Consider the following 1153433-nt stretch of genomic DNA (forward strand, 5'->3'; position numbering starts at 1 on the left):
ATAATTGACTTGGTGATTATGGGGCAAACCATCTTGGAAGATGGCATAGTGAGGTATAGCAAGTTCACAGAAGAGTTCTAGGCAGAATTTTGCCACAGAGCCTAGCCACAGTCTGTGGAAGCTCCCCCTTCTGGCCTTAATATTCTCGTCTTGTAGAACAGAGAGAAAGGACAAAATAGTCTTACACGAATTTCAGGTCATTCAAGCTCTGGAGCCCTATTATCCATCATAACAATTGCCATTAGGGGTCGTCTGTCACTGCCAAGGAGGCCTGGCTCTAGCCCTATATAAGGGTACCTACCCATTTTTTGTACCTTATGCAGATTTGGGGTCCTCTAGGTTCTTTTTCTTAGTTTCCTCTAGTCATGCTCTTCTTCCCCCTTCCTTTAGACTTGTGAGTTTTGCCCTGGAGCTGCTGAATAGTTGAACATCATATTACATGGCCCTCCCATCCTCCTGTAGGGTGACCTCATTGCCTCCCCACTGCCTGCCTCTGCCTCATTGCACCAGACAGGCTTTAGCACCTCTCCAGCTAGTTCTTACACTGCAACTGGCCCAGGTGGGATTTTAGGGCCTCATGGCAAAACGCCCTGTCTTCAATTTTGTGCTAAAGCTGTATTGCCATTGGGACGCCTGAGTAGCTCAGCCGTTGAGCATCTGCCTCCGACTCACAGTGTGACCCAGAATCCCAGGATCAAGTCCCAAATCAAGCTCTCTATGTGGAGCCTGCTTCTCCCTCTGCCTTTGTTCTCTGCTTCTCTCTCTCTCTCTCTCTCTCTCTCTCTCTCTCTGTCTCTCATGAACAAATAAATAAAATCTTTAAAAAAAAAACTGTTTTGCCATAAACGTCTCCAGTTGCTTCACCATCAGCACACCTCCTTTTCTTCTCTCTTCCAGAATCCACCTCCCTTAATATGACAGTTAGTAAACAGTTCTGATCACAGAAAGTTTACTGCAGGTGATAGATATTTACTTACACTGCTGATCCTTGCAGTGTCCCCGAGGGTAGATATTTTATATTAATTTTAGAGATGAGGAAACTGAGTCTCAGATTGTTTAAATAACTTGCCCACATTGCCCAACTCCAAAGCTGGTGCTGTTTCTGCTGCACTATGTTACATTTCAGCATATGGAGGCCCAGGTCAATTTTTGTTGTTTTGTTCATGTCAGCTCTTTATGTGTTTCAGAAACAGTGTTGTCTCACCAAAGAGAAAGACATTCCACTGCATTTTATAATACATCAACTTGCTATTTTATTTTTTCTTTCACAGTCTTCTGCTCTGTGTATCTTTACCCATATTTTAAAGAGTTAAGATCATAATATGGATATAGTCCTTATTCTAAAAATAATTCCATAAGCACTTTCTTTGTTGCTCTTTTCTCTATTGTCATCTTAATGGCTCATAATTTTTGTCAGATTGGTTTATCATACTTTTAAAGATCTTTTTCCTGCTGCAGAACTTTAAGGTTATTTCCATTTTGTGCTGTGATAAATTATGTTATAATAATGATATTTATGTACTTTTTAAGATTAATGGTAATACATTGGCTTTTAAAACCTTTTTTATCATGGAAATTGTGAAATATTCACAAGAGATTAGAAGGGACCTGCATCTACCTGTCACTCTGCTTCAACAAAAATTAACATTTTGCTCATGTTATCTCAGCTACAATACCATTTTTTTTTTTTTTTTGGAGAACATTAAAGAAAATTTCCAAGTATCTTGTCATTGCACTTCAGGATAGACTTGTAACTGATAAGGACTTTCCCCAGTGTCATCTAATAGTCTGTGTTTAAATTTCCTTGATTATCTCCAGAATGACTTTTCACATTAGTTTTGTGCAAGGTAGGATCCAAATACAGTCTACATGTTGCAATTGGTTGTTAACATCATTAAAGTTTCATTTATTCTAAATGGTACACACACACACACACACACTCTCACTCACTCATTTTTTAATGCCATCAATTTGTTGGAGAAGCTATGTCAGAATTTCTGTAGAATGTCCAACATTCTAAGATTAGTGGTTTCTTCAAGGTAGCCTCAACTGCTATCCTTATCTATTCTATTTGTTTTAACTGATAGATGTGAGTGCTTTCAATAAGATGGTGGTTCAATTTCTTAAGAAAAATATTTTGTAAGTGCTGTCCATTTCACTTTGAGGTCAAACTTCTTAGAACATTTTACCAGGTCACAAGCTTCTTTTCTTTCTTGTTCTGCCCCAAAGCCTCTTGTATAGGCAATTTATTAATATACAAGCCCATTCACGTCAGGCAAATGTAACTAGATCCCTGCTAATCCCAGCCTCTTCTGTCCCACCTACTGGACCCAGTGTTAACATTAACCAATTTCCTTGTAGCCCAGTCAACCTTATTAGAAAACTAGGAATTGCCTGAAATACTTTTGAAAGCAGTTAGTGGCCCAAGAAACCCTGGATTTGAAAAAGAAATAATTGAGAATTGAGGAAGGATGCCTCAATTGTAGACATTGAATGTTCTGGTTCATAGGTTAAGTTCAAGTATATGGGGCATGACTGTTATATTGATGACTTCACATGTCAGAGAAGGCCTGAGACCCACATCTGTTTTTATGCTTCTACAGTCTTTAAGCTTAGGGTAGTTTGAGGTTTCTCTTTCTTAGAGTATTAAGGCCATTATCATGAACCACTAAGTTCTAATGGGTCTGCTTCCATCATACTGAATCTCTGGGCACCACGAGGGAGCCCTGGCTAGAGCAGGAGAGTAAGACACTTTCTTTTCTTCCTAGGACACATCCCACCTTGAATTTTAGATACAGCATTTCAGGGCCTCTTCAGGGCCACACATGATACCCAAAGTCCCACCAGACAGAACAAAGAGATGTCCAAGACTTGAGATTCCCAGAATTGTCCAGAAATTGGGAGAGGCAGAGTGAGTCTCTCCTATCTTTCTGGTCCCAGAAAACTATAAGGCATGTGTGGCTTACCCTTTAGGTCATTAGGCACAGTGAGATCGTCCACCTGGTTTGCCTGACTATTCCAACCTCCTATATTTTACACTCTGGATAAATCCTTAGCATTAGTGGACAAGTACCAAAAATGCACAATCAATTTCTGCCTTGAGATCTGGTATGGACTTAACTCTTTGCTAGAAAAGAAAAGCAACCCTTCCATTCTTCTTCTGTGAGCTTATCCAAATTTTGTCTTTTTCTTTCAGTATCTTCTATTTATTTAATTCTTCTGTTTGCTTGTGTTGGTAAAAACCACTTTACTGAGGTATAATTGACATACGAAAACTGTAGATACCTACTGTACACAACTTGAGTTTGGAGAGGAGTATACACTGTAAAACCATCACCACAATCTATGCCAAAAATCTGTTCATTACCCAAAAGATTTTTGCTGCCCTCTTATTTTTTCTCATTTATTTAATTCTTACCTTGAAAAGAACCTTTCTATAATCCATGGATACCTTTTGCTCTTTGTTTATAATGTTAACTTGCTGTATCCTCATCATTCCCTGTGAATATATACAATTGGTAATCTGGGGAATTGGGTACTCCCCAGAAGTGTTCAGTCTATACTCATTTCCTTCTATTGCATAAGCAGTTCTGGCTTTTAAGCAAACAAAGGAGTAAATTTTGGAGTCAACTAAAATAAAAAAGCTTGACTATCAGACATGAATCAAATGTGCTCTACAGACTAATCCATTATTCGAGTATATCTGGGACTACATGAATTAATCTTAATCATGTTTATTCTTTTAAAAACATCAACAGTTAAAAATTGCATATCTCATTATTAAAAATGGTTTTGGAGCTGAGATGTAATCTCCTAAATTAAGGAATAAAAATAAGAGCAGGATGATCCAGCTAACCATTTTTCTTCTTAAAACTTGAAATAAATGGAGATCAAGAATGTTAGACATCTTTAAATAAATCAGAGGTCTTATGACATTTCTAATATTTTATTAACAAAGTTTTGATTTGATTTATCTATGTAAAATAACTAGCAAGGTATTCTCTAAGTGCTGAGACATAAATTACAAACACGAAACCTTGATTTATGTTAATGGTGGATAATATGTGGGACATGGCAAGTTATCACGGATTTTACAATATTCCCCAAGTTGGGGATGGAATCATAGAAAAGTACTGGAGAAACTGCTGCCTTAGGCTCCATTTGTTGATATATAGATGATGGCTGTCTTCTAAGAAATGATATAATCCTGATGATGTGAACTTGCACTTCTATTCCAGGCACCTCCAGATTTTAGCGAAATCTGCTCGACATTTCCGAGTCCCTATGATGGATCAGAGGCATTCAGATCTCTGCAGGGATGGCAGAAAAGGAAAAACAAAAAACTGTCGGCATTGGTAAATATTGGGTCTCTCCAATCTCTTGCAGAATGTTAACATTTTCATATTTCTAAAATACCTTCATCTCTCCCATCTCCTAGACGCTCAGTGACACCCAATGCCCAGAATTTCCAATTCTGTGTCAATCCAACGTAGGCCTCCTGTATTGTTTACCTGAGCTGCTGAGTATTACTGGGGAGAAATTGTATGGCCTGCAGATCAGCAGCAGGGCACATTTTCACTTGTCAACCTCAAGAGCTGTTGGCCTCATGCACCATCTCCCTGTTCTTTGCCTGGCCGACCTCTCCCCAGCCTTTAGGGCTTAGCCTAAACTTAAAGCTTCAGAGAAACCTTCCCTGATTGCCCTCCCTGATTAGACTCCCTCCTTGCCTAGTATCCCATTCATTTTTTTTCAAGACACTTGGCACTCTATAATTCTTTATTTAAGTCTCTGCCTGACTTATTGTTTGTCTCCACAACTAATTTCTTGTGAATGGGGATAGCATCTGTTTTATTAATTACTGTAATATAGTTCTTCTTGGCACACAGTAGGCACTCAGGGAGAATTTTTGTATAAATGAATAAATTGTAAGATCGTGTTTGGAAAAAAATTATCTAATTTAAAAAAAGTTTTAAAAGCATCACTTTCAGTGAATATGGCCATAGCACAAGAGATATCCTTACAGATGTCAGGTTACATATACCTGTCAAATAAACATCTTGTATGTGGTGAAATAGTTTAAGACTCTTGGGTTCTGAATTCGGAACATACAGCAGTTGCTAAGCCTTTATAACAGCAGTTCTCAACCTCCTTTTGTCTGCAGCTGCACACAGGGTGATGCTCTGTTGACCTGTGCCATGTGAACAAGCCAGCATTGTGCATGGCTCCCAGAGCCCTGGCTCTTCCTGCACTTCTTTCTCCCTGACTCAAGAAACCATTTGAGGATGCAAGTGAGTGAGTGAGTGTGAATGTAAGGCTACTAGAAGGATTAGCTCAAATCTGTCCTGATATACATTAAAAAGCAAAGGATAAACCAGTTATAAATTTGGGGGTTTGAAAAAAATAGTAGTGAGTTACTTGCTGCTACCTATTTCACAACTGATCAAGATATATCAGTGTGTCGTGATGTGATTTTTGAATTGGTGAGGTTTTTTAAAGATTTTATTTATTTATTTATTTATTTATTTATTTATTTATTTAATTACTTTTAGAGAGAGCAAGAGCAGGAGAGAGGGCAGGGCGAGAGGGAGAAGCAGACTCCCTGCTGACCAGTGAGCCCACTATAGGGCTTGATCCCAGGACCCTGGAATCATGAGCTGAGACAAAGGCAGAAGCTTAACTGACTGAGCCTCCCAGGTGCCCCTGGAATGGTATTTTAAAAATTAATCCCAAACCACTGGGGAGAATTTTATTGCTCATGTAACCTCTGGGGAAGAAGAAAGTGCATGAGTTGAGAGTGCAAAATAGCAAGCCCTGTAGGAGAGGAACTCATGGAAATGATAATTGCATTAAAGTGTACACTGTGGCTTGTAAGATATTACCTATGATGGCCTCCCTCAGTGACTAATGTAAAATACTTATTATTTAAGTTGAACTATATGAATACAGATATGAGACATTTTTATTTAAAAATGCAATTTCATAGGAGTCAAACTAACTAGTTCATTAATATTTTCTGTTGTTCATCAAAAATGCGCTTGGAACTGAGCTCTCAGCACTTGCAAAAATGAGAAAAAGCAGCGTAACAGTGAATTTTAGGGTGTCCCTTTTAGTGCCTTTTTTTTCTCAGAACAAGTTAACTAATCGATGAACCTGTTGATCTTGGTTGCACATCCTTAGCCCAGCGCTGGTCTAAGTGCTATCTGGGGGATAGATACAGAGGAGCCCAGGGTACAACTGGCTGTAAAAAGTTACAATCTAGGTGGCAAAACAAGATACATCTGGAAAATAAAACATTTTATACATACTAAATTATGCAGTCCTAACAAATAAAGACAAATGGCTTATCTGTCACTGTTGTTCCTCTTGTCTTGCCATATATGTATTTTTAAAAGCTTTTTACTTTGAAAAATAGTTTTATATTTATAAAAGAGTTGCAATGATAGCACAGAGATATATTTAGCTCTCCATAGTGTTAACATCTTACTTAACAATGGTACAGTTATCGAAGTAAGATATTGCCACTGGTATGTAACTATTCACTAAGGTACAGACTACTCAGATTTCACACGTTTTTCCATTAATATACTTTTTCTGTTCCAGGATCCAATCTGCTGACAATACCACATTACATTTAGCATATATGTATTTTAATAATGATACTATATAAAAGTAGGAAGGAAAGCATTTTACCCATACTCAGATATGACTGCTGTTAATATTTTGGTGTATTTCTTCCTGAGACACTCACGTAAACACACACCATGCATGTCAGGATCAAACTGCATACCTGTTTTTGTACTCTGATTTTTATAATTTAACAAATCATAAATATTACCCTATGTTATTAGTGTTTGAAAATATGCTTAATGTGTATATAATTTTTACCATATGGATATGATAACAAAAGCTATGTTAACATTACCAGATTCTTGAATACTCGTATCCATTTTCCCTCTTATGAATGTCACTGTGATGATATTCAGTACACATGAGCCCTGGGCAGCTTTCATATTTCTGCAGGTTGATGACAAGGAAGACTATATAAGGTGAAGATCTATGGATTTTCCCCTTTTATTATTTTTTTATTGAGACATCTTTTATTATATTTTTAAATTCAAGAGCTACACATTTAAACTATACTGAAATCTCTAAAATGGAAAATGAAAATCTTCTACTCTGGTAGATTTACTTCCCTGAGGAAAAGAACAGTGTCATGAGGTCTCTGGCTCTCACTTGAACCTGTGCTCCTGAAATTATTAGGGGTGTTTCCAGCAATGGTATAAAAATGTAACTTCAAACCTGAGCTTTTTATAAGTGTGCAAAGTTCCCAAGGGTTCTCAGGGAGAATATCCTAGCCCCGTTATCTTTTGATTTGTGGCCAAAGAGGCCATTCCTTGTACATTTCCTATAGTTGCGGATGACCATTTTTATTTTCAGGATTTAGCTGCTCATTTGTTACTGAGAGATTCATTATTAGGTAACAGAGCAACACAGGGGGAAAAGGGATCCTCTGATTGTTCCTACCTTTTAGCATAGATAATTCATCTGTTCCCAAGACACTAAGGCCCACAGGTGCAAGGCCCGGAGCTGCCATCCACTGACACTGTTGTTGGCCATGAAAGTATGAGGGGAGCATCTCAGGCCCTTGGCTCCTACATTCCGTAGCCACAGTGGCTGGACGCTTAGCACACTGTTGATGTTGGGGTTTACTACAACCAGGCAACAGAGCATGGGTAGCGAAGATGGCAGAGTGTAGCCTCTGAAGTTAGGCCTGGGCTCAAATTGATAGGATCCAATGCCTACTAAGAATTCTTTGACTTTAAGCAAGTAACTGAGCCCCTCTAAACCCTTCTCAACTGTAAAGATGAGATTGTTATACCGGCTGTGATATAATTTGAAGAAGATGTGAAAATGTTTGGTACTGGGCACCTGGCACATAGTGTGCCATCAAATAAAAGTGTGTTAAATGAAGGGATGGATGAATGACTCATGGAGCCTGTTGAACACCCTATTTTTAAAAGAGGAGTGTGGCCATTTGTGATTCAACGTGTCAGAAATCTCAATGCCATGAGTAAATTGTCCATTTCATTTCTTCCCCAGGATTGCAGAAAACAGAAACCCAACTCCAGCTAGCTAGCATGAGAGGAATATATTGATGGGACACTCAGATCCTGAAATCTAAAAGTTAAAATAACCAGTCTTTGGATCAACTAGATCCAGGCAACTCCGGGGACATCAGAAAAAGAAAATCATGGACCTCTTCTCCAGGACACTGACATTCGAATTTCTCATTTTTAGTGACCAGCAGCATCAGATGGACCAGCTCTGGCTAGGAAGATGGGTTGTGTGGTATATACATGGTTGGTGGAGGCTTCTCCTCTGTATCAGGGGCAACAAGGCAAGGGGAATATTGGGAGCTAAGAAATTTTTAAGGCTTTAATGAGATGTAATTGTCATATAATAAACTACACATATTTAGAATGTACAAATTGATGCATTTTGATATATACATAAAATTATATACAATTATATTTATGTTATATATATATTAATCTGGAAAACAATGACTGATGAAAATAATGACTATATTCATCATTGCTGAAAGTTTCTTTGTGCTCTCTTGTATTCCCTCCCTCCTACCTCTCCATGACCCTCTACTTGTTCCCAGGCAATCACTGATCTGCCTCTTACTATAGATTAATTTGCATTTTCTAGAATTGGGTATAAATGGGATTGTGTAATATGTACTCTTTTTTTGTCTGGCTTTTTGCACTTGGCGTTATTATTTTGAGATTCATTCATGTTATAGCATGTATCAGTACTTCACTCCTTTTTATGAATGTGTAATATTCCATGGTATGGATACACACCACAGTTTGTCCTTTCAATTCTTCATGGACTTTTAGGTTGCTTCTGGTTTGGAGCTATTACCAATAAACCTGCTATGAAAATTCATGCACAAGGCTTTGTTTAGACATATGCTTGCATTTTTCTTGGTTAAAAACCTAGGACTAGAATGGCTGGGTCATATTGTAGGTGTATATTTAATTTTTTTTCAGAACCAGCCAAGCAGTTTTCCAAAGAGACTGTAGCATTTTACATTCCCACCAGCAATATATGAGAGTTCTAATTGTTCCATATCCTCACTTCTACTTGGTATTTATCCAGAATTTATTTTTAGAAAATTCTCAAAACTTAATTCTAAGAAGACCAACAACCTAATTTTTAAAAATGAGTAAAAGATTTCAATAGATAATTTCCAAAGAAGATACACGGTGGCAAATATGCACATGAAAAGATACTTAACATCATTAGTCAGTAGAAAAATGAGAATTAAAAGTGCAATGGCATGCTTATTCAAAAAATAACATCAAAAGGAGGCTAATAATTTGACATTATGATGCCCATTTTATAGATAAGAAAACTGAGGCTTTAGGAATTATGTGCCTTGACCAAGGTTGACCAGCTATGAAGTGGTAGAAGTTGAATTTGAACCTGGGTCTGCTAATCCCTGCTTAATATTTTAAAAAATATTTTTTATTTTTATTTTTTGAGACAGAGAGAGCACAAGCAGGGGGAGTGGTGGAGGGAGAGGGTGAAGTAGACGCCCTGCTGAGCACAGAGCCAAATGGGGGGCTCGATCCATCCCAGGGCCCTGCCAAGATCAAGACCTGAGCAGAAGTTGGATGGGTAACTGACTGAGCCACCCAGGTGCCCTCCGCCCCCCCGCCCCCAACCTGGCTGCATAATCTTGATGCTAGGCCAGCAACAGTCCTTTGAAGTAGGCTTTACAAGCAAGATTGAAAACAGAGAAACTCACTTATTATTCAGGAATACATCCATTTCCTCTCCTGATGAGACAGGCTATCACCATTCACAGGGGACATTATGCAACTTTAAGTTTTGGTGTCTATTTTGCCTAAAGGATAAATTCTGTTTTTCCAACATCCAGCTTGTCTAGATGCCTCTGAGAGAGGTTTTCAAAGTGTAGAATGCCCACCAAAGCTTCATTGGTCCAACAAAGACTGTTTAACCACAATAATTACAAATATGAGGGGTTTTTTTTTTTACTCGTCTTCATTTGAATCACAGATCTACTGTTTCTTAAATATGTGATCTTGGACAAGTTACAAGTTTGATATCTTTGCCCGTAGATTGAATGATACTGACCTTATGGTGTTTTAAGGGTTAGAGCTGATGTACATATAGATTTTACCACAATGTCCTATACTTAATGTATTCCCAAAACACTGTTTACCACATCACAAATAATAATATATAATCACCCTAATAATAGGTGTGTTAAGCTTCTTACTCACTATGAAACCTGAATAAAACACAAATTCATCACTAGCTGATGTCTTACTCCCTCCTTTAGGAAATACTAATCCACCGACAGCCAGTGTTTTGTTCTGTTTTTGTTTTTTTTAGATTCTATTTATTTATTTATGAGACACACACACACACAGAGGCAGAGACACAGGCAGAGGGAGAAGCAGGCTCCATGCAGGGAGCCTGACGTGGGACTCGATCCCTGGTCTCCAGGATTAGGCCTTGGGCTGAAGGTGGTGCTAAACCGCTGAGCCACCCGGTCTGCCCAGTGGTCTTTAATTCTATAGAAACTACTAAGCCAGTGAAACATTTACCCTTTAGTTGTAAATTTATCCTTTAGTTAGAAATATTCTTTGAAGGGAGTGTCTGTGGTTGCTGTTGGACCACATCAGCTGAGCACCCGCATGGAGTTTCTAAGAGTTCTGTGATCGGATATGCAGGAATCACATGGTGTAAAGAAATCAAAGTAAGTGTGAGAAAGAGCTCTGCAGGGGCGCCTGGGGGTCTCAGAGGTTGAGCATCTGCTTCACTCCGGGTCTGGTAGGTGGTGATCTTCGGGTCCTGGGATCGAGTCCTAAGTCTGGCTCCCTTCTCAGCAGGGAGTCTGCTTCTCCCTCTCCTTCTGCCCTCCCCGTGCTTGGGCTCTCTTCTATCTCTCTCTCAAATAAATAAAAAAATCTTAAAAAAAAAAAAAAAAAGAAAAGAAAAGAAAAGAGCTCTGCAGAATACCATTGCTCATGTTAAGGCGACTGCAGCCCCGCTGCAGTTTTGTGTGGCTTTTAAACCTTAGCAGGCACTCTCACTCCTTTTACTTCCTTCCCCTTCTTCCTGCTCTCCTGCCACCAGCTCTCTTTCCAGGCCCCTGGGGGTGCTGCTTTAGCCACCAATGATCTGTTTTCCTCTGCCCTATTGTTTCTGAAATACAATCAGGGTTTTCAGTAGATACCTGGGGAGTAGAGTGAACTTCTCTAAGCACTGGGATGTAAGATTACGAGGAGAGAAACTGGTTTTTCTCTCCTTGAAACAAGCCAGTTTCTCTCCTGGCTGCCTCCAGCAGCTTTCTCTCAGGTGGCCCAGTAATGGGCTGGTCCTGCAGGGAGAGCCAGCAGTTCTATGGGTCGGCACCAATGTTCATAACCGAAACTTCGCAGAAGATAGCCACTGAGAGTAGAATGATTTTCACACTGGCAAGGTTGGGCTTTGTTTTCAGAGTACCTGGGTCAGGTGATCTCCATCACCTTCTGGCTATTACTGTGTGAGGTGACTGGAGCTCTGCAGGGTGGGGTGGAGGGGTCCTTCTCCTAGAACATGACTGAAATTGTCTCCAGGCGAACCAGTCGAAGCTGGACACACTTAGCTTAGCTCTTGGGATGGCCGGAGACTAGGAGACTGCTTCCATCCTGTTTCTTGAGCCCAAATGTTGACATTTTCATCATTAGGTGTCATTGTGGTGTTTGACCCCATCTCTTTTGCAACAGGAAAATACTACTTGTTTTTTTTTCATAGTTTGATTTAAAAACAAGCACATAACACTTTAGAGTGGTGATACCTAAATTCAACCCCAAGATCTGCAAGATATGCTTGAAACTCATCTGATGGATCCATTTATTCCTTTAAAAAAAAATGTGGTAAAATACACATAACATAAAATTTACATCTTTCCCATTTTTAAATGTATGGTTCAATGGTGTTAAGGACATTCATACTGTTGTGCAACCATCACCACCATCCATCTCCAGAATTATTTTTTTGTCTTGGAAAACCAAGAGTCTATATACCCACTAAAGAATAACTCCCCATTCCCTCTCCTCAGACACTGGCAACCACCATTCTACTTTCTGTGGCTATAAATTTGACTACTCTAGGTACCTCATGTCTGTGGAATCACATACTATTTGTCTCTGTATTCCATTCATTCTTTGATAGAATCATAAGTTAGTCAGAAGATGTTCTAGACCCCTTAGTAAGGAAATCCATGTGAAGGGGCACCTGGCTGGCTCAGTCAGTGGAGCATGTGACTCTTAATCTCAGGGTCATGAGTTTGAGCCCCACATTGATTACAAAAAAACAAAAAACAAAAAACAAATTAAAAACCAACAAACTTTAATTAAAAAAAAAATGGAACTCCATGTAGAAAGTTGGGTGAATCTTACTACTTACCTTGATACCATTAAGCACTTGTGTATCTGTTTTTCTTCATTCTGATTCCATGTCACAAAGCAACCCTTTGATTATGGTATGGCTTCTTACAGTAGACAAATACAATAAGTTGCCCCCCAAGCAACCATCGCATTCCATATATCCTGTACAGCATTGTTTCACAGTTTGGGTGGTATTGCTATCCTTTAACTCCAGAGATCAACCATAAACCAATTCTTCTAAGCCCATATTCTCTGTCATAGTGATTGGCTCAGGGGTAGACACTGACTTAGGCCTAAACCAATGCTCTGGCTACAGTGATTAATTCAGGGTTAAGTTGACCCAATCAAAGTAAAGTCTAGGACCTTTGTTTGTTAGCTGGACAGAGAGAAGCCATCTTTCTTTTACTGAAGTTGAATTGTTAAAAATGTGCATACATCTTATTGCTGCAAGCAATCATTTTGTAGCCATGAAAAGAAGTAATCCTAAGAGTGTGCCAATATGATGAAAAATAGAGTGAATAGATGGAAAGAAATTTAATCCTTGGTGATAGTCTAAAACTGCTGGATCAGGCCTTACCTGCAATACTCCCTACCACAGACTTTTTGAGCTCTTGAGTCAATAAACTCTATTTATTGCTTAACCAAACTTGAGCTGGGTTTTCTATTACTTGTTTCTTTTGGGGGGGAGGAAGAGAGAGCTTGAGTGGAGGAGGTTGACAAGGAAGGCAGAGAGAGAGGGAAAGAGAGAATTCTAAGCAGACTCCACACCCAGCACAGAGCCCAATGCAAGGCTCAATCTTATGACCCTGAGATCATGACCTGAGCTGAAACCAAAAGTCAGATTCTTAACCAACTGAGCCACTCAGGTGCCCCACTATTACTTGTTTTTAGGTACATTTTAATAGATTATTCATAAATATCTCCATACAGAGTCAGAAAACAATGATTGCATGGGCCTTATACACTCTCTTTGATTTCTCACTGAGAAAAAATAAATTGATATTTCGTTTGACATAATATTTTCTTTAGCTTGTTTAACATGAGATGTGGATTCATTCTTAGGATCCTGACAAATTTTAATTTCCGACTTTGTCCTGCAAGGGACCACAGCAATACAGTCAAGGTAAGGAATAATATGGTAAGGAGGTGTCTTGGGAGAAGACCTTAGTGACCATGCATGTCTGCCTTGAAAGCTCTCCTTGAACTTGAGCTTTCATTTCATCTCTTTGAATTTCTGTAGCCTTTGGAAATTCTTCTGAATATCAGTGCTCTATCAATTGCTCTAAATTAGCAGCCAATGCTAGCTGTACTGTTGGCTTCCCTGGTCTCTGACACTTTGGCCTCTCAATCCTGATAGTCTCTTACTTTAGGTCCTGTTGCATTCTCTGGTTAGCAAAGGGCAGCCAAATCTTTCTACAAAGGTGTAGGCCCTTTGCCTGTGGCTATGATGGAAGTGATCACATCTAGCACAGTGCCTAGTAGATAGTGCATCGACTTTGAATCTGAGAGCCCCCTCTGCTTCTGTCATTGGCAACCCTGAGAAGTTTAGAAGAGTTCAGTGAATGAAGGTTCCAACTTCTTCCCCATCTTGTTATAGAAACTCTTCCCAGCTATCTACAGGTACTAGTTGAGAATTTTTTTTTTTTTTACAGTAAAATTGTGTGTTCTCAGTGTCTCCCTCTTTCCTACTCCCCTTAAGGAGACCTGTGCATCATTTCTTCTTTTGTTCACCATGGGTAAAAATATATTACACACGGAATAGAAACAATACATTAACAGTAGGTTCATTTCCACATCGTGTGCTCATGAAACATTTCTTTCTTTTTTTTTTTGTTTTTTTTTGTTTTTTTTTTTTGTTTTGTTTTGTTTGAAACATTTCTTTCTAAAGGGACTCAAGATGCAAACGGAAAAAAAGGTATTTCGTTATTGCTAACAAAATACTGTAATTATAAAGAAAATCTGAGTGTTTATTGCTTTTAATTTTACTCTAGAAGTTAAGGGCTCCTTGAATGAAGGGAAAATTGTGGATGAAATTCTGTTCATCCTTTCTTTAAGAAATGTTTGTGGACACATACTCCATCAGTTGTGGCTAAATGCAGAGTATTTGCCCTGTCAGCATCTAAACAAGATGCACTTGGAATTCCAGTCCACAAACCTTTAAATGTGGTCACTCTAAACCTAGTGTGGCCCTGACTTGTATTTTCTCATTCCCAGTGATGGGACCATTTTTTAAGAGAACGTGTTGTATGAACTGGTTGAATGGAGTGCTATGAAGGTTTTTAAATAAATTATAGGTAGATTTATTGGTTCTTTTCAGGGCCAAGGTAGGTTGGCTGAGTTGAAATGGGAAATATTCATCCAGAAGGTCCAGTGGGTCCTAGGAATTAGGGAAAAGAGATTCATGAATGGATGCTGTGTTTTTCACTTCACGGCCTTCCTATTCTACACGGGCAATTGTCTCTAGGACTGAATAATTCCATACATTAATGTGACACATTGTCTAGTTGGTTACTTAGGACAATTTCTTCAGAATAACCCAACTTACCTTCTGTAAAATCATAGAAGTGAGCAAAGTCTCAAAACCAGCCTCATGGTTAAAACAGGAAAGCATCAAAGCAATCCAAGATGGATGGGCCTCTTTATATTCTCACCATCTCTAAGGACAGATGTGTCACAACCTCTCTTGTGACTAGTGTTTCACAGCATGTATTACATTTTCTACCTCCTGTGCTCTCATTAGGAGGAAGAGGTGACTAGAGATGACAGGTCAGAGCTTCTGCTGAGCTTGGCCACTTGTAGGGATGTTGCTGGCTTTGTCAGTCCATTGTGACTTTCCATACTCATTTATAAGTAAGCCTCTGTGAATTATGCTCATGAGAAAAACGTGAAGATGAGAAGGACCAAGATTCTAAATTAGATAGCAGTGTTTTCCTAAACTGGGATCAAAGTGTTGACAGAAGCTGTTTGGAAATTACTGCTGAAGTAATTGGGATTTTTTTTTAAGATTTTATTTTATTTATTCATGAGAGAGAGAAGGAGAAGCAGGGAGCCCGATATGGGACCTGATCCCAGGACCCGAGGATCATGCCCTAAGCCGAAGGCAGATGCTCAATGGCTGAGCCACCCAGGCGCCCAAATAACTGGGATTCTTGAAGGAAAGGTCAGGAATCCTGAAGATCATGTATGTTGACTATGCATATTGAAAGAGAGAAAGCTGTTCTATCTCCCACTGAAAGCAGTTACATGGATCTAATTCGTTCCTGGGTGATAATGATATGCATTGTGCCTCTCCTTTCCTTGACTCGAGTTTCTCTTCAGCTCTCTCTTTGGGATGGTTGAGAGTTAACATTGGTGTTTGCTGTCTGCCTTCATTCAACTTGCGTGGTCAGTTTATGCTGCTCAGGCCAGTGATCTAGCCAGGGACACCATTCTGCTCATGACGAGTGTTTCTGAAGCAAAACAAGGACAATTTTATCTAAAAGAAAATTTTCTTCTCTTATTTTCCTCTTTCAGAAGATGGCTAGAATGTATATGTTGTGTGTGCTCTAGAAGAGCTCCTGGTAGGTAATGCAAAGGGCAAGGAAAAAATGAAGGGATGATAATGAGCTAAATCTCTTTGTTGGCAAAAATATTTGCTGTTTTTCTGCCTCCAAAGTTTTCCATAATGTTTCTGTTGACCTAGAAGCTTGAGTGCGTTCTGGTGGGTATCTGTGAAGATCCTACTCCATGGAGAAAGGCCAACCAAAAAGCAGTTCCTGATGCATGGGATTGGAATTGTCTCTCTTTGCTATAAAATCAAGTTGTAAAACAAATCTGGACATTTGCCAGTGTCTCAACACTGGAAGCAGTTTCATGCAAGTAAGAAAGAAATGAAATTAGTGATCAAAGTGCATCGATATTTTTAGACTCTTGATACATATTGCCAGTTTATGTCCAAGAGACTTATACCAATTTATACACATGCTAGCTGTATCGGAGCACGCTCACCAGCAGTATTATTACCTTTCACACCTTTACAAATGTGATAGACTAAAGAAGACATTGAGCCAGACTCAAAAGGCCGCTTACTGTATGGTTCTATTTATGTGACATCCCAGAGAAGGAAAAACTATTGGGGGGAAAAATGTTGGACAGGGTTTGGGTGTGAGAAGGATTGACAGGAGAGAGATCTGAGGGAATTTCTTGGGGGTGATGGAAATGTTCTATATCTCGATTTTGCTGGTGCTTTCATGACTGTATATATTTGTCAAAACTCACTGAACTATACACTTGAAAAGGGTGAATTTTACTGTACATAAATTATACTTCAATAAACCTGACTTTTAAAAAATGACATTGCCTTGTGGTTTTAAGTCACAGTTCTTTTGCTTTGGAGTGCAATTGAAGAGTTTTATATTTATTTGCCATTTATATTCCTTCTTTGGAAAATTGTCTTTTTATTCCTTTGCAGAATTGTCTAGGGAGTTTTGCGCTTTTTTCCCATTAATCGGGGTGATTTTTTAATACTGTCTATCAAACTTGCTAAAAATATTTCTCTAGATTTCCTTTCACTTTGTGAATACTTTACATCTTTATCTGACCTAGCCACATTTATTGAGTTCTACTCTAATGGTTGCTTTATATTTCTAGCAGAACTTCCTGATAAAAACCTTTGGAACACTGAAATGTTTCAGTAGATGCTACTCTGGGAATTCATCAGGTACAGTGTGGGTAGACATCTCACACTGAAATAAGAAAAAAACCCCTCTGTGCATCAGTGTAGCTGTCGACCTCCCTAAAAGATGCTCACTGGGCTCATCCTCTCTTCCTGCTCATTGGGGGTCCACTGGGCTGAGAACTGAGCCACACATGGTGGCTTCACTGACTCAATTTCTCTGGACAGTGGCAGCAACAATAGTTTAGGCCCAGGGTCCCCACGAAGTGATATATAACAGATGTCAATGAAAGCCTCAATCAGTCGAAAATCTCATTTAACATTTCCCTCTGCTCTCCAGTTTCTGGAAGTCCTGTCTTGTCTTGATTTACTCTGCAATAAGATTTGGGGAAAAAGTATTACCTTACTAGTACATTTCAGTAATTAATTATTTAGCTAGTTATTTTAACTATTTTATTTGTTTATTTAGAGAAAAAGAGAGAGGGAGCATGAGCAGGGGGAGGAGCAGAGGGAGAGGGAGAGAGGATCTCCAGCAGACTACACACCCAACTCAGAGCCTGATGCAGGGCTTGATCCCAAGACCCTGAGATCATGACCTGAGATGAAACCAAGAGTCAGATGTTTAACTGACTGCATTACCTAGGCGCCCCTCAGTAGTTATTTACTGAATGCTTGCCATGTGCCTGGAGCGTGGCCGGGTGCTACAATGGCAGGTACGATAGACTTAGTTTTTGTCCTCACAGCCCTTACAGGCTTGTTATGCCAATAGTCAGTGAATAAGTATCACATTGTGACATAAAATAATTGGAAATTATGATAAGTGCTGTGACAGGAACAAGGAGGATGTTGGTCCTCTGTTGCAAGTGGGGGTGCAGAGAGTGGCAGGGCTCCCCCTTCTCTTGCTCCAAACGGAAAAGTTTTATTTGGCCCCAAGCTTCCTATAAATTTTCACCTCTAGGAAGACTTCAGCAGAAGAAAAATGTCTGCAAACCAGTGCCCTGTGGAATTAGAAACAAATATGAGAAGCTGAGTGAGCTTGGGCAAGGTCAGTTGTCTTCACTCTGTATAATCTAGATGGTGTTACCAGCCCTGGGGGTTGCTGTGAGAATTAGCAAAAATAGATGGGTAAGAGGCAGAAGGGATGTTGGCTAAAGACTCTGGAGGCAGATAACTGGGGTTCAAATCCTGGCTCCTCCTTGTAAGAGCTACTCTTGTCTCAAAGAAGATATGTATCCTCTCTATGCCTCAGTTTTCTCATGTAGGGAATGGAGGTAACAATAGTTTCTAACTCTTAGGGTTGATTTGAGAATTAAATGAGAGAGAAAATATATGGCTTTTGCAGTAGTGCTTGGTGTGTGGGAAGTGTTCATCCCAAGCCTGCTTCTACCATTTCCACCATATCATCACTGGGTTCAGATCCTAACATAAGAATGAACAAATCCAAAAAAAAAAAAAAAAAAGAATGAACAAATCCTCTCATGGACTAGAACCATGTAATTAGATTGCTCTGGAACAGCCAAGCCCTGGGACTGTGAGCTACAGATACATGGAATAAAGAGAGTGAGCAGCACATTTCTGTGGCTATAGACTCTGTGTGAAAGGGGTCAGGGATCTCATCTCAGTTCCAATCCTATTTCCCTTACTCTGCTTTACTGGGGAAATGACCTTGAAAGAGGAACAACTGCACTCTGAGTCGATAGAACAGCATTGGCTACAGCCCAGCTCCACCACCCAGGCACAGAGGAGGGCTCTCTGATGTCTCTGGAATGATTTAGCTTTATTGGCTATTGTCTCTCTCTCCAAATTGCCTTCAGGATGAATGTCATGGTCAGAACCCATAGAGGACATCAGCTTCCCAAGGAGCTCACGGGAGGCAGATATTCTCTCCGTTTATGAAACAGGCTTCAAATTGACCATTAGTGGAGGCTGTATTTTGCACCTTACAAAGAGGAAATTACAGTGCATTAGAAGTTCTGCACTGTGGCTTAGGCAGTGCATTAGAGGCGGGATACAGACTGGGGTGCTTTCTTGCTGGGCATAATATCCAATTTATTTTCATTTACATTACTTTCTCTACATCACTGACTGCACGAGGCATGAAACTGTTAACTGCAAGCAATTCCCAATTGCTTGGCACAAATAGAAATGTTTAATGAATAATAATAAAAAAGGAGCCTATGGATGAAGCCGATATGCAAAAATTGTGAGAGCGTGTTAATCAATTTTTCTCATTGCATACAGCTCAACAAGTCTTCTTTCTCTCTTTATCCCTCCCTTTCTCCCTTTCTCCCCCGACCCCCCTTCTTCATTTCTAAGTTCTTTTTGAAAAGACAAAGCAAGTAATTTAGGTGGAACAAAACAGAGTAGTACAGTATTGTTTATACAGTAGATAAAATGCATGAATGTGAAAGGCTTTATCTGGAGGATTTCAAGAGAAAGGAAGGAAGGAAGAAAGGAAGGAAGGAAGGAAGGAAGAAAGAGAAAGGAAGGAAGGAAGAAAGAAGAAAGAAAGAAAGAAAGAAAGAAAGAAAGAAAGAAAGAAGAAAGAAAGAGAGAGAAAGAAAGAAGAAAGAAAAAGAAAGAAAGAAAGAAAGAAAGAAAGAAAGAAAGAAAGAAAGAAAGAAAGAAAGAAAGAAAGAAAGAAAAGAAAGAAAGAAAGACAGCTGGGCAACTCAGTCAACCGTCTGATTCTTGCTTTTGGCTCAGGCCACGGGTCATGATTGCAGGGCTGTGACATTAAGCCCTGCCTCTGGCTTTGTGCTCAGCAGGGAGTCTGCTTAAGATTCTTTCTCTCTCCCCCTCTACTGCTCTCCCTCATCTCTAAAAGAGAAAAATACTCTATTTCCCTTCTGCTCTATGGATGAGAGCAGTTTGCCTGCTGTTATGAAAGGGGGTTTTAACTTAATTTGTGCATCTCATCTCAGTATCAGTGACATCTAACTAATGTTTTCCCAGCCTCGTTGGCTTGTTAGGAAAGTCAACTTAGGAAAAAGGAAGACTGGCTCTCCAGGGGAGGTTCCTCAGCACCACATTCCAAGCTTCTGGTTCTCTTGTGGGTTACCTTGAGCAGTAGTGGATTTTTTTTAAAAGATTTTATTTGTTTATTCATGAGAGACACAGAGAGAGGCAGAGACACAGGGAGAGGGAGAAGCAGGCTCCATGGAGGGAGGCTGATGTGGGACTCGATCCCAGGACCCCTCCCCCCGCAATCATGCCCTGAGCCACCCAGGGATCCCAGCAGTAGAGGATTTTAAAAGTCTCCATCAAAATTGATGGATTCCCCCCCTGCCCACCTGTAGTTTTACTCCCACTTTGGAACTTCACAGCGTGCTGGGGTAGAGGTGTGTTGATAACCAAGATCTCTGTTGGAATCCAGACTGTCTTTCATGAGCAGTGTGACTGGGCCACCAGTCTGAATAACTTCTCTCATCCTCAAATTTCTCATTTACAAAGTGAGCAACAGAAACCTGTCTCTCTGTCACATTCTGATAATAGAAGCTCAAGTATATAAAAATATACATAATAGTTTATGTATATAAATATACATGAAAAAGGATGGAATGTCACCAATGGCTGTTTATTTTTCCTCTTTGTATTTTTCAACTTTCTGTATAGGCAAGCATTATCTTTCAATAGGAACATTATAGTTTACAGAACACATATTTCCTAGTTTGAGCAAATATAGATGATAATAATATTGATTATAGAGTTTCCTTTTCCTTTTCCTTTGTTCCATACAATCTGCCCTTCTTGCTTTCTTTTTGGAGAGGAAAGCAGTTAAGGGCTGTATTGGTTTCCAGCTGCTGCTGTAACAAGTGACAAATTTAGTTGCTTAAAACAACACAAATATATTCTCTTACTGTTCTAGAGATGAGCAATCTTGAAATGAGTCTTAGAGAGCTAGACTCAAGGTGTGGGAAGGGCTGTTTCTTTGGAGGATATGAAGGAAGATTCCATTTCTTTGCTTCTTTCAGCTTTTTGTGGCTGCCTATATTCCTTGGCTTGTGGCTCCTTCTCTGTCTTCAAAGCCCATGGTTTCAGTCTGCGCTTGGCATTGCCTTCACCTTCTCTCCATAGAAGGAGACGTGCCTGGATAATCTGCCATTATCTCCCCATCTCAAGATCCTTATTCATACCTGCAAAGTCCTTTTTGCCATCTAAGGAAACGTACGGACATCTCTAAGTGCGATGTTGTCATTCAGCTGAACAGCCAGGGTTTATTAAAAGGTGAAGGATTAAGCAAAGACCGAGCAAGAAAAAAAAAGCAACAAAGTTTCTGGTAATGTGAAATAACAAACTAAGTACTTTATAAGAATATCTGGGGGATCCCTGGGTGGCGCAGCGGTTTAGCGCCTGCCTTTGGCCCAGGGCGCGATCCTGGAGACCCGGGATCGAATCCCACGTCGGGCTCCCGGTGCATGGAGCCTGCTTCTCCCTCTGCCTGATTCTCCCTCTGCCTGTGTCTCTGCCTCTCTGTCTCTCTTTGTGTGACTATCATAAATTTAAAAAAAAAAAAAAAAAAAAAAAAGAATATCTGTTCAGTTCTTACAGAGTTTAACTGTACCGGATCAAGTGCCCTGGAAATACAAGGCACTTGGGTCTGGTGAGAACACAGGAGCTGATGTATTTTATTTTAAAAAAACAAAATCATAGGGTGTCTGCATGGCTTAGTCAGTTGACCGTCTGACTCTTGATTTTGGCTCAGGTCATAATTTGGGGTTGTGGGATTGAGCCCCACATCCAGCTCCACACTCAGTGAGGAGTCTGCTCTAGATTCTTTCTCCATCTCCATCCCCCGCCATCCCAACCCCGCTCATGCTCTCAATCCCTCCCTCTCTAAAATAAAAAACAAATCTCAAAAAAAGAAATCATGACAGACAACAGTGAAAAATGATCAAGTCCCTTCTCCCCAAATCTCTAGGGGTCAGAAATTCAGTCTAAAATTATTATTATTGTTATTATTTCTTTGAAATGTCAATTTTTATTGTTGAAAGGCCCCACAAAGTCCCATCTCAGGGATTATTCCTTGAATCAAAAGCAGCCTATTTTCTCCAGCTTGGTACTAAGATGTGCCAAGAATGATTTTTTTTTAAGAAAGCAAAAAAGTTCAAATTATTATTTGTTGTTGCAAAAATGCCACAGGTTATTAAACTAACATCAGGAATGGATATAATCAGATCTCATCTATTATTAATGAGGTTCTGCCTAATGTGATCATTATAGGTATGTGCCTCGTACCTAGAAGCTACCATCTAACATAATAACAACCTGGAATAATGAGTTGCCAGCATGATATTTTTCTTTTGTGAAGGGTTATACCTATAGGGTTGCCTTTTTCTTTTCTTAGAACAACAACAATAATAATAAACTGTAACATTTTAGACAGAGACAGGTGTAAGTTTTATTTGTAATATAATGGTTACTGCTTAACATCTTTACAGTTAAGATTTGTTACACAGCCAACACAAAAATGTTTTGGAAACCATATTATTACTGCTTAAAATGATGATCCAAGAGCCAGAAAAACTCGTGTAACTTTTATAACATCTGCTATGTGTTTTCCTGGGTGTGAAAGAGACAGAGAGAGACAGAGACAGAGAGACACACGTACAACCCACACACAGACCTTCCCCCCACACATACACACATCAGAGTTTTAAGATATGACTATACTTATAGATCAATTTACTAAGAAATTTTAAAATATTTTTTTCTCATGGCACAAGCCTTTTAACTGCAATCCCTTCCTTCCTCTAAGGCATAGGCTCAGAAAAGACATAAATTAAGCCTTTGTGAAATAAGCAGAGCCAGACCACGTCCTGAATAGTTTAGCTTCCTTTGGAGCAGGTTATTACAAATAGTTGTGCTGAGGCTTGCTCACAAAATCCTATTTAATCCTTAATGCAGTTGAATTCTATGGGGTACAGTTACCTAGAGACCAGATTAGGCAAATTTAAGTGTCAGTAATGAGAGTGAATGCAGAAATAAGGGGATGAGACCCAAGAATCTGAGCACCTGAAAACAGTAGAATCCATTGAGGAAAACTCAAGGTTGGCCAGCTATAGCCTTCATCTCTCCAATGGGTATTCCACCACTACCCGCCCCCCCCCCCCCCCTTCACTGCTGGGCTCTGCTTCCTCACAACCTACTTGCTTCAAGCTCGGGGTATGACTTTTGCTCTTCTGGCCTGGGTTTGGAGCTGCCTCCAACTTCTCTCCAAATTATTCCTCAGACTTGAGGTCTCTGTAGCATCAGCACTATTGCCCAATTATGGCAATCTAGAAGCTCTCTTCTCTTCTGGCTTCTTCAGCATGAGGCAGGAAATCGGTTCTTTCCTTGTCTTTCTCCCCTCTGTGCTCTGCTGGCTCCCGTGCCTCCATCTGCCCTGTGAACATTGTCGTTCCCCAGGCTCCCTTCCCTGTCCAGCTTCCGTGGTCACATCTGTATTCATAACTTCGAAGCCTGTTATCTCTAGCCCTGTCTCTGCTAATGAGATCTGACATGAATTTTCACGCACTCACCACATGGCTCCACACCAACGTTCCCATAGCCTCACAAACCACGAAGTCCAGTTTTGCTCATTAGCTACTGTTCTCTCTCATTTTCTGTCCTCATCTACTCAGTTCTTACTGATCCTCTTGATTAAAGGCCTCACCTTCCTCTGACTCCTTCAATCTGGCAACACCTTTTTCTTCCTTTGCTAGATTCCCTAATTTCTGAATTCTGCACGTTCTTGTTTGATAAGGAGATATGTCTCCCCTCACTCCCGGTTCCTGCTATCATTGCCTGGATGATTATTGTAACCACTTAACTGATCTCTCTACTCCCAAACCAGCCTTCATTCAGGTTCTAGAACTAACTTCTACTGGTGGACTCATGATACTGCTAGTAACACTACTTTATATAGTAGTTGCTCAATACATGCTACTTCATTACTTCCTTGGCTTCAGTGACTTTATCTGGTAAACTGAAAGGTTTAGACTAAATAGCTTTAAAATCAAGCTTTCATCTGATACTGCATACAACTTCAGAAATAAAGGAGGGGATTGCATCTGTTTCTGCTTGAACACCTTATCTTGATGAATCTGGGCCCATGCCTAAAGAGTGGTCCCAACATTTGAGGGCCACTTTTCACTCTGAACCTCCTTGTCTCTGTTCATGGATTTAGCCATATGAGAATATCCCAAGCTCTAAAATCAGTGATACATAGAATAGAAGATATAATCTACTGAGAAGTAGGACATTGGGCCATTTTCTATAGGGTGAACTATTTGAAATACCTTCTTCATACCTATAAAATAAGGAGGAGGTTGAATTAGTGAGCTCTCATTCTGTTTCCAAAAAGAAAGTGTCTCTTTGGAACCTCATTTATATGCCGAACTGGGTTGTTTTTTGTTTTTTTTGTTTTTTGTTTTTTAAATGATCTATCTTGGGGCACCTAGGCATGGAGCCTACTTAAAGAAAAATAATAAAAAAAGTAAAAAGACTTATAGCATCACCACTTTTGTGCATGTGTTCTTTACAGTTTTCTTTAGGGTTACCATGATGACACATCTATCTCTGAGTGTAAGGTGTGCAATGATTCAAGGCCCCCTCTTCTGGCCTTGGAAATCCATCCCTACATTTTCTCGTGGCCACGCTATCTCCTGCTCAGCCACCCCGCCTCCTGTTCCCAGTCAGTGACTGTAAATGGCTAGGAAACAAAGCATGCTCATCACTGGGAAATGTGATGGCTCTGCTCATGAGTAACTGGCTCAAGAAGTTCCTCCTCCACCTTGCTGAACTTTTAGAACTGCACTGCATTCCCAAATGCTTCCATCCATTTCTCCTTTCTTCCTTTTCCTCTTCTACTTAGGGTCAGACCTGTAGAACAAATCTCACCCAGCCTTTCTTTATTTTCTCTCCTAAGCATGACCCACATCTTGGATACTGCTTCTTGATGACCTGCACTGATACACAACCTATATTTGGTATAAAAAATTCACCTCTCTCCATGGAAGAAAATAGAAAATTGGGTCTGGTTTTAATATCACGTATGTAACTACAACCGGTCTCTCAGATTGTTTTCTCCATAGCAAGAGCATCCATTCATTTTTCTCTTAAAAAAAGTTTCTCTCCTTGTTTTGTGTTTACAGAAAACACATAGCGTTTGCAGAAAATACACATATCTAAAAGAAAGGAAAAATAATTATTCATAATTCTTCCATCCCCCAAATAACCACTGCTTTCCGGTCTTTTCTGCAAGATGCAAGTAATTCTTACATAACAATAACATAACAGTTGATACAAACAATGGTTTAGTGGAGGAGTTGGCAAACCTTTCCTGTAAAGGGCCAGATTAGTGAACGTTTTCAGTTTAATTGGACACAGAGACTCTGTTGCAACCTTTTGGCTCTGTCAGATTGTGTGAAAGTAGCCATAGACAATATGTGAATGAGAATGTGGCTGTATTCCAATAAAACTTTATTTAAAAGTCAGATGGGGGGAAAAAAAAAGTCAGATGGGGCGGGGCTGAATTTGGCCTGGGAACCATAGTTGGCTGAACCATGATTTTGTAAAAAAAAAAAAAAAAAATCTTGTAGAGAGACAGTATCTGTGGCTCAATGAGGATTTTCGGGCTTTACTTAAAATGACTCATGGGAGCCTGTAGAAATCAGCCCGTGACTTTCATAAAGGGGCAGCTGCAGCAGAGGCCCTAGTGGTGCCTTGATAGGAGGGTACGGCCACAGGCATGGCTAGCTTACCTCTGTCAGGGGATCCCAGGCTGCAGGTGGCAGGCCAGAGGACGTGTGAGAGGCTCCTATCTGTGTGGAACTTTCCCAGAAGGACTAGTCGTGACTTCAAGTGGGGAGAAGTACTAAGCTGGCAGCTGCCTTGTGGTCTTCTGCTGTTGTCAGGCATGAGTTAAGTAGGTTTCCAACCTTTCCTAACGCGCTTTTCCCGTTTAATTTTGTGACTGCATAAACTTTCATAGCAAATAATGAGTCGGGGCTGCAGCCCAAATGTTATGGACTCTTTATGTATCTGGAGAGCCTGCAAAGTGTGGCTCTGCATTCTAATGACACGCTTAACCCACCGGCTGGGCCTGCAAGCTGGTTTTGGCTGGAAGAAAGATTCTGTAGTATGTGAGGGGAGCCCACCAGAGAGCTCCTCGGCCTCACTCTCCACAGGAGCGCTTTCCCCAGGACTTGACAGCTGTTCCTCTTGGGTCCCAGTGAATCTGTCCCTCAGCTAGAATTCTGACTCTGTCTGTCTTGATTTGAGTGTTGAAGGATAAATTCCTACCTAGGAGTCCTGTTTTCAACATCCACACTTGATACTCCTATTTGTCCACGGAAATCCACATTGACTACCTATTCTGCAGTCCATCTGCTGGGATGGCACGGTGCCTAATTCTTGGCAGGGCGGGCATGCTCCAAAGGCCTGGGGTTTCAGTGCTCTGTGTTTGGAGGGATGACTGGGAGGGTAGAGGAGGTTGGGGGTGTGGGAGGAGACATGCTGCAGGAAGCTGCTTTTGCTTGCTTTGCCTGGCCCCTTGCATCAGCAGACCTTGGTTTACCCTTTAGGGGTCAAGCCCTTTGGAGAAGCTCAGCAGGAACTGCAGGTCTGCATGGGGGATGGTGAATGTTGGAATCTGGCTTCAATGCTCTCCCCAACCACAAACATCTAGAGGAGTCATCACCTAAGATAAAACATAGTGAAGGGGAAAAGACAGATGACAATGCAATAGCAGAGTGCCACCCTAAGAAGTGTGTGCGTGTGCGTGTGTGGGTGAGTATGTGCACCCATACATGCACACGTAGTGTTTCTGCAGGTAAGTGGTAGGATTATAGGTCATTTTTATTTTTCATTTCTTTTTTATTTACTTTTACATTTTTCTATGATAGATATATATCGATGACAACAAAAAAAGCAAAGCAAAACAAAATAGCTTCAGAATATTAGGTATAAAGAAAAGAGTTCACTACAAGGCCGAACTGCTCACTGATGAACTTTTTTGTTGTTTTACTGCTTTAATTTATTTTTATTTTACTTTGTGGTAAGATATCTATAACATAAAATTTACCATCTTTCTTTTTTTTAAAAAAGTTTATTTATTTAGGCAATATCTACACCCAACATGGGGCTTGAACTCACAATCCAGAGATCAAGAGCCACATGCTCTACCACAGCAAATTCGTACCCCTAAAATTTACCATCTTAATCATTTTTTAAATGTATGGTTTAGTGTATTAAGTACATTAACTTTGTTGTGCGACCATCACAATCATCAATATCCAGAACTTGTTCATCTTTCTCAACTGAAACTTCATACTCATTAAGGAATAATTTTCCATTCCTCTTCCTAAGTCCCTGGCATTCTATTTTCTGTTTCTATGACTCTGAATATTCTAGATGACTCATATAATTGAAACTTCACAATATTTGTCTTTTCGTGACTAGTTTACTTCACTTATTTTAACATCCTCAAGGCTCATCCATGTTTTTAGTATGTGTCAGAATTTCCATCCATTTTAAGGCTGAATCATATTCCATTGTAGTATATACTCCATTTGGTTTATCCCTTCGTCTGTCGATGGACACTCGAGTTGCTTCCACCCTTTGGCTATTGCAAATGATTGCTGCTATGAACATGAATGCACAAATATCTGTTCAGGTGACTGCTTTCACTTTTGGGGGGTATATACTTAGAAGTGTAAATGCTCAGAAAGCTACTTTTTAAAGTATAGCTGTAGCCTATCATGAGATAGAAACAAGATGTAAGAGGGTTAGAGCCCAAATTTAGTTGGAGAACTGCCTATCAAATAAGAATCTTTCAAGAACTGGGCTAGCAAATTGTATTTTTATAAGTACCCTGAGTAATTCTGGTGACCAGCTAGGCTTGGGGATCATAGAACTCCATGATTTTCAAGATCTTTTCCCACTTTACAATTGTATAAAACTCTGTTACCCCTGCTACTTATGGGCATCTGTGAAATCCTTAGATATTTCCCTGGAAGATGGAAAACAGAATCCTAAGAGTGGCTCACTATCTAATTCTCACAAAAGGAGTCAGAATGGTAAACCAAACTGTGCCTACTTATGGGTTATTTTTGTCCATGAGGGGAAACAGAAGTCCCCAAATTACACCTTAGGTACTTTGCTACATCACTATCTTTGTTGTTGATTTGTTCAATATACCATGCAGACCTATATAGTAAGACCAGCTGCCACTAATTATAGAAAGAATATTCTTGGCATTTTTAGAAATACTGCATCCAATTTCCACCAAGTCTTGGAAGGCAGTATTCTATTTTACAAATGAGGTCACTAAGGCATCAAGAGCTGATGCAACTTGCCTTTGGTCACATGATAATATTCATTTGTTTGTATGTATATAATGACATATCAGAAATTTAGTTTGAAGGAAATCTAATCCAGTGCCCTCATCTTCCACAGTGGTTGAGGGATGAAGTGTCTAACGGAGAACCCGTGGTGGACAGCGCAGGGATCATAATTCATATATCCTTATTGACTTTCTATGTGTCTGTAGAGACTCACTCCCTTGAAATTTTTTTTAAAGATTTTATTTGAGAGAGAATGTGCATGCGTGAGCATGCAGAAGTGGGGATGGGGGCAGAGGAAGAGGGAGAGGGAATCTTAAGTAGACTTTGTGTTTGAGTAGGTCGCTTGACGTGGGGCTTCAGCATAGGAACCTGAGATCACGACCTGAGCCCATATCAAGACTTGGATGCTTAACTGACTTAGCCGCCTAGGGAACCTCCCCTTGAAATTTTTTTGTTTCTTCCCAGGTAGGCTGTAAGTTTCTTATAGGAATGACCTCATCTTGTACCTCAGCATCCCACTGTGCCAACAAAGGGGCTAGGCATGTAATGGGGTGATTCAGTGAGAGGGAGTGGCAGTGCAGTGACACATCTGGCATGCAGAATGACACCCCCGCCCCCACAAATGATATAATTTGTATCTACAAGTGCTGTTCCTATTTACTATTTATGTAGTGGGAAGGTGCATGGGATTTAGAGCCCAAAAGATTTGGATTTTAATCTCATTTCACTGTTTACTACTGAAGAGACTTACAACATGTCACCCCCAAATATGTCATTTTTGCATGAAGGTTATTTTGAGTTGTCGAGAATCGGCAGATGCAGGAAGGGTTCTCTGCCCTCTCCTTAAGTTGTCTAAAAGCAGGATATAGATTTCCCTTTGTGAGAGTGTCCGCCTTCTACCAGGAAGAGGAGGGCACTCTTATGACCAGAGGTGGAGAGTCAACGCCGAGAGAAGCTTGTGTAAACAGACCTTACTAAAATAACCTTTATCTTCCTTTATTTCCTCCATATATTTCCTCATCACTTCCCCACAATTTAGTCTCTTGAAGCCCCCTTCCTTCCCTAGAGGCTGACCACTTCTTTGAGTTTCACTTCTGTAGTGTCCTGTGCACGTACATATCAATGAAAGTTGTGTGCTTGTTCTTGTCAGTGTATCTTATGTTTAATTTGTAGTCCCTCACACATTGAACCTCAGAGGATAGAGGAAAAGTTTTTCTTCCCTCCTACTTTGAGATCTTGAGCAAATTATTAAACTCTAAGCCTCAGTTTCTGCATCTGTAAAATGGAGAGGTCAATATCTATTTGAAAGATTTTTTAGAAATAGAAGCAAAAGGCCACCTCCAGAGCCTGATACGGACTGGACATAGTAAACATTCGATCTTTCCCCATCTGTCTCCTAGGAGAAAGCTCGTCAATCTCAAGGAGAAGGCTGGTTTGTAATCACAGGGGTGTGCATTGCCAGTGCAATGGAAGCAATCAGAAGTTGAAATAAGGATCAAGTTTTTGACCCAGAAAATGTGTCTGTTTACAACAAATCAACAGAGAAGTACATGTTTGTAGAGTAGTATTCACATAACCGAAAGGTGGAAACAACTCAAGTGTCCATTGACAGATGAATAGATAAAGAAAATGGGGAACATGCCTACAATGGAATATTTTTTTCAGACATAAAAAGGAAGGAAATTCTGATACACCCTACAACATGGATGAACCTTGGGAACATTATGCTAAGTGAAATAAACTAGGAACACAACACAAATACTATGCAGTTCTACTCATATAGGGTAAGTAGACAAGTGGAAACCACAGAGACAGGAAGTAGAATGATTGGCCAGTGGCTGGGGGCAGGAGGAATAAATAATTGTTGTTTAATGAAGACAGACTTTCTTCTTTGCAAGGTGAAGAAATTCTGGAGATTGGTTGCACAATGAGTATGCTTGACACCACTGCACTGTATACTGAAAAATGGTTCACATGGTAAATTTCAAATGTATGTTATCACAACTAAAAATAAAAAGAGAAGAGTCCAGGAACAATAAATATTATTTTATTCCAGCAGCACGTGAAACCACATCTTATCTTTCTGAATCCAACCTGAGAATCTGAAGCCATTTCTGTGGTGGCAGAGCTCCATCCATGATGCAACAGGTGAGAAATAGCTTCATAATTTTCAGATTAGCAGACTTTCTCTGCTAATGTCTCACTAATTACCGTGTAGACTTAGCATTGAACCATAATTATTATCAGTTAATTAGACCTTAAAATGTATCTTTGATAACACCTCTGGCATTTAATTATGTAACTGGTAACTTATGAATGTTATTAAGTGGATATATGACTACAGTAAAGTGTAATTAGATCTCGTTTTTGTTTCTTGATATCATATTGATTATGATAATAGTGTTGTAGTTTTTACAGCTTATATGGAAATGGTCATATTAAATTGATAGTCTATAAAGCAAATGCATTTTGGCAAATATTTTAAAACCATATTAAAAAAAGAGTCTGTGGGAAAGGAAAAAAGTGAATATTATTCATGATACTGTTTAAAAAAGTTCACAGTAAATATATAGCCTGCTTTCAAGACCACTTTTTATCTAAAAACAAAAAATACTCAAGAATTTATGTAATAAGAAATTATTTCCTACTGTTTTATACTCAAGAATTTATGTAATAAAAATTACTTCCTACTGTTGGAAAACAGAAAATAACTACTAAACTGTTTCCAATATTGTGAGAGTAACAAATATGGTTTCCCAATAGTTGTATGCACATCAACTCATTTTTTAAATGTCTATTGTCATTTAGGAAATGTATAGCAATTTTTTTATAAGATTAAGAATCCCTTTTTAAAACAATGTGGTTAATTTCCTCTCTTTGTAGGAGAATTAAAGTCAGCTAGAAATCAGATTGTCTAGTTAGATTGCCTGATAGATTCTAAGCCGTTTGAGGGCAATGTTCTGTCCCTTTTGCATATTATCATCATTTACAATGGTGGTTCACTAGTAGGCATTTTTTTTCAGCTTTATTGAAGTATAATTGACAAAATTGTTAGATATGTAAAGTGTACCTCATCATGATTTGAGATACATATACATCAAGAAAAGATTCCTCTCATCTACCTAATCAACACATCCATTTCCTCACATATTTAGTTTGTATGTGAGAACATTTAAGTTTTAGTTTCATAGAAAATTTCAATTATATGATACAATGTTATGAACTATTGTCATCATGCTATCCATTAGATCTTCAAAGATTTTATTCATCTTATAACTGAAAGCTTTTACCCTTTCACCAACCTCTTCCTATATCCCCATTCCCAGCCCCTGGCAACCACTTTTTTACTCTATGTTTCATCTCTTTTTCTTTTCTTTTTTTTTTTTTTTAAGATTTTATTTATTTATTTATTAGAGAGAGAGAGAGAGAGAGAGAGAGAATGAGTGGTGGGGAGGGGCCAAGGGAAAGAGAAAGGGAGAGAGAAATAGACTTTCCTTCTGAGCAGGAAGCCTGATGTGGGGCTCAAACCCAGGACCCAGAGATCATGACCTGAGCCGAAGGCAAATACTTAACCAACTGAGCCACCCAGGTCCCCCTCTACTCTGTTTCTATGGGCTTGACTCTATGTATGAGTTTGATTCTACATGTAAATGATACTATACAGTATTTGTCTTTGTCTTGTGTCACTTAGCATAATGTTCTCAAGGTCCATTCAGGTTGTCATAAATGGCAGGATATCCTTTCTCATGGCTGAATAATATCCCATTATATATCTATATCTATATCTGTATCTATATCCATATCCATATCTATATCTATATCTATATCTATCTATATATATCACACCTACTTTTTCCATTCATCTATTGACAGACACTTAGGTTGCTTCCATATCTTGGCTATTGTGAATAGTGTTGCAGTGAACATGAGAGTGCAGATATCTCAATATTCTGTTTTCGTTTCCTTTGAATATATACCCAGAAGTGGGATTGATGGATCGTATGATATGAATATTCATTGCCTATTGAGTGAGAGAGCTTTGAGGAATTAAAGAAATTCTGCTTTATGTGCTTTCTTTTTTTTTCTTTTATTTTTTATTATTTTTTATTTTTTTAATAAATTAATTTTTTATTGGTGTTCAACTTACCAACATTCACAATAACACCCAGTGCTCATCCCGTCAAGTGTCCCCCTCAGTGCCCGTCACCCACTCACCCCCACCCCCCGCCCTCCTCCCCTTCCACCACCCCTAGTTCGTTTCCCAGAGTTAGGAGTCTCTCATGTTCTGTCTCCCTTTCTGATATTTCCTACACATTTCTTCTCCTTTCCCTTATATTCCCTTTCACTATTATTTATATTCCCCAAATGAATGAGAACATACACTGTTTGTCTTTCTCCGATTGACTTACTTCACTCAGCATAATACCCTCCAATTCCATCCACGTTGAAGCAAATGGTGGGTATTTGTCGTTTCTAATGGCTGAGTAATATTCCATTGTATACATAAACCACATCTTCTTTATCCATTCATCTTTCGATGGACACCGAGGCTCCTTCCACAGTTTGGCTATTGTGGACATTGCTGCTAGAAACATCGGGGTGCAGGTGTCCTGGCATTTCATTGCATCTGAATCTTTGGGGTAAATCCCCAACAGTGCAATTGCTGGGTCGTAGGGCAGGTCTATTTTTAACTCTTTGAGGAACCTCCACACAGTTTTCCAGAGTGGCTGCACCAGTTCACATTCCCACCAACAGTGTAAGAGGGTTCCCTTTTCTCCGCATCCTCTCCAACATTTGTTGTTTCCTGCCTTGTTAATTTTCCCCATTCTCACTGGTGTGAGGTGGTATCTCATTGTGGTTTTGATTTGTATTTCCCTGATGGCAAGTGATGCAGAGCATTTTCTCATGTGCATGTTGGCCATGTCTATGTCTTCCTCTGTGAGATTTCTCTTCATGTCTTTTACCCATTTCATGATTGGATTGTTTGTTTCTTTGGTGTTGAGTTTAAGAAGTTCTTTATAGATCTTGGAAACTAGCCCTTTATCTGATACATCATTTGCAAATATCTTCTCCCATTCTGTAGGTTGTCTTTTAGTTTTGTTGACTGTATCCTTTGCTGTGCAAAAGCTTCTTCTGAAAGAAATTGAGGAAGACACAAAGAGATGGAAAAATATTCCATGTTCATGGATTGGCAGAATTAATGTTGTGAAAATGTCAATGTTACCCAGGGCAATTTACACGTTTAATGCAATCCCTATCAAAATACCATGGACTTTCTTCAGAGAGTTAGAACAAATTATTTTAAGATTTGTGTGGAATCAGAAAGGACCCCGAATAGCCAGGGGAATTTTAAAAAAGAAAACCGTAGCTGGGGGCATCACAATGCCAGATTTCAGGTTGTACTACAAAGCTGTGGTCATCAAGACAGTGTGGTACTGGCACAAAAACAGACACATAGATCAATGGAACAGAATAGAGAACCCAGAAGTGGACCCTGAACTTTATGGTCAACTAATATTCGATAAAGGAGGAAAGACTATCCACTGGAAGAAAGACAGTCTCTTCAATAAATGGTGCTGGGAAAATTGGACATCCACATGCAGAAGAATGAAACTAGACCACTCTCTTTCACCATACACAAAGATAAACTCAAAATGGATGAAAGATCTAAATGTGAGACAAGATTCCATCAAAATCCCAGAGGAGAACACAGGCAACACCCTTTTTGAACTTGGCCACAGTAACTTCTTATGTGCTTTCTCTCCAAAATGAGGATGATGAAACATGCCTTGGAAAACAAGTAAAGATTCTTATGTGGAGAGGAGGTTCAGAGCCTTGTAAACTGAAAGATATGTAGTCACAGAGGAGATTATGGGATATATAATAAATCTAAGACAAATAGATGGATTGGTTTATATAGTTTTAACTTCATATCCTGATTTGTAATAAAAATGTAATAAATTAGCTGTAATTTTGGGTACTACTTGAAAAGTAACATAGAGTAAAAGTTATTATTGGAGATAAATTTTATCTGAGTGATCTGCATGGACAGACAGACATGTAATTATCAAATATTTGTTCCTCTGATCATTCTGTGAATTGCCTTCCTTTTTTTTTGAGGTCCTGGGTCTCTATCTCATTCCTTAGCTCAGGATTGCATATATACCTCCTTTGATCTTCCTGTCTTTGAATCTCTCATTTATGTGGGGTTCCCATACATACAAAATTAAATTTGTTTTTCTCCTGTTAATCTGTCTTATGTTAATCTGATTATTAAACCAAACAATCATGAAGGGTAAGGAAAAATTTTTCCTTCCCAATATCTCCAAACCAAACATCCGTGTGCACCATGGAGAGGAAATGTATAGTTACAACGTAGAAACCCTCTGAACATACTAATGTGTAGCAGAATGACTTTACCTTTTAATAGCAAGTAATCCGTTTCTGAGAAACTATCTCAGGCAATTGGTACAATTGAACTTCGTCTTTAACCTTCTATTATGATTTATGTGATTAGGCCACTGGAGGAAGTGGTTTTCAACAGCATGATTAAAGCACTTTAAGGAAATAATTTCTATCTTCAAGCACCTTGCGTACATTTTTGTTTTCAAGTGTTTGTCCTTTATCATTAAGAAAGAGAAGCAGGAAATGGAGAAATATTGGCTTTTAAACGTTGTCTTGGATGGAAAAGAAAGATCTCAAAATAGTAGAGTCAAAGTCAGGATATCGGTCTTTAGCAGCCCTGTGCAACATGGTTTTTCACCTGGTGAATCTTGGAAATTGGGGTACAGCTAATTCAGCATTCTGCAGGTTTGAGAATTTCATCCATCCCCCAGGGATTTTTCTTCTTCTTCTTTCTCCTCCCCCTTCCCCTCCCCCTTCCCCTCCCCTCCTCCTCCTCCTCCTCCTCCTCCCCCTCTCCCTCCTCCTCCTCCTCCTCCTCTTCTTCCTCCTCCTCCTCCTCCTTCTTCTTCTTCTTCTTCTTCTTCTTCTTCTTCTTCTTCTTCTTCTTCTTCTTCTTCTTCTTCTCCTCTTCCTCCTCCTTCTTTTTTAATTCAAGAGACCTACCAACTTTTAAATTTACTAAGCAAGGACATATTAAAATACAAATAAACATGACTATCACCTACTAAAAACAAATCTTATAAAAGAGACATTTTAATACCAGAAAAATAGGAAGGAGATAATTTTATAATAATGTACTGTTTTATCCAAGAAAATACAATTGTTGCATTAGTATCATTTTGCCAGGAGATGAAATTGGCAAATTGAGCTAGGTTTAGGGTTCCCAGTTCAGATGACTTGCTCACATACAGTTCATACTAATTTTCGGCCAAATATTTGACCCTGTTTCCATATGTGCCACTGTGCCCGAAATTATGTCCAGAGGTCCCCAAATAGTGTTCAAAATCAACAAAACTTATAGGCAATATGGATTGTTCCACATTTTGGGGAGGAAGGAGGAAGTTATAAGACTGTAGCTGAAAGTGGTGAGATTTGCTAACCTCAGTCATCATTCTGAACTCTTCCTGTCCTTTGCCATTTTCTTTTGAGAAACAGAATCTTGTGCCACTGCCCCACAGTACTTTACATCTCAACAAAAAGAAAAAGAGAATATGTTCTTTATAGAGAGAGTAGGTTGTGGGTGACCTATCTGAGTTCACCGGCTCACTGAACAGTGATTAACATTTAAAATGTATGCAAACTAGACTCCTAATTAAAGTCCAATAATGTAAGACTTTGAACCTATTCACTGCCTTTGGAAATAATCACAGATGCCGGCTGCTTATCATGAAAAAGTCATTATGGTAAATGACCAACTCCCCCACCTTCTCCTTTCCATCAAGTGCAAAAGTGATTCTCCATTGCAGGGATTTGCAAATGGTGCATGTTGCAGAGTCAAATGTCTCCTGGTAGCTGTAATTGTTATGCAAATTATCTTGGTTATAGGAAGAATGAAATTTATAGAGCTCCTGTCATATGTGAATTTGCAAGTATGTACCAAATTCGAGGAGGGTGGACACTCATGTTGATGTGAGGGGTCGTCAAGAACTCTTGATAGCAATTTGGACATGGCAGTGATGAAGGATGAGTGACCTTCCTCCCATTCTTCATTCTTCCTCCCTTGCTTTGCGACTCTTGTGGGAGGGTGGATATGAGACACAGAGAGGGGATTGAAATAAAGTAATGAGATCCAAAATAGGTCAGAGGACCGAGATATTCAGGAGCCAAATATTACTTGCAGATTGAAGAACTAAATTCAATTTGTTTGTCAAAGATAGCAAATCCAGATAAGAATCAAACTCAGCTTCAGAAGAGAAAAAAGGGAAAAGTGAGAACCAACATTTATTGTGCACTTGCTACGTGCCAAAGATTTCAGTGGGTGTGTTACCCATTTTTTCATTTGACCTGTAAGATAGCCTGATGAACTAGGTCATATTATTTTACAGGTGAGGAATCTGAGGTTCAGAAAGTTGGTGTACATGACAAATAAGGTTCTAATGACTCAGAGCTAAATCTCAACTCTCTATCCAATTTGAAAATTCATGGCCTTCCGTATGTCTAAATTGCTTCTCAAAAATAATAAAAAATGTACCTTGAGAAATGAACTTCCAGGAAATGTGGTTTCAGGGCTGTGATTTCACTCTCTTATTCACCTGGACTTCAATACCACAGAGATAATGTGGCTCACATAGCTGTTCATAGCAGAAACAGTCGTTGGTGTGACCAGTGCACCATGGTCCTGGAATGGAATGTGATGGAATGTATAACTACCTAAGGGGCTCTGGGGAGATCTTCGGTATGGTTCATCAAGCCCTCTTACCATACTCTGTGGGTAGATGTGGAATGGGTAATTTAATGTTTACTTGCTCTAAGCAAATTTTGAAATGTAGTCAGCAAATGAAATAATTTTCACCTTTAGGAAATCATTTATTTGATGGAGACATTTAGAGAATGCAAGTTGTTTATTTGAAGATTTACTAGCAGAAAAAGTGATGATGAACTGTGAGAGAATAAATTTTTCCTTCTATTCTTGTCTTTTTCTTTTGTCTGGCAGGCTTTCCCAGATTTTTGTGAGGCTCAGGACCAAGTATAAATAGAGGCCTAGATATCATATGTCTAAATATTTAAAGTTGTAAGTCTAGTTAGCAAATGCCTTCATAATGACATGGAAGACAGGTTTGCATTCAGACTTCTTGGACTCCATGGAGCTCCACTGTAGAATGGGTGAGTACAAGGAGGGCAGGCCCAATTCTTGGAAGGCAGTCCACCTCCTTCCCTCCTTCACATATTCCTATATTGTAAGAGGCCTCAGAGGCACTCACGAGTACATCCCAAGCTATCTGTGCAAGCTCTTCTCCAAGCTCCACAAATAAGTACCTTCTCTGCATTCACCCCTTAGGCCTAGACCTGTGCATCCTGGTGGTGTAGTAAGAGGGAAGGTATTGGTTTTTGGTAGGCATGTCTTCTTGGCCATGTAGATTTCTTAGCTCATGGGAAGGGGAGTGGCTGAAGAAGCATTCTGGAGTGGTGCCTTTTTTTCTTTTCTTTTCAGAGCTTATTCAGTAGAGAGAGAGAGAGAGAGAGAAAGCATGCATGCAAGGAGGAAGAGTAGAAGAGGGAGAAGGAGAAGTGGTCTCTTCGCTGAGCAGGGAGCTTGATGTGGGGCTCGATCCTAAGACCTGGGATCATGACCTGAGCTGAATGCAGACACTTAATAGACTGAACACCCAGGGACCCCTAGAGTGGTATCTTTTTAAAAAATTTTATTTATTTATTCATCAGACACACACACACACACACACACACACACACACACACACACACACAGATGCAGAGACACAGGCAGGGAGAAAAGCAGGCTCCATGCAGGGAGCCTGATGTGGGACTCGATCCCGGGATTCCAGGATCACACTAGGCCAAAGGCAGGTGCCCAAACGCTGAGCCACCCAGGTGTCCCTAGAGTGGTGTCTTTTAAGCCCGGGATCCAGAGCATGCACCTCTTCCTGGGTCCAAGAGTGGCACTCCTGTCCATGATATGTGGTAGAGAGGGGCAGCCTACAAATGGGAGACAGGAGTTGCAATTTGTTACAGGGAAAATATTCTTCAAAGTTAAAATAGATTTTCATGTATTATTATTGTACCAATTCCTCAATATTAAAATCATTTCCATTCAGCAGGGTCTTTTTTTTTTTTTTTAAATGAAACTAACCAGCTAGTATTACGCTAATACAACTGTAGAGTTCTTTGCAGTCGCAAGAAGTGGAAAGGTCACCAACTAGCTTTTTCCAGACCTTATAACTTGCTTGTAGAAGAATCTGTCAGGGAAAAAATTGTTGATGTGTGTACCCAACAACTTTAATCTTGAAGTTATTGGAAGAAAATGAGCACAGAATCCATAAAGGCCATTTTCAGAGAGTCACTTTTCTGAATCCAGTTGCATTCTAATTAATATCACGGAGCATCAGCAAACTAAGTAAGGAGCAATTATTAGCTATCAGATTCTGGGTTTGGGAGAGAAATGATGGTATATTGTGCATAATTTTTGCATCATTAAAAATTAAATCCCATAAGCATAATGACTCAAACATCAGGCTCTGACAGTATCTGCAGATGATAAACTGTGGTATGCAAAAAAAACAATTTACTAGGTAATGGTGCAATATTTTCTGTATTTAGACAGACTATCCCCCCATCAAAAAAGAGGCAAATGATATTTTATATCAAATTATTTCTAAACAGAAGTTAGCAAAAGAGTAAGGATGGTTACCTAACAGTATTTTCTTTTACATACAAGTCCATGGATGTTAAGGATAGGCTGTTGTATAGATTACATTCACAGTTTTTCTCTTTTATAGAAGGTAATTTAATGAAAAGAGCATGGATTTCTTTTTTTTTTTTTAAAGATTATTTATTTACCTATTCATGAGAGACACACAGAGAGAGGCAGAGGCACAGGCAGAGGGAGAAGCAGGCTCCATGCAGGAAGTCCGACGTGGGACTCAATCCCGGATCTCCAGGATCACACCCTGGGTTGAAGGCAATGCTAAACCCCTGAGCCACCCAGGCTGCCCGAACATGGATTTCATTGTCAAATAGACCCATGTCTGAATCTCAGGTTCACAACCTTACCATTAACTTGAGTAGGTTTCTTAGCCTCACATGTCTTCAGTTTCACCACCTGCCAAAAATGAGACACTCAACCTTACCTTATGGGGGTTTTGAACCAATTAAATGAGATAAAATAATGAAAGCACTTCATATTGCACAGTCCAGTCCTTAGTAGACATTTAATAAATGTTAGTTCATTTCTTCCCTCTTTTTTTCCATGTTGTTGAACTCTTTCTCTGAGAAGAGTATTTTAAAATAAGAATCTGTTGCTACAGCAGAAAGTCAAACTAATGGGATGAATCACAACAGGGAAAAATGTTTATTGAAGTCTGTCAGGAGTTCCTGAGGATCCACCTGTGAGATCTCTGAGCTCGAAGTCAGAGACTGAGGCACACATGATCAACCTCTGTGAAGGCTGCTGAGATTTCCAGGAGGTGGGAGAATGACTGGCATTGGTGCCTCTTGGTTTGCTTTTCTTGTGGGACTTGTCAGAGTTACCTCAGTGATGATTTTAAGTCTTCAAGGAAATAAAATGTAGTTTATGTCTGAGAGCACCCATAGTGTTAGGGCATGTGCTAATGAGAGCAAGACCATGGACTTGGACTTGATCTTGATTCAGTCCCAGAGCCATAGCTCACCATTCTAATCTCTGATTGGTCATCTGATAAATGTGCACTCTAGGTCCAAGCTGGGACTAGAAGAGAGACTGTGGGTAGTGACTATAGTAAGTGGTGATGAGATGACTTCCATTCTTGAATGGCTCTTGTGACCTCTGTGACCCAAGGAATTGATATGTCCCCTACATTCTTCAGGGTTTCTTACTATAAACCAGATTAGCCATCTTTGTCTTACTCAAATTCTTCCTGGAAATTCCTGACTCAAACCAAACCACCTGCATAGTGCAGTGTCATTAATAATTTTGCACCTGGTCCCATGCCTGCTGTATGGTAGTGTGTAAAAAGTGCTTGTCTTCCCATTATGTGGGAGGATGACTTGGTGTAATGGAAATTACTCAGGCTTTAGAGCCAGAAACACCTGTATTCCCATTCCCATTCTGTAACTTATTAGCTCTGAGGACTCTAACTTCTCTGGAACACAATTTCTTCATCTGCAAAGTAGGAACAATAACACCAAATTTATAGTTATTTTGAGGATTAAATGAAAAAAATGTATAAATATTATTTCCTTTCTCATTCCTTTTAGCTCCAAGCTAAAGGTCAAATAATATAATGGAGAGTGGTGTGGTTTAGTCATGAGGTAATTAATGAAGTATTGTAGTGGGCATACAGAATTGCTCTGTAGCTTGAAGAAACTTTATATATTTGAAGGATTTCCTAAATTGTTTGTGGTCTGTTGAAAGTTCCTCTTTTCATTTCTAGGCATCTATATATATCCATTCTATGTTTATTTTCTTTCTTTAAAAGATTTTATTTATTTATTTGAGAGAGAGAGCACAGAGGGAGAGTGAAAGGGAGAAACAGACTCCCTGCTGAGCACAGAGCCTGACTCAGGGCTCTGACGCAGGGCTTGATCCCAGGACCTTGAGATCATGACCAGAGTCAAAGGTACAGGCTTAACTGCTTGAGTCACCCAGGCACCCTGCTGTGTTTATTTTAAAAACATTTATTCTTTTGATACATAAGGGGAAATGTGCCCAGTCCATATCATCTTGAAACTGGAAGTCCCAGGCTTACATGTTTTAAACATCTTAGTTTTTTTGCTTTGCCTCAGGTTCCCTCTCAATTAAGAAGGCTGTGCATAGTGACAGTGGCGGGCAGTGTGGTGCTGAGAGTCATGGGTATATTTAAATTATGAGGTAGAAAGAAATATAGAAAAATTATACAACAAAGTGGAATGAAGAGAGATCAGAAATAATAAAATAGTTCCCTCCAGATATTCAAGATTTGAAAGAAGCCTTGGAGATTTCCAAAGAAGTTACAGGAGAAAGGTGAAGAGAAAGAACATTGGCTTGTCTTTCAGGGGAACTAAACTTCTCAGTTTTGCCATTCCTGCTTTGTAAATTGGCCAACTTGTATCAGCCCTCTCAGCCTTGGTTCCATTTTCTTTCTTTTTTTTAGATTTATTTATCTGAGAGAGAGAGAGAGAGAGAGCAAGCAAGAACAACAGGGTCAGAGAAAGAATCTTAAGCGGATTCCATGCTGAGCAGAAGTCCATTTGAGGCTCGATCTCACAACCCTGAGATCATGACCTGAGCCAAAACCAAGAGTTGAATGCCCAACTGACTGCACCATCCAGGCCCTCCCCCCTGCCCCCCCACTTTCATTTTCTTAGAATGGTGGTGTAGGAAGGCCATTACACAAATGGTTTCCATTGTCTCAGTTGGGTCTTGAAACAATTAAAATCAACACCCAATTCATTAAGTCTCTGGGGAATTCATTGCTAAAGATTTAAAAATAGAGTTCTGTGGAAAAACTGGATAATAAATCCGTGATATGAGGATTCTATTTTAAGATGAGACAGTGAGGGTGAAAACTAGGAACCAAAGGTGCCATAACATTTTAGTAGGAATATTAATATGGAGATATTAAACTGTGAATCTTTAGGTTCAGTGTGACCTAACTAACCATAGGAAAAGAGATCTGTCACATTGAACAATTAAAAAAATATATATATATTTGAAGATTTAATTTATTTGAAAGAAAAAATATATATATATTTGAAGATTTATTTTATTGAAAGAAAGATTTTAATTTATTTGCACAGACCTACGTGCTTTCGTAGGGGAGGGTGTTGGGAAGGGCAGAGGGAGAGAGAGAGAGATTCTCAAGCAGATTCCATACTGACCATGGAGCCTGACATGGGGCTTGACTCTAGGACCCTGAGATCATGACCTGATCTGAAATCAAGCATTGGACACTCAACTGACTAAGCCACTCACATGTCCCTAAAAAATAGTCTTAAAGAAAGTGTGTCCATTTCATCAGTGTCTGCTTGTGTTACAACCTACAACAAGGTAGATATAAGTAAACAAATAGATTTTTGAAAAATGAACTCACCAAATATTTTATATATATAAACACAAGCACATGGCTACAGAAGCTATCATTAGATATCAATAACCAAATATGGCTTGTCCATGCAGAGACTGTGCCTAAATGCCTTACCAAACAATAGATTATACAAAAAATAAATAGTGTTTTTGAGTGAAAGAAGATCAGACATAAGGACACACTGCCTCAGATCTTGAAATATCTCATATCCTTTTGCATCTTTGAAGTTTTGCTTTTGTGTTATAATATTAATGGAGAATAGAACAGAATGGGGAATGTGACCCATGTTTATTCTTCCTTGCTCTGAGTGAGAAAACAGCAGCTTTCAAAAGGTAAAAGCCAAGGCATTTGGAGAGGGTTTAGAACATAAAACATTGATGACTGGGATACATGGAGATTTCATTAATTTTTTCACACAGTGGATATTTATCGAGAGCCTGTTATGAACCATAGTCTAAAAGCTTCACAAAGGAAAAGTGATGGGCAAAGAGGAATTTCATATCGATAAAAGATAGGTATGACCTGAGGTGCAGTTATTTTACCAACATGTCAAGTTTCTAGGGAGCAAGGGGATAAGTGTGGGGTCTGAGGGGCGAAGGGAGGTTGCATGGCAGGCTAAGACAAGGAAAAGGACAGCTCCAGAAACCATTTAGGGAGAGAACAAGAGATGCAGGAGTGTCTGAAAGAAAAATGTCAGGAGCATTGGCAAAATAACTCGAAGACAGGCTGACAGAAGACAATGGAAAAGAATATGGTTAACATAAAAAAGTATTGACAGGATCGGGGGAGTTATTGTGATGATTGCACCTGGAATTAAGGCATTGTGGAGGAGCTAACAGGGGTGATTTGAGAAATACAATTGCACAATATAAGTTGTCAAGAGGGATAAAGAATGAATTTATTCTCAGGGAGGAAAGAGCATAATTTTTATCTGTTGGAAATGGGAGAACCTGAAACTATAGAAGGGGAGGGGGAGGAGGTAGGGAATTGCCTTTTTTGCCCCTTCTTATGTATGTCACTTGGCATGAATTATCTCCTGAATCCTAACAATTCCAGGATATTACACCCATTTTGAATAATGAGGAAGACTTAGGGAGAGTTTAAGTAACGTGCCAATGTCCTACAGGTCATTTAAGTGGTCTCTCTGATTTGAAAAGAAACAAGGCATTAGACACGACAAATACCCACCATTTGCATCGACGTGGATGGAACTGGAGGGTATTATGCTGAGTGAAGTAAGTCAATCGGAGAAGGACAAACAGTGTATGTTCTCATTCATTTGGGGAATATGAATAATAGTGAAAGGGAATATAAAGGAAGGGAGAAGAAATGTTGGGAAATATCAGGAAGGGAGACAGAACATGAAGACTCCTAACTCTGGAAAACGAACTAGGGGTGGTGGAAGGGGAGGAGGGTGGGAGGTGGGGGTGACTGGGTGATGGGCACTGAGGGGGCGCTTGATGGGATGAGCACTGGGTGTTATTCTGTATGTTGGCAAATTGAACACCAATAAAAAGTAAAAAAATTAAAAAAAAAATGAAAAGAAACAAAGCACATCCAGTATGGTGCCGCCAGGAGCCTGAAAGCACACCGATTAATTTTCAGAAGTCAATATTAAAAATTCTAGAAAAGGGGCACCTGGGTTCGCTCAATGGTTGAGCGTCTGCCTTCGGCTCAGGGCGGGGTCCCGGGGTCCCGGGATCGAGTCCCACTTGGGGCTCCCCGCAGGCCGCCTGCTTCTCCCTCTGCCTGTGTCTCTGCCTCTGTGTGCGTCTCTCATGAATAAATACATTTTTAAAAAATATTGTATGAAAGGTATTAAAGAACTGAAAATGCAAAACGTGGACAGGAAGGTATCAGAGAACTAGCAGCTGCAGGGGGCGGCGGTCCGGAGCCCCGGGGCTGGGAGAACAAAGGAAAGAGGACGGACCCGTGAGAGCTGGAGGCTTGGAGGAAGGGCGGCAGGTGCGGGCCTGGCCTGCGGGGGCGCGCGGCCGCCAGGGGCTGCAGCGCGTGACCGAGGGAGGCGAAGGCGGGGTCGGGCTGCCCCCAGCAGGGTGCGCTGCGGGGAAGCGCGGGGCTGGGGTGGCGGCGGGGGCGGGGGCAGCCGCCTTCCTCCCCGGGCGGCCCCTAGCGCCCCCTGTTGGCGGAGTCGCCCTGGCGGCCAAGCGGAGAGGGGCTGCGACCCAGGTCCCGACGCCCAGGCACCGGGATGGGTCTGGGGCAGGAGCCGGGGCTTGATGCCTGGAACAAAGGTGAGGGGTGCAGAGACGCAGCCTCAACATTTCACCCCCAGGAACAGTTCGGAGGTGTTTCAGGACCGATTTTTAATACTGGTTTTGTTGAAAGGGGGCGTGAATAGCCACGTCTCACTAATTTCTGCAAATTAATGCAAAATCTAAACTGGAGAGTAGGTTTGGAAGAAAACATAGCTTTAGAATTTTCACATATATACAGAGCTGCTTTAATTGGGTCTTAAACAATAAAAATGCATATTAATTGCCCTGAGCAGTGAGGTAGGAAAAGACGATTAATTGTTTAGCTATTAAAGATTCTCTGTTATTAGGACAGAAGGACAATTGGCTTTAAAAGCATTGCTCAGAACTTGTGCTTTCTCCTACCCGCCTCCCCCCGCCCATGTTTCTATTTTCCAAAAGAGAAAAGAACAAATCCAAAGCCTTTTCCACGAGAACTATGCTTGTGAAGAAGCAAATGCTAAACAGGAATTAGGAAAGAGAAAACATCTCCCAAAGCCCCATGGGGATGACAATTCTTGGTTAACTGTAAAAAATGGAGAACATAATTGAGACAGATGACCAGATTTAGGAAAAATAAACCTCACCATTAAAATCTAATTAAATATTTGCATTTCAGCATTAAGTTTCTTCTCAAAAGTTTTGTGAGCAGCAGGGTGACAGTGAAGATTATTGACTATAATTTGCTGAAGTTTTTTAAACTAAATTACTTTCGTGCAATGTATGGAAGGTTTACTCAGCTGCGCTTATCCAGTGGCTGCTTTATTATTCTTTTAAAGTGAATCATTTATAACTGTTCTCAGAGATCTTTTATCAGCCACTTATCTCCTTCAACTGGACTTGTGATGCCAAGGGATAAAATGAATTGCTGGCTAATATTGTGAGAATTAATCAGACCACAACAGCGGGAGAGTAATGACTTACTTACACTTAGATATTTGCATTTGGCAGTAAAATCACAACAAACATATAAGGATGTTTAATCTTTGGCTTCGACTTGAACACTGGAACATGTTGGCAATACAAAAAAACTAAATATGAGAACCGTGTGTTTTAATTTTAGGTGATTAACGAATCTGAGGCATTTATTCTGGGAAGAAAGCTCTTATTTGATGCAAAGTGTTTTGTTTTTCATTTTGCAGTACCTTTGAATCAAACTGGCCTAGTTTTCTTAGATTTTTTTTTTTCTCTTAGAGGCCTTTGGATTGACGAAGTGGGGTCCTGTCCCTCACCTTGCATCCTCCAAAGTCTGCTGGTTCCATTCAGTTCTCTTTGTTTCTTCTCTGCCTTTCCCATTTCCACTTGCAGTCCCTAGGCTTCACAATAACTTAGACAAAGCCATGACCAAGGTGGCAGAAATATGCTTGCTGCTGTGCTGGTGAAAGGGTTTCTTTCATACACTGCTTGCTCTCAGAGATCTTCAAATAATAGGATTAGGTTCTTGGTTGCTGTATAAGCAGTGGAGAAGGTGTACAATGAGAAATTTCCTGATTTGAGTCCATTGAATCAAACGCTTTGGAGAGCATTTCCTATGATCAGAAGCTGCTTTCTTTAATTTCTATGTCTGCAATCAGTGTGTTGACAGCATCTATTCCTGTTCAGTGGTAATTTGTTGAAATGCAGATTCCTCCTCAGTAATTGTGTGGTGTTTGGCCTTTACTGGGTACATGCCCATGTATGTACCATATATATGTGTGTGTACTTGTGAGCATACCTGTTCACACAAACTCATATGCATATTTTTTCCCTTTTCAGAGATGGGCTGCCCTGCTGTAATTAGCACCTGGACCCAGAAAGACCTAAGTTTAAATTCCATTTCTACCTCATAAAGACAATTTCCTGGTCTTCATACTTCAGGCTCTTGGAACTTTATTTTCTCATGACTAAAATGAGGATGATAATATCTACCTTGCAGAGCTGTTGTGAGGATTAGAGTTTGTAAATGAAAATATTGGATACTTGCAAAGCAAATGACATTGCTGACTATTTCTATAGTTAGGAGAGAGTCAGCATCTTTGGATTCCCTGCATTCCTCACATTTTTGGGGTATAGCAAAGAACAAAGCATGTACGTTAACTGCAACAGCCCCTGGGTTGTAGTTCTTGGAAATCTAAGCTCTGAGTTTACCTTTTGAAGAGTGTAGCTCTAGCCAAGGAAAAGGAGCCCTCCATAGAATCTTGTGCATCTTGTTTTTTGGTCTTTCTCAAATCTAACTTCCTAATTTCTAAACTAATTTGCTCTTTTTATGAACTCTTTAAGGCCAGAGACTGTGTCTTAGTTTTCTGTGTATTGCCAGGGATGGCACACAGTAGGTGCTTAGTAGGTGCTAAATAAAATATATGACTATTATCATTCTTTTTCTTAGATTTCCCTCACTTCTCCTTTGGTGTTTTGCCAGCAAACTGCTCCTTTCGCCTTTGGTCAGAATTTGTTCCAGAATAGGACCTAAAGATGGCAAATACCTTTCAGGTCATGAATCAACTCTGTAGGGGGCAGACCCCTGCCAAATTGTCATCTAGTCTCCAGTCTGAACGACTGCCATGGTCAATTATGATGACTTTCACAGACCTGGGAGTAGGGAGCAAGTACACCATGCATTTGCTCTCTATCCTAGAGTTACTTCTTTTACCCACTGGAATTTAACCCCCTTTGCATGTTTCCCTTGTGTTCCCAAGGCTTGGCTGACTTGAGCAGAGGGAGGTTAGAAGGATGAGAATCTCTTCCTGAATCTCATTACTTCTCTAGCATAACTTGAACGTCAGTGTAGCAAAGGATTACCTCTTGATACATGGGGAGGGAACACTGGTCTTGAGATCCTGTTACAGCCAGGGGCTGGTAAATGTTCTACCTATCAGGTAGGATAGTATCTGGTGATGTCTGAATGGAGTCAAACTTCCTAGAGCCTCTTGCTGATAGAAGGAAATGTCTAAGGTAATGGCTGAAAATGATACTTCGCTTTTTGCAAACTCTGGGCTTAATTTGGAATTTTGATCCAAAATTCTTAGTGACATTAGGAATGGTTATTTCCCTGACCCTCCATTTTCTTTAAAATAAAAATAGAAATCTCAGATTCATCACAGGCACTGTAATAATGGTGAACAGGGGAGAGCGTGAAGAAGGAAATATTTGTTATGGGGTAAAGAAGGAAATTTTTGTTATGGTGTAATTTTAAGGGGACACTGTTACTATTATTACTATTACTATTTTTGTTGAAAATAGCTTATGTTTAAAAATAAAAATCAATCATCCTTAATGTTAAAAAATCTCAACAATAGATTTCTTCAAAACATGAAGAAATCAACTCAAATAATACTACCTAGAAATAACTAACATCTTAATAAACATTCTTCTGGGAATCTCTCTTTAGGATAAATCAAAAGATACCAGCATGTTTGGTGACCTATTTTATTCTACTCAGCCATATGTTTATATATCTTTCCACATTGATAAATATGTAAATCTACATAGTATTTCTTTTTACCTTTCATTATGGGAAATTCAAATATATACAACGCATTCAGAATATTGTATAAGTCCCATGTATTATTATCAATTTGTCTCATCTTTACCTCTCTCCAACTCCAACCACCCATCACTGGATCATTTTTAAACCAATCCCAACATTGTATCTGGGTTTGTTTCCTAGAGTTGCCTTAACAAATGACCACAAACCGAGTGGCTTAAAATAACAGAAATTGATTTTCTCATATTCAGGAGACCAGAAGTCTGAAATCAAGGTGTTGACAGGGCGAGTTCCTTCTGGAGACTTTGAGGGAAGATCTGTTCTGTGCCTCTCTCTTATTTTTTATTTTTATTTTTTAAAGATTTTATTTATTTATTCATGAGAGACACACAGAGAGAGGCAGAGACACAGGCAGAGGGAGAAGCAGGCTCTTCACAAGGAGCTGGACACGGGACTCGATCCACGCCCTGAGCCAAAGGCAGAGGCTCAACCACTGAGCCACCCAGGCATCTCTCTCTTTTTTTTTTCTCTCTCTCTTAGCTTCCTGTGGTAGCTGGTAATGCTTGGCATTCTTTAGTATAGACCTACAACGCTCCCATCTCTGTCTCTGTCACCACATGGCCTTCTTCCCTGTGTGTGTCTGTATATCTCTCAATATCTTCTTCTTTTCTTATAAGGATACCAGTCACTGGATTTAGAGCCCACCCAAAAACTCAGGATAATTTCATATTGAGACCTTTAACTACATCTGCAGATATTCTATTTCCAAATAACATTACATTCTGAAGTTTGAGGTAGATATATATTTTTGGAGGATGCTATTCCATCCACTATAGTATCCTTTTGTTAACTAACTCAGAACACATATTCTATTGTCTGATTATTCCAGTTTTTAAACCTGTTCTGTACTAATAACAGAACAAGTTATATATAGTTTTTCATGAAGCATACATCTTTTCACTCTTGTGGGAGATAGCTGGGTCAAAAGGATTCACATTTTCCATCTTTTTAAATAATAAATTTATTTTTTATTGGTGTTCAATTTGCCAACATACAGAATAACACCCAGTGCTCATCCCGTCAAGTGCCCCCCTCAGTGCCCATCACCCATTCACCCCCACTCCCCACCCTCCTCCCCTTCTATAACCCCTAGTTCGTTTCCTAGAGTTAGGAGTCTTCATGTTCTGTCTCCCTTTCTGATATTTCCTACCCATTTCTTCTCCCTTCCCTTCTATTCCCTTTCACTATTATTTATATTCCCCAAATGAATGAGACCATATAATGTTTGTCCTTCTACGATTGACTTATTTCACTCAGCATAATACATTTTCCATTTTGATACACATTACCAAACTATCTCCTGGGAAAAGTATATTGATTTACATTCCCAAGATGGTGCCTGAGTATGCACTCACCAACCCTGAATTTTGCCCATTCTTCAATCTTTGTCAATACGGTAGGTGGAAAATATTTTTTATTTGCATTTTTAAGTGAGTTGGATGATTTTTTTTTAAAGAATATGCAATAGTGGTGGAAATAAGAGGGCAAAACTGCTAGGAATGCTTGAATGCTGTGGCTCAAAAGTGATTCAGATCAAATCATTTTCACGAGCACCACTTGTATTGAGAAGTTCAGGGGAAAAGCACTAAAGAAATGCTATTAATCTTCTATATGTAGGGTATATACATTACACTGTGGGATGCTTATAGTAGAAAATGAATGCCCTGCAGATCAAGGAAATAACCTCTTTAAGTTTCTGTGGACAATTGTAACAAAATGTTCAATCTAGAGGAATTATTGCCCATTGGAGGTCACTTTTTTAACCAAGGGGCAATACTTTTTCCAATTACATATTTCACAGCCAGGTTGTATATTAGGCTTTTGTTCATTTTGAAAAAAAAAAAAAGAAAGAAAAAAAGACCATTCTAGGGAGTCTCCTGTCCCATTTACCATCAGCCAGACCTATCAGGTTAGCTAACAGAGTTATAGGGCATGGCCAGTTTTCTGGCTCAAGGTTAGAGGGCTTTGGGGACAAGAATCATCAAAAAGGATAGTTGAAAATTTTTAACAAAGTCATTCTTTGTTCCGTATTTTACCGTCCTTCCGATTAATAACTGGGATTTTAAAAATAACATTTTTTGTTTTTTAATCACCAAAATAATTAATGCATGTTCATTTATAATATCTAATGATAAGGTACAGCATAGAGTAGAAAGTGAAAGCACCTGATAGCACCCTAAAATAGAATAATTTTGAATACATTTTCCAGGTTTTTTCTATGTAAATACAAAGGTTATTATTACCTTTTTTTTTTTTTCAAAATTGGGCTCCTATTGCCCCGCAATTTGCTTTTGTCACTTATTCATACATCTGGCACATTTTTATCATGGAAATATACAGAGATCAATTTCATTCTAACAGCTGCAGTATATACCACTGGAGGGATGTATCATAATTTATTTAGCCATTTCCCTATTGATTTGGGTTGTTGCTAGTTTTTCACTCCTACAAACAGTGTTTCACACTATTCATCTATAACTGCAAATTTGTGTGGGTATTTTTATAGGATAAACTCTTAGATGAACAATTACTGAATCAAAGTATAATGCATATACTACATGTTGATAAACACTGTCAGTTTGCCCCTCTCCCTCCCCCAAGAAAAGTTTTTCAAGGTTCTTCTTCCATTAGTACTGTATCTGAGTCCCTAATATTTTCACTTTTGTTTGCTTGTTTGTTTTGTAAATCAGAAAATTTCTTTGATTACATGAAACTAAGAGGTCACCAAAGACATCAACTTTCAGTTTTTGGGACACACACTACATCTGTGTCATTTTTCTTGACCAAGAGCCAAAATAGTCTAGTAGACGCCTTTCAAGGCAGATTACCCAGGAGATCCATCTGACCACTTGGAGGATATGGGTTCATTACTGTTATAGGCACTGACTGGTGTTAGATCTGAAGTGAATTATCAGCAGCTTACGAACAATCCTTAATTTTGCACTTTCATGCTCCTGTAAGCCACTTATAGCATACTAACTCTTCACTTAATAGGCTGTGTGATAATGGTGACAGCGAATATTTATTGAATGTCTGCTATGTGCCAGGCATATTGCATATTTTATCTAATTTTGTCCTCAAACGTCAGTATTATCCTATCAGTTTTACAGATGGTGAATCTAAAACTCAGATGAAGAGACTTTCTCACAAAACCTCTAGGTAGAAAATCCAGGTTTTACATCCATTGCCTTTCCCCAGATTCATGACCCAGGACTCTCTCTTTACAGCAGCACCTTTAGCTTGGGCTTTGATTAATTGATTTACAATACTATAGTTATGTGATGGTGACTTTGAATGTCACCAGCGTTTTGAAGTTAAACATCATCCATGAACCATTGGTTATTTAGTTCCTTCCTTTCCTCCTTCTTTCCCTTCTTCCCTCACTCATTCATCAGAGGATCTCAGAGTCAAGTGAGGGTGACAGACATGTAACCTAAATGTTTACAACAGTAAGATAACTAACTTATTAGGAGGATTGTACTCAGGATATCCCAGAAGCCCAAAGAAGAAGCATCTATTTCTGCCTCCAGTGGTCAGGGAAGACTTTGCAAATTAGATTTGCACATCTGAATAAAGACAAATCCTTCATCTCTAACAAATATCTCTTGATGTCACTGTCAAAAGCTGGGCAGGATTGTAGCAGGACTTTGACTTTTGAGAGAAAAAGAGCAGGGAACTTAGTGTTTCAAACAGAGAAATTTTATCTTTTTTTTTTCTGATACTATAGTTGTTTAACAATTTAAAGAGAATGAAACCACTGGTGAGTTTGCTCTGTGTCTTTCTCCCCTAACACACACACATATAACATATACATGTACGTATGCATATTTCTATTATAATTTTCTTCTATAATTTGCTTCTTTCATCTCAAAATAAATAGGAGTTATATATCAATATATACCTTACTTGAAACTTTTCTTTTTCTTTCTTTCTTTCTTTCTTTCTTTCTTTCTTTCTTTCTTTCTTTCTTTCTTTCTTTCTTTCTTTTTCTTTCTTTCTTTCTTTCTTTTCTTTCTCTCTCTCTCTTTCTTTTTTTCTTTCTTTCTTTTTTCTTAAGACAGAGAGTGAGAGAGAGAGTACACACACATATATGAGTGAGCACACACATACATGAGTGAGCACACACATATATGAGTGAGCGAAGCGCCAGAGGGAAAGAGCATCTCAAGCAGACTCCTTGCTGAGCAAGGAGTCCCCTATAGGGCTGAATCTCAGAATCCTGAAATCATGACCTGAGCCGAATTTGAGAGTTGCATGCTTAACCTACTGAGCCACATGGGCACCCCACCTTAAACCTTTTAAACAGATATACATCATCTCGGTATGCGGATTTATAAAAATCAGTTTTTTCAGTCTCAGGGGACACTTTGGTGGTTGCCAATTCTTTATATCATAAACAACGTTGCAATAGATTTCTTTGTGTATATTGCTTTGGAATCTTGTTCAACTGTCCTAAAAAGGATTATTGCAACTCCTGTCATTTATGAGAACTCCAGAAAAGACTTTTGAATCAGAAAGAACCAAGGGCAAATGCTCAATCAGCCACTTTTCTATCTCAAGTTATTTATACCTGAATTTCAGCTTCCTGGTCTCTGAAATCTATTAGCAACACTTATCTCAAAGGGTTATATAAATTAAGTGAGATAATCTTTGTATCCTTTGAAGGATCTAGTAGAGTGCTTGGTACAAAACAATCACTTAATATATGATAGCTACTGGATCTATAGAAAGCTACAGCTCCAGGAAAGCAACAAGAACAATTTTTCACCCTCATAATAATGAAGCTATTTCAGGCTTCTGGTATGATGAACTATCTAATGCTCTTTTCTACAAGGAGATCTTAGAAATTGCCTTCCCACAAAGGGCTAAGACCTGTCCACACATGCCTTTCTATTATGTATCCTTGCATGGTGGTTCCCTCAAACATTGCCCTCCTTCCATCTTATTTATCAGATTTAATGTGTCCAGGACACCACCCTGTGTGCCTTAATGACCAGGCTTAAGAATGCTTTTTCTTTTTACAACATAAGGCTTTAACGGGTATTGGTGATCTGTAAGCTGGAGCTGTTTCATGAAGTCCTAGATCACTTGCAGTGAGATAAATTGGCCCCACATAGTAGCAAGTTAAAAACAGGGACATCTGCACAGCTTCCCCCTAGTGCTTTATAACTGGTCTCTTCCTTTTAAATCCACATCTGTTATATAGCTCCCAAGTAAATGGAACGCATTTTGCTTAAAGACAGGACAGACTGCAAGGACTAAATTTTATTTTTTCTGACCATTAGTGCCTGCCATCAAACAGATTGTGAAAACGCACACATTTTTTGAGCTGTAAGCAGGCATTTTGTATGCATCCCCACAAGGGAAACAATTCATTCTCCTTAAAAATATGTGTGTATGTATAAGTTTATTTGTTAATATATATATTTGCTTCCTTATTTAAAAAATATTTTGAGTTTTGCCGTGGGGAACTCTGAATTTATACATTGTTACATGAGTCAAGACTTTTTAAAACTACTTTTCCCCCAAGAATGGCAAAGATCTCCATAATTGTTGAAGCTGGGTGATTGGTACGTGTGGGATCATTATACTCTCTGCCTTATGCATGCTTAAAATTTTGCTTAATAAAAATTAGATTAAAAGATGATATTTTTCTGAGCCAAAATATGGCCTGTTTCACTGTGCTCTGTCCATTGCAGAATATATAAAATTCCACTTTAGACTAGAAAAGATCCTTAGAGCTTTGTGTAAAATCAAATGACTGAGAACAACCAGTGTTCTGCTGGCCTTTGATTAGAGTCAAGTGTTTTTGTGGTATTACAGTCTGACCGTGCTATGGAGAGTCAGGGCAATTTACTTTGAATTGTAAATGTCCAACATAAGAATTTTTTAATCCCATTCTGTGCTCTCCTCTTTTGATTATTTGAGATTTCAATCTCAGTCCCATTTACCCTCTTTTTTTTTTTTTTTTCCCCTTTCTTTCTTTTAAGGGCTATTTAACTTTTCAAGTGATACAAGCCAGACTGAAAACATGAGAATTAGCATTAGAAAATCTGGTGTTGAATCTCAGCTCTGTGTAACCTTGAGAAAGAGACTTAATTTCTCTGAAAATCCATTTTTTTCATATAAGAAATTGGTATAAAAGTAATCCTTACGGGACTGCTGTGAAGATTAAAAAAGAGAGTCCATAAAAACACGCTTTACAAACTGTAAAGCCTCTGCAGCTGGAGGATATTGTGATTGTATCCTCCTAGGGCTCTAGCATCTCAGAGAATAAAGAACACTTGCGCACCCAGAGTACAAAATATGCACAGGATAGGATAACATCCTTCTGGAACAGTGCTGAGGCAAAGGGTTTGATAACCTTATCCACACCAAATAGTAGTTTTTAAATGTTAACTTGCCCCTGGGAGCTTGTTAAGATTCAGACTCCCAGACCAATCTCTGGATACTGATTCGGAAGGTCTAGGGTGGGGGTGAGAAGGTACATTTCTTATAAGCATCCGTGGTGATTCTGATGTAGATGGCCCAAAGATTACAACTCGGAGAGCATGGCCTCAAAGGTATAACAAGTGATCCTTTTGAAGGATATTTCAGCTTAAAAGAAGACTGGGAGAAGTAAGTAAGTAAGCCAAGGGAGGAAGTCACCAGGATGGAATGCCAGGCTGCCCTGTAGGAAAGTTTTGAGAGGCACCTCTCCGGGGTCCTGCAAACTAAGCCCCGCCCGGAGGGCGAGGGCGCGTGGGGCGGGGCAGTAGGTGCCAACCTCCTAATCACCGGGTTGGTTCCCGTGGCAACTAGCCCCGCCCCTTGGGGGGTTTCCAAAAGTCACCTCATTAACCTAAACTCAGTGGTGGTTGAAAGGGGCTTGTTACGAATAACAAAAAGCGCCCCCTTTCACCTATATTCCACTTACCGATTAGGAAATTGCTGTTTGCAAACTGGCCTGGTGCTGGAGGTCCCGGCCTGGGGTAGGGGGTGCAAGGAGATACGAGAAAAAAAGGCCACCGCCCCAGGTAGGTGGAGGGTGCTAGAGGTTTTAAGGCGCGAGGGGATTACGGCGCCAGCCTTGGGGCTGCACAGGAGCGGGACGACCCCCACCCACTGGCCAGTCTCCCAAGTTTAAAGGGGTGAGGCCGCAGGGACTGTCCAGAGGCTCTGCGTCCTTGAGGTGGCCCCACTGTGGGAAGGTGGGGGCCAGGACCCCTGGGAGGCCGGGCCCACGGTGGGTCGCCGGCGGTCAGGGCCCCCCCGCCCCCTCCTCCAGCAGAAAACCTGAGGGTTTCAGTGACTGTGCCAGGGAGGGGGAGGAAGACCGCGGCCTTACTGTGCGTCACATCGCAGGCTGCCCTATAGTAAAGCCTGGGTAGGTGATTTTTGCCTCTCGGTGGGTCTGTCCTTGAGAGAATGTTGTTCCAGAGACTTTATTCGTATTTTTTGAATTATTTTGAATGCGATTATCGTTCCGTCAGAAAACTATAGCTTTTACTTTAGTTAATTGACTATAGAAGGGTTTATTGCATTGTTAAATGTGATTTTTATTTAGACTTAGGGTTAAAATGTTTCCTGTGGGGAGCAAATCTTTGGTTTTATAATGTAAGTCAATGAAAAAATAGGTTTTGATTAAAAGAAAATTGCTTTATGGTCAAAAAAAATTTTTTTTTTTTACCAGAATTGAGACAATTGCGTTAGATGAGATTGCTCTACGCCTGAATACCTACTCTCCAAATGTTATTTACTCTTTACAATACAGCTATTTTTCACTGTTCTCTTTATCTTCATGGGTTTACATTCTCCACTCAGACCGTTAAGAGTTTGATTCTCTAATTATGCAATATTCAAGTCAAATAATATGAAGGATGTAAAAGCATTTTGGAAACTATAGTACTGTAAAAATGTAAGAGATTATTAAGGAGACTCCCTCTTCTGTAGCGTCATGCCTAGGTACTCAACAGGTTAGGGAGTATCTTTTTTTTTTTTAAAGATTTAGCAGACTTCCCAATGAGCATGGACCCCAATGACGGGCTTGATCCCTAGATTCTGAGATCATGACCTGAGTTAAAATCGAGTCACATGCTTCACGGATTGAGCCACCCAGGCGCTTTGAAGTTTGGGAATATTTTAAGGATAATTCTAATTACATAGTATTCTCTGCCTAGAAAGAACCCTACCCAGAATTTCTGCCTCCTGTCCTAGTAGTTTGAGATGAGCAAATTAGAATGTATGTTTCCATTTCTCTGTCTTCTATAAATTCAGGGCCAGGGGTGGAGCTGAAAGTGGAGAGAGAGATATCTGGGAAAAAGTGTCTTGCCTGGCTATTTTCCTTAATGCTAATTTTAAGCTGTTTAAGAAAACAGCTCAGTTTGATCTATATGCTAGATTTTGGTGATGACCTCTTCTCAAGGTGATTATAAGAGGAGCATAAGGATATCTCCTTCTCTTCAATGCTGTTTTAATCAAGTTACTATCAGGAGATAGAATTCAGCCTAGATGGCTCAAATGAAGAAACTGTAATGGAGTGGTTATTTTCAGGTTTAGAAGAGTTGAGACACCTAGACGCTAGCAACAGTGGAAAGCTGTTGCCAGTCAAATCCCCTAAAGAACAAGGGAAATGGTGTTGTGGTTAGTCAAGTAACCATGAGAGCCACGAGGAGAGGCCGTCTGGCTTTAGCTGCTATAGTTGGAAGGACACAGAAACAGAGACTGGAGCTGTTAAGGAGTAGGAGAGAGAGCTCAGCTTCCCTTTCCACTGTCTCCTATTGGCTATACCCAACTAGAACCCAGTTGGTCAGAAAGCCCAGCTGATGCAGTCAGCAAATTTCAACTTCCTGAGACACAGAACACAAACAGGCAGGGAACAGACTGGGAATAGGGAAGCTGATTAAGGATAGCAGTATAATTCTCCTCTAGCATTGACCAAAAATCCACCCCTCCCATTTTCTTAAATCAGGTAATATCTTTTTATAATGCAACACATTGAGTTATTATTGGTTCTTTAAGTTAGAGTATTTTTGGCTATAATGCATGAGTGTAGTGATTGACCTGAGAAATATTAGTCAAATCAAACCTTTCCATATGGGCAAGCTGGAGTTGGGGAATTCCAAATGACATGAAAACATTTTATACGTGAGTTTGTGTTCTTTGTCATAAGAGAAAATTATTTGGATAACATATTTTGCAGGAAAATAGACTATTGGTAATTGTTGTGATATATTGTCAATTGTCTGCATGTGAATAAAGCTTTTTCAAAGTGGGCATTTCAGTGTAAGCCTTTTCATTCCAGGGATTTTTGACATTGTGATTTTGATGTGGCTCTTTTGATTGAAGAATTAAACTTTCTGCTTTTATTAAAAATATTGCCAAATGCATAAACTAGCTTTGTTGTAGTCTTGAGCCGTATACTCTTTCTGAACTTCACTCTCAGTAATATATTGTGGAGTGACAGTGAGGGATGGATGAGTTTCAAAAAATGGTAGCCACATTTAAAAAAAAACACATTAAAAAAATCAAAATAGTAGTAAAGTGGCTAGATAAATAAAATAAACATAAAAATGTCCTGCTCTTTTGCATGTTATTCTCTACCCTAAATTGTGAGTACTTCTCAGAAACTGAGTTTCTGCTCACCATAGGAATGTAAGTTGATTAACTGCTTTCTGACTAGATTGCAATATTCCCATTTGTCCCACAAAGGTCTGTAGCGTATCATACAACTGGAGGTCTGCAAAGAACTATGGTGGTGATAGTGATGGTCGTGGCTATGGTGGAAGTATGGAGAGATAGAGTGCTAGCTACAGCAGGTAACATTGAGGGTATGGTGGACATGGTGTGCTGGTTGGTGTGTGAGGTTGGTGATAATGATGGTGAGGGAAATGTGGATGGAGATGGATATAGGGATGATGGTGATAGTGGTGGAGGTGGCAACATTAGTGGTTGAACTTTTCTTACTGGTGGTAGAGCTGATGATGTTTGCAGTGGTTGAAGTAGTAGTGAGGTTGTAGGGGTTGAGAGGGTGAGGTGGGAGTAGAATTGGTGTTGGAAGTAAGAATGTTAGGGGATATGGGGAAAGTGATAGTGATGATATTGATAACTCCAAAAGTGGTGGTGGGGCTTTATGAAGTGACGTGATGCCACATGACCTTTACATTTTTTAATGTATCTTTGGTTGGAAACAAATAATGAAGTGCAATAAATTTACTTGCAGAGCGATTTGTCAAACTAAGCGCTCACTTTGCAGATGCTCTTTAAGCTTTTCCTTAATTACAGATATTAGCATCATGCTGTGCCAAAAAGCACCACTCCTGTCAATTTCAACACAGTACACAAGTTCTTCTAATAAATATTATTCAACCCCAATTATTGGAAACTTTTAGAATAAACCTGGCTTCCCCTATTCAATACAGTGCACTTGAAAGTTGATTTTTATCTTGAAAGTGATGCTATTTAGTCAGGGATTATCTTTTATCTCTGTTTGCGAAACAGCTGGAAGTGTAGCTACTGAGATTTGATATTTGTCTTCCTGCACTTGACTGCCAAGCAAAATCATTTCATTTGTAATCAACAGAATGTACCTTCGTAAATTAGCATAAACATATACCATTGAAAAACTGAATCTACAAGCTTGACCTTCTAGTACATGATCTTTTTTTTTTTCTTTTGGATAGACAGAATTTTCTTTCCCTCTCTGACTATATATTTGAAATTAGACAAAAATGCTCAGAGTAACATTTTCCTTTTTCATTGTTTAAGCCTCTTCCCTCTCCCTCACAGCAGGTGACTTATTCTTCCAGTTATGAGACACATTTAGTTCTAGAGATTAGCAGGAACTCTGCTCAACAAATATGTACTACTTAAACAATTAAAATATGTTTTCCTATTTGATATGTAGTTAAGAAAATCAGATACAGAGAACAACACATTTAATTACTATGGCTTGTATTTACTGGATATTTGCTATGCAATCAGCACTCTTCATGGTATATTCTAAAACTCTAAAAAAATAAAAATAAAAAAAATAAAACTCTCCCATCTTCTAGATAAGAAGAACGAAGCTTATGGAATCACTGTAGCTCAAGGCTTAGCCCACTGGAAACCACCCTCTTAACCATCATGGGACACTTCCTCTCTGGTTTCTGACAATGTAGAGTTTATCTCCATCTTCCATTTTTCCTGAAAAACCAAGCAGATTTATTCTTTTACAAGCTTAGGGTTTATTGGAGGAGAGCAAAGATTGCCCTCCTAGGAGACATGGAAACCATATGTAAATTACCCATTTTACCCTTAACTTGGAAAATATTTATATGAAGAGATTAGACTGGGAGTTAGGCATCTTTGTTCTGCAGTCTGATCCATGTGATCATGACTTGTCTCTTAATGTGGAGACTGAGCCTTTTGGAGGCAGGGGCTCATTTTCCTCACCTGCCAAGGAGAGAAGAATCTGCCTTTTCCGTCTTAGACACAACTTTCTGTAAAGACCAATCATGCCAAGTAATTCTTTACTGGACCACTGTAGTGATGTTTAATCAGTTTTCCTTTCCTTGATCTCCGCCTTACAAAGTTCTCTAAACTTTTGCCATGATACCTTTTCTACATTAACCTTGGCTCATCTGCTCAAAAACCTGTATCTGTTATCTGTAGGGTAAAGTAAAAGGGCTTATCATGATACTCAAGGTCCTTCTCCATCTGGTCTCAACCTAACCTTCCAGTCCTACCTTTCACTCTTACCCTCAAGTAGCCTGTATTTCTGTTAAATGGGATTATTTGTTGTTTCATTATTCTATGCTTCTATGCCTTTGCTCATACCTTGAATTGCTTGTAAATTACTTACTTAAATATTTATTGAGTATTGCTATGGGCTGAATTGTGTCTTCCCTCTCTCCCCAAACTCAGGTTGGAGCCTCAGCCTCAAATTTGACTGTATTTGGAGACAGTCTTTAAAGAGGTAATTAAATTTAAATCAGGTAAAAAGTGGATCCCTAATCTGATACGGTTGGTACCCTAGAAGACCCAGCAAGAAGTGAGGGCACAGCAAGATTGCCATCTGTAAGCCTCACCAGAACCCGACCCTGCTGGCACCCTGATCTTGGACTTCCATCTTGCAGAACTGTGAGAAAATAATTTTCTTGTTAAGTCACCCAGTTGTGGCATTTTGCTATGGCAGCCTCAGCAGGCTAAGCCAAGGACCTACTTAGGGATGTGGGTCTATAGGGAGCAAAATCTCTTCATTTTTGATTCTGTGGTCTGCTGAGTTTTGCTGGCTGGTGAGTTTTTCCTCATTCTGTGTCACCTGGTCTTGGTTAATCTCTTGCTCAGGGGAATTTCCAGTATGTCTCAGTGCAGAGCTCATTTATGATCAATATTTTGAGAATTATGGGAAGTTTCCCTTGAAAGGAAGGTATATACAGAGATGTATGCCCTCTCCTTGTTTGAGTGGATAAATGCAAACTGAAAAGGACCAAATTTTCTGTTAGCCATTGGTAAGATGGATAGCTGAAGTGATCATCCAAATGATTGGCATGGTCTGCTATTTCAGCAAGAATATAAGTGAGAGCAAGAATATAAGTGAGAGCTCCTATTGAAGGAGGATAAAGAAGGGATGATACAATATCTAATTAATTATTTTAGAAAAAAATGAGATAAAGTAATACTTGAAATGTTATTTTAGACAAGTCTTTTTTATTTTAAAGAGAATTAGGTATTTCTCTATCTCATCCTCGCTTTATATTGTTCTTTTATTTGACAGAGCATTGGTCTTCCTTCTCTGGAATCATGGTGGGAAATTAATCTAAATTCTTAATTGCAATGTGTTAGTGTTAAGATGGGCAAATTGCCTCCAATGTGGTTGTTATTAAGAGTGCAGTTATAGCTTTAAACAATAAAACCTCATTAGTGACATCTTCATCCTTGGGAGATTAACTGAATTGTTTCTTACACCTGGGTGAATACATTTTATCCAGGTCATGGAAAATTATGAGACCGATTTGCACTTCTAGTACTTTTCTGCCTCTGCTTCCAAGTCTTTCACAAACAAATATGTAGTAGTAGGAGAATAGAAACATAGGAGATTCCCAGGAAGGTTTATTGCACACTCCTGTATCCTAGGACCTTTTCTAATTTTTATAGCAGCTCTTCCAGGTATAAGTATACTTATTTTACAGATAAGGAAGCTGAGGGTTGAGAAAGAGAAATTTTCTCTAAAGAGAGGTTGCCAAAGGTCCTAGAGCTTGTCATTGGCATGGAAGCAGTTTAAACCTAGTCCATCATCTTTTCATTCCACCCTACGGCTTCCTTCACTGGAATCCTATTGTTAGTCATTTTTTTAATACAAGTTGGATCATCATGTTGCTTTACAGCAGCAACTCAAGCAGCCAAACCCTCTAATGGACTCTTTATCTTTGCAAATTAGGGCAATCTTCTTTACACAAGAGCCATTCATGGGTCTGATTAGTATGGTCCAGGCTCTAGGGTACTAATCATCTCTTGGCATACTGACAATTGAGTTTGGAGGCATAAAAGGCAGATGACCTGACTAAGGAGCATAGGGGCTGCTCTTACTTAGACTGCCAACATGGGTGGAGCTGTCTGTATAGCTAACTCCCTGCCCTTCCCTTGGTAATAGCATTATCTTGTGGTTTTGCCCTTTTAGAGTGCACCGACCATATTCAGCAGCAATGGCAGGGCAGCTTTGTAATGATTTGGTTGGCTGCTTCTTGATATATTTATCTATCTTAGGCCCTGGATCCCATCCTACTATTACCATAGGGTAGAAACCCATAGGGTAGAAACTTTCTAAGTTTAAGTCCTTGCCCAGAATTCCAGGAACTCTGAGTGCAACTTGACAACTGGTCCCTCCATTGTTTTGTGTGTAAGATTTTTTAATGGCCATAATTCCTCCCATGCTGGTATGTATTCCATTTTGCAATTTGACTTTGCTGCTCCTCTCCCCCAGAGTTGGAGTCTATTTCTCCATACCCTTGAATCTTGGCTGGCTTTGTTACTTGCATTGGCCAGTAGAATGTAGTGAGAGTGAAAGCAGTCTAGGTCACAAGAATCCTGGTAGCTTCCACCTTTCGTCTTCATGGACCACTGCCCTGAGACCATCATATAAGGAAGCTTGCAGAGAGATGAGCCATTAGAGGAGACCAAGACACCTCTGACCACAATACCAACTTCCACATGTATGTAAGGTCCTCTTCGACCTTCTAGTCTAGCTGACTTTGCAGCTGAATAATGGACCTAGGCAATAATCATCAGATAACTGCCCACAAACCCACATAATCATAAAAAAACTCTAAGTCATTATTCACAAAGTTTTGGGTGATTTGTTAAAAAGCAAAGGCTAACCTGATACACTATGTTCTTTGGTTCCAGTAATTCTGGAACTAAGTTTTCTCAGATGAAAATGAATAATTTGGAGTGAGTCATCTGCAAAGATGTTTCCGTTGCTAGTATGCAAGGCATTACAAAGAATAGAGTGAGGAAAAGCGTGGAAGTGAGAACACAGAAGCTGTTTGTGGGATACAGGAGAATATGTTAAGAAAAATAACTTTGTTGGAACAGAGTCTTCAGAAATATGATCTAACTCTAGAAAGGTAAGTTAGAACAAAATTGAGGAAGGACTTGCATGCCAAGATGGTGAATATTCATTTTAGCTCTTCACCTTTGCAAAAACTATAATGAAAAGAAAAGTGGGAATGAGAAAATGAGCTTTTGTGGACATTGGTAAAAGTGCCTTGCATGGCTGGTAAGATCTGAGGGAGGAGATTGGATGTCAGAGCACAGAGTTTTCTTGGCCTCTTTTGTGGATTAGGATAGAGCTCAAACTGCACACTGGTGAACTCTAGGGTGGCTGAATTTGTGGAGGCCAAAAAGTTCCCACCAAATCCCCTAAAGTGAGTTTTTGCCAAAAAATCAGTAAGACCAGCTGTTTCATCCCATGACTATGCTAACCACCACATAGACACCATCTGTGTATAATGAGGTAGAGCTCTGGTAAGGATTTTAAACTGCGTTATTATTCCACATGTTGTCTGGATTTGGTTGTAATTATGATTTTTCACTTTTTTAGCAGAGCCATGGGAAATGAATGCTTATAAACATAATAATTCGGAGCACCTGGGTGGCTCAGTCAGTTAAGCATCCAACTCTTGATTTTGGCTCAGATCATGATCTCAGGGTGGTGAGATTGAGCCCTGTGTTGGGCTCCCTGCTGGGCATGGAGCCTGCTTGGGAGTCTCTCTTCCTCTGCCCCTCCCAACCCCACTCACACGCCTGAGTGTTCTCTCTCTCACTCTCTCTTAAGAAAAATTAAAAATAAATAAATAAATATAATAATTCATAAGAGGAGACTCAAGCCACAGGGGAAAGTAAAAGTCAGTTATGAAGGAAGCTGGCATTAAGTGTTAAGAGTAGTGCAATATTGACCTTTTTTTTTTTTTTAAGATTCTATTTATTTATTCATGAGAGACACAGAAAGAGAAAGGCAGAGACGTAGGCAAAGGGAGAAGCAGGCTCTGTGCAGGGAGCTTGATGTGGGACTCGATCCCTGGACTCCAGGATCACGCCTTGGGCCGAAGGCAGGCGCTCAACCGCTAAGCCACCCAGGTGTCCCTAATATTGACTCTCTTATGAAAGGAAAGACTTAGATGGTCAAAGATTAAATACTGAGGCTATCTGAGAAGGAACTTCACTTATATTCTCACAGATCCCACTTCACAGTGAGATCCCAGTCCCTTCCTTTGGAAAAGGGGTTGCTGATCTTATTGTTCAGATTTCATGTATGGATTAGGCCAGTGGGCCTCTTTACATTAGAGGATCAAGCACATAGGTGTGACTCTTTTCTGCTTTTGTCTCCTATGTGGCACCTTGGCAAGGTGGCTAAGCTCCCCGCTGCTAGCAGAACTTCAGGACATCCAGTGTTCACCTCTTGTTTCCTACTTGTGTGTACCCAGGGGCACTGCACTTTTTTTTTTTTTCTCCAAATGGAAGGCTGGAGGTGAGATTCTACTTTGAAGATTTCCTCTAGGCCCTTACACTCAAACCAAGGGGTTCCCACTGAATTTATCAAAGAGTTGTATTTTGGGGGTTGGGGCCCAAGCCTAATGAATAAAGGAGTATTGCATTTTCTTTTTCATTGGTGCTTGAATACACATAACCTCAACACCTAATTAGAAAGGTGGGTAAGAGTTGGAAATTCTTGGTTCCTTTATTACATGTTATCTAATGGCACCCAGACCTCCTTCTTACTTCTAATAGACATCGGCGGCAATGAAGTTGTGCTTCCATAATTACTGAATGAATCTAAACTCTTAAGGGTAAGAAATCTTAGGGAGGAAGCTTTAACCCAGGAATTGAGTAATCCTACCACCACTGATCTTTTAAGAAGGCCAGCTGTAGTGCTCCCATCCACTGGGACTAACATGGAGTCACTGTTGGCCAGGACAGGAAAGGACCAAACCACACATAGTAATTTACCCAAAAACTGGTGACTAATTTACTTTTCATTATGTCATTTGTGTTGTTTTCTATTGTAAGTAATAGAGAATCCCAACTCAAATGACTTAAACAATAAGCCATTTATTACCTGATAAAAAAGTTTAGAATTAGATATGTCCTAATTCAGAGTTGGCTAATTCAGCAACTCAATGACATCATCGAGGGCCCAGAACTTTTTTGTTATTCAGTTGCTCCCAGTGTGTTAACTATGTTGTCAATCTTGTCTGCTAGTATGACCAGCTTTCTACAGCAAATTCAAACACAGAACAGTATCCAAAGGTCATAAGAGAAAGAGTCCCTCCTCATGGACCTGTTGAAGAATAAGGAAAACTTTTCCAGAAGCTCCCTTTCAGACTTTCCATCCTGACCCATGCCCAGGATTGTGTTAAATTCCCTCTTCTAAACCATTAACTGGTAAGAGAAAGGGAACTAACACAATTAGCTAAGATTAATTGAGGCATCCTCGGAGTCTTGGGAGTGTCTGCCTGAGGGCCAACCTCAGTTGAGGTTCTGTAAAGCAAAGGAGAAGTGGGGAGAATGACCAAAGGTGTCTGCTACAAATGAAGACCAGTTACACAGGTAAATTTGACACAACCCTGCATAATGGTAAAGTAAGTCTGCATTCTTTCTCTAATCTGGAGGGATTCTGCATTGGTTTCCTATGGCTATTTTAACAAATTACTGCAAACCTAGCAGCTTAAAACAACACATATTTAATATCTTATGGTTTTGGAAGTCAGAAATCTGAAATGAGTCTCACTGTGCTAACATCGAAGTGTCCCCAGAGTTGGATTCCTTCTGTGGGCTCTAGAGAAGAACCAATTTCCTTGTCTTCTCCAGCTTCTAGAGGCTGCATTCCTTGGCTTGTGGCCATCTTCAAAGCCAATAACATTAGACAGCATTCTTCTCATGCTGCCCTCTCTCTGGTTCTCTTTTTTTCTGCTTCCCAATTCCACTAATGACCCTTGTGGTTACATTAGGCCCATTGGATGATTGAGGATCATCTCCTATCTCAAGATCAACTGATTGTCAACCTCAATTCACCTGTAACTTTAGTTGACCTTTGTCACAAAATCTAACATATTCTCAGGTCTGAAGAGTAGGTATGTAGACATCTTGCAGGGCAGGGGGTATTATTCTGACTACCACAGATACCATTTTTACTTCTCAGATGCTAGGGGCTCCTGGGGACCCCTAGCACTGTCTGTGGGAAGGAACACAATCTTGGGATTCAAAATTCAGCTGCACCACTTATACATAGTGTATACACTGTATGACTAAGCATATTTGACTAGTTACAGAAAGAAATTATTTAAGATGGTTTCCTCATATATAAAATGAAATTAATATTGTTTATTTCAAAGGGTAGTTATAAGATCTTAGTAAGGCCATATATGGAAAATGCCTAACACAGTGTCTAGCTAAGAATGTATCTTCAGTAAGATGACATCATCACCATTCTTTTCATCTCTGAAAGTCTATGAATATTATAACCATTGCTTCTATTACTAAAGATATGGATTCTAATATTAGCCTTCCTAGCCATCTAATAATTGGTTGGCTATTAAGTTTTTTTGAGATTAAGTTTCTCATCTGTAAAATGGGAATAATAAAACCCTCTTCGCAGAAGAGGAAAAGATGAAATGACACAGCATGTTATTTATTGCCTAGAGCGGTTCCTGATGTATGGCAAGTCATCAGTTGAATTCAGTTCACTTCCTTTTCTCAAATCCTGTTCACCTGAAAGTTCCACAACTCATTCGTAACAAGGAAGTGCTTCTCAAACTTTGTGTACTGCAGAATCATTTAGAAAGTTTGTATAAAATAACATTTCTTGGGTCTTCCTCCGGGCCTATGGAGTCAGGCTTTTGGAATGATAGGGTGAATGGACCGTGTGGATGAAGACGTAAATAACTGACCAAACTTTAATGTAGTGTTTCACAGAAATACTTGAAATTTCACGTTGAACAAAGCATCCAGTTAAAGGCTTAACTAGGAAATTTCAGACATCATCCAGAAGGTAGAGGAGGTATTTTGAGGGAGATACTAGATCTTGCCAGTGGTTTTTTTTTTTTTTTTTAAGATTTTATTTATTTATTCATGAAAGACAGAGAGAGAGAGAGAGAGAGAGAGAGAGAGGCAGAGACACAGGCAGAGGGAGAAGCAGGCTCCACGCAGGGAGCCCAACGCGGGACTCTATCCCGGGACCTCAGGATCACACCCTGGGCCAAAGGCAGACACTCAACCGCTGAGCCACCCGGTGTCCCTGAGTACAGAGATTTCATGTAGATGACTCTTGTTGATGTTTCTTTGTTATGTGATAAAAGTATTTAATATTATCTCATCATGTTCCTCACTCTGGGCAAACTACAAATACTTTGATGGTGCTTTATGTGTCTTCCCATTAGGAATGTTCTCATACAAATGAAAAGAATGAAAGAATGTAGAAGGAAGCTGAATGTTACCTTCTGTTCCGCCTCCTAATCCCTTGCTGGCAGGTAGGCTCATTTTCACTCCGCACTGATCTCCACCGAAATAATAACTTCACTTTCAGTATGTAAATATACAGTGCTAGATTTCAATTTTTTTCTTTTTTTCTTTTTTGGTTATCAGGAATATTAAGTGCAAAGGTGCAAACTGCAACATTCTAGATAATATCCAATAGACATTTCCTCAGGGAATTTTTTTTAACTACAATGGCTGCTAAAGAGGAGAAATGTAAACTCCCACGCTATTGGTTATGTGTTTTGTTTTCCAGGATGAAATGGGACGCAAAAGTGTGATCAGGGAAAGGGACAGACACTAAAGCCGGACTAACTGAATTCCCAAGTTTGTAGACTCAGAAGGGATTCTTGCAATTCAGTTATGCCTGGCTGAAGACAGTGCATTTTCTTCTATGATGTATATGTCACTTTTCATTAATTCTGAGAGGCCTGTTCCTTTAGAAACCAGGGTAAACAGAGTAGTGTATTGGATTAGATCTCTACCGTGAATAAATTTATTTTCTAGCAAGTGTAAAAAATGAGCAAGGCCAAAACCCCCCAGAGCAGAAAATGTCACAGTGATTGCTAATACATTACTGCACAGAGAAAGGCCTAATAAAACCCCTATTAGGATGTCATACCTGCTTACGACTGAATTCTCCAGAAAGTTTATTTGATATGTCTAAGCCAATTATCAAAGTCTTAGTGATAAGAAGCAGCTCGCTGGGCCTGAATGTGTCAGAATAGAATGACTAAATTGTGGGAATTCATGGGCCTCTGCTTTGAATAATTAACTTGGCTCTTTGTAGAATGCATACACTTTGGAAACTAATTTTCTCTTTGCACAAAGCATTTTGCCCTTGTGCTGCCTTTGAAAAGTAAACTGTTTAGCTGTAAGGTTATTCCCTTTTTCATTATATTTGGCTTGAGCCTCCTTCCCTGTCTTTCGGCCCGCCCTTCTCCTTGCTCTTTGTCTTGGTGGCATAATTCTGACTAGACCCATGTAGCCCTCAACCGGAAATAGGACACACAGTGATGACATTTCCTCTGAATGGAAATTAAGCATTTGCTTCGCAATAGTATTATAATGCCTTGTCTGTTTTTGTGTTATGCTATGACTAAAATGCCAACTTTATTTTTAAAGGATTTGAAGTTTTGGGTGTTTTTTTCCCCCCTTAGGAGAGAAGCGGAAGAGTTGGGTACATAAATAGTTCTGTAGATAAAAAACCAGAATTGATCTAAATTTATTTGGAATGACAAAGCCAGTGATTTGGACCAGACTGGGTAGCCAATTTGTGCCAACAGCGAGGCAAATCAAAGGGCCTTTTCTCCCTCATAGGTTCCTCCTGCAAAATGGACCAAACAGATAACGTTGTTTTGGCAATGGGTAGACACCTGTTTCTCAATCTTTAGGTCGTGATGTGCCAATGTGTGGGTTGCTGTGTGGACAGATGGGCTTCTTGTGCTCCCACTCCAGCTCCAGGGTATATCCCATAGCTGGTTTCATCAGTTGTGCACTGACGCCATCCCCTTACCTGGCTCATTTGGAACCTATCAGTCTGCTACTGAGAGAAAAAAATGGCTAAAAAGCATGGATAGAGACCATCAGGGCAATGGGTGCTTTGCTTGTTTCATGATCTAGGACTTGAAATTTCTTCTCTTGGCACCTTTGTGAGGTAACTGCAGTTAATATCTGGTGGCTATACACCTGGCAAAATGGTCATGAAAATTAATGAGAATTTAAAATTCATTGGAAGAAATAACAGTGTCATATGTTATATTTATGGATGACTTATTCCCATGTAATAGAACAAGTCCCTTCCAATTCTGATTCAAAGAAACCTGTTTAAGGGGTGCCTGGGTGGCTCAGTCAGCTAAGCATCTGCCTTTGGCTCAGATCAGGATCTGGGCATCCTGGGATGGAGTCCCGTGTCAGACTCCCTGCTAAGCGGAGACTCTGCTTCTCCCTCTGCCCCTCCCCCCCACTTGTGTGCTCTCTTGCTTTCTCTCTGTCTGAAATAAATGAATAAAATCTTAAGAAGAAAAAAAAAGGAAAAAAAACCCACAAAAAAATCCCAAAGGAACCTGTTTAAGATTACGGGCTTTCTCCCGGAAGAATTGAATTCCTTGGCATCATGTCCTGCATTCTGGCTTGTACAGGGAGCTTATAACACAATCTTATAGGAAGAATTAAACCTTACCTTAAAATCAATTGCAGAACCAAAGGTTCTGTATCTGGATGCTTTTCTTTCACATTCGCACAAATAATCAATAAGGACTATGGAAATGGCTTAGCATAATGGAGTTTGCAATGAGGTAAATCACTGAAGTAACCTCTGTGGAGACTGATTTTCAATATTCATAACATTTGTCTAAATGGAATGGTATGCAAGTGTATGTGGAAAAAATATGCCAGTGTCTGTCCTCTTCTCTTCTAGGTTTATTTTAAAATGTCCGGTCCAGACTTTGAAGGTTTCTTGGAGTAACAATTCCTACTCCAGCTTTCTTCCTTTTGTCTACACTCTCTGCTGAGACAGTGGATATTTTATTTTATTTATTTTTTAAAAGATTATTTATTTTTATTTGGGAGAGAGAGAGAGAAAGAGAGAGTGAGCAAGTGCACAGCAGGGGAAGCCACAGCAGAGGTAGAGGGAGAAGGAGCAGCAGACTTCCCGCTGAGCAGGGAGCCCTATGTGGGGCTCAATCCCAGGACCTGGGATCATGACCTGAGCTGAAGGCAGATGCTTAATCAACTGAGCCACCCAGGTGCCCCAAGACAGTGGATATTTTTAAATCTCTCTCTTAAGGAGAGAAGACAAAGAACAGAAGCCTCTGGATTCTTGACCACTGATAACTGGTATGATCCTCTAGGGTGATTCTCAAAGAGAGTAAAAATAAAAGCAAATGCTTGAAAATAAAATTAGTCCTTCTTATTTAAAAATAAACTTTCAGGAGGAGGTTGGTGATGGTCATAAAAGGCAAATAAATGATGATAAGATGTCAGACCTCCAAAAACGAGTAAGGATCACTGCTCTGAGAACTTACTTCTAAAGAAAGCATCCTGCATCTGCACAAGTGTCGCTTATACATATGCTAATCAGCTCCACCGATAATTTTAGCTTTTGATTTGTTTTCTTCCTGTCATTGTTTTATGTTCTTATTTGCTAGACTTCATATGCACATCCGGAGAGGAACACACTTGCTTATCATCAAGTCTGTTGGGGGTGGAGTATGTTGGGAATATGTAATAGTCCTTTGTGCTAGATGTTCCCTTTCATGAAGTAGAATTTGGTGAATGCTTTTGAATAATAACGGTTTTGGGTGAATGGAAGAAATCAGGGAATACAGTATGGATTTATATCTCCATTCATCTTAAAACATTTAAATATTTCTGGACATAATGACCTACCAATTCTCTCATCTTTTCTCTAGATAGATCATATTAAAATGAAATATTTGAAGTGTCGCATTGCAGTGGATTCATGAAGCATTTATTCTTGTGCTCTCTTTGCACCTGGAAATACAGAAACACTTCTCTTCAACTATAGCCTATAACAAGGCTTCTAAAGTCATGACTAAAGCAGCTCTCAGGGATGCCTGGGTGGCTCAGTGGTCGAGCATCTGCCTTTGGCTCGGATTGTAATCCTGGAGTTCCAGGATCGAGTCCCACATTGGGCTCCCTACATGGAGCCTGTTTCTGCCTCTGCCTCTCTCTCTCTCTCTCTTTCATAAATGAATAAAAAAAAAAAAATCTTAAAAAAAAATAAAGCAGCTCTCAGAGGCTAATAAAGACCTTGCATTGAAAATGGACATACCTCACCCCAATGCTTTGAGAATATAACTATCAGATGGCATTCAGGCACATGAATCCACACACAGAGCCCTGCCCCTTGTGCAGCATGGATTGAGCAGTTCTTCTGTCTATCTTGGCTCCTTTGGAGATCTAAGTCTACCTCCTGGGTTTCTTATCCTTAGCTTTGTTGCCCCCTTGAGACTCTCAGCATCATATTTAGTTCCTCTTTCTGACTTGTTATCTTTATCTTTCTCAGCTCTTTCCATCTTTCTGACTTGGTTCCTACTTATTATTTTGTATCCTGCCCCAAGCCTTCTCCCACCCAGCTCCAGATCTTAAATTCCATTGGTCAAATCCAGCTAGAGGGTATAGCTCCCACTGATGCAATGCATATGGGCTAGTCTCCTAGGTCACTAAGCAGGCTGGTGAATAACACCTGGAGAGGCCAACAGAAGATATCTAGCATATTGGACAAAATGCCTGACATGCAGAAGCTGTTATTCTTCAGCTGTATCTACTCTTGCTTTCATGTACAAAGTCCTAAGCACATTTATTTTCTCTTTCTTATTTTTTTTTAAGGTACTGTTTCTCAGAAGACCAAAGTTGCTTGGAGTATATATGTTGATTATTATCTTAAGACACTCCGATATCTAGACCTTGACTCTACTCAAAAAAGGAAAGTTTTCTGCTTCCTCATCTATACTTGGTGACTTCTCTAGCTGAGAGGGTCAGTGTTATAGGATCTTTCTAAAGTAGCTGTCTCAGTGAAAAATCACTTTATAGCAGGTTGCTATTGCCGTATAAGACCCTCCTAGGATTTGGTAAAGTGGAATTTACTTGGAGGAAGGCAGTATTCTCAGTGATCCCAAGAGATGAGGGTTATCGCTTCTGTGATGTGTACCTCTTCTGCCTGAGAAATGCTGACTGGAATTCTTTTGATTCTTTTAGTTTTAAGATTTTTCACATATATCTTTGCATAAATAGGCTTGACATATTTGACTCCAAACTTCTGTAGAAATCCCACTCTGTCTTTATTTTAAAATTTAATTAAGACAACCTCTGTCTTAATGTACATTACTTTGCTTTAGTTTTAGTCTGAAAATTATTTATGGAAGTATCATTGAGTCAGAATTTTCCAGTGTAGTGGTTTGCTTAATTAAGTTCACTAAAAGTTTATTTATTTTTGTTTGCTTTCCTGCAAGGCAAATATTAAGACAACTGGGAAATAGGAAAAGCTAAAGTCATGTTTGTTTTCATGGCATTGCGTCCTAAACTAACCCAATCTCATTTTGATGACTTGGTTTTTCAACAGTTCTGTGTGCTTGGGCTGACTGGTAAGCTCCTTCTTGTCCTTTGAATAAAGTGGTCTTAAGGAAGGTTGGTCCTGTATTCTGAATGAAATCGTGATATGTAAAAAAGCTAAAGGAGAACTTTAGATTTAAGGTTAGGTGATCTGCCACACACAAGTCAAATTATGAAACCTGTATCCTCTGAAAAAAAGAGAGGAAAAGCTGAGAAAAATTTTATGTATAATATTTGCAGTTTAACTTCTGTGGATTTAGTGTAATAGCTCTAGTTTGTCCTATTAAATTGGTTTGCTTTCTTACAGTTTCTTGCAGCTTTGAAGATACCTTTTTTTGTGAAATCCTAACTAGGCCCGATGTTTTAAAATAACTCCATATTTATTGTTCAGATATTGCTCTACAAAACATGGCCTGATGAACAAAGCCTTTTTTATGACAATCCTAAAATCATTAGATTAGCACTCTGTTAGAAGTAAGGTTTGGGAGATTTGCTTGGAATTTGTGATAAATGTTATCCATACCACATATAATTCATAAAACTCTATTTTGGATGATATAATCTGGCTCAGGGTCTAGCTGAGTACATGTTATGGTGGATGGCATTGGGTTGGCAGGGACATTTTAAGAGATGTGGCAGGAGAAGTCTCTGAGCTCTTTAGCAGAACAGATAGGGCTTTCTTAGCCTGAGAAAACTCTGCCAAGTATCACCTTATGGCCTTGGCTAATTCTTAGGAAGCTCTGCATCAAAGGTTCTACCTTTACTATAGAATCTTACAGCATGAGCTTTGGGTATTTAACCTTACAGATTTATCTTATTGTCCTCCCCCCATTTCTACATTTATTTATTAAATTTTCTATTAAGAGAGGATTTGTGTGAGTGGAGAGTCTTGCCTAGCAGTATGATCATGCAAAGCTTCTGGGTTCTATTTTGTGCCAGTTCTTCATAGGAAAATCGGACTTAGAGTCTAATCCTTCACAGGACAGACAAATGATGTGGCATCAGAATAAAGCCAGTAAGTTCACAGTGTGGATTTTGTGCTCTGTTTAAATTAAATACAAATCTTCTGTACTTATTAAAAATGAAGCTCTCTTCCCCTTTGGAATCAAATACTGTTGTAGCTACTCTCTTCTTGGGATCTAAAGAAGTATGGCAAATTCTCAGCCCATTTGCTTCTTAAAGCATTTTTTAAGTGCATGTTTAAAGAAACCAAGTAGGATATCGTTGTTGCCTAATTAAAAATGGATGGCAAAGGATTTTTAAAAATCATTTCCCATTAAAGGTATGTATATATCCATATATCATTGATCCTTAATATTGAACATTACTGCTTTGTGCCAATTAGATGATCACTGTAGTGACCTGTAGGAAGTCAAGTTTTCCGCTTAAAGACAGACAAAGGATCAAGCAACAGAGAGGAATATAATGAACAAATAAGAGCTTTCTTAGGTATAATTCTATCTGATACAGTGATAAAAAAAATCACAAAATGAAACAAGAAAAAATTGCACCCTCTTGAGGGACAGTGTTTCAAACAAGTAGGAGCAGGAGGGCATTCAAATCTGGAAGGCCTGTCTGGGTGGCAGTTGTGGGGCTGAATCACCACTTCTCTTATCTTTAAATAAGCTCTCTATCTAGAAGCTTTTGTAAAGCTAGAATGCTGTTTGTTTATTTAAAGAAACTCATTATGTATGGACTCTACACATATCCTTTGGCAAATCTGAGACAATCTTGCTTAGAGCCTTATGGAATTTATTTTCCTTTTTAAATCTGCAAACAGACCTAGTGGACGTGGTTTCCTATTTCCTCCTCCCAGACATCTCTTGTCAGTCCAGATTATTTTACCACTTTCCTCTGCTCCAGATGGTTGCCAAAGCACTGAATTTCAAGTGAGTGGCATTGCTTAGCTCTTCTGCCAGTCTTTAGGAGGGTCATGCTCTTGGTTTTCCTTGTGCCCTGTGGTCAAGATGCTTGCCTGGTGTGAGTCACTTGGGTTCACTCACTGAAGCTGGTGGAAATGACAAGAAATCCCCTTGTACTCATGTATGACCCATTACCGTAAACGATGACTGGGATGGCCAGTGTTTCTTTAGGTTATGGTCCATAGTTCTGTGACCCTTGTAGCTTCTTGACAAACAGCGGGTGCTCAGCAAATCTTGGTTACACGTATAAATGAATGACAGACATTGAAGCCCTTGTAAAGTGTGACTAATTCTTTACAGTATTTAATAATATTATAATTGTGCATCTATTTGTATGATTATTTGACTGTTGTCAACTTTGGCTACACTTTGGGATCACTTGGAGACCTTTACAACATATTCATGTATGGGCCTCACCTTGGCAAATTTTGACTTAATTGGTCTGGGGTTGCCTAGGCACAGGGAATTGTCAAAACTCCTTGGGTGGTTCCAACCTGCAACCAATGTGAAGAACTACTGTTATAGGCTGTAAACTACATTAGGTGGAGGACCACATCTTTTTCTGCTCACCATAATATTCCAGCACCTCGTTTGGTGCCTAGCATCTATAGGTGCTCAATAAATGGTTATTGACAGAATTAATACAATTTTGAAAACATGGCTTCTTCTAAATCTTGAGGACAGAACAATAAAAAGGGATGAAATCAATTGGACTTTTTCGGAAGATGGTTCTAGTGTGTTACCTGTGATCAAGCTCAGATGGCCATGGCATGGCCTTAAAGGACCCCACCCCTGAAACATCCAATGATCATCCCAGGGACCATAGGTCTCCCAGGCTCTGGGAGGTTTAAAGCCTGCTACTCAACACTGGCCTAATTCAGGATGGATGGTCTGATGGTTGAGCAGATAAAACTCTTGGGAAAAGAATTTTTGAAACTTAACAGCTCTTTCTTTAAACTTCTAATCAAAAGGAAAATGTTAAAGCTTAGAGATTTTGTATGAAAAGCTGCTTGACTGTTAATTAGGTGAACATTAGGAGAAAAAAAAGAAGAAAAAAGAAAGTGGTATCCTTAGTAAATGAGGAGAAAAACGCTTGCACAGTAGTGGATCAGCAGGTAATTGAAAGATGAGAAAAAATGAGCAGGGGGAAATTCAAGACTAGGGTAATGTGATTGACCAGGAAATGCAAATTTTTTTTTTAAAAAAGAAAAACCTGAGTTCTTATTTTTTTACAATATTTTTTGGAAATGATTGAGATTAGGTGAAATGTAGTGCATTTGGAAAGATATAACTTAAGTGGTGAGATTCAGAGCTGAAATGTGGACTCTGATCCTCCAGCACTCACCTGTTTTGCTGGGTGACCTTGAAATTCTTTCCTCCCTGTTGGTGGTTCCTGCCCGTTGGCTTGCATGACTCCTGAAATGTTAAGTCAGCACCAAGCTTCAGTCTTGCAGCTGTCTCTGATGAAGAAAGAGCAACAGCATGGAGAGCCTTGGGAGGAGAGGCTGCTACCAGGGGTTACCTGCTGCCAGGGGTTACCAGGCACACCAGCAGGAAAAGAATGTCAACGTGCAACAACGCTTATGCCTCTATGGCTTATGCGTTGGAGGTTGTCACTCAGAGGCCAGTCCCCAGCCACCTTCTTCCACCTTCCTCATCTCTCTTAAAGATGTGAGAGGAAGACTTACCCAGGCAGTGTTTCCGCAGTGTTTGACAATGCAATAGTCTCACAAATGAAATGAAAATGAAAACCCTTCATGCAGTCATCCATGGGATCAGCAGCATTGAAATTGTCCAGCCTACAAGCTAGAGAACATTATGTGTCTTCTTAAATGTCTCCATGGAGAGAAGCTTCGTTTTTTGTCCAGGGCTGGCGGGGGGTGAGGCGGGGGGGGGGGGGGCGCGGATACTTTGGATCTTTTTTTAAAAGATGTCATTCTGATCATGTGACATTTTTGCTTGGAACTCTTCAGTGGCTCCCCTTTGCCTATGGAAAAAGTCCCAGTGTTAGTAGGGGTGATATTGAACATTTTAAACAATGATATGGTGTCAAAATGCACCCAAGTGCAGAACTGGAAAGGAGAGTGTGGGGTCCCAGTCCCAGACACTATGCTTCAGTTGCTGGCTTGTGAGGATGCTCTGAAGTTCCCAGTGTAGGGACAGTGTGTCCGAAGTGGAGAATGGCATCCAGGGGGCCCATTCCAATTGATTTGGAAGCCTTTTAATTTTGCAGCGAGACACTGGAAGAAGCTGGTTATAAACTCAGCTTATTAGCTGCCGTGAAAGCATCTCCACTGTCTGGCCCTAGCCTGCTCAGGCTTGTCTGCTGCTTTTTTTCTCTGATACCCCATTCTCCTGTATTGGTATAATAATTCTAGTTCCCCGAATGTGCTCCTTGGTTTCTCATTTTTGTGCTTTTGCACATACTATTCCCTCTGCCTGCGATGTTCTTCATCTTCTTGAATTTCTGAAAAATCTCTTAATCTTCGAGGCTCTGCTCATTTATCCCCTCTCCTTGTGTCCTCCACCCCAAACCAGTGTTTTCACTATACTTCCCTTTTCTGTGTGTCCTGCCTCTATTATGATGGTAGCCCTCACACTGAAATGTCAGTAATTTATTTTACATGTCTAACTCTCCGTTAGTCTATGAATTAGATGTGTTTTCCACATTCGTGTCCCAGGACACAGGAGGTGCTTGATAAATAACTGTTCAGTGAACCAATGAGTGAATTATTTTGTATAAATGGAAGGCAAGAGTTCAGCATTCTCTTGCAAGGGTATTTGTACAGTTGGGATCTCTCCCTCCCTCTGCCTTTTTTCCCTCCTATAATCTCATATAGGTAAAATTACACTGCATCTTTTAATCTTCCTTCAAAGGACTTTTCTCCTCTTTCTGGTCTGCTTTGCTCTGCCTTTTTGGTCTTTATGTACTTTCTCTCCATTATTTAAAAAGTGTAAAGGCCAGTACCCAATACAGAAGACATCTAAGGTGTGTGTTGATGAATGGAACATTGGAAGGCTTGCCTTGGAGTCCTTGTGAGTCACATACACTCCTCCCAAGGCTTTCCACGAACATTTCCCACCCCCCCTTTTTTCCCCCAAATGATGACACTTCATTTCTGACTCAACTTGTCTATCTACTCTGATGCCTGCCTGGATTATTTGTGACTTGGGCCTTGGTTGTCTCTTCCCATCTTGTACTTATCCATGTCCAGTTTTGTCCCCAAATTCTTCAGCTTGATCTGGCCTCATTCTTGTCTTTCATAGTATCTGCAGTCCTGTCTCATTTGGTCACATATTTGGATTTGAGGAGCTTATTCTAATAGAAGTTGTCTGTCTTATGGCTGGGTTGACTAGAATAGAGATTGCAGCTTTGGCAGTCTCTGCATACGTATTGTGTAGGATGTTAGTTTCAGTAGATATTCATAGTTTTGTCCCCAGAGTGTGGTAAAGCCAATGAAGTGCTGCCTTCCTACGATTTTATCAGTGAAGTAATGTGGAAAAAAATCGTGGCAAGGAGCGTGGACAGAAGTTGGAAGAGCATAAGCATAGGCACTGCAGCCAGGTTGCCTGGGTTTGAATGATCTCTGCCACTTCTTAGCTGTGTGACTCTAGGTTAAGCAGGAAACTTTGTTGAGCCTAAGCTTGTTCATCTGTTTCATGGTGATAATAACAGTATCTGCCTCATGGGAATTTTGTAAAAATCAAATGTGTTAATGCTTACTCATAAAGCACTCAGCACTATTTCTGGCATGTAACAAATGGTCAATGAAAGTTAACTATTATCAGTTAGTGCCTTTAAAAGATGAATTTCCTATTGATTTCCCAACAGGCATCTTTTCTTGGATGTGGTTTCTCTTTCTTCCCCCCGTCCCTAACTCTATCTTTAGCTAGAAATCTTAAGACTTAACATGTGTATCTTTTAAATGAAGGTGATAGCCTGGATCGGTCCTTTTCCAAATGATGTTCCATAGTAAAGATGTAGGAATTCTGCAAAGGATCCTCCAGGGGGGCTGGGAAGACAAAAGTCCTGTGAGGTAGCCCTGGTGGGCTGTGCCCACCACACAGCCCTTCCTCACGTGTCTAAGAGAGTAAGCTCCCATCTATCTGTTTCACACAGTGGACTTTCACCCAAGTGTTTATTTAAACAAAGAGTGCTTGAAGCTGGAGGAAGTTGGAACACTCCCTTGCAGCTTGAAAATCAGTGATTTTTGAATGTAGAACATAATGATAATTTGATTTTTACCATTATTTTGTGAACGCCGAATTAATGGTTTGGGGGAATCACATTACACGTTGCCTTATCCAATGATATAATAATTTAATAAAATAGATCCTAATCCTATTTAGTCAGCTTCCCTCTGTTGTTCTTAGTCTGCTTTGAGAGGACTGTCAAATTGAATTTGCTGTCCTCCGTGTTTGCCAAAGTTTATTATTTCAATTTACGACAGCAGAGATGTTATAACCTGGTCTTTTATGTACTCCGTTGTGTTAGCTCTGATATTGTGCCAATCTGCACAAGAGAGTAATTATGGAATGATGGGCCTTTCTTTGCTTTCAGAAAAAGCAATGGGCAGGCCTTTCTAAAGTCTAGAGGGGTTATACGCTGGAAGCAGAATTGGGACTGGGGTATTTAATCTGCTTTTCTTATCCATAAATACATTTAAAACCCCCAACAAAACACTATTTAAATATTTCCTCAAAGCCACAAATAAGCTAATACCAAGTAAAGCATGGATTGTATTTGAGAAAAGATGCTTTGAAAAGAGAGGGATAAGATCAAGCTCTAAGCGCATTTAATTTCATAGCCGTAAAATGTGCAGAGCTGGGTTTGTAATGCTAGGAGAACATTCAGGGAAAGATTCAGACGAGATCTCAAAAATCTCATGTGGAGGATCCTGTTAATGTCTACAGTCCGTTCTACAGCCACTCTGGTGGATGGTTGCTGTCCTTATGCAGGGTCAGCTCTGCCTCTCCTGTGTATAATGCACCACTGAACCCTAGTGCTTAGTTAGGGTCACCAGTATGATCACAAAGTAAATAAATGGGAGAATCATGTCTTAATAACGCTTAAAAATGATAATGGCAACATAGGTTTGTTGTCAGAAGTTCTAGTCGTGCAAAAATTCATAGAAAAACCTGGTTTTCTCTTTTTTATTCCCTGAGTCCGATTCCTCAAGGTAACCCCTCATAATAGCTGAAAGCGGACCCATCCAGAGTTTTTGTTTGTGTAGACAAACACACTCATATGGACATACAAATATAGAAATAAATATGCACACATATAGGTGTACATAACACACATAGTTTAAAAGTAGAAAAGGGATTTTCTTTTTTACCTAATATCATTTTTCAGTATCTTTTCATGTTATTATATATAGATTTATTCCCCTTTAAGAATGAGAATCACACTTCACGGGGACTTTTAAACTCCTTCTGGCTTATAATAACAGCCTAGACAACCGGCAGAGATGGGGTGGGGGAAGCTTCAGCCACCACCTGCAGTCAGAGCCCTCTGCCTCTGACCCTCCTGACCTTAGAAATGGTTCTGTTTTAAGGACAGCCTCAGACCCCCGTTGTGAAAGAAAATGACCCCTTCATCGGGTTGGTTTGCCCTCCAGCCAATTGCATCAACTTCTCTTTGGGAGACAGGGAAAGCTGTGTGCTGGGGCTTCACATCTGTCAGGGCCTGGTGGGGCGGAGGGGACCCTCGCTGCACGAGGGCAGCCTCGCCCCACTCTCCTCCCGTTAGCTCCCTGAGCTGGGCTAAGTGAGCCGTCAGTGCAGCGGACCTGACTGATTTGTTGATACACTGGACTAGCGGGGAAAGTTTTTAAACTAATTCACTTAAGATAAGGGAATGGCTTCTCCTCAAAGGCAGAGCAGGGAAAGATCCTCCACTTCTCAGTAAGCCTGTCCAGATTGTCTGCCAACCACTCGAGGATGAAATTGAGTCTAACACTACAGCATGTATTACTAAGAGTAGACTAGCCAGTAAATATTTAAGGGTCTAAGCTCAGCTTCTCCATCATTTACCTGCATTTTGTTTGGATGACAAGAAGTGGCAGAGTGCACTGCAAAGTGAGATTAGGTGCTTGAAATGCACTGCAGAGATTAAATGAGTATTTCTTGAGGCACCCTTTATTATGGTGAAATGGTAGAGGACAGATTTCCTGAAGGGTTTTCCACTCGGCTGCATGATTAAGTGTTCAGGGAACTATATAATTGGTAATATACTTTTTTATATTCCCGTGTAAATAATTTCTTTATTTAAACTTCACAATGTGTAATATTTAAACACTTGTCAAGCAATAACTCACCGGTGGCAGAAAATTATAAAAGTCGAACAGCGGGATTAAGGGTGTTATGGCTGGAGCTGATTGATCTCTATAGTTTTCTTGAAGAGGAATCTTACCGCAGAGGTATAATTTGTGAAATAGAACCACACAGTCTCAGTAATTTGAGCAGTTATGTGGGAAACTCAGAATCTATCTCAAATTGGACTGCTTTTATTTTTTTTTAAAGCAGGGTATAAAGTATGTTTTTAATTCTCTGTGCATGCATGTATATAGTACAATCAGATTTTTTTTTTTTAAGTGGAAGTCAAACTCAAAAGGGAAATATACGGCTCTACCCTAATCTGTGAGATCTGTCATGGATTTAAGTATATTGCCCACGTATCAAGACAATGCCAAAGTCATTTGTGTAAATAATAACAGAAAGGAGCACTACCAATTCATCATGCATGGGGATATAGTGTGTTGAAGGAATTTACTAGGAAATCAGTATTTGTCATCACGTTTGTCATGGTTTATAAATCCCAGCCTAATTTACAAGGGTTTAAGGCCTTTCACCCAAATATAAAAAGTGACCCATTAAAGTTAACGAGCCTTCTTTAGCTGGACTCATCTTTTAAATTTACCATGTGATTAAATGTAATGAAAGGGAGACGGGGGCATTTAAAATGCCAGGAGACTGCTTGGGTAAGGAATGGGGACTCAGAGGTCTGAGACCAGGGAGAACTGGATTTGCAAGTGACAGAAATAAAAACGCCACAGGAAGCTGACACTTCAACAGTATGCTACTCATAAATTTGATGGAATATTGATGGGCAAATATTTCAAAAGGATGGGGATCAGTAATAGATGGTGAGGGATTTGAGTAGAATGGAGAAAACCCTGAAGTTAGGATATATCACTGGGTAACAGTTACATGATTTATACCTATACTTGAGGAAGAAAAGAAAATATCATTATTGATTAAAAATTTGGTTGAATTCAACCCTGAGATCCTCTCTCCAGCCTTACCATCACACTCTGTTGCTTTGAGACAGTTGTGAAAAAAAAGACCACATTGCCAGAGAGATGAATGACCCAGAGGTAGACCATTGGCCAACTGGAGCAGAGAGCCATTTGGCTTACTAGATAGACACTTTTCAGAATTTGGATCATGCAGATGAGTGATGATGTAGTTTACTTACTTGTAGATAAATGATAAGGTAGTTTACTTCTCTGTGTGGAAGAGCAGATATTCAGGTCTCTATACTGAATATTTTTGCGATGAGACATAAGGAAAACTCCCCCCAGAAGACCATGTGTCTTAGAAAGTATCTTATCTAACCCTGGGAATGCTTGACAAAGTCAGGCTTCACATTTTTTCAGCCTAACTAAAATTTAGATAAATTTCTTTCTGATTATAGTCCCCTGACTTCCCTTTCCTTAGAGCATTTACTTTAGAAAGGTTGCAAGTGTAAATTCTTTCATTGTCCTCTTGAGATAATCTTCTGCAATCCAGGAATGTCTTTCTCAAGGACCTGGGAGCTATCCCTTTGAAATGTAATTATCAGGAAAGATAAAGCCCCTATCACCCCAGGTCTGTGGGAGGATAGGAACTGAACACTGATGATCAACAATTAGGAAACACAGGTGGCCTAATCAGTGGACCACACCAAAATCTCTAGCATTTTTCTGTTAGGCCATCCCAGTTTCAAAAATCCTCCCACCTTTCAGAGGAATTAAGTTCAATTTCTATCTTATTGAAATAGTTTGAAATAAAACCTCCCTTGCCTATTTAACTGATGTGGAGTAATTTTTCTTTCCTAGCGCTCAGTCAAGATTTGTTGAATCAAATTTGAAGAACTTCAACTTTCTATTGTCATGGATAGCATCAGTTTAGAAAAAATAAAAGTCTTTGTAAGGAATACCAATGTCGGAGGAAATGTTACAAAACAAAGCAAAATGATTTGCTAGATGGCTCACAGTATCCATTCCAGAAAGACAGTCAAATGTAGTTTGAAGAATGGGATAATATTCTCTTTTAATAACATTTTTCTATAGCTAAATGGTCTTATTTGGAATAATTTAAAGTGAGTTACATTATGTAGAAGTGTCTAACAAATTGAAAATGCTCAGGAATGTTTATTAAGTGGCAAGGAATAAAATCTTTGCTGAGTGGTGCTTATTTCCTATATAATTGTTCCAATGAAACCATTCCTATGGGCTAGATCTTTGGGACTGATCTATGTCCTTAGTTTTATTGATCAAAAACTGAGAACCAAAGAGGTTGTTATGGCTATTTGGTGTAGGTCTGCAGGAACTGGAAACTGGGTTGCTTTATATCCAATCTTGAATTTTTTTAAAAAAAAATTGAAGCATAGTTGACATATTAGTTTCAGGTGTACAATGTAGTGATTCAACAATTCTATACATTACAAAATGCTCATCATGATAAGTATATTTGCCATCTGTCACCATACAAATTATCACAATATTATTGATTGTATTCCCTGTGCAATATTTTTCATCCCGAGGACTTATCTGAGGCTTGTACCTTTCAAACCCCTTTATCTATTTTGCCTAACCACCCCCACCACAGCAACCACCATTTTGTCCTCCTTATTTATTAGTCGGTTTCTGTTTTGCTTGCCTGTTTGTTTTTTTAGATTCCACATATAATTGACATCATATTTGTCTTTGGCTTATTTCACTTATTTCGCCTTTAGGCCCATCCATGTTATTGCAAATGGCAAAATTACACTCCTTTTTATGACAAAGTGGTATTCCATTGTGTGTATATATATATGTGTGTGTATAGTATACATTGTGTGTATATATGCATATATATGTGTGTGCATATATACGTGTATATATATATCACATCTTTATTCATCTACAGATGGACATTTCAGGTTGCTTCATATCTTGGCTTTTTAAAATAATGCTGTAATGAGCATATAACATTTATATTTTCAAATAAGTGTTTTTATTTTTGAGGGGTAAATACTCAGAAATGGAATTATTGGATCATATGGAATTTTTATTTTTGATATTTTGAGGAACCTCTGTATTTCTTTCCATAGTAGCTGCACCAATTTACATTCCCATCAATAGTCATGACAGTTCCTTTTTCTCTACATCCTCACCAACACTTGTCTTTATTATTTTTTAAAAGATTTTATTTATTTATTTATTTGAGAAAGAGAACACAAGCAGGAGCAGAGGCAGAAGCAGACTCCTCTGCTGAGCAGGGAGCCCAATTAGGGGTTGATCCCAGGGATCATGACCTGAGCTGAAGGCAGATGCTTAACTGGCTGAACCACCCAGGCACCCCAATACTTGTCTTTTTGATACTAGCCATTCTGACTGGTGTGAGGTGATGTCTCATTGTGATTAGTCTTGTGTTCTTTTTACCCTCTTCTAGAAATTTGAGGTCTAAATTGGTGTGATATTTTAACCAGAGGGAGAAATTCAACTGACAAGACTTATGCAAAAGACAAGTAACAGAAGTGTTTAGGTGGAGAAGTATAACCTGAAGAGAAGATTCTTACTCCTTTTGGTAAATTGTAGCTACACAGAGTATTGCAGTTAACATAGCTCTTTGCCATGAAAATCTGATTTGATCCCCAAACCGGTTTACCAAGGCAAGAAATGGCTTGAATAAGTCATTTACTAAAGGTCACCTGTCTGGTTAATGACAGTATAGAAACTAGAATGAGATTTTTAGTTCATCTGTTTTTTAAAATGTCTACTTTGTGCTTATTATGGGTAAGCATTATGTTGGTTCTTGGAGAGAGAGTGAATTAAGAGAGGAATAGACAACAAACAAAAATATGTTTATGACAGTTGTGATAGGTGCAAATGCATGAAAAGTGCAGTTTGCAATGAGAATTTATAAGAGGGTCATAACCTTGTCTGGAGATGGGGTCCGGATGAGGAAAGGCTGGCTCAAATGAATGGCATTTACATTTCCAGTCCAGTATCCTGAGAATCCTCATTTAATTAGGGTTCAACAACAGTGGGCTCTATACTGTGGTCTGAAGGCTGGTTCTAGCACTAGATGGACATATGAGAAATTTAATGAGTGGTGAGATTTTTTTTTTATCAAGTTAAATATATTTAAAATAAAGGTCTGTCTTATTCCTGAGACTGCCTTTCCTTATTTGTGATTTTAAAGTACCCTTTCTTTTATACAGTGATTATTATGGTAAATAAATATTTGTTTTAGTGAGTTACTTGGGGCTATAAAATTTTCAAATCCTACATCATCTCTCCCATTTTATTTAAAATATTTTTAGTTGGTGACATCCTAAGTCTGGGAACAAGTGATCTATATCCTGCTGCAACTCCCACCTCATACTTCCCTTTTATTTTATGAGTGGAGGGAAGATCTTTGCTTTGACTAACCTAATAAGTCAAAGGAATAAGATAGTGCCTTTGTACTTATGTGGGAGATGGGATTAAAAATAACGAGACACACAAACTCAGAAGCATAATGTTATTTCAGGAAATGAGAATAAACAGAGAATTTAAGCATGTTATTTTGTATACTTGCTGGGAAGTTTCCTAGCAAGCTATCACGTCAACCTTTATATAGATGAGGGTGAGAGACAGGGCAGAAGGAGAGCGAGTTGAAATTGAAGGCTGCACTGACAAAGAGAAGGCAAAGGCTGGCTGGGTCGAGGAGAGGGAGAGCTTTCTTGATCCCTGTTGCTCTTTCTGCAGAGAATTTCTCTCTCAGTCTCTCCTCTTGGCCTTGCTTGTATCTATCAACAGATTCTGTTTATGCCTTAGCTTCAGTGAAGGCTGTTGGGCTGGCAGGGTGCCCTCCCTCATTGGAATGTGTCACAGTGCAGAGGATAAAAGCAATCGATGGTCCTTCCTGGCCCCCACCCCTCCTCCTGCCCCTATAAATACTTTTATTTGCATTCTGTCACTGTGGTTGTGGCTTATCCCTTTGCATTCGCCCTTTCTAGTTGAAAGTCATTAATCTGCAAATGCAACTAATTAGCCCTTCACTGTTCCAGGAGCAGAAAACACTGCTCGCTCATCGTCCTAGTTTATTGGATGCCAGAAAACGTACACTTAAGGATCAATGGGTCTTGCCAATAGAAAGGGTGCTCTGTATAATTACACAATCGGCCCTGGTGAGCTATAAAATGAGAATTGCACAGAGCACCTAAAACTTGCCTCAGAATGGTGCACTTACTTAAACCAGTCTTATATTTCTTATTTTCCCAAGTAAGTTGTGCCCATTTTGTGAGGTGAGCCATCTCAATCCATCTTCTTGAAGAGTGAAGCACAGAAAATTAGGTGAAATTGGGTGCATTTCAGCCTTGACATTTTTCTTTTTGGAGAAAGGTTGAACTCAGGACCTCAGGGTTGGTATGAGATTGGAAAGGCCAAACCACTTTATCTTATTTTTTCAATGAGAGAAAAAGATCTTTTGATCCCGAATAAAATAAGAACTAAAATGCTTATGCCTAACCTTCTTCTTCTTCTTCTTCTTTTTTTTTTTTTAGTTAAAAAAAAGGACACAACTGACTACATGCCTCCAGAGAAAACTCCTGATTCTCCTAAAAGAAAATAATTTTTCTATAGAGGTAAATGTGGAAAGTATTCCATCGCCATGATAAAAAGTCCAGAGAGGAAGAAAATGTCTAGGACACTAGAGTAGTTGAATCCCATGGATGCAAGAGGAGGTGTTGAAGGAGATTGTTACCATCACTGGCCACAGCCCTCCATTGCTCACAATCAATGCCATTAGCAGAAACCTGCATAGATCTCTGTGATGAGTCTGCAATGCAGTCTACCAGGTACTGTGAGCTGAGTCCTTTTTGGCTCTGTGCTGAGAGATGGGATTCAAGCTATTGGTGCAGTGCTTATCTAGAACATTCCTCATCTTTATTAACTGTGTCTAGTGGTTAAACAGTTCTTAGCATAAATGGGAATGGACTTGGAAATGAGCAAGTGGAACTGTTTCTTTCTTTTCCTTAGAATATTCACAATAATTTAAGAATAGCAAACAAAGTTGGCTTTCCTTGAATAGCACCTCTTTTTCTTTGAAAAAAAACAACAACAACCTTTTTAACCTTTGTTTTCTTTCTTTCTCTTTCTCATTATTTCCTGAACTTTTAAGTTCAGGAATATAAAGACTGTGGTAACAGATTTAAATTTATTTTGATCTGTTGTCTATACCTCCTTAGTGTTTATCTAACCTTACTTATTTCCAAAGAGTTACTATCTTAACAGAATGATAGGGAATAAACCTCCTTTGTTCTTGAATGGGTTGTCTATTGCAGTGGTTCTTAGGATATTTTTGCACCCCAAACCCTTTAAGAATTGCTGTCACCATATGATTTCACTCATATGTGGAATTTAAGAAACAAAGCAAATGAGCAAACAAAGGGAAAAACAGAGACAAACAAAAACCCAGACTTTTAAATACAGAGAACAAATTGGTGGTTGCCAGAGGGGAACTGGGGCGGGGGGGATTTGTGAAATAGATAATAAGAGTACACTTACTGTGATGAGCACTGAGTAAAGTATAGAAATGTTGAATCACTACACTATATACCTGAAACTACTATGACACATATATTAATTACATTTGGATAAAAAAATTTGAAGAAACACAAAAATATATTAAAAAGCAGTTCTCTAAAATTATTGGTCATAAATAACCTTCTCTCCAGAAAATGTATACTTATGCCATTTTACTTTTGATTTTAGGGAATTCATGGACACCTTAAAGCAACTGCTTTCTGGAGTCCATGGTCCCATATTAAAAACTTGTGGTCAAATGCAATGTCTATGAAACAGTGGGGAAATTAAAGCATATATTAGGATTTATGAATACACCATGTTGCAGAATAATAACAGATTGCTGCTTTATGGTAATGGCTAAGATTTAGTCTCAAGTTAGGCAGACTTGAGTCTACTTTCCAGCTGTGTGAGAAGTTATTTAGGTAGTATAAGCTTTAGTTATCTCATTTAAAAGAGGGTAATAACATCTACCTCAATGGAATGCTGAGATATGCTTGGGACAGTCATCTCTAAAAAAATATTAGTGATTGTCATTGTCCTTTTTTAAGATTTTATTTTTATTTATTCATGAGAGACACACAGAAAGAGAGGAAGAGACATGGGCAGAAAGAGAAGCAGGCTCCATGCAGGGAGCCCGATGGGGGACTCGAACCCGGGACCCCAGGATCACACCCTGGGCTGAAGGCAGGTGCTAAACCACTTAGCCACCCAGATGTCCCTTGATTATCACTGTTGTTAAAGATGGGGAGTGTTATTCTGGGTTTGATTAAGGCAGGGCATCCTTTCTTTCCTTGCTTGTTAGTTGTCACTGCCATTCTCTTTTGAACATTCTTGAATGCCCAGCCTCTGCACCCTGTACCCCCTGCCCCAAACTTCTACTTAGCTACTAAGACTCATCCTGCTTGAAGAAATTTTGTTTCACACTTTGAAAAGGAAAGAGATTCAGGTTTTTAACAATGCTTTATGTCATGTTTTAAGGTCACTGCCGACTGTGAAACTCAAAGGAGGGGAAGGATGCTTAGTTATCTGGTGGGCAGTGTTTATCTAGAACATTCCTCAACAGGGGCCTGATATTTTCCTCTTCTGCTTTCTTTTTACATACCTTGATTTTAACCATGAACTCTTTCACTTTTTTTTTTTTTCTGGCCTTTCTCCTTTCTTAATTCCTTGTCAGTGGCAATTCTCTGTTCAGTTCAGTTCAGCTCAACAGATAATGATTAAGTATCTTCTATCTCCCAGCCACTGAGCTAGATACTAGGAACAGAGAAATATGTAAAATGAATCCTTATATTTGGAAGTCCTTGGAGCCTTATAGTGTTAGGCACAGTATCATCATCATCATCATCATCATCATCATCACCATCATCATCACCACTGTTGTTTACTGAGGACTCACTCTGAGTCAAGTATGTGCTAACCATGTTGCATACATTATTTCATTTCACTTCACTGTAGGATCTTCTTTCTAGAATCACCCATTCTTTTATTACAATAGTATAAGCATTTATTTGCTCGCTCTAGCCCAGTCCAGCAATTCTCACTTCTCTCTATGATAACTATTTTCAGAATCTATTAAGCCTTCTCTTGGTCAACCACTAAATGCTGATTGTCCTCCAAAGCCTGGATATGGCTGTGTTTCCCACTCCTCCTATGCTTTGAAACTTACAAATAATATGACTTGTGCCTCAGTAAGTCAATGACTGGCCAGTTTTCAGTTTTGGATGACTCAAAATTATTCTAGGTCAGACCTAGGAGATACAATATGATTCCATATAATTAGGACCCATGTAGGTCTTCTGATTTTACCAAAGAGTTGGGGATTGTTCCAGAAGCTGTAATTCGAGTCAGAATGGTGGTTAAAGCCCCACAGTTGATGAATTCACTAACTTTAAAACATCTAACATAATCTAAGGTGACATTAGAATCAGTGACCAAGTATTTTGTAACACAAAAAGAACTATTAAAAGAATCTCAATATCTTTAATAGAATGTTTACAATAAACTGTGTCTACATTTTTATGGGATTTCTGCATATAATGTGAAGAAGTTGGTCATTTAATGATTTGGCTACATGATTCACAACATTTTTTTTATGATAGTCACACACACACACACAGAGAGAGAGAGAGAGGCAGAGACACAGGCAGAGGGAGAAGCAGGCTCCATGCACCGGGAGCCTGACGTGGGATTCGATCCTGGGTCTCCAGGATCGCGCCCTGGGCCAAAGGCAGGCGCTAAACCACTGCGCCACCCAGGGATCCCCACAACATTTTGATATTTGGAACAAACAACCTGTTTGGCATAGCATGGGTCAGCTGTTCCTGAAGTTTTTGTGGGGAGGAGTTACTTTTTGTTTACTAGAAGACTTACAGCTGTCAATCAGATTGGAGCAGGTGCCAGGTATTGGCATTCAGTCTCAGATTCCATTGTGAAAAGACCAGGGCACTTTAGTGAAGGGAGCAGGGGCTATTACATAGGTATCCTTCCAGAGAGAAAGGGGCTTCTGATGTTCTACAGCTGTCCTTGTATATGTTGTCTGTTGTGGAATCAGAAACCTTTGTAAGCATATCAAAGGCACAAGGTGTATTTAAGATAAAGCTTTTTGAAGCAACAATAATTTGGGATTATATTTTGAGTACTTTGTATGTGCTGTGCACATTACTAGGGACTTTGCATACATAACCAGTAACACTAGCATACTATGGGGTTGATCTGGTTATTTATGTTTAGTGGATAAGTAGATTGAGGGCTAGAGAAATTAAGTAACTTGGTAAAGATCATATTGTTTATAGATGGCTGGCCTTGGGTTTTGTCATAGAGTGTTTTTGTTTTTAGGATTGAATCTTTTTGTAAAGGGACATGATTCCTATCATTTTCTTACCCATTTTTTCAAAAAATATTTTTTTAAAAGGCAGGAATGGTTCTCCCTTTCTGGTACTGCTTTCATTTTGTACAGGGTGTGGTTTGAAAGTGTTTCTAGATTAACATACAGTCATTTCTCTTTCCAGAAATGGCCCAGATTAAAAATACTTGAATGTCGCTCTGTTGCAACAGACACGATTGAAAAAACGTCATCCCTTTTGCCCTGTCTTTAAGTGTAATGATTAATGCACCATTGCAAGATGATCTATGTGCCCATAGATTACTGCCTGAATCACTGTGTCTACTTTATGACTTATTGTTTGCCTGAGATCACTGAACATTTTATTTAAAGATTAAGTGGAGGATTAAAGCACTTCTCTTGTTCTTGGCCAGAATTTTTTAAAAAAGGAAAGAAGGAAAGAAAGGAAGAAAGGAAGAAAGAAAGGGATAAAGAAAGAAAGATTAGGTAGAAAAACGACTGCATTGATGGTCAGTTAAAATTAGGCAGCTGGAATCAAATCAATCATTTGTCAGTGAGGCATATGAAAAGTTTGAGATGCTTTATGGCAACCAAAACCAAGAAATTGTGCTGTTATACATGGTTGATATGATCAGATATCAATATTGTTGTGTACATTATAGGGCCATAAATATGGGTGTCTTAGCCACTTGTATAATTTTGTAACACTCTTGAAAAACCACTGGAGAAGAGAAAAAATAAAATTCAGTTATCCAAATTAGTAGAATTTGAGAAATACATATATTACCGATTGAGCTCCATTTTGCAATATTCTCAGTTCATGTGATATTGCAGTTGTTTTTTTCCACTGTGGCAGAAGAAGGAAAAAGCAAGCTGGTCTTTTAAATTTATTACATTACATTAGTTGCACTATAAGATTCTTTGAAGATGATTGTCTTGTGGATTCTAGTTCCAGATCAGTGGACATTTGGCTGGAAGGATTTATATTGTATGCTCAGAGAATTGGGCCTTAAATCAGTGTTACTGTAGGTTGCAGAGGGTTTGGTTTTTACAACTACAATAACTAACTCACTGGGGAGGTGTATGTGTGACCCTTTCCCGATATTCCAAGGGAAGTGTGTGTTTGGTCATCATTGCTTTAAATTCTAAAAAGCAATACAACAGAAACATTAGCTTTCCTATCACCATGCGTTTGTTTCACTTGGTAAAAGAGATTCTATATAGAGGGGGAAATAGTTGCATTAGTTTGTAATTTGTGAGAGAATTGAACTTTTGATTCCATAGAGGAGAACACTTAGATTGAATTATACCAGGTTCAGGGGACATTTTAAGCAGAAGTCTGCCTAAGTCCACTCTACATTTTTCTTTCCTTTTCTGAAAAAGCCTTTTTTTTCCTAACAGCAATGGTAGAAATATCCTCTAGGAAAGACAGGAGAGTATATATTTATGTTCATCCGTTCATTTATTTGTTTCTTTATCCAACCATTTATTCTTCAAACAAATAAGTACCCACAAGAGCCAGGCTCTGCCTTTTGGGGAGTTCTCAGCTTGGTGGTAGATGGCCAGAAAGGGAATACATCTTTACCATTCTGTGTGGTAAGCACTAAGAGGTAGAGAAAATACAAAATGCTTTGGGGACAAAGAGGAGGGAATGATATCCACCAGAAGGAGGGTACATCCTTAAAGTGAGAAGAAAAGATGCTAGTACTCGGTCTTTGTGAACTCCTAAAATTTAGCCACTGTTAGTAGGTCTGCGTGTTTGGCATGCATGGCAGGAGGGATGGAGTGTGAAACAAGATGCAGACATTAGTTAGAGCTTTGTATTGGAAGGGACCCTAGGGATCATGTGGGCTAGTCTCCTCAGTGCAAGAATCTCATAAGCCACCTTCACAGGGTCTTGATTTGCTTTGCTGATTTTTTATTTTTTAGTCTATTGGTTCTATTATAGCTCCCTGGTACAAAACAGGGCAAATAAACCGTCTCACTCAACAGGCTTTTAAATGTTCTTATTAAGCTTGTGGTTGCTCAAAACCCCTAGGCATTTAAAAAATATTATTCATATAAGAGGTTGCAAGCCTTTTCTGCATCCTGTTTGTGCAATTGATTGTTTTGAATCTAAAAGTAGGACTCTGCATTTATTCCTTTAAAATTCTATTGATTTGGTTTTGCTTTCATGTTCCAGTTTAAAGATCATTTTAAACCTGCATTCTGACGTCTCTCATATTAGCTATTCTGTCCCAGTCTATGCTATCTGTAAACTTGATTAATATGCTGTCTATATCTTTACCCAGGTCATTGATAAAAATGCTAAAGAGATAGGTAGGAGGACAGAGCACCAGAGGATTACACATCGTCTCCTTTGGGGTATGATTGTTTAACTAGACAGGAGTCAATTTAGACACCCAAGCTCATTGCCTTGGTATAGGCAGGATGACCATCTGGACTGGTTTGTGCAGGAGTGTCCCCAGTTTACGTGGTTATGTTCTGGTGTACACGCAAAAGTATTCTGCTTTGGCTGAAGAGTATTATGGTTAATGATATTCATGAGCTCTTTCATACAATGAAATGAGAGTTACTTGCCAAATTTGTTCTTAATCTCATTGTTTCCAGTATTCATGCATTTTTCTAAATGTTTTCAAATAATCCAAGATCTTTTTCCTTCTCCTGTTGGGAAGGAAATTTAAATTTATGAACCTGTGATGACAGTTTTGGTTTATTGTATACAGTATGCTAGGTATCCAAGTGTTTTACAAGTTTTATCTCATTTAATCTTCATCATAACTTTGTGAGGTAGGGATTGGCACTGCTGTTTATAGGTAAAGAAAGTGAGTTATCGTGGGTTAAGCAACTTTTCCAGAGCCTCAGAGCTAGTAAGAGATAGAGATAGAATTCAAACCCAGGCAGTTGGGACTCTAGAACCCTTACTCTGTCCTCCTAACTTTCTAAACTTAGTTATATCCTCATTTGAAGCCTGCGACACCAAAAAAAAAAAAAAAATAGACATGAAAGAAGCGGAGTTCAAAAATACTCCTCCTCCTTGAAAATCATTTAAAGTTAGGCAATAAAGTAAAGGTAATATAAATTTTCTAGGGTGCTAGCAGGAATTGATGGAATTACACAATTTAAAGGACAAAGCTAAGGGACACTTCTCAATGCTTCTGACAAATGGGCCGTAAAAGTGCTCAAAGACCACTATGGCTCAGAGACATTCTTCTAGCCCTTGAACTTCTCTGGCTCCTACATTAGCTTACAACATTTGCTATCACTTTTCTGTGGCCCAGGGAGGAAGGGAGAAAAAGACCACAATGGACCTAAAATGACCCTTCTGGGTCACTTCTCTTAGAAAAGTGATCAGTTTCATATCATGAGAATGTATGAGTACCTACAATAGCAAAATGTTTCAAAGTAAAGCAACAACATAAAAGTGTTCCTGAGTCATTTCATTCTTTTTATATTCTTATTTTCCCAATGGCTGGGGCAGGATAGTGCTCAGTAAATGTTTGCTGAGTGAATGAACAAATCCCCTCCACAATTCTACGTATTTTGGAGTGGGGAAGGAGGAAAGAGTGGGGTATATCTTCACAAAGGCTCTTTGTCTCTTTCGCATTTTAGTTCAAAATGCTCAGCTCTGCAGTTTCTTATAAATGAAGCTTTTGGAGGATGTCACTTACCAAGGGAGGGACACCCCTTCCTCACCCTCTCCAAGCACGTTCTTCATTTCAAGACATATAACTTACTTATTACGTTATGTTAATGAAGGTACAGCCCGTGGTTTAGAATTTGCCGTGCTCTGTGAAAGGCAGAAAGAAAAGAAGCCTATAAATACAAGGAATCTGGACCAGAGAACATTTTATTACAAGACTCGCTCCTTTCTTAAAGACAGTAAACATGATGAATTTCTCTTTGCAACTGAATTTATGAAGATAGATGATTCTCTTTGTGGTTGTTTTAACTGGGTTTGCCTCGCGGTCTGGAGCAGAGTTGCAAGCCCACACAAATACATTTATTGCCATCCCTAATGACAGGATACAATGTCTTCTGTATGACTGAGTGGGACTTATGAAAATGACATTGCGTTTTTACCCTAGGGATGGAGGAGGACTTGTCTGATTTCCATGTTTTAGCAGAGAGGCCTCAGTATTTTTTGTCAGGGAACCCTCCGACCGCCTGGAATCCTGCTTCTGCTACAACTTTTCTATAGTCCCCCTTTCAGAGTCAGACTGAAGAAAAAAAAAATCTTTTGTTGAGACTTTTTCAAATACCAACCCAGGGATTGGTGGCAGAGCTTTGTGTTTGATGCTCACACGTTCAGCTCGCACTGGCTTTCTGCTGAGCTGACACAGAAGGGAGAAGTGAAAGGAAGGGGGGGGGGGGGAGGCGGCAGGAAAGGGAAATGGAAGGTTTCTGAGCTCAGTGTTTAAGTGTCTTTTTCACTCAACGTGCAGTTCAAGCTCGAGCGCACATGCACAGCCGCACAAGGGAGCTAGCTCCACTTTGCTAATGATGGCAGAGCGCATCATTGGCTATGCACATCACAGAAGAAAGCCATTCTGCTTAGCTCTAATTCCATCAGGATCATTTACCTTTTGAAGGATAGAAAAGAATGAATTGAAGATCAGAATCATCAGCCTTATTTGGCTTCATCTAAGATTTATGGCAGCTGCTTTCAAGGGCAACTGGAAAAAGCCAACTGCGGAATTCACATCTGTACCATTTCTTGTCTTTCAATATTTTATAAATGTTACGAGCAAAGTCAACCTCTGGGGACATTAAAATTAAACAACCTCTATCCCTCCCCTATATTGGAATGAGAGCATATATCAATAATCGCTATATTTAACTACTCTCATCTGTAACATACCTTTTAGGATTAGCTGTCTTGGAAGCCTACCGTTAGTTTACTATTCATTTACCAAAGGTTATTATAATGTGGGATCCGTGTCTTTGTGATGACAAAGGCATTAAACTTTGATTTAAATTGTTAATAATACAGTGCCCATTTTTGCCAGCTTTAGACTTGAATTTATTTTTTTTAAGCAAACATTTAAGGGATATCAACCAACATTTGAAATGAAGATATATTGTTCTTAATTTAAGTGCCTTGATGTGCAGCCAAAGAAAAAATTAACATATATATATATGTGTGTGTGTGTATATATATATATATTTATTTATTTCCCAGGAAGACATTTGCTGTGATCTCTGAGGAAGTAAATAAGGTTGCTTTGGTTTCTTTAGATGCTTTGATTAGTTTTGACAGCAAGAAATATATCTTGCATCCATATGATAAAAGACTACAATATAACTGAGGCTGATATAGTGGCTCACAAATTATTCCAAGGATCAAGTACAGTGGACAAAATTGATAAGGCAAATTAGTTTTCTATTTGCAAGGTGTTCAAGAGCTCTAAACTTCCCTTTTCATCATAAAATGCTTATTCTTAAAGAAGTCCCAAATGGAGTAGCTCCTATGGATCTTCTTAGTGACATCGTTTATTATTTACAACAAATGAACGTAGCATCAGCCTTTTCCAGCTGACTCTGCTGATGTCTTAGCTCTCAGCTGCGATGCTCCTGGTCACAAGAAAGGTAAAATGTCAAATGTCAAAGGGAAACGGATGTGACCTGAGTAAACGAAACCTGTCATGAGAAGTGCTTATTATTGAATGAGTAGCTGTTGCTGGAATGAATGGTGGAGCCAGAGAGATACAGGTTCAAATCCAAGTTCTGCCATTAGCTGGGTCATCTTGGGCAAGGTACTTAACATCTCTGATGTTAAGCTCATATCTTCTCTTGCAAAATGGAGACAGTTTCCTCTTATAGCTGCTGTGAGAATGAGATGCTTTAATGTATCTATTACCAGTGTTTGATGCATAGAAAGTGCTAGATAAATGTTTTTTTCCTAACCCCTTCTCATTAGAATGAAATATGATATTCACAAAATGGTTGTAAATATCTGTTTACCTTTAGGAGTATATTATTTAAGATACTTAAATAGAAGGTTAATAGTATAATAATTACTCCTGAGTGCGGTCCTGTATTATGGATATTGCTGTCACATTCACAGATACGTAAAATGGAGAGATGGGAGACAGAGATTGGGAGCCCCATTTGTCATCCCCTCAGTTCCTAGGGGCATGTGACTTAATTGGGGTACATCAGTATTGGGATGGAGTCTTTAGCTTTAGCCCAGTGTTCTCATTCTCCCTTTGGCTTCCTTAGCCCCAGACACATGTTCTTAAAACATGCCCCGTTCCTTTCTCTCTGCTCCTGAAGTCTTCCACTTACTGTTTCTTAGCCCTGAAATAAGTTTCCTCCTAGTGTTAGAACAATTGGCTTCTCATCTAAAATATTAATTCCTTGAGAGAATTTTCCCCAGCATTCTAGCTAAGACGACCCTCTCACCACCATTTCCTGTACCATAGCAACTTGTTTATTTTCTTTTCTCCCTTATCTACAGCTGCAATTATTGTTTTTGTTTGTCATCTTCTTCCCGGCTCCAGCTACTGTGCATGGGTTGGTGCACTGCACAGAACAGGTGCTCAGTAACAACAATGGTGATCCTTGTGACAGTAGATTGCACTTAAGTATCTCTTCTGATTGCCAGCCACCATTCTTTGCATAGATGAACTATTGAATCCTCCTCAGAACCCTAAGAGATGAACACTGCCATTTGCCCATATAAATAGACCCAGAAACTGAGCGTAGAGGAGTTACGTGAGTTGCTGAAGGTTAGACGACTGGTAAACTGAATACGTGAGTGGATGTGTGAATTCTGACCATGAGAGCTAACTTCTCTTCTACTTCAGCTTTTATGTAGACTTTCTTTTTAAAAAAATTTTTGAGAGAAAGCAGGCATAAGCAGGGGGGAGTGGCAGAGGGAGAGGGAGAAGCAGGCTCCCCCACTGAGCAGGGAGCCCAATGGGGGCTCAATCCCAGGACCCTGGGATCATGACCCGAGCTGAAGGCAGACACTTAACCAACGGAGCCACCCAGGCACCCCTTATGGAGATTTTCTTGCCTTGTGCCAATTAGGACTTTGTCTCTATGTAAATCTGCAAATAATCATAGTTTCATCTTTATCTCTGAGCCCCTCTCCTGTGTCCTCTGCCTTTGCTTCTCCCCACCCCTTGCTGCCTTGTAAGTTGGCACTTGGTTTCTGCAGCTGGTAAGAAGAGATGGGGACTGAATTATATCTTACTTAGGTCATTCATACAAGAAAATATTGTGATGCTCTGAGGTGTGTTTTGGGGAATCACTTAGAAGACCTCAGTTGGTGGTGTCAAGGCTCTTGAGAGAGGGGGTGTAAACACAAATTATTAGTCCTAACCTATGCCTTGTGAAAGGCACATACTCACTAATACCTCAGTTGTGCAAAGCAGTCATGGGATGACACAGATATTTTCCATTTTAGGGAAGTTTATTTACAGCTGAAATAGTTTTCATTTGCACCACAGGAGACACAGACATTGCTGGGATCTCTATATCCCTTTGTTTATACCCTGAGTGTCACAGACATTATTTCCCTTTACTGAAACTCCGTGGCCTTCCTTGAACATCAGCCATGGCACTCTGTGGTGGCAGGGTGTCTCTGGGGGGCTGCCGGCGGTGTGTGGGCAGGCGGCCTTCACATTAAGTACCTTAGACTGCTGTGCTGGAAAGCCAGCCTGCACTTTCACACTCTGCCTCCTCCTGTCGCTGTTGACTGTCACTTCGCCAGCTGTCAGGTGTCCCAGCTGCTGTCATCCCCTGCCTTACTTTACACCCAATTGTCAGAATGATGGCTTGAGGGTGGATCCACTTCTTTTCAGGAGTTAAAATGTGTGGACTTTATGACAGTCATTTTCCACATGGTAAAAATTTTTTTCTTTTTCTTACCTTTAAGTTCTAGATGGTTAGGATGACTAGAAGTGTGGATTCTAGGTAGTAAATAGGATGATGCTAGTTTCTCTTTGTGCAATTCTAAGTTTTAAAAATTGTAATTGGATACTTTATGATTATATTAATACATACTTTTAATACTTATATATTGATGCATTTAATCCTTAAATATTTATTTCATGTCTGCCAAGTGCTGGGCAGGGTGCTTAGCCCTGGAGTTCTAATAATGTTGAGCAAAACCAGGTGGCTTTTATTTTTACCTTTGCAGAGCTACTGAATGGAGGGGCAGGGAGACCATCCAATGAGTGCACAAATGTAAAGTTGTGACTCCCATAAGGCATACAAAGGAGAAGGTATACTATGGGAATCCAGCCTTTTCAAGAAGGTTTGTGGGGGAGGGCTTCCCTAAAGTAATGATTTTGAGCTAAACTGTGAAAAATGAATAAGGAACAGTGAGGCTAAAATATATGAAGTGCCTTATCCCTTTTCAAAGAGGTTTCCTACCCGTTATTTCATTTTACTCTCCCACCAACCCAGTGAGTCCTTTTGCCACATGATGGATGACGGATGACTCAGGTGTCATGAGAGCTTTTGTGACTTGCCCCAGGTCACACAACTAGCAAGGAGTGGAACTGGGACCGAAGGCCCATCTTTTCACTCTTGAAGTGGGGGCAACAGATCTCGGGTCCATTTGTACTCCTCTAGTTATTACTTGTCTTTGGCTGTGTCCACCGTTAAATGGTGACTGGTAGTGCTTGTTGCACAGAGCTGGTGAGTGGGTAAGAATCAGCAAATGTCCATCCTTTTCCCTTGGTGTCCTTCTGCTGTGACCACTTTCTGGCTCCTTTCTAGCACCCTTGGCCTGCACTGCAGGAGGGAGGCATCCTGTGATGAAGGCCAATTTTTGCAAATCATCCCTATATTCTATGTGTATGTTAGTTCTGGCAACTTTACACAGATACATGTGCTTAAGGCAAATACATCCTTCTTGCTATATCAGGACACAGGGCATTGTACATTTATTCTTAGGTATCTAAAAACTGAATTTGCCTAATGCAGAGAGCTGGCTTCCCGGGTAACTGTTGGGAGCTGGCTCAGGCCAAGCCAGGGCTGATGATTTTTGTTCTCAGTGGCTTGCAGAAAGTCACAGTTAAATTAATACTCAATTCTAGCAACTAACTCATCCCAGCCATCTGTGTACATCTACTTCTTCATTAAAACGTATCTTTGATCATTACAATGTATGGTTTTGCATGTTGTAGGACAGGCTACTTTGGGGAAGCAGGCAGCTTATTTTGAAAGAGAAAGCATGGGTGGCAGAGCGAGAGTCCTGGTTTTGAATCTATCCTGCAACACTTACACCAGATGAGTGGCCTTGCTTATTTAGCTGTTCAATTTCTTTGCTTCTCAGCCTCCTTGTTCAAACAATGTGGTCAATAACAGCTTCTTTTGTATAGTTTGCTAGGTAAACAAGAGAAATAAGTGAGAGAGAGAAACACGGGAAAGCATCCTCTTCTGTAAAGCAGGGAGAATAATTGTTGTACTCATAGTGTGGTCGGAAGGGTTAAGTGGGGTCCTGTTTATAAAATGCTCAGTGCAGGGTCTCATAGATGATAAATGTCAGCTGTTCTTATGATGGCCCAGATATTATGCTAAGGGTTAGAGGGCTAGAAAGGGAGCAAGATACATGCATTTGTTTGTATACCTGTGTGTGTGTGTGTGTGCACTTATGGATGTGTGTGTGTACCCGTGTGTGTGTACATGTGTGTGTGTGCATACTTATGGGTATATGTATGTGTACCTGTGGGTGAGTGTGTATGGAGGGGGGTATGCATATATATTGTGGTTATGTGTTTACTTATGGGTGTGTGTGTGTGTGTACTCATGGGTACGTGTGTATACCTGTGTGTGGGTGTGTACTCATGGGTACATGTGTGTGCACCTATGGGTGAGTGTGTGTACCTGTGGGGTGTACATTACAGGGATAAGTTTGGATGTGCTGAGAGAACAGTGCAGGAAGCATGGTTCAAGGACAGCTCTGAGTTCTGAGCTACTATTTACTATCTCACTTGGGTAAAGAATGTCAACCTTGAGCAGTGTCTTCCATCTAGAATGTCACTGGGCAATGTCAAACTTCTCTGGCAGGAGTTCCTTTCCTTTTCTGATTAGACTTTAGGACTGAATCTGCAACCATTTTTCTTCTTTCAACTCACCTCGAATACTCTATATGGTTAGTTTTCTTGTAAAACCAAAACGAGTGCAAATCATTCCACAGAGCAGGGATGTGCCAATGAGCTTTTGATGGATGGCATTGGGCCAAGGGTTCTGATCACTTGCAACATTGCTGATGCAGCCTCTGAGGTGGGTGCAACCTGGGGGAGGAGATGAGGACTCGTCACTTCTGATGCAGTGTGACAAAAAATGACAGGTGAGGCAGAGACAGGGCCCAAGGGTGGAGTTGTGTGGGACACATGGGAGAGTGCTAGTGAGGGGAGGGTAGAAGCTCGTATATGGTGAGAACAAGGGGGTTGATGTGAGGACAGTGCCTGGATACTATGCAGAAGGTGTGGGATGAATTAGAACGCTCATTTGGTTAAAGAAAAATAGACTACAGTCTTGTGGGGGAAGAGTATCATGGTAACAGTTTTCTAAACCTGGAAAATACTCAGGTATGTTTTCCTGAAGCCTGGCATTCATGGGAGGCCTCAAGCCATTCAGTGATTACCTGAAGCTTATGTCTTTTTATTAAAAAATAGTGACATAAGCAATGACAGATGAGGAGTAAAAGTATGGAAAGAATTATAGTTGTTTTTGGGTACTTATTTACTTAAACAAAGCAGACTAAGTGGTGTAAAGACTCTGATATATTGTAGATTTAGATCAAAACCTATCCATTCATCCATCCATCCATCCATCCATCCATCCATCCATCCATGCATTTATTTAACAAATAGTTATCCTGTTAAATGAGGGTGTGTATGTTACATTTTGCTGCAAAACTAGGGGCAGCAGGATCCAATGCATGAAAAATGAGGCAGGCAGTTTTCGGTTGAGGGATGGAATGAACATTCTGTCTTGGGAGGAAGTGAATCCCTCGTCAATTCTTCCTTCCTTCACTCAGTAAAGGTTTCTGTGTTCCCTTCTATGTGCCAGGTATTTTTCTGGACACTGGAGATTTAGCAGTGGATAAGACACACCCAGTTCTACTCCACAAGAGTTTATATTTCAGTGGGGCAAAAATAAAATAAATTGCATTCTTGGTAAATGCTATAAAGTCAGATGAGGGAGTACAGTGATGGGGGAAATAGGGGAACTGTTTTAGAAAGAGTGATCCTGGAGGTCTCCGAAGGAGGTGGCATTTTAGTAGAGTCCTAAATGCAGTGCAGGGGTAGGCTGCAGAGAAAAGTGTTCAGGTAAACAGAATGGCAGGTTTAATAGTCAGAGGAGGGAAAGACCTGGACAGGTTTGAGACATAAAGTCAGCATGGTTGGGAGGCAGAAGGGGAAGGTGAGAATTCCGGAGAGGGGTCTGGGGCAAAATATGGTAAAGTCTTGCAGGTCATACTGTGTGATGGGAAGAAGCCCCTTGAGAGCTTTCACGCAGGGTGATGATAAAATCTAACTTCTGTTGTAGAAGATTGTTCTGGTTGTTGTATGGAGAATGGTGAAGTAGGGAAAAGTGGTGCTTTTGATTCAGTTCTGTTCACTTTCTTAAACTTTAAATAGACTTTTTTTTTTTATAAGACACCAGATAATACAAATACTGCATTATTTTCTATCCTGTAGAATCTGAAATATTTCAAAAACTCTTTCGAACTTGAACTAAAGTTCTTACTAATTTAGCTGGTGATAGGTCAGGTCAAACTATGTATTTAATAGTATATAGGAAAATGATAGTTCAGTCTGTGTAAGAAATGATAGTTCATCATTAACTAAACCTATCCTAGATATTATCATATTTTTTTGGTTATGACATTAACTACTCTGGGTAACAGATAATAATAATGATAATAGTTGGTACCACTCCAACTATTTTGGGCTGGGCATGGTTCCAAACATTTTGAACTACTTAATTCTCACAAAAATCCTTTGAGTTAGATACTAATAGAGTCTTCTTTTTATGATGAGGAACTTGAGGCTCAGAGAGGTAAGGCATCTTGCCCACGAACACACAGCCCGCCAGGATGAAACCCTGGCAGGCTGGGCCAGGGACCTATCTTCTATACTGCCCCTGTACGTGAAGAGTGCCACTAGCCAAAAAAGATGCCAAAGTGCAGGTCGCTCCATGAGGATTGCTTCTGAAATTTCTTTGCTGTGCCCAGGCTCAAGTCAAAGCCTGGCACCTCCACTTGGGCTTCAGTCCAGGCCTGCTGCTATGAGTTGGAAGAGAAATGGCTGCAGGCACCACACCCATTTCCATCACTCTGACTCTTCTGGCTCTTGTGCCACAGCTTCTGGCCCTGTTCATGGATGTCAGTTTCAAGCAAGTTTCCTCCTGCTCCCAGTACAGGCCAGCACTGTGGTCTGGCTGCTTGGAAAGGAGTGGGAGGGCCTAGCTTGGCCCTGTGGTGCTGCCTCTTCTCCTGGGGACAGGAAAGAGGGAGAGAGAGCTAGAAATCCCTTCAAGTGACTACTGACAGACCAGTGAAAGGGATCCTGGTGCTGCGGGACCTTGGCTCAGGTGGTTCCATCAAGTTCCTTTTCATGCTGGTGGCCTCTGCTGTCATCTTTGTGATTTTTGTGGGGTTTTAAGGGTTTCTTTGAGGAGGTTTTCAGCTGCACCCTAGACTCTGCTGTCACCAGAGACCTCTCTGAGGGCACTCGATGTCTTTTGGGGATGCACTACTCATGAGATTTGCTTGCCTTTCCTTGCAGCCCTGTACTGAGGTTGGGATGGTGGTTGTGGGTGGCGGTTGATCTGTCTGTCTCAGTGCTTCACAGGAAGCTCTGGAAGGACAGGTGATCCCAAGAGCTGAACACCTACTTCAGAATGCAAGGAGCTAAAAAAAAAAAAAAAAAGAAGAAAAGGTTTGGGCCTTATTTATAATACAAGGACGACAGAAAATAAATTCTCCCCTTTGACATCCTGATAAAGAATTTTGCTCACAGAGGTTTCTTTTTTTTCCTTTTCTTATCTTTTCAAAAAAAGATTTTATTTATTTGACACAAAGAGAGAGAGCACAAGCACTGGGAGTGGGAGAGGGAGAAGCAGGCTCCTTGCTGAGCAGGTAGCCTGATTCGGGGCTCCATCCCAGGACCCCAGGACCATGACCTGAGCTAAAGGTTAGCCAACTGAGCCACCCAGGTGCCCCTTCTTATCTTTTTTTTTTTTTCTTAAACTAAAAAGCCTAAATTACTGAAGGTATTCAGTAAGATGAGAGCAGATCTAGGGCTGGAGGAAAATTTATTCTGGGGTCTTTTTATCATTGTTATTGTGTTACTCAATGTTTTCTTCATAAAATGTGAAAGCTTCCTGTTTTTCATCTCTGCTATCTGTGAGGTAAATCACGGAGTGTGTGATTAAAACAGTCAGCGACTCTGCTTTCCTTTGGATTATAGCCTGTGCCACCAGCTCCAAGAGGCACCAGATTGTGATACTTTGGCTCTTTGAATCTCTGTTTTTCCTGAAGAATTCATACAAGATCTTTTTGACTTCTGTTTACCGTTTTGCTGCCTGGATTGGAGATCCATGGGTCACCCTGGGTGCCAATATAACCTTGCTCTGACATGACCATCAAAAACCAACTGTGGTCCCTCGATGTAGAGACTGGGGCCAAGCATACAGGGACAGGAGATGATTCTCTCACACTCAGATTCATCCAGGCACAGAGGAGAGAGTGCTCAGTGTTTTATCCCAAAATACAGGTGTCTTCCTTCCTGAACCACCTCTCCTCCACCCTGTGTGGTTCTGTTGTGACAATCTTTGGTGGTGCTGGGGGCTGATGTATCCAACAAACGGGGTCAGAGTCGTTTTCCCTGAGACTGCTCTGTTTGAGCGACGGTGGAAGACTATTTTGTGCTTTTTGAGGTCGAGATGTGAGGGGTGAGATGTGAGTTCTCCACTGCTGATTGTCATTACCCCTGCCATGTGGAGATAGTGTATCTTGAGAAGCCACACGTAAAAGGAAGGATAGCTGAGAGGCAGAGAGAAAGACATACTCAATGACATTGTTTTAAGCCCCTGGATCCAGCAATGCCTGAAACCTCCTAGAATTCAAGTTGTATAAGTCAACCTATTCCTTTTCTCTATTCTTGGGGTACTGAAGTTATATTTCTGTCATTTACAACCCCAATGTCTTAGAAGAGTACTCTGTAAATCATGACTAAAAAATTTAGAAAAATCAGAAAATAAGGAAAAGCAAATGAAGTGATCATTCACATCTGAAAAGGAGATTGTGTTTATGTATTTTTCTTCATGTCCACTGAATGCAAAAAGCGGAAGTTGAGATATATATGTTCAACATAAGAATGTATTTCTGGAAATGAATGGTTATTATATGTTAAGTCTCCGGGAATGGTTGGAAATGGGTTTCCCATTCTTAAGTCCGGCCTGCTTTGTGCAGTGTTGCTTGAAAACAAATGACAGATTACTTCCTAAATCCCTTACAACCATCATTTCCTCAAAATAGTACTGTTTGTGGTGGCACTTGACTTAAAAGCCCTCCCCACACACCATCTATTTGTTGCACACAGTGAAGCTAATCCTGGGCTAGCCCTCAGGTTTCTGTCTGCTTCATCAGCTTTCTGTGACAGGTAGAAGATGGAGAAAAACAGCTGGGTGTGTGTGGGGGGGGACAAAGGGGCTTTGCTCCGCGGAGGGGCTCCCTCCAGCCATGAACAGGTGGAATCTTTATGTCCCGTGATTAAAGAGGCCGACTTAAAGCCCATCTCACCACATGCAGCTCAGCTGGGAAGGAAAATGGTGTAGGCAGGGATGTTTTTCTTACTCTGGAGCCCTGGTTTTGAAAGAAAAGAGTATTGGAGTTCTGAAAAATACTTGGAGGCACTGAGGGGCCGGGGAGAGGGGGAGAGAGAAAAGCAAGGCTTGCTTTTGGGGGTGGGGAGAATGAGGGCACCACTGGACCTGGTGTTGGTTGATCTTTCCACAAGATGGCACCCCTACGTCTTCAGTTTTGCTCTAGTTTCAGTCTTGAGGAAGAACTTGTTCAAATCATCACAGAACAAATGCAATCTTGACTTAGGTTTCATAATTTATGAAGCTGACTTCATGTCCTACCTTGAATCCTGTGTTACTGTGTTTCAGACAGAGCTCTTTTTACTATGGTATCATTATTATCAGTGTGGGCGTGCCTCTTCCTCCCCCTTTCCTCCAGGCACTGCTTCTGCCTCTGAGGCTTGACTCACTCCCCCAGGCGTCAGGGAAGCAGCCTGGGGTACAGCAGTGATTCTCAAACTAGTGGTGGTGCTGGACCAAGTTTGTTAAAATTTCCAATCTGTTGTGGGCCGACATTATCATTCAATGAAATAGAAATGAATACAAAATTAAACTTAGAAAAATTAAATTAAAAAGAAAAGCTAAATTAACAAGGCATACAAAATACAAGCCCTATTTGATTACTTATAGTTACAATAGGCACAAAATTAACATTTTAATAAATATTATCAAAGCAAAATAACATTGGAGAAAAGGTTTGCTAAAAACTGTATGGTTGTTCTTAAAAGTTCACAGATAGGAGATTAATATAAGGAATCATTATTATATTTGTAAACTTTTGTGTCTCATAATCACAACTAAGTAATAGCAATTCCCTCATGTTAAGCTACCAATGTGCACACTTTGAATTAACCATGTGCAAAATATGAAGTTTCTTTGTATGAACACACTAGCTTGCTTCTTGCTTACTTTATCTAATCTAGGTTGGGTTGAGGCAACACTACTTATATGAGATAATGTATCTCTCAACTGTTTCTATGTTTTGTATTCATAACATTCATAATAGGAAAACTAGGGTATAATGAAAGAAAAAAATTGCTTTGGAATAATTGGGAGGAAAACGAACTGTTTCTGACTTTATTTTTTCTCTCATCCTTTCCCTGCTCCATGAAAAGTTGCCTTTTCTTACTGTGATGTACCTTTCCTCCAGTGTCCTTGTGCTTTTACCTCCAGTAGCCAGTACTTGGGACTCTTCTTGGCAGTTGCTCCATAGGGCAGGAAGTGTTGAGGAGGTTATGTCTCATCTCCCAGATGGCCCTGACCATGACCAGCAGGTGCAGCTGTAGGAAGGCTCCAGCTTTCTCTAAGCTGGGACCACTCTGAGTATAATCAACCCTCCAGAGTTCTCCTGAAGGACTAGGTCCAGGCTGTCTTTCACCAAAAAAGCCTTGCTTGCTTTCTTTCCCTTTTTCTGTCCTGCTTTCCTTCTTCCTTTTCTTTTTCTGGGAGTCCTTCCTTAATAAAACACATGCCCATGAATTGTTGTCTTAGTGTCTACTTCCAGGGAAGCCAGCCTAAGGCAGTATCAGATTCAGAGTATTTTAGAAATAAGCATGGCAGACCATAAAAATGTCTTTATATGTTTTAAGTCTTTTGCTTTCAGAGTTACTGATGTCCCATTATTGGTAGCATAATCCAAATGACCACTTTGGGATATAAATGAACCTAATTTAACTTCCTTGGCTTTTTAGGAAATCGTATAAGCCAGAGATATTTAATGTACCAATTTTCTTTACAACATATTTGGAAACACTTGTCATAGACATACTCCGTCTTACATAGAACTGTGCATTTTTTCCCTTCCTTGTTTTCAATTAATCTAAACCCAATCATTTACCCTTAGAGAAGATAAATGTAAAAGCATCCTCCCTTTACAGGCCTGAGGTGTGACTAAAAGAGATTTTAGATTTTCTCCCCCTCTGGATATTTCTCAGAGAGCATCATCTACATTACTCTGTTTTAGAGGATACCCTCCCCAGAACCATTCTGACATGGTCACTTGTCACTTAGCTTCACTTAGAATTACACAGTATGACAAAACATAACAAATTTAAACTAATTTGGAGGAATGCTGTCATGAATTAGTGAAAACAATTAAAGAGTATTAAAAATGGAGAGCAATTTTATTGTCGTTGGGTAAATATGTGCTGTCTTGTCAATGATCCTGTATTGTAGACACCTATTATGCACCATGTGTTTGCATTATCTCATTTAGTTGTCAAAACCATTCTGCAAAGGAGGTATTTTTCTTCTCACTTTTTAAAGACCAGACGAGGCATGGAGAGATTAAACACCTTTTTTTAAGGCTCGCAATTAGTAAACAATAGAGCTAGCATTTGAATCTAGATCTTTCCACCAAACCATTCTGCCTCCACAGTTCAACAAAATTAGCTAAATATTAGTGTACCTCATCAGCTTTAAGGAAGGGTCAATAACTGTGTGTAATTGACATACTCATTTAGTATGCAAACAGTATTGTTAAAGTGCTTGTAACGCTTTAAAGAAAAATAACAGAAATCTCCCGGCCATCTTGTTTAATGGCGGTAGCTACCATTTATTGTTTCAGGCACCTTACGTTCATGTCTACTTTAGTCAGCACAAGAATTCCAAGATGGGTAATAATATTATTTTATCTATGGGGTGATGGTGAAGCACAGAGACTTTAGATAATTTGTGCAGTGCCGCACAGATAGCAAAATGTGGGCCTTGGGCCCAGGAACCCATAAGTTCAACTGCTCTGCTCTTTGCTGCTAATGCTTAACTGGAACTTCCTTAGGGGGAATGTAAAGGTGACTGTGAGGTTAGCTGAACTGGTGGGTGGGAATAAGTAAGAAGGAAGTTAAGACTTCTTTAAAGCATTTTGTTCCTTGTTGATGTCAAGTAGGTCTAGAAAAAGAGGAAGCAAAGCCAGAGATATGACAGCCTCTTGGCTTGATGTTAAAGGGATGCTTTTGTTCTTCCTCCACCATTGCAGTTTTCTCACCAGCTTCGATTTCCTTCCTACTGTTCACCTGTAAACAAAACCACTGTTCCCCTTTTTTGGAGTGGGTTACCCAGAAACTCACAGGGTTCATCAGAGCCAGGTGTTTCTCTGCACCTGGTGTGTCTGATCTGCAGAGCAAAGGGATTTATAGACAAACACAACAGGACTCATTGTAGACTACACAATTAATCATTCTAGGTTTCTGATTTGCTCTTGAAACTTGCTATGTTCCTGTAATGGGAAAAAGACAGCTCCATTTATCACACTGCACCTCATGCTGCTCCTTGGCACCTTCCCCTGGGTCCCTCACCATCCCCAAACTTCTGAAACATCTGCTGTGGGTACCATGGCGGGGATTTCTTCACATTCCCTCTTACACTTGCCTTCTCAGCATCCTAGTTTAAGCTCTCCTTTTGTGACCAAAGGCTAAAAGGTCAGTCTTCTCTGCAGAGATGAACAATTAGCAAGTTCATCACTTATGGTGGCATTCATTGTTCTTTGCCAAAGATTACATTTTTGTGTATGATACATTGCCTGATGTTATCAAAAGAGCACTGGACTGGGAATTAGCTTTGCTGGATTTTTGTTTTGCTTCTTCCATTAATGATTTGTCTGGGCTTGAGTGAACTGCTACACTTCTCTGGACTTTTGTTACCTCATTAATGATGAATCTAGGTTGGATCAGTGCTTCTCTACCTTGGATGCACATTAGAATCACATCAGATGCACAAAATACTAATGCCCAGGTCATACCTCAGACCAATTAAATCAGAATCTCTGGAGAAGCAGGAGCCTTGGCATTGATATTCTTATTCAAGCTCCCCAGGGGATTTGAGAACTACTAGTCTTGGGGTAAGAATCCTTGGGGATTCCTTTAGTCTCTAATATATATACATAATATATATTAAATATATAAAGATTATATATATATATATATATATATATATATATATATATATAATCTTTTCCTTAACATGGGAAAATTAAGATCACATTTGTATGAAAAGGGAAAAGACCCAGTAGAAAGGGGAGTTTGATGATACAGAAGAGGGTGAGTCAATTGTTGGTTCCATGTCTTTGAGGAGGCAAAAGACTAAGTGCTCAAATAGAGGGGTTAGTTTTATGCAAGTACATGGAGAGTATGTTCACAGGTAGAAAACCACACTATTTGGGTGCAGAAGTTGGTAGGTAGGTAGATGCAGTAGTAGAAATCCACAGAGGTTGTCTTCTGGTTACCTTAAGTTTTTTCAAATGAAGAAGCCATGTCATCAGAATGGATGGGAAAGAAGGTGTTAGAGAGGTTTTAAAAGAGCTGAGGTGGGAAAAGTCATCTATAAGAATGGAGAGTAAATGTATTAGAGAAATGTAGTATGACTGCCAGGAATAGTAAGAGTGTGTTTGAGGTTGGTCAGTGTGGTTGTATGCATTTTGCCAAGTAGGGTCCTGTCAAGTTTGGTCAGTCTTTCTATCACTGCCATAATCCCAACTATTAGTTTTTTCTTGCATTCTAGCTGCTTACATTTTGTCTAATCTTGGGTCAGTTTTGCCTTTGAACTATCTGGGATGGCCACTTGTTTAGGTTAACTCTATTGAAGTATAACTGACATATAGCACTGGGTAAGTTTAAGATGTACAGCATGTTGGGGATCCCTGGGTGGCTCAGCGGTTTAGCGCCTGCCTTTGGCCCAGGGCGGGATCCTGGAGTCCCGGGATCGAGTCCCGCGTCGGGCTCCCGACATGGAGCCTGCTTCTCCCTCTGTGTCTCTGCCTCTCTCTCTGTCTATCATGAATAAATAAATAAATAAATAAATCTTAAAAAAAGATGTACAGCATGTTGATTTTGTATATTTATATATTGCAATATGATTACCCCTACAGCATTAGCTAACCTCCCCAGTGTATCACAGTATTCCTTTGTGTGTGTGTGTGTATGCGTATGTGTGTGGTGTTAAGATCTACTCTCTTAACAGCTTTCAAGCATATGGTGCAGTATTGTTAACTATATTCACAATGCTATGTATTAGGCCCTCACATCTTCTAACTGAAAGTTTGTATCCTTTAATCAGCATCTTCCCATTACTCCCAACCCCTGTCCTATCCCTGGTAACTACAATTCTATACCGTTTCTACAAATTCAGCTTTTTTTTTTTTTTTTTTTTTTTTAGATTTCCACATATATGGAATATCATACAGCATTTTTCTCTGACTTATTTCACATAGCATAATGACTTCAAGTTCCATCCGTGTGTAGCAAATGACAGGATTTCCTTCTTTCTAATGGCTGAGTAATACTCCATTGTATATATGTAGCACATTGTCTTTATCTGTTGACAATAGTTTAGGTTGTTTCTATATCTTGGCTTTGTGAATAATGCTACAAATAAACATAGGCATGCTGAAATCTTTTCAGGGTCCTGTTTTTCTTTTCTTCTTCTTTTTAAAAATTTATTATTTGACACAGAGAAAGAACACAAGCAGAGGGAGCTGTAGGCAGAGGGAGAGGGAGAAGCAGGCTCCCTGCTGAGCAGGGGTCCCGTTGCAATGTGGGGCTCAATCCCAGGATCCTGGGATCCTGACCTGATTTAAAGGCAGAGGCCTAACTACCTGAGCCACCCCAGGTGCTCCCTTTAATTTTCTTTGGGTATATACCTCAAAGAGGAATTAATGGAACGCATAATAATTTTATTTTTAATTTTCTGAGAAACCTCCATATTGTTTTTCACAGTGGCTAGACCAATTTATGTTCCTATCAACAGTGCACATGGGTTCCCTTTTTTCCACATCCTTGCTAACACTTGTTATCTCTTGTCTTTTTGATGATAACCTTTCTAATAGGTGTGAAGGATGTCTCATTGTGGTTTGGATTTGCATTTCTCTGATGATGAGTGATGTTGAGCGTTTTTTCATGTAACTGTTGATTTCTCATGGTTTCCCTCCACTTTCCTTAGATATGCAAGTGACATGATACATACAAATTGTAAAATCATGCAGCTAAGATTAGAAAATGTTTTAGTTAGATTAGGGCTTTTGATCATCTTAACACCTAAAGTGGTCAAGTAGGTCATCTAAAGTAATAAACTTTTAGACCGGGCTGAAGCAAGTGGCAAACTTCAGAAAAACTCAAGGTCCATGACAATATTTTTCTGAGATACTGGAGAGTGAATAAATAAATTTTTTTTTACCATATTCGTTTTAGCCTCAATTCAAAGATACTGGGAAACTAAGAGCCAGCAGGTGATTAAGTGGGAGTATTCAGAGAGTAAAATGGACTCTGTGCTCTTCTTTTTTGAGTAGGTTCTAGATAATATCTTTAGATTGTGGCATTGAAAAGTAGAAGGAAAGGAGCCCCACCATTAGTTTGGCAGATCTATCAAGCTGCGCTATGTCAATTGTATTATGCTGTTTCCAAGAAGACAGTAGAGCTTGTGAAATATAACAGTGTCTGTCACCACTTGACATATTGGCTAAAACAAAAGCAGATTGAGGAAATGACTCACAATAGTTAATTGTTTCAATAGTCAGTCTTTCCCATCTGCACAGTGTGTTGAATTTGATGACATCTGATGGGAACTTTGTGGAAAATTAATGTGCCAAATTGTTTTCAAGAAGCAAGTCTTCTCTTTGCTTTTTTTAGTAGCTACATGTCAGTATCTTTAATCTCCATTTTATATCCTTTTTGGTGCAGGTAAGACTACAGACTATCTTGACTTATGGAATAAGAAAAGAAAAACCTAAGCATTTGTAAAAAAAAAATCAGTCAATAATAATTCAAAATCTGTTTCTTTGCTGAAAGAATGGATTAGGTATTTTGGCTTTGATAAATTCGAAAACAAAGGGAACAATTGTTCACAAAGAACCAAATATTCATGATGATATATGCAGAAAACATTCATCTTCCATTATCACATGAATACATAGTACATCTGGCTTCAGAATCTATGATGCCATTCTATAAAATTGATCATATTTTAAGGGAAACCATTAATTTACAACAGTTGCATTAATGTATAGCTGTGGTTTAAGTTCACCCTTGATAGATCTAAGTCTTTCACTGCACTGAATTCCCTTGTAGACCCCACAACTCATGATTACTAACCTACTGACTTATCTGGCCTGTAGAACAGCTTTATATTCGGATAGTGTGAATGTCAAGTAAGAACAGGAAGTTTCCTTTTTGGATATCTGCTAAGGAGAAAAAAGCTTAACTTGATGAAAGTTGATTCTTTTGAAGAGTATTTCTAGTATTTGTATTCTTGTTGGACATCTACAAATGGATCTACATTTCAGATGCACTGGAAAACAATATTTATACAGAAGAAACGGTTAGGGCCATCTATTCCCTGCAGATAGATTTCCTTGGTGCTACTCAAGATATCAATGCCATATTTTGGTAGTTGCACAGAACTGTGATTTTTTTTTGAATGGATTGAATATAAGGAATAAAAGTATACTGTTTAATAAAGAACAAAATAAACCTAGGAGGAGACTTGAAGACTTTCAAGAGCTGTGATAGGGAGGAAAGACACTTCTTTTCTACAACTCAATAGGTCAAAACTGAAACTGGTAACCAAAATCAACAGTTGGCTGTGGCTCACCATAACCAAGGACATTTCAATAGGACATTTTAGGGAAATAGCTGCTCCAGGAGGAAATCTCCCCATTCTTTCTACTGGGAATTCCTGTTGGGTGTTGACATCTGGGAAAATCTGTTCCTAGACGGAGGCAGCCTTTCCCAATCTAAGAATGTGTATTCCAGCTCAGGGAAGATTACCATAGAATTAGAAGTGTATTAATTTTTAAATAGTTTGAACTGTCAAAGAAGGTAGATAGAGGAGTGGAAGGCAGGGTATAGGGAGGAGAATGTCCAGCATCCTTTTTGAATGCCTAGCCTCACTGTATCATATTTGTGTTCCCTGCACTGAGAACTCAAAAGATCTAAAGCACAGTGATACACAGCACTTATTAGAAAGAATTTGCACACTCCTGCACACTCCTGCTTTCTTTATAGAGATCTCTAAATATCTTGGTTCCACCCCACCTAAAAGGGCCAGCATTTGGGGGCAAACTTGGAAAGTTTGTAGCATTCATCTTTGGAGACACCAGTGACTCAGGCATCATCCTTCAGCCTAATCTGAAGAGCACGTTGCTTGATCTCTTCTGGTGCAAAAGAGACCCTTTAGTTTTTGTGATCTCTATCTAAAACTGTCAGAAAGTAGAAACCATGAATCAGAAGAAACATTAGTGAAATAATTTTGCTCATGTAGACAGATGAGAGCTGAACTTTTTTCTTGCTGTATCTATGAATTCCAGTTCATATTTCTTCATGTGAAAGTGGCTTTTTCCCTCCTGGATTTATGTTAAGCTGAGCAAGCAGTTCTGGTGAAATTAACCCCACATATAAACAATAGATTTGGACAGCTCAGTTTTGGTCCTGAATGCCATTAGAATTTCTCCCCCTCCTGACTTTATTACAATTTCTGATTCGTTGCTTCTTATAACCCACTTTTTATATTGAATATCACATTGTGCACCGGTATGCCAAATTGGTATTGGTATATACTGATTGCCTTGCTTGGGAAAAGTGCTGAATTCAAGTTTGAAATGTTTGCACTTGACCCAACTTTGGGAAAAGAAGTAGTAGAAGAGAGTATTTAAAACCCAGAAACCATGATGTGTTTCTTTGCTGAGGTGAGCAAGATGTTGGGTCTTAACCATCAGTGAGAATAGCCTTATAATCTGCCTGAAATGTATATGAGATAAAGTTAGGGAAGGCTAATGTACATTCTGAGGATTTTCCAAATAGTGATAGGGAGCATGAGTGACTTAACTCCTGAAGTGTGTGATCCTTGATAAAATATTTAATTAAAAAGTTATGAGAGCAAAAGAAAGGTTATGTTGGCACCCAGGAGATGCCAGGAAGTGTATTGATGTCTTTATAGGTGAAATCTCATTGAATCCTCACAATAGCACTATGAAGTACACACTGGGACCCCCATTCTAAGGATGAGGACAGTGAGGCTCAGAAGGGCTCATCAGTTTGCTGGTACTTTAGAACCATGATCTGAATCCAAGTCTTTAAGATTCTCAAACCATTTGTACTACTTCATCATCTGTAAAGAAAGGGGCTTATCTGAGTTCTGTGTATATTCTCTTCACAAGGAGATTTCAAGGAACATCAAGCAAAAGGCAATATTACCAACAAATGAAAACCCGAACTGGCCAGTGCATGCTAAGGAAGGAGGCAGGTGCCTTTGGAGGGTTGAAAAGTTCTTGAAGCCAAGGAGAAGTTGTAATTCCACAAAGAATGAGGAAATTTGGACATTCTGATAAAAAAAAGTCAAGGCCCCAGAATGGTATACAAATTTAAAGGAATATGTAACATGGCTCTTTGCCTCTGGGACAAAACAAAACAAAACAAAACAAAAAACAAAAAACAAAAAAAGCACATCAATCATGGCCAGGAGGAAAACTAGACAGAGATGTTTAGAAGATGTGAAGACCGAGTTGTAAAGATGCTGAAGGGCACCAGGGCATAGGAGGGCCTGCAACCAGTGATCTGGGGGAGGGGTAGAACGTATTAATAGTTTCTTAAGCACTGTTAAGAATACCTTTACTTCAGAGAACTCAGTGTTTATTCTATGTACACAATACTTCAATTTGAGAGTATAAGTGAAACACAGGGGAAAAGGTGGATTTTCCCGCGTGAAAATCAGAATATAATTAGAGTTCATAGCTTTCAGGCTAGGATCTTTGAAATCTCATGCTGCAGATAACCCTTTTTTCATTGCCAACACATTTATCCTTACTTCATTTTATTTTTAGAAACCACAAACTTAATTGTCTCAATGTGACATGATTTCCTCCCAAAATCCCTAATGAATTTAGCTATTTTAAAATAAAGGTTGTGGCAAAGCAGGCCTAGATATGTGAAGGCCTGTTGGTGAAAGCCAGAGAACATATATAGGCGAGTGGGCTGGGCTTATTCTCTGTTCAGGGAAAGGTCTGGCCCACAAGGAACGAGGAGGCACATTTAAAATAATGCCTTTAATAGGGAACTTTTCCTTAGTGTATCTCTTATTGTTCCATTTCTTTTTCTTGCTCAATAAATACAAGGCAAAGAAAGCATTGCTTTTATGTTTTAATTTCCCAGCAGCACTCTCTATTGGAGACAGTAATTAATGAAAATTATAGGCTAAACATTTTACAGTTTGCATTAAATGTTTTATCCATGTTTTGTAACAGAATTGCATCCTACCTAGAGATATGTGAGTGCGTGAGTGAGTGTGTATTGTGGGGGAGCACACATGCCAGCATCACTCTTGAAGTTGTCCCTCACCAGCCCTATATAGTGATGTCTAAAATATGGGGCCCTATATCAAAGAGATTATTTCCCTAGTCTTATAACATGACTTTAAATGTAATATTTACCTTCTAAGACACTTTAGCTACCAGATCCATCTACATTTCAAAAAAGAAATAATCTAGATTGTATATTTTACTAACAAAATTAAATATTGCCAGGCTATTCTTAAAAAAATATTGAAAACATGATTAGAAGGACATGGTAAACAATATTTTATAACCTGGCTCATGTTATTATGTTATACAATAAAACTGTGTTTTCTTCCATTTTTTCCATTTTATAATTGAGCATAACAACAAAGAATATTGAATTGGGCTAGTTTGACCTAGGAAAATGAAATTTGTGTCCTCATTTAGAAGTGAATACACTTTTTAAAGACTAGAGGATATTTTGCCTAGAGAAATTACATGGGAAGCAGAGAATAAATAAATAGTGATTTCCCAAACTTTTCCCAGACTAATTCAAATCTTGGAGTCTTAGGTTGAAACAAGTTAGAGACCTTATGATCACTGTCCCATGAAATAAAATATGAAGTTATTTGCTAAAAGCTATTAAAATAAATGAAAGGATTTGTGGTGCAAGAAAAAGGAAAGTAGAGGCAGGTAGGGGAAAGCGTGGGTCATAAAATATTCAACTATAACTACATAGCTGTACTTTCTAGTAGGCACTCAAATTAATTTAAAAATATAGTGATCAACGTAGTACAGCAAAAAATTTTAGGCATCTGTTGGCAATGGGGTGATGATACAGCGAGAATACTAAGACCTCTATCTCCTCTCAGGGCAACTATAGTCTAGGGCGTCTTTGTGTGTATGTGTGCAGGTAGTAGGATGTGGGCAGACTACAGTGTAAGTGAGTGGAGAGTAGGGGAGATTAATACAAATCCACAAATAGCCTATTATAAGACAGCAAAGTAACTGCTGCTAGAGGTCAGACCAACTATCTCAGTAAGGGGCATACCAGTGTCAGAACTGAAAAAAAGGAGCCAAGTCCTGGGAGAACAAGGCCTTGCATGGAGACAAGATCAGGCACATGAAGCTCTCTAGGATATCAGACAGTTACGGAGAATGAAGTATGTCCTGCCCAGAGGGCTTTAATGGTTGAATGTCTACATGCTGGCTTGTTCTAGGCAGTGTCCTCTGTGCTGTACTCCAAGAATGGTTTTCATTAGAATGAATTTGAAATTATGGTACACAACAGCACATGCATCATTATTGAGAGGCAGTGTGTGAAAGTGGGTAAGTGCATATGGATGCGAGAAATATCTTAAAACTCAACAGGACAAACATATGGTATTATCGGGGTTATTGATAGATGAAACACTGAATCGCAGGTTAGAAAACTGAAGTGTTCATCTGATAATCACTCCTTACTAGCAGGAATCTGGACAAGTAAATTAATCTCTCTGAATTTAGTTTCTTCATTGGTAAAATTCTATCAAGAGTTTTTTATAAAGATCTCATAACATCTTTTATGTGAAAGGCTTTGGCAAACCCTGACTTTCTACACAAATGTCAGAGGTGGAGGAGAGATGAGTGGGCCAAAAGGGTGTTTTAGAGAGAGAAATCCCATCACTGTGTACATGCTGTATTGCTGGGGACAGAGGCACACGGGGGGGGGGGGGGGGGGAGTAGGTCTGTCATACAGGAACGATACTTGGCCAAAAAATGATCTTGCTACAAAAATAGATTCCTACACAAAAATACTTTCTGGGAAGAGAATTCCTTCCACCACTTTTCCTTACTTCTATCTCTTACAGACAGAAATGGCTTACATTACTCAAAGGCTTAGGGGGATTTATTACAAATGGTGTTAATGAGACATGTTTAAATGGTTGGATCGGTATAGTTTTCTGCATGTGATGGGTTATTATATATATACATATATTTCCTTTCAGATAATTGTTGAGGCTATGCCATATTTCAAAAGCAAAGTTAATTTAGGTCAATGAAAAGAGAATTTATTTCCAGTCTATTACCATCTAATCCCTAATTAAATCAAAGAATAAGGAACTGAGTGATCCAGTCAGATCATTTGTCTTTTGGCAAAAGTTAATTCAGTTAGTATAAAGGAAAGAGAAATGATGGTTTCCAAATACCAACTAGATTTTTGTGGTCCTTTATTGCCTAGGCATGGAGGAATATAGATTTTATTGAGAGAAGCTCTGAGCTTTAAAGAAAAGCTTTGAAATCCAAGCTGTCAGGCATTTTACGGTAAGAGAAAGACTGGCCATCTTAGTGTTCGAGCAAGAAAAAATATCCCCTGAAGTATGGAAGGAATAAATGCTCCATGGCATACATATCATCCCTACAGGTTTCTTCCCTTCAAGTCATGGCCTATTTCATGGCCCATTTCCCTTTATTTTGAGATTTTTTTTCCCTGAATACAAAAAATTTCAAAGAAAATTGGAAAATACAGGAAAGCACAAAGAACAAAATAAATATCATTTAAAATTACTTAGTCATCTCCTCCTAGAGATAATAGTAATAACTTCCCAAGTTATTTTTCTTTGGATATATGTGTGTATGTATGTGTCTGTTTATATTCATAAGGCATATATGTGCGTGTGTATGTTACAAAAATGAGAAGTTATATGTAGTTCTTTTATCATTTTCCCCACTAATTAGAATTTATTTCAAATACTTTCCTATGCCATCAAAATATCTTTACAGTATTTTAAAGGCCTATATAATGTTCCCTTTTGTGAATATGTGGCAATTTGTTGAAATACTGCCGTAAGTTGTTTTGCATTCAGAATGTCCCTGCATTTTCTGTTTTACCCCAAACAAAAGAGATGCCTCAAAAGATATCTTTGCAGTCATTTATTTATGTGCATTTCTGCTTATTTCCTTAGTATCCATTTCTATGATTGTTGGATCAAAGGAAATGCATACATTAAATTTTTTTGGTCTCTATAAACTAGGGACTATTTGAGGAATCACTGTCCTAATTTGTAGTGAGCATGCTCAGAGTGTGAGGTGGCAAGGAAGAGGTTGGGGGTTCCACAGAGCAGATTCTGGCTGGGCCTGGGTGACAGTTACTGGTTCAGAATGTGGAAGTACCAGCCTCCAATTGTAACGGACCAGGCTGCCTTGCTCTGCCTGGGCAGCTTCAGAGGACAGTTGCGCATTTGTAATCTTGGAGGAATGGTCAAGAGAAACATGGGCTATCTTAGGCTAAACTAGTTTTAACTTTAAAAGTTAAGCATGACCAAGAAAAAAGATGCATAAGGAGTGTCCTTATGAATGGTGTGCACTGTTTGCCTAGGTCTAGCAAACCTAGCTTATTGTACAACTTCCCACTGAACTTTCTTAGAAGTCAAGAGGGCCAGGGGTGGGGTGAGGAAGTAGACTCAGTAGGCTTGTAAAAGAGGAAGCTGCAGGACTTTGAGGTTGGCATCAGGTGTCTGTGAGATGTACCTGTGGTCTGCGGAGGCCCCCATTCCCCAAACCAGTCACCCATTTCTATCTGTACCTTTATCTGTCTCCTTAGCTAGAAATTTGGGTCAAGATTTTCCAGCCTGCAGTACAGGTCTGCAATTCTGGAATCACTTCAGACTCTACTTTCTCCCCTACTGTTTGCAGTTTGCCCTTCCCCAAACCACTTAACCATTTCCCTCAAAGAACCTGAAACTATTGCAGATAACCATTTCCCTCAAAGAACCTGAAACTATTGCAAATAACTTATCTGTGAATGATGAGCTTTACTGAAGATGGGGGCTTGATCTTACTCATCTTTGTAGCTCCAGTGTTTAGAAAAGTGACCATCGCCTCTACCAATGTTAACGTGGCAACATGCAATTTTTCCAAGGGGTACTATAGCACAGGAAAGGAAAGTAATCTGCCTGAGATTACATAGCTAGTAAGTGTCAGAGCAAAGATTCGGTCGTGTGCAGGTCCATTTTTTCCCAAAAACTACATGAATCTAAGCTGCACTGTGCTACTTCCCATTGTCAGGAATCTGAGACCTTCATCAGGCTCTCTTTATTTCTAGCAATTTTCTGCACTGAATGCTGTTTTGTGGGATATCACCTGCCATGAGAAATGTATTTGAGCAGGTTTAGGGATAGACACAGAGGGGGAGAACGGGTTGATGAAGACCAAGAGAATTTTTTTGGAGAAGGTACATCTTAAGCTAGGCCTTGAGAGTTGAAATTGGGTTTGGTCTCAGCAGGATACCAAGGCAGAGGGCATTCCATATTATGAGAGCAAACAGCAAAGGCCCTGAGACAGAAATGAATCAGTAGTGCTCTGAACAATGAAGAAATTGGCCTATTTGTGGAAAGATTTCACGTAGGCTTTCCTGTTGGAAACAACCTTTCCTTAACGTAATGGTTTCATTAGTGCCCTGGAAATAAACCCCATGATTTCATAGATTGAGGTGTTAAGTATTGCAGAGAAATTGACCTTTCGCTGTATGGGGAAACAGAAGAAAGCTCCTTTGGACGTAGGTATTCCTTCACTTCAGATTTCAACCTGAACCTGGATCTTGAGACAATTTTTGTAGCAAGTCATAGAGCACAGGAACCAGATTTGTATTTTAACATGGCTTCAGTTTTTATGATAACTTTAATCTTCAGAAACATTTTCACTCCTAAGTTTAGGAAACCTGAAACATAAAATGGACTGGGAGTGGTTTGAACGTATTTATAGAGAGGATATTTTTTATTGGCTCATAAACTCCTCTGTGGCCAAAAGCATGTTGTTGAAAGGGACTTGGCTGATGGCAAACAGTAGCACAAAGGAAACTTTCTTAAGACGATTACCCAAAAATGGTTATCAACTATAAATTAATGTCAGTACTATTTCAAAAGTATTAGTCAAATGAAAAAAAAAAGCTGCCAAGAAGGTACAATTACATTTTAGTAAAAAAATATATTGGAAATCTCGTTTTTGTTTGATATTTGCCTTATTAAACTTAGAATATAAGAAATAAGGAAAGCAAATCTGTTGGCTTCTAAATTACACTACATGTATCTGTGCACACAGAGCAAGTGGCTGTAGTGGATTGAGACAGTATTTTGAATTTCTGCTTCTGTGAACATCTGTAGGAGATTGGTACATGTTTCTTCCTCTCCCCAAACTGGCCCCAAATGCCCTCTTTTGTGGCGTCGTTGCTCTGGGATTCCAGCCATACGTTTATTTCAGGTGTTTAGTTCTGTCCTCTGAATTTTCAACAGGCAAAGTGAGAGCAGAATATACAGGAAGTGTGTTTCTCAGCCCTGTCAGTCTCCTCCTGAAGGAGGCCCAGCTGATTAGCTACCATGTCACACAAGTCACTAGTATGCCCAGAGACCATAGTTTCCCAATGCAGATAGTGACAGTGGAGGCAGGTCTTTGCTGAGAAGGGCTCTTTCCTAAGGGAAAGAGTGCAGTTGGTTTAGAATCTTTGGGGCTGAAGAGGTTCCACATGGAAAGAGAGGCCCAACTGCCAAGACCCTGACTGAATACTCACATGGCTTTGCCTTTCTAAAGAAGCTGATCTTTCTGAGCTCTTCTTTCCTCTTAGCCATCCTCCTGGAAGCCATCCTACCAGGATGGTGAGCACATGACTTACTCTGCATTCTTGACCCAGTCCTGGTCAATCTTTTGTGCCTACTCTGTCCTGTTGTAGCAACCAGTATATCCCTAACTGGCCCTTACCAGCCCTTGCCCACCCTCCACCTGGGAGACCAATTAGGACACACCTCATCCTGACAGGGTTCGAGGCTGCCCCAAACAGTGATGACTGAGATGAGGTGATGGCAGCCTTGGCTTCAGGGTTAGTGGCCACTCCATTACACACTCACAGCTTTTACTCAAGAGAAGGAGCCAAGATTCAGGTCTGGCAGATTCCTTCCCTCCTTAAGCACCATCACACCTAAAAAGTCCTACCTTTTAAGCCACAGGGACAGTAATGGGGGCCTGTGTTATGATGAAGGTCAGATCAGAGACACAACAGAGATGGAGTCCCTAGCCATGAGAGACCTCCTTCATTAGACCATCAATGGTAGGGTTTGTGTCCTGATTGAGATTGAATATATGGCACCACCATAGCATCGGACACATAGCAGGACTTCAATAAATATTTGTTGCATATAAACATTACAAAGGTGCATGGGGGTAAATGGCAGGGGAAGAGGGACTATTCTAGTTATTCTTATGATCTGGGTACTTCTTATGATCAGTGCTATTAATTATGGAGTCATTATTTTAGTACCTCCATTGCCCTTCAGCCTTGGGGATTAAGCCTGGAACTACTCAGTGTTTTTTGAGTTCAAGGTTAATAGCTCAGCCTTAAGTCAACTACTGCTCAGAGCCAGTGGCTCATTGTGTTCCTCCCATTACTTATGCCTTGTGTCTACATTCCAGTAACAGGTGGCTGCCCTAATCCCTAATTCTTGGGTACCCTTCATGTTCCCCATTATCATATGATCTGCCAGGATCTTCTTACACCCTTGGGACATGGGAGTCTTGACCCTGGGCCTCAGTCACCATAGCTAAGTGCCCCCCTTTGCTACCAGGCTGCCAGTCTCCCATGATGCAGTGCTCTGCCCCCATGCTGGCTCATTCACCTGTAGCTGGCCAGTGGGCCTCCTATGGTTATGTGTCTTCCTGTTCCCTACAGCTGGGAAATTCCCATCTTGTGTTTTCTTCCCATGGCGGGTCTGGCTCCCACATCCTGGCTTCCTTACCTGGTCCACCATGCTGCTGACCAAATCTTAATCCTGAGAATTATTTCCTGTGTCCCTCTGCTCCCCTTTTGGTATCTCTACAATATTCTAATTCAGAAGCCTCTTTGTCCCTTTTTTCCAAGTTGATTTTACACTTGGTTCTGGATTACTAACAAATACTATTTTCTCAAAGACTGATCCTAACTTGGGCAGAAATTTCAGTTTTTGGATGAAGTTTAAGGTGTATGGGGGCTTTGTGTCTTTTTGTGGAAGTCACATGTCTTTGGATATGGGCTTTTATTGTGTGCACTTTGCATGTGTTGTGTGTGTGTGTGTGTGTGTGTGATTGGGGGGGTGGGGAACAGACTCCTTTTGTAGTGCTTTCTGAAATGCATTTCTCTAAGTAGAACAAGGAGAAAGAACCAGAATGGGTAGGAATAAGATCAGCCTTTATTTATATCCTCCAGTTATGAGGATATAAACATCATGTATCCTGTTGTTTAGATGGTCCACGTTTCTCATGTGATACTTTCCTGGCCTTCATTCTTGGCCTCCTAGTGAACTCAAGGTCAGAATAAAAATCACTTTTATTAATAATATAATAATTCTCTATTATAAAGCATGACTTTATAAAACTTCATAGTAGTGGAAAAACAAGAATTTAAAAATTTAGTGTGGTATCTGGTAAAGAAAACTTAGAGTATTCCATTTGGGTATCACATGCTGTGTGTCTGCAAAAAAATGACATAGGACTTTAAAAACTTGCTATCCTGTATTAGCAACAAAAATTTTTATTTGCTATACTGCATTTTCAGGTGAAGAGAAAGGAATTTAGTTCCAAACGACATTTGGATATTCCTCTTAGCCTTAAATTTGTGTTACATAATAGCTATATGAATATTACCTTGCGGCCGACCTTTTGGGATTGCTTCTCCCTAGTGAATTTTTTTTCTAATTTCTTTACATGCATTTTAAACAGAGCTATAGGGGGGATGGAATTGAGTTCTTCTGTTTGTATTTTATCCATTTACTTTTATGTTTAGGGCAAAGAGGGTGCATTTTGAATAAGTAATAAGTCTAGGAGGTAATTTATAACTACTGTTGATATCACATCTGTAGCATGTGCACCCTTGTGTGGAGTATGCCCACTAGAAGTAGAAGGATCAATGCATCCATGTGGGAGGGTTGATAAGAACGTGTCTCCTCTCTTCTTTAGCTTTCTTTGCTATATTCAAAATCTTGAATTGAGATTTCCTGCCCTTTTCTCCATTTTAAGAATAGTTGATGAGGGTGTTGGAAGCTGTAGATTCCTAGTATTTGCTTCATTTCTTGTCATTTACATCACGGTATAACTGCAAATGTGGAGTGCATTTTTGTTTAAAGGAGGAAAGCTTTGATGGATGGAAGAATTGCTTTTTAGGTCCTCTGAATGTAGACACGCTTTCAGGGTGATCACTGAGATGCAAAATCACTGCTGCTATCTTAGGAGTAATGGCGACCATGCTGGTGAGGAAGGTTAATTGGTCTACTGTTGCTGACTTACCTGCCAGGGGACCTGTGCAGCTTTACTACGGTGAAGACGATTGCAAGCAGAAATCACCCTGTTGAATGTTTGGTCATTTCTTTGATGCATGAGCTTGAGAGCACTTTAATAATTTATTTTTAAAAATTCACACAAGACATTACTGAGTTGAGCTCAGATGAAAACAAAAATAAGCTACATCTGTTGCCAGTGGGGTGGGGGTGGGGTGGCAGAAAAATGAACAGAGCTCAGAACTCCACAATCGTGGAGTCGACGGACTCTTGCCCTATGGGATATAGGGCAAAGGGCAAAATAGTGGCAAAATTGTTGGCAATATAGCAAAGGTAGAGTGTGGATCTGTTTGGGCATGGGTTTAAAGGTTGGAGAGAGGCATAGAGGCATTGTTTTTGAAGTCTTTTCACTGTTAAAAATAACCTCACAGAAGGCTAGACAGCAATGTCCTTTGGTTGACATTCTGGGTTAGAAACTTTAACAGACTTTCTCTGTGAGACCGGAGTGGTTTTATTTTGGTTGTTGGTGGGAGACCAATAATGCAATACAGTTAAATGTGGACTAACTTGTTCCAGGTCTTCCCAGCACAGTTTTGGAAACCCAGTCATCTAAGAATGAATGCTGGGTGATAAAGCATGTGTCAAACTCTTCCCGTCCCCAGCAACCACTGAATAGCTTATTAAATAAAAAGTTATAGTCATAAGCTTGTGTTAAGGAAGAGCAGTTCCTAGAATGTGTGGTACCCAAAGCCAACCTTTGTCTTGAGTGTGCTTATTTCCACACTCTAGTTGGAATATACTCAGTGACTTTATTCACTAGCTTGGGATGTTCCTCTCTGGTGCCCATTGTGATTTAGCCATGTGTAAAAATGGATATGCCACTGCAAGTATTTGGCATTTCTTCTATGGATGAGTGGGTCCATGGATACCACCTTGTCTCAGCGCATCCAGGGGAGGATTATCTTTTCTGTATCCCACACTGAAGTATAACAATGGGTTCAGTATCTGCCAGAACATTCTAACAGATTCAGAGCACAACTTAAGTGGGCTGAGTAAAGACAGAACACATCCATTCTCATCTTAAGTCCAGCTCTCTGCTGTAGGTGGACCTCCCCAAACTGAGGAAAGAGCAGGAGACAGGCTCTTCAAACTGGAGTGCCAAATTTGGTGGTATCAATGAAGTGCTTGGAGAAATCAGAAGAAGCAAGATTGAATTTGGATTTGAGATATAACCCACATTGGTCTAGGGAGAGGAAAAACCCCTGGTTGGACTTTAATACAGTAAAGATTTTGGCTAGCAAGGAAAACGAAAGGAGGAAATTTATTTTGCTTCAGTAGCAAGATAAAGATGTGCAAGTAAAGAGACAAGGAAGTCCAAGAGGAGGGAGGGGGCAGTGGGAGGAAATGAGATTTGGAATCAAAGGAGGTTAGACCTGATGCCTTGGGTATTATGAAGCCCTACAGTTGTCTCAGTAGGGTCCTCGTGTGCTGAACATGGTTTTTATAAACAAAATATTAACTTACTGCAAAAAAAGCTTTATTAGATATCTATTTTTTAGGGTTAGAATGATTTTTGCTATTTGGTGACTTTTGTTTTAATATATATGTTAAAAACATAGAAAGCAAGAAAATTTATTGTATGACATTTTGATTATTGTCCAAGTGAAATTAAGGAGAAAACATTTTCTAAGCCTCCATATTTCCTTTTCCTCGGTCTCTCTTCTCTGTACTCTCTTCCTTTTCAGGCAGGTCATGTTCTTCTGCCCTCACTCTTCTCTTCCTTGTCACATGCTGCTCCCTGGGAAGGGACTCCTATCTGCCACCGAAACATGAATGTACTTAACAAAGGGCCAGTTGCCCCAGAAACTTGATCTCTCATGGAAGAATAATGAACCTTGTCATGTGTCAAGGAATGTCACTCACTGGGAATGCGGGAAGATATATTGGTGGGTCGGGGCCCTTTTCCAGAAACTAGGAATCATCCCAAGTGAATGGCCTTGTCATCTGTACTCCCTGCTCCTACTCTTCCCAGTGTCAGTGTGCTATCATAAATGGATTTGTCATCCTTTTTTCTTCCAATGCTGAGATTTTAGGTCTGAAGGTAAAATCCATTTCCTACCAAGGCTGTAAGAATCAGAAACTTCTTTGGAGCTCTTTCACTGAAAACTGCTTCTGTTCACAGTCTAGGCTTAGGCATGAAATAGCTGGGCCCTGTTAGGTAAAACAATCCTTCAATGAGCAACTTTCAACTGGCCTGTCCACTGGACATACAATCATGAACAGATTAATGAAAACTTAAAGAACTACAATAGCAGCTGATGAATAAGATATGGTCCATGTCCAAAGGGTGTAGCAATGCAGATCACGGGCACAGAAACTAACAACCTAATGCAGAAATCCTTTCTTGACATCCCTCATGCTGCTTACCAATCTAGCTTGAGTCTCTCTTCCCATGACCCTTTCTTCTTTGGCTGTTCAGTCTTTTGTAGAACAGCTCCAGACTTGACAGGTGCCCTCCTGAGATAATGAACTCAAAGCTGATTCTTTGTAAATTCCTCCTACGGTAGAAATAAATCCCATTCCACCACAGAGTTTCTCAGGATCAAAGGAGAACCTGGAGGCCCCATTATATACTGGCACCCAAAAGATCCTCAGTCATGGGCTTGGCTGCTACAGAAGCCTAGCTCTCTGGGTTAGGCTGGGAAAATTCCAAGACAGGCTCTTCAGGAATTCCACGTATCAATTGGTTCCTCTGCACCTGTCCCAGCTTTGGTGTAATTCATGGTTCTTAGAGGTAGTGGGTCACCTAAGAAGAGAGAAGATTAGAAGGGCTTGGCTATGGTATTTCTTAGTTTGTCTATGATTGTAACCTGGCCTGGGATGGGGAGATGAAGCAGCTCCTCAGGAAGATGTCACTTTAGTAAGTCTTGAGTGCCAAGAATGGAAAAAAAAAAATGTCTAAAGTGGGCGAGAGCTCAATCTTATTGGCCAATTCTGGACATACATCAGGCTCTAAATTTGACCTTCTATTCAACATTGAATCTCTGGACCTCCCCTGCTCTCTGTGTCAAGTCACAGATTCTTAGAAGAAATGGGGTTCAATAAAAGAAGGATGACATGATTTCTTTTTACCACCCCCACTCTTTTGACCTCTCAAATATCAAAGGTTATTGCACAGGGACAACTAGCCTAAGTCAGATATTGTCTTCAAGAGCAGGACTGATGTCCTAGTTTGATGCCAATGCCAAGGGACTGGCTTCCCTCTTTGGTTATTTCATTTGTCAACAGAAGCCAAAGTCTCATATGAGTCAAAGTTAGACAGGGCTTTCCAGTTTCTGCCCAAAGGTGATGCAATTGGCATTTCCTAGTTTTGATACCAAGAGGACAAAAGGGTTTTGAGAAATTTGTATGTTTTCTAGACCAACCCTGCCGAGTGAAAGTCTCCAGTGATGGTCTATCTCACTTCGAACATAGTTGGCACTTCTGGGAAGCTAGTCTCAACTGTTGATTTTTTTTAAAAGATTTTATTTATTCATAACAGAGAGAGAGAGAGAAAGAGAGAGAGAGACAGGCAGATGGAGAAGCAGGTTCTGTGCAGGGAGTCTGATGCGGGACTCGATTCTGGGTCCCCAGGATTACACCCTGGGCCGAAGGCGGCACCAAACCGCTGGGCCACTGGGGCTGCCCTCTACTGTTGATTTTAAGTCTATATCCTAGTAAGTGTCCACAGAAATAGTGGTCTCCACTAAATAAATGAGTTTTTTTGAGACCACATGCCCAGAGCTGAATCAAGATCACCCCTTTCCCCAGGCATTCCTTAATGCTGGGAGGACTTGGTCTGATCCAACATAAGCCTCCTAGGATAACCTTATCCTGAGAGCTAGCTGAGAATGGATCTTCTATGAGGGACTATGACTTCTTCGGGAATGGTGTTCTTTCCCCTCTATTCTGCTTAACTCCTGTGCAGAAGTCTATTTCTCCCTCTTCAGTCATACCAGCTCTTGAGTTTGGGAAAAAAGAATTGTCATTCATTCATTCACTACCATTTGGTTTCCTATCCCAGAGGAAATTCCCCATTATATAAAGAGAAGCCCAGAATCTCACTTCATCCTGCAGAGGTCCTTTGATCCTCTCTTTTCATTCTGGGCTTGGAAACATTAACTGGGGGGGCTCTGTCATGTGACCTTGGAGAGGTCAGGAGGTTCTTGAGCTTGGGTTGGTATGTCTTGCTCCTGTGAGGAGCCCATGTAACTGCTGGGGAATTGCTTTCCCCCTCTGTTTATTTTCCGCCTTCTCTTCATTGCTCCTCTCTTCTCTCTCTCCAGATGCAAGCCTATGATTCATAAAAATCTGGGTATTTCATGTTTCGGCAAACTGTGTAATACATTTACCACAATTTGTACTTACGCAGGATATCATCAAAGTCATGTTGAATACTTGTGGTTCTAGAATCTACCCCTTGATGGGTACTCCATAGAGATATTTGCTTAGGTCTTAACTCTGGTTGGACTATAGCCCCAAGAGCAAGCGGAAGTTAAGCAGAGGAGGAGGTAGCTCTGGCACCTTCCTCTCAGGAGGCTGCCTCTATCCCACTACCATATAGTGCTGTATAAATGTTCATTTCCTGTCGTCCTCCCTGTAGCCCCTGACTTCAACATTTCTCCTTGGGGCTGTCCAGCTTAGACTTCTCCCTAGAAATTCTGAAGTTGACTTCTTGACTGCTTCTTTCCCCTTGATAAAATCCATGTGTTTCTGCTTCTCTCTTCTTACTTCCTCTGCTTAGTTCCTTATCTTTCTGCTGCTCTTAATGCAGTTATACCCTCTATTCTTAGGGGTTGGAAATGGGTATCTTCTCTTCTGTTTCCTGCTGCTACTAATAGACTTAGAAGGAATCCCTTAGAACCTGAATGAGGGACATACCTTTATTGTACCTTATGACTCATTCTGTAGTCACCGTCTCTGAGACAAACTGACCTATTTCCTTTTTTGTCTCTGTCAATTGGACCACTGTTCTAGGTCTCTAATCCTAGATTCTTTTGCAATTGAAAGCTGCCAGTCACTAGGTGGAAGGTCAAGGAGGCAGCCAACTGGGGAGAAATAGCTAGTTCTTTCTAGCTGGTGATAATGATAAAGCAGTGAGGTAGTCCATAAGGTTCAGCATCCTCTAAAGAAAGTGTGTAGAGCAGTTGCTCATCAAGTCTCAGAGCTCCTTGAGCTGTTGTTTTTAATTCCTCCCTCCCCCTTCTAAGGTTGGCTTTAATAACACTACCAAGTTACTTTACCTTTACCAACAAAAAGATTTGGCATTGGTCTTGTAAGAGGGGAAGCAGGTAGATATGAGGGAGCCCTTACTGCTTTTGTGGTTCTGCTAACAATTCAGAAATTGAAGAATTTCAGCCTTGATTCTAAGATATAAGGACCTATTCTTGTCATCTGTTAGGACTGCCCAGTTTTATTGTACATTACTTCTTTGTCAGAGGCCAACCTTGTGATCTAGTCCTGATCCCTTTATATAAAATAGATTATATCTGAGTTGCTGGCCTCAGGTCTGAGACCAAAGGGCATCACTCCAAATACCAAACTTCAGGACTTCTTCTGTTGATAACCTCATCCTATTTGCTCTCTTCATAGAGGCAAGAGGAATGATCCAAACCCATTTATGAAATGTTTCTTGTTCAGACTGACGTGCATGTTTTCATATGAGTCATAAAGGGTTGGATTCCCAGTTTTCCAGAATTAATAATCTCGAGGAGATAATCCCCTGGAACCAGAACCAAAACGAGTAGCTCTCACCAATGGATGGGTTCCTAGGCACTTAGGACATAAGGAACATCTCCAGTACAGTTCCCTGCCACTGGAATAAACTCTCTCAACAATGGCAGTCTTCTCTCTGCACTAGGGATGGAGGTGGTGCCTACGGTCTTGGAAAAGGAGGGTACACTGCAGGATCTGGACTCCATATTTTTTTCATTTTCTTTTGACTTAGAAATACTGTGTCTTGGACATGGGAGCATTTCAGTTTTGGTATGTTTGGTCTGACCATTTGATGTAGGGGAGATTATTGTTCTGTGGCAACTAGGGTGGGAGACTAGAAAGTCAGGTCTCCATTGTTTGACAGAGTCATCTCTACTTTATGAGCTACCCTGGGGAGTCTCATACAAAGAGAACGAACACTCAAAGTGGTCATTGCATGGCACTGGCCTTCTAACCTCCTGTTAAAGGTCTTGATCTTGATAGGTCCTTCTTTTTCTGGTCCATCTGATCTGTCACTTAATGGAGTGCATTACAGAGTGGGCAAAGCCCTTGCTGATCAGGAATGAGAGGGCTCAAGAAACGCCTTCAGCATGGAAGCCCCACTGGTGGAAGCCAGAGACATGCATGACAGGGTCACTGTTCAGGGAGACCAGTCAGGGTCAGAACAGTGTTTTCACAGATGCTCTTACCTCGATGTCTTCCTCTTCCTTGTGGGGCTCACTGGCTTTAAGGAAGTTTGCGGTGGAATCTCCCTCCTTCTATGGAGTAGAATCTGTGGTGGTCTCTTCATAAAGTGACTTGCTTGATATATTGTAGGCCACAGCACTCATCACATCTGTCCTCATCTGACCTATGATGTATCACTGGGTCTTTTTCCTTTTGGAATATAAATAGAAAGGATTTGCAGAGGCCATAACCTGAGAAGCAGTAACAGAAAATCAAACTCTCCTTCCTTTCTGGCCTTGAGTTCTGTTTACATTCTGTACTCCTAGAGGGTCAAGATTGGTACCATACTCTAGTGTCTGGGTTCCTAAGTAAAAGAAGGACCAATATGAGTTTTATAATGTAACAACTCAAATTCAGTGAGTGTTTCCAGTTTACAAGTCATGATATTAAAGAGTTATGACATGGAAATGTAAACATTGGCCTTCCTCCTCCTCCTCCTGGTGTGTGAGGCATTTGGACTATCACTCCTTTCCCCCCTGGCCTCTGTCCTCCAACCAAGGGCATATCTTAACCTAAGTAAACTCAGAAGACTCACCTAACTACTATATTCCTCACCTTGATCTCTACCAGCTTTGGGTTTCTCATAATTGCGTTTTATGTGCTCCAAATGTGGGAATCCCCAAATTGGGGACATAAGAATGTCAGTCAGTAAGGGGAGAAGAAGTTGGCTTTATGCTTTCATTTGACATATTTTATGAGCATTTTCAAAGAGTCAGAATAATTTACTAAAGAAAGGTGTCAAGACCTCTGAGGAGGCTCTGTCCCACTTAGCTATTGCTCATCTTCTTTCTACTGATAACCTTACCCCATTTCTCTTGTATTGATAGAAGTGAAGAAACAGCAAAAGTCCTTGCAGAAAGAGACATTTCTGATCTATTTGTGAAATGTTTCATTGTAAGAATGGTATGAGTATATTGTCTAGTCATAAATGAATCCTAGGTACCCAGGATATTTGACATGGGAAAAGACTCAGCTGGGTCTGAGGACAGATGGACCATCTCTACTGGTATCTGACATGAACGTGAAGGAGACTCCACTGGAAGTTCTGACTGCTAGGTCTTTAATGCCTGTGAAGCCAGTGGCTCATGCATCATTGTGAAGGGTTCCCTGCTACTCCTATAATACTCCTACAACAATGACAGCCTTCTCATTTCTTGGAACTATGAGGTGGAGATGGTGCCTGTAGTCTTAGAGAAAAGTTGAGCTTCTCCACATAATGATATGAAATCCATATCTTTCACTGTCTTTTATGACAGATAAACTGTAGACTGGATCTGGAGGCATTTCGATCTTAGTATAGTTAATCTGTTTGATGTGGAGGAGGTTATTGTTCTGTGGCAACTAGGGTGGGAGACTAGAAAGTGAGGTCTCCATTGTCTGACAGAGTCATCTCTACTTTATGAGCTACCCTGGGGAGTCTCATACAAAGAGAACGAACACTCAAAGTGGTCATTACATGGCACTGGCCTTCTAACCTCCTGTTAAAGGTCTTGATCTTGATAGGTCCTTCTTTTTCTGGTCCATCTGATCTGTCACTTAATGGAGTGCATTACAGAGCAGGCAAAGCCCTTGCTGACCAGGAATGAGAGGGCTCAAGAAACGCCTTCAGCATGGAAGACCCACTGGTGGAAGCCAGAGACATGCATGACAGGGTCACTGTTCAGGGAGACCAGTCAGGGTCAGAACAGTGTTTTCACAGATGCTCTTACCTCGATGTCTTCCTCTTCCTTGTGGGGCTCACTGGCTTTAAGGAAGTTTGCGGTGGAATCTCCCTCCTTCTATGGAGTAGAATCTGTGGTGGTCTCTTCATAAAGTGACTTGCTTGATATATTGTAGGCCACAGCACTCATCACATCTGTCCTCATCTGTCCTATGATATCACTGGGTCTTTTTCCTTTTGGAATATAAATAGAAAGGATTTGCAGAGGCTATAACCTGAGAAGCAATAACAGAAAGATGAATTCCTCTTCTCTTCTGGATTTGGATTTTGGATATATATTTACTCTCTAAAGAGCCTAGGGATCTCCTCCCTTTCTCCAAGTTTCTGAGGAAGGGAATAGCTAGTCTTTGATTTCTATATGTACCCATAAACTATTCATATTTTTTGAATGACTATTATGCATTAGGTACTATTTTTGGTTATTCCACTTCTGGTGATACCCCTCATGCCTTGGAATTTCAGAGATTATTGGGGAGATGAAACCTTCTCTTCTGTTCCCTATCTTTGGCTTTCCACTATTGTAGTCTCTGCCCTGGAGGTTTGGAACACTCTCCTTGGCAAACCTGGTATCACCATTTCTCTATTTCAACTAATAAAAAAGCAGAATTCAGCAGGAACGCTTCAATATGTCTCATTCTTGCCTAAGACCACTTCCCCCTTCTCTACCTGTCCTTTCTTCAGCCATCAATGGTAAGATCATTTGTTATAATTCAGACATTTTCATTGTCCCGTGGGAATACTCTGGCCCTTCTAGCCATTTCTTTTAGCTACTGCCCCTGTGTCCTTGGGTTCCTCATTATCTATCATAGTCTCATTCTTTCTCTTGCTCATCCTCACTTATTACATTTACCCTGGGATCCTTCTGGGTATCTACTCACAAACTAGAGTAATCAGTGAGGTCCTTTCTCCCAAGAGAATTTTGATCCTTTGAACACCTAAGGCCCAGTGCCTCATATCCATCTGTCCTCAGTAATTATCCCCTATGAAGACCTATGTTTTGATCAGGAAACATGGAGCTGCCAGAGCCTGACAGTGAGATTCATAATGGCACCTATCACGCAGGCTGATAGAATGCCCCACTGAGTTCTCACTGTCAAAAAGAAACCACTTTTTGGGTGCTCCATTCCCTTGTTTAAATCTTCAGGGCTTCCTTTAATGGGTTTTATCCTTTGGAAAATGCAGGACTGGACTTAGATTATTTATCTCCCTGTTTGCTTTCTGGGTGGTCCCTGTCCATGACTGACTTTAAGGAAGCAGCAGCAGCAGCAGCACCTTAGTGTCTGCTTAGGCAATAGCCCCATGCTGGCCATGAACGTCAGGCAAAAGCCCCTGGGGTGCTCTGTATTGGAAGAGAAGCCCTCAAGGAGCAAGTACTGGAGGCTTTGTAAGCTCTATAAATCCTCAGGCACAGCTAGAAGCTTTCTGAAGGACAATAATAGTCACCCACATGGCTGCATTCATCCCACTATGAATGCTAAGATCTCCCCACTTCACTCTTTTCTTGGAAAGCTTGATCCAGCCCTCTGGCCCAGAGATGTCTTGATTACCCCTTTATGGCTTGTGGCTCAGCTTATTTCACAGCATCATTTTCCTGAGGCTCTTCTCTTGGCAGAGCTGGGGGGGGGGGCAGTGACATGAATGGCTTCTGGGAAGTCTCCTCATATGAGGGTCCACTTGTCCCTCTAGCTGGTGTGTTCTTGACTTTCGGACGATTAGTTTGTAATGATCTACCTCCAACTGAGATGATTTTCACTTGCCACACAAGTGTAGCAATCACCAAGGGGATAAAATTGTGTTCTGGGCAGGAGGAGTTCCCTTTTATCAATGGGAAATCTTCCATGGAGAATACTTCTGTGTTCTGAGCCATTGCTGAATGCGTACATAAATCACTTTCTGGCCTTAGGAAAGAAAGATCTTTGACTTCCCCTCTCTGCCTTCCTTCTAGTCCTTTGAACCATGTTCTACACGGGTCACAGTTTAGATGCCCTTCCAATCCACTCTTGCCTCCCAGGAGCTCAGATTCACCAGGGTGCGGTTACTCCCCTTCCTCTGCCGCAACTCCTTCAACTATTGTGTTTTTTTTTTTTTTTAAATCTTTGTTGTGTCAACATTATAGCAGTAAAATACTTTATAAATAAGAAGATTTAAAGCATTATTAAATGGTCTCTCTCAGGGAGAATGAGTCTCCTGAAAGATGAGGTGTTTTCCTTCTTTTATGGGCTCTCCAAACCCTTTCTAATTATATTCTAAGAGAAAATGTCCCAGAGAGCATATTCCACAAGAGTCCAGATGATAGAGGGTGAGAGGGAAATAGGATCATATTTACTTATAAACATTTATTCAGCCATGGCTCTGTAGATTATGGTGAGAAGATGGGAGAGTGCCAGGGGGTGGAGTTCAATTAAGAACAAGAAATTGCCCCACAATCAAGAACTTAGAAGCTACAATAATAACATTTTCAGGAATGTTGACTTCTGGGACGCTACTTTCTTCCAGGTTTTCTCCTGGGTCCTCTCTCCTTGCTCAATCCCCGCAGTTGCTCACGGATCTATTCACAGCTCTCATTTCACCCTGTACACTCTTTCCATGTTGCCATTGGCAAAACCATGGTGGCTTGTACCTATTTTGTGCTCAGTCTCCTTAGGTCTGTGCCTATTGGGGTATGAAATTTCTTTTTATTCTCAAAATTCAAAGCCGTGATTTTTATTAGAGGAGTGAGACAATTGTCATGGAGAGACCAGAAAATGCAGATGAGCAAAAAGAATACTGACAGAGAGTCAGTCACCATTAACATCTAAACCCATGTCCTCTCTTTGTAGTATTTCTCCAGATTTTTCATGTGAATAAAATATACTGGTTTTGCAGCAATGTGATCACAACCATTTATCTGACCATTATCATTCTCCACAGAAGGCATCTTGAGCAATTCACCCTATCTCCATTCAGTATCTTGCTCTATTCACTGTCTGTTCAACATTACCCACCTCCTCTATTATGAGTGATATCACCACCTAATAAGTTCTTTAAGTCTGAGCAGCCTGAGTCTACTGCTAGAATCAGATTGGTACCCTCTGTTTCACTGTGGCTATCCAGTTTTGCCAATTCTATGTAACAAACCTGTTAAGTTTGCTCAGCATCCCATGGTCATTGCCTTAATTTAGGCCTTCACTAAATCTTGCCTGGATGACTTTGATTCTAAACACTTACTCCAAATTATCAATCTTTCAAACCCAGTTAAAGTCATCTTTCTGAAGTTAAACTATAATCCAGATATTCCTCTGCCTAAAATCCTTTACTGGATCCCCATTGCTTATAGGATAAGAATCCAGACTCCTTAGCAAAGCCTTTAATAATGTGACTTCTGCATAGCACTTATTTCTTATCTCTTGTCTCGTCATTGCTTTTTCCATGGACTTCAGATCCACACTTACCACCATACAGTGTCTCCAAATTTTTGTACATTCTTTTCCCTTTCACTAGGATGCTCATTATCTTTTTCCATCCTACACTAACTTCCACATGTCCTTCTGCAGTCACTGTCCCTCAGCTACTCAGAACTCTTCTAGGTCCATCACATATATGGCCATCTTCTTGGGCACCCAGCTTGGGGCCCCTTCTGCTGAAGGTTGGAAAGACCCTTAGAAAATTAGTGATGCATCCAGTAAGGGAAACAGGACAGGTTATCTCAGCCCCTGCTAGCAAAAGCAGCCACTGCTAGCAAAAGCCACTGCCCTCATACAGAGCAAACACATGGGCCCTGTGTTACTGGAACAAAGTAGGTCAATAGCCATCACTTTTTCCCAAGTGCCTTCAGACTGCATGGTGGGCTTTATGACTTTTTTTTTTTTAAAGATTTATTCACAAGAGACAGAGGCAGAGACATAGGCAGAGAGAGAAGCAGGCTCCATGCAGGGAGCCTGATGTGGGACTCGATCCCAAGACTCCAGGAGCACGCCCTGGGCCAAAGACAGGCACTAAACCGTTGAGCCATCCAGGGATCCCTGGCTTTATGACTTCTTAAAGAAAAGCCATTGCCTTGTTCTAAAAAGGATCAAAAGTGTCACACATAGATGAAATACTATAAGAGAATAAAATATGTGAAATTAAAACAGGTAAAGGACCTGTGCCAAAGGGCAAACAAAGGTCATAGTAACCTGAAGCTAAGAAATAGCACTGTATACAATGATATTGCTAACTCATAATCTATTTTGTAGAGAGGAGCCACATATTTAGCTCTAAGCATTAAGTTATCCCACTTAAAAGAGGGAAATGTGAATATTATCATAGACCTGTGATTCAGGAGCAGCATAGTCATTCCTGGGACTGAGACCTAAGTGGCATTCCTATTAGACCGGTCTTCACAGGACTTTTGGGTTCTTTCCCTCTGAAACTGTCTGAGATATTAATATTAACCAAATTTCATGTATGCCAGTTATGTGGAGCTAGGAGAAATGTAGGAAGAGAAATTGGATGGGTTTGTTCTGGATTTTCACAACTTTTTGGGTGCATGGTTCCTATTGATTGGATGATTTGCTTAGGTGCTGCAGTCTTTTATGTTTAGATTTTAGTTATTCTCGGACCTATATTCTGTCCTGCTCTGAAGTGCTTCCGATTATATCCTCTCACCCCCTTCTCTTTCCTAGGGCCTGGTTTCTATTACCTTGCAGGGGACATAGAAATCAGAGCCAAACTTGGTATGGATTTCATTTATTCAACAATCTGCTCTGTTCCAGTGACCATGATATATACCAAAGATGGCATAAAAGGGTGCAGGAGAGATGAAAATGCCTCTGAGCAGGCATCTTGCTTGAGTAGCCCTGTGTACATACCTCTTTGTGTTGTGAACTTTATCCCAGTCTTCTCATGGTACAGAGATAGAAACAAAATCCCCAGAGGCGGTTCTGATCCATTTGTGGAATGTTTCCTCTTGGACTTGTGCATATCCTTTTGGATTATAAAGGAAATTCTAGGTCTCTTTAGGTCAAGCAGACTGATTCTTTCTGCTGGGTGACCCAGACACATGCACGGACCTCACTGGAGCCTCCTGCTGATGGACCTCCCCTGCGTGCTCTATTCTGGGCCTGTATGGAGTGTTTCTTCTTGCTCCTGGTGCTTTTTTGTTTCTTGTCCACAGAGGAGGCAATGGGATGGGCCCCTCAGCAATGGAGATGGAGATGGTGATGGTGACTATGGTTCTTGTAAGAAATGACCTTCTTCTTCTCTCTAGAACAATCTGGAGAAAATGCTTCTCTCCAGAACAATCTGGTCTTTTCACCTTTTGTGAGGGCAGTGGGTGATCTGAATGGAGATATTTCAGTCCTGGCATGACTGGTGTGGCTGTTGAATATTGGTGGGGGTGTTGTGGAGACTGGAGTGGCTGGGCTGTAAAAGCCACTCTCCATTTCAGAGCTCTCCCTGTTTAGGCTGTTCTATATGGGCTCAAGCACATAGCAGTGACACTTCCTGAAGACTTTCCCAGGAATTGGTCTCTTGGGTGGAGCTGTTCTACTCATCTTCACCATACTCTTTGCCTTGATGGTACCCAAGCTTTTACCCTGCACAGTTAAGTTTCACCTACCTTGTGTTATGGGCTATGGGAAGGGCTGGACTGTGCTTTTAGTTGAGGAACACAGGCCTATAGGTCCTGCTAAGAGAGCCACTCTCCCTAGGAATTAGACAGTTGGAGGTCCTGGTCCTGGATCTCTTTGGCACATTATTGGATCATTAAGTGGGCTCCGCTGGTTGTCTCTTATTCAATAGCTTTCAGTCTTCATTATTGGCCAGAAGTCTGTGGTGGGCCCTGGGAAATCAGATGGTAATTACCAGTCTCTTTGATGTGATTACCACAGTCTCTTGTAAACCTGTTCAAGTTGTCCCTCCTCTTCCTTTACAAATGCATGTAGCACATGTGCAGGCCCCATTCTTGGGAGACTGGTTAGAAGTGAACCACAAGATGTCTCTGAAGTAAAGGAAGGGTTTGTGAAGCCTAAGAATTCCCCTTTCCATCCTGGCTCTGAATTTTAGTCACCTCTGGGACTCTTGGCTGGTGGGCTATTTTTTTTTTTTTTTACCCTCAGGATTCCTGAGAACTGAATTAAACACACACACGCACACACACACACACACACACACATTTTTTAAGTGCTTTCATAGAGTGGGCTTTATGATTTGGGATTTCCCATGCTGATCTCAGCTCTGGTGATTTCACTTCTTCTATGACACATCCAGGGTTGCTGAATGGGAGGGGCATTAGCCACCCACTATTCTGATTCTGTCTCCCGATTGCCCAAAGGGATCCTCTGGATAGATCCCTCCTTTTCCTGCTCCACTTTTTTCATTTCCTGAGGGAAGGATTTAGGCTTGCCAATGGAATTTGAGTCTACCTGGAATTTGGAGCTTGCCTGATTCTTATCTCCACTCATGGTCACTGGGTGGCAATGACTTTCTTGGTCTCCATCGTCACTGCCTAGCCCTTCTTAGCTCTCTTTTGTCCCCTGCCTCCTTGGTCTCCTTAGCTTCTACCCACTGCATCCTCATCTTTTCTCCCAGTTTCTCCCAGCATCACGAATCTAGGATTGGTACTGTGGAGCTACAATGAACAATTTCCTTCAAGAAGACAGAGATCTCCATAATCTCATTATATCTGGAGTTCTGGAGAAGGACATTTACCCATTTTATCTTTCCTCTCTAAATTAAAAAAAAAGGAAAAAAAAGAAAAGGAAAGATTAGGAACCCTGATTTAGTATTTGAAATTAGCATTCTCAGAGACTGCTGGCATCCATCAGACTGCTCTCAGTTCTGGCCAGAGGCAGACCACTGTTGGGCCACACTGCTCTAACCTGGCTAGGCAGCTTATATGGAAAGTGGTGTCCGTTTTCATAGAGCATTTTCCCTTTCTGTCCCTCAGTTTCTTCTGTAAACACAAGGAAGTGATATTGATCGGTATCTAGTTAGGCATCTTTGCTTCCCTGGTTGCCACTTAACTAAGCCACAGCTCTTGTTTCTGTTAAAAAGAATCACTCTTGTGGTACACATACAGGTGTAGATTGCAGATCTAGGCAACATTAGGGAGATGAGCCTGGAGGCTAGAATGGAGGAGTCCTTTGTGAGATCTGTGCTTCCTCAATTTGATCCCCTACTGAGGGTCAATAAACAGCATAGCTCCCTGTGGCTCCGTTATATGCTCTTTGAAGTTTGCAATTGTGGATTTTCATTCCTGTTTTCTTTGGAGGGTTAAACTCATCCATCCAAAGAAACCCTTTGGAGGGTTAAACTTCATCCCTGGCTTTCTATGCCTTCCCCCACCTTATTGGACAGCTTCTTTGATCTCATGATCCAGACGCTTCTTTAAGTGTCTCTATGTGTTGGGGACCAAGTGCATCCTGGATGATCTCATAAGGCTGAGTGCTCTTGTCTCTTTGCTTGGTGTGTTCTTGGTGCTCAAACACTTAGTTGACATTGAGGTGAATTCAGCAAATAACCAGAGAGAGGACTTCCTTCTCACTGAACCAGGCAGCATTAGCCTTCAGGAGGATCACTCTGGCTGGTTCTTTCTCAAGAGTGTTTATCCTTCTCTGGAGCTGCAGAGTAAACTCACAATTATAAGGTCCTTACTTCATACTTTCCCCCAGATAATGCCCCTTTCCTTTCAAGGAAAAGCTCTCCTAATGGCCCATTTTTGATGTCTTCCATTATATAATTGCATTTATATTGGTCTTTTGGGAAGACCAATCTGTCATTTTTCTACTTTCAATGTTGTCCCAACTTTTTTTTTTCAGAGTACTTATCAGGGCAGAGGTTATCCGCATTCAGTACACTTCATAGGTAGCTAGATTTACAAATGAGCATTTATTTCATATCCTTCCAACACTAAATTTTTTTATTCTAACATAATAAAAAGAACAAAATTGTCGAATAATTCATGAAAAAGCTTCCCACTTTCATTTTCTATAGTCTTTTATGACATTTGGTGATATGTAGATATGACCCTATGTAGTTACAATAAAAATTTGGATATAATTTTGCTGTTTTAGTAGATTTCATTAGATGTTTTCTGTATTAAATAAAATCTTTAAAAAAACATTTTCTGTATTATAAGCTTTGAGTGAATGTTTCCAACAACTGTATGGGATTTTATTGATTTCATAAACCATAACATGTTTTGGTTTCTTCCATTGTTTATTGCCCCCTTTTCTTTTGTTATTACAAATATTACAAAAATAAACATTTTTACATATAATGTTTCTTTCATTTGATTACATTCAATAAGCTGAGTGATTACATACATAAGCTGAGTGATTGGGTAATTAATTTCTGACTTTTATCTCCCATATGCCACTTCTCCTGTCACCTCTTTGGTCTCGGGCAACACATATCTTTTCCTGTATGCATCCAGGAAATCCTTGGAAATGTCCCTATTGTCTTTCTCCTGCCAATGGCTTAGTAGAGATAATAGTTTTAACAGTTGAACAGTTGAGTTTACAGAAACAAGCATTCCTGCCCTTATTTCCTTGCCAACTTCTCTTTTAAATAACAAGTCCAATATTCAAATAATATTTATTTTACTAAGATCTTGAAAATTCTTCAAAAACCATAAATACACAAGTCACTGAGCCCCATGTGGCATGTGATAATTTGGCTGAGTGGGAGAGAATAGAAGTCTGGTTCAACTTAAAATTCTAGATTGAACTGTGAGGTAGTAAGAGTGCAAAGACAGGGGGCAGTTTGCATGGACCCAGGCTGGCACCCAAAGCAGGATATGGTGGAGTCCTGCATAGAGATAAAGGAGTGGCAGACAGCAACCTGGGGTGTTGCAGAGAGCCCTTGGCAATTGGGAGGTCTTTGGCAGAGTCAGAATAAAGGCTCTTACTGCACCTCTCACTCTGGGCTATTAAGTTTCCCTTTACCCACACATCTATTTCCATAAGAGGAGAGACAGTAATGGGGGTAATAGGAAAGGAGAAAGCTAATCTGTACAAGAAAGTCCACCTGTAATCCCACTCCCCCAAAGCTATGTCAGTGCATGGGGATCAGCCATGACATTTCATCCTTTGGGGCTCTAGAATTTCTATTAAACTAAGACGAAAGATGCCCATCAATTATTCTGGAAGAGAATAATGGATTTAAAAGATAAGTACAATGATTAAAAAAATACTAAACAGGGCTAAAGAATACCAGCGGCGGTTCCTCATCATCCTTCAACAAAAATTTTAAAATACCAAAGAAGTTCTGAATTTTCTGGGATGCCTCTGTGGATGGGACCTTAGCATAAGGCCCACAAATGTGTGCTGGAATTTTTCTAAGTCTGTTTGGATTGTTATGGCGTCAAACCAATCTACTTTTCCTCAAACCTGGATGCTGGGAAGATTTTTTCAGTGATCGCTATACTTGTACAAAAGAAGACTGGCCCTAGGATTGCCCTCAGTTGAACTTTTAGGTTTACAGCCACCATTCCAGGACAGACTCTGTTCATCCAATTGAGGTGTTATAATTTTCCCATCCCTGCCATGTAGGTATTTACATACATACATAAATATGTATATCTGTATATTTAAATATATCTACTTAAACCTGATAGAAGGTGTCATTAGGTAAAAGGAGATTGCCTTCATAATGGGACAAAGAGGACCAGGATGTTTTAAGTGGTAAGCTGTAGCAAGAACAACTCATTGTAAACCACTTTCTCTTAGTTAATGAGCATATATTTCTACCACCTTAGGGGAGGGGATTTGCCTGTTATCAGCAGATAATATACCACCTGGAGATGATCCTGTCTGTGGCTGTAGCATAAGAGTTTTCATTATTTATTTATCTCTTAATGGAAGATAGTATTTAATGAGTGCTTCCTGAGCATCATCTTTGTGCTAAGTCCTTACTACTTGCAAATCTTAGTATTCACAGTAACTCAACATGGTACTTTTGTTGTCCCCACTTTATAGATGGGGAAAAGGGTTGGAAAGGTTAAGTAGCTAACTTATTTGAGTCCCACAGTTGCTAAGTGGTAGATGTATATTAAACTTAGTTGGATTCCAGAATTTGGTTTCTTAAGTCAATGTGAGAATGTTCAGGAAATTAAAGCAAGACAAGTAGGATGTAGAAGAAACCACACAACAATATGCAAAGTTTGGGACCAGGAAAATTTTGCTTGATGGAAGATTGTCATTCTGAGTAGCCTATCAGTGTATGTGGGACTTGAGGGTGAGCTGCTAGAGATACCTGGGAATCAGCAATATTGCCTTCTTGGACACAGTTGCTGGGGAGCAATTCTAAAAGGAGGACCCATAGAGGTTAGAGGTGCCAAACAAGTTTATTAATGATAATAATCATAGCTAGCTCTATGTGCTAGGTATGGTACCAAAAGCCTTTTTTTTTTTTTTTTTTTTTTTGCAAAATTTTAATCTTCCTGTTAGTATATAACGCTACAGCTATTACAGATTGGAAAACAAACACAGGATCAATCACTTTCCTGACATCCCTTAGCTAAGTTGTGGCAGAAGCAACCTAATTCCATTGTCTCAAATTAAGCATGACTTGGGAAAAAAGGGCTATAGCTCATCCACACTGGCTGCCAGTTGGAAGAGTTGACAGTAAGATGAGTAGTTGATCTCTGTAGAAGACCAATGCCTTTGAAAATACTGAAGGGTCCTCACTGGCAAGAAAAGCTAAGATCTAATATGTTTACAGAATACATTAAATCAAGTAAAGTTCTCTCAGAACACTTTGTTTGATGTGAAAGTAGTTTGTCCCCAAACTGATGAAAGTATGTTATCTGATATTGGAATAATTAATGTTCAGGCACTTAAATTAAGAAAGAAAGAAAAACTCAAAAGCATTGAGTGAAATTGAATTTATATTTGCAGAATAGATTCCTGCAGTGTATTTATCTTTACCGAGCTCAGTGTCATTATAACCATATTATCAGAACACACTCATCTTTTATATAAATGGAATTTCTTACCTCATTAGTACAACGAAAGTTTTATCCAGAAAGGAAAATGCATAAACTCTACTTTCGTTACCCTTTAAAACCCAATTATGTCACCAAAAACCAACCTATTGGTGCCTACTCAATATACCTCTGAGTTTAAAAGGTATTCATAATCCCTCACTGACATCCTAAGGCAAATTAAGTATCTCTTAATTGTGTGATAACTGAGTAATAATATCTGTGATCATTGTCTTAGAGAATGGGATCCCTGGGTGGCGCAGCGGTTTGGCGCCTGCCTTTGGCCCAGGGCGCGATCCTGGAGACCCGGGATCGAATCCCACGTCGGGCTCCCGGTGCATGGAGCCTGCTTCTCCCTCTGCCTGTGTCTCTGCCTCTCTCTCTCTCTCTGTGTGACTATCATAAATAAATAAAAATTAAAAAAAAATAGGTAACTAAAGGCTTGTTTTAAAAAAAAAACTGTATATATATATATACAGAAAGTACTTACTTTCCACTTGTCACTCAGTGAAGCCTTTTATGAGAATTGCAGTTATTTGGACTGACTAGATACCAGATTCTTGTTTTGTTGTAGGCAATAACAAACCAGGAAACATTGATAATTAAAACATTTTCATACATTAAAATTGCTTTATTTTTCTAGTGTACTTTATAGCTTATAAAGCACTTGAATCAAATCATTAATTTTGAGCCAGCAACTACAAGGAGGCTAAGTGACATATTCAAGGGCTTGTAACTAAAAAAAAAAAAAAAAAAAAAGTCAAACTGATATTTCAAATCCATGATTCCTGAAGTTGACTAACATCATTCTTATAAGAGGCTTTGGTGGTGATTATTGATTTCAATTCCAATTTTAAAATATTATTGGTAGAAATACTAACAGGATAAAACAAGCAAAAACCAAACTGCTGCATTCAACAACATGGGTGGATCAGACACAATGTTCAGTCAATAAAATAAGATACAGAAGAAGACCTACAATATGATTACATGTAAATGAAGTTTGATAATAGGAAAAACAAGAACTTCCACTTCTGGCCAAGATGAAGTAACAGAGATTAGATTACTCTCCTGCCTGAAACAACTAAAATCAAAATATGTGAAACAATGTTTTTAAAGATGTTAAACATCAGGCAACAAAGGACAGTGATACTTGAGATATAGAAAATAGGTGAACCCCAACCTCCTCTAGGAGAGTTTCCAGTCTGTAGCCCTGGGAGGGAGAATGCCCGTGAACCACATAGAGCAGATGGAGCTAAGAATCTGGATGTCACAGTGGGTTGATTTCTCAGGCCAAGAACAAGAGGGAGACAGCTGGACAGACAAAGAATTCCATAGATTTTGGAGAGGGTACCATTTAGTCATTAGCTGAGTACGAATGAGTTCTTCACATGTAAGAAAAGAACCACCCAAAAGGATTAGTGAGAACAATCCTTGGAGCTTACTCAGGACCAGAATAGTTCCTGTTCCCACTACCCAGAATATAAAACCTCATAATTCACAGGGCACTGGATAGAGTGCTAACTCAGAGTTGGGAAAAAAATAAACATAGACTAAATCCTGCTCTGGTCCCACCTAATAAAGCGTAACAGCAAGACCCAAATTAACTGTTCCTAATCATGTCACAGAACAAAGCTTAAGAATATATATAGGAAAACAAAAATACCCAACATGCAAAGGTAAAATTCACAATATCTGGCATCTGATGAAAAATTATTAGGCATGCAAAGAAACAGGAAAGTGTAACTCATAATGAGAAAAATTAATCAAAACTGATTCAAAAATTACACAGATAGGATTTGTAGACAAAGAAATGAGAACAGTTATTATAACCATATTCCATATGCTCAAAAAGATTGGATACGTTAAGTAGAGACAGGGATAATATACAAAAGACCCTGTAGTAATCAAGAGTAATCTAAAATGACAGTGGCCAGAATAGTATTTACTCTTAGGGAATATTAATAGGGGAGGGGCATGAGGATGCCTTCTGATATTCTGGAAATTTTTTATATCTTGATCTAGGTGATTCTGTATGTATGTGCATATATGTAAAAATCACTTGAGCTCTATGCTTGAGATATGTGTGCTTTGTATAAGCTAAACCTGAAAAAAATCCCATATTATCAATGCTGTTTGCAAAGCAAGTCAACCATTGTAAATAAGCAGATCTTTTATTCTATTGGATGGATCAAAGTGGATGTATGTCCTCGAGAGTCTGTAAAAACAGAAATTAGCTATCTTGGAGAAGGTAGAAATTAACTACATCATAGAGATTACTCTACTGTTTTAGTTAAATTAGTCCCAACTGGGACTAATGCAGATACAGCAGGAAGAGCATGTGCATGGTCAATGAGGGTAGGACTCTTATTAGTTGCCCATAAATATCGTTGGTTGCTACTAACTCCTGCTAGTTTTTGTCCACTAAGGAATAAGGCGGAGATGAAAGAAAATCAGTTGTTTTATGTTATGCATTTAAGAGAGGATATAGGCAGAGAGGGTCTAGCTTACAAAATAAAGGTTGATCACATCTATTTTGCTTGGAAATCCATACATGTGATACAGAATAAAGATGGTACAGAATAAATCAGCCACTTCCAAGAGGTAGATGGACAAAGGGGCAAGAATGGGGTCAAGACTAATAAACTCTATACAGGGGTTCACGATATCAATAAAAACACATTTCTATTGTTTCTTTTTCTCTGCACCATTCCCACCAAGTACCAAAAGCAGGCTACTGAGTAAAGAGTTCTCAATAGGTAATCTTACTTCTATAGCCAGTCAGATAAAATGCAGCTTCTCAATTAGAATGTATCTCTCACTCGATAGTCTGGTAGGTCAAATTATGGATCTGAGAGCAAGAGGCAGGCTACATTTCTTTTTCTATAAGGGAGGTACATGTGGGATGGAGAAATTTCTCACAGGGATTTCTTGGAGACAGAGTGAGTTATTTCTGAATATTGTCATTAATTAAAATTATAATTGTCACTCATACCCCCTTATGGGAGTGGATGCAAGGCTTGTTGGTACTCTGAGTTTGATATTATTTTCTCATTTAAAAAATTAATTGCCAGCTAGAATTTTCATTAATATTCTACAAATTTTCTCTGTGGACTGTGTTTTTTTGACACCTGGCAGAAGAGTCATAGTAGTGACCAAAAGGGAAGAAATGAAGAACATCAGAAGATTGTATTTAATTGTTTTCTCTGTGCATCAGCCATAGCTCTGAAACACTGATGGTGGTTATTGCTACAGATGCTTAGTTTTTCTGAGTAACCTAGGGAAATACTATGCTCTAACACTGGGAAGATCTCTGGACCTCTGGTTTTGTAGGACTCAATAGTGGAAGTGTCACTGATATTTCTAGAGTTATCTGGATAGGATAGGATGCAACAATGGAGATGAGAATTTCTCTGATTCTGCTTATCCCTCTCTTACTGCCCACATTCTGTAGAAATCTTGTTTCTGCATTTCCCCTGATGCATTTAGGAGGTTCCTCAGTGTATTTTTGGGTGATCATTTCAACTTTCCACATGTGCTCACTTTTCTCCTTTCTTGTTCTAGTTGTCTGATATTTAATATAATGGAAGTTGTAGTGCATGACTGCATTTAATGCCTGCCTCCCCTCTTTTGTTCTGTAACTTTGTAGGCTCCTCCCACTCTGCTTCTGGGGTTAGCCATGTCTCTTGCTTTGACCAATGGGACTTGCAAAACTCCGTAATGTTTTTGCCTTTCCCCTTGATCCTCTATCTGCGTCATGAGAACATGTTCAGGCTAGTCTCCTGGAGAATTAGAGACCATAGAGAAGAAAGCCAGTTACAGCTGAGGCCATTCTGGGGCTTGCTCAAGATCCTAGAATGCAGATGCCCAGCTAAAATCAGCCAAATCTGGCCCAGACCAGCAAAACTACTCAGACAACCCACCAGACTCTTGAGCTCAATAAATGTTAACTGTTTTAAACCACTGCGTTTTGTGGTTGGTAGTTTTGCAATGTTATCATAGCAATACATAACCAATATACATGCCTGTGCCTTGAAACCCTTTCAATGAGGCCCTCAGCTGCTTCTCTCATTCCATACATTGTGGGTCTGGCTCATGGCTGAAGTTACTTTTTTTTTTTTTTTTTTTTTTTTTTTTTGAGTTTCTATAGTCATCCTGAGTTGGAAAAGTATCCTTTACTCTATCCCTATCCCTCCGAACACTGCTGAACATTATGCAACAATTCAAAAATGAAAGTGTAGACAGTCTATGTTCTATATTCTATAACATGCATCAGTTCTGTATTTCTATAACCCAGATTTATCAAATTCTTTTCCTACTTGGCAATTTATATTTGTTCCTGGGGCTCCTGTAATAAACAAACAAGCCAGGTAGCTTAAAACAGCAGAAATTTATCATCTAGTTTTGGAGGCTAGAAGTCTGAAATCCAGGTGTTGACATTCCTTGGCCTGCAGCCATTCAACTTAACAAACTCTGTCTCCATCATCACAGGGCATACTTCTCTCCTGTCTTTGAATGTCTCTTAGAAGGAGACCCACCCTACTCTGGTATGACTTCTTAACTAATTACATTTACAAACAACTCTATTCCCAAAGGGCCTTTTCTGAGACACTGGGGTTAGGACTTTGACCCACCTTCTCTGGAGACACAGTTCAACCCATAACACCATTGTTTGTTGATATTTAAGATCTTTGCATTTGTTTTCCTAAATAAATTTTTTCTCTACTTGTACTGTTCTTATCTGGTTTTGGTCTCAAGGTCATTTAGCCTAATGGAAATAATTTGAGAGAGTTCTCTCTCTTGTTTCTGAAATAGCTTGTATGGGATAGGTATAATCTATAACATAAAAGTTTGGTCTTATTCATCTGCAAAACTATATGAACCTGTTATTTTGGGGGGATGGATGATTTTGACTCTTGACTCAATCATTATAATGGCTATTGTTTTCTTCAACTTTTCAGTTTTTTTCTGGAGTCAATTTTTATAATTTATGCTCTTTTTAGAGACTGTACTGCTGTGAAGTTGTTTGTAGTATTTATTGAAAGTTTTAAAAAAAATCTATACGGTCTTTAGTTATGTTCCCTTTTTGGTCCTAATATTTTTGGTTTATGCTGCGTATACCATTTTCCTGTTTGTTTTCTGCTTTATTCAGGTGATTAGTCTTACTATTTGTCTATTTTATTAGTATTTTCACGGAATACTTTCTTTAGTTTTATACTCTTTAGTTTTAGTTGTTTCTTCTCTAGCTTGTTAAATTGAACATTTAATTAATTGAGTTTTAATCTTTTCCTTTGTAAGCAGTTAATTTAGGACTATAAATTTAATTCTAACTACTGCTTTTGCCTGATTATGCAAGTCTTGCTATGTCGTTCCTTCATTATCACTTAATTTTAAATGTTTGGGAATTGCAGTCTTTTTCTCTAAAGTTGTTTAGAAGTGTGTTTTTAAATTCTCAAACCTAGATTAGTTATTTATTTTTTAATTTTTTAAAAGATTTTATTTTTTGAGGAGAGAGAGAGAGAGAGTGAGCATGAGCAGGGAAGAAGGGCAGAGGGAGAGGGAGAAGCAGACTTCCTGCTGAGCAGGGAAGTGACCCTGGGATCATAACCTGATCTGAAGGCAATTGCTCAACCAACTGAGCCACCCAGGTGCCCCCTGGATTAGTTATTTGAAAAAATAACTTCAAAAATCATGTTGTGGTCCTGGTACTACAGGTCCTAGGTAGTAAGATACTGATTCTTTAACATTTATTGAGAATTTCCTTGTGAATAGTATATAGCGAATTTTCCTTGTACATAGCACATAGTGAACTTTCATGTGTCCTGGAAATGAATATGTTATCTTTAATTATTGAGTGTAGAGTTATGTGTATCATTCTTAGAACAAGTTTGTTAATTATATTTTTAAAAATCTTCTACATGATATGCTAGTTCTGCATATTTATTCTGTGAGCCTCCTCAGTTAGGTACAGTAAGATCTCTTGCTATTATGATTGATTTGCCTTTCTCTTATTGTACTTTTGTCATTTATTGTACTATATATTTAGGGATATACTCATGGTTTTACTTTATACTTATCTCATGGTTTTACAGCTTCTTGACAAAGCTTTATTATTTAATGTCTTGCTTGACGCATATTAATGATTTTCATCTTTAAATTCTATTTTATCTAATATCATTTTTCATCCCATTTGTCCTTAAAAAACAAAATCCAAAGATCTGTTTTTAACTGATGAGTTTGTTTTCATTTATAGTTTATTTTACTGATATATTTAGAGCTGTTTCTATTGTCTTCTTATAGTCTTTTAAGTCAATTTTTTTAATCAGTTTTCTTATTCTACTTTTCTGCCTGGATTAATAATATGTTCTCTATTTCCTCTTTGGTTTCCTTTGCTGGATTGGAAGCTATGGGTTTTATTATATATGTACTGAATACATATGTACATTTTATGCATTTAGTATAGAATATAAAAAATATACATTAAAATATATACTTATATATTTAACCACAATATGTTAATTTGTATTAAATATATATTTGTAGTATATGGGACATATACTCTGTGGCATATTTTTTCTGAAATATTTGAACACAACTATAAATTTTTCTAACAAGATATAAAGGTATTTAGTGTTGCTCTTCTGCTCCTTAATAGTACAAGAACTTCAGTGTGCTTTACACAGTGACTGAAAAATCTTCACTTACTCTTCTTTGTTGTCTGGAGTTTTAGTGTCACTTGATTTTAATATAAAAATATGTATCATTTTTAATAGTAAAAACTAGCTAATTTTAACAATTTTACTAATTTCTGTGTACCCTGTATCTCATGAATCTTCCTTTTCCCCTCTGGACTCTATTTTCTGTTTGCTCAAGTACTTCCTTTAGTAGTTTTTAAATGAGAGACTATAGATGCTCCCTTAGTTTTATGTATATAAAAAGGTACGAATTTTTAAATACTAGCTTAACTACATATACAATTATTGGTAAACAGTTATTTTCTCTTAGTCCATTGGAGATTTGCCCTATTGTCTTTTGCCACCTACTGTTAACTGATTAGAAGTCATGTCCAGTCCATTGGTCATTAGTTTGTAGGCCATTTTTTCCCAGTGGTCCTTAAAGTTTTCCTACCCTTAATGTTTTGTATTGTACCAGATGTGCTAATGTGAATTTATCTGCTTACCTCTCAGACTTTTAATCTTTCATTATAGTTTCTCTGCCATTCCCTTTTTTTTTTTTTTTTTTTTGGTCCTATTCTCTCATTGGATATATGCAGATTCATGTTGGATCCTTTTAATTTCTATTTCTTTTAGCATTTCTGGTTGGTTCTTTTTAAAAATATGCATGCATTTCATTTTTCCTGTTTTTATGTCAATATGTCTTATTTTTAATGGATTTATCCTGTCTTTTGTATCTTTAAGAACGTAAAACTTTATTTTAAAATCATTTTGTAATTGCTCCATTACTTTCACTTGGTAGGGTAGAGTTGGGGAATTAACAGTCTATTGCTGATTTTCTAGGCACTCTCTCAGCATTAGTTTTCTCATGTGTTTTGGGCCATTATTTGCAGGCTTTCGTTGAGTTAGTGTTTTTTTCCTTTTCTCACTACTGCTCTCACCCTGAATAGGATTGTTTGTGTTTCCTCCACAGGGTAGGTTCGGTTCTCCAGTTCACTGTTTGATCTCACATTAATGACTTAAGGCTCATGTTCTATTGGATATTGAGGATGTTAATATCAAGTCTATTTTGGGGGTCCTCAAGACCCACTCATACATTCAGTGATTCTCTGGAAGGCTTCATGGGATTCTGTATAGTTGTACTCAAGACTATGGTTTATTAGCACCAAAGGATACGTGGCAGGATCGGTAAGGGAGAAAGACATGGGAGGAGTCTAGAGAAATACATGTACTTTGTTAAACCCTCTCTTCTGTGAAAAGATACACCTGGCCTATTTCTTTCCCTAGTGGTAATAAAAAACACAGAAATATGTATGTAATATTCTGTGTTCATTGCAGATTCAATGCCTATATTTGTTTCTTAAGGCTGCCGTACCAAGTTACCACAACTTGATGGCTTAAAATAACACAAATGTATTCTCTCATATTCTGAATGCCAGAAATCTGAAATCAAGGTTTTGGGAGCATTAGTTCCTTATGGCAACTATGAAGGGGAAGCCATTCCATACCTTTCTCCTAGCTTCTGCTGGCTGTTGGTAACCTTAGTGTTCCTTGGATGTAGACACGTCAATCTCTGCCTCCATCTTCCACATGGCCTTCGTGTCTCTGTCTTTTTGTTTCAAATTTCCTTCTGCTTTTCTCTGATAATAACACCTACTTTGGATTTAGGGACCACCTTAACTCTAGGATGATCTCATCTCAAGATGCTTAACTTAATTACATCTACAAAGACCCCCCCCCCTTTCAAATAAATCACATTTACAGGTTCTGGGTATTTGAACTTGGGCATGAATTTTGGAGGGCCACTGTTCAATCCACTATAGTGCCTGAGATTTTCATTGGGGGCTGATTATATAAGCACCCTCTGCTGGGATGTATCTAAATTCTAGACTCCCAGAAGAAAAGCAAGTATTCACAATAAGTTGCATTATTTGTATGAACAGTCCAGATACAGTGACACTCCCTTGTCAGGGAACTGAATGCCAAGTTCCCAGATACCACCTTAGGGCCAATCTTGGAAAAAGGCCCTTCAAAAGATAGCAACCTAAGTTCTGCTAGGTTAGCTCTTTTCTGTAATGTCTACCCATTCACCCTCATTCAAAGTATCTTTATAGCAAAATCATCATTAGGAACCCATGATGCAGGGACCAGTCTGCAGTATTGACTTCAGCCATGTCTTCCAGAGTCCTAGATTTAGCCAGTGAAAACAAATACCATTTACCATAAAGATCTATCTTAGGAAGCTTGATTGCTTCCTCAAGTGATATGCCTCCCTCAACTTGTAGCTTTGGGCAGGAATCACAAGTTAGGAATGCAGTTGGTCTCTGTGTCAACAGTATAGAGCAAGTCAGCTCAATCTCAGATGGTCCCATCAGAAAACAAATCCCTTTCCACGGGCATCTGTATGTAATGCAGGCCAACCAGCATGTACAATGATTTTACAGTTTATACCCCACTGAGGGATGATAGTCTAAACTTGCAACAGCCCCATAGTCTGAGTCTTGATCATTGAGTGGAGTGATCTCATTTGATTGCAATTCAGCACAGCTAAACTAAGGTCATAATAGCCCCATAGCAAATAGAGTAAGATTTCAGCTTCGACTCAAGTCCAGGTAATTATGATTTTGAATTCAGGATTTCAGAAATGCCAGCAATCCATTTTCTTCTGTAGTAGCAAATCCAGGACAGTGCAGGGCCAGGCAGCTATGTTCAAAGCCCAGATTATAAGGCTTTCCCAAGGCCTTTTTACCTTGTCTGAGAACCCAAATTGACCCACTCTATAAAATATGCACATTAGGTAGGAAAAATCATCAGCTTTTAAGGATCAGGCATTTGATTTCAACAAGTACTCATTAGCAAACTAAAATCTGCTTCTTAAAACTAATAAAAAGCATAAAAGAGGCTCTAATAAGCAAACATTATAGCAAAAATCATCAGTTATGGAGATTTGTTCTGTTTTCAGTACCCAGTTTAAATTTCAATTTGCCCACTCATGGCAAAAATCAAAGGAGTTATGTACCACTAACAGTTTTTTTTTTTCTTAGTGGCTTTATCTGATTGTGATGATCTCTCTCCAGCATTTATGAAATTATAAGCATATGATAATTTTAAAATAAATATCAGACATAGATGAAATAGGTGTAAAACACATTTATACGAATTCTTTTTTTTTCTTTCCATTGCACATTTTGCTCCATGCCCTAGCAATAAATTCAGCATTTGCTGAGTTAAAATGACAGTTATGGAGAGATCCTAGCTGGAATACAAAGAGTTGAGATGCTATAGATAGGCTATGGAAAAGGCTTGAGTGCCCCCTCCCCTTTTTTTCTTCTGCCTGAAAGAAAGCCAGGGCAACTAACCAGCTAATTTTTACTGTCTTTGGCCCATTGAAAGCCCCATCTTTGGGAGTATTTGATCCCTTTTTCCTCCCATCAGATGGAGAGAACAAAAAACGAAGGCCTCACCTGGGCTTCTCTTTCCTCATTTTAGCTAGCAAGGCCAAAAGAAGCCAGAGGCTCCAATGAGCCAAGTCTCCCGGGCTTGAATCTATTTTCAGACTCCATAGGTAAGTTTTACTTCTCACAACAGAAGTTCAGCTGCTCTTTTGTAGTCTGGGTAATTCTGTGATCACCAGGACCAGGATTTTGTCATCCCCTGTCCTTCTCCATTCCCCCTGCCTCCCCCTCAACCAATAATACTGTAGCCACATTTCAACAAAATGGAGCCAGTCTAGTGAATCCCATGGCCAGTACTGCTTTGGGGATCCTCAAGGCCATAGATATTTGGAAAAGTTTTAGAAGTATCCAAGCCCATAGTTGGACTCATGACTGAGGTATACTATAGTGAAAGCATATATGGCAGGGTCATTAAGGGGAAAAAGACACAAGAGGGCCCTGGAGAAATCTATAGCAGGCTTCCTTAAGTATTTTCCTCCCATAGGAAGAAATACCAAATGTGGCTGTTTTGTTTTTCAATGGCAAACAAAGGTGGAAGTATGTGTGTGGTACTTCTGTTCAGGAGAGCCTATTAGAGAATCAGAGTTTAAGACTTTTATTGGGGGCTGATCACAAAGGCATCTTCTGCTTAGCATGTACCGGAAGTTCCAGATTCCCAGAAGGAAAGCAGATGTTAAACATTGTTTGGTCAGTCTAGGTACAGTTAGCCTCCCTAATCAGTTAGGGAGTGATTTGGGTGGCAAATTCCCAGATGCCAGTCAGGAGCCAACCTTGCAAGTAGGCCCTTCTAATGTTGGCAGCCTCAGATCTGTTAACTCTTCTGTTCACTGTCATTGAACCAGGAGGGTGGCCCAGATCAGGACAGGGAGGCTGTATTTGTCTCAACTTTCCCTACCTTCCTTGGTTATGCAGTTGTCGTTATATAGAACATAGCCCGACGCAGCACAGTGAAACTTGGTAAACTATTTTAGCCTCTTTTATGACAAAGTCCCACTGTAGCTCTTGATTTCAAGCAGAGAGACCAGCATAGGTCCCTTATGGTGTGTGCAGGAGGTGGTGGTGGTAGTGGTGGTGTGTGTGTGGGAGGGTTATCCGAATGCATCTCAGCCTTTTATAGACTTTAGACCCAAAATCCAGAGGCTCTGCAGCTTCAGCCTCACTGACTGCTTTGTGTTCTAGTTCATTGTTTCCTCTCTAAAAATAACTATGTGTTTTAGATTTTCTTTTAAGGAATGTAGTTTATCATTGCTATTTGTTTGGGGCAAAGCATGGTGGGGATGGAGAAGCTTAAGACTAAACCTACACTGTCTTAGCCAGAGGTGCTCTTTTACTTTTGTCTACACTGCAGACTTTGCTACTTTGATTCAGGATTGAGCCATGGGGGCTGAGCTGGCCTGCAGGACAACTTTAGTGATAGATACTGTGCTTTACTCACAATTGTCTTTCACTGAGGTTTCTGGCCTGTTGTCCTTGTGTCCCTTGACTATCTCTTCCTTTGGGATGAATGATTTCCCATGAGGCTCATTGGTGGGCTTGCCCCACAGTGTCTATTTTTGCAGAGGGAACCTAGCTTTGGGGCTCAAGCCAAGATTCCCCTACTGCTCCTGGATTTTGGGCAAACATAGGACTTAAAATGAAAAAAAAAATCAGTGTTTGGATAGTCTATCATGTCCAAAAGCCATTCTGTTCACTGTAGGGAAGGATAAATTACTAGCCTCTAAGTCAACGACTAATTCACTTCCCCTATATTCACCTAAATGGTTCTTGTTACATTTATTAACAGCATATGTTCTGATTATTCAGCATCTGCTACCTCCATTTCTTTTTGAGAAGTTATCTTTTCTCTATTGGGTGAGCTGGCTTGATAGCACAATAAATCCCAGATGTGTGCACTTTTACTACAGAAGGCAAGGAGATTTTGGAGATACCCCCCTACCCCCAAATCCTTTTTGTTAACCACTCTGGCCCACAAAAGGGTGGTGAGGGAATCTCAGCTCAGTGAGTTGCTTTTTCCTAGGCTGTTCACTTTTGGATGGGTTGAGGCAACAACTAGAGAAAAGAATTACTCTGCAGTCATGCAGGGTCAGCAGCTAAGCAATTCTTCCCACAGTGATCTTCTATCCTAGTCTATGTTATTTTAAAATCTGGCATTGGGAACTGAACATGGCACTTTGGATAAGATGTGACTGGTGTATACTTATTGATTTCCACTGTTGGTGAGTCCGTGAGACCCATACACTACCCCACCCCCCCTTTTTAAAAGGTAAGGTCATATTTACCTTTTACTCATAGCAAACTATGTTGCTTTATATTGTTGTTATGAATTCACATCTCTTTCTCTGTTGTTGTTGTTGTTGTTGTTGTTGTTGTTGTTGTTGTTAAGAAAGGCTGCTAAGCATGGTGTATTGGAATGCTTGATATTTGGAACCCTAACTCAGGTTTAGAGTATTTGGAAATTATTATTATTACCTATTTTTTTTACTTTTCGAACTTGCTTCATGCTTGACAAGATGGTTTTGAACTTTGATTCCATGACCAATCCTCTTGGCCAGCTTTGTGTCATCTGAAACCTTGCCAGAGTTTGCCAATATTAGGTGGCAAACTGATCTGAAGTTGTTACATGTGGCAGGTGGCACAAGTGAGTGAGTTTCTCAATCTGGCATCCTTTGAGGATTTTCTTTTGAAATACAGAAACATTGTTGGTGATCTCTGGTCTTATATGCTACCCGTCTTTTAAAAATATTTTAAAAGTTTATTTTTTAAAAAAACTTTTGTTGTTTCTTCCAGTTTCCTTTTTTGTGCTTTCAGCATAGCTATATTCACCTGCATGAGCTCACCTCTTGACTTTTTGGATGCAGAAATAGTATAAAGTTCAAAATGGTATAAAGCTCCAAACTGTCAATACACATTTTCTGTGGCATTGTTCTGTGAAGGATAGTATTATAAAATGCTATTTATTTCAACCTCCAAAAGTGAGTATAATCTATTCTATTCCAGACTTTTGCTAGGACTTGCCTCAAGAATTAGGTTTACGAAAATATAAGATGATAATAGAAATTATTCCTCTCTCCCTTCTTTAGGTGGTTTGATGTGCTTTTATCCTCTATGCCCCTTAGTTAAATTGTAGAGCAATATATTTTGCACTCTCCCAAAATTTTTCAAATCAGACGAAATATGATATGAATTTGAGTATTTTCTTAGAGTAGGTCCTCCCTGGGATGACAGCACCTGAGGAGTCCTCAGGGTTATGACTGCTGAGCAGGGTTGCGGGGAGGTGACTAGGCTGGTAGAACTGTGGGCACCAGGGAGTCCAGCCTCCACCCAGATTCTAGGGAACTCTGCATGGTGCAGAAGCAGATGCATCTGAACCTCAAGGGATGTCTTATTCAATGTGAACATCAACTATGACTAGAGATTAAATGTTACTTTTTCCTGATTTTTTGGGTGCCACAAATGTCCTGGATTTCTCTAGGAAATTTCAGTATTAACCAAGAATTTGCCTTCAATCTGTTGGGGTGTGTGCCTAGAATCTGAATTAAGTTGCTGTAAAGGAAATAAAGTGTTCATTAAACACATGAGTTTATGGACTATGATACCAGTGAACCTGGCATAAACATCTCTTGGCATATTGATTTATAGAAGAGGAGAACCTGCAAGCAAACATTACTGTAGGAAATGTGGGTTTAGGGAGAGTAGAATGCCAGTATTTATTGTGTGTCTACTTTGTACCAGGCCCAATATATTGCATTTCATTTATTTCAGGTCTTAGCAGATAGGCATTACCTCCATATTATAGCTGAGAAAGCAGGTTGTATTACGTTTCTCTAGAGAAACAGAATCTGTATCTACCTATCTATCTGTATGTATACATTAAAGAATTGGCTCAAAGATTATGGAGCCTGAGAAGTTCCGAGGCCTACAGTTGGCAAGGCATTCTGGAAACCCAAGAATTCTGATGGTATAGGTTCAGTCAAAGGGTATGGGGCTGCTAACCAGAAGAGCTGTTGGTGTAAGTTTGTGTTTGAAGGTAAAGAAAAACCAAAAATCCTAGCTCATCAGTTGGGCAGGAAGAGTTCTTCTTAGTAGTCTTTTGTTCTTTTCAGGCTTCAGTTGACTGGATGAGTACCACCCACATTAGGGAGGACAATCGGCTTTATTCAGCCAGTGGATTCACATATTAATCTCATTCAGAAACACCTTCATGTATATACCCAGAATATGGTTCACCCAAAATTTTGGGCACCCAGTAGCTCAGTCAGGTTGACACATGAAATCAACCATCACACAAGGTTAGAATGAAGAATACTTACATATCGGTAAGTGGTAGAGTAAGAATGAAACCCCAAGATTGGAGCGTTCAAAAGCTTCCTTATAAAATTTGTGCTGGTACTTGGTAATCACTTAGGCTACTTTGAAGTCAGCAAGTGGTTCACAAGTGCTGTTCTCTAATCTTCTCACCTATTTTGTGTCTCCAAATTAGAGACCCTGGACTCCTACTTGTGGTTGGGAAAACCTGGGTTAACATCTTGGGGCTGTTTGCACTTTACCCTTCTACTGTGATAGTCACCCAGGCAGGTAACTGACTCTATCTAGGTAATACATTTTATCTGTCAGCCCTTCCCTTTTATCCTTGCTGACCCCTAACAGGTACTTAGGACCAACTTTATTTGCAGATCAGATGGTTTCGGCTAAACTGCAGTCCATATGGGAATAAGAATGAAACTTTGCTGTGTTCCACAGTGAATAACTAAAGTGAAAAGTCCCTTTTGCAGGAGGCAAAGGGGAAGGAATATAGGAAAATATAGCAGCAACTTTTCCCTCTTATTTTGACATGAGTAAGCTTGCCACTTCCCTAATAGCTGTTTAAATTATGCAGCTGAAATCCTTTGAGAGAGAGGGAGAGGTCTGCCTGTTTGTGGGGAGGAACAAAGGGAGAGAGAGAGGGAGAATCTTAAGCAGGCTCCATACCCAGGGTGAAGCACAACTCAGAGCTCAATCCTAGGACCCTGAGATCATGATCTGAGTTGAAAACAAGGGTCGGATACCTAACTGACTGAGCCACTCAGGCACCCCCCAGAAATCCTTTACTGGAAGAACATGAATTTCAACTTCAGGTAACAGGATTGGTAAAAGAATGCCCTCTATCCCACCTTCACCCCGACATAGACACCTGTTGAAAGCCCAGAGGTGTGGTGTGCTGATACATTAATAATATGAGCCTTAGCATAACCAGGGGTGGCCAGGGCATACAGTTTTCAATATACCATTTGAAGACAGAAGAAAAAGAAACAAGGGCTTTCTAACAAGGCAGAAGGTACATACTCAAATGAGGAAACCTCCTGAGAGCTGGTTTAAAATGTTCTAGATGGGGTTGGCAAAGTTGCCTTGTTTTGGAGACTGGAGACTGATTTTTTCCCTTCTCTTTGACCATCATTGGGGGCTTTGTGCACACTTACCCTTTCAGACACAAGGCATTAACTTTTCCTTCCACGTGAAACCGTTGCTTGAATCACTCTCCCCATTGTGACAGAGGATTTGGAATCACACTAAGTGCTGGCGTTACTCCTGATACTATTGCTGCCAGCCACTAACCCTTCAGTCACAGAGGGGTTCCTTTGCTAAGAGTTTGTGCCCCTAGCCTCCAGGTTGTTCTGGAAGAAAGAGAAATTTGTATTCTCCTGACCTGGGGACTCTGGAAAATCAAAAAGAGGGAAAGAGGAATCAGGAATTGGAGAGAAATTGGGTTATGATACAACTTACAGTGGTGTTCATTTGAATATGTCACAGGTCAATCCACTTTCTAGCAACAACCACAAATAGAGATGGCCTGAGGTGATCCTTTCTTTTATGGTAAAATCATAAAGAAAATTCTTTGATTTTTCTAAAGGGTTTAAAAATTATTTTGGCATTACATGTTCAGTAAGAAAAATTAAAATATTCAGATAGTTAGGAAAGCATATAAATCACTCTTTAGCCCCCTATGCAGAGGTAAACTTGATATGTATTTTGAAGCAGATATTTTAGGATTTTCCCCATGTGTAAATATGCACATCCACATGCACACATCACAAAAAATGGAATCATATGCATACTGTTTTAAAAATTACTATCTTAATATACTTTAAATGTTGCCTTTCAAACAATGGCCCAGCATCACACTATTGTATAAATGTGCCATACATTATTTAAACAAGATCAAAATTTTTTTTATTATTTTTAATTAATTTTTATTGGTGTTCAATTTACCAACATACAGAAAAACACCCAGTGCTCATCTCGTCAAGTGTCCACCTCAGTGCCCGTCACCCATTCCCCTCCAACACCCGCCCTCCTCCCCCCTTCCACCACCCCTAGTTCGTTTCCCCGAGTTAGGAGTCTTTATGTTCTGTCTCCCTTCCTGATATTTCCCAACATTTCTTCTCCCTTCCTTTATATTCCCTTTCACTATTATTTATATTCCCCAAATGAATGAGAACATACACTGTTTGTCCTTCTCCGATTGACTTATTTCACTCAGCATAATACCCTCCAGTTCCATCCACGTTGAAGCAAATGGTGGGTATTTGTCGTTTCTAATTGCTGAGTAGTATTCCATTAAACAAGATCAAATTATTGGGCACTTGGATTTTTAAATTTTTTTAAAAAGATTTTAGAGCATGTGTGAGCAAAGGGAGTGGCAGAGAGGGAGAGAGAGAATCTCAAGCAGACTCCAGGTGAGCATGGAATTGGACATGGAGCTCCATCTCATGACTCTGAGATCATGACCTGAGCTGGAATCAAGACGCTTAACCAACTGAGCCACCCAGGCACCTCTTTAACTTTTTTTTTATGTAAACAGTCTTATAATAAACACCATTTAAAAATATTTGCCTGGGCCCTTGTCTCCGAGTTTTATTTGGAGAAATTCCTGGAATTCATTATGTTTAAGATCTATACTTGCCAGTTACTGAGATCAGGTATATCAGTTATCTATTACTGCATATTGAAATATCCCATGATTGCATGACTTTAAGCAGGCAGTTATTATTTTGCTGGCATATCTGCAATTTGGGAAGAACTCAAGTTGCCTTTTCTCAGGTTTGTCTCTCATGGTGTCAGTTGAGTAGTTTCACTCAGGAAATAAAGGGTTTACTTTCACCCATCTTGCTAGTTGATGTTGGCAGCCAGCTGGGAGTTCAGCGTGAGCTATGGACCAGAGTCCTTAATCTCTCTTCACATGGGACTCTCTACAGACAGACTTCTTCATAGCATGGTGTCTGGGTTCCCAAGAGAGTGTTCTAAGAGAAGGCAAAAAATACATGGCATTTTTATGACCTACCCTTGAAGGCCACAAAGTATCTCTTTTGTTACACTCTGTTGGTTGAAGAAGTCAAAAAGTCCTGCCCATGTTCAAGAGGGGAAGACACTGACTTGACCTCTTGAAAGGGGAAATTGCAATATTTTAAAAGAATATGTAGGATGGGAGAATTGCTACAACTTTGGAAAATATAATCTACCAGAAAGTATAGTAGAAATAGGCTGATTTAAGATTTAGAATTTTGAATCAATCGACCACATACCTCTGTGTATTTTATTATTGACCACAGGTTTCTCAGTTTTTTATTGTTCATAAAGAAAAGGTAAAGATTTGTGGTTTCACTCAGTGGTCAGTAAAAAGGTTGGAGTCTGCAACTGGAATATGGTCAAAGTTTTCCCTGAGGGTCCTTTTAAAGCAAGGAGAGTAAGTGGGGCAAGACAGGTCAAAGGTATTTGGGAAAGAAGGCAGTCAAATGCCAAGGAGACGAGTTACAAATGCCATTTCCAAAGACTCAGGTGTAGCATCAACCTCAGACTGTAGATCAAAGAAATCAAGATTTATTAGTTGGTCAAATGTGTGATGTGTGGATTATTATCAGAGGTCAGCTGGGTATGGACATTGAAATCAAAGGAGGACCCAGAAGGTTCTAGGCTTCAACATTATAAAACAATGTTACTTGCTTATGTCATCCAAAACACACATGGTGGTCTACATAAGTCTCAGGATAGGGATGCTGAAATAATCCTGGAAATTATTTAGACTCAGATGTCCTTCAAAAACTTCTGGAAAAGAGGTAGTGTCAGAGAAACCTGGAGAAGTATGAATGGCTATTTCCTCCCCAGACTTGGCCATTGAGGAGGAATCACTATAATCACATTCCATTTTTTTCTGAATGTCAAAATGTAACTACTGATATTCTGTCTTCTTGCAGGAACCCCTCTCTACAAGTCATTTTTCATCAAAACCATGTGACTGGTAGTTGATCACTATACATGACTCTGCCATTAAAATGGTACCCCTGGCATTTTTTTTTCTCCATATTGAGACAGCTTTGGAAAGCAATGTGGAGAACTTGTATGACTCAATGAGTGATTACACCCAACTTTACATAGAGTCAAAATGCTTGTAAGAGTGCAGAAACATCTCTTGTTAGTCAGAATTACTTCCAACAATGAAGGAAATACTTGTCAGAATGACAAGTGTAGATTGTAATGTGTCCTAAAAATGAACAGAAGTATTTTATTTCCACATGCATGCACATTTTTTTTTTTAAAGGAAGAAACAAAAGTTCAGACACTTCTTTCTCTGTCCTGTGTTCACACATACTTTCATTTTATGGCAGGGAAATTTGGGGGTTTTATTTCAACATTGATAGTTTAAATTTGACTTTAATTAACTGCCTGCAAGCAAATATGTAGTGATATTTGCAAAAATCAAAGACCCCTTTGGAAATTTGATCTGAAGAGATTAATAAGGCCAAGAATTTAAATTTGAAATGCTGTATGACCATTATGTGGAGTAGCAATTATCACCATGATGTACTAGGCAATGTTCAAATTAGCTTTAGATCTGGTCTAAGTGTTTCTCAACCAGGAACAATTTTGCTACCTGTTTCCCTCCCCCCATCCTATCAAGATACATTTTGTTGTCACAACTCCGTGCGTGTGTACGAGTGCACACACACTGTTTTTAGAGCTGCTGCTGAATATCCTACAGTGCACAGGACAGTCCTCCAAGGCAAAAATTATCCAGTCCAAAATAACAAGAGTTGAAGAACCTTGGTTCCAGTTCAGATACAAGAACTTTACTAGTATGTTATGCAGGACATTGTCTCATTTATTGCTGCCGAGGCACCAAAGTCAGATTCATATATATCTGCTTGAATTATTAAAGTTTTTTAAATGTTTCTACTCTCACAGCTGAATAAGAACACCCTTTACCTTTAACTCAAGACCATAGACACAAAGGAATTAACTGAACAAAACTTGACTGATACAAAAATATGAACTATAAACAGATTTTCTAAATAATTTATTTAGGACTACCTTACAGGCATGACTCTTTTTTAACTCCTGCTTTCCTTTATTAAAATCTGATAACATTTTTGGTTCATCGGCTCACAGATTCCCAATATATTTACACTTAATTTTTAAAAGTGAAGTTTCTCTGCTTTATCTTGTGCTGTTTTATTGATGTTGCTTTCGTTCTTTTTTTTTTTTTTTTTTTGTCTCTTTGTGATTTCACATTCCTATGTTGCCTTACATATCAGCATGAACAGACTTTCTCAGAAGGTCAAATACCCGAGCCCTCCAGTTCCCTAGAAGGGCTTTCTGATCTTTGTGTTTTGTTCCTGTGTAGCTTTGTATGTTTGTTTCAGTAAGGCTGGTACCAGTTCGTTGACCTTTTGCTCAGAAATCTCAGCTGTCTTTTGAAGCCTGTGTTGTTTGGCTACATGAATATTGATTGGGTCAATGACCTTATGGATCAAAATTACTGGTGTTTAATTAATTAATTAAATTATTATCATCTATTCTGTTCCAGAAAGGAGTTGAAGCCATTTACCAAAATACTTCTTAGGACGTTCTGACTATTTCGGTTACTCTGCCTGGTAGCCACACTGACCACACTCCAGATAGATCCATGGGCAAACTGCTTTGGATCATTGGCTATTGATAACCACTCAGTCTCAGGGCCCAGGGAGGGATTATTTGTCTAGCCCTTGAGTGCTGAGGCAGAAAGAAACTGTGCCTGGCAATGTGTCACTAGTGAAGCCTGCTTCTCTAAAGATACCTTTTTTCTATCATCTTTTCTCATTGCATAGTTGGAAAACTTCCCCTTATTCCAGAAAGTAGAAGAGCTGTACTTAATATGTCAAATGTGTGGCTCACCCTCAAGCTACTATTATCCCAGAAGTAAAAGTATTTTAATCTTCTGTAAATCTTTTAACTCTTCCCTGATCCATTACAAGTGAGTTGAATATAAAAGGATAGAAATACTGATAAAATTTCTGGGTCATAGCGAACCAAAAAGATCAGTTCTTACTGTGTAATAACAATTTGAATGGTTAAAATGGTAGAAAATAACTACTCTTTTTTTATTTATCCTGGATTTTAGAGATGGGGCATTTGGCAAGACTCCCAGAATACTCACCCCACTACCTGGAGAAGAAGAATAAGAGTCTGGGCTGTACAGCCTTCATTGAATTTAAAGGTCAGTGACATACTGTCGTCCTTTTGCAGTTGAGGACTCAGCTCTGAAATCACTCCTGCAAGAATTTTCTCATTTTTAAAACCTCCTTTATGTAAAACTGCCCATTGGCTTTAATCAGAAATTTAATTTATTCAGAGATAAGGCAAAGGAAGATTTTAACTTCTCTGATGTGAGGGATCTGAAGAAATTAGGAGTGAGCAAGATAAATATCAGAGCGTCAGCACTACACACATTTCCTAATGGATAAGATCTTGGCTTTTGTTATTTTAATTTTCTCTGCATGGAATCAGATAGCCTACGTGCCTTCAATAATTATGATGCAAAGTTGTTAGATTTCTAGGTCTCATCAGAAAGTGCTCAAGTAATTTCTAAGTCTCATGGGTCCAAAAGGAAGAGAGACTATCCAGAGAAAACCCAGGGGTTCTTATTCTGGCTTCAGGGATATTCACAGAGTCATGATCGTTCTGAGGAAATTAAATCACAGACGTATGGGCTGGCATTGGTTGACTTTGAAAACAGTTGTCAAGAAGGGCAGGAAGGAAGGAGAGGCTTGGTGAAGGGGGTAGTGAAATGGGATCATGAGGCCGATGCATTGGTAACTGCTGCCTTCTACCTTTGGCATGTGACCTCAAGTAAGTGAATTGAGCCTTCATGCCTGCTTTTCCCTATTTGGAATGGGAGTAGAAATGGTTCTCAGAAAAGTTAGAAGGATTCCTGTATCTCAAGAGTTTTAAATTGTATTGAACTACCGATGTTAAAGGTGACATACTAAGACAGTCCTTTGACTATTACTCTTTTATCCCCAAAATACTCTGTCTTCACTTTCATTGATCAGAGAAGGCCAGGATGCTCATATGTAGCCCATCTCTCTGTTTTGTAGTTTGCCCAGTCTTGTTACCCCTAAACCTTTCCAACTTCCAAATCCTAGCTCTTTCTGAGGCTCAGCTCCACAGGATCTTACTCCTGAATCCTGAAGGCATCTTTACTTGCACTGCGGTGATTACAGTTCTGATGGGTATGGTGGTGTCACTGGCCGGTGTCATTGGCTGGTGGCACTGGTTGCATGGCTTACCCTCTATACCACCTATTCCTTTCCTGTTCCTCTAAATTTCTCTTTTTTCAATTAAAAAAAATTCCCGAGTTTATTTTTGACCTCTTCCATTTCTCAAATCTTTTTATTCATCATCCTGATTAGCAAATTATGAGGCCCTGAGGCCCAGCAGCAGACATGGCATATTCCTCCAAAAGAAGATCTGTTGGAAATGGTCTATGAGGGAGTCGGACTACAGAATGCTTGTAAATAATGCCTTACTAGGGATGAGGTAGCCAGTTCTGCCTTAGAGCAACAAGGAGGGGATGCATTGTTTCTATAAAATTGAAGAACGGTAATAAAACTGACTAAAAGTTGGTCTTTTTTGCATTATCCCCATGTATTGGTGATTCTAGACAATGTTAATGGTAAAATACTGTCATCCTTGGATTTAAATCCAAGAAATGCATTGTTCTTGTTCCTATCCTGCATTGATATTTTTTGTCCTTGTTAAATTAAGTGACCTTCTTCTCTTGCATCATGGGTTTTTCTTCTGCCATTTGATTCTGAACCAATTTTGTCTGCCTGGTTCCCTCTCTGAAAGAGAAAAGCTGTGCAATGGCGGGAACACTTTTCAAATAGAGTAGTTTCCACCTATAAAAGCAATAACAACTTTAAAACCATGGTTTTGCAATGGGAGAGGAAAAAGAAGTAAAAAGTCATCAGCCTTGTTATCATTCACACTGTCTAAGATCAATGACACTTTGTAATAGTATTAACTAGTCAATTCACATATACAAATGGGTTCTCTCCACCAGCTGCTGCTGAGTTCAATGACAATTGTTTGCCTTCACTACAATTCTCAGAAAGGAAATAATGACTTTTTACAAGCTTCTTAGGCCATTTTGCCTTTAGAATGTTCTTTGCAAAAAGAACATCCCTATAGTCAATTTTTATGTAGCCAGACACCAATCTAACTTGCATTGCTTAAGTGATTATGTATATGGGAGAGATAGCCAAAGCACTTAATTCTTGTTTTTGTTCAATGACCAGACTGATTAACCTGCAAGATAAATATTGACTAAATCAAGGACTTACTACCTTGATGTTTTGATTTGTAGAATTGGTATCTCCTTGAAATCCACCTCACTAGCTTCCGTGAAGGCTCATTCTGCCCTTCCCTTATTCCCATTTGCAATTCACTCTTCAGTTAATGCTGGAACTACAGTCAGTTCATATCCACAACTGCTCTGAGATAGCTCAGTCTTAGAAGGTAACTTAAAGACCATCTTTTCCAACCCTTAGCTAGGTGCTTGGACCCTTTTTTAACACATTTTTTTAATTTTTAAAATTTGAGTATAGTTGACACACAGTGTTACTTTAGTTTCAGATGCCCTTTTAAATCTTGATCCACTGTTTTTATTGCCCGTGTTTGAATACTTCCAGTGGTGGAGATAGCATCAGTTTAAGTAAGGTACATCCCATTTTGTATTTCATGGTATAATAGTATAGGTGTTCTTCTTTATTTTGAGTTGGAATCTATCCCTTATCTTCCTGGGTGGCAAAACAAAACAAAACAAAACAAAACAAAGACAAAAAAAAAAAAGAATCGGAAAATGAATACTTATCCTTCCTCTTTTCCAGAAGTAGAAAGCTATTTATTGGAATCTTAGCTATCTTATGTATATTCCTTATACGTTAGGATATAAAGTAAGAATGATGATTCTGGATATAGAAACAAAACAAAACAAAACAAAACAAAGACAAAAAAAAAGAATCGGAAAATGAATACTTATCCTTCCTCTTTTCCAGAAGTAGAAAGCTATTTATTGGAATCTTAGCTATCTTATGTATATTCCTTATACGTTAGGATATAAAGTAAGAATGATGATTCTGGATATAGTGGAAAAATTCAAATCTGGGCTTCAGGAAGTTATGAAATATGGGTTATACTCTAGGAGTAAGATACTTGGAGGAAAGTAGACTATTTCTTTGTTTCCCCACCCCACCCTCAGATTGATAGGTGTAAATATATAGCAAATCACAAAATGGTACCTACCTGGGACAGGTAGGAGATATTGTTGATATTGTAATGGTAGCTGGGTACCTACCTGGGACAGGTGGGGGATATTGTTGTTATTGAGTGTGTGTATGTGTGTGTGTGTGTGTGTGTGTGTGTGTGCAGGGGGACTGCAGAAGGAAGGGGGAAATCCCAACCATTTTATCTTTGTGATTGGGGAAGAGAAGGTTCTGTGACCACTACCCTCCTCCTCTTTTCCTCCTTTCCGGTTCTATTAGGCAGCCAGAGTTCTCTCTAGTCTTTCATTTTGAATACTCAGAGAGGCAGTGGCTTTGGCAACATCTATATACCTCAGGACTGTTCTTTCTGAGAAGGAGCATAAGCTGCCAGAAGCAGTGGCTCATCACTCGGCCTTAGCAGAAATTCTCCACTTCTATCCCCAGTGGCTCCTTCCTCTGAGAGAGGCTTGAAGAGGAGGGCTGAAAGAGAGGCCAAAGTCGACCTTTATTGGGAGATCATTAGTGGCACCTGAATTACAGCCAGTAGCCAGGGAACCAGGCGAGACAGGTGCCTCAATTCGAGGGCTACTGAAATCCCTGCTGTTGAAATCCTGAGACTATTAGGGAAATAAATCTTAAACATGTCAAACATATCAAGACCTCGAACAAATGCTTTTCTCTTTCCAGGTGTCTATCTCCTTGACTGTAAAATGAGTAGGTGGGATTGAGATGGAAACAAAAGTTCTTTAAAGCTTGTACAGTCTAAGATTCTAAGCTTGGTGTTGAATTTAAAGAGTTCAAAATCAGGCTTGAGCTGAGGGTGGGGGAAGAGAGACTGTGTTGTCATTAAAACCCTTTGTAAAATCCTTTTGAAAATATTCCCCCTGAACTTGAAAGTGATTTACTTTCTCAAATACTGGCAAAGCTTTCAAACCAAAGGACTTCCTTCCAGTATATAAGGTAGAGGAAGCAGTGTGTGACAGACTAAAGTGAATACTTTATGTTTAGGTGGGTTTGAACACATCTAAGGTAACTGTTACTTTGATAGAAAAGTGTTTCAGGGGGAGTTACAGAGATGAAAGCACAAATTTGTATAGCATAAGCTTATGGAATGGGTTTCACTAACTTGGATATTGTTACAGATGCAATACTACACAAAGGAACTATGTTCACTTAAAACAAAAAGCATAGAAGCTACACAGTTGAGCCCTGAGGATATTAAAATATTACTAGTGACCAGGAAGGAGAAACCAAAGAATCATTGATCTCCTGGTTTGATGAATTTAACTTTTATCATGAAAGCCTTTGTTGTCTTCTAATTCCATGGCCTTGAACATATTCTTGTAATTTATCTGTTCTCTACCATTATGAATCAATAGACAATTTTGGTTAATCAAATATTGCAGTCAGTGGGGACTGCCATATATATCACACAAAGATCATCAATTGAAAATTCTTTCTAAAAAATACTGTGCTCACAGTATGTTCATTCAACAAAATTGGGATGCTGTTAACAAAAGAAGATACAGTTAATGTTAGAGTGGAAGAAAAAGAAAAAAAGAGGAAAAATAAAATAAAACAACCCAAAACAAATGATATTCCTTATAAATGATATTCCTTATATCCCCAGTTGAGACTGGGTATAGTAGTTGAGGAAATATTATAGTTGATTATATTTGAATGGATACTGAAAGTTCAATCCAAGGCAAGGGCAGAAGAAATGGAAACAAAGAAACTGATTTGAAAGATATTTAGGAAATGAAGTTCATTGAACCTCATAATGTTGGTATAGAGGACAGAAGGGGAGAGGAAAGGGAGGAATCACAATGTTTCTTAGTATTTTTGGCTTAGAAGACCAGGTGAATATTAGTGCCACTCACAAAGGCAGAGACGATAGAAGATACAGTTTGCTTTGGGGAACAGATGACAAATATATTTTGATATTTTACATTCAAGATGTATATGGGCATCTATGAGGTGAGATGCCTAAGAGCCAGATAAATATCTAGTTAGATGGATCTACAGCTCAGGACTGACAATGAAAGTTACAAGAATGGATCGGATTTCCAAAGGATATCAGAGATTGGGAAAATGATCAGGGTATTGTCCCCACAAATACCCTTTTGAGATAAAATAGGGCAGGTGAGGGTATTAAAGAAGAAAACCTAGAAAGGGGGTATCTTGGAAATTAAAGGAAAAAAAAAGCTTCCCCAGTTGAAGGGAAGTAAAAAATATCCAAGAAGGAAAGTAGTGTAAATATCCCAAAGAGCTCAAGAAATATAAAGACTTGTAAAGTAACTTAGAGAGGGAGAACCCCTTTCTAGTCTTTTGGTCTTCATGAGGGACATTTCATGAGGTGTACATTTTACACCTACATTCTCATCTCTTTCTTAGGTCTTTGGTAAATGCTATTGGTCCATTTTTCTTTATTGAAGCTCATCTATTAACAAAACTGACCATTGGAGTAGGATGGGATTTGAACTCTTTATCTTTTTTTTCTACCTAGGACAGTGAGACAGAAACCTGGGTTAAGTGTGTCTGCCCTACAGACTCAAACTTATGCTCATATTGACTGGTCCAGAGGAGTGTAGCAAGCCGATAGGTGAATTTGGTTCTCACATCTAGACTACCTTTCTTCCATATTAGCTTCATCCTTTTTTCTTCTTTCCCATTTGATGTGGAACTTGGGCAGGGAAGAGAAGTGCTGTTCATTGTACCTCACCAAACTCAGCAACAATAAACAGTAAACTTGGCAAATATGACCTCTTTGTTGTTTTTTGTGTGAGCACTTGTGGCCAAATTTCAGAGTAATACAAAGTGCTAGAAGAGATGTAATGCTATGGGAGAGATTTTATTTTTAATGTCATAGGTCAAATATTTGATTGTATGTTGGGAAAGGATACAAGGTGAAGATTTAGGAGAGAAAAAGGGTGAATAGGGATGAATTAGTCTCTGAGACTTTGGGGTTGAAATTTAGAATAGAGCTTGGGAATGGGGCTTGGTTGGGGAGAGGGATAGCTCTTCCTCTGAGATAGAAAGGGCTATGAAAAGGATGTTTGGTTGAGATTAGTTATATGTGGTCCTTTGGGGAGTTTTGGAGGCAAGAAAGTGAGTAACTAGAGAGCTGAGGGAGTTCATACATCTTCATGAATAACTATGGTAGAATTACAGAATGGAAAACTGTAGTTCAAAAAAAGACTAGAAGTTGTCATGGATTGGGTTATTGGTCCCAATTCTTCACTTCCTTGTTATAGTACATCCATGCTCTTTGCTGTATAATATTGCAATGCCTTTCCATTATGTATGGAGTGTATATTACATTGATATAGACTTGGCCATGTGACTTGCTTTTGACAGTGAGATGTTGATAGATGTGATGTGAACAGAGAGAGGTCTCATGTACTTGTATAGTTTGGCTGAATCGCCATGAGGTGATTATGTTGTAAACATGCACTTCTTCTTCAGCCTGGGCCCCAGAATAAGCATATACAAAGCAGAAGTGACCTTAACCCAAAGGAGGAGATCCCAGTAAACGTCACTTTAGGAAGATGAACTAAGATAGATGAAGTATTCTAGCCTGGTCTCAGGCACTACTCAGAATAAGGCAAATTATTTTTTTTATAAAAAAGTCCTTTATAAACTTGAAGACTCATTCCATTAAGACATATCTTTTTAGATTAAATGTAGTCAATTAGCACTTGACTTCTATTCCTATACACTTCTATATGTCTTCTTATTTTTCATGGGCTGAAAAGCTAATGACTACATCTCCAAACCTCCTTGAGGCTAGGATTCTGGTTGCAAGGTAGATTGTTTCAATGAGATGCACTAGGATGATATTTGGAAGGCAGAAGAGAGGTGGAGGCCATTTTCAGTTGGGAAGCAAGCTCATGCAGGTTTAGAGACAATCATATTGACCAGATAAGCATTTCTCTCTGTAGACACATGTTAAAAAGCAGTAATGGCAGTGGCTGTAATCAGAACTTCCTGATCTCTGGATTGTTATAGTGGCACCTCTTCAGGTTGATAATGTGGTGTCTCCTTGACTTGATGCCTATGCTTCTAGCCTTCTGAAATTTCTGTAATTATGGACTGAATTCCCTGAATTAAGCCCTTTCTGCTTGAAATTTCTAGATTGATTTCTGTTTCCTATCTTGAACCTTGACTGACTCACAGTTTAAACCTTTCTCCTTCCATTTCTTCTTTGGACCCAAGTGTGGTCTCTGGTCAAATTGTGACCAATTTGCATTGGAATGCAAATCAATTTAGTCATTAGGCACCCTTTTCAGTTCATCTGATTTATTTATTTTTGGTAGTAAGTTATTCCTTATAGAAGGAAGCAGTGTGTTAATTTATATTCTGACACAGACACCTGATCTTATTGTGGATAGGTATTTTGAATATCACTGGTTTGCTCAGAAACCACAGGTCATGTACTTTGTATTTTCTTCCTCTAGGTACTAAAACTGCTTCTCATTTTGTTTTTATTGATAATTGCTATTTTACCCCAGGGAGCATATGTCTCCCCGGGGTTGCATTATCTATTTGTAATGGAAAATTTCTTAAAAAATTCAGTGACTTTCCTAACTCATTTTTTGTTTCTTTTTCTGAAATAATCCTTCTTAAAAGTAATTACTTCTTTCATTAACAAAGCAATGCATACCCATGATAAAATAAAAGTTTTTGCACTTTCATTAAAGCACAAATAATGTAATATGAAAAAATAAAAATTCCTTTCTCTCTCCAACTCTTTAGCCAACTTCCCTAAAGTAACTATTGACAATATTTTCATTAAAAAGTTATTTATTTTTCAGTGGAAATAGCCTTAGCTGAACCTCACAACTATAGTTGTACCATTGCTTTCTTCACCCAGGCTGGTTATGTGAACTTTTATATTTATACATTGAGACTCTGTCACAGTGACCTTTTCAAGAACCAAAGCACCAAGTAGATTTGGTGTTTATGCTAATGCCAGAGGACGAGGTTTTAATTTTAATGTCAGTTTTTGATCAAATTATGGGATATCTATATTGACAAAATAAGTAGTGGACCCATTAATTATAGAACCAAGAAGTAAAACTATTTTTTTTTCTAGCTGTTCTTTCCAAAATCTTCAAATAAAAAGCTTTTATCAAAAATGAAAATCCATGAGGGAAAAAAAGAGAAAGAATGACTATGTATTAGAAAACATCAAATTTAGAAAGCTATTAAAGAGATTCTGCTTTTTCTGAAAGTAATTAAACAAGCAACTATATCTGCTCATTGTGATTGGTGTCATCAGTGAGCTTGTCTTTTTTGTCAAGTGTTTTTTTCCCCTCTTAATAATTTCATGATCTTATTCACACAGATTCACAAGTGAGAATGAAAGTGACATGATTTAACTGTTCAGGTCCAGCACACAGAACATATTCCAATCTCATTTACCTGTCCAGAGGAGACCGAGGTATAATTGGAAAAGAACATAATTTAAAGTAAGAGTAAACATTTTGGTTTTCTGAGTTTCCTTTCACATATTACTATATATTTCTGTTTAGTCCTGAGTGACTATGGGGACACTTAAGACTAACTGGAAACTTCTGTTCCTTACCTCATGTTTCCAGTGTGACTGGGCTTAATGATCTACCGAGAGGTAAGGTTTGTATCTTCCTAAATGGTCTCTCCAGACTGGGTGGCCATTTGCAAAGTGGCAAGAGCTAAGTGACCCTCTGAAACTGGATGGTAGTGGAGAGTAAAGGTCAGGGTAAAAGTGTTGTGGGCCTGTGTTCACTGATGCCTGAAGAGTAGAACTAGGGCTGATGTTCACATGGTATGTCCCAGGACAAGCATACATACTGCGACAAATTTGGTTGGCAAATATCCATGATCTGCTCTTCCCTGTTCTGTGATCCTCTTCACAGTCCAGAAACTAAAGAGTGGATGTGTAGTGCTCTAGGGAGACTAGAGATCCCCAAGCTAGTATCTTGGCCAGTGCAATTTCCTTTGACTGCTGCCTGTACAATATCATTTGCTGAGTATGTTGAATATCATCCCTGGATGGGATCTGTCAGAACTGAATCCTTAAGACCTTGGTCTTCCATTAGAGCCCTCTGAATTTATGTCCATTGATCTTGTCATTTCATCCAACCACCCCAGTATTTTTAGGGTCTTAGGTTTTGACTTTTAATCTGGGCAGGGAGTTTTGTAGGACTCCTATGTGGTTTTTTTAAAAAATTTTATTTATTTATTCATGAGAGACACACACAGAGAGAGGCAGAGACACAGGCAGAGGGAGAAGCAGGCTCCATGCAGGAGCCTGATGTGAGACTTGATCCCTGGACTCCAGGATCACGCCCTGGGCCAAAGGCAGGTGCTCAACTGCTGAGCCACCCAGGTGTCCTGACTCCTATGGTTTGTAAAGTCTTTATAGCAGGGGAGAGATTCACAGAAAAAGAAAAGAAATAAATATGTATACTTTAAAAATGTATAATTTTTTAAAAAAGAATTTGTTTATTTGAGAGAGAAAGAGAGAGTGCATGGGTGAGTGGAAGGAGGGGCAGAGGGAAAGAATCTTCAAGCAGATGCCCTGCTGTGGGCAGAGACCCACACAGGGCTCCATGTTAGGAGCCATGAGATCACGACTTCAGCCAAAACCAAGAGTAGACACTTAACTAACTGAGCCACCCAGCTACCCCAAGAAATTTGATTGGTTTACTCTAAGCTATCTAAGATTTCTGTTTGTCCCTTATTACTAGGCTGAGGATGAGAAGGAATAGTTTGAAAAAACTTCATTTTAAAATCTTTACCCTCTTGGGGCACCTGAGTGACTCAATCAGTTACGCATCTCCCTTCAGCTCAAGTCATGATCCTGGGGTCCTGTGATCGAGCCCCATATCGATTTCCCTGCTCAGTGGGGAGTCTGGTTCTCCCTCTCCCTTGGCCCTTCCCCTCCCCCTGCTTGTGCTCTCTGGCTCTCTCTTTCTGTCAAATAAGTAAATAAAATCTTAAAAGTGAAAATCTTTACCCTCTGATCCCTGCCACCAGGCATCACCAGGCAGACTTAAAGGTAGCATCTTTCATCAGCATTAAAAAAAAATCCTTTTGGTTCTTTTTGATTTGGGACTTCACATTTCAAATAGCCCTCAGATAGTAATTAAAACTTTCAGATTCAAGGTATCACCTCAATGGTTTTTCTTTGCAATGGTTGTGGTTTCTAAGAAATATTTAGTTTGATACCATCAGCTAGGATCCTGTATGGAAAATCATTGAAGAGGGATCCCTGGGTGGCGTAGCGGTTTGGCGCCTGCCTTTGGCCCAGGGCGCGATCCTGGAGACCTGGGATCGAATCCCACATCAGGCTCCCGGTGCATGGAGCCTGCTTCTTCCTCCGCCTGTGTCTCTGCCTCTCTCTCTCTCTCTCTGTGACTATCATAAATAAATAAAAAAATTAAAAAAAAAAGAAAATCATTGAAGAAATAAATAGTAGTTGGAACCTGTTGCCATGATTTCTTTTCTAGTTCATTTTTTTTTTTAACCATAATATTAGTTTGTTTTCTTACTAGTCGGTAGTAGATGTGGCCTTCAAGGACACCCATCTTATTGTGGGCTGGAATGATCTCCTCCTGCCCTCCTCCCAGCAGTGAAAAAATGTCCTGGGCTGCAGGCAGTAGTTATAGGCAAGTTAAGTCATTTAGAGAGGATGGGGGTAGGTGAGGACTGGTAGAGGCATAGACTAGTTTAGTTCCAGCCTCCACCAATCTGACAGATCCCCACATTGTAGGGAACAAAAATATGGAGATGGTCAGCTTCCTGAGCTCAAGCAGTCCTTGCTAGGGATTTTCTTGAAAAAGTGGAATAGAGGAAAACAAAGAAACAAAAAAGGAAACCAGACTCAAATATATGTGAACAAACTGGCAGTTGTCAGAGGGTAGGTGAGTGTGGGAAACAGATGAAATAGGTGATGGGGATTAAGAGGTATGAACTTTCAAAAGAAAAATAAAAAAGAAAAGAAAGAAAAGGAAAATGGAATAAAGGAAACAAATCTATTCCTTTTCTTTAATCTTTTGTTAGTTGAGAGGTATGTCAATAGTTTACAGTTCTTAAGTAATTCAAGAAAGTCTGCTTATTCGTCTCAAAAATATTGAGCAAAAGGACAGTATTCTTAATGCCAAATAATTTCTATTCTCTCTCCTTACATTCCAGAGATTTTTAACTGATAGCCAAATTATGGCAGAAACTGCCCAATATGTATTATCTCTCTTTTTCTTAATAAAAGATTATGGATTTTAAACTTGGAAAATTGTTTTCCAGCTAAAAGACTAAATTTCCCAGTCTCCTTGTAGTTAAGTGGGGCTGTTTTGACTAATCAGTGTCATTATAACTATTGTGTGGGGGTATCAAATAAAGGAATCTGTCCATCTTGTCCCTTCACTTCCATCTTTCTGCCTCCGCCTGAAATGAAGATATGGTGACAGGAGCTCTGACAGCCACTTTGGACCTCGAGGAGAAGGGACACCATAAGGAATAGCAAAGAAGAGTGTGGGAGTGGCCCCTGACCACTTTGTGGAGACATGATTCTACCCCTAGCATTACCAGTCCCCAGGCTTCTTAAAAATTGTGAATTAAAAATAAAATTCTGTTTTGTTTAAGCCAGCCATATTTTGGATTTCTCTGTTACTTAGAGCCAAACTAATTCTAACTAATTGAACCTCCAATATTACTTCCACCTTGAGGATCTGGGCCTTTATTATGTCCTTGTGTTGCTCTGTAGCATTACATCCTTATTTACTTACTTATTTAATGAATACTCATGGAATATCTACCACATACCAGGCATAGTACTAGGCGCTATATATTCAGCGGTTAGCAAAACAAACATAGTGTCTCTCATTTAGAGCTTATATAAGTCTAGTGAAGGAGAGAGACAATAAAATGTGAAAAATAATCTTTTATTTCCTGCTTTCGCTTTTTCCCCCTCTCTTGAATTATTCTTAAATTTGTGTCTTAAACTCAGAGGAATGGGCCATATAACTTCATCATTTCCTGAGATAAAGCTGCTTTGGCACACGATTTTCAAACTAAAAACTCTACTGCCTCCAGATACTTTTTAGAAATCCTGTATCACATAAGATTTTAGAAATCCTGTATCACATGCCAGTTTTTAGTAGTCTGTAGGTCTTCAATTTGAGGACTATGTTCCCTCCATAGTGAAGATGTATGTGTGTGTGTGTGTGTGTGTGTGTGTGTGTGTGTGTACATGCACATGCATGAGTTCTGGTTTCTTTGCTTCCATTGTGATTTAACAGATGCTAGGATTTTTTTCTGTCTTTACACTGCCTCTGCTAAAATCCATATTTGTTCTTTAATTGCTTTTTTAATGGCTCTCAACCACTTTATGGCTTTCCTAATTAGGTATTATCTAACCCACAAGTTGTCAGAATGATGGCCAAGACTACTCTTTTACTCAGGGTATCTGTTAGGACCATAGCAGAAGCTATAGACCCTGTCTCCTTTATTGACTCTATTGGCTGCATGGGTCTTCAGAGTCACAGAAGATAGCTGTGCCTAACACATAGATTTGTTTCCTTGTTTTCTTTCACTGATCCTATAATTTTCAATTTGTATGAGTACCTTTCCCATAACTCTTTGTGCTTTTGGTATACATGTTCTGTCACTGATCTGTCTTTTGGATTTTAGTCTTTTTTCATTTATTCCCCTCCACTGTGCTGCATCCCGTCTTTGCTCTGCCACCTGTGATTGTTAGGATTTTTCAGCTGCACTGGGTAGAGCCAAGGTGTGAAATGCATGATTTCCTTTGACCAAATTCTTTATCAAAAGAGCAGTACTTTAATAGGCACTGCATCTTTGTGTGGTATTTTTCATTTAGCCAACAAGTCTGTTTTGTTACTGTATCCTTACTTTTTGACCCATGGCATTAGTGATTCTTTTACCACACTTACAACTGTTTTTCAGTCTCCATTATGGCTCAATGAGTAAAATCTGAAGCATATTCCTTTTCCAAAAAGCAAGTTGCTAGAGGTGAGAAGCAATATTTTGGCCATGGAAGCAACTAAGAGAAAACAGTTGGACTTTATGTTAAAGAGAGGAAATGGTTTATTGACTTCAAAAAGTTTAGTTTGTTCCAAAACAATCTGAAAGAAGCAGTAGCACTAGGTCTATTAAATTCAAGAAACGATAAATTTCTGTTATTGGCACAAACATTAAGTATCTTGATATGTAGAGCCACAGTTTGATAATATTGCTAAATTTGGGTTCATATGACAAGATATTGAGAAATCCAGGAAATTTATGACATGTTAGGGCAATGTGATATGTCATTTAATTGATGAAAAATCCATCCTCTTTGAATCATGTTATGAAAACTGCTGGCAAAGAAAAAAAGAGTCCAAAATTCAGGACAGATGGATGGAATTTTTTGGAAACAAATACTGATGAGGTCAGGCTGTAGCAATTCTTTTAAAACTCTAATCTCTTTCCTTAGAGTGATAGGAGTTGTGTTCTTGAGTTTGTGAAAGGGTCTTAAAAATGTAGATAGTTTGACCATCCAAAATAGAAAATCTAGGGCTGTGTTTATTGAAACAATCCTCTATGTATACACATTTCATTTTTGTTTTTTTTTACCAATAAAAATTTTGTTCATTTTTACCAATAAAAGTGGTAAAAATTTTGTTCATTTTTACCAATAAAAGTGGTACCAGTTATGAAAATGGGTTTGTGAGTCAGATTTATCTGGTAAATGGTGGAGATAGTTTGCAAATATGGATGTTTGTTTTAGTGTATATACTATATATTATCTCTAATGATATTGTTAGGTGCTCTGCTAGGTTTTTGCTTTGTTTCCTCTCTCAGATACTATCTCTTCCATTGCTATTTTTCCCTCATTATGGGTCAGATATTCCTGCTTTTTTATATACCTAATTGTTGTTATTGGATGTGAGATACTGTGAATTTTACCTTGTTGGGTGCTGAGTATTTTTGTATTTCTATAAAAACTATTGGGCTTTGTTATAGTACACAGTTAAGTTACTTGGAAATGATTTGATCCTTTTGGGTATGGTGGGACAGAGTTATTTTCTGCCACTACTGAGGCACTACCTTCCTTGTGAATTTTTTTTCCAAGATTTTATTTATTTGTTCATGAGAGACAGAGAGGCAGAGACCTAGGCAGAGGGAGAAGCAGGCTTCCTCTGGGAAGCCTAATGCAGGACTCAATGCCAGGACCCCAGGATCATGACCTGACCCAAAGATGCTCAACCACTGAGCCACCAAGATGCCCCTTCCTCATGAAATTTGAAGACTTTCTGTTTCGACCCATGAGGACAGCAACAATTAATAGTTCTGGATGAGCACTCTGGATTGTTTCCTCTGATCTGATTAGGTGATTCTTTCCATGGCCTGTGATAGTCTCTTCACTTACATGGACTTGGCTGAAGACTTGAGGAAGAGTTCTCTCAAAGGAGTTCTCTTTCCATGTAGCTCTCTCTTCTTTAGTACTCTGCCCTGTGGACACTGGTTGTCATGACCTTCCCACACAAGAAGCTCCTCTCCCTTACTGTGTTGGAGGAGGTCAGTATGAGGATGTGACTGTTAGTTGACCCTTGAGTAGGATACGGGCAATTGGACACTCCTTACCCTCTCCACTGTGCTTGGAATGTACATTCCAGGCACTGTTCCCATAGTAGGAGCCACTTCATGGATGCAGCCTTGAGAGAGTAATGTCATTGAGACCATCTGGATGGCATACATGACTGAACGCTGTTAAGGCCTTCATATAAACTCTTCAGATTCTGGTGGGTGGATGTGGAGATCAGCTTGTCTTGCATCCGCCCAAGACAAGCCTCCTGCATATGTTCCCTTGGCACCTATGAATCTGGGAGTGGTCTGCCTCTTTCTTCAGTTTCTCTTTGCCTTCTGTATGTGGGGGCTGGTTTTAAAATTTATCAGAGATTGTGAACTAACAAACTCAGGGAGAATATCAATACTACTGGGTACTTCCTTCCTGTCCTGCAGCCTGAAAACTCTCTCAAGGCAAGAAGACAGGGCACTGATAGGGCCTTATCTTATTTGTTTCCCCATCTTAGGCATCACTATCCTATGCTTCCTAATAGTCAATGTCTGAAAATCATATTTCATGGGGATTTTTTTTTCAGTTGTTTCAAGTGGAAAGGGAAATCCAGTCCCCTGTACTCCATCTTGTCCAGAAGCTTTGTGTATCACGCCAGATAAGTTCCCTGAGCAGGGTCTCTACACACAGTGGGAATCTTGCCCAGGGTCCTGGTGTCTGAGAAGGAGAATCAAAGGGCTATAAACTCATCCCAGTTTATTTATTTATTTTATTTTATTTTATTTTTTTTATTTTTATTTTTTTCATCCCAGTTTAAACTCAACTCTTATTCATGTAATTGGACTGCTACTCTAGTTCCATCTCTTTAGTCAGTCATGGTTCCAGACTGAGAAGGTTTGTTCTTTGGTCATTTGCCCATCCATCCACCCATTAACTATTGTCTAAATATCCTTAATGTAGTAACACTCTCTGTTGGAGAACAGAATGTCAGACTGACTTGGTGATTTCCTTCTGGGAGCCTCCTTTGTAGTTGGGGAAAATAGCTGATAATGATCCATATGGTTAATTGTAGTGGATGCTAAGAAGTAAAAGCAAATGATGCCACGAGAGCACATAAGTGGGGGACTAACCTGATCTAGAGAAATAGGAAGGTTTTCCTGTGGAGATAACGTAGAAACCGGGACTTGCAAAGAGGTGATTATAAGACAAGGCTGTTTTTCTCAAAAGGGTCTGAACTATTCAAAAAAATATTTTTTTGAGCACTTAACATAAACTTTAGTGTCCGATAATGAAAATGCTCTTATTATCCGACAAGATTAATCTCAACTGCAGAGAAAGACAGTAAAATGGAAGATGCATATTAAAACTTTACTAAATCATTAGACTTGGATTAGAAATTAGTGGTTAAAGTGTTGATAGTGATTTAGCTTGGATTATGGAACTCTAGATGATTTTTCTTTTTTCTACATTTCTGTTTTCTCCAAGTCTTCTGATGTTTTCTGTGCTGTGTTTATAATTAGAAAAAAAGGGGAAGCAATAGAGGAAAAGAAAAGAAAAAGGAAAAATAGGCAGTACTATACAGGTGCTATTCTTTAACAGGTCTATGATGAATTGATCCTTGAAGTACCACCCTGTAATCACATGTCCTGTGGCAAAACATTGCTCTTAAAGATACATTGTCAAGCTGACCAAATGAGCCATTTTACTGAGCATTTAGAAAACAAGTGCAGGGCAGCCAGGGTGGCTCAAGTAGTTTAGCTCTGCCTTCAGCCCAGGGCCTGATCCTGGAGACCCGGGATCGAGTCCCGTGTTGGGCTCCCTGTATGGAGCCTGCTTCTCCCTCTGCCTGTGTGTGTGTGTGTCTCATGAATAAATAAATAAAATTTTTTTTTTTAAAAAAAGAAAACAAGTGCAAAAGAGGATTTTGTCTTCGATTTCTACAAAGTGTGAAGCTTGCCTTTGAGACTGGTCATGAAGGGGCTGGGCAGATGTGCTGGGTGAAATGGTGGTGAGCCTGTGTGTGGATGCCTGTCCTTTCATATCTGGGTCACTTCTTGGCATGTGCGATTCATGGCCACTCTGGTCCTAGAATCATGTGGCAATAGCAAAGGGAAGGGGAAGTGGGTGAAGCTCTGTGTCTGCCCCTATTTTTAGGCAAAACTATTTTTGCAATCAGAAGCGTGACTTTTTTTAAGTTTGGAGCTTTCAATCAACATGTACTTTTTTTTTTTTTTAAACTCTGCATGCAGACCACTTGTGGGTTCAATTAGAGGGATAAGGGACCAATCTGGAGTTCTGAACTATTTACTTACTGTGTTTGTGAAGAAAGTGATGGGTTTCTTGGATCATTTTAACTTAGTTTTTAACCGTATATCAACAGGACTGAAATTCATAGAACATAGCATTTATAATCCCTGGATGCGGAGTGGATCAGGAATGGTTTTTCCAATTCATGCATATGAGTACATGATAGGAATTATTGGTAGCAGGCTTGGATATTTTGCGATTTTGGTGGCTGCTGTGATATCAAGGGGCCACATCTTAAAGCTTAGAAGGTCACAGACATGGATGGAAGATCTCTCACCCCTGTCTAAAGTTCTTACTGTCAATTTTCATAGATTTAGAAAAGCCTTTATTTGGGATCAAGTAACTATTTTTGGTAAAGATTATTATCTATTTTAAAAAATAGAACCCACAAGATTTAAAGGATTGAGGTGAAATTCACATAATATAAAATCAAACATTTTAAAGTGTATGATTCAGTGACACTTAAGTACATTGCCATGCTGTGCAGCCATCACCTCTACCCAGTTTTAAGATATTGTCATCATCTTAGAAAGAAACTGTGCATCCACTAAAGCAGTCACTCTTCATTTTGTCTTTCTCCCTAATCTGCTTTCTATCTCTGTGGATTTAGCTATTCTGGGTATTTTGTATAAATGGAATCATACCATATATGGCCTGTGTGTCTGGTGATTCTGATAGAGCATAATGCTTGTGAGATTCATCCATGTGGTAGCATGTATTAGTCCTTTATTCCTTTTTATGACTGAATAAAATTCTGTTGTATAGATATAACCACATTTTGTACATCCACTCGTCCATTGGCTTGTTTCCACCTTTGGCAGTTGTGAATAATGCTACTGTAAACATTCATGTGCAAGTTTTTGCTTGAACGTGGTTTGGGGTTCTTTTGAGTATACACCTAGGAGTACAATTGCTGAGTCATCTGGTCATTAATTCTATGTTTAACTTTTTGAGGAAGTCCCAAGCATTTTCCACAGCAGCTGCTCCATTTATGTTTTCACTGTCATTTTAACGTGTAGGATTTCTTTAAATGTTTTTTGCTTGGCCAGATGTTTGACATCTTCTCTGCTGATAGTGGCATGGTTTGACCGAAGCATTAGTCCCAAATAATAGTCATTGAGCACATGCTTACATGGGAAGTGGCAAAGAAAGGCACAGCCTTAAGGAAACTCTTCTTGAACTATGTGAACTTGATGGCATAGCACCTAGAATGGAGACAGGTGCTAGAGAATATCTACTCATTCTGTACCTGGGACAATGGGACCACTAGAGGTGGCATGATTTGGGGGATTAAAGAAGAGACCAATCCATTGGTTATAGGCAGAGTTAAGACTCAGATTGTGATTTTGCAACTCTGAGCCCCATTGTTCTTTTCCTGACACTGTGCACTTAACTTATGCATTTTGTAGGTGGGCCCTATTTTCAGATTAGGGTTTTTGCTCTTTTTCTCAGAATTCCTCTTAGGAAACCACATATAATCAGGGCCAGCTTTACTTATCCATTTGTTTCTTCATACATTTATCAGTTAAATACTTAAGGAATGCCAATATATACCAGAGAGTGTGCGGAGAGCTAAGGATATGGTAATGAGCAAGTGGTCACTGGGCCATCTTCAGAGCTAACAGCGTAGTAGTAAAGATGACCACTTGACAACCAGTTACACAAAGAATGAGTTTTCATTGGGCTAAGTGCTGTTAAAGAGAGGTACACAGTGCTCTGAGACTTTATAGGAAGGAGACCTACACTATTTCAGTGGTTGAGTGTGTCAGAAAAAGCACTTACATTTATAAAATCTAATGTGGTTTGATTTCAAGGTCACCTGGAAGACTCTCTTAAGCCTCAAAATTCTTCCTCCATCTGCTCATTTATGTCAGGATTTAAAGATTTGATGTGCCAGTTCTATTTTTCTAATGTACATTTAAATAAAAACATCTATTAAAATTTAAAAATTCATTGGTGGACTCCCTAAAATGACCTCATCTGCCACCACTGGCCCACCTAGCCCACTCTGAACACTGCTGCTCCAGGTGTTGATGGCTCTTCTGTCATTTTGAATTCATGAAACAGAGTATTCCCACTCAGAACAGAGGTGTGTCATCCATGTGGCATCAGGGAAAGAAAAGGGAATGATTAGAGCTGGAGGAAAGAAATAGGAAAGAGGTGGGTGATTGAGTAAATGGAACTGATTCAAATTAGATAAGGAAAAAGACACAAAGAATAAGGATGGGCTCAGGTGGAGAGAAATAAGCTGGTCCTCAGGAAAGCTAGACTCTGATGATGTGCAGCTCTACACTCCTGGCAGAGAAGGAAATAAATACCCTCTTCTTTTATTTTTGTCCATTTATTGCATTCATCAATAATTTGGACACAAATGATATACTGTGGAATGAGAAGGGGTCAATTGAATAAAATTCAGTTCTTTCCGGCTGGGTCAAATGTGGGCATGGTTGTGATTTTGAAGTTTAAACTGTTTTTCTCTTTGTTAAGAGATAGAGATTTGAATTCCTCCTTGGGACATATTATACCTTTGTTATGTTTTACATATTTGTAAGGGTTCTTGTTGAAAATCATAAGATACATTTTTTTTTTTTTTTACTGAAAGTTTAGTGTTTTGTCTAGGAATAAATGACTATTTGTGGTTGAGATAGAAATCTATATTGGAGAATTTGCTGGCTTTAATTTTCTTGGAGGTGGGGAAGTGGGTTAGGGAAATGATTTTTTTCTATATATAAATTTTAGATTCAGGATGCTTTGTGTCTCTGAAAGAGGCACAAAATTCTCGTGGAAAATTTTGTTTTCCTGCTAGTAGTCATTGGCAAAAAAAAAAAAAAAAAAAAAAAAGTGATGTTATTGAGATTCAAAGCTTTATCTTCTACCTACCAGTGGAAAAAAGACTAAAAGGAAACTGGACTTAATTATATGACTCAACTTAAGTGTTTATATTAATTTGCTAGGGCTGTTGTATCAAAATACCATAGATTGGTAGCTTAAATAACAAAAATCTATTTTTTTCCCCCACATTTCTGGAAGGCACCAGTCTGTAATCAAGGTGTTGGCAGGTTGGTTCTTTCTGACGGCCATGAGAAAAGAATCTGTCACAGGTCTCTTTCCTTGGCATGTAGATGGCTGTTTCTTCTCTCTGTCTTTTCATCATCTTCCCTATGTATGTGTCTATATAAAATTTCCTCTTCCTTTAAGGACACCAGTCATATTGAATTAAGATGTACCATAATGACTTCATTTAACTTAATTATCTCTGTACCTATTCAATATTCAAAAAAAAAAAAGTCATATTATGAAGTACTAGGGTATTGAGGACTTCAACATACAGATTTGGGAGTGGAGACACAATTCAGCCCATAACAATATCCTACACATTACTTCAGATATAATAACCTGGAGTTTTCTGAGATTTCGGGGCATATTATTTTGCAATTATTCTCTTGGGGCCTATAAATTAAGACTATAGTCACAGTTTCTCATGTGGCATATCTCACTTTTCTGGAAGAGACAGACAGAAAAGGAAATTGAGAAATCATGCCAAAGATTGGAGAAATGGAGAATCTTCAAGGCAGATGGGCCTGGACTTTGGGTTGTAGGGACTATGGATCACATAGTGGTGGGGATGAGGTGGAGTTGGTCCTTTGGAGTCAGTCTGGGAGCTAGATAGGATAACAGTCTAGGAGACATCACTGAGGATAAGCCTGGGGTCCAAGGGCTGTCAGAGTTTCACATAGGAATACATTACTAGGTGTAATATTATTTCCTTATTTTATGCTTAAACTTTCAATATTTTGTCAAAAAATTCAAGCTGGGGGATACTAGGGTGGCTCAGCAGTTCAGTGTCTGCCTTTGGCTCAGGTCATGATCCCAATTCTGAGATCAAGTCCCACATCAGGCTCCCTGGGGAGAGCCTGCTTCTCCCTTTGCCTGTGTCTCTGCCTCTCTCTGTGTGTGTCTCATAAATAAATAAATAAATAAATAAATAAATAAATAAAATCTTTAAAAAACAATTCAGGCTGGGTCTCAGTGATGCTGTAGAGAATCAAAGGAAGATTCTCTTCCAGATTTGGAATTAAGTGACATGGAAAGACCAACACAACTTTCCAGACCTCCTGTGTGGTCTCAGAGTTGCAGCAGATCATGTCCAGAGGCCATGGCATAAGGGGCTGATGAAGAACCAGAACAGGAAGAACATAGACTCAGATGCAATGATGAGTATGGGTATTTTGAACTGCACTATAGCAGGTGGAGGCACTAAGCCATTGTATTTTTGTTGTGAACATAAATGTGATCATGTTTTATTGTCAATTACAGTGAGGCTTTGGGATAATGTTCACAGAAACAATAATTTTGAAATCATATGTGTCAGTTAAAAATATTTTGTTGGTTGTTCATCTATGTGAAGGCAACAAATGTTTGGGGAAAAAAAAAGCTTTGTAACTGGACTTCTGCAAGAGCTAAAAACAGTTGAGTGAAATGTCTTATAGTTTTAAATCTTTAAATAGCAACTCACAGGCACTTATTGAGGTCAAACTTTAGTCTGCATCAACTGTCCCAGTGATGTTTCTTGTTCCCTTCTGGTCCAGGATACTATCCAAGAGCATGTTTGCATTTAGTTGTCATGTCTCATCAGTTTCCTTCAGTTTGGAACATTTCCTCAGGTCTTTTCCTGTCTCCCATGTCCTCAGTAGTCTTAGAGGATATAGGTCTATCATTTTACAGTATGACTCTTCATTTTGGCCTGCCTCATGTCTCCCTCTGATCAGACTCTAATGGAGGATGGAATTTGGAAACTATCATCTGGGTATTCAATGTGATCCTTGGCACCAGGGTGTCACTGCATCTAGACCCTCTCGGAGGACCGAGTTAGGAATTGTGTAAATGTGAATATGTGTATATGTGCACACGGATACACACATCTACATCAAACTGTTCCTATATTTATCTGAATCTGAATATGGAAAAGTCTCTAAGTTCATACTGAGGCTTAAAATCCCTGTCTACAACTTCAAAGTTCTTTCTAGCCTTTCCTTTTCCAAGCTTGTAAAATACCTTCTCAGAGAGTAAGAAACCTGGCTTCCATTATCCTCAATGTATTTCCTTATTTGCTCTATCAATTAACTTCTTTGGTCAGTTTTCAAGTACTACACCTATCTTTTCCCTCTGCCCCTTCCATGCTGCCCCTGCTGATCACCTTGCTTCTTCACATTCTAGCATCTATGCCCCAGAGTGGGAAGTGAAGGGAATATGAGAATGGAAGGGAAAATGGGGAAAGGAAATAAAGATGAAAGGGACAAGGAAATGTCTTTATTCCGTAAGTTTATTTCTAAACGCTTGTGTTCCTTATAGCCTACAGTGTGCTAAATGATACAGCTGATCACACATGATTGCATTTATTTGTTTACAGATATGTCTGCCACCTAATGATGAGCTGGGGAACATAATCATCTCTGTTATCTCTCTATCTCCAGTGGTTTCCACAGTGCTTGTCACATGGTAGGTGCTTGGTAATTGCATTTGGTGACAATGATACAAAAACAATTAAGACATAACTGTTGTCCTCAAAGAGTGAGTAGAAATAATTAATGCAATCAGATAGTGTCTGTAACAGATACATGTGGAAAGTTCTATGGACATATAGGAAGAGTGATTAAATCTCAATGGGACTTTGCCCATGTAAAGAGAAATCAGAGGTATCTCCAGATAAATATATATCTTTTAAACAAATTTTTGCAGTTTGTGTAGAAATTAGAATGTTTATAGAGTAAGAATTAGAAGCTGGTTGCATGTTCTAAGTGAGAGGGTTAGGATTAGGATTTGAAGCTGGAAGAATGGTTGAAAAAAGTCCCTAAAAACTGAGAGATTGGCCACATGGCACTTTCCCAAAGGCAAGATCTCTTTTAGTAGCACTTCTTTAAAAACCTCAAAAGAATTAAGTATTTCCTAGCAGGAAGAGTTAGGACCGATCTCATCTCAATACCACCAATAATAGTGGTAATAACTTGTGTCTCCAGTCTTTAAATTACAAGGTTTTTGACTCTGAGAGCCAAGATGGTGGAGAGTGTGTCTGCCCCATTTATCAAAGATCCTCAGCACCCAGCTAAGTACTTAATTAAAATCCCTTTCCATTTAACTTTTATCTAGTTCTCTGAATGCACTGAAAATGGCAGACATGACACCCAGGATCAACAGATGCCTGTTTTCTTTAGGTAGAGCTTGGGTACCTATGAGTCTAAATTAAGCTACTTATTTGCTTGTTCCCACTCCAGTTTCTTGAATTGTCTTTCCCTGGAATTTTAAGACTCCCTATTGGCTCCACATCTCTCCCTTCTTGCTACTCACTTGATCCCTCTCTTTGTGGGTTGACCAGGTCTTCTTGATTCACTTTTCCAAAAAAGACAATGAAACTTCTCCTTGGGAGGCATTCTCACAGAGTTCCAAGATCATGCGCTAGATAAAAAGCAGTGTTAGAGAAAAGAGCCTAAGGCACAGAATGTGAGAGTAGCAGATCCCTGACTAGATCTCTCCAACTCCAGGCTATTTCCAGGAGACTACTCTGAAAAGAAGCCTGGAAGGGCAATTTTTACCTTCCTTAGGATTTTTGAAGAGTGTGGGACCAGAGTCAGTTCAGTTAACTCACATTTATGGGCCTCTAACAACGGCCTCACATCCCACGGTTAACCTGTAGTCAGCAAGTAAATCAGTTCATTTGAGTCACTCTTTCTGTCTTTATAAAGTGAACAATATGGTGGGTGACAGTGATCAGGGCTAACAGCAAACATGGAAAGGATCGCTCCAAATAAAATATTAACTAATGCAGATCTGCTGTGTAAGTGGCTTGATGCATGGTAAATTGCATTTGCAGTTGGCCAAATGGAAAGTGATGTATGTCGGGCACAAGAATAATAAATACCAGCAACGATCAATTGAACTGAACTAAAGTGGGGTGGTTTTGAGAGACGACTTAGAGTTATATCTTCCAAACGGGGCTAAAAAAAAAGGACTCAATTAAAAAGTAAATTGGAAAACTATAAAGTAGCTGACACAAATACAAGGTTAAGTTTATGGAAGTTATAAATGCTAAACAGTTTCCCTCTACAATTCCAATTTCTGCCCACTCTCTGATTCTTCTTGTGCCTTCTATTTCTTTTTATGAGTATTATTACTCAACAAGAGAACAATCAGTTATATCAGAGCCATTCATTGTAAAGTTTGTGTCAATAATTTTTATTGAAATAGGACAAAAACAGAGGAGTTTGTGTCCATAAGCATGCATAAATAGGGAAGAAAAGCAAATTATTATGCTATCAGGGTACCAGGAGGAGTCTTTGAACTGAAGGAGAAAAAAGGAAAAAACTCTCCTTGTGGAGAGAATAGAATGTGCTTCATTTCAATATCTATTACAATTATGAAAGAGCCAGAGCGTTCTATGGCTTTGAACAGTCTTTGTTGAACAGAGCTTTGTGATCAGGGCCATGGTTCTGATTTTCAGGCCCTGAGGCTGGTAGTTCAATAACTAGCAGAAACAGTCAGGGCTTTGGGGATGGAAAGTGAAGTGAGGGGTTAAGAACCAGGCTGCTCTAGTCAGGTGAAACTCTTCAGGGGATTATTTTATCTTAAATATAGGTTTATTTGGTGTGTCTTTATGGAATCCAAACCTCCTGGAGCATGGTGGAGAGGCAGATAGTAAATTAGCTATCTTTCCAGTTTCAGGGTTTGAAAATTACAAACATATAAATAATACCAGGTTTGGTGCCATGGAATGTTCTGATTAGAGGGGCATAGAAACCAGGGAAGAACGAGGTGGGAGATGAAAATCTCTGTTTTGGCATGCTTACATGGATACTGTAATGGACACTTGGAATGTAAGCTCTTCTAGATGGGAGAGTGTCTTTGCTATTTTTTGGATCTCCAGATATCCAGTGTCTGGTACACTTTGGCATCTGGTGAGTGGGTCCTTTAAAAAATATATTTATTTATTATTTATTTGAGGCAGAGGAGTAAAGGGACAGTATGAGAGAGAATCCATAATAGGCTCCATGCCTAGTGCAGAGCCCAACTCAGGGCTTGATCTTAGAACCCTGAGATCATGACCTGAGCCGAAATCAGGAGTTGGGCACTTAATTGACTGAACCACCCAGGCACCCCCACTGGGTCCCTTAATATTGGTTTGGTCACCTCCAAGTTCACAACCAGATAAATTAATGGTAATCACAGATTTGTTAAACTGAATTAGAATCTATTTTAAATATCTAGCAAAAGGTTTGGGATTAATAGCCAGGAAGAGTATACAGAATAATGAATAGTAGTTGTGGCCAGGAGTATCATCATTGTCCACAGCCCCTAAGCAAAGCACAAGGGAAAAGCAAGGCAGATGGTTTGGACTTTGTTCATGTTGCTGATGAGTCCTCAGGATGCTTCACTGTCACCTCTTGTCCTGCCATCTCTCTGTATAGCTATCCAAGAGGAGGCTCAGTCTTGGTGTGCAAGGCTGGAGCCACTCCCTGCTGTCTCTCCCAGAAGTTCAATTAAAAGATCCCTTTTGGTGAACTGTCAAGGTGGCAAGTTATTCTCTTTTTTAAGACTTGGACTTGTTTGTATCATATGCAAATTAGCTAGCCCGTTGTGTGTATCTCTGTATTATGCTGAGTGAAATAAGTCAATCAGAGAAGGACAAACATATATGGTCTCATTCATTTGGGGAATATAAAAAATAGTGAAAGGGAATAAAGGGGAAAGGAGAGAAAATGAGTGGGAAATATCAGAGAGGGTGACAGAACATGAGAGACACCTAACTGTGGGAAACAAACAAGGGGTAGTGGAAGAGGAGGTGGGTGGGGGGATGGGGTGACTGGGTGACGGGCCTGAGGGGGGCACTTGACGGGCTGAGCACTGGGTGTTATGCTATATGTTGGCAAACTGAACTCCAATAAAAAAATTTAAAAAATAAATAAAAAAAGAGATTACCATTTACATACAAATAAATGCCAGTCCAACTAATCTAACTGACTTGGAGTAAAGCATGCTTACAAGGGAATTTCTTCATCTATCCGGAGCACTCTGTGTTTATTACTAGGCATTTTTCTGTTATTGTCTTTGTTCCTGTGCTTTCCACCCTCTATGCTTGCAGTCCTCTTGCTTTGACTATCAGCTTTGACTTGGGAATTCTAATATTAAAAGTCAAAGTGCTGCTAACTTATTTTTTATGGTTAGTTCAACAAACATTAACACATAAACACAAAAAGAGCCATTGATTTAAAGATCAGCAGTTAGAGATCACTGATCTAAACTGAGCCACGGGGATCCCTGGGTGGCTCAGCGGTTGAGCGCCTGCCTTCGGCCCAGGTTGTAACCCTGGAGTCCCGGGATCGAGTCCCACGTCGGGCTCCCTGCATGAAGCCTGCTTCTCCCTCTGCCTGTGTTTCTGCCTCTCTCTCTCTGTGTCTCTCATGAATAAATAAATAAAATCTTTAAAAAAAATAAAAAATAAACTGAGCCACACAGCCTGGCTCACCCCAGGTATGCAGAGAATTATTCCCACATAAGCCCCTAGCCCTTTAAGTAATGGTCATAACTGATAGCGATGGTCCCTTGAAAGCAGTACAGGTTCAGATTTAACAGCAATTATCAAACATGAGCTATAGATCAGTTACTGGGTTTTCATATACGTTGACTTTTCCAAGTTCAAGCTTATTGTACAATTACCTGATCATCTAGGAGAAACTAATTACTTGGTATTCTTTAAAAAAATTTTTTTTTGCAGGAGAAAAATCAAATTTAATAGATGTACCTATGAGGAATCTACACAGTTGTGAAATTCCAAAGACAATGGAGCAACATGAAGATTATATGAGCTAAGGAAAGGGGTAGGTGCCTGAATACTTACTTGATATTCTTAAGACTTGAGGTTAATATAGACCTTCCATGACCACTGTCATCAAGTGTCAAACCCCACCCCCCCAATCTCCAACAGTTTATGCTTATGATAAAAAGCTGTGGCCATTGCTTGTAAAGGTTAGGTTAGTTAAGTCACCCTTGAACTCCCTGAAGTTAACTGCTGGAAATACTCTAATCTAATGAAGGAAGAGGGGTCTTTCCTATAAATCTCTTACCTCAGGACATTTCTATTAGCGGGAATGGGCAGCAGAGGCTCCTGGGAACCATAGGCACTGCTGATGAGGAAAGAGCAGATTCAGTATTGAGCAGTCTTTAGGGGATGATTGCCCTTGGGGGGTAGGGAGGATACTGCTCAACACAGGGAAATGATCATTCAGTGGTAGTTTTCTGGATAGGGAGCACTCAGCAATATCACTGAGGTGATATTACAGGATATATTGTATATCTGTCTTCCATGCTTCCCCATCTTGCCCTTCTTTCTTGAAGGGATAAAGTTTTACTTTCTACAATTAAAGACAAAACAAGACAAAAAATTCAAATACCTGAAATCCTATGCAAATAGCCTGCCTGTATATTAGGATAAAACTTTTGCTAAGAGCATAATGAAAAAGAAGGGAAGATGTTGCATGGGGATGGTCAGAAGATATGGAAGAGTAAGTGTAGGTCAAGAACTCAGCATGCACATAAATGAGAGGACACTGGATGAATCTCACTGAAGCCAGAGAGGTCTTTTAAAAATGCAGAGTTGGGGCACCTGTGTGGCTCAGTCAGTTAAGCATCTGCCTTCAGCTCAGGTCATGAGCCCGGGATCCTGTGATTGAAACTGGCATTGGCTCCCTGCTCAGCCGGAAGCCTGCTTTTCCCTTTGCCTCTGCCTGCTGCTCCCCCTGCTTATGCTCTCTCTGTGTCAAATAAATAAATAAAATCTTTAAAAAAATAAACAAAAATGCTAAGTTAATCATTTCACTTTCTGGCTTGAAGTCTCCATGTCCTCGTCAATAGAAATATAATATGATCCATAAATGTGAGCTATATATAGTAATTTAAAATTTCAAGTAGTTACACTCAAAAGAGAGGTGAACTTAGTTTTAAGGCTAAAAAAAGAGAAGAAATTAATTTTAAGAATATGTTGTATTTAATACAATATAACCAAGATATTGTGATTTTAACACATAATCAACATAAAATTATTAATGTGTTATAAATATACTTTTAAATATGAACAATTTAAAAAATTGGTAGATATTTTATTTTTGCAGCATTTCTCAATTCAGACTAATTCTGTTTGAAGTACATGATGGACACGTGGGTTTGTTGACTGCCATGTTGGACAGCACAGCCTTAGATAGTTTCCTGTTGCCAGTAGGATAAAATCCAAACTTTTGCCTATGGTTCAGTACCTACAGAGTTAAGTAGGCTCTTGCAATTACTACTTCTTTTGTCTTCTTTTATGCCACACCATGCTTCTTTGTTTTAGCTCTAGATAAAATAAATTTCAGTTTGTTAAATTGTTTTTTCTCAAACATTGGGGCCCTTGAACATATGAATTCTTTTGCCAGAAAACACTTACCTCTCACATTTGCATGGGTAATTCTTGCTTATACTTATGTATTTGTGTACATTTGATTTAGGTCCATTTTGAGCTTTCATTTATCTTAATCTGTTTAATTTTGTTAACAACCCTATATTGTATGACTTATAGTAGCTCCTCTGTTTTAATATCTAGATTCTAGAGAAATGGAAAGTTTTTCAATATTTTTCTTTTTCAGAGACTTTTAAAAATGTTTTTTCACTTGTTTATTTTCCAGCTAGATCAATTGTTTTTTCCTCTTCCAAATAATACCCACATTAATTTGATGAAAATTTACATTTTTGTAATTACTGAGACTTTCCATCAATAATTATGTTATGACTTCTTTTTTAAAAAAAATATTTATTTTGGGAAAGAGAGCACATGCAAGCAGTAGAGAGGGGCAGAGGAAGAGGGAGAGCTCATACATTTTGGACAATCATTGGATGTGGATGTCATGGGATATGGTTGCCTCTTGAGGAAGGAGTGTGGCCCTGGGTAAGGACCTCTCTCCAGATGAGGCCAATTTCCTGAATGGAAGGATAGATCCTTCAGTCATGAAGGGGTATTTGGGTGGCATATTATAATACCTGCTCCACTCTGGTCTTCTGGTTTACCTTCCTCCTTTCTAGCTGCTCAATCTTTGCAAACTTTTTACAAAGTTTTCTTCTTCTATCCCAACTCTAAATATTCAAGTTCTTCTACTCAGTCCTAGATTTTCTTACATTCTTTCTCAGTGTTTCCTGTTCTTCATGTCATTATTCCCTTGATTGCGATATGCATTCTCCTGGTGGAATCAAAATTAATCTTATATGCATGTTAAACTAGAATATAACTGTCATATTAAACAGGAAATTTCACAGATATTACTACTTTGAAAGAGATTACAGTGGGTATTTCAGTGAGAATTTTAGTTGAGTTTTGGAAAAAGTATTCAGTAAATAGTACATAGATGTGCTACTACACAACTATATAGGCAGATATTGTAACTCAGTTTGGAGCCACTGCCTAAACTGTTCATTCTTTTCCTGGAGTAAAGCATTGATGTGCTGACAGTGCCATTTATATTTTTATCTTAAACCTCTCCTTGGAGTTCAGGCTCTTATAGGTGACTGCCTACTGACAGCTCCTCTAAGATGTCTCACAACTTCTTTAAATTTATTACATTCAAACTGAACTCTTGACCTCCCTTCCCCTAAACACCTCCTTAGCGACTTCACCACCTCCTATGTTGCTCAAGCCAGAAACCTAGAAGTCTTACTTGATTTCTCTTCCTCTTTCACCATGCACATATAATCCCAAAGAATTCTTTTTGATTGTATTTCTAGTATATTACTTGAATCCATCCTCTCCCATCTCTATTGCTAGTGCTTTATCATTTCTTTCCTGCATGTTATTGGTACTTTTCTTACTAGTCTCCAATTCATCATGCTTGTGGCATCAAAAGATATTTTTCAGGCAATGAATGAATAGATGGAATAAATATATTTATTGAAATATTCTCTAATACCTCACAGAAAAATTATTCTTTTCCTTAATGGTCTTGCAATTTACTTGGGAGGAGGGACAAAAGCTTTGTCCTTTGGCCTTAAGGCAGTCTCATGCCCCTTTCTGTTGGCTTTGCTATGAGCTATCAGCAGGTCTATGCTGGCTCAACAATAGGGCAGCAATATCTCTGGTTGATAGAGTGTTGAATTTTAAGGTCTCCTGGCTGACATCAGGATGCCTCACTTTTCTGCCTTTTTTAATAAGGCTCTTTCCCAGAACACATAGAGCTCACATCATTGCACAGTCAGTTGGGTTCCTCTTAAGCCGCCTCCCCACCCACTCCACCCCCACCCCATCCTCTATATAAATAAGTGAAGTGATGGAACCAGGGGCTCTCTCCTGGAGCACAGCTCCACCTAAGCATGGCTCCCATTGGAAAATGAGAGCCTGGGGGGATCAGATGGATTCCGCTTATTCTGTTTATGTGCCCTTATACTTAGACAGCAAATTGTCAGGTACCTTACAAGAAATTGACATTTGTCATTTCATTATTAATAGGATCATTTTCCATTTTATATTCTAATTCATTGCTACTGATATATAGGCAAGTTATTGATTTTCTACATTTTTTATACTTGGCTATCTTCCTAAACTCTTATTAGTTTAAATAGCATTTCATTTGATTTGCTTGGGATTCTGGGTAAAAATATAAATCATATCATCTGCAAATAATAGCTTGTCACCTCCTTCCCATGATTATACATCTTCTTCTTTTTTTTTGTTTTCGTATTTCAATCACACTAGAATTTATAGAATAATGCCAGATGATGGTGCCAACAATAAGCCCTGTTGTTTTATTTCTGATTTGAATGGAAATGCCTCTAGTGTTTTAAATGGGATATTGGTTGATGCTATGTAGTCTTTACTACATCAAGCATGGTTTCCAATTTTCCTACTTTGCTGAAAACAATTTTTTTTCAACAGGTTATTTTCAAGTGCTAGAAAATATGCCTAATTTCAGGCTCAATCTGCTTCCTTGCAACTTCTTCCCTTTGGTCTCATTTTATATGTATATTTCTGATATTTGAATTTTATAATCCTGCTAAACTTCTCTCTTCTCAAGATTCCTCAAACTTGAGATTTTGATTCAAGTCTTTATTGAGATTCCTTAGTCGAGTCCCATATTCACTTGATTTTAGACCTTTCACCATATGAATTACTTTCTGGACTTTCTCATGTTGCCAATGCTTCTTTTAACTTGTGACTAGTCAACTCTGGAAGTGTGTTATTCTCCTTCCTGAAAAAAAATGTACAGTTTTGTCTCTGGAGTCCTAAATTCTTAACTCATAGAAATACAATGAGGAGTCCTTTAGGAATATAAGGTCAGCTTGAGGACAGTACTGACCTTTATTCTGTGGGTGTAACACTCTGGGGCAGAGTAGGTGTACCCATGTTTTCCAGGTACCATGAAGTCTACAAAGGATTTTGTCTCTCTAAAGAAATTCTGCAATTTCAGAGTCATGAAAATTAATGTGTTTCCTGACAGAGCATAAACACTTGGAGATGAAGTTTATTTTAAAGATGTTGCTGTAAGGGATTTTGAATGTTCATAGCCTCAATATCATGCAGCAAAATGTCAGCTCCAAAATCCAACATGGGGAAAATAGACCAGCCCATGGGCATCAGTAACAGAGCTACTGAGAAATTCTGGGAGAAGGTTCTTACCTGTAAACCTTGTGAATTACTCTATATTTTTGACAATCATAATGTAATAATTTCTGTTGTGGGTTTATTGTCATGCCAACAAATTTCTCTATGGATGGAATAAATAGGCTACTTTCAAAGCCTCAAAGTTTTATTTCATGACAACTGAAAGCAGAAGGGATGGAATGCACACTTCTTACCCATGTCTTCACATCTCTCTCCTAATCTCTGGAGACATGTCTCCAACTGCCTGCTGAATATTTCTCACTGAATGTCTTTATAGCTACCTTAGGCTCAATTCTTTCTTTTCCCTCAGTTAAACTTCCTTCCCCTATTCTATTCCCTGTTTGATTGTGGCAGAGATTGCTCCTCATTCCCCAAGATCTACTGTATCTTTCTGACATCTATTAACTGGGCAAAAGGCCATCCAAAATAATATCTACATACCTTTCAACCTCCTTTGCTCATTCTTTCTAATATGAGATAAGTGAAAGGGTCATGTGAAAGCTTCTTGGAACTAGATTCCTTCCTTCCTTCCTTCCTTCCTTCCTTCCTTCCTTCCTTCCTTCCTTCCTTCCTTCCTTCTCTCTCTTTTTTTCTTTTTAAAGATTTATTTATTTATTTTAGAGAGCGGGAAAGAGAGAGCATGAGCAGGAGGCTCCTTCCTTCCTTCTCTCTTTTTTTTCTTTGTAAAGATTTATTTATTTATTTTAGAGAGAGGGAAAGAGAGAGCATGAGCAGGAGACTCAGAGAGAGAGAGAGAGAGAGAGAGAGAATTTCGAGCAGACTCCATGCTTAACGCAGAGCTCCATGTGAGGCTTGATCTCATTAAACTGAGATCAGGACCTGAGCTGAAACCAAGAGTTGGATGCTCAACTGACTGAGCCACCCAGGTGCCCCTGGGAGCCTTCTTTAAATGACTGCCATTGAAAACACTCTACCTTCTTCATCCATTTCTTCCTTGCTTGTGGCTGGAACAAGAAGATGATGGCTGGAGCCAGGGCTACTGCAGCAACTTAAATCATGAGGTGACCTTGAGAAGAGAATCCTTGCATGAGATCAACAAGATAAAAGGGAGGCTTGGTCCTTGACAACCTGGGTCATCATTTCAGTTCTCAGTTGCCTAGCTCAGGACTACTTGAGAGAAGTAGTTACTAACTCCTGCTATTTTTGGTTTTCTGTTATCTGTAGCTGTCCTCTAAGACTAACTAGGACACGTGGTGAGATGCTTCACTGTCATCATTCTTGTCATCCTAGACAGGAAACTCATTGTCATCCTGTAACTGAAGTCTAGGATTTCTAACTCAGAGATGCTTCTTGAATCTGGCATGCCTCTCTTTATTACTAACATTATTATTTTGACCATCATCTTTTTGCCAGGATTGTGGCAACACACTCTTAATAGTTCACTCTGCTTCTGGGCTCTTTTCACTCTATTCTACCTTTGAAGGTTCCTAATAAACTCACATCATCCCAGTACTCCTTTGTATCTGCATCCCTGTTGTCCTCAAAATAAAACAGAGCCTTCTGAGAGTGTCATTCCAGGCCTTTTGCCATATTCCCCAAATTTCCTTCTGCAGTGTCTTTCATCGGCCACCCTCTCTTCACTGTGACTATTGTGAATGCCGAATCCATTCCCTAGTCTCAGTGCCTGCTTTTTCATGTTTCCTGGCCTGTGCAGACACTTACCACTGCCAGGAATTATTTTCAGCTTTTCTCTCTTTGGAAACACCCTCTTATCATTCAAAATTTAGCTCATATATTGTAGTAATAATTGGTAGCAGTTTTTGAGTGCTTCCTAGGTTTTGAGCGCTGTGCTGTAAACTTAACCTGTCTCATTTGGTTCTCACCACAATTCTATGAGATGGGCCTTTTATTATCATCCCCACCCTAAAGATGAAGCAAGGAAAGATTAAGTACTTTGCATAAAGTCGTATAGGGCAGGTATGTACATACATATGGTGGATCTGGTTTATTCAAGCCTGAGCAGTCTGACTCCAGAATGTATGCCCTGAACCATAACATTATACTGCCTCCATCTTATTGTGTTTTATTCAGTTGCTCAGATGTAACCACCTCTCTGGAGCTCTCTCTTATTGGCTCAGTCAAGATTTAGTAATTCTTGCCCGCCTCTGTGATTTTACAGTACTTGTTCATGCCGAATAGATGGTCTGCTAATGATCTCTTTGTCTACCCTCTCCTCTAAGAGTCCGTAAACTTTCTAGGGCTAGAGTTATAGCTTCTTTATTTTTTTTTTGTAACCCAGAATTGAGTACAGTTACTCATCATAGTAACAATCACAATAAAGGCTGTAATATTAAAATGTTCAAGCCTGAAGAGCAATCTAACATAAATATAAAAACTCTTTTAATATATTTAAAGCAGTTCTTTTTTCTCTCAGCTCCCCACAACTGCAATTGCGAATCTGTTTTTAAAACAGCCTCCTAATGAATCTTTGCCGATAGACTGCCACCTTCAAACCTCTCTCCCCTCAGGCATCCCTGTGATCTTTCCACAATATATGTGATCATGCTACTGTCCTGTGCATAATCCTCCATGAATCCCCACAGCTTTCATGACAAAATGCAAGCTCCCAGGGTAACAGATGGTGCCCCACCTCAAAGTCCAAACCTGTTCAGACTCACCTTTCCCCACTCTTGAATTTGCACTTTTCCCTCTAGCTGTATGGAACTTATGGTGCCCACAGAAGCCATCTGTAAGCATTCTTGCCTTTTCACACACTATCTTACTGTCTTCAGGAGTGTTTGTCACACTCTAATGAACTTATGGGGACCTGGTTAAATGGCAGAGTCTGATTTAGTAGATCTGTGGCATAGTCTGACATGCTGCATTTCCAACAAGCTCCCTGATGATGATGAGGTTGCTGGTCTGAGAATCATAGATCTAGAGGAAGCATCACAGATCTAGAGTAGCTTTTCCTTCTTCTGTATCTGTAAGTCCTTCTAAACCTGCACACTGAATACAGGTATCCCCTCTTCCAGGAATCATTAGATGAATCTCTGTCTAGTGAGAAGAGATGGGAATGTTTATCCTTGGATTCTCAGGTTCTGGCTCCCTACCTGGAACTGAGTAAATACTCAATAAATTGTCACCAAGTGAATGCAGTCTGTTCATTTAGTGGGCAGAATGTTTATGGAATGGCAGCCTAGACTAAAGAAACATGCAGTTGTCATGAGGCACAGTCCAATCCATAAACTAACACCTTTGAAGCCTTTTCTGTGCAGAACTGTGATTGATATTTGGAGTCCGGAAGAGAGAAAATTGTAGTTTCTGCCTAGAGGGTCCTGCAGAGACACTGGGGAGACAGAACAGCATCTCAGTCACTATACAACATAGCATGGTATGATGCATGGCAAACATGATATACCAATGATGAACATTCTGAAGAGGAATTGTTCTTCACAGGTGTTTGGGGATCTGTTCATGGCCATATGAATTGAGACTAGAGGAAATAGTAGACATTCAACAGGAGGCTGGTGAAGGGAGATGTTTCAGAAGAAGAGAACAGGATGAGGAAACTTCTCAACCTTTTTCCCCCACTGAAACATACACATTCAATGGTGTTTCCATATACCAGGTATTATGTCTACTGTCACTGCAGCCTTTCTTTCCTTCTTTCTCTTATGACTAAGAACTCAAATGAGTGAGTGCTGTGTTATTGTAGGGATAATCTTGAATCTGCTCTAATTTATTTAGAAAGTAATTTGATGTAACCCTCATTATTAGTAGTAATAAACACCATATGGGATTTCTCATAATTGATTAGAATATAGCAATGACTTAAGACTGCAGCTGAGAACCATTAGTAGATGCAAAGAAGGATGAGATGAGAGTGGCTACTTTTTGGGACGTTGTCGAGAAATGAAGTGGTGGTGGAGCAGAGTGGTTATGAGTATAGGTCTAAATTCTGACTGCCTGAGAACCAACATCAACTGTAGTGCTCACTGTCTATGTGTTCTTGGGTACACTGGAGATAAAAACTAGTGTTTTTATCGATAGATCTTTGTGAGAATTAAAGGAATAGATATAAGTTAAATGCCTAGAATAATTCCTAACTTGTGGTACACTTGCAAAGATTGTTTGCAATTATTCTAGCATGCTTGGTGTGTGGATAGGTCAACCATATTGTTTATTGTCCAACTCAGGCTCCTTTCAGAGTGAAAGGGGAAGATATCTATAATTACAGGGGAGCAACAGGCATATACCAGGACATGCTGGGAAAACTGGATGTGTAGTTATCCTAAGTATAAGCTATGTTGTATGAGATAAAGCTAGAAAGGTGAATTGGGTTATTTGTTGATTGTTCATCTCTTGGAAGCATGAAAAAAATTAGGCCTATTCTGTTAACATTTAGAACTTTGACACTTGAATGTGTACTAAGTAGTGAGGAAATAGTAATATTACTACCACTAGTACTATGACTAACCATCACTATTTACTGAGTGACTACTTTATTCCAGGTTCTGCACCTACTTTCTTATTGATCCTCATGTTGACCCAGCAAGTGGCTATTACCTCGGTACTCATTTCCTGTGGCTGCTGTCACAAAATACCACACACTTGGTGGCTGAAAATAACAGAAATTTATTGTCTCATAGTTCTGGCCACTTCAAATCAAGGCATCATTGGGGCCACACTCCCTCTAATGGTTCCATGAGATATTCCATTCCTTGCCTTTTCCAGCTTCTGGTGGATTCAGGAGTTCCATAGCTATGGCCAGCCACATCCCTCCAATCTTTGCCTCTGTGGTACATTGACTCCTCCTCTTCTGTACCAAACTCCCCCTGCTTCTCTCTTTTACTCTCTCTCTCTCTCTCTTTTTTTTTTTTTTTTGGCCATTTAAGTCAATAGACACTCTTTTTTCAGAGAAGGTAGTATTCATAGGTTCTAGAGGTTAGGATGAAGCCATTTCTTGGAGGGCCACATTAAACTTATTACAATTTCACATTTTATAGAAGAGGAAACTCAATCTCAGAGAATTTTATTCACTGGTCCAAGTTTGCCCAGGTCGCTAGGGGATGCACGGTAACTATAAACCATTAAATTTGCAGATACATGTTACCTAGTATGGCTTTGAGCACCCTGGACTATATACGGATGTTGAATAGGAATAGGAAACCTTGAGCTCCATCCTGACAGGTCAGTCTTTAGGAGAAAAGGAAACCATATGATATTCACAGCAGACAGATTGACACTTGTACTGTCTTCTACTCCAGCAGGTGTAATAGACCAGAATCATGTAGCATTAAAGATCAAAGAAAGGGAACAAATTTTCCATGTGGCATTTCTCATAGGATAAGTTATGAATCCTAACTACAGGGACAAATGCAATGAGATTTGGCTGTTTTTCATATTTTATTTTAATTAATTTTATGAAAACAATCCAAGTAATTTTATTTTATTTTATTTATTATTTATTTTTTTTTTTCTGAGAGTTCTGTCCAACCTTGTCAGCCTGGAAGGTGGCATAGGAGAGGAAATCAGAAGAATAAACTTGGCACGGGTATTCATATTGCTGGAGATGAATGGAATGCTTGGTGTGAGGTGGAAGAGAATACCATGGTATGTTTGAGTTTGTCAGATTTCTTTAGAAAAAGGGCATCCCAGTATAAAATGTTCCATTCTACTCTAAACAGGTACTTGGAAAACAGCCATACCATGAATTTGGCTGAGCCACAGTGAAAGAAATACACCTCTTCTCCATGGCTATCTCTGGGTCCACTCAGATCTAGTACCCATTCTGTGTCCACCAAAACACACTGTGCTTAGTGTAGCATCACTTCCTTTCTCTATTATAAGTATCTTCTGGTTGGCCTGTCTTCTCTATCTGACTCTGAGTTCTCTAGGATATCAAAACTGTGCCTGGCACACACATGTTGGTTGAATTAAACAATTTATTGTTTATTTTCAATGCCCAGTGTGGGTCTTATGCAGAGAAACTAAAAAATAAATGTTTGCAGAAGGAGAGATTCAATCAACCAGAAAGACAGTGAAGAGAGTAACAGTATCTAGAGGAAGTCATTTAGGGGAAATTGATAATGGTTGCTGATAGCAGAGGCTGTGAACAGACTGAAATGGCTGGAGGAACAGAGAATACTAGGTTCTGATCATATTCCTTTGGCTGCCAATTCAGACATACACACAGGACAGGCAAATAGGCACATTTCTCCAAAGTGGGACATCTAAGTGAAGACAAAAATGACCCAGGTAGCAAGGGGCAAAGTCTTTATTTTATTGTAAATGTATGCAAGCAACCTTGCTTAAAGAGTAGGTTGATCTGCTCTCTTTCTCAAAGCTGCTGCCAAAATAAGCTCAAAAGGCTTGTACATGAGGGGAATATTTGATGAAGGGAACATCTTCTGAACTTTGAGTCTGTGAAAAAGTATGAGTGCCAGAATTTTGTTTTCTCATTTCCTTCATCTTTCCATCCCAGCCTCAACCCAGAGCAGTTCAGAACACAGAGACTGAACCTGCTAAAAATAACTTCAGCGTGACCTAGTCCTGAGTTTCTGACACCAATTCCATGACTACATGTGGCTTAGTTAGCAGGACAGGTAGGTGAGCACAGGAACTCCTGAAGAATCTTCACCTCCTGTTCCTAGGATTCAGGCTATTAGCCGAACAGCTGCTTCCTTGTCAAGATGATTTTCTTGGAAAACTGCATCAAATGAATGACTAGTGATGAATGAGCTAGAGAAGATGCTTCAAATCCTCTGATAGCCTACCTATCTCTGTCAGCTTATAATATGGACAGCATTGAGCAAATAACACTGTGTCTGCATCTGCAATTGTTAAAGGAAATCTTACCTCCGAATGAGTACTAGTAGGAGTGCTGGAGATCTCTTGGGAATCTTTTCCCAAGATTTGTTCTTAAGAATTCCATTGTTCAAAAACATTTGTGTAAATTCTTTTTTTTTTTTTTCATTTGTGTAAGTTCTTTGAACCAAACTTCAGAGTCTCTGAAAATCACATTCATACTCTGGGCCCCAAGCTGATTTTTAGTGGGCTTATGTTGATTACTGTTCATTGCTTACCTTCCGTCCCCTGTCATCTGGCAACAGTAACCTACTTTTCATTTGAGAAAGTTCTCCTTCCCCATTTCATGTTGTCTCTCAAAAAGCTCCTCCACCTAGGCTGGCTAGTCAGAGAATTCCCTTTCCCTGGCCCCAGTGATTCAGTGATGCAAAGGCTGCATCAACAACCAAGATCACTCAAAGATAAATACCAAAATTTGTGTGGTAGTGATGTGCTCTGTAACCAGAAATGAACATTAGAGCTGGGATGAGGACAGCAGAGTCAGTCAATTCAGAGAATTGTCTAGAGAGAACTCATCAATTTAAGACCTAGAATCCTATCTGGCCTACTTTGCCTATGGGAGGATTTGATCCAAACTAAATAGAGCAAATCCCCAAGATGCTGGCAGACACCTTTTACCACTTATTCGTAATCCTTTAAGTCAATGTTTGATAAGAACATTCTGGTAAAATAGGTACTTTTGCTCCATCCCTTGGGAAACAGTTAATTGTCTTGTAGATTACAAGGAAAGCTAAAAGCAATAGGATCCAGTTTATGAAACAGGATAGGAAAAAAAATGCGCAGTTTTTTTTGTTTTTTTGTTTTTTTTGCTACAGTTGCTACTATGTTAACAGTTGCTTCTTGGCAAAGAGTAAGGAGTAGAAAGAAAGCCCAAGGTTTGTTTCTCAAGAAAGCGTACAAGAAACAAAAGAAAGCTGTTCTCATAGTCTAGAGTGGTTTTGCCAGCAATTATGTTTTCTAAAAAATAAATAATGCATTCTGTTTCCGAAAGGCCCTGACAAACTATGATAGAAAAAAAAAAATCAAATCTTTTCCTTTGGTTTTAGGGTGGCGAGTTTCATGACGGAAATAAAGTGAGTCTGTGTTCTCTAAGTAATTTATTAGCGCATCTTGGCACAGCAGCACTAATGGGCTTGCTGCCAGGTATTCCGAGCAGCAGTTTGTCATGTCTGACTCTTTAGTTCTTTCAAGCAATTGAAGAAATGGCCTTCTGCAGGCTGTCAGTGACAGATTCTAGCTCACTCACATAGATAAAGCTCAATTAGCTCCTGGAAAAAACATCTTTTAAAAATGCAATGAGCTACACCATGAAAGATAGGTAGACAACCGGACCTGAAACAAAATAAAATGTTACCGTTGAGGGAAGGACGTGTCTACAATGTGCAAGTGTATAGCTGTTTGATTGGACAGTTCCCTCCCCTGAAAACAATGGAAAGGTCATTTTTAATTACTGTGGAGTAGTAGGGTAGATCTTTGCCCTAGAAGCATGATAAAGTCAGCAATCCTGAAGAGTTAGCATGTCATTCGTTCATTCATTCATTCATTCATTCATTCATAACTAAGGCCCATACTCTATAACCTGCAAGGAATTCTGGCCTGGAATAGAGGTATCGAAGTAGCCTCTCACTGGTTAAAGTGTAGCCTGCAAATGTGTGGTTAATCTGCATACAATTTTAAATGTTAGGTTAACATTTTTAAAATCAGAGTATTTTGCACACACAAAAATTCAGGCTTTTGGCATCTCTTAAAATATTGAAATACCTGGAAACTGGATATATATTTCTTCAGGGCAAAAACTGACTTATGCTAAGTACCCATCGCACCCTGAAGGAGAAGCATGGCTTTCTCTATTCACCATGGTCCCCATCAAGCTTGATTCACTCATTTCTGATACTTGCCTTGCCCTGGTCTAGACATAAGCCTAGTTTGAATTCGCAAACCTACGATCTCCAAGTGATTCTGAGGTCTTCCTGCATCAAAAATACTTGAGATTCTTATTAAAAATGGAGACTTCTAGGTCCCTGCCTTGGACTAAAAAATAGAAATGTATGGATATGAGGCATGGTGGTTTGTTTTTCTTTTTGTTTTGTTTTGTTTTGTTTTGTTTTGTTTTGTTTTGCAAACCACAGTTGTTGGAATCACTGGTATCAATGACCAGATAGAATTATAGTCTTTAAAAACTGGATACAAATCTTAATATTATAAATGGACTCATTTTGACACTATATAGGGATTTATTTTCTCCTAATTATGTTACCTTACCTCTTAATGGCTACTGGTCCTCTGAAAATACCTGCTAACCAAAATTCCCTTGCCAAGAAAAAAAAAAAAATCAAATGACTTAGTGTCTGTTACTGACTTAGGCCAAATTTTCAATTTGGAGATAAAATCTACTATGTTTTATGAACTAATTTGTTCTCCGTATAACTGGTTGAACTTGTTAGCTACATTTGTTTCTGGCACTCTTAAATCATAATTACAGGAAATAGTTCTAGAGTTAGAATTCAATTGGCACAAAGCCTAAATGAATTAATAAAAACTCTGTATTCCCAGCACCCCCATCCCCCACCCCCAGGCACTCTTCTCTGACTTCTAAAGGTTGTAGCTAGGGAATGTCAATATAATCTATTATAACAACCACAATGATAATCCCTTATGCTTGTATGGTGTTTTAGAGTTTACAGGGCACTTTCAGATATATTATCCCCCTTGATTCTCCCTGTGAGATGGGGACAGATGAAGAACTGAAACTTGCCTTCTTACCACAGATGGTTGTGGAGTGACAAGATTCTTAGGTTTCACAGTCAGGGCTGCTTTTGTTCTATTACATCAGATCCAAATCTGTAATACAAAATCTGCCACCAATTGTAATATCCCTGTAGGTTTATTCCCAAGTAGGTGTCAGACCTCGTACAAATAAACCGCTCGGGATCATAACTGAATCCTTTCAGTTGCCTCAAGAGCCCTGACACTTGTTCTTCACTGGTGTAATCCTGCAAACACCACCATTATTGTGTTGGTTTGGGGAGCTGCATTATTCGTGCCGTTGATTTAAGGTTCTAACGCTTTTCTGCATGGTGGTTTTTCTTAATTGCTCGATTTCCTTATTTACTCTAGGTAGGCAAAGAATCCAGTAAAAATAAATAAATAAATAAAAAATAAATCTGACAAATTCTGTGAGATCTCATCATTTAACCATCCCTCCAACATCCTCCCACCATTCCAAGGACATGTGGCCCTCTTTAAATCAGGACCAGTGGAATTGTCAGAAGTTCTTGGTGGCATTGACTTTTCTTTCAGCTATGAAGAGTGCCATTATCTTCAAAAAATGTTTATTTGGGGAGCATACTGCTTGTGCTAACATTTGAGAATGTGGAGGAAATTATCAAACACCTGAATGGTAGTCATGATAAAACCTGAACCTGAAAAGTGCCCAGACTGGGGAGTGTGTGGGGTATAAACATGAGTCAAGAAATCTTCCCTGCCATCCCTGCCTCCCAAACAACACTGGGTCCTGTTCAAGTTCTGAGTGGCCCCCGAAAAAGAAAAGTGAAATGCTCTTTTAGTTTGGTGTTGGGAGGCAGGCAGTTCTGGACAACATCTGGACAGCCAGGCAGTAACTTTGTGACTTTTAGGAAGTTAAGTAGCCTTAGCTTCATCATCTGTAAAATGGTTTTGTGAGAACTGAGATTGCACACATCAAGCATTGAGAATATGCCTAGCACATTTCAAATATGAGGTATGTTAGCTATAATTCTTAATTTCCCAGGAGGGTTAAAATCAGGTTATTTATGTCTCCTCATACCCTAGTGAAAATGACTTTATTCTTTGTTCAAGAAAGAGCAAAGGATGTAGAAAGAAGAATAGAACACTGGGAAGAAGAGTCTAGACGGTTCGTAAGGGATACAAATCAAGTCTGGGTCCCTGCCAAAGGACACCATCCCAGGTTAGCCATGAGATTGCATGAAAGAAAGGGCTCTGAGATTGGTGAGGGCATCCAAAGCAGGACAGGAGCACAGGAGAGGGATGGAGTGGTACTGAATACATACAGTGTGATGATGGAGTAAAAATAACACGGATTGTGTAGTGAGACTGGTCTGAGTTGGCACTTGGCTGCTAACACCTAGCATCAATATGACTTTCTGTAGATTCAGTTTCTGCAGTTGTGAAATTTAAATTATTTTGAATTGCAGGATTGTTGAGAAAATTTACAGTAATCTATGCAAAGTACCTGTTACAATGTGAAGTGAGTACACTCAAAATAGTAGCTTTACAAACAAACGTGGTTTTTTTTTCAACTTTGCTATAGAACTGCTTTTGTTCAGAGAAAATATATATTGGGATTGCTAGGGTCTTCTGAATTTCTTTCTCTGATTCTAAGGCTAAGCACTATAGAGGGCATTGCTTTAAATAGAGCCTCAACTGAGAGTGGCCTTGTAGAATAAAAGGACTGGTGAAGAATTAGGTCCAGGCTTTGGGGGACATGAAGATATACTAATACATAACACATGTATGTAATATGTGATGATGACGCTAACATTTAATAGATACTTGCTATGTGCCTAGAAATAAGCTAATGGATTTATATTCATTTGAGCCTCAAAATAATCCTAGCCTGCTTTATAGAGGAAGAAACAGATACAGAGAGGCTTCCTAAATTGTCCAAGTTCACACAGATTGTAAGTGGCAGATGTGGAATTCAAAACCAGACAGTTTGACTCCGGAGCACAGTTTCTAAACAGTTTTTGGTAAGAGAGGCATTTTAGCCAAAGAGGACTAAAGATTCTAGCTGAATTGCTTGAGTCAGCAAATTTTTTTGCCAGGGAAAGCTGCTCTGCGGATGTCAAGAGGAAAATGAGGTTATAGATCTCTTCCTGTCTGGGATGTATATTTATTGTACAGTAGGATGTAATCTAAATTATTCACATTTTATATTTTATGGAAATTTTAGCTTCTGTAAATCTGAGATTTCAGGACTAGAGTTATGTGTAATAAAGTTCTTATAAAATCCATTTAAAAGATTAATGATAGATATATTCATAGAAAATTAAATCTTGGTATTTTATTTTCACAAGCTTCCAGATCTTCCAATTTCACTTGCAGAGATTGTCTTTGTGACAAAATCTTTTCTTTATGTCTCCTGGTCAAAGCCAAGAGCAAAGTGGCTTTCTCTGCTCATACTGTGGATGTAGAAACTTCCCTTGGGAAGAAGAGAACAGCTAGTTCTCAGAATAGGTTGCTTCTAAGATTTCTTTATAAATTCTCCTTTGCAGACTTGGAATCAAACACTTTGGTTTAAAATCTAGTCCCCACCACTTGATAGCTGAATGGATTGAAATCCCAAAACTCTCTGAGCCTCGTTTTCCTCAGCTGCAAAATGAGGGTAATGGATCTTATCTCACACTTGGTCATTAGAATTAAGTAAATACCAATTGAATGGGAATGTCGAAGGTGAGTCTTTTTTTTTTTTAAGATTTTATTTATTTATTCATGAGAGACAGAGAAAGGCAGAGACATAGGCAGACAGAGGAGAAGCAGGCTCCATGCAAGGAGCTCAATGTGGGACTCAATCCTGGAACTCCAGGATCAGGCCCTGAGCTGAAGGCAGATGTTCAACCACTGAGCCACTCAGGCATCCCAAAGATGAGTCTTAAAGTACAAACAGGTCAGGGATCCCCTGGTGGCACAGCGGTTTAGCGCCTGCCTTCAGTCCAGGGCGTGGTCCTGGAGACCCCGGGAATCGAGTCCCACATTGGGCTCCCTCATGGAGCCTGCTTCTCTCTCTGCCTATGTCTCTGCCTCTCTCTGTGTGTGTCTTTCATGAGTAAATAAATAAAATATTAAAAAAAACCCAAACAGGTCAATAGATAGAGAAACAAATTAATACCACCAGTTATTAGGCTTGTAAAATCACATTATTGGTTGATGGGCACCACATGTGAAGAGTTTGCCAGATAGGACACCTTCTACCACTTAATATCATCAAACCATTCATTCAAAGCAGAGGGAATATTCAGCTATTTATTCATTTCATCTCAATAGGCATTTGTTAGATTCTTCCTCAGTAAGATTCTTCCTCAGTTAGATTCTTCCTGCATTGGGTTAAATGCTGAAGATTCACCAATGACGAAAGCATGGTTGCCCTGAAGGTGTGTACAACCACATCTGGACATCGTGAGCCCCTTAGAACCACATCATGGCCCTAGTGGGAATTTGGCTCTGCAGTGACCTGGTTGTCTCTGGTTAATATAAATGGAAATCTGTTGAGGTTTAAAAGAGAATACATTTTCTTTCAGTACAATCTGCTGTAATGATAAAGGTCTCTTTGCAGTATGTAATTATTCTGAAAAAGATGTCTTGATTGCTGATCATGTGCAGGTGAGTTGAGAGAATCAGGGAATCAGGGAAGGAAAAGCATGGTGAAAGGAATCAATGCATAGACTGTCTGGTACTAAGGCTAGAACATGGACTTTGGACTCAGACAGACCTAGATTCAAATCCTGACTCTGCCCTTTGTCAGGGATGTGCCATTGGGCAAGTTCTTTTCCTTCCTTGTGATTGTTTTTCCCTCTGTTAACAGAGGGTCTACCTTGCAAGATTGTTGTGAAGATTAGATGAGATAACATTTGAAAGTAAGCTATACCCTTTTTAAGCAGCACAGGCTATGATGGTATATGTTGTACAAAGATTATCACCAAGTTATGAAACAGAACTCTTCTGTGTCGGTCATCTCCCACCACTTCCACCTGCTGAAAACCTAATCATCCTCAAAAGCTTAGTTCAGATCTCATCTTTGTCTTGATTTAGTCTGCCAGCTAGGTCAAAAGTTATTTCTTGTGTATCCACAGAGTATCTTTTTTCTATCTCATTTATTGTGAGTTTTCTCATATTCTATCTTAATTTTAGCCATGTATCTACTCATCTCACTGCTTCAGCTAGATTGTGAGCTCCAGAGGCACAGGCCTGGGTCTGTGCATCACTCTAGCCCTCACTTAACATGATGTCCAGTACATAGGTCATTGATGAATATGGGATGAATGCAGCAGAACTACTCATGAGGGGAATAGTGGCCACCAGGCAGGACTTGCCCCTCTCTGTTCAACCTTCCTCCCCACAAAACAATTTGTGTCTTTTCGTTCATGGTGGTGGACAAGGCTTTGCTCCTCTAGCTGAGGCTAGTCCTTCTCTGTGCTCAGGATCACGCTCATCCTCCTCAAGAACCACACTCCATCAGTTAGTCTCCATTTCTCCTCCCCCTTTTTCCCCTTTGTTTTTAATTTCTTCATGCCCATCACAGTACAAAGAACAGAGTCTCATCTATAGAAGATACTCAATATATGTTTGCACAAGAGATGAAAACAATTCATTGGTTTGGGGAAGATTTGCAAAAGGTATCCTTTAAAATGTTCCTTCAGTGCAGTGATTTTCAAATTTTTCAGCTGTAAAATCCTTTGTTCAAATGCAATCTTACAGGAGGACTCTATTTGCAAAATGTAAAAGCCAACTGTTCTGGTTAGGTAGTGGCAGGCAGGAAGAATGGAGGCCTGAAGCTCTCTTTGCAAGCTCGCTCCCTGTCTTTTCCTAGAAAGAGGATTTCCATGCAGTGTGTTTGGCATAACACGTGCACATTAAAGAATGAGACTTTACTTACAAAATTTATTTAACCACAGCTTTTGAGGCTCATATGACTTACATTTAGAGAGCTTGAATATCATGGCACATCTCTCATTTTAAGAGTTGTTCACATTGTTGACATTTACCGCTGTTAGTGGGTAGTTTTTCTCTGTTGGCCAACTTCAACAGGAGGAATATAATAATCAAACATGAAGTGATGCCTGAACTCTTCTCTCACTTGAAAGCATTGGCAGAGCAACAGGATGGAGCTATTCTCATTGGGTCTCAGGATGCAAGCAAAGTGAGAAGTAGTACCTTGTCATGAGAAAGAAGAGTTGCTTTCATTAATTCCACCCTTTTGATGATGAAAAACCAAATGCTCTGTACACATTGTTTCCTGAACCCTTGAAGACACTTTATCAAACCACCAGTCTCATCAAACTTAGTTTTCTTTGCAGCCCTATTAAGCCACTAGTAGCAGCATGGGATGAATTTGGATAATGTGATTTGCTGGTTACTAGGATCCAACCACCCCCCTCTCCCCCACCATTGCTATCCCTCATTTGTTCTCTTGCTTTGGTGCGTTTCCCTTGTTGGAATGCCTGATGAATATTCGTAGTCCTTGTGTCAGATTTCCCACAGCCTGAGTTATCCTCACAACTCCTCAACAATAGAAACCAATAGAAATTCACCTAGATCCCCTCCCAGAAATCTAAGAAAACACATCTGTTGGAATTCTAGTAGTTGCCTGCCACTCCCTTCACTGAAGGCAGGTTGGCCACAGTAAATTGAAAAGATGATTTATTAAAACTGAAACAACCTCTTCTGATGTCCACGGTGACTTATTCCAAAGCTTACGAGTTTTGTCAATCCTTTTGCTTCACATTTCCCTGTCTCAGAAGTAAACCTTTCTGCTCCTGCTTCAATAGGGAGGGACAGCAACAGGCATGAACAAATGCCTGAAACTTCTACCCCTTTACCTCCAGACTTGTTTCTATCTTTATTTGCCTTTATTTTTTTCTACTTCTTCTCAGAGGGGAAGTGTCCTTATTTTTACAGCACGTTAAACCCTATCTCTTCCTTTTCTTCATGGACCTGGGTCTACCAGTTATTTATTTATTTTTTTGATGATTTGTAATTCCATTTGCAATCTTTTTTTTTGTAATTTTTATAAAAGACTTTATTTATTCATGAGAGGCATAGAGAGAGAGAGAGAGAGGCGGAGACACAGGCAGAGGGAGAAGCAGGCTCCATACAGGGAGCTCGGCATGGGACTTGATCCTGGGTCTCCAGGATCACACCCCGGGCTGAAGGCAGTGCTAAACCGGGGCTGCCCCATTTACAATCTTTATTGTGCCTTGATCTCTTTCTTTCTCTATCAGACCTTAAACTGAGACACAGGTGTGTATGTGTGTGTGTATGTGTGTGTGGTGTGTTGTTGGGGTGTGTATACATACTGGCTCTATGACCTCAAAATACTAGTCAATCTTGTGTACCTTCCTTTCACTACTAAACTTCTTGGGAAAAAAAAGTCTATACCATTATTAACTCCACTTTCTCACCTCCTCTAGACATACCTTCCAACCCCTCAGTTAAGCAAAAGCCTCCCTTAATCAAGGTCTCCAGTTACCTGTTTGTTACCATGTTCATTGTCTCCTTTCAGCTCCAAACTTCCACAATCTCTGTAATATTTGGCACTTTTGTCCACTCATCTTGGTCTTTCTAAAACTAATTGTCTCCATTAAATATTTCAGTTATCAGGGGCCTGCAAGGAAATAGATAATGCTGGCAAGTAGAGTCACTATGGGGAGTTAATGGTAGACTATTTACAAAGGTATGAGCAGGGTTCAGAGAAATAAACAAAGGGTGGCTTAGGTCGCCGGGTCTGCAACCTCCTTGAAACATTGCCCATCCTTCTGCCACACCAAGGCCTCAAAGGGCAGGGAAGAGCATTTATTGGAAGATGCTAGCCATAGGGGAGGGTCTTCTGCCCTGGGTTGTGGTCTTTGGCAGAGAAACTCAGTCCACCGATGGCTACCTGGTGGTGAAAGACCTGGGGGAGCACATAATACTCCAACCTTATTCCCTTTCCCTGACCCCCTGGCTGCTACCATGCCCAAACTCAGAAGCTGTAGCAAGGACAGCAGTTTGATGAGGTCCCCAAAGACCAATTTGAGTAGGGCACAGAGCACAATAGAGAAAGAGTAACTAAAGTGACGCATTGAAAACTCTCAGCAGAGGAAACATGAATACATATTTATCAATTAAGTGTAGAACAAAAGGAATAATAACCCAATAAATTACTTTCTACCATTTACCTCACCCTCCAGGTAAAAGCCGGCCTGAGTGCTCTGTTTACCTGGATTTCCTCTTTCACTTAACCTTTGGCCCCTGAGAATTTCTTAAGTTTTTCCAGATCATTGATAGATGTTACTTTTGTTCATCATTCTTTACTATTTTAAGTGGAAGAGTCAAGGTGGATAGGGTGAGAATCTGCTGGAAATAGAAGTTCCTTGTTTCTTCTCAGAATGCATTCACCTTGCTCTCCATTGCCCTTTATACTCCCCTAGGTAGAAGTCTTTGGCTTTTTATTTTTTAAAAAGATTTTATTTATTTGACACACAGAGAGAGTGTACAAGCAGGGGAAGTGACAGGCAGAGGGTAAGGGAGAAGCAGGTTCTTCACGGAGCAGGGAGCCCGATGCTGGGCTTGATCCCAAGACTCTGGGATCATGACCTGAGCCCAAGGCAGCCAATTAAGTGACTGAGCCACTCAGGCACCCTGTCTTTGGCTTTTTAAAAGATAGAGGAAAGAGACAAAAAAAAAAAAAAAAAAAAGGAAAGAGACAGAGATTTCCTAAACCTATCATCTATCAAAATTATGCTTTGTGAGGCTCTCAAAACAAGAAAGATGTTTCTTTGTCCTCAGACCTCTTCACCCTCTTGAGCTCTGCTCCTAGCCTTACCCTCACCTAATGCACATCACTATGTCATTAGAGATGTTCCAGACTAAACTCTTCTCCCCATCCAGTTCTGCTTCTCTGCCTGCCTTCTCTTTGTTTAGGAGTACCACTGTCCAGTCAGCCACTAAACTAGACACATTATGTTAGTAATGGAACTCCTTTTCCATGCACTGGTCAATTCCCTGGGGCTTCTTGACAGTAGATTGCCATTTCAAAGGTGCAGTGCACTGTGGTTCTTTTTTCCCACATGGCTTGGCATGGTCGTATGGACTAGAGCTCATCGAAGAGCCTGTTGGGCTTCTCAGAAGTCAGGTTAGGCTTTCTGAACTCTAAACGTCCTCCCACTCTTTTTCTCACCCTTGTACTTGTGCTTCCTACTACTACATCTTTGATAAATACTGGCACAGCCTATGTATTTGATCCATATTCACTTTCCTAGCAAATACAGAGAAAAGTCTGGGGAGGTGTATCAGCAGGACTGTTATGACCCTGTGTTCATTTTGGTGTCATACTTTCTCTGTGAACTCTGTATAACTTAATCGAACATTTCTCTTTCAATCTTGTCTTCACCATGCTCTGGGATGAGCTGTACTTCACCTGTGCAGTCTTATTTTACCTACTTGTACTCATTGATAAGCCTGATACTTTAACATCTTAGGTTTAGAGTTTAGAGTTTTCCTTAATTCTCTCTTTTCTCTTTCTCCTGTCCCACATCCAGTCAAGCATGAGCTCCTGTAAGTTCTTTCCCCTAAATATTTCAGAAGTTATACCTCTTTTTCACTTCAACTGCCACTCTCTTATATAGACCCTCATTGAATTCCCTTAAATTTCTACAGGAGACTGCTAACCGATCTTTCTGTTTCCAGTAGATCTCCACTCAACCTCCAATGGTGCAGATAGCTTCCAGAAGGATCTTTTCAAAGTGTAAACTGTACCACATCAGAGATCTGTTTAGATTGCTGGGGTAGAGCTATATTCCTGAAAGGTGGTGTCTCCTCCTCCCACACCTAGTATCTGAGGTTGGCATCTATACTTGATGCTGGAGACAGTTACTGGGAACATTGCAATCTACCCAAGTGGTGTCCATGTCTGCTGGAATTCCTGGGTTGCCTTGTGGTTTTCACACATACATGACTTGGTATTTGCAGGTCTTAGATACTCCTCAAATCTTTGCCCTAGCATGAAGTTGCAAAAATTTCAGCCAATTTAATTACAGCTACATTTCTTACATATATGAACCAAGACACAAAGATGAATCCTGAGGAACAATATTTTTCCTCCTTTGTACAGAGACACCTCCCTTTATGCACAATATATTTCTCAACTATAGAAAAATATTTAGGTTTATTACTACTAATCCATTTATCTTCAAAGCGAGTAAATCTGTACTCTCTTTTATTTCTGGTTTTCATGAAAGTGGAGTTGGAGGCTAACTAGAAAGCCCTTTAAGAGAGCCCTTCCTTTAGCTAGCCCTGAGCCTAACTGACTCCCATTCTTCAATTTGGAAACAGCCTGTAGGATTATCTTTCAAGCCCAATAAACATTTGGTTAATTTCTTTTTTGTTATTCTGAGTATCTTTCAAATTCTGCTTCTCAGAAATGCTTCATTGCTTCATATTTCTAACTCAGCTTCATCCTCACATCAAAGACTTTCTGGCAATACTCTAACTTCTCTCCTTTTTCAAGTCTTAGCTTATTGATGTCTTGTTTCATGTCTAGAACAACTCTAGGTGGTAGGTAAAAGACAGAGACACTGGTGTTAGCTTTGTTTAAGAAGACAACAAAAATGAAAGCATTGAGTGTATGTATGCCCAAGGTTAAATAGATACCTGAATGAGTTTCAAGTGTTTTGACTGAAAGGGTATAGAAAAACTGTCCAAACAATTAAAAAGAAAGCAGAAACAATCAGCTGTAAAGTTAATAGAAATTTTTAAAATGTCTTGAATATGTGTTTCTAAAACAACCAATAAATATACGAATTTAGCTATTCATGGCCAGGTCTCCTAATGCCCACATTAGTTTTGTGTGCTTTAGGCCAATTGCTTCCATTTGTAAACCCAAATTGTCGATCTTACCATGTCTTAAAATATCAGATATACTTTAGGTTAAAACAACAACAACAACCCACAAAAATATTACTTTTGAATTCCAAGCCAGAGTGAAATTTAATCGCTGAGTTATAAACCCTTCAAGCAAGGGTTTATCTGGAATTGCCAACATAACCGCAAGTTCAGCAATGCAAATGACACTGCTATAATAAAGGAAATAAGAAAGCTTTCAATATGTTGTCTAAGAACTTGAGCACATTGAAAATGATTTATGAGCGAGCAGACTAAACATTTAAATGCCTTTCCTACCAATGGTGTATTTTTCAATACAACAAGAGCTCTCATATATGATTCTGCATTCCACAACAGCACTGCGCCTGACAATATAAGCCCTTTCTGATAGGGTAACATTTCCAATCCAAGATTAAAATCTTGGAAACTTGTCAACAGAAAAGGATGATAATATGAGTGAAACTGCAGCTATCAAAGAAAAATGCCTTGCAAGTAATTTTGTGTAATGGTCAACTTCTAGTAAATTTCTCTTCCCCCTTTACTTGTAAGTAAAGGGGTTGGCCTGAAGGTCATTTTAATATTTTGGATAAGTACAGTTACAAACCAGAAGTTCACGAGCACAGGAAATAGTGAGTCGTTTAATACCATGAAAATCAACTTCTTACATTGCCTTTCTTATTTCCATTTCTAATGCAGATTGTGGGGAATATTTTTCTTTTGATGAATAAGAGTTTAAGCAATGAGTTGACAATAAACCCTTGAACTTCATGAGGCACTAAAAATTAAAGGATCAGAGAGTCTTAAGTTTTCCTGAGTATATTTCCATAATTTTTCTATGCAACTTTATTTAATCTTCCACTCCTCTAGATACTAGTACTGAATGACCTACTAGGTCTTCTCCATTTTTTTCTTCTTATGATTCTCTTTTTCTGTTTAGGATGTGGGTGATCTCTCTAATCTCTGGTGTGCCCTTGGCTACGCTGCAGGAAAATTGGGGTGATTCTCAGTTTTACCAGCTACACAGGATAGCGTAATAAAAAGCATTTGTGGGCCAGAGAGTGTATCTGACAGAGTTGAAACCATTTGTACATTTGTATTACTATGATCTTTCTAAAATATTTTATTCCCGTCATACTATAGTCTCTAAAGTGAATTTTAAATTCTAACTTCTTATTTTTTCTTTGGTTAGACATATCTTGCCTCTTTAAAGTTCTCTTTTTCTCTGAATACATAGCATTTTCCTTGTCACTGCTCTGAGTACTTCAAATCACAAAAATATCTATGTACACATATATACATATTCTTTTTCCTCAAAACTTACATTTTCAGTTATCAGTGATCAATCAAGTGTCATTCAACACATAATTAATTATTAACCATCTATTACTTTCTGCTGTCCAGACCCTGTGCTGTGTCCTGGGGGATGCGGTCCTAAATTGGATATGCACTTGCTTCGGGTAGCTCATGGTCTGATAAAGGAGCTAGATGTGTTGGTCAGCCATCATACTTCAGAGTGATAACCTAGGAGAGAGAAAAACAGAGGAGAATGAGGCTCATAGAGAACCAATATGTCCAGTCTCAGGGGTCAAACCCTCTGGATGATTCCTAATACATGCTCAAGTTTAATAATCACTGTCTCAGAGGAAGTGACAACTTTGCAAGGAAGAGATGCTTTATTTGCCTTCAGGCTCCTTTACATAATTGATACCTCTTGATATTGAAGTCATCTAAGATCTTCCATTGCTCTACTTGACTCTAAACTGTAAAACACACACACACACACACACACACACACACACACACACACAAAGCAAAAAACAAAAAACCAAAAAAATGGAAAAGGAACAACTTCCATATTTATACTTTAGTTATCCAGCACATTCAAATGGTTTAAAGGTAAAAAGCAAATAACTAATTACTTCAGAGTTATGTAATTCAAAATAACATTGTTAACAATAATCTGGATTCGTTTGAAAACGAAATAGACTGAACTGACCAAATAAATTAAATGAGTGCTCCTGAAAACCCATTTTGGTTTGTGAATCTGAGAACATCTGTGTTATAGTACCCAAATATTTTGGGGCACTCTTCTGAGCTATTTCTAGGAGATGATAGAGAAAATTTCTACTCTTATCCCTACAAAATAAGAGTAGAATTGATTACTTTTTTTTACCCCATATCTGCTTCTCTGTGGTAGTGAAGGCAAATGAAAGAAAAGGAAATAAGACAAACAATAAGAGGAGGACTAATGAGGTGATGTTTTTAATTACAGTTCTACATTATAAATAAAACTTGATAGACCTTATTTTTTGATAAGAATATATACTTAGGTATAAGAGACAACTCTATAAAACTGCTGATGAGCTGTGTTATAAACAATTCTTTGAAAATTAAATGGGCAACTTAAAAAACAAAACTCAAAAAAAGTCCATTGTACAATGGTCATCTGAGAGTTTTTCACAATTCTTATAAAGAATATGCTATATTATTTTATATCTTATTTAATAATGTTATTAATAATCCAATTCAACTATGCCATGCTATGAAGAATACCCTGAAATATAATTACAAATATACTGGAACACTAAGTTCTTTAGCTACCTTTCATTATTATTAAAAATACATCCTTGTATACACAACATTAAAAATATCTTTTTAGGGACGTTTGGGTGGCTCAACGGTTGAGCATCTGCCTTTGGCTGAGGGCATGATCCTAGGGTCTGAGACTGAGTCCCACATTGGGCTTCTTGTGGAGAGCCTGCTTCTCCTTCTGCCTATGTCTCTGCCTCTCTCTTTGTTTCTCTCATGAATAAATAAATAAAATCTTTGAAAAGGTATTTTTATTTTTTTAAGATTTTATTTATTTATTTATTTATTTATTTATTTATTTATTTATTTATTTGAGAGAGAGGGATGGGGAGGGACAGAGTGAGAGAATCTACCCTATGTGGGGCTCAATCTCATGACCCTAAGGTCATGACCTGAACTGAAAACAAGAGTTGGGTGCTCAATCAACTGAACCCCTGGGCACCCCACAACATTAAAAATATTCTTAATTTTACTTCCTCATCTTGATTTCTTTTAAGCTTTATCATCTCTGTCTTGGACTTTTTCAATTACTGTTAACTTGACTCTCAGCGTTCTGCTTTCTGCCCCCATCCCTCATATTCTAACCACATCACCACCAGATTTCTCTCTAACATTCATATAAATCATATCATTCTCATACTGAAAATTCTTAACTGGCTCTCTCTGGGATAAAGCCTTTCATAATCAGGTGCTTATCGATTTCTCAATTTCCATCTCACACTCCCAACCTACCTTTTCTTTTAAGCAATATAAACATACTTACAGTTTTTTGAAATTACCAGCTCTTGTCTTGCTGTGTGAATTTGAGACAGCTGTTTCCACTGCCTGGAAAGCTCTCCTTTTCCTAGAAAGCCTGGAAAATTCATACTCATTTAACACTGGGCATCATTTCTTTTGTGAGAGTTTCTTATATCCTCCAGTAAGCTGGACTCCTTCATATTTGTCTTCTTACAGTAATACAGATTATTTACAAATGTACACACACAGCATGCAAATAAGATGTGGCCAGAATGTGTACACCCACACAGCATCTTTAAGATAATGTTCCCATTGTGTAGAGAAGAAGAAAATAGAACGATATTTATAATGATTTATTTCTTAAAAAATAATTTGAAGCCCAAATGGCAAAAGCTTAACATTAAATCAACATGGGTAGTGAATATATGAATGTTGGTTTTAGTTTTCTCTGTATTTCAGAAAGTGTTTAAAAATATTTCATGATTCAAAATAAATTGAAAAAGTATAGCAGCTTACAGTTAAATCATGGAATAGACAACCAAAGGGAGGTTGTAGAATTTCTGCTTTGGGAGGTTACAGAATCTATGATTAAGAAGGAAAAACTTAAGGTTACAAGTTATGGGTTCGACCACTCTCTATATTTGTGTTCCAGTCTACACTTGAGTATCTCCATTTTTGGAGACCCATGCCTTTCTAGGAAGCCCAGCTGGAATTACTGCTCTGTCCCACTCCTACTTCTTGGAGGACATTGAGGTAGCTGTGGGTTCTCTCTGTTCAACATTTCATTCTGCCTTCTTCATATGACTTTACTGATGGTTTTTCATCATCCTAATGACTCTTTTTAGGCTAAGATCCAGCCTCTCAGTGCACAGAACACAAAATTAACACAATCTGCATAGAGAAGAGTAGAAGCATTGCCTCTCTCCCTTTGGACACTTTACTTGTCTGACATAATTTCAGGTTTATATTGACACATTTTGAAAGTTGAATCATACAAATGGATCATTTGAAAGTTGCTGCTGCCAAGTCTGGTTTCCTCCATTCTCTATCTGTACAGTTGAATCACTAGCCCTTCACACAGGGCTAGCAGAAGAAGCTAGAAACAAATGGTTAGTTGAATTTAAATATTTTGTTGAATTTACAATGACTCATGAATTTGTTTTGGATACTAATGTTCCATTTACTATGAGTCTGTACAATTTAATATTATTCAGGCTGTTTTCTCCCCATCTAACCTCCGGGGTATCATGAGAGAAATTGCCCAAAAGCTTTTCTGAAATCTAGAACACAGTTTCTACTCTGTTTCTCTGATCTCCCAGTAGCTGCTTTGCCAGTAGGAAATAAAAGTATATGTGTATATATAATATATTTATTATATATTCTTAGTTCATGCTGAATTTGCTACTTCCTTTTCTAAGTGCTCAGAAGCCATAGTTCAAAAAATTATTGTTTTGGAGTCTTGTTCCAGATCAATGTCAAACTCAGTACTCTACAGTTCACAAATACATGTTCTTTTTCTTTTTATAAATCCAAATGACACTTGCCTGTATCTAATTTTCCAGAAGTTCCTTTCCACTGTAGTATTCCTCAAGTTCACTGACAATAACAGTCATATTCCCAAAGTCTCTGATCACTTTGAGACATATTCCTGGATCAAGAAACTAGTTTTCATTTGAGGCAGCACCTTTTAATCTTATCTGTTTAAGAATATATCTATCATCTATTTGAGAAGGGATTAGAAGATTAATTAGCCCAAATTATAGTCAAGGTCCTTTTTGGTTTGAGGGTCAGTATCAAAATGAATCAAGTCAAGAGAACAAAGTATTATTAAAGGCTTTGAAGCATGTGCTATACTGTGTTGGGTGCTTAGAGAATAAAGATACAATAAAGATAAGATAAGATGTAAAGATACAATAAAATAAAGATAAAGCCCTGCATTTATAAATCTAATAGTTAACTTTGGGGGAATAAGACTTATTATGCCACAAACCATATAGTTCAATTTGGGAGCAAAGCTGAGCTTCAAAGAACACAATCTTTGCCATCAAAAGGAATTTAAAAAAAATGACTCAAGTTGTATACTTATACTCTTGAATACTATCAAGAGCACCTGGACACTCTAGAAAAACTCTTTAAAGTTCCTTTCATTCCATTCCCCATATTACAATTGACCCTACTCCCTTGTCTTTGGGGATCTCTGAAAATCTCCTCCAACACTCCCAAGTGTCTCCCTATGCTGCTCTTGCATGTCTCCTCACTTCTCCTTTCTTTCTGCTTGTCTATCTCAAAAGCCTGAGAACTCATCTGCAAATATATGTCCTCTTGGAGGAAGAGAACAGAGAAGAGATTGGAAGAGGCCATGCCAAAAGTCCTCAGTGGCATAGAGGGAATGCTGAGAACATTCAGAGGTTAATGTTCTTATTCTGCCCTAATTATATGTTAGATATGATAAAAATATGGCATCAGATAATACAGGCTGGATTGTGTGACAGGCAGTAATTTGCAGAGAAACAGAAAATCAACCCAGGCTCAAGAAGTCAAGGCATTCTGCATGGAGGTGAAATTTAATCAGGACTCTGAACTGGTAAAGATAAGAGAGAAGGTGTATTAAATTATTCTTTTAAGGATTGTGATATAGTATGGTGTCTATTGGTTGCTTAGTGGCCAGAGACTATTAACAGATTCTAAGTCTAGGTATATGTTAAGGTGAGCTTTCATTTGTGGTAAAATCTGTATTTGAGTTGATATATTGATATATATAGTTATAGATAGATATAGATATAAATATATCTATTGAGTTGGGCATATTTTGATATGCTAGTTGGAGAAGGGTAGGGTCATGGTTCTACTGCTGAGCCAGCCACCCATGCTACCAGGACTGCTGGCAAGGCTGGGAGTGGAAAGCAGGATGTCAGGAAGAACAGCTGGTAAAGAGGGAACAGTGCCTTGGTCCTTGTGACCTTTCCTATGTGTTATTTCCTTTGTTTTTTTTTTTTTAATTTTTATTTATGATAGTCACAGAGAGAGAGAAAGAGAGGCAGAGACACAGGCAGAGGGAGAAGCAGGCTCCATGCACCGGGAGCCCGATGTGGGATTCGATCCCGGGTCTCCAGGATCGCGCCCTGGGCCAAAGGCAGGCGCCAAACCGCTGCGCCACCCAGGGATCCCGTGTTATTTCCTTTGTAAAGCAGTTCTCACTTATTAACTACCTTCCTTGTGCCAGGGATGCTACTAGGTACTTGTGTACCTTATCTTCATTCCTCCACAGTCCTGTAAGAGAGTCAGTAGTATCCTCATTTTACAGGTGAGGAAACTGAGCTCAGAGAAGTGAAGTCCTGTGCTTCAGAGTCACAGCACTGCTAAAAGGCAGAAACAGGATTTCAACTCAGATGCATCTGATTGCAAAGCTATTCCATTTTTATTGCATGACATTATCTAAATGAAAACAAATCAAGACTTGAAGAGACTTTTCTTCTTGCCCTAGTAAAATATCTTGTCACTAAAACACAAGACAAAATTCCATGTCATCTTTCAAATAGATTTTCATATTCTGTGGGTTCTATTAAATACACCTTTTCCTTTTTATGTTCTAGAATCAGTGTAGTATAGTTGTTTTGGTGAAGTAGTGTCATTCTGTTACCCATACAGACGAATGTATTTTCACAGACATTTTGTCTATTCAGGAGTTAATAAAATCAGGAAAATGAAATCTGCAGAGGTAACTTTTGCTACTTGATTATTTACTGCATGAGAACAATGCCGGGTGAATGCCTGGCCCTTGGCTGAACTGAATTTTCTAGTTATTAATGCAACAGGTGCTGCAAAATGAGGTCTGTGAACTGAAGGCCAATTTTAGTGTAGAGGATAAAATGTGAAGCGATAGATAGCTCAGGAAAGGACATGGTATATGGGGATACAGTGTCCCTGTAAGCGACAGACGCATATTGCTGAGCAAGGGCTTCTCCAAAGTGCCCTGGCAGTTAATCCAATCAGAACCCTGAGCTCTAAATTAAAGCAAGAAAAGAACAGCAGAAAGACAGGACACCCATAACCTAGAGCAGGAGCGTCCTGGGAGAGAACACTCACTGCAGGAGCAAAAAGCTTCTTTTTCTCTCTTTCTCCTTGTTTCCATTTTGTTACAAGGATTTGGAATGCCTGGGTGGAAAGATTTGGGTTAAAAATGCAGATGTGTGAGTGGCGATTATATTTTGGAGGGCAGTGGAGCGGAGAGCAGTAGTGAGGGTAGGATATTCCTGTGAACATGAAAGGGGTTCCCCGCCCCAGTGTATGTGTGTGTGTGTGGGTGGGTGGGCCGTAAGGCAGGATATTAGGAAAGGGGCAGCTTCTTTTCAAACAGTCCTGGCCGACTGTTTTTTTCCCAGCTGGGGGGATGTTAGGTAGGAATAAACAAAGGATGTCAGAACCACATCTCAACAAAGAGTGGTGCTGTAGGCTTTGTTCTGGGGCTTGTCCACTCTTTTGCCCAATTCTTACCTTAGCCACCTATTGACACATATTCCTTGTTGCCTGAGTATGACATGAACCCTCATAGTTTAGTCCCAGACAACATACCTGAGAGTGACTTATATGGAGTTTCACAAAGTGGATCCTCTGCAAATGTTTTTTCGTTCATCTATCCATTCATTCATTTACTAATGTTTACTGATTTTCTACTGAGTGTCTATAGCACTGCTATAGCTGTGGGCACTGGGGATATTGAGTTAAAGCCCTGCTCTCAAGACCTCACACTGTTGTGGAGGAGTGAGACATGCAAAATAATGATTAATAACCATAAGTTCATGCCATAACACAGCTGCATAAAGATAGAGTGGCATAAAGAAAGATGTGGTAAAGTGTGCTTGCATGAACTTGAAAATACTGCAGAAAAGATTCATAGTTAAGATGCTAGGTTACGTTTTAAGAATCAGACTTACTTAGTTCAAAACCACAAAGTTGTGCCACTTCGGGGCTGAATAAACTTAGACAAATGACTCAACTAAGCTTAAATGGCCTCCAGAAAAATGCAGGACTAGTATTTATTTTATTAGGTTCTTGTGATAACTTAATTGAGATGATGTAGCTAGAGTGGCTGGCACAATGCATGGCATGTGGAAATTACTCAGTGAATATTTATTTTTGTTATTGCTTTGCTGTCATTATTTTTGAAAAGAATAAGACTTCCCAGAGGACATATTACAGCTGAGACTGGAAGGGTAAGTTGTGGTCCTGAGGTCGGCAACTTGAGAGAGGTGATTGGGGTTCAGGTTCAGGTTTGAGAGGACTTTTCAGAAGAGGAAAAGAGGGGCACCTGGGTGGATCAGTCAGTCAAGTGTCTGCCTTTGACTCAGGTCATGATCCCAGGGTCCTGAGCTCCCTGCTCAGTCTGCTTCTTCCTCTCTCTCTATCCCTACCCCCCCCCCCCCCAACTCATGTTCTCTCTCTATCTCAAATAAATAAATAAAATCTTTAAAAAAAAAAGAGGAAAAGAATATCAGTGGCCCAGGCGCTTACCAGAGTATGCTGTAAGGAGTCAGCCCTCACTGAGGTCTCAGGGAGAATTAGTTGAGCTCCGTGCCCTGTGTTTAGTTCTCTGTTCTATTACTTACCACACTACCTTGTAGTTGTTTAATGTTCCTGGTTTCCTCACCTGGAGAACCAATCTTTCTTCTGATTTATCTGTTCTGGTTCTGCCAGCTTGCCTGTAATGTCTTGGGTTCCTGTGGCTGACTTACTTTCTCCCACCTGCCCCCGCTCGCTCACATCACGCTGCATTAGGATGACTCAGCGAACATACCTTTCTTCCCCACCGGGATTCCAGAATGCCTTGTTCCGCTTTGTCTTCCCAATCCTAATGCAGGCACCTAGCATTTGTGGACCTGGGAAAACTGCTTTTGTTCATCTACAAAAGGCATAAAAATGAGAACTCACCCTTAAGGAATGGACCACCACATTCTTGCCTGGAAGAGCTGAGGCATGGGGACAGAGAAGCAGTCTGACTTCTAACCCAGGCGCAGAACTTCAAATAGGGTTTTCAGATACAACTCTCTACGTTTATCACAACTTATAGTATCCAAGGAAATAGAAGCCTGAGTCTGTTATTGAAGCCAGGTCTCATGTCAATCATTAGTACGTAGTCCTGCTTGGCTCTGAGGCTATCAAAAGCCTATTGGTTGCTTCCTTTTTACCTGCCTGTGTCATTTCCCCAAAACTAATAATAGTCCTGTCTTCTCCTGTGACTGGTGAGATGCCCCATGGTCCCTCTGCATGTGTGACCTTGCTACAGCACGTTAATAAGCAGTGTCCTTGGTGGTCTTCATATGATGAGGTTTGCTGTATAGTTTTTGCGGATATAGGAATCAGGAAACATGGATTCTGGACCCACCTCTAGGCTGAGAGACCTCCAACAATAGAGCAGATGGTTGCAAATGTGGGCTCTGTCCTGCATGGATGCTTCTTAATGGTGTAACCTTAGAGAAGTCCCCTAAAATCTGTAAGCCCTTAGTTTTCTTCTTTGTTTTTTTTTTTTTTTTAAGATTTTATTTATTTATTCATGAGAGAATGAGAGAGAGAGAGAGAAAGAGAGAGAGAGGCAGAGACACAGGCAGAGGGAGAAGCAGGCTCCATGCAGGGAGCCCGACGTGGGACTCGATCCCAGGACTCCAGGATCAGGCCCTGGGCCAAAGGCAGGCGCTAAACTGCTGAACCACCCAGGGATCCCAGTTTTCTTCTTTGTAGAAAGGCGGGTAAATAATAATGCCACTTTCATAAGGAAGTAAACAGGACTAAATATGATAAAAGGGCTACAATGATTAATTTTATGTATCAATTTGACTGGGCCATGGTGCCCAGTGGTTTGGTCAAACCCTGTTCTAGATGTTGCCAGGAAGGTATTTTTTGGATGTACAGACTTTGCACAATATGTAGATTACTCTCCATAATGCGAGTGAGCCTCATCCAATCAGGTGAAGACCTTAAGAGCAAACACCAATATTTCCCAAAGAAAAAGCAATTCTGCCTCAAAACAGCAACAGAGGGACTCCTGGGTGGCTCAGTGGTTGAGCATCTGCCTTCATCTCAGGGTGTGATCCTGGGATCCCGGGATCAAGTCCCGCATCGGGCTCCTCACAGGGAGTCTGCTTCTCTCTCTGCCTAAGTCCCTGTCTCTCTGTGTCTCTCATGAATGACTAAATAAAATCTTAAAAAAAAAACAAAACTGCAACAGAAAACTTACCTGAGTTTTAAGTATGCAGATTTCAGACTGACTATAACGTCATCTCTTACTTAAATTTTCAGCTTGCCAGCCTGCTTTCTAGATTTCAGTTGTGCCAGTTCTTTAAAACTTCTCTTCCTCTCTCTCTCTCTCTCTCTCTCTCTCTCTCTCTCTCTCACACACACACACACACACACACACACCCTATTGCAGGAAATAAAGCACTTGGCACACTTCCAGACACACAGGCCTCCATTAAGACAAACAACTATTATTATTAAACTTTCTGGACCTCAAGTCCTCACACAATGAGGGTATCGAGTCAGTAATCTCTAGGGTATTATTCAACTCTACACTCAAAAAATGCAATATAGAGTCCTGTGTGATAAAAGCTATCCCTATGGAGGGGGAGAACAAATTAAAATGCCTAAATCTTTTTCTATTGATTTTTGTGACTTGATTGCAATAATATTTATCCACTGTTACTGTTTTTAATTTTTAAGATGTGTTTGAAAAGTATGTCCAACGCGTTCTAGATAAGTAGAATATAAGAAATTTTGTAACATCCCCAAAGACTTTCACATTCAAGGAGAGCCGCACTCTGACGCTTGTTCTATCATAGGCTAGGAATTGTGGATCCAGTGGGAAAATTCAGATAAGAAGAGCTTGGGAAGGCAGTGTCATTCTCTAGGAACCTCAGTGCTGTGTGTTAGCAGATTTCGCAGGGGGAAGGGATAATGGGAGATGGGGATCATGAAAGTAAAGGCAGAGTCTTCTGAGCTTCCTTTTCATTTTTGAGCTTGTTTATTTTTGTTGTTTTTTCTTTAAAAAAAATAAAGCAGCACTTTTGTTTTTGGAACTAAGGTGAATGTTCTTTTACCAGAGATCTCCTTATCTGTATCAGCACACTCTCCTTCCCCACCGAGGATCTATTCTGTTACATTCCCTTTTTTCTACTTTATTTTTTCCAATAGAAGTTATGACTTTCTGATATATAGTTATTTATCACTTGGTTTATTGTTGGTTATTCTCCTGAGCATCTAGAACTGTATTGAGGATATAGCTGATGATCAGTAAGTAGTTTTTGAATATATAAAATTACCTGGAAACAAATTTCTTATTCTCTGCCCCTCTAACAATAATTATTGCCATGCACTGAGGGTAATCTCCATGGCTGCGTGGCTTTTTCTTTTTCTTTATAAGGTAGAGGTCTTTGTGGAGAACACAGCATATATCTGGCTGCATCCTCTCTCAGCTGAGACTTCAAAAACTTCTGAAATGAAGATCTCGGGAGTGACGAGCAGCTTTATGTCTAGATTGATGCTATGATTATAGTTGTTCCTGTTATATCTTCCTGCAATAAGTATAACAATCTTAGTAATCCTGACCTGAAATTAATTGAACAGTCATGAGATTTGTAATTAGGTGACTCAGACTTTGGTCACATCCTAGGTATGTCTCTCTTTGTCTCTACTTTTCTATACCTTTATACGAGATAGGTATATAAAAATTCTGCAAAAGGTAAACTCACTATACTATACTATGTACTTGCATGTGATTTAACTTAGCCCTCATGTCAATCCTGTAACTATTACATGATTTCCCCCATTTTATTTTTATTTTTTAATAATAAATTTATTTTTATTGGTGTTCAATTTGCCAACATACAGAATAACACCCAGTGCTCATCCTATTAAGTGCCCCCCTCAGTGTCCGTCATCCATTCACCCCCACTCCCCGCCCTCCTCCCCTTCCACCACCCCTAGTTTGTTTCCCAGAGTTAGGAGTCTTTATGTTCTGTCTCCCCATTTTAAAGACGAGGAGCCTAAAGCTCAGAGAGCATTCTCAAGGTCAGATGACTATAAGTTGGCTCAGTGGGATTTAGTTGAAGGTTCTGAGGACTCCTTAGCTGGGGTGTTTTATATGACGTCATGCTAAATAACAGGAGGAATGCCACGCCTGGTCTGAAGCCACCTCTGTCTGAATTAGACATGGGGCCTCCTCTGGGTGGTCACAGTTCTGAAAGTGTAAAGCTTGGTCAGCACACAAGGCCTTTCTTGGAAGAAAAAGCTGTGCCTCCCTCTGGGTGGGGGTGACCATGCACCAAGGCAGAGGTTTGGCACACATGAGCTGTTTTCTGCCTCGAATTCCTCGGCTCCAGAACCATAAGTGTAGTCCTGAACACAGAAATGATCCCTGTAACGATTCCAAAATACTTGGCAACAGCTTGCACATTAAAGTTAAATGCCATATTCACAAGTACCACTTTGTGGGAAGTGATTATATAGGAGATCACAACGTTGTATCCACCACACTTCGGAGGAGAGTAGCTGGAATTATTCAGCATCTCTGGAAAGTCCATTACTTCCCTGATAATCTACATTTCTTCCTATCAAAAATCAAGTTAGTCAATATGTAGGAATCTGTTTCTGGACTCTTCTTTTCCATTGCTCACTTTGTCTCAGCATGTGCCAATCCCACACTGTGTTAATTCTTTTGCTTTATATAAGTATTGTTATCTGTTCCTCTTTTGGAGTTTTCTTTGATTTTTTCATACAAATTTTAGTACTAACTGTTAAGTTCCACCAAAAAGTGGCAATTTATTAGAACTGCTTTGGATTTATTGATAAATTCCAGGCAAATTGACATCTTTTATGGTATTGAGTGTTTAAATCAATGAAAATTATATGCCTCTCTTTTTTAGGCTTGCTTTAGTGTTTTTCAATAAAATTTTTATAATGTGCTCCAGGAAGATCTTACATATCCTTTGTTAGTTATTCAAAATTTATTCCAGATATATATTTTTATTGTCTAAGTGGAAACTTTTTTAAAACTACATTTTGAAACTTCCTATAGGTGAAATAATGCAACTGATTTTTGCATATTGATTCTGAATTTAGTAAACTTGCTATAGTCATTTATTTTGTCTTTTCAGCATGAAAAATAACAGTTTACTTCCTTCTTTCCAACTCTTATATTTTTACCTGCTGTAACACACTGCTAGGAAATTGGGTGCAATGATAAATAGAAGTGGTCATAGCAGACAATATTCCTGATCTTCAAAGCAAAACTTTCAACATTTTACCATTTAGAATGATGTTTATTATATGTATTTTGTAGGTAATTTAGCTATGAATGGATGTTGAATTATATTGAATACATTTTCTTTATCTATTGAGATAATGATTTATCACCTTTATACTTCTAATAGGGTGAATTATATTAATTTCTAATGTTAAAATAACTAACATTTCTAAGATAAACCCCTCTTGGTTAAAATGTTTTATCTTGTTTATACACTGATGGACTTGCTTTGTTGATATTTTATTAGGATTTTCTATCCAGGTGCATGAATGACATTTATTTGTAATTTTATTGTCTTTTATGGTTCTTGTCAGGTTTTAGTATCAAAGTTATGTTAGCATCACAAAATGAGTTAGAGGTTGTTTGTTCTTTTACCTCCTTGAAGGTTTTTTTTTTAATGATTGGAATTCCTTGATTGTTTTGTATAACCCATGGGCAAATTGTCTGATGCTGGCATTTGCTTTGTGGTAAGACTTTAAAGTACTGTTTCAATTACTTTTAATGGCTATAGGGTTACTCAGGTTTTTAAAATTTCTTTTCAATCAGTTTTGGTATGCTATATTTTCTCAGGATTTTTCTATCTCATCAAGGTTTTCATATTTATTGGTATTGAGTTGGTCATATTATCCTTTTATTATATTTTTAACCTTTGTAACATGTATAGTTTTGTATTTATTTGTTCATGATGTGTTTTATTTGATCAGTCTTTTTTTTCTTGATCAGTCTTACCAGAAGTTAGTCCATTTTTTTTTCCTTCAGTTAACAGCTCTTTAGTTCGTTGTGTTCTATTTCATTGATCTCTGCTGCTATCTTTATGATTTCCTGCTTTCTACTTTCTTTGCTTTGTTTGTGTTTCCCCCTACTAATATCTTTGGTTTGATGCTTCAGGCATTCATTATTAGGCTATTTTCTTATCCAGTGTAAGTATTTAAATGCTTATCTTTCTTTCTTACCCCTTTATCTGTATCCCACAAGTTTTGAAGCAATATTTTTGTTACTATTAAGTTATGAATATTATTTTATTTCAGTAAGAAATGCTTGTTTGACCCATGAGTTATTAAGAGATGTACTCGTTAACTCCAAATTTTTAGATTTTTCTAGTAACATTTTGGTTATCAATTTCTAACTTAAATGGTGACAGGAAGATGTGATCTATTTAATTTTAACATTTGGAATTTGTTAAAATACACTGGCCATGTGTGGGGTCATTTTTTGGTAAGTTTTCTGTATATACTTGAAAGGAATGCATGTTTTGCAGTTTTTAAGTACAGTGTTTTATATATGTATATATCCAGTGACCCAACATAATTCTATTTTTCAAAAGTTCTATACCCTTGGTGATTCTTGTTTGTTTGACAGAATTACTCAGGTATGTATATTAAATAAAATTTGTCACTATGATGCAGGATTGGTATATCTCTTTTTATAATACTGTCAACTTTTGTTTAATATATGTGAAGGTGGCTTTGGTCAATCTTTACAAATTTAGAATTGTTATATCTTGCCGGTCAGTTGAAACTTTTATCACTAGAGGCTACATTTTTTTTTAATCTGTAAGAATACTTTTTGTTAAATATCTACTTTGTCTGAGATTAATATGGCTATCTCAACTATCTTTTGGCTTAGTTTCATATCTTTTTACTTTCATTCTTTGTGGGACCTATACTTTGGTTAAATGTCTCATCAACAGCATACAGATGGATCAAGCAACCTAACAATTTTGCTAACTAAACTTACATTTCTGTTTATTATAATTACTGATATGTTGGATATTTTTTCTAACAATTTATTTTGTGACTACCATTTGTCTCACCTTGTTTATGTTTCTCTTTCTCCCCTTTCTTGACTTTTCCAGGACTGATTTTTTTTTTCTTCTCATTTCTTCTTCTTTTTTTTTTCCTCCACACTATTGGTATAAAGGTGACCCACTGTATTTCTTTTCATTTAGTTGCTGTTTTGTAAATATTACCACGTAGACTTTTCAAAGGCTAAAAGTAGCTCAGTATCTTTACCCTTCTTCAAAAATAATATAATGGCCATTCCAAATTAAACTCCCATACCTGCTTCCCTAATCACCTCTTTGTGAATTATATGCTATTGCTGTTTATGTATGTTAGCGCCAGAGACACAGTAGTCTATAGGTACTGGAAGATCTACTTCCAGGCACACTCAAGTGACTGTTGGCAGGAGGTTCATCATATGGCAGGTTGGCTTCCACCAGTGTGATGAGATGATGATGATGATAGAGAGACAGAGAAGGAGAGAGGGAGAGAGAAACCCTGAAACAGAAGGTATAGTATTTTTTAAAACCTAATCTCCGAAGTATATACCATCTTTTGTGCCATATTCTATTGATCAGAGACCAACTTGGGTATGTTGTAGGATTGTACCATACAAAGGTGTATCAGGAGGTAGGGGTTATTTGGGACCGTTTTAGAGGTTGCTACCATGGTAGAGAAACCTGTCCATTCTTAATGGGAATTACTTTATTTTTCCTTTCTGAATATTTGTTTTTGTTTGTTTTATGAATATGCTTGCTTCTTCTCTCCCTATGATTTTAATTTCCTATTTTTAAGATACATTAACTACATGTATTTTGTATTTTATGTCTGATAGATCCAATATCTGACAGTTTCACTGCTTCTTGTTTCTTCTGGATGTCAGTCAAGGTACTTTGATCCCCAATCTGTTTTTTTTTTCTTTTCAGTGCAACTATATTTTTCTTAGATTTCACCTATAGAAATTCTTTTAGAACAGATTTGGGGTGTATTCTTTCAAAGAGGAATTGCACTTGATTCTGTCACGTGTCAGTGGCACGTTTAGCCTAGAACCACTTTAAAGGAAATCCTTGGCTTGCAGTTTTTTGGAATTAGCATCATGCAGAGAGTCCTTCTATTAGACTGCTCACCTTGGATGGGGCCATGACCTCATCTGTCCTCTGTACCCTTCAGTGGAGTAAGAATTGAAGCTCAAGTTCACTCACAGCATATGGGCTCAGTGTTCTATTTCTCGGCCTGGGTTCCTGATTTTGCTGAGTTTTTGGTCTCTGAGTATAACTCAGTAAACTCATCAATGCATTTTTAAAAACATAACCTTAAAAGCTTATGTAACCCATTTTTTCTGATGATTCTCTGTTATAACTATTTATAATTATTTTAATTATTTCTAGTGACTTTTAACTTGAGTCGGTCAAGAAACCTCTTCCCCTAGGCTGTCAGAAATGAGCATTCTCCTCTTCATAACTTTCCAAGTTCTGTTGGACATTATTATGGGTAGCCCAGAATTGGAATACAGTGATTACCTGATTTTTGACTAATTTTGGAAGATTAAGTTGCATAAGAATATGCAAAAATATTGTAGCTTCTTGCTTTCTGGCTTTCTCAGCAGATATTCAAAAAAGATGTCCAAATTTTGTGGGATTTAGTGAGATTTCTGCAGTAGTATCTGATGGCCTTGGAGAAAATTAACTTCTTTATTTTAGCAAGTATTTATTCTAAAGGTTTGAAAATTTTAGAACAGCCAATGGTCTGAATAGGAATCTAAACTATTATTCTTTCCAAACACAGAAGAATGGGCTAATGATGACAGAGAACCCTTTAAACCTATGATTTCTCATTTATTCTTGATACTGTACTTTCTCTTTCTTGGTTCCATCTTTCACATTAAATATCCAATTTTAAATTCTATTGTCTAATTGATTTAATGATTAAGAAAATGTTCCTGATATTCAGCCTGAATTTTTCTTCCTAATTTATTCCCATTACTCCTGGTTAAATCCTGAATAACTAGGATTGATGAGGCACTGAGAACTAATTAATTGATTGCCAAAGCATTGTGGTATTTTCCAATTCCACAGTGAATTCTCTTAGTTGTAGAAACACTTTTAGTAAATTTCATTGTGAGGCTGTTTGTTTGTTGTATTTCTGGGTGTTTTTCACAGACAAGTTAAGTTTAATATTTTCCCCAAAGATGTCACATGTAGGCATAAACTAATATAAGGCTAAGTTTTTACTTAGACATTTTCACTTGCTCTTCTATGGTAGAGTTTATCATATTTGCAGAAAAGGCTTTTAACCCTATGTGACCCCCAGGGAACTCCATTCTGGATGGTACTTTATGGATACCCTTTGAACATCACTTAAGTCTCACTGAGCATGCTGCCCACTCCTGAAGCATAGCTCTCATTTGCTTCTCTATCTGTGAACTCGTCACACCCTCTGCATTGGAGCACCTGGTACAGCCCTTTGTATGGTTTCCTTTGGTGAGTTTTGTGGTCCCAATATGATTAAAGCTCCCTAAATGAGAATCTCCTGGCATCCTCCACTTCCTAAGGACTGTGCTGGAAAATGCAATACTAAGTTTTTAGTTCAGGGCAAAATGTTCCCTGGGTATTTAGATTGGTGATAACTTACATTCTAAAATCTAGAAAGACTCCTTAAAGATAGTGAGATTTGACCTGAATCGAAATGGTTGAGTAGGATTTAGGCAAGTGGAGAAGTGAGGACAGATTTTTGTTTGTTTGCTTTTTTGAGTAGGCTCCATGCCCACTGTGGAGCCCAGTGCAGGGCTGGAACTCATGATCCTGAGACTGAGATCAAGAGTCAGACACTTAACCAACCCTGCCACCCAGGCATTCCAGAAGTGAAGACAGGCTTTTTAAACAGAGGGCACTGACTATGGAAATTCACCAAGGCAAGGGCTCTTTGGGAAATTGCTTGTTCTTGAATAAAGGGTATGTGGGTGAGGCAGGCAGGGCCAAGTCACAGAGCACCTTGTGTGCCATAATTAGAACATTGATTTTATCTTGAGTGAAATGAGGATTCTCTAACCAGAGGGGAGCTCCATAAGTATTCGTTGATGATGATAGTGACATTTTATGTTCTTGTTTAGAAGGAGTGGTTTGAGTCAAGAAAAATCATTGGATCTTTTATTTACCACACATATTTGGTTTGCAAGTTACTGCAAGATTTCACATCAAAAACATTGTTTTACTACTCCCCATTCAGATATTTTTAATGTCAAATTTATAAGAAAAGCTCTTGTGGGAACAGCCCCCCGCAATACCACTTCCCCCAGATAAGAATGCAGCATGACTTGGGAAAAATAAAAACCAGACAAAATAGTGTTGATTTCACAGTTCTGATATGTACAATTCTTAGATACTTAGCTGACCTGGAGGGACTGTTAGGCCTTGCTTTTCATGCCTGTCTGACAGACAGGTGAGGCATATCACTTGCTCTAAGGAAGGGGATAGCGTGAAAAGGATAGATCTTAGTTCTGGAATTTAAATGATATTAGTGATAGGATGAAAATGGGATATATTTTTTGTTGATTGATCAATTTCTATTTTCATTTTCTTCATTAATCTTTAGAAAACATCTTTCTTTTCTTTTTCTTTTTTAAAATATTGTGTGGCACTGAAGTCTGTCTTTTTAGTAGCCTTCTAGAATTTTAAACATTCTATCTTCATTCTGATGAGATCTGGGAATTGTTGCCTTGTAAGTGCCTTATCTTGGTACAGTATTGTATTCAAACATGATTGTGGCATTTATAAAATTACCTCAGAGCAGTGCCGAAAGGATTCTTATGGTATTCGCCTTTCCCTGCTAATGAGCACTGTGTGGGAAGTGAGCAGGGTCAAGGTCATTCAGTAATGTTTTGTGTATAGCTTTCGTTGCTCAGTGTGGGATTTAGCTTGATACCCTCACAATTTATTGGTTGGTAACTACAGTGATAAAGGAAAATAATTTTCTCCCCTCTGGGAGCTCTGTTAGAATCACTGTGAGCTCTTTTATGTGCTATTAATTCACTTTTGGATTGGAGGATCCCAGATGTTCCACACCATCTTTCCCTCCAGCTCTTCCTGACTGCTTACTCAGGTGTGCCGAGGAGGAAAGAAAGAAGGCATCCAAGGAGATTGAAGATGAAAGGTGGGGGAGATAGAAGAGAGGAAGGTGGGAGGAATGCATTGGTAGGAAGAAGGCTTTGGGAGAAAAGAGGGTGCAAATGAAAAATTGGAAGAGAGGGGAACAGACTCATTGAACAGTGCCTTGGGAAATTGAGGAATAAAGATTGACTTATCACTAAGCAAGGAAATTCAAAATAACTCATGGCCTCTGAAACCATTTGAGACAGCAGCTGTAAAGAAAAGTAATAGGACAAAAATACATTGGACACGTGGTGGTAACATTCATTTGTACAAAGGTAAAATGTATTTGTGATTTATGTCCTTTTTGATTAACACCTTGCGATGTATATGCAGACATGCATAGCACAGTGTATTTACAACTTTGTTTTGGCGGCCCTCTGGCATCTAAACCATCTTTTGAAATATTGCAGAAGGTCAAAGAAACAATTCTAAAGTTGGTAATGATAGAAATTAAAAGGTAAAGAAAATGGAGGAAGACAGTTCACCACAGAGACATCAAATTTTATTTTAATTTTTCAACCTGGAGTTTAACACAAAAGATAAATCTTTCCCGACAGGATAGGCCAAGGAATATATCACATCAACTTGCAAGTTATTAACTGGGCTTTTTTTTTTTTGAGATATCACCTCAGTAACTGCTCCAAATGCATTTACTTTATTTTAAAGGTTGTTCTTTCCATTATTAATGCCATCCTGAATCACAGAGCCATTTATGATGAAATGTGCTACTCTAAAAATCCTGTAAATGCATCTGCAATGGTTGCTGATATTTCAACTCATCCTAAAATATACTGTAAATTTTTGGAAGATGTTTTTATCTTACTGTATATTCTCTGCAGACTGTTAGAATCCAATTTATTAACTCTCTGGAAGTTGAAAGCTATGCTTGAATAAAGTGATACCAATATTTGTCAGGATTGGCTCAGATTATGTGTTTCATGAGATAACAGCAAAATCCAGACTTTGAATGTTTTATATCAGTAATGATCCTGGTGGGGGTAGTGTGGACAGATTTTAATGAGCTTCAGAAGGGGGTTTTTTTTTTTTTTCCTTATTAAAGTCAGAAGGTATTTCTCCTATAGTGCTTACAGTGTCTCCATTAAAAATCAGGAAATTTTGCTCAAAGTAAAAAAAAAAAAAAAAGGATTTAATCAATCTCATAAATGGTTTCAAAACTTACTCAGTTGTAAAGATGTAGGGAAAAGTGGTGTGAGAAATCTCAGCTGAGATCCCAGAGACCTAAGTTTAAATACTTTTATTTTTTTTCTCTCTTCCTGCCTGGATAGTTCACTAGTCAGTTAACCTCTCTGAGGCTCAGTTGCCTCAAGTATAAAATAAGGAAGCTGAATATGCTGGGCTTTGCTCCAGGATTTTTAGTCTAGCCTGATCATCTTTCTAGACCCAGTGGGGTTCCTCAAGGCTCTCAGAACAATGAGAGAGTGAATAGATGTCATATCTTGAGGATGTTTGCCTGTGTGATGCCAAGACCACTCGAGCAAAACAAAGATGTAGGTATTCATCTAGATTGCTGATTTAGATTCTAGGGCCATGAAATGCAAGGCCCAATTTGGGGGCTCTTCCCAAGATCATCTAGATTAGATTTTAATTCATGCTTCTGACTTTACAGATGAGGAAGTTAACTTGTAGAAAGAACAAGGGGCTTGGAAGTCTCACATATCAAGTCACTGTTGGTAAGACCTGGAGCCTGGACTTCTAACCCCCTTAACTGGATCTTATTTGGCAACCATCTTCCCTTTTCTTCTCCCTTTTCAAAACTTGCTGTCAGGGAAAGACATCATCACCGCATTTGAGGTACAGGTATAAAAGACTGATGAGACTTCAATTTGTATGTGTGTGTAGCATAATAATGAAATCTGATTACTGACAGCAATAAACTGAGAGGGGGCTGGCTTTTGGAAGGCACATGAACCTGTTTTCAGCATCTCTCCAATTAGCCCCTCATGCTTTCTTACTTCATCCATTATTATTTTCTCCTCCTCTTGCTGTTTAAGTAAAAACAAATTTCGACTCAAGCATTAGCTGAAAACATCACAGGCCATGGTCTTCATGTTTTCAGAGTAAGAAGACCAATCATTTGTATATTCCACAAGGATTTACTGAAGATCTTTTAACTCCAGGTACTGCCTGAGTCCTGAAGTCAACTCCAATGAGCAAGACTGGGCTCTTGACCTGTTAAGTTTTTAATCCAATGATAGATGTCCTCTTTGTCCCTTGGCCTACCAGAAGAGAAATCAGCTATGAAATACGTGATTGGGGAGTTCCTGGACAAGTCTTTGTCATCTTGTTTTTCTCACCTGCTGTTTTCAGAAACAGGAATTCTTTGGGGAGGTATGAAATAAAAGTAATGATAGAATTCTTTCTCATTGACTTTTTTCTTGATGTACATTCTAAATATCAAGGATTGTTCTAAAAGAAATGACTAAATGCACTCTTCCTGATTCTATGCAGTGTATGTTGCAATAAGGAGCACAAAAGTGAGCGTCTTAGAAATCTTGAGACTCAAAGGGATATGTAAATATTCCATATGCAAAGGAAAGCACAAAACAGACTGCATCTGGGATATTTTCAAAACCCACAGCCTACAATCTTTGTTACTGCAATATTTTGGTACTGTTTCAAACAATTTCTTCCACCTTGTATAATCATGGCACTGAATAAATGTTCAACATTAAAACAGTTACTGCTTTTCAGCTCCAGGATGGCTGTGTTTCAGAACTGAGAGAAGCATGTGCCTCCTGGATGAAAGGTGTAGTATAAATGCAACTTATTACCATTTTAGGCAGAATTCCCAGGCTGGCATTTAGCAATTAAAAAAGCAAAGCTAAACAAGCCCAGGAGATCAACATTTCCTTTTCTTCCACACCAAGATGCTCAGTTATTGTGGACAAAGAATCAGAAGGCTCTACTGTCCTTTGTTGACTCTCTTTGGAGCTTCTTTTTTTTTTTTTAATTTTTATTTATTTATTTATGATAGTCACAGAGAGAGAGAGAGAGGCAGAGACATAGGCAGAGGGAGAAGCAGGCTCCATGCACCGGGAGCCCGATGTGGGATTTGATCCTGGGTCTCCAGGATCGCGCCCTGGGCCAAAGGCAGGCGCCAAACCGCTGCGCCACCCAGGGATCCCTCTTTGGAGCTTCTAAAGCAGCACAGGAAAGGAAGTGAGAGAATTATTTTTTTGTTTCCATTAATCAACAGAGAGTCTAAATGAAGAGGTACAAATGGCTCTTTCAACAATTTGTCAAAGCAGAATTCACCTTAGAAAAGATTTACTGATTTTCTCCTCCCCATTGAATAATCTCTCTTGATAGTTCCAGGTCTTTTTTATTTTTATTTATTTATGATAGTCACACAGAGAGAGAGAGAGAGAGAGAGAGAGAGAGAGGCAGAGACACAGGCAGAGAGAGAAGCAGGCTCCATGCACCGGGAGCCTGACGTGGGATTCGATTCCGGGTCTCCAGGATCGCGCCCTGGGCCAAAGGCAGGCGCTGAACCACTGCACCACCCAGGGATCCCAATAGTTCCAGGTCTTTATCTTCTCTTCAAAGAGTACCCTGTCCTGAGCTAAGCTTTGCAAGGTGCATAGTTGAGTAGGAGACTACCTTCATAAGAAAATGTAGATTTAGAAAAATATGCTTCTGGAAGAGCATGGTTTCATGAAATAGACATTTCCCTAACTCAAAGAAAAGAAACTCAACATTTTCAAAACATCACATACTGGTGATTTCTGAGTAATGGATGAGAAATAATTTACTCAGAGATACACATTCTTCTCTGTATTCAGGACTTTGCTGTGAGAATAAATTTTTCTCCCAAACGTTGTTACCTTTAAATATTCAGTATTGATTTCTGCCTATTTGCTCTCTCAAGTTCAAAGTTATGCACCCTTCGACCAGTTTGTAAGGTATCTGTACTTACAAGGAAATGTGAGGTCTCCTTTCCAGGGACTGCTCTAATCTTCTCTCTAGTTCTGTCGATATAATGAATCTAAGAACTCTAACCTTAAGGCCAAGTAATTTACCATTAGTGGTCTGTGTTTGGGGAAAACACACCCACAGAGTGACAACGATAATTGTGTCAGCAAAACAAGTGCTTTGATTATAAGTGTATGAACTTAAATTTCTCTTGAACACATTTTAATCTATATATCTTTCATCTATTTTCTCAGCAATAAACAAGCACAGAATAGAAATAGAAATAAGTATTAAGCCCAAGGAAAAAAAACTTTCAGATGGAGACCTTGTTGTTATCATTTTAACATTTTTGTTCTTTCGGTGATTTACTGGGTACCATGAATGTGAACTTGGTTTCAATTCCTCCTCCAGTCTCAAGCCCAGGTGCTTTATTTGATGTTTTTCCTGGAGGGCAGAAACCCAACACACCACATGCTAAAGGACACTTGGAGTGTTACATACCCAGAGAAAGGCACATACAAATATTTGGTTACAATTGTTACTTCAAAGTTAATACTTGTTATTTGTCTGTTGCTCTAAGGCTTAATGACAATTAGATTGAACAAAGCAGGCATTGGAGGACTTTGTGTACACTAAAGCAACTGCATGATGCAAAAGCACAAAATCCTAACTCTAGCTAGAACCATTCTGAGTGACACTGTGATGATGAACACGTGACACTACACATTCGTCAGAAGCCCACAGAACTTTAATGCGCAAAGAATGAGAATGTATGCAAATCTAAAAAAATCATTTAGGAGGCCAGAGGATCCCAGAATGGAATACAATATGTGACACAAGAATCTAACAGTCTTACATCTGTATGTAACAACATCACCAAAGTGGCTGAGGGGAAAGGGTGCTGCCAATACCCAGGGAAAGCACTTCCCCTAAGAGAAGACGATGGACGCCACTGACACACATAGTGTCTTCGAGCAACACCTGAATCAAAATTACCTGTGTCGCTTTTTAGTTCTATTTTGAAACAAGGGTGAAACTATCTTCATTTGCAGAGCTTCTGAGTCAGTAGGTGTTGTGTTGGTAACTTTGGAAGAGGTAAGTGAATGTGAATATAACAAGAACCATATAATAATCATACAGAGGCTTAATATTCATACAGGGCTGGAATGAATTATGCAGGAAGATTTTATATCTGTTTCTTCTCCTTTTTCAGTTGGGTATTAACCAGAAATCTATGTGAGTTACACATTCCCTAAGGCTGAATTGACTTGTTTATGTAATTGCCCTTTTTCTTCTCCAAGTTAAAATTTTTATGATGGAAAATACCTTTCTCCTTATTCTGTATTTTTCCTTCTATCAAAGCAAATTTCTGCATTAGACTGCAATAGTTGTGGAGCAGGCAAAGAATATGTTTTTGATTTTTGTTATAAAGGCGATGTTAAAAAAGCTTTTTGATATATGGGTGCTGGTCCTTATAAATACTATATGAGAAATTAAAATATTCAGACACACTGGGAATTTGGAATAGTTAGAATTGTGAAATATGTACAGCTCCATTTAATGATTTTGCAGTGCCAGAAGGTCATAAAGAAGATCAGACCCCTGACAATGTGAACTTCATAAACCTCCCCCTCCTAGTTCTGGTGCTAATGATTCTAGTTGTTTTCAGTGGAATTTATGTTATTTTAGTGATGAGGTCAAGGAGGGATTGGGAGGTGAAGGTCAAAAATACTGTAACATTGGGCATTGCCTCTTTGTAAAATCTTACCAAAATTTTTCCTGTCCTTACTAGTTTTGAGATGGGGTTTTAATTGGGGCCACAGGTAAGGCATCATGAGATCAATTAAACCTCTAAAACTCTGTGCATCTAACTGGCCTCTGATCAACCATGTGTTCTGTAGTAGCCTCAAGGGGCGAAAGGGAAAGAGCTCTGGTATTACCCTCAAAACCATCTCTGAACTGTTCTAGGAGATACTGAAACAGCAGTTTGAGTCTTCTGAGAACTTTTCATTTATTGACACTTTGATGTATTATGTGAAATTGTATTTATGTGATGGTATCTATCTCCTTGAAATTGTTGTAGAGTTACGTTCTTGGAAATGAATATATTTTTCACAAATACACATACACACACATGTACACACACTACGTTAGCGAAGAGTCCTAAGTGTTTTATACTACGTTTTAACTTCTACATATGGGAGTGACTTTAGGAAATCTATTCAGGAAGTCTGATTTTACAGTGAGGAGATTGAGATTCCAGCAAGAAACACAATGACAATTCTTATTCCCATTAGAATATGGGAAGGCAGGGATTGAAATCCCAGCATAGTGCTCTTTCTGATAGAAAAATGTGTATGCAGACAAAGATACAAAGATACAGCTATATACCTGTAACACAAAACTGATTAGAAATATAGTATCCAATAAATCTCCTATGAAACAAAACTCACTAATTCTAGCTTGAGTCTAAGTTGTTCCTTTTTAAGTTATTTTTCTATACTGAACACATATGTCCCATAAAAAAAAAAAAAAAACACTTAAAAGGCCAGGTACTCTTGATTGTTTAAAGTCATAACTGACAAAAAGGGGCTTGAACGAAATGCCTTCATTTCATACATTTTGTATAAGAACATTCTGTGACCTTTATCATATCTACCACAGAGCTTTGCTTATGAATAGTGCTCAGTAAAGCTGTGTTTGTTAATTGAAGGGATGAGATGCAGGTATCTCTCTCAATTTACTGTCAATGAGTGAAAAACTGTTCTCATTTCATCACAGAATTGTATGGAGCTGCTATATGGATGATTATATCTCCATGAGATTAAGGAAAATGTAAAAAAATGTATATTGAAATGAATGCCTACTAAGTGCTAATCACCTTATATCCACTGTCTCATTTAATACTAAACACGTCTTTACATCATAAGAATATAATCTCTGGTTATAGGTCAGAAAATTAAGCCTTAGATCTAATAACAAGAAGGAGCATGGTCAGAGTTGGAACCAAATTCTGTATGACCACAAAAGCCATCATTTCTCATACTATAATCAAATATGATACAGAAAAGAGACCTCATGATATGCTTTTCCTATAGCTATTTTCAAATGTCTAAGTGCCTGGGTGGGTCATGAAGAGAAGGTAAAAGGAAAAAAGAGCAGAGTCAGATCCCCCACAGATGTTCTTCATTCCAAACGGTGCATGCTAGTCTTTCTTTGCTTGATTTCACAGTGCATCCTGATCCTGTGCAATTCTATTCGTCTAAAGACATATGGAAAGAGTTTTATGTTTTAAACAATTAGACTTGACAGCACTATTGTTTCTTTCTTATTTAATATCCCCCAGCCCTGGAGCCCAGCCAGAATCTGTATTCTCTCTCCAAATTTAATTCCTATTCCTCGTACATATCACTTAGTTGTCGGGAGACAGTAACTTAATGGCATTTGTTCCTGTGGCTTAAGAACATCTGGGTTATGTCACTTGTTAGCTGACCTGCTTAGCTCAGAGGGAATCAAGTTCTTTGTCTAATGATCTTTCAGGGCCCTTATTATTGGTGATTTTGCTCTCCAGATCCTATGTTGTTCTGTAAATATCATGAGATGCCAAGATTTCTGGATACTAATCTGTTTTTGCTCAGAGAAGGATAGTAGTTATAAATATGGAAGTAACAGGGAACAAGGATATTATAGTAGAGACGCTAGCAAAGTCATAGCTGTTGGCATATAGCTTGTTGGTTTGGCAAGTTTAAAACTCCAGGGGAAATGAAAACAAGGGTTAGGCAGTGGGCAAAAAGGCCTCTCTACATTTTGTGTGATTTCAGGTCAACTCCATTCAATCCAATCAGTTCACCCTCTTCAGTTCAAGAAATATTTTCCTGAGCCTTCAGGAGCAGGTACTATCCTAGATGCTGAAACAACTCCGATTTCTTTATGATTCTGTGTGGCCAAGCAAAATAATAACGTGGGTAGCTTTGAGTAAACCACTTTACCTCCCTGGCCTCAGTTTCCTCATCTGTTAAATGTTGATCTCTTGCAATTGTTCACATTTGGTAACGCTCCTTATGGCAAGGCTATGCTATAACTAAATGAGCACTCGAAGGTTCTCTTTTTTTACTGTACAACCCTGTGAGACTGGGCATTACCTCATCTATCTGTATTAATAGCTTGCATAGAGTAAGCAAACAAATTATGGGGATGGTGTTGGTGTCGTTGAACCTAATTATTATTCTTTACTCCCAAGTGGTGTACTGGTATGGTTGCTAAACTGTGACCACATAGAGTAGGCAATTGTGCCTGTGGCAGAAAACATGGCCTTGTTACTGAAAGAAGAATGGTTTTTAAAGTAAAAAATTTGGGACACCTGGGTGGCTCAGCAGTTGAGCATCTGCCTTCGGCTCAGGGTGTGATCCTGGGTCGGGGATTGAGTCCCACGTCAGGTTCCCTGTGAGGAGCCTGCTTCTCCTTCTATGTCTTTGCCTCTCTCTGTGTCTCTCATGAATAAACAAAGTCTTAAAAATTTCAAGAAATGAGTATCTCTTTGAATAACAGAGAAGTTTCTGGCAAGATCTTAATTGGTGTGGGGTTTATGTTTGTCAGCTTGCAGCGAAGAAATATTTTATTGAACTAACATTTGCTGAGCTGTTTCAGCATCTATTACAGTTCACCAGATATTTTAGTCTCCCTCTATGTAATGCCTTTTCTGCACAAGGATTCCTTACCTGATGGACAGCAATCAGGCTTTGCCATGTGACTTGCCTTAGCCAATAAAATGTGAGGAGGAATTAGATATGCCATTTCTGCTGGGAAGTTTTAAGAGGGGCAGTAAACAATTATTGCATTCCCTTTCTACCATGACATCAGCAACATTCCAAGGTGTGAGGTATCCATCAGCTTGGCACCCAGCCTGGAAACACTGTGGAGCTATCTCGTGATTATTTTAGTGTGATCAAGGACTAATCTTTTTCATTGTAATCCACTAAGATTTCTTTTTCCATGGCATTATAAGCTACTCCACCCTTGCTACTGAAAAATAAAGTGGGGAGCAAGGTGAATCTAACCTTGGGTCCTTTATGGGTATTTTATCAAGCAGAATGCTATGGTAATGTATGATGCATATTACTGTAGAGGAAGTATACATTGCATGCATATATTGGGGTAAGCAAACCTGACCTTGGGGTCAGGGAAGGCCATTTTGATAATTTAAGCTGACAATTTGTAAATCACTAGTAATAAAACTGGCCAAAGGCCAGGAGGAGGAAGAGGGTGTTGCGAACAGAGAGAAAAATCGCAGGTCAAGGCAGAAAGGCAAGAAAGCTCATGGGAGTGGAGGAACTCATTGAGCAAGGTTGTCAGACTGAGTGAAGGGGAACTGAGAAGGAACTGTGGCCAATGAGATAACATCAATAATAATAATAGTGAGCATTTATTAACTTTGTGCTAAGTGCCTTACATACATTTTCTTCACGATTATTATCACTATTTTATACAAGAGGAAATTGAGCCAGAAAGAGGTTTAATAACTTGCCTGTAGCCACACAGCAGGAATGTGATTTTATCTGAAAGGCAATAGGAAATCACTGAATGGTGTTACACAGGGGAGCCTCATGATCAGATGCACATTTTAGAAAGATCATCTAGCTACAGTTGGTTCCCAACTCAAAATCCCACTCTGGTCAGTGGAAGCGTGGACTTCCATCTTGGCCGCTCTCGTCAGTGTGACCCTATTGACTAAGGCAATCTGCAGGGTAGGTTAGATGATTGCCAAAGCACTGCCAGAATGTCATTTTTAAAAAGCTTTTTAAAAAAATATGGGTGCCTGGGTGGCTCAGTTGACCAAGTATTCAATTCTTGGTCTCAGCTCAGGTCTTGATCTTATAGCTGTGAGTTTGAGCCCCTGCACTGGGCATCATGCAGGGCATAGAGCCTCCTTTAAAAAATTAAAATGCTTTAAAAATTTAGTAAAATTTATTAATGTTTTAATAGAAAAAATGGAATGCTTCATAAATTTGCCCAGGGGCCCTACTTCTCTCTCTCAAATTATTCCAATTTTTGTATCTATGCTGTTGAAGAGAGCACAGAAAAGCTCAGGAAAGTATTTGGATGGAGTAAGGATGGTATATACAAGAAAAAATATATTGTGGGTCTCCAGAGCCTTAAGATTTGGATAATAGTTTTAATAACAATGTAAATATAATAAATTGATCCCCCAATGAGCTTTTTTATATGTAATTCAAATAATGGATATGCTATTCTATCAATATTTTGAGCATTTCAATTTACTTTTGACCATATAACAGACAATTTAGTGGGTAAAGACAGAGCCAAAAATCTTTAAAAAAATTTTTTTAAGTAGGCTCCATGCCTGCCCAATGTGGGGCTTGAACTCATGACCCTGAGATCAAGAGTCACATGCTTTACTGACTGAGCCAGCCAGGAACCCCAAAGCCAAAATCTTTAAAGCAGATTGCATTAGGGGTCTGTGTATTTTTCCCTCCTTGTTTACCAAGAAAAGTGATCACAATTTGCGTTTCTCTTTGTCATAAATAGAGAGACACATAACCAAGAGGGGAAAAAGTCCTTCCTAAGTGACAGTGACATCTCTGACAGTTGTGTTCTGTGAGTTGTTTGGTATCCATCAGAAGCCTCTAGAGACCTGGGCCTGACTGTAGAGGTCCCCAAGTCAAGATGCTAGGGCCTGTGATTAATATGAATGCTCTTCAGTCTTTGTAGGGTCCCTTCTGTTTCAAAAGAATTCAAAGGAAGAATTATAGCTAATTTTGACGTTTATGGTTTGCTTCCTTTAACCTTCTCTATACACTAACTCCAGAACCCCGACTTGTTCTTTTGCCTTCCCTTTCTTTTCTTTCTTCTTCCCCTTCCCTGCTGACTCCCCTGACTAGTCTTTTTCCTCTTTTAAAACAGCCTCTGCAGAAAATAACATACTAGAAATGAGCTGACTGCCAATATGCATAGGAAGATTTATTGCAACATAGAAAGGATGTTATGAGACATCGCATATATTAATCTTTCCGTTTTGGTCTATAAAGACCTGAGTTTGGCTACTTTCACTTATATGCTTTTAAGGAGATAAAGTTGGGTCAGAACAGGAGATTTTGGGGGGTGATAGAGATTTACAGCTCAAGTGCCCAGGAATACAGGTCGGCTCTGCAATTGTGGCTTCTCTGTTAACAGCCACAGGCATTCCAGGCACTGGCTGGGCAGAGGTTTTTAATGCCACTCCTTGCAAACTGCCTGGCCAGGGACGTTGTCAGAAAAGATCAGTGCAGGTTTAGGTATGGTTTTTTGAAGTTTTCCTGGAATAACCAATAATGAGTTGCAGGCTTTGATAGCTCTTTTTATAGATCTTGCAGCAGCTGGATCAAAATCTAATGAAGATGTTTGCATCTGACAATGGCAGGCCTGTACATTTCTATCCTATTTCTTGAGTGCGGAAATGCATTTCATTTGGGAACATGAAAGGCATATTTAGTGACAACTGATGGTTCTTTGTTTTTTAATTCCCAATAATGTCTTCAGTAAGTGCTTTTGTTAACATTTTTGCATTATACAATAGGTGACACAGGAAGATAATCGGTGTGCTGAAAGCAATTAAAGAGTTTATATCCAACTTGTTCTGCCTATTAAATGGATCCATTCGGCATAGAAGCACATTAGCATCTTTACAGTGGAATGCTTGTGGAAATAGGTTATTCACGGGGCCTGGGCATCCTCCTCCTGCTGCAATAAGACATATCTTTGAGATTGGAGAAAAGGAATGAGCCATTCTTCTCCCCTTGGAACTGTAAACAGAAGTAAAACTATTAATAGATGCTGTAGCTAATCCCAAGAAGCTGCAACTGAGAGATTAAATAATGTCGTGAAGAGAGAAGCCGGAATGAAGGGCGGGAGGGAGGGAGGAGAAGGAGGGAGGTGGGTTCCCTGATTACTGTGCTGCTTTAGACAAGGACAGACTGAAGGACTCCAGCTGATCCTAGGGTGGACAGTTGGTTCAACAGGGGATTCCTGTTTTCAAACAAAGTAAATATCACTTCGCCTATTGCTTGAAGAGCTCTTCTAATAGGAAGCTTTATGTTTTGTTTTTTAAGTAGGAGTCAAGATGATTTTAAATGGGGTTTGGCTGCCATGGAGATGCAGCTCAGCCTAAAGGGGCGAATGGACTTTGGGAGCCAAAAAAAAATGTATTTTGTGTCTAAAAAAAAGAACAAAAAAAATCCCAAGCCTGAGAGAAGTGGGAGGCCTTTGGGTTGAGTTCACAGTTTGAGACTGGGACCTCACTTGTATTGCCACATAGAATATGTCATCACAACCAGGCTTGGGATATAATTAAAATCTTGTACCTGGCATATTCGAAATGGGTAAGTGTCCCCAAGTTTTTATTCCTACTAATACTCTTAGACTTTTGTTCATCTTCTCTTCAATGTGTGCATGCTGACTGAGAGACATTATGAGTCAGCAGCTCTGCTGGGGATCAGCACGTCTCTTCTTATCTTCATACAAACTGTGAGTTTGGCATTCTTGATACAACTTAGTACTACTCGAAGTGTGGCCTGTGGACATTATCATCATCACCATGACTTAGAAATTTATTAGACATTGCAAATTCTCTGGCTCTACACCAGCCCTAATAAATTAGAATCTCCAAGGGAGGGCCCCTGGAATATGTTTTAACAAATAGGGACTGATTTAGATCTCCTTAAGCTTAACAAGCCCTACAGGTAATTGTTCCTCCCACTAACATTTGAGAAGCAATGTTTTATTGTTGGGAAATCTGAAGCTCAGAGTGTTTGGGTGTTGTGTTAAGGTCACATACCTTCAGAAAAATGGAATTGAATTCTAACTTAGGATTCTTATTGTGTCCCCAGTGGAGATCTTTTATAGGATCACTGGCCACCCCCTCCTGAGATCAGGGGCATGCCTGGTCTCTGAAGATGGTTTTTCATTAGGGATTGTGACTGAGGATGCTTGGCATCCATGATGGATTTGAGCTGTTGTTTCTCTGCTAAAATGTAAACTCTCTTGTCTCTGCCAATGCAGTTAGCTTCTGAACCAGGCCTGAATGGCCACCCTTCTAGTGTTTAAAGAGACAAGGAAAGCTCAGACAGTGACTGGCAGGTGGGCTGAACGACAAGCATGTGGCACCCATCCAGTTCACCTACAGAAACACTATGGAGAGACCTGACTGTTGATCATCCCTCTACATTTTTATATCTATTAAGCTCTGGGGGGGGGGGGGGGCAGGGAAGAAGAGCTCCTGGCATATTACAGAAATAAATCAAATTTATTTGTGATTGCAGGTCACTAAATATCAACAGTGAATTGATCTAGATCAAGGAACTCATTGGGTGTGTGAAAATATAGACCAGCATGTGGGGAAAGAGGCTTATTGATGTCTGGCTCTGTTGACTGTCATTCTCCATGCTTGCATAAGCGTTAGCTCAGGCCATTGGTATTCAGGTTGTGCTGTGCCTCAGAAAGATCTGGATACTCATTAGGATATGACTGCTTTTACTGGCATCATTTTGCTTTCTCTTCACCCATTTTGCCCTCTTTTTTTTGGTAGCATTTGGAAGGCATGACCCAGAACTTGAAATATGTTATTCACTCAATAAGGGCAAGGTTTCAAAACAAAATTAATGCTGTTATTTGGCAGCTGATATCATGACGAAAGGGTTTCAAGGAGGGAGTATGTTAAAAGGAAGATGCTCTAGTGTCTTACAGGCTGAGGTTCCAACCATGGGTCTGCCACTTGGTAGTGTGTATGTCCTCGGGCCTGTTGCTTTTAACCACTCCGAAGTATAGTTAACTTCTGTAAAATAGGGAATATTTTATATCTCATTGAGTGATTACATGGACTAAATGTGGGGCATCCATACAGTCAGCTTGCCCAGGACCACCCTGGTTTATGCTTATTGTCTTGATGTAAATAATTATATTTACAGTGTTCCCCTCAACTCTGAAAGGATCCTGATTTGGATGACAAACTATATAGTCACACTAATTAAATAAGACAATGTATGTAATGTTTCATGTCCCTTTGGTATTCAGTAAATGAGAGCTATTATTTAAAATACTGCATCTAGAAGCCAGTTGTATCTTTCCAATAAACTAGACTTAGTTTTTCTCCCTGGAATATGAACAATTCAACACTCAGGGCTGTGACTGTCTGCACCAGGGGGTCTGATGAGCCTGTCCTTCCCTGTGCCACCTCTTAGGTCAGGAACAGCAAAAGCCTGGGGCAAAACTCACTGGTCAAGTGCTGCTGTCACCTAGGGATAATTGGGTCATTGGTATAGTGTTTTGGAGCTTTTAGAAGAAATCTTATGATACAAAAGCAGTATATTACATTTATGAGTATTACTTAATGCCAGGTGCTCTAGATCTTTGAACTTGAGGTGTGCAATATTAACCTCATCCTACAAATGAAGAGTTCCAGACCCAGAGAAGTTAAGAAGTCATACATTTGATAACTGGGGAAGCTAAGAGTTAAACAACAACAACTCCTCCTCCTCCTCCTCCTCCTCTTCTTCTTCTTCTTCTTTTTCTTCCTCTCCTTCTCCTTCTTCTTCGTCTCCTAAGCTCTTCCCACAATAATACTCAAATGCCATTAATGAGAAGCAATTCTAACACCACATGAAAGGATGAGTAATACCAATCAGTTTAATATCGTTCTTGGCTTCCTATCATTGGCAGGTGGAATAGAAACACTCTGTCACAAGGAGGGAGGATATTTCTAAAACCAACCTGCCACTTCTTTGATCTTAATGTTTCCCCCCTCATATGCCCATCATAGAAACAGCTTTTCATAGGTCATTGAACATCCCAGATATTAATTGCTGCTATCCTGCTGCCTCTGCCAAACACTCCAGAATTAGGATTATTAGAAAGCAGAAGGTCTGATTTGAGCTTGATGTGGGAGACACTAATGGATGAAATGAGAAGAAGAGGAGAAAGAGGAAAAAAGGCAGGGATGATTGTCAGATCAGATCCATCTCTATATAAACATATGGAGACTTTTTGGAGAAACCCATTCCTTCCCACTTCCCTAACCATTTTAGGTTAATTCTGACCTGCTTTAGGTAGATAAAGATAAATGTGAATTTTAAATTATATTTAATCTTCATTAAAGTAATTATCTCTCTTAATGAAGAATTTGCTGGGTTGTGGTTGTGCAATGGAGTATAAAATCCTAAGTGAATAAAATCAATTTCATTTTCAGGCTAGCTTTTCTGTCCATTAATAAACAAGGCGCAGAAAATATATTTGCTTGGAACCATGCAGCTGGCTCCTAGCTTACGCAAAGCCAATACCACTTAGAAAAGCAGGAAAGTTGGCTCTCCATTTCTTACCCTTCATTTTTCAACCTAAAAGAGAGTGTCCACCCTAGGAAAGTTCCATGAGTTTCCATACTGGGGCTGTTTACTGGGTCCAGCAGTGAGACCACTGCAGGTAATATCTCGCACTCAAACGACAGCTCTAATGGAAGAGTGTTTGTGTGGTGCTGTGTATTTCATCTAAGTGCTCTGGTTTATTAATCACATAAGTATGAATTAGACTCAGGCATGCTTATGTTTCCTAATGTATGAAAATTGCTTATTTATTTCCATGCTGTTACAATGGAAAGAAACAGACTGGTTCTAAATAGCAGTGTACTGTAGTGTGAAGCAATTAAGTGAGTTATGCATGCCCTTCAGGAAGAGGGTAATGGGGACTTGCTGCCAGCTAGTCCTCACTGCTGCTGGTAAACGGAAAAGGACATGCCATGGAGGAACAGAGATTTGGTCCATATTTCAGTGCAAACATGTGAGCTTATTATTGTAGTTAAATCTTAAGATTTAGCTCCTATGAACTTGCTGATTGGCATGGTTGAAACTTCTGAAACACACACACACACACACACACATACACAAGAGCTGAAAAGAGCATAACCCATGGGAAGGTAAGAATTTAAAATGTTGATGACACTTTACCTTATTCCTCTTTCTTTATGCACCATTCTCCTCCTAACAATAATAACAGATGCAAACTACCCCCAAAACTGGAGTGTCCACAGTCGACCATCCCTGCAGTCTGAGGCAGTTAGGGGGCAGTGAAAGGAGTGACTCCACACTTCCTTTCATGGAGTATGAATTGCCATATGTTGAGTTAGTGACTTATTTGTTAGTGGCTATTAATGAAATTACATGGTGCTTATGTCAGGTTGTGTTCCAAGTACTTATTTATACAATCTTCATGACATTCCTATGACATAATTACCCTTTCAGTTCTCATTTTACATATGGGGAAACTAAGACACAGAGAAATGAAACAACCTGCTTACAGTTACACGGCTGATAAGTGGCAGAGCTGGGACTTGACTCCAGGTAGCCTGGCTCTAAAGTCCATGTTCTCCACTGCCTTGATTCTATTATTTTTGTGTGGCCTACGTCACATCTCTGAACTCCTCAGAACTTTGGTCCCTTCCTCTGTAAAATGGGGAGGTAAATGTTACTGAGGTCTCACTCAAGTACCCTGCCAGGCTCCTCATAGATGTCATTTTATTTGACCCTTACCACTACTTGTAAGAGAGACAAATTCTCTTTGTTTCATATATGAGAAAACTGGCTCAGAGAGATTTTGTAGCTCCAAGGTCACAAGGAGTATAAGGGATGGAGCAAAGTTTCAGACTCTGATTCACCTGTTCTAAAGCTTGCATTTCTTTTATTATGTTATGCTATAGGGGCTCTGAGGAGGTCATATGAGACAATGGATGTGAAAGCCACCTAACACTTCCTGGTACATTAAACACCCAGTAAAAGTTAGCTCTGCAAGTGCTTGGCAAATTGTATAGAAATGTTTGTTATTATTGTCAGTACCTTGTTCTGATGCTGGCAGAGGAGCGTGTTCTTAATGGGAGGATGTGCCCTGTAGGAGGCTGAGCTATTAATAGCCAATAGTGATGTTTACTGCACTTCCTTATGAGACTTTAGTTCAGAAAGTTCTGAACTAGAAAAAACTTCTCTAAATTGCTTAATCACAAAATGATGAGACCACATTCCTCCTGAATTATCTCCTAAAGACATGACTTCTGTGGCGATCAAGGAGCTGGACAGGCAAATTGCTTTTTGAAATATTTGTTTTTGATTGAGAAAATAAACAACTATATAAAGGACACTGCGACAAACATCATGTACTCACCACCTAAGGTGAGTACATTATAGGTAATATTCATTTCAAATAATTTTTTAAATAAGTAACTACATATAAGGTTCTCCATATTCCCCTTATCAGAAAATATTACCTTTCTCTTTTTGTCCTTATTTTCTTCTCTCCACCTGCCATTGTAAAGTTTGTGAATATCCAGTCCATATTTTTTACTTGTTAATTAAGATGTCTGTAACCACAAACAGTGGATGATATTGTTTCAAGTATTTCCATCAAAAGTAATGTACTTCAGCTTGCTATTTTTATAATCAATCTCATGTTAGCGAGATTTAGCCATTTCAATTCACATATGTTTAGTTTATTCACGCATTGCTCTATAACATTTCATTCTCCGATTATGCCAAAAATTTTCAGTATTCATGTTTTTGGACATTTGAATTATTTATGATTTTGGTCATACAAAATTGAATGCTGATGTTTAGCTTACATTATTGGGATTATTGTTCACAGGTGAGCCATTAGGTTCTCACTTCTTTTTCTCTCAATAATTTCATTCCTAGATTTTTTTGGCCATCCTTTGCTTTGATCTTTACTGGATCTGCTATTTTGCTCTCCTCTCAGATTTCTCTTCATGAAAGTCTGGGAATCCCCTTCCCTTCTCTTCAGTTGGCCCATTCTGTGTCCCACATCTTCCTCTTCCTGTGAAAGATTGTTGAATGGGAAACATCACTGTCATCCTTTTAAAGATTTTCCCCTGCATTGCATGGCAGGAGCTTGAAACTCCATTTTCCACAATTCTTTTTCTCATAATTTTGGGTTAGAGTCTACTGAAGAGAAGTATTCATAGGAACTCTTGAGGGGCAAAATAGAAGACATTCGTGTCTAGTGGCAGTTACATCCAGTCTACATAGAAGTGGGAAGTTCTTGAGAATCACCCTTGGGGGCTGCAAGCAACTGAGATGGGATTCAACACTTTCTCTGAAACCTACTTTCCCAGCATTTCCATCAGTTATATAATTTTCTTTTTAAAGTTTTATTTATTTATTTTAGAAAGAGCACTAATGAGGGAGAGGGGCAGAGGGAGAGAGAGAATCTCAAGCAGACTTCCCACTAAGCATGGATTTCTGCCCCCGCCCCCATCTCAGGCAGGGCTCCCCCTCACCACTCTGAGATCACAACCTGAGCTGAAATCAAAAGTTGAAAGGAAGCTTAGTTGACCAAGCCACCTAGGCGCCCCATCCATCGGTTGTGTGATTTTCTCATTCCCTTTCTTAAAGCCTTTCTACTACAGTGTAGTAGTACACTGATTTTTGATTGACTACCGTATGTTGTCTGTACACATCCTCCAGTGGTGAACCTCACAACTGACTTAGAGTTTGCCTGAATATAAAAGTCAAATCAGAAATATTTTTTACCTTGGAATATATAAGGTATCCATTTCCTGTCTTTAAGATTTCATTTTGTCATTGTTAAAAAGCCTGAGCCTGATGTTCTGATTCCTGATTCTTTATTTGTGAAATTCAGCCTCTGTACTCTCCCTCCACCCATAAGTTTAGAAAGTTTCTCATAATCTCTGGTTTCTATAATCCTGAGGTGGCGTGTTTTCATTCTGAATCTCTCAAGCATTGTTTGAGACAATCCATGGTCCTATTCTGTTTGGATACTTCCTTCAGTGTTGAGAATCTTTCCACTTTCCTTTTCTTTTTGATAACTTCCTCCCTTCCCTTATCTTAGCTCTGTCTTCTTATCACCTCTATTAGCCACATGTCTGTGATGCTGGCTTGACCCTTGTACTTACTCACTTTTCTCCCATTAAAAAAAAATAATCTTTTGCTTTTTGTTTTAATTTTTGAGAGTTATATGTGATTTTATCTTAAAACCTTTATGCTGATTTAAAAAAATTGACAAGTGGGAATATGCAACACTTGGTATTTTTGTATTGATGATATATTTAGCAATTTTATATAACTATTTCTAATAGTTTTCTATGAAGTTTCTTGTAGTTTTATGTATATGATTTTTTGACTACAAATAATGACAATGTTTTTTTTTCTTCCCTCAATTTTTATCTTTTCTTTCTTTTCTTTTTATTGTTTAGGAACTTAAATACATATTGACTACTGGTTGTGAAAACAAACATCCTTGCCTACTCTTACTATTCATGGGATAAGTTGCATATATTCATCATTTAATATGTGGTTACCCTTTGCTCTCTTAGATTGAGACCCTTTGGAAATTTAAGGATACTTCATTTCAAGCCTAACTTACTATTTATGTCAGCAATTTCCTGTTTTGCATTTACTGAAATGACTCGTTTTCCTTCTTTGTGCTAGAGTTCATGTTGTGATTCTTATTTTTCCATTTTTTTGAATTGATTTTTATGAACCAAAGATGACCTATTTCTGAAAAACTATTTTAGGCCTACTGGCTTCTTGTTAAGAGATATTTTTTACTTTCACTCCATTCTTTGTGATTTTTAAAATCAGGTTTAAAAATATTTTAATTTATATAATCTATATTTTTATTAAAAATTATCAATTTTTAAATTTTTTGACTTAAGTTTTTTGTAGTAATACTATTATTAAATATCTTTTAACTATAATTTATGGCTCTTTTTAAAAAATATTTTTATTTTTAAATAATCTCTACACCCGATGTGGGGCTTGAATTTACAAACTTGAGAGCTGCATGCTCTGAAGACTGAGCCAGCCAAGCTCCATTACCTTATGGCTCTTTTTAATCCCCTGGTATATTTTTATCTTTTTCTTTTACCTCTGATCAACCTTCCCAGAAATTTGCACATATTATTGGTCTTGATAGAAAAAAATCACTCTTAAAAAATTGTTATTTTCTTAAATTTTTGCTTTTATTTTCCTAATTTCTTTTCTTCTATATTTACCAGATTAACTTTTAATATCTTTTCTTGGTAGTTGATTTAAATGTTAAATTGATTTACTGTCACTATTTTTTTTTAAAGGAATACATTTAGAACTGTATATTTTCTCCAAAAAGTTCTTTGGCTTCATTGTAGAATTTTGAAATAGGGGCTTTCTTTTTTTAAACTAATTTCAGAATATTTAAAAATTTTTTCTTGTAATTTCGTCTTTAACTCATGAATTCAACTATGTTTTTTAAATATCTAAAAGTTAATTTATCTTTTCTAAGAGTGTGTTTTTGTTGTTTTTTATGAGTAGCATCTAGAATTAGAAAAGATCACTAACGTATTTATTTTGGTTGAGTTTTTCTATGTGTGATTTATTATCTGATCTATTTTTCAAAACGTGTTCTAAATTAAATTTGTTGGATTAGTTAATAATTGATCTATTAGTTTCTGGTATATATTTTAAGTTATCCCACTATATTTGTGAATTTAATAATTTCTTCTAATATTCAGTTTATGCTTATTATATTTAGAAATATGTTCTTAGATGCGTATCTGTCTATAGTTGTATATTTAGTTTGTGAATTTCTGCCTTATTTTTATGTAATATTACTCTAAATCTCTGTTAATGCATTTTGCCTTTGTTTTACCTGATAATAATATTGCACTGCCAGTGTATTATCTATTATCTATCTATCTATCTATCTATCTATCTATCTATGTATCTATCTATCTACCAACTACCTATTATTCATTCATTCATTTATTAACAGTTTTAATGAGGTAAAGTACAAGTAAAATAAATTGCACATATTTAAAATGTACAAATTGACATATTAATAGATCTCTGAAACCATTACCTAAGTCAAGAAAATGAACACAGCTATCATTGCCCTGAATTTTCTTGTGCCCCTTGGTAATTCTTCCCTTCATGACACCACTGCCTTCTTCCTGGGCAACCACTGATCTGCTGTCACCATAGATTATCTTGTATTTTTTTAGAATTTTATGTAAATGTTATCATATATTATGCATTCTACTTTGAATGGATTCTTCTATAAAGTATAATTATTTTGAGATTCTTAGCATTGGCAGTTATCTTAGTCTTGCGTTTTTATGCAATCTGATGCTCTTTGTCTGACTTGGGTTGTTTAGACCATTTACATTTAATGTAGATATTTAAATGGCTGAGTTTAAATCTACCAATTGGCTGTTTATTTTCTTTTTTGTTTTACCTATTCTATGTTTTTCTTTTTCTTACTGCTTTACTTTGGATTAATTGAATATTATTTATGATTTTATTTTATCTTCTTGGCTTATTATTTAGAATTTTTTGTTATTTTAGAAGTTGCTTTAGAACTTACAGTATACATCTTAAACTTCACAGAGTACCTTTAACTGATACTACTCTACTTGATATGTAGGATAAATAGCTAGAATTTATTTCCCTTATTAAGTTTTTAAAATAGCCATACTAATAGTGAGTTTTCTAATGGTCTAATTTTTATATATGTCTATTCTTGATTACCATCTCCCTGTTTTCAGTTTATAGTTTTGATAATTTTTATATATTCTCTCTTTCATTTATTTTAAGACCTTTTCTGAGGTTTCTCTGTTATTTCCATTTTATTGGGGGTGAATTTATCTCTTATTGTTAAGTTTGGGGCTTTTACATACTTTTTTTTTTCTTTTTAAAAATTTTTTCTGCTCCAACCACATACCCTTCCCTTATCTAGCAGGTGGGTATTTACGTTTACCTAATTTTCCAGTTCCTCACTCTCATAGTGGTGGTTCAGGCTCCTATTCTGTTTTGTTGTTGGTCTTAAGGAAGATGCACCCCCTAGACCAGAAAGCAGTTTGTCTGTTACTCTCTGTATGTGAGTTTTAACACAGTAGTTTCCAACCATCTTTAATCTTAGAACCACTGGGAATGTCGATTCAGCCTTCTTTATGAGGTGAGCCTGCTCTAGCCCTCAAAGCCAGTGATTCTCCCTGTTTTCCCATTATTTTGCAGCAATGCAGGAATCAAATATAGTATCAAATCAAGTATAGTTACTTCTGTCAGCTTACAGACCTGGAGCCCAGCAGGCTCTTGGCTTCAGCCCTGCTTAGCATTTCTATTCTATTTCTGGTGCAACGTACTGTATATCTTATTTGAGGGACCTATGTATGTCTTTAATTTTAAGTATTTTATTTTTCATTTTTATTGTGGAGCAGTACAAGAAGCTCAAAACATAAACTCAGAGTCATATTTACTTGGAGTCTCCTTTCCTTTCCCAAGACATTGGCGACAAATGACTTCATTCTTATTACATTGAAATAAAAAAGGAAAAGCCACCAAAAGTGAGTGGAGCCCTCTTTTTCATTCCTAAAGATTCTTTTTTGTTATTTGGAAATGCTTAATCCTTTCCTCAACTCCATATAAATTTTCCTTTTAGTATAAGAATTTGAGAAGCAAAAAATCAGTTATAGATCTGGGATAACCTACACTGTAGGGTATTTAAGGACAATTGGTAGGTTTTTAAAAATAGTAATACTTTAATTTAAAATTAATTGAACTGGGAAAATAAATTCAGCGACACGCCATTCTTTTTGTGAGGTGAACCTGTTTAATACGGTAAGAAACAAATCCAAGTCTTCTTGGGATATTCTGATCCTCTCTCTAGAATTAACATTTATGATTTTACATCTTATGATTCCCATTGCCAGTCTCTTCTTTCCTCTACCAATAAAGGTTCTTATAATTATGCAAAGTTTTCTTTTTAACTTAAAGGAACAGTTTATTGTCTATTTCCGTCATGTGTATTACTATAATGTGGCTAGTCTTTTTCCCCTCGGCTGAGCTAGAGATGGAGGGAAAGAAACACCTCATTTTTGTTATTCTCTTCCCCAGTAAACTCTCACATCCTCATTAAAGCTCCACAAACATGACAACACCTGCACCAGGCCACCTGCTTCTGTTTGTATGACACAAATAAATTCCTCTCAGAGGTGACATTGGAATTACTTGAAGCATCTGAAGTTATGAGGGATTCTTGATCTGCTTTCTTTTGGAAAGGAGTTTGCTTACCTTGGTAGAATTTAGATTTTGATACTTGAATTTCTAATAACTTAAGAAAATAAAACACTTAACTATTTAGTGAAGATTAATAAGTGATTTTTAAAGATGATCTGGATATTTAGCTTCTCTTTTTGGAAATTTCTAAGAGCCTGAATTCTGGAGCCAGACTGTCTGAGTTTAAATGACTCTGCTATTTATTAGCTGTGTGACCTTGAACAATTTACTTAAACCTTCTTTGCCTTGCTTTCCTCATCTATAAAATGAGGTTTGAGGTGGTAGCTACTTTATATGGGTGTGACATATACTTAGTGGTGTGTGTGTGTGTGTGTGTGTGTGTGTGTAAAATACAAAACACAATAACAATGTCTAGAGCATAATGAACACTTAATAAATGAAGTGGTTTTTTTTATTTTTCTTTTTTTGTCATCTACAATGTGTTAAACTTTATTCTTGGCACTAGGGGTACTTTGGTGAGTATGATATTAAAGTTCTCTTTGTCAAAGAGCTTCCAACTTAGTGGGAAAACACATAACAAGTAAAACCTGTAATTAAGATAATTTTAAGTAGTAATAAGTGCCATGAAGAAAATAAAATAAGGTTCATGGGATGCCTGTGTGTTTCAGTTGATTAAGTGTCCAGTTCTTGATTTCAGCTCTGGTCATGGTCTCAGGGTCATTGAGCCCCACATCAGGCTTTGAGCTCAGCACTGAGCCTGCTTGAGATTCTCTGCCTCTCCCTCTGCCCCTCCTCCCACTCTCTCTCTCTCTCTCTCTCTCTCTCTGGTGTGTGTGTGTGTGTGTGCGCGCGCTCTCTCTCTTTCTAGAATAAATAAATAAGTAAATAAATAAACACCTTTAAAAGAAAAGAAGTTTCATAATTCCTAGTATTGAAATTGAAATTCCTAACTGAACATTTCCTTGGAGGTTGAACAAAATATGTCACCCTAGATAGTATCACAAATTCTCGGAAATGTACATAATTGCTCCTGGGGCTGTGTAAAAAGTATGGATAATGGCTCTAGAACTTGAACTTAATTCTGTATATGCTATCCTCTTGTGTTGGAGAATTGTGTCTTCATCTTTTGTTGATCCTCTTCTCTCTCCATGAGCCACTCTCCCTGTATCATTCTTTTCTTTTTTTTTTTTTTTGTATCATTCTTTTCTTTCTTTCTTTCTTTCTTTCTTTCTTTCTTTCTTTCTTTCTTTCTTTCCTTCCTTCCTTCCTTCCTTCCTTCCTTCCTTCCTTCTTTCTTTCTTTCTTTCTTTCTTTCTTTCTTTTTTTTCTTTTTCTTTCTTTCTTTCTTCTTTCCCCTCCTCTCTCTCCCTCCCTCCCTCTCTCTCTGTCTCTCATATTCTTTTTTTTAGGTAGGTTCTACATCCAACATAGGGCTCAAACCCATGACTCCAAGATCAAGAGTCACATTCTCTGCTGACTGAGTCAGCCAGGTGTCCTGACCCTGACCATTCTTACTTAACAATCTACATGTAAGTGAGATCACTTGCTTCCAAATTCACTATTGTGATGGGGTACAGTCTAGGTGAGGGCTGATTACTATTTTATCTTTTGTTAAACTTTGTCTGTGCTTGATTTAAATAGGTATATGTCATAACTGATTAGCCCATGTATAGAAATAACAGAAATGGAATTACTTTAGGAATCTATTAATTATATAAAAATCTGTTACTGACAAATAATGGAGCAGTTTATTTTTGTCTGTTGTGCAAATGGTGAATTCCTAAGACCCCAAATGATAATACTTCTGAATTTACAGTTTGTTGCCAGAAAAGGACACAAAATAGCAATAACATATTGTATCAGAATAGCAGTATGTTCATTGCAACCGGAGACTGCTTCATAGTAACAGGTTTAGAGAAGTCAGGGTCATATCAAATGTGCTTTTCTCTCAGATCAGGAACTTGTTACCATGAGCACGGAACACCCCATAATCAGAAAGCCCAAGATGGAGTCTCAAGTGGGGTTCTTATGCCCATGCTGGATATGTAGGCACATTATTGCTCTATGAGGAGACCCAGTGTCAGAGTCCTCTGGGAGTCCTACCAAAACTGGGTGCAAACCTTCAATCTTCTGCCAATTAATAAGCAATACTAATGCTTCAGACTGTCCCCAAAAACTTGCTCCAAAACAACATTCTTAAAAGCTACATTTCATGTCTTGACCAAGCTCAGGCCATTTTTAGGCCTGCTAGAATTAACCCTCTTAACACAACTATTTTAATGATGAGTTAGATCTAATCCCTTCAGTGTTCCCACAGTTGCCTCTCTATTTAGTACAGAAATAATTACTACAGATGTCTGAGTAACAGCATGATATAGAATATGAATGTAATTCTGCTTTGAGGAATATGGACAGTAGCAGTATAGGTGGATTTTAACTGACTTTGTTAAAATTCTTGGAGTATTCAGAGTTTGGGAAGACTTAAAAAGAAAAAGCACTGGTCTCCAGACATCATTAAAAGGTCATTAGAACAAATCACACCACAAAAAATGATTTCATTTTCTGATGTCTAAATAAAAAAAAATCTTTCTATTTTTAATTTGCAAAGCCATTGACAAAGAATTTTGTGGTGTTTTTTTTTGTGGGTAAGGTGGATCAATATTGTACAGAAAAATGGAACTTATATCTGGTGGGAAAATTGTGCCCAAATTGTTAACCAGTTGGTGCTAACTTGGGGTGAGGAGCTCTCTAGAGGCACATCACGCAAGACACAGGAAGACAGAAATACAGAAGAGGTGGTTAATATGCTCCAAAGACGTGAAGATGGGGAAAAGCCATGAAGCTGGGCCATAATGATTAGAACTGAACTTACATGGCATCCATCTCGCATTTAACAATAGCTACTATTTATCAAATAGCAGATGCCAGACATTCTGTCGGGACTTTACCTGTGTTCACTCACTGTGTCCTCCAACCTGGTGAGGTAGTAGGTATATTGGTGCCTGTGGCACCTAAATGTGCTCACCAAGGCTCAGGGAGCTTGAATAACTTGCTTGAGGATACACAGTGTGGAAGTTCTGGAAGACAGATTTCAAACTCGGGCAGTTGGAGTCTAAAGCTTGCAGGTCTCAGTTGGACTCAAGGCAAAGATTGGGGAAACCTGACTGATAATCCTAACACTATTTTGAATATACAGTGTGCTCTATGCAAGCTCTATGAAATAGCTTTCATAGACTGAAAAGGAGGCTGCGTGAATTTCCCTTATTTCTCCCCCTCCATTCACATTGTTTTCAGAGCAGGTAGTAAATTCTGGTTCTGACTATGCTCTTTCTTTGCTGAAGAACTTTTGCTAGCTCTCCACTGCTTACCTTCTTTTTTTGCTCAGCTTTTGTTCACATCTCATCTCCCACTACCCTCCTCACACCAGACACAAGTCCCTTCAGGCTATTTCTATCTGAGTCACCTTGTCCTGAAAGCCCCTGTTCTCTTGCACATGAGACCATTGAAACCTTGTCCTTCTGTAATGTTTCAGGTCAAATGCTCTCTCCTCTAGAGGTAGATGAGAGGCCAAGAGAACTGTATAACAAGAATAGAAATTATTATCATGATTATTATGTATTAATTATTCATTCGCCAAAGGAAAGCACACACTGGTTTTTTACTTCAGCCACCCACTGAGTCTCAGCCCTGCTTTCTCGTGAGAGAAATTGGACTCTTGTATGCTGGCCTTTTACACAAAACTGCATAAAGCATGAGGACAGTCTGTCTGAGGCTGTTTCGAGAAAGCCACCAGGAGTAGCTCTTTGTGTTGCACAGAGCTTCCCCAGAGTGCTATTGCTCTGTGATGAGCCCCTGCTCGGAGTCCTGTGTGATGCCCTCAGGGATTCAGGTGGGGGATAGACACAGAATGTGTCAGAAGCCTGTGAAGTTTTCAATAACCGGTTTCTGGAGATTCTCTATAAGCATTTCCCCCAAGAAGTTTCTTAATTTTGTCCCTGCTGTCCCATCTCTGTAAATTATTTTTGCCTTCTGCTTCGTATATGCTTCAAAACATGTAGTTATCTATAAAGTAACACTTGACATTTTTTTTAGCTTACAGCAAACATTCTATCTCACTTCAAAGATAAATGTGATTCTTCTTTTTCTTGCTGCAACACCCACCAGGGATTGACTTAGATTTAACGAAGCATTCAGAGTCAGCAGACCCTCACAGGCTATCCCTGACATCAGCCTAATCAGAGGATGTAGGACGAAGCCACAGCTAGAGTCCTTGAAGCAGTCCGTACAACAGTCTTCACAGCTGCCATGATCCACTCACTTACAAGGCAATGAAGTCCACATTGGGCAGCTGTCTTGGTTTAAAAGACAGGCACCAGAATCTCTTGTGACATCTCCATAGGTTTAGCTTCCAGAGTCCCCACAGGGGACAGACCAGAGCCACCACATTCAGAGAAGCCCAAAGTCTGGTGTCACACCAGGGATTTATAGTTCTCCCAGATTAGATTAGATTCAGTCTCTCTCTCTCTCTGGGGTTGTTATTCGTCCTAACCACTGTTGTCTAATAAGTAGGTGACACATACCATCTTTTTTCATTTCCAAGGGAACAAATAGGCAGTGAATCAAAGATCAGACCCTCACACAGGTGGGGAAGGTTTTAATCCTTTGCTCAGACATGCCAGCATTGGAATTTTTAGAACTGCTTTTATTGGGTTGATTGCTGGGAAATTTGAAGCACTGTGAGTAGAATGCATGGTAGAGAGTAAGGGATTTATGATCACCCAGCATTAATTTGCTTCGATGATATTTGGATAGTTGTGGTTATCACTTAGAATTTTTTGAGGTAGTGTATAAGTCGTAGTTTTACAATTTTAAGGACATTTTTGAAAGATAAATACTTGATCTTCCCTAATTATAACATTTGTTGATCAATGGCTACGAGCCAAATCACTTAATTATGTTATCTCATGGAATCTTCACAATGACAGGAAATAACCCCATTTTATTAATGAGACATTAGGAATCAGAAAGATTAAACCATTTGTCTAATTTCTAGGACAAACCGAAAGACCTTATTACTCTGATGATTTAAGGTATTGTCTCTTGAATTTACCAATAATATACATGGTCTTCAAAAGCTGTACAATTTTGTCTTATTTCATTTAACATTATATCATAAACATTCTCAATTTCATCTACCCTTAATGATCATCATTTACAAATACTTGCATGCAGTTCTAACACATTGAAATAAAATAATTTACTTAACTATACCCTGTTCTCACACACATTTTATTTTCAATAATTTATTTCCATAGTTAATGTTGCCAGGGCATCTTCTTGCATGTAACTATTTTTTCCTCTCCAGTTATTTCTTTTGCAATTTCTTCTGTCATAATGTGAAGAAAATTATCATCTCTCCTGAGATCTGATAAATAATAGCACATTATGGTATGCTAATTTTATGATGGTTTGATTTTATTATATTTAAATTTTTATTCCATCTGGAAATGATTTTACGTTTCATAGAAAGATATGGATCTAATTTGTTCATTTTCCTATTGCTAAACAATAGTTTCAGTTCCACATTTAAAATAATTATTTTCTATTGTTTTTAAAGTATAATTGTAAAAAATTCTTATATATGTGTGGGCCAATTTCTGATCTTTCTTTTCTGATCCACTGAATGATATATCTATTTGGGCTGTAGTGACAGGGAGTTTTAATTATTATTTCTGTGTAACATGTTCTATTGTCTGCTATGGTCTGCCTTCCCAGTCCTTTACACACTATCAATATTATTTTAGTATATTACTTGATATTTTCAGTTGCTTATTTTTCAAAATAAATTCCAGAACCATTTGGCTAAGTTTCTCACACACACACACAAAAATTCTGATGAGATTTTAATTGGATTCCATTAACTCTATAAATTTGCTAGACTAGACATATTTCCAACATTTAGTCTTCCTTTTCTGGAATACACTAATCGACATGTGTCTCCCCCCACTCCCCCCCTTCTGCCATATGTCTATCTTAATCTTTATGTTGCCTTTTTCTTCAGCTGGGTTGGTTATACATATCTCTTTAATTCTTTCTTTCTTTCTTTCTTTCTTTCTTTCTTTCTTTCTTTCTCTTTCTTTCTTTCTTTCTTTCTTTCTTTCTTTCTTTCTTTCCTTCTTTCTTCTTTCTTTCTTTGCAGTTCTGCGTGAAACATTTTCATTTTGCTTGATTTCTGTCTATACCAATGTACCAGGTATCATTTTTTTTGGTGTAATCATCTTATATTGATGTGCTTCTTAATGTTTTGTTATTCTAAAAATGTTAGCAGTTTAAAAGTAATTTCTAGGTATATCATAATTATTTAATTATTTTATTTTTAAAAAATATTTTATTTATTTAGTCATGAGAGACACAGAGAGAGAGAGAGGCAGAGACACAGAGGGAGAAGCAGGCTCCACGCAGGGAGCCGAAGGTGGGACTCAATCCCGGTCTCCAGGATCACACCCTGGGCGGAAGGCGGTGCTAAACTGCTGAGCCACCCAGGCTGCCCAATTATCTTATCTTTTAAAATATTTTATTTATTTATTTTAGAAAGTGTGTGTGTGCATGAGCAAGGGGAGGGGCAGAGGGAGAGGGAGAAACCAACTTCCTATTGAGCAAGGAGCCTTGCTCCGGACTCCAGGCTCTGTCTCAAGACCCTGAGATCATGACCTGAGCCCAAACAAACAGCTGGATGCTCAACCAACTGAGCTGCCCAGGTGCCCCAGTATAATGGTTTTTTAAAAAATAAGTATCTTTTAACTTTCTAATACTTACTTGATAATACTAGTTTTAATCCTTACTGGATGTCCCAGAACTCTCCAAAGAGCACTATACAATAGTAACATACTTATTTTGTCCTTAATTAAAAATTATTCACTTTGTTATTAATTAATTATTTTAGAGAGAAAGAGTGGGTGCATGCATGCATTTGAACAGGGGGAGAGAGAATCTTAAACAAGGGCTTGATATCAGGACCCTGAGATCACGACTTGAACCAACATCAAGTGTTGGATGCCTAACCCAAATGAGTCATCCAGGCACCCCTAAAATTATTCACTTTAAAAGTGAATTGTGGGGTATGTATTCTCTGTTCAATAAAAAATAATTTTTTAATTGTTTTTATTTTAGAAAAAGATGTTCCTCAACAGATAAAAATGAATTATTTTATTCTATTTTCTCTGTATTTATTAAAAGGGAGAATTATCAGATATATTTTTATATCTGTTCAAAAATATTCATGTGATTTATTTAGCCTTTTATATTGTATATTAATTACAGTTATAGATTTCCTAATGTTGAGTTACTCTGCTTTATACTCTGCATTGATATTCATGATATACTATTATTTGGTCAAGGTGTGAGGATCATGTTTTAAGAGGTTTTTAACAACTAGGGGTAAATATACAGGTGGGTGACCAAGATGGTAAAATATGTGGAAATGACACCATATGAGAGCTAGAATATTTATCCTGGAGAACAGAATACTTAAATTGTCCCTCTTAAGAGAAAGATTGGTGGTTAATTTTTAAGTTTAAAGGACTTTTGTCTGAAAGGATTATTTTCAGTTCAAAATTTTTCCGGGGAGAAGAACTAAATGAGGAGTTAAGGAGATAGAGATTTAAGAGAATTTTCTATATTCATGACAGAGTTTTAAAATTTAAATGTCCTGAGTTTGGCTATTGTGGCCATTGCTGATAGAAACATCGGGGTGCAAGTGTCCCGACGTTTTATTGCATCTGAATCTTTGGGGTAAATCCCCAACAGTGCAATTGCTGGGTCGTAGGGCAGGTCTATTTTTAACTCTTTGAGGAACCTCCACACAGTTTTCCAGAGTGGCTGCACCAGTTCACATTCCCACCAACAGTGTAAGAGGGTTCCCTTTTCTCCGCATCCTCTCCAACATTTGTGGTTTCCTGCCTTGTTAATTTTCCCCATTCTCACTGGTGTGAGGTGGTATCTCATTGTGGTTTTGATTTGTATTTCCCTGATGGCAAGTGATGCAGAGCATTTTCTCATGTGCATGTTGGCCATGTCCATGTCTTCCTCTGTGAGATTTCTCTTCATGTCTTTTGCCCATTTCATGATTGGATTGTTTGTTTCTTTGGTGTTGAGTTTAAGAAGTTCTTTATATATCTTGGAAACTAGCCCTTTATCTGATACGTCATTTGCAAATATCTTCTCCCATTCTGTAGGTTGTCTTTTAGTTTTGTTGACTGTATCCTTTGCTGTGCAAAAGCTTCTTATCTTGATGAAGTCCCAATAGTTCGTTTTTGCTTTTGTTTCTTTTGCCTTCGTGCATGTATCTTGCAAGAAGTTACTGTGGCCGAGTTCAAAGAGGGTGTTGCCTGTGTTCTCTTCTATGATTTTGATGGACTCTTGTCTCACATTTAGATCTCTCATCCATTTTGAGTTTATCTTTGTGTATGGTGAAAGAGAGTGGTCCAGTTTCATTCTTCGGTGTCCATCGAAAGATGAATGGATAAAGAAGATGTGGTTTATGTATACAATGGAATATTACTCAGCAATTAGAAACGACAAATACCCACCATTTGCTTCAACGTGGATGGAACTGGAGGGTATTATGCTGAGTGAAATAAGTCAATCGGAGAAGGACAAACAGTGTATGTTCTCATTCATTTGGGGAATATGAATAATAGTGAAAGGGAATATAAAGGAAGGGAAAAGAAATGTTGGGAAATATCAGGAAGGGAGACAGAACATAAAGACTCCTAACTCGGGGAAACAAACTAGGGGTGGTGGAAGGGGAGGAGGGCGGGTGTTGGAGGGGAATGGGTGATGGGCACTGAGGTGGACACTTGACGGGATGAGCACTGGGTGTTTTTCTGTATGTTGGTAAATTGAACACCAATAAAAATTAATTTAAAAAAAATAAAAATAAATAAAAAATCTTTTCTTAAAAAAAAAATAAAAAAATAAAATTTAAATGTCCTGGTTCAGAAAAAAATGAGCAGTGTCATCAGTATAAATGTTGAAGCCAAGACTGGCTGACCTTTCATCTATAGAAAAGCTCCTGCATTGGTTGGGAGGTTGTTCTGGTGCACATGTAAGGTATTTTCCAGTTGTGAGACTAGAAATCTATGATTCTGTGTTTAAAGAATACATTATGCTACATTATCCCTATTCTAGAAATGATCTTTTTAACTGATATGGTAGGTGGAATTCGAGTATGATTTCCCAAGTTTCTTGTTCTTAGGATATTTAGGTAGGAGGGTAGACCTCTCCCTGGCGAGGCTGTTTAAAGCCCCTCAAAAGACAGAGGGAGAGAAGGGTCTCAGAAACTTAGATATCTGGACAGAGCCAATAATTTAAATTGGGGAAAAAATTAGGATTAAAGCAGCTTTAAAGAGACCACTAGCATTGGTGGAAAGGTACTTTTCAGAAGGGTGTGATAATCATATTTTAACTAGAAGTAAAAGTCTGAATAGGAGGGGGTAGAAGTTAAGTTCAACTCAGAGCATGGGATCAGAAACTGTAATAAAGTGTGGGGTAGCTCCTCAGTGGGGAAGAGGGAATGGCAGAAGGGTAAACAAAGAATTTGAACTCCTAAATTCATAATGAAGACTTTAATTGTATTTTAGGAAGCATTATTTTGTCTGCTCTAACATGGTTGTTGTGGCTTATAAATAGCAGCTGAAGCCAAGTAATATATGTCTCATTTTCATAAATATGTATTTAGGTACATTTTATTATAGGTACAATATAAAAATGAAATAGGTATACTTTTTTTTAAAGTACTTGTGAGAGGTGCCTGGGTGGCTCAGTTGGTTAAGTGTCTGCCTTTAGCCCAGGTCATGATCACGGAGTCCTGGGATTGAGCCCCACTTCAGGTTCCAGGCTCAGTAGGGAATCTGCTTCTCCCTCTCCCACTGCTGCTCCCCCTGCTTATGCTCTCTGTCTCTGACTCTCCCTCTCTCTCACTCATGCTCTCTTTTTGTCTCTCAAATAAATAAACAAGATCTTTAAAAAAAAGAGTACTTGTGAAAGTAGTGAGTGGTATAACACTGCTTCCTTCAGTTACTCGTGCCTGTTGAGTGAATAACCACGGTAACTTAAGATAGGGCATTCAGGTCATCTAATAAAAGCTTCATCAGAAGAAGGCTCAATCTCTTGGAAGTAACTGGAAAATATTTCTGTAATTTGCTATGAGACCTTGTTGGTTCATAACCCTTGGGGATTTCCTGGGTAACATCTAAAACTGGCACCCATTTTTGGAGGGCTGGAAGAAACCCAAGAAAGGTCGTGGGAAGCACTCCGGGTTGGTAGGTGGCAGGTTTCAACAAGCAAGGGAACTTACTTCCAAGGCTTGTCTTGGATGCCTGGAAGACTAGTAGATCTCTGAACCTGCCTACCAGAATCTTAAAGAGTTTGTATAGAGGCCTTAACTGGGTTCAGACACATCTACCATTCATGTGATCCCAAGCAACACATTGCTCTCTCAAGGTTGCATCCTTGAAATAGCTCTGACTATGGGAAAGGAGGATGGAGACTACATACATTCCAAGGACAGAGAGGGAGTGGGGAACCTAAATTGCCTGGTTCCAAGGTGCAAGTCAACCTGCCATCATCTCCTCTCAATTATTTCCTCCAATAGATCTCAGGATATTTTTAGAGATAGAAGCATCATAATGGCATACAAGAGCTAATTACAATTACTACCATTAATTGAATTGTGTTGTGGTGAATATTCATTCATAATTTTCTTTCTTTTCTGTCCTGGGCACAGGTTCCTTTGTGAGAGGAATACACTGACTTTGGAGTTGCCCAAGTGGCTTGCTATCACATACAAAGAGGAGAGAAGCCATGGTATGTGAGGTCCAAGAAAATGCCTTCAGCCATCTTGCACTTCTGCTCTCCACAATGAGAAGATTGTGCCTGTGGTAGGCATTGTTTTTCCTGAATCCTGGATACAGAGACTCATGGAGTAGATTGGAACCCAAACTGTAAACTGGCGTGAAGAGCAACTCAATTGGCCAGGTGAGCCATTCAGCAGAGCCACAGATAGCATGAAGATTCTTGAGCAAGAAACAAATGTTTACTATTGTAAACCATTGAGATTTTGAGATAGCTGTAGCTTCCTTACTTAAGAAAATCTGACTAATACAAAGATATTATGCTAGGGCCTTTATTTTGTTACTTCAATCCTGCTGAGATGTTATAATAAGCTACTATAACAACATTATAATTATTAAAATAAAATATAATTATTAAATTAAAACATTATAATGGTTATAATATTAATATCTCAATGTTATAAATGAAGAAATAAGCTCAGAAAGATTTAAAAATTTAACCTATATCATGCAGGCAACTCATGGTTTTACTGACATTGGAATCCTAACTGTGTCTGAATCCAATAGTAGTATTCTTTCCACTTCTTCCAATATATTAAGGAAGTATGTGTGTGGGGAGGGAGGGTCTTAATTACTTTTTCTTATGTCCCTTAAAAAGCTGTGATCAAATACATTTCGTGTCTTAAGGGCCAGAAGTTTCTCTATATTTGGAAAAAGGGATTTCAGCTTTTTGAATCAAATAGCGCTTTCTGAGTATGGCTATACATATGAAGGTGTGTGCAAATGCATAAATTTTGGCTCTTGATGAATTATAAAATAAAAATGTACATTGAAGTTACTTTGAAAATGCAATCCATGTTAGAGAATAATATGTGGTAACCATATGCAGTAAGTGGAGATGGAATGAGAACATCATTCTGTTACACTTACATTAACTCTAATCACACTCGGTAGTTGATGCTCTTATGAGGGCTGCCAACTAACGTTTTAGGTAAATGAATAGCTAGGATGTATAGCCTTCAGAAAGCGGGCATCTCTCCTGTCAAATAGGTAATTACAGAGGCTATGACTCCATTAGGAAAATGGTGGCCAATCAATGTAAACCCTAAGAGCTCAGATCTTTTGTAATTGATTGAGAGATTCAGTGACTTCAGTGCAATTGCATTTCAAATGTAAGAAGCCAGTATTTGGCCAGATGGCTGCCATGAATTCCAGAGGGAATTTATGAATTTTAATGAGAACAGTGGCTACACAATTTCAGTCACATGTGTTAATACTGAATGAAATATGCAGATCAATACTGAAACTGCACCCTGGGGGTATCCAAGCTATCATTTGTTATATCCTAATATTCATATTTATTTCTGCAGGTATGCAATTGCTTATCATACCAAGGCTTAGGGAAACTTGTTAATGCAAATCACAATTGATATTTGGAATTATAGTCTACTTCTTACTTCTTCTGAGATGACCATTACATAGTTTAGCGTAATTCAGAGGTTCTCTCTCAGAAGTATTCAGTTTGTGCAAATGAGAGTCATTTAAGTTCATTCATTCACTCAATAGTTCCTGTAAAGTTAATGTGAATTATCCCCAGGAATTGGGGATAATTCATAGATGAATTAGACATGGTTATGGATTATGTCCTAGAACAGCTTAAAAATATAATAAAGGCAGAGAGAGAAATATATTTTTTTAATGATTATAATCCTAGGATGGAAGTGATAAGTATCCTAAGAGAGGTACAAATAAAGTAGTAGTTCTACTTGGTAACTAGGCTAACTTATTTTGGGTAAATAAACACATACTAATAAAGGCAAAGACTTTCACTTCTGGTAATGTCACTCTAGGTATTCTAACCAACATTCTGAACAAAAATAACAAGAACAGTTGGACACTATTTTTTTTTTTTAAGATTTATTGATTTAAGAGAGTGAGAGAGTGAACATGGGGGGAGGAGCAGAGGGAGAAGAAGAGAGAGAATCCGAAGCAGCCTGAGCACAGAGCCCAACACAGGGCTCCATCTCACCAACCTGAGATCATGATCTGCGCTGAAATTGTGAGTGGGATGCTTAACCGACTTAGCACTAGGCACCCCTCAGTTGGACGCTGTGAAAGAAACGTTCCTGAAGGTATAAAAGAGCCAGAAATATACTGGTTGTGGGACCAAGAGTTAGGTGAGGGCCAATATCCAGAGAAATGAGCACACCCTTCAGGTTGTTCACAAACATTTGCAGGTTATTGAAGAGATGATCAAAATGCTAAGTATTTTTGACAGCCTTGTGGGCTAAGGGGATAATAGTGGGGGTCCAGGGTCTGTCAAAAGTAAGGCGGTAGTAAAACCCTCCCCCTTCAGGCTTTAGGTTTGGACCCTGATGGACAACATATTCTGGGAGTAAGGATGACTGGGAAACCTATCAGTCCAGCCTTGAGTCTAGTGAGAGGCCCAGAAAAGCTTGATTCCTGTAAGTAGAGGCAGGCTATTTCTGGTGCCTCAAAGTCTATGGTACAAGCAACAAAAAGTCCTTTCTGAAGGATCCTGGATCTTCCAATATCACTGGAGGCTTAAAATTATTTCTTAAAAAAATAATGTCTATCACATGATAACACTTGACCTGGCATTCTGATAAGCTGATATGAATGAGACTATGCAGAATTAACAAATATTTAAAAATAACTAGAAAAAACTAAAAATAACTAGACATGGTGTTCAAAATATAAAAGGCAAGCTTAAAAATTTTAAGAGTTGGAAATGATAGAAAGAAATGGAGAAATTTTAAAAAGAAAAGAAAAATTCAAAAATTAGTAATTAGGGGATCCCTGGGTGGCTCAGCGGTTTAGCGCCTGCCTTTGGCCCAGGGCATGATCCTGGAGTCCCGGGATCGAGTCCCGGCATGGGGCCTGCTTCTCTCTCCTCCTGTGTCTTTGCCTCTCTCTCTCTCTCTCTCTATGTCTATCATGAATAAATAAATAAATCTTTAAAAAAAATTAGTAATTAAAAATCTGAGTGGTATTTGCTTTAAAAGAATTTATTTAGAAAAATAATTTAACTAGCTATGTTTTTATATTTAATGTACTTTTCTCTGTATATATACTCTATTTCACAATAAAAAAGTATAAAAAAATATATGAACTACCAACATATGTTTTTGTCAGTTTCCAAAGAATATGTTAAATCTATGAACCTATTATTTTGTTCAAACTTTTGCAGCAATCTTAAAAGATAGATGATATTATTTCATCACCCAGATGGGAAAACAAGACAGCTAAAAGAGTTTAAGGTCACACAGCTGGGAAATAGCAGAGCCAGGTTGCAAACCAAGATTTGCCTGACTTCACCCTGAGCTCTTTTTTTTTTTAAGATTGTATTTATTTATTCATGAGAGACACAGAGATAGAGATGAAGACATAGGTGGAGGGAGAAGAAGGCTTCTCTCAGGGAGCCTGATATGGAACTCGATCCCAGGACTCCGGGTTCACACTCCGAGCCAAAGGCAAATGCTCAACCTCTGAGCCACCCAGGCATCCCATCACCCTGAGCTCTTAACTCTATGAACTCTATGCTGGTAAAGGCTTAGGAGTCCCTTGGAGGAAGAATTGTTTCCGATAGTTATACTCAAAAGGATGTTGCTATGGCTAAATCTTCTGCTCCAGTTACTGATGCTAGTAATTCTTGAAGAAATGATAATCCTGTTGGTATTGTTCTCAGCCAAGAGATTTCCATGACAAATTGGGGCTTCTAAAGAGTTTCTTAGGTGTATCCACAGAGTCCCCACTTTAGAGCCTAAGCATGTCCCTGGGGTGGGGGAGGGGGAGCACTAGGTCCCAACTAATGAAAACTTCCCATTTCTCTTTTACTCCTTTGATTGCAAGGAAGAACTAGTCCTCTTGCCATATTGCTCTATAGCTCCATGGTTATTTTCTTTTTCAGGTGCTTGGTTGCTTTTTTTCCACTATTAGGTACTTTCTCTCTCAGAAGGCATTCCTCCCCACTCCCAACTCTCTATTCAAAGTACTCTTTCCCAACTCCCCATTAGCTTGGAATGCCAGGGATTATTAGCAGAAACAGATTTGGTCAAACTATAGAAAAAAAGGTTATTTTATAGTTTTCTCCATGGTAATGGGCACCTTATAATTTTGTAACTAATGTCATCTACATGCTTGTTTCAGAAAATAAAGCTGTGTTAAGAAATATTTTGCTGATTCTATTTCTAGATCTATAAGTGGCTGGTATTTTTAGTTCTCACCTCTCTGGTTTAAAAAAAAAAAGTTTTCCATGCTAGGCACTCTGCCACACATCATGAACAATGAGGCTTTGCTCTAACCCAAATAGGTTCCATCGACAGCTGTTTGTGTCTTTCAATGACTTAGTATTCAGTAAAACAAAATAAAACCACACTGTCCAGGCCATGGTAATCAGTGTCCTACTGTGCTAACCACACACATCTGATTCTCTCCAGCTGTGCATATCACATTACACAAATGACATTAAAAATTAAATGGGGCATATTCAGGGGCATGGGGTCTGGAATCCACATTAGGAAAATAGATTCAAGGAACTGGGCACATGTACAGTAGAGAAATAAAAACAAAAGGAGCAGGATGGCCCTCTGGGCTAGGATAGGGGGATCTGCCAAGTGGTAGGTAGAGGCAGATTGGAGCTAAATGTGAGTAGATTGTAGCAAATGTGCAGAGGGAGAAGGCTGACAAAGGAACTGGGCTGCCTTCAGAGCCATGGGCTTTGTCAGGAAAGGTGTTTAAGCACTGGACAGTTAAGGAGGTTAGACATAGAGTTCTTGCAATATGGGTGTAATCATTTGTGGACTCATCCCAGAAATCAACAGCAACTATTTCCAAGGGAAATGTCTTTTGAACTTTGATCAGTTAATAGGCAACTTTTAGATCATGGCCCACTAGTAAGTGGGAGTTTCTTACATGAACTTTTGTGTTTCCCATGATTAGGAAATAATGGGAAGAATTTTTTGGGTTAACCATATATAATGCTACATCCCTGACATAACGAAGAAATCTAAGGCTGAACTGGTATTCTAAGTTTCCAAACATCATAAAGCTTGAAGCTTTGGGAAGAGCATGGAGTTGTTTGTTTGTTTAAGATTTTATTTATTTATCCATGAGAGACATAGAGAGAGGGGCAGAGACACAGGCAGAGAGGGAAGCAGGCTCCATGCAGGGAGCCTGAAGTGGGGCTTGATCCCAGGACCCTGGGATCATGCCCTGGGCTGAAGGCAGACACTCAACCGCTGAGCCACCCAGGAGCCCCAAGAGCATGGATTTTTAATTAATTTATTTTCTTGTCCTTGTCAGACAAGTGTCTTTATTTTTTGTTAATTCTCTTTCTAAGCTGTGTGGTTGTCATGATATGCTGTATGGGGTGTATAAGAAGTCACTTTGCAGTCAAGTCAATAAAATGATGTGGCACAGACCACTTTAACACAGAATTTGATCAAGAATTTGTGCTTTGAGTGTTGTGTGGGAAAAGACAAGATGCTTTGAGGCATTGTTTTCTGAAATCTGGTATTGAGTAAAGAAGGCGTTCACTTACCAGGGTAAGTCTTTTAATAATACAAAAGAAGAAAGAGCTCCAAGCTCTCTGATTTCTGCTTTTCTGACCTCTTTGGTGTAGGGAGTTAGAGAGGTTTGGTTTTCCCAATCAGTTTTGTCTCAATAATCTGTCTTCAGAGACAGCAGTAACAGAACTAACTAGGCAGAAATAAATTCCCCTGAGAACCATTTCAATTTGTAAACCTTTGGTAAGCAGTTTAGTAGGAGGATCTTCAACCCTAGAGGAATCATATCAGGGTTTAATAAACCTAGGCCACCAAAGGGAGTCTTAGATCGCAAGGTTTTATTTGAAAGCAAAAGAGAAAATGGTGGGAGAAAGTACACCTCTGATTTCTACTGTAGAACGAAAACCATAGAAGGTTTTATTTTTATACTTAATGACAGCATAAAAGACTAATCATTCACGTTAAGTTTTAGGATTTTAAAAAAAATTTCTCTGTATCTGAGGAGTTGAACTCCTTGCGATCTTAATCATATGCCTCTGAGTAGGTAGATTTACACAATGGAAGAGTGATTCTTTTTCCAGGACGGAAAAAAAAGAGTTAGATATGGAAATGTGAATTCCTTTGACTATATTACACAATTCCTGTGCTTTCCTGATTGAAAGATCCACATTTTACATTTGTAATGTGCAAAACACAAAGGTTTCAGATCAAAGTTTCTGGTAGTTGAAAATATTTCTTGTGTCTGATCTCTAGGCTTTTTTTCCTCCCTTTGAAATCTCCACCATTTACAGTGTAGCTCCAACTATTACAAGCTCTGGAATGACTGCTTTTATACTCAGGTTTTGGATATATCCTTTCCTACTTGTATATGCATTGAGCAATACTAGCAATTCAGAATCTTGGCAAAGGCTCATCCTTAAAATTATTCCTCAGAAGTATAAATGAGAGAGGAGAGGAGGATGGGAGACAGAGGGAGCAGGGGTGATGGATAAATCCAAGGGAGAAAATTGAGGTTTTCAAAAATAAATTGCAATAAGCTGCAAATTTGGGGCCTTAGTTTAGTATTGTTAAACTTCTTGATGACCACAGCCTTTTTACCCAAACCTATAACCATATCATTGTCTTCATTTTCAGCAAGTCTGTCAGCTGGGATCCTACATTTTATAAACATGTAGAATGGTAACCAGTTCCTTTGAGATGGTTTTGTAGACTCCAGGAGTGATTAGATTCAGAGGTATTTTTTTAAGCCTCATTTATATAGATGAGGCAAGTCAAAGTGACAGGAATATATGAAGAACAATATGAAAAATGATCCTCTCTTTTGAGCACTGGATGGTCCTTTATAAAAGAAATTTCCGATGGTGAATTTATAGCTGGCCTACTCAGCCCTATCTAATCACTTTAATGCTTTAAAAAATGTCTCCTTCTCTCTATATTTTGGAATAATTTCTGGCATAAGTTTAATAGCTTTGAGACTACTACTGAATTCTTGTGACGTGCCAGCCAGTATGCTAAGCACTTTTACATGAATTACATCACTTAATCCTCATAAGAGGATCACTATTTAATCACATGTCATAGATTCTATTATTATTTTGATTTTATAGATGAAGTCACTGAGAGTTAGAGGGGGAAGTTGCTTACAAGCCCAGAGAAGTGCTCATAGAGCTGGTGTGTTCAGTAAGGAGGACTGGAGGCCAGGCAGTGTAACTTCAGAGCTTGTGCACTTACTTAATCACTCTGTTATGCCACCTCATGGTTCATTGTTTCATTGACCCCTTAATGGAAACTGGGAAGGTTATGAGTATACATAGATAATGTATGCATACATAAACCACATCTTCTTTATCCATTCATCTTTCGATGGACACCGAGGCTCCTTCCACAATTTGGCTATTGTGGACTTTGCTGCTAGGTTTATGTATACAATGGAATATTACTCAGCCATTAGAAACGACAAATACCCACCATTTGCTTCAACGTGGATGGAACTGGAGGGTATTATGCTGAGTGAAGTAAGTCAATCGGAGAAGGACAAACAGTGTATGTTCTCATTCATTTGGGGAATATAAATAATAGTGAAAGGGAATATAAGGGAAGAGAGAAGAAATGTGTGGGAAATATCAGAAAGGGAGACAGAACATAAAGACTCCTAACTCTTGGAAATGAACTGGGGTGGTGGAAGGGGAGGAGGGCGGTGGGTGGGGGTGAATGGGTGACAGGCACTGAGGGAGGCACTTGACGGGATGAGCACTGGGTGTTATTCTGTATGTTGGTAAATTGAAGACCAAAAAAAAATTAATTTATTAAAAAAAGATAATGTATGCATACCTTTATGTATGTATGCAGTATATACACAGGCATAAATAACATGTTCTTTTCATTCTATTTCTTGTCAAATCTTGTGAATTCTTCTTTTGGAAAATGTTTCTCCTCTTTAGTTATCAGCTATGTGCCCTTTTTAATGAAACTAGACAAATAAATGTTGTCTAGAATTCCCTTCTCGCAAGTGGACTTTATAAACTTAGTTCAGGGCCAAAAGAAGAGTTGTTTTAGCTTTTCTTTATGCTCTTCATATTTCCCCAAGAGTTACTTCAGCTTGCTCCTATCACTGGCAGAGACTAGCAGGAAGACTTCACTGAAAGCAAACAAAAACAACATTTAATTTTGAAATCACTGTGACTATGATCTAGGATTCGATTGTACTCTGGCATATGTTTTTGTGTTAGTGTATTCATGCCTGTGTGTGTATGTACATACCAGTTTTTCACAGAGTAAACATTTTGAGTATTTCCTTGGTTCCAGACACATTCAAGTGTATGTACACAGTCGAGCATGCCTTGTTCCTTTCTTCGAGAGGCTCATTGGTAATATGCAATATCTTCATTATCTCAATTCTATTGAACATTATAAACTCAAAAAAATGATCGTTTTATTTTCCAGTCTTATATATCAATCCTTTCTAGAGGATTTTTGTTTGTTTCTCTAATATAACCCTGTTTTCCCACCTTACAGCTCCTAAAATTTTTATTTTTTCTGCTTCAATTTCCTAGTCTTTACTTCTTTTTATTTAATGTTTACTTTTTCTCTTTCCCTCTTGGTAACTACTATTTGTTCTTTAAGACTTAGCTCAGGTAATCTCTTTTCTAGAGAGCCTTCTCCATCTTGCTCCTACAGCTTTGCCCAGACCAGGCTGAGTGGCTGTCACTCTGGGCCCCACAGTATCGCAGACATAAAATAGCTACCTCCGTCATAGCTATTCTAATGCCATTTGAGCTATCTACCCACACGTCTGATTTCCCCTCCAGACTCTTGGCTTCTTGAGTGCACCACCCTGTTTTTCTAATGTCCACAGTCCCAGTGTGTAGCAAAGGGACACATGGTAGGTGTTGGTGAATGTTTGTTGCATTAATGAATGTTTAAAGACACAGCCCTCGTGCCCCCTCATCCTCTTCTCTTTCAGAATTCCTTCCTTCTCTGACCTCCTGTGGCACAAAAAAACTATACCATTTACTTAGGAATTAATCATATGATGCTCTGGAATTCTCCCTTTTATTACTGCTGTTTAAAGGCTACAGTGTTATTTAATGTTTTCTGTCTGTTGTCAATTAGGTTTTACACTTCTTGGATGTGAGGGGAAGATTTTATAATTCTGGGTGTCCTCTGTACCCCCATACTGCTTTTTATATATTATCTTCTTTTTTAAAAAAGATTTATTTATTCATTTATCTATATATCTATTTATTTTTGGAGAGAGTGCACAGGGGGAGGGGCAGATGGGTAGGGAGAGGCAGAGAATCTCAAGCAGGTTCTGAACTAATCCCAGAGCCTGATGCAGTGCTTGATCCTACAACCCTGAGATCATGACCTGAGCTGAAATCAAGAGTTGGACACTCAACTGACTGAGCCGCCCAGGCACCCCTGTATATATTATCTTCTTGATAATACTGGTTTATAAATTGTTAAACACTTCAAAAAGCAGCAAACAAGAGCTCCCTCCAAGACACACATGTCACGGTCATTGCTTTTCCACCTTTTGTTTCTTCAAGCAATGGGTACGTTGGGTAATAACAGGGACTTTAGAGAGGACCTTTTATTTCTCAAAGGAATCAGGAAAGTCACAGTGAGAGATTTTGGTCACTTTCCCATAGAAAGATAAAATACAATGACTGTGGAAATTCTCCATTTTTAAGCCTCAATTTCTTTCATGGTAAAGCTGGTGTAATAGATGACATATTTCCCTGATAGGCTTGTGGTGAAGGGCAGTGAGATAATGTGTGCAAAGCAAGGAACAGTGCCTAGAACATGGAGATTCATCAGTAAATATTGGCTTGTTATTATTGAGAGCATTCACTGTGAGTGTGAAAATTTGGAGAAAATAATCATGTGGAGCTTATTCAATGGGTTTATCTGTTGTTATTATTATTATTATTATTACAAATAATAATAAACACATAACAGTGCTTCCTATGTCCAGGTATTGCTCTAAGTGTTTTACATATATTGACTCTTTTAAACCTTTAAACAACCCTATTAATTACATCTCACTATCTCTATTTCTGAAATGAAGCCATTAAAGCACTGGAAATATCTGGTCACACAGCTAATACATGACAGAGCTGGAATTTGAACCTATGCTCTTTGGTTATGGAGTCTATGCATTTAACTATTATGAAGTAGAGGGCCTTTTATAGACACAACTCTTCAACATCTAATCTAATCCAAGTGGAGAGATGACTAAGTACAGTCTCTGCCTTGATGGCTTTCATCCTTAGGATGGGAGATGGACAAACAAGGATGTCATTACTGATTAATAAACAGAGGCTATAATTAGGGCTGATTTTCCAGTTTGCCTGGGAAAGTCCTGGCTGACACCTGTCACTCAGAATAACTATAAATAGTGTTTTCTTTTACATTCAACAGTACCTTTGTTGGGATGATACATTATATGGTCTCTGTTAGCTCTACTAAGGGGATGCATGAGGTGTTCTGGGACCTCAAAATGGGGAGACCTGACTGGGGACAGGGCTTCATCTATCTGACTCTTACAGGATGAGGAGAACTTTCCAGGGTAGGAGAGGGACTTTTGAAGCAAAAAGCATAGTAGTTTAAGAATGCTGGATGTGTTTAGGAAAGAGCAAGTAGATTGGGGCTGTTGTGGGATGTGGGGAGGGGCAGTGTGTGTTGGTGCTGATTCTGAAACCTGCTGCCCCTCTTGAAATTCTGCATGCCCAATTACACTAGAATCTCGAGCTGATTTTTAAAGCACTCTAGGTGATCACAATGTGATTTGAAAACCCTGGAGGTGAAGGACCCTCAGGGGTAGAAGAGAGGTGATGGGTGTGTGGGAGAGGGGAACTGGGCAAGGACCAGTGCATGGAAGGATTTGGTCATAACCAAACATGCTGCTACTTTTCCCCGAATGTCCCCGAATTTTGGGTTTTTCTGCAGCACCTCAATCTGGTTGGGGCAGGTACATGAAGCTCTTACACTACTGTCTTTGTTCTGTTTGGGCAGCAATGTGAGGAAATAACAAGCTGTGGGTAGTAGCTCATACCGTCTATTTACCACCCTCTAAAAATGAGCATTATAGCCTTGGGACAGCTTGCAGAAATTCTCTTCATGGCTCAGAAAACCTTTCGGTGGTGCGAAGGGTGCCAATGATTATTAGACATGTGAGGCAGACCATACTTTTATATAATATGGATGGGCATGAAAACACCTTAAAACAATTCCTTCTGTGAAAAAAAAAGAAAGAGATCCCTAAAGTGCATTATAGATATTAAAAAAAAAAAAACCTGAGTATTTTTCTGTGAAGAAAATCAAAGGTTAATTAGCTTTTCCTGTCTCTTGATTATTTACCAGTCTAGCTAATTGTTTAGAAGGTGGAACCTGCTAATTATCAAGACTTATTTAATGCATAAAGTGAAATTAGAAGGGTTAATATTAATGTTCACACTTTCCATTGCAGAAGGACCGCCTACTCTGGAGCCACTTTATGAGTAGTATCCAGCTCCCCTGCAGTGAATATATTAACACTCTGCCCTTCATGATAGCAACTGAGACGATGAAGAGATAAATTAACTCGACTGAATAAGCAGGATTTGCTGAGCTAGGTAAAAGGGACCCCTGTACTGGGCTCCATGAGTTAGGTGGCTCTTCTCTGGCTCTGCCCTGGCTCTGCAGTCTGCAGATGCATGTGGACACTGCAAAGCTACTTCTCATTCTTCATGGCTACCTGGAGCCTGCCTCCCTCAGTTCTAGATAATTCTGAGTATTCAGGACTCTGGAATTTCCAGACTAAAATCCTGAGCCTGCTTCCAGTGCCTAAATAAACTTCTTGCTTTGGATTTTCCTCATGGAGGATGATCAACCATGCTGTTGGTGGGCATACCAGTGAGTTGATAGGTGGTCTTGGGTGGCTGTTTGTGAAGATGGGGCAGTGTATGTGAAAATTGGAGTGTCCATATACATACCTATGCAAGTGCCATCACAGAGTAGGACAGAGCCTGGTGGGAAGTGAAGGAGGAAGAGCTGGCTCTTTCTATGCTGCCAAGTTCTAGCTTAGAACTCTAAGGAGTCTCAGAATTATATATTTGAATCTAACCTTCCAAGTTATTATTAAGGTACTTTTGTCTAATTAGGGGGATAGAAACTATTGTATTTAAATTTTGTTAACTGTTTTATAAGCTTTAAATATTGATGTATATAGATTTACATTTGGTCTCTTGCCCTGGGTCCTTAAAAGGTTAGTCATAAGCCTGGAGCCAAGTCACATAAATGGTACACAGGGAAACTTGAGTCACCTAAGGTATGAATAACAGGATAAACACTTGCTTGTTTCCAATGAGTTGAACCTCACTCACTTGCCCAATATTCTATATAACACCGAAGTAAACAACTCATCCAACTATTGAGCCAGCACTGGATATAGATGAAGAAAGTACCATGTCAAAATTTGTGACTAGATCAGACCCTGGCATCTCAGAATCAGGGAAAGGGGACCATACGTGCATCTTAGCACTTTCTGGGGAATCCACTAAAGGGTAGAATCCATAGAAATTTAATAATTCCCAAGTGTCAAGTACTGTATTAACCTCTTTGCTTATCTTTTTATTCCTTGCAAAGCAGTTAATATCATTCTCATTTTAAAGATGTAGAAACTTGTGTTTGGAAGGTCAAACAACTTACCTAGCATTCTGTATCAAATAACAGTACTTATTTGTTTGGTTCCACTAAGACTCAGCTTCTGGGAGGCATGCTTTTTTCTAACCCTTATTTCCTACCATCAGATGGGAGATGTCTTATAGTAAGACTTAGAGTTTGGCGTTTTCAAAAATGACTCTTATTTTCTTTCTCCTGGTTCAACATCCACCCAGCTGTCTCCCTTTCTCCTTCTGCCTCCCTTGCCTTTTGAGTAAATCACTCTAATTATTAACTTTGTAAATGAAGCTCTAAATAAGCTATTTAAGTTTATTCCTATTAGATGGGACAACAGATTAGAAATCCAGTGCCACCTGGGGTGGGAACGTGTTAGATTTCCATGCTAATGCCTCATGCATGTTTTATGCCTTAGATTAGTAGCTAATGTGGTCATTGATCATCTTGTGTCATATGAGCTACAAACCTGCTGCTCTGAGCTAATTCTTTTAAAAACTTGGTTCCAAATCAGTATTCAAAGTCCAGACTAAGTTTTCTGGTTTGGAAATGAGGTCATATTTGCTTTTGGTAGGGGGTCAAAAACATTTTTCTAACTATTTGTGCTCTTTGTAGATAATAAACAGGATATAATCTATCATTGGAGGAAGTTAGGCTTGAGAAATTGCCAAAGGAAAAATATTTCCTAAAATATAGGCTGGAAATCCTTTTTGTATCTTATGTAGTTTCTTTCTGTGCTATTTATAAGTCAAGCATATGTTAAAAGTTATCATCTGAAAGCCTATTCAATTTGTGTTTGAATTACCTAAGCATTTATTCCATTAAGTAGGAAATTGAGGGCATTTTTACTTCAAGTTATATAGCTCAGCCATTAGTAAGGTCTAGTTCAAATTCTGGTCTGTTCACTTAGTAACTGTGTGACCTTAAACAAAATCCTTATCATCCCTGAATTTCAGGTTTTTTATTTATTTATTTATGTATTTGAAACTCAAGGCTCCTGGTAGTACTTACCTTATAGTGTGGTTATAAGGCTTGGCCAAAGCAATGGATAGATGGTAACATGTCCGGCACTTAGTAAATACTCATGCAAACATTTGTGATTATTTAATTCCTCTTTCATATAGAAAGTCATCTTGGCTAAAATATGATGAATGAAAATTTCACTGATGAAGTAAGTTGGTAGCTCACCTCTTTGTATTTCTGGACAGGTATAGAAATGGATCACCACTCAGCCCTGTGCATTGGAAAAACTGGTGGTGCATTGACAAAGAATTATGTTACAGTTTAAGAAGAACTCCAATAAAAAGAAAATTAAAAAAAAAAAAAAAGAAGGACCCTTTTGGTTTCTTTAGAATCAGATCTGGACCTCCAGCTAAGTCAGGGATAGAAGGAATTTTAGAGGATACCAAACAAATCCAAACTCTGATGGAACCATCTCAACACCGAGGAAAGGCATTGCCCCTTCAGCCTAGAAAGAGGGCAAGTTCAAATTGTGATTTATGCAGTTGGTCACGGAGAACGATGGCTCATCACTTTGCTATCACCATTAATGGTGGCTGATGCTGACTTCCTCCCTTACCTTTTGATCTACTCCTCTCTCTATGTATGTATCTTTGCAAACCCTGAAATAAATGAATTCCTAAGGAAAACGGGCAGGGATAGTAGTAATTGTTGTGGATTTCTGGGGAATTTGTCCAGGAGCACACACAGGGAGGCAGGGCTGCTCTGGTGCTGGCAGAGTACAGATAAAGTATGCTGGGCTCTGGCAGGCTGGGCTCTGGGTTTGGCTTGCGGCTCTTTCTCTTGCAGCTGCATCAGAAGAGCCTTGGGAGCATTAGGCAGCCATGTGAAGCTCTGGATGATTCTCTGGCTGCCAATAACCACACACGTTTGAGACTGAAAAACAGAAGTTTTGGTGATTAGGGAATATTTGATTCCATAGTAAAGTCCCTGAAGTGTCATGGAAGTAGTCATGAGTAGTGACGGAGGTGGGTGGTCTGGGTGAGGCAGTTCTTTTTGAAAGTGTTTGCTGGGCAAGGTTTCCTGTACAACCTGGGATTTTTGTTGTTGTTTTGTGGTTTTTTTTTTTTTTTGTATATTTGTTTGATGATTGAAGGGATTTGGATGAAGTTGTGCCACGAAATCTGCAAATTTATTGTAGAATTCACTTAGATTTGTCCCATCCCTTTGTGAAACTTTGTAGTGCATTTTAAATTATAATAGAATGTTTCAAAGACAATTACAGGATGGTTTCCTCCCAGGAGATGGAAGGTTTTCCTATCCATTTTATCTCTGTATACAATAAGAGTGACTTTAAACATACAAAAGACATATGTTTGTAGGCTCTTCTCTTTTAAGAAGAGGCGAGGTATGCAATTTCATAATTCATTGAGGACAGTTCTGTTTAGATAATTTATCCTCCCTGTTGAATGTATAATTAAGATCTTTTTTTAACAAATCAAACAGCTTCCCCATTTAGAAATGCTGCCCAAGCTCTTACCATAATTCTGAGAACATGATGCATACTTAGCTCATTGACAAATGAGCAAGGTTGGAGTTCACTGAAGAAAAATGAAAGGTATTCAACCTGAGAAAAAGGAAATACTCAGAAACTGAAGATAGTAATGGACTTACTAGGTCATAGAGTTGAAGAAGTGCTCTAGAAATGTTAAACTGCAAAAATAGATCAGAATAAAGCTATGCTTGCAATTGTTATTGGGAAAAAATATGGAGGCTGGAAATCACCTCCTCTTTTAAAAGATGGAATAACAGTCTATGGAATGTCATAGAGTATAGGCTCTGGTGATAGACTGCTCATTCAATCTTTGGGATCAAATAGCTTAGTTTCCTCTTCTGTAAAATAATCATAATAATAATAACTGTCTTAGAGGGTTGTTGGGAGGATTGAAAGAAGTAGCTCACATGAAGCTGCCTGGACCACAGTAAACATTTAATATCTGGGGCCATTATTACCATTATTTGGGAGCATAATGAATCATTCACCAAAGGCACCTTGATGAGACTCGTATGTTCTTTTTGGGTTACTGATTTTTAAAATTGGATTTTTACAGCTACCTAAGGCAGAGAATATTTAGGCTGGGGCGTGGACTCTAGTGGCCTAGTAGAGTGTTAGATCACCTATTGATCTCTCAGTTCTATACTAGTGCTCTTTCTCATTTCCCTTACTGTGTTGTTCCTAGCTCGAGCGAATTCTCTGGACCCACCTGATGTATTAGTGGCATAGCCAGGACTGTGAGACCCTGCTGGACCAAGTTCCCCCCTTTTCTATCAAGCCTTGAAAATGAGAAAGGTAGCATACTTATGAAATCTGAGGATAACACTGTTGTAAAGGGGAGAGCTAATGTTCTGGATAACCAAGCCAGGATTCACAGTTCACAACTCAGCTAAAAGTTAAACTCTGCTAAAGATAAATACATAGTCCATCATGTACATTAAAGTTAAAATTAAACCTATTCAGTTATGAGCTTTGGAAGAGTGACTCAATAATCTAGAGAATTTTCTTCATTTCAAAATCAGGATGAGATAGTAATATGACTTGGTGCCTTCTACATTCCATAGTACAGTTGACTGTTGCCATGCATGCAGCAGTCGGCCTGAACTTCTTTGGTCCCTAGATCTAAGATAACAGTCACCAACATAAGAAGACTAAACAGCTAGCTAGGTTCACTGATTAGGGAGTTAGCTGACTGCTAAGCACTGGTCTTGTGTATGAGCTATAATTTGAACCATACATTTTAACTTCATTATCTCATCTAATCAAAGCAGCTAGTAAAATACGTAACCATATCCTCATTGTAATAGACATGTCATGGACATGCTCTTTTGCTTTTAAAAAGTCAGAAGAAGTAACATCCAATCAAAATGCTCAGGTTCTCTGGTGTACCATTCAGCATAAAGGAGGGTAGAGTCCCAGGACAATCTGTAATGGTCAGCACATATCTGAAATATTGTTCTTCAGTTTTGATGCTACAAGTTAAAATGTTGTTGACAAACAATTGCAGTTCAGGGGACAGCAATCAGAATGTGGTGAGGCTAAGAATTCATCATAAGAAAAGAAGTTGAGAGAACTAAAAAGTAATATGTAATTTTTATTTTTTATTTTTTAAAAGATTTTATTTATTTACTCATGTAAGACACACAGAGATAGACATAGGCAGGGGGGAGAAGCAGGCTCCCTGCAGGTAGTCAGATGTCCCTGATGTGGGACTTGATCCCAGGACCCTGGGATCATGACTTGAGCCAAAGGCAGACACTCAACCACTGAGCCACCCAGGCGCCCTGTAATACATAATTTTTAAAAAGGAGGTTTGGAGGAAATTTGATCACCTTTTTCATTATTTGAATGTGTGTCATGGTCAAGGCATTTGACTTATTCTGTGCTACTCCATTGAGGCATGACAAAGAGATATAAGTATCATTTATAAAGATTCAGTATAAAGAAGGGCTTCTTAAGCTGAAGATGTCCGAAATACTGTAGGTGGGCTTGAGAGAAAATGGGCATTCTTTCTTCAGAATTGCTTAAGTAGGAACTGCCTAACCACAGATACTGAAAGACTGTCAAGTATAATAGATAAGCACAGCAAATCTGCCACTGGAAAGTCTGTATGCTATTCCTGGCTCTGTCTGCCACTTACTAGCTAAGAGATCACGAAGAAGTCCCTTTAGGACTCTGTGTCTCAGCACCTCCCTCATATATCCTTATGGATGTTCATGGATATAAAGGAAGGCATAATAACAACTCAGAATGTTAGCATTTCTTATGCTTATTATCTAGGAATGCTGTAGAGAAATTTCTGTAAAGTATAAAAAGGTTTGCTACAGCTCTTTACCACTAAGACCATGACTACAATTACTTGTGATAATGCAATCAGACTCCGTTAATTTTATGGATGGGCCATAGGGCCTGTAAAATACCATAAATCCTCAAATAGGGTCAATATGACATATTTCAATTTAACACTGTAAACGCATCCCAAATGGAGACATACAGATAAAAGAGATGGGCATCCATTTTACATAAGGCTGATACACGGATAGCAGTTCTGAAAAGCCTGGCTGAAATGTTAATTTTGGCAATTTCTTTTTTTTTTTTTTAAGATTTTATTTATTTACTCATGAGAGGGAGAGAAAGAGAGAGAGAGAGAGAGAGAGAGAGAAAGGCAGAGACAGAGGGAGAAGAAGGCTCTATGCAGGGAGCTGGGACTCGATCCTGGAACTCCAGGATCACACCCTAGGCTGAAGGCAGGCACTAAACTGCTAAGCCACCCAGGGATCCCCATTTTTGGCAATTTCTAATGCCCATTCCATCTATGAGTTATAGCGTCTGTAAACAACATAAGGTGTTTTATGTTAATTCTTGAGAGTGGTTTTTTAAATTTCATGTGAGTAAACCAGGCATATTGTTAACAATATAATTTGGGCTAAATTAAGCTCCTAGCAAATTGTGAATGGTTTATTATTATTCACTGGAATACATTTACCCTGCTAATGCAGTACTGCTGCTTTATTATATGTTAATAGTTTAACAGCCAAAGTTAAATGCTATTAATAAAATGGTATAACTAAAAGATCTCATTTGTAGTATTCTTCAATTTTCTTCAACATTTTATTAGTAAAGTTGAAAAATGAGATGTGACAAAGGAATACAAACAAAAGCAATTATTTGACTCAATATAAATGATGGAAAACTTAAGTTGTGTGCTCTGAGCTAAAGCAAAGCAAGATGTAATATAGTGCCTGGTCCCGTCCATTGTTCTACAACAGCTGAATGAGTACTGGTTGATCAAGAAATAATTCTACTGACAGCTTCATTCCCTTAAATTAGAATTCTTGTTCAAGCTATGTCTATACGGGTAAAACATATTGATATTTGTTTGGTGAATTAAGCAAAAGAAAAAGAGTATGAATGACACATCCTCTTCATTTTGTCCTATACTGGAAGATTTGTTTCCAATAGTTACATGATTTCTACTATTTTTAAATTTTGTTTTATCTGTGAAGGAGATGATGTAATCACAGTATATAAGAGAGTAGGAATATGGGAGTTTTCAAATTTCCCCTCTCATGAGTTGGGTGTTCTTGCGTAATGAGTATATCCTTATTAAAAAATAGTTGAGATAAATCTAGAATCCTGTACTTATGTCTAAAAACAGCAATATAATTACAGAGGGGAGATATGACTTCACAAGAATAAATAAAATATGTTAGGGGATTTTTCTCAACTCAGTTCAATGTCACACAATTATGTGATTCAACCTTCAGTAACATGAACATTCTCCTACTGCTCTTATACCCAGAGGAAAGGCCATGAATCCTGTTTTACTCAGCACTAGTCAGAGAATAGCTGAGAGAATTGGTTCATATTGTGGAAAATGCACTGTATGAAATATGTAGACCAATGTCCAGAATGGAGAGGAAACTCAAACAATGTCAAATGAGCAATGATGGAGAAAACCTGACAATGGGGAGACAACCAGGGAGTTAATGATAGCTATGTTCAAACATTTTAAGAGCTATATTTAAGAAGATAGAATGAATTCATTTTGTATGACTTCTCTATGGATAGTCAAAAGAAAGGTGTACATGTGAAAACCATCAAAAAGGTTATAAAAAGGGAAACATGTTTATAATATAATATTATATGCTCCTTTTCTAGTGACAAGTTCCACTCTCTAGGGCTCTTTTGTAAAGATCTGGTCAACAATTGAAAGACATTCTATCGAAGGTTTTAAAGCCTAAATTGAGTAGTTCAACAAGTTTATCTTGTGATTCTGTGAGTCTACAAGTTAAATTACCAAATTTTCTAATAATATGCCATAATCTCAGAGAACTAAGGAACTGTTGGTATAATATTATTAAATATTTTGAATTTCTTAAGTGAAAAATTCTATAAATATAGAAAATATTATTTTCATAAGGAGTTCAATGAGAAAATGATAAACTTAGCTATAACTAGCATACTTTATTTTCAACATGGTGAACTATAGAAATAATGAGCTATTTTTAAGAACTAATATGTTTTTACTACATTATATGAAGATTATATTATAAGAATAGAAATACCTTTACTAATTAAAATTCTAGGGCACTGTTTTTAGTTTCTTCATACTACACATCCCTTAGACAGTTACTCTATTATTGAAATAAGCACCATCTAAAATAATGAATTTTGTGGTCATAAAAGTCAACTCTAATTTGTGTAACTTTGGGGAGTAAAAGGAAGGTAAGTAGAGGCTCATGGAATGCATTCAAAATGTTTTATGGAAACACACACAATTATATACATATAGAAAATGATGTGAATGTCATTACTGGATATCAAATATAGAATATCAACCAGATACCAGAGGGTGGTGAGAATTTATAACAAATAAACCAGCAATATAACTTAATGGTTTGCTTGTGGTTGTTACTATGTTTTTCTCTTGGATTGCTTTCCTTCATGGATCTGTGCTTATATAAAATGGGTGTTAGCCTACCGAGGGCATTTTAATATCGTATAAGCCCTGTATGTAAAATATTTTCTCATTGAAAATTGGACCCTGATTCTCTTTTCTTTCACCGGAGAGATTAGTGATTCACTTAAAATTGTTACAGTAAGCAGAGCTTCAATCTTCCTTGGCTACTATTGGAGTTTTGCTGGCCTATGCTGTGTGAACTTGGATTTGTTTTTTTTGTTTTGTTTTGTTTTGTTTTTAGCTATTATGAGCTATAAGAGAGTTTGCATATCTAATTGCAAATTTCTATTAAAAAAGGTGGAAACAGCCTTAACTGTGGACAAATCCAAGGCAAATATAGGTTTTAAGAATTTTCTGATGTGAGGTATATTTAGGCAAGACCTCGAAAGTGACTGTCTAGCCTTATGGTAATATGGCCATTAAAACCATGAAAATCAGGAGATTTTAAGTAACATTTTTTTAAAATTATTATTTATTTGAGAGAGAGAGAAGACTAGCAGGGAGTGGGGGAAGGGGCATAGATAGAAGGAGATGCAGACTCCCCTCTGAATAGGGAGCCCAAAGTGGGGCTTGATCTGAGGACCCTGGGATCATGACCTGAGCTGAAGGCAGATGCTTAACTGATTGAGCCACTGAGGCTTAGCTACCCTAAGTAGCTTTTTAAAATTTTCTTCAAAATTTCAGTGCAATATTTATTACCTTGATTAAGGCTTCCATGTAACATTAATCATAGCCCTTGCCTTTCTGTTGTTCTATAATAATGTTATAAAAGTTTTTACAAAAGAGTATTGGATAATGCTAGTATTAAATTAACATAATTTAAATAACTATAAATTTTATGATAATGAGAGTTCTTATCTACTTATTACAAGCATCATATCCCTCTGTTTAGAAATGGCTTAATTTTTAGACATTTATGTATATTTAAAAATATCTCACATGAGAAAAAAATCTAATGACCTAAAGAGGCATTTGAAAAAAGAATGGCTACCATACTTTATAAGAAAACTCTAATGTAAATGTAAAGCTAACTCTACTAGAGATAGATTTAATTTAAAGAATGAAACTTACTTGCATATATTCATGCAATACTGAGGCTTGACAGATTGACATTTATGAGGTTTTATTTTTTGTGATTCTGTGTATTTTTCTCTCATTTGCAATTAAAAAAAGTTTGATTTCTTTTTTTCTGTTTTCAGTCAGTTTTGTTAAGGGTTTTTCAATTTTTACAAAGCCTTTAAAATATTATCTTTTGATTTTCTTGCTTATTTTTATTGCACTGACATTTCTTATTCATTGACTTCTACCCTTCTTTATTGTTCTTTCTCGAGGTATGATACATTCTTAGGTTATGTTTCAGTCTCTCTTTTTGTACTATGTACATTTATTTATTTATTTATTTATTTTAGAGAGAGAAAGAGCACAAATTGGTGTGTGTGTGTGGGGGGGGGGGGGGTGTGGTGAGGGGCAAAGGCAGAGGGAGAGAGAAAATCCCAAACAGGTTTCATGCTCAACATGGGCCTTGACTCAGGGCTTGATCCAATGACCCCAAAATCATGACCTGAGCCAAAATCAAAAGTTGGATGCTTAACTAAGCCAACGGGCACCCCTGTGCTATATACATTTAAAGCTCTACATTTCCCTCCAAACACTGCTTTAGCTACATCATCCAAATATTCATATGTTACATCCCTATTATTATTCAACTCTCATTTCCATTGTTACTAATTGATATAGAGAAAAATGTAAAGGGTACATATTCAAAGTGTACAATTTCATAAGTTTTGATAAATCTATACATTCATGAAACTATCACCACAGCTCTCCTTCCATCTTAACCCCTCCCTTCCCCTGTCCCTAGGCAACTCTTGACCTACAGAATTTTCTAGAATTTTATATAAATGGAATTATATAATAAATATTAATTTTTGCCTAACTTCTTTCAATAAGTATAATAACTTTGTTGTTCATTTATATTGTTTCATGTATCAGTAGTCTTATGCATTTTTTGTTTACATCTCTTATTATCTGTTGAGAGACGTGTTTTAAAGGACTAATATGATTTGGGTTTGTTTATTATTTAGGCTCTGATGGTTTAAAAAATATATTTTGAAACTCTTAGTACAAACAAATTTAGTTATATACTATTTTTCTTGTGACTATTAACCTATCCTTTAAAAAATATGCTAAAATATTTCTACTAATGCCTCTTGCTTTCAGATACAGTTTGTCTAATATTGGTGTTGCTATATTAGCTTTAGTTTAGTTAACATTTTCATGGCATATCTTTTTCCATACTTTTACTTTCAAACTTTCTGTGTCCTATTACTTGCATCATATATCTCTTTTAAGGAGAATAGTTTAAAAATCCAATATGACAATCTTAGTTTTATTTTGAGTATATAATTTTTTTCGTTTAATGAAATTACAAATATAGTTAGTTTTAAAAGTTGTTACCTTAGAGATTACTGAAAGAATTCATAACTTGTTACAGTCTGATGCATCTTACTACTTTTTCAGTGTCCTGATGGTATTGGAAACTGTGTACACTCTAACTCCATTTACCCTTCTACCGTTTTAATGCATTTTAATTACATCTACCTTTTAAATTTAAAATTGATACTATTATTTTATATGTTGAATATTAATTTATATTTTTATACACACTTATACACATTTTATACACATTTTCTATTCTCTTAATTCCTTTTCATTTCCATGTTTCCATTTGGGATCATTTTCCTTCTACCCAAAAACTCCTTTTAGTACCTTTTATATTTCAGGTCTACTAGTAATGATTTCTCTCAGTTTTTTTTCCTTTGATAATACATTTGTTTCAATATGAATTTTGAATATGATAATACATTTGTTTCAATATAATTTTGCTGGGCATAGAATTCTAGGTTGGCAGTAATTTCCTTTCTGCATTGTAAAGGTGTTGATTTCACTGTCTTTTTGCTTTAACTATTTCCTTTGAGAAGTTAGTTGCCAGACTTATTACTGCTCCTTTGTAGGTAACAAAAGTCTTTTTTTTCTGGCTATCTTGAAGATTTGTTTGTTTCTGGGTTTTAGTAGTTTGACTATGATGTGGGTAGATGGCATTAAGAAATCTACTTAAGCTCTATTGAGTTTCTTGAACATAGAAACTAAGTGGATTAGAATCTTTTTATCAATATTGGAAAATTGTCAGCTGTTATTTGTTCATATATCACTTTATTCCTGTATTCGATCTCTCCTTTCCTTCTAAGACTCCAGTGATAGACTTAATTTTTATTTTTTATTTATTTATTTTTTTTAATTTTTATTTTTTTAAAGATTTTTTTATTTGTTCATTTGAGAGAGATAGAGAGAGTAGAAGCAGAGGGAAAAGCAGAGGGAATGGAAAAGGGAGAAGCAGACTTCCCACTGAGCAGGGATCTGACTGTGAGGCTACATCCCAGGATCTGGAGATCATGATCTGAGCTGAAGGCAGATGCTTAACTGCCTTGCCTTGCCTTGCCTTGCCTTTTTTTTTCTTTCTTTCTTTTTTTCTCTTTTCTCTTCTCTTCTCTTCTTTCTCTTCTCTCTCTTCTCTTCTCTTCTCTTCTCTTCTCTTCTCTTCTCTTCTCTTCTCTTCTCTTTTTTCCTCTTCTTTTTTTCTCTTCTCTTTTTTCTTTTCTTTCCAAGAGGAGGGGAGAGAGAGGGAGAAGGGGTAGGGGAAGGGGCAGAAGGAGAGAGAGAATTCTAAGCAGGCTCCATGCCCAGTGCAGAGCAGGATGCGGGGCTTGATGTCACAACCCTGAAATCATGCCCTGCAATGAAATCAAGAATCGGATGCTTCACTGATGGCACCATCGAGGCGCCCCTCTGATTTTTGTCCCATTCTTTTCTATCCAAAGTTCAGTCACATTTTCAATTAACGTTTCAGTTCATTCTTCTTGTCTTCTGTTTCAATATGTTATTAAACACATCCCTTGACTTCTTAATTTCAGGTACTATATTTTTCAGTTCTAGAATGTCCATTCAAATATTTTTTTAAAATTTAATTCTCTTTTGAAATTCTTTATCCTTTCATTTATTCCGCTCATCTTTTCAACTATTTCTTGAACAAATGGATCATAACTGTTTTAAAGTTCTTTTCTGTTAACTTCTTTAAAGGATTATCTATGGGTCAGTTTCTGCTGATTTGTTTTTTTTTTTTTTTCCTCTTTGTTATGGGTCATATGATCCTCTCTCTCCATATGCCCAGCAATTTTTGTTCCAGGTTGGACACTATAAAATCTGTAGAGGCTCCAGAGGATATATTTCCCATCAGTGATGATTTGTCTTTTTCTTTTTGCTAGGCAGGGAAGAAGGAAGGGAGGCATTTATCGCTTTAATCCAATCAGGTGCCGGACTGTATTGAAACTGGGTTGCAGTTTTGGTAAAACTCACTCTACCTCTGCTATACCTAAATTCTAGGGTCATATTACTGGTTAAAAACTGGGCAGGTTTTTGTCTTCTTTGCACCAGCTACCACGGAAATTTTTGTTCTGGTTTTCGGTTTCAGCTTAGCTCTTTAGTCTCAAGTTATGTACGGTTTCATGATTTGATTATGCCTAAAGGGGGAAACTGGAAGTGTGTTTGAGGCACCTGAAGTCTCTTATTTTACCACTCTAAACCTATTCAACCACCAAATCTTTACTGGCTTCTTTGTGCTTCTGCAGTGGCCCTTAGCCAGGGCAAAATCTGGATTTCACATCTGTACACCATGCCCAGAACTAACAAATGCTCCCAGGAAAAAGGCAGCTCCAATCTTTAGCTCACCTCTGAAGGCTTAACTCCTTAGCATTTACCTCTTTGATTTTAGAAACTTTGGCTTTAGAAATTTTATTTTTCCTATTCGTTGTTTTTATAGTTTGTGGTTTAATACCATAATTCTTATACTTACCTGACTTTTCTAATTGTCCTCATTGGACAATTGGCAGATTACCTTATCATACATAAAAGCAGAAATTTGTGTCCCTATTCCAAAGTAACAATATAGGGACATATTTCCCCCTCTGTACCAAATGTGCAAGATAATAAAATCAAGCTGAGCTTTTTACTTATAACAAGCTGAACCTCAGCAGAATTTTAATTTTGGCTGTGCTACTTTAGTATTATTCTTTTCACCTTTTTCATTTCATACTTATTTTCTGGCTACCCCATAAATTTCTAGATCCAGGACTCTAAAGTCTTTTATCCCCCCAGAGAGTCCCATTATTTGTCTCTATAAGTGTACTAGGCTTCTTCTGCCTTGCATGCCTTTCTATCAAAACCTGCTTGAATTATGTTTATTCTTTCAGGATGCTCCTTGGGGAATTGGCTAATTACTTGGAGGAATTCATTACAACTAAAGAGTTGATGACTTATAACCTGCAGTATCAAAATGACATTTCTATTTCAATAGGATTTACCCTTAGCAAGGGGTACATAATGTGGGGTTTTGTCACATTAGAGTAGGGACAATGGATGAGATATGTGGGAAAATATTCTTCTAATCACTCATGTAGTATACATATTGGAAAGTTTACATTCTTTTATTCATTGATCATTTTATTCAATCCACAAACATTTATCAATGTCACTTCAAGTCATTTGAAAGGCCCTACAGAAAGTATGATCCTTTCCTGAGCAAGACAGATTCCTTCTCTTAAGAATATTACAGTGTAGTAAAAGAGATAAAACAAATGCACACCTAATATGTGTGTATTTGTTCCAGGCATAATGGGCTAAGGACCATAGAAGAAGAAAGAAAATGAGGTAGTGTCGGCATAAACAGAGAAGAATCTTGTATTACTCTAACATATGAGATATTCCTTCATTTTTAAGGCAGCTTTTCAGTTGAGTTTTGAAAGGTGGGTGGGATTTCTAATGCAGATGTATATGGATATTTGGAAGCATTTCAGATGGAGAGAACATCATGAACAAATGTAGGGAATGTGAGAAACAGGGAGAACTTCTGTCACAGGATATTGCTTGCTTTACGGAGAGAGAGGGAGATCAGTGACCTTCCAGTGGCTTCTCCTGGAGTATGCAGGACTGAATCTTTGGTTACTTGTAGTGACTAGCTTAACCTGGACTGCTGTTGAATATCCGTAGGCACTGTGGTATGAACTGGGGATGCATTAGTACATGACATTTTGGAGGCTACTGTGTAGCGATGTTATGCTAAGGTGTTTCATTTTATTTACTACAAAGTAAGGAGAAAAAAGCACTAACAGAAGTTGAACAGATGTTATTCTACTATGCCCATGGAGTTTTCCACCTATTTCCAGACCACAGAAATCATAATAAAAGATTTTTCAGAATTATACAAGTATTTATAGCATTTTTCTGATTTTATCAATGCTCCCAGCCAAAATTAATAATTTAGAAGGAGACATTCATTTAGTGTGTCTCAACTTTTATTGATCTGTCCATTATTTATTTACTCCTTTTTTCTCCTTCAGCCCCTCCCCTCCTTCCTTCCTACCTTCTTTACGCTCCTTCCATTAATATTTACTGAGGGCACCTATGTGCTATGTGCTAGATACTGCAATGGAGCCTGAGGGTCCAGTCACATATGTGAGACAGTCCCTGGTTTCTGGTAACATCAGCCTAGACAAAGCTGATCAGTGCCTTATACTCAAGAGCACAGCATATACATAGGGATCAAAGCATTCATTCTTCTCAAGAAAGTGATGCTTGATTCCAGGGCCCAGGTAGCATCTATATAGTTTCTCTGAATGTGGACCCTCTGGGAAGGCTTCCTAAAATATCTATTAAATCCTTTTTCTGCCTGTAGATTGGCCTAGCCCTGTATCTGTCAGTAACAGGAAAAATATTTAAAAGCAGGATCCTCAGTCCTCTTCTCTTTGCTTATTCCAAAGTGCAGCCATGTGATATTCCCTCTAGTTTGAACTGTGTTTCTTCTCATGTCTACTTATAACCCAGGCACAATTAAAAGCCAGGTTTCTTTACTGAAGCTTTATTTGTAATAGCCCAAACGGGAAACAACCCAAATATCTGTCACATGTGAAGAGAAACGCGAATTGAGGTATATTCATGCAATGGAGTACCACTCAGCGATAAGCAGAACAGTGTCTACATGTAACAGCGTGGGTAAATAAAATAATTTTGCTGAGTGAAAGGAACCATATAAATAAGAATATATACTTTATGATTTCATTTATATAGAAATCTAGAAAATACAAACTTACTTGTGTGACAGAGAGCAGATCAGTGGTTGCCAGAAGAGGGGGCTGGTGGGGAGGATCAAGAGGGAAGGATTATAAAAAAACTTTTCAGGGTGATGGGTATGTTCACCATCTTAAGTGTGGTGATGTATTCATTAGTATATATTTATGTCAAAACTTGTCAAATTGTGTACTGTAAATATGTGTGGTTTATTGAATGTCAGTTATAGCTCAATAAAGCTGCTATTGTTAAATTTGTTAAAAACACAAATTCCTATTTGTAATTGTTTGTTTAATCTCTGATTCCTCTAAAAGACTCAGTGATATGAGAGATTAGGAGAACTTTCTCATTCAGTGATATCTTCCCCAGTGGCCGGTCCAAGGTGGGCTTTCAGTAAACACACGGCAAATGAAAAAAAGAAGTGGTTAAAATATACTGCCATTGAACTATGTTATATTTTGGCTTGCTTTGATAGACATATTAAATAGTTGTAGTTTGTAGTGTTAGCCATTGACCATATTATTTCCCTTGTGGTAAAGCCAACTATATATAAATGTTCTTGAAGTATGTTTTTATTCTTAAAGGCAACTTCATTCCCAACTTAAAATAAGCCCAAACTCAACTACCAATTTTAATGGGAATTTATGTTAGAAATGAAAGCCTTGAAAGGTTAGTAAACATCAAGAGACAGCTAAACATCTTGCATGTAATATTCAGAGATATGTTAGCTTCTAAAGGAATCCCACAGTGTGTAATCCTATCTGGATAGGTGAATTAACGTCACAATGAAATGACTAACTTCTGCTTTGCCAAATGTTTATGACTACAAATGATGTCCATCACAACACTGGAGAGACTTACTGAGCCTTCCTAGGTCTGTGATTATAGTCTCTGAATAGTGATGTAAAGCAAAACTCAGTGAAGAGTCTCTGCACGTCCCTTACAATTGCTTCCAGCATCATCATTTTTAAATTCCGATTTTTTTTTTAAGGCTTAGAGGTTGTTAGTTATTCAGACGTCCCCTCTACAAAAATTTCAACTCTGAGCCATTTGAAAAATGATGAGGGAGTTAAACCTGGAGTCCGCCTTGGAAACTGGTCTATCATTTTCTTCCCAGTCCCCTTGATGGTAACACCAGCATGCATTAAAATGGTAAAAACACACATTACTACAATCCCATAAACAGCCTTCTATAGAGATGTAAACACAGACACCGAATTGCCTCAAAAGTCACAGCTCTTACTCTTTATCAGTGTTTTATATTCTCCATACTTATTCATTTCACTGACTCCCTACTGCAGTACTCCCTCTGCCTGCCAGCTTCCCTCACCTTAAAATAGTTGTTCGAGCAGCTGCAGATGATCTCGATGACAATTGCTTTTGTGATTTACTCAAAATCCTGACAATTTTTAGGTCTGGGAGAATAAAAAGCCTAAGATCTCCTGGGATATCACTGTTCAAGATCACATTTAATCTTCCTGTACTATCTTCCCTTGGTACTTTTCTGTTTCAGTACACTGCCACCGAAGTTGTGAAAGACATCCTCTGCTCTTCTCCCCCCTTCTGACAGGTATTATCTTAAAGCTCCATTCTTTTATTTCCTTTGGAGCCCATAACGTCTCAAAACTTTCTTTGGCTGCATTCTACTAAGAATAGTAGTTACCCTCAGCTTGCAGTATATAATTTGTCCTCTTGCATTTGTGTTGTAAGTTAACATTAACCTATCTGGTGGATATTTGAGGACTTTCAGAAAATAAGTGGTCACGAATACTGGCTCATCTTTGGTTGGCAGGAAGAAACAGAAAATTAAGGAATAGTCAGTGCTGGATCTTGAAAGTCCACATTCCTTATCAATATAGAGGGACTCCTAATTCATAGAGTTTGTCAGGAAGGTCTTAGGACCTCTTGACAAGAAATAATTTCATCATCTAACTTAAAAAAGTCACTACTTTTCACAGGCAAATTTAATGAAGAAAAATCTCATCATGTTTTGGTGATAAGTCCTCAAAGATACATAGATGTCAGCTATTTAACATTAGCCTAAAGGTATAAAAATCTGAGTCCAAACTGGTCAAGTGTGTGTTTCCTCACGTGCATGATAATAAACATTTCTTATATTTTTCAAAGTGTTTATATAGGTTCCTTTTCTTTATGAGTTATGGGAGTTTTGGAAATCTTTTAGAATGATTCTCAGTTAACTCCTATAAAAACATAATTGACGGTGAGTAGAGTTACCCCAAAAAAGCTGGAGGATATAATATCTACAATTTGTTCTAAGTGCTTACAGGTTTCATTGTATTGCCAAAAAAAAAAAAAAAGCATATTGAGTTTGTAGTTTGATGATTCTCATTCTACAGATGAAAAGGTAAGAAAATTGAAGCTCGGAAAATTTGTAAAACTTCCCCAAGGATGCGTGCCCCAAAACTGAAAAATTAGGCTGAACTTGGGTCTGTGAGCACCAAAGCCTGTATCCATGTAGCTGCCTTGCTGGTGCAAGAAAGATGCTGCAGAAAGAGGAAATGATGGGATCCCTCTCCATTGTGGATGCTTGCTAGGAAACAAGCTGTGAAATGGTATAACTGGTTTAATAGTGAATTTAAGGATGAAATTGGAGTGGGAGAAATGTGGTGAATTATTGTTGCATTCTCAAGTTTAACCATAAACGAGAGTAACTAGGACATCTTTGGAAAACTCTTACTCTGCCTCATGTTCAAGGATGATGATTCACTAGCCTTAGGTCTCAGACAGTGAGAAGCATTTAGAATCTTCCCCAGGTGGTTCTCATACATTCCCTTAGACTGGAAGACATCTGGTTTTATATCTGCCAAGGGACCATTTAAACTTGTGATTTTATTCATGTGCCTCAAAAGATTCTAGGAATTGGTCTCATTTCCCTAATCTGGACCTCCACCACTGTTTTCCAACCTCAGAAAAGCATTCCTTTGGTATATGGCCCTTTCTCTTACTGAGATACAGAAATTTGGGGGATGATCATGTGTGGAGCCTGATCACCTATGCATAATTTGGAGAGGTAGTGTGGTGTCTGAAATGCAACATTATGTTAAAAGTTGAAAGCTTTTCTTTCACCACCTCAAAATGACCTCATTCGTTCTTTTATATCCAGTACTTCTCACAAACCTAAAGATTTTCAATATTGCTTTTCTGTGAAACTGACATATTAAAACCTACTGTCATCAACATTCATTCCTCAAACATTTTTGGGGGGAGGGGGCTGCTATCATGACAGAACACCAGACACTGTGCTAGATGCTCAGGATAACTGGGTAAGCAACTAGATCAGCCCTTATTCTGACAGCATGTATGACCCAATGAAGCAAACACACTAATCAAATAATCCATAAATGTAGACTTATGAGCAGTGAATTTCACTATCGAGTGTTGTGTTTGTGTAAGAGACTGCTAGTTGTCCCCTAGTGTTTGTTTTTCTTATCTTCCACAGTAATAGAATTTGTAGCTGTCCAGATAGTATTATTGATGAAGCAAATATTTACCAACACTTATTGTTTTTATTTTTATTATTTTTAAAGGTTTATTTATTTATTGGGAGAGAGAGAGCACAAGAGGGGTGGACCTAATGGGTACCTTTTGCCACTTGTGTTTGTCCTTTGCCTCTGTCTTGTTGATTGGAATGTGGATGTTGGTCAGAGTTGCATCTTGGATCATTAGAAGGAGGAAGACTCCCTTGGAATAGTAGAGTGAAAGTACACAGGGGCCTGAGTCCCTTAAGAAGTTTGGGGAACAGAGCCATCAGACAATCTCTAGATTGCCTTCCTTAGTTTTATAGGGCATTCTGAGAAGAAATGGTGGGCATATGGAGATTCAATCTCATCTGAGAGTCAAGAAAGACTTCCCCAGAGGAAGTAATATTTCAGCATATGTTTGAAGGTTAGATGGGTGATGTGTAGAGGATGAAGTGAAGCAGACGAGATGAAGGGGTAATGGAGATTTTAATCTAGAGAGACAAGGTTACTCTGAGGAGATAATGCATGTGAAAACGATTTGTAAAGTGACATTGCTCTAACCATAAGACATTCTTATTATGAAGCCCATGCCTCCCAGTGCATGGTTCAAGGCCTGCCCATGTCTCACTATTTTCATCTCTTATTACTCCTGGCCATGGATTTCAGACTAGGCTCATCAATTCGTAGTTGCCTCTTGCATTTTTCTCTGCCAATCCATGCCATTTTCAGAGGATCCTTTAAACTCTGCCTCCTTCACAGAGCAGTTTCTGAATAACTCTTACCCTGCTCCAGAGCTATGTTAACCAAGGTTCTTCCACTCATTTTCATTTGTACTTTCGCTTAGGCCTCATGACTTTCCCTATACTTATTTCTCTTCTTTGCTTATTCCACTTCCCATCTGGTTACCCCAAACCAAGGACTATGTCTATATTTTCTCTTATATCTGGGAATACCTAGCTCAAAGCTCTGCCCCAGTGAATTTTGGAAACTGAATAGCTTGAGTCCAGGTTGAAAGTTCCTTCTAGTTCTATCTTACCTCTAAATGTGACCTGTTTAATGATGAGATTCTTTGAGGACCAGTCATATATAACCGTTTCTCATTTTGAAAACTCCAATATTAAGAGTGGCCCTGAAAAATTCATCACGGGAATAAAGTTTTGCTCATCAGTTCTGCTGCCCTACAGGCCTTTGGGTAAATGATGGTGGATAGATTGGAGCTATGATGGCCAAATGCAATATTAAATCTACTTTCTGTCTCTCTCTGGTCTGCCTGGTAAAGTTTGATGTATTGAATTTTACTTTCAGGAGCCAATTTCCTTTTGATAAATTCGTGCTTCAGGCTATATGGCACTGACCACTACATTAGGGACATCCTGACAAATGAACAGGTATGCAGGCAGAGTGCGTCAACCATGATGTGGGTGGCTTCTCCTAGGGGTCTTGATCCTGGAGAGATTTTTATTCTTCTTACTCTGGCTGTCAAGATAGATACAGAAAGTGTGCCATCTTTGGGGACTTTCCTCCTCACCACTGAACAATGCACTTAAGTCCTTCTGGTGTTCACTTTGAGAAGCAAGATCTCAGCTATGTAGAGCTGTATAAGGAGAAGGTCCTACTGCAGAGAGTTGACCTTTCACATTATTAAGAGCTGAGAAGGCCAATATAATCATTTATTATTTAAACATTTTTGAGAAACTTTTTCTAAATTTTTTTGTTTGCCTCTTTGTCTTTTTACCTAGAAAATATGCAACATTTATATTTTTAATTCATGTATTCAACTAGCATTTGCTGAGTATCTATTAAATGCTAAATACTATGAACAAAAGTATAGAATATAAATTGTCATTGCCCTTATAGTCTAGAAAGAAATTGGCAAGCATTTTCTGTAAAGGGGCAGATAGTAAATTTTTTTAGTTTTGCAGGCTTTAGGGTCTCTGTCACAACTATTTTGCCACTGTAGTGCAAAAGCAGCTATAAACCTAAATCCAATTTTATCTGTCTGTCAAACACATCCTCATCATTAAGCTCTGTGCAAAGGAAACACTTTATGTGAAACCTTTCCTGACCAAGACAAATGGAAAAACTTACTCTTTCTTTTGCATCCTACTGTATTCTCTCTAGCTCTTCCTCAGGGCACCTCTAACAGGTGACTGCACCATTTGTTTTCTATTTGTGAGAGGCAGTCCAGGCAGAGGGACTAATGTCAGCGAGGGCATATAGGCAGGGACTGTCCTGGAATGTTTGCTAAGTTGTCTGTCTGGATCAGAAGCTGTGAGGAATGGGGTGAAGGTAGGAGGTACACGTGCTGTGAAGCAAAGTGCCAGGAGGGGATGTGATCATGACAGCCAGGAGTTGGCCAGACCATTTGTACTTGATTCTGTGTAGAATAAGATCTACTCAAGAGCTTGTCAAAAGGGAATGCATGATCAGATTAATGTTCAAAAGGTAATTCTAGCAGTCTTGTGAAGTGGGCTAAGGACAGAGGCAGGGAGACCAGGTGGATGGACACCAGCTTCCCAGGACAATAGTCTTGGTTGCCAATTTTTTGTGAACTTAAATCACATAAGAGAGCCATGGCTGCAGTAGGTTCTGAATTAGAAATCAGAAAAAGTCCCTATAGAGCTAGCCTTAGTATTCCTAAATATATAACTCTGGAAATGCCATTTACTCTCACTTGAGTTTATATCCTTAATAGCAACACAAGGAATGTAATTAAAGTGGTTTCTAGGCCATTTTCTAGCTCTATATGTCTGTGAATTAATTGCATGATCCCTGAGTATCATTTTCTATAGAATTAGTCTCTACCCTCTGCCTCCCTGTTGTTAAATTTGGGCAACCCTAATCTAATGCTAATATTTTTAAAGAGCACAGTTTAGGGCTTAATTTTATGAATACTATGTTGAGGAAATTTTGAAGATACCTTAGAATATGTTGGATTTCGTTTCCTCCTTCCTCACCTCCCATGGATTCTCCCTGTGAAATAGTTTATGGATGTACCCCACCTTTCATCACAATTCCACATCCAGATCCCAAGTCATTAGTTTATTACCCTGGCTTTCATGGTTCTTTACTCTGGCATCAACCCACCTTTCCATGCTTATTTTCTCTTCTTCCCATGCTCTAGTAAAAAGTGCTCCCTGACTTGACCCTACTTCTTTTGGCATAGATCACACAGTCATATAGTAATTAGTAATGCTTGTCTGTCTCCCGCATGAGTCTGTGACTTTGACTAATTTATCCTTGTATCTTCAGAGACTAGCACAGTGCCTGGTGCATACAATGAACCCAATCAGTACATGAACTTAGTGACGGTTTCAGTTTATATCAGTTTTCCCCTCTTCCTAGGGTTTTTTTCTCATCTCTGCTTCTCAACCCAGGCCCACATTGTTTCTATGCTGGCTGCAAAAACAATTCTCTCCTGCATGTTGCTTTTTCTAGTGTCAATTCTCCCTTCTCAGAGTTTCTTGTAGCATAGTGTTTTACTTCTCCTTTGCATTTATCTCATTCTTGCTTATATTCTAGTTATTTTTATTATATACTATGTTCCCTCTGTAAGACAGGCTTATCTATGATATACAGGACCTAAGTCTTCCTTCGTTTCTTCTGAAGCATCTTTGGTAATGCTTGTAATTAATAGGTGCTCAAGTAAGGTGTTCATGGTATGAATAAGGGATCAAACTTCTTGCAACAAAGACACTGTAAGCATCTTACTGTCTGTTTTGTGCCAGACCAACATGATTTTTGTAGAAATGAACAGCATCATTTCTGCCCTCTTCCATTGTGGTCTGGTTTTGATAACCTGGGAACAATTGAAAATAGACTTACTGAAGGAAAAAGGAGAGAGCCCACAACCTCTGCATTCTAAATGCTAGAAGGGATTTACCTGTGGGGTCTATAAGCAACAATTTGCATCTTGGTTTATGTGAAGGATGGAAAGCTGGAGCATCTGAGTGGGGCTGCTGACACAGCGGGGATGCAAGAAGCAGCAATGGGAAAAGGAGCAGGGGCTCAGGGCCCGGATGTAGAAATTAATAATCCCCTTATTATTCAGAACAGTGAATGGCTGCAGGCTATTGGCAAGAGGTTCAGCAATTATCTGATTAACTGCTAATGTTACACCAAGAAACCTCTTCGAGAGTGCACTTTTTTGTTAAGTGACACAGAATGGCAAGAAGCTGCTATTTTGTGCAAAAAGCTATGAGCCGCAGGTAGGTGGGCCAAACTGAGACCCAGGTGGGCCGTCACTCTTTCAAAGTTGGAAGCAAATGGCCCTTTTTTGCTGCTGTTATAACTCTTCCTGGAAATATCAACTTCTCTATAGCACCATAACTCAAATTTAATATGAGAGCTGAAGTTGTTTTCCTTTTCATTTTGAGCTCTTGCTTAGAACAGGAGGGCCAGGTATCTATCTTTTCATTGGGAACAGAGAAAACAGCATTGCATATCTCTTCTGGCTACAGCAAAGCTAGGCTAGGGCAGGAAGATCTCAATCCTTGTTTTGTCATGTAGATTCAAAACTCACCAGCCTCCCGCTGTCTGCTCTGGTTAGTTACTCTCAAGAAAATGCCCTCGTTTTAAAGCCAAATGCCGCCACTGTGGCATGCCAGTCTCTTCTTTGCCCCCCACTCCTATCTTTCTTTAGAATAGTGATCTCTTGAAATAGTCACGGAAAGACTTGGAAAGCTCACTCTGGCTTGAGAGAACTTAAAACTCAGGAGGACTAGACTGCGTGGGTTGATAGCAAGCCACCTTTCCCAACATTTAAAAATAAACTCGGTTCTCAGTGGCATAAAAATAAATGTAAGAGAACTTATTTCTCACTGGCGGAGATAACCAGAATCACAATCACAATTGACTCTCCCCTCCCCTTAATTTGTGGTCCCGATGGTTCAGGAATCCTTAGGATGTCTCTGTAATAATGCTGAAAAGCAATTTCCTATTTCTACTGATAATATCCTGAGTTTTTTCAGCAAATCCTACTCCACCTTTCAATTCCCAGCTGTAAATTCCTCCCACTCTTCCCTAGAACATGCTAGTGGGGGGAATGACTTCTCAAATGCAAGCATTTGATGTAACTTTTTAGCAGGATAAAAATTGAAGCCAGTATCAGGCAAAAGTTAACCACGAGAATGTTCACATAAAAATCTTTCACTTTGTCACAGTTCATGAAACAGAGGTGCTTTGAAAGCAAAGGCATTTTTGCAGCTGAAAAGTCCTTTAAGTAAGAAAATCAAATCCTGTATAGAAGTGTTACAATGGTGTTATTTCCAAAATTGGTCAATGGGAAGTCTTTTATGTGGCTATCAATTACAGCATGGCTAAAAAAGTCAATTATGTAGTAATTGGAGGATAAAATAATGGCTTTACCTTAGGTAAATTCAAAGTCGTGTTTGAAATATAGCTCTTCATTGTTGTATTCTTGATGTATGAAATTAATTTTATCTATATAATAGTATTCATTAAATGTAAAGGTTTAGTAATAAATGTCTTACTCAAATTTGAAAATCGCAGTTTAAAAACAAAGAAGGGATTGAATTTTTAACTGATTCTGCTTTTTTTTTCAGTTACTAACCCTCACTTGCTAACCTACTCCTCATCAATTGCCTAAAATGAATATGATGATCAAGTTTTGAATTTGCATTTTCTTAACAAAATGCCTTGAGTAAAAAAATGATTCCTACTTGTCATTACACAATTTTCAGTAAGAGCAGCAACAAAAAGCAAGCTTTAGCTGAGAACTCATAATGTTCTCCATGTATCATTTCTGCAGTCTTGCTCTGACACTCCATTCCCTTTTCTAAGCAAGCACACTATCTTGTTACAGAGGCGCAATGATATTGTCAGAACAGTAGGCTCAGTTAAGAGCTGTGTCCTATAGTACTTCAGACTAGAGTCCCTGCTAGTATCCCAAATAGCAGATATTTCCAAGAAATCAGGAAGTGATCTCAAGGATTCCCCAGTGTTCTGCACAGATTGGACAGACTGCCTGACAGCCCAGTGCATCTTCTTCTGAGATCCACTCAATCTGTGTTCCATCCCCATTTCTACCTTTCTGTTAGTCCCTGAAATCCAGAACCTAGAACTTATTCAGATTGTCATTGATTATCCTTAGAATTAAAATAAACTTCCAGCTTTGGACTTGTAATTCCAAATGCTATATCATATTCAATTATTTATTCCATTAAACAAATAATTATCCCATGTCTACCTTATGTGTTTCAAACACTATTACCTTTGGGAAAACATTGAAATCAATTTCCCTATGTAGAGGATTAAAATGTAAATATTTGAAATATTCTCTCCTGTGGATATCTGATATCATTTACTGATCTTAAAAAGAGATAAAAAATAGAAAAGAAAACCACATGAAACATTTTAGGTGGTAACTGAATAATCAGTTTCTAACGTCTGATCTGCAGTTTCAATTATAAAAGGTTTTGCAGCCAGTGACATATTAGAACTCTTTTTGTCTGTTGCCCCTTCTAGGTTGTAAGTGTCTTCATTCATGTCAGAGAGATTGTTAATTGTTACCATCATAAGCTCTGCAGTACCTAAGGAAGTACTTTGCACACTGTAGGAAGAATATAGTGCTTACTGATTTGAGTGGGAAAGATTTTACAGATGTGCCACTGGGCTTTAGTTCTTTTCAAGATGTCCTTGTGCTAAGCCCTTTTCCAGTGTAACTGTTAAAGAAAAAGAGAGGCGATAGAAAGTCTCTATGCATGGAGAATGTGAGCTGGAGTCATTAGGACAGGACTCGTTGTATGGAATGATTAAAGACATGTACTGATCAACTTGTGAATGAAAGGAGAAGACAGAGTGATGTCCCATAGTGTTGCCCAAACTTGAAATTTCATGGATCCTGAGAAGTGCTCTTCAGTTGCTTCACATCTGACATGTCCTCTGATGTTGACTTATTGTACTGGTTTAAATACAAAACAGTGTAAAATTACAGTTTCTCAAGGCAGAAATTTTCATAATGGAAAACTTGTAGTCTTAGAGGATATGATTGAGAAATATTGGTGTGTAGAAAGCATTTACTGGGCTGTGCACCAATTCTGCTATTGATTGGCTTCCAGATCTCTTGGGCAGACCCCTAACACCTCTGTCATCTCTCCACCTGTAAAGTGAATGGCCCGTAACTGGGGCTAGTCAGTCTGTTTGAAATGGACTGGTTCTCCTCATTTGTGTATATGGGTTGGGGATTTATTGAGGTGAGCTGAGGCCAATATGGGAAATCATTTATCTATTCTCTAGAATACTCCTCCAAATAATCAATAAAGGCTGATATTCCATGCAGGGATAGTTGGGTACTGAATATTTCAGGACAATCAAATGCCAAAAGTGTTTTATATGTCTATAGTAATAAGTCAAACCTCTCTTTCCCTCTGCTATCCTGCCAAACAGAATCAATACCAGGTTGGGTGTGTCTCTTTGTGTAATCTATGTGTGTGTGTGTGTAAGATCACATGCTTAAAGAGGGTTGGGAAACTCTTTAGTGTTGATTGCTAAAGAGCCAAAATGTAGCAATTTGACTATATGAGGTGCTTGTAGGTGTGTTATGTAAGCCTGAAAAAATAGTGCTTTGTAATTATAGAAGCCAAATAGTTGCTTTGTAATTATCCAGCTAAACAGGATATACTTATTTTCCTGGTCAGGAAATCTCTCCAGCTTTTCAAAGTGATATGCATCTGGCTAAAAAGTTGTTGATAGAAAGTCTGGAGTTCTTATTAATTTTGTGAGCCAATAATTCAGTAATTGATGGTTCATTATATAATTATTTCATTTGATAAAAATTGGACATATGCTCGAAATTTAAATGTCCAATGCAATTTATCTGGAATACTAAGTTAAAAATAAAATACTCAAACTCAGAATAATTGCAGTAATACACATAAAGCACTTGAATGGTGAGAACACCCAACTCCTATAGAAAAAATAGTTGCTCAGACCTGGTATTTTGACTGGAGACTTAAATATCTCAAAGTATCAGCATATACTTGGCCAATAGACACATGAAAAGATGCTCAACTTTACTCATCATCAGGGAAATGCATATCAAAACCACAATGAGATATCGCCTCACACCTATCAAAATGGCTTAAATAAAAAACACAAACAGCAGGTGTTGGCAAGGATTTGGGAAAAAGGAACCCTCGTGCACTGTTGCTGGCAATGTGTACTGTGGAAACAGCATGAAGGTTCCTCAAAAAGTTAAAAATAGGAGCATTGGTTAAGTGTCCAACCCTTGATTTTAGCTCATGTCATGATTTCAGGGTTGTGGGATTGGCCCCACATCTGGCTCTGAGCTCAGTGGGGGGTCTATTTGGGATTTTTGCTCCCTCCCTTTCCTTCTACCCCTCCTTTGCCTTCCCCCCCATAAATAAATAAATAAATAAATCTTTAAAAAAAATTTAAAAATAGAACTATTCTACAATCCAGCAGTTGCACTACTGGGAATTTAACCAAAGAATACAAGAACTCTAATTCAAAGGGATACATGCCCACCTATGTTTATAAGGAGCATTATTTATAATAGGAAGATATGGAAGCCGCCCAAGTGTCCATTAACTGATGAATGGATACAGAAGAAGTGATATATATATATAGATAGATAGATAGATAGATAGATAGATAGCATTTATATATTATATATAAACTGGCATTTATATATTTTATACACACACACACACACACACACACACACTGGAATATTATCCAGACATAGAAAGAATGAGATCTTGCCATTTGCAATGTCATGGATACAGCTAGAGGTATGATGCTAAGCAAAATAAGTCAGTCAGAGAAAGACAAATATCATATGGTTTCACTCATATGTGAAATTTATAAATCAAAACAAGCAAAGAGAAAGAGAGAGAGAGAGAGAGGCAAAATAAGAAACAAACTCTTAATGATGGAGAACAAACTGATGGTTACTACAGGGGAGGTAGGTGGAGGAATGGGTGGAATAGGTGATGGAGATTAAGAATGGCACTTGTATGAGCACAGGGTGAAGGATGGAAGTATACTGTACACTTGAAACTAATATAACACTGTATGTTAACTAACTGGAATTAAAAGAAAAGAAACGGAAAAAACTTAAATCCTCTTAGGAGAATAAAAAAAATATTCCATAAGTACAATCCACAAGTATAGAATAATTACAGTATCTAATCAATTAAATGGACTAATTGGGTTAGAATAAGAAAAAAAGTTAGATTCATAGAGCACATAGAAAGGGGAGAAGGAAAATAAGAAATATAAAAAGAAATATATAATATACCAAACAGTGATAAAAACTATGGTTCAAAATAAATCAACATAACAGGATAGTTACTATATAAGAGCCACAGGAAAGGTCTCATGGATGTGGTGACGTTGGAGACATGAAGGAAATAAGGGATTGCCATATGCAGATTCCTGGGTGACATATTTCAGGCAAAAGAATAGCAAATGCAAAGTCCCTGAGACAGGGCCATTAGAAAGTACTTGTCTATTTGTGCTTTCTGAATGAGATTGGAAGCAAAGTCATTGGAATGTGGGTGAGGTAGGAAGTATCAGAGATTTGAAAAGAGAGGAGAAGATGTGAGGGTCTTCTAAGGTCTTCTAAGATCTTGGGATAAATACTGGAACATCTGAAAGCATATCCCAACACATGGATTTCTTGCAAATAGTTGATTGAGGAAAGGCTCACAGGGGAAACTGGCAAGGAAGTTGGGGAAAACAGGAGAGATAGGAGAAGCATCCAGTAAGAAGGAGATGTCAGGCAAAATTCCTATGGACTCTCTCTCAAGGAAATTTAGGACTGTAGTCTAAGTCTCAGGATTGTCTTGACCCTGGAAACTGAGCCAGAGCTTTCACACTCTTATATTCCTCAATCACTGATTAAAGATTTTCCCAGGAGCAAGTGCATTCCCAGGCTCTGAGCTGTTTATGTCTGCAAGCCAGGTGGCTTGCAATATAGCTGGAGAGCAACATTCCCCCATTACCAAAAGCAAACCCAAAACAACACCCCCACCCCCCTGAAAAGCTCCACAGATGCTGGCTCTTGGAAACAGAAGTACACCAAAAAGGAGACAGGAATTGCATGCAAAATTGTTTGAAAGGATCCATGGGGATCTGAGTGGAGCAACTATTCCATTCTTCCCTAGCTTTTATGCACAGAATCCAATTTATCAGTAAAAACTGTCAATTCTAACTCTAAATACATATTCATTCTCAATTCAGCAGAAAGATGTTCTCAGAGCATAAATCATATTGTGCCATTTCTCGACTTAGAGTACAATCCAAATTCCTCATAAAGTTCTTCAAGTTCTGTCCTGTTCTCTTCAACCTACCTGTCTCACTCATCCCTTATTTTCTGAGGTAGAGTTTAAGTTCTTTGAATATGCCAGCTGCTTTCTGCCTCAGGCCTTCCCTGAGAGTTCTTTCCATCCCCTCCTGCACAGACACTGCCTGCTGCCACTGTTCCAGTCATTATGGGATGGTTTTTATTGGTTTGTGCATTCGATGCCTCATGAAGAGAGTGACTACCGTGTCACCAATGCTGGACACACACTTAACATTCAATAAATAGGGGCTCCTGAGTGTTTCAGTGGGCTGAACCTCTGACTCCTGATTTCAGCTCATGATCTCAGGGTCATGGGATCAAGCCTTGCCTCAGGCTTCCTGCTCCGTGGGGAGTCAGCTTGGGATTCTTTCCCTCTCCCTCTCCATCTGTCCCTCCTCCCCTGCCCTCTCTCTCTCTCTCTCTAATAAATAAATACATCTTTTAAGAAACCCCACAACACTCAATAAATAATTTTTGGACTAGTGATTTGATGTCTCTTGACTGGTTGTTGGCTGTTATTTTCTTGTCCTTAGCATAGTTAAATAGGAATACTTACTTTCTGTTAGATATTCCTGATATACATTTCTATTTTCTGGTATTGGCTGAGCCTGAGTTTAAATCCTGATGCCTTCTGGAGATGCTAAACACTAAAGCTACCAGTCACTGTGATCTTTGCATAACTGGCTGTGAAGTGGAAGGGCAGTAGATGTTTCAGGATTTTGATACATTTTATTATTGTGTTAAGTATATAATTGTTATTACTCAGTGGGCAGTGTTGTTACCATAAACAGATCACTTACTTGCTTGCATATGTGCATTTGAGCATTAATAATTTTTATTGTATGTTTATTTGTGGTTGCTATACAAGTAATTTAAGCACTGGGAATTAGGAAATATAAATCACTACCCTTGTAATCTGAGCTCATAAAGAGATCCTTAGAGAGAATTCTTCGGAGACCAAATCATAATTCACTCAAATTCATTTAGATGGATTCTTACTGATGATTTCCTAACAATGCAAATAGCCAAAGCATTTTAAAATATAAGTTAAAATAATTAGAAATGTTGTTTATTTTTTAAAAATATACTTTTAAGCCTTATATGGGACTTTCAGGCCTTTTCTCTGGTGATGAATGAGTTGTATCTATTCTCTTACATGAAATATATATTTACCAATGGCAGAAGTATAGATCATCCTTAAAGCACAATTTTATTTTAAATATCTAGAGGGAAATATTGATTGTGCATTTTTCATTTTATACTCATGAAGCTGATTGATTTTGAAATTACTTTGCTACAATGATCCAGTTTAGGATTTAAAATTCCACAAAGACAAGATTTTCAGGTTATAAGGAAATTTTAATGCTCAGTGCCCAAGTCACTTTTTATTATTAAGCTAGACACTTGGGGAGACCATCAGCTCTTTTCACTGCCAAGAAACCATTGGTGCATTGCAGCTGCACTCAATCTAACTGTGGTCTGACCTCGCCTGAAATTTCAAGAATTCTGGTTTTTGATACGGAAGCAATATGTTTGTTTATGACTCTGAGAGTGAGGCATAGGCCCAGAGGGCCTGTTCTCTCCTATTGGACTGTTGAAGGCTTTAGTAGCATTAACACCTCTGAGAAGCTGACATCAGAAAAAAGAAACCCAAATTTCACTGAGCAAGCAGGTTTTTAAAACTTTATTGAGGTATAATTTACATATCATAAAATTCACTTGCTTTCAGGGTCCAATTCAATGATTTTTAGTAAATTTACTGAGTTGTGTAACATTTTTATCACTCCTATAAGATCCCTCATGCTCATTCACAGAAATACCCATCCCCCCCCCCCCCCCCCCAGGCAACCACTAGTGTACTTTATATCTCTATACATTTGGCTTTTTTGAACATTTATTATGAATGGAATCATACATACACTATGTCATCTTTTGTGTCTCATTTCTTTCATGCAGCATAATGTTTGTGAGGTTCATCCGTCTTTTAGCATATATCACTGCTTTGTTCCTTTTTATTGTTGAGTTCCATTCCTTGTATGGATATATGACATTTTGGTTATCCATTCACAACTTGACGAACATTTGAGTTGTTTCCAATTTTTGACTATTAAGAATAATATTGCTGTGAACATTCACGTGCCGCTCTTTGTGTGGACATAATATCTTCATTTCTTGAGTAGTAGGACTGCTGGATCTCATGGTAGGTTTTGTGGTAAGTTGTACTTTTTAGAAGCTAAAAAAAGTTTTGAGTGCATGGCTTGGTGAGCAGCAGGGTTTTCAAAGATAAACGTGAAGAAACAATTCTTTCTCCAAGAAGCTTATGATTCATAAAAAGATAAAACAATTTTATAAATCATTAGACTCCTAGAAATCACTAGACTATGAGGGAGAATGTGAATACCATAAAAAGGGTATAAGAGTTTCTAAAAAAAGAGTCTTTTCAACTGTAAGTAGAGAGAGAATGTGTTCTGCAAGGTCCTCTGAAAGATGTCTTTGGGAATAGTTTAAAGATTTTAGGTTGATAACAAAATAATCAAAGTAAGAAGAAAGGGCAATACATAGAGTGCTGAGCAAATTGCAAGCGGCAGTATGGCAGGAAATTCAAGTAGGACTTCTTGGTCTCTTTCAGTTGAGTTTTAAGGCTTGCATCATTGTGATAGCAGCTAGTCTCCAAAATTCCAAATCAAGTTGCCACAGACCTAGAGAGGACGTGCTAAGAAATTATGAAAGCTATTAGGCCTGCAACCATCTATCAAAGAGTAGGATCTGAAACTTGGAAGAGGAATGAAATACTTGGATGAGGAAGAATTTTTCTTCATTGTAATTGTCTTTGGGGTTTCCATCTCTCACATTTGCTCCATCAGAGAGAAAAGGGAGGGTGAGGTTTTTTTTTCTTTCTTTCTTTCTTTTTTTTTTTTCCCAGATCCAGGTCAGTTACAGGTACTTCAAGGAGGCAGTATGATTGCCTTGATGTATGTCTTCTGGGGTTTCAGCTTGAGAGAGCAGAGGAAAAATAAAGGAGGCTATTCTGGGTGCCAGCTGGACTTGTGCTGCCTGTGAGTGAGTGATACACAAAATTTCCATGGGCTTTTGTGGGTGGATGAGTTGGCCAGGGGTTATTTTAAAAGGGATCCTTCCCAATAGGACTGACTGGTGGAGCAAAGGACTGTGATCGGGTGCCTGGATAGAATAAAATGTCTGAATCCCAGAGGCTAAGGGATGGGGTCTTAAGAAGCAAGCAGAAAAGGGGCATTACTTATGTTATGGGTTCTCTCAAAAAGCCCATAGAGCCCCTACAAGAGAAAGAACCAGTCCTTGCCTCTATCACTTTCAAATGGAACCTGCTCCACATCATCTCAATGTGAGACTGAGTTGGGTTCTCCTCCATGAACCCTGCATGACATTGGCCCAGCCCTTGGGGTTGGGGTGAGAAGCCATGGCTAGTTTGTGGGAGAAGATAGAGCTAACAGAAATAAAGTGGTCCACATTTTCCTTCTCTCACTGTAGGCTTTGGAGCCTCAAGCCCACATGGCCTGAGAAGCAAGAGAAGCTTTTGGTTGAAGGAAGGGGATGGATAGAAGTTTTTATTATTACTGTGAATGGCACTTTTAATTATTAACATAAAACTGTTGTTGAGATTGAAGAAAACTGGAGGAGTATTTATTATCCTCAAATGACTGAGCTCTGAGACCTGTTTGAGATTTCACACAAAAGTAGAGAAAGAACTGTTGGCAGCATATTTGATGGCAGAGTGATGGGAAAGAAGAGTTCTCCGCTTTGTCACTACCACTTCCATCTCATTCAATATAATGATTGATGAGGGGATGGGGAGTTGGATGAAAAGGGTGAAGGGGATTAGGTGGGTACATTAAGAAGTACAATCTTACAGTTGTAAAATAAATAAGACAAAGGGATGTAATGTTACAATATCGGGAATATAGTCAACAATATTGTTAACAATTTTGTATGGTTACAGATGGTAACTAGACTTATTGTGGTGACCATTTTGCAATGTACATAAATATCAAATCACTGTATTATACTCCCAAAATGAATACAATATCATATGCTATTTTTTTTAAAATAAAGATTTATTTATTTATTTGAGAGAGAAAGAGAACACAGAGGATGAGGGAAAGGGAGAAGCGGACTTCCCACTGAGCAGGGAGCCCGATGTAGAGCTCAATCCTAGGACTCTGGGATCATGACCTGAGCCAAAGGCAGATGCTTAACCGACTAAGCCACCCAGGCATTCCCCAATTATTCTTTAATTTAAAAATATAAAATGTCAAATTAAAAACAATATAATGATTCTATGACTTGTGTAGAATGTTAGTGAGGCACAAAGATAAATTGGAACCAAAACAGAAAGATCTTATAGGCCACTTGGAAGTTACATGGGTAGAAAGCAGATATATAACAAAACTTATATGTTCACAAGATCAGTCTGGAAGCTGGGTGCAGGGCACTTTGATAAGACAGAGTTCAAAATCCACAGATTTCTGGATTGTGTACTAGTCGGAAACACATGATGAGATTATGGTGGTGGTAATAAAAAAAATGAAGTTGGGTCTCTTTAAAGGAGTTACTTATAAGACAACTTTGTCTTGAGGCACTTGAGTGGCTCAGTTAGCTTTGTGTCCTATTCTTGATCTCAGCCCAGATCTTGATCTCAGGGTTGTGAGTTCAGACCCTGTGTTGGGTTCCACGCTGGCCATGGAGACTGCTAAAAAAAAAAAAAAAGAAGACAACTTGCCTTTTTTAAGTAAGCAGAAAGATGCATAAACAGTTTTTTTCTTGTTTAACATCTTAGTCCCCTGGAGAATCACCTGGCAGCTTGAAAAAGTTAATGTTCCATCCTAAGCAGCTTAACACAAGAGACTTCTTAAAATGGGTGGCAAGGAAGAGTGTAGTCCATTTGTTTACTGAGCTCCCACAGGGCTGTGAGTAAACAAAGCAGGAAAAAAACTCAAGGAGGGGAAAGAGATGGGTATATATTATCTCACTGCCAAAATTTGAAACTAAGCAGCATGTTTCTACACATCTTGACTCCCCCAAAGACCAAGAGGAAATGAAAAAGTTCAGACTGTAAATGTCAGTGAACTGCTAGATTATAGAGTTAGTAGCAAAATATATTTGCAACTCTTAATGCAGTTAAGCAAAGCTTCAGGGAGAAGCTGGAAATTTCTAAGGGAAGTTTTGATTTGTAATCAGTATGCTCAGGTTATTATTAGAAAAATAGGCTTGATGTAGGCGGGTTGGGGGAGGGATAGCCCAGGTCCCATCTGAACAGTTTTCACTTTTACTTTTTAAGAACTAGTCAGGCCTAATCACTACCTATTCCACTTTTTGGGATGGACATTTGGATGTTCTGAATGACTAGGCCTACATGATTTGTATGTCTCTATCTTCAAGGCTCCTTCAATCTCACAAATCAACAAACCTCAAACCCTGCTCTCTCTCGTATTAATTTCTTCATTTGAAAAGTTAGGTTCTTATAGTTCTGTCATGAGGTTGTTCATAGGATAACTACCATTTACTGAATGCAGGATAAAACTTGACCTACGCTGTCTCATCTGATTCTGGTAGAACTCAGCAGAAGGGTGCTTCACACCTGAGGAAGCAGATTCTGAGACTTGCCTTAAAGCACACAAGTTGGACAAATGATGGATCAGGATTAAAACCAGGGCTGTCTCAGGGCACCTGGGTGGCTCACTGGTTGAGCATCTGCCTTCGGCTCAGGTCATGATCTTGGGGTCCTGGGATGGAGTCCTGCATCAGGCTCCCTGCCGGGAGCCTGCTTCTCCTTCTTCCTATGTCTCTGCCTCTCTCTCTATGTCTCATGAATAAATAAATACAATTTAACAACAACAGAAAACACCAGGGCTGTGTCACAATGAATGTGGCCCTGTCTACAATGAGTCAGTGTGAGAAATAAAACCATGAGGACCTCAGGGATGTAGAAGTGATACTGTTCCAAGTGCTGGAACCAGTCATTGCCATACTAGCCTAACACCAAAGGCTTTTTTGGGTGGAGAATGAACCCTTCTGTTCGTACAAGCACATTTTATGGGCATTTTCTTGTAGCAGTGTACTTGTCACCTATTTACATTCTACTTGTGTTTCCAAGAATACACGGTAATATGTCAGTTTTCTTCCCCTTTCCTTCTAAAGTGCTTATCTTTGATTCCCAAGGAATTAGTCTTCCATGTCCTGAAGTTACTGTGGTATGTGCTTTTATTTCAGGGGTATTTAACTTGTGCATATAGAAGTGAAAGTTCCCCTTTCTGTCCTCATTTACAAATCTTTTTCTACCTCTTCTACTTCTAGTCCCTTGTTTCTGTTTCTTGCAGTTTTCCTTGATTTCTCCTCTGCTGTGTTTGTCAGTCCTTTTCTTTGCCTTTCATCTACTTTAATGTCACAAGGTATTCTCTCCTACCTTCATTTTTCCTACTGAATGTCAGATGGTTTTCCTTTCTTGGAAGGGAACTCATTCTTTTTTCTTTCCTTTCTCAGTTTCTTTGGCTTTTAGAATCAATCAAGCCTGGAGTGAAATCACCATCACTAGAATTGGAATCCTATTAACTGTGAGACATTGGATAGGTTACCTGACATCTTTAACCAAAGTTGTCCCATGAATAAGATAATATTTTCTTCATAGTGTTCTTGAGAATAATAAAATGGATAATGTATGTAAAGTTTCTGGTTTATAGTAAGTTTTCCTCTTTTTGCCATTATTTGCACTTTCTTTTTTTTTAATTTAAATTTCACTTAGTTAATATACAGTGCAATATTAATTTCTGGAGTAGAATTCAATGATTCATCACTTACATACAACACCCAGTGCTCATCACAAAAGTACCCTCCTTAATACCCTTCACCCATATATCCCATCCACCTCCACCTCCCTCCATTGACCTTCAGTTTATTCTCTATCATTAAGAGTCTCTTATGGTTTATTTCCCTCTCTCCTTTTCCTTCCCATCCTCTTCCCACATGTTCATCTGTTTTTTTTCTTAAATTCCACCTATGAAGTGAGATCAAATGATATTTTTCTTTCTCTGACTTATTTCACTTAGCATAATACACTCTAGCTCCATTCATGTCATCGCAAATGGCAAGATTTCATTCTTTTTGATGGCTAAGTAATATTTCATTATATATGTATATCACATCTTCTTTATCCATTCATCAGTCAATGGTCATTTGGGCTCTCTCCATAGTTTGGCTATTGTGGACATTGCTGTTATTTATATTGGAGTGCACATAACCCTTTGTATCTGTATTTTTGTATCCTTTAGGTAAATATCTAGTAGTGTAATTGCTGGTTTATAGGGTAGTTCTATTTTTAACTTTCTGAGGACCCTCTACACTGTTATCCAGAGTGGCTGCAACAGGTTGCATTCCCACTAACAGTGCAAGAGGGTTCCTCTTTCTCCACATCCTTGCCAACACCTGTTATTTCTTGTGTTGTTAAATCTAGTCATTCTGACAGGTGTGAGGTGGTATCTCATAGTTATTTTGATTTGATTTCCCTGATAATGAGTGATGTGGAACATCTTCTCATGTGTCTGTTAGCCATCTGGATGTCTTCTTTGGAAAAGTGTCTATTCATGTCTTTTGCCCATTTCTTAACTGGTTATTTGTTTTTTTGGATGTTAAGTTTGATAAGCTCTTTATAGATTTTTGGATACTAACCCTTTATTGGTATGCCATTTGCAAATATCTTCTTCTATTACATAGGCTGCCTTTTAGTTCTTGTTTTGAAGATTTTATTTATTTGTTCATGAGAGACACAGAAAGAGAGGCAGAGACACAAGCAGAGGGAGGAGAAGCAGGGTCCATACAAGGAGCCTGATGTAGGACTTGATCCCAGGAATCTGGGATCAGGCCCTGAGCCAAAGGCAGACACTCAACCACTGAGCCACCCAGGCATCTCTGCCTTTTAGTTTTGTTGATTGTTTCCTTCGCTGTGCAGAAGCTTTTTATGTGGGTGAATTCCCAATAGTTCATTTTTGCTTTTGTTTTCCTTGCCTCCTGTGATGTGTCTAATAAGAAGTTGCTATGGCTGAGGTCAAAGAAGTTGCTTCCTGTGTTCTCCTCTAGAATTTTGATGGTTTCTTGTCTCACATTTAGGTCTTTGATTCATTGTGAATGTATTTTTGTGTACGGTATAGGAAGGTGATCTAATTTAATTCTTCTGCATGTTGCCTTCCAGTTTTCCCAACACCATTTGTTGAAGAGACTTTTTTCCATTGGATATTCTTTCCTGCTTTGTTGAAGATTAGTTGGCCACATAGTTGTGCGTCCAATTCTGGATTCTCTGTTCTGTTCCATTAATCTATGTATCTGTGTAATCTATGTATCAGTGTGTCATTCAATGCCAGTATCATAGTGTCTTGATGACTACAGCTTTGTAATATAACTTGAAATCTGGAATCATGATGCCTCCAGTTTTGTTTTTCTTTTTCAGAATTGCTTTGGCTATTCCAGCTCTTTTGTATTTCCATACATATTTTAAGATTGCTTATCCTAGCTCTGTGCAGAATGCTGGTGTTATATTGATAGAGATTTCATTAGATGTGTAGATTGCTTTGGGTAGTATAAACATTTTAACCATGTTTTTTCTTCCAGTCCATGAGTGTGGAATACTTTTTCATTTCTTTGTGTCCTCTTCAATTTCTTTCATAAGTGTTCTATAGTTTTTAGAGTACTGATCTTTTACCTCTTTAGTTAGGTTTATTCCTAGGTATCTTATGGTTTTTAGTACAATTGCAAATGGAAATGACTCATTGAATTTTTTCTGCTGCTTCATTATTGGTGTATAGAAATACAACAGGTCTCTGCACATTGATTTTTTATCTTGCCACTTTGCTGAGTTCATGAATTAGTTCTAGCAATTTTTTGGTGGAGTCTTCCAAGTTTTCTACATAGAGTAGCATGTCATCTGCAAAGAGTGAAAGTTTGACTTTTTCCTTGCTGATTTGGATGCCTATTATTTCTTTTTGTTGTCTTATTGCTAAGGCTAAAACTTCCAGTACTATGTTAAATAGTAATGATAAGAATGGACATCCCTGTCTTGTTCCTGACCATATGTGAAATGCTCTCAGTTTTTCCCCATTGAGGATGATATTAGCTGTGGGCCTTTTGTATATGGCATTTTATGATGTAGAGGTATGTTCCATCTATCCCTACTTTGTTGAGGGTTTTTATCAAGAAAAGATGCTATATTTTGTCAAATGATTTTTCTGCATCTATTGAGAGGATCATATGGTTCTTATTCTTTCTTTTATTAATGTGGCATATCATGTTGATTGATTTGCAGATGTTGAACCACCCCTGTAGCCCAGGAATAAATCACACTTGGTCCTGGTGAATAATCCTTTTAATGTACTGATGGGTCTGATTAGCCAGTATCTTGTTGAGAATTTTTGCATCCATGTTCATCAAGGATATTGATGTGTAATCTTTGTCTTTGTCTGGCTTGGGATCAAAATAACGCTGGTCTTATAGAATTTGGAAGTTTTCTTTCCATTTCTATTTTTGGAATAGTTTGAGAAGAATAGGTATCAACACTTCTTTAAACATCTGATAGAATTCCACTGGGAAGCCACTTGGCCCTGGACTTTTATTTGTTAGGAGATTCTTTCTTTCTTCTTCTTCTTCTTTTTTTTTTTTTTGAAGGCTCTTTTAAAAAAATATTTTATTTAAATTCAATTTGTTTGTTAGGAGATTTTTGATTATGGACTTAATTTCTTTTCTGGTTATGGGTCTATTCAAATTTTTTTCTTCCTGTTTCAATTTTGGTAGTTTATATATTTCTAGGAATTTGTCCATTTCTTCCAGAATGCCTAATATTTTGGCATGTAATTGCTCATAATATTCTCTTATGTTTGTATTTCTTCAGTGTTGGTTGTGATTTCTCCTCTTTCATTCATGATTTTCTTTATTTGGGCCCTTTTTCTTTCTTTTTGATAAGTTTGGCTAGGGGTTTGTCAATTTTGTTAATTCTTCAAAGAACCAGCTCCTTTTTTCCTTGATCTGTTCTATTGTTTTGTTTTTTGTTTTTGTTTTTTTTTTTAATTTCTATATCATTTATTTCCAGTCTAATCTTTATTATTTCCCTTATCCTGCTGGATTTAGGCTATATTTGCTGTTATTTTCCAGCTCCTTTAGGTGTAAGGTTAGGTTATGTATTTGAGACTTTTCTTGCTTCTTGTGGTAGGCCCGTATTGCAATATATTTCCCTCTTAGGACAACCTTTGCTGCATCCAAAAACTTCTGGACTATTGTGTTTTCATTTTCATTTGCTTCCATGTATTCTTTAATTTCTTCTTTAATTTCCTAGCAAACCCATTCATTCTTTAGTAGAATGTTCTTTAACCTCCATATATTTGAGGTCTTTCCAATTATTTTTCTTTGGTTGACTTCAAGTTTCATAGTGTTGTGCTCTGAAAATATGCATGTATGATTGTAATCTGCTTGTTCCAGTCGAGTACTGATTTGTGACCCACTATGTGATCTATTCTCGAGAATGTCTCATGTGCACTCAAAAAGAATGTGTATTCTGCTGCTTTCGGATGAAATTTTCTGAATATATATAATATATATCCATCTGGTCCAGTGTGTCATTCAATGCCATTGTTTCCTTATTGATTTTCTGCTTATATTATCTGTCTATTGCTGTGAGTTGGGTGTTAAAGTCCCCTACTATTATTTTATTACTATCAATGTGTTTCTTTATGCTTATTATTAATTGATTTATATATTTGGGTGCTCCCAAGTTGGGGGCATATATATTTACAATTGTTAGATCTTCTTGATGGATAGACCCCTTACTTATGATATAGTGCCCTTCTTCATCTCTTGTTACAGTCTTTGTATTAAAATCTAGTTTATTGAGTATAAGTATGGCTACTCTGGCTTTCCTTTGACATCCATTTGCATGATAGATGGTCCTCTATCCCCTCACTTTCAATCTGTAGGTGTTTTTAGATCTAAAATGAATCTCTTGTAGGCTGCATATAGATGGATCTTATTTTTGTGTTCATTCTGACACCCTATATCTTTTGATTGGAGCATTTAGTCCCTATACAGAGTGATTATTGAAAGTTATGAAGTTAGTGTCATTGTATTATCTATAGACTTGGTGTTTTTGGTGATGTTCTTTGGTCCTTTTTAGTCTTTGTAGCTTTAGGTCTTTTTTCCCCAGTCATAGAATCCTCCTAAATATTTCTTGCAGGGCTGATTTAGTGGTCACAAACTCCTTTAGTTTTTGTGTGTCTGGGAAACTCTGTCTCTCCTTCTATTTGGAATGAAAGCTTTGCTGGATAGAATTTTTGGTTGCCTATTTTTCCCATTCAGCATGTTGAATATATCTTGACACTTTTTTCTGTTCTGCCACTTTTCTCTAAACAGGTCTGCTGCAGGGCAGCCCCAGTGGCTCAGCAGTTTAGTGCCGCCTGCAGCCCAGGGCATGATCCTGGAGTCTTGAGATCGAATCCCATGTCAGGCTCTCTGCATGGAGCCTGCTTCTCCTTCTGCCCGTGTCTCTGCCTCTCTCTCTCTGCATCTCTATGAATAAATAAAATCTTAAAAAAAATAGGTCTGCTGCAAATCTGATCTTTCATCATAGGTTAAGGACTTTTTTTCCCCTTGCTGCTTTCAGGACTCTTTCTTTGTCTATGCATTTTGTGAATTTGTCTATGATATGCCTTGGCATTGGTTGGTTTTTGTTGAATTTAATGGGAGTTCTTGCTTGTTGGAATTTTAATACCTCTATCCTTCCCCAGATAAGGGAAGTTTTCAGTTGTAATTTGCTCAAGTAAACCTTGTGCCATCTTTTCTTTCTTTTCATCTTATGGGACTTCTATGATATGAATTTTATTCCATTTTACTAAGACACCGAGTTCCTGAAGTCTACCTCTGTAATCCATTATCTTTGTTTCCCTCTTCTCAGCTTTATTATTTTCCATAATTTTATCTTCTGTATCACTGATTTATTCCTCTGATTCTTCATCCTCATTTTTATGGATTCCATTTGTGTTTGTGTCTCTGTTACAGCATTTTTAATTTTGGCCTAGCTAGATTTTAGTTCTTTTATGTCTACACTAAGGGATTTTTGAGTGTCTTTCATGCTTTTTTCAAGCCTAGCTAGTGTCCTCATAATTGTCGTTTTAAATTCTAGTTCAGACATTGTACTTATATCTGCATTGATCAAATCTCTGACTATCATTTCTTCCTGTTCTTTCCTTTGGGGTGAGTTCTTCCATCTTACACAGGTAATTTTTTTTTTTTTTTTTTTTGGTTTGTAGATATGCACCTTTGTTCTCTAAGACTTGATAGGCTTTGTGGGTGTTCAGAATGATTTGATATTTATCTAACTGTGTTAGAGTGAGGGTGCAGGCTTAGGGTCACCCTACTCCTCTGGCATCTTACCTCTCACCCCCTTCCTTTTGTTCTTTCTATGCCTTCTTTTCCTTATCCTTATTTTACAGTCATATGCTAACATTTTACCTTTTTATTTCTCTACAGATCCTATTCTGTTCTCCAGTGGTAGTTGACCCTAACTATGGTCCAAGAATTAGATTTATGTTTTGTATTGCTGCTCTGTTATTGCCTACTGACGCTTTTATAGCTTTAAAAATTATTTGTTGACCTCTTAAAATATGTAATAGATACCAGGGATATAACTGAACAAAACAGGCAACAATTCTTGCCCTCATGAAGCTTTCAATCTCTTGAGATTGAAGGTGGGAAAATGGATAATTTAAAGAGTTAAAAATGTAGGAGTTTGCTTCTGGGTTGTTTAATACTTCAAGGTGCATTTGAAAAGGGCATGGAAGTACCATGCCACATACCACACTTGTTCTTTGCCCTATGCGTCTCTTCTATTTGGCAAAAAAAAAAAAAAAAAAAGAATTTACACACAGAGGTCACACCTTACACAAAAACTAATTCAAAAAGGATAATAGACCTAAATGGAAAATGGAAAATTATAAACCTCCAAAGAGACAATATTGGAGAAAATCGTTATGACTTTGTATCTCTTCTTTCATTTTAGATAGAGCACCAAATATATGATCTATGAAAGGAATAATAAGTTGGACTTCATTATAACTAAGAACTCCTGCTCTGTAAAAGATGCTGCAAGAGATGAGATAAGACATAGACTGGGAGAAGATATTTGCAAAAGTCATATCTGATAAAGGATTGTTATCTAAAATAGACAAAGAACTCTTAAAACTCAATAATAAGAAAACATACAAGCTGATCTAAAAATGGGCAAAGGATCTGAGGAGAACATATATAGCTGATAAATAAGCATATGAAATCATGCTCAACATCATATACCTCAGGGAACTGCAAATTAAAACAATGAGATATCGCTACATACCTATTAGAATGGCAAAAATCCAAAACACTGACAACACCAAATGCTAGTGAACCTGTGGAACAGTAAGAACTCTCATTCATTGCTGATGGGAATGCCAAATGGAACAGCCACTTCGGAAGACAGTTTGGCAGTTTCTTACAAAACTAAACACGTTATTACCATATAATTCAACAATCACTCCCCATGGTATTTAGTTAAATGAGTTGAAAACGTATGTCCACACAAAAACCTGTACACAGTTGTTTATAGCAACTCTATCGTAATTGCCAAAACTTAGAATCAACCAAGATGTCCTTCAGTGGATAACTGAAATGGATAAATGAATTGTGTTACATCTATTTAATGGAATATTATTCAGTGCTAAAAAGAAATAAGTTATCAAGTCACAAAGAGATAGGAAATTTAAATGCATGTTACTTAGTGAAAAAAGGCAATATGAAAAGGCAACATATTGTATAATTCCAACTGTAAGATTTCTTGAAAAGGCAAAACTATGGAGACAGTCTTTTACTGTAAGTGCTTGCTAGAGGTTTTTAGGGGGTGAGAGATGAATGGATGAGCATAGAGGATTTTTAGAGCAGTGAAACTATTCTGTATGATACAATAAAGATAGGTACGTGTCACTATGCATTTGTCCAAATGTATAGGATGCACAATAAGAATAAACCCTAATGTAAACTATTGGCTGTGGGTGATAATGATGTGTCAGTGGAGGTTCATCAGTTGTAAGAAATGTACCACTCTGGTATAGGATGTTGATAGTGGGGCAGGTTATTTGTCTCAGATGGAGAGACAGGTGGTGTAAAGTAACTCTCAGTTCTTTCCACTCAATTTTCCTATGAACCTAAAACTGCTCTGACTTATAAAGTCTATTTTAAAAATACAGAATTCATATTTTCTGCATATCTGCTGACTGTATTCTAATCTTACCTATTTTTTGACTTGTTGACACCATTTTTGTTTCCAATAACAGTAATGGACAAATATTTTCCTTCTTGGCAATAATTATTCTCTCAGTTTACTCAGTGAGTGATTTTGTAAAATATACTTGGGTTTCATAATAACTCAACAAAGCAGGTAGAACATCTGATCTTTTCTCTGAAAAAAGAGGGAACTGGTTTGCAGAGAAGTTAAGTGACTTGTAGATCATAGAGACTCTTAGAGGCAGAGTCAAATTGGATCTCTGATCCTCTTATTCTAGTGCTGGCCACTTTCTTTAAGATTATACAGTAAAAAAGAACATAGTAAATTAACCTATTTCCTATATTTCCATAGCATTTGGTATAATTTATAAGTGCTTTTATTGTACACCTCAGAGTTGGAATGTTTAACAACTGCATTCAGAGGAACTGGATTACCAGCAGGTATTAGGACCCACGTGACTTTTGTGCAAGAGATGAGCCTCTTAGTTTCAATGTGATATTTATATTGCACTTTTTTGAAAAGCTAACATTTCCTTCTCTTGAAGGACAACAGAAATTCTCAGAATACTGAAAACAGAGGAAGCACAGCAGGGGTATGTGAGTCGAGATGGGACACTCCCACTAAACTCTCCATAATAACATGATTTAAAGACTGAAGTTTGAGCAATTTCTGACAGAGGAAGAGTATTTTATGCAATGAAGAAATGAAGAGATATTAGAAAGTGATGCCCAACTCTTAAGACAATGACACAACAGAATGCCAATTGGATCAAGCTAGAAACAATTCCCTTAGTGATACCAGCTAAGGATTTTCACCATTTTTTTTTTCCAGTGCGGCAGAATTGACACTTGCAGCAGAGCATCCAGTTTTCCTTAATAATAGAATATTAGCTGGGCACAGTCAACTGATTAGATTATACTTCCCAGCCTTCTTAGAAGTTTTATGTGACCATCTGACTAAAGTCTGGTTAGTGGAAGGCAAGGAACACCTGGGTGGCTCAGTCAGTTGAGGAAATGACTCTTGGTTTCAGTTCAGGTTATGATGTTAGGGCTGTGAGATTGAGTCCCACGTGGGGCTCCCCACTCAGCAGGGAGTCTGCTTAAGATTCTTTCTCTCCCTTTCCCTTTGCCCTAGCCCACCCCCTCCCTCTGCTTTCTCTCTATATATAAAATTAAAAAAAAATCTTAAAAAAAAAAGAAAGTCTGGCCAGTGTTTTGTTGTTGTTGTTGTTTTTTAAAGATTTAATTTATTTATTCATCAGAGACAGAGAGAGACAGAAAGAGAGAGAGAGGCAGAGACACAGGCAGAGAGAGAAGCAGGCTCCCTGCAGGGAGCATGATGTGGGACTCGATCCTAGGACCCTGGGATCACAACCTGAGTCAAAGGCAGACACTCAACCACTGAGCCACCCAGGCGTCCCTGGTCAGTGGATTTTTATTGGAAATGATATGTGCAAGTTTCCCGTTGTGCTTGAAAAGGAAGGGGATCGACTTTGCTTCCCAGACTAGAATGAATGTGTGATAATGGGAGCTGGTGTAGCCGTGTTGGACCTCAAGGTGAAGCTAGATGTTAAGAATGGCAGAGCAACAGGATAGAAGTCCACCCATCTATCTTTTGTGTGAGGGAGAACTAAACTTCTGTCTTCTTTCAGCCAGTATCATTTTTGCGCTAATAAGTTAATTAAAGCAGTTCCTAACTAAAATAGAAGTTAACGTAAAAACTATATTGTATTCAATTTGTAGTTTGTTACATATTACTTTTCTAAAACTAACAATGGTAATTATGCATATTGTTCTCTCTCCAGAGTATTATTTCATTCTTTCTCTTTCTTTTTGATGTTTTTATAAATGTTAGAGTAATAGGACCTTCTATGTATTGTTATAGATCATTATTTAGATTGAGTGAACCTCCAAATGGAAAAGAAATTAGAGTAAGCATGCTCAAATGGCAATAGTAGTGAAAATCTGGTGCCTATGCGAGCACATCAGCTTCCCGTGCTCCATAGAGCATGGGGTATTACCAAGGCCTGTTTTATTTAAGTGATCTAAATTCAGTATTTTCAAGAATTTCTTCATTTAATTAAATCCTTGCAGTGTTATGCCCACAGTTTAAATTTTAGTGACATTTTTTGAATTTTATTTCCTTATATTTAAAATAAAGATAATATCTTCAAAGTTCCCTTAAGCTCTGCATGGTCCATACTTAGTACTCCAGCAATGTTAGCCTCTTGTTTTATTGTTTTTGTTTTAAAGATTTTATCTATTTATTCATGAGAGACACAGACAGAGAGAGGCAGAGACATAGGCAGAGGGAGAGGAAGGCTTCCTGTAGGGAACCCAATGCAGGATGCAGGACTTGATCCCAGGACTCCTGGGATCATGCTGTGAGCCAAAGGTAGATGCTCAACCACTGAGCCACCCAAGCACCACTGTTAGCATCTTGTTATGTGCATACAAATATTCAGCACCCAATGGTAATACCAAAAACCCCCAAAACCCAAAAACCAAAACAAGACCTAAAACAAAAAACCCCAAAAGGTTAGCAATTTTTTTTCTATTACAGAATAGAGTCAGTTTACAGGAAAAGAATGCCAGGGAGGAAGAAATGTTGGCTGCCAAGGCACAAATACAAGAGCTTCTACACTTTGGTACTAGAACCTTGAACCAGGCATCCTTACCACAATAGGCGTTAATTTAGACTGCCAGTACCATGAAAGGAAAGTAGGCACATTGTGGAAAAACTTTCCCATTTAACCTGCATCTATTTTGGATGTGTTAGTTAGAGCTGAAAAGAGTAAGTACTTAAGATGAGAATCTATTGATTTAAGCAGTACCATTCTCATATGTTCTTTTTCTTCCTACTGCTTTCTCATTATTCTTGCCTTTTTATTTGCTCTTCAGACCTCTGTTACTTAATGAGCTCACATCTTCATTGAATTCTCCACCAGGATGCCTATTTCCTGATCCAGGAAAGTTCATTAACATGTACAAATAATAGAGACTCGAGGTAGAAATGTCCATAGCAATGGATTGGCTCCTTGTCACATTTCACAGTCTTTTCTGTTCCTGACCTTTGTACTTCTTTTTGTGTTTAGAGAATGTTCGAGAAGTAGTCTGGAAAGCAAAAAAAGGAAGAAAGAGCTAGAAGGTATTGTGTGAAGGTGTAGTGTCCATCTGAATTTAAGAATGGAATTAAAATTGCAATTAATTAAAGTTGCGATTAATTGAAGTTGAAAATCTTAGTATGTCTAACATTTTTTAAAAGTATGCTTCCCATATTTTGATATTTCAAGTATTAGCACAATTTAAAAAAAATTTCAGAGCTGGCATGTAGTCGTCAACCTTTTTTTTCTTTCCAGGAATGACTATAAGAACTGTGATGAGGATCACAATAAAACTTGCTCATCTGGAGGCACAGAAATTTCAGATTAGTTATAGCAGAGAGGAGAGAATATTAGCATATTACCAACCCAAAGTAATATGCCTAACCAAAAAAATGAGAAAAAGATATAATCATAACATAATAAAGAACAGTCTTTAGAATTGAGTAAATTCTTTTTAAAGATTTTCATTTATTTATTTATTTGAGAGAGAGAGAGAGGAGAGGGAGAGGGAGCACAAGCAAGGGGAGGGGCAGAAGGAGAAGTAGGCTCCCCGTTGAGCAGGGAGCCCCATGTGGGACTTGATCCCAGGATCCCGGGATCATGACCTGAGCCGAAGGCAGACACTTAACTGACTGAGCCACCCAGGCGCCCCAAGTTAAATATATTTATCTCTCTAAAAAACTCCATATGTGAGTCTCATTTATTTTAAAATTTTAACCGAAGGTTAAATTAACCATTTCCATTAACCTATAACCAGATTATGAACAAGCATCATGGATTGAAGGTGTAAATCACTCCTATTGAGACTTATTTGAGCCTGCTTTTTTTTGGAACTGTTTGCCCAATTACCCAGATTTGCATTCTTTCTGAGGCCCCTCACTTCTTCTTGGCCTGATCTTCAATTGTTGGCACATTTTGCCTTCTTACTTTCCAGGCTCCTTCTCTGTCCTTGGGATGCTAATAGCGATGTTGAGCACCATCACGCTGTAGTTCAAGTGATCCATCAGTTTAACCTTGCATCTCCCAAGAACCTTTCCTGAGATACAGCCCCACTGAGCGAGGGTTTAAAGTTAGTTTTTACAAATCACTGTGATCGGTTACTTGCTAAGGTAGGGGAACCTTGACAGCCGTGACGGAATGCTTCTGTGGATAAAATGCAGTGGGGGAAATGGCTGAAGCCATCCTTTTAAATGGAATCAATGTTTGTCAGCAGCTTCACCATCTTGTACCAACATTACAAGGTAGCTAGAACTCAGATAGTTTATGATAAATACCTCTCCCGGGACCTTCTCCTTCTGCAAATATTTTAAAGTAACATTAAGAAGAATAATCTCAATGAACATTATTACTCAATAATAGAAATGCCATTTTGAAACTCTTTTTAGGTTTATCCCAAATAGTTAGCTGAAATTCCTTTTAGAGAGCTATAACAAACAAAATGTATGAAAATAGTTTTTGTAATTTTCTTGCTAAAGAAATGTAAGTGTATAACTATGACATGATGTCTATGCATTTTATTTGCCATGCATCGTTTTTTTTTAACCAAGTGGCATTGCACTATACTCTCTTTTCTTATTCCTTTTTTGATATTAATCATTTGAGTACTGTAAAACCAGACTATCAAGGGCTTTGCTATTTTCCATTATAAGAATTCTAATAATTAAAACAGAAAAACAATTATGGTCATGGCAGGCAAACACATCAAGACAAATCTCGGGATGAATTCCAGAAACATTAGGGGACACTTGCATTGTTGCACTTGGAAACTTTATTTAGAGGAAAATTAATTCAGAAATTAGCCCTCCTTCAGTCTTCCCCTTAAAAGTTAAAAAAGTAACAAAAATGATGGCTTGGGTAATCCCAGACAGAATTTCCTTCTTGTGACTGACTTAGAAATTTCTCATACCCTTGCTTGCTGTTTCACATCTAATAGCTAGGAAGTAATTAATTATAGTCATTTCAAAGAAAATGCTTCAAACATTATTCTTTCCTAACTTTTTGCTTACAAAATTGAAGTAGCAATAGCAACAAAGGTATTATTTAAAAAGAAGGAGATACAATTTAAAAGGTTTTATTAATTTAGTTACTAATTATTTATTGAGTGACTCATATGCTATTCTCATGGTTACTGGAGAGATAGATACATCTAACATACTATCACTCCCCTCAATGAGCATGGACTATTTTAGAGTTAATGATATTTTCCTTTATTACTCAATTGATTCATATTTATGGATTACCCACATTCTTCTAGATTTTATTTATTTACTATTATCATTTTTAAAAGATTTTATTTATTTATTTGAGAGAGGGAATGAATGAGAGAGAGAGCATGAGCTGGGGGAGGAGCAGAGGGAGAGGAAGAGGCAGACTCCCCTGTAAGCAGGGAGCCCTATGCGGGGACTCTATCTCAGGACCCCGAGGTCATGACCTGAGCTGAATGCAGATACTTAACCAACTGAGCTACCTTGGTGCCCCAACATTCTTCTAGATTTCATAGGAGTGACTTAGCTTGGGTCACTTGAAAGCAGAGCTTGAAACAAAGGCTAATACAGGTAGTTTATTTGGGGATTACTCTTACAGATCAAGAGAGGATGGAATAGAGAAGAGAAGAATATAAGGAGGGTTACTGCTGTAGGCAATCACTAAGATATCCAATGGAAGGGAGGAAAGAGATGGGGCATTTCTAATCCAGTACTGAAGACATAAAACTTCAGTACGCTAAAACTGCAGTGAAGAATATGGGCAGCCATATGACTGAGGAAACAACTGTTCCATGTAAGCCAGTAGGTCTCAACTGGGTTGATTTGCACCCCCTACAGGTGATATTTGACAATATCTAGAGATAGTTTTAATCAAGATGGGAGGGGGAGGGGGTCGAGGAGGGAGGGGAGAGGAATGGGGTGAGAGGGTACATTACTGGCATCTAGTGGGTAGAGGCCAGTGATACTGCTAAACATCCAACAATGCACAAGACCACTGCCCTAATATAAAGAAACATCTAGCACAAAATGCCAATTATGTTGTTGTTGAGATATGCCCATGTCACTTGGGAATCTAGTTAAAATGTAGATTGTCTTCAGTAGGTCCAGGGTGGATCCTGACCTGCTTTTTCTAACCAGCTCCTAGATGGTGCTGATGTTACTGGTCTATGGACCATAGATTAACAGTACTACAGACAGTAAGTATGGTGAAAGATTAGAAAAGTGAGAGACAAATGATAAGTAGAGCACCTTTCTAAGGGAAAAGTCCTAGACAAGGTGACATTCAGGGTGGCTGAGATTTGGTGGATAGGGTAGTAAGGAAAAAAAAAAGCAAGAGCAACATGAGTGAAGAAGTCAAGTTGACAATTTTTAGCATAAAATAAGTATGCCTTAGGAATATAGAGAAAGGAAAGAGAAGAGGGTAAAAAAGTACCTGGGTGGGAAGGCTTGTTTCATCCTTAATATTGCTCTGTGGCTGCGCAAATTACACATCCTTGCGGGCTTCCTGTTTCCTCACTTTAAAAAGAATACTTCAGAGTATTGTGTTAGATATTGAAACTGAAAGTGAAATCATGTATGTCAGTTTTGTACTTTCCAGATGTAAATTTCTATTACCAGCCTGCCCAGATTTGATTCTTACCTGCACTTCTTATTCTGTGACCTAGAACAATGCTTTTCTGGTTTTTACAATTTTGTCAAACAGGAGTTCAGTAAAAAATCAGTTTCTATATGGGATGGTATTTTACAAACTACTGCTCATAGATAGTTAGCATTTATTCATTTCTTATTATGTGTCACTGTTACAAGTACTTTACATGTATGACATTTTAAAGTTTCCATTAGCTACTGGATGCAGGTAATTACTGTGATCCCCATTTTACAGACAAGAAACTAAGGTTATATAACTTACCCAATGGCAAATAGTCAGTAAATGGCACAGCAATGGTTTGGACTCAAGCCTTCTATCACAGTGTGTTTTTAGCAACTATGTTACTGGGGTTTTCTTAAACATCGGTATTCTAGCTTTTGTTTCCTACAAAAATTTTGCTGTGTGAACTGGCTTGCTCGAGAAGCTTCTGCATTTTCATAGTTTCAGACTAGAGAGGATTCAGCAAAGGGACTTCTTGTTGGATCTTTGAAGTTTTTCCACCTATGGGGGAGAGACATCTCCCTTGACTCTTCTAGATTGATTGCTCTTTATTTGTATTTTTCACAATATTAAGAGTCCACGGAAGTAATAGTAGGTATGTACAACCTCACCTCAATCTTTCCGAATGTCTAATGGACACCATATATTTACCCTGTAATAATATAGCACCAGACTGCAAAAATATCAAGATTGCATGTTTTTGAATGGAATTATAGAATAGGCTCTGAATATATATCCCATTACTATTAATATAATAATATTAATAAATATATATTATAGTAATAATTAATATAATAATAATAATTCTTGTAGAAAGTTTGGGAATCATTGGCCTATAATATTGTCCATGTCTGTCATGATTAGGTCAAACCCAAACACATATATAATGTTTCGCTTTATGAAAATCTGTATTTTCATTAAACAGAATCTCTAGTTTCCCTGCCTCTTAAGGACATTTTTGGTTCATCTGAGAAAAACCATCTAAGCTAACAACCTCTTTTAACTCAGGTCGTTTTGAACTCTGTCACACACTCCTTGTGCCTCCATCTTTACTCCCCAGGAAATGAGGAGTGTGTAGTTTTTTTTTGTTGTTGTTGTTTTTTATTTGTTTATTTTTTTGCAAGCAAGTTTATTTATTTATTTATTTTTGTGCTTGGGCAGAAGGTGACATTGCTTATTTCCCATTTTTAATATTCTCTGAGGGGGATGTGGGTGGGAGAAGAACATACCCAGGATTTTTTTGTTGTTGTTTAAATGAATGTGTCATAAAATTCTGTTGTGACAGATTTTAAACAAGTCCCTGTAACTGGGTGAAATGAAGTGACAACAAGGGAAGACTGGACAGGAACACATCAGCCCCGTGAATTTCTTTGTATCTGTTGCCTTTGTCTTTCCCACTGAGTTGAAATATTTCTCCCATGGAGCCTGTGATGCTTGCCGAGTGGAAGGTCTCTGGCACTCCAAAGCAATATCCCCCAACAGCCTCCAGTCCCTAAAGAAGCGGCAATTACAACCCCTCTTTCCTGGGAGGTGTCAGTCGTGAAGGCAAAGGAGCCTTTGGAGATGGGTTGGAGTGTGTCAGTCATTCAAAGAGTAAACTCTGGCATTGAACAAATGGTGCGTTCCTGCATGCAGTGCCAGCAGGCAGCTTCCGGCTACAAACTCTTTTGCAGGGATAAAAGTCTTCCTAGTGGAGCTCTAGCAATTCTAAATATTTCATGCCTGTGCTCGAACAAAAAGTTGCCATGGGAAGGCTGGCTTGAAGATGTATTACTGGCTTGGTATTTTCCAAATTAAAGTCTCTCATTAGCTTGTCCTTCACTGCCCCCTTCTCACCTGAGTCAGAAACTCCAACTGCAAGCATTCTTCAGAAATTACGGTTCCTGTCTTAGGTATCTCCTCTATTGAAATTTGTCAGCTCTGCCTTCTGAGTCCTGCTAAAGATCTATCACACCTAATAGGGGAGGAAGCAGAAGCTACTATATCTTATGAAGTGTTCAGAAGTATTTGTGGAAATCAAGTTGTATTAGTGATCTATTGTGTAACTACCCCCAAACTAAATGGCCTAGAAATTGTGAATATTTATTATCTCTCACACTTTCCGTGGGTCAGGTTTTCAGATAGCGCTCACAAGGGATACCTTTGTTCTGAATGTCTAGCCTCAGGAGGAATACTGGAAGACTAAAGCCTGGAATCAACTAAAGGCTCATTTACTCATGTGTCTAGAGTTGATGCTGGCTTTTGGCCAAGAAGTTGGCTAGGCTGAACACATGGCTTCAGCTTCCTCCCAGCAAGTGACTGGATTTCAAGGGCAAGTGTCTCAAGAGAGACACTGATTTTTATGACCTATGGAAGCCATACAGGGTCACTTCTGACACATCTTAGTGGTTAATGCAGTTACAAAGTCTGCCCACGTTCAAAGGAACCTTGACATGAAGAGAGGTCAATAGCCCATTGTGAGAAGAACCTCACATTATTGGTGAGCTCTTCATTACAAAATACAATCTGTTTCTCAAGTGCATTTGAGAAAAGTTAAACTAATTGGTACTTTGGGAGTATTGTCTGTGCTTCCTAGTTTGTTTGGTCACATAAATCATAAACTGATGGAAACTGCTCACTTGTTATAATTTATCATATCTACATAATGATTTGTAATATGTCAGTTACTTTTATACTTAGTATTTTAAGTTTCATTTGAACTTGGTAAGTCAAGAATATTTACCTACACATTACAAATAAGGAAGTATAAATATCTTAAAATCACCCAGGTTTTTAATAGCAGATTTGGGAGCAGAATCCAGCTTCTCTAACTCCCTGGACCATTGTTCTTTTCATCAGAATTTGTAACATCTACAATTTGTAACATCCTCAACAAGTGAACATTTGTTGAGTACTTTCCTTGATGGAGGCACAGTGGTAGATACTGAGTGAATCAAGATGGATATGACATAGTCTCTCACTTCAGAGAACATGTAGTCACAGGGAGAAGGTAAACACACAAACACATGCATTCAAAAGAGCAGGACAAGTATAGAGGTGCAAGTAGGCAAAGGTGTTGTTTGAGTACCACTTAATTTCATTTTGGGATTCAGGGGTGACTTTCAGGGGGATAAAATATTTAAGCTTAAATTTCATTTCTCTCAGTTCACTAAACTAGACAGCTATGGGGCAAGGCACATTGGGTACTTAAATTTCAATAAATATACTTTAAGATAATATGTGTCTAACATGATCTATATGGTAAGGCAATTGCCTTTTCCTTTTGTCCTTCAAAAATTTATATATTTGTAATGTCTTGATTGTGGGTATGTCTTACTTGTCTTGCTACTTTGAGTAGTATCTTAAAATATTGCGGTTTCTAAGTGGTTTTTGCTAGTATATAAGACTCTCAGTGTTTTTCTTGCACAAATCTTTTATACAATATTCCTGCTGAGCTTTTTCTACCTTCTTGGGTAGGATGCTTAGCTTATTGATTTTCAGCTTTCCTCTTTTCTTAATGTATGCATTTAAATGCTATGTATTTACCTTTCATTATTGCTTTAGTTACATCCCACAAGTCAGATATTTAGTGATTTTATTTTTACATAGTTCTGTATATTATAATTTCCATTCTGAACTCTTCCTGAAAACAATGTATTTTGAAGAAGAATTTCTTTAATGCCACACACACAAATTATAATATTGGTTCTGTTTCTTTGGAGAACTTTGAGAGAATATTTGGTAATAATTTTTATTATTTTTCTATAATACTGGATTCAATTTCCTAATATTTTAGTGACAATTTTTATGTTTATGTTAGGTTTTGGTATCAGGGTTATACTGGTCTCATAAAATGAGTTGAGGAGTGTTCCCTCCTTCTGTATTACCTGGAAAGATTAGTATAAGGGTTGTAGTTCTTGAAATATTTGACAGGACTCACAACTAAATCCACCTGAACATGGAGGTTCTTTTGCAGAAAATTTTTAATTACATAGTCTTTTTTTTAAAACAGTATAATGGCTCTTCAGATTGTTTATTGTTTTTGACTCTGTCTTGGTAAATTTAATTTTTTTAAGGAAATGTTTCCATTTTATCTCATTTCTTCTATAGACTGTCATAAAGTTATATTATTCCCTTATTTTTCATTTAATTTCTGTAGGGTCTGCATTTCTAATCTGCAATTCATTCTTCATATTGATAATTCATGTGTTTTCTTTTTTTCTCTTGATCAGTGTTTCTTGAGGTTTATCAATTTAATTAATCTTTTTTTTGAGAGCCAACTTGTATGATTCTGTTATTATCTTTATTATTTCCTTTTTTATACTTTCTTTTTGTCAAAATTTCCTTTTTTCCTTCTTGAGCTAGACATTTTAATACTTAACCTTTTCTCTTTTCTAATAAGCATTTAAAGGCAAAAATTAAGTGAAATAGGTGAAGGGGATTAAAAGTACACTTACATGATGAGAACTGAGTAATGTATAGAATTGTTGCATCACTGTGTTGTATAGCAGAAACTAATATAATACTAAATATTCGCTACGCTGGAATTAAAATAGAAAAAAAGCAAAAGTTTTCCTGTAAGGGCTTTCTCTGCATTCCCCAAATTTTGATATATTATGTTTCCATTATGATTCATGTTTAAATATTTTCTAATTTCCTTTGTAATTTCTTCTTTGACCTGTGAGTATTTAGAAGGGTATTGCTTGATTTCTAAGTATTTGGGGATTGTCTAGATATTTTATGTTTTTATTTTTATTTATAATGTAACTAATGTGATTAGAGAATATAATCTAGATGATTTTAATTCTTTGGAAGTTTTTTGAGATTTGTTCTATGACTCCAAATATGGTCTTGGTGAACATTTTTGTTTGCCTTAAAGTAATATGCGGTTGACCTTTGAACAAACAGCGTTAGGGGTACTAACAGCCTCAACCCTGAAAACTTAGGTATAACTTTTGACTCCCCAAAAACTTAACTACTAATAGCCTGTTGTTGACTGGAAGCCTTACCAATAAGATAAACAGACGATTAAGCCATGTTTTGTATATGTATTATATACCACGTTCTTACAATAAGGTAAGCTAGAGAAAAGAAAATTTTATTAAGAAAATCATAAGGATAGGGATGCCTGGGAGATTCAGCAGTTAAGTGTCTGCCTTTGGCTCAGGATGTGATCCCGGGGTGTGGAATCGAGTCCCACATCAGGCTCCGTGTGGGGAGCCTGCTTCTCCCTCTTCCTGTGTCTCTGCCTCTCTCTCTGTGTTTCTCATGTATAAATAAATCAAATCTTAAAAAAAAAGAAAATCATAAGTTATAGTATGATACTGTATTGAACAAAATTCCAAATATAGGTTGATCCACACAATCCAAACCTGTGTTGTTCAAGGGTCAGAAGTATATTCTTCAGTGTTTTGGGTGTAATGTTTTATAAATCTCAATTATATCTAGTTGGCTGAAAGTATTTAGATATTTCATATTGTTTTGATTTTTGTCCATTTGTTTTTTAAATTACTAAAAGCAGGATGTTAAAATCTCTAACTATAATTGTGGGTTTCTCTGTTTTTTCTTTCCCTTTAATTCTGTTGTTTTTCCTAGTCTAATTCCCTGTTACCATTTTGCTATTGTATAATATAGGCTGCTGGGTGAATTTTATTGCTACCACCACCCCTACACCACTTAATCTGTTTTGTTATGAAATTATTACATATCAAGGTACCGATTTCTCTATGAACCCAAGTAGGCTAAGTGCTTTTTCAATCCCAAACTTGCAGTGATATAAGGTTTATTTTATGCTCATGTCACAATCCAGTGTATGTTGCTAAGAAAAGGGTTCTTACCTACACAGTCATTCAGGACATTAGCTTTTTCTTTGAGTACCTTCTCACTACTTCATTACATGAGAGTCACCAGGGATTTCTTGAATCTGGCTAATAAAAGAGGGGGAAAAAAAAAGAGGGAAAAGAATGAGTAATATTGTAGACACGCTGTTTTTAGTCTGGCCCTAAAAGGGTGTATTTCCCTTTTTGCCTATATTCTTTTGGAACTCAGTTACCGAGCCATTCTAATTGGAGGAAAAAGCTGAGGAATGTGGACTGGTTGTGTGACCAGGAAGGAGGAAATGCATACCTCTACAACATACTCTAGTTCCACCAAGATCAGCCCAATATTGTGTTTAAGTTATGCAATATAATGTTTTATTTCATTCTAAGTGCTGAAACAAAAATAAAGTTTAATATAGTGGGTTGCATAATATATTGAATTTCTGCTCACATAAAATGTCGTATCTTCCATTACCTTGGTAAAATGATTATCCTCATCTCTGTCATTTTATGGCTTTTGCTTTGAAACTTGATAAAAATATTTGCTATGGTCCTTCTAATAGTAAGAAGTTGTGGATTCATCTTTCTCTTTCCCTCTAGGTATGGAACTCCTTGAAGTAAGAGAATTATGTATTATTAATCTTTGTATCCCCACAAGTGCCTAATGCAGGGCTTCTTCACATTTGGTTCACAGGCAAGAATACACGTCTGTTGAACTGAATTGAGAGAAAATTATAATTCAAGGAGCTATCAAGAAGTTTGCAGACTTTCCATTTTTATAATTTGATCTCCTTATTTTACTGTTCTAGAAACTGAGGATCAGAGAAATTATATGCTATACCCACGCTTATAGATCTAGTGAAATATTTTAACTGGAACTAAAACCCAGCTGTTCAGCTTGTAGTTGGTGGTGTTATTTTAATTAACCAATTTGACCATGATTATTGCTTCTCAGTTGAGGTACAACAATTAAAATTACATATTTAAATAATTAAAGCTTTTGTTGAAAATACCTCTGTTAAAAACTATCATTGCATTTTCATTAATGTCATTTATGTGTCTCAAAGTATGTTTCTGTACAGCTTTTTGAAGGTTATTTTCATTTTGGCACACTGGTAGATAGGAAAAATATATGCCAAAAAGGGGCAGCATGATATCATCTTGGAAACAAAGAAGCATAAATTGTGTGCATCAGGCATAAGCTGAAGCTTAATTTTCACACTTGAGAAAAACATATTACATGAATTATTAAAATAATTTCCTTATCTGGTTATGAGAGTTAAGACTGAATCTCATGTTTTTTTTCAAGACAATATATAATGGGCAGAAATTGCTGAAATAAGTTAGCCATTTCACTTTGACTTAATGTGATGGTTAAGTTTATGTTGACCTGACTGGGGCTACAAGGTGCCCATACATTTGATCAAACATTTTTCTGAGTATGTCTGTGAAGGTGTTTCCATGTGAGATTGAAATTTGAAGCAGTGGACTGAGTAAAGCAGATTGACCATCCTAATGTAGATGGTCACCATCTAATCAGTTGAAGGCCTGGGTGGAACAAAAAGGCTGATCCTCCTGTAAGTAGGAGGGAATTCCTCCTGCTTGACTATTTTCAGGCTGGGACATAATTTTTTTTCTTGTTTTTGGACTTGAATTGAAACACTGGCTCCTCCTGGGTCTTAAGCCTACTTGGTCTCTGGACCAAATCTATACCATCAGACTTTTATGTTTTCAGGCCTTTGGACTTGGACAGGACTACACCACCAACTCTTCTGGGTCTCCACCTTACCAAATGAAGATCTTGGAACATGTCATCCTCCATAATCACATGGGCCAATTCTATCTTTCTATCTATCTATCTATTTATCTATCTATCAATCATCTGTCTATCTCAGAGTTTCAGGGTTCTCCAGAGAAACAGAATCAATAGGATATGTGTGTATCAATTATAATTAATAATTACAGCTTTGAACACTTTGTTGTAAAACATGTTTACCCATCAAACAGTGCTACAAGAGGGGCAAAATGTCTAGGTTTGCTCAGGTAATAAAGAGTTAATTGAAACTTTTTAGATAAATACATATGGAGAAATTATAATTGGGGTGCTTCCAAAAATAGCAATGCTCATGTTTAGAATTCTAAATAAAAATATAATTACTAAGTAATTCCTCTTGATTAGCACCTCTGTTCTCATGATGAGCTAGGATTCTGTGATAATGTTAGAAGAATGATACTTAGTCAAAAGTTCAAGTGATATGCCACAAGTATAAGCAGTACAATCCGGATCTCTTCAATTAAGTATATTTAACAGCAAGTGGAAGCTTATTTTTTTCCCACAGAAATAGAATAAAGGCTTTCCTGATGATAAAACTGATTGTTTTCTTAGCAGTGTATCCAAAACAAAAACCTTACCCTGACCCTGATGTCTAGTGTTTTATTCTTCCATATAACATGTTGAGAAACTTACTGATAAATAACCCCTTTCCTTAAGAATACTAGATTGTTCTTGTGTATTATAGCAAGGAGTTACACTATTACTCATGAGCAACAAATATTTTCAATATATTAAGAGAAAATTACCATATTCAAGCCATGTTGTTGAGTTTGCATGTGTGTTTTTCCCAACTCCAGGTAACTGTGAGTTGGATTAACACTGACATTATCATTTTAGCATAGATAGACCTGACCATAATGGACAATCTATTGATTAGCCTGAGAGTATGATTGAATTTTTTTTTAAAGACGTGGTCAGCCCTAGGTTTATTGTGTCCTGTTAGAATGAGAAGACTCAGCAAGCTATTTCGAAGGTCAAGTCTTATTTGATTTCAATACATCTTTACTTCTGACAGATAATGAAATCTTAATAGAAGAAAGGTTTTTTCTTTTCTTCTCTTTTTTCTTTTTCTTCCCTTCCCTTGCCCTCTGTTTCCTTCCCTTCTCTTCTTCACTTAAGTAGGTGCACCATGGGAAATTTACTCCTGTGAAATATGTGCCTTCCAAATTACCAGGTACCTTTAGAGACCCAAATCCTGTTGACTTCTGAGCTTTCCTGAGAATCAAAGACAATGCTATTTCCCTTGTTATTTCTTTCATGTCAAATGTCATTCATGTCAAACAGTTCATGTGTAATTATTTGTAAATAACTTATCACAAATTTGAACAAATAACTATAAGCCTAGAAGTCAAAATAAAATATTCAACCCACATACATTTATTGATCAGCTAATATATGGCCGGAAACAATTTTGGCCCTGGGAATGCTAAGTTGAATAAGACTTATTTCTTGATTTTTAAAAACATGGCACTATGTTTTGTGATTACTGCTTTAAATAATGGTGAAGTAATTTGCTTAGAATAATCCTCCCAGAGATAAGATTTATAAAATCCAGAAATAAGGTATTTGTATGTATATGTGTATATATATTTACATATCTATATTTATATATGCTTATTTATATGTACTGAACAACTTGAAGGCAACAGACAATGACTAACACCAGGCAAAAATAGCAGAGGATATTAGGTTTGAAAGATGAAATGTAACAGGTGAGGCTTGCTATTTTGAAGTTCTTTGCTTGTGTGTATGCTCAAACCTACAGAAGCTTCTAAAGGCAAAAAGCTATTGTCTTGCTGCCTTGAATCAGTGAACAGAGTCTGAGGGAGGAAAATAGCCTTAAAGTTTAGGAGAAATCCTAGAAGGAAAAGATACAAAGTGATTTGGGCCTCAAAACTGCATTGAAAATCTGCTGAAATACTGCTAAACTGTCTAAACTGTGTGGCATCACTGGGGAAAATTCTACAGAGCCCAACAAAAGAATAACAATAAGCAAACAAATACAGGGTGTGTAAGTTGAAAGACATATGAAGAAATGTCATATTATGGTCTCTAGTAGGGGACAGAATTTGGAGTTTGAATATAGGCAAGTTATCTGGTTCTAGAAGAAAAAAATGGTCACTCATCACAGTAACATAGCAGTATCTACTTTCTACAACTTATTATCCATAAAACCTAGCATATGAAAAAAATGTGAAGAGACAAAAATGTGACCCCCACTCAGGAAAAAAGCTATAATATAACTTGATTTTTCAATAACCTGAATGATACGATTAGCAGAAAAGGACTTTAAAGCAGCTAGTATAGATATTTTTAAGGACATAAAGGAAGATATATGTGCGATGAATAAAACGATGAAGAATCTCAGCAAAGGAATAAAACCTAAATAAAAAAGATATTCTAGAGCTTACATATACAATTGCAATATACAGTAACTACATATTGAAGATAAAGAAAAATTACATATATTTGAAGATGGATTAATAGAAAGTATCCATGTGAAGAATAGAAAAAGGATTGAGGTAAAATGAACAGAGCCTTAGAGATATGTAAGCAATACTAAGTGGTTTGACATATAGACACTACAGTTCCAGATGGAGAGGGGAAAGAGAATGGGATTAAAAACAAAATAGAATCTAAGTCCTACATTGTAGGTCTGAGTCTACCTTGCCCTTAGTTATATCCCCAGGACCTAGGATACTATAAATATTGTGCAAGTTTAATGATTATTAACACTTTCATGAATAAATACATAGCTTCAGGGACTGAGCAAATGCATTATCTAACTACTTGCTTTAAAAAATCATGGTGAATAGTTAGGTGAACATATAAGGATCTTGGGATGGTGGGTGGGGTCTGGTAATGTCTGATTCTTCAGAATATAAAAGTGGAAATACCGGGTGCTGTGGAGAATGCCTTTGGTTAGTTTCATGGTTCTGAATAATTGACTCCTCTGTTTTTATCCTGATTTTCCAGTGACCAGCTTTATTTTTTCTATCATGTTCTATTTCTGAGGCCTATGCTGGGTGCCAAAATAGAAGTGTACCATTAATTATTGAGTAGCATTAGCTATCTGGTCAATAGAGTGACATTCAAATTGCACCAGGTTGACACACTTGACACTTGGGTCAAGGACTTACAAAACAAAATGAGTTAAATATGGAGCAGGAACACTGTGTAAGAACAGACCCTGATAGGAAAAAGAGCCAAATATGATGACTCACTTCCTTCACAGTAAAGACCTGAGATCCTTAGATAAATTTCAGGAGTTATTATTTAAGCTCTGGACATTTCAAGGTGCGTGTATGTGAGCCCTAGAAAGATATGGTTAATCTGAGAGTCTTCTTTCCTCCAGCTCTGAGCAAAATCAAAAACTGAGGGTAATGGCAGACTTTATAAATGTATGTTGTTGTTGTTTTTAAAGATTTTATTTATTTAGGGGATCCGTGGGTAGGTAGCTCAGCGGTTTAGTGCCAGCCTTTGGCCCAGTGCCTGATTCTGGAGTTCCCGGATCGAGTCCCACGTTGGGCTCCCTGCGTGGGGCCTGCTTCTCCCTCTGCCTGTGTCTCTGCCTCTCTCTCTCTCTCTCTCTCTCTGTCTCTCATGAATAAATAAACAAAATCTTTAAAAATAAAAAAATATTTTATTTATTTATTTGAGAGAGAGACAGAGAGAGCGCACAAGTAAGGGGAGCAACAGAGAGAGAGGAGGCAGGCTCCTCACTGAGCAGGACTCGATCAAAGGACTCTGAGATCATGACCTGAGCCCAAGGTAGATGCTTAACCGGCTGAGCCACTCAGGCACCCCATGTAGGGTCTTTTAATGGTACTTGGATGAATATAGGATAACTGAAAGTTCTGGAGAAAGAGCACACATTTGCAAGAAAGAAGAGGAAAAATAATGTTGTGAAGGGGAGTGCTTCTGTTTTTGTTTTTGATGACTTCATACATCTGTGGCGTAGGTCTTTTCAGATACATTCTAATGATAAATTTAAATAAAGTCCAGGGCAGCCTGGGTGGCTCAGCGGTTTAACGCCGCCATCAGCCCAGGGCGTGATCTTGGAGACCCAGGATCGAGTCCCGCGGCGGGCTCCCCGCGTGGAGCCTGCTTCTCCCTCTGCCTGTGTCTCTGCCTCTCTCTCCCTCTCTCCTCTCTGTGTATTCTAATGAATGAATAAATAAAATATTAAAAATAAATAAAGCCCAATATTTTGTGGCGCATTTTGTGTGCAGAAAAGAAAGTGAAGAAAAGAAAAATTTCATGCATGGTAGAGTGAAAGTAACACTTAAAGCCAAGTAGCCCTAGTCACATACCTGTCTTTTCCCTAATCAAAAACTATGAGTAAGACTTTGGGTAATCATATCCTTTCTCTAAACTTACATTCTTTGTATATAACATAAGAGTTTCTTTAGTCTCTTTCAGTTTTGTGAAAGATACAGAAGAGAAACACATCATGTTATTTTCCATAGAGAGAATCATGTAAGTATTCCAAGGACTGCTTCTTCTTTTATGTGGCCACCAATACTACTATTCCATATTTAAGCAAAAACATATAGCTAAGGTCTAGTACTTTATATAGTACTTATATAGTACATATAGTAAGGTATGTTTGGATAATACTGTAATTATCTGGTAAACTGAATATTTGAGGAAGAAGCAAAAGTACTTTTAATAACAGAGAGCCCAAGGAATTTGAAGAGATACTGGGGAATTTCTTTTCCTCTTCACTCTACTGCTCTGTTATTTCTTTAAAGGCATGAGTCCTTATTTATTCATTCTACAAATATTTATTGATCACTGACTACATACTAGGCACTGTTTTAGTAGCTGTAAATAGAACAGAAATCCCTATAGCTTGAGACTTATTCCCTTTTGTGACTTGTCCCTGTTTAAGTTACTAGTTGATTCACTCTTTTTAAAGGAAAATAAATTCTAGTATTAATACATACAAATGGGAGAAAATTATTCAATGTTGAATAAAGAAATGGTCTGCCTGGGAAATAAAATGGTGGCAGACAAATCTGCCTCAAGGAATCTAATAGGACATAATTCTACAAGTCCTGCATCACATTTTGTCCCTGTAGGTAGAAAGAGCCAACATATTCAAAGCCCAATCCATCCAAAGTCACCCATTTTTATATAAAGCCATCTAGCCCAGACACAACCGTCATATGTTACAATTTTCCCTGCCAAAAAACTAATTGGCTCAGGCTGACTTTGAATTCATCCCAGAGTTACACAAAACTTGCTGAAAGGTTTGTCTACCTCAAGAAAACTTTTGATAAACCCAGTTCCAAGTTTCAGATTTTTACAAAAACCTGAAACCAAGCAAGATTTTCTTGGTTTCCTGTTTAGTGTGGAGATACTGCAAGGTCTAATTATGAGGCCTAAAGGGAACACAAGGAAAGAGAGACACAAAAGGAGAAATCTCTGAGACAGGTAATTAAAGAGAAAAAAAAAACCACATCAGGAAAACAAACAAGAATCAGTAGCTTGGCTGAAATTGTAAAGTTATTAATAATATATTTATTAAACTGTTTATATGGTTTAATGCCACTTAACAGGTCTGCATTTCTGGGTGCATTTTATTGTTAAATGTTAGGAATTTGTAGAATGAATGCCAAACCTATACAGAGAATGATCCATAAATAGAAAATACAGACCAAAGCACTCTCTCTTCTTCCCTCAACCCTGTAAAGTTTCATATTTCCCCCCTTTTAGTGACATTCAAAGATGCATTAGCATAAAACGGAAAAATAATTCATTTGAAAAATGGTGTTTGAATCATATATATAGCATACCACACAGTTGAGATTTAAATGATCAAATTACTTTGTCTTTGGATGACTTAATCAACAAAATCAGTCCCAATATTTGATTAATTTTTTTTAATTCAAAATGTGCCAAGTAATCAGATTGTGTTGTTAGGTATTCCCTCACCCATCTTTAGTTTTAGGTCAAGGTACGTCAAGAGAGTCAACTCTGACAGCTTTTGTTCTTGACTTTGACTTTGTAAGATCTTTTAAATTTGAAGACAATTGAACTGTTTTTATTTTTAAGTCAGGGAGTTTATTTCCTGTAAGTGTTATTTTGATGCTGAAGATCCTTTCTGTTGAAATGGAAACATCTGTGAATATGTTTTTAATTCATTAATTAAGTAGATCTGCCCCCTCCTAGGAGGTATATAAACTCAAGGATATATTCACTTAACACAAGATGAGAATAGTCTAGAGGATAAAACCAGATGACAAATTATGTTGAACATTACATGGTTTAAGCAAAGTTTAAAGAAGCTAAGAAGGGGTAGTATAACAGGATAGTTGCAGTTTAGCTGGGTGGTTAAGGTTACATAGGGCTTGGAAGGGAGTGATTAAGATGCTAGGTCAAGAAAATGGTAGGATCAAAGGAAAATACTAAGGAGGAAGACAAATTGATAAGAACATATTTACTGGAGTTATTTTCTCTTGCTTAGGATGTTAATGAATTGCCCAGTAGACTACATTTGATACACTTGGTAGGATAGGGGGATCCATTGTTGGTTTGACAGCAAAGCATGAAAAATTTGTAGTCAATTTATCTTTGTTTTGTTTATCTTTTAGAAAATAAAAATGTGACTTTGAGGTGCCTGGATGGCTCAGTTGGTTGATCATCTGATTCTTGGTTTTGGCTGGGGTCATGATATCAGGATCATGACATGTCAGCTTCTGCACTCATGGAGGATTCTGCTTGACATCCTTTCCCCTTCTCTCTCCCCACCATCTGCACACTCACTTTCTCTCTCAAATAAATAAACAAATAAATAAATCTTAAAATTGTGTGTGATTTTTGATGATACATGCCAAAAGAGACAGGTGGAAGCAGAAGAGAAATGTAACAGGCAGTAAAGAGCCCTCACTCTGATGTATCACTGTCCACATTTAAGCTGCTTCTAATAATTAGTGGCTGTGTGGCCACAGAGAATTTATTTTATCATTCACATGAAAACATGGACATAATCGCAGCACAAATCTCATGGGATTTTTTTATGAGGAATTAAGTTGTTAATAGATGTACAATCCTTTATTTTGTTTATGGAATGTACCTATATCTTTGTTATTATAATTAAATCCTTATCTTGAATTAAATAACTTGGTTTTAGTTGTTATAGCTATCTACTCTAAAGCAAGTCACTTAACCTCTTTATCTCTCTTCTCTCAAAAGTAAAGTAGAGATGGTAGTAGTAGTACTTACTGCAAGGAGGATCAAAGAATTAATGTATGTGGCAGCACCCTGTAAATTAGAAAGCACTATACCAATATATATTTTCCACTGCTATTGACTTATTGACCTTGGTATCTATAACTTCCTCTTGGGCAGTGAGAAAGAGGAGGGTAAATGGATTAAATATGGATAAAATGACACAAGTAATATCTATATCATCTATATCTATATCTATATCTATATCTATATCTATATATAGAGAGAGTAGTATTATTCAACTATGAGAAAGAAGGACATCCTGCCATTTGCAACACCATGGATGAAACTTGGGGGCATTATGTAAGTGAAATGAGCCAGACCAAGAAAGGCAAATACTGCATATCAATCTCTTACATGTGGAATCTAAAAAAAAAAAAAAAAAAAAGACAACTCAGAAACAGTGCAGCAGAGTTAGAAAAGTGGTTGCCAGGGGTTGAGGAAAATAGGGTGAGGCTGGTAAAAGGATACAAACTTTCAGCTATAAAATGAATAAGGTCTGAGGGTCTAATGTATAATATAGTGACTATAGCTGGTACATGCTTTTATTTTTTAAAAAAACTTTATTTATTCATGAGACATACACAGAGAGAGAGAGAGAGAGAGAGAGAGAGGGAGGGAGAGGCAGAGGGAGAAGCAGGCTCCAGCCCAATGTGGGTGGGACTCAATCCCGGGACTCCAGATTCATGCCCTGGGTTGAAGGCAGGCGCTAAACTGCTGAGCCACCCAGGCGTCCCAATACCTTACTTTATATTTGAAATTTGCTGGAAGAGTAGAACTGAAATGTTTTCGTATATATATGTGTATATCACATATACATCATGTGTATGTACATATATATATATATATATATATATATGGTAATGGATGTGTTAACTATATGAGAGGATGGGAGGAATCCTTTCACGGTATATACAAATAACAAATAAATCATCGCAGTGTACACTGCAAATGTTTCACCATTTTATATGTTAACCATTCACCAATAAACCTGAAAAATAAATTATTTTAAGGATATGTGCAACAAGAACAAATCCTCAAATACACCAGAGTTTAATACAGTTGGAATAAAATTATAATGCAGTGATTCCAAAGTGATGAGCCAGTGTCAATATTATCAATTTACAAATGTATCTCTCCCATTTGATCATAAAATTCTTGAAAGCAGAGAATGTCTTTTTTTCCCTCAATTGTTTGCTAAAGTTCAATCCAAAACCTGGCATATAGTAAAGACTCTATAGTTATCGAATGGCTAAAAAATAAACCATGAAGGAATGAGGATGATTTATATTTGCAGTACATAATAATAGATGTCATGACAGTATGACTAAATAATTTTTCTTTCCTTTTTAATGAAAATCATAATATAATCAATTTTATAGATTAATTTCTAAAGAATCTCCCACAAATGACTTTTAAGAAAAGAAGTATACTTGGGGCACCTAGGTGGCTCAGCAGTTGAGCGTCTGCCTTTGGCTCAGGTAATGATCCTGGGGTCCTGGGATAAAGTCCCACATCAAGTCCTGTAGGGAGTCTGCTTCTCCCTCTGCCTATGTCTCTGCCTCTCTCTCTCTCTTTCATGAATAAATAAATAATCTTAAAAAAAAAGAAGTGCACCCATTCTTAGGCAATAAAGGATGGTGTTCTGTTCTGTAGTTTTGTTTTGTTTTTTCCTTTTTCACCTTTTGCATATTGCCTAGCCTTAGTCCTCAAAGTTGGGCCTCAGTTCATATTTTTTGTCAGGATATTCATAGTTTTTTATTATATAGTTAATCCTCTTTTTCCTAAATAAAATATGGAGACCCACGCATAATAAAAATAAGCCAGCAGGGTTTAAGTAATTCTAGACTCTTCCTTTTCTACTTAAAAATTTTTAAGTCATTTTTACCACTCTAATATTAATATATTTTTTAAAAAGCACAGACTTTCCATCAAAGGGACAAACCTGGAGTTCTTCTTACTAGAATTTTTTGGCTTCTAAATAACTCTCTGTCTTCTTGAATAATGGGATTATTTGATGCATCCTCCCCTCAAATCTCATTTTGAAGGTGAGCCTCACTTGTTTACTCTAGCCAATGCTGCAGATAGCTATTTCTGGCTTTGTTACTGCTATTGTTGTTTTTACTTGGCTTTTATTTTCCATGTGTAATAACAGTGTTAATATAAAATGTCTGTATCATGCTTACTATGTGTCTGTCTCTGTTTTAATCAATTATATTTACTCATTCACACTCCAGAACATTCTTATCATACAGATACTCTTAACATCCCTATTTTTAGCTAAGGGAGTTAGGCACAGAGAGGATAATAATTTGCCTAAGATCACACAGTAAGTGGTGGATCTGAGATCAAGACCCAGGTAGCATTCCTCTAGAATCTGTTCTTCTTCTCATTATGGTAATTTGAAGTTTCAAAATCCTCAATTAAGACATGAATCAGCATGTAGTAATTTACTCACAGGTGCAAAAGGGAAGCATAGTTGCAATCAGAACTGTCTCCCCGAATTAGGAGTACAGGGTCACTGTGACTAGAACGTATCTTCTTCCTCAAAACCGAGTTTTAATTCCAGGGTCTACCATGCTGTGGCTTTCCTAATTTAGCAAACCGAAGTGACAAAAGATGGATGAAGAGAGTCATTGTTTGGATTTAGCAAAAACTGCTTCAATTTTTTTTATCATATTAGGTACCTAGTGATTTTGAAAAGTAGAGTGTTTATTTCAAATAAAAGAAACTATCAAGAGATTTTAAAAAGACAGCCAAGAGCACAGATACTGTTACTATATAAAAATGATGCATTTTAGATCTGAGGTACTCTCAGTTGGGGACTAAATAATTCAAGGACTTCTCTTTTTAGTGTTTAATGCATGTTTCTGCCAATTTACTAAGCAGAGATAAGCAACTCTTTATTTGCATATGATTATTTGGGGTTAACATTTCAACTAAAATTGAGGTATTAAAATTTAGCTCATCCAAAATGACAGTCTGAAGTCAGGTTTTTGTTATCAAAATGCTTGTGGAAAGCCTCAGGGATGGAAAAGAATGTCTAATATTTATATTTTATAATGTCTAGTATTTTGCTTTGTTTTTTTTTTCCTTTTACCTGCAAATAATTTTTTGTCTTCAAAATAATTAATGAAAAATATTGAGTGGTGACCTTCTTCAGACTGGGGATTGAATAATAGCATAGAAAGAGAGTAGGTTCAACTTAAGTCGGATGTAAATCAAAGAACAAGCCTATTTGAACTCACACTTACTCTTTAAACTAAATTGGCTTTGTAAGGGGTAGTAGTTTGTTCTCCCTCTTCATGGATGTACTAGCTTGGTGTTACAAGATGAACGTAAAAGTTTCCAAAATTTCGTCCCTTTCTACAATGCTATGTTGTCTCTTCTTTGCTAGTTCAGTTTTACTTGTCCTTTAAATTTTTGTTTCATGTAACATCCCTAACATCCCTACCAAGACTTTCTTGATCTGTTTTGTCACTTTTCTCCAAGCTTACAAAACACCCTGACAGCCCTATCATTGTATTTATCTCATTGACTTGGAATCGTCCGCTGACCAATATACTCTCATATACTTGCATCTTAGGTCTTCAAGAATGAAGGTTAAGTCTCATTTATCTTTGTAACACAATGTTTAGTATGGCATGGACATTCTATAAATGTTGAAATAAGTTTGAAAGCTACATTGGTACTGTTAGTCATGTAGCAGTGGTCAAAATCAAGTTGTACTTCTTTTTAGACTTTATTTTATTCAACAAATTGTTTATTACTTACCAGACTTTTTAGAACATGATGGAACTTGTTTAGCCTGGTTCCCTGGTGTGAAATTCAGAGCTTGTGCAATTTAAGCATATCTTTGCAAATATAAGCTATTTGCATAAGTTTATGTAACAAATGACAAATGGCCTTGGATGATAAAAATGAAAAACTCAATTCAATCATTTCTTTTAATATAGGCATTAAATAAAGCTTCTAAAAGATTGAGATGTACACATGTATGGTAAGACTTGTATTATATGGGTGTATGTGCATAATGCATGTAAATATTTATAAAATACATCGATACACAACTTTAATAGAGTGGAGTAAAGAAGTCATTAATCTTATAAAATATTGTATGATATACTCACTTGTTTTCTTTTTAATGCATAGGAGTTACATCCAAACAGACATGGACTTGAATTCTGAGTCTGTAACTCATGAGCTATGTAACTTTGGACAAGGTATTGAAATTGTCTTATCCTCAATATTCCTTATGTGGTACTAGTAAATACGTATCTTGCAAATTCTGATGAAGATCACTTGAGATATTGTATTTAAAATGTTTACCATAATTTCTGCCATCTAGCAGGTGGCAAATAAATGATGGTCTTGTTTTTGTGGTGGTTGTCCTAGCATAAAAACAAGTGCTTTCAGTAATTCTTATTTTCTTCCTTGACTTCAGTTTCCTCATCTGTCCAATGGCAGTTCCACTCTTTACCTTGTTTGTGGTTATGGAAGTCAAATGTCTCTGAAGGTACTTTCTAAATGAATAGTGTTGCACAAAATAAACTCACAGCTAAACAAATTTTGTTTTTATTTTGAAGAGTGGGATACTGGCCTGACACAAAGTAAAATGTTACTGAACTGCAGTCCTATATATTACAGAACAACCCCTCTCAATTTCCTGCTTGACTTATTTTTCATTTTCTACTATCTGGTCACCAGGACTCCTTTAGTTTCTTTGCTTCTTACTGTGCGGGAGACCTAATCAGTATGGAAACAGTCACTACCGCTTAATTGAAGGAAGACATTGTCTATTTTTCTGATTGTGTACAAAACCCTAGGCTCTGTTTTATCAGTTTAAACAAGTTTGCTACATGAGTGCATCCTCAAAAATGCCAATAGGTGCTTTTGGGCTTTAAAAAAAATTAGGTCTAAGTGAATTTTCATTTATTCCCATTAAACATTCTTTCCAAGTCTGCCTGTATCCCTTTTTGTCATATTTCTAATGTTTCAGTCAAACTTGGTTTGATCCTTAAAACCTTTCTCAAATTCATTCTTCTTTCTAGTATTGGTATTTACGTAGTCACACTAAGCCTGAGCATTTCAGCTTGACAAAATTCTGCCCTGAAAAACTACAACCCTAGTTATTTTTGAGAGCTTTTCTTGGAATTTAATAGCACAATTTAGTATCCTTTAAAGGTTTGTTGAAAACATTATATAGCAAAAAGCCAATCGATGTTATATTTGTACTGGTTTCTGAGCAAGAAAATTCTCAGAAACTTAAAAATAGCTGTAAAATTATTTGTTAGTATTGCCCCTCCAGAAGATTCAAGATACCATAGCAGTTTTTATGTTTTCAAATGTCTCCCTTTTCTACATATTTCTACATGGGGTATAAAATCTACAAGATCTTGACTTTACTTCTTTGACTATTATTAGATAGTCCCCTTTCGAATTGCCAGATGATGCTCTTATGCCCTACTGTTCAATAGTAGGCCTTCACTGTCAAAATTTTACACCTTCCCGAGGTACTAAGTCCAAAGTGGACCATAGAGATTACTAAGAATGAATTCCAAGCAGTTTAGCAAAAATTAACAAAAGACCTCTTAGTGTTGGATCGGCCATGGTTAAAAGCATGACGTTTCTTGTTATTTTAAAAATTAGTTCAAAATCTTGTGTTAGGTTTTAAAAGCTGGATGACCTTGTGCAAATTACTTCTCAGAGTTTCTGTAAAACAAGAATAGTAGTGTCCATTGTATGATGAAGTTTTGAAATTAAATAAGAAAATGTAGCACTACTATAATTTTTATGATTATCGTTTGCCATTAAAACAAAAACAGAGATAAAACACAGTGAAGAAGTGAGATTCTTCTATGTTCCTGAGTAGTTTTAAAATATAGCATTTTCCACATGGCATTTGAATTAAGGGTACTTTTAACTTCAAGTAACAGGAATCCCATTATGGCTTATACGAACAGGGTTTACTTAAGTATTTATTTTCACAAAACAGTCCAGAGATGGACAATTATTGTTCTGGGTTTAGAAACTTTATGATATCTGAATTAACATCTCTGAAAAATCTCTTATATTTTACCTCATGGTTGCAAGAATGTTGCTGTAATGCCAGCAATTACATAGATGCAAAAATCCTTAACAGAATATTAACAAGATGAATCAAGTAATATATAAGAAGGATAAAACATCATAACTAAGTGATTTGTTTCCAGCAAGGTTTTCATATGATGTACATGTATAATGATAACCAATGTAAGCAACCGTATTAAAAATGTTTTTGAAATGTTAAAAAAATTGAAAGAATCATGTTAACAGATGTAGGAAAAGCATTTGATGAACTTAAATATCCAGCAAACCAGGAGATAAAAGAGAACTTCCTCAATTAAATAAATGACATCTCTGATAATCTACAGCTGACATCATACTTAATAATAAAACATTGAATGCTATCCCCCTAACACTGTGAATAAGGCAAGGATGTTCATTCTTACAATTCCTGATAAACATTGTAATGGAGGTCCTAGCTCTACAATAATGGAAAAAAAAAGATATAAAGGTGTATAGATTGGAAAGGAAAAAATAAACAGTCACTTTTTACAGATTATAAAATTTTTTGTGTAGAAAGTCCTAAGAAGTCAACAAAAAAACTGCTAAAATAAATGAATTTACAAAGATCACAGAATCAAAACCATACAAAAAATCAGTTGGATTTCTGTGTACTAGTAATGAACAGTTGGAAAAATAACACCATTTATAATAGCATCAAAACAAAATACTCAGAGACAAACTTTACAAAATGTGTTTTTATGCAAGAAAGTGAAAATATGAAAAAATATATCACACAAAGACTATCATATTCATAATAGTTTCAAACTAGAAACATTCCAAATGTTCATCAACAGATGAATAGGTATACAAATTATGACATATCCAAACAATGTAATGTTATCTAGCAAGGAAAAGCAATGGGCTACTGGTACACTCAGCACTATGAGTAAATCTCATAGACAGTATGCTAAATAAAAGAAGTCATACACAATAGAGCACACACTGTATGGCTGGATCATTATTTATAGGAAGTAGATCAGTCATTGTTTGGGATGAGGCACATGGAGAGTATTGATTGTAAAGTAGTACAAGAAAACTTATGAGGATGACAGAAATGTTCTATATTTTGATTGTGGTCATATTTGTCAAAATTCATGGAAAAGTTGACATAATGTGGGTACATTTTTTTCCATGTGTAGATTATACCTTAAAAAAACTGATTTATAAAAAAAGAAATGTTAACTTCCAAGTCACAATTATTCATGGAAAATGTTCTAAGCAGAAAGAGTGGGGTGGGGATGCACCCTTGGCTAGAAATGATACAACTGTCCTCAGAAGGTAGGGAGTTAATATTGGTGCCTACATGGTAATCAGAACCTGTTGAGTCGCTTCAGGGAAGAAAACACTGAGCAGCAAAATTCTAAAGTGAATGAAAATATGTCCAATTTACAATCAAATAAAAATGCTGTGGGCATAAAGCCAAAGAATATTCTTAGATTAGACTTTGTTTAGCACTCTAAATTTAACCAGCTAGAATTCTTTAAGTACATTTCTATTCAACATTTTGAAGTGAAGTATTTACATTTTATTTGAGAAACTATACTTCCTCTGAAAGACAGAAGAAGGTCCAATTTTCTTTGTAATAAAGAATGGGGTGGTTTATTATAGGTTTAATATATAATGAGCACAAACTGCAACCATCTCCCCTCCCATACACACACACACACACACACACACACACACACATACACACACAGAGGGCAAATTTGAGTCAAGACTGGTGAAGAGCTAGAGGATATAAGTTGAGCTGTACTTATGGAAGTGATATTGCTGACTTCTACCTTGTGAATAGAGATATGTGTAAATAAAATCAACAGAAGAAAGAGCTTTATGATACGCGATAGAATATTAAAATTGTTGATCATGAACAAATATATATGATGTGGGAAATTTCCCAATAGTACATTATTTTGCAATACATCTTTGATTTTAATAAGCATGAAAGGTTCTTTTATTATTTTTTTCTATTTTCCAAAAACAAATCTTTCTTCCAAATAAGTGAAATGTATATTTAAAAAACATAAACTTCCCCATTTACTATCTCAATGCTCATTCTGTTGTGTGGATTGGTTCATAAATTATCCAGACAATGAAATTTTTTTTCACTGTACCATTTGACATAACAATTAAAGCAGAATATTGAACTGGTTTTAAAAAATTTGAGGAAGCAGTTTATTTTCTTTATCAAGAGATGTTGTTCCCTTTAGGGAATTGAAAATATATCCAAGATACTAATTTCCTCATAAAGAGATTTGGAGGGATTATTTTTCCCATAGAGCCAATATTCCAATTAATTCATCCAAAGAAGGATATTTCTCAAATTGAGCCAAACTCAAAGCACCAGAGTATGATGTCATGAATTTTAAAGAGGAAACCTCTCTGCCAGATACTTGACGTTCCAGTGCACACATTCCGTGATTCACAATTAGGTTGATTGACTGCATGATTTGTCGAATAGTCTTTCTGCTAGGTAAACATCTCTCAACACTGAAACCTTGCTGATTCTTTTCTCAAAAATCTATTTAGGACAACATTTAATAAAATTCTTCTTTAGAACATCCCGTCTTTTAAAAAATGTTCCTAAATAGTCCTTGCCTCAAAGAGTGTTGAGAAATGAGACATCTGAAAAGACAAAATGAAAGCTAGATAATGCAGAAAACCTTACTTGCTTCTTATGCTTATAAACACTTGCATTAACATGGATCTGATATTTGGTTGTGTAGTTTCCAGTAATTCAGCCAGACTGATTATTGTTCTGAGTTTGTCTCTTCAGTGTAGAAGCCTCTGTATGGACAACCATGAAGCACTACACCATCACATTTCACTGACTGAAGAGGAGCAAGAAACTATACAACTAAATGAGAAGGATAGCAATAATTTAAAAAAATGAGAAGAAAGGTATCTTGCTTCATCTATTAAGTATTTCCCCACTTTATTTTCCAGACAGAAGTTGAAATATGAAGCTATGTGGCTCAAATTTTGGCACCTGGGGACACTAAGTGACATTGTACCTAGGGGAAAAAACTCAAGTAATATTAATACAGAGAGAACTAAAATAATTTATTTCTAAAACAAGAATGAACAGTATAAATAAGGAGTTTATGAGACATGTTTTCAAGAGTCTTTCTTTTTTCACAAGACAAAAGCATAATCCACGTTTATTCACGAATACTCAGAAATGGAAGATGTCCTGTACTAGAATGTACTGAAGTGAGAAATACATATTGCTGCTGGTTCTCAAAACATATTTCATGGAAAGCAACCAACTAACAGAGCTTCCAGCCTGAAGGGAGGTTTATACGGCTATATAGCCTGCCTAAATATTGCTATGCTTATAGATGGTGTGTATGACTTGTTTTGAAGTTGCCAGTTTAGAAACACTCGGGGTGACAGAAGGCATCTCTTCAGTGATCTATTTGTACTTTAAGATAATGTGCTGAATTTTAAAGAAATTGTAAGAGAGAAGGGAACTGCTATTAGGAATTGACCGTGGGCAATTATTGGTCTGGGTATATTACGTAGTTTAACAGACTAAAAAGGCAATGTGTAGATATTAATGAGACTTGTATTTGGGGTATAAAAAGTGACTCACCCTCCTTCATGAGGACAGGTTATAACTGGAAGAAGTCATTATTGAACAAACTGCATGTTTTAAAGAATGATTGCATGTAAATATGGTGATAATTATACATGGAGATGTTTGGTTTGGAGAACATGTTTAAGATTACAATCCTAATAACAACTTCACAAGTTTTGCAGTTATTTTGACCTTTATATCATCAATGTAAGGGACAAATGGTAGCCCAGATGCCAAGAACATTGAAAGAACTCTAAGAATTTATCAACCAGAACTATATGCATGAGTACACAACTGAATGAGTCAAATAATTAACCAATATCTCCCTGGTTTTCTCTATCTGGGTAGTACAGAGGACTATTTAATAGTGTTAAACAGAGAATGTCTTGGGTTAAGATGATTTCCACAAAGGTTGGTAAGAGGCACTTTTTATACCAGACTTAACCAAAAAAATAAATCTCTCCCAACAAGAGCCAGAGTGGTATAAAACATCTCCCATAAGAGTGAAATACCTCATAGAACATTCAAACAGAAAAAGAATGGAAAATTAGGGCAATACACAAACAGAGAGATACCTTGAGCAAGAGAGTCTGGAATTTTACAAAGTTTTTAGAAGCATAGAGGACTTCCTAAGTTATTTATAATTAAGAATTGACTTCAGTTACAGAAAGTGCTATATGGAGGATTTGCTTCTTTATAGTTAAATGTGAATTAATTTCATATGGGGAGAATGAAAATTGTCTCATGTTAAGGAGCTTTACATGAGAAAGTGTTCATGTGCATACACACAGAGAGACAATATTAGACAGCTTTTTTGTGGTCATGTATAACCTCTAAATGTCAGTGGCTTCAGATAGTATTTACTTTTCATTGGCAAGTGTGTAAATTGGCTGCAACTCTATTTGGTCACAATTACCTCTATTCTATATGCCCTCCAGTTCTTGAACACAGGATGGCAGAGTAGTTTCTATTCAGAGTACGTTGTTCTCATAGCATAGGGCAGGAATGCAAGAAACACAAACAAAAAATTAAAATAAAATGTTAAAGAATGCAATCTCATTTAAAGCTTATGTTTGAATACGGTATGTATAATGTCTGCCCATTTTCCATCCCACGGAAAGTTGCATGGCCAGTCCTGAAAATGAAGTAGGGAAGTATCCTCCACCTGCTTTGAAGCATAGCCAACTAGCAACTCATGTGGTAAAGAACATGGATATTCCTTCCTTCTTTCTTTCCTTTTTTCTTTTCTTTTCTTTTCTTTTCTTTTCTTTTTTTCTTTCTTTTCTTTCTTTCTTCTTTTTCTTTTTATAGAGGATTAAGCAAAGGGTTGGAGAATTTTAACAATCTGCCACAGATACATATCCTGTATGTATGTTAACTCTCAAAGTATATACTTCTCATTACAACTTGTGGTTTTATTCAAAATAATGTATTTGTTTTTCTTATAATCCCAAATTAAAGAACTTGTCAAATATTTAGCTATCCATACTAGGACTTTGTTGAATATAATAAATTGTCATGTTTAAACTAGGTAGATTGGAGCTATTTGATAAGATTGCCTTAAGAAATTCTGAGTATAACAGACTATGTTTAAGAGTTTTTAAAAAGGGAATTAAAAGTATGTTTAACAAACTCTTATAGCAACAAACTATGAATACTGCTCAAAATTTTTTTATTATTTTACTTTATTTTTTTAAAATATTTTAATTATTCAGGAGAGATACAGAGACATTGGCAGAGACAGAGGCAGAAGGAGAAGCAGGCTCCCTGCAGGGGGCCTGATGTGGGACTTAATCCCAGGATCCCAGGATCACGCCCTGAGGCAAAGGCAGGCAATCAACCAACCACTTAGTCACTAGGTGCCCCTCAAAATTTGTTTTAATACAAACAATAGCATACTGTTATAGAATTCATCCATCTCAATTCTAGGAATTTTACACAAATGCCTTTCCATAGGCCTGATTTTATTTTATTAACTTTTACTAACTCTTTAAACTTAGAGAATAAGCAGGATGTGAGAGCCAAACTGGAAAACTTGGAGGTCAAAGACATTATTAAGATAACAGATATGTGCTGAAAGGGCAAAATTAAAACAAAAACAAATAATAAGACACAAATTCAATTTTTTTACTACCTCACTGTTGAAACCCACACACAGCAACTTCAAGGGCAAAGCTAAGTTTCTATATTAAGAAAGACAATTTTATTTCTCTGAAATTTCTATTTTTCCTGGATCAGGGATAGGCCCTTTGGTGGCAATATCAGTCCTTTCATGACTTGTGAGCATGAATATCCTTTGTACTGTCTGGCCTCTCTTGACACTTTGAGAGCAATGTGGAGTCTTAGAGCCACAGTCATGGAGCCAACAACGAAGCAGTTTGAAGGAGGAGGCGGGGGCAGAAAATTAACAGCTTTGTAGAGAGTCAAGTTGATATGTGAAATACACTGTGACTTCTGATAGAGACCATAAAATGCTGAGATTCACAAATTATATATTGACTGTAAAGTGTGAAGATAAATATAGAATATTTGCCTAATAAGCTGTTTTTATGTCTTCCATCTGGTTGCATTTGAAAAATATTACATCAAAAATATATTTAAGAATGTAAACCAATCAAAGCAAAGGCATATGAGGTGGCTTTTTTTTTCCCCCTGCAGATCTGGGCTTTCATCTGGTATCTTTTTCCTTCAAGCTTGAATAAATTATTTTATCATGTTTTGTACTACAGGCCCACTAGAAATGTATTATCTCAGTTTTTGTCTCTCTGAAAAAAATTCTTTATTTTGCTTTCACTTTGAAAAATCGTTTTTGCCAGGGTGGAATTATATCCAGTCATTTTTTTTTCTTTCTGCTCCTTAAAAAATTATTGTTTCATAGTCTTTTGGCTTTAATTTTGTTGCCACTGTGCACAAGCATGTCTCTTCCCATTCTAACTTTAGAAACTTTTCCTCTTTATCTTTGATTTTTCAGCATTTTGATAAGTGGCTATCTGTGATTTCATTGTTTAGTCCTATTTATCTTGTCTGAGGTTCATGGCATTTTGGTCCGTGGTTTTATTTATTTATTTGTTGACAACATTGGGAAATTCCCAGGCATTATCTCTTCAAATATTTCTTTTTTTTTTTCCTTCAAATATTTCTTTTGCTTTATTACCTTTCTCCTCCTCTTCAGGAACTATCTATCTATATACATACGTTTAGAACTAAGAGACTTGTTTTTCTGCTCTCAGATATGGTGTTTTTTGGCCTAAGTTTTCCTTCTTGAAAATTAGGTTGAATTAGATGACTGTTTTTAAAATTCTTGATTTTTAGTACATTATGTTTAAACTTAAATTTTAATTCAGGCATTTTGTGTGGGGACACAGTCAGCGCAGGTCTATCTGATTAGCTCCTTCCCTGAAAGGGTAAGTTTTTCCTGGTTGCTAATCAAAGGTTGGAAAATAGAGGAGACAGACTCAAGGTATAAACCACTTATCTTGTCACTTACTTTTGAATGCAAATTGTAGATAAAATTAGTTAGCCAAGGAAATGGGGAAATGAAGAAGAATTTAAAGCATAGCATAAGATTGACAAGCTTACTCATGGATACTCTGTGAAATGGATAATTGACCCTTAGACTTTGCATAGTAGCTTATAAGTAGACAGCTGTCTGCATTCCAAAGAGTGGAGAAAGAAAATTATACATGAACTTTCAGAATTTTCATTGCTTAACACACAGTGAGTATGTATAGATAAAACAGCTGAATGAATTAGTTATGTGTCCTAAATAAAGTAAAAATCATGGAAAGAACCTAAATAGCTAGGTTTGTTTTTGCTTTCATCTACTCCTTGACTAAATTAATTTCTAGGCTTAGCCGAATCTCTACAGGTGCTGCTAATTTTTGGAGTAAGCTCTAAGATGGCCCAGTGGTCTACCTCCTGGCATTCACAGCCCTGTATAATCTATCATGAGTGTGGGCTGAACTCAGTAACTTGCTTTAAATATCCTATTAAATGCAGCCAAAGTGATGGCATATAATTGCTGATTTAGATTACAAAATGATTGTGGTTTCCTCTTGGCTAGTCTTTCTTGCTTTCTCTTGCATACTTCACTCTGGGAAAAGCTGATTGCCATGTGGTAAGATAGCCCTGTAAGGAGGCCCATGTGAATACACATGCAAACAAGTCTTCTGAGGTCTCTGAATAGTCACACAAGTGAGTGTTAAAGTGGTACTTCTGCCAACTTCCTTATGAGTGAGCTTGGAAGCAGATCCTGCCCTAGTTGACCCTTGAAATTGCCTCAGCCAACATTTTGATCACAGCTTTCATGAAGGTCCTGAGCCAGAACCATATAGCCAGGCCCACCACCAGATTCTTGACCCCTAAAATATGTGAGATAATAAATGTTTGTTGTTTTCAGATGGAAAATTTGAGAATATTTTTTAATATGGCAATAGATACTATAATCTTCAATAATGATGATTCTTTGTATTATTTGTCTTTTTATAGTTAGTGCATGTCTGGCATCAAGGGATTTGCATAGTGGCTCTATGTTATTGTCACACTTCATAGTAAAAGAATTGAGATTTGGAATATTGTTCAAGGTTTCAAAGGTAGAATAAGTTGAATCAACATGTGGCTTTATACCTTCTGACTCTAAATGTAATGCTTTTGCAGCAATGACCCTGTTCTTCACTGTTCTCTTCACTAAATGCTGACAGAAAGGGGACAGCATTGAATCTAATTAATGACTTTGCTGAATGTAATATTAACCGGTTAGATCCTGGGTTAAGAGGTTATGTCATATATGAAAGTGAAATCTAGAGTTGAATCCCTAAATTCCTTGGGAAATATGGGAGCCCTTTGATTTTGTTAAATTAGCTCTTTCTTCTCTATTTCAACAAGTTATGTGACCCCATTTCAAAGAACTGCAGTTTTCCTTATCAGTATTAAAATAGCTGTCTGCATGAAGGTGACATTTTGTGCTGTCTCTGTGGGTTCCTCTGGCCATTGACTTCCATCGTAATGTCCCCAGTGCTTTTCATCTCTTCATTCTAATTGCTATACTTTTGGATGCTGGCCCTGATTGGGACAGGCAGTTGAAATGGCATGTACTGGGTGATTGACACAGCCTGTATAAATACCTATTCTCTTAAGCCCACACCATGTCACAGGCTGTCAGAGCCAGTCTACTGCCAGGGCCTTTTCAAAATCATAATTAAAGCATGATGCCCATAGTCAATTATAAGTTCATAAATTAGCCTCTATGAAAAAAAAATCTATTCTCAGGACTCTACATATGAGTTGAACACTCTTTTCCCCTCCCTTTGCTTTTGAATAGAGTTGGTATTTAAGTCCGTGGTTTCTGGATAAAATTGTTATTTGAATTCATATTTGAGTAGCTATAAATCCTTCTAGGGTGTCAAGTATTCTGCTTTGTCCTTAGTAAAGAATGTTGATGGATGGACAGCTACTTTATATAAAGATTAGGAGGCTTATATAGCTTATACAAGTTTTACTTGGTATGGAGGATGAATAGAAATCAGATATGGCAGATAAATTTGTGAACAATTCTGAAATTCTCAGGATGTATCATGATTACTGGATCATAAGTCAATGAAAATAAGGGCATATTTCTAAATGCAAAGTCATCATACACAAGTCAAATTGATTGCAAGATGGCTTAATTTTAAGGATTTCTAATTAAAGAGAAATTTCTAGAAGGTCTTGTGGTTCGTATTTATTTTCCTCCTCCCTGTTATTTCTCGTACTCTTTCTTCCTTTGTGATGTAGCATTAACTAACTTGATTTGTAACATTGGTAATCTCACTACTTGTTTATAACGTTGGTAGTCTCAATACTCCAAGATTGTGAAAGCTAAAAGTTATATAAGTAATAGACTTGCTGCAGAACTCTAGAAAGGGCTCAGTAAGTAGGAGTTGTTATTATTATTATTATTATTATTATTAAAGATTTTATTTATTTATTCATGAATGACACAAAAAAGAGGCAGAGACAGGCCAAGAGAGAAACAGGCTCCCTGTGGAGAGCCTGATAGGACTTGTCTCAGGACCCTGGAATCAACCTGAGCCAAAGGCAGACACTCAACCACTGAACCACCCAGTAGAAGTTATTGCTCACTTTTTAAGAACACCAAACCTCTCTCAGAACCTCTATTGTATCTCAGAACCTCTATTATGCATCAAAAACTGTGGTTGAATTCAGTGGGTTACAGAAAATTTTAAATTAAAGACAGAACTACTATGTTGGAGCCATATATCCAATATTCTGGGTATTTATCAAAAAAATTGAAATCAAGATTCAGAAGAGATATTAGCACTACTGTGTTCATTGTAGCATTATTCAGAAGAGCCAAGATATGGAAACAACCAAAATGTCCACTGACCATGAATGGATAAAGGAAATGCAGTGTATACATACAATGGAATACTATTGAGTCTTAAAGAAAAGTAAATCCTGCCATATGTAACAACATAGTTGAATCTTGAGGGCATGATGCTAAGTAAAATAGGCTAGTCACAGAAGGACAAATGTTGCATGATTCCACTTATATGAAGCATTTAAAATAGTCAAACTCATAGAAACAGTAGAAAAGCATTTGCGAGAGGAGAAAAGGAGTGATATAAAATTCCAGTTGTACAAGAATAAATTCTAAAGATGTGCTGTACAACTTTGTGCCTATATTAACAATACTGTACTGTGCACTTAAAAATTTGTTAGAAGAGTACATATGAAATAACTATACAATAAAATAACTGTTACAGCTACATAATTATTATTTTAATATTTACCTCCAAAATTGAACTTCCTGATATCCCACCAAAATATGATTATTCTAAAAAATACAATTTTTTTCCACTTAAAAATATATTCTATTCAAAATGTATAAACATTTTATTCATTTTACTTTCATTTTTTAAAAAATCTACTTACATTCTTTACTCTTTTCAATGGACTTGTAACATTCACATATTTACCTTTCAATAGTTGGTGACCAAAGACTATTAGGGGAAATAATTCCATTGTCACTAAGAAGTTTCAAAGATGCTTTGTCCACATATTTTTGAATAGACGCTTACTTTAGGAGTTTCAATGTCTAAACATTTATCCATAGGCAAAATTATTTCTGAATTAGATGCCAAATGCTTATCTTGATCAAGAGAGATGACATCCAGCTTCAAAAGGTCCACTAAGTCAAATTCACCTTTATTGGCATTTGTGTTATGAAAATAAACAGGGTTAAGTGTTGCATTAGCAGCCTGGAGGGTCTTCACAGGAACTTCTCTTGAGAAGAAAGGCCTGGAAAGCCGGGTGGACAGCATCAGGAGTGATCGAGCCATCCCAATTAATCAGGGCATGCTGTTGAAGTGAAGTGGCAAATTGCTGAACAAGGAGTGGAAAAAAATACGTGACCCTGTGCAACAACGGCATGCTGACCCTCCACCCAAGTTTACATGATTACCTGCAGAATGTTCATGGTAAAGAGATTGATCTGAGAACCACTGTGAAAGTCCCAGGGAAGAGGCCAACCTGAGCCACGTCAGTTTGCGCGCCCATCTCCAGCCCTAAAACCAATGGCCTGTCCAAGGACATGAGCAGTTTACACATTTCACCAAATTCAGAACAAGAAGAAAACATTGAGTTTATCATTGTGTCCCTCACTGGCCAGACATGGCACTTTGAAGCCACCATATATGAAGAGCAGGATGCGTGGGTCCAAGCCATGGAGAGCCTGATCCTAGCCAGCTTACAGTCCTGTGAGAGCAGCAAGAATAAGGCCCAGCTGACCAGCCAGAGCAAGGCCATGGCTCTGCAGTCGATACGAGACATTCACAGGAATTCCCACTGTGTGGACTGCGAGACCCAGAATCCTAACTGGGCCAGTTTGAACTTGGGAGCCCTCATGTGCATCAAGTGCTCAGGGATCCAAGAACCTTGGCACCCACCTTTCTTGAGTCCTGTCGCTGGACCTTGACGACTGGCCATCGAGCTTATCAAGGTGATGTCATCCATTGGGACTGAGCTGGCCAACAGCGTCTGGGAAGAGAGCAGCCAGGGGCAGACAAAGCCCTCCCTGGACTCCACAAGAGACATTTCAAAGTCTTCCTTTCTCACAAGTGAAGTGACCGCAGCTCTTCTTGGGTCACATTCACTGTCCTCAAGAGCTGTGCTGAGCTGCAGCACTCTCCAAGGCTATGGTGAGGACGATGCTGTGTCATGGCGTTTCCACTGAAGATGAACACCTTTGAGGATTGAATGCTTCTTTGTGCCTTTTGTCATTCTCTCGGGGAGTTTCATTTTTAATTAATATTCAACAAATATTCACTAAGCACTTTATCATAGAAAAGAAGTGATAAATGGTGATTATTGCCCTACAGTGATTGGTGAATGTTCTCAGGGCCATAGGTGAGGGTGCCAGGACTCTGGAGAACTCACTGCATGGTGGGCATTCTTACAACCACTGTGCTCCAGGAAAGTGTCACTGGAAAAACAGCATCTGAGCTGTACTTTAAAATGTGGGGTGGGGGCATCCGAGTGGGCTTCATCTCAGGTCTTGATCCCAGGGTCCTGGGAAGAAGCCCCGAGTCAGGCTTCCTGCTCAGCAGGCTTCCTGCTTCTCCCTCTGCCTCTCCTTCAGCCTTTGACCCAGCTTATGCACATGCACATGCTCTCTCTCTTGCTCTTGGTCACTCACAATCTCAAATAAAATCTTTGTAAAAAATTTTTTTAAATGTGTTATTTATTTTTAATAAAACATCTAGGAATAACCCTTGAAGACAAATTTAAGAGTTAAAAGAATTTTGATCAGAATTGTCTGGTAGTTTGGTGAAATTTTTTATTCACCTCCATATATGAAATTAGACTTATAATGTTTTTTTTTTTTTTCCAGTAAACACCTTTTAGATTGATTATAACAGTAGAATGTCTTTCTAGGGTGGTTGATTTATGCAGTTAACATTTATGAAGAACTCACTCAGTGGAGCACCCAATTTAGATAGATACTGAGGATTTTTAGAAAAGGTACCATTTCCTGTACACTGACTATGCCTAAAGTGTTACCCATTATTAAGTAATCCTGCAAGACAGATGTTACTATTACCATTTAACAGGTGATAAAATAGAGGAAGAGGGAGTTGTAGTAACTTGCCTAAGGTCATGTATCTGGCAAGCAAAATAAGTAGAATATCAATGTGGGTGACTTTTACTTCAAAACCCACTTCCTCCTATGTTTTGCTGTCCTCCTGGAGCTCCTTTCCCTACAACTGAAAGGCTTTCTGTCTTTGTATAGGGTTGGGTTCCTGAGCCTGAGACAAGGATTTGGGTACACATGATTTATGGAAGGAATACCCCAAGGAAAAAGAGCATAATAAGGGAGGGAGGGAGGAGCAAGGGAGGGAGCTAAGCAATTAAAGCAATTATGCCCTCCAAGTTGGTCTGGAACTCAAGAGCAGGAACTGCACCACAGCGCTGACTGTAGTGGAATCTTGAACTAACCCTTAGGGGTGCTCTCTGTATCATTTAGTCACAAGGGGAGGGAGGTGGGAAAGAAACCATTTCTGCTTGCTGGTGACTGAGAGGTTTTCTGGGATGCAGAACCCTCAGTGCTGAAACTGGGACTGTCACAGCAAATCAGGATGGTTATTCCTGTATGTGGTGGCCCAGTTAAAGCCAAGAGAAATTCTCCAGAGAAGAGGAAAGCTGTGAGCTGCTAGCGGCCAACATTCAACAGCCTGTGGAAGATGAATTTGTGACCTGGTAAAGGGGATCTGGCTTTTGCAACACCACCACCGACTGAGCTGCCTTCCTTAACTCACTGCGGTGGAGAAACCGATTCGGCAGAGCCTGAAGAAGCCCGTGTTATGTGAGCACATGCACTCTGCAGATTCCACCAGTGAGCTTTGGGGAAACTGGGCCTTTATGGTGAGAGTATAAGAATTGATTTAGACAGATTTAAGACAGTGAGGTACCCAACAACTAACAATTTAGTTATGGAATGGGTTCTGTCAGGGAGAGATTTCTTGTTCCGGAGCAAAGCCACAGTGCTATGGTATGAAAGGGCCATGGTCAGGCTGACAGCACACTTTCTGCTTCTTTAGCAACGTTCCCACTCATTTCTTGATGATGTTATGTAATGGCATGCAAAGGAGGATGCTGGTTGGGTGCTGGAAGATGAAGTTAGGAGAAACATCTCTGGCTAACAAATGTTACATAAACAAAAATTTTGGTTTTTGGGTGCCTGGGTGGCTCAGCTGGTTAAATTTCTGCCTTCAGCTCAGGTCATGATCCAAGGTCCTGGGATCCAGCCCTGAGTTGGGCTTCCTGCTCAGCGGGAAGTCTGCTTCTCTCTTTCCCTCTCCCCCATGCCTCCGCTCATTTCGTTCCCTCTCTCTCTCTCTCTCTCAAGTAAATAAATACAATCTTTAAAAAATTAGGTGTTTTTTCTGATATTAATCACTAAAACCCCTGTTTGGGATTGTATTTATAAAATAACTCCACTGGGAAGAGACACTCTAATGTCGAGTTAAAAGTGGTAAGTATTGAATAATATCATCATCATCATCATCATCATGAACTTGCCCTTATTAGAGTGTTTCAGTACAAAATAAGAAGTCCAAAAAATGTATATTGGAATGATGCAGGTAATGATTTCTAATTGTTTTTGCATTCGGAACAGAAATATTGTCTCTGCAAACCGTAGTCTAAAAGGTATAAAGCTTCAGTTTGAGAAACTAAGTGATTTTTTTCTTCAAGTTTCAAAGAAAATTATATTTGATTGAAAATTATTCTCTAGGCTCCTATTACTGTAGTTACTGTACTGGATAATAAAAAGCTTAAATTCAGAATAAAATACTCGAGTGGGGAAAAATAGCAGAGCATTTGTGCTGGAGGCTGTCAAAGCTGCATCTCCTGTATGTCCTGCCCTATGAGTTTGCTTCCATAGAATCATCCTCAAGGCAGAATTTCAGGGTAAGTTCTGACACCCACATCCTGTCCTTCCCAGAGTTGCTTCTTGGAGGCTGGCTACCATCAGTTTCTTGAGGGCACATATGTAGAGTTTATCTAGTAGATGGAGAGGCCCATCGTCATGAGGTCTCTAATTTTCCCCGCATGAGCTCCGTCCTATTTTGTTTTGAGTCACTATCTCTTCAAGTGTATTCTCCAGATATGGAGTAGGGCAAGAGGTCACTTTTCTGACTCACTCAGGAATCTTTTCTATTCTGTTCACATTTGGAACAGTAGGAACCTGTTAGAAAGCAGCATTGCCCAAAGTGTGTTCTGTAGGTGACCCACCCCCCAAGGACCTTGGTCCTTCAAAGATATCACAATGCACAGAAGGATATTAAAGTCTTTGCCTAACCCAGTGTCATCTTAACATATTGACAACCAAGTCCTTTTTACCTTGAAACTCGCATTGACCCTTGATGGCACACATGCATTCTCTAGAAAAATGTTTTTAGAAATGCTGGGCAATGACAAGGAAAAAGGGCAAATAGTTAGGATCACATTTTTAATATCCTGTGATTTCCTTTTCACTTGTCTGTCCTCTCTTATTGCCACTGTCCCTTACCCTTGTATCAACTTCATCCTTCTGAATAAAGAAAATAATGTGGGAATATTATGGCTTTTTCCAGAAATACATTGAGGTACTGTTTTGAGATACAATAAGAGGATATGTACTTTCCCTGTATCTGAGACTCTATCTGCATATCTTCCTTTGCTTTTCACAAGTGAAAATCTTAGGGACCAACAGGGATAGAGGAAGAGAAAGAAAAATAATATTTAGCATATTTTCTTTTCTGTGGTACCTAAGCATTTAACAGTATATATGCATATATATATATGTATATGTGTGTGTGTGTATATATATATGTGTGTATATATATATATATATATATATATATATATATATATATAGCCAAACAATCCTAGGAGAGATGAAGTAGTATATTTAAACATTTGAACATCAAAATCTATTAAATGAAGGCTGCGATGGAGAAATACCCAAAACATTCAATAAAGCTTTTCAACCTGAATATAGGGTTACCATGACAACAAAACTCAAAAATCCCTCTTCTTCATATAAAGTTGCTGAAAAAAATGCCCATGGTGGAAGCAGCATGGAGTCCTCAAATTTATAACTACTGAACAGAGGTACAAAGAATCTCCAAAACATTTGATAAAGCTTCAGGGTGAACATTTTAATATCCTCCTTTAAACAAAATAATAAAAAGACCCAAGCTATTTCCACACTACTTCCTTTTTCTTTCATCTAAACCATTTTGAGGATTTCACGCTTTTTCAAAATCATTCTCTATGAAAGAAAACAGTTTCGATTACAGTGGCCTAATGAGGAATATTAATAACATTGATCTTAAAATAGGTTTGGGGAACACCAGGAGTGTCAGGGAAGGGGTTGGCTTGGTGCTCAACCTTGCCAGTGTGGCCTCCTATTCCCCACCTGCTCTTGGAGAAAGCTTGAAGGACATTCTCTGCTAGAGCAAACAGAAGCAAAACACTTGATTCTTCTTTTCAACTCTCAACCAGTTCCTTAGAAGGACAATGTGTATGTGATTATTAGCTCTATATGTGTATTTTCATCTCCTGCATGGATCTACATGCAAGTATAAATTATATTACATACGTGTGTGTGGTTTATATATAAACCACGTATGTAATATATATATATATTCTATTCTATATATATACATATATATTCTATTCTACAGGTTGATACAAAGGAATGATTTCACACAAGAATGGTGGGCTTATTGGTACTTACAATTTCCTCCTGGTGACATGGGATAATGGATTTGCCAATATCTAATAAAAACAAGATTTACCCTATCTTTTCTATCTACATGGAAAAAGGTGAAATTTAAAAAGAAAACATTTCATCATCATGTTCTCATTAGGAAAGGTTCAGAGTCAGGGAACTGGTATCTAAATGGTCTGAATCACATATATCCAGGAGGAATGTGTCAGATCTTGGATATCATTCCTCATTTTCTGGAGGTATATGACTGGAGTTGTCAAAAGGCATTTTTTAAAAGTTCACTTACAGTGCTCTTGGATTGATTTTGTTTGTATGTTTGGTTTTGTTTGTATGCTACTTATACTTTCTCTAGGCCAACCCTATTTTGCAGCGAGTTCATCAGATTTAAGAAAATATTGCTTTATTTCAGCCTGTTTGTTTTGGAATAGGGGAGAAATCCTATAGTCTCTTCTTAGAGTTGTTATCAAATTGCATTCATATAGTGGCAAGCAAAGATAGATTGATCTGCAAGGTACATCAAGCAGAGTTTTCTAAAAACACACATGTAAAACTCCTTATTCTTCCCTAGGAATGTGGTTTTTGTAGTGAAGTGCCCATTCCTTTCCCATAGCATGCTTGCTAATTACTTCCCACTGCACTGTTCTCATTTTGTACATGTGAACGCTCCATGTAATAGTATTCAAAGTGTAAACTAGACCACCACCATCACCATCACTTGGGAATATGTTAGAAATATACATTGTCCAGGCCTTACACCAGACCCATGGTGCTAGACATGCAGGGGGTGGGGCTCAGAATCTGTTGTCAGTAAGCCTTACTGACTGTTTTTACATAGGCTGAAGTTTCAGAACCACTGAAATCCTGTCGAGGAAAGGATTTGAGGATGACAGGGGTTGATGATATGGACAGGGACAAGGGGGATTAGGAAGAAGGAGAGGAGGAAAAGGAAGTTTAGAACTTGCAGACTGAGAATTGAAAAGGAATAGGGACTCTTGGATAGTGTCCTTTCATTTCCTCTATAAACCACCAAGGAGTGGAATGGCTTGCCCAAGGTGAGAAGCACAGCAAGAAAAAAAAATTTTTTTCTCATGAGTAAATGTTGACTATGAAACAAGAGACACAGAATGAACTTTTCATATTTGTGATGTGTAATATGTCTTTGACAATGTGGCTCTTTCACGGGTAATGTGAGTTCGGCTTCCAGGGAACACTCTGTTAACTCACTGAGATTCTACTCTATGAATGATGATGTTGCTTTACTATTTCTGAAGAGCTCAAAAGCCATAACTTGTGTGAAACAAATCTTAAGGTGTATACTACAAAGACTCATGTCCTACCACCACAGAGAACTTAAAAATTATGGAGGAACCACCAGTATTAAAAATGCTATATGTAATAAAATAGGATCAGACCTTTTAGAATACAAACCTTTGTAATAGTGGTCCTCAAAATTGGATGCATATTAGTATAACCTGAGAAGTTTTTCAAATCCTGATACCTAGAGCAATTAAATTAGAACTTCTCATTGTGGGACCCACACGTTGGTATTTCTAAAAACTCCCCAAATGATTTTAAGGTGCAGCTACCTTGGAGAGTTATTGTTCTGTGGCCTTGACCCCAAAGTGTGGTCCTTGGATTGGCAACATTAGCATCACCCGGCAGGTTTTTCAAAATAGGAGAATCGCAGTTTCTACCCTTACTAGTAAATCAGAGTCTGCATTTTAACAAGATCACAGCTGATTTATATGTACAGTAAACTTTGAGGACCAGCTTTCTGATTTAAGACGTAAAAGAAATAACTCTGCTGATACAGTTAATTTTTAATATATTGAAAATAAAAGCAGGAGATCAAAATTATCCAGAATTTCACCATTGTTATTTTCTGCCTATCTCTATAAATACACTATTATAGGCTTTGTGTTTTATGTACATTATTTAGGTCATACTTTTTTATACAGTTTCATGCCCTGTCTTTTAGTTATTTGAGTTATTGTTGCATCGCAGAACGTGATTTTGTGAGAAGTTTTTCATGATTTTTTTTTAAAACACATTTATTTGAAATAAGTGAGCTCTGTTCACAGCTCTTCTCTGTTCCATTTTTCCTCAAGGCTGCCACTGCTGCTTCCTTTACATACTGTCCCTAGCTTTTTCCATGATAGTTTCTTTAGAGGGATGGCAGTTTGTTCCCCGTGCCCCCATCCCCACAGCTATTTCATACAAACATGGATGACCAAATTCTAATGGAAAGTGACTTTGTAATGGATTTTCAAGTAAGTAGCAGAGACGGCTCAGTCGTTGAAAAACTCTTGGTAGAAAGTCCTACTATGTGTTTATTATTCACATATAATAAAAATAAGAATTTGAAATTTATTTTTAATAATCAATTTGAAGTCACCAATATTCAATAACATATCCCACTCATGTCTGATCCCAGTGGGACATTCTACTGGTCTAAGCTTCTTGCTTAAGAGAACAAAAATACAGTAAGGACAAGTCTTTTATGATCAATCTAAGACAAAATAACCTCAACCTGCAAATAACAATCATGGAGAGATAATTTCCATTTGTCATGTTTTGTTATTCCCCAGTGTCTTCATGTTTCTAAAAGTTCTTAAATGCATGCACTAAATTTGTTCTGAAAATCACCGTTACACTTCTGGAATGAAGGTGAAGAGGGTTAATATTGAGCAGTTGTGGTAAAAAGAGAGTTTTACAAAATCAGGCTTTCTATTTTTATGGGCTGTTGAATTTTATGGGTTATAATATGCATCTGAGGAATTATGAAATGAAAGAAAATTGTTTGAATAACACTTTAGCCTGGCTGTCACTGCTTCTTTGTGCTAAGGAAAATGGACTCAGGGTGGTGTGCTATAGTGACTTTATCAACAGATAAAGGGCCAGAGGATCACAGGATTTGAGGAAAGACAGTCCAGGTTGTTACCTGTTGTTGGGGACCAATTTTAAGTGTTCCCTTTCACCCTTAAAAATGTGCTGATTTGGAAATAAATTATTTGGTTCTACACACAATGCACCAAAATCCAACTCTACCATTTTATAGAGGAGAAAATTCTGAAGAGATCCACTGTATTATTACTTGCTTAAAAAAAAACCCTAGCAACAACAAATGAAACTATGAACAAATGAAACTTTCAAGTTTCTTTATTGTCCTCCGAGCCAAAGCTCAAACAGTTTGGCGAGAAACACAGAGCCCCTGTGATCTGGGCCTGTTTATTATTGGTCTTCTCTGTATTCTCTCTCACTTTTGCTCCTTGCGCCTCTCATTCTTACTGTATGCCATATATTTACACATACAAAATGAGGTAGCTCCTAATGCTGTTTTCCACCTATTCCCAGCAATTCTGCTTCTTAGGTACTTGACAGAATTTGTACCAACAAGCTTTAGGGTGATGTCAGTTGATTACACTGAATAGCAAGGGTGTAGGTGTTTTCTTTTTGAACCAGGTGTGAAAAACTCAAAACAATTTTATTTTGAAGGTCATGTCTTTCTGCATACTGCATTTTCTGTAGGTTTATTTCCTTATTCTCATTTCACTTTTAATTCCAGTGTCTATATGGGTCATTTTTCAAACTTTAAAGTTTTCTTAAATCTTTTTTGAAGATGAGGCATAATGAAAGGTGAATGCCAAGCACAATGCTGAGCTCTGAAGATCCAATAATTAATAGGACAGGGACTGTGCTCAAGAAATACCACAGTTTGGAGGGCAGTCCCACCAGGAAACCAGCAGTTTCCCCACATTGTAGTCAGCTTAATGAGGGTGTTTCCTTCTCCCACTTCTCTAATTTTCATGAGGATGGCTTTTCTCCAAACATATTCTATCCTTTCTCTTATCCTTTACTCACTCTGCCTGTGGAGAGATAAAATAACTTGTAGGCTTGGTAAATTTGGGAAGAAAAAAATGGTTTATGCTTGGAGGCAGGAAAGCCAGTCCTACTTTACAGAGATGCAGGAACCTCTCTAATTCAGGGATTCAGGAGTAGGAAAACCATAAGGCACTCATGCTAAGCTACATTTTCCAACTTGGCCTTTATCAATGATAAAAGTCAGCTGTTTGGAACCCCCTTTTGTCATGTGTTAGCTTGTCAGAACCCGAGCAGGGAAGAGGTGTGCTATTTATTGGGGATCTCATAGAGACTCCAGTGTTTGGTACACTGTGACAGTGAGAACTAAAAATAAAAGACTTGAAATCAGGGAAGCAAAATCTACTGTAGAAAGTCTTTTGGTAAGGGAGGCCATTGTGACCTTGACAGTTTGTGGAGGCTTATATTAGGCCAGGGGGAGTTTTATGGTTGTGCTGTTTGCTCTTAACTGCCATGGCCTGGGCAAGAGGCTTTCCAGTAGTCACATGGTCTTCTGACATTGGTAAGTGACCTTAAGTGAGTGGCTTTCACAAAAGCACTTGGCCATGGTAAAGTTGTGAGGAGGCCCACATGAGTGTTATGTGAATGGATTGAGGCTGGACAAAGCCTGGCTGGGCCCAGTGAGTCATAGAGGTCTTAGTGAACAGGCACAGCAGAGGCAAGGATCCAATCCGTGTGCATTCCTGATCTCCACGTCCAGGGAAACAAGCAAAGGCATGTGGGCCTCAGAGCTTCCATGGGTGAGGATTTCAGGGTGGAGCTACAGCTGGCACTTTTGCCTCAGGCCGAAGAAGAGCCTTCCAGACCTTCAACTATGGACGAACAGAACAGGGTTTGCAGCCCTGAAAGCTGGCATCTGCAGGGGTTTGGGGCTCTGAGTTTTCAGTGAAAGGCCAAGCAAGTCAGGGCCTTCATGGGCTGCCTTAAATTCCATTTTGTATTCAGGGCCAAAGATACATACGGAGGGAGCACTGGTTTCGATTTTACTGGTTTCAGGTGCACGAACAGTACCTCCTCTATGTGTCTCAAGGAGGCTCTGGAATGGTTAATTATTTAGAACAAGAGGAACCTTTCTCAGGTAGCCCATTTCTGAGGTAGAGAAAGCCATGATGGAAACAGACCCAGAAAATCCCCGCTCATGCGGGAGCATGGGTGCAGTGTCACTGGAGGGAACCCACCTCCAGTCTGGCCCTCTGGACCGTGGAGCTTGAGAGGTTTTCAAAAACTCCAGAAGAAGGAAAAATAAGGCATGACCTGGTGAGTAAGACTGTTACAACTGCAGATTTCTGAGTTTTATTAAAGTCTTTCCTATTGGTGATTGCATGCATGGATGGACTCCCTTCCTCAATATTTTAAATGGAATAACACCAAAATTAAGCTCTAAAAGACCCATCTCTGGAGTTCATCGGCTAAGAATCCTAAAACACTAGCATTGATTGTGCCCACATGAGGCCAAAGTCAAGCTTTCCTCGGTCTCTCCTCTTTGCTTTGGATCACCAGTGAGTTTCTGCTTGTGGTTTTGGTAGTAGTGCCAAGTTCCGGGAAGATCAGTTTGGTGTGGGTCAAATTGTTCAAAAGATGTATTATCGGATTATATATATATGTTTGTTTATGTAAATAGATTCGAAATTCTAGTTGTTAACTGAGACTTTTGAGTGGATTTATTTTGTTTGGAATTACTAAAGAGTACTAGAACTCAGTGGCTACAGATGCATCGCATTGTCGAAGGCTGTTGTCTGATTTGGAAGTCTGGCTTGTTCTTCCTGGAGTCAGAGCAATTGAACAAAGTGAGAAAACATCCACATTTCCATTACATATACGGTATAATAAAAAGCATGCTGTGAGTTTATTTTAAAATTGAGTGTATGGCTGCGGTCAGATTGCTCACTAAGGATTTTAACATAGCTGAAAATCCATTCTCTGGAGAGATTCTTTTGTATTTCCCTTGAACATTCACAGCCCGCTTCTTTGAGTATCTGAATAATAAATATCTGTGTGCGTTCTGTTTTATTTTATCTTTGTTTACTGAATGCCTTCCCTCATTAATCCACATATTAAGATTGTCCCTTTACTACTTGGTTAAAGGCTTCTCAGTTCATTTCTTTGTGTTTGAAAACGTGTTTCCACTTGCTTCTTGGAGTTGACAGAGGCTAGAGTTGGGACTGAATCTCTGAGTCTATTTAGGTTGGCTTGAAAGTGCTAAGAGGAATTAAATGCTACTATCATTTTGAAATTGTAATACTTAAGGCACGAGAGTGGCAGCACTAGACGACATTATGGCAAATATAAGCCTCCTTGCGGTTCCTTGCTTTTCCACTTTAATCAGAGGCATTTTTGTCCTTAAAAGCAAACAGCCCAGCAGAGTCTTTTCCTCAACTTTGCAAGCTGGAAGTGGCCCTTGACAGTCCTAGAGGAAGTGGAGTCAGGGAGCTGCCTCAGCTACTTTTGGCAATCACAGGAAGAGTTAAAAACTACAAACAGAAAAGGTTTAAACTACAGACTTTTTGTTGTAACAAAACGTGCTTCTTTTGTTTCCTTGAAAAATCTCCCACAAGGGTTGTATCTGGGAGAGACTTTGTAGCATTAAACTGGAGTGGGGCTCTTGTTCATTTCTTTTGTTCTGAGTAGGAGGGCTGGGCCTCTGTAAGTTTCAGACAGGAAACTTACAATTTTCCACCAATTTTACTTAATAAAGTGCTGCAGTTAATCCTTATGCGGGTCTTGTCGGCAGAGTGCACGTGTGCTGCTTTTCCAACAGAGGGCAGTGTGGATTTGCTGAACAGCAGGAACTCTGGCTGAGTCCCAACGTTTGGAAAACTGTCCTCTGCAAAGAGCAGAAAGGACACTAGGAAACAATTTCTTTCTTTCAATTCTACTTCTGTAGCTTTGACTACAGATGCCTTTTTTTTTCTTGCTGAAAATTATTTTTTTCAAAAAAAATCTTTCTCCTTTCACGTGTCTCTGACACCCATGGAAGAAACGGAGAAAATAAAGACAGAATGCATGGAGAGAGTCATAGGTGTTCTGGCCAAGGTATTATACAGATTTGTTCATTGCTGTACTAGCCCCTCTTGATCCCTTCATGTACACTTTCAGCCTTAGGAGAAGGCAAGAGTCCGTGGTTGGACAGGCTCTGTCTATGCTGGGACTCCTTTTGTATATTTTTCTGAGCATTTTGGGTTATTTCCTGGCCAGAAACACATCTTTGTGTAAATTATGATCTAATGTTTGGTGTTGGTAGGATTGCGTGTAAGTCACTTAAAAGATGCTCAGTTTGTACACCTAAGATGAGTTCTGAGACTATCTTCTTGGCCAGGAATCCTCATGCAGGGAGAGTTGGTTGATATAACTAATAAGTATTGAATATTTATTTTGGAATTACGGACTGTATATAATTCTGTTTAATTTTTACAGTATCTTCAAAAGATGGACATTATGAATATTGTTGTATAGGGGAAGAAATGGAGTCTGAGAGGTCAAGGAACCTCCTTAAATCTCCCAGCCAGCAAGTGGCAGAGTTAGGAATTGAACTCGGGGCTCTTTGATGTGAAAGGGTGGCTTTGTTCCAAATCTTCCAGTTTCTCAAGTTTTTGAACCTCTGCTAAGGGACTGGCTCTGAAAATTCTGGAGTTTCCAGATTATTGCAAGTTAGAATCCTAGAAAACTTTGATTCCACATATTGATAGCATAGACATACATCCTTTGGGTGGTCAGTGACTCTTTTTGCAACTGTATTTGTTTGGTTTGGTTTTTCCTTAGAAAATGAGCTTTTTCATGACTTCTTTTCAGCTGTGCTTGGATGAAAAGGCCTTATAGGCAAAGAAGGTTTTGACATAGGAAATTGAGGCTCAGCAAATGGACATAGACATCCCATGCTCTTGTAGTTTGTGGCAAGAGATATGATTTGAACCCATGTAGGTCTGGCTGAAGTCTGAAGCTTTTCCTATCATTTAAGTTCCTGTATGGTTAGAGAAATACTAGAGGAGGAGATTTCCTGAAGGACTGCTGGTGAAGGAAATATTATCTAGGCCACCTAGAGAAAGAGCCAAAAAAGAGGCCAGAAGGAGAATCATTGAGAATTCTTGAGAAGGAGAGCAAATGAGACACAGATGGGGGGTGGGGGGAGTGTGGGGGACTCAAGCATCAGAAGAAAATTGACATGATCTCAGACGTCATCATCAGACTCCAGACCATCAGCCTAAATGGTGTAGATTGCATTAGCCTCTCCATTAGTTGAATTTCTTTCCCCTAAATATGACAGCCTGCCTTTTGAAGAGTGTTCCTATTGTCTCAGAGAGCCTCTTGTCTTTTCCTTTCCATTTTTTTCCCCATAATGAGTAAACACAGAGGTCCAGGCAGTCAGAGGTGGAAGCCAAACAGAAGTGTTTTCAAAAAGCATCTGAAATAAACACTGAAGTACTGTATCTCATAACCCTACACAAAACTGACAGTAGCCAGCTGTTGTCTGAGCTAAACACCATCCTAAAGAGCCAAGAGGCATGAGGCGAAAAGGAAGAAAGTGAAAATAACTCCTCTCCTACTGAACCATAGATGACAGATCAGCCAAAAAAGGACCCTGGAGGAAGCAAAAGTCAATGAGGCGAAAGTCCTTGCAAATGACCCCTGCTTGCTCCCCTTTGCCACTCTAGAAATCATCCACCTAAATGGCCTTGTATTGGTGCAGCATCTGAATGTAGTTTTTCCCATCACAATTCTATGTACTTAGAATCTTGTGGTATATCGCCTATCACCAAATTTGTTAAGATTTTGGGCTTTTTCTTATGGTTTTTCTCTTACTCTATTTTCTGTTTCCATATCTCCACTGCTTTCACGCCCCCCAAATATGGAAAGCAAGCAGAACTTAAGACCTCTTCTTATCCTCATTCTAATGTACTATGTGGTCAAGAAAAAATTTCTTGGCCACTCACAGGCTTTCTAAATTAACCCTGGATTCCTCTTCTCAGAAAATAGAAATTTACTATTATTTAAAATATGAATCCTGGTTGGTGATTGAGGGAACTCAAAGGCTTTTATTTGGCTCAAGGTTAAGAAAAGCTAAGTTCAAGATGCTGTTTGATCTTAGTGGTATACTAAGAGTAGAGATTTGTCCTAGGTAGCCATTTTATTTAGTAAAACACCATAAAGTTAATTTTTTGTGGGAGAGGTGTATATAAAGGTACATCTGGGAGCTAATGTGAGAAAAGATTTGAAAGCTAAATTGTCATAGGTAATAAAGTCACATCATTTTGAATCATTGCTGTGAAGAGGAGACAGAGGCTTGTTAGTCCTTGAAATGTGGAAAAGAGAGGATAAGTCTTCAAAGAATGGGTCCACAGCATGGTAATAGACTGGAATTTAGTAAAAATGTAGGACTCTGAAGCCATAATCCTGTGGTGACTCTGGCCAAAGAATATTCAGGCCATGTGATCTAATGTTGACTTTCAAGTAGGTTGCTATCCTGTGCTTTAGGACAGTCACTTTATGATGTCTAAACCTTCAGTACAAGTTCACTAGGTGCATGATGATGCAGTAGTGGTGATGCTTTGGGTGAAAAGGAGGGACAATAGCCAAGTGTATATAACGATGGCTCAGAGAGAGGAAAACAGACTCAGGAACAGGAACAATGGGAAAGTATTAAGAAATTGGTGAATATAGAATTCATAAAGAGAAACGATGATAACAATGAGCTCCATTCTCACCTCAACTTCACAGATGCTCCGAGAGAATGTAGACTGTACCACAGTATGTGGAATAGAGGAATCAATTCATTTAAATTAGTTACTAAGGATGGAAAGGACCACTGAGGACTGTGGTTATCTAATTATATTGTTTTCCCTATTATGTTGAACTCCATTGAGTTTTGTATGATTTTAAAAATTTTTATGTTTTTAGCTTGACATGAAGTTGTTGATGAGCTCTGTGTATTTGCTCTACTGAATGCTGATTTAAACTAAGTTGGGCTTCGACTTAGGTGATAGTTTTTTGGGTGGTTTTTTTTTTTTTTTTTTTGAGTTTGATTATCATTTAATTTCCAGGTGGACATTTAGCTCTTGTTTCGCATCTTTACTGAGAAATGTTGAGTAGGTTTGGTCAGGGTTACACACTTAAATTTGCTTTTATATACTTCCTGAATAAAACAGACTCAGTTGTCTATGTCTATCTGCCATTGAAGATTTCAAACTTCCATCCTTGTCCTCTCATCCATTTCTTTTCTAGTATGTGGATGCTTCCCATAATACCAGGGGTAAAAGATCAACTGAAGCATTATTACAATTCTTAAGAGTTTTTCAACAAAAAAATTTGTTTGAGTGGAGCAGTAACCAGTCTAACAGATAGAAAGGAGCCCTGAGGAACCATACAAAGTGAAAAACTTTTATAGGCAGAAGGGAGTGCAAACGAGGAGGCTACCCTAGGTACACAGGGGGTTGGTTACTGCAAGGTCACTTTCCTTTAGGGGCTGGCAGTGGGTTCTCAGGAAAATGACTGAACTCCTGCTGATCAGGCCGTTCCTGACTGACTGGTTTAAGATTCATTTTCTGGAATCTGCATAAGCCTTTGGGGCCAGTTGTCTTGTTTTTTAATACAAGTATGTGTCATTTGCTATTGCTATGAAAAACAATAGAAACACTTATCCTTTCTCACTGCTGATTCATGCAAAAACACAGTGGTATGAGTACAGAGAAAGGCAACTGCTTTTGCTGTGCTCCACAGATCCTGCCATGATGCTCCACAAATAATTTTTTTTTTTAGGAAGAAACCATTCCATGTGCTTTTTTGTTGTTTATTCTATGGGTCCAAACTCTCTTCTCATCTTCATACCCTGACACCGACTCCCTTTCCTTCCTAGTTATGAGTCTGGAATCAGCAGTTGACACCAGGCCTGTGATTGTTCCCCAAATTTGTTAGTTTTGTTTATTTTGCACCGAAATTTCTTTGTAAAGAAATACAAGTAAGTATTTCTTACTTGCTCTAATCTTACTTAATCTTTCTTTAGAATCCCTATTTTAGGTTTGATTTTCCTGGTATTTCCTTTTTTGCCATTCGTCTGACCCCAGCTTTAAACATTGCTCTTCTCTCACTTCCCTCCAAGTTGGCAGAGCATTCTGACTGTGGTGACTGCTTACCCCTACTCTGCAGAGCTAGCTGGGTATCCTACTCCTGCGTGTCCACTTGAACAGTTTCAATATTTTAATCCATACGTTCTTTCTTCAAGTGGATGAAACAGGGTGAAGACTCCTCTTTGGTTGGAGAGGTCGATCTTGTTTCCTGCATGGTGGCATTCTGACTGGTGTGTCACTCAGCTCTCTGGCCCTGGGCACCCTGCCTATCTGACACTCAGCTGTGTTGTTACTGGGCACTTCTCACTGCTGCACTTGCTGCTGGTCTCTTGTCCAGGACATCAGGCTCCCTTGTGCAGTGCTGGTAGTGACCTCCTGTCTCAGTGTGGGCAGAGTTGCCTAGCATAGAAAGGTCAAGTTTGGCTCTTGGTTCTCTCTCTACAGTGAATGAGAGTAACTGTTCTTTCCGAGCAAGCAGAGAGGCATAATCCCCTTAAATTGCTTATATTACCGGCTCAAGGGACGATACTTCTGGTTGGATAGTGCTGGGTTGGGGTCATGCATTAGAAGCAGGAGTGAATAAAGTAGATTCAGAGATGAATCCTTTTTAACTCTCCACTCCTGGGGCTGATGTCACTAATAGGTAGAATATGATTTCCAGAGCCTCAGTTGGTAGAAATCTTCCACTTGCTCTGTAGTTAGGCTAATTACATGTTCTGGTTTGCTCAGGTTTTAATCTGTTGTCTTGGCATTTTGGCCATTTAGTACAGATTTTCTACTTTTAAATGAATTTCTACCATTAATACCTACATTAAAATAAGCCGTGACACAACCCAAAATCACTAGATATATTAAAGAACTAGGAAAATGTGACCATTCTAAAAGGGATCAGTTACAGACCAGCAGCTCTTTCCAAAGAAGATAGATAGGCCATGCATAGCCATTATGTGAAAATCAAAATTAGGTGTCTGAGAAGATTTTTACTAAGCTATTTTTAAAAATATGCTTATATTTTGAAAAGTAAGTTCTCCTGTAAGGTATTAGAAAACTCGGCTCTTCCTTGACATACCAGTTCAACACTCAAACCCTTTTCCCAAGAGACCATCTGTTTCTTCTTTTAGACATTTTTTTAGTTATTTAGACATTTTGTCTGATATTTGCCTTCCATTTTTCTGTATCGATACTTTGTTAAATTTTGAAATGTAGGTATTATCCTGAGCTAAGCCATTTTATGTCAGCTATTGTAGAACATAGATAATTATTAATAGTTATTATTGTGAAATATAGTTGATAATTATCACTAACTGTAGAGTGAACGAATAAGTAAATATATTTAATTCCCTGCCAACTTCAAAATGCTATAATTAGACAAAGAGGTAAGATATGGAAAATAATTACCAGCCATCATTACGATATTTGTGGAGTTGAATCTCTTGCTAGGGGCCAAAATTTACAAATTTCTCTCACAATACCCACGTTTCACTCCAGTTGCTTGATATTACAATTAACTAAGGCAACCACAATCTGATTATTATATATTTTTATCAGGTCAGGTTCTTGATAATAGGAATTATCAGTGGATCTGGATTTTAACTTCAGGGGGCTTTGATGACTTAATGGCTTTTAATCCCTCTTTCTTCCATCGGAAATCACTTCAGCTTATTGTTGGCTTATATAGTATAGAATTCTGAGCCCAGAAACTAGATTCAAATTTCAGTTCTATTTATTGACTCAATGATTTTCATCAAAATAACTAGAATAAATTGTATTTTTTTTTTCAGTGGATGAAACAATACAAGGCTACTGTAAAGATTAGATGGGAAAGCACATCTAAATTAAAGTGTGATAAATTTTGACTGATGTAATTATGTACACACACATACACAAGAATTGCAAAATGGCAATAAGAGATAATCCTGTTTTCTTTTTAAAACCATAGTTTTAAATGTGAAATTTCTCATTTTTGAGTTCCAATTGTGATTAAGACCTGGAAGATTTCCCTTTGATGGAATGCCTGTTTCTAGAGGCTACTGTGGCAGGAGACTATTCTTTGATATAATTCCTGCATATACTGTCAGAACTCTCATTACAGAAATATTCATAGGTGGCCTAGTAAGCCCCAGAGCACCTAGTAAGTAAACCCCTTCTAGAAGTAGGTTGAGCATATAGAAGGGGCAGGGTTGTTGATACTTAATATTTCTGAATGAAAGTAGTGGATTCCATCCATCTGTAATCCACATTCACCAGTAACACTTTAGGGCAGGATTTAGCTAAGCAGATTAGTAATAAAGTTGAATGTGAAAATAGGAGGCTTGTAACCCTATTGTTGAGGGAATTTGTTTTAAAAGTGATTTGATAAGCCTCTGGTCAGACTGATGGAAGAGTGTGTTCTTATAAAGAGAACAATTTTCTCTGCAATTTTCTCTTTATTCCTTAAATTATAAGGGTAGCATATTAATGTATTAATGAAACAAAATATCCAAATAACATACAAACATAAAGAATGAAATGTATGCTATAGGCTGAATATTCGTATGTCCCCAAAATTCATATATTGAAATATAACCCCTAATGTAATAGCATTTGGTGGTGGAGCCCTTGGGAGGTAGACTAGGTCATGAGAGTGGAGCCCCCATGAGTGGGATTAGTGTTCCCTCTTCCTTTCTACCATGTAAGTTTAGAGAGAGCCAGGTAATGAGCCCTCCATAGATGCTGGATCTGCCGCCAACTTGATGTTGGACTTCCTGGCCTCCAAACTGTGAGAAATAAGTTACTTACAAGCCACTCAGCCTATGGTGTTTTGTTATTCAGCCTAAACAGACTCAGACAATGTAGACATCCTCTTGTATAGCCTCCTCAGTTCCTTTCCCCGGAAGTAACTACTGTTAGCAATATTCCAAACGCTTTTCTATGAATTCATATAAACATGTATGTCCTATCCTTTGTAAACATTGGTACTGCCAAGTAAAAGAAGGCTGCCCTCAGCGTTCTTCTTTTTCTTCTTCTTCTTCTTCTTCTTCTTCTTCTTCTTCTTCTTCTTCTTCCTTCTTCCTTCTTCCTTCTTCCTTCTTCCTTCATCTTCAGAAATAACTCAGGTTGTCAAGTGAAAGCATGCTTCAACTTAAATTGCTCTTTTATTACTTACTATCTATGTGATTTTTAGCAAATTTCTTGTAATTTCTAGTCTCACAATTTACTCACTTGTGAAACCAAAGTAAAAACACTGTACAAAGTTATAAAGAGTAAATTAAGGGTGATTTTCAGGTTGCTGAAAAGAATAAATATGTCATCTAAAGACTAGATAATGGCAGAAACAATGTGTTAGTTCCCATCTCTTCTTCTTTGCCCTCATCAGTTTGACTTTTTTCCACTGCCAGTTACAATTATGTTAAGAATATATTGCTGTCTCTTTGAGGATTATGTTGGATCTGTAGTATTAAATATTTCCAGGCCAGAATGGAAGAGAGGCTTTACTGTTTTAAGTCACAGAAAACTGGAATTGGACAGATGGAAATAGTGAATCATCTAGTGTCTAATATAATTCCTTCCTTCCTTCCTTCCTTCCTTCCTTCCTTCCTTCCTTCCTTCCTTCCCACCTTTCTTCCTACTTTCCTCCCTCCTTTTTAAGGAAGAGTCTAAATGAGACATAATTGAAGCTGCTGGTAGAGTAGGGGTGTGTGTGGACAAAGTAGAGTCTCATTGCTCAGCCTCCATTTTATTTTTTCTAAGAATCTGAAGTGTCTCCCCCAAATCCTATATTAATTTGAAAAATGCAATGACCCATCTCATCTAAACCCTTTTATTTGTCAGAGGAGGAACACACATTACATAATTCATTTCAAAGTCAGATGGTCATCAAAACTTAGGGCATTCAGCCTGATTGGAAATTGCCCCCTTTGACCTTTCAACTGGAATATACCACACCTTGAAAAATGTATAAGTAATTGTGAGATCTGCAGGTGTTCATGGTTTCTGGGACTGCAGTCCAAATTCCAGGACTCAGAGAGTAGCCAGTGACCTCTCTAGTGGTTTATCAAAGACACCTCAATTTTATTCTGACATTTAATCTGCCACAGAAACCATTTATTGCTTCATCTTTCTGAGTAACGTGGACACTGTCACTTAATTAACTCACCATTTGACTGCATGTTTAAAACTGTCAGGTGGGAAGTAAATTTAGTGCTGTCTTATGATTAATAAAATGCTAAAGTCTCATTTTGTGAGAGCCATGTAGCTGGCACCTGAACAAAAGCTTCCAGGTTTGTTGTTATTTGGCTTGAAATTATATGGACTGGCAGGGAAAGAAATTCTATTTATCTGTTTTTATATATTTGTTTTTAAAAGTGAGTCAGTATGTGTGTGTTGAGTTAGTGTGTTTGGTTAAACTTACAGAGGTATGTCATAATTATGTCCTTTCATAGGTACGCTTTGTTGAATAGAAATGTTTCAAGGTTCTAAAATTGATAATTGCATATTTATTGAGTGATTATTCATGCTAGGTACAGACCTAGGCTCATTTACATGTGCTGTTCCAAAGAAACTTCACAATAACCTGAGAAATAAGCATTGTTCTTCCCATATTACAGATAAGGAGACAAAGCTCTGAGATGTGTTTACACACTATTATGTACCTTAATATTGACAGAGAGAAGATTGAAATACAGAGGTTTTATATCTAAATTCTGTATTTCTGTTTATTCTGGTGGGGGAATTGCTTTAAGACCAGTAAAATTATTATACTTTGTAGCAAATATGCTTGGGGACCTTGGCCATTGTTTATTTTTTCTCCTGCTTCATGCCTCCTCCTCACAAAGAAATTTGTGTCGGTTAGCCCCAAGACCACATCTCTGTTCAGAGATTTGCTAAAAGGACTTACAGGACTCAACACGCTGAAGATTTATTACAGTGAAAGGATGCGAAGCAAGACCATCAAGATAAGCAAAGATAATGGCACATGAGCAAAGTCTGGAGAATGCCTGGTTGTAAGCTTCCAAGAATCTTCTCTAGTGGAGTCACAATAGATGCACTTACTTTTTCCAGCAATGAGTTGTGATGATGTGTCAAGTATTGTCCACTGGGGAAGCTCATTTAGGACTCAGCATCAAATGTTTTGGGGACTAGTTACAAATGCATCCTGACTAGCATGTACCAAAATTCCAGACTCCCAGAAAGGCAGTAGACGTTCAGCATGAACCACATTGTTGACACAAACAATTTAGGCACAGTGAGCTCTTGCTCTCATTTAAGAGATTTTATATCAGAATAGGGAATTACATACCAGTCATGATCTCAGATGCCAGCCAAGGGTCAAGTTTATTAGCAGCCCTTTCTAAGGATAGCAGTCTCAGGGCTAATATGCTACTCCCCTCTCCGCTGCCCCCCACTGGGGTTGAAATGATCTCATTGAATGACCCCAAGGTAAAATATTTTCTCATTTGCAATTCTTGAAATTGAGTCAGAAAAAGAGTAAGACTCATGCCTCAGAGTGCTGGAAAGGACAATGACACGTGTCAGAAATATGCCAAAACATCCTTTACTTAGCAATGTTCTCTTTTCCATCCTTTACTTATTTACTCTCAAAGTGTGTTCTGACCACCTATTATGTTAGGAAACCACAGAGCATAGTCATTAAGATCATAGGCTGTGAATCCACATTCCTGGGTTTAAATTCTCATTTTGTCATTCATGAGTTACATGATTCTCAAGTTTTCTGTGGCCAGGTTTTCACATCTGTAAAATGGAGATTATAATAGTGCCTGCCCTATAGGACTAGAGAAGATACAATGAGTTAATAGACTGTTTTCTACATGGTATGTGCATAGTAAAGGTGAGCTCCTACTATTCTATTCCAAGATCATGCTGGCTCTGGTTATAGAATGATGAATAAGACAGATATGGCTCCTACTATAATAAAACTTTTAGTCTAGTGGATGTTAGAGGGAAACAAGCATGAAATTATCTTAGAGACTGATAATTTCTTCAGTGGATAAAATTTTGGGTACTAGAACATATCAAAGAAACTGAATCCAACTCGAAGGAAGATAAGTGGAGGTTGAGAGAAGGGAGAGGGAGTTGTGGGAAGTGGAGGGAGATTACACCAGGCCAAAGGAATGTCAAAGTCAAAAGGCATTCAAGGGGAGTTACAGGGGGAATGAAAATTGTGTATTTGAATGAATGAAATAATACATGGTAAGGCTGGAGGAGAGATGAACCCACAGAGTGAAGCAGGGACCATATAATGAAGGGCCTTGTATGTCCTCTTGGTGAGTTTTTACTTGCCCTAAGGATAATGGGGAGTCCTGCGGTATTGAATTTAGGAACAGAAACACAAGTCTGCATGATCCAGATGCCACTTTCTTCCATATGTGTGACTCCCTTTTTGAAGATTGCATTGCCAGCCTCCCTGGCAAAGGGTAGCAGTGACTCCTCTGCCTTTGCACTGTCTGCCTGGGTTGGGATCAGGAACATTCTGGGCCAGGGCTGAGACAATTTGAGGGGCTGCCAACAATAGATCAGACCTGTTTCAGTTTGTCTCATGCTATGAGAATTCTAGACATGAGCATGATAAAAGGACAGAATGGGGACACTTGGTTTTATTCATGTCTAGTAAAACTGGTGAAGGAAATAGCCTAGCTGCAACATAGTCCGGCCTCCTAGACTGGAGCCTGGTGAACAGTTTCTGGGCTATAGGAGGATATATTTTTCTGTGATTTCTTGACCTCCTGAATTTTTCATTGATGGTTTATTCTATTTTTTTCCCATATCTTCTCTTTGTAGTGGTCTGCCTTTACACTTTGTTATTTGTTTTTAAAATCATGCTCCTACACATACAGGAAAGTGTATCAGAGCACCAGCCATAATAATGGATCTGTCATTATTTGTAGGGTAAAGGGAAGTGAAAATTAGTATTTACTTGCTGTTTTTGCTGCTTTTTACTTTGGTTATATTGCCACTTGTCTGTAAGATATATTTTTCCATTTGGTTCTAAATAAAGATGTCATCTTAGGCTAATTTTATACAGCATATAACCATTACACTAAAATTTCTAAGTGCTTTTTACATGAGGCCATTGCAGTATTTTTTTAGGTGAAAGGGTCCCCACTCAAGTCCCCACATTTTAGAAAGGCCTTTTATGCCTGTGTGTACCTCTCTCTGTGTCTCTGTCTCTGTCTCTGTTTCTGTCTCTCTCTCTCTCTCTCTCTCTCACACACACACACACACACACACACACACACACTCACAAATACATTTATTGAGGGATTCACAGGCAACTCTGTCACTATGGATCCAGCCCCCCATTGGCGTAGAGAAGCCTATAGCCTCAAGGCTTCAATCTCCCATTTAGCACAGGTTAAACAGAGCAGAGCTTCTCCCCATCTTTCTCCCTGTGTCTTTGAAATAAAAGGTGACTGAGTGTAAATGTAGTGGATGTTTGTGGCCTGGGCTGCTGCTGATGGTACAGTTGGATGCTGCTTCACAGAGTGAGAAGAATTTGAGCAAGGAGGCGCTTTTATAGATAAAAGACAAATCAATTTAAGTGTCAAATCTTCTGTTAGCATGAACATGAAAGATCTTGCATAATGAAGTAATTTTATTCCCAGAAATATAAATGTCCATTTTCTTGCTTATCTTATTCTAATGCACATTTCCAGAGGTTCTCACGAATTAGCACAATATGGGCAGCCGTTGCGTATGAGGAACAGCTGAGGAACCTTATCGTAGGTCTCGATCTCTCTGTTTGGTGTGGTAGCCAATAGCCATAGGTGGCTATTAAGAATAAAGAACATTAAAACTTCATTTCTCTGTTGCACTGGCCACATTTCAAGTGTCACTACATATGGTTAGTGTACCAGGTAACGTAGATAGGGAATATTTCCATCAATGCAGTAAGTTCCGTCGGACCACACCTGTCTAGATAGAACATGTAATGTTTCATTTCTTTATCATGGCTGTATGCTGGCAACTACATGGACATTGAATACTAGAATCATGAATAGGTTATAATTAAATATTTAATTTTAACTTAATATTATGGGTTCTGTCGGCCTCCATTTGTACTTTTTCCCTGTGCCCTGCAAATGGCAGCTGAGATTTATAAGACTCTTGTCCTTTCTTAAGGTGACTTATGTGTTAGGAATGCTGGTTTTTGCAGGCCCTGTCTTAATTGCACTATTCTGAAATCCTTGGCTTTGTATGAACCAATGGACAGACATTTGATAACCACTTGAAACTATGTAGTATGATATTTTCTTGTACAGCTCACTTAATATATACTGTTAATGATACAGATAAACTTTTATGAAATGTATCTTAGTAATCAGAATGCTAAGACATCATGGCTGGCTTAATAAGGCAGATGTTATGGTTGTTCCTTGTGGCCCAGCAAATCTAAGTCCATATTGTGGCCATTAGAGATAGCAAAATAGCTTTCTGCTTGACTTTGATTTTAGGGGCAGTCAATGTTCCATGAAATTTAGAAGTGAACGGAAGGATATCATTTTATTTCATGATTTTATTCTCTTTCTCTATAGCACTATACACACACATACAAGCACATGTGCATATTTGCATGCACACACAATGAATTACTTCTTTTTTTTTTTTTATAAAGGAAAGATACATGGCTTTTGGAATGACTGATGATGTTGTGGTCAACACTTCTATGTGTTTGTCACATGGTCTTTTGTTTACTTTAAATGTTGCTATTGTTTTTTGCCCTAACAAAACATCTTAGTCTGTGAACTTCATGACGTGTTTGTGTAGGGGAAATATTAATAACATCAAGTCTGAAATCTTTACATTGTTAATGAAATTTTTTCCTTCCAGTAGGACCTTGAGGATCTATAAAAGAAAACCTTTTTTGTTGTTATTGTTTAGAGTCCTAACACCTTCCATGTGTTCAAGGAAATAGGTAGAATGTGATCCTCTTAAACGATTTTTGAAATCTTCCCCTACAAGTCTACTTTTAAACTGAATTTTTTTTTCTTTCCTTTATCCTGAGAAAATAATTAAAAACAATTTTTTTTATTGGAGTTCGATTTGCCAACATATAGTATAACACCCAGTGCTCATCCCGTCAAGTGCCCCCCTCAGTGCCAGCAATTAAACTGAATTTTTCCAAGTGAAAAGAATAAATAAAGCTCTTGTGTTTTGGCAAAAAGGTGTCCAGCTCTTTGAAGAGAATCATGGAAAGACTGGAAGCTGGCAAAGATGGTCAGTATCTTAGGAAAATTGCATTATATTGTTTACATTTATAACTCAGAGTTTTGGTCTTGTTTTTGAACATTTCCACACAAGGCTCATTGATTCTCAGATTGCTGAATCACAAAGCAGCTGCTTCTATTAGGAGCACAGTTATTTAACTTACTACTGATTACCTCATAAGCACATAATTTCTCAGTCATGGTCTCTGATAGATTGTTCTTGCTCTTGAGGTCATTTTTAACGGGGCAGAAAAGCTGTTCCCATAACCTGCCCATCCATGTGGTAATATTTTGATGTCATTTGTCCCTGCTTATCATCTCTATTAGAATAACAGCTTTTTTTAAGAGGGAAAAAATGTATTTGGTATATCTGTTCAAATCAGCACCGGACCAGCATTCTCTTAATGTTTAAGATGGAGGTTAACAGAATCAGAACTGCCATTATATTTGTTTTGGCGGTGGGGGGAGGGTGGAATAGGAAACTACAAGCAAATAAAGTGCTTCTTAAGTCCTTAATGATAACCATAATAAAAATTATAACAATATTGCAGACCTTCATTAGCTAGACAGGGCAATACTTTTGTAAAGCTATGACTCATCTCCTTGTTCTGAAGTGGTTACACAATGACAATGATTTTGAGTTAATTGTCCATTGTGATACAAATTTTGGGTCTGTGGCTTCATTAATTATAAGCTTCTGTCTATGTCAGATTGTCTGGTGTTGTACTTATTTGCATAAACTGAAGAGCACCTACAAAAGGTTTGCTTGCATCTTCTAAAATATGGCATGGAGGTCAATCAAAATCCCTATGGAAAGGATGAATCCAGATGGCACTGCACTGGCAGATAACCTGGGAGTGGCTCAAGCACTTCTGAGGGAATGCTGGGAGATATTTGGATAAAAAAGATGGGCTCAGAAAGGGAGACAGAACATGAAGACTCCTAACTCTGGGAAACAAACTAGGGGTGGTGGAAGGGGAGGAGGGCGGGGGGTGGGGGTGAATGGGTGACGGGCACTGAGGGGGGCACTTGACGGGATGAGCACTGGGTGTTATTCTGTATGTTGGTAAATTGAACACCAATAAAAAATAAATTTATTATTAAAAAAAAAAGATGGGCTCTGAATGTGAGGGACTCAACATGTCCAAACTCCTACTTTGAGAGGAAATTAAGTGTTAAAGCTTTGAAATCAGAGTAGTCTATGTTCAGACTCTGCCATCCAAGAGCCTATGGATTTGTAGAGTACATATCCTATATAAAGACATCAACTGATGGCAGTAGATGTTTTTATTGTTAACGATAGTGTTAGCATTTGGCATCACCTTCTCTTCAATAATAAGTTCTGTCACCTTGTGACTTAATCCAATACTTCCTTATTGGAGGCTAATATTCCCCACCTAATAGGGTCAAGTTAATAAGAATTGGAATACGGAACCAGAAGGTGATAGTAACTAGATGACACTAGATTCAACTGTGTGGTTGCTCATTATCAATTCTTTACTGTAGCCTGTATAGGTCTGCATTTTATCCCCTAAACTCCTTGATGTGCATATGTAAATAGATACATGTTGTTCACCCACAACCTGTGGAAACATTGTGAAAAGAACAGTCTTGATGAAATCAGAATCCAAAGAATCCATTAAATGATGCTAGAAAAAGTCTTTACTGTGTTTTAGAATTCCTTTGGGGTTTGGTAAATATAAGCTAGAATAAGAAATACAAAAGAGCTAAAACCTTAACCCTTCAAAATCCAAAGATAAAAAATATTATACAAAGGCAAAGTGTTTCATTGTTATCAATTATTCATTGATTCTTTAAAATAATAATAATAAACATCCTTGAGGCTGCTGTGCAGTATGAGCTCAGGGCCAGGGCAATGGCAAAATAAAGAGGTAATAAATATAATTGATATTCACTGATTCTATGATACTAACGAAACAACCTATATAACTGAGCAGAAAAATATCTTATAAAAGGGACTGAAATTATCTCTTTGGGTTTGAAAAAGTACATTTCTCCCCATGGAAATTTGCTGTGAACCAAAATAGCACATACTAATAGTTATCATTTACGGAGGGCCCACTATGTAATGATGCTTTTTATTTCTAATCCCTCTGGCAATCTTGCAAGGCAGTTTTCATTATCCCTATGTTTCTGATGAAGAAATTGAGCTGGGGAAGGGTCAAATAATTGTCCAAGGGAAATTTTACAAAGCTACTAGGAATAAAAGTTGTGTTTGGAATGCCTAGCTATCCCTCTTACTAGGTCCCTTGTCATTCCATCAGTAATGATCCATTAATATCTCCTCTCATTAACCAATTCAGAGAAGTTGTACTCAAGTACTATGTATTTGCCCTTAAAGGACCAGAAAAGAAGGAGTATGGATCCATGTGTGGAGTTATAGATGAGGATGGGTGGTTGTTGATGTTTGTATTTCCAATAAACTTTTGTGTCAGGCACTATGCCATGCATTCAGGATGAATAAATAAAGCACATTTCATTATTTTCCAGAACTCACAGGCTAGGGCAAGGATGACGAATAGCTGGTCCAAATACCATTCTTCTCTCTCTTGCTTCCAATAGTAGAGGTAGCTTGGATTGGATGCAGGTCAGGTAAGCTTCTCAACAATTCTTTCTCGAAAGTGATTCCAAACAATCTCTAACCATTGATTAAAATTAGCACACAACAGAAATAAAACTCATTTGCCACTCCTGTTTTAGAGAACACATGTAATCAGTCATTTGCAATACACTGTGACAGGCTTGATAAGGGCTGTGAGTAACTGTGTCTGTAGTACTATGGATTACTATGGAATCTTAAAGGAGAGAATGATTGTCTCTAATTCCGGAAAATAGAAAAGAGCAGGCAGAGAAAGCTTCACACAGATTCTTAATCTTAAGGGATGGGTGGGAATATGACCACAGATGAGACTAGTGATTGAGGTAGTAGCCAAAGAATGGAGGAATTTGTAGGTTATTCTAAAGACTTTAAAATTTACCCTAGGTAGAAGGATTTTGAGGTTATGGTAGGTTTTATGAAAGGTGTAAATAAATCAGGAAAGCATTTTAGGATAGGAAAGAGTTCATGGCTTTATGTTTGAGAGAAAGCTCTTGAAATACTACAATCCATGTTGGACAGAGGCATTGAGAACCTTAATTAGACCAGTAATGATAGTTATAGAGCCCACAAGTCTGCTTGGAAAACAGTCTCTAGAGTTGATACAAAACTGGTAAACGTTAGTGGTTGGACATCGGGAAGGGTGGTATGAATGAGAAAGTACTATCTAGGATGACTTTTCAATTTCAGGCTTGGGTTAATATATGATGATAGGAGAAAGAGTGAGTAGTAGGATTGAGTTAATGATTTCAATGAGAACAAACTACAAAGGCACTAATATGTGTTGTTACACAGGAATATTTGGAAAACATTTCATTTTTGAGGCCAAGTAGTTGTTTCAAATCAAACTTGAGAATATTCTCATGAGATATGATTACCATCAAAATTAACTCCTTAATAAATAAGTTTTGCATACCACTCATCTTTTTATATGTTTTCTGTATTGGAGAAAGTTAGAATAAGTAGGGGCTTGAAGTTTATTAATCAAATCCTGAGTGTAGAGCCCCACTAGAGGCAATGATTATCGGAGAATCAATTTTGTTCTTCCACATGGATGTCAGTGATGATTTTTTTCATTTCTATTCTGGGTTATATCTGCTTTAACTTTCTGGAATGACCATGATTCCAGCTGGTCAACTTCAATAAACTTTTCTCCCCGGGGCATTCATCCATGCTGAATCCACTAAGCGCTGTCTGTAGCAATTTAAAAAAAAATTAAATTCCAGTTAACATACAGTGTAATATTAGTTCCTGGTGTACCATGTAGTGATTCAACACTTCCATGCAACACTGGGCGCTCATCACAAGTGCACTTCTCTTTCCCTCTCTTTTTTCCCCCTTTGCTTCTTTGTTTATTAAATTCTATATCTTATTTCACTTAGTATAATACACTCTATCTCCATGTATGCCATTGCAAATGGCAAGATTTCATTCTTTTTAATGGTTGAGTAATAATCCATCATAATATATAACACGTCTTAGTTATCCATCAGTTGATGGACACTTGGGCTCAGAAATCTTTTATTCTTAACTTTTAGTTGAAAAACATGGAACACCCAACTAGAAATCAACAGACTCTAGTCAAAAGTGAAAATATCACGTAATTGATGGTTTATCATGATCTGATCACTAATGGATATTCCAGGTACCTCTTAGAAAGCTCCAGTGTATGGAATACTCTGTGTGTAGAGGGAGCCAGACTAGAAGACAGTCTTTATTTCAGTTATGTGGTAATAATATTAGATAATTTTCTTTATAGTTAATAACTACTTGATTTCCTCAAACTATATCTGAATATTTTTACTTTTTACAATGGTAAAACTGTGTGTGTTAGAATTTTATGTTTTTTTAAAGAACCACTTCTATGTATTTATGAAGAGAATGACCACCAAAAATTGCTAATGTGTGGGGAAAACATTTCCTCTACTATCATTCTGAATGAGGACCAAACTGACATTGGATAGTTTTAGAGATCCTTTTCTTCTGTGCAACCTTGTGTTAAAATTTAGAATAGCTTGGGCAGCCTGGGTGGCTCAGCAGTTTAGCGCTGCCTTCAGTCCAGGGAGTGATCCTGGAGACCTGGGATCGAGTCCCACATTGGGCTTCCTGCATGGAGCCTGCTTCTCCCTCTGCCTGTGTCTCTGCCTCTTTCTCTCTCTCTCTCTCTCTCTCTCTCTCTGTGTGTCTCTCATGAGTAAATAAATAAAATCTTTAAAAAAAATTCAGAATAGCTTTGCTTTATTTGTATTTTATTCTTTTCCATTCTATTCTAGAATATACTATACAATATAAAGACAAGGCATTAACTATCAGAGAAAGGCATTAGTTCTTTTACTCATCCTGTGCTAGAATTGTTTATTGAACATCTATTTTATGAGTAATAGTCTCCTTTCCAAAATGAAAGGAGTTTTTTTACAGCCTAACCTCAAAGAACTTTGGATCCAATGGTAGATTAAGATACGATTGTAATACAGTATTAGAAATCTTATATTTGATTTTTCTACCACTTGCTGACTCTGTAGATGGAGTCAGGTTTCCTTTATTCTCTTATTTTTAAAATGGTGGAGTTGGGCTAAGTAATTATGGACTAAGTGATCTAAAAGATTTCCTCAATTCTAATGACTGCAATTCTTTGGTCTTATCGTCAAGGGAATAAAAGAGACACGTGTGAGTTCAGAAATAGAAGGCATCACTATGGTTGGATCTGCCAAAACATTGATCAGACCTAGTTGTTGTCACTAAAAGAAAATGTTAGGCATTGGTAGAATTCTGTGTCAGAGAAGGTCTTCTGCGTTCAGGGCTTTGATTTCACTTTTTACTGTACTACTCTTGTGCAGAACTCCTGAGCATATTTGTTCTTTTAGAGCAAGTATGCTTCAGGGCAACCTCAGCTGTAATGAATGACATGGCCCTCATCCAACTTACTTTGTCATGGGAAGGGGAAGTATCTGGGCCATATTGCATGAAGCTGTAAAAGTTCTGGAAGAGATAAAAGGGTAGAATTTTTGCCTTTTGTTTAGAGTACCGCACTAGAATTTCACGCAAATTCTGTCCTATCAACTGCTGACACACACAGTGAACAGAGATTAAATAGATGGTAGGTATGACAATAAGAATGAATGGATGTGAATTCATCAGTGTTTTTTTTTGCAGCCTGTGGCATGTTGACATTTATTAGCTGAATGTGTTGTTGTTTTATTATTTTCTAAGTACTTGTTTCCTTAGAATGATTGTATGCTAAATGATAAATAGCAGTAGACTCGTGGTCCAAAATTTGGAGCTATTATAAAAAAAAAAAAAAGCTCCCAAATTAGTTATTTCCGTACTTATCTATGACCCACTTCTCTGAAGGATGCTCTCAGCTATTGTTTTCTTCTTTGCCTTATTGTGACAGTGGGCGAGAGTGAATTTAGACTCTTAATGTGGGACTGTTTATGGCAAGATTATATGGACCTGTTCTGACTAAAACATGCTTTGTTTCCATTAAGCGCATTTTCTCTTTGTTTGTAGAGTTCTATATTTGTGTTTAAACTGCACTTATAAATCTAGTGTGCATTTTTCCATAGGTAAAAAATAAGCTGTTGAATATGTACTAAGTCTGGCTAGGATTTTGGGATGAGTTTTTTTTCTTTATTTTATGCCATTGTTCTCTGTCTCAGAAATAACAAGAGCATTTTGCTTTCTTCTATCAAATTCTATCATGCTGTTGCACTTAGTAGACAAGATAGTGTTCCTGTGTCTTAAATAGAATTGAAACTACATGGCTAAGTAATTTTACAGAACCAATCCACTTTATGATGTCAAAACACTTTTATTTCTGCATGGGAAGTTTTTTACCTTGGTCTCATTAATATTGCACCTGTTTTGTTAACTGTAGAATCACTGATAGGGTGCCAAATACAATTCAGAGGTTCTTTATAAATATAATTAACTTGGGTTGAACTAATTGAGAAACTATGAATTATTTTGAAGATTTGACCTGGACTTAAGGTAATTTTTGCACATTAAAACACCCTATGAAACAATTAAAAGGGCACCTTGGTGGCTCAGATGGTTAAGCATCACCTTCAACTCAGGTCATGATCCCCAGGGATCAAGCCCTACATTGGGCTCCCTGATCAGCAGAGGAGTCTGCTTCTCCCTCTCTCTTTGCCCCTGCTCATGTTCTCTCTCTCTCTCTCTTTCTCAAATAAAAATTTTAAAAAGAGAACCATTAAAAAGGATCACAAGATTGTAGATAAGCAAATTTGTTTTTTGGTTTATTTCATCTGTAATTTTAAACTTTTCCTGATTATAAAAGAAAATCACATTATTTATAAGACTTTTAGATATGAAGAAAGCAAGAATAAACAATCATATATAATTTTACGAAAGACAAAAGGCCACTCCTAAATGCTTAAACTCAAACTGTTTCACCTAAAAACAAAGACGATCATATACTTTATATTTTTTTGGAAATGTTATATTGTTATATTAAATTTTTTCAACATTCAAAAAGGCTATGTCATTATATGCACCACAATTCATTGAATCAGTTCTTTTGTTGTAAGATATTTAAACTAGTTTCTAATTATTCATGATTATGAATAATTTTGAAATGGTTATATTTAATAAAAACAATACTCATTAAGTAGTTATTAAAGTCTATACACTATTCTTTATTCTAATAATTTTGTCATCCCAGTAGTCCCATTAAGTATGTAATATAATTGTCTCCATTTTAAAAAGGGGAGTGACTGAAGCACAGAGATTTTTCTATAACTGGACAACTGCAGCACAGTCAGTAAATGTGGATTTAACCCTTTGCTGTTGGACTCCAGTGTCTAGGTCTCAAATCACTGTATCCTATTGACTATAGTATGGGAATGATTTTCCTAGAGATAAATATCTGTAAATGCAAATGCCAGTTCAAAAAATTCAAAGAGTTCTATACATTTGGACAAACTACCTTTCAAAGGGACATAGTCCTTAAGAAAAAAAGGACTATCCCTCCATAGTCCTTTAAGCAGTCTTAAGCAAAAAAATATTTTTAATGTAGGTTGGTTTTTGTTTTGTTTGTGTTTTTGTTTTTTTACAAAATATTCTCCTTCTGCTTATTGAAGTAGTCATACGAGTAATTGAAAGAACTTGGTAACCTGGATAGTGTTACTACTAATAATGATGATGATATCGTCATAATAATATGCAGCAGCCATAGTTAATATATTGGTTTTTATGTACGGGGTGTTCTGAAATGACCTTTACCTGGGTTAGCTTACTTAATTTTTTGTAACCGTTCTAGAAGGAAGGGATTGGTATCTTTGTTTCATAGCTAAAATTTATGGAAGTTATATGACTGTTTAGGTCATTTAGAAGGCAACAGAGTAGACATTGGAATGTCTGTGAACTCCAGATCACCTATCAAAAAGAAGAGGCTTTTGAACTCATGGGAATTTTGCTTATTGCTATATTACTGTTGACTACAGCAGTTGTCGGAGTCCATGTATAATACTTATACATGCCCTTCTCTTCCTGTGTTCTATGTTTCTTGTAATCAGGGAACAGATGTTTTTATCAGTGGTCTTTTCCTGATGATGTCCCTGGTGAGGACCCTTATTACTCCTCCTCTGTAGATATAACCATGTTTCTACCCCGATTCTCAAGATAGATTTGTTGGAAGGGAGGATTACATATCTAGAATTCAATCATAGCACTTATGAGACCAAAAAGGAGCTACTGTAATAATTATGCTTTGCTAACAGGCATAACTTGGATTGTCCTGAGAAATTTTAACATCTAACCTGTCTCAAAATTGCCCTGTCCAAAGCTCTCCTGTGTCCCAGAAAAGCCTATCTGTCCACAGCTCTTGCTGTGTTCTCTCCAAACCCCTCTCTCCAAAGTCCCCAACCCACAGGCAAAATGTGTCCTGTCCATAAGAATGAATGACCACAGAAAAATGAAAAGTTGTTCTTAGGAAACTTAAACAAGGTAGCTGTTGGATGAAGAGAACTTTATCTCTAAAAAGAGGTACTTCTAGTAAAGGTTCCCCTGAATTACTTACTTGAGCCACTGAGTCAGTTTTGCAAAGAATTTATGACTTCAAGTTACTGTTGTGGCACCATTCTGAAGCCGGATGGGCTTTCCTCCCCACTGTAAAATGTGGTCTCAGTGTCAAATCTGCTGACACTGCACATAAAACACAGTCATAAAAGATTTATTACATAATGAGGCTTTTCTGGGCAGGACAGGTTTTCCAAATAGGGAAGAGGGTAAGAAATGGAGACTGGCCTAGGGGTTTTATGGTGGTTAGATAATGGGGATAAGGTGAGTGCTGTTTGAACTTCCTGATGGTGCGAAGAGGAAAAAGGAAGGAATGAGGTTTGAAATTTATCAATAGTCAAGCATCGAAAGGGGAGTCAGCCTCATGTTTGCAGTTACCAAAACCACTGGAAGTCAGTATCTCTGCTGTGCTCTTGGAGCTGTTAGGTATGGCTTTGTTGACTGTCTTCTCCCCGCCTTTTTAGGGCACCATTTCCACTGACTACCACACTAGTGGAGCTCTTAAAGTTGCAGCATAGAGGCCCATTTCTTCTTCTACCTCTTATGTGGGAATGCTCTTTTTTCTCAATCCAAGTTAATAGTGCTTTATTATAATTGCGGTTTTTTTTCCAGATCACTAATATTTATCATTTACCTGCAAAATAGCATTTAGTTCAAAATATAAATATGGGATATATGTAATAATAGTGATACTTGGCATTTATCAAATATATCTGTTTTTTTTCCTTTTGAGAACATTTGCCCTTTAATTTGCATTTAAAATCAGTTTCTTTAAATATTTTAGTTACAAGTTCTGAATAGAGAAGACAGAATAGATGCTGCAGCCACTCAGTATCAACTCCCAACCCCCCCACCCCCTTCCCCAGGCCTTGCTTCTCTGCTCAAGATCCAAAGGGGCACTAAGTGGCTCCTGGTGTCAAGTGGCCACCACCTCAGGCCTGGATGCTGCTGGATACAAAGTGATGAAGCCCAGCAGCTTTTCTGACAAGTACTTAAACTTGCTCCAGGCAATTCCAATGATTGTACCCAGACCCAAGGGGCAATATCACCTCAGAGAGGTGTGTTAGCATTTTGGGGCTGGTTTCCACCACGGTCCACCCTCCCCAAGACCCGCGTTCTGTAGATGAAGCACTTAGGCCCCACTCCATGGGCCATGAAGGGCCATGGAGCAGAGAAATTGAGCTGCTGCTTTAGTCCGAGTGCTTCCACCCAGGGCCTTTAAAAGCTCAAATTAATCCAAGCCAGTCCACAGGAAGCCTCCTCACCCCAACCTCACCAGGCTCTGGCTCTTGGCCAGAGCACAGTTTGGGGGTACTCCATGAATATTATCACATTTAATCTTCACAGCATCTCTGTGAAATCCATCTTTGAATCACTACCATTTTACAGATGAGAGAAGTGAGATACTTAGAGTTTATATAAATCCTTGAAGTTTACCAGATAGTAGTGGGATTTGAACACAGGCCACCGACTTCAGAATCTGTACTCTTAGCCAGTAGTGATAATGGGGATAGAAGCTCTTCCTTTATATTTCAGTGCAACATACTATTTGGACAAGCATTATACAAAGGAAAGAATCCTTAGTTCAGAATTGGAGTTTGTTTTTATCATTTACCATGTGATGGTAGACATTTTTTAATCATTTTGAAGTTCAGTGTCTTCACTTATCAGGATAGACTCCTAATGCTTCTTGATGATTTTGTAAGAATCTTTGTCTTATTCTCTACTTTAGCCTTTAGGAGCGAGGAACAGAGCTAGGTGCTCATTACAGAATCATGAATGAAGATGTACTTGGTGCCCGGATCTATACGTGCTAATTATTTGCTGTCCATCCATTTTCAAATTTGTCCTTTAAAATTCAGAAATCTTTATGTATCATCTTGTCCTCCCAAACTATTTCAAGAAAATCTTTTGATTGTTTTGGTATCAGAATCTAGTGATCTTTCCTATGGAGAAAATAGTCTTGATTGCCCAGGGTTTGGTCCTTTGTCAATGTTAGTCAGTGATTTCTTTTGAATTATCTTCTATCTATAGTAGCTCAACAAACTCATTGGACTCCATCTGTTTTCTGCTTTAAAAGATTTGAAAAAGTCTATCATTGAACCGGTTTGATCTTGCTTAATCTTCTCATTTCTAAGATAGAAATGTTGAATCAAGACTAATCTTCTTCATAATTCATACTCTTAAAACTCTTAAAACTTGCTATCCTTTGGGGGCATCCATTCATCTTCTTCTGCGCTTTAGCAATATCCCTCCAATTTGTATGTTCAGACTTAGCATCAAGTGATCCGATCTTAGGAGTATTAGGAAAGGGATGTTAGCTATAGGTGTGCTTTTTTGAACATTTATCTTGAGTGGGAAATCTAAAATAAGAATTTGGACAGTAAAGATTTACAGAGATTTTTAAAAGACACATTTAGTCTTGATAAGAGCACATCAAGCCGACTAGAGAAAGATGAATTTGCTTTAAGAGAAAAAGCTTTATTATTAAGCAGGTTGTCAGCTTTTATGTGTCTTTTAATCCCAGGAAATAATGACTATGAGACTTGATCTCCTAGCAACTTTGTGAAGTGAACTGTGTTCCACTGTGACAACACTCTCCAAAAGTTGATATCAAGTTGTGTTAGATGTCGTATGAGGCAAATTTCCAGATCCAATGTCTTGGATATTTACCTATATAAGAGAAGTAATGCTGATGCAGGATGAGGAAAAGGCATATGGGTAGAGAGACAGATAGATGGCTATAGACCTCCAAGAGGTGGGAAGTTCTATTGAAGTTTGTGCACATGCATGTGTGTGTGTGTGATGGAATTAATAATGAACATTTTAGGACAGTCATTATGCCAAACATAAACGTCATTTTATTTTTCAAAACCTATAAAGTGGATTCAATTATCCACATTATATGAGCAAAGGGAAATATGTTCAGAGAGGTTAAATACCTTGCCTAAATGGCAAAGTCTGCATACAGATAATTTTTGCTAAAGCATGTATTAAATGTTTATCTGACTCAGAACGTATGCTCTTGCCACTCTTCTTTGTTACTTTCTAAAGGAGAGTGTTTCTCAGAGTAGGATCCAGGGTTCTTGGGGGGAGGGAGGGAGCTTCCAGGATTCTCTAACAGTCTAGAATAGGATTCTACAAGTCAAGTCTTTGACTTCTTATAGCCTCAAAACAGTGATGTTTCATAGACATTATTATTCACCTATGTCTTTGTAAACATAATATACAAAGTTTTGTAATTTGGTCTTTATAAAATAAGTGTTTTTCTATAGATTTCTGGAGATTTCAGTAAAAAGAGAGGCTACTCAGATATATACAGCTGTGGTGGGATTAAAATTGGAACCAAGGTGCTTGGCTTCTGAGCTTCTTCTGTTCATCATCTTGCTACACATCCATGTCCACTGCACCCTTTCCATGTACCCTTACTTCACCTCATTTGGTGACTCTTTGTTCCTTGGAACAAAGACATTCTTGTATAGAGCTGACATGCTGCCTTAACTACCTCAGGCAGACGGAGGTATGATTGAGGATTTCCTGAACCAGATTCTAGAAGGAAGGAAAGGCAGCGGAAGGTTTTGAAAAAACCTCTTCACCTATTTGGACCCTTGTTAAAGCCTGAAATTTCTAAAAGCAAATAGAAAAAAGGTTTGCCACTTTGACAATTTTATTATTCAGAATATAAGGGAAGCAAGCTTAGAGATGGAGAATCTGGAATTAATTCTGACCATTAGAGGGAAATAGTAAGGCAGAAGTGAGTAAAATCTTTGGACAGAGTGACCAAGTCATCTTAATTGGTTTCATGATAGTGAAGGAAAAATAAATACCAGGTGTATAATTCCAGAGTTTATTTTTATCATTGGTAAATGAAATTGCAAAATCGCAGTTGAAGCAAATCAAAGCAAGAGCAATGGAGAAAAAGTGGGTATGTGTGTGTATGTATTCACTTTAATTTCATAAATTGATTTTATTCAAGAGAACTGTAGCTATTTAAAAAATAATTTGATCATACAGACCCACAGAGGAAAGAAAGAGTAGATAATTTAAAAGAATCAGAATCACATATTTTCTTTATAAAACAATGCTGAGGTCAAAGTTGATACAGATATTACGGGTTTATAGTTCAAAAGCTGGTAGGCTAAATAGATTCATACCACTTTTTTTTAAATAATAAATTTATTTTTTATTGGTGTTCAATTTCCAACATACAGAATAACACCCAGTGGTCATCCCGTCAAATGGCCCCCTCAGTGCCCGTCACCCATTCACCCCCACCCCCTGCCCTCCTCCCCTTCCACCACCCCTAGATTCGTACCACTTAACCTGGGAATCTAAATTCTGTTTTATAAATTTAAACTCAGGATGCATTTCCTTTTAACCAAAAAAGGCAAATTGAAAAAATAAACTCCAATGGTAAAACAGTCTTAAAATGGAGTTTGCATTTGGGTAAGTTATAAACCTGTAACTCCTGAGCACATACGATAATAAATGATTACATATATTTCATTTATAAGGAATTCCATAAATATTGAGCATACCTTCTGTGTCTGACATATGCTAGACTGAATAGATGTAAGGATAATTTAACTATGATTCCTGTTGATGTTACTTTGGCCTTCTCCTTAGAATCTCAAAATAAAGATATTTCTAAGTGAAGTCGTAAAATATATACAAAAGTAATTGGCAGGAGTGTGCAGGCAAAAACCAGCTTAATTCATTTATTCATTCAGTAATTGTGTATTGAGTACCTAGTATATGCCAGGCAGTTTTAGGCACTAAGAGTATTATGGGAGATTATAAGATGAGGTCCATAATCTCATGGAATTTACTTAGTTCGAGAAAACAGACCATAAACTCATAAATTCAAATAGATCAGAAAATTGTAAGAGCTGTGAAATAATATAAAATGCGTGATGTGTTAAAAGAGTATCTTGGGCAGCTACTCTGGATCTCACACTAATAGAAGATGTTTAGAGAAAATGCTGGTAAAGCGAAGCTAGCCAAGTGAGGATTTGGAGGCAGAGTTTCAAACTGAGAGGATGGCCAGTTAAGTGGTCTAATTTGAAAATGAGCTACATGTTCCAGGACCACTGAGGCTGAGGTATAGTGAGCAAAAGGGGAGGAGGGACTCAGTGAGGTTGGAGACATGTGCAGGAACAGTCTTTTTAATAGAAATTATATCTCCAATGCCAGGAAAGGGAGTTTGAATTTAATTCTATGTGCTTGTGCAAAAACCACTGGAGTAATTGAATTGGGGGAAGGCCATGTTTTAATTTATGCTCTGAGAAGATCTGTCTGGCTGCTATATGGAGAATGGATAGGAGAAGATGGTGCAGAGCAGAAGCAATTATTATAGGCATTCAGTCATCAGGGAGCAATAAAAAGAAATCTGTGCCTAAACAGGATAGATACAGGTTTCACTCTCTTTATTCTAAGTAATCAGGGAGGGCTCTGTATAAGAGAAGGAAATTTAGATCTTTATTTGTTAATAAAGTTTTATGTGCCAGTGGTATATTGACCGTACTGGGCAATGCATTATAGAAATACGGAGAAAAAAAGTGACATGCATTTGGCCTCAAGGAATATACAGGACAGCAGGAGACAGATATCATTTGACAAATCATTCTATTACAGAGAAATGTGAAGCAGAAGAGCATTGCCCCTCAGATGGACAACCTAGGGAATGGCTTTGCTGTTGCTTAAGTAATGGAAGAAAGAGAGTTTGTGGGCAAGACAGAACCTGCCTCAGAGCAGAGCAGAGGTCCTTGGAGGACTTGGATGACAAGATCTGGTGGCTGGAGGAGATGGGGAAGGGAGTCAGGAGGCACAGCTTCTAACTGTGGGATTTTGACCTGGAGTTGAGTTCCGACATAGGTTAGTGCATGAGCAGCATGATCAGGCATTACCATCTTAGAAGGTACATTCTGCATCAAGGGCTGAATAGTGAGGTTTTTTCAAGGAGAAGTTAACCAAGTTTAGTAAATCAGTCCATTCAGCTGCCGTAACTGGTTGTTTATTGGCTAATGCTGTATGTTTTCGAATTCTTGAAAATCTTATTAAAATTTATTTATGAAAATATACTTGGCAGTTTTATCATCTATAGTATGTACTTGGTAGAGGAAAAATGGATGAATTGTCAGAAACAGTCATAATTTTTAGGTATTGGAAGGTGACTGAGGTGGCCTAAAACTGTATTAACCTTTTATACATTTTCAACCACTCAGATGTAATTGTAATCTGCAGAATGACCCATGAGGAAAGTAGGAAATCACTCTATTCTAGAGCTGTGAATGAGCTCCAGAAAAGTGTTTCTTCCAACAAATTAGTGATGGACAGAATAGATTTTCAACTCTTGCTGTATTTCCAAAATGTTACATTTGCTTAGAAAAGCTGTTACAAGTTGTGGGCAATATATCACATGGCTTCCTGAAATGTGGTAAATTACATTTATGCTTTTCACTGTTATATGACATTTGGGCAATCCACAAAGCTTTTAAGGGTATTTAATAGATATTTGTCTCTGCTATTTTCTACTAGACTATCATTTACAAGTTTTTGCATTTGTCAGTAATTTTTGCTCTATTCTGTCATTAAAATCGACAAATTTCTTTGTTTCCTTTTACCTCTTTTTATAAAAGACAGGATTAAATTAAGCCCATGGGAGAGTGCTCAATATGATTCTGGTTTCTGTGCTCAGCCTCTATAGTAGCATAATAGACCATGGTTCTAGATGATAGTTGTGAAAATCTTGTCTGTTCCCTCTGCGTGTATATTTGAAATGTATCATCACCAATTCAGTATGTCATAGAGAATGAGGAAGGTACCTCAGAAATCTTACCATGGCATTCCAAAAGCTAGAATTAGCAGTACAGAAGCTCAGAGGAATAAAAAGGCCAGGAGTGTTCCATGAAATTCTATGTGACAACCAGAATGTTTGTTACTGTGGGCTCTTCTACACAGGTTCCGTGACTTATCATTGGTGCTCCAGAATCTTAGACAACACTTGGTAAATTATAGGTATTTAGTTCAATTTATAAGAGAAGGAATTAATGGGGTTTGCATATTAAAAGATGATAAAAATGCAAATGTTACCTGATACTACTGTTGAAGCTCAGAGTTACTACCACCAGAAATATGACCTATGGAGAAGAGCCATGTGGTACATTTTCTTACCTAAAATTATTTAATCTTTCAACAAATATTTATGACACACCATCTGTGTGATAGGGTCTGTGACAAATATGATTCTTGTTCTCATTGGAGTTCTGTTTAAATGGGGTAAATAGACCACTCAGAGACCTATTTACAAAGAAAATAAAGGGGCTTTAGAGAGTGTAGCCCAAGATTGATGCTCTAAATCAATGGTCTTAACATTTGAATCCTAACGGATGATAAGGAGTGAATTAAGTGAAGGTACAGAAGAGCATTCCAGTCTGGGAATGTGTTGTGTTGGTTTTATAGATTTTATAGTTAATAAGGAGTATGAAAGAGCTTATTGATATTTTGCCTTCTCCTTCCTTATTTGATTTGCAACTTCTAATATTTTAAAATTCAAAATATAGGACTAAACCCACTAAATCTCTTTTAAAATGTTCTTTAAGAACAAATAAATAATGCACAGATGCTCTCTAGGATTAGAGAGAACTGTGAATGAAAGATTATACTTCCAAGTATAAGTCAAATACCTACCTGGGGAAACAGGTAGTCTTCGGACTAAACTGCATTTGGTCTAACTTGGAGGATTGCATTTGCTTCTGGGTCCTTTATGATACAGAACAGAATCTGTGTTTATTTGATTGCATAATAGATTGGCAAATGAGGCACAGTTCTGCCTCCTAAACAGTAGTATGAGAGACTTGCCCCAAACTGATTTCCCATATGATCAGATTCAGTTTACATTTCCCAATATGCTCCTTATTGAAGTTTTTCTCCTCTCTTTACAGTGTGGCACCTCCTGAGACATTAAAATTCCCTCCTCTCTTCCTTTCTGGCCCTACTGCTATGCAGCCATCTTCCCCTGCCTTCACTCCCTTGGTTTTCACAGTCCTTGTGTCTCCAGAGAGCAGTTCTCCTGTGGGCTTTAACAGCCCAAGATGCTGTTATGGAAGGAATAGGCTTCCACAGCCCACAGAAACCCAGGGGAGAATGTGTTCACCCTAGGCATCTATGTGGGAGGATATAGCCATGCTGCTCAATTTTGCTTTCATAATAAAGTGGCTTAAAACAATCACAACCATATAGAACCCAAATCTCAAGAGGCTCAACTTGACTTTATAAATGTGGAAATGCAAAAGTAGAAAAATAAAGTGCTACTGGGATCTCTTTAAAACCCCACAGTCGCAGTGCTGAAATATATAGCAGGAGTAATGGGAACATACTAAAATCACTTAAGATTTGTCCCCTTATTTATTGCTTTTTTTTCATAAACTATTTTCTTACTTAATTGTGTAGTTTTAAGAAGACACAACATGGGGCAGTTATTTATTTTTTCCCCATTATCAGCTATAGGGGGAAAGGCAACTCAGGTTTTAGGACCAGACCAGGAGAAGTCTGCTAGACCCACTGAAGTGTGTGGTATTCTTGAGGTGACAAGGCATTTGCTACCCAAATGCATTTCTGTTTCTTTCCTCCTCATCAGTTATGGCCTTAAGGGCTGAGAGAGGCAAACCTCTAGGGCCAGTATATATAGGCATCCCTCCATACCCAATTTTTATGTCCATCCTCTAGAGAAGATCACAGCAGGAGTTGCAAGCAGTACACACAGCCTCGGTGAACAGGTGATTGAAATAATAGCCAGTGGGTTCAATACAGAACAATGAGTGTTTCTGGTATTTAAAGTACTACAGACCACTGCCCAGATGCTAGGATTAGACTGCTTGAGAGTATAGGGTGCCTGAGTCATTCTCTGAGACATTTTCTTTGTTACAGGACTCACTGAGGCTCTATCGCAGCAGGTTCAATCCTGGATAACTCACAGCAGTGCTTTTGTTCCATTCCTTTGCAATGAGTGAGTGTCTATAGACTACTTTCTTTCTTTTTTTTTTTTTTACTACTTTATTTCTTATGTGTAGATGATGCTTTCTTGTTTTTGTAATTTGTGTTTGAAAAGTGGATACTTTAGATGATATATTACCACCTATGGATTTTGATCTCTGACCAGGGTGGTACTTGCTGCTGTTTTTTTTCTTTTTTTTGTTTATTTATTTAATGAAGTGATTGGACAAATTCTGCAGAGGAGATCTCCTGTAGAGTGTATAGCCACTGACGTTTCTGTTCATTCTTTTTATTTAGGCCTGGCTTCTTAGGTGTTGCTTCTTTTCTGGGTTCTCATAGCTTAAAGGTCAGCCAATGATTAATTAGAGGTTGTGCTTCAGAATTTTGAGCCTGTGGGCTCCCAACTATTGTGTTCAGGGGATCTTTGTTTGCTTTGGGGCATGCATTCAAAGTTCAGGCAGTTTACAGGTTCTCCCCAGCTTTTACGTTCTGCTTGTGTGGGGCCTCAGATTGAACTAGGGATGGATATATAACCGGAGCTCTTTCCAGCCTCTCCTGAACTCATGTGCAACTTTTCCAACCCCCATGTCCCAAAGTATCTGGGAGCTTATCTAAGTCCATTATGGCCATCTCATTCCCTAAATCTATTATTTTTTTTGCTGAGTATTAACATCTTGGGCAGTGGTAATATTGGCCTTTCTTGATTGTCTCTGAGACTGAGACTGCTATTATTTTCAACAAAGCTCCTAGCCATGAGGCTTTTATGGAGAGCTCCAAATCCAATCATCCCAATAAATAGCTGGGGAAGAACTTCTAAGATAGTAGAGTAAGGACCTCTAAAAAGTCTTTGCATTCATAAAATAAGAACATTGACAAAAAATTGTCAAAGTCTTCTACTTTAGAACTCTGAAAAAGAACTTAAGGCTTAAGATGGTCTGAGGAACCCAATGTAAAAAAAAAAAAAGTAAAAAAAAAAAAGAAAAAAAAAGATGGTCTGAGGAACATTTATTCAAGAGAAATGCCTGGGAGGCCAGTTTTCCAGTGATTCTGAAAATATAGGAGATCCTTAGGAAGAAAGTTGTTAATTTTGCCATTATATTGTCCATCTCAATCTAAGCCAAGAATTTAGCAAGTTATAGGACAGTTGGTTCATATTAAAATTCAATAGAAGTTACATTATTCTATATTTTACTCAGATTGTTACTATAAATCTATGGTTCCTAAAATTCTATTGGTCATAAACAACTTTGAAAATTAATAGTAACTATTCCTTAGGAAAATGCAAAATGTCCACCATTTTGTATATAATTTCCTGAACTTAATGGAATTGTAAGGTCTATCAGTGGCCCCTTAGAGCTTAAGAAAGTGTTTTAGATGTAAAGTTCATAATGTATACAGCTTTCTATCCTAAGCAGAATAAATGCTTAATAATTATTTAAGTATCTAAGTATTTTATTTAATTATCATTAATGTAGGCATTTGAATATTGGCAGTTGAATTTTACTCAACTGCATGAGATAAAATGATCTTAATTCTAGTTAATCTTCTGATATTTGTTGTGTGACCATGAGAGAATCTAACCCTTTTCCTTAGCTGATCTCCATTTCTGTTTACCTCCCATAGTCATTGATGATAAGATGAAATGATTATTTGAAGCGATTTTAAAAACTATACATTTATTATACATTGTAATCATTGTCTCTTAATTATATTTCCTATAAACTGTGAAAGATGGATTGAAAGCTCTCCTTGCCTTAAATCTGAAAGAATCCTATCTATCTTTGGCATTACAAGTTAAGAAAATCATGGGATTTTTGAGCATCTATTTGCCTCTGAATTCTTTCAACCAATTCCTCAACTTTAAGTAGTAAGATAAAGTGAAAAGGAGTTGGTATACTAATTTACATGGTTTGGAAAGATTTCTACAATTAGCTGGCCAGCAAGTACTTGAGTGCCTGTGATAATTTCAAGGAGACATTAGAGAAGATGAGCATGTAATGAGGAAAGCTGGACATAAGACCAAAAGGTGGAAAAGAAACACAATGTGGAAGGAGGCTAAGGATGAATACATGTTTTCAGTAAAACATGAGGAGAGTGACAGCTCACCCAGACCAGAATCAAATTCCTTCTGGAAATCTACATTAGATTTTCTCTGCGTGGAAGGACAAATTATACTTTATCTTTGTGAAAGGACAAATTAAACTAAGAGCTAGAGTGTTGAGCAAGGTGAATACAGTTTTTTGAGCCAGGCAGAAACCAGTTTGAATACAGGTTCAGCAACTTAACTGCCTACATGAACTTGTAGGTTATTCAACAGTCTGTACTGCAATTTCCTCATATATAAAATCCCCATCATGTCAGATTTCTATAAGAAAGAATAATGCACTGGGATGGCTCTGAACCCATGGTTAGTGTTCCATAAATAGAAGCTATTTTGTACCAAAGTTTGGTTCAGGATGGAATTAGTAGGTAAGGAGATATTTATGGGAGAGGAACAAGCAGGGTCTTGGGTGGATATGTGTTGTATATGTAATTGAAAGTGTACTTATTCCTAAGGAAGAGAATAATTTCTGCTAACAGTTGGGTATATCAGAAGCTAATATGATGAACAATCATGATAGTTCTTTTTCCATCCACTCTGAAAGTATGTGTTCTTTGCATCACTGTAATGACTTTGAAGCTCGAGAGAAATTTGTGAATCACTCAGTACATGGTACTCCTTTAGCCATAGTCTGTTGTTCAAGAATAAATTTAAGCCATGGCATGCTACCATCTGTTTGATATCTCAGAGGATCTTAGTGTGGTCTTTAAATAAGACATGGTACTGGACTAAAACTGGTGTCTTGGCGAAAATTTTCATATGAGGATAAAGACATGTGTTTTGGATGAATTGGTACTTAGGTAATCACATAGCTCCCCTTTAAATAAATATTGTAGAACAGGGTTTATTTGAATCATGAAGTCTCCAAGAATGGGGAGCGTATTCAGGAAAATGACCATTGGAGAAGTTAAGATAATATAGGGAACATAAGCTGATTTTTAAGTAGATGTTAGAAAAGATATATACATACATACTTGTCCCTTAGGCCTTACTGACTTTCTGTATGCTCAGAGAAACAACTTTGTCTGTGACATGCTCAGGGATATTTCTGCAGCTTTGCTTCCCTGCTGGATGCAGACTAGCCTGGATCTCTGTCAAGTCCCTTCTCATTCTCCTGTTGGGTTCTAGCATTGATGTTCTTGCCATCAATCATGTTTTGGGTTATGTTCTTTAAATGAGAATCATCTTTTCCCCACTTGTGCCCTTTCTGCTACAGAAACCACAAAGCAGTACCTTTTTTTACTTTTAGTGACTTAAGATCCAGCTCTTTGTTTCCCCTGTTTTGTTTCTTTGGCTTTTGACACAAATTTCCAGTAAAAAAATTCAGACATGTGTTGCATAGTATTATCAGGAAAAACAACCCTACCCTTGGATGTGGACTTATTCTCAGACCAGGTTTGGACTTCTTCCCACTGGTGTTTTGTTTTCTCTTGTAAAACCAAACAAAATCCTTGTTGATGGTTCTCTCCTCTAGAAAACCTGGTAGATCTAGACATTTAAATTCTAAGATAATCAAATATTGGATAATTTCCATTATGTGGCATCTAACAGTTTTGTGTTAAAATAGGTCTTTGCCTAATGACACATTCTAACAATAATTTTACGTTAAATAAAAATTTGATAAACCCCTTTACCAAAAATGAATTATTTTTTGTTTTAGCAAATATTTTCGACATTGAGAAAGATGTCCCAAGTGTATCTAATGGAACCTGAGTGGAAGAGAAAGAAGGGGATATTTCTGAAGGTGCCGAAAGTAAACTTAAATCTGCAAATTACAAGCACGGTGAAAAAAATGGCATATTTATAAAAGTTCTACATGTAATAAACCAAATGTTTAGCTGTGAGATGAAGTTTGAATTTCAAATTGCTTACCTTCAAACAGCAATTTCTGCATTGTGTTTTGGAAAGCTCTGGTTTGCTGTTAGCCACTTCATTAATAAATGCAATTCAATTTTCCTTTCAATGAGAAAGCAAGGCATTAGACGTCTGTGGCATGCAGAGCAATGAACAACATGTCTCCAAATTTTAATGGGAACAATGCCATTTTTACTAGAATCATTAATTCCTTATCTTGCGGATGCATGCCTGCTAAGTAGCCCTTTGTATTTACTTCAAATTCATCAGTTTGAGATGCTGCTGTATTCCATTCTTAGAGATGAAAAAAAGACTCTTTACTGAGAGAAAAACACATCCTTTTAGTTTCAGACCATGCCACGTCATTCTTGAGGAGATTTTACGTTTGGTGCTTCAACTTTTGGAAGGTGGATGAACAATGTGAAGCTTACTCAGAAATCATTGAGATGATTATAAACCCAGAACAAACAGTAGGGTTATTTGTTTTTTAAACACTGAACTTTTACATTGAAGCTGGGCTGTTGTGGGTGGCATATTTTTCACAGCATCTCCAACTTGTCTCCCCGATGGGTTGGGCCAGAGGGCCCTACTTTACCAGACTGCCTTACCCCTTTAGAGATATGCTAGTTAGTAAAATTAATGAGATGAGCATTCGGTTTTGTTTGCCTTTCCTTGAGATATTTGTCTAGGAGAGTGAGTGGTGATTTCTTACACTGATTTCTTATGTACATATAAAGCTGAAAAAAGATCTGTTCCTCCTCTCTATTTAGCTATCACCTACCCCTAGCATCTTACTTATAAAGCAGGGAAAGAAGGCTCAGAGAATTGCCCAAGATCACATGATGGCATCATGTCAGAGTGAGGCCTAGGACCAGAATTTTGGCTCCTAATCAAGGGCCATTTTATCAAGAATGTGGAAATAACTGGTTTGATATGGCCCCATGGTTAATTGCATAATAGTTAAAGCACTTCATGTAGAATTACACAAGCTCACTAGTAATCTGAACTAGGGTAAATCAGAGAATGGTAATGAGGAGCCTAACCTTTAGATAGGTAGGTATATGGAATAAATGAACCAATATTTCTAATTAGGAATATTTAGACCAATACCATGTATTTACAAAAGCAGCAGTTCCTGAAAGTATCCATGTATGCAATATAATGCTTTAAGACAACTATAGTAATTGATTTTGATTAATCTAAGTCTAGATCTACATATCAAGATTCTTTTACTTAGTGGGTACTTGTCATGGCTTTGCACTAATGATGCCAGGGAAGAGTCAAAAATTCCCAGTGATGCACCATAATCCCTTCCTTCCTTCCTTCCTTCCTTCCTTCCTTCCTTCCTTCCTTCCTTCCCTCCTTCCCTCCTTCCCTCCTTCTTGTAATCCTTAAGCCCACCACTTAACTCAAAGCTCCTTCTTTTGTAGATATTTTGCTTATTTGGAGAGATAATATAAGGCTCCTTCCATCTCTGACTCTGCCAGCCCCATGTGTCTTCTGGAGAGTCAACATAAAGGAACATTTTTAAAAATGAAGCATCACCTACTCTACAAACTTAATATATCATTTGAGCTGTATCTCAAGTGATGCTGCTTTCTTAGTTATATCTTCATGATCTGACACAGCTGCAAGATTTCTTCCCCTCCTCAGCCACCTGTAATCTCCTCCTTCAGCACTTGGCCTAAAACAATGGGACAACCTGAAGAATGGCCACACTTTGGTTCTGTTGCTTTCTAACCAAGGACAACATATCCTTTGAAAGAGGGTAGGTTGAAGAGTCCACTGTAATAGTCAAAACTAAACTATTTCTCTGGTAATGTTTCTTATGCTTATGTCACATTTTCATTTAATTTTTCTTTGTAAGTATAGCTTTTAATATTCAATATTCAGGCTTTTTGATCAAATAACTTGTATGTTTTTATTGACATATAGATGACATACAGCATATTAGTTTCAGGTGAACAACAGTGATTTGGTAATTACATACATTATAAAATGCTCCTCATAAGTATAAATTGTTTATATTGTAATTAAGATTGAGGGAGGGATCAAGTCTGTCTTAGGCAGTAGTAGTTATTCATTCCAGAGTATGTTTATTATCTATGAGGCTGAGGCTAAAATTATTAGCTTTTTCTAGTTTTCAGGCTTGCTAAGTAAGTATGCAACTGATATTATGTCAATAAAATAAGGTAAATAATATAACCTACTTATATGACTTGTAAAAATAAAGTGGAATGATATATATAAAATGCCTAGTACAGGTCCTAGACCACAGAAAGCCTTCAATGACTATTGATTACACTAATGTTAATAGTATAATAATGTCTTTTGCAATTTGAAGAAGATTGAGATAGTTAAGTTTGTCACTAAGCAAACTGTGTGTGACTAGGAAGTAAGATTAATCCATAGAGAATATTTTTAATACTACTATTTTTTCTTTAAAATTTTATTTTATTTTTTTTAAAGATTTTATTTATTCATGAGAGATACCCAGAGAGAGAGAGAGAGAGAGAGAGAGAGAGAGAGAGAGAGGCAGAGACACAGGCAGAAGGAGAAACATGCTCCATGCAGGGAGCTTGAGGTGGGACTCGATCCCAGGTCTCCAGGATCACACCCTGGGCAGAAGGCGGCGCTAAACCACTTGCCCACCAGGGCTGCCCTTCTTTAAAATTTTAAATGCCATTTCTAACTTATGTGTGAAAAAAAAGCATGACGCTCTTGATAAAGGATTTAAGGAGGATTGTAACAAAAACAAAATATTTTATATACAATAGGATATGAAGACCAAGAAATAGAAAAGGGCAGTATACCCAGCATGGAGTACTTTGTTTCTCTGCTGAGCTTCAGATTGGCTTAAAACTTGATGCAGCTAGGACTTCCAGTACTATGTTGAATAGCAGTGGTGAGAGTGGACATCCCTGTCTTGTTCCTGATCTTAGGGGAAAGGCTCCCAGTGCTTCCCCATTGTGAATGATATTTGCTGTGGGCTTTTCGTATGTGGAAGGAGCCTCAGTATCCATTGAAAGATGAATGGATAAAGAAGATGTGGTTTATGTATACAATGGAATATTACTCAGCCATTAGAAACAACAAATACCCATCATTTGCTTTGATGTGGATGGAACTGGAGGGTATTATGCTGAGTGAAGTAAGTCAATTGGAGAAGGACAAACATTATATGTTCTCATTCATTTGGGGAATATAAATAATAGTGAAAGGGAATATAAGGGAAGGGAGAAGAAATATGTGGGAAATATCAGAAAGGGAGACAGAACATAAAGACTCCTAACTCTGGGAAACGAACTAGGGGTGGTGGAAGGGGAGGAGGGCGGGGGGTGGGGGTGAATGGGTGATGGGCACTGAGGGGGGCAGTTGACGCGATGAGCACTGGGTGTTATTCTGTATGTTGGTAAACTGAACACCAATAAAAAATAAATTTATTATAAAAAAAAAAAAGAAAAAAAAACTTGATGCAGCTAACATAAAAGGGATGTTTAGTTCAGGCCTTATCTTCATGAAAGGCCTTGAATGGAGGCTTTTAATGTAATGAAATAATAGAGTATTTCTCGGGCTTTACCTGTACCTTACTAGGCTAACATCTCCTTTCTAGAATTTCAGCTCCGTATCTTTTTGCAGAACCCCACTTTCTTTAATGTTCTGATTAATTGCAGGATTTATAAAAATTAATTATTTTGAAATAGCATTATTAAATTTTATTGTATTTGGGTGTGTGTGTCAAAGACAAGTCATTAATTTAGAAGACATAAACATTTGGATATAACACCCTTTCTGTAGCTCTGTTTTATTTCATCTTTAAAAAATATATATATGCATGAGGCCTCCAAAAGTGGAAATGGACCAGGCTTCCAGTGCCTTTTGGGATTGCTTAGCAAGGGAATCAATCAAGTGCTATCCTCTTAACAAGAGGAGAGGGTGAGAAACCAGGGTAAAATTGTGGGCAGCCAGGGAGGCCTGTTAACCATTGCTGCAGAAATTAGGGTGGTTAGTTCTACTTTAGTTGAAGATGGAGTTAGAAAGTCTTCTATAGAATGTAGCAGTAAATATTGAATCCCTTACCTAAAATTATTGAAGGCCCTTTCCCTGTAGTTTGGTGATTAAACATTTAACCTTCTGTCTCAGTGTGCCTAGTTGAGATATACTGCTAAGGCACAAGTACAGAAAAGAAAAAATATAAAAATATCAAAGTGATAGATTTGCAGTTGAGATGTAGGAATAACTTGAGTTATTTCTATTTGTAACATAGACAAACAGCACATTACCTGCTTTGAATATGACCAGATAGGATGCATAAATAGCAGCAAAATTTATGTTAATTTTAGAATATGTAAATTCTCTTTATGAATACATTGCACTGAATGTGAAATGTGTGCTCAACCACTGCAGACCTTTAATAAAATAAGAGCAACCAAATACCCATCTTTAATATGATGGACACAAAAATACAAATTAAAAATCAAACAGTAGTGGAAACAGAAAATTGTTAGATGTTGAAAAGGAATATATTTATTCAAATATATTTGTCCTTTAGCACTGGTAAATTTTGTATATGCATCACAGAACAGAAAATATTTTTATTATTTTACTTTGGGTTAATATAGTCATATGCAGGGCTTGAACAAATACATTTATTCCTAGAAATTATCTTCAAATTTGAATCAGTAGATTGATAATAAAGTTACAAAATAGATATTACTTAAAACTTGGATATTTTTTGTATTGCATTGTTGTCCTAATGTAATGTAAGTTCATTTTAATAATCCATAATAAAAACTCTGTAAAGACTTAATTTTAATAGGGGCTCATCGTAAGCACCTTTTCTAGTTTAAAATTGAAGACCGTTTTAAGATATGATTGGCTGGTATGTTTTTATTTAAACAGAGATGATATATTCCAGTCAAATATCTTATAATATGTGGAGGCAGAAACCTATCTTCTTACAGCAAATGCTCAATAAATATTCCTTAAATGCATGGATCAAGGGAAGGATTAGGAAAAAGAAGAGGAATAAAACAATAGTCAGCATATGTATTGATAAAGAATTATATATAAAAGTACTATTTGAGTAAGAAAAAAAGGAGAAGTAGTTAATGATGTAATAAGGAACCTGTGAATTCTGCTTCACTACTAGGAAAATAGCAAAAAGGCAAAAACAGTGCAATAAGCTTGATTTCAATATTTTAAATGATGGCTAGAATTTAATTTTTTCTAAAATCAGTACAGTGGATAATGTTTTGATTTGTTTCTAGAACAGTTTCATCTCTTGAAAAGTAAAGTAAAATCTTAGAAAGCTCATGGACTGGATTTGAATTCCAACTCTTGTTTAGAATTTTGTGAATTCTGATTTTAGATCCTTCATCTTTAAAAGGAAAAGAAACATCCATTCTGGATGGATTTTATATCAATAAAACAAAACCATGCTTCCCCCCTCCTCCACCACTCTAGCACGTCTTGACCTGTAATATTGAAATAAATGTCAACCATTATTCCCCCTAAATCAGAACAAGAAAACCAAAGAGTGATTATGAATAATAGAAACCTTGGGAGAAATAAAAATGTGATGATATCATTTGAGATTCTGTTATGAATATATTTGCCCATGTACCACAGATATTTAGGAGAGTCAATAACAATATGCAAAAGTCAGTATAGTTTCATGGCAAGTGTCACTACAGTAATTGCTTCCTTTGTTTGTCATCTTTGCTCTCTTTTACTTTGACAGATGGACTCACTCACTGCACACCTGTTTGCTTAGCTTAGAGCCAATTCTAGCTCTGTGTATTTGCATCACTGGATTCCTTGGTGGCATTGCAGTTTTCTACTTCATTCTCTAAGTGGCTATACTTTACTTTTATGAATCCCAATGACAGAGTTTTCCAAAATCTATTTTCAGACTTCAAGTTAACAAAAATCAGTCCACTTGGTCTCTATCAATTTTCAATTTTTGAGACAAACTTTCCCTCACTCCTGATAAGGAATTCTGATCCTTGACTGGTTGACTTGATTCCCTTGTTGTAGATCTATTTTTTACTTTTTAAAAATTTATTATTTAAAATTTTTTGTCCCCAGAATAAAGGAGTCTTGAGCCCTTTGCCAAACCTTTTCAGCATGATTGGGGTTTGCCTGGACTTTGTCTTGGGTTCTTTAATCCAGTGTTAACATTGTTGCCTGAATCCAGTTATTTCAGAAAGCTGAGACACCTAAACCCTCAGACTTAGAACAAACAGCTTGAATGGAAATGAACCACTATATCAGATTTTTAGAAAGAGATATATAGTGAATTTTAGCTTGTGCCTATCTTAACTTTCTTCAATGACTTTGCTGGAGAATATTTTTTTTTTTTGAGACTCTCCTATATTATATGAAATGGTATATCCTTCCTGTTACTTCCAATAATTTGTTTGCCCTTGAGAAAGTGTTTCCTTCCTACTTTCCTTTTGTCCAAAGATTTGAAAATAAATAACAATTTTATTTTCTGAGTGTTATTTATTTTGATTTCAAAGAAACAATTTTAAGATTAAAATACTGATGGGTCATGGATTACAGAAGATATCTGTAATGTTATACAATATATAATCTGTAATATTATACGAGATATAATATTACCTAGTAACACTTAGGACTCTATTTAATAATGAAAGAAAACGTAAGCCTAAATTCAAAGTCATAAAACAATAAAGAGGAATTTTTGGCTCTTTAGATTGGACCATTGGGCATTGGAGTGCATCTTCTTTTCTAATGTTGTTTAACCAATTATCCCAAAATTTAGCAGATTGACACCATGAACATTTATTTTCTCAATTTCTGTGGGCCAGTGATTGGGTGGTTCTAGCTCAGACTTTCTCATGAGGATGTAGGCAAGATGTTAGTCAGTGCTGCCGTTAACATGTGCTTGGGTTGGAGACTCTTTCCAATATTGCTCACTCACATTATGGTTGGTAGCAGTTCTTACCTCAGTTCCTTCCTTACTTTTAGCAAGTAGCCCTACTTCCATGCCATATGAAATTTTCTATAGGCTAGCTAGAGTGTCTTTATACTCATGGACGTGTTCTTCAAGACTATGTATAGAGAGAAATCTGAGATGCTGGGTTTGGTAAAAGGGAGAATTAAGCTCGATTAAAGGAAGATATATCAAAAATTTTGCACACATATTTTAAATCCTCTACTGTTTGTCTTTAGGGTTGCTTTTGATTAAGCTTATCAATGATGTTCTTTTAGATCAATTTCTCCCTTTGGGTTCTGGGCTTTTGTAGGATGAGAATCATCCTAAGGTTGGTTCTTTATGTAGTATTAAAATTGCTACTACAGTTAAACCCTTGATACCTGCACATTGTCCCTGCCAGAAAGAATGTGCTGGGATGTTTGTTAGTAGAGCAAGACACCATCTTTTGCAAAGGAAAGTAGCATACCTACTTCATTTCTCATTAGATTCAACTTGTTAACATGTTCTTTTATTAATCAGCTCTATGAGAATAAGTCATCTTGATTGTTGTCTTTGGTCTGGGTTATCTTCAGTTAATATGGCAGAGGAGATGGGATTAACCTGATTGTAATAGAAAATCTGAGGTGATGGGGTACTGGAACTGTAGTGGAGAAGTAGAGTAGGGTAATGCTTATTCCCATCCAAACTGTGGGGAAAGAATTAAATAGAAACTTGTTGGATAGAAAATTAAAAACCTACCCCATGCCATAAAAATATCAGACTCTGGGTTGGTAAGGATATACAATCCTTATTAAATACATTAACATAACTAACAAATAGAATACCTTAATAAATTGCCTGGTTTATTTTATTGGTTAAGTGTAAGCATAAGCATATCGTAGAGATCTAGCCAATGGCAATTAGACTATTATCAAGGTCACATTAGCAAGACCATCAACTGTGAAGAGATGGTTAGAGAGCCCCATCCAAAAAATCTTTAATATTCTAATGGAAAAACTTCTATGAAGGATTAGCCTGAGGCCAATGAAACTCTATTCATAATAACTCTTGTTCTGAGGCCATACCTACCAAGAATATACCAGATAATTATTTGGCTCGGAGAATGGAGGCTAAGATTTACTAGTCCGTAATGCATTTATATTTTTCATCATATGTTAACAAATTGGAATTCTGGTTTGCATGTCAGGTTTATGAGCCGAATCTGTTAACATGAGTCTGTAGGATTTTACATTCTCTCTGTGTACTGTCAAAATCTGAGCCTAAAAGGCAAACTCTAGCCTGAGCTAAATTTGGCTATAGAATATCATGCCCATTGATAATTTTTCTGTGATGGTTAAACATGAACCTTTTAAAGAGATCTTAGGGACACCTGGGTGGCTCAGTGGTTGAGTGTCTGCCTTTGGCTCAGGACATGATCCCGGGGTCCTGGGATGGAGTCCCACATTGGGCTAATTGCAGGGAGCCTGCTTCTCCTTCTGCCTATGTCTCTACCTCTCTCTGTGTCTCTCATGGATAAATAAAAAAAAAATAAAGATATCTTAATATTTGCATCTACCATATAACTTTAATTATACTAATAAGGATCTAGACTCTCTAGCTATTATGTAGTCCCCAAACACTATACACCTAGTATATGGTAAAGAAAAATAAATGAAAACATTTCCTATGGTTTCAATTTTCAACTATTTAGCATTTTTGAAGGTTATTATTTTTGCTTTTTGTCAAGAGATCTGTTAACTTATTTTTTTTCTCTTTTTCAAAGTAACTTTATCCATGATTTCTCATAACTCATAGGGATTATATCTTACTCTTTTCCATTGGTTTCTTGACATTTAATCATGGAAATAAGCAGTTTGACACAGCGAAAAAAATGTTTCCATCATATCATACCTGAAATATTAAATGGTTTTACTTTCTAATGAAGAATGCAAAATCTCTCATATTCAATAGTGTCAGATGTGAAATTCTGTCCTTTTCAGATTAGTGATTAATGCAACAGAGTAAGTTACTATCTTGGTGAAATAAATGAAAGCTACTTTTGGTTGTTATGACATATACCATATGATTTCACAAAGAGGACTTGGATTATGAATTTCATTACATGAATGACTAACTTGTTTCTAATATGATCTACTCCATATGTTCAGATTTTAATTCTAACAAAATGCTGTTTATGTTACTTACTAAGGAAGTAACATTACTATTATTGCTATATTACTCTTATAAAACTCGTGTTTAAAGTTCTAAATGAAGTTCAAATATATGTTAAAAGATTGCTCACAACTGTGATTCTTCCAGATATAGTGGATATCAGATTTGTACCTTTATGTATGTGTAGATGTGTGTATTTATTATACCTATTTATAGTTAGCTTTCTTTAGATAAATGCCACTAAATCCTGGATCTTTCCAACCAATAAACACATTTTAAGATTTCTGATTTGATATAAGTGCTTTACTTTAAATTTTTTCTTTTGATAATTCCATGCCTATGGAGACAAGAGAGTTACAGATATTATTTATTGAATGAAGTAAAAATCATCTTTTAAGTAAGAGATTATTGTTCTTAGCTAAATGCTCTGCCTAAATTCACCTTTTATCTACTTTACCTTTGGTCTATATAGAGAATAAAGAGAATAAGGGAGTCAAGATAAATATCATGGGTACAAAAATGGATTAATCGTCTTCCTCCCACCCAATATTGTTAAGTGTATTAGATGAAACATTAAACTTTGTTCTCAACAATAGGAGGGGACTAACTGGAAATAATTTGGAAAAGATAACAATTAAAACATCTACAATATTTTCTTAAAAAGCAAGTATACAAGAATTAAATACAGCTCTACAAATGAATGGGTAATACTTAGAGGAAAAAATCAAGATTCAAAAACTGCTTGTCTTGTGTTGAACATAGGTATCAATTTTTCTCTTCTGCCCTGCCCCCCAACTACCATACACATTAACAGTGTTGGGAAAAAAGAACCAAACTTAAATTGAACCTGCTATTATTTATTACATACCTATTCCATGCTAGACACTGGACTAAGTGTTGTATATGCCTTTTAGTATTAAATTTTTATGACCACTCATTTGATCTCCACTTTCTTAAATAGCAAACTCATGTATAGAGAGGGTAGTAAGTTTGTGTAAGATTAAAAAAATAGTGATTGTTAGATCTGAGGCCTGGACTCAGGATGATGTGGTTTCAGTGCTGGAGATCTTAACTCTGACCCTATATGTGTTACATTTGGGTTGAAATTTTTTTAATTTAATTTTTTAAGACTTAAGTTTTAGAGCAGCTTTAGATTTACAGCAAAATTGAGAAGGTATAGAGACTTCCCATATACCTCCTGTCCCAACACATGTGTCACCTTCCCCATTATCAACCTTCTCCAGCAGAGTGGTACATTTCCTACAATTGATGAACTCATCATGATCACTCAAAGTCCACAGTCTCCATTATGGTTCACTCTTTTTTTTAAGGTTTTATTTATTTATTCATGAGAGACACACAGAGAGAGAGAGGCAGAGACACAGGCAGAGGGAGAAGCAGGCTCCATGCAGGGAGCCTGACATGGGACTTGATCCGTCTCCAGGATCATGCCCTGGGCTGAAGGTGGTGCTAAACCACTGAGCCACCTGGGCTGCTCCATTATGGTTCACTCTTGGGTTTGTAGATCCTGAGAGCTTGGATAAATGTATAATGACATGTATTCATCATTATTGCATTTGGAGTATTTCATTGCCCCAAAAATCCTCTGTGCTCTGTCTGTTCAGCCCCTGCCCCTTCTTAAATCTGGCAACCACTGATTTTCTTTTTATTGTCTTCATAATTTCACCCTTTCTACAATGTCATGTAGTTGGAACCCTGTACTATGTAGCCTTTTCAGTTGGATTTTTAAATGTTTTTTAAAAGCATTATTTTTTAAAAATATCTTTGACTATATTTTTAAAAGCATTAAACTTGATTCTAGAGTTCAAAGGCCACAAGAAACCTGTTATAGATGGTTAGCTGCATCTGGCAGAGTCACTGAGCATGGGCCGGACAAGAACAAGATAATTCTGCTTCCTCTCTAATTTCTATCACAACATATAATTTTCTTTAACCATTGCAAAGAAGTTTTGTATTAGAAATGCCTTTGAACCTGAATGCTTGGCTGCAAAAGAGAAGAAACAATTGTTTGGTTCTTAATATTGTGACTGAATTGGAATACAGGTGTCTTTCTTGTTTTTATCTTTTTCTTTTTTTCCCCAAACACTAAGATTTTTAGGGCTGGGGGTCTATCGCCTGGCATAGCTCCAGTTAGAGGGACGAAGCTGCACTAGAACTGAGGTAAGTCCTGTTCAGAGCAGGCTCCCAATTTTTCTACAGTCTACCATACTTCATGGTGCTCTGTGGCATCTCCCATTTCTTGGGCATGGGCAGGACTGTATCAGTCCTCCAGGGCTGCTGCCTTTCCCCCCACACACTCCTCATACCTAACTCAGTTGCTTGGGTAAGCTCTTTCCATACCTACTGGGCTTTGCTATTGGTAGCTTGCACCTTGAAGATGAGTGAGCAGAGAGGGTTTGGGGAAGGGCAAGGGATTACCCAGGGGTGATTTCGTAAAGTGGTCTCGGTTGAGTCTCTGCAGTTCCCATGTCAAGAGGCCAGGTACACAGCCAACTCTTTAATGTCCTCTGTTCACTTTGCAAAGAAGCCATTGATGAGCTGAGGGTTGGTGATGGCCTGCAGCAGCATGCTCCTGGGAAGGCTGAGGTGGTGAACTTGGCCCTACCACCAGGTCCACTCGGTGCCCCAGGCCAGGGGCTTCAGCTGGAACTTCTGCTCTCGGAAGTGTCTATAAGTGCTGCTGCTGATGCAGGCATCATTGGACCACTTGCACTCAGTGAAGTGGTCCAGGATGCAGCTCTCCAGCTCTTGGTCCTGGGTCTCTGGGCCTGGTCTCCTGTGTCACCTCTGCCAAGTCCTGGGATGCAGCTGCTGCAGTGGGCACAGCCGTTCACACTCAATTGTATCTTGTGCTCTTCAGGCCCTAACTCCAGCTAGTGAGGTTTTTAAATACTAAATACAGATGGCTCTGATCTTGCGTTATTTCATAACCTAGTTATACCATATAGAAATGAATTATCCTCTTTAAAAGGTTTTTCACAAGTGAGGGCTTTTCTTTCTTTCTTTCTTTCTTGCTTGCTTGCTTGCTTGCTTTCTTGCTTTCTTGCTTCCTTCCTTCCTTCCTTTTTTATAGGGTCATACATTCTGAAAAAAATGCCAAGTAAAAGAGCATATTGTTTAAAGGTCATTGTCATTGGTGGTTTTATAATTTGTTCTGTAGAACAAGGACAAAGAACTTAGGAATTAGTATTTCTCACCAGAGCATATGATTGCTGATCCCAGTAAATATTGAGGTAAACTTGATTTTCTTTCTAGATAACATTAAGTGGAAGGTGTGGTTTTGTTCTCCCTCAAGCATGACTTTTATTTAAAGTTTTTATCCATTTAAATCTATGACAAATATTGAATACATCTGATTGTCTACTACATGACTTATTGTTCAATCAAGAAAATCTATATTTTCAGTCCCACTTTGTCTGTATAAATGCTTTTTGTAATGAGTTCTCATGGTCAGAAGTGGATTAAATGAACTCTGGGAAATTTACTTCTAAATATTTTGGGCTTTTTGCATCATTTAGATGTCACTGATCTACTCTCTATAGAGGAAAAAAATGATAGCATTTTGGGATGATTTCTTATTACTTAGTTTTTTTATGATTCTTTAGTATAATCTAAATTTATTTAGCATAATAAAGTATAGGAAAATATGATTAGCCAAGAGAAAATTGAAACAAAAATTATGGTTTTTGGATCTGATGATCAAAAATAAGAGCAAAAAGGGTGCAGAAGTCCTCGGGATTATTTCTGATAAAAGTATTCCTATTCATTCCAATAGAATAAATAACAAAGATGATCTCTTCATTAGGCACTTGTGCTCTCGATGATTATTTCCATACAACAAAAAATCTCTAGAACATGCAAAGATATTTTCCCTAGCTTTTAGCAACTTTTTAAAACAAAAACTCCAAAAATTTAGATATTTTCTAGCTTAAACTGAGCTAGATTCCAAGAATGCACAAAACAATAAAATATAAACCAGCAGAAAATCATGATTCCTTTGTTCTTGTACATTTAAAATGGAATTTGTGAAGCAATTATATAGTTTGATCATAGTATAACTCAAACATTAGGAATTTTTGTTTAGATTTATAGGTTCTATGGTTATTCTTTTTTGCACATTTCTGTAATTATTCTTAGCAAAATCTGAAGAAATTTGAAGTCAATACAGCATAGTGGAATTAGCTCTAGAGTTGCATGGATTTAACTTTAAAGTTTAATTTCAGACTTGACTGCTGGGTAGCTGAGGGTTCTTTGACTACTTAATGTCTCTGAGCATCAAATTTCCAGTTGTAAAATAGGAACGGTAAACTCTACCTTGTTGAATTGTTCGAAGATCAAATGAAATTATGTAGGTGAACTACTTATGAAAGCACTTCATAGTGTGTAAATGTTAGCTACTCTCCTTGCTTTCCTTTAATTTTATAAAGTCATTACAGTTCATGTGGACAACTTCTAGTATTAGTATATCATGTACTTGTTCATGTTAAGCCAAGAAAAAAAACCCCACAAACCCAATGCATTCTAATACTTATATTTTAAACAGAAGCATTTTTACACAAATTTTACTCTAATAAGTTATTTGAAGAAATCTTGATACTAGTAATAGCAAGTGTATTTTCTCAAAATGGACTTCCCAGTACATAGGATAAGCACCAGATTTTTGCAAATAATCTTCCAAGCCTCTGTCAGATAAGTTTTATTCCTTGTCATCTTGGAAAATGCCGAAGGGTTACAACTTGTTCATAAATATGTTCAAGGAAAGTGTTCTTTGTTGCTTTCAAACTTCTACACTTTTTTTCTCAGATATATCTCGTAGGTATTTCATTTCTATCATTTTCTTCATGTTCTTACGATTTAGTTCATGTCTGGCAAAAGTCTAGTTTCTATTTTCTTTTTGGTAAGTTTCTGTTTAACTAACTGAAGCTCGTGTTAGCTCATTAGATCTGAACCAGATGATTTTTTTATGCTTGCCAATGATCCTTAAGGATCTATTTGAAGGTCTTCCCTTGTAAAGTAAAATGAACAATGCTTATGCAGATCTTGCTACAGATTTTTTCACTCCTGGTGAAAAAATGATAAGGTAAGATGGTAGTTTTTCTATATTTGGAAAGACTTTCAGAGTTCAAAAGTAATTAACTAAAATTTTAAAAAATAATTTAGGGAGTCAGTTTAAGCATAAGGTATATTTTTCCACTGAGATTATTTTTCCTGATGTGATACATTTTTGAATATTTTTGAAAAAATACATCTCAATCTCCAGGTTGGTGAGAGTTCTGACATTCATTATCTCCAAGGTATATCAATGTGTGGTAAACACTTTTTTAATGAAGATCATATTTTAAATATTAGGAATAAGACACTTTTAGAAATTTATATAATATTTTCTGCCAGTGTTCTTACATGGTAGAGGATGAAGAAAAATATATAATCTTTAGTATAATCTAAAACTCTCACATTGAGAGTGAGAGAGGAAAATGGGCATAAAATGGCAACCAGGTCTACTGAATACCTAAAAGCCTGGCAAAATAAAGAGCTATATCCCTAATATAATTGAACAACATATCTCCAAGGTGAAGATAGAGTTTAATCTAAATAAACAATCTGAGATGTGTACACTCCTTTGATTTGAAAGAACTTAAGGAATAGAGAGATTTTATAGCTCTCACTCATGCACAGAAACAGAAGGATATAACGATATTAAACAAATGGCATATCCTAAAACTGTGGATTCGGTGTTATTTCATATGTCCTCTATAAAAGTGAGAAAGAGAGGACTTAGCTTTCTTTGTAAACTTTTCTTCCTTTCAATTATGAGGCCTGTGAGTTCCTCCATGGCCATGTCCTGCAGATCTCAAAGGGATCTTTTTTTTTTAAATTTATTTATTCGAGAGAGAGAGGGGGGTGGGCGGGGCAGAGACACAGGCAGAAGGAGAAGCAGGCTGCATGCAGGGAGCCTGATGTGGGACTCGATCCCTAGTCCCCAGGATCATGCCCTGGGCTGAAGGCGGCGCTAAACCGCTGAGCCACTCGGGCTGCCCTCAAAGGGATCTTTTAATTAGTCTAGAATCCTCCACATTAGGAAAGAGAGGGGAGCTTGAGTCATATTCTCCATTGAAAAGTTCTGGTATTTTACTGTTCTAATGATGACTTGAGTTAGACTAAAGAAAATGTCAGGTCACTTAGCTAGAAGGATGTCAATTTAATATTGAAATTAATTGTGATGCTCAGAGGGCCCATTTGGTAGGATACTTTTAAAAAAGAGACCATCTTTAATAAAATATGAAAATGAATTGATTTAATATGTATAATTACTGAATGTTTGTGAAGGATGACCTGGACCTGCACCTGAACATGATGGATATAAAAGCATTTTGTGGAACATGGCAGGGAATAAGTTGGGCTACTGAGGTACAGAAAGATTCTATAGTCATGGGATTTTTGGAGGAACTGAGATGTTTCTTGAAGAGTCTTGAGCTTCATAAGAGTGTTGAAATGTTTATTGATTCAGAAATTAGATTGAAGAAGGAATGTCTAGAAGCTCTGGGCAGGTCAAGCATTTGATGGGGATGGGGAGGGAGGTAGGGTCTGGGGGCTGCTGTGATACATGTTGGAGGAATGAACAGGAATATAGAAGAGAAATTTGTGGAGAAATCTGGGAAGCACTCCTGTATCATTGCATTACTCAAATTCATTCATATTATATCCTAAGGTGGCAAAGCTGTTAAGTGCCTTGGGAGCCTAGGAAGAATGAACTCCAAAAAGACTTGCTGTTGAGAAAAATTTAGCTCCTATAATTACATCATTGAGAACAGAGGTAGCACTAGTGGTTAAAAGCTTGTATGGAGTCCAGAGGTGTGGAGTCAGGGACCCTGTTGCAAGAAAAGGTCTTGAGTATTTGGGAAACAGTGGCCAGGGCAGGAAAGCAGCATGTCCAGATTTTCAGTACACAAGATCACAGTGGGATGTCTGAAAGAATATACGTATTAGAACAAATACTGTGTGCTTTATATGTATTTGCTAATGGGATGACCATTTTAAAAAATAAGCCTTTAGTAGACAACCTCTTTCTCACAGTTATTCACTGTCTTTCCTCAAACTCTATACTGTAGCCATATTTAAATACTCACCCAGTCCCTTCAGTTTTTCTTGTTCTCTCACCACACTAGTAATTCGAGGTTGCTATACGTCTTCCAAAAATTCTTTTCCTTTATTCTTTGCTTTTTAAACCACCAGAAAGACTCCTCTGAGGCAAGCCTTTGAATCATTCTGTCCAATCCCCTTCTTTATGCTCTCTGGGTTCTTTGTGCTTCCATCTATTATAGTATCAGACATACTGTCTTGTTTTGGAAAATGGTCAGTGCTTTCAGATCAAGGCTGTATCTTACTCATCCTCTTATTTACATGATGTTGCTTGGTTCTGAGTAGATGCGCTCACTAAATATTTGTTGAGTAAAGGAATGAATAAATGAATGAAAGAAAGACTCAATCACTTGCTGGCACTGTGTGTGCTCATAATAGAATTCTATAGCCTTTTTATGATTAAACCAAAAAATTTTCAGGTAGGAATCTTTTTTGAACTCGGTTGTGCAAGGGTACTTACTCTTACTGAGCATGGAAAAGGTTTCTCCTGTCCTCATGTAAATTATATAGAGAGATAGAACAATTTATTTGACAGGTAAAATGGTGCATCACGTGTCCCAAATATCTCTATTTGGAGTGCCTTTCTCTGAATTTAGACAAATAAGTCTCAAACCTAGAGACTGAGGTGTTAATATCAGGTATAGCACCAACACTAATACTGAATTTAGACACATTATTTTAATGTTCTATTACCATGTTCATATTAAAGAGTTACATTTCTTTTTTAATAAGTTGCCTCAAAATTATTTTAGAAAGAAGGATATAGGGGCACCTGGGTGGCTCAGTGGTTGAGCATCTGCCTTTGGCTCCGGTCATGATCCAGGGGTCCTGGGATCTTGTCCTGCATCAGGATCCCCACAGAAAGCCTCTTTCTCCCTCTGCTTCTATGTCTCTCATGAACAAATAAAATCTTAAAAAAAGAAAGAAGGATGTAAATAAATTCAACACAACTCCAAATCAGTGTTGTTCTCTAAGATAGTTTTGGGAAATGTATTCCAACAGAATCAACTGAATAATAAAATCCTTCTTTTGGAATCTTCTGAAAAAAAACCTGATAGATCCACAAATTATCCAAATTTTAATGAATAGTTTTACCCTCCACAGTGAGCCCCAAATGGGTTTGGTTTCCATCTCTCAATGTTTTTCTCTTCTCTGGTAACTCCCTTCTCCTCTCCTCTCATTCACATGATGGTCAGAATAGCAGTTTGGCACCCTGATGTGATCTTGCCCCATGGCTTCATGTGAATCAGAAGGGGCTAATAGTATGGAATTGAGTCCAAGAAATTCCATTGTCCAAATACACTCTAGCACATGGCTGAATTTGGAATGGAGGAGATGTATGCTAGAGAACTAATGACAGTATTGATGTTCCCTACATAAATTAGGAAATGGAAAAAGCCAGGATGTACGGAGGAAGAAGGATGAAACAAATGAACAGAGCAAAGAAGGACAGAGACAGAGGACTTGCTGAGTTATCTGTAGCTCAGGAAAACTTGGTTTATGCTACTCCTGAGGATTTCCTCAGACACTGTATTCCTATAATAATGAAACCACATTTTGTATGTTCTAGCTCAGGGAACTTTATGTTGCTTGCAGCCAAAGAATCTAATTCCCAGACTATCCTTGAGCCTACTAGTCACAGAAACACAACTTGTCCTTTTTGTCACTGCAGTAGACCTAATCCGGAATGGTGATACATATTGAGACTGGTGTGTTACAGTTGGGGTATTGTGAACCAGGTTTTCTCTCTCTGTCTCTGTCTCTGTCTCTGTCTCTCTCTCCCTCTCTCTCTTTTTTTTTCCCCCAAAATTTGCTCTTAGGAAAGAATTGGAAATTTATTCATAGTACACTCACATGACTAATAATTTCTCAGAGCCCAGTCTGTCCCTTACCAAACATTTTCATTTTTAAGGAATTCAAAATCAGATCTGTAGGAATGACAATGAAAAAAATTAGGAATTGAGTTATTTCATTCCCATTCTACTAACCTTCCTATCATTTTTCTTTGAAAGAATCAGTGGAGAGAAAATGTTGGGCCTCTGAACTCAGGGTACTAATTGGCCTCCAATTTTGTCTGAGGACAAAAGAACCACCACAAAACCTTGCAAATCCTGACTCTAACTGACAAAGCAGCATCAATCCCCGTTTCTCCTCATCTGTGGATTGTAATCATGCCATGTGGCGTAGTAGCTAAGAGAGAAACTTGGGGGCGGGGGTCAAGCCACTGATCCATTGTATGACGTTCTGCAAGTTGCATTTCTGATTCTCAGTATCCTCAGCACAATGAAAATAATTTTTATCTACACTTAAGGCTATTGTAGCAGATTGAGTTGGAAAGACAAGATCACAGATTGGAGTTGAAAGGGAGCTGAGAAATCTAGCATGTTTCTCTGTTGAGCAATATGAGAATAATGATGAAAACCTGGTCTAGATGCCAAAAAGCTGCTAGTGGAAGATCACTTTCAAGAAACATTTTCCTATTGGTATACCCAAGGAACAGAAAGTTCCAAAGTTAATATTGCTGCCTGTCTTGCTGGGTTTCTTAAGAATCCTTCAGGCCAGTGCTTGTCCACTTTTTGTCCCAGGACATCTGTGAAGGGGAGAGAGAAAGCATATTTTAAGGAACCCAGAGGATAAAATGATTTCAAAGCTACTTCTTTGAATTCATGCTTTGTTTTTAAGAATCATTAAATTTTACATTTTTTTTGTCCAAAATACACCATGTCTGTCTTAATATGAAAGAGATGTTTGAAGTGCTTCATCACTGAATAGAATTGTTGTTGCATGTAGCACTAAGATTTTTCTGTGGCTTCTATTTTCTCCAGACACTCCTATTTCTCCAAATTGAAAAATAAGGCATTTGGATGTCCTGTTCTAATATGATGGTTATTTCTGCTACTACCATGCAAGTATTCAGGGAAGACTGGAAAGACTGATTCTGATAGGAGCTTACCTTACAGGAATAACAGCAGTAAAACAACAGTTAGAAATACATTGCAAAATATAAGTACCACATAAACAGCAATGCTAGTGCTATAATCTCCCATCTCTTGAGTCTGGTGCTTTGGAAATATCACTGGACTAAATAAGCTATTTCTTGGTCCTAATTTATATATCTGTTTCAAGACCTTTAATATTCATCTATATTATAAAAATAATACAGCAAAAGTTTAAAAGTGGAAACTAAATTCATTATTTTTGAATCTCGGAGTGAATATGTTGGGTGTTGAAAAGAATGGGGGATATTGGTCCTTGAACTGAACAGAAAAGGAATAAATTTACTTACAAACTCAGCAAATTGGAGTGGGTACTGCCACTTAGCTGTTATGAGCTCCTATACATGGATTCTTCATTATAGAGAGAGCTAATGTAGGTAGCAGAACATTTTTTAAAAGTGCACATCAACCCAAGGGATGAAATACAGCTATGAAATAAGCTTCTAAAGTTCCGGAAACCATAAATCCCCAATGCTATAACTTAATCTTCTGGATATTCTCCAAATAGCAACCCTGACTTCCCCTGAGTGAAATGCTCTTATTTTCTCCCCATGTGCATTTAACTCTATTCTTTATTGAATAAAAAAAGGATTTTAAAAAAAGGACTTGGTTTATTGCTTCTAATAAAAGAAATGTAATCTGAATACTCAAGGATATAATCAGATCATAGCATTTCAATTGTATTACTAATACGGCCATAAAATAAATAAGTTGTGCACTAAAAAAGCCCACCCTGCAAGCTCATCTTGTCACTGCGTCCCATCCATCTTTTCTTGCCATTTCTAGTCTGTCAGCATTTTTTTCACCGCTCTTTGGGTTGCACCTAGTGATTTTTCACACATCCTTCACTGCTGTCTTGTTACCTTCTAGTTTAATATATAGAGATACAAAGAATCTGTTGTACCCCATTTATGCTTCTTTAGTTTTTGGACTCTCAATCTGTCACCTGATCAGTCTGCCTGCGCCTTTCAAGCCTTGCTCGTTAAATCAGGTGCTAATGCATGAAAGTGGATGTTTCTCATATTGATGTTTCTGAACAATTGGTCTTTAAACTCTTTGAACCTTTCAAGGTGAAGTTCATCCCTGATGATAATCTCAAATAGAAAAATGAAGCAAATATATTTTTTTAGCTTCTTAATAAGGGTAAAGTTTGAAATCCTAGGAAAGAAATAAGAATTTTCTTTTAAAGATTTTAAATGAGTCAAGAAATTTAATTGATGCTTTAATTTTTTTGAGGGTGAGTAATCTTTTTTTCTTAGCTGTGGAATGTTTGTGTTCAGAAGAACTTACTTAAAAATTCATATTCTTACATGTTAGATTATTAAAATTTTGACCATTATTAAACCCAATACCCAAATTTACCACAGCACAATTACTTTGGATCTATAGATCTTTACTCAATAAATATGTGAGCAAAGTTATATAAATTCTATTAAAAGGAAGGTTAAGTTCAAAAGTGTTCACATCATTCACTAACAGACATTACTAGCAAGTGAGATATTTAATAACCTAATTTTATATTATTAATCAGTATTTTAGAAAAAATGTTTTATTTATATACTGATTTCTAGAGTAATTTTTCCTCTTCCACTTTTCCTGCCTTGTGGGCCCTAGGAAAGAGCCATTTGACAACAAAGTTGAGTTATAACTCTAGTTACTAACCCCTGGTAGTGAATGAGGTGCACTCTGGAATTTACTGAATCATCATGAGTGTTTTCCCAGCCAGAAAGATTTAGGACAAATATCTTGTTTCTTCTATTTTAGTTTAAAAATCATCAACTTAAAAAAGTTGATGTTCCTAGTACACCACATCCTTGAGGTCTTGTTCTTTGAAGCAGTCTCTTTATAATGTTCTTTTATTCAAAAAAATTTGTGTTTCTTTTGGAATTGAGTGTACTATGTAGTAAAAACAACCCATGCCCGCAAAGGGTTATGGATTTAACTTTTGTTACCAAAAGTATTCAATTCAGTCCAATAAACCTTTGAATGCACTTCCCCTCCCCACATTAGGATGGATTTGTAGTTTGCCTTTTTTGAAGGGGTAGTTGTTATGGTATAACCTGCTTAGAGTCACTGCTACCATAGTGAGTCCCCCAGGAGGTATGGCTGTGGAGTTTAAAGACAGATGAGCATTATGTATGCACAATCCTGCCTTAAATCTCAGATTGTTAACTCATTCGAACAATTTGTGAATATTACCACTTAAAGTGGCGGAAGGTCTGAGATGGCTCCCAAAGCCACTGTTTCAGGTTTTCCAAAGAGTTTGCACTGGTGTTTGTTTCTGGTGTTCAAGTTGCATGCACATAATAGATGCTTATTTGGAGAGAGAAATGTTAACTATCCCACAGATGCTTACTCTTGTGGATTCCCTGTCCCTTTGGATTTCCAAGCTCCCCATTCTTGTTCTAGCTTCACTGATGAACAGCCATAATCCTCTTTGCTCAGGATTACAAGGACCTTTAGTGATTATATTATTAGGGTGGTTATGTTGTTTAGAGAATCTTTATAAAAGGCAGGTACTTTGAATGTGGGTGCAATTGATCTTTGACAAAAAAAAATCAAAACCAAACAAAACAATAAGCAGAAGGAGATTTCCTAGGTAGGAGGAAAAAAGGATCTGTCAAATAGCATTGTGAAATCAAAGTAAATGAATAATGACATTGCAGCATAGATGGAAAAGGTGTATGCAGCATGCATGAAAAGAAAAGAACTAAGAGAGGCTGTTTATATTCTGGCCTCTGTATCTGGTGCGTTAACTTGGGCATAGCCTTGATCCAGATGACTTGGTGAATTAATTGGTAGGAAGAGAACCAATAAGAAAATACACTGAACACTGCTGAGCTTGATGGTGGATTTTGAAATCTTTTGTTTGTTTGTTTGTTTTTTTGTTAGAGAATAGCCCAGTTGGGAGCACATCTTAGTTTTAATTACAGCTCCATTTGTCATTTCCTGGGTTACTTTCTGTACATGTTACATGAAAAAGCTGTACAGGTATAGATATTCTTGATTTTAGTGTTATTGATATTACTCATTTTAGATAAACTTGAAATACAATTTTTTTCTTATTTTTTCTTATTGATAAATACAAAATTGTTTCAAATGTTTGGTTTTGGAATGTTGTACATTTTATTTAAAAAATCATATTACTGACACCCTAATTTATAAACTTAAAATTATAAGGCTTAATCTCTCTGAAAAAATCTCAAACTTTGAAGGGATAACCTGTTTGATAGTCATTATTCTTTATTAAGTACTTCATGCTTACTTACCTGAGCTACACAGGAGCTTTAAGTTTTGTTTTATTTTGTTGGTAGCCTATAAGTTATAGAATACTTAACACGTGCCAGGCACTTTACTAATTTCTTTATACATGTTATCTTATGTAATGTTTGTAACAATCCTGTAAGTTAGATAAGGTATTTTTGCTATTTGAACCAGTGATAAAATGAGCTAAAGAGATGAAATAACGTGACCAAATTTACATACTAAGTGGCAGAGACAAAATTTGAAACCAAGTTTGTCAAACTCTAGAAAACTTATACTTGTAACTTCGTTTTATTGCTCAAATTATCCAGAGTGGAATGCCTAATCTCAAAGCTGTATATTAAGAACAATTTTGAAAAAGAATTTGTTTAAACAACTGCAATAATGGATAACTAGGAGAGACTAGATTAGCAGGAACTTTGAATATGGATATAAACACAAAAAATTCATTCATCTTCCAACAAATTGAGTAGTTACTAGGTAGTCAGTTTTCACTGTGCTGTGGCCATTGCAACTATTTTAAACCGTTCTCTTTGGTACAGAGGAAACAAATAATACAAAGGTAGCACATATTTTAATGAACAAAAAGTCTACTTAATTGAATATATTTTTACCCTATGCATTGATTGGTAGGTACAGAGCTGCTTACAGTAGCTTCACTCTATGTCCAAAGCACTGGTCACTAACAATCCTAGCTTTTTAACAAATCCATATTCTCTTGGATAGTTTAAGTTAAATTAATGTTTGATTTTTACTTGTGCCAGTTTTGATTATTTTACTAAATTGAAGGGTCAGTATGGGATAAGTAAAGGACTAATTTATTCAAGTAACTCATTATTGAGTTGTTACTGACAGAATAATTTAGATAAAAAGGTTGTACCTGTCTTAAATGTAGATTCAGCCCAGGTAATGCCACAGAACAAGCAATTAATAGTATTGTCTTAAGTTTTTGTACTAAGCAGTTGGAAGGCTTGGAAAAGACTTCAAATTATTGAGAGATGTAAACAATATGTTCTCAAATGAAATTTGCTCTAATTTCCTCTTGTAAAACCTCAAGGAAGCTTAAGTTAGAAGTGTCTGAAATTTCAGATGAATAATAGAATTTTTTAAAAGATTTTTTTTATTTATTCATGAGGGACACAGAGAGAGGCAAAGGTATAGGCAGAGAGAGAAGCAGGCTCCTCACCAGGAGCCTGATGTGGGACTCAATCCCAGGACTCCAGGATCACGACCTGAGCCAAAGGAAGACACACAACCAGAACCACCCAGGCACTCAAATAATAGAATTTTTTAACTAAAATATTCAGTTCATTTTTTTGAGCACCTAGTCTACAAATGGTCCTTAATTTATATAGCCAACAAGGCCTTATAGGTTTCCATATAATTTGAGTAAGTAACAGCATAAAATTCTTATTTGAGTTCCAATCCTTGGCCATTATTTATATTTCCTGGTCCATTTGCTTTCAAAAGCACTGAAATAAATAGTCCAGTTAGCTTTTTTTTTTCTTTTTTTGAATGATAGAATAGATAAGATTTAATTAATACTGGCTTTCAGGAAGTGACTGTATAAATAAAGGATTTGGAAGTGGAAAACCAAGAAACACTTTGTTGAAATTGCCTTTTTAAAAGACCGTTTAATGGAGTAATTAATTTCATACCTGTCAGCCACCGGATCCATATCATAGTATGGTACTGATTCTTATTAAGGAAGGCATACATTTGTAGCATGCACACCGTGATTGTAAGATTTGATTTCTTCAGACAAAAGGGTTTCTGTTAGATCCTCTCAGAATTGACCCCAAGTTCCAGGGCTGTTGTGAACAAAGTGTGTCCAACTTCTTTAATACTGAATGGTTTCCAGTTTGGAAATTGTGATTGAGTATGGCCAAGTTTCCTGGCCAAATTTGTCTAAACTTTGAATGTCCTAATCCTTGAATATTTCTATAGGGATGCAAGGGGAGTAGTCTTGAGGACAAGATGTCCACAAACCAGAATACAGCATGCCAGCACATCTGCTCAGTGTTTGACCTCTAAGTGTGCATGTGCCAGTACAGAGTTAGAATTAAAAAGAGAGGGGCAGCCACTCTTGAAATATTTTGAGACAAAAAGTACTGGTATATTGGCATTCATCTCAGGTAACAGCTGTTCTCCAAAACAGGTGCTGTTCCAAGTCACAGACTTTGGAGGAGAACAGCACACTTTTTGTTTCCTGGGGTAAAACTGTATCTTATTTTTCTAGATCACAGTCCCTCTGTGAAAACTAAAACTTTTTCATTGCTATCGTAGATGAGTAATTGAAATGCATTAGTTGATTTTTCATACTGCTTTTGTAAAGAGTAACTTTCTAATGGTAATATAATATTCATGGTCTTAGTGCTTAATTTTTTGCTTAAACCTGATTCAATTATATTTTCCATACATTGGGGCGGTATGTCTTGGGCTTCAGGTGCCCACAAGCAGTTAGGAGCATCCTGTGTATCAGAGACCATCTGGTTTCTTCACAGATCAGTTATGGTTTTATGCTTTTTTTATCTAAATGTCAGAATTTTAGCCGTGCTTAGCAATTGAGGACTTGTCAACTTTTCTGCACATTTTCAATCCTATAATAACTCCACAATTACACAGCATGTAGGTTGATATTTTTCTTTCAAATGGTAGTCTCCTCCAAAGGAATGGTGTCATTTTCAGAAGAGCTAAACACAGGAACCTCAGGACAAGACAATAAATATACAAATATTTTCTTAAAGTACTTTTGTTTTTTCCTCCCTTGAATGGACAATGACCTGAAGAGAAATGGCCAGACGTGATTCAGAGACACAATAAAGCCACATACACAAACACATTTGAGGAACATTGGTAACATTTCAGGGTTTTAGTTTTTGTTTGTTTGTTTGTTTGTTTTAGAGAGAATGTGTGCATGAGAGACCAAGCACAAATGTGGAGGGGGGTAGGCAGAGAGAATCTCAAGTAGACTCCCCATTGAGCACATAAAAACTGGGTGGCTAAGCCCCATGTGGGGCTCAATCTCAGGACCCAGAGATTATGACTTGAAATCAAGAGGCAGATGCTTAATCTACTGAACAACCCAGGTGCCCCCACTTCAGTTGTTTTTAAATCAAAATAGTATTGTAAAAGAGAAAGTTTTTTATTTGTAGCTTGGGAGGGAATGAAGAAAGCAAAAGAAAGAACAGAAATTAGAGAATGAGAGTAAGTGTAGGGTTAAGAAACTAAATGCATGACCCTCACACCTGTTTCTCTAATGTATTTATTATCCTGGGACCTCTAGAATATGTTAAGAAGCTTTTGTAAGTCAAAAATATTAAATATTTAAAAAATATTAAAGCTGGAAATGGCTTTAGATCTCATTTAGTACAACCAGCTCATCTTAGAGAACAGACAATGAAGAAAGAGTAAAACAGAAAATGGAGGAAGTGGGGGAAAAAAAACAATTAGACCAAGGAAGAAAACAGTCTGATAGACTATCTTCCAGTAAGCTTTTCTGGAACTTTTTGCTTTTTTATTCTAAAACCCAGTATATAAAATTACAAGAGGTGGTAGAGAAAGGAAGTTTATATTCATTTTGTATAATTGTTAATCTGGTTTTTTTCCTGCCAGCATATAATATTTTGGTTTCCAGCTGTTTATTATCCAAATCATTTCCTGCACTAGATAAAGCACTACCAGCAGGACTCTGAGATGTTTTATGCTAATGAGGGGGAAAAATCTTGGACAAGTTGCAAAGCGTAGATTTTTGAGTGACATGACAAAATAATCAGAATCTAAATGAAAAGAAAACTTGGGTAACAGCCATTATACTTAATATGCCAAAATAAATGATTGACGTTTTAATTAGATGAGAAAATATAATTATATTTTTAACTCTGAAAGGCCCTCTTAAAAGAAAGATGGACATTAAATAAAAAAACTTGCAAGAACACAAAGGAGTACAAAGAATAAAAAGATGCACTCAATTTTCAGTGTTCATGACATGAGTTATTAATTCCATGGATCATGAAGCAAAACTTTTAAGAAAGTTAACTTGCATTTACCCTTTGACAACAGTTTGCATTATAGTGATTGAATTTTATTAAGAGAATTGTTTGCTAGAGCTATTTGTCTTCGTTTTGGCAGCTCTGGCATAAATATTTAATTTAATTTATGTACCAAATTAAAAAAGTCTCATAAAAACTGAGTGGCTGAGCTATACCTGCTCACTATAAAAAAAATGAGACTTACATATTGCTGCACATAATATAAAGTACATGCACTTGAAAAGAGACCTCATATGGCTTGAAGACATTAACCATTTCCAGGACAAAAAGAGCTAGTAAAAAAACAAATATGAGCTAGCAATTTCAGCTACAAGTCATGACTTCTCTGAGCTAATTTTGCTTTAAAATTTTTTCCTCTTGTGAGATGCTTCTGATTAATACTTAAACACAGTTGCTATCCTGAAAATAGTTAAGTAGAAAATTTAAGTGTGGGAAAGTAATGAATATATTTCTTTTTGAAACCCTAACTTGCTTGCATGTTTAAACTTAACATAAATTAGTTACATGTTTTATTTCTATTTCTCCTTAGTCTACATGCCATTTATAATTTGGATCCTCAAAGTGAAAATATGTAGTAAATACTTATATACAGGTTTTTAAGATTTTAGATGACAGTGCTGTATATTCAATTCTGGAGTGGAATTTTTGTTAAAAATCAGTTGTGGTTTCTACTACATGAAGGAGATTCCATGCAAAACTTTTGTTCTTTGTGGAACATGGTAAGAAAGGATCCAGTGAGTTACAGAAATACACAAGGGATCTGATTGTAAGATAGTGGAAAGCCTTCCTTTCAAGTACTGTCATGTGTGTATCTCTGTATGCCTGTACCCTTTGTAAATCAGAGAAGGGTTTCAGCAGTTTGTATTTTCCAAAAATGGCTACAACAGTCTTCCATATTCTTGTACAATGTGATCTAGTTGATATTCCACCAAGAAGGTAGAATCTAATAATCCTTCCCTTGAATCTAGGTTGGTTTTTGTGATTCTTTGTCATGATTAAGATATAGATAAAGAAATATTACATGAATTTTTGAGCTAGGTGAGATTTCTCCTTGTTCTTTTGGAATGCTTGCTCTTGGTATAGGAATACTCTCCCAGAAGTTGGCTCCCAGGCTGTGAAAAGGCCAACCCACATGCAGAAGCTATATGTGGGTACTCTGGTCAACCCATTTAGTTGAATTTGGTCTTTAAGTCATCCCAGTCTATGGACTAGACCTGATAGTGAAAACATTTCCAGGATAGGGCTTGGCACACTATGGTCTGTGAGCCAAATCTAGCTTGCAACTAGTTTTTGTGAGACCTGTAAGCTTAAGCTCATGTTTACATTTTCAAGGATTATAAACAGACAAAAGACAGGGAATAGACACTCAGTGTGATCCCTAAAGCCTAAAATATTTACTCTCTGCCCTTTTGAAGAAAAATCTTACTGGCATCTGTTCCAGATGATTCCAGCCCTAAACATCACAGAGCCAGCAATGTCATCTTTGTTGCGCCCTTGTCCAAATGTCTAAATCACAGCGTATCTACAAATAATTAAATAGTGCTATTTTACTTTAGAATGTTTGGAGTGATTTGTTATGAATTAGTAGGTAACCAGAGAAAAAAGTGAGCAGCTTTTTACTAAAAAGTGAAGAACTCCATGCTGGCTTCTATAATAACAAATTGTTCTTGATAGATGATGCCCGAGTTACTTGGATAACATGATCTTGCTATCATGGATCTGATCTATCCTTAAGTAGTTGGACTTTGATTTTTAGAGCTGTTTGGCATCAACTATTTAATGAAAACTTAATTTGGTACTGTGTCGAGGGTCTTATTAATTTTTTAAAAGATTTTATTTATGTATTTGAGAGAGAACACAAATGAACACAAGTAGAGGAGCAGGGGGAAGAGTAGAAGAGGAGGGAGAAACAAACTCCCACTGAGCTTTGAGCCCATAGGGCTCAATCCCGGGATGCTGAGATAATGACCTGAGCTGAATACAGATGCTTAACCAACTGAGCCACCCAGGCACCCTGACAGTCTTACATATTTAAGTAGTAATGAAGAAGCTCTCCTAACAGGTTATTTAATTACCATAATGGAGAGTTACATGATGCAGCAAAATCCACCCTGTTGGATATGTTATTTGTGATGCTATTCAAACCCAATATTGTGCATGTGCCATGAGGTCATCCTTCTCTGGGGATCTTCATGTCCAATATTGAACCTTCAGTATATGGGTTTCTCAGTAAGTATTAGTCAAAACAGTATAGATTCCAAAACTTCTTTTAAGTAACATATTATCTTTACTCAAGCCTTTCCTAATTATCCAGCACTTTGGGTGGTTTAGGTAGATCTCTCTCAGAATAATAATATATTTTAGGCTTCTACATTTTCATAAGAAAATATCAATTCATAAATCTAAAATCTAAGCTACATGGATATTGTTTATCACCTCTGACTGCACTCGAGGCACTTATCAATAAGTCCGTGACTGACCATCCACTGTTAGTTGATGAAGTGATGGTATTTCAGTCATTTTTAATTTTTTGAGATAGATGTTATACATATATAAGCTTATATCTGCATGTTAATGTATAATCTTTTATCTTACACAGTAGAACAAACATATGCATGTGCTTCTCAAATTTACAACCTTTCTAGAATATCTTTCCATAGCAATACATTTCATTATTTTTTATAGTTATATAATTTCATGATGTATGATTGTGCCAAAAGGTATTTTACTAGTCCTGTATTGTTGAACAAATCAGGTAGTTTTTATGAACAATTTTTACAGTAAACTTGCCTAGACCCTAATTAAATGTTTGATTAAGTGTCAAAGACTTTTATTCTGGGGTCTGAGTGTCTTATATATTCATTCACATGAATTAGACAGTTATGGAAATCTTCACATGGAATGGGCAAAGTGGATCAAGTTGAAGGCAGTATTTATAACAGGTAAAATACTGAATGGTTTGACTCTTATGGCCATGGAAAGGACCCTCAGGTAGACTGGTAATGTGATTTGACATTAACAGTGGCCTAAATATTGATCTTTTGTTTGACAAAAACTGGGTAGCTATTAGGAAAATGTTTTATGCAGGTATAGATAAGAGCAGCATAAAGGTCAATTTGCTTCCAAATCAAGGTGAATGAGTCTAGACACATGATTCTGTGTTTCTCAAAAGTGTCCACAGGCCATGCCAGTCTGTTCTGAAGTTTTAACCACTGTGCAGTAATTGAGAAAAAATCAGGATAGCATAGTGAGTTTTCCATGAGATTTAATATAACTGTTCGATTGTAGATTGTAGGGTTTATTTGTTTGTTTGTTTTTCAAATGTGCTTATGAAATCTAAAGGCTGGAAACCAATGTTGTGATCCTCTCCTATTTACCCTGTTAGTGAAGGAGAATTCTTTTATCAGAGTATGAAATAGCTGAACACAGGACACCTGATACTTAGATGAGATTGATAGTGGTCTAGTCACACAGTGTGGGAATGGAGGACATTGTACCCCATGCAAAGACATACAGAGGAACTAGAAAGCGTTGTTGAAGAATGATCTTTCAGTAACAGGAGAGAAAGGTGCCCTCCGATTCCTGGAGAGGATGTGATTTGATTAAATAATTCTGTGGGTTGGTAGAGAAATGAAACTCATTGGTTGAGAACCCAGTAGAATGAATCTGGTCTGGCTGATAGGTTAACTAGCCAGGTGGGAAGTTATTTCCCACAGGATGAAGGCTGGGAGTATGTCTGTTGAGAGTAGAGGAATTCACAGTCAGGTTTTGGGGACCCTGTGGGGTTTCAGAGATGGCAAGGCCATCTCTTAAAGTTTTAGGCCTTAAAATAAAACTGACTTTCATTATGACCCAATTCAATTATGGTAGTGAGAAAATTTGGATTTTTTCACCAAATGTATACATTTTGAGTTGTAAAGTTGCCTCAGGCATTGCCTCCAGAGTTTGAGCTAAGGGTCTTAACAAGAATCAAGTGGTGAGGATCAGAGCATCTCTTCAACAGAAACAGACAATCTGAAGCGGATTAGTGAGAATAAGCTCCTGGCTGGTAATGAGCAAAAGGCTAGGACAGCATCTCCAAAGCTATGGGCAATAGTGAAGTTTGTTCTGAGTTAATAGCCAAAACTTCATAGAGCCGTAGAAGATGCCTTCTTGCTGCATACACATAGTAAACAGACACATTATCCATTGTCATGCCTAAAGGAGGTGAGGGGGTAAGGAAGAGAAATTGATAAGAACACAGATATATATGTGTGTACATGGATGTGCAGACACATACACAACTGATGACATAGTAGAAAGAAGGGACAGTTTTACATTTGCAGCAGAAATAGACCATAGCCAATCTTTTGTCTATATGCTCATTATTAACAAATCTCATTTGGATAAGAAAGATCATGGGCTTTAAAGTTAAGAACAGTGACTGAACTTCTAAGTTTTAGCTTTTTCATATATAACATAGTGATCACTGCTCCTATCTACTTCATAGAGTTGTCATGGGGAGTGAATAAAATATCATATGCAAAGTGTTTTACAACATTAGTTCATGGTAGGCATTTAGTAAAAGGGAGACGTAGACAATGAGACCTATTGGCAAAGTGACACCAATTCTTGGATTTTAAAGTTGCAGCCATATTTTTAGGAATGTTTCTGTTCTAAATGTAGAGGCCACCACTGTAAAGCTTTTGAAAATTACAGTTTAAAAAAGAGTTGAAATAATGTCAAGAAGCCAACAAATATATATGTATATATAAAACTCCTCAGATGCTCATTTCAAAGTGCGAAATGCACACAGGGTAATTCAAAACAAATTTGAGGGTGTTTCAGACCATAAATTCCTTCAGCCTAGATCAATGGCTCCACTCCACTACTGCTCATTTTTAGTTTAAATTGGATTTTGCTAAAGAGGAATTTTTAAAAAATAGATCCATGCATCCTGACTTTCTTTGGAACTACTTCACACATATTTTAATAAGAATTAAATTGACAAAGGCATTTTGCTATCCCACTCATTTTTTTATAGGTACAGGTGGACAGTGGCTATCTGACTGTCACGTGTGTACTTTGTTGGGATTATACAAAATCTTTGGTAGTCATAGATTTGTTCTAATGTACCCAGAAAGAATTTCAAGTTAGGGCTTAAAATTTACTGCATAAATTCAAATGACATTAGAATCACATTAGTTCTCCAAACTATTTCAAATTGTATGTGTCAAAAAGTGCTGGATGAAAAGAAATGGTGATTTCAGTAATAAAAAATGCCCTCTAAGAAACAACTGCAGAGGGATGCCTGGATGGCTCAGCAGTTGAGCATCTGCCTTTGGCCCAGGGCGTGATCCTGGAGTCCTGGGATCGAGTCCCACATCAGGCTTCCTGCATGGAGCCTGCTTCTCCCTCTGCCTTTGTCTCTCCCTCTCTCTCTATCTGTGTCACTCATGAATAAATAAATAAAATCTTAAAAAAAGAAACAACTGCACATTATTACTATAAAGTCAGTTACTATCCCTAGAAAGTATTTATTCTTTTACACGTGATTGCCAAAGGGTCACGAATGTAAAGGCTGAAGTGTCAAGACTGGACATGTTTGGAGATCCCTGCTGACCACAGAGGAGGGAAAGCCAACCTGATAAGTGCCAAACACTATATTAAACTGCATAAGGTTTTTATAGTCATTAACCTATTTCATGCCTCCATAGCTCTTTAAAGTAAGCATTTATATTAGGGTAGGCTGACTGTCATAAATAATCACAATATATTACTGGCTTAACACAGTAAAATTTTCTCACTCATATCACAGTTCAGTATGGGTAAGTGGGAGTTAGGGAGGGAAGGCCTGAACAAGCAAGTTCTGTTCATTAGAATCATTTAGAAACTAGGCTTCTTAATTTTATGGTTCTATCATCCTCTGTGCTTGAAGTCATCCCCTGGAAGACTGATAAGCAGGTGAAGGAAGCATGAGAAATAATAAAAGATTATGTAGGAGATTTTAAGGAACAGAACTAGCTGATGAATGGTTTATTTAATTTCTACAAAAATTTCATTGGTAAATTCAGTCACATCCCTAAACTAACTACAAAGGAGGCTGGGAAATGTAGTTAGGCAGTCTTCTCAAGATAAACATGTTTCTGGCTTTTGTAAGTAGATTACCTTGTTTCTTCTATAGTATAATTAAGCTAGTTTTATGAACTAAAAAAAACTGAGTCTTGGAGAAATTAAATAACCTAGTCAAGATAACATAGCTAGTCCATCATAGGACTTGTTTGCTTATCTTGAAAGCCAATGCAATCTTATTACATCAGAAATTCTCTTTAGAAGAATTTGAGGAAGGTAGATTTTTAAACTTAGTACTTTAATACAACTGTGTAGGGATGTCATGACAAACAGAAACACATCAGAACATTTTAGCTTTTAGTAGACCATTTTAGACAGATCTAACCTACCACCTGAGTTTAAAGAGTGAAATATGTATGATACATACATATCCTAAATTATATATATCTTTATCTGGCATTTATTATTTTCCCTAAATCATTGTATGGCTTTTTAGAGACATTATGAATTAGGTTATCAAGGTGTTCAGCCAACTTTCTTACAGTGTTTCCGTTTATGTAGCAATTGGATGGATATATTATCCCCATACTTTCTTCCTAATGTCTCATGATAACTCAGGCTAGGTTGTGGTTTTTATGCTGGCATGAAATTCAGCTATTATAAATCTGAACTATTCACTCAGTAACCTTAATGCGTAGGCAAAGATGCTGACTGATTGCTTGTGTAATGATCTACTGCATTCATTCTCCATGATCCATTTGCTTCAGTCCTAAAACCAAAATCTTAAAAAAAAATACAGGGATCATTTGACACTAGCTGATGTAGAATTTCAGCTATACATTTTTTTCTGTGACCTAAGATTATATAAAATATGAAATGAGGACATAATAAGAGTAATTCAAACATCTTAATCTGGAAAACCATTTTTCTTTTTACATCTCAAAATGAACAGTATATTCAAACATCTACAGTGTATTTGATCTTTATTTGTCAGAGTAGAAAATACTTTGCAGTTGGTCTGAGAATTCCTGAGTTTGGGTTTTGGCTACAAAAGTGTTGGCTGTAGATTTTGATTGATTCATTCATGCAGTGCACTTAATGCATTAATTCACTTGGCACATGTTTACTGAGGGCCTATATGAGTCAGGCACTGTGATACTCTACCAGTATAAAAAGAATTTAGAAACAAAAGGAAAAATAATATTCTGTAATAGCAAATGCCTTAGGATGTACAAATACATACAGGATCAGAGTAGAGCTACATATAGATGTAGAGACAAATGAATCCCCAAGTACATTGACTATTAGTAAGAATGAGGTATATAAATAAGAAAAAGGTATAATACAAGACTTTATAGATTTATTTTTAGAATGTTGCTTCTGGGCACAGTGAAAGAATTATAGGAGCATCCTAAGCTGTTGTACTGAAAATAAAGGCTATGAAAGTATTTCCTTAAGATGGAGAGAATTAGAAGAGAGGAGGGCAGCATGATTATATCACCTATATTCACCTCTGTTTATCTTGATGTCTAGATGTATTTGGACTGTCCAAAGTTGGAGTGAAGAAGGCCTAAAGGAGCAATGAAGGTGTAAGGGAATGATACACACTAACTTATAAAGAGTGTGTCCTGGTAAATTAGGCTAGTTTAGAGGGATAATGAGTTGGGCCTTAACTGTATTTGTAATCCTTTACTAAAAAAAAAGATACTTCAATAAAATATAGAAAATTTTGATCATGTTTAATGTCAATGGAGAAGAGCTATGTGGGTTACTATTTATGGGAATTATTTACATGTATACTTGAAATTTTCCATAAACTAGAAAAAATTTAGTAAATATTTATCATAAAATGGACTAATGTATTCTTTTTACTAGATTTCATAATGGGTCAAAAGCATGTCTTTACTTTTATCCAGCTGGAAACTTTCTGAAAATGAGGGCGCAGCTTCAAATGTGTGCCACATAAATGAATGATGTATATTGAAACAACGTAAGGATTGACATTTAATGAAGATGCTTGCTATTAGGTTATTCAAAGTTGCCGAGTATATTTTTGTTAATATATAGTGTTCTTTTTCTTTGTTTTATTCTCTTTCTCTACTTCCCTTTGTTCCTCCCACTTGTCTTTCTATTCTATTTTGCTTTCTCTCCTTTCTTTCTTGACTTACCCTTTCACTAACTTAAGGGAACTATTCTTGCCCGGTGAGTGTCCTGCCCTCATCATCACTCTCCAAGGTCCTGAAACCTCTGTTGCCCGTACTTTTTTAGTACTGGACTTTAATCTTTACCTGATAATCAGTAGTAATTGCAAAATACTATAGAATGTGCTATGAGGGTAGGAGAGGTCAAGATTTTCACCAAGATAGATAAAAATATGATACAGTCTGGTCTCTTTACCCATGAAACATGCAGACGCTTTTCCTGCCAGCTCATTTCTCTAAAATTCCCAATCAGAGAAACTCTGTTACTTCTCTTCCCCACTCAGCCTTTCTTAGGAGAATGCCACCAGAAATGAGGGTGGCAAAGAAATGTTATCTAAATAACTTCCCATGTTGGATTTATTGAATGCTAAGCTCAGTTCAAAGTCAAGGTAGTGAAAGCATTTCTTAAGGTTTCTGTGTCACAAATGCATTACCATGCATTACCATGTGCAAATATTGGTTTAGTTTTGTTAATTTTTTTAAGATTGGAAAATGTTCATTGTGACCTTCTAAAGAAACACTATAAATGCTTTTCAGAATTTTAAATTTCCCTATCCCCCCCATTTATAACCAAGTTAATAGATTATTCACTTGCCTAATATCATATCTTTTGCAATTTTGTCTTTCCTTACCTTGGGAAGAGGTAAGGGGCAGAAATAAAAGTGTGCAGAAAAGAAGAAAGATCAAAGGAAACGTAAGGGGACCTTTCCACATAGAAAGTTATTTGATAAAGTGGAAGAAGCATGGTGAATAGAATCAGAAAATTTGGATTCAAATCTCTTTTCCAGCCATATGATGTACAAGTTGCTTATTTTTCCTTATCCTAGTTTCCTTTATCCTCATAGAGAAGTATTTAATTATTCCCATCTCTTGAGTTGCATTGAGAATTAAATAAGGAAGTATATAAGGCACCTACCATATGTATTTGCTCATTGAAGTGGTGAAACTGTTAGTAATTTTTTTCTCCTTCTTACTCCCTCCCCCAAAGTTCCCAATTTAGCCCAGGTATTATTGCCGGTGGAAGTTTGCAAAAATACATATTCTAGAGACTCACTTTTGGATTGTGTGTTGCATTGTCCTCAGTAGCATTTTTTTTTCTGGTGGTCACAATTTTTATTTCTTTCTTTATTTTTTTAATAAATTAATTTTTTTTTGGTGTTCATTACCAACATACAGAATAACACCAAGTGCTCATCCCGTCAAGTGCCCCCCTCAGTGCCCATCACCCATTCACCCCCACCCCCCACCCCCCGCCCTCCTCCCCTTCCACCACCCCTAGTTCGTTTCCCAGAGTTAGGAGTCTCTCATGTTCTGTCTCCCTTTCTGATATTTCCCACACATTTCTACTCCCTTCCCTTATATTCCCTTTCACTATTATTTATATTCCCCAAATGAATGAGAACATACAATGTTTGTCCTTCTACGATTGACTTACTGCACTCAGCATAATACCCTCCAGTTCCATCCACGTTGAAGCAAATGGGGGGTATTTGTTCGTTTCTAATGGCTGAGTAATATTCTCTTGTATGCATAAACCACATCTTCTTTATCCATTCATCTTTCGATGGACACCGAGGCTCCTTCCACAGTTTGGCTATTGTGGACATTGCTGCTAGAAACATCGGCGTTTCATTGCATCTGAATCTTTGGGGTAAATCCCCAACAGTGCAATTGCTGGGTCGTAGGACAGGTCTATTTTTAACTCTTTGAGGAACCTCCACACAGTTTTCCAGAGTGGCTGCACCAGTTCACATTCCCACCAACAGTGTAAGAGGGTTCCCTTTTCTCCGCATCCTCTCCAACATTTGTGGTTTCCTGCCTTGTTAATGTTCCCCATTCTCACTGGTGTGAGGTGGTATCTCATTGTGGTTTTGATTTGTATTTCCCTGATGGCAAGTGATGCAGAGCATTTTCTCATGTGCATGTTGGCCATGTCCATGTCTTCCTCTGTGAGATTTCTCTTCATGTCTTTTGCCCATTTCATGATTGGATTGTTTGTTTCTTTGGTGTTGAGTTTAAGAAGTTCTTTATATATCTTGGAAACTAGCCCTTTATCTGATACGTCATTTGCAAATATCTTCTCCCATTCTGTAGGTTGTCTTTTAGTTTTATTGACTGTATCCTTTGCTGTGCAAAAGCTTCTTATCTTGATGAAGTCCCAATAGTTCATTTTTGCTTTTGTTTCTTTTGCCTTCATGGATGTATCTTGCAAGAAGTTACTGTGGCCAAGTTCAAAAGGGGTGTTGCCTGTGTTCTCCTCTAGGATTTTGATGGAATCTTGTCTCACATTTAGATCTTTCATCCATTTTGAGTTTATCTTTGTGTATGGTGAAAGAGAGTGGTCTAGTTTCATTCTTCTGCATGTGGATGTCCAATTTTTCCAGCACCATTTATTGAAGAGACTGTCTTTTTTCCAATGGGTAGTCTTTCCTCCTTTATCGAATATCAGTAGCATTTTAAAAATATACCTGATGATTGTTTTGATGCTTACACATTCATCTGGCCACTTATTGTAGTAGTAATGAAACATTAAGAATTTTACATGGATTTTTAATTTACAAAGCCCCAAGAAATAAACTATACATCAGGTATATTACAGTTGTAGGAAACATTAGACATTATCCATTCAACCATCTCATCTTGAAATTGAAGAAGTTGAGGCTTAAAACGTAAGACATGCATAAGGTAACATAGCTAGTTAGGGAAGAGTTGGGATATAAATTCAGTTCTCCTGATTTCAATTATTTTCACTTTCTAATATGCCGTTCTCCCTACCTGAAACAGAGACTTGAGCATCAAATGATTTTAATGCTTCTCCATGACAGTATGGATCATAGTTGTATTACCAGTGCCTAATCTGGTAAATGATATGCTGTAGATACTCAATGAATTTAGGATAAATGAATAATTTAATGGTATAAAGTTATTCCTGTATATACCTTGACTGAATAGAATATTTCAAGTCCTTTTTACTATGCCAGATATAAGATATGGATATAAATTCCAATAGATAATATCTCCATTTCCAACCCCATAGTCAATCTCCTCTCTGGCTCTCATTGCCAAATGAACTGCGTTTTCACTTTTTTTCAAGATGAAGATTAAGTTGGGGGTGTCTGGGTGCCTTGGTTGGTTGAGCATCCAACTTTTGATTTTGGCTCAGGTCATGAATCCAGGATTGTGAGATAGAGCCCCCACATTGAGTTCCATACTCAGCACAGAATCTGCTTGGGATTTTCTCTCTCCCTTTCCCTCTGTCCCTCTCCTCACTCATCTGCTCGAGCCAACTTTCTCTCTCTCTTTCTCTCAAATAACATCTCTAAAAATAATCTAGTTTAAGTTGTATTAAATAACTCCCATCAGTTCCATGATTTAGAAAGACACAAAGCCTTGGTCTCTTGGTTCTTGTTTCTTTCATGCATACTTATTCTTCATTTTATCATCCATGTTTGCTTTGATTTATACATGAAACACAGTATTGAACATGCAGACACACAGAGAAACATTTATAAGTAGCCTTATTTAAAATTTGGTAGAGAAGAAGCATCTCTACATTGCAAATAACTTTCAAAAGTTTTGGCATCATTGTTAAAAGTCTTTCGGTCATTTTATGCCCTGGAATTTCACTGGTCCTCTTTAATCTGCTTAGTCACTATCCATCTTGGTGAGCTTGCCTGTCACTTCCGGCTTTTAGATTCTCTCTCTACTTTATTTCTAGGGTTAAAATTACGATATTCTTCTTGTCTTGTGCAAAGCAGACTTGTACTTTTTCAATTGTCATCAATCCCAATGCTGGTAGTGCAGAAAGGACCAAGGAGGTGGGTGAGTGTAGATGGTACATCTTATTTTCCATCCCAGATCTTAGACTTTTCCCTTCTCATGTCTCAGTGGAGGAACTTTCCTGGAGTAACATCTCTGGCCTTTCTATCACCCCTGTTTATTCCAACTCTTGGAGGAATAGACAAATGATAAATGTCTGAAAAATTAAACCAAATGTGATTGGCTCAACTTTTTTTCTCTCTTGCCTTTGTTAGACTTGTCTACAGAAACATACATCAAAACATAATTATGAGCATATCAGACACTACTTAGTATCCTACTTTGTCATTTAATATTAAATGAGGACATTTTAAAAAGAGTTCTTTTAAACTTCGGCTTTTTAAAAGCAACAAAATATGAATTGTGAGGAACCAGTAGTATAGCAAACACCGTACCTGCAGAACCTGATACAGATGATCTATTAGCTTCTCTATAGGATTTAGCATGTTTTATTTCCTATTATATGTAAACTGGAGCCACACAGAAATTAATATATACTCATTTCCTTCCTTTGAAAAGGAAATGAATATATTTACTATTATACCTTTTTATATTTTTTGTTTATGATCTTATATTTTTACTCTATTTTTTTTGCCTTCCTCTAACATCTGTTTATGTGAAGTCAATCAAAGAATGCATGAAGATACATAGGTGTTTGCCTTGGGTTAAGGGATATCTATCCAACTTTGAGATAACTGACATACCAAGGGTCTGGAACCAACCAACCAAGAGATAGAGGATCAAATAATCTAGTGTATCATGACCTAGGCAGGCTATACCCGAAGATGCATCTAGGGGCTGAACAAGGAATAATCAATAAAAGCAGGAGGCAAGAGTCTGTGAATAGCCAGCTCTATAAGACCAAGGCCAGAGAACTCATTGGATTATAGAGCTGGCCATATGTGGGAAGAAAGTGGTGAACTCAGACTTGATATAGCACTGTTCCTTGAATCCAGAGGAGTCCACTGGGATGAGTCATAATTAGAAGTTTGCACGTGGTAATAATTGAAGGCAGGGCATTAGGGGTCTGTATGTGTATTAAGTTTGAGATTACTTGCTGACTAGTAGTGAGGGATATGAGATCAAGGTTTAGTTTTTAAGAATTCTAGGTTGGAATGGGCCAGGGGAGATGTTGGTTGTTGGGATTCATTCTGAGCAGGCTAAGTTCCATTCAACCAGAGCACAAATTAGGAACAGAAAAGGCAAGGCCTAGTGACTTTGACATGCACCTAGAATTCACTCCAGGCACATGACATTCTGCAATCAAAGAAACATTGTTCTTATACTTAGAAATTTAACTTTATTTCCAAACCTATTATTTCTTCATTTCCTTCTTCTTTACTTTAACCTGGACATTGTAATTATTTTTCTTCTACCTTAAGTTTAAAAAATAAAGCTGGGTATGGAATTGTAAGTGAGTACTTTTGGTATGTTAAATGTAAAGAAAATAAAATGTACCTAAATAGCAGTAAGCCATCTTCAAAGGAAAGCACATAGGGTCCAAACAACCAGGTTATAAGGAAGTGGAATAGAATCTTGTTTTAATCATATGAGTAGAAAGGAGCCTATAGTAAAACAGTCTTTTGTGTTAATCTTAGCCACAAATGTCATGTTTAAAGTCATGTAAGTTGTCTTAACACTATTAGAAATATACATTTGTTTATGTTTTAACATTTGATGTGTGTCAGAATATAGATTCAGTAGCTTTCCTATACCTTTGAGGAGTATGCTATTTGACCATTACAACCATCCATAGATCTTTTGGTCATTGCCATGGCCTCTTTGAGGATTTTAGTGACTGACTCACTGGTTCTCATCAATATTTCTCACGTTCTGAGTTTTGAACATTTCAATATCCACAGAGAAGATGCTTACAATGAGCTGTCCTCTGAGCTTCTGGAGCACCTCTTTTCCAACTACTTTCTCTTGTACTTTATCCTAACCATCCACACTGATGGCCATACTAGCCTCTTTTTATTACTAGTAACTCTAGCTCTTCCATAATCCAAATTTTCAACACTTGCCAGGCACAACCCCTATCTTTCCATCTAACTTGTTTTTAATGTCCTCAAGTCAACAATTCTTCAAACTCATTGCTTCCTTCAAACTTTCTGACCATTTCCGTTTTCACTCTCTTTGGCCACTCCCTAACCTCATTTCCTTCCTTTCTTGGTATACATGACAAGCTCTATCATTACAATCACTTTCCTGCATATATTCCAAATCTTCTGCCATCCTCACCTGGTTACCTTGAAATTCTAGTCCATTCTCAGCTGTACTGATACAGAAGTATGAATGGAGAAAAAAAATCAAACAACTGTATTGTCTAGTCTCACTTTAAATTCATGGCAGATATGTGTTACCCAGTTTTCCCATTATATTTCCCTGGTTTCATCTGGCAGGCAAATATTTTGCACTTTTCCCTATGCCTTCAAACTGTGAATATCTCCTTCCCTTTTCTCATTCTTTTCTTTTTCTTGATTACTTATTGTCTTATTAAATAGAAACAAATGCAAGAAAACTTGTACATGTTTCTACTACCAACCTACCTCTCTTCTGAATTGCACCCTGTATTTTGCCTTTCTTGTTATGACATTATTTATATTTTTTTATGCCTGATGCTTCTGGTGCCCTGGAATTCATTCTCCCTTCTACAGTTATTATGTCTACCTTTCCCATATTATCAAATTTTCTCTTTTTCCTGGATCCTTTGATATGCATATGCAATAATATCTTCCATTAGAATATTCTGTTGGTCTCCCTATTTTCTCAGCTCTTTTGTTCTCTTGTTTAGCAAAACATTCTCTCTTCACTTTCCATCACTCAGAAATGCATTCACATTTATTACTCCCAGAATATGATTTTAATAAGGTATCAGTGGCATTATCTGGGCCACATTTGGTCAAGTCTCAGTCTTCATCTTACTCTTCCCATCAGCAGCACTGGGCATAGCTGAAGACTCTTCGTTGAAACACTTCTTTACTTGTCTCTTTTTTTTTTTTTTTTACTTATCTCTTAATGCTTCTCTCCTGTAGCCCTCTTATTTCACTGCTGACTTTTTAATATCTCCTCTACTGATTCCTCTTTATCTTGGGAACTGCTAAGCATGGATGTGCTTTAGGATCCAACTATTTGCTTCTGTATTCTCACTTTCTAGTTGATCTTATCCAGCCTCATGGCTATATATACTTTATATACCCATTATATCTTTTGACACAACCTTTCTTCTGAATTTTAGATTCATGTGTTTAATTGTCAGTTTATATCTCCACCTGGATCTCTAATGGGCAACCTAAAATGTGTGGAAACGGACTCTTGATTCACAGCCATCTTTTTAAAAAACCTGTTCTTCCTATAATCTATCTCTGCAAGTAGCATCTCTAATTTCCTAAGCCAGTGTCTTAGGACAAAAAAAGTGAAGTCATCTCTTTCATGCCCTATATCTGATCTTCAACCACGTAACACATGTTGTTGGCTCTAAGGAAATGTGGAACCTGACTTTTCCATTGCTTTTACTACTATTGCTCTGTCATAAGTAAAATTTCCAAATACATATGCATGGACACACACAAACACATATCTATCAAACTTTGGTTTACACACACAATTTCAGTGGTTTCAATATATACAACTAATTTTCAGAAATTAAATTTATTGGGGTGGTTAGACTCTATACTGGTATAAATTAATAATCACATATTGGCCTCTTAGTCATACTTGAGGAATAGGTATGCTTTTTTCTCCTGGGATTAAATGTTTCACTCTTAGGACACAAACAGAAGAGCTCTAGACTGAGAGAAGAATCGTTTGTAGCAGTGCCATTATTAACAAGTTGTGTAACCCAGGTGCATTCTACAACTTTGCCTCTGTTTTCTCAGCCACCAAATAGGGCCTTAAATACATTCCTCTTTCTCCTTTACAAAATTTGACTCCGTGTAATTACAAGAAAATATTTTGAGAAACTAAAGAAGAGAAGAAATCAAGATACAGGCTAAAATATTATGCATCCACTGGGGATCCTGGAGGAAAGCAATTCTATTTCCCCACCCTTACCCCAGCTCTGCTTCCCTGGATTGCACAATTTAGCACCACAATCTGATGCCCAAGAAGTAAACTTGTGCTGTATTTATTTATCCTGCCACTCAAAAGCAAAGTAAAATTCATTCCCACCCAGTGAAGGAAACCAAGAAGGAAAAAAAAAAGAAAGAAAGGAAAAAGAAAAAAAAAAAAGACTTGGTTGTGAGAATTGGGGAGGAAGAGAACTGATTGAAGATTATTAATATCAAAGACTTAATTTTGTCATTTTACAGAGTTGAATTAATGGATTAAACTTGTGGCTGTTTTATGTAGTTTTGTCAAAAGTGATGTGTCAGAATTTTTACATCTGAGATACTTGCTCTTTTAAGTTGACTGGAAGCATCAATCATAGGTAAAATTTTCCTGCTGATAGTTCTCTTTTCTCTCGTTATCAAAAAAGAGGAATTTATATGTGATTTTTCAATGGAAATAGGAGTAGAAGAAAGCCAGTTCATTTCAAAGACACTTTAAAGGCACCTGAATTTCTATTTAACTTTGAAAACAAACTTAAACTGATATTCTGAATTCTATTAGCAATCACAACTGCACAAGTCCCCATTATCATTCCTTACACCTTGGCTTAGGTGTTCTCACATGAAACCTTCCAAAGTATGAGGTTGTGCTTATTTTGGGGTTTGATTCTGCAGACTCTGACAGAGAGGAACTTAACTTTTTTTATGGACTTGCTAGCACTATTCTAATTTGGCTTTTTGCATTCAGAGTTAATCTCATATATAATCATCACGATAATTATTTGAGATAGGTGTTACATTTCTCATTTAACGAATGAGGTATGGAGGCTTGGAGAGATTAAAATGACTTGCCCAAGGTTATTCAACTAATAAATAGCAGATTCAGGAATCAAGCTCAAATCTTTTTCTTTCAAAGCCTTATCTCTTTGGCATAATCTATATGTAGTTAGGATTCCTTTCTGAAAATTAGGAAGTGAATTTAAGCCCAAATTTAGATCTACATTTGCAGTCATTAGTTTTAAATTGAAATATGCAAACATAAAAAAAAAGATGGAAAAGAAATCTACCTGAATTAGTGTGATATAATACAAAGTGGCTTAAAGTGAGATTCTGAAGACATTCTTTTTGGTCTCAACTGTCTCACTAACTAGCTCTGTGACCTGGGGCACCACTTGGGACCTTGGATTTCTCATCTGTAAAATGAGGATGTTGAACTCAATGATCTTTATATCCTTTCTAGCATAAAAATATTCTGTGTTTCTGAGTGGGAACTAGTTGAAGTGCATTCTTCTTCTTTCAAAGCCATATTAGTAAAGTACCTGACGGAAAAAAAATGGGAGGGGAACATACATGCTCTGCCATGTATTTATGTACATAATCTCATTAAATTTCCACAAGGAACATATATCAGGTGTTAACCCCATTTTACTGAAGGGAAAAGACTTAGAAGTGAAGCAGTCCACCCAAGTTAGCTGACATTTTGGTCTAGCAAGTTTTCTAATATTTAGGAAGGGCCAAATCCTGGTTCTCAGTCTGGTGAATCAAATTTATTATTTTCAAGATTTTTTTCAAAATATGTAACTTCATTAACTCATTGCAAGATAATTGGAGGGGAGGAGCTATGTAGCTTACCATTGAAGACTACATTCTTGTTGAAATTAGTACAGAAGGCTTGGAGAAGAATAAAGCCAGACAGATTTTGAAGAGGTAGGGAGCTAGGCCCTGCAAAACCTGCACCAACAAGCTAAGGGTTTTTAAGGTCAAGCTAAGGGTTTTTATCTTTTCCTTAAGGAAAATAGGGCTTTGCTTAAGGGCCATGTGATCTAGACTGCCATCCAAAAAAATAATTTGAGCTGCATTAAGGAGAATGGATTGTTGCAGAACCAGAGATGAACTAGTTTTGATGGTATTGCAGTAAACCAGGTAAGAGAGAAAGTGACTTAGGTTACGATGGTAGGTATGGACGTGGAGTGAGATGTATGGACTTGACAAATGTCTAGGAGATGAAACTGACAGAACTTGGCTATAGTTGGTGAGGCAAGAAAGATATAAGGAATAATAACTAAGTTTCTCTCATGTACAGCTGGACGATAGGTCTGGAAATAGACTAGGTTGGGGGTTGATAGTATTGGGAAATGGATATTGCAATAAATATATAATAGAGTGTAGTACTTTGCAGCTGAAATTTCTTCTAAAAAATGCTTTCTGATATATCCTCTTGTTAATGCCACTATCTTCCTTAGAAGACAAAATTCTCAAAAGGAGAATGAGCATAATAAACATAATGATGTATATTTGAGAGAAAAAGTCTTTTGATAACTTATTATTATTCTCTATTTCAGACTAGCATTTGTACTTTCCTCTTAATAGGCTTGTCACAAAACGTGAAATCCCATTTATTGTGGATAACTAACAGCTGGCGTTTCTGAGAAATGAGAGAAATACAGGTGCCTTTGGCTTGATTAGAAACATTAAACATACATGATTATCAGCTAGGTTTTTTGATCAAAAGTAGTTACTCAGAAGGAGAAAGTTAGGTATTTGAGGGTTGTATGTATTTTAAATTCAGGGTTATTTACTCTTTAGTTTCAAAATAGCCAAAAAGATGTGTCCTTTTCAGTATGTCTGTCTTGTTTAGCTGGTGGTGTCTTTTGTATGGAATACTAAAGTAACCTTTTTTTTTTGTAGTGTGTTTTAAATGGTATGAGCACTGTAGTGACTCCAATATAAGAAACCCTGGTACATGTAATACTGTTTATTATTAAATTACTGATGACATGGTATTCATTTAATCCGGGCATGGTACTGCATTATCTCTCAGCAATTTCCATTTGAAATTGGAGCTCTAAGAGGTTGATGTAAACTTCTTTTTGGAAGCCCTTTTTGGAAAACACTCAGACTCCTCATACATGCTGTAGGTGCATTATTAGTAGAGTGAACATTTACTAAGCTCTCCTGTGGGCCAGATCTTATGCTACATGCCTTTTGAGTATCATCCCATTTACTTCCTATAAGAATTATCTAAGGCAGACACGAGTTTTCTAGCTATTTGATACAAAAAGCAAAACACAGTTGATTATGAATGACTCTGGATCATTATATTTGTACCTTATGATAGTCAAAATATCTACATAAGAAATAAAGAAAGATGGAGGAAAAGGACACAGGGAAAAGAAGCAAGGGAGTTTCCTCAATTATTTGAGAATGTGAAAATGCCTTCTCTTGTAAACACCTGCCAAGAATCATAGCTCCTCATATTTTGTTCATCCTTATTCTCTTTATGGCAGCTAATTTGAGATATTTCTTTGATGATTCTGTAGATATTGGAAGGGCATATTCCATAAGTGACCACAGAAAGCCAAAGAACAGAGAATGCAGGCATCTGTTTTAAAAGGTGATCCAGTTGAGTAAATCGACAGACAAATCCACTTAACTATGAAAATCTACTCCATATAATCATGGAAGTAAATCATTCTTCTGGGGACACAAAAATGTGTTTGAAGTATCCCGTACTGTAACACTTCTTCCTATTCTGAAGTTCTCCCCAAAGCCCTGAGCAGTTTTGACCATATTTCAGTTAGTTTTCAAAGCTCCACTCCTCTGGCCTCTTAACTATAGTCAGATACTTGTTAACACTTGTGGGCTGCCTACTTCATTCAGAATCCTGTACTGCATACAGGAACTAAATGAAAGGCATTTTCAAGCTGAAATTAAATGTAAGCCTTGGACAAACAGATAAGGAGCAAAAGAAACACTAGGTAGAAAGGGGCAGGGATAGGGTAGTGGGGATGGGGGGAAAGACTTTGGTCAGGCTTAGATTTGTCTAATTCTGTAAGTCTGTAGTGTTTTAGATCATGAAACTAAAATATTTTGTATTTCTTGTTCACTCCTTGTTGCTTTTTGAGGACTAGATTTCATGTGTTTCTCAGGATATCATAGACATTCTGATTTGGAAATATGGGACAGTGCCCATGAATCTGCATTTTAAACAAAATCATCTGAGTAATTCAGGGATCCACTAAAGTCTGAGAACCAGTTGTCTAAAGAAGTTGCTTTGTGTCTGCTATGAACCTTTCTCAAGGAACAATAGTCAATCAAGCCTCAAAAACACAAGGGGTTTAAGTAGAAGAAAATATACTTGTCTGGATTGAGTAGTCTCTGGGGTATAAATCCCCAGTGAGTTGCACTTGAGAGCTGACCTCCTGCACAGTTTTTGTTAGGATGAAACAATGAAAAAAAAAAAAAAAAAAAAAAGAACAAGACAGTCTTTTTACTGTTCTAGCTGTTAGCAATCTGAAGCACATTCTGCTTCCTGGAAATTAAAATTTACAAGTAGATCAGAAACTAGGGTAGGGAGTAAGGTGGGAAATGAAAGCACTCATAAAGCAGCTCAAGATTTTAAATGTTAGAAGGTCATTCACTCAGATACAGCATTTTATTTTTATCTCCTCCTCGGAATATTTAGATCTGACCAGTGAGCCTGACTGTTTCTCTCCCAGTGCCTCTGTGGGCTGCCTTAAAAGGAAAATGCTTATGTAAAGAAGACAAGTGTGGGAAGGCAGGCATCAGCTTAACAGACCAAGGAGCTCAGCAATTCCACCCACCGCTCTTTTCCCAGAGCAAACTCCCGAGAGATGCTCTTCTAGGGAGATGTCTGGTGCTTTACAATGCTTCCCCAGCCCTTTCTGATGTGATGATTTCCTCCTGATAGCTTAATTTTATTAGATCATAGGAGCACAGTCTGGAAATGTGAAAACACTTAAAGGGAAAGAGGAACTTTCAAAGCAGCTGTTTAATGTAGGGCTTAAAAAAATCTGGGAAGGGAAAAAAAAGAAAACTCAATCTAAAACCTTACAAAATAAAAACTATTTAGGCAGGCTAGTTTTGCCTTTCCCCATGTAAGTAAAATATTCATGAATTCTCCCGCTATGGTATTGTATGCTAGATGCAATCAAAAACTCTTTTACAGAGTAAAAACCATTGAAAAGTGTACTGTTACCTTACAGTGCTTCATGGAAGAACCATGAAATCTGTATTGCAAGGCACTGTCTTTTACTGTAGCAACATTGCCTCACAAATTTCCAGAAGAAGGAGCAATGATCTTCCACTTTCTGTAATGCCATTTATAACAACATGCCTGGAGGAGGTAGCTGGCTGCTGTAAGGTCTAAGGATTCTGTATAGCCCTGATGGAAGGAGAAGCCCAGAAACGGGGCAAATAATCACATTTGGGGCCTACTCAATATTCAAACAGAAAAAACACTTGGTGAGCAGAAAAGCAGATGTACCTCTTCTGGGGCATAAAGACCTGGGACCTAAAGACATGCTGCTTCAAAAAAGACAACTCTCCCTTTATAGGTGATGGATCACACAATCTCTTTAGTTACCAAAAAAGTGTGATCTTTCATGTGTCCATCCATCTACTCATGCCTCCTATTGATTTAACTATTCATGGATTTATCTATTCATTTAGTGAATATTTTGGAGTGCCTACGTCATACCATATGTGAGAAAAACCTGGGTGCATGTGATTCCTCAAACCCACACACACATAAAAGTCACATCTAAATAGATAGATTGACGTATTTCTGGTTACAAATGATAGGTTGAACACACATTCGCTTTAGGCTGACCTCATAAAAAGGATGAACAGAATAGGAGGGTATGAGTGGTAATTAATTTAGAAGTCCCCAGAAAGTGACAGTAGGAAGATCTGAAAAACCACCTGTTTTGTATAAAGGGACCCTCAAGGCACTCGGGTGAGGTTTAAATCATAAGTAATGGATGAAAGGCTGTTTCAGAAGGAATTAAAACACCAAAACTTCCTCCTTAATATTTCCCAGCAAATGGATGATTGATCCTCTGGTGAGGGATACCAGGGGGTCTTTGCAGTTTAAGACAAAAGGAATAGAACAGAGTTCCCAACTGAAAATATGGGAAGTTAGTATTAAATTATACCCTGAAGGTTGAGACCACCCCTTTCTGGCTATTTTCCCTTATCATGTGTCTGGATACATTTAGCAAGGTTTATACATTCCAGTCAGATCTTGGGAAAATGTTTTCTACTTCATCTAATAACTTGAGTGAACTGACATGGGGATTTTCCAACTTAAAAAATAAATAGGCAAACGCTATTTCAGTCACTTCAATGTGTAATAAAGACCATCATCCATAAGCCCTAACCACAAGCACAGACTTCCATTCAGTTATAAAGTCCTACAGTCTTATATATGTGGTGGGGAAAAAAGTCAACAATCAGATGAGAGGGAAATCTCTAATATGAAAAAGACCACAACAAAAATAGAAAAACCATCTTGAAGAAAACAAAGTCTATGTGGGATAAAAAGAGTTCTAAAATGAATAAAACTATTCTTTAATAAAACTGAAATAAGGGAAAATCCTGTAACCATTGGGGAAAAAAATGTACAGGATTTCTCAGGCACTACTGAAAGCAGCCAGAGGTGTTACTCTAAGTCTGCAGAGTGCAATACAGTAGCCTCAAGCCAAATGTAACCATTTAAATGTACATCAATTAAAATTGAATAAAATTAAAAATTCAGGTTCTTAGTTCACCTTTGGAGGGCTCAACAGCCACATGTGGCTAGTGGCTAACATTGGGCACTGCAGATAGGACATTTCATCTTTACAGAAGTTCTATTGGGCAGTGCTGCTCTAAAGAGAAGCTTCTTGAACTAGAAACAGAAGAGTGAGAATACAGCATTTCTTCTAAGTGATAAATTAATAACAGCATTAACAAAATGATGGAGGAATACTGAAGGAGGGACTCAGTAATTTTTGCTTAGGGAGTGGGTAAGGCAACCTTTTACCTGAGTCTTCACCTGACGTGTCACCTGTTTTGACAGAATGGAAATGGGCTAGGAGAAATTGCCAAGTTTGAGACCAGGTAGGTCTTCCGTCCTGTCAGGCTTGGTGGTCCCACCTGTACTCTTTCCTGTGACTCCAGAATTTGAAGAGCCCACAAAAGGAGATTCAGGCATAGGAAATCTGAGAAGACAAGGGAACATGTAATGATGAAAATCTGAGTAGTTGGTTCAGTGAAAGCACAAATGAAATATCAGAGGGATAGTGAGGAAGAATATAAAGACAACAGGAGAATGAATAGAATGACCAGTGTTGAAAAGGTGGACTAAAATGTGTTTGGTTTAGCTACTCTTCACAGAATCCTGTTCCTCCTAACTCTGTCCATTAAATATTTAGCATTCCATTAAAACACAAGTTTCACACCTGCATGTTAGAAAATAGTTTTAAAATCCAGAGAAAAAAATAGGAAGACATTACTCTCTCTCATCACTTTTAAAGCCATCAATAAAATCTCGCGGGTGGTTTGTCAAGTCAGTTGTCTGGCCAGTGATCCACAAAAAAGAGCATGGGAAAGTCTAGAGGGGCAGGTGTCAGATGGAATTGGAATAATTACCTTTAAGGTAGGGAAGATGAGACAAATCAGCATCAAGTCAAAAATAAAACACGAAAATTGTGGTCTTTTCTGAATCTTGCTTATCATATGTAGGCGTCCTATCTTATAAGTTGAGAGTTTTTACCTTGATGAACAAGGTAAAAAAGTGAAAGCAGAGTGGCATTTGTGATCTTTCTCACAAAACAGAAATGTTATGAATAGCAATAGTTTAATTCTAACACTGGCTATTTACGATATTAATAAATTTAGCCCATTTGCAATTCATATTAGCACCATTCAGGATTTAGGCATTGTAGTCCTTAACTATAAAAGGTGTCTTTGGCCCTCTTAGAGAATTTTGATTGCAGGAGTCATTACTAATTAGCATGCCTTTTTTGAGTACTTCTCAAGAGCTGTGTTCCTAGGCTGTAAAGACATGTGCACCTAAGACAAGGTAGTTGTCCATCATTGAAGGCAAATAGGTATTTTACCATTAAGAAAGTTAGATGTGAGAGGAGAGAATTCAACTGTTTCTGGTAGTAAAAAGAAGGTATCCTAAACTACATTTCAATTGCAGATACAGTACTATGTTAATTATCCTGACTACCTTAAGAAAGAAAGAACTATGGTTTTTTTTCTTAGAGACTCAAGTTCATTCAATACTCAATCTATTCAGTGGGGGTGGAGAATTCTACAAAGTGAAATGTAAAGGTATTGAAATATCTTGAACTCTTTTTAATCCTATTATCTAAAAAAAACATATTTATTCAACAAGCATTCATGGTCATTTACTAAGTGCCCAGCTCCATTCTAGAAGATGCAAAACAAAGCAGACTAAATAGCTGTTCTCATATTCTAATGGAAGAAATAAGGTAATTAACAAACAAATGGATACTGTGGCAGGCGGTGATAAGTATACTGATGAAAAACAAAGCAGGCCAAGAGGCTTTCTAAGGGAGTTAGAAAAATCAAGCAGAGTGAGCCTCTCCATTCACTTTTTTTGCATTTCCAAGGTGACTGGAGTACCCAGTAGGAAAGTGCTACTGGCTTTGCTCCAGCGTTGGTCTGCTGCTGCACAACTGAGCATTACTCTCCACCTACCTCTAGAGCGTAATTCATAGCAGTGTGACAGATTCTTCTCTTAAAATGAAGCTTATGTATAAAGTTATGGTTATACATGATGAGTAAGCTCCAGAAATTTGTGCAACATTGTGCCAATAGTTGATAGTAAGGTATTGTACACTTAAAAATTTGTTCAAATAGATCTCATGTTAGATGTTCTTAACACACACACACACATCAAAAAAAAAAAAAACAAATCTCATCAATAGCAACAAAGGGCCATAAGGAAACTTTTGGAGGTGATGGCTATATTTATTGCTTTGATTGTGGTGAAGATAACCCAAGTGTATACATATGTTCAGATTGCATACATTAATTGTATACAAGTTGTATACATAATTTATGTGCCGGGTTTTTGTATACCAATTCTATGCCAGTGAAGCTAAAAAAACTAAAAAACTAAAAAAATAAAAAATAAAAAAAAAAATCTTCTGGAGCTGGATTCCCAGGGTCCTGGATAATAGCCAACAGCCTCACACTTGTGGTTTCCCTTTCAGATACTTGCAGCCATGTTTTGTGTAAGGGTTTCTCCTAAAGCTCTGTGACCCTTATTCGTCATAGTAAAGTGTGGTATAGCTGCCCCAGCCCTCGACCATTTCCCTTGGTTATATTGATTGCATCAGTCCCTGGAACTTCATGTTTCCCACCTGGAGACACAGAGACACTCATGCCCATTGGGTGAAAGGAATAGACCAAGGTAGCTCATATTTCTCTGAGGTAAAAATATGAATGCATGTTTTCTTGTCATTTTCACATGGGTGTTAGTATCTCCACAGCTAAGTATGAGGCTCTCAGGGTAGGACCATATTTTTTTTACTTTTATTTTTTAGTTATCTCCATTCTCTTTCTCTCTTGTGCTTTGAGTACAACCTGCTTCCACTGAAAGAGGTCTACTTAATGAACCAGCAAAAGATGGTTGAATATGTATTGCAATATTCCCCATAGTTTAAAGGCCTTTGGAGTCACAGAGACGTGGACATATTGGTTGTTGCTCTTAAAATGCTCACCATCTATCTGCGGAGGTAAAAGCAATACATGTGTGAATAATTATAGGACATCGACTGGCAGCATAGGGACAGGAAAATAATTGCAATGAGACTTTTAAAGATCAATATGAGCTTAAAGAAAACAATTTGAATTGAGGCTCTGCCCAGTGTGTGGACTTGTCATAAAAGTGTGACTTCTGGAAGGAGTTAAAAACATGTGGAATACAGGATGTCTGTCCTCCTGGCTAAATCAGAGTTCTATGAGTGGGGAGAGACAAGTTCAGGTAGGTTAATTGGGACCAGTAAATGGAAGGCGTGGAGCCCACAAAGAAGACTATAGTTTTATTCTAATAGGTAACCTGGGCTGCTATCCACTTTTAAACTGGAGACTTACTCAGGAAAATGAGAACATGAAAACATTTGAGAACGCATTCACAATGACTAGTTGGTCAATTTTATGTTATTCTAAAATAATAATTACATAGTGTTTTGCATAAGTAACCAAAATGCTACTATGGCAACCCACAACTTAAGCTCCTAGTAAAGGTGATTTGGTTTCCTCTTCCATGCCTGGAACAAGCAAATTTAACACCCCTTACCCCCATGCACATGTGCATGTACACACACACACACACACACACACAGATTTTTGCTCAAATAAGACCTTTATGTGAAGCAGATCTCTGTTAAGTTTGAGGAGATGGAGAGCTTCAATTCACAGCACGCGAGCCACTTAACATTGAACTTAGGCATTCTGCTTTGGAAGTTCTTGGTTAGTGACTCTCTTATTCCCTCTCCTCCCACTACACTTCTCTGTTCTCTCCTTGGGAACAAAAATGGACTAGAGATTTAAAAGAAGCACAGCGCTATCACAATCTTCCCATTTTATTAACAGAGACATTCAGCTTCTCCTAGTTTATCTCCTGGTCCTATTCCCTTTTGGGTCACCCTGCAATGGTGTGACCACTTTGTAGGGGAGAAAGGAGGTAGACCCTTCTGTCTGTGCACTGTACTTTCCGTGGTTCTTGTACCCTCTCCAGATTTTCCTACATAGTCTGCAGTATCTGGTAAATACAATGGAGGGAGGGCATGTCTGTCCCAGAAATTATTCCCTGGAAAACTGTCTGAAGTCCAATTTGCAGGAATTAAGAGCTTGTCAGACAATCAGTTCCAGAGCCACCAGGTAAAAGCAGTTTCTCTGTGTCATTCATTTTGCTGGCAAAACCATCTCTTCATGCCTTTCCCCCTACAGATTTTTATTATATTGTGAGGGCAGGATTTGCCCGTGTTTTTATTTTGAATGTCATATTAATGCTGAGCACCCTTTTGGTATCTTAATGAAGTAGATGATTTAACAAATTATCTGGGTTTCAGAATCATTCCACCTCATTGTTCAGGAAATTTCTAACCTATTATCACCGGACAATCTATAGTCCTCAATTTCAATAGCAGAGTATCTTTGCAGAAGGGCTTTTGTGTGCTTCCAAAGGGATTCTTACTGGCTCTTCGATTTCAGTTACAGTTTGTCTGCTGTTATTCTCGCTCTCTGATTTGTAGAACTCAGCATTCTCCGAAAGACAGATGTTGGCAGAGGGTTTGAGGCTACTCTGTGATATCTGGACTGTGTCTGGGCTGCCTCCCTCTGAAAGAGGGTGGGAGAGAGAGAGGGGAGAGTCCTTTTCCCCCTCTGACTAAGGGGTGGGTCTTGGAGTTTGCTGCTGCTGATGCAGAACTCAGCTTAAATGATATAGGACGTGAGGGGGTGGCAGCAAGTACAAAACAGTGAAATAAATTACCATATATATCATGTTCTGGTGGCTAAGATAGAAGTGATGTGTGTAATGAATCAAAGCTGGAAGGAGTTCTGGTGTGTGGTGATAGTGAGGGAGACAGAGTTCTCTGTGCCTCAGCCTCGGCTTCAGAGGGCTCAGGGTGAGGAATATGTGAGTAAGCAGAAACCACTCACCATAATGTGACAAGGGAGGACATTTGTGAGGGCACAAGAGACCTTCCGTTATTGGAGTGGGGATCTGTTATTTCGCCAGCCCAGCACTCCGATTTTCCTGTGGGGGTCATCTCTTCCCCTGCTGCAGGCAGACTGGCCTGCGCTCCGGCTTTCCTCTAGCCTGCCAGGACATGGGCACGTGACCCAGGCTGGACCACAGGCTCCCTCTCTTCCTGAACTTGAATTTGAGTGGCCTGATATAATGATGAAAATAGTCTGCAGCTGATCCACCTGCAAAGTGGAGCCTTGATGACATGGCCCTTTTGTTTCTGTTCCCCAGAGTCAATCTGGTTGCCGTCTTTCCTTGAGCCCTGGCCGTTCCTGTTCCTTTTGATTATATAAACTATCACATATGCCTAGGAGATGTTCTGTGTCATGCTCAGGTTAGCCAGGATCCATTTCTTGTGTTTGCAGTGAACTAGCTCAGTTGTTGAGACTTTTAGACTATTTGGACCATCAGCTTCCTGGTGGCGTGTCATGCCATCATGAGGCTGTTTGTCTAAACATTATTTGCGTGGATCTCCTATAATCAGACTGGGAAAGAGACATGCAAAAATAGAGTAATGATAGGGTTATGTTTATACTTAGGATATTGCTTGGAGGGCTTCTGTAAACTAAAGGAAGAAAACAGGGTCTCCTGTGGACAATGCCATAGGGGCCTTTCCAAGGCTAATTATAGGACAAGTTTATAAGCTCCGATTCCTACTTCCTCCTCTGTTGAACTAGTGGTAACTCTCACTTCTCTGGGCAAGAAAGAATGATTAAGTCAGTTGATATTGTGACATCCCCAGAACAAGGCTTGATACATTGAAGGTGCTTAATTAATCTTTGATTCTGTTGATTTCCTCTCCATGATCAAGTTTGTGTGCACTCTCATTCTCTCTCTCTCTCTCTCTCTCTCTCTCTCTCTCCTTTCAGAGATTCAGATGTGGCTGGCAGATTAAACAGTGCATTGAGATCTGTTTTGTTTCAGGCTTTTTAATGGGACTGCTTTCCACAGTGGATAATAATGTGGAACTTCTAGGGGCAGATATGTTTGTCTTCCTTTGGAAACTTTTCATCAGTTTGAAACATTTTATTGGAAATGGTCAAAAGGAATGTCTTAAGAACCTCGATAGCTCAAAGATGGTGGAAGTACAACATGTTGTATAAATTTCATGGCTCTGGCCTGACTGAAGAGTGGGTATGAGTTATATCCCATCAACATGATTATCTCCCTTTTATTAACTCTCAAATCCACTTGCTAGTGAACAATTAATCCCTTACTGACGTCTCTCCAGAGCTCCTGAGAGATCTGCCTTGGGCCTGCCGCTCTGTTCTATCCAGTAGGCACTGCTGTTGTCCTGTTGCTGCTTGGCAGTCAGGATTTCATTTTACTGCTCTATTTGGTTGTGACACGAAAAGGCTCTCTGTACTGTCTACCTGCTCAACACCCATCCCATCCTGAACTCATGCTTTACTTGCTCCTTGGGTTCCAAAGCTATGCTGATTGTCATCTGAGTCAGCCTCTTCGTTTTTGGATTCTTCCTTCTGTTTGAAGCTTAATGTTAGTCCACGAGGCTAAACTGAGGATGGACATATGGATGGACAAAGGCTGTGCCACGAATGGTGTTATTCCCATCCATGAGTCTGTCACTTAACTCCTTCATTATATTTATATATAAATATACGTAATTTTGAATGTCACATTCATAGATTGATATGCTGTGGTATCTTAATGAAGTAAATGACTTCAACAGATTATCTCAATTTCAGGATCACAAATTCTGCCTTGTTGTTTAGGAAATTTCTAAACTAATATCTCCAGTCAGTCTACAGTGCTTAATTTCAATAATAGAGTATCTTTGTGGAAGGGCTTTTGTGTGTTTTCAGAGAAATTCTTATGGGCTCTTTGATTTCAGTTACACAATTTGTTGATTTTTCTCTCTCTGATTTGTAGAACTCAGCATTCTATATTCTAGGCACAACCAATTTCAAACCTGGACTGATTAGGATACTATGCTACTACATCTCTCAGAGAGCACTAACTCAGGGGATATTGTTTCAGTAACTCAACTTTTTTTGTTTTCGATTATGATTGGATCGAAATTCTGTACTTCGTTCAAAAAGGACTATTTTAACAATTAAACATAATCCTTTAAAGAGTAAAATAAGTATGGATAGCACATTTCTCCATCTTTTGTAGAGACTTATGTTAATGATAAACTCATAATCTTCAGGTACTGAGAATCTCACATCAGCAAAGGTAGTGGTATTCTTCAAAGTAAGAAATTATAGTTGCTGTGACTACCTTGTGTCCAATATAATGTATGTAATTTGATAATGAGACAGGTTCTTAAAATTAATCAATTTTTTGTTCCTGATCTATTGAGATGAATTATTCATTATAAACTGTAGTATTTTACTTTTTTCCATTTATTAATTTAAGGCAAACATCTGATTGTCATTGCTAAACTTAAGGGAACAAATTGAATTTATGTAGGTGCAATTTTTGGGTGATCTATGAAATTATTGTCATTTCATTAAAATTTTTCCAGGGAGAATATCATCTAGACTGGTACGGTTTTTCGTTTTTGTTTTTGAGAGTTAGTTTTGGCAAATAAAGCTGATCATTTTGCATTTCAGTATGACTGTCTTGTTTTCTTTCTCTATTTGTTGAGTCTAGATTCTGAAATTTTCTATGAATTTTTTTTAAATCTGCCATCTGCTTGTTCAGTTACAAGTTCTTGCATTTCCTAGTTCTTGCATGCCCTCCTTTTCTTTTAGTAGTTATGAAATCACAATTAATTTGATGAAAAGATACTTTTCAAAGCAAGGAACAGAAAATAGCTTCTGGGTTCTGCATCCTACTATAATGAAGAGAACAGGGATTTTGAAATCCCACAGTGATGAGTGAAAATTCTGGATCTGCCACGTGCTTGCCATACAATTCCCTAGCACCTCATTTCCTTTGCACATACGCACAATGTCTATCTAGTTGGAAAGGCAAACTTTTGATTTTGGAAAAATTAAAAAGAAGTCTTGCTCCATCATCCCCTCTAACAGAGGAAAATAAAATATTTTACTCTGTTTTCATCTTGGAGGCACACTCACTTTTCCAAGCCACCACCCAGCTGCTATATGAAAAATGATTTCTTCTCCTCATCCTTTTATAGAAGGAACAGCTCTAATCGTCAGGAGATAGGGGATTAATGCTCCAAATTTCTGTGAACTGAACAGTTGGCCAGTTTATGGATGTTCTTAAGGAGCTGAGTTCTGATCTCAGGATTTAATAGAACTGAACATTATTTTTTTCCAGGCATTTGGTCTCCTGTTGAATGCATGCTGCTGGTCACTAGGTATATTTGCTATGTGCATTTGAAGTTGTGAGAAGTGGACTAACTGAATAGGTTTGTGTGTCCAATGCGTGCATATGTTTTTGAAGGCAGTATTTAATATTTTTTTCCTTTAACCTACAGAGAACACTGTCATTATTTATGTGGTTAAAAATAAAAGTGCTTAAAAACTCCATTGATAAGAATGTGCATTGCAAAATTGTTTAAAGTAGGAATGATTTTTAAAAATTAATGTCCAATGGTGGAGGATAGTTAGGCAAATTACTCTCTATTTTTATGACAAGATGTTATAAGGCTTTTTAAGCTATGCATACATTGTAAGAACAAATACAAATTAAAAATAAGAGGTTTAATTATCCCTTTTGTAAATGAGTGATTTTCCTCCCCTTCTGTTTTTAGAGCATTTACTTTAGAAAACTAATAATTGCTAGTACTTACCTTTTTCTTTGAAATATATTTAAATCCTTTTGAAAACTAGTAGAACTTTTGTCAGCTTTATGACCTAGAAATGTCTTTCGCAAGGACCTGAGAGCCATCTCTTTGAGATGTAAACATTAAGGGAAAGAGCATTCTATCTCCCTGTTTCTGTGGGAGGTTGGGAGTCTGACAGTGGTAGGCACCTTGCTCCAAGTTGCCAAAGTACCTCCTGTTGTCAAGATATAGAGTCAGTTTTCCCTTTGGGTAAAGCCTATCAGTGAGCACAGATCGCCACCTCAACTACTAGGTAAAGTTAGGATGAACTGTGTGTGACAAATGGTGCTGTTAAATCCTCTTACTTGAGGACGAGTGGTTATTTATCTTGAAAACATGTATGTAATGGGTTGTATCTGCTTGGCTGTGTAAAAGGGTGAGGTTTCTTTCTGTCTTTGCAATCTCTTAGCAGATTGCTTATGACGTGTATCACATTTTAGGTAATGTTTAGTTAAATGTTTATTCAATAATAAAAGTGTCTTCCTTTTCCTATCTTTGTGGAGAGGATTTCCGTGGGAAGAAATTTTGTTTTTAATTATATTTCCCCAACATATGATAAGGTTTCACAATGTAGAGGGTAGATATGAAATGGTAAGTTAAAGATACATAGAAAATCATGTACATGTTTTTCAATATAAGCATATATATTCTGTACATACATAAAAGGACTAGAAAGACATACACATATTTTTAACAGCTGGTATTATGCATGACTTTCATTTTTATCTTTTGTTTTCAGTAGCTTTCTAGAATTGTATGTAGTATCTCTAAGGCTAGGAAATTACTTTTTAAAAAAATCTGAGATCTTTAAATAGTGTGCTAGAACTAAAATGTAATGATCAAATTAGTAGAGAATAAGTTGTAACTATGTATTTTTTTTCCTTCCACACGCCATGCATGTTTCATAGAGTTGTTAATTTTATAAGTTGTGGAGGAGGACTTGTCTTTAGAACTGAGGAACCAAATTCAAAGTTGTGGATGAGAAGCATGAGTAAGCCACAAACTAATGGTCTCATCTATTGTTCTAGCATGGAGAAGAGATGTCTTCCATATGCTTTGCTTCAGAATAGAATGGAAGACAAAAGGTGTCAGGGAGGCGGCAGAAAGAAAGTATCGTTCAGCTCTTCACTGTCATGTTCCCTTAACCTCCTGTGGCTTCTCTGTAGTAATGACCACGTTCTAATTTAAAATGTTAGATGCTTAAAACAGGGGAGCGAGATGACTGTGCCAATGACAGCAATGAGTTAAAAGCAGAAAAGAGAACGTGGATCTGGCACAAGAGAAAATCCAGTAGCAATTCTCCACAGGCAGCAAATAATTTGTTTGAGTGCATAATTAATAGATTTGTCAGAAAGTACTTAGATTGTGAAATATTGCGCGTAGCCCTCTTTCCAGATGGATTAAGATGAATGGGTCCTCCAGCAGCGTCTGAAACCTCATTGCTCAGCGGCTAGAGAATTGCTGCATCTAGAGTTGTTTGAGTCTCTGCCTCTGCACTCCTCTTTCTCTTTCCCTGGCTGCAGGGGGAAAATGAATAGAATGCTTCTAATTCCGATATTGAATGGTGTCCTTTACCTAAAGGGCATCCAAGCAGACAAAATTAAATCAGATGCTCAATGGGGAAACTTTCCACTAAGCAGGAATTTAAAATAGGGAAATGTATTAACATGTTGAAAAATGGTTAAATTAAGCCGATCTGTGGATCAGAGGTGTGACTTTTCAGCAACAAGCCACAGAGGTATTTCATGTGCAATTGCCTGCACATTGAGAGGTGACACATGCCTTCTTTACCCTTGGAAATATCCATGTAATACATACCTGGGAGATGCTGATATAAATTGGCTGGTTTAAAACAGTATGTTGAGAATCCAGGTTCTGTTTCTTTCTCAAGTATGATTAATTTGAAGGAATTACCTATCAACAATTTCCATCTGAAAACTCTCCCTTCAGATGCACATGATAGGCCTTAATGAGAGGATGAAGAGGTATGTGAGCCCTGGGAAGTCCACTCCATTATCTTGGGTGCCCATAATAGTTAACAGGAAAGTAAATGAGATTATTCTATTTTGAAATTTTCTTTTATGGTAAAAATTATGCTGTGTTTTAAGGATGATGAGTGATGTTTGGCTCAGCATCACTACAGGGGCCTGATGCCATGCCCTCACATTACTTTTCAGTCCTTTCTCCTGAGCAGGTATTTAGCAGAGCCGAGAAGGTCAAAGCTGCTTGTGTTCTCAAGGGGAAGGGATTACAAAACCCGTGGTCATTAGTGGTTTGTACAGATTATTTTTCAGGGGAAGCAACTATGAATGACACTAGTAAGCACTTAATAAATGTTGGTGTTATTTTGTCTCCTAGTTGAAAGCATTGGCCTATCCCTAATAAAACCAAAGCAGTGGAGCCTAACCAGGGCCAACATTCATTTAATTTTATTCATTCACTCAACATTTATTGAGGGTTCGTTTTACTGTTTTTTTAAAGATTTATTTATTTGAGAGAGTGCATGAGAGAGAGAGAAGGATGGGGAGGGGCAGAGGCAAAGGGAGAGTCTTAAGCAAACTCCATGCTCAATGCAGAATCTGACGTGGAGTTCAATCCCAAGACCCTGAGGTCACGAGCTGAGCCAAAACCAAGTATCTGCACCACGCAGGCACCTCATTTTGTTTTTTAAAATGAGATTCAAAGATTATATGAACCTGAATCACAAAATCACTTGAGGTATTTTGTTAAAAATGTAGATTTCTATTTTCTATCCTTAAATAAATGCAAAAGATTCTTTGATTGATTAGGACGGAGAATCAGCATTTACCAAGTTTGTCTGTGAGTACTTTCATGGACTGAAAGTTTAGAACTGTTGGGTATAGGCTGGGTGGACTGTTTTACCCCTTTAGCATTCCTGAGCCATTGCATCAGAACTTGAACCAGGCAATCTCTGGAAAGGGATTGTGGGATGGTTTTAGGATTTATAGAGACCTTTTAAATTACATATAGTTTGTTGCTTTTTAAAAATTTGTTTATTTCCTCATGCTGTAGTATTTCACGAAATATTGATTGAGAGCCTGTCCTGTACCAGATACATGCTAAGTTCTGGGGATATGAAGGAAATAGAGCATAATGTTCCTTCCATCCTCTGCTCTGGAATCTATCTAGTTACAATATTATAAGGCTCAGAAAATGTACCTGGCTCTCAAATCTGACCAGATTCCTGTTTCAGGACTCATGCTTCCTATTCTGTTTGTTTTAAAAAATTCTCTAGACTCTAATTCTGGATTTCTGACTGTCCACTTTCCTGGAAATGGTTATTTCAGGTTCTTCTTCTTCTCTCTCTCTCTCTTTTTTTACTATCTTGGTTGCCCCAGTGTCTCAGAGGTTGGGGAGCTGAGAACTGACAGGAAGAGAGGAAATTATACCATGTGATCAGAAACCTCCATGAAACAAATGCTCACATGAGAAAAAAATATTTTTGATCAGAGATATAAAAATACCTTAAGTTATATGAGTAAGTTTGTATTAAAATTAAAAATAGACACCTGTAATATTTTGAGATTTGTTCAGTGTAAGGAAAGGCATGGAAACTTACTTCCTGTATGATAAATTTGAAATGTTAAATATCACCATTTTCTGTTTTCCCATACTTGGCTGGTTAGAATCTGAAAGAACTCTGGATTTATTCACATGAATATAGCTATGATGCTGAATTCCTGAAAGTCGAGTCAAATAAATTATCTTGACACAAGGGTTTCTGATAGATGAAATGAAAATATTCTGGAAATAGAAGAAGTGTGGGCATTAGATGACCTTTTTAAGTCACTTTGGGAGAAAAATTAAATAGCAAATGAATTCTAATTCTTATCTCTCTCAATATATCACAGCAAACTATATGGAAATATATTCCCATGGTAAGCTAGAGGGAATGGCTTAATGATTTAAAACATCAGGTTTGCAATGATTAGAAACTATGGAACAGTCGGTTTGAATCTCAAAACACTTAGTTTAATATTCCCTTCTTCCAAAACATGTCAATAGAATATCTAATTCAGGCCGTGTGTGTGTGTGTGTGTGTGTGTGTGTGTGTGAGAGAGAGAGAGAGAGAGAGTGAGAGAGTATGTGTGTGTGAGAGACATGAAGTGATACTGTGCAAGATCAAAACCTAAGGATTTTTAGGAAAGTCAAAGTTTCATCACACTGTTTACTTCTAGAAATAATTGGTCTCACAGTCTTCTTTTATGATTTCTGTAAGGCACTTGACAAAATTGGAAAAATTCATTGTTTATTCTCTTCCATTCTGGGAAAGGGAACTTAGACTTTTCTGCATAATGTTGCAGTGTCCATTTTTAATTAACCCCAGGGAATCCTGAGACCATGTAATCAGTCTCAAGGGTTTGCCTGCTGCCTAAGCTCACTGCATGTGATGAAATCATATTTTCTAAGTCTAGGGAAAGAGATGCTAAGAGTGACAGTTCCTCTTAAAAACATCAAGGTTTTGAGAGACCTTGAAAAAAATCAATAGTCATCCAGTGGTATATTAAATGCCTATGGAGCAAATGTAATTTTTGGATAAAACTATTATAAAAAAAGTTCTAAAAATATAACTAACATAAGTATAAATTGTATCAAATAAGCATGACTGGGTGCTAGAGAAGATATGGATGCACAGTTATGCTTTCTACCCATCAGAAATCCATTTTCTCCTTTGACATGTTGAGTTTGGTGTTTTATTCAGCACAAAAAATTCCTAAAATTGAAAAAAAAATCAGACTATATCATTTTAAGAGCCTAATGTCATGAGGAATACTTATAAAAGTCCTTCCTAGAACTTTAGGCAAACAAGTATCAGTGAAAAGCAGGCAAGAGACACTGATCTGATGTTAGCAAAGCAAACTGCCTAAATTATATAGCTGAAGTGATCTTTAGAAATATAGAGGAAAAAAATGTACTCAGTTTGACCATTTGCAATTTTTGGAGTTTTATTCCCCTCAGAATCTAAATTTTAGTTGCAAAAAGAACCCCTTCTGCCCCATTGATTCCAGTGATAATGAATCTCAGCATCTATGCCAGCAGTTAGCAAAGTAGAGGCAGCCTGCAAATGGGATTGAAAGGACTCCAAAATATACTTCTGTTTACTTTTCAAAGAAATGATACCCTTTCTAGCCATATACCCTTTCTAGCCATATCACGATGGCAGCTTCATTTCAGAAGAAATCTCAAGAGGAGAGCCCTAGATACGCTTTCCTTTTAAATAAAATAAATTTTGCTCTCATAAAGTAAAACATTCTCATTATATAAAAATTAGAAAAAGTTAGTTGTAGAGAAGTATAAAACAAAAGTTTGTAGTTCCTTTACCTAGGAACAACCACAAATAGATTGTGGTGTGCTACTTTTCACCAAAAAGCATATTTATTTATTTATTTATTTATTTTATTTTTAAAGATTTTATTTATTTATTCATGAGAGACAAAGAGAGGCAGAGACATAGGCAGAGGGAGAAGCAGGTTCCCTGTGAGGAGCTTGATGCAGGACTCAACCCCAGGACCCTGGGATCACAACCTGAGCCAAAGGCAGACATTCAACCACTGAGCCACCCAGGTGCCCCAAAGAATCTTCATTTTTAATATAAACCTTAAAAAATCTGGATTATTTCTAATGTACAAAAGGCCATGTATAACGACACAACCGTATGTGTTCACAACTCAGATACCCCACATATGAACAGCCTACTGTAATTGCTTCAGGTACTTCTTTTCAATTTCAAAATTGCCAATCTGTGACCAAAAGCCTGACTGCATGTCACCTCTTTGGCATCTCCCACCTCTGAGATGTAGCCACTACCCTAAGGTTTGTGTGTATAGTTCTACCAGAAACACATGTATCCATGACTGAACGATATACAGTTCTGATAAGCATGTATTTACACTTGACATAAACATATCCTACACGTGTTTCTGCATTTTTTTTAAGTCAGCATTGTTTTCCATATTCATATGTTTAATTAGGTGAATGCAGTGCATTCATTTGAAGTATTTTAAAATATTTTGCTATGTAAATATTACTTGCATTCCTCTATTGATGGAATTCATTTAGGTTGTTTCCTTTATCTTGGTTTTAATATGATGAATGTTTTAATGGACATCATTGTGCAAACTTGCACAGCGCTGGCGGTTTTCAATTTTACTTAATAATGCCAAATTGTTCTTAATAGTAATTATACAAAGTATAGTTCCTCCTTCTATAGGAGTCATGGTGCATTTCTATACATTCTAGTTAGCAAATGGTTTTTTTAGATTTTTATTTACTCAGTTTTGGTTATATCAGTGATGTTACCTCAGTATTGTTTTACTTTACATGTCTCAGACTACTGTTGAGGTTAAGTATCTCTTCATGCATATAACAGCCATTATTATTTCCTCTTTTCTTGCCTGTTTTTCCATATTATTGCATTTTTTCCTATAGTATTCATACTTTTATATTGATTTCACTGTAAATGTAAGTTAGTTGATTTTATAATTTTATGCCTTGCAAATATCATCTCTCAGTCTACTCTTGATGTTTTAAGCTTGACATGGTGTCTTTCTTGGTACATTAAAATAATATAATAAAACCTATATATTTTTTGTACATTAAAATCATATTAATAAAGTTTATAATATTTTGAATTTATGGTTTGTACCTTTAATACCTTTTTAAAGAAATCCATCTTTTGTCCCATTGACAAAAATTTTCTCCAATGTTTGCTTCCAAGGGATCAAAAGGTATACTTTTTTTTCATACCAGTATATTTTGAACTTACTGTTTTATTTGGTGAGAGATAGAGATTTATATTTGAACATATATATATATATACCTTAGCCTACCACCATTTGGTGATTGGACTGTCATTGTATGTATGTTTTTAAGATAATAAATTTCTCTGTAATACAATTCAATAGTCCACTAATGATATCTAATACTTTGTTAACCCTTTCATATGTTCTAGAATTATACCTCTCCCAATCTGCACATTATATTTTTCTCAGAGCATCATTTGGTTTTGTTACAGCTTTCAGATTTCTCTTAATCCTTTTAATAGCTTCAAATAAACTACTTTTATTGTCCCATGGTGTTATATTATTTCTTTCACTTTGCTACTTCTACTTCTTGTATTTGCAGACTCTATAGATTTGTTTGTGTTTTGTGTGTAACCTTTAATGGTAGGCTCAACCTCAGCTGGGGTTGTTTTCTCTCTACCAGTCCTACCATAAGCAATAGATGAATATCTACATGGCTTTTTGTTATTCTCTTCTGCTGGCACTCCAGGTATATCTTTGCTCTTAGACCAGGATTTCCACAGTTGCCAGGTTAAATACATTTGACTCCACATACAAGCATGACAAAGGTTTGAGGATAATACCCTTTTCCTACCTCTACCCACACAGATCCCTGAGCAGTTAGCAAATTTCTCTTTCTTTGGGATTATTCGTAGTTTTTAAATCATTCTCATGGTGGGAATTTTTAGAGTTTTAGCTTCATGAAGGATCCATAGTTTCACTCTTTGATTTGAAGAGACCTACAGCAATGTGTGGGTGTCATATATATATGAGAATCAAAGCCGTAGCTCCCTATCCCCAGGGCCTAGTGAGGGGCACTATACCTCTGCATCTATCAGCATCAACTAGATAACATTAGTTTTGGGTTCTTTCTTTATTTTGGCATCTGAGGATTTTCCTTTTACTTTTTCATTAAATTTTAATTTTGACTAAATTTCTTATTTTTGTTTTTCATATATTTTTAACCAATCTTCCTAAATATTTATAGCAGAGGAAGTGGTCTGCATTAAAATATTCCTTCATTTTCCTGGAAATGCTACTTTTTCCATTCAGTTTTTCCCCAAAGTTGGAATTATATTTTGTATGCAACTTAAGGCCTTGGTTTTCCACTTAATATATATTTTTAAATATTTAGTTGTTTGAGAGAGAGAGGGTCAGTGAATGAGTGGGTGGGAAGATCAGAGGGAGAGAATCTTCAAGCTGAGCATGAATCAGAAGCAGGGCTCCATTTCATGACCCATGAGATCATGACCTGAGCCAAAACAAAGAGTCAGATGCTCAACTGACTGAGCCACCCGGGTGCTCCTCCACTTAATATTACAAGTGGAGGTTTTCCATGCTCCTACAAACTATGAATACAACTTAATTTGTTACCCAGTATTTCTTTGCATGCATATACCATAAGTTATTAACCATTTTACAATGTGTTGACATGTAAGATTCTAAGATTCTAAGTTATGTACTCCCATAAATAAAGCTACAGTGAAAATTTTTGTGCCTTGATAGATTTTTTCAAATTATATCCTAAAGATTGAGTTGAGGATGGAAAATTCTAAGCATTTTATAAAAATTTTTAAAAAGTAGTAATGATGGCATGTGTTTCTATGAATATGCTTAAATTGAACCTTTTAAAATCACTAAAATCTCAAGTAACCTGAAGAGGGTAGTCTGGATGAATATACATGATGATGATAACCAGAAGATATAATTAGCTCTACACCATCATTTCACAACAGGTGGTTATTTCCACCTTGAATACCTCTAGTGACAGTCATTATGCCACCTTTCTTGGCAGCTTGTTCCATTACTTAATTTTCTAATATTACTGTTATAAAGATTTTCATAATATTTAATACAAATTATCTCAAGCCTTCATTTGAGCTATAAATATGTAACTGTGCCCTCTCACCCACACATTTAATAATTAACAGTTAATTGGTATCTATGTAAAAAAGTGTAGTTCACAGACAAAAAAAAGATCATGTATTCAAATTTCTTCACATAAAGAAATGAAAGATTGAAGAAGTAAAACAGAAAATGTAGTCCAGAAATAGTATCAGAGAACCTCAAAGAGAAATAAATTATCTAGCTGCCCAGCTACAGGCCAAAGCTAGCCAAAGATCAATAGTAGTTACAAAACATTAAGTCTTCTGCCTTCAGGGAGGCAACTAAAATCTCTACCAGCAATTAAATGGCCCAAAGCAAGAATGTGAACCAATTGATCAAAGTTATAGGGAGGCAGATTTTGGCTTAGTCTAAGACCAACTTTCTAAAAGTTCGAGCTATCCAAGCATCTAATGAGGTGGTGAATTCCCTAGCATTGAAGAGGCTTCTGCAGAAGTTGGCTTGTTTCTTTTACAGCATGTAATAGAGGAGATTCTCACATAAGTGGACTTCAAACATTTTTTAGAATCATCTTTTTTTTTTTCCAGACAAAAACTTACAGTGGAAACTCATTATATATGGCAGAGCTGCTCTAGTTGAAGGATGATCTGACTTGTCAATATGGCTACCTTCTTACATACCCTAAGTGGACTCTGAGGCAACGTAGAACACACTTTAAAAATCCTCTGATACAGAGAATTAACCCACATGTTCTCCAGAGTTTCTCTATGAGCTGAGATACCATGAAAGTCTTTCTCGTGTGTGTGTACATGTGTAACTGTTCTGGAGCGGAGTGAGGGAACTGTTTGGTGGAAACCCTGTAATATTTTAGAAGTTATAATCTGTACTCTGAGTCATAATCTGTATCATCTAGGATTTGTGATTCTAGGTGTTGACTCAAAATAATGAGACCAATGGTATGAGCTTTATTTCTGTTCATATTCTCAGCACCCTAGCCCTGATAGGAGGGATTTAAAGATAATTATTATAGTGACTTGATTTTTAGCAGAAAATTCATGTACATAATATAAAAATCAATATATAGACGGTTATAAATAAAAGATAATTCTGTATCAAACCTTGTTCTGAGCCATGTAGTTTTCTCCCAAAGTCAACCGTTGTTATCGGGTTTTTTTTTTTTAAATGGATACTTATATGGATATTCTGTGTTTTGGAAAACATATTTTCTTATTTTCACATCATTAGTATAAATATATATTATTTTGTCCTAGAGTTATGAAAATAATATTCCTTACTGAATTATCACTGAGGACAACATGATCTCAACAACATCTCTGTAGTTGGTACATTATATAGAAACATGAAATCCTGAATGTTCGAAATAGTAATTGTTAAATCAGCTTCAGAGCAAAGCCCCCAGATGATCCAGGGTGGACATGTAGAATGAACAATAAAGCATTGTTTTTGGAATCAATTGAGATTTGGGAGTTATTAATTATAGCATAACCTAGCATGTCCTGACCATGTCTCTAAAATCACCCTACACCAGAAGGAATTTAAAATTAAAATCACAAATTGTTAAAACTTTTTAATGAATTTATTTCAATAAAGCTTCCCAATGAGTGTAAAGAAAAAAAAAAGATAAAACGTCCTTCTTCATTCCATCAACTGAAAATACAATATACTGGCTCATAGAATTTTAATGTGATCTCCGATTAATAATAAATAGTGGGCAAAGTAAATATTATTTTCCCTGAATGGATTGTATCAAAAATTGTACCAAGAATGATAATTTTCTTGACTTGGTTTTGGGTTTAACCATCTCAAGTCTCAAATTTTAAAGAAACAGGCTGCTAACATTCTCTAATAAGAACTAAATAAGCATTCCTACATTTCTTTTGCATTTTGGGGGTTTTATAAAGGCTTTTGCTATGACTATATTGAGACTATTTTGAAGAGGATATTGAAGTTTGCTCATATCGTGAAGTTTCTTTCTGCTCATTTCAGTTGAAGCCTTCGGTTATCTATTCTTCAGGACTCAGTCTAGTTACACTTAGGGTTTATGGCTCCTTCAGAGAAAATGGATAAATACCAGGATAGGCTAATTCCTTAGTCTTAGTTCCTAAAGTCTCTTCTCTTTACAAGTGTCTCTCTTCTGTTCTTCCAAATGTTTCTGTTTCTTTCTTTATTATCTAATCTATTCTGATGTTCTCATTTATTTATACCACAAATTTCTGAAATATATACCTTCAAGTAGTTAAAGCTTGTATACTGCAATTTCTCCCTCACTTCCCACAACCAGACTTTGATTGAAGGTGCCACTTCCATAAAATCTCAGAAGATACTCTATTTGGTCTCCCTTTGTTGGTCATTTCTTGAAACATAGCATATGTCAGAGGATGATATGCAAAAACATGTTGGGCTAAAAACAAAAAGCAAGAATTTGGGATAGTAAAGACATTCAATAAAAGCTAGCTTAAAAAGATAATAATGAAGCAGATTCCCAAAGAAAGATGAAGGGAGAGAGAGAGAGAGCAGAAGGAGAAAATGAAGGAGGGATTAGGGAAAACATGAAACAAGAAAAATGAGAGAGAAGACAGATGTTTGTTTCCATTGGACGGAGAGAAAGGGGAAAGATTGAGGAGAAAGCCAGGAAATGGACCTTTGTTTAATCAGACATTTGGTACCTGTGGTGGGGGTTAAAGGATTCTCTAAGAAGGGCCTAAAGGATACGTTTGACTAATTTTGCATGCCACGTATTTCTGTCTGCAGTTAGCTATATGGCTGAGATACCTGAAATATATCTTTTTTTAGAAAAGATTTTTTTTACTTCACAGAGAGAGAGCATAACAAGCAGGGCAGGTGGGAAAGGGAGAAGCAGACTCCCCATGGAGCAGGGAGTCCCATGCAGGGCTCGATTCCAGGACCCCAGGATCATGACCTGAGCCAAAGGTAGACACTTAACTGACTGAGCCACCTCAGATACCTGAAATATTTCTGTAACTCAGTGATTCCTTCCCTTATAACGGGTTGAAATTTTTAGTACCTTTAATCACTTAGGCAAAAAAAGTACAAAAAAGGAGTATACTGTCAAATAAGGCCTCTTGATGAAGAAATAAGAGCCATGACTGGAGAAGACACCCACAGGGTAGTGAGCGATAATCAGCAGGTGCTTTGGCACCACATGAACTTTGCAGTGCCAGAAACTCGCAGGATGTTGTGAGGATTAAACAGAACTTCAAATGTGACTGCTGCTTGCACTGTGCCTGGCTCATGTAAGGGAAATTGTCTTTCCCAAAGAGGCCAGTCATCATGGTAAGCCAGGAAAGCAGTATAGGACAACAGTGACTCCTTAGTATCCATCACATAATAAGACACTCAGGGCTATAAGACATTCCTGCATCTGGAGCGTTTGGGGAAAGAGCTACAGTTATAGTGCAGCAAAGGGCTGAAACTGATATTTTTGTGAAGTCTACCACATGCTACTTGGCATTTGAGTCCTCAAACTTTCTATCTTTTTTAAAAATTGAGGTGTAATTGACATATGATATATACAACATAGTAAGTCGACAATTACATACAGTACAGAATGCTCTCAAGCATAGTTACCATCTGCCACCATACAAAGTTATTAAAATATTATGGACTATATTCCCCATGCTGCACTTTTAATCATTTTATGTGAAATTATGATAACAGTGACAAAATTGTCAAAAGAGGCAACATTTTATCCCATCTATTTCCTAAGTTACTATTAGGAAGTTACATTTCCATCCAGAAGTTTACAACTTAAAATACTTTATAAGCTCCCAAGAAATTCTGAAAATTTCCAACAAATATGCAATGGGAATGGCCACTGGGTTTATATAAACCTACGTCTTTCAGATCAATGTTTTTTATGGAGATAGCTTTTTTTTTAATACCAAGCTTTATTTCTAATCATCAAAAATTTGCAAGAATTGTTGTTTGAATAGAAATTGTCTACCTTGAACATTTCCACACAATTTTCAGAAAAACATACACAAAAACATTGGCCTACCGCACCAAGATGCCTCGTAACAGCAGCCTGCATCCAAGTGCTCCATGCTCACCTGAGTATCCAATGCAGGGCTTTGCTGGAGTTTATATCTATGCAGTTTCTTATGTGCTGTAAGTCCATAGTTTTGGAGATTATTAGATCTGAAAGAGACTTTAGAGAGGATTTATTCTAACCAAAACACCCAGGAAATAGACTCAGAGAGAACTTCCTTGCCCAAGGTTAGGCAGCTAGTTAATGGTGGAACAAAATGAAAACTACACTGTATTAGCATATAAATTTGTAACATTTTCATACCTTAAGAAGTGAAAATACAAAGAAGGAGAGGGAGGATTTTTCAAACTGCAATTCTCATGAAGTCATTTGTTTACTGACATAGTCAATTACTGCCACTGTATTTCCATTTTGAGGTTTTGAGGGAGAGGTGAGGATTCAGTGACTTGGGAAGCAAAAGCATACAATCAGAATGCAACATGTGTCCACAGGGCACTGATGATTCAGGGGGGCCTTCTTCTGAGGGTATCTGAACAGTCTTGGGCTGACAGGAATCCATTAAAATGGAATCAAACATTCAAGTCAGGATGTGTGAATATCTGAATACCCAAACACAGTGAAGGGATCCCACTACATGTTTCCTTTAGATTATATGTTTCTCTAGTAAATTTAAAATTGAATGTGTTGTTGTTGTTTTTTTTAATACTTATCCCCATTTTTAGAAATAGCACTGTGTTTAAAGTGCCACTCATTTTGTGAGTATACATTGCCTTGAGCATATAATTGTAGTGGAAGGAGCACAAGGCTTAGAGTCAAGCAAGATCCTTAGGTCCCAACCAGGGGTATCCATTTACTAGCTTTGTAACACAGGGCAAATCACCTTAGTTCATGGGGACCTCAGCTCTCCCTTTAAAGTCAGCAAGGGGTATGAGGCATGGTTCTGAGATTATAAAGGAAAGAAAACAAACCTATATACAAAAAAAAAAAAAAAGGAAATTTGTTCATTTGTCATGCAACTAAACTCCAGGGATAGTACAGACTTTCGACAAAGTAGAACACAGGAGCACTTTCTCAGGAAGGTATTTTTAGCAACTTCGGGTTCAATTTCATCTTCTTAGTAATCCTAATAAATGAAGCTAACTCTAATCTGAAAACGCTGAACTGAGTTTTTGGAGTTTTGTTTGATCTGCCTTGAGTCATACACTTTTCCTGACCAGTTACTGTAGCCAGAGAGACTGAATGAAATAGACTAATTGTTCAGTTATTTTCAGCCAGTAATAGGGCTGATTCCTCCAAATTACAGACGGTAAGAGGAATCATGGTACCTGAAGTCTGATCAGGGATCCAACAAGGAGAAGAGAGATGCTGGGAAAGCAAAGGAACAGATTTCTATCACAAACGACTAATGGTTTTCTTAAAGGGCCTTCAAATTTTATTTTCAGTGGACTAGCATTAAAAGATATGTTTTTAAAAATCTGATACATAAAGCCTATCGAAGCAGAGCTATTCTTTTTAAAGTTGGAGAATCTGCCAAACAGGTCTTCCTTCCTTTCCCCTGGTAGCCTTTGAGTGACTCGTGTAGAACTTAGAGGAAGACTATTTGAAAGCCACCAGACTAGATAGTCGCTTAGGGCACATCTAAACAGAGCATTCTATAATGTCTCTTCTGGACTAGGTCATAAGCTCCCTGTGGCACAGAGCACTAAGTCTTTGCCCTGTAGCTCTCAGCTCTTGTCCTCTGGTCTGAACCTGTACTCATAAGAGTACTAGTTGTTCTGAGAAGTTTACACTCCTTTTTATACAATATCCTGCCCTAAGTACCTTTCCCAGTCTACTCTGCTCATCTTTGCCACCCAAATTGCTCATAGGCTGTGAGATAGATCGGATTGGCTCCCCTCCAATCCCCTACCAGCCCCTCACTCCCCCCCCACCCCCCCACCCCCCGCCCACTCAACAGGCACAAATTGCTCCTTGCTAAAAATGTTAAGTGCTACTTCCCAGGCTGCTCTACAGAGTTGAGTTTTTTGTTTTGTTTTGTATTTTTGTAAGTGGTAAAAACATTAAATCTCTTCCTAGTTGCTCCATTCCATTTTAGGACAATGTGGACTGAAGACTAGGGAGAGGTTTAGTCCTATCTGGCCCTTGAGACAGCAAGGAAAGTCACCTACCTAAGCATTAAACCACCTTGTGAAGGGCTCTCTGCAAATCCCCACCAAACTTGGGTAGTAGTTTCCTCTTCCCATCCCATAATTTAGACTTAGTACTACAGTTACTTCTAATAATGCCCATTTTTAATAGCGTTGCTGGTCTTGATTTTTTTCTAAAACTTTTGAGATATTTTAATGTTTAACCAATATGAACTATTTGTTCTCGATATTCTAGTAAGTAAGGCTCTGCTTTAGTTCTGTATGAGCTATAAGCTGTAAACATTTCACACTGCAATGCATTGGGAAAAACAAAAGAGGAGTGGGGTGCCTCAGTGGCTCAGTCGATTAAGTGTCCACCTTCGGCTTAGGTCATGATCCTGGGGTGCTGGGATTAAGTACCATGTGAGGCTCTGTACTCAGCCAGGAGCCTACCTTTCCCTCTCCTGCTGCCCCTCCCCACTCATTCCCTTTCTCTCCTTCTCTTTCTCTCTCTCTTTCTCTTTTTCTCTCTCAAATAAATAAATAAATAAATAAAAATCTTAAAAAAAAAAAAAAGAAGTGCATCTAGGTAACTCTCACTGTAATATTTGTTTTCTGTTTCCAGAATTCCACATACAAGCACCCACATTTATGTATTATTATGCATTCCAATACAGCATTAAAAAAATCACATTGTTATTCTTTTGAGTCTGAAGATGAGGCAGTCTAACAATTGTGAGAGGAAACGGATTTTGTTTATATAACAAAATGGCCCTTCCTTCAGATGTGCTCTCAGAAACACAACTATGGCCTCTTTGTGTGATGCTATGTGCCATGTATGCTAGATGCATACGTACTGCATATTGAGAAGAAAAACATGTTTCGTTTGTCTGTCTTAACCTTAAAAAGCTCATAGTCTAGTAGCAGAGCAAAAAAGAGCTATTTCTGGATATGTTTTTCTGGTTTTGTATGTCTCTGCAATGGAGCTGAGCTTCAGAATTCTGTTTTCATTCATTGAGAAAAGCTTGAAGAAGCATATTAATAGGAACGTGTTTCTGGACAAGGTACTAACTGTAGAGATGGTTTGGAAATCATGGTGTCCTTAGTGGCAATTCCCTAAGGAATGTTTTCAGAATTCTGTGACACAAATGAACTTTGTTTCTCCTTTGCAAGGGAAATATTTTCTTCTTACTTTGAGTGAGAAACATGCAACAGATACTTTCTTTTTCCAGTTAGCTGTCTGGATGCTCAGACCCAAATTCTGCTTAATAGCTACTTAGCATTAGTTTCACTATTTCTTCATAATTTGTTACTTTTTGTCTACCTGGATTTCTCTGCTCCTGGATTTTTACATACTTTTATTTTTTATAGTATTGAGTGTATCCCTTGTGAGCCAATTTAAATACTTTGCAAAATCAGGAGGTTTACCTACAAGGAAATGCAAATGTATTAGATTGTGTCTTCATTATTTAACACTTACTCAAACACTTATATCAGGAGTATTCTGCTTTGTGTGAATCCTTTCTGTTTGAAAGGATATAATGAAGTCACATTTTAGGTCAGATTAAGGTTCAAATCAATGCCTAAGGCAAAAGGGTTATCCTTGAAAATCCCTCAGGGAGATAGCACTTTAGAAACAAAACTGGCAGTTCTCCACAATACAACAGTTAGACTTGTCTCCAGAATTAAACACGTAGCTAGTAGCTACTTCTTTGATCAAACATCATGTAAAATAGTTGGTTTGTGTTACCAACCATGTTGTGACTGTGCATATAATCTTTAAACCTTTGAATAACATTTACCAGGTGAAGTGGTCAGTCAGTTAAGAGGCAGATGTGCATCTCACATTTTATTCTCACTCCAGAATATTCACAATTTACGATTTGTCCTCCTCACTTGTTCTTTGCTTATATTTTCCCCCGTTTCAGTTATTCACTGCTGTGGAATAAATGCTGTGTAATTGTCCAAATTAAAGGGTAGGGAAACTCAATTTCAGCTCTCAGCTCGAAGAGTGTCAAGAATTTGTCATCACCCTCAATCTATCACACTCCTCTTTGCTATTCTCCTACCTCCTTCCTTCTGTCTATTCCCAGGGAGGTTTAAAATATTTATTTTGCTAATAATTTTCTTGAAGTTTGAGAAGGATTTTGCTAGGCCAGTTGGCAATTTCTATATTATATCTAGAATTCTTTATAAGCAAATCCAAACATTCAATAGGCAAACTGTTCTCCAGGCCAGTGCTGGCAAGCAGGTTGCCAACTTTTTGCCACTACATGACAACAATCCTCTTTTCTTCTGGAATCTGATAATATTTTTCTCCTTTCCTTCAAGCCTCCACCAGTCAACTCCTCAAAGTCCTGTTAGTTTTTTCCTGCTGCCTATTCCAAAGCCAAGGCTATATGTTTTAGGTTTTTATTACGTAGTTTACTTTCAGTACTTGGGAGTGTGCCACTTAATTTTGACTGTGTAATGAGTTACTCCCAAACTTAGTGGCTTGAAGCAACTTTATTTTGTTCACAAGTCTGTGGATCAGTAATTCTAGAATGGGTTAGGTAGGTCATCTCACATCCACAGGGTGTGAGGCTTGAGATGATCTCTTCGCTCATGACCTTTTGCTTCATTTGAGGTGTCTAGCTTTGAATTCTGGCCATGCACTGGAAAGTCACCTAGGAATGTTGGTGAGTATCCACGTGTAGTGTCTCCACATGGCTTGTGATTCTCACAGTATGGATGGAGTGTTTGTTCTCTGACAAAGCATCCTAAGACCAAGTGTATTTGTTTCCTAGGGCTGATAGAACAAATTCCCACAAACTGAACAACTTAAAACAATAGAAATTTATTCTCTCATAGCTCTGGAGGCTAGATGTCCAAAATCAAAGTGTCAGTAGGGCCATTTCTCCCTTCTTCCAGGGAAGAATTCTTCCTTGTCTCTTCCTAACTTCTGGTGGCTGCCAGCAATCCTTCGCATTCCTTGGCTTGCAGTTCTGATGTAGGAAAGATGTTAGGGTTCAATGCCAACAGCCAAGAAAGAATTCTTGAGATGTCTTTGGCACAAAAAGATGATTTTATTAAAGGACAGGGATAGGACCCCGGATCAGAAGGAGCTGTATTGGTGTCATGAGGAGTGGCTCATTATATATTTTCAAGTTGGGAGGGGGTTAGGAATAGCTTAAGTCTCTAAGGAATTTTGGAAACAATGTTCCAGGACCTTGAGGGGGCTAGCTATTGTTAGGAAGAGGTCATTTATGACTGTCTAATAAAATCTTAGTCACAAGACCCTTCAGGTGTGTATCAGTGGATCATATGCTTGGAGGATGATTGCCAACACTTATCTTGTGATCTCCTTTATCCTTTAGAGATAAAGGAATTTTGTATGTTAAAGTAGACTTACAGAGTCCTGAGGCTAAAGATTGCCATTTGCCCTTAGCAAATGATTAACATCAAGACAGCCAAGTTCTTAAAGGAATGTCACTATGTGCGTTTTAAGAACTTGCCAATGGACTGGACGTATTAAGGAAATTTAATAACTTTCTACTGCTTTTGTTTCCCACATCAGCTCCATCAATCCAATTCCCACCTTTGTCTTCACTTGGCCATCTTTCCTCTGTATGTGTCTCAGTGTCTTCTAATATCTTTTTCTCTATAAGATACCAGTCATCTGAATTTAGGGTCCACACTAATCCAGTATAACATCAATTTAATCCCCGCTGCAGACCCTATTTTCAAATAATGACACATTCACAGGTACTAGGAGTTAAGACTTCAATAAATTTTGGGGGGAATACAATTCAATTCATAACATCAAATGTTCCCAAAGGTCTGGGATGAAGTTCTAAGACTTAAAAGTATAGTTCCCTACCCTCAGAAGTCCTAGAAAGTCACTTCTGTTGCATTGTGTTGATCAAGAAAGTTACTACTGTCAGGTCAGATTTAAGGGTAGGAAAATTAGACTTCACATCTGAGTGGGAGGAGGGTGTCAAGGATTTGCCAGCATCTTTAATCCTTCATACTCCCCTTTACCTACACTCCTTCCTTCCCTTTCTTATCCTGTTCTCCCTCTTGTGTATACTTTAAATTTATATATATATATATATATATATATATATATATATATATAGTTTTTTTTTCAGGGAAGAGAGGAAAAAAATAAGATGAAATCAGAGAGGAAGACAAACCATAAGAGACTCCTAATCATAGGAAACAAACTGAGGGTTGGTGGAGGGGAGGGGGTGGGGGGACGGGGTAACTGGGTGATGGGCATTAGGGAGGGCTCATGATGTAATGAACACTGGGTGTTAAATAAGACTGATGAATCACTGACCTCTACCTTTGAAACCAATAATTATACGTATAGCATATAATTAACATTATATGTCAATTGAATTTAAGTAAAATTTAAAAATAAATAAACTTACTATGTAACTCCATTAAATGACTGACATTTAAGAATATTTGGAGAAAAAGAACTTTTTGTTTTATAGTAGCTTCTATGATTTTTGGTCACAAGTTTTCCTCAGAGATTGTGGGGTATATTCTTGTGGGGAGTAGAGGGTAGGAAGGGGAGGGGTAAGTGAGATAGGGAGGGGGAGGTTTGTGTAGTGAAAGCATTAAAATGAATTACTTGTGCTGCATTCTTCTGCAGACCCCCATGATCAATGCAACATTTTCTCACAAGATACCAAGAACAAATGCTCTTTGTATTCTTAGAAGATTATCTGCTCCTTACTCAGAATAGGCCAGAAGTCAGGTAAAAGCTGAATTGTTTTTAGAGCTCCCATTTAGGAACTCATGGAACAGATACACAGAGAGGGAAAGGAATTTGTTCAGCCTCTCAAAGGGAGGCTATCATGAAAGAACTGAGAGGCTGCATCCATCTGTCTTGTGATATCTCTGCTTTGTTAGTGTTTTTGGGGTTCTAAAATGTTAATGGGTAATGATTCCATTTCTGGCACTTGGCTGCCACATCAGGATTACTTTCTCCAGGAAACACAGATATAGGCATTTTGAGTAAAAAAACAAAAACAAAAAAAACAAACAAAAAAACAAAAACTGTTTTTCTCTATGACAGTACCTCTTATCACTGTTCCGAGTAGTTGTATGAAAGTTGTATTATTTTTCAAAAATATTTATTGTCTTCCCTACTAGGATGCTCTTTACCTGGCCCACCCCCATTCAGCACCTCCCTCCTGGAGGAGTATACTTCTCTAACCACTCACTTCATACTTGGTCACCTGTCTTGCTTTGACCATGGAAACTGAATGGAAGGGATCTATATCCCTTTTGAGCAGAAACTTTAAATACCATTTTTTGGTTCTGTTATCATCCTGCAGAGACTAGTATGTCCCTCACAGGTCCTTATCCTTAACCTGCATTCTGGGATGATAGGGCAAAGCCCATGCCACAACACGTCATGAACCAGAAACAAACTTCTGACTAAGCCACTAAAAATTGCATATTCCTTGTGCCTGCAGCATAACTCAAAATGACTCATGACTTGGATATGAGAGTAAAAAAACTTTCCAGGGGAAATGGTGTGTACCTTTTAAAAATGAGTCTTGAGGCAGCTGGGTGGCTCAGTCAGTTGAGGATTTGACTTTTGATTTCAGCTGGGGTCATGGGATTGAGCCTTGTGTAGGGCTCTGCCTTAAGTGAGAAGTCTGCTTGTCCCTCTCCCTCTACTCCTCCCTCTGTGTGTGTACTCTCCCTCTCTCATAGATGATAGATAGATAGATAGATAGATAGATAGATAGATAGATAGGATCTTTTTAAAAAAGATAGAAGGAGTCTTTCCACCTCAGTATGGCTGGAAATATATGTGGATCTGTAGATTTTTATGTTTTATGTTCTGGGTCTTTGAGTGAAGTAGTATCATTCAGTGATTAAATTATTGGGGTCTTTAATTGATGTCCACCTTCTATCTGTGTGACCTTGGGGAAATTGCTAAACTCCTTAAGCTTCTGGTCATCTCATCTAGAAAATGGAGACAATGACACATATCTCATGGGATTATTGAGAGAATTCAATTAGTTAAAGCAGTAGTTCTTCACAGGGGTGATTTTGCCTTCCAGGAGACATATGGCAATGCTTGGAGGCATTTTGATTGCCATGCTGGGCAGGGAGGGCTGTAGAGGCAGGGATGCTGCAAGATGTCCTACAATGCAGAGGACAGCCCCCTACAGCAAACAATTTTCTAGTCTTAAATGTCAAGAGTGCTGCAATTGAGAAACCCTGAACTAAAATAAAGTTCTTCTTTGACACAGTTCTTGGCACACAGTAGGGAGAAATGAATGTCTGTCATGTACGATGTCATTGAATAGGCTTAAACAAAAATCTGGAAATACTGTGCTATTATTTGTTTATAAATCAATACCAGTTTTGTAAGTTTACTACAAAGATTTTTGTTCAACTATAAATATATAGCTAGAGAAAAATCATTGCTCTTTCAGATGATTTGGCAGTGACATTCTGTAAATCCCACTGTGGTTATATCAGTAGTAAAATAGAAGAGGCTAGAAATTCTCTGAAGTTTCATACAATTTTTTATGACATGCTTCAATTTCTGGTAATTATTGTCAGTATACAATGTACATTAAACAGGGTTTATAAAACCATATGCATTTAAAATGTTGTATAAATATGTAATGCATAAAAGTAAACTGCCTGAATAATAAATATATTTACCCAAAGAGTAAATAAAACAGCTCATAAGAAGCTGTTCCAATTATTCAGGTAAACACTACCTTCTATGCTTGACTTTCTTTCATTGCTTTGAGTCATGAGAATAAAATCCAGAAATACTGTCTCGCAGTGAAATAGGGAAATGATAGCATCTAAAGCATCCCGAAAATCTAATATAAAGTGTCACTGTCCCAAATCTTTGCTTTTGTCAGTGTTCAAGGGCACTTCAGAATTGCTTTAGGAGTCTACTCTTCCTAACAAGAACTTTTACTGTAGCTCATAATTAAAGCCAGGAATGAATTGTAAGGAAAGTTATTGGTCTTGGAGGAAAGACTGGCAGGTATCTGGCTTGTCATGTTGGGGACTAAGGATCTGGTAACCTTAGAACACACATTTTCTAGGTATGAATTCACTCATCTCTAAGATGAGTGTATTGAGTTACAGATTCCCTACATTTCTTTCCAGCTTATAAATTGGATGAAATCATATCTCCATATGGTTCATTTTACATATATTATAACCTTTCAGGTTGATAGGAACATTGCTTTTGTTTTGAATGTCATTTATGTGGTCGCAAACCTGACTAAAGAGTCTTAAATCATCGCTGATTTACTGCTTTGTCCTATTGTTTTGCTTCTAGGCTAGAGCAGAGTTTTTCTTTTTCTTCTTTTTTATTTTTTAATTTAAAAATCTAGCAAGAGGCTAGTTTCTAGTATGGGAGAATAAGAAAACATCCCAGAATCTCCTCCTAGAAATATTTTAAGTAGCTACTACTACTACTACTACTACTACTACTACTACTACTACTATCATCTGTCATATTCTGGTATGGTACTATATGCTACACTCTGCAATATTTCACATACATTAACTCAGTTACTTGTGACAGTAACTCTGATATGAAGACATTATTAACCATTTTTCATGTGAGCAAATTGAGACTTAACATTCAAAGCCACATAGCATGTGTGGTTCTAGCCAAGGCTGTCAAGCCAATGCATGATATTAACAACCACACCTTATAGCTAAAATGTCATTACTTGACCAAACCCTTCACTGAAGATACTAACACCATGGACCTCTTGGAAACTGAGGACACACTGATCTTTGCTGGTTATATAGTTTACATTTGCTGCTCTGTGGGGGTATAGTTTACATTTGCTGCTGTGTGGGATCTTGTTCTGTCCATGGATCTTCTCATGGGTATCACTCATTACCAGCTCAATCTTAGTCTCCCTTTCTCTCAAGCCAGCTGAGTGGCAATGAAGGAGAAGCCATACTCTGGGCCTGAAGATAATGGCAGGACAGGAAGTTGATGAAACACTACAGGCAGATAAAATAAGCAGTGGTGCCCTTCATCTTTTTCTTCTGTGTACCAAATGGGTTCCACATGGATTTGAGTAATTCAAGTTGGATTAGGAAAATGTAGCTGTTCACTAGTTGTGTTGCTCATGTCTTTGGAAATCCTCTTCCTCTGGATGGGAAATAGTTTTTTGAGTGTTTTGTATTCTTTGTTTTTGTTTTCTGTTTTGTTTTTACTATCTTTATGAAAATTAAGATTCCAGAAAGCGTCATTGTTGACTTTAAGTGCCAAGGCCTTAATCCCATTCAGGAAGGTGGCCCCAAATATAAGAATGCATATCTTTTCAAGTTTATAAAAATCTATACCAAGATCAACTTGTTCTTAGGGAAAAATGTTTTTCACTTCTGTTAGTTATTTAACATTAAAAATCTCTAAGTAAAATCTCCTCGAGCACAAATAGTATATTATGGGGTTTTTCTACTTCTGTCTTTTTAGACTTTGTACTCTGTACATCTTTTCATGTATTATGTTTAATCAGCATAACAACTTTCTGGGTTAAGTGCTCTTATTATCATTTTTTTTTACAGTTGAGAAGACTGAAGCTCAGAGAAGTTAATAACTTGTTCCAGGATCCACAGCTAAGAGATAGAAAGGACTCAAGTCCAAGCTTTATGGCCATAATGTCCATGCCCTTAATCATGATACTACTTTACTGGGGAGAAAGAAATCAGATTCAACCCTCACTCAAATTCTTCTAGTTTTAAAGTCTTGCTGAGAAGATATTGGCTACTTACACTTCGGTAAATTTTTTCAGACTTCAAATCTGAGAAGCTTATAGAAAATTACTTCAAGAATTTGACCATTGTAAATCTATATATGCTTGTAACAATTGGATTCATAAAAGCGATTTATACTTTTTCATACAGGGTTCTCCATGACTTCCATGAACACTTTTCTGCAATTAGAACAGGTAGACTGTGCTTATTACACTAATAAAAGATGAATCAAGTTTTTATCAGCTAGTTTGGAGCTAGAACAGACTATAATCCTGGCACAGTCAATTTAGATATCATCAGAACTCCTATTTGTGTGCACTTTGCTCTTACCTATTTTCTTAAATTGCATTGAGAAAGAATTAGTTACACAATGCTTAAAAAATACCAAAAGTGAAAAAAGAAATCAACTAGCAATAGTGCTGAAATCTCATGGAGGCAAAATGGAATCTATTTACTTGGCAGTAGTTTGGCTGATTAAATTTTATAATTTGTATCCCTTTCTGTTACTGAATTTAAAGCTGAGTTCTTGATTTTTTTTTCTATTATAATGTCTGCATTTACCTCTTTATATAATTAATATAAAATGTTTTCTTTTGGTTTCCTTTATTTAATGTAGCAAAATCCTTTGGGATACTGTTTTATCTTTCAAAAGCAGAAAATTTTCTGTTGAATCTTAGTAAATCCTTATTTACTTCCATTCTTATGAAAAAAGGAGAATCTATCAAAGCAGCAATTCAGTTTGTAAACCTGGAGAACATTTTATTTTATTTTTTCCTATCCATTCCTTTAAACTCAATTTTGCTATTTCCTTTCTTTCCAATCATCCTTGGAATCAGCATGTCCCTGAAATTTTCACAGAGAAAGAAGATAAGGAGGGTAGGGAGAGGGGGAGGAGAGAATTTCCTTAGGATTTTTTTCCCTAAAATTTAACTTTGAGACATGATCTGAACAGAGATAGAGGCGGGGGAGCCTTAAAGTATAAAGTCTGTCTTATTATGAAATATTCTATTAAGGCCTACTCTGAGCAAAATTTGTTAGGAGTGAAAATATGTCTTTGAGATTCCCAGCATCTTCTTTGCTCCACACTGACTTCTATCTGCCATCTTCTTTTCTCCAGCACCCTTACATACCTTGACAGCTTCTCAGGATCCATCCAAAATCTTAGTCATGCTTCATAGGGGACCCACTTTTAGGAAATGATGTCACCTTCCATATTTAATCTTTTAAGCCACTAGTGAACAGATTCTGGATCCAGGTATTGTGATGTGACTTGTGGAATAGAATGGAATGAAATTCAGTTCCAAGGCTCCAGGATATGAACAAGGACAGTTGAGTGGGAGAAAGAGAAATCAGTGTGCTACTTTGTGTGTGCGAGTTCTGGGATATGCTCATAGCAAGTAGTTAACATTTCTACATTTCCACAATATACATACATTATGTGTGTAGGGTTTTTTGTATGTGTGTAAAATGTTTTCTCTTTCCCAGGAATATTTAGTATCTATTAATATTCAGGACATCAGTGCTATTTAAGTTCATCTTTAACAATTTGATCAGTCCCTGAGAGCTTAACAAAAATCAATGAGTAGCTAAAATAGACTAAAACCACCTTTAAAGTTTTATGGGATAACTCCCAGTAGTGATCCAGATTTACAAAGAAATGAGAGGGAAATGATAAAATAGTGGCTTGAACAAGTTCACAAACCGATCTCTTGTAGCAAATTTGGACACATGAGTTAGTTATCTTGTCCTGGAGGCATTAAATATGTAAATCATCCAGGCAACTCTCTTGTCTCTGAGTCCCTATTCTCCAAGCAACTAAATGATTATGATTTAGCATCCAGTACAGATCTGTTCAAGAGAGATAAATATTCTGGTCATGTGACTCTGCAGGTTTGTTACCGTTTTCGTTGTTAATTAATGAATTGATAGTGTGTTTTACATGTCATTCTCTATAAGCTTGGTTAACTGAACTGCCCTCTTCTCTCCAGATCTGATAAATTAGGTTTGGGCCTATATAACTGAAGGGCAGACCTTATACTGGGATGAATTCAGTAAAGGAGATCTCCTCTTATAGCTTTTTGGCAGCCAGCCTATCTGCTTCTTGATGGTCGTCACTTTTCTGTGTTCCTTTATTTTGAAATTCCACACTTATAATTAGAAAAAAGAACTTAAGCTGTAAAATGTGTTTTGTTTCAGGGCATTTGTCTCCTTCCAGCTAAATGTGTAGAGAGAATTTTTTTCATCCTTGCATTTTTCTTCTAAATTTTACATGGATTTTGCCTCTAGAATTAACTGAGGTTAAGAAATGTTGATACCAATATATCGAAAACTGTAAGAAGAATCTGCAGGGCTCAATTGCTGGGGGTGGGGAGGAGAGTGGCAGAAGAAAAACCAGAGTTTCAGCATCATATTTTCATATTTTATAAAATAGTTCTTTTCTGTGTAGTTAAAAGGTGTGTATTGTTGCTGTTCTTGCTGATGTCAAAGAGGGCAAAGACAGCTTAAGTACTTGGTTAATTTATAAGTATGTTTGATGCAAAGGACAAATAAACATAACTTCATGAATATATAATGTTGCTGATGGCAGCTGAAATTATTTCTGGCCATCATTATGGCTTTTCTCCAAGGTTAATGCTGCCTGTTTGCTGGTAAAATTGTTGAATGGCTTTGTTATCCTGCTTGAACTGTGTCAAGGCAGCCACTTGATTTCTGAATCACTTATTCTGGATTCTGTGCTTTGAGTCCTTTCATTTGCCAACATCTCAAAGAATTCTAGGACTTGGAAAGACTGACTTGTCCTCTTCCTGTCTCTGGATAGGATCATCTGTCAAATTCTAAGATGAGGTGGCTTGATTTCTACATTAAAAAGAAGCCTGCATTGTGGTACCTTAGGGACATTTCTCAGGGCACCAAGAGATTTTATGAAAAAATAAGGGGAGGTGGGATAACTCAGACAGTAGAATAATAATAGACAGTGAAGTCATGGTCACAATAATCTTAATAACATGATCTTTTATTTCTCCCTTTTTAAAAAAGTTAATGTTTTTTTTTTTCTCTTCCATATAAATGCAAACCCATATACCTTAGAGAAAATTTGGGAATGTTTTAGTCTAGTATTTCTTCTAGGTACAGAAGTATTCTTCCTCTAGAGATTTATTGGATACATTTTGAATTAGTACTTGAAACATAAGTGCATATTTCCAAAGTAAACATTTCCAATTGCAAGATTACCATTAATAACCCTCTAGCATTTACTGAAGTTTATGGTTTATCAAACATTTTCACATATTACTTGCAGAGAAAGGTAATGTTATTCATTTTCAATTCAAATGAAGAAACGGAGATTGATTAGGTATCTAAGGGCCAAGACCAAAATCATGGCTTGTCAACACTAGTGGTCAATGTACATCTTTGATTGCATAGAATAAGATGTGGGCATAAAGCCCCCAGAGTCTTTGCATTTGACTCATAATATTTTCATCATACTAAACTCCTTTATATTAATGTAAGAATACAGAAAAATAAGCTAAAGTGAGAAAAGCATAGCCATTATGCTTTACTGAAGTGTTAAAGAGAACTAGCTATAAAAGCAAGTAGGACATGGTAGAGGCATGAAAATAGAAATATCCAAGCATCCTATTACATTCATTAATTCCTTCATTTAATCATTCAATACTTATGCTCTCTTTGCCAGTTTTTAGTCTACTAGGTTCCAAGATATCCTCAGAAACAAAATAGACATGATTCCAGATCTCACTGAGTGTTTAGTCATTAATTATATGGGTATGTGGTTATAAACTAACACAAAAGCAAGGGAGGTAAATCAGTGGAGACCTTTGAAAGTGGGGAACAGAGGCACATGATATAGTCAGAACTATTAGGGAGGCTTCCCTGAGGAAGTGACCTTGGATATGGTGTGAAACATAAACTGGAAATTGTAAGCTGAGGGCTGGAGGTGTTTGTGTATTCCTGGCAGAGGGGCACACATGAAGATGCTCAGAGTTAGCAGGAAGCAGGCTGCTTTGAAGAATTGAAAGAAAACCAGTGCATGGGGATCCCTGGGTGGTGCAGTGGTTTGGCGTCTGCCTTTGGCCCATGGCCCGATCCTGGAGACCCGGGATCGAATCCCACGTCGGGCTCCCGGTGCATGGAGCCTGCTTCTCCCTCTGCCTATGTCTCTGCCTCTCTCTCTCTCTCTGTGTGTGACTATCATAAATAAATAAAAATTAAAAAAAATTTAAAAAAAGAAAACCAGTGCATGAAGGACAGAGATTGAGTAACAGAGAAAGTTTGCTGAGGGAGGGAGAGCAGAAGACATAGAGAATCTTGCTGACTATACTGTATCTTTTGAGTCTTAGCCTAAAACAATAGAAAACTACCAAATGAGTTAAACAGGTGGAACTGGCTTTTGGATTTTTCTACCCAGCTACCCCTTGTGGTCTGGAGCTTACATGGCAGTGGAAGGAAAGTGGAATTCTATAGACCCGGCTCCAGCTGCTTGTCCTGCCACCTCTGGGACTTTGGGGAAGCCATTTCCTTCTCTGAGACTCTGTTTTGTCCCAATTTGGCAGGGTGGAGAAACTAGGGGGAAGGTTGAGGGCTTTTAAGGCCCAAGGAGACAATAAAGAATAACCTATCTGTAATGTACTATGTATATAATATACTATGTAATATATACTATTTTATATATTTTATGAGCACTGAATAATTTGTAAATATATAAGAAAGTCTCAACTACAAAAAAAAAAAAAAAGCAAAGATTGATCAAGTGTGTTCTTCAAAAGATCATTCTGAAGGTCTAGTTCTGGTAAGACAGAGTGCCTGCTATCAGACTAATGCTTTTGCACATGGCGATAAGAAATCGGGTTAGCCCTTATATCTTTTAAAAGAAATGTATTAAATAATAAGAACCCTCAAGACAACTCTAGATCCAAATGGCCTCATTGGTGAATTCTAAAATTTAAATAGATAAAAATTATCACTTTTAGACGGACCATTCCAGAAAAAAGGAGGAAACATTCTTTGTTTTATGAAGTCCCAAGAATTTATTTTTGTTTTTGTTTCCCTTGCCTCAGGAGACCTATCTAGAAAAATGTTGTCACAGCTGATGTCAAAGGGATAACTGCCTGTGTTCTCTTCCAGGAGTTTTATGGTTTCAGGTCTGACATTTAGATCTTTAATCATTTTGAATGTATTTTTGTGTATGACGTTAGAAAGTGGTCCAGTTTCATTCTTTTGTCTGTAGCTGTCCTGTTTTCCCAGTACTATCTACTGAAGAGACTGTCTTTTCCCCAATTGTATATTCTTATCGTCTTTGTCATAGATTAATTGACTACATAAGCATGGGTTTATTTCTGGCTCTCTGTTCTATTCTTTTGGTCTGTGTGTCAGTTTTTGTGCAGTATCATACTGTTTTGATTACTACAGCTTTGTAGTAAATCTTGGAATCTGGAATTGTGATGCCTCCAGGTTTGTTCCTTTTTATCAAGATGGCTTTGCAGAGAACAAACTGATGGCTACCAGAAGTGGGGGAGGTGAGGTTTGGGCAAAATGAGTTTAGGGGCATGGGAGATCCCAGCAGTATTCTTTCTTAAAGTTGAATTGCATCTATTAAAGCATAGTAAAGGAGATCTGAATTATAACTCAGCACCAGTCTTCCAGTTATGGAATGAATAAATCATGGGAATAAAAGGTGTAGCATAGGGGATAGGGTCAGTGGTATTGTAATAGTGTTGTGTGGTGACTGATGGTAACTACACTTATGATGAGCACAGCATAATGTACGGAGAAACTAATATATAACATTGTCAATTATAGGCAAACAAAAAATTAGAAAATATATTTTGTTTAGGAGGCCACTATAATCCCTGTATCAATATGCTCATTACAAGAAAAGTACAGACCAATACCTCTCAAGAACACAAGTTTAAAAAACATCAACAAAATGTAAGCAAATCAGAGGCGTATATAAAAAGGACAATGCATCATGCCAAGTAAGGATTATCCCAGGAAGGCAAGGTTATTTTAATATTTTAAACACAATCAATCTAATAAATCATACTTACAGGGTAAAGGAGAAAAAGTATTATGATTCAGTCACTCCGGAAAAAGCATTTGACAAAATTCAATACCCATTTGTATAATAAGACCTATCAAAATCTAAGAATAAAAGAGATCTTCCTCAACCTGGTAAAGGGTATTCTAAAAATCTATAAGTTGCATCGTTTGTATTCTTAAATTTAATAATACCATCATAGCAAAGAGCCAGAAAACCTGAATGCTCTTCCCAGGGTCTGCCACTCAGTATTATGACACTGTTATGGATCACTCATCAAACCCCTTGGAAACTCTTTTGTTCATTAATGTGAGGACACTAATAATACTTAGCTTAAACTGTTCTTGACAGGCTCAGATAATTTCAGTATGCTGAAGTGCTTTAAATGTTATAGAGTGCTAAATAAGCTTGATGTGATGGTGACAATGACGGTGGACCCAGAGAATCAAAATTCTTTAACTTTCTCTAATCTTTAACTCTCTCTAATCTTTTGAAACCCTAGGATAGGGTTTCCCCCTAACTTTGTATTATCTCAAAGTAGTTCTATTACTTGTGGTCTAGAAAGCAGTTTAGATATTTAAAATCATTTACCTGTCCAGTATCTCCTTTTGAGTTACCTGACCTCTTGGTAGATAGCTCTTTTATCATCATCAAATGGAAGTTTCTGAACATGAAGGTCAATTTGATAACTGAGGTCACTTTAAACCTCTTGTGGAGGAGCTAATAAAAAGGAAATAAAATACTAGATTAAATCATTATTTGTTAATTTGTTGGTACATGTTAATCTTTTAGACTTTCTCTAACACCTCCCAGCAAGAGCAATTTATGGTCACTATCTCTTCTACAAAAGAAGTCACATTCTTCTTATTCTGAATAGGGAATGAGGGAAAGGGGGAAGGAGAGAGACATATCCTAAAGAGGTCTGCAAGATAAAGAAAGAGATCTTAGTGTTTTCTAATATTTCTCATTTCTTGTACCATCCTAATGGCGAAGCTCAAATAGTGTCCTTGGTGCTTGATAAAAGTTTAGAGGAAACTGGAAAGAACATGATATTTATGCAGAAATTAGCAAGGTCATTATTTTTAAAACTATTTCTATTATTGATAACATATAAATCTTAATGAGATTCCCCCCCCTAAGGGTTCAGGTACTTCTAAGTCAGATGTCAAAATGTAAGGAATTGCAATTCCATAACAATAATGAAACAGTAAGACTTTTTTTTCACATTGCTCAAAGAGATTCACAAATCTTATGTTAATTCATTGATTGTCACAAGTCCTGCATTAGAATTGAAACATATTTCTCTGTTATAGTTTGGTTTCAGTCAAAGGAGGGTCTAGATTTGGGACTGCAATGATAAAACAGGTTTTTTAATAGGCACCTAAAATTGTAGGAAAAGTTCATGGTTCTTTGGACAAACTGTTGGTATCTGGAATAGGTAAAAAGCTTTGGGATTTGCAAGGATTTTTAGAAATCACTTCTTTACAATCTCTGATTGTAGACCTGAGAAATATTCACCTGCAAGTAGGACCCCAGTGGCTTGGTTACAAGTCTTAGAAGAATATGGGAGTTAGGTTGGGGCATAATATTCAGATATAGTGTCATCTGGGGTGAAATAGTTAGGCCTGGGCTAACTTTAACTCAGGGACTGGGCATGAGTTTGAAGGCAAGATGTTAGCCTTATCTAAGGAGATGAGAAGACAGATGATTGAATTAGGTATGTGATCTCAGAGAACCCAAGGCAAGATTGGCTTCATGTAAGTCAGAATGAGATCAATGGAGAGCTCCTTTTACTTCTCCTTTCTGATGAAGTCCCAGGGTCCACACTGGGAGTTTAGTATTCTAAAGGAAATATTTGAAGCCTGGATGGAGGTCAGTGTCTAAGGAGTGGAAGTTAGAGTGAGACTGGAGAAGACTCTGGATGTTCTTTCCTTACCTGTAACCCCATCTCAACCACCTGTACTTCTACTTAGCCTTTTTCCGCTAATTCCATTAATACCTCAAGTGTATTCCTTTGGAATAATACCTCTTTGATAACAGTATGATCCCTTGAAATGCTCATATGTGGACTGATTTGTTGGATCAGAAGAATTGAACAAACCACTAATATGACCATGACTGTCACGTATAAATATATATAAATATAGTCCAGCAACTAGTAGCAGTATTCTTTCTTTTTTATTATTATTTATTTATGATAGTCACAGAGAGAGAGAGAGAGAGAGGCAGAGACACAGGCAGAGGGAGAAACAGGCTCCATGCACCGGGAGCCCGATGTGGGATTTGATCCCGGGTCTCCAGGATCGCGCCCTGGGCCAAAGGCAGGCGCCGAACCGCTGCGCCACCCAGGGATCCCAGCAGTATTCTTTCTTAAAGTTGAATTGCATCTATTAAAGCATAGTAAAGGAGATCTGAATTATAACTCAGCACCAATTCTTAGTCTATGGTTTTTCCATCCCAAATCTCTCACTCTAAAACTTCCCTAGAGGCTCTTTTCCTTAAATACTGAAAATTTCCCTGGCAACCTTATGGAAACTTCTCTCCAGCTCAACTTACCCTTTTTCTACATCACAACCCCTTGCTTCTCCCTGGAAGAAAGGCTGGGATTTTAGCTACTTACTACTGGCAATATTGAATCACTCTAGGATGACCAAAGGACACAAAAGTGTCACTTGCCCCCTAAATAATACACCGAACTGTTAGGTATGGTTTTCTGAGTCCTTTTTTTTTCTCACAAAAAAATTTTGCAAGAACTTCTAGATAATTAATATTCTCTGCCTTATTAACAATAAAATGAAAGTTAGGGACACTGAGAAAGGTTCTAAATTTGAAATTGAGTGCAAGGATATAGGATGGGAAATTAAATGTAGGTCTCAATTTGAATTATTGGAAGGTTACAACATGAATGATCCCATGAATCATGTCTAAACTCATCAAAACTAGAAGATGATATCGGTGGGTGATTCTATTCTCTGAATTTTCTAGTCTAATTCTTGTTAAACTACTAAAAAAATCCATGACCTTTAACAACTCTTCAGTCCTCATTTTTATCATAAGTAAATGTAAGGAATTAAACTAGGTTTATCTCTGATTTTCTTGTAAACTATAAAAATTTATATAACCTAACAAGGGATGGGATAAATTCTTAGGATAGCTACTTTTTATGCATAGCATCTTTTTTTTTTTTTTTTTTTGCATAGCATCTTCTGTATGAGTTTCCTATAACCTCATTCACCATTCATTGCTGTTTCCTTGACATCATCTTTCACTGAGATGAGAGTCTTTTAAACATTTTTGGGAATTATCATTAAATTACTTTAAGGTAATTAATTAAAATGAATGAATTGTATATACCTTTTTCCTATAAATGACAAAGAAATATGTATCCCTCTTTTCATGAATCTTGGTGGTATTCCTTTTAGTTGTATTATTTTTAGACATGTAGCCCTATTTTCATATTTATTTTCCATGAAAATCAGCCTCATATGACATGTAGGCTTTTAGTAACCTAATGCAATTCAAGTGCTTTGCATAAAACAAGGTTCTTTTTGATTTATTGTTTTCAATTTAAGGCTTAAAGTATTAATACAAAAGTAACATCTTCCAAGTAATTCTAGTTATTAGGGTCAGATGAAAAAGGAAAGGAAGTAGGTTGTTTTTTTGAATGAGAATTTGATGCTGCCTCTAGAGTAGGAAGCTTTAATTCCTAGGGGCTATTAACAGTAGATCTTTGGAGTTTCATGTTTACAACTAAGAAAGTGTATAGATACAAAATGATTTTGAGTTTTATCATTTACTAAGTATGTGATCTTAGAAAAATCATTGAGGCTCTCTAGGTGCAGTGTCTTCAGCTAGTAAAAGGTAAAAAATATGAGTTAACTTCAGTGGATAATTTAAGGCTAGAGCTAATACACATAAGGTATTAGAACCTAGGAAGTGTTGAATGCCTAATAATTCTGTTTCTTTAAAGGATTTTCTTATGAGTTGTTAAGAATAAGTAAAGATTGAGTGATTCTCAGAAATAGAGGTGACAAAGCCCCTGTAAGGTGATGTGGGCGTCATTTCTATTGGATCATCAGTGTTTTAATTACATCTATGTTTTCTTCTGAAGCTGCAGATAAAGAAAACTGAATTAATGTAGGCATAATTTATTCTTCTATAAACTAAGTGGCTTAAACGGTGTTCAGTTAGCATGAATTGCCTTACTCTATAAAAATTGATGCATGAAGTAGGTCCAATTATCCAAACTGATGTACATTTACTATTTTATGGCCTAGTTAAAAAAGCTAATTTGCTACCTATAGAGGAAAGGGTGTTTGAATTTGCTGAGGTAAAGGAGGGAGCACATGCTTAGAAGTTAGTGAACTTGAGTTACTCTCCCATCTTCTTTATTCATTCTTTGATTTATTTAAGGGCCTCCCATGTTTAAAGTATATGATAAAGTGCTGTTAGAGACTTTACTGTATAATGTGAAGCCTGGCACAGAATACGTGGTCATTCAATGTTTGGTTAATAAGGTCATAAGGAAGAGGTATAGAAGATTATAAACGAAAAGGAAATATGATTCTTAGAAAGTGCTCAGGTAGTTCAAAGGAACGAGAGAGCAGATCTTGCTGTTGTGATCAAGAAGGCTTATTAAGGAGGTGATATCGAGGAACACATTAAGGTATGAGTAGGATTCAAATGGGAGGGAAGAGACACTGGATTCTAGAGGAGAAGATCTGAAAAGGCTTGCCTGCAAGGTCATTGTGTAGTCAATGAGCAGAGTTATGTAGGCCTGTACTAGTTACAAGTGGATGGGCCTGACCCATTACTCAGTTCCTCTGTTGCTGTATCTGGAGCCATATGGCTATAGGGGGAGGATCACTGTCACTGGAAGTTGCCATAGGACCTTTTACCCCAGATCCTTATTCTCTGCCACAAAGTTCTTTTTGTTTCAGATTTCAAACACTTGGCCCTTGCTGCAACCACCCTCTATCTAGAACATTGTAATGGCCTCACTATTTAACTGGTATTCCTACTCTTATCTTACTTTTTCCAACTTACTATCAACCTAGCAGCCAGAGTAATCCTTTTGAAATTAAAATTATAGCATGTCCATCTATTATTCAACCCTCCACTAGAGAAGATAATTTATCAGAATCTTACAAGACCCTTCAGGGTCTGGCTCCCTATTACCCGTCAGACTGTTTAGATAATTTCACTTGAATGACCTCATATTCATTAAGACTAGTCATATCCATCAAGGCAGGTCATAGATTATTGGTAAATTTCCTTGGTCTCTCCCTTTAGATTTTTATTAGTGTCCATGTGCTTCTCAGTTGAACTTCTCAGGGAAGATGGAGCTTACCATTGGCATGCAGTTGTACTTTGTCAGTCTCCAGTAGGGATTAGCTGAGTGGAAATGATGCTTTAGAGTAGGTGATGGTGGGGGTGGGGGAGCCTAAGTGTGTAGTTTGCTTTCAAAGACTCCATCATGCTTATGTCAAATTTTGTCATGCATTTAACTAGTCTGAATGTGCTCACCTATATGTATATATCACCTATCTCTATGTGTATAGATATGTGTTATCTTATAAAGCGAGAGTGCTCATGTGCACAAGCAGAGGGCAGGGGAGGGACAGAAGAAGGAGAGAGAGAGATTGAGCTCTGCTCAATCCTGATATAATGACTTGAGCTGAAATTAAGACTCCTTTGCTTAACCTACTGAACCACCCAGGTGCCCCATGCTCAGCTATATTTGACCAGGTAAGAAAAAGAGGCATTATTAAAGAACTAATGAAAATACAAATACTGAGGCCAAGAAGAATGATCTTTATATGAGAACTTTTTCTTTTCTTTCTATAAAAGCAAAGCAGATCATTGCTTTTGACTCAAGACATACCCAGGGATCATTCTCACCCACTGAAATCATAACATAATATATTCAAGTATGAAGAAATATCAGAAATCAGATACCTCATAATTGAATGTATTAGGAATTCATGCCTCATTCATTGTCTCTGACTCACATGTCTTGACCAAAGGTAACATCTGGATTTTACATCTTTGACTTCCAGAAAAGTTTGTTCTGTTTTCACTATGACTGCTGGAAATCTTTGCCTCCTTCCTGGCATTCAAATGCAGCTCTTAATATTCATGTTGAAATCACTCTTAGTAATTTCTCCCTCATGCTCATGGCATATCTACTATAGAAATATGAGCTGATAGCCAAAGCAGAATCAGAAACAAATATGGGAGGGTTTTGTCTCTTTCCCTGAACCCCACCCCATCAGTATTGACCATAATGAAAATATTTTATCACAAACATCCCATCTGTGTTACTGCCTTTCTTCTTTTCCTTTGTAGAGTAGCCAGGGTTGTATAGTAAGTAGAAGAGAGTCATACATACCTTGACTGGTGTTTTGTCTATGACATTTAGTATCTGGTAGTCTTGGAGCAGTTACTTCATGAACTTTCTTCACTGATAATATAGATAAAACTGTGTGTATCTTCAGGGCACATTGGGAGCATTTGGTAATATATTTTGAAAAGCCTAGGAATCCACAGGTTCTTAGAAAGTGTTGGTTTCCCTATTTACAACTTCTTTTCTCACTGAATGACAGTGTGATTGTTTGTTGTTGTTTTTAATTATTTTATTTATTTATTCATGAGAGACACAAAGAGAGGCAGAGACATAGAGGGAGAAGCAGGCTCCTCACAGGGAGCTTGATGTGGGACTTAGTCCGAAGACCCCGGCATCATGACCTGAGACAAAGGCAGAAGCTCAACCACTGAACCACCGAGGTGCCCCATGACAGTGTGATTCTTTACTATCACAATTCATAGTTCAATGTGATTTTTTTGAGAAGGGAAAGGTTAGGGTCTTAATTTCCCCTTATAAAGCATATTGGCTTATTTACTGAAGATTTTTTTCTGGCTGACTTATATATTGTTTGATTTCTCTTTTAAACAATAAGCTTCTCTTTCTCTGGTTTGGACTATTGCTGGGAAAAGCATTGATCTTGCTCTAAAAGTGGGATACAGTATCATGGGAATAGCAGGCTTTTTCACTCTCTCCACTAAAACCATGAACACAAATTAGAAAACTGATACATTTTTTAATGAATTTTGGACAATTATTTTCCTAGGAAATTTTACATTTATGTATTTTGTTTCACTTGGGCCCATTCTCCAACCTGATAATTCTTTTTTTTTTCCTCCCAGAAAACTATTCTTAAAGCTTAACATAGAGTTTTCTCTTTAACCATTCCTGCAGCGTTGTCTTCCAAATTAGAAAGTTTTCAATCTGGTTCAGTGATTCTTGCTGAAAAATTGTGAAAATTTCAGCAATATCCTCTGACATTTTACCCAGAATATGTAAGATTATTATTATTAATTATTTATAGAGAACTTAGGGCTAGAAAGACTATGTTAGAACATTACTTTATAAAGAACACACAGCATAAAAATCCTAACCCCAAAGAATTTAACTCATAAAACACAATTCTAAATCGGTGTGAAGTGATGTTATTGAATGACATTATAAGTTAAAAATTACAGTACTAACACTTGTACCAGTACTGTTATGTATGTGGTTAATTTATTTAATAAGAGAGGAGTAGGTAAGTTCTTAAATCTAAAAGTGGCTAAGGACTTGCAAATGTATGCTAAGTAACAATTGTTTCTTATGGCTGAATAATCTGATTTTTTAAATATTAAACGTAAAATTCAGTCAAAGGTATTTTCCTTGAAAATGAATCCAGAACTGGGATGCCTGGGTGGCTCAGCAGTTGAGCATCTGCCTTCAGCTCAGGGCATGATCCTGAGATTTGGGACCAAGTTCCACATTAGGCTCCCTGCAAGGAGCCTGCTTCTCCCTCTGCCTGTGTCTCTACCTCTCTCTCTGTGCCTCTCATGAATAAATAAATAAATCTAAAAAAGAAAAGAAAAGAAATCTGGAACTTAGCAGAAATGCTTGACTGTGAGAATGGAGGATGTTGATAAAGTGTGCTATATGCTGTACTATCAGCACATTTATTCACTTAGTAAATACTTATCACTACTATCTATAAAGTACACATTGTACACACACACGTACACATTTTAACCACATTGTGGTTAAAAATAGTGACCAATATGTCCCTGTTTTCAGGAAACTTATAAATAAGTGGAGATTGTGTGTGTGTGTGTGTGTGTGTGTGTATACACAAACAGAGTGTAGTAATTTGGAGTAGATACTAAAGTAGAAGTCTTTTTAGGCTAGATACAAACGCACAAAGAAAACAGGGAAATCCATTTTGGTTGACCCTCAGTAGGCCAGACTTGCATGAAAGATAATAATTAAGATAAACTAATGCCAATTATTAAATGGATAAAAAATCAGGAACATAGATAAAGATATTGTATAGCTTGAGATAACCCTTAACCCATAAGATTATATTATAATAATTCAGAAAATTTTTAGGATAACTCCATCTAGGTGAAATTTCAGGTCCCCAGTATTTCTCAGCTTCAATTCAATGAGAGGTAAAAGTTCTCAATTAGGGTATCTATAAATTCCTTAGGATAGTGGGTCATACTATATATGTATGAGCTCAAGTACATTTTTGTGGATCATAGGCCATAGCTTGCAGTAGAGTCCAAAAAGGTTTGTGATAAAAGTTAAAAAAATTTTTGGATTTTTTTAGAGAATTTGGTTACCCCTTAAGAACACATGTTTTGGAGTACAGAGTACACGGAATTTTAGTAATTGATAAATGTTCTACTAAGCAAAGGTATCTACTATTCCTAAACTGTTTTCTTTAAATCCCTAAAGGTAACACAATTAAGACATTTTTATTTTAATATTTTGACTTTTATACCTTTGGTTAAAATTAACAATACAAACTCATAGCCTTATTTACTTCTCAGCAAATGTAGGATTACCAACTATTTTTTCTTTTGATGGTTCAAGACTTAGGAAAACAGTCTTTTTGTACTTCAACCTTGAGAATAGTCTCATTGTATTATACTAATAAATTAATTCCTATAATACATTGACTTATGGTTGGATGTTACAAGTTTACTATTTTTTCCCTCTGCTTTGTATAATTGAAATTAAATTAATTTTTTTACTAAATCTTTTTATAAAGTTATGGAAGATGTTTTATAGTTGTGTTAATGTGCATTTTTATAATTAAACCTTAAGCACATGACATGAAGCAATCAGAGGATAGTTACTACTCTTTTGAGAAACGTTATTTAAACTACAATACATCTGGATTTATTAAAACAAACATTGGGTTTCATTAATATCCTATTAACTTGGTTTACTACTTTAAAATGACAATGGTATTTTATATTGCAGCAGTGTGTCGAAACAAATGATAATTTTCTTCAGCTTCTATGATTCAATGTAGCAAAACATGCGATGAAAAACTTGCAAATATAGCTTTTTTTTTCCTTTTTAAATTTTGTCTGAATCAGGTGATCTGACCAATCTAAGTGGGACTCAGCATGGCACAGCAAAACAATATAGGCTTAGAAGATCTTATCCTGCCATTTACTGGCTATGTGGCATTGGGGAGTTCACTTACCTCTCTGAGAATCAGATTCTTAATGTATAAAAATAACACTGAGACTGTTAGGATGATTATTAACAATGCACATAAAGTATCCTAGTGTTTTGCACACATTGGTGATTAGTAATATTAATTGTCATGTCAAAAGAAATTCAGATGATGAAAAACAGTATAATGCCATCTACTGAAAAGTTCATGGCAAGTCATTTTTTTTTTTCAAAACTTTGGTTTTGTCATTTACAGAATGAAATTGTTAGAGTATCATCCCATCCAACTCTAATTTCCTTGCTTTCATGAAAACCAATTGAGTATGTGTCTGTATCAGAAGTAACTATTCACTTACTTTAGCTCAGTGATTTGGGCCAATGGAGTAAATCCAGTAAAAGACTACGAAGTTACATGGTTCCCATGGTTAAAATAGATGGAACGAACAAAGTTAGGTATCATTATTACCTAACTAAATCTGCTTTAAAAAATAGTTTAGAGACGTCTTAATCCAGTTTCCTAATATAGCTCTTAGAGAAAAAATACCTTTTCATTACTGTGCCACTTTCTAAAAACATGTTTTTAGCATTTAAGCTGTTGAATGTCTCACAATATAACTTGAGAATGTTCTCTTGATAAAATATGATTGTTATTTTATCTCAGAAGCCGCATTAGAGAAATAAGTCTTACTTTTAAGCAACTGTACAGTATTAGATATGTTTGATTTTTGCCATTATTCTTTATTCTGTCCTAGACAACATATTACCCGAGGTTGCTTTATTTAGCATGAGTCCCTGAAGGAAATGAATCATGCCTCATTTAATGTTTCAATGTATAGGTAGGTGAGTAGCAATCTTATCAAGTCAACTTGACAGTGTGGTGTTTCTTGTCTCAAGAGACTCCAGGGTGAAGAGAAATCTATAAATAAAGTAGAGAAATGGAGATCAAAATTGTGCAGTCATTTTAATCAATGTGATTGACAGAAACAAAAATTTGTTAATGACCGGTAACTAATTTGGTTACTGAATTTGTATTACAAGGTGAAATTACATTTCATGAGCAAAAGTTTTTTTCTGTGTTATAATTTTGATTTAATTCTTTTTGTTTTTATAATTTCATTTCAAACTTTCGTTGCAAGTAATTTTATCAAATTAATGATGTAAGTGAGAATAACTATGAAAAAGTAAAGAATGACTAACTATAAAGTGAATCTGTATTGAGGGGAATCTTGGGGAAAAAACTAAAGATCAGTAAGTGAGAATTTATTATGAGAATTTATTATTTTAGTCTCTAGTGATTTATTTTTTGATTTAAAGAAGTGAGCTAAATATTTCAAGAGGAGAAGGATTTTCATTTGAGGAAAGTGTTAATTTAGGTGTTTGATACATTATTAAGAGAAACTGAACTGAACTTATTTTACATTATTAATGTAATACATACTTAGGGTTTTGACATAAATAAACCTACAGGTCTGATAAAAGAAAAAAATCAGAATCTTGGCCAAATTCATAGGGTAATGCTCTCTGTCCTTTTCTCTTCTCTTTTTGTATTGTAGTCATTTCTCTTGGACTTCCCTGCCTCCTTACTCCAATCTCAATTTACTATTATGTAGGCTCTCTGCAGGCTGTCTTCCAGGAACACTCATTTACTCCTCCTGGGAATTCTTTTGTCCTTTCACTGTGTTAATCCTTTTTTATTTTTATTTTTTTTGGATCTGATGTCTTTTCTTTTTTGGTTTGCTCTCTTGATTTAGTGACTCATTACCCTCATAGTTTTCTAAGACATAGTGCTTTGATGTTAAATGCATGATTGCTCTTTTGGCTGGGTATACAATTCTGGATTAAAAAAATTACCTATAATTTTAATGGCATTGCTCCACTGATTTCTACTTCAAATGTTGCAATGGAAAAAGACTGATAGTGTTCTAATAGCAAATCTTTTGTGTGTGATAGAATTTTTTTCTTTCTGGAAATTTTGAATGCCTCTTTATTCTTAGTGTTATGAAATAGCAATATGATATTACCTAGTTTGAGTATATTTTTGGTTTTATCTACTTTATTGTCTTCAATGGGCTGTTTTCATCTGGGAACTAATGTGTTTTAGTTTTCAGAAAGTCTCAAGTTATTTCTTTATCTCCATTTTCTATCTTCTTCCTTTCAAATCTGTTAATTAGTCTGATGTCTATAGCTCTTTTGGATATACATTCTTTTATTTATCCACAATCTGTTCTCTTTTATCTCTTATTTTTTTTATCTTTTCACCTTTTTGTTGTCTGTCTGTGGGAGATTTTCCCAACTGTATGGTAACTTCTAACCCTTCTGTGGATTCAAGTAACAATGACAACAGGAGATTTCACCATCATATATTTTTTAAAGATTTATTTATTTGACAGAGAGCAGAAGTAGGCAGAGTGGCAGACAGAGGGAAAGGGAGAAGCAGACTTGATGCTGAGCAGAGAGCACAATGCAGGGCTCAATTCCAGGCCACTGGAATCATGTCCTGAGCCAAAGGCAGACGCTTAATCCACTGAGCCATGCAGGTGCCTCTCACCATCATATTTTTAATTTCCTAGAATTTTTTTTTAAGAAGCTAACATAATATTCTGCTCTTGCTTTATAAACATAAAACATACTTTCATGTCTTACCTCTCTGGGAACATATATGAAAGTTTTTAATATTTTCTGCCCTTAATTGATTTTTCTTTTCCCACCTCTTGTTTATCAGTCATTATTTTCCATATAAAAGCTAACACTCAAAGGGTTGGGTATTCTCAGTTATATATTCCCATTTGAGATAGAAGCACAAAAGACCTAATTGGATGTTCTCTACGTGAGGAAATCAATGGATTGGTGATCCTCACAATTGTATGAAAGTATGGAGATTTTCTACTATATTGGGAAGATGCCAAAAGTCTGCACCTGAAATTTTCTTTCTTTCAAGTGGATTAATTTTATTGGAAAGAAACTGTGCAAAATCTTAACCGTGTATCATAAGCTCAATTCTCAGCTTTTTGAAAGCCAACAAAGGGGGGTACCTGGCTAGCTAACTCAGTAGAGTGTGAGACTCTTGAGTTCAGGTGGTGAGTTCAAGCCCCATTTCGGGCGAGGAGCCTACTTAAAAAATAATAATAATAAAAAATAAAATGAAAGCCAAGTATAGAAAAGAAATTTCAAAATCCAGTATACAGAGTATCACTTTCTTCTCCACTGTTCTCATCTGTGCCAGGTACACCCAAATCCAGACAGTTTCTGGTTCAGTGCCTCCAGAGAATAGACAAGCTCCTAACTTCATAGGCTTAGGAAGGATTCTGAAGGATTAATATCTGCCCCTTTAAATACCCCCACTTTTAGAGTCACTCAGTGCTTCCAATTCTTGAAATTCTATGGGTTTTATGGTCTGCATCAGTTTTTGTAGTTGTCTTTTGATCTTTGTCATTTAGGTTTCAGATTTTTTTTTTTGTCAGCTAAGTCTATACTACTTCTTTCCATCTTCTAAAATTTTAAGACTCATTATTCTTCTTCCTCTAGCCTGTGGTTTAAGTTTTGTTATTGATCTATTTTTTTTTTACTATTACTTTAGTGCAATTTCAAAAAGAGCAGAGATAAGCAAGAATATTGAATCTGCCATGTTTGACTCAACTCTTCATTCTTTAAAAATTTAATTTCTATTTTTTGTTAGTATTCATTTTTTAAGTTTTTATTTAAATTTCAGTTAGTTAACATCCAATGTAATACTAATTTCAGCTATATAACTTTGTGATTCAGCACTTCCATACAATGCTTGGTACTCATCACAAATGCATCCTTAATCTCCATTACCTATTTAACCCATCCCCCCACCCACCTCCCCTCTAGTAATCATCAGTTTGTTCTCTATAGTTAGGAGGCTGTTTCTTGTCTTGCCTCTCTCTCTTTATCTCTCTTTTCCCTCTTAGCTCATTTGTTAAATTCCACAAATGAGTGCAATCATAGGGGATTTGTCTTTGACTGACTTACTTTGCTTAGCATAATACACTCTAGCTCCATCCATGTCATTGCAAATGGCAAGATTTCATTCTTTTTTATGGCCGAGTAATAGTCCATTGTATGTATCTGCCACATCTTCTTTATCTGTTCATTAGTCAGTGGACATTTGGGTGGTTTCCATAATTTGGCTATTGTAGATAATTCTTCTATAAACATTGGGGCTTCTCAATTTTTAATCCATATATGAATGGCATGGGGATCTTGTTAAAAATATATATCCTTACTTAGTAGGACATTGGTGGGAACTGGGATATTGCATTTCTAACAAGCTCCTAGGCCATGACATGCTGTTTCTCCATGGAGCACAGTTTTATTAGCAAGACTGTAAAACATTTTTCACAATCTTATCTCATTCTGGAAGCATATCAGAAACACTGCCAGGGTTTCCATATAGCTTTCCTTTTAGCAAAGGTGGAATTTTCATATGTCAAATGATAGCCCCCGCATTTAAGATATCTAGGAAGAATTGTTTCAAACTTGGGCAAGACCTAGTGGTGGCAGTAAGTTTAATTGTGCGTGTGTTACCCATGTAGGTTTTTTTTTTTTTTAATTCAAATACATTCTGACATCTGGGAAAACACACTCTGTGGTGTTTGACCTCAAAACTATACACTCTAATAGCTACTATAGGTTAAAAAATAAAGTTTCATCTCTTGCTTTGTACTCCTTTGACTATAGTGTGATATTTCAAACTTAACTGTTTTAGTTGTTACAAAATATGCCATTTATACAAAGGGAAAAAAGACAATATAAAAATAGTGCTAGGTTGCTAAAGTTATAAATACACAGTGATTAAAATGATTTTATAGATTCTTCATGAGAATTCATTATTAAAGATATATTGAATTACTTCTATGATTGAGGCCCCCTAAGACTGAGGGGGTTCAAAGATGAGAAAGACACATCCCTCAAAGTGCCAACAATTGCAGAATGAGATGTGTACCAGGAAATAATTTTTTTAGAAGGTTATGGGAGGGTTGTCAACAATGCCTAAAAAAGTCCAGGGAAGTTATGCAAAGGGAGTGGCATTTGGGCTGGACTTTGACATTTGAGTATGATTTGGGCCAATGGCAATATATGAATAAAGATACAGACAAGGAAAAATACAATAATGCATAAGAAGTACTAGTGTAATTACACATAAGTGGGCTGAAATGGAGAAGGAATACTAAGGGCTGTTGGCTGTTTGGGGCCAGGTTATTGAAAAACTTCATGTGGCAGCATTCAAAGAGTTTGAACTTTATTTGCCAGGCTGTTGGGAACAAAAGAAGACTTTAAAGCAGAGAGAGTATATGATCTGAATTTTACTTTTAAAAGATCACTCTCACACTGCACCTTGGTTAAAAAAAAATTCTGACAGTGATAGAAAGGATGGGTTGGAGCGGTCCCACAGGGCTGACTTCACTGATCCAACATAGAACTTCTTCCTACTGAGCGCAAATATGCTTAGAACCTTTCTCAAGGTAGCACTCTGGACTTCCATTACCAATCAACTGAAGCTGGCACAGGGGACAGAAACAATTTGCCATTCTAGAATAGGAGACAGCAGAGACACACTGGGAGATTATAATGAGAGTAGGGATGTAACTAGGGCATGAAATAGCTATTAATAGTGAAATGATATTATATAAGAAGAAATGGATTTTAGAGGCCTCTGGGTAATAGGTTTGGCAGTGTTTGGTGACTACTTTAAGTGGTGCTGGCGGACAAGAATCCTGGACTGTTGATTTCTTGAGAGAGGAAGACTAGAATTACATATTTTGTTACCTAGTAAATAGGATGATATTTGAAGAAACAAGCTTATAATGGTAAGTACAGTGAGGAAAGAGAAGACTAGAGATAAAACCTGGAAAAATATAGAATTTGGAAGTAGAAGCAGGAATAGAAGTTAAAAAAGAAGGAACAGAGAGATAGTAAGTGTACTTGCATTGATAGATCCAAGCTGAGAAAACTATTTAAGAAGGAACGAATGGTCAAACAATGTCAAACGACCAGATGATTGAGGAGGATTCTGGCTCAACAAATGCTATTGACAAAAATTGAAGACCTTCATAGTATCAAAATCAAATACTGGGATGGTTCTAAAAGAATGTTCTTCAACATGAAGGTCTATAATTCAAGTAGTCCTACCTATGTGGAAGATTTTGAGTAGGATTCAGTTTTGTTTATTATTTGAACTAAAATAAAAGCAGTGATAAAAATGGAAAGATGGTCTCAAATCTAGTAAGAAATTAAAGGACTGACTGAATTGTATGAAGTTATCATATTCATTTCTAAATTTGAATTTTACATAAAATTTTGCAAGGGATAATGCACCCCTACGTTTATTGCATAATTATTTACAATAGCCAAACTATGGAAGCAGCCCAAGTGTCTTTTGATAGATGCATGAATAAAGAAGATATGGTGTGTATGTGTATATACTCATACACACATACACAATGGAATATTATTCAGTGATAAAAATGAAATCTTGCTATGTGCAACAATATGAATAGAGTTAGAGAATATAATGCTAAGTGAAATAAGTCAGAGAAAGACACATATGATCTTGCTCATATATGGAATATAAGAAATTAAATAAACAAGCAAAGGTTAAAAAAAAAAAAGACCAAGAAACAGCCACTTAATTATAGAAAAGAAACTGATGTTTACCAGGGGTGGGGGGGGGTAGGTGGGAGGATGGAGGAAATAGGGGATGGGGACTAAAGTGGTAAGTGTACCACAATGAAAAAAAAAATTAAAAATGAGAAAAAAAAGACTGGAAAGACATCTTTTATATAGTTCCATATTATTAACAGAGGCCAAGCAAGTTGAGGTAAAGTTATTGAAATTATTGTAATTTAGAGTAATTTAGGTTTTGCTAGAAATATTTACCCCAAAGTGTTGTTGTTACTAAGTATTGTAGTAATACACAACATTTTAGAGCTGAATATATTAACTATGTCCAAAATACATGTGTGAAATAGCCAAGCATTTTCAGATTTTGCTTCATCAGACTTTACACCATTTTATCTTATTGCTGATTAAAGATTAAATTAGTGATTAATTGTCTCTGAAACTTCATCTCTGTTAAATTTTGATTTGAGTCTGATGGCTGCTTTTTTCACTTTCTCAATTTGTTATTGGATTTTTAAAAAATCTATGAACAGCTTTTTCGCATATAAACTAAGAGAGACTTTTCCTGAAAAAAGTGTTTAATCCCAGAAATAATTTTGTCTGCTTTCCCTGAGTAGTCAGGAGAGATTACTTGCTGTGTGTTTGTGCTATATAAATCCAATTTAGACATATAATTGAAACAAAAGATGTTACTGCTTCTAGGTTTTAAATGACAGACACAAAGAGATTCATTGTTTCATAACATAATATAAATTGATCTTTGAATTTCATGGTGAGTTTGATTCCTTTAATGTGATGTGGCAATGCACAAAAGAAGTTGATGAGACGTCTTTAGTTTGCTATTGGAAATAAACTATTTTGCTCTGTGCTTTAGATTGAAGTTTTTTAGACTATATTTTATTTTTAGTTTTTCTCAGGCATACTTCACTCAACTAGGAACTCCTGTTACATAGAAGAGAAGTAATAGTATCATCTGTCTTTAACTCTGAAGCCACTGTAGAACAGTTAAAACATTTAATGGAATATGCTTTTAAAACTCATGTTCTACTTTGAAACTTTTCTTTCAGCCACAAAGAAATTTAAAAAATATTTGCACTAAAAATAATTGTGATCTAGACTAGGCCTAAGCTTTCATTTAGATATTAGTTGTTAATTATAAAGAAAGTAGAAATTTGTTGAAGTTTGTTGAATTCAATGGAGATGCAGTTAGAATTCTATTCAAAGTGTTTTTGATATGGAAATGATTAGGGCCAAAGCAAAACACTTGTAGTTTTAATATCAGCTACTTTAAATTATAATAATAATGATAATAAAAAGAATAACAGGGCAGCCCTGGGTAGCTCAGCAGTTTAGCACGCCTTCAGCCCAGGGCCTGGTCCTGGAAACCCGGGATGGGATCGAGCTCCACATCGGGCTCCCTGCATGGAGCCTGCTTCTCCCTCTGCCTGGAGTCTGCTTCTCTGACTCTCTCTCTCTCTCTCTGTCTCTCATGAATAAATAAATAAAATCTTTAAAAAAAAAATAACAACTAATATATCAATTGTAGTAGCACATTTCTTGAAGCCAGAGCCTCAGTAATATAAAATGTCTCAAAAATTAGGAAATATCCATAATCAAACAGTGAATTTAGTATAATTAATAAGTTTCATACGATTTATTGTACCACTGACTCAGGAGTTACTTATGGTGTAGAATTATTAAGACCAGAATATCTTTAAGTATCACAATCCTTATTCTTGATTTTCCATTCCATACCAACTTTAAATGCTGCCCATGATAACTATGTGGAGTACAAGATATTACACAAAAAAATGCAAAAATGATATATTTCTGTTTTTAATTTGTTGTAGTCTACATGGATACATCGACATTTTCCCTTTTCATGCATATTGGTAATATCCAATTATATTACAATAGCATGTGAAAGAGATATAGGATTCCCTGATCATGATAACTAAATATACTTGTAAGAAAGTGTTATTTATATATTTGGGGTACAAGCTCTTCTAGATATTAAAACTGAGCATATGATATTACATATCTACATAAATTATATTTTATACCTCCAGAGTCTAAAAAATGCTACCAGTAAATATTTCTGAAATTTGTTGAGGATTTTTTGAAAATTATTTACAGATTTATTTCATATTATAGTTTTTGTCTTTTGTACTACTAAGTTGGTTCACAGCAATTTTGCCATTAATGCAGGCAAAAAGAAAAGATGATGAAAAAGTTTTAAGAAAAATTAAAAATCTTGAGTTCTTTTTTAGTCTTTTGATGTTTAAATTGTTTCTTTGAAATACAGAAAAGTTGTATGATATAATGAGAATAAAATAGGTCTGATTATTTTGAGTCCTAAAATTTCAGTCCCTGTGTTATTGGAGGAAAAGCTTACTTTGGTTTCAGTGTGAAATGGTAAAAGAAAAAATATAAAAACACTTAAAATGAATCTTCTCCCATTTCCAAACATATAATAGAGTTTTCTTGTAATATCAAGTAAGAAAGGTAGAAAAGAAATTTCAACACTTTTATAAACTCTTGAAAAATGTGGTTAATATCAAAAGTGCTAACCTACTCTTAAGCTATGCAGTAAAAAGTTTACATGGAAGGAAATATAGCTGAAGTAGGAAGAGATGGAAATTTTTTGTTGTATTTTGTAGGACCCCACATATTTCTAATGTGTTACTCATATAAGAAATAAACTCTTTTCTATAAGTATAAACTATAAGAAATAAGTTTTCTGTAGTGTTAGCTATTTAGCTTTATTTTAGACCTGGATTTTCAGTGCTGGTTTGCTTAGTAGGCATTCCAAGGGGATCCTTTTCTAAGAATTAAAGATATCAAGAAATGACTGAGGCAATGTATGTGGTATGAAATCATGTTTACTAGGGGGATGAAATAATACAGTCTCTATGTATCTTCATTCCTGAAAGGAAAACAAAAGTGAATGGTGGGTCATAAGTAAAAATTCAGAGTTGTGTTTGATATTTGTAATCAAACTTTTGGCTTCCAGGAACTTGCCACTTACAGCAAAAGATGTGCTTTTTTGGGGGGAAGAAAAGAAATGTTAATTTTTTTTCAGTTTCTGTTTTGATTCTGTGTTTACCCACAGAAACTGGCTGAATTGATTTCAAGTTAAATACAATTTTTAAAAAAATCATTTTTTTTATTTCTATATGATTGAGGGAGTTTGGCAGTATTTTTTGTAAGATCAGTTTGATTTTTAAGTTAAAAATGTGGGTTACTATTTAATTTCAGGAGACTATACTACTGAATCAGGCCATCAAAAAATGTGGAATTAGATAAATATTTTGGTTTAAAAAATAAGTCATTGAATCTTAATACAAGCTTACAATAGGAGTTTTAAAAAGAACTCTTGCCAATAAAATGCTAGGAGAGTTACTTTCTATTCAGAATCTTCAGATATAAGTTCTATCACCAACTTACTATTTAGCTTCAAACTATACAGCTTATGGTATATATATAGTGTCTATTTTGAAATGAAACAAAATTCAGCAAAATTATTTGAAGTCATTTATTACTTTTAAAACACACAGTATTCCATGATTAGGTGTGAGATTATCAGTTTTCTTGGCAACCTACTGCATATCTATCAAAGGGATGTTTTGACTCCTTTTCTGAAACATTCAGCCCTTCCCTCAGTCTTCTGTTCTCTTGCTTATCTCTCTTCTTGAGCATTCTCCTGCCCTCCAGCCCTGCTCTGGAGGAAGAGTAACCAGTTTGATTGGTAAGATGATCGGCATTAATTGGCCCTGTTTTACTAGTGGATAGGACTAGTATGTCTAAAAAGTTGAGACTGAAGTTCAGACCCATAAGGAGATGATTCTTTTCACTTCTGACCTTTTAGATTAAGCAACCTGGCCATCTTTTTTTTTTGAAAGGAGTATACAGGAATCCTTGGGCCTAATCCATGTTCTCCAATCCAGTGTTATTTTTTACCTTGGACTGGGTACCGAAGCAGCATGCTAGGGATGTCTTAACATATGTTATCGATAAAGCAATACTTCCTACTAGGTAAATTTTCCTTATATTTTTGATGCCTTAGATGGTAAATGGTAGGACTTAGGGACCAACAGCCCCCCAGCAACACTTAAGACTAATAAATGTAAGTGTTCGTCTTTCTAGGCTCTGAGACCCAAGGCACATTTTTGAGACATTGTGTACGGTGTTAGAAATGAAGAAAGAACCCTCTATATTTTTTCTATTCTTGATTCGTTCAAATACCGTTTACATGATATAAGGCAAAGAGATTAGGAATTAGCCTCTTTTTTTATAGGTTAACACAGCTGAGAATATATAACACAGCTGCTTAAAACATCTTTAATATCAAATAATAGCAAGTAATAAATCAGGTCAAAAATTTGAGAAAAATTAGTAAGGCACAGCTAGAATGTCAACATATTCAAAGATTATTCCATTACGATTTAAAAGGTAAATGAAATTCTTTATATGGAAATAAATAATACCATGAAATTAAGTTATTAGGGCATAGTTATTACCATGTAATACATTACATAGCTAATTAACACATTAGTAATATATAGTTATTACAATTATATATACATCTATATGTACATATACACACATAAAATTTTGTTGCACATATATTGTAAAATAAGTTTTTCTTGGCACTATATTGTTGAGGGAATTGATTCATCACTTGGGTGCAAAAATTACTATAATTCTCCAACTGTGGACTCACTTAGAAACCTAAGTTGAGCTTATTTATTTTATAATGGAGTGAAAAATACTAAGGGGCCTTCTTTCTGTAGTTTAAGTGCATCACTCAATAACTCTTCATATTCATTTTGTAAGTGACCTGTGCTAGAGATACAGTAGAGAAGAAATTGATCTAATTCATGTCATTATGATATATTAGTGAATGAAAATAAAGGCTAGAAAAGTACTGTAGGATATGTTGAATTATCCTATCCAATTCTAGTGTTAACTTGCAGCAGGAATTACTGAGGGGAATAATTCAATGATGAAATCTGAAACAAAAAAATTCCTAGTGGAGTGATATCTTCAAGATGGCAATATAGATCATTCTTGACTTCAATCCCCCTTACAAGAAGTCCAGCTAGCAACTATCCATAGGCAAGATACTGTTGTGAAAATCCCAGAACCCAGGGGTGAGGCTGAAGCACCCCCCTGCATCACAGAGGTGGGGAGGGCAAGAGGCATGTCTCCACTGAGACTGAATTGCCCTTCCCCCAGGCTAACCCAGTGCCACACCAAGACCCCTCTGAGCCTACATTTTCTCCAGCAGGAGACAGAGAACTCAGGTGGACATCTAGCTTCATCAGTGATGCAGAACACTGTCTTGGAAGCCCCCTCAGGTTTCACTGCACAAGGTCTTGAACACTGGTTGGCAGATGGAGACAGAGAAGGGGGCAGGACTTATACCAGTGCTCAGATCTTGGCTGATGACATTCCTGCTTGCAGCAACACCCAAGCAGAAATCCTAACCAGTGGCTCTGTCTACAGAGCTGAAGTGATGGCACATCTGGCCAAGGAGCTTGATCAGGAGTTCTGCCTAATTTGAGTCCCAGCCAATGAACTGTACTCACTATGGAGCCTATTCTCTACTCTTGTTTAGGCAGAGAAACAAATTCACAGCTCTGCCCTACCACTGTGTATATCCTCCACTCCAGCCTGACCAGAGACACTGGCCAGCAAATCTGGGCATTTGTGCACCTTGTCCTATGGCCCTGATTGGCCAAGGAACCAAGCCAGTAGCTCAGGCCAACTCTTAAGTATAACTTCTAGCCATGTGAAAACAGGGAGCCCTAACAATGACACTAGGCACCCTCAAGCCAGCCTACAATATCACATAGCCACTGGGTCCAGCCCTAGTTTGCAACAGAGCCCAAACTATGGCCCTGCCGGACTGCTAAACACAACCTGTAGCCTTGCCTGAGGAAGGAGCCCAGCCGGTGATCTCACCCAATCATAGAGCATAACCTGAGGCTCTACCTGACAAGGAAGCCCAGAGAGGGACCCTTCTTGACCATGGACCATAGTCTCCAGCTCCATCCAAATGCAGGATACAGCTTGAGGCCCTTTGCAATCAGAGAGCCCAGGCAGCAACCTTGCACTTGATGACAAAGTACAGCCTATAGCCCTAGCTATTCAGTTAACTAACAGTCTGTAGCCCAACCTGATCACACAAGACATCCTGAGGTTCCAACCAAATGTAAAACCCAAAACATGGATTTCAGTGCTGCCATCCAGTCAGGGAGAATAGTCTGAGACCCTACCCATCAGGAGCAATTGCAGAACCTAGCCCATAGCTCTTCCCAGTCATAGAGTCAGACCAGTGGCACAACCCTCTCAGAGAACATGGCCTCACCCAAGCAGAGGTGATTATAGAACTGAGTGAGTGACCACACTTGACCATGGAGCATAGTTGGCAGCCTGCCTGATACAGGAGCTCGCTTGGTGGTTCCCCTTGGAAACAATCCAGCTGGCAGACCTGTTCAACTGTGGAGGCTAGCCAGTGGCATTTCTCTGACCTCAGAACAGTGACCTTGTCCAACTAAAGACCCTCATAGCAAGACTTGTATGCCCATAGATGCTACCAACTAACCTGTCTCTTACCCCAAACTGATCTGACTGGTGATGGTCTGTTCCTGTTGAAGTGAACCTGTAAAGTCTGCAAGAGGGAAATACTTACTCAAATGTGCAAATGCCAATTAAGGAATCAAGGATCCTGGAGAGTCAGTTAGTCATGATGCCACCAAAGAAAACTCAGAAAGCCCTAATAACTGATCCTAAATAAAAAAGGCTTATATGAATTGTGTCTTAAAGAAGTTCAGTAAACTCCAAAAAGACAGACAACTAAATGACATTAGGAAAACTGTGCATGAACAAAATGAGAACTTCAACAAAGAAATAGATACCATCAACAGACACACAGAAATCCTAAAAATTCTTCAGGATCCTGAAGAGTTCAGTAAAGAGCTTCAACAGCAGACTTAACAAAGCAGAAGAATCAGTGAACTGAAAGAGAGGTCATTTGAAATTATCTGGTCAGTGGAGCAAAAATAGAAAAAGAATAAAAAAAGGAGTGAAGAGAGCCTATGGGATTTATGAGAGAGCAGCAAGACACAGAAACTGTTTCTATAGGCTAACAACAAAATACCTGGAAAAGAAATAAAGCAATCTCTTCAGAATGTGATCAGAAGAAAATTTAAACAAGGAAGTGAAAGAGCTGTACAAAGGATCTACAGGATTTTGATGAAAGAAATTGAAGACACAAACAAATGGAAAGGTACACTATGTTTATGGATCAGAAGGATTAATATTGTTGAATTGTCCACACTACCCAAGACATCTGTCATGTTAGTGTAGTCTTTATCTAGATTTTAATGGCATTATTCTCACCAACAGAAAAAGCAATCTTAAGATTCATATGGGACCACAAACCATCCCCACTTCCCATACATCCAAAGAAATTCTAAGAACAGTTAGAAGCATCACGTGTCCTGATATCAAACTATATTACAAAGCTATAGTAATCAAAACCAGTATGGTACTGGCATAAAAACACATGCATAGACCAATGAAATAGAACTGAGAACCAAGAAATAAACCCTTGCATATGTGGTCAACTAAAATTTGAAAAGAGAGTGAAGGATACTCAATGGGGAAAAGATAGTCTTCAATAAATGGTTTTTGGGACACACAATATTCACATGCAAAACAATGAAACTGGACTCCTATCTTATAACACTCATGAAAATTAACTTGGAGTGGATTAGAGACTTAAATTTAAGGCCTGAGACCATAAAACTCCTTGGAGAAAACATACAGAAAAAGTTCCTTGGCATTGATGTTGGCAATGATTTCCTGGATATGGCATCCAAACCACAAGTGACAAAAGCAAAAATAAACAAGTAGGATTACACCAACAAAAAGCTCTGCAAAGAGAAGAAACCATCAAGAAAACATAAAGGCAAACTATGGAACATGAGAATATATTTGCAAGCTGCATATTTGATAAGGATTAATATCTGAATATATAAGGAAATCCTAAAATTCAATAGTGAAAAAAAAATGCAATTAAAAATGGGCAAAAGACCTAAATAGGCATTTTTTCAAAGATACTCAAATAGCCAACATAAAAAGGTATGCGATATCTCTAATCATCAGGAAAATGCAGATCAGAACCATAGTGAGATATTACCTTCCAACTTTTAGAATGGCTGTTATAAAAAAAGACAAAAGATTACAGGATGTGGATCCTGTAATGATGAGGATATATGTGGAGATGGGAATGGGAATGTGGAGAAATGGGAATACTTATATAGTGTTGATGGGACTATAAAAATTAGTACAGCTACTATGGAAACAGTACGGAGGTTCCTCAAAAAACTAAAAATAGAACCACCATATGTGATCCAGCAGTTCTAATTCTGGGTATATATCTGAAAGAAATTATTATCTCATAGAGGTACCTGTGCCCCATGTTTGTTGCAGCATTATTTACAGTAACCAAGACATGGAAACAACCTAAGTCTTCATCAACAAATGAATGGATAAAGAAAATTTTTTACATATATATAATATTATTTAGATAATAAAGATAATATTCTATTAGCTATATATTATATAGCAACATTATATATAACATATATAATATTCCAAATTTCCCAGTCATAAAAAAGATGTAAATCCTGTCATTTGCAACAACATGGATGAATCTTGAGAGCATTTCTTAAGTGAAATGAATCAGACAGAGAAAGGCAAATATTGTATGTATACTGTAAAAAAAGGGAATTTGTAGAAACAGAGCAGATTTGTGGTTGTCAGAGGTGGAGGGTGGGCAGGGTGGTGTGAGGGATATGGGTAAAGGTGGTCAAAGCATACAAACTTTTACTTATGAGATGTGTAAGTTCTGGCTATGTAATTTATAGAATGGGGACTACAGTTAACACTACTGTATTGTATATTCGAAAGTTGTTATAGAGTGGAATTTAACATTTCTTACCATACCCATACACACACACACACACACACACACACACAGAAATTGTAACTATATGAGATGATGAAAGTGTTAACTTTGTTATGATAATAATTCTGCAATATATATATCAAATCATTATATTGTACTCCTTAAAGTTATACAATGTTACATGTCAATTATACCTCTATAAAGATGGAAAAAATAAAATTTGTGTTTTACCGCAAAAAATATAGACTGCCTACAAGTTAGTGAAAAGTAAAACATGAACTTATTTGAGAGACTTTATAAAAATTGAATAGCTAATTCCATTTTTCTTAAAATAGTAAGTCACACCCTTTGTGATTTCAAGAGGTACATTGTAAATACAGGTGACTTCTTTAAAAAGAGTGATTTCTCAAATAGTATCCTCAAGAGGTACTTGTATCTGCTTATCTCTTGGGAAGAGACACTAATCTATGAGTATAAATCATCCCTTTCTCAAAGGATGTTACAGGAACCAGCAGCATTCTGACTTGTCATTTTCTTCAGGGTAAATTGATGTTTCAGGTGATAGAACTCTAAAGTGGTAGGTTCCATGATGTTCTTGCTACAAAAATCACAGGCTCCTCGAAGTTGAAAATGTTTACTTCTTGAGAGGTAGTCACTTGTACTTCCCATAAGTCTCTGGTGCCTGAAAAACATGCAAGGAGAAATTTGTATTGTCTATTTTTGGAAGTAGCTTTCAGGAAAATGGAAGTCTAGATAGATACCATTTTAGCACTGCTGTGTGAACTTAGTGCATTTTTCTTCACCTAAAATGAAAAACTTGGCTATATCACTTCTTAGGTCACTTTATATTTAGGTTATTGTTATTATTCTGTGATTCTGAAAGTATTAATAAAATTATTCTTTTATTTCTTCTTGTGAAAGTCATATTGATCCAAAACATGTTGCTCAATAACAAAAAACCCTTTTGAGCTTGATGGGGCATTATTTAAGTGTAAGAATGTTCCTCTACTAAAAAAATAAAAAAATCTGTATATGCCTTATCAAAGGGAAGAAAGGAATAGTTGAAGAAATTCAGATAAAGGGAAATAAAAATAGGAAAATAATAAAGCCAGCGATAAAGTTAGTAGAAATTAATTAATTAATTAAATTAATATGGTCGGATATTATTGTCACTGGAAGGAACAAATTTGGCTCTAATCTTTCTAGCAGCCAAAGATATAGAAGAGAAACAGTAATCAAAAGATTTATTGAATAAAAAAGTATGACTTTTCCTGAGAAAAAAAATTTTCTCCTTCTCAAAGGAATAGTGCTCGTTGTGGTAGTTAACATCTTCAATATCTTAGAATTTTATAGGAGCTGAATCTTAAAATTTCTTTAGTGGCATCAAAGCACACATTGTGCCATTGAGCTAGACACGGTTTTTAAACACTGACTGTAATGACATTGGGGTAGACAATTTTTGTTGTTTTGAGGGGCTGTTCTATGCATTATAGGATGTTTGGCAGCATCCCTGGCCTCTACCACTAGATGCCAGTAGTGAGCCTTTACCACCCCAGTTATGACACCCAAACATGTCTCCAGACATTGCCAAAATCCCCTGGGGAAGCAAATCACCCACAATTGGAAACCACTAAATAGCAGTAATTAACTGATTACCAGTTATTCAATTACAATTGTCAAATAATAAAGAAATGAGTTTGAGGCTTAAGAAATGCTTTTTTTTTTTTTTTTTTTTTGGAGGCAGTAAGACCTAAAGGATAAGGAGTATTTAACTCCTCAGGATGAGGGATGTAGAGTATTCCAAATTGAGGGATAGTGTGTACACCAGCTGTGAATTAAGAAGGCAGGTGTGACGTGCCATTGCATTGATACCAGTGACCAAGATGACAAAATCAGATTCTTTTCATTATTGAACCGAGAAATGTTGAAAGTAGTGGTCTCCTAGCACTCTGCAAAATGGGGTCTAGATTTTTCATCTAGAAGCTTGCAATCTGGTAAAGAAGGCAGAAATAACACAAAATAAAAGTGGGCACTCATCAAAGCTAGTTTGGGAAGCACTTACTCTCGGTGTACGAGGATAACAACAAGAAGCTGATAGAGGCTGGAAGAGACTAGGAAGAGATGTGGTGGGAATTGTCACCAAAGGAGTGGTCTAATTGTAAGAACTAGATAGTAGAATAGGGGAGAAAGGAATAATCAGAAGGAAGAAAAATGGGTGGAGATACAAAGGAATTTGCGGAGTGGTCAAGGACATAACTAGTTTCATAGTCTTCTATTAGGGATTCGGAAAGTCTGGGCTCCCAAAGCCAGCCTAATCTGTTTCAGGGCCAGGAAAATTTTAGGAATGTCAACCATTCATTCATTCATTCATTTATTGAAATTCTTTTTAGAGAGGAAGCAAGGAGGAGGAGAGGGAGAGAGAGAGAGAATCTTAAGCAGGCTCCATGCCCAGCATGGAGAAGATGTGGGATTGAATCTCACAGCCCTGAAATCCTGACCTGAGCCAAAACCAACAATTGAATACTTAACCGACTCACCCACCCAGGACCCATGGAGCATCATCATTTTAGGAGCAAATAATTTGTTTCATCAATTTCAGAGCAGAGGAAAACTGGCATGAAGATAGTTATAGTGAGTGGGGGGGGGGGAGCTTCAGATTGGGGTAAGAACTATCCTGGTGATTTTGATAGGTTAGTGAACTAAATTAATCCATAAAAGACTTTTACTACCAGGGGATAAGATCCTAACACTGAGATATCTTCAAATGTTGAGTCCAGAGCCCTTGCTCTAATTACTTTTCTTCAACTGTTGGCTTGGATTTAAAGTGAGGTTGTATATTAACTTAGAATCAGGGTGACTCTCTTCACTTGATGAGGCCTAATTTTGTTTTCATTTTTGTTTTTTCTTTAAAAAAAATCTATAAGCAATGAAGCAAACTCTTAAAAACAAAAAGACGTAGAGACTAGCTAGTGACTCAAAGGGGTAAAAGGGTTATTTTTCTTCCCCTACACAGAAATAGGTGATAGAAGTACTGGCAGGGAGGTGAGTTTGAGTGATTTGATGGGCAAGAGGAAGACACTGATGTTTTTTGGCTGTAAAAGATGAACAGATTATCTTGAGGAGGTAACCTGGTAATAGAGAGAGAGAGAGAGAAGAGAGAATGTGGATGGAACAACCTGCTAGTAGGTGCTTGAAAGAATAAGTTGTTTATTTATGGGTGCCAGGATTACTAGAAGCCTTGAAAATAGAAATTGGAAGAGGTGTGAATTGCTGCATCAATACAAATGCCTTTCTAATCTACATTTCCTGGTCTGATTTTTAAGTTGCATTTTATTTAACCAGTGATTGTTAGATACAATATGTTAGGTTGTACTTTTCTTCAAACTTACCATACCTTAAGCAAAGCTAATTGCATTCTCTTGGTTGTAATAATAGACACCAGTTCTGGCTGGCTTAGGCAGAAAATGGAAATCCAAAGAATTTATTGGATAGTCAAGCCTTGAGAAGTAGGAAACCAGGGCAGCTTTGTGATGCTCAAGAATATGATTTGGTGGATTAGTTGTCTAGCATGCTTCTATTCCAAACACTCAGCTGTCAAGAATCTCCTCTTTCTGTATAATAGATTCCCAAATTCAGGGAGAGAGAATCTTATTAACTCAGTGGAGTCCATGCAGTTACATTACAACATTGGTTATGTGACTTTTGAAAGTCTACACCCTGTTCGGTAGGGAGGGGGCGGTAAGTGGTAAGGAAATGCCATGATTGCCTGCTCTGGGTATATATTCCATCAAGACTTAAGGTAGCAGTGTGGAAGAAAGAATGCAAAAGTGCTGAAGAGCACTTGCAGCTACCTTTTAGGATTCCCCCAATGCTTTATCACATGGGAAATATGTAATATGCACAATCCATGTGATACATACAAAGATAGGTGGCTGCTGGTAGATAGATTTTATTCCATGTTGCAGTGTGCCCAACTAAAACTGGAATCCATTACCAGGGAAGAAATACAGAATGGATGTTGAGATAAATAGCTAGCAGCTTTTTGGCCACATTTGGGAAAGTAATCACACACACACACACACACACACACACACAAATATATACACATGCATTTTGCACAATATTTGTGTGTATATGTGCATGTGTATACAATTATGAATTTTTCATCCTGTATTTACAGGAACCCTAAAGGCTAAAAAAAGTCACCTCATCCTTTGTAATTATATCAGTATTTACTGATATGTTTTCTATTAATTCTAATCTGGGGTCAGATTTATGAGTCAATCATGCTTTATTAAAACAATGGTGATTAATGATTAACTTAGAAATGCTTTATGCAATACTGGGAGTATAGATTCATGATACACAATAGTATGTTAAAAATCATAGGAAGAGGGTGCCTGGGTGGCTCAGTCTGTTAAGCATCTGCCTTCAGCTCAGGTCACGATTCCTGGGATTGAGACCATGCTGGGGTCCCTGCTCAGGGGGCAGTCTGCTTCCCCCTCTGTGCCTGACCTCCCTCTTGTGTGTACCTGCTCTCTCTCAAATAAATAAATGAAAATCAAATCTTAAAAGTCATAGGACGTTCCTATAGTAAATGGGCTTACTTAACATCCAGAATGTCTGATGTTAATGGAAGCAAGATTTTCTTATTGTGAATTCCTATCAATACTATATATTTATATTTTGAGAAATATTGGGCTAGCAAAACCAAACTAGAAACTAGATTCAAGAACACATTATTAAATTCATAAATTAAGAATACCATAGTTGAAAGAACAGATGACAGCTATATTTTTATTTAATTTTGTAAATAATATGTACTTAATATTCCATTGTTAAAAATACAGGGAATTATGAAACAAAACTACTTTAGTTTTTTTAAATCAGATTTGAAATATTATTTTAAAAATTGGGGAATTACACGAATAATTAGGGAATTGATTAGAAATTTATGTTCAAATTATTTAACAATCAAGCCTTTGAATATGAAGTCTGTTATTTTACACCAGTTGGAATGTTTAGATATAGTGTTTTTTTTAAGATTTTATTTATTTATTTATTTATTCATGAGACAGAGAGAGAGAGAGAAAGAGATACAGAGAGAGGCAGAAACACGGGCAGAGGGAAAAGCAGGTTCCATGCAGGGAGCCTGGTATGGGTCTTGAGCCCAGGACCCCGGGATCATGCCCTGAGCCAAAGGCAGATGCTCAACCACTGAGCCACCTGGGTGTCCCATGTTCATATTTAGTTTGATATGACCTACATAAATTGAAACATAGCTCTAATGGTGTTTATAGAAACTACTCTGAGAATTGAAACATTTTCATTTTCATGCACCATCCTTTCTGCAAATCATATGTCTTTAGTGGTCCTTCATCATTTACATGTAAAAGTCTAATTGAGAAAGTTGTTCTTTAATTTTCTTTAACAAGATGGAAGTGTCATTTCAGTTTAATAGGTCTTAAATGTTCCTGTACCCCACACCTTTGCAGATGACAAGGAGAACTAGTTTAACTGTCAGAAAATTCCAAAGGCGGTATTATATTAAATGTATGCCCTGTAATTGCTTGTGACAAATTATCCTATTGATGGAGAAATATGTACCCAGGTTCCATGTGAATATTATTTCTTTGAACTTAGAAATGATTCTAAATAAATGTCTTCAAAGTAATCTTTTTAAATGAGTTAGCTATGTCTTTAGTTTGTAAATTACACAGTATATACTATTTTCAATCAGTGAGTGCTAGAAATCAAAGAATTTATATATTAGAAGGATGACTTTCAAAGCCCACTGCTTGAAAAATCACCTAGAAATTAGTTTTATTTTCTTTTCCCAGACACAGAGGTTTTAAGAGACGTGATGCTATTGAAATTATGTTTCCATTTCTAAAACCCACTTTTCATTGTCTTTAACTCCATGCAGTGCTGTAGGTAGACACTGGAAAGAGACTTCACTAAAGCTTGAAATCCCCAAAAGGAATACCATGTAAATAAGATCCATGATTAAAATTCTGAGGGGAAGGTATGGTTTTGGTTAAGTAAAGATGTTTTTAAAAGTATTTTTGTATTAATTCCTATTTTTAAATGTGTTCATTGACAGGACTATAAAGATAGGAATGAGATTTGTGTGGATTTTGTCTCCTCACAGAAGGTTTTTCTTGCCTTAGTACATATAATTTCATAAATACAATCAATTCTTTCCTTGAAAACATGGAACTTTGTTACGTTTCAGAGACATTATTCAGGAATCCACTGATTGTGGATGGGAAAGTGTGATTGAATAATTTGAGTAATGGTTCTATGGTAACTTGTTTAGTATATTTTCTATTAGAACTAGCTTGGTAATAGTACAAATTCAGGTCGAAGTGTTTAGACTTTTGCATGGTTGTAAAATATATCTTTGGTATTTCTTTTACTGACCTTTCATGTTTGTAACTTCCTAGTACACTTAAAGACTCTTAGTTCTCTTATCAAAATCAGCTCTCAGCAAAATGTCAGCTGTAAAAGACTGGCAGCAGTTTAAAGCATTTCCTTTCTTGAAATTAAAGAGATGAATTTGCGTATTTTCAGATAATAGCCAATGTATGGGAATGATATTTTGGTAGCATATCTTCCTTCCTTCTATTGAATAAACAACTTATGTATTAACAATATGCTTATCATTGTAGAATGTAGGAGACAAGCACTAAATAAGATAAACCTCCTGCCGGCCCACATAGGGCCTCACAAATCTTGTACTTTAGTGAGGAAGAAAGTCATGAAAGACCTGAAGAAAGTCATTATCACAAAACATAATGGATTCTGTGATGACCTCTTACCTAAATACACATAGTACTTAGTTTTCTCATTTAGTATTTTTTTTAAAAGATTATATTTTTTTTATTCATGAGAGACATAGAGAGGCAGAGACATAAGCAGAGAGAGAAGCAGGCTCCATGAGGAGATCCTGATGTGGGACTTGATCCCAGGACCACGGGATCACAACCTGAGCCAAAGGCAGATGCTCAACCACTGAGCCACCCAGGTGCTCCTCTCATTTAGTATTTTATATAACAAGAGAAATCATCAGATTTTTCTCTCACTTCTTATTAATTGTTAAAATTATAGTAAAGAAGATTTTTGTCAAGGAAAATACCCATGATGTGGCCATCCTAGATCAGCTCTTCATGTATGTGCATTCCTTTTGTAGTAGTTATACATGGGCACATGTGTTTTATGTGGTTATAACATAGCATAATTGATTTTTTGTATGCCATGCTTTATCAAATGTTATTTTATAAAATGTCGCAAAAATATCTTTTTTAAAAATTTTTTTTATTTTTTTTATTTATGATAGTCACAGAGAGAGAGAGAGAGGCAGAGACATAGGCAGAGGGAGAAGCAGGCTCCATGCACGGGAGCCCGATGTGGGATTTGATCCCGGGTCTCCAGGATCGTGCCCTGGGCCAAAGGCAGGCGCCGAACCGCTGTGCCACCCAGGATCCCCCAAAAATATCTTTATAATTATTTCTTTTAGGGTAGATACAATATCACTTTATGATGGGATGCCATAATCCACCCAAGCAATTCTGCTTTGTTAAAGATTTATACTTTTGAAATACTAAAATTGCTCAGCACAGAATATCATCAGGAATAAAGCCTTATTTTTCTATCGAATTATTTCATAGGAGTAAGTTACAGGATTATAGAGTATGAACATTTTAGTCTCTTGTTACATATCCTCCATCGTTTTCCAGAGATGGTATAACATTTTCCTGTGCTATCACAATTGTATACTTATTTTAGTTTGAATGAATTATTTCTCTCATTTGACAGACATTTACAAGATCCTTAGTATGTCCAAGGTTTTTGATGTTGAAGAAATGAGTGAGATTTAAAGCTAATCATATCTTTGGGATTATCTGAAGGGGTGGGACAAGATAAAGACCTTTTGGAGCCATGAAGGAATCCCATGGGGGGTACAGGGAGAAGAATTTGTGTTTTAGAAAAGACATTTCATAAACTCTGTCATAGTGAATCAATGAAACGTGATCTCTTTAAAGTCTGGTTCCAGCCAACATTGACCTCTCTGCTGCATCCTGGTAATCCATCCAGCCCACTCTATTTCTCCCTGGGGACTGCTCACAGTACAATCAGCTTTTCAAAGTGCTCTGCCTGTTTATTGATGTCCTGTCTAAAAAATTCAACAGGTAAACACATTCCTGACCCAAATAGTGATAACAAGGTAGCACAGCTGTAGCTTAACCAGAAGATTATTTTAAAATAGTCTGGTGGTATTAAGGTTTCCTATTTTCATCTGTATTTGAGGGAGAATCACTAAGTAAACAGAGCGTCTTTCATATCAATAGCTATTGCAGGACACACTACATACAAATGCTGTACATATTTAACCCTTTTACATTTTCTTCTCCCTTTTATTAAATTTCAGAGCTTTATATATATACTATTTCCCTTAAGATTTACAGCCTCTGAGGGCATTTGTTATTACCTCTTTTTTTGTGGGTAAGGATGTGGAGGCACAGAGACATTAAGCAGACTGTTTAATGTCATGCAGCTTATAAATTGTAAATCTGGGTTTCATACACAGAACTGAGTCTCTGAAAAATCTGGCCGTTGGGTGCCACGACTGAATTTTGACTTCGTTTTATGTGATAAATCAGATGGGGACATATCTATAAATTGGCCTTCTCTTCTTCCTACTTCTCATTTAATCTTTACTTGGTGACATATCAATTTCTAATGTTAGTTAGACATAGATTATCATCTAGATCCTAAACAGTTATTTTACTTAATTCTCACATCTACTGTAAGAAGTAAATATTGTTATCATTACGGTTTATAGTTGAAGATTTTGAACTTCAGAAAAGCATAGCAACCTACCAAGATTACTCAGTAATTAGGCAAACTAGGGAAAAGTAGAAATGAATGCTCTCAATAGGTATTCAGACCCACTGTTATAGAATCAAATAATCTTAGTGATCTCACCTTAAATCAATAGATTGAGGGTTTTAAGCTTGAATGTATCTTTGGCTCCTGACTAGAGCTGAATTGGAGGGTCTGAACAACCAGATAGAGGCCTTGGATATCAATCTATAAGCAGCAATAAAACATCTATGTGATACATCAGAAAAATAACTATTGCCAGTTACCTGAGGTTTCCACCTTTGACCGCTAGAGACTGCGCCCTCAGATTTACACAGATACATGTGAGTCACCTGATAATTGGGTGAGATAAAATGTTGTAACTGAATAATGTGTGGTATAATGCTATTTGCCTACAACGTGTTCTACCTACTGCAATATTTAATGGTTATAAAGTGTAAGCCACTAAGCCAGATATCACAATGAATACAGTCAACAGATTATAGTTCCTTCCCTTCTAGAGATCTTATGTTCTAGAGAGCTTGACAGCAACAAGTAAGTGATAGATAAAAAGAGCATATAACTGCCATTTGAAACTACAATGTGCTGCATGAGGATAGAGTGTCTATCATTTAAATTAGTCTGATTAGGACAGACAGTCAAACAGCTTTTCGACTTCGATGTGGTAGAGCATAGGATTTGCCAAGGCTTAGATTGGGGGTGGAAGTGGAAGAGTAAGAGTAGGAAGAGAAGGAATACTTCAGTGGGAACATTTGCATGAGCAATGGAATAGAAGCAGAACATGGATGCGATTTGCTAGGCAAAGACTTATAGATTTGTAGAGTTAGGAGTGGAGAGGTAGTGCTTAGTAGAATTAAAGATGGTGGGGATAGGGTCTTCTCAGATTGTTTTTCATGTAAGACTACCTAGTGATACCATGCTAGGACTATTTCATTTTCTGTGTTCCTCCATCAATGAATAGTGCAACCCCTTATGGACTGTTGGTCAGATGGCTGGCCAAAGCCAGATGAGCAATTATATAAAATGGAACACAAAAATAGATGTTATGCCTTCCTTTCTATACCTTATTGATATACTGTTATTTATTTAATCATTGAATTTTTTCTATTTGTACTCCAAAGATTTCAAGGACAGATTCATAAGCACCATCCTCCCACCATCCAGCAAATCTTGAGCACCTGTTGCATTCTATATTCTGCTAGACTTTGGGGTTTAGAATTAGAAGAACCCTGGCTTCAGGAAGTTCACAGTAGTCTAGCAAGGGCACAGATATGTCACCAAAAATTATCAAGTGTGTATGAGGGAAAAGTGCCTAGCTGCAGCTTCATAAAAAAAAAAAAAAACTGACTTTCAATTTGAGTTATGAAGGACAACCAGACGTTCTCCACATGGAGAAGGGGGAGAAGGAATAACAGCTATTGATTGAACTCTGCTGCGTGGCCAGCACTGGATTAGGTTTTATTTTACATACAGTAACATTTAGTTAACCTTGGGAATAGTTATCTTGTCTCCATTTTATAGATTAAAATAAAGGAACACAAATCAGAGAGATGACCTGATTCTGTGAGGATCACATGGGCAGTGCTATAAGAGCTGAAACATAAGCCCAAATTTGCAAAATCAAGGGGCTTATATATTTCCACTGTGGTAGCCTGAAAAAAGAGAATATGATTTTTCAGAGCATTGCTTAACAGAGAGAGGAAAATGAGGACAAGAATGACTGGTACTAGTGTGGCATGCAGAACTTAATCTGTGTCACTAGCAATGGTGGCTCAATAGGGCAGCCCTGTTTCAAACTAAAAAAATATTCCATGATCTGGACTTCATTAGTCTTCTCTTCAATAGCCACATTGATCGGTCATATTTTCCATATTCTTAATGCCCTGTTCTGCCATTATGGCAGTGAAACTAACGGTTTTAAATAGGCTCGTATGTAAACAAATCAGTATAAGTTTCCCATTCTAATGTCTATACACACATCAAAGTCATTTTCCTAGCATGGAAATTTCCAAAAAAAAAAAATAAAGTGAGTCAATATAAATTTCTATTAGCTATAATGAAGTAAAACTAAGTGAGATGAATTCTAATATATTTTATTCCATGTTCAAATGTAATTTCAATAAGTGATCAGCATTACAATTATTGTTTTTTAGATTTTATTTATTCATGAGAGACACACAGAGAGAGGCAGAGATATAGGCAGAGGGAGAAGCAGGCTCCCTATGGGGAGCCCGATGTGGGACTCAATCCCAGGACCCCAGGATCATGATCTGACCTGAAGGAAGATGCTCAACCACTGAGCTACCGAGGCACCTCAGCATTACAATTATTGTGGTATTTTTGCATTCTTTATTTCCTGCTAAGTCTTTGAAATTTGGTGTATATTTTACTGTTAGAGCACATCTCATTTTGATCAGCCATATTGCAAGCACTCAATAGCCCATGTGGCTACAGCCCTACTGTATTTCTTAGACAATACAAAATGTAGGAGACATATAAGAGTTGTTTTAATGGTGGAATATCAGGTCTACATCCAGATAGTGGAAAGGATACTTTTGGTCTGCAGTTGTTTTTTTGCTTCTAATATCACAACAAATAAATAGGTTCAGATTGTCAACTTTTGCTGAACTTTACAATTATTTGAGGAATTTAAGAAGCTTGCATCCCTCTGAAACTCTGATTTGGTTGGTTCAGCATGGTGTTCAAAACCAATGTTTTTTGTTTGTTGTTATTTTTAAAAAAGCATTCTAGATAATTCTAGTATGTAGTCAAGGCTGGGAATCACCAAGGTAGATAGAACCAATTCTTATCTTGTTTTGATTAGTGCCAGAAGAGGGTCCAGATAAATGGAGAAATAGCAGGAATGTCTTTGTTCTCTGCCTTAATGTGAAATAGTCCATTAGAGCTTCCCTTGGAAGTTTTTACTGACCTGCTTTGGTTTGAAGGGCTTGAATCTCCAGTAGGGATTATAAATTTTTTAAAATGGGCATATTTTTTGCAAAGTTAGGATTATATGGACTACAGTAGGAACTGATTTCTTTAACATTGTGGGGAAAAATAATGCTTTAGATCTTTGCACTTGATGTGAAATAATACAGAGCTCTGAATTTGTATGTCTGAGTGATCTCGATAGTCTGGGGATTGTGAGGTGAGGAGGATCAGAAAGAAGGCAAGGTGTAAATATCTGCCATCTGTGCCATAGTCCTGATTCTTTGTCAGCCATAATAGAGCATAAAAATGCATGAATGTCCTCCATTCCATCCCTAGCTAATGTTCCATTTGTATCTAATGTTATAGACGTCATTGTAAATTACCCTTAAATTAAGGATTGCAATCTCTCAATAACAGGGTCAAGTTAATAACTGGAGTTTAAAAGGAAGACATCAAGCCTTCCTAATGCTGGAGCAAATACCATCCAAATGAGTAGACCAATATGACTTTAAGTCTTCATTAATATAGTAAAATTATTAGCACCTGGTTACCCAGAGAATATCTAATACTGGCATGCAATTGCTTTTTTATGATTATTACAATGGTGATTTATTCTCTCTTAACTCCTAACTATTCTCTTTGGAAAGTGCTTCCTTCTAATGTGTATAGAGAGCCTTAGGCTCATGACGATATTTACTACTCTCAATATTAGGATATTTCTCCATTTTGTACCCATTTACAACATTCATAAAACATCTGCCAAAGTGCTGAAATCAGCTTTGAGAAAGTAAACTAATGGTGCCCTGTGAAATGAGGAGGTTTGAGAGTGTAGGATTTGGAAGGCTATAATTACTCCAGCTCTCACACTGTAATCTGTATCTTTAGCATTGGGACACATGGTGAGTGCTGAAATGAAACACTGATGCCCATATAATGTCTCCTGTAAATGAAGCTACTGTGCTGTTAGTAAGGCCCAAACCTGTGCACAGATGAGCACATGAGCACATGCACACACACATACACACATACAGCGGTACACACTCACGTACTCCAGAAGCAGAAATGGAAAAAGCTTCAAAGAGGACTTAAGAACTTAAAAATTTCACAGCCTGCAATCATTGTTTTAATGGTGAAATAATGTGTCACTAGTGATAGTCTTTATTTCCATTTTTTGTACCCTACAGACATTTGCTAGTATCCTCAAATTTTGATATTAGAAATCAAAGCTTTAAGAAAATAGCTAACTTGCCTGAACTCAAAGAACCAAATGTAGAATCATGCTGTGACAAATAGTCTATAGTCTATAATATTATTATGTAGCCAATCAGATTAGGGACAATTTAATATAGCAAGAAACCAGTCAGCTGCATTGAGTCAATCCCCAAGGGTTCCATTAAAATCAGATGAATCAGAGCAGTATGGCTGCTAATCTTGTGCTCATCCAAATTATCTGTGAATAGCCTGAGCCTGCAGATTTGGGCTGAGAAAAACCAAAATGCAGTCTCTCCTTAGCTATTTAACACACAAGCTGATCGGCACATTTCTAAATGGACTTCCGTTTGATTCACTGAACATATTTTACCAAGAACTTCCTGATTTCCTCATCACATATAGAGAAGTCATCTGTCATTTTTTTGGGGGGAGGGTTGTTATTGATCACTCAGGAAGGTTGATAGAAAGAATTTACAAAGATTCAGTTTGTTTTTTTCAATCTGTTTTATCTGTAAGGGTATGCCTGAATTTGTCAAAGGTGAAATGCAACTCCAAAACATTTTGCTTTAGTTAAATACTTTCACCCTTATTTTTTGGCATAGACTTCATCAAGTCTCTTTGAATTAATCTCTTAGCTAACAACTGTAAATCATGGGAGTGCGATCATTAAAAATACTTTTTTTCCTGGTGGAGATGGATATCTGCTTGAAGATGCTGCAATGTGCAGTGGGAAGCATTCTTATCAGCAAGTGTTACGGAAGATTTCTTTATAAATCATTTCATGGGAGACAAGCAGAGTTTAGCTTTATTAAGAGTTGGAGGATTGGAAGCAACACTTAACAAAGAGTACCAAAGGCACGTGGGATACTTGAAAACATACATATACCATTGAATCATTAAGTACCCAATCTTGTTAAGATTACTCATGCAAAATTCCTATTAATTCCAAACTGTCAGAAGTAGCATGTAGAATTAAATTCGACCTAGGCCTACAGTTGACATTTTTGACTACACAGAAGCTGACAATATTAATAAAAGAGAAGATAAATTTAGAGATTTTGGGGCAAGATAGAAGTCAGTCTCACACTGGAAAAATCTAAATGTATTTTTGAAGTCACACTTGCAACAAAGTATTTTGTGTTACCAGTATAACATCACTTGTAATTTATCTTAAGGGGAAAGACAACTGATGTACGTTAATTTTATGAAAAATTATCATGATTTCAATTTTGCAAAGTTTTGTGCTCCAGTGTTGTAGAAGCAAATTAATGTCTTGTTTTTCATAAATAGTTTACAGCTTATCAGTATTGGAATGTGAATGAGGCAGAGAACAGTGTCTTTAGGAGAAAAATAGTATTTTGTTGATTACCTATTTTGAACAAAGATCCTGATAAATATTTTCATATAATTAGTATTCTAATTTAGTTGATAAAGAATAGAATACCCATTGAAATAAAGAAGCACATTTAAATTTTTCCGTGTGTGGTATATAGTGTAGCAGGGCCAGGATTTGTCTAGAATCAGTATTCTGAGTAGTAGGCACTGCAGAAGAGCAATGAAATTGAATTTCTAGAGCTACAGTTTTACTTCTGACCCTCCAACTTAAACCAGAATTATTGGGCAAATATTTTGTACAAAGTGCTTTGTCCTCATAGTTTATAATTGAGTAGATGACAAATAGTTATGGAAATAACTTCTGCATGGATATATAATATATAGGAAATATTTCCTGCTCCTCAAGTTGGAATTAGGTGTACCCCCCCCCTGTATGCCCCACACAAATCTGGATAGTTTGGGTTATGTTATACTAACAAACCCCAAATCTCAGAGGTTTAACACATTAAGGGCTTATTTCTTGCTTGTGCTACATATTTTTTCACGAGTCTGCTGAGAGCCCTGTTCTGCTTTCATTGTCTTCACTTCATGACCCAGGATTCCAGATCAGACACCTTAGGGAATGTTATCAGTTACTGTGGAAATGAAAAAAAAAAAGCAAAAACATGGAAATCATATCCTGATTGCTAAAGATTTTATCCAGAAGTGATTCATATTACCTATACTCCTATTGAATAGGGTAGGAGATATAATTTATCATATGATTGGGAAGAGAGACAAGTATTTTCTGACAATACCACCATAGCACTATTTTTCCTCTGGTACAGGAATCACAAAACTTTACTCTAATTGTTCTTTAGCAGAAATTCTATGATAGTCGTGTTTTTATTCTATCTCCACCACCTGTCACAGTGTTTGTCATATTTACTATTTGTTGCATGAATGGCAGTAACTTTTCTGCTTGCACATTCATAATAATTAGAGTTTTAGAGTCTATGATAAGCTAGGAAATTTAGAAAATCCACCAGTTACTGGATTAAAATTTCAAAAGGCAAGAAAGAAAAAAGAAAAAAAAAAAGACCTTAGGCAGTTCTCACGTATATTGTCACAAGGGATATTTCAGGGAAAAAAAAAATCAACTAAAGATTCTTATATGATAGATCCCGAGTTTAACCTCGGAAAATGATTAGAAAATGTCCACCCATTTTTTATGAAATGATGGCTTATTTTTCCTGCTTGTCTACTTGAAGTGCACCAATCACATATAAACAGACTTATCCAAGAGACATTTTCATCAATTACAGAGTGCTCTAACAATGTTCTATCTTAGGAAGCTTCAGAGCTTTCTCAAGTGTGTTTCTTTCTCCTTTTCATCTTGAGATGAAACACAGATCAGTCCAGCCTGTATCAACAACACTTTTACTTGGCATTAAACCATTTACTCTCTTACCATCTCCTGCAAAAGAATCCTATCATTGAGTGAATGTTGGAATTCTGTTTATCATTTTTCAAACCTCAGTCTTGGAAGATAGTACTTGGGATAGACTTTAGTATTATGCAACCTCTCCAATATATTTTTTAAGAGTTTATTTATTTATTAGAGAGAGGGAGAGACAGAGAGAGAATGTAAGGAGAGGAGCAGAAGGAGAGGGATTAGCAGAATGTGCACTGAGCTCAGCCCTACACAGGGCGAGATCTCATTACCTTGAGATCATGAACTGAGTCAAAAGCAAGAGTTGTATGCTTAACTGACTGAGCCACTCAGGTGCCCCCCGCCAATATTTTTTAAAGACATAAAAAAGATTGGCACTTTGACCTGAAATAAAGTTAAAAATGATAATAAAAATGTCAAGTTCCATTGCTTGGAGCCAGAATCATGTTAATCACCTCACAAACCTAGTTATTTGATCAGAAACCATTATTAGAAGTTACAAATGTGATGAATCAAATTTTAAAAAAATTATTATAGATTTCAGATTGTTTAGAAGATCTGTTTTAAAAATTGGGCTTAGTGACAGTTGTATGTATGATAGATGACGACGACGACGACGACTACTACTTCTACTACAACACAGAGGCTACTTTGGATGTATTTATGAGGACAAGAGCATCTTCCAGGCAAGGGATAGAATGCTTTTGGATGCTCGTCCCATTTGAAGTCCTCTTTTTTTTTTTTTAATTGGAGTTCAATTTGCCAACATATAGCATATCACCCAGTGCTCAACCCGTCAAGTGCTTCTTACTCTCCTGCTAGCCATCTTTGTTGAGTGGGACATGGTCTGTGTAATCCCGTGCTCTTGATCATGAATCAAGGAGAAGTGAGTGGGAGAAAGAGAAAGGTGAGAATGAGAGCAGAGAGGAGAGAGGAGGAGAAAAGAAAGTGAGGAGAGTTTGGGTTCTAGAACTCACCAGGTCCTGATATTCTGGAAGTAGGATTCTTTAGCTTTTCACAAGTGTTCTTTCCATAAACCTTTATTTTTTTCTGAGGTAATGTGAGCAGGACTCTTAGCAGGATAACTTTCTATAAACAGTAAGCTCTCTTAGAGCAGCTAAACTCAAATTGATGTGCACTAAACTTTTAAGGAACCACAACTTGTAGGCAGAAGTGGTACTTTGCCACTTCTGGACTGGTACTTTGTTTTCTTTCCTTTTGGCATGACTCTATGGTGATGATCATGTCACTTACACAACAGTAAGAATTATTATAAATGGCCCTGTCTTTAGACCTATTCAAGGGCTCTGAAAAGAAAGATGGGAACTAAAACTAACACACACACACATAAATGCATTAACCTGCTGCCCCCACCCCAAACAATTACCTTTGCTTCACTTAAAATGAATATGCCATAACATTTTGAGTTCTGATAGCAATATTTACAGATCTTCACTTTTCTTTTGTATTTTCGCTTTATTAGTAATGTTTTAGAAACTTGTAATCACTTAAAAATAGGCAAAAACAGCAATACTTGCTAATGTTGGGGGTACTTCTTATGTGCCTGAAACAGTACTCACTGAACTCTCATTTAGGAAACCGACACTAAGTCATAATAAGGACACAGAGTAAGAGAATGCTGAGTTTGAATTTGAAGCCAGACAGACTGACTTCGGAGCACATGGTCATCCCTCAAGCAGTTATGGTTACCAGGATATTTGACCATGTCTGGTTTTAAGGGACATAGAGAATGCGAGGGTTCAAACTTTGACTGAATTTTTTTTTAACTGTTTATACACCTCTTTGAGGAGATAGAGGTATGTATTTTATACTCTCAAGAATGGCTTTTTCAGGGTGCCTGGGTGGCTCAGTTGGCTAAGCATCTAACTCTTGATCTCACAGTTGTGAGTTTAAGCCTCATGTCGGACTCCATGTTGGGTGTGGAGCCTGCTTGAAAAAAAATAGCCATCTTGCTTTTGTTTTCTTTCTACATGGAGCATACGTTTGCTACATATTTACAAATATGAATCCCAATTTTCAAGGTAAGAGAAGTTCAGCTTATGTTAGCAGAAACATAAAATTTTGTCTTTTTCCCTCTTTAATTCATAATTTGAGGAACTGCAGTATTGCCAGATTAAATTCCCATTTAAAACCCCTGGATGAAAAATAGTGTAGAGTACACTCTACTTGGAGAGGGGCTTGGATGAACATACTCACTGGACTTCTTCACAACTGACCCTCTACTCAAGGATTACATTTGTATGTTTGTTTGTTTGTTTGTTTTTAATCTGGATCAAATATTTATTCGATACTACTAGTAAGCAATAGCATCTGTTCATAATATGGATGAAATGTAATGTAGTAATTATTAAGAAAGGTTCAAACCATTGTTTTTACCTCTTTTGGAGTGGAACAGAGTGAAGGTGAATTTTTTAAGCTTTACCCAGGCATATTGATAAATGAAATTTTATGTATTTAAGAGGTATAACATGATGATTTAATATGCATATACATTGTGAGGTGACCACCACTATCAAGATAACTAGTTAACACACATGACCCTGCATAGTCATCACCCCTTTTGTGTGTTGTATGTGTTCAGAACTTTTAAGATCCACTTTTACTGCAGACTTCAAGTATATAATACAGTATTATTCACAGAAAGTGAAGATTAATTGCTTGAGTAACTGGTCTGACTACCCAAAGGGAATGCCAAAGATTCCTCCTTCATTTTGAAATTTTAAATGCAAGGCCAAGGCCTTCATAACTCATTAAGTCTAAGTAACTGGCAGCTTACAAGTCACCAGGAATAAATTTGAATGCTCTCTGTAGTACCCAAGATGTATTATGTATGCATCATTGAGTTATTCAAGGGATAAAGAAATATTTAAGTATTACATTTTGTCTATTCTTTTTATGTAAAGAACTTCTCTGTCTTTTAAAATGTGAGATCACTTGCCTATGTCTCATCTTAGAATTGGAAAATAGCAAAACAGAAACAGTCCCTGAATTGTTACTTATAGAATGGGTGTTTGTTGAGTGCCTGCCCTGGCAGTGTTTAGCATTGTGGTCAACATCATGAGAAAGAAAGACTAAATAAAGCATCACCACTCGGGACCTTAGGTTTATGGCTCACATTCTCTTAACTTCAGCCTCTAACTTATACAACAGGTGTCATATTAAGACCTGCTGAAGGTAGCTTTGAAAATTGAATGAGATAATGTATCTAAAGTGTTGATAAAGAGATTTGAGCCTTGAGATTTGTGGCAAAAAGAAAGCACTCAATTCAGTGTAACCAATAATTATGTTAGTGTCTGGAACACATTGAATGATTAATATGAATGTGGGGAAAGAATTTATGCATGTCCGGGAGTTTGTGTTAAAATCTATGTAGAAATAGGATGTGTAAAAAGATAATCCCAGCCCCTTAGAAACCTCTATAGTGAGAATGGCAGAAGTAGAGGCACAGATAGAGATAAAGCTAAGAGAGACAGATGGAGTGAAATACTATATAAATTTAGAAAAACAGAGCCAGTGTACATGTGAGTGAGGTATCAGGGAAAGATTGACAAAGGAGGTGACTTTGAATGGAAACATGAAAAATTGGACATACTTGTCTTTATGAAGGCATTATGATATTGGAGATAAAGTTCTGAGAGAAGAAAGGCCTTTTTTCCCCAAGATTCTGTCTTCAGCAAAAGGTGTATATAGTAATGATATGATATTTGGAAAGAGAAAAATACCATTTCTTTCGAAGAATTGGCATGAATTCCTCTCCTAAATGAATAGTTATGGTAATTGCATAGCATCTAGGGACTTGGCTAGGACTCCTTTGGACTTGTTAGGAAAGCTACAACTAAGTGGGGTTTAAAATTGTAAAACTCCTTTCTTTCACATTCTCTAGCTTGTCAAATAATTGTGTATATTATATTGTATAGATTTGTAATATACATGTAGTCTTGAAAGAATAAATTGACTGTTCATCTATACTATATTTAATTAAACATCTTTGTTTCTCTCCTTCATTGTGCTCATAGAACAAGCCTTTCCTTGCTGCAGAGATAGGAATTGTAACAGGTACCTGGCACCTGAGATGCAATTAAATAAGAGGTGCAATTTAATCATGTAGCTAGACTGTGATTTATCTGCATCAGGCTTAATCATTAGAACCCTTTTAAAAACCAGCACTCTATTTGAGGTCAATCTTCATCCTTGTCACAAGTTCAAAAGTGACCATTAGTGCCTTACTTTGTATTTCCAAGTGGCATTTGGGACAAAAACAATTTATTGAGCACATTTTCTATTTTAGTTGCTGTGCTAACTAGAGTATTTCAGTGTTCTTTTCAGTAATTCTTTGAGGTAGGTAATAATATCATTCCTTCCTCACTGATGAAGACCATGAGGTGTAGGCTGAGTCCCTTGCACAAGTCTCAAACCCAGCCACTGATAAGGGCAGGATGGAAACTCCATTCTGATTTTAAAGACTCTGTTCTGAATTACTGCATCCTCCAGGTTGCTTGTGAGGAAATTATTTCTTTAAAAATTAGATGTACAGGGACGTCTGGGTGGCTCAGTGGTTGAGTATCTGCCTCTGGTTCAAGGCATGATCCCAGGGTCCCTGGGATCAAGTCCCATATTAGGCTCCGTGCATGGAGCCTGCTTCTCCCTCTGCCTGTGTCTCTGCCTCAATCTCTTTCTGTGTCTCTCATGAATAAATAAATAAAATCTTTTTAAAAAATTTTTTATGATAGTCATACAGAGAGAGAGAGAGGAAGAGACACAGGCAGAGGGAGAAGCAGGCTCCATGCACCGGGAGCCCGACGTGGGACTCGATCCCGGGTTTCCAGGATCGCGCCCTGGGCCAAAGGCAGGCGCCAAACCGCTACACCACCCAGGGATCCCTAAATAAAATCTTTTTAAAAATTAGATGTACAGACAATATATATATACACTTACATATGGTGTATAAGGTTTTCTTAATGTATATCCATATAATATCTACCTAGCTACTGGTTAAGGGATCAATGAAACAAAACCAAACCAAGATCTTTCCCATCCTGTTTTGAATTTTAAGAATCTAGACCATGCTGGCATATTTTTTGCTAATGTTTAGGTCAGGATGCTTTGAAACAGATTCAGAAATAAGAGGAAAACCTCCTCTTCATTTTTGGAGGAAAGCAGCTAGGTATAATCAGTTGTGACTTTGCTGCTAAGTATAATCCATGCAACTGTTGGACCGTTGATGCTGTTTATCAAAATTTTTTCAAGGATCTTGTTTTGCTTTATCTTCATGTATTGCTTAGTTTCCGGGCAGCTCTGCTTTCCTTAAGGAACCACATAGTGTGACAGGAAGGATATGTCTTCAATGACCACTATCATTGGAATTGAGCCCCTGTAGTTGGGTTCGCTTCAGCTAATTATTAAACTTTTTACTGCTCTGGTTTTCTCAGTTTCTAGGATGGAGCAAAAATACACATCTTCCAGAGTTTTTCCAAAAATTGAAGTAGATGACATACACTTAGCAATATATCTGGTACAAAATGTAATTAAAAGGTGGAAAATAAAACCCCAAACTTCTATTTCATTCTTTGTAATAGGTGGATAATATCTCCTTTCCAGGTGGATAATGTTTCCTTTCCATAGGGGTGTGTGTGTGTGTGTGTGTGTGTGTGTGTGTGTGATGACTACATATATGTACAGAGCCTAGCACCTGGTAAAATTTCAGTGGATATTGGATCCTCTCTCCTTCTCTTAGTTCACATTAAAAACACATTCCACTCATCTTTATTTCTTTTCCTTATTAATGTGTTTATCTGTTGTCCACCAGGACATGCTTGGCTTGTATGCAACTTAGTGGTTTTCAAGTTTTAACTTTAATAGTAAAGGAAGAGGAAAGCCCACGGAAAATGCAATCTCAACAGGAAAAGAATAAGCCACTTTTCAGGCAAAGAGATGATGAACTTAAAATGTGGGTTCCTTTTCAATATTTCAGGAAAACACTTTACATACAGTTCTGGGAATGTAGCCAAAATGAGAAAGCCAAGAGTTATATCCAACAGATATTATGAAAGGGTAAGAGGAGTCACAGATACCAATTACTTCTATAATAAAAGTACAACATCCCCTACCTTTCTATCCACATCTTTGTTTTAGGAGGAAAGGAAAAAGGGTGGAGGTTATGGAGTAAATCTTTAAAGCTTATTTGAAAAGCTTCTCTCATTTCCTCTCACTATCTTCCATTTTATTGTGCTGGTTTAAGCTAAAATGCAAGGACAGCTACTACACAGAGCATTATTCCTAGAAAATTCTCTGGAAGCAGACTTAATAATGAATATCCATGCATTCAATAAATTTTTTGAATACCTACTACATGCAAGCGCTGTGACTGATGCTGGGAATGCCCTCAGAGCAATTCTTTCGGTGTACAAGCACCTGTACTCTATTCTCTCCTTTTCTCCTGTCATGGTGGGAGAGTTCACCTATTTGTGGCCTTTTCCTTCTTTTGGATGGTCCTATCCTCACTCTCTTGCCCCAAAATTTATTTGACTTTTGCATTTGTCCTCCATCAATTTTCTTTGTTTTCACCTATTTGTGGCCTTTTCCTTCTTTTGGATGGTCCTATCCTCACTCTCTTGCCCCAAAATTTGACTTTTGCATTTGTCCTCCATCAATTTTCTTTGTTTTCTATGAACATGCTTGTCCTTCTTATTAAGGTGGAATCCCACTTACACAAAACATCCCCATGACCTCACATCACCCTCCAATGACAAACCATTTCTCATCCTGTTTATGGAAAAATTCCTTGAAAGAGTTGTTGTCTGTATTCCATTTCCCCATTTTACCTATGCTCATTAACCGTTGACTATTTTCCACTAACCATAGATTTCGGTGCTCTTTATCTACTATTTGGAGCATGAGCTGGTATAGTAGGCACTGACCTTAGTCTTCTAATCCAAGCTGAACTAGGTCAACCTGGTGCTCTACTAGGAGACGACCAAATCTACAATGTAATTATAACTGCCCATGCATTCATAGTAATTTTCTCTACAGTTACACCTATTATAATTAGAGGCTTTGGATTCCTTTCAAGCTTTCTTGAAACTGCTCCATCCAAATATCCATCCCCATTATTCTCTAAAACAGCTCCAATCAGAGTTATTAGGCACTGCCATCCTACCACACCAGTGCTCCATTCTGCATTCTCTTTTCATCCCAGCAGCAGCGGTAGAGACCCTTAATTTCCAGGACACCCAATTCTCCTGGTTTTCCTCCTACCACAGCCGTGAACCCTTCAAGTCTCCCCTAATAATTCTTCTTCACCTTGCCGAGCACTAAATTCTTAAGTGCCCTGGCAGTCAGTCTTCAGGCCTTTACTCTTTTTTCCTCCTAAGTGAATCCATCCATTCAAATGATTTTATGCATCATCTATATTCTCATAGCTTCCAAATATCAAATATATATCTCCAGGCTCAAAACTCTTTCCTCAACTCCACAATTGTATAACCAATTGTGCACTGGATATTTACACAGCTGAAACTTCACCCATCTCAAAATGAACTCTGTTTATTACAAACTTTTCTCTTGTCTTTTAAATTGAGGCATAATTTACAGTCAGTAAAATGCCAGCTTTCAAGTGTACAGTTTAGTTCATTTTGATGGATGTGTACACATACATAACCACCACCCAATGAAGGTATAAAATATTTCTATCATACAGAAAGCTCCCTCCCTGTCTTTTCCCACCCTAATTCTCTCCATACCACCTCAGAGGCAACCATCATTTTGGTTTCTGTAATGTCATATAATGACAATCATATAGTACATTCAATTTTGTATACATACCTTCTTTCACTCAATATAGTTTTGAAATGCAACCATGTTGTCTATGTACCAGTAGCTTATTCTTTTTCACTGAGCCTTATTCCATTGTACAATCATACCACAGCTTGCTTACTCACTGTTTGGTGAATATTTGGATTTTTATCTGTTTAGGGTTATTATAAATAAAACATCAAAATATTATTTTTTATTAAAGTATATTTGACATAGAACATATCCTAATATGGATATGGACAGGTGGACATATGATTTGATACTTCTACACATGTGAAATGATCACCACAGTAAGTCGAGTTTCCATCCATCACCATACAGTTAAAATATTTTTTTTTCTTATAATAAGACCTTTCAGGATCTACTCTCTTAGTAACTTTTAAATATGCAATTGCATGTTATTGAGTATAGTCACCATGCTGTACATTAAATCCCAATGACTTATTTATTTTATACTGGCAATTTGTACCTCTTCATCCCTTTCACCTGTTTTGCCCACTCTCCTATTCCCTTTTGTACTGACAACCAGCAAGTGGTTCTCTGTATCTATGAGTTTAGTTTTTTGTGTTCATTTCTTTTGTGTTTTAGATTTTACATCTAAGTGAAATAATATGTTTGTTTGTTTTATCTGATTTGTTTCACCTAGCATAATACCCTCAAGGTCCATCCATATTGTAAATGGCAACCGTTCATTTTGTTTGGCTGAGTAGTGTTTGACTGTGTGTGCATGTGCGTGTGTATATGTATATAAACACCACATATTTATCTATCTATTCATCTACTGGTAGACATTTAGGTTGTTTCCATATCTTGGCTATTGTAAATAATACTGCAGTGAACATAGGGGTGCGTATACCTTTTCAAATTAGTGTTTTCACTTTCTTTGGATAAATACCAGGACTAGAATTGCTGGATCATATGGTAGTTCTATTTTTAATTTTTTGAGAAGCGTTCATACTGTTTCCCATAGTATCTATATCAGTTGACATTCCCACCAACAGTGCACAGGAGTTCTCTTTTTTCTGCATCCTCGCCAATGCTTGCTATGTCTTGTCCTTATGTTAATAGACATTCCAACAGGCGTGAGGTGCTATGTCATTGTGGTTTTGATTTGTATTCCCTTGATGATGAGTGATGTGCTTCTTTTCATGCCTGTTCGACATTTGTATGTCTTCTTTAGAAAAATGTCTATTTGACTCCTCCATCCATTTTTTAAGCAGATTGTTTCAAGCTGAAATTTTAATTTCTACCTTCCTAACTCTCTTCTCTCCAAGTATTTTCTATTTTGATCATTTAAACTCTAATCTCTAGAAAAGCCATGCCAAAACAATTGGAGTGTTTCTTTGTTTCTTTCATTCTGTCATCTCCCCCCCACACACACACATACAATCTCTCAGCAAATCTAATCATCTCTGCTTTCAAAATGTATGTAAAATCTGACCTATGTCAATCACCTTTATAGCAATCTGTATATTTTATCATGATTTGTTCTATTATTGTCACTGTATATCATCAAATTTTTTCACTTAAACTGCTGTAGTAATCCTTTATCTGTTCTCCCTTGGTTAACCCCTTCTGGATTATTCTTTATACAAAGACAGAGCAGTCCTTTCAAAACATAATTCAGTTTGACCCTCCCTGCTCAAAACTCTCCAATTTTGTCCCCACCTCACCCAGGATAAAATTAAGGGTCTTACCATACCAACACAGCCTTCATAATGCTCCATCATTTTTCCAGTCTCATCTCTTCCTTCTTTCCTCTTTGTTCCACTCTGGCTACAATGCCTGATTTCTGTGAGTTCAGCAAGCAAATTCTAGACTCATGGTCTTTGCACTTGCTGTTCCCTCTACTTGGAATGCTTTTCCTCTACTTACCACCAAGGGTTTACTTTTCTGGAAGACTTCCCTGATTACCTTTGGTAAAATAGTACATTCATCCCCAAAACTTCTCATATTTGCAGCATGGGAACATTCTCTATTTTCTCCTATTGCTATATTCTTTCTAATACCACTACCTACCTTTTTTTCCCTGTCTGTTTTGCTCTTCTAGAATATCAGTTCACTGCTCTATTCCATCGCCTAGAAACAATGCCTGACACCTTGTATGTCCTTAGTAAATATTTCTGAGCACTGAAGGATGAGTATGATTCCTTCCTTCACAGAATGTACATTGTAGTGAATGCTGAAGACAAATACAAGTGATCAGACTGATAAAGAAAATAGCATACAGATTTTTGAGAATTAATTTTGGTAAGTATTTTAAAAGCAATACCCAAGGCATTGAAGTGGAGATTAATAGGGAAAACTTAATTTAGATTAATGGCTGGGGGGGGGGGGGCTGCTGTCCCGAGGAAGCGGAAACTGATGAAAAAGAGTTAACCATTCCTGAGTTAAAAAGAGAGCATTCTATTTCTAATACACACTAGAAAGTGTAGTGATTAACAACTTTCTCACTGTACATGCACCCACATTTTCAGTAAAAATGTTTGTAGGAATGGGAAAGTAAAGGACACATTTTTTTGTTCAGCTGGTGGATATAGTAGGAAGAAGAAAATTCTGTCTGGGTGTCAGTGAAAAGATTACATGTAAATGTAAATAGGAAATTCTAGCTTGAGATGCATAATAGAAAACTTGGCTAATCTCAAGGTGTCTCTGTCTTTTCTACATGTTTTGTGTCTCTTTGAGAAGGAGAATTTGTTAGAAATTTAAGTTAGAAGTAGAATTGAAACCCTTCATTCCAACCTCATCTGGCATTATGGTGGTAATAGGTACTCATTAAGAATTTCCTTTTCTCTAAAAGAGAATCTTTTTTTTTTTTTTTTGAAAGAGAAAGAATCTTAAGCAGGCTTCATGCTCAGCAAGGATCCCAATGTGGGGCTCAATCTTAGACTTGGATGCTTAACCAACTGAGCCACCCAGGTTCCCCAAGAATATCTTTGAGATTAGGAATTAAATAGCTAAAAAGAGTAACATCAATGGCAATATTAATAGTGGCCACAATTTACTGAGTGCCTAGTATGAATCTGGCAACTTAAAAAGTTTCAGCTGTGGAGCTTTTTTCAGTTACTAGAACAATAATGTAAGATAATTTATTTAATGTGGTTAGTGCGGTGCCTAGTGTATACTGAGTACTTATTTGATTGTAGCTTCTAATAGTAATAATAATAATATCAGCTGTCTTTTCTGTGTTATCAGTCCCATATTACAATTGAGAAAACTATTGTTTCAAAATGATTACAGAAGAGCTCCCAAGGTTATATGTTATCAAGTGTCAGATCTTGGATTAAAATCAGATTGGTCTGTTTTTTAATATGCATTTGTATAATATCGTTCCTTTCCTTACATCATGATTTTCCCTATTATCTTTCCTTTCCTGATGGTTTAACATGATTGATACAAAATGAACAAAACCAGGCTCCTTTTCAGGAATTTGCTAACTGACCAGCTTTAAGTCAATCAAGGCTGACATCTTTTTTTTTTTTTCCAGTCTCTTTCTCTTTCCTTCATTCTCTCCTGCCTTCCATTTTGCTTGATTGCATTACTGTCCTGCATCTGTTTCCAGTCCCCTGTGTCCACACTTCAGCCTTCCTTGCACATTTCAGAAATTATTATTCAGTCCCCTCTACAAGAGCTCATATTCATCCTTTCACAGGGCACTATTTTCCAGCTGGCACACTGGCTTGCAACTTGTTTCCCACTTTGGTCTTAGTGCACAAGTGCCAATCTCTGCTGGCAGCTCTTTCAGTGGCCATTTGGTGCCAGCCTCCTTCTGATGTATGTGGGGCCATGGGGAGTGGCCATGAACTATTCCCAGCTGCCTCCTCTGCTCCTGGGGCTTGCCAAAGTTTTCTTCAGACCAGCCAAGTCTCTAATCTTCAGAAAATTACTTGATGACTACAGATGGATCTTTAGCCCTCATGAGCTTTGTCCTCTCTGAACCACCACCAAGCACAGCCATGTGGAGAAATTAAGCTGTAAAATGCCGATGAAGAATCTAGTTAGTGTTTCAAACTTGTAATCACAACTCTAAAAGGCAAGCACAAATGTTTATGAAATACATTGTTTAGTAGGTTTTAATCTTGAGCCCCCAAACCCAAAAATATTTTTTTCACGTTCTCTGTGCTCATGTGAATGGACAAGGTTGCCTTTTAGGTTCTTATTGCCTTTAATGGGAGAGTCATTGTACCACGCTGAACTGCACTTAGTCCATTCAACTTTTGGATGCGGGTAAGATTGGATAGCAGATGAGATGGCTTTGCAGTCTGAAAGATTGGGCTGAAGGCCAGCACCTTCATGAACTATCTGGGCTATCTTGAAAAGCTACTTACATTTCCCTATCCAGATTTTCTCTTTTCTAACAAGGATGAAAGTAATTTCTACTTCATAATGCTGTTGTAGAGATTAATTGAGGCATTAAACAGATAGTGTCAATGTGTAGATTTATAAATCCCAGGGTGGAAGAAAACATATTTTCTCTAACTTGTAATTACTGACTCTGAATGCTTCTTCCATTGGGTTAGTAGAGATACAAAAATAAAAAAACTCACATTTTACCTGACATTCTAACACTTCCTTTGGGGAGCTATATCCACTGCTTGAGAATGTCCCACAGTGGTAAGACTTAGGCTGTGAGGTATTGGTGAGAGAATTTCCACCAGTCTTGTCTGAGGTTATCAGTTAATGCAGATGGCCTCTGCATTGGTGTGCATGGCCCCATTCAGGACCAAGTCTCTTTCATTCTTTCCTTTTTTCCCCAGGCTGAGTGTAGAGTATTTGGTGATGTTCTTTGGAGGCCCATACCCCAGGTGCCCATTTCTCCAGTCCTATTGCCTTTGCTGCTGAAAAACAGAGAATATTTTTTTTTCCTATGCTCAGAACCTATAGAATTTTCTTTCTTCTTTTCTTTCTTACTCAAGCTAAAGGACATTTTTTTTTTAACCAGTAAATGTATGGGAAGCACCCTGCTTCAAATAGGTATTTAGTCTATGCTTACAAATATCTTATTCATGCTTCTCTCAGGAGCATCCAGTTTTATTTCCTCAGTAGGTATGGAAATTCTGAATACAAATCACTCCTCTCCAAACTACTTTGAAGAAAGCAAATACAAATTCTCTCAGCCTTGAAGGAAGTTTGGGAAGAGCGGCCATTAAAAGGGGCAAAATCCAGGAAAGAAAACACTTGAATTAATACATTAAATTATCATCCTGCATTATGTGTAAAAACATTGTCACTATGATTGGCCCGCAGTAGTTGGAGAGGAAGTTGGAGTTATTACTGACGCTTAAAATGGATTTTCTAATAGGGAAACTGGATTTTCTGGTATCTATTTTCTACCTTTTGATTCTGGGCCTTCATTTTGAGATAGCTGGTTTGGGTGAGAAGTCTGTGACTGTGGAGCTGAGCAAGCTTAATCAGTACGAGGTGATAGAGGGGTAGAGAGAGATTCAACTCAACGTTAAGTCTTGTCTGTACCATGAAATCTGGTCACCAAAAAGACACTCAAAATATCTAAGAAGCCACTGGAGATAAGATCCCTCTTCAAGAGAAACATAAGCCATCCATATAATCATCTGCTAATATATTTTTGCTTATTAAGTCCAATTAGTTTGTGAAGGAGTGCTCATGAGGATGACATTTGCTTATGGGGTAGGATAAGGAAGAAGTGGTCAGAGGGATAAGGTGATGTCTAGAAGAATAAAGATGTCATAGGAACCAGACTGTTAGATATGATTATGGAAAGCAACAGCCAGAGTTCTGCAGAACACAGAAAGCATCACTGTCTCCTTGAGTAAGTAGTAACAGTTCATATTTTTGTGGTACTTTTTAGTTTTTAAAAAAATATATTTTATTTATTCATGAGAGACATACAGAGAGAGGCAGAGACAGAGACACTGGCAGAGGGAGAAGCAGGCTCCCTGTGGGGAGCCTGATGTGGGACTCCATCCCAGGACTCAGAATCACGACCTGAGCCAAAGGCAGATACTCAACCACTGAGCCACCTGGGTGCCCCTACTTTATAGTTTTATAACACTTTCATATGGGTTAGTTTTCTCTTATACCTTCTCAGCATTGGTCTTAAAGTATGTGGAGTTCTCATAATTTCTACCTTATGAGATGAACAAAAAGTGAAGCTCAGAGGAACTTACTTAAATAGTTAAGAAACAGGGATCCCTGGGTGGCGCAGCGGTTTAGCGCCTGCCTTTGGCCCAGGTCGCGATCCTGGAGACCCGGGATCGAATCCCACATCGGGCTCCTGGTGCATGGAGCCTGCTTCTCCCTCTGTCTATGTCTCTGCCTCTCTATCTCTCTCTGTGACTATCATAAGTAAATAAATAAAAATAAAAAATAAAAAAAAATAGTTAAACAGTCCAAAACTCAAACTTTTTTTTTTTTTTTTTTCCTGTGATATTCTGTAGTGTGCTGAAATGCATGGAAAGATTCTTCTGCTTCTGGTTTTTTATCTGAAGCCATAAGGTTGACAGGAACTTTATATGCAATGTTGCCTATTTAAAATTACTCCTTGATGACACTATCCATTTTGCTATTGGATGGTTATTATTGCTTTGTGGAATTCTAAAAACTCAGGTGAAAGGCCTTGTTTAATTCTTCTTATCTATTTGGATGCTCAACCATAGTTGTCTATTTTTTTACAATTTGATTTTTTCCCCAAGCACAGACCATCTTAACCTTGTTATATTTTATTATTTATCTTCTGTTTTACATAATACTTTTAAATGAAAATCTGAAAGCAATGGGGATAAAATAGTGTGGTTCTTAAAATGAGCCTTACTGCAAACAGGAATGACTGATCAATTCTGCCTTTTCTATCCATCTTCCTCCCATTAAGCTCCTCAAAGCCCCTTAAGGAATTTCAGAGCAGACTTCCATTAAATACCTTGACCCTAAACTAAGTGAGCTAGGACAGCCTCCTAGTCCAATGAAATAAAAAAAGAAAAGAAAAGAAAAAAAAAAAAAGCGAAAATAGTCACTGAGGATGGTATGCCAGATTAACCACAGACTATCTTTTTTAATTCTAAAAGATATTCTGGAGAAACAATGAAGCAATATAGATTCTCCTTTGTATAGTGTAGTGACTTATTACTGACCTTCTGATCAGCCCTCTTCTCAACCCTAGGAGAGTACTGTATCTAACACACTGTCTTTAAACTGGACTCAGAAAATTTAGCTTGCTCTTTTATCTTCAGTTGATGCCCCATAATTCCTAAAGGATGATAGAGTAAAATGATAAAGTCACTGTATTAATGAAAGATAACTAACACCTTCACTTTCTTACAACCCCAATTCTGTCTTTGATCTTTGCACCAGTGATTGAAACTTTAACCTCTCCCAAGTTGACTTGGACCTGTCCTTCTCCCTCTTCCTGCTGCAGACTTGCCTTGGTAGAATAATTTATGTTAGCACGAATGCCTTGGATTCTTGCTTCTGATTTTGGCTATTGGCCTGGCACTCAGCCTACTTGTTCTGAGGATAAGCAGTGAGAAAAGATTTCATTCACAGATCAATCTTAAAGTGAGATAAACTGGCAGGTTTAAAATGCTTCACCTTCAACTAGTGGCATCTTTGAACAAAAAAACCTAATGGAAATCCTCATGTGGGATCATTTCTAAAAGTTAAAATATAGAATAGCACTAGCTAAGATAGTTTTGGAATTAAAGCATTCCCTAAAACAGAAATAAAACTGAAGTGAGGTTACTTTAAATGGATATACTGTTTGTTTATTTTTCAATTAAGTCACATGCCTTGAGCTGTGAATCCTTGGAATCTTATATCAAAAGAGATGGGTCTTGTTCTATTTTTTTTGATACTTTGGCATATTTCCTTTGCTGAATTGTAACTGTAATTTAATCACATGTGCTCCAGAATTATTGATATTATATATACATTGTTATACTCTTCTACAGCATAGTTAATAACTTGTTCATTTACCCCTGAGACCCAAGGTTAGAGCAGATTATATCTGATATTGAAAATCAAGACAAGGAATGAGAAGGGCAATGCTAGTTCATCCATATTGTTTAACAACAGAAACAGTACCTCTAGAGGAGTCACAAAACATAGAGGCATTCATCTAAATATCTACTTGATACATTTTTTTAAATATAGTCAATACAATGAAAACTGTATGTTGATTTGTTTATGCACTGTGACATCATAATAATGAGATGTCAGGCTGTTTGGTTTTGTAATTGATGAAATCCTCCCAGTCAAATTTATAGAACCATAATTATTAATTTGTTCTTCAGCTAAAGAAGGATGATTTCTTTTATAACACTGTGAAGCATTTTTGCTTTTCAGTTAAAAAAGCTAGAACCCTCCCACCCCCCCCCCCCCCAAAAAAAAACCAAAGTTGACTTTCTTTTAAGGGTAGTCTCTACCGTTGTGAAAATCCTGACATAGAAGGATTTTTGAGAAACCATCAGTCTGTCCCTTTTTTGTGTTATATTTACACCAAAACCTCCAGGAATGCCTTGATTATACAACATGTTATTTTTGTTTTCAGCTCACATGTAATTTGATTGTCAACCTATTGTCCCAGGAGGTGATGTATCATTTTATTTGCCATCTTGCATCAAGATACAGTGTATTCTCTTAGAATTACACACTTAATATTAACATCTTGTATAGGCTGAAGGCTATTTATATCCAAATAATCTTGGGTGCTTATTAAAATATAGATTCCCTGGACCTACAAATTTACATTTTAAAAAGCACTCTAGAAAATTTTGATGTAAATTCAAAGACCCACAAGTTAAAACTATTTGTGTATAACCCCAAAGGTGCATGACATACTGTAATGTATAACTTGTCACTTTACTGAGTCACTAATTAGAATCATGGGCCCCAGGTTTAAGGAGTATGTCCTTAGTGAGGGAGAAAGGGAATGTAACTACTCTCTGCATTGCAAAGTGACATTTTCTTTACACATGAACTCTGGAGAAACCTTGCTCTTCTGTACTTTATGGGTAAATTCTATGCTTTTCTCATGTTTGAGAGGTTCTCAAGACCCTCATGAATACAGATTCTGCCATTTTGTACCCGAAACTTAAAATGCCTTTAAAAATTTTATTGCTGATTTTTTTTTTTTTTTACTGGTTTCTGCTTACCAATACACACGCTCCCTACAGAGATTGAAGCATATGTGTGGCATGGTTACTTACGCATAGAGAAATGACTGATGCCTGTGATTCTGTAATGAGCTATTATTCTGTATGTAAGCCAATGACTCCTTTCCATTATTTTCTAATGTTACCTTATTGCTCTCCCTTAATTTACTGTCAGTTCTGATGCCTAATATTTTTGTCATTCCTTGCAATTCCCAGTTATCCCTCTCCAACTGAATAGGTTTATATTCTGAATTATTGTTTATATACAACTTTATGCTTTTCAAGTTCATCTCATTTTGTTACTCCTTGCCCCATAAGTCTAATCTTCCTTAGCTGTCACCTCCTTTCACCCTCCATACTTTGTCCACCAACAAATATAAGCAAGTAAACCTGCTTCATAATTCTTAAATCCACATATTTCTTTTTATTCTCATTATCTTCTTTTAGGCTATCTCATCTCTCTCCTCTTTAAAGATTTATTTATTTATTTATTTGACAGAGAGGGAGGGAGGGAGACAGAGAGAGAGTGATTGATGGAGAAAGAACACAAGCAGAGGGAGTAGCAGAGGGAGAGGGAGAAGCAGGCTCTCCACTGAGCAGGGAGCCCAACCTGGGGTTCAATCCCAGAACCCTGGGATCATGACCTGAGCTGAAGGCAGACACTTAGCTGAGTGAGCCACCCAGTACCCCACTCTCTCTTTCAAATGGAAATATGGTTGATGTACAATATTATATCAGTTTCAGGTGTACAGCAGAGTGATTTGACATCCATATACATTAAAACATGCTCACCATGATAAGCCTAGCTACTGTCAACATACGAAGTTATTACAGTATTATTGACTATATTCCCTATGCTGTATTTTACATCCTCATGACTTACTTATTTTATAACTGGAAGCTTATATCTTTTAATCCCCTTCACCTAAGCTACCACATCTCTTTACTAAAGAACAGCAAGAGCTTCATCATTTTTCTTCCGGCAACAGCTTTTATCTCCCTGTAGTATATTTTACAGGGATGATTAAATAAAGTTAGCACTTAAAAATATAATTTCAGGGGCACCTGGGTGGCTCAGGCAGTTAAGTGTCTGACTCTTGATTTTAGCTCAGGTCATGATCTCAGGGTTGTGAGATCAAGCCGTGGATCTGGCTCCATGCTTAGTGGAGAGTCTGCTTGAGAGTCTCTTTCTTCCTCTGCCCCTCCTATCCCCATGTGTGCTCTCTCTCTCTCCCTCTCTCAAATAAGTAAGTAAATAAGTAAATAAAAAATCTTTAGAAAATCTCAAATAAGTAAGTAAATAAGTAAATAAAAAATCTTTAGAAAAATGCCTTTTCAGTAATGTTCTTCCTTTATAAAGCCCTTCAATAATTAATACAGATCTTCCTCAACTTAGAGTGGAGTTATGCCCCAATAGACTCTGTAAGTTGAAAATATCAGAAGTTGAAGATGCATTTGATAGTTAACCTACCATAGTTTACCCTAGCTTGTCATAAATGTGCTCAGAATACTTACATTAGCCTACAGTATCACAAAATCATCTAACACAAAGCCAATTTTATAATAAAGTGTTGAACATCTCATGTAGTTTGTTGAACACTGTACTGAAAGTGAAAAACAGAGTGGTTGTCTGGGTACAAAATGGCTGTAAGTGTATCGATTGATCACCCTTGTGATCATGTGGCTGACTAGGCGCTGCAATTTGGTGCTCTGCCCAGCATCATGAGAGGATCGTACCATGTATTGCTAGCCCAGGAAAAGATCAAAATTCAAAATCTGAAATACAGTTTTATTGAATGCATATTGTTTTTTGCACCATCCTAAAGTTGAAAAAGTTGAGTTCTCTTACATTGGAATAGTCTGTATAAGGAAAAAGAAATCTCTGCTAGGACCCACATGCTTGAAATTGTCTGGCTTCTTTCATCACTTCCAAGATCATATCTTGCCTCTGCACCCTTCTCTTTCTGTGTTCCAACAGTTTTTTTTTTTATTTTTTCATGTGGTTCCTCAAATATTCCCCATGTTCTTTTCTACCTTGAGGCTCCCATATGTGAATTCTCTCTCCACACTTGCACCTGGTAAACCCCTCTCCTTCTCTCAGATATCAGCCAGGTTACTTCTCTTCCTCACAGACATCTTTCTGATCTTTCGACTTACTTAGGCTCTTCAGATAGATTGGCTCAAACTTTACTTTTTTTTTCATAAGACTCACTGCAATTTATAATTACATTATTTGCATTATTTCATTTAATTACACTAGACTATAAGCTTTATGAAATCAGGTACATATGTATTTTTTGTCTTTTGTTGAATTTCCAGAATACCTAGTAGTTGTTTCAAAATGTTGAAAAAAATGAACAAATGAATAAAACTGGATTTATTTTCCTTTCTTGGAAGGAAAGTAAACCTATCGCCAAGGAACTGTGTGGTTTTTTTTTTAATTTATAAATTCTCATAATTGTGAAGTAATAAAAATACCCTTTCATTTGCTTGGCTTCATATGTCAGATAAGAACTTTACCCTTAGGGAAACAATAAGGAGTGAGTCAAATGTAATTGATGTGTAAATTATTATCATGGTGATCTCTACCATAATTTTCATTCTAGATTCTTTTTTTGGTTATACCTTTTCATCTATTCATTTCAAAAAGAGAGATATTTATGATTTTCTCCCTTTTCCTCTAAGGAAGTATAGAGATGATACTTAAAAGGATTGAATTAGTGTTGAGTATTAGGAGGCAAACTGCCTGCACATTTACCATTTTTGAGTCAGATTGAAAAGTTCTTTTCAGCAATGCTGGTGTGCCAAATTTCTCTTCTATTCCAGCCACTATTATAGGAATTTCGTTTTAGACATCTCAAAAAATGTTGTAGGACATGCCATTAAATGTGGTAGGTTATTTATTTATCAAATATTTCTATCATAAAGATAAAAAAAATTAAGACTCAAGGAAATGAAGTAACTTCTGTAAGGTCACTCTAGTTTAATGTTACATCCAGGATTGCAACCTGGCTCTCTCTGACTTAAATACAGGAGCCAGGAAAGATAGTCTTTAAATATAGCTTGATTCAGAACCTCTGTAGAACAGATGGGCTCCCCTTGTGGGGATCATCACTCTAGCTCAGAATGTTAGAGGACTCGCAATGGGCCTCTTCTTCCATCTCTGGTCTGTTTTTAGCCTTAGAATTTATTTTTTGACATAAGTTTAGTGTTTGTTTGCTTATACCAAGTATTAGCATCTCAGTAACTGATGAATTATACTCTGTGTCCACTCCGTGACTACCTGGGAAATAAAAAGAGGAAGTATCAAGCAACTTAATTTTACTGATCAGTATAGCATTGAACAGTCAATATAATTTCTATTGCTGATACAGAGCTGAAATTTTTTTTTTTGCTCTTTTCATGAAGATTTGACATTAGGAGATACAGAGCCTATCAAAATGTACTACCCTGACCGCAACATTCTCAGCCTCTTGTGAACTAACAAATGCCAGAGTTCCATGCCAAAATACTGGTGTGAATTTCCTTTGTTTCCATGGCTTTACTCAAAGCTTCACTGCCAAAATGTTCTTATCCTGAAATTCGACCCATTTGAGTTTTCCATTATAAATGATGAACCTTGAATTTCTCCTTTCAACCCACATTCTTTGTTTCAGATTATTCCCTTCAAATGGTGAGATCTCTGAGTGTTACTTCCTAGACCCCATGGGATTTATAAACCATATCTTCATTACTGAAGTCTTTATGTGGTGTTAAACCTTTTGCACCAGTTCATTCAACTATTCTGTTTTTTTTTCTCCTTGTGAAGAACTGACTATACTTATATGACATCATGGAAATGCCTTGTACTCATATTCATGATCCCAAGACTTAATAAATTTTCTCCCCTAACAAGTTTATAATGGGAGACTAAGAGAAGCCACTTGACTTCTCCAGTGTCACAGTTTTTTTATGACTAAAAATCAAATAGTCTGAATCACTAAAGATTTCTTTTGGTCCTAATGAACTCTGCTTTCTCTCTCTTCCCAGTGACTTAGTTCATATATTACACAGCTCCTAGGCTGCCACTAGAAATAGCTGAGTTTTTAAAATTACAACAAAACAAAACCCTTCAATTTTATGGTAGTGGCACAAAAGAGAATTTTCATAGCCTCTAGAAATGCTTCTTGTAGTTGAAATTCTGGCATCTGGTTTTTCAGGGAATCATACTGAAGGGTGAAACAAAAGCCTAAGTTAGCCCCAAGTGTAAGAAGAGGTATCTAATATGGCTGTGTACATGTAGAGTATAAGAACTTTGATATCACTAATAAAACTTAATTTTTCCTTGGCATGAATATCCATGTAAGATCCTCATTTGCCATTTTTGAGGAAACTAAAAAATGAGGAAACTAAAAAAATGAAGTCAAATTAAAGACTTAATTTTTACATTTTCCTCATGTGAGCCAGCAGAACTCAGCAGTGGCAATGGATCAAGCTGCTATTCTCTGCCTCTCTCATCTAGCAAGAAGATTAGTGCCCTGAGAAAAGGCATGAATCTTAGAGTCCCTGCTTTCCTAGATTCAGATCCTATCTGTGCCACTTGGTGTATATGAGCTAGAAAAATCAAATCACCTCTTATTAGTTTTCTTATCTGACTCTCTTTCATGGTTGCTATGTGACTTAGGTAGGTACACGTGTTACCATAATCACATATTTATTTGCCCATTTTTCTTTCAGGTCTGTAAATTCCCTAAAAGAATGGAAAAAGTCTATCTCTTCACCATTGCACTTGAAGCATCTTTTGGAGTGACTGAAAAAAAGTATATGTCAAATATTTGTTGGATATGTAGTATTTTAAAGAGCTTAACACAGTATCTGATGCTTAGTAGATATCTGAAAAATGAAAGTTCTTTTTCCTTTTTGTATCCTTTCCTTGTACCTAAACTCCATTAAAAAATCCAAATTATATCCATATTGGATAGAAGAAATGGACAATTTCCTAGAAAACTTTAAATCCAAATCCATGTTTCTAGATTCTGCTTTGTGATGCTGTGGCTGGGGCCCTGCAAACTACATTTTTTAGACTTCCTTGGCAAATGGCTTCTGATAGGTTCAGTCAATAAGAGGCACTAGAGGGAGATTGAGAAACTGGAGGAGGACAGAGGGGACCTCCTGTTCCTCTGTTCGTGTCAGCAGTGTTTCAGCAGAAGCAGCTACCTTCAAGCTCTTTGAAAACTCCCAGAGACAATTCCACCATGTTCTTTCAAAAGTAGTGAGAACAGCCAGGTGGTACCTCTCCTCCTCAGAGATCTGAATATGAGTTAGGTCTTTGACCTCCTAAATTTCAGCAATTTTACTTCTTCCCTTTTTATTACCCAAACAATATAGATGATAACTACTTCCTGCATTTATTATCTCTGGTTTTATTTAGTGTTTCTCTTAGGCCCTTTTAGATTTTCAACATCCATGTAACCAATTCCCATATTAAATTTCTTTCTGTTGAAATGCTTGGTAAGGTTTCAGTTTTCCTTGATGTGGACACTGATATTTGCTTTTCCTAAGCAGGGAAGTTCTATGTCAAATTATTCTTTCATCTGCTTAAAATATTCAGTCTTAAATAACTTTGACAAGATTATACAGCCACATATCAACTATGTTATTTGGGTCAATTTCTTAAACTCTTTAAGCCTCACATTCTTCCACTTGAAGCAGATTAAATGATAGTACCTACTTTGTAAATTTGTTTTATATATGTAAACAATTTATATTTGTTTTATATATATAGCATATATATGTTATATATATATAACTGATATATATATATATATATCAGTTGAAGTTCTGAAGATGTGTGTGTGTGTGTGTAAAACATAAGAGCATATATGTGTGTGTATGTATAAAATAAGCATCTATATATATATCAACAAAACAGATGCTCAGTAAATTGTCACTAAATTGAGTAGTCAAAAGTATGTATTGAATTTTGCCTGTACTATACTTAGGCTATACCTATGCAACTTTATATCTCTATGTCTACAAGAAAGTGAAAGCTTGGTGGGAGAGAGAAAAAATTTGATCATATCACTTTACCCCATTAAACTAAGAGCTTATAGATGTATGTTCAAAATGCTAAGGATATATGGAACATGAAAGATTAACAGAATCTTGGTGGATAAAAAAAACATTTATTAAAAATTTTGAAGAACTAAATAGAAATGGGTTACAGGATCTTCAAGTTCAGTGGAATGGAATTTACACATAGTATGGAAGGATATACATGATAGTAAAGGTGAATTTCTTAAATAATACTTTTTTTCATTGGGAAAAGGAGAAATAAGCATCAGTAAAGTTAAAATGTTGATACTGGAATGTTCACTTCAAATAAGTAATAAAGATAAACTCTTTCTCTTTAGTAAATCCTTATTTTGTTTCAGAGCTTATAAACTGTGCTTCACTAAGTAAGATTTAGGTGTTTATCTCAATAATAAACTAGTCATGGGAGGGCATAAACTAATTCTAAGTTTTAACTGCTGTACCATTTTTGGATAAGAAGGACCAATGGCAAAATAGAGTCTTTATAAACATGGAAATACAACAAAAGTTCTGCAAACTAGTTAATCAATAATCATAGGCTTTGCCTGAAGGATGTAAGTCCTACATTTAAATTTATGCCTTGAAGTCAACTCAGGATTTTGGACTCATCCCCTGAACAAATTGTGAGAGGCAGAAGCTAAGCAATACTCAAGATGTACAAAAGAAGTCACTAAATATCCTTTTGCAAATGTAATCTTCTACAGTTTAGAAGTATCTTGATTTTGTATAGTATAAATGATGGATACTATTATTTTCTACTTACCCACTGCATCTCCTAATAAATAAGCCTCTGCTTTCAAACACCTGAATATAAGGAGTAACAAATATAGCTTACCCATGCCAATTAATTAAGGATATAAGAAATAAGCTTCTTCTCCTGCTGAAGATCTTTTTAAATGTGAGAAAGACAGACAGAGAGAGAGAGAGAGAGAGAGAGAGAGAGCACAAGTGGAGGGATGGGGCAGAGGGAGGAACCAGATGCTCCACTGAGCAGGGAGCCTGATGTGGGGCTTGATCTCAGGACCCTGGATCATAACTTGAGCTAAAGGTAGGAGCTTAACTAACTGAGTCACTCAGGTGCTCAGCTTTTGGTCTAAGAAATATACGCTTTTCCCATTTGCAGAGGCTGAGGTCTGGTGTCAACCCCTACCAAAAGCTACTGACGTATAATTAATACTGTAACACCTTTTGCCCTTCACCAATACTTAAGTTTCATTTCTAAGATTAGCACTAAAACTGGGAAAAAGTGACAGGAAGCCTTCCTAAGCATCTGATGACTTGTCCAAGATCTCTCAGTAATAGGTATACATACCAAAATATTTCTTTTTTTCTTCTACTTACTTTGGTGCAATTTAGAAAAAATAAACTTTTATTTGTGGAACTATGTGTAGGTCATTATGACTAATGAGTAGAGTATGTGTAAGTCAATGAGTGAAGGCAATATAATGGAGTAAATAGGGACCAAGTCTTTAAAGACATTGAGTGCCAAGCTAATAATTATTGTTTATCTTTAGGCTATAGGTTGAATGTCCACACATTTCAGTTTAACTAAAGCAGCTATTAGTCTATGGCGTAGTTACAGAATAACTTCAATACCACCCCCTTACTTTCAAAAATGTGTTTATTTGGACGATTCTAGAGTTATGGTGGCACTTGAATCTCTCCAAATCCTCATATAAAAAATAAGAATAACAATGTGTGACAAAATCTGCAATGAAGCTGGTGACAAACTATCCCTCTGAAGTACAGATTACAAACAGTTGTTCACAACCACTAATAATTACATAATCATGATATTAGAATCTCTGCAGGACCATATTCTTGATTATAGAATATCTGAATAAAGAGTCTACGAGTATTCAGTGAAAATCCTAGTGGATTTCCTAGAGTCAGAAGTTAAAACTGAAATGAGATATACTCATCCATAATGGGTGGCTATGCGGAAGATTTGAAAGACCAAAAACATACTCATCACTGGTTAAGTCCTAAATACTGACTTCTGGTTTCTGGTTCCCATGTAAGGAGCTTGGAAATTGCCACTCCTTCCTAACATGTAAAAAGCTGGACAGAATGAAAAATCAACTCTCTTTGGATCTATAAGAGAGGAGAAGTTACAGGGCAAGCTGTTGCCCCCAGGATTGGATAGGCTGGTGAATAGAAGAGTCACAGCTTACTGGACAGAGACTCACAAGCAGAAACTGCCCAGGGAGCCAATGCTAGTGTAGAAGAACCTGAACTATAATTGATGAATTGCTGTAGGTTCATTGTAGGCAAGTCTGATAGTTGAGATATGCAGATGAGTCCAGTTATGGGGAACCCCACAATATTGTGAGTTTGATTTCTAGGAGCTGGACCAAATTCCCACGGTAAATATCAGAGAAGAATCCCTTGCCTCTGGCAGGGTGAGGGAGGTTGGGGGAGGGAAGGGAAAAGGAACCATTTGAAAATATGCCAGAGCAATTTGTTCTTAATAAGGCCTGTCCACAGGACAAATGAGTTTTCCAGAGCCTAACTGCTGTGTTATTATCAGAGTCTAACTGATATAGGAGAAGGGAAATCTGCACCTCCAGCCATTCTAACCTTCCTGTCCACCCAGGAGTGGAGAGGAAAATGGAGAAATGGTTGTGAACACACAGACCAGAAGAAATGGGCTCAGTAGAAGACTGATACATAATTTTATGGAACTAAAGAATGTTTCCTCACCATGCAGCACATAGAGCTTACCAATACATTGCTAAAGGCCTGAGGTCATGTTCAAATTAGACAATCAAAAATTAAAAATTCTTAAAAAAGACAGAAATAAACACCTTATCTATAGAGTAACAAAGATAAAAATCACATCCAACTTTTCCTTAGAAACAATGCAAGCAAGAAGAACAAGGAGTGAAATAAAAGTGTTGGAGAAGAAAACTAAGCACCTGGATCACTGTATCCTGTGTGATGATGCTACAGAACTGAGTGATATGTACACACCCACAATACTGGTCCCAGGCATCATGTAAGAGAAGGATGGTGGATTAGACTTTGAAATGGGAAGTATTCACATAAAAGAATCCTCAGAGAACCCATGAGGCATCATAGTTTAGGGAAAATATCCTGGATTTTAGGTCTAGGTGTTCAAGGATCAAGTTCTGACCAGTTTGGACAAATGACTCCTCCATTAGTCTGAGTATCTTCATTTGTAAAATGAGGATAATACTTATAATACTATAAAATGAAATGTTGGATAAATCTTTGAGATAAAATGTAGAACAACAACAAAAAGTGGACATTAAAGGGTCCATTTTATGTGATTCTTGGTAAAACTTACTATGATAATAGGTATCATGGTAATGGTTACCTTTGAGAAAGAATGGTGGGTTTTGATTGGGAAGGGGCACTACATAAACTTGCAAGTTGGCTGGAAATATCCCATATTTATATCTGGCTAGTGATTACAAGGCTGAAAAAAATCATCAAGCTGAACCATTAAGACTATGCATTTTACTATGCAATGTAACCTATTGCTTAATAAACCACTCTGCTTCCCATATAAAAAAAAGAGTGAAATGGTGAAATGGAATATATAAAGCACTTGAACACAGCACTCGGTACATCATTGGAACTCAGTAAATATTGACTTTCTTTCTCTTATAGAAAGGAGAGATCAAACACCACAATTAATAATAATAGTAACAGACAAAAAGAGCTTCTGAATAGAAAAAAAATGATACCATAAATATAAGTCAGTGTATACATGTTGCCAAGTAAAAGTGGTAAGAGAACTGTAGACATTTGTGTTGGATAAAATACTTAAGATAATTTTTTGATAAAAATAATAAAAAAATTTAAACTCTTGAGTCTCTATTCCAAAGAAGGAATGGATTTATTTTATTTTTAAAGTGCCTAGAACTGGTGAAGGAAAAAAATTCTTAACAAATTCTCTCTTTAAGAGAGGTGTCAGGGCACCTGGGTAGCTCAGTGGTTGAACGTCTGCCTTTGGCTCAGGTGGTGATCCCAGAGTCCTGGGATCGAGTTCCACATCACGCTCCCCACAGGGAGCCTGTTTCTCCCTCTGCCTCTGTCTCTGCCTCTGTCTCTGTGTGTCTCTCATGAATAAATAAAATATATTTAAAGTATTTTTTAAAAAAGAAAGAGCTTTCCCAGTACTAGAGGTACCCAAGCCAAAGCTGGAGGACCATATTAGGGATATGATAAGAGGGTCCTGGCTCAAGTTGTTTAACCTTAAGTTTCTATGATTCTAAGAAATGAATGTAAAAGTCTCAGAAAGTTGCAGAATGTTCAATGTCATTGACATATCCAAGGAAGCATAACTGTACACTGACCCCCAAATTATATGGCCCAGATTTATGAATACTTAGAATTTTCTGGTCATGACTTTGGAAGTAGGAGAAATAAGTATGAAGGGAGCATCATATTATTGAATTTAGCTTAGTCAGATGGCAAAAGGATGAGAGGATAGTGAGAGAGGGGAGAAGAAGGCTTGTATTATCTCAGATGACAGTGGTTTATTATAAAGATTCCTGTAAAATGAGAAAGCACAAGAAAATGTTTGAAGGTGGAATAGTCAGTGCTCAGAGAAAAGAAACTTTATAACCTTTCATAATATGAGCTTCATAAGCTACTCAAAAATCCAATGAAAACTTTCTATGATTTTGCCTTAATTTTTTAAATTAAGTAAACCTACAATGTTTCCCTCAATAAAACTATTGTTTTAAAGATGTTAAGTAATCTCTAAACCCAATGTGGGGCTCGGACTCACAACGTTGAAATGAAGAGCTGCATGCTCTACTATCTGAGCCAACCAGGCATTACTCAATAAAGCTATTTATCCTAAAGAAAAAACAAACAAACAAACAAACAAAAAACACAAAAAACCCTCAGGTGCATTGAAGCAGAGATAACCATTATGTGAGTCAGGTAGGAATAGTAAATGTGAAAAATCCAAGGCCTCAGAACAATCCTTCAAATAATAATGAAGTAAACAAAATATGTATTTGCTATAAAAGCTGGGTAAAGATTTTTTTGTGGCTCTGACCACACTGTCCTATGAAGTAGACTAATAAAGCTATGTCTTTTCTATGACAGCCAGGTTCCTAATTAATAATATGTAAATCACCAGAGTTGGACCAAATATTCCTTTTGTGAAGCAAAATTCCTCCACTGCCTAAGTATCAGTATTATAACTACTACAGTTTAAGTAAACAAATGTTTGTCTTGAAAACTCTTTGATGGAATATGGTTAGGAGATGAGAATGTGTCAGCCCTTCTCTTTACATTTGGTGAAAGAAGAAAAGGTCTTTCATACTTACCTTACAGATTGAAGAAATAACTTGGACTTTACAAATAAATGCACAAGTCAAGAGACTCAACTTTGGTCTGATTTTATGGGCAACAGGAAACAAATCCTGGAGTACTTTGATCAATGATTTATGTTTCTTTTTATAAAGGGAGAAATTCTTCATTCAGCAGGCATAATGCAGTATTAAAATGCAAATATTCCTTAGAAGGAAACATAAGGACTTACTTTTCTTTCTTTTTCTTTCTTTTTTTTTTTTTTTAGGACTTACTTTTCTACTGAAGTTTAATGCAGAAACATATAGAGAGGTTTTTTTAGGTTATTTGGATAGATTCCAGCAGTATACCTAAATCTTTCTGCAATGTTCCCAGCGTGTCCTCACACAGACATTGCTTTAAATCACTAATATCAGATTCATTTTGGAAGGCAGGTTTTAGTATGGATTTGGGGGAAGGAAAAACCAAAAGGACACAAGACATCTGAAAGTGTTCACAGGGTGATGGGTGAGTTGAAGAACAAGAATAATATACAAAAGGGACAGTAGGATTTTCCCCTATCTCCCGATTTTACTCTCACTGTTGGCCCCAATTTAAGAAGTTTTAGGCCCAAATTTCAGTAGTAAGAAGCAATATTAACTCCTTTAATCTGCTAGGGTGTCATTTTGTAAAGTAAGACCAAATGGGATGTCCATTTCATTACTTCATTGAGGCAAATGTATCTGTTAAAATATGAGTTAAAGTGGTATAAGCTATTTGAACATCATGTTACATTTTAAAAACATGTCCATAAAAATCCTCCAAACACTAATAAAGTTATCATATGAAAGAAAATTTTATACACATAAAATCAAATTTGATTTAATCACATATAAGTTTATGCTGCTCTCAAACCAGTGCTTTAAATTTTTCTTAATTCCTGAAATACTTGTCATCACTCCTAGCTTTTACACGTGCCCTTCATATTTGAAGAACATTTATTCTAAATCTTTTCTTCAGATATTTCCAGGTGCTAGTGGGGCAATTGCTGCTTAATGCCAGGAATTTCAATTCCTACAACACAGTATTTAATGAAGAAAAAATAATGTATTAATGTTATTCAATGATTCTTGTTAGAATGGTTAGTTTGGGGATTCTTTAATAATTTCCATCATATTATATCTATAGAAAAATTTGACTAAGTTTTAAGGCTTAATCACAAGCCTCATAAAACAAATTTATTTTATTGTTCTTCATTGGATGGCTTGTAAGCTCAGACATGCCAAACAGTTTGGAATATGAGCAATAAATATGTATATGTGTTTGACTACTCAGAAAAAGAAACAATAATTCTCCAAATTACTTTAAAGTACCTTGGGGTATTATATTTCTATTTGAAAATACTTGAAAATATTGGAAACCATCATGTTTTAATGACTTTCTTAATTACATTATCAATCAATCTAGATATTATCAGATATTTTGAGTTAAACTATTATTTTGTCTATTAGATGAACACTAAAAGGTACTCTTTATTCAATCTGTTGTTAGGATGATAATGTTATATTTATTGCATATTAGTATAGAGTATATATAGGATATTTATGATGAATCAATTGTCAATATTTTCAATTCCTCTCAAAGTATTTTGACATCATATGACTATGACTCATATTTGGAACTTATGCAGAATTCTTTCCTTACTTTTTCTCTGCTCAAGCAATGGCTTTCTAATTTTCCAGTGTCCCTAATAATGGTCAGAAATTTATTTGACACCAATAATTGGTAACTGCATCAAACATATTAACACTAATTAGCCCTAAAAACCAGAAGTAAGTTATTTTAAATGATAAAGCCATCATTAATATCGATCACCATGCTAATTAGTCCTAGTAGTAGAAGTAGACAATTTGATCAACAGCAATTAGTTTTGGCCTTTTACCCACTATAATCATCTAGACTCATTTTAGCATAATGCTAAAATCAATGAGTTTCCTATAATTTAGATTATCATTTCTTTCATCACCAACAAGAATCCTGGCCTATGCATTTGTAGCAATCCAACCACGAATGACAGATCTTATAATAATCTACTGTTAATTTGGGAATGGAGCAACAGAAGGGTGAAGGTCTTATAATAATGTGATTGAATTAATTTGATGCCTTCAAGAGTTCTGCTAGGTCTAAGCCCCTTCTAGGTAATCAGCTGTCACAGTATACAATGACTATAATCATTAAAATCTTAATGTAATTGTGGCTCTATCCCAAATCAACTGTTGTCTAAATGCAACATACTATGTTCATAAACTGAAGGAGGTTATAATTTTCCTCTTTCCTTAGTAGACAATGAACATAAATTCATATAAAATTATTTTGATACTATTCTGTATCAAAGATTTCATGCATAATAGACATGTATATATTAAGCATTTACATCAGTGGAATAAGGCAATTTTGTTTTCACCTGCTTAGACTCTGATTATTTCTGTCTGGAAAGTCTTTTCCACTCTGTCAACCTGGAAAATATCTACTTATCTGTCAAGAATCAGCTCACCTAGCATATTTTATGGGTCATGATCTTGAAGGAAGAGTTTTGGGACCAGGAAGTGTTCCAAATAATATAAGGTATTAAATGATTGTTGAAAATCTAGTTCTGCTTTTAAAAGGATCACATCACATGGCCTGAGTTTGTGTGAGCTTCAGCAAATTATATTTTTGATCCTCAGTATTGTCAACCTAAAGCGTCAATAAAATAGCACCCATTTCAGAGACTTGTTTTGGAGACTATTTAAGAATATATGTAAATCATTTAAAAGAAGGACTATTATATAATGAGTGTTCAATAACTGTTAGATATTAATATAATCATAAAATTAATGCATAAGTATATTTAAGGGGAAATATTAAGTATACAAAAGGAAAAGTACAAAAGAATTGCAATGAAGATTCAGACATAAGAAAAGACTATAATAATCAGTAATCAGTAATTAAAGTTTCTATCTCGTAAAACATAATCGGAGCTACCAAATTAGCATTAGTTAAGATTAAAATATTGTATTACCACCTTGAATAAATTTCTCAAAGTGTTTTCTTCAGGTCCTTTATTGAAGCATGGTTTGGTGGGCCAACTCAGTGTTTGGTGAGCAACATTTGCTATTATTATATCTTTAACATGTAAAAATAACTTTTCACATTCATCATTGCAATAAAGCACTATATTCTAGCACCATTTTCATATCTCATGGCAGCTGATTAAAATGTTTTGCTATTTTGTTATTCATGAATTTTTGTACATATTACTGGTCAATTGTGGCATAGACTATCATAACAAACAATTTAATCATCAAACTGTGTATAGATGCACCCAAGGTCAGACATTTTCTTCAGGCTACTTATATTGACTCACCAGGGCTCAAAGTTTATACCCATTTATTCTAAAGGGTTACTCTGTAAAGAAAAAGAAAATTTGCAATATTTTGCAAATCTAATTTACATTCACCTTTTGAAAGTTAAATTGTTATTACTTTTCCCATATTTTCTGTTATTTCAAATATCAGGTGGGGAGAAAACTTTTAAATAAGGTAGATCCAAACTTGAGAGTGCTCTACCATAGCTCAGTGCAATGTATGCTTCAATCCCTGAATGTTTTCTCTTCTGTCCCTCATATTGAGCTATGCATTCATTTAAATCTCTCTTCAGACTTTACTGAATTAAAGTATTTAAATAGGCCTGATGTAAGTGCTAAATGAGAAAAGTACTATAAAGCTAAGGAGCCCGATCAAATGAGTTTGAAAAATAAAGACAGATGGCAACTATTAGAGAGTCTTCTGCACTCATTTGAACCACAATGCTTACTCTTAAATTTTGTTTTATAACTGGCTCATTTGCAGATGTACATATGCTTTAGGCAGTAAATGTTACATGCTAAATATGCTGTGTAAACTTGGAGCCTGGATTCCTGCTTTTCTAGGTCTTTTCAGTGAAAAAAAAAGAGTGCATGTGTGTGCATGCATGCACACAGAGTTGAGATTAAGCAGATAAATATTTGGGACAATAAATTTTATTTAATGTCTATATTTGATCTGTCTACTTTTTACCATACTGAGAATGATCATTTTCTAGGTTAAAAGTATAATAGCATTAAAGTTTCCCATGATTATTCCCATGATCATTTGCTTTATCTTGTGTAATGGGTTAAATCGTATCTCCCAAAAGATTTTAAAGTAGATTTCCAATAATTGTGAATGTGACTTTATTTGGAAATAGATCTTTGCAGATGATGAAGTTAAGATGAGGTCATTGGTTAGGCTTTCATCTAATATGACTGTGTACTTTAAAAAAATTTAGACACATAGACTCATAAAGAAAGAAGATGATGTGAAGGTATAGACAAAAAAATCTCATCTGCAAGTTAGTGAATGCCTGAGGGTAGCAGAAACAAAGACAGAGAGGCACGGAATAGAATGAATCTCTTTCACAGCAATCAAAAGAAACCTACCCTGCTAATACTTTGGTTTTAGACTTTAGTCTCCAGAAATGTGACATTTTTTTTTGTTTGTTTTGTTTTGTTTAAGCCACCCAGTTGGTGGTGCTCTGGTATAGCAGCCCTTATTTTCATTCAGTTTTAGTTTTTTATAAGTAAGTATATATTTGATATTTATAATCTATTATTAGATCTATGCCTCTCTGTCACTTTGTTGTCTCAAGGTTACTTGTAGATTCCTTTGGAAGAGATCACTGAGAAAATAGTCGTTATCTCATGTTGATAATTCTTTGATCCTTTTTTTTTTTAAATTTTTATTTATTTTATTACAGTCACAGAGAGAGAGAGAGAGAGGCAGAGACATAGGCAGAGGGAGAGAAGCAGGCTCCATGCACCGGGAGCCTGACGTGGGATTCGATCCCGGGTCTCCAGGATCGCGCCCTGGGCCAAAGGCAGGCACCAAACCGCTGCGCCACCCAGGGATCCCTCTTTGATCCTTTTTTACTTAAAATAGGTTTTGCTGGTTATAACAATCCTTGGTTCATCCCCCCCTCCCCTTGACCATCTTAAATGCATTAATTCCATCTATTTTTGGCATAAAATGTTGCTGCTGAGAAGTCTGAATGTTATTTACTTTTTCTTTCTTATGAATAACTTCCTCTTTTTGCCTAGATGTCCAAAGGATTTTTTTCCCTCCAACTTTGAACTCCCCTTGTTTCTTGCTCTAGGGAATCTTCTCATCCTTCTATTATGCATATGTTGGATCTTCTTAACCTGTCTTCAGTTATTTTCTATTTTTTTCTTATCCTTGCCTATTTGTCAAAAATAATGTAAAAACCCTACACAGTTGACCCTATATGCATGAGTCTATTTCATATTTATCTGCTCTCATATCTTTGAGCCAATATAAGCTGTCTTGATTATTGTTCCTTAATAGCTAGTTTAGAAATAGGCATGGTAAATTGGTTGTCCTGTTCTCCTTTGTCAGAAGTGTATTAGCTATCCTAGTTGTCTTATTTTTCCATAAGAATTTCAGAATAAGGTCATCAATAATTTGATCTGTTGGGATATTTACTGGAATTGTGTTGAATTGATAGGACAATATGGAGTTGAATGACATTTTAACAATTTTAAATATTTCATTCCTTGAACACAATCACTCTATTTACTTATGACTTTAATTTATCTCAGCACAATTATGTAACTTTAAGTTTGTAAATAATTTGCTAGCTTTATTCTTAATTCTTTTTTTTTAAATTAATTTTTATTGGTGTTCAATTTACCAACATACAGAAAAACACCCAGTGCTCATCCCGTCAAGTGTCCGCCTCAGTGCCCGTCACCCATTCCCCTCCAACACCCGCCCTCCTCCCCTTCCACCACCCCTAGTTCGTTTCCCCGAGTTAGGAGTCTTTATGTTCTGTCTCCCTTCCTGATATTTCCCAACATTTCTTTTCCCTTCCTTTATATTCCCTTTCACTATTATTTATATTCCCCAAATGAATGAGAACATACACTGTTTGTCCTTCTCCGATTGACTTACTTCACTCAGCATAATACCCTCCAGTTCCATCCACGTTGAAGCAAATGGTGGGTATTTGTCGTTTCTAATGGCTGAGTAATATTCCATTGTATACATAAACCACATCTTCTTTATCCATTCATCTTTCGATGGACACCGAGGCTCCTTCCACAGTTTGGCTATTGTGGCCATTGCTGCTAGAAACATCGGGGTGCAGGTGTCCCGACGTTTCATTGCATCTGTTTATTCTTAATTCTTGGGGATTATTCCCTTTCTATTTTCTGAAAGAATTCATATAGAATTGATATTATTTCTTATGAGTTTGTTAGAAATAATTAGTAAAGTCAGAAGACTATTAATATTATAGAAAGGCTTTTAGCTACATATGCAATATCTCCACTTGTAGTGTTATTCAATTTTTCTGTTATCTGGGCTAAATGTTGGGAGTTTATGTCTTTTAAGGAATTTGTTTGCTTTGTCTAAATTGTGGAGTTTGTGACATATGTTATTTTCAATAATTTCTCATTAACTTTTTGAAATCTACAGTATGGTAACAGTGTACCTACTTTTATTCCTGACACTCTCATATGTTTGTCTTTTATTTTTCTTCAGTATGCCTAGAGGTCTATCAATTTTATCAATCTATTCTAAAAACCATATTTATCTTTAGTGAGTCTTTATTCTTTTTCTGATTATACTTCACTGACTTATTCTTTTATGCTTATTATTTCTTTCATTTTGATTAATTTGATTTTAATTTTTTTTCATTTTCTATTTCTTAAAATAAGTGCTTAGGTCATTTATTTGAAACTTTGTTCCTTTCTAAAGTAAATGCTAGAAAGTTTCTTGAAAGAGGGTACCTGGGTGGCTCAGTCCATTACACATCTGCCTCTGGCTCAGTCATAATCCCAGGGTCCTGGGTTGAGGTCCCATGTCAGGCCCTCTGCTCAGCAAGGAGCCTGCTTCTCCCTCTCTCTCTCTCTCTGCCTGCTACTTCCCCTGCATGTGCTCTGTCTCTCTGTCAAATATATAAATAAGAATCTTTAAAAAAGGAGAAAGTTTCTTGAAAGATATACTTTAGCAATATTCTACGTATTTTGATGTTTTTTCATTTAACTAAAAGTAATTTTACTCTCCTTGTCATTTTTCTATCCACGTTATTTATAAGTATGTAGTTTAAGTTCCAAGATATGTTAATATTCTTGGTTTTTTGCCAGTTTTTATTCCTAATTTAATTTTTTAGTATCCAAAGAACATAATCTATATAATTTCAAATCTTTAAAATTTATTCAGAATTATATTATGGCCTCTCTTATAGGCTGTCTTGATGAATGCTCCATGTATTTTTGAGAACAGTGCTATTATGCCACTGTTTTTGAATGGAATATTCTGTGAAGGTCATTAAGATCGATTTAAGTTGGTGTTTTTTTTTTTTCAGATTTTTAGAATGCTTATTTTATTTCTGCTTTTTCCATAAATTACCAAGTAAGAAGTTTCAAATTTTCCAGCAATCTGATTGCAATTCTATTTTCCCATTTGGTTTTACCAGTAATGCATTATGTATTTTAAAGCTCTAATTATCTATTAGATGCATGCACATTTAGTTTATTATGTCTTCTTGATGAATTTACTGCTTTATTCTTATATCTTTAGCCCTGGTAATACTATTTGTCCTGAAATCTACTTTGTCTTATTTAATAGAGACACTGTAGAATTCTTTTGATTCTTGTTTTCATGGTATATAGTTTATTTTTTCTATGTCATAACTTATAACCAATATTTATTCTGTTATATAAAGTTGGTTTCTTATAGAAAGCATATAATTGAACCTTAAGGTTCACTATTGGTGTTGTAATTCTATGCGTGTGGACAAATCATAATGATATCTGTTTACTCGTATGTATCGCACAGAGTATTTTCACTGTCCTGAACATTTGTCCTGAATACACTTTGCTGTATTCATCCTTCTACCCAGACCCTGGCCATGCCAACCACTGGTCTTTTTACTGCCTTTATAGTTTTGTCTTTTCCAAAATGTCATATAACTGGAGTCATGCAGTATGGAGGTTTGTTTTGTTTTGTTTTTCACATTGGCTTCTTTCACATAGTAATACACATTTCAGGTTTTTCCATGTTCTTGGCTCATTCTTTTTAGCACTGAATAATATTCCATTTTCTGAATATACCACAGTTTATTTATCCACTCACCTACTGAAGGACATCTTAGTTGTTTCCAAATTTTGACAATTATCAACAAAGCTGCTATAAACATCTCTTTGCAAGTTTTTGTGTGAACATATTTTCAAATCCTTTGGGTAAATACTGAGTGTGATTGCTACATCGTGTGGTAAGAATATGTTTAGTTTTATAAGAAACTGCCAAATGATCTTCCAAAGTGGCTGTACCATTTTGCATTCCCACAAGCATGAATGACAGATCTTGTTGCTCCACATTCTCATCAGCATTTGTTGTTGTCAGTTTTCTGTACTTTGACCATTCTCATTGGTGTGTAGTGGTATTTCACTCTTGTATTAATTTGCATTTCCTTGATGATGAATGATGTGGACCATCTTTTCAGATACTCATTTACCATCTGTATATATTTTTTGATGAGATGTCCATTAAGGTCTTTGGCTTACTTTTTTAATTGAATTATTTATTTTCCTCTTGATTTTGGATTACAACCCTTTATCAGTTTTGTCTTTTGCAAATATTTTCTCACAGTCAATGGTTTGTCTTCTCAGTCTCTTGACATTGATTTAAAGAACAGAAGATCTTAATTTTGATGATGTTCAGTGTATCAGTTATTTTTTTCATGAATCAAATCTTTGGTGTTATATATAAAGGTCATCACCATAGCCAAGGACATTTAGGTTTTCTCACATGTTATCTTCTAGGAGTTTTATAGTTCTGCATTTTACATTTTAGTAAAAATTGGAAATAATTGGAAATAATTGACACCTTGAAAATATTAACTTTAACTATCTTTGAACATATTATATATCTCCATTTTTCTTTTTTAATTTCATTTTTTCTTCTCTTTCTCATATGCTCATTATGTTTGTTAAGTTTGTCCCATTGTCCTTGGATATTCTTTTCCTTTTTAGATTTTTGTTCCCTTCATTTTCTGTTTTCTGAGGATTCTATTGATGCATCCTCTAGCTCAGAGACTCTTTCCTCATCCATGTCCAATATGATAATAAGCCATAAAAGGCACTGTTATTTCTATTACAGTATTGTTGATCAGCATATTTTTATTCTTTCTCAGAATTTCTCTCTCTTACCCTTCTGTTCTTGCATGTGGTCTATTTTTATCTATTAGAGACATTAGGATATTAATTCTAGTTTTTTTTCCCCTTACATTCTGATACCAGCATCCCTGCCATGTCTGGTTCTGATGCTTGCTCTTTCTCCTCAGATTGTATTTTTTGACCATTGGAATGCCTTGTAATTTTTTTTTTCATAGCCAGACATAATTTACCGGGTGAAAGGAGTTGTTATCAATAGGCCTTTAGTAATGTGGTATTGAAGTATGGTGGGTAGAGGAAGTATTCTGTAGACCTATGATTAGGTTTCCATCTTTCAGTGAGCTTATTCTTCTGGAGTGTGTTTCTCTGTTTTTCCTTACTCTTTAGGTGAGACAGAATGGCTTTAGTGGTCTGAAGATGGGGATTTCTATCCCCCCTGGGTTAATTAGGCTCAAATCAGACTCAAGGACATTAGGTTCCAGTTACTTAGTTTCTACTGAGAGCAGGCCTTGTTAAGAACAGAGTGCTCTGAAATATTTAAAAATGGTTGCTTTTCTCTTCTTGCTGGAATCATGGTGGCGGCATGGGGGGCGAGGGGTTCTCCTGTATATACTGTAGGAACCTGGTCAAGCTCCTGGAGGTCAATCTCACAATATTGTGGAGACTTCCCCCAGGTGGTTTTAACTCTCAGAATTGTATACTCTGAGACTCCAGCAATTCATTAGTTATATTTATGGTTTTTCTACCCCAAGATTGCTTCCCACAGTGGATTCCAGTAGTGAGTCTCAGCTCACTACAACTTTCTTTACTTTCCTGTCTCTCCAAGCTTAGAGCACTGGTTTGCTCTGTGTCCTCTCTCTATAAATCTAAAAAGAGTTGCTAATTTTTCAGTATGTTTGCTTTCTTACTCATTGTTAAAACAGACTGGCAACTTCCAAGCTCATTGCATGTAGAACTAGAAACTAGAAATCAGCCATTATTTTTTAGAATATATTTTCTTCGTTCAACAATATGTGTCTTTTTCAGATTACAGTGCTACATAAGTTATTTCATTTAATGTTGCCCTAAAGGTCACTGAGGTTCTGTTCTCTTTGTTTCTATTTTTTTCTTCTCTTTAGATTGAATAATTTTATTTATTTGTCTTCAAGTTTATTGAACATTTCTTCTGTTGTCGCTAATCTTCTATGAATCTCATCCAGTGAGTTTTCCATTTTAGATATTATCCTATTAATACCAGAAACAGACTTGTAATTTAAAAAAAAAATCTTCAGGTTTTTGGTGAAATTCTCAATGTGTTTACTGGTCTTGAGACCTTTTTCTTTACATTTTAAACTTTAAAAAATAATAGCTTCTTTAAATCCTTGTCTACCTGAATTATCTTAATTTGTGTATGTGTGTTGATTGCTTTTTCTCTTATTGTGGTATTTGGTTTTCTCTATCTTTTCTGATATTTTATTGTATGGTGGATGCAGATGATACATTGTAGAGAATTTTATCTTTCCCTGAAAATAGTGACTTTTGTTTTGACAGGTACTTAAGTTATTGGCTCATTACCATGAACTTGTAGAGACTTTTTAAAAAACAATTTGCAAGATAAATTAAGTTTTACCCATAATCTTTAAGTAAATCCTTAGTCCTTTAATAGAGTATCTACTCTTAAGAGAGGACACTTTTAAAAAAAAGATTTATTTATTTGAGAGAGACAGAGATAGAACACAAACAGGTTGGGGGAAAGGAGAGAAGAGCAGAGGAGGAGACAGAGAAGCAGACTATCTGCTGAGCAGGGAGCCTAATGTGGGGCTTGATTCCAGGATCCTGGGATCCTGACTTAAGCAAAAGGCAGATGCTTAACCAACTGAGCCATCTAGGTGCCCCGAGTTGACACTTTTTGAATATCAGTTGAAGCCCTAGGATTTTTTTTTTCCAAGCCACTCCAAGTTGGCAATATTCAAGTTCCAAACAAACTCCTCCCTGATGATCAACTGAAATCTTGTCTAGCTTCTGCTGTGGTCCTTGGATTTTTCTCTCTAGACACAATTCAGGAATCTTCCAATATTTGAGGGAAGTCCTGTAGCTCTATCCTTCCTGGTATTTCATCCCTCAACTTCCAGCTCCTCTTGTGGCCCTGAACTCTATACTTTGACCACTTACATCACTAAAACTATAAACTCCTGTTTGAGTTCGAAGAACTCTTTGCTATGTGATCTGAAGAGAACTATCAGGAGAAAAACCAAATTAACATAGCTCTCACCCTATGCATTTACTCTTCAGCAAGCTTGAATTGCCTATAGAATTGACCTTTAAACAACACAAGCTTGAAATGCACAGATATATTTACTTGTGAATTTTCTTTGATAAATACAGTATTGTATTATAAATGTATTTTTCATTCCTTGTGATTTTGTTAATAACATTTTATTTTCTATAGCTTACTTTATTATAAGAATATAGTATGAATATATATTATAAGAATATAGTATGAATATATATATATAACATATGAATGTATATAACATAGGAAATATGTGTTAATAGACTATTATCTATAAGGCTTCCAATCAACAGTAGGCTATTAGTAGTTAGATTTTGGAGTAGTCAAAAGTTATATGTGGATTTTTAGCTGTGTGGGGAGTTGGTATCCCAACTTGCATATTGTTCGAGGGTCAACTGTACTATCTCCACACTTTTGTTCAATTCCTAGGGCCTTTAAAGAGTTGTTTACGTTTTATTATTTTTTTCCAGACTTTCTAATTGCTTTTTGTTAGTATATTAGTCCAATATTAGTTACACTAAATTTAGAGCCAGAGCCTCAAAACATGGAATTTTAATATTCATGGCTAAGCAATAGCCAAAGTCTGAGCTTACTGATGTTTGCATTCCCTGCAGTGTCTGATGTTGCTCTATTGTGCCAAAGGCATCAATGAATGTTGGCTGAGTGATAGTTAATTAAGTCTGAGTGACTGAATAATATTGGAGACAGTGACATCACTAAAAACATTGATATTATTATAAATTCATGATCACTAGCTTCACCAGTTCCAGAATATTACCAGAAAATTCCACTATATTTCTGTTTTCCACTTGATCTCTCATTTTCATACTAGTTCACTCTTTTCGTGCTCCTTAGATTTCTGGCAACCTCTTTTAATTAAGCTCACTGTCTGCATTAGACACTAGTAGCATATGACTTTACTTCTTACTGTAGAGTGAATAATAAAACCATCTGAAAAAATTCTTTCAACATTTTTCTGTAAAACCTCAACTTACCTATATCTGAATCTAGTGAACTCAGTGATTGAAATAGTGACAGACATAAATAAGCACTCAACAAGAGCAATAATAATCATCACCGTCATTATCTAATTATCATTTTATACTTACCAGTGTTTTTATTATTGTATTATTGTTTCATATCTTGTTAATAAGAATTTGTTTCCAATTCCTTCACTTGTCCTTCCATCCATATTCTCTCTTGAGTTGTCAGAAATTTTATGTTATTGTTCAACCCTTCTTTCCCCTTTTCATCTGGATCATTAAATAAAATCTTATGCTTAAGATTAGTCATTCAATCAATTGGTCTATGAATTAGTCATATCTTTAAACATGATTCATTCTTTCAAAAAACTCTTTTTTCCTTTCTGTACATCTCTTGAAATTTCACCTTATCTTTTCTCTCTTCTCTGCTTTCAATGAAATTTCCTCGTGAGTTATCTGCACTTGAAGTCCCTATTTTCTCATAACCGATTACCTCCATAACCCAACCTACTAAACTGTTTAAATCAAGAAAGCTCTCTCTGTGCAGGCACATGACTTAAGCCACATTCAATAGCTCTTAAATAGTTCTCACTTGATCTCATAGCAAAATTTGACATAGTTGATCACTCTACCTTCTGAAAACTTAGTTTTCCCTTGGCTACTAAGGCATCAGTCACCTCTGTTCCTTCATATATATCTATGAATTATTTTTTACTTATTTTTCTTTCATATTCCTCCTCCTCTGACCTATCACCACGTATTAAATTCCTAAAGGTCCTCTCTTCTTACTTTTCAACCTGTTGCTTGGACAATCTTATCCACATATCATTCTTTCATAATGACTCGCCAACAACATCCATGCACTGCTTTTACAGACAAATATAAATCGATAAATTTGTGTATCTCCAACTCAGGCTTCAATGCTAAGTTCCTGATAAGGTTACCCAACAGGATATTCAACTTTCCAATTAGGTATCTCAAGGGAAACTCAAATTTGGCATGTCCAAAACTGATCTTTAACTTCCCAGAAACAATTTTCTAGTCACTTCTGATTGCTTTTTCATTCTTAATATCCAAAATAATCCATCATTATCTTCTCTTAAGTGTACATGCTAAATACTTCTCAACTCAATCACCATCACTACCATCATTGTGATGAATGCTACATCATCTTTCATAGTAACTATTGATATAGACCATTTTACTGAATTCTTAAATTTCTTACCCCCATATATCATATATACTGCAGCCAGGTGATATGATGAAAATGCACATATGAGTAAAACATCTACTTGCTAAAAAACATTTAGTACCTTCCCATCACTTTTAAGATTAAGACTATCTAGGACTTGCAAGACTCCAGATAGGCTGGTCCCTGAATACATTTCTTGTCTTATCAAAGATCTTGCAAGTACACTGACTTTTTCTGTTTCTCACATGCACTATTTTCTTTCTCATTACTTTATATATATGCTCACTGTCAAAACTTACCTTATTCCCATCTTGATCTATTATAAAACATTTAAATATGTAAAGGCTAGATAGATTGTGTCAGACTAAGCTTGGAATGCCAGTATGTAGCCTCAATTTTTGTAAACAAAAGTGTTGTTGCATTATGTATTATATGTAATTCACTCAATTTATCTTCCAGTTTTCAACTTGATTCACTTTTTCAGGGAACTCATATAATTGACCCTGTCTATTGTAGATTGATGGTTCTCTTCTTTGTTCTTTTTTCTGCTTCTTTAAAGATTTTATTTGAGAGAGAGGGCACACATGCACACACACGTGTGCGTACGAATGAGTAGGCAAAGAAACAGAGAAGAAGGAGGAGGGGAAAGAATCTCAAGCAGGATCCACTCCCAGTACAGAGCCATCCCATGACCCCCTGAGATCATGACCTGACCTGAAACCAAGAGTCGGAGTCCCAACTGCTTGAGCCACACAGGTACCCGGATTGGTTCTTCTTTATGCATTTTTCTAAAGAAACCTTACTTTTCATTTTACAATTTTATATATAATCATGATTATTTGATTAATGATTCCTAGTAGGTCAAAGACTGTTAGAACACAAACCACATTGGTTTCCTGAAAAGTTTTATCTTAAGAGCCTAGCACAGTCCCTGTTAAAATAATGCTCAATAAATATTTTTCAAGTGAATAATTCAGTAAACAAAAGGATAAAACTTAATGAGACGTAGTCCTAGTATAGGATTAAGGAGAAATATGAGAGGGATTAAGTGAAAGAGAAAAAAAGAAGCTGATAATTGAATATCATAACTTTAACCAATATTGAAATCTGCCTCAGTTCAATGAGTTAAAAATTAGATCTATAGTTGGCATTTGTTCTGTAGGTTGAATTTTTTTCTTCATCTATTTTTTAACTACAAAAAAATCAATTTAATAAAGTTCAATTTAATTAAACATTAGATGAATTGAGATTCAACCTGATAAAATTCAGTTGCTCATTCATTTATTAAGTGATCCTATAAATATTTATTAATTACTATTCTCCAGCCATTATACTAAGAATGTGTGATAAGTGTAAATAAATCATGGGCCCTGGCTTGATGTTGTTGAGTATCAGAAAAAGATGGATATGGACAGACAGCTGAAGTATGTAAATGGCCATATTGATTCAAAAGGAACAGAAAAGAATGTATATCTCAGAAGACAATAATGACTTCAGAATTCAGTCTGATTGGGATTCTTGATGTCTAAAAGGGAAATGAGGGAACAATACTGGCAACAATTAATTGCTTGATTTGACCTGGCAGGAAAAACTGTGACATCCTGGTAGAACTAGAGTAGTGAAATGAGTTTGAAGCTCCAATTTAGCATTTAATACAAGAAGGTTAATGCTGTATGTTTAAAAATAGATGTCAAAGCCAGTGAATTTGGTATTGTGGAAAATGTGAATGAGCAGTAGGCAATGCTTGGTAGCTCACTTGGCTGATCAGGGCCTTATTTCCATACCTATTCCTGGGTTTCATAAATGATGACTGTTAAAGTCTTGCAGAACTAGAATATGATATGATTCTAAGGCAACTGTATCATATCAACTGTCTATCCCTATAAACTATATAATTTCAGATCTGTACATGGTTTTGTATAGTAGCCAATCTACTTATGTTACATATGAAGAACAGGAAGCTTATCTGGCAAATCCAAGAATTCATAATTAGGTAATTCTAAAACTGAGACAAGAATCCAATTCTATTTCTTATTTCACTTGTTATTTTAAAGACAACACTTGATTTATGTGAGCAAAACAATGAATAGAAATAATAACACATGTTTATTGGATGTCTACTATGTGTTCATTGCTGTGCTGAGTGCTAGACATGTTATTTCATTTAAAACTCATGACTGTGTAAGATGAGAAGAAGTATTATGACAATCTGGCACCTTACAACACCAGGTTTATGAATCCTAAGTAGCCCAAGATCAATCAGCTAGTAAGAGTAAGCCTCAAACATAAGGTTATCATGTGTAAAGCCATCACTCTAATCTCCATATCAGTGAATGTATTGTGGTTTTACTATGTAATGTTTCAGGCAAATCCACTTAGAGATATGGTGTCTTTTATTACTTACATAGTGTTCATAGCATCATGGAGTGCAAGCTGTGTGTGCACAATCTGCCTTTGGAAACTGTATCCTGATCAGTGTAGTGCAAACTATCTTCCCTTGTCAAAGTACAAATGATAGGTACTGCTGGAGTAAAAGCAACCAGGTTTGATTATAGTCTTTACCTCTGTGATACACACTTTAGAGTCTACAGGATTCCTGTGAAATTATAGCTCTCCATGTTTCAGTGTTTCAGTTTAATATGTTCTTTATTTTTACATTGGCAGCATATTCCAAGAAAGACAGTGTTTGTATTGATAGAGTTTTGCCCAATGTGTCCCAGAGAGTTTTTCCACCTTCATTATATAGGTAACACATACACATCTCAGATCACAAAGTAGGGTTGGCAAGAATTGTTATTTCCTTTATTTCCTCAAAGTAAAAACAGTTTTTTTCTTGAGCTTCTCATCGAATGGGAAGATATTTCATCTGAGTCCATCTGAGGTAAATTCATTCATTCTGTTCAGTGCTTTCCAGTCCAATTCAGTTTTCTTCCTTTCAATTTATCTCCAGATACATCTAATATCTACTTTCCACAGGACCTCAAATATCATCATGGCATCAATGGAAGTAAAGATGGCCTTGTAATTTTCAGTCATATCTCCACCTTGATATCCTCTTAAATTTATATCATCTTCATTGTGGACCTCAATACATCTATGTTGCCATCTGCTAAGTGAGAAATCCATGTTCTTGAGCAGTTGCTGAGCATATGAAAGGCATTCTAGTGCAGTTTATCCTGTTGATGAGTCTTCTCTAGTTCCAGCCTTCTCACTCACCACCTCCATATCACTCTTTGGATGTATGATAATAATTGCTTGGTCTCAAGTTTCCCTGTGGACCATTAAAAGCTCTCTACAGTTGTCTTTAAGAACTGTTGGATAGAATATCAGGCAATAATTTTTATTCTATAGCCCTCTATGGGTTGAATTGTGTTCTCCCAAAAGTTTAACTGAAGTTCCACTTCATTAGAGTGGGCTCTAATCCAACATAATGGATGTCTTTATAAGAAGACAATATGAAGACAGAGACATACAGAGAGATAACGGCTATATGACTGTGAGGCAGATCTTGGAGTGACATCTACAGAACCAGGGAACACCAAGGATTGCTGGCCACTAGCCACTAGGAAAAAGGAAAGGAAGGTTTACTCAAAGTCTCAGAGAGAGGCCCTACTAAGACTTTGATTTTGGATTTCCAGCCTCCAGAACTATGAGGAAACAAATCTCTTACTGTTTTAAGTCACTTAGTTGGTGGTACTTTGTTTTAGCAGCTCTAGGAAACTTAAAAAGGTCCCTGTGACTTTTTGGTAGGTCATTAATCAAGTCTCTTCAAGTCCCAGGAATTCATCAGGTTGAGGTGCAGAAGTTCTTTGTGTTCTTAGATCCTAAAATTCATTTAGGAGTCTCATTATATAGCCCACCCTGGGAAATAGTCTGAGGGGGAAGTGGTTAGAAAGACATGGTACAGGTCCCTTTCTTGGGACATACAAAAGTTCTAGTCCTCTTCCCTTTGGCTTCATTTCCCTTCAGTTCTAGGTCTTCATTTAGCTTAGGTTCATGGAAATAACATTATTAAACTGATAATTTCTTATTCAATGTCTATTGTTTCCATGTAGACCATTCCTTGAACTGTTAGGATTCTGGTCTTACCATTAAAAATGAAGTTTCTTACAACTTAAAAGTAACAGAAATTATAAGAAAAAGAATTGCTTTGATTAATTTTGCAAAACATATTGTCACTTAGAAAATCTTTTGAGGGATCCCTGGGTGGTGCAGTGGTTTGGCACCTGCCTTTGGCCCAGGGCGCAATCCTGGAGACCTGGGATCGAATCCCACATCGGGCTTCCGGTGCATGGAGCCTGCTTCTCCCTCTGCCTGTATCTCTGCCTCTCTCTCTCTCTCTCTCTGTGACTATCATAAATAAATAAAAAAATTTTTTTTTAAATTAAAAAAAAAGAAAATCTTTTGAGGTTAAATCACCAGATTTGGTAGTTTGGTTTATTAACAGTATGTGATTTCATAAGCCTTCTGTCTTTGGTGATGTTATCCCTGAGAATATCCATCTAGTCAGCAGTACTCTCTGAATAGTGGGCTTGCACTTGGGTCAGTAAAATGTTAAAAGAAATTAAAATTTATAATTTTTTTCCTTATAAAGAAACTGAGAAAGCTTAAAGGAAAGTGTGGATTTAGGACTCAAGTTGTAGATTGTGCTTTACATTTCACAGAACTTTTTGTGTATGTTGGTTCTATTTAGGACTTTAATTTGGTTATAGCTCTAGGATCAAGGATTATCTGATTCTTGATGTTGACCCATTTCTACTTGGGCCCTGAAGGAAAGGTCTGCACATAAGAGAAATGAACACAAATGCACATAACTTTTCAAAGCTTTTGACCTCAAACCACAAGTGAAATTCTGATGAGTTAGGATGAACCATGTGGAGGAGTCTGTGTGTATTATTTAAATTCTTTGGCATCTGTGCTAGATTTTCTGTTAGCATCTTGGCACAAATCTACCTCTCTTCTATGATATTTTCTGTGTTGTGGAGAATGGAGCTCTAGACAGTATAAGACTTCTTGAGAGTTTAGCTTTTATCAAAGAGGAGTATAGCTGATTTAGGCAGCCTATCTTTAGCTTTTAGTTTTTGGGTGGCTAAGAGAGCTTCAAATCTATCCTCCATGCCTCTACCTGGAAGAAGATTACCTTTAAAAATTCCAAGTGATGTGTGACAGAGCTTCAATCTTAAACTAAAGAAATAATTCATTCTTAACCTTTTCATTAATTTATTGTTAGGTTTGATATGCCATGTAACATCTTTGGGCTTCCTTGTCTTTTTCTGTAAAATGAAAGAGTATGTCTATTGACTTAGAATTTACCCAAATTAGTCCTTAAACTCTCCTAAAGTTTCTTATATAGCAAGGAAAATATATACTTTGACAAGACAGGGAGGAACCAGGATTTCTCCATCATCCCTCCATCATCATATCAAGACATATGCATTCTGATTTAATCATCTCCACAGTGCTATAAAGTGATCAGTTTTATTTCTAATTTATAGACCATATAGATAATGCAAGTAATTTGCTTAAATTTGAATCTTTCTGAGTTGGAGAACTGCACTTAAATCTAAAAAAAGCTTTCTGGTTACAAATCCAATAGCCAATTTTTCTATTTATTGTCCTTCTACATCCAAAGAAAAAGGCACTCTACTCATCACCTTCTGGGGATGTTCTTAAGTGTTACTGATTTGATTATACACTTAAACTGGCTCACCTCTCAGATGCTGTGTTCTTTTATTCACAAAATGGGGATAATTATTACTGGCTCTTAGACACTTCACAAGAATAGTTTCAGGTTTAATTAGAAAATGAGCAATAGTTTTAGAAGCCTCAGTGCATCCTTGGTTATTAATGGACTGAACTATTTTCAGCCAATTAATAAGACAGTATTTTTCTATTCCAAATTCAAATCCTCAATCATATCTCTAATTGTATACCTCACACCACTCCCTTTTCAGGAACCCTATATAGACTCTTTTCTTTCCCCTGTATAAACTTATGCTTTGGAAGAGAACTGACTCAATTATTTCTACCTTTTTTAAAATTTCTCAGTGGGCTAGCTCCTCCAGGATAGTCTATTTCTTGTAAAACTATATGACTACTGAATTCACCCATTAAAAGGAATTTAGATGTTGGAAAAAGTATGGAGAAGTAAAATTGCCTTCATGCCCTTGAAATTAGGCATTTTTCTAGAAATAGCCATCTATACTTTTTCTCCATTTACCGTATAAAAAAAAGTATTTGATAAAAGCATAAATATTTTATCATGCTGCACTCCCATTATAATTTTCAAATTATAATAAGATAAAACATGATTATTATAAGTAAATTTATTATTTGATTCAAGTTAAACTTACTTTCCCTTAGGTCCACAGCTAGGATTGCAGTTAGTCACTTTTATCATACACAAGTATGCCTGAGAGGTGCGTAGGTGGCTTACTTGGTTAAGTGTCCAATTCCTGGTTTCCTGATCTCATAGGTGGTGAGATTGAGGATTCAGCCCTATTTTGGGCTCCCCTGATCAGCAGAGTCTGCTTGAAGAATCTCTCCTTCTGCCCTTCTCCTTGCTCATGTGCATGCTCTCTCTCTCTCTCTCTCTCTCTCTCTTTCTTACTCTCAAAAACACTAAATCTTAGACAAAAAACAAGAACACCTGATGATTTTGTCTTCAACATTTTACCCTGCGGTTATGTGGATAGACTCTCCCTTTCACTTGCTATATGGAGATATACATCCACTTGAGCCATTTATAAGATCACGTCCGTCTGATTTCTGTGATTGATCCAGAAAGCAAATGTGATTAAAGTACTCCAACCAGAATACTTCCTTGCAGTTTTTCAAAATACTGAAGCTGGTAAAGAGAAACTCTGTTTCTTCCATGTGAGTAGTCATAAGATATGACTAGATTTGTTAACAACCACGTTCTCTACAATGCAGTGAGAGCTGCAGGTAGAAAACCACCACCAGAGGGAGAAGTAAAGGAATGAGAGCCCAGTGTGTAGAAAACACTGGGAAAAACACTGGGTCCTGAGTTAGTGAGTTCCTATTGATTTTCCTTTGTCACGTTATTGCAATATCATTACAGTATATGTCCCCCCCTTTTATTTTTAGGTAATTCAAGTTGATTATCTGTCATTTGCAACAGTGAATGATGAGCCTAACACTGGAATAACATTATAAGGTAAAGTAATGATGTAAATTATAAGTGTAGGATAATAAAGAAGTGAGAAGATTCAATTTATGACAGCAAAAACCCTCTATTCAATGGTGAAAAAAAGAACTAAATATGTATTAAAAATCTATTTTTTATAATTTTGTTTTTATCTAAATTTTATATGCTTGAAAACATAAGGTCATAAGAGAATTGTAGAAAAAAGAATCAAATCTCTAGAAAAATTAGTTCTCTCCATGTATTTTTTAAATATTATCTACTTTAACCTTGTGTAAAAGTTATTGTTGTCTCCATTTTACAGTAAAAAATTCTGAAACTTAAGGAGAATATGTATCTTGCCAAAGATCGAACAGCTATGAAGTGTTTTGGGAGAACCAGAAGTAGGTTTCAGGTATACATGACAAACCCAAGGTTTGTACAATACATCATACAATTTACATGGAATTAACAGCTAAGGAAAGATGATCAATAATGTTTCTAAATGAAATTATTCTGAATGTAATCTTGGCCATAGTTGTATAATCAGGAAAGTTTAAATGTGGAAAGGAGATTTATAACAATTTAGCCTCATCCTCTCCTGTCATGGGTTAAGAAATAGAGTCAGACTAGAGACTAGTGGACTTAACTCAGGTTCAGTAACCCTTTATTTGGAGTAGGTTCAAGCATAGATGGCCTCTCAAGATCCCTTCCCATCTGTGATTATGTGTGTTCTTCTGATTTCACAGCATGAGAATGCCTTATGCCTTCCCTCATACAACAGTGACAGTAAAGCAGCAAGAAGGGATACTTTAAAATGAACCTTTTAAATTTCATTCTTTAGCATTTGTATGAGCAGAATGCAAATGGTGTCAATTCCATTATCTTCTGCACAAAATGTTCCCTTCTTAGAGCCAAATCAGGGGTAGGAAATATGGAACTGTGCCCCAAGTACCTCAAGGGCAGCTGGCCACTTCTATTTCTAGATCCCAAACACCTGCATTTCTCAAAAGCTGGGGCCATTTCAGAAGAGACGTTTGGAAGTCATCAATATACTGCTTACTTACTGTGGATTTGAGAACCTTGAAATGTCAAGTTTTAGCTTGAGGCCAAGTTGGATTTGTGAGCCCTCATACTGATGGGTGATGAGATCATTTACATTGGATTATACTTCTGGTGTGTGAGCAATTCAGTAAATGATGAATACAGTGGGAATTACTGCAGTACATCTGCTGGACACTTTTTATAAAATAGCTCTCTCATCTCACCTCCTAGGTGTGCAATCTTCAATCAGGAAACATATTTGAAGCAGGAAATCAGTTCTCAAGCCTAGGGCTGTATCATCTGCTCCTGTCTCTTTTGCAGAGTGTAATTTTGTCCAGTGCCACGTTGCAAAGTAGACACCCTAGGACAGTGATTCATGGCCAGAAAATAATGCATTCTGAAAAGTGTTTCCAAAGTTACAGCAGACCATTTGCTACTATTGTTAGGAAATTATGATTAACAAAGGGTTGGAGAGACTTTTTTTTTTTTTTTTTTTAAATACATGAAGAAGTCAAGCCCAAGGTAGATTCTGGGAATTTAATCACTTACAATATGAACCTGCCCCTGATCCTCACTGCACTTTCAAACTAGCTGTGATACAGGCACTTTTAAAAGGTGGTTTTAATGTGCTAAGTTCTGCAACAACTTAAATAAAGAGTGTTAATGAATAGTAACAATAATTTAAGTTGAGATACGTTTGTACCTTGCTCCTGAAGAAGCTGTGTTTAAGTGGACTCTTGAATCAGTAAGGTGAATCCTGGGGGAGGGGTGTGGTAAAATTGAATGTTTCAGAAGAAAAATGCTTATATGTAGGATTAGGATTGAAATAAAACTAGAACAGCAAGGAACACCCAAACAGAGTAGTAAAAACAGGAACATTCATTCAGGTAGCAGTCATACTGAGCCCTATGTTTGTTCTTACCTTTTTTTGCTGTGTAATGTAGGTTATTTAGGATAGATTCCACTGGTTGTTTATTAATTCATTTATTTCTTCATGTATTCAACTATCCTATATGCAGTGCTTCATATGTTTCAGCACTATCCTGGTCACTGGTGCTACTGCTGAAAGCTGGATTTTATCTAAATTCTTAAGATTTTAAAAAGTCAACCATCATGTTAAGTAAGAGTTGGCTTTTGGTGCTAGTAACAGAAATGTGATTACAGTGGCTTAAACACATAAGGGTTTATTTTCTCTTACAGAAGTTTAGATGTATCCTCTTATGGAGAAATAAAAGTTTTCTGTAGTTTCTAGTAGTCCTATAAAAATCTCTAGCCTCCCCAGGCTCAGGATACTTTCTTCTTGACTTATCATGAGATTTAGATTTGTAGTCATTTTTTTTTTTACTTAATTGCTGTGATTTGAGAGAACCAAATGGTGACAGCCTGGACTATATCCCCAAGTTAAGACCCAAGTGTCAGGAGGACAAGAGCAGTATCTCTTTAGGCATTTCCATTTTAAAAGAGATGAAGCTAAGACCTTGGCGACATCTTTGTGCCTCAGAAGTCATAGATACCCAGTGATTTACTTAGCATCTGGAAAGATATATTTACATTCCAACAGGTTAGATCCAGAACTCAGCATTCTTGCCATCTCATCGCAAAGGGATTATCATCCTATCAGCAAATTTTTTTCCTTCTCTTTTCTGGAAAAGTGGTGACTGTCTCTTACTTAAATATAAATGCAGAAAATCTATTGTCTGTTTCTCATCTGTAAGTTTCTCACCACTAGAATAGGATGTTTGACTTGGCTTTCACCACATCATGTCACGAGTAAGGCCTGGGACAATAAGGATAGAGTGATAGACTTAATTATTGTAAGGTAATTAATATGAAATCAGTCTCTGATTCACAGGCCCTCTTTTTCACATTCTAGATAAAATTAATAAACATGAATATTAAAAACTCAACATTAGTTCAGGACTGGTATTGGGAAGCCATTAAAAGCCAGGGTTCTTTGGAGCACCTGGGGTGGCTCAGTCAATTAAGCATCTGTCTCAAGAATTTCTGCTCAGGTTATGGTCTCAGGGTTTTGAGATCAAACCCCACTTGGGCTCCATGCTCAGCTGGAGATTCTCTCTTTTCCCTCTGCCCCCTGCCTCTCTCCCTGTCTAAGATAAATAAATACATCTTAAAAAAAAAAAAGATCCAATGTTCTTCTGTCATCTCTTATCTTGTGATTCCTACCCTCAGGATCATGATAAAACTTTTGGGTTCCAGTTCTTACAATCATATTTCCAGGCAAGAAATTTAAGAGAGAGTAAGAATGGTAAAATGAGATTTTCTGTAAATCCTTCCCCAACTACTTAGTTTTAACTCATCATCCCTAACTGCAAAGGAGGGTAAGGGATATAGTAGTATTTTCATTGAATACAATATAGAGTTCTATTAATAAGGAAGAAGGTAAAAATTGGTAATATTGGTCTCTGCTTCAACCATATACTTAAAGAAGAAAACTGATGGAAGATTGGACTTCTTTCAGTGCCAACACTATTTCCCTGGGGATTCTAAGGCCCAGGTAGGTATAGTGACTTGATTAAGGACATAGATAATTTAACAATGAATGACTGCCATCCTGAATGGCTGCTTTTTCAGTGAAGCTCTGTCCTCCTGCTTCATCTGCAGACCTTTATATTTTCAAGTATTTGATAGTTCAGCATAAAAAGAAGTGTTTCCACCACTATCCTATGAGCACACTGTGCACATGCAATTCAATATGCCAATTCATATCACAGTAAATTAAAAACAATGGGGGAGTTGGTAGGTATTTCTGTTTTTCACTGTTACCAGAAAAGCTATTCTTCCTAATATAGTTTCTCTGTATCTCTCATTTTTACACTGTTTTACACTGTTGGCAAATGTATTTAAAAGGACATTTTGACATATTTGAAGCAAGTGTTTGGCTAGGTTGTAGATGAGTTGGAAAGTCTCATTTTAATAGGCCTTTATAAACTGTATTCATGAATTCATTCAGTAAGCATTTTGTGTGTTTGGGACCTGCACCATGCCTGGCATTGTAGTGGACATCTACTTTATTCTAGGTAACCTGTAACAGTTGTCAATGAAGACAATGACAAATGCTTATGAATCTTTTGTTCTTCAGAGGAGTACGGTTATTTATGGACTTAAGTATCAACCATCTCCTAAAGAACTATTTTATTAAGTTATGAATGAAATCTCAGATATAGTCTTCTTATCCATAGTATGCATCCATGATCCCTGTGTCCCTAATATTGTATTGGTGTTTTTATCCCACCATTCAGATTAGGTCTGAGTGAAGTATTCATGTAATGTCCACACTAGATATTTAAAAGTGAATATATGACAACCTGGCTTAGTCATGGGTAACAGATTATTAACAGCCCATTCTTAATTTCTTTTACTGGTGTCTTGACTTTTGGCCTAAACACAAGTTGAGTTTAAGTGGTATAGAAAGAAAAGCATTAATGAAGCAAACTTGATTTCAAGTTCCAACTCTACCATGTTCAAGCTGTGTAATAATTGGATCTTATTTCCTTTTTCTGATCTTTTGTTCCTCAACAAAGAGAAAGAGGGATAATAAATATCATGGAGTATTATGGAAAATTAATAAGGGGCTTTTTGAGAAATAGAAATCATATGTAGAAAATGCCTATTATATTGTGTAGCAAATAGTAGACTCTCTAAGCCACAGCAATTATTCTAATACATTTGAACTCTCTCTTTCCTTCTTTCTTCCTTCCTCTCCCATTTCTTTATTTTTGTCTTTCTTCCCACACTTCTTCCTTTAAAGGAATACTACAAATGTAGTTTTATCACCTTTCAAAAAATCTTTTAATGACATTATAGATGTGTAATGTCAAAATCTAAACTAAAAGGGCCTATGTAAAGACAGAGAAGATTTGTAAATTCCAGTCAGACTCAGTAAAACAATACTGAAACATAGAATGACACTTCACTCTCTTCAGTTTTAGTGCATACATAAGGACAACCTCCTGAATCTCTTCTCAGTTCTCATTTCTCTTTCCCTACTCAACCTCATTTTTTCCCTCTCTCTCCCTCTTCATTTTTCTTTGTTGTACCTACTATTTCTTTCAAAGGCATGTCATTCATCATTGCCCTATTGGTGGTAAAGATATTAACAAAAGAAGCAGTAAAAGTTGGGTAGTTTGTGTGTATTACATTGAAAATCTTTGTACTGTCTGCCAAGGCTGAACAGTCCTAACTGATCTTAATCTGGAAATCAAATTGCCTCCCATTCCTACTGATTGTGCAGAAGTGTTGTCTTTGGCATGGTTTGTAGTCTCACTGAAGTCTTTAGAACCAAATAAAAGTCACTTCAGGCAGACAATTATCTATTATCTTTGTCCCTTTCAGACCCTGTCTTGTGTCTTTGCTTAAGACTACACAGTCTGAAGATTAGTTGGCTATCTTTATGGCAAAGAATAATATGATTTTGAGCTCACTTGAAAGGATGGCCAAAAAAACAAATTAGAAATTTGGCTGTATCCTTAGCTTGCCCTACCTTGCTCTGTTTTGCCCTGTGACCTCAGCAAAGTCATTTAATTGTTCTGTCTTCACATTTCCTCATCAGTAGAGGGTGAATAACAAAGATTCACAGGGTTGTTAAAAGGAATATATCACTTTATTTTTGGACAAGTGTTTCAAAAGCTTAATAAGAGTAAGGCGAGAGAATTGAGTTGACTGACTTTTATAGTTGCTCTGGGATAAAAGTTCATTACTCCCAGTGATACATTTGAGCTACTAGAATGCATATATTTCAAATGTTTCTCCGTCTGAGGAGCCTGATTCTTTCAAATTTGCTTACTTTCCTATATATACTTTGTTCAAGAGCATTTTTAAGTGATTATTAATTCTACCTTCTTTTTCTGCAAAAATTCAAACTTGATAATGAACATAAGACTTATAATTTTCCATATTACAGGCAGAGACATTCTTAGACTGAAAGAAACCCCTTCACATCCAAATTCTGCTTTCCTTGGCATCAGGAGTCTATGTTCAGATAGAAATATCTTAGGAGAGATTGGTAAAATATCTTCCTTTTCTTCTCTGTATTGGCAAAGGGAAGCTAGCAAATCAAATAAAAATGTAGCCTGTATTGCCAAAGAATGTTTTTATTCAAAGAAAAAGAAAGAGGTAGTTTACCTTTTTGTGTTAAATAGTTTTTTTGTATCGACTGAGTTAAGTTAGTAAACTTCTCAAACCTTTATCTTTGTAGAGTTCACAATGACCCTTTTCACTTAAACACAATGACTCTTTTCATTTACAGACCTTAAATTTAAAGGTCTTTACGTTGCTGGTAGAAAAGGAGTTAGGAAGGAAATGGTCAAATTTGAGTTGAGTTTTCATATATATGGTGCATTTAACCTTCAAACCTGTTCCTTCCACTCATAGGTACTACTTTGCTCTTTAAACTGAACCAAATGCATTGAAATGTTTTGCAAGATAATAGTGATATAATTTGACAAGCCAAGGACTTGTATTTGATGCCTCAGGCTTACAAAAAATTAATGGGAAATTATCCCCTAAAGCCATTAACTTTGTCTCAATTCCTGGGGCCTTTTGTAGATCTTTCTCAGCAATCCTGGAAAGGAAATTTAGTCACCTTTTTTAAGGCTCTCAGGGCCAACAGTCTATTATTTAAGGAGGTACCCCTAAGTAACAACTCTCTCATCATAATACTACAATCATGCATCAGAGAGTGATTTCTCTAATGATGTATTACTCAAAATGCAGTGCCAGCCAGGATGTCAGCAAGGGAGATCATAAAATTTTATTTAACCTTTTGTTAATTTAAAGTCTCCAATACTTTCTAATTTATTTATTATGTATGGGAAAGGGGGAAATGACAGTAACTTCAAAGGCTATGAGACCTACAGACTATTTTATTCACTGTGTTCAGAAAATATACGTCACCGGTGGGGCAAGGAAAAGATTTAAAGCCCCCAATTAAAAATGCTTTTAAGACTCACAAGAGCAAAAGTACTAAAGGAAGACCATGCAGAATGTATCTGAGATGCAAACGAAGCCTGCTAGTCTGCAGATAAGGGGAGAAAATCTCAATAATACTATTTTTAATTTTCTGAATGAGAAAATTTTAAAATAATATTACGGTTTTTCATCTGTATTCATTAATTCCAGAATGATTCCAAGGCACCATTGTACCCTGGGCCCACGATGAAATGATGAGCACCAAGCTCAAGGCTGCATTCCATGCAGTCATTTCTGAGGCATGAAGGGATCACACTGTAACTCTTCTAGGATGGTGTTTTATGTGTACCCAGTAACTACTGAAAGCTTTTAGCATAATGCCCAGCACATGGTAGTAATTCCTCAATAAATGTTAGCTCTTAGTTTTTCTTAATTGCTATTTAGTGTTCAGTTAAATCAAGAATGGCGTTTTAGAATAATAAACACATTTATTAGACTAAACACTACTTTTAAACTTCGATTCAGTATTAATTCAAAGAGAGTAAGTCACTTCGTATTAGTAAGGGTTCTTTTATAGTACTGTCTGTAAAATTTAAATGGACATTTATGACACTCAGTTATTCCAAAAATTCAATACTAAAATGTTATTCATGCCTAAATTATCTGGCTTCATCTGACAGGAATGTATTTTATCTGAATTATCAGATCAATTATCTTGATTTCTGCACTCAACTTTGCAAGCACATATGTACTCTGTGTCCTCTGTAAGGTGCAATTGGATTTCTTCAGGTTGAAGTATGACCCAGTTAGCTTCCTACAAAGCACAAAAAACCTGTTCAGAGACGGCGTCTTTGAAGCCTGGTGTGCATTTCTGAAATGGTTGTAGCCTTTTCAGGGATGTGACAATTAGTGATTGCAGAGACAGAACTCAATTATTTAAATCTCCTTAGAAAAATTTCCTCTAAATCCAGAAATGTATACTCATAGCATTAACATTTGTGCATTAGTCTGCAAATTCTGTTTTATAACTTTCATAGTTTGAAATTAAAAAAAAAATTTCCCTCAAGCCACAGTATTTACATGTTTTCTAGTTGATAGTTCAAGTAGAAGTGAATTGGTCATTCAATCCAATGTAAGCAGTGAGCCCCAGAGTTTGAAAATATGGCATATTTTAGGGTAGACTCAAGGAAGAAGGAACATAATAAGCAGATCTTCTCAGTATGAGTTTAAATATTCATGATTTGCTTATTAAAACATTTTAAAAATTGTGTCTCTGAGCATCAGGTTCTTAATATGCAGAACAGAAAGAGCAAACTCCTGAAAAACAACAAGCATATTGTCATGGAATTTGCTTAAAAGATGCCAAAGCTAAAGCTTAGCTTTTCAGTAAGTATATATGATACATTAAAGCTTTCCTTAGAAACTAGGTATGAAAAAATCAGTTATCTTTGAGAGTTAATTTTTAAAAATCAACACATAATGGAACAGAAAAATGGCATGAACATTGCAATAACAATGGATAAAGAGATTAAGGTGATAACTTGATTGAGATGGTTAATTTTATGTGTCAGTTTGACTGGCCACTGGGTGCCCACATTAAACAATATTTCTAGATGTGCATGTAAGGATAGTTCTGGAAGAGATTAGCATTTGAATTGCTGGACTCTGGAAAGTAGATTCCCCTCCCTGAACTGGTGTGTCATCTATTCCATTAAGGGCCTGAATAGAACAAAAGACAGAGGAAGGAGGAATTTGCCCCTATTTTTCTGTTTGAGTTGAGACATCCCATTTCCACCTCTCTGGCCCTCCAACTGAGATTACACCAAGGGCTTCCCTGGTTCACAGACCTTTGGACTCAGACTGAAGTATTGGCTTTCCTGGGCCCACAGCTTTCTGATGGCAGGTCATGGGACTTCTCAGCCTTCATTATGAGGAAAACCAATTCCTCTATATATCTTTACTGGTTCTGTTTCTCTGGAGAGACCTAACTAATACAGAGATTTACTATATTAGCACATATGATTATACAGTTAATTAGAAGAGGTTAGTCAACCATGGGAAAAGAAGGAACTTAAGAAGAGTAAAGACAAACCTGGGTGATACCCATCCAGTCTTCAGTCTACGGTTTTTCAATAGTCTAGTTCCATCAATAAATCCATTTACAAAATAGGATAGAAATTTTTGGCTAATATCTAGTTAATAGCAGTGATCATGGTGTGTTGAACAGACAGCAGAAAGAAACTAGAAATAAATAATAGGATGTCAAAGGGCTGCCTGAGGACTAGAATACAACCAGCTGTATTTATCCGTGCCAAGGGAACCCTTCAGCCAAGGGAAGATGACCCTGAACTCTGGTGGGGCAGGTGGGTATCTGAAGAATCGAGAGAACAAGTCAATTATAAGTACTTGGCAGTCTCAAAGATGCCAGTGTTTCATGAACATCCAGTAAAACTTTCCTGCCCTTCTTCCCATCTCTCTCTCTCTACTTTACTTCTACTCTAGAGATAAAAAGTAAAATAAACCTGTGATTGGAAAGATGAGGAATAAGGGAATGAAATAGTTGGGGTTGGTAGACAGTAAAACCCATTTTCTTGACTGCAGGCTTTCTACGTATAGCAGGAAGAAGAAATTTGGAGTTTAGATGATTACCTGAGAATGAACATTTTGATTAGAGAAGTGTAGGTAACTTTTACAACCTAAAAGGACTGCAGAACTTTCTATTATTTTAGAATAGCTAAGGAAGTCAGGGAGCTATTTGGATTTCTTTCTTTCCTTTTTTAATTTTTCTTTTCAGGGCCAGAGAAAAAATACTCTATAAATAAATTTAAAGGGAAAGTAGAAGGCAAAATGAAGTTGGCTTCAGTTTGACATAATGTACACAGGTGATGGAAGTTTATTGAAAGGAAATGCAGTGATGAAGGCAGATAGGAAGCATTTATAAGCTACATTGCCAGGTCTCACAGAAAACTGAAATGATATTTTAGACTATATTGCAGCTTTACTGGCCAATTGACATTTTGAGTCTTGTGCTGGTTATCTATGTTGGTGCTATTGGAGTTACTACTGCTTGCTTCTCTTTGCGCATCTACACAATAGCTTCTGCATATTCATAATTTTGACTCCATACCTTCTGCCCATTTGTCTCTTGACCTTTATTAACCTATGTCCTTCTCTTTTCTTGTGCAACCTCTGTAAGAGATACCCAAGTGGCCTTATTTTTAGGCACAGAACATTCTTTTTGAGCAGAGTTCTCTTGACAGAATACTTGATGGATGACTATTGTCAATATTATAGAGCTGTACTGCTTAGTATGGCAGCCACTAACTACATGTAGCCACTGCGCGGTTGAAATGTGGCTGGTCTGAATTGAGATATGCTGGGAGTGTAAAATATGCACATGATTTTGAAGACTTAGAAAAAACTGTAAAATATCTCATTAATCTTATATTGACTACATAAAAATATATATTGATTTTATAAAACATTTTGAAATTATATTAATTTGAAACAGTATATTATTAAAATTAATTTTACTTATTTATTTTTAGTTTTTTAAATATGGCTACTGGAAATTCTAAAATGACATTTATGGCTGGCATTTGTGGCTCACATTACGTTTCTTTGGTAGTGATGCCTGCCCTCTTAATCCTAGCACAGTCACTAGATTGTGATCTTGCATGGTAAAAAGCATGCACGCTTTGATTAAGGAATTGCTTATGGACACATTTTTCGAAAAGGCCATAGGAGGGAAGGCTTTTATTTATTTTATTTATTTATTTATTTATTTATTTATTTATTTTTTTAAGGCTTTTAATATTTCATGGATTACTACCTAAAGATGGAATGAAGTTTATTTATTTATTTTTTTACTGTTACTAAATATATGCAATGTATTTTTATATTAGTTGTTATTTTATAGCACTTCCTAAAGACGTTTCACAGATACTATTATTTTAACTTCTTTAGTGATCTGTAGAAAACGAACTGTGATTTTACAGATGAGAAAATTGGAATTCAAAGAGGAAGAGGATGTTACCTTGTATACAGATGCTATATGTAGTGGAACCAAAGATATATCCCTAATTTTCTGCATTATGGAGTTTGTCTTTGGAGTCAAGCCGACCTGGAAGTGTTGTACTATTTTTGCTATTTACTGGCCTTTGACCTTGAGAAGTTATTTTATTATTTTATTTTTAATTTAATTTAATTTAATTTAATTTAATTTAATTTTTATATCAGAGTGGAATAGTGAAAGGAATGATAAATACTGGCACAGAATTGGTGCCCAACATGTTAATCCATATCTGAGGCCAGTCTGTGCTTCTCAATAGAGACAGCTAAACAAAACTTGTCAGGTAACAGGTAGATAAAAGTTAGATTTTTTTGCATATATATTTCTATATGATGGTATAGCACTATATGATGGTTCATCTACTTCTTAAAAGATACTCTCTGAAACTCATCAACTTTCAAAAACCTAGTTTGTATTATGAAAACATAAACAAGTAAATCAGCAGTTTTGAAAGTGTATAGTAATTTGGAAGTAGAAATTCAGTCCTTTGTACTTTTTTGTCATAATTAGTGGTAATGACATTATTGCTGGGGGAAAAGGTAATATTTTTATGAAAATTTAAATCACCCTGAAAAGATACATAAAATTTGCTATTTTTTAATCTGAACAAGCTTGTCCAACCTGTTTGAGAGTCTGCCTATCACCACCATTTCTTCCTACCATGAAAATTTCTTAGGGCTTGCCTTGTTTCCACTCATCATACCACAGTTGTGCTAATTACTCATGTTCAAAGTGTCAGGCATCCGATTTTTCTCTCCTTTTTTCAGATTTAATTAACTGTCAGTTTCTATGGTCTCTATCTTAGCAATGTCCACCAAATTTGCCCTACTGGATTAACTCTTTATTTTTTCTTACTGCATTTACTTTCAGACAATATTTGAGCTACTTCATTCAAGCTCCTATCATTCCTCATCTAGATTATGACAACTGTTTCCTAAATCTATCTTTAGCTTTCCATTCCTACCCATCTCCAAATCTCCCTTGCACCAAGCCTCAGTAATTTTACCAAAACTCAGTGCTAGTTTTATAAAATACAATTTTCTCCTTCATAATATACTTTCTCAAAGGTTTGTCATTGCCTGTACAGTTAAGCCCACTTTCCTTAGTATGTCAGAGATCCAGCATGATATGATCCTTCCCTGCATTTTCCAATCTCATCTTCCACCATATTTTGACATCCACTCTCTGTTTTTGCTCTCTTTGTTTGATTTGTTTGGAATTATTTCCGGACTGCCCCGATTTCTTACTCCTTCTTTGTGCAACTCTGTTTAACATTTGTTCTCCAGTCACTGATTTTCTTGTCTTTGGAGTTCCTTGACTTCTTAATCCACCAACCCAAATTTTATACTCATTGAATTATGGTTATTCAAGTATATCTACACCCAGTACAAGGCATGCTATAGAATGTAAGCTCAATAATTTTTTAAATGAATAAATGAAAGATGAATAAATGAACGAATACCTGAATGCTGATCCATAAAATCAATTTCCCTAGAAAGTGAGTCCAAACACCATGTTTTATTTAAATGTCTGTAAGAAATCAAAGCAATTACCCTGGCCCTTAATTAATTTACTCAAGATTTGTAAAACATATTTGAATCATAGGATTTTGGAATACCTTAACTCTTAGACAATATATATAAGGGTTTTTTTAAATCAAAAATTATTACAGGGAGTAGTTTTAGAGATTTATACTGTGATACTAATGGGGAGGTTATACTTGCTATTCTTCTTTCACCAGTGTGATAGGGAAATGCTGGAAAAGAAAAATGGGTGTGCTTGGCATCTTCTAGATAAGAAAAAAATTCTTTTTAATCTTTGCATAATGAATTTATCACTGTCTAGATGGCTCCCAAATGATTAGAGGAACAATATAAGGAACGCTTGTATAATAGGAAATAAGATTTAGCAAAGTTTTCCGTGATCTAGAAGGTGTTTCTAGATTGTGATAAGCCACCTGAGGATTTGGGGAGTCTGCCTACTTTTGCCATGTGATCTGGTTCAAGTCAGGGAACTCTTATTTACTAATCCTAGCATCCTAGGAGGCTGCAAGAATTCACAATGATTGATTCTTCTCTGTTGAGAGTAAGACAATGTGCCTTAACCACTTTGAGATGCTACACTCCACAGCTCAAATGATTGACTCTTATTGACTCCTAAACTTTAAGGTACCTTATCTCACCTTTCTTCCTATCTCACCAAACCAATTTAGTGTTTATTAATCCAGGGTTCTTAGAGCAGAGACTATTTAAATATATATTAATTAATACAAATATTTATAAATACAAACATAAAAATAATATTCATTTATAAATATAAATGAAATATTTAAAATAGATCTATCCATCTGAAAGGGTCTGTGGACAAAAAGATGTGAGACTTGTTCTATATCTCTTGTTACTTTTTTTTTTAAGATTTTATTTACTTATTTATTTGAGAGAGACAGTACAAGCAGAAGGGGGCAGAGAGAGGGAGAAGCAGGTTCCCAGCTGAGCAGGGAGCCTGATGCAGGGCTCAATCCAGGACCTAGGGATCATGACCTGAGCCAAAGGTAGACATTTAACCAACTAAGCCACCCACACACCCCTCTTTTTATTCTTCTTAACTGGAAGGCAGAATGTGACCATGGAGTGTGCCTTTTCCATTGGGATGGACATGGCTAGGAATGGAAATATGCTAGCCAAGCCTTGGACCACAACATTATTTGTATCATAGTGTTTCTGCTGTTGAGCACCTTTAGGCAATTCATGATTAATTAAGGAAAAAAAAATCTAGTAAGGTTGGTCAATTCTGAAAATATTATCTGAAAGAGCAGCAAGAATTTTTCACTGCTTCCAGTCCAGAAGCAGTCTTAGCCTGCTTCATTTACAGTGGCTCTTCTGGGCAGAAGTGGAATTAAATACACTCAGTCCTAAAACTGACTTGTTAGAAGTGGGCCTCTTTCCTGTTAGCTCAATTTGCTTTATCTATTTTAGGGGATCACAGATTAGCAATTTAAAAATAAGTAGATATAAAACAGTACCTACTGATGAGTATGTGAGCTTAAGTAGCTCCTTTATTCAGAAGAGTATATTCCAAACATAAATATTCTTTATTTTCTTCACTTTCTCTCTGCCTCATGTAAGATCATCTAAGCAATTTTGTTAAGAAACCTCATTTTCAATCAAAGTCAAATATCATCCTTGATTCTAATTTTGGTTATGCCCTTTAATGTACTAGATGAGCCGAGGGGAAGTCATTTGATCTGTCTGTCTCTGCTTAAACATTCATAAAATAAAGGAATCCCCCAACATTGAGATCTCTGATGTTGAGAGCAAGTTCCTATATCACGACCAGTTAACTATAACAGCAGTATGATGGGAGTGTGGTCTGGAGTTTTCCTGAGAGGACCAGAGAGGCAGCAGGTTTTAGGAAAGTTAGTTACCCTCCAGCACTAAGTAAATCCCAGTGATAGCATCAGAATCATTGTCTTCAAAGTGCCCACAGCCTTGAGCAAGGGTTTTTCAGTTTACAAAGAGCCTAATCTAAGACCTACCAGTCTCCTAGATAGATCTGAAGCTCTCCTAGGCAACTGACCTTTGGACTCATTGCAGTCCCAGCTTCCCCAATGCAGAGAACTAATTTTATTAATACTGAGACTCTTTGGCTTAAACAACATGTCATGGTCTGCCCAGCAGTGCCTTAGACACTGATGCTTCTTTTACAGCCATATGAGCAGAAGATTTTCCTGAAAAATATTGTAACATAATATTTAATATTATTATTAAAAGTATAGAAGCTACTCTGTAGGTTGGTGTAACCAGCTGGTCCTTTGAATTCCACAACTCAGATTCTCATTCGTATTCAATTTTTATTTCCTCCTTTCCTATGGACACTGAAGTAAGACTTAATTTGAGATCAATCTAATATTGTATAACCAACAGTTTTGATTAATCATGGCTATTATTTGAAACTTAGAGTTTATTATAGTGTAGGAACAAAGCACATTTTAAAGGGATAATAAAAGTAAAGCTTTCACATGGCTGGGATTTAAATGAAAAACTCTTGATTTGTAGTTGTGGGAAATATCTCAGCCTAACTTAAGATAATTTAACAGAAGCAGCACCTCTCATGGGGGGAAATTCAAGAGTTAACTCCTAAAAGTTTTGAGTAATTAGGCTCTGAATTTTCTGAAACATCTCCCCATTCTTTTTGGCTTCTTTTAAAACTTTGCCACCCAGCAAAAGCCTAATCTTTGCCCACTGCCCCCACATTCTTTTTTGCTTTCCACTAAAAATAAGATCTTTATCTCTATATTAGAAATCGTGAGATACCCATCTCTCTTGGCTTGGCTGTTTCATCTTTCTGGAGGAAAAGCAACCACCCAATTATACACAGCCATAAATTAACTTGACAAGCCACATGCTGGAACCACCACCCTAGCCCATGCTGTTTAAATTGTGCCTGAGTTTCGAGTCTCTTGGTTGTGAAGGCGCATTACATGCCTCAGTGGAAATTGTTTTGCTTTTGTTTTCAGACTTACCAACAATACACTCTATGCAGCACGTTCAGCAGTTTGTACTTTTCTTTCTCGGTGGACTCATTATGCAAAAGACATCTCCTCTGCTCCTGCCCATAAATGTATCCCCAGCAAGGAGTCTGAGTTCACCAGTGGCCCATTCATCATCCACTACAAGAAGGCTTGGGTACTCAAGTCTGAAGGCTGACCAACTTCACAGGCTTCTCTTTTGGAAAGGTCCCCCACCACTTCTCCTAAGTCTTGACCCTGCCCTTTCAGTGTGAATATGGTTCTGAACTCTGTTATGATATCCAGAGAGGTCATTCGGAGAACGTAATGTATAAATGAAACGATATACCAGGTTCATCTGGGGATGAGTGGAAATGTATTTTCCTCTGTGTGTGCCTCTAGCTGTGTTATGCTTGTTTACTTGCTCTTCTAATTAAAGAGAAATGTAGCATCTAGTGTATTTATACTTATTTTACAGTAGGAATTTGAATTCACAATGTTATATACATAGTGATGTAGATTTTAAAATAAACCCAAGTGGCTTTTCATGCTTATCCTCTGGTCAGTAATGCCAGTTCTTAAACCCACTATCAACTTCTCTCACTTTAACATCTTCCCGGATGCTTATGCTAGTGGCTACATGCCCTAAACTGGGCGAGGTCAAAAGACAAACCATTGTGGGATGCCTTGAAGGACTAATTTCTCTTTGTCTCATTCTCTGTCCAGACTTTATAATTATAGAGAGCAGTGCAGTTCTTCTTCCATTTAGATAGGCTTTAAAGAGGATAGAAAGAGGGGTGCCTGGGTAGCTCAGTCTGTTGGGCATCTGCCTTCTGCTCAGGTCATAATCCCAGGGTCGTGGGATTAAGCCCCACATAGGGCTCCCTGCTCAGTGGGGAGTCTGCTTTTTCTTCTTCCTCTGCCCATCCCTTCTGCTCATGGCCTCTCAAATAAATAAACATTAAAAAAAAAGGATAGAAAAATAATTTTCCTTCTCAGCATCCATGAGGCTGTGCTAGGGGTAAGAATCACCCATAGAAATCATTTGTTCTGCAATAAAAGCCCGGTAACCATGTCCAGTATGCCTCCCTGTTTTCTTCCTTTTCCTGCCCATACTCAATTACAAATACTTCCGCTTCTCCTGACACACCAATTCATCAGTGATGCCTCTTTTCATTCTTCTCCTTGTTATCTGATTCTCAATTCTGCAACCTTTTCTGGAGACTTCTTATACTCCTCTGTCATCATGGTGCAAATAAAAATGTCAAGGTGTTAGCAAATGTTCTGAGTGGTAAGGCCCCATAAAATAGAGGCATGAGGTCTATGGCAAACATCCCACACAGCAGGTGAATATGAAATAGCTTACAAATGACTATTACACTACTTTGAAACACAGTATGAATGTGTTTCACTTAAAGGGAATTTTGATAAATTATCTGGGAACGCTTGGTTCTTGCCTTCCTGATACTGAAAAAACTGAGTAACTCTTAGCTTTCTTTCCTTCTAAATTCAGATCTGTTGTGTCCCAGTGTCCCAAATAATCTCCTATGACTCCTTTCCATTCTCAGTTCTAGCTTTATTATTCTCAAATGTTTGTGATATGGAGGAACAAGTTTATTTCTGGGTAGGTTTATAAGTTCCTGGATTACCAAAGTGTAGTTGATAAAAACTCTTGGTTCTTCTCCAACTCTGAGTCCAAAAATAAACAGATATTTCCCTGTACAAATTCAGAGTACAGCTGTTAATTAATTAATATTTCAGCAGAGAAGGTAATTCTGCCTTAAAATAGCAAAAGAGCTACCAGATAGCTCTCTTAGGACTGCTCTGCTTGCTTTTCCAGACATGGGTCAGGACTGCCCAGTATGTGGTTTCTGTAGTTTGGAAGCACACAGGTTCAACTTAAGTGAATCAGTCAGTCCTTGAAAGGGCTTCTCCTCCCTTTCGTGGTCATAGGCCACCTGCTACTCCAAGATCTTCCTGCTCTCCTCACTCCTCTGTCAAAACAGGAAAATGACTACTATCATCCATTTACTTGATTATGGTTTTTTTTTTACTTGATTGTATTTTATCTGAAACTTATTCTCACTGAAATTTGTCCCCTCCAGACGTATGTATTTTCTTTTCTACCCTCTTCTTTCTAAGTCTGGACCACAGGCTGCCTCTTTCCAAGTGTCAAAAAAACAGACTCTTCCTCATGCAGGGACAAGATGGAGGAGTCCCCAAAAATCATTCAATGGTTGGCTCTGCAGAAGCATCTGATTGTATCTTTGGAGAGTTTTCTAGCTGGTGCCAAGTGAGCTGGAGGAGCTGGTCTATGGTCTCTCAGATCTAATATCCTCAGAAATCTGGGGGAGGGGACAATGACCCAATAGCCATGATTGTGCTGGGGCAGATGGAAAAACTGACCCTGAACATCACCCAAAAACTTTCCATCCCTGATCTCTGGCTAAATATCTGTTGTTAAAATAAGTAGTTTTGTGAGTCATAGATTTTCCTCCTCTCAGTAGATTTGGCACTGTGTCCCCCACCTCCCCCCCTTTCATAATCCTATCCCCTATCCTCTTGGTCTTTGCCTGTGAGTGATAACAATATCTATTAACTGCAGTTCTAAAATACATCTGTATTCCTTCTCTATCATTTCTACCTGTGGTAAAAATGCTTCCAACAAAGATAAGCTTTATTATAACATTGACTAACCACAACAGCAACATTTCAAGTAATAATTATTATTTTAGCTACTCTTTGCTGAAATCTTATTATAGGTCAAGTATTCTGAGAGGTTGTTAATATGTACTTTTCCTACCTCAGATAATTATACAAATTAAATGAAAGTATGTAAAGTACTTTAGCTTGGCATTGGGCATGTAGTAATGCTTAAATAGTTAATAAATTATCATTATAATTATCATTATAAAGTTATTAATTACAGTTATTAATGTTGGTTCCCCATTTGGCCTTTATATCATCCCTATGCAGTAAGAATTACTATGACACCATTTTAGAAAGGAGGATACAATGCCTATCAGTGATGTAAGCTAAAAATATCCCCACACTCTCAGACCTGAGAGCCTGTGTTTTCATAAATGTAGTGGTTGCCATAATGTGTGTTTAACTTTCTGATATCCTGGTTTTTACATAATATTTGTTTTGGAATGTCATTAACTTAATTTTTTCTGCTTTGTTGATGTATAATTGATTCTGTTTCTATACATTTACCTGTTTTAGATACCTTATGGAAGTGGAATCATACAGTCCTTGCTCTTCTGTAACAGACTTATTTCACTTAGCATAATGACTCCCAGGTCCATCTATGATGTTAAATATCATCCTTTTCCATGCTCTTTTATGTCTGTCTACAAGAAATAAAGCTTCTGGAAAGGATAAAATGCTATTATTATTATTACTATTCAAAAATAATTTAAAACATTTTACTATAGTCATGCTCATATCAAGTTACAGGCCCCTCCATACTCTCCCTACTAGGCATTTTCCTACTGAATGTCCTACAGCATAAAGTTTACTGTCATGTGTACCCCTTCCTTCTGCCCAGTTTCCCTTACCTTATTTTCTCTATAGCAAAGGACAACCATAAAAGCAATGAAGGCAAATACTCTCCAGGAAGCAATCAGAGCAGAAAAAGAACTTCAAGCCCAGGGGTGTTTTCAGAATGGCAAAGAGAGTTGGTATGTGGGGAGCTGGTTCTAAACACTAAGCAAGCTGGCCCAGAAAAGAGAGGAAGCTATGGGACCATGATTGGGGAAAAGAGAGGTCCTTTAGAGGAGAGAAGGAGAAAGCTCTTAAGAGTTTTGGGGGGCAAGAAATTTTAAGGACTAAGTTCCTTTTTGTATTAGTTTAAATGATTGAGGATATTTTAGGGAGAGCTATAATCCTGTAGGGACCATATTCCTTTAGCTGTGGCATAGTCTGAAACAGAAATGGGTTTTTAATGAGTATATAAGTGGGTGAGTTTTAGGAAGTATCATGAATGTAAGAGCATTATAGATAGAAAAACAAAATACATATAAAGGTAATGTGGATGCAAAATAATTTAGGAGTACAATTAACCCTTAACAGAATTGTGAACTGCAGGGATCCACTGACATGCAGATTTTTTTTTTAATGCAGTATAATACTACAGATGTTTTTTTTCTCTTCCTTGTTCCTTTCTTGTTAACATTATATTTTCTGTAGCTTATTTTATTATGAATACAATATATTATAAAGATAACATGCAAAATATGTGTTCATCTACTTTTATGTTATCAATAAAGCTTCTGGCCAACAGTAGGCTATTAGCAGTTAAATTTTTGGGGAATGAAAAGTTGTACATGGATTTTCCACTGTGAATGCATGGGGTCAGTGCCCCTAATCCTCATGCTCTTCAAGGATCAACTGTATTCTAAATATGCTGTTTTGTTTTGAGAAACCATGGGTAGATCAGTTATATCATCTTGATACTTATAATGTTAAAGGAGGGGATGATTGATTTGGTGTGGGACTTAAAGATTTAATATCTATAAAATACCTGAAACAGTGCCTGGCATATAAAATGTGCTAAATAGATATTAACATCTATTATTCATTCTTACATAAGGCATAATAGACATACAGCATATATTTGTGGAAATAAAAACTTAAAGATGTTTACAACTTTGTATTTATTAGTGATATTTAATTAATACTTTATTTCATTCCAGTCCTGCAAGGTCCCATGAATTTCTGTCTTCTCTATGCCCAACTTTTGTAGTCCAGGATCATAGCACTATTTACATGTATTTTGTATTTTAGAGTTTACAGAAGACTTCCCATGGAAATATATATATTTTTTAAACTAGGGTGCCAGAGTGCCTGGGTGGTTCAGTCAGGTGAGTAGCCAACTCTTGAGTTTGGCTCAGCTCATGATCTTGGAGTCCTGAGATCGAGCCCTGAGTGGGGCTCCTCAGTCGGTGGGGAGTATGCTTGAGGATTCTCTCACTTCCTCTCCCTTTGCCCCTCCCCCTATAGTCTCTTTGTCTCTCACATAAATCTCTCTCTCTTTTCTTTTTTTAAAGTAGAGTGCCAAAATTTTAACCTTAGGAATTTTTTTGAACTTGAGATTGGTTCTTTGGAAAGAGTTTAAGACAGAGATAGGTTCAGCATATCTTGTGTCATTGATCACTTCAAGAAACACTTATAGGAAATCACTATCTGAGAAACTGAGGCAAACATGTAGCTCTTCTTCAGCTCCCTGGCTTCCCCTAGAGGTAAAGGAATTTTGGGTAGGAGCATTGAGTTCTGCTGAAGGTTCATCTTGTGGGAAAATAACATTAGACACATGTCTAAGCCCCAAGATAATTTTCAACATAATCCACATAAAATGATTTCCATAATGCCTTGCCAAGAACAGAATTCTAACCAATTAAGTTTTTTTAGACTAACTTCACCATTTGAGTACCCAACACTCTTTGGAGGCTCTAGTTATTTTTTTCCCAAGATATCATGGAAGGAGATCTTCATGACTCTTTGATATGCTCCTGTGGATCTATGGAGAATCAGCCTTTCTTGTAGTTTACTTGTGCATGCCTCTTTTTAGGAATCTACCTAGTGGAAATTATCATTTCTCTCATCTTAAGTCAAATGGCCTCCACATACTTCTTTTCCAGAAATATAATGGAAAGGAGATTCTGAAGTGTGGTTTGCATATTATAAATTAGCCAGTCAAAGATTTAAACAGTTTTTGAAGTACTTATAATACTTCAAAAAGGTGGTGTTACCTGCAGCAGAACTATCTAGAACATACTTACATTTAAATAATTGCTGTTAGATAATTGATCATGTAATACTATCATTTTGATCATTGTTAAATGATTATTAAATTTATTAACCTCTTTGAAAAATCAATATTTACCTTTTGTGGATAAATTCATATATATATATATGAATTAATATGAATTATAGAGAGATGTATCTCTGGAGAGAGAGAGAGAGAGAGAGAGAGAGGGCATTCATAATGAATTTAACCTAACATAATAAGGAAAATATCTTAATTAGTAGTATATAAAATCAACAATGTCTCAGCCAAATTTATTTAAATTGCAAGTGACAAAACCATTTCAAAACTGTATAAGAAAGAGTCCTGGAAAAAATACAGGAAAACATCTAGATATTACAAGAAGTAGCAGCCATCAGATCTCCCCCTGCCCTCATCTTTCTCTATCCTTTTTTAAAAATCTTTCTGTTGATTAGCTTAATTTATATATACACTCAGTAGCTTTCCAATTTACATGTCTCAGTTTATGAGAAGAGCCTAGAGTGACCCTATTGTATCCTTTTTTCTAAATTTTCAAGAAAGAGTACTAATTCCTCACCATCATGGTCAAGTGTCCAGTCTAATGTGGTCAGCTATGCAGGGCCCCTTCTCCTGAACATCAAAATGCACACAGTGGAGTCTCTGTAACTGTAATCTATGTAAAGAGCAGCCTTTAGAGCACAGCAAAGACTGCTGTGGAAATGCCCCACTAGAGTTGTACAAAGCCAAAGTCCTGCAGCTGTGGCAAGGACTCAGGGTCATATGGAAGAAATGTGGAACCAGTGGATCCATTTCTGACATAGAAAAAAAGGGAAAGCAAGAGACTCCAACCTTTGTATCCTACCACAGAGGACAAAAACAAAAAGAATCCTAATATTATGTTATAACTTTAGAAAGTACAGATAGATATGAATAGATTTGAACAATTTTAAAAGACAGTCTTGCTCATGCCGTAATATAGCTAAGTTGGATATTCTGTGTTTATAAAAAAAAATGTATCATAAATCACAGGTGGAAGGGGACTTAAAAATACTCATCTATTTTCCTCTTTTGGCTAGAGAAGAAAGTGAGGCTGAATTAGATAGAGGATATGCCCAGGTTTACACAGCTCATTAGCTGCAAAGCTAGAATTAGAAGCTTGTTCTGAATCCTGAAGAGTATGAGTGGACTGCTGCCTTTGGAACATTGGCCCAGAAGTGTGATATCACATTTACTTGCTTGGTTTGCTTTTTGGAAATGATCCAGACCTGGTTAAAACAAGAATTGCACTTTAATTGGAGTGTTCTGGTTTAAGCCTGTTGCCATTAAAAATTGTCTGCCTTTCATTGTTGCCTGACAATCTCTTGGTAAGAAACACTGTTCCCTTCACATACTCTGTCTTTGATATCTTTGGTATCTCCTTGTGTTCTGGGTTGAATAGTGTCCCCCCAAAAGTTCATGTCTACTCAGAAGCTGTGAATAAGACCTTACTTTGAATAGAGTCTTTGCAGGTATAATCAAGTTGAAGCACAGTCATACTGGATAAAGATGGGCCCTAAATCCAACATGACTGGTGTCTTTGTAACAAGAAAGATATTTGGACAAAGACCCAGATACACAGGGAAAACACCATATGATAATGAACCTAGAAATTGAAGTGATGTGTCTATAGCCAAAGAATGAATGCCAAGGATTACAGGCAATAATCAGAAGCTGGAAGAGAGGCATGGAACATATTCTCCCTCAGACTCCCCAGAAGGAATCAACCCTGCCAACACCTTGATTTCAGATTTTCTGATCTCTAGAACTGTGAGATGATAGATTTTTTTGTTGTTGTTGTTCTAAGCCACTTTGGCAATTTTTTTTGTGGCCATGCTAGGAAATTAATGCACCATGTCATGTGTGTATATGGCATGTGTAACTTTCTTATAGATTGATACTTGGAATTTGTACAGAATAAACAACAGGATAATTTAATATTAAAATTAGATGTGGCAAGGCAGCCTTCTAGATTTTCTTAAATAGCAGTTCTAAGCAACAACTTCTTTGCTTCTTCTCAACTTTTTGTTTAGAATGGCAGGAAAGAGTGTGACAAATGATAGGACCAAAAGGTTGCTGAGTGTCTTTGGTAGCAAACCAAGCATTGTCTAGGGCACCTTTCCAAGTTATCTCTGACTTTCATTTTACAACTCTGTAAATTGTATAAAATTAATAACAATGCATCTGATTCTGGTGCAAAGCAATGCAAATGAATTGTATTCAGGGGAGTGTAATTGCCTAGTTTTTCACATATTTGCAAATTCATTTGGCATTCCTGATTGCCTATGTGTGGTTCTTTGAATCCTCTTTAGAACTAGTTATAACATTACTGGTTCTCTCATTGATTGAGTTAAATAAAATCTTTGACATATGCTCATTTTATATTTTCATAGGGGTCATGACTTTACTCTTTGTAAAAATCTGTCCTTTAATAAGAATCTAATGTTAATTCTTATAATTCTTAATTTTGATAACCTCCTTCAGAATTTAAAGCAAAGGATTACAAGGACAAAGTTTCCATTTCTCTCTACCCTATGTTGAAAGCCTTTCTAAACTTCCAAAAGCATTTTTACAAGATTTTAATCTCTTGACTGTTTTGACAAGCAGTATCCATTATAGATGACAAAAATAAAAAAAATCTTGAGATATATCCTGGAAAATTAGTCAAAGCAATGCCCTTGGTCTCTTTGGCTGTGCCAATCCAGAAAATAAAGTTTGAAGTTATTCTTCCAATCATACTTTGTCTAGACCTAACATAACCTGAACATAAGTTGACAACAGGAACTTAAATCTAATTTTTTTAAAGCAGCTTCGTTGATGTGAAATGGTTTTGAGAGGATAATTGATATTACCCTTTAAATTCTCAGACACTGGCATAAGGACCATACTAACATGAAAGGTGATATAGTGGTGAAGCTGTATCCCTATGACAATCTCCTGTCCAACTGGGGCTAAAGAAACAAGAGTATTCAGAGGGCTTAAGGAAGGAGAGGCAGCATGCCAGATGTTTCCTGGGCAGAATGGAGTCAATTTTGCAGAACATAAGGAGAAGTAATGACCCATAAAAACTCCTGGTTACTGCTCTAACACAAGAGGAGACTAGGAAAAAGACATAGCACATTTCCTTACAGCCTGGGACACCCCAGAGTTTTTTGTTTGTTTGTTTGTTTTGTTTTGTTTTTTTAATAGGTTCTTCACATGCTGAGCTGCAGAATCAAATCTGGCCTGGAAACGGTCTCAATTGTTAGGCCCTGATATGTCTGATGCTAAATTTCTTTTTGTTCTCTGTATATAATCTGTGTTCTTTTGATACAACAGACCCACAGCATAATGGCTTAGGATGGCTGATATCCTCCCCTTCTGTGGGCATTTTCTAACATGATTGAGTTTATTTTCACTTCTGTTTTTCAATCCCTGCTGACTTTGTTACTCAGTTCAGAGTGCATGGTTTCTTGGCTGACATGAGAGTCTAGGATATTTGCAGCTCCTCTGGAGACTCCTGCCGGCTCTTGTCTCTTCAGCTAGCACCATCTTTGTCTTTCACAGCTCCTCAGGTGGCTGAAATTTTCACAGCTTGTTAGGTGGCTCTGGCTTTCACAGTTTGTGGCCCTGGATGGCTGCTAGGGGAACAGCATTTTCACTCCTTCCCAAAGCCAAGCTTCGCAGTGGAAATGTGTGAGTTGTGCCAGTAGCCTCCCAGAAATCCCGTGGTTGTGGCAGATGCAAGCTAACGCAGCATGGAGATGAGATTTCTTCCAGATTGGAAATTGATGTCCCAAACAGAAAGTGAATTGTACTGACTTCGTTCTCAAGTAAGTTGTGACAATTGGAAATAAGAGCAACACCACATAAAATTGCTGGCAAAATAAACAGCAAATCACATTATAGGTGGAATATGGGTCCCTGTCTATCTTTTTTCTTTTAATAGTTGTTAATACGGCCAGGATGCTAAAATGTATTTAATAGAGGTTTCCCTTGATATAGCACTATTTTCAGGAGCCAGGAAAAAATAGTGTTTTATCAGGAAGAAGGTAATAAGCAGGAATTGAAATGTTTTCATTTGGATCCTAAGTGGTGCCTGAGGTAAAATTGCACAATGTTAAAGCAACAATAATTGGTTCCTCCTGGCTTTCTCCATTGAAGGAAATTGAAATTCAATTGACTTTCAATGGAATAGTCATGGAGTTCCAATTGTCATTGCTCTGACTTTGTGCTTGTCTATCCCAAGAATGGTATGGGAGCCAAAAAAGAAAAGGTTCTGAAACAGCTGGGGAAATCAGTACAATTATTTTAGGACAGATTGGAGGGGAATGAGGTCTTCCAAATATATGAATACATTTCAGTTTACCTCAGAGGCCATAATTGTTATGATACCATTGTTGATATTAACTTGAATATGGTTGGAAGTAGGGTACGGTTCTTTTGTAATTATTGATGGTAAAGCAAAGTTTATTAAAAAGAGGTTAAGCTATGACAACAGTCTAGGCTTGGGAGGCAAAATGAGAGATCAACACTGAGTCCATTTGTTTTGTGGGCTTAGATAATTTTAAGTAGTGTTGTAAGGTGCCATCATAAAACAATTATAGTACCTAGTGTTTATTTAGATATTATGCCGGCTTATCTCATTTATTACTTGCCAAAAAAAAAAAAAAAGTTAGCCCTGGCCCTTTTTATAGATGAGGAATCTCAGACTCAGAAGTGTCAGGTGTCCTTCTCAAGGTCCATATAGATAAACAATTGTTGAACCAGAATTCAGTCTAAGATATGAATGAGTCTTAACCTGTGTAACACCCTTACTCTAAGCAAGATTATTTAGAAGGGGGAAAAAAACCAAAAAACTATTGGACTACATATTTACTATAAATAAGAATACAATAAGGCACTAGAATTGTTAATGTGATGGTCGAACAAACTAGTTGGAGAAATACAGTGAAAAAGAGCCATTAAATATTTGATTAAAAATTGTACTAAAATGCTTCAGTTTGCTCAATATACCAGATTTAACATGCATTAAAAACAAATTTTTATTTTTTTATTTAAATTCAATTTGCTAACATAGTGTAACACTCAGTGCTCATCACTTCCTATGCCCTCCTTAATGCTCATCACCCAGTTATCCCATCCCTCCACTCACCTCCCCTTCAGCAACCCTCTGTTTCCCAGAGTTAAGAGTCTCATGGTTTGTCTTCCTCTTTAATTTTTCCCCATTCAATTTCCACTGCTTCCCTTGTAGTCTCCTTCACTATTTCTTATATTCCGCATCTGAGTAACACCATATAATTGTCTTTCTTCCATTCACTTACTTCACTTAGCTTAATATCCTCTCCTGTTCCATCCACATTCATGTAAATGGTAGGTATTCATCCTTTCTGATGGCTGAGTAATATTCCATTGTGTGTGTGTGTGTGTGTGTGTGTGTGTGTACCACATCTTTATCCATTCATCTGTCAAAGGACATCTCAGCTCCTTTCACAGTTTGGCTGTTGAAGAATTTGCTGCTATGGACATTGGAGTGCAGTTGTCCTATCATTGCACTGCATCTGTACCTTTGGGGTAAATACCCAATAGTGCAATTGCTGAGTCATAGGATAGCTCTATTTTTAACTTTTTGAGGAACCTCCACACTATTTTCCAGAGTGGCTGCACCAGCTTGCATTCCCACCAACACTGCAAGAAGTTTCCCCTCTCTCCACATCCTTGCCAACATTTGTTGTTCCCTATCTTAATTTTAGCCATTCTCAGCAGGGTAAAGTGGTATCTCATTGTGGTTTTGACTTGCATTTCCCTGATAATGTGAGATATGGAGCTTTTTTTTATGTGCCTGTTGGCCATGTGTAGATCTTCTTTGGAGAAATGTCTGTTCATGAAAAAGATGTATTTTAAAACATTTCACTGTGGAACATTTGAAACAAATTCAGGAGTACAAAGAAATATTAGAAAATTTTATATACTCATAACTTATCTTAAACAGTTATCTGTTATCTGCCATGTTATCTACTCATGGCAAATTATATTTCATCCCTACCTCTAAATACTTCCCTACTACTAACAATTTTATGAAAGAAACCTCAGTAGTTCTCTTATTTCATACACAAATATGTCAGTATGTATTTCTAATAGATAAGGACTCCTCATTTTAAAAATAATCACAATTTTCTTTTACATATCATAACTCTTTAATATTCAAATATTCAGTCATTGTTCCATTTCCTAAAACATTTAAGAATTTTTAAAATACAGCTTTACTGGGATCCCTGGGTGGCGCAGCGGTTTGGCGCCTGCCTTTGGCCCAGGGCGCGATCCTGGAGACCCGGGATCGAATCCCACGTCGGGCTCCCGGTGCATGGAGCCTGCTTCTCCCTCTGCCTGTGTCTCTGCCTCTCTGTCTCTCTCTGTGTGACTATCATGAATAAATAAATAAAATCTTAAAAAAAAAAATTTAAAATACAGCTTTACTAAGAGGGGTTCTTGGTTGGCTCAGTCGGATAAGTGGCCGACTCTTGATTTGGGCTAAGGTTGTGGTCTCAGGGCTGTGTGATTGAGCCCTGGCCTGGTCTTTGTGTTCAGCAGGGAGTCTGCTTGAGATTCTTTCACTCCCTCTTCCTCTGCCATTCCCCTGACTCATGCTTGCTGTCTCTAAAATAAAGAAATAAAATCTTTATTTTTTAAAGAGTTAAAATCTGCTTTATTGAGATTTAGCTTACACAATATAAAAACATCCTATTTTATGTGAAATGATTTTTTTTCTTTAAGTAGGCTCCACATGTGGGGCCCAACACAGGGCTTGAACTCACAACCCTGAGATCAGGACCTGAGCTGAGGTTGAGTCAGGCTTAACTTACTAAGCCATCCATTGAAATGATTTTTAACAAATATATTCACTTGTATAACTACTACCAGGATCAAGATACAGAATAATTTCTTCATACTCCAAGTTCCTGCTGGCTTTTTCTCAATTCCTCTTCTGCTCAACCCCAGCCTCAGGAGACTACCATTCTGTTTTCCATCATGACAAATTATTGTTTTTGTTTTTATCTTTAATAGTTCTTCTTTTAGTTATTTTAGCTTAATTTTCTCTTCTGTTTCTAGTTTCTTACAATAAAACTTTTATAAGTGATTTGAATCTTTTTTCCAAATACTTAAACTATCATTTTTTCTTTAAGCACTACATTAGTTTATATCCCATACATTTTAATACACTGCTTTTTCATTTTTATTTTATTCAAAATATTTTCTAATTTCCCTTTTATTTTTTCTTTAATCCATAGGTTATTTAGAAGTTTGTTGTTTAATTTTCAAATATTTGGGGATTTTTCTATCAAGCAAATTTAATTCTATTTTGGTCAGAGAATATGCTTTCTGTGATTTCAATCAATTTAACTTAATTGTGACTTTTTTTGTTGCCCAGTATATAGCATATCTTGGTGAATGTTCCATGAGCACTTGGAAAGATTATTGATTATGCTGTGTTGAGTGTTATGCTCTAATAAGTGTTAGTGGGTTAAGTAGGTTGCTGTATCATTCTACAAAAATGCTATGTCATCTTGAGGGATTGCTTTATTTTTATTCTCTTTCTAATATGTATTTGCCCCATATTTATGTAGTTATTCCAGATTTTTTATCTTTATTGTTGGCATAATATATCTTTTCTCATTCTTTCTTTACTTTTTCATCAAACTGCCTTCAGATGATAGTGGCTGCCTTATAGAGAATTTGTAATTGGGTCTTGTCTATATTCACTTGACACTTCCAACTTCTTAGAAGTGTTTGAACATTTACATCTAATGTAATTATTAATATGGCTGAATTTAAATCTATTACTGTCTTTTGTGTGTTCTACTTTTCCATCTATTCTTTGTGTCTGTTGTTTTCTTTTTCAGCTTTTTGTGCATATTTTTAAAATAATTCCAGTATCTCTTTGTCTTAATCTAATTATTGCTCTGGGATCTAGTATGTGCACCTTTAATTTATTATAATCTGCTTTGAAATAGTAGTATACCACTTTATATAAGACCTTTACAACTCTATACTTCAATTTCTCCATTTTCCTATCTTTAGCCTTTGTATCATATATTTTGCTGCTACATAAATTATAATCCACAAAATGATACATAGGTAATATTTCTAATTTAAACTGGCATTACCTTAAGAAAGTTTAAAATAGGGAAAATAGTTATAGTCTTACATATATAAGTTTGCCTTTATCAGAATCATAATCAGTTTGTTTGTTTGTTTGTTTATTGTGCTGTGAAAAGTTTTTTTTTCCCCATTTGGTCCATGACTTGGGAGAGGGCGCCAGGTGGTCAAAAACCTGCCTAGTGGCTGTAGGGAGAGGCTCAGGCACAAGCCCTGGCACCAGGGGGATGTCAGAGGGGCTCCTAAAAGACTGGTAGGGTCTAGAGTTTCCTAGTCCTGCTTGATAATGAGCCTTTGGAAGAGATCCTCTCCCAGCCCAGCTGAGGGCAGCCAGCCTGTGGAAATTAGTCAGGTAGTTGCCCATCTTCTTGATGAGTTTCACGTCCTCATCTAGGAATTGGTTCTCTAGGAAGTCACAGAGATGGCAGTCTGCAAGAGCAGATCCCAGGGCACGCCTATCCAAAAAGACCTAGTTCTTCAGAGCTGGGCAGCTTCCTTGGCATCCAGAGTTTTATTCCACTCATCTTGGGATAGCTTCTGTAGTCCTGGAGGAGGATGCAACCACTGTGGTTTTGCATCTTCAAGAGATACTCAGTACCTTGAGTATTGATATTATATCCCATGTAACTAAGGCCCTGAGTGCTTCTCCTCAGCCAGCTCATGGAAGAAGTGGCCCATGCCTTCCAGAGCCACATTATCATGGTCAAAATAAAAGCCCAGAAAGAGGTAGGTGTAGGAGGCTGACAGATGCATGTTGACCAGGTGGTTGATGGTAGCCTCCACCTCAGTGGAATAATTCTGACATGTCTGGGAGCTCATGGTTGATCAGTAATGAAGAGCTAAGCTCAAAATAAAGTATTGTCTGGTTTCAGAGGCAGAGGGTGGCTAAGAAGATGGCTCTGAAGGTTGCAATGGTATAAAAGGTTGGAGAATATTTGGAGGCCGGTAGAAGGGGTGTCCTTGAGTCTGTTCCATCCAAACACTGTTGAAGCAAGAGACTGACCTGCAGGACCACATTCTGCTAATCAGTAATGTTTTAAAGGAACTTCTTATTCTAGTAAGAAATTAAGAGTCTGCAGTCTGGGTGCTAGGATGCCCACTGCAAATACGTTAGTCACTGTAAGATTTTTTCAAATAGTAAAATTTACTAATTTTCTGTTCTTTTAATGATTAGCCCAACCTTAGCAGCTTAAAACAGTATACATTTCATATCGTTTCTATTGCTTTAAATTTCTTTGAATAGGAGTATCTGGGTCATACAGTTGGTTAAGCCTCTGACTCTTACTTTCAGCTAATGCTCTGATCTTAGGGTTGTGAGATCGAGACCGCCTGGACTCTGTGCTCATCATGGAGTCTGCTTGAGATTCTCTCTCCTTCTCCCTTTGCCCTTTCTGCTTGCACTTTCTCTCTCTGTCTCTCAATAAATAAATAAATAAATAAATATTAATAAAAATAAGTTTCTTTGCATAGATACAGTTGCTGATTTTATATTTTTTTCTTTTCTTTGAAGAACTCCATTAAAATTTATTGTAAGGTAGCTTTTATGGTGATGAATTCTGCAAACTTATGTTTGTCCCCTAAATCCTGTTTTGTCTCCATTTTTGAAGGCTATATCCCCTGGATAAATAATTTGATGTTGCATTTTTTTTGCTTTAAGCACATAATTTTTTTAAAATTTAATTAAAATTTTTTTTTAGTTTGCAAGATTTCAGAAAAGAAACCTTCACTAGTCTTATTTTTATTCCTCTATGTGTGGTGTGACTTATTTCTCTAGCTAATTTTAAGAGCTCCTTTTTTGCACACAGGTTTGCAGCAGTTTGATAGTATTCTGTAACTAGGAATCTTGATGTTATTTGCTTTGTGTTTATCACTTCTAATGTTTGATGCACTTCTCACATAGGTAGGTATATTATTTTCATCAAATTTGGAAAAAATCTTGTTAGTCAATTCTTAAAAACTTATTTCTGTCTCTATTTTGGGGATACTGTTTGATATTCTATCCCATGTAACTAAGACCCTGTTCATTTTCTTTTTGTCTTTTATTTTCCTCTGCTTCCTATGGATGGATTCTGTTCTATGACTTAAAATTTATTGATCCTTTTTTCTGCAGTGTCTAATCTATTTAGCTTATACATTGGATTTTCCATTTTAGATAGGATTTTTTCATCTTTCTAAATTTTGCTTGGTATTTTTCTTATGTTTCTTTACTCATCATATTTACTTTTTATTTTCTATAGACCTAAGAATATGGTGTGAATCTTCTCAGGTTTCTACTGAATGTCTGGCTATAGTCATGCATTGCCTGTTACAATTGTATAATTAGTCATTTCTTTAAAAGCATTAGCTTTTTTTAGGGAAAAATTTAGAGTCTGAAGCTGGATATTAGAGTGCCCATACTACTTATTCATTGTAAGTTCTTAAAAATTAGATGTATTAGTTTTATGTTTCTGCTTAAAAAATCATCACAAATTTAGCAGCTTAAAACAATGTTTCTTATATCATGGGTTCTGTAGGTTAGGTCTCTGGCATGGCTTGGCATGGTACTTTGCTCAGGACCTCATACAGATGCAATGAAAGTGATAGCCAGACTGTATTGTTAATTATCTGGAGGCTCAACTGGGAAGGAATATACTTTCAATCCCAGAACCTATTCATGTTATTGAGGTTCATTTTTCCCAGTGGTATGACTCAAGACACCAACTTTTGCTGGCTGTTGGCTGGGAGCTGCTTTCATGTTCTGTAGAGGGTCTCAGTCCCTTGCCACAAGAACTCCTGCATCATGGCCACCCACTTCATCAAGCCAGATAATCTGTCTGATGGAGTCTCCTACAATATAATGTAATCTTGAGAGTAACTTCATCATGTTTGCCCTATAACATAATCTAATCAAGGCAGTAACATCCAATAACCTTTGAGATATTCTATTTTTGAGAAACAATACATATCTCACTTATACTTAAGAGAAGGTGATTATATAGATGTGTAGACACGAGAAATGGGAAGTCATTGGGGGTCGGCCCACTATATGAAAACTAGAAATATTTTATTCTTTTATTTTTTTATTTTATTTTTTTTTAAGATTTTAATTATTTATTCATGAGACACACACACACAGAGAGAGAGAGAGAGAGAGAGAGAGAGAGAGAGAGAGACAGGCAGAGGGAGAAGCAGGCTCCATGCAAGGAGCCTGACATGGGACTTAATCGCAGGCCTCCAAGATCACACCCTGGACAAAAGGCAGCGCTAAACAGCTGAGCCACCCGGGCTGCCTGCTAGAAGTTTTTTAAAAGCAAAATATATCATGAGTTCATGCTAATATTTCTTATTAAAATTCAAGAATACAAGATTTTTGCTTTACTCCTGTACCTTACATTGGTACCTCCTCTCTCCCATTTAAAATGCCAGTTCCCAAAAACAATGTAATTTTCGATCCTATTTATATAAAAATGCATACACAACAATCTGAGAATTACAGTACCATTACTATGATGTTTGAAGATAGCTTAAGAACTTTTTCTTTACTGCTTTATTTGTAAAATATGCCACTGGATATACTTGTCAAATCATTGTCTTTTTTATTGGGATGCAATTGACATATAACATTATATTAGTTTCCAATCGTACCACATAATGATTATATATATATATATATATATATATAATGATATATATGTATATATATCATATATACACACACACACATATATATAATGAGAAATGATCATCACAGTATGTCTAGTTAACATACATCACTACACATAATTAGTTTTTTTTTTTTGGTGGGGAAAATCTTTAAGATCTTAGCAATTTTAAAAAAATACAGTATGTTATTACTAACAATGGCCACAAATCATTGTTTAAATGTTGGAGTAGTTCCTGCAAATGAGAATAAAATAGTCTTTTTGTTCCATTTTAACTTTCAGGGTCTACTTTAAAGTGTTTATTTTGTTTTATAAATATATAAAATTTGCATGATTCCAGTGTCACATATCTCAAACATGGTGCACTGAAAGAATCAGTCTGGTTTCTACCCCTTGTGCCTGCAACTATTAGCAGTCAGCCCCCTTTCCCTCCACTCCTTCAGCCCTAGTTAATCACTAGGGTCCTTTATAGCTCTGTAGATTTTCCTGTTTTCGACATTTCGTATAAATGGAATCATATAATGTGGCCTTATGTGTCTGGCTTTTTTAAAAGAATTTATTTATTTATTCAAGAGAGACACACAGAGAGAGGCAGAGACACAAAGGCAGAGGGAGAAGCAGGATCCCTGTGAGAAGCCTGATGTGGGACTGGATCTCAGGACCCTGGGGTCAAGATCTAAGCCAAAGGCAGACACGAAACCACTGAACCACCCAGGCATCCCAGCATAATGTTTTCAAGGAGCAACCATGTTGTAACAGAGTTTAGTACTTCATTCACTTTTATGGTTGAATATTCAATGTATGGTACCACACATTTTATTTTTTCCATTTTGCAGTTGATGAACATTGGTGGTTTCCAGTTCATTCATTATTTTGAATAATGCTCTGGACATCTGTATATAATTTTTTTTCACATAAGACACAAGTTTTCTTTCTTTTGTGTATATTTAGCTCATTGTGGAATTGCTGGGTCAGTTGGTTACTTCAGGTTTAACCTTTTGAGGACTTGGCAGACTGTTTTCCAAAGTGATTGCAACATTTTACATTTCCACCAGCAATGTGAGTGTTCTGATTGTCACATCCTTTCCAACATTTGATGGTATATGTATTTTGATTATAGCCATCCTAGATGTTTTAAAGTAGTATCTCATTGTAGTTTGGGGTTGCATTTCCCTGATGACAAATATTTTGTGTCTTCTTTTAAAAAAAAAAAGTTCAGGTTCTTTGCCTACTCTTTACCCTATTTCTTTTACTTACTGTGTATAACCTTTAAAAAATCTCATTCTTCTATTATTTTTAAGATAAGCAAATGCTTATGCATAAATATTTTCTCTCCTTCATAGATAAATGGTAGTTCATGATGTAAGGTGCACTCCATTTTACCTTGTTTACTTAACACTTATTGTGTTGATTGTTTCATAATAATATATAGAGAAATTCTTCATTCCTTTTTATTTTCTTTTTATTTTCATGAAAGATGGGGTGGGGGTAGGTCAGAGAGATAGGCAGAGGGAGAAGCAGGCTTTCTGTAGGAGCCCAATGTGAGACTCGATCCCAGACCTGAGCCCAAGGCAGACGCCCAACCGCTGAGCCACCCAGGCATCCCTCCTCATTCCTTTTTAAAACTGTATTCTACTGCATTGTAATGGTATGTCATATTTTATAGTGTGCTCATACTGTAATTTACCTAGTTAGTCCCCTAACTTTTGAACATTTGAGTTTCCTATTTGTGTGCCATTTCAAATAAAGCTGTATGGAATAACCTTCTATATATATCTTAACATTTTTCAGTATGTCTAACAGATTCTTAAAGGTGGTAGTTATAATCAGAATGCAAATAAATATACACTTTTTATAGATATTTTTAAATGTCTTTCCATAAATGATGTGTGATTATTAATGACCACTGATAAGGTATGAGAATTCCAGTGTTTCAACAACTTCATTCAAAATTATGTTGTCAAACTTCGTATTTTCACACTGTGACAGGAGAGAAATGACATGTCAGTGCAGTTTTAATTTGCATTTTGTCGTGGTTAAAAGCCATAAGCAATTAATTTTCCATAGAAAGGATTATTCATATTTCTATCCCTTTTTTTTCTTATGATCTGAGACATAGAGACACAGCTTTTTGTTTGTTTGTTTGTTTACAAAATAATCAAACAGAATACATCACACACAAAGGGATCTATGCTTATTGTTACATGTGTAAACCTTTCCATATAGGGCTCTTCCATGTCCAGTTAACTATTGTAAGGGGGCAGCTTCATAAGAAAACTATTTATGTTTTTTCACCTTATAAAATGGTGGCATCAGTGCCTATAAAAAATAATGTCTGCTTCTCTTTTAGGTCCCTGGGAGTAATTGAGGACATTTATTGATTAAAATCAGTTTGCCTTTTGAGTCCTACTTTTAAGTTCTTTTACATTTATATTCCATTATCCTAGTCTGTCTTCATGGGTGTTTTTTGAGTAAAAGATTTTTAGCAAGGAACAAACTGGTATCACCTGGGAAATGGGTGTTTCTTGAAAATTAATAAGCTACTCCTAGATATAGGGACATTTTTAAAAGCACAATCTAGAGTTTTTTTACTGTCAATATCACAAAAGTATTGATTGCTCATTCTTTCTCTTGAATTGTTCTAGGTAACCATGTTCAGAAGGGTAGAAAAGAACTACAGATTTTTTTAAAGATTTTATTTATTTATTCATGAGAGACACACAGAGAGAGGCAGAGATTTAGGCAGAGAGAAAAGCAGGCTACTCACAGGAAACCTGTCGTGGAACTCAATCCCCAGACTGGGAGCAGGGCCTGAGCTGAAGGCAGATGCTCAGCCACTGAGCCACCCAGGCATCCTGAAATTTTGTTTTTAATATTTTATTTATTTATTCATGAAAGACAGAGAGAGGGACAGAGACACAGGCAGAGGGAGAAGCTGGGTCCCTACAGGGGTCCTGATGTGGGACTCAATCCCAGGACCCTGGGATCACGGCCCGAACCAAAGGCAGACAGTCAACCACTCCGCTCAGCCACCCAGGCATCTCAGGACTGCAATTTTTTTTAATGCCCAATGTAGTTTCTTTCTGAAACTTAATGAGATGATGAAAATTATGTTTATTAACATATTTTTTAAAAAGATTTATTTACTTACGTGAGAGAGAGAGTGGGCGGGGCAGAGGGAGAGGATCTCAAGCAGACTCCCTGCTGAGTGTGGAGCCCAATGCAAGAGGTTTGATCCCAAAACCCTGAGATCATGACCTGAGCTGAAATCAAGAGTCTAATGCTCTACTGACTGAGCTGCCCAAGTGCCCCACTAACAGTTGTTTATAATAAATATAAAGATATTTTAAAAGATAGTTGCAGTTGCAGCAGTATGAAGTCAATACTGTAGGATAATTTCTTTTAGAGAACCTTGGTTTTTCATGAGATCAAGTCAATAGACATTCTAGTCTGTGAATATTAGGTCTTTTCCAGAGGGCTAATCTCAGGAGAGAATTAGTGATAAGGAGGTCAAATAAAAACTTCAAATCTCAGTGGTTTAAAACAATGTTTATTTCTTGATGCACAAGGTCTAACACATGATCAGTTGCCATTCTGTATTTTATAATCTACATCTGGAACTCATCCTCAAGGACAGCTTGGTAGGGAAAATAAAGAGAGGAGATACATTGGCTTTTAAGTCTTTTGGCCCTAAAGTGAAACTTGTCATTTATGCTCACAACCAATTGGCCAGAAGCAGTTACATGACTTCAATGTAACTACATAGGAGGCTGTTAAATATAAGGAATACATGGATATTTAATGTCCATAAGGATGAATTTCAGAAGAAAAGCCTTTTTTTGCACTGAATTATAGGAATCTGAAAATTGTCCCATGGTAGTTTGGGAAGAAATAGATTTGGAAGCCCTGGAGAAAGAGGAAGGATATGTCTGGCGAAAGAGAAAGCCACACCAACATGCCATCAGACCTGTTTATATTGGTCACAAAACAAATAAGAAATTCCTATTATGGTGATCAAGTGATATGTTTCTAGGAACAGTTTTGTCTGCCATTTAATTTAATTTAGTTTTTTTTGTTTTTTAATAGATTGTATTTATTTACTCACGAGAGACACAAAGAGAGGCAGTGACGTAGGCAGAGGGGGAAGCAGGCTCTCCAGAGGGAGCCTGACACAGGACTTGATTCCTGGACCCTGGGATCATGACCTGAGCCAAAGGCAGAAGCTTATCCACTGAGACACCCAGGTGCCCCATATAACATTTATTTTAAAGTTGGATTTTCTTTTATGCTATAATTACTTTTAATTACCCACAAATATTCAGTGAAGATACTGCAGAGAACAGTCTTATATTGTTGGCAGATGTAGATGATCATTTAGGGAAAACACATGAAGAAAGATTCTTTTGATGATAGTATAAAATGGAGTGGGGAGAAATAATTCTCAGAAATTGAGAAAAGCTATAGAAGATATTTAAAATCAAGCTTTTGTGAATACAGAGTGGGATTTTAAAAGATTCTAAATTATCCTTCTCTTCCATCTCTAATCCCAGTAGATAAACATGGCACTGGGACTTCTAACCCCACAATAAACACAATGTGGTTCTAACCATTTAAAGAGCAGAGTGAGCCTGTAAGGCCGAAGGATTCAGGATCCTTGTGGTTAAACCAATAAATCTCCATTTATTCACTTGTGAGTATCTAGTAGATATTATATAATTTATGTGTTATCTCATTTAAGTCTAACAAAATAGATATTAGCTTCTGTATTTTATAGATTAGATAACTGCAGCACTGAGAGTTTAAATGGCTTGCCTAGAATATGTACGTAGTAAGTGAAAGAGGCAAAATTCTAATCAGGATAAATGCTTTAAACTTTGTTTTTTTCTTATTTCAAAGTATACACTGATTTGCAGAATTTTTGCCACCAATAAAGTCTGCATCTACTGGAACTTAGTATTTGCCTATAGCAGGTACCAAAGATATTCATTCTGGTTCAAAAATGCAAAGTGGTACTACTGTACTGTCCAAAGTGTTCATAAATCATTTCTAGATTTGTGGAGAACCTGGGTAGAGGTTTGAGACAGTATTTTCTTTGCTAAGTAAGTTGTAACTGCAGCTAACCACATCCTAGGTTCATAATGCATCTGAAGTAGCCACGGTATATCTAGCTGTTGAAGGGGAGGAATGAAATGTTATGTTAAAAATATTCAATGGCTGAAGTTAAGGTAACATTGAATGCTTGTTCCAGGGCTCCAGGAGATATATTGCCCTAATTCTTCACCCAAAGAACTCATGCTTGAAAAAAAAGCTAATCTATGGAGAAATCCTTTTACAAATTGCTTGATTCCTACTAGCTACCGGTGGAATAAGCAATCTGTTCCTGTATTAATAGGCTGCTACCTGGAGGAAACACTTAGGCAAGATAGCAAGCTGTCTTTTAAAATTCTAGAAAGCAAAAATGTCAGAGGCCTGATTTTACCACGTGGGCCTTTGAATCCTACACCGCTTATTAAGACTCCTGTGTTTGGAACATATGTGAAACAAGCAACTGATTTTTTTTTTTTTTATGTTTTACAATTAGCCAAAACTTAAACCAATAAATATTCGGTCCTTTGATTAGGAAAAGAAAGTTCTTATGTTGTCTTAATATTTAGTAGACTGTGATTACCATCTATTATACTTGAATGAGCAATATTCTGTTTTTTTTTTAATAGACTGTCTTATGTTGAAAGCTAGTATCCTCTTTGAGAGAGAGAGAGAGAGAGAGAGAGAATGAGAGAATTTACATATCAAGGCACACTCACTGAAATCATGGTTGGCTCCATTCTGTTTTATAGCTCATCTCCTGGTGGTGACCAAAACTTGTACTTCTAAACTACATTATGTGTTTTAGTACCTATATATTCCTTTAAAAATGTGCTGGAATAATTCAATTCCAAAAATATATATAGTTATCTTACATTTTCAGTGAGCCATGCTCTCTAACACATAAGGAGAAATGATTACATTACAGAAACCACACAATGCTCTCTTAAATCATGTAATCTTCTTGAGGCAAAACTATCTCCCCCTCCACCCCGAGCAGAAATAAAAGCTATATGTAAGCAATATTAAGTGTGTTGCTAAATGTTAGTAAAAAAAAAAAAAATTCAATTGAAAAAAAAAAGGTAGGGCTGAGCAATCAATTTATATCTGGTTCAGAGCATGTTACAAATACCAAGAGATTTCAAAGTGTTGAAAATGAATCACAGCAGCATTCACGACTGAGCAGCAACAGGGAATGATATAAAATAAGTTCCCAGCTTGGGGTTTTCTGTAGGTTTCTCCTTTTGCCATGCAATCAATCATGTGCAGTATTGCATTCTTTCCATTTGTGCATTCATCACTGTACTAGCAATTGCACTGGAGAAATTGGACAGAGCAGAGGAGGAAAGGAGTCTGGCTGGACTGTTTAGTGACATAGGGGGCAGGTCTTTTCCTTTGAACTTGAGTTTGGGGGTTCCATTTGGTATAGAGATGGCATTTATAGGCACAGAAACTTTTTGGGGGGGGCTTGGGAAAATTCAAACACTGTTGGTGAAAAGCAGAGTACACACATTTAATATGGGTATTCCGGTATGATAAAGCAAATTTGATCAAAAATATATTTTTAAGAATATTTGTGTTGAGGATCTGCACAAATCCTGGGATCACCAATGTACAGACATAGTAGATCAAATTTATTTAGTGTCTACCACATTCAAAGCTCTATGTTTGTAGTTTGGAAGGACACAAAATATCTCCAAAATATCACAAAATCTTTAAGCGGTACAGGAAAGTGTTATTTTTGTAATTTGGCTGAGTGCAGTTTTCTCCAGCGTCTGAAAGAGTGGTTCTCTGAAACCTTGTGTAAGTTGACACGACATAAAGCAAAGAAACAATTACCATTAATTTATATGGACAATTGTTTTGAGCATTCCTAGAACTAACAGATAATCTCTCTTAGGCTTTTCTGATACTTTTAGTACACATCTTGCTAAAGGGTGCACAAAATAAATGGACATAAGACACAGCACACATGTTCAAAGACACAGTTCAAAGTTGTGGTGGCTTGATGCTGAGATGCTGAGTGTAGTTCCCGGGGAAGAAGCTGGGTGATGTTACGGTTGCTGTTTGGGGTGTGCACTGCCTTTTTAATGGCTCATTGCAAAACAAGTACTGAATGCTATTTTCATTTTTTGCCTTTTTTTTTCTTTGTAAAACTGAAAATCCTTTTTGGATTTCTTTCAGTTAGTGAAAACAGATACTCATAAATCTTTTGTAAAAGCAAAGTGGTGTTTCATACATATATGGAATTTAAGAAACAAAACAGATGAACATAGGGAAAGAGAAGGGAAAATAAGATGAAAACAGAGAGGGAGGCAAACCATAAAAGATGCTGAACTATAAGAAATTGAGGGTTGTTGGAGGGGAGTGGTTAGAGGGAAGGGATAACTGAGTAACGGGCATTAAGGCACTTGATGTAATGAGCACTGGGTATTGTATGCAACTAATGAATCACTAAATTCTACCTCTGAAACTAATAAAAGAAAAAGTGAAGCAGTATAAGGCAAACTTGCTCAAAGCAGGGGATGTCTGTGTAGAAGGCTAGGTGAAAGCTCCAGGAAAATCAGTGTCGCCCATCTTTGAAAGAAGAATTTGGAATGAGGAGGACTGGGCATGTTTAATGGAAGCATGAAAAAAGTGACTAGAAAATGTTCCATGTTTATAGAACAACAGAGTAAAATCAGAGTGGAGAGTGCTCATGCATGGGACAGGGCATAAGCCAACCTATCCGGAACAGGAATCTTATTATCACTATGTTTCCTGAGTATGTTGTAGCTCACAGGGACCTTGGAAGACAATTATATCTAATGCAGAAGGTTTTAATTTTCTGAAAAAGTGTCGTGAAAAATGATAAGATTTTTCCTTCCAGAAAACTTTGAAAATATATGGCTTCCACCTAAGACATGGTTAATACACCTGACATATTCAGACTAGCAATGCTGAGATAGAAGTCATAGAGAGCCTAGACTTGGTCAATTATTTACTCCTACATGGAGTGTTTGCTTGTTTAGTTTGCATGTTAGAAATTGATCCATCAATTAGATTTGATGTATTCTGGCCATTCAGCTTTTCAGCAATTTAATGTTCACTCTTGGACGACAGGTTGTATTTTATGAAAGGTACAAGGGACTATTTTTCGTTTAAAAGAGTTTTCAAGAATCAGTGGCTCAAGGACATTTCTCTGAATCTGCTAGTTTGGAGTGGGATTATAAACTTCCTTTAGGGGTTCAGTATCTCTGAATCTGCTAGTTTGGAGTGGGATTATAAACTTCCTTTAGGGATTCAGTAGATATTCTTATTAATAACTCTGGTTCAAGTAAGGTATAGATTCTGCACTATGAATTCTGTTCCCAGATTTTAAACTAGTCAGTTGGAAGGATCTGGTTATGGTGGCTTTTGATACAACCCAAATGAGTCCATTTAGAGTCTTGTTTCTAAAAGAAAAAAAAAAAGTATACACCTCCATACAACTCATAACCACAAAGTCCCAGGAAAATTCTGTTACCTTCTTGGTTTTAGGATTGGGACAGCTTGAACAAAAGGAGGCAACAAAGACATCATGCCTGGGTTTCTAAGTTCCTCCTAGATCAACCTGGTATTAAGGAATTTTCATTCACCTTCCATTCATCAAGAAAAGAAAGTATAGCCTATCGGTCAGAGAAGGAGTCAATTTGGCTTATGTATACTATGGCCTGGTAGATGATAATGTCCCTTAATTTTTATACAGTTTTGCTAATCAATGTTATATAAGCAAGTTATTCTTTATGTTAAAAAACCCATCTAATTTATTTAGTTTCTCTATGACTAAAAGACCCATTGTAGTATTTTAAAAATAAACTAATATTTAATATTAAATATATTACTTTCATAATCTTTTTAGGAAAATGCTGAGGAAGAACAGCTATGTTCGATTTTAGGTTAATTTTGATTGTCTTCAAAATGATATTAAAGTTTCATTGATATGACATGCCTAATACCTGTATTTTAGAGAAAAGTGAGCGAGGAAAATGCCATTCAAGTTGAGATTTTTGGCAGCCTAGGGAAGTTGAAATTCTATATGAAATTGGCAATTTGTGGTATTCCTACATTCTTCTTGCTAAATTTCAGTTCAAATAATTTCTACAGCAAGACAGCTTATTCTGACTTTCAGAGAGACTCGGGAATAATGAAAGAAAACAACAGTATTGTGAAATAGTACTACTTCACAAAATAAATTTAATTTGGAATTTGTATATGTGTTAGATATGTGAACAATATCAGGGTAGTTTATTAATTTTCTATAGATTTTTTTGTCTGTGGCTTAAGATTGAGTATTTAATAGGCCACAACAGGTATGTAAGTAATCTTTAAAGTCTTTGGTGTTTTGATTTCCTCAAGATCTAATTAATCTTGGGGAAAATTACTGGGATACATATGTACAAATGTCAGAAGTGAAATGCGATATCAAGGAATTCAACTATTTGAGTAGTATTTCAGTTGAGTGAAATTCTTGTTTCCAATATCATTGGTTTAAGGAAAATCTATGTGAGTAGAGTGAGGCTGAGAACTGGCCAGTTTTACAGGCAGTCTGGGTCAAGTTGATACCTTTTTTCTTAGATTATGTAGACAGTGGTTTATATCTCAACATCATTTTGGAGCAGAATTTCCCAAATAATGTCTTCATGAGATAATGTATAACAATATAGAAATATCTAAAAAAAATCCATGTTTCAATAATTTTCAGGACACAGCTAGGTGATTGAGTGACAGAACTTAATTTTATTTATAAATTCTCAGGTATTAAATATATGCAAGTACTCTGAGATTATCTGAACAGAAGACTATATATATTACAAGTAATAGTAGGTTTTGATAGCATTAGGAAGGTTTTGGCCAGGAGACCCAAGAGTGTTCTTGTGCCAATCGCATTTTCTTTCTGTGAGGTCCCCCAAAGGAAGGTGTATATTGAATAAGCAATAATAATAATAAATAGAAACTCAGAATGACATCTTAATATTAACATGTGCGTGTCTGGTACTCCAGTGGAGTCTCTTAAGAATGCTGGTAAGATACACAGGAATAAATTCTTTCTGTTCATTTATCCACACTTACAATGATATTCTATTCATTCGAAGATGAATATGGCCAACTGAGCCAGGCTGGAAGTCATTTACCATCCATTTCAATGAAAATGGGAAGTAGACAGCAGAATATGGTGGACTTGCTCTAAGGGAATACTAACATATTTCCTAACACATTCCATGAAGGGAATAAGTAAAAGAAAAAAAAAAGGGGGAAAGCAGGAAAGTAGGCTGTAGGTCTGAGACAACTTATTCACTAGGCTGCATGGCAGGAAGTGCTGGAAGAAAAAGACAGAAAGAGAAAGAAAAACAACAGAGCTAGATCCGAAGAAGAGTCCCAGTTCTGTGAACCTGCATCATTGCACTAAAAAAGGTACTAAAAAGGACAGTGCCACAATGTGCAGGCTTTAAAGCATCACTTGACCGAACCCAGTAATAAAGTATGTTCGAGTAAGTATTCTGAAACTTGTCCCGTCAGGATACTAAATGCTCATCTTTGAAGGAAAGGGAGGAATGGGAGAGATTAAGAAAAAAGCAGCAACCCTCAGCCCAACAAGATGCACAGTTGGCCAAATTTACTTACCACAGTCTTTTTTTTTCCCTCAAGGAGACTCTCTTTAGGATCAGCTTTTAGAGAAAATACTTTAGAAAATGATCCATATCCTTAAAGCCATTGCCTAAAATGAGTAAGTCTAGGGTGAGCAGTAAGATGCAGAAAAAGTTACCCTCGTGAATTTTAGTAGTGTAACAGCGATACATTTCAATGAACTGTGGCAATTCGACTTAAAACTTGAAATGTTTTAGATCAGAAGTTCCCATTGATCCCAGAAAGGGAAATGGTAGAACCTTTCTGGAATCCGTTCCTTTGATTCTGGGTATATGGAGGATACAGGGAGCTGGCTGTATGGAGGAACGCTTAAATCCAGAAAAACATCTAATCACTTCTTCTACCGTAAAGTCTGTTGAAGTTCCTTGAATATGAGAGATGCCCGTATTGCACAGCTCAGTCCATGTGATTTTGTACATTACTTTCAGTCTGTTTCATCAGAGTTGCTTATGATATTATGGCCTAAGCTCATAAGCTCATTGATTTAGGGTCCTGTTTTTGTTGTTGTCGTTGTTTGTTTGTTTGGTTGGTTTTGTTTTCATTTAGGGTCTTGTTTTGAATGTTCTTACTAGTAAAGAAAAATGGACCCTTAAAGTTACATTGCTTCCCTTGTTATTTACTTGCTGTTTTTATGATTCATTGTAAATATATTAGAACAATTTTCCAGTTAATTATTTTGAAGAATTAAAAAATAGCTACAGTAGACACACTAGTTGTTTTTTAAGCACCAAAAAGCAAGTTCACCTTGTGGGTATTTTGTTTGCCTGGTTTTCCATTTCCTTGCTGTTCTGGATAACCTTCCATCAGCATATTCCTTGAAATGAGCTTGAAGTATTTGTTCTATATTTTATATTGAACTTGGGCTCGTGTCTTTTGCAGAGAAATGACTTGTTAACATATTGTTTTTGAAGCACAATTTGCATTTCTGTGAACCAGGGATTAGGTATTGTGTGTAGATTAGGAATAATTTATGCCTAATTAATAATTGATGTTTTTCCCTATTCTGACTGAGATTTCGTTCTGCATAATATGAGAAGAGCAGATACTCCCTTGTGATGACAAGAGAAAGCATTTTTCAAGTGCAAATAATGCTCAAACCTCAAAATCAGCTGCAGTGGGCTTCACTGCTAAATAATTGAACCTATTGGATCTCAGATTTTATTTTTCACAATTCTTGTCTTCTGGAATTAGAAGATGTACGCATGTAATAATGCCCTGTGTATCCAGAACTGAAAAACTTGGTAACCTCACATATCTAAAGGGCATTGAAAACTGAAAAGTGTACCAAGAAGGACCTCTGGCCAATCAGAAAGGAAAGCCACAAAGCTTATATGTTAACACTGTTTTGTCAGGGGACAGTCCCTCAAGTACTCACTTACAGCAGTTAATCTACATATCATTTTTAAAAATAGGCTTTTTAAATTTCAAACAGATATTATAATAATTCCAAATATACAGAAGTATTTATAGTAAAGGTAACTGCTGCCTCCCCCACTCTCATTCAACTTCCTAGCAGTGATAAGTACTAATTATTTCCAGTCTCTTTAAAATTCAACAAGCCTATTATATTTCTTAGATTAAAACAGCCAATTAGGGATCCCTGGGTGGCGCAGTGGTTTGGCGCCTACCTTTGGCCCAGGGCGCGATCCTGGAGACCCGGGATCGAATCCCACGTCGGGCTCCCGGTGCATGGAGCCTGCTTCTCCCTCTGCCTGTGTCTCTGCCTCTCTCTCTCTCTCTCTCTCTCTCACTGTGTGCCTATCATAAATAAATAAAATAAAAAGTTAAAAAAAAATAAAACAGCCAATTAGAAGAGCTGAGAAAGGCACCTGGAAGGAACTAGAAGCCCTAACTGCCTGTAAGAATAGAAATAAACATAAAAAGCAAAAAAAAAACCAAAAACAACAATACATCAAAGAAAGGTATTAAGACAATCACCACACTCCACGAACACTACAAAATCATGACAATCCAGAACATTTAGTTCATACCATCATACCAGATTCCAAGCAGTACTATTAAATGAGGCATTGCAAGAGTGTGTTCAAATGAGAGAAAAGTTATCTGGCAGTGTTTTCCAAAATGTGTGGATTAGAGCTAGTTTCATGTAATATGTTTATCACAAAAATAAACCAAAAATATCCTATTACTGTTATAAGAGATCAACTTGGCCTCAGTTTTTCTTCTTTGGTTTTAAGATTTTCACTAAAACATCATATTGATGGGTGATGCTGAAATGGTCTTATCCGAAAATGGTCAAATTGCAGTATACAGATAGATCAGTATTTATTGCCATCTCCTGTACGTTCACCTTTCACTAGCTATACTTTGTTTTTAGACCTCAAAAAACACCCAATTTCTTGATATTTTCATTCCCTTCCAATCCAACACCTATCTGATAGTTTCTGGTTTCCACCACTGAAGCTTGACTCTGCATGTCACATTTTAGTCACTCTCCTCCCATTGACCAGGAAGATCTTTATGTTCCTCCCAGCTTGACTGAAGATAGCCAGCTTCCTGACTTGTAGGCCTCTGACCTTCCTTTTCTTAGAACATGTGCATAAGAAAACTTATAATTGTAAATTGTTCTGGTGCCTCCTTGAGAGGTCAATCTTTTTAAATACCTCTTGCCTATTTTTTACCCAGTAATGTCTTTTTTTCCAGAACTTGGGAGCCATCCCTTTGATATATAATTAAAGAAGATAGTTCCCATATTATCCAGTAGGAGGGCTTTGCTTGAAGGTGTAAATCTATCTGCTGTTATGGAAATATGAAAAAGCAAACTTTTTTTGGCAGAGGGAAGAGGGGGTACATCCAATTAGCCAACACAGATAGTTTAGGATCCCCCTTGCCTCAGAGGAAAGGAGTTCAGACTGAGCTCTGGTATCCCTCTTCTTTATTGCAATAGGCTGAATTGAATAAAGTCTTCCTTGCCTGTTTAATTTTGTCTAGTGCGATTTTTGCTTTGACACCATCCGCTTACTGATCTACCTTAACCTTCTGCTGTTCCACTTTCAACCCTTATATCGAGTCAGTATTTGACCTTCTTTACTGTTATGTCATGGTTACTTTGCATGATACTGTAGAGAATTAGACAATCTTTTCCAAGTTGCATGGTAGTTTCCCGAAAATGTCACCACTCTCCTCCATCCAAATAGTTGTCAGCTGTGCCAATACTAGATACTTGCAATTATAAAAAGAACTTTATCAGTTTGAGAATTTAAGTGGTATTTCAAATCAATCTTCCTTATAAATTGCTGCCATTGTGATGTCAAAAAAAAAAAAAATGACCATGCTAGAGGTGTTCTATCATTCAGCCCTGCCTATATCACAATCTTTACCTTTCCCCATGTCCTGCTGCATAATCTGGGCTCCATCATACCAGATTGATGGACAATTTAATGTTTCAGAATGTTTTCTGTGTCCTTGACTTTACTGACACAGTTCCCTGCCCTCATGCATACACTTGTTCACTCACTCATTCTTTCAAAGGTTTCCTTGAAATTCTTAGAAAACACATGAAAGTCCTAAATTAAATTTTCCCTCTTCTGTGTCTGATGAGCCTGTTTCCTTTTTCAAGATTCAGCTTAGTCTCTATCCCATAAAGCATTTTTAACTTTCCCTGTCATCATGTAGAATTAACCTCTCTTTCCCTTCCCAACTCAATTGTTACATTTTTCTATCACAGGACATAAAACATTTTTGACACATTTTTAAAAAAACCATATCTAATCATTTAAAGGACCAGAAACCATTTTAATTCCAGCAAACAACACAGTCCATTGTGACTGATATGACTGTTGTTTTCTTTGTTTTGTTTTTGTTTTTAATTTAGATCCATTAGTTTGAATGTCTCTGTTGGTTTAGTGCTGGATACAGAACATCTCTGACACATATGTTTTCCTATGCTTGGCATTGATCCTTGGTTAGTGACCTTATTCAATGATTTGTTTCAAATACAAAGACACAATATATATACTTTATAAGATAGTCTGTTGAGAAAAATGTCCTTGAACCTGTAACAATTATAATTTACAGAAATGATTACAGAAACATAGTTTCTAATAAGAGTGCTTAGTGCATGAATCATTCTGAATAAATAAAATTTCCCAATGGCTTAGCACTTGAAATATCCAAACGTTAGGGGCACCTGGGTGGCTCAGTGATTGAGTGGCTGCCTTTGGCTCCAGTCATGAGCCTGGGGTGCTGGGATCAAGTCCCACCTCGGGCTCCTCGCAGGGACCCTGCTTCTTCCTCTGCCTATGTCTCTGCCTCTCTCTTTGTCTCAAATAAATAAATAGATACATACATACATACATAACTAAACTTTAAAATGTTCCAATGAGAGAAAATATTATAGATATTTATTCCATATGCTTTTGATTTTAGTTAGAATATATGGGGTAGAATTTAAAATCTTTTAATATTTTCTTTACCATATATCGTCATCATTTTGAACAGCCTGGGATATAAAGTTCTGGTGCTTTCAGGAGCAGCTTAGTCTTTTGGAGCTGTGAGGCATCTGGCTGCTGTGCATATCCTGCCTTTCATAGACCTCTATTTATATAATAAACTGCTTTTTGGAAGCTTACAAAACATATTCTAATTTACAAATGTTTTATATTAAACAGTAGCAAGGGCACACTAGGGATTTGTTTTTAAAAGACATAATTAACATTTTGACCAATAGAATTTATGATAATGAAAAAAAAAAGAATTTCTGATAATGAATTACCTGCTCAAAAGCCAAAAATTAAAAAAAAAAACACACACACCTTTTAAATTTTCATTATTCAGGACTACAGATAGCTGAATTTTCTTGACTTGAACCCTAGGTAGGTAAATTTAATTTTGATGGGTTCTAAACTGGTGATATTAACAACAGCAAAACAACAATGCCTTACAACAAAGCAATGTTTGTTTTAAGATTAGAAACCCCTTTTAGGGTGTTTCAAATCAAAACAGATTAGGAATTATTATGTATGCAATTCAGATGATCAGCAAAAGATATTTTTAAAGGACCCTTGTATTTAACCTCCCCTAAACTTGTTAATCATACAAAATTGAAGCCTGGACCTCAGTTTACGTATTCCACATGGGTCTTGTAAACCTTGGCAATATCCCTAATTTGGTATTTTAAAAAGTATTTGCAATTCTGTCTCCATAAAACTGTGTAGGTTTGGAAAGTTCAAAATTTTACACTATCCCAATTTCTTAATGATCGTCATATATTCAATATTTCTGGGTTAGTGAGAAAATGCTGTATTGTGTGGTATGGTCAACTTTATCCATCCCAAAATCTAAAATGAGCATAAGAAGGAATTATGCTAAGGACATTCAACAAAAGTGTGTTTCCTTAGGTGTACATTTACATAATGAGATAGTTTCATGAGAGGATATCTCTAAAAAAGAGGAGAGTGGTATGGTGGTGGGGGCTTGGGGACATTCTATAGAAGCTAATAGATTCTGTATGTGTCTTGAATGCCTTCTGAAATTGGAGGAGTGTACTTGAAGGGAGCCATTCTGCCATGTGAAGTATTTTCACTGACAGGAGTCCCTACGGACAAACAATCTTTTGACTTGCTGTTATTGCTGAGAATAGAATATTTGAATTTAAAATTCATGGGTGGATAGTGAAGGGATGGGATCTAAATGGCAAATAAAACTATTCATCTCCAGCCCCCTTCCAAAGTAAACACTAGTAGAAATGACATATGACATTAACATAATTATGGACACACAAATATACAAACATAAGCCTAAGGATATAGATACAAATGTCAGTATTGGAACACAAGTGAACTGTCAATGGAGATACCCTAAAATAAATACTCATCTGTTATTCTGTATTTCTCTCCATATCCTGTTCCACCTCTGAACCTAAGGAACATCTAATCTATTTTCTCTTTGATTTGCCTTTTTTGGACATTTCATATATCTTTGAGCTATTTTTGCAACTCTTTTTGTGGCTTAAGATTACCTCAGAATAAAAAAGCAGTATTCACTTTTCTATCGTATTTTTAGTATGTATTTTTGTGACTAATTTGTTCTGGTGTTTAACATAAAACATTAGATATGTCACATAACTATTATGAAAATAGAAGATGTAGAAATGTATATCAATTTCTAGTTTCCTCTGGATATATGAAACCCCAATTTTCTGTTTCAAGAGCCAGCATTTTAAGCACTCTTCTGCTTTGCTGCATAATGCACAAGCATTGTCTTATTTATCTCTACATTTGCTCCTGTGGGTAGCAGAGTTTCTGGCAATTAATAGATCTTTGTTGAGTAAATACTACTATGGATGCATAAGTAAATAAATGAATAGGTGAATTAATCATTTCAGTTATATTAGTATAAAATATTGGTTTAATTGGCTTTCAAAATCAGTTTGTCTTATTTTTTAAAAAAAATCATTTCAACGTCTTCTCAATAGTTTTGGTAATCAAGACATTTTAAATTTTAATGCTGATTCTCTCCTTTACTGTTTTAATAAAATTATCTCATCTTATAGATAAGCCTCAGTGAGTTTACCTAAAAATGACGAAGAGACTATATTCCTATACTACTTCACATCGTTGTTGTGCAGATCTTGTGTAATGATGTACTTTTCAAAAAATCGTCTAAGGAATTAATACATAAAGACCTGTAAATTGGGAGATAATGTTTTCATATGATGGTATGAAATGTTTTTAAACATTGTTAATGCATTCCTGTATGAATCAGCTCAGAGTACATAGCAGTAATAAACAGTTGAATTTTCTTGAGTAATATAAAACTATCCTCAGACTTATCTGGCTAACCCAGATGGGTCCTAAAAGAAGATTCTTGCCATAGAAGAGTCTTCATTTGCACATGTGAGTTCCTATTGATGTCAAAGCAAATATCAACCAAGAAAAGAAGCTCTTAAACTATCTAACTGCTCAGATGTTTGACACAGGATTCACAGGGAAGAAGGATAAAATAAAATATAAAAATAGGTCTCACGGTGTTTTAGAAACGAGTAGACATATGTTTAAAAAAAAAAAAAAAAAACCTCCAGGAAAAAATGGCCTTCCAACATGAAACAGAATTAAAGGTACAGGAAGAAAAGGAAAGGAACCACGATAAAGATAAGTCAGTTTAACTATAATTGGTATAAAAAATATATATGATGAACAGAAAAGGAAGTTTTTGCATAATTTCAATCAAACAACAAAGCAACTCAGTCAGTGTCAGGGTTTCTAAGGGTTCCCAGAAAGGAAGGATGAGGGAAGCATTAAAGAAAATGGCCTAGGTACCAAATGATTCTCCATATTAAAATGACTCAAGGGCACCTGGGTGATTCAGTCAGTTAAGCATCTGCCTTCAGCTCAGGTCAAGATCCCAGAGTCCTGGAATCAAGCCCCGAGTTGGACTCTTTCTCTCCCTCTTGCTCCTCGTGCTGTGTTCTCTCACTTTCTCTCTCTTGCTCTATCTCTTTTTCAAATAAATAAATAAAATATTTTTAAAATAGTAGAAAGACCTAAAATTATTACTGGCCTAACATAATCTCATTGTATCCTGAATGAGAATATGGATGAGACAACAACAAGAGGGGAGGAAACAAAAGGAAGTGGTCTATTTTTAATATCTTGTAAGGTTATTATATTACATTGTCAAGCTATATACTGAAGCTTGAAAACCTCTTGGATACTTCACAACCGTTGCTGTCCTCATTGAGAAAGTCAGTGTTTTTCCTCAATAACATATTTACTGATATACATTGCTTTGCCTGAAAAGGGGAAGAGGTAGTTAAAGGTTTTCACTTAATGGAATATTTCAGGTAATTCTCAATTCCTATGAAGAGAGAACTCCTAGGTATTGAACATCAAGAAATGCGGAGAAAGGGAGCTCAGTGTCTACTTGTAGTGGCTTCAGAATATCTAAAGAGAAGTGGATTGGAAAAGGCAGCCTTCCAATTTGAAGGATTTTATCAAGGGATAAGGTTAGAGTCTGTCTTGAAACCATGTTGGCATAATAATCACATTTTTATTTATATAGGATGCTTATTTTTAATAAGTTTGGATGCCTGAGATAGACACAGAGGCCACAAACTCTTACCACCATCAAGACAGTCATTGTGCTGCTAATAATACAAAAAGTTGAGAAGAAATAGTAATGGAAAGTAAGAAGATAACTGTAGAAGACCATATATGGATAATTGAATAGAAGCATTCTGTGCTAAAAGAAGATTGAAAAATAAGAGATTCTTAGGTGGATGAGGGACATCTAGAGACCCTAATATAGGAGGTAAGAAGGACTTTAATTAGGGGTTAAAGATTAGGTTAGATAAGAAGAAGTAGAAGAGGGAGGCTTTCTTAGGCATCAGCTTTTGAGAAAAAATTATCTTGATAGAAATCTCCCAATCCTTCCAACTACCACATAGTAGGAAGTGTACCACTTATCTAGATATGGGGCTTTGTTCAAGTCTTTGAATTCAAGCGATCTGTATCCATGGTGCTTGAATCTTGCTACAGTTCTTTGCAGGTTGAAAGAACTTGTGGACCACTTAAAGTTCAAAAAGTGTGCATGTGTGTATGTGTATATGCCTCTATTATCTAGCATGTAATAGTTTAGCAAAGAAGTGACACTTTTATCTCATTTATCAGATCTGGTCCAATAGACTGTTAGTGACTTTTCTGGAATATTCTCTGGGCTATGGCCTAATTTGGCAAGAGAAACATGCCTAGATGTTATGAATTCATGCCCCAAGGACAGATGGAGACAATGGACAATAATAATATATATCACACAACCCAGATATAATACAACATGGTGCTTTAAAGTGAGATATTTGATTGAAAATTCTAACTGCACCACTTTTACTTGAGTGACCCTTGATATAATCATCAACCATTTTTGACCAAAGATTCAGCATTAGTGAAATTAGGCTACTAATTACATTATAGAATTTTTATAAAAATTAAATGAGATCACAAGTACTGAGCCTTGAATAGCACCTGAAATACAGCAACATCAATGTGTTTTAGTTTTCTTTCTAATTTTTAGTAGATATATTGCAGAGTCTGTTAAAGAGAACATGAAATTCTGTATTTCAAGATGTGACATATATAAATAGTATAAATAGGGTAAATTGTAATCTTTTCATATAAGCATCATGGGAACTAGCTACCATTGTCTTCTATGAGATGTTCTTTTGTATTTATAAGAGGTAAATCAGTAGGCAAGTATATCATTCATCTGACTGTGATTTTTTTTATGACATATACAAGACATATGAATCAATTTCAGGGCTGGTCAGTTTACTGTGAGTCAAATGTGATATTGCCGTAATGTCATGGCATGTTTTATTTGAACTGCCTTTATATTGTCTACCTTTCCTTCACCTAATTGAACTTCTACAATTCATCAAATATCATCAATTTTCTTAACCTCCTGAAGAACTGTTTAGTTTCTATTTAAGGTATCAGTCTTAAATTGTACTCTGCTCATCTCATGATTTAATGATTTCCTTGGGTAACACACTGAATACTCATGGACTTCATTTCCCCATCTGTAATATAGTGTTCATATTTGCCCACCATAGCATTAGACTTGTAAAAGATAAACAGCCTAAAACATCTTCAGAATATCTTGGACTGTTCCTTTGTCATTGACATTAATCCTATTTAGGGGCTTCATGTTTTAATTTTGTAGCTGGATTTTAGCATCTATTACCAGCAAGTTCCAGAAAATTTAAAATTAAAAAATAAATAAACATCTAAAATAAACCTCTGAAATGTCTGGAATACTGTTGTATTTATATATTGATTAAAAGTGAGCAAACCAGTTTGTTTTGGTTTCTGGTTTTGTTTTCTTTTTTCTAAGTGAACTATAAATCTATCATTGCTTTTGTTTCTTTGAAATTTGGGATTGTAACAATCCTACTGCAAACTTTCTAATCTTGGATAGGGATTATTTTGAATGGCCTTTAGTTTTTCCTATATTCTCTGGTGTCAATGAATGCTCAGCACTTATGATTTTAAATAGTTAAGAGCTTAAGTCAGTTGAAGAGCCAGGATATTGTAAAGAGAGCCAGAAGATGGGGGAGAGAAAGAGAGAGCTATGGATTAATTTAACTATAAAAACATAGCAATTCTGGTGTAAAATAGGAGGTAGAAAACACTCCCCTAGCTTCTATTCCTTCATATAGAAGAAAAGAGAGATTTCCTCTGGTGGCTAAAGTGACCATTTCTTTTTTAGTTGTTGTTTTTAAAGATTTTATTTATTCATGAGAGACACAGAGAGAGTGAAAGGCAGAGACACAGGCAGAGGGAGAAGCAGGTTCCATGCAGGCAGCCCGATTGTGGGACTCGATCCCGGGACTCCAGAATCACACCCCAGCCAAAGGCAGGTGCCAAACCACTGAGCCACCCACGGATCCCATAAAGTGACCAGTTCTGAAAGAAAAATAATAGTAGGTTTTTGATAGAAGAGAAGAGTTGCCATGTGGTAGACATTGAAAAGAAGTTTCTCTTTGGGGGATCCCTGGGTGGCGCAGCGGTTTGGCGCCCGCCTTTGGCCCAGGGTGCGATCCTGGAGACCGGGGATCGAATCCCACGTTGGGCTCCCGGTGCATGGAGCCTGGGTCTCTGCCTCTCTCTCTCTCTCTCTCTCTCTCTCTGTGACTATCATAAATAAATAAAAATTAAAAAAAAAAAAAAGAAGTTTCTCTTTGGTCAATTGAAAGTGCTATTGTTTACCATCCGGGAATCAGAGTAAGGTAAGAGGATTTTTGAGGAACCCGTCTTTTCTGAGGAACCTACAGTTATCTGAAGAGCTGATAGAGTATGCAAACCTTCCCAGGTTGAAGTCTAAGCTTCTAAAAGTCTTACAATTTGTGGATAAACTCAAATGGAAAGCACCTGGACATCAGCTGTTTTGAGGAAAAGGTGCAGGATATTCGATGAGGATATTATCAGTTAATATATGAACCATTGAATATATATCCTGTTGATTATACTTCCTTGGTATATTATACTTCCAAGGTATATTCCTTGGCACCAGAAACTGCTGGCAAAATGTAGTTATAGTGCATGGGGAGAACTACCTTATTTAGCTTAATAACTATCTCTCAGGTGTAACGCAAACCAAAGTGGTGTGGTAGTAAAAATACATATATAACTTCAAGAGTCATCAAAGATACTATATTCAAGTAGGATTTTGTGGTGTTTTTAGAGGTAATTTTTTTTCCTGGGTGCTAGAGTGATTTCCAGAATGTAGGAACTGGCTTACATGCTTCTACATTCTGTGTGATGCCTTACTATTGGGTATGTCATGGTTGATGATCAATAAATACTTAGTAATTGATATTTAGTAATTGATAGATTAGCTCTTCATTCTCTGTAACCTAAGTCTATGTTTCCCTCACTTAGATTCAAATACTGAACTCCTGGCATCTCATCAGGACATTCCATTTGACTTTACCTGGAAATGGAGGAACGCTTGCAAAGAGGTAAATCTCTGCATTTGTGTTTTGCTGTGCTGACTTGAGGAGCCAGATGGGTTTGCAATAACATGGACACATATTAACTGAATATTTAATTAGAGGTATCCACCAGATAATAAGGTATTGCTCGCTGGTTTTAAAGATAGGGAAACTGAGACTAGAGAGAGTAGAGAATTTGTGTTAGCTGGCATAAATGCTGCAAAGTCTTCAGTGTTCTATAATTTTAGCACTGATTTTCTTTTTGGTAGTTCTGTCTTCAACTCTGGAGCAATTTTAGACTCTCAAGATCATGATTAGTCATAATTTAAATTGCATGGTGATAGCTACATATGTTATTTAAGATATTTAAGCTTTGTCAGTGGTCCTGTGTCCTATCTGTAAAATGGGAGAGATCATCTTAATCTTTTTCTTTTTTTTTTTTTTTGAGATCATCTTAATCTTATCACCAGCTGGAATCACTAGTTAGAAGATGTGAAACATCCTTATTATTCCAGAAGGAAAGCACAGAGTGTTTTCTGCTAAGTGTTAAAAGCAGACTTTGGAGGGGGTGGTCATCCTTCAAACCAATAGCATGTCTTTGTAAACGGGCCTCCTACTGAATCAAAGATTGCGCGGGTGCGGTATGATGAGAGCCTCTTTCAATTTCCTCCTGTGCTGCCAACTATTTAGTCTGAGGCTGTTTACACTTCCTTGGATATAAATGATTTTATCTCCATTGCTGACAATGTTGAATTCAATGTCCTTCTTTTTGATACAGTATTTGCTGAAGAAATTGTATTGATTTACAGAGTCTCTCTTCTATAATTCCCCTAACATCTCAAGGCCTTTTAGGTTAACCAGTTTCTTTCAAACACCCTTCAAGACAAAAACATATTGGTTTTCAGAATCGCAGCAGGATCTGGCAATGCAGGAATTGATGTTGGCCTTAGTAATTAATAATTTAAGTTTATATAGCTATCTTTACAAATTCACTTCTAGCATCATTTAACTTTTTATACCCCAATTTTTTTAACCACCAATAGTTCTACTTTTTTATTATGTATTTTGTGTAGACATAAAGGTGAAAGCAATGATTTATTTGTCTGAAGTAAGGAAGAAGCAAGGGAAATTAACTCCCTCCACCCACTCTCCCTTTAGACAATCAATAATTCCTGTTCTCATCGGGGGTTTAATCATTGCCTGTCTGGATTATTGCAGACTTCTTCTTGGTCTTCCTATCTATGACCTCCCTTTTCACTAGAGAGTTCAAAAACTTTGGCTAAATTCATCTTGCTCTCCCCAAAACCATATTACTAGTCTTCAAGTGTCTCTCTCACTTTTGGAGTTAAGTTTGAATTTCTTGATTGTGGTCAACCTAGTGGAAACCAATTTAATTTTCTTCTACCCTGAAGTCAGAGTGCTTTTTAGTTCATCCATTTTCTGTAAGTCGTCAAAAGTTCTTTAAGAGAGTTTTCCAGATGGTTTGTTGAATGTGAGGAGTGACTTTTCAATCATATTCTGTTGGTAAAATGTGACTCTTAAGTGTGAGTTTAGCCCAGAAACTATATAATATCATTTCACTGTGGACATACTGCTGCCAATAATGCAAGCCACTCTGAGTAAGCATCTTAGCAGGATTGTAGGATGCTTTTTCACATTTATCATTCAAATTGGCATAACTCACATGGTCATGATGACAGCTTGCTGTCTATAATATATTCACCAGAGCTGCATTGTTTTGAATTTAAACATCTTTTCCCCTGCTTTGTGCTCCTTTGAGAATACTTTTGCATAATATCACTTTGCTCAAAAACAAGGGGCAGGGTTATAGGTCACTAGAAAGATGAATTAGAAAAGGGAAGAATGGAAGAAAGGACAGAAATGATGAGTCATATACCAGATACTCAGGAGTCACCCTTGCAGTTGATGGGTGACCATCTAGAATCTTACCGACTCTACCAGGCTTGTTCTGGGCTATCTGACCTACACCTACTGATATTTCCCCTAGGTTTATTGATGAAACTACCTTTTGTATGCTCTTTATTGAATGTATTTAATCAACAAATATATAATGAGGTAATACCACATTCCTTGTATTATTCTGAGAACTATACATGGAGTGATGAACAAGGTAGGCAGACTTTTCTAATAGTGCTTGCCATCTAGAGAAAATTGGGAGTGGGATTAGAACAGAACATAAATATGTAAAACAACAAATATACATGGTGACTCAGATTGTGCTGGATGCAAGGAAGGAAATAAAAATAAATGAAGGTGTGTGTCACAAAGTGGCAGCAGAGATGTCCCTTAGATCCTGCAGACAGAAGAGGCCTCTGTGAATGGGAGAACTGTCAGCCAAAACCTTGGTGATGAAGGATCTTCTCTGTGAAGAGTTGAAGGCAAAGCATTTCAGGCAGAAAGAAAACAGCAAAAAGGCCCAATCAAGCAAAGGCAGGTGAGAAAATTCAGGCATCTGGGCTTTTAGGTGCAGTCGGAAGAATTTCAACAGAAGACTGTGGTTATCAGATTTACATTTTAAACAGATGACTCTGGACTATCTGTGGAGAATGAATTATAGGAGAGCAAGAATAAAAATCAGTGTGGGCTTTTCCCAGTCCCTTGCTAAACTTGACATCATCATTCCTAGACTATTAAACTGACTTTCCCCATATTCAGCAAGAGTTAAATTAATTCCTTTTGATTCCAAATATTGCAGGATATTGTAGTTTCTCATGTGAGCAGAGATGATTTTTAAAACTATTCCACGAGTGTTTGTTAATTAAGAGTCATGAGGTCACTGGGGTGGCTTTGGAGGCTTCTTCCTTTAATCTGATTTATTTATTTATGTTTTGCTCTGCCTATGGTTTGGGTACACAGAAGTTTGTGACTAAATTTCACTTGGGAACCACTGGTGTTAAGACACTGTGTATGGCACCACGCCTGGGTATCTTTTTAAGCTCATTTCTTGGCACTCACCCCTGCCCCCTCCTCCCCCCGGTACTTCATTCTAAACTCCCTCCTCTACACAATTAAGAAGAGTTCTCAGAATGTAGCTTCCAGTTTGGCACTTCTCTGCTTTGTACTTTCTGTTCTAGGTGATTGGAATGTCTTCTCATTGGCAAATGCCTTTTTAGCCATTAAAATCCAGGGAAAGCCTTTCTTTTATTCTCACTCTTAGTTTGTTTTCATGTAGCATTTTTGCAAGGACCATTGTACCAGAATTTATGTCTTTATAATCCAATATTTTATTATTTATATTTGTTTCCAAGTTTTATTCAGTTTCTTGATGATGGGAGCTATGTCTTACTCTTCCATTTCCATTCCCTATAATAGTGTCTAACACTTAGAAGCTGAGAAATATCATTGAATAAAATAATCATTTAGTATGTAAATGAATAAAAGATTTAATCATTTAAGCATGTTTAAGCCACCTCGTGACTATATACTATCAAACTGATAATACCTGTTACCATTGGGATTTTTATTTTTTAAAGCCTAGGACCATACATAGAAGAAATGCAATGATAGAAGTAGTAGATGTTACTGGTAGAAATGCAAGCACTTCAGATTTAAAGGCTAAGTTTGTTATTGTCATTCCTGAGTCAAGGCCTCCATCTTAGCTTAAATAGACCTATAAAAACAAATAAATAACAAGGAGTTAGTATTTGGCTTTTAAATATATTCTTATCACTGTATCTGCTACATCTTTATGTTAAACTTGATAAATATTAGCTAAGTAATAGATTTCAGCAGAGAAGCGTAAGACTTGTACATTGAAAACTACAAAACATTGCTGAAAGAAATTGATGACCTAAATATGCGGAAGACATCCACTGATCATGGATTAGAAAAATTAATAGTGCTAACATGAAAATATTTCCCAAATTGATATACAGATTTAACACAATCCCAATCACAATTCCAAGAACCTTTTCTTTTTTTGAAATGGAAATGCTATCTCAAAATACATATAGAACTGCAAAAGATCCAGAATAGCTGAAACAATCTTGCAAAACAAGAGCAAAGTTGGAAGACTTACACTTCTCAATTTCAAAACTTATTGCAAAGCTACAGTGATCAAAACTGTATTGGCATAGTTAGACATATAATCAACAGAATAGATTTGAGAGTCCAAAAATAACCCCACATATCTCTGATCAGTTGGTTTTCCTCAAGGGTGTGAAAGCCATTCAGTGGAGAAAGAATTATGTTTTCAACAAATGGTACTTAGCCAACCACATACAAAAAAATTGAGTTGGATCCAAACCTTGTATTGTACATGAAAAATAACTCAAAATGGATCAAAGACCTAAATCCTCAAGCTAAAACTATAATATCTTAGAAGAAAACAGGATTAAATCTTCATGAGCTTGGATTTGGCACTACATTTTTAGATAGGACATCAAATTTGCAAGCAATAAAAGAAAAACATAGATTTTACTTCATCAAAATTAAGAACATTTGTACATCTAGGAACACTATCAAGAAAGTGAAAAGACTGCTTGCAGAATGGGGGAAAATATTTCCAAAACATACATCTGATAAAGGTTTATTCCTTACAATATAGAAATATATCCTAAAACTCAAAAAAAAAGTCAACCCAATTTTTGAAATGGACTTAAATATACATTTCCCCAAAAAAACATGTACAGATAGCCAATAAACAGTGAAAGGTGCTCAATGTCAGTACTCATTTGGGAAATGCAAACCAACACTACAATGAGATACCCTGTAACATGGCTATAATCTTAAGAGAAGAAAGGAAAGGGAAATGTGAGTCATGACCTGGAGAAATTAGAATCCTCACACATTGCTAATGGGTTATTAAAATGGTCTAGTTGCTCTAGAAAACAATGTGTCTCTTCAAAAGTTAAACAGAATTATCATAAAAATCAGAAATTCCACTCATAGGTACACATCCAAGAGAATTGAAAACACGTGTTCAAACAAAAAGCTTGTACATGAATGTTCATAGTAGTATTATTCACAGTAGCAAACAATAGAAACACAAATGTCCATCAACTAAATAATGGATAAACAAAATGTGGTATATCCATATGATGTGATTCTACTTAGCCTTAAGAAAGGATGAAAAGTTAATTCCATACAACATGTATAGAAATTGAAAACATTATGCTAAGTGAAAAAAGCCAGAATTAAAAGACTACATGTTATATGATTCACAGTTTATCACTATTTATGTAAAATTTCTAGAATAAGCAAATTCTAGAGACAAAGTAGATTAATAGTGGTTTTCAGAGACCTGGTGGGGGGGGAGGAGGAGAGGGGGTTAATGCTTAATGATTACAAGGTATCTTTTGGCAATGATGAAATCTTTAATTTCTGGAATTAAAATTTTATTTATTTATTTGAGTGAAAAAGAGACAGAGATAGCAAAGGAGATAGCAAGAGAGAGCATGAGCGGGGAGGAGAAGGAGAAGCAGGCTACCAGCTGAGAAGGGAGCCTAATGTGGAGCTGGATCCCAGGACTCCAGGTTCATGACCTGAGTCAAAGGCAGACACTTAGCCAAATGAGCCACCCAAGACCCCATAACATTTTTGAAGTTAGATAATGGTGGTAGTTGTACAACATTGTGAATATACTAAAAGCCACAGTGTTGTATACTTTATGATGATTAAAGTCATTTTTATAAGGCATTTTCTAGAGACACCATTTTATTCCGGTCTACATCTTAGTATTCCACAGTTCACCATTCACTTGATCACTTTTTTTCTTTCTTCCCAGCTGAACTGGTGGATTTTAATGGCAGAGACTATTTTTTAAATTCTCTGTTATCCTATCATTACTATAGAAGATATATGTTTATTATTTTCAGATGTGGGAAGACATTTCAACATTTAAGAAAATGCTTAAATGTTCAGTCATTAAGGTTACTAGTATCTCACTATATTTGGATTTTGGTGTGCTAGATGTTCTTAACTGGAAGTATGTCTAAAATAAGTGAATTTGTGGATAGAGCAGAGAAAAAAATATTGGAACTGCTTAAATATTGTTTTATATTGTAAAATTATTTATATTGGATTTAGCTGAGCCAGTATTTTCATTTTAGGAGAGAAAAAAGGAGAAGGAACCAAAACTTTCAAATAAAACATAATGGAGCTGATCCTAACAATCAGATGGGAGTGAGTTGTTCACATTTTGGAGGACCATTAACTCTTTCAAGTCACTAGAGGGTCATTTAGTGCATTGAAGCTGACAGGTAATAAACACAGTTTGAGCACAGGAGTGGTGGCATCCCTAGTGATCCGCCAATCCTGGCTGGTTTCCAGGACTGTGGAAGCTCAAAGAAGAGGGGCAAAACAAGCCTGATTACAGCTGTCAGAGAATTCTCTCTCTTTGACTGTGGGTAGGCAGATTTCCTCTACCCATGTAAAAGCCTGCTTGCATATGTATAACATTTGCTTAAGATGACTTGAGGATGATCCATATTCCAATGGAAAAATAATAATATGGAAGTTCTCCATTATTATTAGTTAATTTCTATTTAAAACAAAGATTTTGTCATCACTGTCATTCAGTTTCCATTGTGTTTTATAATATAGAATACATTTAATTTTTTTTCATTTGACAAATATACTTCAAGTACTTATGATTTGAAGGCACTGTGCTAAAATGCTTTGGGGAATGTGAAGATGAAAATTTCAAGATCCCTTCACTCAAGGAGTTTTAAATTTAGTTGGAGCAATAAGCCATTATGCTAATAACTAAAATACACAGAAATATATATTGATAGCTGTTAACTGGCAAGAGTCCAGGGATGTTTTTCAAGTAGAGATGGGACTCAGAGAGCCGGTAGAAAGAGAAGCATTAATAAGAAGTAGAAGTGTCTCTCTAATCAAGACAAAAAGATAGGACTTGCTGAGAAAAATCAAGTTGGCATTATAGAGAAAAGGAAAAGACATTTTTTCCCTTTTCCCTTTCTAAAGAAAGCTATAACATCTCAAGGGCTGATATCAAAATAACTCCAAAGACCAAACATTTTGGTAATGGTTGTGGTACTGTTTTTTGGAGAACAAGAGAAGATGGCCTCAGCTTAGACCCTAGAAAAAAGTGACAGAGAAGGAATGAAGCTCCCCCCCACCCCAGCTAAGTGACAGGAGTGGAAACAAGTCTATGGATTAAAAATTTAATAGCATGAGGTATTTTCAAACCTGTGTGAAAATTCTGGATCATAATTTTTTGCATCCTATTTTGAAACTGTAATTCATTTTTTATTCTAAAAGCATCCCATATTTATAAAATCCTCAAGAGGGAGTGGAGGAGATAATGAAGTCCACATGGCAAAATTCCATTAAATAATTATTTGAGGGATTAATAGAATAGCATATTGAGATGGCTGCTACATTTATAAGGGACACACAAAAACAATATGGTAAGGACCAGAGGTCTTGCATTGTAAGAGAATGGATCCAGGATGCAGAAAATCTCAGTTAGAAGCCTGTCTGTTTTACTGTCTCCAGCCCTAACACTATTTATTCTCTTCTCTATTTTTATTTTTATTTTTTTAATTTTTAAAGATTTATTTATTTTATTTATTTATGATAGAGATATATAGATGAGAGAGAGAGAGAGAGAGGCAGAGACACAGGAGGAGGGAGAAGCAGGCTCCATGCAGGGAGCCCGATGTGGGACTCGATCCGGGGACTCCAGGATCGCACCCTCGGCCAAAGGCAAGCGCTAAACCGCTGAGCCAACCAGGGATCCCCTCTTCTCTATTTTTAGAAAATGTTAGGAAAAGTGGTTGCAATATCTGCCAGCATTGGAAAATAATACTTGTTGGAGTTATGATAGTTAGGCTGAACACCAGTTATATACAAATATTTTTCCCCCATTATGGGGGCATTGAAGCATCTGGGATTATTTTGTTTGTTTGTTTGTTTCCTTTCCCTGGTAGTGGAGTCCCTGTATAGCATTAGATAAATTGCTAGCACTCAATTTTTTCCCCAAATCTAGTTACATAGTAATGTCAGTACTTTAGTTTCATGCAGAAAAAATTAATTAATATATTTAGAGAACTTTGATGTTCTTAGATTAAATGCCTATATATAGAAAGAAAAAAGGAATATCAGCAATTATTTATCTAACCTTAACTAGGTGATTGAAAAAAATAAGCCACTGAAAAATTAAAATACCATTTTAATGGTTGCATTTGTGTTGGTTTCTAAAGTGTTGTTTATGCTATTTATTTTTCCCTCTTGGTAAATGTGTCATTATAAAAATCATTCAGAGTTGTGAGCCATTCCTAGGGGAGAATTAATTCACTGTATCATCAGAGGGGTTTACTTTGTTGTTACAGCTAGGAATGTCAATAAAGACTTGACAGAGGAATAGATATTGAGCTGGATCTAGAAGGATAAATGATAGATAGGAAAATGCAGGCATAGTCCAAGGCATGTGTGAAGGCTAGTGTTATGAGAGTCTGGAAAGTTTGAAGAATGGCCAGAAAGGAGTTCAACATTGCTGAAATATGTGGGTAAATAGCAAGCAATTAGAGTTTGAAATGCAAATTAGATTGATAACCAATATTAAAAATCTTACATGTCTCACTAATACATTGGGAGTTTATTTTATAGGTAAGTGGCATAATTGAAAAATTAGCTAGGGGCCGCTGCCCGACCCTGACATCGGCTGTGGGAGCAGCGGCCAGACTCTTGGGAGCTTAGAATATTTCACAGTTCTGAATGTTAGCAACTGAAAATGCCTGTAGACGATGAAGCATCTGAAGATGACTCGGATTCAGTTTCTTCAAACATTGAAAGAACCTACATTTTCAAATAAGAGAGTATAACAATTTCTGTACACTATGGAAGATTTTGATTTGGTGAAATCCTTACAAAAAACTTCATGTTCTGTAGAATCTGATATAAAAAATTCTCCCCCTTTTGGACTGAACTTAAATACTAATAGAAGTAGTCCCCACCTTAGTACAAATGGGGTATCCTCTTTCTCAGGGAAGACCAGACCATCTGTAATTCAAGGTCCACTTGAAGTCCTCACCTCTTTAATGCAAGAGCTACAAAACAGTGGAAAGACTGATTTGGAACTTTGGAAAAACTGTGAGATCAGGTGATTACAGCTATTCAATTTGGTGGAAAAACAATGCCAAGAACAGATAGTTGCCCAGCAGGAACAATTCCACAACCAAATTCAAAGTATACAAGAGGAGATAAAAAATTTAGTCAAGCTACAGACCAGTAATGCTTCCTGGGCTTCCTATGATACTTCTTTAAGCAAACAATTTTCTTCAGAAAGTCAAATGGGTTTTTTTTTTCTGAAAACAGTGAGAGAAATGAACCTATTATCAGTTATCCTAAGTCTAACGAATCGAAATGCAGCAAGAAACATCCACGTCACAACCAGACTGCAATGTGGATAGTGGCTCAGTGAGCAGTGGATATGGTACCTTTTGTGTCTCTGAATTAAATACCTACAAATCTAAGGATTCTAAGGAGTTCATGGAGCACACAGAGGTTTCTGAAGGACAGTTTGGTGCACCTTTGGGGCAGACACAGTCACTTGTAGATGGTGTAAAAAACAAGAGTTTTCATATACACACCGCTGAAGAGTTCTGTCCATCTTTAAAGGAAGATATTTCCATTTTTCCTGGTGAATTTGAACACAGTTTTCTTGGCGAAAATAAGATTTCGGAAGTATACAGTGGAAAAACAAATAGCAAATCTATAACATCATGGGCACAAAAGCTGAAGCAGAACCAGCCAAAGAGAGCGCTTACAGAAGAAGGGTGTTCAAAATCTATGCAAGGAAATGAGCAAGCCAGGAAATCACCAGTTGAGAAATCTAATTTCACTGCTGCTAAGCATCCTCATGCTTTTTACCTCAATAGACCGGATGAGAGTCCAGATTCTTGGATGTCTGATTCAGGAACAGGACTGACTTACTGGAAGTTGGAAGAGAAGGACATGTATCACTCCCTGCCTGAAACTTTAGAGAAGACGTTTGTACCGGCCTCCTCCACAGATATGTCACCAGGCCAGTCAAATACTAGTAATGAGATGAAGCTGCCATCACTGAAGGATATTTATCATAAAAAACAAAGGGAAAACAAGCAGTTACCTGAGCGGAATCTCACTTCTGCTTCCAACCCAAATCATCCACCAGAGGTACTAACTCTAGATCCAACGTTACACATGAAGCCAAATCAGATTTCAGGGATTCAGCCACAAGGCTTTTTGAATGCCCTTGATGACAGAATATCCTTTTCACCAGACTCTGTTCTTGAACCTAGTATGTCTAGTCACTCTGATGTAGACTCATTTTCACAAGCAAGTAATATCGCTTCTCAGTTATCTGGATTCCCAAAATATCCTTCAAATACAAAAGCTTTACCAGTGGACTCTTGGAAGAATCATGGATTCCAAAATGAAAGTAGGACCAGTTCCACATTTCCTTCAATTTATACCATTACTAGTAATGATATCTCAGTCAACACTGTGGATGAAGAAAACACTGTCATGGCAACCTCAGCTTCAGTCAGCCAGTCCCAGCTTCCAGGGACAGTCAGCAGTGTCCCAGAGTGCATCTCATTGACTTCCCTGGAAGATCCTGTGATACTGTCGAAAATTAGGCAGAACCTAAAGGAAAAGCATGCTCGACATATAGCAGATCTTCGAGCTTACTATGAATCAGAAATAAATAGTTTGAAACAGAAACTGGAGGCAAAGGAAATTTCAGCAGCTGAAGATTGGAAGAAAACCAATCAAATTCTTGTAGACAGATGTGGCCAATTAGATAGTGCTCTGAGTGAAGCTACTAGTCGTGTGAGAACACTTGAAAATAAGAATAACTTACTGGAAATAGAAGTTGTTGTCTCATTGTTAAGTAAGTTTTTATTTTGAATATAAACTGGCGGGGATCCCTGGATGGCTCAGTGGTTTGGCGCCTGCCTTCAGCCCAGGGCGTGACCCTGGAGACCTGGGATCAGGTCCCACATCAGGCTCCCTGTGGGGAGCCTGCTTCTCCCTCTGCCTGTGTCTCTGCCTCTCTGTGTCTCTCATGAATAAATAAATAAAATCTTAAAAAAAAACTGGCTTCATATGATCTGATAAACTTTTACACTTTAAAATTCTATTTTTTTATTGTGATATAGTTTACATATTATAAAACTCACTCTTTGGAAGTATATGATTCTGTGGTTTTTAATATATTTGCATATTTGTACAACCATCACTACAGTTAGTTTTAGATATTTTCTCACTCAAAAAGAAGCCCTAAACCCTTTAACCATCAGCCTTTCCCTCCTAATGCTTAAAACTCCCTCTCCCCAACTCCTAGCAACTACTACCCCACTTTCTGTTCTTTGGATTTGCCTATTCTGGACATTGGTGTAAATGGAATCATATAAATGAAAAAAAAAAAGAAATAAAAAGAAAAATTAGCTAGGGATATGATCAGGTTTTAATTTGAAAATCTTAAGTATAGTGCCAGTAGAATGGGTGGATCTGCCCACCTAAGAAAGAAGTCAGGAGGTGAGTGCTATAATCATTGAAGACTTTGATAATCCTTTGAACAAGAGAGAGAGTCTAGAGATATTTACAAATGCCCAGAACTGACTAGATTGGGTGACCTTTTGAATATGGAAGTGAAAACATGCCAACTTTGAGAATGCAATGCAAAGATCACTCAGTTTGTTGCTACAATTTTCTACCAAATTCTCTTGTCTAGATATAAAAATGTTAATAAAAGCAAGAGACATACTGCTCGTGTCTGTTGCCAACAGAATATCAACAAACAACACAGTTGGACCAGATGTAAAATCAACTGGAAATAAATCTAGGAAGCCAGTTGTGACTGTTATCATATTTTTCCTAGTTCTCTTTCTCCTTTTCACACATCTGTCATTCTGCACTGTTGTTAAACAAAACAAAACAACAACAACAAAAGAAAATAGAAGAGGAGCATTTTTAGTGGGGTAAAAACCAGTGGAATTTGTCTTTTCAAATAATTTCAGTAACTGAAAAGTCTTTTACCCTAACAAAGTGAAACATTTCACACTTATTCCCATAATTTAAAAAGAACAAGTGATTAACTTAATTTCTTCCATTACTAGAAAGAAGAAATGGCAGGAGTAGAGGGCAGGAGTATAGAGCATATTATGCTCACCTGTCTTTTAGTCTCACCTTTGTTTGACTTCATATTTCTAATTTTTTTCCTCTGGCCTAAATATTTGTTAATCATTGCTCTCTGCTTTTCAGTTTGCTTTCATATGATTTCAAAATTTTTTCAGAGGTGAAGTTAGAAGTGCTTTTCCCAAGGCTACAAGGACAACAACAAAGACAAGTAACCCATGTCCTATAACAACTTGGATGGGGACTTTCACTCTGCAGACTTCTAGACACTGTGGCTTTTAAACAGAAGCAGAACAGTAGATTGAATGGATTACTGTAGGGAGCTGATAAACACTGTGTAGCCACTGTTACATTAACTTGCCCAGATTAACCTGCTTATATAATTATATATTTCTTGGATTCAGGGTATGATTTTACCTACTTTAAGCCAATTTACAAAGAGATAACTTCATTATATTACTGTTTATTGAACAGCATAAAGCAAAATAAAGAACAAAAGAAAGAACCCCTCTACAAAAAACAGAAGATATAAACAAAATTAAAAAAAAAAAAAACAACAACCCTTTGTGGTTGCCTTATATCTAAAGAAAATTATATAGACTCACCAACTTGGTTCTACAACTCATCCTCCTAGTCATCATCCCTTAAATGAACTTGAATGGGTCAGGTCCTGTTTAGTGAGCACTGTTGAACAGTATATACGCTATCTTAGAACATAATGTTATATGGTATATATTCATAAGTGTCTTCTAAATTAAAGCACTCAAGACCCAACTCCCTTGACTGAGTAGCAATGGCAGTCTTAAGAATGAAATTCAGGGAAAAAAAAAAAAAAAAGAAAAGAATGAAATTCAGCATGGTGCCAGATTGTGTCAGACATAACTGGCTGATACCACTGCGGCTTAACATTCAGTGACTAAAATTTCAAAAATGTACTAAATTTTACACTTTTCAGTAGCACAAAAATAGAGATTCCTAAAAATGTGGAAATTATAAGTACCTTGATTGTTGGAGACTACCTTATGTTTTTAACTTATGATGTCTAGACCAGTAAGAACATGATTGAATTTTGCTTCGAGAGGGATAGGAGGTCACTTTTATTTTGGAATCTGATGATTCTTTTTCTGGCCTTTGAAAAATATATACAGTGGTGGCTCTTATTTAGCTGGCAAAGACAATGGACAGGTCTTAGGCTCAAAAATCTCAGTATTTGGAGATGATAGTCTGCTTCACAAAGTACATCTATTTCTTATTTTAACATGAGGTAAACAGAAAAACCATATTTGTATAGACCATGGCTCGGCAAACTACACCCTATGTGCTAAACCTCTGTTGGCCTTTTCTATACATGGTCTGTGAGTTAAAGAGTGTTGTTTACATTTTTATACAATTGGAAAAAAGAATGTTTTGTGACATGTGAAACCTAAATAAAATTTAAAATCTTATGTCATTTACAATGTTGTATTGGAACAGAGCCATGACTCTTCATTCACATATTGTCTAATAAAATGTCTGTTTTTGCTACAATTGTGTCAGAGGATGGCCCACAAAGCCTAAAATATTAACTCCTTAGCACTTTACAGAAAAATTTGTTGGCCCCTGATGTATATTGATCAGGGTGGAATGGAAAAGGGAGTGTGATGCCTCCAAAATGTGATGGCTTCAGAGTGAAATTCACAATATTCTTTTATTTGCAGAAACAACTTTTAAATGGAAAGTAACCAGTGGTCTCCCAAAGAGACCCAGTCCTGTCCTGGGTTTCTGAAGGGCCTTGTCAGTAAGAGCAGAGTACTTTCTCTTCTAATGTAGCTGAGAGTTCTAGATTTGACAGGTGTTTTCTCTTTTCCTTTCTCCACACCATGGCGTTAGTGCAGTATTTGTCTTCTCAGCACCCAAATACAGATGTGAAACACAGAAATATAAAGCCTATCGATAGGCAGCTTTCTTGAAAGAGGTGGGAGTACAGAGTACATAGGAATCCTCAATTTAGCATCCACAGCTGTCTTTATCAAAAACGATGCCCCAGGCATCAAATTTGACAGTTGTTGTGTCTGACATAGCTATTTTTATCTGTGCACATGCAGCAAGAATATGCTGCTGATACCACACACAAGGAGTTGTGCCATTATAGATTGTGCTGGAAAATATGTTTGGTTTAATGAACCTTGGAAACATTGTCAGAATTGGATAAACCAAAGGCAAGTTATTATTATAACCATAGGATATTCCATTTGCCAGTTGTTTTAGTTCATTTAGTAGAAATATCACCAAACTAAGTGAAGCAATCAGTCAAAATGCTATTTGGTTGCATGTAGACCAAAATGTTTAAATAGATTTTCTGTTTTTAACTAATCATCATGTTATCCATTCAACTTTAGCTTCTAAATAGTCTAGTGATCCTAGAAATGGAAAAATGGTCTGGAGACGAGGGATGCATTCTCAGGAGTTAGTGGAATTCTTGCTGTACATTGAAGAATGTTCATTTTTTTTTAAATCTAGAGTAGAGGGTTCTGGCATTAGCAAAAAGCATGAATGCTGTCAGGGTTAGAAGAAGTGAATTGTAGTAAGAGAGTAATGTGGCAGCTTAACTGGTACAGAGCTAGTTTGTCAAAAGAATAAGGAAAAAAAAAACTGTTGGATAAAAATTATGAAGTCAGGTAATAGAAGGCCTGGAAAGTCAGCAAAGGAAGTCAGACATATGTGAAATTAAGATGGGAAATTGTTCTATACATCTGAGCAAAAGTGATATCTGATAAAAGCATAGTTTTAAGTCAGAAGGATGTGAAGGAACAGAACACAGAACACTAATATTGAGAAAGGGAACCCAACATTTGGGAATCACACATAATCATGTTTTTTTTAGCTTACATTTGTTATTTAAGCCTAGAAATCACCAGCAACAGATTCAAAACCATGAGTGGTTTCAGAATCTCCTGTTTTCCCCATCACACCACTTTTGTCAAGTTTGACCTGAATGTCAGCAATTCCCCAATGCTAGTCTGTATGCTTACCCTGTTCTCTCTCCAATTTCTCCTACCCTCACGTCAGAAAACACAGTTGTGTCTAAATACCTCTTTGCCTATCTCCTTCTATTTACTCACTTTATGATCTGCAGTAGAGCTTGAAATAATGTATTACTCTGTCCTCTGTTTTGAATGATGATCTCTTGGCTTTTGAGATAACTCAGGACTCTTTGGAATCTTGGGTTAGATTGGTCGTGATCATAGTCAAGTAAAGGCTCAAGCTGTAGGTCTTTCAGAGGCACATCCAGAAACACTTGTAGAGAGGTGAGACTTATGACACGAAGAAATGAAAGCATGAGATGAAGTAAAAGATATTTGGAAAGGCTTGCTGGAAATTTAAGGTTCCATTGGCAGAAGAACTAGGATATGGAAAGAGATATTATTTGTCAGGAAGAGAAAGAGTAGTTTATTTGAGGCATTCCGTTGTGAAGTGGCAGGACAGTCTATTTGAGACACTCCTTTTTGAGGTGGCAGGAGGAGACTGTCTAAACAGCGAGATCCTGTAACTAGGTCTGGAGTCAGAGGGCAGGATGGGAGATGCCATTTTGTGGTTTATCCATTTAGTGACAACAGTGTGTCCTTTAAGATGATGATGCTTTTAGATGCTGATGATGAAGGGGAAAACACTGATGAGCATCTAAAGAAGGAATATGAGAAAAGAAAAGCAATCAGAGAAAGAATGAGAAAAGGAAAAGTCAAAGATGTAGGGAGCATGTTCAAATATAGTACTTATTGATTTACTTGGTAGAGCTTAATAGACACACGGCTAGAAATAGGTATAGAAATTTTTTTTCAAAATACAGAAGTAGACATATTGTGGCTCAGGGACACCTTTGTGGCTTGCCTAGTAACTTTTGTACTTTTTTCCAACACTTGGAAGATTACTCTGGTAATGAAGGATCCAAATTTTAAATGCTTACCAAGGAGAAAGTAGTAACAACTCACAATAATATGTTCTTACCTGATGTAAATAATCTTTATTTCATAGCTTTTAGTGTGCATAATAAACCCATCAGAGACGTGTTATAGTCAACATTTTACAAATGAGGGAAATGAGATTAAGAGATGAAAATATAGGGATAAACACTTTCCAATGCTTAGATTTAATCTTAAAATCAAAAGGAAAGAACACTATATATGTAGATATGATTCTGACCAGGGGTATTTTCAAGATGTGCTAATGAATCTCCTAGATGTTATTTACTTTAGTTCTGATATTTCTGTTTGCAGACTAACTCATCTACAGCATCTGATGTTTTCCTCTGAAACAGACTGAGTCCAGCTTCCATTTTAAAACTAGTTCAACTTAAAGATATGCTTGTGTCCTTTCATGGTTGTTGTGACTCAGTCACTTTTTGACCAATTTCATGATTTTATTGCCCACTCTATTTATTTTTTATTTATTTTTTATTTATTTTTGTTTAGTGTTTTAATGGCCCCAAAATATCTGTATGCAGTATACATCTGGAAGTTAAATTGCCATCCTTCTTATCTTTTATTTTTTGCCCTTCTTTGAACAAAAGGCTTATTTTATGGTCAAATCAATTAGAAATCTTTGAGTATGAAACTGTTATCTCACTGACATGAACATAAAAGATATTATGGAAATATTCGCTGATTCTATTATAGCTGCTTAGAGAACAGAAATTAGATTTGAACTGTAATGAATATTTTTTGTAAGTATGTGCTAACAATAGTTTTCATTACTTTAAGAGTGTGGATCGAATTTGACCTATTTTAGGAGTGAGTTTTTAATCTTATGGAGTTATGTTGTTTCTGCCTTTGTTCACTTTGCAAGAGATATTTTTTTGTAAATGAAAACCATTAATTTCTTCCTTTATCCATGCATTTATGTGTGCATATGCTTGTAATTTTCACTCAAGGAGTTATCAAAAACTTGAAAGTGTAACTTTGAAATATATCATTATAAAATCTTAAAGTTGAAATGAGTTTTGTAGACTATGTTGTCTAAATTGCTTATTTTACAAATAAGGCTATTAAGGCATGCAGTAAGAGGTAGAATGTGCTCAATAAGCCAACAACCAAGCTGGGACACAATGATCACTTCTCAATTACAGCCAAGTACTATTTTTGTAAAAAAAAACAGAAACAAAACACTGTAATTTTTAAAATATTTTTTGTGGCCATTCATACCCCTATAGAGATAGTGGAAAAGTATGTTTTTCCAGCCTTTATTATTTTTCTTTTCCTATTCTAATATAAGAGGCATTATCTCTTTCTGGGTGGAATTCCTAATCAACTCTTCAGTTTCTCTCCTCTTTCAGTTTGATTGATGTAATTTTGGATATTTTATATAGATTAAATAGGAACACTGAACTTGTTTTAAAAAGGGAGTTGTTGAATCCTTCCATTAGGGTCTGTTCCCTTCATTAGGGGCTGTTAGGTTAATTAGAATATATACTTTTATTTCCTTTTCAAAGATCCTACCGGCTCTTTTATTTTCTACTACAGTATTGAAGGTTAAAAAAAAAAAACTCTCCTAATTTTATTCATTTATAGAACATGGCCAATGAGAGCTAGACATATTTTGATTGGAAGAGAGCATCCTGTTCCAAAACAATAAAATAGATTTTGTCATCTGTAGATAAATTACATTTTAAAAATTGGCTTTCAATCATCAAGGACTTGATACTGTCTCTGATAATAGCAAATTAAATAATTCGGGCAAAACTTCCAGATGAAATAGATTTTAAGGAGCTAGGAAATACTAGTGAAAAATATAAGAGAATACAAGCAATACTAAATAAATAATAATAGTAAAAATATAATGCTAATTGCCTGATTAAGACTCAGAAGATGATATCAATCCAGACATTTAGCTTCTTTTAGGGATTTTATGTTAGTTGATTAGTAGACTTCTTGAGGTCAAGGTATCCCAAGACAGAGTGGAGGGCTTTAAGTATGATGTCATGGTGTATAACCTCTTAGTTTTGGTTGGACTGGAGTAAGAAGAATGAACCAGAAGTAAACTAGACCTTGAAAAAAAACTTTAGACCATCTTCAGAGCTTTTGAATGGTAAGAAAATTTTCAGTGCTAAATTTGGATTAAGATGATCTGGGATTGTGACCTAGGTACTTTGCAAAACTATAACACATCATTTCCAGAGAATTATAGTTCATATTTGTGATATATACACACATATACACATTATATATATATATATATATATAGTATATGAGACATACTAAAAATTATTTCTTGTTTATCTAAAATTTAGTCTTAACTGGGAAACCTGTATTTTATCTGATAACCCTATTTTTCAGTCATATGAAATCCATGGAACTGATTTGTTAAAATCTACCCTTACTGATCAGCAACCTCTAGACAAATGCACCAAATTTGACTGAAGGAAAATTACATTTGCCTGAAACTTTTTGTATTTCAGCAGAGGCATCAGAACACTTCAGAATGGATCTACTGACCCTGATTTCATTTGTCTAAGTAGATAAATTCATGGTATTGAACTTGTCTCCATCAGCATGACAGTACTTTTTCCTGATTTAATTTATAGACCCCCTCCCATTCCTAAGGAAAACTACTGTTCAAACAGAATAAGTATGAAGGTAATCCAGGTCATCTTATTTTAATAAGGGCTTCAAGGTCAATTTTTGACAAAAAATATTACCCTAAACTGACCATTTCCTCTTTTCCCTAATTCATTAATTTGACTTGACTTCTAGAGACATTGGTGAAGGAATTGATCTTTTATATGAGAACACAGTGGTAACATTATTTTACTTGATGCATCTCTCTCTTACTAACACTACAGTTTTTTTTGTTATTATTTTTGTTTTTCTTTCCCATAGAATACTTGATAGAGCCTTACACAGAGACATCACTAAAAAGGATTAAGAAGTAAAGGCCATATCTATATTGATTAGAATGACACAATCCAATTAATTGGCCATTGCCTGTTGCCTCAAATTAGTACTATTAAGAACCTCTGGAAAAAATCTGTACTAATTGAAATTTTTTGGTTTAATTAAACTCAACACTGAAATAGGATCCAAAGCTTGCAGCTTTAAGTTGAGGCTTCTCCAGTACGGGGCTGGGACTGGTGTCAAAATAGTTGTTTGCATTTAGGCAGATTTTCTTAGGGATCCTTTATAAAGGCTGAAGAAAATGCAAAGGAGTACTCGTGATGATGATGTTGTTTATTTTGATGGTAACACCACCATTTTGGATACTACGACCACTAGGGGCTTAGACCATACTGTCTCAGCACTTTACATATATTTTCCTCATCTTCATAAAAGCAGTATAAAGTTAGGGATTGTCACCTTCCATTTTACAAATAACGAAATTATTTCGAGACTCTGCAAGACTAAGCATCTCGGCCATATTCGTAACTGTGTCATTATCTGCCCTAAGTCACCTTCTGACTGAAAATACTAAGGAATTATTCATGTTAATATAAATGAACTAGATAAAGTCAGTATTTGTACTGGTGCTCTTGGCTTTTATTTATGTCTTTGTTGTACATTTTTCAATGTTAGATTTATAATCTTCTACATGGTTATGCAGCATTTAGGAAAATATGCATTCAAGTAAATAAAGTAACACAACTAATGGCTAATAAATGTTCCCAAACAAAGGCCCTGAATAAAGATTATTCCTAATTTGCATGTGAATTGGTTGCATGCAGATGAGTGTTCCTAAGGCACTTGAAGATTGTCCTTTAAAGTAGGTTAACCATTCCATCCTGTTTCTCTTACGTTGCCTAATTCACACTTTTCTTTGAGGATCCAAAGGTTGCATCTAGAGAACACTGGAGCAACATCCCAGGGCTCTAGAGCTACTATTCACCATGGATCTTGAGTTTTTTGGTGAATCTCTTCCCCTCTTAAGACTTCTGTTATCTCACCTGAGAAATGAAATAATTGTCCTAAAGTAAGTGTTTCTAAGTGTTTATAAAATCATTGTAACATTTGTTTAAATGCAATTTTACGAAAAATTTCAACATACAAGACAGATTAAAGATAATACTACTTTTAAGGAAGTGTGACTAGGGAAGGTTTGATCTTAAGGCCCCCTGGGAGGCACATGCTTTTGCTCTCTCTCTCTCTCTCTCTCTCTCTACACACACACACACACACACACACACATACACACTGAATTAAACAAGCAAGAAAGACCTTATTATTGACTTTCAATAGAGATCAAGACTACTGCAATAGGGGAGAGAGACTGACATCAGCTCTCCTGAAAAAAAGAAGAAAAAAAAAAGCACAAGGGTTTTTAAGCACTGGGGTAAGCTAGTGGCAAAGTACTGGAGAACATGAGCCATTTCCTGTGGGGGGTAGTCAATGTGATTAGGCCACCTGTTAGTTGGCACTTCATGGGTTAGGATGCTAGGCTCCTACCCTCCCGTAGAGACTATGAGAGAGGGAGGGCCCCTGTCTTTATGATTATATTTCAAAGGTATATTTTCCAGGTTCCTTGAGTAAATGATTACCAGGGTATAGAAGATTTACATATCTAAGGGGCAAAGAAAGTATTTACAGTTGCAAGTTTTCTTTTAAGATTTATTTATTCATGAGAGACAAAGAGAGAGGCAGAGACATAGATGGGAGAAGCAGGCTTCTCACAGGGAGCCCGATGTGGGACTTGATGCCCAGACCCAAGATCACTACCTGAGCCAACAACAGATGCTCAATCACTGAGCCATCCAAGCATCCCTACAGTTGCAAGTTTTCTAAAGAAAAAGCTCTATAAAGTGGGAGATCTGGGGCTATAATCAGGAAGAAAGCCTCCTCAAGTTTAGTGGAAGGGAACCATAAGGCTCTAAAGTGTACATACACACACAACAGTATAGTCAGCAAATCTCCAGCCTTGATGTTTTCTAAGACTTCTTCCCCTGCCAACAGCTATAAGCCTGTGAGTCCTCATCTGTATTTTCATAAATTCCAAGTGAATAAGTCAAAATTAATGAGTTTATATGCCATCCGTACTTAGATTCCCTATAATTCCATGTTTGTCATTGATTTTTTTATGCATTATATAAAAGTTAGCACTCTTATTTTAATAAGTTTGTAACCGATTATTTCTTAAATTGTCTAAATGTTATAAATAAAATTATCATGAACTATTTGTTGCTGATATGATATCCTCATATTTCTATCATACCCACCCTATAGTATCTGGATAGCTTCATATTACTTCAGTGTTTCAGAAAAATTTAAATTCTAAACAGTATTAAATCCCAAATCTATGGTTCCCACGTCAATTATAATTTAGTCTCTAGGCACATCTGGTTGTAGTGTTTTCTATTACTGTATAGACTTATATTTATGCCTTAATATACATTTGCCTTACAGCCCAGTTATGATTCCTATGAGGGCCATAACTTTACATTCCATGATGCTTGTTTTAAAATTCTCAGCCGTAAAGTTGCATTAATATATTTTCTGTTGCTGTTTCCTTCCTTTGTTTTAAAGAATATGTAATGGTTATGTGTTTGTCTTTTCCTGCTTCATACCAAAATGTATTCCAGAATGTGATTCAGGGTTATATTTGAAATTCTCACCTTCATAAGTAAATACATGTGATTAATCCTGAATGACATGAGGGCCAACCTGCAAGAATAATTTTACATAGGTCACACATAGGGCAATGCTTTCATTCACTCAGAAAATCTGTTGTCAAAGCAAATATTTAGAGAGTTAGAAAAAAAAAAGTCCCTCCCCTTGAAGTGCTTCTGTGTAGGTGAGGTATTATAAATAATCAAAACCAATACAAGTAAATGGTAAGAAAAACATTGTTATTTGGAGAGGTATGATTTACAACCATGCCTCTCAAACTGTAATGTGTCCATGTATCCTTTTGAGATCTTGTTCAAATGCAGCTTGTGATTTAATAGCACTGGGTAGGACCTGAGACTCTGCATTTGTAACCAGTCTAGCAAACACTCAGATTTACCACAGACTCCAATACTCCCAAGTATATTACAATTGGCTAGTTACACTCATTTATCTGTCTGTCTGGACCTGGTCATTGGCGTTTGTCATAACTGCTACGTTAATTAATGTAATTATTCTACATTCTACCTCCAAGTAGGTCTCCAGCTCAATCTATCTTCATCTTCTTGTAACCAATATGACTCTCTCTCTCTCTCTCTCTCTCTCTCTTTCCCTCACTCTCTCTATCTTTCACATAGCTCTACCCTTTTTTTTTTCATTGTGAGCAGACACTCCTGGCTCCAAAGTTAAATCTGACTCCCAACTTCCTACCCCATCTTCAAGGGACCACATCTGTCTTACAAAGTGTTTTTACTACCTACCCCTGTGATCACTGACCAGGATGGCCTTAATATCCCCCTCAGCTTGGCAAACTTTAGACAGGCTTCTTCCTGATTATAGCATCTGATCTCACTTTTCTTAGAACTTTTTCCCTGTGACTTATAATTGTAAAGACCTGAGTCAAAGTAGCATTATGCAGAGGAGGTGAAGCTAGGGGAGAAATCATGTTGACATGCTATTTCTCATCTCCTAGTCAAGTAAAATCAAAGGAGCAAAGTTGAGTGAGGAAGGGTAGCAAACAGGAACTGCCATCAGTTCACAATTCAGGGATCCTGTGACCTGAACCACAGTACCACCTCAAATCTTGAAAATGGAGATGAGATTAACATCTGGGGCAATACATATACATGTATCCCCCACTCACACACATACTTATCATCACCACCACCAACATATGAAGAATATGTGTGAGTATTTAAAGGACATATTATAGGACTTTAGAAAAAAAAACTACAGCAAATGTAAAACAATGTATAAATGAAAGCTACGTTAGAACAGAAAAAAAAAACAATCATGACTGGAAGCACAGTCAGAGAGATATGATAGGAAGTTAGAGGAGGTTATAGAAAATAAAATGAGAAAGACCAAAGATACCCTCAAAACCTCTTTAGAGAGAAGATACAAAATAAAGGCATAAAATAGATGCATATAATATGTGATGCTCCTAAAGAAGATAACAGACTAAAAATGAATATTGATCAATTAAAAAATAGATAGTATTGATATTTGCAATGATATAGTAAAGATTGACTTACTGAAATAAATATTTGATGCCACAAATTAAATTGATTTCCTATCTCAAAGGAAAAAACTCTGGTGAAATTACTGAACTTAAAATATAAAATAGAATCTATAAAAACTATACTTGAAAATTATATATATTCATGAGTGTTGCAAGTAAGGATTTTTAAACATGTGAAGGTAGGAAATAGAGTGTCCAGGATCTCATTTCTGGATACTCCATGTCTAGAACAGTAGGGAACAATATGATGAAATCCAGCAAACTGAAGGAAAAATTAAGAAATTTAAGGATGGAATAATCATACTGGTAGGACTAGATATAGGCATGGATTCATTTATATATGGAACAAAGGAAAAAATAACTGAAAATTACAGCTGTAGAAGAGGGTTTAATTGTACTAAATCTTGATAATGTGTAAATAATATACAGGATGATAGGGTTTGGGAGGGATTTTCTCATCTTACAAAACAGAGAATCAATAATTATAATCTAAAGTTGAACCTAGAATTAAAGTAATGATTCTCAGGGCACCTGGGTGGCTCAGTCAGTTAAGCATCTGCTATTGGCTCAGGTCATGATCCCAGAGTCCTGTGATGGAGTCCCTGCTTCTCCCTCTCCCTCTGCTTGCCACTCTGCCTTCTTGTGCTTGCTCTCTCTTTCTGCCAAACAAATAAATAAAATCTTTTAAAAAATAAATGAAATGATGATTCTTATGTCTTAGTGTTTAACATGGTCTTTCTTAATGTTAGAATTATATTTTAGATGAATATCTGATGTAGTAAAACTATATTCCTCTGATTCTCAGCTTCCTTTAATTTCATGTGAATTTATATTTTTATATATTAATTTCATTATAAAATTCCATTTTATGAATATCTTTTCCTATATCTATTCATCCCATTAGTGTACTAAGGTGAAGTGGCAATGAGAGGGGTCTACTTTGCTGAAAGAGGGATTTTATCACTGATAATGTTTGGAGTTGCTTGCACAGGATGCTAATAAAAAGCACACTATTTTTATTTGATTTTATTGACTTTATCAAATTTTCTACAATCAATGTACTCCCTTATTGTCTATATTCAGTGTCGGGCAATCTCATAGCCTTCCTCTTCCTGCCACAGATGATCTATGGCATCATTGATCTTTCTGTTTCCATTAATACTTAGAAACACGTTATCAGACATTAATAATGTTATCATTTTTTTTCTGGGTGGTACAATTTAGAGATTAATTTTTAATTTCTTTGTTGTACTTCCATGTATGGCTTAGTCTTTTATATTGATCTACATCATATTTCAAATAAAATAAAATCATAATTCTTTGATAAAGGAAATTAAATACCATATTTTCAAGTGCCACAAATGGGAATTGATGGCATACGTTCCTCAGTGGGTATTTAGTGAAAATAAGCAGCTTTCTTTGGTCTATGACAGTATGGTTTTATGTGACCTCAACTTATTAGGACAAAAAGGACACGTGTTGGAAACAGAACAAATTTATTCTTCCTCATACAGTTTGATTGTACACACTTCCACTCAGTATTTTAATAGTGTATCTATAAAAGTTACATTTGTTTTTATCTGACCTGCATCTCGGAATGTATGTATCATAAGGCATGTAAAACGTTACCTACTAAGATATGAGCAGAAAATATTAGCAAATATGTTTCTGTTTATATTCTGTCATTTCTGAATTTCCACTTTGGAGTATATTTTGAAATATGAACTCCATATTAATACATAAATATATGTCTCTGTGTGTATGTGTATACACATATAATTGTGTACAAATATGTGGGGGCATGAATATATTCATGACTCTATGTACCTAAACACAGACGTTAAAGTGCTAGTAAATTTTTAGTACTGGAGTACATCATCAAAAACATTTTGAAAACTAGCATTTGTGTTATACATTATATCATCATTATATTAGGAAAAAAATCTAATCTTTGTCTTCCATAAAGTTCTATATTTTAAACTGTGCTGTGATATTTTCTCTTTAGGTCCTAAATTTATGATATTTCAAAGCCATGTCTGCTCTTAGCTCATTAAATTGCTTATTCAGAAAAGAATCATTCACATTCAAGTTGGAAACTAGTATATCGGAAGTTGCTACTTTCAAGCTTGGGTATCTTATCTTTCTGGACAATTACTGACATATACCAAATTATCTGAAAATTTTATTCCTATATTGAACACGTAAATGCAGGTTATATTTCTAACATATGTCTTCATACTTTCCAGAATATAGAGAAAATGGGATGTATCCCATCCTGATCTAGAGGATCACATGAAGTTTAATTTGTTTTGCTTCAGATTTAATCTCTGTCTTCTCAGTTTGGGTATTTTCTGGTTTCCTCCTTGAATTTTATTACTGTCTCTCTGGAGTCTTGATTTGGATACCCATAAATTCTTTTGTCACCCTTCTAGTCACATATTGTTACCTTTCCCCTTTTAAGTCATTCTAGAGTAGGTCCTGCTAGATTGTTATGCCTTAGAATTGGAGATCATTATCTTCTCCCAAATTTAAATCTCAAGGACTTGAAAGCATAGTATTACTAGGATGTGATCATAATTATTGTAATAATCGTTATTAGAATAAATGTAGTAATACTTGTAACCCTAAGTAATAGTCTTCTCATAAAGACTCTAAAATATTACTTTATAGTTATCTGGTATAATAATTCTATGGAATATTTGCACTTGAACAGAAACTTATCAAATAGAACTACCTTTTAAAAAAAGAAGTAAAAACTCAATAAGAACCTCTTTCCTTTGAAAAAAGTTCAAAGTCCTGATAAAGGTGATTATGTGATGATTCTAATTGCTGGATGTGAATTTATTGCTACACATGCTGGCTACTAAAGGCTTTGAAGTCTTCTTCAATCTAAGAAACAAAAATATCTGCAACATTTTCATTAATTGAATTAGGAAACAGACATTTACATTTATTTTTATTAAAAAAAAATTCATCTTAGAGAAGAAAGCAAGACAGCTTTATCTCCTACAGGGAATAATTCAACCTATATGTGAATGAATGTATCCTTTTGTAACTTTCTTCTAACCTTTTGTAACTTCTTCTAAGTCTTGTCAAATTAAATGCCACAAACCACCATGGTTCATGGAGACACAGAAAGTCCAGTTTAATTGAAATGAATGATTTTAGAGAGCTATAGCAATAAACCAGGTATTTGAGAGGCTTCTGTTTTTTTTTTTTTTTTTTTTTTTTTGCATATCTGATCAGTCAAATAAACCAGTTCTTAGGCTAATTATGATATAGGTATCGTAAGTGATAGGGCATGACAATATTTTGTGGTCAATAGCATGGAGTTAAATATGAACTGGTACACATCCTTGACTCAAGAACACTATCAATTTGACAATATGGTAGTTTAAAGCTTGGCTTGGAATTAGACAAACCTGAGTTTGAAATATGACTCTGGTACTTCCTAATTGTGTGAGCTTACAGAAGTTACTCATTTTATTTCCAAGAATGTTCCTAAAAGGGTTGTATTAGGATTATTTTGTCTAGTAAACTTAATTCTTTTTTTTTTTTTTTTTTTTTTTTTTGCAATTTTACAGTGCCTTTCTTATGCCATTGCTTTCTGACTTTATGTTGCTACTCAGTGATGGTGGGTTTGAGCAGTGGGATGTGGGCAGTAGTGACAGCGTGTCCATTCTAGACAAAGGCCTTAAGAGACATCATGTTTTACCAGTTACTCTCTTGCATTCTTGCTATTCACCTTGAGAAAAAACAAGATTCAGGTTGCTTTTGGTCTAAGTAGGATGAGAATCATACAGAACAGACCTAAACCTAGTCTTCAGTCTTGTGTCTAGAACATAAAATACAGCTTATCCCTGCCAACTGCCAACTCACAAGTTTGTAAGTCAGAGTTAAATACCTGTTGTAGGTCAGTGAGCTTTGGTGCTGTTTACAACATTATTGCAGTAATAGCTGACCAATATCCACCCCCCTTTTTTTACCAATATACTTTCAAAATGAGTATTTATTATTAACATAGTCCTTGGTACATTCAAAGACCTCAGTAAATAGCAGCTATTTTAATTATCACTCTTTTGCCTGGTTTATAATAACAAATGAAATTTATTATCAGGAAATGACCAGCTCTTTTATGAGCTTACTGATGAATATGACTTCCAGAATATTTTCCCAACTTCATTTCTATTCTATGTAGTTGATAAATTAAAATGTAAATAATTGTTGCTTTGAGATAGGCTTGAGCCCACCTATTATCTGTGGGACTTTGTATAATCGGTCATTCAGTTAATATGTATAGACATTTATCATCTTTCTTTAGGTTTTGGACATGTTCCAGAGTTGTGAGGAGATTGGTCATAATGTAAATAGACAACTTAGCCTGGATTTTGGTGCATAAAAAGTGCTGAGCTTATGATAGTTGCTATTATTTTAGCCAACCTATTATCATTTATTCGTGTTTGTGTGTGTATGTGTGAGCCATGTGATATGGTTGCTAAAAGTTCATTTTTCATCTGCCATCAAGGTAAAATCATCCCTTATTTCTCCTATGTCAGGTTTAAATTGCAACAAGTTGTCACAAAGATGCTTTGATAACCTTTCATTTTGTCTGTATTTTCTTAAAAATAGAATGACAAAAATTTAAGAAAATACTTGTTTGAGGAGCATGAATTTTGGCATCAGAAGACCAGGACTGTAGTTTCTGATCTTTGTAGAGTGTTGGTTTGGGTCCATTACTGAATGGCTACAGGCAGGGTTTCTCAATTAAATCTCCATATGGCAAGTCTTGTACTCATCACTGCATAGTCTGAAGTTCAACTTTAGTGGTTCATTCACAGAAAATGAATTTCTATGGGCAAAATCACTGTGGTTTAATTCACATGAGATAGGTTGTGGCAGAGACTAGATACATGCTTAGGAATCTTGTCTCCTCTCTTGGCACACAGGAAGACTGTATACCTAGACTCCCTTATAATTGGGTTGGTCTCATGTGGTTGGTTTCTGATCCCCTATTTGGGGGTAAGTGATCTATGTTATTTTTAGGACTGGCTCATAAAACTTTACTTGCAACTATACTGTAGTTTAATACTGGCTAGGCACTGGAGGGGGTCTAGAAAATGACTCTAGAGAGGACCTTGTGAATGGCTTTGGAGATAGACACAAGTTCAAATACTAGTTCCTCACCAATTAGGTTGAATGACCTGGAGCATTACCTAATCTCTCCAAACTGTAAAATGCAAACAAGAATGCTGTATTATTTCATTGTTATGAACACTCAAAAAAAATTTAAAGCAGGTAATTCAGTTGTGAACATATTAGAGATTTTAAAAATAGCTGTGATAGGAGTACTGGTTGGGGCAGAATGTAAAAATTGTAAACCATCATGATTAGAGCTTTCTTTATAATTTCCACTTAAGGATTTCTCTATGATTCTAGGTCTAACTTGCTTCTTTGTACAGTATTCCAGGTCATAGGACAATCACTCATGATTCATTGTATTCTCAGTCTCTAGCATTTACCTCACCTCCCTTTCCATGACAAAAGTTTAGGAAAAAACTGAGAGCCACTTGTCTCCAAGTTTTGAGCATGTAGTCTACACAGAAATATGTCAAGGTCTATTTTTAAATGTTTACCTGTCTTTGTATAAATTGTGCTTCATGTATTTTTAAAACTTTATCTTCTTCTTTTTAGTATCAATATTTTTCGGGTGTCCATAATAATATTTTATAAAATGGATTATTAAAAATCTCTGTGAAACTTGCCTGGAGGCAAGCTTGCAATTCAAGAATAATTAAAGTGACAGTTTAAGAGCAAATTATGCAAGCCAGAGATGTGCAGTGGGTTTATTGTCACTCTCATCTCTCTACTCTGAAAAAGGAAAGTGATTCAGCTTAATTTTTCATCAAGTAGCATCTTCCCAGGAGGCATTATAGAAGAGTGGAGTATGAAAGCATATATCAGCTTTCACTAAGTGATGGCATAAGTAACATATGGTATTCGTATTTGTATGTGCTTGTGTGAAAAGAATGGACAAAGCTCAATTTTTCTTCTTCTTTGACATGATTTGAAAAAATCACATTGCTTGTGTTAACTGCAAAACAGTATGGTTAAATAAACTAAAGTTTCTTCCCCTTTTATTAAAAGCTTTTTGAAATCTCTTGAGGATTATAGACTGTAATGCCATATTCAATTTGATGAGTGAACTGTTAAAACTTTCTCTAAAAACTAACCCCATTGTCACACCCCCAGGTATTTCATTTTTTCTGAAACTTTGTTCTATTTGAGTTACTTATTTTGGAAAATGACCTGCTTTTTAAAAATTTCATGTTGGAAATAAAAAGAAAACAATTTCTCTTTTCCTGAAAACCTTGTAAAAATGTCTTACTTCAATCAAAAGGTCATGTCCATATTTATTGTTAATCTACACATTCCAGTATGATCACCAGCATGATGGTCAGTCCTGATTATGGGCAGATCTGTATTTTAATGATTTTTTTTTCATTTAATACTTTTCATTTATCTAGAGACTGGGTGGTAATTGTACTATCACTCAAAGGCTGGGACTGTCTTCTGGGTCAGGTGAGCCTGTAGTCACATTCTCCATGTATTATTAAATCAGCAGGGTGAGCCACCTGGGTGGCTCAGTTGATCAAGTGTCTGCCGTCAGGCAGGTCAGGTCAGGTCATGCTCCCAGGGCCCTGGGATAGAGCTCCACCCAGGGCCCTGCTTAGTGGGATCTGCTTCTCCCTTTACCTCCCCTGTTCTGCTCTCTCTCTCTCTCTCTCTCTCTCAAATAAATAAAATCTTAAAAAAAAAAAACAGCTGGGTGAGTTTGATAATTATAATAAATGCTAACCTCCATGAATACCTACTTTATGGCAGACATGGTATTTTATTCACAATTGTTCATTGAATCCCAATTATGCAAAGTTGATAAAAATTATATTCCTTTCATAAAGATGGGGAAACTGAGGCAAAGAGATAGTAAATTTTCCTGTAGTTATATAGCTGATGACTCTGAAATTCAAACATGTTTTTGTTTTTTTTTCTAACACTAGAATCTTAGTCATTAAAATGCATATATAAAATGTGTAAAATTTTCTGGGGAAGCAAGACCTAATTCTTTTCTCAGTCTTTACTGAAATAGTAAATTCAGATTTCTTTAAGCATTGCCTCACAAGAAATTTGGAGAGAAAATATTCTCTGCATTAATGTCATTGCTTTATTCCAGTATCCTTTTGAATCTGGGTCTGAGTACACCAACAAGTTGGACAGTTTGAAATGGCTTGACCTATAAGACATAAACATAGTGTGAACATCTAGGTAATTGACACTAGGGACATGAATAAATTCTCCACCTCCAGCTGCCTGTCTGCATATTAGTCATCAATACCTAGATGAATACATTTGGAGGGAGAGAACAGACCTAGACAATTACTTAAGAACAAGAAAATTGCTATTAAAATAGGAATAAGCTAGAAGAATATGTGGAAGCTACATATAATTAGTCAGTTTTAATAGTAAATTCAGCTGTATGTGCTTTAAACCTACAATTTTCTTGTCCTCAAAATATCTTCATGATTGCTTTTTTTTGACAGCTCAAAGAATAGAATGAACAAAATTAAAAATATAGACTTTTGTGAATTCCTTGAAAATTGAGTGTGCTCTCAGTAGGAGAGATTGAAGTTGCTCCCTATTTTAGAAAATAATTTTTTTCTAGTCATCATTGAGCAAGGGGCTAGATTAATGGGAGAGTATGCCAAAGGATAGGTTAGAATTGGAAGAATCTTTTAAAAAAAATAGGATGCAAAAAATAAAAAAATAAAAAAAATAAAAAATAGGATGCAGTAAAAACTTTGTCTCTAGATAAAGCCTATATGGAAAATACTCAAGTCCAATGAATATTTTTCTCAGAAGACTCTAACCAGAAAATGTTGATTATTTTAGAGGTGGCCATGGCCCAGAAGTGCTATATTCTAACTTTTTTTTTTTTTTGTACATCCTGAAACAATGTGAAAACTTGGGTTTTGGTGAATTTACTTCTCTCCCCTCTCTGAGGGAGAAGGACTTATCTTTATAACAAATGGAGAATTAGCTCTTTTTCTCCTCCCTAACGGGAGACAAAAGCTTGGCCAGTGTGTTGGGTAGTGCTGTAGATTGATCCTTCTCTGTGACATAGATCTTGTTTTTCCTACATTATACATGAACTACAATAGACGGAGACTGAGTAACTTGCCAAATTTCTCACAAACATAAGTGGAGGGTTTTTATTCAGGTTAGATACCAAATTCCAAGCTTTTTTCCCCTACTGAATCAGACTGGCTTTCATTATCCTACTTCAACCAATATTTGGCACAAAACTACAGCTGAATAAAACAATAGCAGATTTTCCATTTTAACATCTAATGTTTTATCAAGAAGTAACTTAGGCAAGCCTGAAAAATGGATTCTGTTGCTCACTTACAGTTGAGACTTCGAACAAGAAATGGTAATTTCTCAAAACAACGTAACACCTGGAAGCATCACTGGTGTCACCATAATACAAATGCACGACAGCTCACCAATTTGATCATAACCAAATACTTTTGTAGTCAAGCTGAATAAATATGTGATTTACATTAACTTTGTCACATATTCCAGCTCCTATGGGTTCACACACAGCACCACTGTACAAAGACAACTTTGTTTATTCAGAGTCAATATCAGTGTGCCAAGCCAAGTAGCTCTTCTGTTGCCAATTTATGTGTTTTTTTTTAAAGTGGTGGTTTCTGGATTAATATTATGATTTCTTAACTTATTTCATTCTACTTTGAATTAGCATGATGCTGCTTAAGTATAATATAAAAGCCATACAGTGGTGTACTTTCTTTTATCTATCCCATTATCTCTGCTTTGGCATCCTATATTTTACTTCTACATATGTATTAAACCTACAATTTTTATTTTGCCTTTAAATAGTCATTTTTGGTCAATTAGGCTTTTTATTTTATATTTATTAAAATAGATATTTCAGACAGATTTTTGATATATATCACCTCTTCTGAAAACATGAGAGGAGAACATAAGCAAAAGAAATTGTGTGAAGTATTTCTAAGGTAATGACAACTACATCCTACCTGCCACCTAGGTGGCAACAATCTTTGGACCACCCTGGTTTCAGAGATATTAAAATGTAAAATAATACAAATGTCAACTCCTGTATGCCTATCACCTTGCTTACAAAAATAGAACAATTCTCAGTACTGTTGGGACCCTGTATATACCAGTCTCATCACAGCTCCTTATTTTCATTTAAGAAACAACCACTAACTGGTTTTTGTGTTTATCATTCTCTCATAATATTATACAGTTTTAATAAATACACAATCATAAATATTCATCTTGTTCTGGAACTGTTCTATAAATGTGACAATATTATATGTATTCCGTGATTTACTTTTTTAAACTCCACATTGTTAGTCTCATCCATGCTTATACCTGTATCTGCTACTCATTTTTATTGTTGTATAGTGTCCCACTATATACATGTACCTAAATTTATCCATGCTCCTCTTGATAGAATTTGGGGTTGTTTATAAGTTGTTATTATATTTTTGCTGTAAACATTTTTTTTGAACATATGAATTTTTTATTTTTTAGAACATATGAATTTCTCTTCAATCTAGGGATGGATTTGTTATGTCTAAACATTTTTTTGGTCTCCTAGAACATATGAATTTCTCTTCAATCTAGGGATGGGTTTGTTATGTCTAAATGATGTATTTGAGTGCCCTGATTGCCAAAAAATGCTGCTGAATAACACCACCCCTTTTTCTCCCCTGAATATCTTCCTTAGGGACATGATTGCTTTCCTAGCTTGGTCTATGGGTAGAGCTAAACATCTGTTTCAGGGATCTTCAGGAAGAAGAAGAGGAAAATGAAAACAAAGAGATGATACTTTTTCCTAGCCTGAAATATGTGTCTTTTAAAAGTCATATATTTGGAGAACCAAAGCCAGAATGAAATTAAGAAAAGTTAAATCCTTAATATTGTCTCATTTGGGCATGGATGAGGTGGAGCTGCCCTTGGAGAATGGTGTCTCAAGCTGCAGTTAGTGAAATCACAAAATATGCTGTGAAGTCACTACTAGGCTTTGGGACGTAAAAATTCAAACAGAAAAGAACATTTCATTTTTCTGAAATTTAAAATGTGCTAAGAAAGCTGGAATTGGCTCTCCTGGGATACGTCTGAAAGTTAATCTTCATTACAGCTTTCTGCATTATTTCCTATTTAACAGGCTTCAGAGGTTACCATCTCCTTGGTCTAAGGTATTATGTTACCAGGGACTTCAGCCTTTTACCTCTCTTATCTTCCTGATGGCCTCCATGGTGTTCCCCTCACAGTCTTAAAAACAATGTATACTTCTCCCCTATGTGTTGGAATCAATGATTTTCTCATAGGGTTGGCTTAAGACTCGCTTAAGAAAGATCCTAACCCACTAGTCACTTACTTGAACATGACCTAGTTGTAGACTGGCTTTTCCCCAGTTTGTGAGATGTCCTAAACTTCTTTGTGGTGGGTCTGTGGCTGGTGCTTTTGCAAGGAGAGGAGCTGTGTCTGCTGGCCTTGGGTGGCACTGCCTTTTTCCTTTTAGTCTTCTCTGGTAGTTCCATGGCTAGCTAAAGAGCAGCTGGAAGATGATTTTCAGATTGACTTGTCCTCACCTGTTGTGCAGTGACTTTCACCCCTCCTGTGGTAAAGAGAATTCCTTGTGTTTGGAGTTCTTTCTTTTTTCTTTTCTCCTTCCTTCCTTAGAAGCTTAATCCCTGGACAGGCAGTTTTTGTGGTCCCCCACTCCATTACATCGTGTAAATCTGCTCTGTAAGGTGGAAATAAGCAGTCCTGCTATAGAACCTTTAACTGTTTTTGTCGTACATTTTATAGTTTTGCAATCACACTTATGCTACCCTTTGGAGAAAGACTGGCAGCTCCACCAACATGCTGGAAGTTCCTGCCAAGAATATGCTTTTGCAGTACCCACCATGGCCACATTGACTTGGGGACATGTTGACAGCACACACCAGGGCCATGGTGGATCTGTTTCCTCCTGAACTTTCAGTAGCTGCTGGTGCCCTTGCTCCTGAATTTATCTGTCCTGGGTCTGCAGACTTGGTTGCTGTCATGCTCACAGTACCAGGTTTGGGAACTGTAGAGTTCACCGCTGCTGTTCCCTATTCTTCCTATAGCTGAACAAATTAGGAGTTTATGACTGGAAGAAACTTTAGATTAGCAAGTATAATCTCCCATTTGTTTTAGGAATTTCTGTAAGTACACTTGTCAAATGATAATTTCTGTTTTGTGTGAACAGTTTCAAAGTCAGAGAGAGTATTATTACAATAATTACTCAAATACACTTATATTCTGCATACCTGCATTAATATGAAAGAGAGAGAGCCAGAGAGTACAAGTTAGGGGAAGAGCAGAGGGAGAAGGAGAAGCAGACTCCCTGCTGAGCAGGGAGCCCAATGCAAGACTGGATCCCAGGAACCTGAGATCATGACCTGGGCTGATGACAGATGCTTAACCCACTGAGCCACCCTGGTGCCTCTATGCTATTAAAAGATTCCTAGAAGTTAGACAAGGTTCAGGGGATATGCACACTTTGCATTTTGATGCTACTAACAAATTATATGTTTGCCCAAACATATTAGTACCAATTTGCTATCATAATTCATATATCGTATTCCCAAGTCAATACAGAGGCTAACCGCTGCCACACACTTGGGTATGTCCATGGGGTGCCGAGCTGGCATGGCACTGGATGTACTTGTCACCCTCTATTTGTGGTCTAACAAATAAGTGAGTTTTTCTAAAATGGGCGATTGATCTTTCCTGTACTTTTGAAATGGAATAGAGCTATAAGTAAAATGTATGAGTGGTGGAAAGCTACAAGCATATTGCTGATTCTCATGATCAACGATGAAGATCTTTACAAAATGTGGGCAAAGTTACCTGGTCAGCTCTGAAGTCTCATTTTGCCTGTACTTTTTCTTCTGGTGACCTAGCCATGTGTGGCATGCTTTTCACAATCTCTTGTAGGTTGAGCCAGCAGCATGACAATAAATGGTGGCAGGAAAGCCTGGTGGATGCACTGTAACCATGGGGACCTGATTATTTAGATCTCCTTTTTTACTGAACTATATAAAGATGGTTTCAAACATTTGTGCATTCTTAAATATATCATTCCTTCCCTTGTATAGTTGTTAATGTATTGAACTTATGACTGAACTATTGGACAATGTGCTGTAGTAAAATAAATATTCATGCCTTTCTTTTATTAAGACAGTTCTGCCTCCTATAAACCACAGACCCAGTATTAGGGACTGGATCAACTGTTTACTGCTCTCCCCCGTGAATCTGTTTTCATGTTATACTGCTTTATTCTATCTGTTGTCATCGTACTTTTTATTTCAATAGCCATCTCCTTGGGGTAGGACCACATTGACCTCCACAGGGCACAGGTGGATCCAGATGGAGAAATAGGCAGGAATGAGGTGTACATGTACCCAGTTAGTTGTTTATAAAGGCATTAAGAGATGAGAAAGCAGTGTTTAAAATTACTCATGTGATTACACTTTTACTGTTTTTCATTCTTTTGTATATTTATAAGTTTTCATCTGGTATCATCTGCCTTCAGCCTGAAGCATATTCTTGGGCATTTCTAATGATTCAGGTTTGCTGGTAATGAATTTGCTCATCTGTTTATCTGCAAATAAACAGCTCTTATTTATCTAAAAATGTTTTTGTTTTGCCTTTCTCTTTGAAGGATATTTTCATAGGATATAGAACTCCAGATGAGTTTTTTTCCCAGTACTTTAATCTTTTTGTTATACTGTCTTTTACTTTATGTTGTTTCTGATAAGAAGTCTGATAATATTTGTTTGTTCCCCTGTATGTAAAGTGTGTCTTTTTGAGTACTTTTAAGATTTTCTCCTTAGCTTTGACTTTGATTTTTAGTGATTTGAATAGAACAATCCTCGATGTGGTTTTGTGTTTATCTTGCTTCACATTTGTGAACTTTCTTGGTTCTGTAGGCTGATATCTTTTCATTAAATTTGAAAAAATTTTAGCAGTTATTTCTTAAAATTTTTTTCCTGGCCCAATCTTTTTCTTTCATTTCCTGGGGTTTCACTCATGTGTTGGTTAGATACTTGATATTATCATAAAGATCACAGACTCTGTGTTCTGTTTTTGTTGTTGCTTGTCAGTTTAATCTTTTTTTGCTCTGTGTGCTTTAGTTTAATGTTCATTAACCTGTCTTAAAGTTCATTATTTTTCTTTAGTCTGTTAAACCCATTCAGTGAATACTAGATATTACATTTTTCACATTTAGAATTCCATTCAGTTCTTCATATTTTTTCTTTGTTAGAATTCCCTGTTCACTGATAATATTCATAAATTATTTTAGTGTTTTGAACATATTTGTAATAGCATTTCTATAGTCCTTTTAAGTCCAACATCTTTTTCATCTCTTGACCTATTTCTATTCACTATTTTTTTCTTCTGGTTATGAGTCATATTTTCCTGCTTATTTGCAACTTTTTTTTAATTATGGTATACTGGTCAATATGGATGCTGCATTGTTATAAGGCTAGGTTTGCTTATCTTCTTTTAAGGAATATTGAGCCTTGTTCTGGAAAGCAGTTAATTTTTTGGTGGTTAGACTCATGTTTTGTGGGGATTTTTAGAATTTGTTGGAACAGGTTTAATTAAGTGTTTGAGGACTACTCTAGACCTATTCTTATAGGTCTAGCCTTTCTGGCTAGAAAGCCTTTCTGGGATCTTAACTAAATATCTTGTTTTTGTTTTTGTTTTTGTTTTCCCAGTATTGCTGCCTGGTTCTAATTCTTCTATCTTCTAGCACTATGTGCCCTCCAAAATCTTACTTCAGTTCACAGTCTCAAGGAGCTGTTCTCTGCCAAACCTCAAGGAGTCTTATTTTCAGTATATGTAGCTTACTTAGTATTTGGCCAAAGACTTAAGGTAACTCTTGGGCAAGATTCTGGGGTTCCTTGACTTCTTAGCTCTTTCCTCTCTGGTACCCTTACATAACTTTAAGCCACCTCAGCTTCTCTATATTGTGATCTTGGTTCTCTTTTCCTAGTGAGATTGTGGTTCAGTTTTTTACTTCCTTGCAATGCTCTTTAGAAAGTACCCCAAATTCAGTGTGCATATAGAGCTCACTGTATGTTTCTTCTCTCTCAAGGGTAATATCTCTTCCTCACTTGTGGTTCAGTGACTGAAGATAGTTGTTGTACATATTTTATATATTTTATGGCTGCTCATAATCAGATGGTAAACTCAGTAACTGTTACTCTAGCATCCTGTATCTTCAAATCTGATTTTGAATCCAAACTCTACAAAAGTTTCAGTGTTGTGACCTGACACAAGTTTCTCAAATTTCCTGTGTCTTGGTTTTCCCATCTCTTAGAATAAGGTAATGGTTCTTAATTAACTAGAAAGCATATAACACCACCATAGTTCATTAGTAAATGTTATATGCATACCATCTTTCTCCATTTCTTTATTACTTTTGTCTTGGCATAAAAGCACTGTGCTTCATTGAAATAACTAACCGTTTAAGTTTGTTCTGACTCTTTAGGGACAGAGAATTAAAGAAAAGAAGAGGCCACTTGGGGAAAAGTCCTTCTGAGTCTGGAAGTGCTTAAAATCCCCTGTTTTGCATGTCCTATAAGCACTAATACTGAGGTAGTCTTGCCAGTCATAATCTTTTTCCATGTACATGGAGGGTTTTTATCTTCCTGGGGCTTTCAGAATAACCAATAGCATGCCCTAGGCTTAAATGGAGATTTTGCCTAACTCTGTTTCTAAAGTGGAAGTTTTCAAAGGAGTTTTTTAAAAGAGTGGAAGTTTTTAAAGGAGTTCAGGGACAGTTTAGTGGGGCAAGATAGGAATGGTTTAAAAACTTTAAAAACTCTTATCTAGACTCTACGAGCTTTGACAACAGTCTTATTTGAAAGTATTTTTTTAATTTTAAGCACTGTTCTGAAGAATGAACATATTTAGAAACATGCTATATATAGACTACATTAATGCAATGGAGAAATACTTCACAAAGGATTTATGATGTATTTTTAAGTGGTGCTCAGTTCTAACACCACAACAGCCGTTGCAAATACATTTACTTTAAGTTGCCCCATTGATTATAAATAGCTCACTGAAAATGCTAAGCAATTATATTGAAATGTGACATCCTTTTTGAACAACAAGAGGATATAGCCCTTGTTGATGTTAAAATTGTTTTATTCTGTAAATACATTGTTCTCTGTATTCATAAATTGCTACATGCTATACACAATGGGAAAACATAAAGGGAAAATTATCCATTTTTTAGGATAGTAGTAGGACTTGAGAAAAAAAATTCAAAAGTTTGTTCTTAACAATAACAAGCAGAGTTTGCTTCTCTGGCAACTCTAAAAAGCAAAAAATGGAGTCTGAGTCTTTTGTGTAGCCACCCTCCTACCACCCGCCCATCCCATTATTGGTATTAAGTAAGCAAGAAATGTTTATTAAAAGGTTACTCTGTGCCAGGCCCTGTGCTAAGCTCAGAAGGTGAAACTATTAGCCACATAGATAGAGTTTCTGCTCACTGGCAGTTTACAGTTCAGCCAGTAATACAGAAAACTAGAGAATATGCTGTGCAAAGACTCTGCTAGCAGAGTTACAGAATGGTATAAGAAAGCATAGCAATGAAACATTCTAGTCTGTGGGAATTAAGGGAAAATATATTATTTAAAGTGAATCATCCAAAGGAAGAGAAATGCCTAAGGGTCCTTCAGACAGAGGGAATAGCAAGTATGCAAAGTTGGAGGCAGGGAAATATAACCAGATTAAGAAAGATATTTGGAAGGCCATCAATGTAGAATGTGATGCAAAAAGTGGTCATGTTAAGGCCAGAGATGTAGGTATGAATGAGGCTTTGATGTCTTTTTAAGAATGTCAGCTTAGTTCTGGAAGCAATATGGAGACACTGAAGTATTTTAAGCCCTAAAGGAATTGCCATTTGATCTTAAGTGTATCATCCTGACATTATTAGCACCTGCAAACTTCTATACTAAAACAGAGTTAAATTTGGAGATTTATGCCACCCTGTTGCTGAACCCAGATCAACCTAGCAAGATCCAGTTCCACTAGGAGAGAAGACTGATATTTTGTGGGTTTAGAGTTGCTATCCATGCTACCTATCAAGGCCTTGATTTGGTTATTGAAATTGTTTTAGCTTAACAAGCCACCTGGTCAACATGGTAGGTTCTACCTTTATTTCTGATTAGTCTTCCAGTTTCCCTGCCCTAAACCATGCATCCCAGCCTCATTGAATAGAATTTTTGCTATCTACCTGTTCCTCATGTCCTTCTAACTTTTTCAGTAGTGTATGAGATGATATTTCTTTATTTACTATCACTGACTAGGGCTTTGAGCAAAACTGGATAGTCTCTTAAAAAGTGCAGGACATAACAACAGTATTCAGATATAGGTTCCTCAAATGTTTGGACCTAATCCTCTCAGAGAACATTTTTATTTTCTTCTGTGGACCCATACCAGTCAGAATAATTGTGCTTTTTTATTTTTCTAGAGTTTGAGGTGTGTTTTTTTTTAAAGAATAGCTGTATTAGATATACTTTTTCAAACTATACTCTCCCTTTTCCCACCCATGCTAGTAAATATTTTCCAAACAATTGACCCCTTTTTCTCTTTAAGTGCATATCCTAGTGCCTCATGGTATATGTAATAACATTAAATCTGACCCTATCAAATATGATTTCAGTCAGATATGCTCACATTTATTCCGTTTTCTAGAATTCTACAATCTGGACTCCTTGGCAGTATACCAAAACTCCAAAAGACTTAGTCCTTGAACAATGTGTCCTAAAAGTTCCCCTTAAGTGATATTTAATGTAGTCCAAATGGTTTATTTCATGGGAGATTAAAATCATACTAAAGCACTCCTCAGGTTCTTACCATTTCAAGTCAAAACAAAACAACAGATTAGAAACAATGGAACATACTGGTATGAGAGAAAAAAAATAACAGCTATCAACAGAGGAAAAACTCCAATTTACTTAATGCAAGCCCAGAAAATATAAAGCATTGTAGAAGATATGCGAAGCAAAACACGTGATTTAGTAATGTGCATTAACAATGATGAGACCAAATCACCAAGAAATGGTTATATTTTGAATTATGTTTTCTATTGAAAAAATTGTAGAAATGTTGGTGCATTTGCAAATGACTTCTATCGTAAGTGGCTAAAATATAAAGAGGTGGCACTTTAGGCATTAGAAATAATTGAATGGAAGATGCTGTCGATTTTGGATTCGTTGTTTTGAATGGCAGCAATATGTCATGTCCAACTGTGTTTCTCATGTAAGATTTGAATGTTGTAAATAAGCCACAATTTAGTGGAAAGATGGTAAGCATAGGTTTATAGTCCATAGACGTGGGTATCCTGATTCTGTTATCAGTTGAACAATCTCTGGCAAGATATTTAAACTGAGCCTCAATTGCCTTATTGGTAAAATGAGAGTAGCTAATAAACACTTTGCTATAATACTCTAAGGATTAAACACTGTAAGTAAAGTATCACTACCTGACATATGACTGCTGAATATATAAGTACCAGCATAAAAGATGGCAAAAATTGTAAAAGGTTATAATTATTCTTAAGATAGTTTCACCCATCAGGAGACTCATTCTATGGATATTTAAACAAGTTTCATATAAACACCCCAGGGTATATTCTGAATATTAGTTACTCTGCATATGGATATGAGACCAAACTTCACGGATCAGAGGCTTTCTAGCACAATAGGAGTTTAAACATTGTTCAGACAAGGGTACCAAGGTCCAGTAAGGATGGAAACCTTGCCTGAGAATATACAGATAATAGTAGGTTTGTATCTCCAGCCTAGAATCTTCACTAAGCCTCCAGCCTAAATCGAGGTTCATTTTGGCATCTTACACACTTTGCTGAGCATTTCTGCTTTGTGTTCTGTCATTTGAAATGAGCACAGGGGTAGGTAGCCTGTAACTTCTACGTGTGTGACTTAGAGGAAAGCACTCAATAGGGAGAATATAAGAAAAGTATCATGACACTGCATTTCAACACCAAACATATGATATATTTATATTATACTTCAAGTTGCTTTTGTTTTCCTGGAAATGGAATGTGAATCAGTACTAAAAAATCTCTCCCAGCCACCCTTAGCAATGCTATTGGAATTAACCATCATTTTTGTGATAATAAATCAGATCTAGTTAGCCACATTTCTTTCCATAAACTTGCTATGCTCTCACTTGGGCTTGACACTTCAGAATCATCCTTTTCTTGACCTATTTCTTCATTCTTACCCAGGGAAGCTGAAAACTCATGTCTACACAAAACCTGTACATGAATGTTCATAGTTGCCAGAACTGGGAAGCAACTAAGATATCCTTCAGTAAATAGATATATGAATAAACTAGGGTACCTCCAGAGAACAGAATATTATTCGGCACCAAGATGAACTATCAAGCCATGAAAAGATGTGAGAGAAACTTAAATCCATATTAGAAGGTAAAAGAAGCAGGGAACCTGGGTGGTTCAGTTGGTTAAGTGTCTGCCTTCGGCTCAGGTCATGATCCTGGGGTCCTGGGATCAAGCCTTGTGTAGTTCTTGCAGAGCAGGGAGCCTGCTACTCCCTCTCTCTCTGTCTACCACTCCCCCTTCTTGTGCTCTCTCTGTGTCAAATAAATAAATAAAATCTTAAAAAAAAGAAAGTAAAAGAAGCCAATCTGAAAAGGATACATACGATATGATTCCAACTATATGACTTTGTAGAACAACCAAAACTATGGAGATGGTGAAAAGATCAGTGGTTTTCAGGGATTGGGAAAATGAAGAGATGAATAGGCAGACACAAGATTTTTAAGGCAGTGGAACTCCTCTGTATGCACTTTGCTGTTGGATACATGTCATTAAATTTATCTCCCTCCATACAGTGTGCAGCACCAAGAGACCCTAATATGAACTATGGACCCTAGGTGATAATGATGCCAATGTAAGTTCATCAGTTATAATAAACATGCCACTCTGGCAGGGGGTCTTGATAACTGGAGATGCTATTCATGTGTTGTGGCAGAGAGCATAGGGTCATTCTCTGTACCTTCTGCTCACTTTTGCTGTTAGCCTAAAACTGCTGTAAAAAAAATGCAACTGAAACTTTGATTCATGCACCACAATTCGAGTAGTACAGTATTGTCTATTTGATCATTTATTTGCTCTTCCTTGGGAACATTACTATGCTGTTTAGCACCCTTCCATTTCATCTTGTCAGACTTCCGTTAGCATTTGTTGTAAGGCAGATCCACTGGTAAAGAACTTCCTCAGTTTTTTGTTTATCTGGGGAAGCCTTTATTTTTCCTTGACTTTTGACAGAGAAAATTTTGCTGTATTTGGTATTCTTTGGTATCTGGTCACCTTTTAAAAAATGTATTTTCTATACCTTTGTTGATATTCTCATTCTATTTATGCATCATCTTAATTTAGTAGACCATCTCTGTGGTGTTGGTTTTAATTTTTAGGTAAATCATTTACTTCTGTTTTTTAAGGTCCATTTCTGGAGATTTATTTTGTTCTTTAGATTAGGCCACATGTCCTTGTTTTTTCATTTGTTTCATAACTTTGTGTTGGGATTCATGAATTTGAAAAAACAACCACCTCTCCTAATCTTTACAGACTGCTTTCATACTGAGGAAGATCCTCACTAGTCAGCCTACCTAGAGATTCTGGGGGCCTCTGAGGCATTTTAGAGGGTATTATGTGACTTCTCTCAACTTGTGTGTACTGTTGCTCAGTTAGAGAGGCTTGCTGGTGTCTCTTTTGGGAGCTCATAATCTCTTGTAGCTCTGGTGTCTGTCTGCAGTGCTGTGAGTCCTTTGCTACGCCAGCAGCAGGCTGCCCTTCTCTCTCTCCTACTCAACAGTGGACACCAGGCATTTAAAGTCTCCTGGCTCCCTGTCAGCGGCCCAAGTTAGGGGAGACAGATACCAGACTATGGCCATCTCTCCCCAAAGCTGGAATGCCGGATGCACATCTTCTTGAGAGAGAAGCCTTGAGTTGTGAGCCTTCTGCAGATCACGTGGTGAGCAAGCCATCTGCTCCCACCTCCCAACCTGAGTCTCCTTTGTTCTCGTAGACCCTTGTGCATAAAAATGCAGTTCTGTGAGACCTTCAGAACATCGAGTGAGGTGGCTCAAAAACCAGTCCCTTTGGCCACCCTCTCAAAAGCTGGAATTTTGGACACACTCTCTGTATCTGTCTTTATCCCCATGGGAGAAGTCAGGAGCCAGGGCATTCTCTCCAAGTGCTAAGCTGTGACAGTTTAGTTCAGGGCCTTGTTGCCCTATGGTAACGTTGTTCTTTCCTGTATCCTTGGGGCCCTTCTCAGCTTTGTGTTTATCTAGTGAGTTGCAACTTCACTGAAATATGGAAACCTCAAAGTTCTTTGGTCCATATGTTGTGGTGAAATCAACATTTCCTTGGGGGGATGAGGGCTGGGATTTCCACCATCTTGCTGATGCCACTTCTTTTATTTAACTTCCCTCTTTAATGGGTGAGGTGTTTAAGGCTTCACAACTTCTTCTAATTAGTGCTTTCACAGTGACCTATAGGGTTGTGGTGGGAGGTAGTCTCAGTTTCCTTAACTTCTAAACACTAATTTTGCTTTTAAATTTATTTTTTTATATTGAGTCACCTAAGGTCTGTATTTTAAGTTTTAAGAATTCAATTAACTGTGGTCATTTCTTACTTTCATTTTCTATTTCAGTAGGGCTATGATCAGAGAATGTAAGTTATTACATTTCAATTTTTAAAATCCATCAAGGTTCTTTGTGGCCAAGTATATGATTAATTTTTGTAAACATTCCATGAACATAATGAAAATCTTTAGTCTCTAGCCATTGAATATAGAAATATTTCTATGAACCATGATATCACATGTACTGACATTAAATTCCTATTTTTTTTACCAATCCATCCAATTATTAGAGAGGTATATTAAAAATATCACACTTTAACTTAAATTTTTGCCACATTCTCCTTGTGCATCCAATAATTTTTATTATGTAAAAATACATATTTTTACATAGTACATACAATATATATAATTACTAAATATGTATAATTATATGTATTTAGATATATTGCATAGTGCATAAGAATTTATGTCTTCCATACCTTTCCTATCACTTATGCCTTTTCTTTCTTATAACCTTAGTCCATTTGACATATTTAACCCCAAGTTCTACTGTTTTTAATAAAAATATTGTCACTTCTAATTTCTCTTTTTCTTTTGATTTGTATTTGCCTATCTCCTTACTTTTGAACTTTCTATTTCACATTTCTTCTAAATGTATTTTCTTATAGGATATGATTGAGTTTTCTATTTCACCTGTTCATGTTATGATTTCTGTCTTTGTATGAGACAAGCCAGTTCTCTCATATGTATTGTATAGACTGATATATTTTACATCCATAATTGATTTCTATTACTTTTTAAAACTATTATTTGCTTTTCTCCTCTTTTGCAGTTGTTTTCCTTTTTTTGATCAAGTTACTTCTCATTTTCCCTTTGTAGCTGTAAAACTTTTTATTAAAGTTACTAATCTTCAAATGAGGAAAATATCCTATTAAAATGAATATTAATAGCAACCTTGAAAGAGAAAAGGAGATCTGAAAAGCACTGTGAAGAGATTGTATGTAAAGAGGAAAGTATACTTAACCCAAGCTACTTGGTTTAAGTAATTGAAGATATATTCTGTATTATGCATCAAAACTTCAGGGTCTATCTAAATCTGACAGTCTTTTCCCTTCTCCATTATGAGTTGCCTTCCAGTTTCTTTCCTGAGTCATTCAACATATGGAGTGCATGAAGTGTAGTGTCTGGCTTCAGGGGCTATTCACTGGGTGCAAGGCTGGTGAATTTTATAGCTATTAAACTAAATAACCCCTATGTTCCATCCAGCTCAAGAAAGTTTGATTCTCTAAAGATCCTTATCTCCCCTGAAGTAATTAAGAATTAAATATCTGGTATACTTTTCTGAAATCGTAATGAGAAAAATCAGGAAAAAAGATATAGCAATGTGCATTTACTCAATGATTACTCAAGATCTTTCACCTTTATTACTTTTCTTCCAACCTATTCCTTTTCCTCTTATTGTCTGGCAACTCTCCCAGCTCTATGGAGCATACACCACTAGAATCAGAACATAGATTTTTACTATGAGCCTTGGGCAGCAAAATGAAGTGAAGAGCTGGAAATTTCCAAGTGAATTCACTCAGCATTGGTAGGAAAACAAAACAAGTATGAGAAAGTCCTTTTAAAAATGTATATTTTAATACAACAGATTGTCTAGCACATGAAGATTCCTTTACTATTTTTATTTGGATATTTAAGCAGTACATTTACAACTGTAAGAGAGTTAAGGGCTTCTCCTGTGATTATCAAAACCAATTCTACATCACAGTCTCCTGAGCAGGTTATTTTTAAATGAGAATTTTTAGACTGTACTCCAGAGAGTGTGATTTAGTAGATTTCACATGGGACCCATGAATCTGCATTTTGGAATTTCCTTTTGAATTATTCTGATCCATTCAAAGTTTGAGGAACTACTGAGAAAAATGCAAACTTAATTTGCTATTTCTTACTCTAAGATTTTTATGCATAACAATCTTAAGCTCAGAAATTTTGACTATTTTGAATGAACTGTCTAGCCAGTATGAATGGTTTAATTCCAATCAAAATAAATAGGTATGCAGCCCAGGTATCAAATTTAAAGTGATTGTGATACTTCACTGGAAGGTCCACAATCAGCTGTCCATTTTAGAGACAGCCAAAAATCTAGAACAGAGTTTCTGTCTTTGTTTAATTTTAGCAGATTTCATTTGATGAATTTTTTATCGGATCATATATTTAGAGTAAATAAAAATGTAATAAAACACCAAGGATATAAAAAGTTCAAAGCCACATTAAAGTTGAATACCACATCACCTTTTAATGTGCAACAGCACAGTCTAGCAAGAACAGGAGCACAAAACAATAACACTGATTCAGACGTGTTCTTATCCATGGAACAATAACATGCTTGTTCTACTGTTTCACATGCCATAATGCAGTCAACTAAATTAAAGGAATTGGTGATAAGAGATATTGCAACCATACATAGCCAGCAAGAACATGAAAACATAGGCTAAGGTGGATTATTGGTTACTCGTGGGAAAGTGATCCATTCATTCCATTTTGGTCTCATATTTGAAGATTTAAGAACATATATATATATATATATATATATATATATATATATAATCCACTACAGCATCAAAAGGTTAATGCTGCTAGATTTGAGATTGCAATTAGACTTTTAATATATGTCTTGTATGCTGATTTAGCTGCAGTTAGTAGTCTACTAGTACATAAATGGAATAATCCAAATTGAAATTACTTGCTATACAAAGCCATCTTTTCATCCAAACTATATCTTTGTTTTCATTTAAGATGTGATCTTTCTACCCTCTCCCACTCCTGACCTTGTGTAAAGAGCACTTAAAATGTTCAGAAAGGTAAAGAGCCATCATTAAGCCACAAGAATAATTGTTATTAAGGAAGAAAAACTAATCAAATGGTTTAAAAGAATTGGACTTGAAAGATTTTCATTGTTGTTCAGTGTATCTCTCTTCTTAAAAATTGAAGTGTTGCAAACACATACTTGAACTGTCCTAGGGGTTTTGAATGATAATTTTAATATTTAATACACAGAACAACAAGTTCGTAGCTTACCTTCCTGATCGTTCATATCTATAAAGTGGGTTTACTTATACTTTTCTCTTGATACTTTACAGGCAAATTGCTTTTAACATAATACAATGTAAATACTGTATGTTGCTCTGTAGCTTTTTAATAGCAAAGTTGCTCCTTTGTAGAAAGTGAAGTACCTTGGATGATACATTGATATTTTCATTCACACCGGTTCTATGGAATGTTTTACGCATTAATAAGAGGACACTGTAGCTGAAAGTACCAATGGCCTACTTCAGCCTCAAGTACCCTCATGTTGCCCATTCAGTGTGGCTCACTTGAGTAGCAGGTATCTGAGAAGTATTTGACCAACTTGATGTTCCTGTGAGAATTATAATGATTCTTATCCTAGAGACATTATAGGCAACAACAAAACACACTAAATGATTTATCAGGTCTCAGGGACCCTACATTGGCTGAGTCTCTTTGATTGTATATCTTTAATCCATACTTTGGCCCTCCATCCGTTCAATAAAACAGAGCAGAATTATCATAATATAAAGAAGGAAATTCATTTTGAAAGGGTGTTTACTGGGAAAAATAGGAAATCCCCATTTCTATAAAGGGAGGTTGGATATTTATGAAATTATGAAGAGCAAGTGAGGATTGTGTAGATTAAACACCAAAATGAGGATATAGAAAATTTGTGGAAAGAAAGGCTGGTAAGCATGGGAATGTTTGAAAAAGGATGTGGGCCTTTTGTTGGGCCTTTAGTAGTGAAAGGGACTTAGATAAATGTGGAAAGGAGAGACAGAAAGTCTATGGAATATTAACAGCATGAACATAAGCACAGAAATATTATAGCCCTCAGCTTTTTAGAGACAGCTTAGGAATCTCTTTGGGTAATTATAGGGGTTTTCTTGACAGGAAAAATAAGAAATAAGATTGGGTAGGGAGGTTAGGACCAGAAAATGAGCAAAAGAAACGAATAGACAATTCAAAGAATAAATTAAAAATGCCAGTTAGCATATGGAAAAATATTCCCAGTCATAATGGTTGAGAGAATGCAGATTATCAAAGTTACCATTTAAACCTCTTAGGCAAAAATTTAAAAGATCTGAAGTACCTAATATAGAGAGGGTATGGAGGAAAAAGGTGCTATAATAGAAAGGACACCTAGTGTATCTTCTCTCCTCCTAAAAAAAAAAATTATTTGAGAACAGTTGACACGTAGTGTTATATTAGTTTCAGATGTGCAACATAGTCATTTAACTTCTCTGTACATTATGCTCACCACAAGTGTAGCTGCCATCTGTCATCATACATTGCTACTACAGTATCATTGACTGTATTCCCGATGATGTGCCTTTTATTCCCATGATTTATTCACTCCATAACTGGAAACCTCTATCTCCCACTTCCCTTCATGAATTTTGCCTGTCTCCCTACCGCTCACCTCTGTGATCGGCTCTGTTGCTGGACACATAGGATTGTACTCCCTTGCCCTTTTGCAGTTATACGTGGCTAATCAAAGGACAATGTGAATAAGTATGGATTCTATATCAAAGCTCTCAATTGTCATCGCGGTTAGCTTGTCTCCTCTTTCACTTGCTATCGTGATTGTGAGACTACATGACTGAGTTTTCCAGATCATTTTTGAGATGATAGCCCAGCATTCAAAGAAGCTAGTTACTTTACAAGTAACAACTGGCTTAGAGAATTGCCTGGACTCACATCAGATTTTGCATAAATGAAAAATAAATGACTTTTGTGCTATCCTCTAAAATTTTGGAACTGTTAGTTGCTATAGCATAACTGCATCTACTAGGACTCACCTAGGTATTTTCCTACATTGTTGAAAGGAATATGAAGAGTTAAGCCTCTTTGGGAGTAATCCAGCAGCACCTACTAAAATAAAAGATACATAAACCTTTTGACTGATCAAATTCACTGCTGGTAATTTATCCCATAGAAATGAAAGTACTGGGCAGCCTGGGTGGGTCAGCTGTTTAGCGCCGCCTTCCTCCCGGGGCCTGATCCAGGATCTAGACCCAGGATCTAGTCCCACGTCAGGCTCCCTGCACAGAGCCTGCTTCTTCTTCTGCCTGTCTCTGCCCCCCACCCCTCATTTTCTCTCTCTCTCTCTGTGTGTCTCTCATGAATAAATAAATAAAATCTTTAAAACAAACAAAAGAAATAAAAGTACCAATTAGCAAAGCCATTACAAGGATACTTAGTCTAGCATTGTTTTTAAATGTCCAGTAAAGGAAACTCCTCCTCAAATCAGGTAATGTCTCCATAATTATGCTTCCTGAACCCAACTATATATTACAGTGTCCTGGACAGATTATTTTAAAATATTCACTTCACAGAATATTACATAGCCCTTAGAAAGAATGAATTTGAATTCTAGGAGATGATGAAGAGTTTTATATAAAGAATAACTATGTAAATACTATGATCCAATTTGTGAAAGTAAATAATGATAAAAACTATGTTTAAAAAACTCATTTATACATGTATCTCTCTAGGATTATGTAAGTATGGAAGAAAAATAGGAAAAGAGGCATATTAGGTTGTAGATATTGCTCCCCTGGGTAGATAGTTATGGGAGATAAGAGTACTGACACAGGCAAAGAAAAGTACAAGTTCATCGTATTCTGATTTCTTCACCTTTCTCTCTCCTTCTCTCTCAGTGTATATTTTATATATATGTAATATTCACATATATGAAAAATATATGTTAAAGACTTTTGAAAAGGCAACTCTTCTGTTGGAGGAGTTAGTAACTATAGGGAAAACAATCAACTGATCACAAGAGGTGCACTGACTAACAACCGGGCATTTTCAGAGGTTTAACTATAAGTCCCAATTCATCCTGGCACAGCCCTTTAAATAACACTCAAAGAGATCCCTGGGTGGCGCAGCGGTTTGGCGCCTTCCTTTGGCCCAGGGCGCGATCCTGGAGACCCGGGATCGAGTCCCACGTCGGGCTCCTGGTGCATGGAGCCTGCTTCTCCTCCCTCTGCCTGTGTCTCTGCGCCTCTCTCTCTCTCTGTGACTATCATAAATAAAATAAAATTCTTTAAAAAAATAAAATAAAATAAATAAATAACACTCAAAGCCATATATATATATATCCTATATATAGCCATATATATATTCTATATATATATTTCCTATATATTTCATATATATATATGAAATCTAGAGGAAAAGATATTTTAGACTTCAGAGGTTTCCCCGTCAATTGGTGGCCCCCAGAGTTTCAACTAGCAATATACCATTTTATTTTATTTTTTAAAGATTTTATTTATTTATTCATGAGAGACACAAAAAGAGAGGCAAAGACACAGGAAGAGGGAGGACAAGCAGGCTCCATGCAAGGAGCCCGATGTGGGACTCGATCCTGGGAATTCGGGATCAGGCCCTAAGCCAAAGGCAGATGCTCGACCACTGAACCACCCAGGTATCCCATGCAATATCCTATTTTAATATCAATATATATTTAACAGAGTTTTAATTTCCTACTTACTATCAATTTTAGATTTTAATCCCTGAAACAAGATAGTCCTTGGTTGATATAATACTTGATATAATATATATTGATATATACTTGATAGAATCTTAAAAAAAAATCTTTCTCAAATCTTATACTATCCTGTTGTAACTCTTTGGTAAGTTTTTTTTGTTTCTTTTGTTTTGTTTTGTTTTGTTTTTTTAATTCTTTGTATTCTTTTGCATTTCAGAGACCTAAGGTTTACCTGAAGTCTATTTTTTTTTTAACTATGGGATAAACAATTGATCCCTTCATCTCCATCTTGGAAGAATGCTAAAAGGATTTTTCAAGCCAGAATTTTACCTGTGGTCTCTCACAATATTCTGACAACATACATAGTCCTGTAGAATGCTAATGTCAAATTCCCAGGGCACACTCACATGGATTACTTTCTACATCTCTTTGATTTTTAAATATCCACTTAATTATTTATTTTGATATGTCCCTTTCTTAAATTCACATAAAAAAGAAGACAGTAAATTTTAATTTTCAAAGATTTACATAGCTTTAGTGTTTTTGGCCAATGCCAACTATTTAGGTTTGCTAAGACTTACGTTGGTTGATGTACTGTTTTAGGCTTTCCAGAATAAATAATTTTAAGAAACAACTATACTGACACGTGGTTCATTATGATTAGTACATCACGGTTTAAGAGTCACCTAGTCTGAAAATATTTGACAAACATAAGCTAATTTCACTATCTTTCTTAAAAGAAACTGACCTTGTAGCACCAATAATTTTGGTCAGTTTAGTAAATTCAAAGAAAGAGCAATCAAAACAGTTACCTAGTAGCATGCATCCTGCTGATTCCTTTGTTACCTGAGATTTTGTTTTATAACATTGATACTCAGACTATTTGTATAAATATTAACATGTTGCTAAATATAGAAAATGTAAGCTTCATAAGAACAGGGTTTTTTTTGTGTGTGTGTTTTTTTTCTTTCACAGATTGGCTCACTACTGCATACAGAAGCTAAAGCAATGCCTAGCACATAGTAGACTCTCAAGAAGTTTTCTTTAAGGAGATAAAATACAAATCTACAAAAAAAAAAAAAAAAACCTTGGGAAACAAATATGGCAATGAGTCTGGAATGGAGTTTAAACAAGACAGACTGTTGAAGTCACTATATTCTGGTTTTAGTGGCTGGGTGGGATAGAACCTTTAGAAAATTATCTTCAAATGATTTGAGGAAGTATTCCATCTTCCAAATTAAAGATCTGATAAAACAGTTTCTTTAAATATTGTGGTAGAGTACATATAACATAAAAGTTATTTAACCATTTTTAAGTGCATAGTAGAGGGGCATTAAGTACATTCACATTGTTGTGCAACCATCGTTATTACCCATCTCCAGAACTTACCTTCCCAAACTGAAACTCTGTAACAATCAGGCAATTCCCCATTCCCCCTCCCACCCCAACTCCTAGTAACTAAAGTTCTGCTTTCCTTCTCTATGCATTTGAGTATTCTAGGTGGCTCATATAGGTGGAGTCACATAATACTTGTCCTTTTGTGTCTGGCTTATTTCACTTGGTAAAACAGTTGTTCTTAAACCCAAAGTATATAGATAGACTAGTTACTTTGTACCAGTTTCCGTTTTATAAACAAAATGCTTTGTCCCTTCTTAGAGTTTTCCATCAGGTTTGAGATAAGTGCAGACTATAATTGGAACTCCTTTATTGGAATTTATGATAAATGCCTATTTCATGTCTCACTAAAGGCATATTAATGGCTCACACCTTGAGAATGATATTTGGATGTTGATATTACTAGAATAAGGCATTCTGGATATGTTTGTCATGTCAAGAAATTGTTTACTATGTTTATGGTTGGAAAGTTCATCAGACCTACTGACCTTCTGGAGTATTTCCCAATAAGAAAAAGTTGCTCACATTTCTTAGTAGCATTAATGTACATTTAATTACTTAGTATGCCTGTGGTATAATTTTTCTTTCCTATAAAGGTAGGTCAGCATATTAGAAAGGTTAAGAATCTCATTCTAATTGGAGCCACAAAATATCGTTAATTAAATCCCCACAGGAGTCCCTCTGGATTGAACTACGTATATTGAATTCATAGAAGATTATACAGTGTAATCCTTTTACTTCTCTAGAGGAGTATAGTATAGTTTCTTTTTCAATTATGATCTTTAAAATACACACCTACATCCTTTTTCTAGCTGACTATAAGATTTTTATAAAATCTCTTTCACAAGAAAAATGTCTCTTCCAGTGCATACTCCATTAATAATACTAATACTGCTAGTAGACCATGCAATGTCTTCAGCCCTCAAAAAAAGATGTCCAATGGTAGATTTTCATTTTCTGTTTTTCCATGGGACAAAATCACAACCAGGTTTTCTTTATATCTTTCAAGTCCCTTTACAATGAATCATTGTGTAGACTATAGTAAAAAGATTTCAGAGTCCCATCAGAGAAATTAACTGGTTCAATCCTGTTCCTCCTAGCAAAATTGTGCTCATAATGCAGTATACCCAACTTCCCAAGTGCACTTTGAAACATTTTTACTGTAGGTAAATTCAAAGCATAATTTTACCTTTCTTTATAGCTCCATTTGCCCTCCGGTGATCCTTATGAAGTTCAGGCAATTCTGTGTAGTTCTTTTAAAGTTTATGTGGTTTTCCCTGGAAAGAGTTAGATGTGTCAATAACTGTTGCCTGTTGAATTTTTTTATTGTAAATTCTGAAATGGTATCTTATATAGAAGTCCCCTACAATTGTAGCCCACCTGTGAAAGGTAAATGTCCAAACTTGCTTTATATGGCTAATAAAACTGTTGAGGATATTTTCAGAACCAGTCAAGCTTTTCCCTGTGGGTTTTGAAACAACTGAGAACCAACTGAGAAGCAGACATAAAATTCAGGTACCAAATATAAGCTATCCTCCCTCCCTGCCCCCGGAAAAATCTTTGTTGAAGAAAATGACTTGGATTTCTGATGAAAATGGCCTTTTTTTTCTTTTCTTTTCTTTTTTTTTTTTTTTTTGTATTTCTCACCCCCTACTGACTCCACTTCCTCATCATTCAGTTACTGAGCAGAGAAACTCTACTCCCAATCTCTGGGCTCATACCTATCACTTCAAGATCAGAATCAGGACACAGTCACTCAGTGTCCTGGGTAGGTTAAGAAAGAGGTGGTGTGGGTCACTCAACACATTCACCTTGCCCCAGAGGATAATAAGGACCAGTGAATCCCAGATTATTTTATTCTCACCTGTCAGGTGAAGCATTAATTAAGGGTTAGTTATAAGGCGAGTTATCTAAAGAGAGATAGTGTGCAATACCTCTAAGAAGTAGCATTTGCAATTTTATGTGCCACCCACAAATTGGAAGGAAATGATACTATCCTCTAAAGAGAAACCATCAATGAATTTGCCTATGTTGGATTTTTTTTAATCTTTCACAGCTTTTCCTCCCCCAATACCATCTACCTTATGATATGAAATATCTCCAGACCATGTGCATTTTTCTCTTCCTCTCATTCTATGTGCTCTTATGCTTTCCCTGCTAAACTGGTTGTTAGTTGTCCTTTAGGACCTGGTTCAAGTGTTAGTTTCTCTATTATGCCTTTCTTGACTCCATCAGATAGACATGAGTCTTTGATTCTGTGTGTCCTCAAAGTAGCTTATACTTACCTTACTATATACTAAACTGTGCTGCAATTATTTCTTAATGTGTTTGTTTTCCTAAATAGATTGTGAAAACATAGAAAATATCTGGCATATAATGTGCTTTTGAATGAATGAATGAACGAATGAATGAATGATGAGTGAGAAACCATAAGTCCAGGAGGCTAATATTAGTTTTGCCACTAACCATGTTGTGTCCATTCTTTTCATTTAATGGATATTTAAAGAATTCATTATATAACTTCCACAGTTATATGCCATGGGTAAACTAATCAATACAGTTACTGGGCACCTATATTATGTGTGCTGATGTGTTTCATGTTAGGTAAACAGTAATTAAGGAGGCAAGCACAGACGTTATCCACCTGAGTTTATATACTAGCAATCAAGAATGCCAAGAAAACAAGAATATTTCTATTAGGAAATAAGTACAATAATTGTAACAAACACTAAATTGAAGACGGAAGAGCATTGCACATTAACACATGTTAGATTACAGAGGTGGGAATAACTATGGTCTATTTGGATTCAGCATGGCAGAGGTGTAGATCTTCTGGGGGTGTAAATCCTAATAGCTGACATTTAATGGATCCTCTCTCTTACCAGGAAGTGATCTAAGTACCTGCAAGAAATCCATATAATGTTCACCACAATCTCTGCTCACAAGTGAAAACACCAGTGTAAGATGAGACTGGAGTTAAAAGGAGGGAAGAGGTTACACAGAACCTTGCATCCTGAGTTAATAAGCTTGAATTTTAGTTTGTGGTAGTGGAAACCATCGTGGTACTTAAGTGATATTAGATTTATGTTTTAGCAAAATTTGTGGCTACCATGAGGAAAATGAATCAGGTAGGGGAGGGCAAGACCTTAGTAACCCATGGAAGATGATGCCAATCTTAGTAACAATTATTATTAGTAAAGTAGAGATGGTTGGTTTGAAAGTAGTGATCAAAATATCAAAGAGACATAAAGGGAGAAATGCCAGACTGGATGAATTGCTGTATATGTGGTTTGAAGTTTGAGGGTAGTGATACCTAATGTGTTAGCTGTGGAAACAAATTTTGCCATTCAGAGAATATATTTATTAGGGAGTATGGAGGAATGGGAAATTTGAGGGGGGGTGCTATATATTTTAGATTTATAGGTTGAACTTGTGATATCAGTGTATCACAAATTTGCATTTGTCTGTACAGACTGGAGAGGCAGATGAGCAAAGAGGCAATGGGAGGGATTCTAGGGAAGGAGTGCTGTGAGAGCATGTAGAAGAAACCCCAAATCTGTCATGGTTAGTAGTCCAAGAAGTCTTTCTAGAGAACATGATCTTACCTGTAAAGACGCTATTCCTGTAGATTGTCTCTGTTCCTTTCTAATCTTTGTTGCTTTTGGTCTCTCTTTTCGCTCAAACTGTCCTCTTTAGTATTTCTTGCAAAGCTGGTTTAGTGTTCACAAACTCCTTTAGTTTTTGGTTGTTGTGGAAATTATTTATCTCTCCTTCTATTCTGAATGACAGCCTTACTAGATAAAATATTCTTGGCTGCATATTTTTTCCATTCAGCACATTGAATATATAATGCCACTGCATTCTGACCTGCTAAGTTTCTGTGGACAGTTCTGCTGCTATCCTTATGTGTGTCTACCCTAGTAGGTTAAGGATCTTTTGTCCCTGGCTGCTTTCAGAATTCTCTTCATCTTTGTATTTTGTGACTTTCACTATGATAGGTCTTGAGGTTGACCTGTTTTTGTTGATTCTGAGGGGAATCCTGTGCCTCTTGGACTTGAATTCCTGTTTCCTTCCCCAGAATAGGGAAGTTCTCAATTATAATTTGTTCAAATAAACCTTCTGCCCTGTTTTCCTGCTGTTCTTCTTTTGGGATTCCTATGACATAGATATTATTGTTCTTTGTGGAATTGCTGATTTCCTTAAGTCTGTATTTGTGACCTAATAGTTTTCTTTCCCTCTTCCTCTCAGTTTCATTATTTTCCATAATTTTACTTTCTGTACCACCTAATCCAATCCTCTGCTTCTTTTATCTTGTGATTATATCCATTCGGTTTTGCATCTCAGTTGTAGCACTTTTTTATTTTGGCCTGACTAGTTTTTAGGTCTTTAATCTCTGCAGCTAGAGTTTCTCTGCTATCTTCTATGCTTCTTTCCACACCAGCTAGTAGTCTTATGACTATTACAAATTTTTGTTCAGATATATTGCTTATATAAGTTTTGAGCAAATCCTTGAATGTGATTTCTTCTTGATCTTTCTTTTGGGGGAATTCCCACATCTTGTCATTATGTCTAGGTTTCTTTTTGTGTGTTATGAAAGCTTGTTATGTTTGCTGCCTGAGAATAATACTGTATTAGGAAGAAATGGTCATATACTATCCCAGACCTGATGCTTTAGGAAGTATTTGTGGTGTATACCGTGTGCACTCCACTGTTGTTTTTGGGTTGCTCTTTCCCACAGGTCAGTCCTCAACAAAGTTCCTCCTTGCTTACTTGCAGTGTGGAGTGCTTGAACCTTTAATTAGGTGTGCTTTGATTTGTTAAGATAATCCTAATTAAAAAAGGGGGGGGGGTTGAGGGGAGCTGATCCAAGAAAAATGGAAAAGGAACAAAACAAACAAAAAATGAACCTGATTCCAAAGAATAAGAAAGAAGGAAAAAAGAAAAGAAGTGGGGAAAAAAGGGAGCCTGATCCAAAAATTTAGAAAAGGAAATATAAGCAAATAAACCAACAAATGAACAAAAATCTATGAGCTTGATACCAAGGAAAAAAAGAAAGAAAATAAAATATAAAAAATAAAAACAAAGGAAAAGGAAAGCCTGGTTCTATTTCCACTAGAACTGAAGCTGACACTTTGGAGCATTCTATAATCAGCAGGCCTGTCATATGAAGGGGGATCTGCATTGGTCTTCTGACGGAGAGGCCCATTGAGCTGGCTCAGAGTCAGACCTGTCTTTGCAAAGATGCTCTTGCTGGGTGCAGGAGAGCAGGGCTTTGTGTAAGTGACTCCAGCCTCCACTGGAGGTGCTGTGTTTCTCTCCAAAGTCTAACCATGCTGGTGGGGAAGGGGTGGGAGTGGAATGGAGGATGGTATCACCCCCCTCTCAACACTGGGGAGGGCAAATCTTGGCCATCACTTTTTAGGAGTCCCTCACAGAAAAAAGCAAACAGTCTCCTTTCCTATGTACCAGGCTTTCATCTAGTCTCTGCCCTCAACCTACCTATGCCCTGCTGTCAGTATGCCAGGCACCACAGTTCTCCTGTGTTTTATCTCTGGCACAGGGCTAGGATTCAAAATTACAAATCTTAAAGGGACCAACAAGGCATGGACCCACTTCCCTCCCCTGGAGGAAGGGCCTGTGGCACCCAGCACCATTCTGTCCCAAAAAAGCAATTGTTTAGTGCACAGTGGCTGGAGTCTATTGTGATGCACAGTGAAAAGCTGAGATCAGGTTGTCTGCCCTCTGCAGGTACCTCTGTCCCCTGCTGCTGAACACCCACCCAGTCCTGTTGGGCCCTTGTCTTTGAAGAGGCAGATTACCCTCTTCCAAAGGCACTCCAGGAGCAGGAGCAATCTCTCTGTGACCCAGGGGATCCCCTCATCATGTTGTATTGTGTGAATCCTATGCTCCACTCTCTCTCTTGCTTTCTCCTCTCACCCTGACTTTGTTCCACTAAAATGGCTCTTTCCCACTCACTGCACTATAGCTTTTCAGGTTCATGACTCTGAACCTCACATCTGCCATGTTCTCTTCCTTCAATTGTTTAGATTTTTTCTTAACCCTCAGATTGATTTCCTGGTTGTTCAGAATAATTTGATGTGTTCGAGGGACAAGGCAAATTCAGGGTCCCCTTACTACTCTGCCATCTTGTAACTCTTCCCCTCCCCAGAGAACGTGATCTTAAGTAGTATGCAGGACATCTATTGGCAACACTTCCTCAAATTAAATCAAAACACTTGAACCTTAACCTTTCACAAGTTTTATAATACCACAGTAGACATTCTTCAAAAACGTAGTAAGAATTGATATTTGTTGGTCTGTGAAAATGAATCTGAAATGCCAGAAAACTCTAGATGCCTTCTAAAACATACAAGAAAAAAATCAATACTTGCTTAATGTAGTTTAATGTTAAATGTATTCCAATATTCTCAAGAATAAAATCTAATTTCTGGCAGATATGGAAACTATTAATCAAAATGTTTGCCTAGTAGGAATTATAATAGGTAATATTTTTTGAGTACTCACTATATGCCAGGCAGTAATACAAATTTCTTACGTGGGTTAACACATGTAAGACTCACATCAACCTCTTTTTAGAGATAGGAAAGTTGAGGCATATAAAAGTTAAGGGTTAAGTGGAAGAAACCTTCTCAAAACCATGACAGGTTGGCTATAGAATCTGCACAGTTATTGATGATCTATCTTGTGGCATGTCCCTGCCTGTTCCTTTAGAATAAATAGCTGATAGTATTCTTAGCTATGTTGAGCACTGGCAAAACTGTATTAATAGTGAAATTTGAAGGCATTAATTTTTAAACATAAGATTATTCCACCAAAAACAAAATGGAAGTTTTTTTTTGTTGTTGTTGTTTTTTGTTTCTTTTTTAGTGCTTTACTCAGCACATCTAAAATAACAACAATCCTAATAGTTTCATATTCTGTTGGGTTAGTCTGGGGATCATACAAAGGGCTGATTTGGACATTTTTAATCATAGCTAGATAACTTATACCAGTAGAGTTAAAGTATAAAGATAATTAAAATCTCAAATTATTTTTTTCTGTTTAAATTCAAATGATTTATTAGCAAGTAAGATTATTATTTAATCACAAAGATGTTTAAAAAGAAAAACTCAGAATATGATAAACACCAAGCTCTCAATAAACATATTCCTACATAAATAATGTTTGATCAAATACGTTTTCCCTTCTTTCTTGCTTCATAATTTCCCTTTTCTGTTTTGTTCTAGATAGCTACAAGACTGTCTAAAGTTAACTTGTTTTGGAATAATATGATCCAAGATCACTTCTCCACTGTTCTTCCCTATTCTCCAACTACAGAATATAAACACAATATGCCATTTTATTCTCAGCAGATTTTCCATGATGACTATTTTCTCACACATAGACACATCCATCCTTCCAACCATCTTTCTTACTTTTAGCTTCCTTCAGGTTACTCATGAGCATATTCTTACCTCCTATTTCCTTTTTTCTCATTCTTCATTTTTAGAATTTAAAATTTTAGTGCACATCAAGGTTTATAAGCACAAAAGTAATGCTGTATCAAGGAGAACCAACACCTTATGTTTCAAAGTGAAATAAAACAATAACCAGAGCCACCCTCCTGAGTTCTCAGCAGTCCCCTTTAGACTCTCCATCAACATCTCCATGTACTCCCCCATCCTCTTTTAATTAAAACTGTGCCTCTATAAGCAGTAGCACTCAAGAGAAATATGCCACTACTTTTTAATTCAAGTTTATAGGGGTTTTTGTTTTTGCTTTTTTTCATTACTATTTGCAGGAGAGTTATTTTTCTGCAGCAATTGTGCTGAGTTTCAGCTCCATTATGGGCAAAATAAGCTTTTATGTGTTGGCCATGAGACACACCCTACCACCGTTTATAACACTGTTTTTATGGGAGAAAATGCCGTGAGTTCCACACAATCAATTTTCAAATGAACTGCTGAAGCATCACCTGTTTGTCAATTGGGAACTGCCTTTAGGGTTCTGACTCTGTCCCTGCTGGTCCTGGATCTGTAATGAAAGTTCTATGTTTTTGGCTGAGAACTCTCAACATCAATTCACAGAATGCAGTCTCTCTCTTCTCCCTCAGCACATCGTGCCCTAAATTTCTGACCCACACAGGGCTCTATAAACACTTTGCACATGACTTTCATACCAACAATATTGAATTGGTTAAATGAACTTGATTTCTAGTCTTCTAGTAAATAAATATTTTACAAGGAGGATCCCAATTTACCTACTTAATTAGCCAAGATCCCTAGGAACTTGTGTGGCACAGTCTCTTATTCTTTATATATACGTACATGTGTTTTTTGTTTGTATCTATACACACATTATTTTTTTATCTTTCTGATTTTTCACCAATTTAATTCCAGAGCATATCAGATACTTCTAAATGATTGGACTAGTCTTTTTTAGGAAGAGTCACAAATAGATTTTAACTCAGTTATCCAATTTATTAGCCCCTATATAAGTGTGTTAATAGAATAAGCTATAATAAAATTGATCTGCTTGTGTTAACACAGGCATTTAAAATGTTTTTCTGGCATAGGGAACCACACTATAGGCATGAGTGTAAATGAGAGAAACCATAAGAAAGCTGTTTAGCAATAATCCATGTGGGAGTGTTGAAAACTTGGATAAGGATGGATGTGGTGAAAATGATGAGCAGTGGTTGGATTCTAGATGGTTGTTGAAGGCAAAGCTGCCAAGATACAGAGTATAGAGTGTTAGAGAAGAGAGGATCCAAATATGATTTAGAACTTTTTGCTTAACCAAGTAGAAAAATCAGATTGCTCAAAGTCTTTGTGGAGAGTCAGTGGGGGTGACTGGGTACCAAGAAGTCACTGTTGGATTTGCTTGGAGATTCTTACAAACCTGCCACATAGAGACATTGAATCAGAAGTTGGATATGTGAATGTTAAAAAAAAATCAACATTAAGAACACAAAAGCTATCTCTGGCAATGGAGAATATATATTCTTCTGGAACATTTCTAAGACCTAGGAATAGTGCTAGGTTGCTGGAAGGGAACCCTAGCAAGGACACAGAACAGCAAAGTCAAGATCAAAGCTTAGATCTATCTGATGAGCTTGGGCAGCCTGTTCTTTCCACTGCAGTGAAATGCCTCATAAAATGTAGTTTATTTTATTTTTTTAACATTTCTGCAAAGAAGAGTTCTGCCCTCCTTTTCAAAGTATTTTATAATCATTTTGAACACATATGTACATCATACTTTTTTTTTTCTGTGACATCATGGATTCACCAAACATTTAGTGCTATTTTCAGGTTTCCCTTTTGCCCTGTATTCACCTTGTCTCCTAGATTCTCTATGGAATATAAACACACACACACACACACACACACACACACACACACACACACACTTTGTTTTTTCACCCAGTGCTACTGAACTAGATTGTATCTTACCCCCTCCTCCCAATTCATATGTTGAAATCCTAACACCCTGGTGTGATGGTATTTAGAGATGAGGCCTTTGGCAGATAATTAGGTTTAGAAGAAGTCACCAGGGTGGGGCCCTGGTGATGGGATTAGTGCCTTTATAGGAAGAGACAGCAGAGGGTTTACTCTCCATCTGTCTCTCTGTCATGTTAGGACCCAATGGAGAAGATAGCCATTGGCAAGCCAGGAGGATCACTCTTGCCAAAATCTAATCACATTGATATCCTTGTCTCAGACTTCTAGAACTGTGAGAAAATAAATTTCTGTTGTATAATATAGCCACTCTGGCACTTTGTAATGGAAACCTAAACTCCCAGGAAATTACATTCCTTAAACATTCATCTAGGTGTTGTGTTATGTATGCCCTCAATATAGTTTCTCATATGTATAAAGCACTTAGCAGTTTACAAAGGATTTTCCACATCTTTCTCTTGCTTACTTGATCATAACAATAATGCTGTGCAGGGGATAGTGATCATGGATCATGGATGTCTTAAAAATATAGCATTCTAGCCTCAGCCTTGGTAAGTGGTAGTAAGTGGTAGAGGTAGATAGGAATGAAACTCAACTCTTTTGATTTCAAGGCCTGTACTCTTTCCATGACAAGAAGCCTCATGATCACCTATTTGTGAAATAGTGATTTGGGAGAGAGAGTACAGCCTGTGGAGCTAAACCCTGATGTTAAATCCTCCCACTATTACTTTCTGCATTTGTGATTTTAGGCACATTTCCAAAGTTTCTGTGTCTTAATTTCCTTCTCTTAAAAATGGGATAGTAGAACTATGTGAATTACGAGGATTAAGTGAACTAATTCAAGTAAAACGCCTCAAACAATGCTTAGTTGATAGAAAGCAGCCTGTAGGGATCCCTGGGTGGTGCAGCGGTTTGGCGCCTGCCTTCGGCCCAGGGCGTGATCCTGGAGACCCGGGATCGAATCCCACGTCGGGCTCCCAGTGCATGGAGCCTGCTTCTCCCTCTACCTGTGTCTCTGCTTCTCTCTCTCTCTGTGACTATCATAAATAGATTTTTTAAAAAATTAAAAAAAAAGAAAGAAGCCTGTAAATGTTAGCAGATATTCATATCATTTTTCTTATGATGCATTTCTGAGAGCTGTGTGTAGTGTCTTCACCAAATCCTTAGTACAAAAAATGAAGATATCATTATTTTACTTTCTCTTTCTCATCTGTTTTGTTCCATGTTGATGGTTATATATGACATTTATCATCATCTATTTTATTATAACCTGAAAGATTAATTTTCCATAATTCCTCTTATGTCCAGGCTGAGAGATATTAGTAATCAATTATGTCTCCTCTAATCGTCCTCATTATGGACTGTTGGGCAAAAAGCAGCTAATCTCTCTCTCTCTCAAACCTTTGCCCTCTTTCTCTCTCCAGATACATTATTCTATTGCTTACCATTTAATCATCATAAGATAAATCCTTCTCTCATTAAAAAACAAATTTATTTCCTCTAGAGATCATTATTTGCTGTTAGTAACTTTCTACTAATGAAGCCAATTCTTTACTGGTTTGCTTTTACCTGCCTGTTTTATTCTATGGGATATTTTCATAAAAAATTGATTTTGTTTGCTCCTGTTCTCATTCTCTATTTCAGCTGACCAACATGTTTTGTTAGTGTTGGCTGCAGCATATTAAAGTTAGAATTCTTCTAATTTTGAAACCAGCCCTTTTATGCTATTTTTGCCCTGATCATTTTCCAAGGATGCCATGTTAGAAACTCTTGACAGAAGATGGAACAAGGCAGAGCACAATGGCTCAATGGAATTACATGTTAGCAGTAACTTGACACATTGGAATATAAAAAGTATGATTCAAAATGGACTGTTAATAACTTTAATAGAGCATGTCAGTATGCACATCCTTTGTGACTGTAAATATCAGTGAGAGTGTGATGAATAAGAAAGAACACAGTCTCCAGAGTGAACCTGCCTGAATTTGTGTCTGGCCTTACCATGCCCTAGTTTGGTGACCTTCAACTTCTTTGAGCCTCCTTTTCCTCATCTGACAGTCATAAGACTATCAGGAAAATTAAGTGAGTCAGACATATGTTACCAGTCAGGAATGTCAGAGGACACTGAGAAGCAACCTAAAAGTTCTGTGGCTTCATGCAACAAAGGTTGACTTCTCACATACACAAACTCACTTACGGGTTGGGGTAGGCCTCTGGGGCAACTGACCTCCATGCAGCTGCTCATCATCCAGACTGCTTGAATCCTGTAGATCAGCCATCTGGAAAGGAGGACTTTGCTTTTCTGCAGCAAGGGATGAGAGGCAGTAGAAGCAGGAGGACTGGCATAGGCTTCTACCTGCTACATGCCACTTTGTATGTCTCTAACTAACTGCAAGGAGCCCCATAATGAGGAGGAAGAAAAAAAAGGAATGTTTGTTGAACATCACTGGTTCTGCCCCAGGATATAAAATATTTAGAGTGATGCTGGCCACAGAATAAGAAGCCAGTCCATAGTAGCAATTGTTACTATCATTGAAGAGCAGGATGTGGCACTAAGGAGTCAGTAGCTGGGCTATAGCTAAGGGCTCTTATTAGGTTCCAAGGAAAGAGAGCTGGGAAATGAATTTGCATGTTTTGAGGAAAATTCTGTGGTCCCATATTGGGGTTCTCATTCCTGCCTGCTTTGAATTCAAGTTGCCTTTCCCAATTTTGCTACCTAAATATCTTGTGTCATTAAAGTAACCTTTTTACCTTTTCATAATTTAGTTATATCATTTGTAAAATGGAGGTAATTATAGCGCCTTCCTCAGAAGATGCATTTTAAATGGCTAATTGTTCTAATGTTGTATATCACCCATAGGCAGAAGTCGTGTTGGCTGTTATTACTCTAGGATGTATGACTTCATATATGCTCTTGATAATTTTTGTTCTGAGTTTCAACATCTGTATCTTGATGATATGGTTGATATTATCTCTAAGAATGCCTCCATACACTCTTATGAACCAGTGAGTATCTGTGTAAATTTGAGAGTTTCTAGGCAGCAGTGTGTCTTTCTAACCTAAGTTGGATTAAGCTCACAGGAGTCCCAGTCACGCCTTTTTCTTCACACTGAGTCAGTCCCCAATTCCTAGGATTAAATCTTATTTGAGAAATATTTTATCACCTCTAGCCTCAGCTTATGAAACTCCATATGAAGCTATCCTGGTTTTTATTTCATCTTTATTCATATTAATTATACCTATTGGCACCTACCTTGTTCTATTTTTTTAAAGATTTTATTTATTTATTCTTAAGAGACACAGAGAGAGAGAAAGAGAGGCAGAGACACAGGCAGAGGGAGAAGCAGGCTCCATGCAGGGAGCCTGATGCGGGACTCCATCCCGGGTCTCCAGGATCAGGCCCTGGGCCGAAGGTGGTGCTAAACTGCTGAGCCACTCAGGCTTCCCACCTACCTTCTTCTAAAGGAATACCCCCATATCCCATTGCTTCATCATTCAGATGAAGCCCATTCCCTACTCCAATGGATGAATTCTGCTTTTCTCTTACAAAACCTTTCACCAGTATAGAAAATTAAACTCAATCCAGCAGGCCAGAGCCTTCTCTTCACTGATAGCCATCATTATAAAAAATAGTTGCTTGCATATCTAGATATTTGAAGATTATTCCATTTGAATTCTCTAGAGATATATTCAGCTCATTAGTTGAGAGATTCTGATACTTCACTAACCAACTGGTAACCTAGTCTATGGCAAAATCATATGTCTACTGGAGTTTGCCATGCTACTCTAACAGTTAACAAAAGGTACAGCCCAGGGCTGTGGTCCAGGCCTAATCTGTTCACCTCTTTGTGATACTATACTGACCCATGTTGTACTGACCCAAAGAAGTCACATGCATGATATCTATCATTGGCAGGGAGGTGCATTAATGGGTGTGTTGCTCCACTTCATGCCCTCCAATGAAATGTTTTGATGCCTAGGAAACAGTAGAAGAACTTTTAAGAGGTAACACATCAAAGCAATATCCAGAAAGGGCCTGAAAAGTAATTTCTTTTAAGGAGGACTTGCATAGATAACACATATAAGAACATTCCAATTCTGAATCAAAGAGTACTTGGTTCAAACTCTGGTTTTACCAGCAACTGTTTAAGCCATCTTAAAGTAGCATTTTGATCCCTTGGATGTTCTATTTCCCTGTCTATAAAATGGAAATAATAATATATTAATTAGTTTTCAGAGTTTTAAAAGTCAAATCAATATACTGTAAAATATACTGTAATAATTTACCTTTAACATAAACTGAGTGACTTTGGGGAAGCCACACAAACTGTCTGTCTCAATTGCCTCATTTGGCAGTGGGGGATAATAAGAGTGCCTACTACAGAGGATTATTGTGAGGATTTAATGACATAGTATGCTATATTAGTTGTTATTTGTCATTACTATAAATTACCCAAGTTCTTTCATAGAGCCATGAGAGATGATGGGAGTGTTATGACTCAACCAGGCTCTAGCCCAGGGCTGCTGTTAGGTCGCAATGAAAAGGAGCCAGGAAAGTTTTATTTGAGTTTAATGGTGATAGTTTGAGTTGGACCAATCAAATCCTTGTGGCTTTACTGCCAACAAAGTGAAACCACTGGCAACATTCTGATAAAACAGAATGTGAGCCTCTGCCTGGCTGGTCTTGAATAACTGACCACTCAAACCTCAGTGTGCTCACTTTTAATTGAGGATATTGGATGAGTTGATTTCTGAAATTCTGTATAGCCCTGAATCATACTGAATTTCTAGCACATAAAAGCCTGTATCTCATTACTTGTCATATATCTTAAGAAATATTTTTTAAACTATAGTTTTGAAAATGTTTTAGGTAGGGAAGACTACTACTAGAGCCTTGCAAATTAAATATGTACATGCATGAAAACATGGTAGGTAGAAAAATTGTGGGTCTATTTGTTACTGTATTATTATTTCAGTATCTATCATACAGAGGTATTTATGAATTTCATATTTTAGACTTTCCTATTCCTTTCCATTTTAAATAAATTTTAATGCTCTCTTTTTTTCTCTATGAACTTCCTTTCACCTTTTTTCTTCTCTACATAAAACAGATGTTCTAATATTCAGACATAAAGCTATATTACTTGATGAAGGTGGAAAAGAGAAGGAGAAAACAGCAGGAATCCAGACTTGCTTCACTGGGCTATTAGGAAATTTGAAGTATTTGGGTTGCCTCCTGGAAAAGGTGGTCCAGGTCAAATATTATTAACTTTCTGCTTTTGTTTGTGATTTTATAGTTCAATTGAACTCTTGGAAAAGGACTCTCTGCTTATTATTTTTGTTTTTGTCATTGAAAGTTTTTCAAATGCCGCACCGAAGTCCCTGAAAATCTAAATGGGACAAAGTTACATTACACATTTTTTTAAAGCCCAGTACTACAATTATGCTAATGTAATTAAGCTTCATGAATATAGTATGCAAATCAAATTGTCAAGAACTATACCAAATAGAATTGTTCTTAAAGATAGAACAGATTGGTTCTGAAATTCTTACAAGGATCGCTATTTCATAAATTCCTAGGCAGAATATCATTTTGTACGATGGAAAAAGTACTTTAAGAATATCATCATAAATATTTAATTTGCACATTTTTCTCCCTGGAAGTGACACATTTTGATGTAAAGAAGAGAAAAATTATATCTGTTTGTAATGGAAAGTTTTAAAATATCAGTACCTGGAAAGGGTTTGCATGTTTTATCTTTCTTCCTCAGCTTTATTAAGATATAATTGACATATAGTATTATGTAAATTTAATATATAATATGTGATGATTTGATATATGTATGTACTACAGAATAGGTACCACAATAAGGTAACATATCCACACATCCATCACCTCACATAGTTACCTTTTTATGGTGAGAATTTTTAAGATTCACTGTCTTAGCAACTTTCAAGTATAGCATACAGTATTGTTAACTATAGTCACCACAATGTACACTAAGAACTTACTCATCTTATAACTGGAATTTTGTACATTTTGACCACTTCCATCTCCCCTACCTCTCACCTCTGGTGAATACCAATATGCTTTCTGTTTCTGTAAGTTCATGTTTTTTAATATTCCACATATAAGTAGGATCAATAGGATTTGTCTTTTTCTGTCCAATTTATTTCACTTAGCATAATACCCTCAGAGTTCATCTATGTTTTTGCAAATGTCAAGAGTTGTTTCTTTTTTATGATTAAATAATATATAGATCTCACATTTTCTTCATTCATTCTTCCATTGATAGATACTTATACTGTTTTTATGTCTTAGCTATTGTGGGTAATGTTGCAGTCAATATGGGGGCACAGATCTCTTAAAGGTAGTCATTTTATTTCCTTTAGATATACATCTAAAACATATTCCTGGATCACGTAGTTCTATTTTTTATTTTTTGAGGAACCTCCATGTTGTTTTCCATAGTGACTGCACCAATTTAGATTTATAGTAACAGTGTTCAGGGGTTTCCTTTTCTTCACTATCTTGCCAGCACTTATTATTTCCTGTCTTTTTGATGTTATATCTTATATGTAAATAGGCTTTTCTCCAATTGAAACATAGCATGAGGCAGATGCACTCTCTTATCTTTCATGAAAAATAGCTTGAATGGAGATGTTCTATGTGGTGTTGATTCCTACCTCATAAATATAATAACAAAAAAGCTGGTTTGAACCATCAAAGTGACCTGAAATTCCTTAGCAGTTATCCTATGAAGGTCATGAGGAGCTATTTGAAGGGATCATTGAGGAAGATGGTGATAACTAGGTTGTTGCCTCTGCTTTGGGCCTTCCTGCCTCTCATGTGGACCTAGATCTTATGTCTGGTTGTTTGCTGTGACCCTTCTCTGATTACCCCTTGAATCCCCAGTGTCTAAGCCTGTAGAGAACCAACCAAAAACAGGATCATAGGGGAAATAAATACAGGTAGGAAGCCTGAGTTGTTTTGTTTGTGATCTTTTATATTATGATTATAGTTCACTCATTTCAGAAAAATGAGAAACAAACTGAAACAAGGAAAGAAGAGAAAACCCCAAACCCATAACCCTATCGCTAAGAAATCTTCTTTGATATCATCTTAGTATTATCTAATTTTTTGTTACTTTTTTAGTATTAATGCATACATTTTTGTTTAGGTAATCTATAGACACACACACATATATAGATTTTTAAAAAGAAGATTATTTGTTTATTTGAAAGAGAGAGTATGAGAGACAGAGCAAGCATGACTTGGGTACAGAGGGAGAGGGAGAAGCAGACTCTGCTGAGCAGGGAACTCTATGCGGCACTCTACTGAGATCATGACTCGAGCCGAAGGCAGACACATAACAGACTGAGCCACCCAGGCACCCCATATATTTTGCTTTTTTTATATATATATATTTTGCTTTTTTAACTGAAATAGTGTCTTTGTATTTTCTGAAGTTACTTGACTACATTTTTAACATCAGTATACCATTCCAGCCTATGAATGTAGCTTGGTGTATGTAATGCTCCCCCAGTGTTGGGCAGGGGGTTTGAGCATATTAAAGGGCTATTCCTATGCTTTAGCTCTGTTGGCAGAGACTAAAGAAGGCAAGTGAGAAATCCACCTCCCTGTCATTTAAATTTTTTTTCTCTGTCCATCAAAGTGGAATATTCTGTGAGATGACTATATCCAAAAAATATAAAAGTAGTTCTTTAGACACACCAAAATTGTACTATAATAGGTACAAACTAGGCCTTCTACTAAAGTTTAACAAAATTATGAATTTCACTTTGAAAAGAAGGATGAAACTCATTATTGAAAATATTATCTGCTCAACCAAAATCCATGATTGATTGATGCAGTGGGTGGTGTTTGAATCAGTTACTCTACATTAGCTTAATTAAATAAATGATTGTACTGGCACAGAGCTTGTATAGCTTATGTTGATTCATTTCTGCCTAATGATCATTATGGGGTTGTATACCTTGACATCTCTTCCCCAACCTTCAGTTTTGCAATAAAATTATTTTTAGGTTGAGTCACACACTGGCTAGTACTCTGCAACCATTCACCACTAACAGCCTGACCTTTGCATGAGAAGATGATGCCTCAAATGGTAATTCCTTTGTAATGTCGCATCTCTTTTATCCATAGATTCCCAGAGGCCTCCCTTCAGTAGTTTCTGTTAAAACTTTTGTTTTAATTTCCTCTAGGTTATTTGTGGCTGATAATAAAAAGAAGTTTCCTTTCCAAAGAGACTAAAGTGTAGCGCTAACAGTGTTAAATTTTACCAGTGTCTTTGTAGACTTTAGCCTTGCATTGTGAGGAATGCAAGAGACAGGTGACATTAAGGATGTTGTATTTCTTCCTCTCCATGAGATCTCCATTCCTAATTTCTCTCTTGAACTCCTGTCTTAGAGCCCACTTCTGCTGCCCATTTATTCTGGCCTGGCCCTCTGGAGCCTAAAAGCTAGCTACCCTATTCTGAAATTTATCATCGTCAACCAATTCTTGATATTTTTTTCCTCTATTTCAATTGTTGGCTTCACCATCTTACTAATCACCTACACCGGAAATCTAGGAATCATGGAGGTTCCTCTAACTTCCTCATTCTTCACTCTTACTCAGCTGGAAAGTGCTGACATATCCATCCCTACATGTTTCTCAAATCTGTCCTCTCCTCTGTATGCTCTATTTCGGACTTGTCTCATCATGTGATTGAATTATTTTAACAGGCTCCTAACTAGTTTGTACAGTTCCAGACTTTTCCACTTCAAACCAATAGCTCTACAGGGACTTTCTAAAAAGCAAAACTCATTTCTCTGTATAAAACTCTTGGGTCCTTCCCAGCATCTGTGCCATGTTTTTCAAAGTGTGGTCTGCTAATCATCTGCTTAAAAAATCACTGAGGGAGGGGCATTGCACAAAATTCAGATTACTGTTCCAAAGGCTTTAGAATTAGAATCTAGTGGGGACAGAGCCCAGGGATTCTCAAGTGACTAAGTACTCAAAACTTATGCATCACTGACTTACCTGTAGAATAAAATTCAATTTTCTCCTCAGATCTGTCTCCTGCCTACATCTGTGGACTCTTTTAACTTCATGCTTTCTGCCCTACTAAGAGGGAACTGCTCTGAGCATCCCCATAGATCACTGGCTCCCATATGCGTGTCTTTACTAGCTCATCCTTAGTAAAATGCCCTTTCCTAGCTTCTTGGTCTAGTCATGACAGTTAGGCGTGGTGGTGGTGGTGGTGGGGTCTCCTCTTACCTTCATATTCAGGATATGGTCTTCAGAGCAGTAGCTTCCACTTCACATGGAAACATGTTAGAAATGTGAAATCTTAGCCCCTACCCCCAGATGCACAGAATAACAATCTGCGTATTGACAGTTCTCAGGTAATCTGTACACACAATTCCATTTGAGAAACCTGCTTTGAAAAAAGTTCCTAGACCTCTCCATTTGGACAATGTTGTGCTTTTTGCAAGTACTCTTAGTATATTCTATGTATATACATCTGTCTCTTCCACTAGACTGGGGGCTCCTGGAGGGCAAGAAATCCTCCTTATTATCTCTCTATTTTCAGCCCCTCTTATTGTGTGTGGCACATGGAGTGGCTCAACAAATGTTTGTTTATTTAAACTGAACTGACCTGTAGGTCAGCCTGGAACTAAAAAGCTGGATCCCTGATGAAATGTCCTTTTGCACAGATTTGGTTGCACTTTCATTTTTGGATGCTCTTGCTTTTGGCTGAGCTGATGCTGTTTTTGCCTCCTCTTTCTAAATTCACAGATGGTCTAGAGCGCTTGCTCACAGAGAGTGGATTGCTGCCCGATGTAGATTGCTGTGGGCCAAGCAGCTGGGCTTCCCTGTTGGTTACTGGCCAGACCCTGCTGATTGAAGCTTTCTTCAGGGACTGCATATTTGTTTCTTCTTCCAGGAGGAGCCTCATTTGAGTTCAGATGTGTTTGTGTGTGCTGTGTGTGTGTGTGTGTGTGTGTGCAGGAGAGATTCTTGGTTGTCAGAATGTTGTGTCCTTCCACTCATCTAAGTTACTGAAGTCACTTAATGCCTTTTTCACTTCAAACTCTAGCATGAAACCTCTGTGACTTGATTCCAAAATTGATTCCAACTAATAGCTTTCTATCAGTTTCCATCCTCTCTCTTGTATCATTGGACTGCAAACTACATAAAGGTAGAATGTGTCTATTTTTACTTAAGATTATATCTCCTAATATTTAGCGTGGTGCTTGGCATATGTGTGGAATGAATGAGTGAATGAATGAATGACATATATCAAAGTGCTAATGTAGTGTTACAGTCTCAGGTACTTTTTCCTAGATAGTCTTTTTATTTTTTTATTATTTATTTTCTCTCCCTCCCTCCCTCCCTCCCTTTTTTCCTTCCTTCCTTCCTTCCCGATAAGCATAATCTTTTGGAGGTATGTTACATTTTAGAAGAATCTTTATTACCATTTTATAAAGCCAGTTAATTTTTATAATGCTTTTTTAAATACCAAAAATGCTTTTCTTAATTTAAGTTGCTACACATATTAATTCATTTCTTCATTTAGTGTGGTTAGAAGCCCTAAAGAAAAATCATAGTATGATGCCTATGGAGTAAATTTGGTTTACATATACTTTTTTCCTTTCCTTTTCTTTTTTGGGGTGCCTGATATAGTTTATTTCAAAGTATTTGAATGTTTTGGATGGGGCATATACTATGGGACATGTATGCCCCAGGACCCAACATTATGATTGTCTTACATGCAGCCTGGTTTTCCCATTGTCTTTTTGGACTGAAAATGTTTGTTTACAACCTTTGGTGTATAGGGAAACACATGGACCTTGGAATTAAGCTACCTGTGTTCCAGCACTAGCTTTGGCATTTACTGGTTGGAGGGTTTCAGGTAAATCCCTGATATGTATTTTACATATTAAACAGACATAAGAAATTAATAAATTTATCTTATATCAGCCACAGACAATACCTTGACATTCCACAAATGTCAAGTTCCTTTTATTTCTCTGACTTTATAAAAAAAATAGAATGTATATAGATAGTGTGTTCTTGCTACTTTTTTCATAAAAACTTTCTAGATCCTTAGAGTCAGCATTCATCAATCTGTTCCCAATTCACATTCTTTACCCCTCATTTTCGAAATGGTCATGTTTTGCCCCTTACTGCATGTATGTAAGTATATGTCTGTTTCCTCCATTGTATTTTGAACAACTTGAGGGAAGATCTAGGTCTTGTCTTCTGCCTTTCTTACAGCACCCAAAATGCTTTGCACAAAATAACACATAATACTTGTATGTAGAATGAAAAGTAGTTTACTTAAAAGCGTGGTACTCAGAATTCTGGGGTTCTCTACTAACTGATTCCATCACTTCTTGGCTGGGTGATATTAGCCATCTTAATTAACTTCCACCAACCTACCAGATTCCTTATCTGTGAAACTGTGAGATGGGAAAATAATAAAGCCTATTTCCTAAAGATGTCATGAACATTCAATGAATTAATCTATGTAAAAGGCTAACACTAAGGTTCAATATTTTGTGTTTATTTTTATCTTCCTATTTTCTTTGTATATGGTTACAAGCTGCCATATAAGCTGTAATTGAGCAACTTGGCATTGCTAATCCTCTCTATTCAATTTCAGGAGAAGTCATAACTGATGCTAGAGAAGAACAGCTTTTGATGGCAAAGCTCTAACTCAAAAGCCATAAAAATTTTTTTGATGGGGAGTTTTAAGATGCAGGAGGTAACTTAGCCATCGGGGTATTTTGGCTGCAGTTCATGACAAATAAACCTGTTACAGATAATTTATGTTGAAGCTGCTCATGTCGTATGGAAGAGGGCTCAATTTGCGCAGCACATACTTCTTTATTACCAGATGATTCGTTGAAAATCACAATTTGCGGTTATCTGCCTAGTGGAAGGGTTGCTGGTCATAAAAACATCATAGAAGAAAATTCAACAATGAATATTATTTATGCCAAAGACATACATTTGTATTAGCTCCACACATCCTGATGTGTGTGCATGAAAACTATGACAGCACCAAAAGTCCAAATGAGACGAGAGGAAGGGTGAGTGTCAGCATTTCTGATAAGCTATACAAGATAATAGTTTTGATACAAAATGGAGTTTAATCTATATACCAAAAGATACTTTCCTTAATGACAAAGCCACATTTTCTTAGATACTACTGTTAGCAAAGGGAATACAAGGGAGGAGTAAAGAAAAGACAAACAAGTAAAGAATGGCCTTCTATACCAGATATTTCCAACATCCTGAATATTTCCTTGTACTTTCAATAGGCACAGAAAGTAAATGGACTCATTCTGGCCTCATGGGTACCATCAAATGCCCTCCAGAAGCAATGGTGTAAAAACGATGATGATATTTGCTAAGTAATAGTGTTTACTTTGCAATTAGATGCCTTGCATGAAATGTCCTTTGTAGATTCAAATCTTTCTTCAACTTCAACAACTAAGGTGTTTTATTTTGATATGCAGCATTTTCTCCTTGTGAATTTTTACTTATTGTGATTTTGAGTTCTTCACATGTATAAAAGAAATTAGGCCCATCATAACCTCTCCTAATATGTTCAAGTGGATACAAACGTGAGGGGAGATGGTAGTTCTGTGAGAAACACATATACCCTTATTTACTCCATATTGTATTTTCCTTTTTTTAACCCGTCACTTTGTTTCCTGTAGATACAATCTGAAGTTCTGCCAGTGTAGGAGACATTAGATCCTTTAGTAGCTTTATAGTAGGTTCGTGGGATGTTATGGTTATATAACAGTTTTTATTAATTCACGACATGTGATTATGCAAATGTGGAATAATAACAAATGTGAGCTAAAAGACAGTTGTCATTTATAAATATATATAACATTTGTTCCTGACTGCTGTGCTAATTTAAAGCTTATCAACATTATTTAAGTCTCAAAACAATTTTATAAAACAAATTTTATTTTTTGTGTTTCTTTTTTTTTTACAAAGGCATACTTTGCAAAAGAAAAGGAAAAATCCACAAATATATAAAGTGAAGTGATCTCTCCCTCCATTTCTGCTCTTTGATTTCCCAGAGATATTTTGAATTAAGACTTCAGTGTATGTACTTCCAAGTCTTTCTTTTTCTCAGTAAGCTTTCTTTAATAAGCTCTTTATTTTCACTTACCACAATGAGCTATATTATTAAAAATATTTGTAAAATCCTTATTTTTTCATAGATAAATTATCTAATTATCTTTTCTATCACAAGAAATGCAGTGTAGGGAGGAGGTGCAAGACGGCGGAAGGGTAGGGTCCCCAAATCACCTGTCCCCACCAAATTACCTAGATAACCTTCAAATCATCCTGAAAATCTACGAATTCGGCCTGAGATTTACAGAGAGACCAGCTGGAATGCTCCAGTGAGAAGCCTTCGTGCTTCTATCAAGGTAGGAAGACGGGGAAAAAGAAATAAAGAAACAAAAGGCCTCCAAGGGGGAGGGGCCTCGCGAGGAGCCGGGCTGAGGCCGGGGCGAGTGTCCCCAGGACAGGAGAGCCCCGTCCCGGAGGAGCAGGAGCTGCACCAACCTTCCCGGGCGGAAAGGCCTCCCGGGGAATTGGAGCAGGATCCCCAGAAAGGCGGGGATGCCCTCGGGCTCCCTGGGACAGTAACAGAGGAACTGCGCCCCGGGAGAGTGCGCCGAGCTCCCTAAGGGCTGCAGCCCTTGGCGGGACCCGGAGCAGCTCGGAGGGGCTCGGGCGGCGGCTCCGCGGAGGGGGCTGCGGGGGGAGCGGGAATCCAACAGCGCAGGCCCCGGAGCACAGGGCGCGGGGACACAGCCCAGGATCCGGCCTCCCCCGGGACAGGCAGAGGCCGGGAGGGCCCAGGACAGCAAGGACGCTCCTGCCTGGAGCTGAGCAGATCAGCAGCCCGCCTGGGAGCCCCCAGGCCCTGCAGACGGAGAGCCCCGGAGCTACTGCGGGGGCTGACTCCAGAGCTCCAGAGGTGGCCGCCGCCACTGCGGTTGTTCCTCCTGGGGCCTCACGGGGTAAACACCCCCCACTGAGCCCTGCACCAGGCAGGGGGCAGAGCAGCTCCCCCAAGTGCTAACACCTGAAAATCAGCACAGCAGGCCCCTCCCCCAGAAGACCAGCTAGACGGACCAGGGGAAGTCACGGGACGTAAAGTATACAGAATCAGAAGATACTCCCCCGTGTTTTTTGTTTTTGTTTTTGTTTTTTTGGTTTTTTTTTTTTTTTTTTTGCTTTTTGATTTCTGTTTGCTTCCCCCACCTTTTTTTCCCTTTCTTTCTTTTTCTTTCTCTTTTTCTTCTCTTTTTTCTTTTTTCTTTTTCTCTTTTCTTTCCTTCTCTCTCTCTCTTTTTCTCCTTTTCCCAGTACAACTTGTTTTTGGCCACTCTGCACTGAGCAAAATGACTAGAAGGAAAACCTCACCTCAAAAGAAAGAATCAGAAACAGTCCTCTCTCCCACAGAGTTACAAAATCTGGATTACAATTCAATGTCAGAAAGCCAATTCAGAAGCACTATTATACAGCTACTGGTGGCTCTAGAAAAAAGGATAAAGGACTCAAGAGACTTCATGACTGCAGAATTTAGATCCAATCAGGCAGAAATTAAAAACCAATTGAATGAGATGCAATCCAAACTAGAACTCCTAACGACGAGGGTTAATGAGGTGGAAGAACGAGTGAGTGACACAGAAGACAAGTTGATGGCAAAGAGGGAAACTGAGGAAAAAAGAGACAGACAATTAAAAGACCATGAAGACAGATTAAGGGAAATAAACGACAGCCTGAGGAAGAAAAACCTACATTTAATTGGGGTACCTGAGGGCACTGAAAGGTCCAGAGGGCCAGAATATGTATTTGAACAAATCATAGCTGAAAACTTTCCTAATCTTGGAAGGGAAACAGGCATTCAGATCCAGGAAATAGAGAGATTCCCCCCCCTAAAATCAATAAAAACCGTTCAACACCTCAACATTTAATAGTTAAGCTTGCAAATTCCAAAGATAAAGAGAAGATCCTTAAAGCAGCAAGAGACAAGAAATCCCTGACTTTTATGGGGAGGAGTATTAGGGTAACAGCAGACCTCTCCACAGAGACCTGGCAGGCCAGAAAGGGCTGGCAGGATATATTCAGGGTCCTAAAGGAGAAAAACATGCAACCAAGAATACTTTATCCAGCAAGGCTCTCATTCAAAATGGAAGGAGAGATAAAGAGCTTCCAAGACAGGCAGGAACTGAAAGAATATGTGACCTCCAAACCAGCTCTGCAAGAAATTTTAAGGGGGACTCTTAAAATTCCCCTTTAAGAAGAAGTTCAATGGAACAATCCACAAAAACAAGGACTGAATAGATACCATGATGACACTAAACTCATATCTGTCAATAGTAACTCTGAACGTGAACGGGCTTAATGACCCCATCAAAAGGCGCAGGGTTTCAGACTGGATAAAAAAGCAGGACCCATCTATTTGCTGTCTACAAGAGACTCATTTTAGACAGAAGGACACCTACAGCCTGAAAATAAAAGGTTGGAGAACCATTTACCATTCAAATGGTCCTCAAAAGAAAGCAGGGGTAGCCATCCTTATATCAGATAAACTAAAATTTACCCCAAAGACTGTAGTGAGAGATGAAGAGGGACACTATATCATACTTAAAAGATCTATCCAACAAGAGGACTTAACAATCCTCAAAATATATGCCCCAAATGTGGGAGCTGCCAAATATTTAAATCAATTAATAACCAAAGTGAAGAAATACTTAGATAATAATACACTTATACTTGGTGACTTCAATCTAGCTCTTTCTATACTAGATAGGTCTTCTAAGCACAACATCTCTAAAGAAACGAGAGCTTTAAATGATACACTGGACCAGATGGATTTCACAGATATCTACAGAACTTTACATCCAAACTCAACTGAATACACATTCTTCTCAAGTGCACATGGAACTTTCTCCAGAATAGACCACATACTGGGTCACAAATAGAGTCTGAACCAATACCAAAAGACTGGGATCGTCCGCTGCATATTCTCAGACCATAATGCCTTGAAATTAGAACTAAATCACAACAAGAAGTTTGGAAGGACCTCAAACATGTGGAGGTTAAGGACCATCCTGCTAAAAGATGAAAGGGTCAACCAGGAAATTAAGGAAGAATTAAAAAGATTCATGGAAACTAATGAGAATGAAGATACAACCGTTCAAAATCTTTGAGATGCAGCAAAAGCAGTCCTGAGGGGGAAATACATCGCAATACAAGCATCCATTAAAAAACTGGAAAGAACTCAAATACAGAAGCTAACCTTACACATAAAGGAGCTAGAGAAAAAACAGCAAATAGATCCTACACCCAGCAGAAGAAGAGAGTTAATAAAGATTCGAGCAGAACTCAACGAAATTGAGACCAGAAGAACTGTGGAACAGATCAACAGAACCAGGAGTTGGTTCTTTGAAAGAATTAATAAGATAGATAAACCATTAGCCAGCCTTATTAAAAAGAAGAGAGAGAAGACTCAAATTAATAAAATCATGAATGAGAAAGGAGAGATCACTACCAACACCAAGGAAATACAAATGATTTTAAAAACATATTATGAACAGCTATATGCCAATAAATCAGGCAATCTGGAAGAAGTGGACGCATTCCTGGAAAGCCACAAACTACCAAACTGGAACAGGAAGAAATAGAAAATATGAACAGGCCAATAACCAGGGAGGAAATTGAAGCAGTCATCAAAAACCTCCCAAGAAACAAAAGTCCAGGGCCAGATGGCTTCCCAGGGGAATTCTATCAAACGTTTAAAGAAGAAACCATACCTATTCTACTAAAGCTGTTTGGAAAGATAGAAAGAGATGGAGTTACTTCCAAATTCGTTCTATGAGGCCAGCATCACCTTAATTCCAAAACCAGACAAAGACCCCACCAAAAAGGAGAATTACAGACCAATATCCCTGATGAACATGGATGCAAAAATTCTCAACAAGATACTAGCCAATAGGATCCAATAGTACATTAAGAAAATTATTCATCATGACCAAGTAGGATTTATCCCCGGGACACAAGGCTGGTTCAACACTCGTAAAACCATCAATGTGATTCGTCATATCAGCAAGAGAAAAACCAAGAACCATATGATCCTCTCATGAGATGCAGAGAAAGCATTTGACAAAATACAGCATCCATTCCTGATCAAAACTCTTCAGAGTGTAGGGATAGAGGGAACATTCCTCAATATCTTAAAAGCCATCTACAAAAAGCCCACAGCAAATATCATTCTCAATGGGGAAGCACTGGCAGCCTTTCCCCTAAGATCAGGAACAAGACAGGGATGTCCACTCTCACCACTGCTATTCAACATAGTACTGGAAGTCCTAGCCTCAGCAATCAGACAACAAAAAGACATTAAAGGCATTCAAATTGGCAAAGAAGAAGTCAAACTCTCCCTCTTCGCGGATGACATGATACTCTACATAGAAAACCCAAAAGCCTCCACCCCAAGATTGCTAGAACTCATACAGCAATTTGGTAGCGTGGCAGGATACAAAATCAAGGCCCAGAAATCAATGGCATTTCTATACACTAACAATGAGACTGAAGAAAGAGAATTTAAGGAGTCAATCCCATTTACAATTGCACCCAAAAGCATAAGATACCTAGGAATAAACCTAACCAAAGAGGTAAAGGATCTATACCCTAAAAACTATAGAACACTTCTGAAAGAAATTGAGGAAGACACAAAGAGATGGAAAAACATTTCATGCTCATGGATTGGCAGAATTAATATTGTGAAAATGTCAATGTTATCCAGGGCAATTTACACGTTTAATGCAATCCCTATCAAAATACCATGGACTTTCTTCAGAGAGTTAGAACAAATTATTTTAAGATTTGTGTGGAATCAGAAAAGACCCCGAATAGCCAGGGGAATTCTAAAAAAGAAAACCATATCTGGGGGCATCACAATGCCAGATTTCAGGTTGTACTACAAAGCTGTGGTCATCAAGACAGTGTGGTACTGGCACAAAAACAGACACATAGATCAATGGAACAGAGTAGAGAACCCAGAAGTGGACCCTGACCTTTATGGTCAACTAATATTTGATAAAGGAGGAAAGACTATCCACTGGAAGAAAGACAGTCTCTTCAATAAATGGTGCTGGGAAAATTGGACATCCACATGCAGAAGAATGAAACTAGACCACTCTCTTTCACCACACACAAAGATAAACTCAAAATGGATGAAAGATCTAAATGTGAGACAAGATTCCATCAAAATCCTAGAGGAGAATACAGGCAACACCCTTTTTGAACTTGGCCACAGTAACTTCTTGCAAGATACATGCACGAAGGCAAAAGAAACAAAAGCAAAAACGAACTATTGGGACTTCATCAAGATAAGAAGCTTTTGCACAGCAAAGGATACAGTCAACAAAACTAAAAGACAACCTACAGAATGGGAGAAGATGTTTGCAAATGACGTATCAGATAAAGGGCTAGTTTCCAAGATCTATAAAGAACTTCTTAAACTCAACACCAAAGAAACAAACAATCCAATCATGAAATGGGCAAAAGACATGAAGAGAAATCTCACAGAGGAAGACATGGACATGGCCAACATGCACATGAGAAAATGCTCTGCATCACTTGCCATCAGGGAAATACAAATCAAAACCACAATGAGATACCACCTCACACCAGTGAGAATGGGGAAAATTAACAAGGCAGGAAACCACAAAGTTGGAGAGGATGCGGAGAAAAGGGAACCCTCTTACACTGTTGGTGGGAATGTGAACTGGTGCAGCCACTTTGGAAAACTGTGTGGAGGTTCCTCAAAGAGTTAAAAATAGACCTGCCCTATGACCCAGCAATCGTCCTGCTGGGGATTTACCCCAAAGATACAGATGCAATGAAACGCCGGGACACCTGCACCCCGATGTTTCTATCAGCAATGGCCACAATAGCCAAACTGTGGAAGGAGCCTCGGTGTCCATCGAAAGATGAATGGATAAAGAAGATGTGGTCTATGTATACAATGGAATATTATTCAGCCATTAGAAACGACAAATACCCACCATTTGCTTCAACGTGGATGGAACTGGAGGGTATTATGCTGAGTGAAATAAGTCAATCGGAGAAGGACAAACATTATATGTTTTCATTCATTTGGGGAATATAAATAATAGTGAAAGGGAATAGAAGGGAAGGGAGAAGAAATGTGTGGGAAATATCAGAAAGGGAGACAGAACATAAAGACTCCTAACTCTGGGAAACGAACTAGGGATGGTGGAAGGGGAGGGGGGCGGGGGGTGGGGGTGAATGGGTGACGGGCACTGATGGGGGCACTTGACAGGATGAGCACTGGATGTTATTCTGTATGTTGGCAAATTGAACACCAATAAAAAATAAATTTATTACTAAAAAAAAGAAATGCAGTGTAATATCAGCTTTTCTGAAATGAGATTCTAAACTGATAAAATTCCATAACAACAGCTGTACTTCATAAAATAAGCTGGCACTTTAATGAGTGATATTCTAATTATTAAGAATTACAATGGTACATTTCCTAGACATGTGGACTACACATGAAAAGTTAAGAGTCTTCCAGGAGCATCTGGGTGGCTCGGTCATTTGAGCATCTTCCTTCAGCTCAGGTTGTGATCCAAGGGTCTTGGGATGAGTCCCATGTTGAGCTCCCTGCTCAGTGGGGAACCTGCTTCTCCGTCTCCTTCTGCCCCCTACTCATGCTTGCTGTCTCTCTCTCTCTCATGTTCTCTCTCTCTCTCTTAAATAAATAAAATCTTTAAAAACATTAAAAGAAAAAAATCTTTCAATATAAAAATCTATACTGTACTGTTCTAAAAGAATATTATCTGCAAAAAAATAAAGAATATTATCTGCAATGTATTTGAATGGTTAACAATCACACTTAAGTGTTAAGTATGTCATAGTAGCTTTTTAAAATGTTTTCAAATAGGTTTGTAGTTTATAAAGAAATAGTAACATGGCAAAAGGAAAGAAAAATATAGACTTTTTTGCATACCCACCCAGGTTTATACCATTTCCTGTGTTCAGGTTTTTTCGAAGTTCGAAGTTTTCCATCTGATGTCTGTTTGCTTCATCTTGAAGAACTTCCACTTCTTTATAATTTCTTGTAGTACTAATACACTGCTTCCAGTTGTCTTTTATATTAAAATGTCTGTATTTCACTTTCATTTTTTCCCAGTTTTATTGAGAGATAATTGACATGATTTACTGGGTAAGTTTAAGATATTCAGTATGATGGTTTGATTTGTGAAATGATCATCACAATAGGTTCAACTAACTACCACTTCTATAGATACAATAAAAAAGGAGAAAGAAAGGGGGAAAAATTCTCCTTGTGATGAGACTCACTGAATTTACTCTTTTAACACTATCTTACATATATCGCAGTGTTAGCTGTAGTCATCGTAGTGTACATTATATCTTCAGAACTTATTATCTTATAACTGGGAGTTTATACCCATGACTATCTTCTTCCAGTTCCACCTCTCCCCACCCCTTGCCTTTGGTAACCGTAAGTTTGATTTCTTTTACCATGAGTTTAGTGGGTTTTTTTTGTTGTTGTTGTTCTTTCGTTCTTTTTTTTTTCCTTTCAGATTCCATATATAAATGAGATCATATAGTATTTGTCTTTCTCTGTCTGACTTATTTCACTTAGCATAGTGCCATCAAGGTCTATCCATGTTGTTGCAAATGGTAGGATTTTCTCATTTTTGTGGCTGAACAGTATCCCATTGTGTGTGTGTGTATGTGTGTGTGTGTGTGTGTGTGTGTATATAAATATTACAAATTTTTTATCCATTCCTGCATTCATCCATGGACAGTATATTGTTTACAGGTCTGGGCTATTCTAAATAATGCTGCTATAAATATAGGTGTACAAATATCTTTTTGAGTTAGTGTTTTTGTTATCTTTGGACATATTACCAGAAGTGGAATTATTGGGTCATATAGTAGTTCTATTTTCTTTTTTTTTCTTTTTTTTAATTTATTATTTATGATGGTCACACAGAGAGAGAAAGAGAGAGAGAGAGGCAGAGACATAGGCAGAGGGAGAAGCAGGCTCCATGCACCGGGAGCCTGATGTGGGATTCGATCCCAGGTCTCCAGGATTGCGCCCTGAGCCAAAGGCAGGCGCCAAATCGCTGCGCCACCCAAGGATCCCAGTAGTTCTATTTTCAATTGGGGGGGTGGTGGATTTTCTATACTGTTTTTCATAGTGGCTATAGCAAGGGCCTTTTTCAGTAATGTATAAATAGCATTTTGCAAAAGGATATTACACATTCTATGATGTGCTGTTTTAATTTAACAGTAATTCATGGTTATATTTCATTCTTAAATACATGTATATGTCAAATACTTTTATTATCATTCCAGTTTACAAGTGGAAAACTGATGCTTCAAAAGGATACATTTTCTAGTAAATAGAGATTTCAGCTTGTGTAAGTCTGATTCTAGAACCCACACTTATAATCACTATACATTTACCTCTTTGAATATATTGTAAGCACTTAATTGTAGATATTCTGAGGACTAGAAAATTATTTTTCAAAAATTTTTATAAATTCATTTTTCCTGCTCTCTTAGATTTAAGAAGGTTTTTGAGGGCTCAAAATATATCACTTTAGTCTAAATTATTTGCAGTGCCCTAATAAATCTCTTAAAGAATGCCACTGAGCTACTAAGGACAAAATGAAATGACTTTATCCATTTTAAGAACTTCCTTTTTTGGAAAAAAATATTTTTAACAACCTGTTCTATAACCAAAAGTGATGGTGAGAATGATGAGAACTTTGCATTTGATGAAACAATTTTCTTTCCTTAATGCTTTGTCTGAGTCAGATGGAGAAGAGGTTGATATAGAAGCCTGTAGAGGACTTTCAAAAGGGCTGATTGAATATTTATTCATCCAACAGTATTCACTGAACACTTCCTGTTTTCTTGGCATCAAGTTAGGTTTACACAACTAAATTGAGAGCGATGAGGACAATCTTGGTTCCCACAATCTATTGGACAATTTAATTTTCTCATGGTAGTAGATGGAGATTGACTAGAAGCTGCTTCCAGCTCATTATGAAAAGGGATTGGTATAAATTATGAGAAAATTACATACAACTTTGATTGACATTTCTTCAGTTTTGCTTTTTGTCGGGTACTAAAAGTCATCAAGGATATCATCCTCTAGTAAATGAAATCTGTCTTTAAATACCTTGTATGTCTCTTCATTTATGCCATTGAGTTAACTAAGGTCTCCCGTTAATCTGATACTTTATTTGGTATCACTATCCTTCCGAGAGAGGCCAGTCTTTTCTGGCTTAATTCTGGATCACAAGTCCAGGACGGCTTCATTATTATTCTTGTTTCTTTTAAGGTTCCGCTTTGGAAACAAAGTGATTGAGAGGCACATTCTAAGAGAAACTCATCAGGATGAGTTCAACCTCTCCTGATGATGATTTGAAAGTTGATGATATTTTTTTGGGTCAGATTAAGATCTGGCATTTTACTGAGCCAAATCCTCTGTTTAATTATAGAGGTGAGATAATTGCCAGGGGAGTAGTTCAGTTCATAATTATAGAAATCCCAATTTAGCAAGAAAAACAGGGTAGAACAAAAGCTGATTTCAGCCAAACGGATTGTCAGAAATGTGAGGTTTTGAAAGTTATTTATCCACTGGAATCATACTGAGTTGCAGAATGTCAATGGCAATGCTGTTGTGGAAATTCCTCTGTCTCCTCTTAGATAAACAGTGAGTTTGATTTGTATGTAAAACAGCTGTTAACGCAAAGTATGGACAAGAGAAAAACTATATTAGGAAGTTTCTTTGTAATAAAGGTGGGCTATATTTTCTTGTATAAAAAACAGAAATAACATGTAACTCTAAACCCCTTCTGAGCAAACTCTAGACATCTAAAGAGAGGAAAAGGCAAGTATGTTGAATATAATAATTTTTCCTCATCAAATTAAAGTCCGTGAGTATATGCGATTTATTTGAGAAGTGGACAGTTCTCTCTAACTTACATTATAATTAATCAGTAGTACCATGAAGATTGTTATTAATATCACCACTATCACATGCAATTTGTTTTACAAAACTTTATGATCCATATCAGTCAATTCTTTGTGGAACTGACCCAATTATCCTTAGGATCCATATTTTCAATAGTTAATGTTCTTAAGATCTTGCAGTTATACTACATAACAATACATTTGTTAAGCTACATTAAATCAAAATGCTGTATCTAGTTCAATTGTTAAATGTATAACTTAAAGAATAACAAAGTTGTATTTAAACAGGAACATGTTCATTTGTATTTATACTATTTTTAAAGAAATGTGTTTTTGACTGCTCTCTTAAAGAAGTTAAGGGGTTTTTATTTTTGGAATTTAATTTATTTTTTTTAAGAACAGAAATGCAGACATTTTATTTTTCCCTCATCTCTCCACGCCCCTACTCTCCAGGGACCCTCAGTTTGTTTCCTATGATTAAAGAGTCTCTTATGGTTTGTCTCTGATTTTGCTTTGTTTTATTTTTTTCCTCTTGTCCTCTATGATTCTCTGTTTTATTTCTTAAATTCCACATGAGTGAAATCATATGATAATTGTCTTTCACTGATTAACTTATTTCACTTAGCATAATATCCTGTAGTTCCATCCATGACATTGCAAGTGGCAAGATTTCTTCTTCTTCTTCTTCTTCTTCTTCTTCTTCTTCTTCTTCTTCTTCTTCTTTTTTTTTGATAGATGAGTAGTCCATTGTATATATATACCACATCTTTATCCATTCATCTGTCAATGGACATCTGGGCTCTTTCCATAGTTTGGATATTGTGGACATTACTGCTATAAATATTGGGGTGCAGGAGCCCTTTTGGATCACTACATTTGTATCTCTGGTGTAAATACTCAGTAGTGCAATTGCTCAGTCATTGGGTAGCTCTATTTTTAACTTTTTGAAGAATCTTCATACTGTTTTCCAGAGTGGCTGTACCACCTTACATTCTTACTAACAGTATATGAGGATTTCCCTTTCTCCACATCCTCCCCACCATCTGTTGTTTCCTAACTTGTTAATTTTTGCCATTCTGACTGGTGTGAGGTGGTATCTCATTGTGGTTTTGATTTGTATTTTCCTGATGCCGAGTAATGTGAAGCATGTTTTCATGTGTCTGCTGGCCATGTGTATGTCTTCTTTTGAGAAATGTCTGTTCATGTCTTGTGTCCACTTCTTGATTGGATTATTCTTTCGGTGTTGAGTTTGATAAGTTCTTTATGGATTTTGGGTGCTAGCCCTGTATCAGATATGTCATTTGCAAATATCATCTCCCATTCTGTAGTTTGCCTTTCCTTTGTTGTGCAGAAGCTTTGTATCTTGATGAAGTCCCAATAGTTCATTTTTGCCTTTGTTTCTCTTGCTTTTGGAGATGTGCCTAGCAAGAAGTTGCTGTGACCAAGGTCAAAGAGATTGCTGCTTGTCTTCTCCTCAAAAATTTGAGTCTATTTTTTGTATGGTGTGAGGAAATGGTCCAATTTTATTCTCCTGCAGGTGGCTACCCAATTTTCCCAACACCACTTGTTGAAGGGACTGGTTTTATTCCCCCCATTAGATAATCTTTCCTGTTTTGTTAAAGATTAGTTGACTATAAAATTGAGGGTCCATTTCTCAGTTCTCTGTTCTGTTCCATTGATCTATGTATCTGTTTTTGTGACAGTATCATATTGCCTCGATGACTACAGCTTTAAAATAGAACTTGAAGTCTGGAGTTGTGATGCTACCAGTTTTGGTTTTCATTTCCAACATTCTTCTGGCTATTTGGGATCTTTTCTGATTCCATACAAATTTCAGGATTATTTGTTCCAACTATGAAAAATAAGTTTATGGTATTTTGATAGGGACTGCATTGAATGTATAGATTGCTGTAGGTAGCATAGCCATTTTAATAATACTTGTTTTTCCAATCCATAAGGTTGGAATATTTTTCCATTTCTTTGTGTCTTCCTCAATTTGATCTTAAAAATTAAAATTTCATATATTTTTCTCAATATTTAGGACACAAATAATTGTAGCAATGTTTCTTCCATTCCCTCAATTAGAGAAAACACTACATTGCCTCATATTTTTGTTGTTTTGGAACAATTTCTTTAAAAGTTTAGTCATAACGGTTTATGGTGCAGAGAGGGATCTATTTTTTAAAATATATTAAGGCTGAAGCCAGAAAAAAAGGTCAATTTTCAATCCTTCCCTGAAATTTTGTACGGAATATTTGCAGTGGGAGTATGAGAGGAGGGATACAGTTCTGCCAATACCCAATATGATTTTATCGCATTGTCCTTCCCAACCCCAAATCCGAATCTCTTCCTACTGTTCCTCTTCAAAATCACCTAATAGCTTCCCATTCCTTAGGGTAATAGGAAATGCTTGTAACATGGCTTACAGGCCCTTGTAATGAGTCCTGTGACTGGACCATACCCACTTCTCTATGTACCATTGAAATATCATTTCAATATTTGAATGTATCCTGCTTTCTCTTGTTTTTAGCTGTTCACATATGGTTCAAACATTCTTACCTTCCACAGTTGCAAGCTATTTTATACATATTCTTCAAATGTGAACACTACTCACTGTGTCAGTACTTTGCAGAGCCCTTTCTGAAATCTTATCTTCCTCTTTCTTTTTTTTTTTTTTTATCTTCCTCTTTCTTGACCCTTTCCTCACACAAATAAAATAACAATGAAAAACTGGTTAAATGCTCTTATTTGGAGTGGTCATAGCAGCTGTACTTCCCTGATACAGGTACTTACTGAAATTTACAGTGATTGTTCACTTAATGATATGCTTTCCCCAGTAGAGACAATAATCATTTATAGTTATAGATATATTCAATATATGTTGAGTGCCTTGCACAGTGCTTGACATGATCAAAATATTTGTTAAATGGTTTTGAATGGATCTTGTTCATAAATATATAATTAGTGTGAATAATACCTCATTCAAAGTTTGCTTTGAAGAATAAAACATAATGCCTATAATAGTGCCCGACCCCCCACCCCAATATTATTTCCATAGCTTTTTCTTTCCTTTTGGGAAAAAAAAATATCTACTGTACCAGGTATCGCCTTTCAACTCAGAGATCAGTATGTTAATTTGATTGATATAGATCTGGACAAATGCCACATACCTTCTATGAAAAAGAAATGGGATCTTTAATTTTTATTTGAAACACATTTAGATATTTGGATCTTGCAAGCTGAATTCACATGATAGGACCCTCACAAGAAAAAAGAGTGCTCTCAGACTGATTTTACACATTACTATTTTATCATTTAGTTCAATTACATAGAATGGGTTTTGGGGAAAACCTCAACTTATGTTTCTATTTTCAAGCGCCTCTGAAGGCCCCATTTATATGCATCCTCTGTCCTTGAGCTTCAGGGTCCCTCAAAGGAGAAAATAGAAAACTTGTAAGAGTGGTGGAATTAATAATGGTAGATGTTTTCAACTATTGGAATTAACTGTCATTTAGCCATAGGTAGATCATTCATTCATCAAAAAGGTACGGATTTATTTTATATTTTCTGAGTGTAGAATAAACATCCTATTTAATGGCAAGTATAAAATCAATAAAGGGTGCTGTGTTCTCACAAACAGGTTAAAGAAATTACAAATTCAGCTAGGGATGTGATGTCATAAAATGAATCAATAAAAAATTTTGCAGTAATTATGTTTGTGTCTTCATTATAAAACAGGCCATAAAGATTCACTGAATGGTTAAGATTACTCTAATTTTTTCCTAGCACAAAATAGCTGCAAACCCAAATGGATTAAAATAGGGCCAGATTTAGAAAATGACAAAAAATCATGCTAAAAAAGAGAAATTTTATGTGCACACTTGGTATATGATTGTAATGGTCACATTAACCAGACCTTTGATTTTATCCAGGTACATTTTAGTGGAATGACCATGGTAGTTGAGGGATCCTTCTCTTTTGTGGTGTGAACTCTGATTGGGGAGCATTAGGATACAGTCTTCAATGGCTTTAAAAAGTGTTCTAAGTTTAAGCCACTTGCAAAATATTTCAAATTAACCTATATGGCATTTGGATTTAAAGGTCTAATATTAGGACTCTCAAAATTAACATGGCAAAACAAAACATTGATTACTTTTTCTACTTCCAATCCTGCTTTTCCCCATATTCCCAGTAAATTGCATTACCATCCACATAGCTCCATAAGCCAAAAATCTACACAATGTCTTAATTGTCCTCTTATCTTCCCCATTCAATCTATCAGCAAGTTTTATTCATTCTGTTTCCTATTGGGAGAGACAGTCTTCTTTGGATCCTGAGCATCCCTGCATATTATTTGTGTACCTAGAATAAAAGGCCCTGGCTGCTCTTTACTTGAGTAATTTCTCAGGATTATGTTTCCAGCAAGCAACCTTGAGGAATGATGTGTTGCTCCTTTGGGTATATAGGGTTTGGCTTGCTTATCACTTTCCATGAAAGTGTTGAATTCCCTAAATTCAAAGCTTCTCTGCTATAATAATCTACTATATGTTGAGACCTCCATGGGTCAAATAAAAAATGGATAGCTTTTTTTTTCAGTGTAAATATGTCCCACTTAATACATTAGATATACTTATGCTAAAAAGATTTTTTTTTATCTGAAATTAAAATTTAACTGGGAACACAATTTTTTAAATTGAAACATGTTTAGAAAATTGTACATTCACATGCAATTGTAGAAAGTGATACAGAGAGATCCTTTATTCATTTTACATAGTTTTCCCTAAAGGTAACATTTAACAGAACGATAGTACAGTGTCACAGTCAGGATACTGACATTGACACAACCCACTAATGTTATTCACATTTCCCCAGCTGGGTTTGCATTCATTTGTGTGATTATGTGTGTGTGTATGTATATTTAGTCCCATACAGTTTTGTCATTATGTTTTGCATGTATCCACAATCACCTTTTTAAACATTTCTATTACTACAAAGGTCTTTTTTGTTACCCTATAATAGCCATCTAATTGCTATTTGTATTTGGTCTATATCCTTTGCCCTTGCTGAACCCACTTATTATTGCTAGGTGGTTTTTATTGGTATTTTTATATAGAATATTATCTACAAATAGTTAAATTTCTTTCTTTACAATTTGAATGCCTTTCATTTCTTTTTCTTATTGCAGTAGCTAGAACTTTCAGTACTATAGTGAATATGAGTATCAAGAGTGAACATCATTGCCTTAATCCTAATATTAGAAAGAGTTCAGTCTTTAACTATTAAGAAATATATTAGAGGTGGGTTTTGTATGCACATTTATCAAGTTGAATAATTTACTCTCTATTTCTAGTTTTCTGAGAGTTTTTATCATGAATAGATGTTTGATACTATATTACATTATACTATAGTCTGTTAAGTGTATAATAGTATTGCAATGTCTAAAAACTGTACATACTTAAATTTAAAAATATTTTACTACTAAAAATGTTAATCATTATCTGAGCTTGAATCATAATCCCTGATCACAAATCACCATAAAAAATATAATATAATAATGAAAAACTTGAAATATTATAAGAATTACCAAGATGTGACACAGAGACACAAAGTGAACAAATGCAATTTAACAAATGGCACCCATAGGGACATCTGGGTGGCTCAGTGGTTGAGCGTCTGCCTTTGGGTCATGGCATGATCCTAGAGTCCCAGGATCAAGTCCCACATTGGACTCCCTGGGGGGAGCCTGCTTCTCCCTCTGCCTGTGTCTTTGCCTCTCTCTCTCTCTTTCTCTCTCTCTCTCTGGGTCTCTCATGAATAAATAAATAAAATCTTAAAAAAAAATCACACCCATAGTCTTGCTTAATGCTGGTTGCCACAAACTTTCAATTTGTATTTCTTATACAGACTTCAAAAAAGTCTCTACATTGGGATCCCTGGGTGGTTCAGCAGTTTAGAGCATGCCTTTGGCCCAGGGCGTGATCCTGGAGTCCGGGATCCAGTCCCAGGTCGGGTTCCCTGAATGGAGCCTGCTTTTCCCTCTGCCTGTGTCTCTGCCTCTCTCTCTCTCTCTCTGTGTCTCTTGTGAATAAATAAATAAATAAAATATTTAAAAAAATAAAATTTAAAAAACTAAGTCTCTACATTTATAATAGAGTTTATTGGTGTTAACATCTTACTATCGTAAAGTGTAAAAAATTCATTTCCATTTTAGATCCTTTATCTTCTCCACTTTCAAATATCAGTCTTGAGTGTCAGGTAGTGTTACAATTTGTGTTTTAATTTTTAAATATGACTGTTAAAACTCATGAGGAAAATCTTAGTGTATTGTATGTAACCATATTTCTGCTCTTTGTTTTTTATTGTTTCTTCCTAATGCTCCAAGATTCTTTCCTTTATCACTTCCCTTCTATTTGAAGACACTCTTTTTGCCAATCCTAAAGGATCATTCTGCCAACAACCAATTCTGTTAGTTTTCCTGTGTCTGAGGATCTCTTTGTTTTCTCTTAATTTTCAAAAGTTTATTTTGCCAGGTAGAGAATTCACTTTTGACAGTTCTGTTCTTTGAACATTTGAAAAATATTGTAATACTTTATCCTGACCTGTATAGTATTAAGTGAGAAATCTACTATTTGATTAGTATACCATTTTTTTATTAGTATTTCTTAATATAATGCAGTATTTCTCTCTGGCTACTTTTAGCATTTTTTCTTGCCTTTAATTTTCAAATGTGTATTTTGATGTAGATTTCTTTGGATTTACCTTGTTTGGCATTTGATCACTTTCTTGAATCTGTAGGTTTGTGTCTTTCATTAAATTTGGGCTGTTTTCACTCATTAATTCTTTGAATACTCTTTTAGTTTACTCTCTCCTTTCCTTTGGGGATTCTGGTGATACACATGTTGGATCCTTTGTTACTGTCAGTATAAATTCCGTTTATCTGTTCTATAGTTTACCAATATATACTCTTTCATCTATACTCTTCTATTGAGTTAGATCCAGCAATGTTTTATATCTATTTTATATTTCAATTCTATAATATCCATTTGATCTTTTTTTAAAGCTTTGAACAAATCACAAAACTACCTGTGCTACATCTTTTACTTTATAAAATACAGCTTTGAATAAAGTAATCCCTGAAATTCCTCCAGTATGATATTTTAGACCAGCTTGTAATAAAAAATATTGCAGTTAGGTAATTAAATCAGGATTATTTTTACTTCCAATTTTTTTTCAAAAAATTCAAATCTGTGGGAAACATTGAACAAATAGCACATGAATATCTATATACCCTTTGCAAATATTCACCAGTTGTTAATATTTTACTACATTTGTTTTGTCTGATTCTTTGTATATGTAATGTACATCTATGTAGTTAACTATCTGTTTATATAAATTCTTCTTTCTTTTTTTATTGTTTTATTTTATTCATATATAATTTTATTTTTTAAAGTATATTGCAGCCATCGTAACACTTTCCTCCTAAATACTTCAGTGTATATCACCTAGGAACAACCTGAAAGGAGGCATCTCTTCTTGAAAGCTTGGTATTCTGGAAAGAGGAGAAAGCAAGAGTGTAAATTCAAGGGCCTATAGAAATGAATGAGAATCATAACATAATGAATATCAAGCAAAATCCAAGGAAATTTCCTAGAACTAAGAGTGGAATCTAGATACTGAAATTGACAAAATGTCATATACTAGGGAAAACTGACATAGAAGTAACACCTCTGAGACATATCATAGTTAAACAATTACTATTATATTACAATTATATTTTTAAAAAATATTTATTTATTTTAGAGAGAGAGTGAGAGTGTGTTAGTTGGGGATAGGGCAGAGGAAAAAGGAAATAATCTCAAGCTGACTCTGTGCTGAGTTTGGAGCCCACTGTGGGGCTCAGTGTCACAACCCTGAGATCATGACCTGAGGCAAAATCAAATTCGGTTGCTTAGCCAACTGAGCCACTCAGGTGCTCCAACAATTTCACTTTAAAGATAAGGAAGAAAGCTTCAGGACTCCTGGTCAAAAGTACTAAATGCTTTCCAAAGTAAAGAAAATCTTGTCACTACCAGATTTTTCAACATCAGCTATGAGCAAATCAGTAGAACAATGTTTTATTAATCAGAAAAAGAAAGTGGAGAAGAAGAATTTTTTTTTCTATCTATCAGGTATCAAAAATATAATGAAAAACCATTAGAAACATGCATACATTTGGAGTTCTATTAGTCACTTACTTTTAAATTTTCATGTTCTCTTATGGAGGAGGTTTTAAAAGCCTTGGATAGGAGGGGAAAAACAATAATATTTTTTGCTACTTATTATGACCTAGATATACATAACAACTTTGACTTAGGTCTAATTACCTTTATTTTATAATGGAGAAACTGATATAGACATCGTTTGATCAATGTGACTCAGTGAGTATTTGTCAAAGCCAGGACCCAAATCCTGTTTTCTTTCACTCTGAAGTATTGATCTTCTGTATAATGCTCACTGTGGATTCTCCACACTCATCACCTACTCTATTAGTGCAACTATAGTTTTGTGTTATTGGTGGTGTTTTAATTAACAGAGAAAAATGATCTTCCTTACTATTTTATTTAATACTTTTTTTGTAACTGGCAAAGCTATTCATAATCCTCCTTAGCTGACAAGTAGTTTTACTATTTTTGCAGTAACTCGAGCTCAGAACACAATAAAAAGCATAGTGATTTAATTAAAGGCTTGAAAACAATCAATTCAAAAATATGATGGTTTTACATGCTCAAATTTCCTCCCTCAGAACTAATCATATCTGATAATAAAGACAAGAGCTGAAAATCCTAAAACTTAGCTTTAAAACATTCATTGAGTCTGTTTTTGAATACATGTAAAATAAGCAATACTTTCAATATAAGTACTATCCCCAATAGGAAATTAGCAGAGCATATTAGATTACAAATTTTAATAAACTGGTATTAACATTATCACTTTCAAGCAGAGGACAAAGAGATCATTTGGTGCTATTTCTGAGTCTATAGTGTCTTATCAGCTTCTGTGACAAACCACTCTCAAGTATCTAGTGCCCATGCTAATTAGTTTATAGCCTACCAGCCATGTGTCTACACAAAAGACAACAGAACCATTCAAAAATGTTCCCTCTTTCTCATAAAAGTCAAATACAAGCAATTCTTATTCAGCATAGATACTAATGCAGGGAAATATAATGGTGTCTAGCTTCCAGAAGACAAGAGAAATATATCCTCTAATTAAAGCCCCTGCATTGTTTAAAAGTTGGCATGAGTCTTTGTGTCTGACTTCAGAGTTTCTAAAACACAGACTCACCTTACTAATCAAATAAACTGGGTAAAAAATCCCAAAGAAACAGAATTAGAATGCTGTAGCCTTTGTACCAGTGATGCCATAGTAGGACTTAGCATGGTCAATATATATTCTTAGCTGAACTGCCATTTCTATTATTGTAACAATTTTTTAAGCAATTTATAACTAGGACATATTAATTTTCACCATCCTGAAACTTGACAAATTGTTAGACCAAATGTACTTTGAAGAATACAATGGATCTACTTTGGTTCATATATAATTTTAAAATATAACAGTTTCTAGGTCTCTCACTAGATCTCTCTTCCTAAATAGAGTACAGGATTTTAGATGATTTGGATAATTCTTTTATTCTTTTAATCTTAATAATACTCTATTTTATCACCTTTTCCTTTGATTTTGATTACAACATCAAACCCTCCTTAAGATGGGAGAATTTGAAGGGGTTATGAGGTCAGCTTCATAATTTTGTTGTAAGAACTAGGGGGATGACACCTCAGGGCAGTACCCAGAACAGGGTCTGTGAATTGCAGGCACTGCATTTAGATGAGTTTTTATCTTTGCCTTTGAAAAAATTGGAATGTCATTGCTTAGGGTTTTAAAATAAGACTGAAAAAAGGCAATACAGCAAAGTAATATTTCAAAGGAATCTAAACTTAACTTGAAGTTTAGTGCCTGGTGAAATTACTGTCACATAGTTAAACCAGAAAAAAATAGAGATGCAATGAGGAGAAAAGGCAAATTCTAAGAGAGTGGACATTGACTTTTAGCCATTCCTTTAATAAAATTTCTAGTTTTATTTATTAATAAGTAATAAAATTACTAAAATTACTCAGTTTAGTTTGCTTCATATGAAATAGCAGCCACAAGTTCATGGATAGCTAACAAAAGCAATGACATGTAAAAAACAAGTACAATAATAAAAGAGCCATCATCTCCTAGGATGTAAATTTCTAGACTAGTTTAGGAAAGTTGGACTAATTCTTTCACCTTGTTATCATCTAATTCCACTTGATACAGTAGCAAAATAATAGCATTCTGCATAGTCATGGTATATGCACCTCTGCCGACATGCCATCCTATAAGCAGTAATTAGCATAAGCTCTGGGAGACCCTGGTCCAGTGTTCTTAGGTTAATTCACAGAATGATTGATACTCATATTCATTTCCTTACTAGATAAAGAAGGGGTGATAGATTATTTTCTTGAGGCCTCTAACACCGAAGAAAGGTGAGGACAATATGACCTTCCTAGATTTGACAGCTACTGCTTAAATTCTGTCCCATAAGGGCAAAAGGCAAATTTACTTATTTTTTTTCTTTAGTGGAAAATCAGAAATGTAATAGTCTGCAATGAGTTACCCCATTACTAATGCAGAATTAGCCAGAGTTGACTCTATTCTCAGACCCCAAAGAGTGCCCAGCGTGAGCTCATTTTCAATAACTGTCACTTCATAAAGTGGAAAATTGAGACAACAAGTCATGAATATAAACTCATACATACCTGTTCCTGTCTCAGTTTATTTAGCTATTTTAAACCAGGAGATTGAAGTGTAAACACTGTGTAGTTATTAGTGATTCTTCCCATCTAATTAGAATATTGTAGTGTGCAGTGGGATGAATGAGAATATACCATGCCCCATCCTAATTCCATATAGTTAAAGAGATATTAAAATAATTCCCTAAAGAGTAAAAGTAAACAGATTGATTAATTTGATGTTTGGGGCTTATATGTTACCAAGTAAGTGATATGTTTAGTGATTTAATTGCTAGTTAAGTAGTAATGTTGGTAGCCTATGGCCATAGATCAACAGTGTAAGTATTGTAGAGATCAGAAAAATTAACTAGAAAACCTTTCAAACCTTTTATGTATCAAATCAACTTTATCCCAATCATGGAAGAAAGATCATGTAAAGGTGGAATATACCAAAATAAGTAGATTATGGTTGAGTGACAGAAGAGAAACAGGAGTCTCATAAATATACTTAATTTAAAGAATACATATTTCCTCTTTAAATCACTGTTATGCCCTTGTATTTCAAAGAAAATATTAGAGACTCTGTTGTACTGCAAACTTCCTGTGAAGATATTTCTACTCAAACATCATGAAATTTTTTAAGATGGTTCTAAATTTAAATAAAACCTACAGATATTGTTCATGAAATTATAGTGATGGTGAAGTTTTATCATTTTCTTTTTAGAAATTTAGATTAGCTATAAGAAGTTCTTAAAAGAGCATTGAAAAGACATTTAGACATTAAATAACTCATTTTGAATCTAGTATCCCTTTTAGCCCAGAAACCAACTTTGCTAGTTGAGAACGTGAATTTTTTAATTTTCATGGCCTTGGGTTTGATTATTTTTCTTTGTTTAGTCTGTGAATATTTTAATAAGGATTCACTTTAAAAGTAATCCTGGTCCTTGTTTTTGCTTTGCAATGTTCAAAAAAATGACTAGAGGAGCTTTAATGCTGTCTTGTTCATCAGTGTGAATCAGATAAAAGATTAAAAACAATACCTAGAGCATAGCTCTCAATTTGGGTTTCTGTCTGTTGAATTTTAATTCCATGGTGAGATTCCTGTTCAGACAGAAGGTAAATAAATAAATAAGTTCATAAATTCCACTTATTTCAGCAGGCTATGTCACTGGGGATGCATTATTTTTAAACCAAAATATCATCAGTGTTTTACATGATTGTGTTAGAGACTTCAGCCCTCCATGATTACTTTTCAAGACTAGCACCACCTGTTTACCATGTAGAGGCTTTGAACATTAATAAGGGAAGCAAATGAAAAGTTAGTGAGCAGCCTCAGCAGACAATTGGTTGGTAAGGATATGGCACATGACTTAGTACAGATTGCCTTCTCAGGACTTCCAGGCATTTGAGCAAGTACTACTGGTTTCCACTTCCCCCTCTCCTATTTTTGTCTTCTACTTTGAGAGACAAAATTTGGGTGTGGGATTGATATGCAGGCCATGGGGCATGGAAACCTATGCAACTTTTGGTTTGCCAATGCCAGTATTTTGCCTCTACAGTGTGTCAGGGTTCATGAAATAATGGTACTTACTCTTCACCTGGCTGGGAAGCAAAGGAGTATGGCACTAACACTTGTCAAGGCAGTTACAGGTGGAAGCAATCATTGAGTTGAGAGCATTAAAGAGAAACAATTATGCACATTTTCAGTCTAATGTCATGATAACCACAGGTTTCTGGACCCTGCCCAAGCCAATTGCTTGAGTTGTAAAAACTGAGGCACTTGGCTTTTAAAAGTTAAGACACTCTTGTTTTAAGCTTATTGATTGAATCACTGTGAAAGGAGTGCAGAATAAAAAATATGGCTTTTTAAAAAGCATGTTTCATAAATTTTATTACAAAAGCTTAATTTTTTTTAAATAGCACTATGGCAGATTTATAGCCTTTATTCTGGTTTCTGCTGTCAAAATATGTTTATATATTCAAGATTTATTTATTTAAACAGCCTTCAAATATTTCCTGGGTGGTAGATATCACAGAAACTACTATGAATAAGAGAAACAAGACCCCTTCTCTCATAGAGCTTGTGGTCTAGAAAGGTCTGTATCTATACACCAGTGATATATGTATGATAGAAGTCATGAACAGCACCATGGGATTATGCAGTTTGGTACATAATGCGGTTTGGGGGAGATATATCAGAAAAATGTTCCCTAAAGTAGTGGCTTTTAAGATGAAGATTAAGAGAGGAATTGGTGGCAGCCCTGGTTGGCGCAGCGGTTTAGCGCGGCCTGCAGCCCGGGGTGTGATCCTGGAGACCGCGGATCTAGTCCCACGTCGGGCTCCCTGTGTGGAGCCTGCTTCTCCCTCTGCCAGTGTCTCTGCCTCTCTCTCTCTCTGAACAAATAAGTCTTTTTTAAAAAAAGAGATGAGTTGGCCAGATGAAGAGTAATAAAGAATGTTTTGAACATAGACAATACCATTTACAAAGGTGCTTAGATAAGGAGGAACTTGTCACACAAGGGGAAATGAAGAAAAGTCAGTTTGGAGTAAGTAAAAATGAGTGATGGAGAGGTTGCCTTACCAGGAAGCTAGAGATAAGAGCAGAGTTCAATTTGCCCAGAACTTCGTAATTCCTGGTAAGGAGCTAAGCTTGAATCTAAGATAGTGAGTAGGTACTGAGAGATGTAAGCATGAATGTTTTAAGAGCAGTTTGATGAATTAACAGATCTCAGCACCTACTAGGTATCAGTTACTATGCTGGTAATTGAGGTATAAGATCAAGGTAAGATTGTCCCTGTTTTCCAGGAGCTTACTACCTTAAGTGGGAAATAGGAAAATCTCCCATTGCAATAAATGGATTTAGGTTTGAATGGAGGCATGAACCATGTATTACTGGAGATATGAAGAAAGCAAAGAAAAAGGTCTTGAACTAAGCCTTCGAGTGGGTATCAGGATGTGTCCAGGAAAGATGGTATTTGATTAAGTCTGGAACAATTTAAAGGACTTAGCTACATGAACCAAGAGTCAGGAGAGCCTTCCAGATAGAGGAAAACATGCCCAGAGGCCTGTTTGGCATACTTTGAGAATTGCCTGTAGGTTTAAGAATAGTTAGAAAAAAGGATGTGAGTAGGAGGGAGGCAGGAAATGTGGCTGGAAAGGCTTATGTAGCATACCTTTGCCCTGTTAAGGAGTGAGAGCTATTAAGAGATCTGTATATTTTATCACCTTCTAATTTTTGTGACTATTCACCAAATAAAATTCCAAACTTTGCCTTTGAAAAAAAAAGAAAGAAAGAAAAAGAACCATTAAATGGGCCAGTTCTCAGTAATACAGGTTACTCTTCTAACCATTTCTGTCACTTTTCCAAAGTCTATAAGAATTTATATGTATTCAACAAAATGTTAATTTATGCTTCAGGAAAAAGAACAGAGTAATATATACCTTAAGGTGATCTTTTTTGCATTTTGGATCTGAGGTTTGCATCAACCTGAAAAATGGAATACATTTTCAAAAAAGACATCAAATACTCAACAGAGAGGAAGGAAAAGGTCCCTATTTATCATGTTCCTGCAATCACTGCTGAGTGATGTATTGTGATTACAACTTTTTTTTTAATTGGCAGGCTTCTGGGAAGCTACGGGAATTGGTGACAAGATGATGGATCAGTTTCTCCATATTGGCTGGTTGATCCAACAAACCTAAAGCAGTTATTGACATTTGTCATTCAACATTGAAGCCATACAGACTCCTTTGCTGATTAGTCAAATAACTTCACATCCCTTTAATTAATGTTTTAGGAGAAGAGCCTCACAGAGATGCTCAGGGGAGCAAAGTTTTATAATATAATGGAAAGGAAAGGTTACACAGTACCAGTTGAATAAAAAGAAGTGAGCATGGGGGGGAAGGAAGAAATCAATGACAATGTTTGAACAGCTTAACCCTGTTGGCCCTTGCATGTTAATAGATTATTTATGCATCACTTTGCCAGTGAGGAGAAATTAGTATGATTAACATTTTCTGTTTATTGACTGCTCATCACAAATTGGAAAAAAAAGTGTTTACATGTATTTTTGTTTATTACCTTGAAAAATCATTGACTAGAAAGGTCAGGAGAAGAACTCATCTTCTCATCCAAACTCAAAGAATTTTATCCTAAAGAAAAAAATAGCAGTGTAAATGAACAGAAATGTGTTTTTCGTTGCTCTGTGAAGTAAAAGGGAAACTATGTTATTTCCAGAGAAAAGCCTTTTCAAATAGGTGGTTAGAAAAGAGCTTTGAAGTTTGACATGAATCTAATCTCATTCTTTAGTTAATAGTCAAGGATTTTTCAAACAACCCTTATGATGTCATAAAATTTTCACTCCTTCTATGCCTCCCCGTACCCTGATCATCTCTGTTTCCACCACCATACAACTCCAGTCATCCCCTGTGTTAGAAAAGAGCTGAAACCTAATTCTGTAATAGAGACAGTAAAACAGATACATAGGGAAGAGTCCAGAAACTAATGTGAGTTTGCTCCTTGGTAAATTATAGATAGAAACCACACCAGGTGCAGTTACACACAAAGGAAACTATATTTGCAGCAAATAAGGAGATAATGGAAAATAAATTATAGAGCCATGACTCCCTGAGCAAGGGTGAGTGGGTTTCTTGTATTTAGGATGAATATTTAAGTCTGGAAACAGTATCATATGCCAAAGGCTAGCATAAGGTCCTGCATATGCCTTAAGGAAACATGCCTATGCATATACTGCATGTTATGTAAATAAGATTTGTGCTCCTCCTTGGACAAGGATTTTAGTACTATCATGAGGTAAAGGTAACTTAGTCATTCCGTATTATTATATGGTCCATCTGCTCAGGCATGAGTTGGAGGTCATGCTCCAACTGGTCTGGGAGATCTGGGCTGACTGGAGCTCTTCCTTAGCGCAGTCATTATTAACGGGGAGTAGTTTAGGTTTCTGCCTTGGGATATTATGCCCACTGGGTCCTTTGCCTGAGTTAAGAGATAAACTGGACAGAAGAGCATAAGGAAAACTGTGAAACAAAGGTTGATTGGTATAAGCAGGTGGGCAGTAAATGTCAAGTCTTGGGATCTAGCTGGTGACAGGTTTAGATTTAATTTAAATACCTTTAGAATACTTTAAGTATCTTAAAAACTCACAAACATAGGTTAGGTATTATTTAGGGAAAATGAATTTTGGAGTCTAAGTCTTATGAAAGACGAATCCACAGAGATCTCATCTGTATTAATAATCATAGGGACAGGGACCAAATGTATAATCCTAAACCTGGCATGGATTTCCAATTGTCCTGTCTTGATTTTTGGCAAACTGAGACAAACATAGACTCTGAATAAAGGCAGATTTAGATATGAATATTGTCTCTTACTTTCCAGTAAGTAACCTTGGGTAAGATTTAGAAAATTAAGGCACCCCAAAGTTTATGAGGTTGAGTAAAATCTCTCCTCTTTTTCTGTTTGTCTATCATCTACCTATCATCTATCTAAACACATATTAACTGTCCTCTTCACCTTCCCATCTACCTGACCCTCCTACTGATCTCTGTCTCTATAAAGAAAACTAATTTTCATTTTATCAAAGAAATATACATATTTACATGTATTTCAAAAAGTCAAGTAAGAGTATAACACTTATAATAAAAATTACTACAAATCCCATTTGTGAGGGCATTCTTTTTTATTTTCATTATTTATACCCATATTACTAAATAACAGCCTAATAATGCTATTTCTTGATTTTCAGTTTTAGCCTTTATTTGTTGATTTTTCTATTATTGAGGATTAGAATTTAGATTTTTTTTTTTTGTGCTTATACACATTTAAACACTTTCTGTTTCCCTATTCTGTCAAAACAAATGTATCACTATTCTGGGTGAATCGGTATTTAGTGTTAACCTTATTATAACTAGGGAAGTCTTACACGTGGAGGAGCTACATGATATATTATGATTACATAGTTTTTCTTGTACATTTTATTTTCCTTGAAATTAACTATTGTCTACACATACACACCACACACTTTTCTTTATCCTGGCTATTGATTCTGGTAACTCCACTTCTCACCTGTCTTTCAAGACCCATATTACATAGATTAAATAGCTCTTTATTGTATGAGACTTAGCAGGTGCAAATTTTTAAAAATATAAGGAAGGTTAGCTTAAAGACTATCTTAAAATATATTCTTAATTTAATCTCGTATTTCATAGTGGTGTCATCAAATTCAGAGTTGGGATAAGGTGAAGGCTTTCCCTAATCCTAATTCCTCCCTTCTTTAATATGGAAAACTAGTGTTGTTGTTATTTAATTCTTTTAGTATTGATGTAGAATCTTCAACACTGCAGTAATTCACCCTCTTAAACCAGATGACCACTCTTAAATCTCTACTATGTAGAAATTCTAGAACTCTCACGGATGCTTCATGGTTTGAATATAGACTATTTCCTTTTGTGATTCCTTTTGAAATTTAGACTTGAGAGTAAGATAGTGATTTTTGGTAGCAATTTAAAGACAAGTGAATGGAACAGGATCAGGATGTGACTTAGGGGAACTCAGAACTTTAGCAACAGTTGATGCAGAAGGAGTCAAAAGTAAGAGAAGAAAAGTCCAGGTTTTTTTACTCAGAGATTTGGATCTCTTGTCTGTGTCTTCACTTTGCATGCAACCCATCACCTGGAAGTTTATGCAGTCTGGACCTACTGAATTAGACCTACCGAAATTTGAAAAGCACTGCTCCAGGGGGATAGTTGATGTTGAATTGGTAGACAGCTAAATCTATTCAATTATGTCTCCTTATCCAGATTAGTCACAAAAAGTTTGAGACTTGGCATTAAGAAAAAGAAAGGAAAGCTATTAAAACAAAACTGGAAGTATCAGGCAAAGGGAAAGTAGATGTGTATTAAACCAGCATAGTTTTGGAAGGGCAAGAAGCTCATTATGACTTAAGAGTAAAGTAGGGTAAGGCTTAAGGTATAAGCAAGGCAGAAATGATGGAAGATCTCAAATGCTTTACTAAGGACTTCTAATTTTATCTTGTAGGAAATTGGGTATCTGTTGTTGAGAGGCAAAATTATATAATTCATGTTTAATTTTAGGTAGATTAATCCATTTATACTGCAGAAGATATTTTGGATTTGGGATAGAGAATGGAGAAAGAGAGTAGTTGAGCAATGTTACCATTTTCCCAGACAGTTGATGAAGATTTGAATTAAAACAACAATAGGGGGATCCCTGGGTGGCGCAGCAGTTTGGCGCCTGCCTTTGACCCGGGGCATGATCCTGGAGATCCGGGATCGAATCTCACGTCGGGCTCCCGGTGCATGGAGCCTCTGCCTGTGTCTCTGCCTCTCTCTCTCTCTCTGTGACTATCATAAATAAATAAAAAAATAAAAAAAAATAAAACAACAATAGGAATTGAGAAAATGTACATTGGGGCCAATTTAAGGATATAAAATGTTGGACTTGTGTGGCTTAATGACAGAAGTAATTGGGCAATACGTTTAATCTTAGGAAAAGTGAGTCATAGGATTCTAGTTTATTTCTTTGGTTAGTAGAGTAAGCTAATTTATTTTGTAGTATTATGGGCTTGATTGTATTCACCAAAAATATACATTCTGTAAGCATATTATAAAAATTGCCTGAACCATCAGGACCATTACAGAGATAAAGAAATGGCATAAAATGACATGGTTATGTAGGGAGCTATGTCAACTGGCTATCCAGTCACATATAAAAATAAGGTTTTTTTTCCTTCCTAAATAAAAATCTCAAAGAAGTTCTAACCAACTATTAAGCCTTCCTCTGTATAGCCCTGGTGACTCAGAGGGTGCTTATCCCCTACCAACCCTGGGTGTAAATTCTGATTAATTCAGTGAGTTCATGGCATTTCTCTGGTGATTCTTATTAGTCATGGTGTGGACATGTGGCCTAAATTGGCCAAATCAAATTAAATGGAAGAAATTAGACTCCACATTTGAGGGAGCTCTTTTGCCTTCCCTCCTTCATTCATCCATTAGCCTCTTTTTCTTCTAATGTGAAAGCAAAGCATAGGTTTTCCCATTTTCTTTTGGCAGCCATCTATTACTAGGAGGGGAACTAGTCTGAAGATGAAACAATGTATAAATGGTATATCACATATATGAACACAACCTTGCTCCTTATTGTTATTTCTGAGCTACTGAGTAAAGCAACTCTGAAGTTGGCCTTCATTATGTTCTTACTGTCCTAGAAGATGATAAATGTTTTGTTTGTTTAAGCCAAAGAGAAAAAAGAAAAAAAGATCCGTTCAAGTCCTCACCACGGGTACCTGTGACCTTATTTGGAAATGGGGTTTTTTTTGAATGCAATTAGATGAAAGGAAGTCATACTAGATTAGGATAGGCCCTGATGCAATGACTGTGGCCCTCAAGAAAAGAGAACAGAAAGAATCAAAAGGAAAAGGCCATATAAAGACAGGGGCAGAAAATAGTTACACGGGTGTGAGGCAAGGAATAGCTGGAGCCACCAGAATTGGAAGATGGAAGAAAAAAAAAAAAAGATCCTCCCTTTGAGCATTCAGAGGGCACATGACTCTGCAACACCTTGATTTCAGACTTCTAGCCACCAGACCTGTGAGAATAAATTTCTGTTATGTTAAGCCACCTAACTTGTGGTAACTTTTTGTGGAAGCCCTAGAAACTACTACCCATAATTTTGAAAACATCTTTTTTTATAAATTTGTCTCATTAATGTAAGAATAAATTATCTAGAGCTTTTTTTTTTTATTTTTATTTTTTTATGTATGATAGTCACAGAGAGAGAGAGAGAGAGGCAGAGACACAGGCAGAGGGAGAAGCAGGCTCCATGCACCGGGAGCCGGACGTGGGATTCGATCCCGGGTCTCCAGGACCACGCCCTGGGCCAAAGGCAGGCGCCAAACTGCTGCGCCACCCAGGGATCCCTATCTAGAGCTTTTAACTCTTATCCCTTCTTTTCCCTCCTTTTGCCTAAAAAGGAGTAAGATGAGGATTTTCTATTTTCAATTATTGAACCTCTCATTGTGAGTGAGGAGGTATGTGAGTAATCTTAGTTTTCTACACTCAGGATAGAATGGTGGTATGTTTGGAGACCAAAACAACATGGTATTTTGAGGTACAGGGTCTAAACCAATAGGAAACATTTTGCTTTACCAAATATAACTTCCAGAAAGGTTAACAAAGAGAAAATAAATTAAAAAATAACCTTCTGCAATATGATAAGGTAAATAAGAGCTTTATCTTTGTTTAATTAAATAACTAGAAATATTAAAAGTTAGAAGATTAGCATTTTATAGTTTGCTTGATCTCTTAAACCTGTCAAAGAAATGAATTGTTCTTATTACCTTTTATAATCAGTTACTTCATACACAGTCTGCATTTATTCTTTTAAGATTGATTGATTGATTGATTGATTGATTGATTTTAGAGAGAGGGTACCAGCACCCAGAGGGGAGAGGGAGAGGGAGAGAAGCAGACTCCATGCTGAGCATGGAGCCAGACATGGGATTCAATCTCATGACCCTGAGATCATGACCTGAAGTGAAACCAAGAGGCAGATGCCTAACCACTGTACCACCCTGGTGTGCCTATTTGATTCTTCAAATTAAATATACCATGTCAATGAAGAGTGACCTCTAGAATATCTTTAAATTGCTGGAATTTGCTTAGGCTTACGCTTTTACTTTCTGTTTGAAAGCCCCTATGGATTTCTTTTTTTATCTCATCCTGTTTTTATTCATTGCTATCTCACGTTTCTTTATTTGTTTACAATATGCAAACAGCCATTTTCTGTCATTTTTATACAGAGGGGGAGTTGTGCCTCTTGAATACTCTTATTGATCTCTCTGTGAATCTGTACAACTCTATCTAGATGTAATTGTTTATTATTAAATTGGGGTTTGATTTTCTTGCTTTTGGGAAGAAAAGCCTAGAAGTGCTCCCTGGTTAGTGAAAATGTTTATATTGAAAGAATGAGATACTAGTACATATGCATTGAATTTAGCATACTTTATATATGTATCTATAGGCATATAGACATTTGGATTTAGAGGTATATTTATGTGATAATGTAGGCTAAGTGTGAACAAATGCACATTTTCAGGTTAATGTAGTGATGTTAAATGTAGAGTTAGTATATACAAATTTTGATTTTTGCCAGGAGTATTAACTAGCAGGGATTGCTGACCATTGCTACTTCTCCCATGAAAATAAACTTGGAAAAATTATAGATATGAATGCAAAACATGGATTGTAGGAACCAACTCCAAAACAGAAAACCATAGGGTTGGCTGAAGACCATCTTGAGTTGGTGTATGTTGGCGAGAGGTAGGTAAGCCTAGGAGGAAAGCAATATTTGGAACAGGTAGAAGGAAGAGGTTTAGAATTCTCTTCTTACCTTTCTTCTTTCAGGCACTGGAAAAATTATTGCCTGCCCCTTCACAGCAGAAAGCAGGAGCAGCATTTGTAGCACTCATGCCCTTCTGGAGAGAAGCTTTGATGGAAATAGTACTAATGATGGGTTGTTCTCAGGCATTCACTCCTCTATCCTTCCCTCTTCTGAGCTCCCCAGGGCTTCTGGATTATAACCTAGACAGTTTGCTGCTAAACTCCTAACACTGCTTCTTCTTAAGTGGTTAAAAGTAAATACTGATTGGGTGAACTGCCAGATGTTGTGGTAATAGAATCTTTGGTCAGTAGTGGCTCTGTGCTACATTGGATACATGGCCTACAGATTTTCACTTCTCCTGTTCTTAAACTCATTAGGACAGGCAAGAGCAGGGGGCATCACAACAGGACACAGGTCCTTTCCCAACACAAAGTACTAAATAGGGTGCTATACTTCACAGAGAACAGGAGCTTACCAGCTAAAGCTAAAACCTGAACACTTTGAAAGAACAGTGTTCTCAAAAGATAATAAACTGAACAATATGTACAAATTTTAATGAAACTAATAATCATTTAAACTAAGGCAAATGAATATTATAAGGAGATGGAGAAGATATTAGGATTATAAAAGGATGAGGCCTATAAGAAAGCAAGTGTAATTATTAGAATGAAAATATAATAGTTGAATTAAAGGATACAACAGGGGGCTATGAAAGAATGGAATTAGCTGAAGAGTGAATTAATGAACTGGAAGATTATGTTAAAGAATTTATCCAGATGTAGCAAGAAAAGCTGGAATATATAAATGGGAGCTATGAAATATGGAAGACAGAAGTGCCAAAGTTCAGAAAAATACAAAAGAAGAGAAGGAATATTTAAAGCAATGAAGATAAATTATCCAGATTAAAGATGAAAGATCTCATACTGAAAATGCACATTGAATTACTTTAAAAAAGAAACAAAAAGCTGCAACTGGAAACATTATAGGGAATTCAAGAATATCAAAGATGAGCAAAAAATTCCAAAAGATTTTCACAGAGAAAAATCAGCCTTCCAAAGAGGAAAAAAAAGACAAAAGACAAAAATTATCTGCCTCCCAGCCCCCCAAAAGAAGATTAACATCAGTTTTCTTAAGAGCACTACTAGATACAAGAAGGCAACAGAGTTCATTTTTTATTATGGTAAATAAACACAGCATAACATTTATCAATTTAATCATTTTTAAGTGTACAGTTCTAGGACATTGACTACATTCTCATGGCTGCTCAACACAAATAGAGAGTTCTGAAAATATGAAAGGAGAAAAGATTTTTAACCTAGAGTTTTATATCCTACTATACTTTCACTTAAATGTGAGGATGTAATAAAAATTATCCAACACTTCAGAAGTTTTACTGAAAAAGCAACTACATTAAAAAGTTTGTAAAGAAATTTTCAAATAATTATAGAAACTAAGAAGTGAGGTAAAGTTATAAAAAAATAAAGGTGGCCAAATACATGTAAATTGCTGAAGGTTATTGTGGTCTTTACATTATAAAACCAAACAATTAGCGAAAGAAAAACATGCTATTAAATCACCTCTTTATTTTTCATGAATCTTTCATTGTCTTAGCCCATGGTTTCCCTTACTTAGTCATTATTTTTTTCTTAAAAGGCTAAAACACCTAAACCTGTTTACTCTTTTCTCCATTTCCCTTCATCCACCAGTTTATATTGTACCCCCTTTCTTGTCCATTTCTCTCTATTAGATGGCAACATTTTTGGTAGAACTATACTTTTGCAGAGAATGTAAGAAAGATAGAAATCAATTGTTAAGTGTGTCCTTATTTTGGTTTGCTAGGGCTGCCATAACACAATATGATGGATGGGTGGTTTAAACAACAGAAATTTACTTTCTTGTGATAAAATAGCCTTCTGGAGGATATGAAGTCAATATTAAAGTATCAGCAGGTGCAGTTTCTCTTTAGATCTCTTTTGTCTTGCAGATGGCTGCCTTCCTGCCTCACATGGCCTTTTCTCTCTCTTCTTAGAAGGACACCAGTCATATTGGATTAGGGCCCCACCCTCATGAATTTATTTAACCTTGATTAACTTCTTAAAGACCTTATCTTCCATTGTGGTCACGTTCTGAATAATGGGGGATCAGTACTTCAACATATGAAATTTGAAGAAACATAAGCTGATAATAGTCCCTGTTTTATAAATCTTTGTATGAAGGAGTTAAATGCCAATGCTAGATAGCAATCCTGAGAGCCAACAGTCATTGAGTACCAGATAATGTTCTAAAGGCTTCACATATTAACTAATTTGATCCCTACAACAAGCCTAGGAAATTGGTAGTAGGTCTTTTAATTTTTTTTAATTTAAATTTTTGTTAACATACAGTGTAATTTAGGTTTTGCAGTAGAATTCAGTGATTCATCACTTACATGAATATTCATCACTTACCAATATTCATCACAAGTGGCCTTTTTATTTTATTTTAATTTTTTTTAAAAAATTTCATCTATTTATTCATGAGAGATACAGAGAGAGAGGCAGAGACATAGGCAGAGGGAGAAGCAGGCTCCTGATGGGAAGCCCAATATGGAACTCGATCCCAGCATCCCAGAATGGTGCCCTGAGCTGAAGGCAGATGCTCAACCACTGAGCCACTCAGGCCTCCTGACAAGTGCCCTTTTTTTTTTTTTTTTTGACAAGTGCCCTTTTTAATACACATCACCCAACCACTTTCTTCCCCACTCCCTCCATCTACTCTGTTTGTTTTCTATCATTAAGAGTCTCATAGTTTATTTCCCTCTCTCCTTTTTCCCCCTTCCCATATGTTTTTCTTTTTTATTTCTTAAATTCCACATGAGTGAAATCTTATGGTATATTTCTTTTGCTGAATGACTTATTTTGCTTAGCATAATACACTCTATTTCTATCCATGTCATTGCAAATGGCAAGATTTCATTCTTTTTGATGTCTGAGTAATATTCCATTGTGTGTGTGTGTGTGTGTGTGTGTGTGTGTGTGTGTACACATCTTTGTGCATCAGTCAATACACATTTGGGCTCTCTCCACAGTTTGGCTATTGTTGATAATGCTGCTATAAACATCAGGGTGCCTGTACCCTTCAAATCTGTATCTTCTATCCTTTGAGTAAATACCTAGTACTACAATTGCTAGATTGTAAAGTAGTTGTATTTTAACTTTTTGAAGAACCTCCTTTTTTTTTTCTCCAGAGTGGGCTGCTCCCATTTGCACTCCCACCAACAGTGCAAGAGGGTTCTCCTTTCTCTGCATCCTTGCCTATACCTATTATTTCTTGTGTTGTCAATTTTAGTCATTCTGACAGGAGTTGGGTAGTATCTTATTGTAGTTTTGATTTGAAATGTTCTGAAAAAAAAATGTTCTGAAAATATCTTTTGAGTCCATCAGTCCAGTGTGTCTTTCAAAGCCTTTGTTTCCTTATTGATTTTCTGCTTAGATAATCTGTCCATTGCTGTAAGTGGGGTGTTAAAGTTCCCAACTATTATTGTAGTATTATCTATGAGTTTTCTTATGTTTGTTATTAATTGATTTATATAGTTGGGTACTACCAAATTGAGGCATAAATATTTACAACAAAAGGCATATCATAGTCAAATTCACAAAATACACATATATGGAAAGAATCCTAAAAGTAGCAAGGTAAAAAATCCTTAACCTACAAAGGAAGAGAGATCCGGTTTGCAACAGATCTGTCCATATAAACTTGGAGAGCCAGGAGAAAGTGGCAGGATATATTCTATGTGCTTAATGGGAAAATTATGCAGCCTAGAATACTTTATCCAGTAAGGCTGTAATTGAATATAGAAGGAGAGATAAAGATTTTCCCAGACAAACAAAAACTAAAGGAGTTCATGACCACTAAACCATTCCTGCAATAAATTCTAAGGCAGACTCTTTGGAGAGAAAAAAAGACCAAAAGTAACAAAGACTAGAAAGGGCCAGAGAACATCACCAGAAAAACCAACTCTACAGGTAACACAATGGCACTAAATTCATATCTTTCAGTAATCACTCTGAATATGAATGAAATTAATGCTCGAATCAAAAGACAGAGGGTATGAGAATGGTTAAAAAAACCAAGGTCTATCTATATGCTGGCTATAAGAGACTCATTTTAGATCTAAAGATACCTGCAGAATGAAAATGAGGGGATGGAGAACCATTTATTGTGCTAAAGGACGTCAGAAGAAAGCTTGAGTAGCCATACTTACATCAGATAAACTAGATCTTAACACACAGACTGTAACAAGAGTCATAGAAGGTCATTTTATCATAAGGCCTATACATCAAGAAGATCTAACAGTTGCAAATATTTATGCCTCCAACTTGGGAGCACCCAAATATATACATCAATTAATAACAACAATGCATAGCTTCCATCAGATCCCTGCCCTCTCCTTACCTGTGTCCAAGCTCTTTTATCACAGGTGTACTACTGGATTTCAAATGTCCAAAATTTAGAGACTGTCAGAGCAGGAACCTGTGCTGATCCTCTCAGGGAGGGTCTCACCTTTCTTTTGCCAGTTGCTAGCCTGTGCCAGGAACATAGTCACACAACTGCATGGTGGTTCACAGTTCATGGCAAGGTGGCACTCAGGCGTGCTGCCCTCATCTGGAGTCTCTGCCCTGCTCCTATGCCTGTGAATGGTGTAGCATGTTCACCCCACCCTTTCTTGCAACCCAGGAGATCCTTAGTCCATGCCGTCTACTCCTGGGTCTCTGCTAGTCATGGCCCCGGTAGTGGAGGCCTTCTAAAATTTCAGACTTTGCATTCCATTGCCTATAATACTTTGCAGTAGTCTTTGTAAGAATGGCTACCTTCCCCCTGTTGTTCCCACAGTTAATCTCACCCAAATCAACTCTTCATACCTCCTACCTTCCAGAAAGTGGTCACTTTTCTGCTTGTACACTTACAGCTTTGTTCTCTCAGACCTCAAACTGATTTCTTAGGTGTTCAGAAAGATTTGATAATTGTCTAATTGTATTCAAGTGATGGGGCAAGTTTAGAGTCCCCCTACTCCTCCACCATCTTAAATTAAGTCTGACTCTCAGTACTAGTTTTGTAATCCTAATTTTATACTTGAAAAAACACTGTATAGGCAAGATCAAAAGGTGGAAAACAAGAAAACCAGAATTCAAAAACAGATAGCTTGACTATAGTCCCTTTCCTCTAACTAACCCCTTGATCTTGCTATACTCCCTTTTGTAAGCTGAGGAACCAGACACATGTTTATTTGACTTCACAAGCTATTTTGTTATGGATGTTCACTCTGAGAGTCAAGATGCTAGTTCAAAGAGCACTGACTGCAGGTTCTTTCTTCACCTGAGCCAAGGAGTTGTTTTTGAGAGACCTTAAAGATGAGCTTAATTGAGGAGCACAGCACTCTGTGCAAGATATTTTATACCAAGCAAAATAAACTTTCTTTGGAGTGTCAATGGGAGAAGAACTGAGAGCAAGTTGCTTTTGTTGTGTTTTTTTTTTTTTTCTTTTTTGTTCATTAAAGAAAATGGAACCTGTGCATCAGAACACCGGCTCAGAAGAAGATCAAGGATGAGTACTTTGAGAAACACAGGTAACTAGTTACTTCCTTACTCCTGCAGCTCCATTTGGTCTGTGAATTCAATATATATATATATTTTGTAATATATAAAAACCACGAAGAATTCAACAAAGTGCAATGTTGTGGTATGTGTCTTGGGAGAAAAGATCTAAGATAATTAATTTGTTGTTTAGAAGTAAAGAGCAGTTCCTGTAGGTTAGCTGTTCTATTTGGGGGCTTGGAAGGAGAAGTGATTAACATTTCTTTCTGTTCTAGCAGGCTGTGGAATAAGACTCAGTATCAACAGAAGGAACTATCACACTTCTTGCGGGCAGAAATAAAAATCAAATGGAAGCTAACCAAAGTTCAGTAAAGACAATCTAGGCATTATTTTGACCAGTTCAATAAAAAGATGTTGGGGTTTAATTCAGTTTAAATAGAGAAAACATATTTTGGGAAATGCTACTTCAGTTTTGAATTACTTAGCAAGAATTATCTAAATTGTTTAATGTAGGGACTCCTGGGTGTCTCAGTGGTTCAGTGTCTGCCTTTGGCTCAGGGCATGATCCTGGCGTACTGGGATCGAGTCCCACATTGAGCTTCTTGCATGGAGCCTGCTTCTCCCTCTGTGTCTCTGCCTCTCTCTCTCTGTGTTTTTCATGAATAAATAAATAAAACCTTAAAAAAATAAATTTTTAATGTATTATATGAGGTATCTGAATTAGAATGCCAATAAGTATTTTCTCCTTGAAGTTAATCTCAAACTCCAAAATTAGGCCTTTGTAAATGTATGCAGTATTCTATTCTCTAAATTTTTCAACTATTCTGTGCAAACAAAAGATAACTCCACTGAATTATCATCTTGCCTCATTTCTAAAGAAAGACCTCAATGAAATGATAGTATAAATGTCTTTAAATATATTTTTATCATCATAGTTTATTTATGAATGTATTTTATTTTAAACAGTTAACACGAGAGCAGCATAAAATGGAAAATGTGGAATGTTCATTTCTTCTCTCTCCTATAATCCCACGTTTCTCCATAGGTATTTGTAATTATTAATTTCATGATTAATTTTCTATTTTTCCTATGCTTTTATATGTGTACACGTATATCTACTTTTTTTGGATCAACTATATTAAGGAATAATTGGCTTGCAAAAACTGCATGTAAGTAATGTATACAATTTGTTGGGTTTGAACATAGACATACATCAGTGTTACTATCACCACAGTCAAGGTAATAAGCATATCCATCAACTCCAAAATCTGGTTTGTTTTTGTTTGTTTGTTTTGTGGTAAGAATGCTTGACAGGAGATCTCACCTCTTAAATTTTTAATGCATAATATCTTATGTTAACTACAGGCACTCTACTGTAATTGTAGCTTTATATCCATTAAATAGCAACTCTCCTTATTCTCCTTCTCCACCCACTGGCAACAACCTTTCTGTTATCTGCTTCTGGAAGTTTGACTTTGAGATATAAGAGTAATTAAGCAGTATTTATCCTTCTGTGATTGACTTATTTCACTTAGCATCTGGAAAATACTATCTTCCAGGCCCATCCATGCTGTTGTAAATGGTATGATTTCTTTTTTTTTTTCATAAGACTTATCAGTGTTCAATTGTGCACATATACTACCCAAATTAATTTACAGATTTAATGTTGTTTCTGTTAAAATGCCCTATTTTACAAAAATAAAAAAAAAGTTATAACATTCACTTGGAATCACAAAGCACTCAAAATAGGCAAAGTTATCTTGAGATAAAAACACAAGTCTGGGGCCATATTTCCTGATTTCAAAAGATGTTACAAAGGTACAGTAATTAAAATGGTGTATAACTGGCATAAAGACAGGCAAATAGACCAATGGAACAGAATAGAGAGCCCAAAAGTAAATTCATGCGTAAACACTCAACTGATCTTCGATAAGGCTGCCAAGAACACACATAGGAAAAAGACAGTCTCTTCAGCAAATGTTATAGGGCAAACTGGTCATCCAAATGGGGAAGAATTGGAACTGTTGGAACTCTATCTTACAACATAAATAAAAATCAACTGAAAATTGATTAAAAACTAAAACATAGACCTGAAATTATTAAAACCTTAGAAGAAAACATGGGGGAAAAGCTTCATGACAATAGTTCTGGCAATGATCTCATAGATAGGAAGGCAAAAGCAAAAGTCAAGTAGAGAAGTGAGACTACATCAAACAAAACAGCTTTGCAGCAAAGGAAACAATCTGCAATGTAAAAAAAAACAACCTGTGGAATGGGAGAATATATTTGCAAAATATATATCTGATAAGACTCTTTATGATGGGTTAATATCCAAAATAATACAAGGAATTCCTACAACTCAGTAGTAAAAACCAAAACAAAATGAAACAAAAATTTGATTAAAAATGGTCTTAGGACTTGAATAGCTGGTTCTCCAAAGAAAACAACATATAAATGCTTAGAAAGTGAATGGAAAGTTCAAAATCACTAATTATCAGGAAAATGTACATCAAAACTACAATGAGATGTCACCCCATATCTCTTAGGATGGCCATCATTAAAAAAAAAGAGTATTGGTAAAGCTGTGGAAATATTAGAGCTCTGCATACTGCTAGTAGAAATGTAAAAGGCTATTCAGTAGGTATGAGATCTTGGGAAGTTATTTAACCTCTCTGTGGTTTGATCTTATCATGTGCAAAATGGGGCTAGAAAAGAGTACTCACAAATCTGTTAAGAATATATATGTGTAGCCACTTTTATGTGAATATAAAAGCACATATATATCTAATATATATATATATATACACGTAGTACTTCCAAAGTGATTACCATGTACCAGATAATGCTGTGTGTGTGTATATTTATATTTCAACTATTTTATGCATAAATGCATATATACACAAACACACAAACATTGCCTGGTATATAACAATCACTTTGGAAGTATTGTCTTTTAATGTTACTACTATAAAAAAAAGGTGCTTTTTTTCTACATCTTGACCCAAACTAGATCAAGTTTTTTAACTTAAAAATTAAAAAAAAATATGTTAACACATGGAAAATAAGATTTTATTTATTCATGAGAGACACAGAGAGGCAGAGACACAGGCAGAGGGAGAAGTAGGTTCCCCGCAGGGAGCCGAATGAAACTCGATTGCTGCATCAGGGATCACGACGGGAGCAGAAGGCAGACGCCAACTGCTGAGCCACCCAGGCGTCCCAGGGAGTAACTTTGTATCTATACTGGCTATCTATAGTTCTATAAATTATTTGCTTTTATTCTTACCTGTTTTTGTTTTTGTTGTTTTATTTACATATTGTTATGTAAGAGTTTTTAAATATATACTTGACCTTAAACCTTTTTGTGCCATACATATTGCAGCAAGTTTCTTCTGTTACATATATTATCTTTTAAATTTACTTGCAATTTTTGTAGTCATACAGAAGTCTTCAGTTTTTATAAAACAAACTTGTCATCTTTTCCTCTTATGGTTCTGGAAGATGTGACTTGCCTGGGAAGGTCTTCCATAATCTCATATAAAGATACATTGTATTTTCTTATAATGCTTTTTATTACTTTTATTATTAAAATAATAACTTTTTAATCCACATGGAACTTAATTTTATGTATGTAATAAATTTGGAATGTAACCATTTTTCCTTCAAATGGTTAGTAAATTTTTGTCAATCTGTTTACTGAATTTCAGTTTTCCTTATTGATATGAATGCACACACACACACACACACACACATGTGCACATTTCTGGACTTGCTTGTCTTCCATGAAGCCATTTGTCTATTCTTAATATCATACTGTTCTAATTTTAGTGATTTTTGTTATGTTTTATAGAAAAAGCCTCCCATCTCATTTCTTCTTTAGATATTTGAAGTTTTTTTTTATTGGAACTACACTATTTTTGTTCACTTTAAATACAAGGACTTTTGTAACAAAGCACCTGAACTCCAGTTTCATAATCTTAGGGTGTTGTTGTTATTGTTATTGTTCTTGATGATTGTAGAAGGTTAGGAGCCAATATGGTAAGGGAAAGATTACATACTCCTACACACACATTCATATATACATACACATGCATGCATATACACATACATATATACATATACATAGAGACATGTATATACACATAAACACATACATATACATGTACACACACACTATTTTGGTACTATTGGAAGGTAATTAACTGACTGGTCTTATGAAACAATAAAGTATATTTCCTGAACACATTACCAATCAGGCACTCTAAATACGTTATTTCATTTAATCCTCCTGACAGTTCTATGAACATTTCTACTTCTGTATTCTGGAAGAGAAAATGGGTACTTGCAAGTTAAGTAATTTACCCCAAATCTCAGAGCTCACAAACACTAGACTTCTGGATTCAAACTCAAAACTCTGTGAGTCCAGAGCTTTTTAATGTGATTATTGTCTACTTTTCATTTTTTTTTTTGTTGTTCACCTCTGATCCCACCACCCCTTTGCTATGCCTATTTTCTAAAGACACATGAGTTTTATATTATAAGCCAGGCTAAAATTGGCATTGCTGGGCAGGTTTATACATGAAAAATTGTGGCTATTCTCTTAATTTCATAGTTCAGACATACTCATTTGCTTGCTTTTCACTTTATAATGCTTTAGAGATACTGTATTTCTTTTTTTTTAACGAATGGAAGGTTTGTGGCAACCCTACACCGAGAAAGACTATTGGTGCCATTTTTCCAATAGCATTTGCTTCCTTTGTCACATTTTGGTAATTGTCACAATATCTCAAACTTTTTCATTATTATGAAAATATTTATATTTGTTATGGTGATCTATGAGCAGTGATTACTTCTCACTGAAAGCTCAGATGATGGTTAGCATTTCTTAGCAATACAGTGTTTTTTAATTAAGGTATCTACATTGCTTTTTAGAAAGAATACTATTACACTCTTAATATAGAGTATAGTAATATGATTATATATAATATAATATATATATAATATTGATGATATATATGATATAATCATATAATAACTTATTTGCATTGGGAAATTAAAAAATTCATTTGCTCACTGTATTGCAACATTTGCTTTATTGCAATGGTGTGGTTTAAACCTGCAAAGTCTCCAAACTTTATCTGTATAAGTTAATTTATAGGGCAGAAGTTGGCCCTATAAGGACTAGACAGTATTTTACTTAAAGGACCAGATAGTAAAGAACTGGCTAATAAATATTTTAGACTTCAGGCTACAGGGTAGTATTGAAACAGGCTTCGATCATATATAAATATGCATGACTATGTTCCAATAAAACTTTATTTACCAAAGGAATTGACAGGAGTTATCTGTAGACCCGTCATATAAAGGATCTACAGTGACTTGTGGGGTTGCTTACCTTTCTTCTGTGATTTCCAGTTTTGTTCAACAAACAGTTCAGTCCAATCAGCATTTATTGAACTTCTACTATGTGCCTTGCTGAACTTAGAATGGATATGAAGAAAATGCAATCTCTGCTCTCAAGGAGCTCAAAATTATTTTCTTTTCCTCTTTTTTCCACCTTAAGCTTGTTGCTCACATTCTTTTCCTCTGTAATTTGGATGAAAGGCTTTTGTTTAGTTGCATTAGTTTTTTTTTAATTAGTAATGAAGAAACATATCATGTTTCTAAGATAATAGTTATAGCTTTTATTTATTTGTAAATAGTGCCTTTTATACAACATTTCAAATATTGCATTATCATGGAACACAAATGTATTTTAAATGAAGAAAATAACATTTTAATGAAGACAAAATAATTAACTGCTGAGATTACTTACCTTTGCTCTAGTTTTAATCTTGTGAATGATGATAAACAAAAGACAGAATTCTTTCTATGCACGAATTCATCTACAATTCCACCTGGTGGTTTGCTATTATCAAAATCTTTTAAAAAGTCTTAGTTAATACATATGTATGATCTCTCCAAGGACAATTTGATTTATCCTCCAGCCAGTTCCTATTGCATATGTAACTTCAATAAGCATCAGAGGATAATGAGGTGGTGTGGTCCAGTGTGTGGAGCAATTACTGGGCTTTATCAGGTTTCTAATCCTTTCTGAGGTTCCAGGAAAACTCTTCTTGGGTCCCTGGGCATGGGTGACAGTCTGTGCCACCTTCAAAGTAATCTAGAGGTTGGAATTCCACTGTGGTTCTCAACTATTAGCAAAAGCCTGGCTCAAAGCCTTAGCTGAATTCCAAAGGTAGTCTACTCAAATAGTCCTCAAAAGTCTTTGTTTTTAATGTGTCTCTCAAACTATTTCCGCAAGCAGAGACAAATAAAATGACATGCATTCTCATTTAGTATTTCAGTATTTGCTTTGTTTTTATGTTTGTCTTTTGATAAAACATAAAAACAACAAAGAATATTTTTTCCAAGAAGTGTACCTCTTACAGGATTCACAACAAAATACATCATCCACATTATCTTCAGTCTCATAAATGATAGGGCTTTTGCCATGCGACAGGAAGTTTGTACTACTGACCAATGTCAAGGTGAATAATCTGCATTACTTTCGTCCATCCATGTAAAAGAGGCTTTTGAGAGGGGGGATCGGTAAAATTGCTCTGCACTTGATTTTTCAAGCATGCAATATTTAAACTGCCCAAATAGAAGAAAATTAAAGAAAATGGTTGGAAAAGAAAGACAGTGGAGTCAGTATTTATTGGATACCTTCTATGATGCAAGCACTGTAAAAATTTGGATTCTGTGAACAGAGAGATCTAAATTCAAATCTTTGCTTCAACACTAACTAGCTACATATTTTATGTAATTCCTTACTTCTCTGGCCCTCAGTGCTATCATCCATAAAATGGGAATAATAATAATAATAATAATGTCTTATAGAGAAGATGCATGGACTGTCTTTAAAACACACCTCATTCAGACTAAGGGTTAAATTCTTATAATCTTTTAGCATTAGCTATTGCTGTTCAGTTAATTTTGTTGTTAATAAAAGTCATCATAAACATACATATTCTTCATTCTACACATATTGATAATTAATACTATTTGCTGAGAATCTGTGCAATAGTTTTTTTGCTACAATTGTTCCTGTCCTATAGAATTTTAAAGTCTAGTGAGAGATATAGACAAATATGATATAGTAAACCTGCAAAAATGTCAATATATGAGTTTATACAGGTATTTATTTATTATACAGGGTTTTAAATGTAGTACACAGGAATCATATTTAATGTAGAAGTGGATAAGAGTTAGGAGAGAGTTGAAAAGAGTGGTGACACCTAAATTGAGAATAAAGTAAAAAGTATGTAGGTGATGGAGTAAGGGAAGAAGTATCTTGTAGGCAAAAAGAACTTTATATATTGAGTGAACTTTGCTTATTCTGGAGACGCAAATATTTCAGCTTGACCAAGTTGTAGAGTAGGAGGAAGGGGCTGACACCAGTTGTATCCAGAGGGGATGAGGAAGCAGAGAGAAAAACATAAAGGTTCTAGACTCAGGACTATTGAATTTGATACTTATCCTGATAGTAGTGGAGGTTTCAATCAAGGGAGTTAATCCACTATAAGGCAGGTATTATACCCATGTTACAGGTGACATAACTGAAGTTTGGAGATGATATATATTACGAAATTAAGGTTCTGTTCCAGCACTCAAATGGTAATTAAGTTCCCTGTTTTCTGTTTTGAGATAATTTGGGAATAGCAGAATGTAGTTGCAAACTAGAATTGTATTTTTATTTTACAAATGTATATGCCCAGAAGAGTAGGTGGACCTAAAAGAATTATGATGAGGTCCTCTCCTGTCCTAACATCCTGCCTAGTCATTCTGCCTGTCTTAGCCTAGCAATGGAGTAGGTAAAATTAAAGGCTCAAATACCCTTGTGATACAACTCACTCACCCCAGCCCAAGAGTTACTGTTATGAAGAGCTGTTTGCGAGATTTTGGCATACTACTTCCACATTCTTAGAATATATTCTGAGGATGTTTTGTTTTTCTTTCATTTTGAGGAAGATAAAAAATGTAAAAATGTCTTAGATTTAATTAAAGTTTCTAATGAATAGAAAAAGAATCTGATCAACCAAACTATATACAATGGTTCTTCCTGACTTTATGGATAGGAAAGAAAAATAAATAATTCATGGAGAAAAACTATTTAGTGGCTACCATCTTTTTGGTTCTGTACTACGTATGTTATTCTCTAATTTAAACCTACCATTCACTTTACCATTTAAAAAGTGTTTACCAAAAAGTAAAAGAAAAAGCACACTCTTGTAGGAGTACCTCCTGGTGTGGTTTAGCAGACCAGGGAGATGGTATCTCAGCCTTCTGACAGGAAAATGGAGAAAGGAAGGTTGATTGATGGAGGTTTGCTGGCACACAGAAGAGTAGTGCAGCTGTCCTTTAAACTCACATTATAGAATTGAGTGACTGCAAATGATCTAGCTTCATTGGCATCAACATCAAGGATAATTCAACAAAGAATGGCTTTGGTACTTAGACATTTAGGCATTAATTTTCATCCATAAATACAGCATATTACCCCTCTACCATATGGAAGATGAAATGAAAACTGTTAGGGCATCGGACCCTCAAGTGTATACTCATAGGGATCCAAGAGAGTATATAAGAATAAAAAAACCCATTTATGGTAACTTGGGGGATTTTATTGTTCATGTTTTCTCAAACTCACCTTCATATTACACTTATGGAGATTATAGAAATCTTATTGTGTTGAGGTGTCATTTTACAGGCTATCTCTTTGGTGACTTTTAAAATTTCCTTGTTTTTGATGTTCTGCAGTTCCAATCTGATATGTCTACATGTATTTATTTGCATTTATTCCACCTGGAATTTGCTATGCTAGTTGAGTCTGGAATTTCAGATCTGTTTCATCAGTTACAGAAAATTATTGGCTGCTATCTTTTCTCTCAGCTTTCCATTCTGTAATTCAAATTAGATATATGTTAGCCTCCTTATTCTTCCTTCATGTCTCTTTCATATTTTCCACCTCCTTGTCCCTCCAAAATACAGTTTTTGAACAACCTCTGTGTATATTGCAATCAGAATTTATTTCTTTAATTCTAATATAAATTCATTCCATTTTAATTGCATTTATATTTTATCCCTAAAATATCTAATTTTTCCCACATCAGCCAGATTTTCATTTTTAATATTTTATTCCTTTTGCCAATTTTGGTACCTTATGCTTACCCATACACCTTAAATACATGTTATGCCGTATCTGATGGTTATTTTATCTGGATTTCTGTGAAATTTAGTTGTGTGCTTTATTTTTCTCCTGACTCTACTTGGGATGGCTTGTTTCCTCATGTGTTTGTTATATTGTGAGTTCATATCTGCTAAAGATTTATCTGTGGGATAAATGAGGCCTGAAATGAGGATAGGGTCTCCCCTAATCATTTGTTTCTTTCAGCTGCCTCCAAGATACTGCCAGCCAACAACTAATCCATGTTACTTTTTAATGTTGAGATTTAGAGAAATATTTAAGCCAAAGCTGCATGAGAGAAGTCCTCAAATATAAAATTATTGGGGTATACTTTACTATTTTAAGTAGATTGTGGCTAAGATAGATATGTTTTCTTGTCAACAAACCCTTTCCCTCCTGAACATTTCCTGGTCTACCTTTGAAGGCATAGCTGCTTAGTTCCCACCCTTTTGAAGCAAGCTCTTTGCTCACACATCAGTTTACTTGGGCTCAAGGTCATTTCTACTGTTTAGGGTACAGCCATTAAAACCTAAAATTCTTGGTTACTGAGATTGACAAGCTCCCCCAGGGCATCCATGGCTTTAACATCAGCTTGCCATTCTGATTGCTATCTCTCTTTTGAATTCTGGCCTCTGGAGACTATCCTTACTTTCTAGTGAGTTCAGTTATGCATTTAGAAGGGTATTTATTGTATTTTATCTAGCATTTCTAGGTGCTTTGCATTGGGAAGACTTTAAGAATTTAGTTCCAAAACACTGCCAGAACCAAACTGGGTAGAGCTAGCATTTCTCTTTTTAATATTTCAGTTGATACAATTTTCACAGATCAGAGGAGCCACGGCAAAAATTTTGGGCATCAGCGAGGCTTGTTTTTTCACAATTACCTAGTTAACCAAAGTTAACCAAGCATAGTGAAATAAAGTCTAAAGGCAAAAGGTTGAGCATTTAAATTTTTTAGCCTTAACATAATTATTTCCTTAGAAAGAATAGGGGAGGGGGAGCACCTGGGTGACCCAGTCAGTTAAGCATCTGCCTTCAGTTTAAGTCTTTATTCCAGGGTCCTGGGATGGAGCCCTGTGGCCTCTCTGCTCAGCAGGGAGCCTGTTCCTCTCTCTCTCTCTCTCTGTCTCCCACTCCCACTCCCCTGCTTGTGCTCTCTAGCTCTCTTACTCTCAAATAAATAAATAAATAAAAATCTTTAAGGAAAAAAAAAAAGAATGGGGAAGAATTTCTGCTTGTCTGCACACCTTATCACATTCTATTTTAATATTAATTTGTAGATTAATGTTTATTAATACTGGAAATATTGATGGGTACTTTTGCATATGTAGAGAGGAAGGGAAGAGGAAGACGGGAAAACATTGCAGGGTATCAATGCATTAGAAGTTAGGGTTCTCACTCAGTGCCTCCTTTCAGTCATCGCTCACTAGCTGGAGTAGGGGTGTTGAGAATATAGCAGAATCAGCATGTTTTCCCTTAAATCAGAATACTAAACATTTTGGTAGTGACATAATATAAATAAACAACAAATGAAATGTTTTAAAATGAACGTGAAGATTGATAGCTAATGTAAATATGGGTTTTCATGTGGTTTAGTCAATAAACTAATATTACATCCACAGCTACCTTACTGTTCACACTGACACCAAGCACAGTGCAAGTACAAGAAAGTCCAAGTAGACTGGACTATTCTCTGGAATTTCCCCTTCATCACAGCGAATACCTACAATTACGTTATACAATTCACTGAGTCTCTCCTTTGGTTCACCATTATAGGTCATATGGCTAGAAGTCAGGACTCCCTCTTTTCTTAGTTGACATACAATAAGGTAGAGATTCATTTAGGCAAATAGTAAATTTGGCTGACTCAAATTATATGAATCCCTATCAATGTGATTATAGGATACTCAAGGTTTTCTTTTTCTGCATCTAGATAAGATCAGTAAGATCAGCTTTGCCAATCTGGAATTGGCCTGGTATTGCACATTTGGAGGAGGGACATTTACATTTGCAACATCTGCACAATTGTCTTTTGATAGCCCTATCTGGACAAAAAGATAAGGTGATGTTTCTTATTCACACTTTGGTCACTACAGGAAAATCATTTTATCTGTCCCAGAATTTTTCCTCCCATTATTACCCCCAAAGCATCTGCCCCTTTCTTGCATCTGTCTCTTTTCTTTCTCTTTCTTCCTTCTTCTTCTTCTTCTTCTTTTTTGTTTTTTCTCCTGCTCAAGTCAGCCTGGACTGAATGCTTGTCCAGATGTTGTTAAACTCAAGCTTGCACACTGAAGACCAAAAGACTCCACCACCTCCACCTGAATGCTGATTATATGCTCTTGGGATGGGGTGCTGCAGCCGAAGCATGAAGCAATTGCAGCCCAGAACCTCAGCAGCATGGCTGGCACCGTGATGCTATTATAGCTCTTGCCCTCTTACTGCTGATTCTCCATAGCCTGGTCATGCAAACAGGCAAATCTTTGTTGCCCCTTCTGCCTTGTTCTGGGACTCAGGTGCCTCTTCTGAAATACAGGGATCCTTATATCACTCTGATCTGACATGTTTAAAGGACAGTCCTTTGCCAGTGCCTTATAGAGAGACACTGTGCAGCTGCTGCCACTGCTTTTAATTTAGTATTTGTACAATGTAATGCTGTTATTTTTTTCCTGCAGTAATTATCAGGGCACAATAAGATTGCTGTTCAATATCCAGCAGAGAAGCAAGAGAGGATCTTTCTTTCCATGTTATTATAGCTACTGTTGTCTCTTACCTTCATTAGAGTGGGATCCTATAAATGCATCTTTTCTTCTACTTTCATGTGTATGGTCATTATTCCCAGAGCACTCCCATGGTGCTAGTGAGCATTGGTCAAAGGCAAAGTCTCATTTCTGCCACATTTTGAAATAAAAATGTATGTCCTCACTGTTCTCCCGATGAGTACCTTCATGAAGATACCTTTCCTCAGACATTATCTTTTTTCTTCAGAGATACTCTCACTACAAAAGAGAAGATGGACCTTTTTCCCCTTCCTTATGGTAATCAGTACAACATAATGAACTTGTACCAATACCTTAATAAAAGTTAAAATAATGGCTCCCTTATATTTTTACTCAGAATATTAATAATTGCATTATAGTTTCATAAGAGACCACTTAAAATTCTCAAAAAAACAAAAACAAAAACAAAACAGAGGAAATCTGCACCAAAGTGACTTGTAGACAGAACCACTTGGCATAGATGTGGCTGACTACATTTGAATAGCACATTCTCTGGGAAAGAAAAGAGAAAGACAGCAAAAACAGGAGGGGAAAAAAGAGACTTGCGCCTTACTAAATTTCTGTGGGAGGAAGCTGTTACAGCAGCTCTCCTGCTGTTTATCCATTCATTTTACCAGAGAGAAAGAACAGAGCAGGTGATTTGGTCTAATCTCACCAACTGGACCTCTGGGTAAAAAAATGGATACCATTTGCTATGAAGACGGCTTCTTATCTGCAGAATGCCCTTAGCTGATGCTCATGGTTAAGGAATTACTTATAGTAAACAAGCCTCTAATCTATGAGTCATGGTTCCCTTGAGAATATCACTTACACTGTATAATTCTCTGGGTATAAAATAGAAATTTTTCATAACTTAAATGTTCCCTGCTGTAGGAGAAATCTCACAAAACCTTAGTAGAACTCAGCTATTATTCTGTGCCAGAAAGCATGTGCCAATATAGAAAGGAAGGGCCTGGGGAGCCATCCTCAAAATCCCCAGAACTCTCTCTGTTTTGTCTGTTCCTTTTGTTTGCCCATATCCTTGAATTCATTACTGAAGTTCATATTTGGTAAGATCTCTGGTTAACATGAACCTGGTTGGACAATGTGGATATTCCTTGTGTATGCAAGCTAGGCTATATCAAAATGTTAGAGTGACACTGTTTCCTTTTATATATTTGTATGCCCTGGTGTAATCTTTTATTATTCCAAACTTATACCATGCTACATGATCTGGAATTCAGGATAATTTGGTCATACATAAAAGAAATCAAACTTTGGAATTCTTATTTAAATTGACATTCACCTATGTGATGTTATTATTTTTTAATGACTAAAAGAAAATATAGCATTAACCTTGGTTAAAAAAAAAGACAGTAGAATGTATAAATATCTTGGGCAAAAATATTTTGAATTAATTTGTAATGCTGTTCCAGTAGAACACAGAATATGCTAATACATGATGTAGAGTAGCTCAAAAACTTATTTTGGCACTTAGTTTTGATTAAGCTTCATGTGATGATTTTGAGAAAACATTTAATTAAAGGTAAGAAAGCTAGAGGAATGGAAACAGCCTTCCATTAGTCAGACCCTTCACTGTGTGACTTCAAAAAGTTCATTCTGATTTCCATTCCGGGCATGGGTTCAAGATCTATGTAAATTTGGTTAAAAAGAAGAAATGAGCAGTACTTAAAAACAAGACTTTGGAGTTGAGCATCCTTGGATTCAAGTCCCAACTCTGGAGCTTATTAATTGGGCCCCTTTTGGAAAACAATTATTAAGCTCTCTTTATAGAATTTTCTACTTTGTAAAGTTGGAGAGGATAAAACCACCTTCTTAAAAAGAGGATTGAGTGAGATAATACAGGAAAATAATTTCCATGTGGCCTCTAAATTAATTTTAAAATTAAGAGCAAGAGAACATGTTTGATCTTAACTCACTGAAAACCTTTATAGTAACTGGATGGACACTTCTAACAACAAAAACAATGACAAAAGCCTATTGCTGGGTTGAATATAACCATTCATCTTCCCCCATCATCACCTCTTGGTCTCAGCATAGGATGTTTTCTCATTGCAGCACTCTTTCTAAGGTTAGATAAATCTTGCAATTGGGATGATATAATTTTCTAAAAGATTTTATTTTTATTTATTTGAGAGAGAAAGAGAGCACAAGCAGGGGGAGGGGCAGTTGGAGAGGGAGAAAAAGTCTCCTCACTAAGCAAGGAGCCTGATGTGAGGTTTGATTGTAGGGCTCTGGGATTTCAACCTGAGCTGAAGGCAGATGAGACACCTAACCAAATGAGACTCCCGGGTACCCCCCCGATGATGTCATTGACCTACCTGTGCAATGAGAGTGCTGGCAGTATCATTGGTTAACACTGTGTAGGTCAGGCATAACTCTAGGTTATGATATGAATGGAGCTCCTTAGGGTTAGCCACTGCATAATCTGTAGAACATTTATGGTAGCCTTGTTGCTAGTTCCCAAACCTAGTTTCCAAGGGAAGCCAAGACACCGAGTCACTTCTAAAGACATTTTCTTAACAAACAGGACTTCAGCACTACAGTTCCCCCCTATGAAGATGTCTTCTAGCACTTTTCCCCTCTATTCCTATCACTAGACAATAGATCTAGTCCTTTTTAGCCAGCAAGGTTATACACCAGAAGCTTGAAAGTGGTATAATTGACTCATTTTCTCCCCTAGACACACTCATTAGATCTGGGGATCTATTTTTATTGGCTCCAATAATTGAGGATGCAAAGTTTTGTCAAACAAGAACTAAAACAGTTTTGTTTTCAATGTCTATTAATTAGGTTGTTACTTTTGCCTTCTTATAGTTCTTAGGGTTAGTGAACAAACTTGGTATTTATTCTTGTTTACTTATATTTCGAGGTAAAATTATCACAAATGAAACTTTTAGACACCTTATAGTTCCTGACATGTAGAATGTGCTATCATTCTATTATTAGTATTAGGATGGTCAATGGTATAAAACAGAAATTAGACACACTAGGACAATGCTAAATGATTTGAGCAAGAAAGGATCTTGAGAGATTTCTGAGGAAATTAGGTGTTCTTCTGGGAGTTTGCTGGGGGTCACTGGGGGTATGGGGTGGAGGGAGTTTAAGTACCTTGAGCCAGGTTTGAATATTAGTATTCAGTAGGCATCCTCATCCTGGGTCTTGAAGGAAACCTGATAGCAAGCACATATCAGAAATATTTAAAGGAAAACTTAGCAGAATTCTAAAGTCTCTGAATACAAAGCTGGATGAATAAAAATACTTGGACTCCACTCGTCCATATTAATTCTTCTAATAACTTGTGAATTATAAGTGTAATGGGACAAGAAATGTTTTCTGATGCTATAAATTAATTATAAAAATATATGATTGATAAGAATAGAAACTGTCCTAATTAGGTGATTATGAGAATTGCATGAAGGATAATGCATGACAAGTGTACCATTCTAAAGTTATATGTCTGTTGAGGGATTTAAGTAACTCACACTTGTTATTTATAAGATATTAAAGAGCCCCAAGGTAGGAATACAGCTGTACATTCATGAATTTCCCCTGAATTATCTTCTATAGTATATTTCATGGAATTTCTAGCTGATTAATATGTATTATGTTGAAGTTAGTAGTGATTTGAATACTACATGATGAATTTTTCCAGATGCTATGACATACAAATAGGGATAACTCTTTCAAATCCTATTTAAAGGCTAACATGCAAAGAATACAAGCACTTTTTAGTAAACATCCCAAACCATTTTCCACTATGTAATGTTTGCCTGAATGCATAATTACATTAGCTAGTTATCCATCATAAGTGCTTTTTTCAAAATGAAGTATAGATTAAATAGATAATAGATAAATGAATATATGATTTATTCTTACATAGCTCATTGATTTCAATGAAATCATAATGTTATAAATATAGCATTAAAGCATAATGAATAAAATAATGTTACATTTCAGAAAATCTGGGGGGTCTCAGTTGAAAACCATGTTATATTTTATAGGGTTTTAGGTTGTAGAGAATCTTAAATTACTAAAATCTTTATTATGGTGCTTAGTGTGAAATGCTCATGAAAGTCTAATGTTTCTAAAGTTTAATCAGATTCTTTTTTAGCTCAGAAAAGAGAACAGTGTTTTTAGTGAGGAATGTCAGCTCACACCATGGGCTCCACATATTATTACTTTCATTCACCAAAGAAGTAAGTTGGAGCAAGATTTCAGGATTAGCCCAAAGATGATGTGTGAATAGTATACAGGACTAGAGATCAGAGCATCTGTACACTAATCCTCCTTGTGCTGCTGCTGAAGAGGGAGAGTTCTCTTCTGTGAAAGAAGGGATCATGACAAAACTTAGTAGCCTGATTCATCAGTCTAACCCTAGATGGTCTGATGAGTGCAAGACAATGGAGGGAAAATTCCTCAAGGGTTGACATTAGGACAGACTGATCAGATTCTCCCACATTTTATCTTTTCATCATAAAAGGACAAAGGCAAGGTTTTCTCCTTGGTAATAAAAGCCATCAGACTCACCAAGTTATATATTATTAATCATTGATGGATCTGGGCAAGTAAGAACTTTGTAGGCAAAGACCAAATATAAAATAGGGCATTACAGCAACAATATATGAACTAAAGACACATGGTAGGAGTGGCTACTGTGGAATATTTGTCAGTGTAAAAGACATCTTAGGATGCTGTGACCTCTGACAGTCCCCCCCCCCCCCCCAGTTCTGTTATTCTAAGGATTTTATCCTTTCTTCCCATTTTAATACTCTCCTAGGTTTGCTTTTCTTTCCAGTTTATTTTCTTCTGCTTTCTTCATTTTCTTAGATGCATTTTGATCTCTATCTCTCCTTTTTGGGGAAATCAATAGCTTGTTAAAAAAAGGTAGCGACACCTGAATGGGCAGGGCTAATGCTTCTATTCTGAAAATCATTGTGCTGACTGGGTTTATAAACCAAATCTAGCCTCTTCTTTTCAGAAAGGGCCAAGGATCTAAATGAATGATGTTAAAGGAAATTATTATGGCTGGTGGGGAGAAACAGGAGAGAAAAGAGAAAATAAGTCATCTTTTTCAACCGTGGAAGATATTTTTTTTTCTTGGAGCTTAAGAAAAACTGGTCATTACTATTGTTTTTGGTTTTAAGATAAAAAAATAAGACATCTTAAAATATTAGTATTCAATGAAAGATCATAGTCCTTTAAAATAAGGAACATTGCATGGGAAGATGTTACTGAAAATGTCACTTTGAAACCAACGATGTTTCTAAGGAGATGTTGTTTTTGGAAATAGAGATATAAAATTAGATGACTTGAAAATAGTAGTATTAGGTTTTGGATTTATTACTAATAAAAATAGCAGGTTAAGGCTAAAGAAAATAATCAGAATAGCAGAAGCATCTTACTTCTCAGACATGACTGTTAGAATTATCATTTCAACCATTTTCCCTGGAAAAATAGCAAACCAGATAGACAGTTTGTTGACTACCATTACTTCATGGTAAATTTTTATTCTTTATTTAACAAAGACTGAATGTTTTTCCATATGTTAAATGCAAATCTATAGAATGTTGCTAATTGCTTCATAGTCTTACCGGTGTTACACCAACCTTTATTGTACCTATTTCTTCATGATCGCACAAGGGAGACAGAAGTAGGGAAAAAATGAGAGAAGGAGGTTAAATGAAATAGATGACATGGAGCACCTGTGTGGCTCATTTGGTTAATCAGCACACTACTGATTTCAGCTCAAGTCATGATCTTGGGGATGTAAGATCAAGCCCCAAGTTGGGCTCCATGCTGGGCATGGAGCCTGCTTGGGATTCTCTCTCTCCCTCTGCCCCTCCCACTCTGCTTGCATGTTCTCTCTCTCTTTCTTAAAAAAAAAGAGAAAAGAAAAAGAAGGTGAGGAGGAGATAGGAATAAAGGTAAGTGGATGGTAGAGAGCAGAAGCAGAGAGAATAATAAGGAAGCAAATCCTGTGAACTTGAGGATTGAGTCTTGGCTTATTAGCTCTCCTGATGCAAGCCATATTCTTTTTGTTACCTGATTTCAGAGTGATTGCTGTCTACTTGAACTGTTTGGTGTAGAGATTAAGAGACTTGTAAAATTCTCCAGTTTCCGAACCAAAGAGGAAGCTATTTATTTACTTAGTAACTTTCTGTCTTGTGGTTTGTCACCAAGCTCTTTGATCTTTGGTTTCCTCTCTGTAGAATGGAGATCTATCTTATGGGGTGCTTGCAAGTCTTAAATTAAATTAGATAGTATATCTAGAGTCTTACCCAGAACTGACAGGTCCCAGGTAAGCACTTAGCAAATATTAGATTAAACCATATGAAATTGCTCTTTTTATAGATTAAAAGATCAAATATTGGCAATTTTGTGTGGTTCAATTTAAAATTAATTTTCTCCTTTTCCTTTAAGCATCTGGGAAGGCATAGGCCAACATCCCAGACACTTAACAGCTCAGACTATGCTCCTGCTCTGTTGCTCATGAGCAAGACCCAGCTTTTCACTGCCTGTTCATGGTGTGAATCATTCATTGCCTGCTGTTCATTCTGGGGCTTACACTTCACCTAGTTATATATTTCTTCCTATGGCCAAATAATTGGGCCTCTCACTGAACTTGGGGACCTGGGTGACATATATAGGACCCATTATGCCACTAATGGAGCTATGGTGATTTTTTTTCCGCTTGATGGCTGTCTGTATTTCATTTCACTTGAACTTAAACTATCATGGGTTAGGAGCACTATGCTTTCAGGGAACAAAAAGTCTACCCTCCAAGTGGTAACAACCAGAAACTGACCATTGTTTAAATGGAGCCTGTGCTTATGTCATAACAAACATCTACAACTCAGCATGCTCTTTCTATGTTTTTGCATAGGCTTGCCCGTCTGCTGCCAACACCTTTTTTCTCCTATTGATTTGACATACTCCTCCTCTTCTTGCTATAAGAGATGGCTTATATGTTATGTAGTCCATAAAGCTTTCTCTGAATTCCCTAGGCAGACACACCTGCACTGCCCTCATGTACCCTTGTACCCCTTTTATATAGCAGTCTTTGCAATCTCCCCACTATATTTGAGTCTGTCTCCCTATTTAATCATGAGCTCCTTTGAGCAGAAGCAGTATCTTTACATTGAGGTATTCCTGAAGTTTGGCACAATAACTGAAATACCATAGGCATCCCTAAAATATACTTCCTGACTTTCTTTTCATAGATGAACCAACTACTTCTAAGAACAGATTGATTATTTACTTTGTTTGGTATTAGTTGTCTTTTTCTCCCTCCCCCTTTTATTCTTCCCTCCATTCCCATTATTCCTTTCTTTTCAATTCAGGGTTAAAAATTTGCAGTTTACTTCCTTGTTTAGAGCTTATGGGAATCTTGAAGGTGCTGATTTGTACAGGTACACAGAATGAAAAAATAATCACACACAAAAATAAATAGACTCTCTGGCATCTTTAAACTGACTGCTATATTATCTCCTTTAATAAGATGCCTTAGAGTCTGCACATTTTCCTGATAAGAATAACTGCTGTCATATTTTTTGTTTCAATTTGAACATTTTAAAGGCATTTGCTATTAGCACTAATTAGATGTATAAGAGCCTTCCTGAGCGAAGCAGATAGTCACAGCTAATTCATAAAGAATTAATGATAGTAGCTAAATTGCCACATAGATTTGCACTTTGGGTAGGGTTAAATTACCAAATAATGTGAATACTGTTTAAAATAAATTTAATATTTAATGTAAGTCATAGTTTTATTAAATTCATAATAACTTGAAATTTTCTCAATATTGTTCCAAATGAGCATCTGTATAAAATCTCTTTAAAGTAAATAAGCTAATAATATGATAATGCTAGCAGAGTGAATAATAATATTAGTCATTTATAGAACACATTATTATTTTTACTCTTATTATTATTATTATGTTTTTTTTTATTTTCTGTTATTTGTCACACATGTAGTTCAAACCAACTCCCTCCAGTTTGGATAGGAGATATTTGGAATAATTTAACTTTTTTTGAGTCAGTAGAGTATTGAAAGAGCAGAAGCAGTCATTTGTTAAATGATTTCTTAGTAAATTTAAAGTGGTTGGCTTATGTATGTATGTGTGTGCTCCCAAGTTATGCGTCTTTTTCCTCAAATTAGTTTATACACTGAGAATCTGTTTAATTATTACTTATCTCTTATTGAATCGAAATTAAGTTTCAGTCTCATTTACTTAAAGGAAAATCTGAGAGATAATATTAAAGCAGGGGTGACATCCAAAGTTAAGTTGTCAACTGAAACAGAATTCAAAGAGAAAAGGACTTTTCTACTGAACTATCAAATTGGGGAATGGAATAGAATGGAATGGAATTCCCATTTTGTCTGCCTTGTGCAAGCCAGTTTTGTTCCACTGCTTTATGTATGTTACTGTGCTTATCTCAGAATTGGGTACCTATTTTGGGAAAAGGTTGGATTTCTAAGAGTATTCATATTTCCTTCTTTCATTTTGACAATTGTAGTAATAGTAGCTCTACATTTTACAGGTTGAAATTCTTAACAAATGGCTTTGGGATCAGATCATGCCCCCAGACAGAAGGACACAGGAAAACTGCTGGAGGGCAGTCCTTCTGGCCTCAGGATCACGTTATCTTCTGTATTCATTTTGCCAAGACACCAGGAAGTTTTGGAACATAATGGATTACACTTAATAATTGTTTATTGAGTGAGGGAGTAAATGAATAAAACGCCTTACAGAAATTTGCTTGCTATCATTGGATTGTACAGTCTGGATTCCTTTTTCTGTTTTTGTTTGTTTGTTTGTTTGTTTGTTATATTAAGTTCTTGATACCTTGTCCTCCTTCATTACCTCTTCTTATAAATTTAACCTTTTCCTGACAATAAGCAAACTACTTTCTAGTCTTGCTTCCTACACACTTTATTTTGCGTAAGAAAATGGATTCCTCAGCCCATCTAGCTGCCATCTTGGCCTCCTGACTTCTATACCACTGGTTTCCCTTCTTTGAGATCAGAAATACTTAAAGTCCAGCTGTGTCAATCCAAAATGTTATTCCCTCCCTATCCTCTCCCCATATTCCAAAAGACTAATGTGAAGATGTTGTCAAGCATGACCAATAATTTGAGGTTTGGGTTTTGTTTTGTTTTCCAGTTTTCAGCATTCCCAGAATATATTCCATTAGGAAGAATGATTTCAGTCTTCTTTAGCTTGAGTATATGATAGTAGTAGGGGGTAGGGGAAAAGATGAAGGCAAGTATTTATGTCTGTGTCTAAGAAAAATGCTCAGAAAAGACTCTTGCCTTTGCCGCTAATCTGCAATCCCAAACCACACTTCCTTATGACCTCACCACTTATAGCTATAGCTTTCAGCATGATACCTTTCTTTTTTTCTCTTTCCTCCAAAAACTCAGTAAATATTAGCTCTCACTACAATAATAGGCACTCCTTTAATAGAAATTATAAATTTCTAATAAAAAGTAAGCTCTTTTATTTGTTTTTAAATTTTAATAACTATTTCCAAATCTATCTCAGCTTTGAAGAAACTACATAAACTAGGGATAATTTTCCTGGGGAGTGGACACCCCCTTGATTAACCATCCACAAAATAGATAAGCATGGGTTTAAATGGAAAAGAATTGGAATGCATTATTCATTTTTTGCTGTACATCATCTTAAAACATTCACTGTTATTTAGAGTGTTCATTTTTACTACTACTTTATATTAGCTATGATAGAAGTGGGAGAAGAATGGGGGGAAACTGGCTTATTAGAGAATCTAAGACTGGAATTGACAGAAAAAGTAGTTTGATGAATTTCTTTTATGGCTCTCACTCAACCTCTCTTGATAATCACTTGATCACCTACTCTATAGAATGAATACTTTGTCACCCACGTGCATGATCTCCTGAAATTTCAAGAAATTCTAGCAAACCCTAAACCACATTTCCATTTAGAAATAATCATCTGGAAGAGAGTGGTGATTCCTCCAGGCTATCACAGTTTGCACCACTCCCTATTACACTCCCAGTATTGGAATGAAGTGACGATTGTTATATTAGAGCAAAGTAGTATATTTCATATACTAATGTTTCTATCAAAAGTAAATAGATATCTGTTCAGCATTACTGTCACTACTTTCTATGGTTTTCTTTGTATCTGTACTGCATTGATTGCTTGCAGTGACTTCTGTGATCTTGCTCCCCTTGGACCTTCTAATATATAAGATTCTCATTTTTCTGCATTAAAAAATCATTATGATGGAGAGCCATACAATATATTTTAGACCAAATTCTGACTAATATGTATGTATATTTGGAGCAGTTTTGGAGAACTGGAATATCAGATAGAAGAGTTTGAAACTGGTTCAAAAGATGTTAAGATAGTAATGATACGATTGCATTGCTGTTGGAAAAATGATACTCTAGTAGTCAGTAGCATGCAGTTGCAAAACAATTACTTATCTATAGTGCAATGAAGTGTTTGTAAAAGGAAAGACTGTCAAGAGCAACCTTTTTTTTTGCAATAAGATAGAGTGGAATTGATGAAGTGGGATACCTTTTACTAATTGTACTGTAAAGCTTATTGTGTATAGGCCTCAGATAATGACACAGAGAACTGAAGAGCTAACTTTTGACTATTCTAAAATGCATCTTTTTATAAATCTAACTTGGAAGGTTGAGGTTTTTGAGAATCAAATTCTAAATTTGATCTTATAAGTGGCTGAGTTACAATGTAAGTTGAATTCACAGCCTTATCTTTTCTCCTATTAAAAAATCAGGGCATTTATCAGACAAGAATAGAATTCTGGGAACTGGATAACATGTCCAATAAGTTTATATGACTACATAACATTTCTGCCCAGCAACTTTATATGAATATTTTTTATACTTGGTTTATTTGGGTTGGTATTATGTATTACATTCAAGTTCCTCCAACACTCTGGATCCTCTAGTGTGTATAAATGACTGAGGCTTTGTTAATTAAGGGATGTTTGTATGAATGTAGTGAATTTATGGCTTTAACTGAGGCCAGGTTTAAGTAGGTCTCAGAAAAGAACAAGATTTTGCAGTCAGTTCTGGTCGCTGTTAAAGTCTCCCATTTGGACAATATCACATAATAGATCCCATAGTGTTTGGAGTTCCATATACCTGGAACTGGTTTATGGATGGTGTATGGAGCATTTGGTAACTACTAATAAAATTACAGAACAGTGCAGCCCCCTAGAGTTCTGCTTCCTTATATAGAAAAATATTTTCCTATTGATAATTAGTTCCTGGCCTACTGCCAGGGTTACTAGTCCTAAACCCTCATATGGACTAAATTCCTTACAGCAGGATACATGCACCTTGAGCTGCTCATGATTTAGTGGATAGCTCTGAATCATAAAACAGGGCATGCACAGCAGCATTCAGTCATCATCTGGAAGTGACATAAATAAAAATTGACTCAAGTTGGACATGAAAACATAAGTATCATGAATAGCTTAGGCTTCCATGACACATATTCATATCTGCTATATTAACATCTCTCCTTTACCTGTACTGTATGGCCTCATGAGGAGTTCTCTATCACTAGTTGAATGTGAAAGGGAAAAAATTATCTGATTTACAGGTGATTGTAAGTGACATATTGATATAACCCTGAAGTGGATGACTGCATTAATGACGTTTCACTTAGGTGTGGCCCTGAAGAATGGGGGGGAGGAAGGAATTCCATCAAATGGACAGAGTTTTGTACCATACATCATTGATCATATTACATCAAAGAAGACATAGCTAGAAATATATATCTGGGTCAACTTGAGGGCACTGATAAACACTTGGAAGAAACACCATTGGAAAAACTGGTGACTTACATAAATGGACCTCTGAAAATAGCATTGAATAAAGATCTATGCATTCTATAGAAATATTTACCATAAATATTCACTTATATTGCCAAAAATTGACAAGCTATATGTATGTTCAATGGGTTTATGAACAATGTAACCATAGTGATTAGGGGTGGAGGTTTATGCATGAGATCAACATAGGTAACATAGGTTACCCCCAATAAGGTTTTTCTGGCTACCACAACAGCTGCATTCATTCCCAGCCTGCCAAGAGCAGGCACCAATGTACCCTTGGTACAACATTATTCCTCAGGGCAGGATAGAACCAGTCATTTGGGGACAAGATAATTATTTGGATTTCTTCAATTCTAGAAATAGCAACAAATGTGTCTTCACTGGAATAGATTCCTATTCTGGGTATATAGTTGCCTTTTCTATCCCAGACATTTCTGCTAGCACTTCCTGAATACTTTGTTTACAATCAGGATATCCCATATGAACACTGCTTTTAACTAGTGTACTCAGTTAACCACAAAACAAGGAAAGCAATGTGCTTATACCCCTGGAATTCACTCGTTGACTCTATCAGACCTAAACAAGTAATCTAGTGGAAATAGGTAAAATGTGTACTGAAAGCTCAGTTATGCCAATTCTTGAGAAATAGATTGAGTAGCTAAAGTGTTATGCTACAAGTGATATACAGTCTTTGATTCTCTGAATAATAAATGGTCCGTTCCTCCAATTATGATAAAAACACAATCTGGGAACAAAGGACGGAAGTAAGGATTGCTTTTCTTTTTTTATTGCCCCTAATAATTCAAACAAAATTTTTGTTTTGCATACCCACAACTTTGAGTTTGCTTGTTTGGAAGGTTTAGTAACAGTAGTACTCCTATCAGGAGACACAACAACTATTCCTGTATAAGAAGCTGAGTTTACCACCTGATCATTGGATTTCTTCTAACACTGAACACACGGGCAAAATAGTGGATTACTTTACTGACCTGAATGATTGATCCGCTGAGGGCACGGAAGAGGTGGTCTGGAAGTCAGGGGATTCTTCAGGATACTTTGTGTGAAAAGTTAAACTATAACCAATTATAGGTAGGGCCAATAATACCTCAGATGTTTCACGAATGATTTTGTGTCACCCCAAAAAGTAAAGAATCCCAGTCAACTGAGGTGCAAGCTTAAGACAAAGAAATCACAGAATGGGCAGTGGAGACAGGAATTACAACCATGTGGCTACTTGCAGAAATGGAGATTGTAGAACATATTAATATTTTTCTTGTTTTGTAATTTTATTTTTTATATATTAACCATTTTCCTCCCCCTACTATTATAAGCTGTGTTAATATTAACAGCAATTCATGCTATACATTTAATCTTTAAGTTATGCGGTAACAAAGTGAGATTATGACTATATTGGAAAAATAATATTACCCAAAGATGAATATAGCGACATAATGGAATTTATATCTCAGTTATGGGGAAGAGGTGGGCTGATATTTGGTTGATCAAAGAAGACTTGCATCACGCTAGATAGAAGAAGGATGTTGATTTTGTTATTTGTAAGTCTAATTATGTTTAAAATGGTAAATGTGGATGCTCAGTTGGCAAAGTGTAATGTGGAAGAGATGCAGCCCACTGCATGGAATCCAGATATAATCCCTATTATAATCTCTATATCATCACAGATTCTGATCTGATTCATAGAGGCACCAGTGAGATTGAGAAGATAGAGGGAAGATGCAGAGGGAATAGGAGATAGATGCTTGGATCGGACTATAGGTTTGAGGTTCAGAGCAGCTATATTATACCCAGAATACATAGAATGCCTTCTGTTTTCCTTACTGAAACCTGACTGGTTCAGGGGGAAAACAAAAATTCCTGTTCTCTGGGTTAAGAGTAAAATGATTATTCCTCATCAACTTTCTTCCAGTGTAAACCCTAGAGGGATTTAAATTTGTGACCCTGGAATACATGATAGTTTATGATGGGTGATAAAAATGGCTCTAAACTAGTTCTTTGCCCTCAAGCACCTTTGAAAACAGAATATATATATTAAGAGAAAATAAAAGTCTAAAGTGCCATGACCTAAGAATGAAATGAAGGTGCAGAAGAAATCTTTCCAAAATTTCAGAGGCAGCACCAAGTTTCTCTCTTGCTACAGAGTCTGTGCATGTGCACTCTCTACTGTCTGAAGACTTCCTTCAAAGGCCAGTCCTTTTGCATTTTTTAGGTCTCAGCTTAAATATCAGTTCTTCTAGGATTGGCCTTACTTATTCTCTTTCAGGGCACCCTTTTTTTTTTTTTTTTTTGCCTTCACAGCACTAATTACTCTTTGAAATGATTTATCACCCTATCTATGTGCTTAGCACACATCTCCTCTGTCAGAATGTAAATTCCAAGAGATTTCAGGCCATGTCTGTTTTTTGTAAACTGCTTCCTATCCAGTGCCTGGAAAATAGTGAGTGTTGAATAAATATTTGTTGAATGAAAAAAATGAATGGATGGATGGTTACTGAAAGCAGAGACAGTGGGTGATGGGTGAAAATCATCTTCTTGAAAAGAAAGACAGTGGTATTTGACTCAGGTATATCAGTCAATAATATGAAATAGTGATAAGGGTTTTGTTCTTTTGCTCCTTGTGTGGTAAGAAGGCAGGATGGTGACATTCCAATATGTACTAAAAAACAGTCTTTCCAGTGAATGAGAAATGAGGAAGTGAAATATCCTTGTCTTTCCCATACACTCTTAAATTTCTATAAAGTCTCAATTCCAATTAATTGGATGCATGGTCCTTCATTTTTATGTGGTATCTATAAAATGTGGAAGTACTTTATATGATATTTATTTTAAAAGTTCTTGGGTGCAATTAAAATAAACATATTTGATGAAGATTTACATGGAATTATTTATCAGCAATTACTGTGTTGCGGCAGATTTCCAAAATAGATATTTTTGCTTAATGAACCAAAAAAGCAAGGTGAAACTGACAATGTTTTGATAATTTTGAGATATATTGTAAACACTGTGAAAAGACCTGCCTTCTTGTTTGAAGCAGCACTGATCAATGCATTGACCTCTGTCTGGAACTGCATTAACCTCTTTCTACAGTGAAGAAATTTGAGAGCTCTGCTATTTTTCTTCTTTAGAAACTTTCACTAAGATACAAAGCATTTTTTGGCAGGTTGTGTTATTTTCATTCTCAGGGAAGACAGGGCCATGTCTGTATGTGCATGTGATATATAAAATTTCAACTTGTGTGTTCCACAATATAATGTAAAAGACTGAAGCATTTAGACTCAAAACAAATTTGCATAGTTTTCACAAGCAAGGCTTGTGCATGAATTATGTGCATCACTGCATTACTTGTGGTAAACTGCATGCATTTAATATTTAGAGAGAAATTTTACTTACTTTGTTCCCTAATGGACTCTCCCAAGAAAATGAATTTTTATTTTGATTAGATCAAGCTGAAGAATATGAATATTTAAGCAAGGCAGCCCTCTCTAATTACTGTATTGTAGTGGCCCTTTTTATTTAAATCTAGACATTTCTTTTAAAAGTATTGTGATAGTATGTCTATTACCTTAAAAAATGAAATGGTAATACAAATCCGTTAAATGAGCTATTACAGTTTTGGTTAACTTAGTTTTAAGTCTCAAAAGAGTTTGTTTGTTTGTTTTAATCATTTTTATTTGCTAGCATACCCTGAGCCATAGGTTATCATTGCTGATGCTATTCTTGCCATATAAGAAGTTTTGATTTTCATGATTTGAATAGACAGCAACACCGACAAGATTATATCAGGAAGAAAATGGAGGTCATTTGAGATACCACCAACCACTTCTCCTTAACTCTCTACTAAAAGGCCATTTCCGGGGTATCAATTAATTACTGACAACATTTTTTTTTTTTTATGTAAAAAGTGACTGTAGAGTATTCAAATCACATAAATAAGCATTCACTTCTCTCATATCTCATGTGCTGGGGCAGCAAGGGGTGGGTGAAAACTAATCTAGGCTGAATTTGGCTGCAGGGTCCTCCCTCTGGCCCTGGGGCTGGCTAGGCATGCTCGACTGGCTCTGCTCCTTGCATGGTTAGCCCATGCCCAAGCTGAAGTGGGAGCAGTCATCCAGAAGAAGCTGCTTTCATGGCAATAACAGGAGGCTGAGAGCAAACTGGGAACTGATGAGGCCTCTGAATGCCTAGCTGAGGAACCAGCACACTGTCACTGATGCCCACCTTGCTTTGGCCCCAACAAGTCTGCCTCTGAACTCAAAGGTCAAGGAAGTACAGTTTTTATTTTTGTGGGAGGAATTGCAAAGTTGCCCAGAAAAGAGGATGTGAGCTGGCAGTAATAGTTCAGTTTATCACTGCCAGCATCCACCAGCTTCATGATCTTCAGGCTGAGATAGGTAGAGTGTCCAAGGTGATTTTCTCTGTAAATATCGTAGCAATCCAAGGTTCTTTGGAGATGGTGGCAGGAATAGCGGCAGTGACGATATAAGACTCATTCTAAAAAAAAAATAATAATAATAATAAAGGGAAGGAAAGAAGGAAGGAACTCAAAAGTTAAAATTCATGATTCAACTGAAAATTTAAAAGTCAGTTAATAAAATGTCTGGCATAGTATTAACTCTTGTGTCTCAATGGGTGTTTTTGTGTTCAATGGAGACAAAAGGTCCCCAAAGAAATAATGCTTATTTTCATTTCCTTGCTCAGCCTGAATTGTCCATTTACCAGCAAAGTCCTCTTACAGAAATATTTACTATTGGGCATTAAATACTGTTTTATTACATAGAAACCTCTAAACCACAAATATGCTTTAGTTATTTTATTTACAGATATTTTAAAGTTACTTTTACCTGTTTTTTTGTCTTTTATTTACTGCTTCATAGCTATTTAAGTAGATAAAAAATGCTTTTGAAGATATTCCTACTGGTACATTAAATATAGTGAAGGTTTTTTTTTTTTTTTAGGTTATTACTAATGATACAGAACTTTTTAATTGTGTTATTTAAGGAAATGCACCTACTCACTTTCTCAAATGATTTGTTAATGGTGCTCATTTGCCTGACACTGTGGGTTAACTTTGAAGCTCTCCTCAGTGCTGTCCTGGAATCTCCAGTCCTCTGGCATATTCTTCCACTCTTTTCCCTTTTCCCCTGTGGTTGTCAAATGAACACCACGCTACTATTTGGTCATCAGAGAATCATGACAAAAATGGCCAGACATTGGCTAAACCACTAAAGCAGTAACTAAAATATTTATGCCTGAAGTATGAAACTGACTCTAAAAGCGCCAATTCTATTCATTTTTAAAATTTTCTTCAGTGAGCAGATTGCACACTTTATCTTTCAAAGTACAATATGAGAAACCAGCGAAGAAGATTGACTTATTTATAATTTTCTACTATTAAATGCAGAGGTTTTCAGCTCCAAGAGATCTAGGGTTATGCTGGTAAAACCACTAGGCATCTTAGGTGTATGGTATACTTAGGGCTGCTGTTACAAGTCCCTATGTGAGAGACTAAACATGTATTCTTACCCAATGAACAAACTCTTCTACATTTTTTCAGGTTGGAAGTCTAGAGCAAAACATTCCTTTGTAAGATCCGAGTTTTATCTTGCTATTAATTTGTTCAGCCAATCATTGCTGGTACTTAGCTGGTCTGTATCAGTATTACCACACCTCCTATTGAAGTATTAAAAGGACTGCGTAACAGTTGGCAAGTAGGAGCTGTCCTGAGCTACTGAGCATCCTGATTCAATCTTCATAGTCCTTCCAGTAAGCTAAATGGCCAACATCTCTCTGGCTCTCCAGGGGCCTACAGGATCCTTCCCTGCACTAACTATGTCAGACATCTCAGCTGACTCACCAACTCTCACACCATGCTGGTTATAAATATTTTTAATACTGTCCTTGTGGCCATGGGGAGAAAGGAAATAAGAAGGGAAGGACTCAAGCGCAGGGAGTGGTGAGGTGGCAGTGAGAAGAATCACAGAGGATATGAGTACAACCCCTGATGTCAGACTGACGTGAGTTCCTGTCCAGGTGCTGTCACATAACAGTTACCTGTCCTTGGTAAGAATAGAATCACACACCAAGCCCTAACTTCTTCATCTTTAAAATGAGCATGATAATATCCATATTTTTGTATAAGATCATGTGTGAAACATACGATAAAACTTAAAAGTGTTTGACCCCATTGTAAGGAATTAAAAAATGATGCCATCTGTAATCATCACTGTGTTCAATATGAAGGGGCAAATAGAATTTGCATCCCCATATTCCTGATCTCTTTCCTTCAGTTGCTGACCTGAAAACAGCTGCTGTAACCAGCCCTGACAGCAGGAGGGGCTTCTACCTGTCCGAAGGAATGTGGCATCTGAGGTGGGTGGTACACAAAGAAAATCATATTTATTTCTTCTAACTTGCTACAAGGTTATCAGCACTCTGGCTGTCTGTGGATAAACTTAATATCTTGATTAGCTCTCCTGAGAATGCCTCTAGAAACTCGTACATGAAGTGGGAGGTGGAAGAGTGGCTAATACTTAGAGTGGCTTCAAAATAGTCTGCAGAGGTCTGGTTGCTTGGAATTAAGGTGTTAGTTACCTTGACAACCACAGGCAGCACAAGGCTGGATTTTGACTCTAAATTCCTTTGTAATTCCATATGGGGATGAATGATTTGTATATCTAATCAATGAATGGCAAAGACATGTTATTTAATAAGATTAATGAAGCTCGCATAAAGCATTCTGTAAACTAGGCCCAGTGGCCTGCCTTCCTTAGAAATGTAGTTAACATTCTAGAATGTTGGTCCCAAGAGAACCAAAACCTTCTTTAATACTACTAGCTAAATTCCAGATTGGGGTCATAACTGTATTTTCAGTTGCCTCTGCTATGTAGTCTCAGAATCTGGACTAGCCCTGAACACCATGAGGAAGACTTTTTTTTTTTCTTTTTTCTTTTCTTCTCCATAATTGTTGATGATCTGGATAACACTTGGGTGATTCTTATTCCTAGTACCTCTCCTTAAGAAATCAGTCCTGACCCTATGCTTTTATAGTAGGCTAGAAACAGTAAAAAACAAGTTTTTTGTTATCTTTGCACTGCTTGGGGAAATTCTGGACTATCATTTCCATTCCCTAATGTTCCTCATTTTCTACTCTCTTCCTGGCATGATCTTGATCTTATCTTCCCAACTCAGGCTCATGCTTATTCCTTTCAGTCTGATTGTAATGAACACAAATCTCAGTCTGTAAGCATGGAAATATACTCTCTTCATTTGTCTGTAATTGAACTCATTTTCCTGGAGGTTGTATTAGTTATTTATTGCTGTGTAGCAAAATACTCAAAGCAGCCAAACAACTGATGCTGATTATTTCACACAGTTTCTGAGGGTCAAGAGCCTAGGAGTGCCTGAGCTAGTGGTTCTGCCTCAGAGTGTCATGAGCTTCTTGGACTTAATGTCTTTAAGACTTGACCAGGACTGCAAGATCCACTCCCAGGGTTATTCATGAGGCTGTTGGCAGGCACCAGTTCCTTGTCACATAGGCCTGTGCAGAACACTGTTCTCTCATCATGGAAGCTGGGTTCCTCTAGAGTGGGCAGTAAGAGAGATAGCAAAAAAATCTCTTTTGTAACCTGATTTCAGCAATGATGTGCCATCACTTATATTGTATTCTCTTGGTCACAGAGACCAACTCTGATACAATGTGGAAGAGGAGGCCACACATGTTTTTATGTGGAAAGTTAATTTCAGTCAAAGTAAGATTCCACCCTCCTCCCCGCCCCCTGCATCCTCATTCCTGGAGTTGTGTGTGAATCCTTAAATAGTAACAGATCTAGGATTATTGAGATTGTCGTTGTTGTTTAAGAGGGTGGGCCTAAGCAGGAATATCTGGTCCTTGTTCCTATTATATATCTGCCCTACAAATTGATGACAAACTATACTAGATATTTATAACACATCTCCCACTTAACATCCAGCCACAATGTGATTTGTTTGTCTCTGAAGATTTCTTGATCTAACTTTCAATATGTTAGGACATTCCTAAGCACCCCCTATTCCAGATGGAGGGTGGAGAGGCTCTAGACTTGCTCTGTCCAGTATGGTAGCTTCTAGCAACCTACTGCTATTGAGCACTAAAACTGCAGTAGTCTGAATAGAAATGTGATATATGTGTAAAATACACATCTATTTTGAAGACTTTGGAAAAAAAGAATATAAAATATCCTAAGAGTTCTATGTTGATTACATGTTGAAATAATATTTTAGATATACTAGGTTAAAAATATAGTATTAAAATATCATGTTTTTACTTAAAGTTACTGGAAAAGTTAAAATTACATATGTGGCTTGTATTTGTGACTCATATTTCTATTGGATAGTGCTATTTTTTTTAAGACTCTATTCATCCATTCATGAGAGAAAGAGTGAGAGAAGCAGAAACGTAGGCAGAGGGAGAAGCAGGCTCCCTGTGGAGAGCCTGATGTGTGTCTATGCCAGGACCCCAGGACCACACCCTGAGCTGAAGGCAGACGCTCAACCACTGAGCCACCCAGGCATCCCAGGATAGTGCTATTCTAGATACTTGGATGGAAGATGACCATAAAAAAGAAATGCCTTCTTGTCCTGTATAACAGCCTGAGGTGTTCCTCCACAGGAGGTATTTGATGAAGGGATAAGGATAAGAATATAAAGATCAGATTCAAGTAAGAAGAATCAGAAATAAACATCACAGAGTCTGAAGATAATGGTGTACATAGCAGATACTGTTAATATTGTGTCCGTGTGCCCTCTGCACTCATGATCCCACATTTACTGCTTCTTCCTGAAAATATTCAGACACTTCCTGAAGAGTATTGTAATAGTAGAGTTGTCCTTAGCAGGACTGTGGAAAGTGAAGGGTCCTGGACATTAGCATCCTTCAGAGCAGCCTTCAACTAAGATGAATGAAAATTGATGGATAAATGTTCCAGTTTATTTGCCCCTAATGGGGAATTACACAGAAATGGGTCTACATCTTCTCCCAGAGGTGTCCCAGTTATGAAGTCCCAGTTGCTTATAGCAATTTTCAGCTGGCTAACATAGCTTGTGCAAGCTTTCTTCTCTTCCTACTTTCCGACTCACAATTCCTGGGATTACTTTCTAGACAAACCTCTTTTATAAATCAGTCAATCTAATACCTAAGACAGCATATGTATATGTTATGTATGGGAATATACAAGCACAAAGACTGAGAGATAGCCCTCTGTATTTCCAGTTAGTGTAAGTGTTCCTGGCTAAACTTGACACAATAATTCTCTGTGACTGTTTTCTTAGTATACTTACTTTCTTGTCCTCTGGTTTTACATTGATGTCTCTCACCATTCCGTCCTACCTGCTTCCCTCAAAACTTTATCCTCTGGATGGCTCTGTTCACAAAGACTTGCAGTTGCCAAGTTGGGCCAGGTTCTAGAAATATGGGTCATATGTGACAGCTAAAAGTTTTTCTTTTAACATCTGTTGAAAGGAAAATCAGTTTTCTTCCTCTGAAGATAGCATGAGAATGACACTTAACCTTCCAGCATCCTCATATTGTGACAAGTTGATAAGCGCTCTATTTTCACCCTCCTATTTTCTCCATCATAAATAGGTCTCAATTTGTAACCCATGTGTGCAGTTTCATCTAGAAGCAGGGAAAAAGGAACACTGCCCTATTTTAGCTCAGCAGGGCAAGAGCATTGGAGAAGATGAAAGGTCAGAGTTACCTACCACAAATGCATCAGAATGATGGCACTGACAATATCAGAATGTGTTTTTCTGGGGGAACATTGCCCTTGTGACATACTAGTTATATTATCTCAGTGTCTGGGTTGCCTTAAAACAAGCACATTGATAATTACAATAGAGAATGATAACAGTAGAGAATTTACCACTTCTCATAGGTAAAGTACTTTCTGGACTGTGAAACACTTTTCTAAATATCTTCTCTTGATTCTCTCAATAGCGTTATGGGGGAAGCAGCAAAGTTATCATGGATGCATTGGTGACTTCTTAAGCACCTCAATGATACCCATTCAGATTTTGGCAATAGCTGTTTTGTAACACCCAGTTTTACGACTGAAAAGACACAGCCAGGTCCAGTGGGATGAATAAAACTGCTACAAGGAATCATCTGATGCTCCAGCACTCAGTATTTACAATATTAATTTCCAACAGGGACTTGACCAATTTAGGTCACTCCCTGATGCATCCCTAACCATTTTCTTATCTTCTTCCCAATAATAAATTATACAGATATATAGATTATACCTCTTGTTTAATTTCTCAATCAATACATTAATCCTTCCCACTAGCCTAGAGCTTGATTTTGAAAGCACTCTGGGTAATAGACTTCTTGGTTTGGAAGTTTTGGAACACAAAACTGCCTCTGGGTATTGCCAGTAATCGGCATACTTTGTGGGTGTGGCATACATTAGCAGTGTAAGCCAAAAACTGATACACAAATCTCTTGTTACCATGTTGTTGTTTCAACTACTACTTTGGAAACACTACAGAGAAATCAGAGGTTTTGGGAAAACAGCACTGTCAGAAGGCTAAGTTGTATTATAAGAAATGCTAAATATGGAGAAAGACAATTATCATATGGTTTCACTCATATGTGGAATATAAGAAATAGTGAAAGGGACCGTAAGGAAGGGGGGGGGGAACTGAATGGGGAAAAATTGGAGAGGAAGACAAACCATGAGAGACTCGACTCTGGGAAACAACAGAGCGTTGCTGAAGGGGAGGTAGGTGGGAGGATGGAGTAACGGTGACAGGCACTGAGGAGGGCATGGGATGTGATGAGTACTAGGTGTTATACTCTATGTTGGAAAGTTGAATTTAAATTAAAAAAGAAATGGTAAATGGTCAAAAAATAGAATAAATGCAAAAATGAAAAATATTTTGATATATTGGGTAAGATGGGAATTAGTGTACCACAAAATGCCATGTTACCAATCAGAATGAGTTCATGACAGTTACCAGAAAATCAAAATATCGGTCAACATTCCTGGTGGAAGTATTTGGCTTACATTTATAGAGAGGACACAGTGTCATACTCCAATGTAAATTGCATAAAGACAGGACTTTGTGGATCTTGTTTCCCACTTTATCACCAGCTCCCATTATAGAGTTTGGCACATAGAGAGCATGCACACATTTTTTTTTTCCATAAATGAGTACCTAAATGAACTTGGCATCTAGTCCACAGTAGTCATTTTTCCATTCTAAAGCTCTGATATCCTATGGTTCCCTAGAAAGAAAAATATAGGCATGTTTTAAGGAAGAAAGTTGAACAGCCCCTTTAAATTTTCTCAAGCTTCCATTAATGAAGCAAAGGAAAATTCAGTTACATTTTGTATTCCTCAGTCAGGAATGGTCTGGCCACAGGGCTGAATGATATTTTTAAAATGCAGGGAAAATAATCCACCAGTTTAATCTGCACAATGTTTAACACAAATATCCTCTCCATTAACAATATGGTGCAAGAGAGAGTCTGGGGGTCATTAGAGGACCTGAAAACGCCCTGCAATGTGTTTGTGCAAGATTAGCCCTTCATCGAAAAGATGTATTCATTCTCGAGATGGCCTTATGTCAGGGTTGCTGGCCTTAATGTGTGGAACTTTTCCAGTTCATCAAGGCAAGCATGCCCAGAGCTATTTTCTAGGTTTGAAATAAAAGAGCAAGCTGTGGTAAGCCCGAAACCTTTGTTACTATTTCTATTCCTCTCTTCTCTCTCTGTTTCCTGCTCTCTTTTTCACCCACCTGTTTTTTTCCTTGCTTAGTAAACAGAGCTGCCCATATGGCAAGTTGTGATAATCTTTCTCTCCCCACTGCTCACCCTTGAATTTGGCTTTGGTTTTAATACCAGAGAGTTTCAAATATTGAAACAGAGGCAGCCATTCTTCTCTGCTCACTACAGGCTCAACTCAGAGCCATTTCCTCAAAGATCTGAATGAATCCAAAATCTGTCTAGTACACCTCTAGTGTGGTTTTTGTACTGTTCCTCTTCTGTCCTGTCTCTGGCTACTCTTGAATGGATTTCCTATCAGTATATATCTTTGATTTGGTGTTTAAAAATCTTGTTTAAATTGAAATTTTTCACAGGTGTTTTGATTTTAATTTGACACTATATATTTTATAATGACATTCAGGATGTCTAGTCAGTATGGGATATGTTGTGCTGCAGAATGTAGCCACAACAGCATCTTAAAATACAAAGATTTAGCTCATGCTGTATGCTTATCACCAGTTGGCAGAGAGCTTTGCCCACTGGAGTTACTCAGAGCTCCAGGCTGACAAATGGGCCACCATTGCTACTCTAGCCAGCATCTCAAATATTGTTGGTCTCTGTGCCAGAAAATGCTACAACTAGAGCAGTGCTTTTCAAACTTGAATTTGCATAAGTTCACCTGGGGATCTTGTGAAACTACCAATTCTGATTCAGTACATCTGGGCAGGGTCTGAGACTGTGTGTCTAAGAAGAGTTCAGATGATGCTGATGGTAGTTTGGTAGTCACCATTTTTCTTTTCTTTTCTTTTTTCTTTTTTTTTTTTTTTCAGTAGTAGACATCTAACTAAACTGGTAATTAAATATTCTGGCCCAGAAGTACAATTTCATTAGGCACATGGCTTCTCCTGGCCACAAGGGAGCTGAGAAGTACAATCCAATCAGATACCCAGAAGAGAGAACTGAAATATTTGGTGAACATCCAGAAACATAATATGGTTATTTATATAGCACAGAAGCAAAGTAAATACTTTTTTGTGGTTTTTAAGCTCAACTGGTCAATGTGTTAAAATGTTAATCAAAAAAATTGGGCAGGGATTCTCAGTGCTTGGCTATATATCAGAATCAGTTATGGGACTTTTTAAAAACATAAACGCCTGATCATACTGTGGCGGGGCTTGGATATTTGTAATTTTTCTTTTTATAAAATGTTCAGGTAATTCTCTAGCCAGGATGGAAAAACATTGAAACAGGGATTCCTAAGCATCTTTTTAAAGGTGTAGAACATAATTTAAAGAATGCTTTTAATTATAGATATCCTCCACCACACATCAATGAAACACACCATAAAAGCTGTTTATTTTAATTACATAAATTTATGCCTGTGATGAAAGAAACATTTTTTCCCAACTAAAAAAAAAAATCTTACTTTTTTTTCCCCCTTTTTAATTACCGTTAGTACCTAAGGGAAAGCCTCCCATTTAGGGAGGCTCCTAAATTATACATTACATTAATAAATATATAAGATTTAAATTGCTCAAATATGAAAGTCTGTTACCCAAAATGCTGATTTGTTCATTTATAAGAAAGTTGAATGATAGAAAGAAAAGCTGTCAAGGAAGGAAGGAAGGTGGAAGGAGGGAAGGAAAGACCAGAGAAGGAAGAGAGGAAAGGAGGAAGAAGAAGCAGCTATGTATGGCCCAGAACCAGAGCAGTAGGAGAAAGCCATTGAGCTCAAACACTGGAATAAGCTAATATGGAATTAAATCTCAGATTCAAGTTTTAATGCTTTATGAATATTATTAAAGTGGATCTCTTTGTGCAAGTTGCTAAGCCTCCCTAAAACTCAATTTCCTAATTCTTAAAATAGAGGAAAGAAGTACCTCATGAGACTATAATTAAGGTCATTGAGAAAAGGTGTAAATCTCTTAGCACAGAGGCTAACATATTGTTATTCATCAAAATGGATAGTTACTGTTTTTGTTGACATGACGGAAAGGAGCTGCCGACAATATGGTTCTGATAGCACTGATACTAGAAAAATGCCAATCTGCCTCATTTACTTTGGAACTAAATAATATATACAAAGGATTTATATTTCCTTTGAATATTTTGTGTCATTGAACTGTGGTAATGGTTGAAATTAAAGGTTGCTACTAAAGGGTAAAAAATTAGTGAAATGTAGACTAGATTTTTCAGGTTTTCCCAACACACAGTGACTTTGATGAAAGCAGCACAATGTTAAACGAAAAGGGTGTAAAGGAGGGAAATGATGTCATGATAAGTTCTACTTCATCTCTGTAGCACAATGGTCAGGAAAATCGGCTCCTGAATCTCAAGATAGAAGTTTCCCACTTCTTAGCTATGTGACCAAGGTCAGGTCACTTACCTTACCTAAGTAAGGGTTTCTTCTTCCATAAATTGGGTGTGGAAATAGAACTACCATAGAGATGTTATTATGTTCTTATTTCCATATTGACCAAGGAGTTTTGATATGATGTCATACAGGTTTTGAGTCAGCTTGTGACCAAGTCAGCTTTAAAGTTTTCCTCAGCTTGACTAAACTCTAGATAGGCTTCTTCCACTCTCTAGGCCCCTCACCTCCTTTTCTTAGAGCATCAATGTTAGAACACTTCCCATTGTAATTATTTTGTTGGAGTAGATCATGGGAGACCAATTTGACTCTGTCAGTACAACTATAAAAACTATGTATAGTTTTTAAAAATATGATTGGAAAGGTTTGATTGCCACTGAAGCAAATGGGAAAGAAGAGAGCTAAGAGAAGGGAACAGAAGACCCTATTCTCCTCAGGGTATCTAACAATTTTGATCCCTGAATCATGAGAATCTGAGAAAAAGGCAGAGAGCCAGAACTGAGGCAGCTAAGTGGATAAGATTTTCACAGCTGCATAGAACTAGTAAATAATTTTTGTTTGGGGATGGCCAAATAAGACCAGGGCACAAGACCTGGGAGAAGTTAGTACTGCAGCCCAAACATTTTCCCTTTGAGTCATATACTTAATATGGACAAGATAAGAAGCTAAGAAGTGAAAACAGCAGGATGATGCAAAAGAAAAGTAGAATTTTCAGCATGCTCAGGTAGCTGAGGAAACAGTCATTCAAGTTCATATCCTGCCAAAAGGAGGGCCCCCATAAACACTTCAGGTTCTCAGTCAAAGATACTAGAGCTCTGTCTTATGAATGGAGAAAAACTAAAGGCATCTGAGCCTGAGGAAAACTGTAAACCAACTTTGAATCAGACTGTACTTGACTGCATTAAAGTGATTTGCCTCCCATTCATTCTACTTCCCAGAAGACAGGTAAATATCTACAGAGGAAAAGAATGTGGCCCAGAGATCACAGTTTTTAATGTTTAATTTCTAATGTCTAATTGAAAATTATCAGACACAGACACATGAAAAAGTGGGAGCAGACAAACAATAGAAACATTAAGGGACTGCATTGTGTCCCAAAATTCATATGTTGAAGTTCCAACCCCCAGTGTGATTGTATTTGGAGATTAAACCTATAAGAGGTTACTTATGATTAATTGAGATCTTAAGGATGGAGCCTTGACCCCATAGAATTAGTGTTCTTCTAGGAAGAGTCACTAAAGAGCTCATACTCTCCCAGCCAACTACAGGCCATGAAGAGAACTCTCACCAATAATCCAGTGGGCACCTTAATGTTAAGCTTTCCAGCCTCCAGAACTTCAAGGAGTATATTTTTTTGTTGTTGTTTAAGCCACCCATCCTGTGGCATTCTGCTATAATAGCTTGAGTAGACTAATATGAAAACATACCCAGAAAAAAAAATCCAGCTCCATTTTTAATGTGCATTTTAGTATCAACAGACTGGAAGGTACCCCTGTTCAGATTTCCAGTGCTCTCTGTTTCTTACAAATTCTATCAGCATTAGCCTAGCCAAACTCTGACATGTGACTCTTCACTTTGGTGTGACTGCTGTTTTTTTCCTTACATTTCTCTTCCTTGTATTGCAGTCTGGAAAGGCCTTCAAGATGAAAACTGGAACCCATAGGGAACACTTGATTTGTTTCCTTTTTCTCAGGAATCACAGCTCCACTTGTCTCAGTGTCTAAAAAACTCATATCATATATGTGACCAGTTTTTTTTTAAGATTTTATTTATTTATTTATTCATGAGAGACACACAGAGCGAGGCAGAGACATAGATAGAGGGAGAAGCAGGCTTCCCGCAGGGAGCCCAATGCAGGACTCAATCCCCGGATCTGGGATCACATCCTAAGCCAAAGGCAGACGCTCAACCACTGAGACACCCAGGCATCCTTTTATTTAAATGGTAGTTATATAAAAGTATCCATGGTCCTAAAAATTCATCAACACCTATACTTGTGTTTTTTTATACTTTTCTGTATGTATAATTTCTCTGTGTATATATACTTTAATGAAGTTTATGCAAGCACAGATATTACTCCAAAGATGTTAGAGTAGAAAAGACTTGTATATTGAAACCTATAATATTGAGAAACATATGCCAGCTATTAGAAACAAATAAATGACCATGTTATAGTTCTGAATAGAAGAAAATTAGTTCTGTCTTGGTGAAAGATGAATGGAATTGGAGGCTTTTAGGAGGAGATGAAATTTGAGATGAAACTGAAAAGCAGGTGATTAATAGAAATGAAGAGCAGCAGGTCATCTACCAGGAGAAATAGCATCTCCTTCTCAGAATTAGATAGGTATGTAAGAAAAATTGACAGCGGTTTTATTTACTTGGATTATAATTAATAACATGAAATTAGGTTGGAAAGGTATTAGGGCTAGTTTGTGAATGACTTCAAATAACAAAGTAAGGAATTTTGGATTTCAGTAGATGCTGAGGACCCATTTAGCATTAATGAATAGAAGAAAGTCCAGATCAAAATTATGCTTCATAAACGTAAATCCTTTGACCTCAATATTATTAGAAGGAGAATTGATGTAGCAAGAAAATATAAATGAATGTTATGAAAATCTAATTCATTTTCATTTATCAAACAGTTATTAAAGGTCCACTGACTTACTTGGGCAAAAATTAGTGAATACCTAAATTAGACCATTCAAATGGGAGTGTGACAAGTGACATACATGACATCTCCATTAAAGAACAATTTGAAAAATTCTTTTTTAAAAAAGATTTTATTTATTTATTTGACAGTAAGAGAGACAAGCTGGGGTAGCAGTAGGAGGAGAGGGAGAAGCAGGGTCTTCATTGAGCAGGGAGCCCAACGTGGAGCTCGATCCCAGGACCCCTGGATCAGGACCTGAGCCAAAAGCAGATGCTTAACTAACTGAGCCATCCAGGTATCCTGAAAAATTCTATGTTGAGTACTACTAAAAATTCATGTAAGTATATGAATTAAGAATATACTCAGGTGCCGTAAACAGAAATTACAATTAATAGTAGCCTAAACATATAGGACTTGATTTTTCTCACATGATATGAAGTCCATAGGTAGATATTGCTAATGTTGGTTCAGCTTCTGAAAAATATTGTCACACCCAGGATTTTTCACTTTCCTCTAATGTTTTGAGGCTATTGACTGCTATTCTTTCCTCTGATACTTCATGATCACAAAATATCTGTCACATTTTCAATCCAGATCTCTGGTCAAAGAAGGTAGGGGGAAGCACAATGGCAGGCAATTCTGTGAGATTTTCATGAGAAAGAAAAAGCTTTCTCAGAAACTCTCCCTCTGCATTTCCATTGGCTGTGACAGGGTCACATATCTAACCATACCTGAAATGGAGACCCTCAAAGTGGAAAATGAGAACAGGATATACAGAATACACTGCCCTGGGCTGGACACACTGCCCCTCACAAAATTCACACCACCAAATTATGATCCTCACAAACAACAAAAGCAAAAATTAATAGGTAAGGCTGTATCATACTGAAAAGCTTCTGCAATAAACATTCAACAAAATGAAAAGGAAAACTATGAGATGAGAGAAAAAATTTACAAGTCATATACCTGATAAAGAGGTAATATCCAAAAAAATATAAAGAACTCCTACAACTCAATAGCAAAAAGACCCCTAACAATCAAATTTTAAAATGGGCTGAGGAACTGAATAGACATTTTTTTTTTCCAAAGAATTCATACAAATGGCCAACAGATACATGAAAAGCTTCTCAACATCACTAATCAAGAGGGAAATGCAAATCAAACCACAGTACATTTTAGATTATATTATAAAGCTTTAGTAATTAAAATAGTATGTTATTGGCATAAAAACAAATATGTAGATCAGTAGAACAAAATAGGGATCCAAAAATTAACCCATGAATATATGGTCAATTAATTGATGAGAAAGGATAATAAATTAAAAAATCCATCACTAAATGATGTTGGAAGAACTGGATTATGACATTCAAAATTGGATCTCTGTCTCAGGCCATGCATGCAAATCGAGTCAAAATGGATTAAAGACTTGGTGTAAGAATGGAAAATGTAAAACTCCTAGAAGAAAATATAGGGGGTAAATGGCAATGATTTTCTGGATTTGACACCAAAAGTGAAGGCAGCAAAAGCAAAATATAAACAAGTGGGACTACATCAAAGTAAAAGCTTTTGCTCAGCAAAGGAAATGATCAACAAAATGGAAAGGCAACCTGTGAATTGGAAGAGAATATTTGTAAACCACATATCTTATAAAGTAGTTAATATCCAAATTATATAAGGAATTAACACAAATCAGTAGCAAACTGCAACAACAAAAAACATACAACCCAATACAACCCAATTTACAAATGAGCAAAAGACCTAAACATTTTTCCAAAAGAGATATGCAAATGGATAACTGGTACATGAAAAGGTGCTCATCATCACTCATCATCAAGAAAATGCAAATCAAAACCACAATGAAATATCACCTCACACCTGTTATCAGGGCTATTATCAAAAAGATAATAGATAACAACGTGTGGTAGGTGAGGATGTGGAGAGCGGTGCTGAGGGAAATGTTAATTGGTACAGTTACTATGGAAAACTATGGAAGTTCCTCAAAAAATTAAAAATATAATTATCATATGATCCAGCAATCTCATTTCTGGGGGTATATACAAAGGAAATGATAAGAGGATCTCAAAATGTATCTGTACTCTGATATTCACTGTAGCATTACCATTAGCTAAGATATGGCCAAACTAAGTATCTGTCGGTGGATGAATGGATAAAGTAAATGTGGTATATATATGCAATGGAATATGACTGAGCCATGAGAAAGAAGGAAATTCTTCCATTTGTTACAGTATGGATGAACCTGCAGAGCATTATGCTAAGTGAAGTAAGCCAAAGAAAAACAAATACTGTATGATATCACTTACATGTGGAATCTAAAAGATCAAAACTCATAGAAACAGAGTAATGTTGATAGTTACCAAGGGGCTTGATGGTGAGGGAAATGGGGAGATTGGTCAAAGGATACAAACCTTGATTATAAGAAGAAAGAATTCTGGGGATAGAGTGTACAGCATGGTGATTATAGTTAATAGTTAATAATATTGAAGTATATACTTGAAAGTTGCTAAGAGAGTAGACCATTAATGTTCTCACCACAAAATAAAATGGTATTTGTGTGACATGATGGAGATGTTAGCTAATTCTATGGTAATAACCATTTTGCAACATATATGTATATCAAATAAACATATTGTACACCATAGTGTTTTATGTCAATTATATCTCAAAAAAGCTGGAAAAATGTTATTCTGCTATCGAAGAGAAAGTAGAAAACTGATAACAATCCTAAGAGAATTTTTCACAGCCACTCCCACCATACACTCTATATACATATAAAAAAGATGGTGCTTGATCTCAAAGAATATATGTGATAGCTGTGAGAATATTATATATGCCCCTAAGAAATGATTCCTTTTAATATGCAATTGAGAACTTCCATCTAATGTGTGGAATATATTTTCCATTTGTTTGCATATTTTTAATTAAGTTGGCCATTCTTTGCTTCTCCCAAAAATTCTTTGATCACATACAATGAAAAATCTAATATAAGAATGGACAACAAAGTCATTACAGAAAATAGGAAAAAAAAAGAAATAGATGTGATCCAATGAGATAATTATATGGCACACGTTCTGTATTTCATGGCAACTTAGCCAAAAGTGGAGTTAGTAAAGGATTTCTCATTATTTGACTTTCTTTAAGTAAACAGTTTTATTTTGAGGAATAAGCTTTCTGTCATGGAAAACATGAAGGATTAATATGAACATTTTAGACTTTATATGAAAAATATTAATGACAGGAAGCTGAGATAAGTTATGACGTTAATAAGAGTGGCTTCCTATAGAGTAAGTTTTCAGGTATAATTGATTTATCATTCTTTCCCTTAGGCTTCACTACCTGAACCTGATCATTTTACCTTAATTTTAATGATCTTAAGGTTTTAGTATGACTACATCTTTAAATGCTATATTTCTGAGATTTCTTAGTGCATTTTTTCCTCAAAATAGGGACTAGATCTCCCTGGTTCCCTATCATATTTCCTTTGTATGTAGAAGGCAGGCAATACATATTTGTTGAATAAATAAGTAGGTGAGATAAAAATAAGAATAAGGGCTATTATGCTTTTTCCTCAGCAGTGATTCTAAAAGTTAAATCAATATTCTACATATGGAAGCTTTTGCTATGAACCCTAACAGTTGCAGTCACAACATTCAGTCTTAAATGGCTCCTGCCTCCTTTTCATCTAATATTCCAAGGCATCCCACATGGTATCTGCTACATTGAGTCATTCAGTGGAATAATTAATGTTCTCCTGGACAGAGATATTCCTGATAAGAGTTAAAACAATATTATACTGGTATGTTATTTCTGATTCCTTCAGCATCAGGATAGAGTTTCTTGAACTAAAAAAAATAAAAGGTTAGCATATCCATTACACTACTCTTCCTCAGTATTAGATGCTCTAGGCAGCCTTTAGTAAATGCTGCATCATAGCTAATTCATAGTTCTGTTCTGAAAGTAGTGCCTCAGTACTCTGTCATCCATTCATGTGCTTCAGAAACAAGCTGAACAAGAAGTTAGGTGCATTTTGTTGTCAGTGTTGAGGAGGCTGACTTTCATTCTTGCTCAGACAGATGACATTCACCCTTTTTCACAAAGATAGCCCACAAGGATATTTGCAATCAAGCCAAAAGTTTTTCCACAAAAATTAATTTGAACAGAGTTTGAATCTGCTAAAGCATTTGGAAAAAAAATCAAAACCCCAGATTTATATACACTAGCACTTTATGGAAAAGGCCATTTGGCATGAACAACTTTAATGGTAGATGGTAGCTGCTCAACTGCTTTGACCACATGAGAGCCCATCGATGGTGCCTCAATAACGTAAGTGTACATACATAAGTTGTATACACTTCTTAGTGTATTGTATTATATACTTAATATATTTCACCTAAAAATATTTTAAATGGAGTGAGAAAGGGAGGTGTGGTTAATGGAAAGAGAATTGCTAACAATAATTCTGAAATTTTGAGCCCCAATATTAGAAGAATCATGCTTTTCACAGAAAAAGGAAAGTAAACTGAGGAAAATGTATTCCATTTTGGGAGTGCTAATCTACAATGCAATATGGAACTCTTCTTGTTCAGGAATTGTTTGAAACCTGAATTAAACAGAAGTAGAAGAAAATGCGCACCAGTTCTTAAGCAAAGCATTTAGTGAAAAGCAGTCATCAAGACAGAGTTCAGCGGGGGGTGGGGAGGGGTGTTGTGGCAATAATCCAGTCAGTACACCTAATCCTGATTGTCTCCATTTGGTCCTGCTTATTCTTTAAATCGCACTCATTTACTGTCTTTATTTGCCTTCACTCTTTTGGCTTTATATCCCATTTCCAGTCCTGAACTTGTATCCCTGTACCTGACAGCCAATTGAACTTTTCTGGCCTTCCAAATCTTGTCTCCATATTATGCTCTCCTTATGAGTATCTGATCCAGTCCATCTAAGAGAATTTGGACAGGTCATATCTCTTACCTTTTAGGAAGATGAAAGTATAGTGTTTAATAATAGCTTTATGGGCAGGCCAGATTTGTTCAAAGTAACACTTTATTAGAGTAATAAACAATGCATTTAATCATGTTCTACTTTTTATGTCATGCAAATGCATACACTTAATAGTAAGAGATTACTTAGAGCACTAGCCATGAATCACAGTGCCCCTGTGACAGTCTTCAGAAGGTACTAGGAAAGAGAGTCAAAAGTGCTTTTGACATAATACAAATTATATTTGCTAATACCCATTGAATTCTTGCCATCTTTCTGGTACTGTATGGAAATCTGGTAGCAAATATTAAAATAGTAAAGATACCTGGAACATTTCTGATTGGTCCCTGCTCTCAAAATGATGAATATAGGAACATATGAATATGCAATTAGGAATTAAATAATGATTACTTTAATTTACACATTTCAAGATTATAAAACATTTTTTAAATTTAGGGTTTTATAATGTGTAGTTTTGGCTTTTTCTATTTACCTTGGATAAAATTTGTAGGAGGAAAAGAATTTGCACCTGAATTTCCTGATTAGTAAGTAGCACTTGGTGATGCTCAGAATGGTTCTTTCAAGTAGTAAAGATAATATAAATATCTCAAAACACATAAAATAGTAAAGGGCTAGTATGAGTGCCATTTATATTTCAATTCTTTTTCAAATGTTTCTCCCCTCATGTGATACCTCCTTTCTCTATTCTCCATCTAGAAACTTCTGCCCATTCTTTGAGACCTGACGGCTATCTATTCTGTCTTAATGCTTAATAAGTGCCTTAAACTTAACATATCCCAAATTGAACTCATGTGTCATTCCTTTGGTTCTAGAGTGAGTATTACTCGGATCTTGCCTAAAATATCTTAAAAGCAAGGCCCAAAAGGATCATACACTTTTTAAAATAACTTCTATTATGGCTATATGTAGTAAAGATAATATAAATATCTCAAAATGTATCTTTACTACTTGAAAGAGCCATTCTGAGCACCACCAAGTGCTACTTATTAATCAGGAAATTCAGGTGAAAATGCTTTTCCTCCTACAAATAGCCAGGTCCAACAAAGTAAAATACGTAATGCTTAGCATCCAGTCAAAAATTACCGGGGTTACAAAGTAGCAAGAAAATACAAAATATAATGATGAAAATAATCAGTCAAACCAACTCAGAACTGTCACAGGTGTTAGAATTAACAGACAAGATTTAAAACAGCACTATAATTATATCTCATATATTCCAAAAAAATAGAAATATGAAAGATATTTAAAAACCCAGTCAAACTTGTAGAAATGAAATTATAATGTATGAGAAATACACTGGGCAGAATTAACAGAAGACTCTACATGGTAGAAGGAAAGAATAGTTAACTTGAAGATAGAGCAGTGAAAATTATTGAAAATGAAATGCAGAGAGAAAATAGACTGAAAAAATGAACAGACATGAGTGAGCTGTAGGACAATATTACAGGCCTAATATACATATAATAGCTTTCCCCAGGTAAGTGAAAGAGAGCAGAACATATTTGAGTAATGCTGTAGATAGAATTCTCACATAGCTCCAAGATTTCCCAACACCTGATGAGTCTACCCCTGAGTAAGCCTCAGGGAAATGTATGTGGTAAATTTTATTCTCTTGATTAGATTACATTATATGGCATAATTAACCTTAAAATGGAGTGATTATTCAGGTGGTCCTGGACCTAATCACATGAGGCTTTTTTTAAAAAATTTTTATTATTTATTTATGATAGTCACACACAGAGAGAGAGGCAGAGACATAGACAGAGGAAGAAGCAGGCTCGATGCACCGGGAGCCTGACGTGGGATTCGATCCCGGGTCTCCAGGATCACACCCTGGGCCAAAGGCAGGCGCTAAACCGCTGTGCCACCCAGGGATCCCTCACATGAGGCTTTTAAAGGAAACTGTTTTCTAGCTGCAGAAGAGAAAGTTAGAGATTTGAAGCACAAGAAAGATCTAACAAATCACTGCTGGCTTAAAGTGGAGTGGCCATGTGGCATGGAATACAGGTACCCTCTAGGAGCTGAAAGCATTCCCTGGCTGACAGCCAGCAAGTAAATGAGAACTCAGTCCTAAAACCACAAGGAACTAAATTCTGCCAACAAAAAGAATGATTTTGGAAGAAGTTGTTTGTACCCAGAGCCTCCAGAGAAGAACTCAGGCCAATAATTTAATTTCAAGGATGTGGAGGAATTGGAACTCTCATATACTGCTGGTGGGAATGTTAAATGATATGAATACTTTGAGAAAAGTATTCCAACTTTTAAAAAAGTTAAACATACACCTATCATATGACCCAGCCATTTCATTCCTAATTATTTACCCAAAATAATTGAAAGCATATGTTTTAACAAGATTTGATGTGTTATGGAAAGTTTATGTGTATGGTAGTCCCCCTACCCATTATCCACAGACATGCATCCCAAGATCCCCAGTGGATGCCTGAAACCATGAATCATACCAAAGCCCATATATACTTTGTTCTTTCATATTCATATATACCTATGAAAAAAATTAACTTATAAGTTAGGCACAGTAAGAGATTAACAACAATCATAAAATAGATCAATTTTGTAATAATATACCATGACAGAAGTTATATGAATATAATCTCTCTTTCTAAATATAATCTTATTATACTAACTTACTATATCATTATATTTACCCTTCTTGTGATGGTATGATGATAAAATATGTAAGTAAGGAGATGAAATACGGCAAGTAATGTAGGTATTGTGTTGTAGCATTAGGCTATTATTTATCTTTTGACTGTATGTCAGAAGGAAGATCATCGGCTTCCATGCTACATTTGACCAAGGGTAACTGAAACTGTACAAAACAAAACAAAGATAAAGTAGAGGGAACTACGTAATAGTCATAAGATATAAACAATAAAAATCCCATCAATTGGTGAATAGATAAATAACAAATCCTATTCTATATATACAGTGGAGTACTACTCAGAATAAAAAGTAAGGAGTTATTGAGGTGAGGAGTTATGCTACAATATGGATCACTCTCAAAACAATAATGCTGTGTGAAAGAAGCCAGACACACACAAAAGTGAATATTGTATAATTACACTTATGTAAGACTCAAGAAAACATAATTCTAATCTATAATGACAGAAAGCAGATCAATGGTTGCTTGGGAATGGGGGTGGAACAGGTACTAGTGGAAGAAATTAGTTACAAATATGCATATGAAAATTTGGGGATGATAGATTCTATTTATTATCTAGATTTCTAGATCGTGATGATTATGTAACAGATGTAGATATGACATTAAAATATATTGAATTTTTAATGTTGAATATGTGCGGCTTGTCTTCAATTATATCCCAATAAAGCTGGAATTTTTTAATTGAAGTATAATTAACATACAGTATTATATTAGTTTCATGTATACAGTGTAATGATTCAGCAATTTAACGTTACTCTTCAGACCCTGGACTTTTAAACTAGGGCTGTGCAAAGGTGTACTTGGAGTACTTGAAATAGTGGGATGACCATGAGAGATTTTATTCCCCCTGGGACAAAATCTATTCAAAATTTGAGGAAATTTTGTATATGATAATAAACACCTATATTATAGTCTCAAATACAAAATATCCATGAATTTACCAAACAAAACATGAGGTGTTAAAGACATACTAAGATAATTTTAGACAGTTTCTTTTTTAAATTACCAGTATGCTTTTAGCAGAGCTCAAACCTGCTGAGACTTAGCTGACATATATCAGTGGGTAAAGAGAGAACACCAAGACTTGGTGAAAGCCAGAGAGAGAAGAGGTTGACTACCAACGTGAGGTTATCAATGGTTACCATATGGTTCTACCATAGTGGCGATGGATTTGAACTGGACTGGCATCGCTCTTCTCTTGACTTCAGGTATAAATTAGTTGAAGACATGAAGGACAATGTTCATCCTTTTGAGGGTTGGACATACCATGGGTACAGCTAATCATGTTGGAGTTAATAACACAGCTCCCGGGGTAGCAAGAAGCTAAAGCTGGTACCTACTATGGAGACTGAGCCAATATAGGCAAACATTGTGGCTCATGTGGCCTCTGAATTCTTATCTCACCCAGCTAATTGGTTCTATTGCAGCAAAAGTAATTCTCCACTCTACTCACTTTGGGGCTGAAATTTTCTGCCTTGATCTGTCTTTGCTAAATAACTTAGAAAGCCTAAGTTTGGCCTCTGAATGAAGTAATCATGGAAAGAAGTGTAATGACTACCACCAGCTGGCAATTTGAAGAATGAGAATATAGGAGAAAAATATTCTTTTCCCGATCAGTTGTTCTTTAGTCTCCAGATATCTTTTTTCTGGAAACAAGGCAGAAGATATCCGAAAGGGAAGCTCTGAGAAAAGCCATAAATGTGTGAGGAAAACATTTCTTATTCTCACAATTCAAAAGAATGATGTACCATTTTGTCACTTTATCTTGAGAAAGACCATTAATAAAATTAATAAAATTGAGTTAACACTAAAGACTTAGTCATGAATTAGCCACTAGAAAGAGACATACTTAAATTGAAAATTACTTTTAAAGTCATTAACCACCCCAAACTTAAAAAAGTGAAATCTTCACACTGTTAAAGCGAGTAACAGATGTTGTTTTTAATGTTTAATGAAAAATATTTATCTGCTGCTATGATAAAATCCGGTTTCCCTGACCCTCTTTTTTACTCTGGCTAGGTTTGTTATGTTACATTAAAACGTTCTTTTGCAAGATGATCAGTACATTGTTGTTGTTGTTGTTTTTTTTTTTTTCAGTTATTCAGGCTCAATCTTAAATAAATGTTATTTTTTGGAGCTCTCCATAATGCATATTTGAAGGGCAAGAGCAAGTCTATAGACATCTGTGAGAGTAAAATGGAGAAATGGCTTTTTTTTTTTTCTTCAACCAACATGGCAGATGAAGATCTGTAACCACAGAAAAGCATGTCTAATTAGTGCAGCTTCAAGCTATGAGAGAGACTGAATTGGCAAAGAGCTTTCTCTTGGATGATCTTTTCTTTTTCTTGGATTATTTAAAGGAGACTAATTTCTTAAAGCCCTAGGCAACAGGGTCACAAGCAGTAAGCAAAACTTGTATCAAGAGAATAATGGTATTTCAATGTTGAGGAAAAATACCATCATAGCCAGGAGGGAAGCCATCAAAACTTAAGCTGCTGCAATCTGGAAGCTTCTCCTCAGGACCTGTTTATTGCTGGTTCACTGTTTTAAGCAGCATAAAGTGCCAAACGAGTGGCAGGTGGGAAGGTTATGTGAAAAACTATCTGCATGAGTTAAGGGACTGTAAAGGTACAAAGGCAAACACAGAGGGAATGAAGCCCCCTGAAATAAAAGATGAAAATGTTAGTGAGTTCTTCTACTAAGAGATAAAACTAGCTTCTATCCATGCAGACCTGAAGTGAATCACCAAAGTAGGTTACCTCATTAGCCGGTGTAGATAGAGCTCCTTCTGATTTGAAAATGTGTTATACATTCTCAATTTTGTGTAATAACACAGAGAATACACCTTGATTTCACCTTCTAGTCTTAGAACTAGCTCCTCATCCTTTTCTTTCCAGCTCCAAGAAAGAAAAATAGCAATCAAGGGGGGGGGGGGGGAGGGGGGAATGAGAGAAAAGCATAAAACATCAATTTAGCCTCCCTGAAACATCTGCTCCCATAAGAAAGGAACACTTTTTCCTTCTTTTAGATAGATCCTGGCAGATTGAAATATTAAACAATCAAAGTTTGCTCTTATCAGTTATATTGTGATGAAATGTCAAAAGTAATCTTATCCTTGACCACAGATGAATAGATCATTACCTTCTGAGGAACTGCAAAGATGACCTAGAAGGTTGTGTGGAATATAAAGATGTTATAGTTAAAAATGGACTATGACTAACAATTCACATCTACATATATTTACAGAATATAGTATCTATTATAGGCCAGGAACTATGTCAAGTACTTCAAGGAGGAAACACACAAAGATGGCTACAGCATAGCCCCTGACTCAAGGAAGTTTAAGGTTTAAAAGAAAGATTAGAAAAAGGACATAAGGGGACCCCTGGGTGGCTCAGCGGTTTGGCACCTGCCTTTGGCCCAGGGCGCGATCCCGGAGTCCCGAGATGGAGTCCCGCATCGGACTCCTGGCATGGAGCCTACTTCTCCCTCTCCCTGTGTCTCTGCGCCTCTCTCTCTTTCTGTCTATCATGAATGAATATATAAAAAACCTTAAAAAAAAACAGGGATATAAACTGCAATAGGCAGAAAAAAAATCCTTTAGAATTGTTCAAAGATGTTTAGATGAGGAACTCTGAAGTTTAGAGAGAGACCAATTAGTCACTCACCATAATTTTGTGGATTGAATAAGGTTTCCCCACAACCCACCCCAGCCCTACAGAAAGGTCAAAGTTGGTGATTCAGGTTGGGAGAACAAATGAGCTAAAGCATCAAGTGTGAAGTATGAGGATACTTGGAGATGCCGGCTGGGATGTTGAATGTAAGAGTTGTTGATGAGAAAAATGTCATATCATGTATTTCTTCAGCATACCATATTCATGGCTGGTATATTTATTTTAAATTCTTTCAAAGAAGAATGGCATATATAACAAAAAAACAAAGAAGCCATATAGATACATGGAATTTCCCAGAGTGATTGCTTCTTTGTAACCAGCACCTTGTTCAGTAAGTGATATTACCAGCATCCAGAGAGGCCCCTCTCCATAACCTCTTTCATTCACACCCCCACTGATGATCATTATCCTTATTTCACCATCACTATAGATTAGTCAGTTTGAAACTTAATATAAATGAAATAATATAGTACATACTTGTGTTTGGATTCTTTACTCAATATTCTCCTCTGTGTCCTATGTAACTGTAGCTTGTTCTTATTGATTAGTATTCATTTGTATGGACTTGAAGGGTGAACTGTTGTTGATGTGACACTTGAACATGTGAAGTTTTTGTTTTTAATCTTTTCAATCAAATAAATGGATCAAAACCAACTCAGTTCCAAAATGGGTAAATAAATGCAGCCACTGATTAACTTAAACATGTACACAATCAAGTATTTGTTATATTCAAGTATGAATATTAATCAGTAATTTTCCAGGATGCCTGGGTGGCTTGGCAGTTGAGTGTCTGCCTCTGGCTCATGATGTGACCCTGGAGTCCCGTGATCAAGTCCCACATCGGGCTTTCCGTCAGGAGCCTGCTTCTCCCTCTGCCGATGTCTCTCTCTGTGTCTCTCAAGAACAAATAAAATCTTTTTAAAAATGATCAATAATTTTCCTTATTAAAGATGAGTATCCACTCTGATGAGAACACTGCAGGATGAATTGGGTCACTTCTGTGTTCTCTTTGATTGCTTCTACTTTGTTTCATACACTGGCCTGTTTTGACTTTTCTTTGAGTTCTGTACTATTGCCAGTGATGGGTCGAGTCCTCTGATGTACCACACATGTTATATTCTAGTGCAAATTTTTTGCTCCAACTGAAAAGCATTGAGACTTCTACTAACTGTGTCACGTTAAAAAAAAAATTCTTGCACTTGTTTTGTTTCCCAATTCTAGAATAACTCTGTTGAAAACCCTTACTCTCTCCGATGAAAGGAAGTGTTATCTTCCTCTTGAGGAAGCTCTGTGTTTTGAGCAGGAAAAACTAACTTTCAGGGCTGCCATCTGGAAGGTTTCTCACTCAGGAAACTTATACAAATTCTCTCTCTATTGTCCTCAAAAGGATCGTCCATCCCTGAATCTGTGACTCTCACAGTGTCTTACACGGTTAATGTTTATCTGGGGGAAAATAGCAGTTCATAGGATCATAGGCAGAACTTCCCATCTCAGTTACCAATTCTAATCATTACCTCCTCCAATCCCTGATATCTGCTTCTATATGCTTTTGAGAGGAATAAAAAGAAAGAACCAAGAAAATGGGGACCAAGGAAGATGGCACTTTCATACTGGATTGTGTTTATGTTCGGAAATTCAGTAAGAAATTTGAAGACTGCGGGGCATAGTACTCCATGGGAGCTCCAAATACTACTTGTCCCAATAGACTGAGGTTATTTAATTTTTTCCTTTTTTCAATTTTGGAGAACAGAAAAAGTAAAAGTTAGCAGTGTGAGAAATGTTCCCATTTTAATCTTTCTTGCTACTGTGAAGCTGTAAATTTTTGGGAAGCATTAAAGTTCATTTCCTACTGTCCATTCAAGCTACAATTCCATTGTATGTAAACACACAGTGGATTCTATCATTACTGTATAAAGAAATGTATTAATCAATTGGGTAGAACTAATAGATATTTTGGAACTTAAATACCACCAACAATATCTCCATAAGGATATGAATATAGGCCAAGCATCTTAAGGAGAAATACTGTTATAATTTTCAACATGTGGCAGGACTTTTTTGAAATTATGTTTTATTGTAATATTCAGTTTATTCCAGGAGAGCACTTACCCTGAATGCAATATCTTACATGATAACACTTGATATAATAATACCACTGTTAGAGAGGGTATTTTAAAAATTATTTCTAAACAATAGAGCAAGTGTTGAATTTTAATATTATAAGTGAGAATTAGAATAGAATGTTTATATATTTAGCATCAATTGAAAGCCCATCACTCATCTACTTATATTGATTCCACAAAGGTTTATTGAGTGGTAGCTAACGTTTGTGAGATGTTGGGAATATAAAGTTAATTAAATCACTTGTCCTCTATTTCAAGGAGTTAATGGTATAACCTAGGAGGCAGTGAACAAATAATCATTGTGAGATATATTTCACTATGGAACTATCTAGCACCTTTGGGAAGTCAGAGGAAAGATATTTTTTGTTGTTTGTTTTTGACAAACTTTTATATGTAAAGCTTCCCAAAAGTTTGAGCTGGATGGATTTGGAAGACAGGATGTTTTAGAAGTGGAGGTTGGGAGGCAAATGCGGTCCAGAGATAAACTTTATCTCATTCATCTTCACAGCATTCCTAAGAGGTATTATTAACCGTAGTTCACAAAAGACATATATAGATCTCAGTACTGATTTCTGGCTAAAATCCATTGTATATAAAAGCCTGTTCACTCTTCCACTCTATAAAAACTGAGGCGTTAATCTGGAGGTGACTTTTTTAATACCATAATTTTTCTTGTGTAATAATTCACAATTTCAAACCATCTTCACATTAGTCATCTTATGCTATATGTTATAAAGTACAGGGTAGGCATCTTTTTGCCCCCTTTCCTATGGGAGAATAGCTTAGAGTGATAAAGAAACGGACTCAAGATACTCCAGATTTAGAAAGTAAAACCTAAGTTGTTCTAACTCCCATGTTGTATTATTTTTGTGCATTCTCTTATTTCTGAGTCTCACAGTTACTATGACAAAATGGAAAATTACTATGGTGTTTTTATTCTGATAAGGAGTTTATTATATTTTAAAAAGTATAGTTAATAAAATTTGAGAAAACAGTTTTAATGGGATTAATTCAAAGAAGAATGGAGGGCATGAATTTAAAAATGTTAGCATGCATGAAAAGATACAGGGATCTTGGAAGGATATCTAAAAAGTTTATCACATAGAGCTTCACTCTTTTAAACAGGGAAACAACTTTTTCAAGTAGCTTCGTGACCATTTGCGACATACAGGCTGAACAAAATATGCTCACATGTTTCTAAGAAACAGATGTTGTTTGAGCCCTCATAGCATGCTGTTACTAGGTGCCTCTACCCGTTTAGGTAGGATTTAGCCATAAATCATAACTGAAGAAAAAAAAATCAAAGAATCCATGGGAGCTTATATTTAAAAGAGGGTTGCAAAGAAATAAAAAAATAAAAAATAAATAAAAGAGGGTTACTTTCAGAGAATATGTCACCAACTAGTCAAAATTAATCCACAGGACCACGTTGTATGCATGAGAAGTGATTTTATATATTCTGCACTTCTGTCAGCTATATCTCAGGGATTATGAAGAATACTATAAAGTTGAATCAGTCATGTATATTGAGACTGATAGTGAACAGTGGGTACTAATGAGTTGATCCTAAAGATGTTCAGAAACCCTAGTTAAGTTAGTGTAGATGAGGTCGTAGTTTTCATTTTTATCATGGATTTTATTTTCCTCTGTCAAAGATGTAATAATACTGAATAGACTTTAAATGATATAAAGCTCCATAATACCTTCATTCTTTATATCTCATTAATTACCTAACATAATGAATGCCAATCCATAAATGGAAATGCAAAAACAGGTTACAATGATGGACTATAAACCTTGCCTTTTGCTGACATAAATTTGAAGACAGTGCATATTTAAGATGCTTCAATAGTTAACGTCTAAGGGAAATAAAATTTTGCAAAAACCAAATTTAATGCTTCCTACATGGATGAGGTAATAAGTTTGTAAAGCATCAGACAATCTTTTTCTCTCAGATTGGCAACTTTTCTGGCACATCTTCCAATTGTGTTTTTTCATGTGGGTGCCAATTGTCTTTTTTTAGAGACATGTACATGAATATATGAGAAGAAAGAGAAAGTACAAATGGGTCCTGTGTTTTTACTACAAAGTTATATTAAGTTTCCATACTGGAACACCTGTGGACCTCTAATTCCCAAACCTAATTAGGTATCAGAACAGTCTTAGTAATGGTCAGAATATAAGTCTGGGGCTGCCATCTTTTCCTACTGAATCGGAACAAGTGTTGGGTTGCTCATGAATCTATATTTTTAATCTTCTCCATGATGATTTTCATGCACAGCTAGCTTTGAGAAACACTATAAGATACGCTTAACAAATACTAAGTCTGTGTACATATTTGACCCTGAAGATATTTGTAAATATTCATAAAGTTTCTTTTATGTTATAAAGTATATAAAAGAATAATTTTATAAGTATCCCCCAACCCAATATCAACCTCTTAGTTAAATGCTGTAAAGTGTTACACACCTAGCATAGCGCCTCTGGGTAGCTAGTTGTGTTGGTTTAGCTCCTGGATAGTAGTGAGCATGAGAGTTTCCAAATGTAAACTTGATATCAACACCGCCTCACTGTACTGAAATGGGAAGCATTAACTTCCAAGGGGGGCAGGGGGAGCATGTGATATCAACTCAGCAGTAGCCCTTAAGAGCACCTTTCAGCCTTGCACATAGCTACATATAATTATAGTAATCACCACTGATTACACTCTTAAAGTTTTTCTAGGTACTTTTAAATATTTGCAAAATTATTCAATATAATTTTCCCCAAAGAACCATGAGGTATGTGTTATTTAATCTACTTTCCAGCTAGGAAACTAAAGATTGCACAGAGGTATCCAACTCTATTAACAGTATTTTTAAACCAGCAAGATAATAAAACTACCACATAAATGTAGTCATTTGGCAGGTAACAATGATAACAAAATGTTTTCTTCATAGATATAGATAAAATTACTAAGAGCAAAATATGTCAGACCCACCTTCCTGACTACCGAGGCCAAGGGACCCTTCCCCCACACTCTCTCCATCCTCTGACATGCTTGGTTCAATGAGGGGAGCCTGCTGAGTTTGGGACTACATCAATCAGGAACTGTAGGGCCAGTGGGCATTAGAGACCTTCTATTAAGTTTTCTTATGAGTCACTAGTGAAGCATAGTAGTTTCCTGCCTCTGGCACTCTGTAGGAAAAAACAGAAACAACAGGCAATTTGCCCCTGTCACATAGATTAATCAAGAAAGGCATAACCTTTGTATCTTTGGCTGGTCTCTGATAAGGGGAAAAGGGCATTGTGATAGATACGGGCAGGAATCACTTCAATCATCTTTAACAGTCCTGGGACATAAGGCAAGAAGCTTAAAACTTTCATTTAAAACATGTTGTTGTTTTTTTTTCTATTGAAGTTTCTGTAATTATTACCTGTGCTCCTTCTATCATGCCCTATTGTGAACAACTTCAAAGAAAAGAAGCAAGTTCTTTAGATCAAAGAAAAAAATTGACTGGGGGAAAATGGATTGTCTTTCTACTAAACACACACACACATATTCTGTTGTTATGGCAACATAAGATCTAAGAATGACACACCAAATAATATGGTACCCAAGCGCATTACTACCGTCAAATGTCACAGTAAATGTGCTTCAGCTTCTGGATATGACATACCAGGTTGTTTCCTGTTCCTTTCAGTTCTTTTACTTAGGCCAAAGCAACTTACTCTAATGGGAACCAAATATCATCCATCACCTTTCTTAGTGGATGTTTCTTGCATGAAGAAATCCACTAACTCCACCAAAGAGATATGCCACAGGATGAAATCTGAGCTCATTCTTAACAAAACAGCTGCTTATCCTTTAAAACCCATTACATCGTATCTATATAGCAGTTTGTCCAACTCGGGAATTCATTTGTATATATATGTTATTTGTGTTGGTGTGTATAACCTTGGATTGGCTAAATATGTGTAGACAAAGTAAATCATACTTATGTGATAAAGTAGTGGATGGAATTTTACCATTTTTTGGATGCTGCTACATGTTTGTATAATAGCTTTATTCTTTATATTATCTCTAATATGCTTACATATGTTAATATTTCATTCTTGGTGCTGACTTAAAACTATACTGTGTGACTTTGCCAATGAAAAGACCAAAAAAGGGGGGGTAGGATAGGTTATAAGTCAACAGCAATTTTCTGTAAAAGAATATCGAGACATCACAAGTGAAAGGTCAGACATCTAGGAGATCTTAGAGATGATGGAAAAAGATCACACATCTTAAAGAAGCATGTGAAGTACCAAGCTCTAAACTGCGAGACTGAAATTGGCTTCAGGGACTGTTCCCTCTTTCATGTGGGAGCAGAAGCAGAATAAAAAGGAACAGCTATTGGAGAGTGGAACCTGAGGCTTCAAAGACATGTCCTTGAGTGTGTGTCATCCTCACACCCTACTACCCTTCCTTCTCTGATATTTTACCTTCACTCTGCACATGATGGGGAGGAGTTTAAACTAAGAATTTGTCTCCAAGATGTGTAAATATAGATTTCTGAATCATGCCAGTCCATTTCCAAAGAGTCTTCTACATTTATCCTTAGGAGCTCATTTAAAGAGGAATAAAAAAATCCATAAAATAGCTATTCAGTACTGTCAGCTAATTCTACTGCTCTGGTCCCTATTTATTTGAAAAATGTGCCATCACACAGTATATTTGTGATAGGACTGAATTAAGGGTGATAATACTGAACATACTAATTTAAAATATATGCTAGAGCTCTTAGCTTAGTCAAATACACTTAATGTTTCTCTTCTCAGTATTATTCTCACCAACTAACCATTTCAAGAAATAATTTAACACTGAGTGCCGAGCTCTACACTGATAAAGGAAGTCTATCGTCCCCAAAGCATTTGCTATCAGTTTACTTCGAGTATCTTAAAATGCCAAAGAAAATGAAATTCCAACCCAGTAATTTAGCCATTGTGCTAAATGTATTTTCTGATGAGATCGCAGCATATTACTGAAGACTAAATTAAAAAGTCGGTGAAAATGGATTGGAAAATAGAAAGATAGTATGAGGAAGACAAAGATAATAGCACAGTGGACACAGACGTCTGTGCCTGTTGAAATAATACTCTATACGTTATTTTTATTTAGAAGTCCAGGTTGCTGTGTGGCACAGAGCATGCAGGACTTGCCCATAACAGACAGGAAGGCATAAAGCCATCCTGAGAACACCTACAAATACCTGCTCCAAATGGAATTTACCTATCACTGATACAAATGAAACGTTGATTCAGGAAAGTTCCTGGGCACCTAGCTGGAGAGAATGTTGATTTCCAAAATACATATAGGGGACTTGAGCTTCCTACAGATGCTGAAATCCCCACCAACTTTTGAAAGGTTTTCCCCTCATATGGGAAGACAAAGGAGGAAAAGACAACACTCTTCTCATTTTTCATTTTTAGGTAGGACTGGCACAGGTGTGCTGCTGTTCCCTATAATTGTTACTGTTCAGCAATCATGAAGAACCTTAGATTTCAAAACACCCTCCCTCATTAATCATCAGTTCCTCACACTATAAGATCAGTTCTACAAGAAGTTCCCCTAACAGAGCTAAAAAGACAGCATTACACACACACACACACACACACACACACACACACAGAGGATTGATTTTGTTATTCCTTACATTTATTGGTCTACTCTATATGTTGAATAATTGACTAAATATAAAGAGAATCAACACTAATATGTACTTAATATGTAAAAGTAATTATAAAAGGGGTTGATCATTTTGAGTGATTTATATCCTTGAGGTTTTTTTTTTACCATGTGAGCACCTATTACTTCTAGTAGGAAAAAGAATCATAAGAACATTGACTTGCTTCCATAATAATTGCTTAGAAATATCAACCCACGTATAGTCATATATTCTCCTACTGTCTTTTGCACTCATTCACTTTCATATTTGTTTGTCATTTTACTTTCCTTCTCTCTGAAAACTGCTTGTTCTATCTGGACCTGCTTGCCCTGTCTTTCTCCTTCTTTCTTGCTGCTGTCTGTGTATATTTTTCTCCCCTTTCTATACTCTAATTTTCTCCTGGCTCCATTCTACTTTCTGTGCCCTTCAGTTACTCTCCTTCTTGATTATCACTTCTCCTTTGTCCTTATATTCATCCTTATCATCTCATTCATCTTTTCTTCTCTGATCTTTTTATCCCTCTATGACAAATTTATGTTCCTCATAAAATGGATGTTTTTCCCTTTTTTCATATTTTACGATTTCCTTTCTACTTCTTTCCATGATTATTCATCTCCTTTATTTTTCTCAGCTAGTTTATTTTTGTTTTGACTCCCTCTTCTTCTCCCTTTTGTCCTCACTTTCTTTGTTCTCTCTTCTTATGAGGAAATACCCAACTTATACATTATATCTTGTTTTTGTCGATTTGTTTTAAAGATTTAATTTATTTATTCATGAGAGACACAGAGAGAGAGAGGCAGAGACACAGGCAGAGGGAGAAGCAGGCTCCATACAAGGAGCCGGATGTGGGACTCTATCTTGGGACTCCAGGATCACGCCCTGAGCCAAAAGAGACGCTCAGCCACTGAGCCACCCAGGCGTCCCTTGTAGATGTTTTATAAGAACTTTTCCCATTCATTAGTTCTGCCCTCTGCATAGTCTCCTGCATAAATACTGAAGTGATGTTACTGATCTCTCAGTCCTTACAAAGAACATTCTCTCTCTCTCTCTCTCTCTTTTTTAAGTTTATTTAAGTAATCTGTACACCCCACGTGGGGTTCAAACTCACAACCCTGAGATCAAGGTTCACCTTTTCTTTCAACTGAGTCAGATGCCCCAGGACATTTTCTTTAATAAAGTAGCCTAGGGATCCCCGGGTTGCGCAGCAGTTTAGCACCTGCCTTTGACCCAGGGCGTGATCCTGGAGACCCGGGATCGAATCCCATGTCGGGCTCCCGGTGCATGGAGCCTGCTTCTCCCTCTGCCTGTGTCTCTGCCTCTCTCTCTCTCTGTCTCTCTCTGTCTCTTATGAATAAATAAATAAAAATTTTAAAAAAATAAAATAAAGTAGCCTAGGGGCAGCCCCGGTGGCTCAGCGGTTTAGTGCCACCTTCAGCCCAGGGCATGATCCTGGGGACCCGGGATCCAGTCCTACATCAGGCTCCCTGCATGGAGCCAGCTTCTCCCTCTGCCTGTGTCTCTGCCTCTCTCTCTCTCTCTCTCTCTCTCTCTCTCTCTCTCTCATGATTAAATAAATAAAATCTTAAAAAAAAAAAAGAAGTAGCCTAGGCATGAGTTTTTCTATATATGTCATTAGAATCATTATTACCCTACATTTCATATTCCAGCTTATATTTGAATGACTTGCTCCAAAAATATGTAAAGATTGAGTTCAATTTAACTTCAAGGAAAGTTTCCTTGATCAAATAGAAATTGGAGGGTTATAGGAAGAGTGAGTGCTACTAATTGAGGAACTATCTCATGCATTTTTAAAAATACAGACCTAGCATATTTTTAATTTAGCTTAAATTAGGTTTTAAAAATTACTTTATCACTTCCAAGAATTGGGTCTTTTTCCTAACATTACTTTTCATATATATAAATAAACATATTAGTTCAAGTAAGTTTCACTTGATTATCACAGAATTTTTCTTAGATAATTGTACTATTTTTATTTTTATGTTATATCACCATGATAATATTATGCACTCTATTTTAGTCTTCCATTTCTGCATAACAAATTACCATAAAATAGTAGCCTAAAAGGGAGACATTCACCCTTTCACAGTTGTAGTAGGTCCTACTGACTAAGCCCACCTGGATAATCCCCCTTCTTAATAGATTAGTAATCTAATCAGGGAATTGATACCCATTGTATTCACAGGCACTACCTGCATTTAGTGAGAGGAGATTATCCAAGGTGTTTACACCAGGGGGCAGGAAATGTGGAAGCCACTTTAGAATTCTCTTCTCACAGATCTTCAACTCATTCAAGTTTTAATGGGAGAGCCCAGTAAGTAGAATGTGAGTTCTTGGTAAAATCAATATCCCTCATTATATGGGGAAATGCTCACGTTATATCCATCTTTACATAAAGGCTTTTTAAAAAAAATATTTATTTATTCATAAGAGACAAAGAGAGAGAGGCAGAGACATAGGCAGAGGGAGAAGCAGGCTCCTCTCAAGGAGCCTGATGAGGGACTCCATCCGGGAATCCTGGAATCACACCCTGAGCCAAAGACAGTCAACCACTGAGCCACCCAGGCGTCCTATAAAGGCTTTTGTAAAACAAAAATATATTTGCATTTTATTAAATGTTTTGGCATCTTTTGAGATCACAACAGTTTTTCCTTCTTTGACCACAATATTTTGTTACAGATTTAAAAAACACTAATTACTGGGTCAGTTGGCTGACTCAGTAGGTAGAACATGTGACTCTCGATCTCAGGGTCATGAGTTCAAGCACCACATTCAGCGTGGAGCCTACTTAAGAAATATAAATACAAAAAAGTAATTATTATATCTTGCTCTATTATTTTGATAATTATGTTAAAGTTGCTATGATTTTTAGGAATTTGAATAGATACGTATAGATATAATACTATAATTTCTGAGTTTTGTTCTATTTTATGCTCTTGGTTACTATTATTTGATAAAATTTATTGAGAAGCCTCCCATTTTTTCTCACAGATTATATAATACTTTTATACGTATACATGGTCTCTTCAAGTTTCAAATAAATTCTTTTGTTAGACCTTTTCTAATTTTTTATTTTGGCTATGTATGTTTTATTTCCTTTAAATAAATTTCTTAACATGTGCATCACTTACCTAGTACCATATAATGTTCTGTAACAAACCAAAAATATCAGGGGCATGAACAATAAACCTTTGTTTAGCCCACAAATCTGCAACGTTTAGCTGACCTGGGTTTGGCCCAGATGATTCCATGTGGACTTGGTCATGTGCCTGTGTTTAGCCGTGGGTCACTGAGACAGGTTTTCTGACTTTGGCTGGATTTGTACACATGTCTAGAGATTGGTTGGCTGTTGGCTGATCTAGTACAGTGTCAACTGGGACAATTAGAGCAATTAAATTCTGTTCCACATATGATTTTTTGTAATAGGCTAGACCAAGTATGTTTTCACGACCATGGCAGAGATTAAGAGTAAGAAGCTGAAATCATGCAAGCACATCATCATGCATCCACATGCATTACACTGATTCTCTTTTTTTTTTTTTTTTTTTTTATTTATTTATTATAGTCACACAGAGAGAGAGAGAGAGAGGCAGAGACATAGGCAGAGGGAGAAGCAGGCTCCATGCACCGGGAGCCCAACGTGGGATTCGATCCCGGGTCTCCAGGATCGCGCCCTGGGTCAAAGGCAGGCGCCAAACCGCTGCGCCACCCAGGGATCCCTATTACACTGATTCTCATTGGCCAAAAGGAAACACAAGATACACCTAAAAAGAGTGGTAAGCCCTGGTAGTTCACATGGTAAAAGGCTCAGATATGAGCAGGGTAAAATTTGACATCCTTAATACAATTAATCTTCCACAGCAGACAAATTTAATGATAACAATAGAAGCTCAACTTCAAACATGCATAGTTAAGAGCCAAACTGCTTACTGATTGTAACTTACAACTTAAGGATCACAAGCCTATCTAGCCCTATTAAAATTAGAAGTAAACTCAAGATAAAATGAATTATTCTTGAGCTTTCATTCCCCTACTCAAAATTCTCACTGGTGCCTCATCTCCCTCAGGGTTAAAGTGAAAGTTGTCTCAGTGGCCTAAGATTTTTATACTATTCCTCTGTCATTGAGCTTAACTTTTACTTCTCATCCCTACCCACACTCTACTTTTGTCAAACTAGTCTTCTTTTAATTTCTCAATAATGCAAAATATGTACAGTTGATTCTTGAACAGTGGGGGGACCTGGGGTGCAACCCCCCATGCAGTCAAAAATCCATGTATAACTCTTGTCTTCCCAAAAACAACTACTTAGAGCCTACTGTTGACTGGAAACCTTACCCATATTAATACATACACATTTTGTATATGTATTATATACTGTATTCTTACGATTAAATAAGCTAGAGAAAAGAAAATATTAAAATAATAAGGAAGAGAAAATACACTTACAGTTCTGTAATATATTCGTTGAAAAAAATCCGCATATAAATGGAACAGTGTAGTTTAAACCTTTGTTGTTCAAGGTTCAACTATAGCACTTCATGGTTTTTACATTGTGGTTGGCTTTTTTGAGAACACCCTCCCCTCATGATCAACAAATTCAAGTTTTATTCAAAATACCTTTTCAGGGACACTTTCCATCGCTACGTTTCCTGCTTTATTTTTCTGCATAACTTTTATGACAAACCAATATGCTATATGTTTCAATGATTTTTTTATAATGTACCTACAATGACTACCTTATAATCTCCATTAGGAAAGAGATTTAAGAAACAAGAAAGAAAGAAAAAGGGGAGGGGGAGGATGAAAGGGTAGAAAGGATTTCCCCCTATTTTGTTCACCATGGTATAGCTAAAACACAAAGGAATGCTGGGAGCCAGTTACTCACTATCTACATTTTTAATGAATTCATGTGCCTATAATAACAGAAATCAATATGAGTTCTTTTAGCTTGGTTCAAGGTTTTATAAAATCTTCATACTTCCTTTATGTAAAATAAGTGACCCTACCTTAAATCCTGGCTGTAACTATCACAGAAAGGCAAGTTTTAAGCAGTATGAGAAGCAAAATAAAATATTTTGCAAATAAAAGACTCGTGGAAACATCATCATATTTCCCTGGGCATGGGGTCCTTTCCCAAATATAGTTTGTGTTGTATTTTAATGAACTGCCTAAATAACTCTGCAGATTCCAGGTTCCTATTCCACAAATTTTCTGAATTAAAATTACTAAATTGGTATTATGACCCTCAATTATATTAAATCAAATCAAGAAGGCATTAAGGCCTTCAAGCAACAGCAATTGAATTATGTTCCAGGCACTCTGCTGGCAGTGGAGGAAAAAAAAAAAAAAGGAACAAAACTGTTTTCTACCCTCAGGTCTAGATCATATTACAGGATTTTTTAAAAGTAGCTTTATCATGTGAAAAAAAAAACCCTTACAAGAGCTCATTAAGATTATTATTAAGATATTATTTTATTTATTGAATCACATTTCTCATCTTCCATATTAATTATAATTTGTTGGTTACTCTCATCCACTATGTCCGGTTGATTATCTTAAGGAACTCTGCTCTTTATCCCCCCCAATTTATATTCATTCTTTTTCTTCTTGTTCTTTGTTCATTGTCATTGTTCTCAAGTGTCATGTTAAGTCTCGGGGTTGGTTTGAACACAATTATAGCACGCTATTCCCTTTTCTTCCAGAGCATGTCACATTCGTCAACATCATGCACTCTCCTTTTATACTTTTTAAGCCTTTACATTTTGACTTCTAGTCACACATGCTTATCTCTGTTTCCTCCCAGATGGCTACTAAGATGATACTGAGGATACAAAATGGTATAAACCCACAAGGACAAAGATTATGGGAAAGAGTGGCAGATACATTGGGAAGCAAAGGGAGGAACGATAATGAATTCAGCTGGGTGCAAAACCTAAAACCTCAGATGCAGAAAGGAGAATATTGAAAATGAAGCCAGTTGTTCCATGACAAGGGATTTTTAAAAGGTTTGGGGCTTAGAAATATCAATTCCTGGAGTAGTGAGAGAAGTGAGTACAAGGCTTTTTAAAAACTGCTATCTGCAGTTCCACGGATGATCATTCCATAACCCCATCTAGCTAGATGAATGCCCCCATGCAGAAGACCAAATGTTTACACTTTGGAAAGATTTAATAGTACAGAACTAGCAGTCATTGACTCAAGTGTGTTGGGAAACAGAGCTGGAGTATGTGGCTGAAAGTGGAGATTTCATAGAAGGCCTTGCACTCTTGATCCTTTTTGTTCTTAGAATGGCTGCCTCCAGGTTAAATATCCCCAAGCAGAAGTCTGTTGATTCTTTCCTAAAGAAACTGGAAAACCACCAGCAAAAATACCATGACCTACAAACTTGTGGGTTACCCTTGTCAAATAAGTGCCCCCTCCTCCCTGCCCCAATCAGTTGCTAGACAGTGAGACTCATCCATAACAATGCTGAATGTGCCTGCAGAGCTAGTAATAACTCTTCCATAAGAACAGACACCAAGGGTAGTAGAGGGTATTATTGCCAAAATATTCACTGGCCCTTCCCATGGGACATATTCCTTTGGAGGATAATTTTTTCTTCCCATTGACATAAACCTTGTTCATGTGATTTGCTTTGGCTAATGAAATATGAACAGAAGGGATGGTTGCTTCCTCTGATCTGAAGTTCTAAGCTATCATGTGATTTCATTATTTGTATTTACTTTCTGCATTCACACCAACAATACATAGGGAAGTGGCAAAATAGAGGAGAAAGATGGTGTAAGAAAATGTTGGTAATAGAAGTACATGAAATATCATGCTGAAAATGCCTCTCAAGTGCCCAGGACAATAGATAAAAGTAGACTCACACAAAGACATATCAAAACACCATCAATTATAAGATAATCCTATAAGATTCTGGATTAAAACAAATCATGACCACCATCACCACAGGCCACTTAATAGATAGCATTGGGAAGCAGGCTAAAATTAGACTTCTCTACAGCAATACTGAAAGCAAGAAGACCATGATGAAGTACCCTCAAAGTCCATAGGGAAAATCTAATTTAAAATTCTGTACACAGCCAAAATCTTAATCAAGTATGATGGCAAAATATACATTTTTCAGGCCTGCAGGCACTTAGAAAATAGACCATTTGTATACTTTTTTAATTTTTTAATTTTTTTTAGAAAATTTGTTAGGGATGTCCTGCAAAAAGAGTCTAAATCAAAACAGGCGATTCAATAAGCAGTACATCTAAAGTAGGAGGAAGGTGAGTGAAAATCTAGGTGCTAAATGAACAATAGACTTATAGGATCATCACACTGAGTTGGTATAAGTGGATAGAGGGCTTTAGGAAGGTTTCCATGAAAATGAGAACATTGAGATTCTTTATTTTTAGAGAACATTTAGATGATATTGCTAAAGATATTGATAAAACAGTTGGAAAAAATAGCCATTCACTGAAATCTAGCAAGTAAAAAGAAACATAAATACATATTTAATATATTTACATATAATATATACAAAATTACTAAAAATTATCAGAAATAATAGTAAAAGAATCTATATGATATGTGGCTATTTGGCTTTATAGTATAAATGATATATATATATAGCTCATGATAATGAACACTGATTTTTTTTAAACCAAAACCCTCATGTAATTATGTAGGAAAGGTAGAGATAGATAAATTCTATCTATAGCTAATTAATTCATAATATGTAAAATTTGTAAGTCAATTAGAGTATAAATATTTTACTTAGATACTTAAATACTTAAGAAAGTGGGCTAAGCAGTTAAAAATGATTATCTTTAGAGAGTAGAGGTAAGGAGTTATAATAGAGATGGCTTCATTTTATAGGCCTTTTAGTATTATTTAATTTTTAAGCCATGTACATTTATTATTTAGTAAAAATATCCAGTAAAAGACAAAATACCTTTTAAAACTGATAATATGAAAGATCAATGCTTCTCCAAAGACTTATATGCACATATTAAGTGCAAAATAGTTGACATATATTTAACATTATGTAATGTAGGAAGTCCAGATTTACTTTTATTAATAATAAGCAATAAATGCTTCAAAATGCGTACAATTCTCAAACATTACTCGAGACAAGCCTTACTTGTCAATGGTCAATGAATTCATTTATAATTGACCAAGAAGGTGTTTGCTAGAGCACTGTTTTGATAGCAGAAAAAACATACTTACCTGAAATATGAGGAAATATGCCTAAGCTTTATTTAGACATATAATTTAAGCTTTAATAAAGTGAGATGTACTGTATAAGATAAATACCAGGAAAAAGGGTGACACAACGAAAATCCAATATTTCAAATATATTTTGAACTATACAATGATGCAGTACGCATTTTACCAGAAACTAACAAAAATAGAAGCATACATGATATATGACTAGCAAGCATTGTACTCCCAGTGAAAGCAATTATGAAAGAAGTCCCTACTGACTGTTTGTAATAAGAACACAAAGGAATTTACGATTGAGAAGAGACTAGTTGTGGAATATGTTACTATTCTAGCAATGATGCATACTGAGGATTAAAATAAAAAAGGAGCTGTGTTATATCTGAACATAATACCCAATCTGAAAACATAGCCGTCTATATTCAGATAATATGGACTTTAGGCTAGTGTGAAGAGCTATTTAAAGAGCACTGGCAGGCCCAGTCACAGGCTGTGCTTTCTCCTTACTGATGACATTTAGCTCCCATTACGTTTGTGACTTCTCACCACACAGTGAGCCTGCAGGACAGCATAGGGCTTAATATCAGTTCCTCCTTTCTTGGCATCTAACACAAAACCAATAACGAGCAACAAATCTGAATGGCCAAGGGAACATTTCAACTTTACGACGATCCACAAAATAGGCTAGTGAAAGTAGAATTTCCGAAAACTGAAAAACCAAATAAAACATCCGTGAAACAAAAACAAAGACTACCTGCCTTTGTTAGAAATCTTAGTGCGTAGGCCTTTAAGCAAATTCAGACCAAGCCAGTGATTTCTTTGTCCAACTTAGATCTGATTAACTGAGTCTTGGGTCAAAGTCCTGGCACTACATTCCTCTCCATTTGCTTGCGGGTTTGCTTGTAAGGCATGGAGACGGTGGATGGGGGATAAAGGTGTCGCTGTTATCTACATACCACCTGCTTCTAAGTCCTACTCTGTGTAGCTCCCATCATCCTTCATGTCGTTCGCACAACACATAGAGCACCCAGTGTTGGTTTTGATAGATGTCACTTTCAGCTCTGTGACACGAGAGATCTTGTAACCATACAGCTGGTCCCTGAATTCCCAGGGGGGTCCACATACTCTATTGCAACCACTCTTTCCTACCAGTCCTTCTTTTCAAGATAGCATATTAGTTCAAGCCTCTCATAACCTTCCTGTACCAAGCTGGGCTCACAAGCATGGCAAGGTAAGCTCCATCTTCCCCTCAAAATTTTCATCCAGCATTACAATTCAAGTTACGGGGTAAAAATACTATTTGCTCAGCACCTGCTATGTAATCTGTAAAAAGTGACTGAATTACCTTTCATACCTCAGTGGTATTCACTGGTATGAATGGACCACTATTTGTTTAACCATTCATCTGTAGAATCATATCTGGGTTGTTTACAGTTTTTGGCTATTAGAAATAGACTGTTATGAACAGTGGGGTACAAGTTTTTGCATGAATCTAACTTTTCATTTCTGATGGGATAAATGCCCAGAGGTGCAATTTCTGGATTATAGGGTAGTTTCAAGGACTGTTAAAATTATTCTTAATGAGAGTTTTTACACTAGTTTCTAGAGTGCTATACAATTTTATATTTCCATACTCTCCCTGAAAGAGAGATCCAGGTTTTCTGCATCCTCTGCAATATTTGTTCTTGTGACTATATTTTATTTTAGCCCTTCTGAAAGGTATGTAGTGGTGTTTCACTGTGGATATAATTTGCATTTCCTTAATGGCTAATGATGTTGAAAACCTTTTCATATGCTTAGTTGACATCTGTATATCTGCTTTAGTGACCAGTTGTTCATTGCATTTCGTTTTCCTTTTGACATCTCTAAGAACTGTAGAGATAGAACTGTTTCATTCCTGATATTTATAATTTGTGCCTTCTCTCTTTTTTCTGTCAGTCTTGTTATTTTTGTTAATTTTATTTCTATTTTCAAAGAACAGATTTTTATTGATTTTATCTTTTAAATTTTATCTTTTAATGGAAGTTTGTAAGATACATCTTTTTCCATGTTTTTACTTTTACCATATCTATAGCATTATATTTGAAATGAGATTCTTGAATTTGGGTCATGCTCATTAATCTAATCTCTTAATGTCTCCCTTTTAAGTCATGCATTTAAATCATATACATTTAATTATTGGTATGTTAGAGTTTAAATCTTCCATTTTATTTTTTGTTTCTTCTTTGTTCTCTGTGCCTTGTATTTTTCTTTTCCTTTTTCTTGTCTTCCTGAGGTTTACTTGGATAGCTTTTAGAATTCTCTTGAGATTTATCTACAGTGGTTTTGAGTGTATCTCCTTGTATACTTTATTATTATTATTTTGGGTGTCCTAGGTATTATAGATGTAACTTATCACGGTTTATAGATGCCAATATTTTACCAGTTCTGATAAAGTATATAAATTTGCTTCCCTTTAAACACCTTTTCCCCTTTCTTGATAATTGTTTTAAATATATCCACTATCCACATTTAGGACCACATCAGTGTTAGAATTTTTTGCTTCAGTGAACACCCATAATTTAGAAAAATCCGAAGAAGTAAACTGTCTTGTTTTTACTCATTCTTTACTCTTTTATTGTTCTTTCTTTATTGCAAATGCTCCAAAAATCCTTCTTTATCATTTCTTTTATATTTAAAAAACTTCCTTTGGCCATTCTGATAAAGTAGATTGGCTGGTGGCAAGTTTCTTTTTTAAAAAGATCTTAATGTTTCCTTTATTTCACTGCATATGGAATTCTGGGTTGGCAATTCTTTTTTTTTTTTTTTCAGTACTTGAAAAATATCATGCCACTTCCTGTGACCTCCATGATTTTTGAACAGAAGTACACTTTTGTTAAAATTGTCTTCTCCTGTGGTAAAGTATCATTTATCTCCTGAGGCTTTCAAGATTTTTTTTCTTTAGTTTTCAGAAGTTTGACTATGACATACCTTTGTGTGAATTTCTCTCATTTTTTCTTGTTTAGAGTTCACTCACCTTCTTGAATCTGTAAGTTTATGCCCCTGGACAAATTTGGAAAGTTTTTAGCCATTATTTCTCCAAGTAATTTTTCAAGCCTATTCTTTATCTTCTTCTTCCAGTCTGGCAACTTGAATGTTTGCTCTTTTGTTATAGTCCTGCTAGTCCCTTGTGGGTCTGTTATTTATTTTACCAGTCTATTTTTACTCTGTTGTCCAGATTGGATGATTTCTGTTGCTTTGTCTTTGGGCTCACTGATTCTTTCCTTTGCACCCTCCCTTCCACAGTTGGGCCTTTCTATTGAGGGTTTTTTTTTTTTTTCAGTTGTGTTTTTAGGTCCCAAATTTTCATTTGGTTTCTTTTTTTACATTTTTTACTTCTGTTCTAAGGCATTTTATTTTTTCATTGTTTTTCAACTCTTCTAACTGATCTTTGAAGTACTTTCATGACAGTTGCTTTAAAAATATCTCTCAGTTCTGAAATCTCTATATTCTTGGTGTTGGCGCTCATTTGTTGTCTTTTTTTCTATTGACATTTCCAATAATTAGTGATTTTTTATTATTAAAATCCTGAAATAATTCTCATCAATTACTATGCTTCCCCTTTCTGGACCTTTGGCTAGAAAGAATAGACATTTGTTGGGGTTCATTTACCCTCACCCACTGGTATTTTTGCATTGCCAGTTTCATGATACAGTTTTTTGGATTCCAAGCTTCCTAGCCAGTCTACCTTCTCCTCTCCACCTTTCACGATGTGTTTGTCTGCTAGGACAGCCATATAAAATACCACAGGCTGGCTTAAACAATAAAAATGTATTTCCTCATAGTTCTGGAAGTTGGAAGCCCAAGATCAAGGTGTTGGCAGGTTTGGTTTCTCTAGTAACTTCTCCATTTAGCTTACAAATGACTGCCTTCTTATTTCTTCACTTGGCTTTTTCTGTGTGTGTGTGCAGTGCATTCCTGGTGTCAAAATAGGGCCTTACCTTTAAAGTCTCATTTAATCTTAATTATGTCTTTAAAGTTTCTGTATCCAAAAAATAAAAAAAAATAAAAAAATAAAGTTTCTGTATACGGTTGTTGTCAAATTATGGGGTTAGAGCTTCAATACAAATTGTGGGGATGCAATTCAGCCCATAACACTCTGCCTTCTAACCCCAAATTCATGTTCTTCCCACATGCAGAAAATATTTGCTCCCATTCTAACAGCCACAAGTCTTATTTCATTCCACCATCAATTCTAAGCTCAGAGTCTCATCTAAATATCATCTAAATCAGTTATGGGTGAGACCTGAAGTATGATTCATCATGAGACCTGAGGTATGATTTATCATCTCCACTTGTGAACTTTTGAAATCAAATTATGCTTCCAAATTACAAAGGTGGAACAGGCATATGATACACATTCAAATTCTAAAAAGTGCAGTCAGAAGAAAATGGTCACAGATCCCAACCAAGTCCAAAACCTAACCACGAAAATTCTATTAGATTTGAAGGGTACAGAATTGTCCTCTTTGGCTCAATGTCCTTTCCTTTGAACTCACTTTGGTAGCCCTGCTTTCTCTATGTCCTATAATTGAATACAAATGAGTACTCAGTAAAAATGTGTTGGAAGGATGCTACATGCACATTCTTTAGAATATCTCACATCCTACTATGAAGAAGCTTGAAAATACAGTTTGTCATGGGTTATGTGCTACTCTTCTTCCAGATGTTTGTCAAAGAGGGAAAGAAGTGATTGCCTTTATTTCCCTCCTGAAGTTTGTTACTATTGAAATACATATCTGTCAGACTTAATAGAGGAAAATCATGTGACATCTTTCCAAATGATATTTCAATTTCAAAAAGTTCTTAATGACATTTTGCAGGATGTTGCATTTAGGAAAAGAAAGGAAGAAAGTAAGTAGGAAGGGAAGAAGGGAGAGAAGGAAAGAATAAAGGAAGAAAGAGAGAGAAAAAAATAAAGTTAGAGAAGCTATTGCAGAGTCTAAAGTCTCTTTTATGATATAAAGGGAAACCAGCATGAACCAAGCTATAATCTTGGCTCATGCTGCAAACAGCCTGAAAAAGTTTTATAATCCTGCATGTCAACATTAGGATCTGTCCTGAATTCTTGGTAGAAAATCTGTTAATACTTAAAGAGTAAGGAAACAAACTAGTGACTTAAACCTTAGTCATTTTTCTTCAGCTAGTCGAAGACCATGTTTGAGACTGTGTTGTTTTCTTTCTTAAGAGACAATTTACAAAGCTTAATTATTCAGTATGGTGGAGCATTGCTAAATATTACTTTTTAAGTGTGAGAGATTAAATACTTCTGGATTACAGATACTATAATGTTTCTCAATGAAATATTTTCCAAATGGGCTCGAACTATAGAATTCTCTCCAGCTTCCTGAAAAATATGCCTGTATAATATCCCCTGTGATTGTCTCCTCTTCCATAAATATTTTGTTTCCATGGCCCTGCTGGAAGACTTCTTCCTCACTTCCAGTAGGAAATTTTCTTCTGCAACCTAGAATCTGATATGTCTTATAAAAGGACATAGGTGGGGGTTTCTGCCATGACATTAGGAAGACAGTTTTACAAAATATGACACCTTACCTGCCATGTTAGACATGACTAGCTCCTTGTTTGTTTAAAAATTGATTGGTATTGATTCCAAAAACACTGTGCCTCAGACCCTGATGCCACTTCACTTAGTAAACATATTTTCATACCTCTTCTCTTAGACCCTGATGGGGAGGTAAAATTTCTCCTCTAACCCCTAGGTTCTTTTGGCTGGTGTAATAATGAAATTAACATAGGATGGATTCATATAGAAAAACAAATTTAATTATATACATATGGGGAGCCCATAAGACAATGAGACCTAAAGTGACCAAAGCAGACAACTTTTGTACCTTTTAGACAAAGAAACAATAAATTAGTGAAGAGCTATTGAGACAAAGAAACAGGTGTGGGTACTGATTAGTGAAGAAACTAAGCAGAGTGTGTTTACACAGGTTTCATGGTCCCAAATTCCCCATCTCTGGCAGTCGGACATCTCTCCACCTCCTGGTGCAGGGAGGGTATCTTTGCATGGGAGATTTATTTCCCGCCTTCAGGGTAGTGAGAGGAAGGTCAAAATGTCCTTCTTGCACCAGCTCTTTTTCAAGTAACTTTAATTCAAAGTAATCAATATGCCCAAATGGCATATTCTGGCATGGCCTGTCCTGGACCCCATCAACGCACACCCTTGGCTACAGTTGTAGGAATATTTGATTGTTAAATAGACTCACAGCAATTGGTACTGATGAAGCTCTCTGATTTAACTGTATTGTCATACTTGGGTCAGTTTTTCCTATTATATCCCAAATAGGTATTGTGCAATTTTAACCTTCATCTTTCATTTAAAGAGTAGGAATGGGGAAAATGTCTAAAGTTCTGCTGATTTTTTCACTTGCATAGTAACAGCCACCTGTTTAGTTTTTCTGGCAGTTGATTTCTTGACCTGTCATTTTGGTAAAATTGTCCCAATTTCAGTTCAATATTAAAATCCCAAGGAGTCCAGAAACTCACTTTCATCAATGTCATTATTTTGTTTAGTCTTTAAGGAAAATTGTAATTCTTGGGGCTATGTCGATCTCTACTATCTCAATTTTATTAATTTTTTTCTAGGCCCTTGAAAAGGACAAATGTGTGCTGTGAAAATGTTAAACATGATTTATACATGCATACCTGCTATAATTATACCCCAGTAAAGACATTAGTTATTCTAGCCCTCCTTCAGTTCTATGATTCCTCTATTCCTAGCCCAGTCTAGATTTCAGCAAGGCAGACAGAGCCAGGGATACTTATGATAATAGCTGGGGTTCATCAGCATAAATTGCTTTTGGGGTGCTCCTCAGTGTGCACGATGCTATATTTGATGTTATGATTTGTAGCAAACAACAGAGGTACTCAACGATTTAGCAGCTAGTGCTTGGTTATTGCCGCAAGGGAGCTGAGGGGCTTTTAAATAAACTATGTATGATTTCCTCACATGAGCTGCTATTTAAGTGCTGCACATGACAGGCAAGTACATTTAAAGGAAGCCCAAATGCATCAGTTGATATTTCCAGAGCCAATCTAAGAATCAATTCCTGAGAGTGGCCTGCTGAAGCAAAGATGGACTCAGAGAAGCCACTAAATGAATGAGGGTGCGGAGGAGGGCAGGGAGACAAAGAAAAAATATATGACAGATACAAAGATTTGCAGAGATTTTGGTACTAGACATAGGATGAGATAAGGGGAAAGTAAGAAGCTTATAAGGGAGAATTCAAATATTATATGATACGAAGTGATATACATATGGCCAAAGCACAATGAGATATACCCTTCACTGTGTGCAGTCCATATCAGAGTTAGAACATAATTAAAACTGGACAATGGGAAAAAATTCCTATAAGTGGCTATGAAGGATAATGATTTTATCAAGAAAAAAAGCACACACCCTTGTTTTCATGGCCCATTATTTTATTTGCATATGCATGTGTGTTCAATACATGGTAGTTGCTCAATAAAAGCTTTAAGTGTATATCCCTATAATGGTCCTTAAAATTGGAATATCTGAGTAAAAATGGAAATATGCATTATTTTTGCTGTTTCTTGTTACCTTATTAAAATTTGGCATTTCTATTATCAAACTGCCACATAAACATAGATGTCTTACAATCTTATAGTATATCTAAGTTTTTCTGGCCGTATAGTCCGACTTTGTGATTTTATTTGTTCTTAATATTTTCAGTCAAGAGCTAATAGTAGGCAGACATTCAGATTTATTCATTTATTCAATATCTTCAGTTTTGATAGAATATCCCCCCATCCTGACACACACACATACACATGATGGCTTTCTTTTGTTCCTTCATCATTTATCTCTTTTTATAAGCATGTCCTTTTTTGCTCTTAAAAAACATTCTGTTGAATATCCAATGAATGAGTAAGATTTCAAATAATAAAGCCATTCAGTTTTTGTGTCTATACTCTAGCACTTGACATAATACTCTATAAATATCTATCTATATCCCCATATATCTATTGATTTGTCATTTCTTTTCAGTATAAAGTGGATCATTTGGGTCACAGACCTATGTTGCCCCCAACTTTAGCCCAGTGCCTGATACATAATAGCTACTCAATAAAAGGAAGGGTTGCATTCTAAAATTTGTGGCTTTGTAAGTATCTTCATATTTCAAATTAGAATTCTAACTCAATTCCTATTGTATGTAAGGTGCCATGCATCTATGAACTTGGGATCCAAGAATATGTGACAAGTTTAAATTAGAAATACCTCCTGCATTTCAGAGTTGGGAGATCGAAAAGGAAGGGAGGAAGAGAGGTAATGATGTTTTATGGTATTTATTTCTGTCCAGTGTGAGAAACTCCTTTCAGCCTGGAACCCAGTGAAAAGTACTTTCCATCAGAGAGAGTTTTCAATTCTCCTGATTGCCCCATGCTTCATTAGATGACACTGAAGACATTCAGAGATCAGGATACAGAGTGCTCAGAAAAAAGATAATAGAGCACAGAATTGGGAAAAAAAGAAAAAAAAGCGGGGGGAGGAATGGGGGGCCATTCCATAGTATGCAAAGCAAGCATCCAACATTTTCCACAAAAAGTTGAAAGGAAAAATATTTCTTTTTTTTTAAAGATTTTATTTATTTATTCATGAGACACACACACACACAGAGAGAGAGAGAGAGAGAGAGGCAGAGACATAGACAGAGAGAGAAGCAGGCTCTTTGCAGGGAGCCTGAAGTGGGACTTGATCCTGGGACTCCAGGACCAGGCCCTGGGCCAAAGGCAGATGCTTAGCTGCTGAGCCATCCAGGGATCCCCAGGAAAAAATATTTCTATATAAGTTTATTGAGGACGTTTGAAAGTAAACTTTGAGCAATCATAGAAACAAATACAACAATATGACCTGTAGCTACGAGGGAACATCCACAAACTAATGAATTATATAAACAGCACAAGGCATCCACAATAGGATGGAAAGAGGTTAGAAAATGAAGCCTATTTAACCAGAGAAGGGTTTTACCAATTTTTAGATGGGAGTTGCCCCACCGAATATAATTTTTATAAATGTATTTTCTTATAACTGCATCTGCTTACTATGGGAAGTCCTTGCTAAAAGACTAATTCTCATTTCAGGATGTTGACTAATCATTATCATCATATCCTTTTTGTTATTTTTCTGAGGACCCACTTTAAACAAGCATCCTTAAGAACTATTAGAGAAACACTATCTAGACCATTTTGGCCATAATTCAGAGCACACAGTAGACAAAACAGGGTAACAGCCTCACCCATGAAGAAAGTTGCTTCAACAAACTTAGTAGTAGATTGATGCTCAACATACTTTACACTCAGGACATCTCCCAGGGACTGTGTGAAGCCCTACACTCCCACCTCTTTTCTTTTATACCTCCTGGGAGGTATTGTGCCCGGCACACACTTTATTGGCCAATGAACTGCAGGATTAAAAAAAAAAAAATACAACTCCTGCCAAGCTGCTGCAAACACAAGGCACTGTAGTTTAAGGGATCTCTTGAGGAAATACAAATCATTGCACTTAATGGCCTGACTATACAAACAGTCACCGAATGGTGTTTATTTCTGGATCCAAGGCCATAAAATTTGTCAGTAGCCTTCCGTGCAGGAATAGCCTGCTAGGACATTTCATCGTGTGATCTAACTCCCTCAATTTTTAGGGCTTCATAAGAAAATGAGCCCAGTATTTTGTCAATAGCAAAAAGCAGCCTGAATCTGACATCCAACAAAGTCTTTATTTTCTACATTTACATTTTTAAGAAATAGCAGAGCTCTGGGGTATGTTCATTTTATGATAATCAGCCACAAAAGAGAGAAGGACAAAGTGGCAGAGGAAAAGAGAAGCGGAAGAGGAAATATATGTGGACTATAGTTAGCAAGTATATTAAGATTTAGCAAATTGGCAAAGCCACTGGTATCACTCAACTGAGCATAAAACCATAGCACTTATCTGATTTGGCTCTTAAATGAATTTTTTCTTTCTGAGATTTCAAAGGCAGTTTTATAGTGCAATATGTTTTTTAACTTCTAGAAATCAAGCATCCTAGGATATTTTTTCCTCTCTGAAATATTGTGATTAGAGTTGGATACACATGGATCAATTTATGCTTGGCTCCTGGAGAATATTATGAAGCTGCCAGTGTGGCATATTAAAAACATGCCGTGGTGAATTGCTCAGATATTTAAACGTTTGTGATCAATCTTATCCATTCACTATTATGACTCTAGCGAAGCTTACAATCAGTGGCCCCCTAATTATATAACTTGAGTGCCAAGAATCCTACACTGCTGTCCCTATATGGACAACTGAGGCCTTTTAAAACCAATCAACAGGGCAGCCCACTTGGCCCAGCAGTTTAGCGAGGCCTTCAGTCCAGGGCGTGATCCTGGAGACCCGGGATCAAATCCCACGTCGGGCTCCTTGCATGGAGCCTGCTTCTCCCTTTCTCTCTCTGCCTGTGTCTCTGCCTCTCTCTCTCTGTGTCTCTCATGAGTAAATAAAGAAAATCTTAAAAAAAAAAACATTATCATGACACTTTCATCATTAACATTTGATTACTGACCTCATCCTGCTTGCTTTGTTTCTAAGTACTTTGCTACTGCCTACTTGCCTGACCCTAGTTTCTATCTATAAAATAGGTGTAAAAATATCTATTTCACGGGAGTATTATGAAGATCAAATGAATTAATACAGAGTCCTATATGTAATAGAAACTGAGTAAGTGTTCGCTTTCTTTCCTTCTTGTCCACCTATATAAGTGTCCTTTTTTTTCTTAATTGTACTTTTATTGCTCTTATGAGTCCTTTTGTTTGAATAGAGAGACATGTGTGATCTGAACACATTGAACTGACAGTGAAACCCTGGAGAAACTGGAATTTAGTTATGACTTGTTAATGGAATCCAGCATCTTTTTTAGATCAGGAACCCACAGATGTTTGTTTCAGGACACTGTATTAGACCTGAATTACAAAGTCAATTTTATTTGCTACTTAAATAATTTGTTACATGATAGTTATTAATAATACTATGGTGTTTATGTTTATATGCAAACCCTTTATGGGCAAATTCTTTCTATTGAATTGTTTTCCAATCATATCTGGAAGAAATTCTGGCTTTGTAAAACACAGAAAGCACAACAATATGTTTCTTGAGAAAAATATTGATGAGATTAACCACACAGTTGTGTTTGCAGAACCATGGGTGTCTTCAGCAGGGTTCTATGCCTGGAAACTAAACTATTTTGTTTTATAATTTTCCTGATATATTTGAGAACACTCCAGTAAACAATCTACAGACCCACCCTTACTTTTGCTTGCGGCATAATTTAATTTCTCTTGCAACAATTAAATACTCTCTAGTGATTATAACTTCATATCCACTAAGAACCCCTGCCTTCTATTTTCTATGTCTTGTGCCATCCTGACATCCACTTCAGTGTTTCTAAGTGGCTTTGGACCCTAAAACCATATGAAAAAATATGTAAGTATAAATAAACATTTTCTTTCCTTAGATTGAGGGTCTATGCTTTCAGTTAGGTTCTCAATGGAGTTCTGAAACATTTTTCTGCACCTACCACACATGAGGAACCGCAATCCAATTAAGTATCTAATATATGCCAGGAAGACTGCTAGAAGCTTTCATGCTATTCGCTGATTTCATCCTTATAACAGTCATGTGATATGGATATTATTAATATTTTAATTTGCACAGCTTGTGAATGATCTCTCTGAACTCAGAGTTTCTTTCTGCTGTATTTGATACATTGGGCCTTCTTACCTCAATTCTCAATTAAGGCATGTTGGGCGTTTGTATGTCCCCACAGTGATAAAAATATAGGTACTAAGGAAAAATGGCAGTGCTTCTCCTGCTGCAGAGATTTGCAACTACTACAATAAGAAGGGTAGAACATGAATGATACAGGGTCCCAAACTCAAATCCCCACAGTTCCAGCCCACAGTGTAATGAGCAGAATAGGCCAAATATAGAAACAGAAGGACATCACCGGGCCTAAGGTGAATTGTTGGGTGGGCAACTGCTATTCAGTTCTAGCCAACTGTTGTCATGAAGGAATACAGAATCACAGTTTCTGGACCTTCAGATCCTAATCTCTTTCTAAAAGCACCATATGAGCCAAATAAAAGTACCCTGTGCCCAGGATTTGCCTTTGTACTTCTGTTTCTTGGTTCGGTGCCAGATGATTCCTTCTTACATTAATTGTATCCTATGTAGAGGGATGACTGTCATCCTATTTTTTTTAAAGCATATAATTAAAAACTAGTAAAAAAAACTAATTTTAATAATTATTAAAGCAGTTAGTTGCTAGAGCTTTGGCCTGGTATTTGGCAGGCAGGCTGGTCTAATATAGAATTTGTTTCATTTACAAAGTAAGAATGGCTTGTTAATTATAAAATAATCATAGAGGGCTTTAGAAAGAGAGAAATAGGATTCAATTTGCATATTAGGAAAATAATATTTGCAGTGTGAAGGTAGTATGGAAGAACTGGTATGTTAGGATCCCTTCCAGGTTGGAGAGGACATGGCAATGCCAATGGGAAGGGAGCAAAACAGGCTGACTTGACAGGTATTAAGACAGTGCAGTCGGGATTTGGCAAGCTATTGGATATGGGAATTGAGTGAGAGAGAAGTGAGGAATCATGGGATATAAATTCTGTTATCAGGTTATCTGTATTCAAATCCCAGCTCTGTTACCAAACAGCTATATAAACATTAAAGGGGATCCCTGGGTGGCTCAGTGGTTTAATGCCTGCCTTTGGCCCATGGCGTGATCCTGGAGTCCCGGGATCAAGTCCCACATCAGGCTCCCTGCATGGAACCTGCTTCTCCCTCTGCTTGTGTCTCTGCCTCTCTCTCACGAATAAATAAATAAAATATTTCAAAAAAAAATTAAAAATTAAAAATAAGACAACAGATCCAAAAAGGAGTCACTTAGGCGAAGCCCCAAATTACCAAACTAAGGCTTAACATTATTATACTTTTGCCCTCTCCCAGAAATAGCATCTTACACCCATCAATCAGGGATTGACCAACACTAGTTAGGTAATTGCCTGATAGACCCCTGCCGTCCAGAGAAGGAAAGTGATCTTGCCACAGCAATCCAACTTGTGCTAGTGTAACTTCCTGTCCCACTCCTTTCTGCCTGTAAATTCTTTGATTTTGTATAGCTCTTTGGTACTCCTCTCATCTACTGCTAGACCAGATGATTCCCAAACCATGAATCATTGAATAAAGCCAATAAGTTCTTTAAAATTAACTTAGTTCAATTTTGTTTTTTAACAACTTGGATATTTAACACCTCCATGCTTCTTCATCAGTTTAGGAGGATTAAATGACCTAATGCAGAAAATATGCTGAGCAAATGAGCCTAGCACTTTGTGAGCTTCCAAATTAACATGCACTCTGAGGTGGGGGTTGCAGGAATAACTCCCAGGCTCCTGACTTCAGTGATGTGGTGGCTAGCAGTTTCTCTTTAGTGGGAATCAATGCTGGTGCAATTCTCTTGATCTTTCCCTCAAGACAACAAGATGGCTACTGTATTTTTTCCATTACATCAGTATTCAAGATGAAAAAAAGAGGCCATCACTTCTTTTTTCAGGAAAGAGAATGTTTTCCTAGAAGTCTCTATGAGATTTCTGCATGTATTTTTTTTCTTTTTTTAATGACACTGAATCAGATGGCCTACACAGGTGGCCAAGATAGTGAAGATTCCATTAGGCATCTTTGCAACCCTGACCAAAATCAAGATTCTGTGAGTGAGGAAGTCAGGGTTTGGGTCTTGGGTAGAGAGGGTTTGCCTCAGACAAAATGCACAGGCATCTCTAGGTAATGATTTAAAAGGAATTTTGCTACTGGGAGGCTTATGAGTGACTAGATGATCTCTGAGGTAATTCTTCAGTCATCAGATTCTTGCATTTAATCTAGCTAATCTTCAAGAGCATCATTATGTAGTTAATTCAAAATTGTCATTGGGCAATAACATTTTATTAGCAAACAAATGAGCAAAATAATAAATGCAAAGTAATTGCATGTCAGACCTCTGCTGGTTAAATGTTATAAGAGTCTTAGCATACATGTAAGCAGTTATTAATGCAAGTCTCTATTCCAATTCCTCTCCCCTTTACCACGTCTCACAACCCCAAGTAACATAAATACCTGTGGCTGGTCATTTATGTAATTTTTTTTGGTTCATTTACTTGCAAATTATTCAGAGGCATTAATGCATTACGATTCATTTTCTAAGCAAATTGCAATTGTAGCTACTTCACAATACTGTTTTCCTCCAGTATAATAGCCATGTGTTAGAATGTTTTTTTGTTAAGATGTCAGCCTATTTTGTAATATGTGCTATTATCACTTATTATACTGTACCATATAATTTATGTATATAGAAGTAATTATTACAAATTAAATTTGTATTAACTCAGTAGATAGCTGTGCACAATAGCTAGGAACTAAGAGTCTTAACTTTTTATTGTATTTTAAAATAATAATTAATATTTATCATTTAATAAAAATTACAAACACTGCACAAAATTCAATATAATCTATTTCTTACTTCCTTCAGCATGATTCTGGAAGAAAATTAAAAGGGGTGAGGAGGGGAGAGAGAGGAGAACCTTTTTATACAAATCCTTTTAGAAATGGATAGTAGGTAGTTGAAGTCCAGCTGAGAACTTCCAACAGCAGAATAATTACTCCAAACTTGAGTTTGACAAGAATCAATGTGTAGAATAAATTGATATTAATGTGATTTTAAACAATGTATTTGGGCCATATTTTGCTATTCCATGTTGTTTGGAAACATATGCTGTATGGAAAGCAAATACATTTCTGGTGCTTGCTGTCAGTTTATATGTTGCAAACTTGATCACACAATAAAGGGGATGGTTATCTAATATAAGTGTTACAAGGATCTTGTCTCTCAGAGTGGAAGAATGAAGCTCATGGACATAAAAGGGTGAAGTGATAGTTTATTAGGTGAAGGTGAGAACAGAAAGAAAGCTCTCCAGAGTGAGAAGGGTCCCTTCATGGTCACTAAATGATGTAGTTGTAGAATGTGAGTGAGGTCCAGAAGCAATGGCCAAGAAATAATTCTTAAGACATTTTTGGTGCAAAAAAGATGATCCTATTAAAGCACAGGGATAGGGCCCCTGATCAGAAAGAGCTGCACTGGGGCCCTGAGCAGTGGCCCATTATATACTTTCAAGTTGGGAGGGTGTTAGGGATATTGTAAGTCTGAGGAATTTTGGAAGCAAGGTTCCCAGGACCTTGAGGGGGCTAGCAGTTGTTGGAAAAAGGTCATTTATAACCGTCTAATAAAACCTTAGTCCTGAGACCCTTCAGGTGTATATCAGTGGGTCAGATGCTTGGGGGATGATGGCCAATGCATATCTTGAGGGGTGGAGATAAAGGAAGTTTCCAAAGGAATTTTTACACATTAAAGAAGACTTACAGGCTCTTAAGGATCAGGCTAAGACTGTTTTTTGTCCTTAGCAAAATGTCAACATCAAGGCAGCTGAGTCCCTAGAGGAAGGTCCCGCTGTTTTAAGGATTTGTCAATTGGCTGTAAGTAGTAAGGAAATTTAATAATTTTTTCTTCTGCTTTTATTTCCCTCATCATAAGCAATGCATTATAATGCCCTACGAATGCACTATAAAGTAATATAGCACACTGACTTTATCACTTTCTCCATTTTCATTGAGCAAGTGCCCATCCTCACATACCTGGGGAGAAGAAAATAACTTTCTTCTCCCACATACTTTATGCCAATAGAGATCTTTAAAAAAAATAGAAGAGAGTAAAACCTAAGTAGGAGATCAGCAGGGAACCAAAGAGAAACCAAAAAGAAACTGGAGGATAGACTTATTTTTTTTTAGAGAACTGGAAAAATACAAATAAATACCATTTAAATAAAACAAATTTACACATAGATGAGAAAAACTGGAAAGTGGAGAGTATAAATTATCAGCAAATATGTGAAGTGATGGATGGGGAACAGAATCAGAAGGAAATGTAGATAAAATTAAATGTCCTTATGACCTGCAGCCCTTTGACAAGTACTTGAGGCCAGCAGAGTATAACATTCCTCCAGGAAATCCCAATTGTCTTAACGTTAATGCCTTGCTAGGGGGAAAAACAACCTTAGCTTGATAATAGCCAGGCCTCCAGTATCATGTGAGTCTTCTTTAGTGTCTGAAAATCCTTTTGGACACTTCCTTTGTCTTTACCTCCCCCAACTCCATAGTGTATAATCAGTTACCCCTCACAGTCCTGGGGTAGCTCTCTCTCCCCGCAGGTCCTATCCCCATGCTTTAATAAAACCACCTTTTTGCACTGAAGATGTCTCAGAAATTCCTTCTGGACTATCAGGCTCTGAACCCCAACATTTTCTACATCAGTGGGACTCTCATATCATGCTGAAGGCTGTGCTCTTTCCCCTAGTCTCTGCATTATCTCATACAGTGTTTGGTGCATATTCCTTATGGTTAAGCAATTCCTCCTACATATTTTAGGAAGATCCTTACATATATGTGCACATGGAGATAAATAGTAGGTAGGAACATTATTTTAAATAGTGAAAACTTGGAAAACAATCTAACTATCAATAGAATAGATAAATTATATATATATATATATATATATATATATATATATATATATACTGAGATACTATTAAAGGGGTGAATGATTAGACTAGAATTTTATGTATTCAGTACAGCTGAATATTGCCTATAATACTGACACATTTAATTTGTAGGATGATGCCACGGGAAAACAGAATTTGCAACCCCAAGATGTGTCTTTTTGGCATATTGATTATTTGGGGCTGATTATTCTTAAGAAACTGCAGGTGAAGCTTTGAAAACTCAGGTCCCATCTGTTCTGATCTCTTAAGCTAAACAGGATCTGGCCTGGTTAGTACTTCGATGGGAGAAATTAATTCTTGGTAAAAGAAGTTTAATTTATAAGGGAAATCATATTTGTAAAGGTGCCTTCCCTTTTCTGTACCAGGAAGAGAAGGATGACTCTAATCTCCAGGAACTCTTATCAAGAAAGAAAGCAATGCCTTAAAAATGTGTAACAACCTTACACTTTGATGTGGGAAACAAAGGCAGAAAAAAATTATTGAATTTCCATACTAGGTTCGGCCCATTAACAAGTCCTTGCAACAGTCAGAGGGACCTTCCTCTAGGGACTCAGCTGTCTTGATGTTGCAAAGGACGTTGCAAAGGACAAAAAACAATCTTAGCCTGATCCCCAAGACCCCGTAAGTCTTCTTTAATGTGTAAAAATTCCTTTGGAAACTTTATCTCCATCCCCCCCAAATATATGTGGGCAATCATTTCCCAAGCATATGACCCACTGGTATACATCTGAAGGGTCTCATGACTAAGGTTTTATTAGATATAAATGACCTCTTCCCAACAACTTCTAGCCCCCTCTAGGTCCTGGGAATCTTGCTTCCAAAATTCCACAGAGATTTACAATACTCCTAACTCCCTCCCAAATTGAAAGTATATAATGGGCCACTGCTCAGAGCCTAGTGCAGCTCTTTCTGGTCAGGGGTCCTATCCCTGTGCTATAATAAAATCACCTTTTTGTACCAAAAATGTCTCAAGAATTCTTTCTTGGCCATAGGCTTCAAACCCTAGCATCTTTCGTACATCCCTCTTGTTTACTCTGCTTTTAACTCTCTGTTAACCCTCTGTTAACCTGCCATAACTGGCCTCCCCTCTACCCTAATATTTTTCTTTTGTCTTCAGTTGAAGATGGTTTTTAAGATGAAGGCATGGGCCAGTTTGGGGAGTTTATTTTCCTGAGCACTTTCCGTGTATATGGGAGATATATATATATATGTCATACATTTTGTTAGTTTTCTCCGGTTAATCTGTCTTATCACAGTGGAGGTTTCAGCCAAGAACCTAGAAGGTTAGAAGGAAAATTAATTTTTCTCCCCTACAATACATAGAGTATGACTTTATGTAATGTTAAAAGTAGTCCAAACAATATAATATACTGTTCATGGATATATATACATCTGCAGTAAAATATATATATATATATATATATATATATATATATATATATATAAATTTATATATATATTTTACAAAATGTGAACATCAAATTCAGTATAATCATTTGCTCTGGTAGGGAGAGTAAGCAAATGAGGTAAGGGGGTTTAACTTCATTTGAATGTTCATACTTGGTGATGGGGAAATAGGTCCTTTAATTTTTAATTTTTTAAAAGACTTTATTTATTTATTCATGAGATACAGAGAGAGAGAGAGGCAGAGACATAGGCAGAGGGAGAAGCAGGCTCCATGCAGGGAGCTCAATGTGGAACTCAATCCCAGGACTCCAGGATCACACCCTGGGCTAAAGGCAGATGCTTAACTGCTGAACCCCCCAGGCATCCCTAAATGGGTTCTTTAATGTTATATTTATGTAGTCTGAAATATTTCATATTGAAGAAAAACATCCGTATTGAAAAACCAAACAGAGAACTTAAATAAAATGGAAAATGAATCAGCTCATAAAACAACAAAAAACAACAAAACAAAACAAAACAACAACAATAAAACTTGAGTTGTTTCTGAAAAGTAAGAGAACAATATGAATAAAACTAGAGAAAGATAAGTAAGGAAAGACAATAAAATATATCAGAACCTATTTCAAAATCTATTCACAGAAATAAGTGTTATTAGAAATGTGGGCAGCAAACAAAAACAGCAACAGAATCAAAGGGCACTTAATAGGAGAGAGCGATTGGGAGAATGTAGGCAGAGAATATCTGAAATAGTAGGAACTCATTGGATTGTAAATCAAAGCTACCAATTGAGCTGCTCATTTACCTTGAATTATGTTTTGTTGGGAGGATCTGAACATACTTGCACTTTATGGCGGCTTTTGGCAATATCATTTTCCCTTTTCCTAGAGTTTCAAGTGGGTAATAATATGCCCAGTTTATCTTGGATTGTGTCCAATTTTTGTGCCAAAAACCCCACTTTTCAAGAAATCCCTCAGTCCCAGACAAACTGGGATGGTCAATCACAATTTTTGTTTAAGATTCTATTTATTTATTCGTGAGAGAGAGGCATAGACACAGGCAGAGGGAGAAGCAGGCTCCATGCAAGGAGCCCGATGTGGGACTCAATCCCAAAACTCTGGGATCATGCCCTGGGCTGAAGGCAGCACTAAACTGCTGAGCCACCCAGGCTGCCCCAATTATTTTTTTAAGGTGGACTTGAACAACATAGTATTGTTTACAGAAATCAAACTGCTATTCCTAGGGTAACTTCATACTATTTCCAGATATACAAATTCTAGCATCTTTCAGCAATTTCCAGTACTACTGACTATTTATGAATTCCCTTTAAATGACTTATGTGATGTCTGGAGAGACCAGAAGTCTAATCATTTCATTTCTAAGGTTGCGGTAAGCAGGCTTCTTAACATAGTTTCAGCCTTACTTTCTTGTGGGCATTTTGCCTTTAAATTGACTAACATCATGCCACCTTCCAAATATGGACTCTGTTGAGCTTTCTCCTTAGCTACAGAAATAACTGCCTACCCCAAAAGTATGGAAGTGGCTTTCAGATACTGGGATTTAAAAGTAGCCGTAATTCTAATGTGCCAAGGAATGAACTGCAGGCTGAGAGGATAAAGGAAGAATGTTAATGAATGATGAGATCTTGAAGGTTTCTTTAGGTTCTTTATTCATGTTTATTAGGTGAAAATAGCTTTTTCCATCCTAGAAATATCTTTACACATTGATTTGGTAATAACAGTTACTGTGTATGTGTGCATGTATAGGACCTCATCAGAATTAGAGTATCATAAATTATTTAAGTATTTAATCTAAGCATTTTATATTTGATTTCTAGAATTAGAATTTTGCAATGTTGGATTATATGAATGATTAACTGGCAATGTTATTTGATTATAAGCCTCTCGGGCCCTTCTAAAGCAAAGGAAAGTTTTGATTAACGTCGATTTAATATCTATTTTACCAGAATTACATCAAAGGGAGAAATATATAAGAATTTATTATTTTCATTTAACAAAATCAATGATGTACAGAAATCTCATCCCTTATCCACTTTTGTATATTCTATGGTACCCAATAAAACTAGCTATGCTAAATGATTAATTCCTAAATTTAAAATGGAATGTCTGCTACAAAACTAAATCATGGCCAGTAGACTGCATGGCATAAATCCTTCACAGGGTGCTATAACCTTTATCGTTTTTGAAATGTGCCCCCATCAAGGAGCCCTCAGGCAAATGTACAAGGGACCCATATGACATTTACATAGCCATTGTGTCAGATTAGACTTTGTGATCCTCCCACATCATTAGGCAAAGCCTGAACAGAGCAGATGCATGACAGATTGCCCAATGCCTGATGCATAGCAAATAAGTAGAGAAACAATAGGGCTTTATTCACATTTGGGCCCCATGTCCAAAGGGTTCCTTGACAGAAGGCGATCTTCAAGTTCAAGCCTTTCAAACTAGAAGGTGCAGGACATGCATTCAGTACCAATTCTTTTCAGTAGCATGTAATTATCCAGTAGGCAGCATGATCTTCCTCTACTCCCAAGGGCTAAATAGCAGGCAGCAAATATTTTGCAGCTGGCCTATTTCTGGGTGTCTAAAAGAGCCCAGTGATGTTTGTTTGATTACTGATTGATTTCCTTCTCGTGGAAGAAACTATGTTTCCCTTACCCTAGCAGCTGAATTTTACTCACTTATACTTTTAAAAAAAGGTTTTGATATTGTCAGCATATTATCCTAAAAATCTCATGTATGAAAGAATAATACATAGCAGCGTAGAAGGAGGTAAGTTGGAAATGTTTAGTTTCTTTGAGGTGGGAGGTGGTTAATGTTGTAGGAAAATTTGTCTACTGTTTTGGGTTGAGATTTGGACTTCCCATCTATATTTAAAAATTCATGAATTGCAATGACTAGGAGATAAAGTGGCAAAGTCACAGGAAACAGTGACTAGAACTTCAGGGAGAGTCAGTTGGTCTGAGTTCTGGCCCTAAAGACAGAGGTAAATCATTATTCACATTTGACTTTCTATGTTTTGTTTTCCATGCATACAGGATGTCTGTAATTTATTATCCAAGCCAGGACATGTTTGAGAGTGAACAAAGGTCTAACAATAATTACACCAGGATGACAGGTCAGAACCTGGACTGTCCTAGGTAAACCAGGGTTTGTGGTCAACTTGATCTACAAAATGAAATCTGTTATTAAATGATCTCTACTATTTAGATTAAAAAGCTATGATTTTAGGTCAATCTTTCTTTAATAATATAATGTAATGAAGGACAGAACCTAATGATCAAAAAGAATAAACGAGGCAGTGAGGTAAGTAAGAGAAGTCAGGAAAATTAGCCTTCCTGTTGCACTCCTATACCATCCATCTGTTTATCATTAGAGGAGAGAAGGTAGGTTTCTCATTAGCCTTTTGAAAAAAAAAATTGTCCTATTTTATTCTTGAGATCTTGCAGATTCATTCAAAGTGTTGAATTTCCTAATAATCATTTTAATTCTCCATTTTCCCCTCATGTATCACACTTTTAATACACTATCTTCATAATAATTGTCCCCCCTTTCCCTGCATGGGCACACACCACACATACCATGCACAAAGATCCAGTAGTGGTTAAAAATACAAATGGCAAAGTACTTGTTATCTCCAAAAGAGTTGTTCCCAAGATGGGGAAAATTCAGGAAATAGCAGAAAGATTTTTAAATATTAAACATAAGTCAAGGAAATAAGAGGGAAGTAAACTTGAAAGCCTAGAATATTTGTTTCCCAATTCTAGGTATTTCCATCTCACAGTAGAGAAGTTGGCATTAGACTAGCCTTCCAAAAAGTGCATGAAGTAATTAAGTTGAGGCAGAAAAAAAAATCTCATCCTGCTGCTAACAATCTATCTATCATAGACACTAACACAGGAAAGTAAGTGGTGAGCCCTGGCAGTGTCTTCTCCTTCCTGGGGAATCCTAAGGGAGATGGACAAATGGAAAACAGCTCCTAGATAGGTTTGCTGAACAAACTCGGATAAGCTGGTGCAAGTGAGGCCAGTAACTCGAGAGGAAGTTTTGAAAAGAAAAGGGGAAAAATGTATTTACAATGCAGGATGGGAGAGGGTGAGTAGGTAGCAGGCTCAAGCCATAAAAACCAACTTGTCCACCACAAGATGGACACCAAGAGTTTTATAGAAGAGGTTCAGGAGAGTATGTGCAATAGAGCAGGCAGGGAATTCATAATCATGGATAGGGGTCAGTAGGTGTTCAGCCCATGATTGTGGGCAGGGAGAGGCTGGAAAGGGATCTTCTGGGTGCCCTGTTGCTTTCAGGGCTTTTCTGGCTTGGTGGTTGGAATGTTCTGGTCACTGTAAAACATCTTTGTCAATGCTCAAGAAAGTGCAGTAACAAATAAGAACAATGAGTTTCATTTAGATCAAGGGTTAGGTAGTCTTATCTATTTCTGGTTTTAACTGTTGAGGTCTATAGTCCAGGAAGAGGCTTACTGGCGTTAAGGCTTACTGGCAACTGCCTCAAGGCTTACTGGAAACATATGTAACCTTGAAGAAAGCAATTTTATAATAGTATAAATTGCATTTTTTTTACATACACGAATTGTGTTTTATAACTTACAGAGCACTTTCACACATAACTATTTTCCTTACAGGCACAACTTTGTGAAAATTTATATTCTTTTTAGATTTAAGAAAACTGAATCTAGGTGAAGTTAAGTGACTTACCCCAGCATATGTAATAAATAAATGGCACCTCTGTATTTGATCCCTTATCTTTTTATTCCAGTAAACGTAGGATTACTGGAGACCTTGGAAAAGTGTGTGTGTGTGTGTGTGTGTGTGTGTGTGTGTCACTCAAGAGGATAAGTGCAATCTTGTATGAATTTTGGGTAGCAAGATGACTCTAGAAAGTTACTAAAGAAACTTAAAGTGTTGTATTTTAAGATCACAAATTTTCCCCTAAGTCAAATAGTTTTATTCTGAATAGGAAGAATTGCAGTTTCACTAACAGATTCCAAAATGCCTAAGGCTCAATTCAGTTATGGAGAACTCAGCCCTTCCAAAATGGCAATTACTTTAGCAAAAGATTACAAAAGACTCTATACTCATGGAGAAGAATATACTTCCCTCTCTTCTCTGCTCTGGTGCAACCAAGCCTTCCTGACCATCTTTGTGCAATTATCTCAGAAACATCTCTAATGAGGATTTGGTTTGCTGAGAAGACTCACTGAACTCCAACTACTATAAAATAGACAGACCTCTTCTGGGAGTGAAAACATTTGCAAAGAGGTACAGGTAATATGAAATAGAATCAGAAAGTCATTCACATATCATCTACATTTGACAGATACCACAGTTGTTTTTTTAAAACAATATGGTGAAATCCTAATTAAGAAATATGAATTACATTTTTTAATTCCTTTAAAATAATTTTATGCCTCCATTCTTAGAAATACTCCTAAAATGTGATTCATACAATTTTCTGAAATAGTAAGTAGCACGTCTAGAAAACAACTGTATTTTTTCCTTGATCACTGCAGAATTTATCATGCCTCGGGGTCATCTTTCAGAACTTTGTTTCCATTGTATAAGGCCCTTGATGTAGACATTTTAAACAATTGGCCTCAGTATAGAGTCTGAAAGTTTCTTGTAGCAAAGAAAGCCTAAATATTATCTTGTCAAATGCTAACATTTCCCTTGATTTTTTTTTTAAGATTTTATATATTTGAGATAGAGTGAGAGAGAGGGGGTGAGCACGACCTGGGGCAGGGGCAGGGGACAGAGGGAGAGGGAAAAGCAGACTCCCCACTGAGGAGGGAGCCCAGTGTGGGCCTCCATCCCAAGACACCAGGATCATGACCTGAGCAGAAGGCAGATGCTAACCTGACTGAACCACCCAGGTGCTCTCATTTTCCTTGCTTCTAAAAAATAAATTGAGTAACTCCATATTCCTAATACTGGGATCTTATTAGGTCTTACTTTATCAAATTCCCGAGATTACTTCTCTTGGAAGGACCACTAACAGAGATCATGAATCTGCTATTGGCTTTGATCACTCATTGCTTCCATATCTAAAATTTTTATCATCTGCTATACCAGAAACTTAGAGAGCTGTTACCAGTTGACCAAGATGACTTTAACACATCCCTCAGATGGGCCCAAAAGATTTCTTCTAGGCTCAAGACCCTGATCTCCTTTTTCTCAGAGGATTTACTTTAGAGGGCTTGTAATGGTGAATTCTTTCTCTACCCCTGTGAGATGTGAAGTGTTTTGTTTTGTTTTTTGTTTGTTTTGTTTTGTTTTTGTTTTTGTTTTTAAGCTTCTTGCAAATTTTACAAACAGGAATGCCTTTCTCAAGGACCTGGGAAACTTCTCTTTGAAATGTTATCATCAAGGAAGATAAAGCCCATATGTTCCAGTCTCTAGTGGTTTGGGGAGGAGGGGAGGATCTTACCTTCAGTGGGCTCCTTGCTCTAAGTTGTGCACGGATCATGGTGTATGTACACCCTGGGCCACAGTTCTGCTCATGGTGTTAGCTACTTTAAATCTATCTACTAATCGTCAGTTTTGATAGAAATAGGTTCAGGTAATCTTCTCCCAAAATGGTTTATAACTTATGCTAAACAGAATAAGAAAAAAATAGTTGCAATGCCCTGAACAAAGATCCCCAGGTCTCTTGATCATTGATCTGCAAAGCTGAAATATACCCCAGGCACACATGTCATAGAAGCAACTTCATTTCTATTCTGTAGTTGTTAAAAGTAAATTAACAGCCAACTGGGTCATTCTCTTGTATTTTATCTGTTTGCCAAATGGTGTAATGTAAGTTGGAAGTGGTAGATCTGTGGAGGAGAATGAAAAATTGAAAATAATTGTTTTCAACAGTGTAAATGGTCACTATTGTTACTTACTTCCTTATGTTAAAGAGAGCTAGAAAAATACATTTTAAGCAGGTGGTGGAGCTGTACAAAGGGAACATAAAGAAACTAATGTTGCCTCTTCTTCTAAAGAAGAGTCAATGTAATCCAGTCCTCCACTTTACATCTGGCTCTACACTTCCTCTGAGAGTAATAAAAACAAAACAGTATCTCCAAGTAGACAAAAACAAGTGCTGGGATTCCTTACCCTCATGCAACATGCAGGTTACTAGAAATAATTTGTACAATATTCAACCCAACATGGTTAAAGGCCATTACCTACTGTTTTCAGGGATGTTTAATAAATTATATAGGAAATTTCTTGGTATTTCAAGGCAGGAAGGGACTGACTCTGCCAAAGAATTTTTAAAACAGCCCTTCTGTCACTATAATGCACAAAAGAAAATATAAACAGAGAAGGCTCAGATTTATATATAGAAGAATACAGAGACATGTGTCATTTTGCAGCTATTTTTCTCAATAAATAATGTAATGACCTTTACATTTATTGACTCAAACATAATATTTATTTAAAGAGTACATCTCCAGAAAAGAATAGTAACAAAAACTAAAATTACCTTGATTAAAAATATGAAAAGCAAACATCTTTGTACCAACAGTAGAGGAGAACAGAATGGGACAAACACAAAGAATCCTGATTTATCTGAATTTTTCCTCATGATAAATTGATAGAAGGAAGTATTTCTCAAAGCCAGGTCTTCATACTGCAGCAATATCAGAAGAGCTACTTCTTATAAATCGTGTCACTCCCCTAAAAAACCTATTAAAATATGATCTTGGGAGACAGAGCTAAAAACCACCAATGAACCTTATTTACATCACAATGTGGCTGTGCTAGGAATTTTGTCTTCCAAGCAAATATATACTTACTTCCCATATATTCATTTCCATCCAACTTTTGTAATGAAAAGATAGAAAATTGTCTTTCTCTGCTTTTTCTTTTTTTTTCTCCTTCCCTGTTCTTTGTTTCTCCCCGTCTTCTTTTCATCTTGTTCTAACAATATGTATGAAAGATTTTTATCACCATATGTGAACCAATGAAAATATGCACTGTATAAGTTCTGTAGTTTGTTTTTCAACAAATGTAGCTTCCAAAGTTATTTAATACATGCTCCAGATATAGATTACGGATTTTATTGTTTATCTCTGGGAAAAGATCCCTCCTCAGATAAAGAAGCCATTTATGATATGAGAAAACTGAGTTCTATTATCTGCCACGTGGCAGAGAACTACACAGGTAATTCTGAAATAGTGCTTTATTTATAAGAGGAAGTTAATGTACATGTCTTATTTTGATTTACATTGGAATTCAGTGTATAGGCTGGTCTCACAAGTTTGTAGGGATAGGGCATCAGTAGTAGTATGACTCATTGGAATGATTGATTTCTTAGGGTGAATAAAGAAGAGCAAAATATGCCTTCCAAAAATGTGTCACCTTGGCAAATTGATTTTTTTGAGTTAAAGTTACCTAAGACACAGCTGGAGCAGAAAGACTCTGTGACACTTTGTTGTCCCTTTAAAAGCAGAAAATTAATCTCCCATGTGATAGGTATCTTTCCTGTATGAAGAACGTAGAAGGTATATTTATCACCACAGACAGGGAATTAAGAGACAAAAAGACTGTATAAACAAACCATGAAATTTGTTCACTAATTTACTACCTCAAGCCCAAAATTCCTTGTCTGTTAATTCTTCACAGATTTATTGTTTGTCTATCAAGAGAAGTTTTTCTTTGATAGCTCTTCAAGTAGATTGAGCATCCATGCTTCAGATCATATAAAAGTTGTTTGGGACAAGGTTGAGGAACGACCTCCTATAACTTTTGATGATAATACTATCTATATGCCATGAGTTCTCTACTTTATTTCATCATAGTTACTTGCAAAAGGGCAAGGTCTCTAGAATTAGAGATGATATTCTTAGGTACACGAGTCTACTATTCCTAACTTATAAAAGCAAATCAAGGAACCTCCAAAAAAGATTTTCTTACTGTTATAAAGTGAAAAGAAAGAAACTTAGGGTAAGGAAGTTTATGTCTTTCTCAAAGTTTTGGCTAACTAATTTGAGAATCTAAATTATCGTTTCTTCTTTGCCTAAAGATCAGTTTGCATGCACAGCAGAGTTTCTGAGCAAGCTCTAATACCTTGCAGAGCTCTGTAATGACATTTCTAGGAAAACGAGCATCTCTATTAATAGAAAGATAGATTGGGATTTCCCAAGTAGAAAACATGAAATTAAGTACTTTTTCAGCCACTTCAAAGGTATAGCTCTTCTAAAAGGGCACTGAACACAAATACGCATCAACCAGAACATTCTCATACTCTATTGCAGGGGATAATTATATAAAGTCCATTTAGAGTTATTCAAGTAGGTCTGAGGATTTTGCTGCATTTATGACTCTCCTTGAAAGTTTTCTCAGGATTATTTTTTTTTGGCAGGGGAGAAATATACTAAAAAGCAATGTGTTCTTGTGGTTTGGGGTGATCTTATCTGGATTACAGCATTGAGATCTTTTGGCATTACCAGGTGCCGTCCTAGGAAGCCTGAGATTATCTACATGTAATTTATATCCAGGTCTTTCCTAACATTTTTTTCTCTGATGTTAGGATAAAATTTGGTTAAATAACGGCCCTTATAAACCCATTGCAGAGACATGACAATATTACACTGGCAAAAAATTTTGTAAGGACCGTCTTGGTATATAATGGTTATCCAGAACATTTCACTTCCCTTAGTTTCTAAACCAGACCTTTATTTTAGTGAATGTTTGCCTACACAATAGCTACTTCCATTAGCAGCATTAAGGCATCTAGAATTTTCCCAACCTAGTGTTTGGGAGTTCCTATTCAGATTAAGAATCCTTGCTTTGTCCAAAGAATCCCATATTAGAGTTAGACCTACTGTTTTATAAGTTTTAACTATCTTATCTCTGTCCAGTTAGCAAGTTTTTATAAAAGCAATTAGTTGTGCCAATTTGCCTTCCCACCCCTCACAATAAGGGATTATATTCCAAAGGTGAACTGAGGTCCTTCATGGCATAGCCAGGCAATTATTACTCATTTCTGATGACGCTTCAACAAATAAGTACAAGGCTGAATTATCTAAAACATTTTTAATACCTCATCATAAAACATTGGCAGTCTTTAGGCAGATGCTAAATAGCTATGTCTGTCTGTCTTTCCTTTCTTCCTTTTTTTTTTTTTTTTTTGGTAAGGAAAGAAATGTGACAAGGTTGACAAATGTCATACTAATGGATAGTAATAGGAGAAGGAGAAAGAAACAATAATAATACCTCATAGTATATAAGCCAGCTCATCAAGAAAATTGTATATTTCCAGTAAATAATGAAGGTTTTATAGCTTTGATACTCTATGAATCAACAAAGACCTCAAGACCTTCAGCAGAAGCTTCTACAAGTTTGGTGGTTTCCCTGTAGTTGTTGAAGCACATGGACCTCACTAGATTATTTACCACAAAAAGCCAAAAACAACAACAACAAAAAAAACAAGTAGATAGACCTATGTAGGAGATAGTTTAGGAGATAACTTCAGTTTATAAAGTCTTTGTTTATGTTTAAGTTCCCTAACCAAGAGGTTCTATCATGAAGGTTTCTTAGGTCAGGCCTTAAAGAGAAGCAGTAGTTTCAAAGAAGATGGGAACTCACCGTCTATAATAGTAAGACCTAGAAATCTCCTGAATTGTCCTTTAGAATTTGCCAAGCTTAGACTGGATGGCTGGCTTATTTTCAATGCAAGGTAAGTTATTTGCCTCCATGAGAAAAATCATGAATGAATGAATAAATGAATGAATGACTGGTGATACGCTGACAAAATTGCAGCTTTCCCTTTAATACATTTTTATCCTTTGGGTGATCGTAATGAATGTCCTTAGCAAAAAGATCCTGTGGATCTTAGTAAAAAGTCATCATAAGATCATGGAACAATTATAAAGTAACTAGAAGTCCTTGAGATTCTAATTAAGGATTTGTGGAAAGAAAAATCACTGAATCCTTGGGATATGCCAATCCATGTATACCATCCATGCTAGTTTTACTAAATAATGATGAACAAATATTAAATACTTGAATCCAAGGATATCCTGAGGAAGAAAATAACATAATTTCACATTTGTAGATGGCTGGGGTTGAGGAAAGAAAAGAATTTGGATTCTTTTCATTATGAAAACCTGGACATAATTATCATGTAGTCCTACAATGTTAATAAATAAATAAAAGCCTATTGACTTTATTAGGTCAAAATATTTGTAGAATAGGAGTACTTGGACTGCTTTTTCTATTATTAGTCCTTATAGTTGGACTCTGTTCTTCTTTGGCTTCAAGTTTCAAGTGGTACTGTGCAAAAATGGGTAAGGTTAGCATCAGTCACTCTGAACCGTCATGGACTCTGATCCTTTGACCAATAATGGTGGAATCTTTTGCCCATATATAGTCAAGTTCCTCAGAGATCTTTAAGTTGTGCCTTACTTAGGGTAAGAATGCAATTAAGACTAATTCTAAATTTGACATGACATGATTATAAATACGGGAATCCTTAGGAATTTTAAGAAAAAGAACTGTGAAGAACATTGAATCTAGAAATCCAAATGACATAATAAATTTCTCCATTTAAAGTGGCTGAAATGGTATCAGAAAGGAGAAAAGTATGCTTTTCAGTCACAACATCACAAGTAAGAGCTACTGACTGGGTGACAGAGTGACTGAATGCTGCTCATTGGTTCATTTGATGCTTCCACAGAGGTGGGAATGGTGGTGGAGTTTATTGTTGAAAATATAGTGTCTGTGACTGTAATTTTGGTCGATGGTAGGTAAAGACCATTCTTAACAAATTAAGGGAAGAATTGGAAATATGTCTTTACATTCTCCCTTGAAGCCCCTTGTCCACTAGATTTGTCCTTGCCTTTTCATTTTTTTGGACAAAGCAATAACCAAACTTTTTGGTTATTATTTCAGGGTTCATGTTGTTAGCTGGACTCTAATAGATGTATGTAATAATGAGCACTATTATAACTGATGCTCTTCTAAGCACTTCCCATATACATTTAGTTCTCACAGCAACCTTCATGGTAGCTCCTATTTTTATAGCAATTTTACAGGTGAAAATTAATGAAGTATAGAAAAGTACTGTATCTTGTTCAAGGCCATATAGAGAGAAGGAGGAGGATCTAGAACTCGAACTCAGGCAACTTTGAAACTTCTAGTCTTAGCTTTTACCTCTATGATTGATATTCTAAGTTTTCACCAAAAAATGTTTTCTTTGTACAAAACCATCTATTTTCTCTCTCTTATGAGAATCATCACATTTATGGTCCATCAAGAATTCCTTCTCTTATTTTTATCATAACTACATTATTATTTTTTTCTTTTTAAGATGTCCATTTAATTGTATCTACAATGTCCAAAATCAGACTCTAAGGGGGAGATTTCAGTACTTCTACCAGATAGCTCTTCTTTTCAGATTTATGCTTATTTTTCCCTCTCAATTATTTTGCATATAACTATCACTTTACCCCAGTTAATCTATTTGATAATTCATAGTGCTCTGTTTTACAAGTGACATTCAATGGCTAGGTTTCAAGTAGCTACCAGAAAGTACAACTTTAACCCTACTAATTTTCAAAGATTGGTTGAGGTAAGCATTATTTTTGCAACATTTTTGAAGCATATGTGACCTATCCATTCATCTTCATTCTCCAAAACAGAATTTGAAAACTACTGAACAAAACTAATCTTTATCTCTGGACCTGCTTTGGTGGGTCTACAGTTTGTTCTTTCTTAATAGCATTTAAATCCTTTTAGTTTGGACATCTTCTTACAGATCTTCCATTCTACTTGTCTTACCCTAGTTCTCCTTATTTGCTTGTCTTTGACTGCATTCTATGCATTTTGTTTTGTAGTCTCTGCTATAAAATGTATTCTTGTGTGAAGATAAACACAGGAAGATATTACATATAGAGACCATATTCAACTGATATCTCTACTGAAGTGATTTTGACTTTGGTATGAGAATATCCAACTAAATTGAAATACATATTAAAAGCAGTTCCCATTCAACATTGTCTTTATGGATGGTGTTAATATTATTTTTTATCACATAGCAGTCTTTCTAGAAAAACCAGAGCCTTGAGATGCTGTGACTTGTATAAGTGAATTTATTTTCTTCTGCTGCTCCTAGAAAACTTATATATATATTTTTTGTCTTCTTTGAGCAAGTATGCAGGACCTCATTGCCTAGATTTTAATTTTCAATGTATCACTGCCTCTATGTTGGTTCTTTCTTAGTTTTGGTCTCGTTTTCCTTATTATAAATGCATTTCATTCTACAATATTTATTTAATTATGTAATTCTCTATAAATAATGTTTATATAAAGAAAAATGCCTATATAAATCAACAAATAAATATTTTTCTAATTGCATATTATGAGTTTGAACTTTGTATGCTTTTGAGTTAATATTCTATTGCTATATATTTATATCCTGGAAATAGATATTTCTTTTCAATCAGAATCAGTAATCTGCTACCCAGATTAGGCAAAATCTATAAACCACATACCTATCAAATTTGATTTTGAAAACTTATTTATGTTTGAATATGATACATATGATAATAAGGGAACTCACGTCAAGTAAATAGCTGTTTTTTCTAAACTGAATTTCTTTTTTAGATCCCTGCTTCTTTTAAGATCTGGGGTATCTGAATGTGACAGCATAGGAGAAAATACACATGATTATTTAGCTCTAGCTTTCTTCCTTCAAAGATAAACAGTTTGTCTTAATGCTCTCGACTACTATGTAAAATATGTACACATAATACCAAGAGTTTTGAGTAGATAGACAGTTCATCAAATAATAAGTGAAGAATGAGTTTTTAGTGAAATTATTACTAACTTGAAATGTTCTTCAAGTTCTGGGTTTTCCCCCCACCAAACTGGCCTATATTTTCACTTAATTGGCTAATCCCACCAGTTATTTGTGTGTCAGATTGACAGCCTAATGTACATCTCAATCAGTTGAAATTCTCTTTATATATATTTTACTTTTGTCTGCCTTGTCTGTCAGTGAACATGTATAAACTCAGTTATGCATACCCATGGATATATAGAACAGCAATAAAATTAATCAATACCTATGTGTCCTAAAGAAATAAAATTTAACCCAGGTGTGCCATATTTCAGGCCCTAGAATAGTTGCACATTCTAAGAATGTGTACAGTACTTTACACAAATACACAGAAGTCATAATCACAGTGTCACAGAATGGATCTGAGTGATCATGTAGGCCCAAATTCTCATTTTAGAAACAAGAAAAATCAGTGACTTTCTCTGTATTTAAGGGTATTAAAAAACAGAACTGAGGCTCTCTCAAATTCTAGACACTCTTCACAGTGCAGGTGGCACAAAGGTGAGACACACACAATGCTTAAGTAGAATTTAGAATGAGTGGTACCTGGGTGACTCAGTCAGTTGAGCATCCAACTCTTGGTTTCAGCTTGGGTCATGATCTCAGGGTCCTGGGATCCAGCGCAAACATTAGGCTTCCTGCTTAGTGGTGAGCCTGCTTTTCCCTCTTCCTCTGCTCCACCTCTCCTGCTCATGCTTGCTCTGTCTCTGTCTCTGTCTCTGTCTCTCTCATAAACAAACAAACAAACAAACAAACTGAATCTTAGGGGGAAAAAGGATAATTTAGCACAGGCAGTAAACTGAGGGTCATAGTAAAGACAGAATAAATGCTAAAACCGGGAGATGTTTAAATGTTATGGAAGTAGGAAGAAACACAAGGGCAGTGTGTTATATCATCATTGGGAACTTAGGGAGTGATTCAGAGGAGAAGTCACACTGCAGCTATCTCTTGAAGGCAGTGAAATGAATGTGTGAGGAAGACTATTCCAGCAAGAGGAAGGCTTTGTTTAAGTGACAGAAGTACATGAGAGCACCACACCTTTGAAGACTTGCCCGTAAGTTGGCATGGCTGGTGCAAAGAATGTGTGCATCCTCCTAGGATAGGAGGAGCGTCTCCCAATTGTGTAACTGGACAAGTAACCTACCCAATGATAGTGGGCCTTTATTTTCTCATCTTAAGTTTGAGATAATGTGGCAAAGTATGTGTTATCTTCCCAGAAAGAGAAGAAGCTGGAAGGCAGGCAAGATACAAAAAGAACCTGGTCTAATCAGATCAGGAAATCACAAATTATCCCAAATGTAATTGAGGGCAGTTGGTGAATTTTGAAACCAAAAATGTTTATGTTTTTAAAAATAATTCCGATGGCAGTGTGAAGTTGACTTAGGGGAGGAAGAAGATAATGGCCAATGCCATCACAGCTGTTGACCCAAAATAGTAAGGGACCTAAGTAGTCATCCAAAATGGGAGGAGTTCAGGATAATGCTTTGACATTACTTACTCTGTAGATGGTACCATTAACTAAGATAAGGGAATAGGAAGAAGAACGGGTTTGAAAGGAAGAGGGGCATTGAGATGGTGATACACAAGAGCCATTTTAAAATTATGGTTTGGAGCTTAGGAGAGAGGTCTGACAGAGTATAAGGGGGAATACCCATGTTAGATGAAGGAATAAGTGAGGACAAGATCATTTAGAAGTTTGTGTAAAGTAAGAACAAGAGACTGTCAAGGATCCCAATACCCAAAAGTCAGGGGCAAAAATAGGAAGGAGGTTGAAAAGAATGGCAATTTTAAGAAAGAAAGAAAAAAAAAAAACAGAAAGATGCATCATAGTTACAAAGATAAGTCTTTCAAAGACCCTTTCAAAGGGTCATGACCAGGTCCAGAAAAAATAGGATTTGAAATATGCTCTTAGTATTTAGCATTATTTAAGTTACTAGATTTTTCTAGGGCAATTTCAGTGGAGTAACAGGAGCAGACTCCAGTTTCAGAGTGAGTATGATTTGACTAAGTAAAAAGATTACTGTAGTGTAAAAGATTCTTTTGGTAATCTTCACAGAGGGAAAAAAGGAGAGAAAATAAGTTAGGGATGTCATACGGTCATATTTATGTGACACAGATTTGATCTAGTGTATATAATGAAGACCAAGAGCAAGGAGTGAGACAGGTTAAAGATGCAGAGAACTGGAGAGACAATTGATGGAACAAGGACCAAGAGGAAATTTAGAGGATAAGATTCAGGACACAAGTTGAAAGATTAACTGTAGACAAGAGAAATGACATCCTGACAAACAGGAATGGAAGAAGTAAGGAAGGGGATAATTTCAGATGAGCTTACAGGTGACATGCAAGAAATTGAAGAAGTGTCTAATATCAGGATATAAGCTGTAAAGAATTATAGGAGAAAATAATAATTAATATTTATGTTTCATTTTGCCTTAAAACAGCATCCATCAAACACTAAAGCATTGTTAACTTTATAGCTCTCACAATTTCAAAATACTGTGAGGCAATTCCCACGTACCTCACTCATCCTCTTCAAGACTTATCCACATAAAAGCCTCACTCCTTTTAATTGGTTTTGGGAGACATTTAGCAAAAAATTCAAATGCAGCTCTTTCCTTCCACATTTATTGTGGTAATTAAAAAGATACAATCTGTTATATTTCAAAATTAAAAGTAAATTTTATATTTCACTGAAAATTGGAAGGCAATGTCATATGGTAGAATTATGAGTTATATTCTTTTGATTATCCTTTCTCAGGATCTATTACATTTCAAGATAATTTCACAATTTAAACTTAGATCTTTTTTTTTATAAACATGTTGATCAATTACAGAAAGATGAGCAATGGTCTTAAACACAGAAAGAAAACAAATGAGCTACTGTAAATAGAAAGCATTTGTATTTTTATAAAACTCAGCTCAGTTCTATAGAGTGGGATATAAAAAGTGAAAACATTTTAATACCTCAATTATATTCAGTACAATTTAAGGAGGGTGAGGATGAGAAAGTATGGTCACATTTGGATTAGTTTATACCACTGATCAACAGAAAGAATATGGAAAAAGCAAATTGCTTTTTAGACTTCCATGTGATATAGGATAGATATTAACTATACTTCTTAAATTCACAAATGAGAATTGGTTTTAATCCATTCCATCTTCCAGGTAGGATTCATCTGTTGGTTTATCACTATATAGTCCTTAAAAGATCCAGCTGGGGAAGAGTAGTACTCTCCTTAGAGATGAGATCCCAAATTTGGAGGCCGCAGATCTGTGTAATTTTGGATAAGTTACCTGATCATTCTGGGTCTTTATTTTATCTGAAATTACAGATACTATTTAATGCCTACCTTGCAGCATTATTAATATTAAAAATAATGAATATATAGTGTCCAACACAGATAGGCTACATTTAAAAAAGGGACCCCCAGACACTGAGCACCCCTAGACACTGAGGGGTGCTCAGTGAATGTTTCCTAATAATTACAGTTTCAGAAAAATGATACAGATCCATGGGCTTAGAGGGAATTATGCCAGAAAGGGATTAAGTTCCCAGAGAATTTGCTTGTGGTTAATTGCTGCCCCTTTAAGTGATTGCAGAGTTCCAGAGACTGCTGAATAGGTCATAGGCCTGCTGGAGTAACACATCCCTTTGCTGAAGATTTATAATTATGCTTGTGTAAGTTATAGATGTTATACATATTTCTACTAAATTATACAAAATTATAGGAACAGTTTTTCAATTTCTAAATCTTAAAATATATTTTTATTGTGCAAATACATAGACCTAGCTGTGGTGATCATGAAGAACAAAACAGCACACACATAAAAAATCTTGTATTGTTTAGATTTCATGGTTTCTTTTATTTTTGCATTCTTAGTCCAGTATTTTATTTTTTTACATTTTTTTAATTTGAATTCAGTTTGCCAACAGATAGTATAACACCTAGTGCTCATCCTATCAAATGCCTTCCTCAGTGCCCAGCTCGGTTACCCAGCTACCCCATCCCCCCACCCACCTCCCCTTCCACAACTCTTTATTTGTTTCACATGGTTTGTCTCCCTCTCTAATTTTTCCTACTCGGTTCCCCTCCTTTCCCTTATAATCCTTTTCATGATTTCATAGTTTCAATATGGGCACATTTCCGTTACTATGGTTTAGTTCAATAATACAGTTCTTCAAAGAATGTGGTCCAAATTTTAGTTACCATGGTATATTAACTGTGAATATCTATATAAAGCACACTGCGGCTAGCTCTTCTATCCACAGATCACTGCATAATAGATGGTCATCATGATCAATTATAAGTCCCATCACTTCTTTAAAGATCTGATGGTGATTGGTCAGGCCACTTCTGTTAGTTTATGCACAGACAGAAAAATGTGTAGTTGTGTTGCCTGTTGGTCTCAAAGTGATGAATTCATATGATAGTTTACAAAAGTGGATAATTGAAGTGGAAAATTGACCAAACAGATAAAAAAGCAGTATAGAAACAAAGTGATCAATGTGAATGTGAAATCTGAATTGAATATAAGTGGAGTTATAGAAAAAATAGCTGCCATTCATGGCTCTAAGTGGGCAGCCAGAGAACTTGGTTAAAATGGCCTTTTTTTTGGACACAAATGAAGAAGGTGGTAGTGATAGAAAGGATGAAGATGTCCAAGAGAAAGTGATGCCACCCGAAACTCACATTAAAGGAAATCTTGGAGATATTTCACAATATTGAAAGTATGAAAAATAAAATGTTGGAAACTGATCCAAACTTAGAAAGTACTATGGCAATTTTCCAAGGCATAGAAGAGATTTTCATGCCATATTGTCAATTATATGATAAGAAGGCAAGCACTGTTCAAACTACTATTCATAGTTTTTTTAACAAAACACTTTAATTATCAATGTTTCAAGTGTTTTAAGTACTAGTGTACTAAGGAAATAATACTTTTGCTATTTTTTTTCATTGTCCTATACATTTTAAAAAGTGTTGTTGACAAAATATTTTTAAAGCTCAGAAAAAAAATAGATTTTCCCATTGCTTAAAATTTCTTTGTATCTTTTCAGCTTCCTCTCTTATTTTTACAGACTTGCACTACTGTGCAAAGCAAGAACAACTTATTAAACACTAAATGGGATGACTCACCATTTTGTATCATCTTAGCATTTTGTGAGGTATTTCCATACATAAGGAAATGTATAAAACATTTGTTACCATTCGTCTAAAAGGTAGGATTTAAGTGATAAGCATAGTTCTTAGTACATAACACTTGATAAATGTTAGTAATTGGCTGCCTTCTGTCTAGTTATAATTCATTCAAAATGTTGAATTCAATCAACTTATTGTTACTTCATACTTATTACTGTGTAATAGAAGAAATGTACACATTTAAGAAGAATGAGTGATATGTTAGTCTAAGTACAGAAAACTCAGTGACCATGTTCTAGGTCACTATTTCCGTTGAATAAAAATCACCAGTGCTCAAAAGAGGGAAATTTATGTGCAGAGACTCAAACCATTGTCAAAAAGGCAATTTCAAAATGGACCAGAAAAGTAGCATGAGCATGATATAGAGATATATTTAATACACCCGAGCTACTGGGCTTAGAAACTGTGATTCCTGGGGGAACTAAAGGAGAGAGATACATAATTAATATGAAATGTATCAATAGGATTATAGCAGTGCTAGAAGATAAAGATAATGCAGGCCCATTTCTAGAGAAGATGATAAACCTTTAACAGAAAGTTGTAGCTACACAAATTCAGTTGTAATTTAATAAATGTAGCTCTAAATAAACCTCAAAAATAAGTTATTATGCGTCCAAAAATATAATGCTATTTTGAAATTTTTAAAAGAAATGCAGTTATTCAGATGCCTGGGTGGCTCAGCGGTTAAGCGTCTGCCTTCCACTCGGCATGATCCTAGAGTCCTGGGATCCAGTCCCACATCGGGCTCCCTGCATGGAGCCTGCTTCTCCCTCTGCCTATGTCTCTCCCTCTTTCTCTGTGTGTCTCTCATGAATAAATAAATAAAATCTTAAAAAAAAAAAAAAGAAATGCAGTTATTTATCAAAAGGTGGCAAAAAATACTTCAAAGTATGTTAGTTGATGTAATTTCTAAACATTATGCTTAGTTCTTACAATTTCCTTCCTTCTTTTGTTTTTGTTAAGTTTTTCTTTCCTTCTTTTAAATGAAAACTGAATAGCTTAAAAGTAGTTAGAATTGCATTGGGGTTTCAATAAAACCACTAAAGCTAAATTATAAATTATATATGTTATATCAGGTTTTTATTACATGTAACTTTTATGTCTTAGGTGGTATATTTCAACCATGATATACTCAAATATGTATAAAAAACAATTTAATTGAGGGATCCCTGGGTGGTGCAGCGGTTTGGCGCCTGCCTTTGGCCCAGGGCGCGATCCTGGAGACCCGGGATCGAATCCCACGTCGGGATCCCGGTGCATGGAGCCTGCTTCTCCCTCTGCCTGTGTCTCTGAGCCTCTCTCTCCCTCTGTGACTATCATAAATAAATAAAAATTAAAAAAAAAACAATTTAATTGAGATGCACTTAAATTCATTTTTCTTTTTCTTTTTTCCTTTTAAGAAATTCTCAAACAGGCCATAAGAATGCAAGTTATGTTATCATAGAGGGGAAAAAATCATATGATTATGCAACATACAGTATAAAACCTTTGAAATTAAAGCATAAAAAGGCAACAGACACAGAATAATAAATAATTCCATAAGAGTCTTGGAGAAAGCCCCTAAGATTTTTTTTAGTAAATGGAAGGGAAAACAAAGGGGAATAATATTTAACTACCTATAGAAAGCCAAATATTTTTTAAGCTTTAATTCACACCAGGTGTGGGTATTATTATTCCCACTTCACAAATGAATCAGAAAAGATATTTCCCTCGTCCAAGGTCCCCCAGTGAGTAAGTAGGAATCCACGTCCCAATTAAAAATCAGGATTCCATATCTACGTTCTTTCTACTGATTCCTGTTGTCTACTAATATATATATAAACAATGAAGGGTGACAATTGGTAACATTATTCATAATCTAAAAATAAGGCAGCTTGAAAAGATGGAGATGAAAAACATATATTTGGACAAGTTGACAAGTATAAAATATGTAATTGTTGGTGACAGATGTATTTGCTAAGTTAGGAAGAGGTAGGTAAAAGCTATTTTCAGAGTTTGGTCAAAGATCTGTAGCTTTTTTTTTCCCCGAATGATTCAAAATTGTCAGTAAGACAGTGCTGTGACTTTTCCTTCCAAATATTTTGAAACTGAATGTATGCCAAAACTTTTGAGTAATCCCTTCCTCACCTGTATATCATCTTTATCCCAGTACAGTTTTATGAAACTTAATTCATGACTCCAAATTTTATGTCTTTTTTATTCCTTTCTTCAAAGCCATTTTTTCTTGGAACAATGGGTCTTGACTACATAATTCCTGCACTACATATCACTGTGGCTAGTGGAATCTTAAGTTAGGTTTTATTGGAAGAAAAAATGCAATTGCATGTCTCCTCATTAGGAGATAGTGGTGAAGAAAAAAGGAAATTATAACAACACAACAAAAACTCAAGACAAATGAATCACTTGTCTTAATAAAAATAATACTAATGATTCAGTAGTACTGAAAATACTTTTTAAAAATTTATTTTATCTTTTTGCAAGCCAACTATTAGCTGAAGGAAGCTGAAAGTAAGTTATAAGAATTCATTGCAATAATACGGGGACACCATGAAAAATAGTCATGTGTACTAGGGCTGGTGACCTTCCAAATGCTTTCCCTATCAAAGCTATCCCAAAGGAATAAATAGTATCATTAATAGAGTTAAATTTCTGTGTCTCTTTGTATGATTTTCACTCTCTCTTCATTTCATTGTTCAGCAAGGATCTGTGAAGCCAAAAGTATGGAGAAGATGTGCAATCATACATATAATGCTGTTCATGTTTCATTTGTAAAAGTGTCAAAGAATAACAAATCCAGGATTTCTTTTTGAGTAAGAAAAAGCTAATGGGGCAAAATAGTACTGAGTCCCAGATTACATAACATCGTGAGGATTCTAGCTGTCACTAGTGTAATGTCCTAATTAGTTTTTCTGTAGGAGGTGCAGCGTGAGAGAGCTGGTTCTTTATTGAAGACTGTAGCCAACTTACTTCAAGTGTAAAATTTATATTGTCTTAGGTAATAGCATCAGGCAGCAATATGAATACTGGATGTAATTTATGTCACCATTTAGAGGCTACGTGTATTGTGCTAAAGTCATATTAACAACATTCTAGTCATTCTTTACATGACAGCTCCTGTATATATTAAAAACAACATTCTAGACATATTATTTTGCCTCTAAACCCCTCCCCAGCTGCATCTTTCAGAAATTCAGTAAATAAAAATAAAGTTTACAGACTTAGGAGAATATTGGCTTTTAGCATTAAATGACAGGAAAATCAAAGGATACAGAAATTGAGATGTCTACTCAAGCAAATAGGCTTTCCCTGCATTGCAGGTGGGGGGGGGGGGGGGATGTTGTGTTATTTTAGTTAACTGATGCCTTGATCAAATATAACAGGAAACAAAACATAAAAATACTTAAGTATATTATAAATATTAAAAAAGTATATTATAAATATTTATTTCCCATATATGTACAGCACACATTATAACTATATAGGTATATGCATGCAAATTTCTAGATATCTGACATATCCCTGCAAATTCATGTGCTAGCTGGGGAAGAAAAATGAGGGGGAGAGAGTTATGAGAACCAAATTAAATTTTAATAGATTTTCAAGCAAAAGATCAGTTTCCTTAGGAATCCAATTGGTTTTATTTTTATTTTAAATTTTAGGTCAACAGACTTCTTCTCAGTGTCTACCTACTATGTTAAGTATTAGGGATAATAAACTGAATGAGTCAGGTTCTTAATCCTTAAAACCATAGTATGTAATGAAGAGAAATGCTATGAAAACAGCCTCAGATGATTTCATGGTATTCATAGAGGCAAAATAGACTAGTGTGTGTGTGTGTGTGTGTTTTAGTGTACTTCTCTAACTTGATTATATACCTAATTCTTATTACCTCATTGTATTTTATCTAATAAAGTCATCCTTAGGATCTAACTTTCCTTTCTCCTCCATTTACTCATCAGAAGAATTCATGTGGGGGTGCCTAGGTGGCTCAGTCGGTTAGGTGTCCATCCAACTCTTGATCTAGGTCTTGATCTCAGGGTTGTGAGTTCAAGCCCTGCTTTGAGCTCTGTGCTGGGTGTGGAGCCTACTTAAAAAAGAAGAAGAAGGAGGAGGAAGGAGAAGGAGAAGAATTATTATTAACGTGTAGCCAGAATGGAACAACTAGAAAACAGAGTGGCCACTGCGTTTGAAGATATGTGGGTGAGGTTGGGAGGCTGAGTGAACAGAAGGGCAGCTGATGGCTGCCTGTGAAGTAAAAGCTGAGAGAGGGATGGAAGCAGCATAAAGGAGAGGGATATGTTCTTTCTCCTCTTCTCTTTCTTCTCTCTTGCATTTTTTATTCTCTTGGTAGTTAGATCAGGTACTACTTCACATTAACTTCTATTAAGTATGCAGCATCCAGTTTCTTAACAATAGAATGACTTCCAAATGGAATTCTCACTTTTTTTTTTTTTCTTTAACTGGTAGTTTGTGTGAAAGAGAGTAAAGACTGATGTGACTTGACTCTTTCCCTTTTTGGCTGATAGCATCACTGTCCATCTGAGTAGCATTCTTTCAAAAGCATGGCAGCTCTAGAGTACCACCAAGTCCCAGGTCACATATTCCTTTTATATCTCAGTGCTGTTTTTTTTTTGGGGGGGGGGGGGGACTAGACCTATATACTAATCATACATAACTAAAAAAGGAGTATTTATCATCCAAAATAGTCCAAATTGTGTTGCAGTAAAACTGAATACATTGGTGGCTTTCAACAGCAAAGGCTGATTTCTTACTTTATGTGTCCATTTTGGATTTGATGAAGTTAAGTTCCCACATCACCTGTTTTTCTGATAACCAAACTCATAGAACTGATCATCCTGGAAAAGTGAAAGAAAAATTGTTGAACTATGTGGTTCTATCTAAAAGGGCTTATATTATTACATATGCTCACATTTGACCAACTGGAACATGTCACATTGCCCCATGTGATCTTAAGGAGAGAGTAAGATTTTCCTCCAAGGAGAAGTAGCAGATACTGATGAACAATAATGTAATCTGTTGCAGTGGAGATCTTCTTACAAGGCCCTGTGTGCACAGATCCTCCAGTATTTCTCCAACCCTATTTCCTACTGCTTGTTCATACTGTTCCTGCCACTGTACTTTTCTCATTTTTCCTCTTCTGCAAAAGGTCCTTTGTACAGTTTGTTCCTGTGACCTGGAATATTCCCCCAAATATCTGCTTCAGGCCTTTTTATCAATATCATCTTCTCCATGAGGATGTTTCTGACAGTCCTAAAGGGAAATGCAATCACTTCTTTGCTTTTTTTCTATGTATGTTATTTATATTACTTATGGTCTGTCTCCCTCACTAGAATGTTAACTGCATGAAAGCAGGGATTTTTATTCAACTCTGAGCCATCATCATCTAAAATAGTGTCTGGAATGAGGTAGACATCCAATAATTGGTTGTTGAATGAATAAGTTCATAAATGCATGAGACGTCCGGTTCTCTCAGTTTAGCTGTTGCCCCATCAGCTTAGCTGCCTCTTGTTGAAAATGAGCTTTGGGATCCTCCTGCTTTCCCAGCCTAGACTTCTCTCTTCTCTCAAACTTGATTTCTCCTTGTCTACATGAGACATTTTTGAGTCAGAGCAATATAAAGAGATTAATTGGATGATGTTTTTCAAAGTCTTTGCTGGTGAAATAGTATGTGATGCTAGGAGAGTTATTTCAATCATTTGGGCCTCAGGAAATGTGGCATAATGAAAAAAGCATGACATTTACAATCAAGATATAGAATGTAAATCCCAGCCTTACCTCTTACCGGTTTTGTTATCTTAGCAAGATATTTTGGCTTGGTTATATTCCCTAAGCCTTATCTCCCACCCACCCCCTTTTCTTTTAAATTCAAAATTAGGCAAAGAAAATTATCTGTTGCAGTTACTAAGTTCTTGGCCTTAACCTCCAAACTCTCTTCTGCGTGTATTGGGCTAGGATCTGTGTATCAGGGGCATCTTTGCTGGCTGGCTACCTATTAGGTTCTGACAAGAGAGAGCACTAGAGGGAGACCACAAGCTGGAGGGAGAGGAAGGACTGGCTCCCTCCCTCTACTTCCGGTGGGCTTCCAGTCTGCTAGCAGTTCCTCTGAGTCATGCCCATAGGGCTTCTTCACCCTGACAGTAGCAGTTCCTTTCAGTAACAGCCTTTGAATCCTGTTTGCATTTTCCCAGCATTTGCAGAACCAGCATGTGCTGCCTCTTCCCACTCCAGACACAAGCACCAGCCAGAGATCCCACCTTAGAGATCTGGGTCACAGCCCCAAAGGGTCCCTCTTCCCAGCTGGGATCCAGCAGCCTCCATAGAGAAAGAATTTCATCTCCACAGGTCTCCTCCTCTAGGCTCCTGAATTGTCACAGTTGCTACCTATTCTCTTTGTTCCCTCAGTCCTAAGGGCTTTGTAAAGTAGCTCCCTTGTAAAACCTTGAGTTCTCTTTTACACTTTCCAGTAGTTAACAGCTTTACACCTGGTTAAACCTTCACATTAAATTCTCTCCTGTTTTCTGTCCCCTGACATGATCCTGACTGATACACCTCCTGTGCTATCAAAGTCATAGGGTTATTGTGAGATAAGATGAGATCATGTCTAGGAAAACACCATGTACAACTCAGTATTGTCTGAAAAGTGAAGTGACTGTATCAGAGTCCATCATGTGGCATAGGTGTCATGCACCTCTGACAGATTCCCCAAAATGACATATAATCAAATAACAAGTCCAAGAGTCAAAAATACTTAAGTTATCAAATAATAATCCCACTCACTCATCTGTGTGAAGCAAAGGAAACAAAAAGAGACTGGCTGTTGCTGTTGCTCCCGCACCCATGGGGCAAGGAGGTAGGTGTGCCGTCCCAAGCAGAGGGCATGTTGTTTAACAGAACACATTAATCAGTGTCTGGAGCTTAGAAAGGTAAAAATAGATCTGTGGCTACATTTCAGGCAGGAGCTACAGGGAGCTGGAGTGTGGAGTGAATAATTCTGGAGTTGCAGTGCTGGGACTGAGATGAGGCATTGAACTAAGTGACATAACAGGAAGGGAAAGTGACGGTGGTGTTGGAATGAATTGGAGAAAATTATTACAAAAGCAAGGCAAAAGCAAGGCAGTCTCATATTCTAGTTTAAATAAGTTGTATTGCTGCCGCTGCCCAATAAAAAAAAAAAAAAAAAAAAAAAACAAGAAAATAAAAGACCCTGCAACACTATGTTTGGTAAAGTCAATTGTATGCATATACCTTGTATGAATGGTTCTAAGTGTTGATATGTCTGTTTGGGAATCAAGATAAAGTGGCTGAAGATCAGTACAAAGAAGACAGTCCTACCCCTAAGAGGTAGAAGCTCAGACAATGAGAATCCAAAAGGAGGCAGGAGCTGTGGACTGAAAAGGACCAGCTAGAATTTAAGGTTAGTGAAAAGAGAGTAGAAACTGCTACCACTCCAGAGCTGAGGTATGGAAAAAAGCTGCCATCAGGGAGGAGGCATCTGGCACAAGAGGCCTGCATAAGGGAAAGTTGTAGAAAATCCATGACATTTTATTAGTCAAATATGGAGCAGCCTCCTCTGACTTCCCAACCCTGCCTCTACCCTAATCATCTCTTGGGGAAGTCCTCGTAAAGAATTGAGCTTACAAAAAAAAAAAGAGAGAGAGAGAGAGAGAGAGAGAGAGACAGAGGGAGAGAAGATAAGAGACGAAAGAAGAGAAGAGAAGAGAAGAGAAGAGAAGAGAAGAGAAGAGAAGAGAAGAGAAGAGAAGAGAAGAGAAAAGACAAAAGAATTCAACTTTCAAATAACTATCAGTTGCAAGTAGAAAATGGATTTGTGGGCTATCACTGGCTTTTGACAACTGCCCAAACAAACTCTGTTCTAGATACCTTCAGGGAAACTTCAGAACATATAAATGCCAACCAGACACAGAACTATAATAATATTATAGGGTTCTTTTCCATGATCCTAAGTCACACATGGTAACATGGAATATGAGATTATTTTAACAATAACAATAAGCATTTTATATCCCTATGACACTGTGTATTTTGCCAAGTTAATGATCAGTGCCATGTATGGAAAACAGACCAGGTAATAACTTCTGTGATCTCTGGTGAAAATAAAGATTCAGGGAAGGTAAGTGAGTGGCCTGACATTCTCTATATACTTACTAGCAAAACCAAAATTATGAGCAATAGGAAAAATACTCAGAATTTGGAATCAGAAAAACCCTATTTCTATATTAATGATCTTCATAATCTTGAGAACGTTTCTAAAGTTACATGTCCTGAATTTCTTCATTAGTCAGGTGATAAACTCTGCTAATAGCAGAGTTAGTATAACGTAGTGGTTGACTTACAGACATTAGAACAAAACAGCTAGATTTTTTTCTCTTGCCCCTTCCATTTATTATCATGTGAGCTTGAGTAAGTTACATAGGCTTTGAACCTCATTTTTCTCAGCTGCAAAGTACAGAGATGAAAATCATACCTACTGCCTTAGTTTGGTTGTTAAGAATTAATGTCAGTATGTATAGATCCTTACCATAGTGCCTGGAACATAGCATAAAATAAATGAGTAGCTATTGTCAGATTTAATATTACCTGATAAGATCGTTGTCCAGAGTAAATATGGTCATGTACATGAAACACTTCATGTATGCCTAGTGCTCTTTCACTAAATGAGATATAATTAGGCTTCTGGGGTACTTGGAAATATTAGCAGTTATTCCACCATGAGAGGGGGTTCATTTGGGTTTCACTATTTCTGAGTAAGAGATAACCTTTCAAGTCAGCTCGGATTTTTGTCTTCTGGCCTTACTAGATCAGAGAAACAGAAGGAAAAGAGCACTTCACTAGGCATCATGAAATCAGTGTTCAAAAACCAATAGTGTCACTTTTTTCGCTGTGACGGGAGAGTAAGTGAAATTATTCCTCTGCATTGGTAGGGGTCCCCAAGACAACACACTTTCACTGGGTCTTGATCTTCTCTGTTTTCCACAAGCAAGTACCAGTTTGTAATTTATTTCAATAAATACATTTATTGAATTTCACCAGATTGTCTATTAGAATAATTAAAGTGTATAGAACTTAACTTTGAGCAGGATAAGATAATTTTGTAATAGTGGAATACACTGAATTTAGGTGCTAATACGGAGGTTGAAAAATACATTTGTGGTTGGGTTTAAGGGCTAGAGTTTGACGGGATTCCTGGTTTATTTGTGCATGTATGGCCTTGCGCAGGGCTGCCTGGATACACTGAAGGAGAGCCAAGAGGATGGCCATCCAGAGTATCCCAAGAGATGGTTCTGTGACCTTCAGAGGAGCCCTGGGGGAGAGGACATGCACTGCAGCCCCCGCTGCTTGCTGCTTGCGTTGTGCCGTGGAACCTCGGGCGGGAGCGCGGTGCCCCGGAGGTCACCTGCAGGGCTGTGAGCCCGAGGCTGCTCGCCGGCGCCGGCCTCGGCCTGGGGAGACCCGGAGCGCTCTACCCCTTTGCCTCTTTTCGTTCTACTGCAGCTTCTCAGCAGCGTCTGCCTCCACGGCCAATTGGCCTGTGTGTGTCCAGTGAGAAGTTTCTCGACGCGTTGCCGTCGGCAGGTAGCGGGAGATGGGGGGTACGTGCCGACGGCCGGGCGGAGTCATCAGCGCTTGGGCAGGGCCGGTGGTACCCGCGCCCCCGGGGGGGGCCAGCGCGCAGCCGAGCGCCTCCGGCCTCCGCGTTAGTGCCCGGGGCACCGCCTCTCGGCGGAGTTAGGGCCGCGCAGTCGGGCCGGTCCCAGCTGCGGCCCCCGGGAATTTCCCAAACCTCGGTTTGCTCAGGTATAAAGAGGAGTGGCAGTGGAGTAGAATGAGAGGCTGCCTTTAGAGACGTCACTTTATTGACTTAAAGAAAGATTCTGATGAGAAAGAGATACCAGGCCGGTGGAACCTACTAAGGCGGATTTGGGTTTTGTGGTGTCAGAAGATTATATTGGGGGAAAAAAAAAAAAAAAGATTATACTGAGAGAGGTGTCCTCCTCCTTAAGAAAAAAGTTCAAAACCTCAAATACAAGTACAAAAATTGTATTCTAATGAGAGAATATTTACAAAATTACAAATTGAGAAGCTCAAATACTAAATGATCATGAAATCCAGAAAACAATAAACACGTTGTTATTGTTTTCATGTTTTATTGTTTTCTACTTTTTTTCCCTATGATTTTTTTTTGCTGCCTTCTCTTTGTCTCCTAACAATGATTTCATTATATCACTTTCTATAGAGAAAATAGAGATGATTCAGTCATTCCCTAACACGATTGACCACAATCTAATTATTAATTATTGATAGTGCAAGTACAATAAAACATGGGGCATTACACACAAACTGTAGGCTGGTTTTAGTGATGCTCTAAGTTTGTGTCCTACAAACACAGGAATCCTGATAAATTCTACTTTGATTCCCATAAAAAATTATGCTGCTTTCATAATTACATATTATTCTGCCTTGGCAATTTCTGACAAGTGAGAACTTTCATTTTGATGAGACACCAAAAGTAAATAAATCCTTCACTTAGAATTTTAGATATGTATTCACTGGAAAATCTTCTCATGGAATAGTTTTTTATCTGTATGTTCAAACTGTGTTTCTCCTCCACTAGCCTCATAGGTCCAGCACTGAGGGTCGCAGACACTTTCTTTTCTAATAGGATCTCCAGTCCTGATACATCATCTCATGTTGGGCCCTCAGAGAATTCCTGGAGGTCATTCCTATATAAAGACAGTAACCAATCATGTAACTGTATGTAAAAGTGACTGCAAACTATGTCAGTCTTTCCTATTTCATAAAAAAAACAGTGTATCCAACTCAACTTCCTTTTATCTGGGTCCGCAAGACATCCTCAACCACTCCAGTGACGTGGAGGGAATAGAAAGAGAAGTCAGAGTTGAAAGAGAGAGTAATTAAGCCAAAAGATGTTACTTCTATAAATTTTTCAAATACATAATTCAATTTAAACACATTCCTACATCCCTCCCAGGCATATCCTCCTCTGGGCACTTAGAATAATTGCTTTTTAATGTAAAATTTTTATTGAAGATAATTTTCCTCCCCCACCCCCAATCACAAGTACATGTATTGATGAATTTTCATGTGTACACACTCCTATTATTAGTACTCAGATAAAAACCAGAACATAACCAGGTACCCCAAAAGACTGCTTATGCCTCTTCCCATCAATATCCCTGATAAGGTTAACCACTCTTCTAACTTCTAATATCACAGATAAAGTTTTCCAGTTTTTGAACTTTATATAAACAGGTCTATCTATGCAAAATGCACTCATGTGTCTGATTTCTTTAGCTCCATATCATCTTTTTTTTGAGATTCACTTTTTCCATGCATACTGTATTTTCTTCATTTTATTTGTTGTGTAACTTTTCGTTGTGTGCATATGCTACAATTTATATACCCATTCTGTGATTGCTCGACATTTTGGCAGATTCCAGTTGAGTCTATGACTAATAGTGCTGCTCTGCATATTATTTGCTATGTCTCTGGGTGTAGAATAAAATTCGATCGTTACGTGTGTACAGTGATAACTGCTGGCCTACAAAGTATTGTTGTTCCACTTTAGAAGATACTGCAAGATATTTTCCCAAACTGCTCAACTAATTTGCATGTCTTGGCTGAATCTTGGTGATGCCTTTTTCATTCTAGTCATTCTGGAGTGTTTATTTATAGGAATACCAAAATACGGTCATTGGCATTCCCATCCCGACCATTTCCATCCTTTAACACTTTAAGACATTCTCTTCTGTAAAGTGTTTGTATGTTTTCATTTTCTCAGTCCTTGAACACTTTGAAAGGAACTTACAATGGACACACTGTTATTTTTCTTAAGACAGGGGAGGATTGCTTTTTTTTTTTTTTTTTTAATTATGGTCTTTTCATTCCACCCACATTTCTTAATGAGTTTATTTGGTCAGATCTGAAAGAGAATTTCAGTGTGACATGTGCTATTGTGTTTGCAAGTTTGACAAAATTCTAAAACTAAAATAAGTTCCAGATTTCATTATGATTTTTTTCTTCATGTTCTCTAGGAGAGTTATAATAGTTGTCCAGAATATTAGAATGTTTTCTGGCATCATGCTAAAAAAAACAAATTTCTCCAAAATGCTAATATTCCCCAGGTTTACCACTTTTATCATGTTTCTTCTTTCTTCTGAATCTTATTCTACACTGCTCAAAAATACTCACTGTAGCAATTAAGTCACTAAGCATAATCAAAAGTGAAAGAAGATATTTTAAACATACTTCTCTCAGGGTAGAATAATTCAAACAGCCTCTCTTCGAAAGCAGAGCATGAGCAGAATATGGGAGAAGATACACTTGTTTACAGTTCTGGTCTCTGAAAAATTACAAAAGGCAAAAATTGTCAAGATTTTGCCATAAATGATAAGGCATCAACAATATTGTTATTTTATTTTCACGAATTTAAAATTCACACACATTCGTCATATCCAAGGATCTCAAAGATAATTTTCAGCTAGATCTAATGGGCATGCTGAGAGTATTAATCAAACAAAAGCCAAGATTTGGGGAATGATCGCTTTTATGCAGGAAGTGGCATTGTTGGTTTCTCTCTTCATACTATAAAGCAGAAATTAAACACACACACACACACACACGCACGCACAAAGACTATAAAAGATGTAAAGATATCCATGATTGCAATTAATTTCTGTCTTATTCTGAGCAATGGAACAAAAACACCTTCTAAAACTAAATGTTAAAATTTAGATTCTATATTCCTTTTTTTTTAAGCTTGTTTGTGAGAAGGTCAAAAGCAAAAGGCTTTTGTGAACTGTACAGGTTGGATTGTCCTAGGCTTTGAAAATGTGGTTTAAATAGAGAATGAATCATTATGGATGAGCATATTGGTTTTGCAAGTATTTGACTGTTTTGGTACTTCATGCCTGAATGTTTTCCAACTTTCTGTACCATAGATGCTTCCCACACATTGAAATGTCTTGCAGTTGTATTCAGAGTAAAGGAAACCAGGCAAGGAAGTCTATCTTCCAAAGAGAGTTCTCTATATATAACATTCAGTTGGCTGTCAAAACAGAAAAAGACTGCCTGACAAATGTCTAAATATCACAGTGTTTATGTAGGCTCATTGTCTAAGGTTTGTGTTTTACATTTACATTTAAACATGTTTATTATATTTATTGCTCATATAAAGATTTTCTCATTTTAGTTTTAAATGATGTGTATACTTTTTTGCGGTTATGAAAAGTCACATTTTATGCGGTAAAGATGAATTAGCTGTCTTTAGTGAAACGGAGTTTTATGTATTCAGGAGGCAGAAAAATAGATGAAAATAAGAGTTTTTATATTATTTGACTCATAGCCTTTAGTAAGACTTGATAGAAACATACAAGTATGGCAAAATAGTGTTTGTCTTTTCCAGATTATTATCACAAATAGAACTGTTAAAGGTCTGTCTTCCACGGCTCCAAATAAAATTAAGTATTGTACTTTTTAAGCCTATAAACTTTTGCTTCGAGTAGAATTGGGGCTTAAAAGATATGCTGGAATCTTCTAAAGGCTTCAGGTGCATTCAAATTCTGCACATATTCAAACTCTGAGGAAAACGTATGAGATAAGCAAAGTTAGGTTGTGGAGTACTATTATCTCTTTTTCCGTGCTCTTTCCATTTCTTTTCTGGGGCCCTTTACTTCTTGGATGCCCAGGGATCTATTCCCATGTTAGTCCCTTTCTTCCTTGAAGGAAAACTTTATGATTGATCAGTTTTTTCAGATAAAGAAACTAATGGTTCTTCCCCCCACCCCCATCTTCAAGACTTCTTGTGCTATTTTTCCTTTAAGATTTTGTTTATTTATTCGTGAGAGGCAGAGACATAGACAGGAGAAGCAGGCTCCCTGCAGGGAGCCTGCAGGGATCAGCCTTGATCCCAGAAACCCTGGACCATGACCTGAGCCCAAGGCAGACACTCAACCACTGAGCCACTCAGTCACCCCTCCTTGTGCTGTTTGTATTTAAACAAAAAATTCTGGGAGATTGTCCTGCTTAACCCAAAGAAATACAATTTTGGGCAGCCTGGGTGGCTCAGCGGTTTAGTGCTGCCTTCAGCCCAGGGCCTGATCCTGGAGACCTGGGATCGAGTCCCACATCAGGCTCCTTGCATGGGGCCTGCTTCTTCCTCTGCCTGTGTCTCTGCCTCTCTCTCTCACGCTCTCTCTCTCTCTCTGTGTCTTTCATGAATAAATAAATAAAATATTTTAAAAACAACAACAAAGAAATACAATTTTGATGTCTTATTCCTTCTTTTCTTCCTTTCTCCCTCCCTCCCTCCCTTGCACCACAGCATATTGCGCTCTTGTGTGGGCTAGGAGTCTAGACTGTAGGTTGAAGGATCTTAGTGAAAGCTAACTTGAAAGCATTAAACACAAAGAAGGCTTGATTTGGCGATGATGGTTGAGGCTCCGAACAAGACAGTAATGCCAAGAGGGAGAGGCTTGGAGCTTGTGTGAAGTTCCTAAGAAGACTTCAAACACTGGAATCAAAGAATGAACAGTGTAGATAAAGTTCTCTTGTCCCTATGCTAGTAGCATCCAGAAAGAATCCATTGCTATGCTGTCCTAAACAAATGCTTTAGCGATGGACAGAATTAAAACATGCCCATGATTCTCAGTCCAGACATATATAGTGTGAATGGCTTCTCTTTCTAGTGTTTAAAGATCCTGACTATATTTAGTTATTTTAGAAATGGCACCTATTCTGGGCCTAGAGGAACATTGAGGAGATTCTGAAAAGTTGTCTTGATTCTTCTTTATAGGTCATGTCTGCCGGGGATGGTCAGGGACCTAATCAAAGACCCTTGAAAATCTCAGGTAACTTTCAATTTAAAAGAAGTATTTATTTTTTAATATAAAGGTTTTCCTGGTGCAACTTGCTTTAGTTTTTTGTTCATTCATTTATACATTGAAGTAATATTTACTTCACTCACATCCTAAATGATGAGATGAGATGTTGAATAGACAAGGTCCCATTCTCATAGAAGGATCTCGACAATGAGCAAATAAATAATTTATACCACACAGTTCTAACTTAAAAAAAAAAATCCTTGGTATTTCAAGAGATCTGTTTATTGATAACTGAGAACCTAATCTCTATGAAAGAGCATATCCAAAATAGTATATTCACAAATATTCAATATTTTATGATTGGCAATACCAGGCATGTAAAAAATTAGAGTTCAGTAAATGCATGTTGTTTTAAAAAGGATCAAAGGAAATCATCTTTAGATTACTTATCCTTTCTTTAATGCAATCAGATATAATACTTAGGAATTTATATCTGTATGTAGATAGCTGAGTTAATAATTCAAGATTAAAGGAGACAATTTGAGGGTTTTTTTAATTCATGTTTTTGTAAAGACTACCAAATACCTGGAGATTTTATCTTTTCATGTTATTACATCTAACAATAAAAGACCATTATAAAATCTGATATAATAAGGTATATATCAAAGTCTCTTCAAAGGAATTCCAAGTCATTTGTGAATCAAATCAGGATTTTTCATAAGTATGGTGGCAACTTGTGGCAATATTGAATTTTAATGCAGTATACTTTTATATATTATCAGAAAGATAGAATTCTTCAAGAAAGCTACTCTAAATATCAGTATGTGACATGATTATATGATTAGGCATTAGACCTTGCTATCTTTGAACTGTTTTAAAAAGTCTGCTATATAGGGATGCCTGGGTGGCTCAGTGGTTGAACATTTGCCTTTGGCTCAGGTTGTGATCCCAGGGTCCTGGGATTGAGTCCCACATCGGGCTCCCTGCAGGGAGCCTGCTTCTTCCTCTGCCTGTGTCTCTGCCTCTCTCTCTGTGTCCCTCATGTATAAAGAAATAAAATCTTAAAAAAAAAAAAGTCTGCTATATAGAATATCTCTGTGTCCATTGCCTTCAGGATTTAGCTCAGACTTCATTTTTGACCACAGTAATATGAACAGTGTAAGTTTTTAAGAAACACATTTAACACTAGACTTATCAGTCCTCAAATGGAAATGTTAAAATTCCCTAATAACTTTAGGAGTTTCTCAGGGTTTTTTTTTTTTTTTCCTATTTTTTTTCTATTTTTTTCCTATGTACTTTGTAAAGCCTTGTTGGCAGGTATAAACAGAATCAGGATTGTTATGGTGATTAGTAAGATTTTTATTTTATCATTAAGTAACAACCTTCTTAAAGTCAATAAAGATCTTCTTCCTTTAATTATATTTTGTATGATAATAATGATACCATAGGGTTCTTTGGTTAAGTATTTTACTGAAGTGTGTGTATGTGTGTGCATGTGTGTATATGGATGTGTGTGTTAATCCCTTTGCTTTCAACCTTTCTGTGTCAACATTTAGCATTATGTGACGACTATGTTCTAAAAATAAGCTGGATTATCTTTTCTAACCCATTTCAGAATCTTTGTCTAACAGGGAGAGTAACCTATTTCTTTATATTGTGATAACTGATAGATGCTGACCAAAATCTACTCCTCTCTTTTAAAATGTTTTCTATTTAGTGTTCATTATATTTGATTTTCTTTCTTCATTTGATCTTTTTAAAGGAATTGACTTGAGTGTACTTTTTATTTTTCTTCCTTTACAGCTGTGGAATTTATAAGGATAAAATATATGGATTCTGCTTTATATTTTTATCATATAAGTTAGTTAACAGAGTCTAAAACTACTTTATGTTTCTAAATTCCTCCTGAATAATAAAAATCACTTTAAACTTCTATTTACCATTATCTTTCCTACTGATATTTTCTAGTGTTTCAATTTGTTTTGTTGTTGTTGTCGTTGTTGTTAATGTTAGCAGAAGTAGAGGTCCCTATCAGTGTTTATTTGGCCTGACATGTTACCAGAATTTCCAAACTTTATTTCAAATAACTTAATCATTTATGATCAAGTATTATTGCTCCTATTGTTTCTGACTGTATTATTGGAGCCATGTCCCAGCTAAGTGAAGGTGAAGTTATTTACTGAGTACACACTATGATCACTGGGTGGTGAAGGGATGCACAGATGGACAAGGTATGAATCATACACTTCAGAAGGCTTTAACAAAGTATACATTGGCCTTGTTCATCCTGGATAAATTGACATAAGTATTCCTACCTGCTATATTATAATATCTGTCATGGTGCCCTGCTTATATGATCTTGCTTAGCTGGTATTTTTGATTGAGTGGAAAGTAAGTGTAGGCAGTGATGACAGAGTCATAACTTAACGGTCTAGTTCTTCCTCAGGAGAGAGATATTCTTATATACTCTTGGAGACAGATGGAGATGATATACTATACCCTCAAGCCCTCAACATTTCAGCCAAGTTTTCATCTTTCAAGGAAGAATTCCAGGATAAGCCTAACAGCCTGAATGGTCTCCCAGCAGGTTACTGGAGAAAGTGCTCATCACATAGGCTCTAATGATTTTCCTGCAAAGGCACCTCCCCAGCATCACTGCCAGATGGAAAGTTTACTAGTGCCTCCTCTCTGGTTTGAGCCAGGCCTTGCTTCCTCCGAGAGCTATACAGCTTAGGCTAGTTGGTTAATTAACAAGCACTTAATCAATACCTACTGTGTGTGGAACATTCTGTGTGATTCTGTTGTCTACCTATGCAAAATCTATTCACACATCAAAGCCCAGCTTCAGTCTCTGCTCCCTGCAGATTCTAATCCTTCTTGATATTCTCTATGGAAATGATCATTTGAACCATTTTAGTATTTTATTATATGATTCTTTATTGATATCTAAGTGTAAGCCTTAACTTCCCAGTGTAACTGTAAGCATAAAAGCTTTAATTTTCTATGGTTATTTATTATAGTTGAAGATTACTGGATGATTAATTTATTTCTCAACTATTTCTCAAAATGTGTTCCAGAGAATACTAATCCTTTTTTATTTTACCAATTGAATATTTTTTGTTTTTATTTAAGTGATAGTTAACATCTAGTGTAATATTAATTTGAGGTAAACAATTTAGTGACTCAGCACTTAGATAACAACACCCAGTGCTTATCACAACAAATGCCCTCCTTAATCCCTATCACCTATTAACCTATCCTCCATCTGCTTCCCCTCTGGTAACTACCAGATCGTTATCTATATAGTTAAGAGTTGGTTTCTTGGTTTGCCTCTCTCATTTTTCCCCTCTGATCATTTGTTTTGTTTTGTAAATTCTATATATGAGTTAAATAACATGGTAGTTCTCTTTCTTTGACTTATTACACTTGGAATAATACTCTCTAGCTCTATCCACATTGTTGCAAATGGCAAGATTTCATTCTTTTTTATGGCTGAGTGATATTCCATTTATATATATGTGTGTGTGTGTGTGTGTGTGTGTGTGTGTGTGTGTACAGTACATTTTCTTTATCCGTTCATCAGTCAATAGACATTTGGGCTCTTTCCATAACCCTTAAGAGATTCTTGGAAAAAAAGGTAGTGGAGGTGGTTGATATGATAGAACACATTTGTGAAATGCTGCACAATATTTCCTTCCTCTTGAAAATACATAATACAATTTGAAGACATATTAAGACTTTGGTAAATCATGTGTTAAATATTAACTTGGTATTTCCTAAACTTAATTGATTCTTGTTAAATGCAATCAGATATGATCTTCAAGAATCATATCTAAATTTAGGTATCTGAATTAAGAATTTGGTGCTAGAAGTAACAATTTTAATTGTTTGGCTTTGTTTTTACAATGGCAGTCAAATACCTGGATATTTTGTTTTTTTATATGAGTATATTTTCAAATGAGAGCTCTCCTCTTCCTCCTTACTGAACACCATTTAACATCCCTTAAGATCAGTATTCTATAGGATAATTTTGAGGAAGTACATTTCTGCATGATAGTCATAGCATCATTTTGGCTTATGGATGTGGTGATAGGAACTTCCTGGAAGACATACAGCAAGTCTGTGTAGGTAAGTACTTAAGTTTTCTCGGTTAGCCCTCAAGCTATGTGATTGCTATAAGAAACACAGCCATAACATCTATCACCCAGCAGGATTCATTCAGTTGGTCAGATCATCTCTGTCATAGTCTTTTTCCTTAAAAGAAAGGGACTATCATTTGGTCAAAACTGTCTAAATAACAGCTCCCATGCTAGAATCTTTCGATAAATGCAGACATATATAAGAGCTTCCTTGTCATCAAACTGAAACTCCAAGCAAGTCCACAACATTATTGGTTCCACTGGATACATTCTGTGGAATACTGTACCCAAAAGTCAGAAGGGAGAAAATCACTTCAATGGAAGTGGTGTTTCTGTGTTAAAGCTTTCAGATAAATGACTCCAGAGTTTAGGAAAACAGTTAGTAATTGATGATCTGTCTAATTCCTGATGGGGTTAATTACTGATTTTTGCCAAGCTTTTCTACAGTAAAATTTCTACTTTTCCTTTTGAAATGAATAAATATTTTGTGGGGATATACTTTGAGACTATGCAAATATTTTGTTTATCATCATACTTTTTCCTGCTAATTTTAGCATTCATTGATGACTCTTGTCTGCAAATACTAACTACAAAAAATGTTTACAAAATGCCAAATTTTCATTCTTCTATATTTATTAAGTGAAATTCTACTGTAAGGAAGAGGTGTCCCTCTTATCCCATTTATTTGTTAATGCATTTAGTTCTTAATATCAGTGTAGACTCATGGATATTTATTTTATTTGATGGGCTAACATCCACTGCTTATCATTGTTTAGTGTATTCCCCAAATGTTCCCAGCTTTGGCAGTTGGGAGCTTTCTTAAATTGGCTCTGTGATCCTTATCTATTTTGTTTTAACACTTCCTTACTTTCCAGCACTCAGAGTTGTTCCAGACCCATCTTGTACTTCCTCAGTAATTTCCCAGACCTAGAGTCAACCATTTTTTTCCCGGTGTTTTTCATTCTTTTGAGAATTATAGAAACCAAGATCTAGGCATATAGTGTTCTTAACACCACTGGAATGTCATTGCTCTTATGCTTTCTGAGTGGTTACAGCTAAAAACTATTTATATGAACAGTAACTCATATATCCATACATCTACATCTCCTTATCTATTCACATTATTTATAACAAAATCCATGAGTTCCAAATGATATTTCCAATTCTAGTCCAATAGCATGAGTTCATTCTAGCTTTCCCACTTCCTTTATTTATAGCTCTTTTCTTTGGTCACAAGAAACTTGAGTCTCATTACCCACAATCTATTTCTATAAAATATATTTACATACAATAGCTTCAGAATTGCTAATCCATACCCCAGTGAAAATCAAATTTACTACCTGGAGTATGATATTTGTGTATAGTTCTTTTTTTCTTTAGCCTTAGAGTATCTTTCAAAACATTTATTTACGTATTTATATTTTAAATATTTTATTTATTTGAGAGAGAGAGAAAGTGTGAGCAGGGGAAAGGGCAGAGAAGAAGAGAGAGAATCTCAAGCAGACTCTGTGTTCAGTGCAGAGCCCCATCTAGAGCTTGTTCTCAAGACCCTGAGATCATGACCTGAGCCAATACCAAGAGTTGGTTGCTTAACTGACTGAGCCACCCAAGCACTCCTCAAAATATTTGTTAATGAAGTTACTTAGTCTATTTTCCTCTGCCCCTTCAATGAAGCCATGTTATTCATTTGTAATAGGCTTAGGTCCATTTATTTTTATATTCCATTTTCAGTCCTTCCCTCATACGTAAAGGTATACTCAGAGGAATTTATCTGAGAAACTCCCTTCCTCTTAGAACTTCCCCATTCTTAACACTCTGTTTTTGCCACCCCTGAAAGTAACCCATCTTACTTATTTCTGAATTTTATTACCTGAATTGTGTTTTGTACAAATGAGCAGATTTATTGATATTTTCTTATTTGCTTTTCTTTCTTTAATTAAAAGCTGCATACTAGGGATCCCTGGGTGGCTCAATGGTTTGGTACCTGCCTTTGGCCCTGGGCGTGATCCTGGTGACCCAGGATAGAGTCCCATGTCGGGCTCCCTGCATGGGGAGCTTCTCCCTCTGCCTGTGTCTCTGCCTCTCTCTCTCTCTCTCTCTTTCTGTGTGTGTGTCTCATGAATAAATAAATAAAATCTTTTAAAAAATAAAAAATTAAAAAGCTGCATACTGTATTCTTTTGCACTTAAAAAATATATATCCTGAAAATTACTCCACATAAGTTTATAGAGGTCTACCTCACTCACTTTTGCAGATATATTTGGACTATCCAACATTCTTAAGAGTTTGTACATACAAACTGGTGAGGAAGACTAATTTTATCCATTGATTGTGATGACTACTTACATTAGAATCAAAATAAAATACCACATGAATTCCTGCCTGAATTTTTATCTCCTCTTTCACTTTATGATCAGGAAAACATACCTGTCTCCACACACACACTCTGGCTGATGCTTATGACTGCCTTCCTTCCTGTTACTTCTTGCTTGAGTTGTCTTTTGCTTCATCTTGTGATCTCATATTTGAATCTGAGTCATTAGTTTCTGGTTCTCCTATTCTCTGCCTTGCCCGAGGCACCTTTCATTGATATTGCTTTGACCTTGGCACCATCATGACTCCTGGCTTATGTCAGGTTCACTGTCAACTCCCCTGGCCATGGTGGTCTTGCTTTTACAACTAGACCTAGTCTAGCTGAATCTAATCCAGCTGATTCTACTCCAGATTCTTTTTTTTTTTTTTTTGTCTCAGACTTCTCTACAGCACTCACTCACTCTTAACAAAACACCTGGGATAGTGTCCAATTTGCAGAATAAGACTCAGCTTTAAATTTTAGCACATTTTTAAAAAGAGGTTTACTTCTTGTGATTGTATCTTTGCAATGATTTTACTCTATTCATTTAGAACACTGTTAAAGGAGCTCCCTGATGAAATTTATCCATTATGGCAAATGTTTTCACTTCATGGAGACCTACTGAAATGGAAAGTATTTTGAAAATAAATGACACACAGACTAGTTTTGAAAACTGTTCATAGCTAGATTCAGCAAATGTTGATAGCTTGGAAATTCCTGGTATTTTAAAGGAGAGAGGGGAAAAATACAGTTTTGTGCTAGAAAGTTCTTAGCCTCCCACATCTTACCTCATTTTTACAGATGCAGTGATCAAGACCCTGATATAATTGTTCCAGGAAGTCTAACTCATTTGAGAAAGCATACTTTCCAATTATCCAAATAACCATGAACACAGAAATGAAAATGCAGGAATGACAACTCTGTGTTTAACTCTCTTCTTCCTGAAATGTTATGAGATCTTCTTCATTTCCTCTTTCTCTGGATACTCATAACAGTTTAACATCAGAATTTGAGCTATATGAAAAGCAAGGGAAAACTATTAGAAGAAATAAGGAGAAGACACGTGCAGTGAATATTTGTGATAAAACAAATCATTTCATTATCCACATGCAGTTTGAGCCTTTTACTACTTTCTCATCTTTGGCAGAAATCAATTTGACTCTCTTTCACATCAATAGAATATCTCCTAGATGAACCCCTGAGGTGGGTACATAAAGGGTATCTGATTTTTTCATTAATGCAGAGCTATTAAAGCCATAAATAGGGCTTAACAGCGTTCAACATTCATTGCAGAAGGGCTTCTCTAGCAAAGTAGTACACAGAAAAAGAGATGATTTTCCATTAATTCTGGCATTTAAAGGTGAGAGGTGATCTGAAAACTGTACCATGGAAATGTAGGTTCTAAAGAGGAAAATGGTACAATGGTGGTCCGGGCTGAAGAATTCACTTTTTTTTTTTTTTCAGATCAGGTTTAATTTTGGTTGTACTATAAATGTGTACACCCATATTTGCTGCTCTAAAAATGCACTGTGTATGTTTACTTGTCACAGCTGTCTGATGAGTCACTGCACAATATGTTTGGGATAGGTGAAAATAATTTGAGCATCTAATGGAATAGCAACTAAAATAAATATAGTATTTTAAAATAAACTTTAGGGGTTAAACATCCTGAAACATTTTAACATTAGCTTTACCTAGTTGATGAACAACGTGTTCATGATCATCTGTCTTTTTTTCTCTGGCTTCTTGTTGTTTGAAATCCTCATCTGAAATAGATTAGTTGTTGACTTGTTCTACCAAATAGTCTCTGAGACACTCTATCTTTTTTTCTAAATGTTCCTTTTGTTAAGACAAAGAGTATGGAAGAAGCAATTTTAGTGTGAAAAATGTATGTCCAGGTGAACATAGTATAGTGACTGCTATAACCTAGACATTATATTGGATGCTGGAAATAGAATAGTAAAAAATCATGGTCCTTGCCTTCATAGAACTTATAGCCTATTCTTATTGTCCAAGTAAATAAATATGTATATAAAATATTCATTTAAACAGGTTGTTAAAAGAGCTGTGAGCAGTAGCAGTAGGATGCTAAGAAGACAATTAGTAGGAGATGTGGTCAGTTTCTGCAATAGATAGACATAAAAAATGCCTCTGGTGCAAACATATTACTAGGACCTGAAGTTTGAAGAGGTAACCACATGAAAGCTAGCAGAAGAATATTCCACATAGAGAAAAGATCTTATTGTGTTTAAAAATCAGAAAGAATACCAGTGTAGCCTGAGTACAGTACAGTACAGGGAAGTATAAGCAGAAAACAAACAAAGAGAGAGAGAGAGAGAGAGAGAGAGAGAGAAAATTGGAGTTCTCAGTGAATAAAATGTATGTCAAAAGTAGGTAGCATCTGGAAGGATGGGGATTTATAGTCAAAGATTGGAAGAACAGAGTTTTAAGTTTTCAGATGTATTACAGCTCTGGATGACTGCAAAGTATGAGGTGTGACCTAGGGGACACAAAGCTGAAGTGGTGAGGTTGTGGAAGTTATCAAAAGAGAAGAGATCAAGGAATGTTAAGAGAAGGCTGTTAAAGGGACTGTCCTCAGGGTCTTTGAGACAAGGTTAGATTTATTATAGAAAGCAAGACTGTGAGACAGGGGCTCTTTAGGACATATATATATATTTTCTAACATATGGGAAGTATACATTTTGTTATTATACCAAATTCAAATCTCTTTGCTTAGTACATCTTTACTAATTTCTAAATGGGCAAAACAAACAGCTTATTCAAACATTGCAGATTTTTTAGTTTTCTTCACATACATATAGGATAGTGGGCAATTTGTTGCACTTTAACTGAAACTGTCATTTTTACATTCAGCAACAAATTGTCTGCATTGTAGCAAGAACAAATAATTCAGTCATTAAAATAATCAGAGGTGATGATTCCCAAACTTGCCTCAGTATTAGAATCACCTAGGCTGCTTATTAAAATGCAAACTCCTGAGGCTCATTCCAGATTTACTGACTCAAAATTTTCTGGAACAATGTTTGGAAATTTTCATCTTTAATAAGTGCCCTAAATAATTCTTAAATTGGGCAAGACTGGGAATTGCTGTTGTTAGGAGAAACATGACATGCTATGGATGAGAAAATATGAAAGCCAGGCCCATTTCTCTACCAATCAGCTTTTGATCCATTACTATATCTTCTTTGAGTGTCAGTTTCCTCTTCTACAAAGTAATTATTTTATTCCCATATAAAATCTTCCTACCATTAACACTTCTGTATATGGTCTGTGTAGGATTTTTTTCCATATATATCAAAATAATAATTAAAATCCTGTAACTTCAAGCAACATTGCAACAAAAATTCTCAGAAAATTACAAATGATTTGCCACAGATCCTTGAAATTGAGAAGATATCATTTTTCTCATATTCCTACCTTCTTACTTCAAATACTGGCTACTTTACCATACCTTTGTGAAAATAATGTAAGATATTTTCAAGCCCTCTTCTTTTGAATCTCCTTAAAAGTTTCCATTCCAAATAATCTAAAGAAAAAAAAAACTTAGTTGAAATTAACATTCTTACACTCAAAATATATTTATTAAAATAACTATTCTTATATCAAAGGAGACCACAACAGGAAACAGAAGTACATAATTTTTAGTGATAAGGTTTTCTATTTTTTTAAAATTTTTATTTATTTATGATAGTCACACACAGAGAGAGAGAGAGAGGCAGAGACATAGGCAGAGGGAGAAGCAGGCTCCATGCACCGGGAGCCCGACGTGGGATTCGATCCCGGGTCTCCAGGATCGCGCCCTGGGCCAAAGGCAGGCGCCAAACCACTGTGCCACCCAGGGATCCCCCCCGATAAGGTTTTCTATTAAACATGTTTTATGTTTTAGATTTCAAAGCCATGTTTGCCACTAGTAATATTAACTCCTTAGATGTCTATAACAGTGTTTTTAAAGCTGTAAGTCACAACATATTAGTGGATTGTAACAGAAAATGTTTCTTCTGAACACTAACACACAGGCAAATATCAAGACATCATATATAGTAGATTAAGTGTTACTTTTTGAAACACTCGTTTCAATTGTATACTCTTATCTGTATATATATTTTTGTATCTATTCTGAGATTTTATATAAAATGTATTTCTCATTATGATCATATTGTTCTATATAATGTGTTACTTCTATATTTAAATAACATTAATTAGATTGGGGGTATTAAATAAGACCTGTGAATATTGTGCATGAAAACATAAGGAAGAGAATATAGCTCAGTCTCTAATGAAATATAAGCACCAACTCAGTAAACTCTGTACACTTCCATTTATAAGTACATTCCACCCAGTTCGGTTCTGCCTTCAGATATCCAGGTAGGATGACCAATGATGCCTGGAACCAAAATCTAATGAAGCAACTACAACAGTCTTAACCCTGTTTGGAATCCTATTCAGCACTATGTTTACTAACTACATGAGAGGTAGATTTGAAATGTCAGTGTACACTATTTGCTGTAAACATCCTGAGGTCAGAGACTATGAATTCTGTTTAGGACAAAGCTAATTTATTTTAATTGGTACAGGAAAAAATTGATTTCAATTGGATTTACTAATTTTCTTTCAATAAACACTAATTTATTTTTTAACAGGTTGATTAGAGGAATATATTTAGATGAAAAAAGAATTGGCTTCTTTGCCATGTCTTTTCCTTGAACCTGACACATACAGCCATATGTCATATTCAGAACACAGGACAAAAAAGCAAGTTGATGGGCCTTAGGTGACAACATGGAATTTGAAGTTCTAAGAGCTAGATGTTCATTGAAAAATTGGACTGCAACTTGCCAAGGTCAGAGAGTGACATTTTCATAAATTAATGCTATCAGAGGCTGCTGGAATTTTCACAATTGTCTTATTTGAAACCAGCAGAAGTTCCAATAGAGGTCATACTGATTATGCTGGCAGCAAATCTGAAGACTTCCAAAGCATGTAAGAATTTTCTTTGAATACAGAATAATAAAGCTTAGATAGATTATTTTAATATAAAGATCAGATTTTTTTTTTGCTAAAAAGAAACATACCTATGTTTGTATGTTTAATGCCTCTTCATTTACTCTAAAATATGTTTCTCTTTTTGTGTACTTAAGCTTACTTTTTTTTTTTGTAGTTTTCACTTATAAATAACAAAAATCTTAAACTGGAAGTTTCAGTTTGATATAAATAAATTTGAAGGGAAACTGTGCAATGGAATAGGAAATGGTAACACAGAGGTTAAAGGAAAGAGAAAGGGAACTAATTTCTACTTACTCTGAATATGTATTAATTTCTGAAAAGTTCATGCATAGGTGAACCCCGAACATAGGAATTGATTGAGAATTATTAAATATTTATTTGGCTTTTATCACTTGCCATTAGGCCATACATAAAGAATATTCTGAAACCATAATAAGGATTAACACTCTAAATATTCTATTAAACATATCATTATGAAAAAAAAAAAGGGGGAAATGAGGACAACTCCTATGAGACATGAACTAAGACGCATATGTGGGAAATGAGAGTAGGGAATTTAAGTGTGGCTGTAATTTCTCTAATCATGTCTTTATCTACCAGAACTCACATCATCTCACTTAACTTACTTCCCACCCCTTAAACCTCTGCAAGATGGATTTTAAAAGAAATAGTCAATCCCAGTTCATCATCACTGTTTGGAGTTAAAGGTTCTCTGGCAAGAAGGGTCTAAGCCAGGAGTCTCCAGCCTTTTTAAGCTGCAAAACTACTGTCCATTTCCTAAAATATAAAGCAGTATCTGGAACAAGAAGTTAGAGTTCTGTTTACTGAAAGTGTAAGATTCCACATGAGCAGGGACCATGAGAATGCCTTCTGACCTGGCAGAGCAAATACTGCCTGTGGGTAGCTCCCAGCCCTACCCCATCCCTGGTCAGGGAGCCTCCGACTGGTGGCCACATGGACCTCAGCCCTGCTAGAGCCCATGGTCAGGCCTTTTACCTTCTTGGGCAGTAGCACTCCACATACATTAAAATAGAAAAAAAAAAAAAAACAGACTGAAATGATAACCACTGAGATGTCACAAAATGAATTAAATTTAAAAATAAGCAAACAAACAATACATTCCCTGGGAATGGAACATGAAGCACATTGATGCTTGCATATACTCCCCAGTTATCCCTGTTAGCATGTATTATGTCTGCCCTGATCTTCAATCTATGGACTTCAATTACTTTATTTTTCTGAATATGAATAGTATTTTCCCTTAAGTAGTATTCTCATGGATAGCTCTGTTTTGACACCCCTTTGTCTCATCCCTAGACAGATGCCTCTTGCTTGTGAGGTGGCTGAAAAAAAATTTTTTTTTTCAAGTCAGAGCTGTTAAAGCAGACAGTGTTCCTTCTCTTGGACTCTCCCCTGAAACCTCTAAATCTCTAAGCAACAATAGGCTCAGCTGACAGTCCTGATCTGAGACATTTAAGAGGATTTTAGAAAAGATTTGGCTTTTGTTTGTTGTTTGTTGATATCTGGAATAAGGGGAGAGTATTATTTCTAGCCTTTCAAACAAAAGGTTTCAGAGCGTGCTTTGAGAGTAGGACTGGCGATTGGGATGCTCCTATCTCATCCCACTCATTGGATCATCGCTAATGTCACACTGCAGAGCTTGCCAAATTGTGGTATATCTCTCAGTAGCAAGTAAATAAAGGGAAGCAAATGACCAATAATTTATCCTGTACTTGTTATAAGTAACTCAAATTACCTTGAACAAACAAATGTGTTTCTATTATTACCACATGCCACAAAAAGATAAAGGTATATGGAAATAATTATTTTAAGTTGCGTAAGGAAAATGCATATATCAATGCCTTTGTATTTCATATATACGTGTGTTTGTGTGTGTGTGTATGTGTACATAAAAACATTTTACTCTTTGCCAAATAGCAGAAGATATAAAATGTCTTGATCACATGTCTATGTGAGTCTTGAGATAGTTCATGAGATTATGGATCTGGGAAAATATATTCAATGATGTATCCAAAGTTAGTTGGAATTCCCAGCATAAACAAAGAGGTATTATTATCACTTTCACCTAGCTACAGCTGATATACCTAGTAACAACATTCAAGCACATAATTTAGGAGTATATAAAAGTGCTGCCCTTGAAAGGTGAGGATCAGCCACTACGCTTTGCTTTCTCAACTGCTTGTGGAAAGAAATTGAAATTAGATCCCCCACCTATTAGTGGAGGTAGCTTAGAACATTGTGTTGAGAAAGTTTGAAAGACTGAGTCCAAATCCAGTCTTAGCAGGAAAGAATAGGATAAATGATTGGTGATATTTACATAGATACAGGAGTAGGAGGGAGTAATAGCCCTTGGGCCACGTATTTGCCACCCTAACTGCCACGTTATTGCCAACGCACCGCTTACCCATTTAATCATTCAGCTATCTACCCATCTCTTAAAATAGCTTATTGAACTTCAACCATATGAACTTCTGGGCTATATCCTAGGAAATCAGAATCTATGCACCAGCCAAAATGTACTCAAGAAAAATTACAACCTAATATCTTATAATATCCACCTCAATTTTCTTTCTCTCCCATGGGGCCTCCAGTTCAGATGTATACATTTTAGATATCCTCTTCTATTCCCTTATTCTCTTTGAGGAAATAATTCTTCTACCACTTCTTACTCTTTGCTTCTACACAATCTCATACAAATACTTTTTTCTCTCAGTGTAAATAATCACTGGTGAACTCTTTGATATGGTGTCCCTGTGACTGTAAAGTGGTGACTGACTGGGTTCTTGCATCTTCCCAGTGCTTTCAGGGACACTTAGGTAATTAACTCCACCCACTACATTTGCCATATTTTTTGCCTATTTCTAAGACTGCAATTTTCTGTGTGTGTTTTTGTTTTTAAAACATGTTCTATCTACTTCCTCATCAACAGCCTGTTAGCCAAAGTTCCCTTTTGCCTTCTATCTCAATTTTCATTATGAGAAGAATTCAATAATACAGGATATTATTAGAAATATATGCAAGATGGGGGTGGCTGGCTGGTTCAGTCAGTGGAGCATGCGACTCTTGATTTTGGGGTCATAGTTCAACCTCCAAATAGAAGGTAGAGATTACTTTTAAAAAAATCATTAAACACACACACATACAGACACATAAGGTAGTTTTGTTGTTTGCTTGTGTTTTTTTTTTTTTTTTTTTTCATTTTTTGTCTTAAGACAGCAGTTGCTTTTGGACCAGAAAAACACTGTAGAATCAGTTCCCTAAACTCAAATGTTTTAAAAAGTGCTTAATATTTTTTTAAAGATTTTATTTATTTTTATTTATTTATTATTATTACTTATTTATTATTTTATTTATTTATCTATTTTAGAGAATATGAGCATTGGGGAGGACAAAGGGGAAGGAAAAGAATCTTAGGCAGACTCCTTGCAGACTGCAGAGCCTCACACAGTGCTTGATCTGTGGATCTGGAGATCCATGACCTGAACCAAAAATCAAGAACTGGTCAATGAACTGACTGAGCCACCCAGGCATCCCAAGTCTTGTTTTATTCTAAACTAAATTCTACTGATTGATGGATTATTATCTCTTCTCAGTAAATCTCTCTAAATTTGAATATTTCCTGCAGATATGATTCAGTTAAGCCATGGTTTATCAGCATTTGAATTCCAAAGTCCTTTTATTTTCCTAGTATTTGGAAAAATTAAGCTTAGCAAAAATTAATTTAGTAATAGCTTCATTTTTAATAATCAAGGATTTTTGTAAATTAGCAATTAAAAAAAGTGCTATCAGTCATCCCTGGATTCATTCATTATTCAACAAATATTCATTGAGCACCTATATTATCTTAGATTGTATAAAGGGATAAGTAAATTACATGTGGTCTCTGTTTCTTTGTATCTTATGGATTAGTGGCATAAACACAATGCAGTGTTAAAATAGAACTTACATATTAGTGGGAAATTAAAAAATAAAATATAACTAATTTTCAACATTTGAAAGTAAATGAATAGAGTGAAGGAATATAGATAGATAAGCATGTAGATAGCAAAGATGGTTGTCATCTAGGAAAACTTTGTAGAAAGTATATTTAAGTTGTGATCTAAAGGATTTTTTTAAGGCAAGCCACAAAAAGTGGAAAGAATATGTTCCAATTAATGAAAATGAATGTTCAAAATCTCCAAAGCAAGAAATAATCTGACAGGCTCAAAGAATTAAAGGAACCCAGTATGGTTAGAGTATAGTAGACAAGCAGGCACGCAACAAAATTTGATGTCTTAAGAAGTAAGCAGGAACCACAGATTATTCAGGAATTTGTAGGCCATGATGAGGATTTTGGATTTTATACAAAGTATAATGGGAAACCATTGTGAGGAGGTGGGGGGGGGGTTAAGCAAAGGGGCAGCATTGTTCATATTTATGTTTGTAAAGAGTTACACTGGCAGCTCCATGCAACATTGATTTGAGAGGATAAATATTGATACCAAGAAGCAGTTGATGCATAGGCTGCATAATAGATGATAGTAATTTGAATTAATCTGATGTCAGAGGAGATGCTGAGAAAAATCAAGATATTTTTAGAGAAAAAAGTGAACAACTTGAGATGGATCTAGCACCAGGGGTGGAATGGTAGGGAAGAAGGAGAAATCAAGGAAGACAGCTGTCTCAAACAAGTTGGGTGGTAGCATTAATCCCTGAGATGGGAAAGTATGGGAGGAAATCAGGTTAGGAGAAAGGGCAGTATATTAAGGGTTTTATTTTGAAAATGTTTGAAATACCTGTGATATAATCAACAAGACATGTCAGGTGAGAATTAATATTTGAAGCCAGAACTCAGAGTACAGCATTTGGATTGAGATATAAATTTGGGAATCACTAGCATAGAAGAAAAAAACAAGGTCTTGGATTGAATGAAATATTTAGTGAAAACATAGAGAATGAAGGACATCAGAATCCAGTATAATCTGAGAGTTTGTAATTTTAGAGTTTATAATTGTAATGGCAACAAGTTTCTACAGTGTGCTAGACACTTTATATATTAAAGTATTTTAAATACTGGTTTATTACAGAATTTCAATAAATACTACTTGATTGCATGAATGTACAGCCTTCTCTAGGACAAATATTTTTTTTCTGCTGGAAATGTGGTAGAAAGTGTCCTTATTTTAGCTCAAGTGCCAAAACTAAAAGCATAGAAGATAGGTACTTGTTTGTGTAAAAGAGGATAAACTGTATCCAGAACATTCATCAAGGGATCGGGCCTGCGAAACTGGTTCATTGTCCAGTATATAAGAGGACAGCATCATCAGAGAGGAGATTGAGGAGTATGAATTCCTTTGAAGAGTCTAATAGACAGTCCCTACATGTTCCAAATATAAGTACCTCCAAAGAACTACAGATAAATAGTGTGAGTAGTGCACAGAATGGAAACTGACATTCGCCCTGAAGTAGAAGGCACTCTGAACTGTAGAAACTCATATTCTTATGCTTCCACAAGATGGAGTGCAATGAAAGTGGCCTTTAGACTTGGTATTGGTGGGACGCTGTTGTTTAGATCCATCTGAAGGTTAAAGGTTAGCTGAGGATGACTTTGATGATAGAGAAGAACGACAAGTGGGAATGACTGACACTTCCTGAGTTTGGATTAATGGAAAGCAAGGAATGTAACTGACTTTAGCCTTCCCCAAAGGACTTCTCCAAAAGGACTACCTGTAGGAAGTAAGGCAACCCACAGAAAGAGGCTGTGCAGAGTTTACCACCAAAGCAAGGAGCAGGGAGTCACTAGAGGTGAAGTGAAGAAAAGGGAATGATTTGTGCCAGAAGATTGATGTGGGATGGTCAAAGAACCCATAAATGTACCCTGTGAGAGCAAAGACTTGCATGCAGGCATCTGCCTTCAGAGGACCAAGTGCCAGAGAATGGCAGCATCAGCTACCTATGATTTTTCTTCCTTTTACTCCAGTCTCACTCTTACCTTGTCTCTGTTCCTGTCCCAAAGGAGCTAGAAACAGCAGCTAGAGGAAGGTGAGGTGGTGAGGCATTAAAGAAACTAAACATATATTTCATCCTCCTTTCCCACTGCAGACTGGTTAATCCAGATCCGGGGCATGGGCAGTGATGTTGCTGTGAAGAGATGAGAAGCTATGAACTGGGCATTGGAAGTTTCAAGTTATATTGTGATAGGCTTTTAATATCTGAAAATGAGGACTGTTCATTAGTTCTTGGAAGTCATTGCAAATCAATGGTTCTTCTTAAGATATTAGGCAAGGGAATGGAAGGAATAGCTAACAGAATGGGTTTGCGGGACAGTGGTAGGAGAAAAATTAAATTGCTTGTCTTTTGAACTCTTCTGAAAATTGCTTGTGAATAACTTAGTTCTAATTAGAAATTATTCCCAAACTCTTATTACTATCTTCAGTGATGTGTACATAACTGGAGAATTCGATTGAGACAGAATCAGTGTCTTCAGTTACATATGCTCCAGAATAAGATGGCCCTGTGTGTACATGGTTGAAAAGAAAACTCATTTCATTGGTGTGAAACCAAACATATAGAAAATGCTGGAAATACTCAGGTCTCTTGGTATTCTTTTCTATTATCAACTTCTACATGGATTTCTGAAGGTTGAGACCAGTAATTACAGTAAGAAGTAGGATATACTAATTGCCCCCATAGAACCTTTCTGTGATACTGAGAATGATCTATATCTGCCCCACCACTCATGCTAGCTACTAAGGTACATGTGACCACTGACAACTTAAAATGTAACCAGTATAACTGAGGAATATATATATATATATATATATATATATATATATTTTACATTTTATTTCATTTTAACTCATTTAAACTTGAACAGCTACCTGTGGCTAGTGGACAGCACGGGTCCAAACTCTTTAAGGGCTTGTGCTGAGCTACAAACACACAGCATGAAATAACACTGTTTTAGAACTGATGAAGACAGTTCCCAGCCATTTCCCACCTTAAAAAGTTTATATTGGGGTGTGCGCACCTAGGTGGCTCAGTTGGTTAACCATTGGACTCTTGATCTTAACTTGGGTCTTGATCTCAGGGTCATGAGTTCAAGCCTGATGTTGGACTCCACACTGGGTGTGGAGCCTATTAAAAAAAAAAAAAAAAAAAAGGTCTATTTTGGACTCTTATTTTGGCCAAATATCCTGTGTAGATACCTTTTGCTCTTAGCCATGTTATTTTCTGTTAATCTATAATGTTTTGTCCTCTTTTATTAATCTGGCAAGTGCTTTCATAATATTTGAAGGAAGGAGGGTGTTTCCCTCACTATAAAAAGTATCTTAATTAAGACAGATAAGTCATACAGCTTTTGTTTATGTTGCAATTTTCCCTGTAGCTAGAATTAAATGATGCTGTCAAAGGGCAATGCTAGTGTTTGATGGCTTTTAATATTTTTGTCCATATCAAAAGACTAAATAAATGCAATCGATATCCTCAATTCCTAACTCTGTAGTAATTATTCCAATAAAGAGATATTCATGCTACCAAGCATCAATAGATGTTCTTCATTGCCCTAATAAATCTACTCCTAGAAAATAAACCATGTTCAGCTCAGGCTTTAGAAAGAATATTAGCAAACATCCAAGCTTACAATGTTATTAACCGAAGACTTCAGCACACGGGGCTTACAAAATATGGATTTTTAAAACCCAAACACTTAATGAGAACCATCAAGAAAGAAGAATCATATCTGCAAAGGGGCTGCATATTATATTTTGGGTGGCTCCTTTGGCAAAAAACCCAAATGAAGATTTTTAAATAGCACTGGCTATTCAGGAGAACTCATTCTATAAATGACTATCTCATAAAATAAAACAACTACAAAATAATAATATCAGCAGTTATGAGTACTCCTTGCTGGCTGACTCTATTTTAAGATATTCAGAGATCCTCACAAGAACCTCATGAGTTAGATACTATTTTATTCTCATTATATAAATGAGGAAGCTGTGGCTTTGAGGAAGCTGTGTTGTTAGGAGATTACCCAAGGCCCATAATCTGTGGTAGGAGAGTTGTGATATTTATCAAATCCAGGTATATCTTACACCAAAACCCATACCTCTTATTTATTACATATTTTTAAATCTACATGTAAATACCCACTGTATACTTTTTAAAAGATTTATTTATTTATTTATTTATTTATTTATTTATTTATTTATTTATGAGAGAACGAGAGCCAGTGAGCGAGCAGGGGAAGAGCAGAAGGAGAGGGTAAGAAAGAGAATCTTAAGCAAACTCCCTGCTGAGTGTGGAACCAGTCAGGGGTCTCCATGTCATTGAGATCATGATCTGGGCTGAAACTCAGAGTTGTATGTTCATCCAACTGAGCCACCGGAGTATCCCAAGACCTACTATATATATATTTAAAAAAAAAAAAAACTTTATTTATTTATTTAGAGAGACAGAAAGAGAGAGAGGCAGAGATACAGGCAGAGGGAGAAGCAGGCTCCACGCAGAGAGCCTGATGTGGGACTCGATCCAGGGTCTCCAGGATCATGCCCTGGGCTGCAGGTGGCACTAAACCGCTGTGCCACCGGGGCTGCCCAAGACCTACTATATATTAAGACAAGTCATTAACAAGCCAGTGCCAACCTTCTTGTTTCAGTCTGTGTAATTCCAGCATGCTACAAAACTTTGCGAGTCTCTGTTAGCTCAGCTTGCTAGATATATAGGTTAACTTTGTTGACTATTAAATGGTTAACAGTTTTACTTGGTAAAATCCTTTTAGTGTATATAACAAAATAAGGAAATAAGGCATAAATTCTTTTAACATCCAATTCATTCAAAAAATATTTGTATCACTCACTCACAGTCTTCTCTCCCCATCTCTCTCATCCTCTCTCTCTCTTTCTAGATAGGTAGATACAAGATATATCTATAAGACATATATTAAGTCTCTCTATGTAGGTATAGACATAGATATAGACAGGACTCATATCCTATTTGCAGATCCACTTACACTAGAAATGTTAGGAAAGGACTTCAGCATCAAATTACTGGAATAGGTATTACTTTATCAATACTTTGAATTCAGAGGATCTAAGACAAATAGTATGAATATAATAAACTCATACAATGTATAAATGGTAGTGTATAAACTTTGCATTGGTGGATTTTTACAATCCAGATATGTGAAGAGAAAAAAAAGGAAAGGTATGAACAATAGGAATTTATTTTCCATAGTTTTGGAGGCTGGGAAGTCCAAGATTAAGGCGCTGGTTGATCCAGTTCCCCAGTAAGGGATCTCTTTCTGGCTTGCAGATGACCACCTTCTGGCTGTGTTCTCATATGGCAAATGGGGAGGTGGGAAGGAGAGACAGAGAGAGACAGACAGACAGAGAGACAGAGAGATATAGCAAATTTTTTGATGTCTCTTCTTTTTTCTTCTTTGGGCAATTATACCATCAGGAAAGCCTCACCTTCCTAACCTCCTCTAAACCCAATTACCTCCTAAAGACTCATTCCAAATACTGTCACATTAGTAATTAGTGCTTCAACATATGAATTTTAGGAGGACACAGTTCACTCCACAGAAGGCACATTATAACAAAACTCCAGGGCAAAACAGCTCAATGACTCTTGGTAGAAGAGAGAATAGACCAGCAGGGTAAAAATGGAAGGTAAGTTTAGAAACACCCAGGGCTTCCAGATTAGCCATAACTTCCAGACTAAGGAGTTCAACACTGTTATATAACTGAACTTGATGAAGTTGTTAGCCAAAATTCATTTGGTGAGATATATTAGGATGTTTTAAAGGAGAGAAGGAACAGAGAGATAATGCATATAGAATTACTTGTCCCAAAGTAAATGTGCCATAAATTACCTTCATATGACTCATTTTATAAGGAATGTGATTCAAAATAGAGACATGTGAGACAAATGAGTACAGTATGACAATAAAAGATCTTAGAAATCAACTAGGGATACAGAAAACAAACTGTATATTACCATAGGGCCTTTTCCTCAAGCAAGCATGTAGAAATAGATAACAGTTCCATGTATGGAAAGAAACTTTTTTGGAGGATGGGAGAAAGTGCAATGAATTCAACAGCGGTCAACCATAGTTGGTTTTGAGAAATACTAAAATAGATGCATAGCTTGTAAGGCAAAAAGCAGTGCCACTTCAACTTGCTGACCTGGCTTTTCTCAACTACACTATTTACAAAAACGTTGGTTTAAAGCATTGTATCAAGCACAGTGATGATCATAACCTCATCTAATCATCTTTTTTCTTACCAAACACAGGAGGGAGAATACTTTTTTAAAATTAAATTTAAGTTGTTCAATAATTAGAGAGTAGGCATTGAAAGTATAGAGGAAGAAACAAAAACCTAAAGAAAAAAAACAGTAAAAAAAAATGAAAGAAAATAAAGTACTAAAGTACTTGCAGGGAAATAGCAAAATCAAGTACTCTAAATGACTTACATTTTTCTGCTCTTTTACTCTAAATTTCATGACCTTAGTGAAGGAATAATCTTTAGCCTTAGAGTTTCCTAAACACAGTGTGCAAACGATCCTTTGGAGTTTGTATTTTATTATTTTATTGTATTTTAATTTTCTTAATGGAAAGCAGTCATTGCTTTATTTTTTTAAGAGTTTGTTCATTCATTCATGAGAGACACAGAAAGAGAGAAGCAGACATAGGTAGAGGGAGAAGCAGGCTCTTCTCAGGGAGCCAGATGCAGGACTCAATCCCCAGACCCCAGGATAGGGATCATGTCCCAGCCAAAGGCAGATGCTTAACCGCTGAGTCACCCAGGCATCCCTTTCTTTACCTCTTTCTCTTGAGTAAGAATAGCTTAAAGGACAATGCATGTTGAGTCAGGTAAAGAGCAATCTATGTCCTTTAAGACTTTTCCTATTTAGCAAGCAAATAATTTTACTGTTTAGAATCCCCCATTCTTAAAAGAAAGTACAGGTGTCTATTTTTTTCTGATTAAGAGCTTACATATTTGTCTATAAAGATTACTATAGCCCCGTATTTCTTCTAAATTTTATCAGCTCCATAATTTTTTCTCTATCCAATATTTTTTTCCATTTTATTTTCATCCGATATTATTTTTGTAATAATATTTTCATATGGAGACTACTGACAAAAAATAATGAGAAGCACTTTTACTGTTTGCACTGCTATATTTAGAAATAACGTAATGTTCATTTTATGGCAGATAATTCTTGACATATTATTTTAAGTTATATTTAAATACATTTAAATATAAATCAGTAATTTTGGCAGTAGTCAGTTTAGTAATTCTGTTGCCTCAAATCCTCTTTCAACTTAGAAATTATATCCATTGTTTCTATCTCATATTTGAAAGATTAGTGGACCCTCCATTAACCATAAGGTGAATAGTCATTGCTATGCACAGATAACCTCCAGGACTGTTATTGATAGCTTTTGGTTGGATCATCCTCCTATGTACATATATTTTTTTTTCCCTTCTTGTCCTGTCCTGTCGTTTCCTTTCCTCTCTTCCTCTTCTTTTAATAAAATAGTTATATAAGCCATAGGTCATAGAGGACTAAATTGAGCAGATAGACAATTTTACTCGGTCTTCTTAATCAGTTTTACCTGCTTTTTATATTTTACATTTACTTCATTACTTTTACAAAGCTAAAGAGAGTGCTTTGGGATTGAGTCAGGTGTAGAGAGGAGGTCATGGAGGACTTCTCATGCCACCAGCATCAGTGTTCTTTAGGAATCCCAGTATGGTTCATTACAATGGTCAGTTACAAAAACTTGGTTAACTGTCTTCCAAGTTTCTTATTTTTATTTGTATTGTTCAATGAAAACCCAGCTCTGTGAATCTATGTCATATGCTCTTCTGGCTCGTTTACATGTTCCAAAGATTTGAAGACTTCACTGAACCTAAGAGAGGCAATTATACCTCTATAACTGTTAACTGTTTTCCTGGTTTATAACCTGGTTAACTGTTTTCCAAGTTTCTTATTTTCATTTGTATTGTTCAATGAAAACCCAGCTCTGTGAATCTATGTCATATGCTCCTCTGGCTCGTTTACATGTTCCAAAGGTTTGAAGACTTCACTGAACCTAAGAATCACCTGCGACCTTGTTAAAAATATTCTTGCTACCCGTGAGATTCCTGCATCAGCATGCTCCTTAATTCACTTTGCAGTAATCCCGTTACTTTATGAATGGAATCCCTTCAAAATAAGGAACGTGGGAATCCCTGGGTGGCGCAGTGGTTTGGCGCCTGCCTTTGGCCCAGGGCACGATCCTGGAGACCCGGGATCGAATCCCACGTCGGGCTCCCGGTGCATGGAGCCTGCTTCTCCCTCTGCCTGTGTCTCTGCCTCTCTCTCTCTCTCTGTATGACTATCATAAATAAATAATAAAAAAAAATAAAAAAAAAAACAAAAACAAAACAAAATAAGGAACGTGATTCATTCAATCAGTTGCATCCACCTGTCACCAGAAATTCCGGTGCTTAGTACTCAGTCTCTTAGATATTTGAGCACATTTTGAGTTTCATAGGTTTGGGGACCCGCTTGAGAAAGCAACTAATCGTAACCTGGTTTCTACGGGGTTGCAATTTGCAGGGCGGGACACCGGCCGTTCACGGGTGGGGAATCGCCCCTGCTGTTGGGAGACACGCCCGCCTGGTCCCCCTCGAGGGCCCGCACGTCCTGACGCTTTACTGCGCTTAGAGGGGGTCGGAACCGCCAGCTTCCGAAAGAAGTAGTTGTAGTTGCGGCTTTCCACGCTGCCCCTTGTCTGTCTCAGAATGTGTCATTTTGTCATCATTATGTGCTTCGGGAGTGTCGCGCCGGCGGCGGTGGCGCCGGGCTGCAGCGCCCGGGCCTGCACGGAAGCGGCCGCAGAACCCAGCGGGGACTCACGCCCCCCGCCCCCCCGCCCCCGCCCGCCCGCGGGCCGAGCAGCAACGCGCTCCCCGGGGCATTGTGCGCGCCGGCCGCGGATCGCAGGCCGGGGCGGGGGGCAGCTCCGCCACGGGAGACGAGACACGCCTCAGCCCGGGCACATTCCCGGCCCCCTCTGGCCCGGGGCCAGCAGCCGCCGCCCGCCGCCTCTCCGCCTCCGCCGCGGCCCCGGCCCCGGCCGCCCGCGCCTCGGCCCACGGCGCCGGCGGCGCGGCGGGGACGGCACCGATGTGGCGCATGCGTGGTGGCGCCGCCAGGCGCGGGAGCTGCGGCGGCGGGGACGGCGGCGGGGACGGCCGCGGGCAGGGCCGCCCGGGCCGGGCTCGCGGGGGCGGCGGCGGCGGCGGCGTGGGCTGGCGAGGCCGTGCGGGCGGCGCCCGCCAGCAGCTGGAGGAGCGGTTCGCCGACCTGGCCGCGAGCCACCTGGAGGCCATCCGCGCGCGGGACGAGCGGGACCGGCAGAACGCGCGGCTGCGCGAGGAGAACGCCCGGCTGCGGCTGGAAAACCGGCGGCTGAAGCGCGAGAACCGCAGCCTCTTCCGTCAGGCCCTGCGGCTCCCCGGCGACGGTGGCGACGGGGCGGCCGCGGACGCGGCGAGGGCCAGCCCGGGCCCCGACGACGCCGGCACGAACCGCGGGGCGGGAGGCGGCGGCCTCGAGGACGAGCCGGGCAGCCCCAGGGCCCTGAGGGCGCGGCTCGAGAAGCTGGAGGCCATGTACCGCCGGGCGCTGCTGCAGCTGCACCTCGAGCAGCGGGGACCGCGCCCGCCGCGCCCGCGTGGCGACAAGGACGAGCCGCCCGTGCGCGCCCCCGAGCCGGGCCTGCGCGCCCCCGAGCCGGGCCTGCGCGCCCCGGACGCCGGGCCCCCCGGGCCCTGGCTGTAGCCCGCGGCCGCGGCCGGCGGGGGCGGGGCTTCGCGCGGGGGCGGGGCTTCGCGCGGCCCCGCCTTCCCCGCGCCTAGCAACGGCCTGGCCCGCGCCGCCGCGTGCCCCGCCCCCCGCCCCCCTCCCGGGCCCTCCCGGCGTGGGCGGCCTGTGGGCAAGCGCCGCTGCGGCCCTCGGGAGCCCCCCTGCCGCCGCCCCCCTGCACAGCACAGCACAGCACCTGCCTCCGGCCTCCGGCCTCCTGCCCTGCGGGGTCCCCGGGCCGCGGCCTTTACAACAGCGAGAACACTGTGCCAGTCAGCACTCTCCGATGCCTGAACGTTTCACGGTGGCGCGAGGACCTCTTCTATTTTTTTTTTTTCCCTTGTTTTCCCCCTGTTTTGGTTCTTTGAGGAATGATTAATGCATCTTGAGTTGGTTGAATTTGTTGTGCATACTTCAGTCCCCTAAATGCTCCAGCCATGATCTCTTATGTGGCCAACATTCGCTTTTATAAGTCAGTATTACTTAGGATATCCTATAAAGTAACACCTTTTTATTAAAAAGGTAATATTTATTAGGAGCTCTGTGTCTGCCCCCTGCTCTAGTCCTTAAACATCTAATATATACTGATTTGTTTACCCCCCCAAGGAAATTTTTAAAATATCTGCTTATAAGGGATCCTTTAAATTGATAAATAAACCTGGTGCGTTAAAAATAACCTAGAAACTTCCCACGACTATTCTTTGAAGTGTGTTACCTTTTTACACAAGTTTAAGAAATATACATGTCATGTATACATTTTACAAGGTTCAATGTCTGACTTATTCTTTGTGAGCTACCATTTTTGCTTAATGTAAGTGATCGTTTTAGATAATTAAAGATTAGTCTAAATACTATTTCACTATTTTTATTACATTTGAGGCATTAGAGCATAGTCAGTGCACAGCTACTGTCTTACTTTATTTAATAATTTTTAAGAAATCATTAATTGTTTCTGTGTCAAAAGCCTCCAAAGCGATTTAAGTCTCAATTGTGGTTTCAATGGCAAAACAAAAACAAAAACAAAAACAAAAAAAAAAGTGGTTGATTTCAACAACCATGTTCTAAAAAAACCTTTTTGCATTTTATTGAGTAGGCACCTTTGACTAAGTAGTAAAGAAGATACCAGTGTACCTCATAAAAATCATGAATATAATACAGCGTATAAGTGATGGAAAATATCAGTTGAAGAGAAGAATATATGAGTTTTTGCAAAAGCTAGAAATTAAATCATAAATTAGAGTTTTATTTGTGACATATCCTAGAAGTTTCAAATATATGACATATATTACAAAAAAAAAGAAGGTATCAGAGAAAATAGTTTTGTGATTTTTTTTATTCCTGGGGTTTGAAGACACTGTGCATTTTGCTGAAAGGTAGTTGATATTTGTTGTAAATAATACAATCTTCCTCTCTGACTGAAAAATATAAGAAGAATCTTGGTGAGGATATGAAAAGTATTTCTATCACCTTTACTTCATTTCTTACAGTGAAAGAAATAAAACAGTTTTAGGAGGCAGTAGAAATTAAAGGATAGGAATAAAGCATATCAGCCCCGCTACTACTTAACTGTAGTTTTGGGTTTAAATTAGTTAATCTCTCCAAGCCTTACTTTTCTCATCATTAAATGAATGCAACATCTACCTCAAAACATACAAATTTTATTGAGATGTTATATGTAAAATGCCACAGTAAGTGGTTGATGAATGAGAATTATCATCTAAAATGTGAAAGTCATAAATGCGTATTTTCTGACACTTTCCCTATTTTCCTCCTATATGACTTTATATTAGCAGAGAAATATATTCTTTGAGTTGACAATTTTCACTTCTTATAAATAAATAGGAGAGAGAAAGCTCTATATAATAAGGGAATAATGCATCAAAATGTTCAAAAATATTTGCCACGTGTGACAAAATTGGGAATATTCAATAAGCAAGCAAAATATTTAGTTTTTAAGTACCTTTTGTGTTAAAATCATGAATAAGTATGTAAAAAATTGTAAAAGAAGGAGCATAAAAACATATAAGTGGGGACAACTTTTAAGCATAATTCCTAAAAAAACTTCTGAAACCAAAATGCCCCATGAGATGGATTAAGGCTGATATATATTTCAACTTTGTTGAAATTGTCTGCTGTGATAACTGATAAAGCACTATGTAGTAATACGAAAGATCTTTGTAATATCAAAATATGTGTCTGTTAAAGAAGTGGGTAAAGTTGATTTTAGAAAAGTTTGATCTAGGATCTGTTTTGATTTAAAATAAACTAATAGTTCAGATTATCATACCTTGACATTTTATTTTCATAATTTGTTGTTGTGCAATGAAAAGGGCTTATAATTTATAGAAATGAGCAACAAAAATAGGCCATGTTAGCAAACCAATGTTGCAGGAAGGATTGGCATTCTTAAACAGCATTTTTTATGGCTGCTATTCACAAAACTATACTTCCTTTATCTTTTCCTCTATAAAAAAATAGGATATGAGTCAAAGCAATATGGAATGAGTACTTCCATTCCATGGAATGGAAGCAAAATCTCTATTTTGCTAAAAGAAACAGATTTTTCACTGAGAAATTCTCACAAAATCTACATGAATAGATGACACAATTTATTAATCTTTCTGTTTAGTGATTAATTACAATTCTGATTTATCTAATATAAACATGCTTTTTTGAAATATATCTTATCCATCTGATATAGACAGTCTATGAATATATTTAGGCATTGGAAATAATGGACCAAGGAAGACACTTAGATAATAACCACATCTGAACTTATAAGGATTAGTCATGCTCAAATTTTAAATTTTAAGTTTAAACTAAGATTTTCATCTCTCAATGATCAGGATTAAAACTACATTGTGTTTAGAGGGTAGCAGATTTTGCTTATGCAATTCATGTTCAGAATCTACTTGTCAGTATAATCTTTGCTTATTTCATGATAACTTATTAGTAAGAAAGTCCTTTTGTATACCCAAACTCTCAGACATCTGTCATGCTTTAGGGAAAATTTGGGAAAGGACAACAGTGAATGTGTTGGTGCTTGACTCTTAAGAGTCTGAATGATAAGCATTCTACTAAAAATTTGAGCTTTTATAAGGAGAAATTTGAACAACAATCTATCTCCTATTTCATACTTGGGACTGATAAAAGTTTTCCTTGGCCTTTCATTTTTCCAGATCTTGCTTTATCTTTGATTTTAAAATGGACTCTATGGTATTTTGAACTTAATGAACCTGCCTTTAGTTATGGTGAAGACTTGCTAAGAACCAAGAAATCCAGCAATTCATTGACTATTAAAAGCAGTGGAAAATTTATTTTTTTTTCCTATTACATACTATGTTTGATTCAAGTGCTTCATGATGTCCGGAATCTTTGCTCTCCATGGTCCTTCAAGGTCTCAGAACTTGTTAAACGTTCCTCTACCTTACACTGGGTCATTGTTTCATTTGCTTGGCAGAAACAGGTTATTCCGGATCCAGGTTTCAGCATATGGGAAGGAGAAAGAGAACTTGGAAGAGTTCTGCCCCAATCTGAAAAATAACATAAATTACCCCGGACACATTCTGTTAGTAAAACTTCATCATATAAAACCCATTTAACTTCAAAGGAGGCTGAGAAGTATAGTCAAGTGATAGAGTTTTGCCCAGCTATAATTTCATTATTATAAAAGACAGAGAACAGATTTTGGTGGACAACTCCCTTAAAAGAGGCTAGCATCTACTTAATTTTTTAAAGGACTTACATACTCTCATATAGCATTCTTGAAACAACATAATTTAAAATAGAAATATTATGGTATTGCTTTACCGATTGAAAAAGTTCCAACCATTTCATTCCCCTTTGTACCATCCTTATAAGTACAAAACATAAGATACTGTTTGAAATAAACAAGGAAATATAGTTATTAAATTTTATATAGGAAATCCTTATAAAATATATAAATAGTGTATATGTCATAAAAATACAGTTTTGAGAGCTTGTAATTGGTAAACATTATTTCATACGTAAATCTAGATTTATAAGTTGAGGGAGAAATGTTTCTGTTCATCTTGTTTCTTATATACTAGCATTTTACGATCTGTAGAGCTGAAAGAGACCTTGGTAAATTTCAGCCCAGTATTCCTCAGACTCTTGGCAACAATTTAACAACTTGAGCAAGCTATGTACATACCCACTCCATAATTTAGAATATGTGCATCGCAATTCTAGGTGATATTATTCTCTCCTGTTTATGAATGAAGAAACTAATGAACAAAGATTATGAATAAATTTTCCAAAGTAAAAAAGAAAAATATATTTAAAAAATTTAATTGACATGTAATTGTATTCATATGTCTTAGGACAATGATTTGATGTATGTATGTATTGCAAAATGATAACAAGTTTAGTTAACACAACCACGTAGTTGAAAATCTTTTTCCTTGTGATGAGAATTTTCAAAGATCTACTGTCTTAGGAACGTTCAAATGTACAATATAGTATGGTTGATTATAATTACCACACTGTACATTATATCCCAAGACTTATTCAAATAAGCTATTTACTGGTTTTGATAAGAATACTTCTGGCTTTCTCTACTAACATGATATGATTGTCCAGTAATTTCCTAATTTTGCACTCTTTATCATGGCCATGATTATACTTATTCCATAAAAAGATTTTTTTTTTGTTTGTGCTGCAGTACAGTTTAAATAGTAATGGAGTTATATGTTCCTTTACATTTTTGTAAATTTTATGCATGACATTCTTGGGGATATATGGATAGATTATTTTGGGAGGAAAGAGTAGATCTTTGAAAATTTTGCCTACTTATTTGATGGAAATGTATCTCTTTATAATTATGGCCCAGAGAGACTGAAGGGAAAGATTTATATTTCTTGGTCAGAAGAGGGACTCTCCCTCTATCTTACAAGACACAGAAAGAAAGCAGAGAGTCCCATTTCCTTTGGCAGCTATCATGTGATCATAAGAATGGCAGCACAGAGAGATGGAAGAAAACTTCTTTATTGATAACATCATAGCTGCTCTGGTTGTCATGCCTGGGGTCTGTCGTACATCTGGACTGTCAGTTATGGGTGAAAATACATTTCCTTATTGTTTAAGGCAGTTTGAGTTAGAGCATTTAAAAATGTCACAATGGAATCGTATACTAGAATGAACATTAGAGCGACACACCAAAATACGGGTTTCTCACAATGTTGAGGAAGAGAAGTCAAACATAAAAGTACATAAAAGGGACAGAAAAACCAATATCTATATGTTTAGACTTGTACAAATTAACCAAGAAAAAAATTATCCCATTTTAGAAATGGGCAAAAGACTTAACAGATCTTTTTTTTATTAGAGAAAAGCTAAATATCACAATAAACAAAGGGGAAGATTTTCAAATTAACAGTAATATAAAACTAAGCTTTGGTGTCCTATCTCTAGCATTGGATAACTCACTCAGCATTTGCTTAATGGCTAAAGCAAAAAAAAAAAAAAGAAATCCTTCCGAACCTCTACTCCTATGGTCCTTACATCTTACTGGTTATTAAATTATTTAATTTTTTTTTCTCAAAATGGCCTTTCATAGTTTTCCCTTCTTGTTCATAATTTTGGGCCTATCATATTTAAGGGCCTTTGGGTTTCACTTTCTGTAAAGTGAACATTGAGGAATGCAAATTTATTTTAATTCAGATGAGTAAATTGGTGTACGTACTATTGATTAATAATCTTCAAAACAGGGTATGCAGTTAAAAATCTCAGATCTTCAATTTATATTTATTTCAATTTCATCCTTTAATTTTTTTTTTAAAGACTGTATTTATTTATTCATGAGAGACACACACGGGGTGGGGGGGGGGGTGGCGCAGAGACACAGGCAGAGGGAGAAGCAGGCTCCATGCAGGGAGCCCGATGCGGGACTCGATCCCAGGCCTCCAGGATCACACCCTGGGCTGAAGGCGCTGAACTGCTGAGCCACCTGGGCTGCCCCTTTAAAACTTTATTGTGTATGTTCCACAATGCTTTTAGTATAGTAAATGACACAAATTTTGGTATGTGCTCAAAATGTTTTACAGATCCCACACTACACTGAGAATCACCTCAGTTGCAGGATTTCTCATTTATTAGCCTTAGACCTCAATCTCTTTATTGCTTAATCTCTGTAGTACACAATTTTTTAGAATAAATGTAACAAAATGTATCCAAATATGTATCATAGTTACACTTGTCATAAGACTTCAATTAGATTTTATATCTGAACTTGGATTGTATGCTTTAAAATATAACCAAAATAGGGATCCCTGGGTGGCGCAGCGGTTTGGCGCCTGCCTTTGGTCCGGGGGCACGATCCTGGAGACCCGGGATAGAATCCCACGTCGGGCTCCCGGTGCATGGAGCCTGCTTCTCCCTCTGCCTGTGTCTCTGCCTCTCTGTCTCTCTCTGTGTGACTATCATAAATTAAAAAAAAAATTAAAATAAAATAAAATAAAATATAACCAAAATAAAAAAAAAAGATGTTTCTAAAGGATAATTTCTTCATGTCCCTTCACTTTTGGGACCAAAAAAATCCACTAAAATGATTTTGGCTTATGTTATCTTCCCAACTACTTCTTAAGGTTGAAAATTAATTTCTTAAAAATTTTGGGGTGTATATCTCTTTGGCCTTTGCTATATTTCAAGGGAGAACTCTGGGCAGGTTTGTATCTATCAAGTATAAGATGGCTACCAAATTAACCAAAAAATCCTAAATGCTATATTACTGAATCTTTGTTCTTTACAACATTTTCTGAGAAGAACAAAAACACTTCCATGCTTTTAATAAGGCACATTAGTACTACTAATAACTCTAAGACATGAAAATATCTGACTGTGAAGTTGATTATGTACTCAAGTAGAAAGCTCTAATAAAAAGTTTTCTGAATCCACTCTCCCTCTATAAATTTTTTCTCCCATATTATTGATGCAGATGTTGAGTTTCTTCAAAAAATGCAAAATAATTGGACCTGAAGACTCCTTTTAGCTAACAAGTATCTTTCACAGTTTTACTAAATAAACATTTCTATGAAATAAATTCTGAGTTATTCTTCTGAAACTGAGGTTAAGTAGCATCAGAAGAAAGAAAAAATAAAAATAAAATATCCAAACATACTCCCAAATATCAAACATTTGTCTTCTAGATCCACTCTCCATCTTTCTCTGCTCTCTATTTATCACATCACTAGACTCCCTTGGTCCTTGGGTTCCAGGGTAAACTTGGATTCTTGTTAGATTTTGGCTACCGGGAAATACAAGCATGAGATCAGAAGGAGGAAATAGTGTTAAGCTCTGTGTTTTCTATGGGCTACTTACATCCTTCTACCAAAGATCACTGCTCCTGTAAGTTTGCTTTCTGTCTCTATGAAGCTGTGTCTGCAGGTTCTGATAAAGGCTCTAGGCCCTCACCACTTCTGGCCAAGGGGTGGTGAAGCTCTCCATGACAGGTATTACAAGCTTCAAGGTACTTATGTCTCTTCTAGTTTTCCTAAACCATATCCAAGTTTTCATAAATGGCTTTTTATTAAACTATTTTAAAGTTACCCACCTTTACTGAATGGACAGAGATTGATTCAATATACAGTGACTATAAATATTGATATAATTATATGCTTTAGGTTTCTTTGTTTGTTTGTTTTTTACAGGGCCTTAGATCAAGACCTGAGCTGTGATCTAGAGTCAGACTCTTAACAGGCTGAGCTACCCAGGCACCCCAATATGCTTTAGTTTTTATTATATTTAAGGCATTTTGGTGATTCCATTGAGCAAAGGAATACATTGCAAAATTAGATCTTCAGTTTATTTAATTTGATATTTTCCTGATTTCACTGACTAAAAATGCACATATGCAAATTAGGTTTTGACAATTAGAAAGGCACTAAATATATATTACCTTTTAATAGGGTTTTCTTTAATTTGTATCTCAAGTGATTCAGCACTATTCAACAGATATTTAGTATGTTATAACTCTTAGGCATAAAGTCTCTGACCATTGGCAACATAATCTATGAGATCATTTCTTCCTTTGAAATGATTAAAATCTGATAGATGCAGATATATTATGTAAAACCGGAAGAAGATTCACACGACATGTTATTTGAGCTGATTCTTAAAAGACAAGTAGAGGATTGAGTAGATGAGTCTGATGGGACAATTATTTAAGACTAAGGGCAGATGAGAAAGGGATATGAATAGGGATGTATAGGAAATGCTCTAGGAACAGAGACTGTAATATGACTGAAGTGAAAGGTATATAGGATTATTGTAAGTTTGAATAAAATAGACTGGGATCAAATAGTGGAAGACCCTAAAATTCAAACAAAATTTAATCTTTCCATGGAGAAAAATCAAAGTTCTTTGAGCAGATGATTGATTTAGAATTATAAAGTATCTCATATCATAATCAGACATAGTTTTAAGAAAGATTCCACAAGCAGCAGATAATCAGAAGACAGGTAAAGCTAGAGCTAGGAATGCAGGAAAGAAATTAAAGCAATGGTTCAGTTAAGGGGGAATAATGTGGGGCAGCCCAGGTGGCTCAGTGGTTTAGCGCTGCCTTCAGCCCAGGGCGTGATCCTGGAGACCTGGGATCAAGTCCCGCGTCAGGCACCCTGTGTGGTGCTTGCTTCTCCCTTGCCTGTGTCTCTGCCTCTCTCTCTCTCTCTGTATGTCTCTCATGAATAAATAAATAAAATATTTTAAAAAGGGGGGGGGATAAGGCTTTAAAACAGTAACTGTTGGAAAATAATATTTTTTAAAATTTGTTTTCTATGAAAGCAGAGCCTTTGACAAGGCAGTAAATTCATATGATATAGTCATGAAAGAAACATGTACAGTTATAAGATAAAAAGACCATAGAATGAACTTAAAGAAATGCAGATATTCAAAGAATTGATAACACCCAACTAAGGAGATTGAAAAGAATAGACTTGAAATAAAAGGGAATATCTAGGAAATTGTAATTCTTGAAGACCCAGAGGAGACTGATTTGATCTAAGAAGGAAGTTAAGCAAGATGTGATGGAGTCCAAATAAAAAATGGTCCAATTCTCCATCCATCCCTGTAGCTATCATTTTTGTAACATGACTTTGCAATTCCACCTGCAAACACATGGAGTCTATTTCTCTACTCCTGTTACTTGTTTTAGCTAATGGGATGCAACAGAAATGACAATATACTGGTTTTGTGTATATGGCTCAAGAGGCCATGCATGCTTCTACCCTTTTTTGGATTTCGACTGTTACCATATGAATTCCTCTAAACTCAGTTAATAGCCAACCAACTATCCTCAACCAGCCAGTTTCAAAACAACCAGTCAGCTGATCAGATAGATTTAAGCAAGTTCCTTCCAGCTCAACTCAACAAGGTCCAAGTCAGCAGAACCACTGACAAGTAAATTTATGATCAACACTTAATGGTTATTTTAGGTTACTAGGTTTGGGGGTAGCTCATTGTGTAGAAATAAATAACTTATACAAAGAGAAATCATTGTAGGAGCAAGTATAGAGAAGAATGGTGAGAGGCAAGCTGTTAGACTATAAATTGTTGAGGAGTTACCAGGAATTGGGCAGTGGATATTTTAAAATAAATATCTCCTTGAAGAGAACAGAATTGGAAAAGTTGCTGATGGTATTTATTTTTTTTTTATTATTGTGTGTATAGAATGGATTTGACTATGTTTTAGGTGAGATAAGAAAATCTAATGGAAAGTGAGATGAACAGGCCAATGACAGATGTATAAATGAGGTAACATTCTTAAGAATCAGTGAGCTCGAATGCACAGATGATTAGAACAGTCTGGTAAAGGAATAGATTAATTTTTTAAAGAGATAAGGAGAAAAAGGGCAGGTGATGATAAAGAGAAAGAACTAGGTTGGAGAGGGACATATTGTGTGAGGTCAGGTCCTTTTCAGGAAGCAATAAAATCATCTAGTCAAGTTAGCTGATTTTCTCTTCTAAAAGTAAAGTTTCAAACATTGACGAAAGATATTTAAGATGTAGTCAATTGAGGGAGAAAGCGAAAAATGTTTGAGTGGTTCTGAGAGCTCTGAGAGTGGTTCTATGAATCTGGATATGGAAACACACTAGAAATTTGTTGGACAGGAGAAGGAAATGCATGTGAGAAGTAACTGAGAGATGCACAAGAGAACTTTTTTATTTCTAAAGTTGGATTTCACTAAGCAGTGTCATTAGTAAGTAATCCTGAATTACAATTTCTTTCTATTTGTCATATATTGAATTAATCTTGTTGCAATAAGTAGAATGAATATAGATCATGCATGTGCAGAGTTAAAATTTTTATAATTTTGGAGCCTTGGTAATGTGTGAGTGATGTGGAGGGGAGGAACATTATAGAGACTTTGTAACCAGGATTAGTGTTAGGAGAACAAATATAAAATATTAATAAGAAATGAAAGAATACAGAGCCGTCTGTTTGCTTATCAGGCTTGACAACAGGATTGAGAGGTTGATGAAAAAAAGTTCCTGGGTCCTCTGTATAGAGACAACAAACTATTGATATCTCCAAGATGCTGATCAGAGAGGGATGTTGATAAAGGCAAAAAGAATGGGGTAAAGGTACATTTATACAAGAAAGGAAGACTGGATTTTTAGGGCAACCTCTCAGAATGTCTTTTCTTTGACCTGTAGTCAGAAAAATCAATTGGACTCGGTATCTTTACTTATAGCATAGTAACATCAACTCAGAATTCTTAAGAAAATCAAATGAGATGAGTGTACATGAAAGTGCATTGAAAATCTAAAACCCCATACAAATGAAAAGGATTTGCTGAAGCCAAAGGCAACAAAATTTAAGATAACTTTTATTAAAATTGATTTTTTAAATGATACAGGAATAAGCCTTATATATTGCTTTAAAGTAACTGGTTCTGTCTTAAAATGATCAAAACAATTAATCTAAAACGTTTGTCACAGGAGATTAAAATAATACCCTGAGTGTTGCATGTTATAAAATTTATGGATATGCTTTCATTCTGTGTACTCAACAGTCACCTAAAAAACCTGAATTCAATTACTTCTAACTCCACCAGCCTTCTATATCTTACTGCTTCTGTTATGCAATGTTTATATGAACTATTTTTCTTATCATTTTTTGTGCTACTTGAAAGTAAGTCCTTCATGATGAGAATTATTTGCTCTGTTGGTCGACATGGATATTGATAGAGCATAAAGCCAGTTGACACATAATTTTTGAACATTGATATGTTCCCCTTGTTATCTTAAGTAGAGAAGGAAAGAACATAACTCACCCTAATAGTTTTTGCTCTAGCATTATGGAACCCAGATCTGAATGAACATACAGAAAAATGAGAAATTTTAAAAATGATCTAGAATTTTATTAACAAAACTAACATTCACTCGTGAAATATACGTTGAGTGCCTGCTCTGTGAAGGCACTGTGCTAAGTCCTATTTGATACCCTAATAGAATCTGGTCACTGCTTTGGAGAGCTTACAAAAAAATTAAGAAGATAAATATCTTTTTAAAAAAATCAACTTAATTTGTTTTTTCTTTACAGCATTCCGTTTCAAGTTCTGGTTCAGATTATTTGGGAGGACGGGATGAAAACAAGTTATACTGAGAGAGATAGTGGTATGGGCAGGTGGTTGTGAATTACTGTTCCTGAATCTTTCTAGTTTATGTGCACATATCTCTTTTTCTCCATTTAATTCTCCTGATCTGTATAACTCCTCACTGACTCATTTAATTTTAGAGATAATTTTAAAATGAATATTCTACAAATGTAGAAGATAGTGTCTTTGATAAGTGTTGCTGGGAAAGCTGGATGGTTACATGTGAAATAATGAAATTGGTTGATTTTATCTTGCACAATATACAAAAATGACTCAAAAGGGCTTAATGACTTAAACATAAGATCTGGAAACGTTAAAAGTCCTAAAAGAAAATATAGGGGGAGATCTTCTTGACATTGGCCTTGGCAGTGATTTCGTGGATATGACACCAAAAGTACAGGCAACAAATGCAAAAATAGAAAAGTGAGATTACATTAAAATAAAAAGGTTTTGCATATCAAAATAAACCACCAACTAAATGAAAGGGTAATGCTATGCTATGGGAGAAAATATTTGTAAACCATACACCTGATAAAGGACTAATATCTAAAATATGTAAGGACTTCCTAAACTCAACAGAAAACACTAAGTAAATAAAACAATCTGATTTAAAAAAAAAAAAGGGCAAATAATTGAATAGACATTTCTCCTAAGAAGACATACAAATGGCCAATAGGTATATAAAAAGGTGCTCAGCATTACTATTCATCAATAAAATGCAAATGAAGACCACAATGAGATGTCTGTCCCCTCACACCTGCTAGGATGGCTATAATGATAGATGATAGATAGATAGATAGATAGATAGATAGATAGATAGATATAACAAGTGTTAGTGGAAAAGAACAGGGGACCCTCGTGCACTAACGACAGAGATATTGTAAACTGGTACAGCCACTATGGAAAACAAGTGTGAAGTTTCCTCAAAAAGGTAAAAGTAGAACTACCATATGATTCAGCAATCCTGCTTTGGGTATATATATCCAAAGGAATTGAAATCGTGATGTCAAAGAGATATCTGAAATTCCATGTTCATTGCAACATTATTCCCAATAGTTAAGAGAGGGAAGCGACATAAATGTTTTTGATGACTGAATGGATAAATAAAATGCAATATATATCACACTCATATTGGAATATTATTCAGTCTTTAAAAAGAAGGAAATCCCGCCATTTGTGACAACATGGATGAACCTGGAGAATACTATACTAAATGAAATTAGCCAGACACAGAAGGACAAGTAACTATATGATGCTAATTAGATGCAGAATCTAAAAAGAGTCAAACTCATAGCACCAGAGGGTAGAATGCTGGTTGCCAGTGGCTGAGGAGGAGGAGGAGAAATAGGGAGATTTGAGTCAAAGGGTACTAAGTCTCAGTTACACAAGATGAATAAGTCCTAGAGATCTACTATATAGCATAGTGTCTATAGTTAGCAGTCCTGTATTACATACTTAAAAATTTGCTAGGAGGATAGATCTTAAGGCAAGTGTGTGATCACAAAAAAATAGAGGTCAGTAAAAAACTTTTGGAGGTGAGGAATATGCATATAACATAGCTTGTGGCCATGGTTTCATGGGTATATACTTATCTCCAAACTTATCAAGCTGTATGCATTAAATATGTAAAGCTTTCTCTATGTCCATCATACCTCAATAAAGTAGTTTTTTTTTAAAAAAATCCTTGTTCTTAGAAGATTTCATTGAAGTAACTGAAGATATAATTTTGAAGGGTGACATTATATAAAGTTAGCTCAGGTGTTTGCTTGATTGTGAGTTTTCTAAAGCAAAAATAGTACCTTACTCATCTTGTATCCCCAATAAATACCTAGTATATTATGAGTAATAAATAATTACTTTTAACTTTTGGGAAAAAAAGTGAAGATTTCCAAACTGAATGGAAACAGAGTCTTTTTCTTTTTCTTCCAAAAAGTATTTTGAAAGAAAAGAGATGAGTTTTCCTGAAGATGCATCTAATTGTTTGGCAATAATTTGTGGTCCTTCAAAAATAGGACTAATTATCATCATGCAGGCAGGGAAACTTAGGTGGCAATTTGTAATTTTTAGCAGCTTTTTACTTGCAGCATTTTAAAGTTGCCACAGCAGGAGGTAAAGTACAAAATCATGTTTATTTGAATAGAAATATTTAAAATGCTACATTATGGAATCACTGAAGTAGAGTTCAGGGGAAATAAATGTATCTGTCCTCTGTTTATGTTATTTAAACTTCAGATGTATTCCACATAATGGTGATGGGGATTTTGGTTCCTATAATAGTCTCTTAAATGTATGTGCATCTTAAATTAATATTCGCTTACAGAAATAGTCTAATACACTGGCCAGTATGGTAGCCCCTCACCAGAGGTGGCTGTTGAGAGTTTGAGTAGTCTGAATAGAGATGTGCTATAAGTGTAAAAAAGACACTGGATTTAAAACAGGAAAATATAAAACAGCATATTAATAATTATTGTATTTCATGTTGAAATTATAACACTTTTTAATAAATTAAGTAAAATATATTAATAAAATTAATTTTATCTATTTCTTTTACCCTCTTAATATGGCTTTAAAAAGTTTAAGAGTATACATGTGGCTTACATTATCCTTCTATTGAATAGTACTGTCTAATAAGTACAGACTACAGTGGGATTTTTTTGTCCCCTTTAGAACACCATTTTTTATTACAGAAGCCTCTACTACAGAAGCCTGAGTAATAGGGATTTTAGTAACACTAGCTTAGGTTTGTATTCAACTTCTCATTTACAAAAACCATGAACGCCATTTTAAGAGAGCTGCTAGTACAGAGCTCAGCACTGTCCTGCGGCATATCATATACATAAAAAATTTATATATTCCACTTACTTGGAAAAAGATTTTGCCAAAGTTTACCAATATATTTAAGCTCAATAGTTACAAATAAAGTCAAATAGAAACAAAACAAGATAGAGGAAGAATAGGTATCGTTCTGAGATAAAATGTTTAACCACTTAGCTCAAACTTTCTTACAGGAAGTAGAAGAAGACATACCAACATCTTCTTGGCCTTATAGTAGAGTAAAACCAAAATTTGGAATCATTCATTATTAAACTGAATTTCTTGCAAGGTAGCTTGTAAATCTTTCTGTATGGTGGTGGGGAGTGGGAGGTGGGATGGGGGGTGGTACAGCAGAGGAACCCTGGGAGGTGAGGAATATCAGGACACCTTAACAATGTACTACTGCTATATCTAGTTATCTCAGTGGTGACCCTACTTAGGTGGTCTTAGTTACGCATTTTCATCTTTGTTCTGAAATAATGGTGACATGGAGAGCAGTAGGAGACCTCTTCATCAAATTCCATACAGTATTTAAAAAATCACTGGGGGAAATTTTCAACAATACTATGGGTAACCAATAAATATAAGGACTGATTTAATCAAAACATAACCAAACCAATAAGAAAACGTAACCACTAGCTTCTGGTGGCAGGGCCTGGGGAAGGGGCAGCAGGTGCCAAGAGGAAGGTGGCAAGAGGTAGCCCCTAAAGCAGCCCAACAAGCAGGCCAAGGAGACAGATAAGATAAGGCCTATGAACAGAAACATCAAGAAGAACAGAAGAAATTTCAAGAACTAAAAGCAAAGGCTGTGGGCAGGGAAGTGCCTCCGGGCCACAGGTGGAATCAAGAAATCTGGCAAAAAGTAAGCTGTTCCTGGTGCTTGAGGCAATGGTAATCCTTAATTCCATTCCTGTTTAAACATCTAGATTCCCTGTCACAACATATGTTGCCACCAGTAGCTAGAATGAAGTGTTGTCTTAGATCTTGTTGGCCATTTAAGAATAAACTTTCTGTTAAATAATCATTAAAAAAAAAAAAAGAAAAAACCACATAACTTGAAGTCAATTGAAAGTTAAGCAGTACACATGGAGAACAATATTTTAGCAGTTTTAAAGAAAACCTGAAAATCTATTGAGATGGGTCACATATGAGAAGTCTTAAAAGTTACATATTGATTTTAGTCAAGTCTGAAAGAGATATAAAATTGAAGTGAGCAGAGGGAAGTAAGAAGAATGTGGTAGAAATAATGCAGGAGAGCCAGGTGAAGGCCAGAACTTCTCATAAATTCTGAAAAGAAGTTTAGATTTTACCCTAAATGTCAAGCCTGGAAGTACAGAAAATCATTTTATATTCCAAAACATCAGGCTGACTGCTCTGGGAGCCAAGAGAAAAATTAAGATAAAGTTCCTTTGGATATAGATATGAAGATGTGTTATAAATACTTGCACATAAGAGTTATGAAGCTCAGGGAATAGATCAGGGATAGATATGTAACTTTGCATATCAACATATAGAGAGTGCAAGAAATCTTCTGGGAGTACATATTAATAGAAAAAAAAAAAAAAACAAGGGGCCTGAGCTCTGGAATATTTGGGTTTCCCTTAGAGATGCTGAAACCAGAAAAGAGAATTGAGAAGTGGCAGTTTGTGGAGCAGAACAAAAACTGGGAGCATGATACCATGGATCACGGATGACAAGAGCCCATGTCAGGAATGGGGGGATTATCGAGTGTGCAAGAGGGGATGAGTAAGAAGAGAACATAGAGGCAGCCAGGTGATGTGTCCTCATTGAGGCCATGGTTGACATTGACAAGGGGGGGTTTCACTAGTGCAGATTAAGAGGCTGATTGGGAGGAGACAGAGTGGGTCCCGGAGGCACAATCGTGAACTTTTTCAAGACTTCTATTCAAGAAACAGCAACAGCAAGAGGAAATGATGTTCACCCTGGAGCAGATGAATAAAGGACCTACATCTTCCACAGGAACAGACAGGGACAGGAGGATGGAAGCCTGAACATATATGTAAAGATTGGTCTTTTTTTTTTTCTTAAGATTTTATTTATGTATTCATGAAAGACCCAGAGAGAGAGAGAGAGAGGCAGAGACACAGGCAGTGGGCGAAGCAGGCTCCAGGCAGGGAGCCCGATGTGGGACTCGATCCTGGAGCCCAGGGCAGGCGCTCAACCACTGAGCCACCCAGGCGTCCCAGAAAAGATCGGTCTTAAAAGAAAGGTACACTTCATTCTTTGTCATAAGAAAGCAAGCAGGTCGTACCTGAAGGGATACTGGTGGGTGGCAGGCTTATTGGAGGAACTCAAGGCATTCCTCTCTTTTTCTTAAATGTTCTCAACAAAGTATAAAGTAAGGTCGTCGGCTAAGATGAAAGGAAGGTGTTTTTCTTATTACAAAAGGAATAAAGTAGTTGACTCTAATAACCAGTTGCTGTCTGGACCTGTTTTCGAGGCTGCATTCTACATTTTCCTCCTCAGCAGATGTACTGCTGTCTCTGCGATTCTAAATGATGGGAAGATTATCTACACTCAGATGTCTGATAACTGTATGTCACTTCTTATACTGTGGGGTTTGTGAGCAGTTGTGTAGGCGAGAATATACACCAAACTATCACTTCAGTCACATTTTCTTTCTTTTTTGAGTCATCAGTATTTAGAGCAGTTCTGAAGGATAGCTACGACATTATCCATACAACAGGAGGCTGGGGTTTAAAACAAAGGAGGCTAACATTTATGTTTCCCTGAAACAATGTTTATATAGAAACTGAACTTAGACTATATTCCTGTTCATACACATGAAGATTGTAAACACACATACCACAACTGGAGTAGGCCAGATAAATGCATCTATTTTATTTCCTCCGAGCTACCAAAAATTTGACATCAGAGGACAAACATGAAGATAGGTGTTTGAATCGTGATTATCATATATTGTTGCAATTTATTTTTAAGATAATCCCATTTTTTTACGTGATAATTTCAGCCTGAATTATAATTTATGTGCTAGAGTGGTCATTCTTTAGCTGTTGGAATTGAAGGTAGCACTGGAGTTTCTATCTTGAGGACATTGATGAATCTTTAAAGATCAGCAGTTGTGGGGAGAGTTTAGAAATATTACTTTGAAGAGCCGCCTTAGTGGCTCAGTCAGTTAAACCATTTGACTTGGGCTCAGGTCATGATCTCAGGGTCCTGCGATTGAGGCCTCTGTTGAGCCCCACGCTCAGTGGGGAATCTGCTTGTCCTTCTGACCCTCCCTCAGCTCGTGCTAACTCTCTCTCTCTCTCTCTTAAGTAAATAAACAAAATCTTTTAAAAAATACTAGTTTAAAGTGACAAAAGCCTTAGTTTTATCCTTTGGCAGTAGTTCATACTTTTCTGTTTAATTGGTGTTATGCACTTATCCTTTATGAGTTGATAATTAGATACAATTTTTAGGTGTGTAATTTCAATCTGCTTTGGAACAATCCATTTGTGACTTTACTTTCTTTTAGCATTAAGGGCTTTCTGAAAAGGTGTTTCTACAGCAACTGTATAGTATGTCCAATTTGGAGACCTATGAGACAACTAATCCTAGAAAATCATAGGGGACTTCTAGGTATAACATGGTAAATCTTGGACTCTAGAGTCAGGCAACCCTGAATTACAGTTTTGCCATCTCCACTGAGTTGTATGTAGGTCACGCATCCTTTCTTAAATTGTCTTTTGCATAAAATGGAGAAAATATGAGTATCATTGCAGATGTTGTAAGGATACATTGAGAGGGTAAATATTAAACATGTCTGCAAAGTATTAGACACATGTGCTATGGCAGCAGTGACAGTAGCATTTTTGGAAAGCAGTGTAGGTGGAATTTCTTCATGGAGGGAGTGGTTCCCAGATATTTAATTTTTAATTTCCTCATCTCTCTTGTTGGACTTTTCATTTTTAATTATTAAAATGAAAATTTATTGTAGGTAGATGTGATTTGCATTTTATTTCCTCTAATTTGATGCATGAAAATATGAGCCATAAGAGTAAAACTGAATCTACGAACTCATCACTCAGCTTAAGAACTGAAATATGTAACAAACACTGCTTCATCAGTGAGGTGCTCCTTTACTATAGCATTGTCCTGACTCATGGTCAAGGACAATTGTTATTTTGAGGTTTGGATTTATCGTTTTCCCTTTTAAAAATATACTTTTATCACATATAAAAGTATTGCTAGCTTATATTTGCCAAGACTTCAGAGTATGCTAGATATTCCCTCAATTTCATCAATTTAGCTCATTATAATGAATTTAGATTCTCTTAAAATAGTTCAACCTTTTCCCCAGAAATAATGACATTTTGTGGGTAATGAAGAAATCTAGCATAGACAAGACAAGATTTTCTTATTTATTTAGGAATTTCTAGCAAGTACTATATTTGACCCATTTGACCTGGAGGGACTCCAGAGAAAAAAACACAAATTGACCTCCTAGCTAGTTTCAACAGAATTTGAACCAGGTTTGTGTAAATCTAGAAAACAAACAAGCAAACGACCCCTTTCCATAATTTATAGTAGGGTAGGAGGTTTATATGTCCATTTTTCTGGTGTCTTATTTTTGTTCTGGTGTCTGAAGCAGATAACATTTAAGATCCATTCTGGTCTTCCTAATCAAATCTCTTTCCCATTACAACTATTATATTTGTCCACTCTTTCCTTTCTCCCATAAGTTATACATTATTTTTAATTGTGCTTTGTTAGTTTAAAAAAAAAAAGGATTCCCCTGTGTGAAATCTGTCCATTACTATTATAGAGGAGTTGACTACATGGACTTAATGAATTTTTTATTATTTCCTCTAATGCATTATTTCCTTTTATTAAGATTTGGGAGATGGGGCACTTGGGTGGCTCACATCATGATCTAAGGATTGTGAGATCAAGCCCTACATTGGGCTCCACACTCAGCAGAGAGACTGCTTGAGTTTCTTTCTCTCCCTCTCCCAATCCTTCTCCCATGTACCATAAAATTAGTTCTGACTTTGAGTACTTTGGTGGTATTTTGGTAGCATTGCTTCAGCATTGTTATATACGTGTCATTTTTCATGGCATAACACTATTTTTCTTTTATTTGCATATGAATTTTGCTGTCTCTACAAAAAATAAAAAAGCAAAACTGAGGATAAAATTTTCTTTCTAGTCTTCCAAATTCCTTCAAGAAACAATTTATACATGTGACTTGTATGAGGGATTACAGTGTGAACTTAATATTGTATCTGTGTGATTACTTACCTATAATGGAAATTGTTTTCTGGTTATCAGTCAAATGTAATTGCTTACGCAATGTACCAGGTACTGTATTAGGTATTGGGAATGTTGCTACCAATAATCCATCCAGGAGCTACCAGTAATATATTTGTGAGAATATCTGTATTAGTTTTTCATTACTGCTATAACAAATTTCCAAAGACTTGGTGGCTTAAAATACCATACATTTATTATCTTAATGGAGTTCTGGATGTTAGAAGTAAGAAACATCTCAGAGGGCCAAACTCAAGGTGGGAGAAGGGGTATGTTTCTCCTGGAGGCTCTGGGAGAGAATCTGTGCTTCCTTGACTTTTCCAGTGGTTAGAAGTGGTGCAGTTTCTTGATTCAAGGTGCCCTCCCACCTTTAAAGCCAACAAGGACCTGGTGGCCAGTGCAGTCTTTCTCAGGCTGTGTCACTTTGACATTGGCTCTCCCATTTTTCTTTTTCACTTATAAAAATCCTTCTGATTCCATTGAGCCAGGAAATTCTCCTTATCTGTTATTCAGAGTCTCCTTATCTTAAGGTCATTTTATTAGCCAACTTAACCCCCACCCCATATAATATATTTACAGGTTGTGGAGATTAAAATGTGTATATCTTTGGGAGGTCATTATTTTGCCTACTGCAAGTACTCCACAAATCCAAGCACCATGTCTAGTTTTTAGACCACTAAAGTAAATAACTGGAAGTATCATTTGTAAAATTTGGGTATAAAACATCCTTTTCATTATGCATTACATAGAAGTGCTGCAAAACTTTATTTTTGGTTGATTTATTTGGATAATTATCCTTAGTTCTCCAGTTGATTTTGCATAAGTTAAAATAACATAGATTTAAGCTCTTAACCAAACATAAGAGTTCCAGTTTTAGAATTGTATTAATTTTAGAAACAAGGGACAGTAAGGGATACTTATGAATATTAATTAAGTAGGTTCTAAAATAAATTATAAGTGAATAAAATTTCAGAACCTAATGACTCAGCTTCTGTGTAAAACATATTAAAGATGACAGCATAGTTCACCATTACCGTGTTTTCTTTAAATTCTTCTGATCTTATTTATTTAGCATTTCAGGGTCAAAAAAAATATTAGGTATTTGATTTGAGCATATGAATTTATAACTGTAGGGCATCTGACTCCGACTCTGTCAGGACCTCCTGACCTTATAGCTTGAAATCATTTGATTTAGTCAGCAGACATGATGGTCACTGTTTCATGTATAAACAAAAGCCTTTTTTTTTTTTTTTTTTTTGTCTTTCAAACTGGATTTAAAATTCACTGACATGGTAGAAATAGAATCTGGGCTGAATATCATGGAGTAATTAACATTATATTTATGTTGTCATAAAAATTACCATTTTCACTGAAGCTGAGCCAAGATAGTTTGCAGCAGGCATTTCTAAAAGATTTCCCATCTTGTTGTTTATTTCAAGGTGTCAGGGTATGCTTTTGCTAACTCATTGGTTTGGGGAAAGTATTTGATGAGCCCTGAATGCTTAAAAGCATAGGTCAGTGAATTTTGATTGGTGAAGGAGTCTTCATTTTATATATTGGGCATAAATTTGGAACAAGAATAATCATAGTAAAAGATTCTTTTAATTCTTAAGCACAACAAGAAACTTTGGAGCATCAGTGGTCTACTTCCTCCCCAAGGCTATCTCTATTTGCTATGATTTCAAATTCAATACTAAACTAAATTGCATTTCTCTTTGCATTTCTCAATTCATCCTATATCATGAGATTTTAGGCACCCTCTTTTAGGCCAAATTGCATGGCTAACTACTGAGCAACAATCATATGTTATTTAGATATACATAGATTTTATGTATTCAATGAACATCTTTTTACTGAGAAATAACCTCATATCTCTGTTTTGGAAGCAATAGGTTTGGCCACTAAAATAAAACTCCCGTTTTACATGGTTAACCAACCCAAACTTTGCAAAGAGGTTAAAACTATCCAGAGTCTTTTTATATATGTACACTAACTACATGAATGGGTTTTTAATTTTTTTTTCATTTAGCTTTCATTTTGTTTTGTTTTGATTACTAAGTACTTAGACGATTAAAAACTAAACTTGGATTGAATCTCACCTCTACCTTTTTAAGATCTTTGATTTTCATTTCCAGGGATATAAACGGAAAATAATAACACCTATCTCTCTAAATTACAATGATTAAAAAGATAGTACGTTTCATTATCTAACATAGTATCTTATTCATAGCAGTTATGCAAAAGCCTTTCTTTCTTTTATCTTTCTTTCATTCTTTCTTTCTTTTAAATTTTGTGGTGTATTTTCCTTTTTATTCCTCCTTTTCAGTTACTAGGGTGGTGAATTCAGGTTACTTTTTCAAGTTGCATTGTGTTGCTTTCCACCTAGACTTTATGGCGACATAGGATGAAAAATTGGTTGTTGACATTTATTATGATGAAATAAAGGGTAAAAAAGTGTTTTGAGGTTTTGAATATAAATATCACAGAGGACAAAGGAAAATTAGAGGGCCCCAATCTTTATAGGGCAATGAGATAATCTTCAAGATGGCACCTCTAGGGTACAACCACCAAACCTAGAGAAATAAATAAAATAATTTCTTAAATCTTATTAATGGTTTGTTGAATAGCATCAGCCTGCTTAGTAGATAATATTTCTACATAGTCATGGGCTTTTATCTTGAGAAGTAGAATTTCTTTCCTTTTAATTCCTGTGCATCTCAGAAAGCTCTGGTGTTCTTGAAATATAATATAATTAGTGAGAAATCTTTTACTAACACAGGCTCAGTGGGGATATTTGAGAGTAAAAAAAATAATTAAATGGTTATAGGGAAGTTTGTGTGCTTTCCTTATATTATTACACCTGCATTAGCATACCTTCAGCTTCAGTCACTTGTTAAGAAGAAAATTTTGAAGAAAAAAATTTTAGGTACCTCAAAGAGTATGGCTAAAGAATTATTCAAAGTTAAGACAAAGGTCACCAAATACTAGTTAAAAACTCACATATATTATTTATTGCTTAATTGTTATACAATGTAAACTTCTGAAGTTCAGGGAGCACATTTATTATTATATATTTCCAAGTACTTCAGGTTGTTCTTTATCCTCTGGAAATTAATAATTTATTAAGAAATGTTATGCTGTCCTGTTTAACAAATAAGTGTCTGAAAATTCTCTGAAAATGGAAATCTATGAACAAACAAATGTCAACCACTCTAGGAACAATGATGACTTTGGTGGTGATAATGATGATGATAATGATGGTGGTGGTGATGGTAATAGTTGAAAATAAAAAGATCATAATAATGGCTATAAAATTAAAGTGGGGCAGGATTGACCAGAATACTAAAGATGTGGAGGTTAGCATACTGGGTAGACTGGTGTAAATACAGATCATCAAATAATAATAATCTCTTAGTAAATAAAGGAATTTATCATTTACTGTGTAGTGTTGCTGTGGTAGATACTCAGATGAAGCAGATGCCATTTTTGTCTCCAGTATAATAATAGTTGAGAATAAAATATATGAACACAAACAGCAATAACTACGTTGCTGGGTGAGGTTTAGAGGAAAGGAGAGACAGCTTCTGCTTCAGAAAGGCGATCAGAAATTCTAAAATAAGGTATCAAACTAGAAGCTTTTGCTGGGGAAAAGTTACAGTTTTTCATCATAATTAAATGTGAGTATAATAAAGTTTTTAATCTTGAAAGACCAGAGGATGGGTGCCATGAATAGAAATTTAAAAATGAAAAGGAAATTTTAGTAGAAGACAAATAGCCATGATGGGGTCTGGTTTTGTGGGACTCTGAGGGAATAGATACTTTACTTCTTCTTGGGAGGTAGAATTAGGCATTTCAAAAAGAGGCATCAAACCTGAGCCTCTAAGGAGGAGTGATGGGATGGAAGAGGGAGATCAGGTAACATTAAGGCTTGAGAAGACACATTGGAGGAGTACAGAATTCTTGTGAGGAGAGGGTTTGGGAGAGGCCTGCTGAAGTGAAGATATGTTAAGTCCAGGTAGAGATGTCAAGGGGCCCAGGGAAAAGGGGAGGTAAATATTCAAGTTGAAAGAGAGAGGACTGTGCTGGAAATACAGAAATCTGAGCCATCTGAGGAGAATTGATAATTGAAGCTTTATGACAGGACATAATGGGTTATAGGTAGAACGACAAGGAATAACACAAGCATCCAGAGAACTTAGGGATGGCCTATGCTGATGGACTAAGACGAACCAGAAGATAAGCAAGAAATGGAGAAAGAAGAATCAGACTAGTAATAGACAAACTAGAACAGTGTTCTCAGAAACAGCACCCCGAGAGGAGAAATTATTTAAGGGTGGTCAGCCTTAAATGTGTAACATTGTAGGAGGATCAAGAAATGTTTTGTGAATGAATGAATGTGGTGAACTGGAAGTAGATGTATGTTATGTAAAAATATTGCCATCCTACTCTTAGACTCCACTGACTGATAAAATTATTGACTGTAAATATCTTTTCATTCATTGGTATACCTTTGTCCATATCATTTATGGTTACTTCAAAAAAGAAGAATCCGGAGCATATGTGCTTCTTTTTAATTTCATGTATCTTTGTACATACTTTCTCAAGTGCCTTGTACATGATTTTATATTCTGTTGTAACGGCAGTTTTTCTTTGCACAAAAGATTTGCTAACAAGAGCTCTGATTTCTCAAGTGAACCCAAACATTTCTAATTAAATGTGTGTTTAGTATCTTTCAGAGAAAAATTCCTAATGCGTCCATTGGAATTAGTAAGCAGTTCGTGTCTATGATAATAACAATAGAGTTTGGTGACTTTTAATCTTTGGGTAGAAAACTCCTTGTGATAATTAAGTAAAAATGTCTTGCAGAATTCTTGTGCTTTTATTTCCATAATACTATTTTTGATAATTTGTTAAACTTAAAGAGAGCGGTTAAGATATTTTTTTTTCCATAAGTAAAGGAAAAGTCAGGAACAAAAGTTTGTCTCTAATTTAAAATGCTTAGTTTTTGGTATTGTTTAATATTTTAGCTGATTCTCTAATGGCTTCCATGCATATGTCATATTTACTCAATTTAACTGTAAGATTATGGGAAGACACTATTTTTATAACTTTTTCTTTTATGTTGTTTTAATTAGTCATGTCACAGCACAATATCCTGCCCATGAAGCACAACGGTAAACTGAGTATCTGTTAAATGGACCCAAAAGAAGAATTTTCTACATTTACGTGTCCCTATGATTCTTTTAATTTTCTATCATTAAACATAAATAGAGTCATCTCATTTTTTATGAATTTTTGTAGGGAAAAACCTCACAGATGAACTTAGAATATACATACCTAAAAGGATACGTTTCCTCATGTTATCAACAAAATAAATATTTTGAACTTAAAACCAGAGAAATGAAATAAAAATGGAATACTCAAGGTAGAACAAAATTTGATACAGAAATATATCCTACATAATAAAAGAAGTAAAAGGTCAAAAGATTGCAAAATAAGAATGAGATATGGAGTTTTCTTTATTTTTTATTTTTCATGACTAAAACATAACTCATTCTTTTTACCTCTGACGGTAACATTTGTGCAGAAAGGTCATTTTCATTAACCTTAGGTTTGTAATTTCCAGCCTCCCTGCCCAAAGGCATTGCTGTTATTTACAATTTTTCTTAGTCCTATGGAAAACCAAACAACTATCAGTGTAAGGCTAATATATGTTAAGTGCCTTAGGCACATTTCAATTAAGTATTAACATAGATTGGAAAATTTCCAAAAACATTTAGTAAATATTACTTTCAATCATTTTCATTAAAATTAAGAGCAAATGTTAATAAGTCATATACCAGGGAGCTGGGGGAATTGAAGTCTTAGCTTATAAAGGGCTACTTGTACTACTGTAGAAATTATTTTAGTAGAATTCAGCTGTATATTATCTGATTCCATTAAATCCTGCATTTGGTGTGGGTAGAGGATGGGAGTTCTATGCAAATTAATTTTATTTTAATACTTTTATATAGTGACTTCATATTTTACTAAGTATTTACTAGATACAAATATATTGAACTGGTGTGTGAACAAGCTGAAAACAACATTGATCCATCATTAACAGTATTTTACAAAAATACTTGAACATGAGCTTGGATAAATCAGTTGAACATCTTTATAAGAGGAACCAATGACACAAAATTGTGTCTGTGAGAATTTAAAAAAATACAAATAAAGAATTAATTAAATGGAATATATTGCTGAACTATCAAAATAATTCAGTAAGTATAATGGCCCAAATTTACCTCACAAAACAATATTACATATATATGGACTTTAAAAAAAAATCGGCCTACCTCACTTAGTTACCCTTTATTTTATTTTATTTTTAAATAAAAGGTCTTTAGTTACATACCAGTATACAAATCTACTTGTATTATGCACATTTTAAAAAATGATATTTTGTCAGATTTAGTCTATCCTATGTATAACATATATATTTATGTGTGTAATATATATAATATATATATAAAATTTTGAAGTTTACCTTTAAAAGATATTACCCATAAATACTGATTTCTCTTTCATTTCTTCTATTAAAATTAATGAGATACAGGGCCAGACAATGAAATATGAACAAGTTAAGGATTTAAATAGTGTTATTGCTGGAATAGTTGTAGCATTTTTGTTGTTGTTGTTCTATTTTCTTGCTTTATTTTTTTAAATTTTAATCCCAGTATAGTCAGCATATGGTGTTAAATTAGTTTCAGTTGTACAATATAGTGATTCAACAATTATGCACATTAATCAGTGTTTGTCAAGATAAGTGTACTCTTTAATCCCCTATACCTATTGCATCCATTCCCTTACCCATTTCCTCCCTGATAGCCATCTGTTTGTTTTCTATCATTAAGAGTCTAGTTTTTGGTTTGCCCCTCATTTTTGACCCTCTGATCATTTATTTTATTTCTTAAATTCCACATAAGTTAAATGATATGGTATGGCTCTTTATCTGACTGGCTTATTTCGCTTAGCATTATACTCTCTCACTCCATCCATGTTGTTGCAATTGTCAAGATTCCATTCTTTTTTGGCTGCATAATATTCCATTTTATGTATACATATATAAAATATATGCAATATTTTGAATGTTACATATATAAAATTTTTTCTTTATCCATTCATCTATCAATGGACACTGGGAGTACTTCCATAATTATAGTAAATAATGCTGCAATAAACATAAGGGTATATATATATATATATATATATATATATATATATATAACTTCAAATTCATGTTTTTGTATTCTTTGGGTAAATACCCAGTAGTGCAATTACTGAATCATAGGGAAGTGTTATTTTTAATTTTTTGAGAAATCTCCATATTGTTTTCCACAGCAGCTGTACCAGTTTTCAGTCTTGTCAACAGTGCTAGAGTTCCTATTTCTCCAACTCCATTCCAGTGCTTGCTGTTTCTTGTGTTTTTGATTTAGCCATTCTGACAGGTGTGAGGTGGTCTCATTATGGTTTTCATATATGGCATTTATTATGTTGAGGTATGTTCCATCTAAACATTGAAGGATTTTATCATGACTGGATGTTGTGCTTTGTCAAATGCTTTTTTTGCATATATTGAAAGGGTCATATGATTTTATCCTTTCTCCTGTTGTTGTGATGTATCATGTTGATTGATTTGTGAATATTGAACCATCATTGCATCTAGGAAAAAAAATCCCACTTGATTGTGGTGCATGATTTTTAAAATATATTGTTGGACTCAGTTTGCTAATATTTTGTTGAACATTTTTTGGCCTTATGTTGATCAGAGGTATTGGCTTATAGTTTCTTTCTTTCTTTCTTTCTTTCTTTCTTTCTTTCTTTCTTTCTTTCTTTCTTTTCTTTCTTTCTTCTTTCTTTCTTTCTTTCTTTCTTTCTTTCTTTCTTTCTTTCTTTCTTTTCTTTCTTTCTTTCTTTCTTTCTTTCTTTCTTTCTTTCTTTCTTTCTTTCTTTCTTTCTTCATTTTTTGTAGTCTTTATTTGGTTCTGGTATCAGGGTAATGCAGGCTTCATAGAATGAGTTGGAAGCTTTCCTTCCTCTTCTCTCTCTCTGTCTTCGGAATATTTTGAGAATAGTTATTAACTCTAAATGTTTGGTAGAATTTACCTGTGAAGCCACCTGCTCCTGGATTTCTGTTTGTTAGGAGTTTTTTGATTACTGATTCATTTTCACTGATGATAATGAGTCTCCAAGTTTTCTGTTTCTTCCTGATTCAGTTTTGGGCAGTTGTATGTTTCTAGAAATGTATCCATTTCTTCTAGGCTGTTCAATTTATTGGCATATACTTTCTCATAATATTCTCTTTTAATCCTTTGTATTTCTGTGGTGTCTGTTATTTCTCTTCTTTCATTTGTGATTGTGTTTATTTGGATCCTCTCCCTGCCTCTCTGTTTTTCTTGAGAAGTCTGGCTAAAGGTTTATTACTTTTGTTTATCTTTTCAAAGAGCTAGCTCCTGGTTTCATTGATCTGGTCTATAGTGTTTTTTTTTCTCTCTTTCATTTATTTCTACTATAATCCTTATTATTTCCTTCCTTCTACTGGTTTTGTGTTTTGTGTTCTTTTTCTAGCTCCTTTAGGTGTAAGGTGATTTATTTGAGAATTTTTTCTTTTTAATTCTTGAGATACAACTGTATTGCTGCAAAAGTCACTCTTGAGCCATTGTGTTTGGCTTTTTATGTTTCCCTATATATTTTTTTTTATTTTTTGGTTGACATATTTATTGTTTAGTAACATGTTATTTAACCTCCATGTATTTGTGCTCTTTCCAGATTGTTTTCCTGTGGTTGTACAGTGTTGTGGTCAGAAAAGATGCATGTTATAACACTGATCTTTTTTTGAATTTGTTAAGACTTATTTTGTGGCCTAATATGTGATCTGTTTGGGGGAATATTCCTTGTGTACTTGGAAAGAATGTGTAATCTGCTGTTTTAGGATGTGATGTTCAGAATATATCTGTTAGATATGGTCCACTGTCATCCAAGGTCACTGTTAATTGTTCATTTTCTGTTTGGATGATCTGTCCATTGATGTAAGCAGAGTGTTAAAGTCCCCTACTATGTTTTTATTACTACCATTTTTTCCTTTATGTTCATTATTAGATGCTTTATGTATTTGGGTGCTCCAATGTTGGATTCATAAATATTTACAATTGTATCTCCCTGGTAGATTGTTCCCTTTATGATTATATACTGTCCTTTTCTTTTGTTAGAGTCTTTGTTTTAAAGTCAATTTTGGGGATCCCTGGGTGGCGCAGCGGTTTGGCGCCTGCCTTTGGCCCAGGGCGCGATCCTGGAGACCCGGGATCGAATCCCACGTCAGGCTCCCGGTGCATGGAGCCTGCTTCTCCCTCTGCCTGTGTCTCTGGCTCTGTCTCTCCTTCTGTCTCTCAAGAATAAAAAATAAAAATAAAAAAAAAAAGTTAATTTTGTCTAACATAATGGTTGCTACTCCAACTTTCTTTTGACATCCATTTTCATGATAAATGCTTTTCAATCCCCTCACTTTTAATCTGCATGTATCTTTAGGTCTGAAATGATCCTCTCGTAGGTAGCACATAGAAGGGTCTTGTTTTTTATCCATTTTGTCACTGTGTGTCTTTTAATTGGAGAGTTTAGTCTATTTACATTCAACAAATTATTGACAGGTATGTACTTATTGCTATTTTATTTGTTTATGGTTGTTTTATAGTTCTTTGTTCTTTCCTTACTCTGTTCTTTCACAATTAGTTGGCCCTCTTTAACAATATACTTGGATTCCGTTCTCTTTATTGTTTCCATTTCTAGTACTGGTTTTGATTTGTTTGCCATTTGTTTTTTATATAGCATCTTCTGTGTATAGAAGTGTATATTGTTGATAGTTGTTTAAGTCTGAACCCATTCTTTACTCCTCTCCCCACATATTTTAGGTATATGGTATCATACATTATATCCTTTGGTTTTACGAGTCTCTCAACTGATTTTTACAGATGTAATTACTTTACTGCTTTTGTGCTTCTATTTTTCTTATACCTACATATATCTTTCCTTTCTAATCAGACGGTCCCCTTTAACATTTCTTGTGGGTCTGGTTTATAGGTCATGAATTTCTTGAGCTTTTGTCTGAGAAACTCATTATCTCTCCTCCTATTCTGAATGCTAGCCTTGCTGGATAGAGTATCCTTGGCTGCAGAGTTTTTCTTTTTTTTTTTCCTTTTATCATATTGAATATATCATGCCATACTCTTCTGGCCTGCAAAGTTTCTGCTGAACATTCAGCTAATAGCCTTATGGGCTAACCCTTGAATGTAAATGTTTTCTTTCCTCTTGATGCTTTTAAAATTCTCTTTTGTTATCAATACATTTTGCCATTTTAATTGTTGTGTGTCTTGATGTGGACCTCCTTGTGTTGATTTTGTTAAGGGTTCTTTGCACCTCCTAGGTCTGAATTTCTGTTTTCTTCCCCAGATTCAGTAAGTTTTCAGCTATATCATCAAGTAAATTTTCTACACCTTATTATTTCTCTTCTTTTATGATCCCTATAATGTGAATGTTATTATGTGTGAGTCTCCTGTTTTCATTTTGAATTATTGTTTTTTATTTCACCTGCTCAGATTGATTTCTTTCATTATTCTGTCCTCCATGTTGATAGTCTGTTCTTGTGCTTCCTCTAGTTTGCTTTTTTATTCCATCTGGTATATTTTTTATATAATTTATTTAGTTCCTCATCTCTAATTTTTTAATGTTTTCCTATCTTTGTTAAGGAGATCAATGTGGTCCTCCTCTCTTGTCTCAAGTTCAGTGAGTATCTATATGGTTATAATATAAATTATCTATTGGGTATATTACTTACCTCTATTTTGAATAGCTCTCTCTATTGTTTTGTCCTGTTCTTTCACTTGGGATATGTTACTCTGTCTCATAATTTTGTCCAACTCTCTGTTTCTGTTTGTTAGGAAAGTGAGTGACATCTCCTGCTCTCAAAAGTAGTGACCTTATGAAGAAAAGGTCCTATACTACCCTGTGGTACAATGTCCCCTATCCCCTAGAACCTGCTCCAGGGGAAGTGCTTCCAGGGAGGTCTCCTGTATGTTGCATGTGTCCTCCTATTATAGCTTAGTCATTTTTTCCTGTAGTAAACTTTTCTGTAATGGCTTTCTTTACTTATTGTGGGCAGTGTTTGGTTCCTGTGCTATAATAGTGAACTAGTCTGGAGCTACCTGGGGCTTTACTTAAATCAGACCAGACATTTGCCAGAGATGCTATATCACTGAAGTGCAGGGCTCTCTCTCTTTGTTGTCCCCGAGAAGCTTTCATTGGCAGGTGGGGCCTGCAGTCAGACCAGCAGTCTGGCCCCAGCCCACTGCTGGGCCATAGTCTGACTGATGTGTGTGTATGGTTATCATTCTCTCTTCCCAGGAAGGAGTCTCTTTGGAGTGGTTTTGGCCCCTGTTGGGGCTGCTTGCACACTGTGAATCTTGTGGTACTACACTGGATGGGCTCCAACCAAGAGTATATTTGAAGGATTGGGTCCACAAAATACATTGTGGGTGGGACTTGCAGTACTAGCAAGCTAGGTGGAGAGTGTTAGCCCTTTGCTGGTTCCTGCAGGTGGTCCTGTGTTTAGGCTGGGGAGTGGGAGGAGGGAAATTGTTTCTGCCACTCCTTTGTTCCTGAAGAAGTCTCCCAATGATTTCTACCCCTCCAGCACACACTCTGAGATTTTTTTTTTCACTCTGAGATTAATAAATATCCCTCCTGTATGTCCCACATGGTTTTCAAGCTGTTGTTTCTTTTCTTTCTTTCTTTCTTTCTTTTTTTTTGAAGATGCTTTCTTTTTTTTTTTTTTTAAGATTTTATTTATTCATGACAGACATACACAGAGAGAGGCAGAGACACAGGCAGAGGGAGAAGCAGGCTCAATGGAGCCTCCTGGAGACATTGGACTCGATCCCGAGTCTCCAGGATCACTCCCTGGGCTAAAGGCAGCACTAAACCACTGAGCCACTGGGGCTGCCCATAAAATGCTGTTTCTATAATGTATCTTCTTGGGCTGTTTGTTGTGCTGTTCTTTAAGGGTGGGGACTCAGTTTCTTTTGCCCTTTCTCCCAGAGCCTAGGGCACTGATTTTTAAAGTTCCAGATTTTAAGTCCTGCTGGTTGTAAGTACTTGTGAAACTCATCCCCTCTGGTTTTCAAAGCCATATGTTATAGGGATTTCTCTTCCCGGTGTGGACTCCCTGGTGTGAGCAGCCGTTTCTCTCCTTTTTCAGCCCCTACAGTCCCTCCCTTCTATGGACACAGTTCTGTGGCTCTGCTTAGCTCCTGACCATGTCTTCACCCAGACCATCCTCTTTGTTATGGCCTCTTCTTTACATTTAATGGTACAATTTTCTGCCAGCCTTCAGGTTGTTTTCTGGGCCATTGACGCTGATGATATTTAGTTGTAATTTTGTGACAAGATTTGCTTATGGTCCTCCTACTCTACCATCTTCTCTTTGTCACTATAGATTAAATATTTCAAAGGAAATGTTCACAATATCTATTTAACTTTTCATCTTTGGCTCCTAGTGCATAGACTGACACACATAATAGTGTTCAATGTATTGAAAGAATAAATTAATAACAAGGTGTGTAGACAAACAGAGTAAGATTAAGTGTAGCAGGATGAGAACACTATTAATAATTGTTAAGGCAAAATGACTAATACTTGAAAGTGATTTGAAGTACATTCTAACAAAATTTAAAAATCTTCTGGATTCAATATGTTTCAAGGATTATTACTACAAACAGATAAAGATGACTGATTCATATGAGGCTAAATAGGTAACACTTAGAATTGGCATTTTGCCAAATGTGCTCAGTATGCAACTAATCCTTAATATGGTGGGGTCAGCAAAAGAATAGGAATTGATTTGCATTAAATATATTATAATTAATTATAAAGGTATATAAATTATAGTTTGATACATTATTTTAAAATCTTTCATAATAATTTGATGATTCTCAATTGTTTCCATAGTTCCAAATTTAAAAATAAAAAATTTTCAACTGTTTATCTAGTCATGAGCCTGAACTCCTGATAAATTCTGCAGACACTGACTCTACTAGCATGATCCATATCTCCATCAATGACCAAGTAGAGGCAGTTTTCAAGTGAATTATTTCCAAAGAATCACACTTTTATGGTATACTGCATTTATTATTATTTTAAATTAAGGAATGTATCTTTGAAATATTAGAGGGTTATTAGTAAATAAATAACATATATAGCATAAGTAAGGTATCTTCCATATTGATTAACAGATCAAGTAAAATTATCCTTCTTCATGTAAGTAGACAGTGGGAACATGAAAATTGTTTGTTGTTTTTTTCTACTCTTGTCTCTAATTTAATCTTTAGGACTTTGGTCTTGATTTCCATAAGAGTTATTTCCTGTGTGAATCAGGCAATTTTTACAGATGAAGAAAAGACTTCTGTGACATTTTTTCCTGGAAGCTAGCATCAAATTGTTGATTTCTTTTCAGTGACCTTCAAAGGGTAATGATAATGCATCATTACTAATCTATATTGAAGTTGAACCTTTAACCTTTAGACCAAGAATTGTATATATTGGACATCTATATTCATGATTTCTATATTTTATTTCATTTCATTTTTTGATAGTTAATGTATTTTATTTTTTTGTGAAAAACTTATCAAGAGTGCTTTCACAGTGCTTGCCTCCTAATTATTTTTGTATTTTTTAGAATATTTACCTTTTGAGGCATCTGCGAAAAAACATGGGGAATTCATATAAATGTATTTGTAAGGGTAGTTAGGAACTTTAGGACAAAATTATATGCAGTTCAATTACTTTAAGATTGATAATGGCCACAAAAAGTGTGACACACATATTGTACAAAAGCAGTCTATGGTTCCTTTAATGAGCAGTTATTGTGTATAGACCATATAACTGCTCTTCCAATTGTATAAAATTCCAGTTTTATCTTGATTTCTAGTAACTTAAATCAAGTAGGTACATATTCATAGTTCAACTGAAAAGGATTTGCTATTCTTCACTTAGCAATAAATTTGAGTTAGTAGCAACTAAAAGTTTTAGAAATATAAAACAGATTATATAGCCTTAGATTTTGTATGCCTTTATACTTGAAACCTAGTACTACATGCTTATACAGCTGTGAAGTCGTGTAGAACCCATACTGTGGTGATACCAGTTCTCATTTCCAGCCATGGGTGGTTTTAGGACAGAACTGATAGGCACAAATGTGGATTTTTTTTTTATGAGGTCTGTTCTTCCATTGAAACTGAACACATTATTCTGAGTCATATATATACTTGGTTGCTGAATCTCTCATTACTACCTTTGGATAGGTAAGCAAAGGAAATGCTTTCTCTCCAAGCTTCCTACAAAATTCTACTATTATATCTTCAATACTTAGCAGGATGAACTGCCCAACTGATTATTCCAATTAAATGAGGGCTTAACCCAAATATAACAGAAAATAACATTCAGACAAGGGGTCATCTTTCTCTCATCTCTAGATGTAAAACATGCAAGAGATTCATTAGGATACTCTTTGTCAAGATCTTCAGAACAGAGGGGTCTGAGAATGGATACAATTAATGTGTAGTAATCACACACTAGTTGTCTAACCAGCTTTTATCTACAAACTGGAAATAATATTTTTTGCCTTTGGGAAGATAGAATCTCCCAACTACAAAAATGTAGTAAAGGCTGCCAATTATAGCAACTAATTCTCTTTATAAAAATGTAATCTAAAGCAGTCACAGTGTTACCCTGGCAATTTTTTGGGTAATTTTTTTAAAGTTGAAAACAAAATAATTCCCAGGTTTGCAATCAAAATAATGTCTCTTGTAACTCCAGGATTAAGGACTGGAGTCTAAAAACTAATGGGCAGAGAGAAGCAGAGATGAGAGGTGACATATGGTAGTATTTGAATCTCTACTTCTCATATTTCTGTGGCTCATGAAGATTGTTTATTATTTATTTATTTATTTATTTATTTATTTATTGAAGATTGTTTAAATGAAATTAATAATTTTCCCTATTGTCTTGGCTAACTTTGGTTGGATTCATTTACTTGCTGTTATTTTAGTCCTGTTAAAGAACAGATGATTTAGTGGCCTACAGAAACGTTGCTTTGTCAAGAACTTCTACTTTCTCTTTTTCTGTAGTCAAATAGAGCAATAATTAATAATTGGTGGAGTTCTATACTCTGAAGTCTTATTTTCTTTGAAATAGTAATGTGGTTTGTCATAAACATGCTAATGGCCAACATATAAGGCTAATTTCAAATCCCTTAACAAATACAGATATGCCAAAATAAACTCTAAAGAAAGTAATATATTGCAATATTTAGTGTCTTAGAAAGCTTAAGAAATGAACACTTCCATATTCTTCTTGGGGACCAAATTCTGTGGGCATGTCTTAATAATATATCTCAACACATTTAAAAATATATGAACTTTTTTACCCAATAACTTTACTTCACCTTTATTTTTCCTAATGCACAAATAATGAGTGTATAAAAAGATCTTTTCAAAAGACTACAAATCATATCATTCTTTATAATAGTGATGTTAAAGTCAATAATGGGACATTCATGATATAAATTGTATATCATAAAGTTGTCTTAAAAATAATGTTGTAGAAACATATTAAGTACTATAGAAAGATACTCATGATATTTTATATGAAAAGGATATGTTAGAAAACAGTATTTTCAGTGTGGAAACTGGAACAGTATTTCCAGTTTTCCACTTTAAATAGAAAGTGTATGCTGAAACATACTTGTTTCAGAATATTAATTGAAATTATCTCTGGGTAGAGGTTTATTGGCTACTTGTCACCATTGATCTTTATTTTGTAAATGTTTTCATGACATTTTAAATTAGAAAATACCAAAATATCAAATTTTGAACCAAAATATGTCATTCCACAGATAAGCAGTGTGCTATTGATTGTGTAGAGCCTTGAAAATTGATATCATTTTATAAATGGTATGCGTAGAGATTTCCTTATTTGCTTTTATGTTAGATGGTGGGACACAATAGGCCAAACAAAAACATTGTGTATTGCCTATCAGACAGATGACTTGGGAGGATGTCTCATATCTCCCGAATAACAGGAGAGTGTCCCACAAGATGTGTGCTGTGACAAACTGAGAATCACTCATCAACATAGGCAGAATATAGTGCATCCTCAGTTTAACAATTTTTACCTCTAAATTTAGAGAATACTCATTGGTTAGATGTTTGGAATCTTATTTATGGTAAGATCTGTCTTAGGAAGGGGGGCTTGACTTAAGTTTTAAGCTCATATGCTTTAGTATATTTATTAGAAATCTTTATACTAAAATATTGGGCATAAGTCTAGATTAAAAAATGATAATTTATTTCTCATTTTTTTATTTGAATTTGTACATACATCATTTATCTCCCTTGAGATAAACTCTACAGGGCAGGGTGAATGTGGTTTGTGGTAGAATTAACTTATTTTTAATGCCCCTAGCAAAATATCATAAAAACCTCACCCACATTACTGATAAAAATTTATGAAACCCAAGTCCATCAGTTAAAAAAAAAAACCTGGAAAACAATTTTAATTCTCTGCCTCTGTAACATCTCCACTGGAATGTTATTTATTGTATCACAGGTGCCCAGAATACTACCTGGAATTTAGTAAGCATTCCATAAGTATTTGTTAAACAAATTGCATAGAATAATGAAAAATGAATCCATTAGTTTAGACAATAAGAGATCATTAGTGACCACAATAGAATCCTTTGAGATGAGAGCAGAAATCCTGGGTTGCTATGAGGTAATGAGTGTATAGGAAATGAGGAATTACTCAGATTTTATAAGGTTTTACTATGTATTTCCAGGATGTTTCCATAAACTTTGACTGTTTCTGAGTCCTAGACAACATCATTTAAACTGTCTTGATTATTCTACTGACTTACTACCCCTATGTTAAATGGCAAGACTTCAGAGACAACTGCCCTAACATGTGTCTCTTGGGATTTCCCAGGAGACATTTATTCCTCCTCTAACACCTCCTAGATTGCTTTACTACCTCATTCCTTTCTCCTGTGTTCATTCCTCTTTCCAGCCTTCTGGGAAATGGCTTTCTGTTACGGTATTCACTATCTTTGAAAGGAGGTCCCACATTAGAAGGTTTAGTGACTAGTGACACAGGTCTTTAGTTGCATCATATACCTTTCTTCTTCTGAGGTCATCTAGGTGCTCCCTGGGGACTGAGATGAAATGGTTTCAAATATAGCCTCATACCTGAGCTAAAATCCCCTTGTCTCTGGAACATCCAAGGCTGAGCTCTTAAGACTACTCCACTATACAAGGTTACTTCCCAATTTAGTCAAGGGTGTCCTTGGAGGTTCAGGACTCCTTCCTATATAATGTGGCTTCTTTTTGGAGACATAACATATCATATATATATATATTCATATATATATATTCATATATATATATATATTCATATTCATCCTGTTTATAGTATTACAGGTTTTTTCTCATGGGAGTCCTGGACATTAAATAAAGTCCTTTCATTGTTTGTTTTTCTTTTTTCTTTTTTTAAATTAGGTACCCTTAAGTATTCCATATCAATGACAGAATCACTGGCTGCCCGGAGCAGAGAGGGCCACCGTGGAGCTGTCACTTCTTCAATCAGTTGTGTTTCAACTTTGATTCATGTAAGACATTTTCTTGGATATTTAAGAATCAAATATACTTGCTTATAACTTACCTCATCTGTAAATAATTTAAGCTAGCTTATAACAAAAGTCATATTTAACAAATTAGTGAAATATATAACATCAGAACCAAGTAAAGAAATTTCCAAATAGGTCAATACAGGCAATGTGATTGATATTTATCTCCAGGCTTTCAGGAAGCCAGATGAAATGGGAAACAAACATAAGATGCATAACTCAAGTTATTATAAAGTAGAAACCATAGCTCTTCAGGGGAAACAAATATATAAATAATATTAAACTTGATTGTAAATAGATGCATTAAGTGACAGAAAATGCCCTCAATTAAATATTAACACAAATACAACACTCAATTGAAATGCTTAAGAAACTTGTTGAGCATGTCAAAAGTATTTTCCCCCTAGAATCATTTAGCTGGATGGCTATCATACAAAACATTATATTGTCAAAATTAGCCTACATAGATTTTACATCTTCTCATCATAAGGAATTGGTTTATTAGATTCAGTAAATATTTCTTGTATGCTTATTACTAGTTCATCATCCACTTATATGCTCTGAAGCATTGCAGGCAGCATATGTTGGAGTTCATCATATATGGAACTTCCCATTTTATTTAATATTATTTTCTCAGTACTAGGAAAGAAGATTTGTATATTTTTTATTGGCTAGAAATTAGTGGTGGAGGTGATGAAAAGACTTCATTTTTTTTTTTTTTTAATTTGAAGGATTTGATCACTGCAGGACTGAAGTTAGGACAGTGAAACAGAGAATAATCAAGAATGGTGTCCATGATTTTGGCCTTACCCCTGGATAAATAGTGCCAGCTATTAAATTGACAAATGGTTGGGAAAAAATCATGAAATCCCCCTTTCGGGCATGGTAGGTTAGACATGCCTATGACACATTCATATCTTACTTAACCTTTAACATTTGATGGTGTATTGTACTTAATCATTTCAAAAGCTTTTCTTTTTTGACTAATTGCCTTTTCCTTTAATTATTATCAGCATTTTAGTCTTCTCACCACTTCAATGTTGCTTTTCTCTTAAGACTGTCCATTTTCCTATGTTAGCCCAACCACATAGAACTTCAACAACTATCTGGATGCTGATGCTCCACATGTATCTTTTCAGCATAGATCTTTCTCCTGAACTTTTACAGACCCATTGTTAGTCCTTATAACAACTTACTATGGTAGGTGTCACTCCACTTTACAAATGAAGAAATTGAAGCACTTAGCCACTTAGGTAAGTGGCAGAGGTGGAGTCTAAACTCAGGTAGGTAATCCTTTTCAGAATCTAGACTTTTAACATCTAAGCTATACAGCACCTTTGCTATCACCATCTGTTCAGTCAATTGTGTCAGAAACCTGGTAATCATTTTAGCCTTCTTTTTCTTCATAAATATGCAATATGTTACAAAATCTTAACAGAACTTGGGTCCCCATCTCTTTTCTTCTGTCCTCACTGCTAATGTGTAAATTTAAATCTTCATTATTTCTAACCAGGACTATTTCCATATCTTACTCTGTCTTCAATCTTTGATCTCCTTTATAGTACTGCAAACAAGGTTTTTATAAAATGAAAACCTGATCATATTCTTTCTCTACTTAAACTCCATTATCCTCTCATGATAGCAATATGGCCTAGAGGTTAAGAATTCAGGCCAACAGATATGGGACTGAATCCTATTTTGTCACTTATTTTATTTATGTGTAAGTTTATTTAGAGTCTTTACCCTTAAAAGCCATATCTTAAAATGAGGATAAATAGTAGTACCCATGTTGTGGAGGTATATGGAACATTAAGGAGAGAAGGCATGCAAAACACTTAGAAGAATGTATAGCACATAGCAAAAACATAGTAAGTGTTGTGGGTAATTTGTTGTAGTTGTTGTTGTTGTTGTTGTTGTTGTTGTTGTTATTTTACTGTTTAAGGCAAAACTGAATCTCGGTCTGGCATACAAAACCCCATGGTACCTATCTACTCCTTCAGTCTTACCTTGCTCTAGTGTATTATACTGTACATCCACCAGGCTCAATGAAATAGTGCGTGTCTCCCACATCTGTGCTTTTGCTCAGCTGCCCTTCCTGCCTGGATCTTTTTTTCCTGGCTTGGAAACCTAGCAGAATATTTTAAAACTTGATTTAAGAAACATATATCAAAAGTTCCTCCTGATTCTTCCCACTCTCTTCAAGATTGAGTATTTTCTCTCTGATGTCCTTTCTGTATACCACAAATTTCTCTTATACTACCAATAGCATTTAAATGCAGTATTTGTTTACATATCATCGTTCTTTCAGACCTAAACTGTTCAACATTAAAGAGTTTTACTGACCTCTGTAATCCCGGGATAGAACACAATGCCTAGGATATAATAGACACAAAAGATTTGAGAAACATACGGATAATAGCCAGGTTACTCTAGATGAGGCCTAGACCACCAGCCAACCCATCAGCTCAACAGGGACACATGAGCAAGCCCATTCTAGAACAATAGCACTGTTGAGTTGAACTATATAGACTTATAAGAAATAATACTTGGTCACTTGGTGTTTTAAGCATAAAATTTAGGGGTGTTTCTTTCATGACAATAACTAACTGAAACAGATAATAAACAAAACACCAGGAAAAAAAGTAGTTTAGCTTCAATGATAGATTTTCCATGAAAACGATATAAAAACAGACCTTGAAAAAAATAGTTTGTATTTATCTACAGGAGAATAAAAACAGTTCATGAAGGGAGTAAAAACTCACAAGATTAGGAGCTTTTCATTCCAATTATAAAAGTTCAAACTCCAACTCATCACTCGCTCCTCCTCCGTTTTCTTAGCAGGCTATTGATGAGAGTCATCAGAGACTCAGAGGCATCCAGTTATTTTGTAATAGTGGAGAGCAACCGTGTGTGATGAGTGTCTAGGGCACAATGGAAGTCAGTATAGCTACATGTACAATGTCAGGATTTTTCACAACGCTTCCCAATTAACTTCCAGAGAGCCTGACTACAATATCACCAGCTGCTCACTCAATCAATTTCTACACATTTTCCTGAGCTAAATGGGGCTTGCATGACTGAATTTGCATAGGAGTTTTCTCCAGTTGCAATGTCATAACTAGCGGGTGAAGTATTTGGAAATGACTTTTTTTCTGCTTTGTGGGGCATTCTCTTTGATTTTTATATCTTCCCTGTCTCTTTCTCCAATATTCCGTTGCATCTGTAAGATTTGTTAGTTTAGAATGAGTCAAAAACCAGTGATGAGAGGAATAAGGTGAACTCCCTTCTTTTCATAATTCATTTATTAATTCATATTTTTGCCAGATACAAACTGATTTTCTATTATGTGTAAGGTAGTGTGCAGGGTGCTGGGGATACAATAAAAAATAAGAAAGTTCTTAAAGCCATAGACCTGATATTTTAGGGAAGGGTCTGGAAATATATCAGTAAGATACAGATAATGATAGAGAGGCTTTAATTTAGGGAGGGTAGTCAGACAAATCCTCTGTAAGAAGTTTCCATTTAAGCTGAGACCTGAAGGACAAGAAGGGGTTAGCAGTGGGAGAAATTTGGGGAAGAGAATTTAAGGTGACAAATCTGTTTTGTGGAGAAGGGCTCATTGGGTACAGAACTGACAGACAGCCAGGCCAATATGACTGTAGTGGAATATGGAAGTAATAAGAGAAAGATAGGAAAACTAAGCAGAGAGTAATTCATGCAGGGTTCTAAGGACCATGCCAGTAATTTGCATCTTACATGACCTGGGCATTCAAATTACTCTTTCTGCATTTCTTTATTGTCCTATGAAAATAGATTAGACAAATGCAAGAGTGGGAGAATAGAGACTGGCAACTGCAGTGATACAGGTTAAACATGTAGTACCTGGACAAAAGACATGTCAGTGAAGATAGAAGGGAATGGACAAATTATGTATGTTATGTTTTGGAGGGAGGACTAGCTGATCTAACTGAATACATGTTTTAAAGGGTTTCTTTGTGGACACAAGGAAATAAATTTACAGTACTGTACCATATTTATTGAAAAAAAAATCTGTGTATAAGTGCACCTGCACAGTCAACCCCATATTGTCTGAGGGCCAACTGTAATCAGAAATCAAACCAATCCCAGGATAATAGAAGATTATTTACTAAAAGTAGAAAATAGAATAACACTCCAACTGCTAGTATTCAACAACTTTAAAGTTGAGATACAGTGCATAAATGGAACTAAATTCTCATGCTCTGCAGCTCAACAGGCTATAATGCAATTATTGAAAAGCTTTACTTATGGAAGATCTGAAAAATGATGGGATTTCCTTGGGTTTAAAAAAATCATAGAAAAAAAGATGATGAATACGAAGAACACAGAGACTTATATAACTGTGGTTAGAGAATAATAGTCTCCCACAAATTTCCATGTCCTAATCCCTGAAACCTGTCAATGTTACCTTACAAAAAGGATTTTGCAGTTGTGATTACATTAAGGACTTTGTAATAGGGAGATTATCCTGAATTATCTAGTTGGGCCCAATGAAATAATGAATCCTAATGAGAGAGAAAGGGGAGGGTCAGAGATAGAGAATTAGGTGTGGTGACAGAACTAGATTTCAGAGAGAAAAGAAGATTTGGTGATACTATACCATCATCATAAGATGAAGGAAGGGGTCATGAGCCTCCTGAGGAATGCAGAGGTATTCCAGATGCTGGGGAAATAAGGAAACAAGTTCTTGATTTTAGCTTTTAAGAAAAAGGCAATTTGGCTACCCCATATTGAATGTCTGACCCCCCAGAATGGTAAGACAATAAATTGTATTGTTTTAAACCACTAAGTTTGTAGTAATTTGCTACAGAGGTAATAAGAAACTAATACAATAATGAGAAAAGGAGGAAACGGGGAAAAAAACTATTATACAAGAATAGCCATTTATATAAAACTAAGATTGAACTATTTAAAGCAATATATGAAATAGAAAATGAAACTATTCAGAAGGATTGTGGATTCCATGCAATATGGTATCACTACTATAAATAGAAAATATCCAAGGAAAACTTACAATGTCAAATGAAGAAAATAATAATGCACACGTAATGTAAAGCATTTAACTTTAACATTTGGGAGTTCATATGTAAATGTTAGACAAGGATTACTGTTTAATAAGAGATTGTTTAAAAGACTGCTTTTAGCAATGCCTCCACCAAATTTTTAACCAGATCATTTACAGTCAGAGATCCCAAGGACTTCAGCCCATGGTCAATAATATCTGTTAGCTGGAAAGCCCCACATAGTGAAGTCATAAAAGGAGACTGTATAATGCAGATATAGTTCATGAATATATAGTGTATGTGTAGATATAGTGTATATATGCACACATATATCTTTATATATGTATATATATAATCTTTAATATATCTTAAATCGGTCTTAAAGAGGAATTTTCTGAACATGAAAAGAAATAGTAAAAATCAACCACCATAGTTAATATGGTTTCTTGCATGTTGTTTAATTTTGCTTTTAGAGTATTATGCCATGGTATTATGGTTTGGTCCTCTGATATGAATTCAGAAGTAGTCTGAAATCTATAAAGAAATAATTTCTAATGGAAAATTTCAGACAAATCTTGTATAGGTCACATTATCCCCACTGCAACTATAGCCTGCTCAGCTAAGAGCATGAAATACTAACTCTTTTCAAGACAATTACAAGATTTTCAATTTTCCCTAGTTCTTTTTAATTTCAGACTTACTGAAATAAAATGCTGAAAATGTACCTGTATATTTTCCAAGAAATGGAAAGGAAGAAAGAAGGCCTTTATCAACAATTACCAGCAATGGCAGTACAGATACCCCAAAGCTAGGGCAAACATCTGATTAATAAAATTGAATCACTAGTAAATCAGTGGTGAAGTGTCAGGTCCTTGAATAGGTTGGAGGATTTATTCTAATGAAAGAATGGCAATAAAAAAGCATTTACAACTGAAATGGGGATGGAAGTAATTAAGAGCTCCTTTGAAAACAGAAGGATAAATGAAGGAGTTGGGTAAGGCTAGAGTGTTAATAGGAGTTAACAAAACAGCTGCAAACCATTTGTCTTGTTGATTGGCCAACTTTCTGGATTTTTTTTAAGGCAGCATTCCATTTAAAACACTATGGCAAAAATAAATATTTATCCAAATGATATAATCATAACTCCTGTAATCAAATGTCAAATATAAAAGTAACCCCACATTTAAAAGCTCCTGGAAGACATTTTTTTCCATATTGCCAGATCAAATATAATCTTTAAAATTGCTAAATGCTACAGTACAGGAACAAAGTATGTCAAGTTACTTAAATAAAAGTTATAGAAATTGAAATATATGAGGGCAGATTTAAAATTCCATTGGCTCACTGTTAATATTTAGCTATTTTAGCTTAAATCTTACTATCCTTTCTGGCCCAACTCAAATCCTTGCTTTAAACATCTTTGACAATGTTTCCACAGCTCATTATTGGGCTTTTAAGTTATATTATGTTCTTAGTTCATTTTTTAATAAGTAGCTCATATTCCAAAATAGAAGTAAATATCCTATTGAGAAAGAAATAAATGTAAAATTTCCAGTTTTTGTATCCATAGAAGAGTTTTTGTATCCATAGAAGAGGTATTGATTGAGAATCTTGAAGTGACTGAAAATGAGATCCAACCAAGCTTGCCTACACAGAAAAAAGAAGAGAAAGTATAGGCTCACTTAAATAAACAATTCAAAGGTAGATATTTCTAATATTAAACAAGGAGGCCATTAGACAGATGGCGCTAATTCTGTTGTGGCCTACATAAGCAAACCAAAATCAAACACAGTCAATGACTCAAAACTCTAAGCACAAGGAATCAGGGGTCTACTAGGCCTTAAGCTATAGCCAACCAACATTTCTTAAGCTCAACATTTTTAATATGCCTCATTTTATCTTTAAAATGGTGGATTCAGGGCAGCCTGGGTAGCTCAGCGATTTAGCACTGCCTTCAGCCTAGGGCGTGATCCTGGAGACCGAGATGGAGTCCTGAGTCAGGCTCCTTGCATGAAGCCTGCTTCTCCCTCGGCCTGTGTCTCTGCCTCTCTCACTCTCTTTCTGTCTCTCATGCATAAATAAATAAAATCTTAAAAAAATAAAAAATAAATAAATAAAATGCTGGATTCAGGGCTTAAATTTTTTTTACTAAAATCCAATTTTCTTCTATTTTTAATTCTTCTTCTTCTTTGGAAAAGTTTGAGCTAGCTCTTACCTTATGATCTCAGGGCTCCAGGCTTTCCTTTCTATATCAAGAAAGAATAGAGTATTTCCCATAAGTATAATAGTGAAAAGATCTCATTATTTCTCACTGGCTCTGATTATGATCTCCTTTGAATCTCTAAACTAGCTATTTTAGAAAAATATGATAAAATGATTGGGAAGTCTTAGTTCATATGTACCACATCAGAGCTAGGCATGGAGATATTCTAGCCTTAAACACAAGTGCTGAGGATGGGGAGGAAAGGTAGACCTATAGAGAGAACTCCTAGGTTCATTCATCAGAAACAGAATGAATGAATTCTGGATGTACAAACATTTTACAAAAACAACAAAAACCCAAATATTTATTTATTAGAAAACATGCATCTTAGGGGAGAATTCTAAAATATACATGAGAATGTATTTATTGGGGGAAAATAAAGGTGAGGAAATAGATTTGGGTTAAATTGTGGACGGGTCTGAATGCCAGGTGAAGATTTGAGACATATTCTTCTCAGTAGGCAAACATTGATGAAGATTTTGAGAGAATATCATGTGTAGTTATCTTTTTCTAATTATTATTAAAATATATAGCAATGAAGGTTGTGTAAATTATTCCAGTTATTCTGTGCCTGCTGTACATTTTGTATGTATTTTTTTCCCCTTACTACTTTGTGAGGTAGGTTAGAATAGTCATTTGAATAGAAACAGTCATAGAAAAATTTCATAATTTGCTTAATTCATGTAAATAGAGAGGCCAGCCACTGCTTATACTGTGATCCTAAAGCACCCCTGATTGAATCCTCATCAATTTTAACTCACATTGCTCAGAATACAGTTCATGCCACAGGAGACAGAGAACAGCGGTGATTCTTTCATGAAGGAATTAAACTATAAAATCAATACTCAGCAATCTAAGAACATATGTATTTTGGCATTTTTTTCAAATGTTACATTTATTTGGGAGAGAGAAAGGGAGAAAGAGCAAGCATGAGTTGGAGCACAGGGAGAGGGGGAGGGAGAAGCAGACTCCCTTGATGAGCAGGGAGCCTGATTCAGGCTCAATCCCAGAACCCTGGGATCATGCATGACCTGAGCTGAAGGCAGATGCCCAGCCAACTGAGCCACACAGGTGCCCCTTATTTTGGCACTGTGAAGGTAACATCTTCTATACACACCAGGAGCTCTTTCTAAACTTTATTCCCCAAAGACTAGGTTTTGAAACATTGGTTCTGCCTATCAGGTATTAGAGAAGCTTCTTATCTGAGTTAGTTGTCCTCTCATTATTGGATATGCAGTCTCCAGGCACCTATGTCCAGAGACTATCTCCTAAACATTCTCAAGATTGAAAAACTGCTTTGATGATTCCATTTTTTAAAATCTCCCTTCTCTTTTGCTGGTATCCCAATTCCTTTATTTTAAAATTATAAGCAATAATCACATTAAGTTATTTTGCATTATACTCATTGTATCTATCACATTGCTCTCTTATTTGGTTGGATTTTCTAGTCATCACTAAAAGCTTATTGTGTAATATCTGACTGATGGTTGAAAGAAATCTTTCACTCTATAGTTGCCTAGTTAACTTTCCATTTAGTTTTTACTTTAGAGTTGAGAACTAACATAAACAAAATTTTGCTGACAACCCAATACAACTCACTTAATTATATTTATTTCTTAATTAAATGGAGTACTCTTGTAAATCTGATATTTTCCTTTGATTTTACTTTTCTTTAACTTAATTGAACAGGGTTTTTGTTTGTTTGTTTTTATTGTAAAAAAATTAGATTTATCTAGCTGGACTCAACGTTAAATGATCTCATTTTTGTTGGCAACATCCAGAGCATCATAATTAGGAGCCAGACATGTGCCTTCTTCTCTCCATCAGGCTTAATCAGAGTGTTGACTTTGGCCACATTAATATCATAAAGCTTCTTCATAGTCTGTTTGGTCTGTTGCTTACTGGTCTTGACATCCATAATGAACACAAGTGTGTTGTTGTCTTCTGTTTTCTTCATGGCTGACTTGGTGGTGAGAGAGAACTTGATGATGGCCTACTGGTCAAGCTTGTTTCTCCTAGGGGCACTCTACTGAGGATTTTGGGGCTGCTTTTGAAGACTCAGTATCTTAGGCTATTGGAACGTAGGTAATGCGTGGTGGTTCTTCTTCTTCTTCTTCTTTTATTTTTATTTTATTTTTTTTTGGTAGATGTAGATGCCTTTCAGCATCACTTTTTTGGCCTTCAAAGCCTTTGCTTTAGTTTCAAATTTGTGAAGTACAGGGCTTCATTCTCAGCTTTAGGCACCATCTTTGTGAAAAGTAAACTGAGCTTTTACTTAAATTATAAATCTTGCATTTTTTAGCATAATACAGTTACTGGAAAGCTATTTCTTTCTTTTTTTAATTTCTTTGTTTTTAAATATCCTAGTGGGTGTCAGTTTTTAAGCCCACACAAAAAAATGAGATTGAAAGTATGTTTTATTAATCAAAATAAGAATATTAACATATGTTGAATGGAAATTTAGCATTCTATTTCCTGAACTGTAAAACATGGATAAATAACAGTACTTCTGTTACAAGTTTGCATTGAATTTTAAAGTTAATATTTTTTAGAGTACTTAATATGAACTTGTCATATGGGCTAATACCAAATGGGAGGTATTAGTTTTATAGTACATAATGAAAAACAAAAATTAAAAGGTCCATAACTAACTAAAGCTATATATATATATATATATATATATATATATATATATATATATATATATTCAGTGCATTTTCTATCAAAATTCCAATGGGATTTCTCACAGAAATAGAAAAAAAACAATTTATAGGGATTCACAAAAGATTCTAAATATTCAAAACTATCTTGAGAAAAACAAAACTGGAGATGTCACATTTCTTGATTTCAAACTCCATTAGAGAGCTATAGTAATCAAAATAGTATGGTACTGGCATAAAAACTGACACGTAGACCAATGGGACAGAATTGAGAACTCAGAAAAAAAAACCATACACAAACTGATCAACTAATATTTGACAAGGGAACCAAGAATACTCAGTAGGGAAAGGGTAGTCATTTCAATTATTGGTGTTAGGAAAACTGGATATCTATATTGGAAAAAGAATTAAATTGGACTCTTACACCACTCACAAAAATGAACTCAAAACAGATGTGAACTTAAGTGTAAGAAACGGTAAAACTCCAAAATGAACTTAGAAATTTTAACTGTAGAATCCACAAATAATGAAATGCATTCCCTCAGAACTCAAAAGTACAGAACAGGATGTTGTCATTGGCTAACAAAAATAGTCACAACAATTCATGGTCCTGTCCCCAAACTTTATCCTTAAATGCCCCTAGTTGCAGTATTTGAGTGAGGCCCAACATTTTAGGTAAAGTAACTTCTTTTAAAGAACTATCTCTAGTTTGTAATGGCCAGTCTCCAAAGTTGCCTTCCTTTCACATGAACAAAGAGAACCGTTAATATCTCAATGTGCAGCATCGTTGTGCAGAAATGGCTCTCCCAGTCCATTTGCAGGAACAGAAAGTGGGGGTTGGCCATCATAGTTAAATGGCCTCTTCTGATGAATTTCTAAAAGCAGTAAATCTCCCTAAATCTAAAAAAAGAAAAATAATTTCCTAAAAGGTATCTAGTTGGGACCCTTTACTAAAAATCAGGTAAACAACAAGCAAACAAAAATAAATATTTTCCTTATTAGTCAACTGCGTACATACACACACACACACACACACACACACACACACTTAAAATAACAATTTTCAACCTAGATGCAATACATTTAAAAATGTAAGGCAAAGGGGATCCCTGGGTGGCTCGGCGGTCTGGCGCCTGCCTCTGGCCCAGGCCATGATCCTGGAGTCCCAGGATCGAGTCCCGCATCGGGCTCCCTGCATGGAGTCTGCTTCTCCCTCTGCCTGTGTCTCTGCCTCTCTCTCTGTGTCTCTCATGAATGAATAAATAAAATCTTAAAAAAAAGTGTAAGGCAAAATATCAACAAAATAAACATACTCTTAAAAGTTAAAGTAAATAATGGAATGAAATAATCAAAAAATAATTCAAGATTAATTACAACTAAGGTGTGACAAAATAGACTAAAGTCTAAGGCTAAATAGAAAAGAAAGCTAAGAAAACTCAGTAAATATAATTGAAATATAATAAAATAGATGGAACCAAATATCTTAAAGTTTATAATCATGGAGGCACCTGGATATCTTGGTTGGTTAAGTGTTTGACTCTTGGTTTTGGCTCAGGTCATGATCTCAGGATCCTGAGATCAAGCCCTGAGTTGGGCTTTCACTGGGTTGGAGTCTGCTTGAGAATCTCTCCCTCTGCTTTTCCCCCAATTTGCACAAATGAGGACACTCTTTATCTTTCATAAATTAATAAATAGGTAAACAAGATTAATAAATAGGTAAATGAGATCTTTAAAAAAACAAAAGATTATGGTGATAAAAAGTAAAGTAATATATGTTCATTTAAAAACTTTAAATTCAGGGACACATGAGTGGCTCAGCGGTTGAGCATCTGCCTTTGATTCAGGATATAATCCCAGGGTCCCAGGATTGAGTCCCACATTGGGCTTCCTGCATGGAGCCTGCTTCTCCCTCTGCCTATGTCTCTGCCTCTCTCTGTGTGTGTCTCTCATGAATAAATAAATAAAATCTTTAAAAAATAAATAAATACTTTAAATTCAATGAATATGAACTTGAAAGTTTCACATTACACAATAAAGCAATTTAAAGGATCAAAGAATAAAATGTTAAACTACAAGGAATAGAAAGGACATTTTAAAAATTAGAAATTATATTTTTTATAAAAATCCAATTGATAATGGTTATTAAGCTCAAAAACTTTAATTTCTCATAGACAAAATAGGTTTTAGAAGATACCGATACTTTTTTCCTTATAAGGTACCAAAAAAAAAAAAAAAAAAAGGCTGGAATACCTGGGTAGCTCAGCAATTAATCATCTGGCTTCGGCTCAGGTCGTGATCCTGGAGTCCCGGGATCGAGTCCCGCATCGGGATCCCTGCATGGAGCCTGCTTCTCCCTTTGCCTGTGTCTCTGCCTCCTCTCTCTCGCTCTGTGAGTAAATAAATAAAATATTTAAAAAAAAATTAAAAAATAAATTTTTAAAAAAGACCAAAACAAAACTTAGAACAGTTGGTAGTTGCGAGAGGCAATGGGACAGAGTAGGTAAAATGGTGAAGGACATCAAAAGGTATAAACTTCAAGTTATAAAACAATGAAGTCACAGGGATGTAATATACAGCATGGTAACTATAGTTAGTAACACCGTATTGCATATTTGAAAGTTGCTGAGAAAGAAGAACTTAAAAGTTCTCAATCCAAGAAAAAAATCTGTAACTATATGGAGTGTTAGATGTTAACTAGATTTCTTGTGGTATCCATTTTGCCATATATTTATATAGATATCATTAATATCTAGTCATTATGCTGTATGCCGAAACAAATAGAACGTCATATGTCAATTATACCTCAATTTTAAAAAAGAAAGTTTGTTGTAATACAGATGTTGAAAATATTTCCTAAATCAAGACTCAGAGACACAGAACAGGGTTCTAATTCATAGTTTTGTTTTTTTTTTTTTTAAGATTTATTTTAGTGAGAGAGACAGCAAGTGAGCAGGGGAAGGAGTAGAGAAAGAGAGAGAAAATCTCAAGCAGACTTCATGTTGAGTGTGGAGACTGAAGTGGGGCTTGATCCCGCCACCCTGAGATCATGACCTGAGCCAAAACCAAGAGTCAGAAGCTCAACCGACTGAGCCACAGAGGCACCCTTAATTCATACCTCTTATTTCAAAGTGGATTCTCTGGTATGCCCTGTTTAAATGGAGTCTCCTATAGAAGTCCTCAGAAGATATCCTCAGCTCATGTTACTGAAGGGCCTCTCATAAACCTACTTCCTCAACCTGTTTATTTTCTCTTGGCTCCAAAAATGCTCTGTTGCTAAACTTCCACCTACATCACTGAATTTCTTTTCTTGAGAGCCTTAGATTTATGATGTTGTTTTCAAGATATGATGTAACTTCTAATATTAATAATGATATTTTGAAAAGCAGAGGAACTGTAAAGGCCAGTTCTAAGATAATAATTGTCAGTGTGGTATTGTATAAGGTGAGTAAAAGAACAGTTCTGCAGGTAAAGGAATAAAAATAGGAAGGTCAAATGGCTTTCCTAGCATCACCCAGTGTGGGAAACTGGAGTATAAATCCTCAGTTTTCTAACTCAAAGGGTTTTCCATTCTAACATAATTCTTACTTTTGGAATGAAATAACTTACCTTTGAGGTATTTTCTCTGAATACCCTTCTTAATGGAAGCTTGCAAGTCTCAAGTAACATTATATATCAAGGTAGATTTAAAGAGCAGTAGTACCTTTGTCCTTTCAGATGTGTACATTCAGAAACCGGATAAAACAAACTTCTTTGTTGTCACTGCAAAATTTTGTTTTATCTAAGAATTTTTGCTAAGTGGGACATCACCAGATATTTTAATCCATGTCATATCAAAAATTGTCCCTTTGATTAAGAAATGATGTAAATGAATACCACAGAAATGTATAGGAAAAGGAAATAATACTATTGCTTTCCTTGGATTGAAAATATCAATAAATTTTCAGCAGAGAACAAGATTATCTTAAAAATATTTTGGAAAAATGAGATAGGCCTCAAACATTACCAAAAGGTGAAATTTCAAAACTTGTGAGAATGGCAATTGCTCAGTTTCATGATTATCCTGGACTCGTTGAAAATTTGCAATTTGACATTCATGCTCTGGGAATTCCATTTTCCTTTTTAAAGATTTTATTTATTTACTCATGAGAGACACACACAGAAAGAGAGAGAGAGGCAGAGACACAGGCAGAGGGAGAAGCAGGCTCCAAGCAGAGAGCCAGATGTGGGACTCAATCCCAGGACTCCAGGATCATCCCCTGAGCCAAAGGTAGACGCTTAACCACTGAGCCACCCAGGCATCCCTGGGAATTCCATTTTCTCATTACTTTAAGAATATCAACTCTCTTGTATGCATTTCCTGTACTAGGGCCAAGCACAGAAATGGTTGAGGGATGAGAATTTTGTATTGTGCCAAATGAATAACAGGTGAAATAATCAGATAATGAGTATATTCAGGTAGTGAAAGTGAAAGGACCTGTGAACAATCAACAAAATAACGGCTGTCACTCTTGACATTTCCAATTTTTTGACTTAAGGGGGTACTAATTAATACCTGAAAATAAAATTTAAAAACCCACTTACAGGCTATTACATAGTAATGAAAAGACTTGTTAAAGAGCCCCGAGTACCAGTAGCCTCATGACCCAAAACAAGATGACTTGCCATTATCCTGATATTGTACCTCATGCAATTAGCGGAAGTACCAATTAGTCCCTAGAAATGGCAAATCAGGTATACGTTCAGCTTTCAAATAGGTGAATGAATCGGAAAATACAGAGAAAGAGTGACACTTAGCAGCACAAAAATGCATAAAACAGATTTAGACATAATACAGATTCTTACTGCAATTTCATAAAATGAGAAACAGCCTGAAAAGGACTGTTTTAACAAGTTAAAAGAAAACACTCTCTTAACCTATTCTATGATCCTCTATTTTGGTGGTTTATTTTTCCATGTAGGATTTGTCCTCATTTTATAAAATGACATTTAATTTCTATTATGTGAATTTGGCTTCGGTTTACAAGTTCTAATACAGCACTCTATGTTGGAGTAATTATATTCTGAAACTAAAAGAGGCACAAACATGGTAAGACATCATCACACTATATTATAATCCCACTAGATTATGATTTTGTGAAGATATATAAATAAAGGTAGGTCATCTGCTCTGAAAACAATCACACATTTCATTGGCTTAATGTAATGAAAGTTGATTTCTCATTCATATAGTCCTAGGTAGGGAAAGGTCAGGGACGCTGCTCCATGCAGTCATCAGGAGCACAGGCTTTTCTCATTTGGATTCTCACAGTCATCTTGATTACTCAGGCATAAAGGAAGAGAAACAGAGAAGGACTGAATAGGAGAATTTTATGGGCTCAGCCTGAAATGGCATATTTTACTTCTTTCTATATGCATTCCATTGTCTAGAACTCAGTCACATGGTGAGTTCTGATTATATGGGAGATTGGAAAATGCATTCTAGCTAAGTGCCAGGAAGGAAATGAAATGAGATTTGGTGAGCACATGGCCATCTGCTATAGCCCCACCTCTATTCATCAAATGTATATTTTACTCTATTCATCGCAGTCCAGCCTATGCTTAGCACCATGCCAAGTAAATGATATGTACTCAATATATGCATGCTATCATTTATTGAGAACTTTACATGACAGGCATTGTGTTTAGATGTTTTAGATATTAATTCATTAATCTCTTCATTCAAAATATTAATTTGGCATTTATATGAGACATTTTCTGTGCTGAATATTATATTATCTTTGCTTCTTGGAGTTTATAATCTTATGGGGAAGATATATACTTCAATGTGTTTTTTAAATAAATACAGACTGAAAAGTTCTAAGATTTTTTTAAAGGTGCTGATGGAATAATTGGGAGGAAAATCTATTTTTAAATTTTTATTTTTTGGCTCAGTGGTTGAGCATCTGCCTTTGGCTCAGGTTGTGATCCCAGAGTCCTGGGATCGAGTCTCACATCAGTCTCTCTGCATGGAGCCTGCTTCTCCCTCTGCCTTTGTTTCTGCCTCTCTATATGTCCCTCATGAATAAATAAGTAAAATCTTTAAAAATAATAAAATAAAAAATAAATATATTTTATTTTAATTTATTTTTAAGGAAAATCTATTTAGATAATATTCAGGTAAGATCTTTGTGGGGATTTTGTTTAAAAAGAGATTTGAAGGATGAGAAGAAGTTTGGTGACAAGCTAGAGGAAGAGTATGGCAGGTAAAGGGACCAATAAGAGAAAGGTCTTTATTTGGGTATATGAACTGAGTATGACAGAGAAACAAGTCCTTTACCATAATTAACTAGGAGATGGCTATCAGGTGAGTGTGGAGATATCAAAGACCAAACCAGGTTAAGGTAAAGAGACTGAATTTCATTCTAAGTGTAAGAAAATGAAATAGAACATTTCAAGAACATACATTCTTTTAAAAAATCTCTTCAGGAATTTGTGAACAGGGTTGATAGGAACAGATGGAAGTTGGAGGATTTAGCAGTAGTTCAAGTAAATTATGATAAGCATGTGGTTTGGACTTGGCAGTGGAAAATGGAAAAAATTAAGACTCACCTGTTCATTCATACAGAGGGCAAAGGAATGGACCACAACTATAGTGATTTGGATTTGTTCAACTATGGGGATGGATGGTGGTATCATAGTGAGACAGGGAAGAACAAAGGCGGAAAAGATCTAGAGTTGTGCCCCTTGGAATCAAGATATAGAATTAACTGAAAACTTCACCAGGGGGCATCCATGATGATTAATAAGCTCAATGAGAGAGAGACTTATTGGGGGAATTTCTCTTTTATGGCCTTAAATCCTGGAATCACAATTAGGACTGACTTATTAGAGGAGTTCTTGAGGGAATTGCAGGACCCTTGGTAGAGTAGGAAGTAACCTGTCTATAGTTCTGGTGGCCTGAAGGATAGTTCTACCTCAGGGTTAAAGTTTGCGATCTAATGGAGAACTCCAGTTTAGCATGGTGGACAGATGTATTAACCAACAATATGGACAAACAGAGAAGTGAAGAAAGTAATAAATTCAAAGGAAGTTAGAATGGGCACAGTCACTAGAAAAATGTCATTTGAGTTGAACATTCAAAAAGGTTCATTAGGAATAGACAAAGAAAGAGATGTTAATACTTTAATAAAGCACTTTATTTTTTAGAGAGAGAGTGCACACACACAAGGGGAGAGAGAGAAAGAATGTTAAGCCGGCTCCTGGCTCAGTGGGGTGCTCAATTGAACCCTGGTTCAACTTATCAACCTGAGATCACAACCTGAGCCAAAATCAAGAGTCAGCCGTTCAACTGACTGAGCCACCTGGGCACCCCTCTGATAAAGTTCTTTTAAAAATTAGAATTATGTAACTTTAAAAATCACTCTGTCCTGTGAGTCACACTTCTTTTTTTTTTTTCTTTGAGGTCTTATTTTCCACACTATTTTAAATAATAACCTTTTTCCCACTAAATAGTTTAAGACCTATCCATGTATGTGAGCACTTATTAATTGTGTTGTTCAAATAATATACTTCCTGGTTTTTTTGTCTGTCTGATCTTTCAACTATTAGGCAGATATTGAAATTCCTCATGATAATGATCAAATTATTTTCTTTTTGTAAATCTGCCACTTTTCTCTTTATATTTTGAGTCTATACTATTAAGTATGTATAAATTTCCAATTACAGTTGACCCTTTAGCAACACAGGGGTTAGGGGCACCAACCCGCATACACAATTGAAAATCTGTGTATCACTTTTAACTTTCCAAAAAATTAATTACTAATAGCCTTCTTCTCAGAAGTTTTAACAATAACATAATAACAATAACATAAACACTTGATTAATACATATTTTGTATGTTATATGTATTATATCCTACATTCTTACTTTATTAGTAAGCCAGAGAGAAGGAAATATTAAGAAAATCATAAGGAAGAGAAAATACATTTATAGTACTGCACTTATTTATCTTTTTTTAGTACTGTACTTTATTGAAGAAAAATTCATACATAAGTGGACTTACACACTTTAAACTGGTAGGGTGTCTGGGTGGCTCAGTTGGTTAAGCATCTGCCTTCAGCTCAGGTCATGATCTAAGGGTTCTAGGATCAAGGCCCACATGGGGCTCCCTGCTCAGTGGGGAGTCTGCTTCTCCCTCTCCCTCTGACTCCTCTGTCTCCTCATCTCTGCTCATGCTCATGCTCTCTCAAATAAATAAATAAAACATTTTTAAAAATTAAAAATAAATAAACTGGTGTTCAGGGACCAACTGTATTTTATTCTCCTGGTGAATTAAAACATTTTTATATTTTAGAGATGGCTTTTATAAAAAGCATATATCTGGATTTTTAAAATCCTGTCTATTTTTTTTTTTTTTGGTAACTGTAGAATTTATCCCATTCATACATTGTAATAAGTGATGGATTTGAATTGAATGGCATATCTAATTATGCATATTGTCTGTTTCTTAGTTTCTTTTGGATTAATTATTACACAATTTTTACCCTTACATATCAGAAAGTTGTATATGCTACTTCTGTTAATTTAGAAATAACTTCAGAGTTCCTTAATCTATAGCAAAGGTTAATAAGTATTTATGCTCTTCTTAAGAATAATAGAAAAAGTTTTTAGATTTTAAATTCAAGTACTCTTACCCAAATTGTTATTTTCTTGATGATTACATTGACAGAATTTTCTTGATTAATGTAGTCGATATCTATTTAGATTTATATAAAATTTTATCAACTTATTTATAATTCGGTTTTGCATCTCAGATTTCCATTCTGTTTCATTTTTTTAATGAAATTAAATCCCTAAAAACCCTCTAATGAGGAAATATGACAAATTCTTAATTTTTGTTTGCCTGGAAAACAACTTTGAAAGGTATTTTTGGTCTGTGTAGTGTTTTGAGCTCCAGTTGCCTTGATAGATAGCAAATATCTGTAGTAACATTAGAGATGTTGTTAACTATCTTCTGATTTTTAAAACCTAGATGGTAGTCATTACTTTTGAAGTAGCATGACTTTCTTATTTGACATATTTTCTTCCACTGTGCTGCAGTTTTGATATTTATTCCAGATCTATCTTTCAGGCTATTACTTCTCTTGTAGATTCTTTATGATATGTTGTTAAGTATTACACTGTTTATAATTTTACTTATACTATTTTTCACGTCTTGATGTAGTATGTGGACATTTTTCTAATCTGGCTGAACATTTTTATGGTCTACTTCTCCTTTATTTTGCTTTTGTTTTCCATTTTTTATTTCTTTAAATAAATATTCTTTTTAAATGTTCGAAATCAGATAATTCCAAAACCTAGAGTCTTTGGTGATCTAGTATGGTTTTGCCTTGTTTCTGCCTGTTTCATTCATGATGCATTGTTTTCTGTTGCATTTACAATGCTGATCTTGTGAACTGATGTTGTCTGCGTATGAGGTGAATACTGTGGATTCCTCCAAGAAAAACATTTGTTTTCTTCTGCCAGATGCCTAGGGGCACTCTCAATCTCTCAATCTAGTACTTATGTCAAATACACTTTTCATTTCAAATCACCTTAGTTTGAGCAACAGATGTAAATTCAGGCTGCAAACTCATGAGGCCTACATTATGAGTGAGAATTCTAAAACCACATTTTTTTTTTAATGTACAATTTTTCTTTTCTTCTTTTCTCTTTTTCCAGTTTCTCTTTTTTTTCTCTTTCTCCATGTTTTGCTTCTTCTATCTCCTGGGAGGGAAAGAGTAGGGTTATTTCTAGCTCCTTCAGTGAGATTTTATGCCTATGTCTCCTATTATTCACCCCATACTGGATAAATTCTAGATTTTCTTCCATCTGTGCTCTGTGGAGTTTAAAAATAAACTCAAAGTTATAGGTAATTGGAAAATGTCCTCATGATGAAAGCCAGCTTGAGTAATTCTCTTATTTCTCTTAGATCTTGATTTCATCTTGGTTTCGGCTAAAAGGTTCTTTACTATATTGCCTGCTTAGCAACTAAAGTTTAAAAGTTCATTTCAATATTTTCACTAAAATTTTTACACATTTTCTTCAGGAAGGTCATCAGAGGATATAGCCTCTTGGCAATGCTACCAAAAAGATAATTTGAAGGACAAGACCTTCATGGTGAATTTGAATTTTTTTTTTTAAATAAGAGTTTAAAGTCTAGAAATTTCTCTTCTACCTTGAACTTTACCATTCTAAAAGAGTAGAGGAAACTATAATTACTTGGAAAAAGAATTAACAGTAAATACATATATATGTGGTGGAATAAGGAACCAAAATAAATTTCAACTGATATCCAGAAGGATCTTGTTCATATAAAAATCAGCTAAGGCTCTGTAGCTTTTTATATTGTTTGCTGTTGTTATTGTTCCTGAACTATAGGAAAAAACAAAACAAAACAAAACAAATAAAAAAAAACAGGACCAGGCCAGCAGCTTGAAAAATTATCAATTAAATTTTCTCATTAGCTATATTTGGTTCCTTAATTGGCCTTTTTGACTGTGTAATTTCAAGTGATAATTATTTGTGGCACTAGCCTGTTCCTATATCAATGTTATCTCTTAATTAATTCAAGAAATTGACTTAACATTTTTTTCTATCTTCAGACACAGAAGTAATTTGTGAGTTACCATTCCTTAGCCCAGTCAGCAGCACTTTGAAAAATGACAGAAAGTCCAATTTTACAGACTTACACCACAATAGCATTGATAATAATCTTGGAGAAGCTCTGCTAAGCTCTGCTATGTATAAGGAAGTACACATATTTGGGATGAAATAGAAAACCATAAGGTTATAGATTAAAGGATGAGAGACACATGAAAAAAAATAGAATGTTCATTCATCTTCAACAGAGAATTCTCAAATCTCAAAAATACAGAATTGTAATTGGACTAAAATAACATACATATATTAATGCCAAATATACATATAAAATACTGAATGTTTTGGTTTTGACGGGGAAAGCTGGCAATGAGTGCTTTGCAATCCCACATTTCCCACTGAATTGCTGAAATCTGAGAAACATACAGAAGGAAGCAGTATCTCAGTGGTCAGTAATTTTCCACACCTGAATAGGAATTTCCACTCCTTAAAGAGAAAATGAATTACTGAGGTGAAAAGGGATGGTCATCTAAGAAAAGAAGGTAGGAAATTGCCATTCAGTCACCATAACTTTCGATTCTTACTTCAGATGCTACTTCCCTTAATAAAAGACCTTTCAAAAGCAAAGGGCTGTTGCCCCTGTCCCCACCCTATTCCCCAATTCATGACTAATACTTTTCTTATATCCACTTTTCAAGTATTTTTACAGGTAACTCAGTCCTACCAAGGGCAGAGATGTTTATGTAGTTGCTAAATTGGCAGTAAGGAAAGTTGAGTCCAGAGGTTGCCTCAGAACAATGCCTTGGGGGTTAGTGTTTTAGAGTCACCTTGGTAAGGAAAGAAACCCCGGCTGCTGCAGACTAGCCAGGAAGACTCTTCTCTTCAGAGCAAGATAAGCAATCAAGAAGACCTCAGATTCCCTCCTTAGACTAGCAAATCCAAATCAGAAAATAATAAATAATAAAAAAAAACCCTTCATAGTAATATGTGTCTCAAATAACTCTTAACAAAATGAGTAAAGGTGATACTCTAGACAAATTTTCATAAAATCAGAATAAGACAAAAATTGAACACTGAGCTAGAAGCAAGATCTAGTATAATAAAGAAAAATGATGTGTACTAACTGAAAAACAAGGACCCAAACTATTGTTATTAAATGAGAAAATGACTTTATACTAATAACAATCCATGGAATCAAATGAAATAATGTTTTCTTTTAAATACAGAGTTTAGCAAGGGTACTGGTGGTAAAGCAAATATAAAATAGAAATGGCTATTACATACATTCATCCTAGCCACTCAAATTATTTAATTTCTATAAACTTACAAGATATGTCTTTCACTGTGTAGATGAGATAATAAATCAGAGAAAGAAAGTGACTTTAATTTGTTAAACAGTCAGTAAGTGGCAGAGAGGCAGCTTGCACTGATTTGTTGGCTTCCAAACAGAACAACTTATACTGAAGGTAGCTATATTTTTCTGAAGGTATAGATGAGATATAAGTGTGAACAAAGATTAAGGTACACACAAACGAGCTCTTTGGTGTTAATATTTTCATGATTTTTTTTTAAGTTGGAGTGCAAGTGTTTTTGTATTCAAAGAAACACCTCATTTTCTTCCAGAGTATTGACCAAGAGGATCATAATGTTTTTTCTCAGCTTGACCAAACCTTAGACAAGTTGAGACTCCAGGACTCTAAATACCCTTTTCTTTGAGTATTTGCTTTAAGAAACCTATCGAATTTTTTTCTCTACACCTTTGAGATATAACCCTTTCCCAAAGCCTCTTGCCAGTTTTACACTCAAGACTATCTTTCTCAGTGCCATGGGAGACCTCCTTTTGACATAATCATCAAGGGAGATGAGGCTGCTGTCTCCCAATCTCTATGGGAGAGTAAGAGTCTTAATTTGGGTCAGTCAGTACTTGGCTTCAAGCTGTAAAACCATCTCTTGTCATGAAGATACAAGAAAGTTGACTCTTTCTTTGGATAAACCAATTAGCAAACACAGATGGCCTGAAATCTTCCCATTCTGCCCTTTGTTCCAGCAGAATTGAAATTAGAGTTCTGTTCTCTCTCTCCTATTACAAGAGCCTTGGGTAAAATCTTGTCTGCCTGTTTAACAGTCTAGTACAGTTTACTCTGACAGTATCCTTCCCCCTCCTAGTTCTATAAAACATCCTGCTCAAAACCTTTTTTTATATAATTATTAAAACTACTTAGTTCATGTGCTCTTACCTTGATTTTTTTAAGGAAAATAGTTATTGCCATTTAACATTATTTCTTCTTTGTTTGTTTTGTTAGTTTTCCTCTTGCATCTTATAAAAGTTCTCTAAATCTTGCTTCAGTTGCTAATTGCAAAGGCTACATAAAATCTGATTCACACAACTTTGCATCTGAAAAGCCACTGTCAAACTGTCAAATTCTTTAACAGACTATGACATCTTCTTCCTTGTTTTACTTTCTTAAAGGTCTGCACGATTCCAGGCCTTAATGTCCCTCTCTGACTTGCATGTGAAGACAAGTGGTATGAAGTTAGTGGGCCAACATCCTGAAAGATTAGTCCGACCACTCTATGCACATAATTACAACTAATTGAATTAGTCCCACTCCTAGCAAAGAAGTAAAATCAATATTATAATTAAAATTGCGTTCCTGTGTAATTGGATTTTCAAAGGAAACCTAGAAGAGGGAAAGAGAGGAAAGTGTTTCTTATGTGTATAAGTAATTAATATTTGTATTAAGTTGATATCTTCAAAATAATCCTGCAGAAATTTGTGGCAATATCCTCAATTTCATTAACCAGAGCTGATTACAGGAGTTTGCTCCTTAGCGAAACCATCCTTATAGCCAAGGCTTTCTATCTGTTGCCACTGAGTTGTCTGGACCACTGCCTGACTTTCCTATCTCAAATATTTCAGTCAGCTCCAGCATTAGGATTTTCAGGGGCTATTTTATTAAGTGTGTTTGTTAAATCACATCTGAGATTTTTTTCTTTCTAGATCAAAAGAAATCAATCTGAAAGAACTGGGCAGCTTAATAGTTGATCTACTAGTTCTTTCCCTGGAGCTCACTCCCTTCCCTTCAAGTGCTTTTTACCATAATTCCAAATATAAATGGATATCCTTTTCATAATGTGATGTTAGAAGACACTTTCAATTTATTAAAAAAAAAAAAGAGTGGCATGACTGGGGCTACGAGAGAGCACCATTTGCTCCTCTCCAAGAACTTAGTGAATTTAGGAAAATCAAATAACATTTCCAGTCACATCCCTACGTCAGGAAGACAATGAGGGACTGAGGTGAAAGGAAAAAGTATACCCAGACAGAGTCTTTAGACTCAAAAATGGTCTCTTTTAGTTGGAATAGCCTATAACTTAGTCATAGCCTAAGTTATATACAAACAAACCAATGAACAAGAGTGTGTATGCCAAGTGAGTGGCTTAGACATGAAAATACGCAGTTATGATGAAGTTGAAGTCTTGAAAAAGAAGACCTGGTTCAAGTGTTACATGTATAACTTGATAAACATGTTCTCTATACATGTAATGCACTTAATCTTTGTAGGCCATAATTTTCTTATTTCTAAATTGAAAATGTTGAACTAGATTAGAAAGTCTAAATCCTAAAATTCAATGAATTTTAGCAAAGGGATATCATATCTTGAGATGATATGGCCATGGATGATTGGACCTGGGGCACATGAAACATAAGGTACCATTACATGATTAAGAGCATGTTGTTGTTAGGGTGCCTGGGTGGTTCAGTGGTTGAACGTCTGCCTTTGGATCCCAGGACCCTGAGATTGAGTCCTGGATTGGGCTCCCTGAAGAGAGCCTGCTTCTTCCTCTCCCTCTGCCTTTCCCTCTGGGTTTCTCATGAATAAATAAATAAAATCTTTTTTTTTTTTTTTTTTTAAAGAGGATGTTGTTAGATAAGGGATACAGAAGAGGACAATGCATGAGCAAAAGCAAAGTATTACTATGTCTGTTGTGTTCACTCTTGTGTGTAGGGATGGTCACAGTACCTGAAATACAATGGAAAATGTCTAATAATGAATGAATGTACAAATTGGGATATGTTCCTCTTGCTTAAGAGCAAGGTGACATCTAAAAGATCACATTATGTATTTGCTTAAGTAAATTACTCAAAGACAAATTTGTGCAGAAACTTTCTTTGGTGACTTATGGGAGAAAATGAGCATTTTCCATCTGTGTCTCAAATTTTTCTAATTTGAATGTCAAGACCTTATTTCAAAATTTCCAAGGTCATATGATTAATTAATGGCAAAATTCTGAATCAACCTATGAAAATCCCTCTTCTATGTCAGTGTCTAATCCAGAAAGAATTTCCTAAACTGTTTCTTAATCGTCCAGTGACATGCACTTACTTCATGCTCCCCTGTTCTCTGCTGTGTTCTTGACTTGGGTTCCTTATTCCGTTGCAGTTTTTCCAGCTCTTTAGCCTTCATGTCAAATTCTCACCAAATGATATATGGACCATCTTCTGAAATGCTTCCCATGTCCAGGTATTTTTTCTCTTCCCATGCACCTTGAAAACTTTGATGTTCATCATAACATCTTTTATCCTCTGAGGTTGGTTGCCTTGGGTGTACTCTTCACCAGTTATCTCTAGGATCAATTTTGGATACTGATAAAAAGGGGCACGTTGTTTTGATTTTCCCCAAGCCTGCTAAAGTTGTAATGTTCAAAACAGAAGTGCCCTGAGAAGACATCTTTGCTTGCATAACACTTCTTGGCAACAGATAAATTGTTTCTCTATAGTTTTCTCTTTGAATTTTATGTTGGATCAGTTTTTAACTTGGAGACCATTCTCTTTTGAGTAATACTTTTTCAATGTGTCACACCTTGAGATTTATTGCAACAATACATCATCAGAGTGACAGCTGGCCCTGATGATGTATAGCTTAATACATCATGAAAGCAATTTTTCATTCAGGTTACATATTACATAGGAATGTTAGTGCTTATATTTTAAAAACATATAAATTTATGGGCTTACAACAAATAAAACTTTCTGAGAGTTTGTAAAACTCTTGGATCTGTCCCAAATCTATCTGGACAATAAAATTAGCATTGAGTCTCAGTCATACCAAGTGCCAATCCTTTTCTGCATAGCAAAATATATCTTCTTTATAAATGCTTATTTTTTCAATAGGAAATATGTACACTTGATTTAAATAATTAAAAATACAGTAGTATATACAATGAAGACTATCTCTTCTATCCATATCTAGAAGCTATCTAGTACCCTTCCCCAAAGGGAAAAACTTACCAACCTTCTAGAGATAATATAAGATATTATATACACACACACACACACACACATATTGCAATCTTTTATATGCAATCAGCAATATATTCTGCATTTTTCTACATTACCAGTATAAGTCAGAAATTGCTTCATGTATTTACAGATTTTTCTTGTTCTTTTTGGTGATAACATATATCCTATTATTCTCCCATATTCTAAATAGATATTGCTTTTCTATAAAATAGCATTTTCCTTTATTTTATGGACAGAATCCAAACTAGAACAAGAATGAAAAAAATGACTAGAAAGAAAATGGAGTTATTTTCAGTTTTTCCTCATTATATGATATAGAAATATATTACCCTTTTTATGATAGCATACTATTCCACTGATCTCTTTTATGATTTTGACTCAAGGAGAAATCATTTTCATTAATAAGTATTTATAATTTTCATTTTGTGTGAAATGTTTAATTAAGTGAATCTTACCAAGGTGATAAAAATACCTACATTTTTAAAGGATAAACTAAAACTGGAAAGAAAGAAGAGACAACAAGTAGAAGAACTGAATTGTGGTTAAGAGTGTAATACATTTTAAATAATAAGTGGCAACTCTTAACAGAAGTCTCCAGAATTATTACATCACATTCATTATCTTCTTTATTTTTTCTTATGAACTTGCTTGGAAAATTTAGCTTTAGTTTGTGTCATGGACAAATTAACTACAATAAGGAAAATGGAATTTTTTATAGGCTCTCAAATGAGGGAAGGATAAACTAAAACTGGAAAGAAAGAAGAGACAACAAGTAGAAGAACTGAAATGTGGTTAAGAGTGTAATACATTTTAAATAATAAGTGGCAACTCTTAACAGAAGTCTCCAGAATTATTACATCACATTCATTATCTTCTTTATTTTTTCTTATGAACTTGCTTGGAAAATTTAGCTTTAGTTTGTGTCATGGACAAATTAACTACAATAAGGAAAATGGAATTTTTTATAGGCTCTCAAATGAGGGAAGGTAATAAGGAACATGTGAAATTCTGATATGGAAAGTTTCAGTCTTCAATCCAAGTTATGAAAGTAGTTATAATTAAGGGCCATGTATAGAGTAGTTTGAAAAGAAAAAAATCTCTCCTCAAAATGAGTTTTAAAAAAAACTTATGGCTATTATTATTATTATTATTATTATAAGCAAGTTACCTTTTTTCCCCATTAACCCTGCATTTAGTTTTTGCCTTGCCACCTCCACGATTTTTTTCTCCATTTTATATTTGAATGCATCCATTTTTTCCATTAGTATTTGTTAGGTCACTTCTTCTAATACTTAGCTATAAATATAAGTCCACAAAAGACAGAAATTTTGAAACTTAAGAAATTAGTATTTTTTGGCAAAAATATACAAATTTTATTTTCTTTCTCCTTCCCTTGACCTTCTTGATTTAGCCAATTTATGAACGTGAGAGTGTACAGATATTTAAGCAGATGATTTTTTTAAAATCTCTTCTAAGGAGAAGAGGAAGCTATCAAATATTACTGCAGGGTGAGTTTACACTGTGTGTGCGTTGGGGGGGGGCGTGCGTGTACGTGTACACATGCACTTATTTCTAATCCTCAATCTGGGAAGGATATGTTTTTGAGTAAAGAATTATAAACATCTGAAGTGCTGATGGGAAGAATTTAGTTTGGAGAGAATAGAGAGAAAAGATTTCATCTCAAAGGAGGGAGTATTCTTGAGAAGTATTAAGGGAGTTGGGGATTAAGAAAAAAAGAACCAGAAACAGGGCTTCCAGAGAAGAGAAGACAGGATAGATTTTGGGGAAGGGAGGGAGACAAGGAGAGAGAGACTGCAGAATCAGGTCAAAAATTGTGTGAACACCCTTTTGAGTAGAGTGGACATTTTGTAATCCTTTTTAAAATAAATTTTTATTAAATCTACATAACAGGGCTTTCAGAGTTGAGTGCATTTGAATGATTATTCTGGCTACAAGGTGGAATAATTAAAATAGTTATTAGAGTCCAGCCTAATAACTGATAACACAGCACTATTTTTGAAAATAAACGTTTATAAATGACAAGATTAATTGCTTCTTTAAGAAGCTAAAATCCATTCCTTCACAATGTAATCAAGTAATCCTCAAAAACAGAATGACTGAGACCTTAGTTATCTTAGTTTCTATCTCTGCTGATTTTGTAAAGGCAAACAGTTCATAGTCAAGCTGGAATAGTAGAACAGAATGGTAAATAAATCAGGTCTGGAGTTTAAACTCCAGCACCAACACTTAATAGCTTGGGGAATTTATCTAATCCTTACCCTAATTCCTACTTTATTTTTTAAAGGATTAGGTGAAGTATTATATAAGTTAATCAATCGTATTTTAAAATTAACTTAATTTGTCAAACAAGCTTAAAGTCTTCTTTGTATTTTGGCAACCCATAATTGGCAAAGTAGGAAGATGACAGTGGGTTACGAGACTTCATTTTGAGTTGACTTCATGGTTTTAGGCAGCACCACTTTGAAAGGAAAATAAAGTGCTCAGATTCTGCAGACTCTGAGAAACAGATTTTTGTTTGATATATCTGACTACTCTGTTGCTCTTTATGTACCAGGGCTCATCAACAAAAATTGGAGTATGCAATGCTCATTTCAGCAGCCCATAGACTAAAATTGGAATGATACAGATTAGAATAGCATGGCCCCTGTATAAGGATGACACAAAAATTTGTGAAGCAGTCCATATTTTTTTAAATGGACTATGCAAATTGACTTAGGTTCATTTAATTAAGTATATCATTTGTCAGTTTGGCTTTATTGATGCTTATCCAAAGAGAGAGAGAGAGAGAAGAAATATTGTGGATAAGACTGAAACCTCTCTGAAATCTTGGTCATCTATGAACATTAAACATATCAAATTGTTAGCAACAACAATGGCAAAGTTTTAGTGAGTCATTACTATTTATTTGAAACAGTTTTCATTGTTTTATACGCGTTATTTAATTTTCCCAATAAGTCTCTGAGGAGAGTATTCCTGCCCATATTTTTACCTAAGAAAAAGAGAAATTAATGCTTCATCCAAAGTTATGTAGCTAATAGGTGACATGAGCAGGGTTCATAATGATACACTCTGTCTTATGAGGCCTGGCAATTAGTCACCAAGCTTTTATACATAACATCTCAGTAGGTATCATGATATGTCAGATTTACTATCCTATAGCTAGGATATATTTTGAAGTTATTATGAGACACTATAATATTTGTTATTAGTTTTTAATCTTTTCAAAAATTAAGATGTTTGAAAAATTATAACACTGAAATATTTAAAATATCCCGAATGCTTTTCTAAAATATCTTTTCTTGAATTTTATTAACATTTCTGTTCACTAAAAGAAAAAAAAATGGACTTTTTCGTGACTCATGATTTCTGTTTCAGTTAGGTTTCTGTCTAAGGAAAAATAAATAGAATGAGCAGAGAGAACTGTTTTCGTTTCTGCAATTGCTATCAATTCTAAATATGTTTGAAATGTCACTGCACACTGCTTACCAACCTGTTGGTACTAAGTGAAGTCAGAATTATTAATGAGAGACCTTTGCTAACAAATGCTAGGGGTAGTGAAAATACACTTCCATAAGTACAAATGAATACATTTGCTAAAATATCATATGAAATGACAAAAGTCCTACAATGCTGGTGGGAAAGACAAATATAATGAAGACAGTGGAAATAACATACTGTTTAATTATTTTCTATTTGAAGGACAGAATTGTGGGAAATGAGAGAAAAGATGGAAAATAAGATTGGGTAAGAAAATTGAGAGGTTGAAAGGAAGGAGGACTATTAGAAATTAAAAAGAGAAAGCATGGGAAAATATAAAGGAATAGAGATGAACTCAAGGAAAAGAATTGAGAAGGTAAAGAAAAATAAATACAGAAAAGAGTTTAAAGAATCCCATAACTTCAGCTTTTTGCCTCACCAATCTGAACGGATATTTGCCTCACCGATCTGAACAGATATTCCCAGCATCATTTTGTAGTTCTCTGTTCTACAGTCTATAACATTTGCCATTAGGATTTCACCAAAAAATGCCTTCATATCTTTTTTTAAAAATTATTTTATTTTTTCATCATGATAAGCATACACCCTGTTATCCATCACTGATTTTCCCCATCTCTCCAGCCACCTCCCCCTCGGTAAGCATCGCTTGGTTCTCTATAGTTAAGATTCTGGTTTCTTGGTTTCTCTCTCTCTCTTCCTTTTTTTCCTTTGCTTGTTTGTTGTTTCTTAAATTCCACATATAAGTGAGATCACATGGAATATGTTTTTCTCTGATTTATTTTGCTTAGTATTATGCTCTCTAGTTTTATACATGTTGTTGCAGATGGTAAAATTTCATTCTTTTTTATGGCTGCAGATTATTGCAGTGTGGGCTTGTGTGTGTGTGTGTGTGTGTGTGTGTGTACCACCTCTTCTTTATCATCCATTCATCTATCAATAGACACTTGGACTGCTTCCTTAGTTTGGCTATTGTAATAATAATGCTGCAGTAAACATCAGGGTGCATGTATCTTTTTGAATTAGTGTTTTTGTACTTCTTGGGTAGATAGCCAATTGTGCAATGAATGAATACATTATAGGGTAGTTCTGTTTTTAACTTTCTAAGGCCTCCAAACTGTTTTCCACAGTGGCTGTACCAGTTTGCATCCCCACCAATAGTGTACCAAGTTTCCTTTCTCTCCACGTACTTGCCATTACTTGTTGTTTCTTATGATTTTGATTTTATTTCTCTGATGATGAGTGATGTTGAGCATCTTTTCATTTGTCTGTTGCCCACCTGTATGTCTTCTTTGGAGAAATTTCTGTTCCTGTCTTTTGCCTATTTTTAAATTGGATTATTCATTTGTTTGGGTATTAAGTCATATCAGTTCTTTATATATTTTGGATACTAACCCTTTATTGGATGTACCATCTGCAAATATCTTCCCCTACTCCATAGGTTGCCCTTTAGTTTTATTAATTGTTTCCTTCACTATGCAAAAGATTTTTATTTTGATATTGTCCCAATAGTTTATTTTTGCTTTTATTTCCCTTGCCTCAGGAGACATATATAGAAAAATGTTGCTATGGCTGATGTCAGAAAGATTACTGCTTGTGCTCTTTTCAAGGATTTTTATGGTTTCAGGTATCACATTTAGGTCTTGAATCCACCTTGAGTTCATTTTTGTGTATGGTAAAAGAAAGTGGTCCAGTTTCCATGTAGCTGTCCAGTTTTCCCAACACTATTTGTTAAAGAGATTATCTTATTCCCGGATGTTCTTTCCTACTTTGTCAAGAGTAACTGACATATAATTGTGGATTTATTTCTGGGGTTTCTATTCTTTTCCACTGGTCTCTGTGTCTATTTTTATGCCAGCACAACTATTTCAATTAATACTGCTTTGTAATATAACCTGAAATGTGGAATTGTGATACCTCCAGTATTGTGTTTCGAGATTGCTTTAGCCTTTGAGGTCTTTTGTGGTTCCATACAAATTTTAGGATTGTTTGTTTTAGTTCTGTGAAAAATGCTGTTGGCATTTTGATAGGTATTCCATTAAATGTACAGATTACTTTGGATTATATAGACATTTTAACAATATTTGTTCTTCCAACTCATAGGCATGGAATGTATTTCCATTTGTTTGCATCACTGAATTTCTTTCATTAGTGTTTAATAGTTTTCAGAGTATATGTCTTTTGCTGCTTTCATTAAGTATATTCGTACATATTTTATTGTTTTTGGTGCAATTGTAAATGGGACTGATTTTTTTATTTTAATTTCTGCTGCTTCATTACTAGTGTATAGGTATTCAACAGATTTCTGTACATTAATTTTGTGTCCTGTCACTTCATTTGCCAGTTCTAATAGTTTCTTGGTGGAGTTTTTAGGTTTCTATATATAGTATCATATAATCTGCAAATAGTGAGAGTTTTACTTCTGCCTTACCAATTTGGATGCCTTTTCTTTCTTTATGTCATCTAATTGCTGTGGCTAGGACTTCAGTTCCAGGTTGAATACAAGTGGTAAGAGGGACATCCTTATCTTATTTCTAACCTTAGAAGGAAACCTCTCAGTTTTTCCCCATTGAATATGATGTTAGCTATAGTTTTACATATATGGCCTTTATTATGTTCCCTCTAGACCTACTTTGCAGAAGATTTTTATCATGAATGGAGTTGTACTTTGTCAATTGCTCTTCCTGCATCTACTGAAATGATCATATGTTTTTTTATAAAGATTTTATTTATCTATTCATGAGAGATGCAGAGAGAGAGAGAGAGACTGAGACACAGGCAGAGGGAGGAGCAGGCTCCATGCAGGGATCCCAATGTGGGACTCGACCCTAGGCCTCCAGGATCACGCCCTGGACTGAAAGCGATGCTAAACCGCTGAGCCACCGGGGCTGCCCAATCATATGGTTTTTATCCTTGGTCTTAATGATGTGATGTAGCATGTTGATAGTTTTGCAAATAATAGACCACCCTTGCCTCCAAGGAGTAAATCCCACTTTATCGTGGTGTATGATTTTTAATGTACTGATGGAGTCAGTTTGCTAATATTTTGTTGAGGATTTATATTCCATATTCATAATGGATATTGGCTTGTATTTCTCTTTTTTTGTTGTGTCTTTATCAGATTTTGGTATCAGGATGTTGGCCTCATAAAATTAATTTGGAAGTTTTCCTTCCTCTTCTATTTTTCGGAATAATTTGAAAAGAATAAGTATTAAGTCATCTTTAATGTTTGGCAGAATTGACCTGTGAAGATGCCTGGTCCTGGACTTCTGTTTTTTGGAATTTTTTTGATTACTGGTTCAATTTCATTGCTGGTAATTGGCCTGTTCAAGTTATCTATTTCTTCCTGCTTTCATTTTCTTTCTGCTTTAGTTTCTAGGAATTTCTAGGAATCTTTTAAGACAACTTCTTTTAAGTCGTCCAATTTGTTAGCATATAGGGTTTCATAATATTCTGTTATGTTTGTTTGTATTTCTGTGGTATTGGTTGTTATTTTTCCTCTTTCGTTTGTGATTTTGTTTATTTGGAACCTCTCCCTCTCTTTCTCTCTCTTCTTTTCTCTCTCTCTTTTTAAATGAGTCTGGTAGGGGTTTATCAATTTTGTTTATCTTTTCAAAGAAGTAGCTCCTGGTTTCATTGATCTGTTCTGTTGTTAGGTTTGGTTTCTTTATCGTTTCTTTATTTTTAAAAAATATTTTATTTATTTGAGAGAGAGAGAGAGAGAGGATGTATGCACACAATTGGGGGTAGGTGCAGAGGAGGGAAAAGCAGACTCCCTGTTGAGCAGGACTCTGAGATCGTGACCTGAGCTGAAGTTGGCACTTAACAAACTGAGCCACCCAGGCACCCCTATATCATTTATTCCTGCTCTCATCTTTATTATTTCCTTTATTTTGCTAGCTTTGGATTTTGTTTGTTCTTTTTCTAGCTTCTTTAGGTCTAAGTTTAGGTTGTTTATTTGTAATCTTTCTTGCTTCTTAAGGTAGGTCTGTATTGCTATAAACTTTCCTCTTAGAACCACTTTTGCTGCAGCCCAAAGATTTTGGATCATTGTGTTTTCATTTTCATTTGTTTCTATGTAATTTTTTATTTCTTCTTTGATTTCTGGGTGATTCATTCATTGTTTAGTAGCATGTTATTTAATGTCAATGATTTGTGCTCTTTTCTGATTTCTTCTTTTATTTGATTTCTAGTTTCATAGTCTTGTCAGAAAGGATAATGGTATGACTAGTTTTGTGGCCTAATATGCGATTTATTCTGGAAAATATTTTATGTGTACTTGAAAAGAATGTATATTCTTTTAGGATAAAATGTTTTAGGATACAATGTTCTGAGTATATCTGTTAAATCTATCTGGTCCACTGTGTCATTCAAAGCTACTATTTCTTTGTTAGTTTTCTATTTGGATGATCTGTCCATTGATATAAGTGGGATGGTAAAGCATCCTACTATTACTAGATAACTATCAACTATTTCCTTTATATTTGTTAACAGATACTACATATGTTTGGGTGCTCCCATGTGGGTGCATAAATATTTACAATTGTTATATCCTATTGTTCTGTTGTCTCCTTTATGATTATGTAATGTCTTTGCCTTTTGTTACACTCTTGGTTTTAAAGTCTATTTTGTCTAAGTATTGCTACCCTGGCTTTCTTTTGATATCAGTTTGCATGATAAATGTTCTCTATCCCCTCAATTTTTTAAGACTTTATTTATTAATTTATTTGACAATTTAATTTATTTAATTAAATTTAATTAATTAATTTATTTATTAATTAATTTATTTAATTTATTTGACAGAGAGAGAGAGAGCGAGAGAGAGCACAAGCACACACAAGCAGCAGGTACAGGAGAAGGAGAAGCAGGCCCCCACTGAGCAGGTGGGGTGGGTGGTTGTAGGTGGGTTGTTTGGTTTTTTTGCCAGTCTCCAGATTATTTTCTAGGTTATTTATGCTGATGTGAATGTTTTCTAATTGTACCAATGGGACAAGTTGGATTTAGGGTTCTCCTATTTGGCCATCTTCCCAGCTGAGCCTTGATTTATCACCTTCAGATCTTTCTATGAAGGATCTTGTTTTGGTTATCAAAATTATAGATGACATAATTGAAAAAGTGTTAGATAACTTCGAGCTCATGAAAAACATCTTTCTGAGCAGTGATTGTTCAAAAGTCAGAAAGGAACATTTTTCCCAAAGTTAACTATATTCAAGCAAAAACATAAATAGCAAAAATAGAACTAGTAAGCAAAGCACTGATTTGAAAATAAAATATAAATAAAGAAATTTCAAAATATTCCCTTCTTTTGTCATCAAGAAAATGTTTTATATATCAAATTAATCTCTTAAAGAATTTCCCTTTCACCTTATTGCTGTTAATAAGGTGGCTCCGTCAATGACACTGGTTTCTCCTATAGCTTTGTTACATAGATGTTTATTCTTACTATGTTTATTTTATTATGTGGATATTTCATACCCCAGAGCCTAAAATCTAATGATTCTCATACCTCTCTACTGCCTCTTTTCCTCTTTATATTCTCCCAGTGCTTCTCACCCAGCTTGAATTTACTATCACTAAAACCATTCCATTATATACACATGCAACTTCTTTGCATCCCTTTTACTTAATTAACACACTTGACAAAACACCAATGCTGGAAAATATACCTGCCTACTGCATATATTTGCAATCATGACATTGACTATGGCTGGAGAAAGATCTAGAAGCATACTGATTGTTCTCACCTAAATTATTAACTACTAACTTCAAATGAACCCTTCAACATAATGCAGTTCCTTTATTCATTCATTATCTCACTATCTCACAAGATAATTTCAAATATCTATTCTTTCTCAAATGTACACATATTTTTAGCCAATCATTTTACTTCCCAATTCACTGAGAGAATTGAAATTGACAAGAGAAATCCTATAAGCCTCAAATCCTCCATGTACATCTCTCCACTTTTCTTCCTATAGATGAACTCCCCACACCCCTATCTGAGGCCTTTTCATTCATTTGTAGACTAGAATCATCCTTTTTTGCTCCCTCAAGAATACCACCGTAGGTCACTTTTCTCTTCTTTCTGATCCACATCATCATATGTCCCTTTTCTATTTTCCCATCATCCTACTCTTCCCCAAAATAGCATGCTGCTATTAAAAGAAAAATGAAAAAAACTTTTCTATCCCTATTATACTGAGTTATTATCCTGAGTTATCACCCTACTCTTCTGTTCCTTCTTGTAGAAAAATTTCTTAAAACAGTTCTTTGCACTTTCTGACTCCCTTTCCTCCTTTCCTGTTCCCTCAGCAATCCTTACTCCTCTACTGGAAAACTGCTGACTTCATGCCCTCATATTGCAAATCCAGCAGTCGAGTTCTGATTCTTAAATTACTTATCTATAATCCACATAGGACACAGCTAATAATTCCCTTCTCCTTAAAATACTCTCTTCACTCGACTTCTTTAACATTATATGCTTTCCTCCTGTTTTTTTTTTTCTTTATTTTCTGTGCTTTTTAAATCTCTTCAATGGAGATTCATCTTCATCTTCCTGACCTCTTAATGTTGTAATTTTTCCATTCCTATAATCTTTTCTCTTTTCTAGCTGTACTATATTGGAGATCTTATTTGGTTCTTTGTGTGTGTGTGTGTGTGTGTGTGTGTTAAATACCATCTATACAATGATGATTGACAACTCTGTGTTTCTAGTATAGCCCTCGTCTTCAAACAAGTTTCCTGCAGTGTCTGAAAGGCATCTAAACATAATGGGCAGTATAAACCAGGGGCTTCCTACTCTCACACAAATCACTTAGTGGCAATTTTATAATTCTAAGAGCTCAACTCAATATATCCTGTAGTCACCCAGGGGTTCTGTCTGTTGCTTAAACATTTTTTCTTTTTTCTTTTCTTTCTTCTCTCTCTCTCTCTCTCTCTCTCTCTCTCTCTCTCTCTTTGTATCATACCTCACATCAGAAAATTCTGTTGGCTCTACCTTCAAAATATATTTAGAATCTTCTCAATTTTCACCACCTCTCATTATAATCACCCTGGATATATCCACTCTTGCCTTGCTATGGATATTTGCCATAACCTCCTAACTGGTCTCTCTGCTTCCATCTCCTATTTCTGTCCCCTAATATCTATTCTCAACAAAGCATTCTGAATAGATCTACTAGCATAGGAATTAGAAGTCAGAATGAAAGTCAACATCTTTAAAATAACGTTAAGTGCTATATGATTTGTCCCCTGGCCTTTTATTGTCTCTTTGACTTCCTCTCTCATTACTTCCTATCCTTACCACTTTTCTACAGCCATATTGATATTCAGATATTAGGCAGACTCCTGCCTCAGCAATTTTGCTCTTGTTTAATGCACTCTCCCTGTGATATTATTCCTCTAGATTAAGGAATCTATCCAGATGGTGAGCTTTCTCAAGTTCTTTAAGTTTCTCCTTAAATGTCATCTTCTTGAGAGCTCTTCTCTTCTCCTTTTTAAATTTTACCCCTCTCCCCAGCATCCCAACTGGGCCTCTGGTCTTCCTTCCCTGCTTTACTTTCTCAATAGCACTTTGTACCTTCTAACTTACTGTATAGATTTGTCAACTTTTGTATTGTCTTTTTTACAGGAGCTCCATGCAGAAGGGATTTCTATTGTATTGATTAATGTATTCCCAGTTACTAAAAAAGTGCCTTGCATATAGTGAGCATTCAATACATATTTTTAGCAGCTGAGTAAATGAATGAGTATTTGAATAAATGACTATTCTTTTTTTAAAAATTTTACTTATTTATTCATGAGAGACTGAGAGAGAGAGGGGGAGAGAGAGAGAGAGAGAGAGAGACAGAGGCAGAAACACAGGTAGAGGGAGAAGCAGGCTCCATGCAGAGAGCCCGACATGGGACTTGATCCGGGTCTGCAAGATCATGCCCTGGACTAAAGGCAGTGCTAAACCACTGAGCCACCCCAGCTGCCCATAAATGACTATTCTTAATCGAAAGCTGCCTTAATTTAGAAGATAGCATATACTGAGCTTTAAGTTTGAATTTGTGTCTCCTGGCACTATCCATGAACCATTAGAAGACACCATTGTTTTTACTTCCTTGCCTAATTGCTTGTAGTCTCTAAGGCATTGGATAATGAAATGTTTAAGAGAACTAAAACTTTACATTAAGAGTCACTGTCTTCAGTATAGATGCTGATTTAGCAGAATTTTCTTTATTTTCATAACCTGACATTTGAAATAGATTTTGAACTCAATGGCAAGACCATTATCAGTGTTGTAAGGTCTTGAGGTTGGGCCAACAGTATTGTTTATACAAAAATATATTTGTCAGAATTCCTAATTGAGACCTTTCCCTTACATTAGAAAATGTGGAAAGCAAAAATACCAAAAAAGAGAAAGAGGAGGAAAATTAAGACACAGCTGGATCACCTGAACACAGGCTATATACGTGCTATATACCCAAGAAGTCCAGTCCACATTAAATCAGTCACTATTGCTATAAGGGAAAGAACTTTAAGAAGAGTTCCATTCTAATTATTATTGATGCCATTGAAAGTTCAATGGTAGGGAGAAAGCAGTGTTGAAACATATTCATTGCAAGTGTCTAAAATTCTGTCACCTAGCCTAATTACTTTTCAGTCCTTGAACATGATCCTGAGCCATTCTGCACTTGAATATATATATATATTCAAGTTTCACCCAGTATAGTGTTTCTGACTTTTATAATGTATATCAATAAAAACATTTAAATTTTCGATGTCTTCACTATTGTTGACCATTTTTAAAAAGCCTATTGTTCATACAAAATGGCTTTTATGCTTGGTTTATGATTAAGTAATTGAGTGTGCGTTTTTCTGGTTTGGGAATAAAGGTTCATTTTTTTTTAAATCTTGCCTTAACTATATTGAAAATTCAATATAATTAATTATTGACAGCAATTCGGATTTCTTCAAACCAAGAGAGATGTAATAGTTTGGGAAGAAAAGCTGCATATTAGCTAATGGCTGAAATGTAGGTATGGAGATTATTTTTAAGTTTCTATTATTATATTTTCAGCCCCCAAATCTGTAAATCCCTGGCCTTGATGAAAATATAATGGTGAAATAGGGCAGTGGTTTTCAATTATTACAGCTACATTGTCTGCAAGACTCTGCCAATCTGATCTTGACTTATTCTATCCTTAAAACAAACAAATGAAAAATAAAAACCAGAAAAATTACCCTTTATTCACATAAGAGATGCATTGCTAGGATAAATTAAACTATTTCTATTCATAATATTACTGAATTTTTGGGCAAATGCTGCTATATAAATGCAAAGAGCTATTGTTACTTTTACAGGGACTGAAAATAGTATACAAAGGGATGAAGGTTGGGAACAAATAAAATGTTCATGTTAGCTTTATTTCTGAAGAAAAACACTTTGGAAATGCGTAAGCTTAATCACACTTGCTTTTTCCTCCTCATAATTCAGAACACATTTATCTTTGTTCATCCACAAAGCAAAATAGTTATTTCTAGCACTTGCTCAGGATCTTGATCTCAAGCTCATGAAAATGCTTCAGCTCTCTGCACCAACAGAAGGAGCCATTTGACAAATTGAACATTTGAGTTATCACAGTCTTATGTGATCTCCCCACAATGCTGCACACCTCTTATCTGATTCCGATAGCTCAGGGACAACTTAACACATTGCATTTATCTTTATTGTGATTTAATTTTGAGCAGTCAGGATCCTGAGTGGAAGGAGAAGCTGCTTGAATTTCAAAATCAAGTTGCCCTGCTTGCAAATTGCTTCTCTGTTAAACGTTTGGAAAAATACCCATCATGACATTTTTGACACCCAATCCATTAGCGTCTTGTTTCAGCTTTCCTGACCTCAACTGCTCCTATTGTATTCGTTGTCCTGATTCTTCTCTCAAGTGATGCCAGCCCTTAGAACAAAGAACCTATCATTTTATCAGAGTTCCCTAAACCAAGAACAAGAAATGACTGTGGAAATAATCCCACTTGCTTTCTAATAATCCTTTGTGTTCACCATTACAAGCCCTCACCTCAGCTTCTGTTGCTCCCACACCTAAGGTGAAGAAGAGTAAGAATTTTTGTGCATGGCCATTGACAGGCTGAAAGACAGATTCATATGAGATGAAATCAAACAAAGAAGAAAAGGATCCATTTATTAGAGGTGAAGGTATACTCTAGTGATAAGTAGTAGAAAATAGAAAGTACAACAGGCTGAAACTCAAGAGATATGGGTTCTAATAGTGCTACCATCATAGGAAATGGGTAACCTTCAATAAACTACTTTTTTAATTCTCTAGAAATCCTTGATATAATATGGAGATGGGCTAGATAATTTCTCTGGTAGTAGTCTTCAATATCTTGCAGAAAGAATAAATGCATATTTGTATAAATAATTATAAACCATATGAAAATTTAATGGTCAAAACAAACCTTTTTACTTTAAAACACCCAGAGATAAATGAATTCATAGTTTATTCAGATTTACATTTTAAAGTCATAAATTTAGAGGTGGTAAATGTGCATAACCCAATTTAACCTTAATAATGTCTTTAAATTGCTCATTTTCAAAAGTACAGTGCACATAAATTTATGTAAGTACAAGGCCACTGGATCATGTTTAAGATTCCTATGGTTAAAATGGAAAGTAATTTGAAATATTAGAGTCACATTCAGCTTAGCAAAATACTCAAGGCATACAAGAACCAAGAAGATCAGAATAACTATCTTCATTCCATGATCATTCAGAAGCACATGGACTCAATTTGATACTTTGTAAAGTACAAAAATGGTCATTTATATAGTTCAGCTTAGGTAAATTGTTCACACTCTATTTTATGATTGTGTTTAGTTGAATAAACATAAACCAAGTGTGGATATGATGCAAATTCCTCTGCAATGGTTTTTAACAGTTTGATATCTGCTTCTAGGTTTTAAAATGGCATTTAATGCATTTTCTTACTATGAAATTATTGCATGATAGAAAAAAATCCATCTTAAGGGTGTCTTGATAATACTTATGCAAGATATTAGGTTTTTTAAAATGATTTTTGGAAATAGTTTTATTCTGATTATTGTATTGTATTAGAGAATTTTGTTGAGAAAGTGAGAGCAGATCTTTTACATGGTACATACTGATGAGATGGGATTAAATGTTCTTATGTGCTTCACTGCCAGTCTTAAGATTCTGATTTTAGCATTTTGAAAAAGATGGCAAAGTAAGATTTTTGATGCCTCTAAGTAATTGAGAGATACACGAGTGCACACTTTGATAGAAAAAGCCTTAGCAACTACATTTTAGGTATAGATCTGTTAGTGTCTCCTTGTATGACACTGAGCAAATCACTTTAACTCTGATCTTTACTTTCCCATTTGTAAACTAAGGGAATAGTATTAGGTGATCATATATTTTCTTTAGCTCTAAAGTTCTTGGGATACATGAGTCTTTGAGATAAACATGAATTTCCCATCACTAATAACTGTGTGGTTAAATTTTCTTAGGAAAAACATATCTACTTTATTTTGCCTCTATCATTTGTTGTTCTACCAAGATAGAAGGGGATCAATATTATGTCCTTCAGAATGAACTAATTTTAATCCTCAGAAGAACCCTTAAGTTAAAATTAAAATATATTTTCCAATTTATTTTATCCTTCATGTTCATGTATTGATGTTAATAAACACAAATACTGTGGCCATTCAAAACTGTGAAATGCAGTTGATAGGGTTTCTACCCATTTCATTGAAAGAAGATTTTGAACAGACTAACTCACTTGAGAGTATAAATATGTGTGCAGTAATATTTGTCAATAAGTTTCTTTAGAGAGAGCCATGTTGCTCTGTAAGTGTCCTCTTGCCAAATTTTCCATCCTACACAATTCTAGTGGGTGCTAGCTTTAGCTTAGCCTAGCTATATTATGCTTGTCCTGTTTCTTTTTGTCTAAATTGACTAATGGTCAAGTTAGTGTGGTTAGTTATTGGGTGATAAGGTAAGGCTGAATTTTGGAAAGGAAATATAACCATATATGCCTACTTTTCTGATAAAACATCTTATTTGAAAATATGCATTTTTGTAATTAATACACACAAATGCCACCAATCTATTAATGACGTATCTTGCTTCTCAAGAGTAAATTCACTTGAGGAAAGGAAACCATGATAATCTTTCATAGTGGTGGAATTTAATAAAAATCTGGCTTCCTAAATTCATTCAATATTATGCTTATTTGCATTCTCTGATTTTCTTTGGTTGCTCATATTTCGTCTAATACAGGGAAGCCTTCAATAACAAGTAAGTACCTAACGTGAATTGTTCATGTTCTTCTATAGTTAGAAGTATATTCTAATTTTAAAAAGCACATATATTATCCACTAAGAACTATAGTAGATAAAATAGTGGATAATAGCAAATGGTTCTGAATCCATTAAAGCATAGGAGAAAATACCCAGTGGGAACTACTGCATGCATATAATTCCTTTAGAACTGAATGTGCATGCCCATTTCCAAATATGGAGTTCAGGTCCAAAAGTCATTAGCATTAAGTTAGTTGCACTTGTAAATTGATATAAACTGCAAAATATAAATTATACTCTTGAGTAAGAGATTTAATAATTACCTTGATATTTCTCTAGTATGTCCCATAAAGAGTAAGATATATTAGAATCAGATTTGATATTTGATTAGCATAGCAGAATTACCTGGTAGTGTCCCTGGTTTTGTATTAAGGATCATGGGAGACAGGACACAGAGAAAGAAAATGATGAATTAGCTAATATTGACATTTGATATGCCTATGGATTCATTATTTGAAATACATGCGCACACACATGCATGCATGTGTACACACACACTTGAGGTACCTATTTCCCAAAGGAAAACAACTGAGAAGCAGCTTCTAGTATATTCAGGGTGTTCAGGTCAAATTTTTTTTAGTTGCAAGTGAGAAAGAGCTAACCCAAATTATCTTAGGGGAAAAAAAAGGAGAGAAGAATGTATTTTCTCACATAACTGGAAAGTTTGGTGATGTATTTGCCTTCTGAGCTCAGCAATATACAGGAACTTGAAAAATATCCTTTCTTGGCTCTGACTTCCTCTAAACATTGACTTTATTCTGCAGAAAGCTCTCTTTGTTCTCTTATCCTCAGATTCATATCTGTCCCTCTTATGAAACTCATGGGAAAAAATTGGTTATATGTAAAATATTCTGTAAAAAATACATTAGTTTGGTTTTTTGCATTTTTGATAGGAGTCAGGCCTATCAAAGAGACAGGCCTCAGAGATATGGAAAGAGGGTGAAATTCTCCAAGGAAATCAAAATAGAATAGAGAACTGATATTGGCAAATAAAAATGCTAGTAAGTCATCTTGGCTATTACATTCAACCTCAAATTGCTACATATTAATATTATCCAAACTCTTTTATATTGATCATCATCAATCCATGAAATATCAGTGTCCTCTGAGGAAAAATAGTTTCTATAATTAAGCAATTTTTAAAAATGTTTGATTAACAGAATATTTAAATTCCTTTTTCCCCTACTTTACTATTTTCTCTAAGTTGCAAAGATGAGTGATAGATATAAGACCCTGTGGGAAGAGGGAGAGAGATTTCCACATGCAGAATTTACATAGGAAATGTCCAAGAACAAGTTCAAGGACCTTTAAACCTTCTGATTTAGAGGGTTTAAACTAGTAAAAAAGAGGGATTATTTGTGAATACATAACTTTGGAAATAGCTATTGCTATGTTGAGAGCCTCCACCCATCAAAACTTTCATGCTGCATAATTCTAGCCTGCTATAATTTCTGTGAATGATGCCCTCATTTCCAACCTCATGTAGATTACATATCACATCACTTCCTGTTATTATGCGATACAGATACAGTGACTCTCTCTTCCAGTCCTACAGTCACCAGTGGGGAGTTGTGAGGTGTGCTGCCTTCTTATCTGTAAGTATGGTGAAAAGGATTTTTATGGAACTTTCATCTTGAAATTTGCTCCCTGAAGTCTGGTGACTAAAGGTTGGTTCCTGAATTGTATATGAAAAAATGAAAGTGGTCTGTGACAGCATAGAACAGACTGTACTGGGATTGACTTATATACTCAGTTTACCAGGCCAGGGACGTGTTTCCTGTAGATAGATGTAATTATGTAGGATGAAGAGTCAGGGTGGCATAGTCTTCTGTCCTGGCTAGTAGAGCTATCCAGTTAGGCAGAGGGACCCAGTCATGAGGAGGATGGACATGATATGTAGAAACTGCGGAAGAAGTTATAATGACCACTTAGAATTCAGTGAATCTAAATAAACTTTAGTCAAGATTCTCAACAAAAATATGCTGATGAGACCAAGAGATATAACCTTCTGACAGTCTCAAAGAACATAAACCATTTTTTATTAAGTCCTTCTTTATGCTCTTACCACTCTTTCATTCACCCCCCTGAATGCCCAGAAAGGTCAGAACCTGGAGGAGAACAGAGGCAGAACAGTAAGTTGAAGAAAATAACTTTCAGTCTAAAGCAGGCTTGGGCTGGGGTTGGAAAGAAGACATGCGTTAAACGAAATTCACAGCTTTGATTCATATCTTGGAACTGAGAACCTGATTATGTACTGAAACTTTTTTTTTCTTTTTACTAAAAGTAACTCTAGGAGTATCTAATTATTACTTACTAGTAGTTAATAGAAAAGAGTCATGGGCCTGCTGAAGTTTTCATTTAGGAGCCAGATTGTTAATTTTAATGAATAAATTTTAAATATACAAATAATACTATATTTTGACTGTGATTATATCATGAATGTTATAGGTTTAATGTACCAACTTACACAAGCTGTTAGTTTTTTGTGTTTTTAATTGTGCCTTTTCCAAAACCATTCACATGCTAGTCAGCTTGAGAATTCCTAAGAAGTTAGAGTAGATGGTGTTTCCCAAATTATTTGACCTGGAACCATTTGTTCACAATTTACCCACTTGCATCTCAAAGAATACAATATTGCATAGCACTGGGCTTGGGAAGCTCTGTAGCATGTTAAAATGTAAAGAATGAATGGCAAGCAGCAGATCTGAGATTATAGAATAAAATGGTGAATAACCTCTTTTAGTATTCACCCAAACTCAGTAGGATAGGATAAGAATATACTAAAGGAAAATTATGGCCTATTCAAAAGAAACATCTGTTATATCAGAAGGCAGAAAAACTCTGGAAGTCAAAACAATATATACACTCTCAGAAATCCATGAAAATTCAAGTGAGCATAGAGGATGTAACAGAAGTGATACCTCTATGAAAGAGACTACAGCCTAATCTGCTGTATAGAGTAAGTAAAAACTTTTTTGTTTGCAGAGCACACATTAGCTAAGATGCAAATTATAATAGTGATTTGAGGCTTTAACCATCTGGACATTCACTGATAGTCTCATTTACATACAAAAAAATACATTCCTAACTTTATCAAATTTAACCTTTTAGAGGTGAGGGGGAAATTGATCAAACATCTAGAACAGAATAAATTCTTTGGGGCAGGAAAGAATTGATTGCTAACTTAATGGGAATTTTGGGGAAAAGAAATTATGTCATTTGGAGTCTACATAGAACTGGAAGAGTAGACTGCAGAGTGCAGTCAGATGCAAAGCATAGATTTTAAGAAGACAGTTTTTAAAATATTGAAAGACATCGGAGGTATGAGTCTATGGCATGAAATTCTGGAATAGACAATGACTCAAAAGTTTAGGAAATTAAAAAAAATAATTCTAACCTATCCCTCTGAGAAAATGAGAAATACCAATAGAAACTTGTTTTAGGGATGCCTGGTGGCTCAGCGGTTGAGCCTCTGCCTTCAGCCCAACTTTCGCATTGGGCTCCCTGCGACTCTCTGTGCCAATGTCTCTCTCTCTCTATGTGTCTCTCATGAATAAATAAATAAAATCTTTTAAAAAGTGTGTTGTCTACTAAAGCTCTATAATGACCTTAGATTTAAAAGAGTTATAAACAAAATTTAAATAGGGAACATAATTGTCTAGATATGTGTGATATTTGTATACTAGGAAAAGTTGACCCAAAGGGTAAAGTACAGAATGAACCAAGGTGAATTTTAAAAAAATTAACACAGAAAAAGATGTTTTGTAAAGTTCTGATCAAAGAGATGAAAGTTAAATGTTACACATGACCCAGAATTTTGTTTTGTTATAAATAATACTCAAAGGACAATTAGCAAAATCTGAATGTATCACATGGATTGCTAATAGTATTATAAAAGTGTGATTTTTTAAAAAATTAGTAAATTATACTGGGGTCATATCAGATAACATCCTGTTATAATCTCTTAAGCCATGACACATGATAAAGAAACTGTGATCCAATTTTACCATGTCCATGATACACAATTGGAAAAGCTTTAAGCACTGATTCTTGGTGAAGATGGCAGAGTAGGAAGAGCCTAAACTCTGACCTCTGCCCATGGATACACTAGATAACACCTAAATCAGTGTAAATGACCCAAGAAATGACCCAAAGACTGACAGAACAGTCTCTCCTTAGGTAATCATAAAGAAGAGGACACACAAAAAAGAGTAGGAGGGGTAGAGAGGCTGACAGGAGACAAGCTTTACCCAGAGACTGTTTGCTTGTGGGAGGGAGTGCCCCTGCAGGCAGGAAGAGGGGAGGGGAACAGAGTCTACACCAGATACCCAGGCACAGGGAACTGCATTGAGAAAATGAATCCCCATAGCCTCTGGCTTTGAAAACTAGAGGAACTTAGTTTCACAGGTTTTCATTGTCAGTGGCACTGAACACCAGGAACTTTAAAAATCAGTGAGCTTGACTCTGAGAGGGCTGGAGATGATAGGAAACTGAGTCCCTGACCTTAAGAAATTGCATAACAAACAGCCCCACTGAGATACAGCATAGAAGCAACAGTTTAAAAACACCTAGGATATATAAGAAGATTTATTTACTAATCTCAGAATTTGTGCAAGAGAGTCAGAGTCAGGAGTCTTTAGGAGATTTCCCCAAGAATAAAAGAGCTGGCAGGCACTATTTCTGCCCCTACCCCATAGCCTAGATACATAGACACCTGTGAGAACTAGCATAAATACTCTCCTCCTAGCTTACTATAACAGTGCACCCCATCCTGCATGTTTGTGGACAGCTCCCTCCAACTTGCTCTAAGCTACAGATTCCCTCCCACAGCAGACACTTGTACACCTTGTTAGCATAGCAAGCCCTGTCCCCACATTGTCCTGCTACCCTGCTCCCTCCAACCTGTTCCCTTCAGGAGCCCATCCAAACCAGAGCCAGAAGCCTAGCAGTATGCAAGTAATCCTGATAGTAGCTAGCTCCACTCCAGAGTGACTCATGTGCTGAGGAGAGGGGAAGATAACCACACACACACAAACACACACACACACACACACACACTAGCTCCACCACTGCAGCCCCAGCAGTAAGTTGAGGGTAGACAGCTGGCCTCACTTCGGGTCCCACCTGCAAATGAAAGCCTCACAGGAGAAAACACAGGGAGAATACCCTGCAGTTTGCTGTGGCTGTAGCTCTGGCAAATGCGTGGTCTGACTCAAGCCCAAGGTAGTCCTACAGTGACTCATTCCCTGCCCATAACAGGTAAAAAGAGTCATTGTAGATGACTGGACTGAAGGCAAACACATTTCAGCCACAACAGAAGGGTAACACAACACACACACAGGAGCTAACCCTGATGAGCCAGGTTTTGGTGAACAGGAGACAGTGCACTGCAGGGCACTACAGGACCACTAATTTGAAGAGTAGGAGACATAGCTCACCTTCCTAACACACAGAAACAAAGAGTTGGACAAAATGAAGAGAGAGAAGAGAGAACAAAATAAAAAATCAAAGCAAGAGAGCTAAACTGAACAGAGATGGGCAATTTATCTATAGAGAATGTAAAGTAATGGCCATAAAGATACTCACTGGATTGAAGAAAAGAGTGTAGAACTTCAGTGAGACCTCCAATAAAGAGATATAAAAAGTATATAAAATATCAGAAAGGAAGAACTCAATAACTGAAATTAAAAATACACTACATGGAATAAGTAGGAAGACTAGAGGAAGCAGAAGAATGGATCTGTAACCTGGAGGAAAGAGTAGTAGAAAGCAATTATGTTGAATGGGAGAAAGAAAACAGAATTAAAACGTGGCATAGATATATTTTTTTTAAACTGAAATAGACTAAAGGAACTCAGCAACACTGTGAAGCGTAGAAAAACTTGCATTATAAGAACCTCAAAAAGAGATGAGACAAAAGGGGCAGAAAATTTAGGTGAAAAAAAATAATAGCTGAAAACTTCCTGAATCTGGGGAAAGAAACAAAAATCCAGATCTAGGAAGCACAGAGCATTCCCACCAAAATCAACCTTATAAGGAGATCCACACCAAGAAACATAATATTAAAAATCACAAAAAAAGTGAAAAAAAGAGAACTTTAAAAGCAGCAAGAGAAAATGGTTACATACAAGGGAAATTCCATAAAGTTATCAGCTGATTTTACAGCAGCAACTATGCAGGCCAGAAGAGAGTGGCATTGTATATTCAAAGTACCGAAAGACAAAAACTTGCAGCCTAAAATACTTTATCCAGTAAGGCTATCATTCAGAATACAAAAAAAAAAAAAAAGAGACAAATATCTTCTCAAACAAAATTTAAAGGAATTTTGACCACTACACCAGCCTATACAAGAATTGTTAAAGGGGATTCTTTGGGTAGAAAGGAAAGAACATAAACAGGAGTAAGAAAAGTAGGAAGCACAAAAGCAGTAAAATTAACTCTATCTATAAAAATTAAGCAAGAGATTCACAAAATAGAAGGCTGTAAAGTATGACACCATATACTTAAAATACAGAGAGGAGATTGGGAGTAAAAATTTAGTGCTTTTAGAATGGGTTCAAACTTAAGCAATCATTCAACTTAATATAGATTTCTATATGCATAGGATGTTATATATAAACAATGGTAATCACAAATCAAAACCCAGCAATAGATATGCAAAAAATAAAGAGAAGGGAATCGAAGTATATCACTAAATAAAGCCACCAAACCATCAGAGAAGAGAGAAGAAAGAAATTGCAGAACTACAAAACAACTATGAAACAAGGAATCATAAAATAAATACATCCTTACCAATAATTACTTTGAATGTAAAAGGACTAAAGGCTCTAATCATAAGACATAGGGTGACGGAATGGATAAAAAAAGCAATACCTATCTATATGCTGCCTTCAAGAGACTCATGTTAGACCTCATGTTAGACTCATTCAAGAGCTAAAGACTTGTGCAGGTTTAAAGCAAAGAGATGGAAAAACATTTATCATGCAAACAAAAGTTGAAAAGTAAGCCAAAGTAGTAATACTTGTATCAGACAAAATAGACTTTAAAACAAAGACTGTAATAAGAAACAAAGAAGGATACTGTATAATCATAAAAGGAACAATCCAAGAAGCAGATATAACAGTTGTAAATATTTATGCATCCATTATGGGAGCACTCAAATACATATAGCATCTGTTAATAAACCTAAAGGAAATTATTGATAGTAATACAATAGTAGGAGACTTTAACATTCCACTTATAACAATGGATAGATCATCTAAATAGAAAATCAACAAGCAAACAGTGGCTTTGAGTGACACATTGGGCTGGATGCATTTAACATATATATCCAGAACATTCCATTATAAAAAGGCAGAATGCATATTCTTTTCAAGTGCACATAGAACATTCCCCAGAATAAATCACATATTAGGTCACAAAACAAGTCTCAACAAATTCAAAAAGAGCAAAGTTATATCATGCATCTTTTCCAAGTGCAAAACTATGAAACTGGAAATTAACCATCGGAAAAAAATCTGGAAATAACACAAAAACATGAAGGTGAAATAATAACTAAATAATGAATGGGTCAACCAAGAAATCAAGAAATACACTTAGACAAATGGAAATGGAAACACAATGGTCTAAAAATCTTGGGGTTGCAGCAAAAGTGCTTCTAAGAGAGAAGTTTACAGCAATGCAAGCCTACCTTATGAAGCAAGAAAAATCTCAAGTAAACAACATACCTTATGAAGCAAGAAAAATCTCAAGTAAACAACATAACCTTGAACCTACAAGAAGAACAAACACACCCCAAACCAGAAAAAGGAAAGACATAATAAAGATTAGAACAGAAATAACTAAAAAGCAATTGAACAGATCAGTGAAAATAGGAGCAGGTCTTTGAAAAGATCAACAAAATTGATACTTTTAGCAAGACTCATCAACAGAGAGAGAGAACTCAAAATCAGAAAAGGAACAAGATAAATAATTGACACCACATAAATACAAAGAATTATAGGGGAATATTATGAAAAATATATGCCAACAATTGGACAACCAGAAGAAATGGATAAATCCTAGAAAAATACAAACTCCCAAAACAGAATCAGGATGAAATAGAAAATTAAAACAGACCAATTACCAGCAATGAAGTTGAATCAGTAACCAAAAAACTCCCAACAAAGAAAATTCCAGGACTAGACCATAGGTGAATTATATTAAAAATTTAAAGAATAGATATTCTTCTCAAAATATACCAAAAAAGGAAGAAGAAGGAAAGCCTCCAAGTTCATACTATGAGATCAGTGTTAACCTGATAACAAAACCAGATAAAGAGACACACACACACACAGAGAAAGAACTATAGGCCACTATCTCTATGTACATAGATGCAAAAATTCTCAACAAAATATTAGCAAACCAAATCCAACAATGCATTAAAAAATCATACACCATGATCAAGTGAAATTTATATCCAGGATGGTTCAATATTTCCAAATAATCAATGTGATACACCACATTAATGAGAAAAGTGTAAAAACTATATGATTGTTTCAGTAGATGCAGGAAAAGCATGTGAAAATGTATGACATCCAATTATGATAAAAACCCTCAACAAAGTAGACTTAGAGGAAACATACCTTAACATAATAAAGTCCATATATGAAAAACCCACTGCGAACATTATACTCAGTGGGGAAAAACTGAGAGTTTTTCCTTGAGTTCCTGTAAGATCAGGAACAAGGATGTCTACTCTCACCACTTTTATTCAACAGAGTACTAAAATTCCTAGCCACAGCAATCAGATAAGAAAAAGAAATGAAAGTTAGCCAAGTTGGTAAGAAAGATACAAAACTTTCACTATTTGCAAGTGACATGATACTATATGTAGAAAACCCTAAAGATTCCACCAAAAAACTATTAGAACTGATAAATGAATTCAGTAAAGTCACAGGATACAAAATCAATGTATGAAAATAATTTGCATTTCTATACCCTAATAATAAAGTAGCAGAAAGAGAAATTAAGATATCAATCCCATTTATAATTGCACCATAAATTGTAATATACTTGAAAATAAACTTAACCAATGAGGTAAAAGATCTGTACTCTACAAACTATAAGACACTGCTGAAAAAATTGAAGATAACAAAAATAAATGGAAATATATTCCATATTCATGCTTTGGATGAATTAATTGTTAAAATGTCTTTACTGTCCAAAGAAATATACATATTTAATGCAATCCTTATCAAAATACCAATAGCACCTCAAACCAGTGAGAATGGCAAAAAGTAACAAGACAGGAATTAACAAATGTTGGAGAGGATGTGGAGAAAGGGGAACTCTTGCACTGTTGGTGAGAATGCAAACTGGTACAGCCACTCTGGAAAAAGTGTATAAGTTCCTAAAGAAGTTAAAAATAGAGCTACCTTATGACCCAGCAATTGCACTACTGCATATTTACCCCAAAGATAGAGATGTGAAACGCTGGGACACCTGCACCCCAGTGTTCATAGCAGCAATGTCCACAATAGCCAAACTGTGGAAGGAGCCATGATGTCCTTTGACAGATGAATGGATAAAGAAGATGTAGTATATATATATATATACAATGGAATATTAGCCATCAGAAAGGATGAATGATGTGGATGGAACTGAAGGGTATTATGCTGAATGAAGTAAGCCAATCAGAGAAGGACAATCATCATATGGTTTCATTCATATGGGGAATATAAGAAATAGTTAAAGAGATTATAAGGGAAAGGAGGGAAACTGAGTGGGAAAAATTAAAGAGGGAGACAAACCATGAGAGACTCCTAACTCTGGGAAATAAACAAAGGGTTGTGGAAGGGGAGGTGGGCGGGGGGGTTAGGGTAACTAGGTGATGTGCACTGAGGAGAACACTTGATGGGATGAGCGTTGGGTGTTATACTATATGTTTCCAAATTGAACTTAAATAAAAACAAATGAAAATAAATACCAATAGCATTTTGCACAGAACTAGAACGTATTATCCTAAAACTTGTATGGCACCACAAAAAACCCCAAATAGACAAACAACCTTGAAAAAGAACAAACCTGGAGGTATCACAATCCCAGATTTCAAGTTATGTTACGAAGCTGCAGTAATGAAAACAGTATGGTACTGGACCCCAAAGACACATAGATCAATGGAACAGAATAGAGAGTCCTGAAATAAACCCATGATCACATGGTCAATTAATCTTTGACAAAGTAGGCAAGAATATGCAATAGGAAAAAGTCTCTTCTACAAATGGTGTTGGGAAAACTGGACAGCGACATGAAAAATAATGAAACCAGACCACTTTTTTAATGCCATACATGAAAATAAATTCAAAATGGATTAAAGACCTAAATTTGAGACATGAAACTATAAAAATCCAAGAAGAGAGCACAGACAGTAATTTCTCTGACACTGGACATAGAAACATTGTTCTAGATATAAGACATATCTGAAGAAGGGAAAATAAAAACAAAATTAAACCGTTGTGATTACATCAAAATAAAAAGTTTCTGCACAGCAAACAATCAACAAAACTAAAAGGCATCCTACTGAAGAGTTTCAGTTTCACAAGTGAAGATATTTGCAAATGATATACAACTAATCACCAAAATAATAAATAATACAATTAAAAATGGGCAGAAAACATGAATAGAAATTTCTCCAAAGACACCTAACAGACACATGAAAGATGCTCAGCATCATTCATCATCAGAGAAATGCAGATCAAAACCACATGAGCTATCACCTCACACCTGTCAGAATGGCTCAAATAAAAATACAAGAAACAACATGTGTTGACAAGGATAGGAAAAAAATAGAACTCTTGAGCACTGTTGATGGGAATGCAAGCTGGTGCAGTCACCTGGAGGATGGTATGGAGGTTCCAAAAAAAATAAAAAAGAAGAAGAAGAAGAAGAAGAAGAAGAAGAAGAAGAAGAAGAAGAAGAAAAGAAGAAGAAGAAGAAAGAAGAAGGAGAAGAAGAAGAAGAAGAAGAAGAAGAAGAAGAAGAAGAAGAAGAAGAAAAGAAGAAGAAGAAGAAAGAAGAAGGAGAAGAAGAAGAAGAAGAAGAAGAAGAAGAAGAAGAAGAAGAAGAAGAAAGAAGAAGAAGAAGAAGAAGAAGAAGAAGAAGAAGAAGAAGAAGAAGAAAAGAAGAAGAAGAAGAAAGAAGAAGGAGAAGAAGAAGAAGAAGAAGAAGAAGAAGAAGAAGAAGAAAAGAAGAAGAAGAAGAAAGAAGAAGGAGAAGAAGAAGAAGAAGAAGAAGAAGAAGAAGAAGAAGAAGAAGAAGAAGAAGAAGAAGAAGAAGAAGAAGAAGAAAGAAGAAGGAGAAGAAGGAGAAGAAGGAGAAGAAAGAAGAAGAAGAAGAAGAAGAAGAAGAAGAAGAAGAAGAAGAAGAAGAAGAAGAAGAAGAAGAAGAAGAAATAAGGGCAGCCCGGGTGACTCAGCGGTTTAGCGCCTCCTTCAGCCCAGGGTGTGATCCTGGAGACTCAGGATCAAGTCAGGTGTCAGGCTCCCTGCATGGAGCCTGCTTCTCCCTCTGCCTGTGGCTCTGCCTCTCTCTCTCACTCTGTGTGTCTCTCATGAGTAAATAAATAAAACCTAAATAAATAAATAGATGATAGATAGATAGATAGATAGATAGATAGATAGATAGATAATAGATAGATGATAGATAGATAAAACAGAATCACCACATGATCCTGAATTCCACTACTGGGTATTTACCTAAAGAAAATGAAGACACTAATTGGACCTCTAACTTTGTCTTTTAGTATTTCTGTTCCTTTATGTGAAGTACATTAATGCATATATTTCCTTCCTGCAGAAGTTGGGCATGGAAGGTTGATACCTGAGTCTTTTACATTTAAAAACACATTCATTTGCTCTCATTCTTGATTGTTAGTGTTGCTTGCTATGGAATTCTAGTTTAAAATTTTTCATTTAAAATTATTTTCCCCTCATACTTGTGAAGCTATTGTTCCATTATTTTCAAGAATATTGTCTAATATCAATCTGATTATTATTAAGTAACCTTTCCAGTAACCTTCACGTGAGCGTACCCAAAATATTTATTGACACCTTTTTCCCCTTGAAGCACTGAAGTTTTGTATGACTGTTTCTCATGGGTTTCATAATTCATTTGTATAAATTGGCCCTTGGGACATCCTTTCAACCTAAAGAATTGAGTTTCTCTTTATCTTAAGGGAACTTGAGATTATCTATCATCTATCTATCTATCTATCTATCTATCTATCTATCTATCTATCATCTATCTACCTATCTCTTTATAATTTTTTAATTCAATATCTTCAGATAAAAGCTATTGAGTATTCTGAATTCAATAGATTTCATCTTTTTTTTTTCTTTTTCTACCTCTTTTAGTTTCCTTCAATTTATCTTCCTGGCAAATTAAAAGTAATATGTATTATTTTCTGATAAATTTTTATGTGTATTAGATTCACAGACAATCATATTACCTATTATCTTTGTAATCCTTACTTTTAAGTTGTATTTCCATTGCTTATTATTGGAGAAGCAAACATTGCAATCAGGTGCTCCCTATTTCTTTGTGGAAGAGGTTTTTGGTTGACCCAAGAATATTCAAGGCAGAGAGGAAAAAATACATGGAAAGTAAAAGTATAATAAAGTATTAGTACCATCTACAAGAAATTTCTGGTCATTGAAACATCAGAAGAGTTGAAAAGCCAAAACAAACAAACAAACAAACAAACAAACAAACAAACAATCATACCCACTCAACTGGATGTGAATTAATAACAGAAGTGAAGGTAAAATTATTTCTGAAATGAGTAAGTTAAAAAGAGCTAAGACAAAATTGACTAACATATTAAGGCGCCAAGCAGATCAAATGCAAAGAGTAAGAAAAGAAAACTGAAAAAAAAAAAAAAAAAAAGATGTAGAGGGACCACAGGACAAAGCGATAAATGTTGAAGATAGGCAATAGTGATAGAAAAAACATAACTGGAGTCCTAAAAGGAAAAACAAAAAATGGGACAGAGCAAATATTTAGAATTATAATTCATAAGATGTCCTTAAAATAAAGGATTTGCATTCACATATTGAAAGGCACATTCTATACCAAGGAGAATTGACCCAGAATCACCAGTGCCAAGCTATTTCCTAATGAAATTATTAGAAAAAAGAATACTAAAAAGAAAGAGTACTGTCAGCTGCAAGTCAAAAATATATTTATTCAGAATTTTTAAAGTTATGCTATAGCAATAAAATACCCTTAAAGATACACTATTTTATTAGATAGTTGAATCAGAAAAGGTGTTGAAAGGAGAAAGGCAAGGAAATGAATATATTTTAATTTTTTATTTATCAGTTTAGAGAATGAAAATATATTGTCTAAAGAATGAGGGAGCTAAAAGTGTCATATTTTGGTACTAATAACAATAGAACACAATAATACGATATCCTAAATATCAGAATATTAAAAGAATATGTAAACTGTCTACATAGTGAAAAACATCTAATGCAGCAAACCTAACATAAAATAACATTACAGAACTGGAAAAAATTTTAATAAGATTAAATTGCTTATTAAAAAATTCCTTCAGGTTGCTTACAAGGCAAAATCCAGTTATCTGTTGTGTGCAAGATATATATATATATATATATATATATATATATATATACACACACACATATTAATGCTCATGATATATATTATATATATATATACATATAATATATAATAGTAACTTCAGGTTGCTTACAAGGCAAAATCCAGTTATTTGTTGTGTGCAACAGATATATATTCATATTAATGTGTATAATATGTATATATTACATATATTATATATAATATGTATTTATATATTATATATAAATATTATATTATATATTATATGTATAATATGTATTATATATAAATATTATATTATATATTATATGTATAATATGTATTATATAATATGTATATATTTTATATAATTAAAATAATTCAGAAAGTTTGAAGGTAAAGATTATAGTAGGTTTGTGGGGAAAAAAATGAGGATACAAAATTGGTAACAGGTAAGATAGAATTTAGTCCAAGTATTAAATGAGCAATAGAAGTCAGTTTAGAATTCTAAAGGCTATAACTTAAAATGATGACATGACATCCATGAATATTTATCCACCAAATAGCAAAGCAAAAGTCATTAGGAAGCAGAGGCTATCAGAGATCTGAAGCCCACACATAATAGGACACTTTAATTCACTCTTTATCCCAAGGAGAGATCAAATAGTCAAAAAGCAAGAATAGAGAAGACCTGAGGAGAATAATAAAGTAGGTCTTACAGGTATATGATGAAATTTGTTCTGTAACAATGAAAATAAGAAATTATTTAAAAATAAAAGTAGAGCCTATTAATCTTGAAAACAGTAGAACTGATAATATGAAGAACAGGTTCACTGAAAAGGATAAATAGAATAACCGGGAATAGCCTAATCAAGAAAATAATGGATAATATGCCAGTAGACAAAATAATCAATGACAGAAAGAACATAACCGAAAAGAAGCAAAAGCTTCATACATCTTACAAAGCTCTATACAATAAATTTGATTTTTTTCTAGAAAATATAGTTTACCAAAATTATACTAAGTATTACCTAGAATAGATGGAACATTTCATTCCATAGGAACAGGAAAACTAACAGCTATCCTCCTAAATTGCATTAGGTCCAGCTAATTCCACAAGGGAATTCTACAAATCTAAAAACTGAATAATCACAATGTTATTTAAAATGTTTCAGAGCTTATGTAATGAAGGAAAGCATCCAAATTCTTCATACAAGGCAAGTAGAACATTTATAATAAACCTCATAATCTTACACACAAAAAAAGAAACTAAAGACCCATCTCATTTTCCTAAAATCCAAGTCTAATGCAATATCTAATACAAAGTCTACCAGAGTCCAATATCACATTAATCACATTAAGGCAATGACACACTAAAGTTTTATTTTAAATTGAAAAGATGAGATTAGTATCAGTTGGCATATAGAGAACATACATTTGCCATCAATATATGCATTTAGAAATTCATGGATCTATGAGTACTGAAAACAAGCAATGATGCTAAAATAATATTCCTTGTATTTTCAAGTGAGAGGCTATCTAAGAGGGAATTTCAGTAATATAATTTATTATTTTTAAACGAAGTAGATGATTTGTAAAAATTAATATGTCTCTTTTACATTGTGATTACCAAAGCAGTAAATTTACTATATAGAAGCTTAAAAATAAGAAAAATATACTATATTCTTGCTGCCTACATATTGCTGCTAGACATTTTACATATATCTTTCTAGATTTTTTCTAACGTGCATGTATGTATGATTGTGTATGTTTCTGTGTGTTGCCAAAGCCTATTTTACTCGAAATTAAAATGTGTGTCTACATGAAATACTACAGTCTAGTGATCTGTTTCTTGGGCTCTAACAACTAATATCACATTAGATCAAATCAATTTGTTCAATAAAGAAACATATAATTAGTGAGAAGCCAAAAAATATTTGTCTACTCTATGCTAGTCACTAAATAATTAAATTAGAACCATCTCATTTAGTCAAAAACAATAAGAAATTCAATATAAAGAGGTGTATAATATTATTCCTAATTCACAGAAAATGATAAGGAAGATAATTTCGTTTATTCATAGACACATCTCTAATAAGAAAGAAAAGTAAGATTTGATCTAGACCTAACCAATCCCCAAATCATACTGCTTCTGCCATGTTTCTTTCTTTCTTTCTTTCTTTCTTTCTTTCTTTCTTTCTTTCTTTCTTTCTTTCTTTCTTTTTTTTTTTCAACATGTATCCTTTCTTCCACATTTTTCTCATTGTGTCATGAATAAAACCTGAGATAATGTCCTTGAACAGATGTCAGGAGTATTTACCCACTAACAAACTGTCACTCTGTGAGACATAGCAGAATTATGGTATACCCGTTTTCTCCAATAGACTCCTCTCCGGTTGATCCCAAACATAATACCAGCACTGATACTCATATACTTAACTCTTCTCAAAAAAAAAAAAAAAATGCTGCTATTATTCAATAAGAAAAAGAAAGTATACTCTGGCTCTTTTTTATTTATAAAATATTAAATAAAAAGATCTGACTCTTCCAGTCAGTAACCTTCTACGCCCAAAGCATCTATCCTGTCCCATCCAGCCAGTTAGCAGTAACACCCTCGCCCCCAGTAATCAGAAAGAGTAGCGTGAATTGGTCTGCTGTGGGATACCTTAATACACAGGTCTTAGGGTCAGAAAGAAAACAAACGATGCAGTTTATTTTTATTTCCATGTTCTTTTACTTTACTGACCATAACTTTAAAGGCTATGTGCCAAATGAATAAGGGTTATGGCTCCTTTGAAAGCCCCTTGGAATTTATTTCAAAGGCTTGCATTGGCCAAACATGCATATTGACCTACTCTTTGCCTTATTTCCTGTTTTAATTGAGTGTCAAAGGTGATACGTTCTATTAGAGTAAGACATGACTGGCAGCAGAGGTCAGGGACTCTCTGGCATTCTATTAGAGCCATAAAAACAAAACAGAATGATAATTTCACCTGTTCTAACCTCAATTTTTCCAGGATGGGACAGACATTGACCTTATTGTTTGTCAGCCATTGACTCTATCAACTTCAGCTACCCTAATTCTGCTTACTAAACAATAAGAGTGCTTTCGCAACAAGGATGAAAAATAAAACAATGTAAAATACTCAGAGATGACTCAAAGGAGAGACATATCCAGGTGACAGAAAAGATAAAATAACTTCTTTTTTATTCCTAGGTCACATCCCTCGTTTGGATAGTTTACAACAATAACAGTTTCTACCAACAACTTTCAATTTTATCTTCTTTTGTGGAATACCTTATAACTTCCTTTATGTGAACAAGTACAAGCAATAAATCTAATAAATTGCTTGTACTACCTAAACCTATTTGTGGCACTTGAAGGGTTTATGAATTTCTGTGAAAGTTTTCTCCACCTTCCCTACCCTTTAAAGTTTTTGGCTGAAATGTTAGTATATGTTCAAGGGCATAACTAATGTCTTTTCCCATCTCCTTTCCAAAGAAGATAAAAAAGAAAGCATATGTTAAATGTTTCATTTTAAAAGTTTTGAAAATGATTTATCATCAATAACAAAATTAATAAAGGCTGTAATCTGAAGATAAGTTTCCTCCAATTTCAGAGTCTGATTATATATATATATATATATATATTTTTTTTTTTTGATGGGTGAGTAAAGTTTTAAAAGCTGGATCTTTTAGATAATAGTATTTGCTGGTGGTTTCCATAATTTAAAGGGAAGCAATTTAAACTTTAAATATTGTTATTTGGTTGCTTCTTTTCATGAAATGTGATTACTACTTTCAAAACTGCCTGGAAATCTCATAAGTTACCCGTTTTCACTTTAAGCAAGTAATTTTTTTTCTTAACCTGCCTATTGTTTTGAAGTTTTATTTGGAAATCAATGCTGAATATTGGATTATCAGAATAATCATCTTTTTTGAGATGAACTTGCATTTTTAGTCTTTTCAATATCAAGGCAACAAGCAAAAACAAATGAAAAACATAAATTTCTTGTGGAAATTATTGATGTTTGTTAAACTGATAGATATCAATTCACAAATTAATGAGATGTCATAGTATTCCTAGGTCACTTCTTAGAAGTTAGAAGTGCATTTCTGGGGACACACTTTTTATATGGAAACATTAACAGCAATAGGAAAAATAGTAATATTTTAATTCTTTGATTTTTCTTAAACACTAAATGAAATAGTGATTTGACACATACTTAACTGAAAAAGAGACCTGATTTTTAGCAGATAGAAAAGCAAAATTTTGAGATCCCTGAGTGGCCCAGCTATTTAGTGCCTGCCTTCAGCTCAGGGCATGATCCTGGAGTCCCGGGATGGAGTCCCATGTCGGGCTCCCTGCATGGAGCCCGCTTCTCTCTCTGCCTGTGTCTCTGCCTCTCTCTTTCTCTCTCTGTGTCTCTCATGATATTCATGAGAATAATAATGAAATCTTTTAAAAAAAAGTAAAATTTTCTCTTTTCACAAGTTGACTTAAAATTTTTCATAAATGATTTCAGCTTATTAATAAACTAAAATTACATATCATCATAAGAAATATGTAATATCCTTTATTTATTTGAAAAGCAATGTAAGGGAAACAAAAAACTGATCCATCACATTAAGCTTCCTGAAAATTTAGTAGACTCGGTTGAATTTTTTTTTTTTTTTTAATACACAGAGAGGAGAGAGAGAGAGGAAGAGACACAGGCAGAAGGAGAAGCAGGCTCCATGCAGGGAGCCCGATGTGGGGAGCCTGATGTGAGATTTCATCCCGGGTCTCCAGGATCAGGCCTCAGGCTGAAGGCAGCATTACTGAGCCACGTGGGCCGCCCTCCGTTGAATTTTCTATCCACCTGATTGGCAATATCTTTAAGACAAGATTGATTTTTCCCCTCATCCATTGAAAGGTGATAAATCACTGCTGCTGTTGCCCTGAATTTGGAAAATCTATCCAAGTTGAGGAATCGTTTCTAAATGGAAAAATTAACTCAATTGCTTATTTTTCTCTCTATCCTCACTTTGTGGATCCTTTCCCCCCTTTCATGTGAGGAGTTTTTGTACCATAGATTTATGATAAATGGTTCAAATGGTTCATAAGTTTTTTTCTCAAGGCTGGGCAATTTACCAGTAAGGTCTTAGATCTCCATGAAGAGGTGGTGGTACAACTCTTTCATGAGTTCTCCAGAGAAAGTCAATATTTCCTTCATTGTAGAAGTTCCAATGACAAGCATTTTGCATGATACATAATAGATGTTCAACCAATAAATTTATTTGGTCACGTATGACATTCAATTAAATCGTGGTAAAGAGAATTTGGCACATTTTAATCATATACAAATGATTAAAATACATACTTAGAAGGGCATAATATATACAAATATATACAAATACATACTTAGAAGGGCATTATATATATATATATATATATATATATATATATATTTAGAATAAACTCATTCAAGATACCAAAAAAAGGGAAGGAAGGAGGCTCTTGTAGTGTTGTAATATGGCTTCAAATTCACATAATTTAAGGAAGGTTCTAAATTAGACTAATTCCGTATTACTTCAAAGAAATGGATACTATCTCTTATGAATATGTATTTTCTAAAGTCACATGAAAGAGACATAATAAAACTCACACTCACTAAGCTCTTTATAATTTACTGACCTCTCCCCCATGCACATGTTACAACATCTGTAATAAATACCTTGAGTTTGAACCTACACATTTAAAAAGGCATTAATTACTTATCATTGATAGTGCTTCATATTAAGAAGCAAGACATAAGAAATGTGAATAAAAGGAGTGGCATGATCTAGGTTTTGGGAATATTTGGAGCAACAATGAGTCTGAAAAGAGGACAATCCTATTTCATTCCCACTGATGTCCGTATCCATGGAAACTCCCTTTTAATAGCATCCACATCACACTGGAAAAACAGGTATGCTACCTTTTTGAAAGTGAGTGCATTAAAAGAACCCAGCCCTTTGCTAAGAAGGTCAGCTCTTGAAAGCCTTCAAGAGCTTTGGTAGCTGAGAAAGCTGGAAGGCTGTAAATCCTTCCTTCATTGCTAAAGAAGCTTGGCTCCTGAGAATTACATCAGTGCTCTCTAACACAGAGAATGGAATGTGAATCTTTTGTTCCCTGCCTATGATGTTGCACTCCTGAATACTTGTTTCCTTAGCTAAGAGAACATGCATGAGAGGCCTATTACATGAACCTAGAGATTAATTATTAATAGACACAAACTGAGAAAGAAAGGCAAAAAGATGTGCAGTGTGTAAAGAAAGAAGACTTACTTGCAAGAATCCAGATGGCAAATGCCATTACATAGAAATATATGCACTAAAATAATATTCACATGACAAGATTTTAAAATATTTTGTAGTCTCAGCATATTGTTTTACTATGATAAATACCTGTCAAGGAAAATGCCCTTCCCCATTGGACTATTCAACACACTCGTTGAAAGTAAAAGAAAAATACAAAGGTCATCATGCCTTTAAATCAAACTGTGGCATACAAGAACTACTCTTCCTTTACTATATGGTAAGTGAACAACTTTATTTTTTTTTTTTTTAATTAACTTTTATTGGTGTTCAATTTACCAACATACAGAAAAACACCCAGTGCTCATCCCGTCAAGTGTCCACCTCAGTGCCCGTCACCCATTCCCCTCCAACACCCGCCCTCCTCCCCTTCCACCACCCCTAGTTCGTTTCCCCGAGTTAGGAGTCTTTATGTTCCGTCTCCCTTCCTGATATTTCCCAACATTTCTTTTCCCTTCCTTTATATTCCCTTTCACTATTATTCATATTCCCCAAATGAATGAGAACATACACTGTTTGTCCTTCTCCGATTGACTTATTTCACTCAGCATAATACCCTCCAGTTCCATCCACGTTGAAGCAAATGGTGGGTATTTGTCGTTTCTAATTGCTGAGTAATATTCCATTGTATACATAAACCACATCTTCTTTATCCATTCATCTTTCGATGGACACCGAGGCTCCTTCCACAGTTTGGCTATTGTGGCCATTGCTGATAGAAACATCGGGGTGCAGGTGTCCCGACGTTTCATTGCATCTGAATCTTTGGGGTAGATCCCCAACAGTGCAATTGCTGGGTCGTAGGGCAGGTCTATTTTTAACTCTTTGAGGAACCTCCACACAGTTTTCCAGAGTGGCTGCACCAGTTCACATTCCCACCAACAGTGTAAGAGGGTTCCCTTTTCTCCGCATCCTCTCCAACATTTGTGGTTTCCTGCCTTGTTAATTTTCCCCATTCTCACTGGTGTGAGGTGGTATCTCATTGTGGTTTTGATTTGTATTTCCCTGATGGCAAGTGATGCAGAGCATTTTCTCATGTGCTTGTTGGCCATGTCCATGTCTTCCTCTGTGAGATTTCTCTTCATGTCTTTTGCCCATTTCATGATTGGATTGTTTGTTTCTTTGGTGTTGAGTTTAATAAGTTCTTTATAGATTTTGGAAACTAGCCCTTTATCTGATATGTCATTTGCAAATATCTTCTCCCATTCTGTAGGTTGTCTTTTAGTTTTGTTGACTGTATCCTTTGCTGTGCAAAAGCTTCTTATCTTGATGAAGTCCCAATAGTTCATTTTTGCTTTTGTTTCTTTTGCCTTTGTGGATGTATCTTGCAAGAAGTTACTGTGGCCGAGTTCAAAAAGGGTGTGGCCTGTGTTCTCCTCTAGGATTTTGATGGAATCTTGTCTCACATTTAGATCTCTCATCCATTTTGAGTTTATCTTTGTGTATGGTGAAAGAGAGTGGTCCAGTTTCATTCTTCTGCATGTGGATGTCCAATTTTCCCAGCACCATTTATTGAAGAGACTGTCTTTCTTCCAATGGATAGTCTTTCCTCCTTTATCGAATATTAGATGACCGTACATTTCAGGGTCCACTTCTGGGTTCTCTATTCTGTTCCATTGATCTATGTGTCTGTTTTTGTGCCAGTACCACACTGTCTTGATGACCACAGCTTTGTAGTACAACCTGAAATCTGGCATTGTGATGCCCCCAGCTATGGTTTTCTTTTTTAAAATTCCCCTGGCTATTCGGGGTCTTTTCTGATTCCACACAAATCTTAAAATAATTTGATCTAACTCTCTGAAGAAAGTCCATGGTATTTTGATAGGGATTGCATTAAACGTATAAATTGCCCTGGGTAACATTGACATTTTTACAATATTAATTCTGCCAATCCATGAGCATGGAATATTTTTCCATCTCTTTGTGTCTTCCTCAATTTCTTTCAGAAGTGTTCTATAGTTTTTAGGGTATAGATCTTTTACCTCTTTGGTTAGGTTTATTCCTAGGTATCTTATGCTTTTGGGTGCAATTGTAAATGGGATGGACTCCTTAATTTCTCTTTCTTCAGTCTCATTGTTAGTGTATAGAAATGCCATTGATTTCTGGGCATTGATTTTGTATCCTGCCACGCTACCAAATTGCTGTATGAGTTCTAGCAATCTTGGGGTGGAGGCTTTTGGGTTTTCTATGTAGAGTATCATGTCATCGGCGAAGAGGGAGAGTTTGACTTCTTCTTTGCCAATTTGAATGCCTTTAATGTCTTTTTGTTGTCTGATTGCTGAGGCGAGGACTTCCAGAACTATGTTGAACAGCAGTGGTGAGAGTGGACATCCCTGTCTTGTTCCTGATCTTAGGGGAAAGGCTCCCAGTGCTTCCCCATTGAGAATGATATTTGCTGTGGGCTTTTCGTAGATGGCTTTTAAGATGTCGAGGAAAGTTCCCTCTATCCCAACACTCTGAAGGGTTTTGATCAGGAATGGATGCTGTATTTTGTCAAATGCTTTCTCTGCATCTAATGAGAGTATCACATGGTTCTTGGTTTTTCTCTTGCTGATATGATGAATCACATTGATGGTTTTACGAGTGTTGAACCAGCCTTGTGTCCCAGGGATAAATCCTACTTGGTCATGGTGAATAATTTTCTTAATGTGTTGTTGGATCCTATTGGCTAGTATCTTGTTGAGAATTTTTGCATCCATGTTCATCAGGGATATTGGTCTGTAATTCTCCTTTTTGGTGGGGTCTTTGTCTGGTTTCGGAATTAAGGTGATGCTGGCCTCATAGAACGAATTTGGAAGTACTCCATCTCTTTCTATCTTTCCAAACAGCTTTAGTAGAATAGGTATGATTTCTTCTTTAAACGTTTGATAGAATTCCCCTGGGAAGCCATCTGGCCCTGGACTCTTGTGTCTTGGGAGGTTTTTGATGACTGCTTCAATTTCCTCCCTGGTTATTGGCCTGTTCAGGTTTTCTATTTCTTCCTGCTCCAGTTTTGGTAGTTTGTGGCTTTCCAGGAATGCGTCCATTTCTTCTAGATTTCCTAATTTATTGGCGTACAGCTGTTCATAATATGTTTTTAAAATCGTTTGTATTTCCTTGGTGTTGGTAGTGATGTCCCCTTTCTCATTCATGATTTTATTAATTTGAGTCTTCTCTCTCTTCTTTTTAATAAGGTTGGCTAATGGTTTATCTATCTTATTAATTCTTTCAAAGAACCAACTCCTGGTTCTGTTGATCTGTTCCACAGTTCTTTTGGTCTCGATATCATTGAGTTCTGCTCGAATTTTAATTAACTCTCTTCTTCTGCTGGGGGTGGGGTCTATTTGTTGCTTTTTCTCTAGTTCCTTTATGTGTAAGGTGAGCTTTTGAATTTGAGATCTTTCCAGTTTTTGAATGGATGCTTGTATTGAGATGTATTTCCCCCTCAGGACTGCTTTTGCTGCATCCCAAAGATTTTGAACGGTTGTATCTTCATTCTCATTAGTTTCCATGAATCTTTTTAATTCTTCCTTAATTTCCTGGTTGACCTTTTCATCTTTTAGCAGGATGGTCCTTAACCTCCACGTGTTTGTGGTCCTTCCATACTTCTTGTTGTGATTAAGTTCTAATTTCAAGGCATTATGGTCTGAGAATATACAGGGGACTATCCCGATCTTTTGGTATCGGTTCAGACCCGATTTGTGACCCAATATGTGGTCTATTCTGGAGAAAGTTCCATGTGCACTTGAGAAGAACGTGTATTCAGTTGAGTTTGGATGTAAAGTTCTGTAGATATCTGTGAAATCCATCTGGTCCAGTGTATCATTTAAAGCTCTCGTTTCTTTGGAGATGTTGTGCTTAGAAGACCTATCCAGGGTAGAAAGAGCTAGATTGAAGTCACCAAGTATAAGTGTATTATTATCAAGGTATTTCTTGAGTTTGGTTATTAATTGGTTTAAATATTTGGCAGCTCCCACATTCGGGGCATATATATTGAGGAGTGTTAAGTCCTCTTGTTGGATAGATCCTTTGAGTATGAGATAGTGTCCCTCTTCATCTCTCACTATAGTCTTCGGGGTAAATTTTAATTTATCTGATATAAGGATGGCTACCCCTGCTTTCTTTTGAGGACCATTTGAATGGTAAATGGTTCTCCAACCTTTTATTTTCAGGTTGTAGGTGTCCTTCTGTCTAAAATGAGTCTCTTGTAGACAGCAAATAGATGGGTCCTGCTTTTTTATCCAGTCTGAAACCCTGCGCCTTTTGATGGGGTCATTAAGCCCGTTCACATTCAGAGTTACTATTGATAGATATGAGTTTAGTGTCATCATATCTATTCAGTCCTTGTTTTTGTGGATTGTTCCACTGAACTTCTTCTTAAAGGGGAATTTTAAGAGACCCCCTTAAAATTTCTTGCAGAGCTGGTTTGGAGGTTACATATTCTTTCAGTTCCTGCCTGTCTTGGAAGCTCTTTATCTCTCCTTCCATTTTGAATGAAAGCCTTGCTGGGTAAAGTATTCTTGGTTGCATGTTCTTTTCATTTAGGACCCTGAATATATCCTGCCAGCCCTTTCTGGCCTGCCAGGTCTCTGTGGAGAGGTCTGCTGTTACCCTAATATTCCTCCCCATAAAAGTCAGGGACTTTTTTTCTCTTGCTGCTTTAAGGATCTTCTCCTTATCTTTGGAATTTGCAAGCTTCACTATTAAATGTCGAGGTGTTGAACGGTTTTTGTTGATTTTAGGGGGGGATCTCTCTATTTCCTGGATCTGAATGCCTGTTTCCCTTCCCAGATTAGGAAAGTTTTCAGCTAGGATTTGTTCAAATACATATTCTGGCCCTCTGTCCCTTTCGGCGCCCTCAGGAACCCCAATTAAACGTAGGTTTTTCTTCCTCAGGCTATCATTTATTTCCCTTAATCTATCCTCATGGTCTTTTAATTGCCTGTATCTTTTTTCCTCAGTTTCCCTCTTTGCCATCAACTTGTCTTCTATGTCACTCACTCGTTCTTCCACCTCGTCAAGCCTCGTCGTTAGGACTTCTAGTTTGGATTGCAGCTCATTTAATTGATTTTTAATTTCTGCCTGATTGGATCTAAATTCTGCAGTCATGAAGTCTCTTGAGTCCTTTATGGTTTTTTCTAGAGCCACCAGTAGCTGTAAAATAGTGCTTCTGAATTGGCTTTCTGACATTGAATTGTAATCCATATTTTGTAACTCTGTGGGAGAGTGGGCTGTTTCTGATTCTTTTTTTTGAGGTGAGGTTTTCCTTCTAGTCATTTTGCTCAGTGCAGAGTGGCCAAAAACAAGTTGTATTGGGAAAAGGAGAAAAAGAGAGAGAAGGAAATAAAAGAGAAAAAGAAAAAAGAGAAAGAAGAAAAAATAGGGGAAAAAGAGAAGAAAAGAAAGAAAAAGAAAGAAAGGAGAAAAAAGAAAAAAAAGGGGGGGGGAAGCAATCAGAAATCAAGAAGAAAGAAAAAAAAAAGCACAAAACAAAACAAAACAAAAACAAAAACAAAAACAAAAAAACAAAAAACAAAAAAAAACCACGGGGGAGTATCTTCTGATTCTGTGTACTTTAAGTCCCTTGACTTCCCTTGGAACTGGTCCGTGTCGCTGGTCTTCTGGGGGAGGGGCCTGCTGTGCTGATTCTCAGGTGTTAGCACTTGGGGGAGCTGCTCTGCCCCTGCCTGGTGCAGGGCTCAGTGGGGGTTGTTCACCCCGTGAGGCCCCCGGAGGAAGCCACAGTGGCGGGGGCAGCTCTGGGACCCTGGGGTCAGCTCCCGCAGTAGCTCCGGGGCTCTCCGTCTGCAGGGCCTGGGGGCTCCGGGGCGGGGCCGCTGATCTGCTCAGCTCCAGGCAGGAGCGCCCTTGTTGTCCTGGGCCCTCCCGGCCTCTGCCTGTCCCGGGGGAGGCCGGATCCTGGGCTGTGTCCCGGCGCCCTGTGCTCCGGAGCCTGCGCTGTTGGATTTGCGCTCCTGGCGGTGCAGCCCCCTCCGCGGAGCCGCCGCCCGAGCCCCTCCGAGCTGTTCCCGGGGCCGCGCCGCCCCCTCCGCGGAACTTCTTCCTCCGCCCGAGCCGCCGCCGCTGAGCTGTTCCCGGAGCCGCGCCGCCCCCTCCGCGGAGCCGCCGCCCGAGCCCCTCCGAGCTGCTCCGGGTCCCGCCGAGCGCTGCAGCCCTTAGGGAGCTCGGCGCACTCTCCGGGGCGCAGTTCCTCTGTTACTGTCCCAGGGAGCCCGAGGGCATCCCCGCCTTTCTGGGGATCCTGCTCCAATTCCCCGGGAGGCCTTTCCGCGGGGAAGGTCGGTGCAGCTCCTGCTCCTCCAGGACGGGGCTCTCCTGTCCTGGGGACACTCGCCCCGGCCTCAGCCCGGCTCCTCGCGGGGCCCCTCCCCCTTGGAGGCCTTTTGTTCCTTTATTTCTTTTTCCCCGTCTTCCTACCTTGATAGAAGCGCGGACTCTTCTCACTGGAGCGTTCCAGCTGGTCTCTCTTTAAATCTCAGGCCGAATTCGTAGATTTTCAGGATGATTGGATGGTTTTCTAGGTAATTTGTTGAGGACAAGTGACTTGGAGACCCTACTCCTCCGCCATCTTGCCCCTCCCCCGTGAACAACTTTAAATAACTGAATGATGAATACTTAATGTTGCTCAACACAGCATATTTTGGATACAGGCAATGCACCAACTTTTCCTATTTGCACAATTAAAATTAAAACAAATATGTTAATTATGTGATAGATTGTTATATTTTGGGGATCATCATAAGTATCTTTAAATATTATAATACCCTTAAAAATTGCTGTACTAATTTCTATGTATACTAAGTCAGAGAAATCCATGTGGCCATGATAGACCATAATGGTAGCATTAGATCGCTGAACAATAAAAATCACCCAGTTATTGATAATAATGTTAGTTTTAATAATAATGACATTTATTGACTTACCGTGTGTTTCAGGCACTATTATAAGCACCTAACATACATTGGATGTATTATAAACGCTCAGTACAACCTTGTGAGTTAGGTACTACTATCTATTCCATTTTACACAGGAGGCACAAGGAGTTTGAGTAATTTTTTTTTTTAAATTTATGATAGTCACAGAGAGAGAGAGAGAGAGAGAGAGAGAGGCAGAGACATAGGCAGAGGGAGAAGCAGGCTCCATGCACCAGAAGCCCGATGTGGGACTCCTCTTTCTAATGGGGATGATAATGGTACTGACAAATTGTTGTAAAGCCTAAATGAGTTATCACATGTCAGGTAAAAGGAGACTGTCCAGTATATGGTAAGTACTCAATAAACATTCCTTATTATTATTATTAACCAAATTATTTTGTTTCTCTCTAGGATACTTAGAGGAGACATAGTGTTAAATGCATCTTCTAGTCCCCCACTTGCAGTTTAGAATTCTGGCTGCCTATCTCGGTAACTGTATTATGTTAAGAAATTAGCTCAGATCTGAATCTCAGTTTCTTTGCTTATCATGTGGATATTAATAATAACACCTCAGACAAAAATTGAGATAGTAAATGTATAGCATTTATTCCTGGATGTGGCTTGTACTAAATGCTCAAATTGTTGCTATTTTATTATTTTACTGAAACTGTTCACGGGGTGGTTGTAAGAAATAACCATATGAAGTCATTACTGAGATATTTTGTCAGATAATGCTACTTATTTTTTTAAATCTCATAACCATAACTAGTTTTGTAAATAACCATATTTCCCTTTTTAATTTGTTTGCTATAACTCATTTAAAACCCCCAAATTTGGAATCTGAATTCAGCAAATGAACAGACTCTCCTAAAGCGCATTTATATTGTCTTCTTTCTACTCTTCTACCTTAATACATCTTCTTCCCAAGTTGGACTGTCTACTATTAAAGTGAGAATACAAGATTTTACTCCCCCACCTTTAAGCTACTATTAGATCAGAGTACAGTCAATTTCCATTTTCAAATGATTTGGATTCTAAAAGTCCTTGAAAGTCATAATATTTTTCCCTGTATGGAAAAGTTGCATAGCTGATTATTGCTCCCTGGGCAAGCTAAAAAAAACTTATTTAACGCATATTGTACAAATGTGATATATGATACATTTGCACTAGACAAAGGAGAAACCCATATAGAGAGGATTATGATGTTGATAAAGTAAAAAATGAGTGCCACATGCAGGCTGTTTTCACTGACTTTCCTGGTTTTAATGCCATTCTCTCCCAGCAATTGTAACAAAATCCTCATTTTTCTTCAATATATTTCATTATAGACACATGTCAAGTTCTGAGACTCCAATGTGAATGATAAAATTTTGTTAAATGCATTTGATAGGAATCAGACTTAACATATTAAGGACTCACATGTCTTCTTTATTTTGGATGCAAGAAAATCATATAACTGAAAAGCTCATAAATCACCCCCCTCCAAAAAAGCTAATTATAGTCTCTTGCTAGGTGGGAAATCTGACACATGCTTTTTCAATATAGAATTTGTTTTTATTTCTTTTGATTTATTTGATTAATTATTCTCATTTTGGCAACATGGTTACTGTGTAATCTTTTCTTTCTTTTGACATTGCCAGATCTAGAGAAAAATAATGGTTATTTGTCATCATTTTTTTCTGCTATCCCATTCTGGTCTGTTCATTATTTATTCATGGTAATTGGAGCCATTATTGCCAATAGTCCCTTTATTTTTTGCTCTTCAACATTAAACCAAACTTGAGCTTTCTTACTCTGTAGGAAAAACAAACAAACAAACAAACAAACAAAAACCAAACTACCTACTTAGTACTGGACAGTTGCCTTTCTCTTAATGAACTGCATAAATTCCAGCAAGGCTAGTGAATCATTTCCCAATGATTTTCACTATGATTCGGAAATGTCACCAGCTAGATCCCAAGACCTGACCTTTAATGCCCATCTGATTGTATTCACTAACCTTTGTCCCGAAGTCTTCCTTAAGCTCTTCTTTCCAGCTTATCTCTTAACTCAGGCAAAAGGAAATCAATTTCACCGCTTAAGCAACGGTGACTGCCAAGACAACCTCCAGCTAGCCCAGACAACTTCCAGCTAGCCCAGACCATTCAAAGCGGTTTGAGTATAACTCCCCTCACTCGTGTACAGATGGCTGAGAATGACTCCTAGAATGACCAGTAATTACCTTTACTTCATGATAATACTAAAATCTCCACCCACGGAGGAGCACTAGCCTCATTATGTAACAGACAACGTATGTATATATGTATGTATGTTTCCTTAAGATGCATACATGGCCTTATCCCCACCTCTACATATGATGACAAGGCTTCCCTACCTAAATACTCATCTTAACCCTAAATAAAAGGAACTCATCCACCCTCGCTTGGGGAGTCAGAGCTTTGGAAATTATTCCCCGTAATCGCCGTATTTGCTGCAAATATATTTTACTTTGTATGATAACTCCACCTGGTGTAGTTTTTATCTGCAACTAGCCAAGGAGCAAACTCACACTAGCTGAATTACAGAAACTTATTCCCACACTGGGGTAGAAAGTTACCAAATTCAACTCAGTTCAAATCAGCAAATATTGATTGAGCACTTACCTTACCTAAGGTATTATGCTGAACACTGCCTGGCACAGAGGACAAAGATACTGGCATTCCTTTAATTAATAACCACTATAGGCGAGATAGTATGCAAGTAAATCTATGATGAGGGGGAGCACAAATATCTTAAAAGACATACCAAAAATATGAGATTTCAGATAAAGGAAATATAATACTTTAAGAAAACAACAACAACAACAACAAAAGAAAACAACAAAAAGGCTTTGTGGCTTTTTGACTTTAGGAAAAAGGGAGAGAGCGTTCTAGGCAGAGTAAAACTACACAAAGCCAGGGAGGTGGGACTGTGTGGATCTCCTAAAAAGTAAGATCACATTGGATAAAACATATGAAATATTTGCAGAGGAATACTAGAACATAAAGATTTGTAGATACTGCACAGCCTTAAATGTTAGCATAATTGTACATAATTAAATAAATATTTGAGAACATATGAAGGCTTTTGAGCAAAAGAATAAAAATATCGGAGCAGTACAATTATTTCATACAGACTGATTCCGATAAAGGACCACACAAATGGAGTTTTAGTATTAAATCTAAGATGGTAAAGTTTATATGTCTATGTGACTGGGCTACAAAATGCCCAGATAGATGATAAGAGATTATTTCTGGGTGTGCCTGTGAGAGTATTTCTGGAAGAGATTAGCATTTGAATTAGCAGACTTTACCCTATCACTGTGGGTGAGCATCATCTAATCATTTGAAAGCCCTTGGACATCAGATGTCTGAGCTCCTTCATACTCTAGGACTCAACACCAGTGGGCCCCTTTTTCTCAGGCCTTCAAACTCAGGCTGAATTACATCACTGGCTTTCCTCATTCTTTAGTCTGTAGATGGCAGAATGTGGGACTTCTTGGCCACCATAATTAGGTGAACCAATTCTTACAATAAACCTCTTTCTTATATATATCTCTGTCTATCCTATTGATACTGTTTCCCTGAAAAACTCTGACTTACACAACATCCTTCCATTTGCTCTTCTTCTTTGTCATGGGTTCAGCTCTGGGGTTCCCTTCAGACATTCATTGTAAGTAGTTAGTGAGAGATGGTAGCAAAACAGTTTCTCTGAAGACTGATAAAGGAACAAAGGGTATAGCAGGATATAATATATTCCAGGTGGGGTGGGATAACGTGAAATGAATAATATAAAAAGCCCTAATAAATACATATTTGATTTCTAACATATTATTAAGTGAAAAAAGTATGGTTAGAACAATGTATATATTTTCTCCCACTTGTGTAAAAACACACAAAAAAACAAAACTGAAAAAAAAACAAAAATAAAAACTTGATGGATATAGCTCAGACAGACATGAAAAATTTGCAAAAATGAATCACAGGAAGGTTGCCTAGTTGTAATTTCAGGAGAAGCAGTCTGGTGTTCTTGGTTGTAGTAGGGAGAATATGTCTGAATTACCACCATGTTTCACCAAATTTGGAAGGATATTGACTATCTTTGATTTGATAAAAGATAGTATATTTTAATTTGGTTTTGTCCTATGCATTTATGTTCAAAGGGGAAAAAATACTAGCTAACAAATCAGAGAAAATTATGTTCTCTTGCTATAAACCAAACATGTTAAGCAGACTTCTTCAAGAATTACTTTATGGGATGGGCACTAGGTGTTATACTATATGTTGGCAAATTGAAGTTAAATTAAAAAATTAATTTAAAAATTACTTTATGATCAGTTTTTACAAAGTTTAGTTTTTTTTGGTTCATTTAAAATATCAGTTGGAGAGTGTTAGATTTTGAGACACTATTACTTTATTTTCTCTGTCTGAATTAGGCACAAATTAAAATGGATCCTGCAGCATGGAAAGGAGAAGGAAGAAATGTTAGAAGAGAAAAGGGAACTCGCCCAGCATGGATTCAAAGGCAGTGGCAGAAGGTTAATATAGTGGCTTATAGAACTTTGCTTCTATAGATAAATACTTGAACATGGAAGGTGTTATTCAGTTAGCCTTTCTGGTTATTTTAGAATTTATCACTTAGTACAATGTTAAAAATATCTAAAAAAGTAACTCTTGATACCTAAAATACAATATTAATATAATAAATAAAAATAATGTTGAGAATCTCAATTACAATTATTGAACCTATGTTCAACAAATGAAATTTATTTGCCTAATTTTTAAGAAACAGAGTGGTTGTTATTCCATCTGACTAATGAAAAAAAAATGAATTTCAGAGAGATGCACTCAAGGTCCAAAGTATCACTGATTTCAAATCATTAAGCCCTCAGCAGACAGAAAGGATGGGTTTCAAGACCTATAATTTTTTGGGAGAGGAAGTATAAATGATGTCCCTCATTACACAGATAATCACTATATTTGGATCCAGCTATTCTCCTTCCTGGGGAGGTGAGTGTAAGGTGCCAGGGGAAGAAGTTAAGTAGCTATATAAGCCACATCCTGGACCAGAGATTTTTTCTATGTTTTCTAGATATATTGAATTTCTTCTTATATGCTGAATTTTGTCCAAAAGAAGTCTGGAATTGTACTTTCTGATATTAACATATATGCAAGAAAGAGTAAGATCTTTCTATTAAAGTGTTCAAGACTTACACTTGTGATCAAGATGAAATAACAAGGACTGGATATACTCTCCCTCTTAAAACAATCAAAACCAGGGCAGCCCCGGTGGCCCAGTGGTTTAGCACCGCCTTCAGCTCAGGGTGTGATCCTGGAGACCTGGGATCTAGTCCCGCGTCGGGCTCCCTGCATGGAGCCTGCTTCTCCTTCTGCCTGTGTCTCTGCCTCTCTCTCTCTCTGTGTCTGCCATGAATAAATAAACAAAATCACATAGAATATGGCAAACAATGATTTTCATGAAATTGGACCCTAGACATTGAAAGATAGGGTCCTTGCAAGTTATAAAACATGAAATGAATTCTATGATTGCATCTTAGTGTCATGAGAAACTTTCTACACAGCTGCAGGGGGAGGGTAAAGCTTAAAGGACTCTCTGAATTGAGGAGGAAGAGCTGATGTTGAGAGAGATGAAGATGACTAGACTTTGGATATAGTACTGGAGAGATGAAAGCTGCACACAACAGAGAACCTATAGATTTGCAATCACTATCAAGTATTCAACAGAATCCTGACAGTTCATGGGTGTGAGGAAACTGTATGAGGCCAAGGAAAGAGCCATTCAAAATCATTAGAGGAAACAATGACCAGAGATCCCGTGTGGAAAAGTAGCACCTGTTTCTAAGACTCAAACTGGAAGATCTCATTATTCACTGAACATTGATAGAATACTCAGAAGGATCTTGCCTTGCTTTTGAGGAATAATTATTTTTGGTGATGCCCAACAAATTTCAAAAGCCAGACCTAAAGGACCAAACTATTTCCAAGTGATTTAATTGAGTTCCAAAGAAAAACTCAAGCAGATATATAGGAATACAAGTATCTAGTCCCCAAAGAGTAATATTTTGTTTAAACATCCTTTAAACATTAGAACATTTTAAGTTCTAAGTTTTAAATCTCATCTCTCCATGTAGTTACCATTTTGTTATCAAAATGATGTTAGTGAGAATTTGAAACAACTAAAATTTTCATACACTTACAAAATGATACAACCAGTTTGGGAAAAAATTTGGCAGTTCTTTAAAAAGTTAATCACACAGCTACCATATGATAGAGCCATTTCACTCCTAAGTTTTTATCCAAAGGAAAATGAAGCGTATGTCCGTAGAAAAATTTCTACATAAATATTCATAGCTGCTTTATGTGAAATAGTAAAAAGTGGAAACCACCCAAATGTCCATCAACAGACAAATAGATTAAAAAAAACAAAAACAAAAACAAAAACAAACAAACAAAAAATACCTGTGGTGTATTCTATAATGGAGTACTAGTCAGCAATAAAAAGGATCAAACTCTTGATGGATACAACATGGATAAATCCCAATGTAATTATTCTGAGTGGAAGAACCAGATGTGAAGAAGTACATACTGTGTAATTCCATTTTTATAAATCTCTAGAAAATACAAACTTAACAGTGTCAGAAAATAGATCAGTAGTTGCTTGGGCTTGGAGGCTGTGAGTGTGAAGGGGTAGAGATTACAAGGAGGCATAAGGAAACTTTAGGAGTGATATACACATTCACCTTCTTGAGAGTGATGTTCATTTCCCAGTTGTATACCTATGTATACCTATGTAATTAAACTTCTTTAATTACATCTTTAAATATGTGTAATTTATTGTACATTAATTATGTCTCAAAAATATAACTTAGGGGCACCTGGGTGGCTCAGTCAGTTGGGTGTCTGCTTCAGCTCAGGTCATGATTCTGGCATCCTGGAGTTGAGCCCCACATTGGGGGGGGGGCAGTCTCTGCTTAGCAGGGAGCCTGCTTCTCCCTCTTCCTCTGCCACTTCCCCTGCTTGTGGTCTCTCTCTCAAATAAATAAAATCTTAAAATAAATAAATATAAACATTTGTAAGTTTCCAAAATTAAATTTTGGAAAAAGATTCACCTTTTGGTGATATTATGATCTATCTACATTCAGTATTTATGGAGATATATGTTGTGCCCAAGATTGCGAATCTGAGAAAACCACCAAGGAACCAACATTGATGCAAGTACATGAAGGTATAAGCTCGAGCTTGGGTCTAAGTATACTGACACAGCGGAGCAGGGACTTGGACCCTGAGGTGGGTTACAGATGGGTTTTTATGGGCTGGTCTAGGGGTAACGTGGGGTTTTTCAGTAAGGGTGGGGGTGTGAGAATCTCCAGTAAAGAGGTCTCACAAGCTCTTGCTTCCTTATTCCGATAAGGGTGTGCTTTGTGGTTTTTTCTGTAGCCGGGTAAGATAGAGTTCAGCTCCTGGTCATGGTGGCCTGGTCACAGTGGCATGAGATGGCTGCCGAAGCTACAATGGTTGTACTCGTGCCAATGTTAAACTTGAATGGCCCTAATTTTCTCGGCCTCCACATATAGAAGATAATCCTTATTCATACTGGTTCTGCATACCTTTGTTTCTACTTTTCCCTGCATTTAGTATAACCACTTCTATCTTCAATTCTATGTATCAAAATCACAAACTTTTTTACAAGCTCGTTTCGAAGGCTATTTCTTCCATAAAATAAAGCTTTCACTGTTCTCTTATGCTGGAAATTTTTTCTTGTTCCTCTGAATTTCTGTAAAACTGTAGTATATATCTTTCTGATATTTATATTCTTTCTTTTGTTCACAGTTTTGAAAATCACTTTTTATTCCTCATAGCCAAGACCATTTGAATCACTGAGATAATTTGAAAGACATAAGTTCAATTTATAGTAACTGAGTTTTGTTTTGTTTTGATTTGTGTCTTAATGCTGAGAACCCTGAGGAGTGAGGCTTTTGAGGTCTCTAGCTTTCAAAATATATTGTCCAAACTAGGTATTTTCTCATAGTATATTCTATTCTTACTAGCTTCAACCTTCTCCAAAAATCACATGATAGGAAATTGAAAGTACATATAATTTAAAAAAAATTAATGCTGCTATAACATTTGTCTCAAATTATAAGATATTCATTTTGAAATTTTCCTTTCTTTCTTTCTTTCTTTCTTTCTTTCTTTCTTTCTTTCTTTCTTTCTTCTTTCTTTCTTTCTTTCTTTCTTTCTTTCTTTCTTTCTTTCTTCTTTCCTTTTTCTTTTTTTTTTGAGAAAGGGGGTGGAGGAAAGGGCAGATAGGGAAAATCTTAAGCAAGCTCCACTCCCAGTGCAGAGCATGACAGGGGGCTCAATCTCACAATCCTGAAGCCATGACCTGAACAGAAGTCAAGAGTCAGATGTTTAACCTCCTGAATGACCCAGGCACCCCCGCTACTTTGTTTCTCAGCTGTTTGCCTTGTGGGACAGCTTCTCATTAAATCCTCTCCACAGTCCCACATGAGTACCCATTTCACACATGATGAGAATGAGGCATTTCAAGGATTCTTAAGTCAAAGTTACCCTGCTGACAAGTGAGAGACCCAGTACCCGGAACTATTGCTTTCTGACTCCAAAGCCTACGCTCTTAATCAGCACATCATGTCACTGCTCCAACATACTACCGCAAAGAAAAGGCCAAATAATATAAAACTAACAGAATCAGAGCCTGTTTTTGTAGGGAAGGGGTGTAGGTGTACTTTGAATTGTTAACAAAATGCATGTTGATATTTGAAACATTACCTAATACTTTGACTCAGGTCAATGCTCATTTTAATAGGGAATTCAAACTAAATCTGTCATTCAAGTTAATTATTTTCTTTTTTAAAAAAGATTAGATCACATAATTTTTCTTTTCAATATCTTGTAATACTGTTTGTGTCTGCTTTTCATAAACTGCCTTAAAAATATCTTCTTATAGTTGATTTGTTCAAATTAGAATATAGACAAATTCCACACATATTTTGATTTCTTTTAAATATCTTCTAATTACGTGTTGCTCCTCCATTTTTATGACATTTATTTTTAAGAAAATGAGTCATGGATTATTGTCCTTTTAAAGTCCCCTCAACATATCTTAAATTACATAACATAGCTATTAGATTGTTTATGAATTATGGGCAAAACTATGTCTTACATAACTTGGAATATATATTAAACCTTGGCTAAGAGTTTTACATATAATAGGAACCAAATTCTTGATGTGAATTGAACTGACATCTAGAGAATCACTGAAGATTTGTCCTTATCATCAAAGTGTGGATACTCCTCCTTTTGTCCCCACCGAACCGTGAAGTTATGTTACCTATACTATAGGTACACTAGTGTAGGTTACCTACACTGTAGTGTTTTGTTGAAATAATTTTTGCTACACCCTAAGCCTGTTGTCCATTCAATGCCAACATTCTCCAAAGGCCTAAGAGTTTCCTGAGTGTCTAACATAGACATGCAACTACAGCATATACACTCACACACAATATGCACAAACAAAATCCTGAATCACCACAGATTACATTTTTATCTCACTGAAGTTTATAACTAATTGACTCTGTCCATCTGTTAGAGAGTATTTAATTTCCTTTTAATTTATATTTTCCCCCTTGGTCAGCACTTTTCAATTTCATTGCATGGAATAACAAATGCTTCTACTAACTGAATAAGAGACTAGGAATTAGATGTGGTCTGGGATAAGTTTCTTTCATCCCAAATAAAACTTAGGACAATAATGGTTTTCAACCAGTTGGTAGAGATCATTATTTAAATTCAAATTAAAGAAAAACAAGCTTGTTTTAAAATTAAAACAACTCAGATCAGGGACATCATTGCAGGAGATCTCAGACTACTGCCTCGATGGGTATCTTTCAGATACCAAAGATGTAGTTAATATGGTAGCTTAGATTTTTCCAATAATAAAATATATCAGCTTCGTCTGGGTACTGACTTGCTAATTATTCAGGCCCTAAATAATGCAAGCCATGTTCTCCTTTATTAGTTAATATCTTGCAGAGGTTGGAAAGATGGTTATAAAGACCAATTAAAGATACAGTTTTCTGACCTGCTGGACCAGTTCATAATCTGCACAATATGAAATGCCATGTCAAGAAGTCATTATCAGAATATTCTCCCTTAGTTTATATTAGTTTTCAATTCTCTTTTATATCACATCCAATACAAAGCCTTTGATAGTTTGGTTATATATCTCTTGTTCAATAACAAGAAATAGTAATTCCATAAAATTTATTGATACTACATTAATCTTACATCAGATAAACCAAGTACATTGGGAACTGTGACTAATACAGCTAAATATGAAAATAATGCACTAACTTGAATAGAGAAAAGAAGAAAGTGAGTACAGAAGCAGCCTAAGTAATTTTTTTAAATATTTTTTTAAATTTTTTAAAATTTATTTTATGATAGTCACACACAGAAAGAGAGAGAGAGAGAGGCAGAGACACAGGCAGAGGGAGAAGTAGGCTCCATGCACCGGGAGCCCAACGTGGGATTCGATCCGGGGTCTCCAGGATTGCGTCCTGGGCCAAAGGCAGGCGCCAAACCGCTGCGCCACCCAGGGATCCTAGCAGCCTAAGTAATTAATAGATAACCTTCTTACATGAAAATGCTATTCTTTTATTATATCTGTTCCATTAACAAGTATTTGTTGAAAGAAAAATCTGTTGTTTTATGTACAGAGAAATGCTATGCTTTAAACAATCTTGCTTTATTAATTTAGTGCTTTTCTGTCACTCAATACTTTGGAAGATATTTTTCCCACAGTAGATAAGAGTGAATCACAATATTCCTACTATGGTTTAAAGGCCATAACGGTGATTCAGAAGAGCATATTTCATCTTATTATAACCTTTTCAAAGTAATTCTTCATGTAATTGTAGAGAATTAATATGAATATAAGTGAAAAGGTGTATGGCAGTCTGGATAATGGCACTCCAAGTGTACCCACACTACAAAACGTGGAACCTGTGAAGGTTATAGTATATTGCAAAAGGAATCTGGCAGATGTGATTAAATCAAGGCATTTGAGATGAGGAGATTATCGTGGATTATCCAAGTGGACTCTGTGTAGTCATAACCATCCTTATGAGGAGACAAGAGGGGTGCCTGGGTGGCTCAGTCGGTAAAGCATCCAACTCTTGATCTCAGCTCAAGTTATGATCTCAAGGTGTGAGTTCAAGCCCTGTGTGGAGCCTCCTTAAAGAGAGAAAGAGAGAAAAAGAGAGAGAAGCAGTTAAATCAGAGGAGGAGGGGATCCCTGGGTGGCTCAGCGGTTTAGTGCCTGCCTTAGGCCCAGGACGTGAACCTGGAGTCTTGGGATTGAGTCCCTCATCAGGCTCCCTGCATGGAGCCTGCTTCTCCCTCTGCCTGTGTCTCTGCCTCTCTCTCTGTGGGTCTCTCATGAATAATTGAGTAAAATCTAAAAAAAAAAAAAAATCAGAGGAGGAGACTGTAATAATGAAAGGAGAAATGGGTGATGCGGTATGAAGATGAAAGAGGGGCCATCAGCCAAGAAATACAAGCAGCCATTAAAGCTGAAAAGGGCAAAAAACAGCTTTTTCCCTCAGGGTCTCAAAAAGGAACTAACCCTGCCAAACACTTGACATTAGCCCAGTGGAAATGATTTTGGACTTCTGACCTACAAAACTATAAAAGAATTAGTTTGTATTGTTTTAATTGACTAAATATATGGTTAATTGTTACAGCAGCAATGGGAAACCAATACAATGTAGTTTTAAAATTTGTGATAAAAATCTATGAAGCATGCGGGCGCTCTGGTGGCTATCATGGTTAATACCATGTTTCAGGGTAGCCTGGGTGGCTCAGCGGTCTAGTGCTGCCTTCATCCAGGGCGTGATCCTGGAGACCCAGGATCGAGTCCCATATCGGGCTTCCTGCATGGAGCCTGCTTCTCCTTCTGCCTGTGTCTCTGCCTCTCTCTCTTTCTTTGTGTGTCTCTCATGAATAAATAAATAAAATCTTAAAAAAAAATACCATGTTTCAGGTGGAACTAAGGTCTGGAGTCAGGAGTATATGGTTAAAATTATGTGCTGTCAATTATTAAGTCTGCAACCTTAGGCAATTTATTAATTTCTTTCAGTCTTTTTTATCTACAAAATAGGAAAAAAAATAACAGCATCTACCTCTTAAAGTAATTATAAGGATAAAAAAAGAGAATACATGTAAAAGCATTTAATATAGTGCTTGGATGCAAAATAAGCAATTTTATAGTGGTTGGATGCAAAATAGGCAATACAAATTTTGCTATTATATCATAGGAAAATGCATAACTCTGATGGCCCCATTCAATATAAATGTCAGTGTAGAAAAATCAGTAAAGAACGACTTGGTAAAAGTTAACTTTTATCACTAATGGGTAAAACAAGTCTGGAGTGGTTAAAAGACTTAGCTGACAGGAGGAATCAAGAAGCCATGGGGAATGGAAGGATAGAGAAAATCAGGGTGAGGTACTGATACCAGAAGGAGAACTAATATTTATTGGATACTTTCTCTGTGCTATATCGGACTCTTTAAACATGTTTAAAGGTCACAATGCTACTACAGGAAAGATAACACTATCTCTCTACTTTATAGATGAGAAAAGTGAGGCAACAAAGAGTTTAAGTCGCTCAAGGTAACATAGTTTGTAAGTGACACACTAAAGATTTGAACTACAACCTGACAACTTTATAGCCCAGGCACTTGAACACACCAGTAACAGGGAAAGTCCGGCCTCAGATGAGCTAAATCCCTCACTTGGGGCAGGAATCCATTCCAGACTGGTGCTGTAGGGTGCTTAGTTGGAATCTAGCCTGAGGTCATTTGACTCTAACATCCGAGATTGCAGGAATTGTATCTTTATCTGTGTATAAGATTTGCTATGTGATTACTTAAGTAAATGCTCAGGGAAGTTTTTTAGTGGAAGGATGAAGACTTAACTAACATAAAGTCCTCATTGTGAGGCTATTTTTCTAGTAAATTCCTTTATAAAACAAATTCTCTCTCCCTAAATTATCTTTTTGGCTAATCAAAATTTTTATTTTAGGGGAAGAATATCAAAGAAAAGGCTTGATTCTATTTGGCACTAGAATAATAAATATATAAGAATGATACATCTGAGTGGAAAAATGAATTTAGCTCACTACATGATTATGGACTTCATCTGTCATGAGTGTTTTGAGGAGAATGGATTCTAAAGTTAGATTGCATTATCTCCGATATAAGATGTGCCTTCAATTTTCCACTAAGACAATCTCTATTCCAGGACTGTTGCTTACTTTCCCAGTAGTTTCATTCTGTGATGATCTATATAGTTGTTTGTTTGTTTTTAATACCTTGACCCTTATTCGTTATGTCCAAAGAAAACTGGCCAAATTTGAATCATAGAATTGAAGGATCTGTATTTTTTGTCATTTGGGTTTCTTTTTTTTATCATTTTATGGGGGGCAGGGAACAAAGAACTTCTCCACAAAAGCCCAATCTTTCTTCTTTATCCAATTAAAATTTGCCTATTTGATGTCCAAGTGGTTTATCAATTATAAATACAGTATCTGCTGGGTAGTTATATAATTATACTAACATATGTTTTATTATCTTCTCTACATTTAATAGGCAGTAATTTCTATGATGCTTTTCTATCCGTTTTTAAAAAATCAGACCATCTACCCTCAGACTCTGAGGTGAACAAATGAATCCATAAAAGTGTTTATATTTCTTTTCAGATAATAGAGCAATCTTTTCCCAGTCTTCCAGAAAATAAACTTTAGGGTCAACTTTAACATTTGTTTCTATTCTTTATTTTGTTCAGTGTTCTAGTTCTATAATGACAATGGCAGTTATAGGTACTATTCATTGGGCTTTTAATATATGTCAGAAAATCTTCTAAGTGATGTACACGTATTGAAATATTTGATGTTCAGAACATCCTAGTAACATAGGTACTGTTATTATCTTTGTTTTATCAAGGAAATTAAAGTATTAGAAAGTTAAATAGCTTCCTTATGACTTTGCAGCTAGAAACTAGAGAAGTAGTAGAGTAATTTTCTGGTTTTTTTGTTTGTTTGTTTGTTTGTTTTACTCTTCTTTTTCTTCTGTCCAATATGTATTCAGTATATTAACTGGCATCTTTTTTTCTTAAAAAATGTCACTGTCACCCTATTGCACTCATCCTGAAGAATCAATAACACTTACCTAATGCTATTACCTTAGTTCCTATCATTGGCCTATCTTTAGGTTCTGTGTAACCTGCTTCATTGTGTACTCTGGCCTCCTCAGTATCTTAGTACTCTTTCCTTCTCTCACTCCCAATACAATGAAGTTTCATGAATCCTAACTCAGGTGGATAAAACAATTCAGAAATGCTGGATCTTAGAAAGATACTAATGGAAGCATATTTGTATAACATATAGCAGCCTCATTTGGATCTGAGGCAGCATCTTTAAACACAATAAACACATGAATATTTTTGTAACTAAATATATAAATATTTACACCAAATGGGATACATGAAGACTATTAAAAATTTTATATTAGTTCAGGGCTTATTTTACCAATGAATGAGCTATAAAAACTTTCAGCTTTCAGAATTTTTTAGATTTCAAAATTATACCATGTTCCTTATCTCCATTCATTGTTATCTTAAATGTAACCTTATTCCAACACTCACAAATGTCAATCCTATTCATGCTTCAAGACACAGTGTAAGACACAGCCCTCATGAATTGTATGAACACACCCCAGTTCCTTTTTTTCTTCTGTACCTAAAAGCTGACCATATACTTTAACATTAGATGATCCTATAAAGTACTCCCTCCCTATGTATTCATTTTGGTCAACTTGACCCAAAGCACAGGGGAACTAAGGATCATGACTTATTATTTTATATCATTCTACAACAAGCTGGACTCATCTTAAGAGTCCAGATTTAAATTACTATCTAAACATTCTTATAAATATTCTAAGAAACTGGACTTATTGTAATTTCCATCCTAATAATGTGTTAGAATTTTCCTAATTTTTTAAATTCTATGTAGAGATGTTAAATATACTACATATTTTGGAATCTCTGCTGTATTGTGTACAAAAATCCTACTCTTTGAGAATGGGTAGGTCACTGTGTGACTATTAATAAGTAAACCATTCTAAACCTAGGTTTCTCCATCTGTAAATGTGAGGGCTAATAACACCTATCTTCAAAAGTTTTTCTGGAAGACAATAAATGTTCAATCCCACACTCCCCTAGTTTGGCAAAGAAAAAAGAAAATGGAGACATAATCATAACAAGTTCAATTTGCTTATGTCAAATGGACCTAAAATCTTATTCTGCCCATGAACTTTGTCCTGCAACTTATGCAGACATCGCTTATTAGTCTTTAGAGCAATTAATTTATCACTATAGAGGAGAGAAAACTATTCACCTCTTTAAAATTAGGAAGATGGATCTCCTAAGAACTGATATCAGTGAATGAATCTATGAATTCACCTCATTGTTCAATAATGTATGGTATATGTGTTCTTTTTTTTTTTTTTTTATTGTAAAGAACTAAGGTGGTATTTGGCTTTTAGGAGCACTCACATTAGTGGCAATGATTTTTTTCCCCAAGGATGTTTATCTTCTACATAATAAAAAATTCTAGGACTTTCCATGGATTAGCTTGTTTCTCTTCAGACTTGGTAGAAAATAAGGTCGTTAATAAAAGTTAAAGTCCAAACCTAGAAACTGTTTAGATTTGCAATAATCCAGGTGTTCTGGTAGTATTCTAGGAGAAATCCTACAAGATAAGTGACAATCCAAGGAATCTGGTAGTACATGTTGGTGTTTGTACTACATGTAAGAATACTGCATGTGTAAGTTATAAGTGTCTGGTTAAATTAGACAATTTTTTGAGGGATGGATTTGATCAGTAAACTCTAAATCTTCTGATGAAATTTAGAAACAAAATATGCGCTCTGGATCTGAGACAAGGTTTGGATGCTGAAGAGACTAAAAGGTTCTCAGGTGTGCTTTTTGACTTGTGAAAGAGATGAGTTGAGGGATGCGTGGGTGGCTTAGTGTTTGAACCTTTGCCTTTGGCTCAAGGCATGATCCCGGAATCAGGGGATCAAGTCCCACATTGGGCTCCCTGCATGGAGCCTGCTTCTCCCTCTGCCTGTGTCTCTTCCTCTCTCTGTGTGTCTCTCATGAATAGATAAATAAAATCTTAAAAAAAAAAAAAAAAAAGAAATGAGCTGAAATGTCATAAAACTACTTCTTGCTACCAGCTGATATTTACCTCTTAATCCCCAATTCTATCAGATTTAAACATTCTAATCATCTTACATGTGCAATTTTACAAGAAACATCATTTACCTTCTCCAAGAGTCATTTTTCTTATAAAATGGACTATTATTAATGACATTGCATATGATTTTGAGGTTTATATATACATATAGTGCTTTTTCTAAGGACCTCTGTAAAAATTAACTAGAAAGAAGATGACTCTGTCAATGATGATGAGGGCTCCATTAATGAAGAAAATGCAGAGCAAACCAAGAGTGAGAAGAGAAAAAAAGGAAAAATCAACGGAAGGAGTAGAAGTGGAAGTAAAATGAGAACAAGCATGGAATACTGTCCCAGGTCTTTCCTACCCAGACTCAAAACATTTTTCATTCATTAGTTCACTCCAGAGATCTAGATGCCAGTTGTTTCAAACCCTCATACATATCTGCAAGACTAGATGTATAAAGGAATATAATTTAAAATTTAAGAATATGGAATATAATTTAAAATGTAAGAATATTGGCTTTTAGAATTACAAAAACATCAGTTTAAATCCTCATTTTGAAACTTGTCAGTTTTATGACCTATCATAAATTACTTAACTACTCTGAACCTTTGTTAACAGATTTTTTAGAAGGAAGATATTAATAACACCTACTTAGTGGGTTGTTGGGAAAATTGTATGAGATGAAGATTGGGCACAGGATTAGTATTATATATAAGATATTTGTTTCATAAATAGTGCTATTGCATTTATGTCTCTTGTGTACTGTTCTCTTTTTTTCATGATAATAATTATTCTGTAGTAATATCATTTAAAGTAACTTATACAGTGAAAACAAATAGGCTGGAGATTTTGAAGCTGTAATAAAGCTGGATTGCACAGCGCCCAACACTGATATTTCTTCTCTATATATCTTATTATCTTGAAATACAATTTGAGTAACACAAAAGCTTCAGAAACTTGCATAATTAATTAAAATGGACTATGAGTACATGTCTATGGGTATGTGCATGGTGTGTAATGGGAGGGGAAGAAAGAGAAAAGGATAAGGAGAAAGGGTTGGATGGACAGTGAGCACACTGGTTAATGCTTTATTGTTGATTAACTCACTAATGATAAGTTTGCCATTTTGTTTCAGCATGATCTTTTAAGTGTTTTTGTGTAAATATGACTGATGAAAACCATCAAGGAAGCTCCAATTTTTTTCCTTTTTACTAATCTATTGCCATGACTTTTATTCTGAGCTATGAAATTATTTCTCCTTTTCCTTTTGAATGTGAATGTGTGATCATTCCTAGACAGAAGAGACTTTCTCAAAGTGAGCAGAGGCCTTCAACACTTGTAATAGGAGGAATGGAAGTGAGCTGCTACCAGTGCTATTTGAGGAACAGCAGGAAATCTTAATTTATGAATATTTTGGCAAACTTCTAACTAGAGCAGAAAACTTTTAGCATTCAAATTTGTGGATATAATGAACTAACCCGTGCACTGAACTATTGTGCTGATTTCTACCAATTTATTTCTAATTTATAGGCATTTTAAAATTATATCCAGGGCCTCTTTTTTATACTGTCTAGCATGAAAAATATTGTTAAAATTAAATGAGCAGCATTTTTCTCAGTTCTGTTCAAACCACAGATGCTAGTTTTGATTTTATTTCTAACAGTGAGATTGAAATTCCATTTTAATATGCAGAACTGCAGCCCAGGGAGTCATAAAATACAGAGTGTTTTCATTAGATGATGGCCCTGCACCTCTAGTTAACAGGAAAGCTGATTCATCAAACAGCAACCATCAAGACAGCATTAACTAAAACCTGGAATGAAAACATGAGATTGGGGTGAAAATTACCTGTTTTGAATCATGTAATTGTAACTTTGGAGAAATTCCTAGTTTGTGGCATAAAACTGTTTCCAGGGATGCAGGAGTATTTGCTGTAAATTTGTTGCAGATGGTCTAGAGATTGAACATTTTCTGCATTTCAAAGGGATCTTAAATTTTGTATCATTTGTCACTAATTTAAAGGAATGAATGTTCACTCTTGTTCTCTCTGTTCTAACCCCCCCTCAAAAGAAATGATCAGAATTAATTCTCCCTTTGAATTTTTCTCTAAAATATTTGCATATACAAAATAAAAAACTGGAATTTGAGCCCATTTTATGCTAGTGAAATTCACAGGTATGGGAATACTAGCTGACAGTCAAAATGTCCCTGTGGACTCCAGGCAAAGGACTGATGTCTTATCTGGTCATATAATTGATTAGAGAAAAAGAGATAGCTTCCTTTCTCCTAATGTAAGGTGTGGGCTTCTAGTACTTTCAAGGGAGATTAAGAAAAGGCCTTTGGGAAGAGTGGGTCTATGGAGATGATAATTGTTCAAGAAGAGATGGACATGGAGCCAGGTAACACATACAGAAAAAAAAAAAAAAGTAACTGAACATTAGAAGGTGTGATTGAGTTCTGCACACTGTAAAAACTGAACTGTGGTGGAGCTCTTTATTTTGGTCACAGCACCCACAGATCCTAGCACTTCTGCTGTGGAATGGCTGTGTAGATAGATGTCTTTGGATGTGTACCCCTAACTCTTCAGCTTTGAAAGCCTAGGGAGAATCTCTGAAGTCAGAATTATGTTGGGTTGAGGGTATCCTGTGAGGATATCTCCATGGCTTGTCCACAATAGTACTCTATGATTACTGGTGGAAACCACTGCCAGATAGTGGGTAGCAGAAATAACACGGTAAACTGGTGGATTATAAACCATGCCCCTTTTTATATTCTAATCCAAAGAAGCTCTGGAGTTCTTTTATTATGTAAAAGAAGACAAACTGAAAGTTGATGGATTTAGAATTTTTGTGTAATTGGAAAATAAACTTGAGAAAATTGAGAAAAAATATTGGAATACTACATTTTTTAATGTATTAAGAGTCAAAGAATAATTCATTCTTGTTATAAATGTATGGATTCTTGCTTTTGTTCCATCTTTCCTCCTTAACAAAGTTGATCTTTTATTGGACTGTGACTGGTTTCCAGGGGGCATGCTCTGCATACAGATACACACAGTGTTTAAAAAGTAGCTCAAGATTATAGAATATGCAGCTGAGAGTATCTTCATAGAGGAATATCAATCTATTCAGAGCTTGTTCCAGTCATGGAGTAGAACATTTCATCCATGGGGTAGAGAACATAGAATCTAGCTCCCTGAACACTATTCAGAACTAGGTAAGGAGTTAGAGGCCTAGTCAAATGGTTGGAGACTCAGCACACAGTTCTCTGGTTCCAGTAAGAAATTGGATAGCTAGATGGGCAACCTGAGACCAAAGATGTCCAGTAATCTGTGTAGACATATTAGATGCCAGGAAGATTAATACCAGCCTCTATCCACCACTGGTGGGACAAAAGCCTGGAGTCGGATCATAGTTTAAGCCTGCAATGGAAACAAAAATGCAGAACGTCTAGGTGTAAGTTGTCGTAGAAGGCAATAACTGTAAATAACATGACAAAAACTTGACTCTGTACTAAAATACTAGGTTCAAATGATATTAGAACATCTTAGCTCAGGACCATTATGCTCTGGGCTCATATAGCCTGACTTTTCTTGAGTTTGCAGATACATATATTCATTAAGTTCTAGTTCCATAGCAAAATGGTCAAATGTACTTTTGTAAATCTACTCATTCATTTTGACATTTCCTTGCCAATAAACTTCCTTTTGCCTCATCTCTTTTCATAATGTTTTCTTAGTTTTTTAAGTGTCTTCATACTTTTATGACATTTTACTGTAGCCAAAGCATATGGTGAATAAATTTTAAGAATTTGCCAAAAGAGTAACTTTTGCCAAGAGGTTAAAAATTATTTAAAATAATTATTTATATGTTTTCATATTTCTATCAAACATATATAATTATCTCAAAACAGTCATGAATTAGAATTCTAGCTTAACATATCCAGTATTTTTAATGAGTTCCAGACAAATAATCGCTCTCTGAGACAGTGTAATACAGTAAGAGGGCATTTATTTATTTATTATTTATTTATTTTTAAAGATCTATTTATTTACTTTGTGGGGGAAGGAGAGAGTTGTGTAAGTGGGGGGAGGGGCGTGAGGATAAGAGAGACAGGGTATCCTCAAACAGACTCCCCACTGAGCATGGAGCCTGACATGGGGCTTGATCTCAACACCCTGACATCATGACCTGAGCCAAAACCAAGAGGCAGACACAACCAACTGAGCCACACAGGTGCCCCAACAGGAGCGAATTGAAATCCCAGCTCTGCCACTTATTATGTACATAATTTTAGGTAAGTTATTTTCCTGCTCTGTGCTTCAGTTTCCTCATCTGTGAAAGAGGGATGAAATTTTTCCTACTTATGAAACTATTATGAAACTTAAACTTAATGAGGGAAAAAAAAGTTGGTAACACATCCAAAGCACTTTGAATAATACCAGGCACTTAGTACAAACATTGTGAATGTTAGGTTTTATTTTTTTAATTTTAAAAACACTACATAATTAATCAAGTTTTAATAAGTGATATAATATCAGCTTTTGTCTTTATATGACACAAATACATTTAACATTTAATTTAGAATGCAACAAGGTTCATCTAACATCAAACTGTTGGTTTTTCAACAAAGAAAAAAAGTATGTATTAGTCAAATCTGTAACATTACATCAATATATTTTAACAATATTATAATGTAATATTAAAAATAAAGTGGGATGCAAGGTTTCAGACAAAATACTCTCCACTATTCAAAAAATATGTGAAAAAAGTTTAAAATGAAAATATAAATACCAATAAAGATGTGTTAAAATTGGCACTCATTCTGTGCTATATGAGCACAAATGATTACAATTGTTGGAGGCAATCAGGCAATATTTATCAAGAGCTCATAGTTGTTTTGTTTTGTTTTGTTTTGTTTTAAGTAGGCAATGAGGGGCTTGAACTCATGACCTTAAACTGAGACCTGAGCTGAGATCAAGAGTCCTTTGCTCAACTGACTGAACCACCAAGGTGCTGCTCTCATAGTTTTTATTATCATGATTCACCTACCTAGAATTTCTTTCTTTCTTCTTTTTTTTATTTAAGATTTTATTTATTTATTCATGAGAGACACAGAGAAAGAGAGAGAGAGAGAGAGAGAGGCAGAGACACCAGGCAGAGGGAGAAGCAGCTCCATGCAGGGAACCTGACATGGGACTCGATCCCGGGACTCCAGGATCACGCCCTGGGCTGAAGGCAGGCACTAAACCACTGAGCCACCCAGGGATCCCTAGAATTTATCATAAGAAAATGATAGTCACAAAGTGTTCAAAGGTTTAAAACAGGAAACAAAGTGTTTCACCAAAAGAGGCTGATTGTATTGATTATGATTTATCCATGCCATGAAACACAACACACACATACATGTAAAGCTAAGGTCATTTAAATAATATTTCTAGGAAATAGGAGAGACACAGAAGAAAGAAGGGAGAATGATTCTGATTTTGTAAAAATTACGTGTTTTTACAAATTTACACACTTAATTGAATCCATATGGATACACAAACGCACACATGCACACATTTGCATGTATCTTTCTCTACATTTCACCAGTTACTATTCAGGCAAAAACTCAATGGAGGGCCTCATGTAGGTCTCTGGAGATTTTTGTCTGTGTATTGCCCTCTCATCTGATTTTATACCCAGCAAAGTCTACCTGTCTCTGATTTCCTAACCTCTAATGTCTGTCTTTTGTACTTAGTGAAACTGTTCTTCCTTCTATGCATGAAGAGCTGTAAGATGCTTCCAGGCAAAAAGCCAGCATGATCATAAGGATCACATCCTTTATTTCTCTTCCTTTAGGAGTCACAATCTTGCATGATCTTTTATCTAATATATGAAAAGAGATTTTTCTTTCATATAGTTAATCTAGTTTTCCAGGATTTGTTATTTTTCATTTATTTATTTTAATGACAGAAGTGTTAGTCTGGTACCAGTTACTCCATTAGGGCTAAAAGTGTAAGTACATGGCTCATTTTTTTCCCCCATGGCTCAATTTTAAACTTGTATTCTTATTTATATTTTTAAGCACCAAGAGGACCTAAACTTTTTAAAATTTGATATGATACTCTTGTTTGTTTGCAGTTCTTGATGGTCAGGATTTATAGTGTTCTTTTATGAAATTTTTTTTAAAGATTTTATTTTTTCATGAGAGACACAGAGAGAGACAGAAACACAGGCAGAGAGAGAAGCAGGCTCCATGCAGGGAGCCTGACGTGGGACTTGATCCCGGGATCCCAGGATCGCGCCCTGGGCTGAAGGCACACGCTCAACCGCTGAGCCACCCAGGTGTCTCTTTTATGAATTTTTTATCAGTGTACTCAACATATTAATCTTATCTACCCAATTTCATAATTTTTACATTCATTTACCTTTTTTTTGTCATTGAGACTATAGTTTAATTTCTATAATGTAAAAAAGAACAAAACTTCTGGATAAGGAAGTACTACACTCATTTTCATTAAAAAATATTTATTAAATTATAACCTTTTCTGGCATTAGAAACTATTAGACTTGGTAAACATGTTAATTCTGATCAGATTTATATGACTTCTTATTTTGAAGAATCATTATCTTTTTATCAGGGCAAAAACAGTGCAGTCTTGCCCAAAATATCAACTCTGAATCAAATGTATATTATGCTTTTACAGACAAATGTGCCTTAATTTATTCCATATATTGTCATGTATTCCACAGAAGTAAAATCTGTTTTAACCATGGCCATACTTGCAGTTATTTTGTTTAGAAGTTACAGAATAAGAGAGTCCAGCTTCAGCATTTCCCTGAGGCCATTTATAAGTGATTATTGCTTAATTGTTCCCATAGGATAAACCAATTTAGGGGAGTATCATCTTAGTAATATCATTTCATGAACTTTTGAAGTAAAGAAACAAGGGCTCCTATCTTCTATTTCTTGGTGAATTTGCTTAGAGAGTAGAATACTTATTTTTTCTTGCAATTTCACAGCAGTATAACCACTGAAGTCAAACAAACAAGCCAGGCAAAGATTCAGTTCTCCATCAAAGACATGTGACCGGGCAAATTATTTCTCCTTTATGATTCTCACCTTCTATTTGTTTAAAACAAATATAACTATAGTATATACTTCATAGTGTTGTTATGAAAACTAAGGATAAAGTCCTTAGCATATAATTGTGTCATAACAAATAAAAATATTAATCTATGTTCAAAAGAGAAGTCTATTAATTCATTGAAAGAGCAAAAGATGCTGAGGAAAATATGCTTGAGGAAAACTAACCCAAAACTATCAGAGGCGTGATAGAATATTTTCTGGTTCTGTGTACTCTGATGGGTATGGATTAACAAGGATTAAAGAGTTCAGGCTGAGAAACCAGGCAAGCAAGACCTGTAAAAGCAATCTTCTCTTAGTCTCCTGAGACTACTTAACATAAGAAGGCTCATTTCCAATAGCTCTTATTCACCTTCTATCTCCATAACTAGATTTGCCTTTTTTCTTCTTTTTTGGTCTACTTTTATTTTGGACAAATTAAAAATGAAGAGAAAACTAATATTTATTAAAAATTGCCAGGTAGTTGATATTTTACATACATTGGTCTTAAATTCTCATAAGAACCCTGTGAAAGAAGAATCAATAAGCTCATGCTGCCATTGAGGAGCTGGAGCTCTGAGAAATTATATTGTTCTCAAGTCATGCAGCTAATATATGATAGGCCAAAAATGCAAATTCAAGTCACAGCCACTTTGGGAATAACTTTCATTTTATGTCTTCAAAAGTCAACTAGTTTATCTTGCTTCCATCTCTGATACCATATCCTATTCAAGATTGAATATCTTGGATGTAGCCTATGCCCAGCACATAATAGCCAATAAATGCTTGCAGGATGAATGAATATACATCAAATCCTTAGAATCTTTTGCAACAAAATGTATATACTCTTTACTTTTTGTTGAGCAAATAGGAGAGTAGGAGATGATGAGACAGTCTTGTAGGAAGGAGATAAGCCATAATGTCTTTTGCAAACTCACCGTTCCTTAGACATTGTTGGGAATATACAAGGCACTCAGGGACACCTGGGTGGCTCAGCAGCTGAGTGCCTGCCTTAGGCCCAGGGCATGACTTTGGAGTCTCAGGATCAAGTCCCACATTGGGCTTCTGCATGGACCCTGTTTCTCTCTCTGCCTGTGTCTCAGCCTCTCTCTCTGTGTCTCTCATGAATAAATAAATAAAATCTTAAAAAAAAAAGCCACTCAACACCTATTGTTGGCAGAGTAAATGTATTGTCTTTCAATACTGAATGCTTAGATTTCAGAGACATTTTTACTAATATTTTTACTAATATTCTTCTTTGAAAGAAAATTGTAGAAAATGGTATTTATTTGTTAAAACTTACTTACGTTAGGAAATTACTGCCTTGAGAATTGCAAACCAAACTCTAGATGGAAAAACAATTTGCAATTGAACACCACATAGTAATAGATACCTCTGAAAGAAATTAATTAAACAAAGGGAAAAATGTCTGAAGACAAAATATTTTGAGATTACATTTTACAAAGCAGAATAAAATGGTTTCTGGTACATTTTCATTTATGTGGACCCTCTCAGAAAGAGAAAAGGAAAATATTGCCTATTAACTCCTTCCTGCTGGCATTTGCATCTCCCCTCTCCACCAGCAAGATACATGCTCCAAAGTGTTAATACTCTGATTTTTTAAAAATAATTATTTATTTGAGAGAGAGAGGGAGAAAGAGAGAAAGAGAGAACGCATGTGGGATGTGGGGCTGGAGGCAGAGGGAAAAGGAGAGAGAGACTCTCAAGCAGACTCTCTCCTGAGTACAGAGCCCTATATGGGATATATTTCACAACCCTGAGATCACGACCTGATCCAAAACCAGGAGTCAGTAGCTTAAAGACTATACCACCCAGGAACCTCTAAGTTTTACCTTCTATTGCAATCTTTTCTGTTCAGTGGGATTTCATGACTTCCTAGATTCCATTCAAAATCCACTTTTTGTTTAAATCTAAAGTAAATTCTTTGAGTATCTCTCTGCTTCAGTTTTTATATCTGTCACAGAGGTATAATAATACTACCTTATATATTGCTGTAAAGATTAAGTGAAATACTATACATAGTACTCAATATAATACCTTGCATAAGGTAACTACATGATAATTAGATATTATTGATAACCTAGATGCTAGCTTCCCAAACTAGACATCTTGCCTCTTACTAAGGAGCTATCATAAATTACTTTATTCCACATATCAGATAGACAACAAATAGAATTGAGGACTGCCTTTTCCACTAATAGTTCTTTTAAAAGGGAGAAAGCTGCTCTGGACTCTCCCTGTTTCCATTAAAAAGTGAAGAAACCCCCCCCCCCCCTTGTGAGTAGGACCAGCCCTAATCCAGAGGCAGCCCATCCCTGCGCCTCCCTGGAATTTAAGCAACAAAAAATATTCTGGTTGTCGAGATAAGAAAACCATTCCCCCCCACGCCCTGACTGAAATGTCCCTGAACAGGTTCATGTTGACCTGGATGCTATGCTACTCCCCGGTGTCTTTGCCTTTAAGCGGTCTTTTTGCCTTTAAAAGATGCCTGTAATTGCTAATCGGGGCTCTCTGCCACCTCTGAGGCGGAGAGCCCGTTTGCGCAAACGTCCAATAAACCCTCTTGCTAATTGCATCTGCCATTCTGGGGTCTGAGTCTCTGGGGCATCCACCGGGACACGTTGGCACCCGTGAGCCAGGGTCCAACAAAAGGAGAGTGATATTCTTTCATGGTCCTTCCTGGAGGGCAGTTTTGGAGACAAATAATTTGGTCTATACATTCACCAGGCCATATTTTGCCAATGAATAGAGTACATCTACTTTAAACAAAAAACTGAAGACCTGAACATGAATACACAGGTTCTTTCTAATTTTATTGCTCAGGAATGGTATTCGCTCATGCATTTCCTGCTTCCCTACACTAACACACCTGGGAAGATCTTCCTATGTTCTGTGAGGTTCATGTTCCCTCAGTTCCTGTTAACTTCATCTGCATCTGATGGCCCAAGTATCTTTGACTGGAGGTGAATAGGGAGTATGAGGACCCACAGTGACCACAAATCTAAGACTGCAAGTTGTTATAAATCTTGTTTTGACACTGGTAATGTGCTTGCTCATCAAGCAGTAAAGACGTCCTTTCCCTTTCGGCTTGAGCCTTATCAGTTAGGACTCAAGGCTGGGAAATGAGGGGTGAATTGTATCTTTTTAGATATAATACTTTTATATTGTGAAATGAAGGCTAGAAATATGTATTTAAATATAGACATTCTGCAAAAATACTTGGTTTATACTATTATTGCCAGTGACACACAAATAGAGCTAGACCTGGATGGATTTTCATATATATGTCTTAATATTTGGATATTAACTGATTCTTATAAATCTCTTGTGAGCTCTCATTAAAAAACAAAAACAAAAACCACACACCCTTGTCCTTAGAAAACATCCATCTGTTCTTAATCACTATCTCAGTATTCTTGCCATATTTTTTCCTCTGGATTTTTCCCTTCATTTACCATGTGCTATTAGGAGGATGTCATCATGATAAGAAAGAAAATAGTAAAAGAAGGGGGAAATAGCATTATATATACTAGCATTGACTTGCTAGGCATTTAAGGGAATTTGAAGAAGACACTTATTTTCTAAAATAATTTGGTGGTTTTTTTTTTTTTCATGGTGAATATCTTTAAATAGTAGAGCTCTAGGAGAATTTCGGTTGTTTTCTTGCCTTATTTGTTTGTTGCCAAGTCTTTGGTTCTTTATGCCAAGCCATATCACCTATGAATCACATACCTGAGATCTTAAATACCAGCAAGAATACGGGGCAACCGATCAATGGAAACAGTACATATAATGACTAAGGACTTTCAATAACCTACAAATTCCTGAGTTCAAATCCAACTTCTATCAGCTACTTTTTCATTGAGTGACTTTGGGGAAAATTACTTTATTTTTCCATAGCTTATTCTTCCTCCTCTGGAAAATTATTGTAAACACTATTCTAACATATGTACAAATTGTTATAAGAATTGATAAGGAAAATCACTGTAAATACTATTCTAACATTAACACAAACTGTTATAAAAATTGAGAAACATGAGAAACTGAAAGTGCTCAAAAACATTAACTATTTTTATTATTACTGAAAAATAAATGCAACTTAGAAAGCTTCTTTACTTCTATCAATCTGTTTCTAAACTTTTGCATCTGTAACCCAGACTCTGATGCCTCTCTTTCTTTCCCAATTTCTCTCTCATTCTCTCTCTCTCTCTCTCTCTCTCTCACACACACACACACACACACACACACACACACACACACTTTGACTTTGTCTGCCTCTCAAGTCTGGAATTGCCACCTACTTCATGTGATAAGTCAGTATTCAAATTCCAAGCAGCCCAAATTCTACTTTAGGATGGCCATTCTATAAAAATCATTAAAACAAAAAGCAAAAAAAGCTTTTTTTTTTTTTTTTTTGTCCTTGGGAGGACAAAAACAAGTCCTCCCAAGAAACCTCCCAGACATCTAAACATTGCCAGGTCTCCACTAACAAGACAGGGAAAATGTGGATATATAGCTATTATCCATATATCACACACACAGATAGATTTAGACATAGATATATGGGTATGTTCCATGTGATTGGTGAATCTAAGTAGAAATGATGTTACTATAACTTCCTTTTATGTTTTTGTACAAAATATTTGTGGCAGGCCCAATCCCATATCACTTATCACCATTGAGTAATTTTCCTCAAATAATTTTAAGCCTGTCTTTGATTTGTGGTCAGAATTAAATATAGCTCCTTAATTTTCCTTGCGATCCATTTCTAGTTTTATCCAAAGAAGAAAAGAATAAAGAAATCCTCATCAAAAATACAAAAACTGTAGTCTTACACAGTATATTTCAATTCACATTATGATAATTATTTATTGATGTTTCGTTATTAATTAACATTTCTCAATAGGTTAAAATAGTAAACTTTCTATAAAACATCAAAGAGTGACTAAATAAGAAGATGTGTATATTAAATAATTTTACAGCTACTAAATAGTGGACATTTAATTTGAGAATATTCAGAATAGTTTTTCTTTTTTCTTTTTAAATATTTTATTTATTCATGAGACACACAGAGAGAAAGAGAGGCAGAGACACAGGCAGAGGGAGAAGCAGGCTCCATGCAGGGAGCCTGACGTGGGACTCGATCCCAGGTCTCCAGGATCAGGCCCCAGGCTGAAGGCAGGTACTAAACCACTGAGTCACCCGGGCTGCCCCGGTGACCAAATTTCAAAAATTATATTTGAATAGTTTTTCAAATGATCCTAAACTCTCCTGCATGGAGATATATTATAATTCTTTATTGCAGAGAAAATGGAGGAAACCACAATCAAAGTCAAAGAAGTAAAAGCCTTTTGGGGACTTTGTTTAAGGCTGAAACACTGGCCCTACCAGTTCTTCTGATCATTGCAAAGATTAGGGGAAGGTAGGGGCTTCAAAACATTTAGATGGGTAGAGTGATCAGAGAAATAGATGTGTACTTTGCATTGATTTAACCCAAAACTTACAAGCCACTCATAAAAATATATCCATCATTAATTAAAAATGAAAGAAAAAAATACAATTGTTCTCTAAAAGAAACCACTAGCACCACCAAAGAACAGGGGAGAGGGCAGGGAGGAAGGGAATGAAAAAGGAAAAAAATAAAGAAAAGTACGACTAACTCTATTACTACTCCAACCTTGTAGGACTGGGAAGGAGCAAAAGAAGCAGCTAAATCAAACACTTAGCTGCAAAGGAGAAACAGAAAGCAAACAAAAAAGAATCCAATTACTTTATGTTTGTTTTTGTAAATGGTTTTTCTGTAAGAGGAAAAAAGAAAACTATTTTGACTTGTTTTCCTCTGTACTATACTGCTGAGAGCCAGTCAGTACCTTATAAGTAAGTCCAAGCAACTGCTGATACTTCTGTTAATGCTAATTAACCTCCTGCTACAAATATCAACAAACCCACATCTGAGCTTTGTCTGCACATCCTTCCACTCTCCTCCTTTTAATTTGAATTGCAATAGTCACCATTGGTTGCTACTTATTAGGCAAAAATCACATCAACAGTTGAAAAACAAGGTGACAGCAAGGGTCATACTGTCTGTTATTTTCCAGACAGAAAAGAAACAAAGGCTTACAGTGACTTTAGGAAGTCCAAATATAATTTCTATAAGGAAAGACAGATGGGAGATTCCTGATTGATGTGTGGGGGTTGGAATTTTTTCCTGGGGATATTTGGATCTAATGTTTAGAATCCTATGTGGTATTGGGCATATGAAGGATACTAGAAATTCACACATTTTGGTTATTTCAAATATAATGTACTCTTTAGAAGTATGGGGAGGGCTCTTTCAAACTCCAGTAATTTTGTATAAATTCTCTTTCTTTTCTCACTTTAGATAAATCCGATTGTACAGGACAAAGAGAAAAGGAGGAGTCTTTGATCTCTTCTCTTAACTACTCTCCAAGGCTATAACAAACTCAGCCGTAAGTAAGCTGCAATAGTCATGTAAAGACAAGGATATGTGGGAGGTATGATCTGGACATTTAAACTCTGCTATCTGACCCGTGCTTCCTCTCACTTGTGCTTCCCCTACCATCTCCTATTCCCCTTTAAATTTTCAGTCTCTTCTCAGAACACATAGACTTCAGCCCAGGAATCTAAGGGCAAACCCATCTAAGAGCAGGTTTTGGGGAAAATACTTCCAAGTTCTGAGTTTGAATATAAATTTGGCTACCCTGAACATCTAAAATATTTTATATCTGCACCTTGTCTGTGATGTCCTTTCAGTTGGTTGAGATTTACCTGTAGAACTTGAAGCCTCCTTCCAAGATAACTGTGTTATTCTGGAAAATTCTCATTCAAGATATCAGTATTCCTTTCTATGCACCTTCCAGATCATCTAGCTCCTGGTCATATGCATGTGCTGTTATCATTCACAACATTACAGTGTGGCTGATGGTAATTAAGAAAATCTTGATTAAATAGAATTGCTTCAAACACCCAATATAGATGACCCTACTCCTGTGAAAACCTGGCCTTGCTCTCTGAGTGACAGTTTTCCACACTGACATGGCTTACTCGTATAGCAGCATGAAGTACATTGGTTTCTCAAGTAAATGCTGTCTTTCTCCATTTAATATCAATTATCTCTGTGACTTGAGGATCTTTGAGTCTCAGTTTCATTATATGAAAAAGTACTCTGCCTGGCATGTGGGGTAGATAGGAGAACTCAATAATAATAAGTTCATTACAAAAGGCTCATTGTTGTTATTTTTTTTTGTAAATTTATTATTTATTGATGTTCAGTTTGCCAACATACAGAATAACACCCAGTGCTCATCCCATCAAGTGCCCCTCTCAGTGCCCGTCACCCAGTGGCCCCCACCCCTGCCCACCTCCCCTTTCCCCACCCCTAGTTCATTTCCCAGAGTTAGGAGTCTCTCATGTTCTGTCTCCCTTTCTGATATTTCCCACTCATTTTTCCTCCTTTCCCCTTCATTCCCTGTCACTATTTTTTATATTTCCCAAATTAATGAGACCATATATTGTTTGTCCTTCTACTATTGACTTATTTCACTCAGCATAATACCCTCCAGTTCCATCCACGTCGAAGCAAATGGTGGGTATTTGTCATTTCTAATGGCTGAGTAATAATATTACCTTGTATACATAAACCACATCTTCTTTATCCATTCATCTTTCGATGGACACCGAGGCTCCTTCCACAGTTTGGCTATTGGGGACATTGCTGCATTGTTGTTATTTTTAATCGTGAAAGGAATCATAGACTCAGTCCAGGCAGGTCAAGAAACTTTCAAGTTAATGCAGAAAAATATTAGGACCTTCTTTCTACAAGGCTTTGTCAAAACTCCACCTGCTCTTAAGATCTATCTTTAATGTTCTTTTCTTAAGAGTTTTTGGATTCCTTCAGATGGATTCATGATCTGTGGTAGTCTCTATCTTTGTTAAGGTCCTTTTTACCTGTGTATTTCTCCTATCTGTCTGAGTAGATTGCAAAGCCTCTGAGGGCAGATATTATCTCTTCTCCATCCCTGTATCCCCACATCCAGAACCATGGAGGGGCACATAATAATGATCATCTGAACTTTGCTTATCTAAATTGAATTGATTCAAGGAAAGTCCAATAAAACATTAGTATTAGACAACAAGTATTTTTTAAAGTGTAATAATAATGATACAAGGACGAGCTCAAAAAACAGTATTTTGATAGTTGAAATGTTAACATGAATTCAATGTCCAAAATGAACTACTATTCCAAATTCACTCATTCACTTATTTGTTCAAGAAATATTCACTAAGCCCTTCTTATGTGAAAGGGCTGTTTTAGACCTGTTATATGAAATACACTTCTCCGAAGTATATTATATTCTATTTCACAAAATGGAAAGATCTTGTTTGACACTCATTATGTTTGGGGAGTTACCTTCTATCTTATCTTCTGGATAATTGAACAAAAAGTACTCTTCAGAAGCCATGAGGTCACAGGATGTCAGACTTGACCTGCAAAAGAGCTGGTCCATCTCTAATTTTACCCAAGAACAGAGGATATCAGCTAACTGCCTAACATGGTCAAAGGCCATAGTGTGTGGTTGTTTTTGCTCTATCCTCTACTCTTAAGCTTTGGAATTACAGGCAGTGTTTTTGCATATACATAGACATATGCAGCTATTCCACATACAAGAATATAGCAATTATCTGGTATTTGCCCATGTGTCTGATAAAGGTATAGCTTGTTCAAAGGGAACTTGGAGCAGCAAAGAAATACATGGTTCTTTAGAAAGAGACAAAATCAAGGCAAATGAAATTTTATACAACATAGGGCACCCTGATGCTTTTAAGCAGTTCTTTCTAATTATTTTAAAGTAATAGAGCAATGACTCAAACTATGAAGTGGGAATTTTTTAACATATTTTTCCCATTTCAAAATTCTTTATCATTTTCATACAGATGTACCATCTTTAAAACAATATAACATTATTTTTTTAGGCTCACATATGAGGTCAGCATTAATTCAGTTAGAATCTAATTTCATTAGCCCAATGTCCATAAAAAAAGAGATCATTTCATAAATAGGTAAGATTCTAGTCTAAGGTTTTGATGGTCAAAGCTTAAAAAAACCTGGAGTGTATTTTCTGTAATTTTACTAGATTTCTACTTTTCAGGCATGATGAGAAGTTTAAATTATGGAAAAATTTAAATAAAAATCTATCCAATTATTTTAGGAGCTTTGAAAACTTGTATCGTTATAGTTCTTAGCATGGAGAACTGGAAAAAGCCTATAGACTTACTTTTTCTTCCTGTAGTTCTGCTTTCCCAGAGTCCCTGTGGTCTGATGCTAATTATTTTGGGGTTGTTTTTATTCTTGTGCCTATAAATGGCATATCTTTACAGGGAGTAGATTTGCAGCAATTAAGGACTAGATTTTTGTATTTCCACCCTTCTCAGTGGGATAAAAATCAGAGGGTGTAATTATGGACTCCAGCTCTAACACCAGCTAGCATTCTGTTTTGGAGTGGGTTCCTCCCCACAGCTGAACTTCAGTTTCTTATCTGTGAAATTAAGATCACCATAGTACTCTCCTAATTTGGTATGAGGACCAAACACAACAGTAAATGTGAAAGAGGCACTTGATGCTGAGCACATGGAAAGCCCTTAATGGATGGTGATGCCCTTCCTTTCTTTTATGTCTATCTACTCTTCTACCAGTCTTCAGAGAATGAAGATAAGATTCTGTTGAAAAATATGTGGAAGCCAGTGGAAGCCAATGTACATCTACTCTGAGGTATTGCTTAAAGCATGCAGCACTCTGCTCCAGAAACTGGGCAGATCCTACATTAAAAATGTTGTCTTTGGAGGCCTATTAAAAGTCTCCACATTATTTATCAAGGCGATTACTCCCTACTACACCAAGTACTTTAGGCATTTTTGTGGCATCAGGACAATAGTATTCAAAGAATTGAATCATGTACAGATGAATAATGGAGTCCTTGCAAGTAAAAGAGATCCATAGCTACATTTGTTTATATCTTTAAAATTTGAACTGAGACTTAGTATATGGAAGGCAGAGAACAGAAGTTGAAGGACTAGAATATAAAAGTTCAAAGCAGACAAAAAATGTTCCCTAAGGAGACCAGCTCTGCTTAGCAGACCTATGATTTCCATGGTGTCAAACTAGGGTAGCCTTATTAGCAGATATCCTTTCTCTCCAGCACTTCCTTTCTGACCTGATTTCAGAGACAGACCAAAAAAAAAAAAGAAAAGAAAAAAGTAGTGGCAAGAGGAAAAACCCTAACTTTTTGTAGTTCAGAGGGAATCTTCATTTACATGTAATCTAACATCCCAGTTTGTCCTTGAAATCTCTCCATGACTGTATAGCAAGAGAGTTCTCAATCTTATGTTGGGGAATTTGCTACTTCCTGACTTGGCAGCTCAGGGTATTTGAAAACACTTCCTTATGTTGATAAAAAAAACTTATTTTACTGTGGCTTCCACTTCTACCCTTGTCCTCTAGATTTACTCTTGGGAGAATTGAACAACTGTCCAGTTACTTTTTCAAAGAAAGCCTTTTAGATACGTAAGCTCAAACATGCTTCTATTTTTTTTTCCAAGCTAAACATCTGTACCTTTTTCGAGTATTTTTATGTCATATGGCAACCTTCACCAAACTGCATTCCCCCAACAACATGACTGTGGTAGTTATATTGCCCTTCAAGTGCAAAATCTCTGGTTTGATTTGAATAGCATAGAGTGGAGCTATTTTTTCCTTCATTGCCAATACTGTCCTGTTTTTCTCATGACACTTCTGCTGGGATCATCTTTATTGACAGCTGTAGCAGACTGGTGATTTACATGAATCTGATCCTTGATGTAGCGCCTCTAACTCATACTCATGGATGCTGCTGCTGTCCTCAACTCCAGTTATGTAGACTTCTATATTTCTTTTGAAAATCTAAGCAAATTATAAAATCTTCATCTTTTTCCCCCCTGCTTAGTGTCATCTTTTGATATTCAGCGGCTTACTGCAGTCTATCAAGGTATTTTTGGTTCAGGAATTCAAAGCATTTACTCTCTTTTCCAGTTTCATCTCATTTGTAAGTCTGATCATTGTGTTTTGCATATGTAAACACAAGTCATTAATAAATATGCTTAACTGTTGAGATTGAGATGAGTTTTATAGCCTGACAACGCATTTCCCTCCAGATTAGCATGGATGCTTTAATCTTGAGACCAGGTACAGATCTACCTGATTAATTAAGTTTTCAGGACATACTTCTTCATCTCAACAGGAGATGAAAAATATTTCCATGACATATCTCATCAAGTGCTATACTGAATTCTATATAGACTATACTACCACATTCTCTGAATTATTAGACTAGTAGCCCTGTTAAAAACTAACTCTGAAAAGCAAGTGAAATATAGTTGTTAAGCACTTAAACTTGGAAGTCAAATCACCTATATTTGAACCCAACTTTGTCAATTTCTTGCTATAAGAGCCTAAGGATCATCCATAAACTCTCTGTGCCTCAGCATCCTTATTTGATAAAAAGAAATATATGCACTGATCTCAAATGATTGTTTCACATTTTAAATGTTTGTGTATATGTACATGAAAAGTGCCCAGCACACTTAATAACAATATTAATGACAACGTTAATAGAGATGCATAAAAACATTCCATAACTCAGAACTTGTAGACTAGTTATAAATCCACAATATAAGTTGTGGGAGGGAAAAGAAGGAAGGAAAGATTCTTCCTTTTTAGAGAGAAAGAGAGAATGTGCATGTGTGATGATAGGGGGGAGGGGAGCATGAGAAAGGGAAAGGGAGAAAGAGAATCTTATGCTGGATCCATGCTCAGCCCCATGAGGAGCTTGATCTCACAAGCCTGAGATCATGGCCTGAGCCAAAATCAAGAATAAGATGCTTAACTGAGCCACTCAGGTACCCCAAGTGAAAGATTTTTTTTTTAAAGATTTTATTTATTTATTCATGAGAGAACACAGAGAGAGGTAGAGACATAGGTAGGACTTGATCCCAGGTCCCTGCGATCATGACCTGAGCCAAAGGCAGATGCTCAACCACTAGGCCACTCCAGTGCCTCCAAGGAAAAGACTCTTAACATGAAAGATAAAGATATATGGAGTGGATTTGTCCCGTGGAGCAGTTCCAAAGGGAGAGGTCTGATGCCCAAACAGCCTAAAAGGCTTCCCATCATGGAAGAAGTCACAGTCTAAGATTTGGCAATAGCATGTTTCTACATGTAAACTAACTATTGTAACAGGGGATCAAATGCAAGAAACTAGGGTAATCACAGGTCTCAGCAGGGAGTTACTGGTCATGGGGGTATGTAGATAGAGAGTTCCCTGTCATCAAGCAGCAATTTACGTGAACAGATTCAGTACTTCAGATAAGGAAATGACAACCAAGGGCTGCCTATAGATGACCAAAAATTTCAAATATTTCTTAGTATAATAGGCATCATTGGCCTCTGTAAGGATTAGCCCTGCAAAGGAATCCAGTATGAAGTATAGATAACTGCTAACATCCAAAATGAATATTACCCAGAAGACTTTGCTCTGTGAACTATGTGCCTCTTATAGACAGAAACTTCCCTGAGAACATGAGTTCTTACTCATTCATACAGTGAAGAGAGCCATATTCAAGTGCCACTCAAATAATGGAGCTATAATATAAAACTGTTATCTGCTATTTATTGTAGTAAGTGGAATTTCAGGGTTTTTTTTTTCTTTAAATTATGGATGATTTTCTGCTGCCTCCCAATATTTTACTTTTACTTGTAAATAAAATACCTACTATTAAGTGGAACTATTTATGTGGGTTTTTTCACCCTATTAAAGTGCTAGTGTTTTAAAATTATGAAATAAAATAGTTCATAATATTCTGGGGACAGTTTATTCTAAGTTAGACAACATAGATTTGTGATGGGAAAACTTTGGACTGGAAATTTCAATTTTGCTTAAGCAACTTTCAGCAGCTCTTATTGGACTGATTTGAGAACCAATGGAGAAAAGTTATTCCAACTCCTATATTAGTGCTATATTTCTTCTCTTATACCACATATACAAAAAGATCAAGAAATCCTAACATTTATTCTAATTATTTCATCAAATACATTTCTTGTTTTAAGACAAGACCTAGTACTCAATCTAGGTGCAGCTCAAGATATAAATTCTTTAATGTCTATTTGTTTGAAGATATTATTACATTTTATCATTGTCTGTGTTCTAAACAGGAATCAATTCTTGATGATTTTATATTGTATATTAAGAAATACCAATCCTTGTTGACTCAAATATGACAAAATTAATGACCTCTATTAATTTCTTTGCCATTATTTAAATTAGTTCCCTTCACAATTTTTAAGGTAGAGAGAATTTTCTTTTAATTAGTATTTTCCAGAAAATTACATAGAATTCTATTTATGATTAGAAACCCCAAAATAAAATAACTAGTATTAAATGGAACTATTTATTTGGGTTTTTTCTCCCCTATTAAAGTGCTAGTGTTTTAAAATTATGAAATAAAGTAGTTCATAATGTTCTGGGAACAGTTTATTGTCTTTAAGTTAGACAACATAAATTTGTGATGGGAAAACTTTAGACTGGAAATTTCAATTTCCCTTAAGCAACTTTCAGCAGCCTACATCAAGTACAGTAAACTGATAGCATGTAAACTCAATTTCTTAAAGCAATCCTGCTATTCATCCTCAAAATTGTTTTTAATGATTTGGTGTATTCTACAAAGGAATAATAACAAATGGATTGCTGGGAAGTTCAACATTTCCAGAAAGAACCAAAGTTTCTAAAATTTATATGTTTAAATGTCTTTCATTATGAGATGCTCAAGGAAATCAGAATATAGATTAGATGACTATGAATCAAATTCTTCTAGATTTGGTTTCCAATGAGGAAAGGTAAAGACAAGACTTCCCAATGGAACATAGAAATGGAATCAAATGGTAGTAAAAGTGGAAGGTTTAAAGGGGTAAGGCCGTCTCAGTGTACTGGAGAGAATTCACAAATCTGGATTACAAATGCAGATGCATTGCCAGAAATGTCCCATGAATGTTAGGATTGGTAATTTCGGTTTCTTGTGGTATAGCATGGTCAAATAGCTGGTATCAAAGAGAAGGACTGTGATTCCTTTAATCGGTCACTCAAATGAGCTAAGGGATCCCAAGAAGCAATGAGATTCAGGGATTAAAAAAGTGTTAATTAAGTTTCAGATCAACAGAATTGGTTGGTTTGTGCTGTCACTGGCTAACATTTTCTTACTGGTCATTTAACTTCCTTATGGCTGTGCTTTCTTAGCCATGAAAGGAGCCTACTACTGGGATGTAGGAAACCAGTAATATTTGTTAACTAAAATAATCTTTTAGAATCCTTCATTTTCTCTAATTTGCTTCTTTTGGGAGAGCCAACAGGAGCTTGAGAATAAGAAAGAGATAGCTGTGCCTTTCCCACAGTTTAATACCCTTTCTTCCTAGACTCACAGAAGCAAGTGTAGAATTTGCTTTTTCATCTGCTTTTCCTAATCTTTTCTTTTTTTAAGAAAATGTAACTCATGATATTTCCTACAACTGAAGGAATTAGAAATATGGTAGTTTTAAATATCAGCAACAGGACTAAATGTTTTAAATTCATAAGCATTTTAGCTTTGGATATAAAATAGTGTCTGAAAATGTTAGGTAAGATTTTTCTTCAGTTATTTTATATATCAGGTATTTTATATTTCTGGTAACATCTGACAATAGCATTTTTAAAAGAAACAATTGTTTTTCTCTAGATGTCGAGTGAAGATATGTTTGACTATTTGACGTACAGAGCAAAAGGTAATTATTTAGAAAAAACACACACACACACATGCACACACAAAACAAATGCTCTAAAACTTACAAATATGTAAACAGAGATATTCATGCACAGTTTAGAAAATAGCCATTTCAATAAGACAGATGAAATTTTGTGACCCAGGAGAGATGCCTGGGTGGCTCAGGGGTTGAGCATCTGCTTTCGGCTCAGGGGGTGATCCAGGGATCCTGGGATTTGAGTCTGCATCAGGCTCCCTGCGAGGAGCCTGCTTCTCCCTCTGCCTATGTCTCTGCCTCTCTCTGTGTGTCTCTCATGAATAAATAAATAAAATCTTTAAAGAAAAAAAAAGGAGGGATCCCTGGGTGGCGCAGCAGTTTAGCGCCTGCCTTTGGGCCAGGGCGCGATCCTAGAGACCCGGGATCGAATCCCACGTCGGGCTCCCGGTGCATGGAGCCTGCTTCTCCCTCTGCCTATGTCTCTGCCTCTCTCTCTCTCTCTCTCTCTCTGTGACTATCATAAATCAATTAAAAAATTAAAAAAAAGGAAAAAAAAGAATTTTATGATCCAGGAAAGTCAAAACTAAAATCGTTTAATAAGGGCAATGACTGAAGCATGCTCATATAAAGTATTTCCTCAGAGTCTCTGTCTAACATATTAGCAACTATATAATAGACATTATGGAAAGAAAAATACAATGTTTTAAAGTAGCAAAAACAGTTTTAACTTTGTACTAACATAAAAAAATACATGCTAAAAACTCAAGTCTGGTAAGATCTTCAATCTGGGAATAAAAGGGGGGGAAATATTTGTTCAAGTAGTATCAGTAGTGCATCTTACCACAAAGAGAGTGCAATCAAGACATAACATGTTAGGTACACCTATCTTTTCTTTTTACCAGCAGTCAGTTACTTCTTCATGGAAGTACTGTCTAATCTATTTCAGTACAACCCCTGATTTAGCTTAATTTTTAAAAATAGGCAAGTAAACTTTTCTTTTCATAACCCAAAGGAACCATTTTTGAATTGAAGAGTTCCCTTCCACCTGAAATCAATACATTTGATAAGGCTTTCATTTATTGCTTTGTATCCTCTTGCTCTTCAATATACGGTGCCTGTCAGTAGTTGCCAAGCAACCATGACAATTGTGTGGTTCATATACAGTGGGCATCATTGCCATTATGTTGTACCAGGTGTGTGCGTGTGTGTGTGCGTGTGTGCATGTGTGTGCACACTTAGAATACAACTACAGATCAGAATGAGACTCTTACAATAAACAAGGATAAGTGGAGATATATGAAACCCTTGCTAAGCATCTGTCACTTACATTAGGTAATTTAGAAGCCTTTTTATTCTGATTCTTTATGAATGAAGATTTCAAGAAAATTGATCCTTTTGTGAAATTTAGAAAAATTTATTTTTATATCTATATTCAACTTACTAGGTAAGTGTATTCATATATTTGATGGGCTTAGAGGATAAATGGTTTTGAAGAATAGCTAACATGCAGGCAGGTATTGCAGGAGAAGGCTGTCAAGATTGTAGGTGTATAAGTAAGGGTGTGTAAATGCTCTTATCCTAGGCACTCATCTTGTTTCAAGTTCATTCATTAGCTCTTCAGTCGCCACCTATATTTATAAGCTGAGGAAGAAAAAGCTATAATATGAACATACTGAAAGTCTGTCTGTCTAGAATGAACAAAGTAGGCCAGGAATCATTGCTTTATGTGACATTTCTTAAAAAAAAAAAACATTTTGAAATAGAGAAAGGTTTTTGAGAAGTTCAACTGTTTTGCTTACTTATGAGACTATTTTTTAATACCACAGTAAAAGTTATGAAGGTTTTCCCACTGAGTATGGTATCAAACTAGTTAGCCACTCATGCCAAAAGCTGTGACAATATGTGACCATTTCTGTGATCTTTGAGACCCCATGACTGGATGCCACTTTTATATGCTCAGTTTTCTTGTCTTTCCCAAGAAGCAATTTGTTTTAAATAATCTGGTCATTTCTGAAACTCCATTTCTAAAAGCTATTACCTGGAAGAAGTATTTAATCTCTTCTGTGTGACCTAAACAGGTAAAACTATTCAATGAGCAGATACTACTGAAATTCAGATATTTGCTCTTATTTGTTCTCAGAGATGTCCTATCATGGAAGACAGTAAGATAAGTGCAGTGAGTGGTTTTCAAGATCACTGTTGACAATATGTATATCCTACTAATATAAAAGAGATAACTTAGGGAGTTTGTATTTTTATATACATACACTATATATATATACATGTATATATATACACACACAAAATTTACTTGTATTTTATTATTTAATATGCACATATATAATTTACTTTAACATTAATTGATCTTAAAATGAACTAATATCCTATTACAACTGTGATATGATTGTTTTAATTATATGTATGTATTTTATTTACTTTCCATTTATTAATAAAAAATCTTATTGAAGAATATCATGTACATAAAGGTAAAGATGATTCAGAGATAAGGGGGAAATCCCAAAGAGAATATGCAAATTATTAAACTTTAACACATCAGTAGACTAGATGTTCTTCATGATTCCCTAAAAATCTAAAGTTCTATTTTATGAACAAGATTTAAATATAACCTAACATGGGCCAAAAACCCATTCATCATCAGAGATTGCACTATAGGGATAATCTTAAAAGGGATTGTGACAAATGTTTTCTGAGACTTGGTAGTTATTACATGCATGCTTACCAAGGTACATTTGGTACATCTGGGTGTCCTACAATTCAACTCAATTCTAATATTATCTACCTGAAGATAGTATCAGATTTCACAGGTTAGGGGCTCAGCCCCACAAGACTGATCCCCACTTCCTATTTCAGAGGCTAGTTTTTAGCTATCACCTGTGCTTCTGACACTCTCTTCCCCCTAAAGATCAGAGGTTCCCCTCTTCCCTAAAGATCAGAGTGGCTCACAGAACTCAGAAATAACATTCCACTTACACTGTGACTGCTTTATTGCAAGTGGATGTAATTTAGGAATAGCAGATGGAAGAGATACATAGGGCCCAGTATCTGGGAAGGGGCATGGAGCTTTCATACTCTCTCCACACCTGCCACTCTCCCCACATTTCCATGTGTCCATCAACCTGAAAGGTCTTAGAACTCTATGGAGACTTTAGGAGGTTTTTATGGACTCTTCATGACATAGGCACAATTGATAACATCATTGCTCATTAGTGACTGATTCAACCTCCAGCTTCTCTTCACTCCCCAGAGGTCAGGGAGGTAGAAATGAAAGCTCTAACCTTCTTTCACATGGTTGGCTCCTCTGGCAACCAGCCTTCATCCTTAGGTGCTTTCCAAAAGTTCCCTCATTAATATAACAAAAGATATCTTTATTACTCTCATACTTAGAAAATTCCAAGGGTTTTAGGAGCTCTGTGAAATCATGCACAAAAACCAAATATATATTTCATAAAAATTACAGTACCTCCTATCAAAATGAATGCGGATCTCCCAGCTATATCAACCCGAACCTCTAAGTACTTGGCAGAGCTGTAAGAGTGCAACAGTAATTGGAACTTTTTCTTTACCTCAGCCTAACAAAAAGAAATATGAAATACTTACTGAACTATCCAAAAGGAGAATATTTCACCAGATAAATAAATACCTTGTGTTAGTGTCAGTGAATACATAGTAAAGCCATGATACTTGTTATTTTATTCTGAGGTTAGTAAGAACTTTAAAATATATTTATGAGCCTGAATATATTTTTACATGACAGGCATTCCTTGAGATTTCACGTATGCAAGATGCCGCCTATTAAACTTCTAATTTTTTTGGCCATTTAGTGTATTTACCTGTCACATTAATTGCCATAAGTCCAAATTCAGCAATGTATATTGTACTAAAAAAGAATAAGTGGATATTTTAATAACCATATACTTAAGCTTCCATCTGTTTTCAAAGATTGCAAGTATATTTTTTGCTATCACATATTAAAGTTTAGTGCCTGAAAAAAACAATACAATTGTGCAGTTACTTGAAATATATTATCAGACATTCTTTCACTTTTCTAATGCAAAGGTCTAATTTATTTATGTTAAAAAAGAAACAAGAAGCTCAAGATAGAGTAATTTGTGCTAAATCCCACATCAACAAATCAAGACCTAATAACTAACCTGCTGTAAATTCAGTCTCTATCAGGAATGTGACCTTTAAACCAAGCTGGAATTACCTGGTCAGGACTAGTGGGGTAATATGCCTGATAGACACTTGTATTCCACCAGAGAAGGGTGACCTTGCCTGGAAAAGTCTACTCTTAGCTAGAAACTTCCTTTTTCTACCTCCTCATGCTTTCCATTTTGTCCAGCTCTCTGGAACTCACTTCTACTGTTAAATTGGGATGCTGCCCAATCAGCAATAATTAAATAGACAAGTAGTTCTCCAAATTTAGACAATGCATTTTATTTTGTAACATTTGTAACACCCATGATTTAAGTGACTAAACAAAATTACTTTAAAATACATAATAATAATATAGTTCAAAAATCAACACATCCAAAATATGGCATTTCAGGGGGCTTATATCCTCAAATAGGTAGTTGAAGGTGGAGAACAAGTCAACAGGGATGGCAATAATACATTTTGGAAAAAGAAGAAAAAAATAAACTTTTCTTTCTCAAGGTCTGAAATAATTGAGAAATGAAGGAGTTAGGTATATAAAAATCATATTTTGCTTTATTGCTAATAATGACAAAATTAGGTTATGTCTTCATATATGTCAAAAGGGAGATGAGGAGGCAGGGAGAGGTGAAGAACGTTACTACAGTGGCCTTCCCTCTATTGTCAGTAAATTAACTGTAAGTTATAAGCAACTTAAATTGCAGAGTGCTTCTCTTTGATTAAAAATGAACTCAAAGCTTTATCTCACCTTATCATCAAAATAACTCTTAAATACACCTAAATCAATGGCCACTATCAAAATAATACCATTACATTGGGGTGCCTGAGTGGCTCAGTGGGTTAAGTGTCTAACTCCTGATTTTAGCTCAGGTCATGATCTCAGGATTAGGAGATTGAGCCTCACATCAGGTTCTGTGCTGGGCATGGAGTCTGCTTAGAATCTCTCTCTCTGTCTCCTTCTGTTCCTCCTCTACCCTCTTTGTTTCTCCCTCTCTAAAAGAAAAAAAAAGAAATAATACAATAATAATAATAATAATAATAATAATAATAATAATAATAAATGGTATTCTCTAAAAATGACAGAAGAGGAAACCAAAGCATAGACTTTGGGAATAGAGCTCATAAAAGTTTGTAGAGCTCACTAGTAGAAGCACGGACACACTTTGGAAACTGGCATAAGTCAGGGATGCATATGTGTTCTGGCACAGCAATAATATAGCTGTGTGGTATTTAGTTGTTTCCATCACATCTCTGAACCTTTTCCCCTGTTTCCTATCTTTCAGTCAACTACAACTATATCTGTTTCTAGGTTATTGGGGCAAGGGGTAGTTAAACTGAATTAGATAATATTTGGAATAAAAATTGACCTGTGGTCAACTTTTAACAAGTGGTAGTTCCTCTTCCTTCTTCCTACCCCCCAATTCTTTGTTCCCAATCCTGGGCTTTTCTGTTATTCTACAGTATCTTTCTGTATCAAAGTATTCCTAACTTGGAATAGATTAGGCAAGTAATATGTAATATATCCATTCAAAAAGAAATGTAAACATTGGCACAGGCAAAGATTCTGGATTCCTAATTAAACACTAGCAGGCATGGTAAGGTACATCATAGCTTCATAGGAATGTTTACTAGTTCTGCCTGCAGCACTTGATGGCTCAATTGCCTATCATTGTGACAATCACTGTGCTTCTGCCTATGATATGACATGTAAATATATTTCAACATCAGACCTTTATGAGACCTTATGCAAGAAATAGGAAGATATTTTATTTTTTAATTAAAAATTTCCAACTTCTACAAGAGTTTTTTCCTTACTTGAGGGCAATAATGTATTGGCCTGGAAATAAACAATAGGATGTCAGAACTTCTGTGCTACCTTGAAAAAGCATGATGGCACTAAATTATTTAGGCTGCCATTGCCTATTGGCATTATTATACTCTTGGGACAGTAATTTTTAATAAATATTTTACAAGAGTTAAATCATAATTCTACTTTTATACTCTATGAATTTCAAGAGTGATCATAATTTCACTATTTGAGTCCCCATAAATTTTATTCATAGAAACAAAATAAATAAGCCAGTATCTCAACATTCACCCATTATTATAATACTCAATGCTTCAATAATTTATCTAAAGAAAGACTAAAAAAGATACTTCCATGGGCATAGTATGTGTATATAACTTATGGGAAAATGGTTAAAAGCAAGGTAATTGAGCTTTACTCAATTTAGTCATAGGTTCATCAATTCAATCATTCAGCATTTATAGTATGTTAAGTATCCACTCTGTTCTAAGCATAGAACTATATCCTGGCTTATTTTTTTAAGGTGCTTTACCATGTTATTGGAAATGGACAATTCTTACTTAATTATTAACTTCAGGAAACTAAGTATCATGCATACAATCAGTTTCTAACTGATTAAAAATAAACATTTCTTGTTGCCAGTTTATAAAGGTGTGATGAAAATTCAAGAGATAATCTTTGAGCTCCTTTTTTTCCCTACAACTAAGCAACTATCATGATCTCATGCAGTAGAATAAAAATTTTAAAGATTATCATCTTTATTGTTTTCATCCTAGTAATTTCTCAATGTTGACCTAAATCAGCAGGCTTTATTCACAAAATTCTCACTGACTCAATGCCATTTATACAGTATCTCAGCATGTTACCAATGTCTATTGACTTTTCTTACTTAGAACTCATCTTAACAATTTGCAATTTACTTTAAAAATGGTATTGTTGCCTCCTAGAATACTATGCTTGATTACTTTTCCTCAATCCTTTTAGAAAATTAGTCTCATTCTGATACTTCACTCTTCCTTTGAGTGTTAAATAGGAGATCATTAGCTCTAAGATTGTGTACTCGATGTTTTAGCTTTGTCCTAAACTCTTAAGCACCTCAGAGAAGCCTTTGCAGATATTTATTGATCTGCATACCCTGTCATGTACTACTTGGGAAAATACAAGAAATACTGATGAACATTGATGGTCCCCTACAGAAGCTAACAATCTGAAAATATTTAAGTTTCCATAAAAATTGATGGAGTAAGATAGAGATCAGGGATATAAGATCAATGATAACCTCATCATCATATAGGATTAAAATTGTTAGATTTCCCCAATTTATTAGTGTCTAAAGTTATACACACTAATATTTTTTTCAGATTCTGGACTATACATAATGCCAATTATAGTTCATTTGCCTGCTTATAGTGGGGTCTTTTTGTATTCTAGGATCCACTTGAATCTGGATGTGCTATCTTGGATGACACAGAATGAAATGCAAGATAATAAGAAGGATACGAAATGGATTGTAAAGCTTCTGCTCAGAAGATTTTATGTCACCTCTTCTATTTCACTCATCAAACCAAGCCATGTGTCTGAGCTTTGTGGCAACAGGACAGAGACCCAGTACTAGTAACATGATATGGAATAGAGATGTATAATCCTATTATAGGTGGGACAACAAATAATTGGAAATAAATTAAAATCTTGGGTTACAAATTGTTATTTTCCTCCCTTTAAATCACAGAATATGTTTATTCCTCCTCTAGGAAGATTTTTTAAAAACCAACTCAAAGTCTAGGACTTTGTAATAATTTCTACATCTGGCTCATTACAGCTCCTCTTGATCTGGGATTTATGAAATAGGATGTCAAATTATTTGTCTCTCCTCTCCAACAAAAGTACATAGTCATAGGAAAAGAACAAAATAATTGCAATAAATACTTCCATTTGAAAGAGGGAAAATAGAAGGTATATATACAATACATAGTCACTAGCTCATAATCTAAAATCTTGTCAGTAATGTTCCCAGTTGATGCCCTAGTAATGCTCCCTGCGCCTACTTGTTCTTCAGTCTATCAATCTCCATGTTCCTGGCTCCGCCTCTTACATGGCCTTTTCTTTGTAGTATCTTTGTTAGAATCAACACATATGGAGGGAGCTGCTTCTTGCCTATAGAAATGGGAATCTGGGGCACCTGAATGGCTCAGTTGGATAAGCACCTGCCTTTGACTCACAGCATGATCTCAAGGTTCTGGGATCAAGTCCTGCAGTCCTGTAGATTGGGCTCCCTGCTCAGCAGGGAGTCTGCTTCCCCCTCCACCCCTGCCTCCTGTTTGTGCTCTCTTGTGCTTTCTGTCAAATAAATAAATAAAATCTTTAAAAAATATATAGAAATGTGAGTCTGAGTAAAACGTATTTGTTTTGAACAGTCATAATCATGTTTAATCCCCAGTGAACTTTTTGAATATGACAAGTTTGCAAAAATACTAGTTAGCTTTTTATCTATTTGATCCCAGTACATTTTATATGGTAGTGGCAAACCCACCATTCTTTTTGATATATGCCTCTTTCTTCAGGTTTCAATGGCAAATTCATGCCCTTAATCTTGTTTTCTTGAGCCATCTAGTCCACTGAAAGTTTAAATGAGCACATCTTAACCAATTAAACAACCTTAAAAAATTTTTTGAAGACCATGCTGTTGAGTAGGACCTAAGATGGACTCTAATTAGCTTTCTGTCATATCTATTCTCATTATCTCATCTTGGATTATGAGTTTTCTGGCTTCCTAGTCATTGGTATTTGGCAGGGAAAGAACATGGCATAGACTTTGATCAGAGATTCTCTAGATACTAAGGTTCCCTCTTTCCCTGTATAATTCTCTGCTTTGCCAGATCAGGAAAGTTTCATCTTGTTTTACAGATTTGAAGTAGCAAAGAATACTGATTCTGAATAATCACACATTCTTCTAAATCTACTATTTTATGCCTAAAACAGAAGTTGAAAAACAAGTATTGCATTTTTTGTGTTCTTCTCTATTATCCTCCTCTCAAGACAAATATGGTGAATTTCCTACTTGCCTGAATTGTGAGAGGAAGAGAAAATGGGCATAGGAAGCTAAGGAAAAACACAGTGATTGCTTTTCTAAATATTATCCTTCTGCAGATAATGTTTTTAAATTTTCTTTCTTTCCTGTGTTCCTGTCACCATTTTCTTTTGCCAGCGAGCTGAATCAGAAACTATTTAGATAAAGTTAGGTATACCATAACTATGACATTATACTACATTGTCTACAAAGAAGTTTTTCTATGAACAATCTCAGTATTTAGTTTGTTTCAGAGAAAAGCAACAGGCTATATAAGTATACTGAATTTTAGCTTTTTATCCATTTAGATGTTCTTGTAAGATCCTGGCTTGGATAAATTAGTAAGACTAACTGCATTGAAAGATATAAGTAATAAGTATCTATACTCTTATATTGAACCTTTTTACTGTTGTGTTTATCCTTTATATAATTTAGTTAATTTGGATTAAACTTTTTTTAAAAAGTGAGGAAAACATCCACTTATATTTGAACAGGAGAATGAATACACACACACACATGTGCACACACACATATTAGCTTATTAGATCTTTAGGGAGATAAGATTTTTCACTAGTTCATAATATAGGCAAATGTTGGGCAATGCTTTATATTTCTTTCTTTTGTTCAGTATATATTTATTAGGCATATACTATGAAGCAGCTAGAGAAATATGAGGAAAACAGGGCTAAAATGAGCTTATAACAAAGGGATAAATACATTGAAAGGACAAAGAAAGGTCTTACAAGAAGTATTACACGTGAGTCAATCTGAGTCCAATTTGGAATGGAAAACAATACAGTAATATGAAAGTTTAATATAAAGAATTATTAACTATAACAGAGGATCAAAGAAGCTATATAGCATATGGAACACGCTGTAAAAGATTAATGAACTGATATAGAAATGTGAATAAGTCATTGATTAGGGTATGAAAAAGCACACAGATGAAATAAAAAAGATTAAGAAGCATAGACAATAGAATTAGAAGATGGAAATTAAGTTAAATTAGAATTACAGAAGGAAATATTAGGGATTAGTGGCAAGGAAATAGGGGAAAAATAATTGAGGAGAAGTTAGCTAGTCAAAAGGAGGATAGAATTGGCTTTGAGGTGTGTTATAGACTGAATGTTTAAGTCTCCTTCTAAATATATATGGATGCCCTAACCCCCATTATGATAATATTTGAAGGTGTGATCTTTGGGAGGTACTTAGGGTTAGATTAGGTCATAGGGGTAGGGTTATCACAATGAGATTAGTGCTCTTATGAAAAAGGGAAGATCTCTCTCTCTCTCTCTCTCTCTCTTTCTCTCTCTCTCTCTCCATGTGAACTCACTGAAGAAAGGCCATATGCAGATGCAGGGAGAACCTGGCCCCTCTGGTACTCACACAGTGTCTTCACTGGGACCGGATTGGCTGGTACCTTGATCTTAGATTTCCTGGTCTATAGAACTGGGAGAAAAATTTCTATTGCTTAAGCTACCCAGTCTATGCTCTTTTTGTTAGAGCTGTGTGAGCAGGCTAAGGGCAGAAGAAACAAAACATTCCAGGAAAATGAAGTTATATGCAAAACTCCAGCAAGTATAGTGACTAAAAAGTCAGTCTTTGCTATACTGTAGAGTTTAAGTTCAGGGAAAAAATGAATCTGGAATTCTATGCAGAGGCCAGATCATGAAGTGCCTTGTTATCTGTGCTTAACAATGAATTATACCCAAAAGGCAAGAAAGCCTTTAAAGTATTTTTAGACATAGACTTTAGGTAATCCTGAATTGAAGCTTTCAAGTGAATCTACAGTACAAACTGATTATCTCTGGTTTAATGAGTTAGTTGCCGGATGTCAGCAAGATGGCAACTAAGAAGGACCAGGCCCTCCTTCCTCCACGGAGATACTGAGTTAAGAACCATAACACTTGAGGAGACTGTGGTGCACTGATCCCAGCCTGTGATTGGGTTATACACTCCTATCCTTCCTTTCTACAATGCAGCTATACTATCCTTTTAAATAACTGTTTTTTTTTTTTAATCTCTTTCTATTTTTAGTTCTAAGATTGTAGTTTTTATTTAAAACAGCAACCCTCTTCAGAGCTTTTGACTTCCCTGCTAAAGAATTTTGGTTACTTTTTAGTAGATCAAATCTAAATTCCTGGGCAAAATATTAGGGCTTTCATAATAAACCATGGATAACATTTTTAGCTTCATCACCATAGATTCCCAAACATCTTAGACCTTTTGATCCAGAACAATATATGAAATTTCATGTTACCATTCATTTGTAGTGTTCTTATCTAGTGTAGAGTCTGAGGTCAGATTGTCTGAATTTTAGTCCCACTCTTCCACTCATCAGTTGTGTGACCTTGCCTTGTTATTCATCTATCTAGATCTCGGTTTTTCCACATACATAAAACATATTTTGGGTGCTCAGTAAATGTTAGCTAGTATTTTGCTTAGATTGGCCTTCTCATTTCCTACTTGATTTCAAAAATTCATTTTCCCTATAAAATCCTCATGGATTTCTCACAGGGGAAAAAAAAAGGCATCACTTTTTCCTCTGTGTTTCAAAAGCACTTTCTATATAGCTTTGTTAAAGAGACTTCACTATCTATTAGCTACCCATTTTTCTATTACTCTATCTACTTATTTTCTTTCATTAGTGTATAGGTCTGTCCAAGTAGATGGAGACAAACTTGCAAGTAGGAACAACACATTATTCTTTTTTGCACTGCTTAATGAATGTTTGTTAAGTAAATAAATGCATAAAATATAAAAGGACTCGATTTTCAAGAAGATCATGTGAAGTAAATGATTATATATAATTAGTGAATTTTATAACACTTTTGTCCCAGAAACATGAATGCATACCATTAACAAAAAATGAGTAATATTTAAGAGCACTTTAGTTTTTAATGTTTTATTTCATAATCCCCTCAGAAAAATGCAGACTATGAGCCTCACTGATAAAGTGTGAACATTACCAAAGCAAAGGATGGAGGCAGATTAAGAATTCTTAATGCTAGATCATAAAGATGCAATACAATTAGATTTGGTCTCTTCCCAGTTTAATTTAGTTTATCCCCTTAGGAGAGATCCATTCACCATATTTAATTTAGCTGTAGCTCAGTGTAGTAAATTTTTTTTTTTTAAAGAAATCTTAATGACTTGAAGACATGCACCAAAAGTTTCTGATTTCTCTATAAAAATGTTTTGTTTTCGTTGTATTAATAATACTTAAGAAGTAAGTTTAACTTTCTAAAGTAATTCTGCTTAAGAATATCATTAAAAACACCTCAAAGTTTAGATGCCAACAGACAAAATTTAGATAGAATATAGAACTCTGTTAGAAATTTAATTTTTTCCCCTCATCTGAATAAAAGAACAAAAGTGTAATGATTGAAAAAAAGAAGGGAAGGACAGTAGTGAGCAACAGAGGGAGGGAGGGAGGGAAGAAAGGGAAAGAATCCCTTTCTTTGATTTGATATGCTAAATCAAAGTAAACCGTGGGAGGTCATTATTATTCAACCCAAGTCACAGTCTTTTTTTTCTTGAAATGCTCAAATTTTATATCTATATTATGAGAATCACCACAATTTTACAGTTTATATTTAGCATCCAACTTCAGCACACACCCAAAAAACAAAACAAAACAAAACAAAATAAAAAACAAACAAAAAAAGTGTTCACCTAATTTCTGTTTGGGCATCTAGTGATGCAATCTTTTAAAAATAATTCTGATTTGGGCCACATTGCTTAAAAAAAGAATTCTGACTTGGGTCACATTCCTTCTTATTGTCAATAATGCATCAGCCATGGATTGAAACCTGCTCCTAGAAATGGGAGCTTGGATACATCCCTTAATAGGAGTTGTGTTCATAGCCCTGGGATAGCTTGTAACACCTTTCAGTGCTGGTCAGCAGTCTCAATCTTCATTCTACTATAGAAATTTAACAGCCTTGGAAAGCTCAAAAGTAATTGCATGACCACAAAACTTCATCAATGCCAAAGAATTTATGATATCAAAACTGATATTGACTATTATTCTAACTTAAAGGGATCCTACCAAAGAATGATAGGGTGTATTTCAATATTCATTCTCTTTTCCTGGCTCCCACCTGACTTTCATAAAAAGTTAAGAGACCATTTTTCTATACTCCAATGGTATCTCTGCTGAGGATCTCCCATGATATCATGCTGGTATATTTTCCCTTTAGCATAATTATCACTGGTGCATTTTTTTTAAGAGTAGGGTTGGCAGAACATAATTCTCCTCCAGATTCATCATGACATTGTGTGTAGTATTCAAAGCAGCAAAAACTTTATTTTGAGAAGAAATTAAAAAGATATAACCATAACTGTAAAACTCCAGGGAGAAGATAGTTTGGAGGGAAAAAATATAATTTAAAAAGTCACTTTTCTGGTCTCATATATATAAAGTAAAATGTGAACACCAATATTGACTTGGACAGTCAAAATCCAGCAATGAGAATTTTTAGAGCTTATTTTGAAAATCAAAACAAAGCAAAAATAAAACATTTAACCGCTTGGATTCCAATCACAGTTCAGCAAAAAAAGAAAAGAAAGGAGAGTATGACAGAGAGAAAAATGTGTTTATTAGATATTAGTACTGAAGCACAGTTCTGGCAAATACAAGAAAAATGGTGAAATGATAACTTCAATTGGATGATCAATGGAATCTAAACCAGAGGAAAGACTTTTTAGATTCAATTTCTTAGCATTGTGCATAACACTTTAAAAAGATCTTCTGCCTTATGCAAAGGTGAATGTGAATGGTTTTATCTTTGACAAAGTAATTCCAAGAGAAACCAGATTGTTAACTGCTTACCATACCCCAATGCAGAGTAGAAGCCTCAACAGCATGAGGAAATCATATTTAAATACAATCAGTCTGATGGGGGTTGTAATTATCTCTTGCAGACAATTTAAAAACTGGGTTGTATGAGGAAAAATGCACAGATTTTGGAGGGCAGACATGGTGAGGTTTAAATTTTGTTTCTGCTACTAATCATATAACTTTCAGAAAGAATGCTTGATTTCAAAATGATTATTATAGGCTAGGGCATTAAAATGGCATTTTTGATACTTTTGATAACATTAAAAATAATCAGTGATCCTTGCCATCTAATCACCTTCTTCCACAGATGTTTTTGATGTACATTAGTTGTATTTTTTTTTCCTCCTGTGGGAGCATAAATAAACGACCAGCATTGTAGCTACGTATGCATTGGGACAACTGGAAATAAAAAGTGAAAAAGTCATCATTGACATCTATATATTGTTTGGTTTCTATAAATAAATGGTCTGTAACTCATATAATTTTCTTAACCCCTCTGTTTTCCTCCTAGTCACTGAAATTGTTTTTTTCAGCTAAAACTAGTATATTAAGCTTTAAGGTTCCATATTAGACTCTATGACTGAAGAATCGCTATTCTTTATTCATCATTATTTCAAATTCTTGAATCCTAAAATCTAAACTGATGTAATTAGAAGAATAATCACTTCTGTGGGTGATGAGATTCCAAATCATTATGAGACCAGAGTTTAAAATTCATGTAGAGGACAAAGATGGAGTACATAACAGAATTAAGAAAAAGAAAAGAAAAGAAAAGAAAAAAAATGAATGATTAGTTTCTTTTTTAAAAATATTTTATTAATTTTAGAAAGAGAGAACAAGAGCAGGGGAGAGGCAGAGGGTGAGGGGGAAAGAATCTGAGCAGACTTCCCATTGAGTGCAGAGCCAGATGCAAAGCTCAATCCAATGATTGTGATATTGCAACCATGAGATCATGACTTGAGCTAAAACCGAAAGTTGGGCACTTAACCCAGTGAGCCACCAGATGTCCAAGAATGACCAAGTTCTTAAGTAAGCTGAGTTAGTATAGTAGGAACTTGGAATAGGGGAAGTAGTTGAAAGAACGGAATTGCAGTTTTAAAGAATACGGACTCTATAAAAAGGGGTTAGCACCATATGAGTTACATGGATTGGATATGATACTTCTTCAGCCTAAAATCCTCTTGATACCTAATTGTAAAGACAAAATAGCATAACCTATGCAAAGCAACTAACATAGAGCTTTGCACATTGTTGGTACTTAATATGTGCTACCTTATTATTTTATTATCTTTGTGAAAATAGAATAAGAAAAGTTTTGACTTGAAAAATATGACTTAAATTGGTCATTGAAAACTTGAGAGGATCTTAAAAAGTAACCTGAGTATGATAGCTAAAGGAGAGGTATTTCAAATGGAAGGAAGAGAACAAACAAAGGCATGGAGGTAGGCATTCATGTACTTCCTCAAGAGATAACAAAGAAAACTGCCCAAATAGAGCAAGAGATTCTTGGGGAGAACAGAAATTTGATAATAAATTTGGATGTCAAATAGGCTACCTAATTACAATCATGTAAAATAACTTTCCCAAAATTATCTAAGTCTTTTGTCAAGCACAATTCTAGTCATAGAATCGCTAATCCTAGAGAAAGTTCCTGCAATAAATTTCACTTTTAATATTATCGGACATGATAAGATAGTTATGTTGTAATAACAAGTTATCTGCCCAATCTCAATGGCTGAATACAACAAAAGTTTATTCACACTAATAGTACATGTGTAATGTGTATTAGTAAAGATCTCTGAATGTCATGGCCACTCAGAAACAATGATGAAGACACAGTCCCCACACACACTTTCATTAATGCTAAGGCAGAGAAAGGGGTCTTGCAGGCCTCACGCTAACACCGAAAATTATAGCCTGAAGCTGAAACATGCTATTCTGTTACAGCTGATCAGCTAACACAAGCTGCATGGCTGCCTGACTCAAAGGGAGTGGGAAAGTACAATTCTACTCAGAAGGAGAACAGAATATTTTTGAATCAGCTTTCAGTACTCCATAATCTTAAGTTATCATTTTAACTCAATGCTGCCTGTTACACTAAAAGCAAATTTATAATCTAAATTTATCTTATCATCTGGGAAAATAGTTGCTATCTATTTATATTGTATGTTATATACATCCTTTTCAAATTAATACCTTAGTGATTACTGTGGGGATTACAATTAACTTCTCAATTTATAAATATCTACTTCAGATAAATATCACCATAATTAGAAATATGAAATTTTTCCTTTTCCATAACTCCCTTCCTTCATCAAACCTTTGTGCTACTATTGTATAAATTGCATCTTTGTGTATATTATTATGCACATCAACAGAATTTTATAATTATCACTTTATGCAATTGAGTTTTTTTAAAAAATCATCTAAGAAAGAATTACAGATAAAAAAATACATACATCCTATCTTTTATATCAAGCTATGTTGTTACCTTTACTAGCATTATTTCTTTGTGTAGAATCAAATTAGTTGTCTAGTGACATTTCATGTTAGCCTGAAAGGCTCCTTTCAGGATTTGATGCAGAGCAGGTCTGCTAGAAAAAAATTTGCTTAGTTTTTGTTTGAGTATGTCTTAATTTCTCCTTCATTTTTTGAAAGATATTTTTGCTGGATATAAAATTCTTGATTGACATTTTTTTTTCTTCCAGGACTGAATACGTAGTCCCACTGCCTCCTGGCCTCATAATTTCTGATTATGAGCAACTCTTTATCAGCTGTATGTGTTGAGGCACCTCTCTTGGTGCTTTGAAGATTCTATTGTCTTTCCACAGTTAGATTTTGAGGTCCCTAGGTATAAATTTCTAAGCTTTCTTTCCTAGAGTTTGTGAGCTTTTTTCAGTGTAGATTGATATTATTCATATTACCTCAAATATTCTTTTTGCCTTCCTTTCCACTCTTTCTCTTCCTCTGCCTCTCTCCATTGTGAGTACGTCTATTTGTTTTATGGTGTCCCAGGTCTCTGAGGTCCTATTCATTTCTCTTCATTCTTTCTTCTTTCTGCTTTGATAGATTGTATACTATCAATTGACCTATCTTCAAGTTCTCTGATTCTTTATTCTGCCAACTATAATTTGCTATGGGGCCTTCTAATGAATTTCCAATTTCAGTTATTTTATTTTCAACTGCATAATTTCTAATTGCTTCCAATTTTTAAAATTATAATTCCAAAAAATATGATTTCAATCTCTTTATTGATATTCTCTACTTAGTGAGACATCATTCTCATGTTTTCCTTTATTTCTTTAAATATTATCTTCATCAGTTCTTTGAACATATTTATAATAGTTGAATTAAGGTCTTTATCTGTTAGTAAATCTAATGCCTGAGATCTCTCAGGGACAGTTTTTATGGACTGCTTTTCTGCTTGTACATAAGCCATACATTCCTGCTTCTTTGCATATCTCATAATTTTTATTGAAAATAGAATATTTAAAATAAAATGTATGTTCAATGTCAAATTCTTGGTACATGTGAAAAGTGAGTTTTCATTTTTGTGAATGAAAAGCCCATGATTGATGCTTAATATTTCTTGCAAGAATCAATGCATGAATGAATATTTTCTGAGTGACTTTTGACTTTCTTTTAACTCCTTCTGTCTTTTGTACATTCTTTTATTCCATAGTTCTGAACCTGACACCATCATTTCTTATGAACCATGCCAAAGCTGAAATAAAGAGTTATTTGAGAGGGGAAACATTACTGGGCCAGAAGTCACATACCCTCAATTCTAGCCCCAATTCTGTCTCATGATCCTGGAAAGCCACTTTAAGGTCTCTGAGTATGTTTTTTGTCACTTATGTAAAATACATTGGCAAACAATTCCTAGGTTACAGAATTGCAGTAAGTAAGTCTAAGTAAGGTTATGGGTAAGCACTTTCTGAAATACAAAATGGATACAAATGAAGTATGCTCCTAAGCCCAGTACTACTAGCTTTTCAGTTTAGGATGAGAATTTGATGATTCACAGCAAGCAGTTACTGTTAGGATACCTACTCATTTTGCAAACAGGTAACCAGAACATTTTCACATTGTACCATTGGCAAATTAAATTCTATACAGATAATACTGATATTCATGAAGAATTTAGGCTTGCTGAATTGTGCTGTTATATAAAATAAAATTGCATTAATAAAATTATTTCTATGCTTTAATCTTCAAAGCAGCTCCTAGGAGAAATTCTTTGTACTGTACAATTGGAAGAAAATTGGACTGTGATAGCTCATCACAATTACTAAGAAAGGCCATATGTAATAAAATAAAAATGCTTTCAGTGTGCAATCTAAGGGAGGTAACTTTCTTTAAAAATATAACTCACATTAGGTGAAATTTATTAAGATTATGCTGATAACACTAAGTATTTCCAAAATGTGTCCATATTGGTATAGATTTTTAAAATGAATCTACCAATTATGAGATTAATTCAGATTGATTAATCAAATATTTTTTTGTGTGGTTATGTTTTAAAATCATAATTCCCTTTGAGGGCTTTTGTCACTCAGTCCTCACATGGGTCTTTCTGCTGTTAGACTCTTTTTTTTTTTTTTTGTTAGACTCTTCTTAAAATTGGATTCTCACCCACTTCTTCTACTGTTAGCTCCATTTTTAAGCTAATTTAGGGAAAACATAATTCATTGTGCATCTGGTACTCACAGAGTATCCATTTGTAAGGGGCTCACGGTTGAAAAGGAAAAACTGAACAAGATAGAGACTCCATCCTCTCACTATGTTATTGCTAATAAACATATAAGAAATTATTTGGGGGGCTTTAAGAGGAATTATCATATTATCATGGAGATCGGCTTAAAATACAGATGGTCCACAGAAAATAGGGTGAATAACCTGTTCTGTGATCCTGGAAAAGTGTTTAAAGGGGAAGAAACACTAAGTTTGATCTTAAAGGAGGCATGGTATTTCACCAATAAAGAGAGATTCAGTTTGGTTCTCCACCTAGCTTGTGCAAAGACATAGAGATATAGAGTACAAGAACATGACATGAAGGGAAATGGAAAGACATTCTGGGTAATCAGACCATATTGTAAATGGGAGAATAGTGAAGATGTTACTTAAAAAGAGGGTGGACAGGGGCGCCTGGATGTCTCAGTTGGTTAAGAATCCAACTGTTGATTTTGACTCAGGTCGTGATCTCAGGGTTATAAGATCAAGCCCCACATTAAATCCCTCATTGGGCTCCATGCTCTACAGGGAGTCTACCTGAAATTTTCTCTCTGCCTCTCCCCCCACTTGCACACACTCTCTCAAATAGAGAAATCTTTTAAAAAAGAGAGAGAGAGTGGACACAGTGATGCAAAAGGCTTTTTATGCCATGTAACAAATATCATTTGGTGAATCTCTGAGGATATTTTTAACAAAAAACATTTATATGAATTATGTAAAAGTAATAGTTATAATAATAAATTTGTACTAAGTCAGACCTGTCTTAGTTTATTTATTCTGACAATTTCCAAAATATATGAGGAAACATGTTACATGTGTTTGAGATGTTACTTTTCTTCTGAGTTTATATTATTTTTATTGTCTGTATATTTATTCATCTCCAATATGATTTTTTATGATGTTATACACATGCATCTTTGTAAATGATCTCAATTCCAATGTGAAGGAGGCTCGAGATAAATGCATATACAAATGGAATGTATGTGTTAGTAAGATGATAGTGCTATGGCCCAATTAATTTTATACATATATAAAACAAAGTTACAACAAATGGAATTCATCTATATCTCTGGTTGCATGTCTCACAAATTCAAATGATTGTCTGAATTGAATAGGAAATCTGAATGATTCAGTGGAACCTATTTTTATTTTGAGAGACATAGCCCTGAAGCAGTCTATGTTTTGTCTTTTTCTAGGGTCTACAAACAAAAAAATCACTGTACTTAACATACATGCATTTTGGTTATTATTTTTGTTTATTCTAAATTCCTTTTATCTATATCAAGTCCATAGTCTTATTAATTGTTATATAGCACACACTCATGTGCCTGCACACACACATGCACACATATGTAATGTCTCTTAGAAGTGAGGGAGAGAGAAGGAAGAAAAAAAATTACTGTCTGGGGGGATTTGTATTGTGGCTACAATTAATCAGATATTTGCATGAACCATGGGTAATATTATTTTGAAAATACATTGTCATTTTGGAAACCTATTCCTTAGTAGTCAACTTCATTTATACTTCTTTGAATATTTGAAACATGTAAACTTCTGATAATTAGTCAAGCTGAAATAAATATCTAAATAAATAGGAAATCATATTAGCTGTTCTGTCCTCATGAAAATTATAACTCTATTCATCTTAAATAAAACAAACTTGAATATTTGGAGAAAATTCAATGTCAGCCTTCAAGGGGATTTATTCAAAATGCATATGAATTCTGAGTAAGGTTTGAGAAAAGGGGCTATTTGTGAATATTCTCCTTCTTACAGAGCAAATGCAGTGTTCATGATTACTGATGGACAATTTAGTATGTATTTATCAATATTGGTTTTATTTATTATAGTTTCATTTTATACCTCTGTGTATATATGATGTTTATTGCAACCTTCCTAAGTTTCTCTAAGTATTTATTGTGCTCTAAATACTTAAGTTAGAAAAGACATGGCATTTTAGAAATGTTTCCTTTACTATTCTAGTCTTTTTTCATAGCATGAACTTCTTTGTGTTTCAGTATTTCATTTGTGTCAGATAAGGGCTAATATTCTATGGACAATGTTAAAACTTGGTCAGTTTCATTTTAGAAAAATTTAATGTAAATGGTCCACTAAAAGTGTTTATTACAGGGGTGCCTGGGAGGCCCAGTTGTTGAGCACCTGCCTTTGCCTCTGGTTATAATCCCAGGGTCCTGGAATCGAGTCCCACATCCGGCTCCCTACGGGGAGTCTGCTTTTCCCTCTGCCTATGTCTCTGTCTCTCTTTCTGTGTCTCTCATGAATAAATAAATAAAATCTTAAATAAATAAATGTGTTTATTATAAAGAATGTAATTCTGGATTGAGAAATCAGTAGGATGATAAGTACTTGGAATCACTTTTTAAATTTCATTGCTTTGAAGCTGAACCCCAAATTCTCTTTTTTTTAAATATTTTATTTATTTATTCATAAGAGAGAGAGAGAGACAGAGACATAGGCAGATGGAGAAGCAGCCTCCCTGCAGGAAGCCCAATGTGGGACTCTATTCCAGGACCCTGAGATCACAACCTGAGCCAAAGACAGACTCTACTCAACCACTGAACCATTCAGGTGTCCCTGAACCCCAAATTCTCCTATCTGCTATCCATCAAGATGTCCCAACTTCTTTCCTGACTTCTCTCATTACTTTCACTTTCTAATTATCATTTTCCCCCATTCAACAATTGCTTAGATGTCAGGTATAGTGACATTGTTAAACTTTCAATAAAATTTAATTGTGAGTTTACCTCTTATAATCAGGCACCTCAGGCTTTTTAAGTTGAGTCAGCCAATTCAATAAAGTAATCATTTGAAAACAGCTAGAAAGAATGGCAAGACTTTCCAGTTTTTCTAAAATGGACTGAGATGTAAGTAAAAATAAAGCTTCTTAAAGAGAGAGATATATAATCACTGATTCACTTATAGCATAAACATATTAAAGAGTTTTACTCCTAAATATGGTCACCCTAGGACACAGCTCAAAACAAATTCCGTTTCCAGCCATTATGGAACAAGAGGGACCAGCTTTACTCCACTCCCCCCACTGCTCCCATCAACACTGTATAAACATAAAAAAACAGGTGATACATAAGAAATATCACTTTTCAGATTTGAAACAGCAAACAGAGCAGGATGTGTAACCCTCAGAAAAGGGATACAAATAAAGTGAGCCCTACCACTGCCCAAATTCACGTCCTGGAGATACTTTTCAGGCAACAGAAGAGGAGGCTAGAATCTATGAAAAAGAATACAAGAAAAATGATACCTTCACAGAGTAGAGTGATCTTCAATTTCTAAGACCTGAAGAGGAGTACTCTTCAAGCCTTTCACTGAATATTAATCTGTGTATGCATGACAGGTAGCTATTCGGGGCCAGGGAAAGAACCACCACAAGGCAGGAAGACAAAAAAATTCTCAAAGCTTACAGAGGCCTTAGAATAGTCAGTATTCCTAATAGTTACTTGGAATCAGTTTGATCCTTTTGAGGTTTGTTTCAAAACATATTTTTAAGAGTAAATTTAGAACAGGCTTTAGTGGAACCATTATAGTCCTACTACTAAGGCAATATCCTTCTGAATAGTTTGACACTTGTATTATGAAATCTTTCTACTTACTAAAGACTTCAAAAATAAATGAGTCTTGACCCTTGTCTCATAACATATATAAAAACTGACATAAAATGATTTATTTACCTAAATATAAGAGCTAAAACTATACGACTTCTAGAAAAAAAGTAAGAGAAAATATTTGTGATCTTGGGTTAGACAAAGATTTCTTGAATATGACACAAAAGCATGAATCATAAAAGTAAAATTTGTTAAATTTCTTTTCATCAAGTTTTAAAATATTTACTTTTCATAAGACAAAATTAGGAAAATGAAAAGTCAAGACACAGATTGGATGAAAATATTTGCAAACATGGTTGTAACACAGATCTAACATGTAGAGTCTATAAAGAAGTCTTACAATATGATAAAATAAGAAGACAACTTTATCTGAAAGTGGGATAAACCTAAAAGTAGTGAAGGTTCAAAAACAAAAGGATGAAGCCATATCAAAAGGATGCTGTAAGTATAAAAGAATATGACAGAATTAAGATCAAGCATCTTGACTATGATAACTGTATTAATACCATGACAAAAGAAAGAATTTCATATTGGGTTTTAAAAATCCATGTATGTGTTGTAGCAAACAGTAAAATCCAGGTTTGATGGGACTTGAAGTTTGTAAAAGATTGTGGCTGTTTTTAAGAAAATGAGTACACCATTACAGATACAATCTGTCACACAGCTTTAGAAAGTTCCTAAAATTGATATTTTATTAGTTTGATGTTGAAGCTACCTCCAATCTCAAGTTTTGTATATAAAACAAAACGAATAGGGATGCTGAAAGTAGAGATTATCAAAGGCAAAACTGAAACAGAAAGAATAACACTTTTTATAGATAAAATTCAATACCAAAAAATTAACAATAAGTAGAGGGGCAGTTTATATTTACAAAGTCATGATAGCAATCAGGAGTAGTGTTGTATGGAATGAGGCAACATATATTTGGCAAAATGTGTCTGGAATTAAAAAAGACTTGGAAGAAAAAAATATTTTAATATAGAAGTATCAATCTTCTATAGAATTAGAGTTTAAGGACATAACCATATAATTAGGACATTAAACATTTGAATGATATAATTTGATTTATATATATTTTTGAATGATAGAATATGTGACAAAGAGATACTAAATTTGAGTATAATATTAAGTATATATAAATCTAATGTTCATAGAATGTTTACTAGACATGACCCAATGCTAGGTTTTATTTATTCTATAAAGTATTTAAAAGGCAAACATTTAACCTAAAGGTAGTAGTTATCTAGTTTATTATTGTTGTTATATTTATTTCTCCTCTATACTTTTATTTTCTTCCCAATTTTATAGGAGACATTTTCTTTAAAGAAATTATTTATTTATTTTCTTATTTATTTATTTGAGAAAGAAAGAGAGAGACAGCATGTGCACACATGTGTTGGGTTGGGGAGGGGAAGAAGGAGAGAGAAAGAATCTTTTTTTTTTTTTTTTTTTTTAGAGAGAGAAAGAATCTTAAACAGACTCCACGCCCAGCATGGAGCTGATCTGCCCTGAGATCATGACCTGAGCTGAAATCAAGAGTTTGATGCTTAAATGACTAAGCCACCCAGGTGCACAACAGGAGACATTTTCCAATGTCTTTTTGTGATGGATTAGAAATGATTGCACCCCATTTTCAATTTTGGACCACTACAAAGTGGCTTTCTCTATTATCCATCATTGAGCTTACATAATTATTTGGCAGAAGTCAGCCAACATGTGGCCTTGAGTAAGACATATCTCTGAACTGAATGCATAGGTACCCATTTAAAGCAACTTATAAAAACACTTGACAGGTTAAATTATGAGAGTCCGAAAATTTTAACCATTCAAAACCTGCTATTCAAGTATAAGTCTATGACTGTAATTGTTCCTATTTCATTCTTTGCTGCCATATTCATCTTTTTCTGATATACACTGAAAAAGAGGACTCTTTTCTTTTCCATCTACAAGATTGTACATTTCTAACCACTATGTACTACTTCACAGCTTCTCATATAAATGAGGTCTTATCTCTTTTTGAAATTTGAATCAATTGTTTAAACATGCAATGGTCTTCAAAATTTCTTAGTCCCATTTTTTCATCAGAAGTTGTTCTGGGATCCCAGAGACTTAAGCACTACAAAGAGTTATTCTTGTTTCCAAATGCTACATTGTTGAAAAAATCCTGGCATTAACACTAACAGTTCAAAAGAGGAAACCACATTTTTTACTGTTACTGTAATTTCTGCCATACCTTTTCTCTCTTAAAAAACAGATGTGACTTAAAAGGTGCACTTATTGACTGCTAAGATGATTCTAGTACTGCTCCAGATTCCCACAAAGCCACTGGGACAGTCCTTTTAAGAGAGGATGATCCCACTCCTTTTGAGTTATACTCCTAGGGTTTGCAAATGTTCGTATCTATCTATCTTCCAGAAGCAAGCCCAAAAAACTGTTTGATATTGGAGAGGATAATCCTTTTTAATACATAGAAATGTTTCTTGCATCCTGTCCCCAGGTAATTGGTAGACTTACAGTAAAGAAACAAAAGATACCACAAAGGTGTTATAAAAGAAGCTTAATTGATATCTCAAAGCTTTCTTTCCTTAAAATTTCAAATTCTATCAACTAGACATAGCTCTATATGAGCTCTTTGAAAGATAGCTGAATATCTTGGTTCTAGTATCTATCTGGACAAAACAGCAAAGCCACTCAGGAATATGTAGATTTATCAAGTTATGTATGATCTATTTTATCAGGAGGAATAAATGTGCTTTACTTTCATTAATCATAGGAGTGTATATGGTACATAGTATTGCTCAAAATTTAAATAAATACATTTATAACCACTACTCTTATGATCAGTTAAGATATAGAGCTTTTATTGAGAACGGCATCTTTACCCTCAAATATCTAGTCCAGGACTAGATATACATATTTGTGTAAATATGGATAAATATTAGTATAAATATTAGTACTTAATATAGTAAGAAACTTACCCATATAGTATATACATAAAACTTCCAAAAAATTCTAAGAGATTGAATGTCAATTATCAAAATAAGTGTAAACCTATTAAACTCCCTTACATATAATAGATATTTGCTTTTGTTTATGACAATATGTTGAAATAAATTTGAAAGACTGCCTCCTCAAAGCACTGAATATGCTTTTTTAAAAAAATACAACAAGCATTAATTAAAATGCCCAGTTAATAAAAAATGATGGGAAACCTGCAGAGAGAAAAGAAAATATAAAGCAAGTATGAAAATGATATGTTTATATTTTCTTAGGTATATTTATTAGTCTTAATAACTATAGTTTTGAGCTTTAGCCATTCTGGGACAGTGGTTAAAGCATTCGGTCTACAAAAGTCAAGGAATTAGAACTGAGGTATATAAACAAACCTGCAACTCTTAAAGTGCTACAGTTCTATTAAAGAGAGGACAAGATAAAATCTGTCCTTCTGCAGATGAAGGCTATACAGAAATTTCTAAACCTCAACTTGAGCTCGGTGAAAAATGAACAACAATTTAAGTTTTCCTTGAAACTCAAACTTTAGAACTGCCCTCACATTAGTTTTAAGATAACATTCAGATTAACTTTTGACATAGAAAATTAATATAAAAGTGGTGTCTAGCTGGTCACCTGGAAAAAAACAAATATAAAACTTTATCAAGGGATTCTCACAGATAAAGCTAATCCAAAATGAATTTATAAGTCAAAATTATATAATACAGTAGAAAACAATTTATTTTGATTGTTTATAAATCACAAACAAAAGAATAAAAACTCTGGAAATAGAAACCTCCTTAAACTGATAATGTTTGTTAACCAAAATGAGGTAACAGCATACTTCATAGGGAAATTATACAATTTCCCTTATAATCAATATAGAGACAAGTTTTCTACTGTTTGTTACCCCTAATAATATCCACTGAAATTATAATCTAAATCACAGATAGACAGTGATGTGGGAAACAAAAGCAGATGAAAAAGTATTAAATTTCCTTACTCCCTACAGCCTATTGACAAGTCCCTGAAACAAACAGAGTAACCTTCCTCTAGGGACTAAACTGCCTCATTTTGCTAAGGGCAATCTTAGCCCAACCCCCAGGATCCTGTAAGTCTACTTTAACATAAAAATTCCTTTAGAAATTTCCTTTATCCCTAAACCACCACCTGCCCTCCACAAGATATGTGTTGGCAATTATCCCGTAAGTACATGGCCCACCGATATATATCTGGAGGGTCTCGTGACTAAGGTTTCATTGGATGGTAATAAATTATTTTTCCCAACAACAGCTAGCCCCCTCAAGGTCCTGGAAACCTTGCTTCCAAAACTCCTTAGAGACTTATGTTATCCCTAACCCCCTCCCAACTTGAAAGTATATAGTGAGCCACTCCTTATGACCCCAGTGCAGCTCCTTCTGCCCAGAGTCCTGTCCCCGTGCTTTAATAAAACCACCTTTTTGCACCAAAGACTTCTCAAGAATTCTTTCTTGGCTGTCAGCTTCAAACCCTAACATCGTTTCCTGCATCAGATAATAGTAAGAGGTATAGGGATCAAATAGATAGAAGATAAATGAAAACCTGTCATTCTTGACATATAAAATTTAAGAAGTATTTTTTAGTATTTATAACAGAAATCAAGTTTACTAGATACAAATACAAGTAGTGTTCCTATATTCTTGCAATAACCAACCCAAACTGGAAAGAAAATTAAAACTGATTCAAAAATTTTAAAGGTATACAAGAACCATAAGGTAGTTAGAAATAAATTTGTCAAAATAAATGGCAAAATATGGAAATAACTATCAACTTTTTTTGTAATGATATAAAATAGAATTTAACCTGAACAAGTAGAAAAATAATGTTTAAACATTTAAAAAATCATAAAGATAACAAATATTTCTAAGTTGCTCTGCAAGCACAATACCACTCTACACAAAGGTGCAAGAGAATATTTTATAGAACTTGACACATTAATCCTAAAATGCACTTGGAATGAATAGTGCTGAAACTTCTTAAAAAGAAGACAGAGAAAGAATTGCCCTACCATAAACAAAGAATATTTACAAAGTCATAGCAATGAAAATCATGTATAATATGCAGGAATAAACCATTTGAACAGGCAGCAGATTTAAGAACACACACAAAAAAATCTACATCTCAAACAGACTTAAATAAGTCAGAGGTGGTACACTACAAGTCATTGAGAAAAGGGATTGCCCTGTAATTAGTAGCATTAAGAAATTAGGTACCTATCAAAATATTAGATCTGTTCCTTACACCATACAGAATTAAATCGAAGTATTTAAAAATATGACCAAAGGGATAATCAACAACAACAGCAACAGTTTCTTAGAGGAATGATCTCAATGTAGAAAATTGCAAACCAGGCCAAAATAGAATGGAAATTACAAAGGAAAGATTGATATATTTAATAAAATTAGAATAAAAACCTTTATGACAAAGATACCAAAAATAAACTGGCATGCTTTAAACAAAAATACAGGGAAGACACATAATCTATCTGCCCTTAGATTTCACCATGTAGGTCTGAAAGCTGTCAGAGAGTTGGAAGCTGGTAAAGCCATTTTGTCTGTCAATGGTGCAGGCCTTACAGTGATGATGACAAAGCAAAGGATGGAAGAAATGTAGATTCTTAATGTTGCCCAACTGCTGGTTGAAGTAATCTTGGAGACTCATGTCATGGGCACTATTGAGTGATACATTTTTTCCTAGGGCTATTGTAACAAATTACCCCAAATGTAGTGCTTTAACAGGACAAACATTTGGTATTTTACAGTTCTGAAGGTCAGAATCCAAAACGGGTCTCAGTGGGCTAAATTCAAGGTGTTGTCAAGGCTGCCTTACTTGCTGAAGATTCCAGGGGGATTAATCCATTTCCTTACCTTTTCCAGTTTCCAGAGACAATATTCTGGCCTGTGGTGCCCTTTCACCTTTAAAGACAGCAATCACACCATTCCAACTTCCACATCCATTTTCACTGCTCTTTAACCCTGACTCTCCAGCTTTCTTATTTCACTTAAATAATCCCTGTGATAAAATTGGGCCCACCCAGATAATCTAGAATACTCTCCTAATCTCAAAATCAGCTGACCAGCAACCTTAATTTAATCTACAATCTGAATTCCCTTTGGCCATGTAAATAGCATATTTACAAGTTTTTAGGATTAGAACAAAGACATTTTTGGGGAACCATTAAGTTGCCCAGTGAGAACAAATATCCCTTATTATTTAAACTATATAGGTAAGACTTTTATTTTATGTGTACTCAAGTCATTCTGACACATTATTCTTTAATTGCTTGCAGTTGCTACTATGATTGGGTACCACTTATGAAGTCCTCTGTGAAACTGAGCACTTTAATCCATTTAACTGTGAGCTAGGCATTAACATCATCCTTCTACAGAGGAGAAATTGAGGGGTAGGCAGAGTAGGCTACTTGCTGCAGGTCCCCATAATTTGGGGCTTTAATAATCATGCTACACTGGTTTGTTGTATGCTTGAAATTTACATAAAGAAAAAGAAACATAAATGAAATTCAAAACCTATGGTAATAATAACAATAATAATAATAAATCTTTAAAATATAAAACCTCAGTAAAAAATGAAATAAAAAAATTTTTAAAAGATACATTTAAAAAACCCTCATTGATATGTCACTCTTGTCATTTTAATAACGTGGTCTGAACTCATTATTATAGGAGTCCATACATGCATGTTGGTGTGAAAATAACTGTCACAGGGCTCTCTTTGTTTTCTGTATTGTCAAAAGACTCCTCTTAATTGTCAGTAAACCTGTTGAGAAGAGTTCTTGTTTGAAGATCTCATTCCTTCGCATTTTCAGTGTGCTCTTGTGGTTCTGCTTGTCTAGCCATCCTGACTGATGTGTTATGTTTTGCGTTTAGTCAACAGTATGTTTCATTTGCTAGGTGTCAACTTCAGTTCCTTAGAAGATCCATGTTTTTCTCAACTTATACTTGCACTTCAATCTCTGTGATTATTTCCTTCATTTGAGGTTCCTTTTTGAAATCCATTCTCAGGCAACATCCATATCAGTTGTTTAATTAATGTATTATAAGAGGTAAATTTATAATTGTCTCTTGACTAGTAAGGGAAATCAAGAGAAAAATTGTAAATAATGATTTAACATTAGAAACCATTATGAAATATACTAAGTTCCTTAATTTTTGCAACAAATTATCATTAGGATTTAATTTATAGTATTATGTTGCTATGTTTTATGTATTAGAAATGATGAGTATTGGGCAGCCCCGGTGGCTCAGCGATTTAGCGCCACCTGCAGCCCAGGGTGTGATCCTGGAGACCCCCAATCGAGTCCCACGTCCCCCTCCTGGCATGGAGCCTGCTTCTCCCTCTGCCTGTGTCTCTGCCTCTCTCTCCTCTCTGTGTATTCTCATGAATAAATAAATAAAATCTTAAAAAAAGAATATTTAAAAAAGAAATGATAAATAAATGAAGTTATCCTACACTTAATTAAAACTTGTCTTTAAGCTTTTGCATTTCTTTGAGTGTAGAGAGATGACTGTGTAGAGTATATTGCAATGATGCCACTCAACAAATAATTTTTAAGACACTGTGGTCTATTATTTTGAATCCAAAACCTGACCCATACACGTTTCTTTTATTTCTTTTTTAAGATTTTATTTTTTTATTCATGAGAGACACACACAGAGATAGAGACACAGGCAGAGAGAGAAGCAGGCTCCATGCAGGGAGCCTGATATGGGACTCGATCCCAGGACTCCAGGATTATGCCCTGGGCCAAAGGCAGGCACTAAACTGCTGAACCACCCAGGGATCCCCAACCAAATACGTTTCTAACTCTTAAGAAGGTACAATTTCATAGTAGATGCACATAAAAGTGCACTTTATTCTTTTTTTAAGATGAATTATTTGAGGGCACCTGGGTGACTCAGTCAGTTAAGCTTCCCCGAGTCCTGGGATCAAGACCATCATCAGGCAACGTGGTCAAAGGGAAGTTTGCTCCCCACCTCCCATTACCGCTCTGCATTGCTCCCCCACCTCCAGTTTGTGATCTCTCTCTTACTCTGTCTCTCAAAATAAAAAAAAAAATCTTTAAAAAAAAAGATTTATTTATTTGAGACAGAGAAAGCATAATGGGGAGAGGGAAAGGGAGAGACAAAATCTCAGGCAGACTCCCTGCTGAGTGTGGAACCTGACATGGGCTTAATCTCACAACCATGAGATCATCACCTAAGCAGAAATCAGGAGTCAGATGCTTAACTAATCAAGCCACCCAAGCACTCCCTAAAAGTGCTTGCTTGCTTGCTTTATTTATTTAGATTTAATTTATTCATTTATTTTGAGAGAGAGAGAGAGCAGGGGGAGAGGCACAGGGAGAAGGAGAGAGAATCCCAAGCCAACTCTGCACTGAGGCAAGGAGCCCAACTCAGGGCTTAATATGAGGACTGCAAGATTATGATCTGAGATTAAATCAAGTGTTAGAGGCTTAACCAATGGAGCCACCCAGGCACCCCTAAAAATGGATTTTAAAGCAGAATGCTAGAAGTATTCTAAAAAGGTACAAAACTATTGGAGAAGAATGTTTTTCACTGGCATTTATAGATTTCATGCAATTCAACTTTTCTCAAATGTACTTGATCATGTCTCATCTAGTACGCTTATAAACAAAACAGAATACCCACCTTTTCTTGGATGTTCTAATTTGGTACCTTCAGGAGGACTTGAGAATTTTTCCCCTATAAGGAATCACTGTAACTCTTATGCTCAGTCAAGTTAGGTAATTACAAATATAGAAGAAAATCTTTATACTAACCTTGAAAGATGGGCAGTTATTAAGGGAAGTTATTGAAGGGAAAAGTATTTTAAGTATAAAACTTCTCGAACAAAAAAAAAAAAAAAACTTCTCGAACAAATGAGGTCAAAATGGCAGGATGTCTTCAAGCAATATTCATTCTTCCATCCATCTATTCATTCATCAAACAATGCAGGTTAGAGAAAATATGGCTATCAATAAGACACAGAAATTCCTTATGAATCTTCTGTAAAGATTGAGAAATAGATACATAAATAGTTATGCAAATATTCATCCATCTATAGACAGATATGAAAGAGCTAAATGATCCCTTAGCTGGGGAGAATGAGGAACTAAGTGATCAATAAAGTTTTGTTCATGAACTTCAAAGCTATGTATATCTTGCAGTGTCAGATTTAAAGAAAAGCTGCCAGTGCTAGTAAAATGGTAGTTCAAAAAGACAGACTGTTGAAAATTCTAGATATGATGACAATTTAAACATACACATCTCACTACTCCTGCTGCAAACTCCAATAGAAATGAATATTGGAATATAAAAACAGCTATATATAGAAGAAGGAAAAGACAAATGTAAAAGCTGGTGCAGTCATTTCTCACATGTTTGATGGCTGTGGTTGGAATTGGGTTCTTTGATTGCTGAGTAAGAAAGAATCATATGACAGCTGGGGTTGAAAGAGGAAAAACAATGTCCTTTTTTAGAAAATTGCTTCAATAAACATTTTGGTTATGAAAAGCAAATTAGGCCTGTTTCTGCAGTGAAAAGATTAAGACAAAGGGAGCAGTTGCATGACTGTAGTACCTAGATAAAGGTAATGTGAGATGAGTTTCGTATCTTAAAGATGGTTTCCAGATAGGGCTTCATTATGGGGAATTCTGGAACATGAAGGGGCAGGTTTTTCTGCAGGGATGCTTGCTATTTTGTTTCTCTGTACATCAGACTTCCAAAGAACAGAATTGGTAACGTACCTCTTCATTACCAGGTCTTCAGATGAAATGACAATATGTTAAGGAAACACTGAAGTACATAGCATGTGATCAACAAACTGCCTAAGGTCATATCCAACCTTTGATGTGGTCTCAATGTGTGGGACTTCTGATAAACTCTGAAGCCTCTGTACCTCAGTTTCTTCATCTAACAAAAAAAGGAGAATAATTTTCCTTACCCAGTTTATAGAGTTATTGAGATAATTGAATGGCTGTATAATATATTTAGGAAGTTGACTATTGCTTTTGCAAATAAAATAAGGAGATGTATGAAAAATCCAGTCAAGCTATTTAGAGTCAAATAGCTTTTTCCCCTTATTCAGTGACAGTTAATAGAACAAAACATTAACGTGAGAATTAATAAATGATTCTGCAATAAGGAGGAGATCATAATGCAAGAGCCAAATGCGAAGAATTTACATTTGAGTAAAAATTGAATTTTAGACATTATGCTTTATACTCTCAATGAAATTTAAAATAAGAAAAATAACTTGCAATAACAGATAAGAAAGATAGAATGATATGGCAACTTGTTCACTGAATGAAGTTAACAAATTCAAAGGACAAATGTAAGCGAACAAGAGTAGAACAGTAATAAAAATCCCTTTTGGACAAGTACTACAGAAATGGTGGTATAGGGAATAGGCTTGAGAGCTTAAGCAGAAACCAAAAGAATTAGAAGAAAATGAAATTGAATAATACTACCCTGGACCACTGTGGTATTTCTAGGATGGATAGTAAAGGCAAGAACTTTATAGAAAAACAATGCTAGGTTTAGTTAGATAACACTGAGAGGTGTATTTTATGAAATGAGGAAGCTTAAAAGGAAAATAAACTGGAAAACTGATCCCATTCTGTATGAAGTTGAGATTTCTTGGCATGCTCCTAAACATCTCTAGACAATTTAGGTAGTATCGATCAAGTTACAACGTTACCAGTTCATACTATTCATTTCATTGAGTACTGGATCAGATAAAAAGATAAAGTGTTTGTCAGGTGTATTAGCTTCCCAGGACTGCCATAACAAGTTGGCACATACTTGGTAGCTTAATAAACAATAGAAACTTGTTCCCATATACAGTTCTGAAAGTCAGAAGTCTACTATCAAGGTATCAGCAAAGTCACACTCCCTCTGAAAGCTTGAGAGGAGAATTCTTTGCGTTTTCCAGCTTCTGGTGGCCCCAGCTATTCATTACTGGCTTGTGACTGACTGCTCATCTCTCATCTCCTATTCTCTTTCTTCATATGTTCTTCTTTTTCTCCCTGTGAGTTTCTTCTGTCATTAGATTTAGAGCTTACCCATATAATGCAGGATCATCTCATCTAGAGATCCTTAACTTGATTACATCTGCAAAGATTTTTTTGAAATAAGGTCACATTCACAGGTTCCTGAGATGTAGATATATATTTTTGTCGGCAACCATTCAACTCACTATACCAGAGATGTTATTTATTCAACTAGAGGAATATTTTTCCATTATGGTAGATTATTCTAGTCAAAGGAACAAGTGTTTTTGAATCACAAGTTTAGAGTATTCTACTTCTGTTCTTTCTTCTCTAATTAAATTATTTCCAAAATATATGTATGTTTGTGCATGTACGTGTATGTGTTTAGGAGAGGGATTGAATACTCTCCGTTTTAACTACTGTATTTTAAAATTCAATATTAGTTCCAGGAAAGCAGAGTTGTTTACTTTTTGGCTCTGACATTTATATAACTCTATGTGTCTCCTTGTGCACTGGCATTTTTAATAAATCAGAACTGGATTACTTTATTTATAGCAGAAAATTTAAATTAATACTGTATTTGCCTAGAAATTTTGTTTATGAACTTTCTCTCCAAAATAAACATATTTTAACATTTAAAATATCTTTCCTGCTCTGTGGATCACATTGTACATATTTTATATCATATTTATATTTGATAAGTGGGCACTGATGTCAAAAAACAATAAAATCTGACCTCAACTGTGCCAGAAACATAGTAAACATTCAGTTTAATAGTTACTGCATGAATGACGAATGACTGAGTGCTTTATTACAGGTTTGCTTAAGTATCAAAGCAAGGTCAGGGCTTCTAAAAAATCTCCAAATTTTCCACTCACAGAGGAGAATTGGAGCAGGTTCTGGCATAAACCTTTAAGAGCTTGGAAATTCTAATGTGACTGTGATTGTAATGAAGAAAAATGTCAGTAGCAGGTCAGACCAACACTGTTGCAAGAGTCCTAGGGTGAGCCACTCAGTCATTTCAGAAAGTTGTAGGAATTGCCACCCAGGTGCTACCCTCAGGTACTACAAGCACATTTCCTCATACAAAAGCTCTCAAAGTCTATACTTCTACTCTACCCATAAAGGTCCTAAGTCACAAACATACACAAAGTTTATTTTATCATGTTTTTCCAGGAAGGAAGTCCATTTTATTTAGAAAAAGGAAATAAGCACAGACAAATTAAGTGATTTAAGAAAGACCACATAACATGCCTGCCACTGAATTAGGACTCAAAACTATGTCTTTAGTTCCTGTTAATTTCCATAGAATGTTTTAGTGAAACTAACTACATATGCAGTGTGAAACTGTGCTTAATGATAACTGCTACTTTGTTGAAAATTCCCTTTTTCTCATAATGTACAGAATTGGTAACGTATAGTCAGACCACAAAATGTATTACAGCTAGCAATTCATTAAGTGATATAGTAGATTCAAGGAAAGATCATGTTAATGCTTACAAAAAGCTGAGGTCCAAGAAGATGCATGCATCTAAATTCTGACGGTGCTCAAATGTTTCAGCGCCTTATTAATCTTTTCAGTCTATACTGTCTTTGAGATTGCAGCAAAAGAAAAGAAAATTGTGCTGCAATTTTTGATTGATTGTGCTGCAGGATATGTGCTTTTTGCATTTCCGTTAACTATAAAACAAGCACCATTTTAATTAAGCTGCTTCCAAGCAATTCAGGTGCCCTATAAAAATATAATGAAGCAATTAAGATGTGTTACAAGTGACTGAGATATCTTTTCCACTTAAAAATGTGAAAGTGGAAGGTTTTTTCTTTTTTTTTAAATTTTACCCCACCCTCAAGCAGGGAGGCCATTTAGTCTCAAAAAAGAGCTGAATTTAAGTGAAATATAGGTTGATTTAAAATATATAATTAACTTTTCATAAATTTAGCACATAACCAAATAATAAGGAATTATTTTTACTATTATTCGAGGTTTGAAGACAGGTAGGTGTTGGAAATCACATTAGGGCTATAAAAAAATGTCCTTATATTATTCTCAAGGAAATATTAATTGTGGAACCTAAATAAAGCACCATGATCATAAGAGTGAAATTGAGAAAATAATTAGAAATTATATTTACTTGAATATTTAAAATTTTGAGAGACACAATATAGTTAGGATCCTTCTTATCTGGTATATTAATTTATTTGGGGTACAGCAGTATGACCTATATGCAAAATGATCTACTCTTTGCTTCTATTAGAACAAATGGCTTTCTTGTTTCTAAAATGAAATTGTCATTTATTAGGTTCTGGTTTTCTTCCAGTCAACCAGCAGTTTTCTTACCATAGATGATGTTTGGTTCTAGGGATATAAAGCAATCATTACACTTTTAAGTTGCCTATGCAGAGCTTAATATTCTAGTGTGCCAGAACTACCAAAAATAATTTGAAAAGTGAAACAAGAAAAAAATTTATTCACACACTGTGGTGAAGTATTAAAAGGTAACATAAATCCCAATGCCAACTCTAGGAGGCCAGAGTAGGTTACTCTGAGAAGCTGATATTATGTAGTCTTGTTGGAAATATCTTTGTAGAAAGCTTTGGAAGAAGAGCAGAAGAAGTTGATATTTGGAATGATGGTCTATAAGGGAACCAAAAAACAAATGCATAGAAAATAGATAATAATATCTAAGAATCACAGAGAGATTCTATAATTCTCTTCTGTACTCTTTTCTATGAACACAATCTTTACTTCATTTTGAAAGTTTCACTATCATAAAATTCACCTGTTTACCTAGCCTCTATGTCTTATGCTGTAGGTTTAGGCTATTTCTATCTCAAAAGAAATAGATAATTGTACGTGATTTTCATAGTATGCCATTTTTATTACAAGTTAGAGAAAATGTCAACTGAAACAAATATTGGAAGTGATATAAAGAAATTAGCAGCACTATCACTGGTACAGCACACATCACCTTTACAGGTGAGGATACAAAAATTGGAGAATTTAAATTAATTGTGTAGTATTTCAGAGGTAGTTTACAGTAGGTAGAATCAGATTAAAAATTCCCAAGGTAATATGACTATAGATATAGGGAGATAGGTACCTAGGGAGGGAGATAGACAGATAGAAGGACACCCAACTTAGTGCTTATGTTGTCTTTTCTCATTCTTGTTATTTTTTTTTATTAGTGGCCCATGAATGATAGCACTAAAAAACTAGTTTGAGCTGTTAATTGCTGTTGTTCTATAACGCTTTATTTATAATTAATGTGCTAATTCTTTGGTTTATTCCCTAGGGCATTTTCATCAGGGATGCAATTTTATAAAGCAACTGAATAACTAAACAAATGTTACAGCTGCCTTCTAGCTAGCAGGCTGGTCCAGATGGAATTGAATATCATGTTCCTGAACTTCTATCTGCCCAATGGCAAGAACCTGAGCAAAAGCCAAATGAAGATTTTAGTAATTCCATTTCAAGAATTCTCTGAAGGACCATTAACTGCAAATACATCAAGGGCAGGGTAACGGCCAGTGGAAAGTGACAAAATGGGTACCCTCCTGGAAAGGTAAAATGTTTCAACTAGCGACTGCTTCCAGGTCCGGACTGAGAGAAGCACAGTATAAAGGACAGTTGAAGGGGCCATTGTGAATCGTGGAGGATGCTAATGCTGTATTTATCAAATTCTACTCCCATGAGTTTTTTCCTCCTGCTGTGATAATTTTTAGAGAATGAGAGGGGCCAAGGAAAGAGGGAAACCGCTGGCAAATAATTGTGTTGGGGGGGGCAGTAAGGGGGGGGGGACAAGGAAAAGCTTTAAGAAAAATCTGCCAGAAGACTAATATTATGCTGTCCTACCTTATCAGTACTATAGGAAATCTCTATAGTACTAATAGAGATTTTCCTACTTAGGTTCCTGCCTTTCTACCTTTCCATACTGCGCTTCTTACTGGCCCTCTTCATTGCTTACCATCAATTGTTGATTGTGTACATGGAACTATGCTAGCATATGTGAATGTGGATATATGAGCCAACTCCTAAAACTAGCAAGAGTCAATTTTTAAAACATTGAGAAACTTTGCAAGCTTGATGTTAAACTGTTAGTAGCTTGAAATTCATCACTAACATAGGCAAACACAACAGATCACTGTGTTTCTTCCTTTTTGCAGAGCCAGCTGACTAGCACACCACTGTGCGTGCATTTATGTGAGAGTGAGTGTGTCATAAGTGAGGAAGAATAGAAATATTTCTCCTGCCCTTGAGGACTTAGAACTTAGGAGGTAAACAAAGTTGAAAAAAGGGAAGACTACAACATAAGACAGGGTATGGTTAGGGACAAATTTTGGTTATAGGTGTGCAGCACATGGAGAACTCACATATAGCTGGTAAATAGAATATCAAATAATAGTTAATATTTGAACTTGGCCTTTAAGGGCTCATAGGACTTCAGTCTGTAGAGGTACAAGAAGGAGGAAGGAGTAGGAACAGTGACAGAAGAAAGACAAATGAACAGAGTCCCTAGGGCAGGACAAGAAGCTTTGAACTGGCTACTCTCATTTGACTGGAGCATACATGATAATCCGGGGATGTATGGTAGGATAGGGAAGTCGTAGAGGATTTAGCCCACAGTAACTGTGTCACAAAAGGACGATACTTTATAGTCTTGGCTTAATCATTCATTGTAAAGAGGCAAAGTGGAAATCCTTGATTCCTCTAAATGACTTTCCTGGTCATTTCTTAAAACTTTCTGAGGGTGGTTTCTTCAACTTTAAAACATTGATTTTAGCAACTTCCTTGTATTATCCCTAAAGAATTACAAACACAATCTTAGTTTTAGTATGGAAAATGCCTTGCAAGCTTTAAATGCCAAGATGTGGAAATGACTATGGCACTTACTGAGCAGTCCATGGGTTCCACTAAGTCTCAGGAATGAACCACGTGGAAATGGTAACAGTATAGAGAAAACTTGGTTTCTGTATTATATTCTGCACTATGTGATAACTTCTTGAAGGTTTAGTCATTGAGTTCAAATCCCCATCCTTCCCAAAAGAAAATAACACATATGTAAAAAATAAAAGGACAGATAATCAGTAGAAATGGTGTTATTCAACAACTTAGAAGAGAAAAAAAATTCATTTGAAATCATGGGGATATGACTTCACATGAGTTTAATGTTTTCTTTCTGGAATAATATTATATGTATATAATTTATATAGTATTTATACATATTAATATATTATAATATATATTATTATATATAGTATTTATATATATAAATATTATACATATACATAGCCATAGACCAGTTAGACTAAGAGACACATGAACTGGCAAATACTGCTAAATGAGGGAAGGTTTAATGTAGGAGTTAGTCTTAATACTGGATTTACAAGTATACATGATGTAGTTTAGAAGATAGAATGTGAGAAAATTAACTGTTGATTAAACCAATGACATGAGAATTATATTCCTTAAATGAAGTTGTCAGTCCTCATTGACACATATTGGTTTTATTAAGGAGCTGAAATTCCATGCAATATATATATTATATATATATATATAAATTCCATGCAATATATATTATATATATAATATAATTCATATCATGAACCTGGATGATTAGAGCAGTGCATTATTAGTGTATTTTGTATTATTTGTATTTTAAATGCCCTTATAAATGTGCAAAGATCCCCAATTAAGCTTAATTTGAGATATCTTTATTGTAGATAAGTTCACACATGTGAGTGAGCTTCCTGAGGGCAGAGAGAGACATAGGACAACCACTCAAAGAACATGAAACCAATCTCTCTAGCTTCGAGAACTGGTTGGCCATTGTTAGTTCCATGACCCTGGGAAAGAATTAAACATGTTCCTCTTCTGAAATAGGGAAGGAGAAATACTAGTATCTACCTGGCAGGGTAGATACATTTAAAGGCTTAAATGAGAATACATATATGAAAGCATGTAGTAAGCTCTATTCCAAAGATGTCTGTGCTCCTACTGTTTTAGATGTATTTTTGGCACTTGGGATATATATGTGATTAAAATATACTTCTGTCCTAGCATATCTGAATTTTATCATATGTTAGCCAACATTACCATTATTTTCATTGATATCTTTGCTTTTATAAAACCTAGCATAGCATCTGACTACTAGGTCCTCAAAAGAAATTGCTCAATGAACGTTCAACTAAAGCTGGGCTAAGGGAAAATAAACAGGACAAATTAGTGAGCAAAATAAAGAAAAATACTTTGGGACCACCTGAGTGGCTCAGTTGGTTAGGCAGGATAAGCATCTGCCTTCGGCTTAGGTCATGATTCTCATGTCCTGAAATAGAGCCCCATATCATACTCTTTGCTCAGCAAGGAGCCTATTTCTCTCTCTCCCTCTGCCGCTCTCCCTGTTTGTGTTCTTTCTCTCTTTCTTTTCTCTCTAAATAAATAAATAACATTTTGGAAAAAAAAAGGAAAAATACTTTGAAAAATTAGGGAATTCTAAGAACGATACAAACCAGAGTGTAGAATAGAGTCCTTCACTAAATTATAACGTAAGAATCTGTTTATTAGAATGGAAATTCTAGTTGTCCAAACAGACAAAGTCTACCTTTGAATCTTTGTTTTTCTAATGGCAAAGTAAAATAAAACAACAACAAAAACACAAAAAACTAAGGGAAAATTGAAAATTTACATTATCTATTAGTAATTGTAGAAATATGTTGTTCTTTCAGCTTTATTGGTCTTTGAAATGTATCCTGACTGTTAGAGAATTAGTGGTAATAATTCAAGTGTCTGGTAGAGTAACAAATGAGACATTGGTTTACTTTTCACTCAATCATAATGGCTGGAAATAGCTAAATAGGTGAAACCCCCAAATTCAGAATATATTGGTATTAGTCATCTCAAAGCAGATATTTCAGGATGAATTAAGGAATTGTAGCTCATAGAGTTAAGTATGTCTAATACTATTAGGTGGAAGAGAGAAGCGCTGCTTAATGGATCAATTCCATTAGGGGAGGAAAAAAAGCAGAAATTGCAAGTGGTTTCACTTTAGAAAGCTAGCCATAAAAGTCAGTTACCTGCCTCTTAAAGTCCTTCCCCCCTTCAAATGCTGTTTCTGTTCTGTCAGCATTGCCAGTATCTGCAGCTACTGTACTGTGGAAAGTAATTATATTATATGGCAGATAAAACAAGGGGGTATGCATCAGATTATAAATAACTTAATTTTGCAAAGGAATTTTACATCTTAATCTGCTGGACTATCACTTTCACTTAGGCTCTGAAACCAAATTATGTTATTGTGTTCTGTGATATAATTTAATAACTCACCCATAAGGAAATGTCAGGTCGCATTTGCAACAATCCAGGGGCCATTAAGCCAGATGGAAGGTCATTCTGTTTGAGGATTGTAAATGAACCTGTCCAACAAAGTTTTGGTTAGGGACAGCCAAGGACTCATTATGTAGTCAATTTACCCAACTGCTTGCAAGAACCACGCCAACGCCAAGGCTGTTCTGTCCTTTGAAGTTTGAAATGAATTTGAACATATAGGAATTTTTACTTTCATCAGGCCAGAAAGGAAATTGCTTTTGCAAAAAGCAGTCATTTCCATATATTGCTTGGAACATTAGAATAAAAATTAAATGCATTGTAGAAATGCTACTTGTGGAATTTTTGCTTTTTTTCTTATTCATTTTTCTTTTTTAAAATTCTGCCTTTCCTTGGTAGTGGAAGACACACATATACACACACAGACACACTCATTGTGTCACATAAACATAAAATAAACCATTCGAACAATGTGTCAGGAATGTACCAAGAAATCTATATTTTTGAAAGTAAAAATATTCTGTTAAAATAATTACAATAGCTTTCTTCTTTACTTTTTGAGATCCTTTTGTATAACATGAAGTTAATGACTTCTGATTATCCACACTATGTGATTCATTGTGAGTACTCCAAAATGATAGTTCAATATCAGTTTTTATTTAGATTTTTAAAAACACATTTTAAAAAATCTGAATGCCTTTAATATTTAAGTTAACCCCTAGAGCAAAGAACAAAAAATTAGTTGTTCTATTAAAACATTATTTTACCACTAGTGTATTTCCATTTTAGTTAATGAAAGATAGGTGGTTAATGTATTTATCCATAATTCCATATTTATGATAAATATTGACATTTGTATGTGCTTATATCTTGAAAAGCATATTTTATTGACTAAGGTTTACTGACTTGGGCTTACTGACCATATTCATTTGGTCCTTATTATTCATTTGTGAATTTGTCTACTTGCTAAAATTTATTTGTAGCCCCCAAACCAATACTGGTGGTCCATTCAGTCATTTGTGGGCTTGTGCAAAGCAGTGACTGAATCAGCCAAGGCCCAAGTTCCCAGCTGAGGTGGAACAGAGATTTCTGCCTCTGCTCTCAAACAAAGATGACCAGAAGATGGAGAGAGTAGTGACCATTGCAATGTAGTACAAGGAGCTCTGACTCTAGGAATGGCTGGACAGGGTTTGAACCCTACCTCTGGCACCTATTCGTAGATACCCTCAGGCAAGCCACTAACCCCTTTGAACTTCATTTTCTCTTTTAAAGAAAAATTGAACCTACCAGAATGAGCTGTTTTTAGGGTTTAAGATTACTACTCAAGCGAGATTATCTGGAATAATGAGAATCAACTATATATGTATTTTTTGCATGTATTATTAGTATGTATATATTTGTTCATGCTACAACATGAATTAGAACAATCCAAATACATATTTCATATAGAACATGAATATTATCACACATTAATATATTTGTTAAATTGTAATGAATATCCATACCCATAAATTATTGCATTTTTCAACTTATCTCAAGAAGCAGAAATTTTGCACTTGGGGAGAGGTGATTATGCACTTTAGATGATATAGTTACAATCTTTCTTTGCTTGAAAGGTTATGAACATTGTTTTTAAATATATTTTCTCTACAGTGCAGGGAGGAGATAACTATGACTCTTCTTTTGGTATGCCACTGGAGTTGAACTAGAGTCCAGCAAAGTAGTAAAGAGAATCTTGAGACTGTATCTAGAGCACTCATTTGTCTTATATCAGAGGGAGGAAAGAAGAAGAAATGCAGAGGCTTCTCATTCTGGTTTAGGAAAAGCAGCAAGGATGGATGAGGGAAGTGTTCCCTTGTTTGGGGATTCTAGAGCTTTTCTGCAAACCAGCTGTTGAAGATCTTTACTATGCCATAATTACTAGTAGTAGGCTTAGGCAATCAAATACAGTTAATGTTTTTACAATTTGGGATTTTCATACAGGACATACACCAGGTAGTTCACAGCTTCAGAACTGCTCCTAATTCGTAGAAAGTAGAGACACATCAGCCGAATACCCTGGTAAAAGGAAAGCCAGCATAGTGCTAGAACACTGGCCAGTTGAATCCTGGGTTCTGGTCTTAACTCTGAAAATATCTGATTGGGTGAAGTTAAATAGAATTCTTGACTATCTGAATTGAATAGTAGCTCTAAAAATTTCCTTTATGTTATTTTTTTTAAGTTTGTTTCTTTGTAAATTCTGAAATAATGCAGGAAACCATATACTGCTTTTGTCAAAAAGTGATTAAAACACAATGTTTTCTTTCAGTATGAGTTAGTCAAGTATTCTATCTTGTCTCATTTTGCTTTTACTTACACTACAAGGAAACTAAAGAACAGTATCTCTTGATGCAAAAGCAGTTAAGGGTATTCTTTTTTCTTCCTATTAAGCTTGCTGAATTTTTTGTTTGTTTGTTTTGTTTTGCTTTTGGTTTCCCCCAGTTCCTATCTTAGCCATTTGAGAAAAGTCACTAAATCATTCTAGCTTAAATACCTCTTGCAGAGTCTGCACAGTAGAATAAAATAGAATAAAATGATTAATAGGTTGATATTATCAGAAGGACCTTGAAAATCATCCTTTGTAGATACCAGGCCTGCAGAAAATGGAGATATAAGTATATAATCAAATTACTATTTTGCTCTATTATGTTAAATTTTTCTTTGTAATGCTCAATAAGTGAATTCCTTCCTAAATTCACACAATGAAACAGAAGCCTATACTATAGAATCTAAATAGTAACTAGACATAATAATATTTCTAAGTAGAGTAGATACTACTTTGGAACAGAAACAATGAATTGAATCTATGATGAAGAATCTGTGTTGAAATCCATAAAGAACCTCTGGTATTTAAGACTATGAGATTGAAAGATGCATCAAGAAAAGAAAGAAAGAAAAAAAGAAAGAAAAAAGAAGAAAGAAAGAAAGAAAGAAAGAAAGAAAGAAGAAAGAAAGAAAGAAAGAAAGAAAGAAAGAAAGAAAGAAAGAAAGAAAGAAAGGAAGAAAGAAAGGAAGAAAGAAAAGCAAGCAGAAAACAGAAGAGAAAAGAAAAGGGAAAAGAAAAGAAATGAAAACCTGGGTTAATGGGCTTTATGTCATTGCTGATACTGTTACCTTTGTAATCTCAATGACAGCAAAGAAACCACTCAACTAGAAACCTTACTTAATGTTGCTTTTATCAGTCAGGATTTAACTCAAGAAGCAGAAAGCAGAATCCAGAGGATACCTATACAATACATATACAATACAATACAATTGTGCAAAGTCCTTAGGGCAGACAATGAGGAACAGAAGCTCACAGGCAGGATAGAATCCCAAGCTAAAACTTAATGTCCTCAGGAAGCATTGTCTCAACTCAAGGAAGGCCTAAACCGCTTTTAAAGACTGTCCTACTGAAGAGACTGTCTTTCTTCCAGTGGATAGTCTTTCCTCCTTTGTTGAATATTAGTTGACCATAAACTTGAGGGTCCACTTCTGGATTCTCTATTCTGTTCCATTGATCTATGTGTCTGTTTTTTTGCCAGTACCACACTGTCTTGATGACCACAGCTTTGTAGTACAACCTGAAATCTGGCATTGTGATGCCCCCAGCTATAGTTTTTTTTTTAATTCCCCTGGCTATTTGGGGTCTTTTCTGATTCCACACAAATCTTAAAATAATTTGTTCTGACTCTCTGAAGAAAGTCCATGGTATTTTGATAGGGATTGCATTAAACATGTAAATTACCCTGGGTAACATTGACATTTTCACAATATTAATTCTTCCAATCCATGAGCATGGAATATTTTTCCATCTCTTTGTGTCTTCCTCAATTTCTTTCAGAAGTGTTCTATAGTTTTTAAGGTATAGATCCCTTACCGCCTTGGTTAGGTTTATTCCTGGGTATCTTATGCTTTTGGGTGCAATTGTAAATGGGATTGACTCCTTAATTTCTCTTTCTTCAGTCTCATTGTTAGTGTATAGAAATGCCACTGATTTCTGGGCATTGATTTTGTATCTTGCCACACTGCCAAATTGCTGTATGAGTTCTAGCAATCTTGGGGTGGAGTCTTTTGGTGCTGGGAAAATTGGACATCCACATAGAGAAGAATGAAACTAGACCACTCTCTTTCACCATACACAAAGATAAACTCAAAATGGATGAAAGATCTAAATGTGAGACAAGATTCCATCAAAATCCTAGAGGAGAACACAGACAACACCCTTTTTGAACTCGGCCACAGTAACTTCTTGCAAGATACATCCACGAAGACAAAAGAAACAAAAGCGAAAATGAACTACTGGAACTTCATCAAGATAAGAAGCTTGTTCACAGCAAAGGATACAGTCAACAAAACTAAAAGACAACCTACAGAATGGGAGAAGATATTTGCAAATGACGTATCACATAAAGGGCTGGTTTCCAAGATCTATAAAGAACTTCTTAAACTCAACACCAAAGAAACAAACAATCCAATCATGAAATGGGCAAAAGACATAAAGAGAAATCTCACAGAGGAAGACATAGACATGGCCAACATGCACATGAGAAAATGCTCTGCATCACTTGCCATCAGGGAAATACAAATCAAAACCACAATGAGATACCACCTCACACTAGTGAGAATGGGGAAAATTAACAAGGCAGGAAACCACAAATGTTGGAGAGGATGCAGAGAAAAGGGAACCCTCTTACACTGTTGGCGGGAATGTGAACTATTGCAGCCACTCTGGAAAACTGTGTGGAGGTTCCTCAAAGAGTTAAAAAGAGACCTGCCCTACGACCCAGCAATTGCACTGCTGGGGATTTACCCCAAAGATACAGATGCAATGAAACAGGGAGAAGAAATGGGTAGGAAATATCAGAAAGGGAGACAGAACATGGAAGACTCCTAACTCTGGGAAACGAACTAGGGGTGGTGGAAGGAGAGGAGGGGAGGAGGTGGGGGTGACTGGGTGGTGGGCATTGAGGGGGGCACTTGATGGGATGAGCACTGGGTGTTCTGTATATTTGCAAATTGAACACCAATTAAAAAATAAATTTATTATTAAAAAAAATGAAGATTTTCCAACTGATTAAATCAGACCCACCCATGATAATTTATTTTTTGATTAAAGTCAATTGATTAAAGACTTTAATCACATCTGCACAATCACTTCACAGCAGCAACTAAATTACTATTTGATTGGATAAATACAAGAAGGTATACACATGCCACAATATGACTCCTTTTCTTCTGTCTTCCAAGTCTTATAAGAGAATATCCCTTGTAGCCCACACTAACTGGAAACATCCTGGAAAGGGAAATTTGGAAAGTGTAGTAGAAACCAGTAAATTTGACACAACAAAAGCCATCACAGTTTACCCCTTGCCAGCTTAGCACCCATACACACCTCTTAAAATCATAATTACTCTATCAATATGATAGTTACAGAGTCATACTTCTGCCTAATATGATACAAATATCAAAAACATGCTAACTTTTCTCCAGGGAAGGATATGAAGTCTCTGGAGGATATTTATTCTTCTCCTTTGATATCCTGTGGCTTAAATACTGAGATAAATGATAAAAGAATAAGAGAGAGGAAAACACAGTGTTTGGTTAATATATATTCAAATATATTCATTTAAAAATAAGGAAGAAATATGTGTAACTATTACAGCCCTCATATCTGAAACTGGTCACATGGTTGCATCTGCTACTTTCTTTTGATTCATTCCATATTCCCTTTGCCCTCAGCAACCATCTCAGCTGATTGTGTTTCTTTGTTCAATGGAGTGACTTAAACATTCATGACTGAAGGGTCTCAGCCATTATCATTGCTGAACACATAATACAATTTTAAAATCAAAAACAAAACAAAAAACACAAATTTCATTGCTTGGGAAGTACTCATTGTGAATAGGCAGCCACTATATAACCAATAGTCTCAATCTAAAGATTTTTTGTTTTTACATTAATAAGGGCTAAGATCGTGTCTACATTATTATAGGATATTAAATACTGGAAATAATTGAATTAATTCTATTTCCTAATATACAGTTTAATTATTTATTATAGAGAACTTAATAAATATGGCCAAGTAGTATAAATAATAATAGAAGTTACCATTACTTCTATAATCCACCACAGCAACCATCATAGTAAATGGTGAAAAGTGGAAAGTTTCCCCCTAAGATCAGGAATAAAGCAAAGACGCCCACTCTCACTACATTAATTCAGCATAGTATTAGAAGTCTTTTTTTTTTTAGTATTAGAAGTCTTAATCAGATTAATTATGTAAAAGAAAGAAAGAAAGAAAATGTACTCAAATTGGAAAGGAAGGATATATATATATATATATATATATATATATATATATATATATCACCACCACCACCAAAAATCCCAAAATTTATATAAAACCACAAAAGACTCCATCCACATAGCCAAAGCAATCTGGACAAAGAACTAAGCTGGAGTCACCACACATCCTGACTTCATACTATATTACAGAGCTATAGCAATCAAAATGGTATGGTATTGGCATAAAAATCTGGACAGCCACCTGCAAGAGAATGAAACTGAACCACTATCTTATACATATACAAAGATAAACTCAAAATAGATGAACAACTTGCAAGTACTTGAGAACACAAAACTTTTACAACAAAACATAGGAGCAAGCCTTTGACATCATGTTGACCATGATTTCTTGCATTTGACATGAAAATCAAAGGCAAGAAAAGTAAAAATAAGTGAGTGGGACTATATCAAGCTAAAAATCTCCTGTACCACGAAGGAAACCACAAAATGAAAGGCAATTTGCTAGATGGGAGAAAATATTTGCAAATTCTGTATCTGATAAGAGGTTAATATCTAATAAAGAACTCATCCATGCCAATAGCAAAAATCCCCAAATAATCCCAATTAAAAAGTGGAAAGAGGAACTGAATATACATTTTTCCAAAGCAAATATACCAACAGTTACATGAAAAGATGGTGAACACCATTAATTATCAGGAAATCCAAGTTAAAACTATAATGAGATATAGCCACATACATGTTATAATGATATCATCAAAAGCTAAGAGCTTGATATAGTCCCACTCACTTATTTTTACTTTTCTTGCCTTTGATAAACTTTCTGTTATAAGATGAATAATGTCCAGGTATCTAGGTGGCTCAGTTGGTTAAGTGGCTGTCTTTGGCTCAGAACAGGATTTTTGGGTCCTGGGATAGAATCTTGAGTGGGGCTCTCTGCTCAGCAGGGAGCCTGCTTCTCCTTCTCTGTATACCACCCCCTGTGACTTGTGCTCTGTCACTCTCTCTCTCTTTCAAATAAAGAAATAAAATCTTTAAAAAAAAAGATGAATAAGGTCTAAGGATCTAGAATAAATATCTAGTATAGATAACATTGTACTATATAATTGAAATTTTCTGAGTAGAACTTAAATGTTCTTACTAATTAACTAGGTGGTGGGATCCCTGGGTGGCGCAGTGGTTTGGCGCCTGCCTTTGGCCCAGGGCGCGATCCTGGAGACCCGGGATCGAATCCCACATCAGGCTCCCGGTGCATGGAGCCTGCTTCTCCCTCCGCCTGTGTCTCTGCCTCTCTCTCTCTCTCTGTGACTATCATAAATAAATAAAAAATTAAAAAAAATTAAAAAAAAATAATTAACTAGGTGGGAGATATCCTTCTACAATGCAAATCAAATCACCATGGTCAATGCATATTTTAAATAACTTACAATTTTATATTTTATATTTCAATTATATCTCTGGCTCCCTGCTCAGCGGAGAGTTTGCTTCTCTCTCTCCCTTTGCCACCTCCCTCTGCTTATGCTCTCTCTCTCTCTCTCTCAAATAAATAAAATCTTAAGAAAAGATGGCATATGTCAATTATATCTCAATAATGCTGAAATTAAAAATAAAGTTCTGTAATCCACCAATAAATGCCATTAACATTTAGTATGTTTCATAATTTGTATGAACTCATACATATATAGTTCTATAAGATCATATACATGTTTTATATCCTAATTTTTCACATATTAAGAATTAATGGAATAATATAAAGTCAACCTTTACCAAGTCATTTATCAATCCATGGGGGTAATACACGTGGTAGAGAACAATGACCAGTAAAAAGCACATGAGGTTTTCCGGCTCAAAATTCTGTAAATTCAATTGGGTCATGCGGAGGTTTTTACTTTGACAAGCTAATGACTATCTTCAGGCTAGAATAATGGTTTTACAGTATAAGATTTTAAAAATGCACTACAGTGTATATATAGACACACATGCACCATACCACTATTATACTGATGTATTAAAAATTCTAAAGCATTTGAGGGGAGTCTGGGTGGCTCAGTCAGTTGAGCATCTAACTCTTAAATTCTGCTCAGGTCATGGTCTCAGGATCATGAGATTGAGCCCTTTGATAGGCTCCAGCATGAACTCTGCTTGAGATTCTCTCTCTCCCTCTGTCCCTCCTCTTGCTCACATGCACATACTGTCTCTCTCTCTTTAAACAAATAAATAAATATAATCTTTTTAAAAATGCTAAAGCATTTGATAGTAGACATTCAGAATTTGGAAAGGATGAAACAATATTTGCTTTGTCTCTACAATGTTGTTTTTAATATATTATTAATGATAATGGTACTCATGTTAAATATAATGAAATTATTTTTTCAGCACTTTCTAATATAGTAATCAATGGTTTGGTTCTGAGTTCAGTTTATTTAAAACTTTAATAGCTATCATAACTAAAATAAATGCTTTATGAAGAAAAGTGGATCCAGGTGGAAGAATTGGATCACTGGCTGCATTTCTGAATCCTGACACTCAGTTTTCAACTCATTTGCCAATTATACAATTGTTGAGGGAAACTAAATTTACATTTTTTTAATAAAATAGTTTTGTTTTAAAATAAACCCAAAGAGGGATGCTTGGGTGGCTCAGTGGTTGAGCGTCTGGCTTTGGCTTAAGGCATGATCCCAGAGTTCCGGGATTGAGTCTCACATCAGGCTCCCTTCATGGAGCCTGCTTTTCCATCTGCCTATGGCTCTGCCTCTCTCTCTCTCTGTCTCTCTCTCTCTCTCTGTCTCTCTCTCTCTCTGCCTCTGTCTCTCATGAATAAATAAATAAAATCTTTAAAAAATAAAATAAAATAAACCCAAAGATGCCATGTTTTTATATATATAATAAATAGGTTCAGTGGCTCACAAAAATTATGTTAAATAATATTAAATATTTGAAAAATCAGATATTCAATTTTCAAAGTAGAGTTAAGAATATGTACTACTAGTAAATGATTTGGGGCAACAAATAACATAACGGGCACATTTTGAAACTTTAGCCTTAAAACGATCTGTTCATGTTATGTTATTCTTTCAAAAAGCATCAAGTACTTGGTATTTTTAAGATGTTGTCTTTATCTTAAATGGGCCCATTAGTGTTTTGTTTTGTTTTTCAAAAAATATCTGCTAGGTGGCTAGCATATTACTGGCAGTGCTTCTAATTGTAGAAAAAGACAAAAACATTTGGAATACTTGCTTTTGGAAAAAGAAGTGTATACCTCATTCTTAAGGTCAGCAACTCTCTTAAGATCTTTACTGTGGGATAATCTTTAAACATTTATCTGTGGTATGATTTTTATGATCACACAGTATTTCATAATAAATTTATTTTAAAATTCAACTGCATTTAAAATACCTTGTCTTTTATCAAATTACATTAATTAAATTTTGTAACATTTTGTATTTCTTAAAATTCTCTGCTACAAAAGTTTGCTAAGGCATGATAATACTGAATTAATTCAACTGAAGTGTTAAACCTGTAAAAAGCACAGGTTATGAGTGTCCAATAACTACTTTGCAGTATAATTCATTGTTTTCATTAAATAACTTATTTCCTGGTGAGCTAGTATTTTTCTTTGGACTGTTCCAAAAAGTAATTTATATGTGTTATAATTGAAAGAGAATAAAAATCTAACATATTACAAGGCATGTAGAAAGTTTTTTAATCCATCTGTATAACAAACCTCACCCTACGTAATTTAAGACTTGCTTTTTGAAAATCTTTAGCAGTGATGCTCTATATCTTCAAATGCTATTTACTGGTAAAAATGCATTTCAATTTGTTGCCATACTGTTTTCCATATATTAATTTAGCCATTTTTACCATGCCAGGATGGATAAGAATTTTTCTTTTCTTTTTTTTAAGATTTTATTTATTCATGAAAGACACAGAGAGAGTCAGAGACATAGGCAGAGGGAGAAGCAGGCTCCCTGCGGGGAGCCCAATGTGGTACTCAATCCCGGGACCCTGGGATCAGGACTTGAGCCAAATGTGGACTTTCAACCAATGAGCTACCCAGGCTTCCTGGATATGAATTTCTTACATAGTAGGTTGCTTTTAGCCTTTTGCTCTCAAGAAACCCTAAGAAAGACTTTTAAAAACTTATCATTACCTTTAGAATCATTCATAAATTATTGGATTGAATTTCAATCCACTTAAAACATTAATGAAAAATTAAAGAGGTCTCATTTTATAGAAGCTTGGCAAATCAATCCAATATAGTAACTGCTATTCTACAATTTTGATATTTTTGGATTACTTCTTTTGAAATCTGTTTAGTCAATTGTGAATACAGGGGAGTTTTTTCTGGTGTTGTTGTTTACTATGAATTGACGCTTTTTACATTCCTTGAAAACATAATTTTTGATGACTAGATAACAAAGTTTATTTTTATGAATATACCATTGTTTACTTTGCCATTATAATATTTTTTAACATTCAAATATTTTAATTAAAAAATGGTAAACTTGGAAATAAATACCTTCACCTTTAAATCTTCCTGCAAATAAATATCTTACTATTTCTTTATAATGAAAATTTCTTTAGAGTTATGAGTAGTATTGTTAAATTACATCCCAGAAAATTTATTCTAGTGTTTATTTAGCAGGAGTGAATAAAATTGAATGTTACATCAAATAATTTATAATAGTATATATTCACTGTTTAAAAAGATTTTTTCTAATATTTTAAAATAATATCTCATGGCTAAATTTCTATTTCTTTGAGATTTATTCTTATGTGTGTGTTATTTTCATTTGCTTTGATTATTTGCTTGTAATACTTATTTTTAATCTATTTGTGAGAAATTTTGTATGCTGGGGACATTACTTTTTTGTCATATTTGCCATATACAATTCTTTCAGATTTTTTTTGTCTTTTTATCCCTGATATTTATTGATTAATAGACGTTTTTAATTTTTAAGAATTTAAATCCAATGTTTTCTTTTTCGTTGTGATAAGACTCACTGATTTTATGATAAAATGAAAATTACTCTTTTATAACAGTTGAAAAAAAAGGAAAAAAGAAAAATAGAAATAAATGACTAAGAAACTACTCCTAATAATGTGACTTGACTATATTTTCTGTTATATTTACATATTTAAAATAATTATATATCTATAATTTTGCATCATATTTTAGTCACAAAATATCATGGCCATTTTCTTCATCTTTTAGGATTCTTTGAATTTCTTTGTTTCCATTCTGAGGAGACAGTAAATTTATAAAGCAAATCACCTTACAAACTTATGAATTAAAAACAAACCTATGTAGGAAAAGCATTTTGGGATATGTTTGTTACATATGTTGGACCCTGGCTCACGGGTGCCAACGTGTCCCGGCGGACGCCCCAGACACTCAGACCCCAGACAGGCAGATGCAATTAGCAAGAGGGTTTATTGGACGTTTGCGCAAACGGGCTCTCCGCCTCCGAAGAGGAAGAGAGCCCCGATTAGCAATTACAGGTATCTATTAAAGGCAAAAGGAAAAAAAAAAACCGCTTAAAGACAAAAGAACCTCGGGAGTTGCATAGCATTCAGGTTATTGATTTCACAGAGGGTCAACATGAACCTATTCAGGGACATTCCAATCAGGGTGTGGGGGGAAATGGTTTTCTTATTGTAAACAGAATGCTTTTAGTTGCTAAAATTTCAGGAAGACGCCTGGATGGGCTGCCTCTGGATTAGGGCTGGCCCTACTTACAAGGGGGGAGGTTTCTTCACATATCCGGTTATTTAAAACAGACATCCATGAATTAAGTATTTTCGTTTCAATACAAAAAATTATTTTTTAATGCTGAAAAATGGGGAAATGGAATTTTCTCTACATTCATTTTACTGTTTTTTGAAAAACTAATAATATTCCTGAATTAAGTCTTTCTAGACTTAGTTGGATTTTGTTTTATTTTAAATGATCCTTTTCAGATAGATCATGCCCTCCACCCACTTGATTTTGAGTCCTTCAAGAACAAGAATTTCATCTTCCTCATCCATCTTTATAGTCCCATAAGTATGGTATATAGAAGATAACCAAGAAAATTTAATTCAATTCAGTTCTAATTTTAACCCTGATATCATTGAGTTGCAAATTCAGTGACATGAATTATTTTCCACAGCTCAGCCTGATTGCCTCTTTATCTGTCATCTTGATAAATCATTAACTTTAAAACTTAAAGCAAGTAATCTGCTAAATATTACAACCTTCTTTCTATCCACATACCTCATACCCCAACTCTGCATTTGGAATACTGAAATTTCAAATAATTACTGTTCCACACACTTTCAGTTATTGCTTAGTATTGTGGTTGTCTGCAATCTTTCAGAAATATCCCATAGTCTTTTTCAGAATTCTAAACCACATAAGCTTATATAGTATCTGGACTTAGATCTGTGCTTTCCAATACGGTAGCTGCTAGGCAGATGAGGTTGAAGAAACCCCCCCTGTAAGTAGGATCAGCCCTAATCCAAAGGCAGCCCATCCAGGTGCCTTCCTGAAGTTTTAGCACCAAAAAGCATTCTGTTTGTGATAAGAAAACCATTTCCCCCCACACCCTGATTGGAATGTCCCTGAATAGGTTCATGTTGACCTTCTGAGAAATCAACCTGGATGCTATGCGACTCCCGCGGTTCTTTTGTCTTTAAGCGTTTTTTTTTTTCTCTTTTACCTTTAAAAGATGCCTGTAATTGCTAATCGGGGCTCTCTTCCTCTTCGGAGGCGGAGAGCCCGTTTGCGCAAACGTCCAATACCCTCTTGCTAATTGCATCTGCCTGTCTGGGGTCTGAGTCTCTGGGGCGTCCACCGGGACACGTTGGCACCCATGAGCCAGGGTCCAACAAGGTTAGTAAGCACTTAAAGTGAGAGTAGTCTTCATTGAGATGTTCTAAAAGTGTGAAATATTCCACATCTGTTTTTTTTTTAACTGTTTTGAAATACAGTTACTAGAAAACATTAAAATTATATGTATGGTCCATAGTCTACCGCTACTCAACAGTATTGCTTTAGAGGAGCAAACCTCTTTGATTACCACTTGCTCCTTACTAACATATTCAAATAATGTTTAGGTTGTTGAGATTTGTCTAGAAGATCAAATTAAATCACGAGTTATAGACACAGACTAAATGTGTACACTATAAACATTTCTTGCCAATTATTTGATTTTTGAACAAAGAAAAACAAGTTGGAAACAGAGGCAGAAAAAAATGGATTTTAACTGGGCAAGCAAATTAATATATCACATCTCTTTGCCCATATGCACAACCTGAAGCAGCACACTGGAAGTGAGGCAGTGGGTCTTGCATCTCAGAAAAAAGTTAGGGTGAGGCCTATCAGGGATGTACTGGAGGAGGCAAGTTGCTGACTCCAGCAGCATAAGTCCTGCTTGACAATTTTCCCAGGAAGTTTCTGACAAATAGCACACACTGTTGTTTACATTTTTGTGATTTAAAGTCTCACTTGAATTACGCAGGTGCACATAGAGGTGTTCACTTGATCACAGTAATTCCACCGCTACTAACATTAGTAAGTAACTCAATAGGAGAAACAAGCTTGTCCCAAATTTATTACTCTCCTCTCTGGCTAATATACTTGAATGAAGCTGTAGTGATTGGTAGTTACAGTTAATATCACATTTCAGCCTTGGGAGAAACAATAGTAGTTAAATGCTCCTTTAAGTGCTTTCCTTTCATTTATTTTTTGTTTTATTAATTTTCTTTAATTATTTTCCTCTCTACATCTTTTTTATTATTTCTTTTCCACAAAGGGCAATCCTAAATAGCTACATTCAGTAGTTGCACGTCTATTTATTTTTTTTTTCCCATTTTACAGCACACCACAAACACATAATTTGTGTTTTAAAATCATGGGCAATGATATCCTTTCACACGAATATCAAACATCCATGAATGAAAATAGATTTATGACACTGAATTTTGAAAACTGCTATAGTAAAAACACATAAAAAATATATCAAGTATCTTAATCCCTGATTTCATTTGCTTATATCTGTATATTAACACTAGTACCTTACTATAGCGCTAAGGAAGTTTAAAAAATACCATAAATAGGTGTTTCTAAGCTATATATCCATGGAATATCAGTTACCAAAGTACTAAAGAGAAATCATATAAAGAAATCTTACCTATAGAGGTTGAGAACATCAGGGCAAGGTGGAATATTTAAAAACTGAAAGAAGGAAGGAAGGAAGGAAGGAAGGAAGGAAGGAAGGAAGGAAGGAAGGAAGGAAAGGAAGGAAGGAAGGAAGGAAGGAAGGAAGGAAGGAAAGAAGGAAAGAAGGAAGGAAGGAAGGATCACTACAATGTGACCACCATGTACTTGTATTGAGATCAATACTACCTATTTAATCCTCACAATAGCCCACTGTTCTCATTTACATACAAAAAGAGTAAAGCTAAGAGAGGTAAAGTCACTCCTTGTTTTCATGGTTAGCAGTATAAACACTTGGCTACCAGGCATTCAAGTACTGCTCCTTTTAATTCTGTTGCCAAGGTGGCAATTTGGGAAATGGCCCTACAGCAAACAAGTATCAGTAGGGCAAATGGTTTGAAGAAGCACAAAGATCCCAAATGACTAAGTCACACCACTGTAACTGATAAGAATTACTGCTGAGAAGAACATGGGAAAAGCTAGAACATTCATGAATATTAAATACAGGTTGGGTGGTCTGTTAAGGACTTCTAAACATCATTTATTTAATCCTCACAAAAATCTTGCGACATTGATAGTATTATCACCAATTTATTCATGAAACAGATGCTCCTAAAATTTGAATAGTTTGCTCAAAATGCAAACAAGCGGTAAATGTCACAGCAAAGAGTGTCTGTTTGACTTCAAAATTTGTTCTATAAACCACTATGCTGTGCTGCTTCCAAATTAGCTGGTTGTTATCACAAAGAATGGCAAGAACAAGCCTGAAGAATTAAACAAATATAAAGAACTGCCTGACTGCTTTAGTCTAGACATTCAAAGAAAATACTTGGTGTGTGAGGGTGGGAACTATAAAAATTAATGTCTTATTTTCTGGAAAAACAAGTCTAAGGGATTAACTGAAGTAATTTTTTTTTGAAAGCTTCAATCCTAAAGCAGTAAAAATGAAAGAAAAAAGGATGGTAAGGAAGGAGAAAATAGTAAACAAAGCAGGAAGGTATCCTACCACACCAGCCACCATTTTACAATGATCCATAAGACACATAGGCCAGAATAGCTGTTTCCTGAGCAAGAAGAGTAAGAAAATTTATCTGCCTTGATCACATCCATTCTGCCCCTTGCCCCTGTCCCCAACTACATTTCCAAAGTTTTTTTCCCTACATTTTTCTACATTTTAGGGTTATATCATGCAGTGCAGCATTTCACTGGAGCCCAGAAGTGGCAGGACAAAAGACCAAAAAGATTCTGGACATGTGATTGAACTCAGAATTGGAATGTAGTTGGTTGACTGTGGCTTCAGGGAGACAAAGCATGTGCTTCAAGATTTGGATAGAAGTTAAGACTAAGAAAACCAGTGGAATATAAGAAATGGCCAAATACATGATGTGTCTAAGAAAGACAGGGAGATAGATGGGGTAAGAAGGGGGAAATTAAGAGAAAAGCATCAAGAGAATGAAATCCGCAAAAAACAGGGCTAATATAATTTGCAGTATGCTATTTCTGAATTAAGTTATATTTTGAAATGATTATAGATGCAAGTATAGTTGTAAGAAATAATACAGAGAGATCTCGTTTGTCCTTTATCCAGTTTCCTCCAATGAAATCTTGCAAAACTCTTGTACATCACAGTGAGGATACTGACACTGGTATAGTCAATATACAAAGTACTTCTTTCCCTACAAGGATGATTCATGTCCCCCTTTTATAGGCACACTCACTACCTACTTCCTTCTTTCCTTCCTTTAAACTGGGTAACTCCTCTGTTTCCCACTTTTATAATTCTGTCATTTCAAGAATGTTATTAAAATGAAATCATACCAGGTGTAGCTTTTCAGGATTGGATTTTTTTCACTCAGCATAATTCTCTTGATTTACCCACTTGATATCCATCTCAATGGTTTATTCCTTTTTATTGGTATGGATGTACCATAGATTATTTAACTGTAGAAGGACATCTGTAGAAGGACATCTGAATTATTTCAAGTTTTTGGCTATTATGAATAAAAGTGCCATAAATGTTCATATACAGGTTTTTGTGTGTAAGCAAGTTTTCATTTCCCTGGGATGATAAAGCCCAAGAGTATAATGGCTGATTCACAGAATAGTTACGTTTAGTTTTTTTTGTTGTTGTTGTTGTTTTTTTACAAAAGAATAAATTGCCAAACTAACTTTCCATGATGACTGCACCATTTCCACCATTTTCCATCCACATCAGCAGCGTGTAATTCAGTTTCTCTACATACTCACCAGCATTTGTTCTCTCAGAATTTTTAAATTTAGCCATTATGATAGATGTGTAGTGATATCTCCTGTGGTTTGATTTTCAGTTTCCTTATGGCAAATGATGTGTAACTTCTTTTCATGTGTTTATTTGCTGTCTGTATACTCACTTCAATGTAATGATTGTTCATGTCACAACAAACAACTCAGAGCAGTGGTGGTAATCTTGGCAACATTGTATTCTCCAGTGAGGAGATCTAATGAGACCAACAATTGGTTTTTATTATTTGTCTCACTTGGTAATATCCCTTTAGTTTTTAACCACTCTGATTCGGATCACTTTTTTGTATTTTTCAGAATTTATTTCTTAGGATCTTCTATGTTTTCAGGCTGAGGTCTCTGGAAAGACTGAATCTGGGAAGGCTAAGGGGCAAATGGAGAACAGGTTCAGACAGCCAGTTACATGCTACTGGTTCTTACTTACAACGGTGAAAGCCTACACCCTCTAAAACTAATTGGCATTTACGGTTTAAGCATCTCTGTTGACAGAAAGCACTGGCAGAAATGCTATTACACAACTGTTTGCTTTTGCTCTTGTATTGATTTCAGAAAGAGGCTTCTTTCTGGAGGTGAGTCTTCCTGAATGGATAATTACCACAAGCGATGTGAAAGAAGAGAGGCCAGGCTTTAAGACATTTTATTAACATTATTCCTCTCCAAAATAAAACTGGTTAGAATAAGTTAGTAACCTATGCTTATATGCTAGTAAATGGCAGAAGGGTCAAAATAAAATAACAGGTAGCTCTTAAGTAAATAGGAATGTGTTTCCTGGAGCAATTTCCAGGGCTGAAGGACAAAAGAGTTCAGCCATTCAAATAGTGCTATTATACTTTAAAGAATGTGTGTCCTGTGGTTTATATTCTTAAAAAAAAAAAAAAGAAATAGAATGTAAAAATAAGATTTCTGCCAGACGTTGACTTTCACAAAGAATTTAAAATACAACCTGTATGAAACCAAACATATTTTGCACACATCTGTTCCTTTTCAGGAATCCCTATCTCACTTAATGAGCCTGTCATAAAATCAATTTCTAAGCCAGAAAGTTTAGATGGATCTCTTCATCATCCATTGAATCAAGAGTGCAATGGCACTTGTTCACCAAGTCTGGTTGATTTCTCTTTTGAACATCTCTTAAATTGCTGCTATCCTCTGTCTATCCAGCCAGCAGCTGAGATCAGACCTGCAGTAGTCTCTGCTGCAGAGTCAGGTCGTTGCCCCGTTATTCTTCTTCGTTTCTGTCTCAAGAGCAATAGAAAGCCTGAATTTTAGCATGATATATGACTTCCGAGAATAATCACTGCATTTCTTAGTCTCTTTTACAGCTAGCTGTGGCCATCTGGAGGTGAAATTCTGACCAATAGGACATAATTAGAAATGGTCTGAGCAAACTTCATGATACATCCTTAAAGGCAGCAGGGTGACATGCTTTTCTCCGTTTCTTTTCTTTCTTTCCACTGGTAGAATATATATGTGATAGTTGGAAATGGAACAACCATCTTGGACCATAACGTAAATACCCAGTGATGAGGATGATAAAACAAGAATAATAGAAAATGTCTAAATCCTTGTCAACTGAGGAAACATTTTGATAACCTTAGACAGACAATGTTTAGACTTCTTTTGGTTTAAGTTACTATTATATCTTCTTAATTTGTAGCTAAAACAAATCATGACAATCAGAACCTCTTAACTGTTTCCTTTGCCTCGCTCTTATTTATCTCCAAGAGAGGGAAATACTGCAATAAAATCATGCTTTCTGAAATTTTAAGTATTAACATGTTATTCCTGTGTTTAAAATCTATCATCTTGGGCAGCCTGGGTGGCTCAGTGGTTTAGCACCGCCTTCAGCCCAGGGTGTGATCCTGGAAACCTGGGATCGAATCCCACCTCAGGCTCTCCGCATGGAGCCTGCTTTTCCCTCTGCCTGTGTCTCCGCCTCTCTCTCTCTTTCTGTGTCTTTCATGAATAAATAAATATTAAAAAAATAAAAAAGTAAAATCTATCATCTACAGAAAAATCCAAAATTACTACCAAAGAGACAAGGTCCATCATAATTTAGTCCCTATATCCCTTGTACCCACTGCAGTACACTCACAGAATATCCTTTAGACACTCTGAATTACTTGATTTCCAAACATACCATGTTCTACCGTCTATTTTTAGCTTTGTTGCAAAAAGGTCCAATTGAAACCTAACTTAGGCATCCTCATTCTAGCTCACAACCTCCGGTGGTCTCCATTTCACCGTAAAAGTCAAAGAACTTAACAAAAGTCAAAGCCTGTGAAACCTTACTTGATTTAGGGAGCTATTATGCTTTTTCTGGCCTTGCTTACTCTCTCCAGAAGCTCTTTGCCTTGTTGTTGTTCTTTGTACACACAAGATATGGTTTAGTTTCAAGGACATTGCATTGCCAGCTCTTCTACCTGGAATGCTCGTTCTTGGATATCTTTCCTTTCATAACACTTTTTCAGTGAGCTTTTCCTTGACCACCCTATCTAAATTTACAATCTCCCTTTCCCATAACAATTCAAACACTCCTCATCTCACTTTGCTTTATGTTTTTTCTATAGCACTTATCATTGTAACATATCACATAACATTTCTATTTTTTAATTTTTTTTAATTTTTATTTATTTATGATAGTCACAGAGAGAGAGAGAGAGAGAGAGAGAGGCAGAGACACAGGCAGAGGGAGAAGCAGGCTCCATGCACTGGGACCCCGGTGTGGGATTCGATCCCGGGTCTCCAGGATCACGCCCTGGGCCAAAGACAGGCGCTAAACCACTGCGCCACCCAGGGATCCCAACATTTCTTTTAATTATCTGAATCTCTCAACTCTACTAACTATGAGCCACACATGAAATAATTTTTCTCTTTTGTTCAGTGCTGCTTCTCCAAAGCCAAGATCAATGTCTACCATATAGTAAGCTCAATAAATATTTGTTAATGTTAACTGTTTCCCAAAATATGGTTAAATGTTACCTTGAACACCAAACTGATAACTCTATCAAGACTTCCATGACTATTTCCTCCCTCAACACAGATTCATAACCACAGTGCTCCTGTAAATCATGGTGCATGTGTTTTTCTTGCAGGAACAAGAGTACTTTCAAATAAAAATGAAATTCAAAAGCAACTTAAATTAAATTTATAAAGAGGTACTTGTTATTATATTTCACAATAGAACTCTATAAGGAATAATTTACTTTTCTGTTCAATGATCGCATATTCAGATCCTTGAGTGTGTAAGGGAAGTCATGTTCGTGGGGGTCATGTTTCCTTATTCACTGCAGCTGATTACTGAAGCCAATAAATGTGCATTTCATGTCTGAAATTGGGCCAGCCATGGGATGATCATATGGTCTGGTGGTGTCTTTCATACTTTACCTACAATGTGATAGGAGAGCATTTGCTGTCTGAGCATGGTTAACATCTTCATCAGCATTTATCTCATTGTTTTATACTTATGTATATATTTCATATGATTTATATATATGTATACTATATATGATATTAATATGTATCAATATCAGTATACATATATACATATATATGTATATCAACATCATATATATAATATACATAAATATCCTATAGTGACTATTTTATTTGAGTATAGTAATGTATATATGTTTGTTTCCTTATAATTATTATAGTTATAAGCCCTTTGGGAGCTGAAACTATATTTTTTTCTTAAAATCTTCAATACATAGCAGAGAACATGTGTATCAGTTAAGATCTTTCTGGCTATAAGTGACAGAAAATATAGATGCAAATTTGCTTAAGCAAAAAAAAAATGATGAGGTGGATTCCAGATGTATAATGTTCTACAGCTAAATGATGTCACCCAAGACCTAAGTTCTTTCCATCTGTATACTTTGTTTATACTAGAACAGCTTTATACTGAGGCAGACTCACCTGGTAGTTGCAACACATCTGCCAGTAACAGTCAGATTAATGTGATTCATTACCCTTATCCTTAAGGAAAGAGAGAGATTCACTCATGGAGAAAGAAAAGAATATTTAAAGGGAAAATAATACCCTCCTCCTCTGGCATGGAAAACAAATCCATTCCTCAAAAGCCTGTCCCTGGACCAAAGGGTCATAATCCATTTGATCATCATATTTCACAGAGATGTAGATGAGATAAAAACCTGAGAAAATTTATGTTCTTAAAAGAAAAGAATGATGAATGTTTGAACAATTGACATTAATTAAGCAATCAACAGTGCTTATTAAGCTTATAGGAGTATTCATTTCTTTTTGTTGGATGAACATTCATTGAATACTACTTGTTCTTATATACATGTAAATATTCAATTTAAGGCCTTTGCAGAAATTTATCAAACAAATGATATATAACAGCACCATTCAAAATTTCCAATTCCCTTACAAATGATACTTCTATTTATTATAATATTCTTTTGAAACTCACATAGGTTATTTTAATGTTGTGATGTATTTGTGATCATTTTTGCTTAGAGCCCACCACATTCTATTTCCAAATTCATGTTTAACCTATAACATTTATATAATTTTATGTTGTTCTGTTATGAAACTCTAAATAATGCTATCTAATTGAAATCCCTGTTCTCCCTCTAAATCCTTGCATGAATTTGAAACAGTACCTCACTTTCCAATGATTTCTTCCATTTGAGCCACCATAAAACCTAATACTGATGTTGGTATCAGTACTGGTATTAGTAATATCAAATCCTCAATCTTCTCACTAAGAATGTTAGGACTTTGTCCTAACAATGATCCCACCCATGGGTAACTGGCTCGTTTTTGGACTATTCTTATACAAATTCAGGTATATGCTACTCTATGGCTTCTACCCAGAACTTATGTCACACATTCTTCTAGCCCACATGGTTACATGGCTATTGCTGCCTCATCGGTCCTGAACCCACAGCTCAAGATAATGCCAGATTCCACTTAACTCCAAGTCCTATGAACTTCTTTAGGATCCCCCCACCCCAAATCAATTCACCTAGAGACTCTATCTGGCCTTATTATTTCTTGGAATTGAATCATGAAACAGCCCGTCCATTCCTTTCAGGTTTGTAATTGCCTATAAAGGACACTTAAAGAGCAACACACTTTTTTTTTTTTTTTATAGATTAATGTATTTGAGAAAGAGAGAGAGGAAGAGTGCAAGCATGGGGAGAGAAGCAGAGAGAGAGAGAGAGAGAGAGAGAGAAACTTAAGCAGACTCCCTGTTGAGCATGGAGCCAGCACAGGGCTCCATCCCACAACTCTGAGATCATGCACAACCTGAGCTGAGACCAAGAATTGGATGCTTAACTGACTGAACCACCCAGGCACCCCAAAACAAAATTTTGTTTTATGCATTTAGAAATACCTCTGAATTACTTACTGAAAAGGAACTATATTTTTTTCACACAAAAACATATGTTCTACCTGAATAATCAATATTACCAAGCAAATCATCTCTATAATTTTAATATTAGAACATGGAATGGTACAGTAAAATAGGTATAGGATTAGGGCCAAAGGCCTAGGTTTGATCCAGATGAAGACTCATATTATCCATGTGACCTCATGAGTTATACAACCTTAGGGAGTTCTCCTTTACTAATATTAAAATGGGAATATAATTATTTTATTGAATGGCTGTGGTAAAGAATAGCAGTCTTTTGGAGGACATAGAACATGCCAGGCAAAGTGTAGGGATCAAAAAAAATCAGAAAACTATCACTAAGACAGTTATTATAATAAAGACTATATCAGGCTCCTCTGGGACTTTACCCAAGATAAGGCTATTCTTGGATGCATAGAGCAGAAGAGCTTCTTTAGCATAATGGTTTAAATGTCTGTTACAGGTGTCTTCCCATGATAAACTATAGAATTTTGACTCTAAGTAAAAAACTATAACACAAATTATTTTATTTTATTTCATTTTATATTTTAATTTTCTTTTAAAGATTTATTTATTTATTTATTTATTTATTTATTTATTTATTTATTTATGATAGACATAGAGAGAGAGAGGCAGAGACACAGGAGGGAGAAGCAGGCTCCATGCTGGGAGCCTGATGTGGGACTTGATCCTGGGACTCCAGGATCACACCCTGGGCCAAAGGTAGGCACTAAATCACTGAGCCACCCAAGGATCCCCAAATTATTTTATTTTGAATGAAAATATCATGATTTTTACGATGGCAACTACTACTATGGTAGTAAGTTTAAGAAAATAAAGATTGCAAAAAATACAATACTTCCCTGAAGCTTTCAGAGTATATAGGTCAGTGACAGAGCACAAAACCAAAAACATCTATTATAGGTGTACAATATTAACACTAAGGATATACCAAAAACAAGACATAATTTTCATGAAGACCTCAATCTTCAAAAAAGTAAAACAGTAAAAAAATGTCAAATCCTTATGGACTAAGACTCAAAATGACTCCATTTAGAAATAATGATTGCCAATGCCATGTGTTTACTGGGCTCTCTTTATATCAGAAATTGCACTGAGTCCTTTCAATCTATGAGATACGTTATCACTAGTTGACAGATGAAGAAACTAAGACTTGAGAAATTTAAATGACTTGTAGAGGTCTGACTGCTAACTTTTGGCTGGAAATCAGGAATAAATAATTTATCTGTTATTATGCTCTACTGTCTCAAGTGAGAAAACTGAACCAGCCAAACCTCTAGGACAATAAGCAGATAAAGATATTTGGATAGGCTACCAAGCCAGGTTGAATTTCTTAATATTTATTTCATATAGTTTGCACATAATCTCTTTTTCTTTGAAATTCATATATGTTCTTCAAAGTTAAGTTTTATGATTAAAAGTAAGTTATTTTATCTTTGGCCAAACACAAAAATTAAGCCACAATCATTTACCATCTCTAAGTTGCTGTCTGGGGATTCTCTTTGCAGCCTTGAGTTCGGGAGGACATAAATTTCTTTATGTCCAATTTGCCCAGGAATTTTGTGGAGTGTGTGTGTGTGGGTATGTGCACACACCTTGGCTTGATACAAAAGCATGCGAGTGGAGTGGTAGGATGGTTTGTCAGGAATCACTCACCAAGGACTCTTTATTTCTGGAGGAACTTTGTTTGTTCAAAGGGCAAACAGTTGAGGAGAAAAGGAAACTAGTTACAATACATAGTATAGAAAGCCCAAAGCAGCAGACCTAGACCCAAACAAAGCAAAACAAATAGTACAGAGACATAAGTAGGAAGAATTAAAGACCTTGCCTTCCTTTTTTTCCTTCTTTCCCTTAAACCACTATTAAGCAGTGTGCTTCTGTTCAAATTCACCATTATTTCAAGAAACAAATGATACTTCATGTTTGCTTTTTATTATTCTTTTCTGCATTTAAATAGCACACATTCCTTTTTTTTTTTTTTTAACTTCCTGGAACTAAGACCAGGGTTTGACATTTACAGCTATAAGTGATCCAAGTGCTACATTAGCATCTATTTATTAAAGATGATCTTTCATGTACAGTACAACTAAGACATTTGGCCTAATTTACTATACTAACATTTCCAATCTGGCCCTGAGTAGGGAGTCGTGCCAATAGCACTGTGTCCTATAGTGAAATAGTGCCTAATCAGTATTTATGAATAGGGTTTTAGAAGTCACTAAAGAGCACAGGAAGAGATTTTACCTTCTTAAAGCACAAATATTGCTGAGCTCTGGGAATCTTTACAGCACATTAGGATGGAATAGCTTTCCTCTTTTTTTTTTTTTTTTTGAAATTGCGGTTAAAAATGTGTAACGTAATACTGTCAGTAATTTAAATGGAGTGTACCTCTTTCTTTCAGACATTAATGCTATTTGTTAAACTTTGTAATTACTATGCAAATGAAGTGCTGTACTTAAAAAATGGCAGTGCCAAGAGTACAACAGAGAAAAACAGTTTGAAATTCAAGCTAACACAAAATAACCTTCAAGTCTTGTAGAACTCAAATATTGTATTTTTTTATTCCTTTGAATGCAGTATTTGGGTGAAAGCAATGAGGACTTGTCTTTGTTCTTAATACGTAGATAGCAAAAGGCTTAGAGCCAGAGATTTGAAAGCTTCTGAGACATATTAGCTCCCTGATCTTCACAACAGGTGGCTGGTATTTTTATCCGTCTTTCAGAGATGAAGAAACCGAGTCCCACAGATGCTTAACTCATTTGCTCAGGGTCACTTAAACAAGCCAGTGACAGCCAGGAAAGGATCCGAGTCCTCCCAAACTCAAGGCTGCAATGAGAATCCCCAGACAGCAATCACTTGAAAGGAGCAGAATTTATTGCTCAAATTATGATTTCAGAATATTAAACACAGACTGAACCGTGTGATTTAGTTTCATTTCATGCCAGGTAGATATTTTAGAGGAAAATGAACAAGTTTGGTTAGCTGAGAATTAGCCCCTGATGGGGAAATACCTGTAAGTACTGAGTACCCAATACATGATGAAACAAACATGGAGAAAATGAGTAGGGTTTATTCATTTTTGTATCCCTAGGACTTAGTGCTATGCTTGACAGCACAGTCACTCCAAAATATTTGGTGGATCAAAGAATAAATGAATTATTAAGGAATGAATGAATGAATGAATGTCCACTTGTCATTTAAGTGACTTTCTATTCTGGGGCCAGTGGTGATAGGAGAGGTTTAAGCTGTGGCATCAAGTGGTTAATGGTGGCAGCAGAGCTATCTTTATGGGCCTACTTCTGGGGCATGATTATGGCTATGGTCTTAGGAATGGTTCTTGTTCCAATTGTTTTTCTATGTCTCAGTCTGCTACCCTACTAGTGATCCTTTCAGTTATCTAAAATAAATGTCCCTTAAAATAAATTTAATTGATTGCACTCATTTTCTGTTGCTTACAGTTAAGAACCCATGCACCATATCATGGCGAGCAAGGGAAGTGAGATCTGGGCAATATTATTGTGTATGAGATATCTGAGAATATGAGGAGCATTAGTGCATTTGGAAAAGACTTTAGATCTCTATCTCAGAATATTGGCTGTACCAATTTAATAGTAGCATGATCGTGGTGGGTAAATTAATAAGAGTTAGTCTTTTTAAAGGTACAAATGGAAATAACATTACTCATCTGTAAAGACTGAAAAAATATATGTCCAGAACCACATTAGGCATAATTAGCCATTACCTAAATCCTCCTACATCACTAGAGTGGTCTGGCCTAGATGGTAAAAGAAAATGAATATCCAAAAACTGAAATACAAAATGAACTTCATGTGCCTTTGAGAAGGCAACTGAAAATCAGGAATACCTATGGGATGCTAGGTCATAGCTGAAACTTACCATTGTGAACATTTATTGTTCACACATCCTCTAAGACATGACATCACAAAATAAAATATCCAGAGATGAGGTTTTACACATGATATGTTTTCTCTCACTTCAGGAATGTTATTTGAGGTGTTTGAAGAAGCAAAATGAGATGTCAATATTTGCTAGTTAGGAAAACTTGATTTCTTAAAGGGTATCTAATTGACAGAAGCAGGTACTGTGAGGGCCTGGACCACTGATCCATTCCCATTATTGCTCTAGTGGCATGAGGTGGATCTCTTGATATGGAGGAAATAGGTATTTTGTTTTGCTATATTCTCTGCATAATCCTGGTTATACTGTCTTCTGAGACCAACTGAAATTGTAGAAGTTTGAGACACCCTCAAGTGAGACTGTGCCATTGAGAAAGTCATTAGCGCTTTTAGGTCCCCATTTTCCTCACTGTTAAACATGGATTATGTTTTCTGTCCCTTGGGTTGTTATGAGAATTCAATGAGATCATGTATGCAGACAGAGTTCTGAGCACAATGTCCAGTTCACTCTTTTAAAAATAACTGCATTCACGGAGTGAGAGGCTCCCTCCACTTTTGGTCTAATAAAATACATATTCATAGAGAATAGGGTCACATTATTTCTGAATGACAGGCTTTTGCAGGGACATGGGTTTGCCAAATCCACCAGCTGTCTTCATGTCTTTCCATTCCTATGAGATTTCTGCACATTTTCCCTGCCCTTTAATGGCTCCCCAGAGGCAAGCTCCCTTAGGAAGGAATCAGGGTATAGGCGGATGCTCCATTAATTTTCTTGTTGGCATTTTACAGCCAGTGGTGTGGATGACCCAAGGGCAGCCAGGAAAGGAGACAGCTAGACAGAGCCTGCAGGCCTCTATAGAGTTCTTTCTCTATCAGAACACTGTGAATGATAAACCTTTAAAGAGTCCCATGAGTTACAGAGAAGCTTCCACTGATGACAGTGGTATTGGCTGAGTCTAGGGAGTAAAAAAGAGAAAAAACAGGACAGCAAGAGTAAACATTTGGGAAACATCCTAGCATGTTCCCACATGAGTCTTTATTTCTTTCTTTAAAAAAAATCTTAATTTGGGGACACCTGAGTGGCTCAGCGGTTAAATGTCTGCCTTCAGCTCAGGGCATGATCCTGGGGTCCCAGTCCTGCATCTGGCTCCCTGTGTGGAGCCTGCTTCTCCCTCTGCCTGTGTCTCTGCCTCTCTCTATCTCTTTGTGTAGCTCATGAATAAATATATAAAATCTTTAAACAAAATAAAATAAAATAAAAAATCCTAATTTAAATGCTTAAAAATTTTAGAGGCTATAATATAGAGGCTATCCTATAACATTATAGGATATTTAGAAATGTGATAAATCGATGAATAGATAAATAAATATCACTTAGATCACTCACATCACTCATTTTGAATTTTGCATCACTTATCCAGTATTCATTCATATGGAAAACATAATCTGAATATTAGTAAAAAGGGTTCATTTCTACTTCACATGATATTGTGTAATTTTCAATGGTGACACGCAGGTTTCATTATCATTACTGACAATAAAAGTGCTCATCAATTAAACATATTTCTATTATTTGTTTAATCAAATTTCAAAAGTTGGACAGTTTGATTGCTTTCATTTATTTATTTATTTATTTATTTATTTATTTATTATTTTATGTTTATTTGCTTTCATGTATTGAATATATATGATACATAAAGAATATTCTGTTCTTTGACAATGGCATGTTCTATCTTTTTGATAATCCTTTAATATAAATTCCTCAGAAAGATATTAGTCAACATAAAGGTAAAAATATTTTTAATTTATATTCAGTATGACATGAAGAGATTATCTTATTTCCTATGTGTTCAATTTTCTTTTGGAATGCCTTAGAAATAAAAAGAAGTCTTACAAATTTCTAAAATATTCTTGGAAAGTAAAGACATAGCAGGTATAAAATACCTGTCTTGCACAAATGGAGAGATTCAAGTAAAAAATATTAAGTGATTTGCTTCAAGTGATACCTCTAAGCCATTCAGAGTAATGTTCCAGGACCTAAGCCAAGCTTCCATTAGTTTCAGATCACTTCATTTGCCTTGATCCAAAAGACAGCTTTGCAAACAACTTAATTTCACTGCTCACAAGTCATCCAGAGGATGTTCAGTGCTGTCCCATCATGCACTGAAAAATCCAAAACCTAAATGGAGCTTATTCTGATCTTTGTGGTAGGAAAATTCAACACTTTCTTCTTGGCTCCATAAAATATGAAAAAAAGCCTAGAAAAATCAGTCTAAAGATGACTGGTATTTAGCAGCCTGCATCTGGTTAGCCAATTCATATTTGTTTCTGCTTTAAGTAACCCTTTTCTTCTTGTTAATGCATTAACTTAAATTTGCTAAAATGAGAGAAGCAATTTAGGAATTAATAAGAAAACATGTTTCTATTTGGCATGCTCCCAATTTGATCAATATCACTGAGATCATTTGAAACAAAATGATCAGTCAACATCTTTTTCCTGTTATCTGATAGAGACTTCCAAATTATTACAGATTTTTGTCCTTTGTGACCTCCAGCAATTCCCTTAGGATTCAGTCTTTTTCTAAAACTTGCTGACAAATTTTTCCCAGGAGAAGAACACTCAGTGTTAAGATACAGAGGAGACCTCTACAGAAACTTTCTCTGTGTTATACAAACACTTCTGGTTCAAAAGGTAGAATCCTTCAGCTGAGCCTGATCTGCAAAGTAAAACCTGGCTAAGTAAATTTTTTATGACTTCAAATTTTGGGTGATTTCTTCTGAGTGTTTAGGTAAAGTCCCAGTGGACTCTTCTGGAATGTGAAAATTTGTTTGATTTAGGGCTGAAATTTAGTTTGATTAGTTTGATTTCAGCTTTTTTTTTTTTTCTCAAGATTTTATTTATTCATGAGAGAGACAGAGAGAGAGAGAGAGAGAGTCAGAGACACAGGCAGAGGGAGAAGCAGGCTCCCTTTCAGGGAGCCCAGTATGAAACTTGATCCCAGGACTCCAGGATCACACTCTGAACTGAAGGCAGATGCTAAACCACTGAGCCAACCAGGTGTCCCTTGATTTAGGCTTCTAAAATTAGTTTGATTCAGCATTGAATACCTAGCTCCCAAATAATTTAACCTTGGGATAACAGAACCATTTTTATGTAAGAAATAAACTGTTGTTAACTGGTATTAGTTGGGTGTTAATGTTCTTCATGGGTATTTATGGGGATGATTTCTTGATCAAATCAAAAACTATGCTTTTATTTCTCCAAGTATTCTAGCCTTGAAATCTAAAATTGTTTCACCCAACCACCACTCTGACATATACAATGCAACAGGAGGCTCAGTGACATCTAAATTATTTTTTTTTTGTGGTAGCCTCTCATACTGTTCGCGGTGTACTAGGCTGAAAATAGCTACAAAAGATATCCAAGTCCCCAAACTTGTGAATATATCACCTTACATGGCAAAAGACAGTTTGTGATTTAAGGATTTTGAAATGGGGATGATTATTCTAGATTTTCTAGGTTGATTCATTATAATCGTAAGGATTCTTATAAGAGGAAAGAAAGTGGAACAAAAGAGGAGAGAGCAACATGAGAACAGATTTAGAGATTAAAGTGCAGCAGACACAAAGACAAGTTATGCTAGCAGCCTCTAGAGTCTGGAGGATGCAAAAAATAGATTCTCCCCTATAATCTCCAGAAGGAATTAGCCATGCTGACACCTTGATTATAGTGTTATAAGACTCATTTTTGAATTATGATCTCCAGAACTGCAATACAATAAATTTTCATATGCTTTTTAGTCACTAAGTTCGTGCTTATTTGTTACAGCAGCGGTAGAACGCTACTACAGTGGCTTTCCAAAGATGTCTTGTAACTACATGATACTCTCCCATATGTGCTACAAAATCTAAACCTGAAAGTGGTGCTTACTCTGGAACTTCTCGTAATGAATCTTTGTGAGCATCACCTGCTCTCAGCAGTAGTGAAAATTACATATTTTAAATTGTGCAGTATTGTACAAATATGAGGCTTGCATTGCTAGGGAGGAAGTAATCAAGAATAATTAAGAGTACAGACTCAGAATTCAGATCACCAAATTTCAAATTCCTAACTCTTCCACATATAGTTCTGTGACTAGGGTAAGTTACTTAACCTCTCCGTACTTCAGTTTTACTCATCTGTAAACTAGAGGTAGTAATAATTATTTCTTGCTAGGGTTGCTGTGAAGATTAAATGAATCAATATCTATGAACTAATGAAGGAAATTAAAAGAGTAAAATAATTTAAACCTACTATGTGCATCGTAAAGTTTGCTATAACTCTTACTACCTTTCAGATTAGTATTTATATCAAATTTCCATTTATGTATTGCCTAAGAGTGCCTGCTGGAAATACAAATTCCTTAAGGATGTTCCAGACTGAAAAACTGTAATCTTCAAGACAAAAGTCTGTGCATTTAATAAACACCGAAGTAATTCTTATCATGAAGAAATTTTGAGACAATAGCTATAGAGTGCTGATTTTCATCCTTTGCTATGTATCAGTTATATCTTTGGCTTCAAAATAATTTCACAGAGGAGTCAGTGACCCTCTTACTTTTATAATGTAACAGAAAATTTTGTTGACAATTATTAATTCCATAGATCATTCCTTTATTCATTCACTTATTAATTTATCCACCTACTTATATATATTCTTTCATTTTCAAACACTTATTGACTACTATTTATCAGGCTCTGTACTGAATATGTGGGACTAGAAATGAATAAAATGGTCTTGTCTACAGAGAAGTTGCAAAAGGAAGTAGACAACAAATCAATAGAGGATTACAATTCACTACAGTATAGAAAATGCCAGAGGATACTAAAAGACCACAAACAAGAGATGAAGAGATAAGAAAAGGGGACACAAAAATACTAAGTTTTGTTTTGTGTTGTTTTAAGATTTTATTTAATTGAGAGAGAGAAAGCACAAGCTGGAGTTGGGAGAGGTAGAGAGAGAAGCAGACTCCCTGCTGAGCAGGGAGCTAGACTTGGGGCTCCATTCCAGGACCCTGGGATCATAACCTGAACCGAAGGTATATGCTTAACTTACTGAACCACCCAGACACCCCTTTACTAGTTTTAAATGCTGATGATGCTAAGCTATTTTCCACATGAGCATAAGCATGCTTGCATGCTTGTTGCACATTTATAATGTAAATACATCATCTTTCACTTTATAGGCTAGGAAACCAAGATTGGGGTGCATAGAGACCTGCCAAGATTCATACAGAGGATCAGGATGAGAGCTGGCATTGGAAACACATTCTATGTTCAGAACTGTTTCCATCACATCATGTTGTGTGTCAGAATTATTTAGAGAATGTGCTTAGTTAACCTCTTAGGGTTATGAGAAGGTGCAGCTATTCCACACCTTCTGGAAGCCATGGTGGTTTCTCCTCTGATTCAGACTTTACTCTTTTATTTATTTATTTATTTATTTTTAATTTTAGAGAGCAGGAGAGAGAGAAAATGTGCACCAAGAAAATGGAGGGTCAGGGGGACAGGAAGAGAAAATCTGAAGCTGACTCCACGCTGAGCAGGGAGCCCAAGCTTGGCTGGATGCCACCACTGCTAGATTATGACCTGAGTTGAAACCAAGAGTACAAGGCTCAGTGGACTGAGCCACCCAGGTTCCCCAGACTTTACTCTTTTTACAAAGATGCGTCAAATGATTTATATGCTATTCATCTTTGTGTCTCTAACATTGGCACACAGTTTTGCATTTAGTGTGAGCACAATGCATGGCACCAGAATAAATGGGGTTGATATTCATCCATCCATTAGAAATATATTTATTATCTTGATAAAGTCCCAATAGTTCATTTTTGCTTTTGTTTCTTTTGCCTTCGTGGATGTATCTTGCAAGAAGTTACTGTGGCCGAGTTCAAAAAGGGTGTTGCCTGTGTTCTCCTATAGGATTTTGATGGAATCTTGTCTCACATTTAGATCTCTCATCCATTTTGAGTTTATCTTTGTGTATGGTGAAAGAGAGTGGTCCAGTTTCATTCTTCTGCATGTGGATGTCCAATTTTCCCAGCACCATTTATTGAAGAGACTGTCTTTCTTCAAGATAAGAAACTTTTGCACAGCAAAGGATACAGTCAACAAAACTAAAAGACAATCTACAGAATGGGAGAAGCTATTTGCAAATAACGTATCAGATAAAGAGGAAGACATAGACATGGTCAACATGCACATGAGAAAGTGCTCTGCATCACTTGCCATCAGGGAAATACAAATCAAAACCACAATGAGATACCACCTCACACCAGTGAGAATGGGGAAAATTAACAAGGCAGGAAACCACAAATTTTGGAGAGGATGCGGGGAGAAGGGAACCCTCTTACACTGTTGGTGGGAATGTGAACTGGTGCAGCCACTCTGGAAAACTGTGTGGAGGTTCCTCAAAGAGTTAAAAATAGACCTGCCCTACGACCCAGCAATTGCACTGTTGGGGATTTACCCTAAAGATACAGATGCAATGAAACGCCAGGACACCTGCTCCCCGATGTTTCTAGCAGCAATGTCCACAATAGCCAAACTGTGGAAGGAGCCTCAGTGTCCATCGAAAGATGAATGGATAAAGAAGCTGTGGTCTATGTATACAATGGAATATTACTCAGCCATTAGAAACGACAAATACCCACCATTTGCTTCAACGTGGATGGAACTGGAGGGTATTATGCTGAGTGAAGTAAGTCAATCGAAGGACAAACAGTGTATGTCCTCATTCATTTGGGGAATATAAATAATAGTGATAGGGAATAGAAGGGAAGGGAGAAGAAATGGGTAGGAAATATCAGAAAGGGAGACAGAACATAAAGACTCCTAACTCGGGGAAATGAACTAGGGGTGGTGGAAGGGGAGGAGGGCAGGGGGTGGGGGTGACTGGGTGAGGGGCACCAGGGGGGCACTTGACGGGATGAGTACTGGGTGTTATTCTGTATGTTGGCAAATTGAACACCAATAAAAAATAAATTTACTATTAAAAATATATTTATATTTATTGTAAATCTATACTACATTAGGTGTTCACAGGTAACAACATCATGTCTTCATGGATTTATAGGTATGGAAGAGAGAGAAATTTGAGAAACTGTAAAATACATTATTCTCTTCTAGACTAGGTTTTCTTACTGAAGTTCTCCAATTCTTGTGAAGTGACTTGTTTGGGACTATGTTAAGGAGAAATTGTCAACTTCCCTAAAGGGTAATCTCACTCCCATATCTGGGAAACAAGCAAATCAGAAAAAAATTAATCCCAGTAACAATGGGTTGCATAGCAGTGAGTTTCTATATATCTTTATTTTCTATTTTGCTCTATTATTATAATTTTCTTCATAATGTATTAAAAGATTAACACATGCTTGTGTTACTTTCTATATTCCACTGATTCACTCAACAAACATTATGAGGCAACTACACTGTTACAAAGCCTGGGCCTTAGTCAAATCTATGTCTCGAATGTCTATCACACTACCTAACATTTAAATACTATGATTGCCTTTAGCTCTATTCAGTAATATTTAGTTTCCAGTTTTCTTCTAGGTGTAGGGTAGGTGTATGTCAAATGCTTACTCTTCAAAAAGACTAGAAGAAAAACTTAATGATCACACAAAGCAAGGTTTCTTTGGTGGCATAAGAAAAACACCATTTTGAGAGTCTTAATATTGTGTGAAGTCAGTGGAGAATTTTTTTAGGATTTTAGGGCATGAGCTTAGTTATTTTAAAGTGGTCCTGCATAATGGGAATTAGTTGAGATCAGAAAACAATGTGATAGCTATGGATTGGTGGACACAACAAAGTAAAGAGCATGAAGCCCATGTTAGTAGTGAGATGTTAGTTTTGATCAATAAGTTCTTTTATTTGATTGATACTCATATCTCTCAGGAACAAGTCATTTCTGGGATTAGTAACAAAATTATTTCTGCTTGTTTCAAGCATTATTTAATTTAGGGACAGGAAAGCATTCCTAAAAACTTGGGTAAGAAATTGGGCTAATTGTATTTTTCATCATTAAACTCTAATCACAGCATGCCTGGGTGGCTCAGCAGTTGAGCATCTGCCTTCAGCTCAGGGCATGATCCCAGATCCAGCGTTGAGTCCTGCATCGGGCTCCCTGTGAGAAGCTTGCTTCTCCCTCTGTCTATGTCTCTGCCTCTCTCTTTGTGTCTCATGAATAAATAAATTTTAAAATTCTTAAAAAATAAACTCAAATCACATCATGTGTCTTGCATTGGCCGATGAAATGTGTGTCACAGTGGCATATGTCACTTCTGGGTAGAAGCTTTGAGAGACAGTGCATACTTCAACACAGTCTCTTTCTGTTCTACTAGTGTTTGCATGGTGTAGCCTCTTCATCAGCCTGGGTCCCAGAGGAAAGGCAACATGATAATGAACAGAGATCCTAGTCATCCTGTCACCAACATGTAATTCCTATAGAAAATAAATCTTTTGTTTGTTTGTTGACATCAATAAAAAAGGAGTTATTTGTTCCTGCAGTAATATCTACTCTATTTTGAACAAAAGAGATGCTAGGTATATGTTTGGTAGATATGTGATATACAAATGAAAGAATGAATGAATAATTCATTAATTCATCAATGCATTAAACATAAACTCATTTCAATTTTCCATTTAGATTTCATACAGATGTGTTCTACTTTAATAAAACTTAACATATGACAATCTAAACTTAAAAAATAAATAAGGCCATAATATCCCTCCCCACTTGAATTTTTTTAAAATAATAAATCCTTGACCTTCCATTTGCATGTTTATAATATAAAGCACAATATATCCAGACTTATGTTCTCTCCTGTCTTCATCCAGAATATGCTACAAATCTCTTGCATAATTCCTCTTATTTTCAAGAAGGGTATTTTAAAACCAAATAACTTTAGGTAGCAACATTTGCTTCTATAGGACACAGAGTTTTCTAGCTAAATTCCATAGGTAGACTTTTAGGAGGACAACTAGGGTAACTTACTGATGAATAAGTTCAGAATAATAGAAACTTTTATCTTTCCTCTTCTAAAAATCTATCCTAACATTTATATGACATTATAATATTGTACCTTACTAATGTCTGTATAATTCCCAAACAAATTAATGTAATACTGTACATAAAGATTGAGTGAAAAATTCTGAGTGTTATTCACGTCTCTTCCAGCACACTCTTTAGCTACTCATGACATAAGTAGTACAATAGTTTGTTATCCATAATTGTTTGTGGAAGCTGGGCACACTCACAATGGAAAAGAAAATCTAGAGGAAAAGAACAGATAGAGGGGGAAAAAAGATTTCACTATCATCTTTTATTGTGTTGGAATACACACTTTTTAGGCGTCTGTATGGGCCAACAGGACTATAAAAGAATGAGATCACATGGACTCACTTCTCTGTAGTTCTGTATTCCTGGCTCTCAAAAGTTATGACCTCAACATGAGCTTAATTTCATTATTGTTGAAAAATGATTATCCAGTAAACTAGGGAGTGCATCTATAGTAACAATACAATCCACTATGCCGCCCTTTCTTACCCCACCCCCTAGATTGAACACTCACAAATCACACATTTTCATTCAAATATTTTGCTGTAGTAGTAAAGATACTTGTTAAAGACTCTGAAAGAAGTAGCACCTATACAATGATTGCATGTAATAAGTGAGTTGCAGATTTTATTACAACCAAAATAAACTATACAAAAATAAGGAGTTCTTGTAATATTAACAGATTGTTATGCTATGCAAGTTTCTTACGTCAAGACCTTAAATACTCATAAGAAATTTGCCATGTGTAAAATGTGGACTTGGTAAATTCACCATGAGGAGCTTACTTTCCACAGTGTCCTCACATCCACATTTAAGTATACCACATTCACAGTGTTGGATGCTGTAATTAACCTCTTTGCCCATAGTTTGCTTTGGATTATAAAGAAGACAAAATCCATTTTGAGGCCTATGATGTCATGTAATCATGTACATACCACTCACTTGCTTTCCCCATACACTTCATGGATTTTGAATAAAACTCAAGGACAGATTAAAACTGGGAAATTAATTTATTTTATGTAGCATCAGTTTTGCAGATAAGGGAACTGAGACCCAGAGAAAGAATTACTTGAGATCACAAAGCGAGCTTCTGTTATTTTAGACTCCATCATGAGGTGGGGTTTTTTTTGGCATATTTTTTTATTGGAGTTTGATTTGCCAACATATACTATACCACCCAGTGCTCATCCCATCAAGTCCCCCTCAGTGCCCATCACCCAGTTACCCCATGCCCCCGCCCACCTCCCCTTCAACTACCCCTTGTTTGTTTCCCAGAGTTAGGTGTCTCTCATGTTTTGTCACCCTCTCTGATATTTCAATATGAGGTTTTAGTTAAAAATACTTTTGAGGTAAATGAGCTTCCTCCATATTCCTGATAGGGCAACTTGCTCAGAGCATAGTTACAGTCTCTATGTTAAATATAGTACCAGTTCTAAGATAAACTTTCTTTTTTTTAATAATTATTTTTAAGATGTATTTATTTATTCAGAGAGAGAGAGAGAGAGAGAGAGAGAGAGAGAGGCAGAGACACAGGCAGAGGGAGAAGCAGGCTCCTCTCAGGGACCCCAATGTGGGACTCGATCCTGGGTCTCCAGGATCACACCCCAGGCTGCAGGAGGTGCTAAACCGCTGCGCCACCAGGGCTGCCCTAAGATAAACTTTCTAATTAATTGTTTGCCAAAACTCAGGCACTTTGTATAAAGTGCTCACCAGTGAAATCACTGTGTTGTATATAGACTCTCTATGCAAGAGTCAAGATCAGCCCTGAAAACTGGCTACACAGTCTATTATATTTAGGAAGGCTTTTTGCTTTGTTTTGGGTGGCATTCACAAAAAGAGATCTCATATGCTCCCATAGCCCAGCTACAGGTCAGTCCCTTAATGAGGTAGGGTGCCTTCTGCTTCCAGAGATCTATACATTCAGACTCATTTTCCTTCACTGAACTCTGACAGGGGTTAAGCTGTGCACTGGCTAAAGAAGTTGGACAATTATCCCCAAAAGACAGAAAGACTGGGGCTAGAGACTCCATCAGATGAACCTATTCTGTTCTATCCCAGGTTGTGTCACGAGGATGGTAACCGTGTTGGTGATGGAGGCTGTAGCAAGCCTCCTCCAGGGTATCAACTAAATGGATCAGACAACCTCCACAACTCTTTTTTCTGAATAATTCGGCTCCCACATCCTGAAGTCACTTTTAAACCCACCAACAAAGTAATGAGGCTGCGTGATCTTGACAACTGATAGGCCTAGCCATATCTCAGAACAGAGAGAACTGGGAGACTGAAATTAGTTAATATCAAGGTTCGCTCCCTCAATAAAATTGCATTTGGAAAGCCTCAACTATCTCATAAAATTGAACAAAATACAGTGGGAGTTATGAGTCTAGCTCTTGCTTCATTAATGATCTACACATCATTAAATAAAAACTATAGTAGGATGATCCTGAGAAAAAAATCAGGCTTTTAGACATGAGAAAATAGGGAAAGTCAAAGGATAATGGCAATATTTTAACAAATAATTTGAATTCAAATAAAGAAACCTAGAAAGAGAATTGATTGGGTATACTTTTCTTTTTAAATATTTTATTTATTTATTCGAGAGAGAGAGAGAGAGAGAGAGAGAGAGAGAATGGCAGTGGGAGAAGCAGGCTCCATGCAGGGAGCCCAATGTGGGACTCGATCCCGGGTCTATAGGATCACACCCTGGGCTGAAGGCAGCATTGAACTGTTGAGCCACCTGGGCTGCCCGGGTATGCTTTTCTGAGACGTAAGTATGCTTTTCCTTACCTGGTCTTGCTATCTTGGCTGCTAGGTTTCTTCTCTCTCTTACTAAACTCAGCTACATTATTTCTCTTTTTATGAATGACAGATTTACTTTAGCATGATCATTATTTCTGAGTTTCATTTTGAATCTGGGACTAGAGCACTCAGGAATACCAGTGTAATGTTGTTTTTGCGTTTTTTTTTTTTGTTTTGTTTTGTTTTGTTTTTAAGAGATAGACAGCATAGGAAACAAAAGAAACAAAAAGGCAAACTAGACTACATAAAATATAAAGACTGTTATGCATTAGAGGACACAATCATTGGAGTGAAAAAGCAACTTACAGAATGGGAAACATTATTTGTAAATCATATATCTGATAAGGGGTTAATATCCAAAATATATTTTTAAAAGTCCTACCATTCAACAACAATAAAATGAACAATTCAATTAAAAATAAGCAAACAGAAAAATAAGCAAATAACTCGAATCAATATTTCTCCAAAGGAGGTACATAAATGGCCAGCAAATGGAAAGATGCTCAATATCACTGATCATTAGGAAAATGGAAATCAAAACCATACTGAGATATCATCACATGCCCATTACAATGGCTACCATCAAAATACCAGAAAATAAAAAGTGTTGGTAAGGTTGTAGAGAAATTACATCTTTTGTGAACTGCTCATGGAAATATAAAATGGTATAGCTGCTATGGATAGCAGTATGGCAGTTCTTCAAAAAAATAAAACTAGAATTACCAAATGATTCAGCAATTCCACTCCTGAAAAAACACTCAAAAGTACTGAAAGAAGAGTCTTTAAGAAATATTTGTTTATTTAGGGGTGGCTTAGTCAGTTAAGCGTCTGCCTTTGGCTTAGGTCATGATCTTAGGGTCCTGGGATTGAGCCCCACATTGGCCCCTTATTCAAGAGATCAATCTGTATCTCCTTTTCCCTCTGCTCCTGCTCTTGCTCATGCTTTCTCTTCTCTCAAATACATAAATAAAATATTTTTTAAAAAAGAAATATTTGTATATTTATATTGCATTTCAAAGTTATTCACAGTAGCCAAAAGGTAGAAGCAACTCACATGTCCAACAATAGATGAATGGATAAACAAACAATCAATAGAATATTATCAGCCTTAAAAAGGAAAGAAATCCTGTCATATGCTACAACATGGATGAACCTTGAGGACATCATACTAAGTGAAAAAGCTGATAACAAAAAGACAAATACTGTATGAGTCTACTTATGTGAGGTAACTAGAGTGGTCACTTTCAGAGACAGAAAGTAGAATGGTAGTGACCTGAGGCTGAGGGAAGGGAGGAATGGGGAACTGTTGTTTAATGATTAGAGTTTAAGTTTTTGAGATCAGTTGCACAACAATGTGAATGCACTTGAAACTAATGAAATGTATATTTAAAAAGTTGTTATGATGAATTTTATTTTGCCACAATTAAAAACAAAAATGAATTAAAAAAATAAGTTGTTGAAATCATTAATTCTTTGGATAACTAGCCTCGAAAACTTATTTATCCTTCATTATTTTGAATTTGGAGCTTGAGCTTAACTTCATATAGTTACTTGGCATTAAATAAGCTCCATCAGCATAATGTGTACCCCAGTGCTAGGAAGGCACCTCAAAAGGTTTTAGTGGTCCATAAGCTTAGCAAGAAACTTCCCCCTTCACCAAGATACTCTTAATCTCTGAAGACTGATGGTTTTACTTGTATTAGATCTCTGTGCTGAATAACAAATCATCACAGACTTGGTGACATAAAACAATAGTATACATTTATTATTTTATAGATTCTTTGGGTTAGGAATCTGGACACAGCTTAGTTGGGTCCTCTGCAAGGCTGAAATCAAGATGTCAGCCAAGACTGGGTTCTCATTTGGAGGATCGATGAGGGGAAGAAGCACTTCCAAGATAGCTTTGGTTGTTGGCAGAATTAATGTCCTTGTGACCATACAACTCATATAGGCTAGCTTCTTCAAAGTCAGGAAGGAGAGCAAGTTGGCTAGCAAGATGAAGTTGTATATAGCATGACTTAATCAGAGGAGTGACATCTTATCACCTTTGCCATATTCTATTGTTAGAAGCAAGTCACAGGTCTCCCTCACAATCAGGGGAGGATAATACAAGGGCAAGAACACCAGCAATTGGAGTTGTAAAGTCTGTTTATCACCTTCCTCTAACCATGTTTTTCTCTCATTTATATTGTTGACATAGTATGAGCGTATTCCTATGAATTATACCTCTTGGTTAGATTGAAAGATGGCTACCATTGATCTCTTGCTGACCTTGGGGATTCAAGTATGTTCATTTTCTTTTTCCTACTTGCAAGTGTACAACTTTTTAAAAATTTTCCTTCCAAAGTTTGAGTCTTTGAATAACCCCAAAAGCTCCCTCTTATTTTCTTTAGCAATCTATATTAAACCCAGGACACTGGCCGCTAGAAAACTAATGGGCTGTTGTCCTTCCTGTCAGCTTTTTATATCAGATGACACACTTCATTCTCTAATATAAATTTACATTAATTAATAGGCTGGACTCAAAGGTTATCTTTGAAATAATCAGGGATTTTTTTTTTAAATTGCAGTTCAATTTATGCAGTTCAAATAACATATCATGGATACTTCAGTTCCTTGGAACAGACTGGCACCCAAAGGTCTAGTAAGTTACTTTTTTTTATATCTCTTCTGCCAGTCCATTTCTGGCTGACACCTTTACAATTGAAAAGAATCCCCATCATCATAGTCACACATAAATCTGTCTGTCATGTGTTAGGAAGTCTTCCTAAATTTTTGTCCTTTCATCTGTTTGTTCCTGTGCTGAAATCACCCAAATTTTTTCATGAGTCACGTTTGGTTCCTCTTACCATTGAATTCCTTCTTCATAGATTTCCAAACAGATACAGTCTGTTGCCACTCAACCAGGATGTGTATTTATGACAACTTTTTGTAAGCTTAGGAAAGGTCTTCCTTTTTTTTTTTTTTTTTTTTTTTTGTTTCCTCCAAATACTCTCAATATGTTCTCTGGGAAAAAATTCAAGTCTTTACATTTCTTTCCTCATACATATTCACTACAAGCTTCTACTTGCCAGACATTTCTGGACCAGTTTAAATGCAATGGTTAAAGTAACTATCTATGTACCTTCTTGCAGTCCTAACTCAAAAGATTAGTCCTGATACATTTGCTTTCTAATACAGAATACATTTTTAAAAAGGGATCTTGTTGTTAGTTACAAGATCATCAAAAACAATTGCTTTTAAAACACCTTCAAACAAAATATAATAGGATTTTAAAGTAGAATTATGAAAAGAAACTTACTTTGTCACCTAAATAACCAATACTAAGGACCCACATTTTTTAGGATCATACTCTTGGTAGAAGTGACCCCTGCATATGTTCTTTTCACTAAGAAATTAATCTGGTTCTATTTTCATTTATAACAACCAGATATAAATTTGTCAATTTCTGATTCCCTTCTGTTTCCTACTTTGAAAGGATATTTTAAAAAATCTGGAGTTTCAACATTATGTTTTTCTCAGGTTTTGATTAAATATTTTTTTTCATAGGTGAGACTCTCAAACCTAATATTAGCTATTTTCCACTGAGTGACTACTAATGGTTGATCATGCTATACCACAGACACGTGTTGTTTCATTTCATCTGGGAAGGGGTGTGGATTTCATGAGCTGGATACTTTTTATTTCTTTAATAGGTAAGGGAAGTGAATTCTAGGATTTTATGAAATTCATACAAGATTATATGACTACTGAGATAGTAGAGCTGGGATTTGAATCCAAATCTATTTCATCCCCCCATACTCCAAGGAGATAGGCTAAATTTTGTGAGCAACAGATGGAGAGGGCAGGTCACCAGAGCAGGCCCTGTACAAGAAAAGGCATATATAAAGGCAGAACTAGTAACGTTCTTAGAGCCCTTCCAACAAAAGAGATGTCACCTCAAGATTATCAACCCATTTCAGACACACCAGCTCACTTTATAGGCATCACTGCATGAACTCAGCATCATATCTGCCATCTTTCCCTCATCTCCAAGTATGTGGCCACACAAAATTCAAGGAAAGAAATCTAAATATATATTCAGTAGATAAGCTTTTTTAAAGATTTAATTATTTATTTGAGAGAGAGACAGAGAGAGAGAGAATGTGTACTCTTGACTGGGGGTGGGGGTGGGGGGCAGATGGAGAAGTAGAGAGAATTCCAAACAGACTCCACGCTTAGCGTGGAGCCCAAAGTGTAGTTCAATCCCATGACCCTCTGCTCATGACTTGAATTGAAAACCAAGAGTCTGTCCCTTATCAAGCCTGTATCACCCAGGAGCCCTCAGTAGATAAGGTTTTAATAAGCTCAGACCAACTCCTACTTCTGTCCTCCCATGACTTAAATTCTCCTGAATTTAAAGCCTATTTATTTTAAAATAACTTGTTGGCTTAACCTAATATAATTTTCTAATACTTTCATCTGCCAAACTACTATGGTAAATAAGAGATGCAGCCATAAAATAGGACTAGTTTTGCTATAACTGACCAGCATTATGTGAAGGACAGGCTAGAACTTAAAAGTGAATGGAGTTGCGTATTTTATGTCCTAAGCAGACAGATTCACTTAAAAAATTTCAATTTTATATTTCACGTCAGATAAACAATTCATTATGCATTGAGGAAAAATTGTGTGTGGGTGTTCGTAGGGGGACAGGTGTGAAATTAAATTTTTGAGAGTTTACTGTTCAATAGAAACTTTACAGATACTATTGCAATTAATTTCACACTAACCCTACAAGACATTTAATATCATCCCCATTTTATAGAAAATGATACTGATGTTTAGGGAGGTTAAATGCATGTTACAGGCCACAGAAATGTTAAGTAGAACATCTCATTCCAAATTCTGTACTCTTCCTTACAGATATTAACCAGTTGTGGTGATCATATCCGTAATATTAAAATGATATTTTAACACACGTTTCTTCAAACATGCAAACATGATAAATAGATTTATTTATCTATTTATAGATAAATACATACATAAATAAATAGATTTATTTATTTAGATAGATTTATCTAAAACACTCTGTAAAATTAAATGTATATTTCCAAGGACACTCTATTCTATTTAAATCTACAAATAAGTATACAATTTTGACCTAATTAAAATATGTTGTCATGAAAGTAGAATAACATTTTAATTATTTATTAACAATATTTAAGTATTTATTTTCTCTCTCTTGGGAGTTTGTGTCTCATTGGGTAAAAGCTAAAATTTTTAAAGGGTAGATGCTTTTAAGAGATACATATTTATGTATTTTGGAACTACCAAAATATCCCCAACTCATTCTAGCAGAGACAAATGTCACCCCAGGGTGTCAACCTTTCATACAGACCACTCAGTATTTCTCAGGCATCTGTATATAGGCAGCACCCTATCTGCCCTCCTCAGAATCAGAAGATTGAAGGGGAATATTTTTATAGCTGCCACACTCAGCCTTCCTTTTGCTCAAAATATTAATTGTATTTTCCACGTGAAAAATACTCAATCCCTGTCCAAAACATATCCAAAGTCCCATGTTTTCATGGCATCAGGACTGACCAGGTCCAGATATTGTACTTATGGATCTAGAGAGCTAGATACGTTGTCTATACCTCATCTTTCCCATGCATCCAAAATATAATAGTGGAAAAGGGATAGGAGAGCCATAATAAAAACTCCTACTCACAATATAAAGAGGAGGAGGCAAATAGCAGTTACTGGTCTATGGTAATTCTGAGGTGCTATTGAGCAAGTATTGCCAGAATCCTATACCCTAAGGATAGGAAATATCCTTTGACTAGACCTCAGTTCAGTTCAATGCATTGTCCTTTATATCTCTTGATTCCAACTTCCGGAAATTTCTCTTTTGCATCACTCTCCTTGGCCATTTTTGGAAAGAACATTGAGCAGATTTCTTGGTTGGCTTCCTGCTGAATGTTTTTTACTCTCAAAACTCTCATACTCTTTTAGTGTAGGCAGGTGGCACCTTTGCCAGTAAATTCCCTTGAAACATTGTAAGTTTCCATATATTTGATTCCAGTCAATCCCATGTGCCAAAGTCACCTCTCAAATTCTTTCAAAAAGTACCTCTCTTTTTAAGTATTAGTAGTTTGGGTACATCACAGTGCTATGGATTTAAACCCCTAGGTTTCTTAGGATCCTTGTTTGGCTTAAAACATGTGCTGGATGCATCTGAAAACTTTTGGATGTTTTGGCAAAGAATGTCACAGTCACTGCTTGATTTGGTCTTTGTTCTGAAGTCACGACTTATTCTAACATTCAGAGTAAATGTCCTTTAACTGAGGTTGTTTTCCAACGGACTGTCAAAGAAAAATTTCACTGGACAAAGTTAAACAGATAAGGAAGGCCTTATTTAGGATTCTTCCAAGAGAGGAAAGCTAGAACTCAACTCTGCTGAAACAAAAGGTGGGAATTCTTTTTTTAAAGGTGGGAATATTTGTAAGTGTTGTGGTGAGTGAACCAGTGGAAAAGTACTAGAGAACTTTAGGGAAGGAGACTGGTCAAATGGATACATCATCCTGAAGAAACCCCGCCCTGTGAGTAGGACCAGGCCTAATCCAGAGGCAGCCCATCCCTGCGCCTTCCTGGAATTTAAGCAACAAAAAATATTCTGGTTGTCTGAGATAAGAAAACCATTCCCCCCCCACGCTCCAACTGAAATGTCCCTGAACAGGTTCATGTTGAGAAATCAATAACCTGGATGCTATGCTACTCCCCTGGTTTCTTTGCCTTTAAGCGGTCTTTTTGCCTTTAAAAGATGCCTGTAATTGCTAATCGGGGCTCTCTTCCTCCTCAGAGGCGGAGAGCCCGTTTGCACAAACGTCCAATAAACCCTCTTGCTAATTGCATCTGCCTGTCTGGGGTCTGAGTCTCTGGGGCATCCACCGGGACACGTTGGCACCCGTGAGCCAGGGTCCAACAATCCGAACATACTGAATTGTTCCTGAGTTTGCAAATGTTTTTCTCTATGATTAGGCCACCTGTGTCTGTTAATTGATGTTCATTGAAGAAGTTAAGCTCCTCCCCTTCCATAAAGACTGAAAGATAGGAACACTATCTTCTATGATAATTATCTTAAAAGGGATGGCTTCCTGGTCTTTAGAAAGACATTTCTGGGTTGTAAAACTGGCAAGAAGCTGGGACAATATTTACATTTCAAAGGGGCAGAAAGGAATTTACAATAGAAAGTTTTCAAAAGTAAATATCCTAAGAAAAAGGAGATCAGGGACCAACAATGAGGAAGAAAGCTGCCTAAAGTTTAGTCAAACTGAGGGGAACATTAAAGCCATCTTTGTTAAGACACAACATTGATTTGAAGATAAGCATGTCCTTTTTCCAGCCATGCAATTGCTAAGCTTTCTCTATTCTTTCTAAATTCTGCTTGCAAACTGGCCAGCTTTTGTTCTGCTGTGTTCTTTAATGAGCTCATCACTTTCCTATTGCACCTTAATAAGACATGAAGACAACACCCTGCCTCGAATTTTTTCTCTCTTAAATAACTATACCTAAAAAGTTACTGAATGCATCACCACTAAACAACATGCATCATTCTTCCAGCTTCTCATGAGTCTCTTTGCTGCCTGCTAACTAATCCCAAAGAAAATAGCATATATTTTAGCTTTTCCACTAGGTTGTTTTATTTTGTTTTATGATGTTACCCCATCAACAATTTTTCATTAGTCATATTTTGCTATAGAAAAATCCAACGTAAATTCTCAGTGGCATACAATGTTAAACATTTTTCTTGTCTATGGTATTTGGGTAAGCTTGGGTTAGCTCTGGGCTCAGCTAAGGGTGTCGAGATGCCAGAGAAAACTTTCTCATGACAATGGTAGAAGCACAAAAGAGAAAGCCAAAACTGAAGCATATTTTATTCTTCTGCTGTCATCAGTCTGCATTATATCAATCTATGATATTCCATTTGCCAAAACAAGTCACATGGTCAAGCTTAAAGTCAAGGACAAAGGCAGTACACTCTATCCACTATGGATAAAGGAAAAAGGAAATGAATAGTGAACATGAGAATGATTTAATAGCTACGATAGCTATTTTTGCTTTGTCTTTTTAAATTAAGTTTTTAAATGGAAGAAAAATGTATGTTTCGTAGTGTTGCTGTGGAAATTATATAAAATAGCATATGTGAAATATCCAATACAGACACTGGCATATGGAGAAATTCCTTAAATGTTACTTTTTTTTTTTTTTTTTTTTACTGACATAAATGTCATTCATTGAGGACAAAACAGAGTTCACATCTTAAGTGTATACGTATAACATCGGTTTTTTTTCCTTTAACTTGTGTCTTCATTTTCCCTTTATTATATAATTCACAATAGTAAATTCAACACAAATTTTTTTTTTTTAGTTTCAATGTATAGTTCCTATAGGTTAAAAAAATTTACTGGAATGTCTTTACATATTCTAATTCTGTTCTGAGTCAGTTAGAATGTAAGATCCAGAATAGGATATTTTTTTCATAAGCACATATTTAGAAGAGTGGCTTGTAGAAGAGCCTTTTGTGGGTCTATGTGTCAGGACATTCTTGACAAATGTTCCCACCAACAATTAATTCCTGACTCAAAGATTTAGGAAGGTACAGCACAATTTAAACATTTCAACTTAATCTGTATAAATTCAGGAGAAGGAAACTGGATTTCAGACTGTTTTCCTCTACTTAATATCTCTCAGTTCCCTTCCTTATTCAACCTGCATCCGCTATCTCACAGGTGTTTTTAGGAATATTTCCTGGAGGCTTTTAGAACATGTGCTATTCAGGGACACCTGGGTGGTTCAGTGTTTGAGCGTCTGCCTTCAGCTCAGGGTGTGATCCCGGGGTCCTGGGATGGAGTCCCACATAGGACTTGCTGTGAGGAGACTGCTTCTCCCTCTGCTATGTCTCTGCCTCTTTCTCTGTGTCTCTCATAAACAAATAAATAAAATCTTAAAAAAGAAAAAGAATATGTGCTATTCAGTTTGGCTACTCACCCTATTTAGATAGAAAATATTTGAGGAGAAAACTAGGAAACCACTGGCCCTTTATAAAACTGCCCTTTGGGATCCCTGGGTGGCGCAGCGGTTTGGCGCCTGCCTTTGGCCCAGGGCGCCATCCTGGAGACCCGGGATCGAATCCCACATCAGGCTCCCGGTGCATGGAGCCTGCTTCTCCCTCTGCCTGTGTCTCTGCCTCTCTCTCTCTCTGTGACTATCATAAATAAATAAAAATTAAAAAACAAACAAACAAACAAAAAAAACCTGCCCTTTGCCTTCATAAGCAGGTTTAATCTGTCAACATTAAGTGCATTGTTTGTCATTTAAGAATAATTTCTTAAAAATTATTATTTATAATAATTATTCTTAAAATAAGAGTATTTTTTTTCTTGAAACAGCAAATAATACAGTTTAAAATAAAGGAAAAAGGCACCCGGTGGGCTCAGTGGTTGAGCGTCTGCCCTTAGCTCAGGTAGTGATCCCAGGGTTCTGGGATGGAGTCCTGCATCAGGCTCCCCATAAGGAGCCTGCTTCTCTCTCTGCCTATGTCTCTGCCTCTTTCTGTGTATCTCTCATGAATCAATAAACAGAATCTTTGAAAAAAAAGAAGAAATTAAAGTTGCTACTCAATTGATCATAGGTAAAAAGATTATCCTGCATTTTCTTGGTAGGCCTGATGTAATCACAAACATTCTTAAATGGGGACAAGAAAGGTAAATGAGTCATAACCAGAGAGATGGAATTGTGAGAAAGACTCTATCAACTATTGCTGACTTTGAAGATGGGAGCAGGTTAGGAGCTGGGCAATTGAGCAACTTCTGGAACCCCAAAAAGGCAAGAAAATGGATTCTCCTCAGAACATCTAGAAAGGAAAACATGCCTGTCTAACCTTGGTTTTAGCTGAGTGAGACTCACTTTAGACTGCAGAACTCCAAAATTATAAGATAACTGTGGTATCTTACACTACTAAATGTGTGGTAATTTGTTTGAGGAGGAATAGGAACCAAATACACCATACAGTGACTCTCATGATATGTAGAATATAGAAGGGCAAATAAGAATAGAACAAGAAGAAGCATATATGTTAGCTGTGAAAGTTAAGATAATTAATGTAAACCTTCCTGGTAAGCAAGGAAAAATGAAAATTATTGGAAAAATGAAAATTATTTTAATAGATTTCTTCATTATAAAGAAAAAATATCCAGCTATTTTAATTTAGTTATTTCAAAATCCCAGGTATTCAGTTGTACAAAAATTATCCCAATATTTATATACTCCATACACCTGAAAGCTATAACAGCATTATTATTGTAAGTGTGGACTGTAGGGCAGAGATTTCTGGTTTTGGGGCAAAAGAAGATCAAGGTGCAATATCTGAGTATCAGAGAGACTAGCGATATAGTTTGAAAAAAACTATGCAGGTAAATCTGACATACTTTTCTTCTACAGCTGTGAACCAATGACAAGGAAATACAGGTGACACTTTTTTGAAATTATATCCTCTAAAAATGAATAAAATATTTCCTCTTTATAAAAGAAAACATTAAACTATATTCAATCAAGATGAGTTTTAAGGTCGAAGGAAGTGGCCTTATTGTGGCCAAATTTTATTCAAGGTTAGAATATAAAAGGTCAAGGTGATATTAAGATGAAGTGCTTATCATCTTCAAAATCTTTATAACCTTTGCCAATATTTCTTGGGCATTTAATAGGAGAGTCAAGAGTTACATTTTCTATTAAATTTCTGGATTGAGTTTTTCTCTCTCAGTTCTCACCTAGCACTGTTTACACTTCTTTCAGAGCATCAGTTGTGATTACTTGTATGTATGTCTGATTTCTTCACAAAGGCACTGTTTCTGGGAGTAAAGCATCAGGCCTCTCTGATCTTTTTATCTAACTGTATTGTTAGGCTTGAAAAATGACTGGTGAGTGAATGAATCTGCCTTCATAAGACAATTGAAAACTTTTGACTCATAGAAACTTACATAAAAGAGAAAGGTGAGATGCATCACAACGTTTATTAGTTGTTATTTAATCAACACATCAAGTACTTTTGTATGTATTTAAGAGTCAGGTAGCAAGCTTTTTCTAACAACTTTTGAATGATAATGTTAAAACATTTAGAGTATTTTTTCTCTTATAGTTTATTATATGCCAATTATTAGCTCTTCAGGCTCATTGTATGACTACCCCTTCAGAAAAGTTCCCTGAATTTCCTTTTCATTCTGTGAAATATTCGTCAGTTAATTATTATTGAATTAAATACCTTTTTCTCCCCAGTATGTCTCAGCGGAAACCAGAAATATTTTCACCATTGGCTTAAAAAGTTAGTGAATCAGGGCTTTAAAGGGCAGAAAATGCACAGATGCACAATAAAAGTTTAAAGAGCAAGACCTGACATTTTTGGAATACCCTAGTGAATATTAAATAGAATTCTAAAGCTAGTACTATGTCTCATGTTCAGTATTTCATTCTCTGCTGTAACTGGTGACTCTGCAGAACTCCTAGCTTTTTTTTTCATCCTGAGCAACGCTGTACTGGGATGTTACTGACTTGCACTATTCCTGTTTACTCTTTAAATTATTTCAAATATTTTAAAGACTGAACTGGATTCTCCATGCAATCATTTCATTGTCACATACTCTTGTATATATTGAAGGACTCAAAACACAGGTAAATAAAGCACAAATATGATAAAATATGTTTTGATAGGGTTTATAAACTGGAGTAACGGTAGAGAAAAGCTGTAAGAATTGAACAAATTATATGGAAAATTTTCATTGTCTCCAAACTTTTTTTTTAAGATTTTATTTATTTATTCATGAAAGACACACACACACACACACACACACACACACAGAGGCAGAAACACAGGCCCAGGGAGAAGCAGGCTCTATGCAGGGAGCCCGACGTGGGACTCAATCTCCGGACTCCAGGATCACTGGGCCAAAGGCAGGCACTAAACCACTGAGCCACTCAGGGATTCCCCAATGGTCTCCAAACTTAAACAAACTTTAAGTATTTTAGATTTGCCCTAAAATACACAGAATAAAAATCAGGCTCAGAATAGTTCAAAGAAGGCTAGGTTTCTTTTGTCTAAAATACTTCCTAAAATCTCGAATTCCACACACCTGATACTCAAAATCTTTCTTTAAGATTATGAAAACATTTTAGTGCTTGCCCTCAATAGACTTCATATTGCTTTAGGAACAACCCTTGTAGTTTGTTTTGATTTTTACAATAAAAACGTTTCAAATGCATTATTTTTAAACTTATATTCTGTCTGTATTTATTTTTTTAACTTTAATGAGTGCTTCAGTCTATGGTTTTATGGAACTAATAAATCATGTTAGAGTTTATGTTTTACTTCTTTTTCATGTTTTCTATCAGAAAGCTCAGAGCAAAATTTGTGGTTCGTCTCCACTAAGTGCACTAGACCTCAAAGGATGTGGTTTCCATGGTTGTAGTCAATGAAGGTTCACAGCAAATCTTGTTTTTATCCTACATTGAGCATCTTACTAGCACTTCTGCTTCTTATCCTAACCATGTAGTGTGGATGAAAGCTCTAGATGAGAATATGTCCCTCTCTGGACCTCTTATTTTTATTAGAATTTAAATTATATATTAACTATTTATCTTAAGCAGACTATTGCCTTCTTCATAAGATAATTATAAAATTAAATTTGATAATTAGGTATAGCACCAGGCACAGATCTGAAATATAAGGGATATTTTATTAGTAAGAGGAACTATACTTTAGTCATGTAACTTCATCATGATTTATCAAAGTCTTACAATAAAGCAACAATTTTAGGAAAACAGTAGAGAAATGCTCAATATCAGAATGTTGTACCTGAAACCTATTTTTATAAATAGATTTATTTATTTATTTTAGGGGAGAGGATGCCATTTTTCATTAAAAAAATAAAAAAAACCTCAGGTAGATATAAACTTTATGGTAAGGGGTCATAGAGAACATTTCCTTTCATTTTTTTTTTCTAGCAAGAACATTTAAGATCTACCCTCTTAGCAATTTTGAGATATGTTAATACAGTGTTGTTGTAATTACAATGCTGTACATTAGGTCTCCAGAACTTACTCATCTTCCAGCTTCAAGCTTGTACCCTTTGATGAACATCTCCCCAGTTACCCAACTCCCAGCCTTGGTAACCACCATGCTACTCTGTTTTTATGAGTTTGGCTTTTCAGATTTCACATATGATATCCTACAATATTCAATTATCAATCCTATTACACAAATTAGTGTAATCACAGCATCAGAATGATACAAACTACATTAACAGATTTCTGATACTGTAGAATTTAACTTTGATATATTCCAAAAAATATTTATTGGGAATCAACTATGTACTAGGAAACATTCTAAGCCCATTAAAATTTATTTCCTATAAAATGTGTAATTCAAACATTGTATTATTGTTCCCAGTCTTCAGATGATTCAATTAAGACTCAGAGTCTAAGAAATACTCAAATGCACAAAGTTGAAAGTGATGATACAAGAGTCAAACTTAGGTCTTGCTCACTCCAAACCTTGTTCTCTTTTCCATACTCTTTACTTCCACCCACATTTTAATGAAGTGTGGCATAAGTCATATTTTTTAAAAATGTATAAAATCACAAAAACTTACATAAATAAACATCAGTAAGTTTAAGCACATTTCTATCACAGGGGAAGATGACAGGGGCCTGATGTTGTATAGGCCACACTGGCAGTCCTAATTTTCTAGGTCACAAGACATATAGGTTTTAAAAGTTGAAAATATCTAACACATAAAACAAAAGACATTAAACAAAAATTATCCTGGTCTATGAATATCTAATCACCAATTTGGTAACTTTCAAATTTTAGTTTAATATGTTTCAAAAAACTTGACAACCACAATGTGACATGAATGCATTTAAAACAGATTATCTTTTTGGATTTAAAAATGAAACAAGTGTAAATATTTAATATACCTTTGAGCAGCTTTTATGTCATGGTTGCCATCCAAGTATGTACATAATAAAAAATTAAGAAATCATGCTGAGATGCAATACACAAAATATGTGTTGAAAGAGAATGAAATATGGTAGAATTTAAACAAGTCAAAGAAAACATATTTTCAGTTCCAAAATGACTGTGAAGGTCAGGGAGTGGAACTATACCTCCTCTCTTTTTAGTGATTTTATAATCTAAAGGTCATAATCAGTTGCTTTCAATTTTATTAAATAAATTGTCTTTGGCTGTACCTTTTTCTTCCCAATGGTTACAAAGTAACTATCTTAATTAGAACTGAATAATAAGAGTAACCACAAAGTTTTATAATTACGAGGTATTCGCTATTAAAGGGATGGATGAAGAAAGAAATGCTTATGAGATACTTGCCTTATTATATGCATTATATTATTTGATTTTTCCAATAAAAATGAATGGAACTACTACCAGATTTTCTATCTTATCTATCTTATCTTCTTTTTATTAGACATTAACCTAATCCACTTTTTCCAGCTTCTTTTGTAGTAAGGGTTAGTCATGTAGCCTACAAATAGGCAGAAGGAATGTGGATCTCTAGTAGGTCTGGCTCCTAAGAAATTCTTATGCTGATCTTCACGTTTCTTTTCCTTACGCCTGCTTCATATAATTATGTAAAAGAATCCTGGAAGCTATGTATCAAAGATAGCAAAGCCTCAAGATGGAAAGAATCCAGGTCTCTCAATCTCAGCAGAGGATAGCACCCCACCATTCTGCACCTGATATTGTGTGCAGAATGAGAGAAATCAATTTCTATTCTAATAAGTCTCTAAAGTTTTGGGACTTAATTGCAATAGCAGCTACTATTACACTAGCAATATAATCATTCTCATTTTAACAGCTATGGCTATTGAAAGCTAGATCATAATTTTATTGTCCTGGTTGATTCTACCAGATTTTCTCCGTGGACTAAAGAGTTAAGAAAATAGCCTTCTTTTTTCTCTTCCATTCTCTATGCTAAATAAAATGAGGCTTTAGCTTACAGACACTCTCTGTAAGCCTATCATTTTATGTGTATGTGTATGAGTATACTTACACCATATGGTTATTTTTGTTTACTTTGGTCAGTACGGATGTACTCAAATCATAACATAGATATGCAGATATTATCTGCATTCCAATATTTTTGTGTATTTCTTGTTCCTTTGATTTCCCTTCGTCCACTTTGCATGTTTTGCCCCTTCACTTCTATCAACAGACTCTGTGATTATGTATAGTTTTATGTCCTTCCACATCCTGATTCTTTGTCTACCATTTCCAATTCTCTTTAATGATCTCCAGTAGCCATTGCTCACAGATTATGAAGTTTTTATGAGTGGAAGGAATTAAAAGGCTTAAAACCATTCTCTTATAGTTGGGATTCTGGTAATGAAGGGACAAGGAACAAATAAAGAAATAGATTAATTGGCTACAAAGCCTGATGGTTTTATTTCTCATTGATAGACTAATAGATTGAAAACAATTGCATAAAGTATATAGAAGGAAATGCCTTCATAAAATCATGTAACTTGACAATAATTTAGAATGGAGGCATAATAAAGCCACACATCCTCAATTTGTTTATTTATAAACTTTGCCCCATCAGCATCTTTCTCTATCCTCTATTCCATCAGTGGCATAGCTACTTCCTGAGTTAGAAAACCATAATGGATCTCTATATCATACAGAGTTTGGAGGACTTATTCATTTTTCCTGCAAAAGTTAAATAAAGTGCAAAACTTTCAGCCCATCAATCCTTTAGCAAGCTGTCCAAGGTGACATTTCATTAGCACATTTTGTCAGTGGATAAATCGTACAGCATGCTCTGAAGGGAAGGTGGAAAACATCTAGTCCTTTTTCATTAGATCCATCTGAACTTGAACCACTGGAGATTACATACAAAAAGCACATGAGACAGAAGAAGCGCTATCCTGTCTATAAACTGCATTAATCATTCATTCCCTTCAGAGTGTCTTAAGTCAGTGCCATGTCTCTGCTTAAGCCCCAAACTGGCTATTCAATTTTGAGCTGCATGACAGATACATTTCAAGGAAAATCAGAGACATAACGACTCCTGCCAGGCTTGATAAAGTCCTCATTCATCAATTAAGAGGTTCAAATAAGCTAAGATGGATGCGGAAAAATAAGGGAACTTGCATGATAACGCTTGCTGATTTTCATTCCTCTTTCTTGGTTTGCTGAATTCCTGGGAATAGAGATCAAAAGGCTTATGGAAAAACCCAGATTTAGAAGGAAGTCCTATCATCTGAGGAAAGAGTGTTCCTTTCTCATTTCTAGGTCAGGATCTATCTTGGATCGGTTGGCAAGGAAAAGTTTTATGCCATCTTCATAATTCTCAAATGAAATAGTTTTAAGTCACTTAAAGTTATCACTCTTTTTTTTTTTTTGAATATGAAAGCCCATGGAAATAGGAGTTTACTCCTTCATCTCCTGATTTAAATTTTGTTGGACCAAATCAGAGTCCTAAGAATGTTTCCCATTTTACATAGCTCAGCATCAAAATGTTTCTGAAGTATATGCTCAAATATAAATTTTTGTTCTAAATACCACTTGGGGTACGTTTCAAACCAACAATTTTTGTGTGTATAAAATGGGGAGAATGTATCTTTATAAAATGTATATAGCATTTCCATTAGGTAAATTAATTATCAAAGTGAATGAAAACAATTGTATATAGAGGTTGTTATTAAAATAGTAAGCACAATGTCTAATCAGATTCCATGCGTACAGTGAGAAGTGGCTAGTACCACTAAAGCACTAAAGAGTATCTGCTATCACTGAGGTCAGGATTTTTAAAAGATATTGTTAAATCAATGTCAACTTCGAGAAGAGAAAAATATAATTTATATTACTTATTTATGTAGGCTCATTCATTGAACTTAATCAATCAACAGAGATATCCAATATCTTACTGTGCCAAAGACAACATTTGGCAATGTGAAATTGCAACATGATTAAACTTTATTTCAAATTATTTCAAAGAACTTTGTTTTCAACAAACTAATGCCTTGTAAATCGTGCTCCTAAGAGCCACATGTGGCTATTCTTCAGGTGTTTCTAGGGCAAAGGGGGAAGATTGGACTTTGGATGAGTATTTTTCAGGAGCTCCCCGACATCAACTTAAGCAACTATACTTTTAAACACAGGACTTTCTAGTAAAAATTTTTTCTGAACAAACATTCTGCACCTATGAACCATTAGAAAACCTCTATAGTAATTAAATTGAGAATAACTTTTCTTCTTTCACTGTCACAAGACACAATTTACTGAAAAAAATTACAACCAGAAATTTCCATATTTGAATCTAAGCCAACCCCTGGCTTAGAAAATTTGGATGAAATACATATCTTTATTGCATTGATGGAATTACTGAAATGGGTTGGATGATCAGCATCGTAGCCAACACCAACTAATTTATTAAAGTGTTTAATCATAGTTTGTCATTAAGCGTACTCTCCAAATGCACCTCCCTCCCCAATCTTGGCATTTTTTCCTTATCAAATAGAGCTTAGAAGAAGTATATTAGATAGTCCCTTTTTGTGAATAAGGTATTTACTCATTTTAATCCAGTTAAGTTTCTAAGGCTTATAACTTACATTTATGGAGTGATTTTTACTTTTTATAAAGTGCTTTCATGATGATTTCATTTGATTTTCACAACTGTGCAAATTTTATATGGAGCTTAGTTGAGCTATAAAGTCTTCTTGCCCAAGTTCATCTCCTCAGTAAGGTAGCAGAGCTAGAACTTGATCTACATCATCTGTCTTTCAGATCCTGGACTGTCCTCACATACCCATCCTACTCCCTATAGGGCCTACCTCCAGAAGAAGAGGTAGATGTGTATGTATTATAAAAGATTATATTCTAGGGCAGGCCCAGTGGCGCAGTGGTTTAGTGCCACCTGCAGCCTGGGGTGTGATCCTGGAGACCCTGGATCGAGTCCCACGTCGGGCTCCCTGCATGGAGCCTGCTTCTCCCTTTGCCTGTGTCTCTGCCTCCATGTGTCTCTCATGAATAAATAAATAAAATCCTTTAAGAAAAAGATGATATTCTATATTGAACAGATATGGATGTAAAGGAGTGGTGAAGTAGTGGTCACAAGGGGAATCCTAGGAAGCTTGAGCTACACCTATACTCAAATTCTTCTAATCCATAACATAGAGCCACTCCCAATAACAACATCCTCTCATATAGACAATTGACATTTTCTTCATGTCTTGTATGTGAAAATAGAAGTCTCTTTACTTAACACTCCAGGCAAAAATAGTCCCCAAACAAGATACTTGTTAAATGTTATAAGTAGATTCAGTTTGTAAATACCTTGAAATATTCCCATACGTTCAGACTACTGCTTTGACTTACTTATTTGCAGTTGATAGGCATTCATTTGAAGAGACTTGCTAAAAAAGAAAAGAATTTTATATCACTTAAGGGCAGGTTATTTGCACTGGAAAGTAGATTTAAATTTTATTATTGTTATTGTTACTTTGAGTGGGTGGATAAATATCCAGTGGAGTCAGGTTGGATATTATCCAAAAGAGGGCAGCTGTGTTAGTGGCACTTGCAATCAGATGCCTTGGATCAGGGATCAGGCTCTGCTTGTTCTTTTGAATGCCTTGGGTCACTTTAATTTTGATTTAGGAAGGATATTTTTCATTTGCTATATATATATATACATATATATATATATATATATATTCCCTACTAATAAATAAATTGGGTTTTTGCCCAATTGATATACCTAAAATAACCACAGTGGAAATTTAGACATGAAATCAGGACCTCCACACCCCGTTCAGTGGTAGATTTTGATTAGCTTTTAATAATGGGTTGATCTCTGGGCCTCAGTTTCTTCCCCTGTAACATGAGTTGATTGTGCTCAATGATATCTAAGTTCCCTAAAACTTTAAGAATCCTGCATAACTTTTGAAATCATGAAAAAAAACCCAAACTCCATATTCCTTCTTACTATCAATTCATTAAGTTTTTGATTATGCCAAGGTCTTTATAAGCAAAGTGATCACAGCAGCATAGACATATATCCTGCTTGCCACATGGCTAAGGTCATCACAATACATAAGTATCAGAATGAGCAAGAAAGGAATAATAAAGAAATATCCTGAGTAAGGATATCACAGCAAGTGTAGGAGTTGGTAAGAGGTAGGATTTATGTGTGAAAACCTCAGTTTATTTTAAAAACCTTTGATATTGTCACTTGCTTCTTTTTACTGGATACTCCCCCTTATCACAGATGTCAGCAGTGAAAAGTGAAAACTGAATATGTGGTTTGGGAGATCACCATAAATGTTGAAACATGCTCAGTGGTTAAGATACTGACTTGTCTCTATAGGCAGATAATTTTTCAAAGCTCCTACTCTGAGAAGTGTCTGTTTTACTAGTTGAAATTAAGTTGTGATGTAAACAAATAATTTTACTTTCATTTAAATAACACGAAGATTAAAAAATATTCTAAACAGACACCCCTAAGCTCCCCTCCTTTGCACTACAAGAATTTAAACTGTGCCATCATCGTGCCAGTGTTAAAACCACCTACTATGACCTGGTGGTAACACATACTAATGAGGAAAAATCATTTGGTTAAGGGTTACAGCTCCTTAATTGTTGACACAGCAAACTAAAAGTAGTAAGGGTGGTGCATTAGTTAAAACATTTCATCATTGGTAACAAAACCAATTTTAATTAAGCCATACAGTCAATCAATTAAAGAGAGAATGTTACACTGAACCCAAGAGAAGAAACACATGATCTCAAGGTAGGATTATTTTGGTTTATTTTATATGTCAATATACTGGGTCACAGAGTGCCCAGATTAAACATTATTTGAAGATTTGTCTGTGAGACATTTCTGGATGAGATCAGCAATTAGCAATTGGTAGATGTGATAGAGTAGACAGCCCTCCCCAATGTGGGTAGGCAACATCTAATTGAGGGACTGAATAAGGTCAAAAAGTGGAAGAACATAGGATTTGTCCTCTTCCTGCCTGCCTGCCTAAACCGGGACATCTCATCTTATCTTCTCCTGCCGTTGGACTTGAATTTATACCATCAGCTCTCCAAATGTAGATTGGAACTCTACCACCAGTTTTCCTGGGGCTCCAGTTTATAGATGGAATATCACAGGACGTCTTGGCCTCCATAATCATGTGAGCCAATTTCTCTTGACAAATCTCTCTTTTTATTATGAGAAATTTGTCATATATACAAATGTCAAATGTCATATATATATGACAAATATATATGTATATTTGTATACATGTATATGTATACAAATATATATGTATATATTTGTCAAGTATATATATGTGAAAATATATAAATTCAGGCAGCCCAGATTGCTCAGTGGTTTAGCACCTCCTTCAGCCCAGGGCATGATCCTGGGGTCCTGGGATCGAGTCCCATGTCGGGCTCCCTGCATGGAGCCTGCTTCTCCTTCTGCCTCTCTCTGTCACTCTTGTGTCTCTCATGAATAAATAAAATCTTTAAAAAAATAAAAAATAGGAAAAAATATAAATTTGTGTGTGTGTGTATATATATAAATATATTTATATAAATATATATATATATATATATATACATATATATCCCCCCCCCCCAAAGAATCCTGGCTAATATAAGGACTAAAATAAGTTTTTAAAGATCTGAGCAGATAATCCCTGCCTTTCCTCTTCATTCTGGCTGTCTCACCTCTGTCACTCTGGGCTCTGGCTTTTCCTATTCTTCATATTCTCAGTATTCAGGATATTGCTGGTCTGTAATTTCAAATTTATACATTAAAATTCCAGGTACACACAGATACTCTCTAGTTAGTGCTAAGTCTCAATTTCAAATTCCCAGAAGAGAATGAACAGATTGTTTTGAGTCAGCTATCAGGTTGTGTGGACATTTAATCAGCTAGAGTTGGTGGAGCTATGGGGCTTATTTTTATGGCTACTAGGGGCTTCCTCCTCCAGCTGGGGTGAGGCGGGGTGGGGTGAGAATAGGATCTAGGGGACAGAAAGAAGATGGGAGATACAAAAGAAGAAGATGGGAGATAAGCCTAGCTAAGTAAACTAACCGAAGTTGTCAAAAACGCCACAAATGCCAAAATCTCCTTGGTGATATATCTAGAACAAATACATATGTTTTTCTACATTGACATAATGCTTGCTTCATCCTTATTATCCACATTTCCTAATTTTCTGTCACTGTGGTAGTGACACAGAAAAGAACACTGCAGATTTGTAATCAGGCTGGTAGAGGAGCCAGGCTTCTAATAAGAAAATTATAACTAAGTGGGATAAACTCTGTGATAAAGGGAATCACAGGGTTCCAATGAGGCCAAAGAGAAGAACCAACTGAAATAAGGAGGCTGAAACACACTATTCTGGAGGGATGACCCCAAACCTTCCTGGCACTGAAATATAGTCTATCAACAAAGTAGAAAGGCCCTGTTGTTGTGTCTTAAATAATTAGTACAGCATTCCTTTCAACTGGATAGGCTTTAATGAAAGTTAAATATTTGGACTTTATTTAGTGAATTCATCATAACCAAAGATTTAAAATTCTTTCTGTGGAACTGAAGAACTGCCTTACATAACTAAAACTATCCCGGACTGCTCATATATCGAAGGCATTAATGTCTTAATCTGTAAACCTGGCTCATAATTCTTTAAGTTTATTTTTACTGCATAATTATACTTTGCTTATACATGTTGCAATAAAATTGTGGCAACTCTGCAGATGCCATTCTTCTGCAATTCTTTTTTGCCTCAATCACATTATTATAGCTGGGTTTGGAAAGATTTATTATAATTGTAAATATGAATAAACTACAGTGGAGTTATGGAGATATCTGTATTTTCACAATAATTTACTCTATAAGAACGATGCATTTCACTATAATACAAAATAAAAAGTATAGTAAAACATCGCTTCAGTGTTCTCTTCCTTTAAGGGTGGATATATTTCACGTCATATGTACATGATGTAAATAGAGGCTTCATTTCCAAATACATACCTGCTGGATGTTTCCTAGACTCACTAAATTAAAAGCTTGGGTTGAAGGTAAATTTTAACTTTAAAATGCACTTCACACAAAATGTCAATGAGCTACTGGGGCAAGTGCTATTAGAAAAACTGTTAAACGTACATATTGAGAACTCATGTCTGTCTAACACTGAAGATGAAAAAAAATACTAGAACACATGGTTTTTATTCTCATAGCGGCTCATTAAAGCATTGCATAGCCCTGATTTATAATATCCTTCCTTTACTCCGCTTTCCTAAAATATCTGAGCATTGTTTCAAGTGTTCCTTAAGATCATGCATAAACACTCCTAGAAGCATGTGGCAGAGAGTAGCAGGTGTCTAGGTCTGTCACCAGAGGAAAATGGCACAGAATCCTGAAATTACACTTTACCTGAAGATTTAGTGAGGACAGTTAAATAATTTAATTAGCAAATGAAGTCAAAATATTACTCTTGGTATACTAATAGAAAATAAAGGTTAGAAAACAAAGTCTCTAAGAATAAAACCGGAGATTTTATTATTTATTTATTTATTTTAGGGATCCCTGGGTGGCGCAGCGGTTTGGCGCCTGCCTTTGGCCCAGGGCGCGATCCTGGAGACCCGGGATCGAATCCCACGTCAGGCTCCCGGCGCATGGAGCCTGCTTCTCCCTCTGCCTGTGTCTCTGCCTCTCTCTCTCTCTCTGTGTGTGACTATCATAAATAAATAAAAATTTAAAAAAAAATTATTTATTTATTTTAAAAGAGTTTATTTATTTATTTGAGAGAGATCATGAGCAAGTAGTTGGAAGACCAGAAGGGGAAGGAGAGGGACAAGCAGAATCTGCAAAGCCCCACTCAGGACTCCATCCCAGGGCCCTGAGATCATGACCTGAGCCAAAACCAAGAGTCAAATGCTTAAGCTAACCAACTGAGCCACCTAGGTGCCCCCAAATCAGAGATTTTAAAGGAATGGGGACTTAATTTAAAATTCTAAACTCCCCCCACCCAAAAAAAAAAATTCCAAACTCCCTACAGGTATTCATTTAGTCTCTGCTTTCAGATAAATTTCACCAGAATGCTTTGGAGTATCTACCTTATGTTACAGTCTTTCACATGTTCAGATTTCTGAAATTCATAATGTGGGAAAAATTTTAACAAATAAATTATTACTCTCTATTAATGTTCTTCTGTTTACCACACACTTATTTGAATGCTTACTTCATGTGAATCTGTGTGCTCAGGTTAAGCATATATCCTGTCCATATGAAGCTTCAGAATTCGTTTCTTAAATAACTGACTTCAGATAGAAGACCCACTGGAAGAAAATTTAGACATTTTTAAATTTAATCATGACAAATCCTATCATCATTTCCTTAATTCTTCTCTAGGCTTTTCTCTAGAATCTCAAATTTTCTGGAAGGGCATCTCCAGTCTCCCACATTAAATGCCTACCATTAATAATATTTCCACTAGTTCAGTTTTCACCATCCTAACAGCTTATAAAAGCCCATTACACCTTCTACCACACATATTCTCCATAGTCTCAGATCCATGAGAAGAGAAGCCAGTGGAGTTATTTTTGAATCCCTGTCTGTTCCTTAATAACATGCATTCTTGATATTGATATCTTCCTTTATTGTGTGATCTTAATGCCTTTATTGCTAACATGCAGTTAAGGAATTTTGTTTTGATTTGCATAAAGAATTTTTTTCCTCAATTAAAAAAAATGTCTTTGTTGAGGACCCCTAGGTGGCTCAGTTGGTAAGGCGATGGATTCTTGGTTTTGGCTCAGATCATGATCTTGGGGTCATGAGATTGAGCCTCAAATGGTCTCCACATACAGTGTGGAGTTCACCTCAAAGTCTCTCTGCCCCTCTACCCATCTTCCTGCTCATGTTCTATCCCCCTCTCTCAAATAAATAAATAAAATCTATTAAAAAATGTCTTTGTTGGTTTGTGGTAATAAAATTACATGGACCATTATTACTGTTTTCTATTTTGTTGGTGTCTGTCCTTATTTTCTTTTACCATTTTAGATTTCTTTGTTCTTTACCCCCCCCCCCCTAGCTTTTAGTGCAATCTTGGAACATAAATCTTTCTTAATTTTTCATATAAGGATTTAAAGTTATACATTTTTCCGCAAAGTATTTTTTCAGCTGCATTCTGTAATTTTTGATGTTGCATCTTCACTCTCATTCAATCAGAAATACATTTTAAATTTCTTGTGTGCATTTTATTTGACTTATGGGTTTTTTAGAAGTATATTTGGAAATTGAACTATACACTTCTAATACAATATATAGAAGAAGAATTGAAATATATTGTTATTAAATTTAAATTTAATTATATTATGGTTAGTAAACAATATGATGTAAATTTTTAAATATTGATTTAGATTTGTTTTGTGGTTCAGCTTATAATATTTCTCTTGTGAATATGCCATGTGTGCCTCAAAAATTGTATATGTGCAATTGTTCAATATGGTATTCTATGAATATTGATTCCCAGTGGTTGATGGAATTGTTTAGATCCTTTATATCTTACCAGTCTTTTTGTCTAGAAGTTCTCTTAGGTGTGGAAAGAAGGGATTTTTCAAGCATGATTCTTGGATTATCTATTTCTTCACTTATTTCTGTCAGACTATTTTTATGCATTTTGAAATTATCTTATAAGGTAGATATATATTGCCTTGTCTTTCTGACAAACTGACTAGTTGTTATGAAACATCCTGTTTTTGCTTTAATCATACAATTTACTTGGCCATGAAGTCTTTTTTAATTAATATAAATATAGTCATTATAATCTTATGCTTATACAATTTCTACACTATCATTTTCTATACAGTTATTTTCAACCTCTAAATGTTTTCATACTGAAAGTCTAATCTTAATAGACAGTTTGTAGTTAGAACTCATATTTTATCCATTCTGACACTCTGTACTTTTTGTGTGTTCTTTCCATTAATATACAATGTAATATTAATATGTGATTTAGGTTTATAAACTTTCATTTGTTTTCTTTTGTCCCCTTTGTTTATTGTTTCTCTTTCTTATCTTTTTTAAAATTATTCTATGTTTCTGGATTTGTAATTTATTTATCAATTGGCTTTTTAATTACATTTCTTTGCATGAATATTTTAGTGTTTGAGCTAGGAATTACACTATGCCTTGTTAACTCCTCACAGTCCATTTAGAGTTAATATTATAGAATCTCACATAAAATGTAAAAATTTTGCAATATTTCAGGTACATTTATCTCCACTCCACACTTCATGCTATTATTGTCACATGTGTCATATCTATATACATTCTAAGCCTCTCAAAATAATGCTGTAAGTTTTGCTTAAAACTGTCATATGTATTGTAAAGAAATGAATATATTCTTACCATTTGCTATGTCTTTCCTATTTCCAATGGTCTTAATTTATTATAAAATATCTGAATTCCCATCTCCTGCTATTTCCCTTCAGTCTGAAAACTTATCATTTACTGAAGTTCAGGTATGCTGGAAAAAGCAAAACAAAATAAAACAAAACTTTTCCTTTTCTTTTTTCTGAAAATGTCTTTACCTTCATTTTGAAGTGTATTTCTGCTTGATATATAATGCTATATTGACTATTTACTAGGCTCTGATGTTTCTGAGGAGAAGTTGGTGAAGTATAAGCAGTATATTTGGTAGCTAATTAACTGCCAGACACCAGATTCAGAGAATTCCAGTCAAAGCATCAGAAGAAGAAAAAGTTATTTAAAAGAATGAATGTGGGGAGAACTAGAGTAGAGGAATAAAGATCTCCACAGATGTTCTTCATAGTAGAACAATTTAACTGTTGAAACTATATATACAGAAAATCATCACTCAAGGTCTCTGGAAATTGTACTAAAGAAGCATTAAGAATGAAGACTTCTTTCAAGAAAGTCCATTCAATCTTGGTAAAAATAGGGAAAGTCTATGGCATTTGGGCTTCTTTGCCTTTCAACCCCCTGTGTTATAGGAACTCTGCTTCCAATATGTACAGCCAAGAAGACAAGAGTTCCTTTTCTCCCTGCAACCAGTCTGGGGCTATGGTTTCACCCTAAAGAGACAAGCTGCTGGCCTTTCTCATCCTCTGCCAGTCCCATCTTTCAGAAGCTTTAATTTCAGACAAGCAGAGCAGGCCTAGAAGATTGGGTCTCTTTCCCCACTCAGCCTCCACTTGTAGGAAAAAAGGTCTTCAGGCAGAGCAAGCCTCTATTATTTCAGAAATTGGAATGTTCATACAGTACTGATGGGATTTTAAAATAGTGTAGCTCCTTTGGAAAACAGCCTAGTAGTTTCTCAAAATATTTAATATAGATATTGTAATTCTCAGCAATTGTACTCCTGAATATATACTCAAGAAAAGTGAAACATGCATTCACACAGAAACTTGTATGCCAATATTTATAGGAGCATTCATAACAGCCAAAAAGTGGATATAACCAAACTGTCTATCAGCTGATGAACAAATAATATGTGATATATCCATACAGTGGGATACTATTTGGCAATACAAATGATACAAGCTATAACATGGATGAACATTGAAATACGATGCTAAGTGAAAGAAGATAGTCACAAAGGCCACACAGACTTTATGATTCCATTCATATGAAATATCAAAAATAGGCAAATAGGAGTTGAGCATAGGGAGGAATCAGGATTGACTGCTCCTGGGCATGGGGTGTCTTTCAAGGGAAACAAAATATTCAAAAGTTGATGATTACAGTGATGGTTGTGAATGGAATAAGAAAACATTTAGTGGTATACTTAAAATGGCAAATTTTATTTATGTGAATTACATCTTAAAATTTAAAACTGGTAAAAATGCCTCTATTTTCAAACACATAAAAGAAATGAAAAGAGGAAAGCTGGCTGACATTTTAGGTCTCAATTTTCAACAGAGATTCAATTTCAGAGAGAACTTCATGGCTCTTTGAACAGGATAGCAAATATTAATCAGTGAGTATTTAATGAGTGCCTATTGAGTGACCAATTCTGTCTAAGCATTTTAGAGGATACAGGAAAATCTAGATGAAAACCAAAAGCTCATCCAACTATATGTTTTATCTACATGACTGTAAATGTCCAGATGGTAAAAGCTACTTTTGAAAATATAAATGCTTAGATAAAATCATTCTCCCTTTAAGTCTTTCCCTCCATTCTGTTCTGTCTGTCAACATTTTACAGTGACATTCAATTAACTATGCTTCAAAGTCCCACTTGGTAAGCAAGAATGTTGACTTCATTATATTTTCATTACATTTCCAATAGTTTCTTCTGCAATGAAAATTTAGTTTATTGTATGATCAAAGACGTTAACACACCACCTGTCCTATGTCATAATACTTACCCCTTTTAATGGAATAAAGGTTATAGTGGGAATTCTTTTAAACAACCAAGGGGATATGTGCACATAATACTGCAGATTTTGAGACACTTCTCCTGCATATTTAGATTTTCCCCCTTTTATTTTTTTGCTTCTATTTATTTAGTGTGTTGATTTTTTTCAGCAGAACAAATATTATTTAAACCAATTTTGTAGTAAAAATGTTTGATTTCATATTTTGTATTAAAATTACTTAGAAAATACTATAAATTTTCTTCAATACAATATTGCCTCAGAATGTGTAAAAATCATGAAAATTTCTTAATCCCTGAAAAGTAGGTCAGATAATTCAAATATTCTGAAAATATTATAGATATATTTAGTAAACTTCCTGAAACCTAGGGTAGTTGTTTTTATAAATATTTCAAGATCAATTATACCTTAAATAGCATTAACACTATGATAGCTACTTCTTTCCTGTAAAAAAAAGTTTTAAATGCAAATAATTGATGAGACTGGCATTAAAAAATATTTATGTATTTGCGAAGGGGCAGAAGGAGAGGGAGATAAAGTCTTAAGCAGAGTCTGAGCTGAGCGCAAGCCTGACACAGCTCCATCTCAGGACCCTGAGATCATGTCTTAGCTGAAATCAAGAGTCAGATGCTTAACTGACTATACCACCCATAGGCCCGAAGACTGGCATTTTAAAGAGAAAATAATTTGCATTGTAGATAAACTAGATGGGGACAATATCCCATAGGGTTCTGGTAATGATTTGATTAGGTAAATGCTTTTTAATTTCTTTTTTTTTTTTTTTAATTAATTTTTATTGGTGTTCAATTTACCAACATACAGAAAAACACCCAGTGCTCATCCCGTCAAGTGTCCACCTCAGTGCCCATCACCCATTCCCCTCCAACACCCGCCCTCCTCCCCTTCCACCACCCCTAGTTCGTTTCCCCGAGTTAGGAGTCTTTATGTTCTGTCTCCCTTCCTGATATTTCCCAACATTTCTTTTCCCTTCCTTTATATTCCCTTTCACTATTATTCATATTCCCCAAATGAATGAGAACATAAACTGTTTTTCCTTCTCCGATTGACTTATTTCACTCAGCATAATACCCTCCAGTTCCATCCACGTTGAAGCAAATGGTGGGTATTTGTCGTTTCTAATTGCTGAGTAATATTCCATTGTATACATAAACCACATCTTCTTTATCCATTCATCTTTCGATGGACACCGAGGCTCCTTCCACAGTTTGGCTATTGTGGCCATTGCTGATAGAAACATCGGGGTGCAGGTGTCCCGACGTTTCATTGCATCTGAATCTTTGGGGTAAATCCCCAACAGTGCAATTGCTGGGTCGTAGGGCAGGTCTATTTTTAACTCTTTGAGGAACCTCCACACAGATTTCCAGAGTGGCTGCACCAGTTCAGCTTTTTAATTTCTTAGTACGGTGCCTGAAACACAGTTAGTACTCAATAAATAATGGTTAGTTTTTACACATTTTATACTTTTTATATTTTAGCAACAATTGCTAATATGTATGGAGTTGACAAAGCTGAGTTTTCTAGAGTTGTACCCTACTGGAGCTGACAGATGCCTCGCTTTGCTTCCACCATGCCTCCTCCCACCTAGAACAGATATCACTAATGGATCTTAGCACTTTGACTTTAAGTATGTTTCTTAAGTATGTATTTTTGACTTAAGTATGTATTGATGTATCAATATCTTTCTCAGCACTGCTAGCTGTAGCCACTAAAAATGGATTTAATTTGACACATGAGACAGAAGTTACTTGCCTTTCTCTCTACTTAAGTTGTAAGTAGACTCTTTCAGGTGATGTGGCTAGCTCTGGTGGCAGGGGATTTGGTGATGGAAGCACTTCCACTGTGTCACTAACATTTTCTTATCTGAAGCTGTATCAACATTTTTACGAAAATTTGTGCTTCAAAAAATTCTCACAGTGACTACTGTGGACCATTTAAAAAGTGAACATTTCCCACTCCTTTTCATCTTTGACCTAACAGATCCAGAACCAAACTTATTCATATTTGAACTAAGGAACTTAAACATATTTGAACTCAAATACCCATATTTGAACTAAGGAACTAAGGAACTTTACAGTCAGTAAAGTAGACTGAGTATTCAGATTATTTTGATGATTTTTTAAAATGCCATTTGTTTTGATTATCTGGAAGAGATGACTTTTCTCACTATCCACCAAGAGAGTGCAATCAAGATAAAGGGGAGCTACTCTCATAGTATTATGGCAAATGTGGAGTTTTGAATCCTATATCCTCATCTGAAAAATACTAGTATTTGGTGAACAAGATAAAACAAAGAAACTGATATATGAAGTAGTATCCAAAATGCTAATTGGAAGTGGCTATTTCAAATTCATCTATAATATAAATAAAAGTATTCTCCCATCCTTAAACAATCCACATTATTCAGCTAAGTAGACTATATCTTGTGTCTCTGATTTAAGCCTGACCAAGGAGATTGTGGGACACAAGATACAAGAGATGAAAGTGATAAGGAATATCAAAAGTCTCATACTCCACAGGACATTTTATTATTGTTATTATTATTATTATTATTATTATTATTAACTTTATAGGCCAATTTAACTTTCCCAAAGTTTATAATGAAAAAGAAACATCTGATGGATTGTTGTGAGTGTATATGTGTGTTTTTATGTGTGTATATATAATAGAGAGAGAGCAAAATACAATCACAAGTTCCAAAAATATAGATTTTGTTAAAATGTTGAATTACCTAATTCCCACTTCATTCCCTGTTCATTCTGTCTCTCTCATCATCTTAACCCTTGCTTCCTATAAGTGGATATCTTATCCTATTTCATGGATATTGTCTCAAAATTATTTATGTTTACATAAGCAAACATGAAAATGAATTCTTATTTCCCCCTTATTTTACATCAATGGTCATTTACCATATATTTTCTGGAAATTAATTTTCATAAAAAAGATTTACCCTGGGGATCTCCTTTCTTTGCCCTATACCAGTAACTAGAAATATCTTCTTTCTTTTTTTAATAACCATATAGTAGTTTCATGAGGTGGATGTACATAATATACATACTGTAACCAAACTTTCAATGATGGAAATTAGTGCATAAAGTATAGAATCAAACATCAAAATATTAAACATTCTATTAAAAATGAATCTAGCAGATTTCTGGTTTCAACTGTGGTATTTAAAAGGCTTGAAGATCACCAATCCACCCTTAAAATAAAAAAAAGCTGAACTGAAAATCAATGATTTTCTTGATTCTTCAGAAATTGTGGTTTCAGGGAAAACTGTCATTCAGACATCTGGAGAGCAGGAAAAGACAGGGAAACATAGCTAAGATCACCATACATGAAGCAAAAGCCTCTGGGGATATAAACTGATAGAAATATTTAAAGGGTAATTTTTACAGACCCTGGAGGTTGAGTGTGGATTGGCTTGAGGGTCAGAAATTTCTGAGGTGCAGTCTTAAAGGAAACCTCACACTTTTATGGGCTTTAAATCAAGGAACTCTAGCAGATTCTCGCAATGAAGAGTCAAGAGAAATCCACTTGCATTTTTGACAGGGTAAGAGAAAAGCAACCATTTGATATATGCCCAGAAGTTTTCAGAAGAAACAGAGCCCTACTCCTAGCCAGATTAACATAAAATGTTACATTCAAGGTCTATTTTTACCCAATATATCTTGTTTCTCAATATATACTCAATATGTCATGTCTTGCTTAGTTTTTACAAATAAAATTCAAATGGAATAAATATCAAAAAACAAAAAAAAACTGCATTCAGGCAAATCAAATTCAAATAACAGAAAACCAAAGACAAAGAGAATATTTTGAATGAAGCCAGAGGAATAAAACACTTTACCTATAGAGGAACAGGAAAAATAATAGTGGACTCATAAGAAACTATGTAAGCAAAAAAAAAAAAAATAGAAATCATGCAAGCAAGATATTGGAGTGAAATACTTAAGGTATAGAAAAAAAAACAATAATATTCACTATGTACAGTGAAATTATCCTTCAAAAGTGACTGAGAAATAAAGGCATCCTCAGACAAACAAAGATTGAGGGAATT

General features: G+C 36.5%; 2 protein-coding genes, 1 long non-coding RNA gene, 1 other non-coding gene and 2 pseudogenes across 5 annotated transcripts; all 6 read left to right on the top strand.

Moving 5' to 3' along the window:
- The first annotated feature begins 55168 nt into the window (after positions 1–55168).
- On the top strand, positions 55169–580248 carry LOC112927577 (uncharacterized). Of its 2 annotated transcripts, XR_003236562.2 has the most exons (7): positions 55169–55371; positions 86144–86437; positions 163061–163156; positions 185483–185571; positions 189839–189941; positions 267535–267785; positions 580052–580248. It is a non-coding gene; the product is annotated as an uncharacterized lncRNA (long non-coding RNA). The 2 variants fall into 2 exon arrangements; XR_011995513.1 differs by lacking the exon at positions 580052–580248 and having other exon boundaries at positions 55286–55371; positions 86144–86224.
- Positions 348852–362598, top strand: LOC112927599 (arf-GAP with GTPase, ANK repeat and PH domain-containing protein 1 pseudogene; annotated as a pseudogene).
- A 70332-nt stretch (positions 580249–650580) lies between the features above and the next one.
- LOC112927600 (M-phase phosphoprotein 9-like) lies at positions 650581–676254 on the top strand. Its single transcript, XM_026009027.2, is given in 4 exon segments — positions 650581–651255; positions 651258–651315; positions 651318–652832; positions 676088–676254. Coding segments are annotated over 4 exon segments (2199 nt in total). The 5' UTR covers positions 650581–650796.
- A 221796-nt stretch (positions 676255–898050) lies between these two features.
- On the top strand, positions 898051–901091 carry TUSC1 (tumor suppressor candidate 1). The gene has a single exon (XM_072728132.1). It carries the CDS (start codon positions 898125–898127, stop codon positions 898779–898781), a length of 657 nt encoding a protein of 218 aa, XP_072584233.1. The 5' UTR covers positions 898051–898124; the 3' UTR covers positions 898782–901091.
- Positions 901092–913721: 12630 nt separating this feature from the next.
- LOC112927601 (translation machinery-associated protein 7-like) lies at positions 913722–914100 on the top strand (annotated as a pseudogene).
- Positions 914101–964765: 50665 nt separating this feature from the next.
- Positions 964766–964872, top strand: LOC112927622 (U6 spliceosomal RNA). The gene has a single exon (XR_003236577.1). It is a non-coding gene; the product is annotated as a U6 spliceosomal RNA (small nuclear RNA).
- The last annotated feature ends 188561 nt before the right edge of the window (positions 964873–1153433 follow it).

This window comes from Vulpes vulpes, chromosome 12 (genome assembly GCF_048418805.1).
Source record: "Vulpes vulpes isolate BD-2025 chromosome 12, VulVul3, whole genome shotgun sequence".
NCBI classification, from domain to species: domain Eukaryota; kingdom Metazoa; phylum Chordata; class Mammalia; order Carnivora; family Canidae; genus Vulpes; species Vulpes vulpes.

What these genes read in the sequence shown, in the direction of transcription:
- TUSC1 (XM_072728132.1), top strand. Translation starts at nt 898,125, where the DNA reads ATGTGGCGCATGCGTGGTGGCGCCGCCAGGCGCGGGAGCTGCGGCGGC.